The 1,153,433-nt window shown below is 38.8% G+C and overlaps 3 protein-coding genes and 1 non-coding gene across 5 annotated transcripts; 2 read left to right on the top strand and 2 right to left on the bottom strand.

Moving 5' to 3' along the window:
* Positions 1–179,830: 179,830 nt before the first annotated feature.
* On the bottom strand, positions 179,831–227,485 carry Hao1 (hydroxyacid oxidase 1). Its single transcript, XM_051183315.1, has 8 exons — positions 227,324–227,485; positions 221,571–221,722; positions 204,775–205,030; positions 197,492–197,667; positions 187,633–187,724; positions 182,926–183,084; positions 182,757–182,826; positions 179,831–180,749 (listed from the first exon to the last, which is right to left on the bottom strand). The coding sequence occupies exons 1-8, from the start codon at positions 227,458–227,460 to the stop codon at positions 180,679–180,681; spliced, it is 1,113 nt and encodes a 370-aa protein (XP_051039272.1). The 5' UTR covers positions 227,461–227,485; the 3' UTR covers positions 179,831–180,678.
* Positions 227,486–246,870: 19,385 nt separating this feature from the next.
* Tmx4 (thioredoxin related transmembrane protein 4) lies at positions 246,871–280,472 on the bottom strand. Its single transcript, XM_051183314.1, has 8 exons — positions 280,263–280,472; positions 270,541–270,656; positions 268,082–268,127; positions 267,232–267,360; positions 263,378–263,423; positions 258,033–258,134; positions 252,113–252,176; positions 246,871–251,109 (listed from the first exon to the last, which is right to left on the bottom strand). Exons 1-8 carry the CDS (start codon positions 280,424–280,426, stop codon positions 250,760–250,762), a joined length of 1,017 nt encoding a protein of 338 aa, XP_051039271.1. The 5' UTR covers positions 280,427–280,472; the 3' UTR covers positions 246,871–250,759.
* A 125,122-nt stretch (positions 280,473–405,594) lies between these two features.
* On the top strand, positions 405,595–1,053,960 carry Plcb1 (phospholipase C beta 1). Of its 2 annotated transcripts, XM_051183313.1 has the most exons (33): positions 405,595–405,883; positions 432,925–433,002; positions 608,394–608,462; positions 819,180–819,317; positions 843,558–843,637; positions 845,340–845,393; positions 846,369–846,444; positions 853,396–853,496; positions 855,299–855,465; positions 881,373–881,519; positions 896,844–897,001; positions 904,547–904,629; positions 910,725–910,809; positions 914,041–914,218; positions 918,963–919,030; positions 921,367–921,463; positions 923,366–923,450; positions 924,499–924,623; positions 926,053–926,207; positions 929,004–929,168; positions 929,833–929,932; positions 931,340–931,444; positions 931,762–931,871; positions 941,910–942,042; positions 944,148–944,201; positions 947,094–947,313; positions 954,963–955,143; positions 972,747–972,823; positions 972,924–973,013; positions 973,833–973,890; positions 974,462–974,548; positions 989,192–989,309; positions 1,050,773–1,050,849. In XM_051183313.1, the coding sequence occupies exons 1-32, from the start codon at positions 405,785–405,787 to the stop codon at positions 989,288–989,290; spliced, it is 3,522 nt and encodes a 1,173-aa protein (XP_051039270.1). In that variant the 5' UTR covers positions 405,595–405,784; the 3' UTR covers positions 989,291–989,309; positions 1,050,773–1,050,849. The 2 variants fall into 2 exon arrangements, with proteins under 2 accessions (XP_051039270.1, XP_051039269.1); XM_051183312.1 differs by lacking the exon at positions 989,192–989,309 and having other exon boundaries at positions 1,050,773–1,053,960.
* On the top strand, positions 447,490–447,680 carry LOC127221688 (U2 spliceosomal RNA). The gene has a single exon (XR_007834483.1). It is a non-coding gene; the product is annotated as a U2 spliceosomal RNA (small nuclear RNA).
* Positions 1,053,961–1,153,433: the final 99,473 nt, after the last annotated feature.

The raw sequence follows: 1,153,433 nt of genomic DNA, 5'->3' as shown, positions 1-1,153,433 counted from the left end.
TATCTTCATTTAGCCTACACACCTCTAAATTTATCTTATTAAGCCTCATAAAACCAGAACAGTTTTATTTCTTGATACTTAAGTCCAGTAGTGTACATTTTCAAATGCCCCTTCAAATCACTGATTCCTGATCTCTTTTTATCTGGCCCATTTTATAAAGACAAAACATCATGTCATTTATTTTTAACATGATTCCAGTCATATCTAAGACACTGAAATATTAATTTTATTAATTTCATTGATTGAGTCAACTTATGTTTTACAAACCATGGAAAATATATTTACTCAGATCCTATCTTTACTCTATAAGCTGTATCTTTACTAACATACTTGATTTCTTAGAATTATAGAGGCATTCCAATGCATGGCTTATATAATAGCACACATCACTGTATCTTCTGTCATCAAAGGTCAAAAATTTCATGTCACATCTCAGCCATTCACCAAGCTCACTTTGGTTGCCAAATTCCTTGTAGTTTAGGTTCCTCTACTCCCAGCCTAGTCTATGCTTTACCATTAGTTTATTGCCCCATATACTAATTAATTTCTTACGACTTACATGATCAGAAACATTCAGCTTCCTGACGCATAATGCTAAATCTTCAAGGCTGAAATTGACAGCTATAAACTTAGAAATCCTACAGGTTTTATTCAGCTTATACAGAGACTAATAAAAAGTATGTAAGATTTATTTGTAAGCAAACTTGTGGTCTTTAATGTCTACCTATACCTTTACTAAGTTCTTAAATCAAAATATTATCTACTTTTGTGACAAAAGATCTCCTAACTGCTCCAACAACTCCCATGGGCTGATGGCTATGTGAGCTCTAATGTACTACGTATCTTCATATATGTTGCTCTTTAGGTTATGATTTAGCTTATGGATCTGAGATAGTGCTGCTTTGGGCAACTTTGAATGAAGTAAATTTGATCTCTGGTGGAACTTAATGTCTCCATGTCTGGGCATTCCACACTGAGTAAATACAGGGTTTGAGAGAGAAAAGACTTTGGAAGCCTGCCTAGGACTCCCTGTGAAGGAAAACAACTGTACTGCATACTCCTTTTCACGTTCACCTAAATCATGTTTTTCTCAATATATTCCTTTCATAATGACCTTGGTTAAAAGCACAGGAGATACTTTGTTCAATCACTTCATGTGTACCGGAGCCTTTATGCTTTGCTCAAGATTAAATACAGCAGGGCAGACAGAATGCTAATTCTCCATGTGCTAAGCTTGAGGCTTTCCTACTACCTCAAACTTTAGGATACAAACAGGCTAGAAAGAAGTTCATGACATGGTAATTAATGATACAAAATAGCAATATTTCTGAAATAATTAAATGCTGGGGGAGAAATGTAGTTATCTTATCTCATGAAATAATTGCAGATATTAATTTATGTAGTCATTTGAATGACATTTGTTTCCCCATAGGCTCAAGTATTTGAACACTCGGTCCCCTGTTGATGCTGTTTTGCAGGTTTAGGGAGGTATGGCTTTGCTGGAGAAAGTACATCATTTGAGGTGAGATTTGAGAGAATAAAGGCTCACCCTATTTCCATTTTGCTCTGTTTCCTGTATACTGGCTAAAGATATGGTCTCTCAATTTCCTTCTCTTGTTTCCTACCGCTATCTCTTCCACAATATTAGGAAATCTTTTTCTAAACCATAAACCCAATTAAAACAAAAATAAAACCTTTCCGCTTATAAGCTGCCTTTTCCATAGTGTTTTATCACTGCAACATAAAGGTAACTAGTACATACTAAGCATTTCCTGTGAATATACTGAAGACAAAGAAATCAACAGGATCATGGAGTGCTTCGGTGTCTTGAAACATCAGTGTTCAGTGTCTCAAAAATTTTAACACCATGTATAAAATGATATCTCAGAACTGATAGTTAATAAAACATATTCAGATTGAATTGTTTCAAGTAAATTATTCTTAACTGTTTCCTGAAGTGCTGACCATACTGGTACCTTAATAAAATAATGGAAAATATGTGGGAGGTGATATATCAAAGAACTTAGTAGGGTAAACTTACACATTTGTTTCCTGAAAATGTATTGAAACATTCTTAGTGTATCATTTCTAACTGATGCAATGAAGCTAGTATTGGTTTATAACAAGTTGATGAATACAAACACTTGCATTTGAATAGTAATATATCTGATATATGCTATTAGTTCTTTTTCTACTTTTCATTGCTGTGTAAAAACACCCACAGAAATGAAACCTCTGAAGGAGGGTATACCACACCCTACCCCACCTTCTCTGGCTTGCCTAGCTTTCCTCTTCTTCTTCTTCTTCTTCTTCTTCTTCTTCTTCTTCTTCTTCTTCTTCTTCTTCTTCCTCTTCCTCTTCCTCTTCTTCCTCCTCTTCCTCTTCCTCCTTTCTTCCTCCCTCTTTTATTGAAAATAGATTTTCTCATACAATATATCCTTATTATACTTTCCCCTCCATCTACTCCTCTTGGTTCCTCACCACCTCTATTCCCCATTGGATCCAAATCTACTCCCTTTCTGTCTCTCATTAGAAAAAAACAGGATTCTAAGAGATGACAAATAAACTTGACAAAGTAAAATATAATGAAATAGAACAAAAGCCACCATATTAAAGTTGACAAGGCAAGCCAGAAGAAGGTTAAGATTCCCAAGGGCAGGCACAAGAATCAGAGGATATAAATACTCTAACATATATGCTGAGGACCTGATACAGACTTGTATAGATTCTGTGCTGGTCCAGCTATCTTCTTTATCTACCCAAGGACCACTTTCTCAAAGATGGCACTCTCTACAGTGGGCTGGGAACTTCTACATCAATTAATAGTTTTAAAAAATGCTCCAAGGCATACCCACAAGCCACTCTGATGGAAAAAATTCTTTAATTAAGTCTACTTCTTCTCAAGTAAGTGAAGTTGACAAGTGAAACTAAATATGACATTCCACTCATTGTCAACTTTTAAACACAAACACATTCCTTCAAACCATAAACTTCACCTTCTTGTCTTTCTCCAGATAATCTCAAAAATAATATCAAAATATAAAATGCAGTACAAATGTCAGGGTATCATGGTTCTTTTTTAAATTATATTTTTAGTTATGATGATTTAATACCCAGGTTTTAATTAGGAAATCCAAATCTCTTAGCTATTGGCTTCTGTAAAATCAAAAACAAGGTAAATACTTTCTTACTCAAAGTGGAAGGCCTAGGGCATGGAACAAGCACATACAAGCAAAAGAAAGGTGTACCGCTGACATTCAAATCCTGTAATTCAATGTGTAGCATCTAGAACTCATTCCTGTGCTTCTTGGCTCCAAAGGATTTAGAATGTCCTCATTCTCAACTATCTCAAGCCCTGCCATCCAGTACAGGATGCGCGCGCGCGCACACACACACACACACACACACACACACACACAGAGAGAGAGAGAGAGAGAGAGAGAGAGAGAGAGAGAGAGAGAGGGAGAGAGAGAGAGAGAGAGAGAGTTAAGATAAGAGTAGGTTTTTCCCTACCGCCAGTCTGGTCCCACAGCCACATCAGCCCCAAATAAAACACAGAGATGCTATATTCGATATAATTCTGTTGGCCTGTTACTAGTGTTACTTATTGGCTTGCTCTGTCTTAAACATTAACCCATTTCTATTAATCTAAGTATTTCTATGTGATCTCATCTTACCAGAGAGAGGGGCTGGTGTTCTGCTCTCTCCAGTCTCTCCATACTGACTCCTCCCTACTACTTCCTCTCTCCATCTAATCTCCTAGTCCCACCTATCTTGTTTTCCTATTGGCCAACAGTTCTTTATTCATTAACCAATATGAGAAACATGTTTACAGAATAACATGTCCCAGAGAGAAAGAGAGAGAAAGCTTGACTCTAGGGCTTAAGCAGGCTCCACTCCACACCTGCTGCCTTCTTTTGCAGATGTCCCACATTTTGGTATGTCTGGTAGATGGGGATCACAGCCACAAATAATGCTGAACCTTCCCCAGTGGTCTCTCCTGTCTCCTCTTTATAAGCTCCAACCTTGCTACCGGATGCCCATTCTCAACTTCTTTCACTGACCTCTTTAATCATGGGGTTTCAACTGTAACTGGGGCTACATCTTCTCCTGGCCTCTCTCCAAGTTCATTCCAACTTTGACTGCCACTATCAAGTCTCGACTGTTCTTCATGACACCTTCATGCCTTCAAAACCAGTTGCAAGCTTGATATGAAGCCCTGGCCCCTCATGGTCCACAGCTTCTGTGTGCTGATAATAAGGAAATATTTCCCAGATAACACCTCAATGATGTTGGTCATATATTAATTACAGCTGTTTTTTTCAAGTCTGTATAAGAGATTGGTTGTCTTAGTAAAGCACAGAAGCCTTCACTTGCAGATGCATAAAAATACCCCCAATAGAGTCTTAGCTCCCCTTTGTAACTTCATAATCAAGGCCTCCATTGTCTGAATTTCCTTCAGTATTCTTATTTTCCAAGCTCCAACAAGCCAAGGCAGGAACCTAGAGGCAAAAACTGAAGCAAAGACAACAGAGGAGCACTGCTTACTGGTTTGTGTTATCTGACTTGATCAGCTACATCTCTTATACAAATCAGGACTTCCTACCCAAGGATGGCTCTCTCCAAAGAAATCTGAACCTTCTTACCTGAACTACCAATTGGGAAAGTGGTCCATAGCCTTGCCTGCAACTCAATTAGATGGAAGCAATGCCTCAATTTATGTTGCTTCTTCCCAGGTAGCTCAGGTTGACAACTGAAGCCAACCATCATGACACTGCATTTATACACAGTCTTTCCTATATCCTTGACTTCCTTCCATGGGCTTCTGGGATTCAGCATTTTCCACTCCAGCAGAGAAAACTGGAGGAAGAAAGGCAGACCCATCAACTCATTACTGCACTGCATAGTCACAACATAGTCAGATAAGGAGCATTGAGAATCAGCCAGAATCCTCTTTGTTTCTTCTCCACATGAACCCAGAAGCAAAGTCTAGTCTAATCACAAGGAGAATTAAACCTTGAATTGTGCCGAGGAACAAGCTTCTACCACACCACAGGTTATAAATAGTAGTTTCCCCCAAGGACACTTTTCAAAAGAGAAGAGGGGAAAATGAAGGGGAGCAGGGAGGAAGGGAGATCAAGCAGGTTTTTGAGGAGTAGCAGGAGTGTGTTGAGAAAACATCAGCGAAACAGCTTAAATTGTAGTTATTGATGATCCTGGCAGTTTGCTCAAAGTTGTACTGTCCAAGACCAGCTGACCTCTTTGTTAGCTGCAAGCAAACACTGTAATAACAAGAAAATTGTTAAAGCAAAGATCTACTGCTACCAGATTGTCTAAAATGCCCCCTCTCTACCCTTTCCCTTTTGATCTTTTCCCCCATTATTCATTGATAATCATCTGTTAACTGTGCTTCCTTGCAAGATGTTAGAAGGCAGAGAATTCCTTTTCTGAGTTCTGTGCTCATGAGTCTTTCAGAAGTTAAAGATATTGCAAACACTATAGACCTGGCAACAAGGAAAATGCATTTGGGTTTCGTTTATTTTGTTTTCATTTTATAAATTTTATTTAAATTAGAAACAATCTTATTTTACATATCAATCCCAGTTCCTTCTCCCTCCCATCCTCCCACGGACCCATCTGACTCCCCCATCTATTCCCCAGTGAGGGTGAGGCCTTCCATAAGGAATCATCAAAATCTGTCAAGTCACTTGGGATAGGACCTAGGCCCTTCTCCGTGTAACCAGGCTAAGGGAGTATCCCTCTGAGGAAAATGTATTTGAACCCTGGGCAGTATTACATGACACAGGATATCCTCCCCAGGGGTATGATATATATGTACCTGTAGTACCAGTATACTGATGTGAGATGCCATTATGTATATATGTTTCTCATACTGGTTAATGAATAAAGCACTGTTGGCCAATAGGAAAGGAAGATAGAAGGGACTAGGAGACAAGGAGGAAAGAGGAAGTAGTAAGGAGGAGTCAATATGGAGAGTCTGGAAATGGCAGAACCGCCAGCCACCTCTCACTGGTAAGACCATGTGGACATACATAGAAATGGGTTAATACTTAAGACAGAGCTAGCTGATAAGAAACAAGTAACTGGCCAACAGCATAATATCTAATACAGAGTCTCAGTGTATTAATTGGGGCTGGCACAGTGTTGGAACAAGACCAGCGGCAGGAGAAAAAAACCTTACTCCTTACAGTATGTCTGCAGAGTAGTGAGAATACAAGAGGAAGGAGTCCTCTGTGAGAAAAAAAGTGCCAACCAGTAGCCTCTGTAACACCCCCTAATCTCCCCAAGTCTCACACACTCACACACACACACACACACACACACACACACACACACACACAATCTCTCTCTCTCATGCACACACCACCCACACACACACACACCTCACTCACAGGCAAAATCCTGGCTCCATGTAGCCCTCCATTCAACAATTCCTTTGACTTTTATCTTAGCAAGATCCTGCAAAGATACAGTTATATAAAAAAATAAATTGTGATGATGTGAGTAGATGTGAGACTAAGAGAGAGAGAAAAAAAGAATATCTACAGCTGAAATGGAAGCAAAGTAAGTCACTTAGGCCTTCAACAGAGAAATCCCAAGAAGCTACTCTAGAGAAAAGGATACATTGCCCATTTTGTCTGCCCTTCCACAAAGGCCCTCTTCTCCTCCCTAGCCAGTTCCCAAAGCCTTTATCCCCATCATGAGTCCTGTCCAGCATCTTTTGCTGCCTGCAACTCTGCAGCGTCTAGTAACTTTACAGCCATCTACCCCTGTGAACCTTCTCTAACTGCAGCAGTAGAACCCTCAAATGATAGCTTGATTCTCCAGTCCTTAAAATATGTCATATGCTTGATAAATATTTATAGACAATAGAAATCTGAGGCGTGTGCTCAGTGGTCTTCTAGCTAATTGAGTAACTCATCCCATATTTCCTTAAACATAAGCAAAGACAAGTCAGCAGGAACCAACCAGAACTATGTGGCCAAATCTATTCGATGGCAGAAGTTGTTCTTTCCAAACGGAAAATAGTCTTGAATTTATGCTACTTATCTTTTCCATTCTCCATATGTGCCAATTATTTCTTCCATTCACATACATATTCTCAGTGACCTCCAAATGGATGTCAGGAAACATTCCACAGAAGAAAAAAAATTCCAAGACCCTTCCAGGTGCTGCAGGAGAAAAAGAAAATCTGTGTTAAAACAGAAAGACTAGCACAGGGCTGCCTTTATCTTTATTCAGTGGGTTGCAAACAGATCAAAACTCCTACCAGGTAATGCCTAATACCAGTGTTAAATCCAAAGACTTTGTTGCACTGATCCTGGACTTTTGCATTTATGCACGTGCAGTGAGGAATACACCCCCAAGTTCCTTGTGTATAATCAACCTCTGAGACATTCTTCAATCAAAATGGCAGCTCTCTTAAATCAAATTTTAAAATAACATTAGTGAAGCCTCATGGGGTTCTGCAGATCTAAAACCTAGAAGTCAGGCTTCACTTGATTTCAAACTAGAGAAAATGAACAAATTCACTGAAATAGTGGCAGCTGAAAATTGGGTTCAGCTCCCCAAAACCTATCAGACCACAACATGCTTTATGTGACTCCATCAAGGCCTGGGCCTTAATGGTGGATCAGCCCTTGGTTGGTTGGTCTGGTGCTCTTCTGGTGGATGCCTCTGCCATTTGATTTTGTTCCTGTGTCTATTTATATTCTCTTTAAATGATAAGTCTTCTTTATCAATAGTGTTTAGATTTCCTATGCCCACTAACTCACTGGTAGTTCACTATGTCTAAGTACTTTTGAATATCAAGAATATTTGCTGTAATCTTCAAGACTAACAAAAATAATTGCATTCAAATTTTAATGCCAATTTAGGCCATTCACACCAGTGTCTCTTGGTATCTGCAACCATTTCCCTATAGACACCAAAGAATGATATTCTCTCTCTCTCTCTTTCTCTCTCTCTCTCTCTCTCTCTCTCTCTCTCTCTCTCTCTCTCTCTCTCCCTTTTCCCCTGTTTATGTTTAATTTGAGCATATAATTAAACATTGCCATTTTCACTATGGATGCTTAGACTACCTTTCTTTCTCACAGTGGTCCATTTTTTTTTTCATGATCTATATAAAACTAGGAAAAAGAAGGCCACATATTTGTGAGGAAGAGATGAAGTGTGGAAAGGTCAACTGTCTGTGAAGAAGTCACACCTGTTTGTGCTGGCATCACAGCACCCTGGAAATTTTCCCAACTACTTTCTGGACACATTCTAACACAAAGCATTCTCCTGGTTTTCACATACTTGGCTAACCACCTGTGTATGCAATTGCCTTGGGTTTAACTTTGAGCTTCATCCCTGAACCAGACCTGGCACCTGCAGAACAAAATACCAGGGGCTAAAATAGTGCAAACAGGGCTCAAAACCGTGTAATATCCTCCCACTGTGGTTCATAAGTGATGCTGTTTCAGGGTGTACATTTCATCTCACGAGACTCCAGACAACAGAAGAGCTAGACAAAGGAAAACATGTGATAGAGTAGTATTTATATTGCGATCCTTCCAGCATTTCAGGAGGGAATGGTTTGCAGATGTATACCCTCCAATGACATTTACACATCTATTGTTTTCTTAACCTCTTTCCCCATCTTATTACAAGATTCTTTTCATGAAAAAGATTACAAACTGCCAGTGCTTTTCAGTGATAAAGAACATATGTCCTTCTGATTACAAGGGAAGACATGATGGGCTAGATGATAGGCCAAGTGTTAATGTCAAATTGGCTTTAAAAAAGGGAATACTTTTATGATTGCTTAAGCATTGGTATTTTTATAGCATAAATTCTCTTCTGTCTAAAACACAGCACTTAACCCGGTCTTCAGCTATCAAGCCACTAATTTACACAGTCCTCTGACAGGAAACCATCTCCAGCAATTAAGGCACAGTAGGGAAATTAGCAGAAGCCCATCTGGACATGAAGCCAAAGAAAACAATTTTTCCTTAATAATATGTTAAAAGAGAAACATTCTAAAAACCATAAATTCCAGCAGGGCCTTTGCTTTGTTTTGTTTTCTTGTTTGTTTTGCATTTTTCACACATTGTCAGTTACTTAAGTTATCAACATTCCTTAAGCTTTGTTTTAATTTTCAGAGTTTTTAAAGTACCATGGAATCTGCAGTCTGTGGGAAAAGAATTTGACATATGATTCCTATGAGTATCCCACCCCTGCCTACCAATAATGCATAGCACCTTAGCAGGTGCTAATTTTATTATTTCTTTAACTTTTTGAGTTTATAATTATATCACCTCACCCTTCCTTTTCCTTCTTCCATATCCTTTATTGGTATTAATATTTTCATTTTAAGGGCTCTTCCTTAAGATGATCATTGTCCAGTAACCAATATCCAACAAATAAATAGGTAATAAAGTGTTATTATAAGTAACACCCATGCGAGCATGTTCTCTCCACTTCCTTAACTCCTCTAGTCCCACGCTCTCTCTCTCTGCTTCCTCATTTTTTAGTTCAAGTCACACCTTTCCAGTGCAGCTTTCCTGAGGTTATAAGTGTCTCCCACCCCTGCTGAAGCCAATTCATCCCTTCACTGGATCTCCTTGTGATGCCCTGCTCCATACTGGTTGTTCCTGTGACGTCTTTCTTTAGCTGTTAGAAAGTGAGCTTCCTAAGAACCCCACAGCTGCATCCAGAACCCAGAGCAACACAAAGTGTCCTTGCAATGAATGGTGCTCTTGTGTGGAGAAGAATAGGTAGGAGGAGATGGATTGCTTGGCAAATACATAAAATGAAACACCCCCGTGAGGGCACATCTAGGACTGAGTATAATAATACATGATCTAAGTCACAAGTGGCTATGGAACAACACAGAGGTAGTAAACAAGTCAGTGAAACTAAACAAAACTAAACTAAGTAACGCGTGAACTGGAGTGAAGCATCGGGCATCTCACCAGCACAGTCGCAGCACTTATTGGGGGACATTGAGATGTGATTATAAAGTCAGTTTTTTGTTCAGAGAAAATCTGATGAAGTTAACAAGAGCAAAACAGATTTTTTTAAAGTCTGTAATGTTAATGTGTTGTGATATTCTTAAAAATATAAATTGTGTCTTTCTAAAATACCTACTTGTTTAACAAAACAAACAAACAAATAAACAAAAAAAAACAAATATAAGATTATCCATAGCTGCATCCTCTAGATTCCAATTCCTTAAACTCCTAGTGTTAGACTGGATTCTATATCTACAAAAGATGAGCTACTTTACCATATAAAAGTATATTAAAAGGAAGCATTTCAGTAGTGGATTTTAATTAGTTAATTGTACATAACAATCTCTTTAAAACCAGTAGTTCATATTAAGTCCATTTAAATCTCAACAGTGAAATGACTAAATATGCTATAGACTTTTTATAGTGTCATAGAATGTATTCATTAGAATATGAGAAATTAATATTCATTCATGTTGTTATAAATGTATTTTTTCTATTCATGTATGTATTTCAAAACCCAGAGAAGCCAATGGTCAATTTATTAAAAGATCAGTAATCTATTGGCAAGAGAAAGTATAGAAGAATGAATATTATGGTGTTACCTTTTCTTTTTTTAAAGTAAGATTAAGATGAACACATACACATAAATAGGCATTTTCTTTTAGGGACTGCTCTGTGATTTGAAAAGGTGGTGCCTGCTAGAAAGTAATGAGATGATTATCAGTCCCACTTCTTCTTTCCCATCCAGAACAATATTTCCTACCGTTTCTGCAGTTAGATTCTGGTTGTGTGGCAAGTCCTGGCCAAGAATGCTGTAATAGAGGCTAATTATGTCAGTTTCAGGTTTCAACAACTAGGAACTCAGCCTTCCTTCCCCATCCATCCAGACAGATTTGGGTATCTGAATGCCACAAGCCTGCCCTGGATTCTGAGGAAAGCAAGGAAAACGCAGGGACACAGAGAAAGCCCAAACCACTGAGACAGCACAGGGACAAAAAACCTCAGGAAGCTTCCATATCTATACAACACTGCTGAAATGAAGAAATAGTGCATTTTACACGAATGATGGCTACACATACAATTGTTACTCAAACCAACACTAAGGACTACACAAAGAACCCTTTTACATTTTATAGCATGTTGCATCATCAGCTAGTAAAACAAGGAAATTATGAGGGACATATAATGCACAAACTAAACCATATTCTTTTGTATATGAAAGCCACCAGGAGAAATTTCATTTTCTAAGCAACATTTTGTTTAACTTTACTACAATTGTAAAAAGAAAATAGACCATAATATGTTGCTGCAATACAGTACACATTTCAATGTCATATTTTAAGTCTTTACATATTTATTTTAATTTAAGTATGTTTTAATTTTAAAAAGTAAAGCAACAGCCAAATAGGTCCACAAGTATGCTCCTTTGGTCAGATTTGTGCATTCCCAGGTGTGAACATAAATTTCTTTACTTAATTTAAGCAGTGTGTCATTCTTCAAGTCATAATTTTAAATGATTGATCAAATTTTGATAATTCTGTTTAACATTAATGAGATGTACCAAAAATTATTTCAGTTGCCATTCGATATTCTCCCCATCAAGTAAAAGACCAGACAGATAAAATATGCAGAAGTGTGAAAGATCACCACAGGGATGACAGTTAATATCCTTCATCAGCTATTTAAAGAATCCTTTTGTTACTATACCAGAAACAAACCACAGGAACACTGATGATTCCATTTCAGGGTGTACAGAAAGCCAACATAAGTATAATTAGCACTTTTCAGAAATAGATATTGTAGCTGAATAACTTCAACTTTAAGTCTATTCTAATGTAGAAGTATGAAAGGCAAGTCATACATTTCCCATTTCATTTCCCATTTATTTTTCTTTGGCAAATTCTTAATTCACAGATTGTACAGATATTTTAGTATTCTTAGCTAAAGTGTCTCCATCTATGATTTTGTCTTGGAAGTCTGCTATGTGGTTAAACCACACTTTGTATACTTCCAATGCCGGACACGTGATCTGGGCTAACTGAGGCAAAGGGCAGTCATCATCCAGGTTCCAAGAAGTTGTGCCAGAAGGCTGTGGATGACCATTTTACAGGTCAAAAAGAAAACTGGGAGCAGGATCAACCAATACAACTTCAGTGAGTCAGAAAAGCAGGTATGTGATGCTTATGGTGAGCCAATGTGGACTTCAAAAGAGACTTATTTATAAGGACCAGTGAAGAGACATAACTTGGTAAAGTCTTCTATAGGGAAAAGAAAATAATTGAATTGGGCAAGAATTAATTCATTTTTTTGGGAAAATCATACTTTATTCTGATAAGTAGCTATTGTTTTGTAAAGCTTTGTTCTGCCCTCTTTTATATCCCCTCATAGCATTAGGATGAGCCTGCAGCTCCAGCATAGTATAATTTCTAAAGCTTTTAAATTCTTCATGAGTCTGAACTGCAGCTTTATAAAGAGATTAGTGAATATTCTTGAGGAAATATTTGAAATTCTTTCCTAAGACAAAAAGAAAGTTATCAACACCTTATAAATCAATACCAACATTTGGAAAATAGAAACACAAGAAATTATAGCATAATTAGCAAGTTAATCTTAGTTAACCTAAATTTATCTGGAAAAAAAACATGAAAGAAAAAAAAATAAGAACAGTGTCCAGTGGCTTCATTCTTAAAGTATGTGGATCTCAACTTACCCTACAGATGGAAACATGCCTGGGGATGAGTGGCTTCCAGACATGAGACAGATGTACAATTGAGATGAACTGTGACACAGGTAAGTCATCCAGCTCTGAAGGTATCAATTCTACTTAGGGAGACAGACTCATTTTGTAGAGCAGAAGAAGATTCACAGAGAGTGTTAGAAGTCAGCAAACATGGAGGTTTCCTGACACATATCTCTAAATAGAGTTGAAATTGCCTGATGCTTGCTAAATGATTAACAAGGAGGTTTAGTTCCATTCTGAGAACACACTCAGGGAGGCAGAGCACATCAGCCTTATGTAAGGTGAGTGCAGCAGTCTTGCTGAGGTCAGGTCAGGGAGTGTTGACCCTACAGTAAGGCTGCATCAGTGTCGAGGTGAGGGATATGACTGTGACTCCACACATTTTAAAAGCAAGAAGTGTGTTATAAGAAAGCAAAAGGAAAGCTGTTTTAGGGACAGGATGGCTACTGTGCTTCTGACCTGCTTTAAAAAAAAAGAGTAATTTGTATATATGTATTTGTATGTATGTGTGTACTTGAGCAACACACATGGAGGTGAGGGATGTCCATATTAGCAAAAGGCATCATATCCCCTGAGGCTTGTATAATAAATGATTCATTTGATATGGAATTATACTCCACCACTCTGGAACAAGTGTTCTTAACCACTGAGTCATTCTGTAGCCCCTTGCCTTAAAATGATTAAATGACAGCAGAAGGGAATTGTTTGCTGAAAGCAGAGTCAGATCATTGTAGCCCATATCTTAAATGTAATCCCTTTCCTGTTTGTATAAATCAAGTTTCCCTGGAGCACAGCTGCATCCAGTGGTGTATATGTAGACAGTGGCAGATTTTAGACTATGTCTTTTATAAAAACAATTTTGAAATTAAAATGTAATTACATTAGCCATCATGTTCCTATTCCAGTACACTCACTAAATACATTCTATAAATACTTGTCCTTGTACCCACAGATAAGTGTAATGCTCAGCCCTTATCAGGGGAACTTCTCTTAGCCACTGAAAGAAAGCATTACAGAAAGCCACAGCTAATCAAAATGCACAGTTGAGGAGCTCAGTCCTAAAGGATACATCTACACAACACAACTCCTTCACCTAACACTCAGAGAACAAGCCAGAAGAAGGGCTAGGAAGACTGTAAGAGCCAGAGGATCGGAGAGTTTGCTGTGAGATTGTGTCTCCTAAAATGTCCATACTGTCTCAACAACATGACTTCATAAGCATGAGCAATGTGTGTGCTAAAATGCATAGGGAGAAGCCTATGGGGCCTCAACCCTACACAACGAACAACAACAAAGTGATGGGAATGGAAGAAAAGGAACACACCATTGGTTATTCAATACCAAATAGTGAGTTCTACAAACATATATTCAACCAACATGCCAACATTGTACAAACTCAGCAGGTTGTAGTCATTTATGTAGAAATATATATGTATACACACACACACATAAGAACAATTAATGAAAAAAGAAGCCATGAATTTACAAGAGAGCAATTATTTCATTGTTCCCTTTACTCCCTCTAACCCATCCCATGTACAACCCCATACCCACAACCCCACTCTGAAACTCATGGCCTCTTTTTCTTTCATTGTTGCTCCAAATGATCCTTAGTAATTAAGTTTTAACTGAGATTGTATAGCCAAAATCTTTTACTGCCTGGAAATTAGAGAAAAGATTCCCGAAAATGAAAATGCAGTAACAACCCATTACAGTATTTATAATAAGTGAATAAATAAAATTCATCATGGCTCACATGAGGAGAAACAGTGGGTAAATACAATTAATATTATCTCTAAGGTTGCAGTTGCAATTGATTGATTGGAGTGACACTATTTGAGGGAGCACTGTGAGAGAAGCAGCACACTGAGCTCTCTAGAATATGATAGCAAATACACCAATAACAAGCAATAAATAAATAAATAAACAAATAAATAAAATCTCAAAATGGCCATCAAGCTAAAATACAGCTAGATGGAGACAAAAGAGAGGCAAAGCATGGATGAAGATTTAAGAGTTACATGCATGGAGGTTTGTTTTCACTCAATTAGTGTGAATTATTATAGTGAACACAAATGACCTGACACTTCCTTAAAACATGGTCTTCAAGCCACATACACAAATGCTTTACCACAACATAGATACTTATTTAGGAGATGTAGATACATTAAAAGGATTTAAAAACATACCGGGCAAAGACTAACCATAAGGTTGTAAGGTGGTATGTGTATCCCAAAGTCTACAGAAAACATACTTGTTATGTCAGGTTTTAACAGCAATGATTTCAAGCATATACCCATAGACTCTAACAACACATCCTCCTGTAGGTAAAGTGAGTTAGTCGGCTTTAACACAACATAAAATATACTTTAGGATAGGGAATATTATTAGAAATTAAATAGGATACACATAATCATTAATGTTTAGTTCATCCAAAGCATATAAAACAACTGACATTTATTATAAGGCTTCAAAATATAAAAGGCAGAAATTTACATGATAAAAGGAAAATAAAACCAATCATCACATATATTAATGACTTTCAGAAACAAGTGTATAGAGGATTGGGAGAAGTCAATTCTGTGAGTTTCACAACCCACCTGATGCTTGCAAGAACATTCCAATTGAGACAAAGCATGCATCTTCTTCCAAATTCCTAGGATATTCAAATATACAGCCCATGGTCTGGGTTGAAAATACAATGTCAAAAATATCACAATAATAGAGGGAATATTTTTCTTTGGCATAATTAAAGAATATACATAAAACAAATGTAGTTGGTAAGAGACCATTAAAATAAGTTCATAGGATAAAGATTCTATTGGATTTTTCCAATCTAGAAATAAAGCTTTTCATAATTAACTATATACCACCACCTCCAGTCAATGCTTATCAATTTGGTTGAGAATAATCAACTTTAAGAGTGCTAGATAGAATAAACTGATGTTTAAATATTCTTTATATATCAATCAAGTAATAGACAAATAATGACAAATTTTTTCTGAAACAGAAAACAAGACCATTGTCAGCAGTATGTGTTTCAGCCAGATGCGATACAACCTGTGTATTTTCCCAAAGGCACAACAAGCTATTGCCACCAGCTGCAATTCGATTACTTTTACAATATACAGACATTGTCCCAACACAGTTCAATATTGTGAATCATATTATCCTAACAAGAATTATATTTATTGTCACATGAAAACTATCAACATATTACCCACATCTATGCTTTCTCTCTCTTCCACCTTCTTTACATACATATGAATATAATCATATAGTTTCCTGACAAAATATTTAGTAGATTAGACAATATTTTTTCCAATGAACTCTGTCTCAAATCTAAAGTAATTTAATAGACCTTAGTTCAGTGATGCAGAGTTTAGGGAAACAGATTGCTATTCAAAAGAGCAACATATAGGTACATATGGGAACAATTGTACACAAATAAATTTCATCAGAATAGAAATACTTTTTGGAAATATTTAGAGTAATGTTAGGATCCCAGAATTTAAAACAATGCAGTATTAAGGAAAGAAAGATCCAAACCAAAAGTTAAACACATCATGAGAGCATCATAGGCAACTACAAGGTTCGAATTAATGAAGCGTCTTGTTAACTTTCCACATATGGGAATGGGACCAGAGCTATTCTATCCTCCAGAAGGCATGCCAATTTTCATACACATCATCATTTATAGGAATTATTAGAGTAGCATAAAATCAGGGAAATTTGAACATTTCCTATGTTTCCATATTTTCTTTTACACAGAAATCTCATAAAAGATATAACCTAACTTCCTACTACATCTGGCACTCCCTCAGTATTGGAAGCTGGAGATGGTTCATCCTTTGGAAAACTGTGGTTCAACACAGATATTCAGGTATGTTATTTGTCACCGCAGGCTCCAGCAGAAAATGAAGACTGCATGAATCTGTCCAGTAAATTCTGTTGTCTATTGGCTGAATTCTTCAATATATTATGTTTCTGTACCTTACTTTTCTTGTGATTTAAATTCAAGAATGTCATAGATATAATGTAAAAAATAAATACTTTCTGTGTAAAATACTTAAAATAGATCAGGTTGATAATGACTATTTTTAATTTGTTAACTTCTTTTAAAACATCATTCATATGTATTCTTTTAATTTTTTCATTTCAAATGTACAGAATTGTCTTTTACATTTTCGTTGTTTCCTTCCTTTTCATTGATTAGCCCTGTACCATCAGCCCACTCCCAAATAATCACACAGAGACTTAATATTAATTATAAATGCTTGGCTGGTAGTTTATACTTGTTACTAGCTAGCACCTATAACTTTAATTAACCCATACTTTTATCTATGTTCTATCATGTGGCATGATACCTTATCTCAGGATTCCATGTTTATCTCTTCCTTCCTCTGCATCTTGTTTGCAACTCCTGTGGCTCTGCCTTTCTTTCCAGTGTCCTCCTACTCTGACTCTCTCAACCAATCTGGCATTGCCCAACTATAGGCCACTCAACTCTTTATTAACCAATGAGGGTAATATATATTTTCAGTGTACACAGATTGTTCCACAGAATCCTCCACAGAGGAGATTATTTGGAATTGGCCTTTGGAGCAGGAGAATTTCAAATCACATATGTTAGAACCTAGTTGTGGTCACAATGATGATCCTGAGTTGCAGGTTAGTTTGAGCTATCCTTGAAGTCCTGGGTCAGAGAGGGAGAGAGAAGACTAAGAAAGGGTAGAAGAAGAAAAAGTAGAGGCAATGAAAGGGAGAGAAGGAGGAAAGAAAACAAAGAAAGATAAATAAGGGTTTATTCTTATATTTATATATTTTATTTTATGACTCAAAACACATGAGGAGTATAAAAATGAATGTTTTACTTCCAAAAATGTATGAAATTATGAAGAGTTTCTTTGCCACCCAACCATGAAACAGGTATTGCAAATTTAACTGATAGGTGGAGTCATGGTCTCCAAGATTACATAACTATTGATATGAAGCATTTCCACCCAAGTGCTTTTACATTGAGTGTGTTACAAAAGGTCATAGGACTCTTAAGCCACTGTGGAGGGGAAGTATGTACAAGTCATACTCAGAGTGGAAGCAAGAGAAGATCTTGAATAGCTTTCTGAAACCATGCCAACATTCTATACATGGAAATGCATCTGTGTCATTTGGGTGACAAGAACTATATAGTATACAGGGGGAGAGTTTTCTTCTATAAATTTATCTCCTGTGTTGTAAAGTAGAAATAATAGGACATTCTCTCCCTCCTTCAAAAATTGTGGTTCAGGAAAGGAAAATAATTGTCTTAGTGTTATGCCCTTTGCTCTTGGGAAATGTGATATTTGAAACCAAGTTTTCCACAACTCACCATGTGTTATTAAAATAAAACAGAACTTTGGGCCTTACTTGAGAACCCTTACAGCATCACAGGAGAAGTCTCACAGCCCAATAGATGCAACAGAGCCCATTTATCTGTGTACACAATAGAAGTTGATTCCAGGTACAGTGTTTTCCATTACTGGCCTACAAAACTTTACCTCTGAGCCTGACATTCAGCTAGGACTAAAGTTCTCTTCATGAATACATTTACCAAGTGAACATTTAAGACAATCAGTCAACAAGACAAAATGGCATCCCACCTATGGGAAAAGATATTCACCAACAACACATCTGACAGAGGGCTGATTTACAAAATATACAAAGAACTCAAGAAGCTAGTTACAAAAAAATCCAATTAAAAAGTGTGGTATGGAACCAAATAGAGAATTCTCAATAGAAGAATCTAAAATGGCTGAAAGATACTTAAGAAAGTGATCAATATCCTTAGCCATCAGGGAAATGCAAATCAAAACAACTCTGAGATACCATCTTACTCCTGTCATAATGGCTAAAATCAAAAACATCAAAGACAGTTTATGTCAGAGAGGATGTAGAGAAAAGGAAACACTCCTCTACTACTGATGGGAGTGCAAACTTGTATAGTCACTTTAGAAATCAGTATGGCAGTTCCTCAGGAAATTAGTCTACCACAAGATCCAACAATTCCACTCTTAAACATATACCAAAAGATACACATTCATACAATAAGGACATCTGTTCAACTATGTTCATAGCAACATTATTTGTAATAGCAAGAACCTAGAAGCAACCTACATGCCCCTCAACTGAAGAATAGATAAAGAAAATGTGGTACATTTACACAATGGAGTACTACTCAGTAAGGGGGGGGGGAACAAAACAGTAGAATCTTGAAATTTGCAGGCAAATGGATAGAACTAGAAGAAACCATCCTGAGTGAGGTAACCTAGTCACAAAGACAAACATGGTATGTACTCATTCATATATGGATTTTAGACATAGAGCAAAAGATTATCAGCCTACAATACACACCACCAGAGATTTGAAGAAACAAGGATAACTGTAAGTGATACATACTGGTCCCCTTGAGAAGGGGGAAAGGACAAGATCTCCTGAGCAAATTCGGAGCAGGGAGTGGCGGGGGGAGGGAAGAGGGAGTTAAGAGAAAGAAAAAGGGAGAAGAGGTATGGATAGGAGGACATGAGGGAGCTGGAAGATTGAGTTGGGGACAGAATAGAGGAGAGCAAGAAAAGAGGTACCACAATAGAGGGAGCCATTATAGGTTTAAAGAGAAATCTGGCACTAGAGAAATGTCTTGAAATCTACAAGGATAACCCCAACTAACAATCTAAGCAATAGTTGAGAGACTACCTTAAATGCCCTTCCCTGATAATGAGATTGATGACAACCTTATATGCCATCCTAGAGCCCTCATCCAGTAGCTGATGGAAATAGAAGCAGACACTCACATTTAAACACTGAGCTGAACTCTTGAAATACATTTGTAGAGAGGGAGGAGTGATGAGCAAAGGGGTCAAGACCAGACTGGAGAAACCAACAGAAACAGCTGACCTGAACAAGGGGTAGCTCATGGAACCCAGACTGATAGCTAGGAAACCAACATAGGACTGATTGAGATACCCTGAATGTACGTGTCAGTTAGGAGGCCAGGGCAATCTATGGGGCCTCTGGTAGTGGATCAATATGTATCCCTAGTATATGAATGGACTTTGGGAGCTCATTCCACACAGAGGGATACTCTCAGCCTAGACATATGGAGGAGGGATCAGGCCCTGCTCAAAATGGTATAACAGACTTTGAAGATTCCCCCATGGAAGGGCATAACCCTTCCTGAGGAGCAGAAAGGGGATGAGGTAGAGGATTGGGGGCTCCTGGGGAGAAGGGGAGTATGAGGGAACTGGTTTTGAAATGTAAAACAAGCTTGTTTCAAACTTTATTTTTTAAAAAGGGAAAAAGACAATCTGGAAATGTCTTTTTTGGACAGAAAGAAAAAGAAATGTCTTTGGGTAATATTGAGTATAAAACCATCCTAGTGTAAGCTGAACTGTGTGGTAATAGTTTAGATGGAAGGATGAAAAGGGAAACATACAATCTACACACAGTGCTTAGTGAGCTGAGAAAACAGAAATGCCACATCACTGCTCTTATGTACTAACCTTGTCATATACCACCAAAAGAAGACACTGATTAGATTCTTTTATTTCAAATAATTACTAGAACTTTCTCAGATTAAAAAAAAATACCAAAACCCTGATACTTTTAAATAATTCTCATGACATTTTCTGTAAACAAAACAATTAAAAAATTTACAGTAAACCAAAGTCATAAGGCCAAAATAAATTTTATATAAAGGTAAAATTTTGATTGTTATACTCAGTTGCTCCTTTTTCCTTTCTATATGACTTTAATTTTTAGAACAAACATATAATATGTTATTGCTCTATATAATTTAAAAAATTAAAAATGGAAAACAAAATAGTAATCAGAAATTTCATAACATCGGTTCCATACCTTCTAGAGAGAGGAGAAGTTAAACCAATCTGATTTCAGAGACAGGTCTTAAATCTGAAAAATCCTTTCCAAGAATGTCTGTGACCTGCTATACCCTGAAACTGACATTTGAGAATTATTGTTGATGAGTGGTCACTGCAGGTATTAAACCATGACAAGTTATGATGTACCCATCACTATTAAGGAAAACTTTGAATGCTTTATATATCCAGAGGCTTGGGCTCCAGTTTAGGTAGACAAAGATGGAGACCAAAGACCACTGAAAAGTTCTTCTAAATATTCATGGGATTCTTAGTAATCAATTGGAGGTTTTTTTTTTTTTTTCTTTCTCGGGAAGCAAATAAAAGAAATGAATCCATTTCCTACATTAGCTTAAATAAATGCATTGTTCTTTCAGAGTTTAATTATACTGCTTTTATTCTTGTCATCTAAAAAATTTACAATGAGACAAAAAGAATGTGAAGTTGGATGTTCTGTGAGTAGGGAGTAGAAGGAAGATCCAAAGGAAATGAATGGGGAGAAGGGTATGATCAAAATATTCTTTACGATATTTTTGGAAAATAATAGCAATAAAAATTACAATGAATTTCAGTGGAAAATGTCTTCATTAATGTTTTTAAAGTTAGTGTTTGACATTTATTCATTAATTTATGAGAAGCACTGGCCATGATCTGCACCCAGCACAGGGCTTCTGTTTAACCTTGGTGGACACACAGTGGCATGGTCCTAGGATTGCTCCATCATTCACAATAACACCATGTTTGGCAGCAGCTGTTGTCAAGTTGGTGTGATTCAGCATTTTGTTCCATTGAGTCATAGTCATAGTCTGCATGGGGAATGATGCCTTTTTGACAAGTAAACAACAGAGAACATGAAATCAGGAGTTACTCTGAAGGAATTATTCAGAAGACCAAGCTGGGAAGATTTGTGGATGAATCCAATGCTTTCATTTTATATATATGGCCTCCATGAATCACACCTTGCATTATCCAATGGTTATATGCCAAATCAATTAGAGCCAGGACTACAGTACAATTATTACTCAACATTCAAAGTGAAAAGAAGGATTGTACCCTTGAACTTGTATATTGTCTCTCACAATATACATACCTTAATATGCTGCAATCACTATTTGCAATGAGATAGAAATAACATAAAGTTGGGTGAATAGGAGAGGGAGGAAGATCTGGAGGACGTTCAGAAAGGATAAAGAAAGAACAGAGTCAAAATACATCGAATGAAAAATTATAAAACAATAATGGTAAAAATTATATTGAATTAATTTATTTGACAAATACATTTAATAATATAAATTCTGAAAGTATCTCTATTAAGTCGGTGAATTGCAACTACACAACATTGACCTGGAGTTCAATTTTATGTCAGAAACAATATAAAGAATGAAAATGTAAAAAATAAATTAAACATTTTAATAATAAAAATAAAATAAAAACATTAAAGTAGAATCATCCATTAAAGAACAGGGGCTCAAATAATCTTCTTCAAAACAGAAAGAAACCCGTTAAAACTTCCATCAGCTGTTCCTTGTTTAGTCCCTCAAAATCACAACCAAGCACATCTTGTAGCTCATGCTGTTCATCATTAGACTTAAAGAAGTTTCCAGAGAAATTCCATTCTGCAAAGGAATTACCAATTTCACCTTAAAGACTTGAAATGCAGATGATTCTGTATTTAATAATTTATTTAGGGTGTAGTAGCTGGTGAATATTCCCTCATTAAGAAGAGAACAAAATGTTGGACAAAACCTGAGCATTTCACCAGAAGAAAGCACTACTGAAAACTTTTTTCAAAAAAAAAAAAAAAAAGAGAGAGTTGAAAGTAAATCATAGGAGAGTAGGGAAACCAAGTTAGTGATAAGAAAAACAGGATCTGGAGCAGGGGCTCAACAGCTAAAAAATGCTTGCTACACAATCTTAGTCCAAATCCCAGCCAGGCATCTCTCAGACTACTGTAATTGCAGTTCTCAGGGATCCAATGCCATTTTCTGGCCGCTGAATGCAAAGGTACAAACATCTGTACAAACACATACATTCACACAGGCATGTACATCGAAATAAATAAATAAATAAATAAATACATAAATAAATAAATAAATAAGGGGCGGGGATCTCCTAATCAGAAACCCAGCATCATGGCAGCAGCGTCAAAAGCGGATGGTTATTCGTACACCCCAGGAATAGGGTGTAGTATGTAGTTGCTGTAACTATGGCTGGCTATCTATCACAGTTACAAAAGACACAAGTACCAAATACAGTATTTGAAAGTAGAAAGTAGCTGTAGTAATATTAAAATCTGATTCCTTCCGAATGGTCAGCCAGTCTTTTTAATCTAACAGTTTATTTGCAGATAACTTCCACAGTAAAAGGGACAGATAATGCTTGGGTTTGTGTGTATAGTCACCTTTTTTACCATTAAGGTTTTGCTGAAGTTATCTTTAAGTCATTTAGAAAACATAGTTTTGGAAAGTTCAAATCTTACAGTCTACTTTTGCATTAAGCAAACTCTCAAGCACTCGGTGCTGCTAAACTGCAAAGCCTGCCTCAAATTTTCAGAGACATGTGGTCTTTGTGTCCTATTTCATCCTCTAGTGTGCTGTCCCAGGCTGGAATAAACCTAAACAGGAGAGGGTACTATCTTAATGGAGTCCTGGGCCTGCACTGAGATTCCTGGAGAATGAAACTCAAGGACTGGAGCTCCCATGTGTGGCTTCTGCAACATTCTGGTTTCTGTAATCAGACTTGGAAAAAGTGCAGAGTTCCAAGAACAAGCCTGACAGAAAGCAAACTGAGTCTCCATAGTCCTTCAGAAACACCGCTGGAAATAAACTGAAATTTATAACTCTGTGGTTCTGGTAGGACAGTCTCATTTTTGCTAATCTTTATTGATTTGAAACATAATCCCATAGAAATTCAATAAAATGAGACGGGTAGGCCATCTTCAGATAAGAATATAAAAGAATGAATGTCTTATTTTAAAATAAACTCATTTAGACACATAGAAAATCAAGATAACAAAGCAGAAAAAGTATTTAAGGGAGGCTCCATGCATTAAGGAGCTATACTGGAGATAACCCTGTGATGGACTTCAGTATGTACCTAAGTCACTCAATGGGGTAGCACAGGCAATGTTTCCAAAATCTGTAGAGAACCGTCATTCAGAAGAATCAAGCATGGCTCAAAAAAAAAAAAAAAAAAAAAAAAAAAAAAAAAAAAAAAAGAAAAAAAAAAAAAGAAAAAAAGGAAAACAAAACACTTTCTAGTTTTTATAATGACAATATAGATATTGTAAGGGAAATATTTAATGTTCTGTGAACTTACAAAGGTCATATAGAAGTTCAATACAGACAAGTGAAATGTGACTCTATCTTGAAGATTCTCTTTTTCTTTTTTTCTCTTATTTTTTTCTTATTTTCTTTTTCAGATTTGGAATACCTACATAGCTTCATCTTCAGGAGCAGCAGCCTGCACTGACAACTCAACTCCCATCCTTAATATGATTGGGTCATCAATGACTGTCTTATATTCAATCAGGGCTCTCTTGCTTCCTTCTGGCAACTGGTACTTCCCTGTTCTCCTCACCTCTTTTATTCCCCCCTTCAATCAAGCTACACCCTGCCTTACAGACCTTTGAGGTTTTGGCTTACTTTGTGTTTTAGCCTCAAATTCCAGTGGAACCTCTCAGCCTGAAGCAGCTATTACTGTTTCTGTAGGATGTGGTTAGTCCGGTAGTCTTCGGTTACCACTTGTAGACCTCCAGACCTCGCTGTGGCAATGGGGGAGGACCCTGGCCATTCTCTGCCTGGGATGGATGACTAAAGCAAAGCACATGACCCGAATTAGCAAAGGAAGGAACAGGGACAGATGGAAAGAATTTTCTTCAAACAAATAAAAGTTTTTTTGGACTCCACTTTTATGATTCAACTCTTCTGTTTCTCAACTAAAAGCTGGAGTCACTGGAAAAGGAAAAGCGCCTGATTAGTGAACAACAGAAAAAATAATAATCCCCAAGAGTTCTCACCTATGCATGAAGAAAATAGAAAATTATTGTGAAATCAATAGGCCTTAGTGTGAATTTATCATGAATGCTATTCAGTCATCAGTCCTGTTTCTGTCTCACTGGATTTCAATTTTGGTTAGCACAAAAGCATTCATGACCACAAGGCTTTTATTTTATGTGCAAACAGAAGGCCCTGGTGAGTGCCCATTTGTCTTCTGATTAACAGTCACACAGAAATGCAGCAATACACTTTGAGGGAAGCAGCTTTCCACTCAATTATACACCGAGGAAAAACTAGATCAGAAAGCTGCTACTAACCACCACAGTGAACTTGGAGAGGGTGAAGGCTGGCATTTCCAGATTTCTTTAAACTCAAGGACATTTGACAGGTTTCAATTGTTGGAAATAACTGTAAATTCAGTTTTCAATTAAAGAGAAATCATTTCCAAATGACTGTGTTTATGAAAGAGCTATTCAATGCTCATTCTATGTTCAGTTCTCAGAAACTGAACCCTGAACACGACAAGGCACATCCGTCCTCTTTTCTTCTTACAATTGTTTAGATATAGGGCTCCACTGGGTATCTAAAACTGGTTTTGAACTCATGGTAATCCTCCTGCCTCAGCATCTCTACTGGAATGCACATGCAAGAACACCTGGCTTTAATTATCATTTTTTCCCAACCAAAGTTCCCTGCTTATGAGCCCAAACTTTTTCTGGCCAATTACCAAAGACTTTCTGTGGCTGGGGTCAAGTGAAATAAAAGAAGGCCACCTTCAGCTGCTCAGGTTGTCTTTGCTCTCTTGTTAGTCTCTATTTTATTTTCTCTTGTAATTTACAACTGTGTTTACTAAATGTATCTTTTTTTTCTTGACATGATGATCTCCAGTTCCTTCTACTTCATGCCACGCCAGGCTCACAAAGCAAGTATAGAATGGTTTTTCCCCTCATATGTGAGTTTATCTAAGAGAAGGAACATGGAAGGAAAAGGGAACCCAATAGGTAAATGGATGATAAAAAGGATGAACAGGAGAAAGGATAAAAAGGTTAACAAAGAGTGAATAAAATAAAAGATGCTGCAAACAGTTATGTATACACAATGAAGCTCCTGTATAATTCACATATATTCACAAAAGTACTGATGATGAACAATAAGAAAAATAAATGGCCATGACCTTGCAATATGGTTTTCTTTTTAAAAGAGTCATCTGTAGAAACTAACCCAAGGATGAATGGGAATTTATGCTTACTGGTCCTTACAAGGTAGAATATCAGAAAGCTTGTGTCTTGTATTATGTCATGCATCCTAGTTTTGTTTGCTGTCACTGAGACAAAATACCCTGACCAAAAAAAAGAACAAAAACAGCTTAGGGAACAAAGGTGTCATTTTAGCTCATAGTTCATCATATCAGAGAAGTCCCAGCAGCAGGGGATTGAGGGAGTTGCTCATGTCCAGAAGAGAGTGCACACATTCCTGTTAGCCCGCTTGCTCTCTCTACTCTTACATATTCCATGACCCAATCAGAGGGAGTTGTGTCACTGACTTAGATTTAGTCTTTCTACATAATTAACTTACTGAAGGCAATTCTCACATATACATGCAAAGATCAACATAATCTAGACAATTCCTCATAAGGACTACTTTCTGCAGGTGATTGTAAATCGTATTCCACTAAGAATTAAAACCAATTGGACTTGAGTTTTGTGCAGGGTGATAGATATGGATCTATTTGCACCATTTGTTAAAGATGCTCTCTTTTTCCATTATACTTTTGGCTTCTTCATTGTAGGTCAATTGTCCATAGGTATGTGGATTCATGCCTGGATTTTTGATTCAATTTCATAGATCCATCTGTCTGTATTTTTATGCCATTACCATGCACTTTTTATTACTGTAGCTCTGTAGTAGAGCTTGAAATCGGGAATGGTGATACCTCTGGAAGTTCTTTTATTGTACAGGATTTTTGTTTTAGCTATCCTGAATCCTAACAATAGATACATAGCCTGAACTGACCTCTCCTGTGACCATATTGGTGCCTAGCCCAATTGTCATCAGAGAAGCTTCATCCAGCAACTAATGGAAACAGATGCAGACCCACAGCCAAACATTAGGTGGAGCTTGAAAAATCCTTCAAAAGAAGAGAAGAAAGGATTGCAGGAGCCGGAGGGGTCAAGGACACAAGAAAATTCACAGACGCAACCTGGGTCCATAGGAGCTCACAGAGACTAAACTGACAACCAGGGATCCTGCATGGGACTGACCTAGGCATTCTGCATATATGTTACAGTTGTGTAGCAGAGTTCTTTTGTAAGACTCCTAACAGTGAGAACAGGGGCTGTCTCTGACTCTTTAACTGGCTTTTGGGACACAACTCCTCATGCTGAGTCAGTCACCTTGCCCAGACTTAGTACACAAGGAGGTGCTTAATCTTACCACAGCTTGATATGCCATGTTTTGTTTATACTCATGGGAGATCTGCCCTTTCCTAAACAAAAACAGTGGATCAATGGATTGTGGGGTAGGAACAGAAAGGCTAGGACAGCAAGAAGCTGAAAGAATCAAAAGTTCAAGACATCCTCAGACAATTGAGTGGAAAAAGACCAACAACCAAACTTAACCAGCAATCATACACGTCATATAGAACATCACAGTACATGACTACATAGTACAGGACTTTAGGCAAGTTTATCACAGCAAAGGGAATCTTTGCTTGGCTTCACTGCTCTGTGAGGAAAAATCAGATTCATCAATTCTGAGTGTCCTATAGAAATGCTGCCCTATCTACTCATAACCCACTGTCTTCCTATAAATTCCCACAATGGAGACGATGGCCTGTAGACTAGCAGTAGCCATACTCAGAGTCCCTCACTCTAAACTTGTCTATTCAGCAAGTTCTTCAGAATATTCTGAAATCTAGAAACACATTAAAGTTGTAGAAGCTCTGGCCTTGACAGCCACTGAAGGATGAAGAGTTTCCCATCCTCTGATTAAAAATGGCCTGTTCACCTGCTCCAAGACAAGCTGCAAACTGAAACTGACAACATTACATAACTCATGGCCCCTCGTTAATAGTTACTTTGGAAATTCCCAAACTGCCATGAGGGTTAGTGTAGATGCTGTGGTTACCAGGAAAGCAGAGGGTCCAAACCACCTCAGAAAGATTCCAAAAACACATTCTGTGTCACAGTTTTAAAACAAAGCCAGTAAAATTTTAATTCCTTACCACAAGGACATGTCTAATATTGCTTGTCATAATGCCAGTAACTTAGAGAAAAGAATCTGAGTTGCCTGATTTTTTTTTCAGCTCATTGATATTGAAAACATAAATTGAAATATGTACTGGGTAGGGTACATTCTAAACAGATGTAGCTCTGCCTCCATCACTAATAATAACCCAAGACCATTTTAATGTCAGGCTTTCCAGCATGTTCACTTGATGATATCACCACATGCTCTGGAGATCCTTTTAAATTACCATAACATTCATTAAAAAATAAACAAGGCTAAAAAGATCCTTCCCCATTGGGTTTGAGGATTTTTACGTTCTGCTTCAGGTTCATAGGGGCCTCCTCCTCTTGGTCTTGTCTTGGCATCAGAAATGCCGATTGTATTCTTTGGGAAAATATCCCTTTTGTATAAAGAAGTTAATGTTTATGGCAAAGACTGATATAATCACAACTCTGCACTGAAATCACAGAGTCTAAATCAATGGTGGCAGGGAGAGCTAACAATAACTGGGGTTTCCCACAAGTGGCACCAGATGTCAGAGGTACAGCACCATTGCCTTCCCCACATCTCCCTTGTTTGTCATTGGTCCCTGGGGATGACTCAGAGACAGGGTAAAGACTTGAGCCCTGCCCCTCCCACTCAGGAAGGAGGGGTTCTCTAACCACAGTTGGGGAGAGAACCCCTTTTCATCTTTCAGTCTCCTTTTATAGAAAATGATTTGGGCTCCCATTATTAGAGAATTCACCATGAATTTTTCTTTTAATACTAAGAAATGTTTTAGTAACTAGTGGTTCGAAGTTTCTGAATCCAAGCTCCAAAACAACCAGCTTGTTGCCTGCTGCTTTAGTTTCTCCTTATTAAATTTGGCACTGGAAGATTTTATTCAACCTAAAGGACGCTTAATACATACAAAGTATATACATCCTGAGAATTCATAAATCCCAGACAAATTGTGATCAGTGGTCATCCTAAATAAATCTCACTTGAATCAATAGGTACCATCAGTGTCCCTAAGTTCCACTAGCAAAGGCATGCCTCCTCCTAATATCACAATATCAATATGTTTTTTCATCTGTACCCCAGTCCTTTTTCTTTACTTCACTCTAAATTCTGCTTGCTGAAATGTGTCTCTGATAAACACAGTGTGATTTGGGTAAAGGGAGAGAAAGCATAAAAGTATTTACGGATTTTTTAACTTAAACTATACTGAGTATGTTAATCCAGTCTGGAATAAAGTAGGACAATGCCTAGACTCCTATGATTGGCCCTGTAAATGGAGTCTTTCTGACTGCAGTGGCATATTTTGTATTAGGTGAAATATTAAATTTTATTAGGCCAAGAGTTGGAAGGAGAAAGCATAACTTGTAAATATTCAGCCCAAATATTTGTACACGATCTTATTTATCTACAGATCAGAGGCAAATGCTCCAGAATAAGTGTTCATATAACAGTCAGAAGTGTAAACACCAAACTACTAATGAGGGGACTGCAAGTTTGCTAATGGCCTTTGAGTTAGTAAGTGGAAGAATCAGGATTCAGAACTCTCTCTTAAAGAGACATAGCTTCAGCTGGGTGTTGGTGGTGTATGCCTTTAGTTCCAACACTTGGGAGGCAGAGGCAGGCAGATCTCTGTGAGTTCAAGACCAGCCTGGTCTATAAGAGCTAGTTCCAGGACAGCTTCCAAAGCCACAGAGAAACCCTGTCTCAAAAACAAAAACAAAAATACAAAAAGCAAACAAACAGACAAAAAGAGTCACAGCTTCTTCTGTTCAGAAGTGAGCATGTGCAAACAGTCCTGCCTGTGCATGGAAAGAACTTAGATATTGCTTAACAGATGAATCTGTCTGTTACTCAAAGCGAAAACTGCAGGTGCAGGCAAACTTAGTGTGTGGACAAAGAGGCAGAGTGAATTCTGGGTGCACTGAGATCCAGATCTCAGTAGGTAGTCTGTGAAGCAGGCACACTCAGAAGTACAGACACATCTTGGACATGGCTGGTGATTTTGGAAATTCAATAGAAATAATTGTAGTAATTTGAAGAATTACTTAGAAGCATTGTTTCAATAAAGATAATAAAACAAATGCTGACAGTTTATTATCTGTCAAGAACTGTGGCCCGGGTTTTAAATGTTTTGTTTAATTTACTGTTCTCAGTAGATACCAAATAAATTTTCAATACCGCCCTACTTTGAGACAGAAGACTGAAGAATGTATGGATTAGTAATAAAGGAACATAGCCCACTCTTGTAGCAGCCTGGCCTATCTAAAAGGAAACTTTCTTTTTCAGCAGCCTGTGTGAGCACTAAGAAGGCCAGTGCTCAATTTAAGCCCTTGTCTGCTGGCTAATAATATAGCTTGATCTCCAACTCTTCCTCCCTCATACTCAACCCTGTGAGAGCTAGTAGTTCACTGTGTTTCTGGTACCCAAAGGGGAGGGGTTGAATATGAAGTTGAAGACAGAAGCAACATAAGAGGCAGAACTCATGAAACCAGGAGGAGAGGAGAAGCATGCAGGCTGGTAATTCAATTAAGAGAGACAGCAGGGGACCAGTCATGCAAGGTTCAGTGTACATGAGAAGGAACTCAAATTTCCACCTGAAACACTAAGTGTTAAAGAAAAGTTCCAAAGCAATTATTTTTTTTAATGTTTAAATTAGCTTGGAAAGTAAGAGGCTTCCATAGGGTGTTTATGCATCTTTCATTTGGATTCATTCTCCCTCCCTGACATGGGCTTCCCTGTGGTAACCCTTCACCCTCTCTTGCCCCTTCCAGGTACATATCCTGACTAGAACAGAAATCATTTTCTTCAAATTTAGTTACTCCCCTAATGTATTCCAAAAGGCCTTCTCAGGTGTTTTTTCTTGCCTTCTCTTCTGTATTTGAGATGATCCTGCTGTGTGCAGCTCAAATTTCCTTTTGTCACATGCAGGCGGAAAAGAACAATGTAGCATGTTGAAGGATGTTGTTCTCCTATAATTGGTTAAATCATTCTTATTTAGCATCATCTTCCCTTTTAATTATGTGGCATGTCCTGTCTGATAAGCCTTTTAACATTCTGTCATCTCTGGAACGTGATGAGGAGGCTCTTCTATTCTACTGTTACACATCCTGAGTTCCTGTGTATGTATGTGTAAGTACCTGTCTGGATGGAGAGGGGGCAAGTGTTGTAAAAGTCTCTGGGTGTCTTTGAAGCACTATGGCAACCAGATTATGAGTCTGTTTTCCATCCCTTGCCTTGTCAGTATCACTGTGATACTTACTGCTCCTGCATCCATAGTTTGCTATTTCTGTCCTTGGAGTAGTAGACATTCCTATTAAGTGAAGATCACCTTGGCTCTCTATGATAATCTGTGACTCTGTTTCTAACATCTATGAATAACATCTGTATAATTCCAGTAAGGCACTCAGCCCTAAACTCTCAGCTGCTGAGCTTTCTGAGTCTACACTGTAACTTCAGATTCTTCTAGAAGCAACAATGGTTGCCTCAATGGAACAAGCAGGAATTCTAGCTGTCTGCATATAACACATGCCTGCACCCTTGCGCATTAAATTACATTACACATACAAACTGCATTACCAATTAATCAATGTGTTTCTTTGTGTTGAGATATTCTGACAGGCAGTCTTTCCAAAACGTCAAACAGGAAGTGAAGTAATTACATCTGTTTTCTATCTTTCAACTGTTCTAAAAATAAATAAATAAATGTAAGGAATTTCAGGTTAGAAATGTAAAAGCAGGGTTCTAACCTCCCCACTCCACTGCCTCCCTTCCTTCCATCTTCCCATCGTCCACTAGGAGGAAAAGTTAAGTCTTCTCATGCCATCCTGCTGGCAGTACTTCCTCAATCTCATACATGCCAACCTCCTTGTAGCACTGAACCCCAAGACTTAACTGGTTTAGGAAGGCAAATAAGGCCTCAGAAGAAGACATAATTCTGGGGTCCTTGGAAATGCAAATACCAGAATGAAGATTCATTAGTTAATATCCTAAAATTAATATGCAGATACTTTTCTTGAAAACCATATCCTTCTATATGCTATTCAAACAGGTATAGATTGGATTTCTTCTAGCCTGAGGCAGCACTGATGGTCTTAAACAACCTTGCAACTTTCCTCATCCATGAACTGGGAGTTCAATGCTGTGATTTGGTAGAGACAGAATTGAAGCAGGTACAATTGCTCTTTTTCTTAAAATACATATCTTGTCCAAACTGCAGGCCACATATGGACAGACTTTCCTTTTGCATGTCTTCTCTTTTTTTTTCCTTTCATTTCTGTTCCTTTCTGTTCCATTTAACCCTCTAGCTAGCTGCCTATTGCACAGAAAACCTGGTTGCAGGGGCCTTCAATTAATATGTGTTGCACTTTGTAAAGCAGAAAAATTGTTAGAATTATGTGCTTTCAAACATGACTCCTATTCAGTGCTTCAGATTCCCTGTCTCCATCCTTCAGTCTAAATATTACTCAGATTTCTGCAAAGTTGCATGCTTTCTCACCAATTATCTGAAAGACCCTGAGAATGGTACTTACATCAAAGCCCAGCCTAATGACACAGGACACCTGGCCACAGCAAATACAAGCATCTCTCAGCTCTTTGCTCCATTTGGCAAAAAGCTATTTCCATCTCAGTCACGGCATAACAAAGGACTAATTGAAGGGAGTATTTTTTCCATCTCTCAAAAAATAAATTGAGCCAACCCCACAAGCTCATCTAGAGGAATTAATTAGGGAATAGGAAATCTCCAAAGCCATCCTTAAATTGAGATTGAACAAAGCCCAGGGAACAGATGGCTTTTCATCCGAATTCTTTAAAAACTTTTAGCGCTCTGCTAATTCCCCTACAGGAATGAGAACACACTGGTAAATGAATTTGAGCAAACCATGTCACCAGGTGTTCAGATCCCCTAAGGTTTCTTCTGCTCTAGGAAAAAAAGAAAACAGAAAAAAGAAACCCAACAGGTATCCTCTTTACCGATATTATTATGATTTCATTTGTGCATGTGAGTCCTTCCCCAGGGGCTCATTTGGAGTTTCTGTGCATTTCTGACTACCTAGCTAAGGGAAGACTCCCTTAATTGATGCAGCTGATCATAGACAACTGCTTAAAGCTAAGGATTGTATCAGCACACACCGAACAGCTGAGAATGAGGTCATTGTTCATAAAAAATGGAAAAACGGGCAACAATTTCATTATTTTGTCCCAGGTATCTAGAGAATTAAGGAGCAAAGTTTGGGAACAGACTCTGCTAATACCAATAGCTGAGTCAATGGCTTTCCCATGTAGACAGCATGCAAAAACATAGTGAGAGAGAGGCATGTTCCTCTTGTGGTGATATTTTGTTTATGATCTAACAAATAAAGCTTGCCTGAAGATCAGAGTGCAAAGCTAGGCACACGAGTCAGCCATAAGGCCAGGCAGTGGTAGCACATGCCTTTAATCCCAGAAGCCACACTAGTTAGCCATAGAGGCCAGGCGGTGGTAGTATATGCACTGGAGCAGAATCACAGCACTAAAGAGGAATATAAAACAGGAGGGGACAGGAGTCAGTCAGTCTGAAGTCACGCTGAGGACAGGATGGCCCCTTTTGGTCTGAGCCTTGGTAGAGGTAAGAACACTCTAGTGGTTGGCTGCTTTGTTCTTCTCATCTTCACCTTGATCCTCAATATCTGTCTCTAAGTTTTTACTATTCGTGCTACATCCTCCCACATGTACAGTTAGCAAGAATCCACCCTTCTGTCTGGTTTCCCAGGTATGACCATTCTGAATGTATGCTCTCCCTGTGACTATAATATCTATGTTATTAAAATAAAATTTGGTAGAAATTTTTAAAAACAAAAAACATTTCTTTGTTCCCTACCCCCCTTTTGGTATCAAAAAATAAATGCATTTGTTGAATACTAATGGCCTCATATATAGTGTTGCAATAAATTTGGGAGTGCAGCTTTACCACCTTAAATGGTTTCATTTTTTTTTTTTTTTGGATATACACCCAAAGTGTGGTTTCTAACTCATATGAAATTTCTATTGTTAACTGTTGGAAAAAACCTCATATCTGGAGATATTGCCTATTGCACCTCTTTCTCAAACCTTCCCATGTTTCACTTGTTCTTTTATCTACTGTAATTCTTCCTCATCACATATTAGCTTCTTTTATTCTTCTTTCTAGATTTTTATACTTTACCCATACTTACACCTATTTACATCTACAGAGGTACATATTAAAAGCTAATGACCACCCACGAGGGGAGAAAGTATGTCTTATTTTATTTTTATTTTTCCCTTTGCTTAATCTATCTAGATCCATCCATTTCTCTATAAACTATATGACTTCACTTTCTGCACAAATGGACAATATCCCATTGTGACTATATACTACATTTCATTATAAATTCATCTGGCAACCTTTTGGATGGTTACATTTCTTTGCTATTATCAATATAGCAGCCATAAACATAGATGTGCAATCATCTCTATATTCAAATGTGGCTGAGTCAATTTCACTTTGAAATGCCATCAATCACATTATTTTTAAACTCTTGGAACTTTTACTAACTTGGTGAGATATTTATTAAAAAAAAATTTACTAACACTAATATCAGTAAAGTATGTACCCTGGGCAATGAGGAAATTCACATGTAAATCTTTGAAGGTACTGTCATTTAATTCTAACTAAATACAAATGAAGTTACAGATGTATGTTATTCTTAGGATGTTGCCAGTTACCTACTGAACAATTCATCTCCACGAGTACTATCTAATCATATGGTCTTGATGTGCAGTTATCTAAACATTCTGTAAGGCTTTTTAAGGGCCTCATGAGTGGCCTGATAGGGTCTACCTTCTCTTCTACACACCTCCTCTGTGTCATGTGTTATAAAAGTGATCGTGGCATGAAGAAATTCATAATACTAAGAGAACAGAGATGCTATATGTCCCCACTTTGAAAATAAATAATACTCTGTCATTTTTAAGATGTTCTGTTACATATTTTGGGGTAAGGTCATTAAATTAAAAAGCAATAGTAGTTCTAGACATTTGTGGATACTGTGTGGCTTCACCCCAGGCCAGAAACCACATTTGAAAAATTCTTGAGACTTTTACTGTCACTGAATTTGGCGAGACATTTAGCAAACAAATTGTTTCAAAATTTTGACGTCAATCAAGTATGGTGTCCTGGGAGATGAGGCTACTCCAAAAGCATAACTTGTGTGTTGCTCATGCTATACTCATGGCTGATAAACCTTTTACTGTCCTTAGTAACAAAGACTGGGTTAGAAATGATTTAAAAGTTGAGATTAAGAACATGATTGTGGAACTTAACAGACAATAAGAAGACATAAAATATTTTAAATCTCAAGAAATACAAGATATTCCTGTCTCACTTTTTAACTGATTTAAAGGAGTAATTGAAAAAAATTAAGTGGGGAGACCCATACTACTTCTAGGATATATTTAATTTTTTTTCACATTTCTTACTTGATCCTAAGTTCCACATTTTGAAGGTATGTTCAGAATTCTATTTTATAAATAAAGAAACTAAATATAAAACAAAGATTTTTATATATAAAGATAGTGCTTGCTTCCACAGTAACCTGTTAACTAGAATTATCTGAATGGTTTAAAAAATAGCAAAGGCTTAGTACCAACCCAATTTTATTTATGAGTTCTATAGCCTAAGCTGGGCTTAAGAATTTTTAAGAGATATTTAGGCATTAAATTTGGAGATTCTTGGTATAAACAAGAACCATCTATTTTTATCTTGGGAATTTTTTAAAGTTATTAATGCTTTTTATTTTATTAAATATAACATTGGTTATTAATTATAGCATCCTGAAAACTGAGTATATACAATCACTATCTTAGGGGCACACTTTCATAAGAGACAAATAAATTCTTGTCTTTCTAGTTAAGGAATCACATTCAATTCATGCTTAATAGTTTTCTTGCTAAAAGTATTAATTGCAAAATCTAAATTTCAGGAGTATCCCTATCACACATGATTAAATGCACAAGTACTTTTACATGAGTGATTAATACCTTGAGAGAATTCATGTAGACTTTTAGAGATGAGAGCACCAAGATATAGTGGGACAATGCTGTGGTTGAAAGACTCATGGCCAGAAAGGTAGCAAAGACAAAAACTGGCCCAGCTCTACTAAACTTTGAATGTATAATCTTGATCACTACATTGCACAAGATGTTGTCAATATCTGTAAATCATAAAAATGATTTCTTAAACTAATTCTTCTTAAACTAATTGACAAAGCTAATTTGACTTAAATTCCTTGATTAAAGCCTGTGGCTTTCTTTTCATTGTCTTTTCTAACATGGTGCCTTATTCTACATTTTTTAAAATATCTTATTACCTCTTCACTTGACAGCAAATGAAAAATAAATAGAATCCACTTCATCGAGTCTACTGCTTTTTGTAATCTCTGTCACATGTGGCTGAGAAAATTTTTTAAGTGATGCAGAGAAGATAGATTTGAGTACAGATGAAATTCTACCACTTCAAGACACAAATCTTTCTGAACAAATTTTTGGACTAAAAACACAGATAGACAAAGTAGGTGAACAGAAAGCTAGTCTTCTGTGAGTTTCTTCACAGCACAGATCTGACATGTAATCATCTATGTATGAAAAAACAATTAATGACAAAGTACACCAATTCAACAAAAGGATCCATCAAATACACCCACATATGCATTCTCTCAAAAATAAGTTTCCCCTAAAAAAAAATCTCCACTCCTTATTCCCGTCTAATCTGCAAGAATCAAACATCTTTGAAAAAGAAAAGATGCTATTAGCAATGCCTTCTGTGGGTGAAAATCTTCACCACTAATTTTTCAACCAGGAGTTAACCAGACTACAGTCCACAGAAAGCAAAAGGAGGTGTGGAATAAGTATTCTAAAATGTTGTCTTACAGGCAAAGATAAGAAACATGAGGTGAGAGACAACATTGAAACATGACAAGGTTATAGGACATAGGGAGCTTGAATATGTGAAAAGCAGAATTATAAATGCAGAGATTCAAGAACCAAGTGAATTTTAATAAGTTCTAAGATGAATAAACATTAAGCAATGATGAAAACTTAACCATGATAATTTACTTTGTTTACAATGATAATATTCTAAAAACTCCTAGGTAGACAAGCTTAACTGGAAACTTTGAAGATATTCAGAGGATTTTCATCCATAGAACAACTTGAACACAGCATAAAGAAATGCCAGACTGTTTATGAGCCAAAATTCTCCCCTCAGCCAGCTCCACACTCACTACTGGGAACAGGATGATCTTCTTAGACACAATGACTCAGGGCATATATGACCCATTTTATTTGTCTTGAATGAAGTTACTCAAAAAAGTTCTTCATTCAACCAATAAATGGACCAAAACCAAGAAACTAACTCAATTTGAGGGCATGTGTGGTTCAGGAGAAAAAGTGATGAGTAATGACCTTAGTGTAAGTGGCATCTGAGTAATTGTAGTAAGCACTACTATAAAACTTGACAAATATCAAAAAGTTATTCTTGAATAGGAAAAAATTAAAAACCTCATATTGCTTAAAAGTAAATGAATGGTTCTGGGTGTGGTTCTGGGTGTAATCCCTAGTCTCAAGAGGTTTGAATGCTAAGATCAGCAGTTTGCGTCTAGCTTGGGCTATACACTGAGAACCTGTCTCAAAAAGAAATGTATCAACTAATGATATTATGCAGGTTTTGTTAATGTGTAAAGCATAATGTTAGGACTATGGAAAATGGGAAATTTGAAAGTATTCTGAACTCTCGTTCAGAAATAGTAAGTCTACTCCATTTTATCAATAATGTTTAGTAATTTATTTAGTCACTTAAAATACTTGTCTGGATTTTTCATGGTGTAAAATTCTAGATCACTGTTGATGTGGTTATCCCTATATCATAGTGAGTAGAGTCCAATGACAGCACAGTTACATAATTCACAACTAATCAAAGAAACCAAATCATGTACACCTAGATGTACCTAAGTGCTCAGCCTAGATACATGGGGGAGCATGTAGGGACCTGCACCAAATAATGTGACAGATTTGATGGTCCCCCATGGGAGGCATCAGCCTCCCTGGGGAAGGCATGGGGGTTGGAATGGAGGGTTGATGGGGAGTATGGGAGGACTAGAGAGAGAGAGAGAGAGAGAGAGAGAGAGAGAGAGAGAGAGAGAGAGAGAGAGAGAACTGGGATTACTATGTAAAATAAGATTGTTTTTAATTTAAACTAAAAAAAAAGAAAGCAGTCTGAGCAAGTCATGGGGAATAAACCAGTAGACAGCTAGCTTCCAGGGCTTCTGTTTCAGCTCCTTCCTCCAGGTCCCTGTCTTTGAGTTCCTACCCTGAATCCCTTTGATTATGGACTGTGATGTGAAGGTACAAACAAAATAAACTTTTTTTTCTGTACAAGGTGCTTTTGGTAATAGTGTTTTATTATAGCAATAAACACCCTAACTAAGCTACCTACTTTGCCTCAGCCAGCTACCAGGAACCAGTAAGTCCATCTTGTCCCTTACCCTATGCTAAGTTTTACCACCCACACCAGGCAAGAAGCTGCATCTTCATTATTTTTTAGTGAATTTTCTAAGTCCTGCATCCCCTGCACACAAGGGGAAATTCTTAAATCTCTCATAAACAAGCCCACAGCAAAGCTAATATGCCTGGAATATACTAGTAGCTAACAAACTACTAGTTAACAACTAAATCAGAATCAATCCAGATTCTCCAATCAAAACTCAACACCAAGTATTTGAAGGACTGAAATATAAACTCTGCCAACCTGATGCGAAGTCAACCAACTATAGGAAACAACATACTGCAGGTGGCCTAGAAACTCACATTGGACACATCAAAGAACTAACTTCAAATGGCCAACACTTCTTCCCAAACAGAAACACTAAAATACCAAGAAAATGTGTCTGGTCCAAACACCACCAGTCCTCTAGAAATGTTCTTCATTGGGAATTAACTAGATGAATCCCAGGTTTCCCCCCCCCCCCCCGTTCTGACCCCACTGCCACGCCAGCTCCAAATAATACACTGAGACTCTGTATTTAATATAAATGCTGTTGGCCAGTTACTATCATTTCTAATTGGCTAGCTCTGTCTTAATTATTAACCCATTTCTATTAATCTAAGTGTTTCTACGTGGTCTCATCTTACTGGAGAGTGGGGCTGGAGTTCTGCTCTCTCAAGGCTCTACATGCTGACTCATCCCTACTACTTTCTCTTTCCTCCTTGTCTCCTAGTTCCTCCTATTGTCCTTTCCTATTGGCCAACAGTGCTTTATTCGTTAACCAATAAGAGAAACATATTTACAGAATGACATCTCCCATCACCCAGGTCACAGAACTTAAAAGAACAACTATAAGCATGAACAGAGAATTGAAGGGGTTTAAAGAGGACCTAAACAAAAACATTAATGTAATTTAGACAGATAAACAGCTGATTGCATTATAAAGGGACATAATGACAGACATGGGTCTATCTGCAGTCTTCTACACACCATCATACAATTGTGCCAGCACCATTTGTTAAAGATGCTTTCCTCGTCCCATTGTATCTTTTAGCTGTTTTGTCAAAAATCAGGTGTTCATAGGTGTGTGGGTTTATATCAGGATTTTCAATTTGATTCCATTGGTCTACCTGTCTATTTTTGTGCCAATACAAGGCTGTTTTCAGAGCTAAAACTCTGTATTAGAGCTTAAAGTCAAGGATGGTGATGCCTCCTGAAGTTCTTTTATTCTACAGGGTTGTTTTGGCTATCCTGGGTCTTTTGTTTTTCCATAAAAAGTTATTATCCTTTCAAAGTCAGTGAAGAATTGTGGTGGGATTTTAATGGGGATTGCATTGAATCTGTAGATTGCTTTTGGCAAGATTGCCATTTTTACTATGTTTATCCTATCTATCCAAGAACATAGGAGATCTTTCCATTTTCTGGTATCTTCTTTAATTTCTTTCTTTAGAGTTCTTATTATATAGGTCTTTCACTTGTTTGTTAAGTGTTACTGATGGGAGATGTCATTCTGTATATGTTTCTCATACTGGTTAATCTAGTACCTGTTGGAAACAGAAGCAAACACCCATAACTAAACACTGAGTCGAACTAGAATCCAGATGCAGAGGGAGAGGACAAGACCAGGTTGCAGAAACACATAGAGACAGCTGACCTGAACAAGGAGGAGCTAACGGGCCCCCAGACTGAAAGTTGGGAAGCATGATGATTTTCTCATTTGCTTTATTGACTTTTTCCTTGAATTCCTTCCTCTTTAGAACCTGAATTAGCCCACCTATTTGTATATTCTTTGTGATCATTGACCATTTTTACTAGTAACATCTTAAAACATTCACCTGATTCTTTATATATATATATATATATATATATATATATATATATATATATATCAGTATCTTCTTATTTAGTAGTTTTAGGATTGTGGTCTTTGGAGGGGTCACATTGCTTTGCTTTTACATTTCTTGTATTTCATTGATATGATTCATATCAGGTTAATTTAGATACCTATTCTGATATTACTTGGTGATGTTCCTGTTAAGTGCCTACTTTGAGGGATCAATTCCATATGTCAAACTATAAAGATAAATAAACCATCAATAATATAAGCCATGCAATACATAGTAATAAAATAAAACTAATAAATTTCACAAATGTAGCACCAATATCTATAAACTAGAAATGGTAAAAAAAAAAAAAAAAAAAAAAAAAAAAAAAACCTAATGCAAAATGTGAATGAAACTAAAAATTACTCATGATAAAGGAAGAAACAATAAATGAAAAAATAAGGAGACAAGGAAAGAGGAGAAATAGAACAAGATTAAATCAATGAAAGAAATACAAAGAAGAAATATAAAGAAAACATATGAATAAAATAGATAAATAAATAATTACTAAGTTTTATGATATTATTGATTGTTTTTCTAGATGGAGGATAAAAGAGAATAGGAAGAAATAAGAAAAAAAATTAAGAACAGAAAAAAAAAATGCCTGGCAATGTTGGCACATACCTTTAATCCCAGCACTCTGGAGGCAGAAGTAGGTGGGTATCTTTGAGTTCAAAGCCAACCTGATCTACAGAGTGAATTTCAGGAAAGGCTCCAAAGATACACAGATAAAGCCTATCTCAATAAATAAATAAATAAATAAATACAAAGAGCAGAAAAAAAAGGGGGGGGGGAGAATTAGAGATATCTCAGCAGTTAAAAGCATCGGATATTCTTGCAAAGAACCTATGTTGGGTTCCCAGAACTCTCTTGGTGGCTCACAATAATCTATTATTCAGTTTCAATCTGTCTGATTTCTCTTCTGACCACCTTGAGTATGGGCTGTGTATAAGATCATACATATATGCAAGCAAACACACACACAACTAAAATGAAACTTTAAAAAATAATAGATAAAACATTCTTCATAATATGATAAAAGTCAATATGTTAGAAAAAATGAAAATAAACCACATAAAATAACATCAATAATACATATAACTAAAAATATAAGAAAAGGGGGCTCCAGAAAGCAGTACAAAGAAACATGGACAAGTATAACTATGTTGAAGCTAAGAAAACCATTCTCATTATATTCTAAGTGTAGAATTGGTGCCCACACATTCTAATCACATTGAAAGGAAAACTAGAACCTAGTAGGAGCCTCCTGAGGCCTGGGGCCTGCACACTCACAGGGGAGCCAGTCCCCAGGGACCAGCCTGTCCAGAGTTTGCCAGCACCCTGATCCCACCTCCACCCACAAGAGGAGACTGACTCTGTTGCCCTACTCTAAGCCTCCAGGGAACTGGGGACTGCCTGTAGGGGAGCCCATCCTAGCAGAACAGCCCATCCAGAGTCTGCCAGCTTCCTAGTCCCACCTCCAGCCACAGGAAGAGGTAAGCTTGGGCCTGTTTCTGGAACACCTTCAGGGCCCCTGCACAGAGCCTCCTAAAGCCTGGAGCCTGCACAAGCACCAGGGAGCTTCTCCCAGCAGACCAGCCTGTCTAGAGCCTGCCAGCAACCTAGTCCTGACACCACAAACTGAAAAAGGACAGCCATTGGAATATTGGACATGCTTGCAACCACCAGAAGAGAACCTTGGTCCTGTACCCACCTGGAGAGGAAGAGACCCCACCAGTATGCATTGGAAGAAGGAATGAGTAGATGACGGTATAAGAACACAGTCAAAAACAGAAAGAGCAATATGATACCACTAGAGTCTATGGACTCTACAACAGCAAGACCTAAACTTCCCAACACAGATGAAGCAGAAGAGAAAAACATAAAAACAACTTCATGAAGATGATGAGACCCTAAAATAGGAAAGGAGTAAATACTCTAAAGAAATGCAAGAAAAGACAAACCAAAAATAGCAAGGAACAATTCAAACAGTGCAAGGTTTGAAAGATGAAATAGAGACAATAAAATAGCACAGTCTGAGACAACACTAGAAATAGAAAAGCTGAGTAAAAGACCAGGAACTGCAGATGCAAGCATAATCAACAGAATATAAGAGATGGAAGAGAGAATCTCTGGTGTTGAAGATACACTAGAAGAAATAGATTCATCGAACAGAGAAAATCTTAAGTCCAATGAATTCTTAATACAAAATATCCAAGAAATATGGGGGACTGATGGGAGATGTCATTCTGTAAATATGTTTCTCATACCGGTTAATGAATAAAGCACTGTTAGCCAAAAGGAAAGGAAGATAGGAGGGACTAGGAGACAAGGAGGAAAGAATGTAGTAAGGAGGAGTCAGCATGGAGAGACTGGGGAGACCAGATGCTTGCCCCACTCCCAGGTAGATGAAATCTATGGAAATACATAGAAATGGGTTAATACTTAAGATACTTAAGACAGAGCTAGCCGATAAGAAACAACTGGCCAACAGCATTTATATCAAATACACAGTCTCTGTGTATTACTTGGGGCAGGAGCGGCGGTGGGACCAGATACGTGGTGGTAGGAAAAACCCTACTCCTTACATATGGTGCCCACATTGCTAATAAAAACTTCCACTTAAAATTTAACAAAAGCTTAAAAAAAGGTTTTACAAATAAAAGAACAGAGACAAGCAAGGTTTCTTGGTGGCAGCATTTTTCTCTGTTGGACTCTGCTTTGAGAGAGAAGAGCAGATAATTGCGCAGCTCCTTTAAGGGAGAGTTCCTGACTCAGCATAAGCGACAAAAAACTGCATGGATTTAAAAAAGCACTGCTAACAATTTTTTGGTGTGTACGAGAGCTGACAATGGCAATGACCAAAGCTGGCAGCATAGTGCTGGATGGCAGCACAGAATAAGGCAGTAAACACAGCTCTCAATGTTGGCGGGAAAATAGCCACTGCCATCTTTGATAAACCGCGGCAAAAACAACTATGACTTTCATTTTAACAATGTTGTTGTTTACCAGATAAAAGACTCGTGGCCAAAAAAAGATAAAGATTTACAGTAAAGACAGATTCACATTTTTAAAAAAAAATCGGTAAAGGTTTACAATGTGTTCTAAAATATATGTAGGCTTGGGAGAAAAAAGAAATAAAATGGTTTTAAAAATACAATTAGGAGTTGAGTATGGTAGCACATGCCTTTAATCCCAGCATTCTGGAGACAGAGGCAAGCAGATCTCTATGATTTGCAAAGTAAACCTGGTATGCAAAATGAATTCCAGAACACATAAAAGTTACACAGAAAAAATCATTTCTCAAAAAATAAAAAGAAAAAACAAAACATAGTAATAAAAAGGTCAAATAAAGATGGAGAATATCTGCATACTGTACGACATTTTATTGTCTTTATATCATTTGATTGCTGAGGAAACAACTGTTAAAGGAAATACTGCTGGATTAATTCAATTTATATATTTTAAAAATGCTTTGATTCCAAAATTTAAGTCTAAGGACAAGTTACTGGGGAAAAGGATTTCTATTTTTATTTCCACAGGAAATGAAAAGCTGTGGATTCCTTCCAGACTAATGTGGTTTGATCAAGCCAGACTCCCTGAAACAACGTCCCAGGTGATCCAACATTCAAAACAGTTGGGAAAAGCCAGCCTTGCAGACCACAGCCAGGATTTCTGCATCTTCTTAGGATCCCCATGACAGCGTCCCCTACCAGCAGGAATTCAAAATTTTAAAGGAAATGGACAAACATAATAAAAGCAGTATACAGCAAACCAACATCCAACATCAGACTAAATGGAGAGAAACTCAATGCAATTCCTCTAAAATGAGGAACAAGACAATACTGTCCACTCTCTCCATATCTCTTCAATATTGTACTTGAAGTTCTAGCTAAAGCAATAAGAAAACAAAAGGAGATGAAGGGGATACAAATTGGTAAGGAAGAAGTCAAACTTTCGCTATTTGCAGGTGATACGATAGTTTACAAAAGTGACCCTAAAAACTCTACCAGGGAACTCTTACAGCTGATAAACACCTTCAGAAAAGTGGCAGGATACAAGATTATATATATAAAATAATCAGTAGCCATAATATATATAGATGACAACGGGGCTGAGAAAGAAATCAGAGAAACATCACCCTTTATAATAGCCACAAACAACATAAAATATCTAACCAAACAAATGCTAACCAAACAAATGAAGACATATGTAATAAGAGTTTTGAGTCTTTAAAGAAAAATATTAAAGAAGATACCAGAAAATGGAAAGATCTCCCATGCTCTTGGATAGGTAAGATCAACATTGTAAAAATGGCAATCTTGACAAAAGCAATCTACAGATTCAATGCAATCCCCATCAAAATCCTGGCACAATTCTTCATAGACCTAGAAAGAACAATACTCAATTTTATAAACAAAAGACATAGGATAGCCAAAACAACCTTATACAAAAAAGGAACTTCTTGAGGCATCACTATCCCTGACTTCAAGCTCTATTATAGAGCTATACTCCTGAAAACAGATTAGTATTGTCTTAAAAATAGACAGGAAGACAAATGGAATTGAGATGAAAACCCCGATATTAACCCACACATCTACAAACACCTGACTTTGACACAGACAGTAAAATTATACAATGGAAAAAAGAAACCATATTCAACAAATGGTCCTGGCATAACTGGATGCTGACTTGTAGAAGACTGCAGATAGATCCATATGTATCACCATGCACAAAACTTAAGTCCAAATGGATCAAGACCTGAACATAAATCCAGGCACACTGAACCTCTTAGAAAAAAAAGTGGAAGTTACCCTCAAATATATTAATACAGGAGACTGCTTCCAGAAAAAAAAACAATAGCACAAACACTGAAATCAAAAATTAATAAATGGAACCTCCTGAAATTAAAAAGCTTCTGTAAGGCAAAGGACACAGTCAACAATACAAAACGGCAGGCCACAGAATGTGAAAAGCTATTCACCCATCCCACATCTGACACAGGGTCGATTTCCAAATTATACAAAGAACTCAAGAAACTAGTTACAAAAACACCAAACAATCCAATTTTAAAAAATGGGGTATAGAATTAAATAGAGAATTCTCAATATAGAATTATAAAATGGATGAAAGACACTTAAGAAAACGCTCAACATCCTTAATCATCAGGGAAATGCAAATCAAAACAACTCTGAGATACCATCCTACTCCTGTCAGAATGGCTAAAATCAGAAACACCAGACAGTTTATGCATGAGAGGATGAGGAGGAGTATACATCCACTGCTGGTAGGAGTGAAAACTTGTACAGCCACTTTGGAAGTCAGAATGATAGTTCTTCAGGAAAATGTTAATGAATCAACCACAAGATTCAGCAATTCTACTCTTAGGCATATACCCAAAAGATACACATTCATACAAGGATATCTGTTCATCTATGTTCATAGAAAAATTATTTATAATAGCCAGAACTGGGAAGCAACCTAAATGCCCCTCAACTAAATACTGGATGGAGAAATTATGGAACATTTACACAATTGAGTACTACTCATTGGGAAAAACAAAACAAAACAAAACAATGGAATCTTTAAATTTGCAGGCAAATAGATGGAACTACAAGAAACTATCCTGATGAGGTAACCCAGTCCCAGAAAGAGGAACATGGTATGTACTCACTCATATATGGAATTTAGACATAGAGCAAAGGATCACCAGCCTACAATCTGCATGGTCAAAAAAGCTTGGAAACAAGGAGGCCCCTAACAGAGACATACATAGACCCCTTGATAATGGGAAAAGGAAAAGATCTCCTGAGCAAATTGGGAGCATGAAGAGAGGGGGGAGTATTCAGGTGAAAGAGAAGGGGAGGAGTGGAGGGCATGAGGGAGTAGGAAGATTCAGTCACCGAGAAAATAGAGGAGAGTAAGAAAAGATATATCATAATAGAGGGAGGCATTATAGGTTTTAAGAGAAATCTGGCACTAGGGAAATGTTCAGACATCTACAAGGATGACCCCAACTAACAATCTAAGCAATAGTGGAGAGATTACTTTAAATGCCCTTCCCTGATAATGAGATTGATTACTCCCTTATATGTCATTCTAAAGTCTTCATCCAGTAACTCATGGAAGTAGAGCAGACACCCACAACTAAACACTAAGCTGAACTCCTGGAATCCATTTGTAGAGAGGGAGGAGTGATGAGCAATGGGGTCAAGACCAGGCTGGAGAAACCTACAGAAACAGCTGACCTAACAAGGGGGAGCTCATGGACCCCAGACTTATAGCTAGGAAATCAGCATAGGACCCACCTAGATCCCTGGAATGTAGGTGTTAGTTAGGAGGACTAGGCAGTCTATGTGGCCTCTGATAGTGGATAAGTATTTATCCCTAGTATATGAATGGACTTTGGCAGCCATTTCACATAGAGGGATACTCTCTCTGCCTAGACACCTGGGGGAAGGGCCTAGGTCCTACTCCAAATGATAGGACAGATTTTGAAGATCCACCATGGAAGGCCTCTCCCTCTCTGGGGAGCAGATAGGATATAGGATGGAGGTTGGAGGGGACAGGGGAGAGGAAAGGGTAAGGGAACTGGGATTGACATGTGATACAATTTTGTTTCAAATTTAAATAAAAAAAATATCATCATAAAAAACTAGATTCTAGTAACAATGGATTGACATTTAAGACTAAAAATTCTTAGAAAGTTAAAAAGAGACTTATATAATTATTTAGCAAAATAAAAAGAAAATCAAAGCAAGTTTCCATGGTTGCAGAAAATACCATGCAAGTTGCCATGAGAGAGAAGCAACTAAACATTTCTACCCAGCTGCAACACCTATGAACCATGACAAATAAGGAATAGCAAGATATGCATGAAGATTCAGTAAGAGGAATTCACATGTTGATGTCAACCAACAGCTGCCTAATTGGACCACTCACCAGGAAATAAATGATGCCTGGTCTGGAAACCTAATCAGCTTCTTGGGGCTAGTAAGGCTATTGGCCTTAAAAAATAATCTACTACCACTATTTTGCTAGGCCAGCATAATTCCTTACTATACTCTACAGAGAAGAGTAACTACAAATCACATTGTTAAAGCCTCTCTTTCTATCAGTTGGAGATCCTCACAGAAAACCACACAATGTAGAAATCAACAGATCAGACAAGATCAGGTACGTCAAAGAAAAAAAAAAAAAGAAAAAGAAAGAAAAAGAAAAGAAAAGAAAAGAAAGAAAAAAATAAAAAAGAAAAAAATCAACAAATCGGAAACCCAATTCCAACAGATACATCTACATCACAGGTCCTGCATCTGTGGCTCTGGGAACAGAAGAAAAAGGAGGAAGTAGATTGTAAGAGCCAGGAAGTCTGCCTTGAAACAGTCTCCCCCTAGAAATGGCTGCATAAGTAAGATTGGAACAATGTCAATACTAGTGGACATGTTAACATGGAAGGAGAGTATTCAAGGAGTCCTACCTAGACAAAGGACTACAGGCAGCTAATCTCTGATGGGAGAATGACAATTAACCTTTCCAAGCAATGAGACATTTTACTTATTGTCCAATGCAAATAGTTAGCCCTGAAACCATACACATAGCAATAAAAATCAAACAACCAGCCAGCTGTACTTATTTTAATTTGGGCATACACATATGTACATACATACATACATGTGTGTGTGTGTTTGTGTTTGAACTTGAAGCCTGTAAAATTAACAACTATCAGGATGAAAGGGTGTGGGGTAACATTCAGATATATAATAGGTGGAAAATAATTAAATGATAATTGCTATTAAAATATATAAATATCAGATTCAGAGGTGAAAAATAAAAATTTGATGCAGAGAAATAAAATTTTAACCTTAAAAAATATCAAACTACATATATAGAGATAGAAAGATAGGTTAAAAAAAAACATGACTTTAACCTTTGTAGCTCCTCAGCCAAAGAGTCAACCTTTCCCATGTAGCTTTTTCAATTCAGTTGCAAAGAAATATTTTTCCCCTCAGCTCAATAGACTTGTGAATTTTAACCTCTATTCATCTTTGAATATCATTTGTGTATATGGCACTGCATGCCTTTAATCCCAGGATTGGGGAGGTAGAAATAATCAAAGCCAGCCTGTTCTACATAGCCAGTTGCCTAACAGCCAGAGCTACATACTAAGGCCCAGCCTCACAAAACAAAACAAAACACAAGCTTAATTCCCAATTTTCACTAGTCTCATCATTGTTACTTCCCAGTTTGCCATCATTTTACAATGTACTTAATTTTTAAACAAATTGCAAGAGTCTCTGGCCTAGAGCTGTTGGACTGAGAAATGTGGAATCAGCTTACCATATAGGGAGACAGGGAGGTGGAACTGGGGTGCAGATGCTGAGTATAGGAAAGATGCACCAAATCTTGTAACCCTGAATAAGGTGGCATAAGCCCATTTCAGAAAATACTGTTAGTAGGTGTGTGAGCACTTAGTCAACAGTGGTTGAATAAAAAAAAGTTAATGAAACAGCTAATTGGTAGTATCTCAAACTAATTCCTCAGTATACACTGGCCACTTCTGTTTGATTCCTTACTTTTGTTTCTAGGAACCCCCCATGTCTACATATTAAAAACATGCATTACTTAGAATCACATGAGCATATACACATGTGCACTCACATGCATACACATATGCACAAATAACAAGTGAATAGATGAAATAAGACTTTTACTGAGAACAGGCAAATAGTTGAAATCGGTTTAAAAGTTTGCTTAGCTAGTAAAAAATCTGTTTCTTCCTTAGCAATAGCAATTCACATAATTCACTTTTTTTTTTTTTTTTTTTTTTTTTTTTGGTTTTTTGTTTTGGTTTGGTTTGGTTTGGTTTTTCTAGACAGGGTTTCCTTTCTCAGTTTCTCTGTATTTCTTTGGATCCTGTCCTGGAACTAGCTCTATAGACCAGGCTGGCCTCGGACTCACAGAGCTCTGCCTGCCTCTGCCTCCCAAGTGCTGGGACTAAAGGTATGTGCCACCACTGCCCAGAAATTCACATTTATTGACCAATATGTGACATACAACACTAAAAGATTAGCTCTAGTTGATAAGCTCCTCGAAGTTCTAAAATAGTCTGATTCTGTGATTTTGTTAGTCTATATTTTGGATTTGTTAAAGTTGGGTCTATAAGTAAAACATATATAAGCCTTGTCATAATTCAATCATCACAGGATATAACATCTTTTTTATTTTTTTTTTTTTTGTGAAATTCCAGTAGTGTTTAGAAAATTAAAATAATAAATTATAATAAAACACAAATAAGATGAAAAATGCCTTTTGGAGTATAATGATACTCCTAGTGGAAAACAGTATTACTTGTGTGATGTGACTCCTGTTATATATAAGTGCACTTCTTGGATTTTTTTTCTTCACATTTCTAATTAACACTCTTTGTCTTCAAATGAAAAAAGAAACCCTTTTATGATCCAACAAGCAAATCTGAAAAAAAAATGGCAACATTTACTGCATTTAAATATTTCTAATTATCCCCCAGTTACACATTATTAACATCGTGTTATTTTACAAACCATGTGCTGTACAGGGGCTACTCATAATTTGCAGGCTCCATGTCTTAAGAATGAATTTTATCACTGCAAAAAACACCATGACCAAAAAACAAGTTGGGGAGGAAAGGGTTTATTTACCTTAAACTTCCATATTGTTGTTCATCACTGAAGGAAGTCAAGTAGGGCAGGATCCTGGAAGAAGAATCTCATGAAGGAATTTCCTCAACCTAGGCTCTTTCCTCTCTGATGACTCTAGTTCATGTTAAGTTGACACACAATACCAGCCAGTACACTCCATTTACACAAAATATAGAGGTGGTAAAATAATTGATTTGATATCAAAATATGCACATTTGTATAATGTGGGTGGAGCTGTACCAAACTAGGTAGGTAAGATCTCCTTGAGTTTCCAATTTCAACTATATTACACTGATACCGGGAAGTGTGTTTGCTGAATCCTGCATTCATTCAACTTAAACCTTCGAAATTGTCACACTACTTTACATTTCTATAATAAGAATCAACATGGAGCTGGTATACAGCTTTGATACCCTGAACTTAGGAGGCAGATGCAGGCAGATCTGTATGAATTCAAGGCCAGTCTTATCTTCAGAGTGAGTTCCGGAACAGGCAAACCTACACAGAGAAAATACTGTATGGAAAAATGGAAGGAAGGAAAGAAGGAAGGAAGGAAGGAAGGAAGGAAGGAAGATAGGAAAGAAAAAAAGAACAAACAAACGTGGGTGAACCTAGAGGATATTACTAGGGAAATAAGCCAGCCACCAACTAACAAACTTGAGTCCATTACGCTTGTATGGAAAAAATAAAGTAGTCAACCACTGTGGATCAACCACCATGGAATGGTGATTGCCAGGGAACTGGAAAAGGGGAAGAAGTAGCTGCCCAGCAGACAGTTTAAATTGTGCAAAGACTTCATGAGCCACCTTGTATCTGTAGCTGTAGAAACACAGTACTACACTTTAAATTCATCAGGTACAGGTAAGGATAAGGCTCCTTTAAAATGCTCTTCCCAAAACAAAAATAAACTAGAGACATTAAATAAGACATTGACAGCTATAAAATATTGTGAAAAATATTGTGGTCGTTGTATATTTAAAGGGATCTCCATGAATCTTGGATAAATATATATGATCATTTTATCATCATTTCATATGCTCTGTCACCTTAGCAAGCCTAAGAAGCTTGTCACTAAATGAAAGTGTAGTTTAAACACTGGATACCATGCTCTATACTGCAAAGAAAGGACAAAAGGTTTACTAGATGTGCAAACCTTACAGATTTCCACTTATAGTTAAATTAAACTTTATATTTCTAGTAAAATAAAGTGACAGAAAATGAAAATAGACATGAAAGTAAAGATAAATATTGTGGGAGTAGTAAGACAGACTGTTCATAACAGAAAAACATTAAAACATTCTGGAATAACAGCTTCCAAAGTTCTTAGACTTTCTGGAAGAATGCTTCTATTAATTTATATTATATGTTTACAAGCTTATGGTTACATTTTTGTATTGTATAATTTAGTGAGATATTCACTCTGTCCTCACCTATTGCATTGACCATGCCCATTGGGGTGGGGACAGGTGCTGACTTGATCTGGAGGAACTAGGTCTGAAGTAGGGACCCCTGAGCTCTCCCTTGCTTGCTGGACAGAGACAGAGAGCATCAGGATGCATCTTTGGGACAGGAACCTGCTGGCGTTCATCTGTCTCTGTTGTAAGTTATTTCTCCCTGAATAAATCTCTATTCAGCCTGTTTTTCCAGATCCTTATTATTCTGCAATAGTATACTTTACTTAATACAAACTTCATATATTACAAACTTTAAATAATACAAAGTCATATTATGCTGTACATTGTTCCAAACTGCATAACATGACATACACCAAGAGAACAAAATATTGCAAATAGTTGAAGAACAAATAGCTTGGAACAAAAAGAGAAATGTAATATATCTGAATACTGGTTGGACATGAGGCCTGAATATGGCAATATGCTAATCATACTAACAAGTGTCAACTGACAGCTCTGATGTAAGCTATTTTACAGCAGTTCATTCACAGCACCTTAGAGGCCTTTGCAAAATTTCCCTGAGAAGAATAACAGTCCACAGAGCATGATGAGTAAGTAAAGGTTTTGGTGAAGTATAATATGTGGCCTGGGGATGTGGGCAGAAGCTCAGTAGCAGAAGGTATGCAATCGCATAAGCTCAGTGGGTGGGATTAGTTACTTTACTCTTGGGTGTTTAAAAATAAAAAAACTGAGAAAACAACTTCAGGAAGGAGGAAGGGTTTTGTATCACAGTCTGAGTATATAACCATTTGTGACCCTCATTGTAGAGGCAGGAGCTTGAAGGTGATCACATTGCATCCACAGAGTGTTAGAGGCTTTCTTCTTTAATCTACTCCAGGATCTCAGCCTGTGAGACAGTGCCACAAGGTAGGTCTTCCTCATCTGTTAAAGCTTTCTGACAACCCTCTTATCGGAATGTGAGATTAACCATCATATTGGACAATGTTGTAACTGTAAGAACTGTTTACATCATTCAGGCAATTTGCCCAGACAGTCATAGTATTTTCAGTTCAAAATAGAAATAGCAAGAAATTTTAGACATAAAAAATCCTGAAAAACTTGAGGAACATGAAATATAGTCAAAAATAGAAGAAATCAAAGTCCTCCCATGAGTTCCTGACTTGTTCTATGGAAACTGTGTTGTCTTAATTCCGAAGAGGAATTTGAATTGAACATGTCATCCTTAGTTTTGTCGGACTCCAATCTCCATAGTAACAGACTTGAAAGATAACTCAATGCTCTCTAATAAAAGTCTTCAACTTTCTTCTTTTTAATTTTCTACCTTATCCCTGAAGCACACCCACATCACCATGGAAAACAAAAAATTTAGAGTTCTCATTAGAGGAACACTGGAAAATTGAAAAGCTGCAGTCTAAAGCAATGTGTGGCTATTAGGATATCAGTCTCTCTCCTCTTAACATATTGTTGCATTCAAGGCACTTGAATTCACAAAAGTGAAGGCAATTCTCTCTCTCTCCCTCTCTCTCTCTCCTCTCTTCCTTTCCCTCTCTCCTTCCCCCTCTCTCTTCCTTCCATCCTCCTTCCCAATAGTTTGTTCATCCTCACAGCAATATCACAGTTATAAATGGAATTGTAACACTTTAAAAAATGTAAGACATTTGCTCTAAATTGATACAAAGCAATGTACATATAGGTGGGTTCAATGTGACATATCCCAATATATCTAAAAGATTCATGTTGTAAGACAAGGGGAATTGTGTATCTACTCCTTCAGACTGTAGTGTTTTGTTTGGTTTGGAAACTTCTTAACATTCTCTCCATTAGCTATTTAGAAGTATTTGACTAATTGTAGTCCATCATAATTATCCTTTTTGGTACAGATATTAGACATCCTTTTTAATATTCAACTGAAACCTATGCCTAGAATGATTGTTTTGAGGGTTGGTAGAGATGGTTCCTTGCTGGTCTGATGTCTACTTTGAGGGACTCCACTGAAATCTGTTCTTAATTTAAGCAGTGTGTACATTTGAAACTTCTCAAGCAAATGAAGTCAATGGCAATCTAAACACATAAGTTCTTTGACATGTCAGTTATGGTTTTCCAGCAGTGGTCCCTTTCTTACAAGACTCATATTGAATTGGAAAAAGTTTGGCTCTAAATATATATTGTATGCCTTCAGACATTGACCTAATGATGCCCCTAAATATAACAAAACTCTCAGCTCCAGGAAGAGATCGACATTTTTATATGGCATAGCATGGCATTTGTTTTCTTGGGAAGCTAGTCTTCTTAATGAAAGATTTTTCAGCCTTTGTCTTAGAAACTGGAAAACTCAATTGAAGTACCTCAAAGCACATAGTATTCAAAGCATGCCTAGGAAATGGAAACTAAGAGAAATAAAATTATGCTGTAGCTATTATGAGATAATTTTCAAAGATATGTTTTGAGAACGTAAAAAATAGTTTGAAAGACCATAGAATATATCAGTTCTGTTACACAGACACAATTGTGCACCACTTCCTAGGAGTGATATAATCATTACATATCTGACTGACAAAAATAGATGGGTGGACTCTCAATATATTTTTACTAAAAGGGTGGTCAGCCCTGATCTAATGTGGGTTGACCTGACCACTGGTCTCGGTCACTCCCATCCCTTTCATCCCACCTATGCCCAACCAAAGAATTTTGCCAAAGGAAGCACTATCCGTTACTCCCAGTGTCCTGGAATTCCTCAGAAGTATTACAGAGCTGGATCCACACATCTAAGAGCTGTATTCTTTGGAGAGTAATTGGCAAGCTACTTTCTGAATGATAGCCGTCGAGCCAAGACTAAGCTTGAAATCAAACTGAAAGCCTTTTACAATTAAATACTGATAAGTTACTTAGGTATTTATAGACTTAGGATTTATAACTTATTTACTGCCTGAGTTATGCTTGGCTGAATTAATGTGGTTAAAGTATAAGATTTTTGACCCCTAAAACACCCCTTTGAGAAATACTGTACTACTTTAAAAACCAAATCAAAATTGTTACATAAGAGTGTGGAGAGTGAAATTCAAGGAGTAGAATACCAAGGAGCAGTCTTCCAGTGTTGGCTATAAAAGGCCACACAGTCTATTGATTTCTGACTAGGACATGTGCCCGGCTTGTTGACCCCAAAATGAGTCAACATGTAGCAGGCAGAGGGTGAGGGGCCTACTTTTACATTTTAATTCCCTGGGCTTGCACCAGCTACACTTCACTTGTAAGATTAATGCAGAACTCAGAGATCAATTTAGTGACCAAATACTCTTGTTGAAAAAAACTTCCCCAACAAATGCCATGCAGCATAACAGTTAAGAAAATAATCTCTAGACTCCAACTGCCTGACTGACAAATTGCTTAACACCAGAAATTCCCTCCAGTATCTTCATCTGGAAAACTGAAAATAATAAACAGTGGTTAAATGTTTCAACTCTGATAAAAATCATTCTAATGCTAGCGTTTCTTTGTTTCTATTCTGCATGCCCGAAGACAAATTACATAATTTCTCTAGGCCTGAATTCTCTCATTTATGAAATGGTAATTATAACAGAGCCCTGCCAAGCCATTCCTGAGTGAAGTGGAATCTAAATTATATACTATGCCAAATTGCTTTCCCAAAAGATTATGGACTTTTTCCACTATCTCTGGGTATTAACAGTTTACTTTTAAACAAATGATGGGATAGCAATGAGAACTTTCTTAAACAACCCTAAAATTTTCATAGGTTCAATAATCATTTTTAACTATAATTCTAATGTTTTGGAATTATTGCTTCTTAACATTGTATGTCATGGATTCAAAGAATTTCCCTATTCTAATGCCCATTCATTATCCAAGTATTTACTGAGAATTTACTGTATACTAGGAACTATCATTAAGCACTGTGCAGAAAGATGGAAACCACATAAATAAAAGTAATTGCCTTAAAGGAGCTCACACTCTTGTGCTAAGATTGTGCTAAGATTAACAATAAAGCAATTACTAAATATTGTGAAGACGAATAAGAAAAGAAAAGAATACAGAAGGCTTGGTTTGGTCCAATGCTAGTCAAACCTTCTGAATGGGGATGTCAATTAGGAAGCCTGGGCATCCTATGGGACCTCTAACAGTGGAACCAGCATTTATCCCTAGTGCACAAATAGACTTTGGGAGCCCATTCCCCATAGAGTGATACTCTCTCAGCCTAGATACACATGAGAGGGCCTAGACTCTCCCCAAAATGATATGACAGATTTTGATGATCCCCCATGGAAGGCCTCACCCTCCCTAAGGAGTGGGTGTGGGTGGGATAGGAAGGGGTTGGTGGGGGGCATGGGAGGATGGGAGGGAGGGGAAACTGGGATTGATGTATGAAATAAGATTTTTTCTAAATATAAAAAAGAAAAGAAAGGAATATAACATTCTGTTGTGTTGAGAGAAAGTATTCTTGACAAGGTTGATCAGATATAGGACTGAAAAGTACTCAATGTTTGATACTTGAGCAAAAGCTTAAAGGAAATAAGGGGAAATTGTATGCACATCACCTGGGAAAGATACCAGGCACAGTAACAAGTAAACACAAGCAAGACAAGGGTGTGGTTGAGAAACTTAGAGACCATCAGCCACAAGTGAGGTAGGGTGGCATCAAAGGAAAAATAAAAGTCCTTGAAAAACTAAAAGGAAAAATAAAATAAATAACAAAAGTTCCTAAAAGGCATCGCAAAGCTTTTGACTTCAATTTTGCCTAAAATAAGGTGAAAGAAGACTTGTGGTAGGTCATTTTCATGATCTGACTTGCTTTTTATTAGGATGACAGTGTGTTTTATGATTGATCAAGGACAGAAACAAGTAGATGAAGAATACTTCAGAAAACATAATTTTATGGTAGAGAAAGTGCAAATGTTTTGTTGCTTTCTTTAAGAGACAGTCCCCCCAAAATTATTGAGAGATTATATGTAATGAGAAAAAAAAATAAATGAATCAAGGAAAACTGCATAGATTTGAGCAGGCTTGAACATTTAAGGAGATGGAGTTTACAGTTGATTTGGTGTAGAGATTCTGACAAGTAAAGATTTTACAGAGATTATGAAGAGTTTGCCTGGGACATGTTAAGGGTTGGAATTATTATATACATTCCAATAGAAACACTATTTGGAGAATTGTATTTAAGGGGTCAAATTTTAAGGAAGGGGGGTCTAGGCTAGCAGAGAGTGCATAAATGGTGCTCAGGCCATACAACTGAGGGGTAACTGCAAGGCAGCCGGTATTGGTAAAGAAGACATCTTGAACATTAAACCTTTGAGCAACCCACAGTAGAAAGATCAAAGAAGTGAGTGAAAACAAGCAATGGGAATTGAGAAAGAAAGTTAGTAAGTTAGAACAAAACCCAGGAGAGAGAACAGACCTTGGTGGCAACTTCAGAAGTGTTTCAATAAGGGATGCTGGTGCTGTTGATCTGTAAAGTCAACTGATTCCTGTGTAAGGATGGAGTGGGTGTTATATGACCTATACGAGAACAGTTTCAGTGGAGCCTATATGAGAACAGTTTCAGTGGAGCATAAAACTCAAAGCTTGGTGGGAAAGAGTTCAAGACAGGAAAAGGGAGAAAAGAGACACGGTAGACAACCCTACCCAGAGCCAGTGCTCTCATGAAGAGCAGTTACGTTACTCCAGCTGGAGGGCATTTGGAATAAGTAGGGGATTTCTTAATAGGGGGAATTAAAGCATATTTGTTTTTTATGGACATGATCCAATAGAGAGGAAAACTGTTGATGAAGGAGGCAGATATTGTCTGGGGTTTTCCTTTCAGAAGTTAAAAGGGGGCTATGGAAAAGTTGAAATGCTTGCATTGATTTTCAGACTAAAAAAAAAAAAAAACACTTGAATAAGGCTGTAAGAGGAATATATGTTGAAAGGTATATATCTGTGAAGGTAGTATGATTTGCTTTTGAAATTTTTATTCTTGAAAGAAAATAGGAAGCAAATGCAGTTATTCAAATATGAGCTCAGAGCCGGCAAATGAAAACTCCTGATATAGAACCTGGATGGGTGAGAAAACAAATGACCTAGGAAAATATAAATGATAGCTTTGCACAGAATTGGGAGCTGATGGTCATGAATGAAACTCATAATGAAACCCACTAGTCTAGCCTGAGTGTTTTTTTTTTTCTCCATTTCCATAGGTGCAGGTGTTTACTATGAGAAGAAAAGGAAATAAACACAAATCAGGGCTTTGGAAAAAAAACAGACAAGTATTTGCAAATGTGTGGTGCCAGCAGTAAGTTTATCTTGTAATGATAAGTGGCCTGTAATACAATTTTTAAATAATAAGGTGATCATTTATTATGTTAATCAGTGGATGAGGAATTATTAGACTTGGGGCATTTTGCAGTTGCTAACTGAAGAAACAGTAAGAGATTTGAGAATAATATAAATTCACAATTATTATTTTTAGCAAGCAACCATAAAATATACTTATGCAAAGCAACCACTTCATATTATATCTCATGAACTTGAAGCTCAGAGAGTTAGTCACCACTGCACACTCTTCTTATAGCTTCATGCTGACTTCCTTCCTGATAGCCTCATGTTTGCTTTGGGTGGACTCTAGGGATGGGATTTGACCTTCTTGTGTTGTATCTGAGGATCAGAAAGGAAATGGGGATTTCCAGTTCCTTGCAAACCGGTCCCTTACAGTGGGACAACTTCATTTCTGCCACCTTCTGCTGATCAAAGGTGTCACAACACCTCCTGAGATTCGAGGAGAGAGCATCATATTTTCATGAGAAGATCCCCAAAACTGATAGCCATCCTTTGTCATCTACTTCTGTGTTATGGACTCTTTATATCCAGTGATAAAAAAATGATATAAATCTGATGTCAATTAATTGGTCTTCTCAAGACAGGAAATGGAGGCATTACTGTGCATGCCCAGAGCATGTAAGAATGAGAATCATGACAACAGCAAAAGGAGCCCATGCTCTCTTTGGCCTCCTGCTAGGACAAGTGTGCTCTGAACCTACAGGCCACGTGTCAGGTGTCCTCCAAACACACTAGTTCAGTATCAAGTTTCCATATCATTACGCTGACATAACTGCTCTTTGAAAAATAAGAGCACCTGATTTAAACCCATACTCACATTTTCTCTTGTTCTTTAACCAACCCAGAAGAAAACTGCTTCTTCACACTGTGCAATGGATTTGTGTACAACTTAGAGAGGATATAAAACATGCAAGAAGATAAGTGAGAGTCACTAGCAAACACTACACTTTTTAAAAATGGATTTGAGTATCTGTGGAGTAGGGTGATAATATATTCTAGAATCACTCTTTCTTGGATACCAGAGGATGGCATTATTCCCTCTTTAAAACCTGCCATTAAAGGATGTGGACTGTACTGGAGAGGTACATATGTAGGAACAGGAAACTCTGTCTCTATACCTAGTAAGTCTGTCTGGTTTTCTATGTATATTTTAATGTTTTTTGAATTCATTTTATTCATAAGTATTTTTTACCAATCCATTCATTTGTTTACTATATTTACTATTTTCTTCACTCATAAACTATAGAAATTTACAAGTTATATTTTTTCTACTACCTGCCAGTTTCCTTGAAAATGTTAACTAAATAAACATTTAGAAAGGCACACAGATTCAGGCTTTAATAGAGAAGTGTCTTTCTGTAGTAGAGCATCTTCCTCTCTCTGTGCTGGAACTATTAACAAGTCTGATGTTATGCAGAAACCTGTGTAGGTAACCACAGTATATGTCTGCCCATCAGTACAACAGCCATTAAATAAATATGGCCATCTTCTCCAAAGCTCCCCTCATGTTCTTCCTCAGTCATGATCCCATCCCAGCTCTCCATATTCCTACTGCTTCAGAGATTAGTCTCCTTATTTCCTCTACAGTTTAATCATGCAATTCTGAACAGTATAGATTACATTACTTTGTGTTTGTGTTCATGAATGTTATGTGTGTCTTTCCATGCATGTATGTGTGCCATTTTATTTATGTAAATGTAATCTTTTGCCTTCTTTTGTAACATGCTAACTTAATACAAAACTATATAGCTTTTAACCAATTCTTAATACTGTTTATATGGTTTCAAATGCAAAGATACTGTTTACTCAACCATTGGAATATTTTGGACTATTTCAAGATTGAAATTATTAGGAATAATAATATAAACTCTGGTTGACTGCATGCATTTTGAGAATGGTATTGAAATGGATTTCATTTAATATAGCTTCAATTTAGCATCATAAATCAAAATTTTATCCAGGTATTGTACTACTTGACACTGTCCATGCCACTGGTTAAGAATACCTTTTAACCACTGGCTCCAATGAAAATGACTATGAGTCATTTCAACTTTATCCTTCTAAAGATGTATCTTCCCATGTGTTTGTTTAAGTAATAGTTATGTGCAGCAAATTTTCAGGTATATGGGCTTTGAAGAATGACTTTTACATTTAGTTACCTACTGGACCGTGGTCCTGTTTCATAGACTTCCAACAGTTCCTTACACAGTCAAGAAAATTATATTTTGGAATAAATATTCATTTTACATATTCAGATATAGTCAGCTGTCTTTTACCAAAAGAAATGTCAAATTTCCTAAGTTACGAATATATTCTGTCTTCATATTCTATTGTCCAAAATTTATGGACTTAACTTTAGCAATTATGTATACAATCCACATGAAAATGATTTCATGTGGGATATGGGTGTGAATTAAATATCTTTTCTACAGAACTATGTCACTTTTTCTGGCTCAGTCCATTGAAAGATACTTCTCAGGAGTCATTGTTCTATGATGTGAATTGTGTGTGTTTAATTATATTGTTTTATTTTTTGCGATTATAATCTAATTACATAATTTTCTCCCTTCCTTTTTCTCCCTCCAACCCCTCCCATGTGTTCTTTCCCTTGCTGACTTTCACATCTATGGCCTCTTTTTTCTTTAATTATTGTTATACAACATACATCTGAAATACATAAATACAACTTGCCTGGTTCATAGAATGTTACTTGTATTTGCTTGTTTTCAGGGGTGACCAATGGTATTGGGGAACCAATTGATGTGCACTTCCCCAAGGAAGACTATTTCTCCTACTCCAAACATTGAATTGCATATAGTTCTTCATCTATATTGAGGCCTACTGAGATTCCCAATTCTAATGATAATAAGTCTAATAGTATTGTCCTTATTCAGGTCATATTTAGACAGCCATGTTGCTGAAACATCATGGATATAGCTTCTGTGACATTTCCAGAAAACAAATAATTTCTTAGAAAACACCTGTTCCTCTGGCTCTTACACTCTTTCCACCCCTTCTACCGCGATGATCCCTGAGCAATACATGACTTGTATTTGTACCAGTTAGGACTATCTCCCCAAATCTACATTTTGATCAGTTGTGGTTTTCTGTGATGGTCTCCCTCTGTTACAAAGAGAATTCTTCAATGATAGGTGATACTTATCTGTGGGTTTAAGGATAAATATTTTAAATGGAGTTAGGGACTATACCAGGTTAATAAAGTGGTAGTTGTGGGTTCTACATATGTTTCAAAGAGAAGTTTCCCTGATAATGAATAAACATTACACTTATCTGTGGGTATAAAAGAACAAATATTCAGAATATATTTAAGGAGTATGCTTGTTTGAAAAGCAGTGGTTGTAGGTTCTTCTTCAAGATCTATGAGTTCACTAGCCCTATATGGTTGGCTAAATTTTCAGTACCAGGCAAGATTTCCTTCTTGAAGATTCGGCCTTGAGTTCAATTATAAAGCTACTGATTACTGCCAAGATATGCATGACAGTATTTTGCCATGTTGGTCATTGCTGTGATTTGCAGATTTCAAAGTTTTGTAGGACTACTGGTTGCTTCCTTTCTTTGGAAGCTTTGATGGTTATTTTGGTACCATGAAAGATATTCTTCTGGTAGAAGGCATTAAGTCAGATCTATCTTGGGTCCTCTGAACCTTATGCCAAAAGAGAATGTTATCTTCATCAATAGGGTACCTTCCACTTATGGGAGGCAACCATGGTCAATAACAATAGCTTATGATGTTTTGAGACTGTCTTAGACAACCCTGACCAACTAAAATGATGGTTTCCCATGCCAGGTGTTGGAGTTTTTGTCAGATGATCTGTGGCTCTTAAGGGCAGCATTGTCATCCAAGATAGAATGTATTATAGGTATTTTAACACAATTAATAATATGATTCTTTATGATTTATTCAGACGTCTTTGGTGTTATTTTACCCTCTTACCTCCCACTTTTGTATTTATCTCCATATCCCTCCTAATTAAATCCCATCCATTTCCCTATTTCCCCATTTCCCCTCTCAGATGACTTGTACCCTGCTATGGCCCTCTCTACTACTTCCATACCCCCTAGAATGGACCTTTTAACTTTTCTGGTTTCTGTAGTACTCCAGAATACACTCACATCAAAGATTTAGAATTCAGGACATCAGATAAGAGAGATCATGCAATATTTGTCTTTTAGGTATGGGTTACCTCATCTAATATGATTTCTTTCTAGATCTAGCCATTTTATTGCAAAGTTCATGTCTTTATTGCTGAATAGTGTATAGTGTAATTTAAAAGTGTATATGAGCCATATTTTTGTACAATGATGAATTTTTAAAATTTAACCATCCCATCTATACCTATGAAAATCTGTAGCTCCTTATGTTATTGACAGTTAGTGAGATTCATTGTAACAAATATTCACATCAAGTAATAGAAGTGCTCAATAGTGGCATTTCCAGTATGGGGAAGAGTCAGCCCAGTCTACCTTGTCAGTCCCAGGCCATTGAGAGACATTGCCCCCTACAAAGCAAGCAAGCAAGCAAGAAAGCAGGCAAACAGAGCCAGGAGAGCAATAGTAGTTTGGCCTCTGGCCTACATACAGGAAGGAATAGTGGTTGACAGAGATCAGAGCACAAGCATTAAGAGAAAGAGAGGTGCTTAGAAAAAGAACAGAAAGCATTCAAGACACTGATGCCTTTTATTTTATGAAGCACTGGAGAGAGATTCACATTTTAAACTATAATGAGGCTTAAATTTGCTTGTCAACTAAAATATCAGTAATATTGTTGTAGGTTAGTGGGAATCTTTATACACATTGTAACATTTAATCTTTAATAAATGTTTATAAAAATACAGTTTTTCCATTCATCACCTAGTTGACAGAAGGAATCTTAGCCTATACACCATAAATTTGTTTTTAATGTGATGGCGACCAATGGTTTTCATAAATTGTCTTACTATCCACAAGTAGTATGTTTTTCAAAAGTACAATGTAAGAAATTAAATCATCAATGATATCAAAAAGCAAATATCACATGTCATTTGCTGGAATCTGCATTACTCATCCATTTGCATTGAGCAACAAACTAAAACAGCAAGAGTTGACCTCAAGCCAGAGAAGGAGATGGAATGCCAACAGGTACTTGAGGAGCCAGCCTTATGCACTACTTACTGGACCATCTCATGAGTTCAGCCAAGATACCTTGCTGAGATTTATGAGCCAATGAAAAAGAAAAGGAAAATTGCCAGAGGATGAGATGCCTTGCCTTGTCACAGTCAATGACACATCTACTGCTGATGAGCAATGGCCTTGGTGTTGATATAATGTGTTTTACAGAAGGCTTTAATGAACCCATTCAATGTTAACACATAAAGATCACACACACACACACACACACACACACACACACACACACACACACACACTGTATTTGCTTCAAGAAGCAGACAACAGTTGTTATCATCCTGCATCCTGGAGGTGAAAATTGGGAATTTACTGATTTTTATTACCTAAAGCAATGATGGGAAATGTTTATCATGCCATGAAAATTTACAGAAAAGATATACAAATTATTCCGTTATCTTTCTCAGAAAAAAAAAAGTCCTCCCAATTGGTGTTCTTTAGCATTTTAAATATCTGTGAGTCTTTTTGGCTGCTGCTTATCTGAGTTGTGTGTGTGGAGGGGGTTGGGGGGAGATGCTGAACACTTTGTTTTCTTACAATCAGGGAGGGTTATTAAAGTAACTAAACAAGAAAATCAGATAAAACTTATGGAGTCAGGTAGTATTCATGAAAAAATAATGGTGAAAGTAGAACAAGGTGACAGTATGAGAAGTGATATCTCTCACCAGCCAGTCTGCCAGGGACCTCTTCCCACAAAGGAAGCACCCTGAAGTCTTTAGAGTAATAAAAGGGGGGGAAACCTCAAAGCCACCCAAGGACGGGAGAGAAGATTCCCCAGAACAATGTACTTTATCCAAACTGTCAGATTTAAAAGTACTATAAGGAAAGTTGACTGTTCACCTTTAATTTTTTTCATTATTGAAAACGGAGACTTCTCTCATTCAGTACATTCAGACTAATTTCCCCTCACTCCACTCCCCCAGGTTCTCTACTCCATATCCCCTCTCACACACCCACTCCCTCTCAGTCTCCTTTCAGAAAAGAGCAGGCCTCCAAAAAATAGCAACCAAACACGATAAAACAAAAAATAGTAAGAGAAGGCAAAAGTCCTCATACTGAAACTGGAAAAAACAACCCCAACAGGAGGAAAAGAAACCCAGGAGCAGGCAAAAAAAAAAAAAAAAAAAAAAAAAAAACTAGTCAGAGATACCTGATTCCACTATCAGGAGTCCCACAAATATGCCAAGCTAAAAATATTAACACCAATATTATGATAAGAAAGAGCAAAAAGAAAACCAGCATAGTCACATGAAATATGGAAATCTACATTATTTCCTTCATACAAGCAAACTTTGTCTAGCTTTACCAAGATGTAAAATAGATTTAGCCATTTAAGTCATTTTCTCTAGATGGTATCTCATTCATGAGGATGAATGACAAGAATCTGTCCCCTGGTACTGATTTCTTAACAGCTAGTATAAGTTAACCATATTCATTTGCGTTAAAAATGTCAGGGTTTAAATGACTTGGCAGATTTTGTTGATCCCCCCTGGAAGGCATCACCATCCCTGAGGAATAGAGGGGGATAGGATGGGATGGGAGGGGGTCAGGGGGACATGGGAAGGAGGGAGGAAGGAAAGGAAGGAGAAAGAACTGGGATCGATATTTAAAATAAGAAAAATAATAAAAAATGTCAGGGTTTTGAAAATTACACAAACTTATGTTGTAATTACAGTATAAGAAAGAGATGGACAGTGATTAGGGCGGTCAGTGTGACTGGAGTCTGAAACATCTCATTAATCACAGCCAGATTTCAACATTAGCAGAATGCATCATCTTTAATTTCACAGTTACCTTCCAACCCAAATAGAACAAAACATACAATTAAGCCACTTAAAATAGCTGGGTTAGGTCACTGGGCTTTTTGGTCAAACCCTTTTCCTTTTTAAAAGACAATGGATTTCTTCATAGGAAGTGTCTCTGGCAGGCCTACATGTGAATGCTGCCTGTTGGTTTAGAACTTCCCTGAAGGGAAAAGTGCCCAAGTGCCCTAAAACAGTCATTGTTTCTTGGGGTGGAACTACTAGAACATAAAATGCAATGCCTCCTGTTGTCCCTGATCTCACAGGGAACATGTTCAGTATAACATCAAGGCATAACTACTGTTGGGTTTTAGAGATACGCTTTATCTGATGGAGGACATTCCCATGCTTTCTTGGTTGCTGAGAATTTTTCATATAAAAAAGATTTAAATGGAATACATTTCTAACACAATAAGGTGATAGGAATCATCTCCCTTTCTCTGTGAATGTGGTGACTGCAATGACTGATTTTTTTTTTTTTTTTTGAAATCTTAAGCAACCAATGTATTTTTGGAATGTGCCCAATCTATTTATGATGTTTTCATTACTATCCACTACTGGATATTTGCTTTTATGTTGTATTTAGTACTTTAAGTCATGAAGGCTGACCAGTAGTTCACCTTACATGCTTTTTGTTCAGTGTGTTTTGTTATTGGAGAGATATGGCCTCATAAAGGCTTTTGAAATGATGACATTTTTCTAGTTTCTGGACACGGACATCAAGTTTCTGATATTATTTTTCAATACACGTTTAAGTAAAATCTAATTGTAATATTTCATTGTTTGAGAAATCCTGTCAAAAGCTTTACACAGGAAAAGAAACAGTGTTTGTAATTTCCTATATGTCTATAATAATTCAGGGTATTCTTTTAGTACATTAGAAAAATCACCCGAGTATGGATTTTATCTCTCACCCTACAGCAGACTTGAATTACAGATTCATTGTTGTTAATACATATGGGAATGTGCAAGCTTTACTATCTCACTATGAATTCATTTTCTGGAATTTGTTCAGAGTTCTACCATCAAGTCAGCATTACTCATCAGTCTGTTTTGCTGTTCCAATGTCAGCAGTATCTATACAAAATACTCACAGTCCCTGACATCATGCATCTGTGTATTTGTTTCACACTTCTTTATCTTTCCCAGGCTTGTCAGTTGAGCATCATTTTATTTGTCTTCGCTGGAAGCCACAATTTTGTTCTGTTGATACCTCATATTTCATTACATTTATTTTAGCTTCTATTTTCCCATTTCTAATATATACTATTATGAAATGAGTTTCAATGTGGGACCTCCATCCACGCACATATTTGCTTTGGTCAAGCCCATCTCTCTAGTGCTCTCATCACTGCTGACTTCTTCTCTTCCCTCTCTACAATCCTACGTACTACTTCCCATTTTAGTTTCATTTATAAATATTCCTAACTTTGAACATAAATGAAAATATACATTTGTTTGTGAAATTACCTTAATTCCCTTAGCATAATAATTTCAAATCCATTGATCTGCAAATGACACAATTTCAATCCTTACCATTCTGCTGTGCATATACATCACATTTTCCTTATCTACTCATTCGCTGATGGGCCCCTAAGCAGATATGACAATTTTGCTATCGTGAATAGTGTCTTAGTAAACACAAGTGTTCAGATATCTTTGCACTAAGGCACATTTGGTTCTGTTGGATATACATCTGAAAGTGCATTTGTAAGTGTCCCTCTCCCCAAGCATCCTCACTATTATTTATTGTTTTAATTTCTGCTAATAGTCATTATAAGTAGAATGATAGGGAACCTCAGTGTGGCTTTGATTTATATTTCCCTGATGGCAAAGGGTATTAAATAGCTTGTCATGTATTTATTGGCCCACGTAGACATATTTATGTGACAAGTGTTATTCCCACAGCACATTCACTGCTTATATTACTTGTTCTTTTGTTACTTAAAGTTCATTATATGTTCTTGACATCAACCCACTGTTAGATGAATATATAATAGATTTCTTCTTACACTGCAGGCCTCCTCCTCACTCTGTTGCTTGTTTCTTATGATGTGTAGAAGCTTTATAATTTTACCATGTCCCATTCATCCATTCTTGCTCTTATTTCCCAAGCATGGGAGTTCTATCTGAAAGCTTACTGCCTATCTATTACAAGAGCATGAAGTAATTTCTGTTTCTTCTTTTTGTTCCGAAGTTTCAGGCCATGTCTGTGGTCTCTTTACTCTTATTGCTATAGTTTATGCAAAGGGAAGAGAGGTGCAATTTCAGTCTTCCATGTACAGAGATTCCATTTCCCAGCACCGTAGTATACTTTCCAGTGTGTATTTGTATTAAAGTACTGTTCTTTTCCAACACTGGGGTTTAATTAAGTTTCACCCCCCCCACACACACACACACATCTTCTTTGTATAGGTTCTTAGAACTACATCTAGTAAGTGGGTTTAAATTTCCCCTAACCTGTGGTTTTAGCTGTATACTACAGTATATAATGTTTTTGTGATGTGAATCTTAGCTGTGATGGTTTTGTGAACCTGGGTTATAGAAGGAAGATCCTTCATGCTTGCAGAGGCCTACCTCTCAGCTTAGCTGTGCCATGATAAACAATGTACTCCATGTAGTTGTAATAACTTAATGAAACTTGTTTTATGATCCAATGTTTGACATGTTTTGGTAAAATTTCAAGTATAAGAGATATATGGCCATCTGCTCACTACTAGTATGCTATTCCATAATAATTTAATTGTTATATAAGCTTGAGTGATTGTGCTGTTGAAGTTTTTGTTATGTAGCTTTATTAGTTTTTCCCCTTGGTCACCCAAAAAGAGAAGTAATAAAAATCTCCAACTTTTTTTTTTTTTTTTTTTTTGCTACATTTCATGATGAGTCAATTTTTGCACTGAACATATTGATACTTTTAGCTTGTACTAAACCATATCTTCTTTGTGACATTACTAATCATTGGTATCCATGCCATTTAAAAATTATTGCTATTTGATGCTAGTGTGTCTGTCCTAAATATGCTTTAGTTGATTGGATGATTTATGTTCAAGGTATTATGGGATATGTTGGGATTTACTTTTATACTTCATGTTCTCAAATTGTGTGGCTGGTGTTATATTAATTTCCTTTTTTAGCTTTACTCACAAATTCATTTTGCTCTGATGATTCTTTAATTATAGGTATAAAATATAGCAAAAATGAAACTGGCCAAAATTAACTCAGAAAGAAAATCTAAACTGATTTACAGCCATTAAAGTAGGTTAGTTTTTTAAAACAAACTCTGGATATTTACAGCAAATTTGACCTAACCTGCTTTGGAAAACAAAATGAAAGAATGCACTGCACTTCTTTTATGAGACTCTAATAATACTGACGTTCAAGTTAGAAAACAAATATATAAGAAAGGGAAAAAGGCATCAGCTCTCACTTAGGTGTGTAAATGCAAAACCATAATGTAATATCAAATACAAGCTGTTGTTTCTCTTTTAATAATATTATTGTTTTGTTTTTGTTTATTTTTTTTACATCATAACCACAGTTTGCCTTTCCTCCTCTCCTCTAAGTGCTTCCCACCAACCCCTTCTGTTCCCAAATCCCAATCAATTCTTCCATTTCTATTTAGGAAAAGGCAGGTCTCCCATGAGTATCAATAAAGCATGGTGTATCAAGTTTCAGTAAGACTAAGCACCTCCCCATGTATTAAGGCTGGGCAAGGCAACCTAGTATGAGGAGTAGGGTCCCAAAAGCCAGAGAGAGAGAGAGAGAGAGAGAGAGAGAGAGAGAGAGAGAGAGAGAGAGAGAGAGAGAGTTGGAGACAGCTCCTGTTCCCCCTGTTAGGAAACCTACAAGAGGACCAAACTAATAACAATAGATATTCAGAGTGCCTGTTCAGTCCCATGTAGGCTCTCTGGCTTTTTGATTCAATCTCTGTGAGCACCTATAAGCCCAGGTTCACTGATTCTGAGATTTTTGTGGTGTCCTTGGCCCCTAAGGCTCCTATAATCCTTTCTCCCTCTATTCTTCAGGATTTCACAAATTCTGCCTAGTGTTTGGTTCAGATCCTCTGCATCTGTTTCCATCAGTTGTTGGATGAAGCCTCTCTGATGACAGTTGAGCTAGGTACCCATCTGGTCATAAGAGATAGCTAGTTTAGGCTATGTATGCACTACTTCTAGGAATCTTAGCTGGGGATATACTTGTATATTCCTAGAAGATTGCCTTGTGCCAGGTTTTTACCTGACCCTGAAATGCCTCCCATCCTTCCTATAGTTTTAGTATGCTTCCCTTCTATCCCCCCAACCTGATTCCTCCTGTTTCTACCCCTACCTGTCCCCAGTCCACCCATGAAATCTATTTCTCCCTCCCAAGGTCTGTGGATTATAGCATGGTTATCATTTACTTTACAGCTAATACCCATTTATAAGTGAGTATATACCATTTTTATCTTTCTTGGTCTGGGTAAGCTCACTTAGGATAATTTTTTTCTAGTTCCATCCATTTGTCTGCAAATTTCATGATGTCATTGTTTTTAACAGCTAATTCTCCATACTCCATTGTGTGAATGTACAACATTCTTTGGTTGAGGGACAAGAAAGGTAAAATAGGAATCAACTTAGGAGTATAGACATAAAATTATAATATAATATTATCAAAATATAAAAAGTGTATCATTTTCCTAATTCAGGGTTAAAAGATGACCACTAAATTACTTGACTTTTAAATTTTAAATATAGTTTTTCTATATTTTGCCATTTAACATGCATAATATTATTTATCTCATCCACACTGTAGAGAAGAACATTTCTGATTATCTGAAAAGATTTACAGAATACATTTATTAAAATGTCATTAAAATATGGTTGCTTGTGCAACCATAACTAAATATGTCACATACATATATATTTTATACAGAACAGAAACGGATTCCTCACCATTCTGGAGCCTAGGGAATCCTACATCAAGTTCAGTATTTGATGACAGCAAAATTTCTGCATTCAGGATGATGCTTGACCATCAAGTTTTCACACAGTAGACAGAATGGAAAGGCTTAAGCTACCCCTCCAATCTTTTGATAAGGCAAAGTCCCTTCATGAAAATGTCTTATTCATTAAGTGATTATTTCACAAAATGCCATGCTTCTTAATCACAGATAATAGCCACTGGGTTTCAATGTGAATTCAACGTGTCTTTATTTTTAAAAATAGAACATTAAGTAATTAATCTTCCTAATCTGCTAAAACAGTAATTACAGGTGACAACAAAACATTAACTCTATTTCATCAAAGATATAGTCAAGGTAAAGTACATACTATTTTTTATTTCCATCAAATGATGTTTAAATACTCAACCTTGTGCAATTAGAAAAGAGGAAGAAATGAAAGGCTGTGGTCGTTTAAAATAAGCAGACACCCACAACTAAACACTGAGCCAAACTGGAATCCAGATGCAGAGAGGGTGGACAAGATCAGGCTGCAGAAACCCACAGAGACAGCTGACCTGAACAGGGGGAACTAACGGGCCCCCAGACTGATAGCTGGAAATCTAGCATTGAACCAACTAAGGCCCCCTGAACATGGGTCTCAGTTAGAAGGCCTGGGCAGTCTAAGAGACCTCGGACAGTAGAACTAGGATGTATCTCTGGTACATGACAGGACTTTGGGAGCACATTCCCCATAGAGGGATACTCCCTTAATCTATAGACAGGAGGGAGGGCCTAGACCCTACTCCAAATGACTTGACAGATTTAGATGACCTCTCCTGGAAACATCACCCTACATGTGGAGTGGGGGGGGGGGGTTGGGATGGGAGGGTGGTTGGGGAGGAATGGGAGGGTGGGAGAGAGGGTAAAAGGTAATTAAATGAATTTAAAAAAAGAACATGCCCCACTATTAGGAGCCTTGTTGGGGATTTGGTCTTGTTTGAAGAAGTATGTCACCGTGGAGGTGGGCTTTGAGGTCTCATATATGCTCAAAATGCTCTGTGTATCCCAGTCTACTTCCTGTGGCCTACCTATCAACATGTAGCAGCTCCTTCTCCAGTACCTTGTCTGCCTGCACTCTGGCATTCCCCCCATGATAATGATAATGGACTAAACCTCTGAACTGTAAGATACCACCTCAATTAAATGTTTTCCTTATAAGAGTTTCCATTATCATGGTGTCTCTTCAGAGCAACAGAAACCCTAACTAGGACAGAGCTATGATCTTGAATTCTGGTACCCAGCATGACCACAGGTCATGATGCTGTGTGCTTCAAAATAACCATAATACAGGCTTTTCAATGTTATTTCTAAAAGGAATTCCAAGTGATGGAAATGCTAGATGGGCCATTTACTCTGTTTTGATTTTTGATTGTTATATAACAGAGACATGTACCAAATGGCATACTGTCTGTTGCAAGTAAAATAAAGAGCTATGGAGACTGTTCTCTGTGAAAACAGAAGAACCTAAATTTGATCCCAGCATCCATGAAAAATGTGGGCATCTCTGTCAACTCACTGGGCCATCAGATTAGCTCAGTAGGTGATCCCAGGTTGCAGGGAAGCTTCCAAAAATGGTAAATAGACTCTGTAGAAAAACATTCAAGTTTAACCACTAGCCTCTATACACAGTATACACATGTGGATGTATACCTGTTTTTAAATATGTACACACATGTATTGTCCATACACACAATTGACTAAATAGATGAAGCAAGAAGAATTGAAAAACCAAAATGGTAATATTCACAGGTACAAGGTTGCCTGCTGAGCCACCAGCTAACTGTACTCCTACAAATTATTTTGTTTCTGCTATTATAGTGCTGGGTTTAGAACCCAGAATCTTTCACATGCTTGGCAAGTGACCTTCCACTGAACCATATCCCAAGCCTTTTCACTCAAAATAGGTATCAAATTAATAGAGACTGACAAAAAGTGGTAGCTTCAGCATGGTTGAAATATAACTTCAACCATGATGTTAAGGGCAAAAAAAAATCTTAAAAATTTAATAGAAAAACCTGCTTTTTAATCTGTTGATACAAACATACTCCAAATTCATGACTGGGAGATTTGAACTCCAAGGAAGACAGCTCTATTCTAATTCAGTTTTATTCAAAGCCAGCAGAATCTTTGATCAAATTTGTGAAGTATACTACAACATACTTATTGAAAATAAATATATTAAGTACAAGTCAGAATAATTTAAATAAAATTCTCTTTTTTCTAAATCTCTAACAAAATTTAGGCAGTACTCAACATTTTAATGTCTCTAAAATCATAATGTTTTGATTTTGTATGTTTAGACTTGTATTATTTTTCTTTCTCCTTATTCAAAATAATCCACTATCTTAAATTAATTGATGTTTGGATTTAGTGGCATGTGGGGAGTCTTGAAGCACACCCTCTATGCCTTGGTATTTGACAGAAATAGCACTAAAAGAGTAAACAAAGGTAGTGCATTAGTCTATCAAGAAAGGCCTGTTGACTATATATTTGGAGAAAGATAAAAACCCATTTCTTTCTAACTCATGTATAAATGTAAAACAATAGCAAGCCTATATGCTAAGATTCAGAATGTATGACACAATATATAGGGAAATATTTCTAAATACAGATTCACAAATAAAACACAAAGATGAGGAACACAAGAAAATAGTTCTCCATAATAAGATGAATATTGTAGTGATGTTCTCTGTATACAGCCAAATATCTGTATACAACCAAATATCTGGCTAAATTATTTGGTGACCTTAAAGGACAGGACTTGTGGTATAGTTTGCCTTTTCCCAGCATATACGGAGTTAAGGTGCCATTTGTGAATCAATTGCAACATTAGTGTCCTAGTTAGAGTTACTGTGATGAAACGTCATGACCAAAAGCAACTCGGGGAAGAAAGAGTTTATTTAGCTTATGTGTTCACATCAGTGCTTAACATTGAAGGACATCAGGACAGGAACTCAAGCAGGGTAGGAATCTGGAGGCAGGAGCTAATGTGGAGGCGTTTCTCAATCAAAGCCCCTCCTCTGATGACTTTAACTTATGTCAAATTGCATAAAACTATCCACCACAATCAGTTTTTTCTAACATCAGACAGTCCAAGAACCAAGTATCTCTATTTTATTTTGTATATTTTAGACATATGTTCCAAACAAGCCTCAGTCTCTCTATGTAGCCAAAGATAGTTTTGAACTTCTGATTCTTCTGCCAATCCCCTGAATGCTGAGATAATAGGGTGCCAGCCCACCTCTGTTTTATGAACTGCTGGAGATTCAACCCATGGTTTTATTCCTGAAAGGCAATCGCTCCTCCAACTTAGCTACACCACTAACCCTTATATATTTTTTTAAAACAAAATTCTTCAGCATTATTTTTATCTCACTTGTATTTTCTAACTAAATATTACAGAGTTAGTTTGCAATTTACCTACAATTGCGTGGGAATTCAACCACTTTAATCCAAGATTTTCCTGGGTCCACAATATATGGTACAAAACACAATAAAAATGGCTTACCTTTCCACTTTATTTTTGTCATTTCCTTGATTCACATATTCTCTGTTGTCAGAAGGAGCTCTGACTCTTGGAAATGCAATGTGCCTCTTATGCTGTTTTCTTGGAATGATACCACCATTATAGATTTTTAAATATACATGATTAAATTCTGAGTGTCTTTAAGGATGTGACCTTCTTACTAATGTGAACATTCTTACTAATGAGAGTCTATCATTACTAACCTGAAAGTAAATAAAAAATTACCTAAATTGTCTAAGGAGTACATACTGTTTCCATTCTGTGAACTTCAAGTGTTGCCTACTTGAATACGTTAGGTGAAAATACACATTAGTTGTGGTGATGCTTTCAACTATATCTAACTAGCTAGCTAGCAATCATCTAGCTATCTAGCTATCATCTATTTATCTGTTTATCTATGTATCTATCTATCTACCCATCCATCCATCTATCTTCTATCTTTGAAAGTTTTCCAATAAAACGACAAGGTGGGGGCCAACTTCCCAACCCTCTTGCTTTAATAAGCAATTCCTGGTGCAAACCTAACTAGAATACTTAAATAACATCATTACCATGATTGTTTCTAGCATCTTCTGCTTAGAGTTCACAATTGCATTTCCTTTAAATGTCTTGGCAGTGATACATGATCTCAACTTTAGAGACTAAGGCATACCCTTGTTTCTTGGTTATAAAATATAAACACATGTTTTTAAAATAAAATGAATGGTACACACATGTTTATGTAAATGGCATTATTTTAAATGTGCTTATATAGACAAAAATATTCCTAGAAGATTTCAAAGAAACTGAACATCAGCTCCTTCAGCGAAAAAGGCGTTGTTGTCCTTCACCATATTTATCATTGTTTGCTTTTTCGAAAGATAGTATATTCATCTCACAACCTCATTGTAGACTTTGCAATGTATTATAATTCTGGTATCTTGGACTCAGTCTTGGATTGAGGTGACTGTTCCTCCATATAACTATGGATAAATAAAGCATATAAAATCCACTTAAAAACTTTATATAAATCAAGATTAGAAATTTTGGATTAATTCCTGTAAGAAATAAATGAGAATAATTATTTCATGAAAACAGTGGTGTTACTGGTGATATTAGCTAGTATGTATAGAGACACATGAACTTGAGGCATATTTTCACTACATTTCTTATTAACATGACAATGTACCAGGCCAAAGGAACTTAAATAAAGAAGGGTTTATATTGGCTCAGAGTTTGGGAGTAGTGTTCATTGTGGCAGGTAGGTTATAGATGTAAGAATCCAAGGCATCTGGTTACATTACAGCCATAATAAGGAAGGAGAACACAATGAATGTTGGTGCTTATGTCTTTCTTATGTCTTTCTCTTTTTAATTCAGTCTAGGAACCCAAATTTGGCTAAGTTTCTCTTTGCAGCAAACAAATACCATTGTAAAAAAAAAAAAAAAAAAAAAAAAAAAAACTACAGCTGGTGCAGAGCTGTGGGGAGCTCAGTCCTAATGGATACATATACAACACAACTTCTCCGTGTAAGTCTCAGAGAACACAGAGGAATAGGAGATGCAAATACCTTGAGAGTTAGAGGACAAGGAAGTCTGCTGTAAGATTGCGTCTCCCAGAAAAGACAGAGAGCTATACACATGATACCTCAAACTGCCATGCTAATGATTTCTAAGGGAGAATTAGTTTCTCCCAAGGAAGGATTATTTCCTTAATTGGTTATCCAATAAAAAGTGGTTAGCTGGGGTCATCCTTGTAGATCTCTGACATTTCCCTAGTGCCAGATTTCTCTTAAATCTATAATGGTTCCCTCTATTATGGTATATCTTTTCTTGCTCTCCTCTATTCTTTCCCATCATGCCTGATCCTCCCCTCTTCTTCCTAACTCCCTCTCCCTTCCCCCCATGATCCCAATTTGCTTGGGAGATCTTGTCCCTTTCCCCTTCTCCAGGGGACCATGTATGATTCTCTTAAGGTCTCCTTGTTAGGAACAGAAAGCACATGGGATGGGAGTTGGTGGGGAGGACAGGGGATGACTGGAGTGTGCAGGAAATGGGATTGACATGTAAAACAAGCTTGTTTTAAATTTAAATACATAATATTTTTTAAAAAGTAGTTAGCCCTGAAATCACATATATACAAGCAGCATGAAATAGTGTGTGCTGTGTGTACACATATGTATATGTATGTATGTATGTATGTGTGTGAATTTACATGAAAAATTTATAACATATGTTTATGTGTTTGTATCTAGGTATGTGTGTCTGTAATAATAGTCAAATAAAATTAGGCCATCAATTTGAGAGGGAGTGAAGTAGAATACATTGGAGGGATTAGAGTAAGGGAACATGAGAAGGGTTGGAAGGAAGAAAAGAGAAGGGGGAGTGGTATAGTTATATTCTTAATTAAACTTTAAAAACAAAAATAAATAAATGTTGGTATTAAGAAAAACATGTTGATCCTATAGAGTTTCAAATTATCTTTTTTTTAAGGCAGAGTATACAACCCCAGAAGGAATGATATTATTGCCCACAAGGTCTTTAAACTATTTTGGCATTCAAAAGTAAAATTGTTTCTACACGCCTTTTCTGATATACAGTTTTGTAACGAGTACGGTTTTTCCTGCCCGCCGCTGCTGGTCTTGTCCTGCCGCCACGCCACCAGCCCCAAATAACACACAGAGACTCTGCATTTGATACAATACTGTTGGCCCGGTTACTTGTTTCTTATCGGCTAGCTCTGCCTTTAATTATTAACCCATTTCTGCTGATCTATGTATCTTCACATGGCCTTCTCTTACCGGGGAGGCGGCTGGCGTCCAGCTCTCTCCAGACTCTCCATCTTGACTCCTCCTTACGCCTTCCTATTTCCTCCTTGTCTCCTAGTCCCTCCTATCTTCCTTTCCTATTGGCCAACAGTGCTTTATTATTAACCAGTATGAGAAACATATATACATAATGGCATCTCCCATCATCTCCTCTTTTCTGTCTAATTAAAAAGAAGGGTTTTAACCTTAACATAGCAAAATATATCACATAACAGTTATCAAATAAGAATCACAGTTAACACTATTTAGTCCATTAACATTTATCAAGATTTAAGAAACTATTCCATCATCTATTCCATCTTTGTGAGTCTAAAGTCCTATATGTAACTTATCTTTAATCCAACTAAGGAAAACTATAATCATTACTATCTGTCTTCAACTCCTTCAAAGACCACAGAAGGATAGTATATAAACTCTAGAAATGACAGAGACATCTTGCCTTGTCAGTCACCTGAAGTTCTTCTGTAATGTTCCATCTTCAGCCCATAGGCCATAGTGTGTCTAGTAGACTCTTCAGCAACGCAGGAAACTTTAAACTGTCTTCTTGTATTCGCAGTTTATCAGTCACTTTTCTCTGTGTCCTGCATACTGTCTCACAGACTCTTCCATAAAGCAGGATCTCTGTAGCAATGTCCATCTTGAATCAGCAGTCACTTTTCTGTGTGTCCTGCAGACTGTCTGGCAGACTCTTCCATGAAGCAGAACTCTGTTTCAGGGGGTCTGGCTTGCTCAAACCACATTAGTCTGCAAGGAATCCACAGCTTTTCATTTTCTGTGGAAACAAAAATAGAAATCCTTTTCCCCAGTAACTTGTCCTTGAACTTACATTTTTGAGTCAAAGCATTTTTAAAATATATAAATTGAATTAATCCAGCAGCATTTCCTTTATCAGTTGTTGTTATTTTCTCAGCAGTCAAACAATATAGAGGCAACACAATAGCATACAATAACCAGATTCTCTCTGAGCTTTTCATCTTTACGTGCCTTTATTACTCTGTTTATTTTACTTTTATTTTTTTATTTTTTGACATAGGGTTTCACTGTGTAACTCTTATCTGTCCTGGAATTTACTCTGCATACCAGGTTTACTTTGCAAATCACAGAGATCTGCTTGCCTCTGTCTCTCAAGTGCTGGGATTAAAGGTGTGTGCCACTACACCCAGTTCCTCTTTGTCTTTTTAAACTCATTTTATTTTTTTTCCATGTCTCCTTATTTTAAAACACACTGTAAACCTTTAGATTCTTAATATGAATCTGTCTTTACTGTAAATTTTTATCTTCGTCTGGCCACAAGTCCTTTATCTGGTAAACAACAACATTGCTAAAATGAAAGTCATAGCTGTATCAGCCGCGGTTTACTAAAGATGGTGGCAGGTACTTTTACCCGCCAGCACAGAAAGCTGTGCTCACCGCCTTGCTCTGTGCTGCCATCCAGAAAGCATGCTGCCAGCTTGGAGATGTGGTCACTGCCATTGCCATCTCTCATACACACCAATAAATTGTTAGCAGAGTTATTTAAAAGCTGTGCGTTTTTTTCCCCGCTTATTCAAAGTAAGGAATCTTCCCTTAAAGGAGCCGCGCGAATATCTGCTTGTCTCTAGCAAAGCAGAGTTCAACTGAGAAAAATGCTGCTACCAAGAAACCTTGCTTGTCTCTGTTCTTTTGTTTCTAAAACCTGTTTTTAAGCTTTTGTTAAATTTTAAGTGGAAGTTCTTATTAACCACATGGGCGCCATTTGTAAGGCGTACGGTTTTTCCGCCTGCCGCCGCTGGTCTTGACCTGCCGCCACGCCGCCAGCCCCAAATAATACACAGAGACTCTGTATTAGATATTATACTGTTGGCCAGTTACTAGTTTCTTATCGGCTAGCTCTGTCTTAATTATTAACCCATTTCTGCTGATCTATGTTTTTCTCTTACCCGGGAGCGGCGGCATACTGCTTTCTTCTTCTTTTTTTTTTTTTTTAGGCCGAATAGATGTTTATTCAGGGAGAAATAACTTACAACCTAGACAGATGAACACCAGGAAATTCAACCCGATCCTCTCCTGTCCGAGTCACTCCAGAAAGAGAGAGCCTTTCCTGGCCCCCTCCGACCTCCTTCCACAGGTCACTTCCGCCCATGGCTCCACCCCCCAATGGGCGTGGTCAGTGCCACAGAAGGAGACAAAGTGAATATCCCACTACACAGTTTTAATTCTCAAGGTTCACTGAACCACAACCATTTTTCTGAGTGAGGTTTTAAAGTGAATTATTGTTATTCTATATTTGAATTTTGCATTTCATGTTTATAATGTATAAAGAGAATACTTAACAGTTCCATTATTATTTTATTTACCTGTCCATTAAAGTAGTATATGTCTACATAGAAACCATGTTATATCTTTTTTGAAATTAGATATTGACAATCTGAATTGAGGACCATACTCACCAGTATTGCATATATGATATCAAAGAAAATACACAAACACTTGAGGTTAGAAAGGGAGGCAAGCAGAGTGTATCCCTCCCCTTATTTATCAGATGAATTTACAAACTTACTGTGAGATTATTTTCCCCCTGCCTCCTTTCCTAGTAATCTCACTATACCATATATATCTTTTATAAAATCTGAACAAAGACATTGTTCACCAACATAAGTACATGATTTGCCAATATAAAGTCCTAACTGATGATTTTTTTAGCTCTACTGATCCATGGCTTCTACTTGCTTATAAAAAGGATGATTTCTGGGAATCTTCCATCTTTACACAAGACAATTCACTAAAATTAGGAAATACTGAGTCCTAATAAGAAAGGCTCATGTACAATTTTTTTTTGAAATCTGTAATGCTTGAAACATGGGATAGTTATTTTGATGATTGCTTTAAAAACTTGAAAGTTTATAAGAAAATGAACCCTCAGTTACTTTTACGCAAAAATGCATCACATTAATTTTAGGGAGCATCCAAGAGCTGAAATGGCACACCTCTATGCCTTTTCAACTTTGTGAGAAGCATTTTTCTTTGTTTCTATAACACTATCCAGCATCATCTTTGTACAGATAATTTCCCCTGTGTATTTCTAGGCTGTGTCATTCCTTCAAGCACAAGTTTCCTGCTCATCAAGAGTGCCAAACATCTTCATCCTCCTCACTCCATAGATATTGAGCAAAACCAAGAACTACTTAAACTCAGATTTCCTTGGTCCTCTTTTCTTACCCTTAATCAAATGTGTTAAGTTTTTCTTATTAGTTGGGAAATAAAACCCTGATCCAAAACCCCACCTAACAGATCTATCAACACTTCCAAAACTGATTCTTTTGAACTCTTCAGAGTGATTATTTGTTCTTTTCTCTCTGCCCCTTTACTACAGACTTTTCTGTTACTACTCTTTCCATGTGTTCTAACACTCCTACAAGGCTGCCCCATCCCCTCCTTCTAAGGGAAATTTCCCTCTTTTGACACCTATTACCTGTCACTGTCTTCTCTGTATATTAATATCTGTGACATCTCGGAAATCAGAGGGTTGGACTATCTATAATGATAGAGCTTGGCAGCTAGCTGTTTATAACCCAGAACAGACATGTATTACATAGGAGACCTTTGCCAACCAATTATATGCCTCTGGGCTTCACCTCTCACATACATAATCTATACAAACTTAGGACAATAACATTTACCTCTTCAGTCTTTTATAAGCAGGTGAAATTAATTCACACACAATGTCATCCACATGGGTATTAGAACATTAAGTCTTTTATATCTTAGCTTGCCTTCCAGGTGAAATATTTAGTGAGTGCCCAGAAAGGACTTCCTTTTGCAGCCCATCATCCCTCATTTGGTAACAGCCTTCTGGGGAATCATTTCCCATCATTATGTCCAGTCTTCCTGAGGCTATAAATCAAGGTGCTTCCCTTGCAAAATTTGTGGGTATAATACTTAGTCCAGACAATTTCGACTTTCAATCCTGTTAATTTGTACCTTAAATTTAGTAACAGAAACCTGGAAGAAAAGAATGGAATGTGCCTATTCCAAAAGACTGCTGTCTAGTTGCTTTGATTATAATTCTTGAGTTGGCTAATTACATCCTTTCTTATTTCACCCACCCTGATGATGGAATCACAACAAAACAGTTGTCTAGTCCTTCTTACTGTGACCACCTGGTTATGTGCTTTTAATGCTTTCTCGCTTTTCCACCAGTATCTTCATCTTCTATCCCATTCTCACCCCAAAGATTTTTTACTTATTAAATGTATTTCTGTATGATTGAATAAAATTAAAATATACTGTTGTACCCATCTCCAAATGAAATTGCATCATCTACCTTCTAACTTCCCATAGTGAAAATCCAAGGCCTAGCACTTAAAATCCTCAGTAAATTTTTGTAATACAAAGGAGTTATTCAGCTTACATTGATCCTGTATAGTAGAAGTTCACTGTCTTAATGTGCATTTAAAATAAAATTGTTGCACATTTTATTAGTGCCTTCCCTAAAGATTAATATTTGTGCAATATCTTATTAAAACATAACTCACATTCATATAGAGAATTTTGGAAGCAGAGGAACATTTTAAGTAGATAAGATTTTTTATAAAGAGAATTATAAAACAAATTAAAATATTTATTGTCTTGATCATTGTTTTAATTACTTTATTTAAAATGCTTCCTTTATGGTATAGAGTTTGCTATCCTTCCTGTCCCTTTTACACATCTGGAATTTTTTTTACATGATTTGTTCTGCCTTGAAGACCATTTTGGCAAAAGGCTATGGTTGTAAAACCTATAGTGCAGTGAATTTTACATGTTCCAGATAATGCTAATGTGGATTGAGATTATAAGATTGAGAACTACGGAGCCCATAGATTATGTAAGGTGTTTTTGTTGAATAATACTTTGCAAGTGCAAAAATCTTTGTCTATATTTGAGAAGAAAAATATGAGCATGAAGATTCAATAAAATAAACTCCTGAGAAAACATGAAAACTTTACAATTATTTTCTCATCAAACCAAAATAATGCCAAGTACACTTTCTTCTCCAGCAACAAATCTTTAAAACTGAAGGAAATACTAAAAGTGGTACTTGAAATAGCATCCATCCATTCGGTTAAGCAGATGGGCTATTTTAGTTAATTTCCAGGTTCTACTTGGTGGAGTTCCTGGACTATTATGAGAACCAGTGGGTAATGAGAAATTGAGTGCCAGCTTAGGTATTTGAATTGGAAACAATGTCTTTGAAAACCATCAATTACAAATACAAAGCAAACTACCCTTGTTTTGCTACCAGTTTTTTTATTTATTTTATATAACAAAGTCCAATTAAATGAAAACAAACATTTATACACAATATTTGGGAATTTGGGCGTTGTTCTTTCCAAACTACTTCCTGCTGGTAAGGGGCGCTGTCATGGGGGATTTGAAGAAGATTCAGAAATCCTGGCTGTAGTCTGCAAGGCTGCTTTGTCCAGCTGTTTTGAATGTAGGATCACCTCGTACTCTGTTTCAGGCAGTCTGGCATGATCAAACCACATTTGTCTGGAAGGAATCCACATCTTTTCATTTTCTGTGGAAACAAAACTAAAAATCCTTTTCCCCAGTAACTTGTCCTTGAACTTAAATTTTGGAGTCAAAGCATTTTTTTTTAATTTAATTTACTATTTTACATGTCGATCCCTGTTCCCTCCCTCCCTCCTTCCCTGGCTCCTTCCCTACCTCCCTCCCTCCCTCCTTCCCTCCCTTTTACCCTCTCTGCCCTCTCACATGCACTCTAACCACCCTCCCCTCCCATCTTCCCACCCCAATTCCATATGTAGGGGAATGCCATCCAGTTGGGGTCATGTAGATCTGACAGGTCATGTGAAGTAGGGACTAGGGCTTCTCTCCTGTCTCTAGATTAAGGCAGTTATCCCTCCATGGGGGATGTGTTCGCAAAGTCCTTTTGTGCACCAGGGATACATCCTGGCTCCACTGTCTGAGGTCCCTTAGACTGCTCAGTCCCTCTGGCTGAGACCCATATTCAGGGGAGCCTGAGTCAGTCCCATGCTGGCTTCCCAGCTATCAGTCTGGTGGCCCGTTAGCTCCTCCTTGTTCAGGTAAGCTGTCTCTATGTGTTTCTGCTGCCTGGTCTTGTCCTCTCCATCTGCATCTGGGTTCTAGTTCGACTCAGTGTTTATGTATGGGTGTTTGCTCCTGTTTCCAACAGGCATTAGTTGAGGGCTCCATGGAGAAGTTAGTTGTTAATCTCACTCTCCAGGAAGGCATTTATGATAGCCTTTCCAAGGAAGCTCAAATGGTTAGTTGGGAGCAGTCTTGTAGTTCTCTAGACCTTTCTTTGTGTTCAATTTTATCTTCAAACCAATATTGGCTCCCTCTTTTATGTTCTCTCTCTCTCTCTGTCTCTGCCTCTCTCTCCCTCTTTCCTGTCTTCTATTCCTAACCAGGCTCAATCTTCCTGGTTGCACATATTTTCCTTTCCTCCCCCTCATTTTCTCCTACTTCTCTCTCCATTCGCTGCCCCCCACACTTCCCCTGAGCTCTGAGGGACTTGTCCCTTCCCAGTTCTGTGAGGGACTTTATATGAATCTCTTAGAATACACCTTGTATCCTAGTTCCTCTGGTGGTGTGAATTATAGGCTGGTGATCCTTTGCTCTATGTATAAAATCCATATATGAGTGAGTACATACTATGTTCCTCTTTTTGTGACTGGGTTACTTCATTCAGGATGGTTTCTTCAAGTGCCATCCACTTGCCTGCTAATTTCAAGATACCATTATTTTTTTCTGCAGAGTAGTATTCCATTGTGTAGATGTGCCACATCTTCATTAACCATTCTTCAATTGAGGGGCATCTAGGTTGCTTCCAGGTTCTTGCTATTACAAATAGTGCTGCTATGAACATAGTTGAACAGATGTCTTTGTTGCATGGATGTGAATCCTTTGGCTACCAGTTTTTAAATGCAGGGGGCAGATTCTCTGGCTACAGGTGGAAGCAAACAAATGTGAAGAAATGCAAGGTACCTGTGCTGTTCTCAGGTGCCCTTTCATGGATAGGGAAGGAAGGGCAATAGGATCTACTATAGGACATATCTGGAAAGCACATAGCAGTTGGGGGGTATTCTGAAAGAACCTGCAGCTTGGTCCCTGTCATGAGGAATCAAGGCTGAGTGCCCTAACCAATTTATCAAATGTGAAAGTCCTCTAAGTATTATACACCTGTCACAACCAGTTGCTTCATCAAGACACAGGCTTAACTGTCACATCTAGAAATGTATATGTACTTATAATATTGTCCTTCCTTAAGATGGATCAATTTCAGAGCCAGGTGTAAAAAGCGATCACTTAAATGTCTTATGAGAGGGCATTGTTGAGAGTCAAGACCAAATGTTCTGATTAACAAAAATATAAAGGATGGAGGACCTTGCATTTCCATAGGCAGGTCACAGCAGAATCTGATGACTAGAAGTCTAACAAAAAACGCTTTGAGAAGACAATGAAAATCAATGTTCTTCCTTCATGGAAATCAACTTAACTGGAGAGAAAGGATTCATCTAGCACATTCCTGTGGAAAGCAGGGTCGCAGAGGAGGAGCCTGACTGACAAAGTCTCAAAGAACAAGGGGTGATAGGATAAAGCCTGAGTACAAAACAGTCCAGAGTGCAGGGTCTAACCAATATGAATGGGAACAAACATCTTTAAGAAGCTAAGAAACAAAACATTATCAGACCATTTTAGAGGTAAAAATGGCTTAAGAAACTTAAGAATATTTAACTCTAGATCAACAAATATCTACTGAATATAACTGAGTGCCAGCACTGTATAGGGAGCTTGGAAACATAATCTTCACTGGTAGGCAGTGGCAACCTGGGATTTAGGAAGACAGCTTCTCAGATAGCATACACGGGGGGGGGGGGGGTTCTCAGCAAACTCTGACAGACATGCATTCTAAATCTCCAGATAGGGTTTCAGGGGTACAGCCTGAAGCCGTTGTGCTTGGTGCTCATGAAAAGAGTTGAGAAGCAATTTTCAATGTGTAAAAACCAACCCACGAGCTCAAAGGGAATATGGGCTCAAGCTCCTTGAAGCAGGAATAGACATGACCCTTTCAGTGTAGTGGCTCTCCAAGGTGTATAACATACACCAAGTTTAAGAACCACTGACACATGCTACTGTTTGGATTTACACTTGGGCTTCAGCAGTATTGGTGGTACTTTGAGCATGTTATCTGTTTCATCTGTGCCTCACTCCAATGTCTACAAATCCAGATTCATAGGGCACGTGCTGCTGTTATCAGCTTCATCCTACTCACACATCTCAAATGTGACCTAAGCAGGATTGTGCTCCCTGTATACTCTCCCCTGTTCTTACTCCCTCACAGCCATGGAGAATGGTAATTTCTCAAGCTTCATGGTTCGACACTGAACCACTCAGAAGTATTAATAAGACATTGCTTTGGCTAGTCACCCCAGAATTTCAGAGTCTGTAGGTCTGCCTGTGACCCAAGGACACTCATCTGTAACAAATTTTCAAGAGATGTAGAAATTGGGCTAAGGTGGACTTTTAGAACCAGTAATACAGACTCATTACTGGCAGGGCTCCTTACCATGGGACACTCTGAGATAACAGGAATATGAAAGTGTACATGATCTCATAGTTCTCCAAATGCAGTATTCCCTATGATAAAATCATCTTTGTACCTGTAGTATATAATGTCTGTGGTGTATAACGTGGATATACTGGGGACAAAACTTGATAGCTCATGTCAAAAGTGTTTCAGAATATACCCAAATTTGATTTTATTAGTCAAATCCTTATTGAATACCTATCATGAGACAGACCATTGGTTAGATGCTAAAGTCATGTTGGTTAATTAGCTGTCAGAAAGAAAGCACATGGCCATATAAGTAGACTTCAATAAGGACTTTTTCCACTGAGTTAGTTATTTGAGACAGGTATAGATGGTACTTTATCTCTTTGTTAGCTTTATCCTACCTTGTAAGGCCTAATATCCCACATTTCATCACCACCATGACTTCAAAGCCTGTGCAGAGATGTCCTTCACCAGTGTGCTGGAGGGCCCATTTCAGTCAATGCAGGAAATAGTACTTAAGAAACATTTATTAGATGAGGCTGTACCCTAAATTATTTAATTTCCCAGGCATAATATGGTAAAAATTTAAAAATTATTATTGCATAGAATATATTTCTTCAAAAAAGTAACTTCTTTGAATTTTACCTTCATTAATACATTCCCAAGAGATTAAAAGGGAGGGAGGAAAGGAGGGAGGGAGAGAGGAAAGGGGGGAGGGAAGGAGGGAGAGGAAACTGGGATCAATATGTAAAATAAGAAAACAATAATAATAAAAATAAAATACCTCACTGGCTATCCATTTTAGTGGAAGGAATATTTAACAGAAGTACATTAATTATCTCATCTCATAATACAGGCTAACAGAGCATGGTTAACTGGAAGGATCTCAGGCCCTGTGTTGTTCTGTTTTACAATAATAAAAAAAAAAAATAATGAGCAAGCATCCTATCCAGGAACATGTGTCTCACTCCATGACAAGTTGAGAGCACAAGATACAATGATCCCAGGGGGAGGATGTTGTATTTTAGAAATTATGACATCCTGTGAGAAGCATCTTATGCAATTCACAGAATCATCAGCACAAGTACTTTTCAAAAAGTATTTTCACTCCCACAGTGTAACCTAGTTCCTACACTCTCTTTCCTTCTTCTGCCATTCTGTGTCGATTCTTACCCAGCCACCTCTGACAATGTTTTGGAAATGGTCTGGGGTGGATCACCAACGTAATGAGAAGAAGAAACAATCATTGATTGTTTCCGAACAATGTCAGAAAAGAATAAGAGCTCCATGGCAAACTATCAGGACCTTACCCATTTAAAAAGACTGGACTCTTACGTTATTATTAGTAGGTCTGAAGAGGGAGGCCAGACAGAGGGTTGGATTCTTGTTGTTTTTCCCTTCTGTGATGTTTCAGGTTTCCAGCTGTACCACTTACTACATATATTACCCAACCCAAGGTAAACAAAATCCCTGCTCAGCTCCTCTCCAGTGAGGAATTCCCAGGAAACGCAGGTCTCCCTCTCAGTTCCTAGCTTATCACAGAGCAGCTCCAAATTCCCTTAAAATGCCTTCATCAAAATTTGCTCATTTCCAGAAAATCTTATAAATATTTAAAATCTAAGGTCTCTTTAGGGGAAAAAAAAAAGTTGTTGACAAAAAAATGTCTGACTTGATTTGAACTCTATCAACTTCTGTGCAGAGTTCAGACCATCTTTACTGTGAGAGACTCTCGTAAAACCCCAAACTCCTTGCTCACAGGACACAGTGGCATGGTAAAGTCTGTGACGATGAATGGGTATCTGTAGGAATTTAACAGTAGTAAAACAGGATTACAGTAAATGTTTCTGACTCATGGTCACCGTACATTTGAAGGGACCTCAGTATATTAGTATGATGTGGATCTGTGTACATTAACTCCACCAAATGACCCAAGAATAAAGAATGTTGCCTCTGAAACCCAGGAAAATCACAAGCAGCCAAGGTCTGCTTGTATAAATAATCACATTGCTCCCATTTTTATGACTTCAAAACTGGCAAGCATCTTTGAATCCCCATGAGGATCTACTGCCAGAGAAAAAAATCCTTCCACAGTAAACTGTGGCACAATTGTTTTGTATTTGTTCAGTTAACCCAATGCTGGAGGGAACAGGATAGCTAGCTAGCTACAATGGTGAGAGACCCACTCTGCCTGACCTCTACTGGTTGGTCAAAGACACAGAGTGTGATTGCTTTTTTCCTATGCAGAGTGCTCTTGGTCTCCCAGGAATACCAGAGATCTGAATCTTGGTCCAAAAGACCTGTGGCAAATACCCTGTAGAGGTCAGGCAGAGTGGGTCTCTCAACATTGTTACTTAGTGGGGAACCAAAGAGAGGTAAACAGAGACTCTTGGATAGTTGTATTACAGTTGTGACAGAGTTGCAAGGTGCTTTTGCTTGTTAAATGGAAGGGCTGTTTATGACTCATGGCTTCCTGGGAATGATAATGCTGACCTATGATTATCTCAGCAGAATTTCTAAGTAAAGCTCATGTAAAGTAGAAATGACAGTCTATCAAATTAGTTCACAGCCCTTTCTCTTCAGCCTCATGGCAGGAGTTACTGTCAACATAAGAATTAACATGCATTTGTTTTAGCAAGTCACCTCCCCCATAAGTCACACTTTAGATATCAGGAGGTCCTCAATACTTGGTAAACTCCTAGTGGTTTTTCATTTTGGTCAATTCTGTGAAAACCATATGTCCTCCTGCACATTTCAGAATGCCCCTACACCTTATGCAAGTAATGAGTAATGTTTCCCTCCCTCTCTAAGCTCCAAAAATATTAAGCCAGAAGGTTATGAGAAACTAAACATTCTAAAAAACAAAGGAAATATGGCTTATTGCTTGAATCTGGGATTAAATGAGAAATAACAAGAAAACAGAAGCCTTTAGCAATGGTTTAGCTTGGATAGCAAGACACATACAAACTGAAGCTGCACTCCCTTTTAATTAGCTGCTCTTATCAGGTTCTAGAATGGAACCTGATTTGAGCCTCATTTAAACCAAGCCAGAGAACAGAAATCATCTGTTTGCACATGCCTTGGATGAGCCACACTTACTCTCTCAAGTGATGTGTTTGTTTGTTTGTTTGTTTGTTTGTTTGTTTGTTTTGCCAGAGTGGAGCTTGGGAACTACTCTAATAATTGGTGGTATGTTTGATTTCTAGAAGCACTGTATGTTCTTAACTAGACTCAGATGAAGAAAGGTCAGTATGTCAAATGATACCATCCAGCTCTTAAGGGTATGCAGTAACCAGCAATTCCCAAACTTAGGATGCTATTTATACTGCAAGGAAACAAGGATTCAAGACATTTATCAAACTAAGACTTTTATTACTCCTTATGAAACAACTTGCTTAGAAAGCTTGGGAATATTTCGTCCTGTTGGAAGAACATTTCAACGTCTTCAGCAGGCACTGGAATCACCCTAAAGGTTTCAGAGTTACATCACAGACACAACCTTAGACAGTGAAGGAGCAATCCTAGAGCAGAGCAGGATCTCTGTGCTTTCTGAATCCCTGGTGATTCAAATGCACAGCCAACCTCAAACAGTAGTGTCTTCATCTGCAGCTTCCCAAATCTGAATGTGTCTGAGCATCAGCTGGAGGACAGTATGAAACAGATGGCTGGACCCTTATCCCAGCAATTCTGATATTTTAAGTCAGAGTAGAGACTCAGAATTTGTATTTCTTGGTTTCTTTTTTTCTTTCTTTTTGGATCTTTCGTTGCTTTATTTTCTTTTTAAATAATCTATTTTATATACCATTTGAAGTTCCTCCTCCTGTTGCCCCCACCTTCCCCCACCCCTATCTACTTATCAAAGATGGTGAGGCTTCCCATGGGGAGTCAACAAAGTCTATCATATCACATTGAGGGAGGATCGAGGCCCTCCTCCTCTGTATCTAGGCTGAGGAAGATATCACTCCATACCGAATGGAGTCCAAATGTCAGTTCATACACTAGGGATAAATCATGGTTCCACTGTCAGTGGCCCCTTAAACTGCCCAAGCCACACAACCATCACCCACATTCAGAGAGAATAGTTCAGTACTATGCAGGTACCCCAGTATAGGAGTTAGTGAGTTCCCACTAGCTTAGGTCAGCTATTTCTGTGTGTTTCTCCAACCTGGTCTTGACCTCTTTGCTCATATTATCACTCCTCCCTCTCTTCAACTGGACTCACCAGTGGCACAGCCATGACTGCAGCTGGAGGAGTACCAGAGCCATAGGCCCCACCTGTACCAATTGGAGGAAGTGATGGGTAGACCACAGTGTAAGAATATATTCAGCAATGTAAAGAGCAATACAGCACCACCAGAAACTAGTGGTTCTACAGCATTCCTACACAGATTAAGCAGAAGAAAACAGACTTAAATATAAGTTTATGAAGATGATAACAGCTGTAATAAAACAAAGGAAATAAAATTTGGAGGAAAAGAAACAAAATTTGGAAAAAAATCAATAAATCCCTTAAAGAAAGCAAGAAAAAACAACAAAAACCAGTGAAGTAAATGGTTCATTCAAGACTTGAAAAGTGAAATAGAGGCAATAAAGAAAACACAAACCATGGCAATTCTGGAAATGGAAAACCAAGGTAAATGATCAGGAACTACAGATACAACCATAACCAACAGAATACGAGATATGGAATAGAGAGACTCTCAGGCACTGAATATATGAAAGATGAAATTGATTCATCTGTGAAAGAAAATGTTAAAGCCAACTAACTCTTAACACAAAATATCCAGGAAATCTGGAACACCATGGAAAGACTGAACCTAAGAATAATAGGAATGGAAGAAGGAGAAGGCCTACTCAAAGGCAGAGAATTTGTATTTCTAACAAGCTGCAAGTGAGGTTGAATTACTTGTACTCCAGGGCCATACTGTCAGAGCCAGAGTGTTTATCTGACAGTTGTAGTCAGAAGAAACTAAGGACTGTATACGTTTATGTTTTAGTGAAACTAGTCTAACATAGCCAGCCATTTTAATACAATCTTTAATTTGACAGCCTAATGGAAATAGCAGTGACAGTGTCAAAGAGCATGTCTTAATGGCTTCACTTCCTGTCCAACTCATAAAACACAACGGAGATGTTTAAACGAGCCACTTACATGGTACTTATGCAAAACTGTAACTCTTGTAAAATGCTACAGATTATAATCAACTTCATGAAGTATCTGGTTAGTTTCACCTCGTTTACTTAGAAATCTGAACAGTTGGAGTTTCAGGGAAAGAGGGTCACATAATCACACCTTGGTTAGCAAGAAGCAACAATTCAAAATATTTATCTAATTCAAGTTTGCTCACTTTGTAAGAAATGTAGTATTTCTGGCCTCCACTCCAGCTCGCACATTACATCAATTTTCCCATGTGACAACCATGTCTTGGTACTAAATACATTTCCCTTTTATTAGAATATTGCTAATTGGCTATAAATATACCAGTGATCTCCTAAATTACTCTTTAAAAGTCACTCATAACCAAACAGAAACAGTAATATATGGGAGCTAGAGAGATGATGGCTCAGCAATTCACACTACTTAATGCTCACTGTTGAGTGAAAGAGTTCATCCTGAGAGAGAGAAGCTGAGAGTATATTTCTCTGTACTTTTGGTAAAACCATTAATAAATCTATTTAATTTCACAAGAAAGAAGGAAGGGATAGAAGAGGAGAAGAAAGTAGAGAAGAAGGGAAGGAAGGTGGGAGGGAGAGGAAGGAAAGGAGGGAAGGAGGGAGGGAGGGAGGGAGGGAGGGAGGGAAAAGGAAGGAATGAAGGAAGGAAGGAAGGAAAGCCGATCTGAGAGCTGAAGAGATGGCTCAAAATCAAGAGTACTTACTGCTTTTGCAGAGAATCCAAGTTTATATACCAGCACTCATGCGAAGTTGTTCTTAACTGCCTATAATTGCAGATCTGGAGGACCTGATACCTCTGGCCTCTTTGGACACAAGCACTCATGTATAAATACATACATACATAACACATACTCTCTCTCTCACACACACACACACACACACACACACACACACACACACACACACATCCAAAATCATTCATTTCCTCTTCGTTTAAAGCTCCACCTATACTCTCTGCCTGGCTACTGGCTAATCAGTGTCTTATTCATCAACCAATAAGAGAAACATACATATATAGAAGAACATACTAATTTACAGTATAACATGCTATAAATCAAGGACAAAGAGAATAGGAGAGAAGACAGGCTTCATCAAAACCCAGAAGATGTCACTAGGTTATGAGAGACAAAAATCAGATAAAGGATGGCAGCTAAGTTGACAAGTATAGAAAAAACATACATCAGGTCACCGTAAAGTTGTATGGAAGATGATGGCAATGGACTTCCCTAAAGAGCCTGACAGATATGCTGCTGCAGGGAAGAAAAAGAGGTCAGAACAGATAACATGTGATATTAAAAACTAAGTGCTATTATTAATCTCTATAGAGTGAGGGAGATCCAACTTGCAGTAACCCGGAAAGTTGTGAAATGTTTCTTTTCTGTAGACATTAAGTACAAAAACAAAAAACGAAACAAAAACACAACAAAACAGTATTATTTGCTATTAACATGAGTCTCAATGCTAAGTAACCCACCAACAGCCCAAATAATCACTTTCATACAAAGCCATCCTGCCAAAAATTCCTACTCCAGCATATAAAGCTGAGAGTATATTTTAGTGCCTCAATGAAATGCAAAACCAAGTACCACCAGATCCTGAGAGAAAAGCAAAAACACAAAACAAATTTTTCCTAGGAAATGTTAGTGAAACTGGAAAATGTAAAACAAAAAATATTCCTGTACCTGTAAGGCAGAAATTGCACAGTATTCTTAAATGACAGAGAAAAAAAATCAGGTCTTAAATACAGAATCACTAAAGTAAAAATCCAATGTTATTTGATAAGACAATATCAAAAAAGAATCTAAGACAAATAGTACAAGGGTTGTGAAAATAAGAAGTAGACACTTCAGATCCAGAAAAAGGAAAGATGGGTTGTGTGCATTTAAAATCAGAGGAGAAAAACTACCACAGATGCACATTTAATTGAAAAATTATGAGACAATAAATAATTAGAAAATATGATGTGAGAGATCCTTCTGTATGCTGAAAATATGTATTTCTTTTATTGGTTGATAAATAAAGATGATTTGACTGGTGGCCATGCAGAATAGTGCCAAGTAGGAAAGCCAAGCAAAGTTATGGAGAGAAACAAGGTGGGGCCAGGGAGACTTACCCTCCAAAGAGGTAAGATGCCAGTATATTACCAGTAAGCCACATCTATGTGGTGATACACAGATTAGTGAAAATGGTTAATTTAATTGTGAGAGCTAGTCAGAAATATGCCTGAGCCACTGGCCAAACAATTATAATTAATAATAAGCCTTAGAGTGGGTCAGGAAAGAAACCTCTAACTACAAAATAAAGCTAAAAGGCCACACCAATGCACAGTATCATGAAGTTGAAATCCTCAGTGGATGGCTTATGGAGGATGGAGTGAGGCTGTCTATAAATCTTTCCCCATTTCTAATATCTACTGAAGGACATTTAAAGGTACCATATACTTATCTGCACTGGTCCAACTAAGACCAGTCCAGTCCTATGACTGTACCCCTTGGCCAGCACTGCAATCTCCTTCCACCATATCCTGCCTTTCCCTCTCTCATCCCCAAATGCTCATCATAAGCATTTCTAATTAACAGGTTGCTGCATGGCAATTAGTCTAGGATATCTAGACGTCAAGTCCCCTACTAATTCATTCAAGCTGCTCATACATTGAAGGACTTCTTGTCCATTTTATTTGAGCAGGAACTTTCTCTGTAGAATAATAAATACTGGCTTCTGAATCCTCCATGATTTGATATGACTTAATTAAGTGAATATTCCTATACTTCTCTCAAGTTCAGACATGGGTTTAACCTTCTGTCATAAGTCATAAAAACACAAAGAGCGGGTTTGTTATGGATTTACTATGCCTTTCTGTTTTTATTATGTGTTGTTAGAGATCAGAGAGTCTGCATGATTACGCATGTGAACAAATCAGTTCCCAATTCCTCTGGCAGATTTCTGAGCAACCTTGCTTGGAAAACACCTGGTAAAACATGCCTTCACTCAAGTTGAAAGTTACTTAAGTAGAAATGCAACTATAATGCTGCTTTTCCAATCAAGGGCAGTCCGAGCTCCACAGGATGTGGCAGATTGCCAGGTGTTTCATATCTGTGGGACAGACACACTGTCAAGCTCTTCTCTACATAATCGATAAACCAAACTCCACACACCAAGGTTAACAGTTCGCTTCTCTTTGGCTACAGAGCTGGAATTGTGATATTCCTTTACTGCACATAAATCACTTTCATAGAGCTATTAGGAGGTTGGTAGCAAAGTAGCAACAATCCTCTGGGCAGCTGAACAACATCAGACAAGGCAGGGGTGGGCTTAGGGTCACTACACATCCACCATCTTTTTTTCTCCTCCTTTTTTTTTTTTTTTTTTTTTTTTTTTTTTGCTTGTTTCAGAATCTGCCAGGTTATGTTTGGTGTGAGAACTGTGTACTTAAATTTTGTACAGATGACAGTGAGGACCCTCATTTGCTTCCTAGGTTATTGACAGGTATATTCGGGACATTGAACATTGCCACAGATCTAGGTGTAGCAGAGAGTTTTCCAGAGGTTTTCACATTATGTGACAGACATTTTAGACAGAGGACATTACACAAAGCTGCTCAACTTTGTGACTTTGTCACAAGTCACTGGTGATTAAAATTTAAAATTTATACTTCCTCTTGAGTATAGCATAGAATATTCTAGTAACATTATTAAATGAAATATCTTGTAGAAAACTAACTCAAACAAGAGCTAGCCTGACATGTGAAACTTTTTAATAAAATAACCTGAAGGATGTTTTATTGTCAACAAACAAACAAGCAAAAGCAACAATCCAGAGAGAGAGAAGAAAGAGAGAGAGAGATCTTAAGGGTATCAATGACCTCCAGGAAAATAGGAGAAGCCAAAGCCCCAAGTCTTCTGAGAACTTCCTGCCAGTCACCAAAGGGCAGGGTTTCCTTTCCTTCTCCTTCCTATCTCTTCATTGGCTGGGAAATGATGAAGGATCAGGTATTGGACCTCTGTAGGACATAGCAATTCCTTGGGCTTCTCCTCCAACTGATATTAGTTGCTGTCAGGCCTGGAGGATGAGCCTGCTGTCCATGGATTTTTTCAGTGCCTCTCCACCTCTACTGGGCTGGAGGGATAGCTCCACCATTAAAGGCTAGGCTCACAACCCTAAATATAAGACATGTGAAATTTTAAAAGAAAAGATAGAAATACTGCAAGTTACCTTACAATATTTACTTCCTTTGAAGGAAGAGAAGAAGATATGATGTTTCTGAATGCCTATGTCAGCTTCCTTACATAATGTATGCATATTATATATTTAGAAATAATTTGCTAAATACAATTAAATTCCTCACAGTTCTCACAATAAATGTATGATCATATGAGGATAATGAGGCCCTTGCAAAGTCAACAACCTACCCAAGTTAACCCAAAAGTAAAATGAAATCTTTAGGATTTGAACATTTTAGTTAACTTCAAAATATAACTCTATCACATGGTGTGAAGCAGTAACCATGTCACAACCATGCAGATTTTGTTTTGCTTTTCTAATTTTCTCTTAACTCACTGAACAAGTGAAACAGTCCCTCTGTCTCATCCACATTTCTATGGCATCTTTTCCAGCTGCTACTTTTTTGGCAGGACTATGTTACTTTCAAGACTCTATGTGTCCAGAATATAACCAGGTACCAGGCAACCTTCTTCCACTCTCTCTGCTACTAGACATGTACTTTGGGTCTTCTGTCCTAAGTAAACAGAAATTGTAGATAGGTTGGAAGTGTCCCCAGGGCTGGGTTTTGTCAGCCTTTATGTTTGAGAAAATAAAAGTACAAAATGTACATGTTGAGCAAAATGGTACTAGGAAGTAGAATAGAGATAAATCCTATATTCAAGGTGATAAACAGATAAAGAAATGGAATAAAATGAGTGGTAAATTTAGGGCAAGATCCCACTCAACTAAGTTCCCAGCCTGTGTAAAGAAATTAAAGAAAATCTTAGAGCTGGTTGTGGTGGAACACACTTTTAGTCTCAGAACTTGTAAGACAGAGGATAGCAGATCTCTGAGTTTGAGTCCATCCTGGTCTCCAGAGCAAGTTAAAGGACACCAAGCTTAATCAGTGAAGGAAAACAGAAAGCTGGTAAAGATATGATTAAAGGATAGGACCATGTTCTGTGGTAGCTTCTGCCACATGGTTCTGGAGTTAAGGATAGAAGAAAACGACTAAGGAATTTGCCTCCATATCCAAGGAAAGCCACTGAGACCAGGCATGTGTTATGGATGTCCCTGAATGGAGGCCTAGAGAGGTCATTGATGAAGATGTGAAGTTGAAGCCTGAATTGCCTTGGAGACCCAAGAGTTTGGAGATGCCAGAGCTATGGGTTACCTGCCAAGGACAGAAGCTAACAGAGAATGGAGCCAGCCCAAGAGAAAGTTTAATTTCTAGGTTTTACAAAGAATTGAAAGATACTAGACATTAGAAATCCACACAACCCAATTAAAATTGGTGCATAGACCTAAGCAGGGTCCTCAAACCATGGAATTTAAATGGTTAAGAGCATTTAAAGAATTTTCAACATCTTTAGGTATCATGGAAATGCAAATCAAAACTACTATGAGATTTCATCTTATCCAGTCATAATAGATAAGATTAAAAAAAACACAAAATAGAACCTCTCTTCTAAGCCAATCTCCATCCTCTAGGGACTCAGTCTTTTGGGGACCCAAGGTCCCCTACTAGTTCTTCCCACAATTCCCCCTCTAGCCTTTCCTTCCAGCCATCTTCATTCCTTTGTGACTCCATAGACTTATTGAACCACTTTCTACCAGGGACCCACAGCTACTGCATTAGGCTGAGACTCCAATCAGAACATATTTCAGCACTCATCAGAGAGGCACATCTTGAAGCAGATGGAAATTAGAACAGAGCCCCAGAGTTGGATAATGTGAAGGGAGTAAATGACTTTGGAGCATTCACCCCTAAATGGGGTGTCTTCATCCTATCTCTCTCCTCAAAGCCAAGGGATCTATGTTGTGGATAACTCCAGGGAAACAGTATTTTCTAGACACAATAGGAATGATATACATATGAACTCCAAGAGACTGATATTATACACAAGAGCAGCATAGGTTCTAATCAGACAAAATCTCAACACTGAGAATTGGATACAAAGTCCCCCCTCCTAACCAAGAAGCTATTTTCAACTAACACATGATGAGAAATCAAAAATTATTTTCCTTCAATAGAGAGTAGCTGGGTATATCAAACACCCTATAGGGTAGGACCCAGGCTCAGGAGTAATTAGCCAACACAAAATCAACTCCATTTTTTTTTTTGTATCCTTTTTGTTTTGGTTTAGTATTTTGTGTCTTGTTTCCTTTTTGTTTGTTTGTTTGTTTGTTCTAAATTTTGTCATTCTTGATGAATTTGTTATTAAAGGAGCATAAAATTATATACATAAGGGAGTATTGAGGATCTGGGAGGAGGTAAGAGCACTCTTCAAATCTCCAATTTTTTTTTAGCTTTCTTGACTGCAATGCACAGATCTACATGGATGACCACAACTAGCAATCTAAGAAATAGTGTAGAGGCTACCTTAAATGCCCTTCCCTGATAATGAAATTGATGACTCACTTATATGACATACTAGAGCCTTCATCTAGTAGCTGATGGAAGCAGAAGCAGACATCCACAGATAGACACTGAGCCAAGCTCCTGGAATCCAGTTGCAGAAAGGGAGGAGTAATGAACAAAGAGGTCAAGACCAGCCTGGAAGAACCCACAGAATCAGCTGACATGAAAAATGGGGTGCTCATGTACCAGTCTGATAGCTGGGAAACCAATATGGGACCTATCCAGACCCCTGGGAAACGGGTGTTAGTTAGGAGGACTGGGCAGTCTATGGAGCCTCTGGTAGTGGATCAGTATTTATCCCTAGTATACAAATGGACTTTGGGAGCTCATTCCACATAGAGGGATATTCCCTCAGCCTAGACACATGGGGGAGGGCCTAGGCCCTGCTCCAAATGATATGACAGACTTTGAAGAACCCCCATGGAAAGCCTCACCCTCCCTGGGGAGAAGAAAGGGAATGAGATGGGGGTTGGAGGGGGCAGGAAACTGGGATTGACATTTGAAACAAGCTTGTTTTAAACTTAAATTTAAAAATATCATACAAAATAACAAAATTTAATTCCAGTTGCCATTTTTGTTCTATATACATTCCTTTTATGGGGTTTGTTTCTTTGCTTATATTTCCTATTTCTTTGCTTAGATGTTTAATTTTATTCACCAAGTTTTAGAGACATATTTGGACATTTTAGTTAGTTGTTTTTAAATCTTTGTGAAGTAATCCTAATAGTCCTGTTGTTGATATCAACAAATTTTCTTCCTTTTCCTTCAGTTTATGATCCTACATATTCTTGGCAAGAGTCCTTTCTTTTCTTTTTTAAAGGATCAGATATTCTCTACTGACTCATGAGAATCCTGGTTCTGTTTAAACCCATTTTAGTTGCCTGCATTGACTCCATTTCTGCAGAGGAAGGGGGATCCCACCTCACTATCATTGCCAGGTGATGACAGAGGTCATATTCTATTTGCTGCACACTAAGGAGTTAAGTGATGTTTACTGTTATTGCTGCAAAAGTAAGAATTACTCTTGGTGTTGGAGAGAAAGAATTCTGCTTTTATCATGACTCTATGAGAAAAATGTAAAGTATTCAATAGGGGAGTTTTAGCTTACCACAGAGTCTCCACTGACACCAATATAGTAAAGCCTCATGACAAAAGAAAAAGGATGGGAACCCTGTATCTCCATTTACTTCCATTGAAACCATCCCAATGGGGATATAAAGGAGCAACTCAGTATGAATAGATGGGCTTGGAAGTACAAAGTTCAAGTACTTCATGTGGTCCTTACTTACATCAAGATGAAGAAGGGGACCCCATCATCATTTGGTGGGGATGCAAGTTCCACGCCTTTATTGGCTTTCTCTGTCATTTTACTGTTTTTTTTTTTTTTTGAGTGTCTTTCTAACCTTAAAAATTCAGAAGTTTAGGAATCCCATTATTCCTTTGTTAGCTGGATAAGAGCAAAGTCAATTGTTTATTTCTGAGATATTGGAATAGAATGCTTATTGTTGAAACACGAAATGAAGGCTGGTAGAAGTCATCCATGAACTCAAGGCAAGCCTGGGCTACATATTAAGTGCCATCCAATTCAGGGCACAGAATAAGAATGTGTCTCAAAAATAAACAAATAAGCAATCATTGTTGAAAATTTTCTATATGGGAAGGTTCCTTGAACAGGAAAGAGGTTTTCTCATAGGGCTCCATCCATCAGCACTTGTTGCCATTTCTTTGTTGCAGTATTAGTCATCACCAAGGCTCAGATGACGGTAAAGCCAAGGAGCTCATGATATCCTTCCCTGATCTTTGATGAGTATAGTCATCCTGTCTCCTCTCCAGCTCTCAGTCCCATTCTGTTTGTTTTCTGTATTGGTAGTGTTTAGAGCTGTGCTTAGCTGAAGAAATAAAGAAGAGAAAATACTCTACCCTCATTAAAACAACACAAAACAACAGCAATGCCTTAAGAAAATAAAGTTTCATTTTATTAAAACTTAGGGATCATAGGATCACCCAAACACTAAAAAGACACAGACATGTTTGTTAATTTATATGGGGAAAAAAAAAAAAGAAAATTTACCTGTTATTTATATGCTGAAATCTGATTCACTTGGCATCAGATTCTATCAGAATTGTAATTATAGCTGGCAAAACAATAAAGCCATTTAAATTTAATGTATGTTTGGCAGTCTTAAACCACTAATTTTAAAAGGCATTTGAAAGTGGGCAGTGATAAAAATCACAATTAAATCTCTCTAGAAAATTAAACACTTTTTCTACAAATACTATATGTATTTGTAGAAAGCAGTAGAACAGAGAACCAACTTTCCACTTCTGCCTCCTCAGATTTCCAAGCAGTAAGAAGCCTTTTCACTTGCAAGTATTGCTCACTGAGAGCTGTGGGTAGTGGCTTTTTCCCCTATGTTTTCAATGAGGCTCTCATTTCAGAGCATTCACATGTCCTAGCAGGGGACTAGGGGACTGTGATTAAGACCAGAGAGACCGAGACCGTATTGGTTATGTGGACTCCTTACTAACTCAACCAAAAAAAAAAAAAAAAAAAAAAACCTCTAAAATGGCCAGTTCTATACTAAGTATCAATCTAATCTCATGCATAAGACATAGGAGCTCATAAAATAGAACAGCACAGTGATGTCCCTCAAATGGAGCTCTTCCCACTCTTGGGAGCTCCTTCTCATTTTCCTTTAGCAAACTTTGGTTCACACTGCTTAGCCCTTGTCTGTGTTTCTTTAGTCACTTTAGAAACCTAGAAGCTGTTAGATTTCATTTCCTTTAGTGGCTGTTGATTATCTGAGACAGTGACACCCAACTTAAGGTCACTAATAGCAAGAAAAGCCCTGTGGCTATATCACCAATTGCTTTACATCATCTATATAAGCTACGGTAGACTCATTGCCATCAAAAGAGGACAATGGTTTACTAGTTGGAACAAAACAAAAAATCTGTCAGTAAATAATGTAATGATTTCTAATCCAATATTTGGAAATTTCATTCATTCAGTCTTCACTGAGTGTCCTTCCATATTCATGAGTTTTACCAGCAGATTCAACAGTAAAATTTAGAGACAAATTTTTACATTTATTTTTAGCAAAAAGAAGTAGACATTCAGAAATGCATCAGACTATTCTTTTTTAAGGAAGGATTATTTTCAAAGGAATGTATTTTGGAGTTTCTGACCATTAAGAATGAAGCTGCTATGAAGAGTAAGCTAGAAGGTGGTGGTGCACGCCTTTAATCCAATCACTAGAGAGAAAGCAGAGGCAGGAAGACCTCTGAGTTCAAAGCCAGCACAAAGCAAGTTCAAAGAGGAAGTTCCAGTACAGCCAATGTTACAAATATACATGTATGTATGTATGTGTGTGTATGTATGTATGTACATACACACATATATATACATATATACATATATATATTATATATATTTGAGCAGATGTCCTTGTGGTAAGAAGTACAAAACCTAGATCTAGATGTCCCTCAACAGAAGAATGGTTTAAAAAATGTGGTACATTTACAAAATGGAGTATTACTCAGCTACTAAAAATAATGTCATGAAACTTGCAGACAAATGGATGGAACATAATAAATAAATAAATAAATAAATAAATAAATAAATCAGCCTGAGTGAGGTAACCCAGATCCGGAAAAACAAACATGGTATGTACTCACTCATAAGAAGATATTAGCTGTAAAGTAAAGGATAATTATATTACAATCCACAGACCCAGAGAGGCTAAGTAATAAGGAGGGCTCAGTGGGGGAAATGTATGAATCTCCCTGGGAAGGAAAAATAGAATACATTTCAGGGGTGAACTGGAGAGCAGGTACCGGCAGGAATAGGAGGGGTGGGATGGAGAGAGAGAGTACTGGGAGAGATGACTGGGACTGAGGGGCATTTCCAGGGGAGATACAGAACCTGAACCAGCCTTATGCCTAACATAACCATCATCAGAAAGGCTTCACCAAGCTACAGATGCAGAGACCAACAGTAAATCATTAGGTAGAACTAGGGGAAGCCTGCAGAAGAGAATGAGGAAGAATTCTATGATACAGAGGGGTCAAGACACCATAAGAAAACTGCCTACAGAATCAGCTGCCCAGGGCTCACAGAGGCTCAAGCCACAATCAGGAAGTGTATAGGGACTCATCTAGACCCTCTGTCCATATTTTATGGTTGTGTAGATTGAGGTTCCTGTGCTAGTACAAATAGTAGGAGTAGGGGCTATCTGATTCTTTTGTCTGCTTTTGGGACTCTTTTCTTTCTATTGAGTGGCCTCAGCTAGCCTTAATATGGAGAGATGCTTAGTTTTATTATAATTTGATATGCTTTGATTGATTGATATTTCTTGGATGCCTGCCTTTGTTTTGTTTTGTTTTGTTTTTGAAGAGAAAGGAGAAGGAGTGTATCTAGGGAAGGGGGGAAGTGAAGGAAAGAGGGACTAGGAGGACAACAGAGAGTGGATAAAGCAGTTGGTATGTAATATATGAAAGGGAGAAAAGTAAAATTAAAAAAAAAAAGAACTGAGCACACTAGAAATGCCTATCCACGTGGGACCACCCATAATTCCACTTGCCTGGTCTCTGACCCCCCCACCACCAGTCGTCTACTGGAGTTCCAGGCCATTAGATATCCACCTATCTCCTCAGTACCACTCTGAGTTCCTGCAGGCTGGATCCTTGACCCCCATCACAGAGCCTCTGCTAAACAGGCCTCAGCTGGAGAGTGCCAGGTCCCAGCTAGAGCCACCTACCAGCTTAAGAAACATCCTGAGTCCCAGCGTTGAGATCTTTGACCCCCATCACCAGTCTTCTGCTGGAGCCTGATCTTTGACCCCCATCGCTGGGCCCCTGCCTGTGGAGAGACCTCCTAGAGAGATTGGACCACCCAGAGCTATAGACATCAAACCAATGACCCACATAAGCCTGCCTGGGAAGTACCATAGAAAGAAGTATTTCCAACACCTACTGGAAGAAGCTATGGGAAGATGGCAATACAAGAAAACACCTAACAACAGAAAGACAAGAATGACATCACTAGAATCTAGGGAATCTACACCAACTAGACCGGAACACAACAAAGCAGATGAAGCAGAAGAGAACAACTTAAAAACTATCATCTTAAAAATGATAAAGGCCCTCAAAAAATGTGAGAAAATCCCTTAAAGAAATCAAAGAAAAAACAAACAAAAAATTGGAAAAAAAAGAACAAATTTCTTAAAGAAAGTAAAAAAAGACAAGAAAAAACAATTAATCAGGTGAAGGAAATAGTTCAAGACTTAAAAACTGAAATAGAGACAATAAAGAAAACACAAACTGAAGGAATGCTGGAAATAGAAAAACTGGGCAAATGATCGGGAACTGCAAACTCAAGCATAACCAACAGAATTCAAGAGAAGGAAGAGAGAATCTCAGACGCAGAAGATAAACTAGAGGAAATAGATTAATTGACCAAAGAAAATTGTCCATCCAACAAATCCTTAACACAAAACATCCAGGAAATGTGGGACACCGTGAAAAGGCCAAATCTAAGAATAATAGGCATAGAGGAAGGTGAGGAAGCCCAGATCAAAGATGCTGAAAATATATTCAAGAAAATCATTGAGGAAAACTTTCCCAATCTGAATAAGTACACGCCCATGAAAGTATAAGAAGCATACCGAGCACCAAATAGACTGGATCAAAGAAAAAAGACCCCTCGATATATAATAATCAAAACACCTAACATACAGAATAAAGAAAGAATATTAAGAGCAGCCAAGGAAAAAGGGCAGATAACATATAAAGGCAACCCTATCAAAATTACACCTGAATTCTCCATGAAAACACTCAAGGCCAGAAGGTCCTGGATAGATGTTCTACAAGTACTAAGAGTCCACGGATGCCAGTCCAAGCTACTACACCCAGCAAAACTCTGAATCACTATAGATGGAGAAAACAAGATAATTAATGACAAAGCCATATTTTCATGATATGTATCTACAAATCCAGCCCTACAGAAAGTTTTGGAAAGAAAACTCCAACCCAAGGACATTACTTAAGCTCACAAAGATGTAGGCAACAGATAATGCCACTTCACCAGAAATCAAGGGTAAAGCAGATACCATTGCCAACAACAAATCTAAAACAAAAGAAGCATTAACAATCAATGGTCCTTACTCTCCCTCACCATTAATGGTCTTAACTCGCCTATAAAAAGACACAGGCTAACAGAATGGATACGAAGACAGAATCCATCCTACTGCTGCATAAAAGAAACACATCTAAGCTACAAAGATAGACATTAAATCAGGGTAAAAGGCTGGGAAAAGATCTTCCAATCAAATGGACCCAAGGAGCAAGCAGGTGTACTTATCCAAATATCTAACAAGTTAGACTTCAAACCTAAATTAATCAAAAGAGATGAGACAGTCATTTCTTATTCATCACAGGAGAAATCCATCACCACAAAGTCTCAGTTCTGAACATCTATACCCCTAATATAAAGGCACCCACATTCATAAAAGACATGCTACTAAAATTCAAATCTCACATAAAAACTTCACACATTTATAGTGGAAGACTTCAACACACCACTCTCAACAATAGACAGGACCGCCAATCAGAAATTCAACAAAAGAACTAACAGAAGTTATGTCTCAACTGGGTTTAACAGACATCTTTAGAACACTCCATCCAAACACAAGAGAATATATCTTCTTCTGTGCTCAACGTGCAACCTTCTCTAAAATTGACCACATATTAGGTGGCATAACAAACCTCAACAGATACAAGAGAATTGGAATAGTCCCCTGTATCTTATCAGACCACCATGCTTTAAAATTGGAATTCAACAACATCACAAATTGCAGAAAACCTACAAACTCATGGAAATTGAACAATGTGCAATTGCACCACACCTGGGTCAAAGAAGAAATAAAGAAATTAAGGACTTTCTAAAATTCAGGGAGAATGAGGACACAACATACCCAAACTTATGGGACACCTTGAAAACCGTATTAGGAGGGAAGTTCATTGCACTAATTGTCAATATGAAGAAAACAGAGGATAGTCACATTAGAGAATTAACAGCACAACTGAAAGCCTTAGAACAAATAGAAGCAAACTCACCCTGTAGGAGTAGACTCCAGGAAATAATTAATTTGAGGGCTGAAATCAACAAAATAGATGATCGGAGATGTCATTCTCTAAATATGTTTCTCATACTGGTTAATGAATAAAGCGCTGTTGGCCAATAGGAAAACTAGATAGGTGGGACTAGGAGATGAGGAGGAAAGAAGAAGTAGTGAGGAGGAGTCAAGATGGAGAGTCTGGAGAGAGCAGAACCACCAGCCACCTCTCCCAGGTAAGATAAGACCACGTGGAAACACATAGAAATGGGTTAATAATTAAGACAGAGCTAGCCAATAAAAACTAGTACCTGGCCAACAACATTATATCAAATACAGAGTCTTAGTGTATTAATTGGGGCTGGCAGAGCAGCGGGCCAAGACCAGCGGTGGGAGGAAAAACCTACTCCTTACAAATAGAAACCAGGAAAACAATACAAAAATTCAATGTAACAATGAGTTGATTTTTTGAGAAAATCAACAAGATAGACAAACCTCTATCCAAACTAACAAAAAAACAGAGAGAGAACATGTAAATTAACAAAATCAGAAACGAAAAGAGAAACATAACAAAGGACACAGAGGAAATCCAGACAATTTTCAGGTCATACTTTGAAAACCTGTATTCCACAAAATTTGAAAATTCAAAGAAAATGGACAAATTTCTGGATAACTATAACTTACCAAAATTAAATAAAGAACAAACAACTTAAATAGACCTATAACCTGCAATGAAATAGAAGCAGTTACAGAAAGCCTTCCAACCAAAAAAAGCCAAGGGCCAGATGGCTTCAGTGCAGAATTCTACCAGAAATTCAAGGAAGAACTAATACCAATACTCCTCAAATTGTTCCACACAATAGAAACAGAAGGTTCATTACCAAACACTTTCTACAAGGCCAAAATAACCTTGATACCCAAGCCTCACAAAGACACAACTAAGAAAGAAAACTACAGACCATTATCTCTGATGAACATCGATACAAAAGTACTCAATAAAATACTGGCAAACCGAATCCAAGAATACATCAGAGAAATCATCCACCATGACCAATTAGGCTTCATCCCTGAGTTGCAGGGATGGTTTAACATATGAAAATCTATCAACATGATCCACCATATAAACAAACTGAAGAAGAAAAACCATATGATCATCTCCCTAGATGCTGAAAAAAACCTTCGACAAAATTCAACACCCTTTCATGATAAAGGTCTTAGAGTGATCAGGGACAATATGAACGTACCTAAACATAATAAGAGAGATATACAGTAAACCAACAGCAAACATCAAACTGAATGGAGAGAAACTTAAGACGATTCCTCTAAAATCAGGAACAGGATAAGGCTGCCATCTCTCTCCATATCTCTTCAATATCATACTTGAAGTTCTAGCTAAAGCTATAAGACAACAAAAGGGGATCAAAGGGATCCAAATTGGAAAGGAAGAAGTCAAACTGTCTCTATTTGCAGATGATATGATAGTTTATATAAGTGACCCAATAAACTCTACTAGGGAATTCTTACAGCTGAAAAACACCTTCAGCAAACTAGCAGGATACAAGATAAACTCAAAAAAAAATCAGTAGCCCTACAAAGAGGCTGAGAAAGAAATCACAGAAACATCACCCTTTACAATAGCCACAAACAATATAAAGTATCTTGTGGTAATGCTTACGAAACAAGTGAAAGACCTATATAATAAGAACTTTGTGGCTTTAAAGAAAAATTAAAGAAGATACCAGAAAATGGAAAGATCTCCCATGTTCTTGGATAGGTAGGATAAATATGGTAAAAATTGCAGTCTTGCCAAAAGCAATCCACAGATTCAATAAACTCCCAATTAAAATCCCAGCACAATACTTCACTGACCTCAAAAGGATAACAATCAACTTTATATGGAAAAACAAAAGACCCAGGATAGCCAACACCAACCCTGTCCAATGAAAGAACTCAAGAAGCATCACCATCCCTGACTTTAAACTCTACTACAGAGCTATAGTTCTGAAAACAGCCTGATATTGACACAAAAATAGACAGGTAGACCAATGGAATTGAATTGAATATCTTGATATAAACCCACACACCTACGAACACCTGATATTCAATAAAACCGCTAAAAGGACACAATGGGGCAAGGATAGCATTTTCAACAAATGGTGCTGGCACAATTGGATGAGGGTGTGTAGAAGACTGCAGATAGACCCATGTCTGTCACCATGCACAAAAATTAAGTCCAAATGGATCAAAGACCTCAACATAAATCCAGCCACACTGAACCTCTTGGAAGAGAAAGTAGGAGGTACCCTTGAACATTTTGGTATAGAAGACCACTTCCTGAACATAACTCCAGGAGCACAGACACTGAGAACAACAATTAATAAATGGGACCTCCTCAAATAGAAGCTTCTGTAAGGCAAAGGACACATTGGACATGACCAACCGACAGCCCAAAGACTGGGAAAAGATTTTTACCAATCCTACATCTGACAAAAGGCTGATCTCCAAAATATACAAAGAACTCAAGAAACTAGTCAACAAAACACCAAATAACCCTATTTAAAAATGGGGCACAGAACTGAAGAAAGAATTCTCAATAAAGGAAATCAAGAAGGCTGAAAGACACTTAAAGAAAGTGCTCAAAATCCTTAACTATCAAGGAAATGCAAATCAAAACAACTTTAAGATAACATCTTACTCCTGCCAGAATGGCTAAAATGAGAAACACGAAGAATGACAACTTATGCTGGAGAGAATGTAGAGAAAGGGAACTGTCCTCCACTGTTGGTGGGAGTGCAAACTCATACAGCCATTTTGGAGATCAGTATGGCGGTTCCTCAGAAAAATGGGAATTAGTTTACCACAGGACCCGGCAATCCTACTCTTAGGCATATACTCAAATGATCCACATCCATGCAACAAAGACATGTGCTCAACTATGTTCATAGCAGCATTATTTGTAATAGCAAGAACCTGGAAGCAACCTAGATGCCCCTCAACTGAAGAATGGATAAAGAAGATGTGGCACATCACATCTACACAATGGAATACCACTCTGCAGAAAAAAAATGGATCTTGAAATTCGCAGGCAAGTGGATGGAACTTGAAGAAACCATCTTGAATGAGGTAACCTAAGAGGAACATGGTATGTACTCACTCATGTATGGATTTTAGACCTAGAGCAAGGGATCACCAGCCTATATTTCACACCATCAGGGGAAATAGGATACAAGGTGTATTCTAAGAGATTCATATAAGGTCCCTCAAAAAAGGGGGAAGGGACAAGTCCCCCAGAGCACATGGGAAGTGGGGTGGGTCAATGAATGGAGAGAGAACTAGGAGAAAGAGAAAGGGGAGGAGAGGAAAGCATGTGCAACTAGGAAGATTGAGTCAGGGTAAGAATTGAAGACAGAAGACAGAGAGAGAATGAGAGAGAGAGAGAGAGAGAGAGAGAGAGAGAGAGAGAGAGAGAGAGAGAGAGAGAGAGACATTATTGGTTTGAAGAGAAAACTGAACCTAAAGAAAGGTATAGAGACCTACAAGACTGACTCCAACTAACAATTTGAGCAACCGTGGAAAGGCTACCATAAATGCCCTTCCCGGATAGTGAGATCAACAACTAACTCACCCACCATCATGGAGCCCTCATCTAGTACATGTTGGAAACAAAAGCAAACACCCATAACTAAACACTGAGTCGAACTAGAACCCAGATGCAGAGGGAGAGGACAAGACCAGGTTGCAGAAACACATAGAGACAGCTTACCTGAACAAGGAGGAGCTAACAGGCCACCAGACTGATAGCTGGGAATCCAGCATGGGACTGACTCAGGCCCCCCCTGTATATGGGTCTCAGCTAGAAGGACTGAGCAGTCTAAGGGACCTCAGACAGTGGAACCAGTATGTATCCCTGGTGCACATAAGGACCTTGAGGGCACATCCCCCCATGGAGGGATAATCCCTTAACCTAGAGACAGGAGGGAAGTCCTAGTCCCTACTTCAAATGACTTGACAGATTTACATGACCCCATCTGGATGGCATTGCCCTACATGTGGAATTGGAGTGGTGGGATGGGATGGGAGGGTGGTCAGGGTGCATGTGAGGGAGCAGAGAGGGTAAGATGGAGGGCGTGAGGGGGGTGCATGTGAGGGGGCAGAGAGGGTAAGAGGGAGGGAGGGAAAGAGGGGAGAGGGTGCATGTGAGGGGGCAGAGAGGGTAAAGGGAGGGAGGGCAGGTGGGAGGCAGGGTAAGATGGGAGGGGAGAGTGGCCAGGGTGCATTTGAGGGGGCAGAGAGGGTAAGAGGGAGGGAGGGTGGTGAAGCAGGGAGGGAGGGAGAAGGAACTGGGATCGACATGTTAAAAAAACAAAAAGATATGCCAGAATACCAGAGCCTAAGACATGCTTTTATTTTAGTTTTGTATCAGCTTTTTTTTTCTTAGAATCTAACTAACCTTGAGAAAATCAATAAATAATTTCTTTTCCAATCTACCTTTCTGTATGATGAAGGGAAAAACAATTTTAGATCTCTGTAGCCACCCTGTCCTTCTAAGTTGTAAGAGCAAAAAGGACTGAGAAGCTTTGATGCACAGTTTACGGTCCAGAGGAACATGTTCACTAAAATCCTGAGGTCCAAAATCAAACAATTGTAGGAAAGTATATTAATTTCTCCCTCTAGTCTAGACTTAACTGCCACATTACTAGAATATCAACTATAATTGTCTTACATACAATCTCATAGTCAGCTGTCAAATTTACAGAGCATAATAAAATGAGCAGAAACAGTTTGAAGAAACAAAACATGGCCAGAACTAGACTCAGGTAATGCAAGAATATCAAAATTACTAAAATGTGGTTTACAAAGATAGACAATATTCTGAGGATTCTGGCATCAATATTCTGAGACAAGGTGAAAGAACAGTTGTGTAAGCATACAAGTGGATATCCTAGATGGTTCTAGAACCAGAAAGAAATAGAAGAGAATAAAACACTGTGGCAGGGGGGAAAAGGGACCTGTCACCTGAGGAAACTAGGAAATAAGAGTAAATTAGTGAAGAACTAACCAAAGGGGGGGAAATAATGAGAGTAAAAATCAATGAAGTTGAAAAATATCAAATCCATTGACAGATTTTTTTTCACCTTAGTAGAGAAATTGGCAAAGCTAAAAGCTGATTCTTTTAAAAGAACATTAAAATAAATAATATCCACATTGTTTAATAAAACTAGGGATATCATTACAGAACTCATGGACATAAAAAGAGATAGTCATGGAATTTTATGAAAACTCTGTGCTCACATAAATAAATAAAATGGGCCAATTCCTAGAAAAATACAATCCATTGAAGATATATATATATATATATATATATATATATATATATATATATATCAAAACAAGACAATCTGAGTAGACCTCTTTTATTAAAGATATTCACTCAATCATTCAGAACTGTCTAGCATACAAAGTATTAGGCATAGATGGACTCACTACAGTTCTGCAAATAACTTTGTGGAGAGGGGATTACTACTCTAAGTTTTCTTCGAAAAATAAGACCAGAAGCACAGCTTCATCATTGACTATGAGGTTGGCATCAGCTTAAGGGTAACATCAGGTAAAGAAATGGGAAGAAAATTATAGACCAATACCTCTCATGACATAGGTGAGAAAATTATCCTCGAAGATACTATCAGACCAATTCACAAATGTATAAAAAATAATTACATACTATAACAAAGTAGGATTCAACACAGGTGTGCCTGGGTGTTTCAGCATTCAAAATCAGTGTTGTTCTTGAAATCAGCAGGCTAAAAAAGACAAATCATATGATTATAGCAATGGATGCAGTAAAACCTCTAATAAAAATCACGTAAGATATAAAAAAGATAACAAGCAAGGAAAGGAACCTTTTTAACTTGGTAAAGAGCATCTAGAGCATCTACAAAAAGCCTACATCAAATATTAGCATTAATAATAATGTACTAGCTGCTTTCCCAGTAAAGTATCTACAAACAAAGATGTGCCCTCTTAGTGCTCTCTTTTAGTCTGGCAGAATACAATACAGAAGGAAAAGATATAAATACACAGATAAACAAAACAATTCTCTGCACAATTCTTAACCCCTTCTGAAAGTAAATAAAATCCTCATCACAGTTCCTATACCCTTCAAAATGCAACTCTAAATAGATCATATACCTAAATAGGTAGTAGAAAAGCGAATCTTGTAGATGACAACACAGAAAAATCAACATCATCTTATGTTGGTACTAACACCCTGCAAGGACACCAAGAGAAGAGTGTATGAAAGAATAGGTAAGCTTATGACATTAAAAATGAAAAAAAAATGCTGGATTGCAAAGACACTGTCATGAAAATTGGAAGAGAAGCCACAGACTGGCGGGGGGGAAACATTGGCAAGTCATTAGTGCAAAGAAAGAACAGTTGTCCACTCTCAAGAAGTCCTTACAATCCAGCAGTAAGAAAATAATGCTTTGATTTTAAAACAGGTAAAGGGGACTGTGGATATAGCTCACTTAGCATTCATGTTACAGGACTCAGAATCAATCCCCCCCCCCTCCAAAAAAGCTCAAATGGTGAAAGACGACAATACCCAGCTTAAATAGAAGATATAGAAATGATAGAAGTAGGAAAAAAATGTTCAATGGCATGCTTCATTTGGGAACTGTAAATCAAATATCAAAGTAGACTACTACACACCAATTTGAATAGTCAAAATTTAAAACACTATTTTATAGAAAAAAGAAAAGGAATCTCTCATTCATTGTCAATGTGAATGGTAATTGTTACAGATAATCCTGGATGGTCATTTGGCAGTTTCTTGGGAAATCAAAAATACTCTACTATTATGATCTAGCTACTTCTTTCCTCTGTATTTACTCTCCACTGTTGAGAAATACTTTCAACTAAAAATTTACACAATAACATTTATAGAAGCTTTATCACTAGTTTTCATAACTTGGAAGTAACCAAGTTATATTATTTAGTGCATGAATAGAAATGTTAATGTGGTGTATCCGGGAACTGGAATAGTATGGAACACTAAAAGTAACTGTCTTATCAAACCATTAAGGAAAGAGGGGGAAAAACTAAGTAAAAGTAGCTAAACTGAAAAGGTCACATATTGTAACATTCTGGAATATGAATATTTTTAGGAATAACAAAAAAGGAAGTACTTGCTAGAGTTTGAAGAGTATAAAGGATAAATATGCGAAGGATATTTAGCACAATTAAATTATTCTCATTTGAACACAGCTATTACTCATATGTAAAAGCCTACAGAATTCAAGACAGCAAGAGTGATCTTTAATAAAAAATACAAACATGTGATAAAAATGAAACAGTAAATATTCACCTGTGATAAATGTACTACTGGATTTTGGTAGTGTAGGAGAGATTATGCAGATATGGAGAAAAGAGGTAGGTGAAAAAAAACTCTGTACTTTCTGTTCAACATTGTAAACCTAAAACCCTTTGAAAATATAAAGCTCATGTCACAAAAAGGAATTTTGATCAAGATATAATCTTATTTCAAGATGTAATTCAACCCTTCAAAACTTGTCTTCTACTAGATGAAACAACTGTGACTAGGTACCACCATGTGTCTTTGAGCTGCTCCCTCAGTTAGGACTTAGTAAGCTTCCCTTTTAATGTTATAGTCTAGTCACTTTCCTCTGATCCACACTGGGCTTGCCAATACTGCATAGGAAATGAATTTCCATGAACTGTATGGCTGGATTAGGACTTAAAGCTTAGCTTTCCATGAGTTATTGTGGACAGGATTAGTCTGCTCAAATGAATGACTCAGTTCATCCTGACCCTCCCATGTAACAGCCATAGCAGCCACCTCTTCCCCATCCCAAGAATTTTGCCAAAACTAACAATAATTCTCAAGGACTCCACTACTTTCTTGATGAGATGCTAGGGGAACTCAGTTACAGTTACTTGATACTTAGGGTCCATTCATAACCAGCTTTAAGACACAGGCAATAGCAATTAGTATTTACTGAGCACATTATATGCACCCAACATTGGACAAAACAACATAAAATTTTCATTGATATAATGAAGTTTACATTAATATTCCCTTCTTTACAAACAAGGAAACCCTAGTTTTTCAGAGTTGTATTGTAAGATTTCATTAAGATCATACTGACTGATATTTATGGTTTCTGATTTCAAAACTCATTATCCCAAAATGATGCTCTGTGAAGAACTTGGAATCACTTGTGGTCCTCCTGCCAGGAACATGCCTGATTCTGAGTGAAAGCTCCAGAATGGCAGCCACTTCAAGTTGGATGTTTTATACGTGTCTGGGACGTTACAGTCATGCAAGACCAGAAATAACCTCAGCAACAGATAAATTGCCAAAGAGGGATATGATAATATGGACCTTGGACTGGCCTTGGCTGGCCTGGAGTACACAGAAGTATGCCTGCATCTTTTTCCTGAATTCTGGAATGAAAGTGTGGAAATTCAGAACTCCTTTCTCTTATAGACTCAAATGTCATTAAATGGGTTGAAATAGTGGGTTTGTCTGAAGCTAAATTTTCTTGTTGTGATAGACAAAAATAAGGAGCGAGCAGAGGATGCTCATGTCAATAATTTATGAGTGTTTTCAACTACTTATTAGACTGAAGTCGGCAGTAAAGCTTATAATGTTGTCTTTATAGCCAATTACTTCATTTAAGACATATTCTCTATTCAAACTAGTGCTTTCCTTTGTTTTCACTCCAATAACCTAACAACAGAGATGCCAGAATACCTGGAACTTAATTTAAATGTCCTCAATAATTGTGTAGTTGGGCAAATTACATCTCACCAACACATTAAAAGTATCATGAGGCTTAAAATGTTTCTGATCATGGAAAACCCACTTGCTGTTCATGTTATTCTCATGACACACAAGTTGTTTCCATTCTCCTGGAATGGTGGTTTCATAGGTTAGAACTTACTAGACAGAAACAATGTCCTCACAGAGGACTGATCCACCATCCCTTTTGGCTCCACAGCTTCATGGCAGCTCTCATTATTATCTTGGTTTAATTCATAATCTGAGGCAATATTGCATTTATTTTCTTTCTGATAATTAGCTTCAGTTCTAGGTGTGGAGGATGGAGTATAAAACAATTATATTTTGAATATGTCTACAGCTCCTGAAACTCCCATTCTGACATCATCTCAGCATGTCTGGATGAGGTTTCTATCAATCATCAGTCATTAGTACACTATGAGGATGTGGCTACTCTGCTTGGGACATGGGTCATCAAGGCACCACTATGGCAAGTGTAATTTCTCTATCTTTGTGGAAGGAACAGTCACCATCACCTGGCAAATTAGATTGTGTTATGTGACTCCTTTGGACTAGGAATGAGGCTTGGAAACAACTGTGTAGATGCAGTTAGTCATGTGTTTCTATGGTTATTTATAAATATTATGGCCAAACTTAGTCAATATATGATGATTATAAATTATTGTTTTTTTTAATTGCCAGGAGCTGTTTTCCCTGAGAAGTCATTTAGGGGTAAATTTAAATTCTTTTGACTCTGATGAATGTAACTTACCAGACAGAAAACACTAACAGGGCCAACATCTTGGCAATTAGACACCAGGCTTGCTGCAAGGAATGAGAAAGGGATAGACAAGAGGAAGGGGGTACTTTTTGTATGTGTTGATAGAACTCCCATTTTGTTAGCTTGAGAGCAACCGCTTCCATGAGAAAATGCCCTGCACCTTGTGGACTCACTAAAGTCTATTGCACTCTTCTCTAGGTCTAAATTGTGTGAAATAAAATTAGTACTTTCCTTGTAGCCTTATAGCCTACATCGTTGCTAGAAACACAAATAATACTTGTTCAGTAAAGAATTACGTTTGGATGAAAATTGAAGGGGATTTAGCAGCATACGCTGAGAAATGTAAATAATGCTTTATATAGATATATAGATTCTATAGTCTGTTTCAGTCCATTCACTCAGCCTCAGTAGAGAGCGAGGGTGCTAACTAGATGGCTATGTGGTCAAGTAGTCACTGATGAATTACATACATTAAATGATATCATCTAGTGTTTTCATAATCATCTTAGCTTATGTCAAACTAGTCTATGATGTGTGCACAAGGATGAACTTGCCTAATGACACATTTCTTATTATATACCCCTATCTTTAACTGACACATAATTGTATTGTAGTAAAAGCCTTAGGACTCAGGTTTGTTTGCATTATAATCATAAGGCAGAGAAAATTATTTAGTCAACAATGAAGCATAGCAGTGGAAAAAAGTCATATGTCTAGTGTATGTGTACATTTGCAAACATTCCACTTATCATTAAATATGACAGATACAGCCACAGTATTGGCAAGTTTAATGAGTTTCATATAGGTATCCGTGTGACAATGGGACAGTTAAAAGTCACAGTGTTGGTCCTGCACATTAAAGTTGTTAATTAATTCTTTTGAATTTTGTGAATTTTTAACACTTTTCCAGGCAGAAGATTATCTTTTGAGGTTTCTTTGAGGATGTGGGAGATGAGGGTTGAGGAAATTATTTTTCCTATTACAGAAAAAGAAATAATAAGAAAGACATAAAATTTGTTCCAGTTCTTGAAATAGTTGTAATTTGAAATAACTGGTACTTGAAACTCATGTCTATGACTTTAAAGATATAGTTGTGTATTATACAACGGGGTCGAGTGGAAAGAATAATTATAATTTTAAGTAATGGTAATTTTCCACTTAATTTTAATACTTTATTTTAATTTTTTTTGACAAAAGATTTTATGTAGCCCAGGCTGGCGTCAAACTCACTATGTATCCTACAGTGACCTTGAACTCCTAATCCTCCAGCCTCTACCTCCTGAGTGCTTGGATTTCACACATATATGCTACCACTCCAGTTTTTGCCATGCTGAGGGTCAAACCCAGTAAACCATGCCTGCTAAACAAGTACTTTACCAACTGAGTTATATTCAAACATAACATTTTAATTTCAGTTTAAAATATAGCCATTATCTATCTTAGTCTATTTTGTGTTGCTGTAACACAATAGCTGACACTGGATAATTAATGCTGAACAAGAATTTTCTGGTTTCTAGTTCTGGAAATTGGCAAGTACAATATTGGTGTCCTAGCAGCTCACCAAGAGCCTCCTGCTTCATCATCATGTGAGTAGAAAGCAAGATGATGACAGCTAGCAAACCAGTCCTGCATAGAAGCACTAGTTATACCATCAGAATGGATTTTATGATCTAAACATCTTTCAAAAGTTCCATCTTTTTAACATGCGCCCAATACCAGCAGAATATTGTCTGTCATCAATGATCTAGAGCCCACTGAAATAAGAAGATGCTATATAAAGGTCTGGTAATAGACCAATGAATTCTTCTTCAGTAAAAAAAAGCAGGGACTGGTAGCTGGAGATGTGGAAAGTAATTCAAACCATGCACACATTTGAGACCCCTGGAAATGATCCAAAGAGCATAGATTGTAATTTTCATGTTATTCACATTTCCATGGCTGTAACAAATGACTGAACTAAGCAACTTATATAGAGAGAAGAATCATTTTGCCCATAATTTTGTGGCTCCAGGCCAGGAGTGCTTGGTTGTTTTGCTTTTAAGTCTTTTGTTAGAGTATATCACTGTGGCATAGTAGACTATGGTACTCGCTTTGTGGAACTTAGAAAACAAAATAGAGGGAAGAGGGGACTGGAGTCCCAACATCTTCTTCAAAGACATTGTTACCAGCTACCAAAAACTTAGTGCTAGGCATGATCCATTAAAGTCTCTACTACTTCCCAGTAGTTCCAAGGACTGAAGTCAAGACTTTGGTGAATGTGTCTTTAGGTGATATCTATCCAAGCCACAGCATTCTAAGGACAATGGTTTTAAGTAAAATGATGCTGGTTTGGGGTCTTTAGTTTTGTTTTGTTTTTAGTTTTCAATGCTCTCCACTACTGTGACAAGGGCCAAATTTCCACATGAATGGAAATTGAAGAAACCAGTCTTCAGGCTACTGTCAGATCCTGGGTAAAGAATGATGGCAGCTTCAAGAGAATGTGAGTTCTCAAAAGAGAAAGATCGATGGGTATGAGGTGTACTTTGTAGGAATAGTTGACAGTACTTGCTGATGAATCAGATGTGGAAGAAGATGGAAAAGAGAAGTCAAGAATGACTTGCAGGCTTCTGGCTTGGGTAACAGGGTCCATGGTAGCACTGTTTACAAAGATGGAAAAGGCTGAGGAGAGCCAGGCATGAGAGTGAGATGAGGAGCTCTATTTTGGCCATGTTAAGCTAAACATACCTGTGAGACATCCCAATAGAAATACTAAAGAAATAGTTAGAATTAAGGTCTCAAATTTATGGAAAGTAGCTGGGTGGCAGTGGTATATTCTTTTAATCCCAGCACTCAGGAAGTAGAGGCAGGTGGATCCCAGTGAGTTCAAGGCCAGACTTGTCTACAAAGTGAGTTCCAGAACAGCCGTGGCTGTTACACAGAGAAACCCTGGATAGATAGATAGATAGATAGATAGATAGATAGATAGATAGATAGATAGATAGATAGCAAAAGTGTGTGTGTCCTGGAAATAGAAGGTTGAATACTCTAAACCTGTAGATGGCTTTCTGTCCGGGATTTCAAAGCAGACACAGCTTCCTGACATTAACTCTGCACACAGCTTTCTTTTTGTCTTCGGGTTCTGTGAGTTTGAATCCTTGACCTCTCATTACAGCTTGCTCAGCACCTGTCTTAGCTTATGGATTTCTCTCTTCCACAGAACTGTGTGTGCCCTGTTAAAAGGTCTGCTTCTTCCTTCCAGGTTACCAGAAAGTATTCTCGTTTCATTATAAGTGCTTCTAATTTCAATCGGAAACTCTATTGTTAGCAATAAGAAAAATCTATCTACAGAAGATTTTCAGTAAAACCTAAGATGCTTTATTGCTATAAATGGAGATGTCCTCAAGATGTTTTATTCCTGGTTTGCTTCTTGGTATTTAAAGGAAAATTTTTCACCAGTTTTTAATCATTGTCACCTCCATTAAAGAGCTGTACTTCTTGAGTTAATATTGATTCAAAAACTTAAAATCTGAGATCTGGATAAATCTCCTAAAACATGTACAATATGTTCTTATAACATCAGAGGAAACAAAATATAAATAATCTACATTATTTCTCCAAAATATTTCTTATTCTTTGTGATTACTAAATTCACATATGCACAAGTAAGAATCATTTCTAAAATAAAGAATACAAAAAATATCTTTAATCACTTGATGTTTTTATAATGCTTTATATTTTGATGCTTATATTTCCATCTGACTTTATATATGTTTCTATATAGATGCAAATGCATATAGATTCTTATAAAGATTTAATATGTTCCTACATATATATCTATGATGGATAATATTGTTAACTTGATAAGATCTGGATCTACCTAGGAGACAAGGCTTCAGGCATAGCTGTAAGGAATTGTTTATATTAAATTAAGCTCTGGGCATGCTGGTGAAGCAATTCCTTATTTAGATTGTTTGAAGTAGGATTATCAACTTCTTGTTATTACATTTGGGGGAACAGTTCTATAGACTAAGACGGTACATTGATCCAAAAGGAGAAATCAGCTGAATAGTAACACTCATTTATTCTCTGCTTCTTGACTACAGTTGCAATGCAGCCAACTCCTGCTGCTGTAATTTCTTCCCCATGACAAATGAACACTTAAACTGTGAGCCAAAATAAACCATTCCCATCTTAAGTCACCACTGTTAGGTGCTTTGTCCCAGTCATGAGTAAGATGACTAATACAGGAGACTGAGACCTAGGAATGCCACCATTACTGTGATAAACTGACCATATGAGTCTTAGGCCCAACTAATAGTTCACAGAAAGAATGTAGAAATGTTGCAAGCAGGGTTTGGTCAGCCATTTTGAGAGGAGCTTAGAAGACAAGATGTTGAGGAAAGTGCAGAAAATGCAAGCCTAGCTTATGAGTTCTCAGAGAAGAGCAAGGACTCTATCAGAAACTGGGATAGTGACCATATATGTGATATTTTGGCAAAGAATCTTTGTCAAAACTTCAGTAAATTGGATTTAAAGATAACAGCCATGTTTTCTTAGTAGAGGGGATTTCAAGGCAGAAGTGCATATTCAGATAGTGCTATGGCTACTACTGTCTGCACTTGTTCAGGTCTGCAGTGAAAAGGAAAAAAAATGAGCAGAAGTATATAAAAATGTGCAGTGCATCAAAGAATAAAAGAATGGAACAAATTGAAAGTTTCACCCAATATATGTATTTGTTACAGAAAAAAATCCTCTTCTAGAATAAGAATTATGTCCCGGGGGCATGAGACCACCTATCAAAGCTCCAATGTGTGAAAATGTCAATTTGTTTGAAATGGCAGCACCTGAGCTGACGATACAGCTCAGGAGGCCCATGATCCTAAAACAAATTGCCTAGGTAAGTTATTTCCTGTTGTGAGCATGTTTTCCTGCCGTCCTGGTCCCAGAGCCATGCCAGCCCCAAATAACACATAGAGACACTGTATTACATATAATGCTGTTTGCCTGTCACTAGCATTTCTTATTGGCTAGCTCTGTCTTAAATATTAACCCATTTCTATTAATCTAAGTGTTTCAACATGGTCTTCTCTTAACTGAGAGAGGGTCCGAAATTCTGCTCTCTCAGCCCTACATGTTGAATCTCTTCCTCCCTCTCCCTGAAATCTCCTTGTCTTCTAGTTCCCGCCTATCTTTCTTTTTTATTGGCCAACAGTGCATTATTCATTAACCAATAAGAGAAACATACTTACAGAATGACATCACCCATCAATATTTCATGTTCATTATACAGGAGGAGCTTATATAGCTGTGGACCATAAAAGCTAAGCTACACATGGAGGTGATGGCACAATATTGTAACATTATCAACAATACTGGTTTTCCAGGCATGAAAGATGCAAGGCTGAAGGGTCATTGATTTTTACTGCACATTTGAGAACTGTTGAGGCCAGGCAACATGTAATAGGGTTGGAATCTTCATAAGGAGCCATGAGAGGATATTGCATGAAGCTGTGGCAGGAAGCACAGGATAATAGAGGTGCCAAGACTGTGAAATATCCACAGAGGAAATCTGCAGGCATGGAGTGAATCCTGCTTCAGATAAAAGTTGTCTGTGATAAGCATGGCAGAACTGGAGGGATGGGGCTATGCAGACATGTTGGAGCCAAGATTATAAGCCCAGATTTATGGATATAGAGCATCAGGACTTGATGTTTACCCTGACACATTTCTGTCTTGTTTGGATCATTCTTCATTATTCCTCCAAGCTTCCTGTTTGGGATGGGATTATTTACTCTGTGCATTTGTATATTGAAACCCTTTCTTAGTTGCTAAAGATTCTGAGGACATTTGGTGAACTGAACCTTAAGACTTTTCATTATGAGATGGCTTTGAGTCTATGGAGGCAAGAGGTAACTAGCTATGACTTTTCAATAATATGACGTGGTGATTAATACTGTTAAATTGACAGGTCTAGATTCTTGTAGGAGACAGGGTGTGTCTATGAGGGGTTTTCTAGATTAGATTAGACCCTGGCCGTGCCTGGCTTTCCTTAATAAATTGAATACGGGTAGGAACACCCACCATTTGTCAGCGGCACCATTTTGTGTGCTAAGGACTTGAACTGAACAAAATGGAGAGCTGTGGCTGAACAGCAGCATTGTCATTCACTGCTCATTGACTGGGCATACAGTGATAGAAGCTTCCCAGAGCTACTGTCCCATTTTTGTGTACTGAATGAACTTCTGAACAATGAGCCAAAATAAAATCTGCACCCTTAAGTTAGTTTGGCTGGGCATTTTCTCCCAACAAAGCATAGTTTCTATAAATTGTGTGTATTGATAAGGCAGCATATTGGTAGCCCTCATAGTTGAATTGATTTTCTTTCCCATAACTCTCAGCATACATGAATCCAGTTGAATTTTGTCACCTTGTGAGTACCAAAATTTGGCATGACTGTGATGTGATTTCTTCAAAAGTAAATTTTTAAAAAAGAAGTTAACCATTTCTTGCCAAGTTTCTATCACAGAACCACCAAATCAGTTCCCCAGATGCTTGAGAATTAATGAATCACAGCATCTGACTTCTCTGAAAGCACAAATGCACTGGATGACTTTGAGGGTCCTGGAGCCACCCTCACCAAGGTGGTACCAGCTCTGTGGAGCAGGCTAGGAACCCGGGCTCCCCATAGGACTTTGCCAACCTGGGTCCAGATAAATTCTGTGTTTACCCAGCTTCTTCTTCTGACTTCTTATGCTTATCTCTCATTTTCTCCTAAAAGTTCTTCCTCAGTAAGTTCTTTGCAAAATATTTCCACAATAGATTTTACTTTTCAGAAACAAAATTAAACCAGTATTTTTTCTATCTTAGTGGCATCAGGAAACACTCTGCAAACCTGAAAAATTCACTGATAAAAAATATTAGACTTTATTTTTTGTTGACCACAGTGGCCAAGGAGATCATGTATGACTGATGTAACTTATTATCCTCAAGTTAGAAGCAAGCTGTTATCTACCCTTATCTGAATCTATACATAATACATATCTAAAAAACATAATATGCATAATACACACAATACATAACTAACAAACAGAGAGCTACTTATCAGGTATTCAGGAGAATACAACAAGAATAATTTAAGGACTTAGTATATTAGGATGTGCAGATGAGAAAATTCACCTTCCAGAAGTTTATACTCCAACAACAAAGACAAAGAAAACTAAAAAATTATATGAATAAGGTGTCAATGATGCCTCAGAATCAACACAATTTTAGGAATTCAAACAGACCCAAATTGATCTTGCTTGGGATTCAGATTTTAAATTTTGTGCTAATGTCAGGCCCATTTTTGGAGTTTTTGTTTAATGACCAAGGTCAGTTTTTCAGCCATGACTGAAACAGCCTTGATGAAATATATATATCTTTTTTCCCACCAGGTTGTGATTCCCTGTCATGGGCTTGTCAGCTCCTCAGAAACATGATGGAGTAGCTCAAAGTATTTCAATTCCCTGGGTTTACAAGGTCTATCCTGCTGTTTTTGCTCCATTGTATTGACTAAATCCAATCACAAAGATAGGAAAGTATGGAAGTGGATCAATATCTTGACTGAAAAGCTATAATTCAACATTGTACCAGATGTAAATATGTGAATCAAACTTTGGGACCATTTATCATATCCAATCTACCTCAATCAGGAATTTCAATGAGCAGAAAAAGACAGAAGGCAAAACATGTACTTTTATGGCTCAGGAGATAAAGAGGTTGGCTTTGTGGGCCAATGGGTTGGCACAACAGGTAAAGGTGCTTGCTTCCAAGACTGAAAACCTGAGCTTGATCTCCAGATTCCACAGTGGAGAAAATCATCTACTCCAAGTTGTTCTCTGGCCTTCACACATGACCAAGGCAGGTATTTGTCTCACACACACACACACACACACACACACACACACACACACACCTGTCATCATCAGAATCATATTAATAAAATTAAATTAAATTAAAATAAACCTTGGCTTTGTGCATATTTAGCTATGAATACTTGGGAAGTCCACTAAAGTACTGTGTCTGTGTTGTCTGGCCCATAAAGCTTACAGAAAAACCTTATATCCCTCAACTAAACTATGTGATCTATGTAAAACCTTTAATGAAAGGTATTATGTAATATAAGTCCCAAGTCAGTAATGCCTCTGTCATTTTTTCAGTTACATTTCTTTTTTAAAATATATATTTAATTAAAATAAAACTGTATCACATCCCCCTTAATTATCTTCCTTCCAGTCCCTCTTATCCTTCCTACTTCCTCTCAACCTAATACTTCTTTTTCCTTTGATTTCTATTGTTACATATAGAGAAAAAAAATGTGTTTAAGAGGTGAGAAGTGTTCTTCCCCTCCCCCAACATATATTTTATTAATCATTTGGGAATTTCTTACACTCAATTCCTATTCTTCCCATATCCACCCTCCCACCATGGTGTCCTCCACCAAAAAAAAGAATAAGAAAAAAAGGAAAAAAATAAAGAAAGAAAAGATAAGAAACAAAACAAATGCACCAAGTTCTATTTGTGTTGCCCATATACTCACTGGAGCCTGGTTAAACTCCCAGTGGTCAGCCCTTTTAAGAACACTGAGTTCTTCCCATCTACCACAACCCCTGGCAGAATCTATCAACTATGAAGAGCTACACTTCAGCATCTTTATTACAAATTTTAAGGGCTCTCTTGTGTTTTTTTTTTTTGTGGGGGGGGATGGGAGTTGTCACAGAAGCCTTCAATGTCTCTCATTCTCAGTTATGACTCTGCAAAAGAAGCTTCCTTGCCCATAGCAGCCAGTGGCAGCATGGATAATGGATTCCCACAAGCTTTCCATTGGCAGCAAAAAATGCGGTCATCAACATGGTCTCCATTGGCAACAAAAATCAATATGGCCTCAGGATGCATCACAGACCAGAGTCTTTGAGGAAAAACAATCCAGATAATGAACCATTCTTCATTTCAGATAACTTGTTATTCAGAGTCAGGGTGATCATGAGGTGGTTCAGCTGCTGTTGCTTCTCTAGCTGCACATGTTGCTCAGTTCTGCCATCTTTCCATCTCTCCATCACACATTCATTTATTAAAGTGGTGTTGCAAAATGCTATGTGTCACACACTATAATATTTTCCCTAAATAGTTACATGCAAATTCTTATTACAATGAGTCATTGATCTGGTTCAAGGTTTCTGAAGCCCCATAAATACTCAAGAATGGCTGAAAATTATCTCAGATGTCCTGCTGTTGCCCAGAGTCAAGATGATCATGCAGTTGGGGGAAGGACTTTTGTGAGATCCAGGCTGCTGCAGACGACATTGCTTCAGCTTGGGCAGTACCACCAACTGGCTGAGCACAACAATCATGCTTGCATACCTCCAGCCATGGCATGGACCTCTATTCTCAAGAAGAGTTCTTTGGCGAGGACTTGGAGCACAAGTTCAAGCCAGTAGAATTAATGACTCTTGCTCTGGAACCAACAAAGCTATGGTGATTAGTTATTTGCATCACCAGAAACTCTAAACCAAGACCAAGAATGACCACAAGCCCCACTGTGTTGAGCCTCTGCTACAGAACTGCAGATAGTGTAGTGCCAGCTTGCTTGAGATGAATGTAAAGTTTAGCAGAGTTTTATTCTTATTCTCGAAAATTTAAATATCAACAGTTCACCTTCCTCTTAACAATTTCCATATTCTTCCAAATAGCCATACTTTTATGGGCCCTAACTTTCTCAAATGTGTTTTTTTTGGAAAGATATGTATTGTTCTAATTGCATGAGGGGAAGTTCATTTAGGTGAGGAAGAAAGAACATTCATTTGTAAAAGAAAAATAGTCCACTTTCTTATAAGTTTTTTTTTTAACTACTGCTACAGAAGAGAGAGAGGAAACCATTCCCAGGATAAATTATGTTAGAAAAGAAACTATTTTCAATAAAGGGAGAAGAAAGACTTTCCCAATACCAGTTGGAATAGGCATTGTGGTCATTATGATCTCCAGAAATAATCAGGTGAGAAAACAGAAGGAAGCTGAAATTATTTTGTCAACTGAGCACTGCAGGGGAAAAGGTGCTTCAATGGCTCTGATTAAATAGTGAATCTTTCTCATCTCTACTGAAATGCAATAGTGAAAGTAGGCTGAACCTCAGAATTATGAGACTGAGCATAAGGAAGAACTACTTAATGAGAAGGAGTCATATAACACAAGAATGAATAGCCAAACTTGTGAAATATCCCCTAGAGAACTCTCACAATGGGCTTGGTTCTCATGTGTCTGTGACTAGCCAATTAGATGTGGTCTTTCTCTGTGGTAAAGAGCATAGATTCACCAATATTGAATCACCCCAGAGTCTGATTCAATGAAGCAAAACCTGGCCCCTGGACATGGAAAACTTCACTGATGTCTCCTAAATGTACCTCCCAGAAATCCCATGTGGGCCAAGATTGTGGCAAGTGCTTAGTATTGTCCAGACTGAATATAAGCTCATGCCTGTTTATTTTTTCTAGTGTACATGGGAACACTGGATATGCTCACAGTCATCTGGAGATAATCCTCAAGGTATGACACACAGTAGACCCATACTCCCTGGAAACACTTCACTATCTAAACATTTGAATGTTTAAAGAGCTTGGAATGTATTTTGTTTCTCTTCTTGGTATCATTTGAAGAACACACAGACATTTATATTCAATAACCAAATCAGACTACCTTTAGCATTCAAATAGTTATAAAATATTTGATATGAAGATAATTGATGGTTGACAGAATAGACAGCTGAAATTTCCTTCTTACTCATAATTTGTCATTATTTTAACTTTCTGTTCTTCCCCATATATGTAATTCTCCTGGAGAAAAATATATAACAGGGATAACTATGGTCATAGTATTTGGTATGTAGTGATGTCTATTACAACACAAAAGCAGGATATAATAATTTCACATGTAAAACTATAACTCCCAATGGTGTCAGAAGGTAAGACTTTTGAGAAGTGATTAGATTGTAGGTTTGGTCCATGCGAACAGCATTGATGTCTCCATAGGAAAGGCAATGCAGAGCTCTCTCAGGCCTTTTCTACCATTTTCTACAATCAGAAAGTGCCCATCCTCAATCTGAAGTAAGTAATACTGCAACAAGCACTTGACCATGAGCTCACTCCTATCCACATTGACATGCCAAACTTGTGTTGTATTTCTGCCTGTCTTCTTCAGGGAACCATATTGTTGAGATCTCATGGGTACACCTTCCCTGTCCTATATAGAAGATATAATCCTGAAATAGATCTCTTGATCTTCTGCCTCTTACAACCTTTCTGTGCCCTCGTCCTTAGTGTTTCCTGAAGACTTGGGAATAGAGTAATATTGTCGATGTTTCAATTGGCACTGAGCACATGGTTAGTTGTTCTCTGTGTATCTTGACCAGTTGTGTTTTTTCTGTACTGGTCTTGACTTTCAGCAAAAAAAAAAAAAACAAAAAAACAAAAGAAGCTTCTTTGATAAGGATGTAAGAATTTAGAATACTGTCAGGAATTATTCTGGTTCAAGAAGTGACAGAAATATGTTATCCTCTAAGATTCCTGACCTTACTATCGACAGGTAGTTGTCCTGGTTTCCAGTACCAGGAATCCTTCCTTTCCTGGTGAGCAGAACTAACAGAACTCAAGTCCAATTAGACTGCTGTTGGATAGTGCCAAGATACCAGTTTCACTATTGCATCTTTAGGAATGTTTTGCTGTGCTGGTCATTGTTATAGTTCATGGACATCACAGTTGGGTAGGGGTATTGATTGCTCTTCTCCTTTGGCAGCTTACATAGCACCTTCCAGTATTACAAAATCATCCTCAGAAAGGAGGCTCTCTGATTCTATCCAGCTCTGGTTCTGAGCCCTCTTTCAGAAGTGTGTAGTGTCTTCAACAAAAGGGACTTAACTTAAAATCCTGGAAAGTAACCAAGGGCAACTACAACAGACTATATTGTTTTGAAAATTCCTTGAACTCTACCGACCAACAACTTAAAAGGAGATTTCTCATGTATGGTACTAGAATATTGGTTACTTAGTCTATGACTCTTTGAGGGGGAGCATTATCATCTCAAGTGTCACAATATAATTTAAAGTAAATGAAAATATGTGTGAGTTTATGTACATATAGACATAAATTTATATGTATTATATGTACTTTTAGGTATATATGTGTATATACATATGTGTGTGTACATTTATATATGTGTGCGTGTACAAATATATATATATATATAATGATTCTGTGTGGATTTTTCAAATATCCTTAGTACTACTTAAACCTCCTTCTCCTGTTTTATCCTCCCTGACCTCTCCATGGTTAAGGAAACCCTCCTCTCTTTTTCTTTCCCTATTCTTATCATGTTATAATCCAACAAGAGATAAGAAATAGATGTATCATAAAAATGAAGCTTTGGGAATAGCAAATCTTCAGCAGTAAGTTCACATATTCCTACCCATCATTTTTAAATAACTGTATTAACCCATATTGCCATGTTTGTGATAAGTTTGGGATCTGAATTCTAAGCCTTTAGTAGTTATAATGAGGATAAAAGATAACACATTACTTGTCATTTACTTAAAAATAGTGTCCTCATAATTCCAGAGTGCTAGTTCAGCTAAACATAGTCCTGATACTGTTGAACAGTTGCTAAAGTGAATTATTCATATTATTTTAAAAGACAGAATTATTCCTGAAAATATTCAACAAAACTTAAAATATAAATAAAATGTGTAATAAAACATTTCATAAATGGAATGCAGTAACTACTAACAATAGAAGCCAGTGACAAATACTGTACATGTCATTACAATCCTATGATTCTTTCAATTAGTCTTGCTTTGGTTTTTGTTTTGCTTTGTTATTTTTGGTTTTTTGTTTGTTTGTTTGTTTGTTTTGTTTTGTTTTTGAGACAGGGTTTCACACTACAGTTCAGGTTGACCTCAAACTCAGACTAAGTCTAATTTTCTAGTCTCAGCCTCCCGAATGCAAATATTACAAGCAAGATCCACCACAGCCCTTAGTTTCTTATTCTTATTTTTATTTTATTTTTATTTTGAATTTATTTTTTTTAATTTTTTTATTTACTTTATTATTTTACATGTCGATCCCAGTTCCCTCTCCCTCCCTGCCTCCCTCCCTCCTTCCCTCACTTTTACCCACTCTGCCCTCTCACATGCACACTAACCACCCTCCCCTCCCATCCCCCCACCAAATTCTATATGTAGGGGAATGTCATCCAGTTGGGGTCATGTAGATCTGACAGGTCATGTGAAGTAGGGACTAGGGCTTCTCTCCTGTCTCTAGGTTAAGGGAGTATCCCTCCATTGGGGATGTATTGCGGTTAAATAAGGATCAGGATAAACAAATAGGCCGAATAAATGTTTATTCAGGGAGAAATAACTTACAACCTAGACAGATGAACACCAGGAAATTCAACCCGATGCTCTCCTGTCTGAGTCAGGCCAGCAAGAGAGCTTTTCCCAGCTCTCTCTCCGACCTCCTTCCACAGGTCACTTCTGCCCATGGCTCCACCCTCAAATGGGCATGGTCAGTGCCACAGAAGGACTATCTCACTACAGGGATATGTCCACAAGGTCCTTTTGTGCACAAGGGATACATCCTGGCTCTACTGTCTGAGGTCCCTTAGACTGCTCAGTCCTTCTGGCTGAGACCATATTCAGGGGGGGCCTGAGTCAGTCCCATGCTGGCTTCCCAGCTATCAGTCTGGGGGCCTGTTAGCTCCTCCTTGTTCAGGTAAGCTGTCTGTATGTGTTTCTGCAGCCTGGTCTTGTCCTCTTCATCTGCATCTGGGTTCTAGTTTGACTCAGTGTTTAGTTATGGGTGTTTGCTCCTGTTTCCAACAGGTATTGGATGAGGACTCCATGGATAATTTAGTTGTTGATCTCACTATCCGGGAAGGGCATTTATAGTAGCCTTTCCACAGATGATCAAATTGTTAGTTGGCAGCAATCTTGTAGTTCTCTAGACATTTCTTTGGGTTCAATTTTCTCTTCAAACCAATAATGGCTCCCTCTTTTATGTTTTCTCTCTCTCCTGTCTTCTTTTATTTTAAATTCATAAAATGAACTGTAAGAATGAAATATGATTTTAACAACATTTATGCACATATTTTTATTTCAAAATATGTCCTTTCTAGAGACATAGAAAGAAGGAAGATAGGGAAAGATGGAAGTGAAAAGAAAAGAAAGTGACCTAAGTCAGTATTCCTGACTCATGTGTGGGTATATTCAGGATTTTGTGAATGCATTCAGGCTCTTGTTAAGAGAAACTTGGATTTTGTAGGTTTTAGAAGGAGCCTCCATTAGACAATTTTAACAGGTTCCCCTCTGATACTGCTGAATAGCAAAGACATATTGTATGGAAAATCTACACTGTGCCCAGCTTTAGGGCACTTTAAAGATTGGGTCAAGTATCATGTGTACTGTGATGAGAATAGGAGATAAACAGTTAAGCATATTTTCCATAATTCACTAAAAACATCTCTAAATGCTTAAAATGGGCACATAAAACTCAAATTGCGTCTAAGGACTCCAACTTTTCTGTATCCTTGCAAAAGAGCTTTCTGGTCATCATTTCATTTGTGCCATCTCAGAAGGTGTGTGGAGATATGCTCCTGACTCTTACTGATGCTTCTCTGATGATTAATAATTTAAAAACCTTACCAGTTTTTCTGACCATATTTTTAAACTTTCTAAAAAAAAATACATGCATATAAATTTTAGACAACCAAGTGTGATACTATTTACTCATTCATTCATCTATAGACTCATCTAAAATGTATTTACCAAATTGCTGTCATATGTCAGAAATATTTTCTCTATCATCAAATCATAATACAAGATGGTTTATAAACTTACAAATCACATAGGGTCTAAAACCCAGAAATGGTGGTATAGCACTCTATAGAATGAGACAGGATGATTGTAAGTGTGAGGCCAGCCTGTGTTACATTCATGGTAAAAGGGAAAGGAGAAGGGAGGGGAGAGAGGGAGGGAGAGAAAAAATAGGGAGGAAGAGAAGGTGGGAGGGAAGGAGGGAGGGAGGGATGAAGGGAAGGAAGAAAGGGCAAGGGAGGGAGGAAGAGTAAGCTCCCCAGCCTTCTTTTGCACAGCTTGTGAGCAAATGTGAGCCAGTAAACTAGATTTACATCTTTCCAAGAGAGAGCAAGGGTCCTGTGTCCCAGGAGAAGGCATACAAAGGTTTGTCTTATAGCCACAGGAACATGATGTCTAGTCAGAGACGAACTTGACTGATGGCTTTTCTGTGATAGCCTCCTGGCACTTAATCTCAGCCAAATATTGATGTGTGGAATTTATTGCAGTTGAGTTCTGAAATTAAAAATGACCATCTGTGGCACACGTGTGTGGTATGTAAAACAGTAATATATTGTGGGCCAGTCTGACCTGAAGCTAAGAGTATTAGGATGGTGACAGGCTGCTGAACTCACTCACACCAAGACAGCAAAATGAATCAGCTAGATGCTAGCACCCGTCCCCAGGTAACATTCTTCCAACACAACGCACAGTAGGCATGAGATGTTTGTTGACAATTCCTTCTGTTACCTCTATAACAGACTGTGATATGTACATCTGGAAATACAGTTTACTTAACCAGGACAGGATAGATAATCAAATAAAAGCCAATGTTAGAGAAAATATTCCATAGTATCAGGGTCTGGAGAAGACTGCACTGAAGTTTCCAGGTAGATTGTCAGGGTCAAAGTAGAGACATTGATACACACATCTGTGATCAAATGGAAAAAAATAATAGCATTTTTGTTTGAAAATAAGATGCACCAAAACTTTACAGTTGTTACAATTCAAATATTATGATGTGTACATTACTTATTATACACATATAGGTGATGACTATATGTATGTATGTATAAAGACTGAGAATGTAAACCTTTAGTAGAACTCTGGTCTTGATGAGTTTCACAAATAAAGAACGAGAAACCATGAAGTATGGATAAATTCGTTGTATTTCACATATGCTTCTTCAAGCTGAATTATCTGAATCAGAAGATGATAAACAATGCATTTAAAATAGAATCTTGGAATGTCTTATCACAGCAGATCTCAGGTTATTATCTCTGTGGCTTTGGTTTGTGCTCACATGACTGAATTCAGTTAGTGTAGTTAATTCACAGAAGATGTTTGTTCCAAGGTTCTAATGGACCTGTGACTACGGTTTCATAACCTGAAGTATGTAATGTCCAAATATTTTTCTAGGAGATACTTGAAGACCCTCTAAGACCCTTATAAAAATTCTATAAAAGGGAAATAAGTAGTGTGGCAATGAAAATATAGCCTTATACTATCCAATGAGTGGCTTTAGTAATTTCAAGTTCAATGATCTTGCCAGCCTGATAATTTCATGGGGATGGAGAGAGACAGAGGTAGAGAGGAAAGCAGAACAAACATGTGTTCACCTATTTAACAACACTCATCGTGTTCTAACTGTAAGTGACAGAAATCCAACTCAACTGAAAAAGAGGAACCTGCATAGACCACTAGATATGTAAGTGCTTCATTCAGCAAGACACATAATTTATCCTTTAAAAAAAAAAAGAAGACCAATACTACTTTACCTTTAATGTAGGGAGGTTGTTGACAAAGGACAGAGGAACTATCAGTTTCATGCTTTGTGGCACAAGAATTCACCAGAGACCAGTTTAGTAAGAAAGTGGTAAAAAGTATTTCTCCACATGATGGGAGATGTCATTCTGTAAATAAGACTCTCTTATTGGTTAATGAATAAAGCACTTTTGGCCAATAGAAAAGCAAGATAGGTGGGACTTGGACTGTAATACAAGGAAGATTTGGGAAGAGGTAAGAGGGATTCAAAATATAGGACCAAAAGAGCAGAGGTCTGGACCCTCTCTCTGGTAAGACAGACCATGCGGAGATACTTAGACTGATAGACATCGGTTAATATTTAAGACAGTGCTAGCCAATAAGAAATACTAGTAACAGGCAAACACCATTATATCTAATGCAGCATCCCTGTGTGTTATTTGGGGCTGATGCAGCAGTGAAACCAAGCTGGTGGGGAAACTGCTCATAACAAAATGGCGCCTGCACCATGGATACTAAGAATTTCCACTTAAAACTTAACAAAAGCTTAAAATGGGATTTTAGAAACAAAAGAACAGAGACTTCTTGGTAGCACCATTTTTCTTGGTTGGACTCTTTTGCTAGAGACAAGCAGAGATTTGTGGGGCTCCTTTAAGGGAGGTTTCCTAACTCAGCATAGTGGCAAAAAACTGCAAAGCGTTTAAAGAGCTCTGCTAACAACGTAATGGTGTGTAGGAGAGCTAGCAATGACAGTGACCACATCTCCAAGCTGGCAACATGCTGCTGGGTGTACCAAAGACCAAAACGGTGAGTACAGCTCTCAGTTCTGGCCATCTTTTATATATGGTGGCTATATGCTGTGGTTTTTATTTTAGCAATGTTGTTTACCAGATAAAAGACTCATGGCCAGAAAAAAGATAAAGATTTACATTAAAGACAGATTCAGATAAAGAAAAACCTCTAAAGGGTTATAGTGTGTTTTAAAATATACATGGGCTTGAGAGAATAAAAAGAAACAGGATACATTGGTTTAAAAAAAAAACACAAAGAAAACAGCTGGGTGTGTTGCCACACGCCTTTAATTCCAGCATTCGGGAGGCAGAGACAAATAGATCTATGTGATTTCAAAGCAAACCTTATATACAGAGTTAATTCCAGGACAGGCAAATGTTATACAGAGAAACCCTGTTTCAAAAAATAAAAGTAAAAGAAACAGACTAATAAAAAAAAAAAAAAAAAAAGCCACGTAAAGATGTAAAGCACAGAGAGATTCTGGATACTGTATGCTATTGTATTGTCTTTGTATTGTATTGACTGCTGAGAAAATAGCAACAACTGTTAAAAGAAATGCTGCTGGATCAATCCAATTAATATATTTTAAAAATACTTTCACTTCAAAATTTAAGTCCAAGGACAGGTTACTGGGGAAAAGAATTTCGAATTTTGTTTCCACAGAAAATGAAAAGCTTTGGATTCCTTCCAGACTAGCATGGTTTGCTCAAGCAAGACCCCCTGAAACAGTGTCCCAGGCAATCCAACATTCAAAACAGCTGGGATAAGATAGCCTTACAGAACACTACAGTCAGGATTTCTGCATCTTTTTAGAATCCCCAAGACAGCTTCCCCTACCAGCAGGAAGCAGTTTGGAAAGAACGATGCCCAAGTTCCCAAATATTGTTTATAAATGTTTGTTTTCATTTATAGGGGGTTGAATATAAATAGTTAATGACCACAACCAATTTCTTAAGGTAAAAAGGGGGTTCTGCCATAGTTATGAACACTTTGTTTTAGAATGGATTCTCATTTATTGATACAAATTTAAGGTCAGTTTTGTGATAGGCATATTTCTCCTCTTGTTTGGGTATTGTGTTTATATAGCTCATTTAAAAAATGTATGATTTAGTACACATTTTAGATAGTACCTATGATAGTCAAAACGTAGAGTTATGTTAGTTAGGTTTTCTAGACATTCAGAGATGTATTTGAGATGAATAGGCATTCTTCAAACCTTTCAAAGACCTACATAATATGGCATTTAAAATCTTTAGGGTTTTTCTTAACAGTGTGGCACAACTGCTCCTGGCAACACCACCTGCATCAGAAAGGAAGATGGACATCAAAGAAACTCATTATGGTGTTTGCTTCCAATATGGCAAGACAAGCCATTTGGGCAAGATACTAATCTTATCTGGACTGTTTGACTTTATGCTGCATAAACTGGACATGCAGGACCCCACAGAACAATGACAGCTGAAAGAAGATGGACATTGCTGTAGGGTTCCTGCTTCATGAAAGAGTCTGCCAGACATTCTGCAGGACACACAGAAAAGTGACTGACAAACTGACAAATAGGTGGACAGTTTAAAGTTTCCTCCTTTGCTGAGGAGTTGGCCAGACACACTATGACCTATAGGCTGAAGATGGAACGTTACAGAAGAACTTCATGTGATTGATCAGGTAGCAAAATGTCTCTGTCATTTCTAGAGTTTATATATTATTTTTCTATTGTCTTTGAAGGAGTTAAATACAGTTATGGTTATAGTTTTCCTTAGAATTAAAGATAAGTTACATATAGGACTTTAGACTCACAAGGATAGGATAGATCATGGAATATTTGAAACTTGCTAAAAGTTAATGGACTAAATATTGTTAACTGTGGCTCTTATTTGATAACAATTTTGTTATATATTTTGCTATGTTAAGGTTAAAACCCTTCTTTTTATTTTAGACAGAAAAGAGATGATGGGAAATGTCATTCTGTAAATATGTATCTCTTATTGGTTAATGTGTAAAGCACTGTTGGCCAAGAGGAAAGCAAGATAGGTGGGACTAGGAGACAAGGAGGATTTGGAAAGGGGTAAGAGGAATTCAAAATGTAGAAACAAGAAAACAGAGGTTGGACCCTCCAGTAAGATAAGACCACATGGAGATGCTTAGATTGTTAGAAATGGGTTACTATTTAACACAGAGCTAGCCAATAAGAAATGCTAGTAATAGGTCAACAGCATTATACATTATATCTAATATAGCATCTCTGTGTGTTATTTGGGGCTGACTCGGCAATGAGACCAGGCTGGCGGGGAAACTGCTCATAACATCCACATTTATTCACTTACTAAGCAAATAATTTATTGAGTGACTATTATATATGCAACATTTGGTGAAACACATTGCATTCAACAATTTTATCTGCAACATACTCTGAATTCTTAATGTTCAAGATGTTACAATAAAGTGAACAAAACAAAGCCAAAGCTGTGACAAGAAGAACCAAAAATAATTCAAAGGCAAGTACAAATACCTATGAGAAGAGTAAGCTGAGAAGATGCAGAATTGTGACTTATTGTCCTAAGTTACAGGGAGTCATAAAGAAATGAGTGAGTGAGCTGACCATGGTAGCATGTGCTGAAACTCGGTGATCAGGAGGCTGAAGCAAGAGAATCAGGCCAGCATGGACTACACGAGACCTTGTCAAGAAGAGCATCCTACGGAAGGAAGCAAAGAGGGAAGGAGAAAGGGAGAGGAGTGAGAACTAAGAAAATGTTTATTTGCAAAATGAGCAAAGCAGCCATATATCATGTTTTCTACCCTTACCTAAAGAAACCAAAGGAATGCAGAGTATAACAAAGAAAATCAGTCATGTTAACAGAATTGAGGCCATGGCAGCAAGGAACTGTAACATCCAACTAGCTTAAACCAGAACACATGTGCTTCTCCTCATTGTATAGCCCTGTGAAACTGATACTATGGTATACAGCTCTGCTTCCATTCCCATTCTGGAAGCAGTGTTTATATGGAATATCGTGATTATCATAGGGACAAAAGCTGAAAGGCTAAAATTGATCATATGATCTTAAAAAGAATCATAGATGATGCTCTCCTACAAGATGTCCAGATGTTAGAGGGCAGGACTATTTACCAAATAAACTAACTGCATGTCTAATATGGCTGAGTAGAATGAGAGAAAACTGAGTTAGAAGATGAAATCTATCTATAGCCCATAAACAATGTACCTCTATATATATATATATATATATATATATATATATATATATATATATATCTTATTCCATGTTTACCCAAAATGTTTTTATTAACTTTTAAATGAGAGAAGAATATAAATATTTAACAATAATTTCTAGCTCAAAAAGTATTTGCTGAAGGAAGTAACACATAACCAATGGAGTCTGACCCATCCTGCCTTCACCATTCCCAACCACCAGCCTGGCCTAGGTGCACATCTTGTGCACTACTTTTGCCTACTCAGTCAACTTTAGCCCACCTGTGAGACTTGCAACCTCCAGGTCCTCACCTTGGAGCCTTATTCTGTACCCAGGTCTGGTCTAATGAAAGTAGTTCTTGTCACTCATTTAAGAAGCTGGGGTTGTTGTTGTTTTGTGATGGATATAAACCATTATTCAAAGGCATAACTAGTTAAAAAGCAGAGAACAACTGACCATGGGGTGCCCAGACTGAACTGATCCATCTACAAAACAGTCCCTACAATATTATTGAAGGTGGGGCAGAAATATTGAAAAGTCAGAGGACCAGGTTGTCTACTGCAAGATATATGAGCCAGGGAAACCTCAGCCATGAAATCTCAACACTATGGCTACCAAAACAAGACTTAACATGTCAATGAGTGTAGAAACTCTTACAAGAATCTACTCCTAGATGAAGAGCTATGGATAATTAAGGACTACCTGTTAAAGGGAAAACCAATCTCTCCCAGTATGTATGTATGTATGTATGTATGTATGTATGTATGTATGTACAACACTAAATGGGCTTAGCACGTTGTATTTATGAATTTGTTGGTTTGCACATGCACATGTGTATGTGTGTGTGTATGTGTGTGTGTGTGTGTGTGTGTGTGTGAGAGAGAGAGAGAGAGAGAGAGAGAGAGAGAGAGGGAGGGAGGGAGGGAGGGAGAGGATAAAGTGACAATTAAAGAAAAAGAGGCTATCAGTTTGGAAGGGAGCAAGCAGGAACATAGGAAAAGTTGGAGGGAGAAGGGAATGATGTAAATACAAGTACACACATTTACAAAATAATAAAAACTATTGACATGGATTTTCTTGCAATTTTTACTTCACATCCCTGGAACATTCTAAAGACTGTTTCCACTGCTGCAGTCCAACTGTCTGGGAAGGGTAGGCTAAACTTTGTTGTCATCTTTTGACAACTCTTGCCATGAGCAGCCTCACAGCTCAAGTTCTGGATCCATAGCATGCTGCCCAAGTGCAATGAGATAGCAAGCTCGCTGCCTGAGCAAGCCAAATATATTTTACATAGAAATTCTAGAGTCCACACAAGCACCAAACTCATCAAGCAATGATGACATCATGAGAATCTGCAATGTGTCCTCCTTTTTGACATCCTTCTGGCTGTGCTCAAAGAAAGGTTGTAACTGCCAGGGAGAGATGGGAATAATGCAACAAAAATGTCCCTGATGTCACAGTAACACTGCAAGAAGTCTTGAAAACAGGCTGTCTGAGTCTACTTTCTTCATTGCAGGATATTTGGAAACATCTCTGACTTCTCAATGACTGGAGCCATCTTTCAGCTTCCAAAAACAATAACGATAATCTTATTGACTGGACTTTGCAAACATTGGCAAATACTGACCTGAATTCTACCTGAATGGCTTGACATAGCTGACATAATTGGGTTACCCCAAACTGAGCCTCACTCCTGTGCAAAGGCAGGAAAATTTTAAGCCTCCCCTTGGAAGGCTGTCAGTGAAAGGAAGAACCCTGTGTGTCTTTCAAGGCTTGCTCAGCAGCTCTGATAGAAAAAGACTGGATTTTGTTATTGAAAGAGAAAATGGTTAAAGAATGAAAATTCTCTCCTTAGACAATCCAAAAGCCAGCACTTTGCTTCTCAGAATTACGATTAATGGAGGCTCGCCCCTGGGGCCCTTGCTGGGTTCCATTTTCATTTTCATGACTTCACAGCACTTTAGACCCCAGGAAACAATGTGGATTTTTACAATAAAAATATTCGTCCTTTTAAATGTCAAACTATAAATGACTCTAATGAATTGAAGTAGTATCTTAAATTAAATTAAATATGAGAACAGCCCTGGGGAGATAGCTAAGAGGGTAAAGATGCTTGTTTGGCAAACACAAGATCCTGGGTTCAGATGCTCCGTGGCCATGTAAAAAGCAGGATATGTCACACATTCCTGGAACCCAGTACTATAGAGCTGAGATTGGAAGGAGGGTGGGATCTCTGGGGCTTGATAGCTGCATTGCTCGATGAAAATAAAAATAAAACAAAAAATAAAAGACTGAAGAATCAGTGGAAGGCCCTGCTTGAAGAGGATACCAAACATCTTTATCTGGTCTCTATATGCGTGAGGATATGCTATCCACACACAAATATGTGCATGTATACATGCAAAATAAGAAATAAGGAAGATGTGAAGGCAGTTCCCCAGATAACTGGTTATAATTTGCAGTGAAAAGATTTTTTTGATGCATTGCCTCCTCTTGGGAGGCATAAACAGACTTTTTAATTAGTCCTACATCAGGAAAGCAAGTGCCCAGGATTCTTTTGTACAATATTCTCTAATGACTTCCAGAGAGTACTGATCAACTTAAGCAGAGACTATACTTGGAGTCAGTAGGAAAATGAATAATGGAAATGGCAACTTGTCAAGAAACAGTGAAAAAATTGAAATATGATTAGCTAAACGAGAATTTAATTGCTGTTAGGGTTTTAACCATGTGCTGAAAGTTGGTCATCCCCTTGTGGTGTTACTTGAACTCCTAGATTTTTAAGGCAGTGAAGCCTAGTGGCAGGAAGTTGAACTACCGGGGATGTTCCCTAGGAGCGTTGTGATCTCTTTCTTCTTAGCCACCATGAGGTCAGCAGCTTTCTCCTGTCACCTGCTCCTGCCACAATGTCCTACCTTGTCACAGGCCCAAAAGCCATGGTGTCAAGTGACCATGTGCTCTCAAACTATGAGGTCATACCTGTTTTTTTTTTTTTTTTTTTTTTTTTTTCTTATTAGTGATTTGAGCTACTAATCTTGGGCGTTTTTATCACACCAACCAAAAGTAAACAAATTCTCAGTAACAGCTATGTGGAAACATTGGTGTTTTTCCTCGACTGGGAAAAATAAGCTAAGGGAAGCCAGAGTCTTCACTCAAGTTCCAAAGGGGAACAAGAGAAATGCAATGAGCACAGGGAGAGGGTAGGTACCTTGGAGATTCCAGCAGGATATACCAGGCTGGATCAGAGGCCAAACACTACCATGAAGCAGAAAGAAAGGCTAAAATCTAGTCCTGGTAGCAGAAATGGCTAAGGCAGTGGTTCTCAACCAGTGAGTTGCAACCCCTTTGGAGATGAAATGATTCTTTCAAAAGGGTTGCATTTATATTGTGATTTAAAGCAGTAGCAATATTATAGTTATGAAGTAGCAACAATAATAATATTTGGTTGAGGGTCATCACAACATGAAGATCTGCATTAAAGGATCACAGCATTAGGAAGGTTGAGAACTGCCAGGTTAAGGTACATGTAGAGCCAGTTATCAGGGAAATCCAAAAAGCACTCCAAAGTCTAGTAGAAACTGAGGACAATAATTAAGTCTGTGCTGAAGTGTTTAGGATGTAGAGGACACGGGATAACCAGGTTGAGGTTGTACATGTCCTCTAATGCCTGCTGGGACTGAGATTGCTTGGGTCTCTGTCTGAAACTGCATAACTCCCTAAAGCCAGAAAATACAGCATCTCAAGATTTTCTGTAACCAAGCATAGTGAGGAAATCAATGTGTTTTGTATTTTCAATATCTATTTATACCCAACAAATTGCACAGAAACCCTGAAATGTATGTATTGCCCGAGTGTATGCATGGCTCCCTACATGCTCCCGCAGCTGAGTGCCCCTGAATTACTATCCTTCCTGATTAAGAGCCTCACATATGCAGCCAGAATCATAACTTTTGTCATCTTCAGAGAATCCACAACTGTCATAGTGTATTTCTTACAATGTATACCACATGCTTCAGTCAAATTAAAATGCCTTTATGTCATAGGTCAAAGAATAATTTCAAGAAAATCCTAACATTAGTCCAAAATGTGCAGAGGGAAATATTAAAATTCTCTATTTCCTTTAAATGTCTTACTACCAGACAGTGCAATTCACAAATGCAGGGTGTCCACATTGGAGGTTAGTTAGGAAGTATCTGTTGTAGGTTTGTTGTTGTGCTTTCATTTTCAAACATTTATTGAATCTATCCTTGGTAGATAAAAGAAAGTTTTATTTTTTTTCTTGTCACACCTGTGTGTGGAGAGGGGAGGAGGCAGGAAGATGGAGAGGAGGGGGATTGCCTCAATCTTCTGCCTCAGCTCCAGAGTGCTGGACTTGGGGTTGCACTGCATGCCACTTAGCCCAGCTCACCAGAAGTCTGACCAGGAGCACATAGATGGTCCTGGTGCTATGTTCAGATTCTGCATCATATTCTAAAGGAACTATCTGTTATATGTTATGTGCGAAACTAAAATGATTGACATTAGATGATTTGTCCTTCAGTGATTAATGAAACTGTGAATGTTTCAGATTTAAAGCACTATTGTTTAGAAGTTTTGGCATTTGAAACCCTCCTTTTCTATAACTTAGTGGGTATTCTTGAAGATATAACTTATTCAACATAACATTTCTTCTTCTAAAGAAAAGGTCTGCAGTTTTTGTTGTGTAATCTACTTTAGTGTGTAATCATCCTGTAATCATTTCTTTTCAATATCTAGAAATTTGGACATTCAGTCAATCAAAACTAGAAGCTATACATCTATTGAGACCCCTGACTCACTTGCAAATATAGCATTGAAGGGAAGGGGCAATGTGTTTCTGAGGCTGCATCATATGAACTAACATGGCTTCTCTGATGTTCTTTCATATCCCTGAGCTTAGAGCACAAAAGACTGGATACAATTATGTTAAGGGGGAGCTGAGGATAATAAAGTAGCCATATGTCCTTGCTGTGATTGGCAGCTGCAGCAGAGCATCCAGCTAAATGTGGCCAGGTGACAGAGTCACCTTGGACACCCAACCTAGTGAGGAATTGACAGACCTATAATCCATAACTAAAAAGTGTCAGACACTACAAGCGGGAATTTCCCAGGCAAGCTCTCTGAATTCCTGACTCTTTAAAGCATGAACTTTAATACTGTTAATATAGCTTTAACCTTACACATTTCGTTATTCAGGATAGATAACTAAAATATCATCTGATTCATGTTTCTACTGTGAAATGAACTTTATAGATTGGCTAAAGTAAAATGATCCCCTTCAAGCTCACACACACACACACACACACACACACACACACACACACACACACACACAGGGATAAATATGCTACTATACTCTGCATGTCAGAGTAAATTTCTTGCACTCTGCCTTCAAATCAACATTCTAGCTAGCATTGTCTAGCTTGTAAACAGAGGGGCCCTCTGCAAATTCATCCCTGGTCTTTTCTCACTCAAGAAAGCTTTCACCCTGTGCCTCCCACTTTTTCACAAGAGATAATATTGGGAATCCAATGTTCCTTCCTCTGAGTGTCTTCCAGTTAGAGAAGAGGTGACACACAGGACAAGGGATTTACAGCATCATTCTCGAGGTAATTTCTCTAGCACAGGATTTAGCTAATTTGTCTTTTTTATTACTTCCATTGTGCTAGATGCAGTATTTCACAAATGCAACCTAAGACTGTGCGAGGCTACTTTTCTAACAGTCACATCATGCTATTGGCTAATGTTATGGCTGTCATCAAGTGGAAATCCCAGAGTTTTGCCATCTGCACTGTGGCTAAGCCAGCTCACTCTCATGCAGCTGCCTTCTGAACCTAAACAGAACCTGAAATTGGTTCTGTCTTATGTCATTTCATTGGTTTCTGCCCAGTGTGTCTCTGACAGTTAAGATTATCTTTAGTATCGGGTTTGTCACTTAAAGATGTTTTGTTGTTTGGTTTTAAATTGTTATTTTATTTTTGTGTGCTTCACACATGACCACTGCATCCTACATCCCTCTCCCCCATCCTTCTCCACTCCAGTGCCGACCGTCAAAATCCATAACATCATTATTATTACACACATATATGTACATATACATACATATATTGTATACATGTATATGCCTGTATTATATAAATGTGTATATTGGCCAGCTGGTAGTCATGCACACCTTTAATCCCAGCACTTAGGAGGCAGAGGCGGTTGGATCTCTGTGAGTTCGAGGCCAGCCTGGTCTACAGAGCTAGTTCCAGGACAGGCTTCAAAGCAATACAGAGAAATGTTACCTTGAAAAACAAAAATAAATCAATAAATAAATAAATAAATGTGTATAATGTATGTATATGTAAATGCATATATGTGTGTGTATATATATATTTAAGTATTTAAGAAAATAAAATAATTTTCATCTGTTTTTCAAACTTCTGTTGTTTATGTCTCCTTTCCTTTGTCACTTGAAGTTTTAACTATGAATCTCATCTATCCACCACATCGCTAAAGTTCTATCAAAACTATTCATAGAAATATTGAGCTGGTACAAAAGTTGAGAGGAAAGAATTCAACCAATGATCTAGTTTCGGCAGAAACACAGATTACTCCAAAACCGTGGGAAGCAAGGCCTTAATGGATGCTGATACTGCAACTCACTGATGGTGTCACACAAATCCAAGGGATGGAATATCAGTCAATTCCAGCTCTCCATGGTGGTCTTCCTCTGGGTACAAAAATGTTGGTTCATGGACACATTTTGTTCTGCCTTGGTGTTCTCTTGTTGAAACCAGAAAATGTGAAGGTGTTAGGAGGTGAGGTAGATGGTCTTTCAGAAGAATATGCTCAAGAAAAGGTACTCGGAAGATTAATTGGTAAACTTGATCCTACAGTTTCAGTTGTATCAAATAATTTTGATCAAAGTCTACCCAGAGATTCAGGAGGGATAGATCCTGTTTTAGGATCTTTAGATGAAGAACTCTTGGAAAGTCTTTATGAAAGTGAAGAGCCTGTAGAAAATAATGATGTCTCTGTGGAAGGAAGATGATTCAACACAGGCAGTTCCTTAAATACTACTCCCACAGGTCAGTCTAATTTTGAGCCAGGAAGTAATATTTCTTCAAGGGAAAAGGAGAAACAAAACCAATCTGTGCATTTCACTAATGGAGAGTTTGATGACTTTTCACTGGAAGAGGTCTTGCTTTTAGAAGAAACTGTCCAGAAAGAACAGATGGAAACAAAAGCATTGCAGCCATCAACTTTGAAGAAAAACACAGATAATATGTATAGATATTAACTTATTCCATTGTATTTTCTTCTTATCAAAAACCTCTCTAAGAAGTTCATTAACTGGTCATTATGTGTGCAGTTTTCTGTTTATGCCAGTTTGTATGTATATAATTTGTCCACCTCTCTCAAAGCTGTTCTTACAGTACCTGCAAAAGAGCCCAGGGCTTACAGGTACTCTAAAGAGATGTTGAGTGTGGTGTAGAATATTTTCCATTTTATTTTCAGTTGCCCTTATCTTTACTTATTTGTGGGTAGTGTTGTAACTGGGCACATGTGTACAGTATGTAATGATCTAATAAGGATAATTACTGTCTTTGCCTCGTCGAGTAAAATCATTTCTGTGTGTTGCTAACCTTGGAACACTGCTCTTATAGTCATCTTGAAATGTATAATTAACTGTCCTCTGCCACATCTGCCCTGTATTACTGTGTAACAAAACGACTTACTGCTGGTCTGTGTTTTGATACCCATTATCTACCCTCTCCCTACCAACCTTCTGCATATACTTGCTATCCCCTTTGTGATTTTTTTTAAATTTCCGTTAATGTGTGATAGAATAAGAATTGGATACATAAAATTGTCTCAGAACATCTGAGCATGCAGAAAAGTTGATAAAAACTAATTTAGGAAGACCCAGCAGCATGTTCTTTTCTAACTTCCCTTCCTTGATCAATTCAGGAGAACTCCATCATCTTTCTCTAAGCCAGTGGCCAGTGAACACATTTAAGCATTATTATTATTTGCTTCATTGTGGTTTGTCATCTGTCCCTCCATGAGGTTGGGACTGTATGTTTGTGGGTAAAATAAAGCTTGCCTTCCCCCTCTTCTCTTTTTCTGGCAGCCCTGGTGACCATCCCAGCCTTAAATGTGAGTCAAGTCAGTTGAATACACAGATGGTAAGCCACTTCCTTCCTGGTATTTCTACACATTCTCATTCCATATCTTTAAAGCTGAAGACAAATGTTGCTATTATCTCTTTGCTATTCCCAGAAATTATGCAGAACTCTTCAATCAACATGGTTGCCAAAATTTAAAATTAATAAACAGGAAGAATTAATTTGACCATGCCATAAATAGAAATGGCAACAGGCTCATACACAGCCAGTCCCCAAAGCAAAGATGTCAATTCCAACCAAAGACCAGGCAGGAAAATACAATATTTCAGTCCATCTTGTGCTCTTAACTGTAGTGAGGCCCTTCATCTTCTTCATTCCCTAGGAAGCAAGCACACTTTTCCAAAGGGAAAATTAATTTTCACCAGAAACAAGTGTAATCTAACATGAGCAAAGAATCTCTTTCTCCTGCCTCTTGTGAAAAACAAATTAATAAATAACCTCAGCATGGGGTGCCAATGCACATCTGACCCCTTGAAGACTTGGCGGACGTTCAGGAGCTACTTCAGCAGTAGAAAAGGACTCCTTTCTTAGCCATCTGGACTGATGCATTCAGATCCTTCCATTTCTGCTCTTATAGGAAGGGGAGGGGAGTCTTGATTTATTCACATCATCAGAGAAATTCTATAGCTCCGTGGGCATTGAAAGAAAAGAAAGCTCTGCATGTCATCAGTGGTCAACATTCAACACACATAAGAGTTACCTGGGGCTCTTGTTAAATGCAAATTTTGAACCTTGTATGGGAACAGAGATTCTGCATTTCAAACAGGCTCCCAGTAGATGCTCCTGTTGCCAGTCCAGGGGCTCTCTCTGAGTATCCAGGATACAGACATGTATAGAAAAATTAGAATGACTGCTAAGCACTTTTCATCTCTCCTCCTTAATCCTATGCTTATTTGCAGGACTAAATTAGTTTTGCTAATAGTCTATAATAATCAATCAGAAAATTCTCTTGTTCTTATTCTTTCCATTTCATTTGCTTTTGTGATGGACAAACCTCCTGTAAAGTATTTTAAACTGAAAGCTGGTTTTCAAGAAAGAGAAAAAAAAAGCCTGAAAGGAGAAAACATTCATAACCTTAAGAAGATGAATTTTATTTTAAGCAAGAATCTCTCTCTCTCCCTTCCTCTCTCTCTCTCTCTCTCTCTCTCTCTCTCTCTCTCTCTCTCTCTCTCTCTCTCTCTCCTGTGTGTGTGTGTGCGTTTGTGTCTGTGTCTGTTTGTGTGTGTGTGTGTGTGTGTGTGTGTGTATGCCTATGCAGTGAGCTATATCAATCCCAAATCCTAAAGACCACAAAATAAAATTAAACTTACTTTACCAACCAGACTAAATATTGCTCAAATAACAGATAGTCTTTTAGAATTGTTATAAAAAACACACAGGACATAACACTTGCAAAACTTAAATGACTCATGCCTGGTGGGACACTGTTTATTTGTTGGTAGTTTACTGAGCTATGATTCTTCAACTTACTCTATTATTCAAGTCTTTTGGGACAAACGAAATCCAATGTGCTCATTTGAAACGCGTTGTTCCTTAGTGTGGAGTGTAAAATGCTCTCTGTATTAGCTATAGATACTTTTCTGATGTACCCTCAAAGCTCTATTTCTCCAGAGCATAATTTGCAAGATGAGCATTGCCATTCTCACCTGCCATTTAAACCAACTGAAGCATCATCCTGAGTTCCATGAGGAAGTAATACCTGGTTAAGGCAAAAACTGCTGAGATACTTAGAATAATAGTTTTCCTGGGTTAGTACAAGATAGTAAGACCATTTATTTTGTCTTTTCTAATTATAGAGAAAAAAAATCTCCATTGGAGGAAATGAGCAAAACATTGAAAGCAATTCAAAGAATACAAAATATCTACAAAATAATCCCTAAAGTCTTTCTGATCATTCCACAAACTTAATTAATCTTTTATCATTGAGGTACCTAAAATGGATCAACTTTATCTGACTGTCTATCAAACTCTACTGCTCTCTAAAAATATTATGTCAATTTCACATGTATGAATGTCTTGCCTGTGTGTTTGTCTGGGTACACATGTGAGCATGGTGCCTGTGGTGACCAGAATGTGGAGTCAGGTACCCTGGAACTGAAGTCACTGATGTTGCAAGCAGTATGATCGCTGGGAAGTGAACCCAGGTCTGCTCAATGAGCAGCCAGTGCTATGAAACACTAACCTTTCTCTCCAGATCCAATTCTTCTTCTTTAAAAGTGTGTTCTGTTAGTATTTTTCCAAAATATCTAAACTAATTTTTAAATGATTCTCATTTGAACACAAAATACATTCATGAGCTGTTGTAAAAGTGATTCAAAGAGCTAGAGCATGGCTCATTGCTTAAGAGCACAAACATGCTGGTCTTCCAGTGGACCTGAGCTCAGCTGGAAGAGAAAGAATGGGAGATGACGGAGGTGGGGGAGTTGTAGGAAGAGAGAAAGAATGTAAAGTAAGACTCTTTCTTTTGCCTTTATGATATTAACCAGTCTAACCATGAGCTATTTCCAAACCATGCCTACCCCAGAATAAATAAACATAAGAATGGCATTGCAGCTTGGCTGTCTGAAGTTCAAAGTGTTGACTCCTTCACAGGAATCACCATCACCACAAATTTTACCTTGGAAATGATCTGGAGTGGTTACGCCAATGGCTTCATACAGGTTATGTTGAAATTTCTGTCTAATTCCATGGTAACCATGACAAAGTCTATTTCAATCCTTACCATTATAATGAACATAAAGAACTTCTGACATAATTGTTTGCCAACAAAAATGAAATTGCCTAATTCTAGTGCCCATTGTTCTCTTGGATCCTGGAAACCCATCATAAGGTACAAAAATTCAGAAACTATGACTTCAATATCATCCTAGAATTACACTATGGTTTAACAAAGTGGTTTCCATTTGCCTGGAAATTAAAGATGTGGATTCTTGTCATGTTTTGTTGCCCACTGTTTGCATTTGATAAAATAATCGAACTTCCCAAGCCTTAGTTTGTAGGAAGAGAGAAAGAATGTAAAGTAAGGCTCTTTCTTTTGCCTTTATGATATCAACCAGTCTAACCATGAGCTATTTCCAAACCATGAACCTGTCTAAGGTACTTTTCATCAAAATATATAAATTATTAACATGTAATTTTTAAGTAAATGAAAATCTTGCATCCCTCCTCACTTATCCTTGTCCAACAATCTTCTTCTTGTCCTCAAGGTTTCTGGGAAATTTCCACCAGTCCTTCTGAATTGTTAATGAAGCTACAAACTACAGGTCCTGGACAAAAGACATTCTAACAGTCACAAATGCCATAGATTGGTTGTTACCCAGCAATATTTATGGACAAGCTGATAGAAATAAAATATTCCACAATACTAATTGAGTTCAGCACCTTGCAGAGAGCTCACCATAGGCTAGTGCAGGCCCTCCTTCAAACTTGCAGGTAATACATTCAAGATGTGCAGTGTCATCTTAAAGAGACTGAGGAGCCTGCCTTCTAAGTGTTTTTCAGCACACAAGTACAGTGTAACCATTGAAAAGGATACACAAGCATGCCTGACAGGAATGTAAGGGAGCTTTAGATAACTGCAGACAATGTTGAGAACCTGTCTCTTTAGCAGCTTTAGATCATGGTTGCCCTTGAGGAAGGTCTTCAAGAATAGAGGATCTAGAACAATGAGAATAAACTGGAACTAACTCCTCTGGATTACTCTACTGTCACTGCATCTTTCAAGACATGAGTTCCCAAGTGTCTGCTAACGTTATGTTGAAAATATGATCCCACCCAGGAAAGAAGGAAATGGAGTTTGCTGGCTGGGATTGACAGCTCTTCAGTAAAATCAATCTATAATTAGAACTTCTCTAAATAGTGAAGGGAGGAGTGGTCTTATATGAGAACTTACAGTCATGCTTTCTCAAGGAACATTATACAACCAAGCTCCTTGCTCTCTTGTATATCTGTTTCCAATCCAATTTCTCTTTTTTCCTACTAATTCTTGTGTTTTTTTTTTTTTCTTGCAATAAAGATGATTGATACAGGCTTGGCTTTTAATTACTGTTTAACCTGGATAAATGTTTGGAAAACAGTCTAAAGAGAAGAGTGGTTAAACTGAGTTAGATGATTAGGTTGACCAGTCCAGCTAGAATAAAAAGAAATCTACCAAGTGATAGAAAAAAACTTCATGCTGGCAGCAGACCAGGAACATTTCCAAAGGGCCCCAAGGCATCTTGTCTTATCTGGGTGATGATGAAACATCTAGGATTTCTTCATGTATTGAATTTTAAAAGATTGTCCATACTATATGTACTCAGATATGAAGGAATCACACTGTAAAGTATGTTTAATATCAACATTTGTGGCTGAGTTCTATGCTTGTCACATTTCCTCCTGAGATACATCAGTTTATAAAGAGAAATAGTTTATTTTGTTCCATAGCTTTTGAGAGGATCTATGTTAAGAACACTTACCTTTGTGTAAAAGCCATGCACTGAAAGTGCACACCTCACAGCAAGGAAGCAAAATACAAAAAAAGGAGAAACTGTTGTTTCACAGTGCCCTGTATGGACTTCCTCCCAATAACCTAAAAAAAAAAAAAAACCCTTCCCCTACACAGGACCTTTAGTGTGGAGTTTCTACCATTTTCTAATAATACAAAAGCACAGGGCTATGCTTTTAATACATAGGTGCTGGGGGGAATACCTCATATCCAAACTGTGACAAATGTCACACAAATTCCATATTCATCTCCAGTGCACTGAGAGGGAAATGACTAAGGTTTACTCAAAGAAAGATAACTGAGACAAGGCAGAGAATGAGGACTTATCTATGAATAATCAAAAAGGGAGTAAAGAAAGCAACCAGTTCCTCAATTCACCCAGTACCTTTACTCAGGGATAGAGCTGGCTTTCATATAACCAGCAAGTCAATATTGGCAATAGCTCAGCCACTAAAGCAATATCCAGTAAGCTACTGAAACCACAGAGAACTTTGTAACACAGTGTCTGGGTTTCAGTGTTATTCCCAAGAAATGTCCGTAGTCTTCCCCTAACACCTCCTTCTGTGAGGAATGGAAACAAGGAACAAGTGGACACCCACACTTAGTCATAACATCTGGTGAGGACTTTTCTGCTGTCAAAGAACCCAAGCGATGCTCAAGAGTGGTGTTGGCGTCTGAGAGAAAATTTTCCTGCAAGAAGGCTAGTGAGCCTCCAATTTCCAACTCAGGGAGAATATGTCTATAAAAAGGAAGGAAAGGTGGTCTGTGTGTTTGCACAGGCAGGTGTTTTCAAAAGCAGAGAACAGGCACAGGACTGCACAGCCTCTGGTGTGATGGGTTTGGGTTCCCCTAAGTGAAATGTTCAGTGATGCTGTTTGGCCCCCTACCACCTTCATCAGAGTTTGGGTTCCCTCCCTTGCCTCTTGCTTCAGTTCAGTGTTTTGCTTGAATCTGAGTCATAAGCTCCTTAAGCTGGCAGGAAACCGAGACTCGGGCTGGCAGCTCCCTCTCCCCCAAGCAGAGGGAGTGTCTTGGCTGACACCTAAGCAACCTTTTCCATCCCAGACATGTAACAGAACCAATGAACATTAGCAGAATGGAGGTCGGGCTGCAGTCACAGACTAGGAGAAAAGAAAAGCTATCCTGGAGAAATTCATTAGCTGAAACCATGGTTCGGGAAAAATAGAATTACCTCAGCCATTCACCAAATCCTTTAAGTGTTTTGCTATCCCTCTAAGCCATCTCGGGTCAAGCTTTCATCCCATCCCTACAGGATGATCCCATTCTCCTTCCAGCATCAAATCGACACTTCTCCCCAGCAATACTCAATTCTAAAACAGGCATTCTAGAAGTTAAGCCCACACTCTTGGGCTTCCCCTTACTCATAGCTTCCATCTGAATGAATTAAAAAAAAAAAAGCATCTTTGCTCCAATTCTAGTAGAATCCCCGCTTGACTTTGTAAGGAAAGATATGACCAGAGAGAGGGGACAAAATCATCAGTCGTTGACACCCAATCAGTTGTCAAATTAACTCCAGCAAGGCACAAGCATACCACCAAAGAAAGAAGAAGATTTTGTGGAGGAAAGTTTGGCATGCAAAAGTTATTCACTGATTGCTCCAATGTGGGTGACCCTGTGGTTCAAGAGAAGGGAATGTGGTGTCTGAACACCTGCATGGAGAAAATCTGCCAAAAGACTGAAGAGTGTTGAAAATCATGGCAGAATCTTGGAAACAATCCTGACCTCCTTCATAGATTTTCCTTTAACCAACCTGGTACTCAAGTTTAGGACTGAGATTTGGCAAGTTTCCTGCATATAGATCTCAACAGAAAATGTCCATCTTCCCTGAACCCATCCCAACATTCCATAACACCTCTCTGAGTTCTGTCTCTGTAGTAATCTCCAGCCATCATTTCCTTCTTCTTGGCTGTCATCCACCTCATCCTCAGCTTCCTCAATTCCATTTCTAGCATGTGGCACCATTTCTCAGCCAGGACCCTCGCCTGTTTTCTCGGCAACGTTCCTCTGGTTTTGTTGCCTGTGCCATCACACAGTGCCTTCTGTTTGCTCAGACCAGGGTTCTGCTGTCAATGAAGTTTTTTAACCTTGCCCAACTGATTTAAGGAAAAGCAAAAAAACGAAAAGACAAAAAACACCCTCTAAAATACTTTAAAATGAAGGTTCTTCTTGAAAACTTAAAACTTGTCAATGTTTAATGTGTAAAAGTCACATATCTCACTGTCTTAGAGAAAACTCAACAAAACAGCTATATTTCCTGTATTTAAAATACATGCAGTTTTGTTATGAATTGAGCTCTTTCTTTTAAAAAGCACAGGCTCTTTGTTTATTTCAGATATGAGCAGCTACACAGTTGCTCTCCAACTCAATATTAGTTGTGTGAGATAACACTGAATTATTAATATAAATAATGTGTTAATAGTGACCCACCTGTATGCAAAGGGTCTTGGAAAACAGACTCCAAGCTTAGCATGAAATGATTTTTTTTATCCAAATTTCCAGAGCAGAGAGGAAAACACTTTCATAACTCTGCATCTATTCCTCGGATTCCTCACTTTCCCGTTGGTGCAGATGGGACATACCCTCCTATCGTACTCTGTGTGTCCATTTGTAATTTCTGAATACCAAACTTTCTGTGGACAGAATGATCTTAGACTAACAATACCAAGCTAAAGGCTTTGTGTCTCGGTGTTTGAGTAATGCAGATCTAACCCAATACTTTTGGTTTAGGACTATGAAGGAGTGAAAGCAACCAATCATCAAGAAACTATCTCAAAAGCCAGTTATTTTGGGAAACAGAAAACCCTGAGGGAGAATGTCATTAATTAAAAGATGGAAGAAAGACAAATTTGATAAAATGTGACTCAGCAAAGAAAGAGACAGCTGGGTGAGGAAGGTTAGCTGAGGAGTCATGCATGCTTGTTGCTCTTGCAGAGGACTCTAGTTCAGTTCCTAGCACCTCATGGGGGCTCTCAGCCATCAGTAACTCCAATTGCAGCCAATATGACTTCTTCTTTTGACCTCTGCAGACATTAGGTACACATGTAAAGTAACATACAAAGCACTCATACACATAAAATAAATCTTAAAGAAAGAATGTCTTGAGTATCATGTGTCAGTCTCTGATAAAAGGTGCTACCCAAGATAGAATAAGGCATTTTCTATACTTCTATCATGGATAAACTATATTTCATGAAGAGTGTGTTATGTCTTACAACTCTCTAGGTTTAGTCATAGAAAAATGTTGCAGTCAAATGAATGTTCATACAAAAATAAGAATCTTGAAATACCTCATGTAGTGGTACATGACTACAACCACAGAACTACAAAGACAGATTGGATCATTACAATTTTGAGGCTATCCTGAGCTACATAATGAGATGTGGTATCCAATAAAACTGAAGTGAATTCTTTATTTCCATTTTTTAATTGTTTAAATGGACAGATATTTTTCAATAGAGGATTTAAAACATCCTGTTTGGTTTTCTTCCATCGAAAACTACAGGGAGCCAATGACAAAGAATGTCTTTAAGACAGCAAGAGAATATGGTCCAGACCTTGCCCTGCCACTCACACTCAGCATCACTTTGGTATGACCACCGATTGCCTTTTTCTAGTCCTTTGCAATTTTCTCTGACCCTCCGGGTACTGTCCTTCTCATATTGCTCTGTTTCTCCACACAAATATTTAAACACAAGATGGTGCTCAGACCATCTTGACATGGCAGAAATGAAGATCCAAAGTCCTATAGACCCAGAAGCAGCTGTCAAACTTGGCAGGAATAAGGAATCATTCTTACCCATCTTAAGAACAGCTTATGAATACTCAAGTAGAAATAAAAGGGGAAAATGCATTGAATTCGAAAGGCTTTTCCTGACAAAGTCCTGAATGCTAATGAAACACTGTAAAGAATTATATATTTAGTAGACTATATGGAATTCAGTATAAATCAAGACACCACATGAATCCATGTGAATGACTGCCAAGGACACATGCCTCTCTTTCACAGTACTCTGTCCTTCCTTGACATCCCCTACTTAGAATGTCTTACTAGGCTCTTCCTTTCCTCAGTCATGGCCTTTAAACTCCCCAATGTCATAAGCAAGCTGGACAATTACAGATCACCTGGTTACATTTCCCATCTGAACACTGTCTTGTGTTATGTGATAGTTCTGTCTTAAAACACTTCTTTCTATTGTGTTGTCTCATTATGATGGTTTATTTCAAGGAAGCAGATGAGAACAGACCTTCATGATCTGTTTAAGTGAGAAGACCAACTCTTTAAAGATTTAACAGGAACTTAGGCTGTATTTAGTGAATTAAACTGTTCTAGACCTATGGCTTTAGTCTCATAATATCCCTGATATAGCAAAAACTTGCTGTGACCATGTAATGAATTAAAAAAAAAAAAACTCCATTGTGAAAGGTGGTTCTAAACTAGGCCTGAATGGCCATTGCTCAAAGGGAGACATAGACAAGTATATGGAAAGTCTTCCATATTGCCAGTCATCGGGAAAATATATCTCAAAATCACAATAGATAGCACTACACCCTAGTTGGCATGGCTATCACTCAAAAAGACACAAGATAGGAGCTGGCAAAAACAGAACATAGAGCATGCTGGCTCACTGTTTATGCCTATAAAAAGTTAAAGATTTGTGATGACAAACAGCATGGGGTTCTGCAGACTTAAAGTAGAATGACTACCTGATTTAGCAATGTGTATCTATCCAAAAGAGAGGAAATCAGCATGTCAAAGAGATATCTGAATTCCCATTTTCATGGCAGCACTACACATACTAGTTAAAATAGAAGCTAGCAGCCTACATGGCTTTCAGTGGGTATATTAAATAAAGAAAATGTGGTGTACATGCTCAACCAAAATCTCTTAGCCACAAAAAGAATGAAATTCTACCAAAAGCTGTACCTACTAAGTAAAAACTGAACTTAAATATACGTTAGCTGTACTTTTATGGTGAATATCCATATGATCAGTTTGCTTTCCCCTTCCAGTGAAGTGCTCAGGAATTGCATGCAACGTGCAGTACTTGACATGAACCAGACTTCATACCGGTGGATTTTGCCTCATTATAGACTAGTACAAGTGATCTGAGCATATCTAAGACAGGCAAGGATGAGCTGAAAAAAGTATGTTCACCTTGTGATGTGTTTCTATGGAAACAGCACTATCTCTATATTAAGGAACATCTGTGTTATGATGTTAGGAAATTTAAAGAGAGTTTTATATGCTTTTACCATAAAACCATAGTGTGAGCTAATATATTTATTCACTAGCTAAACTGAACCATTCTAACATGTTTATAGACCTCAAAACATCATGTTGTATAGGATACAAGCACCCAGTGTTACCTGTGATTTTAAAAATAAATAATCTTTCCATATATATATATATATATATATATATATATATATATATATGAAACATTTAGTGATCTTTCCCAGGATCTCCAGTTTTGTGAAGGTTGTTATAAACCATCCCTCCAGCCAGCAAATTTAGACCCTAGTTTCTCAGTTCTGAAGGCTAGGGAACATGCCTTTGTATACTCATAAAGGACTCTTGGCTAGAAATAAATAATATTGTTCAAACTTGTTCAAAAGCCCAAGATGTAAAAAAACTCACTATTTTATATGCCAGAGAAATAAAGAAAGAGCATCTGGAACTGCAGCTAATGCTAAGAGCAGCACCCATTATAAAATGTGTCCTTGGGGCTGGAGAAACGACTCAGCCGTTAGAGTATGCATTACTCAGTCAGACAATGGGGGTGCACATCTTTAATGCCAGCACTCATAAGGCAGAAGCAGGCAGATCTCTGCAAGTTCAACTTGGGCTGGCCTACCAACTCCTGTAACTCCTGCTCCAGGGAATTCAAACCCAAAGACTTCCTCGGGCACCTGCACATCACATTCATAAACATACCCACACATAAACACACTACATTCTGAAAGGCATTTTACCTTTTACTCAGAATCAAGTACTTAGAGTGTGTATGTGTTTGCCTGTGCATGAACAGGGATGTGTTTATGCACAATATATCCTCTTGGCTTAACTATCCACAAGGGACCCTTCATCCTGTGCAACAAGGGCACTCTTATCTTATTACCACTTCACCCTGTTAAGTTTCAAATACAGGACAAAAGGCTGAGGTGCTCAGTTAACATATCAAAGCAGACCTGACCACAAGATTCTCCTGGCATCCCTCAGTCCCTGCCTATTACAGGGTACGGCTGGCACACCCTGCCCTCTACCCTGAACTCTCTAGCCCAGAAGAAGCTGGGCTGCCCTTCCTCCAGGGGCTCTTACCTATATAATCCAGATATTTTGGTTACCTGTCCCCCTCTTTTTGGCCTCTCTTCCTCTCCCCCTCTCTTCACATAGTCCAGCTCAGTGAGTAATGTTCACACTGGACTCCCCCCAGGTGTCTCTGCCTCTGGCTGTGCTCCCCCTTTTATCTACTATAACCCTGCTCTTCCGCCACAGCTAGGAGCAGTCATGTTCTTTCCTTTCCTTTTTTCCTATTTATTTCATTTTCTCCACACCCTGCCCATCCAGACACACTACAGTCCACTGAAACTGTCTAGCTCAGCTATTCACACTCTGAAGCAAATCTGAAATAGCAGAGGTGTGAAGTCTGCAGCCCAGTTACTGGCAGCATCTGACACAGGCTGCTGGGATACATGGAGACTTTCCTTTAGTCCCTCTTCCAAAGACTTTGGGGTTTGATCCTGACCTAGTTCATCAAAATGCCGCCAGCATCTTTCCAGTCAATTCTTTCTTGTGGCTTAAGTTGGTGTTTACTCTTGTGGCCTGAAAGCAGCAGAACCTTGACTGGCACCCTAATCTAAGAACTTTTTGGAAAGCTATACAAGAAATGAAGCCTAATTATCTCTGAGAAATAAAGAGGACTGTAGGAGTTGGTGGTAAAGAAAGGAACTTTATTACCTTATGCCATGCTGCACTCGGAAAAGCTATGTTTCTATGGTTTGGTGTAGTTTGACTTGTGTTTGTTGTTATACTTATAAGTTGCATACCAGTTTCAGGTCAGTTAAATTGGGCTTACTTTTCCTCATTCTCACCTTTATATCAACTCCAGTCTGGCCTAGCCTCCTCAATGAGTCCAGATTAGTTATGATAGCACCAACTACTTCCAAACCTTCACACCATGAGGCCAGAGCTTTAGACTAGCCCAAAACTATTCTCACCTAACAGCATGAGTAATAATGATTTTATTTTAAGTACAGTAGGTATTAAGGGATCTAACTTCTTCCTGTCAAATAATCTAATGTTCTTCCTTTAATGTTACACTTCCTGTTTATGCAATGTGAAACTCACTTTGGTTAATAATCCCCCACTTTGACTAACACACTAACATGGGGTGGATTGATTAGTGATCATTCCACACATTAACCCAATTTGGCCTTAATTGAGATACACATCCCCAGGCACATAGAGAGAACTACTCTGGATAAATGGACTGGAATTTCCAATGGGACAGGGAAAACCAAGGTGGAGGCTGGGGAGGTAACTAAAACACATGGTACTATGCTGGCCACACAAGTATAATCATAGGTAAAGTTCAACAGGGGCAGTATGAGCCTGCCATTCCAGCACCGGGGTGTGGAGACAGAGGATCCCTGGGTCTTGCTGGACAGTCTAGACAAACCAATGAGCTTCAGGTTCTGTGAAAGAACCTGTCTGGAATAATCAAAACAGAGAGTGATTAAAGACCATCAATGAAGACCTCTGGCCACCACACATGCCCAGGCACACACATACATAAAAATAGGAAAAAAAAAACACTTATTACAAGTGACATAGGAAGACTCCTCTAGCTCACTGAGACAAACAAAATAGTATGTTCAGAAAGTATTCGTCCCCAAGAATGAAATTAGCACAATTTGGTATAAAGTTACCAAATTAGCCATCTGTGGAAATAATTCATCCTGGGAGGTGACCTAGAAATACTTTCAAAATTGGGACCAAAAATTTTCCAGTCCAGAGAAGTTTAAGAAAACTAGACTCAGGTGTCATAATTATAAAGCAGTAAGCTGGGCAGTTGTGTTTTACCTTGCTTAGGATGATGTCATGGTTCTCTGGCAATTGATCATGAAGTAAGAATCAAAGACTAAGAATGCATCACTGTCCAGCACAGGCCAGGGCCACTCTGATTCTACTCAAGGGATCACTGGACTTATCCAGGCAACAGGTGTTTCCTAGACCAGTCAATTTAACAGAAATTGGGTCACAAAGAGAAAAGGGGGAGGAACAAGAAGACACAGATGGAGGGAAAGGAAGATACAAATTAAGGAATGGGAGGAAAGGAGACCATGTTGGGGAGAATTCTGAAGAAGGACAAAAGCCCCATCTGCTATGCACAAACTCGGATGGCTACTCAAACTAGAACACCAGTAAGGCTTGATTACTTCTGCTGTAACAACATTTTATCAAAACTCCCATTATAAATTATATTTTTCTAGAATGGTCCTAAATATAATTGTTATTATCTTAGTGTCCTGTAAAATTCAGGGCTAATCCTTTACTCCTCTTTTCATAGAGGAGTCAGTTAACTGCATCTTCTACCTCCAACTTCATCTTCCCATCTCAACCCTTCCTGGTACCCAGGGTTTCATTTACACTTCCAGATCCCATAAATATGCTATTTTTCCTACTCTCTGAGCCTTTTCATAGTCTGTGTTTCTAGGCAGAATAGAAAGCCCCCAATTGCCACCCTGAGGCTTGCTGGTGAGTTTCTTAGCCAGAGAGAAGAGGCCAAGCAAACTTTCTGGACCTATTCGTGCCTCTCCTCACAGAGTGATTTGTGCAGATTTTCTAGGCATTTTCCAAGTGACCTGATGTTACTCCAATGCCTTTCACTCCCCATACAAATACTAAACTCAGTCAGGCAGCTGCAGTCTCATATTAACCCATGCATGCTCATCCCTTGTAGCACTTTATGGCAGACCCAGGAAAACACTGAATAGATTCATGAATGGATAAACGAATGAAGTGACACAAACTGCTGTCATGCAATGATTACACAAACTCAGATTCTCACTTATACCAATGTTTGTATTTTAGTGCTTCTTTCTCTTACTATGCTAAATAATAACAACAACAATAACAATAACAATAACAATAATAATAATAAAAGTCACATGCATTGTTTTACATTTCTGTATTTGAAAATTGTGCTCAAACACTGAACCAGGGCATCTTCATTTAGCAAGCTGTTCATAAACTACCAAACTGCATAGGCTCAATGTGTGCCAATAAAATACAGAGCATGTTTTCCATTGAGCAGTTTAATATGACAGTTGTACAGTAATATGGGAGTGGGATTCATATGTTAAAATTGTGGTAATAAATAAAACACTATCTGAATAATACAATAGAGCCCTTTAGAGCAGGTAACTGTCAAGTTTCTGTGGGGAATTATAGGTAGGATTGCATATATTATACAGAAGAAGCTTATATATTGTATACACATTGAATCACTAAAACATAACTGATACATTTTTTTATCTATTTCCTACACAGTAATTTCGACTGTTTCTTCCTCACATATGCATCACACGCTGTAGTCACAGGGAACAATGTTAACTCTGTTGCTTAGCTCTTATAATCACTGTTACTCATTCTTGCCTGCTATTTGCTTTTCCATCATTCTACTGAGGCCTGTGTATCATCCCCCCCACCAGACATGTCCCACTCATTCAAGTGGAAACAGGAACTTTTCCTAATCAAGGCAACTGAACAGACCATATTAAGCAAGAAGACAAGAAGACTGCAAATCCAACTGTCTATTACTCATAGTTAACTGACGATCCACTGATGATTGTTGCTCAAGAGAAACGTTTACTAAAGCAGTAAATCATCCCATTGAGCTATCCCACCTGTTCATCCCATGAGGATGTATGCCATTTAGAAGAGTTGTTCTTGTCACTCTGTAAGATGGGTCTGACACTCATTGAGTCTCTCAAGCCTGAAATCCACAACTGCAGCCTCTGTTTAAATACAAGATGTCATCCTAGGACCTATGCGGATTGTTTCCTATGACCTGTGAAATTCCCAGAGGCTGGGAGTGCTATTTTTGCCTAAGACTGCACCTCAGAGAGGCTTTAAGAGAAGAGCCTTGCGAAGTAACCAGTGCATCACTCAGGTTCAAGATAAATAAATACATTAATTAAGTAAATAAATCTTAAATACATTGCATGTGATTAGAGCCATATCCTATTTTTCTTTCTCTTAGTTGGCATTCCTTAGGAGTGGAAACATATCAAAGACATTCCCACATAAAAGTCCACACTGAAGTATGCTGAAGTGTCAAATTGAGTACCAACAAAAGGCAGGAAGCAGGGAGTTCACAACTTAACTTGCCCTGAGCTCACTCTATTGTGCCTAGGTACCAAGAAAAAACTTGGGGTCAGAACTAGCTGCTTCTGTTTCCTTTCACTGTTGAGATAGTAAACTTCAAAAACTATTGATTTGACAAGAAATTTCCAAGTGTGAGTAACAGGTTGGTAACTCTAGCTTTCAAAGGCATGTTTCAACCTAACACTTTTTCAAAATTACAAAAGCCTCTATTATCTTTGGTGAGTTCCATTTTCTATGTGTCTATTTTTAGATTCTACTGAGTCCTTCCCCTTACTAAAAAAGTAATATAATTAATATTATTATTATTAATAATAATAATAATAATAATAACAATAATAATAATAAAAAGAAAACAAGCAAGAAGTAAAAAATACCAGGAACTTCATCTCATGCAACAGTAACCATCTTGTTTTCAGTTTTAAATGAAAATCACTGAATCGACCAGAACCTCCATATTGGATATGAGTTGATTCTTCCTGGCCATATCTCAAGTGTATCCCATAGGAGTGTCTTAAAATGTCTTTAGTGTACCTCCAGATGGGATTGCACTCTCCTTGCACAGATGGACTGCCCTTGGAACCTGCTTTGCCTCTAATTGTAATATCCACTTCTAGGACAGATAGTATCAATGTAGGCATGTGGGTCTACTATTATGAAATAAGAATACACCTTGGTTTTGTTTGGGGTGGGTATTGTGCAGTGTTGGTGGTCTTCCACATTATATAATGTTGCTAGGCAATTATCAGGGCTTATTAAGAATCGAGGTACCACATATAGCAGCCAGGCTTTGAGGAACTAATCCTTGGGACTGCAGCAACTCATACCCCAGACACTTTTCCATTTAGATGCTTTTCATACAGTATGAATTGAAACAGATGTTACAAGATCCATCTTTCTAAGAATGAGGAGCTGGGTAACTGAGAGTTCCTGCTAGAACAGATCATCCCAAATAACTGGCAAGTGAGCCTTGAGAGGCACCTCAAACAGGATAAGGACTCCAAACTGCTCTGATGGCTTCTAGCAGCTTATGATCTTAATCACCTCTAAGAAGTGAGCAAGTCAATACCCTACCTTTGAGTTAGTAACAGAAACCTGTTCTTCTCAATAAAATTAAAGTCAAATATTGGGATAATCAGAAGTTTTAAATAACACATCAACTAATACCTGATTCACTCCGTGGCATAAAAGCATGGAAGCTGTTATTCCTGCTAGTTAATATCTATCTTCTCCTTAAATTTCCTTTTTACTTAAATCTTATAAGAGAGAATCAGTCACTGAAAATCTACTGTGTACTTGTCCGTCAGTGTTCTGGTGGGGGGATGAAAATGGCTACACAAAGGAAATAAGTAAGATGGTAGAAAAGGATTACATTATTCACCGTCAAAAATTGTTGAGTTTTAAGAATGTCAAGAGACAGACAAATGATAACCCGGACCACAAGCAAGGCCAAGAGGCACAGCTTGGAACTGTAGCAGGCAGATCTCACTATGGAGTCCCCCTAAGGGAAGGTGATGAAAGTTTCTGGCTTAACTTTGAGGCTGCCCTTAGAGAGGTGATGAGGGAATTCAGAGCAACGGTGGACAGTAGCTGGTGAAGAGTGCTTTGAGGAGAGCCACGCGGAGGGATGGATGTCAGCAGCCCCAAACAGACAGCGTGTTAGGCCACTGCTCTTGCTTTGTGAGACATAACTGAAGCTCGTCCTGGCAGATAGAGTGGGACAAATGAGGCATAACTAAAATAAGAAGAATAGGCCTCTGAAACTGAATAGATGTAGAAAATATCATGTCCAAAAACAATGTAAATAAGATGCAAGTTCTTCTGAGAAACTGGATGATGCTTTTCCCAATATTTTGAAGAAAACTATAACCAAATGTGAAGTGGTATGCACAAGTTCCCCAACTGTTCACAACAGGACCTTTGAGTCATCCCTATTAGAAGATGACTATTTAAAAAATGGCCACCCATAGGATATACAGAAATACTGATGTCATAGGAACTGCCTTTATAATTTCTGTGCCTAGGAAGACCCTACGCTACAGATCTGCAGATACTCATTGGAGATTTGCTCAGTCACCACCCAGCTTCATTTAAGAAGTAGTCTATCCATTTATGCTTTTTTTTCAAGGGAGTGTTATTTTCTAAAATAGGCAAGCTCCTTCCCCATCATTCCTTTAGTAGCCACAGTATCTACAGTCGATGTACTACCTCATCTCCTCTTCCTCAGAAGCTCTGTGTCATGTCTAAGGGCTGTGGATGTGAGTTCTTCTTTGAAAACTACTCTCTAGGGCATATCCTTACATCTCCAGCACCATCTGTTTACTCCCTGTGCCTAACATCCCTTTCCTGGAACACTTCCACACACAAGCACTTCCACCGCATGAGCAGAGCTTTGGTGAAGTGGAACTCTTAAAAGGAACTCTCTCAATGCCCGCTTCGCCTGAGCATCTCTACACCACTGTGACTGCTAAGACAAACTAGGCTTCTTTCAGCCTTGTAGTCGTTAAGGATAAAGGTCATCCACTGCTCCTGCATGTTGTATGAGCAGTGATCACATGTCATTTTGAAGTTCTACCTCAACTTTCTACCTTCTTCTTTCCTTCTTTTCAGGTAAAACAAGGGAAGGCTTGATTTCCAAGCCATTGTGATCAAGTGTTTCTTACAACTTAGATCATATGTAATTGACCTTGTCAGGTAGCTACACCACAGCTCTACAGGTCATCTGGATAGCTGTGCTCATCTGAGCCAAGCTTCTCCTGGGCTCTTTGAGCATCTGGAAGTCTGCTCTGCTGGCATATGGAGCAGGGTCTCTACCACCAAAGCTGTCTGCATGGTGTCTCACCATCTTCTGCCTGTTTCACCCAGTCTTGTGCAGGCAGAACAGCAAGGGTTTGAAATAAAGCCCCTCTACCATCCTTGCCTTATAGTGAGGAAGCCTGTAGCAATATACAGTAGTACTTCAGTCACAGACTTGGTTTCATACTTGCCATGGCCTGGAAGCACAACCTCCTACCTGACCTGATCAACATACATATCTTCTAGGATGATTTTAAGCAAATCACCTTGATCCCATCCCACCCCTACCCCACCACTCACAAAAAAATAAAATAAAATAAAATAAAAATAAAGGAAAAAAGTTTGGAAACCTTGCAACAGGATTTCTTGCAATGAAACATGCTGACCTTGAGTAAGCTGGTGTAGACAGCAGTGCGTCAATGGTCACTAAATTTTTCTTGAGTGCACAATCAAACTACAGTTCCCTGCCACCACCGTGGTTTTAGGTAGAGATATAAGACAGTTTTCTGCTACTGGAATGTGAAAGGAAATGCCTTCATGGGCTTTAATGCAGAATTAGTCAAACTACAGGTGACAAGGCATGAGGTTCTATTGAAGCATAGCCACACACTCAGGCATATATCACCTATGGTGTCCAGTGCAGGCTAGCCCCACAGTGAAGTTGACTTAACAGATTACAAGTGGCCCACAATTATCTCTCCATTACAATGAGGGATAAATTGACCTTTTGTTTGAGATGTGTTACAATGGAATAATTGCTCGACTCTCTTCCTCATTGGCCATCTGGAAGAGACAAATAGTCAAGTTCTGGTTAAAAGGGCTCAGAACTTGTATTTCTAAATGACTACATACAGTAGGTGCATCTACCCACACAGGCCCATTTCACAATTACCGGAGAGACACACTATGGACAAAAAAGTATTACTGCATTTTCCTAAGGTACTGAGATGTGGAGAGTATTTGTCGCAGCAAATAACACAAGTATGCACAGCATACTTACCTTATATAAACATTATATCGACAGATCAGGTAATTGTAGCACAGAGTACTCAAGGTATTTAAGACTTACATTAAAGGTTTGAAAAGGTGGGAGTTACTGCTGAGAATTCATGGATAGTTTCAAACCAACCTCAAAGTCATCCTCAAGTGACATGGACTAGAAAAATTGAACTTTTAAGGCCAGAAACTCAACCCCTGCTATTTGTCAATAGCTTGCCCATTTGTTTGTATTATTAAATGCTGTGCTGTTTTGTTAATATTTAAACGTTAAAGAAAATAGTTATGCTACACTAAAGACAGCTTGGTTTCACATTATTTTGGGAGAGGAGTGGTTTCAAGACAGGGTTTCTGTGTGTAGCTTTGGGACCTGTCCTGGATCTCATTCTGTAGACCAGGCTGACCTTGAACTCACAGAGATCTGCTTTCCTCTGTCTCTTGGGTGCTGTGATTAAAGGCATGTGCCACCACCACCTGGCGGTTTTACACTATTTGAAAAGGAAATGTAGACTAAGAAATCCAAACTACATTTGTCTCATCTCCAGACAGCCACTGTTCTAGGAACACGGGAAAGAGGGAAAGGAGGTCAGGCGTTCTTGGGAAACCAATAGCTCCCAATCGCACGAGCATAGAGCTCAACAGTGAAACAGTCTAAGAGAAATTGGAAGTCTAGCCACTGCCTTAGATACAGAGGCCAAGATGTCTGTGTCTCCACAGTGTCCTTCACCTGCCCTGTTACCCCCCTGCACTGTGAGTCACTTCCCATGAGAGCTCTTCGGATTCCTTCCAGAAGCATCTTTCTTTGTCTTCTGCATTCCCTGAAAGCAATAAATGCCTAAGAGGCACATATTATATTACAGGGCAGCCCAAGTTAAGTTTACACATCTGTCTCACCTACGAGAGGTTCCAAGCTGGGACCATTCCCTGGAATGATGTTTAGAATACAGACTATGTTCACTATATGCTTGTGGAAATAAGAGAGAACTGTTCACCAGGCCAGCGTGTCCCCAAAGCTGGTGAAGACTTACACTCACTTAAGAAACAAGGAAAAATAGGGATGCTCCAGGCATAAGACCACGCAACTGCATCTTTCACCCATGATAGCAGGGCAGTGACTTCTATGTTCCAGGCTAAGTAGGGAATTTTGTGATCTCAGGAATCAAAGTAATCTGTTAAATCCACCAGGGACTCTAAGGCACAGAAGTTAGGTGGAGAACATCACAGTCCAGGGGCTGTAGTTGTTGAGGGTCTTGCATATGGCAGGAGTGGTTTAAGTTTGGGGGCTGGAATAATGAACAAAATGGTTCAGAATGTCTGCTCTAGGAGGTTTGTGTTCTAGGAAGTTAAGCAAGAAAGCTGATTTAAAAAAATAAAAGCAAAAACTAAACAACATGTTTATAGTAAGTGCTAAAAGAAAAAATCAAATGAAACTGTGAGGAAATGCTAAAGAGGTTTTACTTTATGACAGTTATGTATCTGTTTAGTGTATATGTGAATGTGTTTTTGTGTTTGTGTGACTGTGTGTGTGTGCGTGTGTGTGTGTGTGTGTGTGTGTGTGTGTGTGTGTGCATGTACAAGTGATCATGCACATGTATATACCCTCCTCACATGTGGAAGTCAGGGACAGCTTGTAGAAGGCAGCCCTCTCATTCTACCATATTGTGTTCAAGGACTGAACTCCATGTAGCAAGCTTAGGAGCAAGTGTTTTTTCCCACTGAACCACCCAGCCAGCCTACCTGCCCAGAGGGTGCATTTTAAGTCATGCAGCCAGAGAAGACTATATTGAGAAAGCAGCACTGAGTAAAGATCAGGAATACCAGGTAAACAGACCTAAGGGTGGGAGGATTTTTTTAAGGATGTAGAAGCAAGCAGGAGTTCAGAATGGCAGAGCACAATCAGTAAGTAACATAAATGAGGACCTAGGATGGAGCTTGCTATTCACATGGAACCCGCCCCCCCCCATTATAAGTTATTTTCTCTTCCTTCCAATGACATGGAAAGCCCACAGAAGTCTGGGTAGAGAAGAAAGAGGTACCCACTTAGCTTTTAATAGTGTCTCTGTAGCTAGCATGTTGAAATTAAAATGAAATGGGGACAACATAGGGATAGGGAAATCCTAGAAAACTCTTGTCTGCAGTGCACGCTTGAGATGATGTCACAAAAGACCAGGGTTAGCCAAAAAAAAAAAAAAAAAAAAAAAAAAGGTGGGGGCGAGTGCTTAGATCCCACTGACATTTGAAAGTCAGTCTTTGCTTATAGAACCAGGAAGTCAAAGAGAGCAGCACCAAAGTTTGGGGTCAAACAGTTGGGGCAGGGTGTCAGGTGTGGGGTGTGCTGAGATGTGGGAGATTGGAAAATGAGCCGAGACAGTGCTCAGGAGATTCTTCGTGTGGGATCTAGCTGACACACCAAAATAGAATTTTTCATGTTTCTTTCATTGTGATTTTGCCTTTCTTTGGCTTTTGCTGTCCTATTTCGAGTTTCAACCCTCTGAAGAAAGAGTTAAGAATTGCACGTCTGAAATGACTGATGCCATGAAGCACCGTGGAGTGAATGTTGTCAGCATTTACATGTGGGAACCCAGCACGATGCCATCAACCCCAAGCACAGCTTTCCTCTGGCTGTTGGGGACTAGGGAAAGGAAACAGGATTTCACAGCACCCTGGGGGCTCTTGGCCAGAGAGCACAGGGTAGATTCTTTGCAGGCTAGTGTGGTGCCCTTTCTGGAAACCCTCAGAGTTTGCTAACTCTTGGAAATGGAACCACCCATCATTAAATCATAACCTGAGGGGACAAAAAGTAACAAGGGACCGCTCATGCCTACCTCTCTCTGCCCAGAAAGCATTAAGAGCAGCCACAGAAACTATGATTTCAACCAAGAAGATCTGAAACCTGTGGATTTCCTCTTTAAGGAAACCAGAGTCCATCCTTGCAACCCATCTCCCATTTCCAGCTCCTCTCAAAACCACCAGCTCTGTCCTCGCCACGCCCAGCCATCAAATCCTGGTAGGAACAGCTGTCACCACAGAAAGTCATACTGGGCCAGGACAGCCAGCTGGCTCAGGAATTCACAAACAAACTAACCTTGAATTTTATTTTGAGCATCAAGGCTAGCTAGCCCCTTGTGTTCTTCAGAGTCATCTCTGTTTTTACTCTTTGATAAACAAACACCAACTCAAATGTCATCTTGAGCTGTGTTGTAGGGTTTCAAGGCCACCACCCCCTGTTGCCTTCTTTGCTTCAAGTCTTTATATTAGCATACAAAGCAATGGCACTTTTATACTCACTTTGTTCTGATTCGTTTCCACCCCAACCCTCCTCCCCCCAGTGCCTCCTCTCTCCTGTACCCTGTTTTGAAGTCTCCTTTCATAATGGAAAGCTTTTATTTAACTCTTGACAGTGTGAAGATGAAGCAGCCAAACTCAAGCCTCCACTGAGATGCTCAGGGGAAGAGGCTTGGAAACTGTTGTTCTAGTAACAATTTAGTGATCATTTTCCACAGTGTAGACAGAAGTCATGGAACTGGCAGATGACATAACCTGGCATTTTAAAGGAGCTAAGAAACCAACAAGTGTATGTGTTGCTGCACAGCGCCACCTACTGACCAGATGTGCGATTGACATGAGCGAGGAATAGAACCAGAGAGAGCAAGGGATACACTGAGAAAAAGGAGATGGAGATGGGGGGAATGGGAAAAAGAGACGCTATGGACTTAGATTAGTATCCATGAAATTGTGTATTCCACTGATGCGGAAACTGAGCTCAGAATATCTAATAAAGTTCACAAGGGGAGCAAAGGACCTTCAAATCTCTGTAGGAAAAGACACTTTAACATTGTCCAAGTTTAAAAAATAACGATCCTTCTGTAACAATGAAGAATAGACAGACAGATAACGCAACATAACAAAGATGACAGAGACTAGCCAGCTTGTGGAATACACTTCTTTTCCCCAACAACACAAAGGCATTTGGACAGAAAAATGTTGGTATTCAAAACGTTGCATTTGACAATTATACAAAACACATATAATTTAATTTCATACCTCACACCTTGTATACAAGTTAAATAAATATCTTACATCTGAATAAATGTAACTAAGAAATTTCATAAAGAAGGGGAAAAAATCTTTGTGGTCTTGCCTAGGGCTAAAAAATCTTAAATAAATAGCAAAAGTACAGTTATTAAGGAGAAAATTAATGGGCAGATAATATCAAAAGTATGAAAGAATACTCTTAGTCAGCCACTCTTTAGTTGAATACAAACTCCATCAGTCATATTTTAATGACTGAACTGTGTCCCAGAGAGTAGACCAGGTCCACATTCCACATCAACCTTGAGTACATGCTCATCATGAATGTTCTATGCCTCCAGGAATGTTTTCGGTAGCTAATACAATAGTAATATGTGAGTGCTGATTTAGCCCCTGTCGTTTCCTCATCAGACTACAAATTACACTCTCACTGGCGTGTGGGACATACCCTAGCTCTGAGTCCAGGCACCAGTGAAAAGAGGTCAGACCTCGCCACCTACAGGCAGAACATGAGCTATTCTGGAGTTAGCATGCCAAAAGCACAGGTCAACTAAGGCAAAAAGGAGGGGAACTCACTGACACCTCCACTGCACTGTGGACCGTGTGGTACCCTCACAGTTGTCATATCCCTAGCATCATGGCCGTTTTTACTCTGGGATCCACTAATATGTTTCTTGCACAGCAAAAGTTTCACTTCTTACCAATAATTTCCTGTATGTCTCTTATGTGCTAAAGCATATGCTCTATGTTCATTTTGTTGTAGAAACAAGGAAGACCAAGGACACTTAGGAGGAGAGGATGCAACAGATACGTGATGGGGGTGCTTGCCAGTTTGCTTGGGAATCCTGTCTGCTTTCAAGGGCTGGAATTTCAGGTGGAGCTCAGCACCCAGGCAGCATGTGTGAGGGCTCTGGGGATCTGCACTCCCTCCTCTTGCTTATGACACAAGCACTTTAGTCACTGAGCCATCTTCCTAGGCCTGATATAGGGAGTGTCAGGGCTGAGAATGTTAGGCTTAAAGCTATCGGGCTTTACAGTACCTTGCCATTCTAGCTTTTTTTTTTTGTTGTTGTTGTTAAGATATTTTTAGAATTCCAATCTTGACTAAATGATCTTTGAATGTTTCACATTGTTGACCCAAATAAGACCAACTGTGAGTCTTCCATCCTTAAATGATATCATTGATGTGTTCCTAGTTACAACATCAGAGTAGCCAACAATTAATTCTGCTAGAATGTTTTCAAGTGGAAAAAGAGTCAAGTATATTAGTCTCCATCACCTTCTCTAGCTCTGAAGTTCAATGCACTTTGAAATGGGATCTGGCTATTGACATCAGATAGATGTTATTTTAGATATAGTCATCATTTATTTCCTGAGAGTGTCTTCAGCGAAATCCCTTAAACATCTGCCTTGTTGTTTCTTTCCCTGAAATTTTACTATCAGTAGAAGATGGTGATTGCTATGAACAAGGATCTTCATCTGCATTACATACTTCTGCGATTGCTCTCATCAGTCATATGATGATTTAAGCCTCTGGCTTAAATGCTTAGGTAAATAAGTGCTTCCTCAACCCTGAACCTATAATAAAAATGGGGGCTGAAATTTCACAAACCAAGCCATCCTATTGATCTGTTACATTCTTAGGACAGAGTTTCTGCAAATGCTACATTTTTAGATGATCAGGCATGGTGCTGCCACAGTAACTCAGAGCTCCCATCATGATCTGAAATTTGGAGGCAGGAAGAGAGAACCTGGACCAGGTGTGACACTCTTTTGCCAGCTGAGCCATCGGCTGGCTGGCTGGCTGGCCCCCAAAACAGAAACTCTTGATGCATTGCACTTGTTGCTCTTATGGACCTTCGTGCCTGTGTTCTTCTTCCCTCTTCTCCACCCTCTTAGCACCAAAAGACCTTGGCTCCGATGCTGCACTCCCTCATGCTCCTTTTTCCCTCAAGCTCTACATCGGTATCTCTTTCTGTTTTTTCTCTTTTTTCATTTGTAGAAAACCATAAGACTGTTTGCTAATAACTGCATGGCACAGTTAATACAAGGCTGTCTTGAAATATCCTTTGCCAATGATATTAATTCAAAACTCTCAAAGCTAGCCTCAAGTAGATTCCTAGGACAAGGGCAGAAAGCAGCCACATTTCTTTGCCAAAATGCAACTAGAATGGTCACTACTTCACCTGGTAACATTGTTCCCCTCTGAAGCCTTTTAACCAGAGCCTCCACAGTCTACATTGTTCTGAGCATGGTTGTCTTCTAAGATCCTACTAGAGTGACCCCTTAAAGAACACTTATAGTGTTCAACCACTTTCCTAATCCAAAGTACCAAACAGCAGCATGTATGAACATTCTGTCTTGGTTATTTTTCTTTTGCTGTGAAAAGACATCATGACTAAGGCAAATCGTTTTTTAAAAGCATTTAATTTGGGACTTTATTACAGTTTCAGAGGTTAATCCATGACTACTGTTCAGGGAGTGTGGCACTGGAGCAGAAGTAGCTAATAGCTCACATCCTCATCTGAAAGTTGCTGGCAGAAAGAAAGGGCCTAGGGCTTTTTAAATCTCATATCCCACCTCCACCTCCTAATGCTTCCCAGAATAGTTCCACCCACCAGGAATCAAGGAAACAAATTGAAATATATGAGCCTATTAGAAGCCAGTTTCATTCAAACCACTACCCCAAGGGCCCTTTGCAGTATCCTCCTTAGATTTGACCTTTTCCTCATTGTTACCTCACTTCCTGATGTCTCTTGGAAGTGGTTCCCTGGTAAACTACACGGGCTCTATCCGCATCTGGGGTAAGTGTTTCCCTGGAGCCCACCACCACCGTGGACACCTGCCTCTCCATGCCTGCTAGACAGTGGCACTGAAAAAAGAAAGAAAGAAAGAAAAGAAAGCAGTGAAATGCACATGGTTATCACAATTTCATTGTGGCTACATATTTGAGCCTTCTCTTCAAGCAAAACAATAATAGATACATTAGCTATTTGAATGCATCTTCCCATCTTAGTGACTTTCCTTTTCTTGTTTCTACAGCTTCAGGTTAACCTCGAGGTGACAGTTATATGACAAAGGGGAAGCACAAGGGTGGCAGAAATAGTCAAAGGACACAGCCCAAAGAGGGACAGAGAAACTGTCCAAGTGATCAAGTGTGGTTACTCCTTCAGCAGTGGGATCAGAGGCAATTCTCCTGAAATGAAAACTTCAGAGCATTGTAAGAAAATAATTTGCTTAGCAATGATAATTACTAGAGTAATTTAATTGCTTACATACACCTTGAAATATTCTTTTCTGAAACTGTCACTCAGTAAAGTATTAATGCAGACTAGCATTGCTCCTTTAAAGGATATTTTAAAGGATCTCCTTCACTCTTTCTTTGAACTATTAAAGTTATTATACAGAAAGGAGCAATTTTCAATAATTTACCCTCCAAAAAAACCAACAATAATAAAGTAGCTGTGGACGTCGTGTGTTTGACTTAAGGAAAAGGGCTTCCCTTCCAGGACCTCACAAATGTACAAGGTTTAATCACAGCAGATCGCTAATGAACAGGCTGCTCTCCCAGGCTGGGCCCCTGTGCAGAATGACTTCATTCAGGGCTACTGCTCACGCATGGAAAGTGTTGGTTAAAAAAATCCCACAGAGTTCAGCCAACCTTTTCCTAACTCCCCCGCCCCTTATTTGTCTTTCTGGTCTAAGCCAGGAGTAACATAAATATTCATCAGCTGATGTTAGCAACTGCGAAGTTATGAATGAGACTACGTAGCTTCGTTCCGATCCTGTCCACAATATGGCAGTTTCTCCAAGCAGCTCCCAGGCAAAGGACAATTTCCAAACTCACACCACCACCACCACCACCCCAGCCTTATTCAAAGCCTTTTCAGATTCAGCCCCCTTTCCTTTCAATGCTCGAAGCAGAAACACTGTCTGCTTAATGTTTACTCTGGGGTTACAGGAGGGGAAAAAGAAAAATACTGCTTTGCCGAGGTTTAAAACTTTTTGATGCCTTGACATAATGGGTGCATGTGTCAGTAGCAGGGTTTGTTTGTTTGTTTGTTTGTTTAATGCCACTGTGGCAGGGTCATTTTTAATATCAAATTCCAGACAGATACCTGGGGCACTTATTGTTCAAAGAGAAGAGAAAATAGCCAGAGCTTTGATCTCTGTCTATTGCTTGACTAATTATCCAGACAGGTGTTCAGAGAGGATGTTGAAAGTTCTTGAATAACAGCACTTCAAACAGGTCCTCAGTGCTGAGACAAAATGGGGAGAGAGGGTAAGGGACTGCCTGACAGAGGCCTGTGATGCAATTATGTGTACTTTAATGCATATTCCCCACAAATTACTGCTTTTGAATATGGACTCTTAATTTTCCAGTTTCTAGCTCAAAGAAACTTTAGTAGAAAGTTGGGTATCAATTTTGGAGCCAAGAGGCAGTGTCAGTATTGGGAACCCACCATCCAGGAGTGTGTAAACACCAATCAAACATGTTTCCATGGAGATGGCTACGTTTGTCAACATACAACATTCTGCTCTCAACTTCATTGTTACTGTCTTTTACTAAAACTCAGTGTCGGGTCTTTCCTTGTTTCTGGAGAAACAATGCCTATGTTACATGTGAGTTCCTTGGTGGGATAAATCTAGAACTTGAGGGGCATTTATAGGACGTGTCACTGTAAGTACCATACAGAGAAAAGTCTCTCTAGAACTATTCTGCACTATGAGCTATGAGCTTTGAACCATGTGTGCTGGTCAGTATCTCTCACTGCCAGGGCCCTGTTTTTTGTTATTTGTTTTTTTGTTTTTTTCCTAGGTTTCACCATTTACCATATCTTACAGTGGAAATAATTGTCTAAACCACGGAACCAAAGGGATGGAGAATGGAGTTTCAGGTGTTCAAATCAGGAGCAGATCTTAAGCTGGCAAGAAACCTAATTGGAACAGGCACCCATAGCCAGATTCCTGTTTCTGTCTCCATCCTGGTGTCTGGCCTTGCCAAGGCCAGAATGGGAGCCAGGGGCAAGTGTTCAACTGTATTCTCCATGGCTCCAGTCCTTACCAGAACAAGGCTGATGAAGATTCAATGGAGGGAGTCACAAGCAATGACCTGTAGGAAAACTACCCAGGAAACATCAATGATGGATTGTCATGTATACCCAGAGACAGCTGGGAAGCCAGCAAAGTTAGCAAAGGAAATATATACATATTTCCTCTCTCTCTCTCTCTCTCTCTCTCTCTCTCTCTCTCTCTCTCTCTCTCTCTATCTCTCTAGCCTGATACTGAACATTCTGACCTCGAGTGACTGAGAACAGAATTAGTTGTTGCTCTTCTTCAGAAACTTTTTTTTCATATAACAAACATCACAATACCAAAATTAATTCATTTAAATACTCATTGCTTTCGTGGCATCAAGGAAGAAAGTGGCCTTATAGACAATGACCTACAAAATCTTCTTACAAATGATTCCATTTCTCCGCCTTACACATTGTCAACAAACTCGTCAGAGTAAGAGGGCTCAGATCAGGAGGGGCACAACCCAAGCACAGTATCGAGGTGGCTTCTGGAGCTGAGAGCTCCATTGTGCCAGCTATTTCCAGCTCTTGTGTGACTTTCTTTTAGTGTCGATCTTGAGAGCCACTGTACCTTCCTTGCTTCACATGGTGCCTTTGGCATGTGAAATGGAAAACACAATTATTCCACTTTTGAAAGTACTACTTAGACTCATTTGGAGAGTCCTGCCAGAGATTCGAATTAACAGATATGGGCCTTCTTATAACTTAACCTTGTTTTTATTGTAGTAAAACTTATCAGTGTTGGTTCTGCTACAGTTCGTTGACTGATCTTGGGTAAATTATACACTTTCTGGGTGTTTTTAAGCTTCAATGAAGAGACAAGAGTTTAGAGTTCTCATCATGCCCCCCCCCCAGAACTCCAGGACTTCCCTATATTATATCTGTATCCAAAGCTTTTATAATAAATACCTAGACTGGGGAAAGTAATTAACTTCTTAAAACAAGTTTGTAGCAGGTGGGTCTCATCAAAGCCCAGTACTCCACTTTAAGTGTATGGGAATAATTTAGGCATGCCAAGAAGAAAGCAAACAAGAAGGTAATTTTGGAAGAATGAACAAATTCACTTTAATTAATTTCCATCATCCCATAATCTTAAATTGACAACCTTGTTCCAGGTCACTGATGGGAGATTGAGAAAACAAAGAAAAACACTACTTAGACGTTGGACTAGCTCCTACAGATCATCATTTCACATTTGTACCTGGATGCTACTTTCACAAGGCACTACAAGATTAAAACCGAAGAAGAAATGCATCCTCCTTTGGTTTCAAAGAAGAATTAATTCTAGAACTGTCAAGAAACTAAATTGGACAGATGTTCAAGTCCCTTTGATAAAAAGATATAGGATTTGCCTATAAACTATACTTACACTACAATATATGTAAGATCATCTCTAGATTACTAAATACATGATAAAATACAAATGCTTTACAGTCATTATACTGTAGTGCTTGTGCATGAAGGCAAGGAAAAAAACGTTAAAGGCAAGCTTAAGTTTTGGCCAGTGGTTGATTGGATCTATGGCTATGGGACCCACAGACACAGATGGCTGATTGTATTTTTGCAAAATTTCTTTTTTTTTTAATGAGAATATAGTCAGAAAACATGAGTTGGTTTTGTAAAATGGTACAAAGATAGGGTTTGCAGGTTTCCCATACACATGAACCATTCAGTACAGAGTGCCAAGTTAAACTTGAATTTCACATAACAAGTGATATTTTGAAGCATGTCAAAAACATTGCATGGGATATATTTTTACTACAAATTTCATTGTTCCTGTAGAGTATCTGCTGTTTTGTTGCCAATGAAGTCAACATACACTGGGAACAGCATTATCTCTTCTCTTACCTCTTCATAATCCTGAGGACCTAGAGTGTCCTCATTTAATAGATTTTCTTCCTAACCACATATGGCAGGTCAAGAAATGAGTAAGTAATCAGGGTGAGTTCAGTTTCCTCATCTTGAGTAGCAGCTAGAAAAACCAGAGTGAAGTTTTCTTGGCAAGAAAGGCAGGAGACATGAACCTGGGGAACTACAGGCAGCTGACTGTAAGAGGAAGTTGCTGGTCTGGGACACAAATGCACAATGGCAACACTCTGGAGGAACGAGACCAGAACCATGTTCCCCCCAACCATGCTATTACTAAGGCTTGGGGACTTCCTCGTTCTTGTAGTTTTATGTCTAACTCCTTTCCCTCTACTTACTTTGTGTCTTATCTTCAACAAGTCACCATGAGTTACAGCATCTCAGCTGGGCAGCCTTATCATGCTTAACTATTAATTATGCATTTTGTTTTAAGATGATGGCAGCATGATTGCCATGCATCTCATGCCTTTGCTCTACTTATCTGGCTACAGAATTTTTTTATCTCATCTGTATAAAAAATGCGTGTGACACATGGAAACATGACTGACTTGCTCCAAGCAATGTTAAAATTCTGTTCCTTTGTTGAATTTCTGTTGCTTTACTAAAGAATCAAAAGACTTTTAAATGCTGGGATCTATATTTAAGAAAAACCATACTTTTAATACTACCATATTATCCTATTTTTTGTGAACCAAATCCTTTCACAATGACAGTTTGTGATTATAAATGCTCTTTTGTACTTTTAGATTTATGTACAAAATTAATGTTCTTAGAATTTTTCTTGAAATATTATGATTTTAAATTTTCCCAGTTGCTTGCTTTTCAGTATTCAAGTGTGTGTGTGTGTGTGTGTGTGTGTGTGTGTGTATGATTTCCCAATGTAAAGTTTGTATGTCAGAGTTGGTCTTAAAAATGTCTCTATAGTACCAAGACAATTCACCAATCAATTTAACAAATATTTCCCAAGCAACAGTATCTTTTCATGCAAGGGGCTGATTGGCAATACTATAAAAATTAAATGGCACATTCTCTTTCTTCCTGTACATGGCAACCTAGCTCAAAGCACTGTTTCTCTAAATTCTTCACACTTCTACTTAGAACATCAAGTAACTGCACTCATAAGTCTAAAAGTAAGAAAGAAAATATCATCAAATGTCAACTCCAAGGTTGACTTAGGTGTATTGTAAAAACATGACTTGATTTCCAGGCCCCTTCACAGGGGGTTTCCTACAGCAGAATACATTCTGTGTGGTGTGAACTTGAAGCATGTTATGTGAGTGAACAGAACACAGTATACTGCCTGTACCCTATTTCTTATAAGTTAGTTAGTTAGCAGTTAATGAGAACAGAAACTTACATTCCTAAGTTAAATATTAGAACAACAAAGAGCAGTTTAAAGAACAGTTGATCCTAACAGGGCACTAGCAAACTGGCAAGAGCCCCAAAGCCCAGCTGACAGCTCCTGCTCCACTAGTCATCATGGCATGACTCTGATGCTTAGAGAGAGATCTAACAGCATCAAAGCAACCTCTAGAAAATCAAAGGTCGTTCACACAGCAATGCCTCTCCCAGGCTTGCTCACATCCTCCATGTGAAACTATTAAAATGCCCTTATTGATTGGATTGGATATTGTTTTAGTAACTATCATTGTGAGATTTTTTTTTCTTTTTTCTTTTTATTTTTTTATCATAGGATTTTTCTGTGTAACTTTGTAGACCAGGCTGTCCTGGAACCCACAGAGATCTGCCTGCTTCTGCTTCTCAGTGCTGGGATTAAAGGCATGTGCCACCACTGCCAGGCTCCATTGTGAGATTTCTAATGACAAACATACTTATTTATTTAACTGAACTGCTTCAACAGTGCAACCTGGGTCTGAATATGAACATTTCTCATATTCTAATGTCTGTAATTTTTGTTTCCAACTGGTAGGGTGAAGAAAATGAGTGCAGAATAGAAAACCAAATTGACTCCTACATTGTGAAAACTACTATAGATCCTTGGTTTATGTTTGATTTCTGACCAACAGTCAAAAATGTCAAGGGTCACAAGAACGTAAGATGCATTGAAAGTATTAGAGGTTAAATTCTTTAATAATGTGAGTCTTGTTCACTTTTTCATTGTAACTGGTACTTCTTTCATCTTACTTTTATTGGACAAGATGGCAATCACACAAAGACAATGAACCTCCAGCATCAAGAAGGTGTATGGTTGGAGAAATTATTAGACAGTAAGTAATTGAGATTCATTCATCATATATCACCTATAGTCAAATGTTGTCAAATGTGTGTTGTTATTTCCTTCACTTACTCACAGCAGAAAAGAGCTTCCTGAGTTCCTGGAGGGGGCATTTCAAAGCAGAGGAAGTTGAGGCATGCATGCCCTGGGCCCTTTAACTGGTACCTTCCCAAGAAAAGCCAGACAACCCTGGGCAGAGTCCGGCTTCCCAGGGGCCTTTCTTTCCCTGTTTCTCTGTTTACACATGCATCATTTTCTCCATCATTTGCCTGTCTGATGCAAGATGAACAGGGGATGGCAAAAGAGTTGAAAACCAATCAAATAATCCTGAAGAAATTGTTCACAGACCAAACGAAGATCAGCCAAGAAGCATTTATCTTAAATGAGGTTTGGGGTGAAATCTGTGGATTTCATCTAAATTGTGTTTACTTGACAACAAAGCATGTGGTATATTTGGTGGAGAGCAGGCAGTTGTTTTTGTCGTTCTGTGGACAAATCTGCCAGCTGATCCAATGGTAGCCTTTCAAATATATTAAACTCTGGATTTTGTATACACTGTCCTTGCCTAATTGTGACTATTTAAGAGTTGAATGAAATAAATCATGTTACCCCTTTTTCTTTGGTACATTGAGGTTTTGCTTATGCTTGTGCCTTGAGTATTATCAGACTGTAGTCATTGCTGTTGTTGTGGGTATCTGTTTGGGAATGTTGAAAACAATGTTGAGTCAAATGAATAAGGAGTTTTTTCCAAAATCTTTCTTCTTCCTTGCCATTTTAAAAAAATACAACTTAAAACAAGGGTATTCACACCATGACACAGATTACATTTCAACACATTTCAAAATGTCCAAAAGACTGTCATGTACTATTCTTTAATGTTTAAACTCATTGTATGTGTTAAGCTTTGGATGAAGATGTCCAACAAAGTCACATATGGTAAAAGGATACATTGTTATTTTGTGGCACCCTGAGGAAATGCAGCATTTAAGAGATGGGCCTACTTGAGGTTGTGAAATCTTAGAAGGGGCTCTTTGGATTCGAGCCTTTTCATTGTGTTTCTCCTGGGACATGCTGCCTCACCAAGATGCAAAGTAAAGGAACAGATGATAATGGACTACAATCTCTAAAAACAGGAGTCAACCCCTGTTCCCTCCTCTAAGTTTATTATCTCAGGTATTTTATTATGGCAACAAGTAACTATCTATACAGTAGAGTTAGAATATAAACTAATATTAGGGCAGAACTGTAAAAGAAAAACTAACCTTCTTGACTTGGGGAGAGCTATAGTCTATCCCTAGGGCTTAATATTTAATTGAGAGATTTGCTTGTTTATACTAAGACTGTTGAGATGGTATTCACAAATAAGTGAATGTTAGGGCAAAAAAAAAGATGACCTTGACTTGAGTAAAGCTACTTGTTCAAATGATAAAGAAATCTGTATATACCAAGTATGTGCCAGAATTCCTTAGAGAATGATTTCATACCAGTTCCTACTTTGATATTTGACATAAAGGTCTTTGTTTTCTCGACTGGGCACTTTTCACTCTGTCTAATAAACATTTTCATTCCTTTTAGGCTTCCAAGAGTTGTTATCACACTACATGCTTCATGTACGTCTTACTCCTGCTTTGATAACAACTTGCCCATACATCATTTCTTAACAGTTGTCCTCACATCCTATCAGTCAGCAATAGTGCCAGACACCTAGACAAAGAAATCTAACGTTCAAGGTTTTTAAACGTACAGAAGCACAGAGAATGTTGTCATTCTTCCAGTCAACAGCTAGTCAATGACTCTAGGAACTAATCGTATCAAAGAAGGACAAGAGTCGAGGGAAGATGGGAAGTAGCTGCTGTGGATGGACCAGCGTTATTGAAAGAAAGGCATGCTTGGTACTATTAAAACAAAAACAAAAACAAAAACAAAAAAAAAAAAAAAAAAAAAAAAAAAAAGCTTGTTCTTAGAATTGGAAGAAAAAAGAGGAATAGCTGTAAGAGTCTCGTTGGTTCTTCACAGCATTAAGACAGTGATTTATGTCTGAAATAGAAATGTGTGTGTGCCATAAACCAAAACCTTCCCCAAACCCTTAAGTTTTCATGATTTTAAAATACACAGGGTGTACATATGCTATAATATCTCTTTTCAAAGGGAAACACTTTAATTTTAAGAATATCTTCTTATGTTTCAGATTCTCTTCTACTAAATGAACATTTTACTTAAATATAACGCTCAATACAAGGCCCTGTTTCAGGAAGGACAGCTGTCTCTATCTACCCATATAGCTATCATTTCTTAAATATATACAGCCGTTTCTGAGATGATAGCCCTAACATTAAAAAGTTATTTTCATGTATTTAAATCTCTTGTAATTTTTATTCTTCTCTGTTTGTTTGAATTTTTAAATAATTGTTCTTACCACAAAGTCACTTCCTTCTAAGTAAACATAAAATGCACATTGGCACTTGTTAAATTACTCCCCCCCCCATGTTACTAGGTATTATTAATAAGATTTTCCTTTTAAGATTGTTTTGTAATTTACAATACATTTCTTCTGTTTCTCCCTGTTATGCTCATAATAAATTGATGTGCTACGCAGACAGTAGTCCTCATTTCACAGCTAAGATTAGAGGGGGCCTCGGACTGAGGTTCACAAACCCAGGTACTTGGGTCTTCAATATCCTAATCCAGGGCTTCCTGGAAGTTAGCCTTGGCCTTCAGATGCAGTGGGTGTGATTAGGAAAATCTCGCATATGATGGGAAAGCCCTTTCTGTCAATTACTCCATCAATAAGAAGATGCCACTGTTAGGAACAAAGGCCAGCTTAACTGCAAAAGGAAAATAAATCAGCCCCAAAGATAAATGATTCAACAAGAGGAAGCTGGTAGGAAAAGGGCCAAAGTCTTTTTCCCCAACCACACTGAATCAAAAGAAAAAGTGAAAACAGGAATGCCATGCTGCTAACAGAAACCCCAGCCTTCTCATTTCTGCATATAGGGTTCCCCAATTCCTGGCTTTTAGAAGAATCTGGAGAATTTGCCGTTGAACCTTCTCATTATCTAGGTTTGGATAATTATCCTTAGAGAAGCAAACAGGAAACGATTTGTTTGTAGAAGCATCTTTTTCCTTCCCTCAGCCATCTATTGACAATCCAGTTAAGGAGGAGAAGAGCCCTATTGCACAAGTTAGATTTGGATAAGAACAGGAAATTGTATTCTTCAGAATGGATAAAAGTTTCCCATCATATAAACATATAATAATGGCCTTCTATCACTTGAGTTAACATAATACCTAAAATAAATTGTCACCCTGAAGTCATTTTATAATTGGCAAGTGACATGGCGCACACTATAAAAGAGTACAAAGTCAGAGTGTGTCCTCCATCTTTATTTTTGTTGCTATGCAACTTACATGCAACACAGTGCATGTAAATAAATTATGAATTCTAGAGAGAAGAAAAAAAACAGAATCTTTTCTTCTTCTTTGAGAACAAGCCACAACTTCCTTTCATGCTATCCTAATGTACCACAGCCCTTTCGAGCTGTTTCACAAACATCAAGGTTTGGGCCAGATAAACAATCAAATGAATAACACAGCTAGGATACAGATGTAGTTTGCAAACTGCACGCTAAGAAGCACCAGTCCCACTGTGTTCACCCCTACAGGCCTGAGAATTGGGTACCCAAACCTGGTAGTTAGGAGGAAGTTTATTTCACACCCACACTCTTCCAGGTAACAGACTATAAGCAAGCTTAAGCAAAGGAAATTCTGGAGGTTTCCATTGGCAATCATCCCAAACTATTCAGGCCACAGGCATAACTCTGTATCATGATGGAAGAACTATTTCAGCCATGAGAGAAACAAACATCTATGAGGACAAGATGTTACAGAGAGGGGGAACTTGGTGCTCTTGAACCAGATGTAGGCCATATCTACATGGAACATGACTTTCTCAATGTCCAAACTGGATAGCTTTTTTTTTCTAGAAAAAGCATAAAATAATACTAGGTTTGCACTAATGAAAAGCAGAAGCAACTTCCAGAACAAAACACAACATAGAAACAACCCAGACACCTAGCAATGGGAGAAAAGATTACTGTGGCAAAGCTCTACAGTGGATCACTACACACTATAGACAAGTAAGTAAAACTAGCTACTGACAGATTTGGCATGAATGAGTTCTACATGGAATGAACAGAAGGCTCCAAATACCCAAGCATGTGCCATAAGGTTTGCGTCCTGTACAGTTCAGAAGCAGTCAAAAGCAATCTGTGGCCAAAGACACCAGTGATGTTTACTTCTGAAGTGAGGAATAAAGGAAATTTTCTACATCATGATCTAGAGGGGACAGACCTATACTTGTATAAAAATGTATCCACCCACACACTTATTTTTTTTTTTTGCCATGTTATAAGCTCCATATAGGCATTTTATGCCTCAGTAAGAAATAAAATAAATCAGGAAGGATCAATTGTTAAAGAGTGCCTAGTATTTCTAGGTGGCACATGGCCTCTCCCTACAGCTCATACCTGATGACTGGATCATTGAACTGGCTGGGTAAGAAGCCATAGCAGACACCCCAACAGTCTGTTTTTACAGTCTTGTAAGTAGTTTTGATGCAGGCCATGGTTCAATAGACACTGCCTTACTGCACTGCACCCTAGATGATACAACAGACAAATGCACATCCTAACAAAACTATCTTTTCCTTATTGCCTCCCCCTAAAATAATTCTGAAAGGCTCAGAGAACAGATGAATATTAAGCAGTATATTTGTGTATGTGTGTAAAACCTCCAAAGTACACCATGATTATGGATGATGCTTGTGTTTTGTGTACTTGTTTGATAATAAGCTTAACTTAATTTTTTAAAAACTCAGAAACAGAAAAGACAACCACAAAATTTAATAGCAGAACTCCTGGGAAGGAATGTATAATCAGCCCACTCCATTCCTGCCTTGATAATTTCTGTATCCTTATTTGTTTCCAATGGATCCAAACAGCTGCATCTTTCCGGTTATGAAAAACTTACCCAACATAGGGGTTTTGGACATAGCCTGACTCTGAAGACATAAAGAGAAATCTTCATAGCATAGCTTATAAAAATTATAGGAAATTTATACATCTATTCTCATTGTAATTTGAATAAATATTTCTTGTGGAGCTTCACTTCCTGAGCTACTATCAACATTTTAGGATGGCATCATCCAACAATGTAGCCACAATAAATATTACACACCAAGAGCAGAAGTATTTACTAATCAGTTGGGAATATTTCACTGATTGACTAGAAATGAGAGCATGTATGATATGAAGATAACATTTCCTCCACATCTGGAGGAAAAGATGAAAGCTAACTATTCCTTTTTTATCAGAGGAAATGATTGCTTGTTTTAATCAAACATACACATAATTTCAAAAGGAAAATCCATGTCTATATTGCTGTCCTTCAGCAATGATCTGGGATTCAGAAGCCAGATGGAGAAGATCATAAGAGAATAAACAAAATCATAAAGCAATATAACAGTCATCCTTTAAGACAGCAATTCTCTCAGTGACTTCATTCAACACTCCATAATGTTTGAACAAAGTTACTTCAGAAGCCAAGTGTGCCTCCCTTGCAGAAGGCTCTTTGGGGGACTAAAACTAACAGCTCTGTGGTGTTACCTTCACGGTGTCCAGGGTTCCACATTCAGAAGAAGTCTTATGTTCAAGACTTGACCTTCTCTTGTTGTTGTCTTTCAAAGGCTAACAATTTTACTTTCAAAACTGTGTCATTTATTTGACATTCAATGAAACAAGTGGAGTGTATACTGAGTCAAGCTCTGCCACCCTGTGCAAGTCCTGGACAGGGTGGGCAAGGTGCAAAAGAGAACCACAGTCACTTTATATGGTCTTCATTTAGCATGATAGAGTGTACGCACTGCCCCCATGCCCAAGGAGGAATGGCATTAAATAGAAAAATACAAAGAAGGCAACATCAATAATTAAAAAATTACTGTGGTAAAATGAAATGGCTTTTTTTTTTTTTTGGCTTCCTTCTGAACGATAATTCCAAATCTTTATTCACTATGAACCTCACAAAATATGTACTTGACTCTGAATGTGGCTATAAATAAGGAGGAAAATGAGATAATCAAGAAAGGTTCAGGGGGAATTAGGAAATCAACACTTCAAAAATGGCAATAGACAGAGTTCAAAATTGAAAGTAATTCCAATTTGTCCCAAATGAACTAGACACATCCTTTTCAAATGCAATGACTATCACATTGCATTCAGATATATTCAGACACTATGATATCTGGCTGGAACTCTACCTTCAAAAAACTAGGGTGCTAAAAGACGACAAGTCTCTAGAAAGTCACAAATTACCACCATCCATTTCAATTCTACCCAATGCTATTTTCTCAACAAGGCAAATCTAAACCTCATGTTTCTCTGGGCATTCCCAGCATTTCAAAGCCTAGCACACACTGTAAGAACCACTGTCTTAAGGAAATCTAAACATAAGACAGGTTAATAAACAGTGAGGTCATTATCTTTTACTTCAGCACACTACCTCCGATTTTACCAGAGGATATCTTTTGTTTCCGAGCACTTTAGCCTGCCAGGGGATGACGTTGTCTAAACACATTTTCAATGTTTTCTTTTTAACAGTTAATATATTTCCAGGATGCAAGTCCATTTCTTTCTAAAAGGTTCCTAGGACACCCATTGAAAAGTCAAAAGCAATGAACGAGAAGGGATTGCTATTTTGTTGGAGAAGAACGACACCCTTTGTATTGAAGTGGGGAGTTACAGTCTGTGGTCACCCTCTGCACAGTGTCTCTTTGTCAAGTAATACATGCTGGAAAAAAATAATACAGATGGGAAAATATTGTGCACTGTCAGATCTTGGAAACAGCCAAAGGATTTTTCCTCACCAATGTCTTGTCGATGACTTTCACATTCTGGCACCCTGAAAAAATAATGCATACATTTAATATGAAATGAATGCAATAATAATCAGGCAGGTAATCGTTTTCCCAAGGAATGTAAAACTTGACAAATGTAAGGTTTATGATTCAAGGTAGGCTTGCCAAATCTTATGTGGCATGAGACCATTTTTATTACCTAAACAGTCCTTAATACAAAATGACTGGCACATATTTTTATTAACACAAAGAGTGTATTCTTTCTGCCACATTTAATAGACAGCCAGAGGCTGAAAGCTCTCATTTAGGATATGTCTGCTGCAAATTAAAATGCATAGAGAGGATTCACAGGATGGCATTCTTCTTCTGAAGGTTCTGGCAAGCTCAGGCTGCACAGTAGCAGGGAGACAATCTCAGGAGTTGTAGCTATCCAGGTGATTTGGTCCTTGTGGATTACAGAAATTGAATCTCACTTCAACTTCAAATGAGGAAGCTGGTAATTCACTCAAAGCTTCCCCCACCACACACATACACACACACACACACACACACACACACACACACACACACACCACCACCACCACCACCACCGGCTAAAGGTCCATTTTGAGTCAAACACTAAGCAATCCACAGTAAACAAGGCACTTACTAATTCTTTTAACAAACATTTATTGTTTGTGTGCCAGGCACCACTATAAACACTGAAAACCCAGCAACAAGATAAAAGATGGAAAGGTTCCTGGTCATGCATTTTATATTCTAGAGGGGGAACATTAAATACATAATGCGTATTGTTGTAAAAAAAAAATAAGTTGTGTGACAGATAACTTATGAACAGTGATGGGTTGTAAGAAAAAAGAATGTAAGATTGAGGAGAGAAAGCTGGAACTTGGAGACAGATGAGCAGTCAAGGTTACCCTTTTGTGAATGAAAACTGTGCATGAAATCTGGAAGGGTGGAGGAACCCCACCATGCAGACACCTGGGAGCATCACAGGAGAGGGAAGATGCAGCACAGAGGCCAGAGGACATGAACATGTCTGAGAATCAATGAGCCTTTAAGAGGCAAATGAAGCTTCCCTGTAGCAACAGGGACAGTGGGGGTAACAGCTGTGACTGAAAGGGTGACCAGGCCCTTGCATACTACTATAGGGACTTTGGCATCAATGCTGAGTAAGTCAAGAGTCACTGGAGGGTTCCAACCCAAGGAGTACAATTAATGTTTAATATATGGCTACCCTGATTTCAGAGATCGAAGGAAAATGGGAGAAGGCAGGTAGACCAGGTTAGAGAAGCAGACCCCAATGCCCAGAGCGAAAGAAACTGGGAGGGAGAGGTTGCAGGTAGCACTGGTGTAATGGAGAGCTAAGGGCTTGGTTTAGACAGGTAGGGTTTGACCTAACAGTTAGAACTGACTGGCCAGTTGAATCTATGCAGTCATGTATCAAGAAGTGAGAAAAAGAATGGTGTTACGCCTGTCTTTATAGTTCTCTTGGACATGAAGACATCCCTGATAGAACTGTCAAAGCTAAAGGCTAAGTAACTAGGCACAGCCCCCCCCCATCCAAGAGCGCTGGGCTACAGAGCCATCAATAGAAAGCCAACTGCAAATTCAGTGTCCCAAATAACCTATTTTCTTCCCCCTCAAATTTCTTCTTCTCCAAGGAGCCTTGCCCATGGAAAACAAGAAATCAGCAAATGAGAATAAGAACTTGCTGTGATTTGCATCTAGTGTTCTCCATAGCATCCTAGTTTCAGTACCTGTTTCCCAGTGGTGGTGAAATGTTGGAGACTTTGGAGCCTTTTGGAGTTGGGGACTAGATGATGGAGGTAGGCACTAAAGCCATGCCTCCCAAGGTTAACTTGGTCCCTAGTTCAGTTTCTGCCATGAGCCCTACAACGCTTTTCCCATGGTGATGGACTGAAAATCTCTGAAACCATGAGTTCAAATAATTCTTTCTTCTAGTGCTCAAACAATTCTTTCTTCTAGTAAGTCTTGTCTATCAGTTACTATGTTGCAGTAGTACAACTTCAAGGAGTCCCAAGACTTACCACTCAGAGCCATGGCCAGACGGAATTCTTCCTTCAGTATCTCAAGGATGTCTTGAACACCTTTTTCTCCCTAAGCAAGTAAAAGATATTAATGTGTTGGGTAAATTAGTTCAGTTCTATTCCACTATTTAAAGCTTTTGTTTTATTTGTTTATATTCTTTCCTATTACCTGGAAAGCCAAACCCCATATAATGGGTCTCCCCACAAACACAGCCTTGGCTCCCAAGGCCAGAGCTTTGAGAACATCTGTTCCTTTCCTTACACCCCCATCCAGGAAGACTTCCACCTTCCCTTCCACAGCCTCAACGATTTCTGGCAGGGCATCAATCTAAGGAGAAAAAAAAAAAAAGGACAACATGACACTGTGTAAAGAATGCTGCTCAATGCCACCTCCAATGACTTTAAACCCACCAAACTAAGACTCAGAGAGAAAAGAGACCAGTAAGTTTAAGGTCAATGATGGAATCATTTCTCTAGGAGGAAAAGAAAATGCAAATGATAGAAACTGTGAATTGGAATTGAGTAGCCTCTATTTCTTCCAAGTCAGGCATTAATTTTTATACTCTTGATATTTAAATTCAAATATTATATCTAAAAATAATAAACAAAATTTTAAATCACTTGATCTTTCATATATATATATATATATATATATGTAAGTGAAGTATCTTAATGGTACACAGTATTCTTAATATTATTTACTATAGATCAATGGTAGATGTTGTAAACAGTGGTGTATAATGCATGCAAACATGGCTCCTCTCTGATTTCCTCTTCTAACACACCTTACATCAGATAAGCATTAGGTAACTATGAAAACACTTTACTCCCAGTTACAGGAATGTGACCATGTGAACCTTGAAGATCCCAGTCAAAATTGGCCATTGACAATGGGTTTAGTTGTAGAGAGTACAAGAACCTCACAAGGGTGATGTGATAGCATATAGTATCCTTCATGATCCCCCGCTCTTCTCTAAATGCATTTCCTTTCTAAGACATCTATATAGTTTCTCCCATTAAAATAGACAGAGCATGTTTACCTACTCCTTGATATTGGCTTTGGTTATATGACCCACTTTGGCCAGTCACATGTGAGCAGAGGAGAGACAAGGCCATTTCTGGGCACAAACCTGAAGGAAGCTATGTCAGGTATTTCTCCTTGTATTTTTGTCATTTGTCATGAAATAGGTATCCCCAGGTCTTGTTCCCTCAGAGCTTGGGCTCCAGGGAGACTATTCATGAGGCAGAGCTGTTCAAGCATCCCCCAGCTGAACCTGAAACTTATAGCCCAGCCAGAAGGCTAGTCCCAAGCCTGAATCAGAAGTAGTAGGATGTTTCAAGGGAACAATTTTCAATTCAAAGCACTGGCTTTTCCCTCTTTAGATCCACAGTAGTATGTGATACAACTGGCTCATTAGATGTAGGTGAAAATTTATGGAAATTATTCACATTTGTCCCAAAACGTTTAGAAATGAAATCCTGACACCATTTACATATGCTGGGAAAGCCACCACACAATTAAGCTGTTCTTTTCTTCCAGAAATAATTGTGCTGAAATCACTCAAAGGCTTTCCTACTTCTCTCCTAGAAGTTTAGTGGCTATGCTTAAATAGAGTTTTGTGTAAAAGGCTGAAAACCAAACACAGCTACAATTTGGAGGAAGTGGAGGCAACTCTTGGCAAGTGGCTCCTAAATGTTTGGCAGGTAGTGTAATTTTCCCCTTTTCCTTTTGGCTTCCATGCCTTGCCAAACATGCTTCGGATCCATTTACATACGTCCTCTTACCTATACATAGTCCCCTTTTACATTCAGGCGAGTTACATCAACATTTAAATGCTACAATTTCCAAGCCATGATGCAAGCCATAATTAAGCATATTTCCCCATTTGAAACCAGAACCAAAGAAAAATATTAGCCAGCTTGGGTTCAATACACATTTTCAAAGTCACACAAATCAAGTCTGTTTAGGTTATTTCCAGTGCCTAACCTGGCCTAGAAGTACACTAATAAGGACACTTAAGATATGAACCCTGGAATATAAAACAGAGCCTGCATTTGAGTCTCTGAGTCTGTGGACAGGTAAGTCCCATCCAACACTGAGCAATTCTAACTTCCCCTCTTTCCAGAGCTGCACTTTCAGTAAGCACACACTACATGACACAGAGTGTTGGAATAGACTGAATAAATAAACAGAGCAGACAAGCTCACTAAGTACAGCCCTATTTACGGTTCCGTTTTTTCCATTCCCATGCATCCATATTGTATCCATTGTTTCTCAAGGACACTCAGAGCATAGGTAACTGAGTACCAGCTGCTGCCTCAGTCCCAGAATCTCTCCCAGACCACGCCCACACCTCTCCAGGGCTTCTACTCAGCACCATCAGAATATCACCAAGCTAGAGATTTAGCAAGCCCCTAAATGGCTCCAATGATTCACACACACACACACACACAGAGAGAGAGAGAGAGAGAGAGAGAGAGAGAGAGAGAGGAGGGGGGCAGGGAGAGAGAGAGGGAGAGGGAGAGAGAGAGAGAGAGAGAGTTCACCTCATAGATTATGCTCCCTGGGGTATCTTTAAGGGGAAGAGGGATGGGTTGGGGAGCTGAACTGTGGTTAGCATTCACCAATGGAACAGGAGCGATTCAAATAATGTGTCATTTCTGAGCTTAGATTTTAAGACCTGGCATGACTCTTTAGGAAACCTGCCCCTTTGTGAAAACAAACCAACGTGATCCGCTAGATGTGAGATGGTGAGATTATCCTCCACCAGGCTAGTCTCCTGCATAAGCAGATGACCCCATACCATCAGGACGGAGACCAACCAAGACCAGAACTCACCACCTCACAGTTCTCAGTCCAAAATGTCAACTCAACAAAATAGGGAGATAAACAAATGGAAATTGTTTTAGCCACTAAGTTCAGATGTATTTGCTATACCACAAAAGCCAATTCATATACCAAGTACCTCTCAAGGATGAGACATATAAAACATACCTTTACAATTCATTATGTGTGTTTGTGGTACTGGGGCTGGAGTTTGAACTTAGGGTCTCCTCTATTCTAGGCAAGCATTCTACCATTGAGTTCCCCCTTTTAAAAAATCCAAACACTTCTTAGATGGTACAGAACATGCCTAAGGACTCAATTTGAGAGTCAGCTATGTAACAGCACAAACACTTATTCAGTGAAAATGTTTGGAAGATGGGAAATTTACTGTGAAAAAGAACATTTTAGCTGTAAAGTCTAAAGAACTTTGGGTTTAGTTGGCATCAAAATGCAATGAAAATTTAAATATATATATACATATACATACATATACATACATGCATATGAAAATATTTGAAGGACACATACAGGCCAGAGAACAGTGTGTCAAAACAAACTAAAGTTAAATTCCTGATCCAGAAATTCAAGCACCAAGTATTGTCTCTACAAAGGACTGCTGTAAAGTAGAAAAATGTAGAATCCTACAGTCCAGACACATTCTTTATAGAATCAATACAATACCAGGAGAGGTTCCGGCATAGGAGACTGAGTGACTTGCCCCTTCATCTCTCACACATAACAGGAGGCAAGAAAATAAGAAAATAACACAAGTCTCCTACCTCAAAACTCCTCCCATGATATCATCCTGGGCCTTTACCCTGGCATATGATGTCACAACCTCTGCTGGATAGTAAGAGCTTCTATGCATCTAGTGTAAGGCTTTTACCATAGACTCCTTTTAAGTTTTTGACTGCTCACCTCAAAACCCATATACCAAGGGAAAGAAAACACCATTTTCCATAGACTGGGTGCTTTCATACATTTTTCTCATCATCATGGGCCTTACTTCCATTTGCTGTAAGTATGAGGCAAAATTAGGCACGTACAACCTCTCATACACAGAGCATGCAAAGGGGGAAGGGCATTGTTTTTTTAAAACAGTCTCTGAGACCGCAACTCAAAGAGCCCTTTTAGATAAGTTTCCATACGCCCTTGGCCAGAGGGAAAGAAACCACACCATTTAGATATTTTCCCCTTAAAATCTAGTTAGATTTGATTTCAGAAGATTTATGCTTTATTTTTAGAAAACAAACTTAATTTGGCCCGCACACTAAGTCTATGTCTTCATGCACAAGTGAGGCATAAATCTGGCCAAGCACTCTGAGCTGTGAGCAACTTCTCTACCCTGCTTTTAGGAGGGCATCACTTTCCACCTCTTACCTGCGGGCTGCATTTAGCATCGCCCAGTGTTCTGTGTCTGTGGGGAGAAAGTCTACGTCAAAAGGGGCTTATAACCTACAGCTTTATGATTTCAAATCTTAGGCTGCTAATCCCACTGTGTGCCGATTTGGCCACACCCTCCAGTGCTTTGGGAGACTCTATGTGAGTGCCTGGTGCACACCAGTGCCCCCTGTTGGCTTGTACTCTGTCATAAAATGAACCCAGGTTGTGTGCGGATTTAGCCAAATCATCCTGCAGGTTCAACAGAACAATTTGCTACTACAATTTGCTTTCTCCCCAGAGGCGTTTGTTATCCTTACAATTGTGTATGCCTTCATTTCCTTTGGCTTGCCATGTCTGAATCACCTCTCTCCTTCTGCAGCTCATACATCAACTACTACGTACCTGAGCTCACAAGAATAATCCCTGCCTTACTGGTTAGAAGAGCACTTTTTCCTGAGTTTATATATAGAATATTTGGGCTAGTTAAAAATAATTGTATTTTGCTAATTTAGGGGAGTCTATACCAGTGGAAATCTGAGATCTCACTTAACAACACAGTTTACCATAAGTGATCCCCCAACCCCCCACCCCACACATACACGGTAGACATGTATGATGCCCTGATCTTAAAAATAGATATGTGAAGAAATCTCAGTGGAAACTCACAGTAGCTGGCACTCCATCCAGTTGTCGTGCCCCATGATTGGACACCAAGATCCCATCCACACCATGTTTAACAGCTTCCCTAGCATCATCACCTGGAAAAAACAAAAAACCATCCAATGGAAACAACCACTGAACAAAAGGCTTGGTTGGGTTTTGGGTTTTGAGTCTCCAGGTTTCCTGTAGAGGGAGGAGGACCTCACTCACTCCCACCTATTTTGTTTAGTAATTTCATCATTAAAACACACACAATCATTACATTTAGAATATTAATGCTAGCTTTTTCTTCTAAAGTTAACAATTGGAAGAGTTTATGTGATAAAACTATGAATACATAATAAATTTTTAATAAAGAATTTATCTATGGATAGACATATTTCTGTCAACTTTATTTATTCTATAATGTCTTATTAGTTATCTGAAAATTTCATACAATGTGTTTTGGTTATATTAATCACCTTCCACTAACCCCTCCAAGATCCTTCCTCACCTCTCTATCTGCCAGATTCTTCATTTCTTTCTCCTTCCCCACATCCTCTCTCCATCAAGTCCAATTTGTGTTGGCTGACCATTTACTGGGCATGAGTCCTGCCCTGGAGTGTGGTCAATATGCCAGGTATCATATCATTAAACAGACTTTCTCTGTTAATTACATTTTAAGGTTTCTTTGTTTTATGTGTATGTGCTCGCATGGGCATGTATGTACCACATGGATATTTGTAGTGAGATATCCACCCCGCCCACACCTGTTGCACTGACTATGCCCATTGGGGCATGGGGACAGGTGCAGGTGTGACCTGCGGAGGCTAGGTCTGGGGCCCCAGACTTCAGCACCCTCTCTTGCTGCCTGGTCAGAGTCAGAGAGCATCCGGAGGCATCCTTGGGATGGGAACCTGCTGATGCTCATCTGTCTCTGGTATAAGTGATTTCTCCCTGAATAAATATCCATCAGCCTATTCGTTTTCCCAGATTCTTATTTATTTATGGTAAATACTGGTGCCCAGTGAGGCAAAAAGAGAGTGTTGTTGACTCTCCTGGAGCTGGGGTTACAGGTGTGAACTCAAATCCTGTGCAAGAGCAGCAAACCCTTAGCCATCTCTCCAGCCCATATCAGCTATTTTTAATTAATAAAATCATAGCAGTTTTACCACTTGACAGAACTACTACCCTATAATATGGAAAATAAAATAATGTGTATGTGACAAGCATTACCAAAGCAGTCACCAATGAACAAACCTATTGCAAACAGTATTTAATATACAGCTGTTGTAAATTCAAGAACTATTTGTTGTTTTGTTGTGTTCGTTATATCATTAAATTTTGATCAATGGGATATATCATAGATATGATGTTCAAATTATAAGATAACTCACTAACTGTATTTCAGATATACTGATTTCTGAAAATCCAGATTTAAAATGAATTTTTTTTGTTTATTTTTTTTGTTTGTTTTTGTTTTTTTGAGACAGGGTTTCTCTGTATTGCTTTGGAGCCTGTCCTAGAAAACTAACTCTGTGGACCAGGCTGGCCTCAAACTCACCTGCCTCTGCCTCCCAAGGGCTGGGATTCAAGGCATGTGCCACCAATGCCCGGCTTAAAATAGATTAATATTCTTAAGCAGTAAACATAATTGTTAAATTTTATTTTCCAAACTATTATCTCTAGGATGCTCCTGTTTTGTTAATTCTTAACTGTAATATTAAGTAAGACCAATTTGTTTGATTTTTGTCTTGAAAATCAAACTTTGGAGAGCTAAGCAAGTAGATACAGAAAATACACATGTGTAACAACTAAGCAATGGGCATTAAAGGCTGTCTTAATTAAGACTAATTATAAAAGATGCACATAATTTGTAATTCTGATTCTTTTAATTTTTGTGTGCTACACTACTTTCCACTATATGCCATGGAATAGTAAAATTCAATAGTTTAATAATAATAATAATACCATTCTTTTAAAATTATGGATATATATTGATATTACACCTACGTCTTATGGCCTAAGTACCTCTGTCTTTGCCAAATTCTTTGGAAACTTTACTACCAGATGAGATAATATTTGGAGATGGAATCTCTGATAGGTAATTAAGATTGGTTACATTCATGAAAGTGAAGCTTAGAGGGAAATCATGTCTTATAAAAAGAAACATTATGAAGCTCTGCTTTCTTTTTCTTTGCAGAAAAGGATGAGATGAGATCTCATGGGAAACCATCTATGCTGAGCCTTGAATCATATCCTCTAGAACCATGAGAAAATTTTCTATTGTATAGAGTATTTTGTTGAACCTAACAGTATTGTCTTTGTGACTGTTATTACTACAAGTAGGTACTTGAGACTCCAACTTAAAAATTGCTATGGCTTGAAGAATCCATCTTCCCCAAGTTTGAAATCAAGGAAAACAAAGCCATGTACAAATAACAATGGGTCAGACCTAAAAGATGTGTGTATGAGCTAGCTTCATTTGAAACTAAGAAACCTCAATTGAGAAACTACCTCCACAGATAGGCCTGTGGGTAAGACTGTAGAGCACCTTCTTTATTGATGATTGATGTGGGGGGGGGGTCCCAGCCCCTTTTGTGGGTGATAGCACCCCTGGAAAAGTGGTCCTAAGGTAAATAAGAAAGCAGGATAAGAAAGCCATGGGAAGTAAGCCACTAAGAAGCATTCCTTCAGCTTTTGCCTCCAAGTTCCTGCCCTGTCTTCCCTTCATGATGGACTGTGATGTGGTAAGCTGAAATAAACACTTTCCTTCCAAAGTTGCTTTTGTCATGATGTTTTATCACAGCACTAGAAACCCTAACTAAGGCGCGCGCGCGTATGCGCAGCGTGTGTGTGTGTGTGTGTGTGTAGAATTATTAATTAAAAAAAAGAGGCCATGCATTTCAAAGGAGGATCACAAGGTATTTGGAGGTAAGAGAGTAAAGGGAGAAATGATACAAATACAGTAGATATAAATGAAGTACAAAATAGGAAAAATACTTTTCTAATCTGTTTTTTAAATAATAAAATAAAATTAGCATGCATAAGCTCTGGTTGACAGCCATGAAGATTTTTTAAAAAGAGAAATTGTGAATTTTCTTTTCAAATGAGTGACTGATATAAATTTATTCCTTTCATAAATTCAAGATTTCTAACTGTTTGATATTACTGGATGAGTCACCTCAGTATAACTGGAGCATTATTTACTGTGGCAGATTATTGGCAGGAATGAAAACTGTCCATCTTTTTGATAGAAAGAGAGAGCATGGCATCTGTCCATAATTTCATTGTTTTAGCTATGTTGTTTTTATTTTTTAAAAGAAATGTATTGGACTTGTGGAAGGGAAGGATTTCAATATGGCTTTCCAACACATTGGTCACGTCACATTCCATTGCCTGTCATTCCTACTTTGCATTCCTACTTAGACATACATCCGTTGGTACATTATTTGACTTTCCTAGAGTTTTAATTTTCTTTTGTTCCAGTTATTATGCGACTTTGTCATATCCTCAAACCTTTCCATATTTCTAGCTAGCTCCTTTAATTTACCTTATCTCCAATCTTGAGTCAGCTGCCCAGAACCCTCTACCTTCTTGTTTACAGTGGTTACTCTCGGGCCTCAATACCTACCTTTATTCTCTTATTTTTTCTGCTTTGAATATCTTACAAAAAGATGGATGTAAGCTCTCATTTGGTTTATGGTTTTGTTTGTAGTACACCCATGCACAACTGTCCAAAAAGAGATCAGTGAAAACCAACTGGCAGCCCTTAACTGATCCCTTTGTTTGTGTAATCACTATATGAGCTGTAACACAAAGTTGAGCAATTGTTTTCCCACAGAACCTTATAGACTTTGCCCTTGTTTGCTCCAACCCATTGTTGACCCGAAGACAGATGACAGACTGGCCTGGCCTATAGTCCTTCATAATAAATTCTTTTCATAATTTTTCTATAAATATATCCATTTTATTTTTTGGCCATTTCATCTATGATAAAATATTATTTGTTTTCTTAGTCTAATGATATCATCAAAATTCAAACCTTGTCTAACAATTTCTTCCTGCCTTTTCTTTGTGTATTTTCAATATAAAATGTATGTCAGTTAGACATTTGTCATTTTAAAATAATTTGTATACTACTCATCTAGTTCACTACAATGCTTTCTTGGTCTTATTATTCATTGTTATTTTACACTTGAAGTGTCACTGACTTTTGTTCAACCACTGATTTATTTCATTACTTTTCAGGTATCATACTTTTAATATTTCATACTTCTTTTTTATTTCTACTTTTCCTCTTAAGCAACTCAGAAATGAGACTGGGCAACTAGCTCAAAAGATAAAGCACTTGCAAGCCTGAGGACCAGAGTTCAAATCCCCAGGACCCATGTAAATGAAAGATGGGCACAGTGGCCCACCCTTAATCCCAGGGAGGAGGTGACAAAAGGCCTTCCCAGTAAACTGCCTAGACTAGGTGAATATAAATGTCTGTGCATCTTGTTCAGTAGAACTTTCTGTGATAAAGAAAATGTTCACATAGATATGCCATTTAATTCTACAGGAAGGCACTGATGGCACTGGATACCTACCTGCAGAACAATAAAATTAAATTCATATGTTTTACACTGCACACCGAAAATAATTCAATGAGAATTTAAAACCATAATTTAAAACCAGAAACACTAAACTTCTACAAAAAAAAATAAATAAATAGAAAAAAGTCATTTCAAAATATAGGCGCAATAGTGCAGGGGAATTGCCTGGAAGTTTATGGGAAAGAACCCAGCTTAGACTCCTAGCAATAGCAGATAAACAGCCTGAACTGGCCGTCTCCTATGACAGATTGGTGTCTGGCCTAATTGTCATCAGAGAGGAATCATCCAGGAACTGATGGAGGCAGATGCAGAGACCCACAGCAAAACATTAGGCAGAGTTCAGGAATCCTCAAGTAGAGGAGGAGAAAGGAGTATAGGGGCCAGAGGGGTCAAGGACACCATGGGGAAGGCTCACACAATCAACTAACCTGGGCTCATAGGGGTTCACAGAGACTGAACCAACAACCAGGGAGCCTGCATGAGACTGACCTAGGCCCTCTACATACATATTACAGTTGTGTAGCTTGGTCCTCTTAATGAGACTCCTACCAATGGGAACAGGGGCCATCTCTGACTCTTTTACAGGCTTCTGGGACCCTATTTCTCATACTGAGTTGCCTTGGCCAGCCTTAATATATGGGGAGATGTTTATTCTTACTGCAACTTGACGTGCCATGCTTTATTGATACTCATAGGAGACGGCCTTTTCCTGGATAAAGACGGAAGTGGAGGAGATTGGGAAGTGAGAGGAAGGAATGGGAGAGAGAGGAATGGGGAGAGGTTGCGGCTGGGAAGTAAAATAAATAAATGAAAAAAAAAATATGTTCTCTCCTAAATAAAATTAGTTTTTATTATAATTATTAAGAAAGATTTACTTTCCTCAACATTGTTTTTATTTTCTATCTTAGCTCTAAGATTTACTGAAATGAAAATTAAGATATTTCTGAAGCAAAGATGGTAAAAATTATGTAATCTGGGAAAACATTGACTATGGTTATTGAGATAATATATGCTGCTTGTATTTATAAAATCCACCAAATTCAGCCAGAAAGATATACAAAAAATTTGATTTTAGAGATCCCAGAGCAGTTTTAGAATGATATCCTGAAATGGCATTTTCCAGGTAAGAATTGTAACTCAGGCTGACAATAATTTCCCAAAACTAACATATGGTTTTAATACTTCCTACTCTTTTTGTAGTGAAAATAAGACCCACTTACTAGACAAAAGAAGCATAATTTCAGCAGGGGGTGGTGGTGTACACCTTTAATTCCAGCACTCGGGAGGCAGAGGCAGGCAGATCTCTGTGAGTTTGAGGCTAGCCTAGTCTATAGAGTTAGTTCCAGAACAGGCTCCAAAGCAATACAGAGAAACCCTGTCTCGAAGAAAAACAAAAGAAAGGAAGGAAGGAAGGAAGGGAGGGAGGGAGGAAGGAAGGAAGGAAGGAAGGAAGGAAGGAAGGAAGGAAGGAAGAGGGGGAGAGAAGGAATGAAGGAAGGAAGGAAAGAAGCAAGAAAGAAAATTTCTTCAATATTGTTTTCTGTTGTTCCCATTCAATGTCATTATTTTGTATACATTAGGGTAATTTACAACTACACTCAATTCTGTAACTATAATATCTAGTTTTTATCTATAGTTAAATATATGTAATGCTCCCAAACTGAAAAAAAAGCAATATATATGCACACAGACAACAATTTGGGAATCAGGACTTCAACTGCACAGGGAAAAGCCCAAGGATGGACAAACGGAACTACATGAAACTGTAACGTTTCTGTACAACATAGAAGGGAAAAATATTTGCTAGCTATACTTCAAACAGCATGTTAATATCTAAAAGATATTCTTTAAAAACTGAAAAATGTAAGTACCAGGAGCTGGACAGATGACTCAGCAATTGAGAGTATTGGGGGCTCTCCCAAAGTACCTGGGTCAGATTCCCAGCATCATTGACATCTGTCTATAACTCTAGTTCCAGGAAATTTGTCCAATCTTCTGGTCTCTGCATGAACTATAAGTATGTAGTACACATGCACACATGAGGGTAAAACACTCACATACATAAAATAAACTTTTAGTTAAAAATAAATAAAACTTTTTAAATACCATACAATCAAAAACTGCCAGTTCAGATAGGCTCACTAATGGAAGAAATAAAGAACATGAATGTCCAATAAGTATTTTAAATTGTTCAAATCCTTTAACCAACAGGGAAATGCAAATTAACACTACCTGGAAAACCCATCTCATTAGTCAAAAGGACTATCATCAAGAAAACAAAGGACAGCAAACACGGAAGAGGGTATGAGGAAACAGGAACACTTGTTCAGTGTTGGAGGAGTAAAAATTAATGCAGACCCATGGAGGGAAAGTGTGGAGAGGTCTCAAAAACTAAAATCGCAACAAATGGAAGCACCGAGTGACCCAGATAAGCAACTCCTAGGCCTGTCCCCAAAGGGTTCTACACCCTATCACACAGATACTTGCACACCCATGTTGATTTCTGCTATATTCATGATAGCTGAGAAATGGGACCAAACTAGCTATCCATCAATTCATGAATGGATAATGAAAATGCCGTGTGTGTGTGTGTGTGTGTGTGTGTGTGTGTGTGTGTGTGTGTATTTTACTCAACTGCAGAGAAAAATGAAATTTTCAGAAAAAAAATTGTTAGATCTTAAAGTAATTATTAATTAATCAAGGTGACCTAAACTCACAAAGATAGGCATGTGTTTTCTCTCTCAAATGCAGATGCTGACTTCAGTGTTCACACTGACAAAGAGTTGCTGAGGAAGAGAAAGAAAAAGATAGAACACATACTGTATAACCAGAAAGGAGTGTGCTTGGGACAGAAGGGTAGAAAGGAGGCCATGGGCATGGGGCAGAGAATTAGGGAAGAAGCCCAAACAAAACATGGTTCAAAAAATGCCATAATGGCACCAAACACTTTACATGCTAACTAAAAATTAAAAATTAAAATAAAATAAAATGTGGTCTCCCAAATGATCAACTGGAAATTTTACTTTATTTTTATTAATTTTATATCATCACCTGTGACTAGCAGATGCCATCACACCACTCCAGCAAAGTTGTTTACATTTTCTTTTATACTAAATAAGGAGATAGGGTATGTTATGCTGTTAAAAGTCTAGATATATCCCATAATATATTTTGACTTGCTTCTGGCTATCTAGTTTTCAACTCAAAATATATTTTAAAATGTAAGTAATATTTTAAAAGTCCAGCCTAAGCATGGGTGCAGTCTTCTGTTTGCCTTCAAGGAGTTCACTCACCTGCCATGTTAGTGAAGACTTATTTACCTTCTGTGTAGCAATGTCCTAAACCACCCATGAGGACAGTAATCCATATTACATCAGTTTATGGAATAAAGGAGCTGAATGTTGAGAAAGGGTACTGTTAAACCCTCAGGTAAATATGAACTGCTATTTTTATTTCCATAGGATAGCAAGGTATAGGTGCTACAGAGATGAACAGGTAGTGAAAGTTGGACAAGATGCATTTCATTTCTTGAATGTTTTGAAACAATGAAGTCATACTCAAATCATTAATAAGATTAGAAAGGGTCTTCCATTTGAAGAAATTGTACTTTAAAAAAGCTTGTCATCTTGATCATTCAGAGAGAGTCTCCACATTCTCTAGGCAATGTGGGGTTATTGGGCAAATGACAATTTAAAAAGTTTGTCATCTTGATCATTTGCAGCATGTCTCTGCATTCTCTAGGCATTGTGGGGCTATTGGGCAAATAGCCAAATGGTTTGCTCTCACTGGATTATGAGTGTGAAAGACAGGAAGAAACATGATCAGATAAAAGGTTGCCTATTTGTTAATGGCTTGTGAAATCTGTCCATGATTTTGAATTTTACCTTTTAATTTAATTATTTATTTTATAACCAAGACCAAAAGGCTATTTAAAGGGTCAAAATGTTCTGACTTAACAAAATATTTACAAATCTTTGACATTCTCACTAACCCTCAGGGAACATGATGTGGCATTCCATACTTGTGCTTTGGCCCTTAAATAAGCTGGGTGTTTAAGACAATGGTGAGCCAGTAATGTCATTGAGGGCTGTCATGATAATGTATTACATTCCTTACTATATTACCAAAGACAAATTCAAATCCATAAGAGCTAACCTGAAACACTTGGAGCTACAGTAACTTGCATAATTTTATGAACTAAAATATTTTAGAGACATGTTGATACTTTTGAAAATAACACATGGATAAAGAAGTAATATTCTTTAAGAACTTTTCCTAGGATATGTGAAAAGGGCTAATTAAAGAAGGGTTTCTTCAAAACAAAAACTCATAAAGAAAGTGAAAAAGAACAGTTAAAAAAAAGAAAAGAAACTCTAAGAAGCTTTATGCCTTTGCTCATACATGCTACTTGTTTGTTAGCGTGAGTTCTAGTGAAAACCAAATCCTGTCTGAAGCACATGCTTGGGGCTTTGTTAATGTTCTCCCAGGGCAGAGTTTAACCACAGCAACAGATTGCATCTTGCATTCCAATTTGCATTCAATAAAATGTAATTCTTAAAATGGTGGTAAGGGCGGATGCTTCTTCTGGAACTTCCCAGCTACCCATAGTTTCACATTCCTAAAAATATAATCTCTGCTATTCTGGTAAAAAGAAAAGAGAAAAGAAAAGAAATGTTCCCAGTCTGTCCATCTGACTTTTGGGTAAAAACCTGTGAGTCAATGAAAACTTGGCTTCTCAGAACTGCTTCAGCTCTTCCTCCAATCCAGACTGAGCATATGTGATACTTGATACAGTTGTTGTCATAGAGATGATTTTTGTTTGATAAATAAGTGAAATAAACAGTTACAGAAAAACTAGACAGTATAAACTTTACATGTATGAATAACTTCCTTTCAAACACTACTCTCTTGATCTTGCTTTTTGAGCTTTCTCTTTAGGTAGACTCATTGAAAGCAATGAACATTTTACCTAGAAACATTTTATCTATTATATGTGAAATATAAACAAGCCAGATGATCCATAAGAACAAGAAGAAGGGTGATGATGCTGGGAAATAAAGGAGATAGCATTAGGGAAGGTGGTTGCAAGCTACAAATAGACATGAAGGCATATGTACATACTTAAATAATAGTAAAATGCTTTGAGAGAAAGAGAGTATTGGGAGCTGAAACATCTTTCAATTTGTAATATCATTTTTCCTATCAATTATTGTCTCTAAAAAGCTGCCATGACCATATCCTGAAATGATCATAAAATCAGTATGGAGCAAAGTAAAGAAATAACAAACCTCTCAAAATGCCCTTTACAACAATAGGCAGTGATGTCAATCGTCTGAGCCATTTAATGTCATCCCAGCTGAGAGATGGGTCTATGGCTTGTGCCACATATTCAGCAAGTCCACTGTTGTCTCCAAAATTCCCCTTAGGAGAAAATGCCAAATCATTGGTTTCAAAGTTTTTCATCCTAGAATAGACACATAGAATGGGAATTAGAGACTGCTTCTGTATGACTTGGTGAAAATAGGGGGGAAGTGCCCCCTTTCTGATAAGTTACTCAGTCACTCATAGGTTGGTTGTCTGCAAATTTTCTAGGATTTCACAGCTAAACACTGACCCAAACTCCTGAAATCCAGTTGTAGAGAGGGAGGAGTAATCAGAAAATGGGGGCAAGACCAGGCTACAGAAACCCACAGAGACAGCTGACCTGAACAAGGAGGAGCTAATGGACTCCCAGACTGATAGCTGGGAATCCAGCATTGGACCAACTCAGGCCCCCTAAACATGGGTCTCAGTTAGAAGGCCTGGGAAGTCTAAGGGACCTCAGACAGTAGAACCAGGATGTATTCCTGGTGCATGAAAGGACTTTGGGAGTACATTACCCATGGATGGATACTCCCTTAGCCTAGAGGCAGGATGGAGGGCCTAGTCCCTACTCCAAATGACTTGACAGATTTTGTTGATCCATCCTGGAAGGCATCAACCTCCCTGTGGAGTTGGGGGGGGGGATGGGATGGGAAGGGGGTTGGGGGCATGGGAGGAGGGAAGAAGGGAGGGAGTGAGGAAGGGAAGAAGGGAAGAAGGGAAAGAGGGAGAGAGGGAAAGAGGGAGGGAGAGGGAACTTGGATAGATAAGTAAAATAAAAAAATTAATAAATATTAAAAAAAAAATTCTAGGGTTTGATGTAGGAGTGTGTTCAACTTTGGCCATGTAATTTCAACAGGCCACCTAAAGCTTAATTTACATTTGTGTGTTTATTCAGATAAATCAGTCTTAAGGATCAATGTGTGGCCATGCTCAAACATTTCCTGTTTAAGCCAGTTTACAGCCACAGACAATAGAGTGGATGCTATTTTCAGCCAGCTATGCAAATCCAGCATAATACAAACCATTTGCCTTGTGCATTATGGTTTACAAAGACATTTCATATACTCATATTTGTATATTTTTTTCCTTAAAATCTTTTAGAAGGTAACATTGAATTACCGTGATTCCCATTTTATACAGACAATAGCAACCCAAATGCAGAATGAGATGCCCAAGAATAAAACTAGCTAAGGGCATTATTTGGGATCTTGCCTGGACCATTTGATTACTAACTATATATTCTTTGCTTAGATGCATTGGATTGTGGGCAATGATGGGGAATCAGTAAGTGGTTCTCAGCATAGGAATCTTGCCTTTCTCTCCTACATTCAGCTGTTGCCTATTACTGACTCAAACTCTGACTTTCCAGAGAACCTTGACAAGGGCCTGGGCTTTCACTACGACCCAGCAAATTGGAAGTGTCCTGCACCTGCAGGTAGACTCACTCTGAGATGTAGTGTGTATATGTTCCTAGAATGTTCCCACAGGAGTAGGCACTTCAGTTGCCCACTGTTTTATCTGTCTTTGCAAAATACCCCATTTGTTGGCTGCCTCTCCTCCATCTATCTCCCTATATGCTAACTGTCTTCACCTTCTGAAAGAGCAACTTACACTTGGTCAAAGGTTCCATTTTCTTCACAGGGAGCCACAGCCAAGACACACCAACACTGAGCTGTTGCCTTCTCCTAGTCTAACACATTGATCTAGTTTGAACAAGTAGTTCGCTAACCCATGACCAAAACTCAACTGCTGGGTCACCCTATACTTGATATCCTTTATCTTGCCCTAACATGCCATTACTTGACTGTATTTGGACAGACTCCCAACTAAAGGCAACATTCATTCCGCTTGCAGTTCTAACCATATCACATGGATCACACCAATGTGGATTTGCAATGGATGGCATCTTCTATGTGGCTCAGCAGTGTACAACCCCCAAATTTACTTACAAACTAATCAAGTGAATGTCTTCTCTTGAGTAGCGGAACTCAGCTTGTTCTCCTACACACTTGAACTGACCTACTAAGCGTTCGTCTTAAGGGTAACAACACAGCTGTGTGTCATCTATGGGTTTGCCCCAGCTCACTGACCTTCTATCAGCTCTGCCACTGAACATAGAAAAGATCCTGGAGTCTAAATTGAAGCTGCATACCTACAGATGGGAGTATCCAGGAAATCTTTAGTTTTTAGTTATTTCAGGCCTTCTTTTTATACAGAACTGGTTGGTACCTAGTTTACACTTTAGAGATTTCAGCTAAATCACTGATGGAGTAGTTGGAGTGCATGGACCATCCTACAGATATGGACTTTCAATTCCAAACAAGCCAACTCAAGTCACTGTATCAATGGCAATTTTCTCATTATGATTGCACATATTCCTGTAGATTTATGGACATAAAGACATAAAACACCCCAAATACATGATGCCCATCTAGTTGTTGGCATTTGGTGAACTATGTGAGCCTTCCATTTGTCAACACACTTAGGGTTATACAATATGTCACAGTCCTGGGTCTTCTGTGTTGTCCTTAATTTGAATTGAATTAAGCTTTCTATTCCATAAGTGCATCTTTGGGAGAGAAACTTGGCCCATTACTTCAGTGATACTAAATTTCAAACATAAATATTGTTAAAAGAAAAGGTGCAATCTATCTATCCCAGCCTCAGACCAGAAAAGAAAAAGGAAACCATCTACATGTGTCCCTGCCCCCACACCAAACAGACTGCTGTGCTTCGGCAGGGGTGGGTAAAAGGGTGAAATGGATAGGAAAAAACAGAAACATGGATAAAATTATATAAATAACTGTTGTTATTCTTGGACTGTGCAATGCAGATCAACACTTGAATGAATGTTGCCTTACAGAAATCTCAGGGCACAATGAAGCCTTGTTGTGACTCTAAACTTTGTTCAAAGCCAGAAGCCAAGAAAAAGTTTTCAGATATCTTGACAGAGAACCACGATGGAGTGTTTTACCGATGGCTCTGAAAGAAACTGCCATGAATGCTATTTTTATTCAGATTATGACGTGTGTGTGTGTGTGTGTGTGTGTGTGTGTGTGTGTGTGTGTGTGTGTGATCCTTAAAGTAGCTTCTGATATTCATTTTGTTAAGGAATAAAAAAGACAACACCAAATATCAATGTAACTATTTAGAGCTTAATTTTAAGAATCCTGATCGGATAAATGCCACAAAGAGACCAAATTTCCTCCTCATAAGGGAATTGATATTCCTGGGGCAGCACTTAATATAGTTTTTAATCTAACATAGATATTGATTTTGATTTTAGTGAGTTAGTGTCAAGCAAAAATAATAATTACTAAAGTAAGTATGTTTAAATAACCAAGAGTATTACTAATAAGAATGAGCATCAATGGTAACATATGATTTCATAAATATTAATAATGTAATACCAAGGATAAAGCCACATATCTATATTGAAAACTCCCAAAATAAAGCAAAACAAAATAAAATTTAGCTAAGTTCACAATACCATCAGAGTATGGGAAGGAGGAGAAATTCACAATTTGCAAGAGATGGGGACAGGCAGCGAGCCTTTCTGCTGTGGCTAGGAGAGCAGTGTTCAGAACATACCCTGGCCACTTCCTCCTCAGTGTGGTCTAAAGTCAGTCTGAAGCCACAAACTTGGAGTTCTAATCCTGTTCAACTTTTTCCTAGTTATCTTACATGGGGAAAATCCCAAATGTGTTAGTAAACTTTTATATGCTGGTTGGATGATTACATGCTAAGCACCTGCTATCTGTCAGTTTTCTAGATATTTAGTAAACTCCAGTAAAGAAGAGAAAAGAAGCTCTCCATCCATCACAGAAATAGCCAGTGTGTAAATTGTCAAGTCGGTTGGAACGTAAGTACAATTAAGGGGGGCAACAGAAGAGGAGAAAACAAACCAACTAGCAGGGGTTCACATTGACATTTAAAGTGTGGTAACAAGGGTAGATTGCAAAGCTACTGTAAAGATGAACTCAATAGGGTTATGTTTGTTTTTGCCATTGTCGTTGTAACACATGACCACAAATGCAGAGACTCACAGTGTCGCAAATTTGTGGGCTGGAGATAGGGCTTAGCTGTGAAGAGTGCTGGCTGATCTTCCAAGACCAATTCTAGTTAAAAAGACCCAAAACCCTCTTCTGACCTCAGTGGGGCACCATGGTACACAGATACATATGCAAGAAAAACACCCATACACATAAAAAATAACTTTCCATGTTACACATGTATCACACTTGAAAGACCAAAATGGTTCTCACTGAGCTTAACTCAAGGTGTCCATGGGCGACCAGAGCCTTTGCCTGCCTAGAGAAGAATAGACTGATTACCTCACTTGTTCTCTCAGTGGACAGCTCAGCCTCTTGGACACATGCTTCCAAACTCTCCTTTTATCATCTCAACTCCTCTAGCTGACCTTACTTCTTTCCCTAATCTAAACTCTTCATTGCATATAATGTCTACTGCGATAAAAACCTGATCATTTCCTGCCTCATGCTTATAAATCCTTAACTCCATCCCCTCTGCCAAGATCATTTTTTCATGAAAGGTAGCATGTTAGAGGGTTCAGGTCTGAACACCTTGGCCTCAGAAAAGGCTCGGAATCTGCTGCTTGGTGAACTGGCTTTGTCCCTACTTCTTCCAAAGTGGAGGATTTCCCTTTTGCCTCTCCTTTCATGCCAGTCCTATTATGCACACATGCATATGTTTTGCATATAGACCAAGTGGCCATTACGAACCCTCTGAACTCTCTCTGCTCCCAGGTGCCAAGAGTCAGGGCCCTCCCACCACCCAGGGCAGAGGAAGTAGCAAAGGCTGGAAGGAGCCAGGCTTAGCGACTCATTCTCCCCTGGATTTCCTGTTTCCCTCCCTTGCCAAACCTCACTTCTGAAAAGCAGGCTTCACCTTCTATGAGTCAGGTCAGTGCAAAAAAAAAAAAAAAAAAAAAAAAAACTGATGTCATATAGGGCTGTTAACAGATGAGGGTGTTTTTTTGGGTGGGAGGGGGAGATGTGAATGAAGCCTCAAGCAGAAGGCTTGACCTCCAGTTTGTATGTTCTGTCTTCAATGTGGGCCCTGGGGTGCTGGGCAGAAGTGCTGTGCTGCCCTGAGGCTCTCAGGACAAGTCCCACTAGTGTGCATGCCAGGGTGGGGTGTGCTCATATGTGTTCCCCATAACCTGGATGTGTTGCTTGTGATTTGATCGTCTTCAGAAAGGAGCTGTGACAAGCTGGAAACCCAGGGCCACTCCTGTGAATGCTAGCAGCTGAAAGGGGTCTTTGTTTCAAGGCCGGCCACATCATCTGGGCAGAAGTCCAGGGGCAAAGGAAAAGGGGGGAGGGGTCAGGCCTGTGGCTCATCATGTAGTCACCTCCTTGCTGAGAAGCCAGGGGTCCCAGCCAGACACATAACAGTGTCCTCTGGCTCACAGGACTAGATACCCATTCATTCCTTTACTACCCATAGCAGGAATCACAAAGCAAACTCCACGGTTCTGTTACCAGCACTGTTGTTAATAGCCATGCCATTAGGGAAAGAGGCAACAGGCCATTCCTTCACAAACGACCAAAGGGAAATAACAAGAGTTTCCTGTAGGAAACTGTGACAGTGTGAAACTAATTAGTTTAGAAAGTCTAAAAAAAATCAAGTAGGCAGTCAAAAAGAAGAAGGTAAGTGCAGATTGCAGTTTAGAGAAGGTGTAAGTAGTTTGCTTTCTGGTGAATCTGGCAGGGTTAGGCTTGTGTGACGAGCTACAGCTTTTGCTTTTGTTCTCTTCACCTTTATGTGGTATCTGGGTAGCCTGCCCATGGGATCTGTGGCCCAGCTTTACTGCCAAGACTTTCTTTAGCTTACTAGAGGAACCACATACAGAAATAGTATCCCCAAATCTGACTAGGAGTGACAAGCATTCCCACTAATTACATCACTAGTTGATAGCACAATATCAAATCTTATGCTTGGTATTTAAAAGTCTCTTAGGTATAGTGGTGGCTATGGGAAATGGCAATTTTTTTTTTTTTTTTGGTTCTTACACAGGACTCTCTATAATGCATATAAAGTCACATTTCCAGTAATCTGTTTCTCCCTATGGGGAGAGCTGACATAAGCTTTGCATCTGTTTATTTTGAATTCTTTCAGAAGGTAAATATAGGATACTTTGTTTTTATACTTTTATCTTTCTTCAATCTTTAAAGCCCTAGTTATTCCAAACAAAAACAAACCCTTATCATAGTGGACGACATTGGAAGATACAGACATCCACCATCAAATGTCATCCACTAAGATAAGGGTTTGATGTCTGCACAGATACCTATCAGCCCAAGATACGCTCTACATCTGTCACAACTGGTATGAAAACTGTAAGAGGCCCTGCTGGTATAAGATATGGAAGGAGAAAGAATAAAGACACGTATAGCTGAATAACCCTGAATTCCTTTCTCACTGAGCTCCTGGCTTTTACTTAAGCTGCTTCTAGTCCTAAAATGCTACAAGGGTAGGGACAATGAAAAGTTAATCACAGGCTAAATGTCCCAATGAAATCATTATAGTTTGAGTTTAGATTATGTGGTGCATGTTTTTTGCTAACATGAATTAGTGAGTGAAAGACCAAATCTTGATCCATGGATGAACCACATGAAGTAGGAAGACAAAATTAAGTAGAAGATGAAGGATCAAACACATGACATCTTTTTCCTGCATGGTTTTGTCCTTCTTTACATCTTTCTAAGCCCTGTCTGCTCCTAATACAACTAAAATTGAAATGTGAATGTGGGTCTTTGATTTCCATGATGAAACAGGGCACCAGGATTACATTTAAAAGGAGACTGTAGCTTATACAAAACTCATGTGTGTGCTATTTTATATTTCCCAAAGCCTTAATGCATGCTGGTAATAAATTATTAAATTATTTTTAATTGTGCAAATACGTATTAATCCCTCCTATTGTAAGAGCTCAAATGTATGCATCCCTAAGCACCGTCTCTTGCTAGAGATCATACAGATATGTGACAGTGGCTTTCTCTAGAGCACAGAGCCTATCATTCCCAATGAGATCCTTTAAATATGCTCCAAGGTTAACGTCTCTATGGAGATTTACTTCTCTATGGTGTCTACTTGCAAACCAGAAAAAGGAAAGGAAGCTTTTGGAGGTGGCCCATGAAAAGGAAAGAGAAAGCCCACTCTGAAACTGTGAGATCATACTTACCTGAGTTGTGGTGGCAGCTTGAACCTGTTACGCACATCATCAAAGCGGTTGCCCAGGTAAGGTGTGTCCACGGTCACAAATATGGCCTTGTAACCCATCTTCTCTGCTCGCTTCACTAACTGCCTGCTGACCTCACGGTCTTTGTAGATGTACAGTTGCATCCAGCGGAGTGTCTCAGGACCAGCCTCTGCCACTTCTTCTATTGAGGAGGTGGCCCAAGAACTCAGCATCATGCCAGTCCCCATGGTCTGACAGGCTGTAATGGAAAGGAGAAAATCAATATAGACCTGGCACAGCTCCTTCTCCTAGACTGGGGTTTTGTTCAAGAGGAAAAGACTTCTACAAAGATAACCTGTTAGCATGAACTCAAATCTTTAAAAGTAAATAAAAACACATGCATAGATTTTCACTGTTATTGTATATTTAAAGAGAAATAAATGAATAACAAAGGATTTTCTATAGCTGTAAATAGAAATACTGAGAGCAACCTGAATTACCTTCTTGGGGGTACTGGTTATACTGTATGTAATTAATATATAAAACAAATAAATATAATAAATATACTGTATAAAATAAATACATACAATCACTAGGGATAGCATTGTTGCAAATGTTAATTTTATGTGTCAGCTTGACTAGGCCATTATGCCAAGATATTTGGGCAAACGGATCTAGATGTTATGATGAAGGTACTTTTCAATGAAATTAGCATTCAAAGTTGTAGTAGAACTGAATAAAGCAGATCGCCTGCTGTTGTATGGCCTCATTGCATCTGAGGAAGACTTGAAATATGACTTAAATCTCTCCTAAGAAAGAAAAGGAAATTCTCCCAGAAGATTGACTTTAATCTTGACATTAATATCACCTTTCATCACGTCTCCAGCTTTCTGCTTAGTCAGCAGATTTGGAGTTTGGTGCCTCCAAAATTTTGTAACCCAAATTATAAAAATGAGACTCTGTCATAAATATAGATATAGAGATAGATAAATAGATGATAGATGGATGGATGGATGGATGGATGGATGGATGGATGGATGGATAAATAGATAGGATACTGATATCTATATTTGGGGATAGATCTTATTGATTCCATCTCTCTGAAGGACTCTGGCTCTTAAAATTATAAAATATTTATAGACATACAAATATAATGAAGATATATAGATACATTAAAATGAAAAGTTCAAAAACCAACATGTATGCCATGATCCCAATTTCTACAAATTATAGCTCACCTAAACAAAACTAAATGTTAATGAGTAATAAAAGCATGGGTGAGTTCAAGTTTTCCTTCCTTTTCATATTTCTGAATTTCTTTTTTTTAAAGCATTTACTGAGACACATTCTACCATTTGTAACCCCTTCAAAAAAGGTGTGAGCTACATATCAAAAGCAGAGTCATCCTTTTGATCAGAGTAACACTAAATGAGAAATTTGCCTTGGAAGACTCTAAAGAACATTGGTGATGGGACTTTCTCCTTAATAGACAGTAAAACAGGTGAGTTTAGTGGGATTGCTGATTCAATGTCTGCATATACAGGAAGTTCTAAGAAAAAAGCACAAATATCCAGTTGTTACAGAATCCCAAGTCACTCATGTTAGCTGAATGGTCACTCTGTGTTGAATGGGAATGAATGTACTTGTTGGAGTGACACAGGGTGATGATGGGAATCCAGTGAGATGGTGGTTATGAAGTTTATCTGAGGGGTTCCATGCTCAAACTTTTGCCATCAACAAAGTCTCTTCAAACCCTTATAAAAGAAACATGCAGTTTCTTACTCCATTTTTTGCTTGTTTGTTTTTTTTTTGTTTTGACATATGTTCACCTTATAGTAATCTAAAGGAATATGAAATTTTACAAAGCCTTTTTAGAAACAGAACTGAAAATGTGTCTACCCAAGTAAGAACAGATTTGCAAATGAACTGGTTCATTCCAGCTTCACACTTATGCTCTTCAATGTACTGAAGTTTACAGACCAAACGTCATTGTACATGCCTGTTATTCCTCATTTGGGAAGCTGAGGTGGGGGGGGGGTTAAGTTTAAGGCCATCTTCGATTTCCTGTTGCCACAAAAGAAATTTAAGGCCAGCCCCAGCTACATAGTATGCCCCAAGCTCAAAAATAAAAACAAATTAATATACTTCCATTCTAATAGGTAAATAACCATAGCTGTGAAGCAATTACTGCTCTGTCCTTAATTCCTGTCAAATGTCCCAGAGTATTGTATCGTGCCATCATTTCCTCCCCTCACTGAGGGTTCCTTGGAACTTTTACAGACCAGTAACTTTTCTAATATATGACATGCCTTACAGGATCCACACCTGCATAAGAGACCAGTAGTCTAAGCATCACTTGTAATAGTTGAACACCCATTGTTGTACTGGATGCTGAGGTTTTCACACACCACCTTCACCTGAGAGATAAAGATAAGCCCTTCTAGCATACCGTGCACATTGGAGATAAAGATCACAAGTTTTAAATTTTTGTAAGTACCTGAACATTGTCAGAGAAATCCTGATAATTTGCACACAGAGATATGCTCATCTTCTCATTCCCAACTGATTTTGAATCTCCTTGTGCAATCAAAATCTGTGACCTCCCACTCCCAAGGATAAGAGCAGTAAGATTTTGGTCTACAAAGGACAGGCTTCAGCTTCCCTCTCTATTCCCAGATTTGTGACTGTCCACCACACAGCTACACAGGTGACTTAGTATTTTCACAAAGCCTGCTTAACAGAGCTCTCAGCCAAAGCACTGTTGCTATGAAAGCACAGCCTGGCTCTTTCCAGGGATGAAGGTTTCTAATACTGCTCCAAAGTTGAAGATTCACAGTCGTCAGCACATCCTAAAGATAACATATCCAGAGCCAGTGAGATGGTTTAGTGGGTAAAACGCTTGCTGTGAAAACCTCATGACCTGAGTTCAATCCCTGGAGCCCACATAAAAGAAGAAGGAAAGAACTAACTCCACAAAGTTATCCTCTGACCTGTACATACACACACACCATGACATGGATACGCACACACATATCACACACACACATACACACACACACACATATAATGATGATGATGATGATAAAAATAAATGTAAGATGATATATCTGGAACATACTACCAAGTAAACATGAATCCCAAGAGACCTCTTGGAACTTTGTTTTCTTGCTTTTGATGTCTTGTTTGTCATTCTAAAGGTATAACTTAAAGAATAGACCTCTACTAGGGAAAGATGTTTGTTTCTTTGGTCTCACTGAACAGTCCAGCCTGACCTGAAATTCGGTATGTATTTGGGCTGACCTTGAACAAGAGACCCACGTGTCACTACCTCCTAAGTGCTGAAATTTCAGTTGTGTGGCACCACATCCAAGTAAGCTTTTATTTTAAAGTTGTATCCATTATTTTTATTTTATTCCATGAATATTTTTCTTGCATATGTGTGTGTGTGCATATGTATGTATGTATGTATATCATATGTGTTCCTGGTGCCCACAGAAGCCAAAAGAGGGTATAAAACCCCTGGAACTGGAATTTCAGATAGCTGTGAGTTGCTTAATAATTTAATCTGCAAGAGCAACAACTGCTTTGGACCACTGAGAAATTTCTCTAGTCCCCTAGCTAAACTTTGATAGTCTAGGTTAAGTCAGAGTTTGTTGATACACTTTGTGTTCCTTTCTTCTCTTTATTGGGCAGTAGCAGTCATACTCATGCCATTGGTCTGAGGGAAATTCAGATATTCATACATCAACAAAACAGACAACAGTGTGATCACTGCACATAGGCATTGAAAGCAAAGACATACGAGCCAGGAGATAAAGCTGATGTGTCAGAATGACAATAGGTGATAACAGGTTGAGTATCCAAGGCCTGGCAACAGTCCCAGCTTTACCACCCATGAAGCACATTCCATCTGCAAAGTCATTCTAAGCCAGCTGTCCCACCTATTTATAGTAATAATGTAGTAATAATGGACAGTTATTTAAATTAAGACAAGGTCTGTGAATATTACCTCTGTGTACACTGAGGTCATGTGACTGAGAAGGGTTAGGTGCAATCACTTCTAGCACAATATGAAAATGGAGGTTCAAGAGCACTGCTAAATTGTTCATGATTTGTCAGAGATATTTTTAGCATCATTGTAAGTTAATATGTACCATAGTCAGCAATGTTTCTTGCTTTCTAATATACATACACCTATGTATTTTAATTGACAAGTGGTAATTGTGTATATGATGGTGGGACAATGTGATGATTTGACTCATATGCACATATGCTCATATGTAAAAGATACTCAGTTATGCTAAATTACATGCAACTAATTTTGTGAAGAACAAATCAAAAGTCTGTTCTTCAAGGCTATGTATGAGGTTTAGTAAAGCAGTTGAATAGTATTACAAGAGTTTGAGTTCAACCCATAGCACTAAATAAAAGTTAAAATTCCTACTCAGCAATTTTGAACTATATAATACATCAGTATTCAGTGTTGTTTAATGTAGCACAATAGATTCTCAGCAGCTATTCCTCTAGTCTACACTAGACATTGGTCAACACCTTCCTTTCATCTATTCTCATCCTTGAATACTAGCTTCTCCTTTCTACTGCATTATCCTAGACTTTGATTGACATCCTTCTTTATCCATCCTCATCCCCCAATCCTAGCTTCTAGTTTCTATCACTTTACTCTCTAATTTCATAATATTCCATTGTGCATCCATATCACATTTTCACATTTTCTTTATTTGGTCATCCATTAATACAGATATAATTTTAGCACACCAATTTCAATCCATTTGAATGTTTACTCAAAAGTAGGATTGTTGGATCACATTGTGATTTTGTTTTTAATTTTTTAAGAGATTTCCCTGACCTAATGTGTGTCTCAGAAGAACAAAGAAGACAGTTAACAAGAGAAATAACTGTCACTGAACTGGAAGAAAACATGGACAAAGTACATATCAGATAAGGGGCTGACATTCAAAGTATATGAGAAACTTAGTTCAATAGCAAGAATGTAACCCACAAAACAGACTGTTTAATAATGCCAACAGTACTCAATTCTGCAGAAAGTTCCTCTCATATATACCGAAATAGAGTCTCATTAAAGTCAAATCATGTACACTTGGGCAAAGCTAAGTGTACATGAAGTTAAGTAGTATGGCTCTGCCCATGAACCACCATCCAGCAAAGGCTTAACTACATTTTTACCCTGTGGCATCTATAATTGGATACAAAAGAACTGAGCTACCCCTGGGGCTAACACAAATCCTAAAGACCAGCATGCAGTGACTTACATAAATTAGAACAAGTTAATAGCTCAGAAGAATATCATACCTGGCAAGGTCTGCCTTATGGCTGAACAGTGCCACTGTGCCCCTGCAATGGGGGCAGGTCTCTTTATTTCAAGTTTTAATGAAAATGTTTCCTTCTGATGCAGGTAATGTGCATGTGGAAAAGAAGATAGGACAACTTTTGTTATAATATACAATATGCTATAATATTATAAATGTTTGGATCCCAAGCCCATCCATGCTGGATGCATCTCTCTCCTGAACTAGAGTGGTTGTGTCATGTTACATGGTCATCCTCAGATCAACAGGCTCTGAGAAGACCTTGGGGTTCTTCAGAAGGCAATGATTTCCATGCTGCCTCTAACAGCTTCACATTAGAGGACTTAATCCATTCCTTCTGGAACTTATACAGAGCTTTCATCCCAAGGTTTGTCTATCCTTCTAAGGTTTGATGTCTAGTAGTATCTGTATAGATGTTGATGAACTTCAGATTCTAACTAGTTGACCTAAAGTAAGACCTGAGATGCATGTTTCTTCAAATCTGCTGAGTGTTTTCAAGGCTGGTGACCACCAACGATTCTTTGAAGAGCAATGCAATATATATTTTCTTTCTTGTGTGCTCATAAAAGTGCATGGGCTGCATTTGGAAAGAATTCCCAGAAAAATGAGAGAAAAAACACTGGCCATGGATAGTGAAGGGGGCATTTGTTCTCACATGGCTTGCCAGTTTCTGACATCACCCTGGTGATGCCCCTTTGTTCTCTGTTGACACCTACTGGGTAGGGGCACAGGTCATACACTATATTTGCTCCCATATCCACCTCTGACTGGTTTTATACTGAGGAGTTAAATCGCATTACAGCAATTATCCTCCAAGCATTTAGCCATCACCAGATGTGTTCCATAAGATGGCTTATCCACAGTTTGCTCAGCTTCCTAGATTTCAGATAGAAGAATGAATTAATGACCGAATCCAAATTTAAATGTCCAAAGATGGAAAAGGAGAAAGAGTAGTTATGCAAAGCTGAGAAATTATAATTTACCAATTATAAAATAGCTTCCAAATGTTTAATGTCAAGTCCAGGAGTCGTATGAATAGGATGCTGAGTGATCAGATAAAACAAAAACTCATCGTGCAGTGTGTAACAGGGAAGAAACTAAGACAGATAGCCATCTACAGTCACACCAGAGAAGTTATGAATATTACTAGAAACATTAACTTGTGATAGACCATCACATACTCTGAGTGGGGCACAAAAATTGAGCATTTTGAAATACTTTGATTTCAAATGATTTATTTGAACATTATCTCTCTCTTATGGGAAAAGAAAATTGAGCTTCCTAACCTATGTTTTCAAAAGAAAAGGAAGAACGAAAGAAAGATAGAAAGAAAGAGGAGAGAAGGAAAGAGAAAGGTTTAATTTGTTCAAAAGTCTAAACTTTTAAGATGCATTTGATTAAAATGCTCCTACAAAACTTAGTCACCAAAACATCTGTGCTGAAAACAATTTTGTTGGGCAATTTGAAATACTTTGATTTCAAATTATTTATTTAAACATTATCGCTCTTCTATGGAAAAGAGACTTGAGCTTCCTTACTTATGTGTCTATAAAAAAGAGGAGAGGAGGAAAGAGAAAGGTTTCATTTGTTCAAAACTCTAAACTTTTTAAGATGCAATTGATTAAAATGCTCCTCCAAAACTTAGTCACCGAAACATCTGTGCTGAAAACAATTTTGTTGGAAAAACTAATTTTGTCATCTGCACAGGAAGTCCTTGTGTAATGGGGAAAATATGCAGTGACAGAGTACCAAGCCACCGTGCGTTCTAAACTCAAAAGTCTGACATGCTGAAGTACTTGCATAAATGTACACCTTAATGTCCATTGCATGTCAGCCCTTCATCATGCAGGGACTAATGACATGACCAACGCTGTTGTGAGAGTGGCTAAAAGTATTGTTAGACTTCTCTAGAAAAAGAAAGCTCTGGGGAACCTAACTAAGTTGAAGTGTAAATTATGCTTGAACTATTCAGAAGTTGTCAAACAAACCTTAAATTGCCATTTAAGGATTTAACCAGTTTAAGCACTTTCAACAAAGGGTGGGAAACCAGGTTTATTTTACAATTCTTTTAACACTAGTCACTTTCTGAATTAGAGCAGAACATCTTCAAGGATCACAATAGCCTGCCACTTTATTTTGGGATTTGGTGCCATACAAAGGTGCTTGTAAAGAGCCAGCAATCCCAGCCACACCTTAGAGCTCCCTACCTTGCTTCAGCCCATCTCCAGGGCACAACACTGAGACACAATAAAACATCATCTCACCTGTTTGTTATTCTCCTGTGTTCTGACTGAGTGGTCCAGTCCTGGTGTCACTGGCACACAATGAGAAAGAGACGACCCTGCAGTCGACACTTCTTAATGACGAGTGACTTTGATGAGCATCAAGGTTCTACCAGGCACCAACTCCCACAGCTTAACCCCCTCAGGGTTGAGACAAACTACACCCCAGCTGTTTCCTGTCATATCTCAGTGTCCACTAAGAAGTCACAAAAGCAAGTACAAGCTCTCCACAAAGCTACTCAATTAACAAAAATTTTGGTGCACACTCCTTTATATCATGCCATTTGATGTTGTTCATTAATCAGCTAGGTTCTAATTTATAATAGCCATTTTTGATGGGCAGATTTTATTTCCTAAAAAGTGATTTTGATACTGAATTTAACTTTCAAAAATTGAAATTGTAAGATATGAAACTGTTTATTTCGTTACAGATTCTCTTTAATTACAGTGGTTCAACTTACAGTTTTCTAGTTCATGGTAGAGAAAAAATATGCCTTCAGTAGGGACCATACCTCAAATTTTGAACCTTATTATTTTCCCAGTCCATCAAGAGTCCAAATGGTTCCCTCTTGCTGTGCACTACAACCTCCATTTGCCTAGAGGGACACAGAGCAATCAGTGTGAAACTGGGTTGCTAAGCCATGGGGTTCAGCAAATTCGGTATATTCAATGCATTTATCTTAATGCTATTTATCAGGTTTATCAGGACACAACCCATTGTTGAGTTGGCAACATCTGCATGCAGTCGAGTACCACAGGTTTTCATATATTGTTTATGTTTGAATGTGAGTTGTATGTGTGTGTCTGTGTGTGTTATGTGTGTACATATGTATGTCATATGTCCCACTCACTGTTTTTGATTGTTGGAAATGCAGATTCAAACCATAAAACCAAGCTAAAATTACTTGGAAAAAAATAAAACCATGGTGTAGTTGTTTTTTATTTTTAATTTACTTGTTGGCATGTTCATCTTCTTTTTTTTTTTAACAAAGTAAGCTACTCCCTGCCAAAGGATTAGCTAACATAATTTGGACACAGTATGAGGTGATCTTTTCTCTTCTGCTCCTCATTTTGTTTCTTCTTAGTAAAAATGCACAAAATGGTAAGCGATGACTTTGACTAAAGTCAAAGTTGAAAGGGAGCCATACCTAGGTTGAACCCTTCTGTCCACCCCTGACTAGTCCTTAACAATAGCAACAATTTTACAGGTCCATTTTAAGAAACGGAAGGGAGATAAAATCCAAATACTACACCTAATACAGCAAATAGCCTCCACTTCAGGAATATATATATATATATATATATATATAGCCCACGGCTTTGCCTGGTAAATAGAACAATAAGGCTCTTTTTTTTTTTTTAAAGGAATGTTGAAATGTATATCTCCCTGGTCACCTAGAATAACACATAAATACATAAATCAATGAAACTTTCAAAACTACATCGTTTAAGTTGGAAGTAAAGGAAATGACAATGTTTTCCTGTTGGGTGTTCTTTCAGTGTTAAGGCTGATCACTTAATCTTGGAAAACCTAGAAAATTCAGCAGCTAGAATGCTCTCCTCCACTGTGATGACTTCTCTGGAGTGTGCAGCTTTTGCCCTCCTCCACCATGATGGCTTCTCTGGAGTGTGTAGCTCTTTGTGTTACTCTCTTACACCTGCACCTTAATAGGTGGCCAATCACGGCTGAATCCCCAAACTTCACTTTGGAATGTTTTAGGCTCAAAAAGAAAGTGTTCAGATTTAATGGTTTTATGGCCCATCAAATCCTGTGTGGTAGTCTCTAATTGCATCCAGCGGCAGGGATTTCTTTTAAAACTTTTTTTGACAGTTTAATAAGAATTTGCTAATATGCTGAGCATTCCTGGAACGCATTAGTGAGGTGACTTGCTTTATATATGAGGTCCCAGCACGCCCTCATGTGGCCTTTGTCCACGTAACAAGCTAGAAATACAAGAATAATTTTTCCCCCTTCATTATTTCTCGGTTTAAAGCCGATAAATAAGCAGTCTCATACAACTCCATGGAAGATAAGGTAAAGTTTTATAATGATCACTGTGCATATAATGAGATAGATTTCCACACAGCAAGCAATTGAGAACTCAAACTTAGGGCTGAAGAGATGGCTCAGCTATTTATGGCTAGGCTCACAACAACAACAAAAAAGAAAAAGAAAAAAGACAATAGAAATCAAAGTGATCTACCCAACTTGCAAAACATAAACCAAATCTAACTTTGGCACCTATTTTATCAACTAGTAAGATTCATGATCATGCTTGCTAATGCCTTCAACATATGAAATATATGAGTGGTTAATTTTCTTCCCAGAAGAATAAGGACAAAACTTAGAAACTGGTGGTGGGGGGAGGGTAAATCTCTTATTTATAGACATTTACAACTCACTAAATATTAGAATAATTTTCAGTTGTTAAGGTTAAATAATATTCTGCAGCAAATCTTTTAGTCACAACAGATGGCCTGGCAGTAGTGGCTAAAAAATGATGGTGGAGAGCCATGTCTTTAATCCTAGCACTCCAGAGGTAGAGGCATGTGGATCTCTGTGAGTTCGAGCCCAGCAAGTTCCAGGACAGCCAAAGCTACACAGAGAAACACTGTCTATAAAAACAAGACAAAACATCAAAATAAAACAACAACAAAAAACACAAAGTTTCCCAGTCAAACCCCTCCACTTCATAAGAGTTTTTTTAAAAACTGTAGTCTCTGTTGGTGTATAAGACTCCTTGCATATGCTCCCAAACTTTCCTAATGACTTTCATTTTCTTTGGCTAAGTTCTTCTCAAAATCAAAAGGCTAAAACATGGTACAGGTTTGGTTAATATTCTTAAACTATAATATTGGGCTTTGGGTCTCTTGCTGAAATTAATGATATTTGGGACATATCAGTGGTTATCCAGAATATTATAGCAAGCATCAACTAACTAAATAATAACATTGAGTAAAATATCAAAGCCCTCCAGTCTGTTTCCACATTGACAGGGTTAAAAATCAGTCCTTAGGTATTTGGATCAATGTATTTTAGGACTGTGTTAAAGACTAGATGAGATAACAAATTTAAAAATCCAAGATAAATGTTGGTTATCTTTCCACAAGACTTTGAAGGATTACTTTCTGAATCTCATAAATATTTGCCAAATATTTATCCGTGTCTTCAGCAAGATCCAAAGATAAATGTGCCTCCACTTCCTGTGCTATACCCCAGCAGAGCAGTGTGAGAAAAGAAAGCAAATGCACACAAGCACTCATTCCCTGTCCACACTCTCCAACCACTGTCACAAAACACACTAGAAAAGACGGAATCCCAGGAAAAAGCATAAGGGCATCTATATACTTTGAAATTTTAAATGTAATCAAAATCATGTTTTTAAAGTGTAAAGATCACTTACTCTTCTTGGAGATTTTCTGGATTTGTGTGTGTGTGTGTGTGTGTGTGTGTGTGTCCTATTTCACTGGTTTCCTTCACTAGCTTTGTTTCTTGGCTCTTGTGGTCATGGTTATTACTATTTTGTTTTATGGCATAGCCCTAGCTGGGACTGACCATACACCCCAGTTGGCTACCAACTCCCTGCAATCCCTCCTCCCTGAATCTCCTAAGTGCTGATGTTGCAGGCATGAGCTACCATGTCGAGCTTGCTCGTTTTGTTTTGCAGTTTTCCCATTCCTTCATGTTTTGTTTAGGAGTAGAAATCATCCCTTAAAGAACTTTTTTTGGGGAATACTGGACTCGCAACACAGCAGCAAGCATGCTCAATAATAGCAATGTTTACAAGGTCCTTCAGAAGGGCCCCAAGCCCTTTGGGACATAGTATGCAAACCACTGGCCTTACTTAGGCAGCTTGCTTTATCAGTGAGGAAACAGTCATCCTAGAGAGGGAAAATGACCTGTCACAAGAAGCAAAACCAGTTAGTGGTGAATTTCCACATAAATCAGATGTCGCTGCATAACAGCCCGGGGACAGTTGTACCCCACAAAAGTATTTTGTTAGTCTCACACACCGTTGTCCTAAATAGTGTTTTAGGGACTTTTGATTTATTTGCCAACATATAAAAATAAGGAATTGTACATTTTTAAAAGTTGAAATTTCTTGCTTCTTTGAAGATATCTGAAGATCTGGTAGCCTCTCCTCACTCCCTCAGAAACAGTCAGTTAGCTAGGACGTGGCTGCCCCCTTTGGGATACAACAGGCAAGCACAGGACATTCCTCAGCATGGACTTAGTTACCTCCACTGCTCTCTGGATTATACATTTAAGCTTAGACCTTAACGTTAATTTTTGACATCCCTGTATAAATTGTAACACAAAAGTATTTAGTGCAAAAAAGATGGTTTTCATTATAAGATATAAAGAGAGTGTGCCTCCTTGGAAAAAGATCATGCATGCGAGGGAAAGATTTGGGGAACTAGGGGCTCTGGGGAGACAGTGAACTGAGTGGCATGGCCCAGCACTGTGAACTTTTCTAGCTTTTATTTCAGTACCCACACTACAACAGCTGGAATCGGAATATAATGCTCTCACTCGTTTCAAGCAACTAGCTGTTTACTAAAGTATAAAGGGCCCCTGAGTTTTACCCACTTCATGATTGCATTTCAAAATTAAAAGTAAAATGGACATCTCACTCTACAACCACCAAGAAATGGGAAAACGTGGAATCTAATCCATGGGTCTAGAGCCTGTCAATTTGTGCCCACAGTGGTGACAGGACAAGGCCAAAAAAAGGGGGGGGTGGGTTTTGAGTCATACCCTGTGAAGAAATCTGGAAATTACACAGGGATTGTGAGACTATGGTGCCCTGACAATATCCAGAACTGTCGAGAGAACGCCCTAATTTCATAGGTCAGAGCATTCCCTATGGACATAAATGACCACATTTATTCTCATTGGCCAGGCTGACAGGGACACTTTGTCCTGAGATTACAAATTAACCTCTCTTCTTTGAACTTGACCCCAAATCCTTTTCTTTGTGAATAGACTGTGTCCCTGGAAATACAAAGTTTAAGGGCCAGGGAATTAGGAAGGTGACAAAAGTCTTCCAGAACTTGAATAGATTTCACAATATTCTCAGGGGTCAGACTTAGGTTTTCTAATTCTTTCTGGGAATAATGGAGTGAATCAATTAATAGATCCTCGATTCTGTGGCGATTCCCTGCATTTCAGAGAGAATCTGCTAAGCATGAACACTGTCCCATTCTTGCGCTAGTCTTTCCTGGGGCTAGCTAACTACATCATTCATTGAGTGTGCATTTCTCCAGAAGCCGAGGAGCACAAGTCCTTACAGCTGAGATGAATCCCAAAGTGAGCTAATGGGACCAAGTAATGAGAGAGTGGGGAAGACAGACAAAGAAGAGAGTGTTAATGAGCAACAACTTCTGTGGACAACTGTGCCTCAGTGGCAGTGAGTGGCAGTATCAGAAAATGCTGTGAGTTCTGGATCAGTGAGCGCCGATTTCTGTTCATCAGTGGCTGCGACCCCACAGTCGACTTCTGTGAGCAAACACAAAATACCAAGTTTCAAGTTACGAAAGAAAGAAAGGATGAATTCAAATAACCGAGTCAGTTGCAGCATCAGCTCAAGGGCCTCTCCTTTTCCTGCCAAAGAAGCTCATTATCCCAGACCCAAATGCACAAACCACTGAACAATTCACAGACCACGCCCACATGCACAAACAGACTAATAGCCTTTTTCTTTTTGTGACTTGATGACCACTCACTTACAGGATTAATTCTAATATTAAACAGGACAACACATCCTAGATATTCATGAGAACACAGACGGAAAAGCCTGAAGAATGCTGAGTGAGGTCCTTGCAGGAGCTTCCGGCATACATCTGTATTATAACCTGAAAAGGTGTTACTCAAATGGGAACTTATCGGAGATGCTGGATTCCAGAAGATAGAGTGCTAATCTATCCCTTCTGCCTTTTCCACTTCATTCAAAGGTAGATTGTGTATGTCATGGCCCCAGAGTCCTGCTTTGCACACACCTATAAATTAATGTCTTCTGATGCTAACTCCTTCAGGGCATTTTCCAAAGAGCACACGGTAGTTAGGAGTCACTGTTCAAGAGACAAACTGCTGGGATCTGGACAATCCCTGTCACTTATAAATAATGTAGCCTTGGACAAGTGATTCATCTTCTGTGTGCCTCAGTTTCTCAATTGAAAAATAGGCTTAATAATATAATCGCTTCTCTGGGCTTTCTGAGGACACTGTATCTTAATAGCTGTCATGTACTTAGACAAGTGCCTGGAAGGTGGTGAACCCTTGCTAAATAAATCTAAAAGGGCAAGAGTCTAATGGGCACTTAATATCAGCTCCTGGTTAGTGCCATGGGAAACAACAGTTCAACGAATAGTCCTACCTGGTCTGTAATCTCAGTTTCTAAACAAGCCCTTTCATTTTATTCCAGCCCTTCCTTACCAGAACCTTGGGCTTTGGAACCACAGTGAGTAAGTGGGACTACAGCCTGTCATTACTGGTTATGAAAGCAGTTCTCTGAAACTCGAGCTAGCTGTTCACCAAATGGGACAGTAAATGCCAAGTAATGTACGTAAAACAGTTCCCTGACCCCAGAGTAACTTACCAGGAGAGCTCTGCCTACTCATGTACTTGCTTCCCTCTCCTTCTGTCCTCTGAGTCATTTTCTGGTTTCGTCTCCTCTTTTAAGTCTATTTTTTCGTTGTTTCCTTCTTAAATAATAATCCAAAGAATAGTTTATAAGGACAGGCCAAAAGCCAGAGAACATAAAATAATCCTGCACTCAGCCACTTCAAAAGACAATAGTAAATTATAGTAGGCATCTTCATTTTCAAACACAGTCTGCTTAACATGGGTCTGGCTACTAACAAAAATATGAAATGTGTGCCTTCCTGTCATTTGTAACTGCTTTTTAAAGTAATTGAAGTATAGCATCTAGCACGTCTGTAATCACAGCACTCGGGAGGCTGAGGCAGTAGGATCAGGCTGAGCTATAACAATAAATTCTTACCAAGAAAGAGAGGATGGGGTAGGGTGAGGATAGGTTTTAAAAAGGAACAAAAGGAGAAACAGATCATAATCACTTTCTGAATCATTTTCAAAATGTTGTGTCTTTTGGCATGCTTGACATTTTCCCATTGCATCTCTAATTATAAGTCACCTGCCAAATCAAAATCAAAATCAGGAAAATCCTTATACAAATATTTTGCCTCAAAAAAAATTAGAGCATCCTATGAACTTCCCATCTTAAATCTTTGATACAAAGTGCTAGATTATTTCTTAGCTCACTCTGCTTCCTACCCTCCCATCCATATTAGAAACTGTACATTTCTCCATAATCCTACCAGGTATTTCAAAATAATTTTACATTTAGAAAATAAAATACAGAGTAATGACTTCCATTCTTTGCATATTAGTAAATGGAATCTTTTTACTCATTGAATCTTCCATCTGTTTATGAATGTCTTATTCTCTTTCGTCTTTGTATCATTTTCTTCCTCAAGGATTATTTACATCAAATGGACATCAGCCCTTTGCAGTTTCTTATTTTCTCAACTATTTTTCAGCTCCTCGAAAGTATTCACAGTATCCCATGGAATATTGATATTTACGGAAATTTGGGTGCCCTGAAGTTTTAATCCAGTGTGCCCATCTCTTCACTTTTATCCTGTTGCCTGAAGCTTCGTATCCCAACTTTAAATAGACCTACCCTACTACACATTTTTTAGTACAGTCTCAGTCTTCCCTATCCAGTCCCCAATGCCTGGGGCTATGTGTTTCTGGTGACACTCTGAGGATCCTCATCTGCATGTGACTCTAGCATGAAGGACACTGCTAGCCTCTGACCTATGCTTTCACGGTGCAACCTTCTGTGTCAAAACAAAGTTTTGATGTCCTTGGCAGAATCCTGTGGGAGTCATTTCAAGGAAGACTGTAGATTCATAGGAGTCTTACTTCTCAGGATTAAAATGTTTTGAGTTCATGTTCTTCTGGCCTTCATCGCTTGCCCTGCTAGGCATCAAAAGATGTCAACTGTGATTCTTCACCACTGCTTCCACATTTCCAAAGCATTGTGGGCATAGCTCTATGTACAGCCTTTGACGTGTTCAGTGTTTCTAGGGAACTAGGGAGTTGATCTATTAGCCGTGGTGAGAGACTTCTTTGCAGCATGTTTGTTTTCCTCTTCGCTCCTTCCTGAGGCAGTGGGAAATGCTCCACTGGGAATAAAATCCACCCATACGGTAGAATCAAGACCCAGTACCATGGAAGAAAACAGAGTGAACCGCTTCTGTGCTTGTTCTCTCTTTATGCAAATCATTTCGGTTTGCAATAACCTGCCACTCAAGACCTAAAACCTTCTACTTCTCAGATCTCCAGTTTTTTATTTTTTTGATAGTGTTATGTAGCACGATAAATAAAAGACCTAGAGACTGATATTGGGGTTCAAGCTCCAAGCTGAACATCAGGAAAGCAAAGCAGCTGGCCACTAGTTTTACCTCTACCTCAGACTGAAAGGCAATCCTGGCTCCACCAACCCTTAGACTATATAATCCCAAACTGCTCTGCTCTCCTCAATGTGGCTCAAGAATCCTGAGAATGAGTCTACTAAAGACCCTGCTCCAATCTTTTATACCTCTCTAGGGCTGGGATTAAAGGTGTGTGACACCAAGTGCTGAGATCATCTTTGTGTGAGCTGTATCTCTTAGCACTGGTTCAATTTTTGTAGTCAGTGTGGCCTTGAATACCAGCAATCCATCTACCTCTTCATCTTGAGTCCTGGGAAAAAAAATGTGTGTTCCTGGCTTCTATGGCTTGTGGATGACTCTGCTTTCTGTATGCTCAGGCAAGATTTAATGAATCATAAATATCACCACAGTACTACTCATAAAACAAATAACATCTGCTTAGCACTACTCTGTGACCCCCCCCCCCGCAAGAAACCCAGTGCAACAACTACTAGTTTGATCCCTGTTTTGCATGGACCATAACCAAGAAAAGAATGGAGAGTATTGCCCTGAGCCACAAACTAGAAAGTTGATGGTAAACCAAGGTTCTTTTGTTTGTTTGTTTGTTTGTTTGTTTGTTTGTTTTAATAAAAGCACCATGGGAAGGGTGCTGGAGGAGAGAGCTGCTACTGGTCTCTTTCTGTGTCCGTGTTGAGCCTTCTTTTCCTACCTCTGACAGTGGCCAGCTCACCATCCACATGAGCCATGCACTGCATGGCAGTAGCCCCGACACATATTGGCATGCTGACTCTCTGTCCTAAAACATTAGTCGACAGGTCAATGTCAGCAACATTCCGGAGCATTCGTGGATACAGCTTCCACCTAGAATTTAAGTAATATGAATATTAATATATATAATTTAGAATTTCAAAAGTATAACTCAAACTTTAACATATTTTTTAAAAGAGAAAATTATATTTTTTTTCATCAAGCCAAATCCATTTTATAAAGCTAAAGACAAATGGACAGTTTTAATGTTTGCTGTCATGGAAAGCAAAAGGATGACAATCACATGCATTAAATATTACATGGTATCCCATTATGCATGCAGCTTGTTGCGTGTGTGTGTGTGAATTTGTTGCAGTTTTAAAATATAAAAATGAAGATGGAAATGGAATGCCATGTCATTTTTAGTAACATGTGACTGACACAGCAAAACGCTTCTGTCTCGGCTCACAGTTCTGAGAGCTATGATGAAACCAGGCAGCCATAATGACAGCCAGAACAGCCACATTTAGGTCAGTCAAGTCATCCTTCACGTTCCCTCGTTTCCTTTTGTAGTGAAACTTTCTCCTCCCCACCTCAACCCTGGCAAACATGGTTCTGTAATCTTTACCCTTATATTTCTGCTTTTAAAGAATAGCATATGCGTGTGCTCACACAGTACACTGTGAGTCTGGCATGATGTGCTTAGTGTCCATCTGTCTGCTTTGTGTTAGCACCAGTTTGTACCACTGGGCTGATGAGTCCTAATTCATCTCATGGAGGGTATCACTCCTAGGGGACACTTAGAAGAATTCCACTTTGTATTGTTGATAAGCAAAGTCACTATGAACATCCACTTACAGGCTTCTGGATGAGTGTAATTTTTATTTCCCTAGACCATTTTGAAGATATACAAAGTCCTAGAGATTACATTTGAACTTGAGAAGGCACAGGCAAGTAGTTCAAAGACAATTACTTTTAAAATTACAATTATTTTCTTCAAAGTTCTTGAACTAAATGTTGGCTGGGTTCACAGAAGAAGAATTACGGTAAAGGAACAGCTGATTTTTTATTTTATTTTTGTATTTATCTTGTTAGTTAAGCCCTTTCCTTGAAGTAGTTAATAGGAACTACATTTTTTAATATTTGAAAATTATTGTAAATTATTTTTCCTGTGATTCCTCTATGTTAGGACAGAGGTTACCACTAGGCCAACAATAAAAAGAAGTCCATAAATCTTCCCAGAGAATAAATTATCTCTCCTATCAGCAGAATATGTATCCCCTACTTGTTTATGTTGATTATTCTCCTTATTGTTGTTGGACTAAAGCATTGTTATACCAAATGTCTTGTTTACACACATGTGCAGGCCTAGCCAGGAGTCCCAGTTAATTTTCTGGACTTTACTTCTAAAGAGGTTGAGGTGGAGGTTGTTCTTGCAAATAGTGTGAGGGTGACTTCAATTAGGAGAAACCGGGGGGCGCCCTTCTTTGGAGGAAGCTGCTTTCTCTAGGAGCAGTAGTGAAGGCAGTTGACAGTTCTGCCTTGAGGACTTGCTAGAGGTGGCTAATCTAACCTTCCTCATACAGCAAACTAAAAACGTTCCATCCCTGAGACTCATAACACGGTAGTTTTAGTGTGTAACTCCTGTGCTGAACATCACAATTGTCATCATTTTCCTGCACTCCACCGGCTCAGTTCCCAGAAATCTTCCTCACCATGGACACTTCCAGCATGACGCTGGGATCCCCATTTTGAAGGGGGAGATGAAGAAGCCCATAAAGGAGTTTTTATTACCAGTCATCTCTAAGTGCTTTTAGAATGAATGAGATTTTAATAGTGGTGACTGACACATCAGCTTTGTGAAGCTTTAATATTAATATTTATTTATGATTAAAGGAACAATAAAGGAACAACTTCATGAGTACACACAAAATTGCAGAGCACTGGCTCCTCTCTCTCTCTCTCTCTCTGTGTGTGTGTGTGTGTGTCCGTTCGTCTGTATGTCTGTGTCTCTCTCTTTCTGTGTGTGTGCATGCACCTGTGTGTAAAAGGTGCCTTTACAAACCACAGCTTTCTGTCCATAACAGGCAGGCTTAACTTATCCACTAGGTGGCGCAGTCATCTTAGTAACAGCTTGCTCTCACTTTTCCATAAATTTATTTTCTGTTTCAAGACATTACAGAGACTCGTCAACCCCCACATTTCTCAGCAAAAGTAAAACCAGTAGAACAGGAAAGTATACATCTTCTAAGGCGTCTTCCATGTTTTTGCATTTCCCAAATAACAATAACTTTGCCAGATAGTGGATATTTCACCCCTCCACCCAAAACTACCCCAGATTTAAATGACTATCACCACAACTATACATCTAATGATGCTTCTCGTAACCTTATGTTGCTTTCACATGGCGTCCACTTTAGCAACAGGCTGTAAAGATAGAGAGAGCAGCTGGACTACTGACTAATAAGCCTTTCAAAAGACTGAACTGAACAAAGGAATCGTAACATGACTTTCAGCCTACATTTCACACAGAGCAAAGGCCTAGGTGCTAACTAATCAAAAACTCAAGAGGTACACACTTCCTGGAACATAACTGCTCCCTGAAAGAATCCACCAGTTGCACAACACTGAAGCCTCCTACCTACTTCTCACTAAGTACCCAGAACCGACTTTTCCAGAATTCTAAAATACCATCACATGGATTTCCAATGCCTTCATCTTAACTTTCCACACTACAAATTGAAAGCAAATGATTGAAAAAGCTCCTTCCTCACTAACATAACGTGTCAGCAGAGAGATGCAATGCTGTGACATGTCTACTTAGGTAATAGTGAAAACACCACCATTGAGTAAGTATTGTTTCTCATATAATGAAATGAGGATGACATCACTTTTATCTACCATATAGTTCAAATGAACCCCCCCCCCCAACTCGTCAGTGTCTGAAAATTCAGGAGGCAGCTTCTACTTCTGATGTCACCAACCTGCTAAATACTCAGACTACCGAGTTAGTTTCCACCAGGAGCACCTTCAGGAAAAGCTACAGAACCTGTGACTGGCTGAGGAAGCCTTTCCATCTGTGTATGAAACAAATAGTGTAGTAAACTTTTTCAGTTTACTGAATCTGGTCAGGCTATTCAAATTGAAGCAGGCTGGCATTCTGACATTTGCCTTGTTCTTATATATTTGCCAGAGGAAATTGTGTTCTTGTGGGTGGTTTGTTTTATTCATTCTTTCATATGTTTTGGATTTTTTTTTTTTTTGAGGAGGGTGTTGTTTGTTTTTTCTGGTCAAGATAATGCCAGTCCCAAGCCATACCAGGAAATACCTCCAAGCAGCTGCTGGGCCACACAAGTGGTTCAAGTTTCCAGAAATCCAAACTGTGGTTGTCAGATGTGTGTATTGATGGACAGGGCCAGTGGGGATACTCCCTCTATTTGCTGAAGGGAAAGGGGGTGAACTTCACCAATGCCTTTGAAACACCCCAACCTTATGTCACAATGTTATCTGATGGTTGATTGTTTTGTAGCCTTTATTAGAAACAGAATGGGAAACCTCGGGGTAACTTTCTTCCTGCTATCTACCCAATGCCACCAAAGCTAGCAGAAATTCTATTTTTACTTCAACTTGACCAGCTCAATAACACAAAGCTAGGCATTATGGGTCATGGAGGGAGCCACATAACAAAGGGGGAATTGAGATGTTAGATTGGTAATCTTGCCTGATAATTGGTGTAGTACAAACACTAAAAACAGGCTGTCCTCTGAAGAAACGTGCTCAATACCTTTTTGATTTCTTTAAAAGAAACAAAAGAATAATCAAGTTTCATAAAAGACATGGCACTGTGAATCGTTTGCATTATCTGTGTCCTAGGAAAAAATAGTCCACACATAGGTTGCTATTTCTAATGGGAGTGCTACAGAACTCACCGAAACCAAGAGGCTCACCTGGTTGATTACAACTGGGAAATCACCATGACACAGAAAGTTTTTAAAATTTCTCAGGTTGCCAAGATCGTCTGTTTTGCTGTACTCCTTTGCTCTCTTTTGTATGTTTGGGGACCATTCTACATCATTTCCACCCACTAGGTATGGAACTAAGTCAATGTGTAGCCATTGAAATGCAAGTGCCTGTTGGTAGGAACTTTCTATCCAGATCATTGTTAAGCTCTCAGCTTTGTAGCAATTTTGTCTTAGGAAAACAGCTGAAAATATAAGTCAAACAATTGTCCAGGCACATTTGCACATTCCTGCAGCACTCAGGAAGTAGAACTGGGAGGGTGGCTACAAGTCCCAGGCTAGCCTGGTGTGCATACACAAAGCTATTTTGTGGGACTATAAGAAAGTTAATAAATTGGAGCACATAAGATAGGGTATCTAAAGGGGTAGAGAAGGTTGCTTACAAATGGACTGGGTGATCACCAGCAGCAATGCTGAGACACCAGCCCTATACATCAGTCAAGGGCCTGGAATGTCTTTTGGCTACAAAACCCAGTAGGCTAAACTATTGTTTAAGGAACACTCAGGAAAGCCTTTTAGCTGGTGAGTACAGTGACATGGTCCCAAGAAAGAACATTTATAAGATCAGGAAATGTTGAAGAAGTCCCAAATATTAAAATATGATTGGAGAAATGGCAGAACTTTAAGCTCCTGCACTGTTAACCAACTCCCCGTCCACAACTTCCCCAGCATTTATAAATTCAAGAAGGTTCCAGAGAAATCTTGATCCAGGACTTCAGAGATGTTCCTGGGGAGATGTCCCATCCTTCACTCTGTCACTACCAACCTGTATGTAAAATGGCTACTGCCAACAAGAGGTCACCTTCATTAAAAGGACTTAGTTGCTCATAATTCAGAAACATAAAGGTGATCTGGAGTGAAATCACTCCAGAAATAAAGAAGAAGGCAGATTTTCTGTCTGAATTTTTTCTATCCCTTTCCATTTAACAAATCGTCATGTGGGGAACCCTAATATCTACTGTAATCACTAAGAACGACATGGCAGAGGACTGACATTGGGAAGACTCGGGTGTGGTAAAGTCTCCCTCAGATACTCAACTGAGAAAGCAAAAAAAAAAAAAAAAAACAAGAAAAAAAAAACAACAAAACAAACATCCACTTAAAAATTGTTTTCTATCCAACAAAAAGAAAGCACAAACCATGACACATCTGAAATACAAAAGCCTGGGAAAACTAATTTGGGGGGAGAGATGAAGCCCTTTAGAGGAGGCAAGAGACCGCAAGGGTGAAAGATGAATGCTACACAGACACATTGAAATCTAAGTGAAAGCATAGATGGCCATAATCAAAATGAATGATCACAACAGGAAGGGAACATTTGAAGTAGTAATCCTATCTGGTGGCTAGCTTGCATTTAAAGCCATCTTCCTAGCCTGTCAGCATAAAGGTTCTCTGTGCCCTCTAACAAAAAGTAAATGGAGTCATCAGTGTTTATGACAATTGGTATGCATAGATAAATGAATTACTGTCACAGTTCAAGTAAAGGTAGGATTCACTTTTGCCATCAATTCCCCGGCTTATAATACTTCAATGTTTTAAGTCATCAAGATTCCTCACATGCCAGAAAATTTTCTACTCTTCAGTAATTACAAATCCAGGCAATTTCACATGACTGTAACATAGAATTACATCTCATTCCGATGCAATGTCTTTGTGTAATATTAAAAGCACATTTTTAAATAACAAAGTTTCTTACCTAGAAAATGCTCTAATATTATCAGCCAAGGTCTCCTGATCATTTGCCCCAGATTTGTAATAATCATATACTGACTTTTGAAGCACTGATCGGGCATGCTGCTCATAATCATTGATACAGACCAGTCGGGGCAACATTGTAGCAGGGTACAGCAACCTTAGCTATTCTAGGGTATCTTCATGGACTGCTTTCTATGCCCAGACAATTCTGTTATTTGTCAATTATTAATAGACTTTTGCCAAAGTTCATATTTAATTCTCTCTTGCTTACATCAAATGAGCAAATATTGTATGCCTAGACTTTGACATTTCATTTGCTGACTAGCCACCAGATGTACCTAAACCACATGGACTTAGAGCTCAGGAGGTGACAGAAATGAATGGGATCTCTCACATTGACAGAGCAGAGGGATAGACACATCAGAAGTTAAGGGACTGATCTGAATCCACCCTTGATTTAGTTCTACCTCAGGCTGGATCTTCCAACACTTTGCTTTGGCACCTACAATGAGCTACTTCCTCATCTTCCTTCTCCACTAGTACAATGCACATGCCATATGAAAGCAATTAACATTAAAAAGTTATAGAGCAAATTAATTAATCATCAAGTGCAGAAATTCTGCACAATACAAATTTGACCAGATCAGAAATATTTGGCTTTAATACAAAGCACTATAGCTTATTCTCGGTTTTGTATTGCTTGGGGGATGATTGAGGGCAGTGCCATTCTAAAAGGCTTTGTAGTCTGAATCTAAAATCCCAACCTGTGGTGGAAGAGCTAGGGAATATTTGGATGAGTAATGCATGGCTGGAAAAGCAATGGAGATAACCTCAGCCAGGCCTGGATTTCAAACCAGTAGACTATACTATGAGCCAATGTCCAACAGCTGAATTCCAAATGCCTTCTCTCTTGAAGGCCTTACTTTCCAATCCAAAGGGTACACTAAGTGTCATGGAATCAGTGGTCAATGAAAGACCTCAGCAAGAAGGTAGAGGCAGGAAGCATAAACCACCAAAATTCCTCTCTAGGGTGAGATTACTCCCTAGTCTGTGTCCTGTACTCCAGGTACCAGATACCCACAGATTACCAGGCTCTCTTCTAATCTCACTCCCTGATCTTCACTTAACAGTTGTCGGTGCTTTTTTGACAAAACCCAAACTATGATAAATTAATGCCAAAACCAAATCTATAGTGAGATGTAAAGGATGCATCATCATGAAGACAAAGCTCACAGGAGGTGTTTTCATTGTTAGGTGAAACACACCACAGATTCATGTGTTGGATGTTTACTGCCCCCCATCCCCAGTTCATCCTATGTGAGGTTCTGGAAAGTGTAGAAGGTAGGGCCTGACTGGGAAAAGTAAATCATGGAGGGAAGGTCCTAGTTGGCATCCTGCATCTCCCCCTTTTTCTTTACTTACTGTCTTCAGGAGGCAACTAGCAGGAGACGGCAAGGGTGAAGGTTAATGCTACACAGACACATTAAAATCTAAGTGAAAGTATAGAGTGCAATAATCAAAATGAATGATCACAGAGATGCCAACAGGATGGGAACATCTGAAACCATAAGCCTATCTGGTTCAACTGGATACGGGGGCTGTCTTCCATTTAAAGCCATCTTCCTAGTCTGTCAACACAAGCATTCTCTGTCACACTCTAATAACAAGTAAATGGAGTCACCAGCATTTATGATGGCATTGATTGTGATATCCTGTCCAAATGTGTGGGGTAAAGAAAGGATGGACCAGAGCAAACAACTTCTTCTTTTAAGTCGTTTATATCAATTTATAGAGCAATGAGAATACCACACAGCAGGAATTTCGTAAACACCCCCACACACTCTCTCATCTTCTACTTTACCAACATACTTTTGTAAATGACATTTTCTTAATCTCAATTACATAAACACGAATCTTTAAAGTGCAAAGAAACATCTGAGATTCCCTGGCTTCTAGAAGGTCATTGCTGTTCTGCACTCATGCCAATCCTTTTGAAAAGTTCTTTGTTTAGTTCAAGTTATTTTCTATACCCTCAGGAGCATTACATCCAACAATAATCTTTATGTAGCCAGATTCTTTGAACAACTGTCTTAGTTTGGGTTTTACAAAGCTCTACCGAGTGAATGGGATACAGTGTAGAATAAAATATCTGACACTGGGTAAAGAACCTCTAAACATATTTTGTAAATGAAAAAGCATCCAAGGAGAAAAATTTATTACTAGAACACCATGTGTAATCTATGGCTTAGTTTGGACCTGAAAGCACAGGAGACACCTGGAGCCTAGTGAACTGTCATGTAAAATCCCCACAATGTTGGTCACCAAGAAGAGCAGAAGACAGAGTGAGGGTACATCCATTTCCACTCTTGACAAAGCAACTGGCAGACAGAAAAATTGGCTCCATGGTGACATATTGAAGAAAATGGAAAGAATCCAGTAATAACTATAAGTTTGAAACTGTTTTAGGAGAATTTTGATTGAGTCAAAGGAGTTTTGTCAGGTTTATCAATGATTTTCTATTTGGATTGATACTGAATTGTACATTGACATATTCCTCAATGTTCCCCAATGGTTCAGACATCAGTGTAATAAATAGGTAACAGATGAAAACCACAATTGCATGGGGTAAATCTTCAGCAATCCTTACCAAAGAATAAAAACAACATTTAAAAAAAAATATTTAAATTGTTCTACTTAAAATCACTATGAGACCAACTTCTTTGTGTTGACAAGCAAGCATCACAGTTTGATAGCAGCATTGTTATGAAAGTTGATCAAAGGAGCCTTAACTACCCCCATCTGACAGTTAACAGCATCATTAGGGAAGTTGATCAAAGTCTTAGCTGATGCTCAGCACAGATTCAAAATTGATTTGCAAATTAAACAACCTTATCTTTACACAGTCCACCCTTTGCAGCAACAGCTAAAAAATATTAATTGTGCCTGCAAATTACATAATTCGTATGGTGGGGCAGTTGCATGCCATTTAATAAATTTTAAGCAGGTCAAATCCTAATAAGACTAAAGAAGGGAAAGAAAAGCCAGATATTTTCAGAGTATGATCCTGAACCAACTGGATGCTAAATGTGCGAGTGTATCCTTGGGCTCCGCCCCCGATGAGACAGTTCAGTCAACTGGGCTGTACCAAGCCATGCTGGTGACTGTGACTCACTACACTATTTGAGAGCCAGGGCTTTTGCAATAAAGGGATAGAAGAGGAAGCTTGAGTTTTAAAACCAACAGACCAACCAACCATCCCCTCTCCTTCAGCACTGTTGCAGGCCATTGATGGATTTGGAATGCTGTCTTAGAAATTAAAGAGGGAAATGCACAGTCCTCACAGCATTTCATCAATCTCTTTTTGGATAGGAATAAAAGAAGGGACTGGAGTTTCAAACAGCCTTTGCTGATTCATGAAAATCACACTGTCTAAACATCACACATTCTTTCAGAAACAATAGTGCATGCAAAACTTCCCTTGGAGGCCATGTGCTTAAGAAGAGTATGGGCCAGATAAGTTCAGGTTTTACTCAAGTGGCTTAGAGGATACATATATGCGGCTACTGCAACCCTGATCTCATAGCTGAGAATCAGGATCGATGCCAAGGCAAATATTCCAGTCCTCTTACTCAGTGGCCAAAACACTGGAGCTTTGAGTTATTTGTATCTGAAACTGGGCTAAATAAACTTATTAACTTCTCATCCTCCCTAGTGTCCCTTCGATAATATTGTCCCCAAATCTCCCAATTTCTTTGAATAGTTCTGAAGCCACAAGATGGTCTTCACAAACACCTACCTTCTCCCAAATCTCTAGTTAAATTTAAGACTGAACTCAAAGGAACCAATGAGAATTCTACATCCTCTTAGTGCTTTTATACAATATGCAGTTTAGAGTCTTGCTTGGAGAATGTCTACCTTCCTGTTTTTATCCTTTTAAGAGGCTTTTTATTGAAATGAGTCATGGGATTTAGATGACAAATCAGTCATTTCCCCCATCTTTGGTATCAAAGGAAACTTAAGTATTCCAACATCTCTAGCTCCAAGAATAAGCAAAGAACCTCAGTCACCATGGATGGCAGAGATAGTGCCCTCTACAGGTACAGAGTACATTTCCATGACTACTCATGATTTTAGCATATCTTTTTACATGTTTTGGGCTTTTTATTCTCTATCTCTGTGAAATCTTTTGGTCACTTTTAATAATAGAATTTTTTGTACTTGATTTACAGGCTTTCTTTAAGCACTTGGAGTACAGAGCATTTTCTGCTATTTATACATATATTCACTAACTTCTTTTTTCATTTCTTAAGAGTTTGTATTATTTTTTAATTTTGTGTGTGTGTGTGAGTGTGTGTGTGTGTGTGTGTGTGTGTGTGTGTGTGTGTGTGTGTATACATGTAAGTGCAGAGTTCACAGAGACAGGAAGAGGGTTTCAGGTCTCTTAGAGCTGGAGTTACTGTTGTGAGTGGCCACTTGACATGGATGCTGGAAACTGAAATTGAGTTGGGAAATTTCCAGCCCTTCACAAAATTCTTGACTTGCTTTCACATCCTAATTTTGCTGAAGTCAGCTTCTAATATTCATAATAGAGAGCTGTGATATTAGTCTCCCTGTTCTCCTATTCTTCATGATGCCTTTGTTCTCGATCCTCTCTCTTTCTCTTGTACCCTATTCCCATTATCTCTCCTCCCTTCTCTTCTTCCATCCACTGTTTATTTTTGTTCTTCTCTTCACTTTGGCTTTAAGCTTTCTCTTCATTTTGCATTCTTATTCTTCTTCCTTCCCTTCTCTTCCTTCTTTTAATTATCTTCCTTTTAATTTTCCCTCCCCTCTGCCCCCATCTCCTGTTACAAGTAGGAAACAGGTAATTTCCCTAAACATACGTAGCACATTTTCTACACCAAAAAGGGGGTAGGGTAAAATTTTAACACAAGGCCTTTGCTTCCCTTTGAGGTCTTGACTATTAGCTGAGGTTAAAGGGCATGTAAATGTTTACAGGTTTCTGTGCAGTTTTCTCGTGTCCTCTGGAACAACAGACCTTGGCAGACAGTTTCCTAGGGAGGGTATACAGGGTTATTTGACTTGAATTTGCCCTACATCAAGATGATTGCCATTGAGTATTCAGTTTTGTTGTTGTAAATAGTATATTTTTCAATATTTTAAAAATATTCATTTTATTTTTTGAGATTATAATCTCATAATTTCTCCCTTCCTTTTTCTCCCTCCAAGCTCTCCCATGAATCCCTCCTTGCTCTCTTTCAAATTCATTTTTACTGTTTTCACCAATTGCTGTTATATACATATATATTCATTTGTATACCTACATATTCCTAAATATATAAATATGCTCTGATCAGTCTGGTTAATGTTAGTTACTTGGAGCATGTTTTCAGGGAGGGCTATTTGGTACTAGATAACCAATTGGTGTGCTCATCCCTGGGGAAGACTATTTTTCTATTTTCAATGTTCTTTAGTTCCCCAAGTGGATGAGTTTCCCTGCCTTTGTCCCAAGACCTTGTTACTTTTGTTTAGCTTTCCCACTGTCCATCATCCTGTATGTGAGATGGGCAGTTTCCCAAGACACACTGTTCTTTCACTAAAGATATTATCCTACTCGTCTCCAGTTTTCCTTTGGGATTTTCCATGCTGCCTCCCCACTAGAACAGCTGCAAACACCACCATGATTTCTGCTTGGGGTTCATCAGACCCATGTGAGAATCTTTAGCCACTCACCTGCCTGAAGGGTTTTTCTTGATCTCTTACATTTGTTGTTTTGCTTTGGCTTATTAAGAATAGCCAATGTTTTCTCAGAACTTCATCAGAACATGGCAAAATATGCTAACAATGTTGTATTTCACATCTGTAAGTGGTTTGTTAAAAGTCAGGCTAGTCTATGTACTGTTAATTAAGGGCCTTTAAGAACTGGGATTTTATCCTACAGAAATTCAAAATTTAATATTGTCAAATAAGCCTATGGTATTGCTAATGGCTTGGTCTTTTAGTCTTATTTTTAATAATCCTCCAGACATAGAATTGGAGGGATGGCTCAGCAGTGAGGAACACTTGTTCTTACAGAGGACAGGAGTTTGGTTTCTAGTACCCAAATTGGCCAGCTCACAATGGCCTTATAACTCTAGCTCTAGGGATCCAAGCCTTGTTCTAAGCGTGTGTGGGCACCTGTACACCTATCTTCATATACCCTCATACAAACACACATATTCACATCAATAAAATGAATAAATAACTATTTAATACCCACCAGAAATCTCAAGGGCTTTCTCCCACGTTCTCTTTCATCCAGAACTGACCTCCATGCACTGCACAGGTCACAATTTGTCTTCAGTAAACAAAGTGGGCCAAATATTTGATACAACAAATCTGTTCAGCTCCCCCTTCAAGGAACAAGGAAATAACTGACTCTTTTATATGTGGGACAAAGCTGGTTCTTGGCCATGCGAACAATTCTGAGCTATGAACCGCCAGTGTCTGTGACTGTCAAACTGGGGCTAAAGCCCAAAATGCCAAGACAAGGCCTTTCCTCTCTCTCTCTTTTATTCCCTTGTCAGAGCCCACAGCTTTGCCGTAATGGTGGTGGTTGTACCAGCCCAACATTACCAACCCCAGCACAGAAGTCTGGGACAGTGTGGCTACAACTATAGTGCTGCCATTCCAAGTCACACAGTTATTGCAATCTTCCCGACAAAAAGGAGTTTTCTTATTTTTACAAATAATAACCAGTTGTTTTACCATCACTCACTGACTCGCTAATCTCTCTTCCCACATTAAATAACATTTTGTACAGAACATTTCATCTCATGTATGTAATCCTCTCATTTTATGTAGCAATCCCCCAACTTTATGTAGCAATATTTCCTACTTGTACATAAAGATGTTACCCAAGTAGCCATGAAGGAAGATGGACTACAGATGTCATTCTCACAAATGTTAGAGATTAAGAGTGGGAACTGAAAGATCTTCAGCTAGATGGTTTTGTTTAAACTATAGTCTTCTGAGAGCAGGAAAGGTTCCATACATTCCAATCAGTACTTTATTTCTTCAGGTAAAATCATCTGGATTTAGACAGGAAAGGAAGCTCCACCAAATGATAATGTAAAAGAAAGTCACTTCACAAGAATGTGCCTCACAGAACAAACCTCTCCTGTTGCAGGGAGAGGTGTGGGTATTGACAGTCCTCCAGTGGGTATTGACTAGTACTGGTACTCTTCTGAATGTTAGAAGTGACTATTAACAGCGTATCTCTTGTAAATTATTCCCAGTAAGTAGCAGCTGAAAGACTAAAACCCATATCATGTGAAAACCTTTTAATGGCTTCTGAACCAAGTACAGAAACCCTCCTTCCCTTGCTTAGGCCCACTCATACTGCCCAGGAATGTCACTTCAGACACCAGGCCACTGCAGAACCACACGCATCTCCTGGGAATTTTCATACAGAAAATAAAAGGCCAACCAGCCTCCTGCACCATGTTAAAGACTCCAGATTCCCCATTAGGTCCATGCATGCTACCGGGAACTTCCTGCACCAGCCCAACCAAAGAAAATCACATCTCAACCCTACTAAGACTTAGTCCTCTCCTGAACATTATACACAATTCTAGCAAAAAATGAAAAGCAGTTTACAAAATGAGAGAGAGAGAAACAACTAACTATTCAATATATACAAGTCCCAGCACAGAAATAAAACAATACAAAAAGAATCAAGACATGTCCCATTCACAAATCACTGATTTCATTATAACAGCCCTAATGAGTACTTTTTGGATGACTGTTCACACAAAGAATTGGTTTTTCAATACAGGGTTTCTCTGTATTGCTTTGGAGTCTGCTCTGGAACTCATTCTGTAGACTTGGCTAGCCTAAAACTCACAGAGATCTGCATGCCTCTTCCTCCTGAGTGCTGGGATTAAAGGTGTGCACCACCAATACCTGGCCCTTGATAAAGAATTTTTAAAAAGTGATTACAACGATGTTCACACAAAACAGAAACACACAATTATAATCCAAGGAAATAAAAGCAAAGGGTCAAATGAAATAAGGAAGTTAATATAATGTGTAAAAACAGCTTCAATAAAGAGATAGAAGTACTAAAGAAAGAAACAGTGAATGATGCTGGAAGTAAACAGTATAATAATAATTTAAACAAAAACTTCAGTGGAAAGCCTCAACAATAAAATAGATGATGTAGAAAACAGAAAATCGGGGATGGAAAAGAAGAGTTACTTGGTAAAGGCCAAAGACAATTTTTTTTTTAACATACGAACATATTGGGAATATATGGAGATATATATTGGAGAGCTCTGGGAAACAATGAAAATACTAACTTCTGAATTATGAGCATAGAATAAGCAGAAGAATATCAACCCAAAGGCAAAGAAAATATTTTCCATAAAATTAAAAAAAGATGTTTAGCAAACCTAGAAAAATAGATGTACATCTAAGTACAAGAGACCATCAAAAGAATAAATAGACTAGATAAGAAAAAGAAACTCCCCACAACATACTACAGTTAAAACACCCACTCTACAGGGAGGGTGATGCCTTCCAGGAGGGATCATCAAAATCTGTCAAGTCATTTGGAGTAGGCTATAGGCCCTCCCTCCTGTCTCTAGGCTAAGGGAGCACTCAATATTAAATGGAATGTCTTGTAGTGATATATTATTTATGATTTATTAAAGCTTGCCTGAGGATTCAGAATCAAAGTCAGCCTCAAGCTATAGAGATCAGGCAGTGGTGACATACACCTTTAATCTCAGGAGCCAGAAGCTAGGAAGTGGTGGGACACATTTTTAATCTTAGCACTAAGGATTAAGAGGTAGATGGATCTCTGTGAGTCCATGGCCACCCAGATCTACACAAGAATGATCCAGCCCTAAAGAGAAACAGCTCACAAAAAGATGATCTCAGCCTCTGGGATCACACGCCTTTAATCCTAGCACTAGAGGAGTATAAAAGATAAGATCAGAGTCTTTAGTATTCAGTCTCAGGCACTCATTCCCTAGCCACATTGAGGAGAGGAGGAATTCATAGTCCAGACACATTGAGGAGAGGAAGAAATTCAGTTGCAGGATTTTCCAGCCAGGCTGAGGAGAAGCAACAGGATCAGTCCTTTCAGCCTGAGGTAGTGGCAAGAACTAGTGGCCCACTACTTTGTTTTTCTGATGTTCACCTTGAAGCTTGAACACCAATATTATTTATCATGCAACAAAAGCCCACAAGATGTAGGAGTCTATGTGGGAAGAGTGGGCAAAAAGATTGTCAGAGCCAGAGGTGATTGATAACTCTAAGTTCATTCCAGACACAAGACTAAGGCACATATGAACTCTGCAGGAGCATGCATAAAGTCTGCACAGATTTAAGCCAGACAGGGTATAACACGCTGCCAACACTGAGATGGAGAAATGGACATGGGCTCCTACCACTAACCAGAAGCTCTCTGTCAATGATACCTACTAGCAAAGAAAAAAGTAATTTTCTCTATTGGAGTCACACTTGGTTTGCTAACTACACTTCTGGGTAGGCCCCATATCCAGGGGCAGTTGGCCAACACAAAAGGAACTCAATAACTTTTTTGCAGACTTGATTTCATTTTGCTCTGTTTGAGTATTTGTCTCATTGGTTCCTTGCTTGTATATTTTGATTTCCATTTTTGTGTGTGCTTCCCTTTTTTGTTTGTTCATTTATTTTGCTTATGTTTGTTTCTTTGGCTTTTTTTTAAGAGAGAGAAAATGAACACAAAGCTGTTTGGATAGGGAGGTGGGAAGGAACTAGAGGAGGGGAAACATGATCAGAATATATAGTTGTAAATAGAGTTCTTAATTGGTCTAAATAATAAAATTCCAGGAGTCAGATATAGAGGAAAATGCTGAGAGATCAAAGAGGAGAAGGAACAAGCCAGTCACACCTTACCTCCAGAGAGGGAGAGAGGGAGAAGAAGAGGGAGAGAGGAAGTTCCTGTTTCTCCCTACTTATATGCTGTTTCTGCCCAGCTATCTCATTTCCTGTCTGCCTGTACTGACCTCCAGACTTCTATGGTTAGTTAGTGGCAAGCTACATTATCTGACCCCCAGACAGGCTCTATTTGTATAAGCAAGATACATAGTATTAATTTTTTTCGATTAAAACAAAAGAATGAAACTTCTACATTTATATGGTTACTCCAAATTATGCTGTATATTAAGGTAGTAAACTTTTAATAAATATTTTAAATGTTAAAAAAGACTATAAAACAAGAATCATTTTAAAGATTTACTACAATTTCCTATAATACTGTTACAATCTAGGTTTGTTTGTTTGTTTTCTCTTCACAGACACAGAGAAAACAAAGTCAAAATTTATATAGAAGCACCAAAGTCCAATAATAGCCAAAGCAATCCTGAACAAAAAAGAATATTTCAGGGCATATCACTATACATGATTTCAAATTATACTACTAAGCCTCAGTAATAGAAACAACATTAAGAAAAATATTAAATTTAAAAATTGAGGATTATGTGTTGATTTCAGTTAACAACTAAAAGTTTGTAATGTAAGTATCACTAAAGACAAATAAATGAGGACAAAGATGAACTTAACCAAAATTAATAAAGTCATGGGAGATTATCCAGTTCCTCTTAAATTATCTTGTAATATTCTATTTCTACATTACATGGCAAGAGTTGAAGATGTCACCAGCTCATACATAAGACTCTGTGTTTAAGCCTGGGTAACACACACACACACACACACACACACACACACACACACACATAAGAATATAATGAATTAGAAAGGATGACCTTATCACACATTGTTTCTATGATTGGGAATAGATAAACTACATAGCTAACCATTAATGAAGGTTACTTGGCATTTTGAATTCATAACAGAAGAAAGTTTTGTTCTGTTTGAGTATCTAGATACAAGACAGACACTCTTCCTTAGACACCAGCTTTCCCACCAGGCATTAAACCTCAAGCTGTGGCAGGATAGTCCTGAGGTGATTTTATCCAACATCTGTCATGTTCTAAGAAAGACTCTTTTAGTCTGGTAAATTAAAGTGCCACTATTTCAGCCCTCTTTTGTTAGGAGTAAGGTTTTCCTGCCAGCCCTGGTCCCAGAACCATGCCAGCCCCAAATAACACACAGAGACTCTGTATTTGATATAAATGCTGTTGGCCAATTACTAGCTTCTTATTGGCTACCTCTGTCTTAAATATTAACCCATTTCTATTAATCTAAGTACTTCCACATGGTCTTATCTTACCGGAGAGAGGAGCTGGCGTTCTTCTCTCCATCCTCCATCTTGGATCTCCTCCCTCCCACTTCCAGAATCCTCTTTGTCTCCTAGTCCCACCTGTCTTCCTTTCCTATTGGCCAATAGTTCTTTATTCATTAACCAATAAGAGAACCATATTTACAGAATGACATCTCCCATCACTCTTTTCTGGGAAACAAAAGAGCAACAGAACTTTCCAAGGTTCTAATGGCCATTATAAAGTTAGTTCGTGTCAATAGCCTCCTTGTAATCAGGAAAGAAGGCTTCATCTCCAAAAGTGAAGTTCATCCATCAGCTCACAGTGAGCTACAAAAGCAGAAATGTTTTCCGTTATTTGTTGGGGTGTGTGTGTGTGTGTGTGTGTGTGTGTGTGTGTGTGTGGGTGTGTTTCTCTAAAGCTTCAGAGATGGGCAAGCCTTTTTTGTGAAAAGACAAATAACAGATACTGTGGCTAGCTTTCCAAGCTTATATAAGACAATATTCCAATAAAAATCTGCTCTTTTCTAAGCTGGAACTCCCCACCAAGGAATGACTTCTGAAATTAAGATCCATAGTTCCTCAAGAATCCTATTTTGCTTCTTGTTCACAAAAAGTGTGTGTGTGTGTGTGGGGGGGGTGATGCAAAAAGGATAAGGTTGGAGTGTTAGGAGAAAATAATAAATTTCCCCCAGGAAAACAACTGGGAGAAAAATTACCATCAACACCAGAAGATTTTCAAGTCATTATGTATGACAATCGCCCATTTTATCTTTTAGGTTACTTCTGTAAACAAAGCAAAAATGCATGGCCTCTTCTTCCTGCCAAGCCATCAGTAAGTCCACATCCACCTTTTGCTTCCCTCCTAGGCGCCACATTCATCCACCCAGAGAGCAAGTGCTAGACATCATCAGGAGACTGGCCAGCTTATAACTTGCAGCACTTTTATCTTAATAGGATTTTCCAGAAGACATGTGGATAAGGATCTTACAAATTAGTCCGGTCTTTTGGCTCTTGGAAACAGGAAAGTGTCTGTTAATGTGATTTCCGTATTGATAGATACCCACATTTTCCAGAAAGAAGATGGCATCATTTTCCATATGCAGGAAGCAATTTCTCAATGGAGAGAATGCTCAAAAGCACAAGAAATGTAAAATGATGGAGTTAAAAATCATGGCCCTATAGGCAGGTTATTTATTTTAATCAGTATTTACAGGTAGAAAGAAAATGTATTTTTATTATTCTTTCAGCCAGGAGTCAGCATTGCTGGTGAAAATAAAATGCCGACTTTTAATAATATTAAGTAATTCCTGTAAAGGAATCTGGTTTTCCTAAATGTTTGGATACATATAAAATGGAACAGTACCTGGAATGGAAGTTCTAATGAGAGGATGTAGAATTTCTGTTGCCTTTTCCCATTTCCTTTCATTGACACTCTTACTGAAAGGTAATAACTTCCAAAGAAATTTCCTACACTGGGCTGCATGGATTCCCTAATGAATGTTTCCCTCACTAAATATTTATATGTGCTATTAAATTAGCTAGCCATCAAGACTGCTGAACTGAATTCAATCTCTGGAATTCACATGGTAAAAAAAAAAAGAACTGACACCTGAAAATTGTCCCCTGGCCTCCACACATCCACCAGTTTGCACACCTATCCATGTGCACATAAATAAACAAGTACAAATAAACAAATACATTTTTTTTAAAGAATCAAGATTGAGAGCCAAGGAAATGTTTCTATCAGTAAGGTCCTTGCCACATAAGCATAAGGACCTTACTTGAGAAAAAAGTGAGGAAAGGTGACAGGTGGCTATAATTCCAGCAGTAGGGAGGTAGATACAAGATTCCAGAGATGCTGGCCAGCTAATATAGAGAAATTGGCAAACTAAGTTCAATGTGAGACTCTGTTTCACAAAATAAAGTGGAGGGTAATAGAGGAAGACAAGCATGTACATGGGCACATATATACAGACCCTACATCAGCACATACATACATACCCACAGAAAGGCATACACACATACAGAGACAGAGACAGACAGACAGACAGAGTGGGAGGGACAGAATAATAGAATCAGGATTGAGAAGACTTCTTAGAATATTATTATTTTACAGTGATTGCTTGTGAACTGAAATATTTATCAGACTTGTCTATCGGCATTCTCTTCTTTGAAACAATGCCCTCGTGTATGCTTTAGGTTTTTAAAAATGAGAAATCCACACATCACTGTTTTTTGCTGAGTTATATCACGAACAGAAATCTTTGTTAAACTTTAGCTAAACTAAAAACGTTGTAACTTAAAATGTCAGCCCATTTTTGCAAATTTCCACAGTGGGACTAACTTCTTTCCAATCCCCACTGGCTTAATGCATCCTTTTAAAGGAAAACTAATTATTGTTTCTTTTTCTGATAGAAAAAGTTTCCTTAGGTAAAGATTAGTGTGGTGCTCAAGACAGCAGGCCTTGGGTGGGAGTCACATAGGAAATTACCCAGAAAGAGAAATCTTGAGAACCACTGCATTCACTCTTTGAGGAACTTGTGAAAGGAGGGAGGGCAAATCCACACAAAATTTGCCTTGCCTAAACTTTTCAGGTAAATCACTCTTGAGCAGACATGATGAAGTCTGGGGAGTTAGAAATTGCACCTGTCATATCTGTGGATTACACTTTACTCAAATGTAATTGTTTCAGAGCTGGAAAATGAACCAGTAAGTGATCCCCAACACCCACATAAAAGCCACTGTCGTGTTTTGAAAGAAATGGTCCCCAAAGAGAGTGACACTATTAGGAGGTGTGACTTTGTTGGAGCAGGTGTGACCTTGTTGGAGGAAGTGTGTCATTGTTGGGTTGGTCCTTGAGATTTCCTTGAGGTCTCAAGCTGTGCCCAGTGTAGAGGCAGTTCACTTTGTGTTGGCTGTGGATCACGATGGTGAAGTCTCATCTCTTTTCCCAGCACCATGACTGTCAGTATGCCGCCATGTCCCTACATGATGATAATGGACTAAACCTCTGGAACTGTGAGCCACCCAATTAAATGTTTTACTTTGTAAGAGTTACTGTATTCATGATGTCTCTTCACAGCAATAGAAACCCTAGATAAGCTAGTGTGCAAGGTGTGGAGACACATCTGTAGTTCTAGTACCAAGGACCTGAAATGAGAGATAGTGAGAGACCCTGATTTCTTAAGTACAGTGGAGTGTTGAGAAAGAAACCCAGCATCAACCTCTGTTCTCCACACTCATTCATACATACAAACTCACACACATGCAAACATGCTTCTACACATGCACACATCTCTCTTCTCCTTCTCTCTCTCTCTCTCTCTCTCTCTCACACACACACACACACACACACACACACACACACACACACACACACACACCACAGAGAGAGAGAGAAAGAGAAAGGGAAAAAATTTCCTATATATAAATAAGAAAATAGACTTAAAGCATCCAGACTTACAGAGCAACAAACAAACATGAGCAGTTTGGCAGTTGTAAGCAAAAACCCAGTGCACAGTGCAATAGCAGCATCAGTGGAAATCTATTATTCCATCATTGCACAGTGAAATGACATGTCACCTGACAGCTCCTCCCCATTATAGAATACTCACTTATTCCCTTTTCTTTTTTTCCCTTGTATGCTACAGACCTCGTTATTCATCTTTAGGGCAGTTGGATCAGAAAAAAAAAAGAACAAAACAAAATGAAAGATGAAAAGAAATCTAGCAGAAAACATTGAGATATAGAGAGATAGAAAAGCTGATGTGAGGAAGAAAAAGGAGGAGGAGATAAAAGATTAAGACTCAAGCAAAAAGGATCCAGGGAAACAGAGAGGAGAATGAAGGATGAGAGAGGAGGTAGAAACTTAAGCATAACACCTTGTACCTAGTAGAAAATAAATGCATGGGGATCTTAAGTTGATCTGAATGACAAATTAGACTCCATTAGAGTATTCAATCTAGAGATAAAGTTAATTATATTTCTGGAGCTGGCTGCCTGGAAAGATTAGACCACAAAGTCAGTAATTTGGATGTGGTTATAGTCTAGCAATAAGTCTGCCTTTTGATGTATGTTGGAACCCAATGTTTCCCACATTAAAATTTCTCCTAGGTCAATAGTGCATGTTTGGTATGAAAGCCAGACCCGTGGAACAATGATGAAGTCTCAAGTGCAATCGGTTCCAATTTGAAAAAATCATACTTGTAGAGTATAATAAATTTGCTTCTAAAAAGAAAAATTCCCCTCATGGAGTTGCAAACTGAATATTAATTTTAAGACAGCTTTCGTGACTATCTAGTTTTAAAGAAAACATACTGTTCTTGTGTGTGTGTGTGTGTGTGTGTGTGTGTGTGTGTGTGTGTGTGTGTGTGTGTGTAGGGGATACTGACACTAACCAGAAACTGAGACTAACCAGAGGACAACATAGTATCCAACTGTGAGTCTATATGAGGAAATCACTGCTGCCTGGCAAACTTGGAGGGATGCAAGCACCTAGACAACCCTGCTGGGGAGGAGACTCTTAAGACTCAAGGGCTGTGGACTGTGGGAAAGCAAAAAGGGCAGGAAAGCTTGGCCTTCTGGGAGATTTCCCATTCTCTGCCTCAGTTGTTTTTGAAGAGAACAATGAGTTTTGATGATGGTGGCTGTACCCAGAAGTTGATAGACTTGACTAGAGAAGTTGGCTGGCAGAAAACGGAAAGAGTAGTCACACACATGCACAATTCCATACATGCTGATATGCACAGCCTCTACATCTACAACCTCTCCAGATCAAGAACTCTGGTTGCACTGTTTGTAGTTTTCCAATTACCTAAAGCTCCAAGGCTCAGTTGCACAGTGGAAACCTTAAGTTAAAGGAAACCCTGGAGGTAGGAAGAAAACCTTTCCAAAAGGAGTAAAGATGAGTATAAGTAAAAGTGGTAATGGGAAAGGAAACAATTAACTTGTCCTTTGGAGGCACCTGAGGAGAATTTCCAGAGACAGCATAAAAGATGAATGAAGGTGCACACTGCCTTATGAAAGTGATAGTTTTGGGAACTAAGAGAGAAAAGAAGTAATGTAGAAATGAATGATTGCTAGACTGCAGTCCTTTGAAAGCAGCAATCCACTCAGATATGACAACAGGGTCTTCAAGATTTAAATAAACCATAGCAAACTATCTCACAACAGAATTTTAGAAAGAACGAACATTCAACCTAGGACCCCAAGTGTGCCTAGTAAATTTCCTGCAGCATTTATACCTGCTTCTGCTTCTAGCATCATTTCAGATTTTAGGATGAAAGCAAAGGTTGAGTTCTACCTCTATGTCTGCTTAGTTGGAGCTTATCCTCATTCCTAAAGTGAGATGTTTCTGAGACAGTCTGGGACTTCACAAGCTCTGCCACCCTTAGCCAAGCTGACTCCAGAGGCAAGCTCTAAAAACCATTGCTGTTTCTCAATATGCCTGATCCTTCCCCAGGATCACTCGTAGGTCCTGAAGTGGTACCTTAGAAACACTGATGACATAAACATTATATGCATGTTACCTTTTAGAACAACTTCTTGAGTTATATTCATGGGGTTGGTTAAAATTCTCACCTGTTACCCTCAGAGTGAAGAGGAGACTCATGGACCATGAATCACTTGCTGAAGTTTGCATCTCTGGGATGGGGTGGCACTGGGATCCAGCAGCAGGAGGCTGCTCAGTGGCTGCTTCCAAGCATCTACTCCCTACCAGTGTAATAATATATGTTGCTTTTCAGTGTTCAATGTCAGCACTTGGAGAGTCCTAAGGGGGTACATTGCTAACATTCATTCATTGCTAACATATGCCTAGATTACATAATACCAAATATTATGTAAAATGATCCAGAGACTGTCTCACAATTAAAATAGTTAAATGTACCATCTAAGTTGAAATCCTTTGTATTGCCCCACAAGAGTTGAATGGATTTTGTGGGCTTCATTTGCGTAGCGAAAAACCGTACTGAACTTCAATCCTTTTGATAGAGGTGAACCTTATAGTAGTATTCTATCCTTTCATAGACAATCCTTTTGTTTTTAAACTTTTTCAAATGTTTTTTTTAATATCAAAGATTTAGCCAATCTAATCCTACTATAGGGAACAGAAGGCAGTCTGGAGCAATTAGAATTTGGGCAACATGGGTACTAGTATAGGTATCTGGTCTGAGTCAGTTAAAACATGGCTGGCACCTGACATTCAGGGTACAATAACCTAATGATGGTTGCCATTGAACATTCAAGATCTGAAGTTAAACAATGATGAAATGTTATATTCCTGGCAGAATGTAATTTCTGTTTTGAGAAAATACACCCTTGAGAGTGGGGGCAAATGCCCTCACCATTTGCCTTTTCCAGCTAGTCTCTAGAGGCTTGTGAGACTACCCACAGCCTATGTGCTGGATTACACATGTGCCACACATGTACAAGTGTGTGCCTGGGTGCCCAGCAGCACCTGCCCAACTAGCAATCTATGTGTCCACATTATGTCTCCCCTGCCTACATCTCCTCCCATCTTCTTCAAGCCCCACCTCCCAAAGGCTCTCCTACTCTCCTGGCTTCAGACCCTGGGCTTTACATCTGCTGTCTGTTGAACAGCTTCCTTATGTGACTTTAATTACAGAGTTCAATGAATTTTAAGCCATGTTGAGGATGTTTTCAAAAGTAATTTTTAAAAATTGCTTCTGCCACTACACCCTTTCCTTCCTGCCCCATCAGCCTTCACATGAGAAATGTTTGGTTCAGTTTTTTTGGTATTAAGTGTAAAGCTAGAATGAATCTAAACACCAACTTATTTAAAGCCAAGCTCATGCCTATGCTTTTAGGGAACTCTTTTGTCTGCACAGAGACCTATCCAAAAGAGAAGCTTTCTTGGTCTTCATGTGCTGGTAAGCTTTTATTTTGCCAAGAATAGAGATGAAGTTTTCAGCCAAGTCTTTTACCCATGATCTGGAGAACCAATAAACCATGTAGTCAGTGGATTCCAGCGGAAGTGAGCTTTTCATCATCACAAGACAGACCCAACAGCTCCTTTGCCTCATATTTTAAGTCCATTAATCTCTTGAGCTCAAGTCTGCCCTTAAAAACAGCAGCCATACTGTAGCCAACATTGCTAAGTTTTGTAGTATCTTGCAATTTTCTGTTCTACCACACTGCTTACCAAATGTACCTTAGAGAGTCACGTCTAAAAAATTATTTTCATCAAACTATTCTCAGATTATTTTTATTAGAAATACTCTATATTCTGATGGCAAAAAGACTTTCCAATGGGGCAACTCATGTTAAATCAGTAGGATAAAGCAGAATCCTACTTAACTTACTCATGGGATCTATAAATTACAGAGTATGAAAGTCACTGAAACTGGAGAAAATACTTGTGGGAAGATGAATAAGAAACTATTTAGCCATCATTCACTCAAGAAAAAAGAAAAGCAGGTTCAAAATCTACACAAGGGGTCCATTAAAAGTGTTCACCAGGGTCCATCTACACAGGGACAGGGACCTGAACTTTGCTTTGGTAAAGAGAATGGGAAAACTTAGTAATTCCCCCTCGCACCATTGTACAGCTCACTACTATCTTTCAAAAGGGACAAATCAAATCTCCATTATACCAGTGTGTGAGTGTGTACAACTCGCCTTTATGTGATAGGAGATGCCATTATGTATATTTATTTCTCATACTGGTTAATGAATAAAGAACTGTTGGCCAATAGGAAAGGAAGATAGGAGGAACTAGGAGACAAGGAGGAAAGAGGAAGTAGTAAGGAGGAGTCAGCATGGAGAGACCGGGGAGACCAGACACCCGCCCCACTCCCCGGTAGGTGAAACCACATGGAAATACATAGAAATGGGTTAATAATTAAGACAGAGCTAGCCAATAAGAAACTAGTAATGGGCCAACCGAATTATATCAAATACAGAGTCTCAGTGTGTTATTTGGGGCTGGCGGGGCGGCGGGACGAGACCAGGCGGTGGACACAAAAACCATACTCCTTATATTTATGTCTTTGTGCTTTTTGATTGCTACCATGGTGAGAACAGGCAAGTTGAGATAATCTTTTGTAAGTCCTAGGAGACTTTGGAAGTACAGCTTCTTGGAGGAATAGCAGAGTCATTCACTAAATGCACCAGCCCTGGCCACAGCAAGTGCACTGAGCTCCCACAGACAGTACAATGAGCTGTGATGTGTTGAGAAGCCCTTATATCTTTGGCATTGACCTTGAGCGCATGACAGGGATTTCGCCAAGTTCAGGTAGGAAAAGAGAATGAAGTCAGAGAAAAAACACAGAAGGAAATTGTTTTCTTAACAAAGTAGTATTTTCAACTGCCTCCACAAATACTTTTTGTGTGAAAATATTTATATGAAAAAGCAGTACACATTCTGTTTCACTTGGTCATCACTACCATTAATTGGTTTTGACACAAATGTAACTTGACAATCAAATGGCAATATGTAGGTCAGGGTTATACACAATTCTCTGATCAGAGCATTTGTAATGCAGGCAATGTAGTACTTGAAATGATATAATGATTTCTCATTTCAGTTGCTACACATCTATTTGTGAGCACAGAATACATAGGCAAAGAAAAATAAATACACTGAGATAAATAATCAAAACTAATACAAAGAATAAACACAACCATTTTATAATGTATTGACTTACAAATGAACAGATTTTAGTATAAAATTGCATTTCTACAAAGCTGTCTAGAAACAAATTTATTTGAATTTTAATTCAACCACATAAGAAATAAGTCAGAGCCACATGGGAACAGAATCACCATCTACACACTTTAGAAAATACGCCTCGGAGGTCCATGTGCTAGGCTGGAGCTGTCCAGGGTTTCTCAGTTGAACTACCTGCTTTGGGTAGCTGCTCAAAGAACCGACCCAGCAGCTTCTATCAGACTCCACCTTGGCTGCTGTCAGACAAGCTACAATCTCAAGAGGACCAAGTCCAAGAATGAGGTAAAGAAAGACACAACCCTGGGAGAATCCCTGTTGGCACAAGACTTACACATACACTTTGCAAACAGCTGACAGATCTGACAGGCTAGTCAATCACAATACTGGCAGAAATAGCAGCAGGACACTACAAGAAAGAACACAGAAAACCTGTACACATCAACAAAGAAGCACTAATCTCCCCTCTTTCTCTCACTTCAGGCTTAGGATTTTATGTGGAAATATCATTCACCCTTTTCGGTCCGTTAAAACTTCCCTCTGGACTGTATTTTTTCCCATCTTACAAACTACCACATGGTAGATACCCCTTAACGAGCATTTTAATCATCTCCAACAGATGTTTCAAGCTTACATACACTCAAACCATGTGACAATATCTTATCAGCCAGGGGACTGGACCTAAAAAGTAAATATGAGCCTTTCTCACTTGCCCAGAGCTGATCTGTCTCAAACTTGTTTACCTTCTATTGCACTAGTTATTATGGATAACAGGTACAGATCCTACGTACAAATGAGATTGTACTGAATGCCATGCAGTTCAATGGCTGTGAAGTGAATGAGCCACCCCTTACCTGTTTCATGATTATCCTCAAAACACAATAATAACAACAACAAGAAAGTGAAATTGCCTGTGCATTGCCTCCATGAGAGTCTAAGCAATCTGGCATGGTTCAGCACAGATAAGGAGGCAAACAGTAAAAGAAATTTTAAAAAAGAGGTAAGTGGAATTTTCAGGTATTCCAATAAAGAACAAGGCACCTTACTCTAACTACCTGTACACAAAGCACTGTACATTCCTGTTCTACTATCACTATCTCATTTGCACAATTATAACATACAGAAAATAGTATTCTACAATTAAATAGCAGATATGGCAGTGGAGGAGAAGCATGGTTAGTTTTGTTTTATAAAATCATGTTTCCATGCACTTCTGCATTAAGTTTGCTATGTACACAAAAATAAAGTATATTAAATACTGATCTAATTTTCAGTTGACTTTTCTCCTTTAATTTTATATCAACTAAATATTGAAAATAAACCTAAAGGCTTCAAATGGAAAGAAATTAAATTAGTACTTACTATTTACTAGACTAGTAAATAGTATTGACTATTTACTAGAAACCCAATTTTTGCCAGGATGTTAAAAAGGGGAAAGGCTAGGAAAAATGACTCCTATAGATAAATATAATTTTACTGAACTGGACTCTCTTCTTGACTTTTTTCCCCATCCTCCTATTTATTATATGTATTATTAAGAAAGGAAATATATTATCTCATGGTACATTAGGTACTATTCAGAGTCCAATTAGAAACTGTTTTTGAAACATTTCTAAAAGTCAAGGCAGATTAATTCTTCAAGCCTTCCCTCTAGTCAAACATCGCAGTCAAACCCAGTACTTCAATTTAGAGGAGGCAGGGGTACTACATAGAGCAGAGACAGGGAGCCTTCCCTTGCCCACTACTCTGAGCTTAATTTATTCCTTGAGCACTCCATGCATCTAATTACAAGGGAAGGAAACGCATGGGTAGAAGAGAAGCTGAATCTCAGCTCTAGCAGGAAGATAACAGCCACCACAGAACCACTGCTTTTTAAGTCAAGATATGTTGGAGGGCAGGAACAAGGGAGGGCAGAAAGGTCTCCCTTCAGTTCTGTGGTGGCCTCAGCCTTGAGTTGACAGCTAACAAAGTTACAAAGATGAAATAAAAACATTTATAAAGAATGGATTGTCACAATAAAATTTGCCTTTGTGCAAGGTTTGTAGCAGCCTCATGCAGTACAGGAAGGCAGATTCTGAACCTACCACCTTTGAGCCTCCTGATAGCAGCTAATGCAGAGAAAGGGTTATATAAACAGTCAGAGAGGTATAATACACATCCCTTCTTAAAAAACCTGTACTCATTATTCTGACTCAACTCATTATGTATATGCATCTTTCATATATCTAGAATCTAATTTTATAAATTTATTCTAAAGATAATGAAAGGGTAGGAGAGGAGATTAGAGATGTTTTTAAAGAATCTGGTTTCCCTTGATACTGATACCAGATTGAGTAGGGAGAAATTTGTAACAATACAGTTCTCCAGAGGATTAAGGAAGATGGAAAAAACATCACACCTTTCATCTCTTGATATGGACTTTCATCAATTTTCACCTAAAGCACATCACTAAAAGAAAAGCAGGCATGCTTTCCAGTTATTATTAAAGTGGCTCCAGAGGTAAAGAACCCCTTGAGATAGAAACTAAACAACACAGACCTGAAGTCAGCTTCACAGAACAACCTTCTTTAACAAGACAAAGCACTTTGGAGTTCAGTAAAACAAAGAACATGGCTAAAGGAACCCTTGAAGAAGTGATCCTGGAAGTACTACAGGCTGACCAAAACCAGCTGTGGTTTGTTTACAACTGTCCCACGAAACCCCTACTACCTTCTGAACTGCCAAAGATTACAGCAGTGCTTTGAGATCCTTAGCAGTTTTAGCCTCATCAGCCATGATTGATTACCTATAGCTTTAAATCGAGTAAGGGTAATGGAGACAGACTCCTGCTGTCTGCTGCTCTCACTAAAGAGCAGTTAGGAAATGTGGTATTCCTCAGTCCCACAGTGCAGAAGTCACAGAAATTAAAGGTAAGAAATGAAAGACAACAGAGACGAAGAGAGCTCAGATGACTCCCTAGCTGCTGCTGCTGCTTCTCCTTCTTCTCCTTCCTCTTTTTCTGAAGTTGTATCTACAGATAGGTCTCTAGAATTTCTAGCCCCAAGAGAGTGTCTGGAGGGGATGTGGTACCCAGTGTTTCTTACATGACAAAAACAAATGCTTAACAATGAAGACTCTTCCTGTACTTCAAGGATACTCAGGAGTAACGTGGCTTTGCTCTCACTATTTTTAGGCCAGCAGCCTCATTTCTAAAGGTGCTATGGAGGACTAGAGAGGGGTCCTCTGGTTGACTCTTTGGCCCCCAGGTATATCAACTTGTTCTCCATCTAAATTCCCACAAAGATCCTTACACCATGGTGGCTGAGTGCTGTCTCTGACTCTCTTTAGGACACAGAGGTTTACTACCATGTGACCACAGGAGGAGAGATCATTTTTTAAGAGTGAACATCACTCTTTCAGGAAAACAATAAATAAAAACTAAGGATTTGGCTTAATCTACAAACCAGAGAAAAGCAGACATATTTTTCTGGCCTGTACTTGTAGAAATGGCATCATGAAACCTATGGTCCCTTGTCTGCATGCTGACTCTTCCGCTGCCTCAGTGAGTCTTCCGCCAACTCCTGTGTGTCAGCTGAGTGAGCTTCACCAGGCTCAAGGTCCCCCGGGGAAACACTGCCCTCGTGCAGTACTCCGTGGTCATTAGCGTCACTTCTCTCCTCATCCATGCTGCCTGCCAGGTTGTCCTCTTCCTCGTATTCCTCTGCTTCGTCCTCATCGCCGAGGTCCTCTTTCTCTTCCTCATCATCCACAAGACTGTCTTTGTTTTCTTCTTCATTTGAGTCATCCTTATCTTCCTCTGCATCCTGCAGCTGATCAGCTCCTTGTACCTCCTCTGGCCTCTGGTCCTGCTCTATGGACAGAAGAGAGAAAGAAAAAATAAACCCTCTGAATGGCGATTTAGTAATGAGCTCATTGTTTAACCAACAGATAGATAAATGGGGAGGTTTCTCCCCTCAAAATGCCAGTATCATGTGAACAGGTTTTCTGGTTGAAGCTTAGCCCATCTAGAGATTTAATATCTCCCTACAGGAGCATCACTGAATTGATGGCAGAGCAGCTGGAAACAGAGGACAAGTTCTTGTTTGTGCTATAATTATATACAGTGTAAAAGCCTTAGTGACTCACTGGTTGTAGCAACCAAAGAGAGTCCTGCTCCCTAAGAGTTTGAGGACAAAGTCAGGAAGGAAAGGCCTCCTCTTACCACAAAGTGAACCTGATAAAATATGAGTTAGGAATAGTGATAGTTAATGAACTTTAGCAACGTAACATCACTTGGGCTAGGCTTGAAGCCAGAGAATGCTGCAGCTATTTACACACTGGCTCCCTTTCTTACACCATAATGCTGAAGGTTGGACACATTATCTAGCTATCTATGAAGTCTTAAAGACTTCAAGAGCTACAGACATGACCTTATTTAAACTCTTGAGAAAATTCAACACTAAGAATAAAGGCAATCAAATTGAGAGCCAGTTAGGCCCAGAAGTAAAGAGAATAAATGCAGATTTGGGCAAGCTGTTGTTAAAGGACTTGAGATAGTGACAAGCTGTTGCAGACTCAAGGAATGTGAGTTTCTCTAGGAATCATTCCTTCCAATTCAAGAATAAAAGTTGCCCACTGAAAAATGACAGGGGTAAGCCCAAGAGAAAAATGCAATCTTCAATATGAAATATTTTCTAATTTTTAAGAGGAAAGTAAGTTTTATTCAAATTGATATGGAGAATAAACACATCTTTAAGGAATTCAATAGATATAACTGGATGCTCAGTGATTGACTGAATGCTAGAACCAAATGCAGAGCCACAGAATACCAGAAAACTCTATAAACTCTACCCAAGCGAACTTTTCAGACTCACCAGAACGTTCAGATGAAGCTCTTGGAAGTGGCACATAGAAGCATTCTGAAATCACCACTAGGACCTGGAGGGAACAAAGTGACTTCACAGTGAGTAGACAAGACAAATTGCCAACTACCTCAACAACATCAGATATGTGTCCCATAACCAGATATCCTTAGACAGATCCTTAGCAGCTGGCCAAAGCCTTCAGAAAGTACAGTTGAGTTGAAGAGTACTCCAGGGTATGCCCATATACAAGAAAGTTGTAAAATATGTACTTGATCCTCAAACTGAGTCATGTGAAAAATAGCATATAATAAAACAGTTTAACTGTCAGGAGGCTTCAATCAAGAACAACATTTAATTATCTTTTAAAATTTGGGAAAAGATAATAAATATAACAGCCATGCTTATATGAAGCAATGACTTTTCTTATGGGAAATGCCCTGCCCTCCTCTGCTATTTCCATTCAACTCCATGAAGACTCACAGTAGAGAAGAGGCCAGCAGGATAAAACTTCATATGGCTGCAAGCCTGGGCTAGGTTTTCAGCTCCAGGCAATGACAGAGGTGCCAGAGTGCTAAACTGCACTGCTCTAGGTCTTGCCTTTAGTCTGATGCTGTCCATCAGAAAGGCCAAAGTTACAGAGCCTCCACGGGCACATGCACCCAGGGGTGAAACAAAGCAGCACAAAGGCTTTCCTCTGAGTACTCAGCTACTTTTTCCAGTTCAGGAAACCATCTCAGATTTAGTCTCTGAACCAGCTACTTAGTTTTGATTCATTTTGTAAGACTACCCAAAATCTCTTCAGAGCCTGGCTATATGTCTCATTCCTTAGGGAGTCTGGGAGGATATGGGCAGCTGCTCCCTGTACCAATCAGAGCTCTGTCTAGAATTATCTTCCTTTATCTTAATGTTCTATACAAACTAGCATTCTTTATACAAGTAAGACATAAAGACAACTGTGAAATACTTTCTCTATAATCAATAGGAGATAACAAAATGGTATTCTGAAGTAAGTAATTTAAAGTGAAATAACAATGTGACCATTTCAAATTGTATAATAGTAAAAGATTTAGCTTAAAAGTATATTACAAATTAATGATTATTAAAGGCAGATTTAATATTCTTTAAAAATATAGAAAAGACAATATGAACAAAGAGGTAAATGTTTGCTATATTTTGGAAATTTATTAATAGGTTTATTTTATTGACGTTATCTGCCCAATTTCGTATCCAGAAATCACAGTGTATCAATCACTTGAGCAGTCTTTACTCAAGTCTATTCTATCTTCAACCAAGCATTTGATAACCCTCCTAAATATTATTTCAATATAAATTTCAAACAAACTGTAAACATAGGCATACATTCTAGAACTCTTTCAGTTGAGCAGAGTTTTCACTAGTTTCCCATACCCACCTATACTAGTCATGTCTTCACCTTTGATTCACCCACAAACTTTCTCATACTGTTACCCTTAAAAGAGCCCATTCTCATGTAACTTCCAAACACCTTGATTAAAAAACAAAAACAAACCAAAACAAAGAAAAACTAGTACTAAACAAAAGGCAGGAGAAGCACAGAACCGGTATTCTATTTCTGTATAGTCAAATTCCATTAAACCATGGCAAGTGGGCAATGTTAGCTAGCAATAAAATTAATAAAACAAGACATAGCTTGGGCCTAAATAATGATTCATATAGGCACCCATATTCCAACCCACTGCTAAAGTTAACATCAGGAGCCAAACTCAAGGATGTGCTACAATGTAGATAAAGAACAGTCATGAAGGAGGTCAAGCCTCGTACCACGTTGTGACTTTACTATAATATCAATTACCAAACATTTCGTATTTTTAAAGACCTTGCTAGAGAGCCAAATTTCATTAAAAATATAAATAGTCTTACAAAAAGTCTACTCTTTTATCTAGAGGCTTCAAAAATCATCAAATATTTCTGCCATAAAATAGTTAGAAACTATATAATAAATAACCTATAAAACATCTCAAAAAGTGTATTATCTTAATTAGTTTAAAATGCAATTAAAAAAAAAAAAGTTTGTGTGTAGGTTACTTGGGACTGAAGAGACCAGGTAAAACAGAACCTGTCTACAAATGGCATTCCCAAATGGGGCAAGAATTTCCACCTTAAACCTGACAAAAGCTTAAAAAGGGATTCTAAAATCAAAAAACAGACACAAGCACAGCTTCTTGGTAGCAGCATTTTCTCAGGTGGGCTCTGTTTGCTGGAGGAAAGCAGAGGTGAGGCTCCCTTAAGAGAGGTTTTCTGACTCAGCATTAGCAGAAAAAACAAACAAATACAACAACAACAACAACAAAAACACACTACCAAACAATTAAGTGGTGTTCAAGAGCAGCCAATGGCATGCTTCTTGGTGGTGACATGAATGAGAAACTCCATCATGAAGCCTAGACTCTCAGAAAGCCAAGGAATAGAGCAAGTCCAGCTGCCACTTTTTTAGCCATGCTGTTTAGCAGATAAGACTTATGTGGTCAGAAAAAGATAGAGATATATAGCAAAAGACTAATTCAAAGAAAAACCTCTAAATGGTCTACGGTGTATTTAAACATATACATAGACTTGGGAAAGAAAAGAAAAAGGATAAAGTCCTTAAAAAAAGAAATAGAATAGCTGGGCATGGTGGCAAATGCCTTTAATCCCAGCACTTGAGAGGCAGAGGTAGTCAGATCACTGTGATTTCAAGGCCAACATGGTCACAGAGTGAATTCCAGGACAGTCATATTTACACAGAGAAACTCTGTATCAAAAAAACAAACAAACAAACAAAAAACAAAAAAAAAACCCTAAAAGTAAAAGAAATAGAGTAATGACAAAAACGCCATGTAAAAATGAAAAATACACAGAGTCTGGGTACTGTATGTTATTGTGTTGTCTTTGAATTGTTTGATTGCTGAGGAAGGAGCAACAGCTGCTAAGACATTAATCATAATGCTACTGGACTAATCTACCTATAGATTTTAAAAGTGCTTTGACTTTAAAATTTAAGTCTAAGGACAGGTTACTTTGGAAAAGAGATTCTGCTTTGTTTCAAAAAAAAAAAAAAAAAAAAAAAAAAAAAAAAGAAAGAAAAGAAAAAAGAAAGAAAGAAAGCAAAGCTGTGGATTGCTTCCAGAATATGGTTTGATCAAGCAAGACCCCTTGAAGCAGTGGCCCAGGTGATCAAATATCCAAAACAGTTGATACGATGCAGCCTCAGACTAAGCCGGGCAGACTACTCCAGCCAAGATTTGGTAAGTTTTCTGGGTTTTCTCAGGATACTCTTGGGATTGACAGAGCCCCCAACTGCAGAAAGCAGTTTGGAAAGAACTATGCCCACAATCCCAAATATTGTTTATAAATGTTTGTTTTAATTTAAACGAGGTTGGTTAGAAATGGTTCATGATCACAGTCAATTTCTTCCTAAAGAAAAAAGGGAATATGATATAGAAATATATACTTTGCATAGGAATGGATTTTGGTTTATTGCTGCAAATTTAATATAAAGAAATATATGTATACTTCTACTCTTTTTTAGATATTGCATTTATACAGCTTTTTTTAAAATGTAATGCATAATTAAATACAGACTATATTATAACAGTCAAAACTTATGTTAGGTTTTCTAGATATACAGAGATGTATTTCAAATGGATCGGTATTCTTCAAAACCTCTCAAACACCTACAGAATATGGCATTTAAAATGGTTTATTCCGGTTTTGCATGATTACAAGACACAAATGCTCCTTGCAAAAACCAATTGCATCAGAGAGAAAGGTGGGCATCAAAGAAACTTGTTATGGAGTTTGCCTTTTATATGGCAAGACTAGTCACTTGGGCAAGAAACTGCTCTTTGGCTGTATGCTGTATAAACTGGGTATGCAGGACCCATAGGAAAGTGACTGCTGAACTTTCCAAAACAAGATGGGACAGTCCTTCAGGGTTCCTGTTTCATGGAAGAGTCTGGCAGACATTCTGCAGGACACAGAAAAATGACTGACAAACTACCAATACAGGTGGAACAGTTTCAAATTTCCTGTTTCACTGAGAAGTGTGCTAGATACTCTAGGTCTATAGGCTGAAGATTCATACACCAAAGTTACAGAAGAACTTTGGGTGACTATCCAGGCAGTTAGATGTCTGTCAATTCTAGAGTTTATATATTATCCTTCTGAGGTCTTTGATGGAGTTGAAGACAGGTATCTATGGTTATGGTTTTCCTTAGTTATGATAAAAGATAAGTTACATTTAAAACTTTAAACACACAAGATAGACTATATGATAGACTATTTCTTTAAATTTTGCCAAATGTTAGTGAACTAAACATTGTTAACTATAGATCTTGTTTAAAAACTGTTTTGTTATATGTAATTTTACTATGTTAAAGTTAAAAACCTTTCTTTTTATATAGACAGAAAAGAGGACATGATGGGGGATGTCCTTCTGTATGCTGTATATGTTTCTCATATTGGTTGAAGAAAAAAACCACTGATTGGCCAGTAGCCGGGTAGAAAGTATAAGGGGGGCTACCAGACAAGGAGAATTCTAGGGAGAGGCATAGAGGGCCGCCAGGGAGATGCCATGTAGCTACCAGGAAGATAGGACTCCGAGCATTCTCCGGTAAGATAAGGCCATGTAGAAATACACAGATTAATAGTTATGGGTTACTAATTAAGAGAGAGCTAGCCATTAAGAAGTCTAAGCCATTGGCCAGTTTATAATTAATATAAGCCTCTGTTGAGCCAGGTGGGACAGAACCCCCATCTAGAGTGAAACACTTAAAATATTTAGCACCCCAGCAAAGCATCATAGTATCACAAAACATTTAAGGCAACTTAAACAAGTCAATGTATTATTGCAACTTTCACTAATACCTAAGAGTTGTATACAGAGATACAAACTTTCATGTCCAAAGAGAACATAATGATTTACTTCGGATTTTGTTTTTTTCTCTCTACAGTAGTAACTATGTTCCTTTATCTATATTATCTAACAAAGCACAACCTCAGTGACCTAAAAAGTATGTATAAGAATCTGGTCAGGATTAGATATTCAGCTAGAGGATAGGAAGAAAAAACTGTCTTTTATCTAACCTGTTAGGTAAATTCTTTCTTTACCATAGTACACAAAGCAAGGAGCTTTGTGTGAAATCACAGCTAAGTTGGTTGTCTTGGAAAATGTTTGCCCATTCAAATACAGCATTTTTTTTCATTGATTAATGTGTATATTCTCAACAACATTAATCCAGAATATTTTAGACATAAAACTAGAGGATGGTAGTTAATGAATTTTCCATTATACTGCACATTACCATTGCAACCAACAAGCAAATTAACTACTTAAATAACACAAAATGGTGTTTATGTGTTTTTCCTTTCATAGCCACCTTTTATTTATTTTTTTAATTATTTTTTTTATTTTACATGTCGATCCCAGTTCCTTCTCCCTCCCTTCCTCCCTCCTTTCCTCTTACCCTCTCTTCCCACTCACAAGCACCTGACCACCGTCCCTCCCATCCCCTCACCCCCATTCCACATGTAGGGCTATGCTATCCAGGTGGGGTCATGGAGATCGGTCAAGCCATTTGAAGTAGGAACTAGGATATCTCTCCTGTCTCTAGGTTAAGGGAGTATCCCTCCATGGGGGATATGTCCACAAGGTCCTTTTGTGCACCAGGAATACATCCTGGTTCCACTGTCTGAGGTCCCTTAGACTTCTCAGTCCTTCTAGCTGAGACCCATATTCAGGGTCCCATGCTAGATTCCCAGCTATCAGTCTGGGGGGGGGGCATTAGTTCCTCCTTGTTCAGGTCAGCTATCTCTATATGTTTCTGCAACAAGACCAGGTTGCATAGCCACCTTTTAATTTTACATGATATCCCGTTTCAAGGAAAAGAAAAAAAGACTGGCATTATCTTACCAGACCCATGAACAGGCCAAACACCAAAGTGGCAATGACGAAAAAGATGTAAGAACACCAGGCAGGAATTCCAAGAGTCACTGTGAAATAGTTGTGAAGGTGCTGTAATCAAAAGAGAAATGAAATATTTACTCACAGTGAAGAATTCTCTAGCTGTGACTCCAATCTACAAGCTGTCTCCACATATGTGCTCCAAGTTTATACTCAGTGTTTAGTAATGAACAAGTCAAACTTTATAGCATTAAAACATAGTAATTATCAAAATCATATTCAGTATGAAATATGCTTTAGTGCTCAAGATCTTGATAGAGGTCCGGTCATATTGTTTTGACAGTTCTTTTTTCCATAACAGAAGGTTTTCTAAGATCCTTCGCCAAATCATTACCTATTCCTTCAGATTTAATCCTAACAGGATTTATTAAAATGTGAAACCCTGGGGCCCTTATCAGTTTTTATGTAAAGCAAAGTGATGCCTAAAAGTATGAACTATTTAAAATATCTCCACACTCACTTTTCCTAATGTTAAACAATGTGTGAATTACAGATATGAACTGTTCATTTCAAGTTAAAGTCTATTTGGAGGTAGACTTGCTGGGCCCACACTTCCTCATGATAAGTCATATTGTTTCAGATAACAAACTACAATCCAGTCAATTACTAGGCACAGAATTAAAAGGTTCCAACTTAGCCATTAGCATCCCATAGAAACAATTACTGAATGATCTTCCCACAACTCACACACACACACAAATATGAGTCCAAGTTTCTACTTCAATTTCATATTTCTAAGTCATTCCTATTAAGAAATTAAATATTTTAACCTGGCCTATTATAAATGAGAAGCATGTAAACAAGTAAACAAGAAATGTTAATGACCAGAACAATCCAACAATTCAAGAACTTACCACTTAGGCTGCATCTCTCACTGAAATAGCCTGGCAGCAGAATCCACATAGTGATGGTTTTATGGGAATACACTATGCAAAAGCATGAAAGGATCACAGAGGCCAGAGTCTCAGAAAGCTGCTGAGGTCAGCTCTCTGAAAAAGGCCCTAACAGGCTATTGTGCAAAGCCATGAAGGTGAAAGCTAAGTGGCCAGGGAGATGCTGGATTGTTGAAGATGTAAGAAATCTGGGTCATTAGTCACAGAAAATGTGGGTATATAGTAAACAACCCAAGAGAGAGACTATGTGTGCGCTAGGCTCATGGGTACCCAGATAATGTCAGCATGAGTGCCAGATGTAGGAACTAGAGTTGCAAGGTGTGGTGGTTGTCCTGCTGAATTTGCCTTACCCTGATCAAATCTTTCTTTGCCATACCACCATTTTACCACTTAGAGAATGTCTTACCACATGCTAAACACACGTACTTGGATTTTTACTTTATAGCTCATGGTGAGAGACTGTCCTGAGTATTAGAAGAGACTGTGTGCTTTTGAACAGCACTGAACTGTAACTATAGGACTTTTAAAGTATGGCTTGTATGCTTTTTGCCTTATGGGGCCAGAGGCAGAGCATTATGGCTTGAAAAAGAATTGTCCCCCACAGGCACTGTTTTCAGTGGCTGTAGAACTTTAAGGAACGTTAAGGGAAGAGGCATGGTTGGTGAAAGTAGGTCACATAACGGTGGCCTTGAAAGCTTGAGCCCGGCCTCAGTACTGATACTCCCCCCTCTAATATTTTTGCTAATTCTTTGAGAATTTTATACAATATATTTTGGGGCATATTCAACACCTCTCCTTCAATACCCTTTAGGGCTACCCTCACCTACCTACCCAACCACCCAACCTGGTTTCTTTTACCATTCTTTCTTTAAAAAAAAAAAAAAAAAAAGAATAAATAAATAAACAAAATATGTTACCCAAATTATTTTGGATGTGGGACCTTCTCATCCTTTGAGCTTGCCCAAGTCCTATGTATGAAGTCACAGCTACTATCTGTTCATATGAAAATTTCCCTATTGTGTCTGGAAAACACTGTTTCCTTTTGGTCAGGTATCACTGTTAGCTCTTGCATCTTTTGACCCCCCTCTTCCTCAATGATCCCCAAGAGGGATATGTTAGATATGTACCATTTTTAGGGCTGAGAACTCCATAACCTTCTATTCTCTGTACACAAGTTGTGGGTCTGTGTGTTAATTGCCATCCACTGTAAGAGGTTTCTCTCATAAGGGTTTAGAGATGTACTAATACTGGGTATAGCAATAAACTATTAGGACTCATTTTAATACTGTGCCCATTTAGCAGAACAATAGCAATAAGTTCTCTCCTAGGGCCAATGACCTACCTATCCACAGTTCCTGGCCGCAATAACACTGCCAGGTATGGGGGTCCATCTCAAGGAGAAGGCCTTAAATTGAATCAGAAGGTTGTTGGTTATTCCCACAAAACAGATGCCACACTATTCCACCAGTGGATATATATAACCAGGACAGTCACTATTGTAGCTCCCATAGTATACAGCTGGGTAAGGCTGATGATGAATTTTCTCCTCCAACGGCATGTATATCACCTTTCAGAACTATGAAAGCCAGGCAATAGAGATGAATTCTCCATGTTTTATGACTCAAGTCTGTGGTGTCTTCAGCAGTAGGGTCTTATCATCGAATTCTGGAGAGGAACCAAGAGCGATAGCAATAGCGGGTATGCTGCAGGTCTATGGGATCCCACTGGCCAACAGCTCTAAGGGAGGTCACTGGATTTTTCTTTGTTCAAATGTGGCTCAATATTAGAGTATGGTCTCCCTCTTCTAGGGTAACTAACACATTTAAACTCTTTTTCCATATGTATGAACATATATTTTAGGATGCTTCTAGAGTAGGTTTCCACAAGGCATTTCTCACAAGGCCTTCAGGGTTGCTCCTCCCCACAGTCCCTCCTCTACCCAGACCTACCATCCCCCACCCCATTATATCAGTTTCTCTCTTCACCTCCACAATTGTCACTGGCTGGAAAGTCCCACAATCATGGCTACAGCCATAGCTGCCAGCCTACCCTGCAGTGGGACTATGAACTGAAGTAAACCCTTCCTTCCTAAAGCTGTTTGGAAGGCACTTTCCAACTCTTTATGTTTTAAGAGTTATTATTCAGCTCTGAATTTAAGTTGAAAAAAAATGTGTATGGAACAGTTTATGCTTTGCTTGATGACTCACTGTCATTACTGGGTTTAAGCCTTGAAGTATGCCAAAGAGACAGAGGACACTAAAGGTCACTCAGTCTCTGGGCTGACTCATGGATGTATTTTTTGAACTTGCTTTATGAATACCTGCTCTGCTGCGTTACCTTACTCGTGAGGCTGGAATGAACAAATTGTGATGAATAATGTGAAGTTTAAGTACTTCTGGGCAGTATCATATACCTTTTCTCCAAAACAAATGATTAAATACTTAAGAAATTTTCTAAGTGAGTTTTTAAAGTACAAAAAAGTTTCTTGCCTCTGAACCACTGCATTCTGGGTCCAACACTGCTTAGTATTTGAAAGCATTATCTTATTTTGATAAGTTTCACTTCAAGTTTCTAGTATAAGCTTATTCTTCAAGGGATCTATCTGAACTTCTAAAAGAAATTCTACAGTAATATAGTTTTCTTAGGATATTTTTACTGAAGACTAATGACTAAATAATCACTAAGGACTAAAATTAATGTAATTGTTTTTACAACCACAGACATAAAATCCCATCTGTTTACTTTAGTTCACAATAGTTTTAAAACCCCTTATGAAAGATTGGAGTTGTGGTATATGAAGCTATATAGGCAGTCAATTACAAGAGATCCAGTTTAGCTTTAGATTTTTACATTTCTGTTTGCTTAATCATGTTTCCTCAGATCAAAATGCTGGTACTTGCTCAATGTTATATGCTTTCATTACACAAAAATATATTACTATTTTACTGAAAATATTTTGAAATGTCAGCTGATTACCCTGAATTTTATATACTATTAAGTATTTTATCAGATGACTAAGTTAGAACTATTTTGCTACATATAAATTTGCTGTTTACTACAAATACATTTGCATGAAGGAACTAAGTGAAATAATCATTAATCATTAAATAAAAGAAATAAGGTCATTTCTTAGTGGTCAGATCAAGGTCTCCATGAACTCTAGACATCTGAACTGTTGCAGCCAGTAGTGCATGGTCTCAATCAAAGTTGCAGTGGCTCTGGAGGACAGAGTCTTTGGGTTTGGAGCTCAGCGTTATCAGAAGAAGTTATCAGGAACAAGCCCATAATCCCTTTCACACACATTCCAGAATCCCCTTAATATCTTTCTTGCATGGGAACAGGAACAAAGTTTCTTCAGTGGTAGCTAAGGCTTCTTGTCTCCTTTTACAGTTTGTCTCTGAATTATCTACAAGATCTAATCTAACCGCCTCCTGCAGGCTTCAAGAAAGGGACCTTATGGTTGTACATTATCTCACTATACATTGCTATGAACATCTCTGGATATTATAATAAATGGAAGAAAAGATGAGAAGACACATCCCCATCTACATCACACACACACACACACACACACACACGAGATGCAACAAAATTTTATATTAAGTCTGTTATTATTAGCCTTAGTTCAAAAACAAGTAAGTTTAAAGCACTGTTATTTAGAATCACGAAGCAAGCAATTCAAACACAATACATGATAAATCTATGGTATACTATGGTATTAATCTCCTTCTACAGAGAACAGAAAGAAATGGACATATTAAAAACTAATGACATATTAAGACTAAGAAATAAGTAAACACTTGGCCTAAATAACTGTTCTAACACTGAAGCGACTCTGTGTCACTATACAAGCACAGACAACAGGAAGTGCTATACACTAGTGGGCACAGCACTTGATCTCTGTATCTGTAACAGCTATACAACTCCATCACTTCAGTGACACCTAATCAAGAAACAGCAGACGCTATAAGCACAGCTGCTTAAAGAAAGTTTTGTTTATAAAACCAAGCCCCTCTCAAGCTACAGTTTGCTGCTCCCACACACACACAATGACTTTCATGCCTGTCTAGACAATCTTTGATCTACAAAGAGACTTTCCAAGGGAATAATGAGACAAAATACAACCACATCATATAAACCTTTTTGCTTTTATACGGACCTCGTCGCCAACCTAATAAAATTATGACTCTGAGACAGTTGCTATGGGTACCTCTTCAAATTATACCTTTCTATAAACACATATTACTATGATGAACCAAAAATGAGAGTAGTTTTATGGCTCAAGCAATGTAGAATTATAAAAGTACTTGTAAATTTTCATTTTCCTATTATTTAAAAGCTATTTTCTATTCTTTAAAAAAAAATCTACTTCAAATTTAGTAATTGTTTAAAAGTACTCACCCAAATCTTGCCAGAGATGCTAAAAAGACCAGCCATCCCAGACATCCTAAGAAAGAAAGGAAGAATTCTGGTCACACACAGTCAAAGTCAAGCAAAGCTCATGGCAGGGCCATACCTTAACTGAGCCTATACCCCTTGCTCTCTCTCATCCATTCACTTCAATTCTCCAAAACGTTAGATTTCATGGTCATTTTCTGGACCACTCTGCTGCAAACACATTCCAAATCCTTTGCTCCTTATCCCTTCATCACAGCTATGAACAAATTATATCTGTAGAAAGACAACATATCCTGGTGACTTCTAAAAGTGAACACTTAACGCTGTCCAATCTATCTTTCAGGATGTAACCGCTATAATTACCCATTTGCTTTTGCCTTCCTTTCAGTCCTATACCTCCTCCCTCAACAAGCACTGACAGCTAACACACACTCCTTGCACATCACTGTGAAATCTTCCTACCACCAAATTTGAGACTGATGTATACCATATCAACTTGTATCAATAGTACAGTCTATTGATTGAGACCATGACCTAAAATAGGTCAATTTATCGATCTGACTTGGATCCTAACCCTTTGTCCTGCTGATGACATGATTCTGCCATCCTTTCTTCCTGCATTAGCAATTATCCTACCTCTCCCCTGTCGGTTTCTTTAGCATGAAGTCACAAAGGCACACTCACCTCCATCTTTTGAACTGGGCAGCTCTTCCCCTCACATGGCTCTCAAGCTTCAGAAAAAAATCTCTAAAGAGAAGTCCTGTCTTGCAGTTTCTTCAGTACTAGGTCCTGAAACCATTTAAATCTGGCTACACCATAACCATTTGCCAAGGCCATATTCTATGTCCTTGTCAGTGTTTATCTTTCTGGGTCTCCTGACATCATGGTTCACAAGTAATACTGTTTCTTTCTTTAGCATCTTTTATTTAGTTTCTAAAAGAAATGTTTCACCCTTGCTTTTCCTTCTGCCTGGCTGGCACTAATTTTTCAATTTCCTTTCATAGTTTTAATTACATGCATTTATTGTATGTGTAAATACACAGTTAGGCTACATGTGGTGGTCATAGGAAAATTTGTTTGAGTCAATTCTCTCCTTCCACTATGTGGGACTCTGAGATCAAACACATGTCATCAATCTATTGACAAGTATCTTTACTTCCTGTGTAATCCCACTGGTCTTCAATTTTTCTTTTAATGACTTGCTTAGTACCTAACTTCTTTTTTAGTTGTAGTTATAGTTTTCAAGTAAAAGCTTATTTAAATGGAAAATGTAGAAAAAATCCTTCTCACATCTTCCCCAAATTGGTAAGCATTAGCAATTTGCCAAACATTTGATGGTGCTAAAGAGAGTCATTCCTTGATGCCAGAATTCTCCTGAAAGCTTTGGTATATGCGTTTTATAATTGTTTTTAAATTCCAAATATAAATCTCTATGCATTCATGTTTACATCCTAGTATCCTGCACACATTAGATATGGATCACACAGTTAAAGATAGTTTACATCTTATCTCTTTTTATTCATAGTTTCCAGTTTAGAAATAATAAATATAAATTCAATTTATTACTATTGATATAGAGTTTATGAAACCTTATTTTACAAATAGGTACTTAACTTCTTAACTTTGAGGTGAGTCATAGATTTATCTCAAGCACACTACTCTTTTATTTCCTAGATGTTCCTTTCATTCTAAGGCTTTGAACTCTGTCAAAGTTTTCTACAATTGTGTTCATTAGCTCACCATGGGGAACCATCTACACACACTCAGCTTCATAGCTTTGCAAAGTTTATGCCTCTAACAAGGCTAACAATCTTTTTTCTTTTTCCTCTTTAATAGTTTAATTAATTCTTTGAGAACTGCACACAATAAATTTTGATCATATTTACCCCTAACTTTACTAGATCCATCCACACCTCTCTTTTGTTCCCTTGCTTTGTGTCTTCTTCCTTCCTTCTTTCCTTCCTTCCTTCCTTCCTTCCTTTCTTTCTTTTTTTCACTAACCAATCAAATCCCATTTGTACTAGCCATACACTTCTGTGTGTGGGGCCATCCACAGGAGTGAGTTTGACTCACCAGAAGTCATATACCCTTAAGGAAAACTGACTTTCAGAAAAGGAATCCAGCAACATCATAGCTCAGTTCAGGGTGGGGCTCATGAATCCATTCCCCTCCATGCTAGAAGAATGTTGACTGAAAGCCATGATCTTGATTTTAAATACCCCTAAGCTATCTCACACAGTTTCTTCTTTTTAATATTTTAATTAAATCTAATTGTATCACTTCTACCTTCCCTTCCCTCTCTCTAACCCATACAATGGCACCCTACTACTTCCTCTCAAACTTATGGCCTCTTTCTTTTGTTTGTTTTGTTTTTTGTTCTGGTGGTGATTTTTGTTCATTTGTTTTTTTACCAGTATCTTGATGTAGGAAATGACAAGGTCCACGAAGTATTCAACAGGAATCCCAGGGATCTTTTTCTTGTAAATGTTCCTTCTCATGTTGACCAATTCTATCTTCAAAATCAACTTTACATCTACTCATTTTTTTTTTCCCATCTCCACCACTAACACCCTGGTACAAGTTGCTTTTCTTAGGCTGGATATTGTGAAAACCTTCTAACTGCTCTCTCCTTATGGATTCTTGGCCTTTCCAACCTCTCCTTATAAGAATCAATTTCTTTTTGCATGTACTAAGAAAAAAAAATCCCTTGCTGACTGTGGTCACAGGTCCTGCACCATCTATCTTCAGCCTACTTTTGACTCAACTTAGGCTCTGTTCCTTCCTTTCACAGTGTTCCACCCTGACACTATACTGCTCCCCAAGCACTCAATAAAGCTCTTTCTCAAACTCAGGCTTCTGCGTAAGGTACAGTCATCCTGTGGTTTTGCTAGCCATTCTCTTATCTGGGCCACAGATCCTTCTACCCTGAAAATCCCACCCCAATTTCCCTTCAAAGTAACCATTCATAACACTTCCTTCAAGGCAGGACCAAGACCCAAGTTTTTCCTGCCTAATATAAAAAAATATACATACTGTTATTTTTATCAACTCTATTCAAATGATCTCTCTAGTTTGTTTTGCAATCTGTCATACTAGCTTTAAGTTACCTAACAAAGGGAGTGGAGAAAGCAAGCTTGTCTAATGTAGTAATAAATACCTGGCTCCTAGAACAGTATCTACCACAAAAATAAGTATTCAGCTATTTGAAGAATGAAATGTCAGAGATAAGCTACTTTTAGGATAAGCTCCATATTCCCCAGACACTAACACAGGTGCATGTGTTACATGAAATATTACATTACACTGCTTCTGTGGTATTAAGGAAATTTCTTACATCTGTATGTACAAAATAAAACTACTTACTAATATGACCATTCAAAATTAAAGCCAAATGTGCAACGAGTTATTACAGTTCAGCATTATCTACCTTACTAAATATTATCAAAAGCTATACCCTCAAAACATAGGGCCAACAGCCAAAAACATGACCTGTTATATTTTCAATGTAAAATATAAGAATCCCCGAGTGGACTATAATTAAAGAAATATCTGTCCTTCCAGTTAATGGCAACCAGAACTCAGTACCATGTTTGTAAAGAGGAAAGGGTTGGCAAACATGCTGCAAAAGATGGAGGAGCAGTTTTCTGTTAACACATCCCTCCAATCCAGCCATTCAATCCCCACTTTACCAAAGCCACTTACAGTACATGTGGGTCACAAAACCAGAAAGGTGGACCAAACATAGGCATATGCAGTCTAGATATGAGAAAGGAATATGAAGAAAAGTCTACACTTGTAAGGTCTACACACTAACATGAACCTACTACTTCACAGGTAACACTTTATTGATAACTTACGTTAGAGAAGCTGGGGACTTCCAGCCAGTTAGAGGCTCAACTGATTGCCACTTCTTCTCTAAGATGTAATTCTGTAAGTCTTCATAGATTCCTGGGCCACGGTAACGGCGGAATATCCCATCTTTTGCACTATCGGTTATAAAATAAAATAGAAATTAGATCAATTAAAATAAGTATTATGTAATAATAATCAAAATAACTATTGATTACACATGTAAACTCTGCTTGAATTTTAAATTAGCTCAAATGAAAAACAACTATAGCCAGACATAAGCAAGAGGGAATGTATTATTAATTCTAACCTAACATAAATGGGAAAATCTAAAACTCAAAGCATTAAATATTCTCTTTCACCACTGTGTAATCTGCAACTATAAGCTAAATTTCCAGCAATATTTAATCAGCCAACCCATTTGATAGCATGTTTGCAACCAATAATTTTTATTTCTTCTTGCAAAATTTCTACTCACTGTTATCACATTAACAAATAATGTACCCACATTTCCAAATCGATATTCTCCGAGTCTCCAAGATGATCAAGATCAAAGCACACACCTCCCAAATACACCTCTATGCCTTCCTTTTCTCACCTTCTCAGCCCAAATAGGAGTCACAGGAGTTCTCTTCATTCCTAATGCACTACTGTGTGAAGCTGGGAGTCCTGTTCCCTTGACTCCATGAACCTGCTTGGCCTGTATCCTGAATGACCCCCAAGTGCTATAACAATGGAACATCTTTCTGCCATTTTCCCTTTGCCTCTCATTAGCACAGTTCATCACCGTTGACCTATTCCCCCGCAGTGCTGAATTATAATCTTTATAAGATCGTAACATGAACAAAGCTTACTTACTGAAAAAATGCTGGGAGAGTAGTAACAAAGAAGCGGCCACTCAAACCTGGAAAAGCATAAACAAAAATAGTTAAAATTTAAGTGACTCAAGTACCAAGTGCTGAGGGAAAGCATCCTCTGGGTGCTGTCATGATCATATGAACAAACATCACTGGAATTACTGAATTACATTTATTGATTATCTTCTAACTTAAAGGAAAAAAACTTTAGTCTCTTTTACTTCCCAATACTTTCTAGTTACTGATACACCCACATTCTTATGTTCTAGGTGTTACCCTAGAATTTTCTGGATTATTTATTACTTGGTGTGGTAGAAAATGACCCCCAAAGGGAGTGGCACTATTAGGAGGTGTGGTCTTGTTAGAGGAAGTGTTTCATGGTAGGTGCAGGCTTTGAGGTCTCTTTTCTCAAGCTTCAATCAGTGTGACAGTCACTCAACTTCCTGTTGCTTCTTAGAGTCAGCACCACGCCTGCCTGCATGCTACCATGTCCCCACCATGATGAAAAATGAAATGAACCTCTGAAGCTATAAGCCAGTCACTTCAACTAAATGTTTTCTTTATAAGAGTTGCTCTGGTCACAGTGTCCTTTCACAACAATAAAAATTCAACTAAGCCGGGTGGTGGTGACACTTGCCTTTAGTCCCAGCACTCAGGAGGCAGAGGCAGGTGGATCTCTGTGAGTTTGAGGTCAGCCTGACCTACAAAGTGACTTCCAGGACAGGCTCCAAAGCAATACGGAGAAACCCTGTCTTGACAAACCACACAACAACAACAAGCCCTCAACTAAGACACTTGGGATTTTATGCAAGCTAAAAGAATATATTATAAAGCACTAAGATCTAAATTTATGCATGGAGTGCCAGGACCCAGAGGCTGAATGGCTCAGAGACCTAGGATAGAACCAAACACAATTACAGGAGGTAAAAGTGTCAACATAATGAAGCCTAACTATACTTTCCTATGCTCAGGGATTGGTGACTACCCCAACTGTCATCAGAGAGTTTTCATGCAGCAACTAATGGGAACAGATGCAGAGACCCACAGCCAAACATTAGGGGGATCTTGGAGAATCCTGCTGAGCAGGAGGAAGGATTGTATGAGTCAAAGGGGTCAAGGACATCACAAGGGAACCCACAAAAACAACCAAACAGGGCTCATAGGTGCTCACAGTGTGAGGATTCAGGCAGGCATTACGCTGTCCTGCCCCTGTCACCTGGCAGAATGCACTCAGGCAGTATGGTCAACCCAGGATTCCATGAGTACTAGTCTGCAGGCAAGTGCAAAGGACCCCTTTGAAAGTCAGACCCCTGCCCACTTACGCTCTTTTTTGCTTTCTCTTTTGTACTCTCTTTTGCTCTTTCTCTCCTGCTTTCAGTTGGCTACCAGCTAACCCCCTTTTCTTCTCTCCCTGCCTCTCTCTCCCCCTCTCTCCTCTTCTGTTCCCGGTGCCTCTGTGTCTCTTCCCTTCCCCCTCACTCCCCTTTCTAAATAAACCCCTCATTTAAGCTCTGTCTGCCTGGCCTGTATTCCCTCTGGCTCTTTCACCCTCACCTGCTATGGAACCTGCTATGCTCTCCCACGTCCCGTTCCTTGGGACACTCACCTGGGACACTTACTCAGGACCCCCACCCCACCCCCTTCTCCAGTTTTTATTCCTATAACTGTAATGAAAGAGCAACACACAGAGTCTGTACCAAAAGCCAGGAAGCCTGCACAGGAGCAACCTAGGTGTTTGTGACAATTGTGTACCATGGTCTACTTGTAGGACTTCTAACAGTGGGAGCAGGCACTGACCTTAATGCTTTGGCTGGCTTTTAGGAGCTTTTAGGATGTAAAATAAATAAATTCAATTAATTTTTTTTAAAAAATCTAAGTTTAATACTAACTTTCCCTACTAATTTTATTGCTTTGGATCACTTCAACCCTTTGAGTTTCAGCTGCCTCAACTATAAAATGAGTATATTAATGCTTTGGATGATTATTCTAGGATTAAATTATGTTAAGAACATAACAGTCCCCACATATGGTGAAGTACTCAACAAGTTATAGCTATTAACTATTACCCCAACTGTCAACTTAAAAAGAACAACACCCTCTTCATTGCAGAGTATCCACTGGTAGGTTGCCCATACTACAGCCAATGGCCTCACACTCTTGCACATACAGGCAGCATTAAGTAGACTGTAAAGTCTTAAGAAAGAGGCCTGCCATGCCGTGTAGCTGGTGAGGGAAAGACTCAATTAAGAGCTGCCCAGGGACACTAGACCCAGGCATGACATAGGACCAGCTCTACACCATGCCAGCACTGGGGAGGCAGAGGCAGGCGGATCTCTCCGAGTTCGAGGCCAGCCTGGTCTACAAAGCAAGTTCCAGGACAGGCTCCAATGCTACAGAGGAACCTCTCTGGAAAAACCAAAGCAAACCAAACAAACAAACGAAAGACCACATTTACAGTACCTGGTTCTTGAATGACATCCACCTTTCCCACACTGATCTGGAGTGTTTCACCATTCTTGGCAAAAGTCTCCCATTCAGAATCAGTCTGCTGGCAAGATGGACACCATGGGGCATAACTGTAAGATCAAAAGAATTAATCAACACAAAATATGTGGAGTAAAATCTATAAACAAAATTAACTGAATATTCGAAAATGAATTCCTAACTAAAGGGGAGAATAAAAGCAAGCTGCCCAAAGTCATTTGACAGATAAAACCAAGATTGTGTTTCCCTTATGACTTTACATGCAAACATTAATTCTATTGAAAATATTTTCAATTATCTTAACATACTAGACATTTCCTCCATGTAATTTTTTATAAATGAATCAAGTTTTATTTACCCCTTCCAGGTAGATTTGATATCTGAGGCAAACAAGTTCTGAGTGACCAAAGTAAAATAATTTTCAAGGATGTCCCAACATCAGCCAAGCCAATTCCAGACCTCTCAGAGCTACAGATATGATAGGCAGAGACCACAGACCTGTCACTATTGGGTCCCCTCTCATGTTTCCTACTATGTAAATACCTGTGAAATTTCATATCTTTTCCAAAAAAAAAAAAAAAATAAGAGCTACCCAACACTTTCTTTTTTTAAACAGAAAAAGTTAAAAATATCTGGGCCTTCAAGCCATAACTCTGCATTTACGTGTATTTTTCAGCTGGAAACAGGCAGTGACATCTCATATGCGGCCACAGAGAAAGGAACAACTGGACTAAGCCTAAGAGAACAAACAGCTAAGAAAGGGCCAACATATGTTCCAATATACCAAGGAAATGGTATATGTGAAGAGTCAGTAAAAAGAGAGTGAAAACACTTTACACAGCCTTAAAGAAAAGCAAGGTCTTGGGAAAGAGCATCGCTGTGCAAGCATGCAAACCTGGGGTTAATATCTGTGAAAAAGAACTAAGAGTAGTGGTGTGTGAGGACGAAGATGAGAGACAAGGAGATCCTTAGGGCTTAGAGAGGTCAACCCCAGCTCAAGGTTCAATGAGAAACCCAGTATCTTCAAGGGAATAAGCTAAACCAGACTCAGTATCAACAATGAACAAACAATAAAAATACTGTAAGAAACACACACACACACACACGCACACACACACAAATGACACAGATTGTAAAGCTGACATTTTTTTCTTAGTGTTGAATCTGAAGGTGTCAAAATGGGAAGAGTGATTTTCTACTTGCAAAGGCTGTAAAATAAATAATTTTTCCCAAAACATGTTCTAATTCTAGCTCTAGCACCTGCAAATTTGGAGTGAAGTCTTTATACAAATAACTGCATTAGAGATCTTAGGAAGTGATCATCGAATTTAAGATGGGACCTACATCTAGGAACAGTTCTTATAAGAAGAGCAAGCTCTGACATGGAGAACAGAAAGAATGCACACAATTCCAGATGTAAGGGCTGCAGCTGAAAGACATAAGAAACAAACAGGCACACACCAGCAACTAAGAGCAGCACAGAAGGGACATTCCCACAGAGAAAACCTGCTATACCTTGGCCCCTGAAAGCCTTTGAACCCCCCCCCCAGACCTATGAAAAAATATATTTCAGTTATCAAGCCTCCTATATAGAAATACACACCTATGCTCCTATATGCTGTTACAGCAGCCTAAGAAAATCATATTGAAAACAAGATAAAATTTGAAAGAAGGACTTCAATAACATAAGCCTTACAGGTCTTAAAGCACTGGTTGTCTGTCAATCTTCCTAATACTATGACCCTTTAGTGAATACAGTTCCCCAACTGTAAAATTATTTCCTTAACTGTAATTTTGCTGTTATGGCTCATGAGCTCAGTAAGAGGGTTAAGCCCTCCAGGTTGAGAACCACTATTGTAGAGGAAGAGTCAGGGCAGTGCTTCATATAAAATATGTGAACAAAAACAAACAAACAAAAAAAACCAAAACCCATCGTACACTGGAATTCTACTTGAAAATAACATGACATAACTTAAAGAAAAATTAACATCTTCATAATGTCACAAAAGTACACAGCTAAAACTGGAGAAACATTTTGTTTGGTTTAATGATGAATATAAGATAAAAGTGCTACAATAAAATGATGATCTTCAAAAACCGGAACAGGATACTCAAAGAAGAAAAATGTCACCAGGAACACATTAAAAAATACCGACTAAATGTAATTTAGTAAGTCTGTTTAAATTGAACACGTAAGAAGTAATAAAGTCAAAATACTGAGGAAATAAGTGAAACATTTTAAAAGACTGGGTATCATTAAATTGTTCGTACACAATGCCTTGCCTTTAAAAAAGGAAACCAAGGAGGAAAAGTGATAAACTAGTCAAATTCTAAAGTTTGTGTTTTGTTTTGTCTGTTTTGGGTGTATGTGATCAAACATAAGCCACATGCACAGTCACTGAGTTATATTCTCTTAGTGTTGTTGAGACCTCTTGCTATATACAGCTCAGGAGAGCCTACATTGGCCTTGAACTCACTTGTAGTCGAGGATGGTTTGGAATTAGCAGGCATCCTGCCTCAAAGCTCGCAGAATACTAAGGTTACAGGCATGTACCAAGTTCAGCTACAAGTCCTTTTGAAAACTTATTGTATAAACATTAATTGCTACTTTAAAACACAAAGAAAGCACTAAGTTTGGTGAATAACAGAAAAAAAATAAAATAATGAAATTAGGAAACATTTTGATCATTTACATTACTTTAAAAATGGGTAGGGGTGTTACCCAAGACTAGTTAGAAGTTCTTATTTTAGGAAAAATACTAACCATTAGGACAAATCCAGAAGAGAAATTTTACTAGAAATGTTTTTATTTACCAAAAAATAGGCAAATGTTTTTCTGTCATGGTTCTAAATTTTATACAGCACTCTCTTTTCTGAGTTTTTCTTGTTGTCCCATAAATCAGCTGGATAACAGATATAGGTAACTTACTAAGGATTTTACTTTAACAAACACTCAGCAGGACCTGTGACAATAAAGACATAGGATATAGTAGGAAAACTGTTCTCCAACAAAATAAATTAAATTACAGTGTCAACAAATGATAACTACACCAAACAAGTGTGGTTGGCTTCCCCACTACATATAGAAGACACTACCTCACAGCACATGCCCTGGTCCTCTGGCTCTTAAAGTCCTCCTGCCTCCTTTTCTGTGATGATCCCTGAGCCTTAGGTATAGGGGTTGTGTTACAGGTCAGGCATCCCACAACCAGTTGTTCTCAGTGATTAGAGCAGTGGTGGCTTTCTGTAACAGTCTCCTGCTGCTGCAAAAAGGAGCTTCTTTGATAAGGAGTGAGTGCTACACTTACCTGTGGACAGGAGGGAAGTATTTCTAATGCAGTGAGAGATTATACTTGCTTTGGAGAGTGGCAGTCTCTAGAATCCATGATGTCACCCACCACAGGTAATTGCTAGGTTGACAGCAGTAGGCATAAATCCCTTCCTCCGAGTAGGCCTTTAGTCTAATTAAATAGCTGTTACTGCCAAGATATTAGTGCTATTACTGTACCCTCGGAGCTATGTTGACATGCTGTCATTGTAGTCTTAGCTTGACAGCTGGGTAGGACTACTGATTGGTTTTGTCTTCTGGAAGCTTGCATAGCGCCTTCAGATACAAGAGCTACTGCTAAGGGAGGAAGCTTGTAGATCAGTTCCAGCTCTATTCTTCCTAGTCCTCCCCTGTCTGAAGTAATTGGTGCCTTCAGCAACCTAGTCTTACCTTAAAGTCATAGGACACAACCAAGGCCAAAGACAACTGCCTAACACTTTAATCATACATGCAAAGAATAAAAAATTGAGCTGTATGAAAGAAACCCTTACACCCTTAACACCTGCTTGAGTGAGGGAACAGTATGTTCCCAGACATAATGACTCCTGAAAACAATGACTGCTTCTTGATGGGAGATGTCACTCTGTAAATATTTCCCTTATTGGTTAATGAATAAAGCACTGTTGGCCAATAGAAAAGCAAGATAGGTAGGACGAGGAGACAAGGAGGATTCGGGAAGTAGTAGGGAGAAGTTTCAAGATGTAGGACCAATAGGGTAAAACTGTGGTAAGATAATACAGCATCTCTATAATACAGCGTCTCTGGGGCTAGCATGGCTTTGGGACCAAGCCTGCAGGAAAACATGTTTGTAATAGCTTCACCCCTTGTACCCAGCAAGACTGAGCACAAAAAAAAAAAAAAAAAAAAAAAAAAAAAAAGATATCAATAAACAAATGGGCAAATGGGAGATTGAAGGCTCAATAAAAGAAATAATTAAGTTGCATTACTTATTTATTCATTTAGTCAAAAGCCATTGACCACTTGCTACTTAATAGTAAGGCTCCAGAGTTAATCAATGAAGAAAAAAAGATTTTGTTCTTTTATATAAAGTTTGTAGCGGAAAAATAAACTATCTAATACAAAGGTAAATAACCAAATTTATACATAACAGTTGTGGTTAGAACCATGCTAGATACACAAGGTATTTAAAGGGGGATTTCCTGTAAGCAAGATAGGACATTTATTCAAGTGGTAAGGAGTTTCAAAAATGAGCCTGCAACAAGGTCTGTCATTTGCAGTTCCCTGAGGAACAGGGCCTTCCCTTATATGATCAGGAAAGTCTAAATATGAGCCAGTCAATCAAGCATTCCCTTACACCAAAGAGCTGCCCAACCCAAAATGGCAAGTGTCCTATTTAAGACCACTGACAAATGTCTAACAAAAGATGATGTATTTCATTAGGTAGTTACTAAAGACTTGACTGCTACTCATACTACCTCTTTCAGAGCACAACAGACTGCCAAGTCCCTTGAAATCAAGGTTGTACTTCATTGACTTTCACTTTCCCAGATCCACACCCCTGAACCCAAAAAGTGGCAAGCAACATTTAGTGACTACCTTTTATACATTCAAACGATAAAACTCAACACGCTGCTAAACTAGAGGAGATTCTGTCTGACATGAGCAAGTCCAATTTCCTTTACAGAAGTCAATTTCACTCAAAATATATCTCACCAGCAGGTATTATAGGTAAGCAGATCAAAATTATGCTATATGATGTCCAGACAGCTTAGATGCAGGGAAGTCACACCAGAACAGTACAGAGAATGAACATATTGGGGTTTGAAAAGAACAAAACTGACACCAGAACTAAAATAAGAGGATTGGCAGGGAAGATGGTTGGAGGTCAGGGTAAAGGAGGGAATATGGGGAGGGACAGGTAACACTAAAAGGCCTTTTTGAAAAGCCACATGGAAATCTACTATGGTAGAATATACATGAAAGGAATTTAAATAAAGACATCATATAATGGGGGAGATAATGTCCCAACTAAACATCTTACACCACAAAGTAAAATCTCCAATGCCAGAAAAGGGCTATATCTTGTTGAATAACAGGCCAAAGGGGTCCCAAAGATTTTTCCGAACATCACAGACTATTTTCAAGGTTATTGGTTATCCTCCACAACCTGCTTCTGAAAACACCATTTATTTATAACATCAAACATGGAGAAATTGAGATGTTGTCCAATTAGAAACCTCACCCTCACTGACTAGTGTTCATGGTGTTGGAAGGTACTTTGCATACTATTGGAGAACTGTCATCATCAATAATACCTGGCCAAAAACCCTGAGACCTACAACAGCAACCTGCCTAGAAGATATACTTGTGCAACAGTGCAACAGACATTATAGAAGTAACTAACCACGTTTTAATTGGATCTAAGGCCCACCCCCATGAAACAGAACCCATTCCTGACATTGCTAAAGCGGCCAAGAATCCACAACTATATGGGTCATGGGCCCTATGGGAAAACCTACTATGCTAAATGAACACAGCAATAAAATGACTCCTAATGACACACTGCTATACCTGTACAACAGAGCACTGCTTGTAACTCATCACAGGAGCTTCTTCTAGCAGGAGGTGGTAATTAACAGAGACTTGGAAAATCTCAGCCCTAAATGGGATGTCTTATCAAACCCCTCCCCTCAAGGGTCAGGATCCATGAGATCCAGTGGGGGACTGCATGAGCCAGAGGTGATAGATGACTCCAAAGAAGTAGTGCATTAGGCCTGCACAGGTCCAAACTAGACAAAATCCTAGCACAGAAAAGGAGAAGTGGATACAAAGACTCACCCCTAACCAAGAAGTTATTTGCAGTTGATACCTGCCAGGAAAGGGAAAGTCTGTTCACTCAATGAAGTGTCACTGAGTGTATCAACCACATTCCAGGATAGGTCCTATACAAAATAGACTATCTTTTGAGCACTTTCATTTTATTTAGTTATTTTTTGTTGTCAACTTTTTTTAGTTTGTTTTGATTTTTCACTTTTTGTTGATTTTTTTGTAATAGAGAGACAGAGAGAAAGAGAACATGAAGCTGGATGGGTAGGGGGAGTGGAAAGAATCTGTCAAGAGATGGAAGGAAGGAAAAACTATAATTAAGATACACTGTATGAAAAATAATAAAAAAATTTCCTAAATAAAAATATAAATTATAATGAAAAAGACTGTTTAAAAAATGCAACACACCAGGAGCCAGGCAAATGTTAAAAACCTCAAGAAAAGTTAGAAAGTAATTAAGCAAAAGATGATATAAACCAACAGAAATAAAGGAAAGAGAGCATCAGAAGGTATATAAGGACAGCAAGCATTTATAATGAGAGAGAAGAAATGGGGAGTAAACACTGTAAAAGAATACATGAAAACAAATGAGAGGAAAGCCAGGGTGTACAACAAATGAATAATGTTAAACAAATTTAAGTAGAAATGAAGTCATTCTGCAGCTTTGTAAAAGCCTTGCAAATTAAAAAAACATGAATTATCATACATTCATTTTAACTGGTATTTCTCAAACAGAATAACTTTTAAAACTGGAATTCAATTCCAAGGACCACAAATATTGACTCCTTAGAAATCATGGAAAATAAAACTAATGAAATTTTGCAATGGATTTTCATGTCATAAAGTACCAACCACTACTAGGGTTTAAGAGAAAAAGATTAATACCAGCAATATGCATGAATTGTGTTACAAGAGAATGGTAGGAGTATGACTAGAGATACACAAGCAGATTTCTAGAGAAAGGTAGCATATGAATAAATGAAGAACTATCATTTAAAATGATAAATTCTACCCATGTGATCACCAAGTTTTCTGACAAACTTCTTTACAGAAACCAATACATTTTATCTGCAGATGCCTAATAATCTCCAGTTATAAGAGCAGACCAGCTGATAAAGCACTGACTGGGGAGTTCATATGAACATGTATACTGCATGGATGTTGATATGAGTATGCATGTTTTCATGTGGTTGTGCATATATGCACATGTCTGTGAACGTGTATGTAGGTCAAATGTCAACACTGGGTATCTTCCTCAATTTCTCTCGACCTTATTTTTGAGACAGGGTCTCTCACTAAACCTACAGCTCATCTATTTACTAGATAGCACACCAACAAGCACCAGGAATTCTCCCACCTCCACCTCCCCAGTGCCAGGATCACAGACATGTGATCCTAGCTGTGTCTAGCTTTTACATAGGTGTCAGGGTTATGAAATGGGATTCCATGCTTGTGTGGCATCCTTCTTATATGCATGGGGATGTGTGTGTGCTATTTTGAAAGGACTCTCAAAAACGTATTTATAGTAGGCCTATACTGGTTCTGAGAATAGAAACATTTTATATTTTTGGGTTGGAGTTTTTTAAAGAAGAATCAGGAATGTGATCCAGGAACACAAGAAAACTGATTTTTAAAAATGATAGGAGTTACAGTACTTCTGAACCTGTTTCTGGAATCCAGAAAAAAAACAAAAAAAAAAAAAAAAAAACAACAAAAAAAAAAAACTGGATGTAATAACATAAGTTCCTCCCTTTCCATCCTCATTTCATGTCCAACTATTCAGAAGTTCTTTTTTTTAAAAAAAAAAAAAAATAGCGTCTCAATTAAAAAAAAAAAAAAAAATGTAAGCACCACGAAGCTAGGCACGTGGCAGGTTCCAGGAATGGATCTTAACTATCTAGGCTGGGGCATTTGTAAAGAGTAGAATATAAACCACCCACAAGAGCCAAACAGGAGTTGTTAGCCAGCACTGAATTAGAAGCCTATTGGGATTTTTGATCATCTCAGCATTATTATTCTTAGTTATTTTCCTTGCACAGGAAAAAAAAAAAAAAAAAGAAAGTTCAAAAAGGAACCATTAAGGAGTTAACAGCATTAGATATAAGGAGACCTTTCTACAATGGCTGTCTTCACAATTCACATACAAACACACTCTCAGCTTTAACCAGAAAACTGACATCTAGAAAAACAACTGAATAAGGACATTTGAGGTAATAGTAATAGCTATAGAGATAGCTGACAAAAAGCAGTTTCTCAAAGTTCTTAAATACTGCAAACCTGACATTGCTAATGCAAAGCTCACACCTTTAACTCCAGAGGCAGTGGCAGGATGATCTCTGTGACTTCTGGTCTACATAGCCAGTTCCAGTCCAGCCAGAAACACATAGTGTGACCCTATCAAAAACAGAAAAAAAAAAAAAAAAAACTTTCTCTCAAAAAGAACATGACTTCACTTCCATCCAAATAGGTTGGTTATTCTTCTACAAAGCCTTAACAGTTTCACAGACTTGATGATTTAGCAGGAGCATTTCATTTTGAGGCCTAATAACTCCATAGGTGAGGAATTAAGTATACATTATATTCCTTAATTTGCATAGTTTACCCTAATCTCACAGGAAGGTATCCACACCACATGCATCTGCCTGAAATCTAAATTGAAGATATCAAAATATGGCCTTAAACAAATAAAAACAGTTTTAGGAGTATCTATATCCTCAACGTAAAACTTAACTACCAAATGGTAGTGACAAATCTGTATTATCTGAGACCATGGGCTATGGGAATGTGGTCTCATAAATTATGTTTCCAGACATTTTTCATCTTCCTTTCATGTCCATGGAGTCTAGGGAGCCTATTCAGATGGCTGAACCTTGTCAACATCATTTTTCAAGAGATCACTTCCTTGATATTAATATTATGCTACAACCAACATAAGTCCTTTCCCTTGTCCTGACAGTTTCCCATAACCTTCAAACAAGACACTACCCACCACCACATACTTTCTGTTGCTCAAAGGGGGCTATCTCCTAATGGCCTTCTCTTTATACCACTGGCGCAATCCAATTATGATACTGACTCAAAGTCCTAGCTCTAAAAATAATGGCATCAGGATTTAAATATCTTTTTTTTTTTTTTTAACTCAGTCACCCGTGTTTGTTTTTCTACACAATGACATTTCAAGGTCTTTTAAAAGGGAAATTGGCATTTCACACAAACCAGTCTTCCTTCCCGTGCTGCAATGGCTTATTACAACACACACCTTTCCTAAGGGTATGCATCACTGAATGGCTGCTCCTTTTATAGTACAGATACACCTCTAAGCGCATATGGTTCTCCTCTTCCCTTCCGGATCCCTCCCTTTGGTAAGCTGCCTCCTCCATTTCCAAAACACTTTTGGCTAAAGCAATGGTGAAAGAGGCTAGGTAAGGATGCTTGTTGGCTGAGCTTCCTCACCCGCTGCCTGACGGCAAGGGGCAATGTGCGCATGCTCACTACGAAGGCCGCAGCCCGACACCGCAGGCAGGTGCTGGCAGGGGGCGTCGCGGCCCGGGTCTGACCAGGAAAGCACGGCGGGCACACTCACAATTTCAGCATCCATTCGCCTTCCATCACTAGCGTCCAGTTGGAGGCGGTCATGGGCTGCACCCGGCTCTCCTCCACCGGCGGCGCGGCCTGCTCGAGACTCTCCGCCGCTGCGGCCGCGAGCCAGGCGGCCAGGAGCACCGAGACACAGTAGCTGCCTGTCATGGTGGCACCCGTGAGGTAGCACGGCTCAGTGGGGTAGGGAGCACTGACTGGGTAACTCCACACAAGCAACCGCCCTCCCAGAGGTCTAAGCAGAGCCCACCCCGCCTCAGAAACGCGCTCCCAGCCACGCCTGCAGTGCTGCCGGTTGCCCCTTATCTGCCCGCCCTGCAAGGTCCCGCCCAGCCACCATGGCCACGCCTCCTACGCACCGCAGAAGGGTGGTTGCCAAAGCAACCGTCTGCTGTTTGCCTAGGCAACGACTTGTTCTTCCTGCTGATTATCTGGCTGAAAATACACAGATGACCCAATGCTGTTTAAGCGATGGCTTGCACCCTCTTCGCTGCCTGTTTTTCTAAGGGGAAGTGTGGCCAGTGGCTAAACAAACCCATTCCCCCTTTCGTGGTAACACAACATCCAAGATCTGTAGAGTGGACCATGGCGACTGAAGAGCTCTCTGCACCGCCAAAATAGATACAACTAGGCTATGCAGTCCTTTTTTTTTTGGTTTTTCGAGACGATTTCTCTGTGGTTTTGGTGGCTGTCCTGGAACTAGCTCTTGTAGACCAGGCTGGTCTCGAACTCACAGAGATCCGCCTGCATCTGCCTTTCGAGTGCTGGGATTAAAGGTGTTTGCCAACCACCACCCGGCTAGATTATGAAGTCTTTTGAAAAAAGAAAAAACTTTTTAAATTTTATAGACATTTAAAATATGCGTATGAACAAAATGAGTCACTTCGTGAGTATTGCTAGTTGCAATGAAATTTTCCTCTCAGCCTTTTTCTCCCAGATACAATTTTGCCAAACCTATAATCATAGTAGTGGTACACGATTTACGTATCTTTACATATACACACTAGGCAAATCTGTATGCTGGGACCACCACACCTTGAAGATGCAAGACTCATTACAGTTAAAGGGACCATGAATTCTTTAGAAGTCAAATTGTAAAATTTAGCAGTGTGGTTAATATAGCGTGAACGATATGGTTTACATTCCTAGGATGAAACACTACTATGCAATTCAGGGTACTTGAGCATACTTCATGTCAGGCTGTAGTTAATAATATAGAACAGATGAATTTTGCATACAAAGATGTTGTGTGGATACAATGTAATGGTGTACACATCAAGCCTGCAACGTCAGTAGAAAACATTTTACTGTGCTTGTAAAAGATTCATAAACAGAAGTCTACCATTTTCAGTGGCTTTTTAATACAGAGTATGTGATTGATTCTAAAAGTTTTATAGACATATCTGATAGAAATTGCTGTTGACTGTGCTGAGTGCAATAAAGATGAGATGACTGTGTTTTTAAATCACTACTAGCTACAGGCAGTAACATATTTATGCAATGAAATAATATGATGCACTTGGTCTGGTGCTACAGATTGGGGATCCAGACCCCCAAGATGCTTAGGTGAGAGTATCACAACCTGGGCCACTTAGGTATTGATTCAAAATAGTTACAAGGAGGCTGAGGATGTAGCTATGTCAGAGATCATTGTCCCACAAATTGATTTTTTAAAATTCCTATCTCTTGAATTTCATGTGGAAGAGGAAGAGGACAGTAAGATACAACTTATCAAGCCCATGTGGGAGGGGCTTTGCCTCTAGGCAAGGAGAAAGGGGAACAGCTGTCTTGACCCATGATGGCTTCTAGAGCCCAGTGCTTTCTAGCCTCAAAACTTAGACCTAAAACTAGCTTCTGTTTAAATACAGCTGATGGTAAAATCTGCTCCAAAAAGTAGCTGTGCAAATGATAGAGATATAGTTTACATGGTATATGGTTCAGGAAAACTGGCTAATAGTTGTAGGCAACATCATACTGTAACATTTATAGGGCTCTATGCTTTTCCTAAAATCAAAATCACTTAGGATGTCATGCAGTCATTCTCCTTCATAATGCTAATGACAGGGTTTTCTGTTCCACCTAGTCCTTGTAGAGAGCTTAGTCCCAAATAAACACACAGAGACTTATATTAATTATAAACTGATCGGCTGATGGCTTAGGCTTCTTACTGACTAGCTCACTCTTAATTATTAACCCATAAATATTAATCTATGTATTTTTACATGGCCTTATCTTACCACAGAATGCCCCTCATCCTATCTTCCCGGTAGCTACATTGCATCTCTCTCTAGACTCCTCTCTATCTTCCTGGTCTCCTGGTCTGATAGCCCCAACTATACTTCCTGCCTGGCTACTGGCCAATCAGCATTTATTCATTAGCCAATAAGAGAAACATATATTAATAGCATACAGAAGGACATCTCCCATCACAATGCAGCTTTGCTTTTGCCTACCATTCCCATAAGCCCCAGTGCTCCAGTAACAGAAAGTTATGTCCCATTCCCAAATCACACTGTATACTTTGTCTCCTTGAGTCTATCTTTTTCCTACAATCACAACTCTGCCTCCACCATCTAACACAGCTCAAATTTTACCTCTGACAGATCTGGCAGAATGAGGTGCTAATTTCAAAACCAATATCTTTCTGTTCAGCCCTACTACAGCTCTGTCCTATGCAACAACGACACTTCCTTATCACCCCCTTGTCCCTTCTTTTCTCTAAAGCCTACTAAGAACCATCCAAGGAAGTAGTCTTACTTTGTGTCTTTATGTCTCCTACATTGTGGACTCTAATTTTATAGTAGTACTTGGCTTAGGCAGTTTCTGGCATGACTCCTAAAGTCACCCAATTCCTGACATTCAGCATCTTGTGTCTGTTCCTCTACTTTAGAGGGTTAGGGTAGTGACTCGCTTCTAACAAAATACAACAGAAGCTGAGTTAGATCTTCACCAATAAAATCACAAAACCCTGGGAATCCCATCTTGCTGGTACTCACTGCTCCTCTTCTTTTCTCATTTTGATACCCTGTTTAGGGAACTCCTAGTGAAACAATGGAGGGAAGCCTCAAGCCAACATCCCACAAGAAACTGAGGCCTCTATACAATAACCTGCTGAGAACTAAACCTTAGGAACAGTCAGGTGAGTGATCAGGATTTGGTGCCTTCTCCAGTCCTTGTGAGAGGACACAGCCTGATGAGTGATCCAGAACCTCAAGGTGGAGATCAAGTGGAACATTTGCACAGAAACTGAGATATTCAAAGGAATTTTAAGCTAGACATATTTGGAATAAATTGTAGCACACATCATTTTCTTACCTAAGCTGTTTGAAAAGATTGGTGTTGTAACCTGCCTGGCAGAAAGATGGTCTAAAGGGACTCTGTGTCTCTCAGTCTGACAATAGACCCCCCAAAGATATTTCCCCAGGAATCTTATAGTGGAATAAGGAGGTGGAACCAGATGGAAGGGTCCTTTTTTTGTCTTTCAGGAAATCTCACAGTTCTTTTTGTTTGTTTTTTGTTTTTTGAGACAGGGTTTCTTTGTAGTTTTGGAGGCTGTCCTGGAACTAGCTCTTGTAGACCAGGCTGGTCTCGAACTCACAGAGATATGCCTGCCTTTGCCTCTGCCTCCTGAGTGCTGGGATTAAAGGTGTAAGCCTTCTAACTAAACTTGGAACACAGACTTAACACGGGTTATCTTGGTCCTCAGCCCAACATGGCCACCTTGAATAAATCTCCTTTTTCTGCTTTCCACTTTTGATTTGGCTCTTTAATTGTCTTTTTGAGGACAGTGGTCAGACATGGCTTGGAGTACAGGTTGTCACTCTCAAGTCCAACAACAGAACCTGGTACTGAGGAATAAATCTTTTGTCCTTGGAGCAGTTTGTAATGATGGGACTATGGTGATATCTCTGGTTACACAAAAATATGAGTCCTTATAAGAAAGGGAGAGGGATCTAAAGGAAAGTCCAAGGGGGTATATGCTTTGGCATCCCTTTAAAGTCAGGAAAACCACTATGAATAATTCTAGCTACAAAGCTTTATGATCAGGAGTGTGTATTGCTGTCAGGCTGAAATACTCAGTCACTCATGTGTAAGATGCCCCAATGTCCCCTTTGCCTGCTACAGGAACTTTAGAGGAATTCATGACCTAACAGTCTACAAGAGAAGGGCAGTTTGACTGCCCGAGCTGCCTTCTAGAGAGCAGCTGCACAGATGGCTTTCTGGGATCTCCCTGGGTTTCACATAGGCAAGATACAGATTTTAACAACAATGGTCTATGTTTGTAAGCTATGGCTCCTTAACTGACCATCTCTGGACTCATTTCTCACCTTATAATATTTGATACACTCCAATAGGTGAGGTATTGATTGAGAGCAGAGGATACCAGCTGATATTTTTATTCCACAATTTTATGGACCATAAACTGTGCACAGGCCTGTGAGAGGTTCTGTTAGACAACAATGGTATCAATTCTCTGTGCACAGAAGCATCACATTAAATAATATGCTTAAAATGTCCAGAAAAACAGTACCTTCTGAGGTGCTGTGTGGTGTGGAGTACTGGGGTTGTCAACAGGCTTGATTCCCAGCATTCAATGAGCTGGGAACAGTTCCCTGTGGGAAAGAGGCTACAATATGGAAAATACTGAACCTCAGACTATGTTGATATACTTATGGGACAGATGGAAAGTGGGACAGAGAAAGTTCCCTGTGGGAAAGAGGCTACAATATGGAAAATACTGAACCTCAGACTATGTTGATATACTTATGGGACAGATGGAAAGTGGGACAGAGAAAGTTTGGATGGGAAAAATAACATAAGATGATTGGGTAAGAAGCTCAGAGCTTATCTAACACTGACAATTCCAACAGACAAGGAATTTCAACCATGTTGCTTATGAACAATCCTTGTTTGTCTTTTGATATTTGAAGGTTGGGAAATCAGGATCTGTATTTATTTACATAAAGTGTTTAGTCAGGATTTATTTTTATTAAAGAGAAAAAAAAACTGAATACAAGCAAGAACATCCATTGAGTGCAGTGCTCTGTTCCAAGGTGTAACATGTGATAACTGAAGTGTGGCTACAAATTTTGATTTTTATTTTATACACCTTATTTTAGGACATATTCCTTAATATAAAATCCAAATATTTCTAACTATACTTAAGATTGTGTCTTCCTTCCATTTCAATAAATGGAGAAAATAATTCTTCACTAAGGGAAATCTTATTATTTCCAATTTGCCATCTTTATCCCTATGGCAAGTTTTTCTCCCTTTGTTTCCACATATGATTTTGAAATCCAATATTAGAAACAGATAATAATAGACATATACTGATATCCAAGAATCTGACATTTGAACTTTTCTAATGTAATACTTTGGGGTGATTGATACATAGTGACTTGTTTCTGATAGAAGCTAGAAAAAAATCAAGGCATTTGCTGTTTTTAACTTCCTCATTTGCAATGTATTTTGGGTAAATATGCGGTTTTTTTTTCCATAGGCACTTTTGGTTTCCTAGTGCTGTTGAAGTTTCCTTGACTGTCAGCAGGAAAGGCAAACTAGATCCCCAAGACAAGAGTTGCACTCTCTCTCCATAGTCTCCTGGGTTTCATTTCATCCTGTCCTGACTCACAAAACATGTGATATAGATGCACATATGCTGCATATGTGTGGACATGTGATCCTGTACCTGATGCAAACCTGCTCCTTTAGACACTCATTAAACTTATTCCTCATAAAATGCCATTTAAAACACAGCCAACACATAGTTCGAGTGAATTCTTACATATGAAAGTCACTATTATTGCAGGATGTTTGCTCACACTGTTAACATGTATCTCTGTTTAACCTTACCTAATTGGTTTAATAAAGAGCTGAACAGCCAATAGCTATGCAGGAGAGGATAGGCAGGACATCTGGGAAGAGATAGGAACTCAGGGAAGAACCAAGTATAGGGGACCCACCAACTAAACACAGAGGAAGTCGGGCACCACGTGGCAGAACATAGATTAATATAAATAGGTTAATTTAAGAAGTGGTTGAGAACAAGCCTAAGGCAAGGCCAAGGTTTTTAATTAATATGAAGTCCCCATATCATTATTCAAGAGGGGGTGTCTCAAGAAAGACCTGTTATACACACACACACACACACACACACACACACACACACACACACACACACACACACCTTGAGCTGTTTAACCATCCAAGCTAACACAGGTGGTTGAGCTATGACAATGAACCACTTTTCAGTGTAACTTTCCCTGTTTCCCAGCAGATTTGCAGCACTGCCTAAACCCTGATGAATTACAATGCTAGTTTTCCTGAAATATATTTAAATAAAAGACAGCATGCATTTAAAATATCTGCAATATGAAACATGCTGTGTTGTCAATGTCTGCTTTTGTTTCAACCAATAAGAATGAAAATAAGTCTACCAACTCTTAAAAATACCAGTTTTCCTCTCCCAATGGGCCAGAAAAAAATAGACAAGCTCTGAGAGGTTTCTTCTAAAAGCATAATAACTTTCTCAGTTTCTCTCATTTTCTGCCATGCAAAACAGAATTTTCTTCAAATCACTTAATAGATGATTTAAAGGTCCTCTTCTGTGAACTCATAGCTTCTAAGATTCTGGATGGGTAAAAGAGCTAGGAAATAGAGGTGACATCACAGCCAGGAATTGGATGAAAGGCAGAACTCCTCCTAGGAAAAAGGAACACACCTTTTATTACCTACCTAAGATGATTGTAGGTTCACATTGTATAACAGGAACAACCATTCATCAAAAAACCTATGGGACCAACGGTTTCCTACTGAAAAGGAGGTGACTTTATCTTCCCTGAGGTGGAGGAAGCATTTGGCAATGTCAGAGATAGTTTAGAAATGGAATAGACAGTATTACTGATGGATGTACGGTGTGCAGAAGCCAAAGATGCTGTTGAATATCTGATGATGACCAGACACTATAATTCAATACAAATCTGAAAGATCAAAAGGAACTTTGTACTGTACACACACATTTCTACACATACAGAGCATATGGCTAAATAAATGGAATGTCACTAGCCCCGCTGGAGGCCCCCACTGGTTCTGCCAATCACTAGGCTCTATATCCATCCTCAAAGAGCTCTACTTATGTGGTAATTATTTATGTACCTGTCTTCAGTTTATAGAACTCAGAAGTATTGCCCAAGTGTTCTGTTTGTTTTAAATTTTCTACAAATAGAATTTAGGTGAATATAGTACTTTTGTTAGATTTTTTTTAACTCTTTAAAAACATTTTCATTAATTCTTTCAGATACTATTCAAAGTACTTTGATTATATTCACCTCTTCCCTATTCCTCCAAGAGCCACTCCCCTTCCCTAACCAATCAACTCTGTGGCATTTTTTTTATGGTTGGGTGTAGGGCTATCCACTGGAGTGTAGTTGACCTACTAGGGGCTGTGACCTTAAAGAACACTGAGAGTCCCTCTCTCTCCTAGCAGGTATTATTTGCCAATTATCTCAGCTAGCAGTGGGACTTTTTACACCCCACCCCCAATCTTGAGAGCCAGGCCAATCCAAGACTTTCTCAGAGGCCCTATGAAAGGACAAAAGGAATCTAGTTCTGTGTCTTTGGCAAGGCCTGGTCTGGGGCTGAGGCCATGGCCTCAAAGAACTCAAGGTTTTAGTTCCTGGGAACTTGGCTTTCCCCCTGACGAGACTGGAGTTATCAGCTCCAAGGCCATTGTGTGTTCCAGTCTCTATATACTATGTTCCTCTTGTGTCCGCATGTGTAACATCTGTTGATTAGTCTCCTGCTGACTTCCTCCCATTGTGAGATTGTTTTCCACAGACTCTATCCCATTACCACCCCCACCCCAACCCCATTTCTGAAAACAGTACATAAGATGCCGTACTTCTTAATAAACTGTCTTGGCATAAGACATAGCTTGTGCAAGACCCCCTGATCCTACTTGTTCTACCTTGTTTATTTCTGATCTCCTGGGCCCTCCTCCTCAGGACCCTATCACTGAAGGATGACCTACTGGTCCAGGTCACCTCTCTATGCTGGAATCTTGTCTGCCTAGATTTTGCGCAGGTCTTACGTATGCATCCACAGTTACTATCTATTCATATGAGCAAATGCCCTGTTTTTCCGAAAAGCATGAATTCACTGTAATCATCCATTGTCCTTGGCTCTTACAGTCTTTCTATGCAGACTTTTGCAATGATCCCTAGATGTTCTATTTAGGGCTTACCATCATAATTTCTTTCTCTTGACCAATTATGGATCCGTTTATTAATCGCCATCTGCTGCAAAAGGAGGCATCTCTGGTAAGGTTTGTGTGATATACTAATCTATGAGTATAACCATAGATTCTCAGTAATCAGCTTAACAGTAAGTCCATCCAGCAGATAATGGTAGTAGGTTCTCTCCTACAGTTTATTAGCTAGCCCATCAAAGATTCCTTTTTTTAATTGAAAATGTATAAAATATATTTTAATCATGGTCTCCCCTCTCCCTTCTCCTCCCAGAACCTCCCCATCACCCCTCCCACCCAATTCCTCTCTCTTCTTTTGAAAACAAACAAGCAAGAGAAACTAACAAACTGGGATATAGAAAGAAAGAAAAAAGAAACAAATAAAGGAAGAGAATAGTGAAAACTCATAAGAAACACACATATACACGTACACATATACACACACTCACATACACACATACACATATACACACATACACTGAAACAAAACCCATAAGAACACAAAATTGGAAACATAAAATTCAATTACACAAAAAATGTCCAAATAAAGCAATGATGCAAAAAAAAAAAAATCTACGAAAACACCACTGAGCTTGATTTGTGTTGGCCGTCTACTGCTAGGACCAGGGCTCATTCTTAAGGTGTTCCTTATACATCCAGGGAGACTCTATTGGAGAAAACTGATTTCTCCTTTGCAAGTGGCTGTCAATAGGTGACCATTTCTTGGTTAGGAATGGGGCTTGTGTCCACCTCTCCTTCTCAGTGCCAGGACAGAATCTTAACCACAGACCTTGGCACCAGTAATCCTGCCAGGTGTAGGTTCCATCTTGTGGAATGAACCTTAAATTCAATCAAAAGTAGTTGGTTACTCCCATAATATCTGGGTCACTATTGAATCAGGAAACATCTTTTGTTTCCATGTCAATCTTTATTATTTAAGAAACTAAACATCCAGGGAACTAACAAAAATTGGGCTTTGAAACTACATAGAGATCTCTGAAAAGATGAAATACAAATGTCTAAAAAAATGTTTTGTTTTGTTTTTAATGTTCAACATCCTTAGTTATCAGGGAAATGAAAATTAAAACCCCTTTGAGATTTTATCTCCCCCCAGTTAGAATGGCTTAGATTAAACACACACACACACACACACACACACACACACACACACACACACACACACACACACGATCTAATAATGACAAATGCTGGAGTGGATGATGGATTTAAAGAAAGGGAAACAATCAGTCACTGCTGGTGGGAGTGCAAACTGGTGTATCCACAGTGGAAATCAGTGGGGAGATTCCTCCACTTACTCTCTCACTTGCTGCATCTATATGATCTTGGGCATATACCCAAAAGATTCTGTATTCTACTGGTAAGATGTAAACTCTTTTATTTTAAGAATATTAATTATATTTAAAGTGTGTGTGTGTGTGTGTGTGTGTGTGTGTGTGTGTGTGTGTGTAATTGTGTAATGACCTCACAGGCTAGAGGCATCTGATGACCTGAGGGTAGAGTTATAGACAGTCATGAGCAGCCCATCTAGGTGCGGGAAACTGAACTCCACTCTTCTACAAGAGCAGTGGATGTGCTTAACCCTGGAGCCACCTCTCTAGCCCCCTCATTATACATTCTGTAGCAATTTACATCTCTTATCCAACACTGTCTTTCCAGCCTACCTATTTTAACGAATACTACTGTGATCTCTCCATTTAAATTGCTGCATACTACTGAATAAAAACATAATTTATGGATCCATTTAAATGCAGATTGATATTTCTATGATTTTTTTTAACTTGACATGAGTTTAGACAGTGTTCTGTGGTGATTTATATACATGAGCTTCAGAATACATGCACACCAAGGTTCTCCATTATAGGATTGGAAGACTAAATCTCTACCTCACCAACATAGATGTACGGGTTTATACTTCTATCAGCTGTGTATGGAAAACCCTGCCGAACAATATCTCCACTAGTCCATACTGTTAGGCCTTCAGTTCTACTAGTCTGATGAGGCTCTACTAATAAATTACTGGCATTTTAATTTTTATTTGTCTCATCATAAACGATGAGACTCCATCCTGGGGTCTCCAGAGCAATCCAGGTTTCACCTTCAAGGCTTCAAGCAATGGCTTCCCCTGACCTCCATGAAATGCTAGACCTATCATCACACAACTGAACTCAGAGGCTTTCCTTAATCATGCAAAGAGATTCTATAGCCCCTTTGATTCTCCTGTGTCCTTTATTCTGAAGCCAGAACCACACAGATAAAGTTGCAAGTTCTGATTTGTTGTGGGGCTGGAACTTGGCCCCACTCATTCCATTACATTTGTATGGACTTTCTGTTGATGGTTTCCTTCACTGAGTAAGTTTTCCTTTAGTTTCTTTTCACAAGTTGGAAGATAGCTGGGTGGGATCTTGCCCTGGGGTTACCACTCCCTTTATTCTATTTTGAAACAGGCCTTTCTTATCTCCTTGAACACTTGTCTACTTCCTACATTACATTTCCTGGTGCTGCTTTCCTCAAACTGTACATTTTGTGTTTCTTTTTGCCCTGTTTGCTTTTTTTCATTGTAGATCTGTGTTGAGTGATCACTAATAACCACATGACAACGATAGTAAATTCTAAGCTGTTTTGAAATCCTCTGCCTACATCATTAATCCACATCTCTTCAATTTAGCCTCCAGCAGCCACATTCTTTGCCAAAATATTACAAGAATGGTCTCTAGGCCACTTTCCAATATTCTTCACTTCTGAAAAGTCTTGCCCTAGGCTTCCACAATTCAAGCCACCCTCAGCATCATTGTCCATGTTGCTAATGCTATGGTCTGTTAAATCCCACTTAAAGCCTTCAGCTACTTGTCTAGTTCAAAGCCCCAAAGTCCACATTCTGCCAACAAGCAGCATTGTCAGACCCTGTGGAGCCAAAGTTACATTTAAGTTTTAATTAGTATGCCTAAGAGATCCATGAAGCAAAAGCACCTCTGGTCTGCAAGTTCCTTGCCCAAGGACAGATAGTTCCTGAAATGCTGGAGGCTATGTTTTACAGGAGATAACGAGACACATTTTTTTTTTTCATTTCCCCTACACAAGTTTGACCCACATGTGAATGGGAGGTTCACAAGATGGAGGTATGTTAGGATATATGCTTGCCCCTGATTGGATTTGATGAGAAATGCAATCAATTATGCGTTTTCCTTCTTAAACTGCTGCAAACTATAACTCTGGGCCATTTTTCCCCCCTAGGAGCCTGGGTATGGACCTGGCCAAAGACCATCCACCTGGCCATTATTTAATTAAAGCTGGCTTCAAATTTGGCTTTGAACTGTGGTAATGATCTTATTCTCTATCAGTGGGATGAACAATCCTTCACAGAAATATACAGTCCCTGGTACCAACTTCTGTCTTAGTGTTCTATTGTTCAGAAGAGACACTATGATCAAGGCAACTCAAGGAAAGCCATTAATTGGTGGCTTGCTACAGTTTCAGAGGTTTAGTCCATTATCATCATGATGGGGAGTATGGCCCAGGTAGATATGGTGCTGGAGAAGTAGTAGAGAACTTTACAGCCTGACCCTCAGGTAGTAGGCAGAGAGAGAGAGAGAGAGAGAGAGAGAGAGAGAGAGAGAGAGAGAGAGAGAGAGAGAGAGAGAGACTGGATCTGGAATGGATTTTTGAGAACTTAAAACCCACTCAAGTCACACACCTCCTCTAACAAGGTCTCATGTTCTAATCTCCCCAACAGTCCATCCACTGCGAACAAGCATTCTCACATATGAGTCTATGGGGTCATTCTTACTCAAACCACCACATCAAATATTTTCTCAGTGACTTCTAAGGATTCTGTATCTATTCTTAAACTTAGTTCTTCAAGTTACATGTAGATTCTTTATTCACTTTCATGCCATCATTGTGATTAGTAAATATTAAGTTTTTAATAAAATTGCCCACATTTTTCTTCTCATCAGTGCCATTAGCAAACTGTTAAGAGTCATTTCTCCTAGTGTTAGGTCACAAATGTATTTTTCTGTATTATCCTCTAAAAGCTTTTAATTGATGTCTTTAATATTTTTACCTTTACACTCTTTGGCTTTTTTGGGGGGGAGTATGTGTTTTTGTTTTTATCTATGTGCCCAGCTCCCTTGGAATACTTAATGAATGGTCTCAGTTTCCTCCTGGATGACCAGGTTTTACTTTACTATACTAGTATATGTGTACAGATGGAAGAATGTGCCTTCTGAGTTTCTACTGTTTTGCTGAGCTTTTCTTCCATTCATTAGCATTATTCTGTTATTTACTTAATTAGTTACATTTAGTTTTGTGAAACAGTATCTACCTGTGTAGCCCTGGCATGTCTGGAAATCATTCTGCAGACCAGGTTGGCTTTGAATTTGTGGCAATCCTGTTGTTTCTAGTTTTTGAGTCTAGGTTTACCTCATGAAGCTACTTTTATTATAGATTTTGGAGCTGTCTTATTGTCTACCTTTTTATGAGTTTCTAGATTATTCCTGCTGATACTGTTAATATTAGTCAGATGTTCTAATTTTTCTCCATAGGGATATAATAATTTTTGTCATATTTACTAACAATCATTCTGTTTTAAATTGCCACTTTAAATACCTTCAATTTTATTTTCTAATTCACCTTTTAGTACTTAAAAATGCACATGACTTGGAATGTAAATTTTGTATATACATACATGGATAACTGATTAATGATATTTTTATCTTCTAACAGCCGAGCCCCTGTAGCAGGAAGAGTCCTGGGATGGACTGAAAGACCCTCAGAGTGTGGACCTTCATGCTCCAACTCAGGAAAGGCAACACCCCAACATCACTCACAAGAAGCAGTCTTGATTCAAACTGCAAGAGGACTTTCTTATTCCAAGTGCACTGGGGTCCACAGTCATACAGCATGGAGGGGTAGAGGTCTGAGGACCCTGAGTACAGAATTGAGACAGCTTTTATAGGGTTTACAACAAAGCCAGCGCATTGTAAACCAATCATCTCATAGCATCAAGAGCCCACGCAGTGCGGGCCAATCAATTTAAACCACTTTATAGTTTTTAGACCAATCATTTTAAATCATCCAAGCCCGTGCTTTATAGACCAATCAGTTTTCTATAGCCCTGGAGGTCTGCATTTGTGTGGGCTCCTAGATGGGGAGACAAATGGCAATTAGGATAGGTCACTGGGGCAGGGGTTTCACAAGCAGTTTTCAAAGTCAGATAAGTGGCAAGGAATGTGACCTTTTGCCTATTTACTGGCAGAGGACAGGGTCTGGAATTTGAGGATTTTAGGACTTTTTAGGTAGTATTTCTAAACTTTTAGCTTCCTGGGGTCATTGGAGAGTTAGGCTGTATTTTCCATCCTTTCAGGACCTTCACTTCCTACTGCATTAGCTCATCCCTCCGGTGTGGGCAGGGCTCTAAGTATAATGAGATAGCACCCTCTCATTAGGTAAATATAAGTCACAAAAGCAAAAGTACTCTGTTATTATGAAGCATTCCATTATTTGGTTTTTAATTAATCGAAATGGAATGTCATTGGTTGGAAATGCAGATTAATCGTAGAGTAATTGCCTAGCATATGCAATGCTCTGGATTCAATCCCTAACACACACACACACACACACACACACACACACACACACACACACACACACTGAATGAAAATTCAGTTTGTACAGAGAGGGCTTTGGACAATTTGAGAGGGGAAAGAGTAGTTTTTTCCTGAAGAGGCAAACTGCTGCTGGCTTGCCTCTAACAGTCCCAGGCTTTATTCATCAGCCAGAGCAATCTGTCCATTGCAGCAACCTTAAAGCTTGGAAAAGGGCTATGAGAAACCCTGTACCTACTTCAAATGTTGGCAGAGTGTGGCTTGCAGCTACAGAAAATGAGCTATTAAATGAATAATTTTAAGCCACTGGATTTGTGCTAATTTACTACACACATTTTGTACATGTTTTCTATAATAATTTATTCTGATTAAATAATGAAGCATTTATATCTTCTTTCCCTGTTTTAATACAACTTAATTTTTATTCTACCTTTTAAGACATAATATGAAGGACTAGAAAGAGTAGAAGTATTGTTACAGTTTAGGCTGTTGATTATCTTTTATTGTGGTGTTGGTTCTGTGTTTCCATATTGTTATAAAATACAGGACTTTTATAAATACTTGTTAATCCAGTTGAGCAATGCTCCCCTGTTTCTAGTTTCCTGAGAACTTTTTTTGGGGGGGGGCAGGAATTAATTTAAAAACAAACAAACAAACAAAAAACCCACTTTTTTCTGTACCTTTGAAAAATATGGTGATTATTTTCTTTGAAATATATAATGTGTTAAATTATGGCTACTTATATTCTAAAATTGAAGCCATTTTATTTTAGAGGCAAGGATGGGATAAGCAAACTAGTTACAGTATTGTGTCCTTAGAAGTTTTAATATAGTTTGATAATATGGGCCAAAGATTTTTGCATCGGTGTTAATTTCTAAGAAAAATGCTTCTGTCTGTAATTTTTTTCTTTCTTTCATTTTAACATCAAGAATATGTTTGTTTTACATAGTGACTTCCCAGGAAGAATTTACAAGATTAAATTATTTCCCTTCCAAACATTTTAGACATGAGTGGAAAATTCTTTAAATCTAGACTACTCAAGTTGGATGTAACATCTAGAGATTATCAAGGTAACTATGTTAAATAACCTAACACCCAGAAACACTTGCATAGGTAATACCTATCCTCTCAGTCTTTGTCCCTGTAGAAATGTGTCTACAAAGATTGATTGAACATGATTCTAAGTTTTATTTGAATTCTTAAACTTAGCTGATTTCTGAACACTTTCAAGTTTATACTTTGTCATAAAGTACGCTTTGTTAACCTAATTTCCTTTATTTTACTCAAGTATCTAAGGGAAGGCTCAGCTTGGTAGATAGCCAAATCTAAGCACTCAGGAGGCTGAACTAAGAGAATCAAAAGTCCAAGGCCAGCACAGGCAGCAGAGTGTTCATAGCCACTATGCCTCACAAGAACAGTAATACCCACAACAGACCCATAGAAAGAATTCAGTCACTACAGTATTTCAAAAAGACCAAATCTTAAGCCATGGGGCACATAAATGCTGAACCTACACATTAAATGATTATATATTGTTTGTTGATGAGTGATACTTAGGTATTAAAACTGATATTTTTGTGTTCTTGATTCACAGGAAAGTGCAAGCCATATGGTTCTACCATGGAGACCACACTCCAAAATCATGTATCTTTCATATCATGAAATTGAGTTTTAACTTGAGAGAGAAAGAGAATGAAAGAGGGAGAGGAATATGAAGAGGGGAAGGGGGAGAGGGAGATGGAGAGAGAGGGAGATCTTGAGAATAGTTTGAGTACTTGGGGTATTTGGAGAAATTCTCTCTCTCTCTCTCACATGCATGTATGTGTGCAACTTTTAACACACTCCTACACCCCACAAGCATGCTCCTGTAAAACATAACCTCATTTCCTTTTCTCAAATAAAGGCTCCTGCATCTCTAATTTTTCACAAAGAGCTCCCAAATCTAGAAAGCCCTCAAGAATAGGAGGGGGAAACTAACTTTTCCTCAGCAAGGACTTCTCTACATGTTGCTACATCACACCATTTAAAAAGAAAAATTGTAATAGCCAACAAGAGCATGCATTTGTATATATTTGTCCATTTCTAAGAACAATTTGACCTGTAATTGGTTCTTTTCCTTCAATATTAAGCTGTGCTGGCTACTTTAATGTCAACTTGACACATCTAGAGACATTTAGGAAGAGGAAACCTCAATTGAGAAAATGCCTTCATCAGACTGGCCTGTGAGCAAACCTGTGTTAACATTCATTTCCTTGATTGATGACTAATACAAGAAGACCCAGTTCACTGTGCCAGGTGCCATCTCTGGGATGCTGCTCCTGGGTGTGATAAGAAAGCAAGCTGAGCCAGCCATGATGAGCAAGTCAGTCGACAGCACTCCTTCATGGCTTCTGCTCCAGTTCCTGCCCAGTTTGATTTCCTGCCCTAACTTCCCTCAGTGATTGTTACCCGGAAATGAAAGATAAAATGAACCCTTTCCTCCCACAAGTTGCATTTTTGATCATAGTGTTTCTCATAGCAGTAGGCACCCTAAGACATATGGTTATCAGTTTCTGTGAAGTTTTTATGTTTCTTGAAACTAAGCTTTCAAGAAACACAAGTTTCAAGAAATGCTCTGTTTTTAAGACATAGTTGCTTCATGTTTAACCACTTTTCATCTTTCTTTCTCTTCTTCTTCCTCCACTTCCTCCTTTTGTTTTTTGTTTTCCAAGACAAAGTTTCTCTTTGAAACCTTGATTGTCCCTGGAAATAGCTTTATAGACTAGGCTACACTCAAATTCAGAGATCTGCCTAATTGTGTCTCCCCAGTGCTGGCTTTAAAGGTGTGTGACACCACTCCTCGATTAACCACCCTTCTCAAGTTGCCATCTTTATCATTACTCATAGATGCCCTTGTTGAAAGTGCACAAGTGTACTAAATGATAAATAACAAACAAATTTGAACATTTGTAAGCACAGTATTTGTTCCAATGCCAATCATATAAAAGCTATTCAAAATTGTGACTTTACTATCAATATCTGTTTTAATTATATGTATGTGTATATGTGTGTATATTTGTGCATATATCTGTGTGGGAGTATGCAGACCAGAGGGCAGGGATCCACACAAGCCAGAGGCATTGGAGTCCCCTGAAGTTGGCATCACTGATGGCTGTGAACAGTCCTGTATCAGTACTGGGAACTGAAACTACATCCTCCACAAGAGTAGCAAATGTCTGAACTGCTAAGTTGTCTCTTCAGCTCCAGAAATTGCAGCTTTAATTGGTCAGAAGCCTCTAAGACTTTGGACTTGTAAGCTTTATATGGATAGCTTCAGTTTCATTAGATAATTTCATAGATACTATCCAAGCTCAGGTTTGTCGCAACTCATCCTTTATAAAAAGGAAAAAAAAAATACACTGTGGTCTTTAAGACATGAAATATCAGCGGAATTCTGTTTCAGAGATGACCTATGATTAATTCATCAACAATTCAGAGGAAGAAGACAGGGATGCTCAGGTATTCAGAAGTGTTGTTTGTTTACAATAATTCATTGAGCTACACACTATGGCTTCTTCACTTTTCTCATCACTTACTTTAATTGGATCATTTCAACATTTCATCTTGTTGATGCTTAGTAACATATGCCAAGCTAGTTATATTAGAAAGTGTAATAAAATAGCATATTTAACATGATCAATTGCGTTGCATGAAATCTTAGAGAAGTAATAAAATACACTGAGATAAAATGATGTATTGGAAAAGCACATAATTGGATGGCAAAGAAAGGAAACATTTGAAGGCTAAATACTAATAACTTCCTAGTGGTTATAAAGGGTTACAGTATCTAACTGAAGCTCTATTAGTACTCCCTGCATGTCCTTATTTAACAGCTTTGACTTATTCAGGCAACCAAGTTATGCAATGATACACAGAAACAGATTTCTACTGATGGCATCCAGTTATTTAGAGAGGTATACTCTTAAAATAATGCTTCAGTGAACAATCCTCACTACAATCTGTATTACACATCCACGAGTTCAAAACAGATTTGTGGACATGAAGGAAATGGGCACTTGCAACGTGCACAACTGTGTTTCCCTTTTCCATGGGCCTTGACAGAGATTTTTCCCAGCACAGTTTTCCAGAAGCAATGCATGAAAGTAGCCATTTGTACACCCCCTCTCAACAGAGTTTGTATTTGTTCTCATCCTTCTCCCACAAAACTTTGCTCAGACATTTTGCTGATACTTTGAATAAACTTCCCATTTTTTTTTTTTTTTGTAAGATTTTCAAATTAATTGGGGGGAAAAATCAAGTCTCAGTACTGTCGTTGTTGAAAATGTATTAGAAGGTGATTTCCTATATCTAGGTTTTTAAGAGAGACAACCAAATATTCAAGTAAAGCAGAGGGAGACCCTGGCAGTCCCAATTCCTTACAATTTAGGCTCTCTCTGCATAATGTCTGGTATGGGTTTCTGAACACACTCCCATCTGCTCCCAGAGAAGGCCTCTTTGATGATTATTGGAGAAGGCACCGATCTATGTGTATAGCAGAATATCATTAAGAATCATTTCACTGATCCCCCCCCCCCCCCCCCCCAGTCCTGTTTGGTTCTATCCTAGGTCCCTGGGTTATCCAGTCTTTGGTTTCTGGCCATCCCGGCAGTGTAGGGCATGGGCTCCCTCTTGTGGCATGGGCCTCAAGTTAAACCAAACATGGATTGGCCACTCCCACAAGCTCTGCACCAACCATTGCACTGGTGCATTTTGCAGACAGGGCAGATTGTGGGTCCAGGTTTTTGTGGCTGTGTTGGTGTTCAGGTTTCTCTTTCTGTAGCCTGCAGAGTATCTTCTCATGCCAAAGAGGTGAGGGCTCCATGCAGTCACCCACTATACTTCCCTATGTTCAGTGAGCTGTGTGGATGTCCTCAGCAATGGGGCCACACTGTCAATTTCAGGAGAGTGGTCTTTCTCCTGGCATCAGCCTGAGTTGTTTAGGGCACTCCATAGGAATCCCTTGGCTGGCAACCTAACGGAATGCAACCCAGTCCCACTAATGAAGGCCTTGCTTGGCTACAAGAGATGACCAGTTCAGACTCTGTATCCTCCATTACTGTGAGTCCTCACTAAGACCGCCCTCATAAATTCTAGAAAGTTTCCACTGAACTGCACCCACAATGCTTCCCCAATCCCAGCTGTCTGTCCTCACACTCTCTCTCTTCATCCCTTCCCCAACCATCTGATCCTTCCTGCCCCTGTCCCCATCATCTCCAATCCACCTACAAAGTTAAATCTATTTCCCATTTTCCCTAAGAGGTCTATGTGTCCCTCCTAAAGCCCTCCTTTTTACCTAACCTTTCTGGGTCTGCGGACTCTAGCTTGATTATCATTTAATCAACAGCTAATGATGTTAAAAATACATACCAGATTTGTCTTTCTGGGGCTGGATTGCCTCATCCAGGATGAGTTTTTCTAGTTGCATCCATTTGCCTGCAAATTTCCTGATATCATGTTTGTTTGCTTTTTAAACATTGAGGAACATCCAGTTTGTTCCAGTTTCTGGCTAGAATTAAACCACGATGAACATAATAAGATGGAGTGTCCAGCAGTGGTATAGCTGTGTCTTGAGGTAGAACAATTCCCAATTTTCTGAGAAACTGCTGTATTGATTTCCATAGTGGCTGTCCAAGTTTACACTACCATTAGCAAAGGAGGTGTTCCCCTTGCTTTTTAGCCAGCATGAACTGTCACTTGTGTTATTAATCTTAGCCATTCTGAGAAGTGTAAGATGAAATCTCAAAGTAGTTTTGATTTGCATTTCCCTGATGGCTAAAGATGTTGAACATTTCATTAAGTGTTTATCAGCCTTTTGAGATTCCTCAGTTTAGAATTCTCTGTTGAGATCTATACCCCATTTTTATTGGATTATTTTGTCTTTTGATATCTAATTTATTGAGTTCTTTATATATTTTGGACACTAGTCCTCTATTGGATATGGGGTTGGCAAAAATCTTTTCCATTCTGTAGGCTGCTGCTTTGTTCAAATGATAGTATCCTTTGGCATATAGAAGATTTTCAGTTTCATGAGGTCCTATTTATTAACTGTTGATCTTAGTTCTTGAACTCTCAGTGTTCTGTTCAGAATGTTGTCTCCTGTGCCCATGTGTTTAAAACTATTCCCACTTTCTCTTCTATCAGGTTCAGTGTATCTGGTCTTAGGTTGAGGTCTTTGATCCACATGGACTTGAGTTTAGTGCAGGGTGATAAATATGGGACTATTTACATTCTTCTATATGCAGACATCTAGTTTAACCAGCACCATTTGTTGAAGATGGTTTCTTTTTTCCAGTGTCTATTTATGGATTTTTTATCAAACACCAGATGTCCTTGTATGTGCAAATTTAGGTCTGTGGCTTCAATTCTATTCTATTGATCAATGTGTCTGTTTTTATGCAAATACCATGAATTTTTTTATTACTAAAACTTTGTAGTACAACTTGAAATTTGGGATGGATAATAACTTCAGAGTTTTTTTTTATTGTTCAGGGTTGTTTAAGTTATCTTGGCTTTTATCATCATATGAAGTTGAGTATTGTTCTTCCACGGGATGTAAAGAATTTTGTTGAAATTTTGATGGGAATTGCACTGAATCTGTAGATTGCGTTTGGTAGTATGGCCATTTTTGCTACTGATCCCTGAGCTTTCCATCTTCTGATATCATCTTCAATTTCTTTCATCAAAGATTTGTTGTTTTTATCTTTTATCATACAAGTATAAGGATTCAGACATTATTCTGGCCTGTTCCTTCCCCCGCTCCACCCTGGCACCCCACCTCTGTCACCTGGCAGAATGCACTCAGTCAGTACCCTGGTCAGCCGAAGGTCCTGTGGCTGTCTTCCTCTTCTCTCCTCTCCTCTCCTCTCCTCTCCTCTCCTCTCCTCTCCTCTCCTCTCCTCTCCTCTCCTCTTCTCTTCTCTTCTGTCTCTTCTTTTCTTTTTCCTTCCTTTATTTTCTTACTTCCCCTCAATGAAACTTTCAATATGAGTCACTTCTACAGGTCTCTGTTTTCCACTGCCCACCATCCATCACCCATTGCACCATGGGATGGGGGACCTGCCACATGAGGTGCCAGCCCATTACAATGCGTTCCTAACAAGTCTTTCACTTGTTCAGATAGAGTTACCCCAATGCATTTTAAATTATTTGAAGTTGTTATTGTAGCGCCCACGCTACGATCTGTTCCATGAATTGGGCGAAGGTCAAGAGATTGAAATAAAGAGACAAGACAGCGGATCATTCATTCAATGCCAATGTTGGAACTCCGAATGCCGAATGCCATTTATTGAGGGGATGGATCGGGCTTAAATACTGACCTACAGCACAGTGGAAAATTACAGAAATTTTAGGCTTAGCTCCTCCCTATGAGGTGTGTGTTGTCATGAGGTGTGTGTTATCAAAACAGGAAGAGTACCGGCAACAGGTTTGGGGCAAGGAGTTCTGGCCAATAGCTTCAGGCTTGCTCAAGGTGCCTCAGGGGATGGGGGGGGGGTCCATGCAGGGCCCTACAGTTATGAAGAGTATTGTTTTCCTAATTTCTTTCTCATGCTGTTTATCATTTGTACATAATAGGGCTACTGGTTTTTTTTTTTTTTTTTTTTTTTTTTTTTTTTTTTAGCTAATCTTGTATTCTGCCACTTTGCTGAAAGTGTTATCAGCTATAGGAGCTCCCTAGTGGAGGTTTTATGTATACTATCATATCATCTGCAAATACAAATAATTAAAGATAATGCTCATTTCTCTGAACATATACCCATGAGTCCATTTACAAGGACCTGGTGACAGTGGGCTCTTGATCAGACACTTGACACTCTGCCTTTCCTATGATAACATGCTCCTTGCAAACACAGAGGGAGGCTCTCAGGCAGCCAATGTTTCCCCTTCCTCCCAGAAGGATAATACAACCTGTTAAGAACCTTGACAGATAAAAAAGAGTAGCATATGATGGGGGTTCTAAATTGAGTATCTTTGTGTTCTATGTGACTCTGTTACCTAATTTAAAATAATTTAAATACACAATTATCAAAAGTGAAGACACAGCCTGCAATTTTAAACCAAAAGAATATGATATTTCTGGAGTCACATTTTATATTCATGGCGAGTGCCTCTTTGCTCCACAAAAACTTTGCCAATTTAATTTTAATAATGGAATATTTGGCATGAAGAAGCTTGGGACCAAATTAGAGAGTATGACATGTTTGAACTCTTTAGCTAAGAACAGTACAGATAGATCTTTATGTTTGATTTTGGAGCCATGCCTAATATAAGAGCTCTCTTTCCCTCTCCTAAAATATTTTAGTGGAACTTACCTGTTTTGCATGCTTGATCATTATTTTTTTTCACGTTCTTTCTGAAATAATGGTCAAGTTTAGTACATTACCACACCAATCCTGTGTCATTTTACTGCTCAAACAAGACACATTGCACTTTTGGATAAAACATAGGACGAAGTGGTAAAATCCTGATAGAATTATGGTCTGGGGTGGATTTGGCCATTTACTATCCATGCAACTTCAGATTTAATCAACTTCTTCAAAGTTTTCCTAGTATATACATCTATAAAATGGAGGAGCCAATGGGAACTACTTGAACCTACAATCTCTAGAAAACAAACAAACAAACAAACCTGAGGTCACACTGAAAGTATTTATCTGGAGGTGAGGAGGTAAAAATCTGGCACCAGAGGAACAAAAGAGCAAGGGGACATCGAGCAAAAAGAAATACATAGACGCACCCTCCTGTGAAAAATTTCCTGGACTGCTAAAGGGAACCCAGGCATGGAGTCAGTTGTTCAAGGATAGAAAAGGGACTGATGAGGTTGCTTATGGGTAACAGCAATTGCTGTCAAGTCTGAGAACCTGATTTTAGCCTCACAGTGGGAAGGAGGAAACCAGCTCTCATAAACTGTCCTTTGATCACTTGATCTTCATATGTGCATCACAACACACACACACACACACACACACACACACACACACTAAATAAATGCATTTTTAACCAATATGCTTATATGATTGTAAAAGAGAAGGAAGAACATACTGTCTGAGCTTTGCATAGCTCCACTTTCTCAAGGGTTTGATTCATTGCCCCCATACATCTTTTGTCTTCCAGATGCCCTGTGGAATCTCATATCCAAGTCTGTGGTGTGAAATGTTCATTGCCATGTTCAAGTTGCTGAAGGAGTCAGAAGTCCAGATGGGAAAAAGAAATATTTTTCATTTGACTAATATGTCACAGTTTCCAAGTGATAGGTCATCCCCTTGATCCCAACTATAAATGTCCTTTAAATTACAATGAAATTAAGTCTAATTTGAAGAAATTTTAATTAAAAAAATATTTTTACTGAACCAAACATAATGTATTAGTAAGCCAGGGTTCCTTGGTAAGTCAGAAGACCTGAAGGTCTAAGGTGTGGCTACAGGAGGATGTTTGATCTTGCCCTTGGGTGTCTTATCTAAATAACAACAGACATGGTATGAGGTGTGGTTACTCTTGACCCTCGAGGCCAGATAATGAGAAATTGAATCTAAGGTGTGGTTACCAAAGCCTTGGAGAATTGAGGAAGAAAGTCTATTTGTTCTGTATACATGATACCATGTTCCCTTTTTGGTTAAGGCATTTTAGGATGTTGATGAATACACTTGGGGCATTCAGTGTTCACCGGATTGCCCTTCTGACTCTACCCTGTGTCTCTGTCTTCTTCTTGGCATCTTTACCTGCCCTTTTTCAATCCATGCTCCCCGTCTCAGTTACAAACTGGGCAAGTCAGCTGGGTCCGACTGTAGCCCCACAAAGACAGGCAATGACACAATACTCTTCCTGAGCACCTCAGCCTACCAGCACAGCACATGCTAGAATAATGGCTGTTTACCTTGTGACAAAGTTGCTGAATGAAGACCACTCAACATCCGAGGACTAACACCAGCTCAGGATAAGATCAAACTCAGATTTCAAAATGACTTCCTGCAGGGCAGAGGCTCTTAGTGACTACCATGACCAGTAGAATAACAATCTATCAGTGACAAGAGTCTGTAGCCAGCGTTGACTCAAAGTCTGGGATCAAATGTCTGGAACTGAGTAGTTTTTTTTCCTGATTCTGAGAGTATTTCATTGCTGTGAATGTGGGATGTAACAATGAGACATTATCGTATTCAGTTTGTGTACATGATAATAAATGGAGCTACTGTGAGTATTTGTGTGCAGGATTTGTGTGTAGTTCTTCTTACATTAAATATGAATGAGATTTCTGAGTCAAATGGTGAAAGCATGGTTAAGGTTTCAAGAAACTGACAGACTCTTTTTCCTAATCACAGTACCATTTTATATGCCCATGAGCCACATACAAGAGTCAGGGATGTTATGGATTTAAATTCAGTACTAGAATGGTTTTTACACGTTGACCATTCATAGCTATCCAAGCCCAAAAGAACGAAGTTTTAATACATGATACACCATGGTGAGTCATAACACCATTAGGCTGAGTGAAAAAAAAATCAATTAATGTGGGGGCCCATTATCATGAAATACCTACTATAGGAAAACTTATACAACTTAAAAATCAGAAGTTTCTAGGACCAGACAAGAAAAATGAAAGTTGTTATTTAATGTATGGAGTTTCTGTCAGGGGGTGGTGCAGAGTGTTTGGAATTAGACAAGGGTGATGTCCTGAACATTCCAGGACATCCCATTCTGATAATGCTTATGTTTGCAGATGCCGTGGATACAACTATGGCACTAAATTGTACACTTCAAATGGAGTCTTGTGGTCTAAGTGAATGTAGATCACTTGCTTGGCTTTTGTGAGGGCCTGAGTTCTAATAGCAAAACTACAAAATAACTACTGTGTACAGGAAGGAAATGGATGGAAAGATGAATTACCACTCTGAGGTGACACGAACTGTGGGACTTCTGGCACAATCCAGACAGAAGACATCCAGACAGAAGACACTGGAAGATGAAGACCATTAGAATGATAGGGATAGCTAATGACATAGAATTTGCAATGGGTACTGGCTATTGATCACGTGACTTCACACAACAACAGTGCAGGTTTGTAGAGCATTAGTATCTAGTGGGGGTTGAAAAAAATGGCAGAACAATTAAAATTATGCTGAGTATAGGTAAATTTAAGTTCCCCCATTCTAGTAAATTTGACTACATTGTTCTAAAGAGAAGTTCAGTCAGAAAATAGCTTCTTCCTTAACAACAATCATAAATCATTTCTTGGCTATTTTCAAAATGGAAAAACCAAAGTGAGCATTGTGCTAATTACAGCAGCTGCCAAATGATTTCCTTTTATTTATTGTAATAACAGCAGCAGCAGCAGCAACAACAACAACAATATATGTAATCCAGGTCCAAGAGAAAGTTGTTTATGCTAGATCCCAAGCCTGGGACCAACTGCTAACTGCCTATTAACATACCAGAGTGGATACTGTCTGCCAGGATCTCTCAGCATTCCCAGTCCCTGTTACAAAGTCATCCTTGCTGGTGTGCCCTGCCCCCTCCCCAAGCCTCTTCAACCCAGGGCCTGGCCTGCCTTTCCCCTAGCAGCTCTTCCCTATATAATCTAAGCTATTTTGTGCACCTGTGCTTTTGCTCTCTTGGTCTTCTGGTCTCCTGGCTGGATTCTTGGTCTCTGTTTCTCCTCACATGTCCAGATTCAGACTGTGATTCACTCTGCACTCTTCCAGATGCCCCCGTCTCAGCCTGTGCTCTCTCTTATATCTATAGTAACCCTCCTATCCCTTAGAGCAATCACATCCTGCTTTTATTCCTCCATTTATTCTACTTACTTCAGGTTTGTTTTGAGACTCACCTTCCTGATGTACGCTGGTGTCCTCTCTGGGAATAAGGATTATTAATAAGGTCCCTAGATTCTTGAATTTGATACTCTCCAGAGTAGATGAATGTTCTCTAAGTGGGGTGGTCTCACTTTGAGGGCATTCCAAGCCAAGGCTCAGGAAGATCTTAATTATAGCTTTATATTTACTGCTTTATTGTAATTGATAATAGAAAGTACTGAAAACTCCAGCAAACATTTCCTGAGGGATAAAATTGCCCTGGATAAAATCTCCCAAATTGGTATTTGCATGTTAACCCTTTCATATCAGAAGTAAAGGTTACTCAAAATCCATGTTTTCATTGTACCCAGTTGGACCATTGCTCTTCAGGTATGCTGATAGGGGGATATTTATCTACTGAGAAGAAAGAGCACTATTTCAAGTACAGCAATGGCCGCAGGAGATCTAACAACACAAGGAGCAAAGGGAAGAGCCAAGCAGAATTACAAAAACAAACAAAAAAACAAAACAGGCTAAAGAGTTTACTACCTGGTGGAGATCTCTAATCTCTCGGCATCTGCAGTTTGAATTCTTAGCCTTCTAGTTCTCCAATATAGCCTCCTACAATTACCTCCTCTGTAAGGCACACCATCCCGAGGAAAAGGGTGGAGTTTACCCTTCTTCAAAAGAGGTAGGCAATAGTTTTCATCAAAATTTTAAACAGGGGCTTGTTTTGTGCTCTAGTCCCAATCCCCAAGTCTTTTCTCAGTTTTCATGACTTCTGCCAGAAGACATCTCTCCTTTCAGGCTGACGAGATACCTTTCAGGTTGAACGTTACAGAGCTGATGCTGTGCCCATCTCAGAGCATTGTACGAAGAGGTTAGAGGTGAAATGAGTCATAGCATCAACAACTGTCATTCCTTGCACCCTTGTCTGCCAGCCTTTGGTATTATCAAATCATTGGCTGCCCTATGTCCTGGGCCTTGAGGAATTTCCCTTAAGACAATATACACATCCTGTTTCTGAAGGTTCTGATTAGCAAGTTCAGCCCCTATCAACAGATCCTTCCCTCAGAGAGGTTCACTCTGCTTCTTGTCTGAGGGGATTTTTATCCTCTTCCTTCTGTTTCTCTACCACAATCCTGTGCAGGTGGAGGTTCCATTCTTCCCTCATTGATTTATTTCTTCAACTCTTTATTCACTCAGCCTGAGCCCATGGGTAGTTCTCTGGGCTAGAATCCAATGTTGCTATTACTTACCTAATTACTCAAAGTGTCCTGCTTTGGCAGAGGGGGGCCTTTTCAAGCCGGTAGCTGGGTCTTTTGACCTTCCCCTACCCTTTTCTCACATCTTCTCACAGGTTGGCGCTATGAAAACATTGTAACTCCACTGCGTACGATTTTTAAAATGCCATCTCATCTTGTTTTAGGATGTAGAATAAAAAGAGTTTTATGTAGTTAATAAAATGACTAGTATTTACAAAAGCCAAGTAATTGTTTGAAAAGAAAGACTCTGAAGAGAGATGGTAGGTTTTGGATTGAAACAATAAATGATAAAGATAAAAGAGGCGGGGGAGGAAAGGAGAGGGAATTGAGGGGAGGAAGGAAGGAAAGAAGGAACTAGAAATAGGTGTGGTCATAGTTAGAACAGACAATCCCAGCATCTGGAAGCTGAATAAGAAGTTTGTGTTCAAGGATAGCCTGGGTTGCATAGCAAGTTTCGGCTTTCCTGGGCTAGATAGCAAAAACTTCAAAAAGTTAAACATTAGGATGATTTGAAACAATGAGTCATTTGCATCTGAGTTCCCACATACTTGAACACTTCACAATACAATCACTCACTTGCTCTAAGATGACATGAAACTGTTGAGACTATCAAATTTCCCCGTCTATGACATATATTTTTAGTTTTGTAATTTGCTAGCTTTGTAGACAGCACTTATTTCTGAGGTAGAACACATTTTGATTTTTCTCCCTTTTCAAACAAAATGAGTTGGAGACAAAAGTGCTATATTCTGTTAACGTGATTTCCTCCGATATTCTTCTTTGTAGAGATAAATTAAAGAAGCTGGAGACTAATATGCTGATTGCACAGCATAGCCGTGCACTGCACACTAAGAATGAAGAGACTCAATCTCCTTGGTGCCTGGCCCCTTCAGGTACACAGCTACATCTTCCTAAGCAGAGGAGGGGCTAGCTCTTCTCTTTTGGTTTCGCCTCTAAAGATTTCTGCCACTAGGTGGCAATAAAGTTCATAACTACAACAGCAACCAGGCTGGCTAAAATTTTCAGAGCTCCGTTATTCATCATGCATTTGATTTATTAATTTAAAATTGCTCTTTATTATTCAAATATTATTATGATTGAGATGACTGCAAATAGCTATAGATTCCTAGAAAACTAATTACTTTTCTGTGCAGTCTTTACTTACATAAATGCAGTCTACTTAATGGTGTTTATTTATATTATATATATGAGTGATATACTACATAACAAACAGAGTGAAGCAAGATAAAGGGAAATGATAAGCAGTGACATATGCACCTCTGCCCGTTATCTTATAAAGAAGAATTCCTTTGTACAGGAAGCAGTTTTTGTCTCTCCACCCGGTAGAGTCCAATAAGCATCAATAGCTCAATTAATCATTATCAAAAGAATGGATGTATTCAGGTGGCTTTCTTCTCTGCTCCATTGTTCTTAAAGGAATCAAATTGTTCTATTTCTTTAAAAATCACAATTAAGTAGCTATTAAATTTGACAGCGGAAGAAGCAGGCTAGCTAATTTCATCATCACACTTAATTGAGGCATCTTTCCATCTTCTGAAATGATATTTTGTTCATCTATGTACTCAAAGTTTACCTTTCATAGCAATCAAATACACCAGGAATAGAAAAATCTATGTTTCTTCAAGATCCCCAGATCAGAATAAGCTGAAATGGATCACGTCGTAATTGCTAAATAAGGCACAGGACAAACCTGCATCTGCTTGGCACTTGATTTTGTGTGTGTGTGTGTGTGTGTGTGTGTGTGTGTGTGTGTTATTTGGAAAAATCATCTAACATCCTCCAGCCAACTAAAGAAGCCCACTGAATTATGGGAGGGGTCAATAGAATGTGTCTACTTAGTAGCTGTGTGTTCACTGTATTGCTTTCACCTACTAGGAACAGACTTTCTGACTCCATTCTAAATCTTGGAATTAAATTTAATGAGTCATCAAGACCTTTGCACCCCTTGAGGTCTCCTCTAGGATCAGGGATGCCAGCACCAATTGTTAATCCCCTCAAGAGCCCAGGCTCCCAGCACCTTGGGGCATCTTCTCTAAGACCAACTGGCTAGTTAATATCCCATTTCTACCTATAGTATTTTAGTTAGTCCAATCCCTTGTCTTTATTGCTCAGCTCTTAGGTGTCAGTTTCCTGTGGCTTCTACTTAAGGTACTGCTTTTGATATGTTACCTCTTCAGAGATATGTGGGCACTTCTTTATATTAAGAATTCCTGTCCATGGAGCCTGGTATACCTTCTATCACCTAAGAACATACTGACTAATATTCTAGAATCTTCTCCTTTTAAATGTTGGGGAATTCTCATCCAAGATGACAAATAGCAAATTACTTAAAAAGAGCCTTCTAATGACTAAATAGGAAACCCTAAAAGGGCAGAAGCAAACATCTCAGCTATTTTTGCATGCACCCATAGAATCGTATTTCTGCAAATGTTACTAACTTAATAGAAACACACCATTTGAGAACTTCAAAAAAGGAAAGATACTTTGACCTAGAAGGTCAACGCTTCAGTATCCTACAGAATTGTGACTTTTATATTTTCCATGAAATCATCAGAAACTCATCAAATCCTGCATAATTTTTTTCCTTCTTGGGGTGGAAGGAAACCATTTGAACATTGCTCTCTTGGTTCAGTGTCTTGAGCTTAAAAAAAAAAAAAAAAAAAAAAAGCCACTGCTTAAGTGAAAAGGCATCCATCAGAGGAAGATTAAATTAGCTAGGATTAAGACTCAAGGATTGTGACTTGTCTATTTTGGTAGCTTCCATTTGTACCATTTCTCAGACTACACAATGGATCTCAGTAGACAAGTCAGTTTCAGTTTGTTTTGCTTAATGAGATGTCCTAGCTAGCTTTTCTTATTATAGCATGTATGTTACCATGACTACCAGAGTTCTGAGGATTCATTTCTTAGGATGAACCTATCTTAACTAGCTTTTTTTTCATAGTATATAAATATATAAATAATATTTGATTTTTAAAGGAAGGTTTCAGGAGGCAAATCAAATTACATGGGGAAAAAAGGTAAAACGCCCTGAAATCTTACAACCATATCTCATTGTACACACACATACACACACACACACACACACACACCAACAAAACCATGAACTTATGTGATTTCATGTAAAATTTATGATATCAACTCTTTTAATATCACTTTATGAAATCGTTTTCATCATTTTTACAAAGACAAATCTATGTGTAGCTATCTATTTTTGGAGCATATAGACTAGAAAATCTTACTGTTTTGCTTTTTGTTTTTTTCCCCCCACACACATGTGGTTAATCCCTAAATAAGAGAAAGAGAATTACAGAGCTCTGTATATTTTACTGTTTGTGCTTCCTCTCCCTCTTTCTCTTAGTTTGCATTTTCATTCCTGGTTGTGCACTCAGGAGACAGTGGCAGGGAGATCTCTGTGAGTTCCAGGAGAGCCAGGGCTACACAGTGGAACCCTGTCTTGAAAGAAAAGTCCTTCATGCCCATTCATGGACATGCATGGCTTCATCTCCCAGCACACATCCCCAATGTGCAGCAGAAATTGAATTTGACTGACAGCCTCCAGCTCTAGAACTTCAGTTGACACCCTAGCCCTAGTCTTAGGAGTGTGCAACTCATGCAATGACTGAGTGTATGCAGGCCAAAAGATTATTTGGCCATTTGTGCCCTAAGTCAGGCTGCTCCAGAGGATAACCCTTGTTCTGGTGATTTCTGTTAAGTTGGCTGAGACTGTGACCACTGCAGTTGTTTTTCCAGGCATGCTCTAGCTTGTCTGCTCCCCGCCTTTTTTTCTTTTGTTTGTTTGTTTCATAGGTAGCATATTTGGGAAGTTCTCTTGAGCTCTGAAGTCTACATGTACATCTGCTTTATGGAAGGGGAGAATGGAGCATTTACCTTTGCTCAACTCATTTAATTACACACAGGTAAGAAAGTTTACCATTGTTTCTAAAGCTATTTTAATATGCACAATTATGCTCATTTTGCTTTCTAACAAGGAAGTGTGGAATGCATCTATGCCCACTATTAGAGTTCTAGGTCATTATACGAAGAGCCATGGTATCAATGATATTTTAAATGGTGAGTTTTTCCACTGATGAATTGTCCTAATCTTTCGGCACTCCAAAATGTATAGTAAACAAACTTGCACACTCATTCTTATGCATCTTACACCTCAGTGATACAGGCTTTGGATGTGAGAATTCAAGAACAATCAGTGGGCGCTTATATATTTATTCATTTCTTTATTGGGCTTGTTTTACATTTTGAAGACAAGTATGCAAAATGTTATCTCTCATTGAACTGGGCCTTACAATGTTCCTGTCTTAGCCACCCCAGTGCTGCAATTACAGACATACTATGTATGTTTGTACACACTAGCCAACCTGGCTTATACTTTGAATTTCAATGAAGTATTTATTGGGATATTCCATTCCAAAAGACCTTAGAAATTAAAATGAATGCTCACACACACTCAGAATTAGAGAAAGCCTTTCTTCTGCATCCCTTCCAGTAGCAGGTACACACACACTGATTTCTCTGTAGTCTGGGTCTTATAAATTGATGTTGCTTCCACTCCCATTCCTGGTCTCTGACTGCAGGAGAATTTGAACATTTTCTTTTTATTCTGTATTAATATCTGCATATCCACAGATCACCCCTTTATACCATAAGTCTATTTTTCCTATTAAAAATTTTAATTTATAAGTCTTTGAATATTAGGTGGCATAAATATATTTGTTACTTTTCTCTTGCTGTGATGAAATGCCATGACCAGAGGCATTGTAAGAAAAAAAAAACAAAAGCAAAAAAACTAATTTTGACTTACAGTTTCATGGGCTAACAGCTCGTCACGGCAGGGAGAGATGACAGACAGCCACAGTTGTGGTAGCAGGATCAGGAAGCTGAGAGAGATTGCATCTTCACAAATAGAAAGCAGAGAGTCAACCTGAAAAAGGCACAAGACTATAAACTGCCAAAGCCCGTCTCCAGTGATGTGTTTCCCCAGCAAGGCTACACCTAAAGGTTCCATAACTGCCTTAAAAGCACCACTAATTGGTGACCACATTTTAAATCCATGAGCCCATGGGGGATACTTCTCATTTAAAGCACCACTTTATTCATATACCTAATTTTTTAATAAAGTCAAATGTGTTTATCATCAGTTTTTCTTGTATGGCTCCTTAATATTCCCAAGCCTAGTGTGGATTTATATCTATAATTTCAGAATATGAGAAACGAGGCAGGAGGATCAGCCATTCAAGGCTTGACTTGACTGCAAAGAAAAGTTAAGACTAGTGTGGGCTATGGACTACTATTGACACTGGCTCACACACCTAAAACAAACTAACTAAAATATACCTGTAAAACTCCTGTTGCTGTTTTCTTTTTTTCCAAATAGTTACCAAAAACTTCTTGTGTGATGCTTATGTTGTCTTGTTTTCCTTCTGATTTTTGCTCTGACTAAAAAGAATTAGCCTGGCTGTGTATGAAGATGAAGTCCAATCTGTCATCTTTTGGATATGTGCATCAGTATTAAAATAATTACAATATCACTTTTCTAATGCATTCCATGATTTTCAATTTTTACCACTTATCAAATTTTTATGCCTTGTGATGAACCTGGGAGATTTCTAGTCTCTCTTTTCTCTTCCTCTGCCTCTCTCTCTTTCTCTCTATATCTATCTATATGACATATATAGTATGTAGTTCTCTAATATATAATATAGTATGTATTAAACAATGGTACCTTTTGAGCAGATTTAATATTTGAGAAAGTTTGATTCATTCTTCTACTCACCTCTTCCATAATATGAACTTATTTTAGACTTTTTAGTGAGATTTATAACTTTATTCACATAAATCCTCTTTGATGTTTTCAGGATTATTTTGTAAATTTTGCTCTTAATGTGAAAGGATTGATTTCTGTTGTTTGTTTCTAATGAGTTATTTCCATCGATAATAAAACATATGCCTTCTAATTAGCTAAAAATGTCTTTATTATTACTATGATCCCTTCTACCTTGTAGGTGAGAACAAGTAATTATAAGTAATTTTTAAAGAATAAAAAATTTTATTTGTTGAGTCCTTGAGTTCATTGGAGTCTCTAACATAATAGTGAGTGACTGTGACAGTAATAGGGATCTTTCTCTTACAGCTTTCATTAAAAAAAGGATTTAGCTCCATTAATTTAACTTTTGTTGTTAGGGTTTTTTTGTTTGTTTGTTTTGTTTTAAGCTATAAACTATCGTTATTTTTCTCTTAGAATTTTATTCCCTTGGCTATATCTATGTGATATTTTTGCTTTCTCTTTAATTTGTTGACTTGATAACTTGAGAGACTTCTGGTCCTCTATGTGAAGCCTGCCCTCCTACTCCCTGTTGATTTCCTGAAATGAGAAATGAAACATTCCACACATTCTGTTACAAAGGTAAGGGGAAATGACTGGCCAGTCAGTCAAACACTGCAATAGTCTGTTTGCTTCAATGTTATTTTAACATCTACTAAAAAGTAATAAAGCTTTCAATCTTTTGTTAGTTCTTAGTCTCCTCAGTTTTTAAAAATGAATCCTGGGGCCAACTGTGCTAATTTTCATTTTCTAAGAAAGTATGCATTTTTTTTTTTTTTTTTTTTTTTTTTTAGCATTTCAAATTTTGTAGGTTGCATAGAATTACTTACTTTGGTTTCCTTTATCTCTTTCCACCCATGGTTTATTTTCATTCTTATTGAGTATTTTTAAATTTTTCCTTCATTATCCATGGATAGCATTTATCTCTTTTAGTTCTAGAATTTATCTATTGTGAGACATTTAAAATTTTTCTAAATTCAGGATTTCAGTTTTGCTTCATTCATCTTTCTACACTTGCATTTATACTTGCATTCACCCCAATTCCTGTCTAAAGACTATATAGTTTGAGATAATTGATGAATAAAACCAGGAGATTGACAACATAGCATTTACTCGTGATAGATATGTGAAGAAATTAATGCGGTGGTAGTCATCATTATACAACAATCCATACCAATATCTTTGAAAATGAAGCAGTAATGATTTAAGTTTTAGTTTTTAAGGGGTTAGTGGTGTATGTAGCATATAGGACCAGACTTCTCTACTTTTGAAGGCTGTTAACATCACTTGTCAACTCTACTTTGCTTTTGCTCTTATTTTCACTAGAATAATTATGTTTTATTTGTAATAAACTAAAGTAAAAAATGATCTGAATGTCTTCTCCCACAGATGAATAGATAAATAGTTTGTGACAAATACATACAATGAAATAAAACTGAGCAATAAGAAGTCAACTCTTGAAACATAAAAACAGACAAACATTGGCTAATATGCTAAATAAATACATACATTGTGTGGTTCTATCCTGAAAATGCATAATACCATAATCGCAAAGACAGAGAATAGGTCAGTAGTTAGTAGGGTGAGGGATACTTGGAGGGGCATGAGAGAGAGAGTGGCAAGGTAAATGGTATTTTTATTTTTAATGTTTTTAAACTGAATTATTTTTTATTTAGTGAGCACATATGTCTCTCTCTCTCTGTCTCTCTGTCTCTCTCTCTCTCTCTCTCTCTCTCTCTCTCTCTCTCTCTCTCTCACACACACACACACACACACACACTAGTATGTGTGGAGGTCAGAGTGAAACTTGCAGAAAGTGGTTCTTTCCTCCCATAATGTGGATCCCAGGAATCAAACCTTAGTGGCAAGCTCTTTGATGCACTCAATCATCACATCAGCCCAGAGTAGATGTTATGGTGTCTTGATCATGTGATGGTGTTTCCTGGGTACCCCTACTCTAAAATTTATCAAAGTGTGCATTTTAAACATGTCTTTTACTACATGTATATCATGACTCATTAAAACATTAAAAATAGGGAAAATAATGCTTTTAGGATGATGATATTTAGACACAATGGCACAAATAATCTGTCATTGGCTAATACCCAACTCCTACCCTGTATTGCTGGCCTTGAATCATAGTCATTAAGGAGCCTTTGTATGGGGCAAGCAATTCTTAGCTCTTTCAAGGTTTTTTGTGTTTGTTTTTTTGTTTGAATTTTTATTGTGAGACATATGTGTGCAGACAGGAAAGAAGGAGTAAAAGGGCAATAGGGTTCTTATATGGCCAGAGCTCAAAATTGGAAGTAGGGAGAAACCTATACTTTCTTAAAGCCACAGTTTTTAAAAATTAATGTGCAATGGGTATCATTGGAGAAATTTGGTTTCTTCTTTCCCAACAGGTATCAATTGCAAATAGCAACAAGTATTAATTGCAAATGGCTTCAGGTTGGACTTTGTGTCTATGCTGGATTTTTGTCTGGTTGAAATTGTGCAGGTCTTTTACACACTGTCACTGTCTCTGTGAGGTCCTGTAAGTACCAGCCTTGTTGTGCCTGAGTGACAGTATTGATGGGAGATGTCATTCTGTAAATAGGTTTCTCTTATTGGTTAATGAATAAAGCACTGTTGGCCAATAGGAAAGCAAGATAGGCGGGACTTGGAGACAAAGAGGAGAAAGGAAGTAGTAGGGAGGAGATCCAAGATGGAAGACGGAGAAAGCAGAACGCCAGCCCCCTCTCCGGTTAGATGAGACCACGGGGAAATACTTAGATTAATAGAAATAGGTTAATATTTAAGACAGAGCTAGCCAATAAGAAACTAGTAACAGGCCAAAAGAATTATATCTAATACAGAGTCTCTGTGTATTATATGGTGCTAGTGCAGCTGTGGGTCCAGGCGTGCTGGTGGAAAAACAACTCCTAACACAGTATTTCCTTGGAGTTTTCATACTTCTGGCTGTTACAGTCTTTTTGCCTCCTCTTTCTGGTGAATACTTGAGCCCTTGAGACTGAGTACCCCAAAGTCTCGTACTCCCTGTGCATTGTCCAGTTGTGACTCTTCATGTCTTTATAATCTACTGTGAGACTTTACCACCTATGGCAAGAAGTTGTTTTTTTCTGAGTAATTCATTGATATATGGGTATCTCATTATGTCATTGAAAGTCATATTATTGCCCTTGACCACATTAGTAATGTCAAGTATGGGTTCCATCTCATGGAGTGGGTAATAAAAACAATAATTGGTTACTCCCATAACATTTCTGCCACCACCAGTATATCTTGCAGGAAGGTCACTGTTCTGAATATCTGGATTTATAGTTGGGTGCTGTTAATATTTACCTTCACCTTACAGTAGCATATGTAGTACATTCTGGCACCATGAACTCTAGTCATTTGAGATGAAGCTTCTAGTTGGACATGTGTTTTCTCCATGAAAGGTATTCAATAGTCTTGACAATATATCATGTTGTTTGGGTGATGGGATATATCATTCTGTAAATATGTTTCTCTTATTGGTTAATGAATAAAGCCCTATTGGCCAATAGGAAAGCAAGATAGGAGGGACTAGGAGACAAGGAGGGTTCCGGGAGATGTAGTAGAGGAGAGTCAAGATGTAGGGACTTGAGAGAAGAAGTCTGGACCCTCTCTCTGGTAAGATAAGATCACGTGGATAAACTTAGATTAATAGAAATGGGTTAATATTTAAGACAGAGCTAGGCAATAAGAAACGCTAGTAACAGGCCAACAACTTTATATCTAATTCAGCATTTCTGTGTGCTATTTGGGGCTGATGCGGCTCTAAGACCAAGCTGGCTGGAAAACTGCTCATAACATTTGGGGAAGGTATATGGAATACTTTGGGACAGTGATTCTACAGGATGGCTACATTCTTGACTCTGGAGGTTTTACTTTCGATTATGAGCATAAGATGTGCCTAACAAAATCTATTTTTCACTTTAAGGAACATGATTTTTTTGACATAACTAATGTTAACTCTATATAACTATTTTTTATTTCATCAAATTATTTTATCTGTTATTCATTTATAGTTCAAGCTCTTATTTTTTTAAGTAACTTATTATAGCATTTTATCATAACTAATTTTACTAGATTCTTCCTGAACAGTTTGTTACATTGTGTATATTTAGTTGCCATAATCATTGATTCATAATCATTTTTTTTTTCGTTTGGGTTTTAAGACATTTGAGACAGGGTTTCTCAGTGTAACAGCAGTCCTGGTTGTCCTGGAACTCACGTTGTAGATCAGGTTGGCCTCAAACTCACTGAGATCCTCCTACCTCTGCCTCCCAAGTACTGGGTTTAATGGTGTGTGCCACTACCACCTGGCTTGTTCATATTGTTCATAATAGTTTTTCCTTATTCTTGAACCATGCTATCACTGTTCTCAATCTTAAACTCTTCCGTTTTCTATTAGCATTGAAATTTGCCTTGTGTTGTCCTTGGTGCTATTGTGTCCATATGAATATTTTCTTTTTGCCTGAAGATATATACATTTTTCTTCCTAAATCTCATTTTTTATTTAAATTTCTTCTTAATTTATTATTTCATATTATGTGTATGAATGCTTTGCCATCATGTGTCTCTGTACACTGCGTGTGTGTGTGTGTGTGTGTGTGTGTGTGTGTGTGTGTGTGGTGCTCAAGGACGTTAAAAGATGTCATCAGATCCTCGAAATTGGAGTTATAGAGGTTGTGAGCCACTATATGGGTCCTGAAAATAGAGCCTGGGTCTTTTGATAGAGCAATAAATGCCCTTAACTACTGAGCCATTGCTCTAGCATTTCAATTTTTTCCTTAAGATTCATTAATTTTAGCAATGCATGCCAAATCTTATTTTCTCAACCTCATTAGGAACTTTCATTTTTTTCTCTATGAAGTATCTGCTTTTCTTCCACTTGGGGTAAATGTCTTCCATTGCTTAATTATTGCCTCACTCCATCTGTTCCTCTGTCTATTTTGAGTTCTTATTAATTCTGTCTTAGACTTCCTAGAGTTGTACTTCAAATTGCTTTTACTTTACTTTATGATTTCCAAATCTTTGGAATTTGTTTTGCACTTAAAGATATTTATTTGACAGGGCCTTCCTGCCTGATATATTGAATCTGCTATCCTGTTAAATATATCTTCTGAGTTATAAAATTTTAACATCACTTTTTTGTTTCTAAAAGAGCTATGTCATATAATTGAATTCCCCTCTACCTTCTATTTATTTTTCCTGTCAGTAAAACAGTTTCTCTGTGTCTCCTGAGCCAGCAGGTTTCTGGTAGAAACCAACTGCACAGACTCACCATCCCTTTCTCAATTCTGCTTCATTTCATTTTGTGATTTTTCTAAACTACTTTGGGATGGCTAATCCTCAAGTCATTGTCTTAAATTGATACTTTATATTTTCTGATTTTACCCTGGAATAGAAGCACGTTGACTGATGAAATGTCATGGAAATTCTTATTAAATTCTGAAACAACTCAAGGAAAGCTCTCTCATAGTTACTGTGCTGGTGAACATAGCCAAAAGAATAAGACAAGAAATAAATTAGTTATTTTAATTAGAAAGGAAAAAAGCTGTCACTGTTTACAAATGATTTCCTCTAGGTAGGAAAAAAATGTGTAAGTAAGAAAAAAAGTGTAAGTTTTGTTGGAGCTACACATTTCCTTTATATATTTTCAGATGCAAAATTAACTTTCAAATCTCAGATAGCAATCAGTAACAGAAATGACTGTCTCAAAAGATCTAGGAATAAAGCTAAGAAGAATTAAATTTAAGATATATAAGAAGAAAACTATGAGATTCTACAAAGATAATAAAAGCAATTGTTTTTATGAATTCTATATTATTATGGAGTTTGTTTAAAAATCATGTACATGAAAAAAATCTGTTTTAAATGTTTTAATTCCTCATGCATTGTACACCCAGTACAATGGCAAGTAAAATCTACCTTTGTTTTTATGTGCCCTTGAGAAACAAAGCAAATTTCCTATAAGAGGAAATAAAAGCAAAAGGAACAAAGAGGATGGTATAAAGGAACTTGTATGGCTGAGGAACTTACGTGTTAGAACTTAAATTAAGTCTACCATCATCAAAACATTGTGTCAAGGGATTGGAAAGACTGTCTAGTAGTTAAGAGGAAGTGTTGCTCTTGCAGAGGAACTGATTTGCTTCACAGCATGGTTAACAGCCTTTGATAGCTCCAGTTCTCGAGGATCTGGTGACGTCTTCTGGCCCCTGGGGGCACTGCAGTCACCTGGTGCATACACAGACATACACACACAGAGAAACACCCATGCACATAAAAATATATTACATATCAAAAAATATTAACAGAACATTCAGCTATTCTAAAGAGGCCAAATACAAACAAGTGTCCAAAGGAAAACTCACTATACAATGAAGGTGATGTTTAAAGTTGGAAATATGGGAGCAGTGAGATGATTCAGCAATTATAGATATCTGATGATACCTGAAGAACCGAGTTCAATTCCTGATCTCCACATGGTAGAATGAATTATCCATCTCCAGAAGACTGACCTCTGATCTCCATAAGAGTAAACCATGTGCATGCCCATCCCAATAATACTTCTTGAAAAAAAAAAAAACATTAATGGAAGTACAAAGCCAAATTGTTCAGTACAGTATAGTGAGATTTTTAATCTGGTCCTGGGAAGAAAATTACATTTAGTTAGCCACTTCAAGTTAATCTTTAATTTGAAGCTTCCCCCAAATGCATTTTTGAGTCAGAGATAGGTTGGCTTTTAAGTGACCATATAGTCATGTTCCCACCAGTGTTTATTTGACTTTAACATAAAATGCTTTATAAAACACCAGGAAAAGACCAATTGAGAAGGTTCACTTTTCCATCTCCAGACTCTGCACCATGGAAAGACAAAGCTGACTCCTCTACAGGCTGTGTTCTGAATTCACATTTGCATCATGGCAAGCACACATGCACAAAGACACACACACACACACACACAGACACACACACACACAGACACACACACACACAGACACATACACACAGAGAAAGAGAGAGAGAGATGTTTAACAGAAAAGAATAAACATGAATATTTTCACATCATCTTTATTTAATGCAATTTGGGATTTATAAATAAAAGTAACAAAATAATACAATGAAATTTTGCATGTCAGGGGGTGAGGATAGTGAATGATTACTATGATCTGTTTTTAATCCATGATTTTCTTTCTGCATTGATGCAGTATTTTCTGTTTCTCTATCAGTGTGTTTATGAGGAGTGTTTAAAGAGGACTGTGGTCCAATTTGTGACAGGTAGCCTCCTAGAAATTACATGGCTGAAGAACTGTCCATAAAAGTTAGAAACTAGGCCAAAAGGTGAGTCAGATAATGGAGTTTCTCTCCCCCCTCTCTCTCTGTCTCTGACTCTCTCTCTGTCTCTGCCTCTTTCTGTCTCTCTCTCCCTCTCTCTTTCTCTCTGTGTGGGTATGCAATATCTTAGAATGACTGCCTACATCTTCTGCATGTGATCTCACTAGGTTAAAACTAATTTTGAATCCATTAAAAATGAGCCATTGTCTCCATGACCCTTCCCCTTTAAAACAACTGAGAAAAATGCTGTCTCATACAGATTTCCTCGTCTTTTTGATTCAAATGGCATAAAGCAGATGAACCACAGACATCTCATCACCAGCTCAACTAATGTGTCTGTGCAGTTCTCACATTTCACTATCACCGCAGTAGTCTTTCCACTCTGGTTAAAAGGCACTCAAAATCTCTGTGAGAGTTGTCAAAATGCATTCCAAATTTAAGACAGATACCATATCTGTCTTTCTAACTACTTTTCAGTTTTAAAGTAAGAACAGTAACAACAACAACAAAAAATCAGAGATGAATCTTGATGTGAGTCACTTGATAATAAATTCCTCTGGTTTCATGACAGGAAATATTTCCTAAAAGAAGATTAATAATAGGAAAGGGTTTAAAAAATAAATTCTCCATCATGCCTCAGGCTCTGTTACAAGTTTTATTTACTTAGTTATTTCCAATTCCTTTCATCTCATTAATAGCCCTTTCCGTAATAGAATTTCAACTGTAATTGAAATATAAATTTAGTTTAGTTAATTTTTTTTATTCTGAGGATTGAATCTCAAGCTTTGCATTTGTGAGGCAACTACTCTATCACGGAGCTACTTTCTCAGCCCTGATGTTCAATTTAGGTTTCACATTAATGTCCTATTTGCCTTAATCCTCTCCCACTTAGAACCCCTCTCTCTGAGCAATGCTTACAATGCTCTCCAGCTGTCTCCCGGTTAGCAGGGGATCTAGAAACGTCTAAACTTATTCACAGTCACTTCATCCTCAACCACAGCACACACATTTCTTTATACTGTTCATTTGTGCACAATGATTGGTAATGAAAATGTATTGTTTTCCATTCTCTGATAAGCTGGGTGTATATGAATACATTCCTATATGCATAGTTAAGTATGAATATCATTTATAAAATTGTAGATCTATGGTTCTGGATAGATGGTTCAGTGGTTAAGATCATGTAATGCTCTTGCAGAGAACCTGAATTCAGTTCATAGCACCCACATCTGAAGGCTCACCCCTGCCTGTGTCTGTAGCTGGATTCAATGTCCTCCTCTTGTCTCTGCAGGTAACTGCATGCACATGTGAATGTCCCACCCCCCCTACACATGATCACATGTACACAAGCGCACATGCACGCACACACACACACATGCAATCACATATAACTTAGAAAATAAAATACATCTTATAATGTATATCTAATAAACATATATAGAATAAATACATAATTTTAAAAGTTAGATTTTACTTTAAAAACAGTATCTCCTCAGCCCAAGAATGTGTTTCCCCTGATATGACCAACTCTTTATTGTCTTAACTTAGAAACACATACTTGGAGGAACTTTTGTTGGACAGTTTGAGAAGGCTTCCTAGACATTCCCACTATCTCATCCTTCTCTTGCTTTTTACTTTGTTGATAACGTACTTCCTATCACTATCCCTGTAAAAGAGCCATGGAACTCTAGAGTCATTTCTTACATTTTGTGTATCTGTTTCTCTGGCCTGTGGCTCCATTCTGAATGCTTGAGCACTCAGGCCTCCACAAGTTCACACTCAGCCTTTTGAGCGAGGGAGGCCAGAGTCAGTTCAACCACCACTGGTCCTCAATCAATGAGGGCCTGAAGTTGATGAACACTTGAGTGGGTCAACTCTCAGGTGTTCTTTTTGAAGTATTTCAAAGATGCAATGCAGAGGTGGGCTTTGATTTCCCTTCCTGTACAGATCTTCAATACTGTTTTCTTCCCTCCCTCTATCCCTCCCTTCTTGTCTCCCTCCATTCTTCTCTCCAGCCCTTCCTTCCTCTCCTTTCCCGTCCTTTAGCAAAAATATCTGTGCTTTTAGACTTATTTCAAGGGCTGTCTTTGAAGGTGTTCAGCCTGAAACTCCCTCAAATTAGAAGGTGAATGCCTACGAAGACAGTAAACATCTGAGATCTTCATCACTATTCACACCAGCCCTAGCACTGAGCTTTTGGTTAGCATCAAACAGATGTATGCTGGGTAAGTAAGTGACTGAGTGCCTGTGGGCATGTATGTGTGCATGTGTACAAGTGTGGAAGACAGAACTTGAACATCTTTGGAGATTTTGCTCTTGATCCATCACAATATTTTTGTTTGCTTTAAGTCTTGCCCACCTATGGGACAAAATGTAAAGGAAAACACAGAAGCACACCAAGGGTTTGTAAAAAGTTTGTGTGGGGACTTGGGCATTTGAAATTGGTATTTAAATTGTGTGTGAACTTGAGGATTTGATTCCTGAATGGAGTTCTTTGAGAGAGAAGAGGGTGCTTTAGCCTCAGTACTGTGAGAATGATAGTAAGAAAATTGTAGGGACCAAAGAAGAAGGCGGAGGGGGCTAGGGGATTTACATTACACATATCCAGCAATAATATCCATTGATCAAAAAAAGAGATAGATAGACTTCCTGAAGATTTTCAGAAGCTTTAATAATGGCACATAAGTATAATTGCAAGTGTGCAGTTTGATGGGCTCCAGCAGACTGAACATATCCATGCAACTTAAATCTAAATCAAGAAAGAGCATCATTCTACTTTTCAGAAGAGTGATCACTACTCTAACCTCTAAATCTTTGCAATACATTTACTTTCTATTCAATTACATATGTGACATCCTTTATAAAAGCCTCTGATGATGTGTGAACTTGTATTTTTTTTTCATTCTTTCTGATTTGATGGATAATGTGGTTCATCTATTCTGATCCAGATACTACCCAATTTGGCTATGACTCAAATGCATCCTTGTCCATATTTTTTGTTAAATATATGTGGATGATTTTGTGAATGTTTAAGAAAGAGTTGACCTGCTGGATTAAAGAATATGCATCTCTTTAGTCTTAACATATTCTGTTGAATAGTTTCTTGAAGTAATTTATCACTTATCTCTGAGAGATTCTCTTGGCTACTCTTAGGCAACTAGTATTGCCTTACATTTTCACTTTGCCATTCTTTGTAGAGGTATTAAGGCTGTAGTATTAATGTATAATCCCTTGGTGGTAAGTGAAGTATTATACTTATTTTTTACAGGCAATTAAATATTTATACTTGAAAACCCACATACAGTCATCACAAAAGCATGTATGAGCATTATAATGGTGGTATCCACATGATACTAGAGACCACTGGATGAAAAAACCATATAAAAGTACAACATGATGTTGAGCAGAGGATAAAAGTTCAATTAATATTGTGTTATTATCCTTATTTTGTAAGAATGCCCTTAAAATATGGTGTTAACTTGCTACTAAGTATTCCATTATAAGCTGAAACACAGAGGCTTTACTGAGTAGAAATACAAAAAACAAAAAAATGAACCTAAGGTAGTAGATCCAACAGAAGAAAAAAAGGAAAAGGAGCAGAAATCAATCAATCAAAATAACCTCTAAAGCAATATTTCATTTACAATAACAAGTACATCCTTAAACATCCAAGTGAGCATCAAAATCACCACAACTTTTCATCTTTAGCAGCTTCTCTGTATTTTGGTTTTATTGTTGATAAATCCCATCAATTTCATTTTTGCCTGTGAAGTCATGGTTTTTGAAAATACATAAAATACACTTGGTTATTGTCATCCTGATTCGTCAAAGGCATATTTTTCATCACTAAGTATTAGCTAAATAATGTAATGATGTTAATTGATTGAGTCCAATGAATACAGGTAGTAGAAAAAAAATACATGAACCTTGCCAAGATCTGATCTTAACATTCGAGGACCTGTTGAAATAGATTTGCTGATCATTCTGAATTTAGTCTGGTGACCTGTAGGGACTTAGGAAATTATTATGAACTGAGAACTGAGAAATGACATGTCCTTATTTTGAAGATATTTCTTAAATCTGACACATATAGATGAAATGACATTAGGGTTGGTGGTGACAAAGCCCAAAAAATTCAACAAGTGGATTAATATATAAAGAAATAATTCAATAATGATATCAGAAAAAGAGGAATTATATTAATCTTAAATATATTCTGTAATAGATTTGCTAACAACTAACAAACTAGTGTCTAATAATTACAGAATGGTGAAACACGGCAGGGTGGATTTTCAGGTATCAGCTGTACTTTCTCATTATAAAATACTTTAACAACAACCACATATATACGTGTGTGTGTGAGAGAGAGAGAGAGTTTAGTTTAGATCATTTTTATGTTGACTGTTAACTCTTTCACATTTCTTAACATCATGCAGATAAAATTAAGACAAAAAAAAAAAAATAAAGCCAAAAGTGAAAGCAATATTGACTGAGCCTGGATGAAAGCATCTGTGGAGGAAAAGAAGTAAGAAAAATAAACAATCAGTGGGTGAATGCAGGAGACAAACAAGATGCAATAAACAAAAGAGTAGCACATTGACACCTTATGACACAGTTCATGATAAATGAGCAACACAATCCATTGCATAGGTTTTCTTTTTTTTTTTAATTTTGTACTTTTTCTTATTTTACATATCAATCCCAGTTCCATCTCCCTCCCATCCTTCCATGCCCCCCCACCTTAGACCTCCCCCATCCCGTTCCCCATCCACTCTCCAGGGAGGGTAGGCCTTCAAGGAGGGATCATCAAAACCTGTCAAGTCATTTGGGGTAGGGTCTAGGCCCTGCCTCTTGTCTCTAGGCTAACGGAGTTTTCCTCCATGGGGAATGTGCTCCCGAAGTCCTTTCATACACGAGGGATATACATCCTGGTTCCACCGTCAGAGGTCCCATAGACTGCTCAGGACTTCTAACTGAGGCCCACATCCAGGGGGCCTGAGTCAGTCCAATGCTGGTTTCCCAGATATCAGTCTGGGTCAGCTGTCTCTGTGGGTTTCTGCAGCCTTGTCATGACCCCTTTGCTCATCACTTCTCCCTCTCTGCAACTGGGTTCCAGGAGTTCAGCTCAGTGTTTAGCTGTGGGAATCTGCTTCTGTTTCCATCAGCTATTGGATGAAGCCTCTAGGATGACATATAACATAGTTATCAATCTCATTATCAGGGAAGGGCATTAAAGGTAGCCTTTCCACTATTGCTCAGACTGTTAGTTGGGGTCATCCTTGTGGATCTCTGGATATTTCCCTAGTGCCAGATTTCTCTTGAAACCTATAATGGCTGCCTCTATTACGGTATTTCTTTTCTTGCTCTCCTCTATTCCTCCCCTGACTCAGTCTTCCTGCTCTCTCATTTGCTTCTCTCCCCTTCCCTTCTCCCCTTCTTTCTCCTAACTCCCTCTCCACTCACTGCCCCCCTCCCGCTTCCAATATGCTCAGAAGATCTTGTCCCTTTCCCCTTCTGTATTCTCCTTATTTCCCAGCTTCTCTGGTGGCATGAATTGTAGGCTGGTGATACTTTGGTCTATGTCTAAAATCCATACATGAGTGAGTACATACCATTTTCGTCTTTTTGTGACTGGGTTACCTCACTCAGGATGGGTTCTTCTAGTTTCATCCATTTGCCTGCAAATTTCAAGATTCCATTGTTTTTTTCCCCTCTGAGTAGTACTCCATTGTGTAAATGTACCACTTCTTTATTTATTCTTCAGTTAAGGGACATCTAGGTTGTTTCCAGGTTCTAGCTATTACAAATGAAGATGTTATGAACATAGTTGAAAGATGCCTTTGTTGCATGGATGAGCATTTTTTTGGGTATATGACTAAGAGTGGAATTGCTGGATCATGTGGTAGATTGATTCCCATTTTCTTGAGGAACCTCCATACTGAGTCCCAAAGTAGCTATTCAAGCACTCCCACCAGCAGTGGAGGAGTGTTCCCCTCTCTCCATATCCTCTCCAGCATAAACTGTCATTGATGTTTCTGATTTTAGCCATTCTGACAGGTGTAAGATGGCATCTCAATGTTGCCTTCATTTTCATTTCCATGATGGTTAAGGATGTTAAACACTTTCTTAAGTGTCTTTCAATCATTTTAGATTCCTCTATTGAGAATTCTCTATTCAGTTCTGTACCCTACTTTTTAATTGGATTATTTGGTGTTTTGGTGACTAGCTTCTTGAGTTGTTTGTTTATTTTGGAAATCAGCCCTCTGTCAGATGTGGGGTTGATGAATATCTTCTCCCACTCTGGGGGTAGCCATTTTATCTTGTCAACTGTGTTCTTTGCCTTACAGAAGCTTCTCAGTTTCAGAAGGTCCCATTTATTAATTGTCGATCTTAGTGTCCGTGCTACTGGTATTATGTTTAGGAAAGGGTCTCCTGTATTAATTTGTTCCAGGGTACCTCCCACTTTCACTTTTAAGATGTTCAGTTTGGCTGGATTTATGTTGAGATCTTTGATTCATTTGTACTTAAGTTTTGTGCATGGTGATAGACATGCGTCTATCTGCAATCTTCTAGACACCATCATCCAGTTGTGCCAGCATCATTTGTTGAAGATGCTTTCTTCCTCCCATTGTATACTTTTAGCTGTTTTGTCAAAAATCAGGTGTTAGGTGTGTGGGTTAATATCATGATTTTCAATTCGATTTTATTGGTCTACATGTCTATTTTTGTGCCAATACTAAGCTGTTTTCAGGACTATAGCTCTATAGTAGAGCTTGAAGTCAGAGATGGTGAAGATTCTGAAAGCTTCTTTATTGTACAGGGTTGTTTTGGCTATCCTGGGTCTTCTGTTTTTCCCATATAAAGTTGAGCTTTGTCCTTTTAAGGTCTGTGAAGAATATTGATGGGGATTGCCTTGAATCTGTAGATTGCTTTTGGCAAGATTGCCATTTTTATTATGTTTATCCTTCCTATCCAAGAGCATGGGAGATCTTTCCATTTTATAGTATCTTCTTTAATATCTTTCTTTAAAGATGCAAAGTTCTTGCTATATAGGTCTTTCACTTGTTTGGTTAGCATTACCCCCAAGATACTTTATGTTGTTTGTGACTGTTGTAAAGGGTCATGTTTCTCTGATTTCTTTCTCAGCCCCTCATCCACTATAACCAAGTAGGCTTCATCTCAGGGATGCAGGGATGGTTCAACATATGAAAATTTATCAATGTAACCCATTATATAAACAAACTTAAACAGCCATTGACAAAATCCAACATCCCTTCATGGTAAAGGTCTTGGAGAGATCATGGATAATAGGAACATACCTAAACATAATGAAAGCAATATACAGCAAACCAACAGCCAACACCTCACTAAATGGAGAGAAACTTAATTGATTTTTCTAAAATCAGAAACAAGACAAGGCTGTCCACTCTCTCCATATCTCTTCCTTATTGTACTTTATATTCTAGCTAGAGCAATAAGGAGATCAAGGGGATACAAATTGGAAAGGCAGAAGTCACATTTTTACTATTTGCAGATGATATGATAGTTTACATAGGGACCCAAAAAACTCTACCAGTAACTCCAACAGCTGATAAACATTCAGTAAGGTGGCATAGGTTTTCTTGTACTCCGCTTCTAAGTATGTTACTCATAGCTTGATGCACATCAGGATCAGAACCATTGTTAGAACAACACAGAAAATAATAATGGCTGACCTATATTCATGTTTTAATACTGGCAGAAATCTTCTAAATCTTTGTATGAATGTAGTATTTGCACAATTCTTTGTATTACTGCAATTCATTCATAGAAAAAAAGGGCTTTAGTTTATTTTACTGTGTTTTGGAAATAATGCTAAACAATTGCTTGGTAGGAGAGCATAAAGGCCCCAAATCTCACTCCTCCAGGATAGTTTTTAATGGTTGTCCATAAAGTAATAATAGTCCCCCACCTCATAGTAATTTCTCTGTGCACTTAGTTTCCTCAACTCCTTGTCGAATGCAACCATAGCTACATTCCCATGATGGCAATAGGCATTTTTATTGAATTACACTTGGCAATTGTAGTAGGCTAAGAGAGACCTGCTTAACAGAGATAACTGAGGTAATTATTTTAGTACAAATATAGCTATAAATTCTAAACAAATATTTAATGTATAAATTCGTTAAGTGTAATTCATTAAGCGAAGTTCATGTTTTAATTCATACTTATGATTGTTCAAATGTTTCACATCATGAGAGCTTTTGACATTGCAGTCCATTTTCCCAGAAAGGACAGTGAGTCCTTAAAATAATTATTTAGTTAACCTTAGAGTGAACTAGCCTTGCTGTCACTGCTAACATTTGGATGCACTCATTGTATTAATAGGTTTTGGCACATTTCTCCTGCTTTATTTCCATCTTTTATGAATAGATCTTGTTCTTAGTGGTCCACACTGAAAAGATAAAAGACATATTTGAAATAAATCTTACTGAAGCTTTTAACTATTGTTTTCCTCTAGGATTTAGCTTTAGAATCTCAGGCAGTTAAATAATAAAGTAGTAGACATTAAGGGTATTCATTGTTGTGCTTCTGTGATTAAAACTGGCAGACATTTTATCTTAATTATAGAAAGTTCTTGTGTTAATGTATTCTTGTTTTTAACGGGTTATTAAAATACATGACATTTACATTAGTAAATTGTCTAATACAATATTAAATGCATATTTGAAGAAAGCCCTCATTTGAACATGTCTTGGTGTTGTTCTTAAGTATATGTTATAAACATGTATAAAATATATAAGCTTCTTGTATATTATAAACTTTGTGAGGACATTTTACTATTACTGCCATTTATATTTTGCTGCTCTGGTTTCTGCCAGAATATCAAGATGTCCAAATGTGTAATTTTCCTGAAATAGTAAGATTTCATTTATAGAAAAATATTTCAAAATAGCCACCTAAAGGAAATATGAACTATAGAAAGATATTCTCACCTTTAATGGGCATAATTTCTGTGTAATAATTCTGTTCATTTGTATTTATAGACTCTACTGATGCCTTGAAATATGTGTTTTTCCTTGGAGAGAGCATGAAAGAAGCTAAATATTCTTGGAGAATTCCTGAGATGGCATGCTTTAAACAAAGCTATCTGTGTGAAGAGAATAGAAGAGAAGGAATGAATAGATTTTAATCTTTCTCAACACTAGCTATTTTCAGTTGAAAAGATTCCAGTAGAGGAGAGCATAAAATAGAATTGTAAATATGGTTGCTTGCTGAAATTATTATGCATAAAAAACTTCCTCCTCTGTGTATTCCAGATGAAATGAATTTATATCCGTATTATATGTTAGTCATGCATTCACTACATAATCTGTTCCATTTTGTATTTATTCCACAGCCTTCATATTAGATCTCAGATCTTTTTATACCTGATTTCTCTAAAATTTTACTCATAGTAGCCTTTGTTTTTCAAATACACACACACACACACACACACACACACACACACACACACACACACTTAAGATGGCCTGTATATAGTTTAGACAACTCCTCTAAAGGTTGTAGTCAATGTCTGTATTTGGTAGCTTTATGGTAAAAAGTCAAAGTTTACTTCTCACTCTCCCATAGTTCAAAATTTATTTCTTACTTTGCTGAAGTTCTAAATTTATTCCTCACTTTACTGAACACTTAAAGATATAAACAAATCTCTTTAAATAGACCACCAAGGATGCAGTGGATCTAAACAACACTCTTCTTCTAGTGAAAGTCAGTCCTGGAATTTTCAGGGTCTTTAACAGGCTGATGGCACGTATTAGCAGAAATACCAGAAAAGTTTTGCAGCGCATATATTTTGATCATTTCTTTGGATTGTGAGAGTGAAGCCACATCATCATAATGATGTCTACTAGTTGCCTAGTAGAATCTTTTGTGAAGGTGTCCACAGCTACAATGTTCCTGTGAGGACACCAAATCCTCCAGACTGGCTAACAGGTGAGAAGACCTGGAAAGAGTAATTTTTCTTCTCAACAGATATAAAGTCTTAGAGCAATTATTTGAATAATAGCATTTATTTGAAGACAATTTTTTGGTATGGTCAATAAAAGCAAGCGTATTATTACTTTCTGTATCAGCTTTTCCTCCTCAGATCTTTCTGAGTTAGTGTTTGGGCTGTGGTGCCAAGGCAGACTTAATTTCTTCTAAGGAGCTGGTTGAGAACCCTGTTTGAGAATGAATCATTACTATCATTATGGGGCTTATTTGGGATTTTTTTTCCTCTTGAATTCTTATTCAATTTTTTGAGATATTTTCCAATTTTCACTGGATACACACTTAATACAGTTGAGACAATAAACTATAGATGTATTCATTTTTGAAGCCTTAAGTAGATAAATGTGTAGCTCAAAAGGTATTTGTGTATCCTGAATTTTCGAAAATGTGATTTTTTATAGTATTATAATGCTACTTGATAATTGTCTTATATTCAGTTCTCTTGTATTTTTTGAGGATTCCAGCTTTTTTTTTTTTTTAACAATTGATGATAGGTAAATTTGTGATTCTTTGAGGGTAAATTTTAGTAACCACTTATATTTTTCATCACCTTTTTTCAGTAATATAATACTAACTGCTAAGAATTCAATTACAGAATCCTGCATTAAATCTCTCATTAAAGTGAAAATACTGATGTAAATATTGAAACAATACTTTAGTAAAGTTAGTTATTGTAGATGGCTGATAAATTAAAAGGATTATGCCAATTTCAAGTGAAGAGCTCTTGAGATCAGGTATTGAGGAATCTATTATGGGATGGGGGGAGATGAGAGCTGTCATTTGTTCACCTAGCAAACCTTTGTAAGTACTTCATGTGTGTAAACCAGTCTGCTGAGTGCTGTAGGAACAATAGTAAGGAGCAATGGCTGGGGCATGAAGACCTTGAAAAGTTACACACATTTTATCAGTCAGCTGTTGTCACATAATGTGTCAACAATAGTCATCAAAGCTGAGTGATATCAGTGTTTACTTAGTTCTTGAGTTTGTGGTTTCAGTTGATCAGAGTTTGCTCAATTCTTTTCCACTTGGTTTCTTCCTTGATCTGGGTCGGCTACGGCTGCTAAAGCTGCTCTGCTGATATTAATCTTGTTTTTTTTTTTAATATTTATAAATTTTATTTCTTATTCCAGTAATACAAATGAATGAATACCTGTTATTTGAGTGTAACCAAGTGTTTGTCTATCATATAGTATTATTTATATCACATGACATGATCTCATGCAAATCAGTGAAGAGCCTAAAACACACCGTGTGTGAGTGTGTGTGTGTGTGTGTGTGTGTGTGTGTATAAGTATTGAATACTTTTCTACTTATACACAGTCCCCAAATGTGAAATTCAGAACCTGGGTGGTTCCTTGTTTTCCATCTTTGGTAAATAAATACAAATAAACTTTAAAATATGAAACATATAAAAACATATTGGGAGTGGGGGGGCAATGAGTGGAGAGGGGGTTAGTAGAAACAGAAGGGGAAGAAAGGGAAGCATGTGGGACTAGGAAAATTGAGTCAGGGGAGGAATAGACAAGAGCAAAATAAAGAGAGATACCATAGTAGAGGGAGCCATTATAGGTTTGAAGAGAAAACTGACTATAGAGAAATGTCCAGAGACCTACAAGGATGACCCCAACTAACAATCTGAGCAACAGTGGAAAGGCTACCTTAAATGCCCTTCCCTGATAATGAGATTGATGACTAACTTATCTGCCATCATAGAGCCCTCATCTAGTAGCTGATGGAAACAGAAGCAGACACCTACAGCTAAACACTGAGCCAAACTCCTGGAATCCAGTTGCAGAGAAAGACCAGTCTAGAGAAACCCACAGAGACAGCTTACCTGAACAAGGAGGAGCTAATTGACCCCCAGATTGATAAACCAGGATTGAACTGACTCAGACCCCCTGAACATGGGTCTCAGTTAGAAGGCCTGGACAGTCTAAGGGACCTCTGACAGTGGAACAAGGATGTAACCCTGGTACACAAAAGGACTTTGGAAACACATTACCCATAGAGAGATACTCCCTTAGAGTATCTCTAGATACTCCCTAGAGGCAGGAGGGAGGACCTAGTCCCTACTCCAATAACTTAACAGATTTTTTTTGATCCCTCCTGGAAGGTCTCATCCTCCCTGTAGAGTGGGGAGGTGAATGGGATGGGAGAGGGTCAGGGAGCATGGAAGGGAGGGAGAGAGGAAGAGGGAACTGGGATCTATATGTAAAATAAGAAATAATAATAAAAAAAGGGCTGGAGAGATGGCTCAGAGGTTAAGAGTACTGACTGTTCTGCCAGATGCCCTGAGTTCAATTCCCAGCAACCACATGGTTGCTCACAACCATCGATAATGAGATATGGTGCCCTCTTCTGGCCTGCAGGGGACACATGAAGGCAGAATGTTGTATACATAATAAATAAATAATTTTTTTATAAAAAAATGAAAAATAAAAAAAGACACACATCAAAAAAAAAAAAAAAAGAAAAGAAAAAGAAACATGGAAGCTACACAACCATCTTTAGATGTGTATAAATGTCAGCTCACTCCTATGCATGGGGTTGGCTATCTGATGGCCTTACCTGATGTTATGCTCTGTGGCCTAGGAAGAAATAAGTATGAGAACAAACAAAAATGCACAAAACCTTTCCAGATGTCTGATTATGTGCTCTGTCATTCTTTTGGCCAAAATAAGTCATGTGATCAAGTCCAAAGGCCTAAAAGAAGGGTTAAGCAAGAGCCCACAGCTCAGCATGTTGAGCCATCTACGCAACCGCTTGGCTGAAATGAATAAAATAATTACAGCCATTTCTCTGTACAATAGTTTTCAAAACCATGGCATCAACTGCAAATCAAAACATTAGAGAAAAAATATTCCTGTACTGAACACGTATTCCCTCAACAGTACAGTATAATGGTTATTTACATAGCATGTATACTTTATTAGACATTGTATAGGACTTAAAAATGACTTAAGCTACATTGGGTGGATGTGTAAGGTTATATTAGAGAATTGAGCATATTGATGTAGATTTGAGTATGAGAGAGGAGTCTTTGACAATCCATTGTGCATACAAGTGATAACTGTACAGGATTTGAGAGCATAAGAAGGGACACATACTTTTGGTAATGAAGAGCAGACCAGGATAAATTCAAGCAACGCTTTACTTGTGAGATATTTTGAAGTACATAGTTTGAGTGGAATCTTGCAGAATTAGAGGCGAAAGAACTGCAGCAGTGTATTTACTGAAAAAGGCAGAGTTAGGAGAGTCAGCAACCACAGCAGGACGAAGTGGGCACAGCTTTGAGAACAGTGCTAATCAGGGAAAGGAAGCACTGGTTAGCAAGGACGCAAACATAGACTTGGGGCGGCGGGATCTGAATTGTTGATTCACTGAACTGAAGAGACTGTGTTTACTCCTATAGGCAACAAGAACCTTAAAGTTTGCAAGCAAGCAGAGGCATAGTTTTTCTTAGGATGGCTCATATCCAGGGAGGATCTTGTGTCTCCTCTATAGATTTGCTACTTTGTGCACCCAAATTATCTTTCAGCCCTTCTAACCTACTTTTGGTGGTTTGAATCGGAAATATTCCTGTGAGCTGAAGGCTTGGTCTCCAAAGCAGCCACGTTCAGGAACATGAGATTTTAACCACATGGGTGTAAATTCACTTATGTTTTCATATGCATATTGGGAGAACATGAAAAGTCGGAAATGAGTCCTCTGTGGAGGAAGTGAGTGAGGGGAAGGGTATTCCTTTGAAGGTACATTTTTTAACCTCACCCTTCCTTCTCTTTCTTCTGATTGCTGGCTACCATGAGGTAAGGGTCGGTTTCACCACGTGCTCCTGTGGTGATGTTCTGTTTCACTCAAAGCCCAGAAACATGACAATCAGATGACAACAGACTGAAACTAGGATTCAGAATGACTCTTTCCTCCCTTACATTAATATTCTAAGGTATCTTGTTACAGTAACAGAGGACTAGCACATTCATATTACATTAGGTTCTTTTAATAACATGAGCTAAAATATAGAATGGTATTAGTAGGAATTAACATGCATAATTCTGAAGATGATTTCTGAAGTAAATGCTGATTTATTCTGGTTTTAGATATTGGGTTTTTAAAGCATTTTATTTAAGTATGGAAAAATAAGATTACTCTCAATAAACACAAAGCACGACTGATGAATAGAAGGCAGAACTGAAATAAATGCAAAGGGCTTTTCAAATAAGACGTACACTTAAGGAATAGACAGTTTACTATGAGGGAACTGATGATAGCACAATTATTAACAATACATTGTGATATATGTAAGAATTTTGAGTTTTGAGAAGACTTAATGAAAGATATATGTATGAATTTTGAGACAGGTTTGGGGGATTACATTTTCAGTGAACCATGTTATAATCTCACTTGTGTTTGGGTGAGGACACTGTGGGATGTGACTGCTTGGCTTATGGGGTAGATGTCATTAGCACCCTGAGTGTAGCCCTTAGGCCTGGCACTTCTGTGTCTGTTGGCCTACTTTCAAGATCCACAACTCCAGAGAAGCTAGCTAACAAGGACCCTAAGAGAGACACACGGATCACCCTGGGAAGGGGAAATAAATGAGATCCCCTGGGTAAACGTGTGTGTGTGTGTGTGTGTGTGTGCGCGCGCGCACGTGAGTGTGTGCATGTGTGTGGTATAGTTTAGTTGCTTAAAGTAGGTGCATGGCAAGCATGAGGGCCCAAATTTGAGCCCCCTAACTATTGGCACATGCTCTTAATCCTAGCACTCAGGAGGCAAAAAGGAGGATCTCTAAGTTCTAGGCCAGCCTGGTCTACACAGTGAATTCTGGGACAGTCAGGGCTACACAGAGAAACTCTGTCTCAAAACAAACAAACTAATGAATACAACCAAAAAAGCCATATGTAATGATATACACTTGTAATGCCAGAGTTGGAGAGGCAGAGATGGGTGGTGTGAACTTGCTTCCAGGCAACCTACCTAACTTGGCAAATTCCATGTCAGCATTCCCGAAGAATGAAATCTGAAACTGTCCTCTGACTTTCATATGCCTCCTCCCACCTCCCCACACACAAACACACACATGCACCAGCTTGCTGCTCAAAGCTCCTCTGCTTTGACCCTTTGCTGTTTCCTTTGAAAGATCATTTCACTTAAAGAATAGTTGTTCCATATTTTCCAAGTTACTGTGCATCCCTCTTCCTATACGCATATGAGAGGGTAATACCTAATAAAATAGACCTACAGAATGCCAAGATATGAACCACTTGATAAAATGACCATCACCCAAAATAAATATATAAAACATAGCAGAAGGAGCATGGCTTGTAAAAAAAAAAGACAGTGTCTTCTTTATGAGCCCTGTGCCACCAAGAGCACTCCTGCTAAAACTTGGATTGCTGTCCTCCTTAGTTTTAAAGTTTTATTCCTACATTAAATCAAGCTGCGAAGAAGCAGTGTTATACCGCATCACCTAATTACAGGAGTTAGTTTTAGGAGGAATCAATCATTGTCAGAGACTTGATATGTTCAAAGTGCTGTTACTAGCTCCATTTCACAGATAATTAAACAATTAAAACAAACTGAAAGTGGTGAGTGTGGATAGAGATTGTGTGTTTTTCTTATGCTATACCCGAGGAGGCACAGGGCACAGAAGATGTGACATCGGAGTGGTTAATGTGGAAAAGATGCAGATATGGGGAACATGAGGCATCTCTTCCAGGGACTACAGCAACTCTTTTGAACAGAAGAGAAGCCATCTCAAATTCATTAGATTTGTTTTTATTATGCACAGCCTATAGTGGTGGCTAGTTTTATGTCAGTTTGACACAAGCTAAAGTCTTCAGAGAGGAGGGACCCTCAATTGAGAAAAAAAGCTCCATAAGATGGGGCTTTAGGTAAGATTATATGTGTTGTTCTTTTGCAACAGTTATATGAATGAAACTGGAGAAAGGGGGTGAGTGGTGGTCCCGAGTGAGTTGGGTCCCAAGGTAAGGGACCACATGGGAGAGCATAGCAGGTTCCATGGCAGGTGAGGATGACCGAGGTGGAGGAAATAACAGGCCAGGCAGATATAGCTTAAATGAGGAGCTTATTAAGAAAGGGGAGCAAGGAGGAAGGGAAGAGACATAGAGGCACCAGAAACATAAGAAAAGGGGGGAGGGTAGAGCTGGAAGGCAAAGAGAGAGAAAAGGAGAAAGCAAAAGAGAGTGTTAAGTAGGCAGGGGTCTGTCTTTTTAGGGGTCCTTTACACTTGCCTGCAGACTAGTACTCATGGAACCCTGAGCTGACTAGAGTACTGCCTGAGTGCATTCTGCCAGGTGACAGGGGCAGGCCAGCGTAATGCCTGAATCCTTACAATATGGCATTTTCTTAATTAGTGATTTATGGCAGATGGTGAACCCCATTGTGGGCAGAGCCTCCCCCAGGCTGTGGTCCTGGGTTATATAACAAAGGAGGCTGAGGGAGCCATAAAGAGCAAGCCAGTAAGCAGCACCTTTCCATTTCTTCTGCCCTAGTTCCTGCCTCTAGGTTCCTGACCTGCTTGAGAACCTGTCCTGACTTCCTTCAGTGATGGACGAATTATAAGTGCAAGCCAAATAAACCCTTTCCTCCCCAACTTGCTTTTGCTTGTGGCGTTTCACCACAGCAATAGTAACCTTAACTAGGGTAGTCCATTTTCTAATAAGAATCCAAAGCAGATGTTATTTTTGAAATTTTAGTTTTCATGCCATCTGTCATCTATGTTCTATGTCCAATTTTATGCATTTAGGGAACACAAAGAAGGAATAACTGAGCACAGTTACCTTCAGTTATTGTCCAGTCCTTCATTACTTAAGGTCAGTCTTGAAAGCAAATTATTACCACACCAGATAGGAGTTTCCATGCTGATGACATGACTGAGATAATATCTACTTGATCATCTTATATGTAGGTTCACTGTTATGCTCTTTCCACTGTTTATTTGATGAGTTTTTCAAAGGATAAATAACTGCAAAACAAACATAAGCCATAAATATATTTCAAACCCTTTGATGATGTTATTTACTTCTTGCAAAAGACAAAGTACTAAACTGTGTTGTTCCAACTCTAATTAAACAGTATAAGATGTTTCATGAACTCTGTTAGATTGGTCCAGCGGTGACTTATCACAGGATGGAAAACACCAATGTCATTAAAGTAGGAATAGTTTAGTAGAACTTTTGCCCCATACCATATTTTCCCCTTGATGACAGTAATATTTGCAAAAATAAGGAGACTATGTAAGAATTAGCTCAGAACCAGGAAATTAATCAGTGGTGTGGCACTTGACACATAACATTGGCCTTAGAGTGATATCTTCAGAAGCAAAACCTGAAGCTGAGGATTTGTCAAGTGGGTATTCCCAGAAGAAAGCAGCAAAGAAGATGCAGAAATGACAAAGAAGGAGGGCAATGGTGTGAGTTTAAGTGACATCCAGACATTGTCCCAATCCTGAGAGGAGATCTGGAGTATAGGTCACACTTTGGACTTGGTCTTACCTCAAGGAAGGGTAGTGGATGTTTACTATTTTTCTGGGCTGTTATTGGCTACAACTTGTGACTAGACTAGATGAGGGACTTACAGAGTTTGCAAATAAAAGAAGAATGAGGAGGCCAAAGGATATCTGAGGGCATCTGGAGGTAGAAGCAGGATTAGCCCAACCACATTTGCCAGGAGACTTGATACTTGCCACTGCACCATCTCTGGGGTCATTTGTGATTCATTAGGCAGTTGTTTCATTTAAGTAAGAATCCCACTGTGGCTGCCTTACTGGAGAAAGTGTGGGGTTTGTCCTTGTTCTGAGCTTGGACAGTCCTGTTCAGGACTGATGGGAAAACTGCCTGCACAATGGCCCCACTGTTAACAGGGAGATTCTGGATTTGCTTCCTAAGAACATGAAAATCTCTTTTACCTCATTGACAGAATGTTGCCAGAATGTAGCATCAAAAATAGAAATTCGGGTCAAAAAGTTCAGAGCAATTCTTTGTAAGTTTTTCTGTTCCCATTTATTCAGCATTTCCCAACACACTGGGGCAGGGGTTAGTTTTTGACAGTCTTGCTGTACAGCTACCCAGTTGGCCTTGAACTTACGATCTTCCTTCCTCCAAAGTGGTGAAATTACAGGAGTGAGCCATGGTGCTCAGTCTCTTGCACTTTGAACAGGGGACTTCATAAGAGAAAGAAACTGTTTTGAAGCCACACTGGAAAGAGAAGCAGGATTATACATGCAACTATACTTAAGAATATCTCACATTAAGTGTACATTATATTTAACCCCAAAGGGAGATGCTACATAACCATCCTGAAATGACAACTGTATAATTTTTACTGTACAGGAAAAATGTTTAGGTGTAATGTCTCATATTTTGCTGAATTCATCTATGAACGATTAAATATTGAAAAATTACACATTAACTTTCAGGGATACAAATATCCCAAACAATACATAAGCAAATTAAACTGGTGTATAGAATGTTAAACTGTGATAAATAAGTTTTAAAAACCTATAACTATAGTAGGAGTTGTAGGATAAACAATTTTCTAGAGTCTTTTTACCAGGCTGGGATTGAATCTAGGGCCTTGTATACTAGACAAGTGTGCTACACTGAGCAATGCTCATAGCATTACTTGATTGCTATAAGTATATGTCATATAAGGTGTCAGAATGGATGACAGCAACAAAAAACAATAAATGCAGGCCTTACAAAAACACCACAAACTAAGGATGGTTAACCCTGTTCTAAATAGCTGAGGTCTTAGTACAAAAGTAAACATTTTTACGTTTATTTATTTATTGCTGCATGTATTCATGCATAAATTTGTAGCTCAGAGAACAACTTACAGGAGTCTGTAGCTTTCTTCCACTGAATGGATCCCTAAGGTCAAACTCAGGTTCTCTGGCTTGGCTGCAAGTACCTTCACCAGCTTAGCCATCTCGAGCACCATTTTAAATATGTTTATGTTTTACAGATCAGCATATTTGAGGAGAAGGAAAGGCATGACATAATACTTGTAAGCATGGACTTTGGGGTCAGAAAGATGTGGATTTACAACATAAATACTTTCTCTGTGACTAGCAGGTTCTTTGCAAATTAGGCAAAAACTCGAAGTCCCCCGGCGCCCGCAGCCCTTCTCTCAGATTTATTTGTTATTTTCTTTTGGTTTTGCAACCTGACCACAGTTTCTCCTCCTTCATCTCCTCCTAGTCCCTTCCCCACCCACTGGTCCATTTCTCTTCAGAAAAGGGCAGGCCTCCCATGGATATCAACCAGTCATGGGCATATCAAGTTTCAGTGAGACTAGGCACCTCCTCTTGTGTTAATGCTGAACAAGGCAACTCTCAGTAGGAGGAAAGGGTCCCAAAAGAAGGCAAGAATCAGAGACAGTTCCTACTCCTACTGTTAATCCCACAAGAAGACCAAACAATACATCTGTAACATATATGCAGAGGGCCTAGGTCAGTCCCATGTAGGAGAACTGGTTGTCAATTTAGTCTCTGTGAGCCCCTATGAGCCCAGGTTATTTGATTCTGTGTATTTGGTTTGACGTTTTCAAGCAAGAACATGAATCATTGATGTCAAAGATTCACACATAGTTCAAAAAAGTCTTCAAGACAGAAGAGAATAAATAGACACCACAGACAGGCCTGATGGGAATGTCCTTCTGTATATATGTTTCTTTTATTGGTTGATGAATCAAACAGTTTGGTTAATAGAGGCAGGAAGATAGGTGGTGCTAGGAGATGAGGCAGGGAGGGACCATAAAGAGACACCACGTGGTGGAGGAAGGAGTAAGGAGGAAGGTCCTAACCCTTCTCCAGTAGGATAAGACCACATGGAAATACTTAGATTAATAAAAATGGGTTAATAATTAAGACATGCCAGCCAATAAGAAGCCCTAACCATCGGTCAATAGTTTAATAATTTATATAGCATTCATATGCTTATTTATGGCTGAAAAGGGCGGCGGGACCTGGTAGGACAAGAAAAGTGCACATACAAGCTACAAGTTTTCTTTGACAACTTTGAATTTTTCCTTAAATATTTTAAATCATTCAGTGGGAATAGGTAACAAATGTCTGTAGCAGAAAATTCAGTAGGACCTCAATTTTTATTTGTGGGAAAGAAGGAAAAGCAGAGGGAGTGGAGGAAGTATGAAAAGGAAGAAGAGAAGGACAGGGGTAGAATTGTAGCAAGATGATCCTAGTGTACTTGTGGCTCTGGGAATGAGGGCTTGAGTTAAGGATATGTACATCTCCCAGAGTGAGTTTACCCTTGGTTTCCCTATGGATACTGGGATTGACAGTTTGTGTCACCAATTCATGCTTTACAGTCTGATGGAATTCTAATGAACTATTAGATGACCATTCCTCTTTCCTAAAAGGGTAATATCATTTCTTCATGCATCACTGAAGAAATATTGCAAAAGATAGATAAATACAGTTCATGGTTTCTGCAGCTACAAGACCTTTGAGGGGAAGAAACTGGGTACCATGAGTCCTTGGAAATCTGTATTCAATCTAATCATAGATAGACATATAGAATTCTAGTCATGCCATGGATAAGTAGTATCAAAGTGAGAACATACTTCTTTAAAATTGGCATATTTCCTATCACAGAGTAGAGAAGAACCAAACTAGAGTTTTGGTCACTATGATTCCTACCCACCCAATGATGGAAGTCTGAGATCATCTTTTATGGATTGTCAGTCACCACAAGACCAGAATACTCAGATGGGGAAGGACAGCGTAAAACAACAACTAAGCATTGGATCTTCATTAGTGGACCTAAAATAAACTCCAACTTAATTTTAGCTGAACATCAAATTTATCAAAGAAGTTGACAAATTTATTCTAAAATTCTTGACAGTAGTGCTCTGTAATAAAGGTACTTTTGTGTTCTTAATTACCAGTGGCCACCTGTGGCTAAACATGAACAATTGTAAAATTTCACAGATAAAACTTTGTAAGTTTGTTAAGACCGATTTCAATTTCTGTGACAAAACACTTGACAAATCAACTTAAGAGGGGAGATGTTCATTTTGGTTCCCAGGCATGGTCAAGAATCATTAATTCACCTGGGGCAAGATTGACCATCATGATAGTGAGGTACGAGGGTGCTGACATCATGGTCAGAAAGCAGAGCCAGGTGACTGGGATAGAGGGACGAGACACATGTTTGCAAGGCATGCTCTCACTTCCTTCAATTATGCTCCACCTTCTTTTCCTATCGCTCAATAATGCCATCAGATTATGAATGAATTCATCAAGTGTTGAATCTTTTGTTTAAGTCACAACCCTCTATAGCCACTTTCCCCTTAGTCCATCAGCTGGCGCCAACAGGAGGCTTTCCTATTCAAATCAAAGTATCTAGTTTTAAATTTTATTTGGTGTGTGTGTGTGTGTGTGTGTGTGTGTGTGTGTGTGTGTGTGTGTACTCCTGCTGTGTCTCTGTCTTTGTATACTCTTGTGTTGATTATATGAGCACATGTGTGTACACATACATGTAGAGGCCAGAAGAGGGCACTGGATCCCTGAAAGCTGGTGTCACAGGTGGTTATGAGCTGCTCAGTGTGGCTGCTGGGGATCCTCCTGATTGGACAGCATCCAAGTTAACCACTGAGCCACTCTCCAGCCTTTAAAGAGTTTTTATTACAGCATATTACTATAATTATTCTTCTTAACTATTAGTTACTGTTGTTAATCTCTTGCTATGATAATGTACAAATTAAACTTCATCTTAGATGTATAAAAATAAATATAAATGTATATCCAGTATGTAAAATTCAGTATATGAATTTAATCTTTAAAATTCAGTATCACATAAGCTTTAGGAACTCCAGTGGGGACTACATATTAAGATGAAACTATGGAGAAAAAAAATGTACCATAACTACCAACATTTTTGGGAAAGAAAGAAAGTGATATGCTTTCCAGTTATTGAGTCAGTATAAAGTTAAATGAATGATTTCCTTGAAATGAGCTGCTACTGCTACCCAGGAGAGAGGCTACAAGGAACAGAATGGAAACAAAATTATGAGTGGGACACGAACACAATGTGACTCCAAATTTGTGAGGACATGGTGATTGGAATATTTAATTTTCTAAATAGAAAAATGATCTGTAGTTGACATCATAAAATAAAACTAAATGAAGGCAGCTTTGATAATTTAATAAACAAAATTTAGGTTACTTCCTTGGGACAGAATTAATGTGAACAAGCCATAAAGGAAAGTTTCAACAAGCAGATTGTTATCATAAGTAAAAGACAGAAATACTGAATTTCATGATTAAATAAGAGATAGGGTTTAATATTGTCCCCTCTTGATCCTTTCCTTATGTTAATTATTTCCCCTGGAGTAACTTACGTTTCATCAGAAGACTGCCTTGACCTATGGAGCCTGCCCTTCCCAGGGTTAATAACAAAAGTTTCCGAGTACCACATCTACTGTACATATATTGACTTGCTTTAGTGAAGCAGGTGTCATGTTACCCAGCCATCAGCTGGCAAAACTGAATATCCAGAAGATCAACACCGATGTGTAACACTACAAATGCCATTTAGATAAATGAAAAGCTGATCAATGCTCGGTTGATTTTTAACAGGGGCCTGCACTCTGGGTGACACTCTGATTGTAGCCCTGTGAGGGACATTGAAGCAGAAGGTTTGCTGAACCAGGGCCAAATCTCAATCCACAGAAACAGTGAGACAATAAGCATGCAGTGTTCTAAAAGCTGTTGTGTTTGTAGTGATTTGCTTCCCAGCAACAAATAACTAGTGCAGATGTCATGAGCAAGTTGATATGAGTCAGAGGTGAAGAAGGCATTACAACACATGTTACAGTCAAAGGTTTGTTACCAGGATTACATAAAAATTCCTACAAGTTCACAGAAAATGGTGATTTGATTAAAAAATACCAATGAAAGGAATGGGCAATTCACAAATTAGAAACTTTTATTGACAACAAGCGTATGAAAACCGGGCTGTTCTTACTTACACTTCAAAGCACAGAATTTAAAAAGCAAATCATATTTTATACATACTACTTGACAGGATTTTGAATGGTTCTATAAAGTCAAGGATGGTCTAGGTATATACTCATGCACACCCAGCTGAGAAAATGCCAATAATTACAAGCGTTCTGAAAAGTAGTTTATAAAAATTAAAAGTTGAATACTTATGACCCTGCATTGCTTTTTTGAGATATATTTGCTTTGGTAGATTTGAATGAGGACATTCACTCTTCCAGTAGTTAAAAATAAGAAGCACCCCAGACATCATTCAGCACTAGAAAGATAGAATTATTCTTGGAGGTTACACTGAATAAAGAGAATGGGTGGTTAATTCTATACTATTATGTACATAGAGGTCAGAAACAAATGAAAGTTCATGGCAAATGACATGCTATTATTTAAGTAATAGAGTATGCAAGATAATATTAGTTAAATCATGTAATACATTTAAATTTTTTTTTACTTTGTTGAAAATGGGTTTTTATGCAGTATACCCTGATTAATTTCCCCTTCGTCAGCCCCTTCCAGATCTCCCCTACCTCCCCGTCTACCCTCATTCACCAATTTTCTGTCTCTTTTTAGAAAACAGACCTCTAAGGGATAATAATAAACCAAAACAAAGTATAATGAGATAAAACAAAAACATCAAAATTAGGAGAAAATAAACAAATAGAAAGAAAGGAGTCCAAGCGAAGACCAAAGAAACAGACATAAATATAGAGACCCACTCATTCTCACACTCAGGAATCCCATAAAAACATAAAACCAGAAGCCATAATATATATGCAAAGGACTTGCAAGGTTATAAAAAGGTAGAGAGAGAAACAAACCCTAAAATTTTCAAAAAAGAAAAATCTCTGACACAATGTTATGAGACACAGATCCTCCAAAGATGCCAGTGAGTTCCTTTTTCTGTTGGCCTACTCTTGCTGGCCATGCAGCCTACCCTTGAATAGTTCATTCCCCCCCATTGAGATGTCCTTGGAGAAAACTAAATTTTAATTTGTAAGTAGATATCAAATGCAAATAGCTTCTGGGTTGGGGATGAGGGGCATGTGTCCACTTCCTCTTGTAGCTCCAGGGTTAAAAAACAGAAATCAATCAAATTATTTATGGTCATTACCTGTTGAAGGAAATTAGAATGTTTATCCCTTGAGGAAAAGAAATTGAATTATGCTAATATATATTTTTACAGTTTGTATGTTATTTTTTCTTCTTAATTATAATCACCCATGTAATGTATAAGTTAGAAATCTATAAATTTGGGGCAGTAACACAAAATTCCTAGTGATCCTTGTTTTTTTTAATGGGTTATTATTTTTTAAAATAACAAAACAATATTGAAAATGATCATGTTAGCAATATTTTCTTTATTATAATGGGTGACACATAAGACTCCAAAATCTAAGAAATTTTTCTAAATAGTTTAAGGTAAAAACAATTACTTGAGGAAATCTTACGGGACAGTTTTACCATATATGGCATGTCAGTCTGGGACAATGATATATGATTATTTGCTTCTTTTAACATTTAAACACTTGTTTTCTTCACAGATTCAAATTAGCCTTCACCTCAGTTCATTCAACTCACAGCCTTCCACTTCTTTTCTGTCCTGTGATTTTATGCTGCATCTACTTGCTGTTTCTCTTGGATGCTCAGCATAGTGGCCAGGCACATTCATTGATCTGATATTAGATTGGGGCTTTGCTGGGGACTAGAAGATCTAGCATAGAGTGCTTTGGATCTGCATATATGCATTTCATCTCTCACCTTTTGAGGTAGTGGGGAGGGCTAGACAAAAATTTACAAGTGCGGAAGTGCAGTTTTAGTATTTGCCTGAGCGTAAAGCCAGAAATGAAGCAGAGGAGAGCTAGCTGAGTATAGATGCTGAAAGTAAGTGAACATGGAATGCTGCCATTAGGATTGACCACACACCCTTCAAATCAGCCATGGTTCTTACAGTTTCTACAATGAGAGCTACTAATCTGGCTGACTTTGGAAGCTATCACATAAATTTTAAATTGGTAGTTCTATGTTATTTACGGAACAAATAACTTTTTCAGTGAGGCTCTTTATGGCAGTTTTATTTCTCACTTGACAGTAAGAAGCATTTAAGTCTGGTTCCCTCCCACTTTAGTTCCAGAACACTCCACTAGAGAACAGGAATCCCTCAGGTGCTCAGAAATAGCAAAACAGTCCAGGGCATTTTGGCCTTGCAGCTCTGTAGGGGTACTAGCTGCCATACAAGTCTCTATCACCTCATTTTGATGGCACTGTAACACCATGCTTGCTGCTGGGTTTCCTCACAGTTAAACTGACCTCATGGCAGGAGGGCTGCTATTATTTAATGTTCTAATTCAGACACACCAGTGATGGAGAGGCAGTCTGCTCTCATGCTCTTTGATGGAAATTCAGACTGTAGTAGAAGGGTTTCCAGGGCCACCCTACCTTCTGTTGATCTACTTCTGCAAAAGGATGTCCTGCAGGGAGTGAGAGGCTTTTCTGGCTGTGGAATTCCCCATGCCTAGCCCTGTCAGTTCAGACTGGTGACTTCTCCCACTTGAAGGAGAGCTGGCTCTGTTTATGCAATTCAACTCTAATTCTCTGTTCTATTCTAACACTGGGGATGAGTGTTGAATCTAATGCTCTCCAAGACTGCAAGCTTCCCTCAACTTCACTGGAACCCGTCCTTGTTCCTGGACCTTGGGGGCTGCCACCATAGTTTAGCCACCATGTTTTAGTTTTGAATGAGTAGGGAAAGTTTAAATTCCTTCTTCCATCAAGAACAGGCTCCTCTTATACAAACAACCTTACTTTCTGTTTCTGATACCAGCTCTGATAATTAATTCCTTTTTTCCTTCTGTCTTCCTTTGAGCATTACAAATTTTCCTAGATGATAATAATAAGCATCAAAGAGAGAGAGAGAGAGAGAGAGAGAGAGAGAGAGAGAGAGAGAGAGAGAGAGAGAGAGAGAGTTGGGCACTGAACTTGGGCAACGGTCAAGCAAATAGTGAATAAGCTTTGAAACTCATTTAAAAAGTTGATTTTTCGGTTTTTTAAAAACTAAAACAAGAATAAATGTATTCTGGCTGGTCAGGAAGTAAAGTTACTTGCCAGAAAAGCCTGGAGATATGAGTTCTATTCCCAGATCCCATATAATGAAAGGAATCGTGTATCATCTACACACACACACACATACACACACACACACTAGCACATGCACACACTAACAATAAACTTATAAAAGCTGCAGGTTGGCTATTGTCCACTGTGACCCAAAGAATGATTTCCTTTATGGGGTTTCACTTAGTTATTAATGTTCCCATCCTTTGAAGTGCTCTGCTTTACTCTAATAAACCCTATCTCCTCCTTTCGGGGGAGGGGCGGGGGAAGACCCAGGTTTTATCATTCTAGTCATGGTATAGGCAGAAAAAAAAACGAAGTTCAGGTTTTTTGAGGTTGAATGTGTCACCTTCAGAGAACTGAAAAGGTTTGGTTCAGGATCCAGAGGCCATCTTTGCAGGATGGCCCCATATTGTCACCCCTACATCTCAGACCACATCCAGTATTCAATGAAACATACATATAATAGGCAGCAACACATCTATGCACATCTAGGAGTGATACTCATTCAGCAGTGGTCCACCCCAAATTCCTTTTTCAAACATTCACCTTGAGTCAAAAACAGAGCCAGCTGTCAGGGCTAGAAACAAAACAAAAGAAAAAAACAAAACAAAACTAAAAACAAAACAACAAAAAACAGTGTAGAGTTTGGTCTTGAGCTTCTGATTTTTAAGCAGGAATGGCTGTATCACTGTACTTACTTAGGAAACACTCAGCCAGAACACTAAGAACCACCAGTGTCTTTTTAGCTGTAGGATATGTTTTCCGTTGAGGAGATTAAACAGATTTTATTTACCTACTCTCCTTTGTGTCTCCTTATATCTATCAGATTTTTCTAGCATAATCAGAAGTAGTACTATTCACTAAAAGAGAATACGTATTTTTTCTTTACTGGAATTCTGCCAAGTTCTCTTTCAAAAAGGTTTTGCCAAATTATCCCCACCAGTCATGTAGGAAAGTGAATGCATGTTAAACCAAAGTTTAACAATTTTTACATTTCTTGCCAAAGTGTTCAAAATTTCAGTTCTCTGAGTAACAAGAGCAGCTGAACATATTTCCTATGTAGCTATGAGCCAGATGCATTTTCCACTTTAGATTTGTAGCAATGAAATTTACATTTAAAGTATAATAGTTAAATAGAATGTCAGATAGTTTTAACTTTACCTATCTTTGAGCAATATTTTGTGAAAACACTTTCTTTTTTAATTGATAAAGTTATTTATGTATCTCAAATGTCCATATCAATTACAAATGGTTTTCTCCATTTTATGACTTGTCGTTTAGCTTTGATAAAGATATAGTTTATATAACTTCAGTATTGCATGATTAAAAGTATATATTGCTCAAAGCATTGTCAGACATTTTCCAAGGTCACAACCATGCTCCACTCTTTTTGCTAATCTTTTATTTATATATTTGGATAGAGGAAGATAGGAGTTGAATTTTTTTTTCAGATGAATAAGCTCTTTCTCCAGTGTCATCTACTGAACAATTCCTTTCTCCAGTGATAGCAGATATCACCTCATTTATTTATGATGATTTCCATGGCATACCTGTAACCTTGATTCCTTAATTTGTCGCATGTCATAAAAAAATATGCCACGTATCAACCAGTGATGGTCAGTTTTCTTCGGAGACGTGCTTCAGCAGACACTGTATGTTCACAAACATGGTAGCAGAGGCAACTGGATTCAGTGAGTTAGAGAGCGATGGGAGAGGAATGGGGGAGAGAGATAGAGAATAATCTACAGGCCCACAAGATGTGCTGGGGCAACAGAGGTGCAGAATTTGTGGGAGTGGCCAGTCAATGACTGTTCTAATTTGATGCCCATACCATGGAGAGGAAACATATGATGGACACTGCCTGGATGGCCAGGAACCAGAGGCTAGATAGCTCAAAGACTTGGGGTAGAAAAGAAATCAATAAAATAAAATGATTCCTAATGATGTTCTACTATAATAAAAAAAAAAAAAAACCAGTGTCTAGCCCAGTTGTCAACAGAGATTATTCCTCTGTCACCTGATGAGAAATGATGCAGAGACCCACAGTAAAACCTCAGACCCCCTGAACTGGAGGTCTCAATTAGAAGGCCTGGGCAGTCTAAAGGACCTCTGATAGACAGTGGAACCAGGATGTATACCTGGTGCACGAAAGGACTTTGGGAGCACATTCCCCATGGAGGGATACTCTCTTAACCTAGAGGCAGGAGGGAAGGCCTAGTCCCTACTCCAAATGACTTGACAGATTTAAATGACCTCTCCAAGAAGGTATCACCCTACATGTGGAGTGTGTGTGGTGGGGGAGGGGAAGAATGTGATGGGAGGGTGGTCAGGGGGCATGAGAGAGTGGAAGAGAGGGAGGGAGGGAGAGGGAACTGGAATCGATATGTACAATATAAAAATAAATAAATATAAAAAGAAAAACATTAGGTCTGACAGGTAGTGGTGGTGCATGCCTTTAATTCCAACACTTGGGTGGTATAGACAGGTTTGGTCTACAAAGCTACACAGAGAAACCCTGTCTTGAAAACAAAACAAAACAAACAAAAACATTAGGTTCAGTCCAAATCAGAGATCTTCATCAGGTTCCTCCCTTTGGAGCTCAGGGAATCCTGTGGATGAGCAGGAGGTTTTGCAGGAGCCAGAGGAGTCGAGGACACCAGGTGAACATGGACTACAGAATTAACTAAGCAGGGCTAATGCAGGCTCACAGAGACTCGAGTGGCATTCACAGAGCCTGAAAGGGCCTGCTCTAGGTCTTCTTAACATATGGAGTGGGTGTGTTCTCTGGTTCTTCCCCCAGCTCTTGGGACCCCTTTTTTCCTACTTGGATGCCTTGTCCAGCCTTAATATGAGGGTTCATGCCATGTTCAGTGGACATCTCCAGGAGGCCTGCTTTTTTTTTTTTTTTTTTTGAAAAAAAAAATGGAGGATGAGTGGATCTGGAAAAGAGGAGAGGTGTGGAGGGAACTGGGAGAATGTAGTGAAGGGAAACTGCAGTAGAAGTGTATTGTGTTAGAGAAGAATAAAATAAAAAAGAGAGAAAACACTAAGTTGGGAAGGAGGCAGTGTGGGGCTATCTAGAATGAGTCCATATGTATGAAGTCATCAAATAATAAGTAAAAACAAAAAAACCAGAATAATTTAAAATAAATACATAACTTTGCTCCAATCAAAAAGGTATATCACTTTTAATATCACTTTTAAATATCAAGAATTTTTTAGAACAGATTTTTATTTTTAATTGTATGTGTGCATGCGCACATGAGTGTAGATGTCCATGGAGGCCAGTTAGAATTGAAGTTAACAGGGAACTGAGTTGTCCCACGTAGGTTCTGGGAATTGAACTCAGGTCTTCCACAAGAGCAGCCCTGCCATCAACCACTGGATCAGCTCTCATCCCTGAAATATCAATTGCTAGCAACAGTTAAGCTCTTTATTCATTACCAATGTCTGTCTATGAGTGTCTTTTATGTGTCATTTTCTAGGCCCTGTGAAAGAGCAGCACACAAAATAAAGACAGGTCTGCCCCCATGGATCTTAATGTCTTGTGTGAGATGATGATAGCAGAGATCACCAACCACACAGCAGTGGATGCAACAAAGCTCATCAATAAGATGCTACATTTAAACAGTTTTCTTATCCTCTTATGGAGTGCTCAGAAACAGAGATCCATTGTATTTGTATGAAGTCCATGTAGGGTATTTTGGTTTTTGTTCATCTTGTTTTTACTGATTTGTTTCCAAACTTCTCATCAGAGATAATCAACATATGTATTAGTTACCTATGTCATTATTAGTTACTTGTGTCATTATTATGCTAAAACAACTGACTAAAGAAACTAATGAGGAGGACAGGACTCAGTTGGCTTACAGTTGGAGGGTGCAGTCATGGTAGGGAAGTCATGGTAGCAAGATCTTGAGACAGTAGCCCCATTGCGTCTGCAGCCAGGAAGCAAAGGTGAGGAATATAGCTAGGCTCAGGGCTATCTATATTTCTCCTTATAATATAATCCAGGACCCCAGTCTATGAGATGGTACTATCCATATTCACATAGATCTTCCCATATCAATTAACCTAGGCTAACTAATCTAGATAATCCACACAGGTATGCCCAGAGGCTTGTCTCCTAGCTCCTGTCAGGTTAACCACCAATGCTTACCATCACAGCATGCAAAATGTAAAATCATGAGGGAAGTATCTGGTTTGCTAAAATATTTAAAAATCTACCTGGGGAAATTAAATATGCAAAAAGTTTGGTATAACAAGACAAATATAATAATAAAAGGGAAACATCATTGCAAATAAGATAAACCTTAAAACCAAGTTGAGGTTCCTTGCAATGTCGGAAGCTTCATCTAGATTTGAAATGTAACCATGGAGCTGTAAGTGAGCATGAAAGGATGCCATTAGGAGAAATTCTCATTTCCCTATGATGTCATTTTGATTGAAACAGAGTAAAAACAAAACACATCTCTAGAAAACTGTCTGGAAAAGCAATGCAGACTAAACTTTGAGAAGGCTTTAAATAATTGAGGTGTTTGATTTCAAGAGAAAACTCACAGCAGGAGGAGGACATTCATGATCAGTCTTTGCTTTCAATCAGTCCTTGTCTCTGGAATCTTGAAGACAGGACTTCCTTGCACATCAGTCTGTCTTCTTTACCTCAACTCTGTTTTTGAGTTTTCTCATCTCCCCAGTGGTCAGTGTCTTTGAGTTGCCTCTGTCTGTGTGGCAGTTGCTCTTTGATACTTAGAACACTGCAAGAGCTAGGGTAAATCCCAGTGGTAGGGCAGTCACCTAGAATACTGTACAAATGCTAAATATACTCAACTGACCCCCCTCCCTCAGGAGGGAAACTGAATTGCCTTTACAACTTTTGGAACAAATCTAAAGATGATCCATGTACTTTGAATCATCATAGCATAGCTCTCCTGTGGAAGACATTTGTACTTCTCCTAATTTGTTTGAAGGAGTCGGGAAAACCCCTTCCTCAGGAGAATTCAAGAATTCTCTTCTACAGGGTATTTTGAGAGGAGTCATGTTTGTGTGTGTGTGTGGGGGGGACGAGGGTTGGGTTGCTCTTTAAATAGTTCTTAGTGATCCCCACCACTGGGGTTTCTTTTGTTTGTAAAATCACATTTTCTTGAGTATGGGATGAATTTCAAGCCATGTCAAAGGAGAGATTATGGCAAAGCCAAAGGTCTATAGTTTCCAAAGACTGACATCGGTTTGCTTAATCTTCTACCTCCTTGTGTGGTTAGAATTAATGTAAGCCAACTGTAGTATTGTAAATTGCACTACAGCAACCTAAATGAAAACAAAACAAAACAAAACAAAAACACTATGTTTTCAGCCCACCAACCAATAAAAAGTTAAGCCTGTTTATATCAACATGAATGAACTCTTCTCCATTGGAGCCATTTGCTAACCTCAGTACTATTGATTGTAGACCTGTGGAAAGTCCTTCTGATAGAAGACACGGGTGAGCACACCCAAATTCACAACCTACAGAAATCTATGAGACAATAATACATTGTTTTGAGCCAATATATTTTGGATGATATATAACTAACATAGGCCATTACATGCTGAAACATGCTATGGGCATTGTAGGACTCTTTCGATAAAATGTAATTTTATTTTTTAAATTAATTTTTATTTAAATTAGAAACAATCTTATTTTACATAACAATTCCAGTTCCCTCTCCCTCCTGTCCTCCCATTTTCCCCACCAACCCCTCTCCCAACCCCATCTACTCCTCAGGGAGGGTGAGGTCTCCTATGGGGGATCATCAAATTCTGTCACATCATTTGGGGCAGGACCTAGGCCGTCCCTTGTGTAGCTAGGCTGAGAGAGTATCCCCTCATATGGAATGGGCTCCCATAGCCCATTCGTGCACTAGGGATAAAAACTGGTTCCACTGCCAAAGGCCCCATAGACTATCCAACCCCCCTCCCTCAACTGACACTACTTTCGGGGAGCAGGTTCAGTCTTATACTGGTTCCCCAGCTGTCATTTTGGAGTCTGTGAGCTCCCACTTGCTCAGGTCAGCTGTGGGTTTACCCAGCAGGGTCTTGACCCCTTTGCTCATCCCTCCTCCCTCTCTACAACTGGATTACAGGAGTTGGGTGTCTGCTTCTGCTTCCATCAGCTACTGGATGAAGGCTCTAAGGTAGTAGTCAATCTCATTATAGGGGAAGGGCATTTAAAGCACCCTCTCCACTACTGCTTAAATTCTTAGTTGGAGTCATCCTTGTTAAATCGGCTGTGTTCATATCCTACAGTCATACATTGAAAGGACCCCATGATACCCCTTCTAATGACTGTCAAGCCACATTTGAGTTCCCACAATGTTCACAGTTAATTTTCATCTGGCTCTGGGATTTTTTCCCCACCAGTAGTCCCTGTTAATGTATTGTTTTGGTGTTTCAGTATCTGACTCTCATTAATATTGGCTTCTCAGCTGGGATAAGGAGAATTATATTAGTTGTTAAGACTAATGGGAAAGAAATCATATGTTATGTCAGAGAAGATCATCCTTGCTGGGCTAATGACTCTTTCCATGCTCTGATTTCCTATGGTAAATGTTTCCCCATAAAATAGAAATGGAAAATGTCAACATGATTGTGCTCAGAGATAATAGTGAAGAGGGAAGAATGGATTATTGTAATAAAATACTCACAAGGATTACTTGAAAAAGACAAAACACATCTGATGAGTCACACAGACTCATCAGCATTTGACTTCTTAAGGAAGGAAACTTTCAAGGTGGTAATCCAGCTCATGCAGTTGCTTTAGGGACTGTTCTTTGTCAATTACATGCATGTGGCAGCTGCAGTGCATCTTAGAATTCCACTGCATTTCCCAAGCACATTATCAACATTTGAAGTTGTACACCAAAATGTGATGAGGCAATTTATTGAATAGCAGCTGGGAAAGATTGGACAATCTAAAGATATTTTAACTGGCAAGAACAAAAGATTCTACATTCTTGGATGACTTCAATATAGCTGAGGTTATTGATAGTTCACTCTTATTCTCTTTGGGGTGTAAGGGTCCAAGAATCTCTGAATAAAGACCACTAACTCAAATAATATGCAAACATGAAGTTTGTTTATTCTACAGAAATAGGCAGCATTCAGGGATAGATCATCCACACAAAATGGTGATAATGACCCAGACAAAGGCACACAAGCCCTTTTAACAAAGAATTTGGGAAGATCTAGCCCCTTTGGGGGATCCTTCCTACTGCTGTAGCCTGCTTTTTGCTAACATCTGATGTTCTCTTCTTATGAGAGTTAATACTGACCTACTGTGGTCAGAGAAATAATAAGAATTTATGGAGCAAAATATTGGATTGGAAACTAGAAGACAGAGAGACCATCTTTCTCATATATCCATTGGGAAACTCTAAGACATACTCCACATTGGTTCCAAGAGCACCTGCAACACACTTAAACTGCAGCCTTGCAAAGTGTTAAACTTCTTCTTTTTTTAATTTATTATTTTACATGTCAATCCCAGTTCCCTCTCCCTCCCTCCCTTCCTCAGTTTTACCCTCTCTTCCCTCACACATGCACCCTGATCACCCTCCCCTCCCCTCCCCCCACCCCAATTCACCATGTAGGGCAATGCCATCCAGGTGGGCTCATGTAGATCTGACAGGTCATTTGAAGTAGGGACTAGGGCTTCTCTCCTGTCTCTAGGTTAAGGCAGTTATCCCTCCATGGGGGATGTGTTCGCAAGGTCCTTTTGGGCACCAGGGATACATCCTGGCTCCATTGTCTGAGGTCCCTTAGACTGCTCAGTCCTATTGTGGTTAAATAAGGATCACGACAAACAAATAGGCCAAATAGATGTTTATTCAGGGAGAAATAACTTACAGCCTAGACAGATGAACATCAGCAATTTCCACCGGATGCTCTCCTGTCCAAGTCCCGCCAGCAAAAGAGCTTTTCCTGGCTATCTCTCCAACCTCCTTCCACAGGTCACTTCCGCCCATGGCTCCACCCCCAATGGGCGTGGTCAGTGTCACAGAAGGACTATCTCACTACAATTCCCCTTTTAGTCTAAAGAAAAGATTTAGGCTTAATACAAAACTATATACAAAACAGTGAATAACAAGTGTGCTCTAAGAAAAAGAAAATCGAGAACAAAATGACTTACATATCTAGTCCTAGGGTGAAGGCATAAAGGAGTTTACAATAGAGTTGTCCTAAGCTGAAAAACGTAAGTCTAGTACCTAATATATCTAACTAGGAAGAGGGAATAATAGTTGTGATAGTTTAATCTTCAACCTCATCAAGATCTGAGAAGGAAAATAATGATACTAGAGTAGACAGGAAGTGCGGATGACAACTTCCAAAAGGTGCAGCAAGGACAGAAACAGCAAGCCACCTGGACAGTCACTCCAGGTCTCACAGCAATGTTGGTACACCCAGTTTTGGCTAAGGCCAAGAGAACTTTACAGACCACAACAACAGCAGGGAGGTAGAATGGCTGTCTTACCCTGACTTGGCAAGGTCCAGCAGTCTTCTATATTTGTCTCCTGCAAGCATATAGGACTGCATGTCCAAATCAGTGGTCAAGGTGGGGACAATTCTTTGCCCAACAGGCCATTAACTGAGGTGAGAATGAACTCCAGCAGGAGCAACAACAGTGTCCAACATATTTTCTGGAAAGTGCACGGTGCTGTCAGGAGCAACAGTGCCTCATGTCAATGGAGTACTAATATTAAAACATTTAAATGCCATGTTCTGCATGTCTATGAAGTGATTGAAGATTAAGCATCTATATCTGACTAATATCATAGGTACAGGAAACATGAGTGAAGATAATCTGTAATACTCAGGAACTTAGCTAAAAAACTGATTAAAACTTCCCTGAGTAAAGCAGGAACAAATACTTAAACAATATAACTATATACATATACATACATATAAATCCTTAAAATAGAGGTAGAGTAGAAATGTCAAGACAAGAGGTAGAACTATAAAGGGCAGCATGATAAATATCCCAAATTGTATCAATATACAAATGTCTTGAATACAAGAAAAGTATACACACATAGAATATGGTAAAAATAATGTGCATAAAACATCATAAGTGGAAAGATTTCACACAATATAACAAAATATAAACTTAATTTTACATAGCTTACCACATATAAGAATACATAACAATGTAAGCTGTAAAATACTATCTCATTCTTACTCAAATTCACAAGAAAATAGGCTAATCTACCTATATCCCATCTAAACCATACCTTTCCCAACCATTCCCTATTACTGTCTAAAAGATAAACCCGAGTGTAAGCATCACCTTCCATACCCAACCCTAAATAACTAAAACCAACCCAAAGAAGATGACTATTATCCCAAAATTCCAAGGGTAGGGAAAGGGGGCATTGTTACCTTAAGGTTACTTCCTGTTGAAATGGGATGATGATTGCTCCAATGGATCCTGTAGGAAGAAAATTTTTAGCAACCAAATTTCTCAACAGAACTGGCTGTGACATATGTAGCTAGTCACTGTGTGGCAGAAAATTCTTGACTGTAGTTCTATTTGAAACTCAGGCCAGGGTGTAATAAAAAGGTGCACCATTACAGCTAGCTAGTCATGAGTTGTCTCGAGTAAAACAGTCTCAAACCGGTTTTAGGGTGATGTTTGTAGTTCAGATGCATCAGGTTGAGTCAAGTGGAAATGATGATGTGGGGCCCCATTTTCTTTCCAGAGAGTTCAAAGACTGTTGTTAGGAATCATTATTATTCCTTGTGGAAAAGTTACACATCAATATTAAAGTAAAATTTTCAAGTTTTTAGGTATGCATTAGGGAAAGACAATAATAAGCATTAAAACATATGTGAGAAAATTAGGATTTTAGAGAGAAAATTGCGTAAGGAATGAGTCCCCAGATCTTGTTTTCTTCTGCCTTACACCAATTGGCTTCTTGATTTCAGGCAGAAACCATAAATTTAATCTTAACAACATGCTTGAATTTAGAGAAAGAAAGCCAAATCCAACTCCAAAGCCAGCACTGGTTTACATGAATTGGGACTTCAGGAATACTAGACAGTAGAGAGAAATAGATTTCTGTATAGAAATAGTTTACTACAATTATATATTTTTACCATATATCAGATTCTGCTTCATTAAGTGATTGTTTCTGAAGAGCTGTCTTCTTTTCTGTAGGTACCTACATGTTCAGTGTCTTTTGGCTGTTTGATGATAGGTTTTCTCTGTTTTCCTGTAAGAACAAGAACAGAACACTTCCCCTACCTTTGAGAGGCCTCCACACACCTCATGGGACCTAATTTGTTGGATGACTTGTCATTTTTTTTTTATTAAGATGTTTCTCTTGTTCAACTCGGATCTTGATTAACTTAGATGGTATCCATAGTTTTTCTTCTCCTGTAGATACAAATGTAAAACCCCTACCCCAACGTAACACATATCCTGCTTTCCATTCTGAGGTCAGTACATCCTTGAAGTACACTGGCTGATTTAGTTCAGAAGTTTTTTTATTGTCCAGTGTCTTTCTGTAGCTGTTTTTCCTTTTTCATTAGCATTAAGAAAGTTTAATGTTAATAAAGCATTATGTAATCTGTGTTTGGGTGTCTTGGTTCCTCCTGCCTGTTTATGGAGCATTTCTTTTAAAGTATGATTGGATCTCTCAACCATTGCTTGTCCTGTAGGATTGTGTGGTATACCAGTTATGTGCTTTATGTTATAATACTCAAAAAAATGTTTCAATTTGCTGGAGACATATGCTGGAGCATTGTCAGTTTTTATTTGTGTAGGTATGCCCATAATGGCCATTACCTCTAATAGGTGTATGATAACAGAATCAGCCTTTTCAGAGCTCAGAGCAGTAGCCAATTGAAACCCTGAAAATGTATCTATAGTGTGATGTACATATTTTAATTTTCTAAATTCTGCAAAAATGAAACACATCCATTTGCCATATTTCATTCCTATTTATACCTTTAGGGTTACTGCCTGGTGGTAAAGGAGTTTGGTTATAGAATGAGCAAGCAGGACATTTCCTTACTATTTCCTTGGCTTGTTCCCAAGTGATAGAAAAATCCTTTTTTAAACATTTGCTGTTCACGTGGTGTTTCTTATGAAACTCTGAGGCTTCTAGCACACTTCCTGTCAATAAACGATCAATTTCATCATTGCCTTGTGCTAGAGGACCTGGCAGACCCGTATGGGATCCGATGTGTGTTATATATATATATATATATATATATATATATATATATATATATAGGATGAGTCCTCTTTCTGATAGTATCTTGTAACTGTATAAACAATGAAGTTAATTCTGTATTGTCAGGAATAAATTCTGCAGTCTCAATGTGTAAAACGACTCTCTCTGCATATTGAGTCAGTAACTATATTGAGGGGTTCTTTAAAATCCATAAGTACCATGAGAATGGCATACAGTTTGTAATTTTCATGTTTCATAGTTCGTATTCTACCTGTCAGTTCTCCAACGCCATCTTCAATATTTTGAATCTTTCTTTCTATACTTTTTATGCTTTGAATTCTATCATTTTTAATGTTCTGAATCCTTGTTACTAAGTCTCCTATGGTTTGTACAAGTTCCTTATTGTTTGCTGTAATCTCAAACCATTTCTTTAAGAATATGTTAATGATGAAACCCATTGCTATTACAAAATAAAAGTACATATTGGTCCAGTCATAAGTTTCTTCTGCTAAAATACCTTCTATATATAAAGTAAAATAATTCCTAAAGTCCTGCATTATAAAATTATCTGCCATAGTTATGGAACAATTGATCTCAGATATTATATCTGCTTAAATTGCAAAGGATGTTACAATTACCTTAGGTGTAATTCTGCTGACCTGGAACTTTGATGTTTTTAGTTGTAAATCTCAGCTTGTGGTAGTTACGCCTGGAGATGTACCACCAAATAGCGTCCAGCCTCAGAGGACTCCTCTGATCCCAGTTCTGACCAGAAGTGTACCGCCAAATATCGTCCAGCAACAGATGATCCTTCTGATCCCAGTCCCTGTAGAATAGCTCTTAACAAACTATGGCAAGTGAAATTTTGTTAAAAGGAGACTTGTGGAATTGCTGGGACCGCAGGACAAACCTCGGGAAAACGCACTAGCAGGACGGGTGCCGAGCGGCTCTGCACGAATGCAAAGTACAGTGCGGAAATGGGCAAAAAAATGAGAAGTGGTGAGTGCCTTCTCAGGCCCGCTTTGGCGGCAAAGATCTCCTTTGCCATAAGGAAGAGGCAAATGTCCCGAAGCTGTGGTGAGTCCACCTGGTTAGGCAAGGGACCCTGCCCCTTGGGGATGGTGGGGGAGGGGAGCGGCGTCTGCTGCCTGGGTGAAACCCAGGTCCCCTAAAAATCCTAATCCCGCTTCTGACACCAGATATCGCGGTTAAATAAGGATCAGGATAAACAAATAGGCCGAATAGATGTTTATTCAGGGAGAAATAACTTACAGCCTAGACAGATGAACACCAGCAATTTCCACCGGATGCTCTCCTGTCCTAGTCCCGCCAGCAAGAGAGCTTTTCCTGGCTGTTCCTCCAACCTCCTTCCACAGGTCACTTCCGCCCATGGCTCCACCCCAATGGGTGTGGTCAGTGCCACAGAAGGACTATCTCACTACACAGTCCTTCTGGCTGAGACCCAATTCAGGGGGCCTGAGTCAGTCCCATGCTGGCTTCCTAGCTATCAGTCTGGGGGCCCCTTAGCTCCTCCTTGTTCAGGTCAGCTGTCTCTGAGTGCTTCTGCAGCCTGGTCTTGTCCTCTCCATCTGCATCTGGGTTCTAGTGTGACTCAGTGTTTATGTATGGGTGTTTGATCCTGTTTCCAACAGGTATTAGATGAGGGCTCCGTGGATAAGTTAGTTGATCTCACTATCCAGGAAGGGCATTTATGGTAGCCTTTCCACGGATGCTCAAATTGTTAGTTGGCAGCAGTCTTGTAGGTCTCTAGACCTTGCTTTGGGTTCAATTTTCTCTTCCAACTAATATTGGCTCCCTCTTTTATGTTCTCTCTCGCTCGCTCTTCCTCTCTCTCTTTCTCCCTCTCCTGTCTTCTATTCCTACCCAGACTCAATCTTCCTAGTCGAACATGTTTTCCACTCCTTCCCCTCTCTTTATCCTACTTCTCTCCATGCGCTGCCCCCCCCAACTTCCCCTGTGCTCTGGGGGACTTGTACCTTCCTGCTTCTGTGAGGGACTTTATATGAATCTCTTAGAATACACCTTGAATCCTAGTTTCTCTGGTGCTGTGAATTATTATAGTCTGGTAATCCTTTGCTCTAGATCTAAAATCCATATATGAGTGAGTACATAGTATGTTCCTCTTTTTGTGACTGGGTTACCTCATTCAGGATGATTTCTTCAGGTGCCATCCACTTGCCTGCGAATTTCAAGATACCATTATTTTTTTTTTTCTACAGAGTAGTATTCCATTGTGTAGATGTGCCACATCTTCATTATCCATTCTTCAATTGAGGGGCATCTAGGTTGCTTCCAGGTTCTTGCTATTACAAATAGTGCTGCTATGAACATAGTTGAACAGATGTCTTTGTTGCATGGATGGGGATCCTTTGGGTATATGCCTAAGAGGGGGATGGGATTGCCTGGTCCTGTGGTAAACTAATTCCCATTTTTCTGAGTAACCGCCATACTGATCTCCAAAATGGATGTATGAGTTTGCACTCCCATCAGCAGTGGAGGAGTGTTCCCTTTTCTCCAAATCCTCTCCAGCATGAGTTATCATTGGTGTTTCTAATTTTAGCCATTCTGGCAGGAGTAAGATGGTATCTCAAAGTTGTTTTGATTTGCATTTCCCTGATAGCTAAGGATGTTGAGCACTTTCTTAAGTGTCTTTCAGCCTTTTTGATTTCCTCTATTGAGAATTCTTTCTTCAGTTCTGTACCCTATTTTTTAATAGAGTTATTTGGTGTTTTGTTGACTAGTTTCTTGAGTTCTTTGTATATTTTGGAGATCAGCCCTTTGTCAGATATAGGATTGGTGAAAATCTTTTCTTAGTCTGTGGGCTGCCATTTGGTCTTGTCCACTGTGTTCTTTGCCTTACAGAAGCTTCTAAGTTTGAAGAGGTCCCATTTATTAATTGTTACACGCAGATTCTGTGCCCCTGGAATTATGTTCAGGAAGCAGTCTCCTATACCAATTTGTTCAAAGGTATCTCCTACTTTCTCTTCTAAGAGGTTCAATGTGGCTGGATTGATGTTGAGGTCTTTGATCCATTTGGACTTGAGTTTTGTGCATGGCGACAGACATGGGTCTATCTGCAGTCTTCTACACACCCTCATCCAATTGTGCCAGCACCATATGTTGAAGATGCTGTCCTCGCCCCATTGTATAATTTTAGCTGTTTTGTTGAAAATCAGGTGTTCATAGGTGTGTGGGTTAATATCAATACCAGGTTGTTTTCAGAACTATAGCTCTGAAGTAGAGCTTAAAGTCAGGAATGGTGATGCCTCCTGAAGTTCTTTTATTGTATAGAGTTGTTTTGGCTATCCTGGGTCTTTTGTTTTTCCATATAAAGTTGATTATTATCCTTTCAAGGTCAGTGAAGAATTGTGGTGGGATTTTAATGAGGATTGCATTGAATCTGTAGATTGCTTTTGGCAAGATTGCCATTTTGTCTATGTTTATCCTACCTATCCAAGAACATGGAAGATCTTTCCATTTTCTTTAGAGCCACAAAGTTCTTATTATATAGGTCTTTTACTTGTTTGGTAAACGTTACACCAAGATACTTTATGTTGCTTGTGGCTATTGTAAAGGGTGATGTTTCTCAGATTTCTTTCTCTGCCTCTTTGTCGTCTGAAAAAAAGTAGGGCTACTGATTTTTTTGAGTTTATCTTTATCCTGCTAGTTTGCTGAAGGTGTTTATCAGCTGTAGGAGTTCCCTGGTAGAGTTTATTGGGTCGCTTATGTAAACCATCATATCATTTGCAAATAGAGACAGTTTGACTTCTTCGTTTCCAATTTGGATCCCCTTGATCTCCTTTTGTTGTCTTATAGCTTTAGCTAGAACTTCAAGTATGACATTGAAGAGATATGGAGAGACAGGGCAGCCTTGTCTTATTCCTGATTTTAGAGGAATAGGCTTAAGTTTCTCTCCATTCAGTTTGATGTTGGCAGTTGGTTTGCTGTATATTGCTCCTATTATTTTTAGGTGTGTTCCTGTTATCCCTGATCTCTCCAAGACCTTTATCATGAAACGGTGTTGAATTTTGTCGAAGGCTTTTTCAGTATCTAGGGAGATAATCATATGTTTTTTCTTTTTCTGTTTGTTTATATGGTGGATCACGTTGATAGATTTTTGTATATTAAACCATCCCTGCAATCCAGGGATGAAGCCTACTTGGTCATGGTGGATGGTTTCTCTGATGTATTCTTGAATTTGGTTTGCCAGTATCTTATTGAGAATTTTTGCATCAATGTTCATCAGGGATATTGGTCTGTAGTTTTCTTTCTTAGTTGTGTCTTTGTGTGGCTTGGGTACCTAGGTTATTGTGATCTCATAAAAAGAGTTTGGAAATGAACCTTCTGTTTCTATTTTGTGGAACAATTTGAGGAATAGTGGTATTAGTTCTTCCTTGAATGTCTGGTCGAATTCTGCACTGAAGCCATCTGGCCCTGGACTTTTTTTGGTTGGAAGGCTTTCGATGACTGCTTCTATTTCATTGCAGGTTATAGGTCTATTTAAGTTGTTTGTCTGTTCTTGATTTAATTTTGGTAAGTTATAGTTATCCAGAAGTTTGTCCATTTCCTTTGAATTTTCAATTTTTGTATAATACAGGTTTTCAAAGTATGACCTGAAAATTGTCTGGATTTTCTCTGTGTCCGTTGTTATGTTCCCATTTTCCTTCCTGATTTTGTTAATTTGCATGTTCTCTCTCTGCTCATTCATTAGTTTGGATAAAGGTTTGTCTATCTGGTTGATTTTCCCAAAAAACCCAACTCTTTGTTGTATTGATTTTTTGTATTGTTTTCGTAGTTTCTATTTTGTTGATTTCAGACCTCAAGTTGATTATTTCCTTGCATCTATTCCTACGGGGTGAGTTTGCTTCTCTTTGTTCTAAGGCTTTCAGTTGTGCTGTTAATTCTCTTATGTGACTATTGTCTGTTTTCTTCATATGGGCACTTAGTGCAATGAACTTCCCTGGTAGCACTGCTTTCAAGGTGTCCCATAAGTTTGGGTATGATGTGTACTCATTCTCATTGAATATTAGAAAGTCCTTAATTTCTTTCTTTTTTCTTCTTTGACCCAGGTGTGGTGCAATTGCACATTGTTTAGTTTCCATGACTTTGCAGGTTTTCTGCTATTTGTGTTTTTGTTGAATTCCAATTTTAAAGCGTGATGGTCTGATAAGATACAGCGGACTATTCCAATTCTCTTGTATCTGTTGAGGTTTGTTATGGCACCTCTATGTGGTCGATTTTAGAGAAGGTTCCATGTGGAGCAGAGAAGAAGGTATATTCTTTTGTGTTTGAGTGGAATGTTCTATACTTCTTGATGAATATTAGCAGACCTATCCTGATTAGTTCTTTTGTCCGCTCTCATTTTTTTTTCTCACAATTGTCAGTGTTTTTGAGATGACCCAATAATCCAGTTGGAGTCAAATCTATGCCTCAGATTTGGCTGTAGACAACTTGTTTGAGAGTTATATATTCAAGTCAGCTATTCTTTTATTCCATTCATTTCTAGAATTTTTATTACCATCTTTCTTTTATTTCTTAGTATCTTAAGGTGACAGATTCAAGGCCTCTCTTGCAGTATAAAATGAGATTTACATACTGAACTCTTACTGCTAATTACAGAGTATGAGAGTATAAACACTTTTAATGTCTTATTTTAATTTGTATTTAATTAAATATTTTATTATGTCCTTTGGACTTACTCATTTGCTTGCTGGTGCTGGTGCTGTATAAATTATGAAACTGTTGGCTATTGGCTATGTTTTTTTATTGGCTAGCTCTGACTTACCTATTAACATTTTTTATTAAACTAATTACTTCCACTTGGTCTTGGCTTACTGGCAGTGCTGGACCTGCATCTCCTCTGCCTGCTCCATCTCAGCAGAGAAGAGAGGAAGAGAGTGATAAACCCTTAATTTATCCTCTCCAATTTCTCACCTATCTTCACCACCATTATTTCTTTTTTTCTCATTATAAATCTCATTTTTCTGTTTCCTTTCATGCTTCAAAATGTTTTGCTTAGTATCAGTTATTGGCTGTGAATATTTTCATTTTGAATGCCAACTATTTTTTATACTACTATGCATATCCCTTTATTTTACTCTGGAAAAGAATTTGATCCTTTAGATTTTTGCTTTTATAATTAGGTGGAACCATACAATGTCTGGTCTAAGTATGACAAGCCCCACATTTAAGCCAACAACTGAGTGCCTTCTGGGCACCTAGTGTCCAATAAGCCTTGCTATTTTCTAGTCAAGTTGGTTGATGCAAAGAGTTCTCCCAACTCTGTGTGGATTTGTTCTAATCCTTCTAGGTGAAATTTCCTGAGGTGTGCTATGTTCATAGCATCACTTTGCTGAAAGCACACACACACACACACACACACACACACACACACACACACACACACAAATCCATAGCTCATTCCTAAGGTCCCCTTTCCTTTCTAACCATTCATCAGGACAACATTTCAAATCTGAGCTCCATAGACACTTTCCTGTCCACAACTCCTAAAATCTTATCACCATGTCTGGGATTCCCCCTTATCTGTACTACAAAGACATGCAAACATTCTTGTGTCTAGAAATTTCAGACATTTTCAGTCCTGCGTGCTCAGTGTTTGGTGTCTTAAAATGAACTATACATATATTTTATCCAATCTTTTATTGTTTTAGGTAATACAGAAGATTTGGTTTTTATTATTTCATCATTTCTGGAATCAGAAGTGTCAGAATCAGACGTGCCATGTAACACCTCCTTATACTTTGATGAGTAAACTGAAACACAGGATTATCTTGTCGAGGGTCATACCCTATCAAGTGCTAAAGTCACGGATTAAACTCAGACATTCAAATTCCAGATTATTAAGCATTGGTCTCTACAGTTTTGTTTATTTTGTTTTCATTTGGTGCTTGAAATTATTACTTATTTTTATATTATTAATTGAGGAAACAGTAGTGAAAATAAAAAAATGGGCATGTGAGCAAAAATATTTTAAAGGTAAACTTATGTCTATGCAGCCAGGGAACTGTATGTAAATAACATGAACTAACAAGAGTACAGACCTGTGCTGTAAAATGTGCTGACATGTTTCAGAATAAGAATGTCCCAAATATAATCTGAGTCCATTATGGTAAGGTTTAAATTCATTTTATCTTGTTCAAACTTAGCTATTTGAAACATCTATGTATGTCTATGCTTGAATATTGCTGTTCTTTATGTCACTATTTATGACAAGGGAGATTAATGGAAATGCCATTAGCTCACTTTGTTGCAATGCTGTAAATGAAAGGTTTAGGTAATCATTTGAAACACTGTATTTGGAATAAGAAGACAAAAGGAGGTAAATTTGCCTAGTATCTAGTGCCATATTTGGTTTCAGTTGTTTTATATTAAAAATGAGGCAGCATGTCATTTTATGTCTGACAAATATACACAAAGTCTAAGAATAATCTGTATGTGTACCTATACTCTCACTGGCAATGCACCTTGACATTTTACAATCCCTTCCCAAAGACAATACTATCTAATTAACATTATTTCTTATTGATTGTCATAGGCTGCCAAGTACTCTTCATTTTGTAATGATAAAGTGATGCTTATTGCAAACCTCAAAGTCAAAGAAAAAATACTGAAACTGTTTCTTTTTTCATCTCCATCTCCCTCTTTATGTCTAGACACTAAAATTAATTTGTGCAAAGCTCATGGAATAATGCAGAGTGGGCACCTAATGACTGACCCCAAATAAAACTTTGGGGTGCTATAAATGCCACAGAGGGAAAGAAAATGAAAGAGAAGGGAAAGAAATAGGAAACAGAAGCGTAGTAACACAGCAATTACTGCAACTGCATCCATCCAGAAACAGAAATCAAGGCATGTACAATAATGCCCAATATAAATGATGTGGGGGTTTTTGTTTGTTAGCTTTTGTTTTTGTTTTGGCTTAATCAAATCCAGACCAGTCAAAGATCCAACATGAATGGGAGAGAGGCTCAAGAGATGACCCCTAGCTGAGGGTTGTTGGCAGTGGATGCATGCTGAGGGCGAGAGAGACACTTTTCATTGCAGGTGCAGATGCTGGTAGTTTACCCAGGGTATAGAAGTTGGTAACTTAACTATGTGTATATGGTTATCACTAATAGGATCCATAGCTGCTAATAATAATAATAATAATAATATTGAGAAGGAGAGAGAATGACTGGGGAACTGTGCGAGGTTGGGCAGGACAGATGACAAAATATTTTATGCATGTATGAAATTGCAGAGAATAAATTAAAAACATTTTAAACAAAACAAAAATGCCAAAAATCAATAAAGTTAAAATATACAAAGGCCTTCAAAGTGCTGAGATATCCTATAAGTCAGGGGTTCTCAGCCTCTCTAATGCTGTAAGCCTTTATACAGGGTTGTGGTGACACCAACAACAAAATTATTTATGTTGCTACTCCATAAATGAAGTTTTGCTACTGTTATGAATTGTAATGTAAATATCCATGTTTTCTAGTGGTTTAGGGTCACCCCTTTGAGAGGGTTATCCGACCCATAAAAGGGTGGCAACCAACAATTTGAGAACAGCTATTATAAGTAGAGAAACAGAATTGGGCATCATGTCAAGCAATGCTTTGGACAGTCCTTATTCTGAAGGAATTTTTTAGGCTGTTATAGCAGGAATTAAAATGACAAACTGATTGAGAATGACTGGAGTAGAGAGAAGGTAGTTCTATTTTAAAGGTAGATATTCAGGATAATTGGAGAATGCTTGCTTCTTTCCTGTTGCTGTAATCTTCCCTAAGTTTTGTGATTCCAATAACTGTAAGTTCTATTATAATTTGCTTATAAATGTTTCAAATTAAGACCATATGTTCTATTTTTAAAACTACTAAAAATGTAACAGCATAAAATGCTACAAATATTTAATATAATAGCTATTATAAGACAATTTTAAATAGTAATATAAACATACTATTATTTTCCTCTTTAAAACTTCCTTTAAATATCGTACATAATTACAATATGAAAATTCTCAGCTGTCAGTTTCTCTTGTCTTTTGCAATTGACTAACAGTTTTGTTTCCAGGTCTCATATACTGAGTCACTTGCATCTGTTCAACATTGTTCTGCATTCACCTTTCCAGACAATAGAAATATGAACATTCAGGTGCAAGGTATTATCTGCAACTCCCAGGAGATACTAGTCCTTGGATATTTTAAATATTTCATCACAGGCTATAGCAACATGCATTTTTGAGAGAACTGAGTATCCACTTCTGAAAGATATTTCTGCAGTCATAAAAATTATTCTGGGGAAATTACTTTTTCCCTCCTTATCATTTAATAGCCTGCTTTGAAGTGCATCCACCCTCTGGAGAGATAGGCTCTTTCCCCAATCATATTGCTGTTAAGAAAGGGACCCTACTGAACCTTTTCATCAAACTCATACCAATCTTTTCTACAGACCCAGGTTTGTATTTTTTTAAATAATGTATGTATGTAGCTCTGAGTTGAAAAATAAATGGTATCCAAGTCTGAGTGGCTTAGCAAATAAATGATGCACGGAAATTGCAGCCCCATTCTCTCATGCATTGTCTCACAAAATTGGTTTAATGAGATGAAGATGACAATTAACTTTTTCCAATTATCATTTCTCAAATTCAACATTCAGTAACTGAATGTCAAAGGGAGCTCCACAAATCTTTCAGGGGTCAGCAATCAAACAGTAGAAAGGTGGTTTAAATGACCTCATTTTCTCCTTTTACAAAGAATTTTAATATTCTTTTATTGTGACTCTTTCCATTTGCAAATATAAGGGCATGGTCATTGCCCTTCCTTTGTTCCAACATGCAAGGAAACATTATATTTTAGAAATCAGAGGACTGGGAAGAACTTCATCTTTATCAAGCTAAGAAGAAGCACACAAACCTGCAACCAAGGTACTGGGGGACAAGAGACAGCTGGATTGAATGTAAACATTTTTGTTCCAAGCATTAGGCAAACTGCACAGTCCTTGTTTCTTTTCTATAAATGGTAGTAATGATCACTATACAATAGAAATATAATGAGGATCAAATAGATAGTACATGTAAAAAAACTGGTAATAAATACTGTCTTAGTTAAGGTTTCTACTGCTATGAAGAGAGCATGACCATGGCAATTTTTATATAAAAAAACCATTTAATTGGGGGTGTCTTATAGTTTTAGCAGTTTAGTTTATTATCATCATGGCAGGACATGGTGGGCAGACAACATGGTACTAGAGAAGGAGCTGGGATTTCTCCATCTTGATCTGCAGGAATCAGAAAGAGAAACTGTATCACACTTTGGCTTAGCTTGAAGATAGGAGATGTCAAATCCCAACTCCATAGTGGTACACTTCCTCCAACAAGGGCACACTTATTCCAGTAAGGCCATACTTCCTACAAGTGCCACTCCCTATTGCCAAGCATTCAAACATATATATGAGTCTATGAGGGTAAAATCTTATTCAAACCACAAATATCAATAACATCTTTTCTCATGAAAAATGCTATAGTTAGTTTGAATCTTATGAACCAACAAAAGCAGAGAAATCAAGTTTCTACCAATATTTGCCTGCCCAGGTTTTTGACATGCAGACCAATTTACAACTATAAGTAAAACTGTTCTTTCTTAAGATATTTTTCCAAGGATATTTTATAATTAATCTTGATATTCCTCAATCCACCAAAGCCCCAGAGGGAACTACCTAACATGGGACAGCTAGATGTATAAGAATCCTTGATGGTTTATCTAAGCTTAGCTCATTCTTTGACTTGTTAGTCTACTGTGGTAAATGCTGACTGGATGCTAAACTTACATCTTATCTGTAAGTCTGCTGTCCTGGCACTAGCTCTGTAAACTAGGCTGGCCTCAAACTCAGAAATCTGCCTTCCTCTGCCTCCTTAGAGCTGAGATTAAAGGTATGAGCCACCATCACCTGTTCAGCTACCTGATTTTTTAACATTACTATTAAAACTACACTATTGGAGAAAAGAAAGAATCTTCAACAAGTGGTGTTGTTCATACTAGACAGTTAAGTAGACCCTTGTCTTTTCCCTTATACAAAATTCAACTCTAAGTGGATCAAGGACATCAACAAAAGACTTGGTACCTTAAATCTGATTAAAAAAAGGAAGTAGGGGTACCTTGAACTTACAGGCATAGGAAAGGGGCAGGAATTAAGACCAACACTTAATATACAACCATCATGAAACTAAAAAGCTTTTATATAGCAAAGGATGGCATCATTTGAGTGAATAGATTGCCCATAGAATGAGACAGAAAACAAACAAACAAAAAACTTTGCCAGTTATACATCTGACAGTGAGTTAATATCCAGAACAAAGAACTGAAAACAAAAGAAAACACAGCCCAAAAACCTGAACATCAAGAAAACCAACATTCCAATTTAAAAATGGACCATGAAAATAGAGTTCTCAAATGATGAAAAATAAAAGGATGGAAAAAGTTTAGAAAATATTCAACATCCTTAGCCTCCAAGGAAATGCAAATGAAAACTACTTTGAGGTTTCATCGTATCCCATACAGAATGGCTGAGGTAAAACAAAAGCATTAATGACATTATTAATGACAACTAACAAGTGCTGGCTTGGTTATGGGGAAAGGAAAAGAGTAGCATTTATTTACTGATGGTGGAAATAAAAAGTGATACAGCCACTACAGAAATCTCTGGAAGCTTCTTATAAAGTTAAAAGTAGATCTACTACATGTTCCAATTATGCCCCTATTGGGCATATGCCCAAAGGACTTATATCTGACTATCGAGGTGCCTACTAATTCATGTTTATTGCTGCTTTATTAATAAGAGCTAGGAAATAGAAATAGCCTAGATGTTCATCAACTGATGAATAAATAATGAAAATGTGGAACACTGATGCAATGGAATATTATTCAGCCATTAAGAAAATGAAATTCAGAGGTAAATGGATGGAGCTAGAAGCAATCATTTAGAGTGAGATAAGCCAAATCCAGAAAGAAAAATTTCACATGTCTTTTCTCATTTGTGCAGAGTAGCTTATTGTTTTATTTAATACCCATAGAAGCCAGGGAATTAGTAAGGAGTCATGGGGGAATGCTGAAGGGAAAAGGGATAGAATTCAGTAGTGTAAAGGCTTAAAATAAAATAAACAAACAAAAAACAGGAAGAGCTAAATTGTGGGAGATTGGAAGGCAAGGTAGAGGAAAGACTATAGTGAAGAATAACTAATACTAAAGGATTTTTTTTTTTGCAAAAAGGTAAATGATTAGAAGACTCCAAAAATATACATATACACATATATAAAGAGTTTGAATGGACTTACCCTATCATAGGGGTGGGGTAGTACAATCTCTCACTTCTTAGATATTATAGGGTAACAAAAAGTCTGGTGTCAGGACTGGGTGGTTTTTTTTTAAGTTGTTGGCATGTGAGATTCCACAGAGCCATAAATATTGCAGGTATTACCAACATTATTGTTTACCCTCTAGAACTAGACAGGAAGACCCTATACTGCAGACATTACATACTTGAGTTACAGAATGTGATAAAATTCAACTAGTATAAACTGAGTTTTATCCCTACTTGGTAGGTTTCATAGTCCAAGAAGGAGAAAAGTAATCCCCAGTCACACCCAGTTGTGAATATAGTGTGCTACAATAATGGCTGGCCTGGCAGGACATGCTGCCTAGTGGTGCAACACTGGCATAGATGTTATGGCAGTAACTAACTACTTTCTAATTGGATTTAAGGGATGTTCCACACCTGACACCATTAAGAAGGTCATGAATATATGGTTAAACAGGTCACATTGTTAAACAGACACAGTATCAAACTAACTCCTAAGAACGTATTGCTATGCTCATTGGTCAATGCATCACTCATCCCTCATCAATGAAGCTTCTCTTGTAGAAAATGGTGATTAACACAGAAAACAAAAATTGGTCAAAGTACAGAGAATAAGAGACTGGAATATTCAGCACTAACGGGGAATCTGTATTATACCCTTTACCCCAAGGCTCGGGGGTCACTAAAGACGAGGGGCCAAAATATTGTAAAAGCCAGAGATATGACAAGGATGTAGATGACAAGGAAATACAGATTTTGACCTCAGCATGGAAATTTGACATATGAACTTGCAGTAGTTATGACAATATGCACAATAATATGGCAAACTCAAGCTAGAGCAAATCCCAATATGGATAGAGAAGGTGGGCAGGAAGTCCCACCTCTAGCCAAGGAGATTTTGGCAATACATAGCTGCTGGAATATTGAAAGTCAGTTTTCTTTAAAAGTGTGGCCTCTAATAAGTAGACCCTGATCCAGTGAAAAGTCATAAATCCAAAAACATATGAACAACAAAAATTGAAGACCAAAACAATGACAAAAACTAAAAACAAAACCAAGAAACAAAACAGGGCATCAAAGTTGGGTAGATAAAGAAGATGGTCAATCTCACAGAAGTTGAGAAAAGGGTGAATATGATCAAAATATATTGAATGAGACTTTCAAAGAATTAATTAATTAAAATAAATAAATAAATAACTTTTAAAAAAGACTGAGGAGGCAGCACTGAGGAATTTTTGGCTGACAGAAACCTTTTGCTTTCCTTTAGGATGTAAACTTCCTTTACATGAAAGAGATACAGTTAAGTTCCGCAGAACTTTCCCACAAAAGACACACAATTCAGTGTTTTGAAATATCTTGAAATTACACAACTGTTGCCACTATTTAGTCGAGAACATTTCATAATCCTCCACAGAATTCTGTATGTATTAGCAGTTACTTTTCACTCCATTCCTATCTGTTACTGAAAATCCCCAAGCGACAATCTCTCTCCAAGGATTTGTCTGATCTGGAAATTTCATATAAATAGAATTATACAATACACGGTCTTTTAAGTTTGGCTTTAACATGTAGCAAAAGTTTCCTGGGTTTATTCTTATAATAACATTATTCATTTTATAGTTGAATATTTCATTGTTTGTACATGCTATAATTGTTTTTAATCAACTACCAGTTGATAGACATTTGTAGTGTATCTATCTGAAAGCTATTTTGAGTCATTCTGTTATGAACATTAGTATAAACATTTTATAAGCATATTTTCTATAATCTGAGGGCATCATTAGATTATATGGTAATTGCATATTTAATGTAAAAGAACTTCCTTTTTTCCAAAAAGTAAAATTATCATGTACTCGTCTCATTAACAATTTGTAATAGTTTCAATTTTCCCCAATGTTTACACTATTTATTTTTATCTTTTTAAATATAGCTGTCTTGAAGGTTGTTGCCAAGTAGTATGTCATTGTGGTGTGAGTTGTTTCAAGTGACTAATGCTAGTAACCATCTCTTAAGGTGCTTACTAGTTATAATGCACCTTATTTTACCCTCCAAATGCTTGCATTTTGCAGAACAGTAAAAGGATAACACTGTCCTATGTGGTTCAAAATGAATATAATATGAAGAAGACATTTTAAAATAACTGTAAGGATGGGTAGGCAAAGGAAAATAAAAAAAGATACAATGTTTATCCATCACTCAAGATGGTGAAATCGTTTCACTAGTACACTGCAATAACATTTGTGCATATACATATACATATATATATGGTATATACATATACCACTAAAAGGAAGATACAAAGTCATTATAAACAGCAAATTAATGAACAAAGTAAAATAAAAGTAAAGAAAAATAAATTGGAAAATATGATTTAACCCATAAATAACCCAAATATCAACTGTACATGTCTAAACATATTGACAAAAACGTGTCCTCAGGTGGTTATGGTACTGCACAATGATAGGATATGCTGAAGAGGCAGAGGATCATGTGTTCAAGCCCAGCCTGGACTACACCATAAAATAGAAATAAATATGAGATGTTCAAAAACCTAGTTTATGTATAACATTGCAATAGAATAGGAGCAGACATAGTGAAAAGAGTACTTTCAAGTGGGAAATGGATATATTTCATATCCAATAAAGTAGATTAAATAATTAAGCGATAAATAGCATTATTTGCTATTTAGATATTAAATTTAAATAATATTTAAGTAAATATATGTAAAGATGTATAATAACAAAATATTATTATTTAATAATAATAATAAAGTAACAAAGATAAAGATATTACATATTGACAAAAGCATCATCCTTCAAAGAATATTTAGAAATTCTGAATGAGCAGCCGCCATGCAAAAGATCTGCTAAATAGATGAAAATAAAGCTAATACAACTGACAAGAAATCAGAGTCGTAGTTGTCAATGGAGTCATCAAATCCATGTTGCAACAACTGATAGAACAAATAGGTTGCAATTTAGAAAACACATATAAAAAGCCACCACATTGTTAGCCAACAGGATATGATTAGCATTTGTATATCAGTCTCCTAATAGGCAGAGTATATATTCCTTTCATTCACCAAAGGAATATAGAACACTGTAGACCATATCCTGTCCTACAACAAAAACTCAACACAAAAAAAATAATTGTGAAGCAGTATATTCTCTTGCCACCTAAGACTCAAATTAAATTCATGGGAGACCACCCCACATAGAGGGATATTCCCTCAGCCTAGACACATGAGGGAGGGCCTAGGCCCTGCCCCAAATGATATGACCAACTTTGAAGATTCCCCATGGAAGGCCTCACCATCCCTAGGGAGTAGAAAGGGGATGAGAGAGGGGTTTGTGGGGGGGGGAACAGGGGAGGACGGGAGGGTGTGGGAACTGGGATTGATATGTGAAACAAGCTTGTTTCTAATTAAAAAAAAAAATACACACACACACATACACACAATCATATACATATGTATATGTATATACATATACATATGTATGTATATACATATGTATATGTATATACATATACATATGTATGTATGAAATCAATAGGAAGAATATAAAGACAATAACAATCAGAAATTGTTATGGGATGATTTACCATGGAGCAGAAGAGAAAACCTGAGTAGCCAGTATAAAAGTAATAGATGTCTCACAGAGTGAAATGCAGATTAAATTTACAGTAGCTACACCTATTACACCATAGGAAAAAGAGAGTAAAAACCATGCTGAGAAGATGTGGGTTTATGAAAACACATTTTCTGTGGTTTGGGGAAGTTTAGATTGATACAATTATTTTAAAGAACAAATTGACACAATTTCCCCTGAGTCTGTAGCAGTGTGTGAAGGACCTCCAGTCCTCTAACTAACTTGGATCGTACAAAGCATACTGAGTTAAAGTGGTTTAGTCACTTCTTTCTCTGTATCACGAGTGTGTGTGTTGATTTTTTGGGGGACTTTTGTTTGTTTTTTAAATTTTGTGCTGGGATTAAACCCCAGGTCCTTGCATATTCCTGGTAAGTGTTCTCACATGGCTAAGTGCTAGGTTAGGGGGTGAGGGAGGAATGCTGGGTAATTTCTGAAATCTGAGTAAAATTGTAGTTTTCCTTCTTAGTTTCATCTGTATATTTAAAAGTAAAATTTGAGTGTAAAAAAAGTAAATAAATTCAGTTAGCAAAAAGGATGACAGGAAAATCTCCAAGAAAGAAGACAGTAAGCAACATGTCCCTGTATGACTTGTGGGTTAAAGACAAATAGTCATGAGAAAATTTTAAAACACTCTGTGATGAATAAAAATATAATATATCAAGTCATGGGTAGTCAATGTGTTACTTAATATGAGTACTGCATTCATTCAAAAAGAGAGAGAGAGAGAAAGACTCAAGTTTCCACTCTAAGAACTGTGATGGTGCTTTCGACTGTCAACTTGAACACATGTGGAATCAACTAAACTCCAATCAGTTGGCATGCCTGTGAGGGATTTTCTTGATTAGATTATTTGAGGCAGGGAGACCCACTCTAAATCTGGTCCATACCTTCTGGTGGAAGCCACATAAAAGGACACAGAAGAAGGAAGTTTGACCTTTTACCTGCTTGTTCCCATTCCAGCTGGAAAGTTCATCTTTCCTGCTGCCGAGACATCCTTACACTGGTGTTAGAATCAATTTCTTCAGGACTCCAGTTTAGACTGAAGAGCAGCACCTTCATAGAAACCCTCCCAGATCCCAGCATCAGATTGAAGCCAAGACATTTGGACATTTATCCTAATAAATTCTATACTTTTTTAACTCTATTTATCTACCTATCTGTCATCTGTCTATATGTACACACACACACACACACACACACACACACACACACTAAAGAAGAAAAGTTATTCCTCTAAGTTGTTAGACCATTTATGACTGGTCTAACAAACAGCTGAATGGGGGGCAGGAGAAAGGATAGGTGGGGCTGGTGGGCAGAGAGAATAAATAGGAGAAGAAATGTAGGCTCAAAAAATAACAAGGAGGAAGAAGAGAAGGAGAATGAAGGAGATGTCTGGGCAAGAAGCCAGGCATATTCCAGGCAGACAGATATAGACAAACTGTGAAAGTAAGGTATACAGAAGAAAGGTAAAAACCCTCAAGGCAAAAGGTAAAGAGAAATAGGTTAACTTAAGTTGAAAGAGCTAAGCAGAAATGCATGCACCTAAGCTAGGCTGAACATTCAAAGCTAATAAGTCTATGTGTCATGATTTGGGAGTTGGTTGGTGACCCAAAAGAAAAAGCCTGGTGCTGTAACATGAATAATAAAAATCCAGAGACAGATATTTGGGTTCAAACTGAAAGATCAGAGAAGCTAAGCAGTCAGGCCTTAGAGATTTCTCACTTCTACCAATGCTCAGACGGAAGAGGCAATTGTGTCCTCTGATTGCATCTCCAAATTTCACTGCTCTCCACTGAGCTCCTGACTGCAGTATTAGACAGCTATGCTCTCCTTAATGCCTGGAGACTAATTGCCCAAGACTGATTTTGTTTCTTCCTTATATGCCTCTTTCTGCCCAGCCCATATCACTCCTGTCTCTCTAGTGCTGGGATTAAAGGCATGTTATCCCAAGTGCTGGGATCACCTTTGTGTGAGCTGCTTCCTTTTTAGAGTAGATAGATTTCATGTAGCTCAGTGTGGCCCTGAACTAACAGAGATCTATCCGCCTTTGCCTCCTGAGTCCTGGGATTAAAGGTGTGTATCACTACTGCCTGGCAGCTATGACATGTGGCTAGCTTTGCATTCTGAATCCTCAGGCAATCTTTTTAAAATCATAAATATCACCACATGGTATGGTCCAAGCTTATTAACTATGAGGAGCTATACAGAATCCACAGCCAAATCTTCTCCTCACCCAGTGCCTTCCACCTGGAATTGGAGACAACCCAAGTGCAGACATTTACCCTAGATTACATGCTAACTGAGCCAGATTCCAGGGCAGGACTTCTCCCATCCTGGAAATATCTATGTAGATATCTCACACTACCTAGTGAGACTGAAACTTATGGCTAAGAGTTGCTCCCAAACTGCTTGTTGAAGTGTTTAATCTCTTACCAGAAGGACATACAATTCAAAGTCTTCCCCTAAACTCTCTTTTTCTTCTTCCCACCTAAAGTCCTGACAATCAAAACCTAGTCAAAATAAAAGAATTATGTCACTAAAGAAGACATAAGATATTCAGCATGGTAGCTTCAGTAAGATACCATTGCATGTCCATAATAATAGTTAAAATAGAACATTCAGATAATGCCAAATGTAAGCAATAGTGTACCTAACAATTTCATTTATATTGCTGAATGGAATATAAATGATAGATCTAAAAATGTTTGTTGTTTCTTAAGAAATTGTACTTCTGACTTCCACAACTTGCAATTGTGTACAAAATACATAGTATCTCTTAGGATTATTTAAAATTTGGTGTAAGTCTACAGTTATCTTAAGTTAAATTTGAAAAATATAAGTGGTTATGGAACTGACATTTAATTAAAACACATCAACTTAGACTGATTCTATCATTATTCTATTTATTTCTTTGGTTATTTTGATAATGCAACAATACATTTATTATCGGTTTTTATTATTTACTGGCTCCCAATGACTTCAACGTTCTCTGAGTTCCTTTGTATTTGTTTAATTTCCAGTAGAAATAGAACTTTTAGAACATTTAGTTGAACCTTCCCATATCAGAAAATATCTTTATTTTCTCCTGGCTTTTAAAGAATTGACTTGAGTATGGAATTCTTAGTCCAAAATAATTTGATCTCTAATGTTAGGAGGCTTTGCCATAAACTAGTTCTGTTATTGCTGCTGGGGGGGGAAGTCTGATATTGTCATTCTAATTTCTTCACCATATTAGTTATTTTTTTCTCTTTAAAAGCATCTAGATGCTTATTTTTTTTTAAACTGATTTCAGGTATGATATTTCTTTACGTAGGCCTCAGTGAGACTTTTGGGCAGAAGATTTATTTGCCAAAGGGTAGCTTACCTACCATTCCCCCCCAACTCCATGCTAAATTTTTTTTCTCTTTTTGGAACTTCGGTTTTCTGGTTATTAGACCTCCTCAAATGACTACTGATGATTCAAACTGTTCTTTAAATTAGTTTCCCTCTGTCCTCACAGTTTTCTTTTTAAACATATTTTCTTCTCTCTCTCAACCAGCCCAGTGACCAGGGTGAACAGGATAACATGTCAGATCACAATTTCACATGCCCCACCCCCCACCGCTTCCACCCCTCCAACCCTTCCCACCCTTTCCTCCTCTCTCTGCTGGAATATGAAGTCATGAGAATCTCTGTAAAACACTACAGGAGCTGTTCCTGGAAGCACTTTACTTTCATCTTCAGGATCATTCTTTCCTTGTTTGACTACACAACTTCCATCTCGGCTCTGCATCCCAGATCCTACTTCACAGATCTTGAAGATGCTCTCCCATCCCTTTCTTCACTCTCTTGAGCCCACTCCTTGCAAGCCTTTCACAGGTCTGAACTTCACAATGGGCTTAATTAAGAGAGTACTATTTCATTCTGAAACCCCTTTCTTCCTGTAGTCCATGAACAATAATATTCTCTGTTACCTGGCAAACCTATGATTGCCATTATTTATTGTTTGTATTTACTGTTGTTGTATATTTCTCACAGACCAATGATTTAAGTATGAAAATTTGTATCTAGTTAATTCAAGCACTCAGTACATTGTAACAGGAACACATGCATAACAAGTTATCAAATGAGTTGAATAAATGGATGGGCTCATGTGTTAAAAATCAAATGGTTATTTTTTGTTTTATTTCTTCAGTTAAGCATTTTATGCAGTATTTCTCTTTCAAGTGTACTTGAACTTTTACTTTTTTCTTGACTTGCTCCTTAATTGCTTCATGTTTTTAAAGGTGCATAATAACATCAGAAAAACTCCTAAATCCTAATTTCTAACTTGTTGAGTCATTTTACCTTTAAATTACACGGCAATAGGCAGTAATCAAGTCTTAATTGCCAGTTCCAGATGCTTAAATCAAATTAACTTTAGCAAAGAAAAAAATTGTTTTGAACCTGCTGATACAATTGAAATGCCTGATGGTTCCTTAATCTGTATGGCTGAATCATGCATTTCACCTGCCATGGTTTAAACAGATCCACTGTTCAAGTTTGATGCTATAGTCTGTGGAGTTACACAGAGTTGCTTAGTGACAAGTGCCACCTTAAAGGGTCAGGCCATCCCAGATTGCTCTTTCTGTCTTGTTCCTTCTCTCTATCTCCCTGTCTCTCTGTCTATCTGTACTTCTGTCTCTCTCATGCCCCTACTCCCAGAAGTCTTTTGCTCTCTACCCCCTCCCCTAGTAAACTTCTGTAAAGATCTGTTGCAGGGAGTGATCTCAGTCTATAACCTTAGCAGACCTGCCAAAGGTACCTTTTCTGATGCTTTATCATTACAATGGGCATTCTCTGCCTATTTGGCCTCATTGTAAGTAATACCAACCACACACCCCTGCTTTTATGCAATAAAGCTACTCCAGCAACCATCTCTTCCACACCATGTGGGGGTGTGGGCTTCATGATATCATGAAGAGGACAAAGAAAAACAAAATCCTAACACATATCATCCTTGTTTTAGTGAGGTATTAAGCCCCAAGTAAGAGGAAAGGAAAATAGGAGATAGAAAGTGGTTAGGCAAATTTAAAATCAGGGATCTGAGAAAGTGGCAGCTCTGTTCTCCTTGTCTTGAAGCAGGATATGTCTTTGGTTCTGTGGCCAGGAATTCCAGAAGGGAGGTCTTGTTTCCTATCTTTTTCTAAATGAACACTTCTGTCTAGAGGTTGTATATGATGATGCGAACACATAATAAATCCCTTGTGATGAACAGCTTTGGAATTGGGTTTCCAGATTTTCAGGGTAAAAATGGGTTATTTCTATTCCTCATTGTTTTCCATTTCTTGAATGATTTTAGGGTTTTAACTCTAGATGGGGTGATGTTATAATAGTCTTGAAGGTCATTGAGGGGGCAGATCATGTTGCAATCCATTAAGGAAAGCTATTTCCTACTGGTCTAAAGACTGGAATCCATCTCTGGCTCTGGGTGATGACATATCACTCTGATCTTTTCCAAAGATTATAACATCATATACTATTGTCTTCTGCCTTAAGAGTGAATCCTGCTGAGCCTGTAACCTTGATTGGAAACCACCCTTCATGAAGGCTGTTTTCACCTAAAGTCATTCTACAGATATGGGAGAAATGATTATCCTGTAAATGAGATGATGCTCTACCCTCCCCAGGAACTCTGTCATGTACAGTCACATGTAGAGCATCCATTAAATGGTGATGTAGCCTAACCATTTTTCTGAATTAGTCAGAAAGTTGTAACTTTTATTTGTTCTTTTTTTCACCCCAAAACCTGGACAGTTTTCCCTTGATGTTCTGGGGTTTCTCACTCTTTTTCTGAAACTACCTTATACTTGCCTCAGAGCTGCGTATAAATTATACTATTTTCTTTCTTTTACATCTAAGGCATCCTTCCCTGTGCAGCTGCCAATGTTTCCTTGCTTTGCCTGTTGTTTTGCATTTAAATTCTAACACAGTTTCTGCTGAGCTTCCTTCGAAGTAATTTTGTAAATTTATTTATGAGACTAAGAACCTAAGAGAGGGAATATAAAGTGCCTAACATGGCTCTCCCCAAAAGTTCAGGTAACAGTTACAATGCAAAGCTAATGAATTGTCAAAGGCTAGCGATAGCGTAAGATGCCATTCTGTCAGTTTACCGACCCCAGGAGGAGATGGGTAACTGCAGCAGTGAATTTCAGGGAAGATTTGGCTTCGCTTATGCTAAGCAACTAATATTAAACTAAACTTTATGGTCAGATGTTTATAATTGTCTGTGTTTCCGAGATCAAAAGAAATAAAAGAAGAACAACCACCTCACCAAAACCACCTTGCTTGTTTTCTTAAAAAATAAATAAATGAACGAATAAATGACATTCTTCTGCTATAAGGAAATCAGACACAACCTCTGTACATTTTAAGGCAACCTTTTATTTTTGATCAAATATCTGTAGGTATAAATTCATGAGAGTATAAAGTTTATATCTTCAGGGATACCTATGGAAATACCACAAAACAGCCATTTTATTATTTCTTTTATTATTTTATATTTTGAGATCGTAATATAATTACATCTTTCCCACTTCCTTTTCCTCCCTTTAAGTCTACCTGTATATCACCGCCACCTCTTGGCACCTTTAAAAAATCATGGCCTCTTATTATATTAGTTTTTGGTGTGTGTGTGTGGGGGGGTTGTCCTGAAATCTTCTCTTTCAACAAAATTAGCTCAAATTTATTCAATTTAGCCTCATGCAGATTCTTAGGATAGAAGTTAAAAAAAAAAAAAGAAGACAACATTCTTTGACAAAATAACATCAGAATGGTTTCTATCCCAGTTGCTATTATTGTTCCCCTCTGAATCCTCTTGAGGTGGACCTCCATTGTCCAAACCACTGTCAGTATTACTTTCTTCCAAGTTCCTACTATGATGGCCTTTAAACCTTACAGAATTCAACTGCTTTCCCAATCCAAAGTTCCAAAATTTTCTACATGTCTCCAAAAGCAAGCATGGACAGATCTTTCATAGCAATATTCTACTCCTGATACCAACTCATGTCTTGGTTACTTTTCTATTGATATGAAGAGACATTATGACCAAGGCAATTTATGGAAAACCTTATATACAAATCACCACAGGCCCTATTCCCAGGGGTAGTTGGAAAACACAAATCAAACTGCCAGGTTTTTGTATGTTTTCTCTTTTGTTTTTGTTTTTGTTTGTTTTTTGCTTTTGTTTGTTTGTGTTGATTGTTTTTATTTATTTTAAGAGAGGGAGTGAGAGAAAGACAGAAAATATAAAGGTAGGAGAGTAGGAAGGTGGAGAGGATCTGGAGGAGTTGGGGGAGGACAAATTATGATCAAAATATAATTTATGAAAAAGATTCTACTTAACAGCATTTAAACCAGGAATATCAGCAACAAGGACATACTCAAGCAAGACAATTGAAGAAGGTTAGTAAAGGATCTATTAAAAATTAGGGAGGAACTCATGGGCAATGGAGGACCCTGGGCCTAGTAGTAACAAGGGACAAATGTTCTCAGAATAAAGTAGAATTGTCAGGACAACTTAGCAGAAGCTGTCCCTACTTGGATGTTATGAGCTAATTTACTGAACTCCAACAGGCGGGAACCAGTTGAACAAGTAATCTTTATCTCATGTCCTTCCCTGTATTACAGGCATGTATTTGAGTCTGGAGAGGCAGCAACCAATTTTCAGGTTCTTGAGATTCATAATAATGAATTGTACAGAGACTGGTGGATAGTTATGGAAAATGAGAGGTCATTAAAGGGAAAATACAAAGGAGCTTGGAGATGTGCCAGAAGTGGCCTGTGGCCTAGTGCCAAGGGAGTACAAAGGAAGGGGTAAGGAGCTATATGACCTTTTATGGGCCTTTGTGTAGTAACTCTCCCTAAGTTTGTTTTGTTTTGTGTTATTTTGTTTTCTGAGATGGCTCTCTTGCTGAATGAAGCCCTGCTAGGCTAAGGTTAATCTACAGAATCTCCTTCTCTTCCTTTTTCTTGATCTTCTGCCTCCAGTTTCGTCCTGATGCACCCTGAAACTAAAGCCAACAGGAGCCACACAGCTGGGTACCTCAGTTGACATGTACATCCTTGTCAATATCCCAGAGGCCAAACAGATGTAAAATGGAGAAAGATGGGGAGAGACCTGAAAGACCAGGGGGATCCCACCTGGAAGAGATTGGCACTCCAACTCTTCAGCAATGGAAATGAAAATGCATACATTTACTGAGCTTGAGTTTAATTAGAGACTTAGTAAGCTAGGGTACTAGGATGGAGCTGGTATGCTAGCTGATCTTGCTTTCTGTTCACCTTTGGAAAAGTAGCTTGTTCTTGTCTCAAAGCACAAGCAAATGGAGTCCACAGCTTCACTCACAATATACACTGGGTGCAACTGTCAGTCTTGGCTACAGTCCTGGGCTCCACAGGGTTGCAAGATGTAATTTGTACTGAGATGTTCCAGAGAACAACTGGCATATTCTGCAGAGGAAGTACAGGCACAGTCTATCCACACTGCAAGTAACACAGCATAGTCATCATTAATTGAACATGACAGTGCACTTATCCTTCCTTTTTGAGAACAAAATACTGATTCAAAGAGTATTCTGTCTTGGAACATCAAACAGCACACACAACAGAAGCCACAGGGTCAGTTGGATCTATTTCTTCATGAATAGATTCTTCTGTGTGGAGCTTCATGGGGAGTCCTAATTTGCAAACTCTCCCTACTGCTCACCCACACTAATCGAGCAGTAGTCTTCCCATGGATTTAGTTGGCCTAGCTTTCTCTCTTGGGCCATGATGATCTCAGCAGTGTTAGTGTGCAGCATGTCTACCCGTAACATTAAGGAAATGAAGCAAATAAACCTTTCTCAAGCAAAAGACTAGACTCAGGATTTTGACATTAATGTCTAAAAGCAGAAGGACCATAGCTGGTTCTACCATTGAACTCAGTTAAATCTCCAGAAGATTGTAGTTCTACCTAGGGGAGAGATAACTGGGGCTGGGCATACAGTTTGACAGGAACATATATGAGTTTCTGTGCTTGAGTCACAGCAAAAGAGAGAAAGAGAGACAGCGACAGACAGAAATACAAAGAGATAGAGAAAAAACAGGGAGGAAGGGCAGGAGGAGGGCAGACAGGAAAGAATGAAGAAAGGAAGAAAAAAGACATTTAAATTCTTTTCTACTAAATGATAGTTGCTCTTGAGGTTAGTTTAGCTGATGAGTCATAAAATTTCCTACGTCAATTTATTTTCTTCTTGCATCAATGCTGTTTTGTTACTCTTGACTAATATTAGAGTCAGAATCCTAATCTAAGGAAACAGAATTTAGGGGTATTTCTAAAACAAACAAATGAAACTCAAACCTTGAATGACTTTGGTTAACTGCAAGTACATCCTAGATTGTATAAAGAAAGAAGAATACAATAGAACCAATAAACAATGTAAGTTTAGTCAGATATTTGTTCAATAGTTATGGCTATGCATACTTACATTATTTATGAGTACTATGTTGTAAATTTCATTAAAATTTCGATGAAAACAATAGGTATTTACAATTGCTCTTGAGTATGCAGGCCAGCTGGACAATTCTTCTGGTAGCTGCTGTCCAATCAAATGCCCATGGATTGGAAGTTGGTTCCCTTGACCTTGGCTGAACTGTCTCACATACTCAGAGTGACTGGTTTTAAGTTGATCTCTTAGAGTTGGTTCTACTAGGTGACTATACCTGTCTTCTGTAGGTCAGCCTGGGACAACTGGAACTAAAACCCAAAACAGACAGAATCACTGTGGCATTATTATTCTAGCCCTAAGACCAGCTGATCTCTGGACAAGAGAAGCTGCAAAAAAGGCTTTGGGTATAGGAAGAGAGAGAAAATTAGTGTCATTTTGCATTCAGTTTAACATACTACTCTAATTGCACTTCCTTATAAACAATAGTCAAAGACGTATAAACATCTGCTAAGCTTCAGAAATTTGGCCATTGCAACAGCAGCATACTACTACAATAGGAAAGCCAAATTTGTACTTAGAGGGATCTATGATACATGCCAACTATTTTTATGAATGTACAAGTTTGGCTAAAATGTACTTTCCAGTATCTGAAGCATCCCATTTGTGCTACTTGAACAATCAAACATGGCATAGGAACTGGGGTATGACACATTTCTCAGGCATCTTTTTAACAGAATAATTTTTAACCTCTACACATTTTATGTGCTATTTTTATTTAAAAACCCTATTTTCTGATAGCTTCCACCTCACAGCTTGCTTTTAGGAGGATGGTTATCTGTATTTACTTAATCTGGGAGTGTGAGTCCTCAGACAGAAGACATTTGTATGGCATATTCACTCATATCACAGTTGGGTAGGACTATTAATTGCTTCATCCCCTTAGTATCTCTAGTAGTTCTTTCTATTACCATGAAAACTAGACCACATATAGAATGCTTTCAGATTAGATCTAGCTCAAGTCATCTGATTTTTGTGTTTAAAGTGTGTGGGGTCTTTAGCAATAGGAACTAGTCATCGGCAACCAATGGCAACAGCTATAGCCTTTATTGTTTTGGGAATCACTTGAACTATTCTGGACTTGAACTATTCAAAAACTGGAATGGAAATTTTCATGCCTGCTAATAGACCTTTATTAGATGTGTATGGCTTTTCTGGGGAGTGCTGTTAGTTCAAGCGGTATAACTTCATTTAGACTATATACATATATGTATACACATGTGCTTAAATGTTCTAGTTAATATAAAATAATATGAAGATTCCTTGAATACTTAGTATCATAATGGAGAGTCTGATAGTTCATGAAGAGTCATGTACAAGATACATGTACAAGAAGAAGAAGAAGAAGAAGAAGAAGAAGAAGAAGAAGAAGAAGAAGAAGAAGAAGAAGAAGAAGAAGAAATAGAGATACTCTAATAGACAGAGGACTAGGATGTCTGCTATGGGATTTCTGTCTCCTAGAAAGGATAGGGAGGCTACAAACATGACACATCAACAAAGTGGCTGCTTAAGCAAGACTTGAACAATGACAATACAAATAGCTATGCTAATATGGAAGGGGGAAATTGTATGGGGTCCTACTCTGTGTTGGCTAGTATGTTATATCAACTTGACAAAAATAAAAGTCATCTGGGAAGAAGGATCTTAAGAAAATGCTTTCATCACATTGCCTATAGGCAAGTTTGTGGAACATTTTTTTTATTTATTATTGATGTGCAAAGTTCCAGATCATTGTGGGTAATGTCTCCCTTAGGAGGGTCCTTCTGAGTTGTATAAGACATCAGGCTGATTGAACTATGAGGAGCAAGCCAGTAAGCAGTGTTCCTCTTTGGTCTCTGCTTCAGTTCCTGCCTCCAGGTCCCTATCTTGAGTTCATTCTCTGACTGTTTTTCTTAATGGAATGTGATTGAAATGAATCTTTTCACCTCCAAGTTACTTTTTGTCATGGTATTTTGTCACAGCAATAGAAACCCTAACAAAGACACACCTCTAGGCAAAGAACTACAGCCATCCAATGATGGGAGAGAAATGGAGAATTAGTCTTCCCTGAGGATGGGTCCCCTAATTTGTTATCCAATACAAAGTAGTCATTCTGTCATTCTTGTATTCATATACACATTGCTTTGTGGTGGTGGGGATACAAAAACTAAAACCTGACTAACAGGTTCTCTCTCTCTCTCTCTCTCTCTCTCTCTCTCTCTCTCTCTCTCTCTGTGTGTGTGTGTGTGTGTGTGCATGTGTATATAATAATAAAAAAGAACCAATCCATTTGAGAAGGAGACAGGGGTCATGGAGTAGTTGGAGGGAGGAAAGGGATAAAGGATACTTATATTTTATTTTAAATGTTTTTAAAAGAAAGAAAACATACTTAACTCTATCTAGAGGAACAACAGCAACTAACAGAAAGAAAGGGTGAGAAATACTCTCAAACTATGGGGGTGAATATGTTTCAACTACAACATGTACTCCCATGAAAACTGCTTTGTTGAGCTCCAAGGTAACATGCAATGGTTGTATACCAATTAAAGATACATTATTTAAATAACAGCAAAAAAGAAAACAATGGGAAATTCATAACCTCCCAAATTCTGAGAGAAGCTGATTATATAATTTTCTACTCATCCAATCAATTAATTACTATTGGCACAAAAGACATTTTTATGCATGCCTTCTCTCACCTCTTCACTTAGGTTTCTATTACTGTGAAAAAGATTATGACTAAAAGCAACTTGAGGAAGGATTTTTTTAAGTGCACTTGGATTCCATTATGTAGGAATGTCATGGTAGGAACTCAAGGCAGGAACCTAGAGGCAGAAATTGAAGCAGAGACTATAGAGAAACAATGCTTCCTGGCTTGCCCCTATGGTTTTCTCAGCCTTCTCTTATACAACCCAGGACTATATGCCCAGGCACTGTGCATAGTGAACTATTCCCTCCCACATCAATTGTTAATCAAGAAATACCTACATAGATTTGCTTACTGGACAACATGTTGGAGTGACATTCCCTCTTCCCAAATATGTTCAGGATTGTATCCAGTTGACCAAGGGGTGGGGGAAGCTCAGAGGGAAATAAGGAAAAAATCATTTAAAGCAATTGTGTTAAGTATAGATGAAGAAGGAAGGACAAGAGAGGACTTTCAATCCATCAAGAAAGCAAAAGTGATGCAGCCTGGGATAAATACAGCCAAATGTCCCACAAAAGTTCCTTTTAAGAAGAGGTAGAGAGAATTTTCAGTATGTCTATACACATTATAAGAAACTGTCAACAACTACTGCTATGTTGTTCTGTACCTACCAAGTTGACCAAATTATTTTTTTCAAAAGGTACATGGAATAAACCACTAGGCAGGAACTGAAAAACATGTCATATTTATAACTAACCCTATAGTGAATAAGTATACTTAGATAATATGAGTATATAAAAGAATAAAACTCTATATGTACCATATTGTAAGATTTCATAACAATATAAACATTAAATGTTGAGATAAAAAATTAGATGAACTCATTTGTGTGGGATAACAAGGACATGGAGAGAAATAGGGAGAAGACAATTTTAAAACACAATATAATCACAATGCACAGAATAAATCAGTAAGTTTAAATATAAATATAGTTGTTGTGGGATATTTGATCACACTGTGAACTCCAAATTTAAATTTTTGTTACTTAAATAAAGTCAATCTTGTGTCAGGAGGCTGAATTAGCAACTAGTTGACATAAAGTATTCATAGAGAGACATAGGGCATTTGTAAGACAATAGAGAGACACATAGGACATAGTAGGGGGAACTTAGTGTAGCATGGGTTCTTTTGTTTTGGTGAGAAGGTCTCTCTCTTTCTAAAACACCAGCAAAGACAGAAGGTCAACTAGTTGATATTCAACCTCTCTGAGCTAGCAGGTTTTCACCCCAGTTTTATTGGTAAATAGAATGATAGTGATTAGATAGAATTAAAAGTGATATTTGGTGGCATCAACACAGATGGTGACTATAGGAACAGAATTCCCACCAGGTGAGGCCTGAGCAGTCAGTCAGGCTGCTGCCAGAGAAACTGGCTAGTAACTGTGGAGTCACTTTTGTTAGCTAAAACAGAAGCACAGCCTCTATGATCATGGAAAACAACATTTGTGGCCCAACATCCAGCAGGTAAATCCATACTAGGTGTGAGGAGGCTGGGGGAGAAGAAGTTCTGAACATGGAGTTGGATGTAGTCTGGCTTCCTGGAGACCAAGATGTCTTGGATAGGTTTACTGATCATGGCCTACAGAAGCCTGGTTCCTTTAAAAAGGCTCTGCTGCATAGAAGAACACTTGGGCAGCTGTATGATATGTAAAACTCCTGCCTCATCATTGGTACTGCAACTTCTCAGAGCTGGGATGGTTAGGGCAAAGAGGGCAGAGCCAGCCACTAGTATGCCATGCGCTAAAGTAGCTCTGCACCCCTAACACATAAAGGTTTGTCTCACAGGATCAAAAAAATGCTACAGACATGCAAAAAAGTCAGGTCCAGATTGAGAAAAATCTCTAAACAGATACAGTATGCTTAAAAATATGCTTGGATGCGAAAGAAATAAAATGAAATGGGTATAGGCAGTCATAAAAAATAAAATAACTTTAAAAAAATGAAGCCTTTAAAGAAAAAATAAAGTTTTAAAAAAAATAAAGATGGGAAATACACAGGGTGTGTGCATCCTAATCCTATATGTTTTTTTGATTTTGAATTGTTTACATGATGGTAAACAAAAAGCAATATCTGCTAAGAGACATTGGATCATGGAAACTGCTAAGTTAAACTAACCTATATATTTTAAGAATGCCTTCAGAATGGAAGTCAGAAAATATGTGCTGTTGTTTCCACAGGAAACAAAAAGCCATGGTTTTATTCAAAATTAATAAAGACCAGATTTGTTCTGACCAGGGGAGACCTCCTGAAAATATTGGCTACAGACATGAAGAAAAAAACAAAGAAAACTATAAGACAGGTGATGTATATGCTGATCCCTCTACATGGAACAGCTCTGAAACTATATGAGAAATGATAAATCTTGGCTATAGTGTCTTCATGACTTATTATTACGTGCCATCCTTTCATATGGCATGGATACCATTTGACTATACAGTCTACACAGACTGGTAAAGTTAACAGATGCCTTTTACCTGCTTAAACATAAAACAAAACAAAACAGAACACATCTTGAGTTGACTTGTGCACACTGCACATTCCATAGTTGTGTTAATACAGATGTGTATGTTATCTTTAAAAGTTTATATGTTTTCAGAACAAAAGGACAAAATATTAATAAAGATGAGGAAACAAAACAAGGAAGGTTGGATTCAATTTTTTTCTGAAAAGAACAAGGGGTGATATGGGAATGACAAAATAAAAGAGTAAATTTTTGAATCTACTTTTAGACTAAAAGCAACCGTTAATCTAAAATATTTTACATTGGTATGGATTATTGTATATTGATAAAAATTTAGGGTTATTTTTGTTAGACCATAGTTCATATATGTTTCTACTCTTATCGAAGGTATTGTACTTATGCAACTCACTTAAAAATATAAAGCTTGAATCCTTGAAAGCTATTATTATAAAACCATTTAGGATAATTTAGTAGTTAGTCATCTATAACAATCAAACTTGCAGTTATATTAGGTATGTTTTTTTTAGGTCAATTGATATATTTTTAAGTAGATATATGGTCTTCAAACACTTCAGAGATCTATATGGCATTTAAAATACTTTAATAACCTAAGGCTTTTCATGACTGTGAGATACATCTGTTCCTGGCAACATCAATTTACTTCCACAAAGAATATGGGCACTGAAGAACCTCCACATTGAGTTTGCTTTTATTTGCAGCAAAGTTGCCATTGGGCAAGAAAATTCCTTTGCCTTGACTGCTGACAGTATGCTATCCAAACTGGACAAGCACTACACAAAAGAAAGCAACTGCTGATATTTGCTAAGACAAGATAGGACAGTCCTTCACCTGCTTTACAGAAAAGTCTGTCAGATTTTATTCACACAATTCCTGATTCACAGAAATTTCTGTCAGATATTCTAGGCCTATAGGCCAAAGATAGATGCCTCGATGTTGCAGAGGAATCTTGGGTGACAGTCCAGGCAGTCAACTGTTTCTGACATTTCTATAGTTTTAGAAGTTGCTTGCTCTGCTCAGCATCATGTTTACTCAGGAATATTATATCCCTCTCAGGTCTTTGATAGGGTAAGCAACTTACATAAAAGATATACAGATTAAGAGGGATACTCCCTCAGCCTAGACATATAGGGGAGGGCCCGGGCCCTGCTCCAAATGATTGACAGACTTTGAGGACTCCCCATGGAAGACCTCACCCTCCCTGGGGAGCAGAAAGGGGATTAGATAGGGTTGGTGGGGGAAACAGGGGAGGACAGGGGGTGCAGGAACTGGGATTGACATGTAAAACAAGCTTGTTTCAAATTTAAATAAAAAAAAGGAAAAAAAGAGATGTAAAGATTTTAAGGTTGATACATATAAAACTTAAGTTGGTTCTTTAATAAGATGTTTTAAGGTCTAAAAAGATACTTTTTGGATGGTAATACAAGTTATGATCAAGAGTGGTTTAGTTATAAAACTGTAGACTCACTAGGATAGGATAGATAACACATTACTTTCTTTGAATTTGCCAAATATAAATGGACTGGACATCATGAATGTATTGCACACAGTTTTACTGTGTTAGAGTTAAAACCTTCCCAAAAGGGAGAAGTATTGTGGGATATTTGCTCACACTGTGAACCAAAAATTTTCATTTGCTAGTTAAATAAAATCAATCTTGTGTCACCAGGCTGAGTTAGCAAGTAGTTGTGTAGAAAGTCATCTTAGAGAGTCATAGGGTGCCTGTAATATGACAGAGTGAAGCACAGGAAGTAGTAGGGAGGGACTTAGTCTTGCGTGGGTTTTTTTGTATTGGTGAGCGGAAGGACCCTCTCTTTTGGAAATACTGGCAAAGAGAGGTCAGGTTGCTACTCAACCTCTCTGAGTTAGCAGGTGTTCACCCCAGCCATTGAGTCCTGAGTCTAATTGATAAATAGAATGATAGGCATTTCATTGAAAGCTATATTTGGTGGCAATGACATAGCCAGTACAGAACAGAATTCATGCCAGGCCATGGTCTGAGTAGATAGGCTGCTGCCAGAGAAGCAGGCTGGTAACTGTGGAGTTGCATTTGCTGGCTAAGACAGCAGTAGATTAAATCATAGCCTCTGTGCTGACAGAAAAACAACATATAGTATTCGATATAAGGCAAAAATAACTCTGTCTGAAGAGAAGGAAGTTGGTTGAAGGTAGGATAAGAGGCTACTTTTTTTACTAAATAGCTTTGGTGATTTGATTGATCTTTTAAAATTAAATTTGTATGTAATTTGATGAAATCAATATATATATATATATATATATATATAATTTTAATTTTTTCTTATTTTGAACTTCTGGGAGGTACCCTTGAACGAATTGGTACAAGAAACCGCTTCCTGAACATAACACCAGTAGCTCAGACACTGAGATCGACAAAACAGGAATGTTAAAAAACAATGTATGTATGGCCTTACTTATGGGTTCAATTGTGAAAAAGGAAAGTGTTTTTCCAGCTAAACATATCAGTGGGTGCTTTCAGATGTGAACAAACACATACTTGTGATTGCATACATGCTCATATCATAGCCACCACAAGAAAACTTTCTTCTGTAAAGCACAGCAGTTCTTCATTTAGCTTTAATCTGTAGACTCCATCATATTCTTGGGGACCCAAACCTGTTAAAGAACTTCTTAGTAAAGGCCAGCCAAGAAGAAAGCAGTGGCCACATTGCAGACTCTTGTTCCTCTGCAATAAACATTGGAGCACCATTAAAGAAAATCTCCTGGAACCACAAAGAAATGTGTCTCTAGAAATAGATTATTTTAATTGGTTTTATTAAAATTTATAAAAGTTTTTGGTAAAATGATAGATCAAAATTAAATATATGAAGTTGGTCATCATATTTAAAAATGCTAATCCTCCAATGTTAGTAGCTTACACAGTACACTTTCTCTGGGTAGCCCTGGCCACTGTTACCTGATACTCAGGTAATTCTCTTAACATGTAGACATGATAAGGAGGGAAAGTATTAGGATAAATTAGTTTTCCTAATATGGAAATTGTATCATATTCTTTTCTCACTGCTAAACCACATACTTGAGATATGGATGGAGCATCATTTATTTTGGCTCATAGTTTCATGGTGTCACTTGGTTTCTGCTCTTGGACAGAGAATAATGGTGGGAGAGCAGATGATGTAATGAATGACCAGAGAATGTTAGTGATTGCCTGGATTTCTCCTCCCCATTTTATACACCTGGGCCCTATATTCACAGTGGCTTCATACTCTCCGGTTAATTCTCTTTAGATATCCCTGCAGATACATTCTATACACCAAGATATGTTTTATCCATCTCTGAGCTAATTTTAAATCCAAGAAGGATAACAGTTAAAAGCAAGCTTCATTGAAAATTAAAGAGTTAGGGGTGAGCTATATGACTATAGGTAAAGGCTCTTGCCACACAAACCTAATGACCTGAGTTTGGTTCCCAAATCTATGTGAAAGGGGAAGGAGAGGATAGACTCCACAAAGTTGACCTACAACTTCCACATGTGTGTTACAGCACCCAGACCTACCCCCTGACACACATAACACACATATACACATGGATAAATACATACTAAGTGAGTAAATAAAGGATTTAGCTTTTTCCTGTTGTTCAATATTTTTTCTTATCCTTAGATCATATGAAAATATATTCTAATAAGAATAACTAGGTGACTGATATATTAATCATGCAGGACAACATAGAACTTTTTCATTCATCATTAATAATCTATTAAGGGATTGCATGATGCCCCATTATACAGAGTGTAGGTCACATATTCTGTGCAGAACACACATCTCAAGAAACAAGGCTCAGGGAACACATGCAGAGGGTACTATGATTACATATAACAAAATAGGATGTTCCTGGTCTTGTCAATTTGGTTTTTTTATATGCCTCTTGTACTTAGATGATCATTTCTTTCCTTAGAGTTGAGAAATCATATTATGTGATTTAACTGAAAATATTTTCTATGCCTTTGCATAGAATTATTTTCCTTCTATGTCTATAATTTGTAAATTTGATATTGTTCAAAATGTCCCACAAATCTCTTCTATTCTGTTCATATGTTTAAAAAGAAATTGTTATTGATTTTAACTGAATTATCTAGTTCCTCTACATTGTACTCAAATCCTGCTACTGTGCTGTCCATATGACCCATTCTACTTGCCTGATTTTCCCACTGAGGTTTTTATCTTGTTTATTGAATTTTCATTTGTGATATCTTTTGGATTAAAGATATTTCTATTGAATTCTATTTTCATATCTTATAAGGACACCTTTATTTCATTCAGGTTTTAAAATTCATTTTGGAAGTTACTCACATTCTCTTGGAATTGATTCACAAATTTATCTGTGTCCTCTTTGAGACTTTGAACATATTTATACTCTTTCTTTGGGATTCTTTGTCTGTGATTTCATATAAGTCACTAAACAAGTAGTGACTGAGTAATCTGAGATATAGCAGATGAAAACCTAATGATGCACCTCAGGCTCTTAGACAAAAAACAACAAAAATAAACAAACAAACAAACAACAACAAAACAAGACATAGTAGATAATAATAAATTAATGAAATGTAGATTGAAAGAACAATACACAAAATCAACTAAAGAGTTTGTTCTTTGAAAAAGTTAGTAATATTGATAAAACCTTGGCCTGATTGACAAAAAAAGAGTTGGAAGCAGACACTAATTTGTTGAAATTAGAGCTCAAAAAGGATAGCATTACAAGAGACTCTAATAAAATACATAGATATTGTTATGTCTATCTATATGCTAACAGGCTGAAGAATAAATAGAATAGTTTCTAAATGCATATTATCTACCAAATTTAAATCCAGAAAATGCAAATAACTTAAGCATACTCATTACAAGAAATGATATAGAATTTGTAAGAAAAAAGCTTTACCCCAAAGAAAAAGCCCAGCAATATTGGATTCAATTCTGGATTACATCAATCTTTCTAGGAAGATCTCATAGCAATTATTCTTAACTTCCTCCACAAAATAGAAAATAAAGGTCTACCAAATGTATTCTAAGAGGTCAGTATTATTATTCTGACATCAAAAGCAAGGAAGACATAATAACAACAACAAAAAACAAAATACAAACCAATTTCTTTGGTGAACACAAATGCAGAAGTACTCAACAAAATATTTGCTTACTAAATTCAGGAACACATTAAGAAGCTTGCACATTACTATCAAGAGTGCTTTATCCCAGTGAGGTATTTAGTTCAACATACATAAACCAACAAATGTAATATACCACATAGATAAACCTAACAACAGAAACCACATAATCACTTCAATTGATGCTGAAAGGCATTTGACAAAGTTCAGCATGCCTTCATGATAAAAATTCTGGATATTTTAGGAAAAGATAATATATACCTATAAATAGTAAAGGCTATATACAACAAGCCTGTAGCCAATATTATACTACACAAGCAAATTATTTCTCTTAAAATCGAGTAAAGAGAAGGATGCCTACTATCTCTTATTGCTGCAGTGCGTGAAGTCTTAGCAATAACAATTAGATAGAAAAAGGGATAAAAATGGTAAAGGAAGAAATCAAACTGTCCCATTTGCCTATAACAGTTAGTTCTTCACTGAAAAGACCTTGTAGTCTACTGTGCTCCTGAAACACTCACAATAAAGTTACAGTATATAAAATAAACACAACGAAAACAAGACCATAGTCTTCACACATACCAATAATGTACTATCAGAAAGAGAGATTAGGAGAACTATCCTTTTCAAAATAACTACCCAAAACTAATATACTTAGGAATATACCTAAGCAAAAAGAGAAAGATATCTTCAAAGAAGACATCAATACAATGGACAAGGAAATTAAAGAAGGCACTCAATGATGGAAAGACTTCCCTGGGTGGGAATATTGTGAAAACTACTATTGACCTATATAATTAATGTAGTAAGTTTCAAAATTCTGATCTTACATTCGACATATTTAGAAAAAAATTAAATTATTTGCATGGAATCACAAAACCTACAAATAACAATAGTATTTCTAAGGTACAAGAATACTGTCAAAAATATTACAATAGTGGGGCTCAAATTATACCACAGAACTATAGCGATTGAGAAAGCTCATTACCGGCATTAAATAAATAGGTAGACTTATGAATTAAAATAGAGGATCTAGAAATAAAATGACAAAGTTATGACCACTTAATTTTGACAAGAGAGGCAAAAGCATATATTAGAAAAAAAGATAGCATATTCAACAAATGGTGCAAGCAAACCTGGATATCTGCCCATGAAAGAATGAAATTAGGTTTATTACTTTCATTTTGTACCAAAATCAAATCAAAATGGATCAAAGACCTTAATGTAAAATTAAAATACTCAAACCTCTAGAGGAAAATGGGGGACACTCTTCAAAGAATTGGGGTAGGCTAAACGTTATGAATAGAACTGCAGCAGAACAGGAACCAGCCTAAGAGTCAACAAATGGGTTTACATGAGAACAGAAAAGTTTCTGCTTAGCAGGGAATATTACCAACAAAGCAAAATGACAGTCCACAGAATGAGAGAAAATGTTATCAACTACACTTCTGGTCGAATATCCAGAATTTACAAAGAACTGAAGAAATTAAATACCAAGGGAATAAACTGCCAATCAACAAATAGGCAGATGAACCAAACAGAGAGTTTTGTGAAAGGAAACACATATCATCAATAATCACTTTTAAAAGTGCTCAATATCCCTAGCAAATTAAATGCAAATTAAAATTACTTTGAGATACCACCTCACCTTAGTAAATAATCATGTAGTAGTAATCAGGAAATCAAGTAATCAAGAAATACAACAGCAAATTCTAGAGTGATACGGAGAGATGAAGTCTTTGTAACTGTTGACGGGGGTGCAAAATCATACAGCAAAAAATTATGAAAATCAGTTCAGACACTTTCAAAAAATAAAAATATGTGTGTGTGTGTGTGTGTGTGTGTGTGCAATTCAACTATTTCAGTCTTGTACATGTACCCAGAGAACTCCATACACCTCCTTAGAGATATGTAAACCCCCTTGTTTATCATTGCCATGTTCACTATATCAAGGAAGTGGAATTTGCCTAGCTACCCATTAATAGAAAAATGGATAAGGAAAATCTAGTACATATGTAAAACAAAACATTATTCAATTATAAATTAAATTAAAATTAAATTACAAAATTTCCAGTTTAGACTTATAATGCACAAAACCAAGAGAGGTCACACAATCTCAGACAGAAAAAAGTGACATGTTTTCTCTCATATACAAATCTCGTGTGTGTGTGTGTGTGTGTGTGTGTGTGTGTGTGTTTGTGCATGTATGTGTGAGGTATCAGTAATAGAAACTGTCATGTGGGTCACAAAGTCTGAAATATTTACGTTCAAACTGTTGATAAAAATGTTTGCTATTAAAGTTACTACTTGTACCCTGTCTAATAAATTAGTGTGAAAAGGAACTAGGAGTTACATCGCAATATTCGCAGGCAAGGTTAGATATAATCTATGAAATGATTTCAAATCTCACCTTATTTCACTCTGGTTCTGTGGCGTATATCTCAAACAACAGAGTAAAATTTACTGGAAGGGTTTTCCACTACTGTCTTTTTCTTGCAACTCATTTCTTTTTAATGATAAGTGCAAAACAGCAACTAATTATTTTTAAAACACTTATTTTCCTTTTAGCCTTTTTGGTCTAAATATTTTGTGTATCTTCATATTTAAGTTTGGGATTTTGTTTGTTTTTCTTTTTTTCTTTCTTTCTTTTTCTTTTGCTTTTTTTTTTTTTTTTTTTTTTTTATGGTTTTTCAAGACAGGGTTTCTCTGTGGTTTTGGAGGCTGTTCTGGAACTAGCTCTTGTAGACCAGGCTGTTCTTGAGCTCACAGAGATTCTCCTGCCTCTGCCTCCCAAGTGCTGGAATCAAAGGCATGTACCATAACCACCCAGCCCAAGTTATTTTTCTATTTGTAGCACAATCACAGCAATAAAAATCCTAAGATAATTGTTTCAAAATTTAGTGATTTAAACTGTAAACCTAGTACCCCCTTTTTTTAATTTATTTTTTTATTTAATTTTATATAACAAAGTCCAATTAAATGAAAACAAACATTTATACACAATATTTGGGAATTTGGGCGTCGTTCTTTCCAAACTACTTCCTGCTGGTAAGGGGCACTGTCTTGGGGGATTCGAAGAAGATTCAGATATCCTAGCTGTAGTCTGTAGGGCTGTTTTGTCCAGCTGTTTGGAATGTAGGATCAGCTTCCTAGTACCCCTTTTTGAGGTTGCAAAAAAACTGGATCAGCAGTGACAGATTCTTCACCTATTTTGGTCTTTAAAATCAGAGGGATGATAGAAGACAATTTGAGTTGCACTATTTAGTTAAGGGAAAAATGAAATTGGTCAAAGTCTTGCCTGTTAAGTCCCTAGCATACATGATATCAATATTAATCTAAAAAAGATATTCAAGTGAGAAAAAGTGAGACTTCACAGTTCTATAAATCATGGCAGACTGACATAAGTGGTGATATGCACTGTAATTATGTAGCTGCTACAGAGGAATTGGGAATCATTTGAAATAAGATGTATCACTATGCTAGCTCCCTCATGATCCATGCTCATACATGTTTTAAGTACAGTTCTTCTCTGTGAAAACCAGTGCTTCTGTCATGATCCTGGGGGAAACAGGGAAAGGAGATTTCAAAGTAACATGACTCAAAAACATCAATTTCATCAGTACCAGAACCCTGCAAAACACATGGCAATAAACCAAAAGATATTTTCCCCAATCTGCTGACAAGAGCATTGAAAGGCAGTTAGAGAGCTTGTAGTGCCTAAATTGCTTTCCTATTGCTGTAGCAAAACACCATGACTAAGGCAACTTATAAAAAGCAAGCATTTAATTGGGTTTATGGTTTCAGAGCGGTAGAGTTCTCCACAGCTGAGCAAAGGCATGTGGCAGGATCAACCCAGAGTACACATCTTGATCTTCAAGGAAGAGGCAGAAAGCACGCTGAGAATGTACAAATCTTTGAAAACCTCAAATTTCACCCCAGTGACACACTTCCTCCGACAAGGCCCACCTAAATCCTTCCCCAAAAGTTCTGCCAACTGAGAACCAGGTATAAAGATTTATAAGCCTGTGGAACATTCTCCTTGAAACCCTCTCATATGGAGACAGTACCAGCAGAACTATCTATATCAGCAAGGATTCATTCTGCTCAACAGCAACAGCAACAACAACAACAAACCCTTCCAAATTGGATGGGTTTAAATGTGACAAAAACTTTTTATTTTCGTATTTAAATCTAATTGATCCAGGATTCTATACTGACTAGAATTGTCAAATTCCTCAAGGTGTTTCATGAGCAGTGTATGCTCCATCAAGCCTACATCCCAGGCAGCAGGAAGAAATGGGAAGGTAAGTGAGGCAAATTGACTCTGAGTTAGATGGGAGTCCTACTACTTCTAGACACTAAGAGAACAGGGGTACTGGACAGTAGATAGAGATTTCCAGCAGAACCTCTTGGACTAGCCACTCTGCTGACCATTCTGTAGGTTTAAGTACTACAATTACTTGCAAAGTTTTCTTTTAGTTCTTAAGGTGCTGAATGAGGCAATGTTAGGGAAGTCCTGATGCTGAGCATGGTCATGCTGAACTTTGTTAAAATCTTGGAAAAATACTAGTGAATGATTCCTGTATCTTTTAGCTGATACCACATCAGTAACTACAACTGAAATCTTTGTAGATGATGGGAAAGAATGTACAGAAATATAGAATTTAGTTTCAGCTTAACTTAGAAAATAATTCACTACAAGCCAAGCATAAGACAAACCTTTTTGGGGGAAGAAACTGAATTCATTCATACCATCCAAAAGCACGGAAATAGAGTGAAATCCCTGTCACTGGAGACCCCAGACTTGCTGCTTTCATTTGAAGCAATAAGCAAGTGTGCTATTTATTTTTATGGACATGGATGATCCATGTCTTGGAGAGAAACTGACTCATGGAGATTGTGCATTGGGTCTATTTCCCTCCATCCATGGGACAGAGATAGCAGGGAGAGAAGGAGATAGGGACATTCCCTCCCAGCAAGAGACATTCTGTCTGCAGCCTTCCTCCCTGAACACCCATATTTTCTGTGAAATCCAGAACCTGCTGAGTGTCTCTCCTTAAATATTTTTGGATGTGAGCTTCAAAATTCTTTTTTTGGAATTGTGTTTAAGGCAATCAGCCAGTTTCAATGAAAGCCTTTGCTTTAAATGAAGGGTAAAGCAATGCTTAAATAAACTTAAGGTCATTTTTCAAGAAGAAAAAAAAATGCCATTGTTTTTTGTAACATCACTACCAGTATTACTTTTCTTTTCTTTTGTGTAATAGAATTTAAGGAAGTGTATTTTGCTTTAAAGAAAGGGTTCAAGTAAGTGCCTGCAGGAAAGGGAAAATATGGATCCCTTCCATGTGCTGGTGATAATTCCATGTTGTCTTCTTTGGGGCTCTGCCCATTTCCATATTTCACTGGATAACAGTGCTCACTGAGTCAGAACTTGGCAAGCAATGGCATCAGGGTCATATTTTCTTATTTACCATCTAAGATATGTAAGCCTCATCTCTGCTATTAGTGTGGTGTATAATTATAATCATGATGCCAATGACATTTAATTTTTGGCTCAAACACTCTAAATATATTTCTTATTTACATCACTGTACTGGACAAATGAGTAAGCCATCAGAGTGCCCTTGCACAGAGCTGTTAAGGGACTCTGGCTAACAGTAGCTCTACCTTCTTCAGTAGATGACTCCCAAAGTTGCTGTGGGGATCATATCCATCCCTGCCAGGCATGTAAACAGAGAACAGGGGAACAACATGAATGGGAGCTTCTACTATGGCCCAGATGTGGTCATTACAAAGCCGGACTCATGTGGTTTTCTTCCTATTCCTTCATTCTTTCAGAAAAGACAAGGTCAGAGGAACACTGATGCTTAGCTGCAATTAGAACTCATTTATTCATGAGGGAATAGAGCTTTTCTAGAAGGTTAGAGATGAACATGAATCTGATTAAAGTTTCTACAATCAATGCCAAAACGGAGCTGCCTAAATCACAGACCACAGAATTAGGGTACTATTTTGAAGACTCGGTTATTTTAGGGCACATAGAGGCAATTTATTATAATTTTAGAATAATTTTAAGTATGTTAACTACTACTGATTGATGGTACGTAGCAGGAACTTCACACACATGGTTGTATTTGGTCATTGTAATTACCCTTTCAAGATAGATTATTGTGGTGATTGTTATCTAGGGCCAAACTCCCCAGGTTTGGACTTTGGCTCTCTCATTTACTGGGCTGAAAATTTGGGGTAACCATTCCCTCTTTCTTTGACTAAATTTCCTCAAGTATAAAATAAAGAGACTAACAGAAACACAGTTTATAGGGTTAGTATGAGGATTAAATCATTGAAAATACCAGGAACGTGGTTAGCCCTCACCATCATTATTAACTTGTTTCTTCTTCTTCTTTTCTTCTTTTCCTCCTCCTCCTTCCTTCCTTCCTTCCTTCCTTCCTTCCTTCCTTCCTTCCACCCTCCCTCCCTCTCTCCCTTCCTTTCCTTCCTCCCCTCCTTTTACATACTGGTCACAATATCCCCTACTTCCTCTCCTATCATTCTTTTCCCCACAACTGTCCCCTGTTCCCACTCCCACAATTCAGGCATATCAAGTTTGCAGTAAGACTAAGGATCTTCTCTTGTATTATGGCCGGGCAAAACAACCCAGTGTGAGGAGTAGGGTTCTAAAGTCCTGTAAAGGAGTTGTAGACAGTCCCTGTTGCCACTTTTAGCAGTCCCACAATAAGATCAAGCTGCACAATGGTAACATATATGCAGAGTCCCTAGGTAAATCCCCTGAAGACTCCCTGGTTGTTGGTTCAGTCTCTGTGAGCCCAGGTTAGTCAATTCTGTGAGTCCTCTTGTGCTGTCCCTGTCTACTCTGGCTCCTGCAATCCTTTCTCCTCTTCTTCAGCAGGATTCCCCTAGCTTCACCTAATGTTTGGCTGTGGATCTGCATCTATTTCCATCAGCTGATGAATGAAGAAGCCTCTCTGATGACAATTGGGCTAAGTGCCTATCTGTGAATATAGCAGAGTGTCATTGGGCATAATTACATTGATATTTTTTCCCCCTCTAATTGCGTTTGATTTTATCCCAGGTCTCTGGGTCACCTAGCTGGGTGTACTACAGGCAGTGTCAGGGGTGGGCTTATAGTTTTTAGATTTTTACTCTTTTATTCTTTTGTTCTTTTTGGCTCTTTTGAGGAGGGCCTGCCACCCAGCTAGCAAATAAATAACACAAGGTCTATTATTATTTATAAATGGCTGGCATTAGCTTGTCCTGTTTCTTGCCAGCTTTTCTTAAATTAACCCATCTACCTTTTGCCTCTAGGATTTTATCCTTCTCTATTTCTGTATACCTTACTTTCACTCTTATTCCATGGCTGGCTATGGGGCTGGCCCCAGAGTCCCCTCCTTGTTCCATAGTTGCTCCTCTGGTTTCTTGTTTCTCCTATTTATACTCTCTGACTACTAGCCCCACCTATCCTTTCCTCTCCTGCTTTGCTATTGGCTGTTCAGCTCTTTGTTAGCTGATCAAGTGCTTTAGACAGGCAAAGAATCACAGCTTCCCAGAGTTAAACAAATGCAGCATAAATAAAAGCAACAATCTTTACATTGTTAAACCAATGTCCCAGAGCATAAACAAATGTTACACACCTTAAAATAATATTCTACCACATAAGATTATTCTTCTAGCATGGGTTGTAGGCTAGGCCAGTCATTGGTTGGCTATTCTCTCAATGTCTAGGCCACCCTAACCCCAATATATCCTATAGGCAAGACAGATTGTAGGTTGAAGGTTATGTGGCTGGGTTGGTATCCCACTCCCTCCATTTGAAGTCTTGCCTGGTCACAGGAGATGGCCAGGTAAGTCTACTTTTCAGTATCTACTCTTGCCAAGAGTCTTAGCTGGGGTCATCCTTGTAGATTACTGGGAGGTTCCCTTGGGCCAGGTTTTTACTTGACCCTGAAATACTCCCGCTTTCAGTAGTCTCTTTCAGTACTCTGCTCCTCTGACACTCTCCCCCACCTCCACGTGATCTTTCATTTTCCCATCCCCACCAAGAGCCACTCAGAACTCTCTTCTTTGTATTTTCTCTTCCCAGGGAGATCTAGGTGTTGCCCCTTGAAACCTCCTTGTTACCTAGTCTTTCTGGGTTTGTGGATTGTAGCATGGTTATCCTTTACTTTATAGCTAATATTCACGTATGAGTGAGTACATACCATATTTGTCTTTCTGGGTCTAGGTTACCTCACACAGGATGATTTTATTGTCTAGTTTTATCCATTTGCCTTCTAATTTCATAATGTCATTTTTTTAACAGTTGAGCAATGCTTCATTGTGTAAATGTACTACATTTTCTTGATCCAAACTTTGGTTGAGGGACATCGAGATTTTTTCCAAGCGCTGGCTATTACAAATAAAACTATATCAGCATATTTCATTTAGAAGGACTAACCATATTCTCATGTTCACACAGTTAGTAGTTGGTGTAACTGACTACTAAGAGACATTACTCATGTCAAACTTATATCCTTTCCAGGTAGCAACCCTCAGTGCCAAAATACAGCTTCTAGGGAATTTGAAATATTTGCATGCATGTGCTTTGTGTCTGCGTGCGTGTGTGTGTGTGTGTGTGTGTGTGTGTGTGTGTGTGTGTATGTGTGTGTTAAAAACAGAGACAAATACCTAAATCTGTGTATTAAATCAGGATTATAACATCAGAATTCCTGGGGGGGGGTATCAGTTCCTAGCTCTGTGACCTAAAACATAGTCCAGCATTTTGGGAAAATCGAGGCAGAACATAAGCAGTTAATCAAATCACATCCACACCTGAGAATGAGAACAGTGAATAAATCCTTGCTTTCTTGCTTGTTTTCTTGCTTGTAGTTACCTTTTCCCACTCATACAGTTCAGGACACAGCCTAGGGAATGGTACTGCCTACAGTGGGCTGGGTCTACATCAGTTAACAATGGAGGCAATTTCTTACAGATGTGCCTACAGGCCAACCTGATGTAAATGACTACTTAGTGGAGATTGTCTGACCAAGTGATTGTAGGTTTTGCTGACTATAAAAACTAACCATTATAAGGGATTATTTATTTTATATGTCATGTCAGCTAAGATTACCTAAAGATTAACCAGTAAACTTATGTATTATTACACAGATTAAAAAGTTTAGAGATAGTTTAGAGAATTAAGGAGTCCAGGAAGAAACAATATTTTCCATTTTTGCATCTTTCTATATCTTTCCATTCAGTGCTGAGAAAGTAGGAAGAGGGGGAAGGGAGCAAGGAGAGGAGGAGGAGAGGAGATATAAATATGAGAAATTTCCCTCAGAAGCACCCAATCTTCACCTTATTGGTAAAATTTGCCTTTTTTTGTACCCTCTTCACCAGTTAGAGATAAAGGCCAATTGAGGGAAATAGAGTGATTTTGGTTTCGTAATTCATTCACTAAGTGTGGTTGCCAGCTAAACAATTGAGGGTCTGCTTTTTAAGATGGTGGAGATGCTGACAGATAGAAAGGATTCCATTATGGAGTGTCTGGGAAGTGTTCAGCTCAGTGTGTTGTCTTGAGGTTTCTCTAGAGTCCATTTTAGGGGATAGCCAAGGTCAATCTTGACTTCCTAAGGCACTCCAACAGGTAAAGCTTTCTTCTCAATAATTATTTTAGTGGACGATCAAATAATTGATGGAGAAAAAAGAAAAGACCAGCCTGGAGCAGAACAACCCAGTGTGGGGTGTTATAAGAATAATTGAGAAAGTCTGGGATCCTGGCAGCAGAGACTTATTTCAGTTTTTGACAATAAAGAACAATGTGAACATGAGAGTGTTGCCTCCTGTGAAGTAACTAGTGGGTCAGGGCCATACTTTGAAGGCTTATGGGTAGCAGGTTCTTGTTGTACTTTGGCAGTGCAGGAACAGAATAAAACGGGACAGTCTTGTAATTCCTTCCTTCCTTCCTTCCTTCCTTCCTTCCTTCCTTCCTTCTTTTCCTTCCTTCCTTCCTTCCTTCCTTCCTTCCTTCCTTCCTTCCTTCCTTCCTTCCTTCCTTCCTTCTGTGGCAACTTGCTCCAAGAACAAGACAAGGCCTCCAGTGATGGATTGCTGGTGATCCATCTTATCTATCATAATCAATCTGTCATCTGCCTGTCTACATATATTTAAGTGTTATTTGGGATTCACACCAGGATTCTCGACATATCAGGCAAGTTATCTAGCTATGGGATGCACCCTCCTTATCCTTCCAGGTATATTTGGTAGTCTTTTGACTGGGTTCATAAGCTTTGGCCTACAGAGACCTGGGAACTAAGTACACGGAGGGAAAAAAAAAAAAAGATTGACAGTGATGTTTCTATTTTTTCTTTTTTACACACATACATACCCTAGTGTGCCATGGTGTAGGTATGTAGGTCAGAGGGCAACTTTGGGAAGTCATTTCTCTCCTTCCACCATGTGGAGTTGCTGTGACTTCCTAACCACTTCACTGGAGCTTCTTTTTAATATCGTTTCTTCTCTTCTAAAATTGGCCTTTATGGTAATCTGTATTACAGTAAAATTCACTCATTTTATGTGTCTTGTCCTTTGAGGTTTGACAAATCTAAACACACAGATGTGGAATGTTTCCATCATTCTCAGAAGGTCCCTGTTTGTCTTTTATGTCAATCTTTGCATACCCCTGGCCACAGGTACTTACCTGATTGATCTTTCTGTGGTTGCAGAATACCTTGCCTATTCTCCTCTTGTTGCCCACTCTTGCTTGGCTCGTATCACTAAGCTTAATCTTTGTACGTTCTTGGGTATGTTCTTGAGTGTCTGTCCCTTCTCATAATGGGATAGTATTCTATTTTGGGGAACACACTGAAGTTTATTTCTCTAGTCAGTTTCTTTTAACGTTGCTTGTTAAGTGTGGGTGAGTATATTTTCTGTTTTCTTGAGCAAAAATTTAGAAGTAGACTTTCTAGATTGTGTGATCAGTAAATGTTTAACTTTGTAAGAAATAACTTTCTAAAGTGGATTTATTACCTTATGCCCCCCACCTCCACCCCTGTGATGGATGAAGGTTCCAGTCGTTCCCCACCCTCTCAAGTACTTGACATTATCAACCTTTGGAGTGAAGACATCCTGGCACCTATGTTTCTACATAACCCCCAAACCCCACCCTTCCCCACGCCCTGCACCTTTCATCTTCTTTGGGAAATAAAAGCTGTGCTTGCCCCCAGATGAACTTTTAATTTTCAAAACACTGTTTTCGGGCAATCCAGACTAGCAGGTTGCCAACTTTCTGGCGGGGCAAGGTTTCCATGGACTTCCCGTTCTAAACCTCTGAAGAGCTTCTCCTCTCTCTAAATAATAACCCTCTCTTCGAAAAGATTGGAGAGCACCAGCGAAAAGGAAAGCCGAGCGCTCTCTCCCCATTTCTCTCTAATGTCCTGTCCTTTCCTTTTGTTATACGTTAGGATCCAATAAGGCACCACCCAGGCTCGCACCCAGGTTCCCTGTAAAGCCCCGGGAACATCAGTGCTGGCACCGGCACGGGGCATGCTCAGAGGGCGCGTGGCGCAGGCGTCGGCTGCAGTGGGGCCCGGGAACCGGGAGGTGCCGCTGCGTCCCTGCTTCCCGCCGCTGACCCAGCGCTCAAAGTTGGGCTGGGAGCTGGGGGAGGAGGACCGCGAGCGAGGGTGGCGGAGCAGGGGCGGGAGGAGCGGAGGGAGGAGGGGACCGGAGCGTGTCACTCGCGCGCTCCCTCTGGGCACAGAGGATGTGCTGAATGGTGCGCTTCGAGGCGGCGGCCAAGCAGGATCCGGCGGCAGGCGGCTCGCACTACCCGGCTCTGCTCCTTTGCGTCTTCCGAGGCACCACAGCCACCGCGGGCTTTCGACCCTGCGTCCCGCCCGGGGCATGGCCCTCGCGCGTCCCGCTTGCTGAAAGGTGCGGGCCAGAGGTGCGGAGGCCAAGAGGCCGGGAGGCCGGCGGGCAGCGGAGCCCAGAGCCTGCTGAGCCGAGAGCCGAGCCCGCCCGTGCCCGGAGCTCCGCGCCCCATCCCCGCCGCGCTTGCCCGGGCTGCCCGGAACCCCGATGAGCCCAGATGGCTGGGGCTCAGCCCGGAGTGCACGCCTTGCAACTCAAGCCCGTGTGCGTGTCCGACAGCCTCAAGAAGGGCACCAAATTCGTCAAGTGGGATGATGTAAGTGAGGGGCGGCGCGGGCCGGGCACCCGAAGGCGGGCTGCATGGGGGTGGGGCGAGGGGCGCGTTATGCAATGGGGCGCTGGAACGGGCGCGGGCAGCCCGGGGCGCACAGGTTGCCAGCTGCTGGGCTGGGTGTCAGAGGGTGACAGCTTCGCGCGCACTCTCCTCCTAGGGGGTTTGGAGTTGACATCCTTGCCGGGACTGGCCAGTGCCTCCAGAGGGATTTAAGACTTTGGGGCCAGTAGAGCTGGAGGGATAGGTTTTACCCAGTGTCGGGTCCTGAGAGTTTGGAAAGAGCATGAAGTTAGGACCAGCTGGATAGCGCTGGAAAGAACTAGGCGCACACCCCTCGGCTGGCTGAAGAGCCCTGTTACCTCCTTTGCCCTCTTTCCAGGAGGAATACATATCACCCATGTCCAAAACCTCGCGGTTACTGCTAACCCTTGAGCATTTTCATGCTGGCCACGCGGCAAAAAAAACAAAACAAAACAAAACCAAAAAACCCACAACGATACAGCCCACAGGTGGTCGTTGATGCCAAACTTTAGCGCCTGACTCAGGAGTGAGGGGCCTTGGGAAGGGCCGCATTAGAGGTGGGTTAGAGAGCAAATGAGGGGCTGTTAGGTCTGAGGAGTGCAGAATGGGCCCACAGAGAGGGCTAGGTTTTGAGCTTGGTTAAGTTTTCATTTGGAAATAGACTCCTAACTTCACCCTCTGATCCACTTGCACCCTTAGTTGTACAGGACAGATCCACTGTTAAGCCCACACTCTAGATCCCTCATTTCCCATGATCTCTCCCTTTTTCTGTACCCTACTTGCCATCAGAACACTTACAGAATTCTTACTGAAAACGAGAATGGGATGCACATTATATATACTATCAATTTAGCTTCCTGGGTGTTATCCAAAGGGTTTGGTAAGAACAACTCACCTGAATAAACCAGAGCTGTCAAGATTGAAAGAAATTCAAGTCCTGATGATGAATACATCTCTCCTTAGAGGCAGCTATAGGAGGATGAACCGGTCTTCTCACTGAGAAGATTTCCCACCTCGTAAATTACAGCCTGTTATCCTCCCGGGTATTTTACTTTAATCTTCTTAAGCCAATTTTCAGTGTCTGAAAACAATTTAAATATTCCAGGTAGTGAATCCAATTACTTAGCTGAGTGCATCTGTGCCTATATTTTGTCCAGTTGGAAGTGCAAACTGAACTTGCAGCCACAGCCTCCTTGAAATCCCATGCCAGTTATTAAAGATGTATGCAAGGATGTAAACACACTTTCTTTACCATGGGCTTTGCATGCTTCTCCATTCTGTCCCAGTGTAATTGGGCCAGATGCTGTTATAAATGGAATAGAATCCAAACAATAAATCCAGACACAGAAAATTGTTTTATGTCAAGAAAACAAAGGAAAGTGCAGTCCAACAAGTAAAATGTTCTTGCCCATTTAGACATACTTAACAGCTAATAAAATGGTGGGTCAGAGAAAGAGAGGGAATGGTAAAGAGAGAACCGAGGAGAGAGGAGAGGAGAGCAGTCTCAGAGTAAAGAAATGGGGGGGGGGGCAATTTCAGCCATAGCCTCTGGAATTCTTTACACTCGTGGTTTTTTAAACTAAGTAATCCTCCATGAATTCTGGTTTGTGAGGAAATAACACATCGAGCAGGAAGACTATAGGTAACCAGGTGGGTGATTTGTGTTGCATGTGTTTATATAACAAATATTTCATGCTCATTTATCAGTGCCTATCTAACTACATTTTGGGAAGATGGAGAAAGTAGGTAAATGCTCTTCTGTTATAGACTGGGTATACTAAATAGAAGAGACAAAAATCATCAAAACACCACTGAGAGAGATTGAATGGTGCCCTGGGAGTAATGGAGAAGCAACTAGTCAGTCCTAGGAGAAGGGAGAGGTGGGAAGCCTCCTCCCATCTCTGCAGTGGTGAGTTTCTGGGAAGGCTTGTGGGAAAGTGGCAGGCACTTCAGAGAGTTAGAGTCTTCTTAAAGAGAAAACAGACTGCACCCAGAGGATGAGTTAACTGGACTTCAGAGAAGTGCCCTGCAGGGACTCTCACTCTCTTCTTCCCTATGATCTGTGCAGTAGGAGGCATCCAGACTCTCTTAGTATCATTTGTAGACCCCGAGCACCTCCCTCTCTAGTCTTCCTAGGTTGTATTTCCCCTTTTAGAACCAAGCCAGTTTGGTCTGGTTGGCTGTTTCTAATGCATTTATGTGAAGTTTTACTTTCAAGACAAAGAAAACCAAATCTTGAATCTGGGGTCTGGGTTCTCTCATCTGTCAGCACTGTGACTTTCCACCAATAAACACATTGAACCTTTGTTGTCTTTCATGCAAAACTGGTAGTGCTAGGTTTCCTATGCATTTGGTGTAATCGTTTGGGGAAAGCCTCTGTGATCAACACTCTTCCCACTTTTCCCATCAGAAGATTCTAGAAGGTCTGGTAGTGCTGGGATTGCTGGGTCTATTCCTTGTCTCATCAGCTCTGGGGAAGGGCTTGAGAGTGCTTTTTTCTCACAGGTTGGTAGGTAATAGTGGCATTTGCTGCTAGTGGTCTGAGAAACTATGCTGTATATGATCAGGGGGAAGGTCTGTGAATGGACTGTCACTGTGACTTCTTAGCCTACATACATATTCCCTGATTTGTGAATTTAATTTTATCTCTATGCTTACATTTTGAGAAATTTGTCATCTAGGAATTAGGAGCACTGTAGTGGCAGTTTTATTAGATAAATAACCCCAGAGGGGGTTATTGACTGAAACATTGTCAATACTCAGATTGGAGTGAATAACTCATATTTTTACATTTTTTTGAACTGTTGATAGTAATGAGTGAATAATTCTATATTCCCTCCCTCCCTCCTTCTGCCTCCCTCCCTTTATCCCCACTTCCCCCAGGTTTGAGAAGGTCTCTGGTTTGATTCTGTGTTGATGAGCTATGGAAGTTTCTCCTTTAACTTTTGACAAGGTCTTGGGTGAAACATTCCCTGTTTCTACCCCAAGGGAACATCACATTTCCTTGTCTAGAAGAAAATTAAATGCTTCAAACAATTTAGAGGCCCTTGGTATGCCTGCTTTGCTGTGAAAATAGTAGAATCCTGTTGTAAAAAGGGAGTGTGGGGAACGCCCATAGATTTTTACTCTCCTACTAGACAGCACAGTGCATACTAAGAATTGGAAATGTGTTAGGGCTATTTAAGATGGTGAAGTGCTGTACATCATAATCACTAACCCTATTTTGCTGGCCACCATATGGAACGGGAGGTGTCGCCTAGACAGTGCTATGCCATACACACCTTGATGGCTCTTTACTAACATCCTGGTGAGGTTGTGGATGTTCTAAGAATGATTGTCATGGACAAAGGCACTAACAGATGTCAATAGGTATCAAATGGCTAAGAGCAAGGGCTGGGTAGGGTCTGCAGATACTCTGCAGTACTTGCTGCCTTATTATAGAAGATCTGGGAGTCCTTAGAAGGGAGGAAAGGTTTGGAATCTTGAAATGTTTTAAAACTAGTCACTGTGTGCATAATGTAATGGCAAAGCTGACCCTGTGTTCCTGAACTTGGTGAAAGGAGAAAGAGCTGACTTATTGTGGCCTCTTGTTTACTAACAGCAGTAAATAAACTACTGCCTTTTATTCTGTATTTGCATATGACCAGATTAAAGGTAAGAGATGATCAAGTCTTTGTGCTGTGGATGTTACAGGAGAGCCAAGGTGAGGTAGACATGGTCGGTAATTTACTTTTCTTCATCTCAGTTAATTATTATGAATTTGACCCTTTTTTCTTTTGAGTTTTGACTTCTGTCTGCATTGGTGTTGTGGAGCAAAATTTTTCCTAGGACGACATGACACACATATGTACTCACCCCAGATAGGAAGCCCATGACAGACCAAAATACAGGTGCCACTAGAGTCCAATTTGGTGAACAATATATCTCATTGGAGTTACTTACAGGAATGGGAGTGAAAAGGTTACTTGCACAAACAGAAATGACTGACAGATAGTTGCATTCACCAAAGCCCACCTCAGCATGGGTGAACCTGAAGCACAGCGCACAGCCTGCAGGTTGCTCAACATGTTGGAGAGTGTCCTTTCCAAATGGTCCAGTTACACTAGAGCTCTTCCAGGCAGCTCAGCTGGTTTCTGGGTCTTCTTTGCAGTGAGGCTTTTCTGAGAGCAGCTTTCTAGAGAGGAAGAGGCCCACTGAATTTGGTCAGTTTCAGGAACTTCCTTCCTGAGGCTGTTTTGAGTTGTTTATCTTGTGGCTTAAGAAGCTTCCCTGCAGGATGAAATGTTTCAATTTCTGTGGAAACTGCTACTCAACACTTGAACATGAGATAGGATAGGAATGACCCCATAACTGTGTAAAGGCTCCTTCCCTAGCCTCCTGTTTTTCAAACCTGGGACCTTATTTCTTTATCTTCTGATTCTGGGAAGTTTTTCTTCCTCCCTACCTCCCTCCCTGCCCCCTTTCCTCCTTTCTCCTTCTCTTCCTCCTCCTTATTTGTTTTTTTTCAAGACAGGATTTCTCTGTAACAGCCACGGCTGTCCTAGAACTCTTCTTTTTAGATCAGGCTGTCTTCGAACTCACAGAGATCTGCTGGCCTCTATGTTTCTATCTCCCAAGTGCTGAGATTAAAGGCTTGTGCCACCAGCCCAGAAGAGGGCTTTTTCTTTTCATTTCTTTTTTTCACCCTTGCTGCCCAAATTCTTATCACATTTTGGGCAAGTTATTTAGTTTATCTCATGTTTCTTTACTATGACATGTCATATATATATATATATATATATATATATATATATATATATATATATATCTCGCAGAAGAGCTACTGAGCTTCATATGTATTTCTTTCTATCATGTGTGGCAAACCTCCAATAAAAAGGAGGTTTAAAAAGGAACCAAACTATACAAATAGAAATATAAAGGAGATACTGATTTTAGGAAGGTATTCACTAAGCTCACTTATTTATACAGGTGTAATTTCCAGATCTTCCTTGCATTCCATTTAATATGTGTTTCAGTTTTGTATTTGGCAATTTAAGGAAGACAAATATCTATTTTTATACTTTAAAATTTTTTCAGATGTTCCAGAGAAAATGAGTCTATATAATTCAAAGCAGGATCCATTCTCTATAAGCAAGTCAGTCTACAACTCCTCTAGAAGTTTTATTTCTGCATGCATACAGATACACCACATTTATGTGCACAGGAACACACACATGCACACACGAATACTTTCACGTGGTATATTCTATTTTTGTAAGCGCAACCTACCATTCAGAAGCCAAGAGTGCTCAGCTGAGTTGTTGGGAATGGCTGAGGAAGCTTAGGGGGTCTAGATATATATTTATGCTCCCAGGTTTTGAAACAAGTTATATCCTCCTGTATTACTTACACACACACACACACACACACACACACACACACACACACACACACACACCTCCCTAAGTAAAAATCCAAACAGGAAAACAAAAACTACTCTACAGCTAAGGCAGCCTCCTAAACAGAAGCTTAGCTAGAACTTCAGTATTCTGTAGAGTTAGTTCTGATTTCTATAATGGTGACAAAATAATGCTGACACGATTAATGGCGGGAGCCGAGTGGAGGGTGTCATGACATGGGAAGTCAGCAGATTCTCATTGGAAAGGTTATGAGCAATGGACGAAGCAGCTGAGTTGACAGCAGGTGGATCAAAGTTGGGTCAGCCACAGAGGTGGAGTTTTGACTGGAAGGCATAAAGCCCTCTTTATAGAGCCACTTAAACCTTCCCACAGGGGCTGGGGTTATGGATCAGCAGTTAAGAGCACTAGCTTCTTTTGCAGAGTACCTGGGTTCAGTTTCTAGCATCCATGTGGTTAACGATTGTTTGTAACTCAGTTCCAGGGGCTCAGACACTCTCTTCTGACTTCCACAGGCTTCTTCATGCATATGATGCCCATAACATGCTCAGGCACACAACGAAACATGTGAAATGAACACAAATTTTACAAATATCTTCATATGTCATTTCTTAGCTATGGAGAAATTCTAATTTTCTGTTGATAACCACTAATGACTATAGTCTAAATACATACAAGAATATACTTTTCTCTAGGTGAGATGATGGTGAGCTGAGGTTTGCAACATGGTTTGTATCATGCATGTAAGGAAAGAAAAAAGAAGTCATGTGTCCTGATGTGTTCACAGAGACATCATTTGTCACTAACATACTCTCTAGGGACATCATCACTGGCAAGCCTGAAAAGCACAGAATCCATTCTTAACACTGTCGATACCCTCTGGGTAGTTTTTTTCTTTTTATGACTGGTAACTTCATAGATGGTTACACCTGTTTTTAATCAGTGACAGCTATTTTTATTTTGAATGGAAACTAAACCAAACCTCTCCAGCCCACAGCATTTTTATTGTTATTGAAATTGACCTTCTCTCCAATAGTAGCTGGTCCTTAGAGTAGATGAGCACTGACTAGGTCCTTATCTGCCTGAGGCTGAGTTTGGAAAGTGTAGCAGGTGTGGAGAGTGCCCCACAGAAAGAAAGGCAGCTCTAGGAATTTAGCAGGGAGACTAATGTGCACAGGCAGTTACTGGCACAGCACAGCAGGTTCATAGAGGGCTCCTGTCAGGATGAATTTTTCTTCCTTCCTTTTTTCCTCCCTTCTTTTCTGCTTCTGTGCTGGAGGTTGAATCCGGCGACCTCTATATATACTACTCGGACACTGTATCAGTTGGTTGTACCCAGCCTTCATTTTGTTTTTATTTTGTATTCCATTTTTTATTATAACACAGAAAAGTTGAGGAAGAATTCCCATAATAAACATTAACTGTTTTAAAGGGAAATATTCACTGGTGCCCCCATGTACCAATGGAATTGCAGTAACTGCATTCCATTCCCCTTTCATAACTCCTGATGTAGACATTGCCTCTCTCAATGCATTAGCTTAATTTTTGCTGGCTATTAGAATATCTTGAATATTTTTCTTGAAAGTAGCTTATCAATAAATTGTTTCCAGTTGTACAGGAACAGTTTGCTTTCTCACGGCAAACCTGGGGACCTGTAGTTAAATGTTTCTTCAAAAGTGTCTCATAACCGCGAGTGAGTGGTAAGTTGCAGCAGAAATGGAATGGGATGATTACTAGCTGTTGACTGACACTATGTGTCTCCACTTACATACAAACCCTTGCTAGCTAAAAACATTAGTTTTCCTATTACCTGAGCTAGCATTATGTTCTTGCATTTCAGGTCATATCACAAATTTCATATGCACTGCTGATTTACAACATATGTGTTATGAGTTGTTTTTCCCTGCCGGTCTGGACCCACCGAGCACCAGCCATAAATAACACAAAGAGATTCTGTATTTGATATATTTCTGTTGGCCTGTTACTAGCATTTCTTGTTGGCTAGCTCTGTCTTAAATATTAACCCATTTCTATTAATCTAAATATTTTCATGAGACCTCATCTTACCGGAGAGAGGGGCTGACATTCTGCTCTCTCCGTCCTCCATCTTGAATCTCTTCCCTACTCTTTCTGAAATCCTCCTTGTCTCCTAGTCCCACCTATCTTTCTTTCCTATTGGCCAACAGGGCTTTATTCATTAACCAATATGAGAAACATAGTTACAGAATGATATCTCCCATCACATATGAGTCCCTGATTAGAGCCTGATGGCCTACATCTCTGAAGCAAAGGACCCGGAGGAGACACATTGCTGAAATCATTTGACTTATAGTATCCTAAGGAAACAGTCAGTTCTTGAGAGAGAGAGAGAGAGAGAGAGAGAGAGAGAGAGAGAGAGAGAATGTTGGCTCCTCAGTTTTCCCCAGTCCCCACTGATTTCTTAGAAGGTGTCATATTTCATTTTTTTTTCTTTTCACGTGTTAGTTTGAAAACATTTGTATTTTTACAAGTGTTTTAGTATACATATTAATTGATATTGACTAAATGCATGCAAGAAACTAAACTGGGAAATAGACTCATAAAAAATGAGAACAATAGGTAGTTGTTATTAAAAGAGAATTAAAAACATCCTACATCTGTTTTCCATTTCCAGGGATTTTTTTTTTTTTAGTTCACAGTGTTTTGTTTCATTTTATTGCATCAAAGTTTTATGAGCAAGTTCAGAGGAAAAGGGATTAGTGAGCAAAAAAAAAAAAAAAAGACATTGTCACCTGGACTGGATATGGGGTATATGGGTGTATTACTGGAAAACAATGGGGGACCTGGAGGACTGAAAGAAACAATTTTGCTATTTAAAAAAAATAAATCTTTTTAGACTACAAAATGAATGTCATAAAGTTAAGTTTGGTTCATGCAATAGGCAAGACTATATGAGCTGAAAACAGAGCAGTAAGTCCACAGAACAAGTCAGCAAGTGGTCAAGTTGATTGAAGAAAAGTTATTGAAGTAAACAGTATATTTGTGCTGTTGAATGTGGTTGAGTCTTTGCATCCATCCCCATACACTCTGGGTAGGACTTTCTGAAACAAAATGTCTGTGCATGTAAATTACATGTGCCAGAATGCCTTGGGGCTAAGATTCTGGCTGCATGTTAAATTGACAGATATGAGTGAAACTTGGAGAGCAAAGGTGTGAAATAGGCCAGCTTCCTACATTGTTTCTGCAGTTCTAGGAGATGCTGAACAGCTGGAACATTGGGTAAAAGTTCATCATGCCCCTTAGAGGCCATTCTTATTATCATAGTAACTTCTCCTTTTGTCGTTAACTAATTTGGTGTGTTGGGTCTCTTTGGTCTTTCTTGCCTTTGGAAGGTGTTAGAGTGGAGACTGATTTGCAGCTTGCTGCTTTGGCCTTTCCAGTGATTCTCTCAAGTGTTTACTTACTTGTGTTCATTCCTCTGTGTTCAGAATCCCTGTCTGTCACATTAAATTCTGCCAGAAAAAGTCCTGCTGTCTTTGGCTGAAGTTCAGGCTTGCATTGAAACTCACTGTGTAGCTGATACTGGACTTGAACTCAATGTCCTTCTGCCTTTCCCTTCTCTTATCTAGCTTGTGTTATGAATATAAACACAGTTCCTTCCTTCCTTCTTTCCTTCCTTCCTTCCTTCCTCCCTTTCTTTCTTTGAGATGCTCATCTCTTAAATCAATGAAAACCACCCTTCAAGGAATTCCTAAATGTGGGGAATTACAAGGACATAAAATATTGATTTGTCTGAAAACATTCTGCCATGAGAATGTTTCACAGGGAGAAAGTTACATGAACTTCATTGCTAAAATGAGGAAAATAATTTAAAATAAAATTTCCAGTTGCATTAGTTATTCTGTTCAGAAGCAATAAAGTCATCAAACAACTAAATTTGCTCCTACTCCTACTTCAGTGTGGACCCGGGTCTGCTCCCTCCTTTGTCTAAGCTCTTGCCCCTAGAATTACCTCCACCTTCTTCATTAATAGCCCGGCTCCTTCCCTAGGCATCTCAGAGTCTGGGTTTTGTTATTATCTTTACCCTACCTGTCTTTTGACAATATCTGTTTCTCTTCAGTTGAATCTCTTTTAAAAACGTACTAGCGATATGCTTGTATTAGTCAACTTGCCATTATGATACCAAATATCTGTGATAACTAATTTATAAGAAGAAATTATTGTCCTCATACTTTTATAGGTTTCAGTATATGATAGGTTCATCCTTTTCTTTGGACAAGGCAGTTCAGGTGTCATAGGACAATGTGGCAGAGAAAAATGGATCTTATCTTTACCAGGAGGGGGGGTAGGTCCCACAGTTTTGGACACCTTGCAATAGGTCCCTACTTTCTGAAGACTCCATCAACTCTGGGGAGTGGGGATATTTTTATTTTTTATTTTTATTTTACATATTCATTCCAGTTTCCTCACCATCCCTCCCTCCCTCTTTCCCTCTCTCCTACCCTCCCATACCCCCTAACCACCCCCCACTCCACATGAAGGGTGATGCCTTCCAGGAGGGGTCATCTAAATCTGTCAAATCATTTGGAGTTGGGACTAGGCCTTCCCTCCTGCCTCTAGGTTAAGGGAATATCCCTCCATGGGGAGTGTGCCCACAAAGACCTTTTGTGCACCAGGGATACATCCTGGTCCCACTGTCTGAGGTTCCTTAGACTGCTCAGGCCTTCTAACTGAGACCCATGTTCAGGGGGTCTGAGTCAGTCCAATGCTGGATTCCCAGCTATCAGTCTGGGGGCCCATTAGCTCCTCCTTGTTCAGGTCAGCTGTCTGTATATGTTTCTGAGGCCTGGTCTTGTCTTCCCTCTGTGCATCTGGATTCCCATTTTCCTGAGGAACCATCATACTGATTGCCATTTTCCTCAGGAACCGCCATACTGATTTTCAAAATGGCTGTACAAGTTTGCACTCCCACCAGCAGTGGAGGAGTGTTCCCCTTTCCCCACATCCAGCATAAGTTGTCATTGGTATTTCTAATTTTAGCCATTCTGGCAGGAGTAAGATGGTATCTCAGAGTTGTTTTGATTTGCGTTTCTCTGATAGCTAAGGATGTTGAGCACTTTCTTAAGTGACTTTCAGCCTTTTTGATTTCCTCTATTGAGAATTCTCTATTCAGTTCTGTACCCCTTTTTAAAATAGGGTTATTTGGTGTTTTGTTGACTAGTTTCTTGAGTTCTTTGTATATTTTGGAGATCATCCCTCTATGCAATGTAGGACCTTTGAGTTTTAGTAGTGTTTCTTTTATGAATGTGGGTGCCTTTGAATTTGGGGCATAGATGTTCAGAATTGAGACTTCGTGCTGATGGATTTCTCCTGTGATGAATACAAAATGACCTTCTTTGTCTCTTAAGATTGATTTTGGTTTGAAGCCTAACTTGGTAGATTAGGATAGCCACACCTGCTTGCTTTCATTTGATTGGAAGATCTTTTTCCAACCCTTTACCCTGAGGTAATGTCAGTCTTTGAAGCTTAGATGTGTTTCTTGTATGCAGCAGAAGGATGGATTCTGTCTTCGTATCCATTCTGCTAGCCTGTGTCTTTTTATAGGTGAGTTAAGACCATTAATGTTGAGGGAAAGTAAGGACCAGTGATTGTTAATGCTTGTTTGTTTTATATTTGTTGTTGTTGTTGGTATTGTGAATATCTTTACCCTGCTTTACCCTTCGGTTCTGGTGAAGTGGGATTATCTGTTGCCTATGTCTTTGTGAATTTAGTTAACTTCCTTGGGTTGGAGTTTTCCTTCCAGAACTTTCTGTAGGGCTGGATTTGTAGATACGTATTGTTAAAATCTAGCTTTGTCATTAAATATCTTATTTTATCCATCTATAGTGATTGAGAGTTTTGCTGTGTATAGTAGCCTGGGCTGGCATCTGTGGGCTCCTTGTACTTATAGAATATCTATGCAAGACCTTCTGACCTTGAGAGTTTCCATGGAAAAGTCAGGTGTAATTGATAGGTCTGCCTTTATATGTTACCTGGCCTTTTTCCTTTGCTGCTCTTAATATTCTTTCTTTATTCTGTATGTTAGATATTTTGATTATTATGTGTCAAGGGGTCTTTTTTCTTTGGCCCAGTCTATTTGGTGTATGGTATGCTTCTTGTACGTTCATGGGCATGTACTTCTTCAGATTGGAAAGTTTTCTTCAATGATTTTGTTGAATATATTTTCTGTACTTTTGAGCTGGGCTTCTTTGCCTACTTCTGTGCCTATTATTTTTAGGTTTTGCCTTTTCACAGTGTCCCAGATTTCATGAATGTTTTGTGTTAAGGATTTGTTGGACTTAAGATTTTCTTTGGTCGATGAATCTATTTCCTCTAGTTTATCTTCAGTGCCTGAGATTCTCTCTTCCATCTTTTGTATTCTGTTGATTATGCTTGCGTCTGTAGTTCCCTATCATTTGCCCAGTTTTTCTATTTTCAGCATTCCTTCAGATTGTGTTTTCTTTATTGTCTGTATTTCAGTTTTCATGTCTTGAACTGTTTCCTTCACCTGCTTGATTTTTTGTTTGTTTGGTTGTTTGGTTTTTGCTTTCCTTACTTTCTTTAAGAGATTTGTTCATTTCTTGCATTTTTTGGTGTGGTCTTTCCTCTGTTTATTCCAATTTTTCGTTTGTTTTTTTATTCCATTTCTTTAAGGGATTTTCTCATATCATCTTTGAGGGCCTATATCATTTTTATAAGATATTTTTTAAGTCATTCTCTTCCACTTCATCTGCTTTGGGGTGTTCAGGTCTAGTTAGTGTAGTGTCCCTAGATTCAGGTGGTGTCATGCTTGTCTTTCTATTGTTAGGTGTTTTCTTACATTGCTTCTTCCAGTGGGTACAGGTGGGGTCTCTCTCTCTCTTTCTGTCACTCCCCCAGTGGGCTTAGGTGGGTCAGAAGTTAGATGTCTAGCTCTGGGTGGTTCAAGCTCTCTTCATCAGAGGCCCATTGGGGTCAAAGATCCTGGAAGCAGTGATTCAGCATGGTCCTTCTGGAATAGGCAGATCTCTGGCAGGGGCCCGGAGCTCCTGCAGAGGACCAGAAGTGCAGGTCAGAGATCAGGCAGGCAGGGACTCTGGGAGTGGGGATTTTTAACATGTGGGCTTTTAGGTGATATTGACTATCCAAAGTGGAGTAAAACTGTTGCAATGTTCCCAGTTCTCTTTCCTCCTTCGCTTTCTTCACCCTCCCACAATGATGATGTAATATCTCACTCTCTCACTCTCTTTTCTCTTCCTCAATCTCCCATATCTAATGTGTTCACATTTTCTATATAGCGTAATTTGCCCTACAACTTCTGATCCTTTTGCTTCTAACTTGTGAGATCTAGGAGTAGCATTCCATAGCACCACACTCATTTGAGGTTGTGCCAGGCTTGCTAAGCAAGCAGTCTACCAACTAAGTTGCATCCCCAGCCTCGAGGATGTAACCTCTATTCACCATCTCTTACTTTCTATTCACTCTTTCTCAGCGAAAGCCTTGTTTTGCCTTCATCATTGGTTTGAAATTTTTAATCACTGCTTTGAAATTTTTCTTCTCATGGCTTCTGACAATTGCAGGTCCCACCTTCAAATGCTATTGTTTGGAGTCTACCTAGCATCTTTTAAAAATCTTTTCACACAATTGATATTCATGCTTTAAAATATATTGATACATTTTAAAAGGTATTCACAGTGTTATGAATTTATGATGATTAATGCTTTTGTTCTTGTCCTCATGGAATTTATATGCAAGTGCAGGAGAGAGATACTTGTCAAACAAAGGTATCATTTTATTCTAATTGAGTTGTTACAGAAAAAAAGGTACATGTATTTATAAGAAGAATAATTTATTTTGAGACATTCTATTAATGAGAAGACCTGAGTGTTACATAGGACTTAACATGACAGACAGTGTTTCACCCATGAAAGATGATGTGGGAACTTTACAAGGACCTCAAGGAGCACAGCACTTTTATGGACAGAGGCTGGACTTGCAATTGGAGGGGTGATGGTGGCTCAGATAATATGTGGTAGCAAGAGCCTGCCTGTGTAATGCTTTGGTCTGTGAAGGTTTTACACATAAAGTCAATAAGAAGGCATTAAACATATTGTTCTAGTGTATGCATTACTGACATTTGAGTCCAGGGAATATTTTATTGTGAGGTTCTGGCCTGCTTGTATTATAAGATGTGTAGTAGCATATCTGACTTTTACCCAAAAGATGCCAGAGTTGTGATGTCCAAAATTGTTTCTGAGTTACAAAACTGCCCTCAGAAGAGAACCACTGATTAAAATATTCTTAACCAATTTCAAATGTATCAGGCCCCTCTCCTGCTTCTTTCCCCCTGCTGTGTCCCTGCCTACCACAAGCATGCTAGTTTGTAAGAATATAAAAAGATACTTAACAACATTGGTCATAAATCATTGTAAATTAAAGTCAAAGAGGATGGTTACTTGATACCAACCAGAGCCATATTGAAATGAGTCAGTTTTCCAACCTGATGAACATTCGACATAATGAGCATTCAGGTGGATCACAGGGGGTCTAGCCTTTTCTTTTGTTCCCAAGTTCAGTGTCTGATGCACGCTGTCTGGCATTTGAAGAATGATGTTTTTGCTTTTCCTATGGGTTCTGTCAAAAGGAATTTTTATACCTCTCAGTAAAAAGTAAGTTTCTTAATTGAACTTTCTTCACTGGTTCCCTTTTCTATTCTGAAGATTCCTAGCTCTCTGCTTTCCTTTATTTGAAGAAATTCCAGTCTTTTGTTAGCCCTGGAGAATAACAACCATCAATAATGATTTTTGTGGAAATTCTGCTTCAGATATGCTGATTCAGCATTCTACTTTCACATCTGTTACAGTTTGATGTCAGACATCCCCTACAAGCTTATGTGTTTGAACACTCTGTACTCAACTGGTGGTGCTAACGATGGAGGTCACAAAAACTTAGGAAAGGGTCTTCACTAGAGGAAGTACTATGGGCCTGGAGGGTTAAAAGCTGCTGTGCTTCCAACTGCAATATCTGTCTCTGGTTCTTGATTCTCTGAGATGTGAGCATGTGAGTACCATATTCTCTGACAACCACCTTTCCACTGTGATAAATTGTTTTTTACCTAATCCCAAATAATCCTTTTTCTTTATGTTGCTTCTTGTTGAGTGTTTAGTTACAGCAAGGAGAAAAGCAGCAGATATAGCACCCTAGGTTAAATGTACTATGTTCTTATTTCATAGTCAGAGTTGTATTGATCATGTTTGGTATTCTGACTCAGAGATCACCTTCTTTGGCATAGCTTTTTTCACACCAGTGTACAACATCATCCTATTTCTCCCTATGATATTCCTAATATAAATATTGTGCAATATCCATGGACCATTTTAGTTTTTTTCCCCCCTGTGTTGATTTTTACAGTATTGATGCCTTTAGAATTGCATGTGTCTACTCACACATGTTCTCTTGCAGTAGCATGAAAATTGCTGTGAAGCCAGAATTGTGGTCAACCTTGGCCAACACACCTCAGACATGTGCTGAGGAATGAACTGTGGAGTCAGTAGACTGGGGGTTGAAGTTAGTCATGAGGCTTAGGGTGACTTTCATATCCATTTGTGAAAGGAGCACAGATTTCAATAGAAACTTCCCTACTGCTTTTGGAGATTGGATGCACAGAAGTTTTGCAAGCTTATTTTCTTCTAAGAGATTGAGGGAAGGGTTTGTTCCTGGCCTTTCTTATTGGCTTACAGGTAGCTATTTCCTCCCTCTGTCTCCTTCAGTTTGTGTATGTTCCCTGGCTTCCTCCTCTTGTAAATCTACTCATAATCTTGGATTAACACTCACCCTGAAGACATCTTAACTTTGTCAGATATTTAGATCTTTAAAGACTCTATCTCTAAGTAAGTTCATGTTTTGATGCCTTCAAGAATATTACAGTGGAGGGGACACAGGTCAACTTGTAGCCTACCTTAGACTGGTTAAAAAGTAATTTTTAGATAGCAATGTAATTACTCTATTTGGATGTTGAAGACAAAAACATGAAGAAATAAGTGCATTTATTTTTCAGTACTTAAACACAAAATAATCTCTAGGTACGATGGTCAGATGCAAACAAAACAAAACAAAACAAAACAAAACACAAGTTTTCATGGTATCAGAGTATGTAGCTGTAGTAGCTGACAGAAATATACGGTGAGTCACATGAGACTTGTTATGTCTCATGTGGGGCATACACATATATATGCTACAGATACAGGCAGACTCACTAGCCACCTAGCATGATCTGCTTTGTGAGTTCAAGGAGAGAGCTCTCCTAAATAGTGGGCAGTGCCTGAGGAATGCCACCCTAGGGTGTCATTGTCTTCCTGTCTCAAAGTGTCACCACCACTGTGATTTTTGAAGTATGGACTCTAGACCAGCTGCATCACCATCTCTGTGAATTTATAGAAGTGTGGATTTCCAGATTACATCCTACACATAGTAAAAAAGTCACTTATTAGTGACTCTGTAGAAAGGGCCAAGCAATCCATTTTAATAGCTTAGTACATCTGGTATACCTGAAAATTTCAAAACTGTCATTTTATGAAATACACATGTTATATTGATATTGATGGAGAATGAATAATAATAACAACAACAACAACAACAACAAAAACTGTGCTGGTTATGTTTTTCATCTACTGGATAGATGCTAGAGTCACCCAGAAAGAGGGAACCTTGATTGAGAAAACACTTCCATTTATTGGAATATAGGCAGAACTGTGGGGGCATTTTTTTTTTAAAATTAATGACTGTTGTGGAAAAGCATAGCCCATTGTGAGTGGTGCCATTCTTAGACAGGTCGTATTGGGTTGTGGCAGTTATCTTGGGTTATATAGCAAAGCAAGTTGAATAAGTCATGAAAAGAAAGCCAATAAGCAATATCCTCCATGTGTTCTACTTCAGTTCCTACTGCCAAGTTCCTGCCTTGAGTTCCTGTTTTGGATTCCCTCAGTGATGGATGGTGACCTGTAAACTAAATAAACTCTTTCCTCCCCAAGTTGCTTTAGTCATGGTGTTTATCATAGCCATAGAAAGCAAAGTAGAACAGAAATCAGCAGCAAACAAACCTTCTGAGGGTTGGCTCAGTTCTAGAGTAGTCAACTGATCTAAGAGTCATATCTTTGGGAGTGAAAGGATGACCATGTATTTCAGACATTATCCCCAGGCACTTATTCTGACAGTTAATATGTAGCATCTTTGGTTCGTGACTTCTTGGATATGGGGAAAACCACAGATTTTTGCAGCTATGTAGCAAATGGAATTGAAAATGAAGCTTTGTGGATTTCTGAGTCAGATCATGCCTTGAGTGCTGAATTCCAGTTGGTCCTGTAATGTTTGAGGTAATTATGGAGCAAGTGGGCATGAAGCTGAGACAATGTTTACTGAGGATCTGTACCCACATGTGGGGTAAGGAAGAAGAACAAATAAATTAGAATCGGCGGGATGTGAACAAAACTAAGAGTCCTAAGACAAGAGAGTCAGCATCTAAATGTGATAGACCATGATCTTTTAACATTTGATTTTTAAGATTCTTGCAGTGAATTGTCACCAAGATTTTTTTTATTGGAATCTTGTCCTTTGCTCTGAAAAAGGAGAGGAGGTGACCTGAAAATGACAAACCACACCTGCAGGTTAATACCAATTGCTCTGCAAGTTAGAATGTGCTTTTTGCAGCTCACCAGGGCTTTTGTTTGGTTCATCTTGAGAAGAGCAAGTGATGGAACATGTCTGCAAATGTTTCTGTGAACTGTCATGCAGGTAATCTCACAGAAGCCTAAACCAATTTTGAATTAATACTACATTTTAAGAACAAATTTTATTTCCAAATGTCTTCTTTTTGATATTTAAATTTTAAGTGATTTAAAATTTTTTGACTCCTTCTGAAGTTCTGTGCTCCAGTGCAATTCTTTTAAAAGATACTTTTTTAAAAGCTGTATGTTATGAATGTATGGAAAGGGGCTGGGGAAGTGGCTCAGTGGTTGAGAGCACTGGATACTTTTCCAGTTTGATTCCCAGCACCTCCATGCCTGCTCACAACTGTGGGCAACACCAGCTATAGAAAATCCAACACTGTTTTCTGACCTCTGTGAACAACAGACATACAAGTGGTTCACAGACACACATGAAGACAAAACACCTGTATACATAAAGCAAATACATTTGTTTTTACTTTTGTAAAAAAATACATAAAGAATATCAGAATAAGACAGAATGGTGATTGCCTCAAAATATTAAGGATGGATCTACCACATGAGCCAGCAGTGCTACTTCTGGGTATCTACTGAAAATAATTGAAAGTAAAGTCTCAAAGAGATGACCATGCTTCTTGGTCCACAGCAGCATTATTCACAGTTACCAAAACAAGTAACTCAGAGGTTCATTGAAGGATGAATAGATAATAAAACATGGTGCAGCTATAATATAGAGCCTTAAAAAAGATTGGACATTGCTATACCATGAATGAACATGGAGGACATTTGGCTAAGTGAAATAAGCTAGGCAGAAAAGGATGCCAGTGTATGCCTCCATTTATAAGCATCACGTCGAGTAATCAAATTTCTCTAGATAGGAAGTAGAATGATAGTTTCCAGGGCTGTAGAAGGGGGGAATAGCATGTAGTATCCAATGGTTGTAGCATTTTAGTTTGGGAAGATGAAGTGGTTCTTCCAGTGTATGGTGGTGGCATGACACTGTAAATGTAATGCCGCTCAACTTAGTAGCAGTAATAAATTTTAAGTTACAATGGTTTTGCTGAATTATATGCATGTCGACATAATCCTACATTTAATCCTTTAGTATATTTTTATTTATTATTATTTTTTGTGTGTGCTATGCTTACATTTCTTTGCCACAAGTGGAAGTCAGAGAACAACATTTAGGAGTTGGTTCTCAGCTTTTGATACTGTTGAAACTCAATGTTTCTCTTGACTAGGACTCCAGGGTAGCTGGCCTGTGAGCTTCTGAACAGTTCTATCTCTGTCTTAAGCCTCATCATAGGCACCCAGACTTTTACACACAGGTTCTGAGGATGAATGAATTCTCGGGGTCACATTCTGTTTCCTGGGCTTGAGCAGCAGATGCTTTCATTTCATGTGCTAGGCCAACAATTATTTTTAAATAATGCCATTATTGGTAGCAAACACTGTTAAGTGGCATGCATGTATTTGTGAAAGTGCCTTACTAAAACCATCCACTTTGATCTTTGCAACTTTCACAGATGCATATCATCACTACCCCTGCCTTTCTATCCCTGCATAGTGAGGAACTGAGAAAGGGGATAGGGAGGCATTAGAAATCAAGTGGGCAACCTACAGTGCTGCAATCTTAAAATTAAACTTACAGGGAAATGAAAATCTACCACTGCTACTTTGCCTATCCTGAGCAAGCAGCACAAACTTCCAAAGCTCTCTCTGTGTGTTCTCTGTAAATTTTGGTCTTTAGGTTATGTAGAGGTTAGGATTTGCTGCAGTTAGGATATATATGAAAATGCTGGGGAAAAATGTGGACTTCAGCCAGGGTTGTAGATAGTCTAACTCCAGATCTTTACCTATTCCTCTTCTCCACATCCCTAGCTCTTCAACAGACCACCTGCTGAGGCTACCCTTGCCCTCTGTCCCCATCTCCAGTTGATTATGCAAATCTCCCCTTCCTAACTTCGCCCTCCCAACTCATTGCTTTATTGCAGCCCCCAACTCCAGCTTTTCCTGAGAGCCCATAGGCCACTCCAGCCATGGAAGCAGGAGGCAACTGCAAATCTTTACTTCACCCTTCCCATTCTTCCAAGTTCAATCCCCCATTCTTATCCCAACTCTGAAGCAGACCACCTGCTAGGACTCCTCCTCACTTTCTGCTTCTGTTCTCAGGGGATTAAGCAAATCCTGGTGGAACACCCTGCTTTCCTCCCTCCCTTCTGTGGGTCTTCCCTATCCCCCCTCTTAGGTACCTAGAAACACATTTTACCTGGAACCCCCAGTGGCCACACTTATCAAGATCCCAGAAGAATTTTCGACCAGGCACCACAAAGCCACCACACTCTCTTAAGAACACTCACCAACAAGGAGTAGAACAGGTGTCAGCACCTAGAATTATAATCTTCCCAAACCTAGATGCCTAGACACCAGCATAGAAACACAATCAATAAGAGCCAGAACAGTATGTCACCACTAGAGCCCTGCAACCTTAACATAGCATGCCCTGGCTACTGCAACATACCTGAAGCACAAGAGAAGTACCCTAAAATAGCCTTTATATTATGGTAAAAGATATTAAAGAATAAAAAAATATTCAAAAAAGAAATCTATGAAAACACAAACAATGGAAGGAAGTGAATAAAACAGTGGAAATAGAGTCAATAAACAAAACCCAAATTGAGAGAAATGTGGAAAGGAAAAATTCAGAAACTAGAACAGGAACTTCAGAGGTCAGCCTCACCAACAGAATATAAGAAATGGAAGGGAGAATCTCAGGCATTGGAGACATTAGAGAGGAAATAGTTATCTTGGTCAAAGAAAATGTTAAATTAAAAAAAATCTTGCAACATCCAAGGAAAGGTATTGTACCATGAAAATAATAAATCTGGGAATAAAGGAAGGAGAAAAAAAACAAGACAAAGGCACAGAAAATATTTTCAATAAAATCATAGAAGAAAATTTCTCCAACTTAAGCATACAAAGCATCAAATAGACTGGACCATAAAAGAAAGCCCCCTTGACACTTAATAATCAAATCACTAAACATACAAAGCAAAGAGAGACTATTAAAAGCTGCAAGGCAGAAAGACCAAGTAACATAAAAAGGCAGACCTATTAGAATAACACTGTGCCTTCCAATGGAGACTTTGAAAGCCAGAGGCCTGTACAGATATTCTACAGACTCTAAGAGACCACAGATGTTAGACCAGACTGCTATACCTAGCAAAGCTTTCAATCACCATTGATGAAGAAAATACGATATTCCATGATAAAACAAAATTTAAGAAATATCTGTCTACAAACCTAACCCTACAGACTGCACTAGAAGGAAAAGTCCAACCTACAGAAGTTAACTACACATAGCAATCCCAGGCCAGCAATTCAAAAGAGGGGAAGTGCGCGCGCGCACACACACACACACACACACACACACACACACACACACACACACACATCACCAGAACACCAAAACATAATAATAAACAAAATTAAAAGCAAAAACAGGACTCAACAAACTGCTCGGTGATATCTCTCAACACCACGTCTCAATTCTACCAAAGACAGAGACTAGCAGAATAGGTGAGGAAAAAGGATATATCTTTCTGAAGCATTCCAGAAACATACTTTAACATCAAGGGTAGACATTATCCTAGGGTAAACGGGTAGAAAAATATATTCTAAGCAAAAGAACCTGAGAAACAAGCTGTGGTAGCCATTTTAAAATTTTTCAAAATGACTTCATACAAAAACTAATCAGAAGAGATAGGGAAGGATACCACATACTCATCAAAGGAAAAATCAACTATTGGGGCATTACAATTTTTAGTATCTGTGGAACAAACTCAAAGGCATCCAAGTTCATAAGAAAAACACTGCTATAACTTAAATTACATAATGACCCTTGTACACTCACAGTGGGAGGTTTCAGTAACACTCTTGCCAATAGACAGGTCATCCAGACACAAACTAAACAGAGAAATGCTGGAGTTAACTGATGTTAAAAACCAAATGAACTTAATAGACATTTATAGAACCTTTCACTCTAAAACAAAAGAATATCTCTTCTTCTTAGCAGCTCATGGAACTTTCTCCAGAAATGACCACAGACTTGGACATGAAGCGATTCTCAATAGGTTCAAGGGATTTGAAATAACACCCTGCAGATGTCAATATCAATAGAATGCTTACAGATTCACAAAAACTGAGTCTTATTACTCATTGAAAAATGGGTCAAAGAAAAAAATAAAAGAAAATAATTAATGACTTCCTAGAATTGAATGAAAATACATACACAATATACCTAAACTTATGGCGCATAATGAAAGTGACTCTAAGAGACAAGTTCATAGCACTAACTGCTACTACATAGAAAAATGGAAGATATCTCATATTAGTAACTGAACACCATACCTGAAAGTTCCAGAACAAAAAGAATAAATTGCGATTAATTCCAAATGGAGTAGATGACAAGAAATAATCAAACTGAGGTCTAAAATAAATAAAATTGAAACAATAAAAACAATACAGAGAATCAATGAAACAAAGAACTGTTGAACTTTTGGTTTTTGTTTTTTGTTTTTGTTTTCTTTTTTTTTGAGAAAAATCAGTAAGATTGACAAAATCTTATCCAAATTAACTAAAAGGCAGAGAGAATATTCAAATTAGCAAAATTAGATATGACAAGGAAGACACACAACATACACTAAGAAAATCCAGAGTATCATAAGGACATACTTTTAAAACCTATATCCCACCAAATTGGAAAACATAAAAGAAAATGTATAATTATCTTTATATATATCATTTACCAAAGTTAAATCAAGATAATATAAGCAATTTAAACAAACCTATAACCTCTAGTGAAATAGAAGCAGTAATTTAAAAAATTTCAGCAGTAACAACAATAATTAAAAAAAAAAAAAGACAAAAACCCAAGAGCAGATGCTTTTAGCATAGAATTCTATTAGACTTTCAAAGAAGAGTTAATGCCAATACTCCTCAAATTATTTCACAAAATGGAAACAGAAGGAACATTGCTCAATATGTTTTATGAGTCCACAGTTATCCTGATACCCAAACCTAATAAAGGCCCAACAAAAAAGTGAATTACAGATAAATTTCCCTTAGGAACATTGATGCAAAAATTCACAATAAAATACTTACAAACTTAATCCAAGAACACATAAAAAAAAATATCCACCATGATCAAGTGGGCTTCATCCCAAAGATGCAGGAATGGTTCATCATATGAAAATCAACATATATTCTATCATATAAACAAATTGAAAGGAACAAACCATATGATGATTAAATGCAGAAAACACCTTTGACAAAAATCTATCACTCCTTCATGATAAAAATTCTGAAGAGATTAGGGATACAAGGGATATATCTCAAGATAATATTGACAGTTTACAACAAACCCACAACCAACATGGAGAGAAATTCAAAGCAATTCCACTAAAATCTGGAACATATCTGTTCAATATAGTACTTGAAGATTTACCTACAATAATAAGATAACTGAAGGAGATCAAGGGGATATAGGTTGAAATGGAAGAAGTCAAAGAGTATCTTTATTTGCAGGTGGTGTATGTGTGTGTGTGTGTGTATATATATATGATCCCAAAAATTTCGATAAGAAACTCTTGTAGCTGATAAACACTTTCAGCAAAGTATCTGAACAAAAAAATTAACTCAGAAGAAAACAGTTATCCTCTTGTATGCAAATAGCAAATGAACTAAGGTAGAAATCAAGAAAACAACTCCTTTCTTATAGCCTCAAATAACATGAAATATCTTGGGGGGGTAATTCTAACTAAGCAAGTAAAAGATTTGTATGATAAGAACTTTTAAGACATTGAAGAAAGTATCAGAAGATGAAAAATGTGTGGTTAGGATTAATATAGTAGAAATGGCCATCCTTTCAAAAGCAATCTACAGATTCAGTGCATTCTTCATCAAAATTCTAATACAACACAGCACAGATATTCAAAGAATAATTATCAACTTCATATGGAAACACACATACAAATCCAGATACCTAAAACAATCCTAAATTAGAACAAACAAACTGCCAAAGGTATCACCATCCCCAATTTCAAGTTGTATTACAAAGATATAGTAATTAAAAACATGGTATTGGCACAAAAACAGACACATCAAATAATAGAATAGAATTGAAGCCCCAGGAATACATCCACACACCCATGGACATCTGATTTTTGGTAAAGAAGGAAGAAATACATACTGGAAATAAGATTGCATCTTCAACAAATGGTGTTGGTCAAACTGGATGGCTGCACATAGAAGAATACAAATAGATCCATACTTATCACCTTGCACTCCAAATGCATCAGACTTTAACATAAACTAGATATACTGAAACTGACAGATGAGAAAGTGGGGAATATCCTTGAATTCATTGGCACAGGAGACAACTTCCTGAACAGAACACTGTTAGCACAGGCACTAAGGGGACCTCATGAAACTGAAAAACTTCTGCATGGCAAAGGACACTGTTGTTCTGAGATGCCATCATACAACCATCAGAATTGGTTAGATAAATAAAACCAGTGACAGTTCATTCTGGTGAAGATGGGGAGTAAGGGCAGCACTCATCTATTCCTGGCAGGACTGCAAAGTTGTAAAGCCTCTATGGGAATTAGTGGGGAAGTTCCTCAGGGAGATAGGAATCAATCTACCTCAAGAACCAGCTGTGACACTCTTGGACATATATCAAAATGACCCTTCATTCTATCACAAAGGCACTTGACCAACCATGTTCATTGCTGTTCTATTTATAGCATCCAGAATTTGGAAACAACCTAGATGTAACTCAAAATATGAATAAAGAAAATGTGGTACATCTATATGGTGGAGTATTACTCAGCTGTTAAAAATGAAACCATATTCTATAGATGTCTGTTAAACCCAGTTGAGACATAATTTCTGTCAGTTCAGAGGAACTAGGATACAAGATGTATTCCAAGAGATTCATATAAAGTCCCCCTCACAGAAGGGGAAAGGGACAAGTCCCCCAGAGCACATGGGAAGTGGGGGGGCAGTGAATGGGGAGAAAAGTAGGAGAAAGAGAAGGGGAGGAGAGGAAAGCATTTGTGACTAGGAAGATTGAGTCAGGGTAGGAATAGAAGACAGAAGACAGACAGACAGACAGACAGAGAGACAGAGAGAGAGAGAGAGAGAGAGAGAGAGAGAGAGAGAGAGAGAGAGAGAGAGAGCATAGAAGAGGGAACCATTACTGGTTTGAAGAGAAAACTGAACCTAAAGAAAGGTCTAGAGACCTACAAGACTGCCGCTAACTACCAATTTGAGCAACCATGGAAAGGCTACCATAAATGCCCTTTCCGGATAGTGAGATCAACAACTAACTTATCCACCATGGAGCCCTCATCTAGTACCTGTTGGAAACAGAAGCAAACACCCATAACTAAAAACTGAGTTGAACTAGAATCCAGATGCAGAGGGAGAGGACAAGACCAGGTTGCAGAAACACATAGAGACAGCTGACCTGAACAAGGAGGAGCTAACGGGACCCCAGACTGATAGCTGGGAATCCAGCATGGGACTGACTCAGGCCCCCCTGAATATGGGTCTCAGCCAGAAGGACTGACCAGTCTGGGACCTCAGATCGTGGAACCAGGATGTATTCCTGGTGCACAAAAGGACCTTGTAGACACATCCCCCATGGAGGGATATTGCCTTAACCTAGAGACAGGAGAGATGTCCTAGTCCCTATTTCAAATGACTTGACAGATTTACCTGATCCCACCTGGATGGCATAGCCCTACATGTGGAATTGGGGTGGGGTGATTGGAGGGGAGGGTGGTCAGGGTGCATGTGAGGGGACAGAGAGGATAAGAGGGAGGGAGGAAAGTGAGAGGGAACTGGGATCGACATGTAAAATAAAAAAAATAAATAAAAAACAAAGAAATCACATGGATTGGATATGTATGAAGAATAAATAACATTATTTGAAAAAAAATGAAACCATGAAATTCCAAGATAAATGGATTGAATTAGAAAAAAATTCATGCTGAGTTGGGTATCCTAGAACCCAGAAAAAGAAACATATTATTTGCTTATATATGGATATAACCTTTTAAATCAATGGTAACCAACCTATAATACATAGGACCACTGAGATTAGGTCTAGAGTAAGTCTGGAGGGGACAGACTGCTCTCATTAGGAAAAGGAAATAAATTAGAAAACTATGGATGGATGTGGGGGAGGAGCTGGAATGGGATGACCAAATGGGGAGGGAAACAGAAGGTGGGGAGAGAGAAGAAAGGAATTAGAGGGAGAGACGGCTAAAATTAAGGACCACATGAGGGGTAGTATGGAAACTTAATACAGTAGAGGCTTTCTAAAATACATGCATATATAAAAATGATTTAATTAAAGTTGTCAAATAATGGGGAGACAGAGCCCCAGCTGGCCATCTATTGTTACCAAATGAAACTTCCTGTACCAAGATTGAGTTACATCTAATTGAGTTTTTGGCCAAAGAGGTCTCATGCTAATCCCTAAACAATTTAGGCTGTTGCCAAAACAGATCTCCACAAACTGATGGCAAGGCACATTGCTGAAAGCATTCACAACTCGTTGAATACAGATAAATTAAGCTGATGCCTACATAGAACCTTCATCCTATATACTAGCATGTTTGGTACATGAAGGTGTTCTGTATGCTACCAAAAGAGAAACATAAATACCAACCCATCTACAAAACCTTGGGTCGACATGATATTGATATAGTTTTACTTAAATTTTAAAAATACATGAAGTCCATATTTGTGTGTGTGCACATGTGTGCACAAACATGTACACATGTATGTGTGTAAGAAGTAAATCATGTTGAATATTGCTGGGAGAATAGAACTTATTTCAACAGTGTTCACTGTTATACACAATGTATGCAACCTAGCTTCTTACAATTGTACACTAATTCAGAGCACTATTTGCTTATAATGTTTTAGATTAGTGTATGGAGTTTAAATCTGCAACAATTTTGTATGTACTTTTCCAAGTATGTGAAAGATGGCCTTATTTACTGTTACCTTGGAAACAGCAATGCCCAAATGCTATGCTTATTCTCTTTGGTACAATTAAAAATCATTTAATGGAGCAAATGTAATTTAAAATATTATCCTCAAGCATGGATTTTAATTAACCTTAATTATATGAAATACATAATGATGGTTAGTGTTAACATTATTTGGAAATCTTAATATTGTTTTCTAACACAAAGTATGCCAATGTCTTTAAATTTTTGTCTTAATAAATGCATGCATTACTATCTTCTTTATCCAGTTAGGTGGAGATGTTTTGATTATTGCTTAACTCTGTCAGTTCTGTATCTAATACTGTTTTTGGTGCGTGTGCCTGTGTTTATGTATTTGCAAGTGTTTACATGTGCCATGATATTTGTGTGGTGGTCAGAGAACAGCATTGGGTGTCAGTCCTTACTTTCTGCCAATTTGAACAAGATCTATTTGCTGTTCACTGCTGTTTACATCAGGTTGGTTGGCCCAGGGGATTGTGGTGATTTTCTTGTATAAACATCTCATATTGCCTCAGGGGCACTGGTATAATGGGAATCTATTATGATACTTACCTTTATGTAGCTTCCAGGGATTTGAACTTAGGTCCTCATGCTTGTACAGCAATCACTTTTACCCATGAGTCATCATATCAGTCTTCTGATTAATAATTTTATGAAGTTAAAAATTACCATGCCTGCTTTGCTTGAAACATTCCTTAATAATTAATAACCTTGGAAAATCACTTACGCATTATTGCTTCTTGAGTAACTTCCTACGGGGACATGGATTGAAATGCATGCTTTCTTCTTTCATTTCCTAGGACTCCACTATTGTTACTCCCATTATTTTGAGGACTGATCCTCAGGGATTTTTCTTTTACTGGACAGATCAAAATAAGGTAAGAGATAAAATGTATTCCTCACATTATCCTGTTGGTTAATTACAAAGTATTTGTTTCTTTATATATATGTCTACCCATTTAACAGATGACCTTTTGCAGAATATTTATTGATTCTACTTCCAGAAACTCAGGCTAAAGGCCTGAAGACCTTTCATGAATACTTGTGTGAAATGTTGGGTTCACTAGATCCAAGAATAATTGTTGTTTTCTCTTTAAGACAAGACCTCAGGCTTGTGGATTACATTTGGTAAACATGATCCTGGCCTTTTATTGACTTGAGTAATGTAGAATGAAGAAAGCTGATGAGAAAATTCTTTTTGACCTTAATGACCAAAGGTTCAACAGTCTGTCATGTTTTTTTCTGTCTTCCCACTGTGCTGTATTTAACAGTTTTTCCACTAGTAGCCTGATTTGGTCTTGATAATGTATTCATGTTTGTGATGGCTAATTGTGGTTGTCAACTTGACACATCTCAGGAGAGGGAAGTTCAGTTGAGGAATTGCCTCCTTCTGTGGATGTCTGTGGGATATAGTACTTAAAATTGATGTAGTAGAGTCAGGTCCACTACAAGCAGCACTATCCCTGGGCATGTGAGCTTGCCTATGTTAGAAAGGTAGGCTAACATATGAGCTTAGAATTGAGCCAGTGAACAATCTTCTTCCGGGAACTCTGCTTCAGTTCCTGATTCCAGATTCCTTCCTTGAATTTCTGCCTTGGTTTTCCTTAGTTATATACTCTAATACATAAGCCAAAGAAACCATCCCCCCCCCAAGTTAATTTTGGAAGTCATGTTTATCACAGCAACAGGGAACAAACTAGAACAATTAAAGCTAAGATTCCTTTAACCATTATATTGACTTTTCAAGAACCCCACATTAGCTTTCTACCCACAATACTAAGAATTCAGTAGTTCAGTTTTGATAAAGCCAGTTGACAATTTCATACTGAATTATTAAAAACTGCAGACCATAAGATTTGTTTGAGGTTTAATGGGCAGTTAGACAAGAATATTCATGGGAAGCAGCTATTATTTCAAGAGTTACTGGCACCTAAGAGGCCCAGTAGACAGAATATTTGGGTCATCTAGGTTTTGACATTTGAAGTGGTAGTTTATTGTTATTGTTAAGAGAATTAAATATATTTAGAATCCAATAGTATAGCAATACTAATAGAATGATAATAGAATGTTTAAGAGCTCCTTAATTACTGTACAATGGGGTTCAAATATTAGTTTGTGAACCACCATGTTATATCCCAGGTATCCAAAGTTCTTGGATAATTGGTCTTAGACTGTGCCTCGGGCAGCCTTTTATATTCGTGAGCACAGGTTGTAACTGAACTGGGCAGCTTCATCGTGAGAGTGTGGGTCCTCTCAAGGCCAGCCCTGAACTGGCCAGCTCCCAATATCTTAAGAAGCAAATTCTATCCTAATGGTTCCAGAGTTACATCTACTATCTGTGTGTTCTGGAAGCTTCCATGGCCATAGATGTGAGAGTAAACTGTAGAACTTAAGCTAGTGTCAAAAATTATCTGTTGGTAAGATTTCATTCTTAATGCTCATGTTTGTTACTGGGTGTGTTAATCATATTGGCTTAGACATTCTGTTTGGTTTCCTGCTGTTATGTATAAAACAATGGCTTGAAAGAGTTTTTTTTCCACTCCTAAAGACTATTTTTAGAACAGTCACAGCTATATTTGTGAAATATTTATTTATAATGCTTAGAGCATTTCTAAAGGTTGGTTGCTTGTACAAGGGACTAGACTGTCAGTTTGATTGTTTCAACTTGTAAATCAAATTTCCATAAAAGCAACAGAAGATATTGGGGGTTTTTAAATAATTCATGGCAACTCAGTTAAGCTTCACTAAAAGACCAATCATAAACATTTCTTTGCTTAAGGAAGAGAATGGGGTAGGGCCCATGGCTCTTTGATGCATCTCCATTGTTCTAGGAGCCCCATATTTTGACCCAGGCATATTTTCAGTGTAGAAAATACCTTTAAGTGTTTTATACCAGCCTTTCCATCTTGGTCACAATGTTGTTTATAACAAATGAGAACAAATAATGGGAGGAGGGGGAGGGATTTCTTCTGTCTCTTTATTGCTTTTCCTCTTATGGATATTAATTTTAGTTAAGACATGTTAAGTTTTGCTTTTTCCTTCTGAGATCTTTAAGTCATTCCTCAGTCATTTATCAGTTTAGAGGTTTATTTTTTTGGTCAATGATCATATACTTAGACTCTAAAAGATGAGAGGATTTAAGAAAATAATAATAAAAGAAACTTACCACATTTTCAAGTTTGTCATTTTCTTTCTGGCTTTAAGCCCAGTCTTGGAACCAGATCAAGTGATGTATTCACGTTTTGGTCTTGGACGAGTGTAAACAATGCATTAGAGTCTATGCAGGCTGGACAAACTGCACACAAACAGAGGGCAGCAGGCCAGGCTTTTAGTTGAGGTTGCATATAAGATCCTTTGAAGGATCTGGGCTGAGTGGTGCAATCACGATGCTCCTTAGAGGACTACTTGTTTAAAGTATCTTTTTTCCCCCTTTTGGCATTTGGTCTTAAGAATCTTTCCTCTCTGTTATAGAGATCACAGAGAAAAAAAATATACTACTTTTAAGGTTACCATTTGAGTTTGCACATTTGTTTTCTGTGATTGGGAAGCTTACATTAGTATTTAATATAAGATACTCATCTTTCTGAGTCATCCCCTAACATGCTCTGCCTTTGCTTCATGAAGCTTGTGTGGAAGCAACTTGATTAACAATCACAGGAAATCTCCTGGGCTCACAGGCAAGAATAGTGACTTAAGAGAATCTCAGTAGAGCCTTGTATAAGAGCTCTGGAAGGAAGTTCCCACATTCATGATGTCTAGTGTATGTCCACTTCTTGTCATGACTACACAGCATCTTGTGACAGAGCTACTGTTTTCAAGCAGCTGCCTTCCTCCTGTAGACAATGCCATGCTGCCTTACCGACTGCTTCTTTGACTTGTCACCATAGAAATGATAGGTGACAAAGAAGATAGACAGCACAGATGATAGGTTTCAGAATTAAAAATCAGAGCTAGCAGTCATTTTTAGAGAGCTGAAATGTGTTTAGTGAAACATTGACAGGATATTTGGGTTAGTGCAAGCAGATGAATGTGAATATCACTTTTAGAGATAAATGTTCATACTTTGTTCCATTGTTGGACTTACTTTGACAGTTTGTCCACTTACTGTTAGTTCTGTAAAGTTTATTGAATATAATTAGCAAAAATGAGTTGCTGAATATGATTATTTTATTTTAAGCACTGTGGTTTTTCTGGTGTAAGTGTAGAGTATGCGAGAAAGATGCGTTTATTTATAAGTCATGAGAGAGAAACTCCTGCCCACCCCAACTACCAAAGAGGTTGCCTGCATTAGACTATGCCACATGGACACTAGCAATCACAACAGGGAGTGCTAGACATGAAGTCCATGTCACTATGAGAATCTGAGAAATTTGGTCGACATAGAAGAACTCACATACTTCTATCTTGACTCTGACACAGGAGAATGCAATTTAATGCCCTGATTCTGTGCCAAATTTGATGTAAAAATAAAACCAGTTTAGTTCAGATTTGAGAAGCTCAAGAAAGTTCAGTAAACCTTGCATCTTACCTTAAAAGATGAGCTTTGGGGAAAGGGAGGCACTTACAAAGAAATGAGGGGGGGAAATCCTATTGTATTTTGATGACAATTTTTAAAATAAGGACAACAAATAAATAATTTTCTCTTAGTAAGAGAGTAAAACACTATAAATGTCTTCAACATTATCTTATAATCCCAACACTGGTGGGCTTTTTTCTCTGAGTTAGGAATGAGTATCATCTTTCAGGTTTATTCCTAGCTTTCTTTTGTGAATTTGAACATGCATAACTGTGGAAATAGTGTATTTTGTTTTGTTCAAATCCATTTGATCCTGTTATGTTATATTTGCTGTTTAAAAACTTGCTTTTGACTTCAGAGAATGTTTTAGAGATGTTCATGTATGAAGCTACCCCTTTCTTTTCAGTTGCTCTATTGTGTTCTATTATTGGGTTACAAACATATTTAATAGTAAAAATGTTCCCATGGATTGACTTTGGGTGTTTGGTTCTAATTTGGGCAACAATCAATCTCCTATAACACACAGAGTAGTGGCCAGCTTAATGTACTGACTTTGTGGGTATGTGGGTTATAGATTCCTTAAGGGAAAAACTTACAAGTATCATTGCTGTTTTGAAGTTATACATATCTTACATTTTAGTCTTTTGCTTTACCATTGTTTACACGAACATAATGTTAAGTGAGAGAAGGATACTGATGGTGTGAGATGGAGCCTTAATTCGATTTCTTCAAATAGGTCATCCTATATGTTGTTGTAGCACCCCACTTCACCATCGGCCTTGGGTCCTTCTTCTGCCTTCGAGTGTAAAGGGTATATGGGATTGCAAAGGTAGCTGGACTTATACGCCCTGTTGTCATACCTACTTGAATAGCTCAAGGTGTCAGTACCTATGAACTTCTTGGTTGTCGTAGATGCCCTTCTCTTGTAATTTGAGATTTCTATACAGAGTTCAAATGAAAAGTTTAAAAGTTAAATATTTACATAAGCTGCGGTGATATTTTTAATACAGGAGTCCAGAGCTAAGAAATATTTTAGATGATGAATCATAAACCTCACCAAAAAAATTCACATGATTTCCTATGAAAATCCAGTCTGACCTCCATAAAGAATGGTGGGCATATGCTTTAGGAAGAACCACTTTGCCATGGGCTTCCTCTTTGGGCGACACTTGTTGAGTACATTCTAAGAACATCACTTCTGAACTTTCATGTGATACTCCAGAACTGACAGCATACTTGAACATAAAGATGTGATTATAAATTAAGGGATGACATTTGTTCACTTTTGTTTGTTGACTTTTCTTAGAGGCTAAAATATTAAATGAAATCACCTTAGCAAGCAGCACAATAGATGCAATGTAGCTTTGTGAGCACTGCCATTGTTCCCTGGCCCAAAGCAGAGCACCAGCTACTGCAGACTACCTGACAACAACTGTGGTGTTGTCTTCTCTGTCTTTCCATCTTCACTGTCAATGAAGTCAGATAGAGACAGTGCCAAGTGCACTACCTGGTCCTTGCCCCTCCATAGGATCCAGCTGTGTTCCAGTGTCCAGCTACATCTCTATCCTTTTGTATTTGTCCCAGCTGTTAGAAGTCACTTTGCATCCTCTGTAGCTTCTCAGGATCTGGTGACTGACACCCACCCTAACCAATGAGATCTGATGAGTACATATCAAACCTGTTGCTCCTCTTGGGCAGGAAAAGTCAGAGGTGCATGCAGAGTGTTCATTTCTAAAATGCTCCTGTAGAATAAAACCCACCAACTCATTGTTAACTGGTTTGAAAACGCCATATAAGACTTTCTCTTTCTGTTTCACTCCCACTGTATCCTAGAATCATTTCTAAATTAAACTGTTTTTACTCTACTAACCTGATCAGTATTACCCAGAACAAGACATCTCCAGATAAAGGGTAGAGTGGGAAATGTATCCCTTAGTTAAGAGCCATGGCTGGTTTTCCTAAACAGAAACAATTTAAATGGCCATGGTGGGTGCGCCTTTGGGTTCTGATTTTGATGTATGTTTAATGAGTCACTTCAGTAACTGTCTAGGCCCTTCCTGTTTTGCTCATCCATAAGAAAAGTATTGCTGAGTTAGGATTGGAGTAAAGGTTTGCCATGAACAATAACATCATGTCTACTGGTCTGTGAACACCTAGTTCTTCCTGGTGAAACAATCTCTGGCTACACCGTTGCTCCTCATGCATTGTTAGGGACCATATACGTGCTGCTTTGAAAGCAGTCACCATTTATGTATGTTTGCTTGCTTATTCCTGTTTTTCTTCTTGGTAACAATGACCTGCTTTCTATTCAGGCTAATTGTGGTCTTTTGATCTTGAGCATTCACATTTGGGGCTGGTTGGGCAAACACGATATTTATTTATGTTTACATTTCACAATGTTTTGGGAACCGAGCCATGGGAGGTGAAAAAAGGGGTTTATTGCCAGTAAGGTGCTAGTAAATACTGCACCATAGGTGAAAGCATTTTAGACCATAGGGGATTTGAAGCATCTTATGGAATAAGCTTTATGATGATTTAGAGGTCTTTGGTAAGAGAAAATACTACTAATATCCTCCAGGAAACTTGGATGATGCACAGTTGCCTGTGTCTTTTTCCTCAGATAATTGTTTTAGGATTATCACTATTTTTCATCCACATTGACTTGATTCTTTGAAATTAGGATTCTAAGCGTAAGCAAACAGCCAAAAGTCAGATTGCTCTGAACAGGCAATCTTCATACTCATCAATTCAATTTCTCATTAAATTCCATTGCTGTCAACACTGTCTTCTCACCACGAGGACCTCCCCTCAATTTTCACTGCCAGAAACATTGGCTAGCACAGGGAAGCCAGGTGTTATGCAGGCTTAGTGTCTGTAGACACAACCTAAGTGTACACATTATTAGATTGGAATCTTTTATAAATCCTTGGTGGGTGGTGATTCATGACATTTTGATAGAATTTTGGATGAGGCACAGTTTCTTGAAGTGTATTTTAAGATCACTGTAGTTATGATGCATCGCTGTTTCTTTGCAATCATTTTCCAGTAGAATAGGATTGTTATGTCACCATCACTGTGTCCTTTTGGGAACAACAATAGCTACACACATGCAAATGATACATGGAATCTAGAAATATGGTGGCACTCCAGCTTTAATTCTAAATTTAATATTCTCAATACAACTTAATTACGGAACTATGCTTGGTTTTATGAGTTGCTTATATTTAGCTCTTCTCAGTCTTGGAAATTAAAATAGATATTTTCCATACTGTGAATCTATTATGGGGACTTCGATAATTTTTGATAGAAACATGATTTGAAGTATTGAATTGGAAAAATACATGGAGGAAATACATTTGTATGTTGTTTATAATTTTATTTCCTTTTATGAGGCCAATTACTGACCTTTGTAGGAAACAGAAGTACAGATACATACATGGTACTGACATAAAACTGTGTTAGTTTGTTTGAGCTGCAGATGTGTTAGACAGTCAATGTTCTTGGTTCTTTTGAGGTTCATTTTCTTGCCAAGGCAAGATTGTTTGACCCTACTCATGGGGTCCCATCAGTTGTTTTCTATAATTAATCAACAGGACAAATCTCTCTTTGGTTTTTGTAAAATTAAATTTAGATCTGCATTTTGAAAGCATTTATTATCACATAAGACTAAAACAAATAACATATCTATTTTGTTTCATTTTTATGTTTCATTTTTGTTTATTTAAATAACTTAAGAAGGAGAAGAGTGCAACCTTTGAACAAACAGTTCATTAAGAAGCCATTATTCACATACAAATTCAAGTATAAGGAAGTACTTGTTCTTAGTATGTTTGTTTGCTCATATATTTTCAGTAGTGTATTGTTACCATTAGCACCAAAAACAGATAACATACCTGTGATATGAGAAAATGAGAGAAGGGGTTATATAGGTATGTATGTATGTGTGTGTATACATGTGTATATATGTACACACATATAATGTAGATGTATTGTTTATGTTATTACATTTTAAATAGATATGTATATAGTTTTATAGTATATATTTATGGCATATACAGTATGTCCATGGTTCTCCAGTGAACTTCTATGTATATATATGTACAGACACATATATGTACTTTAATATTCATATACTATTGTTCAATGTATTATTACATATTGTAATGTTTGTATATTATACTAGAATACTACATTATACACATACTATTATACACTATGTTGCATTACATATTTTAGATAACATATAAAATATATGTTTGTATATTCTGTTGTACAAAAAACCCAGAGACTGATATTGGAGTACAAGCTTCAAGCTGAAGATCTGAATAGTAACGTAGTGGGCCACTAGCTCTTACCACTACCTCAGGCTGAATGGGCTAATCCTGCTCACAAAACCTCAGACTGTAACCTCTCCTCAAAATCCTGAGAATGAAAGCCTTCCTATCCTTAATGTGACTGGGGAATGAATACCTGATACTGACTGCTGAAGACCCTGATCCTATCTTTTATATGATCCTAGATGCTGAGATTATCTTTTTGTGAGCTGTTTATCTTTAGGATTGGAACAATCTTGTGTAGAACTTGGGGGGGGGGGCTTAGATTTACAGTGGTCAGTCTACTTCTTAATCTGGAGTCCTAGGATTAAAGGTTTGTCTCACCGTCTCCTAGCTTCTGGCTGCTGGGATTAAAGTTGTGTATAACCACTGCCTAATCTTTATAGCTTGAGGCTGACTTTGCTTTCTGAATCTTCAATCAAGTTCTAATAAATCATAAATAATATATCACCAGAAACTATGTAACTGTTATAATAACATACAAACTGTCTAATCATTCCATGAGCTTGTGAAGGTCAGTGCTATAATTATCCCCATTTATAAGCAAGTCAATTTAAGTACATGTAAGTACTGACCTTTGGTTGTGTGGTTGACCAGTGTCAGAAATAAAATCAAGGCAGGGCAGTCTGCCCATATGGCCTAGCTTTTCACACTTTATGTTTTAAAGAAACTGATTAATGTGTTAGGCTGTTTATCTGCAGGACTTTCCTCCTCAGATTTGTTTGAATAAAGAACCTTAATAGGCATGGCACATTTGCCAAGAAGAGACAGAGTATGAAGAAGGATTCTTAGTTTGGGCTTGGCCTCAAAAATCATTGCAGAGCTACAAAAAACACTGTTCTTTGCCCTCCCTCCACCCCAAGCCCTGAAGGTTCTGATTTACTGGACTGGTATTTGGTAAGCACTTAAGTTTTAAGGAAAACTCCTCATTTGTTTGTCACACAGCCCGGGTGAGCATCACCAATGAATTCAGAAAACTTAGAGGCTGGGCACACATTGCTTTAGCAGTTTCTTTTTTATCAGCGGTAACACTTGGCATGAACATACACCCATAGGCCTGGCAAGATTCTGAATTATTTGAATATGATTGGATGATATTCCTTATATTGTGTTTAGTAAGGCAGGAAATTACTAGAATTTTCAGAATGTTTCTTAATATCCAAGATTGGATCAGTTTAGGATTTGGGGGTTATCTTTATAATTAATTAAAACTTGTTAGCTTCCCACTCCCTCAAATGCTCAAGTGATATCCCTGAGTCCTGTGCTTACCAAATGTCCCCATCCAAGCCTGCTCATGCTCCTTTGTGTTTATTTGCTAGATTTTCCATTAGATAAAGGGACATAATTAAATTAGCTGTTCTTTTGAATATGAAAATGTGATATTAAGAATTGCCTTAAAGAGCTCAGGCAGTAACAGTGATGGGTATGTGTTAGCATATACAAGGCCCTGTTCAGTATTTAGCATGCATAATCCAAAACAGCTAGAAGAAAACACAACCTAAACCCTGTATAATTATTTAATTTTATAACTAAACTTTAATGTACAAATACAAAGGCACGCTACCTTATTAAGTTGCAACATTGTATAATTTCTTACTAATTGAAAGAACTTTCCCTTTATTTCCAAATATGCCTAATCAGGGAAACCAAGGAGAGTCAGGTAGTATTCACACATGGTAGTAAGCCTGTCTTTTAGTCACCTTTAGATAGAACAAATGGGCAAAGAAGAATTCACATTTCTTGAATTATGGAGCTTTGTTTTCCTTCTGCCTTCTGCAAGGGATGGTGTTGGGATGAGAATGAGATTCCTGTCCAGTGCTGTGCAGAACTCTGTTTCAGGTCTATGGTCTGGAAATGGCATTGCACCATGACAGGCAGTGCACCTGTGTGAAAAGAAGGCTTCAATGAAAAGTTTTATGAGGCAGAACTAGTTGCTATACTAAGAAGCTAATGACAGTGCTGCTATACATAATGGATTCTATTTTTAGGTGAACATTTGTTCCTCTTGCATGGCTTCATTATGCAAGAGGACAGCAGCTTCAGCACTATGTTTTGAATATTGAGATATTAGAATACCAGGGTAAATGCCGCATTAGATATATTACAACTTTCTCATAGGCTTGAGCCCTGCATGGTTCACAGCCAAAGAAAGAAATGAAACACAGAAACAAGCTTTGATATAGGCCGGAGTCTTCCAGCTGTCAACCTCAAGCTATACTCAGAGTGACCCTTTCAAATATGGATACGCAATAGGGAAGTGAGGTATGCAAGCAAAGGCAGTTAATGCGAGGCAAGTGATTAAATACGGAAACATGGGAGATGAGAGATTCTATTCCTCTGGGGAACTCTGGAGACAGCACAGAGGAGAGGGGACTGTGGCAATTACCCATCAAATCCAAGAGTGAGTGACCAGTTCTTCCAGGGTTATTGTTCAGTGTCTTTCCACAATGTATCCCCTTGATCCAGGAACTTAAGTCAAGCAAATTGAAGGCTTGGAGAAAGCTCTCAGATGTAGTTGTAGTTGAGAGCAGTCAGTTGGTTTGTATTGTATATATACACTGGCACACTTACCAATGACTGCTATTGAAGCTTTAATTTTCAGTTACTCTGATTTTGCATATCTATATTATTTAAGCTACAAACTGGGAGTTGAACCCATTCATAGACAGATTTTGCACAGTGCTTTTAACAAGGACACACAAACTTTCTCACATTTCAAACTCTGGGGAGTTTATGTGTGACTCTAAAGTTCTCCAGCAAATATCACAAAGTAATACTGTCTAGCAGACCCCTACAGTCACATTTGGCTAGAGCAGGACAGCAGATGCTTACCATAGCCAGGGCATGTGATATTCAATCTGCCAGTCCCCGGCAGGCCAACCTACTAAATTTACAAGAACCTGTGTGCTTATCAGGTCATTAGGCATAAACATTAGGCCATTCTGTTAGCATCCTGTCTAGAATCTTCAATAAGCTAATGACAGTGAAGCTTCATGTGGAATGTTGTTAACTTTGTCTCTGTGAGCCATGAGAATATGTGGCATAAAGATCGAGTTTTGCAGTGGAAAACATGGCTGAAGGTCAGCTTATTTTAGTTCTGCCACTATGTGTTTTCAGCAAAACAGTTGTTTCTCTAAGCCTGCTCCCTGTCTCTAAAATATGGATCTGAACTGTGTGTGCCCTGGGGTCCTGCTCTACTTTTAAAAGGCTATTCTCCAAAGTGACTTTCACGTGGCATTGTGCTAGATAAGATTTATACATATGATTCTTTGGCAAAGGATTTCATGCTGAATTGGTTCATCAATCTAAAGGAAATAAGTGTGGTAGACCTGGGACATTGGGCAGAATGACTTCCTTTTGTGGAAAAGGAGGATTAACTTCACCTCCTGCTCATCATAGTGAGCATTGACTGGGTTGTGCTGCCGATTCACTATTCTGTAGGCACATGGGGCTTTTAAATCAAGGTTTAAAATTAATTTAAATTAAAATCTATTTCCTTCATCATAGTACCCATAGCTGAGTGCTTTGGAGTAACCTATGGGCTAGTGTCAATACATAACATTTTCATTGCTGAATGGAATGTGGATTTGGAATGGCTTTTCTGAGCCAGAACACAGTTTCCTTGCAGTGATATGTGTCTAAGTTCTTACAGAGAAGGAATCTTTCCTTCCTTAAGCCACATCACAGGGTATAGATGCTGATAGTGGGATCAGACCTTGTTATTTAGTTCACACACTACCTTTGGGAGTTGAATGAGGAAGCTGATTCTGTGGAAAACATTGTCTCAGTCAGTTCTGTGTTATTAAAAGAAGGTACGTAAGGCTCAGTTCTGAAAGCTAGTGGGTCCAAAGAGCATGGTTAGGTGCCTGGGGTGGCCTTGCTTTACACCAATCAGCTTGTGTGATAATTAACTCAATTTATGCAAGCTAATTGCAGCAGTTCTTTCTCTGGAAGGCTGTTTCTAACTCTTGTGGTTTGGAGTGGACTCTCTCTTCGGTGCTACAAAACACCTCATGGTTTTCTTCACCTTTGCACTTTTGGTGATGTGCTAATTTTGTCTAATACCCTTTTGCTTGCCTGTTGGTTGATGAAGCCCTAGAATTCAAGGATATTACCCAGTTACCGTTACCTGTTTCTAGTACACTGCTAGTATATAGTAATTGTTCAATTCCTGTATACCAGATGGAGGTTGTACAGTAGCTTGTCTAGGGTTAAAGGTTACTGAGTAGTAAAAGGCCCATTTGTCAGTGTCCAAAGTCAAGGCTTGTTCTTTCTGTTGATCATTCATTAGTCTCCATATTTCAGCTGCAAGCTGCTTCCCTCAGCATTTTCTATGACCTCCAACCTTCTGTAGAAGAGAGAAAATGTGAACATACAGTAGGACATCTCCACCCACTTCCAGAAGCCCCTGAGCCCCCCTCGTCGTCTCTTTTGTATGCCATTTCCCAGGTGGGCGCTAATCCTTTGGTCCAAACCTTGATTCTCAGTGAATTTACACTAATGATTATTTGTTGTTTTTATTGAGTTGTCAGTGTTTCCCCCATAGCTGGATATGTGCACTTATATTAACTATAACATGCCTATTCTATTATAAAGGAAAACTTCTTACTCCGATCCCTCACAGTTATGTCTTTTCATTATTATCAAACTTTTGTTGGTAGAAATATTTACCTAAATATTCTTGATTCTCTGAGATCATTTGCTGCTTAATTGATGTTCTCCTGGACTTTGTCCACATCTTTCCTCCAGCTACCATTCTTAGTGTTTTGGGTGTTTTTTTTTGTTTGTTTGTTTTTTTTTTTTTTTTTTTTAACATAACTCAGTGTCTTACACGACTGAGTATCCCATCTTCCTGGGAATATTTAGCAAGTTTGCCTCCCTTCCTGTAATGTTTTGCTGCCTTCCTAGCTGTTCATCTCAGTCAACTTTCCCGGAGCAGAATAACAGCCCTTCTTTAGTCACCTTTCAAGGATTCCACAGCTACACTTCATTCACTACCAGGACACATGGGCTCTACATTTTACCCTGTGCCTGGGAGATGTGAAAGCAAGCATTTCCTGTTCACACTGTACTCTCCTTGCTTCATGCCTGCCCTGCTCCTCCTGCTGCATTTCAGCGTCCCTTTCCTAGGCTGACGTCTTCCTTTTTTTTTTTTTTTTTTAAACATACCCTTCTCCTCCACCTTGCCTTTCTTGTTTTAGCCACACTAACTGTGCTTTGTTCCATTTACCAGGATGGAAGACGTTATTTTTCACTTGACATAATTTCAATAATGCTTGGGCAGTGCATTCTCTCCCATTTAAATGACCTCTGTCTTGTTTGGCCATGCATTTCAGTTACAATAAAATAATTTTACAAAGTTGAATCACAGTGTTCAGTTCCTGTATCGACTGCCGTTGATTCCAGTTATGAGGGATTTTGTGCCCAGTGCCTTGTGGATTTGAGAGGTTAATGTACAATTGGCTAAGTGGCCATACATATTGTTAGCATTACCAGGGCCATAGATAAGTGTCTGTCCCCTTCACTACCATTTCCATGGCTCAGGGCTACGCTTGTCCCAGTACTGGTACCCAGCCACTGTTATTTGGAAGAAATGCCGTGTGTTTAGTCTTCCAAGAAATTTAGCAAAAAATGGTAATATTTTAGGCAAAAGTCCCCCCCCCCACACACACACCAAATCCTTCCTTTTTGAATTTGACAAGGCTTTAGAATTGATTATCTTCAATTCCTTTATTTTTCTCTGCTCAAATCAAGGGCCAAGAGGGCTGAGCAGATAACTTGGCCAGTGAAATACAAGCTTGAGGGACAGAGTTTATCCTCAGGACCCATATACAAAAGTTGAGCATAGTGTAGTTTTTAAAAACATGATTATTAAGTTTCTGAGGAATGACAGCTGACCCAGGTTGTTTTCTGGATTTCATGTGTGTTTACATATATACATGCATGCACATTTACAGGGACATACATGTACATGCACACAAATTAAAATGTACAACTCTAAAATAGCAAACATGATTCTTTCCAGTGTGGTCCACTGTCATTCTCAAAATTAAGCAAAACAAGTGATTTAGCTGAGGTTGATATATTAGAAAGTTTATAGTTGAACATACAAATAAATCTGCTTTAGAAATGATTGAAGGTGGGCTGGAGAGATGGCTTAGTAGTTAAGAACACTGGCTGCTCTTCCAGAGAACCTGGATTCAGTTCCCAGCACTCATAAGGCAGCTCACAACTGTCTGTAACTCCAAGATCTGACACCCTCATACAGACATCTATGCAGACAAGATACAAATGCACATAAAATAAAAAGAAATACTTTTTAAGAAAGAAAATGGTTGAAGGCAATACTTTGTTATTTAAGTGTTCATGTTGTCTGTGAAGAGCTCTTTCCTTTATCTCTATTTTTGTAAACTAGTTATTTATAAAGAACAACAACAAACACTAACAGACAAACAACGCCTAGGAGTTATTAGTGTTTGCTGTGTAGAAAAAATGGCTTAAAACATAGTACTCAGATCGCTTCTCGGCCTTTTGGCTAAGATCAAGTGTAGTATCTGTTCTTATCAGTTTAATATCTGATACGTCCTCTATCCGAGGACAATATATTAAATGGATTTTTGGAAGTAGGAGTTGGAATAGGAGCTTGCTCCGTCCACTCCACGCATCGACCTGGTATTGCAGTACTTCCAGGAACGGTGCACACCCCCCTCGGAAAAAAAAAAAAAAAACAAAAAAAAACATAGTACTCAGGAACAGTGTTTCTTTATACTCTGGAACAGTGTTTCTTCATTTGAGAGGGTTCGTGCCTCCCTGGTTGACATGATTGGAAGGAATCATTTTTGGTCTCTATTGGGCTCTTTCTACTTTCTTCAGTGACCCTATTATGAATGTATGGCTACAGAGGAGCCTTCTATTACGCCCGAGGCTTTGGTAGATGACTGTCTGACTGGTATGTGACCCCTACAGTATAATCCTTCAACAGGTTAGGGCAACTTGTTCTTGTAGGGCACTGGCCTTATAGTCTCTGAGGGAGAGTAGATGCTTCAAGGCCTTAGAAATAGAGTTGCCCTACCAGTGAGTTTCCCATATTTTTTAATGTCAATGCAAGTCATTCATATAAAAATATAATAGATACCATGTATTCATAACAAGGCCTGCAAAGGTATTGTCAAAAGGCATGGGTATACAGAGGGGATTGCTTTGTGGGTAGTTATGTAATCAGTTCAGAAAGGCCCTTTAGGAAACTGTCTCCAATCAGTAGATTATCTTCTTATGTTAATGAAATCTTTCACTGGGGGAGAACAAATGCTTCCTTCCTCACCTGGAATCATTGAAGCAATGTGATAGCCCAGCCAGGTCAAAGTGCTAGCTGTGTATATCCCTGTAGAGTTCTTCCCTGATGGGAGGTACAGTCTCTCTCTCTCTCTCTCTCTCTCTCTCTCTCTCTCTCTCTCTCTCTCTCTCTCTCTCACACTCATTCTCTCCATATCCTGGCCTTTGACTGAAAAGATCTCTGTGGGGGATTAGTAGAGAAACAAGTTCCATTGGAACCCTGCATCTTCCTGGTGATAGCTGTGGGAACCCACACTGGTTCAGATCTACTGCAGAATGAAGTGGGGTAGGGCATTGGTAGTAAGTCAGAGAAACATTATCTCACTTATGAGACTCCCAGCTTGCTGTTTTAGCCAGCTTTCTACCAGTGTAACAAATACCTGAGACAATCAACTTCCAGAGGGAGAAGATCTGGGACAGCTCTCAGGTTTGGAAATTCAGTTTATCATGGAGTAAATTAGTTGCTTGTAGGCCTCTGGTGGAGAGCTGGGTGGCCATGGGTATGCATAGTAGGGAACACCCTTCATGACATGAACAGATGGGGAAGGGCAAAGGGCAAAGGTGCTCCAGTGCCCCTCAAAAGCACACCACAAAGATTAAAAATCTCTCACCAGGCCAAACCTCTTAAAGGTCCTGCCACTTCACATTAATGTCAAGCTGGAGACTAAGGTTTAAAGCAGGAGCTTTTGTTGACAGTTATGAACCAAACTAAACCAGGAGTATAATCCCAGCATCGGGAGGTGGAGGCTAGAGTTTGAGGCTTGCCTTGTCTACTTTGTCAGAGCTATAATGCAGTTGAGTAAACAAACAAATCTAACTACTGTAATTGTTACTAATCTTGCACTAAGTTCAACTTTTACCTCCATGTTCCTCTCCTCTGAAGATTTTCAATTGATTTTCATTCAGTGCCCTGTAGTCTTTTTTTAAAAGCCTGTTTTAAGAATGTGGAAATAACCCAAAATTATTCAAATAAGTGGGGAAAATAGGAATTAAACCTCAGGACTCTCCACTGCTGGAAAATGATCATGGGAAATTTTCCACAGAAGAGGTAGAAATCATTCCAAACCTCTTGTAGCCTGGGCCACACAAGCATTTTTTTCTGAGATGGGAAACATACGAATTTGACTCAGGGCGAGTGCAGTAGGTTTTGTCAATGAAGCGTGCGAAAGGATCAGTCCTTGCTCTGAGCTCATCCTTTTTTTAAGCTGAGTGCGCTCTGTGAAGATGCGGGCATCAGCGTATTTATATCTAACTGAGCCAACAGGGCATGCAGTGAAAGGGACGGAAGGCCCTTATCTAGTGGATGTATATTGAGTAGAGAGCTGCAGAGCATGAAAAGTTCACTTTATCTCCATCTCTTCACTTTGTGTGTATAGAATTAGGTTACGGCCTCCATAACCGTTCTTTTGTGCAGTGCCCCCATGTGAGATCTGAACTCTGGCTCAGACCCTGGCTTGAACACTGTATGTGTCTCTGCAGAAGGCCCTTAGCTAGTCTATGCTTTGGTTGCCTGTGCTGTAAAATGGGAATAATAATATGTGCACTTCACAGGGTGAAATGTTTGGCATGGTACACACAGTAAGTTCTCCTTTAGCTAGCTGCTAACTAATGTCAGTAGAATTTTTAGTAAGTGTGAAATTGAATTCTAACAAGTGACCAGGTATTTCTGGTCCACAGTCTACCTAATCTGACTGAAAAATTGGAACTTTGAAGGAATGTCAGTGGACATTTTAACAGCTCTCAGGTGCATTCCATGCTAAGAGTGCCTGCATCTGCTCAGACTCTGGGGACTCCAGAATACTTATCATGCACCCAGGACTAAGACAGGACTGAATGAAGACAGCACTTAATCTTAGCCCACTGAGCTCCAGGAACGGAAGGCAGAGAAGATCATAGTTTGTTCTAAACCAAGTCCCCAGGCAAGATGGCCCTATAGAGTGAAATTAAATGTCTACCTTTAAAAAATAGGCATCATGTCTGATTTCTCTTTGGATATCTGACACCAATTTTTCCTACTATATTTAAATTTTGTATTGAAATAATGGCATTAGGGTATTAGTCAAGATGGCTTGAGGCAATCAATTTGAAAAGTTACGTATCCTGACTTTGTCCCTCTCCTGGCCAACTTTTACCTAGGTTCTGTGGGTATCTATGCACCAATCCCATGAAGTTTTGAGAGACACTGACTTGTCCCTCTCCTGGCCATGTCACCATTCCAACTTGGTTGTGTAGGTCCTCTGCATTGATGTTGATATAACAAACAGGAATTAACTCCCCTATTGTTAATGGCTTATCAGTGTGCGCTCAAACTGCCCTGGAATTTGGGGAACACCAAGTTAGCCCTTCTAGTGGGCTTGTTGATGTTCCACCTGGATTCTGTGGGACATCCATGTGCTGAGCTTTTTCGTTTGCTTGTTTGTGTGTGTGCCCACCTTGTGCTTCTTGTACTGTACAAAAGTAATTATGTCTGCTGAAATTAATCGAGAGCCTTATTGTTGCCAGGACTTATAGACAATATTGGTGGTTGTGTGTGTTTCTTTTATAGAAGATTGCAGGTTAAGAGTAGTTGTGTTTCAAGCTTATAAAACACAAATAAAATTAAAAAGCAGGTAGGAATAGAGAAACAATCACATGTTTGATGTGCCATAAATCAGTTTAAGGTCTAGGTGGGTACACCAGAATAGGAAAGTAGCATTTAAAGATTTATTTTTAAATAAAATTTAATTTTTTTTTTATGGCCAGGGTGGGAAAATCATATCATTTCCTATAACTTCTCCGAAAAATAAATTTAGAAGTCCAAAGGCAATAAGTTGTGAGTAACCCTTACTTATTTGTTGCTTTTTGACCTGGAGGAGAATATTATATTAAAAAAGCACACTGTACAGCAAATCCAGTTGACCTTTAATTTCTGGCTTCATCTAAATATAAAAAAATTAATCCAAAAGACTGGTTAAAGGAAGTTAGTAGAGACGTTAATTTAGATGAAGACATATGGAATTGCCACAAATGATCAAACATGGACTTTTTTGTGGGGTGCAGAATACTGTCATTCTGAAAGAGCAGCATTGTCACTTTTGCTAGGTTGATGGTCCCATGTTGATCACTGAGGAGGCTCTGGAATGCACAGGTGTGGGAAACAGGAGTTCATGTCCTGCTCTTCATGGCAGTGGCTGCTCTCTGAAACATCTGTGTGTACTGTGAGAGTTTGTAGACAACAGAGGGTATGTGGCTTCCAAGAATCAGTACTGGCTTCTAGTTCTTAACTGAGTGAGGGCAACTAGGACTTTCCCTGAAGGTCAGCTTTACACTGAAAGTAACTTTTTGTATTTTTACCATCTTATTTGCTCGCAAGTTGTGCTCATTTTTCACTTAGGAGAGAAGCTAAGTGTTTAGATGTATAGCTGTTTTTGAGATAGGCCATAGCTGAAGGTGAACCCTGGACCTGTCACTGCTGAGCTTTGTCAGTTGAAGCAAGTGGCTTAACCTCTCTTTGCCTCATAGTTCACATATATAACACAAAGATATTTTTTTTTCTGAAAGACTATGGTTGAGAGTGCATGGATTATATGGTATATGTGATTAGTGTTTATCACACTGAATGCATTATGTGTTTTCTTCAAATTGTTTTTCATTATGGTTCATATAGTTTTGAAACTTGAAGACATGGGCCATCTGGAGAGTAACTCTTGCTTTTTAAAATGAGAGAAACTATATTGCCTTCCTTTACTACCAGTTGTTCACCGGTGGACATGTCCTATTGACAGCAGAAAGCTGTAGTGAATTTCAAGGTGGACCTTTTTTCATCCCGATATATTTTGTAAGGATTGGTTAAAGAGGGCAAATTGCCCTTGAGCATTTACGTAGCTGGGAACCATCCCACCTGTTATTGCCCTTTTAACCCTCAGAGGCAGTTTCTTTTCAGGTGTGTTCTTTCCCAAGAGGTAGTTTGGTATAGCCATTCTAACAACAGTAAGCTAGGGCTCTGTCTGTGGATGGGACATGCAGGCTGTAAATTACTCATACTTTTTTGAGAATTTACTAAATGTCAGCACTCTTGTGTGTCAACACCATCACAGATAAAATGCAGCCATCTGCAGTCATAAGAAGGGGGATAGCCTACTACAGAGCGTAATGAGAGTTTGAGAAGAGCTGAAAAAGGAGTCAGAAAGGCTATTTTATGTAAGGTCAGCGAAGGCATTTCTGATAAGCTGACCGCTACGCAGAGTGTTAGTGGACATGGGATATGAAGTATGTAGTTATCTAGAAGAACAATGATCCAAGCAGAAAAATAGTAAGCATGAACTATGGTGCTGCTTCTTCTTTTCCTCCTCCCATTCTTCCTTCTCCTCCTTTCTCCTTCTGTTGTTGTTTCCCAGTACCCGGGATAGAACCTGGTCTCTTGTGTGTCCTAGGCAAGGACCCTTACTCCAACACCTGGAAGAGTTTGATACACAGTTGAGCCCAGTTGTCTGGGGGAAAGAGAATGGGGGCTGGAAGCTGTAAGGCAAGGTCAGAGATAAAATTATATTGTAATTATTAACCAGTTGAAAGGCTGGCTTTTCTTTTTTAATTTTCTTTTCTTTTGAACGCAGGTGTGGGTGAGTGGGTTTCAAGACAGGCTTTCTCTGTGTAACAGCCAAGGCTGTCCTGGAACCCACTTTATAGTCCAGGCTGGACTATATACATAAAGATTCATGTACCTCAGCCTCCAGAGTGCTGGAATTAAAGGTGTGTGTCACCACACCTGGGAGGTCTGGCTTTTCACTGAGTAAAATTTGCGGCCATTATTAAGTTTTACATAAAGGTATGACAGAATGGGCTTCTATTTTAAAAGCGGGATCATCTAGATGGATAGCATAGATTCATCTCTCTGTTCTGTGCTGAGTTCAATGATTAGTCTAGAAATAATGCAAGGGATGACTGTGGGTCCTAGGCATATACTGGAAAGATCCCATGTCCTCCCACAGAGATATTTGTATATCGGTGTTCGGTGTTATTGCTGCTCTATTCATAGTAGCAAGGGAATGGAATCAACCTAGATGTCCATCAATAGGGGACCGGAAAAAGAAAATGTGCTATATTTCCACAGTGGAATGGACTTTTACTCAGTTGTAAAGAAAAATGAAGTAAATGTGGAAGTTGAAGGTTCAGACAAACGCATGTAATTCTCTCTCATGTATGGGATCCTAACTTTGTGACTTTGTGTGTGTGTGAGAGAGTGTGAGTGTGTGTGTATGTGTGTGTGTGTGTGTGTGTGTGTGTGTGTGTGTGTGTGTGTGTGTTAAGGTGGATAAAGCTTGTAAAAGCTGGAAAGGAGAACAAAGGAAGGTAAAATGAGGCACCAAGGATAGTGTCTAGGCAAACAGACACTGGTGACATAAATGGAAAATGGAAAATGGGATGGGAATATACAAAGTGATAGGATAGGGTGAAGAAGAAGTCGAGTGGAGGAAAGGAACACTGAAATAAATTTTGTTTGAAAATATGTAATGATGCACAAGTTTTATATGCTACTAAAAGTAAAAAAAAAATTAAAAAACCGAATAAAAACTTAAAAAGCATGAAAAGAAAGGTGGCAGGAGGGTGCCTGTGTGATACCAAGGAGGAAACACATTGCTTTGTAACCTCAGGGCTAGAGGAACAGCATAGAGTCATCTCATATATTTCCAGTGAGTAAAAGAAGACCAAAGAGCAATCCCCCATCAGTTCTTCACTATCCTGTACTGTCTGGGTGCTGCAGCAGGAGGCACAGAAAATCCCTCACCTCCTGTGGATTCAGGGATAACCCTTCAGAGCCAGAGCCAGGGCCAGAGCCAGAACATTTACAGTTTGAAAGAGAAAGGACTGATGTCTGCAGCAACACACACCACACCTTGGAGTTACCTGACAAGAACCTCAAAGCAGCCATCATAATAACACATGGATAGCAGCTAAGTATTTGAAATTAACCCAAGAGTAGAAATCTCAAGAAAGAAAAAAAAGTGTTAGACAAAGAACCAAATAGAGATAATGAAACAAAAACAAAACAAAATGAAACAAAACAAAACAAAACAACAACAAAAACAATAGTCAAAAGAGAAGCACCCACTGAATGAGATCAAGAATAGAGTGGAGATGACAGATGGTGCCAGGGAATTGAGGGCACATCCATAGGTTACACCCAAGCTGCACAATAGGAATGAAATTTTTTGAAAACTGTGACTAAGTGGTGCAGTTAACAAAATAGCTAAGCTTTCTGTCACTAGCATCCCCAAAAAATCACAAGAGAAGGAGACAAAAATGCATTTCAGGTAATAATTGCTAAAAATGTCTCAAATTTTGTGAAAGACAGAAACCTACAGATCCAAGAATCTGAGCTAACCTCAATTAGAATCAAATTTGGAGAAACCTGAATGAAGGTGTATCATACTCTAGCTTCTGCATGCTAAGCCAAATATGGGGGACTGGTAGCACCCAAAGAATTAACAGTTACTCGAAAGAAGCACCATCCAGTGTCTGATCTCCTGGTCAGAGAGGGAGGACCAGAGGCAGTCATGTACTGTTCAGGTTGAAAGAAGATATCAGGAGAAAGAAATAAGCAATGGGAAGAAGAGAAATAGGACATTTAGTTTTATAAGTCATATTTTTTAATTGAAACTAAATTATGCTACTACATGGTATTTAAAAAAATTCTGTGTAAGGCAAGGGAGAGTTAGGAAGCCTAAGTAGCTGTGACACCATCTCCATATTTCAAGTAAAGTAGCAAAACATGGATATTTATAGACCATGGTAAGCCACACGTGCTTTATTTTATGGCCAGTGCTACAAAATATATAATGTGTAATGACAACTGTCATTTTCTCATTTTATTTGTAATTTATTGCTTAATTCCCCATGGCAAAGAATTGGAAACAGTCTAGTTGTCCACCAGCTGATGAATGAATAATCTAGAACATGTATAAAATAGATCACCATCCAACTCTAAAGATATGAAATCACAAAAGTTTTAGGAAAATGGATGAAATTAAAATGTGTAATATTAAGTGAGCTTACATAGTCTCAGCTAAATAAAGCCATATGTTGTCCATCATAAGCAGATTCTACCATATAATGTGCATGTATGTGTGTTTCTGTACACATGCACATGCATGTAAGCAAATGTTCATGTGGGTACAGTCTAACAAGCAGAGATGAGAACAAGAAAGAGTAAACATTTGGTGGTGGAAAAGTAAAGGACATTGAGCCATGAGAAAGAAGGATAGAAAGCTAATTGTTTCTCTCTCTCTTTCTCTTTGTCTCCCTCAGTCTCTGTCTCTCTCTCTGTGTGTTGTAGACTTTTTGGGTTTTAGTGGTAGATAACTGTGTAAAAACACATTTGCTAGTGAGTGTATAAAATCCATTGTGAAGCTCTACAAGTCTGTTTTAACCGTGTGGAAGGAACTCCATTGTGATGTAAAGGCTATGTCTAATTAATTTCACTGCATGTTGCCTTTTAATTGCAAGTTCTTTATAACAGTTTTAGTAAGCTTAAAATTATTTATATTAAAAATATGCAAAGACATATTACATTAAGGCCTGTGGCTAAAGATAGTATTAAGGCCTGTGGCTAAACATAGTGTAATCTCAGCACTCAAGAGGCTGGGACAGGAAGATAATGAGTTCAAGGCCAGCCTGAGATTCATTGTGGTACCCTGTCTCATAAAGAAAATAAAACTTTAAAAAGTTAAAGGCAGAATACTGAAAAATGGAATCACCAAAGAGAGCAAGAAAATCAATAAAAGGTATACACAGACAGTTCACTTCTTTTATAAGCTTGGCTGTGGTGGTGCACACTTTTAAACCCAGCACTCGGGAGGCAGAGGCAGGCAGGTCTTTATAAGTTCGAGGCTAGTCTGGTCTACTGAGCTACTTCCAGGACAGGCTGCAAAGCAGTACAGAGAAACCTTGTCCCACAAAACAAAACAAACAAAAAAGAGTTTTAAAATGAAGAAAATCTTTAGACACAGACAGCCTCCTTGTGGCTATCAGGCATTCAGCCCATGTTTAGGTAAGGAAGGCTAGTGAAGTGAAGTGGCATTAAAACAGCATCATGGAGCCCTAATCTAGTAGCTGATGGAAACAGAAGCAAACACCCACAACTAAACACTGAGCTGAACTGTAATTGAGATGCAGAGAGGGAGGACAAGGCCAGGCTTCAGAAACCCACAGAGACAGCTGACCTGAAGAAGGAGAAGCTAATGGACCCCCAGATTGATAGCTGGGAATCCAGCATTGAATCGACTCAGACCCCCTGAACATGGGTCTCAGCTAGAAGGCCTGGGTAGTCTAAGGGACCTCAGACAGTGGAACCAGGATGTATCCCTGGTGCACAAAAGGACTTTTGAGAGCACATTTCCCATGGAGGGATACTCCTTTAACCTAGAGGGAGGAGGGATGGCCTAGACCCTACTCCAAATGACTTGACAGATTTAGATAACCCCTCCAGGAAGGCATCACCCTACATGTGGAGTTTGTCTGTGGGGGGGGGATCGGATAGGAGGGTGGTCGGGGGGCATGGGAGGGTGGAAGAGAGGGAGGAAAGGATGGGGAGGGAACTGGGATTGATATGTAAAATAAGAAAAAAAAAGAACTTCAAAAAATAAAGGTTAGCTTCATAAAGAAAACAAACAAAAAACCCAGCAATATGCTGGACCCTATAGTGAGGATAGTGTTCCACGTTTGAGTATATTGGGGGAATACTCAAATCTGCATATGGTAAAATATAAAGGAAACTTAAGGTTGCTCTTACCATCACTACCTTCTCCATATCACTAGTATTACATTTACAGGAAGCCATCTCATGCTACAGCAATACCTGTTGTGTTGTTGCAATTAAATAATCTCACATTATTTGAAAATGACAGACAGACTTAACCCCTCGAGGGACATGAACATGCACCTGAAGATATGCATACAAAAATGTGCACACACATATACATGTACAATTCACAAGATATGGACTTGAATGACATAATTGTTCACCTAAACCTTATAGGACTAAAACCTTATGTTATGAGTGGATCATTCAGCCATTTTTCAGAGCACAGACCATTAGCTTTGGCATATATAATCCAGGGAAAATGGGATTTAACACTTAGCACCCATGCTGTGAACTTGTTGTTTTTCTCTGTTGCAGTCTGCAGTCATGAAAACAGTTATTCTATGCCATTTACTACAGAGCAAGTGGTTACTCCTATGCTTTTCTGGGGTTAAGTCCATGTCTTTCATTTAACTTTGTGACTTTCATTTTATGTTTTCAGAGAACCATTTGCAAAACTGAAGAGAAACTTTAGTCCAAATCATAAAATTGTTTGAATGAAATGAAATACTTACAAATATTTTTCTTAGCTGTAAGTACAGTGCAAATTTGGCTAATGTTACCCCCTCAAACCCCTTACCATAAAACTCCATGAATGAGATTTTTCAGTTCAGGTAATGACAAAGTAAGCAAATACATGAAGGGTATTTTAGTGTCACACTATTCAGAATATTAAAATACTCGAGGCATAGTTTGGAATTCCTCATGGGTTTGTAGTGGATTGACATGAACTAACTTGTTTGTTGCTATAGAAGCTTTTTAAAATACATATACACATGAATAGATTCTAAATAGAGTTATCCTGTAGTGGGGTTAGGGTGGAGGACATGGCCTTGCCTAGACACCATATGCTCTCAAATTAAAAGTATAGTGCTAGGAATGGGTTACTTTTTTTTGGAACAGGAGCTGGAAGGCACAGAATGACTTGTACTACTCTGTATGGTGTGTTCTCTTCTATTTGGAAAGCCCGAATTTGTTCTCTGGACAGAGGTATGGGTCTACAGAATGAAACAAAGCACAAAAGAGTGCATGGAGTCTGGGCTCAGCTATGACAGCTCAATACCTCCCTCATACTGCTAAGATCATGGTCACTGGGTTAGTGCATACCTTAGGACCCCAAACATTGGAGGGTATTGATCTTAGTTACCCTTCAGAATTTGATGGCAGTACCTTATTGCTGAGGACACCATATACTTAATTCATAGGACATAGATACATCAAACTGTTATGACTAAGAAGTTTCATTGCTACTGGCTAGCTTCCGTAGTGCTGGAAGGCCCTGTGTTCACTACTGGAGAAGAAAATTAACTATGAGTCTTACCCAGCTGTGATCCCTGGCCTGGCCAGATATGCCCACTGGTACAATAGTGGTACAGATACTATAATAGTGACCAATACCAGCTACTTTCAAAATGGCTTTAAAGCCTGCTCCACAAGATAGAATTCATGCCTGATACTATTAATAGTAGCAAGAAGTTGAGTTTAGGAAGGTCATATGTCCTGGGCGGAACCTACTACCACTGGTTTGCTAAATGGACACAGCAGTAGAGTGACTCCTAATAGTTTCTCATTATACTCATAGATTAGTGCACAGTTCATTCTTCAGCAGAAGAGTTTCTTTCTGCACTAGTTGCCAGTTAACACAGAGATTCACAAATTGTCATTATGGAAGACTGCAGAATACTCAGCTCCAAATGGGGCATCTATAAAATGCCCCTTTCTAAGGATTCAGGAATCTCTGTGGAAGGGGGCATAGAAGGAGGGCAAGAGCAGAGGTGTTGAATGACTACAAAACAACAACAACCAATTCACAACCACCACAACAAAATTGTTTTCTGGACACGACAGGACGGCTGCACATAGGAATTCATATCACTTGTGACTGCCTGCACAAGACCTGTACAAGATCAGTTCCAACAAAATACCAGCATGGCATGGGTGGAGAGACATGAAGTCCCACCCTGAGCCAAGGATCTATTGGTGACTGATGGCTACTGGGAAAGGGGATTCTGTTTTCTTCAAGGATGTGGTCCCTGAGAGGTTACCCATGCTCCAGCAGATGAACCTACATACACCATTATACATACTGTCAGGGCTAAGTGCACTCTGTGAGGTAAATACATACACACACATACACACACACACACACACACACACACACACACACACACACAGGTGCGTGCGCACCCACGCATGCGTGCACGCGTAATTGAGTGGGGATAGTGGTGAAGGGACTAAGAAAGAATGAGTAGAGGGAATGGAGGTTAAACTTCATCAAAACATAACATACACCCATGAAATTCTCATTATAAAAAAGAAAGGATTTAAAAATAAAGTAGAACCTATTTGCAATTAGCTAGTTTCATTTGATGAGTTCATGAATGCCAAGTGTCAATGTCAGTCTTTAGGCTTATCAGGGAGTGAACCAGATGTAATCTGGAAGTAAAACTTGCCAGCTGTATTTGGGAAAGGACTTAAAACAAGAAGGCAATGAATTATGAGTCAGCTCTACTCACTGATATATCTATGCCTTTATGTGTCAGTGTACAGGTACCTGTATGTTTCTGAAACAGAATTAAATCTTACTTGCTTTTCTGGATTACTATGTTAGTGGCTATGAGGTGAAATTTAGTTTCTGATACCAAGGTTGTTTTGTTTTTGTTGTTGTTGTTTTGTTTTGTTTTTCTTTTTTTCCTGTTAGAGCAACTGAAACATGATTTTTTTATTAATTTATTTTTATTTTACATATCTATCCCTCTCCCTCCCTCCCTTCCTTCCTCCCTCTTTTCTTCTCTCCTACCCTCACATGCACCTGGACCACCCTCCCCTCCCACCCCACCCCCACTCTACATGTAGGGTGATTCCCTCCGGGAAGGGTCATCTAAATCTGTTGAAATACAATTTTTTACCCTTAACATATTTTAAATGAACCATCATTTTCTTGGTGTGACTGTAACTTCCATTCTTTATATAGATTGTCTTGGGAATTATACATGTTTCTGTTTTAAAAATAATGGCTACTTTGGTAACAATGATGCTGAATCATAAAATTTTAATAATGACATTACTAAAATATGCTTCAACACACTGAAATTTGTACATATTATGATTTCAGATACTCATCTCTCTCTTATATGCATGTGGTAAGATAGTCTGGAAACAGGAATGCTTTTAGAATGGCTGCAATGTGTGCTAGGAAATCATCTGACCAACATTGTGAGGTTTCACTTACCCTGGATTAAATGTATAAAAAGCTTGCATTTAACCTAAATGGCTAAATTCCAGGTAACATTTTCATGCTAGGTAGTTTCCAAAAGATGCCTCTAGAGCAATGGATCTCAACCTTCTTCATGCTGTGACCCTTTAGTCAGTTTATGTTGTGGTGACCCTCAACTGTAAAATTATTTCATTTCTACTTCATAACTGTTAATTTTGCTACTGTTATGAATATTAATGCAAATATCTGATATTCATGACCTCTGATATGTGTGACCCCTTTGAAACGATCCTTCAACTCCCAAAGGGACTGTGACCCACACATTGAGAACCATTGCTCTAGAGATAACTAGAATGATTCTAAAGGACTTGGAGTTTAAGTCACTATGCAACTAAACTTTAGCTCCTGTCCATAATGATTTGTGTTATGAAAGATGAAGAAGCTATGTCAGAAAGGTTTCTCTCTTATTCACATCACCCGATCTTTCCCTAAAGGTATTAACTTTAATAGTTTTACATTTGTAAAGCTTCTACCATGCCATGATGCTTTCTGTAATAATTCTTGAAGTGGATTAAAATTAATTGTCAGAATTCCAGCAATCCAATTAAAATGGAAACTGCAGAAAGCTCTTAGCTATGAAAAAAAAACTCAGACCCATTTATAACAGTTGAGTACAAATTATAACTATACTGAGAGCTTCCATTTTTAACACATCAGTATCAGCAATCTAATAGTTTGATAGTTTGATCATACCTTTTAATGGTAAGGCTGAGTAAACAGGCCTTACCATGCATGCATTTCTGGGGAAAGTGCAATTAGCTCTTTATTATTGAGGGTAATTTAGTAATATCTACCAGAACTATAAATACTTGTAAGTTTACTCAGCAGCCTCTCTTTGGAATGTTACCTCTTATATGTGTCTGCACATGTACATAATGCTGTATATATCAGACAAGCCTCAGGGCTGCTGTAATATCCCATCTTAGAAGTGATATAAGTGCCCATCAGTTGATAACCAGATGACTGGGTTGTGGGCTGTCCAGACAATGCAAGTTTTTGAAGACTGCCTAAAGCTGAAAGAAGAGAAAAGAGATCTGTCTATACCGATGGACAAAGACCTGTTTTATACATCAGTCAGTAGCATAGTCTTGTTCAGAGAGTGGGTAATAAGAGGAATGAATAAAAATAGGGTCATGTGTTTGCATAAAAGACATAGAGGACCTTCTGGGCCTTTACCTTGTGTGGGCAGGACAGGAAAGGAAGGGGTACCGGTGAAATGGCCACTGTACCTCTAAACTGTTTCCATCCATTTGTCAGTAGCTGTTTCTTACAAGAGGAGACTCAAATATCTATGGATTTAGTTACACTTTCCACTCATGACTATTTCAATTTGATTCACTGTTTAGTTACCTGGATTTTATCATCTAGTTCATTTTGAATGATTTATGACTGTTTTATTTCCTAAACTTCTGCATGAATGATTAAATCATAATTTTACATGTGAGTCTCACTTGAAAAACCTTTAAAATGCTTTCATGTTATTTGTTTCTACCTTTTGTCTGCAGATATTTGTAGAAGAGTTGGATTGCTTGTTTAGGTGTCTTTTGACTTTACAATATTTTCCTGGTTTTAGCTTTGTCTCCATGTTTTCATTATGGAATATACCCAGAGAGATATTTTTACTCCTGAAAGTGCTGATTTAAAATTTACTCCACAAAATTATTGAAGATGGAAATGATGCATAAGTAAATGAAGTAAATGTAAGAACGATGTGACATTTTATGCTTTTTTCAGTCACATGTACCATGTGTGCACTTGGTGTCAATTTCCTTAGCTCTTCACCACATTTTTTTGTTATTTGAATTATGATTCATTTTAAATAGTGAGGTAGGTTATTCAATGTCTTTATTTTGCATTGACTGTTTGATAGTCTTATGTATAACATTTTCTGTGTGCTTGAGATATTTGCACATTTTACAATTTGTGAATTTGCTGCTAGCCACAATGCTGAAATAATTTGATGATTAACAGCAAGTGAGGCATGTCATCAGTTTCTCTGTGTGCTTCCTGTTGTCCAGAGCCTCTAAGAAGGCGAAAGTAAGACAGGATTAGGTATGCCACGATTTTATTAGTGGAAGTACTTGTGTGATGAAGACACCAATCATAATGTGGGCAGAGAGATACTGGGAGATCCCCCAATCTGAGATATAATTTTGAGGGAGAGTAGATGGGTTGATTTGAGAAACCTAAATAGTTTTTTGTTTGTTTGTTTTTTGTTTTTGAGTCAAAGTCAGCTTTCAGAGAAACTGGCTCCCCGGCAGAGAGCAATATGTACTACCTTGCTGGGCTCCATCACTGGCTCTGAGCACCAGTATAGGTCTTGACTTCGGCACAAATGTGATCAGTCTAGTTTTTTGCATGGTCATGTAATAGTGCTCTCTTCCAAAGCTCATCCTGCGCCTCTTACTTTGTATGTGTTCTCAAATGACCTTCGTCATGACATACACTGTCACCCCCTTTCACTGTGCAGTCCTGTCGCTTACCTGTTATGCCAGACCTAGTACCAGTTGTCTTTGTGTCTCTGTGCTTACTATTTTCACAGACTCCCCAACTCAATACCTCACCATGATCATATTTTCTTTCTCCCAACCCTAATCATCTTTTCTTAGCTCCTCGTGTTATCTTCATTGCCCTCACTATGTTACAAACCTTGGAGTTATGGCTATCCCTTTGTCTACTTCACCTTGAGGACCTAGACAGCTACTGTGTCCTTTTGGTATATCTGTAATTTTGGCCCCACCCTGCTCTTCCCATTTCTTTTATGACAATACTAATTTGGTTCACGGGTTTCTCTCTACTCACATGTTTTATAGTGTATAGATTAAGACATTCTCAGTCCATTATTTTCTTGCTGATGGCAATGGTTGGTTAGCCTCTCTTTTCTTCCTAGAGTTCTTATATCTTGTTTTCCACCATAGTTCCTTGGCATTTATGCCTGTTGAAATAATCAAAATCAATATTCACAGTGGAGAATGAGTGTGGTGATGTCAGTTTTCCCACCTTTGCTTGCTACTTAGCTACTATGGATGATACTTTTAATATATTGTTCACGTTCCAGACTCCAACAATGCCTACTGTAGGTATAGTAGTAGAGAAAAAGTTAAAGTAGATAGCTAAACAATAAATGTGACTACTCTCTTATGTGAGTTGGGCTGGTGATGGTGATGGTTTGCCTGCACCTGATGTGCACATTGAAATTAGATATGGTGAAGAGTTCCATAGTTTATTAGTGAGCCAATCGGTTTTGGACTCAAAAACCATCAGATTTTTAATTTAATTTTTATTTTTTTTTGACAAATGTGTAAATGGTATCTTTTGCCATAGGGGATACTGAGTACTGTGAGGGGATGGATATGGTGGTTTGTTTAATTTTACTACAAAGATATGGATGAATGTCATGTGTAGGTTGATACATACTTAAATGCATAAAATTTGTTGAAAATATGTATTATATTTATTTTATTCCTATTAGGAGATATTCTACTTGTACATTTAGATGTAGACATTGTAATTTTAATTTTATTGGAAGTAGAGACTCTACACAGGGAAATGGCCTCTTTCTATTTTGTAATAAAGATGCTTGTAGACACAATCAGGCCTAGTTATAGGAAACACAGCAAATTTGTGGTTGAATGAATTTTCAATCACACTGTAAATTTTGTCAGAATTTATCCACTATTTTTAAGAAGCAGGGTATGGCGATGCATTTGATTTTCCATCACTCACATTTTGTACACTATTATTTACAGTAAGATTTAGTCAATAGTTAGATCTGTTTCAACTTGGGAGAACTTAAGAGCTGACAACTTCCCACTTCTTTGCTATTTGTCACCTGCAGAACCACTGAGAAACCTGAACACTCTGGGGATGCTTTGCTTGGAAAACAAGTTGCATAAGTGTCTAAGAGAAGGAGAAAAGAAAGGGTAATTCTCAGAGAGTATTTAGGATTCAAGGCTGTGACAAGACAAGCTGTCTTGTTGCTAGGGTATCCAGAATTGGTAGTGAACACAGCACCCCACTCATTTCCTTTTTTACAGACTGATACATTAAGACACAAAAACATAGGACTAAATATTCTGTATCAGCTTCTAGGATCAGAGTTTTTCTAATCAGATCACAGTTAATCCCATTCCCCTGTGCTGCTGAAGCATGCTCTGCCCCCTCCCTGATTTTACTAGTTATATACACCCCCATGCCTTTTCTGTGAAACCTGGTTAATCATCAAGCAGGCCAGTGTATGAACCTGAAATTCTCAGATAAGCAGTCCTTTGATAACAGTTTTTACACTTGCTTTTAAAATATGTAGATTAATGTTATTTTTGCTTGATTATGTGAAACTGTTCAGTTCTGCATTTAGAAAAATCCTGTCTATCCCCAAATGCCAACACTGCTATCCCGAGATTTGTAATACTTTCATTTTCCCCATCAGAGACAAGTTATGCTTTGTGGTTAGTGACCTTGATACCTACATAGAACTTTGTGTTTATGGTGGCAGAGTGAAGTAGGGATTTCAAACAGTTGTCTTGACTCAAGCTGGTCCTCCAGGTTGGCTAGCTATTCGGTTTATAGGCTAAGGCATCTGCAGACAACCAGTAGGTACATAATGGTCCTGATTACTTTCTATTAGCAGCACCCAAATTTCTTCCCAATTTAAAGCTGGCTATTTATGGGTGAGTGTTAACTCTTTAGCGTCACTGGGAGTCATTTAATAAGTAACAAAAGACCTGGAGGTGATCTGTAGTTTTCTAAATGCAGTTTTTTTTTCAGTTCATTAAAGGTCACTCAGTGGTTTCAAATATTTAATGTTCTTTCCTAGTAGAGTGGCCTCAAGCCAGCTTGGAAGCTGGCTAGCATGTTATTTGTCGTTGCCCAGTGCCTAGCATACTCAGCCATTTCATAGTAGTTATGTTCTGGCAAGGGAAGCAGGTCAACAGATGTGATGGGAGTTTGTAGTAGGACTTCTGATGAAACAAGTTACTGAGGTAAGAGCATATGCATAATTAAGGACTTTTAGCTAATATATTTGTGGATTTGGGGAAAACTTCTTATTTTAATGTAATTTGAAACTTGAGAGGAAAAATCTGTAAGACCAAGACAAGGATTTGTACAGTGCTAATTGGAAATTTGAAATGACTGAAAACAACATAAAGGACTGGTGATGAGTGTATCACCCCTCTGGGAAGATGGAGATGTGGGAAGACAGCCTTCCATCCACTATACCTCCTGAGCATTTTGACCAAAAGGCACCCATGAAAATAAATGCAGCATTGCTTGTAGTCTCAGGTCAGAGACAGGCTGGGTGTGCATCTCTCCTCATTCAGCTGTGGAGACAGTATCACCCTTGTGTCAGCTACAAGGACCAAATGCCACCGGAATGACAGCAGTACAGGTACTTGAAGCTTCAGCAGGTAGAAATGGTGCTTTAGGAACAGATAGAGAAGACAGACTCGGGAACATCGGAAGTGTGGAAGACAGGAAGAACGATCAAAGAAACTATGTAAGTGAAAGAACATACGAATGTTCAGGGTGGATGCTGGTTGCCCAACATTGGTCAGTACAGTAGGATACATGGTGATGGAGTGTGTCAAAAATTACTAGTTTGTTGCAAATTCCAATGAAAATGGTCTTGTTTTAAATAAATGGTCTAACATCCTCTTAGAACCAGCAGACCCTGATGAGACAATAACTGTCTACCCACCAGTATACCCACAGCATTGCTAAAATATTTGTTGTGTCCATGTCATGATGCTCAAGTCTGGCCTGGAATTTCTGCCTTTGCATGTAGTACTTACGAAGTTTTTCATATAATTAGAAGCTGATAGACAACATACAGGGTACAGATAACTGGTGCTTTGATCCTTATTTTGTAGATAGGGCTGTGGGAAACAGATACATTCATGTTCTGCTGACTGGAGGTTAAATCATTGTCACATACCCGGAGAAAACATTGTTGGTGATGCTTATCAATATTATAAATACGCCCTTTGCTCTGAAAGTGCAGCTTCTGCTGTGTATCCCACAGAGTCACCTACACACAGCTGGGTTAAACAGAAGACTGGAACTTGAATAAAATATTTGACAGGGAAACTGATTAGTTAATCTCTGATAGATACAGCCATGGAGTACTATGCAGCTATAAAAGGCAATTCAAAGGAAGAAGCAACAGAAGAGAAGGACGATGGCTCCATGTACTGATTTGGAAATAGCTCCCGGGAGAGGGGGAAGTGGCAAGAATAATCTTTTGTACATTTTTGCCTTAAAGAAACTAGAAGGAGATGTAAAAAAATTGAGTAAAAGTGTTTTGTGGTGGGTGGAAACTGGCAGATGGAGATGGGTGGGTGTGAAAAATCTTCACTGGCTAAATAAACCTTTTTTACTTTATATTTTTAAAGTGTGTTCATGGACTAGTTAATGAAAAATGTGGAAAGGAGGACTGTTATGTTCTTATAGGAATGACAAGGACAGCTATTTTTCTACCCCAAATGTATTATCCCTGTTTTTTTTTTTAAATGAGAACATTTTTCGTCAGACATGAAAATTATATTTTCTGGCTTCTCTTGCAGCTATGTGCATCTCCAAGACCAGTGACATTAACTAGTATGTGATATCGCTTGCTATTTTTTTTCATAGATCTGATCAGCCACAGTGTCTTTTTGCTTTGCGTTCTTCTCTGGACACTGTGGGCTGCGAGGAAGCAGTGGGCTAAGAGTGCAGAGCAGACAGATGGAATCATGAGCTCTAAGGCTACTACGTTGCCACCACATTATCTGATTTCTGCTTCCTCTTACAGGAAAGGAAAACAGTTCTGAAGTAGGACTCTTATTTTGATGTAATGTGTAACGTTGATTAGATATTACAGGCTGATCCAGTACTGGTCCTCAGTTTGAATTATGTTTTCTTTTGTAATTTTTTTCTTTGTGTGTGTGTGGGGGCTTTGCTGGGACTTATATTTTTATGTTAGTTACCTCTTTTACTTCTTTGTTTTGAAGCCGTTAAAGCCTGTGATACGTATTTCTGGGGAATCATGAGCTATGCATGTTTTATCACTCAAAGTGCCAAAGTTGGAAGCATTCTCATTCTTAAACAAGTCAAAGTTTACAAGTAAACAGCTTCATGTCTAATATGCCTTAACTTTAGAAGTAACCACATTCGTGAGTCAGAACAAATGTTCTTGGTCTCAATCATGAATTTAAAGCTATAGGATTATGTTGATTGCAGGATGGATACACAACGTAGTACTACCACACTTAAACTTTAGACTAAAATAACTGCGGTGAATGCTAGGGAAAAGAAGATGGCGGCATTGATGAAGTTTGTGTTTAAGATTGATAGGAGGTCTTCTTTGGTCTTGGTGGAGAGGGCTAATGTTTCAGCTGGGACATCTGTTAATTTAGCTATGATAGACTATAGTAAGCAAATGTTAAAAATTTCCTCCAAAACACTTACTAATAAAGAGCTTCATTTTCTCTTTGCTAAAAGACTCACATTTTTAGTACTAGAAGTGAATGGGTATTCTATTATACTGTTGTCTGTCTTACTGTCTGCCTAGACCAACTTTGCTTTGGTCTGAGGAACAATACAATAACAGCAAGGAGACAAAGTTAACTCATGTTTCATAACATCTAATTTTTCTGCAACCCGGGATGACTTTTTCAGGCCCCCATACTAACTCCAATTTGCATGCCCAATTTAGCACCTTTTCTCTGCTTTAAGTAGAAATAATATTCCACAGCAAATTTTTGCACAATTATTAGACATTATGAAGCCTGGCTTTTCCCACATACTATTTGTAGAAAATCTTTTAGAAAAATAAAGAAGAAATTATTTCAAAGGGGAAAGAAACATAAAGGAGACTTAGCAGATAAAGTAGTAATTTGTCATTGTTTTGCTGAGAGTAAAGGTCTGCCACCGCTGAATGTTTCTGTGTCCTCCAAATTTCTTCTTTGCAAATAATCCCCATTGTTTTGGCATGTGGACCTGGGTTCATTGGAAGGTGATAAGGAGTGGTGCTCTGGTGGCCCCTACAAGATCTAACTAGCACCTTTAGAGAGGAGTTCGAAGGATCCTTCTTACCACCCCCTGCCACACAAGATACAGCAAAACATGGCCAAATCTGCCAGGTACCTTGATTTTATATATAACCATCTTCAGAACTGAGAGAGATAAAGCTATGTGTTTTTCTTATAAGCTGTTCTGCCTTATGTGTTTTTCCTTCACTAGCACAAATGGAGTGAGAAAGACTCCTCCTTGCAGTGTATATAACCACAGTGACTGCAGCACAGCATTTGATTAGGAACTGATAGACCTTTCCTATTTAGCGTATTTTAAGCCGTCTATTCATTTATATATGCATTATTCAGCAGTTGTTTGCCGATCATCTACTTGGTGCTAGAATCATGCTACTGGAGATATGGTTGGTCTCCAATGACTTAGAACTCTATAAGTGGGGCTTACAATAAATGAATCTCTGAGAGGTACCGAGAGTGCTGTGTTGGAGTGGGGAGAAGGTGGACTACCCTGGGAGACTGCATTTCAAAGGAAGCAGAAGAGTGATCAGTGGGATGCAGGAAGAATGCTTCGACAGTATTTGTTTAAACATTGAGGGGTCTGTATCTCAGAGGAGAACAGACAGTGAAATTTTGATGGGAATTGTTTAATAAGTAATCCTAATTTCATCATTCAGTTGGCACAAGTCCATGAAGTTTTATGTACTTTCTGCCACAGTTGCCCATAGTGAGCAGTAACCTCTTCATTCTACTGTCTGTCACCACCTGTCTGCCTTTCTGTTGTATCTCAACCCTAGCATCATTCCAGACTCACGCATGTAGTCAAAACCTTGAAAAACAAAACACAACAACAAGCAAAACACTGTGAGTCAGAGAAAAACAGGAAGGCAAAAATGGATGTTTGTTTTCTTCCTAAAAATGTAAGTACAGTGTGTCAGAGAAGAGATGACATGTGGAGAGAGAACTTAAAATTGGTGAGATGGAGAAATAATTGAGTAAAAGGAGAAAAGCAGGGAGAACTAAAGGGGTTGGAATTGGAGGATTAGGAACCTTTTATTGCCTGAGTCACAAATGTGGAGGGTGGAGTGGATGTCCAAGTGCATGTTATCAGTGTGAATATTCTGTCATTTCTCATGGAGAATGAATTGTTTACTCAGTAAACATGTCTTCATATGCACCACCCATATAGCCCATGGACTCTTCCTACCCTATGAAGTGTATGCTACACCCTGAATAACAGTTTCCTTCTGTCATTATCCACCCTTGCCACAAAGCTGGCAGCCAAAACTGGTTTTATCTACTTCTATGACATTAAACTTGGTTAATTTTACTCTGAGTTTGTTTACCATCTGTGAAAAATATATGACATACTGGAAGTAAGTTTTGAATTAAACTCAGATCTACTTTTCAGCTTCTTTAAATTCTATGTGATAAAATAATCTGTTTAGGGTAATAATGAGGAAAAGTAAAGAACAAAAATCAGTTTTGAAACAGTTTGATAATGTTAATGGAGTAATTTGTGCTTTAAACTTGATGAAATAGAACACGATGTGGTCTTGTCTCCTTTGAGTTTTTTTTTTCTTTTTTTTTTTTTTTTATTTTCATCTTGCTCCTTGGCTTCCAACTTTATCATGCATATATTAACTTAATTAAAGAGAGTGATATTTAGCATATGAATGAATCTTGCCCCAAAGGAAGGAAAATCAGTCTTAAATTTATCAAGATACAATATCTTACTACTGACTTACTAGGAAGACTGAGATGCTAAGTGGTAGAAGATGTGACCAGAAACCTTCAGGAATAAGCCTGGTTTAGTTGACAAATAAGCTGAAAAATCAAAGGGGAAATACAATTTTGAATAGATACAATTTCTACGAACTGAGTGCAAAATACTACTTTTATGCAGATTGGTATTTTAGAAGTTAATCGTGACAGTCAACAGGTTTGTATGCTGGGAATTTAATCATATTAAGGAAATCCTGTTCGATATATAGGTCTTCTGGTTATGTTGTGAAGAAGACGATACCCTTAGAAATCCACTCTGTATTATTGATGTGTATTTCCAGGCATTTAAACTGTAATGGAAGAATCAGGATTACATAGGGTTGGGTGGGGCAGAGGTGGATGGGTTACAGCCTTGGTGCTTGCATTTCCATTCTATTTATTTCTGTGTATGTGATAAAAACAAAAACGTTAAAGTTTGTGTATCTGAGAGTGCACCCATGTGAGGACAGAGCCCATTTGCACTCTCTACTAACAGTTTTAGCTAGAGGGAAAAACTGCCTCGCACCCATATAGTTTACAGGAATAATGTTAAATAAGTTACTAAGAAATTAAAATCAGCTGGGCATGGTGGTGCACACTCTTAATCTCACCACATGGGAGGCAGAGGCAGGTGGATCTCTGTTATTCTGAGGCCAGCTTGGTCTATGAAGTGAATTCCAGGACTGTTACACAGAAAAACCCTATATCAAAAAACCAATAATAATAATAATAATAATAATAATAATAATAATAATAATAATAAAGCCAACTCCATTGCAAATCCAATTTGGATGTTTGCTCCAAGAAGAGGTTTGAGAAAACAAGACCTGCATTTTTTGTTTTCCCTGATTGTGACTTGTGTCTGTGTGTACATGTGTTTCTGTTGTGAGGAGTCTTCTCTCAGTATTCATCCTTCACTCACCTACTTAGCTTGCTTAAATTGCAGACTTCAGTATGCACGAATCAGAATCACAGTTTGTAAGGTATCTGCACTGCAGCTGGTGTACTCAGTGATGTTCTTAGTGTCAGAGCCGCAGAGTGGGACATCTACAGCTAAGCAGAGGAGGTTGGCAGCATCCTCATTGTAACATTTGTGAAGGAAATATACTTAAGGCGAAGGGGAATTGGTAATGATTCTGGGCAAAACAAACCTAAATTTTAGAGTTCTATGTAGGAAGTAAGTGATGACCAAGTTTTAGGATGAAAACAATTAGATGTGGAAGATTAAATAAAGAAAAGGACAGGAAGTCCTGGATGTCTCAATAACATGAAATGGTGGACTGACACAAGGCATAAAATTGGAAACTAAAGCAGTATGTAAATATTTATGTATCAAATGGTGAGAAATAATACAGGACACAGCCTCTCTGATCATAAACACGGAAAGTGTAATTGCTAGTTTATTTAGAACAGGAAGGGACATTCAGACGTGAAGCCAGCTCTTTCATTATACATTCCCTTATGCTGCTATAATGATATTTATATATGATCTTCAAGGGCACAGTAAACACAAAATTGATGCTTCCATGAAAAAACTTTAATTATATTAAAAAATGTAGTTATAAATGGAAGATTAATGATACATTAACTTTAATAAGCACAGTGGTTGTGTTGCAGCAGTCTGTCTAGTTTCTGTCATGAGAGACATGGCAGTTCACTTCATGTTTCTATCTCAAAAAGTCTGTGGTGCCGTCGAACCTGCTCTCTTCTGTAGCATTATTGAGAAGATAGTCTCCATCCCGTGTACAGTACAATGCCAGGACCAGGTCTGTGCTCAGGAAATCTTAGAGGGAGTCAGAGAGAACCTATGAGTTCAACCTATGAGTCAACCCTTTATTTCATATTTACTCTTTGTCCAAAAACATTTGGTAGTCCATCGTGACACATTTTATTTCTGTATAGTATCAAATTCTTTTTCCTTTTCAATAACTGTCTTCACTCTTTACCTGTATTATAACTTTTAAATTGAAATTCCTCCAAGCAGGACATGGAATATTTACATGGTGACAGAAGGAGGAGGTCAATTGCAAAGAGGACAGCAGTATTTGGACTGTACCATTAATAGTTAGATATATTGGTTTGTTTTGCTTCCTACCTCTTCTTCTTTTGTTAGAGACCTGAAACCCTGCTCTAGAGCTACTGGGATATAGTGGAGGAATGTGGAGCTAGAAGCATGTGACTAGAGAATTTGTCAGTTTTCTGAGAGTCTTATAGTACAGCCCAGGCTATCTTCTTTGTCTTAATCCTTTTGCCTCTGCCTACCAAGTTCTAGAGTTATAGGCATGTGCTTTCACATTTGGCTAGCAGATAGATTGCTCCATTAGATTTATTATTTTTCTTCTAATAGAGTATTCCTTTACTCTTTTCTCTATAAATAGACTAGAATTAAATTCCATAAAACCTCTTTAAGGAGATAATAGATGCATGCACAGATAAGAAGGGAGGGCACAGTCATTTTTCTTTATAGTAATAAGCCAGGGGAGGTGCTACATTCCGTCACTAGGATGTTGTCCTTAGAGAGGAAATTCTTTGTTTATGTAATATAATTTCCCAAAATAATTAAAATGTTTCACAGGCACCACCACACTAAACACACTGAAGTCTAATAAAAGGTAAGCTGTTTAATATCGTTGCATCTGGTTCAAGCTCCCAACTATAGCAATAGACTTTAAGCCCCAAGGAGCTTATGTGCCCTTTCTGACCTTCTCACACAGATAGAGGAGAAGAGTTTTGTGAATCATATTATTAAATCAGGACAAAATTCATACTTTCATTTACTATATGAAGATTACCAAAAACCATTTAATAAAAGTGATGCAACTCTGTAAGAGTATTATACAGAATATATTTTATTTAACGGTTAGTTTAGTGTTCATATGTAAAGTTCTTGGCTAGTTAGGTAAATGAAATAGAGAATGGGGAATGTTTATGTTCCGAGTGACACTAAACTTTGTCTCAGCTTCTGTCTGGGTTTTCTCAGTGGAGACTCTGATCAGGCAGTCGAGATGGCATTAATGCATTTGTTTCTAGAAACGCTTCGCTGGCAGCTCTCTTTGGAGAGGTTGATTAATTGTGCTAGAGATAACACTAAAGGAAAGCTCTGGGCTGTGAGGGGAAGCTGCTGGGACCACAGGAGCTCTGGCTGCTCCTCTCATTAAACTTGGAGGGAGAAAGGAAGGGTACTTCCCTCACCCCTTTCAAAGTAAGCATTGAGATTACACAAGGTGTTTAACCTTAGGATTTGTCAACAGTTGGGAACAAACCAGTGTGTGGTTTTTAGTTCACTATGCAGGTGACTTTTTCTTTGTAAGTGAAAATGGGAAAGAGCTTCTCTTGGCAAATGGAGAATTCGTTTTCCACGGAGTTAACTATTGTCTTCAAACAATGGGCACATGTACAATGCAATTAAGGTACAGCAAAGGAGGGTGTAATCTTATGATAATTTTACTGTGGCATATTATGTTGTTCTAAAAGGTTATTTCACTCTACTACAGTTACATTTTCCCCCTCTATGTTTTCAAATTGCAAAAGTGGCACCTGCTCGCTGAAAGTATTTGATTATGATTTTCAGTTTTAATGCTGTCATCTGGTTTGGGAATGAAGAACCGAACAATACAAGAATATGCGGAATGAAAAACAGTCTCTCCTGTTCCTGACTCACTGTGACCAGATGCATGATTGTATCATAGCTGATGTCTTCCCAAAACCTTGCCACAGTGATTTTAAGTCATTTAATTTATGGGAAATGCTATGAGTGTAATATAATTGGAAAACAAGAGCACTGTTCTCACAGTCAGAAAAAGTCCAATGCCCTTTCAACGTTTGAAAAATGTTAACATAGACTGCCATGATTCCTATCCCAGTTTGAAGCCCTGTATAGATAGAAGAGGTGCAGGGCTCACCCTATGATTTGGTTTCTGCGAAGCTGTGCTCAGCTGTGCTGTTGTCAGTTTTGTTTTCGGGCTTACTCCGTTTGATCCCGTGGGACTGTTCCTCTGGATGGATGCAGTCACTTTTGAAAGTGGAGGATGAAAGAGGACATTTGCTAAATGAAGATTGTTAGCCTTTACCTACCTTCAGATCATATGTATGATGCAGGGAAACTCAGCATATCCATACAAGCTCATGTTGTCTTGCATGAAGGAGGCTTTGCATCGTCTTCTTTTTGCTTCCTGGGAAAACCCATAGAAAGATGCTGCTGGGACAAGGGGTGCTGTTTTCCTATGTAAAGATGAGGCTGGCAACAGCGAAATGAAGCACAGCTAACAATAAAAGAAGTACCACTCATGTTCATCAAATAGGACAACTGAAACCATGTCCTTCGAAACTCTCCATATCTCTGCTTTCTTGGAAAATGTTGGTGTACATGTTCTTTCTATTATTAGCATTGTTGTAGGTGATTTAAGTGGGAGGAGAAATGCCAGTGATGAACATGTACACGTTGATGAATTTGAACCTTTGGACTCTTATGTGTAATCATTCAGTGAGGACACTCCCTGACTTACAATTCACCACAAGTTGGTAGAAGATTAAATATACTTACCCTGTTCCATGCCCTGGATAGGCAACATAGCACAATGTACAGTATGGGCTACCTTCTCTTCCCAGAATTGAGAAAAATAAGAAGGGACACTGCCATATAGTGGTAGTCCAAGACTGAATGAATAGTGCTCTCTCACTATTTCCATTAAAATAATGCCAAGTAGAACTATTACAGGGTCATCTGTTTTCAAGGGAAATTGTAGTGGACATGGCTCAGTGTCCAAATGTCTTCAAAAAAAAAAAAAAAAAAGAAAAGAAAAGAAAAGAAAAAAGAGAAAAAAGGTCAGGATAGGTAACTGTGGGAATCAGTGTGGGAATAACAAAAGGAGAGATTATATGTTTGGAATTGCTAAAATGCACTGAATCTTAGTTTTTTGTTCCAGAGAGGAAGCTGTGTTCATTCTGCTTCCTAAGGAAATATAAAACAACTCTTCAGTGATTTAAGGTTAGAACAGATTCCCAAATTTCCCGAATTATCAATTTTCCTAAAATACACCATTCAAAGCAGTTCATTGCCTATCATGCCATCCTTGGTAAAAATAAAAGTGTGCTTTCTAGGCCAGCCTTCATTAAGCTATTAATATCCTGTTCACACTGTAGGACGTTTGCTTTCCTCTGTCAGCAGCTGCAGGTTGCTGAAGTATGTGAATTCCCTTGTTTGAAGCATGGATGCTTCAATCCCAGTGTTAGCAGCCTTCGTCCCAGCACATGTGGGCACAGGGAATTCTAGGCATAGCTGTGTCTACTAAGCTATGTTTAGAATTTTTTTTTTTACTTCAGGTCTTAGGTTAGACTTACCTATTTTCTATGATTTTTTTTAAATTGAAGTAACATTGAAGATGTCTCATAGGGACACTCAGAAAAGCTTGGGTTTTATTATTGTTAGTTTAAGAAAGTAGAAACCTTTTGAACATTGATAAGCCATAATGTAAATTATAAAGTTCCAAGAAGCACCTGAACTTTTGATTCATTTTATTAATTGGTAAAGTAAATAATTTTTCCAAAAATAACATCTGAGAAAAGGTATTTTACTCAGATATTGAGAAAAATGAATTGTGAAGACCTGAGAAAAAAGAGTGGATTTATAAAAGGTTGTATTGAGTGAGGTGACCAAGCCTCAAAAAGACAAAAATCAGATATTCCTTTTTGTGTGAGACCCTGACTTTTCAAGTTTATGCTTGTGAATGAAGGGTTGCGAGAGTGTCCAACTATAAAATGCAGTGTGAGAGGGAAGCAAAGGTTATTGAGAAAGTGGGGAGGGCTAATGGTCAAATGCGATTTGGAAGTAGAAAGAAAGCTACTAGGATGGGGTAGGAGAGGTGATGGGAGAGAAGGGAAGGAGAGAGAAAAACTAACAAATTTCATTTGAAAAATGCTGTAATGAAATTCAGTGGTTTTAAGCTTATAAAAACTTCATGAATAAATAAATATTTGCATAAAACATCAACACACCCTATTAGAATTCAGATATTCTTTTTAAAAATCAGTACAATTATACACTAAATTATTTTTTAAATGATTTATAAAAAATAATATGTAAGGATTCCATATACTTTCTTTTGCAAACCAAACTGACACCTATAGTTTCAAACCAGGGTTAAAAGCCCTGTACACAGTTCAGCAGTGACCAAAAGATCCACCTGTGCAGCGGTACACCGTTATCTGTGTATCCTTTGAAAGATGAGTTGTGCACATCAATTGCTTCTGGATGTGGAGGGTACCAAGGAACATCTGTGAGCACACTTTAGGATTTACAACTGAAAACCTTTCATCAAAATGTATGAGCTTTAACACGTGTTACTTTTGATGTGATAAAAAGATGTATTAAAATGTAGACATGTTTATCTTTGTACGTTTGGTATTGATAAAAAAAATCATCATCTCCTCGGGTCCCTAATTCCACCTATGTTATGAACTACCACTTCACTAAAGCCTCTGCAAGAACCTTTGAGATGGCACATCCTGCTTCCTGCTAGGATTCCTGGTTTCATTGTCTTAGAAGAGCATTTATATATTACTGATTCACACAGGACTTCCTCTAATGGTGCACACGAGAGAATATCTCATGGAGCTTAAGGTTTAGTTGGTCAGAGACAAAAATGCTCATTAGACAATGACCAGAAAGGATGGATCTTACTGAGCTGAGCCCCAGAGACTCCAGTCTGTACACAGAGAAGGAACCAAGTACCCTGCGGGTGCTGGGACCTGGCTTTCTGAAAGAGCAACAACTCATGACCATTGGTAACACATCAACCTTTGTAATTAGAGGAATCTGAAGCCACCAAGGCTCCAAGTCAGAAGGCAGCAAAACAAGCTGCTAAAGAAAGGTCAGGAAGCCAAATCTGTAGCATAGAATTAATGTTGGACAAAGCTACCACAAGATTGCCCCGTTGGGCAAATCTGATTATGTCTGAGATGCTGTAGAAGGCGGGAGATTTTAAGCAAGGGTATTACTAGGGAAAGTCATGTGCATGTGTGTCTGTACCATCATGGCTGAATTTTTATTAACACACATTAAGAAAAATATGAAACAATCTTTTAACTTTAGAAAGCTCTGATCTTGCTTGTCTAACACCTGTTATGCATAGAGGATATGCAATTCTCTTTAGTAATGAAGGCATCTTCCAGCTCTGAACAAAGAAACACTAATAAAGCCATTTTCCTATTGGGCAGAGAGTCCCCAGCCAATTTAGCATCCACACCTAACAGTTTCCATATAATGTATTCTTAGCTGTTCTGCCAAAAACAGGAACAATAATAAATATATTTGAAAATATGTTTACTATTTGAACATAAACCTTTTCAAATTCCCTGATAAGGGAGCTAAGAGAACCAAAGGTCAACAATGTGTAAGGGGCTGTCAAAGAGAAGTTTTAGTGTGTGTGTGAATAATAAATAACAACTTTAGGTTAAGGATGGCTTCATTATCTGTTGGCTCTGGCTGTCTTCATTCATCCAAAAGCAGCTACAGTGTGTTCATGCGGCATTTCCCCTTTATTTCCTTCCCATGTAGGACTGCTATCTTTTATGCCAGAGACTCATGTTACCTCATTCCTTTTTGTGTGTGTGATAATGTCCTCTGATGTAGCTTTGGAGTTGACCTTTAAACAGCCATGTGATTAGGAAGGTGGTTTGTAGTGATGTGCAATTTAATTTTTTTTTTTTTCACTCTGTAGTAGAGAAAGGACGTAGGCCTACTTGTTCATTATTTCAGAGACTGTGCTTTTCTGTTCAAGGAAGACTGTCTGTAGGTTGAACAAGGTTACAGATAGGACTAAGCTACTTTGAAAAAATGGTGCAGATAATGATGAAAATGGGCTGCCAACCATCTTATTCCTTTGGATGCCACAGACTTGATAATATTTTTGCCTTCTCAGCACCACAGCAGCTTCACAAGGCTATTTTCCACAGCTGGGCAGTGCCAAAGTGCTGTGTTTACTCTCTGAATTGGAGGCCACTTGGAAAATTACTCCTTTCTTTGATCTGTTGACCTTCTGAAAGCTCCCATCTTCAGTTTCCCTCCTTCCTTCTACTCTGTAACTAAAAGGCAAGTCACAGGCAATTCATCATGTCTTCGGAATCTGTCTGTGAATTTTCAACCTCCAGGGAAGAAAGGTTGAGATAAAATCTGAATGGTTTGTAGGTGAAGATGCTTGAGGGGTGTGTGTTCACCATGGTTTTCTGTTGTACTGAGCTGTTAACTGGGAGCCATAGTAAGCTTGGTTAAAATGGGGAGGGCCAGGGATTTTCCCTTGAGAAAGCTCGGAGTTTACTATCCTGTCCCCTCTTGGAATAGGACATCCCAGTATTATGCAATTCACTTGGAATTCTCCATCAACTGTCCTAGTTTGAGGTAGATGTGCTAACTGAGAGCTTTGTTTCTATTTGACAGCCTTGAACTTAGTAGAGGCTCATAGCTATCTGCATTGTTTGGTTGTATAGACCAGGAGCTGAACTTAAATCCAAAACCTGCATGAGTAGATAAGCCTCAGAAATTTATCTGAAGATCTTTGGAAAAGGCTCAAATAGAAGCAATATCAGACAAAAATTCACTAGATTTGAATTTTCGTGTGAACCTCTATTTACAGGCTTATTAAATTCACAGAAAGGAGCAGGATACACACCACAAATAACAGGACATCTTTACATAGATTACATTTGCAAATATCCCACTTCTTTTTATTTCTTTCACTTAGGAAGGCTATTTATGTGTTTTTTTGAGGAGTTTGTTAAAATTAGATATTTTAAGACCCTTTTGACATTTTACATGGTTATAGGACATGGGGACATAAGTTCAGGCAAACTGGAAGGCTCTCACAGTTGAAGAATGCCATATTTGGGAGTCCTTGGCAGAGTTTGATTTAAACTGTATGTTTTGCTCATCGGAAATCTTTATAACAAAATTATGAACATCCACCATACTTTGCACGTGGACTTGTGTTTACAGGATGAATTAAACAAACCATTTGAACATATGGAGTTTTACGTTGAAGAAAAAAAATGAGAGCTAAAATTGGATCAAAGGTCACTATGAATCTCGGACAGAGTCCCAGGCTCTAGGGTTCACCCCTGAAGCTCAAAAGAATGTTCCAGGATTCCAAAATGAACTTTGTTGTGTTCTGTTTTGATGCCCACTGGGAGGGTCTTCCAAAACAGGCAAGAGTTCAGTGTTGAATTCGTCTTTAAACATGTAATTCTGAGTAAAGTTAGAAAATAGGTGATATTTGTGTAGCTCTAGAGAGCTGATCATAATTCATAGCATCACTCAGAAAAGGTCATTTCCTGGTAAGTAAAAGATTCTCATTCTCCAGGAGGTCAGAGAAAGGGCCTCACAACTGTTTAAAGATAAATTACACAGCCACACAGACCAGAGAATATAATAAAAGCAAAAACTCCAGAGTACTTCCCTCACTGCAGATGAATATAAGACGTGTTTGCTGTCTTCAGTGGCTGTATAGAACCCCTAGTACCTAAAGTGTGGGTGCGGCCTGGGATTGTATAGCACTTGTCTAGCATATGCAAGGCCCTGGGTTTAATTCCCTACATCTGATCAAAAGCAAAATGAACCTGAAAGTGCTGTGATCATTTCTTGCTAAAGGTGACATCATTGCAAGTCATTCATAGAACAGATCCAATATGCACACCTTCATTTGTGTGTGCACATGTGTGCCGGGTAATTGGGCGTATTTGTGACTGAAGACCAAGATTTGCATGAGGTGTCTTTCCTCTGTTACTGTCCATCTTTTTTATTTGTCAAGGGGTCTTTCACTGAGGGTACAACACATCAATTCACCAAGACTAATTAACCAGCAAGCTCCAAAGACCCCCTCATCTTACCCCACACAGGACTAGAATTGCAGGAATGTACCACATGCCTATATTTTTTTCACCTGGGAATTGTAAACTTAAGTCCTCATGCTTGCATAGCAAGAACTTTATTGACTGAGCCATTTTCCTAGTTCTCACATATCCTATCAAACAACTAGAATATTTCCATATAAGCCATAGTGTGAAGTCTGTGTATTCTGGGTGTAACATTAGTGGAGGATATCATCTTCCAGTAAGTGTGTGCAAAGTCCCGTTAGAGCCACAGGAGAGTTACAGAGTTGAAGGAAAGATGACCTGGTTAATTGACATGAAGGAAATCTCAAGAGAAAATGAAGGGATTGATCCAAGAGGGAGAAGTGGGGGTGAGATGAATACCCTGCTTGTATTGATGATGGAGGGAGAACGCCAGAGAGGGCATTCCATGTAAAGAGAAAAAGGTTTGGTGCACTAAGATGGGAAAGGTAGGAAGAAATTATTGGATTTGTACTTGTGTCCTGAAACTTCTTACCAAAAAAATGAAGAAACCTGTCAATGGCATAATTCAGACTCGAGGATCTTGAGAAGGGTTAGAAGTGGATGCACTCACTACCAAAGTGCATTTTAAATCCATTAAGTATTCTAGAGTGTGTTTAATGGTACAGGGGGCAGATCCACAGCTCTATTTTCATGTGCAAGAATTAGAGAGCATAAGCCTTCTTCCTGGAGCATGAAGGCACAGCATCTACATCTTTTGGGAGCATGTCATGGGTGGACCTGTCTGTGTGCATTCAGATGCTTAGTTGAGTGTTGGTTCTCCTGCTAGACTACATTTTCCAGTCCCTACAACTTAGATCCGTTGCTTTGGAACAATTTTTTATGCTTTCAGTTTCCTCTTATCTGGACAGGGAATAAAAACAATGACACCCACTTCACAGAGTTATTTTTAAGGTTAAATATTTGTAGATTGTCTTGTCACAGAGCAAATAGTCTCGAAGTATTGATAATAGAAACAATCAGTCAGCTAGACCCAATCCAGACTGTCACAGCAAACAGAGATGACGTACAGCCAGTTTCAGATGGACACAGTTCTAAGCCACAGAATTTCTAGGTTTCACAGGGTTGGGGGTGTTCATTCATTAGTTGGAGAATCGACCTAGATCCCCTGAACATGGGTCTCAGTTAGAAAGTCTCGGCAGTCTGTGGAACCTCTGACAGTGGAACTAGGATGTATCCCTAGTGCAGGAACAGACTTCAAGGAGCTCATTCCCCATGGAGGGATACTTCCTTAGCCTAGAGGCAGGAGGGAGGGCCTAGGCAAGGCCCTACCCCAAATGACTTGACAGATTTTGATGATTTCTCATGGAAGGTCTCATCCTCCCTGGAGAGTGGATGGGGGAAGAAATGGGGTGTCAGTGGGGGGGGGGCATGGGACGATGGGAGGGAACTGGGATAAAAATGTAAAATAAGCAAAAATATTTAAAAAAAAATAAAAAGAGAGTCATATTCCCATCCATGTCACAATTTCTTAGCAGATATTCATGTAGCAAAGGGAACATTTAAAAAATGATCCTGAGTGAGGTAACAGACACAGAAAGACAAACTTGGTATGTACTCACTCACATATGGATTTTAGACATACAACAAAGGATCACCAGCCTACAGTCCACACTGCCAGAAAAGCTAGGAAACAAGGAGGACCCTAAGAGTGACATACATGGTCCCTTGGAGAAGGGGAAAGGAACAAGATCTCCTGAGTAAATTGGGAGCATGGCTGGAGGGGAGAGGACATTAGGAGAAAGCGAAGGAAGGGGAGAAGAGGAGGGGAGTGGAAGGCATGAGGGAGCAGGAAGATTGAGTCAGGGGAAGAATAGATGAGGGCAAGAAAAGAGACCATAATAGAGGCAGCCATTATTGGTATAAAGAAAAATCTGGCACTAGGAAAATGTCCAGAGATCTACAAGGATGACCCCAACTAACAATCTAAGCAATAGTGGAGAGGCTACCTTAAATGCCCTTCCCTGATAATAAGATTGATGACTACCTTACATGCCATCCTAGAGCCTTCATCCAGTAGCTGATGGAAGAAGAAGCAGACACCTGTAGCTAAACACTAAGCTGAACTCCTGGAATCCAGTTGCAGAGAGGGAGCAAAGGGGTTAAGACTAGGCTGGAGAAACCCACAGAAACAGCTGACCTGAACAAGCAGGAGCTGCTCAGGGACCCCAGTCTGATATCTGCGAAACCAGCATAGGACAGACCCAGACCCCTTGAACATGGGTGTTAGTTAGGACTGGACAGTCTATGGGGCCTCTGGTAGTGGATCAGTATTTATCCCTAGTAAAGGAATGGACTTTGAAAACCCATTCCACATAGAGGGATACTCTCTCAGCCTAGACACATGGGGGAAGGCCTAGGCCCTGCTCCAAATGATATGACAGACTTTGAATATCTTACCCTCCCTGGGCAGCAGGAAGGGGATGGGATGGGGGCTGGGAGGGGGCAGGGGAGGAGGGGAGGATGAGGGAACTGGGATTGACATGTAAAACAAGATTGCTTCAAATTTAAATAAAAAATTATCATAAAAAGAAAAGGAGTAATCCAAAGTTACATATCACTCTCATTCTATCTGCCATATAATTAGGTGTCTATGAGTTTTATTATGCACTGGACCTTCAAGAGTACAGTTACATTGTTAGTGAAGGGCGGTTTCTATTCAGTTTTTCTGAGAAAGTTACTGAAAACTACTTGCCATGACAGAATATCAGTGACAATCACCGGGGTTTTGAATTACCTCTGTCAGTGAGATGTTCTCTCTGGATGTGAACATCTTAAGACATCATTTCCTCTAGAGTAATTAAGGACAAACAAACATACTGGGATGCATATGTTGTGGGAATAATTTATTTCCCTTTTGTTTCTTTACAATAATAATGCTTTGTTGGGTTTTAAGATTGTATGAGTGCCCAGATAGGATAAAATAATAGGATTATTTTATCAATGAATGTTATTTTATAACAAGTGTTAATTATTAGAGTTGTGGCTCATACAGAGAGGAACTGTTGGCATGAGCAAAGGCCCTGGGGCATGGGTCAGTCAGAGGTTAAGAGCTTGGATAGTAGTGAGTTATTCTTTGGCTGATCTTTACCTGGAAAATAGTTGCATCTTAACTCATTAAACTCTGATTTATTGAGTTATGATACTGACATGTATCTTTAAACCATTATAAACCATGTGGTTGATGTCTGATGGACACCAATCTCTACATCTCAAACAGCAGCTCAAATTTACATCCATACCCAGTCCCTGTTCTCACACACTCTTACAGTGAAGCTGAGCTTTGATATGAGATGATGCTTCATTGCCGCCTTCTCACATGACAATGACATCACTAGATGGATGGACAAGAATCTGAATTTTCATTTAGTAATTATATGTCAAATTTATAAAACAGTTATAAGTCACACACATATGTCATACAGTATACTGTTACTTCAAAGTAGTATATGATATGTGTGGCTCATATTCCCATAAACGTTTATGCCTGATCTTGTCTCAAAGTAGCATCTAAGTTACATATACATTTAAACAATATGAGGGTTTCATAAGTTATCTTTTTCTAAGTTGAAAGTTACTTAGAGGTAGTCAAATTTTATTATCTTTATGCCTTTGTTATCTACTATAATACCTATTACAAAATAAGAATACAGTTCACCCTTGGTGAATGGAAGGTTCTTGTGTTCAAGGCTGGTAGATACCAGCATGTGCGCTGAGCTTAAGTCGTACATTCTGATCCCTGACTCTGGATGTGTCATTGCTCTGAGATTTAAACTTGGATAAATGATTTAAGTAAAAGTCTTGGTTTTATCACTCTAAACAGATTAATAATTCATGCCTAAATTATGTATAACATTGCTCAAAAGAAGGAATGCAGATTTGAAATCCACAAGTGCTACCCAAATACAAGATTAAAAATTTTATAAAAAGTGTGAAATGAGATTTGGGCACATGTATATAAGAAGGAGGCATCCAGTAGGGTATAATGGTTGGAACAGTGCCTTCCAGCAAACTCATATCTTCTAGGAACGCAGAGTGTAACCTTCTTTAGAAATACAGATTTTTGTGGATGATGTTAGTTAAAATGCAATTTTGCTGGATTTAAATCTCATGGCTGTTATCTTGACAAGAATGGAAGGGGACGTATTAGGAGGCATAGAATATGGCATGTGAGAATGGTCTTGGAGGTTGGTGTGGTGTGATGATCTGAGATAGAATATGAAGAATTAAGAGGAAGAGGCAAACAAGGCTTTCCTCTTAGATCCTAGAAGGGGGAATGAAGTTCTCCTGTGTATTTCAGTTAAGACTTCTGTCCTCCAGAATTGTGAGCAAGTGCAGTACTGTTACCTAATCCTCTGGTATGTAGCCCTTTGCATAGTACCTCTAGGAATCATTATGCAATACCTTTTTGGTCTCTTGTGAAGACAGACAAGCTGAGGTGAAATGATGTCTGGTGTCCTGATATCATGACTACATGCTTGGCTTTCCATAGAAAAATAGCTCTCTTGGGATTTAAGAGCATCACCATCTTTGGAGCAATCATAGATAGGACCCCTTTTCACCATTGACCACACTCCACTTTCCTTCTGCAAATTCATGGTGATAAAAGCTGCTTGTGGCTTAGTCATTGCTGTGAAAATTAAATGAGTTAGTATGCACAGCTTGAGTATGTTTACACAAATAGCTTGAGACAATACCTTCCTGATGTCTGTGGTAATTGCTATAAATTGAGTCACCTGGGACCACAGTCTGATTCAAGATCATTTAGCTTTACAAGACTCAAGAAAGGTACTGTTTTCCATTTGTGTTCAGGACTCCTGAACATCTCTGTCAGATTATCGGAATTTGTGCATGTCATGATGATGGTAGCCAGGGCTATTGCGTGAAGCTTTCTTGGCTTACTGATGAAAGGGATCATCACCATCCCTTCCTGTTCTTCCCCCTTTACTTCTCCCTCCTCTTCCTCTCACTGAACTACCGCTGGTTAGTTTTTAGAAAGAATAACAAAAAAAGTGGAAAGTTAAGAGAAGCTTAAAAAAATAAAAAATTCGGATCCTTGCTTTATAACCCTTCGTGTTTCAAAATAAAGGCAAACTTTTACCTGTTTGTCATCATGGGAAGTCTCTATCCTGGCTTTTGAGCTGCATTTGTAAGGACAGTAAGTCTTGCTAGCCTGTCAGTGGCCCTGTGATCATGGGCTAGGCTCTCCTGTTACACTTCATTGAATGGTTCTCCATTAGGATTAAGATAGCAACCAAAATTTTCAAGATTTTCTCTTGGTCTTTGGTGTTCTCTGTGTACACTGTGATAAATCTACACATGATTTTAAAGGGTTTATTCTACTCAAGCTTGCCAAGCTTCTATGTGAAAATTGATGTTCAACAATTTGACAAAATTGTGGCTATTTCTTTAGTTACTTTCTGTCACTCTGTCTCTTGTCTGTTACTGACATTGCAGTTATACACATATAAGATTTTGTATGTCTTAATTTGGGGAGGGGTGTTTTTGAGACAGGGTTTCTCTATGTAAAATCCCTAGCTGTCCTGGAACTAGCTCTGTAGACCAGGCTGTGTATGCCTTAATTTAAATTTCTAGAAATAATTTTATTCAGTACACATCTTTAATGCTGCAGTCAAGTACAATTAGATTGGCACTCTCTATTTTAGCAGTCTCTGAGATAATTCTAGTCCTTCTCTATATTTCCTGCCCCCTTTTGGTAACCAGTACTGTTCAACTAGACAACAAATATATGTGTGTGATCTTTATGTGAACACACTGTGACTGTAGTATTTGATTAGTTAGATTATCATTGTACTTGTGAGTGACATACATGCTTCAATTTATATGTTGGCTATTCTAAATCAAACAGCTTGGTCCATTTCCTGTGATTGGTAAACACTGCCTCCTTCCTGGAGTGCCTGGCAGTACCTCTATAAAATGGAATTTCAGCACAGCCCTGGCATCATGCTGTTTTCTTTTTGTGTTCTATGTTAGGACTTGGTAGCATTTCTGTGACAGAGCTTATAATACAGTGCTTCTAAGCTGTCTTTCACCCAATAAGATCCCAAACCCTAGGCTTTCTTCAAAATTTATATTGTCTCACAGTTCCATTAGGACAAGCTGTAAGACCTCTGTGTCCCCAGCAGGACCAGCAAGTTGGTAAGCTCCCTGGAAGTCTGCCATCTGGAGGAACACCCATGAGTAGTCCTGCCTGAAGGCTTGGTAGAGACCCAGCAATGACCTCTTTGTCTTTCTTTTCTTTTTCCTTTCAGAAAACAGAAGAAAGTGGTTGTGAGGTCTATAAACTTTTGAAATTTGGCAATTGAGCATTAAACTTGTTTTAATGTGCACATTTGCTTTTGTTGAATGAAGTCCAGGCCTCTTCATTTCCCAGGGCACAAAATCTTGGTTAAATTCCATGGGAAAGGCTTGGGTTCTGAGTATATAAACATCTAGCCAAATATTTGTAGGGTATTCAGAAAGTGCAGTGACTCAATTCAGATGCATGCATGTAGATTAAACCTATTCTTCAGGAAGGTATATCATGCAAATAGTTTTTAACTTGCTACAGTGAACTCTCCTTCCATCATGCAGTATATTTCCCCCACTAGGTGGGGAATCAGCATGAGTCTTAAAATCCTTTCTTTAGAGGAAGTAGTTGTGTTCTAGAAACACAAGGACAGATTCTGAAGATGAATTGCAGTGAGAATTGGCACATGGAGGTTATTGAATTTTTTAAAGTAGATCATTGCTTACAGTTTCTGATTGTTTTCATTTTGAGCTATTTTGGTCAGAAACAAACACCAAAATTTAAACAAAACAGTCTGCTTAATGTACAATAAACATGTAACGTAATTTGCACATTTGTTGGATAATTCCTTTGGAAGTCATTGTGGTGAGATGGAAATAGCTACATAGGCTTTTGAGCCGTGTGGGTGTAGCATCTAATCCTTTTTGATCAGCATGGTACCATTTGGTAAATGGCATAACTCCTCTGAGCCACAATGTCATTTTCTATGAGTTAGAAATGCTCGGAGCTATTTTCAAGGGTGAGTTAGGGAGTTACCAAATTCAGTCTGCTCTGTGTCTTCAACAAACAGATACTTTGATCTTGGGACTATATCTGACCAAGGGTAGCTGATGGAGGCAGAAGCAGAGCTCAACACTGAGCTTAACTCCTGGAATCCATTTATAGAGAGGGAGGAGTGATGAGCAAAGGGGTCAAGACCAGGCTTGGGAAACCTACAGAAACACCTGACCTGAGAAAGTGGGAGCTCATGGACTCCAGGCTGACAGCTGGGGAATCAGAATGTTATTGAACCAGACACCCTGAACATGGTGTCAGTTGGGGGGCTTGAGCAGTCTCTGGGTCCTCTGGCAGTGGAATACATTGTGTACGAATGGGCTTCCGGAGCCTGTTCCTAATCGAGGAATACTCTCTCAGTCTAGATACACTGGGGAGGGCCTCTGTCCTGCCCCAAATGATGTGACAGACTTTAATGATCCCCTTTAGGAGCCTCACTCTCCCTGAGGAGTAAATAGGGGGTGGTATGGAGGGCATAGTGAGGGAAATGGGAGGACAGGAGGAAGAGGGAACTGGGGTTGGTATGTAAAATAAGATTGTTTTAAATTTAAATAAAATTAATTTTAAAAAAGTTTCACTACTGTGAAACTAAACTAAGCCTTACATTTTTTTATTTTTTATTTTTTAGATTAAGAAATGTAGCACCTTTGGTCACTGCCCAGCCTTACCATGATTGACCACTCTTCTGATTTCCATGTGTTGTGTTGTTCTGCCTGGTTTTGAACTTTATATACTTGAAATAATAAATGATACATATTTTTTGGGTGAGAGGGTCACTCTGTTTTATATCCTGTTTGTGATCTTTTTAAAAAAAATCTAATATATTATGGAAACATCAGTTATATACAAGAACAAAAATGATAAATGGCTCTTTCTATTATACTGAAAAACCACCTTTAACTCAGAAGTACTTTTTGGTTTGAATACTTATTCAAATACCTGGATGATTGTCTCCAAACAGAGTGTTATTACACCCACAAAAATGTCAGTATGTGCCTCCATACAACAGGTAGGCCCCTCTGTCACACTTACAAACTTAATGACAAAGGGTGTCTGTCAGCATTATCCTGGGAATAGACATGTTCTAATTTTCTCATTTGGATTTTAGTTGTTGTTCACAACAGGGTTTGAGAAAAGTGTGCATGATTATTTGAGGGAGGGTCTTGCTTATGTGGCCCCACTTGCTTAGAATTTTGGGGGGTGACCATGAGCTCTTGATCTTCCTGCTTTCAACTTCATGAAAGCTGGGATCACAGGCATGCAATACCATGCCTGGCTTGGATGCTTTCTTTTAAACTCTTATTGTAAAGTTGGGTACTATGTTCTACTTATATGAACTAATATTGGATGGGATTACATGTTCCTTATGACACTTATGGAGAGAATAGATTTGCATTTTTTCAGATTACAGCTGCTATTGGGTTTCATAATATCAGATATTAAAAGTTTTGGTAGCTTGTAATTACTTTGTATCTTGAATCTTGCATACTTCAAATGCTTTCTGTGCTTCAAGGATGGACTTGTAACTTGCTCTATTTTATTTCATCTTATTTTTTGCTGTTGGTATTACAAAACCCACATTTTGCTACTTGGCTCCCTTGATTTCCATGCCAAGTGACAAGCACAGTGGGCTACATTTGCTCAGCTTGACTGAACATAGTTATCACTGAGATCAGAGAAAGCTCCTTGAAGGAAGTTATATGGAGAAAGCCAGTTTTCTCATCCTCAAGTCTCACTGCTGCCTGTGCTACTTGGAGGGAGCATCTTAAACGGTAGGGCAGCTGACCTGATGCATTGGGTGCTTGCTTATATGATGTTTTTTTTGTCTTACACTTTTCCTTATTTTCAAACAGTTTCATTGCTAATGACACAGAATACTAGAGATTTCCAATGAAAATCAACTCTTAGGCTTTTCAAGCTTAGTGTTTTTGTTTATCTGTCACATGTACTAGGGTTTTTCTGTTCATCTCTCCCTTTACAAAGTGATTTCTGATTCAAGATTTACCACCTTGTTCTTGTACTGGCTAATTGGTGTATGTCTTATCCACTGATATTAAAGCCACATCTTCTGAGATCATCAGGGTAAGTGTTTTTGAGGTCATTGTGGCACCTTATGGATGACATAATGTAGTCTCTTGTCATGAGTTCTCTGTCCTGGACCATTTCATAGGAGGAATGATGAAGGAGAACCATGACCCTAGTGCATTGCAGGAGGATGCACAGAGTGACAGGGTGACACACACAGGGGAGACAAGGAGAGTTACTATGTCATAACTGTTGGGTCTTCCTCCCAAGTAAAATACTGATCATTTCACATGGTATTTTGTCTTGTGGTGCTTAGGTGAGGGGGCTAGATAACCATGACAAGGGCATACAACCTTTCATAATTGGTGCTTTTCATTTCGTCTACAGAGTTTTTATAGAGTAATAAAATACAGTTAGTAAGTAGTAGATTACAAATAATACTGCTTCATGATTTATTTTTAAATTATGGAAGTTTAGCCATGTAACCAGCACACATATTTCCCAGCTCTCCATCTACACCCTCCTCTTTCCTTGTAGTTGCTGTCGCTCCTCCCGAGGCTAATCTTCCGATTCTAACCACACAGATGAGCTGCCAGTTGGGTGGAAACTCAACAGCTTTCTCTGTTTGGGTGTGTTTTTTTTTTTTTTCTGTCACTCACCATGACATTTGTACAATTTATTCACAATGCCCCATGCTTTGTAATTCTTGTTGCAGTATATTATTCTGCAGTGTGTCCCACATTTATTTATCTATGGTATTACAGTGGGCACTTGGAGAGCTTCTCGATTAAGGTCATTGTTAAAAGCCTTGCCACACATACTCCATGCACACGCACATTCTTTCTTTTTTAGAGCTGCAAACACATCTTCCTTGGAATGGAAGTGCTGAGAGGCAGGCTCTATGCAGGTGAATGTAAAGCAGGAAAGGGTTCGTCACAGTCAGCTTACAAACCACAGAGAGCCGGCTCGGCACACTCTGGTAAAGGAGTGTATGTGTTCAGCGTTAGGTCTTAAAAGAAAGATGAAATAGCTTTCCAAAGTGGCTGTATGGAGGCCTGAGTTTTGAGAAATATGCAAGAATTATCTAGAAGGTTGAAATAATAATAATAATGATATTACTAATGTTAGCAACAATAATGATGATGAGAAAGTAGAAAAAGATATCCTGGAATTGTGTGCTGGATGATAATCGGAATTGGGTTTTCTGGTTTCTTGTGGGGCATGGATTTGAAAGCCTGTTACGTATTTGCTTTGCTCATTCCTTTCTGAATTTTCTAGGCACTGATGGAATATAACACACTACCCTTTTTGAACTCTTCCTTTCTTGACACAGCACCACATTAAATGTTAGCTGTAAAATTCCATGGTTGTTAAGTACCAGTCCTAAAGCCGTATGGAATTCTGAGAGATATGATCATGGGCCTAAGAGTCATTGCACAGTGATCAAATGTACATGGAATTCTTTGTTTGAATCTGGACGTATTTCCTCTTTTGTCTTGACTTTGTAGATCTGGCAGCGGTTGATAAATTGTTTTGGAGTAGAAGCTCACTAGATTAAAAACAGCATTTTACTAAAAATAGACCTCTGGTTTGCTTATCAGTGCTGAAGAGACAATGCGAGGGAGAGTCTGCTCCATGGCTCTTTAGTGTTTTAGCCATGATGTTAAGCATCACACAGAACACAGTGGACTAGCTGCACCCCTTGCTTATGCTTTTATGCTGAGACTGTTTTCCCTATGGGAGAAGCTAATTTGGTGGAAGGGTGTTCAGAATCAAAATTGCCATTTCCCCTAAAAGGTAAAATGAAACAATACTATGGTCAGACTTTCTTCTTTGGGTTAGACTATTGTTTATTTAAGACTTTAAAAAAATCTTTTGAGATTGGGTTTCTCTGTATAGTCTGGCTGTCTTCCAACTTGCTCTGTAGACCCAGCTGGCCTCAAATTCACAGAGATCTGACTGCCTCTGTCTCTGGGGTGCTGGGATTAAAGGTATGTGTCATCATCACTCAGTATATTTAAGAGTTTTTAATATTCTGTCTGTGTGGTTTTGTTGGAAAGATTGTATCTTAGAAACATGTGACTTGGTTCTAATCATATAGAAATAAGTGTGGCAATCAGATGGCATTATAGCATGGGCTACTAAAGCTACTTTGCATAATGTATTCTGTTTCTAAACTGTGCTTCAGAATTTCTCTGCCAGGTGGTTAAGACTGAAGTCACCTCCAGATAAAAGCTACTATATTAAAAGTCCAACATAACAGAGATGATTCTTAAATGTATTTTAATATTAGAAAACATATCTTTACAGCTATTATCTCAGCAGGTGAAAGGAGGAAAAATCACATGATCATTCTCATAAGATGACAAGGGTGATAATGTTCTGTTAATGATTCTTAAAAGATCTCATAAAGTATGGAATATTACAGATGATCTCAAAGCCACAGTCAAGGTCCCGTGTGGTAGTGGCACTCAGGGTGTTCCTGATGAACGAAGCAGGAACCAGAGTGTTCCACTGACAAGTCTGTGGCAGAACACTGTGGTAAACACCACAAATGCTAGAAAAAAAAAAAAAAAAAAAAAGGAAGACCATGTTAACATTTGCTGGGGGCAACATTATCTATCTTGAGAAATCAAATCAATTAAAAATTCTCACGAGGACTTTAGCAAGAAGACAGGGATTATGAGAAAACTAAATGTATTGTTTGGCTTCTGTGATTTGATCACGTTGTACGCCTGTCTCAATCCCCATCGTACAATGAAAGCAATTGCAATAATTAGTGCAAACCTGAAGAGAAATGTTAGAAAACATTACAACCTCCACTCCTAAATATAAAAATGCACATTAAAATAAACCAAATATATAAGCTCCAAATATTTATAAAGTTCTGAAGTATTTTCAAGGAGGTCAAAATAGTGCTAAATTACTTGAACAATAGGTTATTCAAAAAGAGGCAGAATGTACAGAGGGCGAGTCAGGTACAGTTGGCAGCATTACTTAAAAATGCTTCCACAAACAACAATTCATAATTCAAAAGGGAAAGTAGAACAAATTAGGTTGCTTTATTTATTTTTAATTTTTTGGCAAACCAAACTTGACATTTAAAAGGCTTAAATCCTCATCCTGAAAGTTTTTGTTATGAGGTTAAATATATGTGAAAAGTAGGAAAGTAGGTAAAGGGGTCCAATGAGCAGTTAACAGAGAAGAAAAGAAATAAGAGTAAGCTTTATAAGCTATACAATTAATTTAAGATATGCATATCCAAACAACATGTATACAAAACTAAGAATCAGTGGTTGGTTGGTGATTCCACTCTGTAGTTGTTATTTTGCAGGGTGTTTAAACTTGTTCAGTTTTTTTTTGATAGTCTTTGACAAATCTATCAAAATATATAAGCCTTTAAACCCTTTAACTCAACAATTTTAATATCAACATTTTATTCTAAGAAAATTATTTTGAAATTCATCAGTTATTCCAATAAAATTGAGTGTAACACTGATCAGTGTTGTAACCAACTGGGGGCTGATGAAATGGCGCAGATACCAAAAGTTTCTGCTCCCAAGCCTGACTGTCTTAAGCTGGATCCATGGGATGATTGTAACAGAAGGAGAGAGCTGAGCCTTGCAAGTTGTCCTCTGACCTTCATATGTGGCCTGTGTTGCATGCATGTACATACACATATATACAAACACACTCAATAAATAACACATGATAAAACATTAAATAGAAATAGCAGTATGTCCAAAGTCAGCTAAGTTATGATGATATTTTGCTGGCATTAAGTAAATGTTCCCTAATTAAATAACACATATGCTGTTGTTGTTAAGGGAACTATTCAGACTGGAAAGGAAAATGTACTAGATGTTTTGTTAAATGATGAAATGTCTAGAAGATATATGGATGGGAATCCAAATGATTGTGATTTCCTCTGGGTGGGAGATTATGAACATTTTAATTTACTCATTTGTAATTATTACACATTTGCAGCTTTTCTAGATGGAAATAAATAACTTTCATCACTTATCATTATAAATCACATTTAATCCTGTTTTACACGAGGCATGTTTTGTACTCTAAGAACAGAAATGGGATGATCAGAACTATTTGTTAACTCAGAGTTGGACGGAGGCATCTCTGTTTAGTGGCTTCTTTATTGCTACTAAATTAGATAATCAAGTTCTGCCCTTGATCTGATGGAGACACAAATAGAATCCCTAATATAATCAGACACCAACCATGGCATTAATTAGCTAACCAATTATGTAAATCGGATCTCTGTTTCCACCACCATACCTTTTGAAAAATGGATTTTTATTTATAAAAGCTGTAAAATTACTTCAAAGACAATGCTGAAATGTTGGAAAAAGATTGTATGATATCTTAAAGAAAGACCTAGACTGCAGAAGATTAAAAGACACTTTAAAAGATACACAGTTTAGATTAAAATTTTGATATATTTATTCTCTTAAATTTTTTTTTAATGAAATGAAAAAGTTTGAAAACTCCACAAAAACTTTCCCATGGAGACGTCCATTCATATTACAGGTGTGATAGGTAGTAGGACATTTATTAGAAGAATTTGCCCTTTAGACCACAGTAGAAAGAAAAGTTTATTTGTTGTACTTTGTTGAGATTAATAGCTATGGTAGTAACAGAAACCCTCTGTACAGTGTGACCCTGGATATCTACATTGTGCAGCAGACCTGATTTGGTTAAGGAGAGCAACTAAGTAGCAAATTTCCTATCATTCAGTTCTCATTATGCAAATACTGATTGGTCAGAGGTTGGTTGTGGCAGGCGTGTAGGAAGTTACAGGGTGGTAGCTAATGTTGATGGCTCTGTGCTCTTGCAGTTTGGGCTGTTGGAGAATGCTTCTGGAAGAGGCTTTATTGTGGAATTCCCTGTTAAGGAATCATTCTCGTTCTCTTTTCTCCCCACATCCCACCTTCAACAACAATCACAGTCCTGGGAAGTCAATTGGAAATCTCTTCTTCCATAGCTGTTTTGAAACTGAGCATAAGTGGCATGCTGCCTGTACCTATTGTTTTCTACCCTGGCTGAGGTTCCATGAAGTACCATAAAAGGAGAACCCCATTTAAAAGGGGTTTTGTAGAGAAGGTCAGCACTCCTTCCTGGTCCAGGGTTCTCAATGGAAGTGAAGCTTTCAATAATAAGGGTTGAAAGCCTTTTCAAAGTGTTACCTGAAGAAGGAACTGTTACAAACAATACCAGAATCCCCTCATTTTAGCCAGAATTGTGGTTTTCTCCAGTGTGACTGTATCAGTCATCTTCCAGTCTAGCAACTTAGTTTATTTTTATAAATAAGGAGGGTGAAACAGATATGTGCCTTGGTAAAAATCATAAAAGTTCAATGTTTCTGTCTCTTTTCTATATTTCAGAATTCTATTATTATTCAAAGTTTATAAAAAATGGAACATATATTCTGGGCACTGAATAAGCTTGCCTTGTATTTTAATGTTTAAAAAATGTTTTATTTAATAATCATATGCCCATCTAATATGTTTGAATCAATCAAATCCAACCCCCATTCTCTGCCCTCCAATCTTTCCCCTATCTCCTTTTCCACTTTCCTCTACCAAATTCATGTGCTTCATTTCTCTCTTTTTAAAAACAATACCCACAGATTCCATTTAGTGATGGTTCCTACATGTGTATTGGTATGGAATCATCTCCTGGAGTGTGAGTAGTCTGCCTGGCCTACATCCCTGAAGAAGACTGAATCTCCTCCATCCCAGTTACCAGTTGCTAATAACTCCTAGGGTGAGGTAGAACTTCATGAATTCCCCACTTTCTGATCCATGCTGGGATTTTTGCTGGCTTGGTCTTGTGCAAGTCATATGCATGTTTTCTAAACTTCTATGAGTTCAGGTATATAGATATCTATTCCCTCTAGGTCCTACAATCCTTCTGGCCTCTTTTTGGCAATGATGTCTGAGTCAAGAAGGGAAAGATGTGATATAGGTAACACATTTAGATCTGGGTACTTATCCATAGTTTCTTATTTTTGCATGTTGACAGGCTGTGGATCTCCATATTAATCACCATCTACTACAAAAAGAGGCTTCTCTGATGAGAGCTCAGGGATAGACTAATCTATCAGTATGAAGATTAGAATGTAAGTTTATTGTATACATTTAGCATAATAATAGATTCTTCCTTAGGGTGCACGATTTAGCCAGTTATGGGTATTTGCACCAGTTAGTGAGACCAGTGATGGATCCTATCATGTGGATTATAAATTAAATAGATTTTTAAAAAAGGTAATTACACCCATAATGTTTGTGCCACTATAATACTAGTGGGCATATCCTTCCCTGCAGGTGTTACTATAGCCGGAAGAGTTCACTGTAATACTGTTAATAATCTCCCTCCCCCTGTACCTCAGAGGGTGTGTGTGTGTGTGTGTGTGTGTGTGTGTGTGTGTGTGTGTGTATGTGTGGTGTGTGTGTGTCTGTATACATGTATACATATTTCCTCCCAGGACTATGAAATCTAGCCAGTAGGATGAAACTTCCAGGTGGATATCAGCTTGATGTCTCCATGTATTGTGACTCAGGTATGTGGTATCTTCAGCTGTAGGGTCTTACTATCAAGTTTGGGGGTAACAAAGAATAGTGTCTTAGAGGAATTTGTGGAGCCCTATGACCAAAAACTAGATAAGAGATAACCCATACCAGAATTGTGCCTTTTAGGGAAGTTAAACCAATAGAAAATAGAGATAGAATTGCTGAAGAAAATCAAAGCACAGATAATGCTAGAAATGAAGAACTAAGTAAGCCAAATTAAAAACAAAAAACAATTCCCCCCAGTGGAAAACCTTACCAACAGAATAGATTGTGTAGGAAACACAATCAGGCATGAAAGACAGATAGAGGAATTGGATCATGTAGTAAAGGCAAATGATACTTTTAAAATGAAGTATGAACACACAGCAGGAGAGCTCTGGGGCACCATGAAAAGATCCAACTTTTGGATGATGGCAGAGAAGGAGGAGACAAATGTCATAGTGAAATCAAAGAGGACATTGTAAGTAGAATCACAGGAAAAACATTTCTCAACCAACCAAACAAAAAAAGCTCATTTACAGAACATTTTTTAAAACTAGTTTTGGAAACCAGTTCTATTTGATAATTTATATTTATGAGTTGTAGAGAGCAAAAGTATAGTTACCAAATTGGAAGTTAGAGGAAATTATTGTGAATGCAAGATTGTCTGGTTTAAGTTATGTTTCTGGGTTGTATGATCCTGTTTTCTCACATCTGCTAGAGTTTTCATTGTTGTGTGTTTCCTAATAAAATTGAAATTCTCCTGCTTGAGAAGTTTCATTTTAATAAGCTTATCAACAGAATCATCTTTTTTCTCCATTTTATGTTTTTCTAAATGTAAGAAAATATGCACAGTGGGTTTATTAAAGCAAGAAAAGCAATGTAGTTGAAAAATTAAACCCTTGCTTTCTAGACAAAGTAGTTTTAGTTACGTTTGTTTCCTTACCATAAGTCCCATTTCCTGAGGCCAAGTTATTGATGATCTGGCTTAACATAGCTACCTTTTTTGCTAGCTTGGTGCAGGGGCTATTGAACTCTCTTGACCTGGAAGAACGTATCACTTAGACTGCCTGGTTTGAGGAGAATGAGGCCCAATTACATTTATGTTTTTGATGAGTAGCAAATCTTTGTTCCTGTCCAGTGTCTGTTTGATATTGACACAAAGTTCTATGGAAATAAAAAGACAAAAAATGCTATAACATATCACTGGGCCCCCATGAAGGCAGGAAACTGAAATATGACTTTTATTGTGTTACTTAAAACTCCATGACAAACCCATGGGGTTACTTTCATTTCTCTTGATTTGTGTACAGCAAGTGGAAGCAGAGTGAGTCAACACATGGAGGATAGACAGATTCATAGCTTTTTCTTCACCTTCTTGTGACCTCTGTCTCCAACCTTGGAAGAAGAAGTAAAAAGCTGTAGCAAACAGAGTTTGAGTCAATTCCTAAAAAGATATGATTTAGATGAAGAGAGAAGAAGGACTTGCATTTACATGGGGGAAGTGTCTTTGTAAAGCTATTCAGATAAGAACAGCCATGGTGGTCAAGTGTGATATAATGCATTTACCTATAAGGAAGAGAATGGTAACCCTATTTCTCACCATATTGAACTGGCACTAGGTGATACAATTTGAGAGATAAAGGATTTAGTAAGAAATTGAATAGAACATCATGATAAATAACAGCCGGAAATTGAGAATCAGGAACTCAGATAGCTCCCATGTCCCCCCACCCCCATCCCCAAACTTAGTAGCTCCTCCCACTTTCTCCTCTTACTTTGTGACAGAAGAGTCTAGTGTGTGGCCACCCCAGCCAGAGCAGAGGCACACTAGCTCATTGAGCTCAACTGCAGACTCCATTAGCCATGTGTTCTTCCCTGGCAGAGTTATCAGCAGTAAGGACATTGGCCTGGAGCTCCTCACCATTGCCACAGAGAAGTTCATTGGTACTATGGCATAGACAGCTTCTTTAAGGAAGATTTGATTGACATTTGAGCCACAAAGAACAAGTGAGAGGTTAGCATGGCAAGAATTCTCATGCACTATGTTGAAGGCCAGTGGGAACACTTGCCCTTGATCTTCACATTGAATGGAGAAAAGTCTGCAAGGGGAAGAAGTTTGGTGTAGAGTGATTTGAAAAGATGTGTAAAATGAGACTCAGAGGTCAGTTAAGACATAATGGCAGCAACATAGGTAAGGGCTTTAAGCATAGTACCAGAGAGATGAAAGAGGAATGAGGATCCCTGAAAAGGTCAAGTTTGGACAGCCTGAAAGGAGGATTAACAGAGTGTACTGACTGAGCATAAGGAAAAGGGAGCCGTCGGCTCCAGGAACAAAGTAAAGCTGTGTGTCTCTGGGAGTTGAAGAAGAGATAAATAGGAGGAGAAAGAAGAGGAGGATGAGGATGATCAGAACAGTGATGCTGCACCTGGTTTGAAGCCACTGGTGAGGGTTCAACTGTCATATGGAAATGTTAGAGGCAGTTGTATAAGATGTAAAACCTATTGACTAGAAGTCAAAAGAAGGACAGTGGTACGTACTTAGGAGAAAAACGGAATCTACTGGCCAATAGTCATGTATCTAAATCTGCAACACTGTGGGAAATACTTTTTCAGGGTTTGTGGCAAAACAAAAACAAACAAGCAAAATCGATGGAGTTACAGCAGATGTTTAAGGCAGGTTATAACGTGATATGACGAGAGGCCTGAAAACTGACATGATCTACAGTAAGTTTCGGCTTTCTGAAACAGTGATAATGGGCCAGTCTATTCTGGTAGGAAAACTAGAAGCAAGACATGTTTGTTAAAAAGGAAAGAAAATGATGCCAGACCCTGCTCTGAAGCCTGTGTTCATCCGGTGGCCAGTGATACCCAAATGTGCCTTTCATGACAAGTGCAAAAAGGGAAAGGTTAAATTTCCAGACAATGGGCAGAATAGTTCTTCCTGTTGGACTCACTTAAAGGATGCAGGCAATGTGGATCTGAAGGAATGGTTGTGTTTTGGCCAAACCAGAGGCTTCTTCTTGAGTCCCTGTCAGTTCCTGGTGGAAGCCAGGGAATATATTTTTAGGCTTCTGTAATTCTAGCTAAGGGAACTATGTCCCTACTAATAATGGTGGTCATTCAGTGGTTATAAATAGAATCTTTAAGGAGACAAGGCATGTGTTTGTCAGTGTTTACTTTATTTAATTTCAGATCTTATTTACAAATGTTTGAATTCATGAAAATGTCTCTAATTTTTTCCTTTAGGACCTTCATTGAACACAAGAATGATTTGGACTTTAGCTACTGAATAGAAACTAATAATATTTATTCCCAAAGCTTGTGATAGATTTAAATGCTAAAGGGTAACAGTGATTGATCTTAGCTATATTCTTAGAGTTAAAAATAAATGCTAGGTGTCAGGATATAGTATGAAGTTATTAATATATCTATATAACAGCATTTCAGTTTGTTAATAATCTTTACCCATTTGCTCAACCGTGAAGGCAATTTTCTCCTTTTGAAGAATTAAAATAACTTGTTTTTACTAATCAAGTTATAATTACTAATTAAAAGTACTATATTCTTTTGTATTAGAGTATTTTCATAGTAAAAATAACATATTTCTAAGGACATTCTCTTTTATGTCTCTATAAAGATACATGGCATAACCATGGAAAATTATGACAGTACCAGGTTTGAGAAAAGATAGATGGCTGGGTGGCTGGAGAGAGTGCTTTGGAAAACTGTTAAAGCTATACCTGTGTATATTGTATTATATCATATCATATCATTCCATACCACATTGTATCATATTATATCATATCATATCAAGCCACAATAGAAATGTGCGTGTATGATCAACAGAAGACAATTGTAAGATGCTTTCCAAGTGTCACAGTAATAGTCACCAAAACAACCGAGCTGTTTATCAAAAGAGAGTGGAGAAACAAACAGGAATATATTCACAATGCAAGTACCACTCAGCTGTGAAGCAGAGAGAACTAGTCATTCATGATGCCACAAGGATGAAATCCCGTACAATATTAAGTGAAAGAAATCAGACCCAAACTATAAGTTCACTTCTAATGTGAAGGTCAAGAAAGGCCAAACTGATCAACAGGGCTGCACTTCAGAATACTAGCTCACTTCTCCAAGGGTGGGTTGTGCCCCGTTTTATATACCATGTAATATTTATTACCACTTCACTGTAGTGTTCTCTCTGCCTTTTCTTTTAAGTGAGTATCCATTGGTAATATGAATGCCAGCAGCAATCCTCAGGAAAATAGAGTCATTACATTGTTGTTCATAAGCAGTAGTAAAATTTGAAAACAAAATAAGTATCAGCTAAGTATTTTTGCATGTATAAGACATCATCATAAATTAATTATAGTAGCTTTGAATGGCCATCCAGCATTTAGGCTGTGATTCTGTGGACCATCAGCCTCATCTGTGTTCAGCTGCCAGTTCTTCTGTCTGCTCACAGACAAGTCCAGCATTTGCAGCTGGCTGCTGAGTCAGCTGGGCTGCGCCCATGTGCATGTTGACAGTTGTTAGCTGGGATGGAAGAGCATCCACAGGTTCTAGTCTCCATAGGTTCATTCAGGCAGGAGTTTGTGGAGTGGTTTCAAGAGAAAGAGTTGAAACACATTCTCAAGTTAAAAAACAAAAAGCCACAAGGTTGCTCTGGATTTAACCACTTGAAGAAAACCACTGCCAAGTCACTTGTCTGAAAGCAAAGGCAATAGGGGCAGGGGACAGGCACGATTGCTGTCATTTCACTCTGGATGGCAAATAAAAACAAAATAATCCCTCACTCCAGTGATGTTAATATATATGGATGAGAGTGTGTACGTGTACACACTCTAAAAATGCGTTACTGGTTAGTTTCTAAGAATATAGTTATTGATTAGTTTGCACACAGTTTCTTTCATTTCTTAGGGAGTTTCTTTGTGGGTTGTTGTTTCACTTGCTGTGGATGTCTATATTAGATCACATTTCTCTAGAGCTGTCCTCATGCTCTTTGAAGTCTTGCTGTTAGGATTTAACCCTCCATTTCTCAGGCAGCCAAAGAACATGGCATTATACTTTGGATTTTTACAGCATCAGTGGCTTACATCAGCAAAGTATTCTACAGTTTCTAACTCAGATACTGTGTAGCATAATAAGCTGTTTCTTGTCCATGGTAGCTGGCATGCTTCCTTCCCAAGACAGCATCCTCTCTTTCTACTCTGAGTTCTTATAGTTCATGCTCCATTATGCTAAAAAAAAAAAAAAAAAAAAAAAAAAGGACACATATTTTCTGGTCTCTACACTGAGGCCTGGGAATACATCCTTTTGATACAGAACATACAATAGTAACTACATAAATTTTCTTTTGACTTTGAGATTGTTCCATATTTTCTAAAGAACATCACTGTTTTTCTTTAGAAACCTTAAACTGAGGTGTTTGTTACCATGTATATTGTATGCCCCAGTTCTCTAGAATTTCCATTCTCATAGAATGATGATGACCACATATAGTAAACTACATCAAATTAGAAGTTTATTGACAATTGTTTATTTGTTTTGAGTCACATGGCATGTAACTAACATGAAATGGCATGGGTTCAGGAATTATCTAGACAGGGATTAAACTATAATTTATGGATTTATATGACTAATGAGCTCAGGCAGTTTAATTTCATCACACACAATCACATACACATGCCAAATATCTGAATGATAGTAACAGATGGTAAGTGCATGTTTATTACTTTCCTTGGAAATAAAGGGCAGGGTAGGAAATGACTCTTTTCAGTCAGATCAGAAGGGAACACTGTGTAACAAAGGGCCACTTAAGTATATGGACCTGTGTTTCATCTCTTTAGCTTCAGGGTTTCAAGTGCAAGAATGGTGCATGTGTACCTGTTTGGGCGAGTGCCAGTGAGATAATACATGTACAATGCCTAGTGTAGATCTGGAAAGAGTAAGTGCTCTGTAAATATTAGCTTTCTTCTTCCACTCCTCCTTCAGGGACCAGTCAGCCCTTCAACTAGCCTTCTGTCTTTCATTGGGTCCCCTAGACACAGATCTCTCGAGGACGGTGTGCTCAGATGACTAAAATGTAAGGATCTTAAAGGACAGGATCTAGTGAGTGTGGACACAGGCCAGGGAAGTGAAGAGGGCTCCTAGAAAAGACAGTAAGCCTGTGATAGCAGGGATAGTCTATATCTTTCCAGTCCTTTCAAGCTCCTTACACAGTTAAGATAGTTGTAAATAGCTTGGGCAGAGCCCCTAAAGAAGACTGCAGTTGCATGTGGTTGCACACATAGCATGTAGGAGCTGGAGGTGGGACACAGAACCAGTAGAAGGATGGAGAAATCAGACCTGGTGGCAATCACAATGACTCCTGAACACTTTCAGAGATTATACAGACCAGATAAATGGATCTCATGTTGAAATGTTAGCCTTTTCATAGCAAATGGCAAATTTAAAAGTTAAAGACAAAATGTTCAGAAAACCTGTCTCAGGTTCCAGCCTCCATGGGCAGTCTGCCAGATGATATCTATGTGCAGCCATAATCATTTGGTTAGAACATTTATGGGTAAGGATGGTGGTGACTGACTTTCATATATTCTTTTAAAGAAGGAAATAAAGATTATTTTCCTTGCCTATGTAGAACTATTCTTCCACTGAAAAGTATTTCAGCTATCAGATTTACTTTTGAAGGTATCTAGTCTTTGGATGTTATCTAGAGATTTTAGGAAAATACAACTTGAACAGTCAATAAAGAAATATTTTAGAAAAGTTCCAAATTCAGAGGGAAAGAGACAAATTTATTAGACATTGCAAATTTCCAAAAAGCCATTAATGGTCTCTATTATATTTCAAAATGCATTTATATTTATAAAAGATGGTCTATTTTGAGATGTGGTTATTTCTAATATACCTAATTTTAAGGTATCTTAAGAAATCAGAAATTTCTGATAAGCAATTTTGAATATTTTTGAGACAAGCTAATAAAACAGTTTATGATTTTAGCTTATTATCATTTTTACGATATTCTTGTCTCAGTTGTGGACCTATCTATCATGGGAAGTAATTGAAAAGAAAGCTGTGCCCAAAGGTATGTGAGATCTAGAACCAGAATCTTAAATGCTGAATAGGGGTGAGATTCCAAACACAATTATGGAATCTCCTGAAATGATGTAACCCATTTTGATGGAGAGAACCGTCATCTATAGAGAGCTCACACTCCTTTACTTTGTACTTTCATGTGATTTTGGGTCATATTTACTCAGAAATTTGAGGCTTTATCAAAGCCTTGTCTTCATATAGGTCAGCTTGTCTGTTTGGTGGCTCCAAGTGGGTCCTAGAACCAGAAGTTCTCAATCCTCAGTTTGTTGCTTTTGATTACTGCATATTGTTGTCTTTGCTATTTCTCTGATGTGAGTGTTAGAGCACATTAACTGTGCCCTCCTTTAATTATCTATTCTTCCATCTTACTTCTTTGGAATTTATGACCTTAATGACACTGGACTAGAAGCCTGAAGATTGGCACTTAAGTTTGCAGCCAGAGATTTACTGCCATTGTTTCAGGTGCAAAATATTAACAGGCAGACCATCTATCTTTAATCCCGGGCTTAGTATTCTTAGTGGCAAATTATTTGAGAATGAGTACATTTTTTTCACAACACAACTGGGAAATTAACCACAAAGGGAATTGCTGAAAACTGGGATTTACAAATAAGCCTATCTTTTCATATCTGATGGGCATATCTGTATCTGGGAAAATCTGACCTACAGGATGTAGAGTGTGGGCTATGAAGAATGCTTCCAAAGTGTATACCAAAGCAGACTCATGCCTGGCCTGATTCTCATCTTGTATTTTATAAGTTTCAGCTAATAAATAAAGTATCAATAATAATGTACTGAATTATACCTAGTAATAACCTGATTTCTGTGTTTCTATATGACACTCACTTTATTAGTGGTCTATGGGGTTTTGTGATCCTGTGCTTTGAATGATTTTGCAACTGTAAAGTGGCTGGTAGTTTTCATTACATCTTTAGCCATTTTTAGTTGTTTTTTAAGTCTCTCTTTTGTATAATCTTAATGCACTTTAAATAGAAAAATACTCATGAAATATATTTGCCGAAGTTCCATTTTAAACTTTGAGTCAGTTGCAACATTCGGTCATCATTTCTACCTGACAGTTAAGAAATATTTATTTGAGTTCAACAATATATCAGGGACATGGCTATCAGCTATGTCTGAGGACATGAACCATGGTGCAGTTCATCTTACTTTGAGACTGTCAGCCAATAAGTATTTACTGAATCCAAACAATATGCCAGGAACATTGCAAGCTGTTAGGAATTTAGAGATAGAAGACCTAGTTTCTTTTATTCACAGAAATGTTACAAACAAAACCAGTGCAAATCATATGTCTCTGTCTTGTAGCTGCTAGAACAAAATTGCCCAAACCCGTGTCATTTCTAAACAGCAATGCACAGTTCTGAAGGCTAGGAGTGACACATTCAAAACAAAAACACAACCAGTGATGAGGGCTCATTCTTCACACCTGTGCCTTTGAACAGCAATTTCTTGTGGCAGAGAATGAAATGGATAGACTTCTTCAAGTCTCCATCAGCTTCCCTTACTTCTTAATAGTATCATATTGGAGATACGAATTTGGGGAGGAAGCCTCTACTCAGAACACAGTACAAATGGAAAGATAGACCAAATACAATTAGGTTCTCAAATCAAGAGAAGAAAGGGAAGCCTTGAAGATGAGTGTTGGTACATAGAAGTTTGCCATAGGCAAAGAGTAGCTGCAGCCTAGAGACATAGCTGGATGAACTGTCTGCATATACTATTCAAAGTGATTCTTGCATTTTATTATTAAATTGCTTATTAGCAATAAATCTTCTTTTAAAGAAACATCTATTATAGCTAAGAGAACAGGAAATGGAACTTTACAGATTACATCATTGTGTTACACAAACCTCTATTTTTTCCTCTAGATTTTCAATGTTGGGATTCATTGTGATGATAAAGCTTGTGCTGATTGCAGGCTTGTAGTGTCTGTCCTCCCAGCAATGGGGATGTAAGGCAGGAGGATCAGGGTGAGTTTGTTCTACACACTGGGTTGCAGTCATGACTCATCTTTAGAAAGAGATTATTTCTCAAAGGAGAAAAAGAGAGAGTGAAGAGTTATCAAGAGCAACAGAGGGAAAGGGGAGGCAAGAAAGAAAGCAGTTTGCATAATTGCCAATGACCAGTGGTATGTGATGATAACATAAAAATTTAAATGAAGATGAATTTGACCTTGATTAAACTTTTAATTGTTTATTAGATTTAATTTTTATTAGGTTTCTTTCTTTAATTTTTATTTTACATATCAATCCCAGTTCCGTCTCCCTCCCTCTCCCTCCCTCCGTCTTTCCCTCTCATCCACCCTCTCATGCCCCCCGACCACCCTCCCCTCCCATCCCCCACTCCATAAGTAGGGTGATGCCCTCCAGAAGGGGTCATCTAAATCTGTCAAGTCATTTGGAGTAGGGACTAGGACTTCTCTCCTGTCTCTAGGTTAAGGCAGTATCCCTCCATGGGGAATGTGTCCACAAAGTCCTTTTGTACACCAGGAATACATCCTGGTTCTACTGTCTGAGGTCCCATAGACTGCTCAGGCCTTCTAGCTGAGACCCATGTTCAGGGTGCCTGAGTCAGTCCCATGCTGGATTCCCAGCTACCAGTCTGGGGGCTGTTAGCTCCTCCTTGTTCAGGTCAGCTGTCTCTAAGTGTTTCTGCAGCCTGCTCTTATCCTCCCTCACTGCATCTGGATTCCAGTTCAGCTAAGTGTTTAGTTGAGGGTGTTTGCTTCTGTTTCCATCAGCTACTAGATGAGGGTTCCATGATGTTGGATAAGTTAGCCTTTCCACTGTTGCTCAAATTGCTAGTTGGGGTCAGCCTTGTATATCTCTGGACATTTCTCTAGGTTCAGTTTTCTCTTCAAACCTACAATGTTTCCCTCTTTTATGCTCTCTCTCTCTCTCTGTCTCTCTCTCTCTCCCTCTTGTCTTGTCTTGTCTATTCCTCCCCGTGTATTAGGTTTCTGGTGACTTCATTTATTTGCTACTGTGAAGATCACTGTGAAGAATTAAGAAACTTTGAGTACCCAGAATTGGGAAAGCATTTATTACAATGGACTTAGGAATGTGAATATTTTTTTATTGGTGTGTTCATATTGACAACTGCTCTTCATTTCTTTGAAAATGGCCATAATGATAGGGTTGTGTACACATTCAAAATCATCAGGTGATAAAGACTTAACCTGCAAGTAGCAGGCAAATATGGGCGCTGAAGGAGAGAGATTCCAGTGATACATCCATGTAAAGTTGATAGGAGAGGCCTCAATACTACACAAATAACTAAAGACAACCGAGGAAGGCTGAGAGCAGGGGATATATTCTTCTTCAGGGAAGAGCATACAAACTGTTTATCCAATACCAAATGATCAATCCCCAAAAATATAAACAAGTAGCTGTATATAGACTGGGTGATTATCTTTATGAACTTATATTTATAACACACACACATACGAATACAATAAAAATTAATGAAAAATAGACCATGAATTTGAAAGAGAACAGGAGAAGAGGAGGAAGTTTATGGGACTTTGGAGGGAGGAAAGGGAAGACAGAAATGTTTTGATAATATTATAATCTCCAACATTAAATTTAAGAAAAGGAAAAACTTGGCAGGGAGGCTCTCTGGAAATGCCAGATTCAGTTGACTCAGCAAAGATGGCTGCCTGTGTACAAACTTACATGCTGGTTTTGTGTCCCATAAAGCAGTAACTCTTGAATTCTGTAATGTGTTCCTTCCTAGTACTTTCAAATGGTGTGGAACTGCTGATTGCTCTTGAAAAAAAAATACAGTTGAATGATGGTAGATTCAGTGTTGCAACCCTGTACAGTTGCTGACACAGAGATTCATAACATTCTTTCATTTATCATTTGATGAACAAAATGGCTGTGTCTAGTGATCCCATGAAACATTAAAATGAAAGTGACATTAATTTGATTATTTAAAACTTAAATAGCTGTTCCATGCATAAGCAGTAAGTACCATTGGGCCATGTCATTGTCCAGTTGATTTTTTCCTTCTCTTATTAGCACACTAAGGCCAATTGAATTTCTGCTTGCTAAACTCTCTCATTCTTCCTTTAACCCGTGCCATGCAAATCCTTGAGAATAGATGTTTAAGAAAGGAACAATTTTATGTCATGTCTTCCTCTCACAGGTATAATCTCTTATTATCAGTTTGGTAGAGCAGGGAGAAAGTATTTCTATGTTGTATAGTTATATGATCTCTTACTATGAATTCTGTAAGTGTTCTGTTCTTATCTTTTTAGACCAAACCATTCTTGAACCACATTAGCCTATTTTTGCTATATACAGAACACTTTCTTCATGCCATGGGAACTCTGGACCTACTCATCTAGTAGGCTTCAATTCTTAAGTGTTATCTCTTCCAAAGTATCCTTCAGCCAGCAATTTATGGCACATAATTGGTGATCAGATTTTGCTCACTCTTTCAAGTGGATGTTCAAATAATCAATTGCTATTCATTTAGAAAGTTTGTTTTTCTTATTACCTTCCCTGGTAACATGTCATATTTAAGTTCTTTGCGTGTCTGTGTGTGTATATCTGTCTCTGGATTTTTCATCTGAACTATTGCACTTCTTTTCTACCCACATGAGGCTCATGCAATTACCCCTGGGTGTCTTGAATTTTCCCTAAAGCCAAGAATTACTAGTTTAAGCCATAATTCAAACCAGGGCCCAAATTTGGAATTTTATTCACAAAGAAAAGTGAGTGTATTGCATTGTCAGGCAGTTGCGTCTCTGTACACTGTTAATAGCCTATCACATTAAGAGTATATTTGCTGTGAATATTGTGCAACTCTATATAATCATTTGGGAGAAATTTACTGTTATCCCAAATCTTCACCTTACGGGGCACACTGTATTTTATACCACTGTAGTTTTTACAGCTACCTAGCATATTTTCCAGAACATTCTTAACTTTTATTTTCTTTGTTTGAGATTCAGCAATTTGAGCATCTTAATGTCATAACAACAACCAGAAATTTTAACTCAAACCACAATATTGCTTGACTAAATTAGTGTAGTTTAGGGAGCATGTGTAAAAAGATCTCTAAAATTACTTTATTGGTTTTGAAGTTATCATTTAAAAATCCTCTTTAAATTATATTCAATATAGCTACCTAGGAAAAACTAAGTAAATATATGTTAGTTAAAAAAATATATGTTACTTACTACTTCTATTTAAATAAACCTCTAAAAATCCCAACCTAGGATTTGAATTAGATGTCAGTGTATTTCTCTCAAGCATTGTACATTACAACAGTTTAAAACAAACAAAACAAAACAATACCATTACTTTTGTTATGGTTGGGTGGCAAGCCAGGCTTCTGTCCTGAGGGATGTTTGACAGGAACTGGCTTATGTCATTGTTTTCTGCACGCTTCTGTTCACCTTTGTATCTTTTGCAACATCACTAAAAGATATATTATGAGGAATATTTAACAATAACTCTTATATGACTTAATTATTTTATTTGCCCTAGAGAAGCTAGTTCTTCAGCTTGGATAGTGTGCACCTTTCCCCAGGAGATCCAGAATGTCATGCATCCAAAACAAACTCAATTACTAGGCCATGGGAAAGTGGGGTGATACATCTCAGTTACTGGAGGTTCATTTTATCTTCAATAATAAAATTACCAAACTACCTAGAATTGAACTTAATTGCACAATATTATATTGCTTTTGCCAATTAACTCAGGGGAGGTTTGAGGTAATATATTTGAAACATACTCTGTAATCTGTAAAACACTAGGCACTTGTTAATTGTTGCCATTATTATTGGGGAAAAGAAAAAAAACTACCTGTGGCCACTCACAGTGGTGAAAAAAGTCTTTGACAGTGAGCAAAGCACAGCTCACCCCTTAGGCAAGTGCTTATCATCAAAGCCTTGCTAATGACTTTGATTCATAGCAGATGAACACTAATGCAAGCATTTTTCAAACTAGAGGTCTTCACCCGTGAGCAAGTTGTGAAATAGGCTTGTTTCTTGGAGGCTTGTTTCTTTCTTTCTTTCTTTCTTTCTTTCTTTCTTTCTTTCTTTCTTTCTTTCTTCGTTTCTTCCTTCCTTCCTTCCTTCCTTCCTTTCTTTCTTTCTTTCTTTCATGGTTGAATAAAATCTAAAAGAATATAGTAGAAGCTATCAGAAGTAGGAAGGAAGGATATTGTTTTGGTAATATTAGTAGGTTTACATATGTATGTATGTATGTATATGTATATAGTTACAAAAATACATATGAAGACAGTATATGTGAATATCATGTATTCTATTTTGAATCAGTATGAACATATCAGCAAGCCTAATAAAATTACTTTTCTCTTGTTTCTATTCAAGTATATGATCAGTTTTTTTTTTTTTGTTGTTGTTGTTGTTGTCCTCAGACTTGGCAATTATTACACTGAATTTAAATTTTTATACAAGGGGCTGGAGAGATGGCTCAGTAGTTAAGTGCACTGAGAACCTCTGGCAGAGGACCCAGGTTCAGTACCCACTACACACTGTAAATTCAGTTCCAGGGGATCTGGTGCCCTCCTCTGACCTCTGCAGGTACCAGGCAGACAAATGGTGCATCCACACAGATACAAGTAAAAGACTCATGCATATAAAAATAAAAAAAAAATCTAAAATTATTTTCATTAATAAAGTATTTTTTAAATTTTTTTTAAAAATTTTTCTTATTTTTCATATTTATCCCAGTTCCCCCTTCCTCTCTCCATCCTTCCTTCCCTCCTTCCCTTTCTCCCTCTCTCCCATGCTCTCTGACCACCCTCCCATCCCATTTCCTTCCCACACTAAACAGGGAGGATGATGACTTCCAGGAGGGATCAACAAAATCTGTCAAGACATTTGGAGTAGGGACTAGGCCCTCCCTCCTGCCTCTAGATTAAGGGAGTATCCATCCATGGGGAATGTGCTCCCCAAGTCCTTTGGGGCACCAGGGACACTGTCACAGGTCCCTTAGACTGTTCAGGCCTTCTTCGTACTCTTAAGGCTGCTGCATATCATATGCCTTTCATTCCTTATTCTAAATAAAACCTAAAGATTCCGCCACTGTCTTCCGGTAAATAGAAATCTACTTTAATTTTGTTTGTTTTTGAGCAAATGAATATATAAGAACAATTAATAACAAATAAGATAAATTATAATTCATATAATGTAGATTAAGTAACAGTTTAGTTTTCTGTGTAAAATATTACTTTTTATATGAGCTACATTTCATAAACACATTCTTTAAAGTTTGCTACAAATTTTGTTGTATTATTTGAGTTGTCCTTATATGTATTTTTCATAGAGACTGTAGCAGTTATTTATTGCTATGTAACAAACCATTCCAAAGAAAATAATGTTCTTCTTCTACATATTTAATGTCAATTTTGTGGGGTTTTGGCCTATATCAGACTTTATTTAGGGATTCTGTCTGGCAGAAATGAAGATATTCTAAAGAGACACATGCCCTTCAATAGGACTCTCAGATTATTGAAATAATGGATCCAAGAAAATCTCCCATCAAAGGAATCTTGTTTTGTGAGTTGAAGAAGCCTCCAGTAAGGGGAGGGCTTTTATTTTGGAACAAAGATTTGTAACTTGGTAGAACACTTCACAGGATGAGACAGAAGACCAGGCAAGGATTGATTAGTGATGGGCAGGACCATACCTTGATGAAGAATGTTGGATTTTACTAACTAGCCACTGATATGGACTAGAGGGGTCACTGGTTCTCTTTGTCTATCTCCCCAGTGTGGCCACGTTGAATAAATCTACCTTTTCTAATGAGTTGACTGTTTGAATTGGCTTCTCAGGTATGGAGTAGAGACTATGACTCCAAGGTTAAGTTCTTCAGGTCTCCATTAGCTCCTCACATGTCTGGTCAGCCGTGGTCTGGTGAGGCACTCTGATTCTGAGGGTTGAGTTGTTGGCCGGGGCACTTCAGTTCCCCTGACTCTAATCACATCTCAATAGACTAGGTGAGACCTTCGGAGGGCAGAGACAGGGCTGGAAGACAGTAGGAACATGGGAAGCATATTGATAGGCCTAGATTGGAGCTACTGTGGGTGGCATCACTCTTCTGCAGTCTGTGGCTTTTATAAGTCTAGCGCAGACTTTAGGTGAGGAGGAAATGCTCTTCCTGCAGGGGTCAATGGCAGAGTCACTAATGAAAGAGCAGATACACAAGGAGGGAGTCTCTGCAATCAACCTACCATTTGCCCTTTCTTCGTTTATAATTTTCACTGGAGAAATGCCAAGAAACTCTGTAGACAAATGTTCATTCCTACTATCATTTCCTGATTCTTGATAAATTCATATTAAAAAGAAAATTAGTGTGGAGGTTAATTTCATCCATGTATTAGGAAGTAGAACACTTCCTTAAACTGGCAGTATTTCTCTCAGTTTGATTATAATAAATAGTTTTAAGAGTACAGTGCTATTAATGGAAGAATTTCTTTTTCCTGAGTGCATTCTGATGCTTTACTTAGTGAGCACACATTTTCCTCAAAGTGTGTGGACAAAGACAATGGCCAGTCAAACCAAGTTTTGGATATTGAGCCTTAAAAAAAAAAAACAAACAAAAAACAGCAGCAGCAACAAAAATTAAACCATTTGCTTGTTTTCTTTCCTTAGATGTCCCTAAACCTCCTAGTTTTTAGGCAGATGTCACTTAGTGCATCTTTTATTGGTAGGAAATAATTGCTATATTTAGCTCAAAACTTGGGCCAGAAATGCTCACATTTCAATCTTGTTAATAAAATTAATATAATCGGCTGAGAATAGTTTTATCCAATACCTTTAGAAAAACCAAATTCTAGAGTGAGTGTTATAAAGTCATTTGTCTTATGTTGAACAAATTAAAAAAGCAAAGTAGAGGATATTAGTGAGTAAATTGCTTGGTATCTATTCACAGAGTGGTGATTTTATAAGGAAAATGGGATAGTCCTTAACCTGTGAATATTTTATTTGATTGTGATTATTGAGATAACTTTTGTGAGATTGTTGGGAGAGCTGATGTGAAGGCAGTCTGCTTGAGTGTGGGTGTGAGCTCTGTCTTGTGTTACCTCTGTATCACACACTAATCTTTTTACACCCACAAAGCACAGATAATGGGACAGTTACATTGCATGATGGTTTTGAGACCTGTACAGATCAGCATGTTTATAATTCACAGGACAGTAACCATTATGGAGTAAGGATCCTTGAGGAACAGAATCAGGATAGATGCTACTGTCTGGCTCACCTCTATTCTCTGTACCACCAGCCTCTTTGCTTCCCCATGCCCAGTGGTCACCTGTGTTAATCATGTGTATTCAGTCTCCTGTCTCAACATCTCTGGTTTGGGGAAACACAACTTAACACACTATATGGTGTTAGTTTCTTTTCTTTTTTCCCTCTGTATTTCCTCTACTGATTGAGAAAATATATAATGCCCTTCCCTGATAATGAGACATAACTAAATTATATGATATCCTAGAATGTTCAACTAGTAGCTGATGGAAACAGAAGCAGACACCCACAGATAAATACTAAGCTCAACTCCTGGAATCCAGTTGCAGAGAGGGAGGAATGGTAAGCAGAGGGGTCAATACTAGGCTACAGAAACCCACAGATACAGCTGACCTGAACAGACCCAGACCCCCTGAACATGGATCTCAATTGGAAGGTCCGGGCAGTCTATAGGACCTCTGACAGTGATACAAGGATGTATCCCTGGTACACAAAATGACTTTGGGAACACTTTCCTCGTGGAGGGTTACTCCCTTAACCTAGAGGTAGGAAGGAGGGCCTAGTCCCTACTCCAAATTACTTGACAGATTTTGTTGATCCCTCCTGGAAGGCCTTAACCTCCCTCTGGAGTGAGTGTTGAATGGGATGGGAAGGGGGTCGGGGGCATGGGAGGATGGGAGGGTGAGGGAACTGGAATTGATATGTAAAATAAGAAATAATAATAATAATAGTAATAAAAAAGAAAACACCCATCACTATCCCTAAAAAAGAAAGAGAGAGAAAATATACAAGAGAGTGATAAAAAATGAGATGGATATATGTATGTATGTATATGTATGTATGTATATCTATATATTAAAGACTACGAACTTATTTCAGAAAAAGTCCTTTTATTCTGCCTGACCCTGCCATTACTTTTCCTGCAGATCATTCAGTTTTAAGTTATGAGCAATAACAATTGCAAAAGATAAATAATATTGAAATCAATTTAGATGATATAATGCATGCAAGTATTTTGAGAGGATTGGCCATAGATTTGCTGCTGCTCACAAACTGCTTTCCTTGCTTACTTTGTCCCCCAAAGCTAAGGTTTTGTTGATTATTTCTTTTATTACTTATTCAAAACCAAAACGTAAGCTTTTTTATCTCTATGTGCTGGGTAGGGGGTGAGGACAGAATTTTGGCTTTTGTCACATCAGCATGGCTAGTTTCAGGGGTGTTCACTTCACATATGCCGAATAATCTGACTTCCTTCTCTGAATGTCAGCTCAAGCATATGGCAAAATCAACTTTCAAAATGAGTAAGCCCCAAGAAATAAACAACCTAAACATGCCTTGTGCAATGCAAAGAATTTAGTTCTGCTGAGTTTTAACATTTTTTTTTTGTCTGTTCCAATCAGAAAGTTATAGATTCAAGCTGGAAATGATACACCTTAGTTCAGAACAGTGTTAACCCATATGTTCAGTCAGTTCAGGATTTAACTGAAAATGGTGTGTTTTGTTCTTCTGTTTATAAACGTTGTGGCTAGAATTAATACTCAATAATCTCTCCCAAAATGAGCTGGGTGCTGGGGACATGGCTCAGCAGTTAAGAGCATTTGCTGATCTTTGAGAACATCTGTGGCCAATTCCCAGTGGCTCCCAACTATCTATATGTGCATGTCTCTGTTGCCTGGCATTGGCTTTCTAATGTCTATTGACCCTGATGTTTGTGGTTAAAATCTAACTTTCAGCTGGGCATGTTAGAGCACCATGCGATCCCAGCACTAGGCAGGCTGAAACAGGAGGATCTTGAGTATAAACTTGGGCAGCTGTTCTGGCTAGTTTTATGTCAGCTTGACACAAGCCAGTGTTATCTGGAAAGAGGGAGCCTCAATTGAGAAAATGCCTCCATAAGATCTGGCTGTATGGCATTTTCTTAATTAGTGATTGATGGAGGATGTTCCAGCCCATTGTGGTTGGTACCATCCCTGAGCTGATGGTCCTGGGTTCTATAAGAAAGCAGGCCAAGCAAGCCGTGATTAAGAAGCTGGTAAGCAGCACTCCTCTATGGCCTTTGCATCAGCTCCTGCCTCCAGGTTCCTTCTCTGCCTTAGTTCCTACCCTTATTGCTTTTGATGATGATCTGCCTAGTGGAACTGTTAGTAACATAGTGATAGGAATAGTTTGTTATAGGAACTGTGGTTGTAGCTCAACACACATCCAGTCTTCAGGTTCAGTACCAGGACTATGGAATAGAAATTAACAAAACAAAGTAAAACTAAATGTAACTTCTGATCCTCCACTTTCTCAAAGTGAAAACTGTTTAAGATTCTTGTTTATTTCTGTAAATCGTATATGAAATAATCCATCCAATTTTTGTATCGACTGAGTCATGGGGAAACATTAAAGAATTATAGAGCTGCTGTTACGTAACTGGCCTCAATCCCATCTTGTACCCTTTTGCTGAGAGAGCAAACAAACCTACGCAAATATGGAAGAAATTAGCCACAGCAGTTTCCAACCCCCGTGCTACAAAGAAGAGCGTATTGTTGTACATGGTGCAGGCTGAGAATGCTGAACATTCTTAAGCCAGAGCCATGCCTTTCCTGCCATGCTACTGTGGAGTTTGCTTTCTGTTTATAAACTTTTCTTTGCAGGAAGGTTCATTGCAAGTGGTAGGCAGCATTCTCTAGACCCTCTCACTGAGCCTAGAAGAAATCTGAAAATGCAAAAGATGGGGCAGATCACACTCTGGCTTATTTTCGTTTTCTCGTAGCCAGTCTCATTGTTTCCTTGCTGACTTTATAATGCTTCCATGTAAAGCTGATGTACCCTATCTGCGTTCCTGTAATCCACACCCCAATCCTAGTACAATCCAAATTTCATCGTTTTATTTTTACTTCTGACTGAATTAAGGACCTACAGTTTAAAATTAATGGAAACTTTAAAAATTAAATTAAATTCCTTCGTAGGAAAGTTTATATTACTTAAGAGTGTTCTTCATTTCTCATGTTTTAATTTCTCTATGAGTACCTTTTGCTTTCAAGGAGAGAAATTGCTACATAGCTCATCTGAGAAGTATGGTACATGTAATAACTTGGAAGTAAGACAGTTTGACTATGAAATGTTTGGTTAATACAGCAAAGAGATAAGGTAAGATAAAGTTACTCATAAAGTATAAAGTACAAGACACAAGTGTCAGGAATCAAACAAGCCAGAAATAAGATTAATATTTATGTAGGTAAAGGGACTTAAAGGAATCTACAACCCAATTACATAACAGAGACAAAATAAGGTAACCCTGGTTATAACATCTTGTAAAGAAGCAGCCAGGTTATGTAACTAGACTGCATTTATCAAGTAGCACATTCCACCTACACAGCTCTGAAGGAAGATGGAAGAAGTGGGGAGGAGTGAAGGATTTCTAAGGAATAAGAATGAAGAACAGTGTGAAGTGTGCAGTGTTGCCATCCTGGCAAACTTCCTTGCACTATTCATAGCATCCTTCAAAGGCTTTGATTGCATTAGTCTTGGGGTAGATAAGAGAATTCAGCGATTTGGAAGGAAGGGTTTTAAAGCATAGTCAAACAAATCAGCAGTACAGGGATGAAAGGAAGAAGTGCTAAATAAGAATATGTTTATGTTATGTGGAGAAATCCTGCACATTGATGAAGCATTATTGGGTGTATAGAGAGGATATTGTTTGTGCCTTGAGATGTATACATAGCAAGCTTGGGTTGAGGTAGTGATGTCACTGTCATAGATAATGCTGTGTGTTTTGCTTGTGCAACAGCATTGTGGATCAGTGTAGACAAAGCAAAGTCAGGATCGAAACTGGGAGGTTTGTCACATTACCAGTGGTTACCAAAAGGTAATAAATAGTGCAGCTTCATACTAATAAACCACCCTTGGGTGATTTCTAATCTGTTTCTTCATTGGGAAACTCTATCTGATGTTTTGTATTTCTTTAGTATTGAATCTGATACAACAATAATTCTTAGTGAAAAGGTGTGCATTTCTAACCATTTGAGAACACACCAACTGAAAAGTTAAACTCCCAGCTGACTTTCTTGCTTGTTCCCTATGATTTTATCCATGTTAGATTGTAGAGATATCTAATGAAACAAACCCAAGTTTACCAGATACAAATTTGGGGTGACAAATTTTGCTAAAGGAAGTAAATTTAAAGTACATGCTAAATCAAATGCCACCATTGATGCTGCAGACAGTGTGTGGCCATTCCGCCATCTCTGCATTTGTGCTGCCTGGGTGCCTTGACAGCTGGTGATGAACAGCAGGGCCCACATCCCCATTCCTCATGGAAGTTTGCACTCATAATAGCATCTGGCTAGATTAAACAGAACAAGTCAAAGCAAATCAGGGACAGTGATCATGGAACAACTCCTACATGACTGGATACTGGCTGATCTCAATCAGTGACGTAGCTGGAAACAGACTATGGAGATTGCCAGGAACAGGGGAAATGCCACATTTGGAAGTAGCCTGCCATGATCCTTAGATAAATTAAACTTTAACAAAGTGAGTTGGATAATAATTGAATTCATACTTAAAGACTTTGTGAAGATTTAGTCATTTCACAATATTACTCCCTATTTTATGGCAGCCTTTATTTGGCTGACGGGAATTGCAGTGGCTTACTTTGAAATCTGCTGGATTTAAATTTGAAAGCCAGAGGTGGAATTTAAAAAAAAAAGTCTTTCCGATTATTAATTTTGTTTATTAAAACAGGGCCTAGATTTTACATACTCCTCTTTGGTAACAGATATTCACCAGTAACTGTTTATGCTGTAAGCAGTGGCCAGGTCGCTGGCCATCTAGACAGGTCTTCGATCATGGAAAGTCCTGCCTTACTGTTGCAAAGCATCCACCCTGGAACTTTCCTGGGCAAGAGACCCAAGCGCACTGGCTGATGGAAATACTTGGCTCTCCTGAGTTTCCCTTCGGTATGTTTTTTTCTTTTTCTTTTTCTTTTTTTTTTTTTTTTTAAAATCTCTTCTAGAACATTGCGTTTTAGGAACAGTGACAATTTACATTTAAGAAGTTGATTTCTGGAGGAGTTCAAAGGCTACATGAATTCCTGTTTAAAGAGAAGGTGAGAAAATAAACTGTTCCAGAAATGGGATGGCACAAATCATGTGGGCTGTGGCCCAAGATGAATTTGGGTTCTTTACTCACAAGCTTTGTGTAAGAATGGAACAAAGCTGATGATATCTGATCCATACTCAGACAACAGCAATTTGTAGAGGAAACAGCAGAGAAGACCCCAATATGCTGACCATCAGATGTATATCTATTGCTAACACTGCTGAGAGTGGTCAAGAGGAAATGCACAAGGCAGAGAATATCATGGCCCAGTTAGCAAGTGTGGGGAAATGGGACGGTTACCTACAGTGTTACAGGAACTTATTTAAATAGTGAATAACTACTGTTTGCAAATGGCCTCAATGTCAGTTTAAGCTTGGCATTCTTAAACATGTTTGTAGACATATACATATGCACTTGTGCACGTGGACACACAACACACACACACACACACACACACACACACACACACACACACACCAACCAATGAATAAAATACCAACAGAAACATCAGATTAAAAAAATCACCTTTGTTCTTACCACCAGAAGTAACTTTCATTAACATTGTTCTTACATTGATCCGTCTTTTGTTTTGGCACACATATTAATGCATATATAGAGGAAGCATAGACAGTTTTATTGAAATGAGATTGTTCTTTCTGAAGTCTTAAAATTCTAGCTTTATTGTTGATTTCCTCTGTGGTACATAAGACCTCTGTGGCATCTCTTCTACTCCATCTGCTCCCATGTCGGTCTTGGGACCTGTGTCATTTGTTTTTGTACACAGCATGCTTAAGGCCTCCATGCTGTCCATACCCAGAGGTAATATGTGCTCTTCTCTGATGACACACTATGGCCTTGTAATCTTAAATCATTTTTCTCCCTTATTTTCTACCTTACCTCGATTCCACTCTCAAAATCTATAATTATAAGGATATGGAAAGTGCCCCAGTGTGTGGATCATATGTGGTCTCTCCCATGGTTGGATAGTGTGGTTTGATACACTATTCTTTTACAGCTATTACTTCATGGCCTTCTAGCTAAGGGTCATGAACAGCTTGGAGAAGGATTTGTTCTTTTCCTGTGATGAATTGTTATGCTTGGATTCAAAAACAAAACAAAACACAAACCAAAACAACTCAAAACTATCTTCTTTATCTTCCTTGGCACTAGGATGCTTTTCAAAGTTACCTTGTCCCCTTTTAATCTTGCTTGGATGATGCTTTATCAAACATTGTGCCATTTTCAATAAAAAAATAGTGATTCTTAGTTTCTTTCTTTTGAGACCAGAGTGTTTGCACCTGCAGACTGTGACTTTAGAGTTGGGTGTTAAGGCTTCATTTTGTTTGTGTTCAACAGGGAGATTGGATGGACTACCAGTGCCATGCAGTTTTGGGGAGGAAGTCTGTGTGGTCTGTGTGTCTGTGTGTGTTTGAGTGTGTGTGTGTGTGTGTGTGTGTGTGTGTTTCCTTGTAACATCTCACATGCAACAGATTTATATAACTGTGTGGATGTATGTGTACCCATGCCCATGTGTGTGCTTGTTTGTCTCTGTGTGTATGGGTGTGTGTAGACATACAGTCAGTGATTCACAGCTCCTCTTGGCCCACAAAAATCTGTTATTTTCTTAGCTACCAGAGTTATTATATTGGGTCAAACTCCTTTCTTTTTGTTTTTGTTCTGTCTTTATTATAATACTTTTTTTCATTTTTAAATATATTCTGCAATGCAGTTTTTAAATCTTCCTTTACTTTCTAACTTGAGAATCCTTACAGTGTTTTGACCCAAGGTCTGGAGGTTATTTCTACTGCCCTGGAAGGTATTTGTTGTGCCTGCTCAGCTGTCTAGAAGAGTGCATATCTTAGTTCAGCTCAGCTTGTTAGGAGGGTGTTTAGCTAAACACCCACTGACTTCTCTTTTTGTTTTGTTTCTTCTTTTATAAGCTTTCAGTTCCTGTTAATGCAGAGAGCACCATCCTTTTCTATTTCATTCCTCATTTATACTCATAATCAAAAAGAATATTCACAACTCACTGACTTTCTTTTTATTTGGAAATTCTCACTGGTTTTTTTTTTTTCTTTACTTATTTTTTTCCTTGTTTGGATGTTTATAAAACCAAAGAGAGAATGAGAATGTTCAGATAAGATGGGTCATGTAGATTGTGTAAAACAGAAACAAAACAAAACACCAGCATTTTCAATGTTTTGAAAGCAAAATCTAACAAAAGACTTAACTAAAATAGAAGGTTCATGACACAAGAGGGTGTCTGCCACTCCAAAAGCAAGTAGCACCACATTGGGTCAGCATCTTACTTTACTTCTAGATGCTACTAATTGATCAAGGTGACTTCTTCTGTGAATAAATAGTACTCACACGTCAGAACAATAAAGTACAACATTGGATTCTCCTGTTGTACACTTGGCTGCCCATATAGTGTTGTTTAAGATGCCTGCCTCAATATGGTTGTGAAAATGACATGAGCAAATGCATGGAAGGGCATGAGGAACCTCTAATACATATTTTCTCTTTCTACTTATGCTGTTATAGTATCCCGGGGAAGTTCCATGTGAGAATTGTCCTTAGTAGACATTCTTTTTTTTTTTTTAAACATAAGTGCCTTAAAAATTTGCATACTACTTAATGTACAATGTATTGTGGTTTTGCTGGTTAGTGATCTGAGTAAGGCCAAAGGAGTCTGACAGTCCCCTAAGTTCATCTTTCACGTATTTCTGCCTATAGTCTTCTTCTCAGCCTGAGTCACCAGGCTCAGGGCAGTAAGGAATCTCTGTGAACCACAGGGTCTAGATGAAGCACTGCTGGTCACACAGAGAATGTGGGTGTATATCTACTGTCGTCAATGTTGACCATATTCTGTGCAGATAACTGTTCATTGCATTGAATTTCTCAAAGGGTTTACTTCCCCTTAGTACTCAGAAATCGAGTGTGAGTCATTTTATGTGAAGTACATATGATAACAAGCCACACACAAAAGAGAAGACATTTGGAGTATGGCTTCCACTGTGTAGGTAGCTTTAAAGAAAAGGTCATTGTTCTTGCTGTTTGCTTTGAGTTTATGTTACTGCACATTTCTATAGCATCCATCCTACTCCTTACACCCACAACCTTCATCTCTGACCCTGAGAATTCATTAAAAAGGCAGAAATTAGACCCTCAAATCAAAACTACTGAATCACAACTTGCATTTTCACAAAATTTCACAGGTATTCATGAACATCAATATTGGCTGTTGCACTGCTGATGGGGTGAGACTTTCTTCATGGAGAAAGCTATAATCTGCAAGAGAAATGTGGATATAAATAAAAGCTGATGCTCCCAGCTCATATTGAAATTTTGCAGAACTGGGAGTGTGTTAGTACATGCCTGGAATTATAGCACTGTGGAGGCTGAGATAGGAGAACCACTACTTTTAGGCACCCTGGGCTACAAAAAGAATTGAAAGGCATTTTGAGCTAGAGAGTAAAAAAGATGATTCAAAACCACAACCAAATACCTATAAATAACTATTTTGTTTTTATTTTCTTTCTCTAATGGGCTGGTAAAAATAGATGTCAGTCTCTATGCTATACATGCATGGCCAATTCCTAGGAGTTGGGATTTGGGTAGTAATCCTCTCTGCAAAGGATTGAAATCATGGCTACTAACAGACACTTACATCCATCCCATGTGCTTAGAAGGATAGACCAAAAGTGGAAACAATTCCAAGTGCCTCTCCACAAGTAGGATATATATTCATGGTGATATATTAAGCTTTACAAAGGGATTTTTATATTTATGTATGGCTTCCCCTGGCAGACTCGTTTACTGAAGCCTTTGGCATGAGTTGGTAGATTCTGCTGTTGAGTGATGAGTGAATCTCAGAAGCTCTCATTTCCATAGAGGAATGCCACATGGATGGGTTCTCACTTCTTAATTTGATAAAGTTGTTGGGAAGTATTGGAACCCAGGTAGCAGGGCTTAGCTGGAGGAAGGAGTCAAGGAGGCATGCTTACACAGTGTGTCAACTCACTGTCATAAGTTAAGCAGCCTCCTTATCACATCCCTCTATCATGATGCTATGGCTCATGTCAAACCCAAAGCAGCTGACCCTCATGGCAGTGAGGAAGCCAACCCAGTCAGAAATCAGCTAGAAATTCTGAACCAAACAAATCTTTTCTCTTATAAGTTGTTTTATATATTTGCCACAGCAATGAAAACCTAATACAAGAATAGAATTCTGGTCATTTCCAGGATGTAGATGAACTTGAAAACATTAGGGTAGAGGACCAAAAGTATGATTCTACATAGATGAAGTCCCAAAAAAGAACTAAATTATGGAATGTAAGTTATCAGGGATTTTTGTTTGATGACTACAGAGTTCCTATTTAGATGACAATATAGAGGGCATGGTTACACAACATTGTGAATGTACTCAATGCCACTGAGTCAAATACTTTAAATGCTTTAGGTAGAATTTTATGTGGTTTTTTCCATATAAAAAACATAATATGTCCACACCAAGTATTGCTATATAGTTACAATAGCAAATATACCACATATACTCATGGCACATTTCTCCAATATGGGTTTCCTTGAATAAGGTCATACACAGAATTTAATGTAGATATCTCATTTATCTAAAAGACAGCAGAGCAAAAGCCAAACAGGTATATAAGGCGTGCAACTAAACTTATTAAAGTAAAAAAAAAAAAAAAAAAGAAAAGCAAGGAATACTTATAATAAATGGTAGGTGTATTAGTTCATCTTTTGTAACAAAAGTACTTGAGGCAATCTACACTTTAAAGAAAAGATGATCACTTAGCTTACAATCCTAGTAACTGCAAAACTGCAAAACAGCATGGTGCTGGACAGTATTTTTTAAAAACATGGTGGAGAGATGGAAAAGGAACCAGTCACATGTAGTAAGGGCTGACTGTATAGCATGGGTTCACTTTGATATAATCAATATATCAAATAACACACTCTACAAACATTGGGTTAATCTCTCCTTAGGGGGATGTCTCCAGTGATGTAATTATCTTACACTTTGTACAGATTTACTACTCCATCCTGCCATACAGGCAAGGTAGCCTACAACAATCATATTCAGCATAGCAGTGAGTGTATGCCTTTCATTAAGTAGTGTCAGGTGAGCATCAAGAGTGTGCAAGAAGGTGCTTTGGGAGGCTGACAGAATTCTCTATCTTGACATAGATATTTACCCTGTAATGATTTTGACAGCATGTGTGTATATTATACATCATAGTCCTTTTAGAAGAAATAGTTATTCCATGAGGATGGTAATGGGAGAAGTGGGTGTAGCAAAAATGTTTCCTTTAATCTCAAACCATTGTCTAGTTTGTTAAAACTGTAAGTTCCATTGTATTTTCATTTTCAATTAAAATCACCATACCAGGAAATCATCAAATGATCTGTATTTACTGTAAAACATTTTTATTTTGATGTATTCAGTTTATTTGTAGATCCTAGAAAATACAAATATCAAAACAATTGTGTTAACAAATACCAGAACCAAATTTGGTTTTCATCAGGATCCATTATTTTTATTAAGTTTATTAAGTTGCCCTGTGCTACTATGCCTTTTGGCTGAGAGCATTAAGATTGAAATAAATGTTAATTATTAGAAATAAATAGGAAGCCTGGTGGTAGTGGTGTACACCTTTAATTCCAGCACTTGAGAGGCAGAGACAGGAGATCTCTGTGAGTTTGAGGTCGGCATGGTATACAAAGCTAGTTGTAGGACAACCAGGGCTGCTATACAGAGAAACTCTTTCTCAGAAACATGCAAACACAAGCAACCCCGCAAACAAACAAACAAACAAACAATCACACATACACACACACACACACACACATACACACACACAAACAACCAGGAAAATAAAAGTTGAAATTTTTATCAAATTGGAATCTGTTTGGCCAAAACATAGAGTAAAGCAGCAGTCATCCCTACAGAGAAGCCTCCTACCAGTTACCTTTTTTATTCACATTATATATTAAATTTTCAGATTAAAAGTGTGGCTCAGGGAATGGATCAGAAAGTAGTAATCACTGCAAGGTTAAGCTGCTGAAGGTGCCCGTAGCCCTGGTGTGCATGCCTAGTTTAAATTGCCTACTTCAAGATGACAGAAGTTCATGGTCTTTCTACTCTCATTTCAAAAGCTCATGTTGGTGACATATGGAATTTCAAGTAGTATAAGAGTTTGAAGAGACAATGTTACAATGTTTCATTAAAGCCTTCATTTATCACCCAAAGCTGGGTCATGTTGAGAGGATTTTCTGCTTAGTGATGGTTGTGTTTTTGTTTGGGGAGCTCAGGGCTGGTCTTGGGCAGCCATTATTTATTTTGATCATTGGTCCTGCAGTATGTGTACAAAAGGATGGTGTTATGTAGGGAAGCCTCGGATGCTGTTAGAGCAGTTACCCTTTACTGCTCTATTTGTACAATTGTTTAATAAGTTATTCTTAATCATTTAAAATATGAATGCAGTGTTTAGAGTGCCCAACCCCAAGTAGGATGGCTTCATCATACCCCTCCTCAAGGTTCAGGGATCTATAAAGAACAAGGGTCAGAAATATTGTAGGAGCCAGAGGTTGTGAACGATTTTAAAGAAACAGCATTTTCCAGACACAACAGGGCAGGTATGAACTCAGAGTCTTTTACCACAGGAAAAAGACCTACACAAGCTCAAGACAGAAAAAAAAAAAAAAACTCTAACTGGGAGAGGGGAGAAATGTGCCTGCCCCAGCCAAGAAATTCTTTACAAATGATAGCATCTGGAAAAGGGAAAATCAGTTTTCTTCAATGGAGTATCACTGGGCATATCAACCATACTCCATACTCAGGGAAAGTTGGTCAACTGAAATTAGTATTTTTAGTAGCTTCTTTCTTCAGTAGCTTTTTTATAGACCTTTTTATTTAGTAATTTTTATTTTCTTGAGAAAGTCGACTGGATATGTACTGGGGATGATATGAAAGAGGAGTTGTAGACAGAAAATAATAACAAAATGATTAAAACAATCTGTATGAAATTTTTAAAGAATGAATACAAAATAATATAAGACACAGCAAACTCTCTATTTGGTAAGTAATTCAGCAGTAAAGATCAGATTTCTTAAAGTGCAAAGAAAATAAGTTTCTGTTTTACAATCTTCAGATTTTCATGCTCTTTTAGTAATTGATCTTTATGTAGCAGAAACAAAGATGGTCCAGAAAAATGCAGCCAAGAGCTGTCTCTCTGCTTGCTCACTCATTTCTGAAGAGATTTGTGATTTCAACCTGAAATATTCTCAAACACGTGTCAGAACTTGTAGATGTTTCTTAGTATTATTTCCTTTGTGTGGTTATAGTGTAGTTACTTCCTTTTACCCCCATCTAATTTTTCTTTAAAATCAACAATGATAGTAAATAGGTTTATCATTTATAAATATAGGATTCTATTTACTTTTTACTCTCTCCCTCTTAAAGTACTATTGCTGGGAGCTATTGACATTTTTATTGTAATACTCAACATTAATCTAAGTGTTGTCAAAGTAATAAGTGCATAACTTAGGTATATTTGAATATTTTCATTTTATTTTTCTACAGTATTACAACATAGTACAGTGTAGAGTTAATTCTCTTCAAACTCATTAGTAGAAAATTTGAATAAATTATTAAAATATGATCCAAATTTTTTCAAAAACTTAAAAGCAGTTTTTTTGGATTACCACAAATCATAATATAAATATAGAAATATGTGCAGGTAGATACATATTTAAGTATCTAGATATCATTAGAATTTTTGAACTAGCATTTCAAATTTCATATTTTATAGTTACTATGTGCATTGGTTTTTTTAGCCACAAATGTGACAGCAATGCTTTGTCAATATATCATATCTTATTTGTACATAATGCACTTTCACAAATGAAACAAGCAAACCTTCTTGGAGGTCATTTGTGTGTTGAGCATTGTGGTTTGATGTCCTTGGTCTTAGTTCTAAGACAAAGGCGAGCGAACAAGGATGAAACAGAAGCAACCCAATGTATAATTCTTACATCTTCCTCTTTTATTCCTGGCTTGGACATTTATTGCCCTGTTGGCTTCGAGGTTACATGGCCACACTGTTAAACTTGGGTTAGGGTCAGCTGGCCATGTTTAATAAAGACAGCTCCTTGCCTCACAGGTTTGTCCTTTTGTATTTTAAATTTATTTCAGAGGCACTGAAAGAATAAGGCCAGATTTGTCTATTCCTTAAGATCCTTGGAAAGTAGCTGGTTTATTCACCCTTATGTCTAATTTTTTTCAGTCGTGTAATCTTTTTACTCTGTATCAGCATTGAAAAATGATGGAAACATCTGGAGGAAGAATACAGACACATCTTATTTTCCAACTATACATTGTGATGTAAAAGAAATAAGAGTTCACAGAAAGGGGGAAATGCCAACTAAAAGACTTGTAGTTTATGTTCATGGTGGTAGTGGTTGTGGGTTTTTAACATTTTGGTTGATTGTTTTTACTGTGAGCCTCATAGTTGGGTTTTGTTCCAAGTTTCTGTTACATCTCTTTAATCTTCTTCCTTTAATGGTATTTTCTCCAATAATATTAATAAAATGTCATGGTAGGACTTTTGGGAAGAGTGCTTGTTAGGTGAAACTCTAGCTCCTGCAACATGGGTCATGCGTGTTGTGATAAGAGGTTCTTGGCATCTGTGTTCTGAGGTACACAGGTGAGAGGAGCCCATGCTTGGTAAGTGACCTTACCTCTCTCTGCATACTGTGCTGCTATCCTCAAACTTAGCTTCTACCCCATTATCCAAGACGGTTGATTCAGCTCCAGCTTTGGCATCACTTCCCTGCAAGAAATGGAGAGAAAAGAAGAGCACCTCCCCATTGCCAGAGGTCATGCAGATTGTCTCCACTGCAATTCCATTAGCTTGTGCTAAGTCACACAAAGGGTACTGGGAAATTTCATCTCATTTTTACAGTCATGTAGCTAGCTAAAATTGGAAGTTCAGTTAGTACAGGGAGAAAGGAAGGCTGGGTATTGGAGACCCTCTGACAGCCTGACATAATACATAAAACTGAAGAAAATAAATGGTATCCATAAACCGTCTACTTAAAATAGCCACTTTGAGTTTTGGCATACATCTTTCCATTACTTAATGCCAAATGGAATCATACTGTATAGTGTTTATTGCTATTTTTGTTTAATTTAGTAAAATAACCTGAACATTTCCTAGTATTTTGTGTCCATCACAATACTACTTCAATGGCGGCATTATATACTGTGTGTGTATAAAATTCATACTTTTCACTATTTAGATTTTTAAAATTGTTTCAAACACTTTGGTGTTTATAATTATTTTAATGAATTTCTAAGGTGCTTAACTAGGAGATACAAAAATATTGCAAATTTTATTATGTTTTCCAATTTGAGGCATCAGATCAGAACAATATTACCAACTGGCATTGGTGGCATACACCTTCAGTCCAAGCACCTGGGAGGAAGAGGCAAGTGGCCCTCTGTGAGTTTGAGGCCAACCTGGTCTGCAGAGCGAGCTCCAGGACAGCTAAAGCTATGTAAAGAAATCCTGTCTCAAAAAAGCAAGAAAAAAAAAGGGGGGGAAATATACACCAAGTTATACTTCAATCTTCAAATTTGTGTTCAAGGACACTCAACACATGAACTTTCCGCATAGACTCAGGTAACATTTTGTTTGTTTGGTTGGTTGTTTTTGCTTTGTTTTGTGTTTGAGACACAGTTCCTCTGTGCAGTCCTGGCTATCCTGGAACTCCTTCTGTAGATCAGGTTGTCCTTGAACTCACAGAGGTCTATCTGCCTCTGGCTCATGAGTGCTGAGATTAAAGGCATGTGCCATCACCTTCTAGCTGACTAGATAACATTTTAATATGCATCATTATTTGAAAGTTAACAGCAATTTTATGCTGTTTCCATTCTGTTGAATTATGATCACCATAGAGCCTTTAAAACAAGTTCTTGGTAATTTGTACGTCTTGCTTAAAAATTTTCTATATGACATCTGTCTATTTTAATAATGAATTTGTGAAAACTCTGTGATGAGGAGACAGTTTGCCTTTGAATATATTTTCTCTCCTAACATAGCAGGAGCCTTCTGTTTCAATAAACATTTGTATTCCTAGAAATTGTACCTGTTAATATATGTGGAACAAAGGCTTACTTGTACCTTTTGGTGAATCAGTTACTGCTTGTATGACTAGAGATATGAAAACGGCAGAGTTTGGTCATTAACACTCATTACTGATCCACTGCTCACTGCAGGCCTTGGCTTGTTTTAAGCAGGTCATTCTCATTTTGGCCTTTCTTGATTTTTGGCTGGGCAGTGTATGTTGTTCCGTGATAAGTGTGAATGTGATTCTGTGTGTTATACTTCATGGCTTCATGCATGAAGAGAGCACTCTGACTCTCCCGTGGATTTGCTACTACACAGGATTCTTCATTACTGTTAAGTCCCATCTAAACTCTTCCCCTGCCTTTGTTTGGGGTATGAGACATTATGACACTGGAATTATGTGCCTTTGTAAGAAATTGTTGTGATTATTTTTCCTATCTTGCAAAAGATGTTCTTTCTCCTCTTGAAATATGAAAAAGCTTGACTCAGTATATCATGAACAGATACTGATACAAGTTTCTGGGATCTGAGGAAGCATATTTATCCCACAGAGTTGCTATATCCCCTTCCACTTTGCTCTTGACTCTTGTTTATCTAGTCCTTCACCTCTTGCTCTGGGCTGTTGGTCAGGGCTACGTCTCATCTGCTTGTTCATCCTGGGTCAGTCTAAAAGATTTTCTCCCACACATGTTGGTTTGCCTTTGCATTTTATGTTTGGATAATTATGTGTGCACTTTCTAATAAATGTATTAGTTTTGCTGTGATATTTTTCTTCCTCTTCTTTGTTGTCCTAACCTGCTTAGCCTTTGTCTAGTTTCTGTTTACACCCTACTCCCTTTTTCTCTTTCTCTGGTTTTTATCTTCTCATTGTTTACAGAGCTCTTAGTTTAGGAATTTATTGATTCTATAAACCAGATGTTTTGCTTGTGTTTGCTATAGTAAATATTTCTCCTAAATAAATGTATGACCTTTCCTTTGTCCTTACAAATGTAGTTAGGGAGGTAGATCGATGTCATTAGGAATTAAATATATTATACTTTTTTCATTCTTTATGTAATTGCATATCCATCCCGAACAAGGGAACATTGGTGAAGTAAGCTTGATATTTGACTACAGATGTAAAATAATAATGGTTAAAAATTTAAACATTTTACATCCCAATCAATGTTTTTTTTTTTTTTTTTTTTAAGAATCCCCTCTCAGATTTTATTCTGGAATAGTAGAGATAAGTCCATGCATTCATATTGCTAGTTCAGAGGCTCTGTTGGGGATGGGGTGGCCATGTGTGACATTTTGCCTTCACTGAAATGAAACTCCAAATCAGGAAGTTGGTCTTAAGTACATATTTTACAAACTTGGACCACTCCATATGGACATGCTGCTTATAGGGCCCATGGCCCATTCCCATCCTCTGTGGGGGTCTTTGGATGCTGCATGTTGCAAAGGCTGTCTTAGCTCTTTTATATTTATTTATTGATAGGGACTCAAGAAATATTTCATAATGTTTCTTCTTTCTTCCTTTATTAATATTTAGCTGAACTTGTACTATTTAAAGGCATTGTTTATGGGTTAGTAGAGTATTACTTTTGTGTTGTGTTCATTTGTCTCACAGACCTAGCTCTATATCTACAATTTGCATACCATCTTTGTCTGCTGAGTTTCTCTGAAACTCACCTACACCAGCACTATCTCCAAAGTTGCAGTCCTAACTGCAGTAGAGCAGTTCATGCACATGCTGTCTCTGGCTCAGCTTCTCTACCAGCCCTACCTAATGTAGATTAGATTATCACATATGACATGCAACTAAAATAGGAAGTCCACATGCCCAGGTCACATAGCGTAAACAAACCACATAAAACGCCAGGACAGTGTTTCTCCTTCAAATTCAATAGTATTCTAGAAATGTTCTCTAATGTGTATTATCCTGATAATCCCTAGGACATGGAATTTAAAAAAAAATAGAGAGAAGTAGCATGAAATTTACAAATAGCTAGGAGTTTAAAAAACACAGAAATAATCAGATCAATGAACTTAAAGAGAATGACAGTAGATGTCTAAGTGGTGCCCAAGCCACACAAACATGATGCTGATTATAATGGAGAAGACAATTCAGAATTTGAAACCAAACTTATTAAAGGGATGCAAACATTGATGAAAGGAGGGCTGGAGACTGGAGATAGCTCAGTGGCTAAGGCTACTTGTTGCTCTTGAGCAGAGAGCTTGGGTTAGATTCCTAGTACCCACATGGTGGTTCACAGTCATCTGTAATTCCAGTTCCAGGGGTTCCTGTATACACTTCTGACGTCTGTGGACAGCAGTCATATATGTGGTATACATATATATGTATAAGCAAAGTGCTTGCTCATAAAAAATATGAATAAGTGTCACAGACCATTTGATATTGACAAGATCATATATGAAAACTTCCCCAAATCCAGGGAATTATTCAGATTAGTTATTAACCAATGACATACAGATATAAGAAACACAGAAAACACCAAATAGGGCCAGAAAATAAAATCCTCATGGCATCTTGTAATTAAAACTTAACAGAGAAGATACTGAAAGTAGCATGCAAATAGCCACAAGTCATGTATAAAAGGGAGCCCATCACAGTAACAGCCGACTTCTCAATGGGCCATCTTTGCAGAATGGATTCAAAAAGCATTAGAAAATGAAAAGTATACTCTCGCATGCCTTTGTAGGGAATGCATGAATCCCAGTTTGTGTCAGTGTCTTTAACTTGATAGTGTGTGCTGTTATATCCTTATCAGACTTTTTTGGATTTAATAGCAAAAGTGGCTGATGATTCCCCTATCATTCATCTGTGTACACTTCCATCTACCCAGGAAAATGGGGTGGGGATGGGGTTGATTAGTTGCTAATTAATTCAACACATAGTAGGTATCTATTTCATGTTAGAATGCTCATATTTGCTAATATAAATTTGTTATTTATTATTTGCCAATTCTTTATATTAAGGAAAAGATCTAAGATTTTTCTGCTCCTGTCTGTTCTATTTGCAGCCTTTCCAGGTTTCCTTATAAGTATATAACAAAGTGGCTTAGCGGGGTTGGAAAGTCGCATATAGGGTGATATATATATATGTATATATATATATATACATATATATATCAAACCCATGTAACCTTAACTGATATTCAGTTAAAAATTTCCATAATTTATGATATTAAAATTCCACTTTTAAATCAAGAAAAACTTACTGTGAAGTTTTTGAAATAAATGACATTCAAATGAATATAATTTCCTCAGAAATCAAGTTAACTTTTGTAATATCATTTACCAAATATTTCTTATCTGTCCAGGAATGGCTTTCTTTAGCCTATTTCTCAAAAGATAACAATGCAAAGATAAATATTTATAAATATTTATACATTTATATTGTATATGACAGTGCAATATAAAATAGTATAATATATTAATTTATATATTTATATATTTCAGGAGTATTTAGTAACATAAAATATATGATTAGAATGAAGGAAATAAGAGGCCATGAGCATATTGATGATAGCAACGCTGATATCTCATCTTGTCCCCAGGAGGCTTTCTGAGGCTTATGGGGGAGGGATCCAGAACCAGATGGTGCCTGTGGCTGGCAGTCAATGGCTCCTGCCGCGATGGAAAGCAATTACTCAGTACTAGTCCCCTGGGCAGCTGATGACAAGGCAAGCATGTTCCCTGCATTCATCTATACAAGGTGTAATAATTAAGCTAACAGAATCATAGTATCCGCCTGATGGGTGTACAAAGAATCAGCAGGGACCCTCTTGGCTTGTTCATCACCTCCACATTACCTCAGCAGACTAGTAATTACTCAAGGGGCTTATGGCATTTACATGTGACAATAGTCATTGCTGTAGTACCTTAAAGGGTTAGTGGGCAATAGAAATCCAGTTTATAACCAGTGGAGCTTGAACTTTGAGAGTGTGGGTAGTTTTTTTCTGATACTATCCTTATGAAAGATTTTACATGATAGAGGAGGACTAGAAGATACAAATGCAAGACACATGCCATAGTGCTTGTCATTGGCAGTACCTTATTAAATGCTCTCTAAATAGGAGGACTTTTCTGTTGGGAATATAGTTGTTTAGTCTTCTTCTCTGATTGATTCAGGGTAGCGAGCAGAGACTGGGCACCAAAATGGCTCTGCTAAGAAATATATGTGGAATCCTTGGCAGATCTTGAAGCTTGTGTTTCAGTGCTGTCCTTTCTGTTCCTTCCTCCCCATCATTTGGCAAATGCAAATTGAAACTTGGTCTTCTATTATACAAATTTCTCTTCTTTTTTCAGTTTTTTTAAAGTGTTAGGCGTTGAACTAGAATCTTGTGCATGCTAGCCAAACACCTTATCAGCGAGTCACATCTAAGTGCCAGCTTTCTCTTCTTGAGGAAGTCTATGAAGAAGTGAGAAGTGGTTGTTCATCTCAAGATGTGGAACTCTTCCTGGGATGCTGCTAGAAAAAGAAAATTTCAAGAGAAAAAGGAGGAGGAGGAGGCAGAAGGAAGATGAAGAAAAAGCTGTTATATCTTATGTTGGAATTCCCCAGGAGCAGAGTGTTGGACTAGGATCCTCATGCAAGGCAATTGCTAAAGATATGTTCTTAAGAAAGAGACCAAGTGGCAAAATATGCTAGGGAAGAGCTAACTAATCACCTCAGTTTCATCCTACATGTCTATCTGACATGTGAACTGTAATTCGGATTCATCCTGTAGGAAGACAAGAGGATTATACTGTAAATCCCTGCCTATCAAAAGCTCCCCTGCCCCAAGGTGTGAATACAACATTTTAGCCATCCCTAGACAGGGTGACATTTAGCTAGAAACTGCCCTCCAAAGAGGAGCATTGGTGCAAGCATTTACATCAGCTGCAGAATGGGTATGGCAAAGAGACCAGAGAGGAACGCTGATGTGGCTGCTATTATTAATGACTTAATTTTCTTGCTCTTGCTAAAAATAATTTTCCCCTTCCCCCCCTCCTTTTGGTCTCTTACTTTGTTTTGCAGTCATAGTATCATATCTGGAAGCAGATGATATATCTATTTTTATGTGGTTATTTTTTGTTTCTGCTCTATGCCATTCCATAAGCTTCATTGCTCATCCATGCTGCATCTCCATTGTCTTTAGCAGTGCCTATCATCTACTGAATATCTAGAGCTCAATTTATTAAATGCATGTGGTTTTAAGTGGCGGGTTGGCTGAGATAGGTCCATGGACATCTTCCATGTGCCTGCTGCAATGGACATTATTAGCATGCCATTATGATTCTGGATCCTTGCTTTGGGTTCCCATTCTCTGGCTTTGGTATGCCTCACTCCTCATGGTTCTCTTTGATCTCTTTTTCATAAGACTGATCTTTCTTAATGGCAGTTTTTTGTTTGTTTGTTTGTTTGTTTGTTTGTTTTTTATAGAAGGCAAGAATGTGAAGTCCAATACTAGAGACACTGCCATTTGGTTTATACTCGAGTTTCCTTTAACATCAGGATGAGATGTGGGAATTTACCTGTGGTTGTGACTTGCTCACATTGTTTCATTTCACCTCACTTCCCCCCGCCTTGTCCATCTTTTCTGTGTTCTCTGTATATTAAAAAGTGTTTATGACCCTGTATCTCAGATTCCAATTCTGAAAACTCAGATTGGTGATACTATGTAAAAAGTCTGTAAGGCAGGCTGATGTCAAGTAGTTATATGAAAGGAGAAAGTACAACAGAACCAGCATCACGTAAGAACAGCAGTTTACAATGGAGGTACTCAGATGGTTCTTGGTGATTATTGAAATGTGGTCCTCGGGAAGTACATTAGCTGAGATAATTATAGTAAACATTGATGGAAAATGCTGAGCTGGTCCAACTCTTCCTGAACACCTGGCATGTGCTTTGCCAGTGTTTCTGAGGTCAGAGTGTGTATGAACCTCCCCCTGGGCCTTGTTGAAATGTCTCATTTCAGGTTTGATGGAGGCATTTCTACTTAGATACCCTGGAAAGTTGACGGGTTTCTCACCAGGCCATTGAATGTAGTGACGAGTTCCCAGTTTTCAAAGTACATTTTTTTTTTTTGAAGATGAGGAAGATGGGGCAGAGCAAAGCTAAGCAGCTTGGTTTAAATTACAGAATTAGGAATCGGTGGAACCAGGGTTTGTGTCTGGATAGCCTGACTCTTCTGCATCTCATCTCGAATGTTATAATGGACTGTCTCCACAGCAAGGTGAAGCTTTAAATAAATTGGCACAACCAACAAATGAACAATAAATGTCCTTGTGGTGAATCCCAAAGTGAGAGAATCCATATTATTGGCCAAGACACTCATTGACAACTGATCAACTGTGACTCAGAGAGCTTAGACTATGCCTCTCTTGGTTTCTCTTCCAGCTTTGCGGGACTCCAAAACCATTTTGCTACAGCTTGACAGTGTTTGTGAGTGGCTTAAAAGTAACTAATGAGTGAGTGCCAGAGACTCTGAGAGATGAATGCCAGCATATGTAATTTCTCAAATACCATTTCGTTTTTCTTTTTTTTTTTCTTCTTTATTCTCTTTGATATTCCAGCATGTAATATAAAATAGCAGGCAACTGGAGATAACTTGATTCATTCTAATTGATTTCTTAGCTTCCAATTTAGCTTTTGCTATGCACCCTAGAAGGTACAGTAGGCTCCTAAAAGCTGTGAGAATGCAGCTGCATTTCAGTTCAGCAACATCTAAAAGTTGGTACGTAAATAGAGATAGATTTTGTTATTGAGATAACAGAAAAGAGGGAAATTGGATGCAGAATTCAGCCAGAGACCATGGATGACTGTTTTTATTTCAGTTCCCCTATGCCTCAGTTAGTGTTTTCTATTACTGTGAAGGGATACCATGACCATGACAACTCTCTTATAAAGAAAACATTTAATTGGTGTGGCTTGCTTACAGTTTCAGAGATTTAGTCCTTTATTGTCATGATGGGGTGAGCATGGTGGCTTGCAGACAGATGTGGTGGTGGAGCTGAATGTGCTGCATCTTGCAGGCAACAGGAAGTCAACTGACGGTCACACTGAGGGAAATTTGCGCCAAAGACACCTCAAAGCCCACCCCCACAGTGACACACTTCCTTCAACAAGGCCATATCTCCTAATAGTGCCACTCCCTTAGAGGGCCATTTTTTTTTTTTTAAGCCACCATACCCTAGTAGGAGACTTTAAGGCAAGAATTTCAGTGCATTTATTTTTGGAAAGACAGTTCCAGAAAACTCTTTTGTGCATTAGAGGAGTGAGAGAAGGAATGGAAGAAGTCACTGGGGATGTGCATTTCAAGTAAGTTGCTCTGTCCCTGGCAAGCTGTACTGTCTTGGGAGTTTTCTAGGTAATAGATTGTGTCTTGTACTTCCAGTCAACTGTGCTTTTTCTACAGTGCTATCATCAGTCATTGGTGAGTGGCTTGAGGGGTCTGGAATTAACACCCAATTCTTGGCCAATAAGTCTGGCACACCTGGCAGACAAAGCTAGAAGTGCTTACACTTAGCACGGAAGGAGTCCATGTGGAAATGGTAAATGATAACTGTGGACAGCACAGCTGAGTTTCTCTTACAGTGTCTGAAGATAAACTGTGTTGCTTTGACCTTTAGTGCACCAGTGATCCCCTCCACCTTCCCGTCCAGTCCCAGCAGTGCTCATTAAATCCCATAAAACTCCAAAATTCAGTAGACCTTTGCAACAGATTCAGAGAAACTAAGACAATTGTTCACTTTAACCCTATTGAGAAGGTTTTAAAATATTAGTATACATCTTAGGTATCAACTGTATACATTAAAATTATAGATTATAACTACTGGCAACTTTACACAGACTAGAAAATATTTGGGGCTTTTATTCATTTATTTATTCAGAGTGTCCTTCACAACTATTAACCTGTCAGAGTGAGAGTAAAAGATGCCCAGCTAATCTGAAAATTGAATAGAACCATATGTATGGCAGTGATTTTTTTAATGGGCTTAACATTTCATTTTCAGAGTGCCACATTTGTGTCTCTCATTGTTAGTAGTGAAGGAGGAATAATAAAATGTGTTCCAGGTCTGCAGTAAGTTGTCTTATTCCAGCTCAGTGCCCGCAGAATGTCAGCACTTACCTGTTTGAATGGCACCACCCAAGTTTACCTTGCTGCTGCTTACCTTGTTCCTGCTCATGTGAAGAAAAGCAGAATGGCATCATTGTGTTCACCAAGCCTAGGATCAAAGTTCAAGAAAGGCTTGAGGTCTCCTGGGGTCCTCACTAGGGTTCTCAGCACATAGGCTCAGCTACTTATTAATTACCCTGTCACCTTAACATTTTCCTTAGAAGTCACTTGCATCTGTCGACATGAAGACAGTTTCAGGATCTGTATCCCACTTTCTCTGGTGCTATAAGTGTGGTTTCTGTTTATGAACACAGGATGAAGTTGGGTGTCTTCTCCAAGGGCACAGGTCCCCAGTGATCCAGCTTCCTCCTTCAGGTCCCACCTCCTAACGTGCATCTCCCACTCTTGCCCTTGACATGTGTCCACTGAAGACAGATGGGTGCTTTGGGAAACATTCACGATCTGAATGGTGTCCACCTCTGTTTTCCTTGTGATAGTCCTTGTAGCTCACAGCTGGTTTTCTTTTAGCTGACAAAAGTATGGAACTTACATGTTTCCTACATTTTCTTAAGTACTTAGTAAATTACTCTTGTGTAATTTTTCCTTGAATGAGTTCTGTTTTTACCTCCATTTTACAGATACGGAAATGGAAGTTAACAAGGTGATAACTAAGAAAATAATATTAAGGTGAAGGAAAGATAAAGATTAAATAATGACTTTTAGGTTAAGCCTTTCAGTATCTATTCCAGGAGGCTTTAAGGATGTCTTAAAATACATAGTAAGAGTTGATTTTCATTCTCAGGGGATTAAATGACTGGAAAAGGGAGAAAATGCTACTGAGCAAAAAATAGCATTGAAAATGCCTTCAGACACTTCCTAAGCTCTGCTGTGTGTTCATATGTGTATAATCTCTTATGGTGAGTCAAAGGATGCAAATGTTCCTGAACAGATTGACTGAAGAAAGGAACTTTCCAATCAGCTTCTGGCTTAGAGGATAAGCATGAAATCCTTAGGGCACATTGAGGACTGGGGAATAAATTGAAGAGGTTTAACTTGCCTTCCCTGTCAATCTTAAACATTCTCACATAACACTTCTTCAGTCTGAATACCTGGTAATAGGTTTATTTATTGCCCTGAGGGTGTCTAACAAGAAACTTTTCATGGAAGTATAGCTTAATGGTTAAGAAAGGAAACAGAAGGTCTGTGTTTGATTCTGAGTCTTTTCTTGGGTATTGAATGCTGACCAGGTGCATAAAGTATTTAACATCCATTTTTTTAATCTATAAAATGGGCACATAGTCAGTAATTCCTGTGATGGTAATGAGATGATTTCAGACACATCCTAAGGATGTTCTGAATCTGAGGTGCTCTTATTATTCTAAAGTCTTATGCAGTTTGGAACATTATAGTTTAGGATGGGCATTGTAAGGTCTCATTCCAGGGCCTCAGTGAAGTCGTTCAACCTTGCTATGCCCCATTCAGCAAAATGAAGTTCATTTTACTTTTCTCATGACATTAATGTTTGTAAGTAACACTCCTGGGAAAGCATCTCAATTTTTTGCCTGTTATCTCATGCCTATCCCAGAACCTGGAATGCTGTAGGTATTCAATAAATGTTTGTTAAGCTGATGAGTACACTGTTAGTGGGTGCAACAGCAAAGAACTTTTCACGCTGAAGTCTTACTATCTGACTGATTCTCTTCCAATGAGATGATGCTTGCCATGAAGAATGATGTCCTATGTGGTCACATTCATTTTCATATCTGGACTTACCAGAAACTTGTGATATTGGGAAGCCTTCAGACTTTGATGATGGATACATGTTTTCATTGACTCATTGTAGGCTTAGAAGCTCCTACTTTCCATGACAGCAAATACTACAAGTTCTTTACTTTGAAGATACAGACCCATTACCTCTGTTTTCAAGATAATAGCAAGCCATGTATCAGTGGAATCAGCGTTAGCACAGTCCTGTTCTGGAATAATATACTGTAGTAAAATATGGCTACATGCATAAACACTTTAAACATACCAGATTAAACTCCAGAAATGCTACAATTTAACATATTACCTACCAAGCTCAAGAAATAAAATTTAAACATACTATTTATCTTTAAATATATTTTTATTCAAGTGTGAGTATGTGTAAGTGAATGCCATACAGATGTGTGTGCCTTCCGAGGCCAGAAGAGGATGCCAGATGCCCTGAAATTACAGTTATAGGCAGTTGTGAGCCATCCTACATTAGTGCTGAACATCCAACTCAAGACCTTGGAAAAAACAGCAAGCACACTTAACCACTGATCCTTCTCTCCAGACTTTGTTAATTATCACCTCTCTTACACAGAACTATAGCATAAATCAAGAGTACCATTAACCCAGAATTTTAATAAGGTGTTTTCTCCTGGTAGGTATACAGAGAAAACAGTGTAATTTAGGAGAGAATATAAGTGCTATTCCTAATATATATTTTTAATTGAAAGATAGACCTATTTTTTTTATAAAGACTTAAGGTACGCCCACATGTCTGATATAAACCCTTTTGTATATTCTTATTTTATAACAAAAATAACAAAATATAAGAGAAGAAAAAGTGTCCTTGTCACATTTTGACCTAAAGACTTAATAATGTTTATGTTATTCTTATATTTTGCAAATGTGATTTTACTTACATATTTCTTGCTAAATTACGAGAGTTGCTGTGCCAAGAAAATATTTCATTTTATTTCTACCTTAAGAAGGATTTCTAGAAAAGATAGTATGTGTCAAATATGTTTATGAATTAAGATTTACCAAAATGAGCTTTGTAGATTAGTGTATGACCAAAGTAATTTAGTAAAAAGTGCTTATATTTTTAGCTCAAGTACATTAGCTATCATTTAGCCTTTAGTCATGATGTAACCCATATGTATGCTACTATACATACTATACTACTATGTATAATATTAATTCTTTCTCATAAATTGTCTCATAGTTAAAACTGTGAGGATATTATTGTATATAAATATACACAAAATAGCAGAATGTTATCTTTATTTCATTTACTATGTTTTCAAGCTAAAGTGAGAGTAAATAAGTCATAGTTTTATATAGGAGAAAGATTACTAGGACAATTTTGAATGAATTTATTTAACAAATTTATGTTATCCAAACAATGCAGAGGATTAATATCTATGTTAAGATAGCCACTTGAGTTATATCTAGGTAAGAATCTGAAGACATAATATTAATACTGCATGAAAAATAAATGTATGATATTCTGTTAGTAACTAGCTATTGAATATTTCAACTTAATTGCATCATTCATTATCTATTGCTGTAGATTCCTTAGTATGTTAAGGTCAATGATTTGTCTTTTTTAAAAACATAATTTCATTATGGATTCTTTGGGAATTTCACATCATGCACCCTAATTCTGCCCACACCCTGGCCCCACCAGATCCTCCCCGTCAGCCCTATAGGTTCCACAAAAGAAAAACAAAACAAGCAAACAAACAAAAACAAGAAGAAATCAGAACAATCCAACAAAACCTCTTCACTTTTCCATCTGTTCACTCTCCATTGCCTCTTCCTTTGTCGTGGTGGCATGGGGAGTGGTTGTCACATAGCATACCCTTTACTAGCAAATGTTCACTGCAAGAAGTCTTTTGTCTGCTTCAAGGCCTCTCATTTCTGATACACCATCATTACTGGACACTCCCTAAAATTCCTCTGGGGTATCCCACAGCCTCCTAAGTCATAGAGATGCTGTGGGTATCCATTTTTTTCCTTAAGTAAAATTTGAGTGTTTGTGTGTGAGTGTGTATGTTGTAATGTATCCATTAGTACTCAGAAATTCTTTGGAGTCCTCCCTCACAGTATATTGATGCTGTAGAGAATCTGAGATGATCCAAAATTTTCTTTCCATATTGTGCCTAACGTCTCTTATCTTTCAGTACAATCTAGAACTGGGGGCTGTCTATGCCTTACTAGCTGAGGTGGAAAGCTCCGTTTAGGGGCCTTTCCTCATTGGTCTTGAGGTATAAATGGTTGTCCCCAAGCTGGAGGAAATGGCGGTCTACAATGGACTGTGGAACAAAGGAAAGGAGCTGTGAACAACTGCTTCTCTCTGAAGCCAGGGCTGTCTTTCCTGCCCTCCTTCTGCTGGATTTTCATCAAGTGGATTTTGTCTAGCCATGTGCAAGTAGGTCTCTCTCTCTCTCTCTCTCTCTCTCTCTCTCTCTCTCTCTCTCTCTCTCTCTCTTTCTCTCTCTCTGTGTGTGTGTGTGTGTGTGTGTGTGTGTGTGTGTGTGTATGTGTGTTTGTCTCTCTGGCTCTCTGTATCTTTCTCCTCCAGTGAGGACTGAAGTAGTATGCTTACAAGAATTGATGAGGGTTACCTGTTATTTCATTTATACTTTTACACATGAGGTGATCATATGTGTGTGTTACCACTGACAGGGAAGGTGAAGGAGTTTGAAAGGTAATTTTTCAATACAAAATTCCTACTTAGAAACCTATGCTATTTTAGTGCATAGCTTTTGCCTTATTTGGGAAGAACTTGGGTAAGGATAAGTATATAGACCTATGTCTGTATATCTTTCATTATTTACATATACATATATACATATATGTCAACATTATGCATAGTATCACACATATATTTATATGCATGAATGTGTGCCTTTGTACCTATGCACAGATGTATAAAACTGAGGGTAAAATTGCCCCAGTGTATGAGTATACCAGTTGTGATGAACTTATATTCTAAAGTGTGCTTTACCATGTTCTTAGTAAAACTGTTCGATAGCTAGAGAGTAGCTGTGCATTGACGTTAAATGTGCAAAAATAGTATGGGGGGAAAAACCACTAAATGCCATGGCCTCTTTAATTGTTTATTGACAAAATTCTTGAAAGGGAACTGGAGAAAATGGGGAACGGCAATTGAATGCCAAGTAATAATAATCATATCCACTGAGGGATGCTGAGAGCAAGAGTATTGATTGGGAAAAGAAAGCTTTCTTGAGACTCTATGGATGTTGGAATCACTCATGCCCAGTAGCTGTGAAGTATTTTAAAGGTGAAGAGTGGACCCACCATTAGGGATGAAAACTAGATGTTTTACAGAAAGGTTTTTGGTAGACTGGCCATCATAACATGTTAATTTCTGTGCATCTTGAAGTATGTTCTGTGCCTCTTTAGTCCTAACCTCAATGCTGACATGTTTTACTATGCAGAGTTCCCATTGACTTTATAGGCTCTTGTGCTATTTGTCTGATGTGTGGGATCACAGTCTCACTGAAAGCCTGTTCTAATAAGATGAAGCAAGAACTTGAATCAAAGCTATATCTTCAAAGTATAAGAGTCATCAATGGAGTTTATGTTATCCTTTCAAGACTCCTTGTTTGTATGGGTGCTGAGAGAAAAATCAGCATAATTTACATTCTTGTTCCTCAGATTAAACACAAAAGAGTTGCATGTAGACACCATCTATTAATTCTAGAAGTATTCATTGAACATTTTTTTGAAAGGCCTGATGATGATACAGAGCACAGGAACTTCAATGGATAAAGTAGAGTGTCCAAAATATAATTAAAAACAGGTGTTGGCATGTTATACATGGGAAATGCTATCTATGGTGCCATTTATCAGAAATATAGAGCTACTAGACAGGTTGTTAGGTAATAGATAGTTTATAAACAGACAGGTAAATAATAGACATAATAGATTACCTAGAACAGAGTCAGTGGGAGACATCAGAGATGCCTAAGCACTCTGGCACCTCCTCATCCTCCATTATGACAGCCTAGCTCTCAAATTCTGTCCTGAAGCCTCTGTTTGTTTGTTGCCTTTCTTCCAGGAACAGATGGCACTTAATTTAGGCTTTTAGGCCAGTCTTTCTCCCCAGTACTGTAAGCCATACATAAAAGCTTATAAGCTAAGCTCCTTAATAATTATGCCTTAAAATATCATCTTACATTTCTCTTGTTTTTGTTTTTAATGAAGTCATAGTGCAGTTTTATCATGGTGCTTATTTCACACATAAAAACATAAACATGCTACTCTTAGACCCAGGCCCCCTTCTATTGTCCATCATTTGCCTTACTTAAAGGCATGCCAGTCATACTTTGGATAGGAATATTCTGTCTTCAACTCCCAAGTTCATTCCACCCTACCCTACATATGCCTCCTTTGACATTTTCTGACATATCCACTTACATATTTTTCTTACAGACTCATCCTAATCTTAAACAACTCCTAAGTGCTCATTTTCCAGTAAATTTTATAGCAGATTTGTTTATTTGCCCATACTGGATGTTTCTTACACTTATGTCTCCTGTCTGATATATCATAATATTTTGTTGCTTTTATACCCCAAAGATCCCTAGACTTTATCAATTTATGTTCACTTTTACTTTCTTTTAAAAGCTGAAGGATTTGCACTTGATTTAACTTGCTTACTATTTCTCAGTGCTCAGCTTGGATAGATACTACCTTATGTTTCTCTCATCACAATAATGCTGGCCTACATGGCAACAGTAGACATCACACATTTGAGAGATTGGGTTCACTTTGGTCTTTCTTGGCTAAGATCACTTACATGCTTGGGAATCCATACCTAGGGGCTGGACTGAGGTGAGCTTAACTAGGAAGAGTACAGTGACTTAGTTCTACCCTACCTGTCTCATCCCAAAGCACACTTGGTGGAGTAATTCATAGGAGGGCAGAGCACACAGGTGGAGACAAGTGCTTCTCAGTGCTCTGTTGTCCCACTGCTAAGATCCTATTGGCTGGAGGATATCACATTCCTTTACCTAGTTCCAAAAAGCAGGAAATCTGCTGATTCCATGTAAAGAGACTTGAATATAGAAAAGATGGTGGACCAGAACCATTGAAGCCTTGCACACTATGTCAAAAGGTCCTCTCCCCAAAATCACAGTCTCATCTTCCCATTTTCATTGCTCCACAGACCTTCTGTCTCCACAGTTTCACAGTTGTTTGTTGGGGAGATTCTATTTACAGGCACTTGGAAAAGGTACCCCCATTGTTTCATTATTGCAAAGTGGAGTACAGTGTTTGGCTCATTCTAAGTATTCACTAAAAGTCAACTGTCTCACAAAATAACAATATTTACTGTAGACATACAGGCTTTGGTAAATAATACCACCATCTACTTGGTTTCAGGAGCATTCTGGCTTCTTAGGCAGTGGATTTGTGTGTGTGTGTGTGTGTGTGTGTGTGTGTGTGTGTGTGTGTGTGTCTGTGTGTCTGTCTGTGTGTGTGTGTGTGTATTCATTCTTGTATCTGGGCCATAATTGGGTGCAAAAATGTATATTAGACCATATTCTTAGAGAAATTTTCTCTTCTCTGCCTGTCCCTGCTAGTTAGATTTTTGGAAGTACAGGACCCAGTCATGGGAGCAAAAGGGACCTACACGGAAATCCAACTTTCCTTCAGGAATATAAGTGAAGAAAACCTATTCCTTGCAAGAGTATGTCTCTATAATTTATCAAAAAGTAGGAAGCACTAATAAATCCATTATGCTTCCTTTTGTTTCAAAATAACAAGTGCCATATTCATTTGGACAAGTGTTTGCATTGGCTGGACTCAAGGAAAACATAAATTCTATGAAATTAAAAAGTAGCCAGACTCCTGGGATGGAAGACCTTTCTCTTGCACAATACTGTTTTCCATTCAGTAGACAAATGAAGTTCCTACTGCTGGGGCTGCTGCTGGAGTGCAATCCCTAGTGCCCTTCTGCTCATGCTGAGTTTGCCATCTGGGGTCCTCTCACCTGCCTTTCCTAATAGACCACCTCTGCTTACCATCTAGGCATTAGGTATAAATTTAAAATGTGTTTCACTTTGGCTCAGTAAATCTGCATTGAAGGATGTTTCCTAAAGAAATAAATGGAATTGATCCTTGAGGTTGTACAGCTAGAAGGTTAGCAGAATCTGTATCATTTCCAGGAGTTAGGATTTAGTATGAATGTGGCCTTGGTGTGAGACTACCTAGATTCCAATAATGGCGTTATGATTTCCTGACTGCCTGTACTTGGCACATCACTTTTCCTTTTGCCTTGATGGCTTCATACCAAAACAGAGATAATAATAGCAATTGCCTCCTACAGGTATTAGCAGGATTAAAAATGTCAGTAAAGGTGATGCACTTTGCACAGTGCTTGATGCCTGATAGGAACTCAGTGTTCACGTAAGTACCTGTTTAGTCTTCAAATGTGTTTGCATTATTTATAACTTTCTTTTTCTTTTTCTTGCTTGCATTGCTACTAATAGAGTAGTTAAACCCTTCATTTATGTTCTCTGAAACCTTTAGTTTAATATTTTAGCTAGGTTTAATGCATAATGAACAATTGGTGACTTGTTAAGAAAAATCCTGAAGATTCTTAAAACTCATTTCTTTTATAAAGAAATGCATGCCAATTCTCTAATTTGGAAAACTATTCCATTTTTATGACAGCATCTGCTGATCACATGATAGTTATTCAACACACTGGCATTCAATAATTAGGGCCAAAGATGTGGCCAATTGAAGTCAACTACAATTCAATTTTAAGGAGACTTGATTGCATAAAACTTAGCCTTTTAATTATACTTTACCTAATGTCAGTGTTGTGTTTTGGCTACTTAAATCTTTAGGTTTTAGTTAGAAATGTAACACAAGGGCACCAATGCCTTCTCACCCCATGTTAGAACATACATGACTAGTTTTTCTCCTCTGATTAAAGAGTGTTCTGACCACTGCAGCTTGGAGAAATTATAAGACACTCCACTGCATTTTTTAGTTATTAATTTTATTATATTAGCATGCCTTTTATTTAACCATGTACAATGCTCAAGTAAAAGCTTGGGTTTTATCTTCTAAGAAATAATTTTACTTACCAAATATTGTGCCATAATTGATATATTATTTGGGCTTTGGGGTTGAACTTTGTGGCTACTGGGAGATAGTCTTGGCATAAGAAGATACAAGATAACATAAAGATGTAAGATTACAATAGCCTATATTGGCTGCATTTACTGATCTGCTGTGAGGTAGGGATCAATTACAAAGCTTGCTGCACTTGACCAGAAATGGGCCTCTCTAGTGGGAGGATGGTAGCTGTGAGGAGTAGCCTGTCCTGGTAAAGGCAGAATTGAATCCATCTGAGATGTCCTCTGTGTGTCCCTGAAATAGATGGTGCTCTCAGGAGCAGCTCTTGAAAACATAAGAAAAAAATCTGGGACGAAAGAAAGCTTCCTGTTCCCTCTTTGTTATGTTATTCTTTATTGAGACCTGGGGTTTCAAAGTAAAGGTCGTGATTTTATTTCCCTATTTGCCTTCCTGACAAGGGGTGCTTCAAACTCTTGATATTCTCAAAAGTGTCTATACTTACTCTTCTGGGGAGATGGACGTTACAAGAATGCCACAGAGATACATAGAGGTTTTCAAAGGTATATGTATGAGAAATCCATGGGTGATAATGCCCTCTGTTAAGCAGAAAGCTTATTAGCTGGAATAACTCATTCTACTTCAGGGACTTGTTAGAATTTTTCCCATACATGATGAACATTTTTTTCCAAAAAGGTCTAGAGAAGTATCATGACTAAGATGATGGTAAAATATTGTAATACTAAAATATTTAGTTTTTGCCTGTTAGATTGGCCCTTTCTATCCCATCTAGGTATGTACCTCCCCTGCCCCCCAAGTCCCCCACCCCCCCCAACCCCACCCCCTCTTTGTAAAATCATCAGGAACTTTCAGGAGGCTGAAATCCACCTGGTGTATTGTTGCTGAGAACATTTATAGTGCATTGTTCAGAACAGAATAGCTGGGAACTACAGGGGGCTCTTCAAATGTGCCTCATGGAGCACCAAATTGGACATGTGATTTTTGTCATTTTAGAGTTTCAGGTGTTAGGGTCTAGAATTCAAAGCAAATACTAGCTGCTGCTAAACACAAACCTTAATTAATTTTCAGCAGGTGATGAGCAAATGCCAATAATCCATGAATGGAAATGGTCACCAAAGGCCAGAGTCTCATCTCAAAGGAATAGCATTTCTTGCTGTTTCTTAGAAAGGTCATCAGACTGAGAGGCCGGCAAGCTCCTGTGCCAACTCTGTTTGGGAAGAGTGAGTTGTGTCCACAAGTGACATACAAAGCCCTGACCTCATAGAAACAGGGTATCCAGCCTGATGGACTCAGAGGCAATTAGGCAGTGTCTTTGTCACATGGTTGCAGTTCTGAAGCATCTACCTGTTTATCAGGATTAACTATTTCAGTCTCAGGAGGATCTCAGATGTCAGCTGTGCCCTGGAGTCAGTGTTTGTGGTAAATTGGGGACACATCTCTAAAAGATTTGTAGGTGCTGCCTTGATTTCCTTAGTCACACAAATTCTCTTTTTTCAGAAGCATTCTGTTTCTTCTGTCATATTGGTTGGTTTTCTTTTTCTTTTTTCTTTTTAAATTAAACAAAGAGAGTCCCCTGTTGTTTTGATCCTCTGAGGTTTGTTTATCCCTAGGGCCAAACACAATGAATCAAAAGTCTCCTTGTGCATGATAGCTCTTTTATGAGTGAAACAACAGGTTTCAAGCTCCTTATCTGGAGACTCCTATATGATCAGAACATCTCAGAGCCTTCCAAAATTATTTACTTGGAACCCTGTGTGTGTGTGTGTGTGTGTGTGTGTGTGTGTGTGTGTGTGTGTGTGTGTTTGTACTTACTCTTGTGTAAAGGATGGTGATTATTACTACTGTAATAATAAACAGCCCATCATTGCATTACATTATAGTAGGGTTTACAAAGTTGCTAGTGTTCATATAACCCTCAGAAAAGTTGGATGAACTCAGTACTTAGCTTGTTTCATTCTATTGATGCGGCATTTGACAAATAAGGAGACAAGAAGTAATCCCTTATTAGATTGTGAATCTGGAATCCACACTCTTCTGTGGTGCTTAAAGGCTTCCCTCATTCTTTCTGAACACATCAATCATTGCTGGTTTCCTACAGGAAGCTGCTATTTTTGTCATGTGCTCTACACAGGATGCGCACTGGATCTCTAAAGGTGCTATGCTGATCGATACGTCCCACACTTATCATCATTAGCAGCCCTGTTTCCCTGCAGAAGTTGGATCCAAATGACTAAGGACATCAGTAAGTAGCCTTATCAGGGCTTGAATCCAGGTGCTTCCAGGTCCAAGCCATGAGAGTTTTCATTCTTCAGTTCCTCTTGAGAGCTGATACCAAGTGAATATTCTGGAGGTGTAGCTACCTATGGTGAATGAATGAATGAGTGAATGAATGAATGAATGATTGAATGAATGAGAAGCCACAAACCTGTTACATGAGCTTTGTTGTCTATAGCTATCACCCTCTAGTAGTGCAGGGGAAAAATGAAGTTGAGTTCTGGTTAATGGTTTTATTATCCTCCAAGGCCAAAAATCCGCAAGTTGGTGTTTATATATCTTCCTCAAGTCTGGGGCCTTGGCCCTGTATCTGTTGCAGTGTTGACTCAGCCCTTAGTAAGTGTTAGATTCCACATGCAAATCCAAAGGTTCATTTCTGTGCCTGTGAAGCATCTAGCTTTTGTTTTCATCGACAGGCATACAAGGCAAACAGTGGCGATTAGAGGGTCTGTTTTTAGTCTGTTAAAGTAAATTAGGTCAATGATCATCATCACTCTCATGATTATGAACAACAGTGGAGAGTGGAAACGGAGCTCCATGTAGTCAGTTCCAAAAGAATCAGTGAGGATCTGAAGGCCTCTTTTGGGCTTTTGTTATTGTAGTTTAAGACATGGATTCTTCAACTCTTAAACTCCAGTGATTTGGCCCAAACCCCCTAAATAGCCGAGTCCCTAGACTTGTGCCACCACACCTCATCTTAGTCATGTTCTTTTGCATCTAGCTGATGAGAATTTAATGTGTTGGTTTAATGCCTTTCTTGTTCACAGTTTAGGAACTGCAAGAGGTAGCTAAGCCTGGCAAGCCATTCCTATTATAGAAAATGTTGTTCTATTGGTCATCACTCTGCTGGTTTTGGATATAGCGGATAGTGGTCTACTAGAGAAGGAGGAGTAAGAGAGAGCAAAGGACAGAAAGTCTCAGTGTTTCCACAAACCCTCAATCCTTTCCTTTCTATCTGCATTGGATTCACAATGACTGAATGTCCCAGTTCTACCATTGGAACCATGTAGAAGAAACGCCACATACAGGGCACTGTACATGTCAGGCGTTAAAGCCTTCTGTACATACCCTGTGGGCCTAAACTTGGTGCTTTTGCTAATCAAGCTTCAGATTAATTGTTGCCATGTTCTTCACTCTGGCCAAACTCCTTGATGTGTGTAATCCTTAGTCTTCCTATCTGTAAAGTGTGGTAATATCAGTTCTTGTGGGTTATCTTGGTGTCTCTACCATGATTAGTCTAAAGCTAGCCACAGTAAATGTTCAATGAAATATGACAATACTGAATTTAATGCCATTCTCTTAGCAGATTAGAGGTTATTTGGAAAGTGCACAAAGAATTTATTTTTCCAGAGGCAGGTTTTACTGTGCAATTCTGTAGGTGGGGAGTTTAAAAATCTTCTATAGGAGTTAAACAAATTCTTGATCTGGAAGCTCAAATCTAGCCATGAAACATTACAACCAGGGAAGAACTCTGTCGGCAATTTGCAAAGCATTAGCCAAATCCTAAGAATGAAGCTAGAAGCATGTACACTCTTAACAAGGCAGTTTGGAGTGTTCAGACACATCTTTATTTCTTCAGCTCATTTGCAAATACTTATCTGTGATTTAAATCACTCAAATGGCTTCAGAGAAGCAATGGAAGCAGAGCAGAACTAAGTGTTTCCAACTGTCGGGCTGGTGAGGGATAAGGTAAAGTGGGACATTTAGCTGGCATCCTGCATGCTCTCTAAATAGAATTAACAAAAGCTTCCACATTTCAATGGCTAAAAATAGTGTTGACTTTAAAGGAGACATGCCTGAGACCCAGGGTGGGGCTGGGGCACGTAGTGGGTGCAAGAAGGACAATTCTGAGGTTCAGTTAGCTCTCTCCTTGTCTCTGGATTCAATGTTAATTGGTTCCATAAAAATTGATCAGAAATGGCCTTCTATTTCTGCTGTCAGCATCAAATTAATCCCGGTGGGGGATGGACTCTGCAGAGGTCCAAATGGCTGATGAATGGATCAGTTGGTTGATTTCCCCAAGTTATCAACTGGAATCTCCTGTCCTAGCCTAGCTGTTTCTCTTCATAGTGGAGACAATATTTCCGTGTTAATAATGACTTGATGAGTGTTTTGATTTTTTTTCAGTCCAGTGGTTTCTCATTGTTAATCTTTAATTATTTTGTTATTTAAGAACAGGTGTGCTTGATGCTTGATAGTTTCTTTGCTAGAGCTGTTTTGATCTGTGTTAGAGGAGACTTTAAATGTTTGAATGGTTGGTCCAGAAACATAGTACTTGTATCAAACAAGCAAAATATTGTACTGATTCATAAAAAGGAACTTATTTCAGAGGACAGGCAATCTCCCTAAAATTCCCTTTTGATCAAAACATTTACTTGTGATTTATCATTTAGAAAACATGTACATAATACTTAGTATCGGCCAGAGGATTTATTTATGTTCTTTGCAAAAATTAGGTAGTGACCATGAGGAAAGTATTATGAATAGTCCCACTTGACAGATAAAAATCAGTAAAGTGCAGGTTATGTGGTTTGCCCAAAATCATATAATGAAAAGTGAAAGAGGTAGAATTTTAATCCATTGGGCCTGTGAATGTCAAATGAGCTCTACCAGGACTTTTGGTAATTATGAATGAAAACAGCAGCGAAAACTTCCAATATTAGCATACCATCCTCCCTTTATACTACCTAGATATGAGCTAATGGATTCTCCCATCCTAATGATAAAAGGTATCAAATATGCTCATTAACTTTTCACTTAGTATATCAAATAATGGGTTTCATTATTTCATATTTTTATACATGTGTGTTTGTCCTACAGCACACTCTTTTGTCACCCCTCCATTTTCCATTGATTACCTTAAAAATGAAAGTCCAGATGATAGAGTTAAATGTACATAAATACTATATTTGGGTCTGAAACCAAGTATTATTGAAGACAAATCATTATAAATATTTTCCCCAGGATCACTGACTATTGTGGGGAGAAGACAGTATTTTCTTATCTCTTTATTTATGGGGATGAGAGATCTGAGGTAGGGCAGGAAATGTGTCTGCACCAGGGTCACAGATCCCTCTGGTGTCAGTGCTCATGAATACAGGCTCCCTAGTGCAAATCCAGCCTTTTCAATGGACCTTTTTCCTGAACCAGCTTTAGAAGTCAAAGTCTAAAGATAAACCAAGAATGTACAGTAAGCCTAAGGATGTTTTTGACTTTCTCTTTTCCCCAGGAAGATTAAGAGTTGGTTCATAGGCCCTACATCAAGGTGAATGAATTGACTATTGGCTTCTTTGGAAGGAAGATATTTGCATTTTTAAATGGTGAATGGTTGATAGATATCACTCTGGTCTGTATTGTGCAACTAATGACTAGTTAGTTAAAAGGATCAATACTGAGTTTCCTTATCTATAAACAATTGAGTTAGGTTATCTTTTAGGATAAACCTGACATACTTGACTTTAAAACCAAGAATCAAATGACAAAAGGATTTTAACAACATAGACTAAGGAAATGGTGGCCTCCATCCCAGATTTTCAGAGAGGGGTGAGTGGGAAAGGCTCAGGTAGTTTCAGGGGCTTCAATGCAAGAGTTACTCAGTGTGGGATGTCGCCTTACCTTGGCTGATGGAGGAGGCTCTTCTTTCCAGACATCATGGCTTTGCAGAGTCCAAGTGCTCCTCAGCTGCCTTAGAAAGGTCACTGGTGTGATTTGACATGTATATTGGCTTATGATTGTGAAGTGTCTGCATGGAATGAAAGCTCTTCAGAGTAGGCAGGATCTATGAGACTGGACTCTCTGTGGGCTGGAGGCTAACTAGATAATGAGCCACGTACTAATTGGAGCCCACTGAAGCTCTTAGCTACTCTTAGTAAATCGGGGGTTCTTTGGAATTGGGAACCTTTTAATATAGGGAAGCCTATGGGACTCTATATTAATAACATATTGTCTCTGCCATGATATAGTGGTAAATTTGATTATGATAAAATGAATGGTGTGTGTGTGTGTGTGTGTGTGTGTGTGTGTGTGTGAATTATGAAACAATTCAGCAACACTATCATCCAGACCAAAAGAAGAACATTTTTATCACCCTAAAACTTTATGCACACCATTCTGGTAGGGCCAATGTACTCCACAGGCAATCACATTGATTCCTGTCATCAGATATAGTGTTGAACTTCATGATTGCATTGAGGGGTGATTATCGTCATACAAAGGAGAAATGGGGATGAAAGGATTTCCTTACCTTACACAGAAACACATCTTTTTTTTTGTTGTTTGTGGAGGAAGGTATACACCTTCAAGACTTCTAAAATTATATTTACTATAACTGAAAGATTCACTGGTATCACCCATAGATATCTATATTGTAAATAAGCAAAGATTTTGTTAGTTGAGGTCACAAATGAGAATTAGAAGCCCCATGCTGATGTAGTCTGTTGAAGTGTTAAGTTGCAGTCCCTTAGTTCAGAATTAAAGGAAGCCACAGGGTGAGTAGCAGCCTGTGTCCATAATCCTGTTGACAGCAGTTTTCTTCAGCTTTTGATTCATAGTGCATCTGTTCTCCACCAATTGCCCTGAGCACAGCAGTGCCGCCCTGGTTTCCATGGTGCTGATTTGCATACGAAACTGGGGCTTGCTTTTTTGTGTTTGCCTCACACATTTCCAGTCTAAGTGTTCTTCTAAGAAAGGGATTATCATGCTAGCCAGTTAAGGGAGATTGCCAGAAAGAAAGCACCCTGGGAATTCTTCATCAGGTTATATTGCTGCTGTTGTGCCTAAGATAGGACAGCTCCAGGTTGATGCCCTTTTCTTAGGCCAGCAATAGGTTTTGAAGAGAAAATGTTTTCAATGCATTTGTATCATATTGTATTTCTTTTTCTTTCTTTCTTACTATATTTTAAGTAGTCTCCAACTATTAAAACAGATCTGTTTACTTACTATTTATCGGGAGTTCTGTTGACAAGCAAAGGTGGATTGTTTGCCTTTGAAGACTGTGTTTCTTTTTATAATTGTACATCTCTTCGGTGGTGGAAAAAACATCCCCATTCACTTAGGAATAGTATCTTTATAAAATGATGTTATTTTGAAAGACACTTATCTACATTATCTAAATTAACATTTTAATCATCTTCAACTTTCAGAACAAAATCATGAAATGTGTGGCTCTACATTTTCCCAAGGAGTTGTATGTAGCAGCATGAAAGAGTGAAGTCTGCTATTTACAGCTATCGAAAATAGAGTAAATAAGCATATACATTTTATATTTACATAAGCTTGGAAACAAGCAGTTAATCTGTGGTATCTGGGATTCAGGGCAGTGACTGACTAGGAAGGGCATGGGGGCCCTGCAGGTCATTCAACTAATCCACCTTTTAGTAGTATTTGTATTATGTGAGTTCTTTCATCAATATTCACAAATGTATACTAAAACATGTGCATTTCATCACATATAAATTTTACTTGTAAAAGTAAAATCCTTTGTTATGAAGTCAATTATTTAAAAACAAAAAACAAACAAACAAACAAACAAAAAAAAAACCCCTAAAAACCAAGAAAAGGGAATTGAACTTATTTGGTCTTCTGAAGTTCCATCAACAATGTTAGATGGTGAGTGGATCTATCTATTTATTCTATTACAGTGCATATTTGTGAGACTCTCTAGATCCCTTTGAGAGCATGTCTGGTCTGGAGAGTATTGCCTTCATTTATAGTCTTATGTGATCAGTGGGAGCTTGATTGAGTTGGAAAGTGCACCATTTGGATCTCACTGTGATCCATCTTCCTTTGTAGAAAAGAAAGGAGAGGCATACGTGACTGTGTTTGATTGAGTGGCATTTGGTAAATCTTGTCTCTCAGTGTGAGGCTAGGATTAATCTCTATTAAATATGTGCGTCACTTCTCAGATGGTGGCTGGCTTGGTTAGTTGAAAGGCCCTTGCCCTAACAAGGAATTATTTCCCCAACCCTGGAGTCATCATTTACTCTTAGCAGTACCTTGGCTTTTCTCTGTAGACACTTAAACTTGGTTAGAAAGCTAAAGAGGTGATCTCCAAGGCAGTCACCACCAAGGAACACTAATTGATAATTCCTAATTGGTGCCCTAAATCTGTGACTGATCCATATCACATACTTGGCAGAAACACATAATTACAGATGAGGGATTCAGTTTCTAAGAAGGAAGAAGACCCTAAATTATGTGTCCTCAGGAGGAAAATGAGCCCCTGATCCTCACCTGCATTGCTAGTTTTCTACTTAGCTGGTATTTTCACTCAGGGAGATACAGTGAGTAGTAAGTAACCATTGCTCTTTGAAGAAGAATTTTGGTGTACTCAAGAAGGTGCTTGGCCTTCCCACAACATGGCTTTTCTTTAAAACAGAAAGCAACAGTTTTTTTTTTAAATTTAAATCAGATAATGCAAAATGTAAATGTGCCCAGTAACAGTATCCCCAAGGTGCATTAACTATCTCAGGGATGGATGGCTCACAGTGTGTGCTATACTCCAGGATGCTCTTCTGGCAGAGCAGGGTAGCTGCTGCTTGGTCTCTTGTGACCCATCTCAATGAGAAACTATTGGAACTCATTTAGTGTAAGCACTAAAGAGTCACCACACCTCTACTGAACATGTGGTTCAACAGGAGAGAAATGGCCTTGAAACCAAGAGGTCTCATTAGGAAACTCAAGCTGTTGGCAGATTAAGAACACTTGCCAGGACGCTGGATTTCTTTTCCAAAGAGAAAGGAATCAGTCCCCTTTCTTTTTACAGTCATTAAATATATGCTTGCCCTTTCTGTTTTGGATGGTAGTCCCTTATGTAACAAAGAGGGGTGTGTGCTGTCCTTCTGTCCCTTAAAGGTCATGTTCAGCTTTTGTCCTCTTCTTCTCCCAATAAATGTCTTGTCTCCTAGTCTTGCTTACCCTTTTTCCTGTGATTCTGGCCCATGGCAGCCATCTAAGCCAGCAAGAATACCAGGCAGGTGATAGGACTTCTGGATGTTTGCCTAAACTCTCAGAGCTGTTGAAGTAAAATGGTAAGGGCAAAGGGCACCTGCAAACGATGGAATTAAATATTTACCATGTTAACTGTGACCACTCATGGGTTTTGGAAAAAGCTGGCCATATTGCATGGAGCTTTTCCTTCTGCTTTCCTAATGATATGCAGTCTTGAGTAAATTTGCCAGCTCTCAGAGAGTTGAACATTATTCAGCAACATTAATTTCTTTGCCTACTTCCAGTTACAAGCAATTATAATCTTGGCAGTTTCACCTATCTTGAATAAGCACTTGTGTACTTTATTGATATCTGGCAGAAGTAACACTCTCCTGCAATGACTTACTTACAGTTTCAGTAATACTAATTCTACAAAGCTCTTGAGTTGTAGACCAACATTTGATGGACAACTGGGGCAAGGTTTTATTACTGAATAGTCTCAAGTGGAAGAATAGATTCCAAGAAAACTAAGGAAATTTGGGTTTTGTGTTCCTTGCCACTTTTTTTTTTTTTTTTGCATAACCTTATTAAGTTAATTGGTTTTGTAAGGTGCTAGGTACAGGTGTACCGGCTCGTACTTTATATCCCTCTGCAGAAATTGGCAGAATGAGTTTTGGTTCCAGTATGTAAGTTTAGGGGCTCATCCTTCTTCAGGACCATCTCAGCGCAGAGCTCCCAAGTGGCTGGCAGGTACATTTTCAGCAATTGCATTATAGTCTCACTTCTCCTTTGACCCCACTCTCTTTGTCTTCTCTCAGTTCTTTGTCTTGTCACCACCTCCTCTAGCCCCCCTTTCTCCATCTCCCTCTGATCCCTTCCCTTTCTCTGTCTTCCCCTTCCTAATACCCCTCTTTTCCTCTATCCCCCTCCCTTTCCTTCTTTTCTCTGCTTCCCTTGCCTTTATTTTCCTTCTGTTCCCTTCAGCTGATGCCACATCTATTCCCTAAAAGGGCCTGTATGAAGATCTGTCCCCTTTCAGTGCCTATATGTAGATCTGTCCCCTAACAGTGCTGTATGCAGAACTCTCCCTCACAGTGTGTTTTTCTCAAGGTATGAAGGCTATAGCTGTGATTACGTGAAGATATCAAAGCTTGATGGAAGGAAAGAACAAGATTGGAAGCAACAGACTAAGTCTTAGAACTAGGAAGGTTTCTATCCTCCTCCCTACAGTGGTCTTGTTGGAAGGATGAAAGCAGCTTTGTCCTCTGGCTGTGCTGGGGGATGTATGGACTCTCTTTTTACTCTCTTTTCTGTCTCAACTTCTTTGTCATGTGATTTGCTAGCATGCTATGTGTAACAGTGTTTTTGCTTACTCTCTGTCTATACCCACTGCTTCTCCCATGTACACACAGAAATTAATGCAAACCCGGAAAGAAAAAGATCTTCGTTTGTTTTGAATAATGTGTTTAGTATATAGTAGATATTAGTAAGTATTAAATAAACAAATGAGGTAGTGAAAGGACAGCCAGTTACTTGGTAACTAGGACATGTGAGCTCCTTAGCAATTGAATGATTCCAAAGTAGCAGAGTCAAGAGTGGATAGACTTTAAGGATTTAGAGAAAGCCAAATACACTGAAATGCTTTGAAAAACACCATTTTCACACAGACCTGATTCTCTTAAAGAGCTTGATAAACAAGTTCATGGGCCTTTCTTGTGGAGTGTCTGATTCGGCAGGTTCTCTTATACATTATCAGTTTTCCAAGCAGTTTCATTAGGCTCCGTGGTGGAAGATGCTTGGTGGCTCTTACCACACATACACAGGTGATCTTCTAGCACATACTTGGTCTAAGTTAGTTCTCATCAGGGCAAGTGCATGCTGGGTAAATAGCTTATTTCCCCAACACCATGCAGCCATGAATCTGAAGAACTTGTAGAGCTTTAGTGTTAGAAAATGAAAGCATAACCTCCAGGGCTCCTATTCCCTGTTTGTAAGGTGACTTCCTGTGGAAAGCTGAGCTCCACACCCAGGCTAGCTTGTTAGTAATGTTGTCACTGTGAGTGGGTCTGTGATCTCTTTTGGCATATGCTTTTCCAAAATCATAATTTGTTCATCTTGCTTCAATTTAAAAATGTTTTCTCTGGCTTTTTTCATCATGAAAACGAAGAGTAAAAATGTAAACATTCTTGTTAAAATTCACAGCTGTACAGTTATGAAATAGCCCATTCATTGGTCCTTTTGGTTTAAAACTTACCTTGTTATTTCTTATTGTTGCCTCCTGGGTACTTTCATGGATGTTTTCTTTCCATTTAGAGTCTGTTAGGAGTACTTCCTTTTCTTTATGTCTTGTTTTGAAAGTTATTAAGCACCACAGTTTCCATATGAGAACACATAGACCAACAGTGAGTTTGGAATCCACAAACAAAATGGTAATGATAACAAGATTTTGCTTCTCTCCAGCTTTATCTCCAAGTTTATCCTGGTGTACAGGATAATTCTGTTTTCAAAAAAAAAAAATAGTTTATACCCATTGAGTCCAGTAGGTGTTATCTAACTACTCTTGAGAGGTAACTTACCCTGAAGTGTGGTCAACCTATCAGGGGTCACACCACTAAAGGAACTCACTCTACCTTTCCCAGTAGCTATCAAGTATCAATAGCTCCCCATCTGGTGGCAGAGATTCAAGTCCACTTCCCACATTCCTTTTCATTCCAAAATTTTGACTGGTTTGAGTTTGTACTTGTAGCATGCTGTCACAATCACAGTGAGTTCATATGTACAGCTGAGCTTTTGTCTGGAAAACATTGATTTTTTTTTTTTAAGTCATTTACCACTCCTGGCTCTTACAGCATTTCAACCTCCATTTCAGTGAAGATATAATAGATATGTTCTGTTTAGGGCTAAACATTCCAGTTTCTTATTCTCTATACGTTAATCAGTTGAGAGTGTCTTTGTTAACCATCATCTACAGCAAAAAGAAGCTTCTCTGGTGATGGCTCAGAGATGTGCTGATCAATGGATGTAGCTAGCAATAAGTCATTGCAAGTCACTTTAGTATTTTGGCCATTTAGCAGAATAATAGTGTTAGGTTTTTCCATAGGGCTTATTATCTATCTATCCAGCCATGGCTTCTTGGTCCTGTTAATAGTGCTAGGTATGGGTTTTCTCATGAAGCAGGCTTTGAATCCAGTCAAAAAGTGGCTGGTTACTCCCATGACACTCATTTCACTATCAAACCAGTGAGTTTACCTGTTTAGGACAGTCATCATTATTGCTTATGGGATTCACATATGGATGAAATTGAGGATTACTTTTCTCCTAAAAAAAAAAAAAATGGGTCTGGGAGTCCCTGCATCATGAGTCCAGCTTGTGTTGAAATCTTACCTCCATTGTTGCATTAGTTCTCTATTGCCAAGTAAATGTTGCTTAACACATTATCCCAATCCCAGTGGTTTAAGACACTTAAGTACTTGTTTAGTTCACACATTTGCATGTTGGCAATTTATTCAGGGGCTCACTGGGCAGTTTTTATGGTCCACGTTACTCATATTCCAAGCAGTCAGGTGGTTGTAATGACGGAGTAACTGGGTTCATGTGTCACTTTTCCTCTAGGCGATCATCCCCAGATTGTTCACATGGAGGCTGAGTAGGGCAACCAGAGAGAAAGGGGATGAAAATAAGCCTATTAGAATTTTAGGCTCATCATGACATCAATCAAACTAGCAATTCTCCTGTCTCGGCCTCCAAATGCTTGTGTCTTGGACTTATACCCCCTATACTGGGTTGGAGTCTGCTTCTTAGAGATGGAATACTTTGGCAGACAGAGGGGTTAGTTGCTGTTCCTGAAGTGCACAGAGCACTTTCTAAACTGTCTCCAAGCAGTGTTTTTCCACTCCTAAATATGAATGGAAAGGTTCACATTTTGTTTATTCGTATTGTGAACCAAAGAAAAATATGTAAGTCCGGTAAATTATTGTTCTCTTCATTCAAGTAAGAGTTTGCATGGACCAGCACATGGTCTCTGCATACTACCGTATAGATAAAGTGGAAGCTGAAGCTAGCTGAAAAGTGGTGTGTGCGTGTGTATCAAGTAGGGTAATGTGGGGTCTGGAAGGTGGCATGTTAGCTTCTCATTATGCCCAAATCTGAGATCATTTCATTAAGTGTAAGAGGGATGAAGAAATATGATTCTCAATATGTCACATTGTGTTGTTATTAAAGCCAGTGTGTCTCTCACATTAGTAGCTTTCAGAAGAACAGAAACACATGTACATATGACTGTGGCTATTGACTACAATACAACTGAGAACACATCTGACAGCTGTTAGAACTTCTGAGTATTTATTGCCCAGAAAACTGATTTGGGGTTTTTCTTTTACCAGAAATCCATTTTTCAAGAAGGGGGTAGCCATTAAAAGTTTTGTAGGCAATCAATTATATATTTGTAGAACTGTGTTAGCTTACAGAGTGCCTTGACTATCCTCTCAACGTTAGCCACTAATATATGACAATGGCACGATTTATCGAGAACTTGACAGCTTCAGGCTCAGAGCCAGAGGCTGCTATTAAGAACTCTTCTGGCTTCTCCCTTGTATGTCATTCTGTGGCCGTTTCTAATCCAGCTCTGGCTTTGTCAGGATACCCGGTCAGTTTCTGGAGACCCTCCCTTTGTTGTCTACTCACATGTTAAGGAGTGCAAAGTAGTTTCTTCTGAAAACATTTTCCAAAACTTTAATGATACATTTACTTAATATTTTTGATTACATATATATTCATTGCATATGATACTATGTTACATTTTCATACACTTGTACTTAACATTACACAACAAGCAGTGAAACAAAGAAAAAATCAGGAGAATAATTAGAAAGAAGGAAAGAGGGGAAGAATAACAGGGAGGAGAATAGAAAAGCATAATGGCTTCCAGTGTTTTCTGTTGTCCTCAATGTTACCCTTGTCCACTTGTCATGCCTGTGTGAAAATAAAATTGAAATAATTTGTGTAGCAACAAGCTGCTTCTGTGGTATTAAAAAACAATGGTGCACATTGCTAACAATTCACAGAGTTTTTCTCTGAGGAGGCTTTTATTTGAAAGAATGGATGTGTTCTATTTTTGTAGCAAAATGTAAACACATGTGAGAAAAATACTGATTTGACACAAGTTTTGATCCAGGGGCCAGCTGCATACACCTTCTTGTTAGACACTGAATCTCCCTCATTCTTGTGTTCTAAGCACTGAAAATGTTCCCTCTTATATACTTTTGTGGTCTACTCCTTCATGTTTGGTATATGTTAATGGAAATTAGCTTTTTGAAAAGTATCATTTGTGCTCCAGAGACTAGGAGAGACATCAAAGAAACCGGAGGACTGATAAGGGCTCGAGGATTGGAAAAGGCATCTTCTGATGGCAAACCATTAGAGCTGAGTTTCTTTCAATATTTTATCAGGGTGGTGTAGCTTCCAAAGTCTCCTATGAAAAGTTCCCTGGTGTACTGTCAACAACAAAATGAGCTTTGGTAACAACAGTGCATGGTCTAAAACTCAGTCCTCAAGTCATCAGAATGCTTCTAAATGTGAATCTAATGATTCAAATGTGAATCCCAAATTAAAGACTTGCCACAACATGTCCCCATCCTGGGAATGTGTGCGGGAGGAATCTGTGCCCTGCAGCAGATATGCCTTGTCCTCAGAAACTCTCCACATGTCCAGGATGTGCCCTTTGCTTTTGGTTACAGTGCTGTCCCCTCTGGAATGCTACAGCCAGGCACTGGCAGGCTAGACTTGTCAGGAATGAATGCCCTGGAGCAGTCCTTCACCAGTTACAGATGGGATCTGCTAGAAAGATTCCTTAGTCTCTCAGCTTTTATTTAGGGGAGTTCTGAGCCACGCTTTCTCAGTCTTCCCAAAAGAACGAACTCACATGTGTGCTATTATTCATCTATTCCATGTCCTGTTCTGGATTTCTTCCCATGTTTATTTCATATTTCCGTTCACCTGTAACATTTCCTGGGATTGCATTTCTCACATAAATTTACTTCCAGCCCTCACACCTTCCTTGGAGCCAATAGGAAGCCAATAGGAGCCATACGCTACATATTCTCAGAAGTAAATTCCAAGGCTATCCTTTTTGTATTTTCCTTCTGTTGTGATCTTCCTTCTGTCAGTCCTTCATCTAGTCCACTGTACAGCATTCCATGTTCATAAAACCCCCTTTTATAAGGTCAAGTTCTTTGTATACTAGCTAAGAAAATAATTGGTAGGTAGGACACAGGACTAGAATCAGTAGTGATTGTGATTGAGTAACAAAGTAAAACAAGTCATTCATTGAATTCCAAGATAGAATATAGTTACAATAACAGAATAAACATAAGAGAGAACACATAGATAATTTTAAGCACTAGTTTAAGGGATTCCCACTAGCAGAAATGAAGCAGAGAACTATTGAAATCAACAGAATATATTTCAGAGGAAGTAGAAGAACCATCCTATTTCATTTCCAAATTTCCAAATTATAAATGGCAGATGTGTGCATTTGTCAAATTACCCACAAGTGACTCAGATTTTATATTAATGTGACTGTTACTGTGTTCTAGATACTAGCCTGAGAAATGTTCCTGTGTTAGATTGAAGCATGTGATCCTTAGAGCTGTCCATTCAGTGATCTTGCCAATTTTAGGGATGTGTCTTGAGAATGCAAAGTACCATGCCTAAGGACACATATATGTGATTTGGAGGACTTCAGAACAGTTGGTGCCTTAAGAGCAGTGGTTCTCAGCCTCTGGGTTGTGACTACCTGTGGAGGCTGAGAGGATTTTTCACAGGGTCACTTAAGACCATTGGGAAACACAGATACTTACATCAGAACTCATAACAGTGGCAACATTACAGTTACAAAGTAGTAAAGAAAATAATTTTATGGTTGGAATCACCACAAAATGAGGAACTGGGTTAAAGTGTCTCAGCATTAGGAAGGTTGAGAACAACTGAATTAGCATCTGTGTTTTTTGAATATAAGTAAGACTCCCATCTCCAGCTAGCCTGAAGCAATTCTTAGTAAAGAAGGAGAAGCAATGATGTGTTAGGAATTTGGTAGAATGCTCAGGAAGTGCCAGAAACCTCAAGGGGTGAAAGGGTTCATTTTGCCTGGGGGATTTGGAACTCCATGGGGGATAGCACCCTTGACCTTACTGGAAAGGGCACTGCCCATTAACAAAACTACTTCTAGAGGAGAAGGTACTCTAAACTACTTTAAACACGTGATGCTATGAGTGCTTCCACCCACTTCTCCAGTCTATGTAAGAGTCATTAAAGCTTATTCTTGCAAAAGAGACTTGCCCTTCATGGTTCTCTAAGTAAATATTTGACTTTCTGTTAAGTGTTTCTCCTTGGAAGTGTAAATATCTGCTGTTGTATTCCCATGGGTCTCTCTGACTTCAAGAAGATTCCTCTTTCCAAGGCTTCTAACTCCTCCTACTCAGTTCAGTTCTCCAGGAAATTATGTAGTGCATACCATACCGACTTCCACACAAAGTCAGATAGAGTTACTTCTGTGGCTTTACTTCTGTAGTGTGGCTCTCATTTGCCTTGTCTGTAAATGCTCACCCATGTCCTTGGAAAAAGTTCCTGGCATTCTAAAGGGTGCATTCCAATCCAGTGCCTGCTGCTGAAGGAGTGACCCTGAAGGCCAGAGGGTCAGCCGTCTCTAACGGTTCTTAATGCTGTCGAGGAATGAAACATACTGCTTTCCTTTACCCTCCGTTTACATGGTCTTAACAAATACTTTTTCTTATGACTTAAAAAATGTTCTTGATGTAAGTTATCTGCTTTTTCAGAAAGTTATGCAGGTGGCTTCACTTAATTATTAACCTATGAAATATGAAGTGACAAAACACTTATCTGACCATGTCTTCTCACTGGGTAATCTACAATGTTTTATCCTCTTATCTATTTTGAAGGGAAAAGATAAAAAAAAAAAAACCCTTTCTTTTAAATTAAGTCCAGATTACAGCTTTATTTTTACTCCTTTATGAGAGGTCCCAAAAGGTTTTCAGACATATACTCACTTAAAATCCTGAGATAGAACAGTGAAGTAAATGCTAATATTTGCAGAATAAAAGACATGCATTTGCACAAGGCACAAATATAAGTAGCCTAAACAACGTGGAAGATGATTTCTTTTACATGTTAAGGTCTGAAGTGGGCTACTTAAAGAGACCCTACTCCATAAAATTGTCTGTGTATCCAGGTTTTTTTTTTTTTTTGTGCATTGTCCAACCATGTGCAATTCCCATTGCACAAATGTAGAAACAGAAGGAACTAATTTTTTATTAAGAATGTGACACAGAATTTTATACATCAAGGAGACTCGTAGTAGCCTTTATTGGCTAGAATTAAGCTAAATATCTGAGCTTATCTGCGAGGGAAGATAGGAAATATGATTTAGTAGTCAAAAGCTCCACCATCTCAAGAAGACTATTACTGAAAGGACAAAAAGGAATTTGGCTGCTGGAGAGCAATGAGTGCTGTTTGGAAGGCTGCCTGTCACAGTTCAGTGCAGAGGATACCAGGATCCTTCCAGTTTTAGTGCATGGCAACTTTATATGCCAAATTTTTAATTAACTTGCGATTTACTTATGCCCACAGGTATTTCTGTTGCTTTTACACATTGTTGAATAATTGTATTGTTTTATGCTTGTCACCATGAACACCTGATTACCTTAGTTTATTTCATGAACTCAGGTGCATGTATCTAGCCCTACATGTACATATATATGGTATTTTATATTTGTGCATATCTGTACATATATGATTATATATGTCTCTATAGAAGAGCATACACAAATACATAGAATTGTGACTAGAATTTTTATTTTAGTCTCTTGTTAAATCTTATTTTTTCCCCTCTCATTCTTGCTCCTTAGTTATAGCTTACATTTGAATTCTGTTGCTTCTATGGGGTGTTTAAAGTAGAAATAGGGGGCAGATGTGGGTGATGTAGTATCTGTGGTCATCTTTTCCTGTCACTCTGTTGGATTGTTATTATATGAATAGGGTGTTTTGTGTGTTCATGTTGAACTTAACTGTTACATGGTATACTCATTTTGCATCATTTCTACTTGTATGTCTTAATTGTTATTTATTCCTGGATGAGTAATAAATATATATTATATGTATTATGTATACCACATCAACTTTGTGAATTACATCAGTATATGTGCATAGAAAACCATAACTTAAAGCTGCTGTAACATTTTACTTTTTGTATATCATCCATGCTTATGTTTAAAATTTTTATATATGCCGAGGAAGATGCCTCAGAATAAAATGCCGAGTCATTATTACTGGTCTGGTGTTCCTAAAAGATTTGAGCAGTAGATGACTGCTCAGAAAAGAAAATGAACTGTGGGCTGAATATGTTATAGATGACTAATAATGGAATTGAAGAGATTATGACCAGCTATGTAGGACATTGAATGGAATATAAGGTCAAGAAGACATATTACTCAAGAACAGCCCAGTTACAAACACTTGTTATTGGCAGTCTCATCATGGTTCTAGTGAGAATTCAAAGTTCAAATGAGGAGTCTATTCAGGTAGCTGGGTTTGGGTGTCTCAAGTAGCAAAAAGCAAGTTCTCTCTTTTCCTGTGTTTATCCATAGTCCATAATGGAGGAAGTTTGGTAAAATGAATTAATATGGGATCTCAGCAAAAGAAATAAGCTCCAGCCTCTTTGAATGACACCGCTCAGGTCTTGCATCTGGTCTCCACCAGATGTACTTGGAAGTTATAGGTATCTCACCAAGAGATGCCCAGTCTTCGAGTAGACAGTACTTTGTCCTTTTGGCACATTTGCAACTCTTGTTTTCTTCTCGCCTGCGCCTGAAACTGAAGTAGCTCTGTATATCTGTTGCCTGAGCTGCTGCTGAGACTTTCCAGCATCATTCTCTCATGAACATCATTTAAATGTGGCTGCAGGTGGCTTTTAGAGTATTTTTGTTGTTGTTATTGTTGTTGTTTCCCCCCAGAGTCCACCTAAGCAGTATTCAGAGTTATGCCACTACACACTCTAAATTGAGGCTGAGTTTCTCTTTCCACAGTCTAGTAACTTCATGAAAACCTTGAGATGTGTATTAAAATAAGCATTGCTTAACGATTTGTAAAGGTGTTCTGTGATGGGCTTGCCTCTTGTAAATACTGCCTTAAGTTGCCACTGAAAATGAGGAAATAGATAGGCAGCAAGCAGGTCTTATGATGTAATTACAATCATTTCCTGGAGGAAAATTCATAAAAGTAAAGATCTTATTCTGTGTCTTCACCAGAGGTCAGGGAAGACAAAAACGATGTAGTCTTTAGATGAAGGGTGAACAGTGCCTTGAATGAATGTACTGATAACATCACTTTCACTCATTTCTTCTCATGCCCGAGGCTTTATTCTCAGTGCAGCCTAATGTATTAATTCAGTTGATTATTATAGAAAACATAAGGTGAAGATTTTATTTTTTTTAAGTGGAAAGTTGAAACAGAAAGAAGTTGATAAGGTGAACCAAGGCTCATGCTAAAAAATTAAACCCAGATGGTCTGCTAATGGAGCCTTAGCCATCTTCAAAAAGAGATGGTTTTACCAGCTGTTGCCTATGAGTGCTCAGAAAGCAGCATCTTAGGGCCTCAGAAGACACATGCTGTGTTGATACTGATGTTGAGTGGGTTCTTAGAAGGTGCACCAACTCACCAAAGGGCTTCCTGCCCATTTGCCATCGATCGGGTTACATGGCAGCAACAGCATTCACTGCCCACATGCTGGCCACTTTCACTCTTAGTTATGAAGCCCTGTTGAATGGGTATCACTCTGTGGAGCTTTCCTGTGTGGTAGAAGAGGTTGTTTAGAAACTCCATTATCTTGATTTAATTCAGTGGGCCCTGCAGAGTCAGGGGAGCATTTGACAAATCTCCTTTGAGGACTGACTCATTGGCAAGTTCCAGACCTGAAAGATGGTTTCTTAACATTTTTGTAGCAGTTGACTTTAAGAACTATTACTGATGCCTGTGCTAATAGTATCTCTCTTTTGCTGTGCACAAAGCTGGGATGTAAAATATAATGAACTATAATGGATAGAGGCAAGGAGTTTAATATCATTTCGCTCAGTGGATTTTCAGCGAGTAGGAAATATTTAATACACATCGGTGCTTCTGTTACATTGAAGGATAAACTATCAGTTACCATTTTTGGAGGTCAGAAAAACATGAACTACGGAGAAGTCCATGAGCATGCATTCACACATCTGTAGGCTTGTGTATACACTCATGTATGAAGGTATTTACGCTGCTATCTCAGTCAAAACAGGTAATGCCAAATGGGACTGTACTTGAATTTCAGAGCATAGTGAAAGGAAACAAAAATTATGATGCAACTATGAGGACCCATCTTTAGGGTTACATCAGAAAATTATATTCCCCAGGAATAGACTTCAATTGGAAAATTATGCCTCCTACTATATTCTCAAATTTTATACCTTGAAAGAATGAGGCTCGACATGTGAAATTTTCTCAGTGTTAAAACAAAGAGAAAAAAATAATATTCAAAGCTGACACTGAGATATTATTTTTTTATGCGGCTCTGCTGGGGTAAAAAATTTTCACCTGGAAGGATATGAAACCTTTTGCAAGGTTTTGGTTCTGGTCTTGCTTATGTCACAGTGATGTGAACAGTCTTTCATCCACTATGCTTTGGACAGGAGCAACTGAATCATAAGGTCAGGGCCCAGGAACAGTTAGTCTTTAATTATTAGGCACCTCATATGAAGAGCTTTGGGATCTTTTGCTCCTAAACCAAAGCTTATTGTTGGAGTCAAGTGACATTAGGTTGTTCTGTTTTATTATAATGAAGCCACTGATACTCTTAGACAGTAGGAATTCAGCATCCATTTGGAGAAAATGACTGTAACCTTAAAAATGTGTTTGTTCATGGAGAAGCCTGACATCTTACTAAAAGACATCCTTTGGGTTTTCCTCTTTTGTTGGTCTCATGTGCCTTAGATTTCACTTTGTCTGTGGAGTTATGAAACATACATCAGTACACGTAGACTAGCACTTGTGCCAGCATCAGTAAATCTGGATTTGGACGCATGTAGCCCATCTGAACAGTAGCTTTCCTGGGTCTTCATCTTCTCCTTTATACAATGAGGTGGTTCGGGACTATGAATAGGAGGAGAGGCTGGGCACTTGGTTTCTGGTCCTGGCCCTGGAGTCTCTGGCTGCTGATCTGGCAGAAGAACACACAAAGCGTTTGACCTTGCTCCCATCTTTCATTATGCTCTGTGCTGCTGCCCTTGATATTTGAGTGAACATGATGCCACTGGCTCAATGTCAGTGGGGCTTGCACTCTGGGCTTCCTTCCAGACAAAGGGATGGATTTATGCTGATTCATCGACACTGACTTTCCCAGATGCTGTCTTTTCCGGTTTCTACTGTAGAACTGAACAAGTCTGCCAAAGTTTAAGACAGAGTTTATTTGATCTTCATAAGCAGGCTAAAGTGGGAAAGCCTAAAGAGTCCTCTGAAAAGAGTCCTACATATGTCAGAAAAATCTGACTGTTGAGATGTCTGATATGGTAGGTATAGTGTTGATAACGAAAATTTATTATGAGTACTTAAAGTGCTGCTCATGTATCATTTAACTCTTGTCGGCCTAACAGAGTTGTAATTTTTGTCATCATCAGGTGTGTTAGTTACTTTTCTATTGCCGTGAGAAAACACCGTGACCAAGGCAATTTAAAGAACACAGTTGATTTGGATATATGGTACCAGAGAGTTAGGGTGAAATGAAGGCATGGTGGAAGCAGCAGGAAGCAGGGGCCTCACATCTTGAACCACAAACATGAAACAGAAAGCAAATTGGCCCTAGGGGCAAACTCCTATACCTCTCAGACTGTACCATCAGTTGAGGACCAAGTGTTCAAATGTTCAAGACTATAGGAAACACTTCTTACCTGCATCATAGCACTAGGCGAGAGTATGGAAGGACTGGCACACTGAAGTACTTGCCTAACCACCTGGTAGCAGAGCCAAGGTTGGAACTGCTCAGTGCTTGGAACTACGATGCCGTCCCTGTCTTTGACTGATGAATTTCCATTCATCTTTCGAATATACTTTATGTGCCTTCTGAGGTGGGTACCTTCAATTCTTAGTCAACCAGAGGTTATAGACATCAGCACTAACTTTAAATCAAAGAAACAACTTGAAGGCAAACTTTATCATGTATGAAACTGGGAACTATCACTTGTATGGCTGGGATTGTGTTTGCCGACTTTACAGAATTATTCATCTGAAATGCTGCTTTGAAAAATGCCAGTTTGAGGCACAGGTAGGCATAAAGTCACTGAAATACACATGCCTCCCAGTTGAGTTAGAGTTATCACTAGCGGATGTCTTCTTGGGTAAAGGTTTATATGGGCATCTCACTTCAAAGAAATATAAGTAAAGTCTACCCCTTGTAGACTCATACAGTTCCAGGAAAGACATGCCTTCCCCTTTTAGCTCCTTTTATATTGGCATAGCAAAAAATGTGAGGCTGGGAAGTTTGTAAAGTAATATATTTCTAGTTGCTCTGGAGTCTAGGATGTACAGGTTGAAAGGGCCTGCACGAGGACCTTTTGCTATGTCATCCAGTGTCAGAAGGTGGAGAGTGTCACGAGTAAGTGGATAGGGAAAGGAGGAAGCACAGACTCACCCTTACTGGGGAACTGCTCTCCTAGTAATGGCATCACAATAATGCCATTATTCCTAGTTACTTCTTGAAGGCCTCTCAAGCTCTCAGCCCTCTTGTCTGAGGTCTGAATTTCCAAAATAGAGACTTTGGAGAACACGTCTAAATCACAAACCAGAGCAATGACTGTTGTTTGTTTGTTGTTGGTTTTTTTTTTTTTAACCTCACCTGTCTAAATGAGGAAACGTCATTTGTTGGAGATGACAGAGAACATATAACCAGGAAAGTGTACATTGGGCTGTAACAAGGGTGGGGGATAATCTTGTAGTAATTCAGGCACTTGAGAATTTGGGCTCATATGGTATAGAGCAGCTAACGTTACTTGGCCAAAGTATGGCTAAAAGAATCATGCAAAGCTGTTGTTTCTTTAATCTCTGTTCAAAGCAAAGGAATGGGAATTCTCTTGGATTACAGGATATAAATTGAACTTAGCCATGCCTTATTACTTTTCAATAAAGAATATTATTGTATGGCCTCAGAGTGATGTTTCCCATCTGAGGGCATTTTGCCTTTCACCCCAAGAGAATGTCTGACAACATCTGGAGGTGAGTGATGGCCATACATGGACGAAGGTACTTCTAGCATCTTGTGGATAGAAGCATCCTGGAGTGACTATGACACCCCCTTAAAGATAAACAACATCTGACATAAAATGTTGACAGGTGTGATGCTGAGAGTCCCTGTTTTAGAAACATGTTTGGAGTCACAATTATGACCTCATGACAAGTGACTTACTTGAACTCATAGAGACCCTTCCTGGCCCCTGCCAGGATCATGTTTGATCCTGTTTATTTTATGTATTATTCAGGCCACAATCTCTTGACAATAAGGCTCCTTTTGGCTCTCAGGTAGCACGTTGCAATGGAATGAACATTATGTAGACCATAAAATGTTGGTTTTAGTAGCTGGAGAGTTTGGTTAGGAGCTAAAGTGTTTTCTGAGCAAGTTTGAGGGCCTGAATTCATATCTCCTACAAGTACATAAAAAGCTAGGGGTGGTGTTGCCCTTCTATAACTTCAGTGCTAGGAGGTGGAGACAGGAGCATCCCAGAACCTTGCTGAGTATCCAGTATAGTCAGTGAACCACAGGTTCAGTGAGAGACCCTGTCTCCAATATGTGTGTGTGAACACACACACACACACACACACACACACACACACACACACATGGTAGTAGGGGAGAGAACATGGCTGTTAAAACTACATATTTATGTTAATAGCTGTATAATTTGTGAGAGTTAATAAAGCTATAAACCTCACTGTCTAATGCATAAATTGGAATATTATCATTACTTCCTGGTTTATGGGCCTTAAATAGAATGATATACATAAAACATTATGATAACCATGGCATATCAAAAGGTACTCACTGTAAATATTCTTTTCTTTTCTAAAATTTTCATAAATGTGACAAAAATAACTTGCTAATGAGTTCTGAAACTGTGCAACTGAATAAATAGAAAATAATTTATGGAGTGGCATTATGTTCTGGCCCACATACACTTACTTACATGCCTTTCACATACTGTTTGAAGAATTAACTAGTTTCCCCCCAAGGAAAAGGGACCACAATACAAAAAAATAAAATAGTGCTCAGCTGTAAATTAATATAGGTCATCATTCTTCTCTCTCCTATTTATCAAACTTTTTGTTTGAGAATTTCATACACGTATATAATGCATTCTGATCACACTTTTTACTTTTGCCTTCCCATCCTTGGCAACTCCTTCTTCTTTCTCAGGTCCCCTTCCCATGTTCATATCTTTATGTTCTGTTTGTTTTAGTTTTCTTTTTTTTTCTTTCTTGTTTTGTTTTGTTTTGTGACTCACTGAGTTTAACTATGGAGCTGTCAATTCTAAAACAGCATCTTTCTGTTGACTATACCACTGAAGACAACAACTTCCTCTCTCATACCATCTGCCAAGATGTACTGCTTCCACAAGGATGGATGGGTAGGATCCCTGGAGCTCTTGCCCATTCATGACTTACTGTTTATAGGCCTAGTCTTGTGCAGGCCCAAAGCAGATTAACTTAGCAATTTTGTTCATGTTTACAACAGTCTTGTGATGTTTCATGGCCTTCCTCCCCTTTATTCTCCCCCCCCCCCCGCTCTATTCTTTTTGCCTCCTCTTTACAATGCTCCCTGAGCTTTTGATAGGGTGATACCAATGTTATATTTTGGGGTGAGCAATCGCCAGTCAGTGCATAAAGAAGCTTCTCTGATCAAAGCTTCATAACAGCACTTACTTGTGGTTGTAAGTCCAAATAGTTAGAAGGGAATTTGACACATGTCCATTTTTAAATGAAAATGACAGTAGGAAGATGCTCTTTAGGCATTATGACTTCCCTAGCCATGTGTTTTGACCAGATTTATAGTTTCTGGTGTGAATACACTTCTATGAAGAAGGACTCAAATATCCCAAAACAGTCATGCCACTATTACACCAGTGAATACATTTTGTCTGACCAGTTGGTATTATAGCATACAAGGTCCAGGACTGGGTAGCACCATTGGTAATTATAATATCTTAGCTGCCTACTTAATACCTCCAGGTACTCCTCAGCATGGAGGAAATTTCCCATTCTCTTCTAGCTTGTTTCTCTATGATACACAGTTATCCCCTTTTTGACAAACAACTGGTAAGCAACCTTTCTAAGACTTAGTTTAGACAACTATTACTTCCTAATGGTTTTTATTCTGCGGCAATGCTAATTTTTTGTGGTCTTGTTTTGTCACTTTCATGCCCTTGGCATATCAGTCTTCTATGTATGTATGTGTTTTTCTAGGTCTGGCTTCTTATTTTCCTGTCCAAGGCTGATGTACCATATTCTTGAACGAAATGTTCCTGAGCGCTCTTTACAATGGCACAAAGTTCAGACACCAAGCTTAGAGTCTTTATCAGCTTTCTCATAGCTGCAGCTCTTTTTGTACCAAATGAGTCTCCAGAGTCATTCAGTGATAATGGTCAGGATCTGCCCATTGATACTTACTTTGCAAATGTCTTTTCCTGTTGTACAGATGATATTTTCTATGTTAAACAGAGTTCTGTGTGTCTGCTGTAGAAGTTGACTGAAGACAACATTTCATACAAAACCTTATCAGACTTTACTGATATAGAAGAAAAATTTAATGTGTATGGTGTCCTCCTAGTACTGGATGTGACCACCTGGGATCTTAGAACTTATCAGGCCTCTCCGTCATACTAAAGGGTCAGTGTCTCAGCCAACATGTCTCAAATAATTCATGATACACTGACTTGCTGGAAAGTTTTGTTCTAAACTGTCTTGGCACTAAACAAGATCAAAGAATTATATATCCATTTCTTTGTAACCCTTGGCCCCTAAACCTTGTCCTTCATTTTTATTTTCTGGTTTGTCATAACAGTTTTACCTTGTGTTCTAGAGCACAATCCATGTTGCATAACTGTGAACACTTCCTTTGGCTGCACATGAGTGTTGATGCCTGCGGAAGAACAGATCTGTCGCCTTCTTGCTTATCTCAGAAAACACTCAGTGCTCCTGCCTTGTCTTCCTTCAAGCACATGTTATAATTATTCCCTTTTGCAGTAGAATGAATATTGAGTTCTGTGCAATTAATACTATTACAAAGCAGACACAGGCTTATTCCTGGCATCACCACTATGTTTGGGAAATTGCAGTAATTCATGTGACTTACGAACCAATTCCTCCTATGACTTTTAAAATGACATTTTCAAGAGAAGAAGTTATTAACCAAGAAGAAAGAACTCATGGAGAACAGCTTATTACTCTTAATAGTGCTGGTGAGGGAGAGCTGGGTTCTGGCACCCTGGCTCAGTGGCCTGTTGATAGCATGTGGAAGTGTGTGTGTGTAGTGGGGGGCTCTGAGGGACAAGGGAACTGTGGCAGAACGGCAGGAGCCAGGGAGAACAATTGGGTTCTTTGGCCTAGAGGAAAGAAGTTCAGGGGAGACAAGAAGCCATTTTCAGCTCCCTAAGAAGAATTAATAAAACTGACCTTGAATTCTTCAGTGCACAGAACTAAGACTAAAGGGTAGAAAATCCACACAACCCCTTTGGAAATTGACTACTAGTATAAATATTTGTGTGTCTCTTTGCAAACTTTTGTCTGTGTAAACTCATCTATACATGCATATTTTATATCATGCATGTGTCTATGCATGCATTTACAAAAATTATATCATGGCTTATTATTTTCTTAAAGTGTCAGGAAAGTTGATATTCTATATGATTAAATTAAAGGGTAATAACTGTGCTGTCCATGAATTTGCCCTGAGTTCACATAACTAGAATAGTATAGACTAATGGATCTCCAGACTGTATGTTTATGCATGGCTACTGTGAATCCTGTTAAAAGTATGTTCTGATTCAGGTCTGTGTGTGATTCACTAGGACAGAGAACTTTTCAAAGAACAAAGGTCTGACATCTCTAGTTGCTTAGAAAACTGCCTGTTGGGCTGGTATGAAATTCCTTAAAGTTTCCTTAGGAGATGAAGGCTTTGTTATCTAGACTGATCATTCATCTGTGGGAAAGTGTTGGCTATACATAACTGTTTTTAATTTTTGTTTCAACATTAGTTATTGTTTCTTTTTTTCTTACTCTAATTTTCCTAGTACACTTTACAACCTTTTATATCTTAACATTTAGAGAAAACATTATAACTATCTGTGTGGTTTACATATTATTTGTTTGGAAAAATTATATGTATTTTAGCATGATATCTGTGTGTCTGTTAGTTTCCATAGTGACATAAGGATTATATGTATATGATGTCTCCAATGATTCTTTTTTTTAATTTCTTTTATAAAACCAAGTCCATTTAAATGAAAACAAACATTTATAGACAATATTTGGGAATTTGGGCGTCATTCTTTCCAAATTACTTCCTGCTGGTAAGGGACGCTGTCATGGGGATTCGAAGATTCAGAAATCCTGGCTGTAGTCTGTAAGGCTGCTTTGTCCAGCTATTTTGAATGTAGGATCCCCTGGTACTCTGTTTCAGGTGGTCTGGCTTGATCAAACCACATTAGTCTGGAAGGAATCCACATCTTTCATTTTCTGTGGAAACAAAAATAGAAATCCTTTTCCCCAGTAACTTGTCCTTCAACTTAAATTTTGGAGTCAAATCATTTTTTTTTAATTTAATTTATTATTTTACATGTTGATCCCAGTTCCCTCTCCCTCCCTCCCTTCTTCCCTCCCTTTTACCCTCTCTGCCCTTTCACATGCACTCTAAACACCCTCCCCTCCCATACCCCACCCCTATTCCATATGTAGGGGGATGCCATCCAGTTGGGGTCATGTAGATCTGACAGGTCATGTGAAGTAGGGACTAGGGCTTCTCTCCTGTCTCTAGATTAAGGCAGTTATCCCTCCATGGGGGATGTGTTCGCAAAGTCCTTTTGTGCACCAGGGATACATCCTGGCTCCACTGTCTGAGGTCCCTTAGACTGCTCAGTCTTTCTGGCTGAGACCCATATTCAGGGGGGCCTGAGTAAGTCCCATGCTGGCTTCCCAACTATCAATCTGGTGGCCTGTTAGGTCCTCCTTGTTCAGGTAAGCTGACTGTATGTGTTTCTGCTGCCTGGTCTTGTCCTCTCCATCTGCATCTGGGTTCTAGTTCGACTCAGTGTTTATGTATGGGTGTTTGATCCTGTTTCCAACAGGCATTAGTTGAGGGCTCCATGGATAAGTTAGTTGTTGCTCTCACTCTCCGGGAAGGGCATTTATTGTAGCCTTTCCACGGAAGCTCAAATTGTTAGTTGGCAGCAGTCTTGTAGTTCTCTAGACCTTTCTTTGTGTTCAATTTTATCTTCAAACCAATATTGGCTCCCTCTTTTATATTCTCTCTCTCTCTCTCTCTCTCTCTCTCTCTCTCTCTCTCTCTCTTTCTCTCTCTCTCTCTCTCCTGTCTTCTGTTCCTAACCAGGCTCAATCTTCCTGGTTGCACATGTTTTCCTTTCTTCCCCCTCGTTTTCGCCTACTTCTCTCTCCATTCACTGCCCCCCCTTTCCCCTGAGCTCTGGGGGACTGTGAGGGACTTTATATAAATCTCTTAGAATATACCTTGTATCCTAGTTCCTCTGGTGTCTTCAATGATTCTAACAGGAGTAACCAGCATAAAAATATTGGTCAAAAAATAGCTAAAAATAACTGAGCACAGCTAACCTGCTAGGCACTGCTCTAAGGTCTTGTTATATTAAGCAAATACAGACTTATGATGAAATAGGCACCGCTGATATTAAGTAACTGACCCAAAGTCACCCAGCTACTATGTGTTAAAATTAGGGTGTGAACCTAGTTTCATTTGTGTATGTTTTTGCATGGGTGTACACAGGGAAGCCAGATCACAACCAGTGAGGCTGTTCCTCTGGTTCTCTATATCTTACTTTTAAGATAGGTCTCTCTCTTGCCCAGAACTCGGTAAGTAGGCTAGGCTGGCTGGTTAACAAATCACCCCTTCCCAGCATTGGGAATACAAAACCATGGCATTATACCTGTAAGTTTTAGAAGTTTTAGTTGTTATTTTTATGTCTAGGGGCATTTGCCTGCATGTATGTCTGTGTTCCATATGCGTGCCTGTGGCCTGTGGAGACAAGGAGAGGGCTGTGATGATGTTAGTGCTTAGTCAAATACTGTCCCTTTTCTCTGTAAGTACTGCCAGAGGTACTACACCATCCTAATTGATTGCTTAGTTAGTGGAATGTAGATCTTTCATTATACCATCTTACAGGAAGAAAGCATTACTGAAGTCTGATTCTTAGAGAAGTCTAGAGAGTGGAGCATCGGTATGGGTCATGTTTCCTCAGATAATTTTACCTTTTGTGATATATGAAAGGTTGTGATTGCTGGGACAAGGGTAGCCAACTTAGAAGTCGCTGGTGAAGAGAACTGGGTTTTTGTTGTTTGTACCCAGTTGTCAGAAAAGAGTTGAGTCTCTTCTTGTATGGTAATGGTTCTTTCATGTGATGTAATTTATGTGAATTAAAATGCACAAATCTCAAATATATCATTCAGCAAATGTGGACAGTTGCATATAGCTGTGCAGCCACAATGTAGTTCAACATAGAACATTTTCATTGTCCTAGAAAATGCTTATGTTACTCTTCTGTTTGGTACCTATCACCATATACACACAGACAATATCCAGAAGAAATGAAGACCACCGTGACTCAGCTTACTTTTTTGTGCTCTTGATAGTCAACGGAGTTGAATCATTTGGTGTGGTGCTAGGCATCTGACCCAGCATATTTGTTTGTCACTCAACTTAATGGTCTTGAATTTCATCATGCCTAAGGCAGGTTGCATTGCTATTTTTTATTACCATCCAACGTTCCTAGTATGGTTTTATTAGTTTTCTTATCTATTCTCTTGGTGACGTATACATAAGTTGTTCCGAGTTTTGAGCTAATATGACTAAAGATGCCATCACCCGTCTTATATTGGTCCAATGTGAATGTGTTTTCTTCTTTCTCAGACAATTGCGTAGGCCTGGGATGGTTGAATCATAAGGTCAGCCTGCTTAACTTTACCAGAATCTCTCAATTTTCTGAAGTGTTTGTGTCACAAGGATGGTTGTGATCACAGCGATGACTACTTCTACCATCTTTTATCAAGATGCTGGCAGTGATGGGAGAGTAACGGGATGGGGCTGGTGGTGATGGTGCTTTGCATTCAGTGTCCTAGAAAGGTAATGGATCCTTCCACCGACAGCAGGATAGGCATATTTACTCCTTGAACTCCTCTGCCAGCAACGCCTGCCAACCTTCCATTAAGAGTTACACCATCACCACTGGCTTTGTTACAAAATTAATTCTGGGACTGGCTTTCAGCCCACCTGCACCTTGACCTCTTCTTTGTCTCTCTCTGCCTGAGCACACTACACTCTTGCTGCTTCACAAACTCTCTTCTACATTTGGTAATTTTCTTGGTAGATCTGCACATCACTGCAACTTTGTAAGCACAACTGCTCTCTTTTAATAGGTGTGTGCTGGCATCTCAAGGTATCTGTGTCTTTTTAACAAGGCCATGAGTTATTTAAGGTCTACACAGGGCTCCACTCAGGGTCTGACACATACTATGAACTTCTAAAATGCTGAGCATTATTCTCCCCAGATTGATCTGCTCTGCCTTTCTTATTATAAGTGAGTGGACCTCTATCCTGACCCTGACTCTCTTAATGTATAATCCTAATAAAAAGACTCCCTGGGAATTAATTCTGATTAAAAGGGCTGGGGAGAATGAACTAAGTCCCTTGACTCTATTCGCATGTGTGGATACAGTATACATACCCCTGGAGAATGCAGCACGAAAAGAACCATATTGGAAGCACGGACAAAATCTTCACCAAGAAGTGACTCTGGTGGTGTCATGCTCTCAAACTTTCTGGCCTCCATGCCTGTGAGCAATGTATTAATGCTATATACAAGTTTCTGAAAAGGCTTGCTCAGTAACTGACCAAGGAATTCCTATGAACATCTAATGCAAGGCACAGTAAAGGTGAACCATGACAGACCTGAACATTCTTATAAACTTGACCTAGGACTCTTTGGATTTTCTTTTCCATTCTTCATGAGATTAAATAATAAAGATGGTGTCTTTAAAACAGATTTCCAGTATACATTTTCTGAAATTTGAATATATTTTTAGACTCTGTTTTCAATACATAGACTCCACTTTCAAAAGGTTTTGTTACCACACACTGAGTAGCTGAACATACTACTTTCTGTTTCTGATGTTTCTGTGACTTCACAGATGTACATAGTGTCTAGCTCATTACAACACAGAGTAGTACTTTTTTATGCCTGATAGCATAAAGTTATGTTTTGGTTTTCTTCCATGCTCTTGATCTTATACTTTTCACACAAGATGCCCAGGAACTGTTAGCTGTTTGCACCCTCCCCTGCTGCCTATTGCTGTGACTCTGTACTTGAATGTACTATGGCTGCAAGTGTGTCCCTCTGCTTGCATCTGTCCGTCCAGCATGCATATCTTGCAGCTTCTATTCTTTATAGCTTTAGTGATGATGCCCTTCTCTCTGGGCAGTACAAGCTCTTCACCAGCTTGAAATCATGTTCCACAACTCAAACTCTTACTTTGCTGTTTTTCATCAGAGCACAATTCTTTAGAGGATGGTCTTCATTAACATCCTGTACCTGCTCCCTTTCTCACCCCAAGCGATTTTGTGATGGTTGTTGGCTGCAACACTTTGCTGGAAGTATTGGCCAGTGTCCAAAGTCTGGACACAAGTTTCCAAGTCATTGGAGCCCTTACCTTCATTGCCCTAGGTAACAGCTGCTCTCCTCCCTGTTACATGAACTTCTCCTAGATTCTGAAGCACTAAACTTGCCGCTTTTTTGATGAAACTCTTTTCTGCCAGTTGTTCCTGAAGATGCCCCTTTGTATCATGGAATGGAATTCATTACAGAAGCTTTCCAAGATCTGGACCATCCTGACCAGAGCAGTTGCCTTAGGTCCTTGGCCTTAATTTTCTACTTGGTTTTTAATTGTATTGTGTTAACACTACCTGGATCATAGATTTTTTTCATTTGTTTAATGTATATTAAACATATGTTAAATAATAGTTTTGTCAAATCTCACATTTGACAAAAATGGTAGCTGGCATGTATTGAACACCTGCAGATTATTGGTTTCTGTTCTAAGCCTTTTGCATTAACCCCTTCTACATTCATAAGAATCCAGATCTAAAAGGGATTAATTGTTTTCATTTTACATGTGTGGAAACCGAGCTACAGAAAGGCAAGATTAATTGCCTTTGAATTTAGAACTGTGGGTATCACAGTGAAGATTCAGATCATGCCAATCTCATGCCATGATCTATGAATAAATGACTGAGGTGAAAATTGATCAGTAAAACTGCCTCTTCATGTGTCCCAGGGACACAGAGAGACTTAGGAAGACAGAGAAAGTTCAGTGAAACTGCCCTGGCCAGAGGAGCTGACGATGTGTGTCTTCCAGAACATTGCTAATAGACGGGTGAACTTAGCTTTAAGCATGCAGGTTCTCATCTCATTTGCATTGAGTATGGATGGCAGTGTCAGATGACAAATGCATTTTCAGGACTCCCTCATACCTTAGGAGTAGGAATATGCATTCCAAAACTCATAGTTGATAAGATATGAGAGTTCATTCATTAACAAATCTTTAATCTGTCTGAACTGGAACCAGTTTCTATATGAAATCAAATAAGGAAGGTGAGCTGGTCCCTATTTCCTTCCTTTTGCAAGCTACATCACTAGACCCTCAGCCATCACAGTCATTTGTGGCTGAAGAGAACAGATGCTTCCCACCTGTATGCATTGTCTGGCAAGGACCTTTACCACCTTTCTGCAAGTCCACAGCTCACTATGCCATCGCATCAGTGTCCCCACTATCTGCTGACCTGTAGCTGACAAAGTTTCACAACCCTGAGCAAAAGCTAAACCCCAGAGATCCTCACCTTGAATCTGAGCACAGAGCTAATTATATCCTCCCTTCCTCCTTCCCTCCCACCTTCTCCCTCCCTTCCCCCCCCCCTCTCCATCTCTCTCCAAGTACTACTGCAGCACACCCTCATTCTATTTTTCACAAAAAATTACACATGACTTTAGGTGTAGCCTAGCTCTGAGTCTTCATCTCTTGAAGCAGGACAATTATAAATGCTTTGGTGGATGGAAAATCTTTATTATCCAATATATTAGGCCTCAAGTAGCAAAAGAGCATTCCATTCATTCCAGGTGAGTATCCAAATTGTGCTTTTATACTAGGTTTCCCAAATGTCCCTCTAGTCTGCCCCTCTTCTCTACTCATATAGCAACTACATCTATTAGAGTATTCATCTCCTGGTCAGATGTTTAGAATTAATCTTCCTACCAGCTCTAGGGGAGGGACACTGAATAACATACCCTCTAACTTAGCCAGAACTCTTGTATCTCTAAGCTTTTTTAGGGGGTGCCCATGCTGCTCCACCAGATAATACATTGCTTAGATTGGTGTTTCTCCATCCACAGCATGCACCAAAATTTGTTAAAACATCTAGGCAGGAATGTAACTACAAGGTGGACCAAGTACATAATATACTTGAGGTCCTGTGTTTAGTCCACAGCACCAGAAACAGACGTATTCCCCGTGGCAAGAAATTCTGAATCACAAGTTCTTTTCTCTGCCCATTTTTGCCAAATTCTTTGCTGCTTGTCTGCGTCCTCTGCTTTGAGAGCCATCATCCTGGATGGCTGGAGTGAACCCTGGTTTAATCTCTCAGTGTATCCACTGGATACCCCCAAGAATTATCCATATGTGTGTGTGTGTGTGTGTGTGTGTGTGTGTGTGTGTGTGTGTGTGTATATTTGACTTGTTGATGAGACTGCTAATTCTTGTCTGTGAACTATTTCATACACTATTTCATACATCCTTGGTCTTTAGGACATAATGATACACAGCTAGGAACAAGTATCACACAGGCACAATTTTGCCAGGGCTGGTTTTCTCGCTACTTTGCTGCAGCTGGGAGATAAAGCTCACCAGTGCCTACATACAACTTATAAGTACCTTAAATAACTTATATCAGAGACTACAAGAGAATTATGAGTATGTACACATGCAGTGATATTTACAATGATTTAGTGAACTGTAACTAAATATAGTACCAACTATGGGACCATCATACTATATAGTAGGAGGCTGCTATTAAGTTGTAGTCCAGCATCTTGAGAAATTGGTTTGTACCACATATGAGAACTTGTATTCTCTGACCTACACATAGGAGAAACTGCATTGTGCTTCTCTGACCTACCCTTTCCTCTGCCCTACTTTCCTGTCCTTCTTTGATACCTCATGCCATTTCTTTTCTAGGCTGTTATGTGTAGGGGTTGGTTGTTTTGTTTGGCAATCTGGATCCCAGTGCTTTCTCTTTCAGTCTGTAAATACTGCAAGAACAGCCCATAAAAAGGCTTGACTTCCCTCCAGAACACACTGCCAGATGCTTGTCTCCAGCTTTACTAACCAACCCAAGAGATGGATTTTGTGGGCTTGTTTGGTTTTGCAGCCTATGACAACTGGGCACCGTGTCCTTAATCTACCTTTTTTTCTTTGAACACAAGTACAAAGGGGCACGTTTTATTTTGCTTTTTTAGGTGCGAAAGTCACTCTATTTATGGAGTCTGAGCTAAAATTTGTCTTCTGTGTTTGATGATAGATTGCCTTAGCTGTGTATGTCTGCATTCTTTATTATCTTGTTTCACACCCAAGTTCCTTTAGGGTTCTGTGGCACTTTTGTTCTTGCAGCTTTTGTCTTCCTTTCCAATACCACTCCCTTCTACTACGGCACATCTGCTAGAGCCATGTCCCAATGAAACCATAAACTCTTATGGCTCCCATCTTTCTTGGTTGCCTTCTTGTGTTTGGGTCTCCAGAGAAACAGAAACAATAGGATAAGTCTTAGTTAAGGTTTCTCTTGCTGTGAAGAGACACCATGACCATGGCAACTCTTATAAAGGAAAACCTTTATTCAGGTCTGGCTTATAATTCAGAGATCTAGCCCACTATCATCATGGCAGGAAGCACAGTGGTATGCAGGCAGACATGGTGCTGGAGAGGAACTGGGAGTTCTACATCTGGAATTGCAGGCAGCAGGAAGAGACTGAGACACACTAGGCCTGACTTGAGCTTCAGACACTACAAAGCCCACCCCCAGTAACACACTTCCTCCAACACAGCCACACCTACTCTAGCAAGGCCATCCCTCCATATAGTGCCACTCCCTGTGAGTCTATGTGGCCATTTTCTTTCAAACTACCACAGGATACTACATAATTAATCACAAGAAGGGAGTCATGAGATTGGATTATCTAATCAGAGGTAGAATAGCCATTTATAGGTTGGGAAGCCAGTACCCAGTGGCTGCTTAATTCATGAGATGGAAAACTTTAGGCCAATCAGTTATGTAATCCTAGCCTGAGACTGAAATCCTGGGACCCCTTTGACAATCACAGGTTCAAGGCTGTTATCAGACTGGAGGAGCTGCTATATGTTATCCACAAGTGATAAGACCAGTAACAAAGAAACAAATGCATGCATTGCTTAAAACAAAAACAAACAAACAAACAAACAACAACAACAAAAAAACTCAAGTCTGTATGTAAGCTTCTTGGTTTTTGTTGCATCCATGGTTGGATGGTGCCACCCACAGCAGGTGAGCCTACCTCAGTACCTCAGTCAGTTTATTGACTCAAATGCCAGTATTTCTGGAAATGTCTTAGTAGTATATCCAGAGGTGTGTTTTACCATTCCTTTGTTTGTCTTAATCCGGTCATGTTGACAACCATGATTAGCCATCACACCTCTTCCAAAAGGCTCTTCACAGTGTGTCTTCTGGTATTCTCAGTTGCCTTTAGACTATACATTAAGGCCTACCCAGATTTTAAATTAACTCTGGTAAAGTCCAGGGGAAGTCAAGCCATCGCCATGTGTTATCCCCCAAATTAATTGCTATAATGTCTCTGTTTCCCTCTTAGCTAGTTTTTGTAAGAATGTATATGCGTCCTTAGGAAGTAGGGGTGGGTGATTGCTGGGGACAAATGTTTGGACAGTCAAGACCTAGTAAGAAGATGGAGGAACAAAATGCATGCTAAAAATAGGCATAGTTGGTGCAGATTTGGCATTCTGAGAAGAATTTATGCCCCTTAATGATCTCTGCTTTCTTTGAACAAGTATGGCCTTAGGCAATTAAAAACAGAAAAGTGCCTTAACCAAATTGACAATTATTTTTAGTATACAAACTAGCCATTATTTTTTAGTATACTTGGTACACAGTGTTCTTATCCAAAACAAAGTACAAAAAGTACAAACTCTTTGTCAAACCTGCCAAAGTGTGCTCTTCATTAGCACCACACAGTGCCTTACTAAGAAGAAAGAAAAACCAGGCCTTCTTACTCAGGGTCTTCTTAAACGTTGAAATGCGTGTGTTTGAAGGATTTGAAAGGGATTAAAGTTAGAAAATTTGGTTTCTTGTGCTCTTTATTTTCCTTTGTATTTTACCTACAAATGCCCCTCTAGTTCAAGGGGTGGAATCCAGTAATACAGCATGTGTTCTTGAATATTGCCCTACTGAAGGTTCTGACCTCTAACTAAATACCTAGAACCCACTAAACTGATGAGCAGCTGTCTCCAGAACTTGCCAAATGTGTGGTCCTGAGGAGGAAGGGGTGGAGCTGTGATATCTGAAACACTCCCTAGTTATATTCCTATCTGTCAATCTATATGGAACCTAAAAGTGTTCTGGATAAAACCTACATGACTCCCTAAAAGCTATCTAGTAACAAGACAACTATTGTGCAGAATCAAGATGGCTTTGTTTTCGTGATGTTGCTGTCATTTCTCCTCTGCTTCATTTCTCCCATTTCCCCTCAATGGCACCTTCTTCAGTAATCTACAGTGGCTGAAGTGGGGGAGAAGCCATGGCTTTGAAATAGAAGAGTATGGTGGGAACCATCCTGTCATAACTAAGAGGTAGAATAAAACCACTTATGTTTTACCTTTTTTTGTGGTGGGAAACAAAATTATAAAGCAAAGTCAATAATGCTCCAGGCTTACCCTATCATTTTTCATGTCTGAGGGTCAAATTTTGGACCTCCTATATGTGAGGCAAGTTTTCTACCTCTGAGCTATATCCCAGCCCCTATTACGTTTTAATTATTTTTATTTGACTTCAGATATGGTCTTATTCTGTGACACAAACTTTCCTTGAACTCACTATTGTAGTTAAGTACAAGCTTGCCTCAAATTCACAACCGTCCACCTCCTAACAGTCAAGCGCATTTATCCCTAGCTCATATTACATTTTAAAAAATTTAAAAAATTATTTCCTCACATTATAAAGATAGAAATAGTAAAACTCATGCATTCCCAAACTACAGACCCAACCAAATGATTATCACCCTCTTGCTTGTGTGGTGTACCCTTTCCTATGTTCTCTCACTTTCTACCTGTCTCTGCTTCATATCTGCTCATGATTGGAATATCTAGCCACAGTAAAGATAATTAAACAGTCCTGCTTTTTCAAGGCTTGAGTAGTTAATAACTATGATTTTGACATTTTGAGAATGTTATGTTGACCTTGTTCTTATTCTGTCATGAGAATTAAGTGCAGCAGAAGTGTGCCAGCACACGTCACCAGCTTAGTAAGATTTCATTTTTATCATTTCTTAGAATTTTCTTCTCTTCAGTTGATAAAGATATTGTATCTTTTCTTAGAATGATTATTAATTGATACTTAAACTGTTTAAACACTTACCCCTTTACTCCCATATTTTGTTGTTGCATTAATCAAAGTAGAAACATACAAGATTCTGTCCAGGAATACTTCATCTGCCTTAAAACAGAAGTACGATTTATTTTGCAGTGAGCTATGAAATAAATCCACTGACAATTTGGGGTGAAAGAAAATCATCCATTTAATCAGATTTCATTTAGTAGTTGCTTTTGGGATCCCAAAGAGAAATAGCAGTAGTCCTGTCCCTGGAGGACAATATCTACTTCCTACAATTACCTTCACTTCCAGAAAGGTATCTGATACAAGCATCATCTGAAAAGAACTCAGTACACAACCCCAGGCATTGGAGTTCTTTCACATAGGATTCTGTGATGAGTCCTACTACACATGTGGAGCGAAGTTCTATGACATGAAGTTTTGTGACATAGAGTACTGTGACATGGGTCTTCAGGATGTAGAGTTCTGTAAGTGGAACACTTGCTCTGACATAAGGTTCTTTAGTATGAACTTTGGTGACAGCATTCTGTGCTGTTGATACAGCAGTCTGTGTGTAACATGTTGCTCTGTGATGTGGGACTATGTGACATCGATCACCCTGAGCTATGTTTTCTATGAGGATGGCTGGCCCAAGAGACAGAGGAGGGTTCAAAATTGGAGTGTTTTAAAGTATTTATGGGCTGGAAAAGACAGAGCCATGAACAAAGCCAAGTGCTAAATATAGGAAGTATGCAAATAAATAGTCCAGGCTCCCAGAGCAGGTTTCGTTTTGATGTGAAGCAGCAAAGCAGCTCTAACAGGTTCCTGTGTAAAGCTATAAACAGGAAAGGATTAAGAATATGCCAATTAAGCGTTTGCTATTTATGGAAAAAATGATGAGAATGTCATAACAAACATTTTGTATAATTAAAATTATAGTTTTTGTAGCTAGAAAAAAAGAAAAATATAGTCCTTTGTCTTGAAACGTCTAATTCCTAATTTTTTGGAAGGGAATTTTAGGAAGCTAGCTGTCAGCTGGCCATGGTAGTTCATGCCTGTAATCCCAACATTCAGGAGGCTGAGGCAGGAGGATCTCAGGTTCAAGACACCCTGGGTACATAGTGAGAACCTGTCTAAAGAACAATCAATCAGTCAGACGAAAGATGCTTTCTTTTTATAGTACCTAACTAGCACAGAATTCATGGCCATAAGCTTGTTGACCTGGGAAGAAACCAATTCAGAAGACAGACGAAAGAATGAACAGAGAATCTAAACAGGGATAAATGTTGTCTCTAAAGTAAATGTCATGTGCATCTTTCTCCTGTGTTCCTTTGGACCAGCATGTATGGTCATGTCCATTAGTTGGGTGACAATTGGGTCAGAAATGCTTGTATGGAGTTTATCTGCTGGCAAATGGGGAATTTGAATCAATTCTTGCTCCTAAACCTACAGCTCCAATTAAATTGTATTCTTACTGTGATAATAGGTGAACTTAAGACTTAAAAAGCAAAATTAAGCACATGGAGGATGACTTTCTAAGATTAACTTCAGTTCTATGAAGAAATCTCAGGGTTGAATTAATTTCGTATTACCAAAGGTCAGAATAAAGCCAGATCCCTAGAAAGGGGATTGTCTCTCAGGGGGAAAAAATGACTGGGAGGACCCGAAGGGAGGATGTAGATTATTGATGTCTTCTTCACCTTTCTTTGGGGAAGAGGTATTTGTAGGTATGCCTGAGAGATGCTGCTCTGGGGATAAGACATCTAGGAAGCAAGTTTCTTTATAGGTTGTTCATACAGAGGTGAAGCTGTACTTAGTGACTCCACTCTCTCTGATTCCTATGGACTGTGTAGATTACACTCCTCCAAACATACAGGAACAAGCATCCTTACTTAGACAGAAGAATCCTGCATAGAGTGGACCTGGCATCCATTCTTCTCTTCATTCCAGCATCTACATCAAGCAGCTAGGCATGCCTGTCAGCAGCCAGTGGGGATGTCAGGACCTCTCCTTAAAGGAAGAGGCATGTGCTTCCTTTATCTTTGTCTGCTGGAGCCCAGAATGATGTGAGAATAAATAATATTTGAATGCCAGACTCTACCTACAGTGGAGTCTACCTAAAGATTGCCAGGCAGCAAAAGCCAGGTCCAGATAACCTCCTTATGTGTTCTCACCACAGTTGGACTCCTACCTCCACTCTTATGTGGGAGAGAAATAGGCTTGAAACTGTCTAAGCCACTGTTGTTTTGTCCTTTTTATTTACTTAGTGATGATCTTAAACCAAGCTACCACACATCCAATATCATCATAAGCTGTATCCAATTATTTCAGTTCATGTTTAATAGTTATTTCTTGTTTATGCAAAAACAGATACCAATCACTGAATGTAATTGATTGTGTATGAATTGAAAATAAATATGAAATTGGATTTTTGTCCTTAACCAACTTTCTTTAATGTGAGGAAGTAGAACATTCAAAAAGCATATGCATATACACATTAGTAATCCATCCATATACAAATGTATACGTGCATACAAACTATAGAACACTCCATTGAAGCAATCCAATAAAAATTCAGTACGGGAATCAAACGATTAATAAAGATTTTAAGACCTTTAACAAAGATAATAAGACCCTTAATAGTTTAAAGGAATAGCTGAAAGACACAAAAATTTAAGTGGAAAACCCCATTGTGAAGATTAAAAGGAAAGATTAGACAAGTGGCAGCAAGAGAAAAGACTGGATTGAAAGAAGCAAATCAGTTAGCAATCTTTGCAGTCACAGTCTGTTCAAGGACCTTTGGCAGGTGGACAGCCCTTTAGCTGGTTGTGATGAATTCACAGGTTACCAAGGTAGTTCTACTATTCTACTGGCTGCATTGTTGTGAAAACCATGTGATCAGTGTCTGGATTTTCTATGAGTCTTTACAGACTTTGTTCTACTTGCTGTTCTGTTTTTGAATGAGATGAGTGGAGAGACAGGTAGCTTATTTACTTGCTGGTAAGATTGCTAGCGATGATGGATCAGTAAGGGCACTCAATACTGATTGAGCATGGGTGTACTTTAAAAGGAGCTGTGTAATACAGGGAAATGTGGCAAGGTGTTTATATAGGACTAGGTGGACAGTCCAGACTCTGAGAAGGAGAAATATGGGAGTCAGATGGAGTGTGGTGAAAGACTTGACTTGACTACGATCCAGTTGAAAAGCAGAGGAATCAGAGCATGAAGTGACCCAAATGGAAGGCAGGAATAAAAATGCCTTTATATGCATGGCAGGAATTTCTTTGTAAGAAAACCCAAAAGGTCTGTTTTTAACAAATCTTCTAGAGCAGATAGTGAGTTCCTCAGGATTTCAAGGTTGAGATAAATTGGTGAAAATCAGTTATTTTTCTATATACCAAGAATGAGCCACTAAAACTTGAAATGGCATGCACACACAAAAAGAAACTTCTTGTGGATAAATTTAGTGAGCCAGCTCAGTGTATGGAATACTACAAAATGCAGCTAAAAGAAGTCAAAAAAGATCTAGAGGATTTTGAAGTAATTTCATGTATATGGGCAGGAAGATTCCATATTGTAAGAATGTTTCTTCTCAAGTAATTCCAATCTAAGTTCCAGGACACTTTTCTTTTTACGTGTAGATAAACTGTTTTTTTTAGAATGTATATGTTAATTAAAAGAACTGACCAAGTCAATCCACTCTAAAAAAGGACACCTGAAGCTGAAGAAGCTACAGTATCTGATTTTTAAGTTACTATAAAACTGCAACAATGAGTAAAGACTTATTTTTGGCTAATGCAAATGAACATATAGGTCACTAGGAATTAATAAATACAGGAAGCAAGTTTTACAAAGACACAATGACAACCCCATAAAGTCTATGCAGCAAATAGTCTTTGAACAAATGCATGTCCTTATGGAAACACAAATGAAACTTAAATGAGAGGCTTATACCTTGTAGAAACTATTAACTCAAATGAGTTGCAATAGCTAAAAATAAGTGACAGGCATGAAAGTAAAATTCAAACCAATAAAACCTGTCTAACAAAACCAAAAGTAGTGCCAGAGAAATGGCTCAGTTAGAAAAGTACTCACTACTCAACCAAACCTGAGTTTGATCTCCAGAACCCCTGTAGAAAAGCTAGGTATGGAAGTTCATAGCATGCTGTTCAATCTAGCACTGGGGAGGCAGTAACAGGTGGAAGCCTGAGACTCGCTGTCCAACCAACTGAGCCTGCTTGGTGGTCCCCAGGCCAAGTGAGAGTCATTGTCTCAGAAAAGGAAGTAGAAAGCTCCCATAATTAATTCCTGTCCCATCCCCCAACTCTTACACAAAGAAATTTTAAGTGATTTTGTATTTTGGCTATCACATCAAAAGTGTGGTTTCTGAAAGAAAAGTTTGATGGACTAGACTTAAAGTGAAGTGTTTGTGTCTTGAAAGTGATTGCTGCAAGAATGAAGGGAAACAACCTGAGCCGTGAGAAGATAATTGAAAGCTTGATAAAGGAAATTCTGGCAAAGGAATTCTATACAGAATACACAAAAAATTTAGTAACCACCAATAAGAAATTAGTATAACTTAAAGTAAGAAGGGGATACTCTATGGTAGCTACACATATGAACAATACTCAGCATCATTTGTCAGAAGGACACTATAAACTAAGATCACTGTGGAAATATTGCTGCACTTTTAAACTGACAAAGGAAGGCAGTGCCAGATCCTGTGAGGATACAATGGCTGCTCTCTTTGCAATACAGTTTGACAATTTATTATGAAACTAATTAAAATCTTAGCACCTGATATAACAATTTTGTTTGTAGGTAAAAGTGAAAATTTTATCCACACAGAAATCTTTGTGGAAATGTTTGTAGAAGCTTTATTCTTTGTAGCTCCAAACTGAAAGCAAAGTTGTTTTCAATGGTTGTATGGATAAACTATGATGAATAGAATAGAATGTTATTAATAATAAATGAGAAGTGAGTACAAAACCAGACAGGCACCTAGATGAACCTTAGTAATGTCAGTTGTAAAAGCTGTGTTTTTTGATGAGTTCATTTGTGTGGCATTCTATAACAGACAAAGGCATAGAGATGGGAAAGTGATGGCTAGCTGCTCCAAGGTGTAAAGGGTATTGTAAAGATGAAACACAGTGGATGTTCTTAGGGCAGGACTCAATGTGTAGTAACACCAAACCTTAGGCACATTTACTGTGTATTTATAGAAGTTCATGGCACTTTTTAGCCCCAAGAAGGAACCTTTGTGAACTCATAATTTGGAGATCAACGGCATCTTAGCAGACAATGCAGATTGTTATAAGTTTTTAACTATATCACGGGAATATGAAACAACCTTGCTTAAGGGAGTTAGGGAAAAACATTTCTGACTTAGGTAGCTTTGGAAATAAATGGAATCTATAAAACAGCGAACAAAAATAACCAGCCAATAAAGTTGTTTCCTACTGGGCAGGGTGGCACTAGGTAAGCAGATGCAGGCAATTTGTGAGTTTTAGGCCAACCTGGTCTACAGAGGTCAGCTAAGGCTACAAAGGGAAAGCCTGTCTTGAAAAACCAACCAACCATACAAGCAAACAAAACAAAACAAAGATGAAAGCAAAAACAAAAAGTAAAAACCAAACAACAACAAAACAAAACAAACAACGTTGTTTCTCACTGGGATGGGAGTGGACAATTCCAAGACCACTGTCCTGTATGCTAGAGTGGAGTACTTAGGTGGTTAATTGGTTGTGGAATCAAGGTTTATTACTGTTGGCATATGTAGTTGCCAATTAAGAGGAAAGGGCCTAGATATACATGTGTTCATGGACTATAGTTGTAGATAGTGTATGAACCCATGTTTCTTTTATATTTGTGCAGATGGATACATATAGAATCAGTCATAGGTGAGGATGATTGTGGGGGGAGTTAATTAAGATATTTCTAATCTCTGTACACTGAGCAGACCTAGAAGCTATGGCACCTAAGTAAAAATGAGTGGGTACAGCCACATCCTGTCAGTTTCAAATACCAGTTTCCAAGGAAAAATAGTGGACTAAAAAGCTGGAAGAAGGCATTTGCCTTCTGGAGTATCTACCACTGTCAGGAAGAGAATACTCAAAAACACAGCAAGAGGGATATAACAAAGGGACACAGGTGTCAATGAAGGAGAATTAATACCCAGGGCTGGAGCACTTTAAAGCAACAAAATAAATTAGCTAATACTGAGTTGTGTTCAAAGTATGAGGTGAATATTGGTGAAGCCATGCCATTATTTTCAATGAAAAAAATAAGCAGATGGTTTAGAAAAATGATAGCTTCCCCAAAAAGAATAATTCCAAATAATTGATTTACTCAAGTTAATAACTTCCTAGTTCTTAACTGAGGCTTCTCATAGCTTTTTCCTTCCAGGCAATGTATTCTAAATGGAGAAATAATGAAAACATTTATACTTGAGAAGTCTGGAATATATAGCCTCAGGGAGGGATAGAGCCAGTCATCATTATTAAGTCATACCGATGACAAGTACCTTAGATAAGATGCTGTGGAATGGCTCTGTAGGGGCTTAGATGTAGGTCAGGTTGAGTATGTTGCTTATCACTGCCTGGTTCTGGGTGTGGAGAGAGAGAAAGGTAAAGACAGACATAGAGGTAGAAGTCAACTGTCATAATTATCTAACACAAGGAAAACCTGTGAAACACCAACAGTATAGGAAGACAGGAGAGCTGAATGTGATGTCATCATTATTGGGACTGTGTCATAGAAAAAAAGATAATGGTTCAAGTTAAGGATATATAAATAAAAGATTCACTTTAAAGTGTCAATGTCACTTTATTAATTATACCTAACTACCATACTAATATAAGATATTAACCATGGGGGCCATTGAGTTTGATATACAGAAGTTATGTATACATCTATTTGTAATGTATTTTCTATAAATTACAAACCATTAAAAATGATTTTTTTTTGTCTTTTAATGGGCCAACATTGAAAAGCTGGGGTGGAGAGCAGATAATGAAGAGTTATTACTTAATGTGGGCAGCATTTCAATTTGAGAAGATTAAAGGGTCTGAGAAAGATGACAGTGATTGTCTGAATGCACTTAATATCAATTTGTACACTTAAAATTATTAAAGTGGCAATTTGTGAGTTGATTGTATTTTATTACAATAAAAACTTTCAAAATTTCCTAAGATAGAGAGAGAAATAAAAAAAACCTATAGAAAGATTGAAAATGACATTTGAAAAAACATAATGTAGGGTGATTGAAAAGATTGGTGGGTGAGACCCTATCACTTTATCAGATTTCTGCTAAGCACACAGTAGTGCTCAGGGTCTAGAGTCTGTTTCTTCACCTGTAAATAATCAGACCTATCACACAAAATACCATAAAGAAAATAATAAAATTATTTTAGAAATTAAATTTTGTTTTCAGTGGAGAGACAGAACAAAAGAAAGAGGTCCTATATACTTAGGTCTACAGGAAGAGGGAAACTTGGTATTATACTGTGTCTACCTTAGACATTGTTGCTAATTATTTCAACATGATTGAATGCCAGGATCCTTACTTCCCATTACAGAGCTGGCTCAAAGATTACTGCTTCCAGTCACTGGCTCAGATTAATTAGGAACATTAAAATATCTATATATACATGAAAATGTAGCAGCAGTCTTCAGGGAGACCATAACATTTAAGCAAACCTAGTAAATCTTATATATGTTAGTGAATGTTTGTTATTTTCCTTTTATGACTTATTAGCATACATCAGTGTCTTAGGTAGGGTCCCTATTGCTGTGAAGAAATACCATGATCACGGCAATTCTTATAAAGGAAAACATTTAATTGGGTTGCTTACAGTTGTAGAGATTTAGTCTGTTATCTTCATTGTGTGACACTGGTGATATGCAAGCAGACATGGTGCTGCAGAAGAAGCTGAGAGCCCTTCATCTTGACTCATAGGCAACAGGAAGTGGTCTGAACACTGCCGGTAGCTTGAGCATGTGTGAGACCTCAAAGCCCACCTGCACAGTGACTTACTTCCTCTGACAAAGTCACACCTCCTAATAGTGACACTCCATATGGGGGCCATTTTCTTTCAAACTGCCACAAACAATATATACAATAGTGCTTAATATGATATTTACACACATACATATATGTGACTCTATTTTAATCATATTCATTCCTCTTACCAGCTCTTGTTCCTCTTCCTTTCACATTGATTCCCCTTCCTTTTCTGAAACAGCTCTACTTTTACTTTCATATGGTCTTTCTTTCCTTAATTCTTCTTCCTTCTCCTCTGGCCTATCCTCTCCTTTTTTCTTCCCTGTGTGTTTTATTAGGGTTGCTTATAAGAGTTTGGGTGAGAGCTAGTAGCTGTTCCACTTAAGAAAATATCTCTTCCTTTCCACTGACCTTAGGGAAGAATAGGAGAAGTCTCTTCTTCTCCATGGCAGATTATTGATAGACCCAGTTTCCTGCAGATAACAAATGCCACTATAAATTTGAGTGCACTGGCCACTAAATGCCTAAAAGACAGTGTTCCACAGCAATCCACCCCACCCTAAGCCTTTACATTATTTTGTCTTTTGTGATATTCACTGAACCTTGGAGGAAGTGATGCAGATGTCCTCTTTATAGCTGGGCACTCAGTATTCACTGATTCTCTGTACTTGGACCAGTTATGAGTATTTAAATAAGTGCTGCCCGTTTAAAAAAGAAGCCGTACTGGTAAAGCAAACAGCTAGTATGTGACCTTAAATACTAAGAAGAAATGCTGACAATATAATTTATGGGTCTTTATGTAATCCGTGCATTGAGTTAATTGATGCATTGAGGCTTCTAGGGGTTATATACTGTAGTTAGACAGTAAAGCGCAAGTTATTCAGGTAACTGAGTGTGTGTCTCAAAACACTGCACGCAGAGTGGTCTCAATTTCATCTCTAAAACATGGAGGTGAAATTATTTCTGCTCCTCAAAGGTGATTTTTCATTTCCCAGTGTTCTACATGTGTATTGATTTCCTTATGATCTGAGATTATGATATCTATCATTTAAAAAGTATCTATAAAATATGTATATGTGCCTTGTGACTATTTGGAGGATCATATCTCCTATAAAAAATAAAAGTGCAGGGTTTAAACAGATTGATACACACAAAAGCATTTCACCTGTACTAAGTTGTCCAGGATAGGCGCTGCTCATAAAAGGTAGCTTTCTTCTACTGATGATTCAGGTAGATGCTAATCTACTAGCTCCAGTGTGCTCTAAGGTCTCCTCATCTTTTGTATGAAGGAAGAAGAGGAAAGAATAAGACCAGACATGACCCCCATCTCTCTTCCCTTCCTGATTCATTTGTGAGGACTGCTCACATCTCCAAAAGTGCCAGGGCTGCTGTGAACACAGCTCATTATGGAGAGAGGATAATCTCACAGTTCTCTACAGTGCATAGGGGAAAGAGCCAGTATTGGTGGCCAATGAACTACCTCTTCCTTAAGACACGCATAGGTTCATCAAGAATTTACTGTGAAAATCCATGTCCCTGTGTGGGGAGAAGAGCATAGCCGTTATGATGAAGCCCATGAGTGTCACCACACGAATGATGACAATTTACCCCTCAGTTTTCCATGTCCTGTGAGTTGATTAGAAAGAATCCTATCAGAACATGTTTATAAAGCATCTGAGAATGCTTATATGTGATTGAAATGATGTGAAAGGTATCAGGGTCCCATCAATAAATAGGTTTTAATGAGACAGCTAGTCTCTTCAAACTGCATTCTTGTTCTTTAAAAAATAGACTTGAGCAGATAGACACATTATAGAGTCGGGCTATGTTGTATTTAGAATTAAAATTTCTTTGTATTTGCATAGATTTTTTTCTCATATCAGTTTTAAGTTATACATTTTGTTTAATAACAGCATCTGATCATGAGAATAATATGTTTCTCTAAGTACTTTTCAATAAAAAAAACCCAGGTATAGCTCACCCAGATATTCTTAAACTGGCATACATATATTAATCATTTGTAGGGTTTAAGACCCAGACTCTTGGTTACATCCCCCTAGAGTTCAAGTTAGGGTATTTGTGTGGGACCCCAGAATCTGGGTTTTTAAGAGGCTCCCAGATGATTCACTACATTGGTGGGTAAAGAACTACACTCTGAGAGATTCCCCTTAAATCATAACAAAGGAGTGAAGGAAAAGTTATGAAATCTGTTCACTTTATGAGAGCTTGGACTATTTGCTTGGCCTAGCTTTTGTAATGAAAAAAATAATAACGCCGAAAGACATACAGTGCTTAAGACTCGGGTTAATTTAATTCCATAATCATAAGACAAAATAGGACCAATTTTGGTACTTAAGAGATTTCTGTACTTAATTTTGACTGACCCACATAGAACAAATGTGATTCATCTGACTTGTGACTGAAAAGCCAAATAACCTAGGATGCTAGGATGTGAAACACGGTAGATTTTTTTTTTTTTTTTTTTTTTTTTTTTTTTTTGCAGTGAAAGAAATGGATTCATAGAAAGTTAAGAGTGACTAGGTCAGAGCTAGGCAGGCAGTCATCTGCCCATATGTTATGGAAAAAGAACAAGAAAATGACAGAAATTTAAGAAAAGGTATGATAGAATAATACTTTCACTAAAAGGTAGTCCAGTGTTTGAGCGAAGTAGGATTTTTCTTATCCCTTGGAGGAGGGCTTGAAGTTCACTGTCCTCATACCTGCAGTGCTGGGGATGAACTAGGACTGCATGCATGCCAGTCAAATGCTCTGTTCACGAGTTACGTCTCCAGGGTTGCATACCCAGTCCTTGTATTTACTTTTTCAAAACATGGGAAATAATTCTGAGGAAGATTTATTATTATGATTTACTTTCATTTGCACAGTAAGAAATACATTTTTTCAATATTAAAAATGGTGATCTGTCCTCTTGGGGACTTATAGCCAGTGTTAAGAATTCATGAGTTACTTCTTTTGAAAAATTATACACACGGGGATGACAGGGAAGTCAGTCGATATTTAGGCTGCAAAAGAGATTATAAGATTCAGTTGTTCAAAACTCTAGAGGATAAAGTACTTTTATCATGACATTATAAGTTGTGAAATGAATAGATGCAAAATCAAAATAGATTGCCTTTTTAAAATCTGAGGCTGCAGAAAGTCAAATACAGAATTTATATCCAGAGTTGATCAATGATATTAGTCAGTGTACTTCTCCTTAGAGGTTGTGACCTGGAGTGAAAAAACATCTCACAGTAGCTGGACATACTAGTGACTCTTTCTTCCCATTGTTGTGTCTTTGGTGAAAGAACCATCTAAGATAGTGATTATTTTCCCTTTGCTATCTTTATGCAAGGGTGTTGTTGAAAATAATAACATATTTAATTGAAAAGAAGATGAGAATACAAAGAAATTCTCTTTGGAACTGTGCCTTTGCAGACTTTTTTTTTTTTGGCGTGGGGGTGGGGTGGGCTAGGGTGGAGTGGTTTGGGTTGGGCTGGGGTGGGCTGAGGTGGGCTGGGGTGGGTCTGAGCATGTGCAAGAAACCCAATGTGAAGTGCACCAATCAGTTCCAGCAGAGCAGATTTTCAGGGGAACCATGTTGTAACAACTGCCACCACCATTAGTCAGCCTTCAAGAGCACAGATGGACATGTTGTTCGGAAAGCTGGCTTCCTCTTCTCTAAACTTACACCACTCACGTTTTCCATGGTCTCTGCCTCTATGCAGGGACACAAGCCCATGGCTGACCCAGCATATTGGGTTTGTGCACGGAGTTTGCACAGCTAGCACATATGTTCCATAGTCCCCCCCCCCTCTGCCATTCTTTACAGACGTAATTTATACACATTAATAGAAAAATGCAGGAAGTAATAAAGACAATCCCCTATTAAGTCTTTTTTTTTTTTTCCTTTTTTAATGTGGGTTTTGTTTTTAACACTGACCCGGTGGTATATTTTCTTTATGTGCTTTTTGTCAGGGTACAGTTTTACTCAAGAGTCCTTCTGGTCTCTGCCACTTGTACTAAGTCTGGCTCTTTTACTGTCTTTTCCAACTTCCGTCCTTTAATTTTTGAATGACTCCATGCTTCTCGCCAGTTGATTAAAATAAAGTGCCCGGTATTGTCATTTTTTAAAAAAAGCATATTGAAATGAAGAATGAATGCCAAAATTTCTGAGTTCCCCTAAAGGTCAAGTCAAGGGTGTGCTGAAGAAGAAAAATGTCTTCTATTACTTGCCCTTGTTTGTTTTCTTTGGCCTTCCTGTTCTGGGCAGTTATTGGGGAAAACATTAGGTCTTGTAAAAGAGTTTTCACAACTTATTACTTCCTTTCTCATTGTCAGTGGGGCAAATGGGAACAGCTCTGTCTCCCTACTCAAAAGTTCAAGGAAGACTTTCTCCTCACTGGTGCTAACCCACTGCCCACCTCCCGGATGCGTCTACATCTGACTCTGAAGATGGAAATCTCTGAATGCCTTAAAATACATCTGTTTGTATTAACTCTATATGGTCTTGAACCCTCCCTCCCAATTTTCCCCATTGGCTATTGTAGTGAGGTAGTCCTTCTGTAGCACTGACCACGCCCATTGGGGGGTGGAGCGATGGGCGGAGGTGACCTGAGGAAGGAGGTCGGAGGGGGCCAGGAAGGCGCTCTCTTTCTGGCGTGACTCGGACAGGAGAGGATCGGGTTGAATTTCCTGGTGTTCATCTGTCTAGGTTGTAAGTTATTTCTCCCTGAATAAACATCTATTCGGCCTATTTGTTTATCCTGATCCTTATTTACCGCCATAGGCTATTACAATCTTCTTTCTTGAGAAGCTGTGGTCCTCATTTCTCCGTCTTCCGAACCTGGGCCATGCCAATGGATTCTGCCACCATTAGTGCTTTTATGTGTACACTTTCATTGCCTTGAATTTTATTCACTAATAGTTAAATTTCAGCCCAGCATGATTACCAGGTCATTTTTATTTTTATTTTCTGTAGAGTTTTCCTCAAAAAAAAAAAAAAAAAAACTAACATTTTTTGAGATTATAATTACATCATTTCTCTCTTCTCTTCCTCCCCACCAAACTTTCCTATAGTCTTCCCCACTCACCTTCAAATTCATGGCCTGTTTTTGTTTTCACTATTTGTTATTGCATCTATGTGTATATTTGTATATACACACTCCTCTAATTGACAAATAACTGTATTGATTTAATATAATGTGCTGGTATGTCACATGAACATATTTTATCAAGCTAATGAATGAATCTGTGGCCTCCTGTATACTCCAGCTCCCCATAATTAGAGCATGTAACGTTTATACCTTTTACAGTTTTGAAATCTAAACTCTATACTTTCATTCTCCCTGAGCTGGCTTACTCATCTTTTCTCATCCCATTTGGAGTCAGTCATCACCATTCACTCCCTTTCTAATAACTGACAATATAAAATTAATAGTATTTCTGAAAACACACAGAAAAATATTACTTGTATATGTTATTTTAAAAGAGAATCTTAATTTTTTGCTGGAGTTTAAAAGTATTTTTCTTTACTTTTGAGAAATTGGACACTTACACAGTCATATCTATCTACTCCCCGTCTCTCCTTCCTGCTTCCCCATGTCCCTCCAACAACCTCCCTTCTGAACATCAGGTCTTTTTGTTTTTTGTCATCCACTGAGTCCAGTTGGTGCTGCCCATGAATCGTTTTTATTCTCTTTGGAATGAAGTTATATGTGTATCATTATGTTTTGAATTTTTTCAAAGAGAAGTCAGAGTGGGTGGCAAAAATGAAATCCTCCTTAGCAAGGAGGGAGTCACACAGTGGATATTAAGTCTGACTTGGGGATTAGGTAAATGAATGTTTTTTATAGCTTTGATGTTCTTAGTAGGAAATACTCCTCTTCTAAAATCAAGCTACTTCTCTTAGATAACGATGTGACTATGCTTCCAATAAAAGTGTTTGCACATTAGAGTGGATAATTTGTGTTCATGTGTCTATTTATCAGGAATGGTCAAAATTGTTTATAATCTAAGATGACAAGAGGTGACCTGCAGAGCACTGAGACAGAATTCGGACTCAAAGAATGTTCATTAAGTGGGCATTACAATAATGAGGGTTTAAAACATGCAGAAATAACACAAGGTAGAAGAAAACTAATAGCAGTAAATGTGTATAATTCTGGCTGGTTGGTTTCAAGTTCACCATTATTTTCTAAACTAGTTATAAATGGTAAGGAATTTCTTCTCCAGACCCATGCAAGGAGTTGTGTCTAAAAGGTGTATTAAGGAAGGAATGCCAGTAGGTAAGAGCTGCTGAAGCTGGGCAAGGGAGTGGGAATGGGACCCAGTAAGGCTGAACTTTCTACTAGAGCTCCAGCCTTCATTTAGGCCATCCTGAGAGCTCCAGAATAAAATATGTACCAGGAACATTGTTCTGCTCTACGGCCAGGTTGCCAGGCATCCTGTATCTGTACCTGTCAGTCAAGAGCTCAGAATTTGCTCTAGGGTACACAGCCTTCCAGCACTTCCTCCTGTCTCTACCATTCAGTGAAGTGTGTCTAGCAGTCCAAAGGTAGTCAAAGATCACAAATGCCCTTTGTGAGAGTAAAACAGACAGAGGGAGGTAGTTAGTATCTAGCTAGTAGAGGGGCCAGGCAGGGGACCAGATGAACAGCAGCACAAGCCAATGTCCTGAATAAATGAAAACCAACGTGGGACTACTTGAGTTTTTCCACAGCACTTTGTATGAACATCTTGGTTTGTTTAGTGATGGCATTAGTGCTGATTCACAGCAGAATCAAAAGGAAAGTTTACTTTTCAATTCACAGCACTTCAGGAAGACCATCGGGCCAATATATTGATTGGTTCTGAATGTTCTCCTCAGGAAAATTCATTAAGCCCCATAGTTCCCATTAGATTCCCAACTCCATATGGTACACAAACTAGCATTGGGAAAAGACTCAGTATGATTCCTCTGCCTTGCCAGAAAACTCAAAATGATCTTAAGAAGCAAGTCATGACAAAGGAAAAAGAGGCAATATATGTGTGTATGTATATATGTATGTATATGCACTCATGTACACACACACTCATGTGTGTGGAATTAAATAGAATAACTACTCACGTATTCAAAATGTCATATAATTTTTTTAAAAAAATGCCTTGGTATCCTTCCATGGCTGAAACTTAGACTCAAGGGAATGAAATAAAAACTTTACTGCTGAAAAATGTGTAGTGTCTATTTTTAAACATGGAGCTGAAGGTGAAAATTAGATTATCCAGGTAGGTTTTACCAAGTGGCTGCAAAGGTAAAGTGAGGCTGGATGCCATTTATGGATACTTCAGAGATCACCATACATGCCCTGATTCTGTAACTAGAAAGAAAGGGAGGTGTGTTTGGTTTCCAGGCCAGAAGAATCATGCACAGGGGTTGAATCAGAACATCTGGAATTAAGCCAGCCATGCTTAGAATGAGGCTCAGATTCTGCCCTACCTCTGGGACTTAGTGTAGAAATGGTTGCTTTCATCTACAAGGCTAAGAGTGCTGCTGATGAATAGATATCTAAAACAAACTTTCTCCAAGTATTTATCCAGTCCCCTCATTTCCAGGAGAACTCTGGTGCAATTCTTTCATAAATAGATAAAGGTAGCCCATCCAAGTATCAGAATGTCCTACCTAGTCCTGCTTAATTAGGCTTGTCTGTAGGCAGCCACTGTCTCCATTTAAGATCTAGGGCAGAAATTTTCAAACCTCGGATTGTATTTGAATTTCCCTGAGGTTTATCTAAAGGAGTTGTTGGGTTCCATCCCACAGCTTGTAATACAGTAGGTCTAGAGGAGGACAAAGTAGGTATAGTGAAGGGCAAAGAATTTTTATGTTGCCCATGTTATAAAATGATATTGGTGTACTGGACTGTGGGACCACACTCTCAGAATCCATGATCTTGAGACATGAAAGATAGTATAAGTGGCATGTGGTAAGTTGTATGTTCCATTATGTAAAGGTAAGCTTGAAAGAATATAAGCAGTTTCCATGACCAGATTTAAAAAAAAAAAATGTTGTTGGCCACTCAGCCACAGTGAAATAGGTATAGATTAGAGATAACATTTTAGATGACTAAATAGAACAATCTGGCTATGGTTGAAATCAGCTGGACTTCACCAGTGGAAACATCTATAGCATCTCACATTTCAAAGACCTTTTGTGGAAATTCGGCTCTCTGCTTACCCAGGATACTCATGGAAATAGTTTCTAGCATCCAAGAAACCATTTGCAAAATGATGGATGTTATTTGTCCCTTAATCTGATTAGCATGAAATGAGTAAGTTCTCTTGGCACAGGAAGTAACAGAAGGGTATATGACTTTAATCTTTATTGACACTGATATTATTGTCTATTACTTAAGTCATTTACAAATGTGGCATTTTTCATTCCCTGCCCCCCCCAATCAAATATGACACATCCTTCTATGAGATACCAGGTAATAGGAGCTAATAAACTCAAACATGTTCATAAGACCTTGCATAGTCCTGAAATTAGCACTCTTTAAGATAGATAGAGGTCTCTCCTGGTGATTATATACTTTTTCTTCAGTTTTTTATAATGTCAGCTAAATGAGGTAAAATTAAAGTCATTGCTATCATTTGAAATGTTACCTGGGAGTAGGATATTAGCTCTTTCCTGTTTCATAACAAATTATCACACTCTTAGTGGTGAACATTTCTCTTACAGTGTCAGTCAACCAGAATCACACCTGTTTAGGGACTCACCAGGGGGCAAGGAAGCTCTAACTTTTGCCCATTCAGGTAGTTGCACTTCCTCAACATTTTCCAGCTGGGTTCCCTGTATTCTGGAGCAGTAGTTCTCAACCTTCCTATTGCTGCAACCCTTTAATACATTCCTGAATGTTGTGACTCCCCCTCCAAGCATAAAGTTATTTTGTTGCTACTTTGTTATATAATGTTTCACTCTTTTAGCTCCCACATAAATCACACATGGGTGCTTATTCTTAGTTATGAATGCCTGGCCTTCACTTGGCTTGGTTCTAGCCAACTTTTCTTATCTTAAATTAACCCATCTACCTTTTCCCTCTGGGCTTTTATCTTACTTATTCCTGCATATCTTACTTTCCTTCATACTCCTTGGTTGGCTGGGTGGCTGGCCCCTGACTTCCTCCTCTCTTTGTTCTCTCCTTGCTCCTCCTCCCTTTTTTCTCCTTCCGATTCTTGCTGCTACCTGGCTATTGACCTTTCAGCTCTTTATTAGACCACTAGATGTTTTAGACAGGTGAAGAATCACAGCTTCACAGAGTTAAACAAAATGCAGCATAAATAAACGTCACACACCTTAAAACAAAATCTACCACACTACTTCATAACTTTAATTTTGCTGCTGTTATGAGTTGTGATGTAAATATCTGATATGCAAGCTATCTGATATGTGGCTTATGTGAGGATTGGACCCACAGGTTGAGAACCATAGTCATAGAAATTTTCTTTCTCTTAGATAGCACACAGTATATCCATCAGGCCAGAAAGAGCCTCTGTTCCTACTGGTCTCTCCCTTCTGGGTCTTCTGAATTGCCACCTAGATACCACTTTTGGTTAAGTCATTAGATTGAAAACTTTCATAATACCTGCAAAATAATCTTATCTTTGTCATCTCCCCCAGCATAGCCATGAGCATGATAGTCTACCACCTCTTCTGTATTCTCCTGGTGAGAAGCCAGTGTGTTTCTGTCTATTTTTGAGCAGACGTGATTATATAAAAGCATGGATGCTACAGGGCTCCCTCAGCATTCCCTGTACTACAAGAAAAATGCTGGAATCTATGATGAAATTGACCAGCTGGTCAAGAGTACTGGCATATTTGTTAGTGCTCTCATCTGCTGAGGGTAATAATTAGATACAGGTGTTGGTGTTGCTGCACTTATTAACGAGGTGACACCTGCAGATCATCTCCTACCTTTTGGGCACATCTTTGGTTTCTGTTTTATAATAGTTTTAATTAGTAATACTGTTGATCGTGCTAATTACATTGTTTGTGTTCATTTTCACCCTCTTTAATAAGGAAGAAACTTTAATCCCATCATAATGAACTTCAAATTTTTGTCTCATTGATTGAAGATTTCAACAACTTTTAACATTAATAATTAACTGCCTCTTCACAGATGAACTTTTTCTTCGCATTGGTTTTATGAGGGTGTTCTGATTTCTCATGGGACTCCTTGCATTTCATCTTTTTCTACTCAATCTACCATGATTATCAAGTCATTTTAGAACTCATAACTAGAGTAATCTCTTTCTGCCTGTGGGTCATGTATGGACATGGAGGACACAAGCAAGTATGGATCAAAAACAGTCCAAAAGAAAAAACAATACATGTGTTTACTGAATCAATATAGATTTACTTCTTGTAATTATTCCCCCAAAATGTAGTTTAACAATGATTTACATAGTATTTACATTACCTCCAGCATTATAAATAATCCACAAAAAATTTAAAATGTCAGAGAGGGTGTGCTTAGGTTGCATGCAAACATTGATTATGTAAAGGACATGAACATGTATAGGTAGTGGTATCCATAGAGAGATCCTGGGAACAATCTGCTACAAATACTGAGAAACTGTATTTTGAGGCAGAAGTGATGTCTTCCAATGATGATCTGGGACTTTTTGCTCAGACCTGGACAGAGGCTTTAAACACTTTTAGAATACTGACACAGGTTTTTATACTTGCTGTGGTGTCTTGTGAGGCTTCAAATTAACGGTGCTACCTGCTGTAGCGCATGCCTCTTTTAAACTGTATGTCACCTGTTCCTTCTCCAGTGCCCTTCCATGGCTTATTTTCCTATGATTGCCCTCTGTGTTCATATCAACTGGTGCCCTTGCCTCCTTATGAATTTATCTTGTCACTAGTTTCTCAGAGAGACATCTATGTTTGGACCAATGCTTCATTCTCCTCTTTCTCTCACTCCTGTTGTGAATGAACAGTTGTTGAAGACACCTTCAGACTGAAATCTACGTGCCCAGAGAGTGCCAACTTTGTATTTCTTTTGCTGAAAATTACTTCTTCAGTACTGAGTATCTGCTTAATTGCACATAACAAGTGAAATGTATTAAACAAAGAATGAGGTAGTAAGTTTTCCAGACCCATAAATATTCTGTAGATTTCTTCTTAGCATGGGTGTTGTGTGGTTAGTTTCCCTCCATTTTTTTAGGCTCTCCTTCTCTGCTTATTAACCTCTATTTTATGCTGGCACCATCTACCATTCCAAGTGAAACGGAAAGTCTATAAAATCTGCACCTTGTTTAGGAGACCCATTAGCATTAAACATTGCATTAAAGATGCTGACTGGCTTGTGGAGGTGTTATCTTCTCTTTATATATCTTAGGTTTTGAAAGAATATATCAGCTTCAGTTCTTGGAGGATGCCCTATTTCTGAAGGAAAAATAATAACCAAGGAAAGAAAGGAGAGAAGAAAACATAAATAACATTATTTCCACATATTTCTGTCGTATTCTCTATATTCCTGACTGTATCATTGAGACAGTGAATTTGGAAGTAAGACTAGAAATAACATTCAGACTTTAGAATAGAATGAGTGGCATTGCAAGGCACTGAGTTTCAAACGTAGTCTTCAAACCATGGAAATGTGAAGTAATTTACACACTGTACCAGCCAACATTTTGTGTCTGTTGGTTATTTGTAACAACTAACTATCAGATTGATATCCTGTGTAAAAGTGAGAGTTAATGATATTTTATAGTTTGTTCCTATTAGAGCCTAAATTGGATGGTATTTACTATATTCAGCAGGGTATCATTCCTTCCATAAGCCAAGAAGAATATAGTCTCTGCTCTGGATTCTCAGTACAAGTGCTAAGATATAGCACATTGTCAATATATTCACAGCAAGGCCCAGAAATCCCATGATAATAAACAGTTAAACTATAACATGTAGCACAGGAATAGTCTTATGTTTTCTTTGTCCACTGTGACTATTCATCTTATTTTACATTTAATTTCTCATAAAATCAGTTTTCTCTAAAAGTTGCTTCCCTCATTGTTTCAGGTTTTCATGAAATAGTTTTAGTCTTCTGATCTTGTTTATTATTCTTATATACTCCCTCTTTTTCTTGTATATGCTTTATCCACTGTATAGTTTGAATTAGAAATGCCCTCCATAAGCTCAGACATGTTAACACTTGGCTCCGAGTGATCAATGCCTTTTAGGAGGCTGTAGGGAGGTACAACTTTGAAGGATGAAGTGCATCACTGGGGGGTGGTCTTTTGGAAATTTCAAAGCCTTCCCCACTTCAAATTCCCTCTCTACTTTGTGGTTATTGCTAAAAATGTGCCATCTGAGCTTCCTTCGGCTGCCAGTGTCTGCCTCATGATGCTGTGCCCCTTATGATGGACTCATCTCTCTGAAACCATATGCCCAAATAAACCTGTTCTTCTTTAAATTGCCTTTGGTTATAATGTTTTATCATAACAATAGAAAAGTAATTAATATGCCAACTTCCAATATTTCTACTACAACATTGTCATTTTTGTTTTAAATGGGAAATGTTACAATATATATATTATCAGCGGCCCAAGAAGCTAGATGTTGCTGATGCCTGCATCTCTGTTTGCCAACTGGGTTACCTGGTACATATAAACATCTGCAATAATCTCCTTATAACTCTGTCTTGATAATGGGTGATAGTTCCAAATGGGTGATAGTTCCAAGAGACGACTTCCATTTTCTGTCTTCTAGGTTTAGCAATCCTATATTATATTCAACCCAATGTGTATAAATAAAGAATATGAGACAGTCACCTTTGCTCAGGAATGGTCCATTTCATTCCCAATGGGCTTTCTTACATTGCTGGTTGTAAAACAAAAAGACAAAAATTATCCCTGCAGAATGAAAAGAAAAATCCAAGAGCCAAGATTGGGAAGAGTTCAGGGATTTTTGAGAACTACACTACATGACCAGGCAGTCCCCTCATAAACAGAATAGAATTACAGAACAGAGTCAGGTCTATGTTCATGCTCCTTCGTAGTTCAAACACTCTTTGTAGGATTCCTAAAACATTCTCCAGTTGTGAATTTTAAAGATGTTTGGCAGCCAATATATTAACTCATGCTAGTTTTGGTAAATCAAGGTTGAACAGCTTAATGAATATACCACATGTGGAGGTATACATAATCACACTACACACCCAACCATTAATACTTTCACTGTGAAATGTTTATGGCAGTAATTGCTGTTCTGATTATGTATTGTGTGAACTTGAAGCATGCTATTACATTGGGTGACTAATGGAATTTGGTAACAATGCATAGAAATTGGTATTCTGGAAGGAGTTGCATTTTAAATTGTAGTTTTTCCTGAATTTGCAGTGGATTTTATAGCTCATCTCCCTCTCAGTATGTTTGTGGATGATGGGTTGAAATCTTTCTGCTGAATATAAAGATCTGAGACCATCCAGTCTTTCCTTAGCTGGCAGGTCTTACTTTCCTCATTATACATGCAAAACAAAAATCCAAAACAATACTCCCCCAAACATTTGATTGCTGTTGATTCACTTTTATCCATATTTATAAAGGGGGAAACAACCCCCAATATTTCAGTGCATTGCCTGGGAGTGGGGGATCATAGTGATGTGGTCCAGTCTTTGAAGTTGTCATTGTGGGCCTAAAACAGATGTTTATTGCTGCATTCTCCCTTTTCATACCTAGACAAACTAGATGGCCCTAAACTTAAAGAAAACACACCAGCTTCACTGCTTAAAACCTTTGTAATGATTGCTTAAAACTCTGAACACTTGAGGGATTTGGTTTAATATAAAAATTTTATATATAAAACTTTCAAAACTAGGAGTTTATGTTGTTTTCCTTAAGTTACATAAAATCCAAGCATAGATAATACACTATTATCCCCATTTTTATATTCTGTAGGTATTATTGACACCTCCCTATAGAAAAATGAGTTAGAGATTCTTCATATAATTTATAATTATTATATAACCTCTATCAATTATGCTTACCCAGAAGTCTTATAGTAGCTTCTAGTTGGCATTTTCTCTGGGTCTCCAACCAGCTCCCAAATAAAGAAATGGAGACTTATTATTTATTAAAAATGCTTGGCTTTTATTTAGGTTTCTCCCACTAGCTCTTTAATGCAATTTAACCTGTTTCTATTCATTTATGTTTTTCCTCATGACTCTTTTACATTTCTTTCATTTTATATGTCCTACTTTTGTGCTTGCTCTGTGTTTGGCCCCTGGCATATCTCTGGTGTCTCTTTTTCTTTCTTCCCCAAGCCTAAATTTCTCCTTCTACCTATTCTCCTTGCCTGAAAGTCCTGCCAATACCTGTCCCTTGCTGTTTCAGCTTTTTATTAGACCAACCAGGTGCCTCAGGCAGGCAAAGTAAAACAGCAACACATATTTACATAACTAAACAAGTGCAACCCATCTTTGCATAGTGCATCCAATATTCTGCAACAGTAGCATCTTGTGAGTGTAGGGCCTTTCACCAGCAGCAACAGCACCAATTAGAAGTTTATTAGAGATCAGATTCTCAGGCTTTATATCTCTAAGCCTTTCAAGTTACTCTGATTCAGGCTCCCTTCTGAGAACCACCAGTATTTGAGGCATTGTCACCATTTAATAAGCGATACAGTTTATATGCAGCAAGTTCTGCAAAGCTGAGAGGCACTAACTCTCAAGTGAGCTATGAAAGAGACCACTTCAGTGCTTTATAATGGACTGGGTTGTTAAAACTATTTACATGGGAATATTAACCTAGAAAAAGTTTCAGTGATAGAAGTAACATTTCTGTGGTCCTATACCTTGGGTTCCTCATTTTCTTCATCCTGGAGGAGAGGAAAAGATGCAGTGAAACCCCCAGAGGAATGGCTTTTGCATGTAAATGGAAGTGGGGGGGGGTGCTATTTTGATCATGCCTATCCAGCTGAGAGAGAGCCCATGAACAGCACTTCCACCTGGGTCTTTCCCATGCCACATTACCCACACCATGGCACCCTGGATGCTTTTCTTGAATACACAATTTTACACACCAGTAGGGGCTTCTTAGCCCTGTGGTATCAGAATGAATCCCCAGGGTAGCTGGCATTTACTGCAGCTCCATGACTTGGGTAATGAAACTTCCTCTGGAGCTGGCAGTAAAGAACAATATTCATTATCGTCAATAGAAAAGTAACGACTCTTTCCAAGTTCTTTGTGAACTCAGTTTGGGTTCTTTGTGAATAAACAAACAAGCAGTGTTTCAGTCTATTTGACCAACTGAGAGGAAAACCTTTGAATAGAAAATGTCACTATCAAATTTTGTAAGCATAAAATGTGTGTAGAAAGTTTTAATTCTACTTGTGTGGGACCATCGTTCATCAGATAAGGACTGGCATATATGTGCCTTTTCTTATCTCTTGCATGAGTTCCTGTTAGTATGCATGTCCCCTGGCTTGTTCCTCCTCTCTCTTCAGCCAGGAATTCTGCCCAGCCTTGTGGATTAGCCTTCCATAGCCAGTATCTGCAGGTGTCTTAAAAATATTTACTTGAATTGGTTTATTTCTGTGTGCCTCAAAATGGACCATCTTCCTTTGCATTTTGTGATTGAATTCTCACTAATAGTCTATATGTTGGAGGCATTCAATAAACAGTATTCCAATGAATTAATGAATCGCACTTACTCTTTAACTGACTTTCCAAATCAACAGCTCTTAAATATAAAAGCACTTTGAGGTTTGAGTCCCAGGTTGAGAACCCCCAAGCAGTGCTGCTGATCTCTCTTCTTTCTTATGTTGCAGTCTAATTCTGAATTCTCCCATGATAAACCTTCACCCTATATCCCATCTCTCATCTCTCCACATAGTTCCCATCCTTTCAATTAAACTTCTGCAGACTTTATTGGGACAAACATTGAATGTCAGGTTGACAGCACACTTTTCAGATGCTCATGAAGTACTTTCAGTGCTGTGAGTTAAGGAGGACTTAAGAGGAAATCTGTTACAACTTCCTGCAAGTTCCTTTTGCCTGGTTCCCACATGTAGCTCTATATAGTATGGGAAGATTTTCACAGATCAGTCACAGTGAAGAGTAGGCCAAGAAATTCACTAAGATGGGAAAAGGAACCTTTCAAGATGGAATGAGCATGAGATGAAACCTCCTCCATCCAATCTTTATTCCATTTTTCAGAGAGTTGTTGAAAGCAAAATGTTCTCTTTCACTTGGTATGGATTTGTGTGCAATTGAGGGATCCAGTATCCAAGTAGACTGTATTCAGTCCTTAGGAAAGTGATCAAACTGTTTTGGACCAGATGTTTGGAAATGGAAGTACCTGTAAGAAAAAGTTCCCTGAGAGTATTAGTATTCTTGGATATCTTGAGTCTCTTGGGCATATTGTCTAGAGAGTCTGTTGTCAGATGAATCGTGATCTGGTGCCTTTTCTGGGAGAAGGGGCCTAGATGCCTACATCCCATTGACTCTTGATCAGGAAACGTTTGTTGGATGTTTGCAACCCCTTGAAGGGAGTTCTTTCTGTTCAGTATACCACTGCGCTCTTTGGCTGATGCACATATACTGCAAACTTTATGATCACTGTCTATCAGTAGACTTTGAAGGTTTTCAACCCTGAGGTGTTGTCTGCCATGACTTATCTTCACATATTCAACACTTAATTCTATGGGACATGGAAGGTCACCATGCAGATTTAGGTTTTTCTTGATCCTTCTCCCTCCTACTTTGATCTCCATGCATGTGTTATGTCTCTAAGTATCAGAAGATAATGAATATCTTAGATGTATCTCAGAGCCCTGGACCATTCCTATCTGGAATATTTCTCCCTCTGCATTCTCCAATTGTGATGGACCTGCTTTCTACTTCCCCAAGTTAAATGATTCCACCATGTGTACTTAGCAGAAGAATCCTCTTTCTTCACTTCTCACAATAGGTAACTTTAAAACTGGCATTAGCATATTCTTCCTTGTCTTATACACATTTGTTTCTTTATGTTCTTTCCCCTGCTTGATGGCACTCCCGAAAAGCAATCATGTATGCATGTTTATTTTGTACTGGAGTAACTTACATATCACCATATTAGAGTTGTTTGAATAAGGAGTAAGTTTGGTAATGAATATGTAAAAGGGTAGTGGTATGAGATTTGTGGTCAGAAGACTGGCAACAGATTCTAGTGCATGGGCGCACTTGTGTGTGTCCGTCCATATATTGTCCAGATGCATTAGATTTGTGAGTAAGCTGATGGGAAAACTCCTCCTTCTGGCCTCTCAGCCTTATCCCCTTGATTCCCCTCACACCCCAATTACATTCAGTGACTCTGAGATTACTTTTAACAGCAGAACAAAGGGACTGGGTTTCTCTTGATTTAGGAATGGGTTAGAGTGGCAGTTCTTAACCCGTGGGTTGTGACTCCCATTGGGGTCGTGTATCAGATATTCACATTATGATTCATAACAGTTGCAAAACTACAGTTGTGAAGTAGCCAGGAAATAATTTTATGGTTGGGGCTCACCACAACATGAGGAACTGCATTAGAAATGTTGAGAACACTGGCTGAGTGGATGTAGATTTAAGGATGCAAACTGTGAACTTAATTTGTTTAAGATGCTTTAGAAAATATATTGGAATATGTATTAAATTGAGTAGTTAGTAGTTGATGATGTTTTCGTTTTCTTCCTGATTCAATGAGATGTATGGGAGGTTGCCTATTGCAGACAAATCTTCAGATGATAGTATCCTTTAAGATGATGTCAGTGGCACAAAACAAAAAGAAGTGATCTCTGTGGTTTCTTAACAATTTTCCATTTTGCCTTCCAGGAGACAGAGCTGTTAGATCTCAGCCTTGTCAAGGATGCCAGGTGTGGGAAGCATGCCAAAGCTCCCAAGGTAGGAAGCTTGGAGCCTGTGCCTGCACCAGCTGCTACTTTGATTCTTTATCTGTGTCAAGATATCAATTAATTGCCCCAGTTAAAAGTTCTGTGTTGTAGATGTTGTAAAACACAACAGCCGGTGTGCCCTACTCACTTGAACTTTCATTAAATGATGGAAACAGTGGGTGAGCATATGGGCGGTGTAATGTAGGGTTTTGCTTATGACTCTGTTATATTACTTTTGTCTGAAGGAAAAATAGATGTAGGAAATGCCAAAGAAGTTACAGATTAAGCATCTATAATTGCAAATTTTTAAATACTATAAATTCTGAGTGGAAAATTCCATACTGATCAATGATATGCCTTGGTCTCTAGAAATATTGTACAAAATTACTTTCAGGCAGTATATACAAGATGTGTATGAATTTTTTGTTTAGACATGGGTCATATTAACAAGTCACATGTGTAATATACACCAGTGTTTCCAAGTTTTAAAAATCTGAAACACTTTCATTCCAAGTATTTTGAGTAATCTATCCTTAACCTCTGTCAGTTATTTAAAATGCCTAAGATATTTTTGAGAGCACTTGCAAAGAATTACCAAACTCAGGGGCATTAGAAAATATATCCTCCTTTCCTTACATTTATCATAATTCACATTCATCCTAGTAAACAGAGGTGATATGAAGCTAAAACAAGGTGCAATTAAAACAATTACAGACATACATGGTCCCTGGAGAAGGGGAAAGGGACAAGATCTCCCAAGCAAATTGGGAGCATGGAGGGAGGGAAGAGGTGGTTAGGAGAAAGAGAAGGGGTGAAGAGGAGGGGAGAGGTGGGAATGAGTGAACAGGAAGATTGAATCAAGGAGAGAATAGAGAAGAACAAGAAAAGAGATACCATAATAGAGAGAGCCATTATAGATTTAAGGAGAAATCGGGCACTAGGGAAATGCCCAGCGATCTACAAGGATGAACCAACTAACAACCTAATCAATAGTGGAGAGGCTACCTTTAATGCCCTTCCACGATATTGAGATTAACAACTACCTTATATGCCACCCTAAAGCCTTCATCTAGTACCTAATGGAAGCAGAAGCAGACACCCACAGGTTAACATTGGCCGAACTCCTAGAGTCTAGTTATAGAGGGGGAAAAGTGATGAGCAAAGGGGTCAAGATCAGGCTGGAGAGACCTTCAGAATCAGCTGACCTGAACAATGGGGAGCTTATGTGTCCCAGTCTGATTGTTGAGAAACCATCATAGGATTGACCTATATACCCTTGCATGTGTATGTTAGGAGGTATGGGCAGTCTATGGGGCCTCAAGTAATGAATCAGTATATATCTCTAGTATATGAATGGATTTTGGGAGCCCATCCCACATAGAGGGATATTTCCTCAGCCTAGGCCTTGCACCGAATGATATGAGAGACTTTGAAGACTCCCCGTGGCAGGCCTTACCCTCCCTGGGGAGCAGAAAGGAGATGGGCTAGGGTTTGGTGGGGGAGATAGGGGAGGATGTGAGAGTGAGGGAATTGGGATTGACATGCAAAACAACGTTGTTTCAAATTTAAACATAAAAGGGAAACAACAACAACAACAGAAAAAAACCAATTACATCCATAAAGCCAAATATTAATTCTGCATGTTAGTACTGAACACTCTTTAGAATATGTTAAGTGGGGATGTCAATGGTTTGATTTTGTAGCATATTGTCTAAAGATAATATTCAAATGCTTAATGAAGAAAGTGTGTTTTTTTTAAACTTATCTAGGTTGATAGAGTGTATTGACTTGTCATCAAACTTGAAAACTTTTTGTTATTGGGTTTAGTATTTAACACATTATAAACTTTATTTCTGGCAGAGGCAGTGTATCAGCAGAACAACAAGGGGAGGGGAATTGCCATTTAGGAGCTTAAACTAGCAATTTTCTTTTTTTAGTGTCTTCCCACAACTGTTGTTTTAGCCTCTAAAAGTCAAAATAGTTTCTTTAACGTTCAGAATGATCTGTGACTTTGGAGGTGCAGAGAAAAAGTCAGCTGCAATATTTTTTCCTCACAGACATCCTGCAGCTGTAGGTTGGTGCTATCAAAGTCTGCCACAGAGCAAATACCAACTGCTTGGGTTAGTTGAATGGGTTAAAATGGTTGACTAGAAAATGTGAAAAATCATGTTGAGAAAGAAAATAAAAACCACCAGAAATGTTTGCAAGAATGCTTCTAAATGTGTTTCATGTGAAACAAGTGGCTTGGCCTCTGCACTTCATGTCAAGCATCTTGGAATTAATAATTTGTTGATGATACAGGGTTGGTAAAGAATCATTTCCTTGTCTTCAAACATTGTTTCAGTCAGCTTTCATGCAAGCCTGTTATCTCTGTGTGTAATATCAGTAACTTAGCAGTGGGACCTTTTAACCCAGGATTATTGGCCTCACCTGCTATCAATACAAGCTGAGGACAATTGCTTGCCCTACCACACCTGACTGTCCCTCATCAGCTCCCATTGTTCTTCACCAGCTCCCACTGGCTTTCACCAGCCTCCACTGATTCTGGAGCATTGGCATCAAAGCACATCCCACTGCCTCTCAGAAAGTGGCAAGCAGGAACCGGTCTCTTTCGCTAGCTTTATCAGTGAGTGCTTGGTTTATGGATGCAGTATGATAAATGTCCATTGAATGTTGATAAATGATAGAAGTGGTGTCTGCACTGTGTTCAGCTGATAAACTATGATTAGATCTCAAAGTGCCTCCCTTGAGGAAGCGCTTTTTGAAGCCCAGAATACTCAGTTTGTCTGTTTCTGCCAACATTTTTCTGGGAAAGAAGGGTTGCTTTCTCTGTGGGACATTCTTATATCTTGCTGTTTTCTCTGAGCCTTACTGGTCATTACAATTTCCGTTCTATTTACCTGTATGACATTGCTGTGACCTGCTTACTCCTCATAGGCTCAGAGGTGATGTTAATAAGTATTAATAGGAATGCTGTGAGGAGGCAATGAAATAATTCATTAGCAAACAGTTTGCATTAGAGATCTCAAATTTAACTTATCATAAAAATCATCTGGAAACTTAAAAAAATTGTTGTTGCCTATTTCTCATCCCTCCACAAAGTCTGGTTCCCGGATAATCTAATGGCTACAGATGATGTGTGACTTCAGGGTGTTGAAACACAAATTTGCAGCAGAAGATGGGTACCACTACTCCAATGTGTCAGTGACACCGCGATCTTAAAAAAAAATAATGGTGGTGCTGGAGACAGAACCAAGGACCTCACACGTGCCTGCCAAGCTCTATATCAAGTTATTTCCCCAACCCTTCCACCCAACATTTTAAAAAAGTATTTTAAATTTTCAGGACTGATTTCCAGGAAGTTAATTTTCATCTCATTTTCTTAAATTGGGAAAGACTAAATGTCAAGAGTGACAGGAGTAGGAGTCTTGGTAAATGGGCTTCTTGGATCCACAGGCAATGTGGGCAAGTGTGTCGATGAAAGGATACCTTAATTTGACAATGATGACCTCAGCTCGGCCTAGGTAAATACAAATGTAACTTACTTAAAATGTTTGAAGACTTATTCTTTCTGATTCTGCCATTCAGTTTATGGCATCAAGGACCAGGTACCTATTTTCCTTACCAACCTGCTGAGCCTGGCTTCCATCTCCATCTCCCTCATCAGGTCTCTAATACAGTGACACCACCAACAGCTGTTAGCAGACAGCAGGACAAGGGGGTGTAGATGGAGAAGAGTTGTCCTCCAGAGCCTTCCAGAATGAGATGCACAGGATGCTTTGTTGAACAAGGTGTGTGGCCTGAGGTGGATGGCTGCTTTATTGGCTAGAGATCATTAAGAATGCTGGGATAAAGGCCAACTGTGGTGTCAGATATCTTTAATCCCAACTTTCAGAAGGAGAGATGGATGGAACTCTGAGTTTCAGGCCAGCCTGGTTTACAGAGTGAGTTCTAGGACAGACAGGACTGCATAGTAAGACCCTTTCTCAAAATAACCCAAAAGGGAAAAAAGAAGAAGAAAAAGGAAGGCTGGGATAAAGTTTACAGAACTTAAAACAGGAAATTAAAAAAAAAAGTAGGAAAAATGTAGTGGGAGGTCTAAAAAGTAGAAAACTATTGAAATGGTGATATATTCAGTAATCCCAACACTTGGGAGACTGCTATGGAGGATCAAGCCTGAGTTCAGACTGGGCTGCTAAGCAACAGGACCCTGTATATAAAAAAACAAACAAACAAACAAGAAATAAAACCCAACCCAAGGCTGGGCATAAAAACAAAAAGGCACAGAGACAGCATGTGAAATGCTACCTACTCAGGAAAAACAACAGGGAGAGTAAAGGGGAGAAAGGATTCATCTTAACACTGTAGAAGGGTCTAGATCAGAATAAAAGCACCTGCGGAATAGGTCTTATCAAAATACCTAAGCACCCTGCAAATATTTATCTGTGTGTTTGTATTGCTTTTTTATCTTCACAGCCCCTTGATACATAAAAATTCAACACTGGGCTGAGGATGAACTGTTTTCTGTCCCTGCTGTGATTTGAAATGGCATTTGTTGTGATGCCCTGCTAATGAACTTAAGTGTTAACTTCCAGCGTCGTTCATAGGGTGAAATCCATTCTTCTGTATACAGCTTTTGTTCAAGTGATTGGTTTTGAAATTTCTCATTGGAATGACTCTGGGAGACTTTATAATCTAAATGTAAAAACCAGAAGGCACCTTACTTACATCTTTAACTCTAAAAATGCATTGCTCTCTCCTTCCTTTGCCATTTCCTCTGTCCCACCACCCACTGATGAAGTTCACTTATGAGCAAGGCACTGGGGTATATACATCTGTCTTGTGCTGTTCATCTCCCCTCTGTGCTCGGATTCAAAAGGATCTCTACTCCAAGACAGTGTCACTGTGGTGGCAGACCTATTAGTAGCTCTTGAGCCAGCAGATTAATCTCATGGCTTGTGTCCCGTGTTAATTGAAATAGACTTGACTAGAATTAAAAACATCAGTCTTGCACTGGGTAGTTTCTTTCATGGAATATTTTTGTGTACAATAAGTACACCTTCCGGGTCATGCAACAAAATGCATGTGTTTTCTTAGAAGGCCATGTGAGAAAGATTAAAATATGCTAATGCAAGATGATGACATCACCATGGTCATGCTTTTTAGGATGCAGCAAGTCAGTAGGTGGCTGAAAAGGAGATCAAGCAAGAGAGAGTGGCTCTCAGCTCTAGGGACAGCTGTGCCACTGATGACCTTAAAGAAGTTGTGCAGTCCTTACCCTCAGCCTCACTTTTCCCTGTCTGTGCAATGGGATGTAGTAGATGTCGGATTTCAGGAGTATAATTACTGGCAGCCTTTGATTCCCAATTTTAAATGAGGTAATTAATCACAGCCAGATGCTTCATATTATAAGTTCCAGAGCTGGAATCCAGGAAATTGATATAACCTAAAACTTCTTGCCTTGGGCATGGCTAATCAGGTGAAAGCAGAGGGAAAGAAAATCAAGTCCTAAATTCATGACAGTTACAGAATGCAAAGTAAAAGAAAGTAATATCGATGTTAAGTTTTAACCTGGCTTTATACATGGCTTCTTGAAATTCGTTATAAATTGAATGTAGATGCTACAGGAAGCATTGTCACAGTTACAAAGACCTCCCAACTTTATAATATGTGTGACCTCTTTTCTGTGTGTATTCAGGCACCAGTGACACACGGCAATGTCTGAGAAACACTGCTATTGCTTTTTTTCTGAACTTTACCTTCTGTAAAGGGAGCTGCTTCACATACTAACCTGGCAACCAGATCCTTTGATTGGTACAGGGAAATTTATTTCAGATCTGTAATGCTGAGTTCAATATGGATGCTTTGTAAATATCTAGGTCAATAATTAAGTTCTAAATTGTATATACTATCACCCAGAATCCCATGAGGCATATTAGAGTGAAATTAAATTTTAAAAATTGATTAGCCTTTGCTTTTTTAATCTTTGTGTATGAAATGATGCTTCTATTATTATTCTTTAGACATCATTCTGTATGGTTTGGCAAGGAGTTGGTGATTTCTGGCAGGCACACACCTAGGTTCTGGGAAAAATAGCAGTCAACAAACAGGACCGGCATCTCTGGCCCTGTGTAACTTCTGTTTATGAACGATGGTGCTCAAAAACATGATCTCCAAGAAAAAAATAGAAACCCCAGACTAGAAGTATTTCTACCCTAGTGGGTTTCATGTCACCAGCCTGATGTCAATGAATGGAGAATGGTAGTATAAAGCACACCATGGCCTCTAGCCCCATGAGCACATTCTATCATGTCATAGTGTGTGGGAAGAGATGACTGATAAGTCCCCCTGAGAGGGATAAGCTACTGGAGGAAACCTAGGCCATGAGCCATGGGGAGGCTTTCTGTATATGCAGTTGCTATAGAGTAAGCTATCTTGATAAAACCAGAATTTAGTGAGGGCTAGAATTGGGTGAATTACACTAGGCTGAGTATCCAGACAGAGGGCTCTGGAAAGCGAAGGCTCCAAGCTGGGTATATACATAGCATGTTTGAACAACAAAGAGGACAGTTGAACAGTGGAGTTCAAACCTGACATCATGTCAGTGGCTTGAGATGCTTTTCTAGTACAGTAAAGAGACATAGAGACTCTGAGAAGGATAGAGTCAGAGTCCCTGAAAGCAGTGCTGTGTTGAGAACAGACTTCAGAACACAGAGGAAGGAGACCCGACTGGCAGCTGCTGACAGCCTGGACAGTGAAGATGGTAGTTTGTGGTCAAGGCAATAGCTGCTAAGGTAGAGAAAAACATGATAACATCTAAACATGCATTAACACAGGGACATGGGATTTATTAATGTGATGGATTAGAAGAATGAGGAGAGAAAAGAAAAAAGCTATAAGTCTTTGACCTGGGAAAGTAGAATAATTGATTTGTTATGTCCCGAGATAGGGAAAAAAGAAAAGGAAAGAAATACAGTTTAAAATGGTAAAATCCAGATTTTAGTTTTAAATAATATCAAATAAGACCCAAAGTGAGTTCAGAGGAGGTTTTGGCCCTGGAAATGGAACTTTGAGTGTTTAAAGCTTAGTGAGTTTGTATAAAAGAATGGCACTAAGGTTAAGTAGGCAAGTGCTTGTTCCCCATGCATAGGATTTTAGTTTGGATGTCCACATCATTACGAAAAGTCTTAGGCATGGTTGGGTATGTCTCTAACCACAGAATTGGGAAGCAGAGATATGTGAATCCTGAGAAACCATTTACCAGTTACCCTAGCCAAAATGCCAAGCTGCTGGTTGAGTAAGAGGCCTTATCTCAAGGCAGTAAGGCAGGGGGCAGAGGAAGAGACCCTGGGATCCTGTTCCAATATCCACGTGTTTAATCAGTGGCATGTGCTCCTGCACACTTGCATGTACTATGCCCACATGCGACACACAGTACAAAAGTACACACACACACACACACACACACACACACACACACACACACACACACAGAGAGAGAGAGAGAGAGAGAGAGAGAGAGAGAGAGAGAGAGAGAGAGAGGGTCAAGAGAGATAGAAGAAAGTCTCAACTTTTCAACTCCATCCTGGTGTCCATGGCATGCAGACTTTGATGACTTTGTAGAAAGCCAGCAAAAGAGCCTGTGAACAGTACTTCACCAAAGAGCTGAAAGCAGATACTCAAGCAAGTAGCCACTTACAGCCTAGTGTTTCTCTAAGATGAATGGATATATGAAAATGTAACATATGCTTCGATGTTGAGTTTTAGTCAGTCTTGAAGGGACTGAGAACATGTGCTACATCACAAGCAAACCTTGAAGACATTTTCTATGTAAAATAATACATTATTATTGTATATAAATACTATATAAGTATATGAAAGGACAAATGAGGCGTGATTCCATTGGAATGTCAGATATGCAGAGTACACATTCATTCAGTGGATTCTAGGAGGGGAAGTGAAGGGATTATTACTTGGTTCAGAACTCAGTTTGAGAAGATACAAGAACTTTGTGGATTTAAGATGATGATGGCTCTGTCACAGGATGTGTTTTTTAATGCCACTTAACTTTGGTAAATCATGCTTTGTGATTTAATTTCACCCTAATAAAAGTGACAATCAGTGGGGACAAAGGAAATAGCAGAAAAGAGCACCCAAGTCCCGCAAAATGCATTTCGGGATGAGAAGGCAGGGATCGTGGGGACTGGTCAAGTAGTATATTTCCTAGCCTTTTATTTTCCCACTGAAACTTCCTATTGAGGTTATCACTGCATATTCTTTCAAAACTTCCTTATATCATAAACATGTCTTGCTAGTATTCATAAAGGGCTGTTTATTCAAGTGTTGTCAGATTCCAAATAGCTCATCATAGGATTTAGATGCCAACACAGAAATCTCATAATGAGCTGTTATTTAGGTGTTCTACAACAGTGGTTTCAATGAATCATCTAAGAGGCTTGGAGTTGAAACTAGAACTTCATTCGTTACTCCTTTTGGTGACTATCAGTGAGTTTCCTGACTTTGTCCAGATTTATCATTGCGTGAAACCACAGACATAAAATCTGATGTAGATAGTTGTAGGCTAGAAAGAAAGAAAAGAACGCTCCATGCGACAGAATCAAAGGTTTCCTCATTTTCTTCCGACTATTAATGAGATCAACCTCTGGCCCTTATTCTTGGCTTCAGCTGTTACTTAATTCACCTCACATGTTGCCAGAGCATTTTTGGAATTGTTTTTGGTCATTCTGTTTCCATAAATGTGTTTATGTTTTTGACTAAATGGAAGCAAAATAGAGCTAATGTTTCTCAGAACTTGTGTGAGTGTGTCTCTCTGTGTGTGGTTTTGACAGATATTCACATTTATCTTTAAATGTAAATTATATGGCACGGTTCCTTTTTATGTTCATTAAATTCCATATATGTCAGTAGTTTCCTTGGAAACAGGAACCTTTATATAACTTTGGTAGCAGAAACATTAGGATGCTGGGATTGGGCAGAGTGGGTGCCTATTTGTACTTGAAATCCTTTACCTGTTCCTTACCCTCAAGGACAGTCAATAATGGACAAGAAAAGATGCTGAAAGTGACCAACCATTAAGGCACAGCATACCTTCTCTAATGGCTAGAAGCTTTTACTTTCTCTAAAGCTTTTTTTTTTTTTTTTTTTTTTTTGAAGTGCTGTCTTTGCTAGGATCTTAGACTAAGTCCCTTTATTTGAGAAGATGTTAATGTGGTCCTTATCAAAAGTTAAATTTACATATTTTAGCAATTCCCTCATTACTCAGTTTATGTGTGCATCCATTTTAAAATATAATTAACTGTGTATTGTTGAATTAGTGTTCTGATTTCTTTTTATTTTGACAAATATCTTTCTATCTAACAATTCCCAACACGCTTAGTTGCAGAGGAATTAGGGAGGGAATCACTGGAATTAAAGGACATGGTGACAGTGAATGTTCTGGTTCCCAGTGCTGAACAGTGTTAGCAGGAATTAGCTGAAGCCCAGGTGTTTACCAAAGGCTGTAAATCTTGACAATTGTGCTTCTGTCTTATGAGATCTCAATCTATATCAAGTGTGTTCCAACTGTAGAGGTACAGAGTAGAATTCGGGAAACATTTCTCAATTTTAATCCTTTCACATGAAAAATTATGCCATCTTGTGGTTTCTACTGTTAATAATTTTAAAGAATTAAATCTGCCCAGTAACCTGCACTCTAACGCAGGGCTTTCACTCCTGGGTTCTAATATAAAGATGTGAGAAGTACTTGGGGAGCTATTTAAATCTTGATGCCTAGTCCACACCCAAATCAATTAAATTACAATGTGTGGTGTGGGGATCAGATACCATATTTCCTCCAAAGCTCCCTGGAGGCAAGTTGGTATTCAGTCAAGTTAGAGAAGAATTTCTGTAAGTAAAACGTACCCGTTTAAATGGATATTTCCTCTTTTGAAGATAGTGATTTCAGAATTATGATTCAGAAGTGCACTGGGATGTGGATGGAACCTGCCAAAATACAAAATTTAATTTATTGTGTTACACTGGGAATTATTCCAGAATCTTTCAGTATAGTCCTCTTTAAACTTGACCAATGTTCTCATTTAAGAAAAATAAGTGTGTCCTGTGGCTTTATCTCCTCTGACTACACTGAAAGATATATGTGTTAAGATGTCAACACATGGATTTTGAAGGGGGCATAATACAGCTAAAATAAATATTTGCCTCAGTATCCTTAAGACCAAGTTTATGATTTACTTCTATGCAGAGAAATTCTGACCCACAAAGATAACTGTACTGTTTTCCTTGTAATCAATGTGATTGTCAAAGTGAACAAAACTTTACAGTTGGAAACAATTTTAAAATCCATATTATTGCTTTTCTGAGTGGCTTTATTGGAGAACATATTGTTTTACTATTGACAAGAATTTTTGTTCCTAGAGAAAGCAACATGTCTTTGAGTGCTGTAATTGTGTAATCGAAAGTAACTACTATGGTGCTAACTCTTAGGGGAGACAACAGTGTGCCAAATACAACTGCAAGCTATATAACCCAGAATGCTATTTTCTGTATATGAGACTGTTTCCTTATCTGGAATTCAAGCTTAATCTCTTGTTTATCTCATCTGGTGGCTGTAGCGACCCAAGGAAAAAAAATCATGGAAAGGACTCAGTGCAACTGTGACTTCATTGTGGGTGCAAATATACATTATCTATCATTATTAATATATATTAAGTCAATAAAATGTGTAGTCAAAATCATGTTAAAGTTAGGAAATTACCTTGTATACCATACAATTTTTATGTTCAACTTCAGTTTTCTTCTGATGGAGAAATTTATACCTTTCTAGCTCTCATAGTTAAACCTACTTTCGAAAGTCTATTTGTGAATCTGAACTGGCCATCTCCTGTCACCAGGCAAGACTTCCAGTGGAGAGACAGGAACATCAACCCAGCCACAAAACATTCAAGCTACAATTTGTCCTGCCTATAAGATGTGCTGGGGTAAAGATGGTGCAAAATTGTTAAGACTGACCAACCAATGACTGGCTCAGCTTGAGGAGCCATATTCTGAAAAGGAGCTTGCTTACTCCTGAGGACCAGAACCCAGGGGCAGGATACCTCAGAAACCTAGGAATGAACCAAACATGACTGGGAAAAAAGAGTCTATTTGTAATATATTAACCTAAAAAATGAACATGAAGTGTGGTGATCTCTATAGCTATCCATCCACCCCTAAAGAACCATTGTTGCAATCCTATTATATTAAGATTTACAAATCTTATTTAGAAAACTGTCCCAATTTGCTCACAATTTAATAGCTTTTTCTCAACAATGAAAATAATTTTAAAGCAATTTGCTTCCAGTTAAGAATATGTTGGCTTTTTCCCACTGCATTCTGAGGCCACTGAAGTAAAATCCATAGCACTGTTTTAAAATGAACTAACAAGGTTTGGGGGCAGAAAGCTCTAGATTCAAACCTCAGTACACATATTGTTTGAAAGTTCCCTGTAGCACAAACAATAAAAACTCAGAGTCAGATATAGTGGTTAAAGTTGAAGATCAGAGAAGCAAAGCAGCCAGTCACTAGAGAGTTCTCACCTTTAGCAATGCTTGGACCAAAGTGGCGATCCACTGAACCTCAGACTGATCCCAACTGCACTGCTCCTCAAACTCACTCAAACTGCCCTGAGCTCCTGTTTCCTCTCACCGTATATTCCTCTCTAGTGCTAGGATTAAATGCGTGATCCTAAGAGCTGAGACTTTTGTGTGAGGTCTGTTTCTCTTTTAGCCTGGATCAAGTTTGTGTAGCTCAGGGTGACCTTGAACTAAGAGTTCCATCTGCCTTTCTCGCCTGAGTTCTGGGATTAAAGGTGCGTACCACCATGCCTTGGCCCCTATGGCTGTGGTTAGCTCTGATCTTCAGGCAAGCTTTGTTTGTTAGATCATAAATGAAATATCACCACAGTTTCCAGGACTTTTCCTTGGTTTGCCTGGAATGAGAATGGCAGCTGGATGGAGATATCTAATGAGGTCAACCATGGTGAGTAACAAGACTCATATTATGATTGGTTTTAGGAACTTGCTCATTGTTACTCACACTTCTACCTGCACAAGGTCTCTCTCTCTCATTGATGTGTCTTTCCCTATTAGTAAGACTAATAGGTAAGTATGCATTATTCCTTGTGCTACCTCCACTCCACTTGCAAGATTAGATTCTAAAGCAATTTGACATACAGTCTGGAATACTGGAATGCTAATTGACATATTAGTTAACAGATGAAAGAGTTTATAATGGGAGTGTTTCATGGAAATCCAGAGCCTGCCTTTACACTTCCTGACTGGCATTAGAACTCTGGATTAGACAGCCCAGTTCTGGTTTGCAAGTGTTGTGTGCACTTTAATTGGGATGTTGTGTCTTCTCAAAGTTTCCCGTTGACACTTAACCTCCTATACAAACAATGGTATTAAGAAGAGATGAGGTTATGAAGGTTCCTTTCTTATGAATGACTTGTGGCCCTTTTTAAAATGGCCTTCACAAAGTGTTTCACCTTTCCGGCTTGTGTCATGTGAGGGCACAACATTCAGAGTGTTCTATTAAAGCAGGAGCAGACTTCATGAGGCACCAAATTCTGCCAGGTAAACCCCTCCAATATGGTGAGAATCAAGTGTCTATTACTCAGGGATTTTGTTGTTACAACTTAGATGATAAAAGACACTGGGTTCTAATTTTTAATGTTCAAATGATGGAATGACATTAGAGGAGTCCTATCATCATTGAAGGGCCTCATAATCTACATTGCAATATGAAGATATTTACAGCATAATCTTTAGGGGGGTTGATATTTTTACACAGCACATATTTTTCAGAATTAAATGGTCTACAAACAAAAATTGTTTTGCAGTTATGTGATGCACCTTGGTAGAATGGCAGGAATGGGAGGTAACTGTAAAGTTTTCCAAAGATTCAAAAATTCCTTCCATTTGTTACCATTCCTACCATTTATTAATGAGCTATTCCCCCAAAAGGCCTACGTAATGAAAAGTTGGCCTGGTCACTCTGTTCAGGGGCTTTGGAAAGAGATTGAATCATGAAGACTTTGTCTTCCTCAGTGGATTCATATTTAGAGGACTCTGCAAGGTCATACAAGCATTATAAAGGCATCACCAAGGAAGTTTCCTTTGAGGCAATGTCTTGTTCTGAAACTGTGTCACCTTCCCATTTTAAGAGGTCATGAGGTAAGTGACCTTGGCCACATGTATTCTGGCCACCATGAGATTTACCTTACCTCAGACCTAAAGGAATGGGTCTAGTATACCTTAGACTGAAAACACTGAACCTATAAGCCTAGTTAAATATTTCTTAATGTTTTTCTTTAGTGTTTTCCATAGTGATGAAAAGTGTTTGTCCTCATAATAGGACATGTTCTAAATTAAAGATGATTCATGAACATAAAGAGGATTTATGTTCAAAAAGGTTTTTGCCAAAGGTTAAGTTTTCTTTTACAAATGTTAATTGAAATTGGCCTTCGTTATCTTTGTTTGAAATTAAATATGTTAGTCATTTTGCATATTGTATGAATTATATTGTTTTCATCCTATACTACATTTATGTGAATTTCATAAGGCTTTTTAACATGTCATGGGTAAGGACACAGACATGTCTGGGAAATTAAACAACTGTTGTTTGTTTCTGAATTGTCACACCATCTAAAGCAGGAGTTAATGAGTAAGCACATTATTTTTAGGGCATCTGAAATATTTTTCTATATCATTTCCTTGTAATATTGTAAAACTTGTTTACAAGCCATTACCTACAAACTTATACTTGACAATATGGATACTATATGCAAATCTAACTGAAGTTTATTTAATATCCTGCACCATTCTCTTTGTGTCTCTGTCTCTCTCACATACACACAAAGGAGTGTGTGAAATGGATGAAGAAGGAAAACACAAGTTTATATTTACTCATTTTTAAAGTAGTGATGTTTGAAATAGACTCCCCACTGAGACTATTAAAAAGGAATAGTGCATACAGTGTCAAAATAAAAGTAAATATTTGAGTATTTACATTAGTTAGTGTTTGATAGGGCATTGGAAAAGTTTGTTAAAGAATAAATTATATTACAACAAACTAGATGTTGTATTTAATTTTCAGGTTAGTTGTGCAAAATTTCATGGCTTGAGATGATTGTGCTTCAATCAAATAATTTATTTGAAGGATGCTGTAGAGCATTTGTAATGCTGTGGAAATGTGACAAGAGCCCTTATCATTTCCCATTTTTAACAGAGAATTGTTACTCTAGTTTATAAAATAAGGAAAGCCATGAGAGATTTAGTCTCTGCTCTGCAAGGTTTTACTGATACACAGTTGCAACACTAGGGCTGAATTCTTTCAAGAAAATTCTTAGAAATGTTCCAAGATCTAGAAGCTCAAGAAGTTTCTTTTAATCAAGTCTCTTCATTGATCTGTATTTAGTTTAACAATGTCCATGTGCAATTGAAGATTAAACATTGGAAAATTATGAAGCTACAGCAAAAAACAGTGTATTGAACTGAACCATGCCGTGCTTTGTAGGCCAAGTATGTGTCTTAGGATAGAATGTTAGACAATAAATCCTGTATTTATCATAAAGCATAAAGGAAGTGGGAAGCCTGAAGTTGAGGGATGTGATCCTGGGGCATTGGAAGGCTCTTTGCCCCACTTAATAAGGTAAGATTAAGTTACATTCAGATTGATTCTAAAGCAGAAACTCATCTGTGAGGGATCCAAGTCAATTCAGGACAGTTTTTTTTTAATCTCAACAAAATAATTACCTGAGTAGCTTTACTTGTTATTAGCTGCATGTGGCAAACAACTGGTGCACCATTAATCCTAGCCCTACTTTGGAACAGTGCTAGGGTTAAGCATGCTTGGCGCTGAACACCTCCTGGCTGTATGACCAAGAAGATGAAAATTAATTATTTCAGTGGCCATTCCTTAGTTATTGCTTCAGTTTCAAATGTGGGAACTTATCCAAAGGACAGTTAAATACCAGTCAGGGAATTCTGCCTTTCATTTTCATTTTATCCATTAATGTATGAAGCTGCTACCAAAAAAAAAAAAAAAAAAAAAGGAAATAATTTTTAAGGAAAAAAACAGAAAAGGTGAATCAGTTTCTTTATATGTTGATTAATTCCAAATATGTCATCATATATTTGCTTCATAAGGCTTCTTTAGGGCTTAAATTCTCTCTCTCTTTCTCTGTCTCTCGCTCTCATTAACTTTACATTGAAGAGATAAACTATGCACTTTATTCAAAATTAAAATTAAATTATATTCATGAGAATGGATACTCATTCCTTCATTCATTTTCTATTCACCTTCTGACTTTATCTTATCACATTTGTCTTTGCAAAAGCAAGAGGTAATGCACATGTGTGAACACACACATAGATATCTAGTTCTCTAGGGACAGGTAATACAAAACTCATCTATTCCCAGTGATCTGAGATGCCAATTTCTTTTGACATATATAAAATGTATCTTTTGTCATTCTCACATAAGATTAAGTTTTTTTTTCTGTATTCCATAACAGTTTCTACCGTTTTATTATTATTTTTTTTATTTTACATGTCGATCCCAGTTCCCTCTCCCTACCTCCCTCCCTCCCTCTTACCCTCTCTCCCCCCTCACTTGCACCCTGACCACCCTCCCCTCCCATCCCCCCACTCCAATTCCACATGTAGGGCAATGCCATCCAGGTGGGGTCATGTAAATCTGTCAAGTCATTTGAAGTGGGGACTAGGACTTCTCTCCTGTCTCTAGGTTAAGGGATTATCCTTCCATGGGGGATGTGTCCTCAAGGTCCTTCTGTGTACCAGGAGTACATCCTGGTTCCACTATCTGAGGTCTTTTAGACTGCTCAGTGCTTCCAGCTGAGACCCATATTCGGGGTCTGAGTCAGTTCCATGCTGGATTCCCAGCTATTAGTCTGAGGGCCAACTAGCTCCTCCTTGTTCAGGTCAGCTGTCTCTATGTATTTCTGCAACCTGGTCTCATCCTGTCCGTCTGCATCTGGATTCCAGTTTGACTCAGTGTTTTTTTATGGATGTCTGCCTCTGCCTCCAAGAGGTACTAGATGAGGACTCCATGATGGTGGGTAAGTTAGTTGTTGATCTCACTATCCGGCCAGGGCAGTTATGGTAGTAGCCTTTCCATGGTTGCTCAAATTGTTAGTTGGCAGCAGTCTTGTAGGTCTCTAGATCTTTCTTTAGGTTCAGTTTTCTCTTCAAACCAATAATGGCTCCCTCTTTTATGTTTGTTCTCTAAGGTTATTTTACAGGTCTTGTATTCTCTCTCTCTCTCTCTCATGTGTATGTGGGGGGAAGAGAGACAGAGAGAGAGAGAGACAGAGAGACCGACCCCCATATTGGGTCCACTGAGGTAAGAAGAGGGCATTATTTCCCCAGGAGCTGGAAATATGGATGGTTGTAAACTGGGTCCTGGGAATTGAACTCAGGCCCTTTGAAACTGTAGCCAGTCCTCTTGAATGCTGAGCCATTTCTCCATCCCTCTCTACTATTTTGTTTGTTTGGTTTGTTTTTTCGAGACAGGCTTTCTTTGTGTAGCCCTAACTGTTCTGGAACTCGATATGTAGATCAGGCTGGCCTCAAACTTCCAGAGATCCACCTGCTACAACTTACAAATGCCGGGATAACCACACACCTGGCTGCTGCTTCTATCCTTTATGATTTGTAAGGCTGCAATTGAAAAAGAAATGCCTTCCTTTACATAGGCAGAGGTCCAACTTCAGGATAAATTCCTGGAATTGTTTGTTTTACTAACTTTTCCTTCATAGAATTTTACTGTTTTCTTTCCTTTTTTTAAAAGCAAAACTCTAATTCCATTTTAATGTCACCTTTTCACAGAATGGCTTTATTTTCCATCCTGTCTAGAACTCCAAGTCTTAGTACACTTAAAAAAAAAAAAGAAAAGAAAAAGAAAAAGAAAATAAAGAAACGATTTCACCAAGAATTTTCCAGTGTCAACCTAGCTATCTTGCTTTTAACATTAGTGCTAATATGTTATTTGTGGTGATGATGGTATGATCTTTTTCATTTTTTAATTGTCTGTCTATGCACCTGACACCGTACTATAATTGTGTTGAGCTCTATAGCTTATGTATGTGACACATCTAAACAAAGACTCTAAAACTCACTTGAATTGGCGTTCGTGTTTTAAAAGCTTTTTATTCTAAAGAATTTAGATTCTAAAGAAATTAATGGGCTTTAGCAAATGATTTATGTCTAATGGACATACACAAGTATGAGACATTCTAAGGAGATGAAGTGACATAATGTTGTTCATTAGAAAGTCAGGTTTAGCTGGGCATGCTGTTATTTATCTGTCACCTACTCTAGGGAACATCCTCATCTACTCTCTGCAGTAGTGAAGGACCACTGACTGCTATGCCTGAGACCAAATGTGCTTTAGCCTGCAAATTGGTTGAATCAAATTGTCCTTAAGAGGTTTTGTTACTGAATGGGCACCAGAATCTTGAAGTGTCATCACGCATGTGGAAGACAGAGGCTGTGTTTCTGGTTATCAGTGGGGGTTTGGTTCACATTTTCAACAATGGGATCTTGATTTCATAAAAACTAGCAGATTCAGAAATGTGACAAAAATATATTTGTGCTGTCAAACTTGAAGTGGAGAATGGGCTACATAGGAAAAAAAAAGTATAGTTGCATAACATATTCATGACAAATAGAATGTGCGGAGCTATGCAGCAGAGGCTTACAAGACCCCAGCCCTTGGGAAGCAGAGAGTTCAAGGCCACTCTGGTCCATAAAACAAGAACATTTTTAGGTAGATAGGTAGTAGCTAGATACAGGTAGATAGAGGTAAATAGACAGACAGATGAGATGCATATGGGTGGGTAGATAGATGTAGATGCAGATATATTAAAAACACATACTTTCTCAACTCTGACCTAGTCACTGGTATTCAAGCTACCTATTGTGATTACTCTAATCTTTAAATGCAATAAGGACTTTTAAAAAGAAATGAGGCTTTATATACAACCACACAGATACAAGCTGTTCTAAAGGCAGAAGAGGTTAAGTCTCAATTTTGAAGTTATTAAATCTCTATAGATTAGTTGGATTTCATCCAGTGATCAATCTTAGGTGTTAGTCTTTGGAAACTCAGCCTCAGTATTGTGAAGGGGAGAGGGTATTGTGGCCAAGAGTTAAGGCTGAAACTCTGAAGACAGTTTTGGCAAAAGTCAACACTTCTGGACTAAAAGAAATAAAGTAGAAAGGGGGACAGGGTTAGACGCAATCCTTTCGAAATCTAGTCATCCCTCATTAGTAAAACTGTGGGCAACTTCCTGGGACACTGAAGTTGGTTTTGATAATGACCTCCACAGGAGTTGCTTCCATATTGGTCAAGTTCTCCTCAGATCTTACTGGAAGGTTTCCTACCTTCAGGAAGGTCAAACTGGCAAGGTTGACACCCACCACTATTTCCCCACCCTGTCAGTTGTCTCTTCACAATTTCTATTACCCATGCACATTTTCCTTTTATGCATTTTCTCCTATGTAGCTTTTGGTTTTCATTTGAATCTATCATATATTCTATTTCTTATAAAGAACAGTGTCTTTGTGCTTTCTTACTTTTCCATTTTTTTTTTTTTCTTTTCCTCTGTTGTTGTTGAATTGCCGTTGTTCCTTTTTGGTTTGGTTCTATGTTTTGAGGCAGACTCACTCTACAGCCCTGGCACTCTTCACTGAGTCCTCTTACTCACCTTCAGCATTTTGGGATAACAGAGCTGTCTCATCACACTTAACAATCTTTACATTTACATCTTGCATCAGTTCTTTTAAACATCGTTATGAGATATGAATCTAAATTTTCAGTTTCATATTTATAATTTTTATTTCTTTATTCCAAACTTTGTATTTTTAAAATTCATTGCACTCTCTCTCTCTCTCTCTCTCTCTCTCTCTCTCTCTCTGTGTGTGTGTGTGTGTGTGTGGGTGTGTATGTGTGTGTGTGTGTGTGTGTGTGTGTGTGTGTGTGTTTTGTGTGTGTAGTTGTGGTAGGGGAGGGAGAGAGGGAGAGCAAGAGAGAGAGAGACTGTATGTGTTGAATGAACCATGGTGCAAATTGGTGCAGCAGTGATTTTATTCTATAATTTGAAATACTATTGGATACGTACAAATTTGCTATTCTTTTATTCCAACATCATTTACTGAGAAGTCTATCTTTTGTACTCCTTGTTATAAAAACCTCACCTTTTCCCTGTGAATTAGGAGCTACTGCCTTGTCATGACCAGATCCTGCCTATTCCTGGATGTGTTTCTGGGTTCTTTTAGTTCATTGCTCAGTCTGTCTTTGAATGTTTACTATAGTATCTTAAGGTATATTCATATTCTTCAGTGTAAAAGATTTATTATTAAGAAATGACAAAATATTAGCCTATTTCTATTAAGTTTTACTCTCAATACTATCTTTCTCTTTTAATATCTGGCCCTATACCAAAACATTTTTCTCAAGGCATGAATATCTACAGTGTAGCACATGTATATGCTATATGCTCTATGTATATAGTGCATGTCATATACATAATGTATGTGTTTCAGAGCTACAAAATTCCATTTTATACTTTCAAAAATTTAATTATCCTAGTTTTATAGTTTTCAAATTCTTAAAATACAAAACAAAACCATTACTACTTAAGCAAGTAACCTAATCTTATAAATTTAACCATAAAGACCACAAAATAAAAGTTTGTTGTATAAACTCAACTTCTGGAAATCTGTGCCACCATTGAGTTGTGGACTGTATAATTTAGAGTGCGTTTTATGTAAAAATAACTTGTGTGCATTATTCATGGTGGCAGTCCCTTTAAATAGCTGTAGAGCATGGGGGAGCAGATTAATGTTGCATCTGCCCTGTGCTTTTTAAGTTTGTCAGTTCTAGAAGACAGAATCTTGCATAATCCCAGACAGTTCCTTACATTCTGAAATCTTGGTGGTGGCACAAGGATTGAACCTCAGCTGGATAAAGCCAGTTAAAATGTCCTATTTCTTGGTTGGATTCTGATCTGAGAAGGGTGATAATTGTCTTTTTAATCTAATTGATGGAAAAAGTTCCAAATAGAGTAATATTCCCATTACCTTGAGGAATAGTTCTCTGTATTTCTTGTGCCACAGTTTTTGTGACAGTGGTCACCAAAGATAACCCTTCTTATTACTTATTATACTCGGGACACAAATACTGAAGTTAACATTTAAATACATTAGCTTCCTTGAGTATACCTGCCATTTGAAGCATTTAATATTTGTAATTTGGGTGGCATTAAGGATTAGACCGAGGACTTTACATGTTGAGCAACCATTCTTTGATAAACACTGTCTCCAGCATTGTGGATTTTCAGAGGGAGTTTCACTAAGTTTTCCACGCTGGCCTTGAACTCCTTATATAGCTCAGGGGAGCTTCACACTTGCAATTTTGTTCCCTCAGTCTTGAATATTACAATCTTTACCAAAAGTAGATTATATTTATTCACCTTAAGATTTCCATATGAATTTCAGAATCAGTTTGTATTCTATAGACTCTTGGAATTTTATTGGTATTTCAATTTAGCACACAATTGTTATCACTGATGTCGTTAGCATACTGACTATGTCTGTCCTAAGAGATTCTTTATCTTCTCCACATTTTCCTTAAAGCATTTGCCCTATATGTGACAGTTTTCTATTTAGAACTTTTATTCATATTTCAAATGGTCTTTAATTAAATAAAGTTATTTTGATACATTCAGCCTGTAATTAAATTGAATCTTTGTAATATTTTGGACTTTCTTCTTTCTAATAGGAATGAAATCAAATCTTGTCTGGGATCTTTTCTCATTTTTAAATATCTCTGTAATCAAGGCTTTGCTTTCTTTTTAAATTTGTTTGCTGATTTTTTTATATCTTGAGACAGGGCCTTACTTCTTAGTCCAGGCTGTCCTGTAATTCAATATGCAATTCATCCTGGCCTCAAACTTATAGTTATCCTCCTGTCTCAGCCTCCCAAATTATGATATTACAAGAATAAACCATCATGACTAGGCTTTGTATTTTCTTTATTTTGGAACTTTATTTTACGTACTTTGACAACTTGGTAAAATTCTCATTCTTGTGTATTTTGCTAAGAATTAACCAACATTGTAAGTAACATTATGTTTTTAGATGCCAAATTTGGAATTTAATAATTCAGATAAAAGCATAGAGAACATCTCCTATAAGAAAATTCTGCATTAAGTTTCAAATGATGTTAAAGAATAAATAAGATGAAGTTTTGGTGTTAATTGTCCTTGAAACAGAACAGTAACAGGAAATATAAAAACAAATGTAACACAAAGCATAGTAAATGCCATAAATGGAACACAGTGTTTTATGATGACAAGAAACTAACTTTGCCCAATGGCATGTGCTTTGGATTGCTTAATTTGGGAGAAGATGATCAAGGATTTACCAAAAGGCAGCTTTTGAATGTAATGAAGGTTGTTGTTCAGAAACTTTAGTGATAGCCAGCGAGGCAAGAAGGTAATAACAGACACAAAGGGAAGATTGATTATATTCAGTACCAGGAATGGCTATGCCTTTTAACATCTACTATCTTTTGGAGATTATTCATCAGGAAAGGGGTTTACTGTTGACTTATTCATGCAAGCCTTATGTGAAATGCAAAGTCTATTCTACTGGACACCAGGAAAATTGTCGCTTTTTCATTGAGAAGGATAGGTTATGCATAATTCTCTTTGTGCCATACAACATAACCTAGATGTTAAGTTAAAGTAGCTTTCTTAAAGCTTTCTGTTTGTTTGTTTGCTTGCTTGCTTGCACGTTTGTTTGTTTTAGGGATCATCTGTATGTGTTTACATAACTGATCAATTTTATATATTTGCTAATAAAAATGTGGCATTGATTTTGTTTTTTTTTTTTTTTTTTTTTTTTTTTTTTTTTTTTTTTTTTTTCTAGGCAAGTTTTAACACCAGAAATATTGCCAGTCAGTGTGCATTGAAAGCAGTGGTCATTGTAGTTTTGTGGAATGAGTCCTCTGTGCAACATTTTTGTTTTAATGTTTTGAAAAAAATTAGCATATGTATATCAATAGACAGTTCCCCAGTTTTCCACTATGTACAGCCACCATTACATTCATTCTGACATCTCTCCCAATTTTTCCTTGCATGTCAAATAATTTTCAGCTCACTGTGGGAGCCACATCTTCTGGTTCTGACACCAAAATACAAGATTAAAACGCAGCAAGGTGGAGGGGGCGAGAAATAATCCCCAACTTTATTTTGCATTTCCTCCTTCTATTTACTTGAAAAACATAATCGATTATGCTCCTTGAGCAGCCAATATATTGGGGGAAATACCAGTTTTCTTCTAAAGCATAAAAATTAAAGGCCCATTCTCTCAAAATGGCATGCACTAGGATAGTGTTCTATAATTTCAGGTAATTATGAGTAAAATATTAGAATACTTTGAATAATGCCTTTCCAGAAATATTACCGTGGACCGAATTTAAAAATCAGGTCTTAATTCTTTCCAAAATAATTTCAGTACACAATTCATAATATTTTGGAAACACGATTCAAACATTTAAAATGACAGTTCCTACTGATTATGACTCTTTTTAGTTCCAAATATTATACCAAAACCTATTTCTTGAGAATTCTGTAATCAGATTCAAAATTTTTGAAAAGCTGTATGTTTTCCTCAAATTCTGATTCCTAGAAGCCCCTTCAAGTACTCTCTGACACTGGAAAAGGCCCTCTTCATTACCAGTGAATATTCAAGTCATGAGTCTTCGTGTTTAGTTCTCAGGCTAGAGGTCGGACTTGATGTTCTTCAGAAGCTGTGCAGCCAACCTGAGACTCAGGGACATGAAGTCACAACATTTTGTCTACTGATGAGCTGGAAGTGCTCCTGCCTCAGGTCAGGCTCACACATGTGTCTACTGAGTTGTGGGTTGAGGAAGTGGCTCTGCTGATTTTTGCCTGGGATATCTTGGGGGTATATGTTGGGGTCAGCTGACCCTAATTAGATAAAGAATTGCCTCCACTGTTCGTCAAGTGTCCCACATTCCTTTAAAATTGGCCCAGCCAGGTCATGTTCTAATAGAGAAAGCAGAAGGGACACCAAGACCTCTTTAAGTGTAGACTCCATCCAAAAAGGTACTCCACAATTGGTGCCACATTCTGTGTGCCAAGGTATGTCTCTAGTTCATTTTATATTGGAGTGGAAAATAAACTACCCCTTAATACAAAGAATCACAAATTTACAATGAAAATAAATGGCTAGATAGCATGAAAAGTGGAGAACTGGACCATTTTTGCATGAGATTGCCTGCATGTACCATGAAAGTCTTATGAAAATCAAAGGACAATTTGCAGAACTCTGTTCTGCTTGCACTGTGTGGGTCACAGAGGTCATCTTGGGTAGTAGTCACTGCCTGCTTCTTCTTCTTCTTCTTCTTATTATTATTATTATTATTCTTATTATTATTATTATTATTGTTGTTATTGATTTTATTATTATTTATTATTTATTATTATTAATGATTATAATCTCAGTGTTATGTGCAACTATTTTACCTAAATGTTGGAATGGTCTATAATTGTAGGTCACTCATATCTATAAGGGAGAAAACAGTACCTTAAAGTGTGGTGCCTTGTCATGCTGAGCACTTTGAACTGAAAACCATTGGAAGGTCTCAGAAAGCTGATTCTCTTTCTGACCTCCTGTCCTTTCTTCTGCTAACTTCTCTCTTGCAAGGTGGGCTATGGAAGCTTAGACCTGTTCTTCTACAAAGCCAGTTCTAGAAACATCAACCCCTGTTTGAAAAGCAAAGTATAGAGGTGCCTAGTGAGATGTGATGGCTATATATGATGATAGCTTCCCGAATGGGACTCCAAGACAGATGAAGAACATTGGATCCCAACTGAGACAGTGCCAATGAACACAGACTATAGTTAAAAGACAGTAATTCAATTTTAGCTCATTAATTGTGAAAAGTACATCCCATGAATATGAGATACAGGAAAGCTAGGTGTGGCATATAACCGGCTTGAGTGAGCATGTTTACTGAATTTTGAAGTGGTGGTTCTGCGCCGTTGAAAATTATAATTTAAGGACACAAACACTTGGCTTCTTTTGACCCATTTTCTTAGGTTTGAAATTAGAAACTTGGTTTCAAAGCACTGCTAGTTTTAAAGTGAAGACCCTCTATGTGAATCTGTAGGTGGGTGAGTACAGCACATTCATAGAATGACAGATTCTTAGCTTTGTGGAATGTCACACCTCTGGGCTTATTAGCATTTTTGTCTAAGTAGCTGAAACCACACTGTTAAAAAAAATCAACTGTTAAGAGTCTATTTTCAGGTGTGTCACTATCCAGCTATGACATGTGAGACAAATTAGCTCACATTCATCACTCTATCTGCTGGTGCCACACACGTTGCTCCCTGTTCAAGTCACTGAAGAGCCAGACATAGATATCTAGCAACAGTTGTATTTATTGTATTTTTTTATTACTAATAGTCATGTAATCTCATATAATTTTCATGATTCTTTAGCAACCACTGTGAGCAATGGGTATTACATTTAGGAACCAAATTCTCTATCTCCCTGGGCAGGCAAGACTTGTTCATATGAATCTTCTATGTTACTGAGGATGAGGTTAACATTGAGCAAATGTGGAAATGCATGCAGTCATTTAAAACTGGTAAAAGCTATGAAAATAAAGGAGAGGAATAGGAGAGAGGGTGATGGGAGTCGCATCTGACAATGCATCTGTGTTTATGTCTAAGGTAAATGATAGATCTATTCACTTGATAGCTACAGATATTAGAATTAATAAACCCATAATCTTGAATAAATTCTTACTGCATGTAGTTTTTGTGTCAAACTATCTTTATTCATTTATGCAGGGCTATGACAAGTAGCCCTCAGAACTATAAAAATAAACTTCTGTTTCTTTAAGTCACTGTGTAGCAGTCTCCCAGCATCCATAGGAAGCATGTACTTTGCTATTGCTTTCAGCTTCCCACCCCATACATCCTGCTGAGCACACCCATATGGGGTGTAATTGCTTAATCAATGAATCTCCTATTCATCAGGGCCAAGTATTTTTCTAAGATGATACCTTCGTTTATACTTCAATAACTGTAAAAAAATCAATCTTGTTGACATCTTCACCCAAAGTTTCCAATTTATACCTTTCTGGTGAGTGTGCTATGGCAACAAACAGCAGCCTGTTTACTCTTTTGGCGCATATATAAAATATACACAATGTTTTTTATTTATATTGAATTTGTTGTTCATTGTATATCCAGTAATGTAAAAATTTATGAGTAGTCTACTTTCATTTAGTGACTGATTTTTAAGATTATTTTTTAGTGTTTGTGTTTATATGCCTTTGTGCATGTACACAAACACACACCCCCACACACATGGATGCACATATAAATGCAATTGCCCAAGGAAGCCAGAAGTGTTAGATCTCCTGGAGCTGGAGTTACAGGTAGCTGTGAGCCACCTAATGTGGTTGCTAAGAGATGGAAGTTGGTCCATCTTTCCAGTTACACGTAAAGTTATTTTCATTTGTAGAAGATGTAATGACAAAACACACCCTAAATAAAAGGTCCATGTCCTAAATCTTAGAACCTGTGGATGATTTCTTGTCTGGAAAATATGATTCTTTTCAAATATATCTAAATATTGAGATGAAAGCAAAGCAAAACACCCTGCATTATCCAGTAAAGACCAAAGTACAATGGTAAATGTCTTGTAGGACACCTGGCATAGGCTGAGCACAACAGAAGTAGAGGTATTGTGATGGGGACAGGTTAGAGTGGTTTTGCCACCAGACAGTGGAAGAGCCAGAAGCTAAAGGTGGGATGAGCCTTCAGAGAAAATTTGACCCTGTGGACACTTAACTTTTAGTTTTTTGACTTCCAGAACTTTACCTAAAAGGTTTCAACCTAAAACTGAACTATTTTTTCTCATCGTAGCCAACTCTAAAACTTGACCATGTCATATGGAGTGTGTATAAATGTAAAATGCACTCTAAATTTTAGTGTTCATTTGAATAAACAAGAATATATAATTAGTAGCTTTGGGTGCTAATTATGTGTTCAATTAATGTTTTGGAAACATTGAGATAAGTAAAATATGCTTTTAAAATTAATTCACCTCTGTCTTTCTACATTTAAATATATGACTACTAAAGAAAAACCTGAAGCATGCACATGGTACAGTTTACATGCCAATATGCAGCATCTCTATGAACTGCTGTGAGAGCACATATATTTGTCTGTCCATTCAGACTATTGTTGGCTCACCAAAAAGCCACTCTTCTATTCTTCATGAGTAGTAAAGTATAACATGAATAATAAAAACCCAGAGACAGAGAATTGGGGGTTCATGCTGAAGATCAGAGAAGCAAAGCAGCCAGCCTATAGCTCTTTCCTCTGCTTCAGGCTGCAATGGGTGATCCTGTCTCCATGAATTCGCAGAGTGCAATCCTGACTGCACTCCTCTCCACCAAGCTTCAGACTGCAATCCTCTATGTTCCTGTCTTCTTCTGCCTTATATTCCTCTCTCTGCCCAATCATATCACTCCTGTCTCCACCTCCCTAGTGCTGGGATTAAAGTCATGTAATCCTAAATTCTGAGATCACCTTTATGTGAGTCATTTCTCTTTTAGACTGGATCAATTTTGTGTAGCTCAGGGTAGTCTTGAGCTAACAGAGATCTTTCTGCCTCTGTCTCCCAAGTCTTGGAATTAAAGGTGTGTACTACCACCGACTGGCCTGTATGACTAGCCAGGATGGATTAAAGGTGTGTATTACCACTGCCTGGCTCTGTGGTTGTGCCTAGCTTTTCATTTTGATTTCCAGTGGCTTTATTAAATCATAAATAATACATCATCACAGTGAAGAATATAAATGCTGCTTGTGTGTCTTTTCTCACATCCCATGACACTGTTTGAGTATAAACAGATCCAGTTTTTCAATTTTGTAATTAAAATATATAAAATTAGGTGGTAGGGGAATTGCTCAGTGGTTATGAGCATTTGGTGCTCTTGCACAGGACCAAGGTTCAGTTCCTGGCACAAACATGGCAGTTCAAATACAGCATAATACCAGTTCCAGGGCATCTGGCTGTCTTCATGCCTCTGAAGGTATTGCACATATATGGTGCATTTGCATAAATATAGGCAAGAAACCCATTCACACAAAACAAAAATAAGTATGATTTTTAATCTAAAATTATACCAAAGAACCTCTTACCAAAAGAACACTAAGATTAGTTCACCTGTCAGTCAGAAAGACCTTTTTTCCTGTTCTGACCTCATCAACAGAAACACTGTTTCCTTAGTAAAGAAATTGAGAAGTTTAAAAAAGAAAACTATGAATCAGCTTTCCTAAGGCATATGAGTCAACCACAGCTGTAATAAAATTGTGTAACAAAGTCCCCCAAAGTCAATAATTTATAATATCAGGCATTTATTTTCTTAGAGATTATGCTTTGGTATAGTAGCTATATAATGTAGAATTATTATGGTGGCTGGCTGAGAGGGCCTCAACTTCTGAGTTGGGTTTGAATTTTTCAGTTCAGGTCTTCATGTCTTTAAACCAGCATGGATCTGAGGCTCTTCTTTCTATAGTAATGCCAAGGAATCAGAAAGATGTACAGATCTCCCCACCAACTAAGCCTATCGCACCTATGAACTATTGCTTCCAAGTTTTATTGGCCAAATCAGTTGCGTGTTCTGATAATGTCAGTGGGGCCAGTTTGTTCACATTGTCTGCTTGACCCTTTGGCTGTTCCACAATGAGGGAACAGAGCAATAATTCCATCTGCTATGCAAGAAAACATGGTTTTCCTCTTATGACTAGCTTTCAATTAAACAACAGGTCTGTATTCTTGGACTAATATGTGACCAGATTCTGTAGCAGTTGAACAGGAAGTCTAGAGATGAATAAACAAACAGGCCCTGTATTCTGGGACTTTAAAAATTAAGACAGACACAGTCTCCTTATTTATCTTTCTGTGCTCCCTCAGCTGCTAAGCAGATATAATAGCATGGCCTGCTTTATGTGTTTGTCAATAAGATTCATTAGGCTGTACACATAAAAGGTGATACATGAAGACTGTGATCATGAAGGTGACAACTGCTGCCTTTGTCTATCTGTGTAGATTTCATCTAGCTATGCAGCTTGACCTAGATATTTTAAAACCCCGTGTGTGTGTGTGTGTGTGTGTGTGTGTGTGTGTGTGTGTGTGTGTGAACAAAAACAGCATGAAGAAACACCATGCCACCATGGCCTATATTTGGATTTTATCAAGATAAAGGATTTTGTTTTTCTTATCACAGTTTTATTGTCTTCCAAAATTTCTCCAGTAATAATCTGTCATTTAAAAAAATTCTTCAATATCTCCCACTGCAGCCAATACAGACACAGGGGATTGATAGAAAGCAGAGTAGAATCAACCATGAGATTGGAAACCAGGTGTGGAGGATGGCCAGCAACCTTGGCCTTCCATGAGCTGTATGTGCACCTTGTCCATTCCCCCAAGATTTTTGAACTGCAGCTCAAGAGAGAGCTATAGCTCCAGAGTCAGTACTGTGCCATCGACTCAAGGTTCTGAAAGTGAACTCTTCCAAAAGATAAGGACTGCATTCTAGAGCAGGCATATCTAGTATTATTAACACATCCAACAGTGGCTTCTAAACCTTTTAATACATTTTTATTTACAAAACTAAAGAAACTGTCTACTACACATTTTACAGGGTACTTTCCCCAATGAATTAGATCAAATTGAGAAAGTTTAGCTTAAGTGTTTATTTTACAAACTTTGAAGTAATCAGACCACATCAAAGATGTTGAAGATATTCTTATTGTTAGCACATATTTGTAAATTTTCTTTAATAACTGGCAACAAGGTTTTTGTTTTCATATTGTATGTGATTGAATTATAAAAACAATAAAGTTATCCATCTTTCCATTTTTCTTGCCTTACCCTATTGTTCAAAAATTATCGTCTTATTTTATTTCTTTGTTTCCTCTTATAAAGATAGTATTTATTTTCACAATAAACCTATATTTGATACAGTGTCTTCCAGATTTATTTTAATTGTTAAAACTTGTACTTAGCAACATAAAGATAGAAGAATGAGCAGTCTGATTTTTTTTTGCATATTTGTTTTTATGTTAACATCCATAATAAGTAAGGAGTTTTTAATCTGAGAGTCCCAACTCAGGAGCACATGGATAATGAAACACCTGAAGCCAGTCAAGGTGCTTCAAGGTTGTTCTATCCAAGTATGGAAGGATTGACATAAGAGTCATCTGTCACCAGTGCCCCTCTACAAAGATTTCACCAATGTAACACAATTCTAGAATCTTCATTTGGAACATTTACACATTTTGAATCTAATACTTTTAAAAAACTTATCATTTTCAGTCAAATTTTAAAACTCAAAATATAGAACAATTGAACTGGTGACATCCTGTGACCTATCACAAAAGTGTTGTCTCTAATATACCCTGTCACCAGCTGTCTTTGTCTAAACTGATTTTCATTGAAATACCTTCAACTATTTTTAATATGCTTGTTATGTGGGAATATCTTTCTTGTCCAGAAAGATTGCTATCTTTTAACCAGTGCTAAATAGGGAGTAGCTTTTACAACTATTATGAAGTTTATTGGCTACATGAGCTAGAGAAAGAATCATTTTTCTCAGAAAAGTAGCCTAAGAGAACATGGGAATCAACAAAAAAAAAAATCTGTTTTTTTTTTTTGATAGAAGAGACTCTTTCTCAGTCTTTATAAAGAAATAAATGCTGACTTTTTTGTTACTAAAATCAAGGATTGTTGCTATATCTTGTATACAGAGACACAGAGGCTATTTGAAGGCACAGCAAAGTCAATGTATTTTCTCCTGCCATCTATGAATTAATATCTATAATTCACCAAATCTTCATAAACAAACTAGGAATAAGTAGTGAAAGGCATTTTAAACTTTCCTAACTCTGACTTGGGGTGTTCAAATGATCTGCAGAACTGGTGTTGGGCAGAGGGGAGAGGTAAAGCTTAGCAGATGTGGCTTCAGTGATGCTATTGAAGTCTCTTGATGACATAGGAAGAAAAAAAATAAAGGCAAATTATTTCAATGGCCCATGGACATGATATGGTGAGAGAAACAGAGGGAAAGTAACTAGGTAAAAATCTAAAGAAACACAAATCAAAGAGAATTAACGTTATCTAAGACCATTGTTCCAACATTTCAAACAATTCTATCCAACAAACGTTTTACACTGCTATAAATCTTCTTTGTCTATGTGTTCAGCTTGGCAGCCACTATTTACCTATAGCTATAGAGCATCTGAAACCTGAGGCAGTGACAAGGAAATGAATTTGTAGTTGCTTCAGAGCCACATGTACCCAGACTTACAACTTTGTACAGGAGTCCTCTGCATCCCCTGGGGAGTCATTAGTATCATGGAGTCTTGACTCTTATTCAAATGTACTGACTCAAAATGTGATTTCTCCTGGCAAGTGATGTGCTCTTGAAAGTTGTGGAAACCTTGCCCTCCAGCAATTTTTATTTGCTAATTAATCACCCATTCAGAAACACTGGGGATTCTGTTTTTATTATGGAAGAGTGAACATTAGCAATTCACTCATTTTTTTTTTCTACTGAAGAGTATTTGCTACAAGAGTGAGTCATATAGTATTTTCACAGCAGTCTCTACATCGTTCTCAAAATGAGGGCACACCTGTTGGTTGTTGACCTGTTGATTCTTTCATTGGGTTGTAAGTCGAGCTTCTTATATGGTAGATACTGTTGTCTGGGTTTGTGGAATATCTCCAGTTGAAGTCATGTTTGTACTGGGTTTATCTGTTGTGAATGATAAAGAAGGCTGAAGTGGCTTTCTTGGTTCATTCTTGAGACGAGGATTTTTAAGATTATAAGTTTTGAAGGGAAGAAAATATCATGAGGGCTGGAACTGGATAGTGCCTTGATGGAATGGTGGGTTGTGTGAAAATTATAGCATAGTTTCTGTTAAATAAGAATCTCCCCTTAGAATTAAGCAAATAGATACAGTTCAATTTAATAAGTCATAATAAAAATGTCCCTGAACTCATGGACAGTCTAGTTGTAATTAGATTCTTTAATTGACTTCCAATTTAATTCCTATCCTCTGTTCTCAATGGGGTAGCTTATACTTTGCAAGGGGACAGAATGTCTGAGCAGAAAATCCTAGGGGAAAAGATATCAATATCCAAATTCTAGAAGCCCATTTTATATTTGTGAATGGTTATGACTGTATCAAGGTGTCTTAGTGCAGACAGGATGGGTTCATAGACCCATCATCTCTCTCAGAAAACCAGGCCCTCTAGAGTAATTGATGTAGGGTATTGATCTAAAGTTTCCTGGGAGCCACCCACAGTCTATCAGCTCTGAGTGGATCCCCTGCTTCAGCCTGGCTTGTGAACAGGTCCCTGGTGAAGTCACCCCATTTTCTACAGATAGATGAACAGCAGAAGTTGGAGATAAAGAGGATCAGACTTAGCTTTATGTTGTGCTTTCCTCCCCAATTCACATAGTTTCCTCTTCATCTGTGGTCCCTGACCTGTGGTCAACAGATGTCCAGCAGTATATGCATAATGTTAATACCATAGGTTCTCACCAGCTCCCATGGTTTTGTAAAAATGCAGTAACTCTGATTCCATGTCAGTTGGAGTGGTTCTGATTTGTCTAACATGTTTCAACTGCATATGAGCCTAGCATGAGTCCCATCATCTTCAGTCTGACCCCAAGTGTCAGTACACAATGCCCGTCAATGTTTGCATAGCTTCAGATGTGTGCTACTGCTCTTAGTAGACCTCAGAAATGGACAGTAACTTGTTTTAGTTCCCATTTCCTGTTTTATAATAAAATACAGATAGAATTAAAGAATGTGGAGGTTTATTTGGCTTACTTACTTTGGCTTATTTGGTAGACACAGGTGTGTCATGTTGAATGGCATGACACAGCATCAAAAGGCAGCCTTCCTTTTGTGTTCCAAAATGTTACATGGGATATCATATGGCAACACAAGGAAGCCTGCACTATGGGTCTCTTCCCTCTTCTTGTAATACCATCATGAGACTCTACTTTTAAGACCTTATCTAATCCTAATTAGCTCTCAAAGGCCCCACTTCTACTATATTAACATATGTTGAAAAGTAAAATTGCTAATGAATAAACTTTTATGGTACACATTCATGCCACAGCAACAATTGCCCATGAGTTCTTCCTGGAGTTTAACTACCATAACTATCCACTGATGGACCTTCTCAAAACATCCCTGGATTTTTTTCTTTATAAAATTTTATTTACTTGTATTACCCTGTATGTTTTCAAAAGGTGGTCATTGGGACTTTGAAAAAGTCATATTATAATGAGAAAAAAAAAACTTCTTGTTTTCAATACTGGACAACTATTTCATCTGTGATTTCTTATCTAATTATATTTCGATTTTCATACAGCCTGGAAAGGGTCAGGTTCCTCCTGTGTGTTCCTAGTTTATCTGGGGCCCGGTTTCATTACCTCCCTACAGCGAGGACATGAGGAACAGCTGACATTTCTTAGAGTTCCAAGAGACCCATTTCTTTTTAAACTCTCTGCATATAAAATATTTTGTAATTTCCACCAAAATTCATTAATATGATTTCCACTTGATTATTGCAGCTAATGATTATGTAAGCATCCCTGCTCATGTGGAAAATTGAAGATGTTAAAATGGCCTTTACTCTTTATAAAACTGAAGTTAAGTTGTTTGGTGTATAAAATTAAACATATTATACTTTGAATACAGTGCTTGGCTGCTTAATGCAATACACAATGCTCTGCTGTGAGATCTGCTTTAAGAGTGGGTTCTATAAAACCAAATGAGCTTTAAATGTCCAGAAATGTCTGTAGTCTTGGGCCTAACACAGTGCCTGATAATAAAAGGCATCTCAGAATATTAGTGATTATTATGATTTCTCATGGAGGCATAGCATATATTGGAACTAGCTCTTCCAAAGTATACTTAACTCCTTAGTTAAATGTGTATGGATCCAGTCTGTCAGAATGCTTATGCTTTGTTGTCTTAATGTTCCGGTGAGAGTGTCATTGCCCTTGTTTTGCAGGTCCATGGAACGCTATAGCAGCAGCCATTTTATGTGCAATTACTGTAAAGACATTTGCATACAAAGAGTGTGCCAGTCAGTGCTGCATTATTAAAAAGGTCATGGCAACAAATCTGATTCCTGGTTCTTGCCAGCTCGATGATGCAGCTAAGACATACACATTTTTATAGCAGAACAAGCTCTTGATTCCTTTCCCTGTAAAATATGAGTAATCGTTCCTGCTCAAAGAACTGAATGAAGTGAGAGAAAGCCCCCTTAACCCCCCAGTCAGCTGTAGGTGAACAGCTAAGAAGAGAGGCATATGTTGAAATCTGGCATCCTTACTGTCCACAGGATCTGCTCCTACCTTTGACATGCAAAAGGGCAGGGTGTGAGCCTGCAATTTTTGAATATTTTGTGAACTACCACAAGGCTTATTCATGATCACATAGGACCATAAACATTAGACACAACCCGAATTTACTGAATAGACATCACAGTGATTTCTTATTGTTTTATCTTTCACAGTGAATTAAACTTTGCAAAGCTTTTGCTCTGTTCAACAGAACAATGTATTTGAGTAGCTGAGGCAGATTGTTAAAACATGATGTGAGGCCAGACTTCATAAATCCAAGGTACCTTGGAGAGGACAGACTGCGTTAGAAAAAAAAAGTGGTCACCTTTGCTGTTTACGATGACTCGGGCTTCCTACAAGTGCTGAGTTTTACACTCTTTCTGTTTTAAATACCTTGGCGGAATAGAGCAGATTGATAGTTTGGAGAACAACTTTTAAGTCTGAGATGTCGGGTATCGTATTCCTAGCAAATGATGAAGTGGGGGAAGGGTGAAACCAAGAGAAGTTAGACACAAGGAAGCTTTCCCAGGTAGACAAGGAAGGATGGACAGCCCTGGTCATGCACAGAAAAGAAATCATAGACCTCATAATTGTTTCTGCGGCCTGTAATGAGTATGCATATATGGCTTGTGCCTTTCAAGACTTTCCACCCATATCTACTTGGCTCAGTCAACACACTGGTAAGAGTTTATAAACTAAGTCTTCTTGGTTTTGAAAGTTGGTATGGCTGGCTTCAGGAAGACAGAAGAAAGCAGAGCAAAAATAAGAAAATACAAAAGAAAGGAAGTTTTATTTTCTTATGCTAGACAAGTGTTCATCATTGAGCTATACCCTCTTGGGTTTTTTCCCCCTTGCTTTATGAAGATAATCAGATCAAGGAGGAAAGCACCCTTGGAACAACAGAGGTTTAGGATGAAATTGACTTCTGAGTGCTTATCAGCTATTAGAGACATATGCATCCATCAGGTGTTCTGAAATCTTTACAGGATCCAATCTATCTAACAAACCTCATATGTGCACTCAAGCTGTGACAGTTCATATTAGCACTCTGCTAAGATCTTTTTAATCAAGTCGTCTGTTTATGCCAGTAACTCAGAGTTTCTGACCTGAGATTCCACTTACTGTCTAATTCCTTGGTGGGGGGAGCTTGTGGAGGCTAATTTATATTGTCAACTTCACTCTTAAGAAATGCCTTGGGACATACTTTGGATGTGTCTGAAAACACGATTCCAAAGGTTGGTGTGGTTGGAGTGGATAAAAGGGAAAAAGAAAGCCAGATGAGTGCCAGCAGTCCTCTCTTTATCTGTTTCTTGATCTTCAAAGATTTGAGCCAGCAACCCCATGTTCCCTCTGCCATTCCACCTCTGCCCTGTGCCTAGCAAGGATGCATTATACTTGAAAACTGTATGTCAAAATAATCGCTTTCTCCCTTCAGTTACTCTGTGTTTGATCATGTCAATGGGAAAAGCACTTATACAAGGTTATTTAATCCGAATCTAATTTTTTCCTGTTCTCCCCCCTGCATCAACTTTGGTTCTTTCTTAAGCAGCATTAGCAGCATCTCCAAGGATCCTTAAAATGTGTCAGTCTCAGCTGAAGCCTAAGAAAATCAGAATCTATATTTTAGGAACATTCTCAGAGGGTTTATATTCATATTAAAATTGGAAAATCATAGTCCTAGTATGCATTCTGATTTATCACCTTCATGTCCATCAAGTTAGGGACCTCCTGGGGAAATCGGTATGGAAATAGAGAGTCTTGTTTACATGTTCACTGCCAGTGCTGATGGGCCATGATTTTTGGTGGTTAGACAAATAGACCTGCTGCATTTGTTCAGTGAGATGTAAGTAGTGATACTCTACATTACAAATCACAGACTGACAGGCAAATGAGCTGGTGCCTTTTCTGGGGCACAGTGATAGCTGGTGGTGTTTGTAAAACCAGGTGTATTTAGTGAAAACAAAGTGTGACTGACACTTCGAGACAGATTGCTTAGATAAAAAGACAGTAGAGAAATCTAGAGTTACTATTGAAAATATGATTGATACTACTTTCATGTGTGATTGTTGGTTAGCCCTGACAAGTGAGACATTTATACGGAATCGAATCCATCACTCATTATACAAACTGCTGCAGAAACATGTATCAGACCAAGGAAAATGTGTACAGTTGACCAAAAATGGGTAAAAGGGAGACCTTCCTTTCAGGGTTAGAAATGATCTCTGTCTTAATGTGGGCTGTCCATGAATATATGCATTCATCAAACGAAGTGAATTATTAAGTTACGATATACCTATCCCACTGAATACTAATGACACCTCAGTGAAAAGGAAACATTTGACTTATGAAATCTGGCTGTGGCTGACAGCAGTCACAGCAAAGTAGGCTGGCAAGCTCACCATGGTCGTGACACAGAGGCTTTTACTGTATGGAGCAAGGCTGGTTCTGCTGATCTCACAAGCATCCTGATTGGTGATGCCAGCTCTCACAGGTGCTAGGTGAAAGTAAGACAGATGTGGTGGCATCAACTCTGGATATGAACCAGCCAGGTTCAATCTGGCCTTAGCTACCATCAGTCCAAGGCATGACCTTTTTGTGCTGTCATTTTCCTCCCTGTAAAAGGATAATAGCTGAAACATGTCTTTTACAGCATATTTGAAGATGTGATTATTTAATATGCATGAAGAACATGTAAAACTTTATATTCATGTTTATTAGACAAGTAAAGTGCCATTATTATCCACTCAACCAGCTTTATTTTTTCAACATGAGGAATCATGACTTAAGATTAATTATTACTAGGTGGACCTGTTACTAAATTATTGAATTACATCTTTGCAAGTTATTGAGAGTTATCCATCAATATATTGATAAGCCTCAGGACATAAGGAGTGATTTATTCTGGTAGTCACTGTACTCTTGAGGTGGTAGGAAGATATCTGACATGCAGTAGATGAACAATAGTATGCTGAATAGATTAATAAACAAGTGGTATTTAGATAAATCTAGGAGGAGTTGGGGAAGGGAAAATCAAAATCAGACTGTATTGTATGAAAAAAAGTATATTCAACAAAATAATTATAAAGGAATAAATATAATTTACAGGACATATTCTTGAAGTGATTCCCATGAATATAGTCTCAATTTTTACAAATTATTCTGTGACAGTTGCATACAAATATATAATGCATTCTTATTACTTTTACCCTTACCCTCACTTCTCCCTCACATCCCAACAATCCTCCCTTCCCTACAAGTCCCTTCCCATTTTTATGTCTTTTTGTATTGACGTGTGATACTCTGAGTTTAACAGTGGGTATAGACCTACCCATTACAGCCCTATAAGCTTACCAATGGGCATACACTGAAGACATTGATTCCCCTTCCTCAGCTTTTACCAATACTTAATAGTTCCTGAGAGACAGTAGCACCCTGGGAATCCCTCCTCACTGATAACTAACTGTCGACAGGTCCAATTTTGTTCAAGCCCCAGTGTAGACAACAGCTGTTGGGAAGTTTTTATTGCAGCGTCTGGTCTGCAGTGACCAGAAGACAACATTTTGCAGGCCTCCTCCACATTATGAGCTCCTACCATCTTCCTTTCTCCTCTTGTGTGATGTTTTCTGAACTTTAGAGGACATAGTATAAATCTCCTCTTAGTGCTGAGCACCCAACAATCGTTTATTCTCAGAATTTTAAGCATCCCTGAGTTACTGTGCTCACTGCCCTTTACTGCAAAGAGAAGATAATCAGATTGAGGCTGAGAATAGCATTTGGCAAGGAATATAAACATAAATAGAAGGAAGTTTGATGCCATGTGAATTGATCAAAATAACGGTAGTATGTTTCCCCAGCCTTCAGTGCCTATGACTTCCCCATCCCTAGCCATGGACTTTTGACTAACTTTGTACATAGTAACAGACATGAATTCCCTCATATGGAATAGTCCTTAAATCTCACCAGAGATCAGTTGGTTACAGCCATAACAGTCACACCAATCTTGCTCCAGTACCACCTTTTGCATGACAGATTGGTATTGCAGTGTGCAAGGTCCACAGTTGGGTCAAAGCATTGATGACGCTTCTTCCCCTGCAACCTACTGAACACCTTCCGGTATCGTGTGTTTTATTCCACAGAGAGAGTTTCCTTTTCAGGTCCAGCTTCATGTCTATATGTTCCGCAGTCAAGCTCTGATCTTTTCAGCCAAAGATCTTAACCATTTAGTTCTGGTGGGTAACTAAGAACAGTGCCAACAGCCTGCTCTTTGGGGGCTTTCCTGACTAACAGAGCATAAGAAGGTATTTCAATTTTCTTCTGATCACCCATGGGTCTTGGATTGGCATTATTCACTGTGTAGGGTACCTCTTCTCAGAATTTAAAAACAAAAGCTTATAAAGTGGTAGGTTTCCATGTTTTCTTACAGTCCTATTTTTTGGTTAAAACCCCTCCCCATCCTCTATCCCCTACCCCCTTTCTTGTTTAAATGTGCTACCTCAGAATTCCTACCCTATGTCTTAATTTTGAATGAGTTCTTCTTCCTCACTCCATTCAGGCCTCTTCCCCTAACCCAGTGTGGTGCCTTTATAGCTTCCTCGTATATACAGATATACCAAGTTAAAAACAAAATAAATTTGGAAGCATTTGTCCATATAAAACGATGGAGTATTTGGGCCTGGGTTACCTCACTCAGTATAACTTTTCCAGCTCAATTCTGTTGTGTAAACACCATATTTTCATTATCCATTCATCATTTGGACATCTAAGCTGCTTCCATTTTATATCTAAAATGGACAGAGCATGTGTATGCAAGTGTCTTGGTCACAGCATATAGATTCCTTTGGGTAAATATAGCTGGGTCATATGACCGATCTATTTTTAGCTTTTGGAGCAAACTCCACAGATTTCCACAGTGTACAAATTCATTCTCTAACTAGCCATGCATGAATTCCCCTTTCCTCACAACCTTGCCAGTACCTGATGTAATTTGTTTTGTTGATAAAGGCCATGATCACTGGGGTGAGATGGAATCTCAGAATAGTTTTGATTTGCTTTTCCCTGCTGATGTTGATTAGGAAATGGTGTGAGTATTAAGTTTTCTGACTGGTAGAGGAACATCTTATTGAGACTGGGGATTCTGCTTTTTCAGTATCAGTGTTTTGACTATTGAGAAGGAGCCAATAACTAGAAAACCCAAAGCACTGGATTTCTGTGTGGAAGGAGCTATCAGTGTGAAGGCCTGAGACTGAAGAGATTTGCATTTGCATCACAAAAATACCTGCTGTAGGGATACTTTAGAGAAGGTCTAGAGTATAGCTCAGTGGTAGAGCACTAGCCTGACATTCACCAGGTTGTGTGTTCAATTCCCAATACCACGTACAGACACTGAACACATAAAGACATACTTATCAAATCTATATAAAATTTTAAAGTAACGCTTTAGATCAGGGTTAATGATGCAAACTGCAATATCAGTACTTAGGTGCAGAAGCAAGGCGATCATGAGTTTCAGTCCAACCTGGGCTAGTAGTAAGTTCAGAACCTTATGAGGAGACCATGTCTCAAAAGATCAACAAAAATCCAAAACATAAAAGCTTAGATAAGACATATGTAGTATTTATTATACCTCTCAGTTGTGCTACATTCACTTTTTTCCCTTTAGGATAGTAGATCAGCTAAGATCAAAGCAATTTATACTTAATTAGGATGTAAGCCAGATTAATAACAGAAAAGTTTTGACCTTCAAATCTGGCAAGCACTGTGTTTCTATTAATCCCTGCACCTGCCGTCATACTCCATAAGGCAGAGGCTTGATCATACTCATTTGTGCATCTCTCAGAGCATCATAGAGTAGCTCTGGAAGGGTTTTTAATATGCACTATAAGTGCTTAATCAAGCTAACTGAATTGGACTGGAAAGTGAAGAATACATTCAGAGAGCACTGAATCCAGGACTGAAAGAAAAGCTTAGTTCCGTTTGCTTGAATGATGAAGGGGTCTGAAAGTTGGGTCCAGTTCACTCTTTAATTTCTGTGCCTGAAGATTATCCTCACAACACACAACACATGCACAACACACAAAATACACACACACACACACACACACACACACAACACACAACACACATATGAATATATAAATGTTTACACGGTAATAAAGACTGTTGAATTTGCATCATGTACCAAAAGTGACTGAGGACAAGAGTGTACAACACTACAGACTATATACTGTGGTGACTTTCACTCATACAACACCAGTTAATGTGTTTGTTTCTTACAAGCCCCAATGACAATTTACTGGATTTGAAGCCAACAAAGTATTTGTGTAACTATACACAGTGTTTATTGTCTTGTTGAAACTAGTTTACTTTTGTGGGTTGCTCTCAGGCAACAGTATTTTAGGTGGAGGTGCCCATTTCAACATTTACTAAGTTTTTTATTAGGAAAAAAAATCTATGTGATGACACCTATTTCTGAAATTTTCCTAATTTTAATATGTATTCTTGGCTGTCTTCTGCCTTAGATAATATCATCTCGTAAACTGAACTAGGCAAAGTGTCCAGGCATTAGGATTTAACAATCAGAGTATAAAGTATTTAGCAAAGATTCCACATCAATTCAAGTTGGCTCTTCTTTAGGACAGACTCACACACCAAGAACTACATACAGGATGGAACCACACACACACACACACACACACAGAGAGAGAGAGAGGGGGGGGGGGGAGGGAGGGAGGGAGGGAGGGAGGGAGATTTCCTATTCATTCAGAGGAAGACATTTAGGCCTCTCTTGGCCTTTCCAAGCTGCCAGCATGGATACCTTAAATCCATGTTAAGTAAAATTGCCAGTACCAGGACAGTTTTCTACTAAGTGGCTTAATCAGAGTGTAGTATATAATAGTGTGTAGAACATATATGAACTGGATAAAAGGATGGATAACAATTCTTCAGAGTGAGATATCACTTAAAATAAATAAAATTTTAAATGTACAAGTGTTTATTTAAGATGTTTTTCTTTTAATATTTTTAATATTTCTTTTAATATTTTTCTTTTAATATTTAATATTTAGAGGCCTTGGGCCTCTAAAATTGTTGGAAATGCACCTGTGATAAAGAAGTTCATGGTACTTACCCAATGACCCATGTCTCAAAGAAACCATAAAGTCATCCTCAAAGGTGCCTCTTGGTCCATAGAAAGCATCTGACTTGCCCCATATCCACCCCACATTGGAGCCTTTTAAAACACCAGTGTTCCTCAGTTTTCTTGTCCCTCCAGGTCCTGCCACCCTTCTCTTCAGACCCAAATAAACACAAAAGATGTATATTAGTTATTAAACTGTTGGCCAATGACTAGGGTTTTTGGCTAGCTCTACAGGTTCACAGGCAAGATGCCACTACACACCAATCTGGATTCAGCATGTCAGTGTTGGCCTAAGATTGTAAAACCCTAACCCAGCCCTAGGTAATGTCATAGACCACAAGAATAGCAAAAGTTTGAAGCTCCAAATGAAGTACATTTAGCTCTTCTCAGCAAACTAATTCCTCCAGCTTCTCTGTAATTCTTTTTCCGTCCCCCCCCCCCCCCCCCGCCGCCCAAATCAGAGTTTCCTGTAGCTTAGGCTGAGTTTAGAATGACTTCATAGCTTAGAATGACTTTGAGATCCTCTCGTCTCTACTTCCCAATTGCTGGAGTAATTTTCTTTTTTTCGGCTCTCTCTCTCTCTCTGGCACTCACTCCCTCTCTCCCTCTGCACCCCCCACAAATGCATGCCTTCATCCTTAAAACATAACTATAAACCTTTAGCCTCTGAAATGGGTGAACATAAATTCCCAAGACAATAAGGATCAATTCTCAGCTAGGCTGCTCTAAGTGCTGAAGAAAGGGCACTTGCAGCAGCAATGCCTGTGGTTACCACAGCTTTGTTTTTTTCCCTGCCTCTGCAATGGGCTAGAGTGTGTTGAATTCAATTTTCTGGGGGGAAAGTTTCAAAAACCATGTCTGTGAGAGTGTACTTCAGTGCTGCTTTTCAAACTCATCATTTTCTGGTATCTGGGAGAGGCAGCCGGGAGACCTGCCTAAGCTCACCCGTCTTCCACTTTCAGCTCCACACACCATGACACTTTTCTGGCATGTGTGTTAGCAGATTCTAATCTTGTGCCGAGTTGAAAGAAACATAGGAAGCCCTGCTTCATTTCTGCCTGGAAGAGCCAGGGACAGGATGAATGCTGATTCCTTTCCCTGAGTCATGGAAGGGTGATTGGTGAGAAATGAAACAGTCCAGTGATTGCTCTTCATGGAGGGCCAAGTCTCTGAGCAGTGTGCTACTTTAACTCCCAGTAGTTCCTGGACAAGGCTGAAAATCAATCAGAATTCTACAGGAAGAAAAGTTCCATGCTTTCCATCACTGCGAGAAAATGGGAGCTCTGTTGCAATTTGAGTTTTCCTTCTATTCTTAACTCCATCCAAGCTCACTAGTTCTATGTACACTCAGAGACAGTAAGCTTGAATTGATCAGAAAAAGTGAATTTAAGTTCTTCTTTTACAATATGAACTCCAGCCTTCTAAAAATGCACAAATGTAGAGACGTATGTCAGAGGGTACAAAAGATGAACAAATAAAGGGCTGAAATGAACAAGATTATGTAGTATTGTTATCCTGGCTAGTTTTCCATCAACTTGCTGAAAGCTAGGGTCATTTGGGAAGAAGAAACCTCAGTTGAGAAAATATAGCCTATGGGATACACACACACACACACACACACACACACACACACACACACATTCATATAATTATAAGAGTAGAATCGTGTATATAATATGCTGTATCAAATTAAGATAACCTATGTATAGATATTTTTAATTTAGCTTTTTATTTAGTGTCCTGGCCTCCTCCATCCTCCCTTCCCAGTCATGCCCACCCCCATCCCACAATTCGCTCCTCTTCTGTCTCTATTCCAGAAAGGGCAGGTCTCCCATGAGTCTGGCATATGAAGCTGCAATAAGACTAAGCACCTCCCCATGTGTTAAAGCTCAGCGAGGTGACCCAGTATGAGGAATAGGATCCCGAAAGCCAATAAAAGAGTAGGAAACAGACCCTGTTCCTACTGTTAGGAGTCCCACAAGGGGCCCAAGCTACACAACTGTAAAATTTATGCAGAGTCCCTAGGACAATCCTATACAGGCGCTCCTTGGTTGTTCGTTCAGTCTGTGCAAGCCACTGCAACCCAATGTTAGTTCATTGTGTGAATCTTTCTGTGGTGTCCTTGGTCCCTCTGGGTCCTATACTTTTTACTTCACATTCTGCACAGGATTCCTGAACTCTGCCTAATGTTTGCCTGTGAGTCTCTGTATCTTCCTCTGTCAGTTGCTACATGGCACCTCTCTGATGACTATTGGGCCAGGCACCAATCTGGTCACAGGAGAAACCAGTTCAGGCTAGTTATCCACTACTGCTAAGGATCTAAACGGGGGTCCTCCCCATAGATTCCTGGGAGACTCTCCTCTGTCCCCCACCCAACCTGTTCACTCCTGTTCCCATCCCCACAGGCCCTCTGTCTACTCACAAAACATCTTGTATTTCCCCTTCTCAGGGAGATTTGGGTGTCTCTCCCGATGAATACTCCTAGTCTCTCGGGGTCTGTGGATAGTAGCATAATTATCTCTCTCTCTCTCTCTCTTTTTTAAATAGTAATGAGTAAGTGCATACCACATTTGTCTTTCAGTCTGGGTTACCTCACTAAGGCAGTTTTTTTCTAGGTCCATCCATTTGCCTTCAAATTCCTGGTGTCCTTATTTTTAACAGGTGAACAGTATTCCATTGTGTAAATGTACTACATTTTCTTTATCCATCCCTCAGTTGCAGAACATTTAGGTTGTCTCCAGGTTCTGACTCTTACATATACTGACTTCCAAAGTCGCTGTATAAGTTTGCACTCCCGCCAGCAGTGGAAAAGCATTAACCTTGCTCCATATCCTCTCCAGCATGTGCTGTCATTGTGTTTTTGATCTTAGCCATTCTGACAGATGTAAGATAGAATCTCAGAGTCATTTTGATGGCTAAAATGTTTCCTAGTCATTTGAAATTCTTCTGTTGAGACTTCTCTGTTTAGATCTGTACAGACTTTTAAAATTTTGTATATTTTATAAATCAGCATGCTATAGGATATGGAGGTGGTGAAGATCTTTTCCCATTCTGTAGGCTGCTGTTTTGTCCTATTGATGGTGTCCTTTGTCTTACAGAACCTTTTCCGTTTCATTAGATCCAATTTATTAATTGTCAGTCTTAGTGCCTGTGATATTGGTGTTCTGATCAGGAAGTTTTCTCTTGTGACAATGTGTTCAAGATTATTTCCTACTTTTTCTTTTAAAAGATTCTATGTGTTTGGATTTATTTTTTAATTTATTTAACTTTATTTGTGTGTTTATTTTTATGTGCATTGGTGTTAGATCCCCTGGAACTAGAGTCATAGACATTTGTGAGCTGCCATGTGGATGCTGGGAATTGAACCTGGGTCCTCCAGGAGAGCAGCCAGTGTTCGTAATCTTTAGCCTGTATCTGGATTTATGTTGAGATATTCAATCAACTTGGACTTGAGTTGTGTGCATGGCAATAGATATGTATCTATTTGTATTCTTCTACATGCCTACATCTAGTTAGACCAGCACTATTTGTTGAAGATGCTTTCTTTTTCCCACTATGTAATTTTGGCTTCTTTGTCCAAAATCAGGTGTGTAGACTTACATCTGGGTGTTTGATTTGATTCCATTGATTCACCTGTCTGTTTCTATGACAGTACCATTGTCGTTTTTTATTATTATAGCTCTGTAGTAGAGCTTGAAATCAGGGATAGTGATACCTCCAGAAGTTCTTTTATTGTACATGATTGTTTTAGCAATCCTGGGCTTTTTGTTTATTTGTTTTTCCATGTGAAGTTGAAGTTGTTCTTTCAGTGTCTGTTAAGAATTGTGTTGAAACTTTAATGGTGATTGCATTGAATCTGTAGATCACTTTTGGGAAGGTGACCAATTTCGCCAGAGGGGTGTCAAGTATACTAGAAGAAAACTCATAGAATCAGTTAAACAGGACTCCTCTATAGGGGCTCACTGAGACTGAATCATGGAGTCTTCATGGGACTGACCTAGGCATACATGTTATGGTTGTGTACCTCAGTCACCTTTTGGAACTCATACCAGTGGGAACGGGCTGTCTTCTACTCTTTTACTGGCTTTTGGGACCCTTCTCATACAGGGTCTCATTTTCAAGTCTTAATACATGGGGAGGTACTTAGTCTTAATGCAACTTGATGTGCCATGTTTTATTAATACTCATGGGAGACCTGCCCTTTCCTAAATAGAAATAAAGGAGGAATGTATTGGCAGGGACAGGAACAGAAGAGTGGAGAGGAGGGACTGGGAGGATAGGAGGGAGGAGAAACTGTAGACTGGTAAAATTAAGTAATTAATTAATTTACTTTTTAAAATGCAGAAGAAACTAGACATCTTAAAACTGTTGCCTATAGCCAAGGAAGATGAAAGTCCAGTTACCATTCAGTCTGAAAGCTTAAAACAAAAGCTGGCATCTGGAGATTTGAAGATTTAAAGCCTGGATTCTGAATATCTAATTAAATGTGGCTGGAGTGGGTTTTTGAAAAAGCCATCAGATGGATTAAATGGGACTGTGGCTGTACAGGGAACTGTCTCTTGAGGAGGACACTTAAAGAGAGAAAAGAGCTTGTTAACAAAATGAATGGAGAAAGATAAAGTCTGTTTCAGTGGTTCTCAGTCTTTCTAATGCTGTGGCCCTTTAATTCATTTCCTCATGTTGTAGTGACCCCCAACCATAAAATTATTTTCATTGCTACTTTACAACTGTTACTTTTGCAACTGTTATGGACGGTAGCATAAATATTGCTGGAAATAGAGCTTTGGCCAACAGGTTATGACCCACAGGATGAGAACCACTAGTGTAGAAGATCCTCAGTAAAAACTTAAGATTTGAGTGGATGAAAGGCTTGTCGACATATTTGTAATGGGCCTGAGGTAGGTGACTCATGAGTTAAAGACTAGCCTATGTTACCTAACAGCATCATATCTCAAGCAATAAATCAAACAAACTAAAAAGCAGAAGGGTCACTTTTTAAGCCACTTAGATAAAAGAAAAGAATGTAGGAAAAATGTGTTGTGTCTATTAACAGGCAGAAATATTACTCTTGGTCTATATTTGTTATCCTTAGGGAACTACCATTAAAATAAAAAACCCTATGAAGTATCATGAGCTAGGAACTGTGGCAGATTAAAAAGCAAGTCAGCTGTCTTCACTGGGCTTGGAGGGTGACTGTGCAATTGTGCTAGAGTCAGTTCTGTAAATTCTACCAAACAGTGCTGAACATCTCTGACATCTTTTATCGGAAACATGAAATAAGGGAGGAAAAAAAGTTTGATTTCTATATATGGCAGTTAATGTGAAACTTGCCAGTTATGGATTAGCTGTGGTACTATTGGGGATTCCTGAAAGAAAGGGAATTCTTCAAACCTCCAGGAGAACAATTGTAGAGGGAACTGAGGGGTTGTTGGTAGATCCTGGACTTACTTGTCTCTTACTCTCTTCCTCCATAGAATATGGTCCATGTCCTAGCTATACTTTTCTACTCGTTTTAAATAGATTATCTGTGTGGCTGTGCTATCACAAGTATATTATTAGTTCCCTTAATTCCAGCTTAAGTTTTCATGGTTGTTAGGTGACTTCTCCTAGGGAGTTTATTTCTGTTTATCTCAGACTGAGGGGCAAACACAGGATCAAATAAAACAATTCTAGCTCACTGAATCAGTGACTTTATAGGGATTAATTACCAGGACAGGGACACCTTACAGGAAACTGTATCACCCAAGAGTCTCCTTTTATTCAAGAAGTTAACAGCTTCTGTCTAATTGTGATGGGGTGCAACATTGAATCATTGACTCATTCTAGTGAGGGTTTGGTGAGAGGGATCTCAGCTGCTCTGAATCACAGTGTCAGTGATCACATCCAACCTTGAGGAATCATTAAGACTGGTCAGGGTTGACACAAAAATATTAAATGGAAAATTCTAGAACTATCAACTTATAAATTTCAAATCAAATGACATTCTCATTAAGAAGATGATAACTTATGCTGTGATGTTCTATCCTGTGCAATGTATCCATGCTATATACACCTGCCATCCTTTAAACACTTCATAGTTAATCCAGTTATTGGATTGACTCTTCTTGAGTCACAGTGTTTATGTTTAATGAAATGATCCTTATTTTACTTGTGGTTTCAAAACACAAACAGGAATCCCTGAAGTATTTCCTGTAAATGAGAAAGTGAAAGTTCCTAAAGAAAGGGGTGGAAATCATGTTGAAGTGGCTAAGATTTAAAGTAATGGAAAATCTGTCTGTGAAACTGTGGAGGAAGTAGGCACTCACCCATGGAGGCTTTGCTGTAGCAGCTTTGGCTATAAACATTCTAACCACAGGGTATAGCACATGCTTGGTAGGGGGCAGGAAATGCCCTAGGGTGTGTGTATAATTAGGTGAACTCGCAATATCATAATATGGTCAGAGTCTGGTACATTCTGCCACAGTCAGTGGGACTCTTTGAATATGCATGCCGAAGAGCTACTATACCTACTCATTCAGTGTTAGTATGTGAGTAAAAACAGTGAAGTTGACTCTTGTTTACATTTTAACTTCTCTAGTAATTGAGATAACTCATGACGGAAAGGGAAGAGAATTAAGCCTGGCAGACTTAAAATAAGAGTACTTCTTGGTGCTCTTGATGGCTAAGGTGATACAGTGATATTGCTGTCTGTCAGGGTTTTTGAGTTGTGACTCACTGTGGATTACACATTTAATTCTGTGGGTTGGACTCACAATGTGAACAATAGTACACTAGAATAAGTTTCAGCACAACAGAAGTATCAGAGATCATTGGCTAATGAGGCGCACTGTCCTTCTGTGAATGTATATGTGTGTCTTGATATATGAAATGCATTCGTGGTGGGGAAAAATGTAAAACCACTGATCCACATCCATGTATATCAGTCGGGAACATTTACAGTGGAGATCTGTATAGTGAAAAAGAAAGAAAGAACATTTAGATACCCAGGAATGCAGTGTGCACAGGCATTTTGCTGTTGCTTTGCTTGCAATGCTTGGGACTAAATCTCGTTTTCAACTATAATAGTTGAACACTCTGCCATTGGGCTGCAATTCAAGCCCTACACAGGCATTTTAATCATTAGCTGCCAAGCGAGATAAGCATTAGGTTTCACCAGGTTTATAGATGAGCCTTTATGGCACTCAATGGTGATTTAACTGTGAGAGGGTTCAAAAGATAAACTACCTTAAAATCATCCAGCTGTTTGTTAAGTGTCATGCAGTCTGGATTTGAGCATGAATTAGATTTAGCCATAGTAAGTCAACATGTCTGTCAGTCAGAGACCAACTAGAAGGTCAGATGAGTAGAGCTGGCAGTATATTCATCACATGGTATGGTGAAGCCCGAGGGCCTTGCCACTAGAGGAAAGGGGTACATTTGGAGACAGGGCTGAGGTATGGACCAGTTTAGCATCCAATCCCAGCAGTGCACTGCCTAGGAATAGGATGGGCCCCAGGCAGAATGAGAATCAATTCTCCAGGTGTATATGTCGTCTTGCTGTATGATATTAGCAAACTGCCTATGAGCAAAACCTTTCAATGAGTGAACCAATATATCTTCTGCATACTCATGATGGAGGAAATTTCATATCTATATAATTATTCACCACATGTTATTTTCAATCAAAAGAGATAAATACATGTAAATTGAGGCAAATCCTTTCATTCTATTTCTTTTGTTTTGTCATAGAACTGACTATATATAGTATTACATATTTTATATCAATATTTAATTAATATAGTGTATTATATATTTATACCAATAAACATATTGACATATTCTTCAATTAATGCTTCCTGAAAGGTGGTGCCTTGAAAGAGCATCACTCTTTTGGACTTTAGAGAAAAGGTCCAGAATCAGAAAGTGAGGAGGACTGAAAGGAAGGGAATTAAATCATTCCAACAAAGTAGAGCAAGTGTGTGACTCTTCACTCTAGATGTAGGTTTCAGCCTTTGCTTGTGTGTAGCTCTTCTTATAAGGACAGAGATCCTATTTTGTTAGGAACCTGCCCTTGTGACCTTACTAAACTTTAATTACCTACAGAATACCCTGCCTCCAACTAAGTTCACATTAGAGGTTAAGCTTTAACATGAATTTGGACGATATAGCACAGACAATTAAATGTTCTAAATGTAAACTAAGTTTCAGTGTTTTATCAAATGGATTTGCGCTCAGGCTGTTTTTTGTTAACTCACTTTTTCTAATTCCTTGTTTGTTTCTTTTCTGAGAAATATGTTCCTCATGATCAAAGTGACTGGAACACAGAAGTGGTGTTTGAAGTTGCCAATATTAAACCTTTTGATTAATCCAGCATATTTGTCAGCTCATCAAGCAGGAGAGGTATCAGTCACTCAAGATTAACATCTCAGAGCTGTAGAAGTCTAGCTGGCATGTAAAACATCTTGTGCCTGGAGTTAAACTTAATCACTGAACTCACCTATCCTGCATGGCTTCTACCAGAGGCAACTATGGGGGCAGATTAACAAGACCTCATAGACTTTGCTCTTTGTAGCTTTTCCCACCATATGTGGTATCAATTCATCAGTACTGGCTGGAACCAATTTTCTAGATCAAATGGACTCACCATCATTGGCACAATCAGCTGAGGTTAAACAAAGTTCTAATTAGACCCAGCAAGGTCTAGTAATATAGTTATCATTAGGGCTTTATCATTAGGGTGGACAGTGAGAATGGAAACAAATTCCTTACACCTTCTGGTCCCTACCTAGCTCCAATTGCAAGAGAACCGTCAGATCTAATGGTCTGAGGCATAATTATAAACATCTGGGATTTAACTTTCTAATGATTGAAAAGCAAAATGCGATTTTCTAATAATGTTAGAGCAAAAAAAATGTTAGAAAAAAATTCTCAAGAAATTGTTAATGGTCTGCTAGAATATGATTGTTTTGGTGTGCAATGTGGATGGTTATTTTTTTTTCTCCCATGCTTTCTAAAGATATTCTATAAAGAGAAAAATTATGAATTACAAAGTAAAACATGTGTCATGGAATGAAATTGCTATAATACTGTTCTCTGTTTGACCTTTAGAAAGATCTAGTGTCTTGTGCCTCTATCTTCAACTGTAAATGAATGCTAAAAGTAACTGCTTCACAGTGATGTTCCAAGAATTATATTAGAACATATATAGAGGACATAAAATTGGAGCTGGCACAAACCAAGTGTGAAGGATAGATGTCTTCACCATCATCATTATGATCAACTGGTTTTATACAGCTCATCTAGTTTGGAGCCACAGTGAATAATGTACAGGAATGGCATACATGGAATCTGTTTATGAGGAGGTTCTCCATCATGATCAGTTTTATCAGTATGACATCTCAAGTGGTCATGGGTAGAATGGGGGGTGAACAAAATCTTTCTCTGGAAGAATGATACTCATTTCTATTAAGAACTATAAATTACTCTGCCGATCATATTTTTGTTTTCGCCTTTGTTACCAGAAAATTACAAGGTGATTTTCAATCACAGTGACTATTAATGTCTGTGGTGTTTATTTATTGCCCATTCTTTAGCATTTAATTCTCTATTATTGAGCTAAAAATCATGAATCAATATGATTACACATAACAGATTTTTAATGAGGCAGGAAGTTCATTAATTTCTTAATGTATGTACTTATTCTAATTGTGTGTTCCTCTTGGATTTTAAAGCTTTTTGGAGGCACACTATTTATGTAATTATTTCTCTTTTTTCTATTCATGTAGAACTTTATTGGATATCTGTTTACCTGTGTCCAACACACCATACAGTAAAGGTTCACAAATACATTAGATTTGGTCTTTATTTTAGTACTGTTCTATGCTCTAAAGAGATAACTTACAAATAACACCAGGGGGTACCAAGTACATGAATGAGATCAGCAGGAGGGAACAGAGAATTTCCCTCTGTTATTCACTACTGTATCTAAATGTGCTGGGAAAAGATTCAATGCTTAAGTGATATCCAGTCAATGAATTGCTGAACTGGGCAGTTTACATATATTAAAATTTTATCACTGATATTTAACAAAAAATCTTTTATATATGTCAAGGTCTGCACTAAGCATTTCAGCACTAAAGTTATAGTTACTAAAGTTACAATAATATTATATGTGAGCACAGAGGTGTGAAGAGATTCTGTTGCTTTCCAGTGATTACACTAAACATATGGACCAAACCGAGGTCAGTGTAGCTTCAGTACCTATATATGTTTCCATTACCTCCATCTGTGATGATACTATCTAGCCCTAGTAACACAAGAATCGGGGTTGCTTTTGAACTTTCTTAGATAATGAAACACATTTTTAAAAGCAGAACATGGTGAGTGGGTGTCAGGTAATCCCGGACAATCTCGTGATTCTGTGCTGTGTCTCATAGCTGCTAGTGAAGTAAGAAAATTATCTCATGCAGTTATGCTCTAGCAAAAGTTTTTTATCAACTGGGGCATAGTTGTAGCTCTTAGCTTTATAGCATAAAATATGACTGCATTAGAATGCCTGTTTAAAAACATTAAGTTATAAAGTTAGTTAGCTGGGAACGGAATTAGTTGACATACCTTCCTAATGGGTGGAGTTTGGAACACGCTCCTGTCCTGCTGAATTCTGATGTGGACACAATTCTGAGGTACTACCATGATTCCTTTTCCTACTGTTTATCCTGTTAATAAACCTTGACCTCTTTGCATAGATAGATTCTGAGGCTTGCTTCCTGATAGTAGAATTTGACACAGGTAAAGAAAATTCACGAATAAAGTTCAAGTTCCAAGCCAGGTCATTTAGAGTTAATCAAAAGGTAGATCATGCTACGTGGTTCCAACTTAATAAGCTCTTTATAGAAAGAATAGGTTCTTCTGTGGTGTCATGTTATCTTTGCATGTGTGATTCAGTCAGTAACCTTGTCAGAGAAAACAAGCTATTGGGAATTGCATAGAGCCTTCAGTATCTAAGGCTGCTGTCTAAAAAGCTAAGGCATATAGTCATAGAGCCTAAGAAATTGAATTTTGCCAACACACAGGTTGAGTTTCAAAGCAGATTGCTCTTTAGTGAAGTCTGGAGATGTTAACACAACCTTGCTGACACCTTAATCACAGCCTTATGACATCCTAACAGACATCTTAGTGAGGCTATGCCCAGACATCAGGCCCCTGGAAGCAACGAGGTCATGTGAGTTGTTGTTAGCTGTAAAATCTGTGACAGTTTATTGCACAGTCATTAAAATCTACTATATGTACCTAAGTGACACCACAGTTGTAATCTCCAGGAGTTATGTTAGCTAGCCTTACTGACAAGTCTCCATTCACAGAATTAAACGTTGATATTCTTTTAAACACAATGCCCTATCTCCCACTTATATATTGCAAAGCTCTTTTCTTAGAGAGAGAGAGAGAGAGAGAGAGAGAGAGAGCCAGGGAGGGAGGGAGGGAGGGAGGAGGATAATGTTTTATTAGTTGAGGCAGCTAGCCATCATGATGATTGACAAACTCTAGAAGGGAAGAGGAACTTCAGAGAGATGTCCAGAGTAGAATCATCCTAGGTGACCCCGCAGTGACACATTTCACATAATGAAAACAGTGATGTATTTCTGTTTCTAGTGGAAGTCTCATCATTAAGAATTTTTAATGTATGTCAATATACATTGATTTGTTTTGTGCCATAATTATTTTACTTCACTAACTGTGGAAATCTCATTTATGCTCAGAAAAACAAGCAAATTAAGACTTCACATTAGTTCATTTATGCTGTATCCATTGAAGAGATTCCTCATTTATAATCTGTTACCAAAAAGCTCTCCTTTCATCCCCCCTTCTTTACACCTTCCCTTTATCTTCTGTGTCATCATTTCCTGAATTTCTATCTGTATTTCTTCACCTCTGTATAATGATGCCTACCTCTTTCCTAGGCTTTTCTTTTTTCTAACTCCAAAACGAAGACAGTTCCCAGCTTCTATGGAAACTTTGGGTGTTGTTTTGTTTTTGTTGTTTTGTTTTGTTTGAGGGGAGGGGTGTTGGGTGGTGTGCAGCTCAAATCATAGGGCAGCCTGTGACTTTCCATTCTAGCCATGGTCATTGATGATCTAATGGGACAGGCTTGAACCTCAGCCTTTCCCTTAACCAAGAGCATCACGTGTTGATAGTCCACTACCAAACAGGGAGATTCAGAGACATTTTTCAAGACTGAGAAATTTATACAATGGGGTGTGGAGGTCATGGAACAAACAGAATTTCCAAAGATTAGTGAGATCTGGCAAAAAGAGAGGATGTTTGAAAGATATTATTTATTAAAATGTTAACTCCTAGTATATACATCTTAAAACCATGTTGTGGAAGAGATTAGAAACTATCCAAACAGGCATAAGTTATCAGGAGTAGCTACATAGAATCCATTTTATAGTGGTGATAATGCATCAGGACTGCTTTTATTAAACTACACAAACACAAATACAGAATAATACGTTATGGTACTGAAAAGTGGAGTTAAGATACATCTTCCAAATAGCCACTCATTTGGTACAGCAGAGAGTTATCTTATGTATTACCATCTACTTGAGTTCTTTACCAATACTTTCTATTTGTGTGGAAATTTTCTATCAAGTGTAAGCTATTGTATGTTCCCCAAAACAGAAAAAAGATAGATATTAAATTTCCATTTTACTATTATTATGACAACTTCCAAGAGAGTGATCAAGAAAACCACTTTGGGGAACTCTTGGTAGACTTAATAAGCTATGTACACATCACTGAAACCTAAAAGACTGCTAAATAAAGAAAAATAAATTACAAATAAATGATACTGGGTATATCCCCATTCACAGAATAACAATGTGAGACAATGATTCTCTTAGTTAAAAATGCATGACTATATGTTAAGCATACACTTTATGCTTGAATAAAGATAATATTTTGTATCTTTAATTTTATACTTTTATGTATCTATTTTGTGTTTTCATCTATAAATTGGTAATTTAAAGTTGCATGTTTCCTTTATATAAATAAAAAGGTGACATTTACAAATAATGGATTCTCTAAGTGTTGGTATAATGGATAGATATTTACAGTGTAAGGAATTTATATGCAAATAAATTTGAGCTGGAGTAAGGATGTAAACATTGAGAGAAATACAAACAAAAAGAGTGTGCAAAAATACTTTTGTAACTGTACAATATGAGAAGAGAGTTTTAGAAATGACACAAAACCCAGACACCATAATGGAAAACATTGTCAGATTGTCTAAACACTGAAATTTTCTAATTTACAAAAGAAATGGTAGAAAGCAGAGAAGGGGGATAATTACAGATTGGAATAGGACATTCACAAGAAATGTTACAAAGAAAGTTATGTGTCATCCCTCTCATACAGAGGTGTCTCATGCAAATCAAGAAGCATCCAAGGTTCTCAAGCCTCACTGGATACAAGCCACCTGACCCAGCCACACCACTCAGGGTTAGGTTATTTAGTAGTGAAATGGCTACAAACTCCTGGTAAGGCTGTTTGTGCTAAATGAAGTGTCACTGAGTGGAGTAGGAACAGCTCATTTCCCCACTGAGTGAGGTGATGTCAAAATTTTCAGCTGCAAAGAAGCTTACCCCTTTAGTAACTGGTAACTGGCAAAGGGAAGGAAGCCATCTGCCCTGCCTTCCCTTGTAGTTAAGGAACACACTGGGCTTGCACTTTCCATGCTGAACCCATTTTCTCTTTTGTTGTGGATCTTACTCCAGAAAGGGAATTAGGAGGAGTCAGGAATACATATTGGTTGGGTAGCTTCTCAGAATGTCCCCTCTCTAGATATTTTAAACCCTTCATTAGAGCCTTCTCCATCCTAATGTTTCCTTAATCTGCCTTTATATATCCAGGACCTTATGTGGAGTATGTACTCAGAAAATTCTCAGTAAGCTTGAGCAAATCATTTAACACTTGATGGAATGCAAATCACTAGTCTGCTGAACATTTTCCATCTGCAGAGTTCAGGATCTGTGACTAAAGTATTTATAGAAAAAAAATAAAATAAAATAAAATAAAATGCTAAGCATTGAGCCCCTGGTGGTGGTTTCAGCCCACAGTAGCCTTTACTGAGACTAAGGACTGTATTTTATTAGCTGTTTCAAACAACACCTTAAAGAGAAACCTCTACTTTTAGACCCTTCAAAGGATGACGAGCTGTGTTTTTTCCTAAGACCCATAAAAACAAGTAGAATAAACTGTGACTATTTCATAGGAAAAGTTGAGGTGCAGAAATATTCATAGTTATTCCAAGCGGCTGGTTTGCACGTCAACTATTTTTAAAGAACTTTATGGCCTATGTATTCATACGATTGCCTAAACTGGATTTTTTCACTCTTAAACGTTGTATAATATTTAGATATTTGAGCAGATGGTATTTGCAGTTTTGATGTCACATGGTAGCAGGTTTATAAACTTTTTACATTTCTAATTTGCTTCTGCTGTATTTTCAGAGACTGCCTTTAATTTGTCTAGCGAGCCTTTTCCTATTTCCTTAGGCACAGAGAGAAACGCCCATTTCTATGCACCAAAATTCTAAATTGTTAAAGGATTTCTTTAACTATGCATGCCTTCATTTCACACCATTCCAGCCTCTATTTTTACTCATGTTTGATTTAACAGTATCACAATTCACTGTCTTACTTCAAGATACATAATGTGGATTTACTTGTAATGTGTAGAGAAGCAGACCATGCAAAACTATGTTTCTTTAGACTGTGTGAAACTGAAAGAATGAAAAAGTCTCTGTTATCATTTCTTTAAAGAATTTCATTCACATGCTTGAAGGTTTTTTTCCCCAAGAGGGCAGTTGCATCAGGATCAAGGCAACCTTAATGTATGATAACCTAAAATATGTGTAAGTATGTAGACGATTTGAAAGCCAACAATCAATCAGTGACTGGAAAATACAGGGTTTATAAAATCATCTTAATGTTGGTATTCTGATAACAAAAAATGATTTAAGCATTTGCTAATCCCATAGTGAATAAGATATGGCTGGTGGTAAGCTGTTGTAGAGTCTACTGCTCTGATTTTATACTTTGAAAAGTGGAGTTTGTTTGGTTTCAGTGTCCAAGGAAAGAGTTAAACTCTTCCAGCTGGATGATGGGTGGAAGAAGGAAAATTCAGTCAGTTGTATCATGGTGATTTAATGTGGTACCTAGACTTTTTTTTTCTTTTCAGGAACTGATCATTACATTTTATTCTGCCACATGTCTCTTTAATAGTAAAATACTTGACTTTGTACCTAACAACCTGGTCACTTTTCCACTTTTTCCTTTTATCTGGAGAATTTACATATTATAACAGGAAAGTGTTAAGACTTCACTCTAGCCTCATCATTTTAGAGTGAAGAAACTTGAAGAATAAATTCAGTAGACTGTGCTATTATCGGACAGCAATGCAATCTTATCCAAAAGGCAACATTGCAAAAACTCATCATTTACCAATGCACAATTAACCCTCTTTCTTGATCATGGATCAGTTGTTTTTGTTGCATGCAATGATATGTAAAGTATTCTTTGTAACTGGTGACATTCTAGTTACAGTGATACTGACTGTTATTCAATGACTTGAGCATGTTTGATTAGCTGTAATGAGGCTTTTCCTAGAACATTTCTTGAAAAAATTATATGGTTTATGGTTCAAATCTTTTTTTGAAAGTGTTGAACATAGTTCTCAGTTAGAAGGCCTGGGCGGTCTAAGGGACCTCTGAAAGTGGAACCAGGATGTATTCCTGGTGCTTGAAAGGACTTTGGGAGCACATTCCCCATGGAGGGATACTCCCTTAGCCTAAAGGCAGGAGGAAGGACCTAGTTCCTACTCCAAATGACTTAACAGATTTTGTTGACCCCTCCTGGAAGGCATCACCCTCCCTGTGGAGTATGTGTGTGTGTGTGGGGGGGGGGAGGTGGATTGGGGCACAAGGGAGGGAGAGGGTAGAGGGAACTGGGATCGAAATGTAAATAAGAAATAATAATAATAAAAAAGGGGTTCCTAAGAATCAAAAAAAGGAAGGAAAGGAAGGAAGGAAGGAAGGAAGGAAGGAAGGAAGGAAGGAAGGAAGGAAGGAAGCATAAGCAGACAAACCATGTCACATTCTTGTGCCTTCTTTGGGCACTCTTTTCCTCCTGTTAGGTTAGTGTGTCCAACTTCAATATGATACTTTTTGCTTCATTTTACTATGTTTTATTTTGTCATGTTTGGTTTTTTTTATCACTTAGAAGCCTGTTCTTTTCTAATGAGAGACAGAAAGGAGTGGGTCCCAAGAGGAGGGAAGGCAGGAAGAACCTGGGAAGAGTAGAGGGAGCAGAAACTATAATTAAGAGACACTGTATGAGAAATGAGCCGATTTTTTTTCTATACAGGGTTTCTGAGTGTAGCTTTGGAGTCTTTTCTATAACTCTCTCTGTATACCAGGCTGGCCTTGGATTCACTGAGATCCACCTGCCTCTGCCTCCCAAGTGCTGAGGTTAAAGGTGTATGCCATCACCACCTGGCTAAGAACTGATTATCAATAAGAGGAAAAAATAATAGGATACTGTGAGGATTAGTTTTGAATGTGAACTCATTTTTTAATTTAGAAGTTCATGGGAGATTAATAAAGTATACCTGTATGTCTGGTAGGGCATTTCCAGGCACAGTTGACTAAAGGGAACAAGACATATCCCAAATGTGACATGCAGTATCCCATAGACTGGGTCATGGACTGAGGAAATGGGCATAAAGAGAGGGTGAATTGGTGGCAGGCTTTTTTACCCCATTCCTTTTTTCTTGATGTGAGCTTCTACACTCTGCCCTGTACTACCCTCCTGGCATATTGCAACCTCTGTAATTGTGAGCCTAATACATCCTCTTCACGTCAATTTATGTCAGGTATTTGCCACAGCTGATAGAGGAATGTACTTCTGTATGTTGTGTTGGGGTTAAATGGTAGTGGGACCATTTAACTCCATTTACACACAGCAGTGTAAGTCTGACCAAAAAGCAAAACAAACAAACAAACAAACAACAACAACAAAGGAAAATAAAGAATATCAGAATGCCTAACAACAAAGATCATCTTTTACATACTTCTCTTATCAGAACGGAGTATCCAAAACACAGAATGGTATGATTCAAGAGAAAATTGCTTTGAGTACATTATTCAGGCAAGATGTTTAATGATTGTTAATTTACTACTTACAAACTAATACGATCACAAAATAAGAAATTTGATGATTGCAATCCAACTCATGTCAACAACAGATAATAAATACTCATTATTCTGGAGGCTTACAAATAATATTTATTTAAATACAGATGGCTTTGCATGAATCCCAGGACTGAATGAAATACTATTTGCTTACAAATGAGCCGAGCACATATACGTGAGCAGTGACTGATCCCTTGATCATAGCAGGAATTATCTCTACTGTTTCTCTTCTAAGAGAATTGGCCCTGTGCTGAGGATGGTGGTCCTTCTTTTGGGATAGGATATTGTTAGTTATTTTTGTGTAGTTTATGTGGCACAATATCTGATTTCAAGAGCCACCTCAATGCATTTGGGCTCTTGATTACAGAGGTTTTAGTTCAAGGTTGGTTGTCTGATATTTTTGTGCCTTCGGTGAGGCAGAGTATTGTGGCAAGAAATGTGTGGTAGAATAATGCTGCTTGCTGATCTGATGGAATTGAAGCAAAGAAAGAAGCTGCAGCTGTAGCACCAATATAACCTTCAAGGGCATCCCGTGTAACCCTACTTCCTTCTACTGGCTCTAACTATGAACAATTCCATCACTTCTCAAAGGTGCCCTATGTTGGCAACCAAGCCTTTTGTTGGCTCATAAGCTTTTGCTGAACAACCAACAGATGACTTTCTGATTTGGCTTGTACAACTGTGAAGCTCTTTGTATCTGAAAATTTTCATTTAGCTTCTTGTATTTATATCAACTGAGGAAGATTAAGCAAAAACAATGGGGCCTCTTACCATAGAAGTGTTACATAATTAGTATAAAGAAGCATTGTAGAGAAATGTAGACAGAAAACAAGGACTCTGTTTTTAAGCACTCTGCTTTATTATAGCTCTGCTTTTAGACAGAATCAAACAAGAGAAGGAACACTAACATAACTCAATTGACAGGATTGCTAGATATGAAATAATGGAATGTATTACATTTGTTCATTTACAGTTAGGAAAATATGATTCAGTTATTCTGTAATATGTTTCTTATTTGTATTTTTAATATTTTCTAAAAAACTATATGTATTTTAAGTACTTGCATATAATTTTAACTTCTATAGAAATACAATAAGTTATAGCAATTAAAATCAAATTCAATGAATATCTGCCCAAAATTTAAGTGAAATAACAAATTAAAACTACCCTTTTAAAAATATAATTCAGGTGGACCTATCTTGCTATGAATGACCAATATTTGTAATATTATTTAATTCAATCATAAATGTTAATGTAAGAATAAATAACACTGGGGGACTTTCTCAGATTTATAAACTCAGCAGAAGGCAACACAGCTTGGTTATTTAAATATTTGAATATTTTTCTTGATAAGGATCAGGAGATTTAGTTGTCTTTCTCATACTGTTATCAACAACAACAGCAAAATCAAACAAACAAAAACAACGAAACCAAAATCAGTGTGTGAACATCTCATGGGATTTAATTCAAATGGCACCAGAGTATGGGCCCGACCAAGCAGCCTATTGTTATCACAGGTAATAAAATTATTATCTTGTGTAGAAGCAATCAAGTCCTCCATCCAGATAAGTAGAAGGCCAGTAATTTTCATAAGGCAAAGGAAGAATGTATAGTCCAATATCCATTTAAAATAACCCTAGCCAAAACCAAAGTTGCGCTATGTGCTAAACTTTGTTCTGTTGCCCTTTCACCTGCTAACCCCACACTGTCTAGACAGTGTATCTCTTCCATATTCCTCTATTCCTTGCCCTAGGAAAAGATGACTCTGATGGGATATATTACTTGGGTTCTACGACCAGCTGAGTTGGCTTTGGGTGTGGTCAGTGGGATGGATGACCAGGCTGCTGGAGTGCAAAGCATGAGGTGTAAGGTTTTTTTCCCCTTGTCCCTTCTGCTTTTGCCCATGTCTGGCAATGCCTGTGTATATTTTGCCAATATCAACTTTCAATGATGATTTCCTCTATGTCTTCAGATTTCACTTATAATAACTATACCTCTCTCATACTACCTGCTCCCTCTACTGATCTTTTCAGTCCTAGAATAACAGCAGCCACCAGCAGTGGCTGATTCTGGGGTACACACAGCTTTCTTCTTGATGTTCGAAACCTGCTCACACCTCAGAGTTCTCTTTTCATTAAAGTCTTTTCACTTTGTTTGAATAACTTAGATTTGGTGTTGTTTGTTTTGCTTAGTTCCTAGGATTTTGATTTGTATAAATGTTTCAGTCTCTAGTGGGGAAACTTAGGAAAATCACTATGAGTATGACCAGGCAGCTGGACTAGACTGTTTGGTTAAACAAGTTAGCCATTCTTTGTTTGTTCATCCCCCATGAGTCAGTGTTTAGGTTGGGTCATAGCTTGGGTTATGTTCTTACACCCCTTCTTATGACCAGTTGTTTCTATCATTAAACTCTCTAAGTCATTATGAAAGTTTGTGTTGGATTTTTTGTGCATAATTTAGAGATATGATCAATTCATTGGATAATATTATTAGGAATTGATGAGGTACCAGTGGTTTCTAGTTTTAGATAAGTAGATTGAAATTCTGAAGCTGCACATGGGCCTTAAGTATGTGGGAGGAGGTATGCATGGATAGATAGATGCAAAACCCTGAATAAAACAGTGAATTTTGAGAAATAGTAATAACACTCTGGGTATCATTTAAAAAGTCAGATATCAACATTCCTGTACCAGTGAGACACTGTCTGGGGCTTAACCTCTATCTGGAGCAAAGCCAAAAGTAGGAATACTGTCATGGAAGCTGTGTGACAAATTTAGTAGCTTTGAAGTGTTGTGTATTAGAAGCTTGAGTTTTATCCTGTCCATTCTGGATTAGCTGTGAGACTTAGGTAAGAAGAGTAGTTTCTGGTCAATGCCCCTAAAATAGAGATCCTAACACTCATGGATGATTCATTGAAAGAACAATCTAAAGTGATTTTATCCTAGTACATTTCAAAATATTCACCACAATAGACAGAATGCTGATTATTGTCATCAAGTTGTGGCTTATGAAGTGTAGGAAAAGGAATGGCTCAGCTGTAGGAAAGGATGTGCAATGAGGGGAAGGGTTTGCTGCTTTAGAACTGTGAGTGATTTCCTAAGGAAGTCAGAACCAAGCGCTTGGTGGAGTGAGAGTCCATACTTGTCTAAGTTCTAAAACTGTCAAACAAGGAAGGAAGCTAATGAGCAATGCTTCTTTGAACTACTCAGCAAAATCTGTACACATACTCTGCAGAATACAGGTTTAGCAGGAGCATTTTCATCAGAGGCTGAACAAGGCAGGGGAAGGACAGAGAGAATGACAAGATGACCTTTTACTTCCCCTGGGCTCTGTGATTTCAGACTCTCGTGTATGTGTTGGACAGAACATCAGGAAAATGTCTCCAAACCTGGTTGTATTGGTATTGTCTTCTTTGAAGTCAACTCTTGGCAACAATCCTAAGACAGGCTGTCCCAACGTGGCATTGATAACACCACATATATTTTCCTGTTGTGATGACTTTGCGTGCCAAAACCGTATTCTGTGGCATGTAATGACTTCCCTGTTGCTGTCTAGCAGACTTCTTTAAGAGACAACAGCAGGAATTAATCCTCTTGAAAAACTCCCCTTTCCTTTTTATTAAGCAGTGTGAAAGTGTATTGCAAGGCAAAGAAACCTCACAGTATCTGTTTTCCTGTTGACCCTGCCAGGGAATTTTAACCTAATCGAACAGGCTCTAGAAATCTTAAGTACATACTAGTCTTGTGCTTTTCACTGTTTCTGCTGCTAGGAGTTAGGGGTTGATAATTACAGCTTTTCAGAGACACACAGCAGACGCCATGTTTTCATGGAAGTGGAGCATTTGTGTGGCAAAGTGGCTGATCCACTTCTAACTAAATCTGTAGATGTGTTATGTTTCAAAGGCAGCAGCAGAAGCCTGCGTTAGCAGAGTAATTGCTGTGCTAGAGCACCATCAAAGACAAATTGTATGCCCAAGGTTGTGAAAATTCAGTCTTACAAAAACTTGTTTCAACATCAGAACTCCTACTGGGACAGAAATAACAATGCCTGCCTTTTCTGAGCACATTTAAAGAGAATGTCAATGGGCTATCTCAGGCATAATTTCATTTTTGAAAAATGAGAGTCTTCTGCTCAATTGCCTCAGTGAAGGGACTTTTTGTTGTTATTTTTCAAAAAATGTTTTCCTCCCTTATCTGGAGTTTTGCTGTTAGTATGAGCAGTGATAGCAGACAGCAAAGCAATGAACCCCGCACAAATCAGTCTCTATTGTTTAAGGTCGGGCAAACAGCTTTGAGGTAAGAAAGGAAATTGTCTCCACTGAGAGCCATGGAACTAGGTGTTGAATAGGATGACTTGGCAGTTCTTCTGCATCTGAGCTTTTGGGATTCCATGACCACAGAAATGACTTGTTATATGACACTTCGTAATGCATCTACAAATTGGAAAAATATTCATCACAACAAATTTAGATTACTGGAAGTTAGGCATCGTTCTTTGGTTTGGCTTTTCTTACTGGCAGCAAAGATGTTTAGGAACATATAATTTTGCCCTACAACTATTGTGGTTTAATAAGGATCAGGATAAACAATTAGGCCAAACAGATACTTATTCAGGGAGATATAACTCACAACATAGACAGGTTCCTGCTTCGAAGAATGCCTCTGGAAGTCCTCCTGTCCCTGTGCTGCTTGTAAGAGAGTGTTCCCCAGATCCTTCTCAGAGGTAGTAACCTAGGTCACTTCTGTCCCTAGCTCCACTCCCAATGGGCGTGGTCAGTGCCACAGAAGGAGACAAAATGAATATCCCATTACTTACAACTTTAAAGGAAAATCACATTCTTTTATTAGGAGTTTGTATTTAGTGGCGGTCCACTAGTGGTGGTCCACTACAATTCCATGCTCATACTTAATACATTTTATTTGATAAATTCTACCATATTCCCTTCATTACATATAGCCAACTCAATAAACATGGGGGGACATTCCCACCAAAACAACAAAAAACAGTGTTTCTTAGAAGTTCAAGCTATCTAGGCAGTTATCAAAAAGTATGATGAGCTATAGGTTTAGATCCATTTAAATCAGCATGATTTGACCCACATCTTTTCATTGCTAAGTTGTAAATTGGGAGTTTGTATCAGAAAATATTGTGTGAATCTATATGTAGTGTTATTGGGAGGTGTGTACCAAATATTAAATGAAGACTTTAATTGCTGCCTTATACAAATGCTATAATGGCCATAAAATGAACATTAAATCTTCACAATAATATGAAACCTTATGCTTATTTCTATCACCTGCAACATACTTAATTTTCAGCCTTTAACAACATGACATTCGTTCACCAATTCCTTTGTCTCATGTGTCACATGACCATGTCACAAAATGACTTTATTGAAACTCCATTCTCTTTGTGGATAAGAATCAAAAGAAACCACTCAAAGGAAAACAACAGACCGTTTGCATTTGGACAGAAAGTTTGAATAAAAGAGTATATTTTTGGATCCTTTCACGGATTCCTTTTAGACTGCCTTTTTAAAATAGGCACAGAATTACTTTTTATTAGAAATGCCCTTTGAGTCTCTTTCCATTCCCTTCTTCCTTCTCTTTCTGCTACCTACCTGCCTTCCTTCCTTTTTTCTTTTTTCATTCCCCCCTTCAAAAATAAATAAATAAAGCCAAAACCAAACAAACCCTCACAGATGTTTAAGGATTTAAAATTGATATTCACTAAAAAGTTCACTGAAATCCAGACCTAGATTCCTACCTTTTAAAAAATATTGAAACCAGCTATTGTAAAAGACCTAACAAAATGCAAAGTAAAGTTCATTGTGAATATCATGTTAGGTAGGCAATATTATAACACTAGAGTTCAGATGCTCCTCAATTGCAAAACTTTATTTTATTTTTTTATTTAGTTAGTTTCACTCCTAAGTCTGATCTAGTACACACTACAAAATAAATATTTTCCCCCTCAGGAGAAAGAGTTCCCTTTGTTTGCCTCTCTTACATTCTGCTTAAATATTTAGTTAAGCCTGAAGCACGTTTCCCGAACCCAAAAGCTCAAAAGGCAGGTGATGGAGTTAGTTCTGAGACCATTGGTGGCTTTAGGAAAAAACACAATAAAATGACTTAAGCAGATACCCTCTAGTCCACTGGGAAAGGCACAGGGGTGTGAGGGATAAGGCTCAGATTCATTTCTCAGCTAGACAATTCTATCTTGGCCTTGGGCAAACTTCAAGGGCCTTCTTTGAATGTGAAAGTTTACTTCTCAAACATTCATTATGTTCCTTCGGAGTGTTAGGCATGTGATGTCCTGAAGACAAAAAACAGCTTGTAGGCAGTGTCTTTGAAGAGAATTTTCAGAGAGCGTGAGCCGAGACAAATGATGCTGTGTTTACTAGAATAGAGCTGGCTTCTACAGTGGCTAGTTCTGCTAATGAAGCCCAGTGAACCCTGGAAAAGAAACATTTGTTTCTGTCTAAAAGGAGCCAAGAAGGGAAGGATATTTGACTTGAACTGTAAAAGACTAATAAGATTTTTACCAGATGAATACCCTGGGGAAACATACCCTGATAGGAGCGTGATGACTTAGATAACTGTAGGACTTAGCAAAGGGAAATAAGGATGACTGAAGGTGGAAAGTATGTTGGCATCATCATACCCATAAATAGCTGTGCCTTGTCTGCCTGATTGGTTAGTTGTTCCTGAGTACATCAGCTTGTGTGGGCACCAACCCGACAACTCCAAGAATTTCTCTTCTATTACCTTTAAACTCAGGTTTTTTTTTTTTAAAAAAAAAAAAAAAATCTGCATTATTTTGAACCCTGCCAGTCTTGCATCATGGCTTTTTTCATCACTTTTTGGGTGTGTCTGTTACTGTGAGAGTGATCTTTCCAAAGTTGACTTTTGTAAAGCTAGCCTGTAGGTCCAACCCTTGTAAGGGAAGCTGCCGACCCTGCTTCCTAGCATTGCCTTCATTGGATGAGTGCAGTGCTCTTGGCTTCCAAGGAAAGCCAACCCATAACAGGAACCTCCATAGTTACCTCATAGGACTCATGTGAAGGATGAAGAAGATAATAGATGAAATATGACTTCATTTGGATTTAAATCTTGCTTCCAACTGAGAACGGCTTATCCTATTCAACTTCTCTTAGCCTCCTTTTCTTTAAGTATATGATGGGGCTAATAGTGTCTCCTCCTTGGGAAACTGCTGCCAGATTTTATTGAAAAATGTGGACTGAGATCCTGTGTGCAGTTCACTGTGCTACAGTGTGGGAAAATGCTTGCCTTCTGGGATTGAGACAGGAAGCGAGCTATGGACTACTGGATATACTCGTAGGTATGGGAGAAATAAGAAAGGGTAATGGGAGAGTAAAGAAAGAAGGTGCGGGGCGGGGGGGTTAGCAGTGCTGTGGAAGTGACCAAGGAAAGCATGACACCTGCAGAAGATGAAGGGTCAGACCATGCAAAAACCTGGATGCCTAGTTATGTCAGGCAGATGGAACAGCCAGAAATGACTTTGTAGACTGGATGGTGCCTTCTTCCCAGATGATGTTATATGTAGAAGGTCAAAGCCAAATAGAATTGTGTTTAGAAGCAAGGACTTTAATAAATCCTTAATTAAGGTTAAATAAGTTCTTAAAGGTGGGCTCAGGTATGATGTTCTTATGAGGAAAGAAAGACATGCAGAGTGTATTCTCTCTGCTTGTACAGATAAAGGGATGCAGGGACAAAATAGCTACCAACAAGCCAGAAAGAAAATCCTTACAGAAGCCATCCCTGAAGGCATCTTCTAGCTCTAGAGCTGTGAGAAAATAAGTTCCTATTGTTTGATTCACCCAGTTTATGGCATTTTATTAATGGCTGCCTAACCAAAGAATACAGACTCTGCATCTGAGCAGACAGTGGCACATGGCCACGGAAGAGTTAGTGACAGGAGAGGGAGACAGTCAACAGGAGGCACCCCCTTACCTTTGCCTTGAGGGGGAGTGGAGGTTTCACACTAAGAGTTCAGATTTTCTGAGGATATGCCAGAGTGGAATGTTACCATGTATCTTTTAGAGAACCTCCTTCTATTCTGTGAAGAATTTACTCTGGCCCAGAAAGGATGGCCTGGGGACTAATTGACTGTGCTGGTCTTGAGCCCCCTGTAGAGAAGCAGGAAGAGGGAGGTAGAGCTGTCAGAATTTGGTGATGGATTGGATGTGAAATGAGAAGCAGCAAGTCAGGATGACTCATAGGTTATTGGACTGAGCAGCCGAGCAAATGATGGTGTGTTTCTGGAGATGGCTTTGCTTGTGTCTAGATGCAGTTTTCCAGACACCAGCAAGGCTCTTTCTGTTCCCTCTTGCGTGGCATTACTCAGATGTCACCTTCAAGCCCCAGCCTTCCCTTTCATCCCATTTCCTTCTCTCCATAGCATTTGTCGCCATTGAAAACATTATCTATTTTACGTGCCTGTCTTATTTATGTCTTATTTTGGGTTGTACAGCTCACAGGACATGGAATTTCATGTCTTCTTAATACTTTTTGCTTTACTGTGATAATATTCTTATCATTAGTATTTTTCTAGTTCTGTTCTTGTCACAACCGCAAGCTGATACTAGAAGTACTTAGTCATGTGGGCATCAGGCCTGACATTGTAACCCAGTTGTATCCCATTGCCCCATTTATTTATCATGTCATCCAATGGATGCTTGTTGCTATTTCCTTGTTCCTTCATAGGCTCTCATCTTTGTGCTGAGTATAAATTCCAATCTGTGTTCAAAGGTTGCAATCAAGCAGGGACAGTAATCACAATAACGTGTACAGCAGGATCAAAGCTTTTTATATCATAATCAAAAGCACGTGGTAAATTATAGGAATATATGTTATGGTTTAATCAATGACTCATCTCTCTTAGTTGCTTGTGGCAGAGAAAAATCAAAGATTTGGCTTAAAAAGAGAACATATGAGTTTCTTTTATGTAGTTTAGCATGTTAATATCTATTTTCAATAACAAAATTTAACTGTATTCTTACCACACTTTTTTTAAGATATACTCTTTCTCCTCAATACAAAACAAAAACCCCTCTTTCTTAGTATTTGTGTTAATAGAGTACTTCAAAGAATGGCAGACCTTCTAGAAAGTTCTTTTGAAGTATAATGATAATGACAAGAGTAAAACCCAATGCTCCTGTATCAATAGGATTGCATGGATTTTTGTCTCCTGACAAGATTCTGAGCCTAATGAGTTTGTGGTGGTAAATTTTCTCCCCCTAAAAGTGAAATAACTGTTGGTTTACTTTAGTGGAGTTGGTTTGTTTTATTTTGCAAGAATACTTTCCATCTTTATAAACTTGAGAGTGCGCTGAAGGAACCATTTGATCTTTTAAATAGTTTATTTTTGCTTTTTTAGTAAACATGCAACCATTTCATGACATAATTTTCAGATAAAATGAACATGATTAGACTTATCATGTATCAGACAAGAAAAAATTCTTCTTATTTTGTGTAAGCTACTCTAACATAAAATGGAGAGTTTATAAACACAGAAATCCACAGTTGTGGAAGGTAAGCCTCTGACCTGTTGTCATTGTTTGCTATCATTTCCATTTTTTTGTTGGTGCACAAAACCACCAAGAAATCCAGAACACTTATTCTGTTCTTTTTCACTTGACATTGTGCCGGGTATGTGTCCTTAGTGTCCGCCATCCCTCTTACTGTTTCCTTGTCTGTATACTCTTGGATCTGTGCCTTCCACTTAATGCATCCAACAACAAGCATCCATATAAATCCATACAATTTCTAGGGTAAGCAGGTTTTCTGAACCCAGGAATTTTCACAAGCTTTACCTTTAACTCTTTCTCTATTATCGCCACCCGCCATTTAGCTAAATTTTTACATGTTCTCTTTTTTGAGTCAAGCTATTCCTTTTTCATATCCATTTCTGCCTGCTTGACTTACAGTACCTGCATGTAATGAAAGGCATTTGAGGCCACCACCTCAAACTCTTATATGAAATGTTCTTTTACAGGCAGCGAAGCTGACCTTCAAAGCAAACTTTTCTCCCTTAAAGGTAATAATAACATACCACCCACTCCAGAAAAGAAACCATGCAGATGAGTGAAGTAATGTTTGTACAGGGTTTGACATTCCACAAAATATTCTAATAACACAGTGCCTACTCTTTGAAATGTTCAGGTTTTATTTCAAAAGAATTAAAAGCCAATGTAGAATGAAATGTGAATTGCTTGTCACACATTTACATGGAGGCACAGGGTGTATTGATGCCACTAGACAATTTAAAAGCCGGGTTCTTAAACGTTTCTAATGAGTCAGGTTCATTTGAAGGATAGGCAAAGATGGGGTACATGTTCATAGACATTTATTTTTGTGTTTAAAAAACCAGTGAGCTACAACTTGGACCAGAAAATCAATTGTGCAGGAAATTTCACAATACTCTTTGCTGGTCTCATCAGAATGTATTGGCAAAGAAAGTTAATTTCATCTTTAGGCATTTGCATAGTAATTGTATTGCCTATGAATATGCATCTATATGGAAGCCCTTCTTTTTTCTCTCAGCTGTATTCTTTGGATAGAGATTAATGTGATTCTTGGCTCATCATTAAATATTAAGCGTTTGATACTTAATGCTAATTGTTTTCTCATGTTTGGGTCTTTTATATCTCCATGCTTGAGCTGCCAGTTGACAACCCTCACTCTCTCTGTTGTTCCCTGATAATGTTCACTTGTATTTTATATATCAGTTTAGTTTTGAGTACAAAAGAATGATCTTGTATCATATAATAACATTATTAGATAATTTAATTAGACACATTTATGCATAGCTACTTTAATATGTAATTATAATTAAACACTCTGATATACAAGACAGCTATGATATTTAAGCCAGTCCTACTATGGGGGTTCTAAGGCTAATAGAAAACTCTGTCATTTAAAAAAAATCTAATAGGATTGTTCCAGGAAATGTCAAGTGACCATAGGTCATTAGGACCCTGCATGCAGTGATCATCTATAGGGACCACGGTATTCTCCACTTGCCCAGTGGGTCTGAAGTCATTTTACAAATCACTGGTTTACACAGCACAACCAAGATGATTTCTAGATATTAATTGCCTGGAGATGATGAATACGAGTATTTTTCTCAATAGGGTTTCCCATAACTTGTGGAAGAAGTAGAATAAAATAGCTCTGTAATATCTACCCCCCAATGATGAATGTCAATATGAGAACAGTCAGTATGAGCTCCTATGTTGTCAGTGTCTAGCTGAGAAATTATGAACTAATGTTTTATTTTCATGAGTCGGTTTGGTTTCTGTGGATGGAAGAGAATTATTTGCACATATTTCAAAACTTGTTTTCCATTAACTAAACAGTGGTAAAAACAATTTCTCTGCACTTTAGATAGGAATGAGGTATAAAGAGATATAGTGCACAATGTATGTTTTCTTGCATCTTTTATAATTTGTAGCAAGTGCTAGACTTCATGGCTTCAGATACATGTTGATGTCATCCAGTATTTTGCTAAGAAAATGCAAGGACAACTTTCCAATGCCACCTCAGAGCATTCATATTCTTTGAAATAGTGACTATCTAGCAGTTGACATGAAGCATGCTGTCTCAAATGAATACCTCCTAGAGCTGAGTGAACTCTTCCTGTAGGTTTCTCTGCCTGTCCCAAAACCACTGAAAATAGTCCTTCCTCCCAAATATCCATCAAACTTATGCCAGTGCATGGGAGATGGATCAGTGGCTAAGAGCTGTTGCTTCTCTTAAAGGAGACACAGGTTCAGTTTTTAGGATCCACATGGTGGGTCTCAACCATTGAGAATTCCAGTTCCAAGGGATCTGACCATCACAGGCTTCTGCATTGTATATGCTGCAGATGCATACCCTCAGATACATACATATAAAAAAATAAATATTTTTAAAACCTTGGACACATGCATTATTAATATAAGTTACTGTTCCTTCTCTGGTCAGAACAGTGGTCATCAAGAATGCAAGATAATGTATAGTGATAAGAGGCAAAGGATAAAAGAACCTATACATACTGTTCATTGCTGTGTAAATTTGTTCAGCAGTGATGGAAATCCATATGAATCTTACAGTCTTGTATGTATACTTGCAGAAGTCAAATAACCATAAGGGGAAAATGTGTTTATTTTGGCACTACTCACAATAGACTGTTTACAAAATCAGTACAAATGAATACACAAAATGTCATATGGAATTGGGGAGATGTGTCAGTCCATGAAGAGTTAGCCTTAAAGCACAAGGACCCAAATTCAACACCTAGAACCCAAATTAAAAACAAAATTCTGTACGCAGTGGTGTATACTTATAATTACAGCACTAAGAAGGCAGAGATGGATCTCTGAGGCTTACTGGCTAGCAATCCTAGCTTATATTGAGTGCACAATACCATGAGATCCTGTCTCAAAGTCATATGGATGGTGTCTTATACTTGATGTTGTCCTTTGGCCGCCTCTCTCTCTCTCTCTCTCTCACACACACACACACACCACAGAGGGGGGAGACACTCTCCTATATTCTTGGACCCATACAAACATACACACACAATGGATTATTTTTTCCATAAATAAAAACAAACTCATATTCTTTGCAGGAATATGAATTAAACTGAGGACTGACATGTTAATTGGAATAAATTTTACTGAAAGAAAAGTAAGATTTTTTTCCTCATGCATGGAATTTAGAATAAAAAATAAATGGATGACATGGAATTATATAGTAGAAAGAGCCCAGGAGAACATGAAGAGGAAAACAAGGCAAGACAATGTCAGATGGCTACAATCAGAAGATGTATGTTATATGTGATAAGCCAATGACACATTGAAACCCTTTATTCTGTGAGACTGATGCTCACTAATAACAAAGGAAGCTTGTTGAATATCCTCTTATTTTCTGTGTGAAGATGGCAGGGAGCCATTCCTGCATGATGACTATGGTTTCTCATGTTTCTTTTTAATTCAAATCTACTGGATTCTGCTCAATGCCCCACACTATCATCTTCATCCATCCCACAAATTTCACTTCTTTGTGAAATTTTTGGAAAAGTTCTTGAATGTTTTCTCTAAACTAATTCATTTAAGACCTTGAGTGGTGGTACTCTGTTATTTGAGCTGCCCTTAGGTGGAAGGGCTTGTGTGGGACTGCAGGTGAAGCAGGTGAGGTCTGGCAAGATTTCTTCTGTGATGGACATGGGCACACTCATTACTGGCCCTTTCTAAGCCAGTGGCTCTTTGCCACGTGGAGCTCCTGAGTATAAGAAACAGAGCCACTGAAAGTTAGGAACATAAATTCAATTTAATGAATTTTGTTTCATGAAATTACATTTAACTAGCTCCCTAATATTGGAAGACTTAATGAAGACATTTACAGCTTCTTGGCTTTTCCTAGTTTTGAGGATGGGAATATTGGGCTGAGTCAAATGCTGCCTCGGACTTTCTCTGAACTCTTCAAATCTTTTTTAACTGACACACAAAGATTGTGCATTATTGTGAGGTTTTTATGTAGTTTTTTCCATACTTGTAATATTGTACATTGTTTAACCTAGGATAAGCATAAATATCTGCTAGCACTTAGTACTTTGTGATAAAACTGAAAATTCCATGCTTTGGCTATTTCTAAATGTGAGCTCTGTAATCTGTCTGGAGTCACTCCTCTGTGCAACAGAACACTTAATTCTTATTGAGTCCCCGTTGGTCAAACAATATATCCTCTCCTCTCTTCAAGCCTTTAGATACCACCATTCTTCTCTCAACTTCTAGAAGATTGACTTATTTTAGGGCATTTCAATAGCCTGTCATTGGATCAAGAACAATCTGTGTATCTTATAAATGGGATTCTTGTAATGGATTGGGTATATGGTTACATAGAAGATGTTTAGGACTGTCAGATGTTAAAAAGGCTTGACTAGGAGGGATGAGACACAGTAGGTGGATAGATGTGCCTCCACCAATTATAGTAACATTTCTGACAAGAGATGTTCATCCTCTAAGCCTCAATATCCTCATCTCAAAATAGCAATCATGATTATGGAGATGTAATACTTAGCTGACAGACTTGCTGTGTTGTTCTCATGGGATATTTGGCACATGGAATTTGCTCTGAAAATTCTTGGTTTTGTCAGGATGATCTTTTCCATCTCCAGTTATATTTTTAGCAAAATCATAAAGAAAGTTGCTTAGACATAACTACTATCTAATTTCTATATTAAATAATAATATAAAAGGTGTCAAACATAGCCCAGACTTAGAGTATCATATCAGGTTTGGTCCCACCACTCTAATATAATAACAGTAATAATAATGGCAACAACAACAACTGTTTAAAATTTTGTATCATTCCTATGTGTAGAAAGTAGTCTGGTGGTCCAAAAGCAGATAGTATTTTTGGTCTGGGTTTTTTTTGGTTCTGAAATTTAATTTTATCTTTTAAAAAAGTTGTCATGAATGTCATAGTGGTGTGATTGGTATTCTATATGTCCATCATATACAGAAAATCCTCATTCCAGGTGTGAAGCATATTTATTCTTCTAGTAATGATAAATTTATTTATTTATTTATTTATTCACTTATTTATTTTGAGCAACTTTGCTTTGGGACATCATTTTAGTTTGTTGGCATAACCTTTGTTTACAACATACACTCACAGGGAGAGAGACAGAGACGAGACAGAGACAGAGTCAGAGAGACGCACAAGAAACACATGAATTCCTAACCCCCCCCTCACACACACACACACACACACACACACACACACACACACACACACACAATGATTTTTATCTAAGGCTTTGCTTTCCTCTTGAAAATAGGAAATCACCACAGCTAACAATTAGTGAGAATGAAAAGCTATTCTAAACCCTACATGCACACAAACTCATGGAATCACCATTGACGCTTAGGGAGCTTTAAGGTCTTTGACTTTCTGCTGTTGTGTCGAGTTCTGAAAACACTGATAGTCCTCTCATTCCTTGCAATGACATGAAATAGCTATCCAGTGACCTTTTACAGTCATGATTTATGTATGAGTGGAACTGGGAGTGTCACCATTTAAGGATGATTGAGTAAGACATATTGAGGCATTTCTGAAAGAGAATAGATTGATTTTTGCATTTCTTAAAGGGCTTATGCCTTATAATTCAGCCATCTCTTTTCTATATTCATAAACAAGCTCCATAAACCTTATTAAGTAATTTCAATGTTTTGTTTAAACCTTACTATTGAAGCCAACCCAGCTTGATAGCTGAATCCATCAGTGTTTATTGATATGTTAATTGTTCCAGATTACCTTTTAAAATAAGCGAATCAGTATACTGATATATTGTTTATGATTTATTAAAGCTACTGGAGATCAAAACAGCAAAGCAGCCATACTAGTTAGACATAGAAGCCAGACACATACCTTTAAATCCCAGGACTCAGGATTAAGAGGTACACAGGTGTCTGTTAGTTCAAGGCCACGTTAACTAAACAAAATCAATCCAGTAATAAATGAAACAGCTCACTCAAATGTGATCTCAGCACTTGGGTTCACTATGCCTTTAATTTCAGCACTAGAGAGATGGAGAAAGGTGGTTTTGGCTGGGCCAAGAAAGGAATATAAGGAGTGGGTGATAGGAATTAAGATCCTGTTGCTTCTGAGGTTTGTGGAGACAGGACTGACATTTCCGTTGGGTAGTGGTAAGATGTACTGTTCTCTGATCTTCAGTTTGAAGCTTGAACCCAATATCTGTCTCTGGGTCTTTTATTTATTATACTACAAATTAGTCTTACTAAATGTAAAACGCCAATGTGATATACTAACAGTCACAGGAGACAGAGTGAGTTTTGTTGGTCTTGGGCATCTGTGGGAGGAAGTAGATCATGGTTGGGACCACTGTGCTAACCTCCTACATGGTTCCCTTGCCTCCTTACAAACTAAGAACTGTTTAAAATATTTGATTTTTCCTGATCATTTTCAGGTATAAGTATCAGTGGTTGCCCACTGGTCAAAACACCACTAGAAAGAATCTCTTTTCAAGAATAAAACTGCAAAACATTGGGAAGAATACCTTTCCTTGTCACTTCAACCTTGAATAAATGAAGAATGTATTATGGTACTTCTATTTGTAGAAATAATAACAATATACATTTATACAGCTACCACTGCTTCCTTTATCTTAGGAAGCCTCTGAGTGGCCACTTCCCCCTTGTCACCCCCACCTGTATTATTATTATTGTGAATTTTTGCTTATTTTCCACATGTTTCTCTTTATGGCTTTATCTCATACCAAGTGATTTAAAAATATGTTGATTAATGTATATGTATCTGAAAATCTTTCTTTTGAAAGAATTTTATGGTAATAGAGATGGAATCAGGCTATCTGTATAGTCACATCAGTCTTGATTTCTCACTGAATTAATAATGCTGTTTCAATTTTGTTCATGTTAGTATGATTATCCAGCAATCATTTTTTGATGTTCTTGTCTTGATTGTTTCAAATATGATATTTTGTGCCACATACAGTGTGCTCTGTTTTATAAAAGTCTCCTTCCTCTTGTATGACGTGTTCACTTTTTCACTTTGATAGTGGTAATCTAGTATCTAATTTTCTAAAGGCACTGAATGACATTTTAAACATGCCCAGTGATTATATGCATTTGCTCATATGTCCACTTGATTTTACATTCAACTCTCTGCGTGTCTGACTTGGCATTTCCGTTTTTTTAATGTTTGTTTCTAATATATAGTTCAAGTGTCTTTCATGGGAAGCCTTCTAATGAGGACATCTTGTTTTATTTCAGGAGGTATATTTTCTGGGGGTTTGATTTCAAGTTAGTGCTAGTGTTCTAGCACAAAGCAACAATATTCCACAAACTGGTGTCAGCTATTATTGCTGATGAGAAGGTCTTTTTCCCCCCTTTGAAGTTATCATTCCCTTTGGCCATTGTTAATATTTTAATAATGTCTTTGGTCTTCTGCCATTTCCACTTGTCTTTGTTAATGTTCTGTTGCTGTGGAAAAAAAAAAAAAAAAAAAAAAAAAAAAAAAAACACCATGACCATGGCAGTTCTTACAAAGGAAAACACTTATCTGGGGCTTGGTTACAGTTTTGGAGATTTAGTTCATTAGCAGCATGGCGAGAAGCATGAAGACATGCAGGCAGAAGGACCTGAGAGTTCTATTTCTGTAGCATTTGGTGAGGGAATTGTTTCATAGATGTATCCCTCGGTATTGGATTTTACAACTCTACATTGATCCTTTTTTTCTGAGTTTTGGTTTTCAATTATTTTGATTGACGAATAACATTTATACATATTTATGAAATTCAGTGTGATGTTTTGAATCCCATACACACTGAGTAATGATCCAATCAGGGTAATAAGCAAATATATGATCTTAAATTTGTCATTCTTTTTCACGAGTACAGTCATCATAATTTCCTCTATTTTGAGATACACAATATTATTGTGGAATATTATTTTAAAGTGTGTTATGTTTGTTTGTTTTGTAGAACATTTGTTTTAATGATGTAACGGTGTGTTGTATTCTTTTATGTTGCATTTGTTTAACTCTGTGAAGCTGTGATTCTTTGCCTATCTAAAACACTTGGTGGTCTAATAAACAGCTGAATGTCCAATATTGAAGTAGGTGAAAGGGTAGGCAGGGCTGGTAGGCAGAGAGAATAAATAAGAGGAGAAATCTGAGAGAAAGAGGAAGGAACATGATAGAACAAGGAAAGGAGGATGTTAGGGACCACCCACCCACCCACCCATTTAATTTAAAAGAATTACAACATTAAGATATTTGATGTCATTTTTGAAGAGACGTGAACAAACATCTATTTACGGAAGGTAGGGAACCCACAATAGACCAATGGAAGGAGACTACAAAATTCCAATTTGGTGAATCAGTGAGTTTTATTGATACTACTTAAAACAGTGGTTCTCAACCTTCTAATGCTAGGACCTTTAATACCATTCTTCATGGTATGTTGACCCACATCTATAAAATTATTTCATTGCTACTTCACTACTGCAATTTTGCTATTGCTATGTATCATAATGCAGATATCAGAGATGCAGGATATCTGACATGCAACTCCTGTGAAAGGGTTGTCTGACCTCCAAAAGGGTCACAACTGCTGAAATGTAGGTGAGGGGTTACTTACAGGAGCAGAAATGATTGAACAACACATGAATCACCAAAGCCCACTCCAACATTGGTGATAGCTCATCACACCTAGAAGCCCATAGCACACTGCACAGCCTACAGACAGCATGACAGGCTGGTATATGTCTTTACCAAGTAGTTCATTTAGTCTGAGCTGCTTCTATGCAGTTCTGCTAGTGTTTGATACTAGACAGTTTGGCTTGTCTTGGTTTCTTCTATGCTGTTAGGCTGACCCAAGCATCTTCTGGGCACCTCAATTTGTATGAGAGTGGTTATCAGAAGTCCTGATTGCTTATATATGCTATGAGAGGGAGAGGCCTAGTAAATCTGCTCTGTTTCTATGTGTGCATTTATGTATTTGGGTATCTACACAAATGACATACATGTAAACCTCAAAGAACAAGCCACAGGATTCAGTTCTATTCTTTTGTCATGACTAGAACTCAGATGGTTAGGTTTGGAGGTCAGAATCATTATCTGTTACAAGTTTTTCCTGCCAGCCTGGTCCCAGAGCCATGTCAGCCCCAAATAACACACAGAGACACTATATTAGATATAAAGCTGTTGGCCTGTTACTAGCAATTTTTATTGGCTAGCTCTGTCTTAAATATTAATCCATTTCTATTAATGTGTTTCCACGTGGTCTTATCTTACTGGAGAGAGGGTCCAGACCTCAAGTCCCTGCATCTTGACTCTTCTCTCTACATCTCTGAGAAGTCTTCTTTTCTCCTAGTCCTGCCTATCTTGCTTTCCTGTTGGCCAACAGGGCTTTATTCATTAACCAGTAAGAGAAACACATTTACAGAATTACATCTCCCATCAATTATCCTCAGATCCATCTTACTGGCCCTACAGTTTGGGGTTTTTAGTGCATATCATTGTAAAATTTTAAGTTGGATCACATTAAAGATAGAGTTTTCTGTGTCGTTGGTAGAGAGGCATGTCCAGTGTGAAACATGCCAAGTGTGGCACTGATGTGTCTGCTGGTTTCAGTCAGTCCAGAGCCATTAATACTCATGATGATGTCATCTATCTCACATTATAGCTTCCAGAGCATATTCTGCCAAATATGTTCCTGCACTTAATACATATTTCTGATTCTACTATCCATAAAAAATGAAAGCACTTAATAATATTTTGACCTTTAATTCTAATTCTGAGCTGAACTGTGAATGCTATACATAACCACACCAGATCGGTATTTACCATCTTTTTAATCCTCAATGGCACCAATTGAAGATGCTGACTAATAATCTTACTCTTGATGCCAATCCAACAAACAAATCAGAATTATCTCTGCTTTCTTTAAAAGTTATATAACTTCTTTCTGTGGACTCAAGTGCACCATGTTTGGTAAGACACTGAACCTTTTCTTTTAATCTTCTGAGCTTTTCTGGGTTTGGTTTATATCAAATGTATGTCATTGATTTGCACAATTGAAAACACTTATAGTTATTTACACAATAACAAAGACATAGTTTAGTTTCTATTTTAGCATTGTTGACTAATGGGAGGCATCTAGGTTCTACAGTCTGCACTATTTGGGTGACTTTAAAAGGAACTTGACTACTGTGCTCATTTTTATCATCCAAGCACATAAGTTTCTACTTAACAATCAGAAAAACATAACTATATTAAACAAAACAACAACAACAACAAAAGGATAGGATAAGTTTTGCAAATAGAAGAACACTAGAAATTATGCATGAGCCTGTCAACTCTGTGGTTCCTCTCATAGTACCTTCAGCAATAGACAAAACTAATAGGTGGTTAACTTTGTGGCTAGGGGTCATTGGTCAGAAAGAGCATTTTGGAGTAATGTTTCAAATCTTGATCTACCAGTAATTACATGGTTGTACACCTACATGAAAATTGATAAAGTTGCAGTTAGTGTTTAGGCTTTTAATATCTACATACTCTTGCTTATTAAAGAAAACAGTTCACTTAGGTTACAAGAGGTAATCAGGTTTTGTGCAGAGCTTCTGAGTGTGGTTTCTGCAGTCTCACACAGATATTTGGTACTGCACAAAGCTACATTGTATTAAAACCATTTTATTTAATAAAAAGAGACCATAGTTGTACTTTTGAAAGTACTTAGGAATGGAATAGTGGAGAAATGTTCTACCACAGAACCACATAAGCAGCCCTTTTTAAAGTTTCACACAAGATCCTAGTTTCCTAGACTAGCCTCCAACTCATGACATATCCCAGGCTGGCTTAGAACTCAAGAGACTCTTGAGCATCTGGTATTACTGGTACGTACAACCATGTCCACTTGAAGCTAAAATGGAACAATGGGTGTATTTAGCATCATGCCTGTCCCAATACATGGAAGTTTTAGTATAGCTAATTTCTTCCAGACAGAAATGTAATACTTTTTCAAACCTCTTATTTAGACAAATGAATAAAACTATTCAGTACATCAAATATGTTTTTATTAGTTACATATTAGTGAGTTGCTTTATAATGATAAAGACAGCCAATATTTACATAGTTGTTTCTATTAATTAGATTTTCTGTATGTGCAGGTACAGGTAGCACCTGAGGTGGCAGGCGTTAGGGATGCTGCTGCTCCTGCTGTTGTTGTTGCTGCTGCTTCTGCTGATAACAATGTTTCTGTTGCTGTAATGGGAACCCATGTCTGAGCACCCGTGTAAATCCAAGCAGCTGCATATCATAGAATTTGTGTTGCTCCCACCACAGAAAACATAGTTGATATAGTCAAAGGTTTCTCAAGTGACGTAGAGTCTGACAGCACATTCTTGCAGGAGAAAATTCCGTAGTAAAAGAGATATTTGAGGAGAGAACTCAGATTCTATGCAGGGCAGAAATCTGCAATTAGGCAGGCTGGTTGTGGCATAGCTCAGGGACATACTCACAAAAATGTCAGGGAACTCTAAAGCAAATTCAAGCTTATGAGTGGTTATGCCCACAAATTGGTCATGTGGTGTGTTGAATCTGATTCTTAAGTATTTGAACTATTATTATCTAGGCCTTTAGTGTTGAAATATGTCTTTATGTTAAACTCCAGTTTTGTGTAACTATAATGCTGATTAATTTCTGCTTGTGTTTTCTAAGTGCATGCATGTACCTGGTAGCATTGTTATTGGCTGATAGTGCATGAGGAAAAAAGAGGTAACACAAGGACTACAATTCTCCTTAAGAAAAAAAATTAAATTTTATCCCCCAATCCTTTCTTTATTTCAGAATAGCCTTTTACAAAGTTGAGCCAGGTGCAGGGGTCACTTTTACAAAACAAACATACAAACAAAAACAAGTAAACAGTATTATAAAGAAACAGTTCACACACAATCCTTCACTGTTGCAAGGTGAACAATTCAGTGATTTCTGTACATAGAGGTGAGTAAATCATAACAGTGGAATTTTTGTCAAGTCCAAAGGACACTGTCCTCTAAGTCACTCCTCACAATCTGGGGTAACTACTCAACTTTCTTCTCCAGAATTGTCTGTTCTTATTACTTCTTTAATTTAGTCATGGTGTATAATGAATGACTTCATTCACAGATGCTAAGCTAAGTTCACTTTGTTTTATATCTGGATAATCTGTCAATGTCTGGGTTTATCACATTTTATTTATCTTAGCTGATAGACTTTGGGGCTATTTCTACTCTTTGGGTAAGAATACATCCACATACAATGTTTATATAGATACTCTATAAGAGGCTTGTAAAAACTGCTTTACTAACTAACACCATTAATTGCTGACTGTTTCATAAAGCCACTGAAAGTAAAGTGAGGACCTAGATTCAGCCCATTCTGCATCTGTCTCCTTTCCTTTCACTCACTCATCTGTCTTCACATAGTCTTGCCGATCACTCAAGAAAGTCTGTCTAGAAACCCATGATACCTGCTTATTCCATTTATCAAGAGACACAAAGATAACAACGGAGGCTTCCCATCTAAAGTCCTCTAGCTGTTTTCCTAGACATTGAGTCACCTTATCCCAGGAAAAGCAGAGCCTCACAGGGCAGACAATCTCCTAGGGCTATTATCTGTGATGCAAAAGTCTTACTCTGGAGTATGACCTGCCTGTCTCCTAAGCAGCAGAACTTCTTTGTACTAACCTGCAGAACCAGAACTGAGACAATGATCAGCCTGACCATACCCATCCCTGTCTACATGATTTTGCATTTCTTTTGCCCCCATCCCCATTGTTTCCTCTTTTTATTTTTTATCATTCATTCATTCATTCATTCATTTATTCATTTATTTATTTTTGAGCCAGGGTTTTTCTGTATTGCTTTGGAGCCTGTCTTGGAACTTGCTCTGTAGAGCAGACTGGCCTCTAACTCACAGAGACCCACCTACATCTGTTTCCCAAATGCTGGGATTAAAGGCATGCACCACCAACACCCAGTCTTGTTTCCTTTTTTAAGCTAAGCTCCTATCAGTACCAGGTGGAAGAGCCTGAAGTCACTGGACCCTTTATCCATTCATCTTCCCAGAGCACATTCAGCCTTTTTGGAGACATCTTTCCATTTAGACATTCTTTCCCCCAACATGTTGGCATTAGTGAGATTTTTAGTTTAGGTTTGAGGGTGGATGGCCAAACAGCATGTGGGAGCTGCTAGACCCTAACACTCCAGTTAAAATCCATTTTCATCAGTATTCAGAATAGCTTCAGTAGTAGAAGTCCTGGGTCACATGATACCTCTATGTTTAAACCTTAAGAAACTGAAAGTTTGTTTACAACCCTTCCAAGAGGAGCTGGTAGAGTTTCTATGTATTTTCCAAGATTAACCTATTTCTTGTAGTGATTACTGAAGTGACCATGCTAAAGGATTTCAGGAAAGGACAGAGAAAGAGAGAATGAAGAAATATGGAATGCTTGTCACTATACTAATGCTCACCAATTACTAACAGGTTAATATTTCATTTACTAGTTACAAATTACCACCCACATCTTGATTCTAACAGAGTATCTGGCTCCCACTTTGTATGTCATATTTAATTACACATTTCTCAAGTCAGTCTGTGGAATATTAATTGGTTTAATATCAAGAGGAGCTTGCTACAGCTGGGGGAGCTTAGGCTCAATACGTATAGCCTGTAGAGAAGGGCTTCCTTGGGCTTTCATCTATCAAAGGACATTATATGTGCACTCCAGGGATTTATGAAGCCTTTCCTTTCGATAGTCTTGTTCTTGTGACTTGTGCTATACAGACAGCTGTTGGAGAGCATCACTTCACAGATGTTAATTTCTCTAAATGGAGGCAAACTGCCAGGGAAAGCTATGATTGTGGCACAAGGAAGGTATGAGGCCCAGATGAAGAAGCAATGATGAGTAAGCTGCCCGCCACAAAGTCAGGATTAATATGGCAGGCTTGGGTGTTCACTCAATGAAGACTACAATAATTAAAAAGAAACGGGGAAAAGGAAGAAGTAGGGACATTGAAGCAGTGGGTTGTGAGTCCCTCTGCTAGCTGATACGTTATTTGTCATCAGAGTTCATGGCCCCTGCCAGGCGTGCTTCATTCTACAGGCAGTTTTTGCTGTGTATTTCAGAGTGCTAAATGTAATATGTGATGCTCTTCAAGGTGTGAGTTTTGAATAGCCTGTCGTGGGGCTGTGTTTTTGTAGAAATGGGATTTTCTTGGTAATTTTGCCATGTCCACTTTCATTTAGAATGTATTCAGCTGATATTTTTGATGGGTTTTGATGAGTCTGCAATCTTCTCTTACATTTAGGTAAAAGACACTATTTCTAGAAATAGGAATTAAGAATTTAGCTGTTTGTGGCTCTCTCATTACCCCTTTTAAACACACACACGCACACGCACACACACAAGCTTTTGTCAGTTTCTTCAGTTGAAGTTATAAAATATCCTCAAACCATTCTGTGTTCATGATGATTTTAATTTTTCTCTAAAGAAACTAGAAATGTGTTCATTAGGAAATTTAGCACTTAAGTTTTCCTTGGAAAATTAGCACAGCTTTAGTTTCAGGCAAAATGACCTCAGATGGTTTAATTCTGTGATGTCATGGTTGACATCAAGGTTTGCAGACTTTGTGGATTCTATTTTGAACCAGCTTGCCCAAGTAACTCAAAAGAATGGCCTTTATTTTTCATTGTTTGTTATTATATCTTATTTATTTTGCTTTAACATTTTATCATTTCTTTTATATACTTCTATTGTTTTAACCAAAATACTAATAGTGAGATTCTATGTTTCAGAACAGGAGGCAAATGTATAAGATAGGCTGCCTCAGCTAGCCAAACCTCTGATACACCATCATTATAGAATGGCTGTCTAGAAGAAATCATCTCTTCTTCATTGTGGTCTTGTACTCATGTCAAGCATTTTGGAGAACTGGGGAATCATAACTATAAGATCATAAGACTATAATGTAAGACAGGGCTTAGGAGGGAGACTATTGTTCTGTCTGATACTAGATGTTATAAAAGCCACCATCTTAGTATCAAAACACTAGAGAATTATGTGTATGCATTTTATATTTTATAATGCTTTGGGGGTGTGGAGAGTTGGACTTGGGATTTTGGTTTACCCAATAAGATTGCATTCAACTAGAAGAAAGAGCATAAAGGATTGACAATTGAAGGTATTTTTTTTTAATATATAGACATATTGGTCTATATTTACTGACAATTTTACTGACCTGAAATCCATCATGTGAATGTACTTATCACAAGTAACACTGGGAAATGTAATACATGATTAGGAATAGAGTGTGGATTTTAGAGATCTCATGTATCTCTGGCTTAGTATTTGCTCATTCAAGTTTATGATCACTTTGAAATTAATCTGAATCATGAGGTAGAGATAGTTATCTCCAAAGTTACACAAGTATATGCATACTAATTTTGCATTAAATCAGTCTAATAATTAATATATCCCCACACTAAGCAATTTTGTTAATAAGTTTCCATCAAATTAGTTCACAGATTTTTTTATGTTATAGGAAGGCAAATTTTACTGAGCAATAGACCTAGTCTCATTGTATAGAACAAGTAACCATTTGTATCCCTCTAATTTTCTCAGATGTCAAACTGAGTATCTGAGTGTCATATATACCTTTAAAAATGTGTTTTTACAGCCCTGCCTTGTTAGTTCTCTTTTCACCAGGTACCATTAGCATGAATGAAATTGAACTACTTGCTGCCACTCTAGGGCACTAATGGGGAGGAAATATCCAGCCATGTCCATGATCTCTTTTTGAAATAGAAAATGACATCATGTAATTGGCTTTGTCTGAACTTCTGAGTGGGTGAAAATGTGATTCAGGAAGATTGAGGCATGATGTCATTATTCTTCAAGTGAATTCTCACATAGGACAGACCATCAGCAGTTGATTATTGGTATCAATTCTAATGTAAAAACCCTGGGACCAACTTCACTCCTATTTGTACAATGTGTGGATTTTCTTAAATGGAAACATGGAGAGCTATCTTTAGAAACAAGAATTGGTCACAACATCCAAAATGCTCCTAAGGCCTCTAAGAGAGCTCCATTGGACAATTAATTCCTTCTCTGCTAGGTTCTTGATTCCTGTCAGCTGCTTAGTAGTATGGTAGATTTGGCTTGAACATCACAGCAGTCTTAAGCTTGTTCTTCAGACCCCAATAGCAAAGAGGGGTAGAGCTTGAAGATGGGCTTTATATATTTAACAAATAATGGCTGCCCACTCTGTGCATAGTCATGCTCTGGATGTTGGATATAGTTATGAATCAAACAGAATTCTTCTAAATAAAATAAAACCTAATGTCAAGCACAGATACCTAGGAGGAAGATATATTGGCATGAAATGTTAGGCAGCAAGGAGACTGTGTGTCTTGGAAAGGATGCTTCAAAAATACCACATAGCAGAAGCTACCTAGATATATTGGAGGAGAAAGTGCTGTTGCTATCTGGCAGAAAAGGAATGCAGATGTGGAAAAATACTAAGATAGACCTTGGGTCAAGAGTGTGCTTGCAAGTTGGAAGAGCAGTTTTGCACACTGTTGGCAGGAACACAAATCAGTATAGCCATTATGGAAAATAGTATGACAAGTTTCCTCAAAAAAAAAATTAAAAATAGTATCCCCAGTATTCCTAGGGTCCTAGGGTATATGGCCAAAGGAAAGATACCTGATGTTGATAGGACATTACTCTCCCATATTCACTGAAGCACTATTCACAATGGCTAAGAAATGGAAACAACTATAGTGTACATTGCTATAGGTATGCATAAGAACAGTACTTGGCCATATAAAGGATGTGGCCCTTTGTGCTGTGGATGGAACTGGAGATTGTTATGTTAAGGGAAAGAAGACAAACAAAGACAATAAGCTAGGTTCATTAATAAGTAGGAACTGGAAAAGTTTACCTTACAGGAGTTGAAGTAGAATGGAGCTGTGGGTAGGAATGCATGGGGGAAGTCAATAGTCTACTTAACTAGTGAGACATTCTCCAGTGATTGTCTTAAATAGCTCATTATTTGAGACTATTATTAAGAATAGAGATCAGGGGACTAGAGGGATGGTTCAACACTTGTTTCCCTTTCAGAGGACTGAGTTTTGTTGTTAGAACTCACATAGTGGCTCACAGCCATCTGTAACTACAGTTGCAGTGGATCTGACAACCTCTTCTGGCCTGCTTTGGCATGTACATAAATGTACATGCAGACAAAACACATATGCACATAAAATTAAAGTAAATATTTAAAAAGTAAAGATCAGCAAGCGAATGGGAAAGAGAATGATGTGTGAGTGTAGGTGTAGTCAAGGTTCAGGGAGAGTGTAATAAGGGAGAATTTGACCACAGTAAAGCATAGGAAGCTTCCGGTCACCTTGTAGAATCAATACAGCTTCATAGGTTGCCTCTCTTTTACCTTGCCAAAACCAAACAAGAAAGAATACAGTGTTCCCCTGCATTCTGCTAATTCATTCTGGCCAGATGCTAATGTTAATTTTCTTAAGTGCTTTGGATGCTATACTAACACATTTCTTTGATCAAATGCTTAACTTTGCGACCTAAGAAAAATGCAAGAGAATGTCATTAAAGCTCTGCTTTTCCAATTTTAACGAGTCCCCAAATCATCTTAGAATCTTATTAAAATATAAATTTTAACTCAGTGAGTCTAGGGGTGGGAACTAATATGCTTCATTTTCTTTGAAAGATACTGGGTGAGGCCAATACAGTGAATCTTTGGGCCACGCCTCAGAATGGTCTCAGAGTGTTTGTTATTTGTTGAATAGAGATGGCAATAACTGTACATGATATCCAAAGATGTTATATATTAACACACTATAGAAAGCTCATGGAAGGAGGCACACACCCCCTTATATAGGGCAGCAATCAAAGATTCAGCAGTCACATTATTCCCTTATCATGAAGGACTATTCAAATGCCAGCTGTAGAAAGAGGATTCTGTCAGGAAGATGTTGGTGCACTCCAGTTTCTCTGAAATTAGACTCTACTTTAGCTTACTCAGCAGGTTCTAAAGAGAACAGATGTTCAAGATCACCCAGACCAACTAAATCAGCATCTTTGGGCATGGCCTGATGAGTAAGTAGTCTGTAGACCACAAACCTTAGCAAACCCTGCAGATTTATGAGACAAATGAATTCTCTCCTGCCTCCTCTACATGGCTGAACCAGAATCTACCATTTCTGATCTCCGGGCCAAGCCAAAATACTAGCTAACTTAGCAAAATTTAGACCATTAGTAGATGGAAGCATTTTTCAGAATTAATATTTCATAAAACTGTCATGTTTTACAATATGAAATTAGTGAAACACCAAGGAAATATCACAGGGTTTGAGAGATCCCTGTAAGTAGGGAGATGTGGGTGGGGGCAAATCCTGATAGTTGACAATGTGATTTGATTATATAGTTTTAAAAATGTCCTTCCTTTTCTAGCTGTGTGAGTTTTAACCTGATCTTAGAAGCAAATGAAGAGGCAGGGCTGGGATGTAGCAGAGTCAAGCACTTCTCAGCAGGGCCCCAGATTGGATCTTTAACACTAAAAAACTCACAAACAGCAGATGCATCCAAATATCAGAATCTTGTTATTTTTACTGACCCCGGGACACCTAGGATGGTGTAATATAATGAGTCCAGAAACTGGAATGTACCATCATGGCAGGGCAAAGGGTGAGTTGCTTGGCACTGGTTGATGGTTTATGGATTTAGCTTGTTAATGATACATGCAGGCTGGGAAAAATATCAAATAACAGCATTATGGTAAAACCCCAGATAATCTAGGTTAAAAAAACTAAAACTGACAAAAATAATGGAGGGAACTTGCAGTTTGTTTAATTTAGAAGCAACAGATTGAATAGGAAAAAGCAATGATACCAGGAATAAACTATAGCAGCCCTACTTTTAAACATAAAGGGCCATTTCAGTTTGCATTATTAATTTCTGAACATAGAATTTTATGTATATTGGGGAAAATTCAGAAATTTTTCTAATTCTTATTTTGGATGAGATTAGTTATAACATAAGCATATCTTAATTACAATGATTTCTCCCCAAGTATGTTTGTAGATAAAAGGAAGAAAAGGAGGGCATGGACTGTGATATTTCCTTGGTGTTTCACTAATTTCAAATTGTAAAGCATGAAAGTTTTATGAAATGTTAATTCTGAAAAATTCTTCCATCTACTAATGGTCTAAAATTTGCTAAGTTGAGTAGGTTTTTTCTTTGTTTTGTTTTTGAGACAGGGTTTCTCTGTATTACTTTGGAGCCTGTCCTGGAACTAGCCCTTTAGATCAAGCTGACCTTGAACTCACAGAGAAGGAAATAGAAAACATTATGGAATATAAAATTCTTGACAGACTATAGGCTCTTTAGTTATTTGCTTTATTCATCAGTTTTATGTCATAGCACCTGGGTTTGGTGCTGATGTTCAGTCTGGGCTGTGAATGAAGATGGATGAACTTAATAGCCTATTCCATTTTCTTACCCTATGGTGTGCTTTGGTTTTGTCAAATGTTAGCAGTATAAAGACACAACAATTTTACATGTGCTTTCTGGTACAGATAGATATTCTCTACACTTGCCATCTGCTGCCAGAGAAACTGTGTTCCAAGCCTCCACGAAGTTGTTTTCAGGAACAGAGATCTCCTGAGTTGAGTTCAGTATTTTATGGTATTTGTGAAATAGACAGACCAGCTTCTGATTGGGTGAGGCCCTGGATAATACTCTATAGGTCTCTAGAGCATTGCTCTAGGATGGGAATGGAGAAATGATGGTGTGTAACATCTCCATGCTAATTCTGTGTCATTCAGACATTCAAGATACAGCACTAATCATGACCCTACCAGCAGAGGAAAGTAGTCACCAAAAAATTTCACTAGTCAGACTCAGGACCTAAGTAGGTAGCAATCCTCTAAGATGGACAAAGGGTAAAATCAGAGACATATTCAAGTTCATACATACTACTACAAAGTAAATAGGAAAACTAATCAACAAATAAAGTGACATGAAAAAAAAAACTTTGTGCCTCAAAGGGTGGCAATCCACCAATCAAGGCAGGGCATAATATCAGGGGTATGCTCTAGCTCATATGTACCACCACAAAGAGAACAGGAAAATGAGAAATCAAAAGGGAGGGTAGGAGAAAAGCATGAAGCAGTAGCAAAGTGTATCAAAAGACCTGCACCCAGGGGTGAGATGGGTGGCAAGGAAATCTTCCAATAGACATCAAGAGAAAGACATGTTTATCTTTCCCCAATATGCTTACAGTTTTTCTGAATGTTTGCAGTGCTCACTGATTAAATATTTAGGTTGTAGTCTGTGATATCAGTGAGAAGAGTTCTAAATCACTTAGTAGCATCCTAGGAGCAATAATTTGCTATCAGGTCCTTCAAGCCCTAACTAGACACTCCCAGGCCATCAGATAGAAGCTGAGTGGAGGGGCCTTAAGATGAAAATAATACACAGTTTGAGAACCACTGTTGAGACCTATCTGATGGTAGCCATCACAAAAGTGGGAGAACATAAAACCCCATATGCATCTGGACCAGAAAAAATTCAACTCATGTTGAATTTTAAACATTAAACTGCAACATATTAATATCCATTAATAAACCATTATAGTGTGGTATTACAAGCATGCATCAAAACTATATGATATTTATCTTCCAAGTATCTTTAGCTGACTTGTCTTATAATTTAATAGGAAATTTTAGTGCTAAATAGCACTGCTTTGACAATTCAAATAGGTTTGATTTTTTTCTTTTTGTTTGTTTGTTTGTTTTTTTGAGACAGGGTTTCTCTGTAGCCCTGGCTATCCTGGAACTCACTCTGTAGACCAGGTTGAACTCAAACTCAGAGATCCACTTGCCTCTTGCTTCTGAGGCACACCTTGCTATTCTGATATTTTTTTTTAACAACCCTGACACATATATTTTATTTTTAAAATACTTTTCTCTAGGAACATCTATTTTCAATATGCACTGTGCTTTTCATTTATCAAACATTAAATGTGTTTGTTATCTTGTACTTATATCTTGTCTATAGGACTCCATGTGGCTAATAATGGGTGAGTATTTAATCTAATGTTATTAGCTGAATCCTTAGGAAGTGCATCTTCTTGGCTGTTCATTTAATGTATTTTGTTGATTTTTTTCAGGCTGCCATCTCCCCCCAAAAAATGACACCAAGACCTGTTGTTATTAATTATAAAAGCTTAGCCTTGGTTTAGGCTTGTTCCTAACTAGTTCTTATAACTGAACTTCACACATATCTTTTAATCTATATTCTTTTACATGGCTTTGTTACCTTTACTTGGTACTGCCCATCTTATTTCTTCTTCATCAGGCTGGCAAACTACCTTTTTTCTTTCCAGAGATCTCTGTCCCCAGTTCTACCTAATCTCTTCCTGCCTAGTTAATGACCATCCTGCTCTTTATTAAACCCATCACAGTGACACATCTTCACACAGTGTAAAGGAATATTCCACAGTAATATTTCTTTCAGTTAAGCTCATCAAGACTCCTTATAAGATACCTTATGTACACTTGTCCTACCACTAAAGGCCTTTTTTTTTTTTTTTTTTTTTAGATGTTATGTGTTTTCCATATGTCTTTTACATTTATCTTTATCCTTACCTGGATTCAATAAAATAGAACATTATGGAGTTAGCACTCAACCAATAAATAATTTCAATATGTTTTCAATCTGAAATCCACAGGTAATGAAATTAAATGAAAGCTGATACTTTCTGTGACTGTAGCATTTTTTATTATTGTCTTTTCTCTTTTTACTAAATTCTAATCTATTTAAATATCCTCCTATGAAAAAGAGAAAATAAATATCAAGATAACATCTAAGTTTAAAAAAAAACTGTCATTTACTATTGATGTGAATCTTCATGAACTACCACAGATTTAGAAACTATTTTAGTATGCCGTGTGTTCCTAGTTTAATAAAACTCATTTCTCTATAGCTCAATTTATTCTGTTTGAAGGAGATTATATTAGCGCTATGGTCTGCAATTTCAGGATAAAATTGGTTTATTTTGTCCAGCGTCACAAATTAGCATGTCCATTAACTGATAGCAATGAGTACAAAGAATATTTTGCTAAAAATATTGCATAACATCCAATAATCTCCCTCTCACTGAAAATGATTGTAACAGTATTTCTAAAATTGTTTAGCAGTCAGTCCAGCCAATGATGTGTAATCCCAATTGTAGGAAAAGGCTTTGGAACATTTTTTTTTTTTTTGAAAACACAGCAGTTCCTCTTATTTTCACTAAGAAAAATAAAAGGCAATTTATTTACAAAGAATATAATTTTACATTTTGTAAAAATATGTATTTTAATGCAGACTGCCTGCCAAGTAGGATTGTTTACAATAGAGTTGGTTTTAAAAACATGCTCAAAACATGTCAGAAAGACAGAGTACAAGGCTGTTAGTGATTATAGAGTTATTTGGCAGACCCACCTACATTTTCTTAATTCAATGAAGGATAATTCCTTGAGAAGAGGTGTGGGGTATTATGGGAGATATTTTTCTCTCCCTTTATTTTGAAACCTTCATCATGGCTGTTATTTATGGAAACAATAAGAACAGAATACACCAAAGCATTGTTTGATTAATCAGGCTCATATTACTTGAGAGCAAAAGTCTTTACAATAGCTTTTGTTTTTCTGTTTAACAAATATTCAGCTAAAGCAAATGAAAACATAATGATTCTTTCCCCAAGTCCAGTGTACACAAACTACAGTAGTAACTGAGCTTTGTCTTTCATCCTCTGTAATGACTGATGTGGTATGCTACCTTAGAAGTATTGACACACATGTTGCATTTTCTGACCTAACTCACCCTTAATGTGGCCTTACATGAATGCAACAAATGCACATAAGTTTTCATACTGAAATTATGTCATGTTCTGACATACCAGCCTTCAGTTGTTTTATCAAATTATTACATTTAGGGCTAATGTCATGGTCAACAAAACACGATCCTTGTAACATAGGGATCTTAGTTTGATGCGCAGGATTCACACAAAGAGCTAATGCGCTAGTATGTACTCTTGTACATGTATGTACACCTGTAATCTCAGCACTGGAGATGCAAGGACAGATGGAAACCTGAGAGCCATCATTTCCTATTTACTAGAACCTCACACAGTTAGAAACCTTGTCTTCTTCCAAAAGTAGGGACTAAAAGGAAGAGAGTGCCTAAGAGTACCAAAGGTTGTCCTTTGGCTTCCATATATTGTGCTAATATGACTGCATGCACAACCCCATACAATTACGCAAAAATAATTACAGTTACCATTACTGAGAAGAAGTTGGCCATCAAAAGTTAAGGTATATAGCCTGTGCTCAAGTTACCTGTTTGCCTCTTCTTTGTTGCAAATAGTAGGAATTGAATAGAGTTCTTCATTCATGTCCTTATGGAAAATATGGAGGTATTTCATTAGACATAAAACAAAAAAAGTAGCAGCTGTGTGGGTTTTCTGCTAGAACAGTGCTTTTCAGCAGAAGCAAGGTCTCAGCCACTCTCCGTTTCTGCCTGGTAGCCACATACTTGTCCCCCCAACTAAGCAAGGAGGTGCAGGCCTACTATCTAGTATCTGGAATGCAGGATGATAGCAAGTTCCAGGTCAGCCTGGCCTAGATAAAGACTTCCAGACCAGTTATAGTGAAAATTCATCTCATTTAAAATACCACAAAACCATCTCACTTCTAAAGGCTAATGTACTGTCTAATTTTAAAACTGAAAACTATGTAAATGTGCAATTTCAGATTCACTTCTCAAGCTAGAGACAGATTTTTAAGACCCTAGTCACACCTTTGTTACAGCCAGTATTAAACTCTAAATTTTTATTAATCTTTATTGCCTAGGCAAAAATGTTATTGAATGTCATAGTCCTGAAAACAAAGAATGGTTTCCAATTAAACTGAGTACTAATTTTTTGCCTGGCTTAATTTCTTAAGAGATAAAGATACCAGAAATACAAATTTTAACACTAATATCATGAGAGTGGGCCCCCTAAACAGACATAAGTTAGGATATAATAGAAATAAGTAAATGAACCAAGAGCAAACTGCATACACCGAGACTTGACAGCAAGTAGGTGGTGTCTCGGGGGCCTTTCACTTACCGTCCCCTCTTCTCAGAGGTTTATGCTAAAGATAGCTGCTTTGTATTGTGTCTGCTTTAAGAGTTCTTTATTTCATACATCCTTCTCTGAGCATCTTCTGGTCTTCTGGGTTACCTTCTGTCCCCTCCCTTTGTTGTCTGTATCACAGTTTTGCTTATTTATTCTTGTTCACTTATGCGTGGAGTCTTACACATATTTTGAGGTTGCACAAGAGCTTCAGGATAGTTTGCACAGTGCGCTATATCCTCCGGTGCAAGGTCAATCTTCATAAGTAGATGGAAGTAAGTGTTCTGATGAGGCTCTTCTGTGGCCATAAGATCTCTGGCCATCTAAGGAAGAGGAGCAAGTTTGCTTACAGGTTAAGTGCTTCACAGGGAAGGACAATTGAAAACCTGCACTTTCCTGGTGTGGTGGTGCATGCCTTTAATCCCAGCACTCAGGAGACAGGGGCAGGTGGAGCTCTGAGTTTGTGGCCAGCCTGATTTACATAGTGAGTTTCAGGATAGCCAGAGCTGCATAGAGAGACCCTGTCTCAAGAGGGGGTGGGTGGGTGGGGAGAAAACCTGGACTTAATTCCAAGGACTCTACTACTGGGAACTGATTGGTGCAGTGCACCAATCACAGAAAAACGGGGAACAGAAAACACTGCTGTTCCCAGTGCTCTCTTTAAAAACAAAGCAAAAAGCACCCCTGTCTAACAGGACTTTGTATGAGAAGACAAGTTTATTTGGTTCAAATCTGGAAAGTTCTGTCACTTAGGATTCATTCAAAGAGAACTGGATTAAAGATGCGGGAGTGTGCACATCCAGTCACCCCTCCATAGATCTCGTTCCTCTTTGCTGAGTTTGCCTCTTTTTCTTTAAAAATAAGAGCTGGGGTGGGGGGGGGAAATTAAGCCATTTATCCAATAAACTAACTTGCTCAGTGTTTCATCTGTGCTTGTGCTAGTTGTTTTGATTTTTTTGAGTATGTTGTAAGGTGTATTTGAGTATGTTGCAGAGGCTATAGTGTGCTTAAATATTCTTCTGACTTTTAGGGCATAAGAAGTCCCCATACATGGAACATATTCACCATTAATCAAGGTTTAGTGACAATGATGCTATCATATGAACTCAATTGTCACAAAGGAGTTCCTTGTGTCTGTGAATAAACTGCATTCTTTTGGCCCTTTACAAGGGAGTTCTGAGGAACAATATTAGCTGGAGGGGAAGCTGTCAGAGCCAAAGAGTTTCATAAAGAATACAGAAAATTAGTAGATGAATCTGTGCCTATTATTCTGATGCAAGTGATCTACACACATGTAAAAGAACCTGTGACCTAACAACTTAGGGAAGATGTTAAATGTGGATTCCTTTACTCCAGCCCGGACTCAGAGAGAGACTGTAACAGTTTCAGCTGAAACTCTTCTACATTTGAGAGGGACAAACTGGAGTGCACAGCGCCTTAGTTTGCATTCTATTGCAATAAAACATTGACCAACAGAAATTTGGGGGAGGGAATTAATCTTATAGATTATAGTCCCTCATGAAGAAGAGTCATGGCAGAACTCAAACAGGAGCCTGGAAGCAGGAAGTTGAGCAGGACCTTGGAAGAATTCTCTTTTTAAAATATAATCCAGGACCATCTACATGGGGTGGTACCACCCACAGTAGGATGGGCCCTCCCACATCAAATCATTAATCTATGGAATTCCCCCAAGGGCTTATTTCCAGGACAATCTCATGGAAGCATTCATTTTTCTCAGGTGAAGATTTCTCTTCTCAGGTGAGGTCCCTCTTCCCAGATGACTCCAACTTACATCAAGGTGTCAAAAAAAAAAAAAAAAAAAAAAAACCAAAAACAAAAAACAAAACAAACAAACAAACCAGACCAACAAACAAACTCAAAACTAAAAAATAAGCAGCACACCCAATATATGTGACAGAACCAGGATAGATAGATGCAATTACCTTCTGTAGTAAGCCCCCATATTGCCATGATAGTGGACGGCTCCATGAGGAAGATCGGTATGAACTTTCTCACTGACACCCAGACATTGGGAGAACCAGAAGTGGTCACTTTGTATTTATTATTATTATTATTATTATTATTATTATTATTATTATTATTATTTGATGCTCAGACCACCTTAGCAGTTAGTCACATGACCTTTCCAAGACTGCTGCCTCTACCTTTCTCAGAATACCATTAGAACATTTTGGAGGGATGGGGTGAATGTACAGAAAAAGGATATTTAGATGAGTCCCCTGTTACTTCATTATTGTCCTGCTTTCATTTGAATTTCTAATGGTGAGGGGGAAAACCAATTTAAGTAGCTCAATAATGTTTCAGTGTGTGCTAAAATGGGAAGTTCACTAAAGCAGCCAGCTTAGGTTTTGTTGTTATTAAAGCCCTCGAGTATCACACTGTTAATGGAAACCCAAAACATGTAAAAATGAACCTTCACTGAACTGAGGTAGACAAATGGAAAGGAGTTAGAAAAATGAATTTCACTATGGGCATAAAAATCTCCGAAGCATTTTGTGCTGAAAATTTCTAGGCTAAGGACAATGCTACGTAGGTAGCGTTTGGTTTCTATGCAACTCAGGTCAACAGTGGTACATGTGCAGCCACACTCTGTGCCAGCTTGAATAATCACCCACAGGGGTGAATTTTCACAACTTTTTTTTTTCTTTTTAACTCAACAAAGCACCAAGTTAAAGGTGCTTTTCTTTATGCGTCTTTATTCTAGGTAATTGAAAATCTCTCTGCCTTTCTCACTCTTATCAGATTGGTCAAAAACAATGGGGAGGTTTTAATTTTGACTGTGCTTTTGAGAGTTCAGACTATTCTTGTTAAGAATGTAATTCAGAGCACTCTTGAATTCCAGTTAACTGCCTGACTCACCACTCATACCTCTAAGGGCTTAAACTTTAGGTGACTTGGGTGGTGCATTGTTTGGCTTTATGTTGGCTAATAATGGTTTTATAATTGGCAGTGGCTCACCATGTGGTTGCGAGATTAAAAGCCAGATAGGAAACACAGAGAGTAAACCCAAAACAACCATTGTTTCCACTTGAAATGCAATTAGTTGTAGACAGCCATATAAAAATGTCCTGTATACTTATTTCTCAGAAGTGGCATTTGTAAGTGCTATTTCCAGATATCTGCCAGTCAGGTTAAAATAACATTGAGCTCTTTTGAGAAACAAACAGATTTTTCAGTGAGGAAGGGCCGGCATTGGTAATTTAAGAAGCATACATACACACAGTAGATAATCATGATTAACAACAACTTATTGAATATTAAAAATAATAATACAGAGAATTTTCGAATGGTGTGAACATAGAAAAGTGCTATATTAGTTTGAGGAATGGGATACCAACTCCCCTGCTTTGATCATTGCACTGCATATAAATATATTAAAGATCCCATGCTGTACCCATAAATAAATACTATATATATATATGTATATATATATATTCTATTAAGTGTTAATGTATGTATACATTGGATACATATTAATATATTATAGTTTAATAGAAGAGAATCTGGAGATAAATTTCACTGGTGTTTGCTTCTCATACACAAAGTCCTGAATCTATTCCTCAGAGCCATGTTGAAAACAAAGAAGAGGTGTCTGTGTGAAGTGACCTTTGAGAAAATAAGTGCCATTTGCAGTAATCATTGTGCACACTTGGGTCATTGCCTGTCTCTGTAACGAGTCCATATCTAACCTTTCTAGACATTTGATAGTACCATTTGTCCATCAGCTACTGTATAATAAGCAAGTACCTTCTTAGCAGGTAAAGCAAAACTGTTCTTGCTGGATAAAGGTGACTTTTGCTGCCAAAAAAAAAAAAAAAAAAAAAAAAAAAAAAGATGACTGACTGGGATTTTATACTTCCTGGGCTGAACAAACCCCATGCCATGGGCACTTGAAAGGCAGTCGGATTATGTTTATTAAATCCATTCAAAGACCTTCTGTCTGAAATCTAAAATGGGCAACAACTTTCAGTCCCAAAGTTTGTCTTAGTGGCAAATTTTGAAGGATTTTCCTTTAGATGAATAATAAAAGTGAAACTTCTGTTTCCCATATAGGGTAAAAGAGGGGTAGCCTCGTGGTCTATATAAATATTATTTTGAGGCTCCTAGTGGTTTTCTAAGAACACAGAAAGTCTGTTATGAAATTAAACAAATATGCTAACCTGCTTTGAAAAAGATTACCACTGTGTTGTTCAGCACATAAAAACACACAGAATCTTTGTTTTTGTGGTATCATGGAATCTAAACCAATGCCACTGAACATGGTGGCAAGATCAGGGCACTAATATTCTTGGCCAAAAGATTATTAAGAATTGGAATCTGCTAAAGACACTTGAAATCAGACTTTCAAAAGAGGCAAACTTCATCAAATGAGTTTCTTCAGTACTTATGCATCTAATTCATGAAAGTATATGTTTGTCAAATGCAGTTCCTTGTCCCATTTTAGACTTTCCAGATGGCAATATTCCTGACACTTAAAAATAATGAATTATCAGCCATGTATTTATTGATTGATTGACTTAGTCGGTGCTTCTCTCCATTGCTTGCATCCTAGAATATTTTTTTTTAAATGGTTGCTTATATTTTGGCAATGTGTTGGTTAATCTTCATTATCAGTGTGCCTGGATTTAGAATCACCATGGAAACATACCTCTGCACTTTCCTATGAGGGTGTTTCCAAATAGGTTTCACTGAGAAGGAAGGTCCATCTTGAATGTAAAAGATGTCATCCCATAGGCTTGTCCCAGAGTGAGAAAAGGAAAAAGCCAGTTGAGCACCAGCATCCAGGACTCTCTTTCCTTTCTATGGAGACTAAGTAACCAGCTGCCTCACACTACTTCCACCATGCCTTCCCAGGCATGATGTAAGCTGTATCCTTTCTTAAATAGTGAGACAAAACATTTCTTTCCTTAAGTTGCTCTGAGTATTTGATAATAGCAAAGAGCAAGATAACATAGGCAGGATGCAAAAGCCAGAGTGTTTGTTGCCATCTCTAGCAAAGTGCCTTCTAAGAATGTTTGTATATCTTTTTTCTTTTTCAGACTCAAGAAGTTTTGTCTGTCTGTTTGTTTGTTTGTTTTACAACCCCTTCCTCCTCATCATGCCACTCCCCCTCTCCACCATCCATTCCTCTTCTGTTTCTGTTCAGAAAGAGGCAAGCCTCCCATAGGTATGGACAAAACATCAAGTTGCACTAAGACTAGGCACCCCTTGTATTTCTATGTGTTTCTATGGGTTTTCTAGTGATGTTCATGACTCCCCACCCTGGCTCCTACAATCCCTCCTCCCTTCCTTCAGCAGGATTTGCTGAGTTCAACCTAATGTTTGGCTGTGGGTCTCTCAGATATGTTTCCATCAGTTACTGCATGAAGGCTCTCTGAAAGTTTGTATTTCTGGTGCAAATAACAGTGAGCTTTGAGATCTGTCAAGAGAAAGTTGAGTACTTCTAGTAGGACATGCGCAAGCTCAGCTCTCTGTTCTCTCCCACCTGTATTCCTGTATCCAAGCCTTGCTAGAGCAAAGATCAACATTTAATTGATAGCTTGCATTATGAGAACAATAACATATCAAAGGTTTGTAGACCTGTTTCATTTCAGTGTGGCATGCTATGCAAAAAAAAAAAAAAAAAAAGGAAGATTAGAAAGTATTTTTCCTAAATAAAGCACTCATTGTACATGGTACCAAAAAGCACAGTTTATAACATTGAATTATTCTTTTTCTATTGTAAAAGTGTGTGTGTCTCTGCTTGGGTCTGGGGAGCCAATGTGGATGTCTCATCCGTTCCCAGAGACTTGCACAGATTCCTATGGGAAGATGGGCAGTAAGTGTAAGATGAATTTAAATCCATAAATGACCATGAATGAAATGCCTACAAACCGAAGTGTTATACAGCATGGCAAGATTAATAGACATGGCTTTTTCAGTCCAATAAGCAATATACTAAGAAAACTCAGATCAAATATCTATGGAAGCTAAGTGATGTTTTTCTTCTCAAATGAAAGTGTTATGTAGCTAGGATATTTCAGTTAAAAATGTCTTAGAGAAATTATAATAATGAAAATGCTTTTGCATTTGTGTAATTATTTTATAAAAAGGGGAACTTAGCATCATAAGTTTTCCTACCTCTTTATACTAATTATTAATTTCTTGGAAATTGAAAGATTTAGTAACTTTTTCAAAATATCTATATTGTATTAACTTCTAGTGTTAGGTCCAACAGCTTATGAAAACTCCAACTTCCTCCAAAAATCAGATGGACTGAACTTATTTAGGTAGCAAAGGGTTTGTCTGGGCACTGCTCAGCCACAGGGTTCATACAGTGCTGCCAGCCACAGTAAAACACTTGTTCAAGAAAATTCTTAACTTTTTGCAGGTATTGTCTTGAAAGCTGGTTTTTCAACCTGGTCACGTTCTCCCTGAAGCATTGTACAGTTGAGTCTGAAAGGGAATCCTGTTCCTTCTGAGAGTTTTCTAAGAGATTCTGTGACTCTGGTAACTCCCTGGGTTAAATCATTGATGTGTTTGATGAAGCATTTCATTCTTGGTGTCTGTTGGTGTCATTGATATCATCCCTGTATTTTGGGGGACAAAGACAGAAAATTGTCCATGTGAAATGCAATATTAAAGTATCTTAAGCCAGGAAAGAGAAGACACTAGTACTGTGGCACAATTTACTGTTGCCAAAATATTTCCTTCCTTCTTACCACCCACCCTTCCATACTTATCCTCTCCGCTCAGAAGACCCTTCCATGTCATGGTTATAAGGTTCAAAAGTGGTGGTCTTTGAACAGTGAATCATAAAGACAGAAATGTTCTACCAAAACCCACTAAAAGTAGAGTGAATGTTCCAGGAAACTTTCTACCTTATTCAGTGAGAGTCTAAACTGAAGAGCAAAGCTCCTCACAGCAGGGCTTGTGTAAGCAAGAAGTATGCATTTGGTGAGCTGAGTGGTCAAGTATTTCCTGGCATGTGTGAGATTCTGAGTTCAACTGCCAACACATACAAAAAAGAAGAAAGAAGCTATTATTAGTAGAGAGGTATTGGTTACCACAGCATACATCTTTTGATTATGAGCTATTCTTTAAAAGCCTGCTATGAACATATGCATGGAAGTTTTGGTATGCACGTATATGCTTTCAGTACCAACAAGAGTTCAGCTGAAAATGCTAGGATATGTTCACCTTTTAATATGATGGAGAAGTATTCTACCAAGAGGAGACATCCTTACCAATGTTTGTTTGCTCAGGTCTCACTAAATCTACTCACACCATGGGTAGTGCATGAATGGCATTTCAGTGTGCCCCTGATTTGCATATACCTAATGACTAATGCTCTCAGGGGTCTTTTCTAGTGTGTATTTGACAACCACATTTCTCTTTAGTAAAATATTGGTACAAATCTCTCCCCGATTTTGGCATGGTAGTTTGTGTTTTTGAGATGCATACAGTGATGTGGGTGCAGTTCCTCCTGTGAAGTTTATCGGAGAAATTTGTTCTTATTGTTTCTTCTCTGAATGTTAAGTAGCGTTCTTCAGTGAGGCAGTCTGAGACAAAATTTTTTTTCTTTTTATCTACCAATTTAATTTGTTTAGTAGATACAGAGCTATTCAAGTTTTGTGTTTCTTCTCAAATATCCTGTGGGTAAGATGTGGTCACATCTTTAAAGATATTTGTTCACTTTAAATCATTTCATTTTTTGATTTTTCTTCAGACTGTTAATTCCTTTGAATTCTCTCACATGTTTTGAATGATTTGCTAGCATCCCTTAATTCAGGAGTCTTTGTATTTCTTATACTTGGGACTCACAATCTCATCAAATCTAAAGATTTATGCTTCTCAGCAAATCTGAAACTTTTCAATGTTATTTCTTCGATATTTGTACCCTTTCTTACAGGAACTTTACGTAGGACTTGGAAGAAGGTGGATTGTTCTATGGTTTTCTTGACTTAAGTTATTCACTCATCTATATGGTCTGATCAGTACTGGTGGAAGTGCTTGGTACCCATGTCTGAAGTTCTTTCTCTTTGAAACTTTTTTGTTAGTATTCTTTCTTGTAAACTCTCCCAAGCTCAGTGTTCCTAGATTCTCAGTACCACCTCCCCAACACAAGGACAGTCTACCATCTTTCATGGCTGTCCTTGAACAATGGACTACTGGTGTGTTTCATATGAAACTCCTTCTGTTGATATACCTTCACCAAGGGGTTACTGTCCTTTGTTGACTTACCTTCTGTGTCATAAAAGCAAGGATTTAGGCTGGTGAAATGGCTCATAAAAAGAAGCTTGCCACCAACTCAGACCCAACATGGTAGACAGAAATAATTTCTGCAAGATGTTCTCTGACCACCAAACATAACTGCTCCATGGTATGCCAGGCCCTATATAATATACTCACAAATAAAATATAATATGGTATTTTTAATAGTTTTGGTTTTGTGTTGTGTTTTGAAGATTGGGAGAAGTCACTTCTAGAAGGTTCCCCTTGCTCCATTTTGACTGGAAATGGAAATTATTAAGTTGACTGCAAAATGAGTATACATTCTCCATTCAAAGTGTGATTGGATCAAAAAAGCTGTCTGAAATTGTTTTCTGTGTATTGGTTTCCTCTTTTAGTAGCAGACGTTCTCATTTTTAGTGACTGATTACTTTTGTCAATTGTATTTTTTTCCCAACCAGTTCTTCTCTGTTTGATAATGAAAAGAAAGAACGTTCATTTGCTTTCCATTGACTTGCCTAGTGTTCCAGCATTTAGGCTTTTGAAATAGTCCTGATTTGTGCAGGGCTTGTTTGACTGTGGATGAGTCATGCCTTTCATACAATTTGCCTTGCTGGCTACATCTTCCAAATGTAATTCTCACAATAAACTCTTCAAATAAGTCACTTGTAAGTTTATGTAAAAGAATGTTTTATGGAAATGCTTAACACAATTGTCTTTCCGAAACGTGGTTTAAAAAAAAAAAAAAATGACACAGTATAATGCTAAACAATTTAAGCAGGAAATGCTTGCTTTTGTTGATTAGGCTTCCTCCTACTCCCATGATGAAGAGTAATGTAGTTGGTTATAGTTTTAGATTGAAGAAGTAAGAGGAAATGATGCATTTCCCTTGTCCTACATGAGAACACAAACATAAGCCAGGACCTAAAAATATCTGTCTTGGAATACATAATACAATTCACCTTAAACCCAGATAGATTTTTCTTATATTGGCTTAGTTTTGAATATGAGTACTTACTATCTTAATTTCTGTAAAGAAAAGGTTACTATTTATAACAATAACTTATCACTGTGTTACACTGGGACATAATTGATCTAACTTATCAGCTGTGATAATACATAGTTTTAATATTAAGATTACAGGGACTATGTAAACATTTATTTTTACTTCTCTTCATTTTCTCTGATTCGTACTTAAGTTGCTTTTACTGGTGTCAGGTACAGAAGCGATACAATTCTTTTTGAAGAGGGGACAAACAGTTCATATTGCAGCTGGAAGAACTGCCACGACCCTGGTGTAGAGTCTTCATGCACATGAGTAATGTATTTTTTAAGTATTTGAGGCTGCTTTTTTTTTTTTTTTGTAGAGGCAAGCTTCCTCTAAAAATAAAAAAGCAAAACCCATCTGCCAGAGTAAGTGGAAAACTCAAGGAACTAAAAAGAGAGAGAATATGAGCTTTATACAGCCTATGATTCCAGGTGTTATTCCAAAGTGTGCCATAGTGTTCCCCCTTCCAGATTTCTCTGTAAGTTCCTATTCTTTCTTTGTGAGTCAAAAAGTTCTCTAATTTCTCTCCAACATAATTATGTTCATCTACTCCCCCATCCATTCCTATTACCAAAATGAGGCTTCTTTTGCCTTTTCTACTACATGCCAGTCACTGGAAAGGAAATGTATTAAGATCCCAAAATCTCAAGTCTACCTCTGCAAGGACTGAATTGTGTACCCGTTGTGGCATAAGCAAACAAGGTGGGGTTTTTGTTTGTTTGTTTTTGTTTTTTGTTGGTGGTGGTTTTTTGTTTTTTTGGGGTTTTTGTTTTGTTTTTGTTTTTTGTTTGTTTTGTGAGCTGTTGGCCCAACAGAAAATCCGACTACACAGACCTATGCAGTTGTGGACAGCAGTCCTGTCCCATACACCATTCAGAATACAAAATTAGCAGAGGTCCTTGATCATCCAGTGTTAGAGACACTACACAATGATTAATTGTGAAAGCTCAGCCTAACTGAGGCTTGTCCTACTAGCTTAGGCTTGTCCCACTAGCTCTTATAACTTAACCCAGTTCTATTCTTCTACATGTTGCTATGTGATTTGTGGCTTTACCTCTTCTCCATCTCTCTGTCTCTCTCTATCTCTATCTCTTTCTCTGTCTTTCTCTTTCTCTCTCTCAAACTGGCAACGCTGCCTTTCTTCTTACTAGGGCTCTCTTTGTCCTTTAGTAGCAGTTATAACTCCTATTAGCTTTTTATAAAACCAATCATAGTGACACATTTTCACAAGTGTAACAAAATATCCCACAACAGGTCTGTCTCTACTAGATTATGCTCTTAGCACCAAATCATGCCATGGGCCTATGCTGGCTTCAATGCCCAGCCTTCCTGCTTCAAAGCCTCATTACTCAACCTGCATCCTACTTCAGTGTGTTCTGCATCTGTATTCTCCCTCTAGTGTTTCTACATCTTCTAGCTCATGGAAAGAGTCACTTCCTCAGACAGCATCCATGACCACCACATTCCAACTTGTGCAGGTCCTTCTGCAGCTTCTCTTACATTGCCCAGATTTGCTTTGTTCAAAACTCTTATTACAAATATGATAGTAGCTTTTCAATTTGTTAGGCTTCCATATCCCCTCCTTTTTTTTCTGTTTGGCCCTAAAGGATAGAATGAGTGTCACTGTGGATATGCCACTATTTTTGTTTTTGACTCCCAGTGCTTGTCATTGTTGCTCCACACAATAAATGCTCAGTGTGACCTGGAGAAAGCTAAGAGAGATACTTGTTTTTTCAGATGATGGAAAAAAGTATATCCTAGATCTAAAATATTCAAGGAAAACTTACTCGCAAAAAATATGAGGGTGCTCCATTTCTCTTTTCCCTGAAGTAACAAGTGAGCTGAGTGGTGTTCTCATGCCCTTCCCCTGAAACTTTCAAGGAAGATACAGCCATCAAGGTACACTATTAATAGCCAACAGGTCACTTAGGAAGGCACATTTCTCCTTCACATACTTTTGGCAAGTGGTTTGCTGAGGGTGTTCTCTTATTGCTGTGTTTCCATGCTTGCTTATTTGCTTTTCTTGTGCTAGAGACAGAATTCAAGGCCTCAAACATGCTCAGCATACACTCTCCCACAGAGCTATGCTCCCAGCCTATAGGAGAATCTTGAAGGCTACCTTCTAGTGCTATGATTGGAAATAAATCCAGTAAGGGACTATGTCAGCACAGAGTTTACACATAGCAAGGTGACCTGTATACACACAAACACACACACACACCAAACAAACAATACACCTAATCTTTTGTCCAATAGTCGATCTAGTACCTTACCTGCATATGCTTGTGAAATATCATATCTACTTTTATAATGATGCTGAGGGTTAGGAATGAGGCACTGTGCTCATTTTGCAAGTAAAAAACTGACATGGAGATATGCAGACTCACATAAATAAAAACTGGTCTATCTTAAGTAGTGAGCCTGAACTACTGACTGATGATCTTAGAAGTTTAATTGACATCTAGTTTTAAATGGCTCCTGTAATTACAGCATATATCTGGTATATATATGGCTAAGGAAGCTAAAATATAACCATACCATAGACATGCTAATGAATTTAATTGCTTAGGAATGAAAGTAAAATATCTACAACATTTTTGCTTAGGCTCATGAATTTTATATACAGAAACACATTAAAATTCAGAGTAAAAAATAAATCTGTATTTTATTTGGGATTTAACTGTAACCCTTACCCATCAGTAGCAAAATGTTTAAGATTTTTAAAAATCATTAAATACATTGTAGAGCATTTGAAATATCCATCTGATATTTGTTATTGAACTACAAAATGATATATGAGAAGTTAAATAAATACAATCTGTCTAAAATTATTTTGGAAACTTCAGAAGATAAAATATTTTGGTTATAGTTCTGCCAGCAATTATTAAATATGTTTTGAGGAGAAAATTGCTATTCAGTTTACCAAGCTCATCTTTGACATTTTATAAAAAGCAAGACAAATACTTTTTAGTTTGTGAAGGCCTCTCACAACAGTAACAAGCCAATTAATTATATGAGACTTAACCATGCATTTAACCATAAAATGAATTGGATTTGGCTGCCAAACCAAAGCGTTAGATGATTTTATGCAGATCAAAGCACATTTTGAGTAACCAGTGGTTACAAGAATCATCTGTGTGAATGACAGAAAGCAAAACAAAACCCCAGTAAGTTTATGAGCTATTTTTGTTAGGAAAGGTACAAAGTATGTTTTCACTAAGTAAACAAAGTATAGAAAAATATCTGAATTCATCATTTTTTTTAAAAATCAGTTAATAAATAGCCATGTAAGAAGCTCATTAGCAACAGAAATTTCGTCTTGCTTTTTAAAAGGTGATTTTTTTGAAAACACTGCATTCATTTGCTAATAGTAGATAATATTTTTTTCACAAGTTCCCAAGTTTCTATTGTCTTTTTGTATATGACAATGAATTTGCAAATTGTTTCTTGGCCACCCACTGCTTATCTTTTAAGACAGTAATAACATTTTTAAAAAAAATCTGTTCCAGTCATCAACTAAACAGCCTAGGATTGAGATAGTCATTCACACAATTTTGTTTAACTTTAGAATGGCCTGTAAAATAGATTCATATGTTGACATAATAAGAATTCATTGAACACTTAAGAGATCAGAATACAGGGATAAAGTTTTCAGAGGTATTTCTCCTCATAGAGACTCTATTTTCAAGAAATTGAACAAAAAATAAAGAGGATATATAAGAGTTTCTGGCCAATAATCAGGGACATGTGATATATAGTAGTATCTTACCTATTCACAGGGGTGGGGTCATTGCTTTGCCAACCAACAAACTAGCCTAATAGTGCATGCCCTAAAATAAACTTTCAGTGTATGTTCCCATTCAATCCTTTGTAATTTGAGTTCTGCATTTGGGAGTTATTCTGCTGATGAGAAGTCAGGCTAAGCTGCCATCTTCCAGACCAGCTGAGTGCTGGCTGAGCAGGCACTCTACCAAGGTGGTGAGTTTCTCTTTCACCTAGCTCACATTCTAGCACATTAGCCCAGGCTTTTGCATGGAAACATTGGAAGGGTTCTAAAGCAAAGCAGAGTCATTGGGAAAGCCAATGTTCTAGACTGTCTTTCATTCTTCTGGATACATACCATACACTCAGACCACTCACTGGATCACTTTCCATGGTTGAAAAACCCACAGAATGAATAAGTTTCACCCTGTAGATGGAGTGGTGTGGCTGAGCTTCCAGCTTTTACCTGCATTCAAGATGCATGTTTGTCTCACTTTGAACTGCTTCATGCATATCATTTGGAAAATAACTATTTTGTTATGGGCTCCACATTGGGTAAGAACTGTAGAGCTGGTATACTTAGAGGATATTGAAAGTAAGAGTGAAAAACTATTGTCTATAAAAATTCCAGTGTTGAGAGGCAGAGGTAGATGGATCTCTGTGAGTTAGAGGCCAGTCTGGTCTACAGAGCAAGTTCCAGGATAGCCAAGGCTACACAGAAAAATCCTGCCTCAAAAAAAAAAAAAAATCATGTATTGGTATTGCTTTTTTCATATTTGCTGCCTCTTTCCTTTTCTCTCTTACAGATTTTTTTCTCACATATGTGCCTGTATTGCTGAACACCAATGCAGTGTTAAATAAAGCAACATTATGCAGAAGTTAACACTAAGGGTGCTCATATAACTATGTGCTTATTTTGTCAGCAAGAATGTTTCTGTCAGGCATACACAAACTCAGTGATATATATCAGAAATTCCATGACAAAAAATGCAAAGAGATCATGTATAGAGAAAAACAAGTATGTGTACTCTCTATCTATGGTAATAGGGCATTTTTGTTATAGTTTAAATTTATATTACCTTGAAGTTTTTGTATATGTATGAATATCTCTCTCTTAGTACAGTTTCATGTGCTTAGTTACTCCTCCTGGCTCAGGCATCAGCCAGGCATGCATGGAAGCTATGTGACCTACAGAGAAGACTGGTCCCCAGGTACTCAGCATAGCATCCAATGCACTGGGCAAGGGAACTCAGTGTGTGCCGATTGAAAAAATAAGATACAGATATATCCCCTGTTTTAGAAGTAATGACCCAGATCAGTGGGCTATATATAGGCTACCTCTATTATGTTGTCTCATAACTTGATGCACAAGACACCATGAGCTCCTGGCTACAAACCCTGGTCTTTCTGAGTTTTCAAGCTATATAGGAAAAATATCATTGTATGATAAATTCCTTGAGCAGAGATGCAGGACACATTCAATTCCTAAGTCCTCACCATTACACATATTGTGCAGTACAAATCCTCCTCAGTGCCTATGGCATGTTAGTATGGTTTCCAAAATATTAACATGTATTTAAGATAATATTAGAAAAATTCACATATAATTTGTTATCATTTTTGTTAAAAGATATATACAGTAATTATATTTATTTGAACATACATATTATTTTGCTAAAATGTGTTATGAATCTATGAAAAATTAATTTAATTATTTAATATAAATTATCACTCCTTATATTATTCCCATTTCTTATTTCTCTGAGGTTACTACTTCTTAGAAATACATTTTAAGAAAGATTAATAAAACTATGGTCCATAGGTTCACTTAAAATTACTAACTAATATACCTGTTTATTGCTAAGGTTGTTTGCCATTTTCATGTATATAACTACTAATCACAATTAAATCATATTTAATTTTAAATGTCAGCAATTGAAGTTAAAACTAAAATTAATGATTTCTGTGCATTGGCTCTAAAGATAGACAGCTATTAAAATCTAAGTTCCTAAAGCATTTCAGGGAGGAAATAATTGATATGAATCACTCTAACATGGAAGTCTCTCTCTTGTCAACACTGTCACAGCTCATGATAAAGGTTGCATTGTAAGAGACATGCCATTTCTAAAAAATTAATTCCTTTAACATCATTCAATTGAAGAGGCAGATGGGCAGACTTACATTTAGAAATCATCATATTTGTAAAGATATTTATATATGATCTATATTTGTGGGTGGCATGTGACTCATTTGATTAGTTGCAATTTCTTTCTCTGAAGTGAACCCATTTATGGAACAGTTTCATGTTCAAACTACTGAGTTTTTATTGATTAAAAAAAAAGCTTTAGAGTTTTCTGAATAGTGTATTGATAATTACTTACAGTTCTTAGTGGTTACTTAACTACTTTCTAACACTTACTGAAAATATTTTGCTCTTTTCAGAGTTTTAAGAAAATTTACCCGTAGAATAGTTGTGTAATGTCCAATCCCAGATAATTTTTTAAAAATAATCTCTAGAAAGAGATAAATTTGCAAAAACAAAAACATTGAACATTATTTTATTTCTGATTCATGTTTCCTGCTTTTGTTTCCTGGAGTTAACAGAGAATTCTAGAACTTGGGTCAGATCAAAGCCCCTTTGTTTCTCTAGTCTGGCCAGTCTCTCCCTCTGTCATGGCCTTGACGAAGGCACAGGAGGAGCCTCTGGTCCTCTCTTTGCAGCTCTGTGCTGTGATAGTGGGCACCTTAGGCCTGTTATCTGAAAAGGAATAAAATAATAGACCCACTTTAGAGATTGATTCTCAGATGACTAAAGGGCAAAACTGAGAAGTGAACCATTGAGGGCTCAGAATGCTAAGGAACAATCACTGGTGGTCAGCCTGATCACTTTCCCACACACCTCTGTGAGCATAGTGTCCAAACTAATCAGAGTGACATTCATGTCTCCTACAATGACTAGAATCTGCTCAGGCCTGCCACGTCTTCTGTTGCCTAGTGACTGTACACCATCTTTGGTTTCCTTAAAATTCCTGTTCTCTTTCTACACAAATTTCACATAATGCTCTCCTTACCACTGCCTGTCCCCCTCAACTCTAGACTTATGCCCTTTATGCTAAAGACACCTTCCGTCTGCTGTGTGAATGACCCCAGCTCTCCAGAGGCATTATCCTCAAAAACTTGCCAGCTCAGTCTCTTCCTCTCTTCAGCACTGAACAAACCCTGTGTGGTTGCATACACATTCTTTAATGAGTTTATTGAGAACTGAAAGTCCATTTATTTTATATCTCATAAATTTTTAATTGAATTCTATTGATTAGTTTTCCCACTTACCTGGTAAGCCCAGTGATTCCAATTATTACCACATATTTATAAATAGCCTTGTTTTCAGAGAACATTTGGAAATATGACTTTCTTATGTTGTTGTTTTACAAAGATGTGTGTTTGGATTTTATGTTTTATTGTGTTTGTTTGCTTGCTTGGTGTTTGATATTTTTTTTTTTTTTTGAGCTATAACACCACTGTGTAGCATAGCAGGCTGATGTCCATTTCACTACCTCTCTGTGTAAATGTTATATTTGCTGGCACAGTAGCTTCGCCTGAATCTACTGCTGTTTCAGCGAGTAATTGTGGTTCCACCATTAACAGTTAACTTATTAAGGTGCCACAGCTACTGGCTTGCAGTGGCCTAGCAGGAATTTACATCCAGTCAGACCTGCCTCCTGCCACTGCCACCAAATGTAGTTTTTAACTAAGTCCTTATCTTTCTATTCACCAATAAAGGCTCAGGAGTCAGGCGCTAAGGTGAAAACCTGCTAGCTCACAGAGGTTGAGGGGCAACTAGCTGACCTTCCCTCTTCACCAGCATCTCAAAAAGAGAGCCTCCCTTCAGTCTCTCCAAGCCAAAAAGGACTGCCTCAGCTACAATCTCTCCTTCCTACTTCCTATGCAAATCTCTATCCATTTTATGGACTCCCTCAGACTCTCTATGATTACTTTCTGTCAATTAGTTGCTGATTTCCCCTGCTGTCCCAAGGTTGACTTTATTTAAAAAACACAAACACAAATTCGGGGTTCACAGTGTGAGCATATGTCCCAAAACACCCAGATTCAGGAGCACTGGGATTAAAAGTCTGAACCACCACACTTGGTTAGTGTTTGTATTTTCTGTACATACATCTGAATAGAGCTTAAGAATCGTGAATTGGCATCTGGGCCAAGAGGGTCAGCAGTACAAGGGACATATTTCATTATAGGCTCCTTTGAACCACTTTTGAATTTTGGATCCTGAGAATATATTTCTCATTTAGGTATTAAATCATTTGGGCATTTAATATAAAGATTAGTGGTTCTAGGAAAGTTGAATTCAAAGCTTTCATTCACCTATGTAACGGCTAAATTATTTGACTGGTAGCTTGTAGTGGAGAAAAGAAAATGTGACTGGTGTTGACACTTTCTTCTCCTTGTCATCCCCAATTACTCAAAGTGGTACATGTGGTATCTCTCAGGTTGAAGCAAGGATGCCTGGAAAGCCAAGGGTCATATAGATTTTACTTGAAACAATTTTTGTCAGATGAGTTTTATTTTAAAAATATATTTCTCAGTGTAGCTACAGTTTCATCCCAGGTTGGCAGGTGGTCTTGTCTTGTGTTACCTCTATCTGACACCTGATCATGGTGCAGTCTCACTGGTACACTGCAAATTCTAGCAAAAAAGGAAAGAGCAGGTGGCAATACACATTCTCTAAAATAAGTTTGCCCGGACATGTCATAGGCGCCTTCAGGTGACAATATGCTTGGTCAAATCAAACACATAGACACACTCAACTTCATAGTAGATAGAGATATACAGTGCCCCCATGCCACCAGGAATACTAAAAGAAATAGTAGATCAGCATATACTTAACATTCACAAGGCCCTGGGTTCCATCCTACACACCTAACAGCATCAGCAACTGCATTTTCTTAAAAATCCAAGTTGAGACTGTAATCACTTTTCATTTAGTTAGTCTCTTGCCCCGCAAGGTCTTTGGGTTACCTGTGAATTCACTTCATTGGAAGCAATTGTGGATATGGCCTCAGCCCCTACCCTACTCTTACCAGACCCAGAAGAGATTTTCTGTCACCAGAAAACCAAATCAAACCACAAAACACAAAAATAGTCATGTGCTTTCTGAAATATCTGATTCCTGAAAAGGCACAGAAATATATGGTGCTGCTAAAGTTGTCTAAAATGTGCGGAGGCACTGAAAAGTGGGCAGCTGTGTTATCGTGTACTTTCCTCCTGGCATGGAATTTGGAAAGGTCTTACTGTGATGAAGAACCCATATGCTTTTCTCATGAAAGCCCACACTAAGATATGCCCTGTGCTGCCAACAGTGGATCTAGCAGGGCCATTTCCCCTCTTTCACACTGTTCCTTCTTAAGACAGAGGAGCTTGCTCCATGTCAACCTACTGTGACTAATGGAGAAGCATGGGATGGGAAGAGGGTGTGCATAATGGCTATTGGTTTTCATTACTCTGCCAGAGACACTGAGTCAATGCAATTGCCAGTTGGTAGATAAAGCAATAATTGAGGGTTTCTGTTCTCCTCCCTACAGGGGAGGGGAAAAGTAGAAGAAATAGAGACATACAGATTACTAACCATTTGGAAATTTATTTAAAAAAGAAATCTCTGAAGTCACAAATTCTTGATCCCTCCTGCACTTTCCAGTGAAACATTCCATTAACTGCATCTTATTTGTTAAACTATGGACAATTTGGTTTTTATTTTATTTTTTATTTTTTTGGAAATTGTTTAGTGACTCAATAATGTCAACTCTTCTTTGAGAAACCCCTGGAAATTTCAACATTTGGAAGATGAGGGAAAATACAGTTGGCTCAGTAGAGGTGCAATCTCTGGGAGCTAGTAATTATGTCCCATCTGTTTGGAGAAATAAGTTGGCTTTTAAGAGAGTAAATGGGGTAACAATTTAATTAAAGGCAGGTTGGATTACATGCAAATTACTTGCTATTATTATTGGAGGGATCTGTCAAAATGGACAACTGGGAAAGCTCTGTTTTCTGTGTTTCTTGGGGGAATAGCTTTTAGCATAGCTGGAGAATATAGCTTGGGCTTTTGGCTTTGTTTTAGCTCTGGTGTGTGGAATGAGATCATTGCCTGGAGTCTCTGTGTGGCACCTGATACTCTTTCTTCTTTCTTTCTTGGTCTTAGTCATTTACAACAAGGTCTAGCACAACAGTGGAACCAGTACAGTATTAGCTGGCATGGGGTTGTTTCCCTTGGCTTGCAAATATTTTAGAAACAATCAACTTTCTGTCTAAAATAAAATGTTAAAAACAATGTAATCAGTCCCTGGCTAGTAATACCAGCCTAGTATTTTCTCCGTGGACTTGAACCCAATGCAACTGAGCTCCCTTGTCTAATTATAAACTCCACTAGCATAATGCTATCTGCCATTGTAGGTTCCACCAGAAATGCATTCTTTCTCAATATGACATCATCTGCATTAGACTCTTTAATGGTGTATCAGATGCTGATTTAATAGTTTTGCATTTTAGTGATTTTATAGCTTTTAATGAGCCAGAGCATATCTCATGAACACTCAAAGGTTTAGTAAGGCTATAGTTGTGAATGTGCTTTAAAAGAAACAATAATGAGATTTCTATGTGTTTACTGGTTATTTAAGGGGATGTGGATTACCAGAAATGCATAGCTAGAATAATGAATCCATTGAATCTACTACATCTAACCTATAACTACTTTATGGAAGCTCAGATGCTTATGAAAAGGCTTACACTTTACTCAGTTTACTTTCACATGACATCTATTATACAATTTATCATTCCCTCAAGATTTTATGTTTAACAGAATATCATCATTCAAATTTATGTTTATAACTTAAAGATCCACCAAATAATAACCCATAGATATGAGTGTGTACATGCATTTGCATAGATGCTTATAAGGTAATATGCACTGTAAATATTCATCAAAAAGTTATATTCACAGTGCATACAGTTTTCATTGTTTTAGAACACTTGCTTTTTCTCTTGTGCTCAGCACTCATGGCATGAGTCAGGTGAACAAGTTGTTTCTGGAGGCTGGGATGTCCAAAATCAAGGTGCTGCTCTCCTCATTTTTAGATGGTTGTCTCTCTGTTTCCTCCCACAATGGAATAGCATTTTAAATTATATTTTCTTAGATGTATGAGTTCGTGTGCTATATATAGGTGTTATGTATGTGGATATGGTTGTACAGATGCAACCACACATGTATTGAGTTCAAAGGAGAACAGCTAATGTTCTGCTCCATCACTCACTGTCTTCTTCCTTTGAGACAGTCTCACTGAGCACTGAGCCACCCTCTCTCTTTGTATAAACTCTATATTATCTTAATACTTAATTTCAAAAAGGAGATGATTACATACAATTATTTCAGACATATTTTCATAACTGGTTTGTTAGTCATTCTAGCCCATTTTAAAGTGATTGAATTAGTTTTCAACTATCCATTTGGCGAGTTATAAAATTAATGAATGAAAACCTAGCTACATGACTTAAAGACACAACAAATGATTATGCCTTTGTATCCAAAACCCATTTTCAAATATTCCAATCAATCAGTGTGCCAGCACAGAGCTATGAAGATAACAAGCTAGTTTGGAGGGAGTTGCAGGTAAAAGAACATTAAAATAAGTCTGGATCTCAACTAAGATACACAAATTCACATATAAGTCAAAAGGTAGGCTTCCTGAAAAAAATATAATACCCTCAAGTTCAGTTCATGCTTTGGCACCATTTTAGATTATAGACACAGCCAAGTGGCCACACCGATTGACATCTTTGTCTTGCCATCTTCTTACTGCCCTTGTGTATTTCTATGTTCCTGTTTAAACATCAATAAAGGTGATGTCAGAAAGGGGAGACATAATATCCTTGACCAATATGAGAAAATTCAAATCACACCTTTTCTTAATTGTTGGAGAAATAAGCATATGGCTGTATACACTGTATACAATGGCTACATGTCAGAGGTCAATGATGTAAATAGTTCTCTTAAAAAAAGAATGTCAGTGTAGGTGCAATGGGTATTTTAACAAATAAATAAATAATATTGTGTCAGTTTGAGGTATATATAACATTAAGGGGTGTGTGCGAGAGAGAGAGAAGGAGAGAGAGAGAGGGAGAGAGGATAACAGTAAGTAAACCCAGGAAGATATTCGGTATGTAGGGAAGGGAATGTTACTACTGATCTACTGATTTATTACGAAGTGTCAGGGAAAAGTGATCATAAAGCATAACCAAACTTTATTCCTATCTAAAGGTAGTTCTCTCTGATGACATTCCTTAACACCTGCTCTTGGGAAGACCACCTGGAACATATTATCAACCTGAATCATCTTATTTTTTCAGTACATTTCCTTTGATGATTATGGTTCAAATATGTCATCTCTGGACCCTAATGCCCAATAATTTTTGAAGTAGTGGCAGTTTTACATTGAATTTTGACTGGTGTCTAATCACATTCTGATTATGTTTTTGTTTTCTGTGTTACCCAGAGAAAACACCCCAAATCCACTGTGTCCATCTCACTAGACAATAAAATTGGTGGCCTGTTTTATGTGATTCCAGAATTTATTCCACTTCACACATTGGTAAAACAACCATCTTTCACAACACAGCTGGAAATGAAGCCAGAATTTTGAGCAGAAGCATGGCAGGTTGTTGAGCATCTTTTCCATGTGCTTTGAAAATATATGCAAATTTACATGAAACATTTCTGAATGAGACCCAGTCAGTCTGGCGGGGGGGGGGGGCAGAAAGCAAAACAGGAGATGACTGACATTCAGGTTGTGTTCTGAAAGAAAGCTCATTACAGTTATCCATCAAACTGTGTATTGTTTGGTGCTTGTAGAATACAGTGAAGGGAAAGTAAAGCATCAGTGTGCTCTAAAGTGAATCCGGGGCTGCCTCAGTGTTTACACTGGCACACGGAAAGCCATTAAAATAAGAGAGGAGATGAAAATCTTATTTGGTCAGTATTGAAGCTGTTGACATAACTGTGGGCCTCCTTCCACAAACTTGGAGATAATGGTCCATTTCCCAAATGATTATACATGATACTGCCCAGAGGACATTTAAGACAGGTGAATTCAAATAAACACTGCCATCTGTTCTGTTGAGGCTTTGCCATTTTGCCTTTCTTCCCAGCTACCTCATAGTAACTGTGCTCACCATCATTTTTGACAATTACAATATGTAACCAATGTATAATTTCTTGATTGAATAACTATGACAGGTTTGATAGATAGTGGACTAGTTACTTTTCTTCACTATGGCCACATATCTGTTAGACGCAACTTAAGAGAAGAAGTTGGCTGGGCAGTGGTGGCTCATGCCTTCAGTATAGCACTGTGAGTTTGAGGCCAGCCTCGACTACAGAGTGAGTGCCAGGACAGGCTCTAAAGCTACAAAGAGATCCTGTCTTGAAAAACCAAAAAAGGAGAAGGGGGGAGGAAGGGAAGGAAAGAGGGAGGGAGACAGGGATGGGGAGGGTGAGAAGGCGTAGTAGTAGTAATCAGGGTTCAGTTTAGGATTTACAGTCATGGCAGGAAAGACATGTGGGGTGGAGGTGGACAGCTCTGTCTCTGGTGGCTAGCACTTAAAATTTGGCTTCTTAGGTGGGAAAACAGCTTGTACTGGAATCAGAAGACATCACATTCAAGGCCTGCCCCTAGCAACCCACTTCCCTTAGAAAAGGCACAGTCCCATAGATCTATAACTTGTCTGAACAGTACCACATGCTGGGACCAAGTGTTCAAATACATGAGCTTGTGAGGTATTCTTATACAAATCATTACATATCCTGTGGTGTTCTGTGCCTGTGAAAGCAGCATATTGTCTACCGTGTCAATGGTGGAAATATCACCAAGCCATTCTTTCAATGACTTCAGTCCTGGAGATGGCTTGCTTTCTCCTTTCTCCATGGAGCCAAGGCCAGTCTTTCAGATTCATGACAAACTGGTGGCCCATGCTTTGTTGGGGAAGAATACTGACATTTTTCAAACCTAACTTTTAAAAGTTTTTTACTTACTCCCATTCTCTCAGAGTTCATTTTTATAAATACCATAAAGAAGTAATTAAACGCCAATTTGACTTCTTCTACAGGTAAGGGGGTTAGTGATTTTGTTGTTTCTTGTAGTTTCTGGGTTTCTTGTTTGTTTAAGTAGTGGAGACAGAACACAGGATCCTGGGCTTGATTGGCTTATATTGTACCACCAAAGCACATCCTCAGTCCAATGAGAGAAACTTTAGCCATGCATTCCCCTGAACTTCTTCCACTAGAGTCACCACTATCTCCAACTTAACATTTCATTTTCACCTGACAAATAATTGTGTGTGTCTCTTTTCTTTTTGTTTTATTTTATTTTATATGCATTGATGTTTTTCCATGGGTATCGGTTCCCCTGGAACTGGAGTTACAGACAGTTGTGATCTGACATGTGGGTGCTGGGAATTGAACCCAGGTCCTCTGGAAGAACATTCAGTGCTCTTAAGCACTAAACCATCTCTGCGGCCCCCCATGTCTCATTTCTTTCTCCACTTTTCCTGTCAATAGATAGCTAGTTTGAATCTGTTCGCTCTTCGGCTAGTGCTGCAGTGAACTTGGGATGATGCACTCTCTACCCAGCATATTGATTTCACTTCTTTTGGGTCTGGGAGGTGATTCCATCTTCAATTTTCTAAAGCACTTCCATGCTGTTTTCTACAAAGTAGATCCAAATGTAAAACCCCACCAACACTGTACAAAAGTTTTCTTTTTCCTCCCTTTCCTCCAAGTTCTTGTTATCTTTTGTCACTTTTAAATATTGTTTTTTATTCTCTCTCTCTCTCTCTCTCTCTCTCTCTCTGTGTGTGTGTGTGTGTGTGTGTGTGTGTGTGTGTTCATATGCTTAACATGTATATGCCACAACATTTGGAGGCTAGTTCTCTCCCTACACCATGTAGTTCTGGGATTGAATCCAAGTCATCAGGTCTGGTAGCAGGTGCCTCCCTACTGAGCCATCCGTCTCTCGTCTTCCATCTGTTTGATGACAGATGACATTAGAGCAGCTATGAAGTGATAACCTCTTTGCAGTTTAAATTTGCATTTCTTAAACAACTGGGAACTGATTTAGTGACTGGTTTTAATGGATCTATTGACCATTTGAATGTCTTCTGGGAAAAAATATTCTATAGAAGTTCTTTGCATGTTTTTTAGGCCATATTACTCTCCTGCTGCAGAGTTTCTTAAGTTCCTTGTGGATTTAGGAGTTTTCACATGTTACCCCCCACTCTGTAGATTGTTCCTTTGGCTCAGAAATATGCAGATGGTAAGTTGTCTCTGGACAGCCTTTGTGTGCATGTGTTGCTAAGGCTCTATCCCTGGGCCTCATATATGCAAGGCAAGCATAATGGGCCAGCTACATCAAGCCCCCCCATCCATTTGATGTGGCTTCATTTTATTCTTGAAAGATAAAAACTGAATCTATTTATATACAAAATTTGAAATGAACAAATCAAACTAATTAGTGCAATCATAATCTCGTATACTTTTGTGGTGAGAAAATTTCAGATCTACTGTTTCAGCAATTTGGGAAAATATAATCCATTAATACTAATTGTGGTGGCTTTGCTCAGCATTAGGTCATCTGCCCCCCTCCTGCTGCCTACTTGAAGCCAGGTAACCTTTGACCCTCTGTGCTTCTCACCTTCCACTATCCTCCTACTATCTGTAGGATAGTATTCTACTATCTGTAGAAAACCATCCATCATTGTACTCTGTTGTTACAGGTTTGAGGTTTTAGATTCCACATATAAGTGTAGTCATAGAGTATTTTCCCTTAGCATAATGATGTCACTGTCAAGTGTTTTATTTAAAATCTTTTATTTAAAGTCTTCCATTTGTAAATGTATGTCTTACAAGTACCTGCTGTAAGATTCTAATTGTCTGAAATTCAAGAACAAGCAAAATTAATGAGATAGAAAAGACAAGAGGAGCTCCTAAATGGCATTAGGCTTTTTTTTTTATCTGGATGGAGATCATCTGAGGAATAGAGTGAACAAGCTTTACATCCAGCAGGAGAGTCCAGTTTTCCCTATATTACTCATAAAGAATGCAGTACAAGTACTCATTCATATGCAAGAAAAGAAAGCCATGCACAAAGGTTTGCTCAGCAGGTGCATGGCCTTGGGTCCAATTTCTAGCTCAAAAAAGAGTGTAATCTGTGAAATATCAGTAACATACAGGTTAAGCACTTTTTTTTTTGTCAGTTGTACTGTGACAAGTTGAATTTTCTTACAGTGTAAATAGTTTTCATACTTTCAATATTCCATCTGTGTTGGAATAGACTGAAATGTTCAGAATGAAGTTGTATACCACAGGTGTTAATATTCACAATGTTACACCCCCATGAAACAAGATTCATTTCCTTTCTGCCAGCTGCTGTAAGGAAACATCGCCTGAAATTTGATAGCTATCTCAAAATCACCCAAATGAGGACTGCACCAAAATACTGTCAATGGAACCAAAATATTAAACCATTAACTATTAAGGAACCAAAAATCATTAAAAAAAAAAAAAAGGACATCACAATAAAGCAGAAAACTCTGTTCCTAAATAATGATGTGTGTCCCAGGTCATAAAACACTATCTAGTCTCATGGTGTCATTTTTACTATAACAAGAACAGAACTAAAATTTAAAACTATATTTTGTAAATTCCATTGTATAGTTCATATTCTGCATAAGAGTAAATACTCACTTTTACTTCATATGTTAACAAATTCCTCTAAACCGATACTTAGTGCTTCTCAAAGTTTGATGCAATTCACCTTCAGACACTCTCCTTCATGACTGAACTGAGGGTCCCTTAAGGAACTGAATTCTGTTCATCAGACACTGTAGTAGCATCTTGCTTTGCCAGTGAACTATGGCGGTGTGGCTTCAGTTGTGTAGCTGTGATGCCTTTTAAGGTGGAGGAGGGGCTATATTGCTCTCTTGGATTGCAGTGAGAGCATCAGAAGAGCAGAGACTGCATCTTCTGAAGCAGGAAGACCACAGTGTTTATTTACTATTATTCATGTAAGTGCTAACCTAACAAATACCTGTTTATCATTTAACTTGGATCTGGTGGACTCATTTAAATGCCACCTTCAATACTCCACTTCCAAAACAAGGTACAAATAAAATTCTGTGTTAATGAATTTTGAAAGTCAGGAAATAAAAAGGACAAACTGTTAAAGCCAGGGTCTAGAGTAATAGGGTAAAGAGTAGAAGAGTTTTTTCATAGGCTCAGCCCTAAAGGAACCTCTATGTACTTTCAGCTGTCTACCAGTTATTTGCCATTTCTGTTCTAAAGTGACTGTAATAATAGTCTGTCAATTAGGGTACCATTTCAGTAATAGCATCAATGTTATTATACCAGCAGTTTTATTAAACTAATAACTGTTAGCATGAAGACACCATTACTGTAAATTGCATTTATAATTATAGCACTAAATAAACTCAGGTTGCATACAATTATTAGAAATTTCTACCATAACAGTTTACCTCACTTTCCTCAGCTGCAGGTTTCCTCCTACCACTTATGCTCTTTGAACTTTTGTTACTGTGTGTTATCCAAACTGAGGTATGGTCTTTCCGTTAACCACTTTCTTGAATAGCTCATTTATACTTCCTTCCTGGTATCTACTCTCTGCAGTCAGAATTGGTTCAAAGTATGTGGCATCATTCAGAAACCACTTATTGTCTAGTTGTGTGTAGTCTTGAGGGAGGCTCAGTACAAGAAAAAAATCATAAAAGACGTATACACAAACATTTGGTGCATCACAAACATCTGGAAGTATAATAGCTCAGTTGAGATTCTTCTCTGATTAGCTACACTATAGGTACTTAGCTGGACATGGTCACTCAAGCAGCTCTGTCTACATAATCTCCAGAACTTCCTACAAGGCCATGTTCTCTCCCTGACAACAGCCTGCACACACATGCAAAGGCACATTCAGCAATGTCTACCTGTTTCATGCCTCTACTATATCAGCTCTGCTATATTATATTGGTCAAAAGTCAGTGGTAGGCTTGAGGCAGACTTCTCTATGTTCCATTCCTGACAAGATAGAATCAAGTCGCATGGACAATTCCAACACACTGACACATAGTGGAGTCACCTCCCATGGCAGTGAAAGGGAGTTGATAACCACTTCAAAAAGACAGACAGATATACCAAAGTTTTTTTACTATGTTAAATGTGGATGTTATGGCTAAAGTCTGAGTCAGTTATTTTTACTGAGCTCTAGATAACTATAGCTACACTTGGCTAAGTTAGTACTACTGGGTTGTTTGGTTTTCTTTATAGTCGCAGTGTTTGATTGAAAATGAGAAATTATGGTCCTGTATGCTCATGGTTACTTCATTTTGATACTACAATCTTCTGGTTATTTAAGTGTTTTAAATTCCAGAATGTCTGGAATTTAATCCTTAGGTACCACATAGTTGAGTCATGGTCAAAGTGATGAGCATATTCACTCAATCATAAAAAATGCTATCCAAGGTTTCCATATATTTATTATATATGATATAGAAAAATACAACACTGACTCAGGGTTTGTAATCCCTACAATGCTTACAGATGAGTTGATAAGACATTTAATAATTGGTGGTGGACCCTCTATTTGTGCTAGATATATGCCATCGTACAGCTGAAGGGATGCTAGAGCTAAATTCCAAAAGAGAAGAAAAACATCAAATACATAGAGCACTGGCAGCATGTTGTATTCAAAGAACTATATGCAATGGTATGAAGTGTTGTTTGTGTCTAGCACCTTCTGTCTACAGTCACATAAGTTAGAATCCTAAACATTGGGGGAGATCTTAAATGAGAGAACAAGAAGGGATATGCAGGAACATGGGAAGATATCAACCAAAACAATAACAGAAAGACATGATGTACATTTGAAACTGAATCTGTGTCCATGAAACAGGAGGGCTCTCTGTGAAAGCCATGCCAGACTGTCAGCCAGAGAGTCTGCTGTCAGACAGCCATGCCAGCCTGATTCCAGACAGAAGAAAACAAACAAACAAACAAAAAGAATCCAACAGTTCCAGTGTAGTAGAAATGGGAGCAATAGCTCTGCCCTGGTCCAGACTTTGCCCTTTGATTCTGAAGCACAGGGCAGTACATTCCCCAGCCTTATCTGCAGCTAGGGAACATGTACCTAACCCCTTATCTGTTGAACATAAGGTAAGGGAGTTCATCCCATGATAATCCCAGCCAAACCACTGACCCAGTGAGCAGTAAGCAGAGTCTGCATTCTTAAGTGGTTTTGTAAAAAAAAAAAAAAAAAAAATACCCACTTCTCAACTTAGACTGAAACCTGGTCCTGGGAATTAATTTTATTTTGGATGACAGTAACTTTTAATTAATTTATTTTTAATGCAATGAATTATTTTTCTTTTACCAGTTAAGTTCAGGAATTGTTCCTTAGTGTTATTAGTCTACACTAAATAGTAAAACAAGAATTACCAAGGTTACCAGTTTCTCTTTCCCAGCTTCACATGTTTATGTTTAAAGAAATTTCTCACTTTCTCCCATGGGGGTTTACAAGGATGTGAGATGCAAGACAGGACTAACAAGAAAATTCAAGCAGAGACAGACAGTGCCCTTGGAGATGGCATGTCACAAGGCTGCATCTCTATTTTTCACTGATGTTTGTCATTCATTTGTTTTTGCACATGGGCACTCACTTGGTGCCTGCTGCAATGTGGCCAGCATCACACCTGATTGTGTAAGTGTATAAGTGAAAGCAAACACATCCCTTGTCTTCTGGTACCTATTGTGTGAGGCCAGAGGAACAAAGTGCAACCCTGAAGCCTGCAAAGAGAAGGCGCTAATGCGTGGGTCTAATTAGTGTGGAGGAAGAGAGGTTATGAGTGAGCAAAACCTTCTGGAAATCTTGACCTCAAACCTGAAAGAGAAGTGAAAGCAAACTGGGTGAACAGGCAAGAGCCAAGGAGTAGGAAACAAAGGGCCCCCCAGGTCACAGCGGGAGGTTTGAATTTCCTTCCCAGACCCTTGCAGTCTACCCTCCAGGAATGGAGGTGGTAGGCAGAAGCTGTTGCTCAGTACCTTTTTGCATAATTGCCTCCATTTTGTATGGCTACCTGTTAATTTGTTTATGAAGGTAAATAAAGGCAATAGACACATTAGTAACTAAATAGAGAACTCTGCACCCGCCCCCCGAAAAAGACACCACAAATGACATGCAAATACTTCTATATTTATCTCTTCCTTTGCCTTCAAAACTACATATGGTTGTAATTTGTATGTCTGTATGGTTATTTAGCTGAATAATTTTATTTATAGGATGCTATTAGGCAACATTATGACATCATTTATTAAACTCTGAAGAATGCTTAGCTTTCACATTTATTTCTTGTTTTAATAAATTTTAATAGACACATTGTCAGATGTTTCCTAGTAGATAATGTGCAGAGATGTAGTGTTTGGACAGATCATTGTTTATCATTAGACAGCCTAAATGAAACTAACTCATTTGGCTGACTTATTATTTTTATTAGTTATTTATATATTCACTTATGTGTATGAGGAACTGGGAATTGAATTTTGGGCTTCACATAAGACAGGCAGATGTCTCAACACCAAGCCCTATTCCAAACCTTCTTTATTATTTTATTTTTTTAATTTTGAGACAGGGTCTTACTTAGTTGTTCAGAATGACTTTGAACTCACTCTATAGCTTAGGCTAGTCTTAAACTTGAAACCCTTCTGCCTCCATTGTTGTAGTAGCTAGGGGCTGTTAGACTTGCAGCACAGGACCTGTTCAGTTTTCTTATGAAGTCATGAATGCTGTTGAATTCAGGTTTTAAACAAGAAGGGATTGCTTTTCTTAAAACCCAAGAGTCACAGAGAAAAGCTACTTAGAAATCACACAGAGGTGACAGAGAGGTAAGAAAAGTCCCCTTCAGAGCCACTAACACTTTATCTGTGAAACCTCTTGAGTCTAGAGGGATGAAAGGTCTTGATGAGGCTAAACCTCAGAAGGGAAGACTATTCTAGAATTTTATTTCAGGATACCCTGTTGTTTTAAAGTCAACATTCTAAATTGCGATTTCAATGTGCATCAATGTCTAAAGTTCATTTCAAAAGGTTAGGAAAAAATACAGTTTGGACAAGTCATATAAATTATACATAATAAACATTTAGTTAGCTATTCATCAAGTTACTTCTATCCAGCTAGTTTTGTTGTTTTATTTGGCTTTTGTTTCTATTTTTCTGTGCTAACTTTTCTTTGTTAAATAGGGACCAAAATCTGAGTAACAGCATATACATCTTTCCTGAGTAGCATATGTGTGGGTAAAAGTATATCTTCCAAAGAACTGTGGCAAATATACAAACTAGCTTAGCATGCATTCTCACCAAGCTGTGTGATGTCACACTAGCCTCCTCCCTCTGTGTTCCAACCAAACATTCCATCCACAAAGGCAATGAGTACACAGTTGTTATGACCTAAATAACTTTGCTTCTTCTCATGCTTCCTTTGTGTAGAATCATGCTGTAGGCAGTCTGCGGGGTCTGGATTCTTTCTTCAGAGGTCTGTATGCTAAGTATAGCCTAGGATTTCTGCAAATACTACAGGCATACACAGTTTCATCTGTCTAAACATTGATAAAATAAAGGTTGCACTCACTAACCTGATATTTGTAATGCCAACAAGGTGTTATTCCGGGAGGTGACTGTGTTAAATCAGCTGCACAAAAATTAAGATAACTATCCTAGGACAAATTAAAAATAGCTATAAAATTGCGAAGCAGTGGAAGATATGTATAACCTTCTTATAAATACGCCCATCTTAAGCACTTTTCAAGTACAGAAGGAAAAGCCTAATTATAAATTATTCTTATCCATTTATTAAGGCTTCTCCCTGAAGGCTAGGTGATGCCTCATTAACCTTGTATCAGCTACTTGTTCTTGAATTAAAAAAAAAAGAATAAATTTTCCCATAATTTTCATTAATTCAGCCAGGCCCTCCTCATTTGTACAAATTAGTAAGGTGAACAGAAGAGAGACAAAGATACAATACTGTGGGATGAAGGTTCCAAGGCAAGTTCCCTTATATTCACTAGCTCTGTTCTTTTCATGAATTGTCACATATGGAGTCCACTGCATCCAATGGATCACTAGTTCAAATGCATAGATATTCAAGCATGAGCTGCATTCTAACAGGTCACCTCTCATTCTGTTATTGTATCAGAGAAGACAGCATACTGAAGCGAAGACCATACACTTCTATAGAACAGCCCTATGAACCTCTTGTATACGGTGTAGTATATGTCATTAAAATGTAAAAGCTAGCAATTATAAGAGGCACTTCTGTTATGTAACTGATAGTAACTTGGAAAAAATGCTGCCAACTGTTTTAGAATATGGCATTCTAGTTTCTGGGATGTTAACATGTGGAAAAGGGTATCCAAGTGAACAAAATACAGAAATCATGGTTCCTAGCAATGTAGTTGCAAACAGATCAGTGTGGGGAAGAGAAGACACATGGACTTGAATGAGTTAGCTATTTGCAGATTTGAGGAAAAAAATTTGCCCAAAGACTCAGCAGCCTTGGGCCGGTACTAACAAATGGGCACAAAGTCCATGAGAAGGAGGTGAAATCATGTTGCACCACAAAAATCAGAGTTCAGGAGTGCAACTTATGTCGTCTTTCCTTCTTAGCATGGTTTTTCTTCATTGTAGCAGATGAGTGTCCTGCCTAGACCCACTATCTGTTATGGGTGCTGACACTATGGTTTGAAGCTGAAAATGCTTCTGGAGGTTGTCCTTGAATGACTGCCACTTCCTCTTGTCACTGTTGGAGTCCCACATTCTCTCCACAAATCCTAGTTAGCAGGTAGCATTCTTTGCATCTGTGATATGTAAACCTAGCCATCTTCCTTTATGACAGATTGTGAGGTGTAACAAAGAGTCCAAAGGAGTTTTGAGGATCAAGTTGAGGACATGAGACAGCTGGATCCACATCTCAGTTTTCTGCTGTAAGAATCTCCATCTCGGGACCTTTTTTTTTTTTTTTTTTTTGAGGGCCTCACTTAAGATACTCATTTCACTCATTAATTTTTCTATTCTTGTCCTATTGGACTGTGGTGGATACCAACTGCCCTCTCCCAAAACTCAACCACCTGGAAGGACAAATGCCTCAACATGGACCAATAGAATCCAAAGTCTGTTCATAGTTCATGATTCTGTGTCCTACTTTTCTTCCTCTAGTAAACACACATGGTCAAACAGAATGCAATGCTCTTTCCTTGGGATCCATAAAAGTCATATTAAAGAAAATTATTTTGATGTACTGAACAGAGTTCAGTGACCAAAAGCAAATTGTGCTATTTTAAATACCAGAAATCAAACAGCATGACTTCAAGATTTTTAACATGATAATATAGTCAGATGGTTTTGTTATAAATGTGTTCTAAGCCACAAGAAATGAAAAAGTCTTTACTCATAAGGGATTTCAAGCATAGGTAGGTGACTAAGTAGGGATATGAAGTGAAGGATCATCTTTATTCCAGACTTTTTTTCTGAGACTTGACAGACAGTTCATCTGCTTATCTGATACTGAAATCTCAAATCAAGGTTCTTCATGCTGGCATTTAAGTCAAACTGGCTGAAATATTCAGACAAAACTGTCAAATGGAATGCTAGTCACAGAGCATGGGCATTAAAGACAATATCCCCATAGATTCTTACATCCTTCCATCAAAAATGTGGGCCAGGCGGCTGAGGATGAAATTCCAAGAGCTTTGCAAGGTTTGTGTGATCTTGGGGCAAAGGTGGGGGTGTTGGTTATTACTTGAGCTCAATTATCTATCACACTGTCTTCCATTCACTGGCTCCTAGATATCTAATCTTGATATAGCACTAATCAGGACAGTAGTGATATAACAAGGAAGATAAGAAAGAAGACTCACTAAGTGTGTACATTAGTGAGATATGAAAGGAAAAGCACATTTGTGAAGCAAAAATCAGATTCCATGGAAAGTTTTATATATTATTCTGATCAAACAGAAGTGTGTGTTTTTGGGACTTGGGAGAGTCAGAGATAGAGAGGCAGATTCAAAGAAGAAAGAAAACAAAGACATTTTACCTTACACCTTATGATGAACAAATAGACACTATGCAGATTTGATTGATAGCCTAAGGAAAGGTTGAGATTTAGGAAATGATGATGATAAAGACAGTGTCAGTGGAGCAACCTTTGTGTTATAAACTACACTTCTACATCTGCTGAAAGAGTACAGTTTTGTGTGAGTGTGAGGTATCAAGATGGTACATTAATGTGCAGAGAAAGGAAAGAGATGCTGGTGCTCTGAGGGTGTTTGGTGATATGTGGAGTCTCAGCACCTAAGGGATGAAATTTCCAGTAAGACAGGGGAAGCCGCTGAAAATTGGGCCCCAGAGAGACCATGTGTGAGGTGTATAGCAAGTGGAAGCAACATGGCTCTGTTGCTCCTCAAAGTTTTATATTAGAATGTTTCTACTTACAGAATTTTGCCTTGAATTTAATTTTTGTTCCATGAAGTTGCTTTTGGATCCTTATTCAATAAGTACAATATCTTAACTAACAATTTAATTTTAAAACTGCAAAAACTTTCAACATAGATGTACATATCTAATAAGGAAATTGGAGGAAAAAAAAGAATCACAGCACAAATGGGTATAGAAAGATAGCTCAGAAATTAAGAGCACTTGCTGCTCTTACAGGAGTCCTGAGTTTGGTTCCAGATACCACATTGAGCTCACAACCTCCTGTAAGTCTAGCTTCAGGTGATCTAACACCCTCTTCTGACCTCCACCAGCATCTGCATCTGCATGCATGTCTAGACATACACATTCAAACACGTGTACATATATAAATAATAAGAGTAGAAGCAAAAGAGGAAAAACGTAAGAAAAGTCTCTCCTTTCTATTTCATGATAAAAAAAAACCTTCATATCAAAAAGTAAAAGTAATGTTTTATTCATATGGGCTTACCAACCATAATATAATGGTCTATCAAGTAAGATTAAAGAATACAGTTAATAAATTATAAATGTTTAAATAGCTTTGGCAGTTCAGAAATTAACAAATGAGAGGAACCAATGTCTGAGGTTTTCAGGGCGGAGAGTGATGGGATATTTTTGTTTTGTAACCTATGACTTGGATATTTCTTTTAATAACTTCATTTAGCTAAACTGTTCTGGCATTTGCTTTCCTCTTTAAATGCAAACCAGGACAAGAATAACATTTAAATGTGTCTTGTCCTTTCAAGGTCAATTTGGCTGAGTATCATTAGTCAAGTTTCTTCTTTCTTATATTAGGCAAACAGCAATGAACTGATTAAATATTTATAAGTCCAGTTGGATAAAGATAATCAGAACAGAAAATGCCATAAGAAGTAAAACCAGTGTCAACAAAAAAGGTCTATTATGTGCTGGAAGGTGGGTTTGTTGTTGTTATAGTTGTTGTTTTCTGGTTTTTTGAGACAGGGTTTATCCCCATAATAGCCCTGGCTGTCCTGGAACTCACTTGGTAGACCAGGCTAGCCTCAAACTCACAGAGATCTGCCTGCCTCTGCCTCCCAAATTAAAGGTGAACACTACCATGCCTGGCTGGTATTAGGGTTTTAAAACTTGTATTTGACACTATTTTTTACATGGCAAATAAAAAGTAGCATTTTAGTATTTTTCTGAGCAATGCATTGACTTCTAACCAACACAAACCATTCCATTCATCCAATGATTTGCTTGTTATTGTTTAACGGAGATTTAGATTTCCTCTTCACTGAGGTCTGTGCCGCATCATAGCAGCACCTTAGTTACTCAAATATTAATCTAATGCATGATGGGATATTCATTTCCCTCAGCATCCACTATTTAAGGGAGAGTTTATGGGTGTTACCTTATAAGATCTATTAATATTTATGTCACAGTTGTCTAAAATCATTGTGAGTAATCCATTCCCTGCACATTTATGATACAGAGACGTTCATTACCCAGCTTCCAAACTGCCATCAAGGCACACTTAAATAGGTGGTGGGCAGGCTTATGGGCCCAACCATATACTGTTATAAAACACAATATTAAAAGCAGCCATGAGTAGTAATCTCCATAATTTCATTTGTTTTATAAAGCCAATGTCTAAGAAAGATGTTGGCAATGACATTGATGTAAAGGTGTATGGGGCAGAGGGGAGTAATCTTTCAATCTCAGATCAAAGGATGAAGAATGGAGTGGGAAATAAATTCGATATAAAAACATCTTCTTAGTCCATATTTACATAGGAGAGAAGGAATCCATTTAGGAAGAAAGCTTCACCTTGGCAGAAAGGCTTGCTATTCAATTATAATTAGTGTTGAGTAAGGCTGGCATTTATTTTGGCTTTGAAATGTCATAAATATTTGTGTACATAGTTACATTATATTTAATATGATTTTGGTGTTTATGGGGCCACATGTAGGTTGTTAATCTCAATTAGACTGGTTAATTTCACACTAAAAAAAAACTATGGTAAGGAGACACTAATTTCTCCAGTCCTATTGACCAATTTGTTCTTTGGACACTGTCTTAGTTTGGGTGTTTATTGTTGTAAAAAGACACCATGACCACTGTGACTCTTATATAGAAAAACATTTAATTAAGGGCCTAAATGATGGGACATGTTACAGTTTCACAGATTCAGTCCATTATCATTATGATGGGGAGCATGGTGGCATGCAGGCAGTCCTGCTCCGGGCTATGTCTTGACCAGAAGACAGCAGGAAGTCCACTGGTTATCACACTGAGGCGAACTTGAGCAAGACACCTCAAAGCCCCACCCCTACAGTGACACACTTCTTCCAGCAAGGCCACACCTCCTAATAGTACCACTCCCTTTAGAGGCCATTTCCTTTCAAACCACCAAAGACACAGGGAGATATTGAAAAACCAACCTCAGGGAAGTCACTTCCCCCAGACACTGGGAAACAAACTAATTTCTGCACCCTCCCAACAGTCAGTTTTGCTGCTGTCTGTGCCAAGTAGAACTGAAGAAGATCAGCCATGAATAAGACCTAATTGAATGAAGTGAATCCCAGAAGAAGAACAGGAACAAGGGACTTGTCTTTTTGCCTTGATATCCAGAGGAACACAAATTTCTTTGTGAGGTTTTATCTTCTTAGGGTCACACTTGTTCAACTCAAAGCAAATTGGTGTTATATAACAGTTTTTCAGTATTTTTTTCCCCTAAAGCATCTGTGTGTTTACTTGAAGCTCCATGTTACTCTAACCAGAGTGAAATTCAAGCAACCCTTCATTTTGGAGTAGAGAAAAACCCAAGGAAGAATATGTGGGTGGCTTTGAGACAGATGCTGTTCTGTGATGTGATTTGAGTGAAAGAACTCAGGTCTATGATTCTGTGATAACTCATCACATAATATATAGATCTAATTCTGTTATACTCTTAAATTTTTAAAGCACATGGAAGTAATTTATATTCAAAGTTGTGTTATTCTTTATCCATCCCTAAGTTGTTCCAAGGACCTGAAACTTTATTTAATCCCAGCCTTTATCATTTCATTTCCCTGAGGACATTTCCTTGATTCCTGCACTTCTGTCAAGTGAATCAAATTTGGTAATTCTTTAATACACCTCCTTCCAGGCCCATATTTTTTGTGTTGTAAAACATATTTGGAACATCCAACACATTGTTACAGATCTTGGGGTCTTTTTCTGGTTACCTGATGATATGGGGTGAAATTAGAGTTCCCTCTTGGCATTCTTAGTCCCACTTATGAAATAATTTAAGAATGGACTGGAAAGGAAGCTCAAGGAAAATTTCATTAGCATTCCAAAGTAAAAATTTCCCAGGCAAGCAATATGTAAATCTTAGCAGCTGCCTGGTGAAAGGAGTAAGTGGGGTGAGGGGGGGCATTTAATATTGCACAGAGGTCAAATCAGCAGATGACAGGTGGTAAGGGAAGCCTCAGAGAAAGAGTAAGGAAGCCCCAAAATGTTGGGTAAACACAAAGAGTTTTTAGATTATTATTATTATTTATGCTTAGAAAAGAAACATAAGGGAGAAATTCTGAAGAGTTCAGAAATGTAGGCTGACTTAGGGTAAGCTACTATAGTAGAAGTGGGAATACTGGGAAGACAAGGTATGATATCTCACTAGAAGACTAATTATTCCACCCATCTCTTAAGCATGCATAGAGATAAGCTAACCTTCCTAGAGGTGGTCCCTTGGCCAAGTGAGTAATCTGGCCCAACTGAATGTTAGTACTCGACCCAGGCCAGAGATTCTGCCTTCTTGACCATGTTTTTTTCTACTTTTATACTATTTGATAACCTTCTTCTTCCCACTTATTATTAGAAAATCACTTGGTTTAAATGGCAGTGGAACTTCCAGCTGTCTTCAACTTGAATCCTGGTATTGGCTTTCCTTTCTCCCTTTGCTAAATAAATTGCATCTCTATTGCCCTTCAACAGGGTGCTGTGTTGAGTACAAGCATCATCAATACTGACAAGCTGCTTCACGAATCCATGCAGGTCTTCCCGCTTTGTCAGTTTGATTATTGTATTACTTACAATTTTGTATTCTTACATCCTGAGGCATTAATTGTGTTTTAATGAAAAAACGGAACCCATAAGAAGTAATAAGGCCAGGTGTAGGCTGCAATGTTAAGATACACTCATTTTCATATTTTAGAAAAACCAGAAAATGGAAGGAGACTGTGATTCCAAAATTGCCTGACAGTTACATTTTGTCATCTAGTCAGATCATGACCCTTATCTCTAGCAGCTTGTTTGCATATTTTATGTCAATAAGGGGAATACAGGACTACTTCAAGTCTCTACTTTTGCCCACTCATTTATCTGTTTATTAACCATTTGCAATTTTGAGAACTAGTATCCAGTACATACAACATGCTAGCTGATGCCAGTTGAAGAATGATGTCAAAAATAGCTGGATGATATCAAGGACATCAGACTGATATCAGACACAGCAGGATCATTTCAGGTACAGCTGGGTGAAGTCAGTCACAGATGGAGGATGTCATGCCCAGCTGGATGATGTCAAGCACAGCAGGGTGATGTCAGGCACAGCTGGATGATGTCAGGCACAGCTGGACAATATATCAGACACAGCTGGATGTCATTCCCAGTGGTTTATCAGGCTTGGAAAAATGATGTCAGGCTCAGAAAGATGATGTCAGATACAGGAGGATGTTATCAGCCCCAGTTGGATGATGTCAGACACTGATGGATGATTTGGGGCACTGCTGGGTGATGTCAGGCTCAACAATATGATATTAGGCTCAATAAAATGATGTCAGCCTCAAGAGGATAATTTCAGACAGTTGGCTGATGTCAGACTCAGCAGGTTAATCACACACAGCTGTTTTGTGTCAGGAACAGTTGTCTGATGGCAGACTCAGGTGTACATTCTAGTCAGCCATACTAGCCTATCATTCAGGCAAACAGGCAAGGTATTTTCATCTTTTTTGGTCTGAGAGTCTTTTTTTAACCTTTTATTTATTCTTTGAGGGTTTCACATCATGCCTTCCAATCCCACTTATTTCCCAGTCCCATGCAACCTCGCCGTTCCAAACCAAAACCAAATTTCAAAGTAAAACCAAAAAGCAAGCAAAAAGAAGGAAGAAGAATCTTGTCATGGAAGCTATAGTGTGGCCCTTGAATCACACAGTTTATCTCTTAGTCCATTTGTCTTTACTTGGGAGTGTTCATGAGTCATTCACCTGGCTCAGGACTCCAGGCCTCTGGTTTCTACTACATGGCCGATTATAGACTCTCACTGGGGTTCCTCTTGGATATGCTGTTGTTGTCTTGTGTCATGGAGATTGTGCTGTTTTGGGGTCTATAGGTTCATCTCCTCTGTATACCCCAACAGTTAATAGATTTGGTAGATGCTGGGGTGGGCCAGCTCATAGCCCTGATACCGAGCCTGGGTGGTAGCTGGGTTGGTCTACCCGCTAGATTTCTGTCATTGTCACTATCCAGGTCAGGCCTTCAGCACTGCCTCATCTTGCTCACCCAATGCAGCCTACAGCAAGGAGCAGTGCCAGTTCTCCTGTTCTTGGGCTCTCAGACCTGGGTCTCCCATACTCACATCATCAGGGCCAGCTCGGCTCTTTTGTCCAGGCAAGGTGCAGGAGGGCCCTCTACCCTGATTGGTATTGGGAGAATATGGGGGAGCAGCTCAGCTCTCCTGCTATCTCAGAACTGGTTCCCTTGCACCCCTAATAACAGGGCCAGCTCTACTGTGTTGCCCAGGTGGGGTGCAGGGCTGGCTTTCCTGCATGCTTATGTACTCCAACTGGTGTGGGGCAGGGCTAGTTCTTTCACTCTCTTGTCCCAGGGTCCATCATTCTAGCCTGCCATAGGTGGTGAGGGCAGAGGGCATCTTTTCCTCACAGGTGCCACCACATGGTAGTGTGGAAGAAGTGGTCTAAGATTCTTTTTTTTCTTTTTGATCCAGAAAAATGAGTACAATTGTTGAAAGATTAAATATTACAGATGTAAATGCCTAGGTAGCACCTGGTGTGTACTTGTGGTGACCATTGTTTTCCGTTAAATAGGTTATGGCTTCTTCTCTTTGATTTATGATAAAAGCTTTATTTTCCTTTTCAAACTTTACATATCATACCCAATCTCTCAAAACTGCATGGTCACATTCACAATACACTTGAGTACAAATACGAAAACTTTATAGGGTCAAAGTGAAAACTCTACCCGTGAGTTACCATATAATCCAGAAGAAGAATAGAGTTTCTGTGGTGTTGAAAAGTTTCTTGATTTGGGTCATAACTGTTGCACTTTATTTGTAAATTTTTTATGCAATTTTGTCTTGTTGCTGGGACTTTCTTTAAATTTAATCTTATTTTATATCCATTTGTGTGAAGGTGCCTGATCCCATAGACCTGGAGTTACAGACATGTGTAAGCTGCCATGTGTGTGCAGGCAATTGAACCTGGGTCCTCTTGAAGAGTAGCCAACGCTCTTAACCACTGAGCCATCTCTCCAGCCCCTGTAAATTTTCTTTCACCTATCTCCTTAAGATGTATGCACACTATCATCTTTCTGTTGTAATTCAATGCAAAGAAAGATGGGCCTTAAACAATAATATTTTCAGATTTGTGAAGGAAATGTGAATATTAAAGACACTGTAATAGTGTCTCTGTTCCCATCTTTAGTTTCTCATTGAAATGTCTAGACAGCAGAAACATCCCAGTAGTACATGAACCACTGTTCAAATGGTATTCCCTGCAGTATCACATGAAAGAGCAGCATGGAAAATACAAATCAAACACCTGGTAATGTGGAACAAGCTGATTATCCACTTATCTTATGATCAGACTCTCTCTAACCACATATGAATCCATGCATGTGCCTGTATGTCAGTGCTCACAGTAACCTTCTGTGTGGTAGCTAAAATGGGAAGCCCTTTACCTTTGCAGAAAAAAAAAAAAAAAACAATGGGTAAAGGAATGCTATTGTAGTACTATGATGCAACAACAAACCTACTAGATCATGAATTACTTATAGCAGCATTTGTAATGAGAGAAGCCAGAACAAGAGTGCACAATCTGGAAAGGGCTTTGTGAGGTTCCCTCCCGTAAAAGAGGCAGAGGCAAAATGAGTCTATGGCAGTAGGTATTAGACTAGTGGTCACCTTTAGAGAAAAGGTGAGGAAATACTTGCTGATGGAAATTGTCTTCAGAGGCTAGACAATATTTGAGGCAGCCATCTTGTGATCTTGAGGACTTACCCAGAGTTGTGAAAATGACTGTCTAAAACTTGTTAAGTTGTACAACAGGTGACATAGCCCATCCACTTCTTGGTTTTTCATGCAAATGAACAGAAACTACCATTTCAGCTCCAATAGCTAATACATTCCATAAAGGAATTCAAAGTAGGAGAGTAATTTCTGCTAGTGAAAATTAAAAGGGGGGGGTTACTAAAGAGAGATACAGAGATTTCAGAAGACTCCAACTTTACCCTTGCATTCCAAGGTGACAGCCCTTGAAGATCATTAGCACTTATAAAACACAATAGGGTGCAGAGAGTTCCCATATCCAACCAAAAGATTGATACAAGTGAAACTAAATCATCTACCTGCAATGCTGTTTCTTTCTAGTCTACATGAGGGGCTAAAAGAACTGTGACCCTTCCTAGAGAAATGAAAAAAAAGGGGGGGTTATGTCCTATTTAATGCTGTCATAAATACAAGAAAAGAAACTAATGAGAAGCCACTATCACAATGCTCAGACAGTGATAGAAGAACTCTACATAAAAGCATCCAAGTGGACCGACCTGCACCTTCAAAACCAGATGTCCCCATCTAGCAATATTGCATAATGGATGCCTTTTCTTTTTTTTCTGAAAATTTTAGCTTACTTGTTGTACTGTGTCAAAAAGTGTCAAGAATATGTTTTGTATTAGGTAATTATGTAGCAGCTGGTATGGTGGCATGCACCTGTTGACCTGACAAAGAGGATCACTTGAGCCCGCTGACAACCTGACCACACAGGAAAAACCTCATCCAGGCAAAAAAGAAGAGAGACATGGAGGGAGAAAAAGAGAAAGGAAATTATGAAAGTATAAAAAATTCATGATTACATTTAATTATATACATTTATCATTTTCCAAACAGCTAATAACATGCACTAAGGTTTTCTTCTGATTCTTTACAGCATTCTGAGCAGTTTGATTGTCTATGAAAATCAGATTATTTTTCCTTTTATTGAAACTAGATTCTTTATTCACATAATATATCCTGATCATAGTTTCCCCTCCCTCTACTCCTACCAGTTCCTCCCACCTCCTCTCCTAACCAGTTCTACTCCTTTTCTGTCTCTCATTAGATAATGATAAAATAGATATAATGTAACAAGATAAAACAAAAATTAACACATCAGAACAAGACAAACCACACTGGAGGTAAAGAGCCCAAGAAAAAGCACAAGAAACACATACAGACAAGGAGACCCTTTTTTTTTTTTTTTTTTTTTTTTTTTTTTTGTTCACACATCTAGGAATCCCATAAAAATGCTAAACTGGAAGTCATAGTACATATGCAAAAGGACCTACAGAGACACACACAAAAAAAATACAAAAGAAATAAACAAAAGAAGGATAATATATGTTAAATTAAATTAAAAAAAAATACAATGAAAATGTAAAAGCCCTGACATGGCACCATGAGACAAGGAACCTCCAAAGATGTCACTGAGCTTATTTCTGTTGGCCATCTACTGCTGGGCATGTAGCCTACCCTTGAGAGTAGTTTATATCCCCAGTGAGACTCTCTTGGAGAAAACTAAATTTTTGTTTGCAAATGGTTATCAATTGGAGATTGTTTCTGGATTAAGAGTGGGGACATGTATCAGTTTCTCCTTTCAGCTCAAGGACCTCTTGTAGTACAGATCCATGCAGGCCTGTGCATGCTGCTTCAGTATCTGTGAGTTCATATGTGCATTGATCTAATCAATATAGAGCCCTTGTTTCTTGGTGTTCTCCATTCCCTTTGACTCTTACACTCTTTCTGCCTCCCCTTTGGCAGGGTTTCCTGAGCCCTGAGAAGAGACATCCCACTTAGGGATGAGTGTTCTAAGGTCTCTCATTCTCTGCATTATGTCTGTCTGTGGGTCTCTGTAGGAGGAGGCTTCTCCACTAATGGCTGAGCAAAGCACTGATCTGTGAGTATAACAGGATGCCATTAGGAGCCATTTTAATGCTACCATTTATTTATTTATTTATTTATTTATTTATTTATTTTTAGAACAGAATTATTTGGTTTTACTCTAGGGCTATCTCGACTGAGGTTCTTGGTCACCTTATCAGTGTTGGGTGTGGATTTAATCTTTTAATCTTTTGTATTGGGCTTTATGTCAAATCATATCTTGGTTGGTTACTCCCATAAGCTTTGTGCCACCATTGTATTAGCGTATCTAGCAGCCAGGATAACACTGTAGATCAAGAGTTTACAACTGGATTGGTTTTTACATTTTTCCTTTGGTAGTGGGCAGAGTACCTTCCCTTATGTACCTATGCTTCAGCATAAGGGTAGAGGCTGAAAGTAGCCACCAGCTTCATTTTTCTACCTTCAGTGAATTGCATAGGTGTTATTATCAACTGTGGACCATTGCCATCATTTTGTGGAGAGTGGCTTGTAACCTTGGCAACTGCCTGGATTGATTTAGGTTTCCCTTTGACCAACAACTCAGTGAGATGTAGCCCAATCCCTATAAAGTATGGTGCATTTGGTGACAAGAAATGTCTAGTTGGGGCTCTGTCTCCCCCATTATTTGGTAATTTCATTTAGTACTCCCTTATGTGCTTTGAGACTATATATTGGGAAACTTCTACTGTTATTAGGCTTCCATACTATTACGAGCAGGTTTTCCCACCGACCTGGTCCCACAGCCACGCCAGCCTTAAATAACACACAGAGACGCTGTATTAGATATAGAGCTGTTGGCCTGTTACTATCATGTCTTATTGGCTAGCTCTGTCTTAAATATTAACCCATTTCTATTAATCTAAGTATTTCCACGTTGTCTTACCTTACCGAAGGGAGGATCTGGAGTTCTACTCTCTCTGTCCTACATTTTGAATCACCTACTACCTATCCTTGTCTCCTAGTCCCACCCATCTTGCTCTCCTATTGGTCAACAGGGCTTTATTCATTAACCAATAAGAGGAACATATTTACAGAATGGCAACTCCCATCATATTATTCCTAAATGGCCCCTAATTTTAGCAGTCAGTCTAGTATCCCCTCCTTCATCCCCCTCTTCCTTCTCTTCTACATTTGATCCTCCTGCTCCAGGCTCCCCATCCATCCATAAGTATCTATTGTATTTCCCTTTCCTAATGAGACATATCTACCCACCCCAACCTCCATCTCTCTATTCCTTTGCTCTATACCTAACCTCTGTGGTTCTACAGATTGTTTATTATTAACAGCTAATATCCACATATAATTGAAAACATAACCATATTTGTCTTTCTGGCTCTGGGATATCTCACTCAGAGATTTTTCTAGTTCTATCCTACACATGGAACTACATGTGTAGTTTACCTACACATTTTATGGTTTCGTTCTTTTAATAGCTATATAATATTCCATTATGTAAATGTACCACATATGCTTATCCATTTATCTGTCCAGGGACATTTAGGTTGTTCTAGTCTCTGGCTATTAGTAATAGAACATTATTGAGAAAGTATCTCTGTGGTAGGATGAAGCATCCTTTTGGTATAACCCCAAGAGTGATATAGCTGAATCTTGCAGTAGATATATTCCTATCTACCTGGGGAACTACCACACTGATTTCCATAGTGGCTGTACAAGTTTATACTCCCATCAGCAATGAATGGGTGCTCCCCTTACTCCACATTCTTCCCATTTGACTATTCTGAGAGGTGTAAGATAAAACCTCAAAGAAAGTTTTATGTATATTTCCCTACTGACTAATGATGCTGAACATTTCTTTAAGTGTTTCTTGGCCATTAGAGATTCCTCTTTTAAGAATTATCTGTTTAGAGTTATACCCCATTTTTAAAATTTAGTTATTTGCTTTCTTGATATCTAGCTCTTTGTTTTTGTATATTTGTTCTCTCTCAGGTGTGTAGTTGGTAAAAGACTTTTCCCATTCTGTAGCCTATCACATTGTGCCAACAATAGTGTCCTTTACCTTATAAAAGTTTTTAAGTTTCATGAATTCTCATTTATTACTTCATTTTATTAATCTTAGTGCATACACTAATGATGTTCTGTTCAGAAAGTTTTTTCCTGTGCTAGTGAATTCAGGGTTGCTCCCAGCTTTTGCTTTTATCAGATTCAGTGTATCTGGATGAAATTTGAGGCCTTTGGTCCATTTGGAGATGAGTTTTGTGCAGGGTGATAACTTTTTAAATTTTATTCTGTTATTTTTGTATTTTTACATTTGTATGTACATATTTTACTCTTATTTCTAAAGAAAGGTTTGAACAACATCATTTTCTTCATAACCTCCAAAATATTCCCTGTACTAATATTTTCTTTTAGTTTGTTAGTGTTTCTGAGCATCATGGGTCCTGGTAAGAATAAAGTATTTAGTGTTAGAAATACTAGATGGAGAGGAATTCTCCATTATTCATTCCTCGTTGGGTCTGTTTACTTCCCTTCTTCCCTTTGACCAATGTTCTTTCTTTCTTTTTTTTTTTTTTTCAGTTCAAAGAGTATTATCTTGAACTTACCTACATATTTGAGTGCACAGCTGATACTGTATTTATACAACTTATGGCATATTGGCCATAGTGCTTTTAGCTGTCTTTATCCATTCATGATGCCATTTATAATGATCTCAGTATTTATCTTTACAAATAGGGCTATCTGCAATCATTTTATATTCATATTGCTAAGCATGCTTTTATTCTTTTGCAGTATTCATTCTTATCAGAATACTTGGTTTGAGAATTTTACGAATATGTATTTTAGAAATCTTTCTTCACACTGTCACATTTCTTTAGAACAATTCTAAGTTAACAAAGAATATTAGCAGAACTCTAGATACTCACCTGAGCACTCTTACATGTCTCTCTAAAAGACATAAATATTATAATGAATTTTTATTTGTAATATCTCCCTTGTCAACTAGTCCCCCAAATATAAACATACATCAAAATTATGTTTATTCATATTCTTAAATAGCATAGTGCTTTGAACATACATAAGTAAAGCCACATGTTTAAATTCTTCTTTAATTTGTTTATTGGACCCAGAGCAGAAGGGTTTATATTTTGTTCCTATTTTACTTGTATGATGTGCATCATGAAAATAGAGTGCAATTTGTTGTAACCCATTGTAGTTATAGACATTTTTGATCCAATTACTTTTTCACATCTCAATGTTTTTGATGAACATTCCTGTCAATATTCTCTAGTGCTCTTTGTATTGAGATCTTGCAATATTGGACTGTGTATAGAGTAGTGCTTTAGTGACTTTAGTGAACACATACTTGGCAGAAATCATGTAAGAGGGAGTGTTTATTTTGGTTCATGGTTTCTAAGAGTTCATCCATGAACACTGATGGTTCCGTGTTTCTGGGTCCGTTGTGAGACAGAAGATCCTGGTAGTGGGATTGGGTGGTAGAGAAAATTGTCAGTTAGGGAGGGCAGAAAGCAGGGGGAAAGCCATACAGGAAGAAACCAGGGTAAGATGTAACCTGGAAGATCATGCCTTAGTGATCTCCCTTCTTCAGCTGTGCTCATCCTCCCTTCTTACAGCTGTCTCTAAGTTACTGTGAATACATCAGAAGATTAATCTACTTTAGGTCAGACCCTCTTAATCCAGCCATCTCTCGGAAATCTTTCTCAGGTACACTCACAAAGCCTCACTAGCCTCCTGGGTGCTTAATCCAATCAAGTTGACAATCAAGCTAAGTGATCACAAATGGAATTTCTGCATTTCCTGCTGAGACCCTGTTTCCAATCTAGCTGTGAGATTCTTTTCACAGGAAATGCTAGTATCTTACATTTCCACACAAAGTGTGTGAGAATTGCTAGTTAAGCCCTGGCTAACAACTAAGGACATCAAGCATTTGAAACAAGTGAATGTAAACTCTAAGCACAATAAAATGTTCATGGTCTAACAACTAATGAAATTAAGCACCTTCAGATTGAATCTTTCAGTTTTTTTACTTCTTTGAGTTATCTCTTTAAGTGCTTGCCTTTATTGTTCCTGGGTCTTTCATTGGTTGTTATTTTTATTTACTTTATCACTTGTTAATTTTTGTTGCTTTTGGACTGAGAGGCATGTTTGTCAGTGATGTATTTCAAACTTAGAAATCATATGCCAGCACTCCCTAACTAAACCTGACTGGCTCACTAATACAAGTATTTTAGGCCACTCTTTCTCAAGTACTAGTCTATCTTAAGCATAATTTCATACCATATGGGCTCTCTAATTGACTTAAAATGTAGCCTTCTTTCCATTGTTTCTCCTTTGAAGTACTTTGTATAAAAAGGAGGATGATGTCCTGTAACATTTTTAATGATCGATTTAAATTTCAGTGTAATCAAAGAATGTATTCAGCATGATAGCAGTCAGAATTTTTAAATTTGACTAGCTTTGCTTTGTTCATTTTATGTGGCTAAGTTTTCCAAAATGCCTGCAAGTATTCTAGCATAATGTATAGTCTTCATTAATTCAAACTTGTAAAATTGGTAATTTCAGAATTATGAATTTACCAATTTTATCTTTCATGTTTACCTGTCAATTCCTAAAATTCTGATTTGTATGTTAAGATAATGAATGCTCAGTGTTTATATTTAAACATTTGAATGTGACACTTCCCTAGATGTTTCTTGTGATCGATATCCAGATTTCACAGTAGCTCTTATTGATCTTACTCCATTGATCTTTCTATGCAGGATTGTGTCTTTTCATTAGCTGACTGCATGAAAATTAAAATATGTTCTGATATGACAAAATTATCATAGACCCAAGTCAGAAAATTGAAGATCTAGAAAGAAGGATTAGAGAAAAAGGAGATGGGGTTATAAACTTTTAGCAAAAGTAGAGGGTGCAAATAATGAATGCTAGTGCAAATGTCAGCAGAGGAAAACACATTTTAGCAGCTCCTTAAAGCTCTGTAAGGATCAACCATAATTCATGGGTCTGGGAAGACATCATATGACGAAGCTGTATATTACAGAAAATTGTCTAGAAGAACTCAGAGTGAAGAGTAAGGATACTTAATGACCTGTGTTTTGACTCCAGTTTGAACCTATTGAATTGAAAAAAATTATTCTTTTGAACAAAAATAGCAAGACATAATGATTTTGATTGGAATATGTTAGCAAAGTGTGCACATGAATATGTGCACGGGAATTCCTTGTACTGAGAGTATCCATGGTGGGCCAGCTTCCTGCATCCGTCTGTCCCAGAAAAACATGGATAGAACACTCAAATCAATTCTCATTTATAAAATGTTAGTGATTTCTGTCCTACCCCAGTATCTTTTCTTCCTGTGCATTTAATCCTTCCCATCTCATAAAGTAAAGGAGGAAGAATAATATGGTATGCAATTCATGAAATCTTATAGAATCCTCTGCATATATTATATGTATATGCATCCTATACTTACAGATATGTTCCTAGTATCTGATATCATATCAGATACAAAACTATTTCCACTCATCTAGTTTTCAAGATCTGTGATTTTTATTTACTTTTTTTAAAGATCCATTCTTATCATTTTTATTATATGTATCTTTCTGTATGTATGTATAGATGTATGTTTGTATGCATGCATGCATGCCACAGGTGTGCAAGTGTCCATAGCTGCAGAACAGGATGTCTGATTCTCCATGGAAGCTAGAGTTACAGGTAGTTCATAAACCATCTGACATTGGCACTGGGAACTGAACTCGGGTCCTATGAAAGGGCAGTATTTACTCAACCATCTCTCTGGCCACAAGATCTGTAAATTCTAAAACATAAATCATTGTGTTGTATAACTTTTATTATAAATCACCTTGAAAGCATAAAAACTAGAAATGGAAAATAATATATAAAGATAAATAAAAACAATAGTAAGTTAAATACAGACATCTGATCCATTGGGGTGTGATTCCTCATACCTAAAGGTAGAGTGTCGAAAAGCCTAGTAACTAATCGGGATATTGGAATTTTATATTCTACATTGTCTAAAATCAGAGCCTTACTTGCAAGTGCTATGTTTTATGTCCCAGTGTCATGCTGTCTGCATTTTAGAGTATTTCTAATTAAATAAAGCAAATTGAAAATTTCAAGGAAAAATGATGTATTGAATTCTTTTTAGCTGTCTATCAGATCATCATCTAGACAGCTGCTTTATCAGTTAGTAGGTGTCAGGCAGGTCTGCTAACATTCCAGTTGCTAGGCGATTATAGGGAATGTAGTTCCTTCTAGACATGTGTCTTTTGCCATCTGCATTCCATGCTAATCTCTCTGAACTTCCCAGGGGCTTGCTAGGGATTCTTGTTTGCTTCCTTGTTTTTCATGTCAGCTATAAATGTTACATTCTTTGTCAGCTTTTATCAGGTTACTTCTGGATGTTAAATATGGTAAATTTATATTAGGTGACTCTAAAGCATCTTATTATAAAGACATAGATCAAAGCCATGAAGCAGTTGCAGAATTTGAAAGCATGAATGAGAATAAATTAGTATTAAAAACAAAGCAAAAAAATCTGTTTCTCTTCAGTTTTCATGAATTTCTTCAAAACATTCTAGAAGGTGAATATATGAGACAGAGGGGAGAAGAAACGGAGGTAAATGGACATCTGGGGAGGAAAGAGGGGAAGATGAGACACACAAGGTTATAAGAAGGGAGTAAACTTGAAAGGTCATCTTTGAGAGACATTGTTAGTGGACATGAATGGTCACAGCACATCCCCTGTGCAACAGTCTTATAAAAGCTCTGTGTTTGGTTCTTTAGCTGCCTGCACTGGGAGAGTTCCTTGGGAACTACAAATTTTGCCTTTCTAGAGCTTTAGAGGGATCACCTGACCCGGAGTAGGTCTGGTATGCATGAGACTGGGAAACCCCAAAGTTGCATCAAAACCTGAAGGAGTCTTCTACAATGTACATTCGACTTTGTAGAATTGGAGTTGAACCCTGGGAGGTTATGTTTCCATCAGAGGAGGGGCCACAAGTTGACTAAGAGAGGGGCCAGCAGGCATTTGAGACAGCAAGATCCCATTTTCTTAGTTTTACTGCTCAAAGAAACAGCTACATCTTTGTTTCTCTGAAGAAGGGGATTTTGAAGGATGTTTAGGCAAAAGTAAAGGGGGAAAATAGTCACAGTGAGTTGCCCCACCCCGGTAGGTGCAGACAGGGGACCAAAGCCTAGCGAGTCTGCTCTGATGTTCACAAGGTGACAAGAAGAACCCACAGCTCCCTCCCACCAGTGAGTTTCTCAGCTGGCTGTCTGCATTCACATAGAGATCTGACCTGTGAAGAGCTTAGCTATGTGGACAGCAAGGCCAGGGCTTCCCTAACATCCTCTAACCCTTCTTCTGTTGCATACAATAGAGCATTTCTTTTTCTGAAAGGAAACTATTAGAACTATATATTTTTAGAAAAGGATTGTGTCCATCCAGAATTTATTGCTAACCATTATAAAATGGTAATCCTTATTAAGTTATCCTAGTTTGTCATATCGATAAGACATGATTTTATTATGCTGTTTACTAATTTTATATTTCACCATAATGGAGCAAATATACCCACCATCTGTAGTCAGATGTGTCATGGTGTATTCATAACAACTTTTTGGGAAAAAAAGTTAGATGTATGTGAAAAGGTCATGCACATGTTGCTCCCTTTAACATAAAAATAATATATATATATATATATATATATGGGAAACTTTAATAAAATCATTTGCAGTTGGAATATTTTAGTTATAATAATAAAAGGAATAACATGAAGAACCAGAGAAGGGTCATTGATTGGGGCTCTTTTTTTTCTTGAAGTAAAACAATTTTGTTACCATTGCTTAGGGGGTAATTTATAAAAGACAGTGCCCCACAGCCAAGACTTACCCATCACCAAATGTCAAGACTTCAAAGGGCAGTTACAGTATAGCCACCCCACAGAGAATGGACCATTTTTAAAGTTCACAGCCTTTCAGGTTGCAACCCAGAAAACTATTTTCTGTAATTAAATTGTATGTAAATTGTTATATTTATCATGGTTCATGGCAGATTTGCTGCAAAACTGGTGAAGTTGCAGTCATAGGCTGCTCACTGCACAGACCTTCAAAGGCCACCAGGGCCAAGGCAGATGGCAGTTCATTTCATAACATTGTTGGACTTTGTAAATTTTCCTTCATTTAGGGAAATTTTGATTTTCTCTTGCTGTGGTTTTTTTTTTTCTGTGATTATGTAAGTTCCAGATGCCAGTACACCAAGCTGTTACATTAGTTTATAATATTTTGACTATTATTTTTCCTATAGAAGCACAGAACTAGCTGGCTTCTTGTTTCTAAATGCTTTCTAATGAACACATAATAATTATGTATATTCCTTCAGTACTGTATAGCATTGGAATACTTGGATATAATGTACAGTAGTCATCTGTTGTTCACCGGAATGCCCATCACCTCAAAAGTCTCTGCATATGTGTGTGTCCCTAGTGGCTAATTTAATATATGGAATTAAACCCTGCTGACTATACAAAAAATATTTGTAAGAAAAAGATAGTTCATAGATTTATAGAATGAAATGTAGGAATCCTCTTGGGTACTTTTGGAGGATTTTGTGGATTTGATTTGCAAATTCTGAAGTCTGTCCTTCTGCTTAAGTAGTTTATTCTCCTCCTCTTCCTCTTCGTCATCGTCCTCCTCCTTCTTTTCTCCTCCATTGATATCATTTGTGTTTATATTCAACCTAGAGGGCTAGGTAGTGATTCACCTGCAAACCTCATAGGTTGGCTGGGCTCTGCTGAGTTCTCATTTGGAGTCTCCTCCAAAGTTCCAGAAAGGTGGTAGTAGCAATTAAAGTACTCTGCAAGGTTTAGCAGAGTGAGGCACCTCACATGATCACCACTTCTGTGTCTGGTGCCTCAGTGCTCTCGACAAGGAGACCTCTCTGGTGGTAGAGCAGCCTGAACATTCTGTGTGACAAATTGGTATTCTATGAAGAAAGTGGCAGACTCTTAACAGCTGGATCTAGAGTTTGATATCTTCTCTTTCACCACGTTCAAGGAGTCAGCACAGACCTTCTCTGTGTGACATTTTGTCATGAAATACAGAGAGGAAGATTTGAAGATAGGCTATCATAACAATAAGAAATTTATAATTCTGCATTGACCATAACATGGGGGGGGGTCAGCCAGGTAGAGCAGGCAGCATTTCTACAAACATAAATGATATACTCCCCTTCCTTTACAGTCAGTTATGTGCAGAAGCAAACACATCATCACTAACAATGAGGGCACAAAACTTGGAACTTCTCTTCTTTTAAACCCAAGAGAAGTTTGTTAAGATGTCTCAGAATTGACAACCACTTCAACAGATACCACAATTCCATCCCTATTTGTCACTGGGTTTAAATAGTCTTCATTCTGAAACACCATTGCCCTAGCATTGCCAAACATGCCTATTTCCACCACTCACCATTTACCTTACCATTTCTCACATCAGTCCTGTCAATATTAAAAAGTTGTGTTATATAGCCATGTGAGGAAAAACAATCCTTAATGTTTTTCAGAACTTTAAAAAGAAAAAATGTATAGTCTTATGCAAGAGTCTACAAATCATCATGCCCATAAGTGTTTAGTGATATAGTAGCATAAGGAATTTTGATGACTTAATGCTGCAGATCTGGGCACGCACCGTGACTTCATGTGGGACTAAATTACATTCTCAGAAAACTGGTTCTAAGATATCCATACCTACAGCACACAGATGCAGAACATCTGGGTAAGATTCAAGTACAGATGACAACCAGCTGTAGGATGCAGGAGCTCAGTGATAGCACTTAGCCATTTATAGTGCACTATAGATGAAACACTGTGGTGCTGGGACCACCAGTTTAGTTTTCTGTCATGGAAATCAGCCTGAATAGAGAATGGAGTATAGGTAGAAGCTTACAGTTTGCTAGTAATAACATTTTTGTGTAAGATTAGTAAGTGGTGGGAAATTACTAGCATTTGGATTGGAATTTAAATAAGATATAAACTGCTTCCTACTGAAGCAAGAGGTCCCAAGCTCAGATAGCCATCCTTTTATGATCAGTGTGATTGTAGAGAAACTGCAGAAGCAAAGAAATAGAACCTGTCAGTGTGCTCCTGAGCCAACATGAAGTAGTGACTGCTGAGTAGCACCCCACCCCCACCCATGTCTGGCTTTGCTAGCTAACTAAATTCTTATCTCAGTTTAAGCATTACATTGAATCTGTTGTTTGTATTGCAGGATCGACATTCTGTGGATTCAGTTACTCTTGTGATTAATAAATGAAGAGTCAGGGCCGTTAGGATATGTACAGACTATAAAATAAAATGATGTGCAATGATTCACACAACAAAAAGTCCTGGAAAAGACCCACTCAGCCGTGAGCATACCAGGAGCCCGCTACAATGGCCACAACTCAACCAAGACACATTACATTAGTTTAGTTACTTTCTCCTGTGACCCTTTGATATATGAGTCTGGAATGTCAATGATGTCAAACAATCTTGACTTTGACATCAAATTGTGGTAGTCCCTGTTGGTGGCCTGCATGTGAGAGAACAAATGGAGACTGCCAAACTTTCCATTCCTGTTTTCAGTGTTACAGTACTTTAACAAGTCTTTAAAAAGTCATCAAATACTTTCACAATACCCCCTCTTTTTTTCCATCATAGCCATGGCAGTAATGGAATTTAAGATCACCAAAATTCCCCATATTCTTTGATTCATATGGCAGATGGGACTACTTATAAGAGTATGGGCTCTTGATAATGGCAAGGCTCTGGAGAAAGTAATTTAAAATTATTTGTCTCTGACTTTGGAAACAGTTCAAACAAGCTTTAAAATATATTTCCAAGGCTGGACATTTCCATTATTTGGTCATCATATCCACTTGTATTTAGTGACTATTTCACATGTAGTGTTGATACAGGAGACATAGAATTTAAAAGGAGCAAGGAGACAACATCACTCCCTTAGAGGACAAGGGATAAGAAATGTGTTTGCTATTAGGTTATTGTATTTAATAGCACTGAGGGCAATGCTTGTTACAAAAAAAGATATTTTCTTCTCCTTCCCTCCCTCTCCACTTCCTTCTTCTGTCCATGGTTCCTTTCACTTTTCTTATTTCAGTGACAATAGACCATAAATGCTTTTGTTATTCAAGAGAAGTAAGAACATTCAACTTTTAGTTCACTGGACTTGGGGTAAATGTCTTCCTATATTACGGCAGCACTCATGAGGTCAGAAGTTACACTAGTTAGTCTTTCCCTTGAATCTCTTACATTAACCTAATGATTGACAAAAAGAGTAATCAATGAATAATAGATTAAACAACAACAACAACTGGTTCAGTTGTCCAAAAAGAAATGGCAAGTGTTTGGAGAGGTGTCTGTGTTTACCATCCATCACACAGGTGGCCCACAATGTGTGCATCATTGAGATATCACCCAGTATCCCAAAGAGATAAAGAAGTTTTATGATTTTGTATATTAGTTTAAAAGCAAATTAGAATAATAAATGAAGTTCACTTTAGTTTTCAACTCTGGAAAGTGATCACATAGCTTATGAGCAGGATTTGATTTTCAAGAAAATGTACCTGGCCCACCTTATAGTTAAGAAAATGAGGCTTGAGGCTTGAGGCTTGGCTTGAGAAGCTTCACTCATTCAAGTCGTCACTTAGCAATGGTCTTGGAGAATGAGCTTTGACTTAACATTCCCTCATTTTCTCCATAGCCATGCTGTCTGGAAGATGGAGTGATGCCCCACCTCTCTAGCTTTTGATGTGGACTTTTCTGAAAACATCCTGCTTCTGCAGAGTTTTCCTAGGCCCACAGGTGGCTGAAACCCCACTCCACCATAAATCATGATGTGGAACGCTTCCTGCGTAATTTAGAAAACAGAAAAGCAAACACCTTGTCAGCCAGCGATCAGAGGCTCATTCTGCCTGAAAAGCCTGCCCCTTGTCCCTGTCTGCCCCAACATGCCCTTTCACACAAGTCATCCGGGCAGTTTATTTGCAGCAGCCACAGCTCACAGCTCACACCCTCCCATCTTTCACATTACCTGATGTCTTAAACCGCCCTTCAAATGTTTCAGAACTGCTGGAGCACCTCTTCACAGACTCCTATTGAGGAAAGGCAGGGTGGAGGTTGTGTCAGGTATAATTAATGATGAGACTTATTCCCACCTGTTCCACATGGATGACAAGCAGTGAATAAAGGCAGCGTTGTTGCTCTTACAATTGATCTAGTGAAGTTAGGACTTGGTTTTGACTCAAGAAATTATAACCTTTTGCTGAGCACTTCTAAGCCAATGACTTGAAGCTCTAATGCCCTGTATTTATTTATTTTAGTAATTCTTCCACCACTCCCAATGAGGCACAATATTTTTATTATTACTGCAACATCGGTGTGTGGCATATGAACAAATACAGGGACAGAAATGTCCACAGAACCTCCCTTTAAAGGAGGGAAGGGGCAGCCACTGCCATGTCTCTGACTGCTTCTTCTATTTGCAGTGGGTAGTGTCTTACTCGGGTATCACAGGGTTAAGCACTGAGAAATGCATCAAGATAACAAGCATATGGGAAAGAACCACATGCCAAGCTCTCATTGTGTTCACATTTAAAGCCCCATGTCTATTCTATCTTTCACTGTATAAAAGAGCATGGGATGGCTGACTCTGGAAGTCAGTAAACAAAGGAGGAGACGAGATGGTGACATGTGGATTGGTGGGTGTGTAGAGTTTACTTTTCTTTTGAAAAACATATTTGTTTTTGAGTATTCTCCAAGTAAAGTGGCTAATTCACTCCACGCTTTTGTGACCAGCACAGGAAGGGAAGGATGGAAGCGTCAGTACTCACCTTCAGTGTCCCGATCCAGATGCTACAAAGAGCTCAGAGCTATAACTTTCCTTTCAAACGTCTCATTTGCATATGATTTGGAATGGTGGTACAATTTGGAGCAAACAAAGAGGAATGAGGTGGCTTCAGCTCATACAGGACACAGATGTGACTTCATTTCCCAGCTGTGAGTGATTTTCCTCCCAATCAGAGGTAGAACTGTGAATAGACTAAGACCGCAGTGAGAGCAGAATCCCAGAAGGCTCCCTCAATTCACAGGGCAGTTTACTTCACTCATATAGCAGACTCAAATGGTGCCCTTCCTCTCCTTCTGCCAAGCTGTGCTCTCTCCAAATAGCTAAGTAAATGGCCTAGAAACGAATAGGTCTCTGGACTCCTGTGTTTCTGTGACCCGTTCTTTCAAAGATTTGAACTTGGAGACAATACAGTCTCTTAGTGCCTCGGGCACCTGGTATCCTTTGCCCATGGAGAAAGGGCAGAACTCTGAGCTCCAGCCAGCAAGATGTGAAAGCAGAGGTTAGCAGGAAGCTTGGATAGACACTCTGGGTCATTTTAAGCAGTGTCTTGCCCCCATGTTCTTCCCAGTAACTGTCCATTCTTGTTAGAAATCTCACTGGCTATTCTGTCGACTTGCTTTAATCCTACATGACTTGAATATGGCCTAGCAGATTGCTTTCTTTTCTTTTTAACTCTCAGCATCCAACTGTTTTGAAAACACATGTCCATGGCGTTTAGCTAGAGATCATGGAGATCAGGGAAGCACACAAATTGCAAGGGAAGGGTCAAGTATAAATTAAGAGCCAGGAATGTGCTTTGAAACTCAGAAGCTGTGAGGACTGCTAAAGTCTCCTTCTCTGAGTTGCATCTATAGCAGCCAGGCGAACAAGCTAAAAAACTTCTAGAAAAGAAAGGAGGGTACATTTTAAGAAAAAGGCCAGAGCCTCGGTCATGTTTGCACAATTGCTGTTGCTTTTCAGCTGTTTGGGAAACACTTATACTCCTGTGAACTCACTGAATCATATATGTTTTAAGGCACAATGAACCTGAGAAGTGATATGTAGAACTCTTTGTGCAAATCAAGGAGACTGGGGCTCAGAGAAGTTTATTGACTTCCCCAGATTTTCTCTGCAAAGTCAGCCACTGAAAACCATAAGTAACAAGCAAGCCATTTTGTGTTTCTCTCTATTTGAGTAAAATGTATGCATTCCTTTATCTTTGCTTGCTAATTGAGCAACTACTATGTAGCAGACATGATCCAAGCACTGAGAACAGTGGTTAAGACAAACACAAAAGCAGATCACAGCTCGGCTCTCTTGTATTACCTAGTCACTCACCAGTCAAAACACATTGATACAGTCTAGCAGTTGGTTGGGAATGCAGAATCTTAGACCCTACCCTAGATCTGCTAAATCAAAATGCACTTTTAAACAACATCCACTAAGAATGTGGAGACCACTAGAGTGCTGTGTTGCAGGCACTCCAGTCCACTTGGGGAACCAGAGCAAGACCTATTTTAATACATAGAGCATTGGGAGAATAAGCATTTCAGGAAGAAATTATTGGAATGAAACCTGTTTCCAAACTAGAATTGGGGGTGTGGATGGATTAGCAAGCATCCCCCAAAGTCAGGGCATTTGGAATTCAGATTGATGGTGAAGTGAACCTGGCTGCAAAATACATTCTACTCCTGCCTCCCTTCAGAACCTGGACCAGTCATTGCCCTCATCATTCTATAGGCAGCACACACTGTCACATTACAAGGGAAGGGTTAAGTGTAAATTAAGAATCAGGAACGTGCTTTGAAAATGAGAAATCATGGTGTACCTGTGAGGACTGCCAAACGAAGCCTCCTTCTCTGAGTTGCAGCCATGGCAGCCAGGTCAAAGAGCTGGAAACTTTGTGCTTATCCAGTCTTGTGGCATCACAACAACATCAAGTTAAGTACAGTTGCTGGCATTTCTGCCAACTTTGGGTTGTCTCAAGTGCTAAAATGTTTCTGAGACAGGTCAGCATTTCTACTCTAATAGAGTCCCCTAGATAGAGAGCCATATTCTCATTAAAAGGTAAGATGGAGGGAGACAAAATGTCTGGGTGTGTGCGTTAAATTTGCAAGTCACAAAATATATCTGATATATAGATTTACACTCATGCATCTAGTAACACTTTTTTATTTTTCATGTATGCATGTGTGGTGTTTCTGTGTATATGTATGTTTATATACATATGTGTCTGTGATACTTCTGTGTGTATGCTTCTATGTGTATGGGTGTGTTGTATAGTAACCTCTGAGTTGAGTCATTTCATCCTGGAGGGAAGCTCAATCCAGACTCAGGAAGTCCTTAGGCTTAGAGGTTAAGAACACTTTCCTGCATTCCAGAGGGTCTGAGTTCAGTTCCCAGCACCCACAGTAGGCAGCTCACAACTACCTGTAACTCCAGCACCACAGGTTACGTCCTCCTTCGGCACAAGCACACATAGCATACACACACACAAGCATGAATAAAAACAAATCTAAGCAACAACAAAACCTCAGGAAGTTCTAAAAGGAGGCAATTAGGACTGAGGAAATGACTGAAACTTTTGTTTCACATGCACATGCACAAGGCCTTGTAAGAAGTGCAGAATGATGAGGAGACTCTGACCTATGGTACTGGCTGAGACCCACACTGGAGCAGAGACTCCAGGATTCCAGCCTTCGTGAGCTTTTGCCCATGTTGAGATGGGCTTTCAGTGATGTAGCTGCACATGTATGTGCATGTGTTTCTGTAGGTATGAGATTGATGTCAAGAGGTTTTCTTTTATTCTTCACCTTACTCACTCAGAGTCAGGCTCTGTCAATTGATGGTCAGTGGCCATCAGGAAGGGTTAATCTTTCAAGGTATCTGGCTCTGGGGAGTACATCTCCACATTTTGAGCACTGGAGTTACTGGTGGGCCAGCTCTCCCTGTAATATCACATGAATTATTTAAGCCCTGGTCCTCATTTCTGGTGCCTACGTGAAAGTCTTGATCTGTGACACCTTCTGCCTTACCCCATAACTTTTTTTTTTCTTTTAGGATCTGATACTAGTATAGACAAATCTCCAAAAAGAACCAAACAGGGTCTAGGATGTCAGTGAGATGACAATCTAGAAGGATGTATATGTCAGAAAGGAAGGAAGGAGGGATGGAGGGAAGGAGGGAATTAGTCAAATGCAAAGCCCTATGGAAAATGTTTTGTGGAAAAAAATGTAGGAAATGGAATTATAAGTGATTTTTCTTTGAAAAAAGTCTTACCTCTTAGAAACACTTCTGGGTGGAGTGGTATAGTGATGCCAAGCAGTGAAAGGGCTGGGAGGAGGATGGGCCTCACAGGTGGAGAAACAGACTGAGCACATCATGGGACAGCAGGACACAGGCAGTCCTTGATTGACAGGCTGGCCAGTGTGGCTAGGAGAGACCTCCTTATGTCTGGGCTCAGGCATGACATGAGAGATCAAGCTGGTGGAGGTAATGTGAGGACAAGACCACGGACACCTTTCCATGCAGTCTTTCTTCGATGGAAATAGAACCCCTTGAAAGTTTGTCAGCAGGCGTGTGGTATGACTCAGGGCTTCTGGATGGAAGCAGGGGTGTGGTATGACTCAGAGCTTCTCAATGGAAGGTGAATTTGGCAGCTGTTGGCTATGCATTCATGTTCTGAGAGGCTGGGCTAGGAGAGATCATTAAAAAAAATGCAGTGGCTAAGAAGCAGAGAATTAAATCTTCAAGCAGTGTTGAATGTGTTGTGATTGACAGGACACACAAATGTAAGCAAGAGTGTTGTCAAAGCATGATTTGGGGACTAAGAAGAAATTTCTTACAAAATCTAAAATGGCTTAGATCTCCAGCCCATATGAAAACCCCTGGGAGAGCCCACTGGGTGGAAGTACTTAGTTTATTTTACCAAAGTCATGACAATGGGACAGCTAATATTGATAGACATTATTTCAATATTCCACAGATTTACAAATAGTCTTAGTATATCTTCTGAGTGATGTTTTTTTTTTTTTTTTTTGGAAAAAATAACACTGTATCAGTGTTGTAGATGCAAAAACTGCCTCAAAGGGTAAAGTCTCTTGGTAAAGGCAGCAAACTACCGTTCAAGAGAAATTGAACCAAGAGCAGTTGACATGCCTACAATCCCAGCACTTGAGCCTGAGGGGAGAGTGTTCCTTGGAGTTCAAGTATCATCTTGACTTCAAGCTTAGTCTAGCCTGGCCTACATAGTGAGTACCATGCCAGTCTAGGCTATAGAATGAGAACCTGCCTGAAAACAATAACAAGGAAAATTACCTAAACATTGCAAAACTCTACGAGGCAGTTGGACAAAAGAAAGTTAAAACCGAAGAGCTAGGGACAATTCACAGACCTGCCTTACTAGCTGGGATCAATAAGAGGATGAATTTGCTCCCATCTTTAGCATTGTACAGATCTGTGTCGTGTGTCCACAAAATATTGCAACATCTATAGAATACTGAGACAATTTTCCCACAGTCATATCTAATGGGTATATTATATTTTCTAGTGTCCTGATGAAATGCCGACTAAAAGCAACTTGACAACTTTGAAGTCACACTGCATTATCAAGGGAAGTTGGGGTAGGAACTCAAGGCAGGAAAATGGCTGGAGGCGAAAATTGAAACAGAAGCCATGGGTGAACACTGCTTACTGACTTATTCCTTAAGACTTGGCTAGCCTGCTGCCTTGTACAACCCAAGACCACTTACCTGTCTAAGGGTGGTACTGCCCTGAGTGGACTTGGCTGGGCACTCCCATGTCAATCATGAATCAAGAAAATACCCTCATGGTTTGTGGAGAGGCCAGCCTAATGGGAGTATTTTCTCAGCTGAAGTTTTCCCTTCTCATATAACTCTAATTTGTGTCAAGTTGACAAAACAAACAAACAAAACACTATCTAATACAGGTTCCAATAAGCACCTTGCATGAGTTATTTAGTAGGTATTTGCTAACTTGCAACATATTAACTAGTCAGAGCCCAGACTGTGTTTGAGAAACACAGAATTGTCTTGCATTTCCCAAAATACAACCAACTTTCTATGTGGAAACTGTATTTCCCTTTTGGTCATTCTGACAATGATATCTGGCAGAAATAGCTCAAGGAGTGGAGGTTTATTTTACTTACGGTTTCTGAGAGTTTCATCCATGATAGGGAGGTCAGGGGAGGCATGGCAGCTCATATCGTGACACACAGGAAGCAGAGAAAGAGGACACAGAAAAGGTTCAGGGAAAGATGTAACGTCAAGGGCACACCCCTGTTGACCCACTTCATCCTTCTTGCACCAGTTTCCAATCATGATGTCGTAGTATGAATCCATTGGGCCACTCATTAGGTCACAATTCATGCTTCATGCTTTCATCTCCATGTGCGTTCCTTCACAGACACATACTGAGATATGCTTACTAATCTCCCAGGAGATAGATTCTCGATCTAAAAATATGACAATTGAGGTTAACCATAAGAAAACCCAGGCCATGTCTTTACAATGAGGAGAAGAATTAAAAACTACAGGTATTCTATGTGCAAAAGACAAAACAAAACAAAAAAACCTTTAATAGGTTTAATAGGTCTTGCTGAGGGAAAGAAAAGTGGTGATAAGCCTTAGACTTGAAGCTAAAATTAGCATCCATGTGTTTTAGCCACGACTTATTTATGTATTTGTCAAAAAATGGTTCGTAGCATGCATCTTACTGGAATAAAATCTCATATCTATTTCTGAGTAAGTTTTCTTCTGCCCTTCTCTTGAACTCAGCCACACTCTGCAGAATCTTATCTCTAGCCATGGTCTGTCTCTATTTCTACTCTGCTTACTTTCTGTATGTATCTGAAATTTATAAATGAACTTCCCAGTTGGCTTGAATTAAGAGTTACAGGTTCAAATGTCCCAATGATAAAAGAATCTCATGCATTTCCAGAATAATTACTTAGATATTTCTTGGAGGAATCCAAAATGGCAGACTGTCCCTTCACAGGATTTTTTCATTTCCCCAAACTTGTAATAAAGTCAACTCATTGTTTCTTTGGGCTACCGAGCACCAAGCAATTTATTTTTTGTGCTCATTCTGTCTCGTATGGCTCGCTCTTGTGATCATTGAAGCCCTACAGCCAACTGTGGCATCATTTTTTAAAATAAGCAATTATGGCACCTCCAGATGTGGGTATCATCAAAGCAATATAATTGTCCATCACACATTTGGAACAGTGTTGACCCCTCACAACTTCAGGTTGAGATTGGGGAAATTAGTCTTGCATGTAGGCTTATGTCAAATTCATTTTAGGAGATAGAATGGCCTTATTCTGAAGGGTCACCTCTGTCTCTCCTGTTGTGTAAGCTAGTCACACTTCATATCTCTCTCTTCCTCATGCTCCATATCTAATCCTATGCATGTCCTGAAATTTTATTTCAAGATTTATTCTTCCTGACTTTATTCCTGAACTCATCCATTTTTGTCTGTCCCAGGACATTTTCCAGTAACTGCACTAACACGCATATCTCTTGCCTACCTATAATGACTGCAGCTTCCTAATTAGCTTGCACATCAAGTAAACCCCAGGCTTAAACCCTATAATAGCTTTCATTATTTTTATTAAAATGCCAAAATACTTACGATGTCTCTCAAAACTCTGTGGGTTCTAACCCTGTTACTTCTCCTGACTTTCTCTGGCTGAAAGATGAACCATCCATCAAACCCACATCTCTTCTTTCCCAATTCTTATCTCTGATTTCTTAATTCAAGGAGTAATCCAGAAAAACAGCCTCTCTAACCATTCCTTACTCCTCTATCCTTCTTCCATTCCCCTCCTTTCCCCTAGCCCTCACCCTCCTCCCCATCCTCTCCCCACACTCTCTCCCAGTTTAGAAGATATACCTATCTGTTTAGTAATTCAGATTTTATAACAGTATATGAGAGGTGTAACAGAGAAAGAACAGACACCAAAACATTGTATCCATTAAAATCCGAAGTTAGTTGTTCATTACTGCCATAGTTCTATAGTTCCCATAATAAGTGGGAACTTCTTATTGGAAATAATTTAATTCACTGGACTATCATAAAATATTAATGACTGTATTTTACTATAAATAACTCATAAATTTGTTTTGCTAAATTACTGTTTTAAAATATTATATAGCTGAGTTAATGCATCGCATCAGCCTTTAATTATTATGTTTAAGCTTATCTTAAACTTACTTCCCCTTGAGTCGGTCTTCAATTGTAAGTTTCATAGTGCGTTTTATAGACACTATATATTAATCACCTCTAGGTCTTACTAGGAACTCAGGAAAAGCATGGGAGATGTACATGGACCACACATCCAAACATTATCTGTTGCAGACACATGTTCTTGATATATCTGACAATAACTGAAAACTGTATATTTCATAGCCATAGCTCCATGAAGAACTGGGCTGAATTTTGTTAGCTGTATTTTTTTTTTTTACAAATTGCAAACTGAGTTTCACAGGCAAATCAGTTGTCAGTCACAGTAACTTTATAATCTGCATGTGGTTTATACTTTCTCAGGACAAAATAATCACAAAATTCAAAAGGCACAACTCTTACAAGTGTGAAAAAGTCAATTTCACAGTTGTGTCTTGGTTTCTGCTGATATAATACAAGCTTTAGATAGAGTTTCTTACTGTTTAGATTTGCCTGTTGAACTTTTTGTGGAATAAACTATGTCAGTATAGCTCCAAGTACAGGATGGAAGAATTTGCTAAGATCCCACCAACATTTGATACCCCAAAATTTGGTTTTAAGATCTACTAACTTCTCAACAATTGGAGACCCTTTATCTTCTAAGAACAGATTCTCAGGAGAGTTACTTTTCTCGTGATTCAGCTATTTTTTCACATACTCCACATAGGAGGTTTTAATTATTTAACTCTTTATTCTTACTGATGTGACTATTGACACTATCTGTAATATGGGAATAGAATCAACAATGAAGTCTAGAAAGAGTCAGGTAAATTAATCCAAAACAGGGGCCTTTACAAATAATAAAGTCATCTTTAATCTCCAGGAAGCAGTTCACCACAGAATACTCGAGATTCTTACAACTTAGCATAGTAAAAATACTAATGCCAAGTATTGACCAAGTTTTACATCAATTGAGATCCTCATGTGGTGGTGACTTGAAATGGTGTACCTGCTTGGAAAGCTCTTTCGAGCTGTGGTCTCTTTTCCTTTTCCTGTGTGTGTGTGTGTGTGTGTGTGTGTGTGTGTGTGGTTTGCATGAGAATAGATTAGGAGGTGTGTCCTCATAGGAGTAAGTGTGGCTTTGTTGAAGGAGGTGTGTTACTGGGGGGTGAGGGGTGGAATTTCATAAGCTCACACAAGGCCCAGTCTTCCCTGCTTTTCCTGCTGCCAGGAGACCAGAATGTAAGCTCTTAGCTACTGCCTAACACCATGCCTGTCTGCTTCCATGCTCTCTACCATGACAGTTGAGGATTAAGCCTGTGAAACTGTGAGCAAGCCCCCAGATACATTATTTCTTCTCTTTGCTGCCTTTGTCATAGTGTCTCTCTCATGGCAATTGACCAGAAACTAAGACATCATGGCGCTGGGGGACAGAACCTACATGTGTGAGGTATATGATACAGTACCCTGTCACTGAACTTCATGCCTAGTCCTTTTTACTTCCACAAGGTATGAAGTTGGTCTTAAACTCAGCTTAGACAGGCCTTGGCCTTTTGATCCTCTCGCCTCACTTTTGAGTAGAAGAGCTGACAGGCCTGTGCTACCGGGCCTAGTGGCACTAGCTAATAAAGTTAAATGTATACTTACTACTAATTTATGACCAAACAATTCCACTCCTAGTTTTTACTTAAAAGAGATAAAATATATTCATTTAAATACTTGCAAAAGAATGTCTATAATACCGTCTTTCATATTGACCCCAAATTGGAAACAACTGGCGAAGGAATAGGTAAGTTATAGCATATTCAGATAGGAGAATTCTGCTCAGGTGCATGTAGAAATGAGTTGCTGATAATCAAGCCAGTGCATGATTCTTAATATCATAATGGTTAAAGCAATGGTTTTCAACCCTCCTAATATTGCAGCCCTTTAATACACTTCCACATGTTGTGGTAATCCTCAGCCATAATACTATTTCATTGCTACTTTATAACTGTAATTTTGCTACTGTTATGAATTGTAAGATAAATATCTGTGTTTTCTAATGGTCTTAGGTGATCCTTGTGAAAGGGTCATTTGGTCCCAAAGGAAGTCACAACCTATTGGTTAAAAACCACTAGTTTAAAGAAAGAGACACAATGTAATCAAACCTGTGATCCCATTTACTTTGAGCCCAAGTAAAGACAAAATATGCTGTGGTGGTTAGAAACAAGTTAGCAATTAGATGTGGACTGCAAGGGAATTGATAGAAAATGAACACAGAGACATCTTTCTGGCCAGATGAAATGTCTATACCATAGTCTGGGTGTTGATCATGTGGTCACATATGATTGCAGAAATGCAAGGAAGGATATACTTAATATTTGCATTATCTAGGGTTTTGGGGTGTAGCTTTGTGGCAGGGCATTTGCCTAGAATGCTCTAAGGATCTGGGCTTAAGTTGACGCTCCCTCAAAACATTTGAATTGTCTTTATGTTAGTTATCTATCAGTAAAGTGCCTTTGGTATGAAGATAAGCTCTTGCTGATTTCCTACTTGACAATATTAATACTATCTTGATTTTTCTCCATTAGTCCCAAAATTAAATTCACATTTGACAAGATCGTACTCATATGAAACCAGTGGGCTGTGCACATTCCTATTGTGTGATGAGTCTAGGGGCTTAAAAAAGTGTCAAAAGGATTGATACTGTGGATAAGGGCCAAGAAGCCATCTCTCATGTACACAGATGGGTTCTATCCCTAGAACCACTGATTAAACAAAACCTAGTCCATTTTCTCTGAATCACCCATTGGGGCACTGACAAATTTTTATCATTTAGTATTCCTTGCTGTTGGCTTGAGAAGCAGGTTTCAAGACTAAGTTGCCCCATGCAGAATTCCTCATGGTTCTCTTCCTGTGTCCCTAACCAATGTGTTTAATATCAACTAACTTGTTAGAGCTTGGGAAAGGCAAACTGATCAGAGTGCAGGAGGAAACAAAGATGTGGACAAGGTGAACCTCAATACGTGTAAGGAAAGCTCAGGGCATCAGAGCTAAAAATCCATTAACTTGGAAAGAATTCTCCAATCTTGAGACTAGCCTACATGCTATAATTATTACCCAGTGGATTTTTGCAGAGGTAGGCTGTGCAGCCCACCAATAGACACAGTCACTTATTAAACTTCTTCTCATTTAAAAGTCACTCCTGTGACTCAGTGTCTCTTTCATACACTTTCAATCTGGCCTAACTTTTTTTAAAACTTTCTTTGTGAAAATAATGTGCTTTTATGAAATAAAGAAAATTGGCTCAATTGTTACTGATAAGAATTTCTAGCCTGTCAGTGACTGATTATTTGGGGCAGACATGGAAATTATAGTCTATTCTCCAACTCAAACCATTTCAGATGCTTTTGATGAAGCCCTGACACCCAAATTGCTGCTGTAACACTTATGATAAGAGCACACGGCACATTCTCCCCGACACACACACACACACACACACACACACACACACACACACACACACACACACACACAGGCAGCACCTTATCATCAAGCTGAATGTCTGACTTGCTTTGTATTTGTCACATTTATATGAAACACTTAGCAGGCATTAGAGAGAAATAGAGATTTATAAGAAATATATGGAGAAGCATTGATCTTTCCAGAAAAGTCTTATGGTCAGCTACGGGCTAGAAAAAAATATGTCTTTAGAGATGAGATGCTGAAACAATAAAAGCCCAAGCCCTGTTCCACACTGAATGAATGAAGCATTCTAGCCTGGTTTTAGGTGTGGATGCAGATAGCCTTAGTCTTTTGAGTTTATGAATTTGGCTTTGGTCTGGGAGTTGGTGTAGTTGGCAATATTAGTTACTTGTCTAATGCTGTGACAAAATATCAGTACAAAGGCGACTTGTAAAAGGAAATATTTAATTGTACTTATAATTTTGAAGGTTTAAAGTGCATGATGACAGAGCAAAGGCATGGTAGCAAGAGCATCTGAGAGCTTACACCTTGCTTTTCAATCAGGAGACAGAGAGAGCTAAGAATGGATGGGCTTTTGAGACCTCAACACCCACCCCCAATGACATAACCTCCTCCAATATTGCCGCATGATAGGGATGTACTTCTGTATTCTGTGACTATATGTTTCTCTTATTGGTTGATGAATAAAGCTGTTTCAGCCAATGTACAGGCAGAATTTAGCTTTGCAGGAATTCCAAACAAAGAGGCAGAGAAAAGGAAGATAAGAAGTGGGTGCCATAAAGCCACCAGGCAGCTGGGAGACCGGGACATCACTGTTAAGCCAAAGCCATATGGTAATATACAGATTAGTAGTAATGGGTTAATAATTAAGAGAGAGCTAGCCAGCGAGAAGCCTAAGCCAATGACCAAACAATTATAAATATTTATTAAGTCTCTGAGTGGTTATTTCATAAGTGGCTGCCAGGACCTGGTTGGATGGAGAGAAACTGCCCAGTGGGACCAAGAGTAGATGGAGAAAAGTCTCCAATTACAGCCACATTTCCTAATCCTTCCTATACAGTTCCACCAGTTGGGGACCAAGTATTCAAACATGAGCTAATGGAGGCCATTCTCACTCAAACTCTCACAGTGGCCTGAACCTGGGGGGTTTGGTGTGTTGTTTCTGAGTCTATTAAATTAGTGGGTGAAAGTAGGGAAAGGAGGGTGTGTGTGACTGGATATTGCCAGAAATGTCTTTTTCATATCAAAGCTCAGATTATAAACTTGACACACCTAACCCTTTTCCTGACCTATTAAGGATGTGAGTCTGTACACCCTAATGGCATGAGGGTTAGTGATCAACTCAGCAAAAATGGTGGAGAAAGAATCTATAAAGGCCGGTTTCTCCATAAAAAAAAAAAAAAAAAAAAAAAAAAAAAAAAAAAACACCGATAAAGCAAACAACAGAAACTCTGTAACTGTGAAGTTACAAATGTTCAGGCAGCCAAGCATATGCTAAATCAAGAGAAGGTCATTTTAATGTGAAGGGGGAGCTTTATGACTGTGGTTACTACTTTTCTTACTACTGTGACCAAACAACCATCAAGCAGGGTTGTTTTGGTACAATGTTCAGGGGATACTGCCCATCTCCTGAGGATGGCACTTCAATTTCATGCCCATGGATGATTTCTCACATCGCAGGGGACCATGAGACAGAGTGCTCAATGCTATCATCCACTTGGATTTCTCCTTTTCCCCTTTCTGTTTAGACTGGGAACCCAGAACATGTGATGGTGCTACATACATTCAGAACAGGTCTTTGCCTTTAGTTAATTCTCTCTGGAAAGACTCATGTAGTTACACCGAAGGTATCTGACTCCAACTCAGCTGACAAATTTAAGGACAGTGACATTTTCACTTAGCCTAGCCTTATATCTCCCCAGTATGGCACATGGAAGCTGTCTCCCTGATGAGAATTCTTTACTCGGGAGCCCTCACAGAACAGGCTTCATTACCAAGGAATCATTTGCCCTTGTGTTTGTATTTCCCAAAAGGAGTAACAGAAATTTCTTGACTTCCATACAGACAAACTGTTGTACAAAATATTCCTGAAAAACTTTGAGAGTTAAATAAATAAGCTAACTAGAGCAAAAGATGACAGTTGGTAGAAGTAATAGGCACTGGTAAACCCTTAGAGAAGAGGTTTAGAAGAGGATTGCTTTAGTGATGAATCTACAGTTACTCAGATTGTCCCAGGTAGGACTGACACTTAAAAACTCTAAGCTTTTCCTTGTATCTTAACTCACTGCTATATAATGATAAGAGATGAAAGTTCAGATAAGGTTTCAGGTTGTTATGCTAAGCAAAAACAAAATGTCCAACATGAGACAATCTAAAAAGGCAGGAAAGGATGTGTGTGTGTGTGTGTGTGTGTGTGTGTGTGTGTGTGTGTGTGTGCGCGTGCGCGCGTGTGCTCGCGCACGCGTGAGCTCATGTGCATGCATGTATATCATGTGACTTTGTGTGTGCATAGTTACAGAAGTTTATGTTGTTACTACCTAATTTACTAACTGAACAGCAGCTTCAGGGGCACACAATATAAAATTTATCTTTGAAAAATAGTAGACAAGAATGAAAGAAATGCAAATACATATCTCTAGTGAAGATTCACAGATGAGCAACAAGATGGGGAAAAGTACAGGTATCAGTTGCCATGGATGCTGTGTCAATCAAAGCCAAGTTGAAATACCATCGCATGTAGAGCAGTACTGCTGTCATTGAAAATGACTTTGGGAGCACATTCCCCGTGGAGGGATACTCCATCAGCCTAGAAGCAGGAGGGAGGGCCTAGTCCCTACTCCAAATGATGACAGATTTTGATGATCCCTCCTGGAAGGCATCACCCTCACTGTGGATTTGGGGAAGAATAGGATGGGAGAGTGGTCGGGGGGGGGGTATGGGAGGGAGGGAGAGAGAGAGGGAGGGGAAACTGGGATCGATATATAAAATAAGAAAAAAAAATATATATATATATATATAAAGAAAAGTAATAGTAAAAACAACAGGAGATAGTAAGAATCTTTGTTCATTCTTGGCAGGAATGTACAGCTACCATGGAAAATTATATTGTGGGTTTTCAAATTTTAATCTAGCAAGTCTACTTCTGGGAATATACCCACAAACAACTGAAAGCAGGGTCTGAGGCATGATTTCTCTTCCCTATTTATAAAACAGGATTCACAATAGTCAAAGGTGAAAATAATCAATCACATATGAACAGGATGTAGAATGTACACCAAATGGAATATTATTCAGCCTTTAAAAAGGAAAGAGAATTGAACACATGCTAGAAAATGGTTAGCCTTTGAAAACATTTTATTATTGAAATTAGCCATACAAAAAGAATAGATACCTGTATAACAAATTATATGAAATACCTGTATAATTCCAATTATGTGGAATATGTAGAATAAGATCATTCATAGAGACAAAAGAATTACAGTTATTAGGTACCCGTTAGAGGGGAGAGTAAGGTATTAATGTTTACGGGAAAGGGTTTCAGTTTGGGATGAGTAACTTTAATAACTAGCTGGCAGTGATGCCTAGAAAATACAACATAGTAATTTTACTTAATGTCACTCAACTGTACTCCTACAATGGAAAATTTATAGTATGTAGGTTAATAAAAAAATGTTTAGAAAAATCACTAAACAAACTCCATCCCACAGCAGATGGAAATAGCAAACCCAAGGACTGGAAGGATGGTGAGCCTGCAATTACCACCTAATGTTCAAGAGGTCCCATTTTCAACAATAGTGAAATGAGGCATGAAATGAAACAAGAAAAATAGAACTAATCTATGGGAGGAGGGAATTGTCGAAACTATCACATTGGGAAACCATGGACAAAGGATGAAAAAAAAATTGGGAAAATGATGTCTTCTTGGCCAGTGGAATTAAACTAGCCTAGGGATAATGTGGTAATATATCAAAGTATTGAAACTGTAAGTAAGCTGTATAACTCAGTAGTAGAGCACTTGCACACATCAGGATCTGGGCTCAGTTCCCAACCGTGAAGGAAAATAGAAACAGTAAGCAATAAGATTCCATTGGGTGGGGAAATGCCTATGAAATGTGACCTGAAGCTAACAAGTTGTCTGACCTAGTTCAGAGAGAATGTAGAAGGGACCTGCAGGAAGGGTTTACCTGCTCATATAACTTTGATGTGGCACCTCCTATACATCCTTTATTTTCTTATGATTATGTCACTAGTGGTAAAGAATAAGGAAACCTCAGGAGCAGAGACCAGCACAAGACCTCTAATAATTATTTCCAGGTTCCTGTCACCATCAAATAGAGTTCAGAGACAAGAAACAATAAAGAATTGAGGAAATTATTGCACAGAGAAACTACATACATGTTCAAGGAATAAGTGTGGTCCCCTAAAAAGAGATACCCCACCTTGAGACTTTCTATAGCATCCTATCAGAAAATTAAAGCAGAAGTGAGTTATTTGCGACTTAAGTGGGGAGGTGGTAGAGAATTCCAAAAAATGGGTCAGTATCTCACAAGAATGAGGAATTTGTATGTGATTTTTATGGAGACATACACTGAAGCAGTTTTATAATAGGAGACACCATTAGAATGAAGCAGACAGAAGGCAGCTATCAGTCCTCTCCGTTGATGATATTGGTCCTAGCTCTTTCGAAGTGGCCTTGTATTTTCCCTTTGTTGGTGGTCACATGTCCTATTGCATGAGCTCTGCAGTCACATAGACTTCTAACCATTGTTCAGTGGCTTATTGCTTCGCAATGCCTGTGTGGCTTACCTCAGTTATTAGATATATTCCCCAAGCCTAAAGGAATGAAACTACATTGATAGTTCCTGTCCTGAAGTATCATATCTTTAACTCGGAATATAATTACAATTCCGTAATTGCATTTTCAACTGGAGTGGGTATGATATCAAGCAATAGAGACTTCTTCTGTGACCATGCCTCTGAGGCAGTCAAGACATGAAAACACTCCATTGCTCCTTCATTCCCTGCAGTAATCACCGAGTCCTCAGCAGTGTAATCCTGCAATACATTTTGTTGTAAAGTCGGGCAAAAATTCAAGAATTACATTGAAGGAGCTGCTGGGGTAACTCCTAAATAAAAAGGTTTAGACTATTTTATCCTGCTGGTTTGCCTTTCCTCCTAGTGTTCTGAAATTTGCTAAAATGGCATGAGGATTGAATTTTATTACCAGAAACAATTAGAAAGTGCTATGTATACTATACATGTGCTTTGATCTCTAAGCTGTTAGGCTCAAAGATCATCGGTGTAGTTGACTTAAAGAAATTTAAGCCTACCAATAATAGTGACCTTTTCCAGGGGTGGTGGTGTACCCCTTTTATTCTAACTGAGGGGCAGAGGCAAGCAGATCTATGTGACTTCCAGGCCAGCCAGGGCTCACAGTGAGCTCTTGTCTCAAAACAAAGAAACATAAAGCAAACCATGTCCTGTGGCACTATTGAACTAAAAAGAGAACTTATCTATTAAGAACAAACAGAGGTTTGTTTCCCAGCACCTATATGTCAGTACACAACTGTGTGTAACTCCAGTTCCAAGAGATTCAACACTTTCTTCTGCTCTTTGTGGGAACTGCATGGATATGCTGCCCATACCTACAGGCAAAACACCCATATTCATGCCACGCATGAATATATACATACATACTTTCATATGTACATACTTTCATACATATGTACATACATAACTTATTTTAAAGGTATTAAGTATAGTGGCCTTTCCTATAAAACTAAGAACACTTACTATAAGGATGGATTGGTAAATCTCTATCCCATCATTTGTAAGGTCAGGTCAAGTTGATTTTCTTGATTGCATTGTTTTATTTACTGGGAGAAGATGTGCATGCATTTGCTTAATTGTGGAGATAAGAACACAACTTGCAGGAGTCAGTTCCCTCTTTACAACACATGACTCCTGAATCAGATCCTTAATTAGGCTTGGCAGAAAGTGCCTTTATTTGTGGAGACATACATACCTCTACAGCAAGAAATCTTCCCATGCATGGCATGGAATAATGTCTAGTTAAGACTGCTTGCCTTTCTCCTCTCAACAGGTCTCAAGAGAAGGAAACTAGAGAGAGTGAAGAGTCCTTGCCAAGTTCATATGTAGCCTTCTGTGCAAAGGAAGAGCATCTTGGATAGGAAAATGCCTTGAAGACCTGTTCCCGTGCATCCCCCTCATATCTTATGCCTTTACAAGAGTAGATCTTTACCTTGTCCACACAATGTTCTTCTCCAGAATTCTGATATGTTTGTGTCAATATACAGTTTAAGCCCCAAGAGTTGGGGGAACACCCCATGGCCCCATGAACCTTGACTTTGGCTGTGTTTCTGAGAACCAGAGCTTCACCTTTAAGGAACACCTCACCTGCAAGGAACAGGAGCAGTGGTGTGCTGAGGGACTCTGGCAAGGGAAGGAAGTGCTCCGGGTGGGAGCACTGTTCTGAAAAGCAGTGGGTTAAGTGTCCCTGTTGCCCAGTAAATTAGTAACTGGATGAAGCAGTCTCATTTGCTCTGGCTGCATGCTGAATGGCCAATATTTATATGATACCAGCCTACAAGAACATTCTACCTACCAGAATAATGGACAGTCCTTCCACTACAAAGCACATTAATTCACTTAACATGGTTTTCTTTTTGTAACTGAGTGGCTTTTTTAAGATTTTTTAAGATGATAAATATAATTATATCACCCCCTTTCCTTTCTCCCTTCCTCTCTTCAAACCCTCCCATATGCCCCTCCTTGCTCTATTTCAAATTCATGGCCTTTTTTATTAATTGTTTATATATTAAGTACAACCTGCTCAGTTCTTAAACTGTTACTTATATGTATATTTTCAAAGCTGACACTTTGGTATTGGCAGATGAACTGGTGTGCTGTTCCTTGGGGAAGACAAATTGTCCTGTTCTCAGCTCACTTCCATTACCTGTTGTTCTTAGTGTAGGGTTGAGGCTTTCTGGGTTTTCCCAGTATACATTAGCATGTCTATTGGTGTTGTCATCATTCAGCTCATATTTAGGCAGTCAAGTTGGTAAGGCTTTATGGTAGAACTTCTGACATTCCTAAGAGACAGCAAACTCCCTGATTCTCTGACTTTTGTAATCTTTCTGCCCCCTCTTGCTCAATGTTTCCTGAGCCTTAGATGCTTGAGTTGTATTTTAGCCATACCTGATGGTACTGAGCTCTGTAACTGTTCATCTTGATTGGATGTAGTTTTCTGTAATGGTCTCCATCTGTTGCAAAGGAAATTTTCATTGGTGAGGGATGAGAACCACACAGGGACAAATATTTAGAATGTAATTAGAACTTACGCTGGTTTAGTAAAGTGGCAGTTGTAGGTTCTCTTCCAAGATCCATGATGGCATTGACCCAGGGTTGTTGGCTAGGTTCCCATACTAAGAATAGTTTACCTCTTATTGAGTGAGCTTTTATTGTAATTAGAGAGCTCTTGATTACCATCAAGACATGCATGCTGCTATTACACCCTTAGGGTTATCATGCTTATCATGTTGTGGTTCATAGGTGGCACAGCTGGGTAGGATTACTGGTTGCTTCCCTCCTTCAAAGGCTTATTTTGCACTGTTAAGTATTATGAAAGCCAGTCTTCAGGGAGGAAGCATTCCTGCCAGTTCCAGTTCAGGGACCTTTGGGACCTATGTCTGAAGTGTATGGTGTCTTCAACAATAGTGACTTACATTACACTTATAAGGGATGGGTGCATAATCCCAGTTCAGCACAATCAACTGGAATTTCAACTCATCTGACAACATGAATTCATCTGGGCCAAAGTCTTGCCATTAGTAGTACCTCTTTGAAGAATTTCTAAAGTATTTCTAATTTCAGATTAGTAGCATGGGTGGCATTTATTAACAGCTATTAACACAGCTGATGTATGTATGTATGTATGTATGTATGTATGTATGTATGTATGTATGTATGTATCAGCTTTCAAAGATGGATCATTAAAATCTGTCAAGTCATTTTGAATAGGATCTAGGCCCTCTCCCCTGCCTCTATGCTAAGGGAGTATTCCTGCATGGGGAATGGGCTCTCAAAGTCCTTTTGTGCACCAGGGATACATCGAATATCATCTTAGTTCCACTGTCAGAGGTCCCTTAGACTGTCCACGCCTTCTAACTGAAACTCACGTTCAGTGGGGTCTGAGTTGGTATAATGCTGGTTTCCCAGCTATCAATCTGGGAGTCCATGAGCTCCCCCTTGTTCAGGTCAGTTGTCTCTGTGGGTTTCTGTAGCCTGGTCCTAACCACATTTCTTATCACTCCTCCCTCTCTGCAACTGGATTGCAGGAATTCGGCTCAGTGTTTAGCTGTGGGTGTGTACTATTTCCATCAGCTACTAGATGAGGGCTCTATGATGGCATATAAGTTAGTTATCAGTCTCATTATTAGGGAAGGGCATATAAGGTAGCCTTTCCACTATTGCTCAGATTGTTTGTTGGGGTCATCCTTGTAGGTCTGGACATTTCTCTTCAAACCTATAATGGCTCCCTCTATTATGGTATCTCTTTTTTTCACTCTCGTCTATTGGTCCCCCGACTAAATCTTCCTGGTCCTGCATGTTCTCTTCTCCTCCTCCTTCTTTCTCCTAACTCCCTCTCCATTCACTGTGCCCCCCCCACTCCCAATATGCTCAGAAGATCTTGTTCCTTTCTCCTTCTGTGAGGGACCTTGTATGAATCTCTTAGGTTCCTCCTTGTATCCTAGTTTCTCTGGTGGTGTGAATTATAGGATGGTGATCCTTTGCTCTAGGTCTAAAATCCATATATGAGTGAGTACATACCATGTTCCTCTTTTTGTGACTGGGTTACCTCAACTCAGGATGGTTTCTTCAAGTTCCATCCACTTGCCTGTGAATTTCAAGATTCCATTTTTTTTTAACTGCTGAGTAGTATTTCATTGTGTAAATGTGCCACATCTTTATCCATTCTTCAGTTGAGGGGCACCTAGGTTGTTTCCAGGTTCTTGCTATTACAAATATGCTGCTATGTACGTAGTTGAACAGATGTCTTTGTTGCATGGATTAACACAGCAAGTTTTAAGGCAGAGGTCAAGGGTCACTTTCAGCCCACCACCTATGAAAAACCTATTACTGAATAATCTGGTGAGCACCCATGTCTTTACTTCCGTCACTGACATGACACTCATCCTTCTTGGTCCTTGTAAGGTGTAAACCCAAGAGATACAAAATATGGAAGTTTATAAAGCTGACAGCTAACACTTTATAAGTGTTTGTGTTGGGGAAAATCTCAGGGTAAAGTGGTAGAGTTAATTCTCATGCATTGAAAAAAATCAGTCTTTGGGCTAGAGATGTCTCAGTGGTAGAGAAAGCTTACTACTCTTCCAGAGAATCCAAGTTCAGTTCCCATCACCCATGCTGGGTGGCTCACAACCACCTGTAATTATAGTTTTAGGGGTATCCAACATCTTCTTCTGGCCTTCCTGAGCACAGACCACACACACACACACACACACACACACACACACACACACACACACACACACACACACACACTAAAACTTTAAACAAAATCAACAGCTCAAAATTTTTTCCTCACTGTTTGCTTGCTGCAAGTTAGGTAATTAAAGGATGACATGAATATTTTAAAACTGGTACTTTCAATTTTTCCAAATAGATTTTATGCCTCAGCTATTTGCGATTTTTGGTGTGTTCTAGCTGCCTTCCATCCTCCTGCTGTTTACTCAGGAGTGCTTCCTGGAGATAACACGTGTGCTTTCTGAGTGGATAAGATGTCTTTAAACACCAGGAACACCTGCTTTGTGTGCCAAGTGATCATAAGGCTGAGGCATCCCCACAGGTTGTCTTCAGCCAGTGATGAGGGTGCACACTTCCTCCCAAAGTTGTTCCTAATGAAGAGCCTACGCTCTTAACACCTTCGCACAGAGCTGGGAAATGATGCTTCACATCTCCAGGAATGTGGGAGATGCTTCTAGAGAGCACATGAATATGACTGCAATGATGATCATTATTTAAGTGTTGCCAAATAAACATAACATTCCTGGGGGAACCTGTGAATCAGGTAGATTGTCAGCAGAATGAATTCCAGCTCTACTTTGTTAAGTTTGTAATCATAGCACTGAATTCCAAGAGTAGACACTAGTGAATTTCCTAGAAATGTTTGTGGTCATATGGCACAAATGTAGTTTGCAACTGGCTGCCATACAGGGCCCTGTGTCTGCATTACCTATAGGTGGCAATGACTGTTTTCCATTTTTTGAACCTCAGTTACCTACCTATAGCCAGCCTGAAAATATAATTTGTTTCTGATTGTTTAACCTATGCATCCATGAAGTACAATACCAATAAAGCAGGGTATTTGTGGTGATTCTTCAGTGTAAGACTGCATACCCTGGGTTTGCTAGTGCTGTTTGTACCTGGGGTACCCTGGACTGGTCTATAATAGGTGATTCAGAATGTCAAAGTCTAGAGAAAAGATCCCAGCACTTCTAGCTCTGGATCAGAAACAGTAAGCTTTTCCTCATGAGGGTGTTGCTGGTGCTTTGGACCATTATGTGATACTGAGCTGAGGACTAGGCTCTTAAACCTGGAGAAATGTTCACACTTCCCACCAGCTAAAATGCTCAGGACTCCCAAGGTAATGGCTTAATTTCTGTGTCCCTGACTCTGAGAGTTCGTTTCAAATGTTCACTTGCTACAAGCTAGAATCACTTGAACAGCGATCTTGGCTTGAGGAATTGTGCACGGTGACGTTTGCCTGTGGGTGTGTCTGTGGGAAATTATCAAGCTTACCTTAATTGGTGTGGGGAGACCCACTCAGAATGTGTGCAGCACCTTCTGCTATCAGCCCCATCCTTCTTTCCATTGCTTGCTGCCCCTGCCCCCACCTCAGTACAGAGTTTGCTCATGTGGTTGATACTGCTGATTGCTTTTCTGATATTATAACCAGTTTTTCTGGGCTTCAATCATAGACTGAGGACCTATGGTTCTTCAGAAACCCTGCAGGCCTTCAGTGTCAGATTAGGACTTCTGAGACTGCCAGCCTCATGGACTGATTGACTCCTGGTTGAATCCTCTGTTGTGAGATAACCAGCTATTCTTAGACAGTTCCTGTGGCATTGCTTAAGCCAATTTAAGATATTCTCTCCCATATTTCACATATTCATATACTATATGTATGTATATCTATACACATATGCACACTCACACACACACACACACACACACACATGCATTCATTCTATTGGTTCTGTTTCTCTAGAGCACCCCAAGTAATCCACGACCTGGAACTCTAGGGAAGATGGACTAACCTGGGACCAAGTACGATAGCTTGGAAAGGACATTAGAGATAAATAGAAAATGAAGTGATGCACCATGGTGGCTCATTTCTACTTCCTCCTCTGCCCTCAACTCCTCTCCTCTTATTGCCACCCTGCATCCCACCCTTAGATGCCTACATCATTTCCCCTTTTGAGGGTAGAGTGTTTCAAATTTAGAGCCCCCATAACATCACCGTCTCTATGGAGGATATAAATTGTTATGAAAAAAATAACTTCATTTCAGATTGTAAATGTTTCAGTGAATATCACGCAGTGCCTTTAAAACTAACTTTCCCTGGAATACATAAGAAATGGTACTGCACTTTAGAATAGGTTAATAATAATCATTACAGTATGTGCCATGTTCCCATTCTGCTTAAAAAAAAAAAAAAAAGTGTTGAAATGTCTATTTGATGTTGTTAAAATTTAGAGACACTATTTGGAAGCTGTAACCTAGCAACAAAAGCTGTGTCTTTGAAGTAAATTTATACTTTAGAGGGAATTTATGATCAGTTGAGTTTTAAGATCACACACACACACACACACACACACACAAATTGGAAGTCTGAAGAAGTCTGAAGTTCTGAGGTGTGGGGCTCTGTGTGTACATACACAACTATGTTACTGTCTCAGCAACAGCTTTCTTTGAAAATAATTTATTCTTCTATAATTCATTTTTAAAATAAGAGGCTGCATTGTAATCATTTGAATCTGAAATGTCCTCCCAAGGCCTCCATGTTAAAAGCATGCTACCAGAGTGGTGTTGCTGTTGGAAAGTGATAGGACCTCTGTAAGATAGAGTCTATCAGAAGGAGATGGGGTAATACACACATGCCCTTGGAGGGACACTGGGACCCCAGCCTTTCCAGGTACCCCCTAATGCTTTCTGACTACTGTGAAGTGAGCTGCCTTGTCCTCCACATAGCCCTGCCTAGTATATGCTGGTATACTGTATTTTCAGAAAAACTTTAATATCTGAAAATTTCTTGTTACTCTTTGTATTTATTTACCTGTGAGATTTTCTAGCAAATGTTTTCTTTGAACTAAGGGAGGGAAAAAAATAACAGTTAACAATGCAGGCCTCTCTTAAAAAGGAATTTAATGAACGAACCCAATTACTACAACATATGCTGCTTCTATTCAAACACTCCTTTAAAGTGTGATGAATAAAGCCCATGAAGAAAGAAATTTGTACTTATTAGAAGTTCTAAGAACCCTATAGGGGTGGGGATTCAGTGAACAAAACAAGGCTTTAGGGGTCTGTTTATAAGGAATGAACACTTTGCTTTAAAATCATGAAACATTAGTTATTTGCACTGCTTTTCTTTAAAGTGTTTTTAAAGTGTGGTTATATAGGTGTGTGTGTGTGTGTGTGTGTGTGTGTGTGTGTGTGTGTGTGTGTGTGTATCTGTATTCATGTGTGTTTATTTCCTAATGAAAACTAAGTTACTTTGTTTAGAAGCTTTTTAAATATAAAGTAGGGAAGATTTGAAATGTTCAACAAATACCTTTGGTACCTTAGGTGTTAACCTGCAGTAAGTCTCAATTGATTGGTATCGTAGGTTGGATTCTCTAGAGACAGATCCTGGCAAAAGATTTGGATCATAAAGGGTTTACCATAAATATAAACTTTTTTAAAAGATAAACTTAATGATAAACAGTGTGGAAGCAGGGGACAACAGAGTGAAAAGTAAGCAAGAAATACAATGTGAGTTACCAGAAGATCAGGCATGGTGGCTCACTGCACACTTCTAATCCCAGCTTGTGTTGGGGGTAGGTAGTGTCAGGACTATTACTCCAACAGTTTTCTTTTTACTATTCTACCTTCTTCTGTAGGCCAGCTCCCAAATAACCACACAGAGACTTAAAGTTCACTATAAATGCTCTACCCATAGCTTAGGCTTGTTACTAACTAGCTCTTGCAACTTAAGTTACTCCATGTTTTTTTAATCTATACTCTGCCACAGAACAATACCTTTTTCCAGCATGGCATGTTCATCTTGCTTCTCTCCACACCTCCTGCCAACTCCCCTGACTTCCACCCCATGCTCTCCTTTTTTCTGAAAGCCCTGCCTAACCTTTTCCTGCCTAGCTATTAGTCAGTGAACCCTTTATTAACCAACAAGGGTAAAACATATTCACAGTGTACCAAAAAATTGGTTCAAAGCATTCTGCCTCTCTGCCTCATGCTAAACTAAGCACTCCCCTTTCTTGTCAGTTTTATACCAGCAGAACTCTAAACATTCTTTCTGACACCAAGGGTCCAATTGAATGCTTCTGTCTCGATGCTACCTGCTCATTACTGAGCAAGCAAAAAGCTGCAGCTATGGGATGAGATTGACCATAAGTAAATCAGCAATCCATTGACATAGTGCTGAAGCCAATTTTATTTTTATCTGTGCCTGTTACAGTAAAAGAAACACAGAAATGGGTGTAGAATTTATGCTAGTATCTAGCATAAATATATGTAACCCTGTGTTTTTGCATGTGCATACACACATATATAGACAAAGGCATATACACCAATCCAGAAAGGAAGTGTAACCAAGCCTAAGACTCTAGGTTCCTCTAGAGTTTCTCTAAAACAGTGTTTTTCAGTCTTCCTAATGCTGCCACACTTTATTACAGTTACTTATAGCGTGATAACCCCCAATCATAAAATTCTTTTTTTGCAACTTCATATCTGTATTTTTGCTACAGCTAATGAATTATAATGTAAATACCTGATACCCTGGATGTCTGATATGTGAGCCTGTGAAATGATCTTTCAACCACAGATGTTATGACCTCACAGGTTGAGAACCACTGCTCTAGAGTCTAGAGGAACAAAACTGATGGGATGAATATTAAAAGGGTATTTATTAGAGTTGCAAAAAGATTGTAGTTTCCCTAAGCCAACAGTGGCTGTCTTCAGATGAATATGATAGTTGTTGAGCCCAAAAGGCTGTATGTCTTAGTTGTTCTTCAGTCTATGTTGGAATCCCTAAGGAGTTAGATTCTAAAACCAGTGACAGAATGCCACAGCAGCAGGATAGATGAACTTGCCAACAAGAATGAGGGCAAGCAGGCAAAAAGCAAAATCTTTTTTCCTCGTCCATTTTTTTTTTTTTTTTGTGAGCAGTCACCAGAAGATCTAGCCCAGATATAGAGTGGGTCATCCTACCTCATATGATCCAATCAAGAAAAATATGTCACAGGCTCCCGCCTGCTTGGCTTTTAGAGGCGTAATCAAGTTGATAATCAAGATTAACTATCATACCTATCAACCACATTGTTTTTATTTTCATTTATTTACTCCATTGGCATGTTTTTATTGAGGATCTACCTTGTTTCAGACCCAACGTACATGTTGTATATAGCTGGCATCCCAGTGGAGGAAAACAGGCAATAAAAATAAGATAATAAAGACCTGAAGAGATGGCTCAGATGTGTTCACAGGGAATGAAAGGAAAGGGAATTGCTGGTGTCCTGGTTCTCCCACTTCTCTGTCACCCTTTTGTTTTGGCACAGTGATTGGCTGACATGTATAGGATGGAACAAATAAAATCAAGCTTATTGATTATTGATGACTATGCTTTCTTTCTGCTTTTGAATCAGGCTCTGATCCAAATGAAAAGCATAGCTCTCAGCTTCCAGAACTCGTCCAGTTCTCTTAAGCACTTTTCATTCATGAATCTGCACAGGAACCTTTGGACATGGAGGAATGAAGGGTATGCACAGTGCACACAGCCCTGCTCCCATGTCTAGTCATGGGCACCTGTCTTAGTCAGTGTTACTATTTCTGTGAAGAGACACCATGACAATGGCAACTCTTACAAAGAAAGATGTGTGCCTGGAGTGGCTTTAGTCCATTATGACTGTGGCAAGAAGCAAGGCAGCATGCAGGTAGAAATGGTGCTGGAGGTAAAAGTCCTTACATCTTGATCCAAAGGCAACAGGAAGTGAACTGACTCACTGGGTATGGCTTGAGCATATATGAGATCTCAAAGCCTGCCTCCATAGTGACACATTTCCTCCAACAAGGCCACACCTCCTAATAATACCACTCCTTTTGGGGGCCATTTTTCTCAAACCACCACAGCACCAGACATGAGAAGTAAAGTAATAGCTCAAATATCAAATCATTGGGAATTTTAGAGAACAGTCTACAGAATCTTCAGCCTGGTGTGGTTCCTTCTGCATTTTTAAAAGTCTCCTGTCACAAAGCTAACCCTGCATTCGCATGAAAATGTGTAAGAAATAAATATGAGGTCTGGTGAATTTCAGAGCACTCACTGCTGGAGACAGACTTGAGATTTACAAGTACTTATGGGTAAAATATTTAAGGCCACAGAGAAAGTGGAGACACAGGGGAATTGTGTGGATGGGTAATGTAAAGAGCACTAGGCAAACTAGGCACTGGTGACATAAATGGGATGGAACAGTGGGGTATATTGAGAAGGAATGGACAGTTACCTAGAAGGATAACATCCAAAGACAATATTTAAGACAGAACATCTGCAAGGCCTTGGGTTCTATCTTCCTTGATAGCACACAAATTCAAAATGGCAAAACACAAAAGAAAGCAGGACATGGCTGAGCGTCGTAGGAAGAGAAGGAGTGGGATTGGGGTGTAACTGGGATTGAACACTTTCTAGCACATGACAAGGCCCTAGGTTCAGCAAGCAGGCTTGGAAGGAAGGAATGGGGGTAAAGAAGGAGGGAGGAAGGAAGAGAGAGGGAGAGAAGAAAGGGGGAGAATGGGAAGAGAGATGAATTTGGTCCTGTGAAGGTCTTTTGGTGTCCCTTGTGAAAGCAGTCTCTGGAAAGAATAGGCACAGGCATTCTCTTGAGCACTGCAGAAGGGTGACATTTTTAAAATAATCATTGCTGAGAAAAGTGCAAATCCTCAGGACAGTACTTGTAGAGGGCTGACAGTGACGAGTGCAGCACTACCTCATCCCTCTGGTAGGCAAGATGCTGGCTCTGAAGCTTTTGTTCATTTTTGATCACTTCCAATTTTTGGATATATATCTAGCTTTCGTAATGTTCTGCCATCTTCATCTCTCATCACTAGAAAGAAGAATCCTTAGATTTTCACACTGGTGTGTGTGTGAAGAAGGTAGAGGGGGGTGTTGTGTGGACAGTATTCTACCTACCCATCTTTCTGACCCCTCTACAAAAAGCCCAAGTTCTAAATGACCATGATTCACTTTGATATCAGCTCATCAAATTTTACTCTAAGCTTTCAAAGGCAAAAAATCCTTTCCCATTTTATTTACTTTCTCAGACCAGGGCTCCTGAGTATCAATGTGTTATTACAGTAGTAGTTTCTTTCATGGCTTTCAGGCTAAGATCCACTGAGAACAAAACAAAAAGCCAGGAATTCTATGCCTCTCTAAACCTGTTATTATTTCAGGGTAATTGAACATTTACATTTCTGCACTTCGTGGCTAATGGAAGAATATAAAAAGGTGAATGCAGATCTCTTAGAGTTTCCTCCAATGCTCTTTTTAAAAGTCTTGTTCATGTTTGATAGTCATAATCGGACCTCAGAAGGTTCCAGTAATCAGTTTTTATAACAAAAGAGAAAGTATCAAGACCAGAATGATCTTTTGAAATTGCCAACTTAAGGTTACAATATCCTAAGAACATAGAATTTTTAAATTGATTGGAAACAAAAGCAGCTATGGTGGGTGTGTGATTCTTAATCATTTTTTTTCTAACAGGAATCAGTAGTGAGAGTCACTTTAGTTCAGGTTGTTCAGATGTTGGTCCCAAGTTAAAGACTTGAGTCAGAACAGTTCCCTTTTGGAGTTAGCAGAAGATGTCTTCAGAGGAAGAGGAAGGAGGACAAGATAAGAATGTAGTCAACAAAGAGAATATTGTCAAGACACTTATTTCATGGGTGGTCAGAACCCATTGCACCGGAAACTGAGAGGCATGGTCAGTGTCCCTGTCTGAAGTGAAAGGGAGCTAGGCTCTTTAATCTAACAACTTTCCACAGTGACTCAGCTATAGACAGTCTGCAGGACACATCAGATCTATGGCACTCCCAGCAAGAAAGGCATTAAGCAGATGCTGGCCACAGAAAAATTATTCCAGGTAGAAAGACACAAACACTGGGAGTTAGAAGCCATACACATGACAATGATAAAGAGAAAGGGAAAGATGGCCAGAGAGAACACTGGGATGAGAGAGGCAGGCGGTAGAGGGCACAGTACTGGTTAGATATAAGCTCCTTCAGAACTTGTGCATGATGCTAACACAAACAGCAGCTTCTCATACCACCCCTTGGAGAGCCCCATCTAATGTAATTCATTGATCAGATCGCCAGGGCAGGGAGCCACAACAACATTAAGTGACCAACTCAAGGATACACAGGTGCAGTGGAGAAATTAGACCTCTTATTGCCAATGTGTGTTTCAAGAACATTACTGAAATGGTTTAGATGTTTAGACAGAGAGGAAGAAAACAGCCCTCTTGACACCGGAATGAAGCCTTTTCAAAATGAAATGAGGCTGAGAATACTGAGATCCCAACAGCTTTTCTCTTAGAAGATAATTGTTCATACAGAGTATGTGTGTATACAAGGAGTCCATGTGACTCCTGTGTTTACTTTCATGGCTCAGTCATAGACTCAGCAATAGCAAGTCCTTTGAACTAGGTCCAGAATAAGGAGAAACCCCTTGTAGCAGTTATCTGAAGATGAATCCCCTTTTGATGGTCAGGCTTGATTCACCCCACATGCAGAAAAATTCCCGTTTCTGGCTTCAATCTAGAGTGCCACAGAGGGCTTCTTCTTGATGTGAGTTGCCTGTGTGGTAAGGCAACTGATGTTAAAGTGGAACTCCAACCTGAAGACTTCTTAATTCCATCTCACGTGAGAGTTAATGTTCACACCTCTCCAGGGACATTAGTCACTGCTGCTTACTTTATTTCACACCAAGAGTAAGCTGAGACATACACCTCGGAGACAACCAATGGATGGATTGGTCAGAAACAAAACTCCTATTTTCATAAAGGGCATTTGGTCTTCAGATACTTGCATCTTACTTAGGTCATGATTTCCACAGGCTGTGAGCTACAATAACAATAACATGACAGTTAAAATGAATAGCAAATTAATTGACACACATTCTCATGTGTTTAAATTAAGTGCGATAAGCACTTTTAAAATTATAATTTCTTCTTTACTTTTGTAAATGACTTCTCAGTTGGCCAAATTAAAAATCAAAAGTAATCTTCAGACAACTGGTGAGTACTTCTGCCTTATGTTTGGTCAGGTAGCCTGACCTCCAGAAGCACTAAGCCTGTTTTCACATTGTAATAAAGAAGTGCTCTGGAGAGTTCAGAGACTGTTCCCTGCTGTGCACAGCCTGAAGAGCCCATTCTTGTTATGGATGAGGGGCCTCTGCTCTGTGATGAACACACTATAGAGCAGTGAGTACAACACCAGGGAGAAGCAAAGAATGCTGCCTGACTGCCATGCCTACTTCTCCGTGCAGGTGTTATCTCTTAATTTTTTTTTTTTCATGTCAGTGAACCAAGCAACCCCAGTTTGAGACTGTATCTTGGCATATTCAAATTCTAGAATCTTCTTTGAAAGAGGCCAGGACTTATCTCCAGCAGAAACTGAATTCTGAGCTCTTCTTAGCACACATTCATCCTCTATTCCCTTATATGCTTCCCTTGAGAGCCCAACTTGAGAAATGAGTGTTTTAATGATTGTCATTTGAGGCATGGCTTCTGTCAACCTGACCTAATATTGTTAGCCCAAGAGAATAGGCATGGAATGCTGAGTCTCCAGCATGGATCTCCCAAATGAAACAGAAAACAGAAAACTGTTTTGAGAATTTGTGATCTGCATGCTTACTTTGAACAAAGCCTATCTTCTTGATTCCTCTGCTTACCAGAATATCTTCATGTGACCATCTCTATTCCTTCTGCATGCCTCAGAAATGCTGTCAAGGACAACTTTCCATTTTGCATGATGAACTTTGGATCTGTCTTTATCTAGCTTAGTAAGGAAAGAAGAAATGAAATTCCAGTGTATTAGCATGGCATTTAATGCTCAGAAACCTAGGAGCAGTAGCCAGCCATGTGGAGCAGCCATTTATGACTGAATTATACTGTTGTAGCTACTTAACATGCTGAACCATCCTTCTCTGTCTGGAAAATCATAAAAAGGGGCCTGTCAGCACTCTGAGTCACCGCTAAGAAGCTTATGCGTCCTCACACCTGCATTTAAATGAGTATTTCCGGGGCAGAAACAAGGACCTAGGAGAAATGAAATGAAGCACTTTAGCAGGAGAAAACAATATTCGTTTGCATCTGCAATTGTAAATTAACTGAAGAAAGAACACTTCTAGTTAGCTTAATTATTAATAGCAATGATTTTTGAATAACTTCTTACTTCTTAAACGAGGGGAGATTATTTAGGAAGGATCATAGTCAAGTGGCAAGATATAAAATGTAAAAGAACAGAACTTATAAAGCACATTGCATCTCAAGGTGGGTAGCATCTTGTGGGGACACTGGGGGTGCTTAATTGACTACACGCATAGGATTCCGACTGGGATGTGTCAGTAAATGATACTATTTGGTTTTTCCCCTGATCATTTGCTTCATGTTAAAGTATACTTCGCACAAAGCAGTGTACATGCCCTTTGTCTGTATCTTCACTAACATACCCATGTGCACATTCCCTAGAGTTGCCACCTGTGTTGTAACAGAATGTCTAGTCCTCCAGCAAGTTTCCTTGATTACTTGACCACTGTAACTGTCACTGACTTCCCATCATAGACAGTATTGAATATTGCATGTTGCCTTGGAAGAACTAGTTCCTTAAATAGCAGCAAGATAAATCTAATTAAAGTGTTTTCTTTTGTGACCTGTGTAAGTCACCATGATCCCAACAAATACATCTTCTTCTTCTTTAAAAGCCTTGCCCTGCACTGTTACTGTCAGATTCTCACTCATGCTGAGGCAGGATTTTCAACATGTTTCTCAGCACTTTGCTCACTTTCTTTAAGCAAATGTTCTCAAGACTCAGTGTTGCTGTCCTGGGCACATGTCTACATGCATAGTCTAAGGTGCAGAGACACTTTTCAGGTATCTCTTGTCTTTAGGGCAAGACCCTCTCAGTGTGCATTCTAGTGCTGGGGCCACCCTGTTAATCATCACAGGCCTTTCCCATAACTGCTCACAGCTCATTAGATCTCATAGTGAGAATTCTCTTCCAAGAGATGTCTCTGCTGGATGTTTGAAATGACATGTGCTTACTGCATGAGGCTATGCTCTGTTTACTCCAAGAATATTCAATAGGTTCCTCACTGGCATATTTCCCTACATTTCTCCATATTACTATCTCTTTTTTCTAACTACTAAAATTTGTGGTAGGGAAAATAACTCCATCAGTAAAGCACTTGTTTAAAAGGTATAAAAAAATACCTTTGGAAAGCAGAGGATTTCCAGAGCTCATAGGCTAACTAGCCTTGGCAAATCAGTGAGCTCTGGGTTCAGTGAGAAATCCTGTCTCAAAAAGTAAGGTCTGGGCAACTATAACCCATTAACCTCTTGACTCACACACACCAGTACATATGTGCAAAAAGCACAAAAATGCATAAACACACACGCATACACACATGCTTCACACTCAAAAGAAGTATCAGAAATTTACCTTTCTGAAACTTTCTGTACCACCACAGCCAGCTTTGAATGCTTCTCCTTTTCTCTCAAGTCTCTGTCAAGTTGTTATATTCCAGAATCCTAAATTCACCCAGCTGCATTGTTCTGAGTTTAGCTCATTTCAGCCTACCTTGGTTTAGTTGTCTGTTTTAGATGCAGGGATTGTACCAAGGACTTTGCATGGGATACATTCTTTCTGGTGAATTCTACCATTAGCCCCAATGTGCTCTTCAGTGTTTCCTCCCTGTGTTTTCTAAATTTGAGATACTCCCTGCTTTTTGCCAACTTGAAGTCCAACTACCAAAGCTGTTCTAAATTCAGATGCAGGCACTATATGCATGAAATTTTTTGTCTTCTCCCTAGGAGAATGTACTGCCTCCTCTCCACATGAAGTTGAGTTTCTTAATCCTCCAAATCATGTTCATGCCTCTCCCTTTCCAGTTGGGATATGAAAACTCCTTGAAGTAGATTTTGTCTCTACTCAAATTTCATGCCTCTGAGTCATTAAGAGCACACCAAATGACCGAATGCAGACCTCAGGGGACCAGGTAGGCTTTCAGAACCATGTCAGTTAAAGGACAGGCAGCTTGAGAAATTGACACACCCTTTGAATGACAAAGGAGGCACTTAGCATTTCAGGTTTATCTTCCAGGTATGTGACTGACTTATGCTTTAGGGAAAGAAGTCACTCCCACTTTGAGGCTATTTCTCTAGGTCAGTGTGTCTCAACCTTGGCAATGCTGCCAACCTTAAACACAGTTCCTCATGTGGTGACACAAACCAGAAAAATATTTCAATGCTACCTCATAACTGTAATTTTGATACTGTTATAAATCATAATGTAAATATCTGATAAGCAGGACATGTGATATGCAACCCCTGTGAAAGGGCATTCCACCCCTCCCACCCATACACACACACCAGGGGCCTAGACCCACAAGATGGGAACCGCTGCTGTAGTTCCTCCGAAATGTCTTTATTTTGGCTAACTCAGCATCATTGTTGTGTGTCAGTTTACCAACATTAGCCTTTGCTTCTTTCCAGAAACATTTTTCACAGGGAAACATGATGGTGGCAGAGCTGATATCAATGCAAGGAGCAGAAAAATACATTTGCATTTGAAAGTGAATGTAAGAGGTACCCATTGGGGGTGTGCTCTCACCACCAGATAATCTCTGCATTGTGTCCAGTTGTGGGGCTCTGTGATAGTTTCCATTTGCTCTAAAAAGACCTTTTTTTTTTTTTTTTTTTTTTTTTATGAGAGGTGGTTGTTACATGTATCCATGGTTATAGGGTTAAGATGTAGAATGTAATGAGGAATTATGCTGGTCTAGAAAAGTGATAGTAGTAGATTATTTATTTGTCAGGTTTCCAGGACCAAGCAGGCCTGTTGAGTGGGCCTCAAGTCTAACTAGACAGCTCTTGGTTACTGCCAACATGTGAGTGTCACTTATTAATTGCACATTTGGGGATGTCATAACCACACTGGCCATTCATGGTTCATAGGTGTTACATCTGGGTAGGACTATTAATTGCTTCATTCCCTTGGCAGCTTGCTTAGTATTTTCTGGTTCCATGGAAGCTAGACCACAGGAAGAAGACTTTCGTGTCAGATCCAGCTCAAATCATCCACCTCCTTAGTGTTCAGTGTCTTCACTTACCCTTAACATCTAATTGGCAACTGAGGACCACACCAATAGTCTAGATTGTTTTGGGAGTCAGTTGGGCTACCCTAATTAGCCATTCTACAGGAGTATCCTCCTGCTTTGTACTAGGGTTTTTGTTAGTCTATGGTTCTTGTGGGAACATTGTCAGCCCATGTGGTATAACTTCCACTTTATAGATACATAAAATAGAACTATTCTTCCCGGTTTTATCAAAGAACTGTGGTATTAGTTATCCCTCCTCCCAACTCCACTCTGGACAGGAAGATTTTAAGAGTCAGAATACCAGAAAGTCTGCTGTGAAACAGACTCTCCTAGAAATGGCTGGATAAACAAGAATATGGAAAAATGGCAATATTAATGAACATTGCTAATGTGGAAGGGGGTAATTTTATAATTTCTCACCCCTGGATAAAGAACAAGTAGCTTATGATTGCTGGGAGAAGGAAAGTGAGTATTTCCCAGGTATGAGTTCCCTGATTGGACGGAAAATGTAGTCAGCCCCGAAACCATAAACATATACGCACAAGCAACAAAAATGGACTCAGCAAGTAGCTGTATACTTGTGCATAAATCTACACATTACAGCCGTAATAATCAAAGAAAAAGAGTCTATCAACTGGATAGAGGGGGACATGAGAGGGGTTTGTAGGAGAAAATGGAGGGGAAAGATACGTAATTCTGTTTATGTTAAAATATGTGTTTCTGTCTATTAGAAAAATAAGTGAATAAATAAAAATTAAAAGAAGACACAGGATTGAGGATATAGGTGACAGTGTTCAGACACTTGCCTAGCACAGTCAAGGCCCTGGATTTGATTTTAGGTATCAAACAGTAAGTTAGATGATGAGGATAATGACGATGATGATGATTGTTGGGACAAGGCTTATATGTAGCTCAAGCTGCCCTTAACTCACAATGTAACTGAGACTGGCCTTGAAATTCTAATATCACACCTCCTAAATGTTGACATAGGCAAGCTCCACCCTCTCTAAAATTAATAAATACATTTTTAAAAAGTATATACTGGGCGGAGGTCAGGGCCAGCCTTTCTAATTACCTTACTTCCTAATGTTGATTAGTTTTTTATAGAGAATTGATATCCATAGTGACTAATTAAAATACTCTGGGCTTTAGTGGCCACTTACAAATGCAACAAACTAAACTAAGAATATTACATTTTAAATTTCAAATGATATAACTCATTAGTAGAGTGTTTGCTTAGCATATCAGGATCCTCCATTTAATCCCTGACAACACAGAAGCCCACATTCCTTTCCTAGTATTATGCAAAATTCATTTTCATATAAATCAGGTTAAGGAAATTTAGATTCTCATAAGTGGACATGCAGTAGCCACTGATTCTGATGACCTATGCTCCATCTTTCTCCCGCGTAGAAGAGAACACCTTCTGTAAGTTGTTGACTTTCACATGTGTGCCATGGTTAATGTCCAGCCCCTCACATCATATACATGGTACATTAATAATAAATAAGTTTAAAGGATTCTGTAAATGTACGTTCACTGACTTGTGTTTAGTTTCCCAAATTTCAACTCCAAAATCCAGAATTAATATATTAATTAAGAAGTCTGAGCTACAGAATCTGGGCCCTGTGCTGGTTAGTTTTCTGACAATTTGACACAAATTAAAGTCTCCTGGACAGAGGGAATCTTGGCTGAGGAACTGCCTCCATCAGATTTGTCTGCGGACCATTCTCTTGATTACTGATTGATGTGGGATATCCCAGCTCACTGCTCACAGTGCCACCCTAGGCAGGTGGTCCTGGGTGAATAAGAAAGCGAACTGAGCAAGCCATGGAGAATAAGCACATAAGCACAGTTCCTCCATGGTCCCTGCTTGAGATCCTACCTGGGGCCCCTGTCTTGGTGACCCTCAATATAACAGTGACCTGGGGGAATTCATTGAGATACTAATTCCTACTCTCATGTATTTTTCATTTCTCTATATAAGGTATGTGAGTTGGATCAAAGTTATATAACTAGAATATTTTTATAAAATTTTCAGGCTTCAAAATACCTTTTGTAGATTAAGTGTTTCGCCTAACAGGATTTTTATTAAATCAGTAAAATTGTTCCAAAAATTGCAAGATCAGAAAATGATCTCGTTTTACTGTTGTTAAGACTGATACCAGAGCTATTAAATGTAACAGCTCACAAAGGGAGGACGTTGAAACTTCTCAGCTTTGAACAGTATGAATAGGGAATTCTCCCAGGATTTATACTAAATGAGTTGGGTTATTATTAATTAGTAGGAATTAAGACAATTATCAAATCATGTACAACACTGTTCTTAATGTAGCTTGCCTAGGGACTATCCCAAGAAGATAGGATGGCAGTTTTATTCTTTGCTTTCTTATATAACAATACTATGATGAAACAAGCAAGGAGGTCTTGGAAAGAGGTTTCAAATACCTTGCTGTAATCCTATGGTCTCTTGGTAGTGGTCTGTCATGAACCAGATGTGGTTATAAATTTCCTTATCATTTGTGATATCTAAATGAAATAAAATATCACAGGCTCTTAGGGTAGAGTCTTGGCCCATAGTAACTACTCTATGAAAAAAAAAAACACAGCAGATATTGTTATTATATTTTCGAGTGACGAGAAGGTTGCATCTAATAAACTCTTTTCTATTCCCTCCCTCAAAGCATACAGTATTGACTGTACAGAGTAGCGATATCTGACCATGAAAGGTTTGCCTGCTAAGGTGAAGGTGAACAAACAAATGCTTAAGGAAAAAAATGTTCTGCCAATGAGCATTTTCAAGTAATTTCTAAAATAAACATACTCATACAAGCACTCAGAAGACAATGTCTCATTAATGCTTGTGGGGTGATCACAGGCATACAGCATGGTTCTATACTAAGGGAAAGCTGATTTTTAGTTGTACCTTTAAAAGTCTGTTTCGTCTACCTTAAGTTCTAAATTAGTCTGGGGACAAAATGGTGAGTATGGTAATTAAAGACCTTGATTCTCTGTGTTCTCTTATTGTAGGAGCTCAGTCTATTTTTGTTAATTTATTTGTGTGTATTACATTGCATTAGGCTAAAATGGCGTGCTATTGGGTAAATAACAGCTCCCCAGCAATTTCTGTGTCTTGACTTTAGGAGACTGAAGATATGTTAGATTGCATGGAAAATGGCTATGGCAGTTGCAGATGAGATTAAGATAGTGGTCAGATGGCTCTAAAATTGGGTTAATTAGTTGGAGGACATAGTTTAGATTCAGAGTGGCCCCCACAAAGGCCCATACATTAAAAATTTAGTTTCTAGACTTGTGCTGTTGGTTGAGTTGAGGGGTGGTAGAAAATTTAACAAGTGACACTTAATGAAAGAGTGTTACATTACTAGTATCTCCCCTCCATCCTGTTGTGGATTATTAATTTAACTATGTAAAGTTGTGTTGCATTTGTTTATGTTGCAGAATATGACTTTCACTATGTAAAAGCATGTTGCTTTTATTTAGGCTGCATTTGTTTAATTATGTGAAGATGTGTAGTTGTTTCGCCTTGCCTTCTTAAGGTCCCTGATTGGTCTGAAAAAAAGCTGGATGACCAATGGCTAGGCAGTAGAGGGATAGGTGTGGCTGGCAGGCAGAGAGAATAGGTAGGAGGTGGCATCTAGGCAGAAAGGAGAGAGAAAGAATGAGGGAGAAAAAGAGGGAGATGCCTGGGGCCAGCCAGGCAGGCAGAGGCCAGGCAGACAGACACTGACTGAGTAGGTAGGTCATACAGAATGAAAGAAAGGTAAAAAGTCTGAGGCAAAATGTCAATGAAGAGAAACAGGCTAAATTAAGTTATAAGAGCTAGTGGGACAAGCATGAGATGAGGTTGAGCATTCATAACTAATAAGAATTCTCTGTGTCATGATTTGGGAGCTGGTTGGTGGCCTGCTACATTCTCTCTCCTTCCCATGAAGGCAGCAGCTTGATTTACCATATAATGTACTGTTTTGTCACCGGACCCAAGCAAAGTAACCAAATAACCATGGACTGAAAACACCAAAACATGAGTCAAATCGTAAAGAACTGGATTTCACCGGTTGGCCAGATAAAATGGCATGGGTTTTTAAAGAAGACGGACAAGGAGGCAGAGGGATATAAGAAAGAAAAGGACTAGGCTTAGTTTTTCTGCCTTCCAAGATGGGAGGAAGAGATCATCATCCATCCAACCAATGCTGGCTGTCTTTAGAGAAGGGACAAGAAAAGTCACAGATTCCACGCCCACTAGCCCTTCAGAAAGCATCCAAGTCAGACCTCTGACCCATAAAACTGGAAAACATTAAGTGTGTGTAGTTTAAGCCTCTAAGTATAGTAACTAGTCACATAGCAATAGAAATAGAAAAAACAAACAAACAAATGAAAGGCCTATACCAATTTTATCTTCTACTGAACTAAATTTAATTGTTGTATAAAGACAAGAGGAGCCCCAGAAGAACTTCAGCCAATAAATCCTGCATATTTTATATTCAAATGATGAGTTGTAAATAAAGCAGAATTGGTTCCAAAGATACTGTTTCAGAATTCATAATTCTTGATACTCTGTGAAGACAAAAATTGAATTCTTCAGAAATGTCTCAACTTGGGTGTCCTGTTTGGGCTTCCTTGTCTATACTTTTATTACTTACTGAAACAATCCATTTATGTAATAATAGAATGAACAGAACATTTATGTCCCCTCAAATATTATCTGTTGCAACCCTAAGTCCCATGTAATGGCATTTGGTAAATGATTTACATGAGAGCACTTATGAATGAGATTAATTTATAAAGGACATCACAGAGTCCTTCTTCACACGTTGAACCACAAAGGGTGACATCTGTCTATGGATCCAGAAACAGGACCTAAACAGCCACAGACTCCACCTAGATGTTGGAATTTCCAGCATGTGGAGCATAGAGAAATACATTGCTTATAGGCGACTAGTTTCTGAATAAATTGAGATAGGGACTATCTCCTGTAAAACACTGAGCTCTTCTGTCATGGACTGTGAGAACAAAGACTATAATTTAGTCAAAATGGAGTGAAAACACAAATTCTAGTCACTCAGAATAAGAAGTATGTGTCTGGGGCATCTGAATTGTTACAGATTTTTAAAATTATAATGATAAAAACGGAGATTACTACAAAGATGCTGTCACAATTGTGTTGATTGACAAGAGTGGCACAAAACTTTAATTGATTATCAGTCCCTTATATAATCCAGGTAAGAACTGTGAGTAAATATGAAGTTATATGTTACATTCTCGATATTAGGGTATTACAAAAGTCTGTCATTGTAGATCAAATTATGTAGATCTCATGCCTCATATACTCTTAGGGCTAAAAATGTTGTCACTGTTATAGCATTTTAAGTCATTTATCAGACCCTGTCTCACTGGTGTTGCTCTTGGAATATTGGTGGTCTACTTATGGGTCCTCAAGGGTTCAAAGTTGAAAGTCTTATAGGAATGGTAAGGCTCATCCCTAGATGGTCATGTTTGCACTCTTTTGAGAATGAGAAAGCTGAAGTTGTGAGGCTATGGCCAAACAGCCACCATGCCTCAGATGTATGTAAGGTACCGTTCAACCAGGGTGGTGAATTCCTAAAGCACAGAGGCACTTTTTTTTTTTTTTTTTGAAACATTAAGATACACAACAGACATTTCTTAGTGAGGAGCTATTGACTATTAATGGGTGCTGGAGGAGGGGATGTTTTTTGGTAAGTTGTATAGCCACACTGAGGAACTGATTGGGAAGGAAAGGATAATATATAGTAATATATTTTATAGCTGTATAAAATTGTCAAAAAATCAAATGGCTAAACTACAGGACAGAGGAACTACTAGAAGGATCTAGACCATTAAGGGGGTGTCATTGAGAATGATGTTCTGTCCTGTCATCACCCTGTTCAGCTCCTGCCTGCCACGGTGTGCTGTGAAATGAAACCATGAACGAAATAACCTCTCTTAAATTGTTCCTGCTACATATGTGATCATCATGATGATGAAACTAGCAGGAGGCATTTAACAGACTGAAATTCAGAGTCAGGTTTGAATAATGGTTACTGGGAACTGAGGGGATAAAGGAAAATAGGGAATTACTAACCCTCAGGCACGAGGTGCATAGATATCTGCCATGGCAGCAAGCAATAGCAATAGTAGGTGTACAGTTAACATTTGTTAAGTATCAGATGTTCAAAACAAATGCTGGCAAGATAGCTCAGTGGACCAAGTGCCTATTATACAAGCATGAAGACCTGAGTTCAATGCCTGGGACCCAAGTTCAAATAATGGGGTGGGGGTGGTAAATGAAGGTAGAAAGAAAAAAAATCTCTTTGTTTAAATTGAATTTATAAAAAGTATTAAAATAGTCAACTAAAATGTCATAAAGACTTACTCTGGATATCAATTTGGTTTATTAGCTCAGTCCTTTTAATGTACTTGGTCTTCCATTTTTGTAATTAGACTACAGACCTTAGGACATAACCCTATAACCCTGTAAGAAAAAGGGCAGAGAGAGATTTCTGTAAGGGTTTGACTTGATGACGTTATTTGGGAGGTCCTGCTCAATGCTTTCTCAAGCTTTTGTTTTAATTTATTAGAAAGCTCAGAAAGAGAGAGAGAGTCCCGTGGGAAGGGTTACAGCCTGGAGATCCTCACAGAAGGCTAAATCTGGGTATCCTTGTTGTTTTTATTGTTCTAAAATATTCTCCCCACTTTAAGATAACCCCAGGCAACACAGCAGACTCCTAGAGGAGGGAGGGGGAATTTGAATGTGTGTGTGTGTGTATGTGTGTATGGTAGGTGGAATAAGATGAAAGAAGTGAAAGACTGTCAGACAATGATTCTGAACCTGTGGGTTGTGACCCCCTTGAGGGTAGAATGACACTTTCACAGGGGTCGCCGAAGAACATAAGACAACACAGATATTTATACTATGATTCATAACAGTAGCAAAATTACCATTATGAAGTAGCAGTGGAAATAATTTTATGGTTGGGGATCACTGCAATATAAGGAACTGTATTCAAGGGTCACACACAACATTAGGAAGGTTGAGAACTACTGTCTTGTAGGGGAAATGGTGAATCAGTACTTGTGAAAAGTCAGGGGATATCAGAAACCATCATTTGGGTGGTTTCTGTGTTCCGTGGAAGTGGGGAATCTATTGTTTGTGGTATTTGGGGTTGAACAGGCATCTTGACACACGCTGGGCAGGTGCTGTAGCACTGATCTGAGTCCCTGGCCTGAAAGGGATAATTGAAAATGATGGAGTTGAGAACTATCCCACCAGTATGGACCAGAGCCAAGGACTGTATCATGCTAGTAGATCTTTCAGTTTCTCCTTAGGGGTTGATAAGGAACAAAAGGCCTCCTGGGAATCTCAGAGCACCCCTGTGAGAGTTGAGTGGGTTTCTTGGGGGAACCCCAGCACTCTATGAAGGTTGCCCCAGTTTCATGGCTGTCGGTGGGGAAACTGAACCCAGATCACAGCAGTGAAAGGGTTGTATCCTAACCGTCACAGCATAGTGAGTTCTTATCTTGGAGTGAAAATCCAACATAAAATAGTGAAGACATAGTAGAAATAAATTTAATATCTGTTGCAGGCAAGGATAGCAACTGGCCAGTTATTAAAAAAAAAAAATTGAAAAAAGTATCCTTCTTAATCCAAGGAACTACAAGGATTTACTCAAGAAACACGTATGCATACATGGAGTCGTGGGCTCATTTGTGAGCACGCTGTTTATGGCCACAATTTATGAATACAATGTAGTAGACACATTTGTAAGGAAGCATGCATAATTTAAAGTCATGAAGCAGGTGTTAAAAGACTCAAGTGATGGACAGAAATGGCTCTGGGCATGCTCAGCCTAAAGTTTTACCTCAAAACAAAGGGAAAGACAGTTTGAAGGGATAATAATTACACAAGAAAATACCCAATAAGGTGGCAGCCTTGAACTGCAGTAGTGGTAGGAGAAGGCAGGCAGGAAGAAGTAGTTCCGGAAGACTTAGTCCTAAAATCATCTCTGTTGATGTTTTCTTTCCTCTTTTTTTAAATATACTGTTTGCAGAGAGGTGACTTTTTCTGGGCTGTGTTCAAAATGATTCTTGCATTCTCTTTTGTTTTTAAATTGAGTTTTTTTTTTTTTCCAGCCCAGACTTAGAAATATACCAATTTGGAAATTAAAACCAAACCAAAACAAAACAAAAAATTCTGGCATTTAATAGTGTTGTTAAATGAAGCTGTTCTTTAGGTACCAGCCAGGTTAGGCACCATAAGTGTGACCCATGGAGCCATCTGGAGTATGAGGGAGGCTTTCTGTCCAGGACAGGAACAGACAGGCTGTAAGGAGCAATTTGCCACCATTTAGATTTCTCTGCTAAGTGACCAGATCTGGGCTGTGTGGGAAGTCAAGCATCCGCTTGGGAGGTTACCCCTCTGTACCTTTGCTCTTGAGTCCATTTAGCTCATTTATGTATCTCAGAAACCAGATTATCTTACCGGAAGTCAGCTGCCCCGGATGCCTTGATGTGCTCCTCTTGTCTGAGCTAAAAGTTCCCTAAAACAGTCTTCTGGTGGGAGTCCCCCCTGAGACTGCTACAGGTTATGGACCAATGTCTGAGCACTTCCACTAATGCATTCATTATTGAGAGCATCGTTTCCTTCCCCAGAGGTCAGAGCAAGAGGGTCAGTCCCAGTCAAAGATAAATCAGAGTCACAAAGCAAAAAACAAAAGAAGCCATGCCATATACACCACTGAAATTATGTTTGTTGCAAACTGAAGCAAGGTTATGGAAGTGAGGGAACGGTGTCCTAACTCTGGAACCCTGAAGAGGAAGCACACTTTCATCCTGCCACAAAAGAAGGCAGAAAACAGTGTTCATCCATCCATGTCATGCAGATGTCAGTCTGCTCCTCATTGACATAGAGAAAGGTTAGAAACAGCTCAGAATAAAGCTCAACCTTGGCCAAAGATAACAGAGACTTGAGGCCTAGAGAGGACCTACTGACCATATTAGGCTGAGCTTGTGGGGTCAGAAAACACAGTGGTAACAAGCATGGTTAAGATCTGTCTGGAGAGTCCTGCGGGGATAGCAGGGAGGGTCTCAGAAACCTGGCATGTCCCCCAGGAATGTCAACCTAAAAGGAAAGTTGAGGCACACTGACCTAAAGATCCGAAAGTTGATTAAAGCCAAAATGAAGATTGGCCACCCAGGGAGGAAACACACATTTTAGCTGTCCAGAGTCAATACTTTGAAGATGATTTAGGGGGCAGGTTTATAAGTTACAAAGAGAAGAAGGAGAAGCAAGAACAGGAGGTTTATAGAAATCCATTCTTTGCAGGTGTTGACCCGCAAAAGCAGCTAAGCACCTTGGTTGGTCATTGGCCCTTTGTGCTAAAATTTCTGAGTATGAAGTTCAATAACCACCGAAAAGTTTTTATTGTGTTTTTTTTTTTCTTTTTTTGGGTAGTGCTGGGTATCAAACACACATCTTTGTATGTTCTAGGGAGTGTTCTATCCCTAAGTGACACCAGATTCCCAAGAAAACATTTTCTTTAACATTTTGTTTTGCATCTTTTGAGCATCAGGAAATCTGCATCTTCCAGGCTAGGTCAGGGTGACCTAGTGTCTGTCTTATGCCTCACAGATTCTCTAGGAATGAAAAGAAAAATAACCTATTTACTGTGACTTAAAAAAAAACTTTATTTATTACATTTTGTATGTGTGATGTACGTATGTAACATGTCTGTCTGTCTGTCTGCCTCTCTCTGTGTGTGTGTGTGTGTGTGTGTGTGTGTGTGTGTGTGTGTGTGTGTGTGTGTGTGTGTAGGTGCACACATGCTGAAGCCATGGGACAACTTTTGGGGAGTCAGTCCTTAACTTCCTCCATGGGTTTCAGGGACTGAATTCAGGATGTCCGACTTCTGTGGCAAGTACTTTTACTCACTGTCCTGAGGACAGTTGGGACAAGAGTCAAAAACAGGTAGATGTTCATCTGATCCTGCCCAACCATCTGCTCCTTGGAGGGAGTTCCAGGTGCTCTCAAAGGTCACATTCTCACCATCATGAATTCTGACCCCACTCACAAGAGACTGAATGTGGGTCTTCTGACAGATACTGGTTTGGAGAATTTTTTGCTGGAGTTTCTGGGGGATGAGTACATGAAGGCTTTCCATTTTCCTGGCTCTAGAGGAGTAAGGTGGATTATAAACTCCAGGAAGGCCAAGAGGCAACCAACATAATAGTTCCTGCACTTACATGTCCAGATTCAGGACATCCCCTGTTCAGTGTTTAAAGGAAATGAAATGTCTTTCCTAATGACTGTAGAGGCTGGAAGTGCAAAGCCAAGATGTGAGCAGACTTCCTTTCTGCTGAAGCCTGTCCTCTAGCTGGAGACTAATACCCTTCTCAGCATGATTCAAGAGGCCTTTTCCTCTGTGGTGCTCACTTCTTTCCAGTCTATTTTCCCCCTCCTGATAATGATTCTATCCTTACTGGGCCAGGGCTGGATATTTATGCCCTCATTTAGTGTTTACTGTTTAAAGATCTTATTTCCAAATACAATCACACTAGAAGTTAGAGCTTCAAGGGAAGAATTGGAGCTGTGGAGAGGCACACAGTCCCATTCATAACAACAGCAGGGTCAAACAGTGTGAGCTTTTGTTTTATACACAACATGGGATGGTTAGAGATAGTGTCTCACTCTGTACCCTGGGCAGGCCTAAGACTCACCATGTAGCTCAGGCAAGGCAGAACTCATGAAGTTCCTACTTCATTCTCTTGAGTGCAGGATTATAGGCGTGTACTGCCACACCCCATCCTTACACAGGTATTAAATGCTGGAGCATTTGAACCACTTGAGCCACTTATGAAACTCCCAAATCTCAGGCTGAACCCAGGCCAGTGACCTAATCTGGATTGGATCAGGCAGCCAATCTTTAAGAGCTTCCTAGAAAGTACTATATACCTTTTTGTCTGATAAGGTCGGAGGATTCCTTGGCCCTCTCTGCACCTTCTACTCAATTTCCAGTTTCTTACTTTCTCAGTGTCTTCCAGATAGTCATGTACTTCTCCTTAGAAGTTTGTGTCACTAAATGGAAAGGAAAGTTTGCTCAATTTTAATATGACCTGTGATCATGTTACAGGGCTCCTACATAAAATATAGTGAATTTGATTGGGGTTTGGATTTGAGGCCTCTGAGAGGTTGTGGAAGACTAATTTCATGGAATTATTTTGCATCGAGGAATTTTAAGATCCCATGTGGCTTCCTGACAGTCTTTTGGAGAAAGACTTCTCCACCCCCCCCCCCCTTTGGTTTTTTGAGACACGGTTTCTCTGTATAGCCCCAGCTGTACTGAAACTCACTCTGAGTCTGGCCTCAGACTCAGAAATCCACCTGCTTGTGCCTCCAAGGACTGGGATTAAAGGTGTGCACCACTGATGCCTTGTAGGAAAGTTATTTTACTCTGAAGAAACTGAGGCATACGTCCCTCAGAGCCAGGCCAGTTTTTTAAGCCCAGTCCACACTGTTTCAGAGAACCAGTGGACTATCTCCATTTGATGTTTACAAGCCCTGACTGAAAATACAGCTTCCATGGGCAACTCATTCGCCTTGAGAAAATGCTGGAGATGGCCCTGAAAATCATTCTGGCCTGAGCTCAGGGATCTGCTTTCTAGCCTGGTCTCTGGTATTTCCAAGCTGCCCCACTGCACTCCAGACCTAGTTCAGGGCTTCCTAGATAAGTACGGATGCACAAGCCCCCTGAAGATCGTCATGGCTCCAAGTCAGCCAAGGGTGAGATAGGAAGGAGTCCTTCTGAACTCTGGGGGATTGTGATGCTTCATGTTTGACTCAGTTCCAGCTTTTTAAGAGCAGGGTCTGGGAGCACTGTGGATCATCCAGTCCTTGTGGAGCCTTTTGTAGATGTGAGTTGCAGGACTCCATCAGTATCTCCTTTAGGAAAGCAAACAATGGCACTCCTTAGGCAGCATATCTGTGTGATCTCAGGGTCTTAAATACAGCATATAAATAGCACAGCAGATGAATCGCTGCCTTTAGAAACGAACCATTTCACTAAGTGCATCTTGCCTCCATCAGACATTAAGCACGTATCTGATTCATTCTTAGATGACAGTTACTCTCCCAAATTAGGTGCTTAAAAGGGCATTCTGTAAAGGAACACATTATTGTATTAACCTTTGAATTGTTTTAAAGGTTGCTCTTACATTTTATAATGCATGTAATAGCACACAGAAACTTTTTAAAAGGGGCATCTGTAAATTTTTATTCAAGAATAAAGATGTGTCTGTGGATTTTCTTTCAAGGCTAACATAAACTCCTTAGATGCAACTTAAAGATAAAGATTTTTTTAAGGGCAATTAAAATTCCTGTGCCAAATACAAGGAAAAAATAAAAAGACTCAATGAGACCAAAATTAATCTGAAAACCTAAAAACATACCAAGTGAAGAAAAGGAAAGAACAGGCAACTGTTCTCTGTCTTTTTTTTTTTTTTTTTTTTTTTTTTTTTTTTAATCACTGTGGTGTCCACTATGAAAGCCTGCAACACAGATACAAAAGTAACAGTGACCAGCTCCGTGGAGGAGCACTTGCCTGGCATGTACTAGTCTCTGGATTCATTTTCCAGTAACACCAGCAATGGAGCAATGGTAAAGGATAACACTTACAGTCCATGTCCTGTGTTCTCAGATGTAGTGACGACTGCTTAAAGCCATAAGCTTGAAGAGAGTGAGTGTATCTACCTCTTATGTAAATGCAGTTACAGACGCAGAACCATGACCTCTTGTTTATGGCTGCTGTATAACCAAGCAAGACTCACCTCAGTGGTTCACCCTCTAACTAGAGTGCCACTAAGCAAGTTTTCTTTGTATCCAAGTCCATTGGAGGGATTAATGCTTATGGGAAAGATTTTTAGACTCTAGTGGAAATTAGAATTCCTTCAAAGCTGCTGCTCTTTGCAAGGGATCATCCCTGCTCTTGAGGCAAAGCTTGTGGACAGTTCTGTTTTGTAGGTCTGTCTGTCTGTCCCATTGCTTCTCTGTCCCACACCTCCATGAGCATCCACATGCTGTAAGCCTGCGTGACTTCGATAGTTCACCATACCAAGGTTCATCAAGTGTCACTTTACACGCTGTACCTCAAACAAAAAGTTCTATTTGAGGCGAGTTTGAAAAGCTGGTGCTAAGAAGTAAGGCATAATTGTCTAATATCCATAAAAATGTGGAGATAACAGGGAGTATTTTTTGTCAAAAATCAAACAAAAGAAAGGTTGGCCCCTGGCACTCCCAGAATAGAGGGCTCCTGCCATAGACCTTAAACTGCCTTAATTTAAAGCAGGTGTATAGAAGGCAAAATGGTATTTAAAGAGGTGTCGAAATATTAATTAAAATGGGCTTGCTGAAATGCCATGGAGATCATCACTTCTGAAAATTGAATTAATTCGGAATGTCAGAGTTGAACTCTCATGAATAGACCTATCTATCCTTGTCCAAATATATTTCATCTGCAAACTCTGTAATACATGATGATTAACCAGAGGTTACAGATTCGAGCTGAAACCCAATCATTTCTTCAGAATGCTAACAGGGGAGTGTGCAGGGGTCAAAGAATATTAACAGTAAAATTCCCATCACTTAAAGGGCAAGCAGAGCCAGTAAAGAGTATTGAAATTTTGCTTTCAAATTTTCTCTTTTTGATCTATTGTTCATGGTAATGTAGAGAACTTGTGTGCCGGATGGTAGTTAATTGAACTTCCTAACTTAATTTCTGAAGCTATTGACATTGGTGTGTGGTTCAAAGCTGCTGTCTTAGTGGAGAAGGTTCCAGAAATTCTGGGAGCAGTGGAATTTCCCAAGCTGAGCTGAGGGCTCCAGACCTATTGCTGAGGAAGCTACTCTTTTCCTTCTACCTTGAGAGAGTCCCAAGTGTATACATTCAGTGTTCAGATATTACGTTGTTTCTGTAGCAACAGCATGTGTGCTCTGTTAAGGGCTCCTGAAATACAGAAGATGAAAAACCCATGTGGTCTGTGAAGAACAAGGCTCACACTGGTTCCAGGCAAGCAGACTCAGATGGTGTGGGACCCATCCTTATGTCTCTCAGCTTAGTAATGCCCCAGAGTTTCTCCTCCTTTTTCTTCTTTTTGTCTCACTGACTTCAGTTCATCAAAAGCAGATCCAGGCATCACAAACACACCTCAGGAACCAAGCGCCTCCCTTTTGTATGCATCCCTCTAAATCTATGTCTAAGCCAGTGTTTAAGGTTTTCAGAGTGGCTCCTTTCCAAACTCAGGTTAACATTTGCACTCGCCCTGAAGGGAGACTCTGGGGTGGAATTCAAACAGCTTTGTACATAATCTCCAGCTGGTGAGGGTTAGCATGACCAGCTGCCTCCTCAGGCCTCTGCACTTCCCACGCAGATGACAGAGCCAAAGACAGTGAGCACTTGTCAACCCAGCTGTGTCTATATTTAATCTTCAGTGATTCCCAGTGTGGGCTCTCCATCAGCAACAGCAACAGCCACTGGAACAGTAACTCCCTGGTCTTACCAGTGTGTTAGCTTTTGGTCACTGAAATGGAGTGGAATGGGCACAAATGTAAACAAAAAGCAAAGCAAAGCCAAAAAAAAAAAAAAAAAAAAAAAAAAAAAACAATTTTAATTTTTTTGGCTCACGGTTTTGGTTAAAATGATACAAAAAATTGGAAGTTAAATAACATGGTTCAGCCATTACAAATGTAACACATTGTACAGCACACATATGTGAAACTGTTACTTCTCAAATGGATAAGTTGTATCCTACCATGGTTGATTATGATTTGTGATGGGTCAGTTGAATGCACCTGATGCTCCTTAATGCATGCGTCATCATTTAAAAGGTAACTGTAAATATGCATTTAATGTACACAGAGACTCGATGAAATCTAAATCATTTGCTTAACTCAAAGTTTTCTATCCTCCTAGTCTTGGACCTAATGTCACACATAAACTTAAAAACAATTTTGTTAGAAACACTTTGGGGATTCTACAAAGACGTTGAGCTCCACTCTGTGAGATAAAATTGTTCTCTTTACTTAAGGTAAGAAATGTACTTGGGAATGAGGCAGTAAACAGCTCATACCTAAAGGAATGCCCAGAAAGTGAACTTGTTCCAGCTCAAAAATCCCTTCATCGTAGGAACTTTGACAGCTCACCTGAATTTGACACTATTGTAATGTGGCATCTGCTAACTAGGAATGAGAAAATATTTCCAAATCTTTAATTGCAATTGGATTTGTAGAGTAGTAGTGGCTTCTCCCCCATGACACTAATGTCTTTCATAAATAGGTCCACAAATGCATTTTATAAAACAAGACAAAGCACCAAATGGGAATCCACTGGCATAGCCACATGCTCAGGGCAGCAGCTCAAATATTTTCTGAATAAGTAAACAAATGCACAAGACTAAAAATATTAGGGCTAATTATTTGGATTCCAAGCAAGGCTTTATTTTAGTTGCAGTTTCTAGTATTTGAATGGCTTAAATATTTATGTTTCCATAATCAGAGGACTGTAGCAGTTATCAGTTGACCAGCAATGGTAGCCTGTGTAATTTGGTACTATTAGTCCTATAATGTTTTTAGATACATCACTATAGATTCCTCGATTTTAATTCTACTTCTGAAATAAACCTCACAGTAGCATTCCTGATTTTCTTAAGCTTAGGGGAAGTTAAGTGGTCTTTTAAAAATTTGCTACTGACAGTATCCCTCTATGTGGAATGAGCTCCCAAAGTCCATTCGTATAGTAGGTATAAATACTGATCCACTACCAGAGGCCCCATCAACTGCACAGTCCTCCTAACTAACACCCACGTTCAGGGGGTCTAGTTTGGTCCTATGATGGTTTCCCAGGTATCAGACTAGGGTCCACAAGCTCCCCCTTGTTCAGCTGTGCCTGGGGAGCAGAAAGGGGATGAGATGGGGACTGAGAGATGGAACAGGGGAGAAGGGGAGGGTGAGGGAGCTGGGATTGACATGTCAAACAAGCTTGTTTCAAATTGAAATAATATTATCATAAAATTTTCCTACTGAAAGAAATGAAAAATGAACTGTAAGTATAGTTCTCTTCCAACCTTTGCCCTCTGCCTTCTTGCATTCACCCCTATAGCAAGCTGATGAGCATAGAAAACCGGTGTTGCTGGCTGGGCTTGAGCTTGATTTCTGATAGATTTATTTTAGAGCACTCTATGTCCCAAATGTGATATAGACTTGGCTCAGGAATTTTCATTTGTGAGGTAGGATATAAGAATGAGATAGAAAGTGTGGAGACTCCCTGGCCATTGAGATGGAATAGGAATGGTATCTTACAGCTATAGAGAATTGAGAATTTAAAAGTCCTTGCGCCAGCTGTGTTTGTTACAAATGATGACAGCATCACACTTGACAGCCCCCACTATTACTACTTCTTCTTTTTGTTCAATTCGCCACTGTTATTAGGCCAAGAAAATCCCATCACTTCTAGATCCTGTGGTTCATGAACGTATTGTGAAGCAACTCTTGTCAGGGTGCACAGACTCCTAAAGGTGGCCATTTACCTAAGCACCAGCAAATTTGCCTTTGAAAAGTGTGTGATTCGATGGCTTCTGAATATTTCTTATTTTGGTATACACATTTATACAACCATCACTAATTTTAGAATATCTCTGCTACTCTAAAATGAAAGCCCATATGCAGGAGCAACCTTCTTTTCTCCCTAGCAACGACTTACCTTTCAGTATATATAAAATGTACAATCCTAGGCTAGTAATCATGGTACATGCTGGTGATCCAAGCACTTAGGAGGTAGAAATGGGAAGAATAGGAATTCAAGGCTATTCTTGGCTGCATGGTAAGTTTGAGGATAACCTCTATGAGACATGCTTAAAAGAAATAAAAAAGACTATTCTAAAAATTTCATATTAGTGGGATCATACCACATATGGTCTTTCATATTTGGCCTCCTTACAGAATATGATGCTGTCAAGTTTTCTCCATAGTAGCATGTATCAGCGCTTCATTGCTTTGATTGCCAAATAATATTCCATTTCATATTTATTCTGCATTTTGTTATCTACTTATCAACGGATGGAACTGAATTGTTTCAACTTTTATTTCTTTATTTACATTGGAGAGAAAGAAATCTTGCACTATATGCAGGCTGTATAGTCCAGATTGGTTTCAAATTCTGGGTGATCCACTAGGATGAAAAGTTTAAGCCATCATGTCTGGCTGTTGCAACCTTTGACTGTTAGAAAGAGCCCTGCTGCTGAATTTTGTAAAGTAGTTGTTAACCCCCAGCAGATGTCTACTTCTTCTGGGTGTATGCCTTGGAATCAGATGTCTACTTCTTCTGGGTGTAAATTGCTAGGTCATGTGGGTGACAAAGTTTACCATCTAGGGACTTTTGCACTCTTCCAAAGACCGCATCACTTTACATTCCCACCAGCAATATGTTTGACAGGCCTCTTGTTAGACAAGTGCTTTCTCCTAGTGTTTGTTTGTTTGTTTGTTTGTTTTGATAGAGTTGTTGCTCTGAAATGCTTTATTCATTACTAGTTGATTGATGGTTGGCTGGTAGTGGCATATGCCTTTAATCCCAGCTCTCAAGAGACAGAGAAAGGTGGCTCTCTGTGAGTTCGAGGCCAGCATGAGTTACAAAGTCAGTTCCAGGACAGGTTCCAAAACTACATAGAGAAACCCTGTCTCAAAAACAACAAATAAATAAAATAAATTACTATCTTTAGCAAAACTACTATTAAGAAACTTTGTCACTACTGTATTAGTTTTCCATCACTGCTGAGGAATACCGGAGGTACCTGGTTTATACAGCTTAAGAAGATACAGGGTTACTGTCACTCATGACTTGTAAGGCTGACATGATCCATTATCTCTAATGCGTGGAGGTGTTGTAAAGTAGTAAATCCTGGGGGCAAAGTGGGGGGGGGGCATGATGTTTATCTGTTGCTCTCCGGAATAATAGTGGTATAGGGACAGACTCCCAAACTCCATTCAAAGCCACATCCCTAGTAACTTAACTTCTTTCTCCACCACTCCAGAAAACACCACAGTCTGACTGCCACACCTTAGAGACATGGACCATTGGGCTGCTTTTTAGACCCCAAATACAATTATTTAGATGCATGAAATTGGCTAGTCAGAGTGGATGATTATTTTAATATGCCAGTACATGCTTGTTAACCCTTGTATTGGGGAACTGGAGACAAAATTATTCAGGGGGTAAGGCTGCCCTTGGCTACATACTCAGTTTGACCCACCCACCCCCCAATCTCAAGCAAACCAATAAAACTTTCAAGTTTCTTGATTCAAAAACATGAGTCATACTTGTTGTTACTTCTTAAGCTCATAAAAAAAAAATTCTTCAGGAAGCCTAGAATTACCAGGAGAGCTAGTCATGGTGACTGGAAAACTTTTTAGGGGATTCCATCGCCTCCATGGACAGGGATATCAATGACTGTGAGCTCTATGGTGTTATCTCTAGGTCATCCCCTTAGCACTGTTCAGAGACTCCTAAGCTCATTCTGCTGAAACCCCATCAACTTTATTTTTCCACCTTTTCAACTCTCATCAACACAATTAGGCAGCTGTTGTGAGCTCCAAAAACCACTTACACTGTTGTAGTTGTGTATTTGTTTTCAGTTCCAGATCCTGACAACCTTGCAGGTAGTGAGGACATGGTTTGTCAAATGAGTGAAGACAAGGACATGTGGAGCAGGTAAAAGGAGTGTGATTATGGTATTTGTAGAGCTCCAGAGCATTCATTCACTTGTGATTCAGTTCTTATCCTGAAGGGTAAGAACAATCAAAGTTTTGTTGAAATTCTGTGATAGGAACCACAAAAGTGGGCCAGCAAGATGGCTCATCAAGTAAAGTTGCCATGTGGGCAGAAGTCTAGCAACCTGAGTTTGAGCAGCCTTGGTACTGGTGGATGGAGAGAGCCTGCTCTGTAGAGCTGGCCTTAGCTTGGGTCTTCACTGGATGGGCAAGGTTGTGAGAAATAACAGCTAGTTCCTTCCTCAACGCAAGCCCTTTAAGGCTCTCAGGTTGTTGCTAGATCTGAAAATCCTCTTCTCTCTTAGGTCCTGGTGGATATCCAGGGCCTCTGACCAGAAGATCTGTTACCCACTGACTTATATCCCAGAGACAGTAGATGTCACAGGTTTTATAGGTGTACTGGGTACTGTGGATCCATTAACTCTGAAGCTTACCAGGTCTTTCTGTTCTAATTACAGGCTGGCCAACACAGACTGCCTTTAGCTTTCTCACCCAGCAAAGCTTTATTAATTTTGCTTGCACCATGTATATTATAACTTACAATTCTTTATAAGCTACTTACGATGCCATTATATGTACTTAAGTTATTTCTGTTTCTTATGTGTGTGTTGCCTTGAATATTTAAGAAATTTGCAAATCATTTGTTTGGAGAACATCTTAATTCACAAGTCAGTGATGTAGAGTTCTGTTACATATAGAAGCAGCTGATGAATCAAATTTTGAAGGTGCCTTTATAGTTCTTATGGCTCTACATCACTATTCAAAACCACTGACATAAAACACAGTAGCCTTAGAAATCAATGTTTTTAATACAGTTCCTTGTTTCTGAAATGTCCCTGTTCACTGCTGAATACAACAAGGCACAGAAGTCTCTAACATTTATCTTCTGTGGATACTTACCCAAAGTGTGTCACCTCTCTTTGGATTCATTAGAAGCTGTTCTTTACAGAGCCATACATCATTAGGCCTTCATATGTAGTCACATTCTGATAAATATAAAATGTTTTAGCCTGAGAATCAAGGGAGGAAAATGTGAGATGAAAATATAATGACCTGAAACCCATGAAAGAGAAAAAGATGTAACAAATCTCCTTAATGTTTTTGCGCTACAGGCTTCTTTGACTGTGTTTGGAATTCTGTTTACCAAACTGAAACTGGGGCTCTGCTTAATGTAACTATCGATGGCAGAAAAAGTCTTTTCCAACTGGACTTATGTTCTGAATGTAGGTATTGCTTCCGAACCTCATCAGGCTTAGAGTGTCAAAAGTGAAACACGACATCATAAACTTTGCTTCCCCAAGCCTGGACTTCCTCCTGGCATCCCTGGCACTCTGAACAGCACCCGCATCTAAGTTCAGAAGCTCAGAAGCTCAGAATACTGCAGGTACCACCAACTCTTGAACCCCAGTACCACTGCCAATGTCAAGTCATGCTGATTTGTCTTAGCACTCAAATCTGTCCATTTATTCCACTGTGCCCTTGGCCTAAGCTATTAGAATCTCCTATTGCAATGCTGTACATGAGGTACAGGTATGACTGTACTTCAAGAATTTAGGAGGCAGAGGTTGGGGGTTCAAGGCCCGTATGAGTTTCATAGTCCAGGGTGAGCTACATAGGGACAGTGTGTTTGAGAACACCAAAACACATACATAAAAGGATAAATATTATAAGTTGCATTTTCCTATGACCCCACCCCCTGTCTTCGATGCTTCTGACTATAACTACTTTATCTGTTAACAAATTTCAATTAACCAAAACGCCTCTAGAAAGTCTAAGGCTTGGTGGCATATATTTTTAATTCCAGAACTCAGGAGGCAGAGGCAGAAGATCTCTGTGAATTCCAGGCCATCCTGGTCTACATAGTGAATTCCAGACTAGTCAGGGCAGCCCTGTCTCCAAAACAAGAAAAAAAAATAAGAAATGTCTCTAGGGAGATTATTCCCCAGCCCCTATTTCAAAATTAACATTGTTAGAATCCTGAACTACACTCTCTTATATTTAGTTACGAGACTCTTGGATTTTTGTTTTGTCTTTTTGGTTATTTTGTGGTCATTGAAGACTGACTCTCACTACATACCCCAGACTGGTCTCAAACTAGCAGTCCTCCTGTCCTTGCCTCCAAGTGCTTAGCTCCCTTTGGGTTTATTATTGCAGTTTTGCTTTTTAATAGCTACTTCCTCGCTAGCTTATAAGCATCAGTAAGATGAGGCTATCTGGTTTTATTCATTAATATGGCTCTGACAACACTGGGTAAACAGGAGGGACTTAGTAAACATTTGTTTAGTGAAGGAGTGGTAACTGTGCTGCTCTGGGCCAGGGAGAAGGTCCCTAGAGAAACACATGTCTACATGGGGAAAGAGCAGCAGTTCTGCTTCCAAGTGAGATGCACTAGTTATTTTCCCTTTACATTGGATCTGTTTTTAACTCTACTGGGATGGAGCCCAGATAGCTGGATCTGCCCAGTGGGACCACTCTGGAGAGTGCTCAGTGAGGTCCTCTTACATAGTTCAGAGAAGACAACAGCCATCTGTGACAAGAAGCCAATCTCAAGCAGTCTACATCAGGCAAAAATAGAAAAATGGGCACCTAGATACTCAAGAAAGTATATTCAAGTTAAGGTCAGTCCACATTCCCAGTAGCACAGAGTTTCTCTCCTTTAGCATTCATAGGCTGCCTCTGGCTACAAGTGGTGAACTGTAACAGCCGGTATGTACTACTTCACAATAAGCAGTTGTTAAATATTTGCAAAATTACCTGGTTGTTAACCTCGGACATTATGTATATTAAATACTATAAACTTTCAACCAGACAAATTATATTTTAAAGACGTCAAGATGTATCATTTTGCAATTATTTTATTAAATGTTATAATTATCTGTGATCTTGAGGTTTGTTGCCCCTCTTCCAGATTAAGTAGTGGGCAACTGCTAATGTCTTTCCACCTCCGAGTTCAGCTATATCATTGGGTAGCTTGAGATTAGCTGTTTATCTCACAGGCATCAATAAATGTTACACTGTAGGGCGTGGGGTTTTAACTAGCTGTCTTGTTTGATTTTTGTGTTTTGAATGTTTGATATTTTGCTTTATTTTGGTTTCTGAAAGTCTATTGTTAAGCAGTTCCTAGCAAACCACAGGAAAACATTCATTCCTGGCCCAGTGCAATGCAATTTCTGTACTTAATCATTGAAATTACCCAGCAATACTCCAGAATCACCAGTCTGGAGTCAAACTGGGAACCAGGCTCTCAGCCTTGTAAAGTGTATTTGTCCTAAGCTCTGTTCCATGTGAGGGTATTGAGCTGGATAGTTAAAGCAAAGAGAAGCATCTGCAGTCTCAGGTCCATCTACTACTGGACCACCTAAGGTAGTACTTGTCATGGCTTAACTATATAATAGAGATTTAGATAAACCATTAATAAGTCAAGAAATGGAAATTTTTTAAGTCAGCTGTTGACAAGTTGGGTGATTAGAATTTGCTGGCTATGAAAGCAGGTGGCATTATGTCCTATCTCAAAATATACCAGACCCTGAATGTCATCTTCTCAGGAACATTTGGCTTCCTAATCTGCAACATATTAACAAATTATCATGGAAAAATTTTTCATGAGGGGGAGGAAAAAGTGGCTGAGATGGTAAGAAGGAAAAAGCCTATGTAAACAGAGCAGGGATGGCAGAACAAATGAACAAACAGAACATCAGTTACAGCAACAAGTAAAATGAAAGGACCTGGCTAATAAGGGTCTGGTATTGGTACTATTTAGGATCACCGTTTTTTGTAAAAGAGTGCTTTGTGCTCAGAAAACTCTTTTTTCTATTCCCTGTGCAGAACTGTGCTGAGAATGCCAGGGATGTCTTTACAGCGTGGAGATATCATTAACCCTCAGGTCTCATTGAATAGGCCCAATCACAGAACTCTCAAGACTTTTTTTCCTCATTGAAATTGAAGGTCCTAGAGATTACATCTCTGTTCTTCTTGCATAATGTGCTCTGATGAATAGGTGTAATGGGTTTTTGTAGAAGCACACACATAAAAAGGCATAGTTAAGCTAGGACATATTTAGGTGTTGGTAGTTATTCCTGTGGAAGTAGGTATCAAATCTCCTCAAAAGAATTGTGGATGGTTTTATGTCCCTAGGATTCTAAGATAATAATATTGCATCAATCTTCATGTATTAGCAGTGATGGTTAACTTTGTATATGTGGAATAATAATACACAGATGTAAGTAAAATTAATGAAAAAAAACACTGAAAGTCAAATACATTTAACTTTGAAATGTATGTCTAGAATCTTCAGCTACTATGTACATCTTCTCAGACATTCACAGACAAATTACCCATTTAATCCATACTCCTTCAATTATGCGTAGTGGATCGATAGGAAAGCTGCTTTCTTAGCTCCTAAAAGCATTTATAATGTTAGTGAGAAAAAAAGATAAGTAGCAGCCAACATTTATTTCACTGTTTTTCATGATAATCATGTCTGTGTGTGTGTGTGTGTGTGTGTGTGTGTGTTCACATACTTTAATTCCTTTAGAACATAGGTTCAAATTATATGGTTCAGTTCCCACACTGTATTAATGTTGTACATAACTGGCATTGTCCTAATATCTACCTCATGTGGCAACTAAGCTGAAGCTCAGAAATTGTTGCTTTATTTATAAGACCAGTTGAATGAATGAGCTGGAAATTAAGAATTTCTAGAAATGGTTTGCCCTTTAGCACTCTATGAAATGCTTCCAATGGAAGAGCAAATTAAGAGAAATACTAAATTCAACTATATGATTTTAAATCATAGTCAGTCCATTATACACAGACCACATAATCATAAATATAAATGGAAATACATACTTGGATAAGTCACACAGCAAAATGTTCTGGTTCTTATGAGGTTAAGTTGTTCAGTGTGTGTGTCATTCTGGCGTTTATTTTCAAGCCATGATTTACTTCTTAGCTGCTCACATGGAGGCTTATTTATTTATACTGATAAGATTTTTAAATGGAATATTGATGTCAGCCTCAATTCACAGATGAGGAAACTGAGGCTTGGGATGGTTAACAAAGCTTCTCATGATCACATTGCTTCAAATAGTAGAGCCAAATGCCCAACTGAGTGACTGTAGAAACTTCTGCCTCTCTCATTGGGTGACAGACAAGAACCAACCAAAGATGAGAAGGCCCCCAAGGAATCATATCCAATTGCCACATTCACAGGAAATCTACACAAGGGACATAATCAGAGCCTCGGAACTTTCATGTTGCCCTAGAGTTATAAACATGCCTGTGAATACATCCTAGACAAATGTAAACAGAGCTTACATTTCTGACCCTATAGGCCAAAGCTGATGAGTTCACAGTTGACCTCAGATGCTGACCAACAGGACCAGACACTGCCTTAGCTTGCAAACATCAATCACCAATTCCTCCTACTCATCTTTACCAGCCTGCTTCCCGCATATATACTCTGATTCCAACCTAAAGCTTCCTGAATCCTAGAGAAGAGGTGTGCCATGGAGATGCATGCCTGGTCTTTTTGTTTGTTTTCAAACAACTCACTAACTTACCCAAGTAGGTCTGAACTTGTGATCCTCCTGTCTCAGCTGCTATAGCAGGTAGAATTACAGGATGACCCACCAGGCCCCTTTTGGCACTGGCCAGTCAAGAAGGAAGATTCTGTTGCAGTTTACATCCCTCATTTCCATGAAGAGTTGGCAGGGGCTGTGGGTGTTCTTTATATATAAAAACCTGAACTTTCTCTGTTGGGTATTCACAGTGTGGTTTGTTGTTGGTTAGAACTGCAGATCCCATCTAGCTGAGACAGATATCCTCACAGGAAACCTCTCCTGTGCTCCTCTGGGTCTGGACCCAGTTTACTATTGTGAATTCAGTAAACAAGTCCAGTGACAATGGATCAGGTCAGTCATTAGTGTTTATGTGTGAGCAGGTTGATTTCCAAACAAGAAAGTCATTATTAAAGAATTGTCAGACCACCTTTTGAAATATGTTTGACTTTTGAGTGTGTTCTCGTGGTCTAGAAGCTCCCTTGGTATTATAAAACTTTCACAGAGTACCACAAAAGAAAACTGGTGTTTCTACAAAATAGATAAATAAAATGGACATGGAAGAGAAAAAGAAACTGACCAATAAAATAAACCAAACTACAAACAGTCAAAAACAAAATCTTTACCTGTCAGGGAGATGGGATGAACTCACAGAAAAAATGTGTGCTTTTACCAAACCATGTGAATACTGAAAATTACCAAGTAGACTGACTTCACTGCAGGCTGAGGGATGTATTTCACCCTCTCTTTAGGGGCCTGGAATGTGAAGGAACACAGGAACTCTAACTGCCTGTTGTGTGTGCACCTCTGCCCCTCTAGCATGGGGCTTTCATGTTCTACATCAGATTTTGCTGGCAAGGGTGGAGAGATGATTCAGACTTGAGGAACATTTGCTGCTCTTCCAGAGGATGCTTTTTAATTCCCAGTGCCCTCAGTGTTGGGCACAACCACCTATAACTCTGGTTCCAGGGAATCTGATACCCGCTTCTGATCTTTGAGGGCGCCTGGCATGCACGCAGTGTACATGATTACACACAGGCAAAGCACTCGTGTGTAAGTAAGTAGATCTAAAAAGCAAAGTTAAAAAAAAAGAATTGTGCTGGCAGTTGGGGGTTGCAGGTGTCTAAGAAGGCAGAAAGGGTGGGGGCAGTTTATAACTAACTATAGATACTGACAAGGAAAGGAAGATGCTAACAACTTCTCATTAACTTCTGAAAATCTGCTATGTACTTTGTGTACTTATGATTTCGTGACTATCCAAAGGCCATTGAACATGACTCTTTAGCTTCTATTTATCCTAGAAAGGTAAATGGCGTCATTAGCCCATATTTTCTTTCCTATTTTGATTTACAATCTTGCTTATTTTATATTTTAATAAACTGACTTAATAAATCACGTTTGGAAGGTAAGTACATATAAAAAGCTGTAGGAGCTGTTTTATGTTCTGCCAATTGAGCCACGTGCATGATTTTTGTATCAATCTCATTTAACTGTATCAAGGAATATGTCTTTATGTTTACAGTTGTTACACTTAGTATGGATCGAAAGACTTTCACATGTCTAACCTTTCAATTTAATGTTGGGTAAGCATAATTTGGATTGAGAACATTGTATTAAGTGCTAAGGACAGAATTTTAGTCATATAAAAAGTGTTGAAAAAGCCTAAAATCTGATAAAGATATATTTCATGAGGATGAACAATAAACAATTAAGATAGATTGTTTTCTGTGCCAAACAAATTATTTTTGATACCTAAGTATCCAGAGATGCATTGTTTTGCAAAAGTCTGACTTATAAATAAAATAATTTTTCTTTAGAAATCACATCAAGTAGTGAAGATTAAACCAACATTGATTCTTTTAAAAAATCTTATGTTTAATTTTCCATCTGTCCCTGACATTCTAAATTATATAATTAAATAATTGCATCACACTTAAGTCCACCTTTCTTAAGTGTAGAACAGTCTTTACTTCTCCAAAAGCCAATTACAACTAACAGATATCACCAAGAGCAAAACTCTACTTTCTTTAGATTGAACGTGAAGTCGTGTAATCGTAAGTGGAGAAAAAGTGGACTTGCATACCCAGACCACTTCTGTTTTGTAATTCTTACAGAAACAGAGATAACCTAGGGATTAAGTAAAAACTGCCAGGGTTCTTAGTTGTTCTGATTAGCTCCAACTGAAGAGACACAAGAAGTGTAGAAAGTAAGCCTTAATACCACCCACCCTCCCTGTGGAGGGGGAGTAGGGTGGGATGGGATGGGAGAGTAGTTGGGGGACATAGATGAAAGGGAGAGAAGGAGGGAAGGAGGGAGGGAGAGGGAACTGGGATTGAGATGTAATAAGAAAAAATAAATAATTAATTAAAAAAGAAAAGAAAGCCTTGAATAATAGCTGAAACATGTAAAATTCCAAACTCACCCCACCTCTTAGTTTTCCCTATATCCTTTGATACTCTTGGAAATGTTAAACAGCTTTACATGGCTGATGGATTGTTCTCCTCAAAAGCATCTACAGTCCACATATCCACATGTTTAAGTGCTCTGGAACCTGGGGGAGTTGAATTGTCTCTGGGAACCTAAAAGATTTTGAGACTCACATAAAGTTGCTTGGGAGAAAAGACAAGGCACAAAGTAACAAAGTAGTTCAGGCAAACTATTGGCAGAACTTTGTCCCTATTACAATTTTGATTTTGCCTGTTTTTTTTTTTTTTTTTTTTTTTTTTTTTTTTTTAAGAACACAATCACTCATTTTCCCTGACCTACAGTAATGTAGTCCAGAAGTATTCCAATTCGAGTCCTCTGTTCTCACTGAATAATTTTCATCTGTGAGGTCCCTGTCTGTAAAGACCATGCAGTTGGTGTTTCCAGGTTATTCCTTCTCACAATCTGGTAATCTAAAACTGGTGGGGATAGCCTGTGGTATTTGAAGAGATGGGCATCATTATCAGCATGCACCTCATGTGTAGATATACTAAGAAATGAGTCATGTTCCACATTGATATGTTGTGGTATTAGTACTGAGGGAGTTAAAATGAGCAATGGTCTAAGAGAAAGTCTAAAATATCATACTCCAAAATGAAAAAAAAATCAATATTAGAACACAACTTTCTTGTTAGATATTTTAAATCATTTCTCACTTTGTATCCTGAATGACATGATTTTAAGTTATCAGAATTTCTATTGATAAAACATACCTGTAATCTAATAATATATCTCTAATTACCTCCTAGTATTTTTACAAAAAATCATTTAAAAATTTATGTTAGAAATGTGAACACTTCCTGATAGACTCACCAGTGTTCAAGTTCAGTTATGAATTCCTGTTTCACACTTTGCTTCATCCACCCAAGCCCAGACACCAACTCTAATTACAGAAAGACCAAGGGCCTTTTAAAATGTGTATCAACAGCTGTCAGTAGTAAAACTTGCAAAGATGATGTGTTTCTTCTCAAATTCTTGCTAACTATATCTCGTAGAACTACTGTTCATATCGGAATTCTGGAATTATTTTCTATGTAGGCACCTCCTTTGGAGAGACTTTACATGCCTCTAGCTCCTCCTCTATTTCAGTAATAAGTCACATGGACCTCTGACCCCCACACCTATTCCCTGCAGTCCCAGGAAGTGGAAACCCTTAATCAAGAGCAGTTTAGTGAGTAAACGAAAGAGTTTTTACTGCACAGGATAATTATGCGAGTTTTAGTTGGTTTCTGAGAACTGTTATTCTCTTCCACAAACGCAAGTATTGATCAAACAAACACACTTAACTCCTAAACTTGCCTCCATGGTGTCTGAAAACTATGATGTAATTAGCCATTTCTCAGAAGAGCTGGTGGTGTCCAGCTAATTTGCTTAAGCATGCTTTTCTAATCTTCTGTTGAGTCTAGAATGCTGAAATCCACCACTTTGTGATCTTCATTTGGGAGTTACTTAACTTCTCCTTTTGTGGGTTATAGAATCGATAACTTTGAGGGAAGCAACTATCTCTACCCAGGAGGGTTCACAGGGCTTGATAGGCTCTCATCTTGTCAGGAAATTAAAATCTTCAGCTCTACTTGGCAAGCTTGGAAATAAGGCGTCTTTCTCCATAACATATCCAAAAATGTGCCTCTTAATGCAGCCACACAGGACGAAGTTTTATTAAGTGAAGAGAGAACTAATGGTATCAACTGAGTAACTTATCTGGAAAGGTTTTGCTTGATTTTATTCTGTTTTGGTTTTATGTTTTAATTCATACTTTCTTTGCAAGCTCTTATAAAACCCTCAGAAGGAGGCCAGAATAACTGAGCCTCAGTAATCAAGCCCTGTTGGCCTGGTGTTTTGCTAAATAAAAAGAAAGGCAAGCGTGGTCTTACTCAGAAGCTGGCAGCAAATTTGCTAAGTGATTGATTTGATGCTAATTTTCTGCATGGACTGAAAAGTCCTACGGGGCCTGTCCTATGGGAGGAAAATAAATGCAGCCAAGTTGACTAAGCCCTATTTTCAGTTTTATTTTGAGTTCTGTGAGTTTGGAAACTTCCATTTCCCAGAAAAAGAAAAGAAAAGAAAAAAAAAAAAAGAAAAAAAAGAAAAAACTGTATTTCCAAGGGATACTTACTCATAGTGTTCCCAAAGAATGAGGCTTGCTCAGAAAACGATGGCAGGCATCCCTATATCCTAGAACACACTGAATGAGAGACTTAAGCTATCTTTCTCAAAGCTCACCCTGACAACTTTTCTCTTTTCATCTGTACTCAGTGCTGAGGAAGGGCTATGGCAAGAGGCTTGGTCATGTTTCCACCCCAGGTATCTTTCTGCCATTGTAACAGATACTGGAGACTATTGGTTTACATGGACCAAAAGCTAATTTCAGGTCATGTTTTAGAATTCCATTCTATGCCTGGGAAGACCTATTGCTTCTGAGTATCTAGTGGGTGAAATGAGGGACAGCACATCTCACAAAAGCAGACACACAGCAAACCCATTCTTTCCCTGACCCAGAAGGACTAAAGGAGGGGAAGAAGAGAGCTACAGGACTCGGTATTGCCTTCACAGGGATGGCCCCAATGATCAGAAAGCTCCAGCCAAGCATCCCACCTTCACCCCCTAACTTTGGACCACTTTCCAATAGTACCAACTCTTAGCTTCTTGAGGCTTTTTAATTATTTAGACTGTAGTAAGCATAAACACTTTTATTCCACAAGAATTTCCTTTTTTATTTGCTTTGTTTTGTTTGTTTGTTTGTTTTAACATGTCCATGAATGGAGGAGAAAGATGAGATTTTTCATTTCTGTGTGTAATTCATCAGATGACTGAAGGAAATAAAAGGAGAATTCTAACTCATACAGATGTGTTGTAGGATGGCTGTATGATAGAAAGGGCACTTCACTGAAAACCACTGGTCTTGAATGGGAGAGTCTTCCCCCACAGCTTGTTGGCAAGCAACCTACCTCTCTAGTCACCATAGAATGGAATACTTTCATTCATACAACTTCTTCTTAGGAAAAGGCCGTTCTACTTCTAGTTCATTTAAAGGTATACTGCCAAGCTAGAATCTCTCCTTATAGTCTACTCTTTTAAACATTTCTTATCCAGGACCCCAAGTTACGTGAACTTCTGGATGTTGGGAACATCGGGCACTTGGAGCAGCGCATGATCACAGTGGTGTATGGGCCTGACCTGGTGAACATCTCTCACTTGAATCTTGTGGCTTTCCAAGAGGAAGTGGCCAAGGTACGGTAGGTGGGGATATTGAAAACTTTTGCCCCCATCTGATTTCTAGTGATATTGTTTAACACCTGTGGAAGGTGTTCATATTTAATATTTAGTTTGGGTTAAATGTTTATCTAAAAATATTATTCAGCTACCAAGTATGCATGCATTTAAAACATTTTTTCAATAATAGCATCTATATTCAGTAAAAAGAGATTGTTTTCATTAGGAATAGGGCATTAGATAAAATTCTTTGAAAAGCACAATGTAGATGAAACCACAGTTTATTTTACCTGGTGAATCCTTTCCTTCTGTCTGGACTTTGATCCTGTCACCATTTCTAACTCCATTTCCATTCTTAATTCTCCCACTGAAGATGTTCAGCTTCATCACACTTTTAAACTGGTTTCCCCCATATACCACACAGATTACCAGCAGTTGTGGAGTAGTTATTTAATTAGTATGTGAAATAAGAGGTACATTTTAAATAAAAATTTAAGTAGTATTTATTTAGCTATAGACTAGAAAGTTGATTTTAAAACAGGGTTTCCCTTAGTAACTAATTATTATTCTACTTAAAAAGTGGGCCTTCCAGGTGTACACAGAAAGACCGAGAATACATGCACTCAAGAAACTATAAATTCTAAGACTCCCTAGACTCAAATGTGACACTTGTTCAAGAGGAGTGGTTCTCAACCTTCCCAATTCTATAACCCTTCAATACAATTCCTCATATTATGGTGACCCCGACCATAAAATTATTTAATTTCTACTTCATAACTGTAATTTTGCTGCTGTTGCGGATTGTAATCTAAGAATCTGATATTCAGGATGTCTGTATGTGACCCCTCAAAGGGATCACATCCCATAGGTTGAGAACTGCTGTTCTAGAACGACCATTTGGAATGGACTGAAATGAGCACATTTTAAAGAAGGGCCCTCACCCCCATCCGTGTTTATACTTTGTGGTACAGAACATTAGTGTCTTTCAATTTCCTTCAAGGGTTAAGAACACTAAGAATGCTTGGGGGTCTGTATATCATTTGTGTACCCTCACAGAGCTCGCAAGTCACACATGACAGCTACATAGTCACTCCAGTTCAGGGTGTGTTGTCAGGGGCCTTGTGGTCTATAATTGTCTCATCTTTAGTACTCTGACAATTGTATGAGTTACAACGGAACATGTTGGCCTGCTCCATCATCTATCAATGATTTTTGGCAGGGGTTTATTTCTGATCATTTCTGTAGCATCAACCTCAGCCTTTACAACAGAATGAATAAAATGCCAACCAAATATATCACTCTGGTGTGTTGAAAACTATGTTTTCCAGGTGTGTTAAAACCTAATCTGTTTTCTCTGTGTAACAGCAGAGTATAATTTACACTTGGAGAAAGTACAGCACGAGGAACTCTGCCCTGGTTGGCATCATCCTTGCCCTGACTTCCCCCCTATTTTAGAGTCCTGTCACTAACTCACTGAGTTGCATAATCTCATTTCTCAGTATGGAATGAGGTGGTGGACAATGGATGACTGCAGGAAAACAAACGCTAAGTATTCATAAAATATCAAAATTTTCTCTCTCCCAATACACCTGCAGTCCCCTTTCTAAAATGACCAGTCTTGATGTTTGTATATTTCTAATGAAGATATTAATAAATGTTATGTCCAGGCAGGTCTTTACTGAGATCAAATGTAGACCTACTTGTATTGCATACCAATCTTCTGGTGCTTTAAATCTTTGTGTAGTTGTATTTTAAAATGTTCAAGTTCCCTTTCTCTGTGTTTCCCACACAACAATTTCCCAAAGATTTAAATTTCTAAACCCATTATGGTCCCCATCAATATGGTATCTGCAAAAGCTGTTTTGTTTTTGTTGTTTAATTAAAAATTTGCAGATACCATTTTACTTATAAAGTATATTTTCCATATTTCTGGCTGTTAACATTTTCTTAGTTCATCACAGCTTGCATTTTCTCTCAGGAGTCTTGCATAGCACTAGGAAAGCATGTACCATTGAATACACAAAAAAGAAATAAAAAAGGAAAGGAAATAACTGCTTCTAGGTAAGGTGGAACCAGAGTTTATTGCAGATAAAAGGAAGAGCGTAGCCCAGAAGTAGAAATATCTGGGAGACTCCAAAGTGGACATGACTCTGAGCCATGTGAGCAGAGGTGGGAAGGGAGATGAGAGAGGGTAACCAAGTGTAGCAGCCAAAAGAGCAAAGGTTAAAAAAAGGGGGGATAGCAAAAATGCCTGGATTATATAGGGAAGGGCAGCCCAACCCCTGGGCTGGAGAGTTGGGGTAGAGTGTGGAGGGATGCTAGGAGAACCTGGTTGCCAGGTCTGCTTTGATATGTTAAATAGGCACTTCAGTCTTTTGTCCCAGTGTTTGAGACCTAATAGTCCTGATGTTGGATGCACAGTAGAACCTGATTTCCTCTGAAAGTTGAGTGCTGTCAGACTTTGTTTACAAGTAGACATCAGCTTACGGTGGGACTCTTTCCTGTGTCAGACGCACGTCCAATTTTAGGGCTTCATCTATGAACAAGGCCATTTCCTCCGGTAGTCTATTAAAGAAATCACCAGCTAACTCAGAGTGACGTTTTGAGCACCACATGACTTATGCCAGATAACACTGAGTACAGAAAAATAAAGCAGGAGGCCTGAGAAGGTAAGGGGTGGAGGAGGAACTGTTCTCTTAATGAGCCAGCCAGGAAAGGCCAATCGGTTTCTGAAGGAAGCTGCTCCCTTGGAACACTAGCATAGATACAATTCCAGATTTGATGAAGTTAGTTGTTTTCTTGTTTGTTTTTACTTGTTGTTTTTGAGACCAGATTATACTCTAGTGAGGGCTAGTCTGACCTCACATCTTGAGTTTTCTCCATAGCCCATACTGCCCTCAAACTTGTAGCTAGCCTGTACATCCTCAGAAGTGCTCAACTAGAGTTGTGTACCACTGGGCTGGCTGAAACTGAATTTTTAATTTAGTCCTTAAGAAAATTGGATCCTTTGAGAGACAGACATGCAACTTCCCTCTGTGGCTGGACTTAGACCATAGTGTCTCTTACAGTTAAATAACAATCACATCCTCTTCACACAGCCTCACTCACCAGCCTTCCTGTGCCACAACAATCAGCTCCACTCCTGGGGTTCAGTGAGTCTGAGAAATAGGAATGTAAGTTATGCTGTTCTCTACACATCCATGTTGTCCAGAAGGCAATGGCCACGTTATGTTTGCTATCACTTGGCACTATAGGACTTCATCTCACCTACCTGATATGATCAAGGCCATGTATCTTTACTCTCTTACTTTGACTCCCAGTGAACTTTCATTCATAATTAATTGCAAGGGAGCAGGTATCCACTAAGTAAATGAAAACAAAAAATGAAAAGAATAAAAAACTCTATAATAAATGTGTCTGCATTGTCATCTGAGTAAAAGCCTGGGCAAGATAACTTTATGGAGCACACTTAGTTTTTAGACATCTTACCTTGACAGTCTTCCTCGAAAACCTCCAAAATGTCAATCACCAGCCTTATTCAGAGGCAAATTTCCAGCGACCATCATTGCTGTTTTCATGGCTCCAACCTCTTCCATTCTAATGTAGAACTTGGACTCAAGCACAGTTGTCACACCTCCTTGTTCTATTTTCAGTATCACCTCTACACACAGGTGCTCTCTGACTTTTTCTAGTAGTCTAGAAGAGCCTTTAGTTCTCCCAAGTTTTGGTGCAGTCTTCTTTGGGATTCCCTACCATGAAGAGGTGCTGTAATACTCAGCATCCCAGTTCATTTATCAGTTAACTGTTATAACAGCCTCAGCCACAAAGGACAGTCATTCATCATCAGAGAGTGCATAGGCTACATACAGGTTGTAGGCTTACATCTGAGCAGGGCCTTATAGATGTGTTAATAACTACACCGCACAGAAGTAAGGCAGAGAAGATTGGGGTTGGGGGAGCCTCCTGACAATCTCCAGAGGCTATTCTCCTCAGTGCAGCTACTCTAGCTTCTACCAATTGTGAACCAGTAGGTATAAAACTTGACTGTGGTCAGAACCACCAGAGAGGCTTATTGAAAAGCTGGGTACACAGTCCCACCCAGGAGGTCTGGGATAGACTCTGAGTATCTGCATGTCTAACAAGTTCCCAGGAGATTGAATCCTGCTGATCTGAGCATTGCACTCTAGTGCTGACTGACCTCTTAGTTCAGTTCCAAAAGGAGCCAGAGAATCCAGATAAGATGTTAAATATAGACGCCAGTTGTTTTCACATATCATGTTAGACAAACAAATACAGCTATGAGCTGGATGTCATTTAGGGACGTCTGTTGGCAGCTTTTCAGTCTAGATTCATATTAAGGAAGAAAAACATTGCACTGAATAGAATCTCAGGTCTTGACCTCTAAGCACAATGGGGAGAGCCTATCATCCTATTTAGTAGAGCCAAATTGACATTCTTAAGCAAATGTGTACACTCTCTAACTTCCAAACATTTCCCAGAGTCTTTAGGATACCTAAGAAATATTGCTTCTTTGCATGACACTTTTCAAGAAACAGAGTCATCTAGCCCCCTTAATGGCCATTGTGGCAATTTGCAAAGTTTTCTTTAATAATGACTTACTTGTGCCTCCAGTAAGATCATCTTTTTAAGCTAGTATCTCCATGAGCTGTGGGTGAGAATAACATGAAGTAACATCTTTTCCATGATGCCTTTAGTCTCCCATTTCTGAGCACGTAAGGAAAATTAAAGATGGGGTAGAGGAGGCACAGAATATGATGTAAGTAGAGCAAATCCAAAAGTCAAGAAGAACATGAACACTGCTCAGTGTTCCACAAGGTCACCTTTCAAATTTCAACCCATTAGTTGAACAAATGCAAAGTGAGCAATAGAACTGTTGTTGAGGAGACAAATTCAGGCTATTGTATTGCTAGAGAAAACAAGATCATTGTAAATGAAATATTTCTCCAGCATGAAGGCTGTTTTTGCTTACTGTAGGGAAGAAATCAGCAGAGGAAAGAATCCATATCAATAAGTTCTGAAATTAGGGATAAGAAAGAACACAGCAAAGGGACAAAAATGCTTAAGGTATCTGCAGACATGAAATCTCATCCACACTCTACCAACAAATGGGTATTAGCCTTGAAGTCCCTTAACAATTTGTGTGAGTTTTTCATCCATTAAGGGAAGATGTTGGGATCATTCACCATTGACTTATTCATTAGTTGCAGTAAGCTTTGCACAATGTCCCAAGCTCTGTTGTTCCTGAGGAACAAAATGAAGACCATTTACCATATGGAACAGGAATTCCAGCTAGGGACAGACAATCAACAACATAAAGAAATTAGGAAGTGAATAGTGGGGTCAACACAAAAGAAGTGGAGTGTTGGAAAGTTAGGAGTGTTGAAAAGTGACATTGTATAGATTGGTCCCACCAAACATCTCTATTACCTAGGAAACAGGGTTTCCTTGTTAGTCTTCAACCTTCTTAATTAAAAAAAAAATTAAAAGCTGATTCAGAAGGTGGCTTGGGGAGGATTTTATAGATTTTGAGAGAGACTTCACATTATAGACAAGCTGAAATCCTGGAGGAGGCAGATGGAAAAGATGACGACAGTCATTCGGTTTGCAATGGAGTCAGAAAACATCCCCCATGGAGGGCTTGGTAAGGTTGTAGCTTCAAGAAAAGAGTGAAAAAGCCTAAAGAGCCAGGGAAAGCATGCTTAGGATTTTTGTTGGTTTGTTTTTGTTTTAATTTTTATATTTTTGGCAAGTATCTAAAGGAAAGCAAGATAGGAAGAAGGGAAAGGATGGGACTGGATATGAGTACAGGCTGTTCTTACAGAGGACCTGGGTTCAGTTCCTAGCACTCACATGGTGATTCACAACCACCTGTAGCTGTAGGTCCAAGGGATCCAACACCCTCTTCTGAACAACTCAGGTACCAGGCAGATAACTGGTACACAGTTAGACATACTAACACCCGTACACATAAAATATTTTTTCAGAAAGAAGTAAAAGAAAAAGTTATATAGTTTGGTGGTTAGGTCTCAGAAAAGCAGAAAGACTGTGATGGGAGCACTGCAAGGGTCTGCACCAGCGCAGAGGCTTCTGGGAAAGAAGAGCCCTTTACCTATTGATGATAATCCTCCTGTCTTAGGGTGTAGACTCCTGGCCAGATGATTGATAGTCAGTCGCAGATGCATTAATCCTCAAGAGAGGACAGCTTAGTCTATAATGTTTTGAGTAGTGTAATTATCAGATCTCCACTTAAGCCAAGAGATATCTCGAACTTGGATTCTGTTTTGCCTAAGGAGAAGTTACTTTGTCTTGATGGGCCTCAAGGAAGTCTCAACACCTCTGCCTTCTCATAAAGTAATTTAAATCCTGAGGGACAGCTTCTTTATTGTGTTACCAGGAAACATGGATTAGGGGCCAAAGTCAACCTGAAGTGGTTTATACTCAGTGACCTCCAAGGCTATTAATCCCTGCAATGCCTATGAGTAGATGGTTCCTCAGCAAAGATTTGAATCATTGGAAGGAATAGGACCAAACTATATTTAGAGATAGAATATTCCAGACAGACAAAGTATAAAATCCTCCAGCAAGATAGTGGCTGATATGTCTGGAGTAAGCACAGATTACCTGCAGCAGGGACAAAGACAGCAAGGCTGAGAGAACATCATAGCAGGAAGACTCTGACTTCTACTCTGAGTGGATTCGAAATCATCGGGGAGTTCTGAACTGAGAACAGATAGCATCTGACTTGGGTTTGTTCTGTAATAGACTAGGATACAGGGAGAAGAAAACAATGGGGGGAAAACAGATCTCTTAACAAACTCTGGAATATTCCAAGTGAACTGCCAGTTATTTAAGTGAAGGGGAAATTTAAGAGGTGGCCTAAAACTCCCTAATTGAAAGCAAGAACCAACAGCAGATACCTATATAACATATTTATAAGTTTATAAGAGAAAGAAATCAAAGTTGTTGTTAGGATTTTGTGTCAGGGAAGAAAGAAGTATCCCTTACTATGTCAGAGGTTCAGTTTTGGTCACATGCAGTTTGGGATTATAGAAAATCCTGTTGGAGATAATAAGTGGGAGCTCATTCTACAGGCCCAAGGTTGAACAACAAATGTGACATGTAAACTTCTTGAAGATATTAGATAAGTAATAGCACCTAAAATTATCATGAAACTTAATGAAGCTGGATAAAAGATCAACTGGAGAGTTACCCTGGATGGAAAAGGTAGCTGACCTCAGAGTCACTTGAACATCACACAAGAGTCAGAAATAAAAGAAGCTAAGAAGGAGCAGCCATCCAGGCAGCAAGCATTCATGTGTGTCAAGGAACTCAGGTGAAAAAAAGCATTTCAAGTGTGAATGAGAGATCAACTGTGCCATTGATGCTCACAGTTCCAAGTCAGACAAAGGCCAAAAATTGACAACTGGATCTAATGACACAAGGGTCACTGTAGCATTGTTAGGGCAACCTCAGTGGAGTCTCTGGTTCAAATCCCTGATAAGAATAACGATGGGGATTCAGAAGGAGACAGGTAATGAAATCAAAATCAGTTTCCTTCTTGACATGTCATGATGTAACGTGCAGTAGGGACATGGGAAAGCTCCTAAGGAAGGGAAGGAAAGTGAGGACAGGGTGCCTTTAAGGTATGAGAAACAATACCATCTTTTATAGTGGTGGTTCTGGTCTTGTAAAGGAAACCCAAGAGCTCATGTAGGTGAGTAGACGAGAAAAATAAGATTTGGTATAGGATTTGAGAAAGTTAAGCCTGGGGCCAAACTGAACTAACACTCTGCTTTTATAAGTGAGGTTTTATTGGAACATAGCAACTCCCAGTTGCTTCCATATTGTCTAGGGATGCTTTTACATGACAAGAGGTGAGTTGTTATGCTGTAAACCATAAAAGCAGCCAAAATTAAAAATACTACTGTTTGATCCCAAACTCCAAACTGCTCATGCCTAGCCTGGTGTGATGGCTCAGTAGATAAAGGTGCTTGCCATTGACCCTGAAAACCTGTATTTGCTATCCAGAATCCACATGATGAAAAAGAAAACTAGTTCCCACAAGTTGTCCTCTGACTTTCACATATGCACTGTGGCATGTACATGTACACAATATAACAAAATCCATACATATACACACATGCAAAACACATAAGTACATACATGTAACCACACATATACACACATTTATACACACTTTACAACACATATACACATAATACATGCACACATGTATACATAAAATACATACATACAACACATACTTACACACATGTATACAACACATTCCACAACACATACATACACACATGCACACACATAGTGTGGGAGAGGGACTGCTCATATCCTCTTGCTTAGGTGGGAGTGATGGGCACTTTGCACAGATGAATAACCAGAGTGCACTCACATTCCTAGCAGCAGAACAAAGTGTAGAAGAAATTCTCATTGCCTTGATTTTCTTATCACCCAAGGCGAATTTTAGTCAGCAGTCACTCTGAGAACAATGAGTATTTGATTTCTCAAGCATTTTTCTTCACTGGTTAGTGGATTCCTCTAAAGACCTATCTGGTGAGGTTACTGTGGACTGTAAAAGGTGGGTCATTTACATCTACCCACAAAATTCCTGTCATTTAGAGTAATAATCTGTCTGACTCATCGGATCAAATTTTCTGTTGGCCAGTGTGTCTGAAGAGAAAATAGTTTTATAGTTTTCTTCTGCCTACTGCCATTCTTCTCCCCAACCCCAACACAAAATTTCTCTGTATTGCTTTGGAGCCTGTCCTGGAACTCACTCTGTAGACCAGGCTGGCCTCAAACTCACAGTGACCTGCCTTGCCTCTGCCTCCCTAGTGCAGGGATCAAAGGCATGTGTCACCACTGCCTGGCTCCCACTGCCATTCTTTATTCTGCATCCTGTTCATCTCTCAGGGAGTGGCAGAGAAACTGCCTTCTAGGTGTGTCCACTACTGTGTCCTGATCGCATGTAATGTATCAGTATCCGGTATGCTGCAAACTGTGAAGTGCTGAGCCAGAGGCAGCCCATCTCATCATTGCCATATGCTGGTGTCCACCTTCAGGGCTCCGGGACCTGGATTACAACTGCTATGAGAACATTCATTTCCCTGAGAAGCTGAACCAGTAATGAAATCGGTTCTGGAATTTAGCCCAGAGGAATCCCACTATGAAAAGGAAACAAAGGCACCGCCTCACTGTTTTGCATTTAGAAAGCCAAATGTTTTCTGGCATGTTTACCTTTGGGTCTAGTGAGCTCCTACTCTAATCATCTGTGGTAAAACCTCTAGAGTTGATGTTCTAGGAAGCCTGGTGCTTGTGGTCTAAGGAGAAGTGGGCCTTAAATGGGATGCTTGAGCGGCAATGAAACAGGAGACTCATCTCCTTGCCTATCCTCTGATTCCTGTGCCATGAAATTTATAAGGTCCTCTGTCACCTGAGAAGCAGGACTTGAGGTCCAGCATCTGATACTAAATTATTGGCCATACTGGTGGGCCCCCTTGTAAGTCTATTGCTAATCACCATCTATTTTGGCAGACTTCAGCCTTAAAGTTGCTCTATTCTGTTGCGAAGCTGTGCTTTCAGCTTCTTTTGAGCCCAACGGTTTGAGACCGAGATGTCCAATAATTGCCATGAGGGGGAAATTGTATGTTGCTTAAATGCACAGGCATTGGCAAATACTGCTGTTGTAAAGCTGCCTTTAGCACTAAATCCTTTTAGACATTTACAAAAGGACAAAATGAAACACATTCATTTCCACACAGCCATACTTATGGTTACTAAGCACCTGGAAAAGTGCTCATATTCTGACCAAACCTTGGGAGACTTTTGAACAGGAAGCACGCCCTATTACTAGCACCCAAATTTAAAGCCAATAGATAAAACCCAGTATCATCAGGATCCCAGGCATCTTCTCTTCTAACAGCCCATATTTGGCTTATTACATTGATCTGTTTTACCTATTTCCAAAATATCTGTAAACGGCTTCATGGAGTGTAACCATTTGGTCTATCTTCTATCATTCCAGAATTACCATTTAGTTCTCTGTTTATGAGTAGAATTCATAATTCTACTCTTATTTCTACTCACTCTTTGTTACATAGTATTCTGTACTTTCTGCTAAAGTTGACAGACATCCTGACAGTTCCTAATTTAGGGTAATTACCATAGTGAAGCCACATAGCTGTCTTTCCTGGGAGCAAATACTGCAAAGTATATTTGCTGGTTACAGATTTTTCTGTTCTGCCTTAATAGATATGGTTAATTTCCATCTACGTTTTTAAATGTCATTACATACACATATAAACACACACACACACACACACAGAGAGAGAGAGAGAGAGAGAGAGAGAGAGAGAGAGAATGTGTTCTTTAAAACACATTGTGTGCACCAAACATAAGTCTCAAGTATCTCCGCTTTTGCAAGCGGAACCTCTGCCACTCTGTCTTGGAGAATTTAATTCACTTATTTGAAGATTACGATGTGAGATATCCTGGAAACTTACTTAACTTCATCTACATCCATTGTTTGCCCACCACATGGCAGCTCTCTGCCCCTTCTAACCCTCATCTCTCCCTCACCTTCCTCCTCCAGGCAGTTTTATCCAGACAGGTCCTAGTGATAGTCACCTACCTGCTTTTCTATAAACTCCTCTTTACTTTCCAGCTCTACCCATCTTTCTGTGGATGGTCTAGGCATAACTTGAGATTTACAGTCTCCTTTTCTGGCCAAAGAGCTGAAGGACGCTTTGATTGTCCTCTCTGCTTTGCCAAAAATGCCACCATGTTTCATTTATTACTCTGGAATTGCATTCTGGTGTTTTTTAATGCAGCGCCCTAGATATATGAGCCAGTGAGAGCAAAACAGCGCAACTAGGTCACTCTTGGTTTATAAGAATCTAGTTCAGTATTGGCATGTGATAGATAGATGAGCAGGGAGTGTCTTTATTGGAGGGGGAGGATGAAAGAAAGGAAGGATAGAAGAAAGAAAGGAAAGAAGAAAGAAAGAAAGAAAGAAAGAAAGAAAGAAAGGTTGGAGAGAGGAAGTGATAAAGGAAAGGAGGCATTTGAGCTATTGAGAACAACTAGTAGATCACATAAAATATCAAGGCCCTGGAGGCTTTGAGCATCATGGACTCTAATGATCTCATCCTTCAGGGTGGAAGAAATTGAGGTCCCTCTCTTAGATGATTGTTTCAAGCTTCCTCCCATGGAATGTTCCTAAGATTTATAATTTGCAAAAATTTTCAATAGGAAGACATGGTTGGTATCAATTACAATGACTACCATTCTTCTAAATGTCCCCAAACTTAACCTGTTCCCACAGAGAACCTCTGTTCTTCTTGCCTGTATACCCATCAGTCACTTTACACTTTTTCAAATATGAAAGTAAGCTTCTGCTTCCTAGAAGTTGACACCTTAAAGCTAAAGAAATGAGAGAAGTTGATACTTGGAAGGGACTCTTTTTGTTTGTTTGTTTGTTTAAGAAAAAAATTTAGCTAGGCACAGAGGTGCACACCTATAATCCTAGCACTTAGGAGCTAAGATAGGGGATATACATAAGTTCAAGACCTGAACTACAATAACAGACAAATAAATACAAGAAGAGGGAAGAAGAGAAGGAAAATTAAAATCAATGAAGTGAAATTGTCCATTAAGGAGGATAGTTGAAGAGACCTGCCAAACCAATTCTGGGCCATTAGAACTCGATGCATACATAAAAAGTTTTCCAGATTTTCATTGACAATTTTCAAAATCAATAGTATTATGTTTTACACTAATCCCCAAAGATAAAACTTATATTTATTTTTATTATGGGAAAATTTACATTGAGGTAAAGACTTATAAAGTCATATATATACTCTTCAAATTATACAGTTTATTTTCATCTCGGGAACAAATTTGTGATAAGTAGTCAGTCACCAAACTTTGAATTTTCTTTAGATTAAGGAAAATGAAAAGGTGACATAAATGATACTCCACAATTTGTTTAGGGATATAAGGGACACTGTGTATAACTTCGTTACTGATAATGCATATGCCAAAAGTGACTGTTGGGAAACATAGCATAAAGATACTTTACTTATTGTATTTTATGACTTCCTCATTTTTTATTAATTCTGACCTTCTGGTTTAAACAACCCGTGCCCACATCATCTTCAGCTGTCATCTACCAATCAGAACACAGGCTAAGCTCAATCTACTGTACTCCTTTTTCTGATAGCTATGGGGGTCTGTTACTGACAAATACAGTTTTCCCCACGCTCTATACCTGAGTTTTGCAGGAGTATTAGTCAGATAAATCCTGAATTTTACGTTGTGAAAATGTCACCCACCTAGAACACTCTTACAAAATTTTAAAATCTCAGAAGTCAGAAAGAGAGTCACAATAAAAAGAGAAGAAGGGGCAATTTGGATCCATCTCTCCCTCACTCACTGAAAAGCCACAGCACCTGTCATGCTGGGACTATGGAAAAAAGCACCCAGTGCCTTCTGTCCTTCAAGCCTTTTTCTGCATGTGTTAAACAGGAGCTGCTTGGAGCCAGGCATGATCCTACATACAGACCTCTGAGCAAAAGTGAAGGGAAAATAGAAACATGGAAACAGAAATGATTGTTCTCTCCAACTGTGAGCTATCACATGTACAAGTTTTGCTGGCCCCAGAAATGCAAGAGAGAAAGCCAGCTCAGTTTTGTCATCTCTCCTCACCCATCCACCCCTGGGTGCAGAGTCAGGCTGCTTCTTCCCCTCTCCCTGTCATCCCTGGCTTCAGAGGCCCAGCAACTAAGTATGCCTTGAATGTGTTATCTAGAACCCAGGGCTTGGAGCAGACACGGTGATACAGAAAGAATAGAAGTAAAAGTAAATGAAAGGTAAAAGAATTTAAAATGAAGAAGAAGAGGAGGAGGAAGAGGAAGGAGGAGGAGGAAAAGAAGAAAGGGAGAGAGCAGAAGGAGAAAAAGGAGAGGGGGAAAGAAGAGAAAAGAGAAAGTCACTTGAGGTTTGGAGGGAAGAAGAGCTTAAAGACAATCTGACTTTGTCTCATGTTCCCCTCCATAGGTGAAGTCCTGGACAATAACAATTACTTGGCACCCTTTGAGAGAGGCTGGTGGCTCTGCCTTGATATCAGTCACTGTCTTGAAGAGGCAGCTAAGGGCTCCCAATGAGTAATCTACATACCACTAAAGATGAAAAGACTTTTTGAGAATAACTTACTAGTTTTTCTTTATATATATGTGTGTGTATTCCACCAATTAAATCAGTATTTAATTACCCACTGTTTGTCCTGCACTGCTTTGAGGGCAAAGGTTGGAGAAATAATGAAACATCAGACTAGGGAGTAGACTGACAGCAAAATACATCAGGGCAAGTGAAATGTAGAGAGGAATAGGGAGTGCTGAAGAGTTGGAGAACACTTTGTTTTTATACACATTGTTGAAAAAGGACCATGATGAGAGGATGCCAATAGATGAAAATGTAATGAAGATAAGGGAGACAAGATCCTGAGAAGGCCCAGCATGGTGGCAGGACACAGGAAACCAGTTTAGTGGAACACAGGCAATCCGTAGCAGCAGAGAATAACAATGTGTAGGATGAGAGGTGATGTTAGTTCAATGACATGTGGACTCTGTAAACATTATCTGCATTGTTGTGAATCGCCAAAGGATGGATTGGGTGTGCCATACTTTAACAGATCAGTCTGTTTCCAAGTGTGCAAACATGGAAGGAAGACTGATAATCAAGTACTTAGGCTGAAGTGTAAACAGAGATTAGATTCTGGATCTGTTTCCAAGAACAATTATTTTCTGATGTTTTTTGCTATATAATAGGAGACAAAGGAACACTAAGGATGATTACAGGGTTTTTGTTTTCTGGTTTTCTTTTTTAAAGACCAATTTGTAAACTTTTTATTTTTTTATGTATATGTAATATTATGTGTGTGGGTGTTCTTCATGTGTGTATGTGTGCCTGGTGACTCAGAGGGAGGAGAGAGGGCATTGGAGCCCCTGGGATTGGAGTTAACAGGTGGTTGTGAACCACCAAATGAGTGTTGGGAAGTAAACCTGGGTCTTCTGGGAGACCGGCCAGTGCTCTCAACCACAGAGCCATCTTTCCAGCCCCTGAATATGGACTATTAGTGGGATGCTTTATGTCCTTTTTGTCATGCTAAGTCTGCAGAAGTACTTTGTATTCATTTTTATACTCAATGCATCTTAGTGTCACAGTGCAGGTGTAGAATTTCCATTGGTTGGTGTATAGTTTCACTAAAGCAACAGAGTTGTGTTTAATGGAAAATTTTACACCCTTTCTGTTTGTTGACTTTATATTTCAATGAACTTGAAAGGAACAGCCCAGCTCCTTAGTCACACTCGTCACAAGTCAGGTACCTAGTGGCCTTAAACTTGCAGTGGCTCCTGTTTGCCCAAGCAGTGCAGGCTTGGAGCTTGTCATGGAGTTGGCCTTCATTCCTGGTTGGCTCTTGCCTTGCTTGGAGTCTGAACAGACTCCCTCAGAATAAAGATCATACATGCTCTGTAGCCTGGCACTCCTGGCCTTGGGTTTCTTGTCTGTAAAATGGTAATTTAAGCCATGTGTGGTGGTGTATACCTAAAGTTCCTGCACTTTGAAGGTGGAGGAAGTAAGACTAAGAAGAAGTCAGGGCCATCTTTGGCTAAGTAGGTGAGTTGGAGGCCAGACCGAGACATACCAAAACCTTTTTTTTTTTTTTTAGAGGGATTTTAAAATTAGCATTATTGATACACACAGCTAATTAGGAAGGGGAAACCAGAAGTCAGCCTCAAAACAATGGATTATGAGCACTAAGTCGTCTTACCCTGCTTCAGACATTGTTAAATTGATAGTAAAGTGATATAAGTGCCAGTCACTGAGAAAATGAAGTGGGTCATTAGAAAATGCTCAGACCTGTTGAGAACCAGCTCAGGGTGTTTGAGCTTTGGTACTACTTGTCAACAGAGCATGGAGTAAGAATGGGAAGTAGGATGAGGATCAGGTTGAAAGAGGATGGTTGTATACTTCAGAGTAGCATGCATGAGGGCCTTGGTTCAATGTTGAGCATGTGTGTGCACGCGCACACAGCGAGAGAGAGAGAGAGGGGGGAGGTAGGCAGGGAGGGGGAGAGAGAGAGATGGTGCAATGGCATGAATAACTGAGGGAAAATAGAAAACAGACAAATTGATAAACTTCTCATTTATTTCTCCTGCTTGTGGAGAATAATTTATGGCCCGTTACTCCCAATGACACAGATCTTAGAGTTCATCTTTTAAGAAACTGAGTGAAGTCTTTAGAAAGAACTATGGTGAATAGCACAGGAGTTAGGGAGTCAAGGAACAATAAAGCAAACAGTAACATGGAAAGGTAGCAGTTTCTATCTATGTATGATTTGTTCTTATGTTTTCCTCTGTATATCAGCATGAATTAACATAAGTTATCTCTGGAATTGATAGGTTAGGCTAACAAGACCAATGCCCCTACTATCTCCTCAGACCAGGATGTTTTCATCGTCCCTAGCCATCCATGTGTTTTCAGGAGCAGCTACATCAGGAAGTCATGTTTTCCACAGGAGCCTCAAAATTTCTACTTCCCTATGACCATGTCAACGGAGCATATTAGAGCTAAGCACGTTGTTGGGTTAATTTTTGGTCGAATATCCTGCTAGGCCAGAGTGTAAAGGACAGTGTTTCATATTGAACCCCATAGCTCAGATGTGGCAAACAACAGCTCTGAAGTCCAGTGCAGAAAACTTTAATATTATCTAGAAGAGAGTTCAACAACATGAAAAATAATATGAAGTGTTCAAAGCCAAAGGCAGAGAGTCGTTCTTATGGCAGAGGAGAGACCACCAAGATCCGGATTCCTACCAAGGGCCAAGCCCCTCTTCATTTCAAGGAAAAGAATCCAGTTTGCTAGTGGGTTTAAAATAAAGTTGGGAGGTATAATTAAGGTATTTAAAGCAAATTGGATTCCAAATGAGAAAATTACATTTTAGCAGAATTCCATCATTATAAGTTAACGAGGAACTACCTGTGCGTACTTACAACTCAATTTTCAAGGAATGCAGTTTTAATTCTGTCAAACGTTTCAGTTTAGCAAATAAGCAGTGCTGCTTAATTCCCAAGAAACAGTGACTGCCCCCTGTTCCCTTCTTGGAGTTCCTCCCACTGTGAAGTTAGCTGTGGGGGTATTTTTTTGGTTTTGTTTGTTTGTTTGTTTTATTTTTAATCAATCTGTTTTAATATCTTCAAATAGGATATCTTGAAAAATAAGCAGGGTTGGACAACTACTATGATAGAAGAACATGCATATACACATTTATCTTCTATAGAGCATACTACTGAGACAGCCACAGGCAGAATAGTTAACATCAAGACTGTCAGGAGTAGACTAATAGCAACTGTTTTCATAAAAGTGACAGTAGACTATGGAGAGGGCACTATCCCAAGAATATGCCTTTTGCTTTCACACTCAGTTCTTGATTATCTTAGCTTATTTATGCAATTCTTCTTCTGCAATTTATCCAGTTTTCCTTCCATTATAATAAATAATTCAGTCCTTGATCAATTCTCCTATTTCCCAAGAAAACTTGAGTTGTGTGTTTTCCAGTTGTAGCCTAGAACCATTTGAACATAATGAGGCATCTTTCCTTGGTATTAAGTCAGCTGAGCAATATCATGTTTGTGTCTTAACAGTGATATTAATGGACACTAGTACACTTTTGTTTTGGCTTTGTTGTGGTGGGATTGTAGTCTTGTGGTTCTGTGTTTGACAGTCACTTCTCTTTGTGTACGAGATGAAAATAGGATCTAAGACCTGCTCTATTACCAAGTATGAGGAAACAGTTTCAGAATCATATCTAGCATCCTGAGTGTTCTCTCTCAGACCACACATGCAGTAACTTTTCTTAGAGTCTTTTCTGATTGGACCCAGGACTCACATCGTGGACAGATTCTTTACAGTATCATTAAGAAAAATGTCCTGCATCATGGATTCTGCATCATGCTAGCAGAGTAGTGAACTGTGCTCAGGCAGGCGAGGCCATTCTGAAGGAGGCATAAAGTGTTCCTCCTCACTCACTTCCCAGGTTGCTGCCATGTATAGGTGATTTAGTTGGAAATCAGTTACAAATGACAGCAGTTAGCAACTATTAATAAGTAGAATATGAAGTATTTAAAACATGTGATGAGTATTAAAATATCTAGCATTAATTTCTTGCAAACCCCAAGAACCTTTTGAAACTCATTATGTAAAAGGAGATGTAAATAAATAGGGCATAAAGAATGCTAACAGCAGGAAGCTGCTGATAGTATGTACTGATGTGTGCCATTACAGATTTTTTTCCCAAGCTCAGAGAACATATAACATCAACGAAGAAACTCCATTATAAATGATAGGCTCTGGATGATAATAATGATTTAATGTAGGTTTATGGATTGTAGCAAATCTGCCACTCTGGTGGGGAATATTTAATAATGGAATAAGCTATTCATGTTGGGGTTCAGGGGATACATAGAAACCCTTTGTACCTGCCACTCATTTTTACATTGAATCTAAAATGGCATTAAAATGTTTATTTAAAATGTAATTACAAGGGCTGAGGAGATTGCTCTGTGGATGGAGTGCTCGCTCTTTGGATCTTCGGCAGGCATACACATAAATCCAGTTATGACAGTGCACATGTTTAATTCCAGTGCTGGGGAAGGGGACAGAGACAGGCAGGTCCCTGGGGCCTGCCAGGCAGGCAGTCTCGCCAAACAGTAGCATCCAGGATCACCGGGAGACACTGTCTCAAACATAGGGTGGAGAATGATAGAAGATCATACTCAAAGTCTGTCTCTAGCCTTCTGCCCTCTGTATGTGCATGTGTATATACTCAGATGAGCATAACTCTCACACACATGCATACACTACACACAAGGGAATTTTTAATACATAATTACAATAGAGCTGTCAAACTGAAAGTATCTGCTTTTAGAACATGACCTTTACTAGTCATTTACAGCAGAATGCATTGATTTGTAATTCTATATGTATATACTTATATATTTTAGATATGTATATGTGTTAGCTGGGAGATACTCAGAGACCTTTTAGAATATTTTCTCCTCCTCAAAGAACATTTTAAATGAATATATATTTCTGAAAGAGCATACTCTTTTGCTTTTTGTGTGATTCCACGGGTTAGTATGAAGTTGAAGCCATTTCCTGGGAAACTGTCATGCCATGATTCCATGGGATCCATTTACAATGTGCAGCCACTGTGTATGTCTAGCCTCTACAAACATCTCATGTATGTGTTTGACCTCAGTCCTTAAACAAGCAAAATTCTATACCTTTTTCAAAAACAATGAAGAGGAAAGTGGTTTGAAAAATATAAGTATGGGGCTAAAGAAGGTTAGAATCACTTGCTTGTTGCAGAGGACCAAAACAGTAACAATATAAGTAGAGAATTTGAAAAGAATAATGATAGTTCCCATGTATAGAGAGGAGTGCTCAGCTACATCAGTAAGCCAGGATGTCAGTGTCAGGATGTCAATGAAAAGTACTGCTGGATTCCATATTGTGTCAATTATATTTGAACAACTTTTGCGAATGTATAATAATAGCAGGTGGCTTTGTTTTAATGCAAGAAATACAAGTTCTTATGCTCTGCTGGTAAAAATGCACAGTACTAATTGAGTGAACAAATAATGCTGATGAAAATGCTGGAATCCTAGAATTCTTTAGGCTCTTCACAATAATTGTTTGGCTATGTCCTAAGATAAAATGAAGCAGAAAACAAATATCTGAAAAGAAATAAACATAAATATCCATCAATTGAAAACAGATTCTCAAATTATATATTCTTGTAGTAGAAGAATATGGGAGTTAAAAATGAACTAGACCTATGTGTAACAGCCTTGTTTTAAAGAAATAATATTGGTTACAAACAGGAACTCATGCACTGAATCTCAAGCATAAAGGGGGCCATATTAAGAGGTATCAAAAATTGTCTGGGGGCCTCCATAGTATTGACATTTCGTGGGGGGTTCCATTACAAATAGCCACCTCTACCATTATAGCCTGAACACAGCCACAAACAATGCAGAAATGAGAAAGTGTGTCTATGTTCCTATAAAACTTTGTTCATAAATCATACAACATGCCAACAACACCTTTAATCCCAGCACTCAGGAGGCAGAGACAGGTGGATCTCTGCAAGTTCAAGGCCAGCCTGGGCTACAGAACAAGTTCCAGTTCAGCCGGGGCTATGCAGAGACATCCTGTCTTTAAATAAATAAATAAATAAACAAAATACAGATGACAAGTTAGATTAAGCCTACAGGCCCCAGTCTACTGACCCTGAACTATACCCTATAGTTCTATAAAACTATATCACCCTCTTCAGAATGCCATATAAAAATAGGTGCAATGTTGATATTTACCTTTCAAATTAGAGCTTGCTTCTGGAAAGAGAAGTAAAAGAAGGGATACATAGGGAAGAATTAATTTAAACTATATTGCAACAGTTTGCAGTGTTTTTAAGTAATTAAGAAATTTTTAAGAAAAAAATGTAATTAAGGAACTGTGATAAAATGTTAATGTTTGTCAAATTTGGATCAGTAGATATACATGTTAGTTACATCAGTCCATGTATTTCATATGCGTAACAAAAAATGCAATACTGAAAAATGAAAGGTAACATAAATACATTAGAACATTTAAAATAACATAAATCAGAAGAGTAGAAACCACAAATATTGGCAAGAGTGACCCTTCTTTCCAAAGACACAGTCTTTGTATGTTTACTCTTCTTAGCCAGACACTGAAGAATTCCATTCTGTTCTCAGAACTGGAAGCATTCCATTGAACATGGATGGTATTTGGATGAAGGACAAAGATGAATCATGGCAGGGCTGAATCCTTCCCTTTATTCTTTGTACATGAACTACAGGAAATTTGAGTTGAGTTGGTGCCCATCTCCGTCAGGGCTGCAAGATGTCAGTCAGCTCTGCATTTTGTGGCTGGCCTCATATTCTCTCCATTAGGTCATTTCTTGTTTCTCCACTACTTTATTCACTTGGTCCCTGTAAGGTAGTGGTAAAGCACTTGACTGCAGAGGCAAACCCATGTTCAAATTCCAAGTGTCCATAACTGTCTGTGCCCACCTTATGCTGTTTATTAAACAATTCTGCATCAGCTATTTCACCTTCCAAATGTGCTATTGACAATAGACATTTCTGAAGGCATTATGAGGATTATAAGTTAGTTATTTATAAAATGCTTATAATATAACCCAGTCATACAAAGGTATAAATTAACATTGGCCATTGAATACAGTTCAGTTGGTTTACTTATCTGTTTGATTGTGTAGATTAGCTTTCCTTGAATTTTCTAGAACAATGCAATGGTGAGCCTAGCATCTACTAGTTTAGGTTTGAAGTCTTAAGAAAACAGTGATCTGACGCCAGACCGCCTGAAACAGAGTACAAGCTGATCCTACATTCAAAACAGCTGGACAAAACAGCCCTACAGACTACAGCCAGGATATCTGAATCATCTTCGAATCCCCCATGACAGCGCCCCTTACCAGCAGGAAGTAGTTTGGAAAGAACAACGCCCAAATTCCCAAATATTGTGTATAAATGTTTGTTTTCATTTCATTGGACTTTGTTATATAAAATTAAATAAAATTAAAAAAAAAGAAAACAGTGATCTGATCCCAAGCAGTGACTGTACTAGCCCCAAGACAAATTATAAGTGCTTTGAACCTGTGAGTCCTTTCTGTAAAATGAGGATAATAGCTGCCCATCTCTGACAAAAATATTATGAGAGCCAGTTACTGAACACAAAATTTCCCTTCAGATTGTAGTAAATATTCAGTCACCAGCAATGTAACTGATACTCATGACTAATAAGTGTTCATAGTATTAAGCAAACACATGAAATCATATGCTACAAATTTCAGAACTTAAATAGCTTTAGAAATAAAAGGGCACTACCTTTGTGATGTGGTGGGCAAAGCGCTTTGAAGCTGTCAAAATTGACATCTGAGAGGAGAAGGAATAGAAACAGGAGCCCCGAACCTCCAATAGAATTCAACTGCAGTTCATCTTTAGTCATTTTCTCAGGTTAAGGTCTTTGTCCCAAGGGGGAGTTTAAAGCTAAGACAGGAAATGTCAAGATTTAAATAGCTGGGGCCAAGCCAAGGTGAGTGACTGTCAATATTTGGTTTCCAAAAGGAAAAGAACAGGTCCTCTACAACAAAGAATCTGCCCTTCTCAGGCCACGGTAACCAAGGCTTGGCACTGGATTTATAAAAATAAGGTCCCAGTAAGACCCGTTGGTCCCATAGCAAAGAGTATTCCATATTCTCATGATGGCTTAGAGTCTGAAGTCCAAAACACCAGCAATCTGAATCCAAGCAGCGACTCTTGCTTTCTTATTCTTAATTATACTCTGACCCCCTTCTTTTTAGCCATGTGGTACCTAATATAGCTGCAAGGTCTTTGGGGGCTGTGCAAAACTCAACAGCCCCAAATTGTCTCTTTATTTGCTTACAAAGGGAATAAACAAAAACGGGGCTAAAGATTCCCAAGCCAGGTCCTGGAGTGTACTGCTATTCAACGGACTGCTTTTGGCCCAGATGTATGTTTAAACATTGATACACATAAAACACATAAAGATTCCCTGGGTGAGTATAGATGCTGATGCAGTGTGGAGCCTGAAATCAACATTTCTAACAAGTTTTCCAGAGTGCAACACATCTACCCTAGGACATGGCCACTCATATTGTGGTGTAGCAAAGACCTTACCCAGAAACTCCTAAGTAATATAGAATCTCAGTCCCCTCCTCAGCACCACTGAAGGCACAAATGCTCTTCAGCAAAACCCTGATGCAAATCAACATGAAACAAATGTTTCATTCATGGACCTGTTACCCTGAATCTTGGTTGCGTGCTCATTCCTATACAGGTGGCTACTTCTGTTACTCAGAAATCCTAAAACAGTAGTTACTATTTGGGAGGGATTCCAGCAGGGTGCTGGCCTTGTTTTTTTCTGATTCAACTTTCACTGGTCAACAGGAGCTTTTGCTGGCTGCTCCTCTGGATGATAGAACACACTTTGATAACAAGGAGACCAGGATGCCTGAGGCTTTCTCTGCCTCTTTCTTGTAACCCTTCGCCAAAACTAACAAGCACAGTCATTTCCACACCCACACTCTTGCTCACCTATCAGCAAACTCAGATCTGAGTTATCCTCTGCGCAGGGTGAGATACACTATCGTTAGTCTTGTTGGGAACTTTCTTGGTTCAAGCCTTCTTTCTCCTCTAACTATCCCCGCTTACTACTGTAATTTTGTCCTGGAATATAATAAACCCAGTCCTTATAAAACTTCATCTCAGGATCTGCTTCTAGCAACCCAAAGTAAGACATGATATTTTCTTCTGTGAAAGAGTCATAGAGAGACTAATGGCTCTAAGAGACCTATGCTGACCAATTGGCAGGCCAGCCACCAGAAATGCCTCTGATTCTGGATTTTTTTTCCATTTTCCCCAATCAAATGAGAAATCTTGAGGATAGAATTCCAGTCTAAACATGAAACTAATTTATGTTTATAATTACCTCTTATATATAGCATGAAGGACATTTTTATACAATGTTTTTATTTTTACATCTACAATTGTTCTGACCATGAAGTTGTATGAATTTCTGTAATGCAACAGAGGTACTCAAACAGTAAAATACTGGCATGAATTAATATCTTAGTAAAAATCATTTTATGTACATTTTTCCTTTGTTAAATTTGGCTACTAGAAAACTCAGAGTTCCATTTGGCTCACATTATATTTTTGTTGGATATAGTGGGAGACTTAGATTTTCAGCCTAAAATGTCAAACTAAAATTAAATTTTCAGAAATATTTTTAATTCCTTTTGTATTTGGTGTGAAATTAGCTCTAAACCAGTGGTTCTCAACCTTTCCAATGCTGCAACCCTTTAAGACAGTTTCTTTTGTTGTAGTGACCCCAACCCTAAAATTATTCTGCTGCCACTTCATAACTGTAATTTTGCTACTTTTACGAATTATAATATAAAATCTGATATGCAGGCCAACTGATGTGTGACCACCAAAAGGGTCAACACCCACAGGTTGAGAACAGCTGCGCTGAACAAACCCACAAAACCACACAGTAACTTCAGTTTTAAGTACTTTCACTGCCACATAAAGTTGCCATAAAGGAACCTGAACTTTGATCTTTGTTGCAGAGCATACGATAAAAGAAACAAATGTTTAAAAGAAACAAATGTTTAAAGCCAGTGCCAATATTTATTGTTTATTCAGCTCATCTAATTTTAGTAAAATGGCTTCCTGTGCCATTAATAACATTGCATTGATGCTTTTCTGTGTGCACTTCAAGTGTGGTAGTGGATGGTTTTATCTCCCTCCCATAGCTATCATGTGCTGTTAGCTCTAAGCCCACATCGTTTACTCTGTAAAGTTCAAAGGACAATATTCCCACCTGCACTGCTGCAGCTTCCCAACTGCATTCTTGATGCTCAGTCTCAGCTTCCCATTTTGTTGTTGTCAGGTAATGCCCCAGTGTGCAGCCTCATCCTGGCTCTCCTCACTGCCCATCCTGGAAACGGGCTTTTGATGCTATCACATCTTTGCTTTCTTTCTGCATCAGGCTAAGAATTAGTTAACACCGAGATTTTTTTTTTCAGTCCTGTTAAAAATAGATTTGCCACATTTAAACTTTTCTGTTATTTTGCATGTGTTTATCATTCAACAACAACAACAAAAAAAAGTAAAACCTGAACAGTTGTTGAAGCACAGCAGTTTTATCAGTGAGGGACTTAACTAACAGAAAATTTCATCTTCATCTATACATTTCCTTGTTAAAAGGAAATCACTTAGATTTGGATTTAGTTATAACATTTTAAAAAGAAGAGGGTGTGAAACTGGGTGGTGGTGGCTGTGGCACACGCCTTTAATCCCAGCACTTGGGAGGCAGAGGCATGTGGATCTCTGTGAGTGTGAGGCCAGCCTAAGAGCTAGTTCCAAGACAGGCTCCAAAGCCACAGAGAAACCCTGTCTCTTAAAGAGGTGGGAGGGGGTAGGTAGGAAACTGTTCACACCCGACCTGTCTTCCTGGAAGACAAGTTAAAAGCATATTTTACACCTGAATAATACTGAAACTAATTCATGTGTGACTTATATTTTTCAGGAATGGACAAGTGAGGTTTTTAGCTTGGCAACAAACCTCCTGGCTCAGAACATGTCCAGGGACGCATTTCTGGAGAAAGCGTAAGTCACTCCAATTGTATTGCTAAGGGTGTTACTTCTTCTGAATCCGCTTCCTTTCTCCTTTGTGAGTCTTTGTTTATGCTGCCTGGGCTTCTCACATTCATAAACATCTATTTCCCTTTGGGATTGGTTAGAGGACAGATTCCTCTACTGTTCAGGCTTGGAAGACTTCCAGGAGAAATGGCTCTTTCCCCAAGTACACATCAGGCTGGGGTGGCTGAACATCAGGGCTTTTGACACGTAAGAGGAGATATCTCCAAACTCTGGCAGCTGTACTCAGAACACAGAGTTGCTCCTTTTGGAGCACCCTCTGCTGCCTCTGCTCCTGTTCTCTTTTTTAGTAACTCTTGAAGAGAATAGACAGTATATATCCTGTTTATGCTAGAGTTGGAGAATTTTTGTGGGCACTACAAGAACTTTCTGCCTCCTGCATTCAGTGGGTTGATAACGAAATTCTGGACCTTAGAGACTATTGCACCAAGTGATAGACGTGGGAGAGAATAGAAAGCAAGCAGAAAGAAAATAAGAGGAGAAACAAAGGAAATAAGATTAGAAAATCACCGTGGAATTGCAGCAGCCTTTCTAAAAATTATTTGACAAAGGAAAATAGTGATTCATGCCAGATGAGCAGCAGGGAGATGGGTGTGTTCCTCTTAGTGACTCTGGTGGTTCAGGAGCCTGGAGGACTTTTAAATCAAAACCACAAGCAGAAATATTAATAGGCATGCCTGTAATTCACTAAATAGATTTCTGTCTTCACTCTTGTTCCAGAGCCATACCCATTGTTTTAGACCTAATGTCAGGCATTTTCTATTTTGTTCTTATGTGAATTTTAGTCACAGGTATTACTCAAATGCTTCATCATGGAATAATCCACTCTCCTAATTTTGTTACCTGAAGGATCCTCCCAGCATGCCTCTTCCCTTCCTTCTCTTTTCTTTTTACCCTGTTCATCTTACTTGCCATCCTTCATCCAACAAATAGTTCTAGAACGTGTATTTTTCTACAGTATTAATGAATGAGATAGAGAAATAGGATGTGCAAGCTGAGACACAGCATGGTGAAACTGGTTGACTAATCATAATCTATTGAAAATGTCTAAGCCGGATGGAAGACCCTCATGAGGGGTGTGGTGGGAATCACAGCACATGAGTTTTGATGGATATGTTGTGTACAAATCTGGGTGTGGTGTCTCTGGGTCACAGCATAGGCAGTGCCCCAAAGCAGCATTTCCTACCGACACTCTGCTAGCAGTGGCTGAGAGTCCTGTTTCTCTAACTCCCCACCTATGTGTCTGCAGGCCAATGAGATAAATCTCCTTATACTCTTCATGAATTTCTTATGAACAAAATATGATAACTAAGCAGACTACAGATATGTCTCAGAGAGTTAACACTGAGGAAAGGAGCCAGACCTAAAACATGATCAAAATTTATGTGGGGACAAAAACAAGCAAAGACAATCTCTGCTGTTTAATATAAACATGACAAGGAATTGTAGAGATGGACTCCAGAAGAAGGCACGAAGGGAACTTCTGGGAAGTTTCTATGAAGACATTGTTCCAATTCACCATCCAAGTCCCAGTTTGGGGATTTGGATAGTTGGGTGAATTTAGCACACTGCACATGGATTTGAGCTCCTTTTGTATTTTATTTTCTGTACTTTTTAAAAAGAACAACTAACTCCTTTGCTCTCCCAACAGATATACGAAGCTCAAGCTTCAGGTCACTCCAGAAGGGCGCATTCCTCTAAAAAAGTAAGCTCCAGCCATGTTTCCTATCATACTTCTGCTTTGTCCAAAAATCTTGAATCTATGCCATAAGTCTGGTTTATTTCTTTGCCAGGGTGAGTGGGAGCATGGAAATGGTGCGGTAACCCTGCCCTCCGTCATGCTAGCTTCACACAAGTGCATCTGGCTTCCTCATGACACTTTCCCTGACCACCACTTCCTCTGGCGTTAGTTTTGAGAGAGTGTAGGAAGTAGGTAGAGGGAATAGGGAAGATACCACACTGTATCGATCCCAGAATTCACCTGTGGATAAGGTCTGTTCTGGGAGCATAAATTCTGTAACTTTGGTACCCATTTCGGTCACTAAAAGCCAAGACTCTCAATGTGGAGGGGATACAGGAGCCAGGCAGGGAGCTCAAGTGGCAACACAGAGCAAGAAGAAAAGAGCCACAAAGAAAAGCCAGTATACGAAAGATGGCAGATCACCTTTACCCTGCAGATGCGCTGAGCACCAGACTGAGTTTTATAGTGCATCCATAGAGTGTACAAATCCAAATCACTGTATTCAGTTTCTAGCAAAGAGAGTACATGGTTAGAATATGTTATTCAGAAATCCTTAAGCACAGCCACAGAAGCCAGCAATAATGGGCTTCTGCACAGCATACCATTGGAGGCAATGGGCACAACAAGGGACAAGATTGAGAAGACTGGGAAAGTTATTTATTTTAGGAATTAATGTGAAAAATCAGTGCAATAGTTTTCAGTGGGTCATGTCCACTGTCATAGACTATTTATTTTATATCACATACTATACGTTTTAAAAGAGACACATAGATCTTGAGAGTATATGCAGACTTGTAGAGAAATGGTTGACATATTTTTTTTAACTATTCGAAGATGCCTAAATTTCATTCTGTGTAATATTTTGAGTTGGGGTCATCTGTGTGTGCAATGAACCACATTACCTTTTAACCAGGTCTCACATATGTTTTCACTTCGTAGCATCTACCGATTGTTTTCAGCAGATCGGAAACGAGTTGAAACTGCACTAGAGGCTTGTAGTCTTCCATCTTCAAGGGTGAGCATGCTGTCTTTCCAGTATCCCACCACATAACAGTTCTTAAAAGTCCATACTAAACATATACTGGCTAGTATTTCCTAGCCTTAGCTTGATGCAATGAAAAAACCCATAAGGGAGATGGGTATCTATAACCCCAGTCATCAAGAGGCAGAGGCAGGAGAATTACTGCAAGTTGGAGCCTAGCCTAGAATACACAACAAGTTACAAGCAGGGTTGCACCATTTGGAGGGTTGAGACCCACTGCCCTAGAAGCTTTTTTTTTTTCAATGTGAAATGGTGTTTTGCCTGCATACATGTCTGTATGAGGGTGTCAAGTCCCTGGAAACTGGAGTCACAGACAGCCATGAGCTGCCATATGGGTGCAGGGAATTAAATTCACATCCTCTGGAAGAGCAGTCAGTGTTCTCAACCACTGAGCAGTCTCTCCAGTCCTTGTAGAAGCTTTTGAAAATACAAATGTTAACTTATCTTCTAAAACCTCTGTTACAGGCATAGTTGATACATAGTACACATATTTTTAAACAAATTTAGTATCAGTACTTTTCAAGGCTGTGTCCACAGGTTCTACTGAATGGGTTGCAGATTCAAAACAATTTGGAGATCACTCACAAGGAGAAGGACAGCACACAGGGTGCTCTTTTATTGGTGTGTCCTATACATAAGACATTCAGTATATATTAGGCACTGTCAGGAATTCGTCTTCATGTAAATTCATTTCCATATAACATTTAGAAGGATGTGTTACCACTGCTTCTGAGAGAACAGAGTTTGTTGCATGAACTCTGTATATCGTGCTTATGGAGAATTTTCCTTTCTCTTCCAAATTACATGCAACTAGTATCTAAGCAACAAGATGGCCCTTATCTGGATCACTAACTACCTACCATAGGGGACTCTGAGTCTCTGGAGATAGCTAGACACATGGGCAGCCATGTTCAAGTTGTACTGAGTGAAACTAGAAAGCTACTCTTCAACATATGATGAAATTATCATAAAGGACTGAGCACTACTTACTTCTTTTGTCACCCAATTCTTGTTCCAAAAGTTAAAAAACCTAAACAAGTTAGAAAGGATGCTAGCTGGGCATGGTGTCTCAGACCTGCAATTACAGCATTCAGGAGCAGACTGGGATCACTGCAAGTTCCAGGCCAGCTGCATAAGTAAGTACTAATTCCAGAAATATAGATAGATGTTTGATAGATAGACAGATAGATATATAAACAGATAGAAGTTTTTTTTTTTTTTTTAAGAATAAGAGAGGAAAGATTTTGCTAAGTCACAGGAAAGCCACAGTGATGTTCCAATACCAATTTTGCCCTCTTAAGTGCAAGTAAACAGTGATGCTACAAAAGCTGCACACAGGTCTGTTCCTTGCACTCATTTCCTTTCTCTGCTTCTGTTTGGGAAGGGGTAGTGCTGGAGATCAAACCCAGTACTTCTGTTATACCCTGAGAGTGCTTTACTGTGCTCTCCGTCTTCACACCTTTCCCTTCATTGTGCTGAAGAAATTAAAGTGCTCAGGCATGCTCACTGTTGCTTTTCTGGTAGAAGCTTTGGAGTAGGAAAGATACAGAACAATGCAGTTCCTGTCACTGACTCAACCAGTATTTCGTGAGTTCCTGCTGCACACCCATAGGCACTGAGCGAATGCTAGAATTCTGGGTTCCGAATACAGTAGAGTATCTGAGAGACTGAGACAATAAATATGCCAGGAAATGTATTCACAAATGGAAAGAGGTGCTGTTAAAAACAGAGTGGGCGCTGCCACTGGAAAGTCCATTCCAGAAAAGACAGTGCACAGAGGCCTGTGGCTAGAGATGAGTTTGATCTCTAAGGAATGACCATTACACACACTCAATGGAAAGAGGAAGCAGCAGAGATGAAATTACAGGACCTGAGAAGATGTTTTCCCCTTTGTTTGACTTCTAGGTTTATCTCTCCTTGAAATAATCTTGTGAAATACAAGGATCAAAAAGTTTAACGTTGTCTTGTACATCTAGAGAAGTGAAAGAAGAAACACAGAATGAAGCTAACTAGAAAAAAAAATCGATCAATCAATTCTCCATAAATTCCAATTTTCTGAACAATTGAATTCTGACAATTCAGTCAATAAACATAAATTGTGTCTTTATAATTCATTATGTCTATTATAGGCTTAAATTTTCAGTTCAGTATCAACTGAAGACATTTTAGAAGGAAAATGAGATTCAAACAGTAGTCGTTATGTTTAAATTGGAAAAAGAAAACTTCTGCCTAGCAAATTAAATGTAATGACAATTTTCTGAAAACAAACTGAGGATATTTTAAGATATAATCAACCTCCATTATAGTTTTGAAAGATCATTATTCATCGTGAACTATAATTTATTTGGAGGACTTGTAGAATTCAAATGTTCTCTTAGGATAGGAAGACTCAAACCTATTTCAAAGCCAGGAAATAAATGGGTCTATGAGCTATCTATAACACATTAAACTAATTTTCAAAAATCCTTGTGGTAATTTCATAGGTACAAAAAAAGAAGGTACAAGAAATAGTCACTTGTTAGCTAAAAGATTCAGAGCATATTGCCTAGAGGTCTTTTACACATTCCATAGAAGGAAGGGGTTATAAAATGGTTAATAAGTGTGCATGGATGGGAGTCTGCTTCCTAGCCAGCCGTCATTCAAACTGGATTTAATTGTGTTCTGTAAATAGACACATTACCAGAAATGCCGTGGATATCCTGTTGAGATTTTTTAAACATTATCTTTTTGTGCATTGTTAGGGATAATTAATGCACTTGAACTTGTACCCTGGCTGACATGATCTGCTGGAATAACACATTGCTTTAGAGGGCTTTCCTTCGGAGAGTACACTCACTAGCCTCAAGTTACCCTAATTGGGGAAAAGTAATATGCTACCTAAAATGAGACAAAGCAATTACTGTCCTTCTATTAATATTCCAAACATATTTTCCAGTGAGACCTGTGAAAACCTTTCCATATTCAGAAAATTACTATTCTACCCACAAGCTCTCTGAGAATTGAAAATAATTTATCAGTACTAAATTCCCTTGATTTAAGGTTTATTAGCTTGGAAGGCCTTGGTGACATTTGGAATTACATTGTAGTGTTACCATGACATTGGCCTGTGGGGTTGCATTTTAATGAAGAAAATAAACAAATTCATATATTTATTTTAGATATAAATTTTACTACAGTAGTTAAGTATGCATTAAATACACAAGGAGACTAGTTATCTTCTGTTTAAAGACTTTCATGTGTCTTACTAAGGAATGCTATAAAGTTTATAAAGGAACATCTTTATGTAACTGTAGTTCATTGCCTCGCTTCCCAAAGATAAAACAGAAATGCAATCATTTTATGGTTGTGGTTCTTAAAATTACTATATCAGAATTATATTTTGAATCACATAAGAACTCAGTACACAATGAACAATTTATTTGTAGTGATTCCATGGGCTCTGGCTAATTCAACTTTTGTTCTATGGATCTAAGACAAAAATATTACAGAGGGCTGAATGTCTAAAATTTACTAGGTAATAGTGTGTGTGTGTGTGTGTGTGTGTGTGTGTGTGTGTGTATGAGAGAGAGAGTTGTGCTAGAGTGGTGGCTCAGTAGTTAGGGACTCTTGATACTCTTCCAGAGGACCCCCATTTGATTCCCAGCACCTACATGGTGACTTATAACTATTTGTAATTCTACTCCCAAGGAAACTGACACCTTCTTCTGGTCTGTGGGCACTAGATAGGCATGTGGTACACAGATGTACATGCAGTAAAAACAACATATACATAAAATAAAATGATTAAAAAAAACCAACAATGATGATGATAATCTATGGGCTCTATTAGACTCTGCTTCAATAGAATGAGTTCTAAGACTCTTTGACTATTAAACATAAGTGCACTGTAAAATGATTCTTTAATTACTCAAATGTGTGAAAAATAAAAAGACACCATCTTAAAAACAAATATAAAGATGTGGTACAGAATAATAAACAGTCATGGAGTGTGACCCTTAGCACACTGGGCTTTGGGCTGCCTCTTTAGTCACACAGGTAAAGTGACGGTGTGCTTTTCTCTTTAGCAAACCCAGACATAGAAAGAGAACATATATAAACAAGGTCTGTGAATTATACTCATTTCACATGTAAAAAACTGAGAATTTCCTGTAGCTTGCAGTAAATATCTCCCCAAAATGCTTGCACCTTACTTTCAATGATTATAATTTATTTCAATACAATTCTTTGGTATATTTTCTTCTCCTGTTTTCACCCACTGATTCCAAAGACCATGGAATATCCTCACCCATCAGTTGGACAGGAGAGCAACAAGATTAAGAAAACCGGCTTCATGAAAAATTATTACATGTGCAGTTACTATAACATTGCAGTTATTCAGACTGTCTCATTACTTATCCACTTTAATTGAAAATCCTAGTTCACAGGTGCAAAGTAAACAATGGCTAGATTTTAGTAAAATATGTCTATGAAATTATATGTCTGCACACAAGTGTAGTTAAGCCTGCTTTTCCAAAGGAAATACATTATTCAGCTCTTGGTATCACTACTCACCATTGTCATGATGTTCATTTAGTAAATATTTACTCTGTAGCTGCTGGAAACTAAGCAGTTAACAGGCAATGTGCAAGCTCTCATCTGAGCACAAGGAGCAAAGAGAAATCTGCAGCTGAGAACAAGATCTAGTCAGAGGAATGTGGAAATATGAGATGCGCAGAGTGAGACAGGTATACAGGGTTAGGATAAAATGCAGCCCAAGTGAAAGTATGACTGTTCAGAGAGAAACAGAAAGGGAGGGCTCAGGAAGTCGAGGAAAGCCATTAATGATACTCTAAGATAAGATCAATTTCTGTGTCTGCCAGGTGAGGTCAGAGAGAGTAGATTTAAGAAAAGAATGGGATATCCCACTTGGGGCTCATAAATACAGCTCAGTACTGGAGTTGGCTAACAGTACCACTGAACTTTTTTTTTTTTTCAGATGATTTTAAATATTCTTCTCACAGTCAAATAGTTCTCAGATAGTTGAGTAAGCAGAGTCATTTTGCCTATCTAGAAAAGCAAAAGAAGTGTGTGTCTAACTCAGACAGAAACTGGCATCCTCTAGGCAGAGGTATTTCTTTTTATAAACAAAATGGAATTCTGGAATTCTGGAATCAGGTTGCTTATATCTCCATCTTACGAGTGGCAAAACACCAATAAAGCCCTTCAAGAGAAATTCTGATGCTCTTAGATTTGTGTCCTTGAGCTCATGATTTCAAAGCTCTAGATAGAGACCAACTCTTGGATATGAAGATTTTTGTGTATTCTTGTGTTTTCTTAACATTCATTTTTGCAAGGTATTATATACTCCCTCATATAAATGGACTTAGTCAAGGAAATATTACTTCATTTTTTTCAAACCACAGGCATGGGGCCTCTACTGTCTGCCAAGTGGTGAGCTAAATTTTCTGGCCTCTTAGCAAGCAGTGTACAATTTCAGACAATGATTATTTCAGTTTTCTATTAAAATGTAGTTAGAATATAAGAAAATGTTTAAAAGGAAGGGTGTTTCTTTGTTTTAGGGGCTTAAAATTAAAAATAATCCTTCAAGCACATGCCTGAAATAGGAAGCTGAATGAAAAAAATGTCCTTCCTGTTAACAAAGGCTCAAATACATGCTTCCGGTTTCCATGGCAGCCCAGCCAAACAGAAAACATAGCTGTAGAAGTGGCCTTTTATATCAGTGACTTGCTTCCCAAACAATAGGACAATGAGCAATCAGTAGCAAATGGTGACTGGTGCTGGTCTACCTATGAAAAACATAGCAGGTCAAATAATGTAAACCAGTAAGTACTCCTCCGTGGCCTCTGCATCCATTCGCCCTGGCTGAGGTCCCATCCTGACTTTCTTCACTGACTGACTGGAAGTGTAAAATGAAATAAACTCTTTCCTAGCAAAGAGAGAGAAGGAAATGACACAAAGTTAGAATTTACATTTTTAGCATTGTCTCCAGGGTCATCACCTTTAAAAACATTTCTCTCAAACACCTGATAAAGGGCACAGAAATGTACAAATTCTTCAATGATTAAATAATTAGTCATTCAAATGATTAAAATGACAAAACAGGGCCATATATCTTCTACCACCACTTTTAAAGAGGAAGAGTCAAGCCAAAACAGAAAGACAAAGTAGAGAGGAGAGAGGGAGGAAGAGGGAAGAAGAGGCAGGAGGAAGGGAGGGAGAGAGAGAAGGAGGGAAGGAGAGGGATAGAGGGGGAACATGGAGAATAAGAATGATTTGGGAAGGTGTTTTATTCAACAAAGGGTATAAGAACTTGAATCTAATCCCCAGACCAACATAAACAATACAGACATGATGCTTCATGTTCGCAATCCTAACACTGGGGAAGCGAAAAAGGGGGGTCACTGGGATTAACAGGCTAGCTAGTGTGACCTACCTGGTGAACTCCGGGCCTATGAGGGACCCTATCTCAGCACACAAGATTAGTGGCTCCCAAGGAACAACACCCAAGGTCTGTCTTCCATGGTCCCATGTGCATACACATGTACACTCACATGAAGGGAAGGATGGACAGGCAAGTTAAACATTTCTACTGATCAGATTTCTGTCTTCCTGTGTATAATTGTAGTAAATGTATTTAGGAAATTGTTTTAACATCTTTTTAGCAGGATAAAATTCTTAAGCTTTAATTAAAATTAAAAATCAACAGAAAATATTGTTGGAATACCAAACTCAGGTTCTAAATGAAGGCTACAGTGGGCCTCAGAGATGTGTGCTTGATATTTATTCTGGTTTGGAAAACAAAGAAGAAAAGAGAGGAAGGGAGGGAGGGAGGGGAAGGGAAATGAGGGAGGGAAGGACAAAGAAAAATCAGAAAGGAAACTAAAGACTGAGTTCTACTGCTTACCTTGCTGTTTTACTTCCCAGAACGATTCTATACCTCAAGAGGATTTCACTCCAGATGTATACAGAGTTTTCCTGAACAATCTTTGTCCCCGACCTGAAATTGATAACATCTTTTCTGAATTGTAAGAGAATGCATTTTAATCTACTTTTCCTGGCCTATGTTGATATTCAGAGTTGCTTGGGCAGGATTTTGTTAGGACTAGAAAAACACTGTCCAAAAGCAGTGCTTCTGGGTGGTATGATGGAGGTGATAATATGCTATTGAGCTTGACAAGCAACTGCTGTTCCAATGAGCAGATGTTCAGTTTAACACATGTATGGGAGGGTGTCTGTATTGACACACAGAAGGAAGGTTTATGTTAACAGAAAGAGTCCTGATTGAACACTATTTGTTGTATCCCTCTGAACCATATCAGTATAAAGACATACAGATGATTAAGAACCCACACAGACAGCATATTACTGTGTCTAATTCTATTGGCATTGCTTTTTTTATACTTATTTTTATTTAATAAGCATGAGTGTTTTGCCTATATGGATGCTTATATACCATGTGTATGCCTAGTCTTTCTGAGGCCAGACAAAAAGGTTGGATTCCCTGAAACTGAGCTACAAACAGTTGTGAGCCACTATGTTAGTGCTGGGAACTGAATCTGGGTCCTTTACAAGAATAAGTGACTTTTAACTGCTGAGCTATCTCTCCAGCCCATAGGTATAAATTACTTTTTTTAACACTTTTTTTTTGAGATAAGGTTACTCTGGGCAGTCCTGGAACTTGCTCTGTAGACCAGGCTGACCTCAAACTCACAGAGATCCACCTGCCTCTTCCTCCCGAGTGTTGGGATTAAAGGTGTGCACCACCACCACCTGGCTTTTTTAATACTTATTTTTTTATATAATTTATTTTCTTTATGTTGTGTTCATTGTTGTTTTGCCTACTTGTATGTCTGTGTGAGAGTGTCAGAAGCCCTGGAACCAGAATCATACAGGTGTGAGCTGCCATGTGGGAGCTGGAAATTGAACCCAGGTCCTCTGGAAAAACAGTCAGTGCTCTTAACCACTGAGCCATCTTTCTAGCCCATGTATTGCTTCTTAATGAGACTCAAACATGAAAAGAGAAAAGGAACAATTAAATGGAAGTAGCAATTTATCTCTCCTTATTACCAAAAACTACATAATGGCAAAAAGTTGATCCAAATTTGGTAAAGGATGTACAATGACAGGCAGATAAGTCCTGCTGTTGAATGTGACATTGCACACTGAACACTTTTGCTTTGTGATTTCATCACCATAGAACTTTCATTGAGTATCCACAATATTTAACATTGAATTGTTGTGGGTAGCCAATAAATTTGAAATGGGCATTGGAATAACACTATTCAATAGCCCTGCTGTTCTGAGAATAAAATGAAATGGTGTGATTAGTTCTACATCTACATAATAGTATAAATCATTATCATCATTATCTGAAAGAAGTTGACTAAGGAGGCCCACTAGGAATTTGAAGCCAACCTGGACTGTAGTGTGCACCAGTGTTATCAGGGGTACAGAGTGAGCCCCCATCTCCAAAAACAAACATGAGCAAATGAGATGTATGGACTCTTATAAACCTATAACTTTGAAGAAAAGAAAAATATATACAAACACATTGGGATTTTTTTTCTTTCTCAATTAATAAAGCAGTAGTATTGAAGTGGTGTGATCAAGGACAATGTTAGTCATCTGATACTTTTCTAGAGTTGGGTGGGAAAGTATCAGCCCTTCAAGCTCTGAGAAGTGTGGGCTGGAAGCACCACAGTTTTAGCGCAAGGTCAGAATTCCATCGTAGACTATCTGGCTATGATGCGGTTTTATTTCTCTGTAGCTAAGTGCATAAATAAGATGAGGAATGTGGTGTGATTTCTTGTGTTTTTATTGCTTTCAGTGGTGCCAAAAGCAAACCGTACCTTACTGTGGAGCAGATGATGGATTTCATCAACCTCAAGCAGAGAGACCCCCGGCTCAATGAGATACTTTACCCACCTCTGAAGCAAGAACAGGTCCAAGTGTTGATTGAGAAGTATGAGCCCAACAGCAGCCTTGCCAAGAAAGGTAGTATACTTATGCTTTATGCTTTACTCCACACCACGTTGCAGAGCCCCTGCTTCCTCTGTGACTGGACATACTCTGGAAATTAGGGACTTAGGACCATGGAGCTCCATTGTGTCTGGACTCTCTTGTTTTGTTTTGTTTTGTTTTAGGCTGATGTAGATTTATTTTTTAACTTTGGTAATTTACTTTTCTAGTTATATCTACGTGCGCATGCCATATATTTTAAAATTTCTCATTTGTTTTTCCAAATTTATTCAGTAACAGTGCATTTTTTTTCTCATACAGGGAATTTATTAGCTCAAAGGTTGCTCTTTAGGGCCACTTTTTTTGAACATTCTCTAAAGTAGCCCATGAATTTTTTTCTCCAAAATCTCCAAAACTAAAGAAAATATTCGAATCATGTCTTATTCCAGTTTACAGTAACTAATAATTTTTTTCAAATGAGAGAATATTACGAAATTTGGCTTTATAAATTTATGGTAGATATAAATTAAAATATTGGTAGAAAAATAGTACCAAAAATGACATCAGAATGGCAACTCTGAGTTACCTTGAAATTATTTTTAAACATATATATTTTTTATTCTATAAAAATTAAAAATTTAAAAATATGATCACGAATGGTTAGTTGCTGGATATTCTAACTGTATTGATAGTATAATCCTCTAAACCTCTACTGTTCATACTGAATATCTCAGAATTGAAAGACCCTCCTGCAGAAGCCTGACTCATCATGACTGAACTTACTGCAAATATCTATATAATCCATAAGGCAAAACAAGACACAATGAACAGCTATTGAAAAGAAATGAATAGCATGCTAACATGCAGGCTATATATAGTAACAGGAATACCAATCACAAGACATAGATTAGAATGCATATCCTAAGGTTTCTTTCACATATTGTACTTGTTCTGTCTGTCTTGTCATTGGTAGGCCTGACCTTTGAGCATGTATAAATATGTCACTTTTTCTGTAATGCCTGCTTCTTATTTTGAAACTGGAGGCTACTTCTTGCTGAAGGTTGGCATTCCCATTATGAAGTTCAGACTTTTCCAAGAACAACTTATACTCAGTGGTGGAACAATCCAAGAATGACTGCTAAACATGATTAGCTCATAACAATGTGACAAAGAATATTTTGAAACCACCAGACCTCCCTGTGGCCTATTGACTCTGCTAGTGAATCTCTTGACTGCAACAGCCAGAGGCAGCACAGAGTGTCATCTTGATTTTTAGTATCCTCACATCCTTGTGGGCAAAGTACTTCATCTGCAAAACTGAAGAGGGAGAAGCCTTTTTACTGACTCTTCATGAGTTTGAAATAAATAATATTCACTAAAAAGCACCCGGCCCATGTGATGTGATGATCAAGTGTTAATTATACTCAGTATATTGAAGTGTAGGAGGCTGATTTTCATTCTTCCAATGTGTTTCATCTAGCTACTCTCTAGATTATAAGATGCTTGGGCCTTAGACCATCTTTTATTTCCCCCGAGACCTATAAAGAGGACCTGCTTAGGATATGATATTTACTGGAGGCTAGGAGGTCAGTTTTAATCACTTTCATAGAGCATTTGTGCCACAATATAAGCATCATTCCCCCATAATAGTCTGTACAGAGATTAGATAGTGCCTTTCCACAGATTCCTCAAGTGGTCTAACACAGAGATGTGTAGAAATGCTTACCCACTTACTAGCACAAGATATACCTTCTGTCACCACAAGACAGAAATGAGGAATAAGCAGATATGGTTGGCGAGAGCTGTCGCCCTTCCTCCAAGGAGGAAATTCAACTCTCCAGTCGTCAACTTTAAAAAAAAAATCTTAGTAGGGCCACTTCAACGCCAAATCACAAATACAAAACAGAACTTCTGATGACTGCCCAGTATTAAGGGTAAAGTGATGTTATGTGATTTGAGTTAATAGCTAATTGTCATCATCTAGCATTATGATTTACAGTAGGAAAAAATAGACATGACACTGGAATATCAGGGTGTTTTTGACAGTGACAATTTCCCAGAAATCTAGGGTCCGGAAACTCAGTGGCTACAGAAGCTGCCCAAGCCAGTGGTTTGGGAGTTCTTATCTCATGAGTTAGAAGAATAAAATACACAGACTAGAGGTGGTGAGTTTTAGAGAGGATTCTTTTTTTGTTTTGTTTTGTTTTGTTTTTTGTTTTGTTTTATCTTGTTTATAGATTCATAGTTGGGAGCTTAAGAAGGAAAGAGGTTCATGCTGTTTGAGTTAAGCCAGCAAAAACGTCAGCCACAGAGAAAGGGAGCCTTAGAGAAATCTAAGGAAACCCAAAGCACCAGAAAAAGCATATTAGGCTCTGGCCAGCATCCAAAAGAAAAATAGAAGAGAGAAAAATATTAGAAAAGCTGGTGCACTGAGAGTAGGGCTCAGAAAGGTAGGTGGATCTCTCTTGACACACTTAGAAAACCAAATATTCCCCCTGCCGTGTTGGCCTGGCTTGGGGCAAAGCCACCTTCCTGGGGCTCAGGTGGTCCACTGGCCAGGGGAATAAACTCCTCAACTGGATTAACTGTTTAAGGGAGGAGATGACGCCATGTCTCCACCTAGACATAGATACCGTTCTTCACTGTGATGGCCCTGGAGGAAATCCGTAAGAAAGCACAAATCTGTATTCTGTATGAAAAAGCAAGAAATGACAGACCAAAAGATAAATTTTCCACTTCTGAAGACTTGTACTCATCGGGCATAGTGACACAAATCTGTACTCCCTGCATTGGGAGGATGAGGCAGGAGGATCTCAAATTCAAAGCTAGCCTGAGCTATACAGCAGAGCCCTTTATCAACCAACAAAAGCAATAACAAAAGCAAAGAAGGGTTAAAAGTTTTCTACTCTTTCCAAGGATGATAGGTTATAAATATGAATACATTTCATTTCTCAAGTGCTAACATGTCTTTACGTCATCTGAGATCTTGGCACATTTAGATTCTTGGTTCTTCATTTATAACAAGGTACTGAGCAGTACTGGCCCAGCCTGCAAGGGCCACCTAGGCAGCCAGGCTTTGAGAGATACTGAAGATGGAAGATGGAACGTGTGGGGTGGCCCAGGGAATTTCCAGGCTTAATGAATTTCAGCAGCAATGAATGGAAGATCGTCCAGGCATCAAGGGTCACATTCTTTTGTCCATTCATGCACACATTCAACAAAAGCACCTTGAACATTCTTATGTAATTATCACCAAGAAAAATTAAGACAGGACTTACTCAGTAAGCAGGCTGTCTGAAGACATCACAGGACAGACAAGTACATCTGGACAAACAGCCCAGACAGTTGTTTTACTGAATTTACCATTAGCTACACAGAGTAAATCATCTTCAATGACAGTATCTATTTATTAACCCAGCCACGTGAGTGAGAAAAAAAATGTAGAACTATTTAATTCCAAGGAATTTTGTATGTTGTTTTTACTTCTTACAGTAACAAAGAAGACTCATTTTTTGTCTTTATTCACTTTGACTTCATAGTCAAAAGAAAATGGATTTTTAAGATTTATCTACAGGTTAGAGAAACTGCAATGTTTTATAAACTAAAGGTTTGAGACCAGGTTTGGTGGTGGATGCTTTTAATCCCAGCACTAGGAAGGGAGAGGCAGGCAGATCTCTGTGAGTTCAAGGCCAGTCTGGTCTACATAATAAGTTCCAGGACAGCGAGGGCTACAGAGAAAGACCATCTCAAAAAAGGGAAGAAAGAAACTAAGAGAGTTTGAAATATTTTGTCAGATGATGAAAATCAATGTCTTGAATTTGGGTTTGTAGTTCCTAACCTATTGTGTTTGACTTTGGGATTTCTTTTCTTTAAAAAACAAACAAACTAACTAACAAAATATTTTGTCTCTCCTTTATTAGGTCAGTGTGAGTAAATGTTAACAACTCCAGCTTCAGAAAGCTTTGTCCTCTTGAATATAGTGGTTGGTGTGGTACTCTAATCATGTGACTTTAAAGGTGCACAGAAGAGCTAGGCATGCAGCTTAGTGGTAGAGTACTTCCCTAAGAGGAATGAAACCCTGAATCCTATCCCAAGCACTCCCAAAAATAATGAATGTGTGTGTGTGTGTGTGTGTGTGTGTGTGTGTGTGTGTGTGTGTATCAATCGCCAGGCAGTGATGGTGAAAATAAACAAATAGAAGGAAAAGAATCCAAAAAAGGCAAAAGAAACATAATAGATGCAGAAACAGCCTCATTCACACTCACAAATCCCATAAAAACACAAAACTGGACATCATAATATATACACAAAAGACTGGTTGTTTGAAAAATAAAACAAAATAACAAAAATTAAATTACATTTTTTGAAAGAGAGAGATAAAAAATGTGACATGGTATTATGATACAAGGAACCTCTGAAGATGCCATTGAGTTTATTTTCTGTTGGCCATCCCCTTCAGGGCATGAGGCCAACTCTTAATAGCTTGTATCCCCAGTGTGACTCCTTCGGAGAAAACTAAATATTCATTTATTTGCAAGTGATCATCAATTGGAGATAGCTTCTGGATATGGATGGGAACATGTGTCCACTTCTCCTTTCAGCTCAGGAACTCATTTGGTGCAGACCCATGCAGCCTATGCATGCTGCCTCAGTCTCTGTGAGTTCATATTGCCTTCCTCTGGCCTGTTTAGAGGGTTTTGTTTACTTGGTATTCTCCATCCTCTCTAGGCTCTAATACAATTTCTGCCTCCTCTTCCAGGGGTTCTCTGAGCTCTGAGGGGAGGGATTTGATAGAGACACCCCGTTTAGTACTGAATGTCCAAGGTCTCTCATTATCTGTGTAATGTCTGGCTGTGGGTCTCTTTATTCATTCCCATCTGTTTCAGGAGGAAACTTCTCTGATGATGGCTGAGCAAAATCCTGCTTAAATTAGGTGTACCATGGAATGTCTTTCTTTTTTCCTCCACCTATTGTGATTGAAAATTTTGCTGGTAGAGTAGTCTGGTCTGGCATCTGTGGTCCTTAGAGTTGGCAAGACATTTAGAGTCTCCATTCAGAAGTCATGCGTTCTTCTAATAGGTCTGCCTTTATATGTTACTTAGTCTTTTTACATAGTAGCATTTAATATTCTTTCTTTGTTGTGTATGTTTAGTGTTTTGATTATTATGTGCTAAAGGAAATTTCCCTTCTGGTTCAGTCTATCTAGTGTTCTGTATGCTACTTGTACCTTGATAAGCACCTACTTCTTTGGGTTAGGGATAATTTCTTCTGTGATTTTGTTGAAAATTTTTTGGGTGACTTTGACTTGGTTTTTCTTTTCCTCCTTCTTCCCTGTTACTTTTATATTTGGTCTTTTCATAGTGTCCCATATTTTCTGTCTAGATTTTTAGAGTTTTAACATTTTCTTTGACTGAAGTAACCATGTCTTCTATTGTGTCTTCAATGCATGATAGTCTCTCTTCTAACTGTTTCATTTTGATGGTAAGACTTGTCTCAAAGGTTCATAAATTTTTCATTTCCAGATTTCCCTCAGTTTCGGTTTTCTTTATCAATACTATTTCTTGGCTTTCTCAGGCCCTGTTTTTGGATATTTGTGCCCCACATTGGTCACCATAAGTAGGGGCACCATTAGCTACCCATTAATGACACAGAGACTTAATTACGAAAAGCTTGGCTGATATTATAGGCTTGTTTCTAACTAGCTCTTATAACATAAATTAACCCAAGTCTATTAATATAGTTTCTGTCTCCTGGCTTTATTACCTCATCTCTGTATTGCTCATCCTGTATGTTCTGTGTCTTCTTGCCATCTGACTGGCAACTCTACCTTTCTTCTTCCCAGAACTCTCTCTGTCTAGAAGTCCTTGCTGTATCTCCTGCCTAGCTATTGGTTGTTTAGCTTTCTATTAAACCAATCACAGTGACATATCTTTACATAGTATAATCAAATATCTAGCAACAAATATTTGCTTTGTTTCCTGGAAACGGGGGAGGGAAGAGAGACCATAGCCTATAATCTGCTACAGAGCTGAGGATCAGATTGGGGTGTTTGGATTTGGAGGAGAGGAGAGAAAGGAGTGAAGATCTGAAGGTCAGCTACCTGTTTTCCCTGGTCTACTTGCTTCTCTGGCAGGCCTGGTGGGTGAGCTTTCAGGAAATGCATGCTGGAGTTGGAGGATTAGACAAAGGGACAGGGAAGGCAGGAGATTGGTGGAGATGTGCATGATCCACTGGAGATGAGGGCAGAGAGGAAGGGAAGGTTTCAGCAGTGGGGTCTGCTGCAGAGCTGATTATGAGACTGGTGGGTTAGATTTGTAGGTAAGTAGGAAGAAATGAAGACCCAGTTAGAGCCTACTCGTTTCCCTGGCTGGTGAACCCTGCAGGTTCTTAGGGTTCAAGAAATATATTTAAAGTAGATTTTCTGATGGTTAAATGATACACATACATGATAATATGATAGGGTTTAGTTTCTGGGGAGCTGTTTTTGTTGTTTGTTTGTGTTTTGTTTTGTTTTAAGGTAATGACTTACTGTATACTCCTAGCCAACCTAAAACTCACCATGGAAATGAGGATGGATTGACTTCAAAGAAATCTGCCTAGCTCAGCCTCCTAAGTGCTGGGATTAAAGGTTTTATGCTGCCATGCCCAGTTCATGTGAATTGTTTTTTTTTTTTTTTTTTTTTTAATTTTAAGTAGAAGACCAAAATTAAATGAAAAATCTAATGTGGCCAGAGGCCTGAACACCAAACCATATAAGTATAGGCTATATGGAGAATACAGCGCAAGGAAATATAAAGTATACAAAGAGAGCATGGCCTTTGCTTCTCTGTTAACCAACTACTATGATCATGGTAGCCGTATTTACACAAAGGAGTTTCTGCTTGGAGCATTGCAAATAGTCCCAGAGTTTCTGTTCTTTCTAAGTCAAATATTTGCATATTTGTTTTCCATGAAGAGTGGGATTGAACCATGTAATTGAGAATACCGTTCTCAAGGGAGTTTTGTCTTATTTTTTCTGTAATGTCATATATTTATAAAAGTTCCTGCCCCAGTCACCTTTGTCCTTGCTTAGTTGTCTGAATGCAGACCTAACTATGCTTGACACTAAAATGCTGAGTGACCCCTGCCTCTCCCAAACAAGATGGTCATGGATGCTTTAGTTTGAAGATTAATGTCTTTTTAATCACTTACATGCTTTAGAAAAATAAGTGGGTTAAAATCAGCAGGAAAACTAAGACAGTTATATTGGTGCTTTTGACAAGAGACTGCAGAGCTCAAGATTCAATCCATATTTATGAATGAAAGCCATTTTTTTGCTTAAACTATAAAACAAAAACAAGAAAACAGTTCTTATGCCTTTGTGGAGAGCAGCATACATGTTTGTTGAATAACTGAACTGATACAGCATAACACGGTATTAGCGGGTGCTTCAAGCTCTACTGTTCTTTACCATGGAGTCATCCTCTTAAGTTACTTATAGGCTGCACTATATAAACACCTCCCCCATTTTGTTGCAGTTAAATAATAGAGAAATGAAGCTATGTAACATCCATTAGTATCTGATCAGAACCTAGGGAGTTAATGGTTTGAGAGTTGAAATAAGCTCACCATTAGAGTGGCACAATTTTGTTTTAAGCAAAGCATTACAAATTCAGGTACAGCACACATTTTCTTTGAAAGAGAAACAAGGAAACATTGCTTGTATCAGGAGAAATAACTCTTTATTGTGTTTCCAATGTTGTTAAATCCTGACACAACCCAACTATGTTGAACATCATTAATACCAGGAAGCAGGCAGAGTGTGACAGGATTCTGAACTTTCATAATATTATGAGGCAGTTCTCCTTCATTGGAAAATAGCAAAATGTAAATTGGAGTGAAACACAGAAAGGGATGTACTTACCCAGCAAGCAAATGTCTGGGTTTCAGTGGCTTTGAGCATGGGAATCCAGGAGCTCAAATGATGTGACTAAGAATTGTCCTTCCTTGAGAACCACATGGTTTCACATACAGAATCTAAAAGATGACTTAATGGAATCATAGAGTGCGAGGATAGCTACGTAGGGCTGGGGGATGAGGAAATGGAGGGATGCTGGTTGGAGGGTGTCAAAGTACAAATTAGGAAAAATGCTTTAGTGGTGTACTGATGGCTAAGATAAATGATACCGTACTTCTTATTTTTAAATAGCTCCCCTTTTAAGGGAGATTGTCAAATTGTGAATCATAAAGCTAAGTACCCAAGGCAATGGGTCTGTTGATTTGTTTGAGTTTATCGCTCTGTAATCCAGCCATTTATCAAAATGTCACTTTGCTCAGGGGTCATGGGCTGTGAATGGGTGCTGGGGAGGAGGTGTTGAATTCTTCAGCTATATAACTAGTGATAATTTGCCCATATTCTACTAAGTAACACCCACCATATTCGTGCAAGCAACCAGAGTTAACTGCAGTGAGCCACAACAGCAAAAAAAAAAAAAAAAAAAAAAAAGACATCAAAATAAGAGGGAACCTTGCTTAGGTAAAGAAGAGAAGAATGGAGGCTACTTGTACAGGGAATAAAAATAACCAAACATTCAGTATATGCATTTATGAAACTGTCAAATAATTTAAAAAGTAACAAAAACACCATACATGAATATGTAATATGCAGTTTCTCATATTTGTTAGCAATAAAAAAGTTATTCTTCCCTGTCTCTTATCATTTTCCCCATATTCATTGTAGCTCTTTAGCAGATTCTCTGAAGTACCATAACACCTCTAGCCTTACCAACCAAGTTATCCCACTGCAAAGAAATTCTTTTCACTCATAGGTCCATCAAATTCTCAGAGTCCTGGGTCAGTCTAGGTCACCCAAGACCACTTTTGAATTAAAAATCACTGTGTCCCTGAGGATCAAATAATATAACTGTTTTGACAATGTCAAATAATTATTTGACATTCAGGTCACATGATTCTCCCTAGAGTTGAGGCAGGATCATTTATCTATACCACATGTCATATGACCTGATAATGGATGAGACAGCCCTCAAAGTTCGAGCATGTTAAGTGCACTAGACAAAGGAGGGATGGTTGCCAGGCAAATAAAAATAATAGAATCTATGTGATGATTTGAGTCTTAATATCTTCATCAGTCTCGTTTTGAATGGTTGTTCCCCAGATAGTGGCATTATTTTAGGAAGCTGAGAACCTTCTAAGCATCGGGCTGAGTGGAGGAAGTGGTTCCCTGGAGGTGACCTATAAAGGACCTTTCTGCTGCTTCTGCTTCCTGCCATACTCTATATGCTTCTTGGTCTCCCACAATGTGAGCAGCCTGAGCCACAGCACTAGTCACCAGTGAAATGATTCCTTCCACCATGCTTTCCCACTTTGATGAATTGAAGGTGGACCAAATTAAATCTTTCTTCCTCTACATCATCTTTGACAGGCAATTTGGTCACAGGAAAGTAATTAATACACCCACTCATACTTCCACTACAACCCAACTGCCACACTTCAAGCCACTTTAACCCTTTTGCCCCCACCACTCCTTCCCCAACTTCTCATCTTTGAAATGATTCTGTGGGGAAAAAATTGCTCCGAGAGCTAAGTGTGGTTCATGTGACAAAGCTCTGTGTGCTGTCTCCTACTAAACAGAGCTGACTGAACTGTTAACAAGTAATTAGCGATATTTACTTAATCATCTATGTCCTGAAAGTAGTGATCAAAGCTGAACATGACCGTTATGCTTCTTGTGACAAATAACAATCTCTTAGTCATAAAACCTGGGGAAAATAACATGTTGGGTCTTTGGGCAAATATTTTTTGGATTAATATTTTTTATAAATGTTTATTTAGAATTATAATAAGTTATAAACATAAAGGTTTGTATTTGGCTTGTTAACTGGGATTTTCACTTGATTCTTTAGTATCACTAAGTTTTCCATATGGATCTTAAAATTGTATTTCTCTGTCACTATTGCTCTTTTGCTAGTTGGAAAATATAAAAGTTAGGGATGTACTGGGGATGTAGTTCAGTTGGTAGAATGCTAACCCAATATATATAAAGTCATGGGTTCCATCCGATGACTGCCCATCACATGAACCAGAGACAGTGGCACATTCCCATAATCTCAGAATTTTGGAAGCAGAGGCAGGAAGGTCAGGTGTTCAAAGTCATGTTTGCATACATAGAAAGTCTAAGTCCAGCTGAGCTACATGAACACTATCTCCAAAAAAATTTAACATTATTATTATCATTATCATAGTAGCATGCATGTTTGAGGAATCAAATGTCAGAGTTTAGGAAAATGACTGGTATTATGGCAGATTTAAGCAAGTAAACCCAGGCAAGAAGCTCTCCTTGTTCTCTGTGAAATGAGGTGGCACCTGCAGTTTAGTGACATGGGTGTTTCTCTCATTTCCCTTGGCACATACTGTCCAAACCTAGCCAGCGGCATCCTCTGCAACCCTCCAGAAATTTGTCTCAGTCTAGCCACAGCCATCCTGAAAATGCCTGGGAATTGTAGCCTGATTTTGAAGTGCACTCTCACCTTCCCTAGAGTCTTCCCTTGTTACCATTCAAGAAGTTTTCACCAGGGACTTTAGCAGGGTACAGGTATGTAGCCATTTAGCTCTCACTCTCAGACCACAGAACTAGCAAGTAAGAAAGAAGCTGAACTTTGACTGGGATTCCTTCTACTTTCTCTCTTGTGCTCAGCTGCTCTGGAGTCCCACATAGGCCCACCCACAGTAATTCTTAGAAGAGAGATGGAGTGCCAACACTGTATGTTAACATGTGGCCTCTAAAGCCATGCTTCTCAAATTTGCCCTTGACAGGGTACTACTTTGTCTGGGTTTCTTCTTACAACATGTTACAAGAAAGCCAGTGTGTAGAGGGAATAAAACTGCCAAAAGGACTGTTAAGATTAACAAGAAAAGAGGCTAGTTTGCACTTGGGGGGAGGCGGATGACAGCCCGCCCTTCCCCTGTGTCTTCTGCAGACTGGCCCCTGGCTCTGTAGGCTCTGTGGCTCAAACCCCAGGAGATGCAAAATGTTCAGTTTTAAAACTGCTCATCTGGAAGAAATATTGACCAGTTTAAAGATCTGCCTCACAGTTAAGGTGTGTTGCATAGATTACTCACACAGCAACTGAGAAAATAAAAAAAAAAATCGAAGTGGAAAAACGGACTCAACTTCTCCAAAGAAGGAGACAGATAAAAACTCTATGACTCGGCTAATTCTTCCGTGCCTTGCTTTACTGACCAAGGAAGCTGCTGAAAACCACTCTGGCATTTTATTGATTAGGATCCTATTTAAATTCCATCTATTGATGTTCTAGCCCCGTGGAAGGTTAAGGAAGAATGGCATTGTCATTCCTGAGTGCATTTCAAACTCCTCTTTACTCTGTCTCTTATGTTCATAGACCTCTCTGAAGCAGCATTAGAAATGGGCTCAGAATGGGGTTAAAAAAAAAAAAATAAAGGCAAATAAGCAGACTAAATCCCACCTCCTTTTCCCAGTATGTGTCTGCTGTTGCTTGGTAGACCTGTTTCTCCTAGCATCATCTTCTCTAAGCTCTTCCTTAATTCTCAGAAGGCAGGAACTACAGGAGGCAAAGGCCTGGCCCGGGAAGCCTGTTTGGTTTGTTTTGTTTTGGTTTTTTTTTTTTCTCCTCTGGCCCTTCCTTTGGTGACCTCAGTGTCTGCTTAGCAGCTCTACTCTAGCCAGAAACTTACAGCCATCTCTTGTCACAACTGAAATTCCTTTTGTTCAGAAAAATATCCTCTCAGGAAATGTAAAAATAGTAAAAGACAAAAAGGAATGCCAGTCCCGAGGGAAGGGAAGGGAGCCGGGCAGGCGAAGACACCTACAGTATGCTGTGTCTTCCCTCATCACAAGAGACCTTCCCAAGATGCCTTGCCATTTTGTGCATGGTATATTGAGACCAGGCAAATAGCTCTTTTCCTCTCCCATGCTCCCCTGCCTTCAGAACATGGTAAAGACAGCTGCTGCTGTGATACCTCTTCCCTCTCAGCTGTAAGATAGATGGGACTCATTCAGTAATAAAAACAGCTAGGCGGGTTGATCTGTGCTAAGCCACAGGCATTTGACCCCAGCACTGCAATCCCCAGAGTCACATACACACCAAATAAGAGGAAGACACATTGAACATAGGGAGCACACAAGTCGTGGCCACAAGGAAACCAGACTGGATGGCCCATGTTAACGCACAGCTGAGGAGCTGGGAAATGCCTAGCAGGGAAGTTTGAGAGACTGAGGAGTTCTCTGACTGATTGTGACAGTCCTGGGAGCTCTGTCTTAACTCTGAAGCCTTGCAGTCTCTTGAATTCCAGTTACAGAGCAATTATCTCCAGACTCAGGTATAGTATTACTTAAGGCAAACCTTAATTTTGTGCAATGGACGAAAGCAGCCATGTTGCCTAATAGTGCAGCTAACATCTAGAATACGAGCCAAAGATGTTGCATAGTCATGTTGCTATATGCCATTGTTCCACATTTCTTTAGGAACTAACTCTAAAAGAAAAATTAGGGTCCAAAAAATGTTAGAGATATAATTCTTGGAAGCAGTAGCAGGGTCATGGGACTGAGAGCAGGGAGGAGAAGGCCGGTAGTGAGGGTTGGATTCCCAATGCGCACAAGCAGAGCTCAGTACCGAGGCAAACACTGTGTTGGTATGTGCGGCAACAACTCTCCCTGTGTTTGCGGTTGCTCTGAGGAAGTTCTAAACTCCCAGGGGCTCCCAAGTAAGCTCTCAGGCAGAGAGATTCAAATGCAAGTCCAGTCATATCTCCTCCAAGACACTGACACAACCCACTACAATCTCCTCACCAGCTAAACAGAAGTTCACCTGGTTGTGGTAGTATAAACACTATTATCCACCCTGGCTACCTGGAGGCTGACTTGGGAATCTCAACATTGAGGTCTACCTGGGCAGCTTCTCAGGCACTGTCTCAAAAGGAAAATGGTGGCGTGGGTGCAGAACAATGGTAAAAGCACTTACCCAGCATGACTGTGACCTAGGTTTGATCCTAAGTACAGAGGAAAACCAATCAGCCTCTGCCTGAGAAAGACATACAGGTCCAGGATATCCATACAACTGTTTCCCTTACTGGATACCTAGTGCCAGGTCACAGACGTTTAACATTTAAAAGGCCACACTGTGCATCTGATTTAAGAATTGTTGGAATTAGTTACAGTGGCAAAAACCTATAATCCCAGGAAGATCTGAAAGCTTTGTAGGAGGACAGGGACATTTCCTGCTCTGCTTCAGTACTCTGTGGATGCAGGATTCCCAAGAGGAACAGAGTCTCATGGCACTTGGGAAGGTTCTAAGCCCCTTATCTGAAAGCATGGTATAACACACAGCAGAGCCTATTTGCTCTGCGTTTGTTCTGCAGAATAGACAGGATTAAGGAAGGTGAAGCCTAGCGCTTGTAATGTCCATTTTGACCTAGAAATCTCAGTCCAGGATCTGGAAAACTTTAACTCCTTTGCATTAGGGTCAGAATCACAGAGGAGTGTCACAAAGAAAGAGAGAGAGAGAGAGAGAGAGAGAGAGAGAGAGAGAGAGAGAGAGAGAGAGAGAGAGAGAGAGAGAGAGAGAGATGCACTTGTGGAATGCAGTAGAGTGTGCCCCCTGAGCTCTGAGGACCTCCGTTCAAAGGGTAGATCTGCACTGGGGCATGGGGCAATCCTAGGCTCCACATGCAAGGCTGAGGCTACATAAGAAAGCAAGGGGACTGAGAATGATGCTACAGGTCAGGACGCATGCCTTGCATGTTGGGGAGCAGGGGTAGTAGTACAGGAGAAAAATGGAGAACAAGAAAGTTTCCTTCTCTGTTTTATTATTTTTAGAGGGTGTTTGTTTATTTGGGGACAGATATTTACTAAATAGCTCAGGCTGGCCTGGAGCCTTTTGTGTGGCACATCTGGGCTCAGATTTACAGCAGTCCTCCTGCCTCATACTCCCGGCTACTGAGATTACAAGTGTGAGCCAAGACACACAAGTAGCTTGTAACCTAGACCCTGTCTTACCTCTCCATGTCATTTTAGAGAGTTAGTTAAATCTTTTTTAAGCCAAGGTGTATCTGTCAAGTTAAATAACAAAAATGTCTTTGACTTGCCAAACAGAATGGTGAGAAGTAAATAAATCCACAAATATGAGAATGTTTTGAAAGAGGGAAAGTGCTAAAGCCAAGTTAGGTGTCATTATTAAGAACTTTCACACCAACCACCTCAACAAGTGCGACTTAACACTGTAGTGGGAAAACTGCAGAGCTGTAGAGAGCTGTGGCAGCAGGGCCAGCGGCTGACCTATGGAGACTGGAGCACAGCAAGCGAGCACTTACTGAGCATCATCACACCATGTCTTAGCTTTCTGTGTTTGTCCACAGTTGTGGTGATAGGGCAGGTTTTGCAGCCCATGAGGAATAGAATGGACGATCCTTTTCAATTTAAGATAAAATAGGAATGAATGAGAACGTGTATAGAACATGCTAAATGCAAGACTGGAAAAATCTGGATAAAAATAAATCCAGAGAAGCTCATCTATTATACAAAATCCAAGGTAGTTAGCATATGCTATAGGAAAACACATGCCCAAGCAGAAAACAAGAGGAACTTTTAATGGCAAATAGATTTGGGTGAGCCATGAGATGCCAATGCCATCTGCACTTTCCCTGAGAGGAGCTAGCAAAATCCTCAAGGGTCATAGCACCAGGAATACACATCAGCCAAGAAATAGCATATCACTGCTGGCTTGGAAGTGATTTAAGGAGGTGTTAAGCTCTTGGGTAGGAAGTGTCCCAATGACCTTTGCTATCATTGCACAGAGAGTGAGGATTGAATGATGATGAATGATTTTTCATCCACCTAATCCCAGTGACATGCAAACATATGAGTGCCAGATACCGCCTAATTGGCATTTGGCACAGCAGAATGTGGTTGGTGCCCATGTTAACTGGCAGACACATTGTCCAGTTTGCCCATCTCAACTGTGTGATGATATATGTAGACCATCTGTCTTCCAAGGCAAAATTTCCTGGTGCCGAACAGCCTTGAAGATATTTGCATGCATTTGGCTTTTCACCCTTTTCAAGCTAACCTGAATAGTTTCTGCAAATCCCACAAACAATGTCATCTACTGCTTAGCATTTCTGTTGTCCTATGTTGGCATAACACATTTTCTATTGTATTTTATTTTTCTTCTCCTAAATGTAAGATTCATGCATGGGCTGGAGAAAGAAAATGCTGGAGGACACCTCTAAATTGCATGCAGAGATTAGAACATAATTTAAGTCTGGAAAAGAATTTTGGGCCTTGATAGACAAATTCAAATCAAAGAGCCTAATCCTCACACCTCTGCCAGATGGGTCATTTATCTGCCAAAGCCCGGGCTTCTTCTAACAAAAAGATTAAAGTAACACATTTTAGAGAGATAAGTAAATCATTGGAAAGACTCTTTTCCTGGTCACATTCAGGGCTATTTTTAGCTCTGATGCAGTGTTGCTAGATTGAAGCCAACTGGCTATGCAGCAAAATGTCCTCTTTTCCATGGTCTATGGCCCTTACTTGGGACAGTGTTAGGAGAAATGGGTGGACAGATATGATTAGTCTCATCAACTCCATCTGTCTGTTCATCGCCTCAGCATGAGCTACCAGTTCAGCTTCCACACTTGCCAGACAAATTGTTTCCGGTTCAGCCTCAGTTTACTCTGCAAGAATGTCTACGCCTGCCATATGGTCTTTTCTCTGAGTGGTAGTTACCTTATTGTCACTTTTATTGTGGTTTACTTCCTGTTACTAGACCATGTGCATTGTCTTTCACAGTATTAAGACACGGCCTGTCTACCTAAGGCATAAATCCTCTGTGTTCTTGCTATCTTGAGCAAGCTCCTTCCTTCAGATTTCATAATCTGAAGGAAGGCATATAAGTTTTAGCATATAAAGCAGGCATATAAGTTTTAGCCCTTGCACTGTGCATGGTAAGGAATATGAATGATTTGTTAGACAGCCAGATCATTTGTAAGGTAAACAGATCAAACTGGCGAACCTATTCAAAGGCTATTTTTCCTCATTCGCAACCCTGCCTGTGCTTACATATTAAATTTGATTTCAAGTCACAATCCGTTATCTAAAAAGAAAATCTGTGCATATAAGCATGGCCAGCCATATTTTCTTCTCTGGAAACTCCTAGTTCATGAACAATTCCACATCACTTGTTAATTCCATGAAGCAAGGAGTTCCTGGATAAGCATCTGTATTAGTTACTTAATCCCATTGCTGTGACAAAATATTTGGCAGAAGTGACTTAGAAGGAAGGTTTCTTCTGGCCTACAGCGTAAGGATTCTCTTCATCATGGTGAGGAAGGCATGGCAGTGAGGACAGCTTTGGTGGTTCAGGCTGGGGTGGCAGGATCATGAGGTAGATGCCCACAGTGCACCCAAAGTCACAAATCAAAAAGATGAATGCCGGGCTCTGCTGCCTTTTCCCTTTGCTCACTACAGAACTCCATGCCATAGAATGATGCCACCCATGTTCAGACTTCCTTACTTAAACTTCTGTGTAAAATCTCTCACATACACAGCCAGATGGGTATTTCCTACATGATTTTTAAAACTGGTAAAGTTGACAATGATGGTAATTCATCACAAGTTCATCCCTTGTCAACTTGACACCAAGTCACATCACCTTTAAATCCTAATACTCCGCTCACTGTTCTTGAATACTCATGGCCATCTGATAAAGCAAAATGAATTCAGCCCAACTCCAAAAGTCCCCGTGGTCTTTAACAGTTTCACCACTGTTTAAAAGTCCAAAATCAGTCAGGTATGGTGGTTCGTACCTTTAATTCCAGAATTTGGGGGTGGGGTGGGGCAAAAGCAAGTGGATCTCTGAGTTGAGGCCAGTCTGATCTACATAGTGAGTTCCAGGACAGTCAAAGCTACAGAGAGAGACCTTGCCTCAAGAAAGCATACACACACACACACACACACACACACACACACACACACACACACACAGAGAGAGAGAGAGAGAGAGGGGGGGGGGAAATCCAAAGCTTCTCCTAAATATCAACTCTTGTAAAAAACTTTTAAAGACACATACTTTCAGTATACAATGGTACAGAATAAAAAATCTCATCCAAAAGGAAAGAAGAGACCAAAGAAAGACTGAAACCCATAGAGAAATCACCACATCCTGCAAATGCTGTAAATCCTTCAACTTCCTATTGTATATCTGGGATGTTGGTGTCATTATACGGGCTCCAACAGCCTTAGCTGGATGTGCCCCTTCAGTTCTAGTGCCTACAACTCACCTAGTATCTCTGGATTGCATCTACTCTATAACTGCAATTTTCCTAGGCAGACATCAACAGTTCTGGCATCTCCAACATCTTGGGATCTCTATTACCATGTAAGTCTCACCTTCACAGGCTCATACAGTGGCATATTGAGCCTTCTTTCAGGAAATCCAGTCATTCCACATTATTGCTTGACCTCAGTGGCATTTAGGAATCTTGGCCAAGTCTCCATGACCCCTTCCTTCTTGTATCTCTCACATGCCTGCAATGCCAGCGCCATGTGGATCACTCTGTCGAGGCCCGTTGCCAATTTGAAGTACTATGTGCCTGTGCTGCAGCTATCATTTCCTCTGTACATTTTGGCAGCCAAATATGGGGGCAGGGTCCATAGGTGGTTGGTTTGGAGTAGAGAACATGTTCTGTGATGTTCCTGTTTCTATCACTTCCCCTTCAAGTAACTTTGATGGGTAGTTTTGATCTCAGAGCCCTTGCCTAGAGGTCAGGACAGAACTTCAGGGTTGTCTTTCTCAGTGAGGTTCTCTTTAAGATTTATAGTAACCTGTTCCCCATCTACCTTGTCCAAGTTTAGGCTTGCTATTACTCCTTTCCTAGATGGATTGCTCATTTTTCATTTCTTTATGTTCCCTTTTCTTGTCCCTCTTCCTCAGAGCTAAGAAGAGTGGCATTTGCCGTGTACACCTTGGATATTATGTTGTCTTAAATTTTCCTTTCTGAAAAAAATTTAGTTCATGGCCATTGAATCTGGCTTCACTTAAGTTTTCAGGGTATGGGTAACCTGTAACTATATAGACTTCACCAGGGAAAGCAAATGTGGCCTCTAGTCTACTCTCAGCTATAGTCTTAATTCTACTTGGAAAACTCATGAGAGTCTCTACTTCACAATTCTCAGCACTCTGTTCTTCCACACTCCCACCAGAACAGTCTATTAAGCTCTGTGGACAATGTTCTCTACTCTACAGTCAAAATTCTGTGTTCCTCCTACAAATCACATGATCAGTTTTATCACAACAATCACCCAGATCCTGGTACTTATTTTCTGTATTGATGACTTTTCTCATTTTTGATAAGGGAAGGGTTTGTTTGGGCATGCAGTTTAATTGTCTCCTTTTTCATGGTGGTGGCCCTAGATGTGGTGCTGAGAGCACGAAGCAGCCAGTCACACTGGGGACACTCGGGAGGCAAGATGAAATGAATGCTGGTGTTCAACTCTGTTTTTTCTGTTCTCATTTTCACTCAGTCTGGGCCCATGGAAAGATGCAAGAGATTCAGGTGGTTCTTCCTTTGTCAGTAAACTTCCATGGAAACATCTTCACAGGCACGCACAGAGGTGTCTGTTCTAGGTGATTCTAAGCCCCAGGTAGTTGACAATGAAAATTAACTATCAGAAGCCAGGTGTGATGGCACATGCCTTTAACCCTGGCACTTAGGCAGAAGCAGGCAGATCTTTGTGAGTTCAAGGCAAGCCTCATCTACACAGCAAGTTAAAAGCCAGCCTGGGCTACATGTCTTAAAAACTAAAATTAATAATTAGAGCATGCCAGTTAAAGAATACACAATGAAGAGAAAGAGATGACCAAAGGACTCTCTGAGTACTTGACACTGTGGATTCTACTCAGAGATTAACTTTTAGTCATGCATTATATATTTTCTCTGTCACTGGGTCATCTCATTCATGCAGAGTATAATGGGAGTAAGGTATTGGACTCACTGCTGTGCTCAGAAATTTCAATATAAATGAGAAACATCCACGTGTGCTATGTGGTCTTATTGAAAGCCATATGCATGAGCTTCTAAGTAGAAGATTGAAGTCTATGGATTTATTTCAGATATGCTTCTGGCTTTAATAGGAAATTCTGTCAGAGCAAAGGTCATTAAGAAGAATATGCTTTGATGGATCCATAGCTTGCCATGAACAAGGTAATGGGGTATAATGAACTCTTTTACCACTTAAGGACTGGTTCATCATAGTCTCAATTGTCCTGGATCCCTTTTCTGGTCTGTTTTGATGGCTTTTGATACCAACGTGTCTATGACTTGTATTCTAAAGGAGAAGGTAGTTTTGTTTAACAGTGCTACAAAACAAGTCAAAATTTTACCTTTTTTAGCCATCCCTGCCTTTCCAAGGTAAAATGCTTTGTTGTTACTGATTTTGGAAAAAGTTTAGAGGGTCAGGCTTTTGGAAGATAAGTGAGAAAATATCCAGCTATAATAGGACTTAACATAGAAATGAGTTCAAAGTCTTATAATTTGTCTCTGGAATTTCCTTACAAGTTCTTTTTTTTTTTAAGATAATTGAATAAATTCTTCATCACTATTTTTAATTCAAATTGTGACCATCATAGAGGAAGATGGATATCAAGGACCAGCTTGGTTCAGATATCATTTTGTTAGAAACCTTTCACACCCAACCATACCTGTTGTACACAGATATCCCTGTGAGGTTGGCAAGAAAAGTCACCAGGCCTAAGCACATTCCCAATTGTGAGTTTAGATATTATCTGCCACTTGACTGAAAGTTGTAAGAAGAAACACAGCAAGAAAACACCGACAGACAAATTGTCCATATAGTGCCACCTATGGTGAGATGTTAGTCACTGCGCATGTTATACTGCAAAAGGAAAAAGCAAAGGCCACAATAAGTACCTGGCAAAATATAAGGCCTAAAATAATCCCTTACTGTGTGATTCAGTTTCATCTATAACTATCATATATATATATATATATATATATATATATATATATATATATATATATATACAAATAATATAATAAATTTTATCTAAAATACTAGAATGTATGTATTGTAATAGAAACATCATGGAACTTCAAGATAAAAATAATGGAATGAACATATTTATTTAATTAATATAAGCTACTGTGAGTTTACACTAAAGCTGCATTAAGAAATAATTTTATAGATGTGACTTAGAGAGTGTTTGAACTAAGAAGATAAACAGTTATCTGAGCAAGTTGGCTGTATGTTTACAGCTATATTCATTTGATCAACTGATCGTAAATCAACCAAGTGGCATCCTGGGAACCATCCTGAGTTATTCCATAGAAATCTTAAAAGTCTCAGGAATTGAAGATGCTACTTTCTTGAAGAAGGAGGAGTACCAATAGAGAATAGAATGGTTTTTGGCAGCTGTTGAAATATAGTCAGAATTTGTATCTGAGAAAGGAACAGACTTGAATGAACATGACACAAGATATGTGGAAGCAAAGTAACCACTTTGAAAATACGATCACAAAATGCAACACACAGAGAGGTCCCCGCATGCTTTCCCCACATTGACTTAGAATACTACCACTAAACATGTATTCTTTGTGCAGGAGATTAGACAGGGAGAGCGGTAGATGAGAGACAAAGGCAGATGCCTCATCTGTCCCAGAGTCCTCAAAGCCACTTGTCAAAGTACATTAAAATAATCCAGTGACTGTTTCATTATGCCAATTAGAAAACATAAATAAATGGTAGTTACTAGGAAAGTAACAAATATATTCATCTTTGAAGTAAGAACAGATGTTGTTTTCAAAAGACATGTCAGATATCAGAAATTGCCTCTTGGATATTAAAGAGAACATAGAAGAAACAAAGCAGTGAAAGAAAAGGTAGGAAAAGAATTGAAGAAATAGCTAAGTTAAACAAACGTGATAATTGTGTGATAATTGTTTTAAATCTGAGAAAATAATATTCTAGAAAGAAAAAAATCACAAAAATACATTTATTAAATTTATCCCAGACTTTCATACCAAAATAGAGAATAAAGAAAAAACTGTTCCAAAACAAATGATTGTGAAATTTCAATAAATTTGGGCCAAAGATACTGAATATTCCTAGAGAGACAAAAGCAAAATAGGCCACATAACTGCTTTTAAGATAGTGAATTAGAAAGACTTTGGTATTTCCAACATCCATGCTGGAAATCAAAAGACAATCAAATAACTTTGCAAAAGAAAGAGAAAAGAAAATCCACCAAGAATGCTATACCCAGCTAAATTAGGAACTATGTGTAGAAGTGAATGTGAGCCATTTTCAGGCATGCAAAGTTCAGGAAAATCAATACTCTGAAATCTTTCATCAAGGAACTACCGACAATTGTGCTACAACTAAAATGAAATATTTATTTATGAAAGAGCAAGGCATAATATGTAAAAATAAGAGAGATTAAGAATAGGTTAAAATTAAAAGAAGTAGGAACTCATCAATTTGGTCAGAAGGCTCCAAGAAAGACTTCAAGACAATGTAAGAGAAAGAACTTGCATTTGAACACATTACAGTGAGGTTTAGATAACTGATGCAAAGTTGAAATTGTCCTAGATATATGTGCAAAGAAATTAACAAATGACCTGGAGGGATAGCTCAGAGATTAAGAGCACTGGATGCTTTTCCAGAGATGCTGAGTTCAATTCCCAGCAACCAAATGGTAGCTCACATATGTCTATAATGAGACCTGGTGCCCTCTACTTGCCTACACTTCTGGCCTACAAACATAAGCTCAGGCAGAAAACTGTATATATAATAAGTAAAAAAAAAATTAAGAAATTAACAAATGAATAATACAACATTTATTAAACTCAAGAAAAGTTAAAAGTTGTACAAGATAATTGTTGGGTCACTTCATGATTTGGATCTACATAGAATGCATAGCCATGATAATATTAACTTTGAATGTAGAGACCTCATACGTGCTAGGGGAGTAGATGTAAGAAGGAATGCTACTCTCTTCTTATATGATGGGAAGTTAAAAAAAAATAAAAATAAAAACAAGAACATTATCTTGAGAACCAGAAATAGACATAGAAGCATCACTGAAAGATTGGATGTCTTTGCTCCTAATCAAGGAGAAACTGTTCTACTCATTGCCCTAAAACAAGTCATTATGGAAAGCAGCTTTAGAAATGCTATGAAGTTAGAAGTCCACTCTTGGCTTCTAGACCATGCTGATTTTTGCCCTGTAACCTCTTGCAGCTTTGTGTGTGCCTCAAGAGCAAATTACACAGGTGACTTCTTGATACTCTTTGGAGATCCTATTCACTATCTACATTCAGTCCCTCTTCATGTCTTCCCTACAGGCTTAGTATACTGGTAATCAAAATTGGCCAGATTTTCTCCATCGTATGCTGGACCTGGGCAGCAGAATCTTTGCCATGTTCTTAGGAATTGTTTTATTAATATGAGTGTGTTTTACCTACATGTAAGTCTGTACATCATATGCTTGTCTAGTTGAGAGCATTGGATCCCCCAAAACAAGAGTTACACATGGTTGTGAGCTGCCTGTAGGTGCTGGAAATGGAACCTGGGTCCTCTTGTTTAGTATTCTTAAACATGGAACATCTCTCCTGCCCTAGGTGGGTTTTTTTGATTTTTGTTGTTTTTTTTGTTTTGTTTTGTTTTGTTTTGTTTTGTTTTTTGTTTTTTCTTTGTGTTTGTTTATTTGTTTTTAAGTTTTGAAGGGCAAGGAGTTGATGGACATATCCCTGATTTCTCTCACTGGAGAGCTCATAGAAGTGGGCCCTTGATTAAAAAAAAAAAAAAAATGTGTTTGTTGACAGCCATCAGCAAGGAGGGGCCTAGTTTCCATGTGAATTCAAGAAGTCTTATTCTTCCAGGATAGAATTGAGATGTAAATACCTTTTTACTAGATGCCTTGAAGACAAGAGTCATTCCAGAAAGTTCTATTAGAAATAGTCTCTGTGTTTTAATAAGCTTCTGATATCAGAGAACCAGTCAAAAAGCTCTTCTAGATTATTCTTTTCCATTTTCCAGTGTTCATTTTCACAAGCGTAAATCTTCTCCTTTTCCCTTGTCCCTCAAGGCCTGTGGTGCCTTTACCCTGTAACTCCTCCAGGGGCTTTTTGAACTGAGTGGTCATCAGTTTACTGCCAGGGTTTAAAGCACCTTTGAGAGATGTCAGAATGTCCAAGATGTGTTTTGAGCTTGTGTCTTCCTTATTCCACAGAAGGGCATCAGCTGAATGGCAGCCATGGGCTGTCTCAAGGACAAGAGAGGGCCAGATAGAGGTAGAGTGTGTGCATAGTCATGACATTTATGCAAAACCACATGACACTTGAGAGTTTATGACAAGAAGTTGCTGAAAAATGACCAGACATTTAAATGGTCCATGGGAAGCCTCATCTGGTCAAGTCCCCTCCTCTGGGGTCCCTTCAAAGGTGGTTCCTCTCTAATGAAGTCAAGTCTAGTCTCCCATTCTTTGCAGTTCCAATTTCTTTTCCATTGAACCTGGAGTTTCTTCTGAAGCACTTCACAGTGCTTCATTCCCAAAGGGACTTATGGTTCCCTACATTGGCCCCTAATGGTGTAATAGTATGTGTTCTCATAAAGACTTTAAAGTCTATTATGGGATCAACATGGACAATGGAAAGCAAACCAGTCTCTCTTCAGAAAAAAAAAAAAAGAAAGAAAGAAAAAATAAAAGGGGATTTATTTTTAGCCTTTGTCATCTGGAGCCTTAACCTTTAAACTTCATTTGATTTTATTCCAGAAAACTGTATGTACCATTGCTCCCCATTGTGGCCTGGAGTTTTGTAATCTTTCTGATGTGGGTCTGTTTCTGTTATGTTTTGTTTTTTAATTCAGCTAGCAATCATCCCTAATATATTGGCCCACTTGAATTCACAGAATTTGAAAGCTTGAAGAAAAGTCTTAAGGAGGCCTGTGGTTGGCTTGCCCTTGACTTACTGCTGGCAAGAATGTGGAAGCTTCTTCCACAGTAGGTTACTTGGGAGCAATGAGAATCTAGGAGTCCTTTCTCTGCTTCAACACATTGACCAGTTGAAGGCACATTTTACACATTATGCAAACTGTGAAATATAATTTGAAATTGAACTCCTGCATATTTCAGTGACTCACCTTCCACAGTATGCATTGAATTATCCCAGCTTTCACTGTGACATGTCTTGACTTTTCCAGACTTCTACCTATTCACTTACTACATCAAAAATCTTGAGTACTTGTTCCTGTGATGAACAGATAGAGTTCTGGAGTGGAAAGTGTCTGATCACCTACATTCTTCTGCATATTTTGTCTGATCACTCTGCAAAACTACACATTGTTCTTATTAAAATTTAGATTAATGTCTTCCAGCAAGATGGCTCAGCAGGTAGATTCCCTCCCCTACTGCAAGTCTGCCTTCTTCATTTGGATTCCTAAAGCCTTCAGTGGAAGAAGAGAACCAAGTCCTGTGGCACACTTATGCCCCTACCTTCATTCATACACGTGCATCTTCACTAATAATAATGAGTAGAATATATAAAATACAAATAGGTATTATTTCATGAGTTCAATTAAACACTGATCTTAGAGAATTTACTTTGTGATGAAAATATTTATAATATACACGTACACACACACACACACATATACATATATATATACTATTAAAATGCATACACATTGTTTTGATGATACACAGCAAAGCTCCCAAAGTATGATCTTCTGAAGAAATACTTATATGTGTTTAGAAAAGATATTTTTTTCTCTCTGCTTATCTCGGTGCCTAAATTTCTTCAATGAAGATTAACACTTTTAAATGAACACAAAACTGTTCCAACAAGAAAATAAGATACTTTACCCCGAGCCTTAACTGATACTGCCTTCATTTCCTGTTTCTTTGCTGTTGTTGTGAAGCTGTGTTAAAGTTGACAAATACTCTGTGATGACCGCTCTCTGTGGGCCTATGAGGCTGCTGAAAGGGAAAGGAAGGCTTGTATCAGGCCTTGTAAGGCAGCTTTTAAGTGCACTCCCTAAGTATGTACAAGTTCTGCCCATCAAGTACACCTCAGTGATGCTGAAATAAAAGGACAGCCTCAATATTTAGCTCAAAAAGTGGTAAGAAAAGAAAAATGTCTGAGTTGAGGCCTAAAGAGAAGTCATTTTCTTCTGTCTGCAGTAAACTGGTAAATAAAATGCAGAGCTCCTCCTGTGTGTGTGCTCTCAGTTTGCTTTGCAAAGCAAAGGCCATTGTTGTTACCTTTATATTGTTTAAGAGGAAAAAAATATTTGAACATTTAAAAATAAAATTAGTTGTTCATGACTTTTTATTATAAAAATAAATATATATTCCTGGTAGAAAATTTAGAAAAACCATCTCAAGGTGATTTTCCCAGAGTTAAACTTTTTTGTTGTTGTTGTTTTGTTTTGTTTTGTTTTGAGGCAGGGTTTCTATTATAGCCCTGGCTGTCCTGAAACTTGCTCTATAAACCAGGTAGACCTCAAACTTAGAGATCTGCCTGCCTCTGCCTCCTGAATGCTTGGATTAATGATTTGCACCAACACTACATGGCAAGCTTTCTTTTATTCCTGAATTTGATACTCACTATTATATTTAAAAACAGAAAGTTTGTATTTTAAATCCTTTGAACAGCCTAGGTGGTGTCAGAATAACTACACCTTTCCTTTATTTTTATGGAGATAATGGTTAAAGTACAGCATGATCCAGGACAAGTATATATCTGTATTAAGACAAAACCATGTCTGCTGCATTCTCCTTGAATGCTGCAGAACGGATTTTTCTTGTTTTGGGTGGATCAGAGCTGGCTGACCCCGCCAGTAGCAGGATGCTGAACCACTCACAAGCCTTTCAATCCATTTTCTCCAGGGCAGATGTCAGTGGATGGATTCATGCGCTACCTGAGTGGAGAAGAAAATGGAGTCGTTTCACCTGAGAAACTGGATTTGAATGAAGACATGTCTCAGCCCCTGTCTCACTATTTCATCAATTCCTCACACAACACCTACCTCACAGGTACCATGGCTTTTCTGATTGTGTTGCAGCCAGCCCTGCCAGATTTTACTCTCTAGTGTGTGTCATTATCTTGGGCAATGCATCTGGGGCCTTGGGTCGCCTTGTTGACCTCCCGTTAGAAGCCATGGTGTGTTCATTTGTGAAGTTGCTTCATTCCCCTCTCCACAGTTTGTGCTGTTTTAGAGTCTCCCAGACTGTACCAGCACCTGATGTTTTCTGACAGATGGGATTTTGTGTAATAGAATTGAGACGATATTTAACTTACAGGCATTTCCAGAGGGAATGTGGCTCAGGGTGCTTGGTTAGTATGCAGGAAGCCTTGCTTCACACCACACACACACACACACACACACACACACACACACACACACACACACAAAGCCATTGACAACCCTACTTGCTTCTCTATGCTGTATTCATCTTTAAAGGATCTGAGACCCTCAGTGATGGCTGTGAGTCAAATTGCTTTCTCTTCAAGGTGAAACAGGGCTTTAGACAAACAGGTATCATCTAAATGACAATTTAACAGTAAACATAAAGTAAGAGGAAATAAAACTCTGTGTCCTACATTGATCCTAAACTGAGCATTGGCAAGATTTTTGGTAAATCATCACAAGGAAAAAAGTTTTAATCTCTAATCATAAGCTTTAAAATATCCTTGGAGAAAATCAGCTACTGGTTTTAAAAAGAAAAGCTTTGTAAAAACCACATCACTTTCTCCGATTTGTGTTTGTAAAACAGCTGAAGTTTAGGGAGTTACCTGGTGTCTGTGGGAGGTAGATGGGCCTCATACCTTCCAGGTGGTGTGGCCATGCTAGTGGGCCTGATCTGGGCTTGTTCGGATGGTCCTGCAGTTTGGATTCACAGTGATACACATAAAGACCAGATATCCAAGTACTGAGTATCTAGAAAATATGTCATCTAAGAAAATTCCTGGCTGCAGGTGTGTCCATAGGAGGCCATTTCTCTAGACTTCCTTAGTAGATCCTTTAGACTTACGTAGTATTTCCTTATTACTCCCTTGGGTATATCCTATGCTCTCATCTCTAGTATATATTTGTTGTTCCTAAACTGAGAAACAATCTTGGGAAAAGGAAGCAATGTAACCTTGAAACATCCAGAATGGCCCATTTCAGGGCAGTCCAGAACCATCTAGTCAGTGTTGTAGTATATTAGTTCTACAGTCAGTTGCACTGCAATTTAAATGCTTGCCAGAATTGCTTGCTTTTGCACTGGTGACTTGTGACCCGTTTTGTCTCTGCTGGTGTTGTCTACTAAGAAAAATCCATGCCACAAAACCCAATTGTTTGTTTGGCTCATCCTGAGCCTTCTTCTAGTCACTCATTACCACACAGCAAATCAATCCAACGCTGTGGCAGAAGATAAACATTCATACTGTGTCAGGGATTGGAATAGTGAAAGAGGTCCCAGCACATCTGTGTGGCCTGGGGTGTCTTACATTTCTCCTGGAAACAGAATGGAGAAATGAGAGATGGCATAGCTTCTATGATGGGACCTTCTGTTACCATCCCCTACATGTCTGCCAGTTCAACTGTAAGGACTCAGTTACAGCTATGAACCTGTTCCCTAATAGACACGTCACTGTATATCTTAGGCTGCACTCTATCATGGCAACCCCAGGGAAGGTGGCCATCTTTCGTGGACTCCTGATGCCAAAACAAATGCGCCAGATATCAGGAGGGAGTTTAGCTATCTTTTGCAACTTAGCTTCTAAACCTTAGTGACACTCATTCTTTCCATACTTATCGGAAATCAAAAAATATACCCAGGTCCAAAGAGAGCGGACATGGTCATGCCCACAATGGGAGAATCTGAAGGGACTCTGAGTCCTGCTTTAAAACCACTGTGGGTCTCATCAGTTAAGAAAAGAACATCTGATGCGGGTAGAGACAGGCAGATCCTTATGATTCTCAAGTCAGCCTGGTTTATATAGAAAGTTCCAGGACAGCCAGGGCTGCATAGTAAAACTCTGTCTCAAAAGAAAGAAGGAAAGAAACAAACAAATAAACAAAGGAAGGAAGGAACAGAAAGAAAAAAAGAAAGGGAGGAAGAAAGAAAGAACACAGTGTAGTGTCTGCTTTTTAACTTTATTTGGTACCACTGGCCTATTTGCAAGCTTGTTGAAGATTTGGGGCCCTTCTCAGACTGTAAATATGTGAAATAAAAATACCTAGCATGAAAAAGAAAATGAAATTCACTGACATTTTAACGAGTATTAAAATAATTTGTACTAAAATAATGTATATGTTTTATTAACAAATTTTAAAGGCTTGTAAGCACTATGGAATAAATTGGAAAATATCTGTGATTTCTACTAGTGACAAAGGCACATATCCTTCTAGTGCAACTGTGACCTGTGATCTCCATCCTCCATTTACAACTGGAAAGAATGTCACAATGTGTGTAGGCGCTTCCCCCTCCGCCGAGTAGATTCAAGCAAGTGTGTTAAATACCAAGTTAAAACCTAGATTTTGCTTTCCTGGGTGTGGTGGCTCATGCACTTGAGAGGCAGAGAAAGGCAGAACTCTGTGAGTTCTAGGTCAGGCAGAGCTAGTGAGGCCCAACCTCAAAAGAGAAGAGGAAGAGGAGAAAATAAAAGGAAAATATGAACATTAAAAAAAAAAAAAAAAAAAAGACACTACTTATAGTGGAGTCTTGCTTTTATCACACACTGAGGACAGGACTTAAAAAGAAATATGTGTCTAAATTTTGTTCATGTGCAGTTATTTTTCTGGCCTGGTGCCATGATGGTCATCCTTTGTTGTACAAAAACTCCCAGCATTTGTGTTTGTATTCATTACTCCCCACTGGTCCGCAGTAGCACAGCGCTTAGGCATCAAATATGCATTCCTTCTTTTCACCACACCAGAATATGTCACTTTTTAATCTGTCTGATACTATATGGATGTGTTATTGTCCTTTAAAATTCTGTTCTATCTCCCTCTTGCCTCTGTTTACCCTTTTATGGAGCCTGATGACAGGACTTGTTGATCTTTGAAAATGACTTCCTACAGTCTCACCCTGTTCTCTGTCCAGACAGAGGCAGACTCCCACCCCTTATCCTCCCACCCTCCCCCACTTCACCTACAATGAGCCCTGCTCCCTTTTAGTGGGTAAGGAAGTACTTTAATACCAATGTGGACCCTGTGTTATGAGGCATTATTTCCAAACTATTTCAGTGACAAGTTCTAGATAAATCTAGAAAAGAAACTCTTTTTTTTTTTTCTTTTTCTTTTTTAGGGCGTGGTTCGCAAAGGTATTTCTGCTTCTATCTCCCAACTTACATTTTTAATTCTACAGGTTACTAATGTTCCCATAAGTAATTTTAGTATTAACAAGTTACTGCAATTGCTAAAAATATTATACAATTGTTGATGATATATTGTATTACATTGTAATATCACAATAACAGTTATGGGAAAATTACTCAGTATTGAAACACAATAGTATTGTGTTTTGAAACACAAGCAGAATTGAACACAAAGAATATAGTTCAGAATTCCCTTGATGGTTTCTTTTTATAAATTAAACTTCAGCAATGGTTTTTCACACAAATTAATTTCTTGGCAATCACTAACATCCTCCTCCCTGAGCATAACTTTGCTCTTTGGTCACAGAGTGAGCAGTCAGGCTCCATTATGCTAGGCTGGGGACAGGTTTCAAAAAAAAAATATCTGAAAAAAGAACTCCTTTTTCGTGTAGCTACACCATTCTTGAATGTGGATCTAAAGAAATCCAACTCAGCATACAAGAGATATCCTATCCAAGTGGGTTTTTCACTTTCCAAAAGCCAGGATATGGACCCAGCCTCCCTAAAGCAAATAGTATATAAACACAACTGAGAACAGAGTGTTTGACATTTTTCAGGAAAATGGATGCAATTAGAGATCACACTTTAAAAATGTATACCTGGGCCTGGAGAAATGTTTCAGAGGTTAGGAGCACTGACTGTTCTTCCAGAGGTCCTGAGTTCAATTCCCAGCAACCACATTGTGCCTCACAACCTTCCGTAATGAGATCGGGTGCCCTCTTCTGGCCTGTAAGCATACATGCAGACAGAACACTGTATACATACTAAACAAACAAACAAATAAACCCTTTTTTTTTTTAATGCATACCTGAAAACAGATGAGGCACCACTCTAGGGATGGAAAGGGGACCAGTAAGAAGGAGAAGGAGAAAGAGGACAACAGAGGGTAAATGGGACAAATAAGATCAAAGTACATTACAAATATGCATGGAAATTTCATAGGGAAGCTCACTATTCTATGCACTACTATACACTAATTATATACACTAATTATACACTATTATACATTAATAAAAGCAAGAGATGATATTTGCTTATTAATGGCTAACAATTTTCGGAAGGTGCAGTGTTTAGCTGCTAAGAAATACAAGGACTCACCTTTTCCCCTGTTCTAGCATGCAGCCCAGAGCATATCAAGGTAGGCAAGTGCTCACACTGAATGGCATCACCAATCTACTGACTATTTACTGAAAAAAAGAGTCCAAGCCAGCACCTTCACCGTTCTGTATCTAATTTACATCACAGGATTTCTGACTATTCAATCTCATTATTTGATTTCTAGTAGCATCCATGTACACGTTTCTAGAAACAGATTTTAACCCACGAGTGCTGCTGACTGCTGTTGTGATATCCTGGGTGTTCCTCTTGTTTTCTTGCTGTCCTTTGAGCTGTTGTGCCGTGGTCTGTATTACGCAGATTTGAATTGGATCAAATAAATTTTCACTATGTGACACTTTCCTAGATCAAAGCATTCTCTTTACTGTAAGGGAATTGAGAATACCATATAATCAAGAAGGAAGGGAAGGGAAGGAGAGAGGGAAAGAAGGAAGGAAATACTTCCCACAGGCTTTCAAGATTTTACTTGAAAAGTCGTGTTTTGATTTATGGGTCAAAACGTGACTCTATTTCATATGCCAGTAGTGAGACTGCTGCTTTAATTACACACAAAATGAATAAAATATAATACTCCTATTTCCCAGAGACCTTTGAATAATTATGACTGTCTCTGTAATAAAAATTCAAACTCCCCCAAATCATTTAAACATGCTCTAAAATAAAAAAAAAATCATAACAAAAGCCTAATGCAGAATTCAATTAAATTTAAAAATCATTGGCTAAGAAATAAACTAGATTTTAAACGTGGATTGCAGGCCCCTTTGCCTGTCTGCTGTCTTGGATTTTTTTTCAGGTGCATAACCGTTCTTCATATTCACTTGTAAAACAAACAGAAACTACAGAAATCTGATTTCATAGGCACACATGGTAGCCTAAGGAGGGTTCCATACACCTGAGCATAAGCAATGCTATGCTCAAGCAGAGGGCGGTACCAATGGAACTGTATTCTGACCAGAGGAGGTAAAACTGAGTGACCTGGGTGATCACCACTCCTGGCCACCCTGTCACCAAACTACTCTCCTTGGAGAATTTTAAGAACTTGTGTTTCTGAGGTACTCCACTCTCAACGCAAAAAAAAGAAGAATTTTAAAACTTGGGTTATTTTCTTTTGATATCTTTGAAGAGATTATAAAAATTAAATATATACAGCCCGAGAAAGGAATCTGTTTGGCAGTCCCTGACTTATGTCTTCTCTGTCCCTATTAATGCCTCCTCGTTAGATATGAAGATGTTCCAAAAGGAAAAATACATCAGATTAATAAAACATATGCATAGGACATGCTGGTCATTAGTAACATTGGTCATTTTTCAGAGTTTGGGACAACCTTGGTAGTGTACCTGTAGTGATTATGCTTTAAGTTATGGTCTCTCTAAGGAATCTATCCCAGGGGCTCAAAGAGGAGTAAAGTCAAAGCCTCTCCGCAGGCGACATAATACACAATCATTTCAACTGGTACCATAGCTGGCTCATAAAATTTCACAGTCTCCAAAAATCTGAAAGATTATGGTTCTATATAAAGGAGGCTATGTTCTATGCCATTGCCTCATTAGTATCCTTGTCCCATGTACAACAGATACAAGATTTGAGATTTAATGTTGAGAAAAACTATAATTAGTTACCACAGTAATCTGATTGATTAAATTATGTTATCGAAGGTCTCAGATAGTTATTCTCTTCTCTTATATGCTTTCTTGGCTTCAGAAAAAGCCTGATTGTTCCCTTGTGGACCAACCATCATTCACCCAAAGCTGAATGCCATCCACTACCTTCTTTTACCTCTTTCCCATTCAGAAGACCATAGCGTGTGCAAGCTTTTATCACTTTTGTTTAATTTAAATTACACATAGGTCTGAGAAAGTTGAGTGGTAGAATAAACTTCTTAGAAAACAAACTTAGGAAATAAATAGGCCCTGCTTGAATTTACCTTTAAATGGCACTCTTACATTGGCTTCTTTATAAAATGAAGATAAATTAAAAGAGCACGGGTCCCTGTGGCTTCATGATTAGATACCATCTATGTGACCTAATGAATGAGGAATTTATACCTTGCGCAGCAAAATATCAGCTGCTGAGTCCTGACCCAGTCAGGGATTCATGAACATCGTCAGGCACCCAGGTACCTCCCTGTCTTTTGGGTCTCTATGTTTTCGGTTGACCATGCATCCTAAGCATGGGCTTTCTCTGACTGATATCTATATCTACTTCCATGAAAGTCTCTGCTGTATGACTCTCTTTGAGAGTGAAGTATCTAGAGGTCCCCTAAGCCACTCCTCTGGCCCCACCCTGCATTCTTTCCATTATTATCACATATTGTCAGAATTACACCATAGGCGATGCTGACCACCTCCATGAGTATGGAGTTGCTATGATAGCACGAGAAGATTCTAGATTTATTTTTCAAGGCTGGGAGGAGAGACTGAAGCCTATTGAACCCTAAATATAATGTTCTGTTGGCAAGGAGAAGTAGAAGGAAGAGAAAGAAAGTATAGGATTGTGAGGAGTGTTTAAACTCTGTGCTATTCAAGAACCATTATCATTCATATTTCACTCCCCTGCCAGATGATAAGGTGTGTGCTTATTTTTGCATGCTCTGTAACATTACTTCCCATAGATAGCATGTTTGGCAACACACACACACACACAGAGGGGGGAGGGGAGAAGGAGGGAGAGAGAGAGATAAGAGAGAGAGAGAGAGAGGATACATCTATCAACAATAAGACTTAGGAATGAAATTGATTTTCCTAGGAGAAGGAATGACTTTGTATCTTCCATAGGGTCTCAGTTAAGCCCTTTAATGTTGCTGGAATCTATAATCAAGAGAGTCTAGTGTTTTCAGTGGGACAGCAGTGAATTCAGTGCATTCTTGGTAACTGTGCAGCTGTGAGGTCACATGCCCTGAAAGAGTGCCACAGAATTGAAAGTTGACAAAAAAACAGTGCCCATCTCCATTTATTGAAGGTGACAGTGTCCACAGAAGGAGGACACCAAGTTGACAGGTGCATCCCTTTCTGAAAGCATATCACTTTGAAGGGAAACATCACAACAGTGGTAAGCATAAAAGGTGACAGCTACTGGACAGGCTTTAAAGCAGGAGAAATTCCTCCAAAGATTGTAGTAGGAAAGCAGTTAATTTCCAATTTCTGGTCTTTTTACTCCCTGGCATCAGACTCATCTCCCCAGGGATTACAACCAGCACTTCCACAAATGATGAAGGCAAGGAAGGCCCTGCAGACCAACCTAGGCCCCATTATAAATCTATCAGGGAAGGAACTGCAGCTTGGAGTTCCTTCACAAGGTTAGAGTAAATTGCAGCGAGTGTTGTTGGCCAGGCAGTAGTGATATCAATGAATGGTTTTAGAAATACCAAGGGTTGAATGACTCAGGACATATCACTAGTCCATAGCCCCAGTCATATGGAAATGTAGTGAGAGGATATGGTACATGAAGTAAAGAATTTCAGGGATAAAAATAAATTAAACTGAAGACTTTAGGGAGAAAAAGAGAAAAATGAAAATTATAACACATCCAAGAAATGTAATGTGAATTCCAATGTGAATTCCAAAAAATGGGAGAATTGGGGATATGGATTTTTTTTTCTCAACATATGCTTTCTTTGGGACATTCCATTTCTTACAAATAGTGTTTATTTTAAGAATGAGTGAGAAATTTACTTTGGAAGGATTTTTGCAAGCTGTAGGGTCTGGGCGGTAAACAGACTTTAATGTCTTCACACTACTTTTCATCTCACAAACCCCACACTTTACATAGAGTACATTCAATTCCTTCCAATTGTTGTTTGAATGATGAATGTATCAGTAAGCCAATTCACAGAAATGTTTATAAAAGTACTTTGAATCATTTATGATAGAGCACTCCAGTTTCACTTAGTTACTGCCGACATAATGTCTCTGCTTTTAAAGGAGACAAGAAAATGGTTTATTCTGAGCCAGATATAAGCAAGCCCGCCCCAGGGACAGAGACCCATGTTATCCTGAGTGATAGGCTCCAATATAGAAGAGGTTGTATGAAGTTTTGTAGTCACCAAACACAAGGAAAACATTAAAGACCACATGTACCAATTTCAAGGGCATTGATGGGAGCCAAATTGAGCAGGGTGCAGTAAGGGAATGAACTCTGTCATGGGTCCAAATGTCATCTCATCATTGCATTTGGATTGGTGAGGGCTGGAGGTCTGCTATTTGTCTGGAGATACAGGTATCAAATAGTCACAGGTTATGAGGTCTGATAGAGAAGGGAAGGAATTGAAACCATTACTAGGACCCTTAGAAAGCTAAGGCAGAAAGACTAAAATCAGAATTACATAGTATGATCTCTTCAACATATGCCCTTGTATGTATGTGGGTGTGCACACAAACACACACACAAGCTTGCACGCAAGCACACACACAGTAAAGATGGTTGACTGCTGGTGAATCTAAAATAGCCCATGATAATATTGGCTTTGCCCTTATAATAGCCCATCTCTCCACAACCATGGCATGTGTCTTCAACTAAAACAAAGCTCCCTGCAGCATCTTATGGTACTACAAAAAAATTTTGGAATTTTTGCCTAGGATGGCAAATGTTACCAGATACCCTGGCCAGCAGTGCAGCAACAAGGGCCTGAACCCCAAAGGACCTGGAATGAAGGACAGGAGATGCAAGAAACCATCAGCAAGACAGGATTTCTGATTAAGCTGCAAAATTTTATTTTTCTCAAGCATGCTATATAGTGGTTAGGGCAGGAAGCTAGATAAGGTGGGGATTCAGAGGGGAGAGGTCATTGCCTGGTAACAGGACCTCAGGATGTTCTTAGTCATAGGTCACTGAAGGTGAACAGGATATAGGCTAAGAAGAAATGCAGGTAGAGATAAGCAGCTGGTTAGCATGGGAAGAGATCTCCGGAGTTGCTAAATACCCTAACTGCATAAGGAGGGGTTACCAAGTAAACTAACTGCATTCCTGTAAGCCCCAAACTCTACCTGTCAGGAAGTTGGGGAGAGGGAGAAGGTCGATTTAGACTGAAGGTAGCACTAACTCAATGGGCTATTGAAAAAAAAAAAAAAAAAAAGGCTGGCAATCTCTAAAGCTTATGCCGCAATCAATCCTGGCAACCAGGAAAATCAGGGTCCCTTCTCAGGTTGTTATAAGAGTTTAAATCAACAACAACCTAGCAGTAGGGAAAAGCAAGTTTAAATCTTACCAGCTGCTCTTGAAGAGGGAGATGAAGGAGGAAGAGGAGGAGGAAGAAGAAGGAGAAAGAGAAGGAGAAAATATTTGCACATTGGGGTGGAGGGTAGGAATGGGATAACTTTGACAAAAGAATGAAAAAACCTTGAGTGCTCCAGAGAACATGTCCATGTTTGACAACTGAGATAAAAGGAAGAAAAAAGAAAGTTACACTTCAGAAAAGTAGGCAAGCTTAACAAAGTATTGACAATGTAGACAGGAATTTTACACTGTGTCATGGTGTTGGTGTCATTAGTAACACATCTTTCACAACCCCCAGAGAGCTAAATTTCCTGTTGTTGTGATTAAATACTCTGGGGGGAAAAAACACCTTAAAGAAACAAGGGTTTATCCTGAGTCACAGATCAAGGGCCCATGTAATCATGGTAGGGAAACTGGGTGGCAAGAGCTTGAAGCGATTGGTCACTTGGCAACCACAAACAGGCCGAGGGTTGAATGAGTTCAGAATGCTACTTAGCTCCCTTTACCCCAGGATCCTAGACTGGGGATGATATTAAATTAGTCAGGGTTCTCTAGCGAAACAGAACTCATGGATGGGTGGGTGGGTGGGTGGACATGCCTATGGGGAACTGTCTAGCCATTCATATATATAAGAATGACTCACACACTTTGGTCCAGCTAACCCAACAATGGGTGACTATGACAGAAGGTCCAAGAATCAAGTAGTTGTTCAGTCCATGAGTCTGGATATGTCAGCTGGTCTTTAATAGATCCTGGAATCCCAAAGAAGTATGCTCTAATGCCAATGAAAGAATGGACTTGCTGGAAAGGGCAAGAGGAAGCAGACAAAGAGAGATAGCTTCCCTCTTCCATGTCCTTATAGGCTTCTAGCAAAAGGCACGGCTCAGATTAAAGGTGGGTCTTCCTACTTCAAAAGATGGAGATTAAAGATGTTTCTTCCACCTCAGAGATTCAGATCAGAAGTGGATCTTTCCACTTCAAATGATCCAATTAAGAAAAAAACTCCCTTACAGGGGTGCTGAGCCATTTTTGCAGTTTTAATTAATTTCAGATGTAGTCAGGTTGACAACCAAGAATAGCCATCATGGATGATAAGTGCAGTAGGTGGTCTTCTTACCTCAGTTAACAAAATGAAGGTAATTCCCCACAGGTATGCCCAGAAGTCCATCCCCCAGGTGATTCTAGAATCTATAAAGGTGGCAGTTAACACTGGCCTTCAAAATAGCATACAGATACATGTACACCTACTCTGTTATTTCATTCTAATGCTGTTTTGTGCAGGAACAAACCTTTTGATGCATTAATCTCACAATTATTTCAATTCTTCACTTCCTGTAGTTCAGAAATTTAGGAGTAACAACAGTGTTAATTTTCACTCCGACCCTCTGCCTGCCTTGTCCTTTATGCAGCAGAGATGGGGACAGTTTTGCAGAAACAATAAACTTTGAGACAATCATAAATGGCAAATTGATTATCCTGCATCAGGAGTTTCCCAGGTTGTTCTGTCAGCTTTTTTTTTTTTTTTTTTGTCTTTGCAAATCCATTTGCACTTTTAAATGTCCTAATTTTTCTAGTAAAGAAAAGTGATTATGCAAATGTACTTAATCAGCCTTTTGGTGCCTTTGCTAGAGCTGTATAGCACTGTAGAGTGCCATCCTTTTTTATGCTGATGGTTGGGTATTGTGCCATGCATATAAAATAAAATTAAGCCAGTTGGCCTAATCCCATTTCCTTTCCCCTGTGTGTCTCCGCAGGACAGATGTTGTCCATTTCACAGTCATTTTGACAGTTTTTATCGACAAGCCATCTTTTGTTGGCTATAAAGGAAGATCCAAAAGAGCACAGGAGAGAAAGCATGCCAGTATTCTCAACACTAAGGAGGGAGAGGCAGGAGGGATTTTAATTTGAGGCTAGCCTAGACTACAGGGTAAGCCCATGATTCAATAACTAAACAAACAAACAAGTAAATCAAGACATACAGGTTTCTGATGTATTGGTCAAATAAACTTTTGACATAGAAATCATACTTCAATTTTCATGTTTGATAAAAGATCTGTTTCAAAATGTATTTACTATTAATATTTTTTTAAAAAATTCTATCAAGAAATTACGGCTACCAGGACTAGAGAGATGGTTTGATATTTAAGAGCACTTATTGTCTCCCATAGGATTCAGGTTCAGGTCCCAGCAAATACAGGGCAACTCATAATCCTCCACCTTAATTCTCCTTCCAGGGGATTTGATACCATCTTCTACCCTCTGCTAGTTCCCCACTGGCAGTGCAATATTTTGTAAATTAGTGATTTTCCTTAACTTCTTAAGGGGAAAAGAAGCAGTTCTGACCTTCAGTGCCGTGGCCTCTGCCCTCAAACCTCTCATGTGTCTTCTTTATCACAATTGCGTAATTTTGTGATAAGAGATCTCACTCTTGATTCCTGTCATGTGTCCCCTTCTTCAGAAACACGGACAGAAACATGGACAGTCTCCAAAATTATTAAATCCCAATCAGTCCACAAGTTACATCAGTTTTATTGGCTACAATGTGCTGAATAGTCTTAATTTCCTGAGATGTCTGGACACAGGCCCCCAGCACTCCTTTTATTCCAGTTTTGACTAATGATACTAACTCTCAGGTCACATACTAACCATCACACCATAAGTCTGTGTATGTGTATATATGAAGATTACAGAATAGCTGCAAGACGGTGAAGAGGCCTCACCATCTTGGAGTCCAAAGGATCTTTTGAAGAAGCAGAAGCAGGAGGCTGATACAGATGCAAAGACTTTATATTTGGGAGTTGGGCAGCTAACTCTGTTGGAGGAATGCTGGAGGTGCTGATGTAGAGTCAAGCACAGAGTCAGAAAGAAACTAGGTTACTCAAGCTGCCCAGGTGAGATGAAGTATCATGGAGGCCTCGGTAATTGAGCACCGGGCCCAGTCCTTATGGGCAAATGGCAAGTCAGATAGATTACCTCAAAATGTGTCTGAGCCAAGCTGAAGTCCCTGAGACAGTTGAGTGTTCGCAACCAGTCTGTTTCTGGAGCACACTCTAAGTCGGGTTAGCAGGGTCTGTAACCAAAATACTCTGTCCTACCAGCCAGCTCCCAAATAACCACACAGAGACTTATTACTAATCATGACTGCTATCAGCAGATAGCTTAAGCTTGTTTCTAGCTATCTCTTATAGCTTAAATTAACCTGTTTCTATTAATTTATTTGTTAACATGTGGCTCATGGTTTGTCACCTCATCTTGTACATGTCTTGCTTCCTTTGTGTTTGGCTGGCGACTCTGCCCTTCTTCATCTCAGAGAGCTCTCTTCCTGTTCGAAAGTTCCACCTAATCTCTTCCTGTCTAGTTAGTGACCATTTAGCTCTTCATTAAACCAATGGGATCAACACATCTTCACAGTGTACAAAAAGATTGTTCCACAACAGGGGTCATTGTCATCATGGTGTTAACTACCCTCCTTTTTATGAGGCCCAAATCTTGTATTCTTTTCTCAGTCTAGTGTATTTGGTAGATTCAGGTATCTGGTTTTACTGATACAGTTTTGGTACATACATCTGCTTATGGGTACCAATTTGTGGCAATAAATTCATAGGGAAACACCCTTTTCACAGTTAAGAATAAGCCATATATCATGCTCTGTTTCATGGGTGGTGTTGGGCGTATTGTGGTACTCACATGCCGATCAAGATACAGAGGCATTCTGCTCCTACATCTGTACTCAAACTGGAGTCAGAGGCTGTTTGTAAAATCTCAGGATGAGACACAAGCTGAAATCAATATTTTATATAGAATGGAGTTAACATAGAATGAAGCACAGTCTAATCTCACCAGTTCCTCTCAGATCCCCAATCCACATGATAAGACACTCAGATAATAATATACAAGATGGGTGGAGCTTCTTACAAGATAAAAGAACACAGGGCAGAGGGAAGCACTCCCCAGCTGGAAAGGCACTAATCAGAGCTCTCCCAAGTGTCAATCTCCACTTTTTGGGTGTACTTTGAATTGCTTTCTAAAATCTCTGGAAGAAACAGCTTTCCTTGGGGTGTTTTCTGTCCAGGTAATTGACAAGGCCACTTGTGTTCATTCTGAAGGGAGGAACTAGGTATGTCCTTCTTTACTGGAAAGCCTCTGGCCACATACTAATCTTATATTTTGGGCAGTTCAGAAAGTTTAATATGCACCCAGGGTCAGATATATAACTCTAGAGTTCATTCTTTTGACTAAAACAAGAAGAAAAAAATCACATTATAGATTTAAAAGAACTAAAGAAAGAAAAATCAAAAAGTAAACATATATAAATAGCCACATTTTACTAGAAGGAAATAGCTGCCCCTTAAGGCACCTTCACAAAGCCTGCTAGCCTCTCCTTCCTCCTTTTGTCTGACTTATAGTTATCATTTAATGTTATATTTTTAAAGTATTAAGGGCAGTTGTGATGCTTTCTCCTTTCACATGGTATTTCAAATTCTGAATGGCAATTGCCATACTTCCCCCGTCCTCAGAATCATTGTATTTAACAAGAACATAGGAGGTCAAGCCCAAAACTAATTATGAGGGCATTGGTGGCGCCAGCTCACTACTAACAGCTACACAACGGCTCTGCTAGGTTATTTCAGCTCTGCACACAAAGATCAATTTTAAAAAGTTTTCCTATTATTCTTTTTGTGCTGTTGGTATTGGCTACACAAATCCTTGGTGCTTCCTGTGTTTCTTCTAAGACCTTCATATTTTTAGCTCTCAAGCTCTCACATTTACAACTTGATCAGTTTTGCATTAATTTATTCTATGTGGTGTGAAATAGGGATCCAGCTCTTTTTTTTTTTTTTTTTGGCGGGGGGAGAGTGGAGGCACATATGGCTGACTGTTGCCCCAGTCAGTTGATTCATTGAACATTTTTTCTGTATTGAGTTGTATTGGCTATCTTATTGAAAGTCAGTTGACCATAACCTGAAGCTTTATTTATAAACCTTCATTTCTATTGCATTTACCTGCATATTCTTCCTATAATGGTGTCATACTGTCTTGATTACTATAACTTGGTAGTAAATTCTAAAATTGGAAAGTGGGTTTTTTCCAAGGTTGTTTATATTTTTCAAGATGACCTTGGCTAATTAAGCACCCCTCCCTATATTGCCATGAGATGTTTGGGTCAGAATGTCAATTTCTGCAGCCAAATTTCAGTGTTCCTTGAGGAGCACTGCCATCTTCACTTACTAAGTATCTTCAGTGAACAGAACAGTGTTTTTCTATGCATTCCCCCAGGCTGCCATCTTCACTTAGTAAGTATCTTTAGTGATCAGAATGGTGTTTTTCTATGTATTCTCCAGAAAAACTCAATTACTTTGTGCCCTTTTTATTACCTGGAATGGATTCTATTTTTTAAAAATTAGTTATACCAGACAGTTTACTTTTTTTCATGATTAACTGTTGACTGCAAAGGCCTGTAGTTGACTCCCAGTAAGCAGATAATCAGTTTGTGTCATTGTTACTATTACAATACCTTTCATCTCTCCCCTCCCCTCCTCTCTCTTACCCTCTCTTACCCTTCCTTATCCTACCCTATCCTCTCCTCCCAACCCACCACTAGGGAGCCCTAGTGCCCCACCCCATACATTCCTTGACTCAAGGGGTTCTGGATTTTGTTTTGCAGCTGGCCAGTTGGCTGGGAACTCCTCTGTAGAGATGTATCGTCAGGTGCTCCTGTCTGGATGTCGCTGTGTGGAGCTGGACTGCTGGAAGGGAAGGACAGCAGAGGAAGAGCCTGTCATCACCCATGGATTTACCATGACAACAGAAATATCCTTCAAGGTAGAATGAACAAAGTTGATAAAAGGCAGCTGGGAGACCTGGCCCTATGGGGGTAAAGCTTTCTCAGATATCTGGGTGTTACAATGAAGTTCATGGGCTGAGAAGCATCTCTGTGTTTGAATCCAGAAGCTAAAAAGCAGCAGTGTATGCTACTAACAAAATTCTAACGTTACTGACTTAGGAAAGGAGATGCCAAAGTTATTTGTCCAGTCATCATTTTCTTGTATTTTACTGTTGTCAGACATACTTCAAACAAAGACTGTTTGTGACACAGGTACATCCTACCATCAACGTGTGTTCTCATGTATCTACTATCTAAGTCAAGAAACAGAACTCCAAAACAAACCCCATGTAGCCATTCCAATGGGGATTCCCTCTCTGTCTGAAGAGGGTAGCTCTTTTGACTGTCACGATGAATACTACTTTGTACATTTTAGAGCTGTACACCTTTGAGTACATCCCTAAACAGTGTGAGCCCACATGGTTTGGCTTATATTACTAAGCCTACTATTCTAGTCTGCATTATTTTCTGTCTTGCATTTTTCACTCTACATTGGAAGATTTGTGAATTTCATTTCATATATTTCTAGCTTGTTTGCTTTGTTCATTTTGAAGATGGCATTAATTGCTACCATTAAATTATATAATTTGAGTGTCTCTTCTGAAATGCTTGCCACCAGAAAGCTTTCCGATTGCAGAGTTGTGTGTTTGTTTGTTTGTTTTAGTTTGGGGAAGATTTTCTTAGATTTTACTGATTGAACACCCATAACTGAAAAATCTAAAAATCCAAAACATTCCAAAATCCAAAACTTTCTGCATACAACCTCTGTAACAAAAACATCAAGTTTCAAAGTATTTTGAGATTTCAGGGGTTTAGAGGTAAAATGAGCAGCATGTAAAATGTCCCAATCTGTGATGATAGCATTAAAAGTAGATGTCTATCAGCTAGAGGCCTCTGATGGTGCAGATCTAGTAATAAGTGTGTGTGTATTTTGCTCATGTATGTCATGGTGTATGTCATGGTAAACTGTTGTGGGAACTCATTTAGCCAGTAGCCTTAGGGTACCGACCCATTGGTCTCAGGTGCTATAGAGGGACAGATAAGGAGGGACAGAAGCATGCATGTTCTAACTCTCTTTGGTGGTGGTGGTCACAGATCGGATCCCAATTTCCAGTACCCCTGGGCAAAAGATCACAATAGTTCTCTACCTTGTTATTCGTAAGTAACTCCCCAATAAATATGTGACTTGCCTTTATCCAAGCTCTTGTGGACTCTATAACAATCCTCTATTACAGAAAACTGTAGTGTCTTAGTGAAGTTTGCTATGGCAGGCTGACAGGATAGGTTTTGATTGGGTGATTTGGAAAATGTTTTGAAGGAAACTAGGTTGCCGTGTGGTAAACTAGATGTTGTAGCAGAAATAATCTTATGATTGTGTCTTTATAAGTCATGTTGTCTGTGTTGACTTGGGTTTTTCAGCACTTCAGAGGAGAATCAGGGGAGAGGGGCTGGAAAGCAAGAGCCCAGTTTCTAGGCATGGCTGTGTGACCTGGGTACCTGTGTCTCTAGGCATGAACATGTGACCAGGTGTACCTGCATCTCTGATCAGAAGTAGCTCAAGACCATAAACTCTTATCCTAATTGACCAGAATTATGTAGTACCAGTGTGTGGGTCACCGAGATGATGGGGGCAAGGTCACTGAAGATGAGAGGTTAAGAGTGATGTGTGGAATTAGTGAGATGTTAGTCTCACCAGAATTGGTGACAAAGCCTTGTGTCAAAAAGAGAGCCAAGCACTCTTGCTTAGTCTTTCTTCTACCATGGAAGGCCTGGGGAGAGATGGAAAGGCATTTGGCTACCTTGGGCAAAGTGGGATTTTTAAAAAGATTGAAATTTAAGGAAATTAATCTTATCCCTGGGGTATTTGGGATGTAACCAAATGAAACATGTGGAATAGCAAGCAAGAGACAGGGTTTTCAGGCCAATTTTTACTCAGAGAAATGGAATTTTCTGGTGTAAGCTACTGTGCTGGCACCAATGTCTCCTGTGCCAGTAATGTGATTACCAATGCCTGTGGGATGCTTTCTCTGTGGAATATGTTGTTGTTGATTAAAAGACTGGATCTGTGTAGCCTAAGCTAGCCTTGAACCCCAGCTCCTGCCTCTGTTGGTCCCTCTAGAGTGTAGCATTCTAAACAAGTGCTTCCTTGCCCAGTAATTAGGTTTTTCAAGATTTAGATTACAATGCCATAAAATGAGAAAAGTAACAATCTTCATTTACTTTCACAATGCATTCAATATAGTATTGCCTCGAATCCTGTCCAAAATCTATAAAAGTTATATCCACTCCTGAAACAGACCACTCTGAAAATGTTGAATATTCTTAAGTGAGGAAGAAAAGAGGGGTCTTTTATGATCTTATTTCAATACCCCCGCTTCCTTTCTTCCTTTCAGCTCCTGTTTCGTCCCAGTCTCACTTAGTTGGGTTTTATAAGAAAAAGCAGAGCCTGGAGCCAGAGACAAGAGCTGAGAGCAGCCCACATGTCAGGGTTTCCTCCATCTGGCAATGGCGGAAAGGGTCCTGGCCTTGGGAGGAGTGGGGATGGCCGGACACTACACCTGAGCTCCTGGCAGACTCATCCACCTTCCTGACTTTGCCCCCACTTACACCTCTTAGAGTTCCTTGTGAGTTGCAATTCTGTTTTCTTAATGTTTCATCTACAATTTTTTGAGACCCTGGGAACAGAATAGGCAACTAGCACATTCCATTCTGTGGCTTATTTCTTTGGAGCAAAGCATTGGCTCCCCAGCCTTAGCCACCAGATTCCCTTGGAGTGACTCTTCCTGTGCACTTGACCTATGAGTGGTTCTTCAGTCATATCCCTGAGTTCCTGGTCTCCGCTCGCTGAATGTCCCTGCCTGAACTCCTGCAGAAGCTCCTCTACCATGTCCAAATATTGGCAGCTTTAGAGGCTTAAAGATACCAGGAAGTCCACAGGGCTGCATCCCTCTGCTTGATGGTGCACAGGGTAACCCGGATGGCCAGAGATTGCCCAGTCATACCCTCCAGACCTCTACCCCATGCTCTTGTTCATGTGATTTGGAAAGACTTGTTAGTGGGGGCGGAATGGGGAGTGGAAATGGTAGCCTGAGCAGCAGAAAATTTCAGCAGCAGGTTTGCATTCTCCAGGAACCAGGTGAGGAAGGAACAGGGCACTTCACTCAGAGTTCTGGAAGGGCAGTTCAGGGCCTGTGTGAACAGCTCCTAAATCTGGCACTTAGAGACTTCCTCTTCCCTCACATAAGTCCAGTCCCTCCTCTGCGCAATTGCAGTCTGCTTTCCCTGAGCCCCTGTGAATCACAACTTTGTAATGGTGAGATTAGGAACGAGGGATGGGGCCTCCTGCTCTCCATCATCATCCCCTTCCCAAATTGATCCTTGCCACTGACTCCCCTCACTTTATGACAAGGACTGTGTGAGCTTCCCCGCTGTTCCCTGAGTCTTCCAGGCCACCTGTATCCCTGCACAGGTTGTTCTGAAGTCCTCCGCTTGCATCTCTGAAGTGCTCTCAGATACCACTCCAGTAATGAATACTAGGACTTCTCTGTTTCATACCTCTACTAGTGATAGCCCCACCCCCTTCAGAGAGAAAGTCTCTCACCCCTACATGGTACCCAGTCACCTTGGACATTCTGCTTAACTTCATCGCTGTGCCCATTGTCTCCTAATATGTAATCCCCACAAAGACAGGGCCCTTCATTCTGTGACTCCATCTACCCTCAATGCATTGAATTGAATCTGACACAGAGGAGATAATCAATAAAGATTTGGAGTTTTGCCATCCTAGACCGATCACAATATAGCCTCGCTTTCATGCCCATTGCCTTTCCTGTGTCTACTTTGTAAGTGAAATCTGCTTCTCCATTGTTTCCTGTGCAATGCCATGTATAACAGGCTAGTGGGTAGTGAAATGTTCCTTCCACTGTTTCCTGTGCATTTGGAACTGATCTTCCCAGTGTGATGAGACTGCATTTGACAGTTCAGTGCTTACTGCTGCTGCAACATAAGCAGAGTGCAAAATTTGTCATTTTTGTGCCACAGCATTGATCTGCCCTTAGTTTACGTGTTCCTGAGCACTGCCATGTGATGTAACTCACAAAGCAAGGATTCCTGTTGCTTATTGTATGGACAAATATAAAATGTTATGTTCTAGGGAGAGGGGGGATGCTGTACGTCAGCCTCCTTATGCCAGCCCTGGAGCTGTGGCCTGCCTCTACTTCTTCTCCCTAGATCTTTGTTCCTGGTTTTTTTTTTTTTTTTTATTACTGCCTATCTTTGTCTTTTCTGATGGCTGTCTTTGAAATTCACATTTCGGTCTCACTCTCTCCACTCACATTCAGTTTCTTTCCTTTTTACATAGAGCAGATACCACACTTCCCACTCCATCCCCTGAGACAGTTGCTTTTAACCAGTAATTGTATGGAATAGAATGGATACAAATATGTGTTGGAAATGGATAAAATGGTCAATCCAAGCACTTCTAAAATTAAGGCTTTGTCTTTTAAAATAATTTAGGGTATAATTTTATATGACTCCATAAATGTTCATCTATCCAAATTCCCCTTGCTCTTGTCTGTCAAGGGCAAAATTGTTCAAGGACAATTTTCCCAATGTAAGTTAGTCGTTGATCTGTGTGCTCAGTAGGTATGGTGGCTTGAAAGAAAATGATCTCAAAGGGAGAGGCACTATTGGGACTATGTTGGAGGAGGTGTGTCACTGTGCAGGTGGGCTTTGAGGTCCCATATATGCTCAAGCCATCCCAGTGAGATAGTCTACTTCCTGTTGCCTACATATCAACTTGTAGCAGCTACCTCTCCAGCCCCATGTCTGCCTGCATGCTGCCATGTCCTGTCATGATGACAATCGTCTGAACCTCTGAACTGCAAGCAAGCTACCACAACTAAATGTTTTCTATGTAAGAATTGCCATGGTCATGTTGTCTCTTCACAGCGATAGAAACCCTAACTAAAACAGTAGGCTACTGAATGTGGTCTTGGAGTAATAGGAAACAATAGTACAAGAAAGGACTTTAACACACATGCCACTAATGTAGCATGGATGAAAAATATTAGCCATTGCTAGTTTTCTGAGCCTGAGCAATCATATGCACCTTACAAAATATTTTCAAACATTAAAAAGAACTAAAGTCCCCAGGAGGACTTCCAGAGTTTTCAGTTGTAGGCAATTTAAAATGTTAGACAAAAAACAGTCTCATTTGATGTGAAGATTTTGTAGAGTTTTAACCAGTAACCAGTAGCTAAAAGTATTGTAGAGATGAAGAAGAGCTGGCCAGAGACAGGAAGAAAGAAGATGGGCGGGAAAGAGAGAAAGAGGTGTTAGGTGCTGCTCTCCACCTGGCTGCCAAATCAACTGTGGGGCTCCAGGACCAGCTCTGGCACTGCTGGCTGCAAGATCTTGGGAAATCTTCCCATTATCCCAAGCCTTATTGCTTCTCAGCAAAGAGGTGGTAATAGTGCACCCCTCCCGGCCTCTTTGTAAATAGAAATGAAGTTCCTGACCCCACCAGCATGCAGGGAGAGCCCGCAGATGTGAGCCACTGCATTGTAACTAGACTACAGAAAGTCAAACTTCCGTTTTCCTTCTACAAATGTAAAGGTTGTAGTGTTGCATAGGTAAAGAATTCTTGTTCAACCAGACTGAGGGCTGAGAGTAGAATTAAGTCCTCTGTAAGACTGGTGAGGGAAGTTTCAGTGTCCTGTCTGTTTGGCCCATACCCATTAAGAAGGTACCAGGAGTCCATACCTATGTGACAGTGAGAACAAGCGTGGTTTGGTTGGGAATCTGTTTGAATCTACAACCTGTGCACAAATGTGTGACATAAAAAAATGTGGCATCCTGACATCACTTGCTTTTTATAGTGCACTTATTTTGATGGACTTGGCTGTGATGGAAAGTTGAATTGATTATGTATGAAAAGCAATCTGTGAATTCACTTCTAAGAAACAGTAAGAGTGGTTCTTGCCCTATGCAAGCACATCATTCTTAGAAGACATATGCAAATGCAGTGCAGAATTGGGAAGCATCATTTATACTCCTGGACAAGGGAAATAGCTTAATGACATATCTATAAAGAAAGATATAAGGGGTCTGGGGAGATGGCTCAGAGCTTAAGAGCATTGCCCATTCTTCCAGAGGACCAGAGTTCAATTCCTAGCAAACACATGGTGGCTCACAACCATCTATAATGAGATCTGATGCCCTCTTCTGGCATGCAGGCATGTATGCAGCTAGAACACTGTATACATAATTAACCAGTTAGATTTGAAAGAAAAGAAAGCTATGCACTGTACTGGAAAAGTAGAGAAGTCCATGGGAAAGGATTCGGTGTAAAGAATGAAAGCAGACATTACAACTGGACAGGAGAATGTGCAAGGAGTAAATGTTAAAAAAAAAAAAGCAGTATATGGAAGTGTGACATTTAAAAGGAATGGATGGTTGAACACTTAAACAATAAATGAGAGACTAGGGAGGTGACTCAATGGTTAAAAGCATTGGTTGTTCCTACAGGGAACCTGGATTTGATTCCCAGAACCCACAGGACAGATCACAATTGTCTGTAATGCCAGTTCCAGGGTGCCTGATGCCCTCTTCTGCTCTATGGATGCTCCATGTACATGGTATACAGACATACATGCAGACAACAAACACACGCACGTGCACACGTGCACACACACACACACACACACATTATAAAAACTAATACATCTCGTAAATAAGTAAATGAGAGTGTTCTTCAATATCAGTGAAGTAAGAAAAACACTTTGGAAAAATAATGCTCAAATGTCCAATAGTGGATCTGCTTTGCAATCTGATCATTTGTTCATTACTGTGGACAATTTACAATGAATAATAATGTGGAAACCTGAGAGAGACTATGAATGAGTTCATATTATTCAACTCAGTTTTTCTTCTCTCAAGAAGAATGTACCTATCTGACAGTTCATGGCTAGTTAAGTTAATCATGGCACTTCCATCTTCTGGAATTTGTGTAGAGTTATTGAAGCTTACAACATATATTTTCATTATTGGGTACAGAACCTAGTACTGTTAACCTAGAATAGGGTGCAGTACTCTATCACTGGGCTCCAGCTCCAGCCCGGACATAAACATTTAAAACAAGTATAAAAGGAAAAGTCAAGTACTGATCCATGTTAGAATACGCATGGCCTTTGAAAATACACCACCTGAAAAGTGCCTACCCCCAAACTGTATATCCCGTGATAGCATGTATTTGAAATGTTTGGGCCAGCAGATCTAAGAAGACATAAGGATTTAGGCTGTGGAGCCAATTGCTCCAGAACTGCGATTAAAAAATAGCAATGATATCAAACTGGACACCCACAAAGACTAAAATAAACAATGACCTCCCCCACCACCACCATCACCACCATACTAATAAATTTAAGTCCAAGAAGAAAGTACACAGAGCATGCAGTGTTGAATATATATGTGTTCTTGTTTAGGAAGTCATAGAAGCCATCGCAGAGTGTGCGTTCAAGACTTCACCTTTTCCCATCCTCCTGTCCTTTGAGAACCACGTGGATTCGTAAGTATTTGGAGTAGTCTTTTACCCTGATGAGGCCTCTAGCAATTTCTACCCGATTTCAAATGCTTTGGTGTCACCAGTGGTAACAGTACAGTACAGTACAGTAAGTGGCATGCAAAGGATGAAGTATTCATTTAAATCTTATGAGCATTAAAATAGCTCGTGGTCTTGTGAGGTCTGTCTTCATGCCATAGTATGATTTTAAGGGCTTTGCTTTACGGTGTGGTAGAGTACATTGTCTTTACCCTGTTGTCCCTTCGCTAACTTGAAATGCAATGGGCCATTCTTAAAAACCTCTTTCAGATACTCCTCTTGCTACAAATTCATAGTTAATTTTGTTGCCTTAAAAGGCCAGTTCCCTCTGCTTGGGCCTGGTGATGGAACACAGTTTTCTCGCACCTATGTCTGTTGACTGCATCCTGCTTGTCACTACTTTTTTATTCCAAAGCAGCCTACATTTACTGCTGATCTATACAAGGAAAACATAATTCTGACGTAACTATTTCATTGACTCAAGTATTTGCCATGCTGAGGATGGAGTATGAGTATGGAACCTTGTGTATATTAGGCACATGTTCCTCCATTGAGAAAGCAAGGTCCCCTCTTGACTTTTGAGACATGGAGTTGTTGGGTAGCCAACATTGCTTTCAAATCTCAGTTCTCCTGCTTTAGCCTGGAAAGCTCTGGATTACAGGGTGTACTACCACATCTAGCAATGTCACTATTCATTTTATGGCAAAGAATCAAGATGAGACCAATTGTAGCTATGATGTAGACATTAGCATGTGTATCATAGTATCATACAGTGCTTATTCTCACAAGCCCCACAAGAAAAAATTATTGTGTTGAGACAAAGTCCATTAAAGCCAAGACTTCAGTCGAGGGAATCAAAGCTTGAAGAGCATGGGGTAGGGCTATAGCTACTTATAGGGTGTTCATGAAGCCTTCCATACTTCATAGCCACCCCGTTTGTAGTGAAAGCTGTCTACGCCTGTAGTAATAGGGCTTATATTCCTCTTTCTCTCCTTCCTTCTGAGAGCCTTTCCCAGTTTACTAACATACAACCTGTGCTTCTGTGCGTGAATTCCTAAATCTTCAAGAGGCAGTCTGAGCAGAACCAAATTTTAAGTAGTTAAACACAGTATTTTTTTAGTGGGTAGAAAGGAAACTTAGTTTGAACAGATTTTGTAAGTGCGCATGTCTAGTCTTTCTCAGGACAGTGCAGCATTTACCACTCCACACTCTGTTTGATTGTGAACAGTTCTTCCTGTGAATGGTAATATTACTAGATGTGATTTTCCTAACACTCCTGAAGGGGCAGGGAAGAGAATGGAATTCATTCCATTTCTTGCTATTTCTCCTCACTCCTGCATCGAGTGCATCTAACACCTGATTTGCACCAACAGCTCAGATTTGCAAGTGACTTTTTTAGAGGTTTTCTCCTCCTTGATGGATGTCTGTCTGCTTTCTCCTTGGGTTCCAACAATGCCTGGCCACTTTTTGTTCAGGCATAATGGTTTTCAGATTTGTTGACAGTGCCTTGATTTTGTTTTCTTTAATAATGGGCACTCAGCAGTGTTATTTTCTTAAAGGAACATATCTATTCAAAGGAGACAAAATCAAGAAATGCAGTTTAATTTGCAGTGTCTCACAGTAAACTCTCTCTTGAGATAGAGATACCACATCTATAACCACCAGTGACAGAAAAACTTAACATTTACTGATCATGTATTTGCACTGAGCACTGTTCCCAGTATGTTTCAACCTCATTCAACCCTTACTGTAAACCCTAGTGTTCACCAAACAGAACAGTAGGGATACCTTATCTTACAGGTAAAGAAACTGAATCCCAAATGAGCATTTAGCTTGCCTGGGGCTATGCAGCTGAAGTGAGATTCAAACTGAGCTAGTCTGGCTTCTGAGTGCAGACTCTGAATCAGCAAATGCACATGTGCATGTACACACACACACACACACACACACACACACACACACACACACACCCACCCACCCACCCCAGAAACCTCCACGATACAGACTCAGACAACCAGAGCTCTGCAGGGCAACTGTCAGCCAATGTCCACTCTGGTATGGCTTGTGATTCGCAACTACAGGATGCACTTTGCAGTCCTGCACTCTAATGACACTGAGTTCCCAAAGGGTGCACAAAACCTAATTCCTACACTGGACCCAAAAGCTAGAGCACCAGGATGCTGCATTTTCTGGGTAAATAAATGTAACTGTTGCAAGTTAATTAATGATTCTCACGTGGTGAAGGAAAACAGAAAATAACCTTCCCCGGATGCACAACTGTGATAACATAATGGCAGCTCACAGCCAAAGTGCTGACTTCTGACAAGAGAGGAAGTTGTTTGACAGTTCTGTCCTTCACTCCCAGATAGCCAAGTAGCTCAACCACAGGCTTTCAATGAAAGGAATGGACTTCCATTAGTGGATTGACCACTATATTTGGCCTGTGGGTCACCTCACCTAATTCAACATAACTCTTCCCGACCTAACACTTTCTTTATCACCCAAACTAGAGGAACTCTGAGAATCCTCAAGATGGTGACCTAGTACTATGTCCTCCGCATATTGCTTTCCATTTCTAGTAAACTATCTCGGGACCCTCTGTGCCTCATCTACAAGGGCCAGACCCAGAACTCTGCTCCTTACTAATTTGGCCCACCATACCAAAAAAAAAAAAAAAAAAAAAAAAAAAAAAAGATACACACACATATATATTTACTGGTGAAGAGGGGAGAGAAAAAAATCACAGATTTTACTATTTTTCTCTTCAAATATTTAAAAATATCTACCCACAGATAAAGGGGAATACTGTACTTAGCGGCCCTCAATTCACTTGCCTGCTGCCTAGGATTCCCAGAGAGCTGCTTCCCACTTCCTAAATTAGAATTCCTGTTTAAAAAAATACCCCTACTTCCTGCCAGCAAGATGGCTCAGTGAGTGAAGTTATGGCATGACTCTGGAAGCCTGGCAACCCAAGTTCAATCCCCACAACCCACAAAAGGTGCTTTGGGACAAACCAACTGTGCAAAATTGTCTTCTGATCTCCACATACCCACTGTGTAGCACATATACGCCTGGCTTTACACCATACACAGACACACACACACACACACACACACACACACACACACACACAAACAAGAGGGGGGAGGGGGACGAAGAGGAAAGGGGAGAGAGAAAGAGAGTGAAAGAGAGAGAGTTTTGAAAGGTCCCCCATGCTTTGTGATTTAGCATTTTCAAAGAAAGAATCTTATTGATTTGTTTGAAGTGACTTCCAAGCTTGGCTTCACCACAAACTGGGATTTTGACAAGGTCCAGAAAGGACGCTGGCTTTCGTTTATCTTTGTAGAGTTTTGCCCCATACATTGGGGTATATTCTTTGACAGAAGACTGACTTCTTGGGCAGATGCTGTGTGGATATTTTAATATGTTTAGAAATATATGCTATGGCTTGAAGCACATAATATATTTGTGAAGTTTCCCTTTTATTTTATTACCACAGTGGTTGATGGTGATACTGTAAAAGCTACATGATTTCTTTGTTAATTGCAGTTTTAATGCCCTTTATTTCTGTGGGTATGACCTGTAATTAAACTCTCTTTCTTTTCCACGGGTGTGTGTGTGTGTGTGTGTGTGTGTGTGTGTGTGTTCAGTTTGCTCTCTGCTCTATTAGGAGGACATTTGTGTTTATTGAGGACACAAATGGCCTGATTACTAAATAGCACACTTCACTTTTTTTTTTTTTTTCTTGGATACCTACATCTTCTCTCTGTCTCTACACAGACTTCTTTCACAGTGCCTTCCTCAAAGCAGTGGCAAATGCTCCCTGGGGACTTCTTAGAAACATCTGGACCTTGGTCCTGTATTAGAATCTCAGTGTGAATCTGTACTTTAGTGGCACGCCAGGTGGTCTGAATGTTGCATGTGGCTCATAGTCTACTCACATCATAATTACCCACAGCTTTGTTCAAAATGCAGGTTTGCTGCATTGTTCCCACATTCTTCAGTGCACCCTAGAACAGGGCCTGGCACAAGCGCCCTATCCGCAGCTTCATCCAGAGAGCATGTTGACCTGACAGACTTCCTGTGTAAGTTAGCACTGGGCAAAAATCATCTACATCATCAAGCACTTCCCTGCCAGTCCCAAAGGTCCCATCCATATAGCCTCTAGTGAGTTATCCCTAAACTACCTTCTCTATGTTTCAGGATTTATTCAATGGCCAGTCCTTTCTCACACTTCCGAGAGCTGTCATCCTCTAATCTTAGAGCTATGTAGACTACACAGTGAAATCCTGATCAAGCAAGAGGGGAACAATGGAGAAAGTATAAGGCTTTGCTGTGGACATGATCCCAACTGAGACAAGGGATTACAAGTTTTAAGCCAGCCTGGGATACACAGTTTGCAGCCAGCTTTACTCACATAAAAAGTCCGTGTCTCCAAAGAAAGATGTAACATTGTCAGGTGGGGCGTTGCAAGTTCTTGGAATCTTTCATTTTACTCTCTCCGCAGTTCCAAGAAGATAATGATGCTGAGGGTTGACATATGATCTTCCAAAGCTCACCTGACCATGGAGCCAGGCTTTATTTTTGTTAGAGACAGTTTTAATGGGCCCCTTCCTTCTGCTGCAGCAGACCATCAGTCTAAGTACCCCTTCCCAGAAAACACAGTGTGCTCTAGGCTTACTCTTCAGGGAAGGAGTGAAAATGGGAATTATATTTCATAATCATTATGATTTATGGTAAAGGAGCATCATTTTCATCACAGTTACTATTGCTCTCTTTAGTACATTTTTTTTTTTTTTTTTTTTTTTTTTTTAGCTAAAATGGAGTGTCATTGCAGTACAACCAGAGGAAGTCAGGACCCTCAGCCTGTAGTTCACAACCAAAGCTCGTAAACCTCAACCCAGCAGTACTGGGTACTGTGTAATGCTGTTTACCATTGCATGGGATGATAAAACTAGTTTTTAATTGCATCTGAAAAGGTCAAGGGAAACAGGAGTGCTGAAAGGATGTGGGTGTTGCCTCTCACAGCATCTTTACGAGGGCTGGAGGCATAGTTCATCTAGGCTAGCCACAGACTGGCATCTGCTCCCTGTGGGACAATTTTATGCATCTGGACGTTGTAGTTCTTCAAAGGTGATTGAACCCATTGTTTATTGCCTCTTCCCAGCATCCTTTGTCCAGTTACAGGAGCAGTTAAAAATCTTTCCTGTGCAGATTCACTAGAGTTCAGAGCAAGGAGCTTAACTTGGCAAAGCTGGACTCCAGCTCTGGTCAGAACGGGTTCGTTCTGGCAGCTGGCATGGGCCCCTCCCCACTCTGCTCCACTCATTCTGCACAGAAGAGTTGCTGTAAGCAAATCTAGGCACAGAGGGGTATGTGTGCCGTCTTCTCAGCACCCATAGGGTTGAGGCAGGAGGATCTCAAATACCATGCCAGCCCAGACTGCAGAGTGAGGCCATCTCTCAAAAAAAAAACAGAAAGGAGAAGACGTGCAGACAGCTTCACCTAAGGGTGCTTTGCCCTCCCTCCACATCCCTCACCTGGACACACAAACCCTTCTGCTTGGTCTTCTTCTGTATGTGCGGTTCTGTCTCTCCATCTATTCACTCCTTTTGCTCACTCTTCCTTCCCCTCTTGCCTCCTTATCGATAATCCTTGTCTGTACTTTCTGTTACTCTGATACATTTTACCTAAGACTCCAAATGGAATCAGAAAAAACAAAACAAAACAAAACCATTCCTATCCCAGGTGCTTTACAGTTGGCATAAAACCAGGGAGTCCAACAAAAGGAACAAAGGCTCTAACTCTCAGAATCTCTTGGGTCCAGAGACAGGGAAATGGTGAGCTGGGCCTTCATCTGGGTTGTGTTGGACAGCCTTAAAAACAGCCTCACACACCCAGCCTGCATGCTGTGCCAATGTGTGGCGTGCGTGTGATATTCAGAACAGGGTCTCAGAAGGATGGAAATTGGGGAAATTGGTCCTGACTGACCTCTTTCTGTGTTAGCAATGCAAAGTAACTTCTCTGACAAAGCCCCATAATTCCTTTCTTCTTGCTCTTAGCCCCAAGCAGCAAGCCAAGATGGCCGAGTATTGCCGATTAATCTTTGGTGATGCCCTCCTTATGGAGCCACTGGAAAAATACCCAGTAAGTACTGTGTCGTGTGCCTTTGAAGAGGGCACTTACTACTTACAGGTTGGGGGATGCTTCCTCTGTATAAGTAGCTGAGCAATATGGTTTGCTCTGTGGGACTGTAGTACAGGGCCCAGATGAAGTCAGAAGATGTGGTCTGTTTCCTTCTCTTTTCTAGTCGTGTCCCTCCATCTCTGCGTAGAGTGACACAGTAGGTTTCTTTGTTTTGTTTTTGTGAACAAATGTCACCCTCAGATAAGTTACTGAGGGCAGGCCAAAGTAGCTATTCTACCAAAGGCTAATTTGGTGCACCATGAGTTTATCGGGGTGACTTTTGGGAATATAGGTGAAAGGTTACTTACAGGAGTGTGAATGACACAAAGGTGGCTACACAATCCAAAAGCCTACTCCAGCGTGGGTATTGACTTGTGAAAGCTACATCCCTGGAGCTCCCTGACTGATAATGCAAGCTGCTACACAGGCTGAACAGTCTCTCCTAGCAAGCAGTCCACACTGCTTATATAACCTTGGAAAGGGGCCTTGAGAGTCTTGGTTTCAGGAGCAGCCTAAGGGTGTGAGATTTGTTTACTTCCTAGATCCCATCAGTCTCCCGCTTCCCTCAAGGAGAGAATGTTTCAGTTGGCAGGGATCAATCAAGACTGCAGGGTCTTCATCGATGACAACAAGTCAACTCACAGAGACAGCGGAGAGACTGGACTTTGCCCCCACCCCCACCCCTAACCCGTGCATCTTTGTAACACCCTTTGAAATAAATGCCAAAGGTGGCAACAGTGACTCCTCAGCCTATTTCTGCCACCTGCTGTCCACTTGCATTCACCTTTGAAGCAGCGCTCGGGTTTCTATTGTTGTAGTCGTGAGCGCATAAAAATGCCCCAACTCTCCCCATGGGTATTCAGTTAAGAATAGATCACTGTTAAATGTTGTTTGTAAGCACCTCTCTTACTGCTTATTTTTCCTTTAAACAAGATCCTGGGGAGCCGAGTAGATTTGAATCCCTAATGGACAGTTGTTAGCCCCTTTCCTTATGTCCCGATGCTTGAGTAGAGGATTGTCAGCCAAGTAGAACCTCTTTAGCAGCCAGCTGGACTGCCGTTATGGCAGTCTGACAGCCCTGAACATTATATGCCGGCCTTGAGGGAGCTGGTCTGCAACTAAAGCTTCTTGCTGCCAAAGCCCAACTCCAGATCCATGAAATACTATTCTAGCCACCTCTTTGTTGAACAGCGTGCACCAGACTTCCTGCTGTCACTAGTCTTTGGCGGACTCTTAACAGCCATATTCACAGAGGCCAGTCTGCTTCCACATGGCCTGGCAGAGGCTTGTGATTAATGCAGCAGGCAAGCCCAATCCTTAACTGATGTGAGGTTCTGCACTGGGATGGGTGCAGACCCCCCGCCACACACACACACACCACGCCCCCTTTGCCACAATAGAAACAAGCTGTGTAGCCAAATAGGACTCTGTCCAGAGATAGCGCCCTGTGCTGCCCCCTGGTGTTGGAGCGTTAGGGTTCATGAGACTTTGGGTTGCTTTGTTCTTATTAAGTCAGCTGGCTGAACTGGGGACCCGAAAAGGAGCTGGTAGAAGCAGTAGCAGGACAGCATCACCGGGATGACAGTGAGATTCTAAAGAGTGGCCAGGGGCAGGAACAAAGGTGCTAGAGGCACAATGAGCTGGCAAGAGCTGGGAAGGGGAAACTGAGATCGATCCATCTGTTAGAAGTCAGTGCATAGGAATCTAAAGCCGTGTGTCCCCGTTCCCAGGGTCCCAAACTCTAATGCTAGGATTTCTTGGTGCTCAGGGTCCTGACACCCTAAGCTCTTTCGGGAATTAGAACACAAGTAGTCACTGCCCCTTGCTGCTGTTCACTGCTATGGGAAGCTGAAGATGATTACAGACACGAAGTTCCAGGCTGCTGGTGTTTAAAGCCGGACACCATGATCCACCAACTGGAATGCCAATCACCATAAATCTTTAGCTTCTTAAGCCTGGATCAGTAGAACCCTGGCCCTCAAGGCTTGGAGCTGTAAGTCCCTGGTCATGCCACTTTAGGACCCTGGGCTCAGTTTAAGCGACTGCAGCTTGTGACACTGGAAGAACTCCTCATCTCCTTGTGACATCTGAGTACAATAAAAGGATGCCCCCACCCCCACCCCCACCCCAGAGCTGGGAGCAGTCACATCCTTGTTCAGAAGGGGAAAGAGCAGCCATAACCGAAAGGGATCACTACTTCCTCCAGGCCACTTTGTCCCAGTGTCTGCATGTTGTTAAGTGAGTTCATACCAGTCCCTGGACTCATGGCAATCAAAGACTAAAGGCTAGCTTATGGGACTTCAAAAGTCTTCCTAAAAATAAGCCTCTCTTGTGTCCCTGATACAGTAACTCATAACCTTCTCGTGGGAAATTGATTCTCCGTTTTATGAGCAAATTTGCAGCAGTAAAATGACACTCAGTGATAAAACAACTTGGATCTCAGGCCTAGAAGGAGATCTGAAATCGTGTCATCCCTCTTGGCTGAGGCCAACACCCATCTAAAACCAACATGGGATTCTGCTGTCGTAAAGCGTTGTCTGACCGAGACATTTATTTGGAAACTTTTGCCCAACGTCACCCATTCTTCCCGTCAGATATCATGCCTTTCACTGAAGGGGGGTCAGGGATGACTTACATGTTCTGCAGTAAAATGGTTAGACATACACAGTCCATCAGAAAATGCCTAAAAGTCCAGGTTCAACCATTAAATCTACCAGTACATTTCTGTGTTCTTACTTTGGTAGTTGTGTTGTGGAAAATGAGTTCAGTCATTTAAATAGATCTTTTATTTAAAAAAGCAAGAAGTGCAGGTTTTAACTAGAACTCTTTCTTTAGATGTGTTAAACATAATAGATGATAATCTAGAGGCTCTGGGATCCAAAGCTGTGTGGTGGATTTGGTAAGACATCTGAAAGGAGGGGACAGGTTTTGTTTTTGTTTTGTTTTTAAAGGAGTTAACTATTGTTTCTTCATCTTCTTCTCCATGGGAAAATTATAGGCAAGTAGAACTTTATCAATTTTCAGTATAAATACTGACATAACTAAAACATGAAAGCAATATTCATGGGGAAAATGTTACAAGTATACATGTAAGCCTAATTGGCTAAGATATAAAAGTCAACTAACAAGTGTGATAACATATCACTGGTGATTAGTAGCTAATATTCGGGGACTGTGCTTTCTTTTAAACAGCTGGAGTCTGGAGTTCCTCTTCCAAGCCCTATGGATTTGATGTATAAAATCTTGGTGAAAAACAAGAAGAAATCACACAAGTCATCAGAGGGGAGTGGCAAAAAGAAGCTGTCTGAGCAAGCCTCCAACACGTACAGCGACTCCTCCAGTGTGTTCGAGCCCTCATCTCCAGGAGCTGGTGAGGAGCTGCTGGGTGCACCATGAGTGGATTTTCAGATCTGCTGTTCAGAAACTGGCCTAGAAGAGCAGCTTTTCGCTTTCAGATTTTGGAAGTTTTAAGCTGCATTGCTTTTCCACGGCTACCACAAACTTAAAAACAAGGATGACTTAACCTCAAGCTCTGTGGGTCCAAAGATTCCCGAGAAAGCTTATAGAATAAACCAAAGGTGTCAGGCAGGTTCGCTTACTTTCTGGAAGGTCTAAGGAAGGAGGTCCCTGTGTTTTTCCGAGTCCTAGGGGCAGTTCACATTCACTGGCTCATGAGTCCCTTCCTCCAGCTTCAAAGTCTGCAATATTGCATCATCTCTCCAGTCCTTCTTGTGTGGTCAGTTTCATGCTCTGACTACTATGAACTGACAACGTGGTCAGTTCATAGACTCTAGGTTTCACTTAGTGTCACTTAGGCCCATGGGGACAGTCTGGGGCAGTCCCCACCTCAGCTGGACCTCACCTGCATAGTCAGCATATCTTCGGGGAAGGGTTTCTCTGGCTTACACTTGAGGCAAATCAGCCTTCCAGTAGCCACTGGCTTCTAAGCTTTGCCATGGGCAGCATCAGTGGGAGGAGGAAAGACAAGATTGGCCAGGCTTTAATGCAGCCACTAAAGTGTTCTGGGCCTTGCTGTCCTCCCATGTTTTATAGAGCTCTTTAAAAACATGAAGTAACTAAATGACCTGCATTGTTAATGAAAGTGACTGGTCAATGCTTTCCTGTTAGATTGAAACTGACTTTTTGTGATTATGAGGAATAAAAATTCAAGGGGCCCCTAGTTTCCCTTGGGTCATTTGTCATGGAGCCTAATTTATTTCCCCTCATCCAGGGGAATCCTGATTGTTGTCAAGACCTCCTTATGGGGGATGTGATGATGTTAAAATAGCTCTAAGTTTGCTATGGGGTGCTTGCTGCCAGGGATGAGGCTCTGGGTCCTGTCCTCTGAACAGAAAAAGAAGAAAGAGAACAGAAGAGGGGAAGGAAGAGGAAAGAAGCCAACAAGGAGAAGGAGGAAGGAAGGAAGGAAGGTGTTTAATATATTGAGAAAAGCCAAGTATGGATACTCCCCTGCCCCAGTTCCATTCCTCAGGAGCGAGCTAACAAGAAATGGGTAGTGACAGTTATCAAGAGACTGAAACTGCTGTAAGCAGTATTATTTAAAATACCCAAACGCTGGAAGCCGACACTCCATCAGCTGATTGTAAATCATGCTATAGTCATTCAAAAGAATAATGTGTATGATGGGCATGATTTCCGGCTGTCTGTGAAAGAGTTTGTGACTGTTAACACAGCAGCTAGCAAAGGAAGTCAAATACAAAAAACATGCAGTTGCTATGTAGCTCCTTCTCCATTAGGTGAAAAGCAAACAAAAGCAAGACAGACTGTTAGAAGTTAGGGTAACTATTGCCCTTAGAAGTAACTGGAATGGTGCTGTAGTGTCTTCGGGAGTCTGGTCATATTTTCTGTCTCAATGTAGACTCATCGTTATTTGATGAACATCCACACAGTGCCCATGTATCTGTATGTCCCTAGGCCCATCACACATAAATTTAAACATCTGTGAACAACTGCAATGTTAAAGCATAAAATCTAAGGGCAGTCAGAACAGAAACACGGCCTCCTTGTTTGGTTGATTATTGGGGTTTGTTTTGGTTGGTTCTCTGTTGTGCTGTGGCCTCTCACATGCTAGCATGTTACACCCCCAAGCCCTGGCTGAGCCAGCTTTACCTCTTCTACTTTCTGTCCCCCTTGTCAACTGCTCTTATTATTTAAATCGGCAGCCTAAGGAACAGGCATTATATCATTCTTTCAAAAGATTTCCCCGCACTCCCCCGTGGTTCACGAACGTGTTTTTCAAACATCATGACATAATTCTGATTCATTTTTGAAAAACAACTTCGTTCTCAGTGAGAACGCATTTGAAGTGTGAAATGATTATCATTAGAGGCCACTTCTTTCCCAGCCTGTCCCCCTGTGCCTGCCTTTGCACGTGGGTGCTTGGTGGGTTTTGTGCCATCTGCCTTTTCTTATGTACTTCCAGTTCCCCCTCCCATTAACTGGATGCATAACTCCAATAATGACTCCTACAGGCAGTGGACATGCTTGCTTGACACAGAAAAAGCTGCAATCTGTTAGCAGTTCTCTAGATTTCCTCAGCTAGCCAGGAGTCTGTTGGGCAATCAGTGTTTATTGCCATGCAGACTCTTGGAGGTTTCAGTATGTAGGTAGACCCCTAAATAAAGAGTCCCCATAATTTACCATTTGTTTTGTGGGTGTGCCCAGTACTGGAAACTCTAGCAACAACAAAAACATGGCCTGATTCTTATTTCAAAAGCTAATTCACTCTGTTGTCTAGAGTCCTCTTCTGGGAGCCAACTCTTAGCTTTTCAGAAAGCACCAGGGTCAAGTAAGATACTGCTTTGGAGTGTTATTATTGTTGCTTTTTAAAAGGGTATTTTTTTTTTTATATTTCAAGTAGATTTCCCCAGGGTCCTTTCAAGGTCTTACAAGAAAAGCCCCATAAGTATTCACAGACTCTCCTGTGCTGACATATAAATCCACATCGAAATGGCTATCTTTCTTAAATTTATTAAGGAAAAGGTGGGTCTTTATTTCACGTAGAGGAAGATAATGTCTTTCTTCCTCACACAATCCTAGAGATGAGCTGACAGTGTATCCGAAATGATGATTGAACAACTGTTACGTCTCATGGAACATTTTGTAGAAGGTTCTGTCAATCATCTTTGTAGATTGCTTGATTGAAGGAACCCCTCTCTGATTAAAAATAATGCAAAGAAGGACTTCAGGTGAAATAGATGCATATGAAATATCACGCAGCAGCCTCCTAGAACAATGTGTCTGTAATATAACAGGATATAAGTTTCACCAAATACAAGGGACTCACATTATTTATTACATCAGCATCATCAAGGGCTTCATATGGCTCTTTGTAACAATCCATCCACAATTTTTACTGTCACAGAAGTCTTTCTCGTTCATGGATGGTCCCCCACTGCCATCCAGTTACTGACAGAGCTTGGTCACTCACCCGAAAACACTTAGGAGCTTCTTGGAAGGCAGGACTTCGGTCACTGTGTCGTCTACACTGACTGAAGAGTGTGGCCAACTTTCCAGAAAGCCTCTCTGGGAGCAGGTGCCAGGCACTGCACACTGCCTCCATGTCGAGCTCATGCTGCCATCTATCGGGACGTTCATGCTATTGCAGTGGGAGAAACAAAGGCTGCTCAGGGAGCCTTTTTGGGACTTTTTCTTTAAAAGTGTTTTTACATGATGGATTTGTGTTTAAGTTAAGCTTAGAAGTATACAAGAATTTAATGCTTAATATACTAATGTGTGTATTTTACCTGAAAAATATCCATTAACTCTTGGGGAGAAGAGTAGAACCAACCAATTGAAATGACTGCATATTGGCTCAATATGACGATGAAATCAGGTCAGATTGGCATAGATTTTCAAGCACAGTGATTTTAAAGTGTTTGATTATTTTTTATTTTCATTGTTTTCTTTTTTCACTAGATTATTTTATCTTGCCCTTTTAAAGAAATGTCATCTTTTTTTATGTCTTTATTAGTTCTTTGAGGATTTCTTACAGTGTTTTTTGATAATGTTCTCCCCAACTCTTCCCAGGTCCACTCCCCTTTCCATACCCTTCCAACCTTGTGTTCTATTTTTATTGCTGCTGTTGTTTTGAATTCTTCAGTGCCGCTTTACACTGCCCAGATATTCTCAGATAGATGTGCAGCCTTCCCCTCAAACATGGTCACCTCCCCAGGGGCCAAACTCTTAGAGAAAGCCTATTGTCCCTCTTCCAGATTGTATTAGTTGCCAGTTCTTGCTCATCTAAAGGTGAGACTTCACACTGCCCTCCCTCCCCCTTGTTAGGATTTGGTCTGGCTTGACCAGGCCCTGTGCATGCTGTCCCACCCACTGAGTTCACAAGACTCTGCTTCCTCCTAGTTACCCACCATCTCTGGCTCTTACTCCCTGAGAGCTGAAGGATGCTCATCTTTGTGGTCTATGCATTATTTAAGTAACTCTTCATTGGTAGTTTTCACGTAGTCATTTGTGCTGCCATTTTCCCACAGTTCCTGACCTCACTCATAAACTTCTTCAGCTTCCGGGAGGCCCTTTGTTTGGAGAAGGTTGATCACTGAGCTCTGTGCTGGCTTTGGACAGGACAGAAAAAAAAAAAAAAAAAAAAAAAAAACAGAAGCAGAGTTCGTCTGTGCTGTGCTCTGTGCTGGCTTTGGACAGGACAGAAAAAAAAAAAAAAAAAAAAAAAAAACCATAAGCAGAGTTCGTCTGTGTTCAGGCCCCAGAATTTAACATCTCTGGGAGAGAATATGTACATTACAATAAGATGCACAGAAATAAAATTATATTCAATGACATGTTTTTAAGACAAGATGGAGGGGAAATTTTAAGATGAGCGTTTTTAATTGAACTTGAAATTTTTAGTGTTATTTATTAAAAATAAAATTTCTGAAAAAATTGTCAAAATGTCATTTTAATTATTTGTTGCTAAGAGAACATAAATCCTTGAGAATAATTAAAAAAAAAAAAAAACTTTAAAAGAAGCAATAATATCTGCTTTCCAGGGCATCCCTGGCTTTAGTGGGTAGTGTGCTTATTTTTGCAAATTCTTCGAACTTTCAAATACTGAAATCGTGTCTGTGATTAAAATTTGACAGGGGAAGCAGATACGGAGAGTGACGACGATGATGACGATGATGACTGTAAAAAGTCTTCCATGGATGAGGTAAGTTAAGGCTAGGGAATCTGACCCACAATGTGCATCTTATGGATCTCTTGTGGAGACCTCCTGCCATCTAGTGGCAGAAAGAATAAGCACAGGACATTTGATTGCCATCCCCAGTTTTTGAGTCAATTCAATGGTTTGTGGAATGGTCTGAGTCCATAGAAAATAGAGGGTTTGCAGGAATGTTCGGAGATGTAACAGTGCTTCCGTTGCTTTGGTTTTACATCCACTGAAGCTACATGTTGATTCCAGCTCCCCGAGTTATGCTACCAGCTCAGAAGTAATATCCATACAGAACTTGGAAACAAACCAGGGACAATTAGTTCAATGGCGATTGCAGAATTTTCTTTCAGTTGCTATCATGAATATTATTCTGTATCTGCATTCAAATATGGTATAGAATCTTTGGCTCTGTACTGACAGCCTTGTAGTTTAATTAAAGAAAATAAAAGCAACCCCCCCCCATCATTTGTTTACTGAGGGGTTTGTTTACATGCTTGGTTTTATGTTAGGATCTCATGAGACAGCCCAACCTGGTCTCTAACTTAACTTTGAAGATGAGGCTAGCTAGAGGTTCTTCCTGCCTGAACCTCTAAAATGCTGGGTGTGTATCACCACACATGGGTCAATGAGCTATTCTGCTTTGGCTTTGTTTTCCTTATAATTATTTGCTTTGATGTGGTCTGAACTTTTATGTATTTTATTTATTTTTTGAATGAGTCCCACGATGTAGCCTACAATGGCCTCCAACACCTGTGTTCAAGCAGCCCCCTCACCTCTGTCTCCATGTAGCTGAGACCACACACATGAACCATGGTGTCCCGCTTAGTGTGAAACGTTCTTCGTTAGGTCCCCACTAAATTGTATCTTGATTTCCAAGAGGGAAACTGCAGGAATAATGAGGACATTGTGTCTGCATTGAGTGGCTTCAGGGTACACTTGGATCATTTTACAGTTATCTATTTTCAAATGAGTATTTCCCAGTTGACATTTAACTGGAATATTTCTGCTGCTATTTTCCCAAAGAAACCCCTCTCTGTGCATTTTCACTTCTAAACTAAGGATTGAGAAAATAGTGGACCCATCTGTAGTGACCTGACTTGTGCAAGTAATGATGTGTTTTTTTTTTTTTCCCACTGACACTTTTATTAAGGAATATGTAATTTCAGGTAACATATAAAATAATATCAGATCTTACTATTTGCCAGGCACTGTTCTGAGCTCACATCCTTTATTTGTTGAGACAGGGTTTCTCTGTGTAGCTCTGTCTGTCCGTGAACCCACTGTGTAGACCAGGCTGGCCCCTCACTTAGAGATCTGCCTGCCTCTGTCTCCTGAGTGCTGGGATTAAAGACAAGCACCATCACACCTGGATTTTGATTTACTTTTGATAATTATAAAACCATACATGATATAGGACTGATTTCTATTTTCAGGTAAATAGGGAAATGGCTTCTGATTCTTGGCCTTTGGATTTAATGCCAGATGACATTGCTCTGGGACTTAAGCTGCTGTCCTAATGACATACAACACACTTTGTCACACAGGAACCAATGTGGGAGGGGAGTTGTCAAGAAGTATAGATTTTTTTTTTTGTTAGATCCCACTTACTTCCACAAAGTATAATTACTTTTTCAGTTATTACAGTGTTTACCTACACAATAATTGTTGTTACTGTCAAGTGAGTTCTTGATTTACTCACTACAGTGCTCTCTGCCATAGAGCACAACAGTTCTCCGGGGCATCTCTGTATTAATGCAGATTTTTATTCCTGATGTCTGGACAAGGGCTGAGGATTTGCACTTAAAAGGGAGGTACTGATACTGTTGCCCATAGACCACCCGCCAGCTCTCCCATTCATAAAATGTACACCAAGCATACCGAATCTGAAAATCTAGAATCCAGAATGCCCAAAACCACAAAATTTTGGAAGGCTGACTTGATGCCACAGATGGAAAATTCTATACCATGAAATTTTATTTCATGTTTAAAATTGTTATGTGCTTGTTTTAATACTCAGCACTGAAAAAAAATGGGCAGTGGGTATAACATTAAAGTGAGTTTTAAATGATTTTTTTGTTTGACTTAGGACTCATCCCCCAAATATCCATTATGTATAAACAAATACTGCAAAATCTAAAATCCAAAACACATGTGCCACCAAGTATTTGTGATGAGCACCCGGCCTGCCTTCCTCTCCTGTGGTGGCTTTCTCTGCACGGCTCCTTCCAGAATAGAAGGGTTTTCTGTTCCCTCACTTTCCTAAGAAGATAAACCTAGATGGTATAATGCTGACTCTGGAAATATTTCATAACTTTTTTTATTCCTGCTTCCAGGGAACTGCGGGCAGTGAGGCCATGGCCACAGAAGAGATGTCAAACCTCGTGAACTATATTCAGCCTGTCAAGTTTGAGTCCTTTGAAATTTCAAAAAGTAAGCTTTCCTACTGGAAAAATCCCTAGTGTAGCCTGAACAGGAGATACTCAGAAGCTGCAAGAAGTGTTCTGTTCTGGACAACTAGGATATTTGCATGGATTATGCCATCTTGGTATCATTACAGAACTATAACTCTTTTAACACTTCAATATTGTATATGACATATCAGAAAATCATAAGACAATATTTCGTGACCCTCCAGCATATATTCTATGGACCTACACACCATGCATGGTTACCTGAAAGATATCAAACCAGTGTCCAGGTGATTGAGAATTTCACATTTCATTCGTTTGGCTATAACCTGTGTGGGACCCCTAGTAACTTAGTGACAGTGTTAAGCATCTGTCCTCTTCGTAGAGGGGAAGCAAGAAAGCCTCACATAAGCTTGACGACACAAAATGCAACCAACCCACCCAGGCTCCATTTTTCCAGCTCATTTCATATATTGAGGAGACTAAGTAACTCACTTTGCACTTCTCTTTGTTTCCCTTTCACCCAACTATACATCCATATCGAGTACAGAAGTCATCTGTCTGTTACCTAATGGGGAAAACCCTTTTATGAAAGTGCCCTTTATACTTACACAAAGTGTAAGGTAAGACCAGAGTAAGCGGATCCTTGAGGCTTCCGGGTTGCTTAACTGAAATCTTACCTAAATGAAACGGTGTAGATACCCAACTTCAAGCTTCTATGTGGCATGATTACTTATATATGTGAGCTTCTGCTTAGCGGCAGTTGGTATCTTGATACACAAACAGTTTAAATTTCATCACATCTCATATATAAATAATTCAGCAGGTTTGGGTGCCATAATTACTGATTCTTGTTATCTGAAGATGTAAAGCATCCTAAGGCGAGGAGGAGGGAGTTTCCTACCTTTTGGCTGTAAAGCTCCTAAAGGTGATTTGAGGTAGAGGAGCAGGAAGTGGACATTCTCTGGAATGCAGTGACATTCACACACTTTCTGTGGTTCCTGTCACTTGATCAGGCTAGGAATTTCATTGGTTGCGTTTTACCCATCATGAAGACTTAATTGTAATTAACAGTCATGCTTAAAATAATTAGTTGCATGAAAGTAAATTAATGATGAACCAAAATAAAGGAATCGGGGCTCCCTGAAAGCAAAGTAGGCAAGTGGGTGATGGATAGAGACTTCGGTGATCAAGAGTAAGAAAAAGGGCCTCATTTTGAAAATGAGGGAGTCAAAGAAGGGAAATCTTCCCCAAAATCACCAGTTTTCAAAATACAGAGTTGTTTACCAACAGTGTGCAACACATGCCCGAGTATAGGGCATAGCTGCTGCTGGAACAGTCAGTCAGTCTAAATTGAGGTCACTTTGTTTTGTTCCCTGCTCCCTGTAGAGCACATTTGGTGTGTTTTCCTAACATTCTGGATATTCGAGAATATTGACTTCTTTAGCACATTCACCTCTTTGGCCATTATAACCGAATATGGAAATGAGGATTCCAGTCCTTTGATAGATCCTAGTTCTGATGCCACATTAGCTGGGGCTTTAAGAGTTGACATATGGGCATGAATAACATGGAATGTCAGCACCAACATCCCCACAGTATCTTTTGCAGATCCCCCCCCCCCAGAAATTCAGTTTGGAGGGATTTAGAACAAAACCATTTTCCTTGTCACACTATACCTGTTAATTATCCTAAAGTACAGAACCACAACAATATCCCATCCAAGCTGTGAATACTTGAAGAGGTAACTTGCAATGCTCAACTTTTATTACTGGTAAATGGTTCATGGATAAAAGTCCAACTATACACACTGAATGTTAAATCAATTACCCTGAAATTCACTTTACATTTGTTTGTTTCTTTTATAGTATAATTTATAACACTAAATTTTATTTCTTGTTCTTTTTGTTGTTGTTGAACTCAGAAAGAAATAAAAGCTTTGAAATGTCTTCCTTCGTGGAAACCAAAGGACTTGAACAACTTACAAAGTCTCCAGTGGAATTTGTAGAGTATCCTTGATTTGATGAGTGACAGCTGACTACACCTGCTGAATTCATGGGCTGTTTGTTCAATAAGGAGAAATATGCATGAATAATTTCCATCTATAACCCAAGTCTCATTCAGAAGGCTGAGGCAGAAAGATTAGCAGTTCAAGGACAGCCTAAACTATGGCGCTCTTCAAACACACATACACACACACACACACACACGCACACACACACAAGAGAGAACAAATGTGAACTCTATAATAATTAAAGTTATGTTATATAATCGTTGTCATTAATATTGAATACTGACTTTGTGATAATCCTATTTAAGTATTTTGTCTCATTTAATTCTCAAAAGGATCCTATGATGGAGGAATTGCTCAGTTATTGTATTGATGAGGAAACTGAAAACAGAAGATAAATTAACTTCCCAAGATCTTATAGCCAACTAGCTCCAGTGTTAAGCCTCAAGTCTGTCTGGCCTGCCTCAGACCTTAACTAACTTCTGCCTTAAGTGGGGGTATGAACCAGTCTGTCATGTTACAAAGATAAAGCAGTGTTAAATGGCTACAAGGCTCTTAGAATGAAAACCAAACTAAAATATTTACCTTCTTTATTAATCGTAGAGACTGCTGTAGTTTGGGCAAATACCATTCCCAGAGAAGGTTAAGAAAATGAGGACTGAGGTTTTCAAACTCAGCTTTATGGTTCCTACTTCCTACTTCTGCCATACACACTACTCTCCTCCCCTGGGATTTAATATTCCAGCTTCTTGCAGTGCCCTTCATCATTAGAACTGTGTCTGATGTCTCCAAATCCCATAGACTTTGCCTTGGTCATTCTTACTGTCCCAAGGTTCTGCACCCACAGGTTTCCCAATAGTATTACTTGGCTTCTAAGAACACATTTATTCTATTAATTCATTCTATGAATGTTTTGCTTGTCATTGCAATTTAGTTATTAATTTTTTACCTCATTTCTCCAGTGAGAGATAGGAAAGTAGCCTGGCAGTGAATATAATAGACTGATAATTTTGAAATTGTATTCACTACTTAACATGATGGTCCAGATACAACAAGATGCAACTTAGCAGGATATACCCCAAAGGAACACGTGTGGACTCCTCTAACTACATGCCACAGCTCTTCTGGAATGCTGGCTGTCAGATGGTGGCACTCAATTTCCAGACAGTGGGTAAGTGTCAATAGCTCACTACCATTGTTGCAAAGTAGCATTTACAAACCATTACCATGGGAAGTTAGGAGGGGTTGGGGAGCCAGATTTGATTGAAAACTAAATTTTCAATGAAAGATAATCAAAGCAAAGGAAAAAAACTAAATTTTGAAAATTTAGATGTTGTCTTTAATGATTTCTGAAAAACATTTTGTATCTATGGATTTCATGCTGTTTTTTTCAAGCAATTTTAAAAGTAGTATAAAATCATTTTAGGAAAACTGAGAATTCAGAAGCATAAAGAAAGTAGAAGAAACCCTGGGTTAGAGAGAATACTTAGTTGGTAAAGCCCTGTTAGCATAGGCACTCAAGGGCCTTTAGAGCCAGTGTAAAAAAGCTTGGTGTGATGATGAGCGTTTAGCATCCCTGCTCTAGAGAGGCAGAAACACCCCTAAGTTTGCTGGTATTCAGGCTGGCCTTTTCTGATTCCAGTGGAACACCATTTCAAAAGCACAAGGTGGACAGAGTTTGGCATATGCTAGGTTAAAACTACACCACTAAGCTCCTAGGCCCTAAAGTGTGTGTGTGTGTGTGTGTGTGTTTGTGTGTGTGCGAGCGCACGCGCTTATCCCCAGCTATTATAGTAAATTTAGACATTCATTTAATGCACTGACTGCTAAAATTTTGACCAGTAATCTAGGCCCACTGGGAAAAGTCTGTGAACAATTCATATTGTCTATAATTAATCACAGTAATGCACGTTTAAAATGCTTTCCTGTAAATTAATAAATAATGAGGGCATCCATTGATAATCCTAGAAATTAGTCCTTAAAAATCACCTAAAATTGTTATGTGAGTATAAATTAATTTAAACTTTCTGGAAGACATTTTAGCAAGACATACCAAAACAAAAGGAGCCTTTTCTAACATGCCTACCTTTTGATTCCCAGGGTTCCCTCACTCCTTGCAAAAGCACTGATAAATTTTCAAAACTTTCATTATGGTGTTCACTAAAAGACTTGTGTAAAATGCTGAATTACTAAAAATAAATGTGTCCAAAAAAAGGACTGGTTAAAAATATCAACTCCAATATATGTATTCAAAGGAATTTTATACAGCTGTTAGAAGTAAGGCCGAAAAATAGTTACTAAAATGGGTGTGATGTTTATAAAAATGTATTTAAATTGAAAAAATAAACACAATAAACCAGCCTGGAGGCTCTCTATGGGTTTGGTATTATAGCTGGGAGGGTGTGGTGTGTGTGTGCCTACATGTGTGCGTGCGTGCATGCGTGTGTGTGTGTGTGTGTGTGTGTGTGTGTGTGTGTGTGTGTAAGTAAATTGCTAGAGTGTGTAATTATTCCTTTGTAAAGGTGTGAACAATCAGGGAAGTGGTCTATAATATTATTCCATTGTATAATTCATTTACACTGGGCTGTTTTTATCATTAGATCTAGCTATGCAGATAAACATGGGCATGTATGAATACAATGGTAAGAGTGGCTACAGACTAAAACCAGAGTTTATGAGGAGGCCGGACAAGCATTTTGATCCATTTACTGAAGGAATCGTAGATGGGATAGTAGCCAACACTTTATCCGTTAAGGTATGTACACTCCCACCCTTTCCTGCTCTAGCTCCCATCTCCTACCCTGAACATGCAAACCCATCCCTGAGAAGAGACATAAATATCATCTATATTGCATAAAGAAGTATCTTTGTCATTAAAAACTTAGGAGTTAGGAAGGCCTCTCCATATATTTTGTCCTTTTAAGGATCAAATACTTATTAGAAATTTCCCCAGACTACAAGGAAATAACGGAGCTGAGCCTCAATTTTAAGATGAGAGTAAATGGAGCTAAATAAACAGATGAGTAGAAACTTAGCATGGGTCAGTCCTCTGTTTGTATGCAGACATCCCACTGGGAAATGCACAGGGAAGCCAGGCAACCCAGTGGAGGGCTTCTGGTCTCCCTTTCCCTGGTTCTCATCAATTCTAGTCATTACATATTGAACAAAAGCTTCCAAGTTACCATAGCATGTTTTTTTAAAATCTACCCAAATATTCAGGGATATAAAAGTCACTATATCTTAAAGGATTGCATTATTAACTATGCATTTTATCCTAAAAAATGAATTCCAAATCCTTTTATTCAGTCTTTGAAATAGATGTGACAACAGATTTTTAGCTGTCAAGAAGTATTTTAATACAATGAGAGGATTCCATTTTTATGAAGAGCTTTCCCATGGATTTTGGAAGCATGTGGTTGTCTTTAATACTAGAATGTTATGAAACATAAAAATTTACTTTTTGAAGTCTCATACATTTGTGTTACCATAAATAATCGTATGACTAATAAACTACCAAAGTTAAACTAAATACATTTTTCAAACTAACCTTAACACAACTCTCTGTCGGTTTAATATCTAACCCAAACAGCATCCACACACATACACACCCCCCACACACACTTTGTACTGATAAAAGCACCAGGGCCTTGCACCAGCTAAGCAAGTACTCTACCACTGATCTCCATCCCTAGCCCTTGGATTTTTGTCTTTGTTTGTGGTGGGTTTTTGTTGTTGTTGTTTTGTTTGTTTTGAGGCAGCATTACCATTTAGCTCAGGCTTACCTTAAATTTCAGATCCCCCAACTCAACCTAAGTGCTGGGATGACAGGTGTCTCATTCCATACCTAGTATGCTGTTCAGCCCTCAGTTCTCCCCAAAGTGAGCTACTTTATGTGAAAATTTCAAACTTAAATTTTCAGTGAAATGCTTTGTAATTATATTTCTATTTCAAACCATGTTATAGAGTAAACTAGGCATAAGTGATGCTGCATAAATGTATTGATTTTAAGAAATTGTTTTCAGCAAATGATGTTTAATTACTGTCAAGAATGGTTAGGACACTGTCATAAGCGCCCTATAGTGACAGAAGACTGTTTTCTGGAATTCCTGTTACTTGTTACCTTACAACTAATTTGACTTATTTAAATCCACCTTATTCCAATGTCTTCTTGCTTATTGATTTTGTCTTGAAAATTCTACTCTGACAGTGGAAACAGTTATAAAACCATGACATAGATACATAAAAGTTTGGGTGAATGGAGAAATTGTTGAAAGCCCCTCCCAAAATTTACCTTTTAGCTTCTGTCCAAAATGCAGGCTACTGCATAAAGTCCCACATGCCTCCATCATCACTGCCAAACTTGGGTCAGAATCCCATTGGTCCTGTCATACCTCTAAGTGGGTCTTCTGGCAAAGACTTCACAGTTCCAAATCTACCCTAATTACTGGCAAGAATCCTGAAGCTTAGGGTCATGGCTACTTCAGGACTCTGCTTTTGATTAAACAACATAAGCACCCAGAACTTCAGGGCATCTGAATCCCTGGTGGGATTCATGTAACTTAAAAATTGCAGATGTAATACAAAGCATGCTAGGAAGTAGAACCCAAGTTAAATAACAAGTGTGTGCCCACCAAGCTTATCCTTACCTTTCCTCTTGCACAGCCAGCCATCTATACAGTCATTAGCCTACTTTGCTTAGCTATGGAATTATTCAATATTTTGGAATTGAATTAGATTTTAAGATTGCATATTCACAAAACAACTCTCACATCTTCCTCTCTGTGTAGCCCAACTGTCAACATCCAAGGGATATATCATCTGCCACAATGGTTAATGGGAGCTAATAAAATGTGCCTGTACTTCATTCCAGAAAGAGCAACAGGAACAAGGAGTGATAGAGCAAATGCAGAGAATCTGGGTTGTATGCTTGGAGAAAAATCATCAGCTACTCAGGGGCTTTCTGAGCTTACTCATAACAGGGACTTTCAAGATGATCACTGGAACAGAAATATGGCACAGTGGTGGCATGGACATAAGCATTAGGAGCTGAGGAATGCAGATGACCCTGTTGATGTGGCTAGAAATCCTGAACAGTCAGGGACATAGTAACTCCAAAAGCTCTCTGAGCTTGCCCTGGGATAATGTATCCATTAACATTTATGATAGGTGATGGGTCCCCCAGATGTTGACAATCAATTAGAGATAGAAGAAACCATAAGAAATGTTATAGGAATATGTAATGTTGAGTATTACTTGACTACAGGACATTGATTAATTCATTAATTCTATAGCCAGACAAAGGAGGCCCATAGTTGTACAGATGGCTAACTGGGTGATAACAGAGGTCATGATAACTTGGTGATGTCCAAGGATGCTTGTTCATTTCTTGTTCCCATATGACTCCATCTGATTGGCTTCTAACCCCTCCATTCTCAGTTTCCTCTATCAACTCTTTAAGTGGAAGAGCAGTGGTGGCTGTGCTCTTGCTCTTATTTCATTTCGCTGATGATATTTTGTTACTCATTTTTCAAGACTTTATGCTATTTTCTAGATTATTTCAGGTCAGTTTCTTTCTGATAAGAAGGTTGGGACTTATGTGGAAGTGGACATGTTTGGTTTGCCTGTGGACACAAGGAGGAAAGCATTTAAGACCAAGACATCCCAAGGAAATGCTGTAAATCCTGTCTGGGAAGAAGAACCTATTGTGTTCAAAAAGGTGGGTCTCTGCTGTGAGGGGCAGGAACTTTCTGGGTGTTTTGAATAGAGGAAAAACAAGCGATTATTTGGTTGTGAGCAGATAAAGCAGTTGCATTTTAAAGGTTATCATGAAAGCTTTTTTTATATTTAGCTTTGTTTGTTTGTTTGTTTATATGAATGTCTAGCCTGGTACCCTCAGAAGAGGGAGGTGGATCACCTAGTACTGGAGTTATAGACCTTTGAGAGCTGCCATGTGGGTATTGGGAACTGATCCTGGATCCTCTTTGAGAACAACCAATATTCTTAACCTCTGAGACATACCCATAATCCATTGATATTGGGTTTTGATTTAGTATATCAAGGTAGCTTCATCTGAAAAGCTATGTGCACAATGGTGAGACCCTCTAGCTGAGTTCACAGAACCTTCTTCATTGATGATGTATGTGTAAAAAGAAAGTGCCCTTTGGTTCAAATAAAAGGCTTCTGGAGCATGGTGACACATCCAAGTGCAACCATTTCTGCTCATGGCTTTTCTTACCTCATAGAGGCAGTTCAACCTTTTATCTAGATTAGGTGAGTAGATATCTGCTTTGGGAAAGGTGGGATCAGGATCTCTAATTCTTTTCCAGTTCTTTCTGGGACTTTCTTGCTCTTGTAACCAGCATCATTCCATGTCCCCACAGGTAGTTCTGCCTTCTCTGGCCTGTTTGAGAATAGCAGCCTATGAAGAAGGAGGTAAATTTATTGGCCACCGGATCTTGCCTGTGCAGGCTATTCGGCCAGGTATGGATAGTGTGGTTAGAGACTTTGTCATTAAAGAATGACTTAGCTGGTTGGAGAGATGGCTAAGCCATTAAAGGCTAGGCTCACAACCAAAAGTATAAAAGAATGACTTGGGATCTGTTGCTCTATATTTTTTTAACTCTTTGGGAGCCTTCCACTCATCTCCCAAATAACTATAAATACATGGAGACTTATTTTTGTTATGAATGCTTGAACTTAGCTTGGCTTGTGTCTAGACAGTTTTTCTGACTTAAATTATCCTGTTTCTCTTTAACTACATTTTGACTCTGTGTTCTTACCTTTCTTTGTTTTATATGTCTTTCTTTCCTTCTTACTCCATGGCTGACTGTATGTCTAGGTCGCTGGCCCCTCGTGTCCTCCCCTCCTTCTTCTTTTCCCAACCCTAATTCTCTTCCCTAGCTTTCTCCTCCTGTTCTCTCTGCCCATCAGCCCCATCTATTTCTCTCTTCTGCCTAGCTCTTGACCATTCAGCTCTTTATTAGACCAATCATGTGTTGCAGATAGGCATAGTAACACAGCTTCACAGAGTTAAACAAATGCAACATAAAAGAATGCAACAAATCTTTGCATCATTATACAGATATTTCACAGCATAAATGAATGTAACACATCTTCAACTAATATTCCACAGCTTAGCTCTTTTGTTACTTTGCTGCATAACACAGGCTTTAAAATTATTCAAATCCAAGTAGTTTTTCGTTTTTGTCATGCTGTATTGCAAAAATCAACCTTGGCCACAAACTTGTGCATAACAAGCTATCTGAAAACTAACTTGAAAGTATTTGTGCTCCCAACTCATCAGTCTTATGGGGTAGCACTGTATGTGTTTCTTTTTTATGACAATAATGAAAATATCTAAGTCAGGCTGCTTTACAAAGAAGCTTACTTTGCTCACACTTTAGAGGCTACAAGGTCAAGATAAGATAATTTTATCTTCTTTTTTTCTGCTAAAGACCTAATAGTGGGGGCTTCCTAAAGGAAGTAGGGGTGGGGATCCCCTCATCAGACAGGAAACTGGAGAACTGGGTAGGCCAGGGTCAGTCTTTTTATGAGAATCTCTCTCAGGAGCCATCTCTGGCAAAAAGTAGTAGCACAGGCCTGTGACTCCAGCTGTCCAGAGGCAGCAGCTGGATGATCACACAGCCTCCAATATGGGAACTTGGGCAAAGAGCACAACAGCCACAGAGTAAGGATTGTCTGGGTTAGCCTGTGCTCATGGGGGACAAAGCATATCAGCCACAGCATAAAAATAGGCTGGACTAGCCTGAGCCCAGTGCCTTGAAATGAGAAGGAAGTGGACTGTTTGTCTTGCACCACAGATGGGAATGGATGTCACTAGCACTATGAATCAAACAGGTGACACTCTGTGTCATTGCCACCCTCCAGGCTATCACTATATCTCCCTGCGGAATGAGAGGAACCAGCCCCTGATGCTCCCAGCTGTCTTTGTCTACATAGAAGTCAAAGACTATGTGCCAGACACATATGCAGGTAAAAAGTGCCACCTAGGGGTCTACACATCACATCCTCGCATCTTCATGACCTGGCTCTCAGAACGGGGTGACTGGTTTCTCCTGACGTTTTAGCAAAGTCCTGACCCTTGTGTGTTTTCAAATGGGGCATATCTGAGTGGAGAGTCACAGGGGTAGCTGGAGGAATAAATGATGCTACATCACTGAATGTGTAGGCCAGTGATGAATGAATGCATGAGTGGATGAAGGATTATATGCTTGGATGGTTCCTTGCATGGATGATGGATAGTCAACTCCTCCAGAAACCTTGACCTACAGTGTCTCTTCCCTGTTTAGATGTGATTGAAGCTCTGTCGAACCCAATCCGATATGTCAATCTGATGGAGCAGAGAGCTAAGCAGCTGGCTGCACTGACGCTGGAGGATGAAGAGGAAGTAAAGAAAGAGGTGAGAAGGACCCAACATTAATGCATGACTGTAACTTGATTCCACATCTACCGGCTGCTGTGGGCTGTGTAACATTGCACCTCCAAGTCTGGTACCCTGGAATTCATGCAATTCAGCAAAATTTCCACATTCCCTTCCTTTGGTATTCCTTAGACAATACCCCCGTGCCTTATCCCATGGCTGCAGTGAATAGTACACATCTTGCTGCTTTGGGGGTTTCTAGGTGATTCTCTGTTGGTTTAGCAACTAAATCACTGAAAAAAGCAATCATCACTAAATCATTCAGTATCTTCTTTTGTTTTTAATTTAAAATACGTGATTTTCCAAGTGATTTGTGAATTTTTATAAGACACAAATAACTTACCAAGGGCTGGTGAGAGGCTCAGTGAGTAACAGTACTTGCGACCAAGCCTGATGTCCTGAGTTCAGTTTCTGAGACATGTGCAATAGGAGGAGAAAACCAGTTCCCACAAATTGAATTCCACATGGGTGTCATGATGTGTGTGCTCACACACATGCCAGGCCTAGGCCATTGTTACAGCTTGCAGAGGTCACAGCTGGCTGAACACTCAGCTATACATTTTACTCTTTGGACTGTCTTGGTAGTATTATATAGGTTCTCATAAACAGTGGTTTCGTTTTCATTTGATGCTAAAGCATTTTTAAGTTCTTTCCTGATTTCCTCAGCAGCTCCATCCACCATTTAAGAGTATATAGTTTAGTATCTATGTGTTTGTGCAGCTTCTGTGGATTCTCTTATAACTGGTTTCTGATTTCCTTGCTCTATGATCTGATATGATATTAAAAATTATTTTGCTGCTCTTGTATTTGGTATGACTAAGTTTGTGACCTAAAATGTTTTAGAGAAGTCTCCATTTAATGCTAAGAAGAATTTGTTTGTTTTTACATCCTGTTCCTTTTATTGGAAATAGATGCTTTTCTTCACATAGTATATCCTGATTATGGCAGTTCCTCCCCCACCCTCCCATCTGGATCCACCCCCTTTCTGCCTTTCATTAGAAAATGAATAGGATTCTGCAGGACAATAATAAAATGTGACACAATAAGGTAAAATGTAATAAGATAAAACAAAGACTAGCACATCAGAATTTGACAAAGCAAACAAACAAAAGGAAAAGAGCCCAAGAAAAGACACAACAGAGACCCACTTGTTTGTATACTCTGGAATCCCATAAAAACACTAAACTGTAAGTCATCACATATGTGCAAAAGACCCGTAGGTTATCTGCTTGTCTGTTAACTGTTGTCTCAGGAAGGAATTATTCATATCAAAGGCCTGTTGACAGATACACACACACACACACACACACACACACACACACACACACACGTGTATATACATACATACACACACACACATACATACATGGCTACATTTAGATTATTTTGGGCATTTCCAATGTCATTCAAGAAGCCTTAAGTCACAGAGACTCCATATTGATCTCAGAAAATAAAATTGTCAGCATGACTACCATGCTGAGATTGGTATGTCTAAGGCATGGGAGTGAAAATATTTACCAGACCAGCACTGACAAAAAGCTGTTTTGGTATTATCATTACCCTTTACATTCTATATCTGTGCACATTCTGTCCCACAGAGCTTGCAGACTCAGAGTTCAACTTGTGGGAGTCATTTCTTTTTCCATCATATGAAAGTCTAGGGTTTAAACTGAAGTCTGAGACATGTGACAAATGTCTTTACCCATGGAGCCTGATGGAAAATTTTTAATAATTAATATACATTATAGACAAAAACAAAGCAAGCCAATTCCCAGAGAGAGAAAGGACCACACCCCTAGGAAAGAATGGGTTAAAGTTCTCTCTGAAGCTGGCCATTTGGTATGAGGCACCAGGAGCCATTAGGAGGTAGACTCTAATTGTCTATATTAGGTATCTCAGGCTCTGGGCCAGACACCAAGTAGTTAGGATCTGACAGGTGCAAGTGTGGTGGCCCTGGTTGCTTCTTTTTTTTTAATTGTTTGTTTCTACAGTGATCAAATAATTATGTCAGAGGCTCAGAAGAAAATTTAAATACAATGAGCAGCATGTGCTTTTCATATACCTGGCTGTGTATTGCACCCTTTAATGTATTAACATATGTGGAGTTTTGGTTGGTTAGTTGGATTTTGGTTGGACAAATATTCTACCACTGAGCTATATCCCAAGCTATTTTAATTGTTTGGGATGGCCTTGAACTCACTGTGTAGCCTGGGCGCATCATGGTCTTATGATCCCCTTACCTCTGCCCCTAAGTAACAAAGACTGAAGGCATGATCTGCCAGGCCCACTTTCACTTATGCCTTAAAGTATCCATAATGTTCTGATTTTCCCCTTTTAGCAAATGAGATGCAGGTACTGAGGGGCTAAATTTCTTGCCCTGGGCCACACAATTGTAACCAAAGGAGTTGGGACTGAAACACAGGTAACGTGACCTCACAACTCCTCATCTATGCCAGCATGATTCCAAAATTTACATCCAGATTGGGATATGATGATAAGATGCTGAGCTTGATTGGGTGAGTCTGGGTGTGGGCCTGAAGGCTCTGCCTCTTATTAATAAGTTTTATTGACAGGATCTGCTGGCCTGTGGAGCCTACTTTGAGTATAACACATCTGCACCACACCCATCACATGACAAGACTGTCATATTCTGTAAACTGTTAGCAAGGAAAGGTTCTTCATAGTCTCCTAAACAGCAGGGCCCCTGTACAGATGAACATATCATAGCTGTAGTGACAGCATAAACAAGACTTTTGAAAGCTCAAGGCAGATAAAATCCCAGCACAGATGTAGGAGGTGGCTCCCTTAACTGAGGAGCTATTGACAGTTGTTAACGACTAGGGAAGCAGTGGTCTGTTAACTCCAAGCGTGTGACCCTGGTGGATCCACCCAACTCCATTAGATGGTGCCACACTCAAGAGTATATGGACAACACAAATTGAACTTCTTGGGTTTTGAAAACATGAAGACATAAAGTTGGGGGGGGGGTGGTAGGGAAAGGAAGGTATATGTGAGAGGGGTTGGGGAAGAAGACTAATGTGAGCAAAATACGTTTTGAGAAGTTCTCAGAATCAGTCACAGGTTTTCATAAAGAAAAGAAATGACACTTCCCTTTTCATCTCTGTGCCTCTCAGCTTTGACAGTTACAAACCATTTTCTGTGACTGCCATGGATCAATCATAGTAGCCCCCATTTTTAGAGTAGGCAATGATTGCTTGTAATTGTGGAGTGACTTGCTTAATTAAAGAACTGTGGTCTTCTAAAGTAGGACATCATGAAAAGCCCAAATAGTCACTGGCACTTAGGCAAATCAATCACTGGTTTGCTCCAGCTGCTTTCACAAATCTCTACATCTGTACTGAAATTTTTTAGTGGATTATAATTCAGGGCTTTGGGTTCATCCTCCTACAACACTGGAATCACCACCCATGCCATATGCAACAGCAGAAGGATTACAGAAGCATGATTCTCAATTAGTGAAGGCTTTCACCCTGATCTAGGGTGTAACTCTCAAAATTTAACATGCATGAAGATTGTGCTATTATGTGAATTTATTAAGTTTGCACAGTCCATAAAATTCTGCATTTCTAACAGCCTTCCAGGTTTTGAGTAGCAGGGCTCTTGGCATTTAGCATTTGTCAAAATCCCCTGGCTACTTCTTCCAGCTCCCATGGATGGCCCCCATCTGATGCAGTTAGTTTGGAGTAAGCCCAGGCTCTAAAGGGATGCTGGTGCTGACCCAGGGACCACACTTTGAGAACCACTGCTTTGGAGCCCTGTAGCCCCTTTCACAAATGGGTAGCTCTCCCTAAATAAGTCCATTTAATCCATCTCCTACAATGCCAGCTTAGTCACAGAAACCTGGGAAGGGCTCCTGAAGGGCCTCTTTCCCTCAAGTACTATGTAGCATTTGTATTGTGAGTGGTTAGCCTCAGTCTGTGCAAAACAATCTGACTTAATCTCAAAGATCTAACTAACCCCACAGAATGGATGCAAGGGGTGTTGGGCTACTTTTCAGAAGAGGAAGCCAAGATACCTTCCTCACTGCAAAGTTCAATCCTGACTTTTGGAACATCATAAAACATTTTTAATGAAAGCAGTGGGAACTCAAATGCACAGTTGGCCCTCTGCATCATGGGTTCTGCCTCCACGCATTCAAACAACTGCAGATTGTGTGTGTGTGTGCGTGTGTGTGTGTGTGTGTGTGTGTGTGTGTGTGTGTGTGTGTGTGTGATATCAATGAACTCCAAGTATACTGAGTTTGTTCATAAAGTCTATAAAATTTTTGCACACATTTTACAAAGGGTCTTTAGCACCTGTTGCTTTTGTGATTTTCTGGGCTGTGGAACCAACTTCATATAGATACTGACACATATATAAAATGGTCAACAGAGACATGTTCATTCTCACTTTAATAGCTTTCTAATCCCCTAGTCATGATGACTAGTCAAATATAGAAAGAAAAGGATCATCATTCTTTCCATTCATGCATTCTTTCAAATGTATTTTTCTGATTTCAGCATAAGATGTAGGTGGTATTGTAGTTCCAGAACTTTGCCCATGGAGTATACCTACTACTTAACATACTAGAAGGAAACTGAATGTGGAATTACTCCTCCACTCGTGAATTAACTAATTAACTAAATGCCATTCTAATACTAATGTCAGTTACTATGCTGGAATGTATGTCTATAAAATCACATATCATATATATGCGTGTATGGATATATATTTACTCATATTCTCTCTTCCTAACTTCTGAGGAAGAAAGTGACATTAATAACTGTTCACACATTGAACTTGCAGTTGTCACTCCTGGTTCAATAATTGGTGGGAATGCTGTTTATTTAAATGATTGTGCATTTAGATTATATTCCGGTTATTACTGAAAGAACTTGATGGATGTTAATTGCAGACAGTACCAAACTGATTTTACATATCTGGTGTTCATTAAGACACTTGAAAAATGGGGATGTAGAGATGGCTCCATAATTAAAAACACTTGCTCTTGTAGAGGACCCAGTTTCAGTTCCCAGTATCTGTATGGAGACTCAGAACCATCTATATCTCCAATTCCATGGGATCTAATACCCTCATCTTCCCTCTAAGGGCGCTGAGAACACATGTGGTGCACATTCATACATGCAGAAAAATATTCATGCATGTTAAGTAAGTAAATGAATGGATAAATTATTTTTAAAGAAAACAAGAAGGCTGAATGCAGAAGATAAATTCATCATGCTACTTAAAGACTTCACTTCTCACTCTTCCTACCAGATTCTTCAAAGATTTTCAAACACATGGAAAACTTGATATAATTGTAATGTTAACGCTCTTATATCAGTCTGAAATTGAATCCTGATTTTTCACTTTATCACATATAAATCACTGTATCCACCTATCACTCTATCTTATTTTTGGTGCATTTCAAAGCAGTCTGAAAACATCAGTGCTTCATTCCTGAGCAGGTGGAAATGCACAGGCAGGGTGTGGTTCTCAGGACCGAGTCTAAATGAATGTCTTGGGAATAGGACAGATACAATAGCTAATTTAACTGAACTAATGGAAAGTTTAGGAACAAATTACCTAGGTGTTTTGAAAGGCTGTTTTGAGTGAAATGCTGTCTCTAACAATGCCACAACCCTGCCTCAGCATACTGGATTTTATACCCTGAAATTACAAATCTCCATGTAATTCTGGGGAAATGGCTAACCTCACCCCTTACTCACCAGGATTCAAATCAACATACTCTCATATGAATCAGTCACATGGAAGGGACAGAACATATGTGTAGATCCAGAGGAGAACTTCTGGGAGTTTGTTCCCTCCTTATTCCATATGGGTCCTAGGAATCAAACTTAGGTCATCAAGCTTGATGGGACACAGCTTTACCTGTGGTGGTGTTTTGTTTATACTGTAACAAATAAAGCTTGCCTGAAGATCAGAGTACAGAGCTAAGCCACTAGTTAGGCAGTGGTGGTCCACACCTTTAATTCCAGCCCTCAGAGACAGAGGCAGACAGATCTCTATGAGTTCAAGGCCACCCTAGGCTACTTGAGATTGAATCTGTCTAAAAGAAACAAAGCTCCCACAGAAGTTATCCCAGCACTTGGGATGACATGCCTTTAATCCCAGCACTAGGCAGGTGAAGACAGGAGTGATATGGTTCAGCAGAGAGAAGAACATAAGTCAGGAGGAGACTGACAATTTGCAGAGACAGGATAGTCTGAGGAACAGTCAGAGGATGCATTCTGAGGAGCAGAGAATGCAATCTGAGGACAGGATCACCCCTTTGGTCTGAGCATTGGCAGAGGTAAGAATTCTAGTGGCTGGTCACTCTGCTTCTCTTATCCTTAAATTTTCACCCCCTGATAGCTGATTCTAAGTTTTTATTATTAAGACCAAAGAGAATTTGTGTAACATTTACCCAGTGAGCCTCTTCCTAGCCCAGGACTCAGGAAAAATGGGATCGTTCGATATCCCAAGTAGCTCAGTCACACCTAATAGTTGAAAGACATTTTACTTTCGTGTTAAACATTCAATAGATTTCTTAAAATATGCACTCTCAAAGTCGAAGTTAACGAGTCCAGAACACATCTCTTCCATTGATACAGCATGCCATTCAAATTGCCTTTTACAAAGCCTATAAGAACGATCGCTAAGTTATCCATGTGATGATTTACATGTGATCTTTTTAAGGAATTCGTGTTTACTTTATTCTTGGAAAGATGAAATTTTTAAATAGCAAATTTAGTTTTTAAAAATCATTTTCGCCTTATTTTGAAGAAAATATGTTGCAGTAATTCCATATGACCACGAGGGGGCAGAGGCTAAAAGCAAATATCTAGTAAGTGCAACTGAAATCCCATTTTAATGCACCTTCCTTCACTGAAATTCATGTAATTGGTTGGATTCCAGTGGTCTTTCAACTAAGTTTATAAAACATTTTGGGTGCCTTTATTTCTGTCATTATGTCCAGCGCCTTGGGGAAGAATTGAGTGCTTGTTGAAACACATAAAAGGGAGAAATGTAGTCAAAAGTATTGACTTTTAAGCTGGAAACAGAATTTGGCTTTTGCATTTAATCTCACACATCAATCTGGTGGGGGTGACTTAATTTTCCAATCATCAAAAAGTTAAATTTAATATTTCATAACAGCAGGTATTTAAACATTTTTATATTTGCTTTTTTTTATGAATGCTGTTTTAGTGTGACAGGGTGAGTTCTTTGGGAATTACATCCACCTATTAATGTGTCTCTATCTTAGCTACAACTTATTATACCAATGCTTCCCTGAGTCGCCGCTATCATAGGACACAGAATGCCTGCTGATAAAACATTTAGACTTTATAACCAGTTCTCATGTCCCCTATCTGACCTCCAGCTTCCTTCCGATGGACTTTAGCGCAGACTTTCAGTACCACATTTTATTACTCTGCCGTAGTGCTGAAAGCGAGGCCCACCTGTACAGCCGAGATGAACCCAGTGCACAGCAGTGTCCAGGCCACCAAACCTTCAACCACTTCTGTTATCAGGCTCCATTAGGGAAACTGGGCCTCCTCTACACTTGCCTCTGCAAACAGACCCAGCAGCAGTCTGTTGTTGTTTGCCATCCTAGAATCTCTCTAATGCATCACATTTGTCTTCAGAAAAATCCTAAGAGGCCCCTGGCAAATCTGACTACACAAGGACCCATTGATCAGCTCCTTCCTTACCTGGCATGTGTTTGGCATGACAGAGGATGTGTGAGCTGCATGTTTCTTGGCCCCTGCCCCAGGGCATTTCCAGCACGCAGCATCCCTTCTGAATTCTGGCTTCAGGATTCCAGGCAAACTCTGCTCCTTCAGTCAGGGTGCAGAAGGCTGCTCTAGGTCTAATGTAGACAGAAGGTACACTTTGGCCTTTTGGTCATTTGAAAATTGTGAGTTCCCATGAATATTTTCCATCATTCCTCAAAACCTGGCAGCTATGGGTGGAAACTGAGCAATGTCTATCCTACAAGAGCTTTCTCAGGCTTTAGGTATTGGCTTCCCTTTTCCTCCCCACAGCTTTACAGCTCTGGGTCATTAACTCTGGGTTGTTTTGTTTTTCGAGAAAAGCATGAAAATCAATCTCTGTGTATAACATGTCATACATGGAAAAATTTGGCAGCCCTGGACAAGCCAAAACAAGGCAATGCGAAACAAACAAATAGAAACCCCACCCATATGCTACATGCAAGAGGCTCTCATTTGCAATGTGTAGTTGAACAAAGTATATACCATCATTCTTCTTGGCATATGACTCTAGGGAGAATTTTATTTTATTTTTATTTTTTATTTTATTGTTGTTGTTTTTAGAGACAGGGTTTCTCTGTGGCTTTGGAAGCTGTCCTGGAACTAACTAGCTCTTGTAGACTGCAGGCTGGCCTCCAACTCATAGAGATCTGCCTGCCTCTGCCTCCTGAGTCCTGGGATTAAAGGTGTGTGCCACCACTGTCCAACGGAAGAATTTTCTTGTTGGATGGATGCTAACTAAATGTGATGATACCAGAGTTTACCATTCATCAAAAGACATAATTTCACAATAGCAAGATCTAATGCTTCTAGATTATGTGGCTAGGCCCCTGTCTCTCCTACTTGATGTCTGGCCTAGTACCAAGGCTTAGTTTTGTTTGACCCATCTCAGGGAGATAACTACACTGAAGAGTCCTAATCAATGAACAGGGGGCTATTTGTTAGGTTAAAGGTGCTCTGAGGGAGTGATTCGAAGCCAGCTCTGAGGTTGTAGGAGGAGGATCATGAGGTCAAGGCCATCCACAGCTATAGAGTAAGGCTTTGTTTCAAAAATGAAAAGCAGTGATGGGAGCAGGAGAGTATGAATCAGTGATGCCATCTATAATTTTGACTTTCTTTGGTATTTGAAATTACATGCCCAAATATAAATGCCACAGTGTTGAGGTCCACGTGACCCATGGAAGAAAACATTTTTACTGTACCTTATACATGTACTGGATAGAAAGCTTGCTATGGACATGGAGAATGAGTCTAACACAGCTGGCAAGCACTTGGAGTTTTGGAAAGCATTGTTGAGACACTATACAGAGACAATTATTTTATAAGGACCAGCATTGAGTCAACAGATATTTATTGAATGTTTGCTTTGACTAGGACGTAGTTGCTGGTTATTATCCTCCATTGGCAATGTCACAAAACCTTAACTGTGTCACACATTTACTAATTTAGCTTGTCCCAAAAGGTGTTCTAGGTACTTAATAAACATTGACTGTTTTGATCCTGGAAGAAATTATAATATAAGACAGACAATAGTATGACCCCAAATTCATCTATAGCATCACTGATTAAGATGGTGAAAAAGCAGAGAGCTAAGTGATGTGTTAATGGCATACTGAATTCAATCCAAAGATACCTGGCTCCTAAGTCTGCACTCCTACCCACCACATCAGCTGTTGCTGAGGTGTGGAAGCTGATGGCATGAAACCAGATGTCTACTTTGCCTTTCTGCGTTATTTATCCAGCAGCCCAGCACTCTGGACCAGGCTCAGATCTATTTAACTAACTCACTCAAGTGCATATTCCACTAGGGCTATCTAGCCTGGGACATCCCAGCCAGAAGGATTTAGTTGTCCTTCCACAGAACCTCTTATCTCCACTGCTATAGAAGGGGTCTGTTAAAGCCTGGACAGATTTCATGTCTTTGTGGTCCCTTGTTTGCATTATATTTGCTACTCTCTCCCTTGATGGAAACTCACCATGTGATCAAAACCAGGGCAGTGTGGGAAGGATCTATCCAAGGGCATGGGCAAGTTGGAGTGGAAACCAGAACCTTTTGTGCAATTAACCTACCGCACTATGCAGCATTAATCTTACTTTCTAGACAGTTTCTAACTTGATACTTTTGGTTTCAAACCAATGGTGAAAATGCCATAACATGTAGCCTTATTGGTAAAGGAAGACAAAAAAGAAAAAGAAAAAGAAAAGAAAGAAACAGAAGGTTAAAAGGCATTTATGATTTTAGGCTGACCCTGGAGAAACATCATCAGAGGCACCAAGTGAAACCAGGACAACTCCGGCAGAAAATGGGGTGAATCACACAACATCCCTTGCACCCAAACCACCTTCCCAGGCTCCACACAGCCAGCCAGCTCCAGGTAAACAGCAAGAATAGTGCTACTTCTGGATGTCCAACCTCAGCTTCTGGGGGCCTCTGCAGAAGGCTATGGCACTGAGGGAAGAAAGAATGTCCTCCTGTGACATGAGTGCATGGGTAGCAGGGTGGATGCATGAATGAATGTCACATGGCATCACAGGCTCTCTCCTGGATCTGCTGACAAGCTAGGATCCACCTGTGTCCCGGGTTGTTATGTGGTGGTGAATTATGAACCACCCACTGATGGAGTTCTTAAAGCAACTTACAACTATACCTTAGATGCATATTCTTCCTTCTCCTTCAAGTCTCTGTCAACATCTGACTTTCCAGTAACCATCAATGTTGGCCATGTTAGGCTGTCTGCTAGGCCATGCATGTGGTCATCTCATCATCGTTCCAGTCCTCCACAGGGTGTGCCCTATTGTTGTCTCATTTGGAAGGTGATAATTTCCTGAAAGGCACTATGCCAGTGAAGGAAAATCCAGGTCAGATAAAGTACCAGGTACTACTAAAGTGTTTGTTTCTAGCTTCTCTACTCTTCACCCAAGACTACATGCAATTGTCTGATTTATCAGAAAACCCCTATCATATCACTGCAGCTCATGTTGGCATTTCATCTCTCTCTGGTTAGTGTGTGTGTGTGTGTGTGTGTGTATCTGTAAGAGAGAGGGAGAGAGAGAGAGAGAGACTGTGTTTCCCTTAGCAGATGGAAGCCTTTCTGAGAGCAGGTTCAGCTTCATGCATCTTCTTTAGGAGGAGTATGTATATGATCCATCTAGTTGAATCAGTTAATAAAATAGGAGAGGAAAGAATTTCCTCTGTGAGAGTGTGACTTCATGCTGTTTTTCTTCTCTGTCATGGTGGAACATGACCTTGGCGAAGTTCAGTTTTCATTGGTGAGCAAGGGTACAAATTTATAAACACAAATCCTATTTCATGTGTATCAAACATGAATAACTGACTCTCTGCTTTTAAGAAAGTCAGTGATAATAGGAGATGATTAACCATAAACCAAAAGCTTCATTTTCTAATGATTATTATTGACTACGTGCAAACACTTGGCAGTGTTTATTGCTCTGGAAATAAAAGAGAATTTACCATTTTACCATTTTGATTTTTATGTGATACTTAATAATAATTTTACTTGTTTGAAACATTTTTTAAATTGTTCAAAACATGTGAAGCAATTCTCCTCTTCCCCAAAAGTCAGCAACCACCAAGGTCACAGTAAACGTTCACACAAGCAAGCCCTCCTGACTCCAGTGAATTTGGCCTTCCTTACCCCAGTGTCCATTTACTGTTGCAGGTTCACACCTGTGATTCCACACTGCACCTGCTCATCATGTCTCCACGGTCGCCTTCCCCCTGTAACAGCTCCCATCTCTCTCATGTTTCTCATACCCCTGGATAGTTTTGAGGAACTCTGATCAATTGTTTTTCAATTGTCCTTCTCTTTGAGCTGCCTCAGTGTTTTCCTGCGATCAGATTGAGGTTCTGTTTTGATGTTGTGCCCTCCCTGATGCATCCCATCAGGGACAGGTGATATTGGCATGTCCCATGCTGGTGATACGGGGTCCCTAGAACAGAGTGCTACCCTCTGAAAGTTTTGGTTCCCACTCCTAGCTGTATGGGAAGAGGCGTTCTACCCTATTTCTCTTACACTTTGCTCAGTGCTTTGGGTGTTGACAATGGTTCTTGTCCGCAAAAGTTGGTACTGCCCTTTGTTCCTTACTCAGCCTTTAATCACGTCATTCCTGATTTTGCCAGAAGATGGCAGTGGCACTACTGAGATAGGATTTCTTGTCTGGGAATTTCCATTGCAAGTAGAGGGATCAGTGGATAATACATGCAATTGCTCATCGACACAGGATTGAGTCAAAGTTACACATTAAAGAAGGTTTGGAGTAATTTTGTTTTAAATAACTGTCTACCACAATTAGCGTCTGTCTCTAAGGAGACCCAGAATCAAAGGGCAGTGCACCCCAATACTAGAGATGCAACCCAGATGGCCAAGTGCTACAACCCCAAATCCAAACATTTCTTTTTAAAAATGGGATGGCATTTGAAAAACAGAGAAGGCCACTTCTTCGATCTTTTTGGTTGCAGGTTCTGTAAAGGCACCCGCCAAAACAGAAGACCTGGTCCAGAGTGTGTTAACAGGTGAGTGCTACGCTTTCCTCTGCATGGAAATCGGCAACTGAACACGGCACAGTGAGTGTGTAGAGAAGAGGAGAGTGCCATTTGTCTCTGAAAACCAGCATCAGTAAAATTGTATGTTTGTAGACATCTGGCCTGAGTTTGGGCACATTGTCTAATGTAAAGTCACAGAGAAGTAGCCAGAGTTTGCAGACAAGACCCTACTAACTAAAATTAATAGTTTCTGAAAGTAGCTATTTCAAAAAAAAATTCCTCCTGGCTATGAGAGCCAGTTAACAGGGATGTAGTTCTCCCTACAGTACTGACAATATAAATATAAATATAAATATATATATACATATATATATATATATATATGTCCATATCCTGTTTGTGATCATGAAGTACACAATTTTATGATCTCTGATACGAACTTGGGTTAGTTACCTCAAAAAAAAAAAAAAAAAGGATTCAAAGGATTCAAACTGACTTAAACTTTCTGAGTACAATTAACCTTACTACGTAGTGGAGTCTCAAAAATGCTTAGAATATCTGGCACAAAACAGAACAAGAATGTATGCATGAGTTCACCAAAAATAAAACCGCCAGCAAGAACCAGATGTTGAGCAGCAGTGAGGCAGGTGAGTGAATTGTGATGCAGTCACAGAATGGAGTGGGGGGTTAACTACGAAAACAGAGTGTGGTCACCTACAATAAGGAGGACAGCTAATGCATAGTGCTGGGGAAAAGAAGCAGGGCATGAGAGACCATGATCTCACCTGCCCAAAGATCAACAAAAGATGGGCAAAACCAATCACACCGACAGAAACCAAGGCTTAGATTATGCCTGGCTGGGGGTTGGCCGTGGGGGTTCTAGAAGATGTCTAGGGTCTTGGCAGTGTGCTGGTGTTTAGCTGGTGGTAGTGACTAGAGCATGTGAACTTGGCAAAAATGTGCAGGACTGGAGATTTTGGATATATGTATTTTATGCACACAGTTCTATTTCGTCAGAATATATAAATCATGCATAGAAAAAGCGTGAGGAGCTTACAAGACCACAAAGCATATTTTCAAAGAGTTCTGTGGGAAGCTGTACAGCACTGATGCAGAAAACAAGATGCTGAGGTGCTGTCTAAAACATGTAAATGCTTACACAGGCAGCGGGTCTGAACCACCACCCTGACTGTGGCCATCTCTCCGTAGCTCACTCATTAGTGATATTGTGTCTTTATGCAAATGGACATTACTTTCATATTTTGGGATATTTCAAGGGACAGCCTTTTGCCTGGAAGACTTTTCAAGGACAATTTAGGCTGTCTTTTTAGAAATGGCAGTCCCATTTCTAAACTGTCCACAGCTGATGCTTCAGAAACCAATTCTTTTAAAAAGTAAGGTGGAATCGGTTAGCAGGAAATGTGACAATTCCTCAGGACTATAAATTCTTAATGCAAACACTTACTATGCAACCACCAGGAGTCAGTTTGAGCCTGAGGGAAACCGTTAAATAAATGTACCTAGCTCTCTCCTCGGCTTCTTTCCTCAAAAAGAAGAAAAATTAGCTGTCAGGGCAGATGCATGGTACAAGCAGGAAGTGCTCTTTCAGCTGTGCAAGGCCTTGGTATTTCACAACAGAAGTTGCCGTTCCAGTTCCCCTGTTTATTCACAGTGCGTTTTGTTTTCTATTCAGGTTTGTTATGATTCATGACATATATTATTTCTGAATCGCTTGATAGCTCTAAATATTTATGGTATTTTGTTGTTGTTGTTCCCAAAGCAGAAATTTCATATCAAGAAATGGAGCACATGGACTCTGAGTTAATCTGGGTTCAAATGAATGATAAATCATCGAAGTAAGCACGCCATACATTGAAAGACTCCCCACCCCCCACCCCCGTTCTTGTAACACTAGGAAAAGCAATAGGGAAACGTGTGGAATCGATTTCAGAAGTGGTAATGCATTTTTTAATGCATGTTATAGAACTGATGAAATGTGCATATGAAATACAGAATGATTTATGGCCAGGCTTTGTCACATTGACCTTTTCTCTCAACATTTGATAAAACATTGCAATCATATTGGTGGTCACTAGCCTTGGTGAAAATTAGATTATAGGACTTTTACTTGACAGACTCGATTACCACATCCACTGAGATATAGGGAGAAACCTACAAAGTGTCCTTTGTCAGTGAGTCCTGAGAGATGCTGAACCTGTGTGATTATTTGCTAAGTCTCTACAGTCATGGTGCCGAAAACTATTCAACACTTTGCATTATTCTTTTTAAATTTCTCCTTCAGACCAGCCTTGTGAATAGATAGAAGTGTCATCATCCTTGAAATGGATGAAACTGGGTATCTGCTCCATTTTCCTCTAATGTGGTACATCCTATTCCCAGCTGTAGTGGGGCTGGGTTGTTCGAGTTTTTTCTACTTCTATGCAATTTTGCCCACTATCTAAAGTAAGATCGTTTCTAGAAAGTTGTGTCCAAACTATACCAAATTTGCAAGAAGCTGGCCTTCTTTATTTGTGAGGAGACCAGCCCTGGGATGCACACTTGGGATTCCCCTGAGATTATTCCAAAGCCACACTGAAGTTTCACGCACATACCTTGCTCAGTTCTCTCCTTTCTGTCCCCTCGGTTCTCAGTAAGTCACAGGTACGTAATCCCCACCCTAGACTCTATTTCTAAGAAAACCAAACTTAAAAGCTTACAGATGAAAGAACTGGGAAAGTTTGGTAGGTAGCACCTTGCTAGGCTGTCAAGTCCGAGCAGTTGACCCTAGGTCTGACATCCAAGCTGTGCTGTCTGGCTGCTCTTGGCAGGGATGGGCTGATTCTCTCTGAGCAGGACACCCTGTCCCTTCCTCTGGAGTCTCAGTCCACCCTGTCACTCAGCACTTTTGCTCCTCTGTTGCAGAAGTAGAGGCACAGACCATTGAAGAGCTCAAGCAACAGAAATCATTTGTGAAACTTCAAAAGAAGCACTACAAGGAAATGAAAGACCTGGTCAAGAGACACCACAAGAAAACCACGGAGCTCATCAAGGAGCACACCACCAAGTACAATGAGATTCAGAATGACTACTTGCGACGGAGGGCGGCCTTGGAAAAGTCTGCCAAGAAGGACAGCAAGAAAAAGTGAGTCGATAGGTACTTGCTAGTTTTATACCATGAGAGAAGAGTTGCTGTCCTTCCCTCACCCCGGGGGTGGGGGTTATGATTTATGTGTTGTGCCACATTTTTAACCAGTGCCACCACAGGGAGGAAAGTCACACCACCTGCTCCACTCTGCTGTTCTTGAGCAGCACTTTTGCTTGTGAACTAAGTTTAGTTTTTAGTTTCCTCTCTCCCTCTTTTCCTCCCTCCCTCCTCCCTTCTTTTTCCTTGCTAGTTGTCCACGCTAGTTTTGAATGGCTGAACTGCAGTAAACTTACTTTCTCTGCCTCCAGGATATCTGGGACTGCGGTTATGGACTTTTATATTTTTACAAATTCTTGGGTAGACACACAGTTAGACCCCCAGAGCTTTATTCCATGATTCAAATATGAGGAGGCTGATGCACCTCCCACCATAGCAGCTGTCAGCAGGGCAGACACAGAACTCTTATGTACCTAGAGTCTAGTTGAAGAGGCCGAGGAGAAGTTTCAACCTTCTCTTGGTACCTGAAACCCATAATGCCCTGATATATACTCTGGGTCGTATGGCACTCATGGCATCATGTACTTAGACCACTGAGAATGTGGTAGAGACACGCTTGCCTGCCACAGCTATTAAATAATACTATTATTGTAATTTTCCTGCCCTTTGAGTAATACAATGGTTATAATCTATAAAAATTTTACTCTCAAATGGCAAATATATAGTCTTGTGTGCCTGTTAGCTATATGTCAGCTTACATGAGCTTACATTTTGTAAGAGGGAAAACTTCAGCCAAGAAAATGTCCCCACCAAATTGCCCAGGGATGACTCTGTGGAGCATTCTCTTGACTGTTGTTTGATGTGGGAGGGTCCAGTTCACTTTGGGTGGTGCCATCCATGGTCCTTGGGTCTGTCAGAAAACAGGCTGGATAAGCCATGAGGAATAAGACAGTAACATTTCTCTGTGGCCTCGGCATCATTTCCTGTCCTGAGGTCCTGTCTTGACTTTCTTCAATGATGAACTGTTATGTGACTGGAAGTATAAGTTGAAGTAATCCCCTTGCTTCCCAAGTTGTTTGGGGTCATGGTGTTTTATCACAGCAATAGAAACCCAAGACATCATGGTAATGAGAAGAAAATGGGTAACTAATGTATAATCATGAAGATGATAAAAAAGGAACAATATTATGATGTAGAATGACCTCAGAGAACAGAAGAACCCCCATTGTTTGTTTGTTTGTTTTATTTTTGCAGTGCTGTGGATGGAACCCTTGAAGTTGTGCATGCTTGGAAAGTCCTTTACTACTTAGTTGCACACCCAGTCTCTAGAATATTAACCATGTAGCTTGGTGCCAGATATTTCTTATGTCAACTTGACACAGACTAGAGTCATCTGAGATGAGGGAACTTCAATTGAGAAAATGCCTCCATATGATTGGCTGTGGGTGAGCCTGGAGCGTATTTTCTTAATTAATGATTGCTGTGAAAAGACCCAGCCCATTGTGAGTGGTGCCACCTCTGGGCTTGTGGTCCTGGGTTCTACAAGAAAGTAAGCTGCTGAGCAGACCATTAGGAGCAAGCCAGTAACCTGCACTGGTCCATGACTTCTGCATCAGCTTCTGCCTCCAGGTTCTCACCTTCTTTGAGTTCTGCCTTGGCTTCCTTCAACATAAACATAAACCAAATAAACCTTTCCATCCCTCCCAAGATTCTTTTGGTCATGGTGTTTCCATCATAGCAACAGAAACTCTAAGATATTGGGATGGACTTGAACTCATTATATATCTGCCTTGATGTTCAAATGCTGAGATTATAGGCTCATGCCAAAACTCCCAGCTGGGAGAGCCATTCTTACATGTCAGTATAGAATGAGATATCAACCATGGGCAACCAGAGGGGGTGAGGAGGAGGTGGTATCAGGTCAAGGGAAAGATTCAAAGAAGGTAAAAATCAGTTTGTTTCAGGGATAATAGAGTTGGCACTGTTTCAGCAAGGTCTTTTATGGCTGGAGGAAGTGTGAAGCAATTCAGAACTTATGTGCTTGAATAAGAATCCACTGAAGAAAACAATTCAGTGAAATTATAGTCTAATCAATAGCCTCAGACAATACTCCTAGCTGCTGAATGGAAGATGGACTCTTATGCTGTCCTTTTCATGAGCTACTAGCACATTCTGGTTCAGTCATGCTTGGATCATGTGATGCTGAAGTTGTGGTGCCCAGATGGTATTCCATCAGGACTGAGGACTCAGAGCAGGAGCAGAGGGAGAGAGTGGTAGGGGACACTTTGCCTGGAGTCCATCTGAGTGATGTTTCTCCTAGAAAGAGAGTGGCAGAAAAGGAAGAAAGGGCTGGATTCTTGTGCGTTCTTTTTTTCTAAGAGAGTTTAGGATATGAAATGAGGAGAGAAGATGTGGCTGCATCTTTCTGGAACTTTCCAGATACCCTTTGGGAAGATTGAAATATATGTGATCATCATGGCCACATCTGTTCAGGGCACTCCACTCTGGCTAAAGCTGAGTGTACCTGGCAGAAACAGAAAAGGGAAGCTAACTTTGACTCAGAAGTCTGGGCTTCCATCCCAGTGTCTGACGCAGACCTGTGGTGAGGACTCTGCAGTTCTGACAAGCTACAGAGTTTGCTGGCACTTGTGATCCAAAGACTTGTTATTGATAAGATGGTTCCCAGAGACCACTCCCTGGAAACCCACCTGCTCGCACTAAGCCACTCCCTGTCATCTCTCTCAGCTTTAACATTTTAATAGAAGTTCATATTGTTTAGGTCTCCAAAAAAAAAAAAAAAAGATAATAATTTGGTCTAGAACTTTTCAGTGGTGTTCCAGAAATAGAAAGACATCATAAAGGCCTTGGTTAAATCCTTCCTGCCTCTCCAGTCTCCTTCTCCAGCTACATGAAAGCCACTTCTCCCTGCTTAGACTGCTGTGATGAGAAGGGGAAGTGAGGCTCCCCTGGCTCATGGGATCCTCCTGTCAGTTCTCCTGCAGGAAGATGGAAGGCTTTACCTCTAAACTGTAGCAGATGCCAGCTGACAATGCCAGTCTGACTTCCATGGGGATCTCAGCTTGGCTTTTGCTTTCAAATCCCATTGTAGGTTGTTCATGTAGATAGCTGGTCCTGACCTTTGTGTCATAGGTTCTATTTGATCACACTGGGGTGGGTCTTCTGCCTTCTCGTGTGAACTGTTCCACCTCTGGGTAGTCTGTATTGATCACATCAAGGATGTGTTAGGCAGATGTGCTAGACTGCTTCCCTAGAACCATAAAGAAAGAAAGGTACCACAAACTGAGTACTTAAAAACACTGTATCACAGTTCCAGAGCTTAGGAATCCAAAATCAGAATGTGAGCAGGGCATCGGCGATGAGAGGTGTAGGGGGACATTGTTCCTGGTCTCTTTTGGCAGTTACAGGGAATATGCTTGGCTTACCTAAGCATGTAGACTCATCACATCAGGCTTTTGCCCGCACTATCACGTGACTTATTCTGTATAGGGTTACCTGCCCAAATTTTCTCCACCTCCTGAAGATATTAGGCCCTCGAGTAGGGTCCATCCTCATCCAATCTTAAGCTATCCTAACTACTATCATGTCAACAGACAAACAGGAAAATTTCCAAAGAAGGTTTCCAGATAAACAGGTCCTGGGAAGAACACCACACAAAGGAATTAAGACTCATGTGGACTTTCCTGTGCACTCCCCACAGGAGCCCCACAGTAGATACAGACATGTTCCCTGTGCACTCCCCACAGTAGATACAGACATGCTCCCTGTGCACTCCCCATCACAGCCCACACACAGTGCATACAGACATGTTCCCTGTGTGCTCCCCATCACAGCCCACACAGTAGATACAGACATGTTCCCTGTGCATTCCCCATCACAGCCCACATAGTATATGTAGACATGTTCCCTGTGCACTCCCCACAGCAGCCACACACACAGTAGATACAGACATGTTCCCTGTGCACTCCCCACTGCAGCCACACAGTATGTACAGACATGTTCCACAGTACAGCAACAAGGACCTGAAGCCCACTCACAGATGGCCAGGTCACACAAGCAGAGCACAGGATGCCGCTACAGTGTTGCCTACCTACCAGCTGTGTTCTGTGACATGGTAACTTTGGAGCCTGACATGTGGCTGTTTCCAGAAGAGGAGCCTATTGTCCCATGAAGGATTGTAGAAGCTGATTACTACTCCAGTGTGTACATCTATACTATGAATACATCTATGAAACAGCAACAGCCAAATAAGATTACTTGCCAACTATTGTAAATGTTTGAGCCCACTTTCCTAAATTGTGGTCATATATTTTTTTTAAAGTGTTCTTTGCGGGTTTGTTGATGATAAATAATGTTTTGCTCTCTGATCAGTGGGGTACACTTTTATTGTGAAAGTGTTTTCTTCAGTGTTTATTAATTAGGGAACTAGAAATAAAGTGAAGGTGACTTAAGTTTCCTTAGTGTCCTTTTAGGGAAGAATTTTTTTCTTCCTTGGGATTATTTAGCAAAATGTCAAAACAATTTTACATTTTTACTTTTAGTTAATGAACACTATAGCATTGTATAAGATATTATTGTAAGACCATCATGAACACTGGTCTAAACTACTTAAAGTAAAATGTTATTTATAATGTTAAAGTACACAGTTTAGAAAGTCTTTAATTTTTAAAAGCAAAATTACCCTTGAGTTCTGTTCCAGTGTGCACTTGAGTTTTTAAATAAATAGCATGCTGATTTAAAAAAGAATTTAAGTCATTGCTTCCTTTATTTACTTGACTTTCTGTAGTTTGGATTAAAAAACATTCCTTTGATGCTGGGTGATGATGGCACAAACCTTTAATGCCAGCACTCGAGATGCAGAGGCGGGCAGATCTCTGTGAGTTTGAGGCCAGCCTTTTCTACAAAGCTTCATAGAGAAACCCTGTCTCAAAAAAATCAAAAACAAAAATATTCCTTTGTGTATTTGGTTAGTTAGTTGGATTTTTGAGAAACAGTCTCTGTGTAGCTCTTGTGAGATGTCCTGATTTTTCCTGTTAGCTGATAAATGGGTAGATGTGGTCAGGGTAATCTAATCATCATCACTAATCCAGGAAACCTGATGTAGAATTCACAGTAAGAGCTTTCCTGGAAACATGTCATCAGCTCTCATTAAAGTCTTTCAAGGATTTGACCTACAGTGAATGATTGCCATTGGGAAATATAGCCTTGTTCTCTAGCTGAAAAGTCTATGTGTCCCTGAAACTGTGAGTATATAAGCCACCTGTCCATGGTCTGAGAGTGTAAGCCTCCTGTCCATGGGCTGGGAGTGCAGTGGGCTAGGCTGTGTGAGTGTGTGAGCCGCTCATCCATGAGCTAAGAGTACAGTGGGCTGTGCTGTGTGAGAAAGATTCCTGTCCATGGTTTGAAAACATAGTAGGCTGGGCTGTGTCCTTCCTCTCTGAGTCCTCTGAGTCATTTTCTTTGCCCCCAGGCTGTAGAGAAAGGTAAGATGCGGCTTCAGAACCATATTGTGACATACATAACATGTGCTCACCTTAAAAACACAATTGAAATGCATTACTTGATTTTTAAAAAGTAGCAAAACCACCTTTCCTTAGAGGTAGAACAGATGTAGGAGATAGCAGGTGAAATTTGTCGCTCCTTGCAGGTGAAATTTGTCACTCTTTGAAGGGGAATCTAAAGGCTAAATCGATAGCATTTACCTGTAACTACACAGCCAGTGAAGGTGAAGTTTGCTCTAAATTACCTTATAAGAACTCCTGTTGAATGATACACACATTCATTTGTCAATTTTATTTTACACCTAATTCCTAATAGTGAATTCCTGAGACCCGTATATGGATACACATCTGCAGCCTATGATATTTGAAGATGCCAGCATACAGAGGAAGACCTTTCCCTCTCTCTCTCTCTCTCTCTCTCTCTCTCTCTCTCTCTCTCTCACACACACACACACACACACACACACACACACACAGAGGATCTGTGTGACCACCATAGCCAGCAGAGTAATGATCCTCTGGAGGCAAGAACGTAGTTCAATTCAACATGAATGACAAAGTAGCTGTGTTGATTCAATCTTCATGAGTCTGACCACAAATAGTTTATTTAAGGCATAGTTAAGCATAGCACAATTTGATGAAAATTTTCCTGTTGATAATTAACTCAATCCCATGTGCACAATAAAGCACGAAATAAACAAATAAAGATTGGAGATGACTACATCAAAACTCTGTAAAATTCATGCGACATCTTCCATAAGGATGTATTTATAGATTGACTGAGAAAAACAAGCTTATGATATGGGTCTGGGGAAGCATCTGGAGTGGTCTCAGACACAAAACTATCACAAAGGTCACCAGGCTATTAATCACATCTGTGTCTAACCTTCTGAGGAGATAATGGGCTCTAGATCTCTTTCTTTGAAGGAACAACCCTGTGTAGTTAACATTCCAAGCTCCCCCCTAGTCCTCCCCTAGTGCTGACCTGTGAGCACAGGGGCCTCCATGCCTCCTACACACACACACACACACACACACACACACACACACCTTAGACAAGAACTGTAAGCCACATGTGGCTATTAGGCCCTTCAAATGTGGCGCATTTGTACTGGGAGGGTATACTCCGTGGGGAAATCCACATTTAACCTGGGCAAGGAAAAAAAAATACATTTTTATCAGTATTATAATGTGGTTAGCAGATTTCTTGGACTCAATTAAAAAAGAAAAATGAGATAACTCTTACATCTTTTGAGTTCTTCTAATTGGTTAAATTAACATATGCACACATAATTATTACTTTGTGTCTGGGGCATACCGTGTCACTCAGATTCACAATCAACATGTTTTGGGCTCTTGAATGCTAGGATTAGGGTATTCACATCACACCCATCCTGTAATATATCTTACTAAAATTAGTATCCTTTTTTTGAAGATGACTACTAAAAACTTTAAATGACATACGTGGTAAAATATCACATGCATAGCTCACATTGTATTTTTGCAGTACAGCATCAACTTTTGATGCAGTTTGTTGAACACAAAACTAAACTCTTAGCCTCTGAGGAAAGGAAATATAGTTCAGATAATTCTACTTCTCTGATTAAACAAAGCTTGCATGCTCTTTCAAGAGAGTATCAGATGATCAAAGGATTTATTCCTAGCAGTGTTGTAATTGCTTTGACCCTGTTATGGAAGATGTAAAAGCATTGCCATGTGGTTATTTTTTAGACTGTCCCTCAAAATAACAAAACAACAATAGCAAAAAGTCCCAAAACACCTAGTATCTAAAGATGTGTCAGGAGAAGCCAAGATCTTGAGGTCTTAGTTGTATCTTCCTGCCTCTTATCCCCCTTAATCCACAAGAAATCCTACATGTTTCTCAAAATAGTCACCAGGCATTGTGTTCATTACATCATTTCCTACCCAGCCATCACCTCCCCTGAACACTTCATATAATGTGAACAGCAATTTGCTCAAAGATAGTTTCTATCTGGATGTGGGAGTCTCACCTTCTTCTGGTGACTGAGTCTCTCCCCAGGCCCAGTGACCCTGAGAGGAGTCATGCCAGAACCTTCCAAACACCTCTTACTACATGCTTAGTTCCTGAGCCAAGCTCTGTCTTTGCAGAACTGAACCCGGCAGCCCTGACCATGGTTCATCGGCCATTGAGCAAGACCTCGCTGCTCTGGATGCAGAAATGACCCAGAAGTTAATAGACTTGAAGGACAAGCAGCAACAGCAGCTGCTTAATCTTCGGCAAGAGCAGTATTACAGCGAGAAGTACCAGAAGCGAGAGCACATCAAACTGGTAAGCCGAGGAACACTGCTTGTGTTGGTGTAACCACAAGGCTTTTTGGAGGAGCAAATGTTTGCTGCTCTAGGATGACTTGAAGGGCTCAGTGCAGGAGTGAATGGCACCAGCGTGGAGAGTACAGAGACTACCCAGTGTCCACCACAATAACACTTCTTGAATGTTGGATAAGTTCCTCTGTTCCCTCCACGGAGCTACGTTTTGTTTTTCCCTTTCCTGGCTTATTTTTGGATGTCAGGTTATCTTAGATTCAGGGAATCTTTGGGGTAGCACAAGGAAGTAAAACAAATTCTTCCAAAAATGAAGCAAATGCTGCATGTTTTTACTTCTACTTCTGTCTCACTGAGCTTTTCAAGAACAAATACAACAAAACTCTATGCTGCCCACTGTTCTGTTCTTGCTTCAAAGCCTCAGGGCTGCCTGTGAAAGCAAAGGACACCCTCTTTGTTAGTCATAAGGTATACCTGCCAAAATATCTTCTCATAGACTGTGAAATTCTTGATACTGTGTTTATGCTTTAATAAGTAATAGGTATATTTAACATTTAATCACACAGAGAGAGACATACATACAAAGTGAATTTAGCAATAAAACACCAGCCTTAAAAATAAGCTAATGCCAAGAACAAAAGAAACGAATAACCTTGACAAAATTAATTGTGTATTAAGGAAGTAGTTTCATAGAGTTGTCATCTCTTTGCCATCTCTGTACACATAAGAAAATTCACTTGTATAAAGAGACAGCCTATGGAAGGAAAAAAATCCTTGCCTATTATACATCTAGCAGCAAATTAGAATGTATAAAGAACTGCACAGTTTCAACACCATAAAAACAAGGCATCCAATCAATGAGTAGGTGAATGAATTGAATAGACAGTTTGCAAAAGAAGACATATAAATAACCAATAAATGTGTTTTTTAAAATGTTCAACATTTTTAGCAGTCAGGGAAATGCAAAGTAAACTACTTTGAGATTCCATTTCACCCTGGTCAGAATGGCTAGCATCATGGAAACAAATGGCAACAAATAGTAGTGAGGATGTGGAGAAAGACAAATTTTCATATGCTGCTGGTGGAAAGGTAAACCAGGCCAGCCATTGTGGACATAAGTATAGAAGCTCTCAAAAAACTACATTAGGATTACCATATGACTCATATGCCCAAGGGAGTCTTAGGTCAACATATCTCAGTGACACTTGCACATTCATATTATCATTGTCCCATTCGCCAAGGTGTCCATCAGAAAATAAACAGGTAGGGAAAATGTGGTAAATACACAGTGTTACTAGGCCAAAGAGAAGAATTAAGTTATGCAGGAAAATGGGTATTAGTGGGGAATCATCATGTAAATTAAGTAAGCTATAATCAGAAAGACATATCACATGTTCTATCTCATGTGTCCAATCTAGACTTAAATATAAGCATGTGGCATGAAAGCAGAACAGGGACTCTAAGGGGAAGGGAAAGGGAGAATAAGAAAGGTTAACAGAGAGTTAAAATACCCTGTTTCTCTCATAGATAGGAACTAGGTTTGCAAATGAGCCATGCACCTATATGTGCATGAAAGCAGAGAGGATACTGTTTGGGAGAAGGAAAGGGCCAGCTAGGGGTGGAGAAAAGAGATGGAGGAAAGAGGAGGGTTGAATGTAAACAATACACAATGATACATACATGTGAAAATGTAACAATGAAACCCCTTATTTTATATGCTAACCTAAACTATTAAAGAAGAAAGAAAATGTACTGTGTAATGGGTGACTCAGTATAATGCTTTTGTCTTTGTCTTTATACTAGATCCTCCATGACAATATAAAATTAAAAAGTCAGATTTACATGACTTACCTATCCAAAATTGTATTCTTCTTGGCCAATTATTGTCAACTTAAAGTGTAAATCGGAATCATCTGGAGGGCTGGTTAAAAGCCAGATGGAGGTCTTTGTCTTAATCTTGATTCAAGTCTTCCATGAAATAGGTTGTTAATGATAATTCTGTTCCAAGAACCTTTTTTGAGAACCTGGAACTTAAATGTGAAGTTCAAAGAGATGCTTTTAACAAGTTCTACAGTTCATGGTGAATTGCCGTGGTGGTGGACTACTCAAATAAGATGGAAGGCCTAATAGTTCAGAGTTCTCACTGACCTTGAGGAGGATCTAGATTCTATTCCACATGCTCACATCATAGCTTACAACTACTTGTAACTCCAGTTCCAAGGTATCCAATGCTTTTTCTGAACTCCATAACAACTGCACGCATACGGTGTGCAGATAAACACTCAGGCACAGATGCAGACACAGAAAAAAAATTAAATTATTAGTTTTTAAAGATTGAAACAGTAAAAGAATGCTTGAGAAGAGATTGGGGGAAAGGGAGGGAAGATTTGCCTTGAAAGTCCCAAGAGAGTCAAAGTTAATTTTAATAATAAATGATGGCATTCCTCCAGCTCCAACCACTGCCATCTAGCCTCTGATAAGCTATAGCCCAAACTCCAGAAAATAGCAATGAAGACAGCAGCTGTGTAGTGAACACTCACTATTGGGCCATATACTCTGCTAAGCAATTTATAGGAATCATCATTGTTTTTAGTTCTCAAAAAGCACTCATTAGCTTTTGGGATTATCAGCACATTTTCCATGTGTTGACTTTTCCAAGGAGTTCTAACTAGAAAGTGGTACATACATCTATGATTTGAATGTTGGCCATCTGCCTAAAAAGTCCCAGCTTCCCAAACACTATATAGATGCCTCTCCTACTTCACATTGCTGGCCAATGTCATGATGAAGGGATTGCTTTGTATTTATTGCTCATGTGGAGCATGCACAGATATATGTTTGATGGCTGGGATTCTCTCTCCTTCAAGAATGTGGTCTCACATATTGCATAAAATGCATCATTTCAGTATGTTCACTGTTAAGAGCAACCATCATCATTATCAATGCCATATTTTTTTTTATCATGTCTAAAGGAAAATCTACTTCATCTGTTCATGGGTTCATTCAACAAATAGTTATTAGTATTACTGTTTGCTAAGTAAACATCTCAAACAAATGTTGGATAAAAATAGCAATGACCCTAGCCCTTCTGGAGCTAACCTTCTACAACAGGGGCACAGACCATAAATATGAGTCAACAGGATATTTGGTATTTTAAGTAACAAGAAGGGAATATGAGAAAGATAATATTAGTATTGGGGAAAAGGATGTTCAAGGCTGGAGAAGAGTGAAGAATGTACCCGGAAATGTTAAATAGACTTCACAGGGAAAGACAGACAGACTGATGGATTAGGAAGCATTTGAGTAAGGAGTCAGGTCCAGGCACACATCTGGATTAGAGTTTCCCTAGACAGATGTGCCATGAAAAGTATCTGGTCTGGGTCTTGGAAGAATAACAGGGTGGCTCCTTTAAAGGGGGGGCATATACGGTATTGAGTAAGACAGATGGGATCTAGGGGAGGGAACACAGATCTGGGATTTGGGGACTCCGTCATCTCTTGTGTGTTGTCCTGAGAGCTGGATAGGTGCTATCAGAGGATGTGGGCGACATGGAGGGACTACACTGAAGAATATGGGAAGAAACTGAGTCCTGCTTGCTGTGGAGTGGGAGGAGTCAAAATCCTGGGAGACAGTAAGCTAGAATACATGTGTTCGCTCCCTTCTACTGAAGAAAGAATATGCATACACTGTAGAACTAGAGTTCTCATAAAACATAAATACATATCCAAATCAACATGGCTCTGTCAGGTCAAATGTCAAGCAACCCTTTCAAAATTCTCACTTCCTCACTACAGTGTTTGTGAGCTAGGATGGAGCTCAGGTAAACCACTTATGAAGGCTTTTGTTAAGAAGGGTAAGACTCAGACTTAGTAGATATGGAAGCTCACAACTTATTTCATGGCTATTTGGCTTCCACGGTTCACACTCCATCATCCAGCTTCCAACATGAATAGCAGACTTTTCAATCCTGAAAGTAATGGAGATTTGTCTGCCCAGGAACCTCTGATTTAAGGCTGACCAGAATGACAGTTTTATCTTGGTAGGTCTGAATGATGAGTGGGTTACCCAGGCTAAAATAGACAAATTCAAGTGAAATTAAAAAGCCAGCAGGTCCCAGGTAAAAAGGGTCATAAGGAAATTTAAACAGAAGTTATTTCTTCTCCTAAAATGTCTTTGGGGTTATAATTGCTTGGGTTAAAGGTTTCACAGTTCAGAGATTAAGAGGTCATGACATCAATAAACTGCTAACCAAATGTTCACTAAAAATAGTAACATTAGCACAACATTTTGATAGATGCCAAAGACAAAAATAAATAAAACACACTTAATAACTATGTGACATAGAATTTTAACACATGAAATCAGCAAGTTGATAGGAAAGCAAAGATGTGGCAACAATTTACCAAACATATAAATTGTTGAAGCCAAGAGAATGCTTTTGAAGCCATTGTTCATATTAACACAGGAGATGCACAATATGCACAGTTTGCACAGACTGTAGCTTTATAGGCTTTGAACCTATTCAAATGAGGTTGTGTGAGTCCTTGGAGAGCTATTTACAAATCACCACCTGATGGCCATTCAAAGGAAGTCCCAGAACCACAACTTTGTTAAACACACAGGTTTCAGGTCCCAATCCCGGATCTGCTGTATCATGCATGACTTGTCCTGAGTCCTGGGTGACCTGGTAATATATTCAAGTAGAAGAGGCATGATTTTGAAGCCAATAAATACCTATCTTTGTTCAAAATTAGTACATCTTAGAGTCAGCCTAAGTTTCCTTTTAAGTAAAATCAGAAATGCTGTGCCCTTCGGAACTTGATGAGTTAGCTGTGTGGATGACATCTGTCTACCATGGCAGAGTATATCACTGCTGGAATTACCTGCTGGTATTCACAGTAGAGAGAAATGTTGTTTTGGTATAGATATGTGAAAACACAGATGGAAACACCCCACCCACTCAAGTTTGTGAGCCCCAGAGCTTCTCAGTGAGGATTGTTTACACTGTCGAAAGACCCTAGCACCTAGAAAGGACTAGATCTCAAGAGGATTGGTTTCAAATAATCTTCTCTTCTGCAGCAGAGTCATAGGACGAACCTTGTGTTTTCTCTATGTCACTTGAATGAGCTTTGAACTTTAAAAAAAAAAAAAGATTTATTTTTATTTTATTTGTCTGTGTGAGGGTATACCATGGAAATCTGAAGAGGCCATCCTGTCTTTTGGAACTGGAGTTACAGGCAGTTGTGAGTCACTGGCCTAGATCTTGCTATGTAGATTAGACTGGCCTCCAACTCACAAAGATACCTGTCTCTGCCTCCCAGGTACTAGGATTAGAGTTGTGTGACACATCCCTGGTGAGGTTTTACTTTTTAAAAGGACTAGTAAGTGATGGAAATGGAGATCCTTCTGTGGTACAGTTTCCAGTAACAGTTGGTACTTAACCCTTATATCACATTCAAACTTAAAGCACCCACCACTGAGTGCTGGGGATTTTTATGGTTTTGTGATGATGTTGATAGGCTTCTTAGTCACAGAATGCCTGGCCCACCACTTCCTGTTCTTTCTTTTCCCCTTTTCTCTCAGTGCTGGGAATTGAATCTAAGCCTCATAAGTACTGGACAAGAACTGACCTGTAATCCCTGTTCACCACATATGTTCTATCCATCCATTTCTTAATTTTGTACACAGCCTCATGTCTGTCATACCAACCACTATTCCAAGACCCCAAATCAACATTAGTACCTAACTACCCTGGGTCCTCCAATTCCCTACCAATCTCAGGGGATCGAAAAATGCATTTCTCAACCCAGAGCTCTGTGTGATTGTCACCGTCTATGAATGGACTAGATCATATGCTATGATGATGCAGGGATTAGAGTCAAATACCCCATTGTGGGACATTGCTGCTCACTGAGTTGATATATGGCCAGTGAGGTTCAGAATTCTCATCTGTTCGGTGAAGGTAAGAGTAATTATCAGTCCATTTCACTACAGAGAAGAATAAGAAAATAGTACATAGAATACTGCTTTTAATTAAACAACTTTATTTTGTATGCTATATGAATTGGTTAGGAAGTCTGCTGCAAACATAAATGAGTTGTCATTATTGACCTCATGGTACAGCTAGAGAAAACTCACTGTCTTCCTCTTGATGATGGGTGCTGGCTCTATGATCCAGCTTGCTGGGAGACTCCTGAAGCTCTGTGGCTTCAGCTGAGGTGCACATGCCTGGAGTAACAGGCTGAGATTCACCACTGTTTGCTGTGGCCCTCTTACTGTTTTCCTTTCATAGTCTGATGTTAGCACAGAATCATTTCTCTCCAAAACTGAACCATTTACCTTCCCCTAAAATTCTGCAATTTTTGCTAGAAATGAAATGACAAATAAGTAAACGATTTTAATAGCAGAATAAGAAATGAAGTAATTGTCAAAATGCATTCTTATTTTTCAATTTTCTTATCATTCCCTAATGGGGTTGGTCACACACACACACACACACACACACACACACACACACACAGACACACACACACTGTTTGCAATTTGCTCCTTTTACTTAGCAGTTGGTCATAAGTGATATTTTGTATGATATTTTAAAATTGTATTGATTATGAATTATCATGGTATAATATATATTAATTTATTCAAAGTATAACAATAATACTTTGAATTGATTTTTCCTTTATTTTTATGTCATTAGAGTAATGTTATGAAGATCATTGTCCTAAATATGCTAACAAATCTCTTTCTAAAAAGACCAAACTAATATGTCCAATCACTAGCATGTTCTGTTGTCTAGACCTTTGCCACTAAGGAGTTTACCATTGTTTTGTGTTTTCTTTTTTCCTTGCCAGGGCAAATGATTGGAAGTAATGTTTATCTCAGAGTACATAATTTTACTTACAAACGTGGATAGGCATATATTTCCAGATGTGTCTTGGCCATTCATATTACTCTTTTCTACCCACTGACTGTTTCTGTCTATCCTACTTTTCTTTTGAGAAGGATTTGATGATGCATTTTTTTATTCATTATTTTAAGTTGTACAAGAGTGCACACTATGCATATACTGATACCGTCTAGGGGTACAGGAATGGGCTGTTTTTCTCTACCCATTAAAGGACTAAAAGGCAAGAAATAAATGCTTTTGAAAGTCTTGATGGAGCCACCATATGATACTGGGGGAAATTAGGGTCCCCTATTGGGGTTCTCACTCTCAATATTTAAATAACGCAAGAATGGACTTGAATGGAGACTAGGCCTTCAAAGGAAAACCTTAGGGCAAGCAAGCTGTAAATTCCTTAACATGGAGGAGAAAAATAGAGAGTAGAAAGAAAAGGCCAGGTCATTTGAAATTAGCTGGCATGGAAGTCAGTCAGAAGGGTTCAGGAAGAGGAGCCAGTCACATGGGGGAGGGAGCCACTTGGGGAAGGGAGCCACATGGGGAAGCAGCCACATGGTGGGGAGGAATGCCTTAGAAGAGCCAGGAAGCCAAAAGTACCAGGAAGAATAATAACCCACAGAGGCAGCCAGCACCCAAAACTGAAAAATAGAGATAAAGAAAAAAGGAACTAGCTACACCTTTCTGTGCACAGACCAGCCAGACCTCATAGAACTTCCAAAGAACTGAACAAGAAAGCAGGAAATCTGAGAAGTAAAATGACCTACTTTTCTAGGGGGTGGGTCATTTGTCATTTTTGTTTTTTTGTTTTGTGTTTTTTTTTTTGTAATTTTTTTTATTAATTAAATTTATTCATGTACTTTGCATTCAGACTGCAGTTCCTCCTACTTCCTGTCCTCATTCTCTGCCTCCAACTCCTCCTCTGAAAGGGGCAGGCTTCCATGAGCTTCAACAAAGCATGACATAACAAGTTGAGGTATGACTAGGCTCCTCCCCCGTACTAAGACATCAGGACAAGCCTGTATGAGGAATAGGGTCCTGGAAGCCCTGCTTTCACCACTAGGAGTCTCACAAGGAGATCAAGCTACACAGGTGTCACACATATGTAGAAGGCCTACATCCATCCTATGCAGCTCCCCAGCTGTGTGTGAGCTCCTATGAGCCCAGGTTAGTTGTTTCTGTGAGTTCCCTTATGATAGCTCTGGCTCGTACAATCCTTCCTCTTTCTCTCTTTCTCTCCAATGGATTCCCCAGTGTGGACCCAGCACTTGACTGCAGATCTCTGCATCTGTTTCCATCAGTCACTGGATGATGGTTCTCCGATAACAATTGGGGTAGTTACCAATCTGATACAGGAGTTGGCCAGTTCAGGCTACCTATCCATTACTGCTAGGAGTCTTAGCTGGGGTCATTCTTGTAGATTAGTGGGAGTTTCCCTTGCACCACATTTCTACCTGACCCCAAAATGCTCGATATCAAGACATCTCTTTCATTACTTTCCTCCTCCGTAAACCCCACCAGCCCAGTCCCTCCCATCCCAGTCTACTTCCAGTCTACCAAGAAGACCTCTTTTGTTTCCCCTTTGCAGGGAGATCCATGTATCTCTAGGTGTAGTTTCTTAGCTAGGTCTTTGGCCGACTAATTCGATTATCTCCCTTTTATTCTATTTAGAAACTAGAGTATACATTTATTTATAATGTTATTTAAATATTTTTTCATATAATACCTTTAATCATATTCTTTCCCTTCCCTTAACTTCTTCAAGATCCTTCCTACTACCCTGTCAACACAACTTTCTTTCAAAACACTTCCCAAGCTCTCAAAAAACAAAGATCAAAGCAAACAAAAGCCCAATAAGACAAAAAAAAAAAATACCAAGGCAACACAAAAAGTGTACACACAAGAAAATGGAGTCTATTTTGTCTTGTTCAGTCACTCCTGGGTATGGAACCATCATTCCTTTCCTAGTATAGTTTCTTGGTTAGAGGTGGGATTTTGTGTCCACTTTCCCTTCTTAATGCTGGAATTTTGTTTGGTTTGAACTTGTATGGGTCTTGTTCATGGTGTCACAGCCTTCACCAACTGTGATATTATGTGTATAAGTCTTGATATGTCAAGAAGGCACTGTTTCTTGGAGCCATCCCCTACACTGGCTCTCACAGTCTTTCTAACTCCTCTTTTGCATAGATCCATAAGCCTTGAGGACAGGGATTTGACAAAGGCATGGATATTGTTTAGGGCTGAGTGACCCAAAATTTCTCACTCTCTTCAGTAATGTTCAGTTATGGTTCTCTGTGTCTATTATCATCTACTGAAAGAAGAAGCTTCTCTATTGGGAGTTAAGTGATGATAGATTTTTAGCTAGGGCCTATAATCTATCTAGTTGCAGGGTCTTGGACACTTTATATATTAGACATGGGTTCCATCTCATAAAATAGGCATTACATCTAATCAAAAGTAGTTGATTACTCCAATGCCAATAGTGCTACTATTACACAAGTATATCTATAAACTATGTGGTTTGTAGCTAGGTGATACAAATTTTTAATTTTCTCCTCTGATACCATGCACGTATCTTCCAGTACCATGAATGCTAATCAGTAGGGGTAAAGTTTCTAATTTGTTACCAGCTCAGTTTCTCCATGGTCAATGTCATAATTAAGTTGTATCTTCAGTTATGGGGCCTTACTATCAGGTTGTGGAGAGTAACCAATAGCCTTAGCTTATAAATGTTTGGGGGTGGGGTCTATGGGATCCCTTTGGCCAATGACTCAACAAGATATAACTCATTCTTGGTATAGGAGGTTTTACTAGGTGGCATAAGATATCTAGTTGGGACATTGTTCCCCCCATTATATGGTGTCTTCATTTAAATTCCATATATATATGGAATCTTTAAGAGTAATAGGTGTCCATATGGCTTCTAATGTTAGTTGATTCTCCCCATATTCCCTCCTCTACCCTGACCTTCCATCTCCCTCTCCATTTAACCCTCCTATTTTAGTTTCCCCCTTATCTTTTTATAACACTGTACTATTTACCCTTCCTTTAAAGGTCCCCTCATCTTCCCCACTGCCCCCGGTTCTTTACTAGCTATCTAATCTCTGTGGAAAGTGTCTTAAGTGTTCTTCTTGTATTATGTTGGTTAAGTCAAGTCATTTAACTTGACAAAAGTTAGAGCAATAGACTCGGTTTTGTTTTGAGTGGGTGAAAATCCCAGTGCAAAGGGTGTTTGCAGGAAAAGTCATAGATTTCGGAAAACACAACGTGTGCACCTCCCTCAGTTTGCATGATAGATTTAATAGAACAGTTTATGAACATTTAACCAAGTGACTAGAATATGGTAATTATTCTTTATCAAAGATAATTTGCACAGGCTGGAGAAAAGACAAATAGCTTGTGTTTTCACATTTGTACCTTTTGATAAAACTATTTCACCGCTTTGCTGTCTGCATCAACATTTCTAAAACAAGAGGTCCATACAAGAATTCTTAGAAACCCTTCTTTGACTAAGATGTTTCTGTAGTTTTTCTCTTGCCTAGAATGTAGAAATGACTCATCTCCCACAGTTATTAAAATAACAATTAGTATGTTTCATTTAAAGCAACTGATTTTTCAATCTTTTTTTGGTACATGTGTGTATTATCTTGATGGATTTTAATGGTGCTAATGTCTATTTAGAAAAGATTAAAGAAAACATCCATTAAAAAATACCCAAAGGCAAATCAAGAAGCAACTTTTGTTTGTGTCAACATAAAGCAGCTTGGGAAGAAAGACGTATAAGAAAAATTCCAAAATAGAATCCATCTGACTGGCTTTTTAGCTTCAAACTACTAGAATTGCAGGGATTATTGCATTTCTGGCAAATAAAGGATGCTGAAATGATATGTTTTGCATTTAGAAAAGGGAGGACTAGCATGGTGTTTATCTCCATGGGCAACTCCTCTGGGCCTGCCTTCCAAATGGACCATAGAACCCATGATTTATAAGCAAGTTATAAACAAGGCAAATTTTATCTTCACTAGTCAGACTCATGTTGCTAATTATCTGAAAACATCTATTTGCAATGATGGTTATTTCAAGCAACTAGTATTTATTTCATTTATTCTGAAGTAAATGGCCAGACTTACTTCACAAGGCTCAAAGAGTCCAAAGAGCTGCAATGACACAACCCATCATGTGTCACTTAGGCTACAAAACAGACTACAGCCATGTGTATCAAACTTACTGGTTTGTAGTTCTATAGCCTCATAGAAGGGTTAACAGACATATCTTTAATGAAGCATATTATGCTGTTTCTACTCACATCTCCCAAAAGCTGAAGCAAGCACTTACTGTGGCATAATTTTGGAATGAAAAATAACTTACAATTTTAGGAATTTGTTGGAGGAAATTCTCTAGCGAAAATAGGAGTGCTGACAAGTTTTTCAAATTTATTTCTTTCTGGAATAAGAGAAATTTAATTTAAGGATCATGTAATTGTTAAGTTGAAACTGAGGGTCTAGATCTAGTTCAGTGGTAGAGCACTTGCTTGTCATGTATGACAAGCTGGTATTGATCCTGAGAACTACAATAAACAAATAACACCAAAATAGTTATGTTCAAGTAAGTACATATAAATTAACCTTAGTTATGGAAAATAAAAATAAATAATGATTGCATAGGTGTGAAAGACTATCTTAAAGAATAATCAAGATGTCTACTTTTTCATCCAAAACTTTCTTTTCTGAGAAAAGAACAAAATTAATGGAGAAAGTCAGCTCTCTGTGGACAGGACTTTATTCACAATCAGACTATATGTGATGCTATAGATGTTCAGCAAGGAGTTGTTGAATACAGGGATGAAGATCTCTCAACTCAATGGCTAAGACACCCCAGAGTAAGCATAAGAGTAAGCATCTACCATGTCTCTAAATTGTCCTGTTGTATTTGGTCTTTGGATTACTAAATAACTAACATACACTAAAGTTGACTGGTTCACAGTGAAAACTCACTAGAGGGGCTTTGATGCTCCTCAGGACCTGGTGAAAAGACAACACTTCTCAGGGAGTTAGTAAAAGAGGAAAAGAGTTATATGTTGAACCTGAGTGTTTGTCCATTCCCCAAAGCCATCCTTCTCAATGAGAATACAAATATAATTCCACCCACACATTTTTTATCCTCTTTGATTTAGCATCAAGGAATTATTTTCTTCTGTGGAAAAATTTCCCTTTCCTCCAGTGACTAAACTAATTGAAATTTAGTTCAGAGTTGAAAACAATCATGAAACTCTATTCTCCAGGGCTTTAGTTTTTTTGTTTGTTTGGTTTTGGTTTTGGTTCTTTAAATTGTTTAGGTGTTTATGTGAGGATTGTCATGAATAGTAAACAGAGTAAGAAAAGATGTGTGCTACTTTGAGGAAAAAGAAATTATCGCAAAAGTTAAAATGAAATATCATTTGCAGGATTCCAGATTACCATATGCACTCTTGGCACATTTCTTTGGTTAGTGCATAAAGAGTTAGCACTGAAAAAGTGCTTCTGTTACTATGAAAACCACTCCTCAGAGTCATGTGTCCACATCTCATGCAGTGAAAACTTAGGACTAAAACTCAAATTCTTCATCTTACTTAGGGAGCAGTGGATAAATTTTTAGGGTTTATTGTTGTTTGTTTTTGTCAGATTTCTCCAGATTGTAAAAGTTAGAAACTTAACACGGGACTAACTTGAATAATAATATATATTGGAAAAATATAATATATTACAGAATATAATTATGTAAGTAGTATTGTGGAAATCTAAGGAAGAGAATTGACATTTACATTTCCTGTAGCCTCATGTGACTGTGCACTTTCCCACTTTCTCTGTTATTTCCCCCTAGTCTCAGTATCATTCTTATTCAAAATGGTGGAGAAGACAGTGGGTTCATTGATTTCTCCATTGACCTGTAGGTGAACCTTAGGGTTGCTAAGGTCAGGTGATGGGCTAGCCTCTACTACCTTACAGAAGTCACACATGGCCAGAAGTCAAGTTATTATTAGATCAATGATCTCCTGGATCAATTACTTTGGCCAAAGGATGGAAGCTTAAAATAAATCAGTTACCATGGGAGCCAAACATGAGCCAGAAAGGAGAGTAAGCCCTTCTCAGAGAAACAGTGCTGGGTGACAAAGCACAAATGGGCCCAAGCCTTCTCTTGATGGGGTAGGAGAGATCCACTGTGTATGCAAATATACCACCTCATCTCTAGGCACTACTAACAAATTTGTGATAGTGTTCATACGGCCACCTGGAACCTAATTAGACAAACTTCAAATAGAACCAAGAATCATTGAGACAGAGCAATACAATCCAAGGTAGCTCTACAATCACCAGTGTGATCTTTATTTCTGCTGTCTTATTCACTTGGGAATATCACTGAAAGGGTTGAATAACGTGAAAAGGGAATACACAAAGGTGTGTGCAAATAGTTCTGGGTGTAAACTATTGCCTTATTTACTGAGGTATGGTGAAGGCCAATATAAAAAAATATATACAATTTAAGAAAAATATCTAGGGACAGGTCCAGTTAAGTCTTGGAGACATTTAAGTAGGGAACATATCTGGGCTAGAGTAGGAAAGCCAAAGAAAAACCAAAGACAGGGAAGAAACGTTTACATGGTAGAGACTGTAGTTTGTAGACATGTGCAAAAGTGTTCCTGTTACCAGAAAGTTGTGTGATGTGGAGAAGTTTACAGATGTCTATAATTTGGTGGATGTTGAAAATACCCAAGAGGGTTGGACAGACCTTGTACACTTCTGAGCTGAGTGATGAGGCCTGAAACAAAAGAAAATTCTTGTCTCCAGGAAGAGAGGAAGCCTCAGCTTGCTCACCCAGATACTGAGAGGGGAGGTAGTACTCATTCACACCTAACATTGATCAGCAGGTAGGTGCAGATTTACACTGAACTGAAGCCTCTAAGAAATCTGAAAAAGGAATAATTGTGGTAATTCCTGTTGATATTGAATAAGAGGTTTCTGTGTGAGAGTAGTTAACCATCCTATGAAAGTGCCAAAGCACCCAACAAACATACATACATACATACCTACATAATACATACATACATGAACAAGCATCTGTGGGAATCCTATACAAAGTATTAGCATTAAATTGTTTGGACCTTATGGAAATTCTTTATTTATTTATTTATTTATTTATTTATTTATTGCCTGAAACAAAACATCACTGAGTTTATAAAGGTTCTTGTGAACCAAGAAAATGTAGGAGTCTGTGAAATAATTAAAATTCTGAGAAATGAGCCATAAATTAAGCAACAGAGGATTTTGAAATCTTAATGAAAGATGAGGTGAATTCCTGTATTTGAAGCATAATTGAGGCAGTGTTTCCATTTGCTTTCCATTGCTATGATGAAACACTGACCAAAGGCAACTGGGGAAAAGGGGGCTTATTTATTTGATTTACATGTCCCATGTCGAGGTCCATTGAGGGAAGCCAAGGCAAGAACTCAGAGCAGGAACTCAGAGCCATGGAAGAATGCTGCTAACTTGCTTGCTCAGTTTTCACTGAGCAGGGCAGCACTTCCCACAGTGGGTGGGGACTTCTCATATCAATCATTAGTCAAGAAAATGACCTATATGCTTGCCTACAGACAAATCTGACAGAGGCATTTCCTCAACTGGGATACCCCCTTTCCACATGGCTCCAGTTTATGTCAAGGTGACAAAACAAACAAAGCAAAACCCCAACATGGGGTAAGGTTGAAGGCGAGAAGAGGTTACTGCAATATGGGAATTACTTGTCTTTTCTCTTAATTTGTTTTGTTTGCTTGCCTTGTGGTTTGTTTTGTGAGACAAAGTCTCACTGTATGCCCAGGCTGGCCTTGAATGGCTGATCCTCTGTCTTCAAATTGCTGGAATTAAAGGCATGAAGCATCCTGTGGACTCTTTTATCCAATTTAGAAATGGAATGCAAGAAGATAAAAGATAGAACAAGAGTGCATGGTTCTGGGAGGGTAAATAGAAATGTGTTTTTGCACAGAGGGAATTTATCCCATGCAGACAGGACATTGCAGAGAACATGAAATTCTTTTTCAGATCTGTCCACATGTTGAGAAGACATGAGGAAAAGTAATTTGGGGAAGAAAGACAAACCAAAGACCTTGAGACATAGGCCAGACAAACTGACATGGCTTCTTTAATGGTGTCAGCACCCTCCTCAGTAATCCAGACAGGACTTCTCAGATTCCAAGGGGAATATTTTGTCTTGGGAATCTTGAGCAAGTGCAGAGTCTTAATTACTGGTCTAGGGGAGGGCCTGAGTTTTCATTTCTAATGTGTGCCCTTGTCATGCTGGAGCTGCTGGTCATAAGACACATGATAACAAGATCAATTTAGATGAGTCATCAGCCAGACCTCTAGAACAGTGCCAAGTCTATAAGTAGATGCTTGATCAATACTTGTTGGGTTTGGACTGAAATGAATAGTTTCCCACATAGCGGGAGCCAACAAAGTGGGAACAAGAATTGGGAACAACAAAAATCAAGTTCTCAGGGTCCGAGGATGAGCCAGGGGAACCTGGGGGACTACAGTATAGCCATATTTAAGGACTTAACTCAAGTTCAAATCAATGTCAGAACTGAGTAGGTGGAAAGCCCAGGGGTATCTAGTTGGCAACTTTGTTGGCTAATTGTCAAAGCGCTAAGAGTAAGGATAATAGGTAAGGAGAAAGCAGAAAATGGAGCAGATGTTGACATAATCCAGAAAATAAAATATTCTGGGAGCGTGTGAATGGGGGATGAAAGCACAGAAAGGGAAGTGTGATTGCTGTCAAATTCAAATGAGTGCCTGTGAGATACCCCAGGGACTGCCAAAGCATCCACATTCCCAGAGGAGGTTATAGAAATACTTATTCTCTGGCAGAGCCACCGGATTCCAACAGTTCATAAGCCCAGGAACAAGACCTTGCAAACTGCAGTCTTAATAAGTCTCTGCAAATGAATCTGATGTAGCAATGTGCATGCGTGTGTGTGTGTGTGTGTGTGTGTGTGTGTGTGTTTCTTTGAGACAGGGTTTCTTTCTGTAGTCCTGGCTGTCCTGGAACTCACTCTGTAGACAAGGCAGACATGTGCCACCCTAGTGCTGGCATCAAAGGTATGTGCTGCCACCACCCAGCTCAATGGGCCTTTAAAAACAACTTCTGAAACCATAATGGAAAGCAGCATCGACAGAGGTGAAGACCTCAGGTTGTAGAGCCTGTCTGAGTTTATTTTACAGCATTTAGAATGTTCTAGAAATTATAAACAATCTGAATGATTTAAAATACACAGAAGGGTATGTGAATATTATACAAGTGCTACACCATTTAACACAAGGCATCCATTGTTCTAAATTTGGAGAGGTTATCCAAATTTGAATTTGGATAAATACTAGGGATTCTAAAACCAGCCCTCCATGGTTCTTGAGGGATGATTCACTTGTTACTATGATAGATATTACTTACATCAAACTAGTCAGCTCATCTTGCTCTATATGTTTTTTTGGGAAGAAAATCTTCATCTTGGAAATAGCAGTAGGGCCTCTCAAAGAAAGTCCAAGCCATACATTTTATGCTCCAGTGAAAGGGTTGAGGTCTGCTGCTACAGCCACCTGTGTTTCTTCAGATTCTTGATATGGAATAAAGAGTGATGGTTGACTGACATGAAAATTCACTTTCATGTAATTGACAAGGATTCATTGGGCATGTACTGAGTGTTGAGAACCATGTGGAGTACTAAGGCTACAAAGATACACTTGCTTGCTGCTGTCTTTAATCTTGGGTGGATAAGAAAATTGATGCAAAACAATACAGTTATTGTGTTCCCACAACCCAAGCTTCAACAACAGCACAGAAGAGCATTCCTGGTGTTCTTTGTGTCAACTGAAGTTACCCCTACAAGGATACTTCATCAGTTTCTGAGATGGGTAACTGAAGTCTTCTTCAAAGCGAGTCAATAGTATAGCCAGAAAATGAGAATTCTCCTACACTGCTGATTATAACTTCCATTATGCCATACTTACTATTTTATTTAAGCTTCACAATACCTACCAGAGGTAAATGGAACAATGACCCGCTTTATGATCAAGAAAATATTGGTTCAGAAAAGGTAAAGCCTTGCCACAAATCATACATTGAATGATGATTATTACCCCTAGCCTATATCCCCAGTCCCAATTAATACTCTTTGCTTATATGTTAGAGAGTAGAGGTAGGACCCTAGGTCCACACTGCTAGCTGTGTTTATGACAATCTATCAAATTCATTTCAGTTAAAGGAGAAAACCAGAAGGATTTCCTACTCAACAAACAAACAAAACAAAACGAAAAACACAAACATAAAATGTAATCCTTTTAAACCATATCCTCACCAGGCTTTGGTGGCACATGCCTTTGATCCCAGCACTCAGGAAGCAGAGACAGGCATATCTCTGTGAGTTTGAGGCCATCCCAGACTACAGAGCGAGTTCCGGGACAGGCTCCAAAGCAATACAGAGAAATCCTGTCTCGAAAAACCAGAACAAACAAAAATTCCCATATCCTCGTTGCCAAAGTTAGATTCTGGTGACTCTAACAGCATCTCAGTGTCCCCTGAAGACTGTCTAACTCCACATGCTGGTGTTTGGGGTAAGAAGGGCAGGGATGGGAACCTGTATCTGTGATCCTAGAAAACACCAAACTCACATTTTCTCTTCCCAGCTTATTCAGAAGCTGACAGATGTTGCTGAAGAGTGTCAGAATAACCAGCTAAAGAAGCTCAAGGAGATCTGTGAGAAGTAAGCCTTCATCCCCTCCCACTCCGCCTGAATAGACAGAAATGCATGAAGTACAGATTGCTGTTCAGTTTATCTGACTTTTCCCCCATTGTAACTTCAGAGAGAAGAAGGAATTAAAGAAGAAAATGGATAAAAAGAGGCAGGAGAAGATAACAGAAGCCAAGTCCAAAGACAAAAGCCAGATGGAAGAGTGAGTGGAAAGTAGCCCACTTCCCTGACTGGACTGATAAACTGCTTGTCTTTTAGAGAGCCAGTGTCTTAACCAAAGGCCCTTTAGTAAAGTTCCTCTGCTAATCAGTCTTCTACATGATCCCTGCCTTAGTCACTGTTCCACTGCTGCGAAGAGACACCATGTCCAAAGCAACTCTTATAAGGAAGAAGTGGGGGCTTGCTTACAGTTTTAGAGGGTTAGTCCATTGTGACAGATACATGGCTTCTCTCAAGGTGATGGAGCAACAACAGAGAGCTATATTTGATTGATAAGGAGAAAGACAGACAGACAGAGAGAGAGAGAGAGAGAGAGAGAGAGAGAGAGAGAGAGAGAGAGAGAGAGAGAGAGAGAGAGAAGCTTGGGCCTTTGAAACCTCAAAACCCACCCTCAATGACACACTTCTTCCAACAGAGCCACACCTCCTAATCCTTCTCTTCCTATGAAAGATTTTCTCTCTGGGTGACTAAGCCTGTGAGCCTATGGGGTCCATTCTCATTCAAACTACCACAATCTCCTTTGTAAGGTTTTTACAATGAGCTCTCAAACAGGGGCACTCTGGGCCTTTTAGAAAAAAAGTCAAGTGATCTCTTTTGGGAAATGGATACATGCTCAAGTTGTTAGACAACTTTGGGAGCATCTAATGAAAACATGGTCATGCCTGGGGAAACACATCACCACTGCCCGCAGTTCCAGGTTGGACCTTTCCTTCAACAGCTATACTAAACAGCTATAGTAAAAGTACGGAAGTCTGGGCTTCCAGGTGGGTTGGTTCATGATCTGTGGCTCATTTCCATTTAGGGAGAAGACAGAGATGATCCGGTCCTACATCCAGGAGGTGGTACAGTACATCAAGAGGGTATGTCTGTTCTCCCTGTCTCCTTTGCAGATGCCACATGAACAGTAGCCAGGCTCATTGTGAACTGCTGGGAGGAGAACTGTGCCTAGTTGTATCACCGGCATCTAGCTGCTTTGTGATAGTCCTGTTAGAATGCACAGTTCTGGCTATTGAGAACCATCTGTATAAAAGAGCTAAATAAAAGGGCTATAAAAATGGATGGAGAGGAATCGCTGCCCAAGTCAGGAATCCCCCTCCCCCCAAAAAAGTGACACAAAGGGGAGTTCCCAAAAGATCCTTTCACTGTTACCAGTGACAGAGGTGATGGCCACACCTATGTCAGTCTTTAAGTTATTAAAAAATTTGTGTTACAAAATGTGTGTCTATCAGTCACCACCCCTCCCTGCCTTGGGATGCCCTCTCATAGCTTCAAAAGGCAATTCTTTCCAAGAATACCAAATATTTGATACCATAGACTTGAAAAACTTTGGGTTTGTTTTTGCTGTTGTTGTTTCTTATGGCATGCATAAAAGCTTTAATTTTTTTTTTTTTTGTTTTGTTTGTTTGTGTTCTTTTGGTAACTTTCTTATAGTTAGAGGAAGCACAAAGTAAAAGACAAGAAAAACTTGTGGAGAAACACAAAGAGATACGCCAGCAGATCCTGGATGAGAAGCCCAAGGTAAATGGAGCTGAATAATCCTGAATGTCTATACACACATAGTTCTTTTGCTTTCTCTTCAGTAAAAATACAACTTCTCAGATCATTCCTTGCATGTGAAACTCAACATTTTTGGTGACAGTAAAACTCCAGCGATATTCCGCAAGTATTTGTCACCAACTGGAACTGTCTAAAAAGTACGGGATGAATGCACGGAACCCTGTCCACAGATTTGGTTTCAGCTAGTCTGATGTGTGGTTCAAGCAAGGGTATTTATAATCTAGCCAACTTCATTTTGTAATGCTGTAACAACAGACTGCCCAGCAGGGGGCACCCTTCACCAAGATCATCCTGGTCTTGACCCAAGAAAAAAGAAAAAATAAGAAATGAAGGAGGGAAGAAAATTTCTTTGCCCCCATAACAACAGCTCAATAGTGCTGTCCTTTAAATTTTTGTTATATCTCAGAGTGTATCTCAGTGGTGCTGAGAGAGGTCGGCATGTACAAGGCCCTGGGCTCAATCCAAAACAATAAATCAGAACGAGTTGTGCTTTGCAGCTTGTTGAAATTAGTGGTCTATGGACATCAAGTTGAATGAACTATCTGTAAATCAAGTATTTGAAGTTAGCCAACAGTACTCAGTTCTAGAACGTTCTATCCATTTTCATTTATTGCTGAATGGTTTTTGCTGTTTAAAAAAAAAAAGAAAAGAAATGTGCTTTTTAGGTTTCTCCGTCGTTTAAGCTATAGTTGAAAACACAGGTACTCAAATGTACTGCCATTCCACTTGAGGGCTTATTGAGTCTGCAAAACTTAAGTGTTAGGGTTATTTATTTGTTTACCTTGTTCCTCGATGGCTTCAGAGAGATTCCTCATGGCTATCTCTAGATACGTTTTCAGAACTATTTATGTTCTTTCTCCGTCATGTTCATTGTACATGATAGTCACTTAACATTTGTTATTTCTAAAGATTTCAGGCTTAGCCATATAAATCCTCAAGCAGAAATTGATAATTATATTGTATATTGTTAATTCTTAAATTTCTCTTATAAATTTAAAATTCAGATATTCATAGCTAGCTTGGCTGCTTATGCTAATACAGTGGGATACAGTTTAGCCTAACTTTAGACATTGCCACACAGTGGTCTCTCGTTATATCTCTAGCCTCACTTTCTTTGAGTTTCCGTGCCCACAGTCATTCATGCTCTACAAATATTAAGTGGGAAATTCCCAGGGTGAACAGTTCTTGAAGTCTTAAATTACACAACTTTCTGAACAGCTGATGAACCCTGTCTCAGCCACTCTGGATGTGCACTATCCCTCTGTCCAGCAAGGCTACACAGCAGCCCTCTCTGATGTAAGATTCATTCGCTATCCGGTGTAACAGTGTTTGTTGACCCCATTTTACTTAATAATGGCTCCATAGCACAGAGTAATGATACTAAGGAGTTGCTGAGCTGAGAACATTAAGTGGCAGATTAGCTTTGGTATTTTGTGGCTTCAGGACATATTGGGGGAGGGGGCCCTGTGTTTTCTTTTCAAAATCTATCTTACTTAAGTGCTGAAGTATTTTAAATAACAGATCCAGATTTGCTATCCATGTTTATTGTTTGAGACAGGCTCTCACATTAGCCGGAAATTTGCCAAGTAAACTAGGCTGACCAGCCAGGGACCCAGGCATCCATTTGCCTCTCCAAATGCTGGGATTATAAGGGCATGGCATCACACGTAGATTTGTTTTACCATGTATAAATTCAGCTCAGGTCCTCATGTTTATAAGGCAAGCACTTTACTGACTGAGCTTTCTCCCTAGCCCTCAGTGTGTGTGTGTGTGTGTGTGTGTGTGTGTGTGTGTGTGTGTGTGTGTGTGTATGGTGTGTGGGTGTGGGTGTCCTTCAGCTTCCCCAGTGCCAGGCATGAAGACATATACCACTACATATGTGACATGTGACTATTCTGTGTCTTCAGGATTGAAGTCAAGTTAAGTAAGTGGTTATTGAAGTCCCTTAAAACTTCTTCACTGGATACAATCAAACATTCACATGACTAATAACATTTGTGAATTTATCTGTCCAAGTACAATTTTACAGAAAAATCAAAACTAAATCTGCTGGACATGTTCACATGCATATATAATCCCATTAGCTTCAGGGATGAAGACAGGAAGACTGAGAAATCATGGCTTACCTGGGAGATATAGTGAGACCACGTTTCTAACTAATTAAATAAATAAACAATCTTAAGCAGTGACAGCTTAATAAGTGACTTTATTACTGTTTGAGTAATGTCACAATTCTAAGGATGAAGGGACAGTTCTAGGGATACTGTAGATAAGTATATTTTTCTTTTGTGATAAAACACCATGACCAAAAGCAACTAATAAAGGAGTTTATTTTGCCTTGCTATTCCAGAGAGAGAGAGAGGGAGAAAGAGAGAGAGCGCGAGAGAGAGCGCGCGCGGGAGCGCACATAATAGGCAGCAGGTGGCTGAAACAGGAAGCTGGCTGAGTATAGCTCCACCCAAGGCAGTAAACAGAGGGAGAGAGAACAGGAAGCCCTCAAAGGTTGATCCAGGTGATGTACTTCCATCAGCAAGGCTCTATGTGCTAAAGTTCTATACTCTATCTAAACCGTGTTACTGTAAGTATGGAAAAATTTAGCCTAATTCTCCCTAGACTCTGCCCCCTAGCAGTGAGTAGGCAAAAAGTCATTCTTGACTGTTTACGACAGGGTGGGTTTACCGACAGCACCTGTGAGTGAATGAAAACAGGAAATGAGCTGTGCCACACTACCCAAAAGCCCTAGTGAAAGCAGACTTCCTGGGCTAAGCGCTGGCTTGGATAGTTCAAAATGATTGGTCCACACTGGATGCTATGAGACGATTGGTTTGTGATGCGCGGGCTTTGTTGTAACCCTATAAAAGCTATCTGAACCCTGTACCAAGGGTTCCCAGTCCTTTACCCCCATGTGGAGTATGGCTGTGGACTCCAGTGCACTGGAATATAAAAGACCTCATGTTTTTGCATCAAGACGGCTTCTCGTGAGTGATTTGGGGGGGGGGGCACCTTTCCTGAGCCGGGGCGTGAGGGTTTGAGCCCTCCGCGGTTCTTTCATTATCATTTGGGGATTGATCAAGTGAATCTGTGTGGGACACTTCTTATTCAAACCACAGCAAGAGGGCAGCCAGTTCTGAGGTTGAGCAGCCATTTCTAGGGACAGTTGCTTCTAGGGATGGTTAGCCGATTCTAGAGACAGGTAACTAGTTCAGTGGCTTAGCAACCTCACCAGGAGTCAGAATTTTTAGAATTTCAGCATTGATGGTTGCTATCCTCAGGTTTTAAAGCCAATGACAAGGTGGCTTCTAAGTCCCCTGCATCATCCATCACCTTATGTGGAACCATTCAAAAGCAGAAAAGGAAGTATCCTCACTTTATGCCCTTCTTAGGATTGGTGGAAATCTTCCAGGACCTCCTCTCTACCCCACCCCACCCTACCCCCACACAATAGATTTTTCCTCATCTGCTGTATTGGAACCTCATTCTGGTTTCTAAGCAAATCACAAGGATGAGAGCTTAATGTTCATGATCAGCTTAGAGTGACTAAGACCCATTCACAGAGGTGGAAAGAGTTCAGCTGCTTGGTTCTGTGGTTGCCAGAAACCTTAACACAATTGATGCTTCCCATTTGAACACTGAATACACAGTAATTAGGTGTGGTGAGCAGTTGGTGCTACAACTGTATGTTTAGAGGCTTTTATTTCTTCTTTCTTGGCTTCTTACAAAAAATCCAAAGGGTTCCTAGGAATTCTTAGTCTTTCTCTTGTCTTTATTTCTTAGTGTTTAACTAGGAACCGCTGGCCAGGTGGTGGTGGCATGTGCCTTTAATCCCAGCACTTGGGAGGTAGAGGCAGGCAGATCTATGTGAGTTTTAAGACCAGCCTGGTCTGCAAGAGCTAGTCCAGGATAGTCTCCAAAAAGTCCCAGAGGAACCTTGCCTCAAAAAAACAAGAAAAAAAATCCCAAAATACTAGTAACCACTATAAATTGCTCTTTCATCTGTGATGTTGTTCTTGTGGCCATCCTGTTGTAAGTGGTTTTGAAGGTAGCTCTTGAAGATGCTGGTCCCATGTCAAGCCAAATCATTTGTTGAAGGGTGTCCTTTGAAGCTTGAGAAGTGTTTTTAGAGCTATTACTTTGATAACAAAATAAGAAATTACTCATGAAGTCAGCCACGGTGGCCTACATCTATAATCCTAACACTTGGCAGGAGGAGGCAGGAGGGTCAGGAGTTTAATAGGTCATCCTTTGCTACTTATCAGGCTTGAAGCCATCTACATAAGACACTGTCTCCATAAAAACAAAAAACAAAAAACAAAAAACAAAAAAAAAAAAAGCACATGTAGTCATATCGTGAGATACATAGCAAATGAAAGAAAATGGTAACAAAAGCAAGAGGTGTGTTCGCCAGCTTTCTGCCTCTGGGACACAATACCTGAAATAATCAGTGTAAAAGGGAAAAGGTTCATTTTGGCTCACTTGCTCAGAGGTTTTAGTCTCATGTTGTTTGGCTCACCAGGTCATATGTGGAGGAATTGTGTACATGCTTGACAGCAAAAGCTGAAACACAAAGAACAGACCAGAGTCCCAATGTGTTCTTAAGGGCAAATTCCCAGTGAGCTCATTTCTTCCCATTAGGTACTCTTTAAAAAAAAAAAAAAAGACAGGGCCCCATTATGCAGACACAACTTGCTTACCATCACAGTGGTCCTCCTGCTTCAGCATCCTCATTACTGATTATAGGTATGTAAGGTACCATGGGCAGCCAGGCCTCACTTGTTGAAGATTCCTCTAACACCTTGGAGCACTGGGGCCATAGACCAAACTTTTACTCATGGGCCTCTGGGAGACACTATAGATCCGGACTTACAAGCAGCAATAATGAGCAGTGGAAGGAAATGGCAAGATCAAGGGTGGGATGGGGACAGCACAGGACAGCAAGAGTGGGTTAGGAAAGGCCAGGTGACTGAGCAGACCTTGGTGTTCTGACTGTGGGATATGGACCAGAAAGAGAATAGCACTGCTTTTGAAATCAGCCCTCTTGAGTACCATACTGGAAGGGCTCTGGAGCTTGACATAGATATGAACAAAATTATTAAGAGCAGCAACAAAAGAAAAGAGGAAAAACTCAAGGAAATGGCAATAATCAATAGTAGCTATAAAGCAGGGTCACCAAGTCAGTTCCATTCTGTTAGAATGATGATAAGGCAGAGGGATTTTATGACATCTACAAATTTATGAACTGTTCTGAGTTTATGACAAAGAACTGTATAGCTGGCAACCTTCACATGAAAACATGCCCAGACCTCTCTCTTAGTTCTGGAAAACAGAAAATATTTCTAAGTAGAACCTGATAATGTGAATTATGTGCTTATAGCAAAAATGTTGCTAGATGGCACCTCTCCTCACTCTTTAACATCTTTCCGCATGTTATTGAATATACTATCTCACTACCCCTTCATTCACTTCATCTATGTAATATGGCCGCATGTCTGTGTCCACAGTGGTAGCCCAGACATGTAGAAAGCTCTTTTGTGGGCACTCTTTTATCTTACTCTACTTTTTTGAGATGTTCTAAACTATAGACTTATCTGTCTAATATTCTTCCTCTTTGATAAAAATTTCTTGCCTTTTAAAAGACAAAGAATCTTTAAAGATTTAGCAATGGAAATTTAACCCGTTGGTGAAAGCGGCAATACTTCAGTGGCCTAGCAGTGAGCAGCTGCCATGAAGGTTCATAAGTGGAACTTTGTGGAGCCTTCACTCAGCAGCAGACTCCGGCTCCCGATGGATCTGAGTCCCCATATACTACCCTGCAACAGAACAATAAAGGAGAGTGTGGTTAAGTGGAACCAGCATCTCCAATCTTTTTGCCAGGGAGCATATGATGGCCCCAGTGCAAATGCTTAGTTTGTACCCGCCTATTTGTGACTGGTTGCAGACCCCTTTGGTAGGTGGAGTTCATTTTTATTATATATATATATATATACATATATATATATATGTATATATATGTATACACACACACACACACACACACACCATGATGTGTCTGTTCCATTGGCAGGTAACTTTTGAGAGCATTGCAAAAAAAAAAAAAAAAGGAAGTGTTTGATCCTTAGAGGTAATTTATACAACAAATAAATACTTTGACCTTAGATTTGACATAAGATCAAGTTGTTCATTACTGTACCAGAATCTCATTGAGACCTATTAAGTTACAGGCAATAGATATTTTTTTTTTTTTACAGACACATTTGTCATTTATTTAAGAGATTAATAACTTTGTACATAAGCAAACAACAGAATTGCACCAGTTTTCTGAGTGCTCCACACATTTGGGGACATATAATATATATATATATATATATATGTATGTATGTATGTATGTATGTATGTATGTATAAAAAGAAGCAAAACAATTATGTAATGTTTACTGACAGTAGGAGGTAAGCTTCAGAAGAAATTCTAAAAAGAACTTTACAGTGAAAGAAGCAATAGACATTCTTAATGGTGACGTTCAGCTACTTTGCAATGGAAATCTCAGTTCCAGAGAGGTATTCGGATGCTTGTTTCCTTGCTGCTTCACTGAGCCCTTAAATGTATGTCTTAGATTGTGTCCAGGATACATATTTTTGCAAAATGCAGCCACAGAATCCTTAAAATACTTGCAAGAATACTGTCCAGGCTTCCAACTCAGTGACATAATTGCTTTCCTTGGGATTTCCATACCTGAGAATTAGCATATACAAACTGTGTTGGAAGCAATTCAAAAGCTAGGCTGCACATACCAAGCAGCCACTGCCTTTGTGGACTTAAACTACAAGTTCTGATGAGACAGAGGACCTTTTGCTCTTATTCCTGTACATTTGAAAGAGGTTGATTCTAGCATGTTGTCCTCAATCTGCTGTAGATATCCCAGTGTGTATTGATCACTCTGCAGCTACAGGCTCTTGTTAAAAAGAATCATCTTTTGACAAGACTTCTTAATGAACTGTCGGCCTGACCTCATAAAACAGTCGATAAATTTGTAATTTCTTTTTTTCTCCGGCACTTAATTCGTCTTTTGTATTTCCTAGGCCATAGGTTTTCTGCTTTCATTTTGCTCATCATCAAAAGAGAATTCCAAGAAGCCTTAGGGTGTTTCCATTTCTTACCGAAGAGCAGTTCATTGTGCAGCCACTCCCTTGTTCTTTCTTTTCTCAGTGAGGGGAATATAGACTGTTTTTCCTCTTTTCTGACATCTCTGTGGCAGGGTGAGTGACTCATCTTGGGTGTGAAATTAATCATACTAGAAAGCACTGTTGGTCTTTGAGATGGAACCCTGGATGCAGGTGACTTTTGCCGTTATTGGCAGGGGAAAGGCTTAACTTGGGGATCTAAAGTTAGATATTTCTTTAACTAATTCATGTACACCTCCTCTCATTGTTGCTATTTGATGGGCAAGCATGGATCTTCCCTGTCAGCATCAATTAAAACGCTTTGTGGGAATGCAAACTCTTCAGTCACATCATGATTAATCCACACAATAGTTTGGTCTTTTCTGTTCTGTATGCGATTAGTTTTCATTTTTAATTATGCAAAGAATTACGTTCTTAGAAAGCAGATATGGTTTTTATTTTCTTGAACATAAAACTGAGATGTGTTTATTTTCCTTCTGGGAGATACCAAGATATTGGGACCATTTTTGAACCTGTTTGTCCAATTTCAACTTATTTTTGAGATTGTGATCTCAAAGACTATCAATTGTGATTTCTTTGTGAAAAACTTTTTAAAATTAGAATAAATTTTAATTTAAAAAAATCACCCATGTTTCTGGCCACTACTCTAAAATTCAGTAAAACTAGCAAAAAGTAGTATACAGTGAATGGTTCCTTCAGTGAGAGCAAAGACTCTCAAGAAATTCTGACCAAATTTGATATTGTGTCTTTCGTTTTTAGATGTTTTTGCTGGAGGAAGCCACTGCAAAGGGTAATGGCATGAGATGATCATAAAGATGTTTAAAGTTATAGGATATGAGACTGGTGTAAGCCATGCCATTAGTGTTTTCATTCAGTTTCATCTACATGCTCACAGCCTTCCTTGTCAATCATTCTTTAGTTTAAAATGTGGGCAAGAATCCACACTGCCTTTATACTGCAGTGATATTTTCACTGGGTATAGAATTTTGTATTGGCAGTTACTTTCTGACAGCTCATTTGGGGATGAAATTCTGGTACCTTCCTGCCTATTTTGTTTAGTTAAATGTTACCATAATTCTTTAGACATGATTTATATCTTTTCCCTTTGGCTTCATTTATACATTTTCCTTTTATCTTATACATTGTTTTCATAATGTGTCTGTGTGTTTGAAATGTCCAGACACACAGATAACTCTAAAATGTGTCTGTGTTTGAAGTAGCCAGACAGATAACTTTAACATATCTCAGTATTTGAAATAGCCAGATAGACAATCTGTGTGTTTTAAGTGGGCAGACAGATAAGTATGTAATATATCTGTGTTTGAAATGGCCAGGCAGATAACTGAAATGTATCTGTAAATTTGAAGTAGTCAGACAGATAACTCTAATGTATCTCTGTTTGAAATGGCCAGACAGATAACACTGTAATGTATCTCTGTGTTTGAAGTGGTCAGATAGATAACTCTATAATGTATCTGTGTGTTTGAAGTAGCCAGACAAATAATCCCATAATGTATCTGTGTATTTGAAATGGCCAGACAGATAACTCTATAATGTATCTCTGTGTTTGAAGTAGCCAGAAAGATAACTCTAATGTATTTTGTGTTTGAAATGGCCAGATAGATAACTTTATAATGTATCTGTGTGTTCAAAGTGGCCAGACAGATAATGCCGTAATGTGTCTCTGTGTTTGAAGTGGCCAGAAAGATAACTCTAATATGTGACTGTGTGTTTGCGATGACCAGACACAGAATTTCATTTGTCCTGTCAGAACTCTCAGCTGTCTTATTAGCAAACAATGACTTCTGCACAATATTTTCCTACACTTCTAGGATTTTATTCTGTGTGCATGTATGTATCGATGTGCAGGCATGCAAATGTGTGTGCACATGTTCATGTTTGTGCATACGTGTGTGTGCACTCACACATGTGTGCATACATATGCACACAATAGACATTTTTGCCTCTTAATTTCAGTCGTTTATCCACCTGTTTGTTTGTGCTTCCCTGTGGGCAGGTTTTATTTTTTTCTGACTATCTTTCTGATGCACAGGCTCTATCCCACTCATCCACTAAGTTTTTTCTCCCAAGCTGTGTGCCTATTTATTTATTTATTTATTTATTTATTTCTAGAAGTTCTAGTTGAGTTATTGTCAGGCCAGTGGTCTGGAAGCTGTAGCTTTCTGTAGGGAGGATTTAACTTCTCTGACTTTGAAGAGGCCTCAGATTTGAGGTACAGGCTCTTCATCATTCAAAGTTTCCAGAGAGGAATTCAGATGTTCCAGTTTGAGCAAGAGCCCACTGGGGCAGTGTGATGCATTTGGATTTCAGTTGCTTGGGTTTATTGTTCCTTCAGTTGGGGCTGGTCATTCCTTAAGACTAGTGGTTTCTAAAGAAGATAGTTTTAAAATCAAATCCAAACTGTTTCTGTTTTCAGTGGGAGAGGCAGCCCCAGCAACCCAACCAGCCAATACTTGAGATAGAAAGGCCCCTCACAGTGTTGAAGTCTTTCATGTCTTATTTAGTTCCAGTTAGACAGAGACATGCAGCCTGCAGGAAACCATGCTTCTGCATGATGGGGAATTGACTTCCGCAGTGTGGAGTTTAGCTCCATGCAGTCTTACAGCACTGTTTTCCCATCTAATGCAGGCAGGAAGTGGGATAGATGGGCGAGCGGGCTTGCGTTTAGACAGAGAAAAGATACGAAGCCAAGTCTCCAAAGAGTCCACTGTTGCTTTCACGAATGCCTATGTTGGAAAACCACTGCCATGCCTCAGCAACCCTTTGACTCTCTGGAACTAAAAATATAGAAAGCATTAACTGTTCCACTTATTCCCTTCGGAACATCATCACAAAGCTATCCACACTGTGCAAAAGTCAGAAATTTTCATATTTAAACATTTCAACTTGTCTTGAAAAATTGGACTATGTGATTATGACAGAAACACTCTGGCAAGTCTCTACCTGTGAAGGGGCTACCCCTTAAGCTTGGTGTGTCCTAGGCTGCTTCCCAGATTCCTGTTATCAGTTGGCATATCTTCTTTATTTTATTATAAATCATCTTATTTTACATATCAATTCCATGCTCCCATGTCCTCCCATCCTCCCATGCCCTCCACCAACACCCCCATCCACTCCCCAGGGAGGGTGAGGCCTTCCATGAGGGATCATCAAAATCTGTCAAGTTATTTGGGGTAGGGTCTAGGCCCTTCCATGTATATCTAAGCTGAAAGAGTATCCCTCCATAGGGAATGGGTTCCTGAAATCTGTTCGTGCAGGAGGGATACATCCTGGCTCTATTGCCAGAGGCCCCAGAGACTACCCAGTCCTCTTTATTGACACCCACATTCATGGGGCCTGGTTTGGTCCTATGTTGGTTCCCCAGGTGTAAGATTGGTATCCATGAGTTCCTGCTTACTCACGTCAGCTGTTTCTGTAGATTTTCCCAGCATAATCTTGACCCCTTTGTTCATCATTCCTCCCTCTCTAAAATTGGCTTCCAAGAGTTTGGGTCAGTGCTTTAGCTGAGGATCTCTGCTTCAATTTTCATCAGCTACTAGATGAAGGCTCTAGGATGGCATTTAAAGTAGTCATCATTCTCATTATAGGGGAAGAGCACTTGAGGTAGCCTCTCCACTATTGCTTAGATTCCTAGTTGGGGTCATCCGTGTGAATCTTTTTACAATTCTCTATTGCCAGATTTCCCTTTAAACCTATAGTGGCTCCCTCTATTGATGTGTTTCTTTTACTGCTCTCCTCTATTTATCTCCCCACTCACTCTTCCTGGCCCCTCATGTTCTTCTTCCCCTCCTCTTCTCCCCTCCTTTTTCTTCTACCTCCCTCTCCCCATGTTCCCAATTGTTCAGGGGCTCTTGTCCCTTTCCCTTTCACCGAGGGACCATGTATGTCTCTATTATGGTCCTCCTTGTTTCCTAGCTTATCTAGAGGTATGGATTGTATTCTGATAAACCTTTGGTCTACGTCTAATATCCATACATGAGTGAGTACATATCATATCTGCCTTTCTGTGACTGGGTTACTTCACTTAGAATGGTTTCTTCTAGTTCCACCCATTTGCCTGCAAACTTCAAGATTCTTTTGTTTTGTTTTGTTTTGTTTTTTCTGCTGTCTGAGTAGTACTCCATTATGTAAATGTACCACATCTTCTTTATCCATTCCTCAGTTGAGGGGCATCTATGACATTTCCAGGTTCTGGCTATTACAAATAATGCTGCTACAAACATAGTTGAACACATGTCTTTGTTGCATGGATTGCATCTTTTGGGTATATGTCTAAGAGTGGAATTGATGGATTTTGAGGTAGGCTGGTTCCCATTTTCCTGAGGAACTGCCATACTGATTTCCAAAGTGGCCACAAAAGTTTACACTCTTACCAGCAGTGGAGGAGAGTTGCCCTTTCTCCACATCCTCTCCAGCATAAACTGTTATTGGTGTTTTTCATTTTAGCCATTCTGACAGGAGTAAAATGGTATCTTAGAGTTGTTTTGATTTGCATTTCCTGGTGGCTAAGGATGCTGAGCCCTTTCTCAAGTGTCTTTCAGCCATTTTAGATTCCTCCATTGAGAATTCTCTTATTTAGTTCTGTACCCCACTTTTTAATTGAATTATTTGGTGTTTTGGTGATTAGGTTCTTGAATTCTTTGTATATTTTGGAAATCAGCCCCCTGTCAGATGTGGGGTTGGTGAAGATCTTTTCCCATTCTTTGGCCTGCTGTTTGGTCTTGTTGACTATGTCCTTTGCATTACAGAAGCTTCTCAGTTTCAGGAAGTCCCATTTATTAATTGTTGATCTCAGTGTCTATGCTACGGGTGTTATGTTCAAAAAGCTGTCTCCTGTACCAATTCGTTCAAGGGTACCTTCCTTCTCTTCTAAGAGATTCAGTGTAGCTGGATTTATGTTGAGGTCTATGATCCATTTGGACTTAAGTTTTGTGCATGGTGATAGATTATAAAAGGTAATGCGTTTGTGAAGTTTAAACAAAGTTGTAACATGGATTCACTTAGGGGCAATGGAGTCTTCTACCTGTTCTTTTCCCAGATAACTTGCTTCCTCCCCCCTTTTCCAGATTTTCCCTTCCTGGAAAGGAGATGATGTGGGAATATGCAATTAGTTCCATTGGATTAAGGCAAAGACTAGTTCAGGAATAACATCTACCTGCTAAGTAGATGGTGTGAGTTATGGTTCTAAATCTTCTCACTAAACTCAATTTAGCATCAGGATTTGACTGAGAGGTGTTCCATCTTCCCACAGCCATACACAAAAGAGCCTGCACACTCAGGGATGGGAGCTTTGGGACCCCTTTCAACTTCTTGTCCTGTGTTCATGCCACCATGCATTATTTGCCTGTATTTCTACTACTAATTGATATTAAATTCTCAATATGGCTCTAAATTTTAAGTCTTCCTTTGGGGAAAATGGGATAATGAAAATTATCAATGCTTACATACTAAATAATTTTGAAACTAAATGTTTAAAAACATAATTGATATCTAAAATTATCACATGATTTTATACAAGACTCAAATCAAGAAATGTATTTAACTGTTTATCCAAAGGAAGTATATCTTAAGACTCTTGAAATCCTTGGTAACTCAGAATGTGGGGACCAAAGGAAAGTTTTTCATGAAAGGACCAGTACAGTGCCCTGTGCTGAGAAAACTCTAGAATCTTCTGTTCAATATAGGAACACATCAGCTAACACTGAGAGTTACACTTCTCTCTCTTTCTTGCTTTATAGCGCCAGAGCATCAGTGCAGTCAGTCAGCCATGAGAGTCCCATTCATACATTTTACGTTAGCAAAAATCAGTTGTCACAGCCATCTATTATTTATTCAATCATGAGTTAAATCTTTGATTCTGACAAGGAAGCTTTGAAGTTTCTAATAGAAAGGGTCAAACAGCATTTTCACTTATTACTCTTTGTTTTCAATGGAATAGAAAACCCGAGGACTTGAAACATAATATAAATTATTAAGACATCAAGTACTTGTTCACTGCACCCACCTTAGCCAAAGACACAATGACCATCTCACCTGGGTTTATAATGGTTTCCCTTCAGCAGTGTATCTACTCACAGTCTGTTCCTAGCCTGGCAGCCAGAGCTAGCCTTGAAATCAAGCCACCTCTCTGCTCAAGAGCTTTTGATAGCCTCTGTGTCTCTAACAATAAATGCTTACAAGATCCAGCCCTTTCATTCTATACCCCTTCTTCATTTCCACATGGATCTAGCACTGCTTGCGTCATACTGGTCTTTTTGCTGAGCCCCGACAAGGTAGCCAGTCCTACCCCAGGGCCCCGTATAGATTATTTGCTTATACCCAAGTGTTTATTGAACAACTCTCTCCTGCATTTCCAGTCTTTCTCAAATCAGAGATTTTTAAGGAGATGTTGCATGATTTGTGCTGGACAGGATTGGAGAGATTGTTAAGTATATTTGCTGCTTTTCCTGATGACTCAAGTTCAAATCCCAGCACCCACGTGGTGGCTCACAACTGTTTATAAATCTTGTTCCAGGGGATCCAACACATTCTTCTGGCCTCTTTGGTCACTGAGCTCATATGTGGTGCACAGATACACATGGAGTTAGAATACCCATGCATATAAAGGTTAAGAAAAAAAATCTTAAATTTGCACACCACCACCGACTTCCATTTCTGACCCTTTTCTCATTTTTTATAGTCTACTGCCTATTCAGCCATAGATTTCTTTTTTAAGTCTTTCCCAGTAGAGTGTAAGCTGCAAAGGGACAAGAGCTCTGACTGTTTTCCCCACACTCTATGCATTCTATGCCTATGTACTCTAGATACCCAGGAATAATGCCTGTTACATTCTTGCTGTTCAGTAAACATTTTTAATTATTTCATATAGAACACATCATAAATTCAAATGTCACTTGCTTCGGGGACCACAATAATCTTCTCAGAATGTCTCCAGTTAACACATATATATGCTGTTGAAGGGAGTTCCAGTAAAGAGTTTGATTTTTTTTTATTTATGTAGAGGGATAATTAAGTTATCTTCATTTTAGAACATTTTCTCTTTGGGGATGAAAAATAGAGCATTAAAACTCAACTCACTGGGCTGCCTCATCCCACTGAAAAGCTGTCAATCAATAGCATATTTTCTCAGGTCTCTTGATGTAGTGGGACATAAAATGTTGCCATCACATTCATTACCTAATCCCTGGAGCAGATGGGCAAGAGCCAAGAAGTCAATTAGTTATACCACCTCATTTTTGGCAAGTTGGGTCCTGTGCTACCCTGTAGGTGCAGAGGGAGTTGGGGATGTTAAACTGCTACTCCAGATGGCAAATCAAGGGACCACCCAGACCTAAATTTGAATCACCAGGTGACTCAGAAAGCCATTTCCTTGCCATAGAAATGACAGCCTCCCTTTTTCTCCACACAGGGGGAAGGCTCCTCCTCAGTCTTGTCGGAAACTTGCCATGAGGATCCCTCTGTTTCCCCCAACTTTACTTCCCCCAACCCTCAAGCTCTCAAGTGGTGAGCACCGTCATTCTAGCCAGGTAGGACTGGATGGGAGGGCCCTCTTGAGAGGAGGGTGGTGTGTGGCCATTCCTGTGCAGGCAGTGTGAACTTGCCTGTTTGGTCCTCACCCTCCCTCCTCCACAGTCCCATCTATTTCCCTTGGCCTTTCTTGTACGCCTCTGGTGTTTATTTCTCCATCCTTGCTTTCTTTACAATGGACATAAACTCCCCTTTTTTCATTCTTCGTCATCTTTCTTCCTTTTGCTTCTATTTAGCAAGATGGCTTCTCTTTTTTAATCTTACTTTTCCTTTTCTTACTCTTCATCTGTTCTTTGAACTTTTGAAGTGTATTTTTCCGTGACTCTCACTGCCCCCTTTTCTTCCTCCCACAGAAACATTTTTTTTTTTTAACCAAAGGGGAGTCTCTCAGAAAATCTTCTTAACCCATTCTACTCTGCATCACAGTGTTCCTTTTAAAAATTCAACGATGTTAATTTTATTATCACTTGACAGCTGTAGTTAAGAGGGCAGGTCATGAGCCTGACTCTGTAGAATAGAGAGTCCTGGGCCACACCTGCAGAAGGGATGCTGGCCTAGCAGCTAGAGAAACTGGAACAGACTGCAGATTTGAACTTTGAACAGGGCATTTCCCTTGAAGCTGTGTTGTGACAATTTGTTGCATTTTTTACACTAATCTGAAAACTGGTTTGTGTCATTTATGAGGGTATGTATTTGGGAGGATACTTGAGACATCCTTGTGATTAAGAAAAAAAAATCAAATTTCTAACCACACAGTAGCCTGGCTAATTGTTGATAACATCGTATTGTATATTGCAAAATAATTAATGGAGAGGATTTTGAATGTGCTCAATACACATGTACATAATGCTCTCTCTCTGTCTCTCTCTGTCTCTCTCTGTCTCTCTCTCTCTCTCTCTCTCTCTCTCTCTCACACACACACACACACACACAATATGTACTCTATGTTTGAGGTGGTGGATACACCAGTTGCCTTATCCTGATCCACACATGCCATGTGCCTGTACTGAAATATTGTACTATAGTCCATAAAGATACTGTGATGAGGAATGGAAAGATAAAATAATGAAGTATACTTTAAAATGAAACAATGTTGTTTTAAATAACAAGATGCTTTTCTGATGTAACAAAAATAGAGTTCTACAATGAAACTGAAAATATTTTTTTCATATATTTGTTGCTGTGTGCTGTAATGTGTTATAGAAACATATCTAAAAATGCCTACAAGCAACCCCTTGCTGAGGAAGGGAGCTAAGTCCCTGCACATCCTCTTCACCAGTTGCTTTAGCTCAGTGCTAACCAAATCTTAGGGAGTCTGTGAATTACTTGAGCATTTTATTAAGTACACATCCTGATCCAAGAGGGCAGAAGAATATTTCATTCTAACCAGCTCCCCCTCCCCCATTTAATGACTAGACACTCAATTTCCTGTGACCATGATGTGACTGCCAGGGTTCTAGAACATTTCTATATCCTGTCTTAAGCATGTGAAAAAAGCTGTAAGCTGCCTCCATACTTGAATTATGGTTATCTGATCATAAGCTTGGCCCATTGATATCATTATTTTGTCTTCTCTTGGTGAGTGAGAGGGGAAAAGGCAGAGAGGGAAGGGAGACATGGAAGAAGGGGGAAGGCGGGAAAAGCGGGGGGAGAGAGAACATTTGAGAGAAAAGTTACAGACTAGTCATGATTTCTGACCACATCCTCTCATCAGTGACTACTGCAGGACCCTGTGATAGAGCTCATTCTTGGAGAAGAGAGCTGGCTTATATTGATTTCCATCTTACAATGAGCCACAGAGGAAACTTGGAAACACCCTCTTTATTTGAATCTGAATCTTAAGTCTTCTTTTTTTGTTGGTGTCTTGCTGCAAATGCAAAGAAACTCTAAGTGCTACATTTTGCCCTAGTGTTCTGTTGGGTTTGTGACTGCCCCATTTACAACTTTATTCCCTTCAGAGTAACAACTGTGCTTCCTGTTTGGCACACAACAACAAAGCAATCAATCAAATAAACCAAAAACCAAAATAATATATCTTTTAAAAGAGTATTCCCATAGTACCTGGACTTCCAAAAAAAAAAATCTTTAATCACATTGTTAGTTTGCTCCCCTTATCTGCTCACAGACAAGGGGTGATACAAAAATAAACCAACCTCACACTTTTCATGAAAAATAGGTCTCACTGCTAAACCAGAAAAAAAAAGAAAGAAAACTAATTACAGTATTTTATAGTTAAAAAAATTACAAATCATTATTATGTAACAGTATATAGGGTCACTTTTGTTCTAATTTTAACTTTCCCCAAATGTTTATTATTTTTCAATATAGCAAATGAAAATGAAAAAATTAATGAAAGCTAGTAGTACGTACAGCTCTCATGCGTATGATCTGAAGAAGGCAGGTTCCACAAGTACTTGTATGAAATAGCTGAAGTTCATCTTTTTTAAAATTATGAGTGCACATTTTCATTATCAATGAAAAAGAACATTCCTTGTTATTAGCTGGAGAGCAGTAGAAGTGAAGTTGAACAGGTAGACAAGACTTTAAATCCTTATAACATCTACTTTTAGTAGTGACAGATAACTGTATAGCCAACTTTTCAGTGTTTGCTTCTTCCATATAGACATGACTCATTAGGCATGAGGCCTAGGGAAACCAGGATTGATGACTCAGCAGTTTAAAAACCAACCAGCTCACAATTGCCTTCAACTCTAACTCCAAGGGAGTTAACATTGTCTTCTGGACTCCAAGGGCACCTGCACCCATACATACACAGACACTTACATCCACATAATTAAAATAAAATGTATCTTTGAAAAAATGAAGTCTAAAATACTGAAGGACTCACTCCTAAAAATACTGAAGGCATTACCTTGGGAAAATACAACTTAATGGCAAACATTTATTAAGTGCCCCCCTACGCCGTCCCATGTTCTACACTTTGCCATCAGGGAACACAAAAGAACTGAACACACAGCTCCTCCATGCTTTGGCATATTAGAAGTCAGCTAACAGTAATAGACAGCTATTAAAAGTTGTCCTAATTAAAATAAATTTAAAATAGTGTTTATCCCGTGTGCACTGTGGTGTACACCTTCTGACCACATCGTTTGTACTGGCTTCTTTTCAGTGTTACACATTTGAAGAAACTGAGGTTTAAGAGCTTAGTGACCACCTTCCCCCAATCCTCTAATCACCATTTAGTGACTTCAAGCCAGAGACAAAATGGATTTGACTCCCTTGGCATCTTACTCTCTCTTTTGTCCCTAATCTCTCATTGGTAAAGTCTTCCACACCCCTAACACAGTCTAAACAACATCGTTAATTAAGTTTTCTTCTGAAATATCCCAGAAAAGGCCTAATTTGTACTAGGAACTAATGTGTATAGGGGCTACTGTGGATCAGGGTTATATAAGAGTATACTAGAGGCTAATGAATAGGAAGGGTTAGTGTGTGTGAGGGGCCAGTGTGTAGGCTGCACTATGGGCCTGGTTTTATTTGTTGAGCAATCAGCTTTCATATCCCCTTTGAAGTTATATCTGTTATGCCCTAGTTTACCCCAGAGGACACTAGAAAATCTAAAGTCTATCTTGAAAGAGAATCGTCTCCTTCTAGGTTGTATTTAAGTATTACTCACACAGCAGGAAGGCCCTTCTCTGTAGTGAATGACCCCTCACCCTGCACTTTTTCTTTGGCAACAGAGGTAACACAAGTGCTTCAGGCTACATTTAGGATTATTTAAGCAAGAAATAAAGGAATTTCTCTGAGAATGAGGCTGTCTAAACACTGAAAGGGACCTCTAAAGACTGCAGTGTGTGTCTTTGAAGATCTTGAAATGTGAAAACAAAGAATCTCTTCACCAACAGAAAGTTCTGTAACCTTTTTGTGGTCTCCTTTGAGTCTGTGAAGGATATGATTAATTAAAGGCAGACATTTACCACTAAAATAATAGGCATGAGATCCAGAGAATTGAAGGTGTTGGAGGACTCATTAAACAGTTGCATAAATATCATGCTGAAAGATTTAATGAGTCCATAGGGTCACTGATAGCGCAATAGAGCCTCAATGGCCTAGAAAAAATAAATTAGAATCGATAGTGTTCTTCTAAACTAACCACTGAGAGTTGGAGTCTATAATTATATCTTGATGCATCTTGGTGTTCTCAACCTGGAGAAAATGAAAATAGTTTGTTTTTAGTGTTGTCCTCAACAATAATAAAAGTTCAGTGTCTGTGCTTAGTTCTCTGGCTTGTGGGAACTGTGATTCTTTTACAAAGCTACAGTTGGGTGAACAGTGTCCATTGTTTACCTTTATCAATTTATCATATAGACGGCATTGAGTTCTGAACTGGGAAAAGAGAAAGGTACCTGGCTGCCTTGTGTCCAGCGGATGCGTATCTACCACTGTATAGTGTCCAATAGGACTCTCTGCAGGGACAAAAGATTTTAGTGTCTGGGTGGTCAGTGCAGTAGCCGCTGCCCATCGGTGGCTCCCCCTACTATGTAAATGTAGATTATGCAATGGAGTTTTGAGTTTTTAATTTAACAGTTACATGCCTGATTTCCAGTTTGTGGGCCACTTGCCTACAAAGGGTTTGCATTGGCAAGACCCACTGAGAGTATCATTATGAAAAGCTCTTGTAAACTAGGCATGGTGGCTCTGTGTGTAATCCCAGCACCTGGAAGTTGAGGCAGGAGAATCACCTTAAGTTCAAGACAAGCCGAAACAAACAAAGAAAAGCTGTTTTGAGTGGAAAAGAGAAAGAAGATACTTGGCAAAACCAACTCTGAAGGTGATGTCCCGAGGGTGGCAAGGTTTGAACTGAGTTGAGGCAGGGGAGAGGACAGAAAGTAACACCCACAGCTTTATGAAAAAGCCTTAGATATGAGCAAAATATTAGTGTCATGGGGCTGTGTCTGCTCCCGTTATTTGTTTCATGCATCTACTCAGTAACAAAACATGGGCTGGAGCTTAAAGAAAAGAAACTCATTTTCTCTGTGTTGTAGGGTCTGTAAGTCTAAGATCAGCCTGTAGGAAGGTTTCTGGTATGGCTTCCCTCCCAGGGTTACACAGAGAGCCTGTACACTCTGCCTTCACATGCCTTGCTTTGGTGCAAACGTGGGCCGTGGCCCTGCTGTCAGTTTTTCTTCATCCCAAATACAGTCCCACTGGGAACCAGGGCTTCAGTGTGTGGATTCCAGACCACACAACATAGATGGCAAGCCAGATGCAGATTCTTCCCAGTGGTCTGATTTTCATACAAAAGGAAATATATTGTTCATATGCAAGTCACCAAGTTGATAGAAACTGTCATCTCTCTAGCTTCTGATGACTTTAGTCACTGTTTTGGAGTTATTCTAGAGCATCAATAAGTATAAAAACACTTAAATCAATATGTTCATTTCACACACATGAAATGACAAGTATTAATTAAGCTAACATTAATTTCCTTTTATTTTTGGAGGACAAACCATTGGCATAGCAGTCAATTTTCAATTTTTTCAAGGATTTTTGTATTGGTTGTTAAATATAGCTGTTGTTGAATTTTTAATTTCATAAATGTATAAACAAGTTAAAAAGATAATGCCCCAAAGGCATCATTTCTTGATTTTTTAATAGCTCTCATCATTATCTTCTTATGTTTTTACATTTGTAGGATATGTATGGTGGTTATAACTGTGTTTTCCCCCAAGCCCATATTCAAAATAATTTCTTTGATTATTTAAAATTGGGCATAGTATAAAAACTTATACCAGGAAATAATACTAAGTTCTATGAACAGGGTACTTTTTCTTCCTGAAAGAACCCTTGTTAAATGCGTACCAGCACACCACTGGCTCAAATCATGGTTTTCGGGCACAGGGTTTCTTTAGTATTTATAGAGAATCCTTGTTGGAGGGTGCCACTGTAGAAAGATTATTATACCTTATTGTAATCTATTTCAGTTGTTCATAACACAATACATGGGCTACATGAATTGTTAAAAGGTTTACTGGAGCTCGTGGTTCTAATCTGAGGTTCAGAGGCCATATTTGATGATGACTTTCTTGTTGGCAGAGTTCCAAGTAGCAAACCCTTCTCATGATGAGAAACAAGAACAAGCTTTTATAGGAATCCTGATTTTTTTCAAGACAACTCATTAATCCATTAACTCATTAATCACATGAGTGCATTAAGTCATTCATTAGGGCAGAACCCTAAGCTCCTATTAAATGTCTCATCTTTTTCTACTTCTTAATATCACATAATGGAGATTAAACCTCAACATGAGTTTCACAGGGGACAAGTCATATTCAAGTCATTGCACCCATTCATTATAAATGAAAGATTTCTCTTGCCTTTCACACTCTTCTCTTCCCACAACAGGGAGAGGTTGTAGTATCTTTTGAATGGCCATCTCCCAGGTAAACAGATGGTACAATTTAGGGTGAAACAAAAGAGCCCCTAAAACATAAGTCCAGTCTTGACAATAGTTCTGTAATCCAGTCAGCTGTGTGTCTACCTGAAAATTGTCCCAGCTGCCACATTAATAGCCTTCCCACTGCTAAGGCTCAACTCATTCAGTCGTGACTGATGCCAAGCAGACACTTTCTTGGTTCATTTCACAGAGTATTTCCTTTTCAATCTCTCTAAAAGTATTAAGTAGCAGTAAGTGAAGCTGAATAGATGCTTGGGGAAAAAGATGTTAGGGGATAAAATATGACTTTCTTGTGAGAAGTATGTCTCTCTAATGTCATCCTTCTATAGCATCTTCAAGCCAGTCAGAAGTTGTTCAGATTTTGAGAAATGAGATTCCAATTGGAAAAGATCATCTTCAACCTCTTGCAGAAGTGAAGGCTAAGTCACACTTCTGAGGACCAGGGAGTTGAAGTGACTTGTTTAAAGTTCCTTAAGAATGATTGGTGACCCTGACTTCCTCTTCTTGGCCCTGCTCTTTGGACCTGCTTTGCAGTGTTTCTGAGTAGAGACCTGTTTATGATTTCTTGTGTCAGTACAACACATTGTGAGGTTAAAAGAGGCGGGTTCAAGCAGAAATCCTTAAATGATTTAAAATTTCTATTCTTTGTGTGAGATTTGCATACATAAACATTGGTGGGGATACGGGAAATTAAGATTCCTAAATCTACCTGAATTTTTATGCCAGGGTGCATAAAATCCTTCATGTCTTTAAAACAGACAAACAAACAAACAAAAAAGGAGAACATTAAATATCTGGTCAAACAGAAATAGGAAGGAAAAGACAGAAAGGGAAGATCTAGAAGGTAGGTTGAAAATATAGAGCAGTAGGCAAACACTAGTAAAAAACAATGCATCAACATGAAAAAGGAACTTCCCTCTGTGTCTGACGCCACTGGATGCTTTCTGTTGTTCTCATATGATCTCCAAGAGTGGGTCATTTATGCAGAAAATAGTCTATTCAGCTGATACTTCCGTAGGCTAAGAAGTCCCAGAATGCACCACTAGCTTCTGTTGTGCTCCCAATGAGTCTGCCTTGATGTATCACACTGTAGCAGCAGTCTTCATGGAGCAAGTTGCCAGAGAGGTGGCTTGTGTAACAAAACCCTAGCAACAAGCCAAAAAAAAAAAAAAAAAAAAAAAAAAAAAAAAAGGAGGACATGATGACATGGAGGATGAAATTGGAGGATTTGGTGACCAATGTCAATTCTGCCAGACCATGAGTTTATTCACGCAGTTCGTTCTACCTCTTTTCTTGGCCATAGGGAAGTCTGGGCCAGTAGCAGGATGCTGGGCCCTGAGAGGACACAGAAAGAAGTCTTGCAGGCCAGAGCATGTAGCACTGCTCTTCCTTGAAGATACTCTAAGTTCTGTGATAATTGACTTACCCTCCATGTGGATAAGCAAATAAATAGGCTGAACAGCTTTTAATTCAGTGACTGGCTCACCAACAAACAGGGAAACCAAATCTGTGAGGAGCAGAATTTCAAAGCAACCAAGGAGACTGTCTGTTTCCTCTGGCAGTTAGAAAGGAGACTAAAGGAGACAGACACCTCTGTCCCTGCACTGGATGTGTGACCCTTGCCTCTTCAGGGAGCATGCTTTAGGGACATCTCTGCTGAGACTTAAATCACAGCCATTTCACAGGCAGGAAGCTCAGGGGCTATGCTGGGTGCAGCCAGCTACTTGAGTCAATTGAAAGGGAATTGGTCACCTGGGAGATTTCTAACCTAATTTCAGATTTCCTGGACACCGTGTCCTCTCATGCCCCAACACCTGCTGCGACAGATAGACATTTATAATGAGGTGAATAACAAACAGCTTCATGAACGCTGGATCCCTCAGGAACAAGAGGCATATGGCTTAGGTGGCACCAGCCTTTTCTTTCTTTCTCTTTTAATTTTCTCTACTGCGTTTGTACTTACACAGAAAGGTTTGGCAGTATATTAAGAAAAAGCTTTTAAAATCTCATTTTTGTAAAAAAAAAAAAAAGTTCTTTTTCATTGCTAAAAGGCTTGAATCTGATAAGTTGAAGTCAAAATTCTTTTTCTTGTTTTGTGGGTCTCAGGAGCCCAGGAACATGCTAGTAGGCAAATGTTCTCTCTCTCTCTGTCTCTCTCTCTGTCTCTCTCTCTCTCACACACACACACACTATGCATAGTTAAAAACTGTTTCATACTTAAAAACTCAGAGTATCCTAATAATGTCTGCTCTAAAATAAAATATTGCACGCACAAACACCAACCTGCTCTTCAGGCACAAAGGGAACATTAGGCAGTAGTTGGTAGATCTTAAAAATCAATAAATAAAATGTTTCTATTAGAAAACGTGAGCTAACTCTTGACAGCTACCTTTGTGGTCATATTCCAGTAGATGTCTTCTAGAAACATGAAGATATACAGTGCATGTGCCTGTCAGTGCCCAGTCATAGCAAAGCTGTGGGCCCATCCATATTCCCTTAAGCTCAGCTGGAAGTTTCAGACATGTGCCTAGATGTTCACCACTTACTCCACACCAATGTCATATCTAGAATCTGTAAATAGTATTTAAATCTTACTGGCAACACTAAAACATGATCAAAAGATTTTACAAAAGCCCAGGATGAAAAATAATGCGTGGTGTCCTCAACTGTGTTGCATTTTGTCTGGATTTTGGCCTTTGGAGACATTCTGCATAAGCAGTAAAGCTAAGAGAATTAGAAAACCTAAAGGCCACATATTAAAGTTTCCAACACTTAGATAGCTAATATTGTAATTAAAATTCTTACTTATTAACAAGTAGAAGGAACTATGTTTTTTTCTTATCTCTTGTAATAAATGGCAGATTGTTTGTTTTTGTTTTTTTGTTTTGTTTTGTTTTGTTTTGAGGCAGGACTTCTTTGTAGCTTTGAAGCCTATCCTAGAATTCAATCTGTAGATGAGGTTGGGCTCTAACTCACAGAGATCTGCCTGTCTCTGACTCCTGAATGCTGGGATTAAAAGTGTGTGCTACCACCGCCCAGCTATGGCAGTTACTTTAAAAGTAGCTCTCCATCCATACAACAATCCAACTATCCATATTTTTACAATGTTATGCCAAATATGTACTGATACATTATTATCCTTGAGAGACTAATTGTATTACCACACCCAGGTACCAAAAATATCTATGGATGCTCATGTATCTTATGTTCAGGAATATGAGGTTAGCTTTAGAATTGCACATAGCCTTCCATACTTCCATGTACTTTAAGTCACTTCTGACTCACTTTTAATTTCTAATACAATGTGAGTACTATGATGATGTGTTATTATTTACAGACTAATAACAAGAGCAAAGACATGTATTGTCAGTATAGTCCATTTTTTCTTTCAAACATTTCTTTAAATTATGATTCATTTATTTATTTTATGTTTGAGTGCTCTAGCTGAATGTATGCCTTTATGCCAGAATAGAGCATCAGATCCTATTAGAGATGGTTTGTGAAACACCATGTAGTTGCTAAGAAATAAACTCAGGTCCTCTGAAAGAGCAGCCAGTGCTTTTAACTGCTGAGCAGTCTTTCCAGCCCTCTTTCACACATGACTTATTAGTGATTCCATAATTGGTTGAATCTATAAATGCAGATCCCTTGAATATGGAAGCTTGACCTCCCCCCCTCTCTCTGTGTGTGTATGTGTGTGTATACATAAAGGCACAAGTGCTCATTGCTTTGACACAAACTCTGATAAAAGGCATATAGCTAACAAAACCCCACTGTAATCAGTGTTTGCTCTCCTTGAATGCTGTACCATATGTAGTACCTTTTACATTTGTCAACTCATCTAGATGACACTAGCCAACAGACTACCAGCCGAGAACATGTCACTGGGACTTTCTGCCTATCAGTGCCCATACTAGTTATCCAAGCACTAAGTCCAATGTTGTACAAATCCAGTCTCTTTTATTTTAGATCAATCTCTGCTTTCTTGTTGCACAGTTGTCTGATGAGAGGATGCTGTCTGCATCCAGCATTGTTTGTTCTGGTCGCTCTCCTCTATGCCTTCCATTATTCGTTTTTGAGTGCTGCGAGTTTATACTCACCTAGAGGAAGGGAAGCTTGTTAATTCAGTACATGATTGTGTGCCTCTGAGAGCTGACCTTTCCTTTCTCCCCGTGTGCCAGGGTGGCCTTTGTTCAGCCTCACCCCCTCTTCCTTAATAGAGACTTTTCCCACTGGACTTCTGGTCATATCGCATTTAAATTATTTCTGTGCTCTTCTTGCCATAAAAGTTTGCTGATGGGCTAGGGTAATTTTCACTTTTATTCATCTTAGGGAGAAATGAAGGAGGCATTACCCGGTGTGCAATCCTAAAATAGAAAACTACAATAAAAGGCTCCAAGTTTGACCTAGGCAGAACTGGTACTTTGATTTAGCAGAAATGGAGAGAGGCCAGAGTGATCCACCATGGGGTGGTGAGGGCAGGCATGCTGTCTGGCTTCCAGTCTCATGTCTGGACTGCCGGCCCACTCCCAGCCATTCTCTTTTCCCACATACATTCCCGTCTGGTGAGTTACAGTGTGCGGCAAGAAGGGAGATAAGAGCTATAAATATTTGACAATTCACAATTTATCTGTCCATCATAAAACACTGAAAATATATAACTATAATACAACGTAAATCAGTTACTTGCTAGATATAATTTGAATAAAAAATTAAAAGTCTGTCTACAGCAGCAACAGTGTCTGTAGATCTGTTTAAGAATGTAAAGCATTATATATGTGTATGTATGTATTATGTATATTATAAAACAAACCATAAAACATAGAATCATATTATATATCCTAGATAGGTGTTCTTCCAAAGTTTTGTCTATTTTAATAAGATAGATTTTGAGAAGTAGTATTAAGTGAGTCTCCAAAAATGACAGTGAAGTGCACAACAGTCAAAGGATAAAAAAGAGGAGACAATTATGTGTAGGGGATTACTCAGTAATTATGATAAAAACAAATGGATGGGAGGCAACACAGCAGTATATAGCCACATGCCCAGAGCCAGAAGCTTACGGGGAAGATTGCCCAAAGGACACTGAAGAACACAAATATCGTAGAGATATGATAGGAATTGAATCTACAACTCCAAGCATAGAATAGTTATCAAGATCCAAAGTGAGTATTCAATAACAGCAGCAGTAGCAAAAAGAAACAACAACAACAAAAAAGTCCTTGTCAAAGCCCCAGACAAGAAAACCTACAGCAGCATCACAAGCAAGGGACAGTTTCCAGAAAGAAAACTGTGGGTAACACACTGAAAGCTAGTATGGGGTCACCTTCTCTTCACCTTCTCTATAGATAATATGGCAGTGTGAAGAGTAAAGCCGCCATGTCTTCAGATTTCTGAAATGGTTGACTGCAGAGTTCTGTGGCCAGAAAAGCTGAAGATTTGATTCAAATACATCAGGACCCGCAGAAATCCCACACAGCCAATGAATGTTACCAAACTGTAAGACCAAGGATGCTTGTGAATGGATACATAAACACAGATAAGAATGCGAATAAATAGAGAAGCCATAGGTGTTTATTCACCAACCTAAAACATGGTTAACATGGGATGGGAACTGAGATTAGGGTAGTGTGTCATGTGTACTATGCAGATCTGTGTCTATATTAATTCTTGGCTTGTTTTTCCAAATATAATGTATTTATTCATTTCTGCATGGCTTAAAATCCTCTTAATGTAATGTAAAGGATCGATTACTAGTAAAGGTTATTTTTAAATGGGAGGCTGCTGGAAATCCTAAACTTTCCTCTGGGTGTTCACCTGCATCCATTTCTTCCTAAATACCCTCTTTCTATTTCTAGCCTTTCGAAACTTCAACTCAGCCTAAAAGACACTGTTATGATTCCTTGATGGCATCATGTTTCTGCTAATGAGCCCTTCAAAGCTTGATTGGTTCTTAGTGGAATCACAGTGATGCTGAAGTACTCCTAAAGTCACATTTCCTTCAGCATAAAATTCCACATCTGTCACTGATACAATCTCACCATAGGTTTTGAACTAATTTTTGTACAATTTTTTCATACAAAGATTATAACTACCTGAATGCTAGCTAGAGTTAACTTTGTATGGTGCTTATACCACCATTTCAGGAAGTGACTTAGGTTATAAAAACTTATAGAGAGACAGTTAAAACTCAGAGTGCATCGTAAAATGTGTCTAAACACATCAATGTCCAGGGAGGTAGGCGCTTCTGAGTGGAAACAGCACCCACAAAAGGGAGAATGATTAGCTGGCTTCCCTCTGGAAGGGATTTGCTGAGGTGTTTGGGCAGTAAAAGAATAGGAAATGCAGCCAGGGTGGTGTGTCTAATAATAGACATATCACCAAAAACTGGGACCCTGAGGAGCCAATAGCCTCTAATCATGTATCAGAAAAACAAACAAACAAACAAACAAACAAAAACCAAAGCTGTATTAAAAGGAATTTCAAGAAAATCTTGTTTTCGGGGTATGATGTACTACAAAGAGAAAAACAGTTTTCCTTGAAGGTCACAAATTCTGTGTGCTTCTCACAGAAACTGCCAGCCTGAACTCATACCACCGTATGAACCCAGTATTTGCTCTTCATGGATCTCATTGAGAATGGCTGGTATAACTAGTTCATTTGTTTTATAAAGGAATCAGTCTTTAAACCATACCTTAGACTGTTGCTGCAAGTGTATAAACTTCCAAGACATACCATCTCACCAAAGTGACCATACTTCATAAAACGACAGTCCCTGAGTCAGAACGACAGGAGCAGCAGGCGACAGCAGACTGCATGCCTCAAGCTGAGATGTAGGAATTATGAGAAGCAGTTAAGCAGGTGTGTGGAAGATTGGCAACATGAGTCATGAACTTGAATGAGGGGGAAGCAGACTTGAAACAAATTGATTTCCCATAAATGCAAAACACAGTTCTAGTTAAAATTCAATGCGTAGTTATAGTCACAGAGTGACAATTACTAAATTTTCAGAGATCTATAAAATTATCATAATATAAAAGAATATCAATGGGATGTGGAATTATAACAGATTGAATGGGAGGAGGTGAGAGAATGAACACAGGAGAGGGTTTGAATACTTAGTTTCTAGAATTAATGGGAGATACAAAGTCATAGAATCAGAACAGTAAGCAAGAAACTTTTTTTTAAGACATATCCAGATCCAATTTACTGAAATTTCAGAAACTCAAAATATCTAAGACCAGTACCAAACCAAACAAAACAAAACAGAATATAGGCCTTAGAAAGACTGAGGAATTTGAGTTCACTGACATCAGACTTTTAATAAGGAAATATTCAAAGGGAAAATAACCTAGCCACAGAGGGGAAGACAGAACAGCAACACGCTAGAAGTAAATTTGCAGACAAACCTAAACAAACACTGACTGTGTAAGAAAATAATGATGTTTCTGTATTATTATATAATAGAAATTAAATATGAAGCAATGCTTTATTCAAAGCAGTTGATATTAAAACATGTTGTTCAGAGTGTAGAGATACTGATTGCCTGTCACCCAGTGAGTACTGAAATTTCCAATGCCACTGGAAGAATGAAAAAGTTATGACATCATAAAGTGCAGCACAGAAAAATATGAGATTAAAAAGCACAAGACAACAGAAGCCAGAGAAGGAAGGAAGGAATAAGCAGATGGAGAGGATAAAAACTTGAAGTGGCATGATGAATTGCATCATGCACACAAGGTTCCACATGCAAATATTAAAGACTGTCAGCTGAACTTTTTTTTTAAAAAATTAGCATTATGATGCTCAAAAAGGGTGTATTTAGACTGTGAAAGTTTAGAAAAGTTGTATATCAAAAGTAAATGAAAATATACAAAAATTACCTGAAACCCTCTTTAGCTCCTGTCAAGTAAAATAGATTTAGGCTAAAATAAATGAAGGGTCATACAGAATGACAAAATGTCCAGTTGTTCAAGATGATATAAGAATTGAAATGTCATGTATATATCATTGTTTACTCTCAAAAGATGTGTGGTACCAACACTGACATCAGTGCATCCACTTCTCTTGGTGACTGACACATGAAGCAAACTGGAAAAAAAAGGTACCACATTATAAGATGAGTAATTACACAGAATTTGAAATTTTACTAATTTGTTCGTGCATACACTAATCCAAGTAAAACCTCATGAACACATTCCCAATAGACACAAATGTCCCTACTCTCAGATCTTCCTACCTATGTAGAAAGAAATGAAAGGGAAACAGAAAGGATACCACTTAGATTTTAGGTGAAGAAAGATTGGCTTTGCAAATTTACGGCTGTTCAAAATGTCTACAGAAAACATATTTTAATAAGCACTTAGTAACTATCCTGAATGTCAGAAAGGATACACAGATCAACTGCGTTTTCATGAATAAACAGCAAGCAACTAGAATAGATTTAATTTTTATATTGCAGTAGCTAATGTGTTATATCCAGTAATAATCCCAGCAGAAAATACTGAAAATTATGAAAAAAATCATACAATTAGTAAACACCTAACAAGGCCAATTGTAACCTTCTTATGAACACCAAGAGCCAACAGCATAAAATTAGTTCATCCAATCTGATCTATAAATGAAATACAATGCAAAGAAAATTAGCTGAACACTTGTAGAATGTGCTAAGTAGATTCTCAGATGTGTTTGAGAAGACAAAGATACAGGAGTTACTGAGGCAGTCCTGAACTTTAAAGTAACTTCAGGCTTTACAAAGGTATTACTTATCAAAAATCATAAATTCTGTGTGACGTTAAAGATACTGATAGGATCTTGGCAAGTTAAATATTGACACAAATAAATCACACACCCAGAGTTATTCACAGTAGGAAATTCTTGACAGAGTTGATGCTGGAGATCAGGAAAGAAATGGGCCTTTCAATCAGTACACAGTGCCAGAATTCCTGTTCATCAATATGAGGAAAACACAAATGGATACATGTCCAACACAACATTAGCAAACCCATATCTACATGGTTTCAAGACTTCATTGTAAATCTTTAGAAGATAGTGTGCACCACTTTGTGCCTTGGGGAAAAGGAAGGATTACTGTAGTGATGCAGAAAAAACAAAACTTACACAACTATTGACAATTCTGTCTAAGCTAAAGAGGATATGTGTTCTGCTCATCAAAATATATTTTGAAGGGCAGATAATTGTTATAAATAAAACTTACTAATTAGTATCATATTACAATATGCACTCTGCGCTATACTAATGTATTGAGTATTAGCATAAGGGAAATTCCTATAAATTTAGAGATGACATAAAAACATAAAAAAACTCAGGTGTTTCTAATGTGGAGAGTCACAAATGGCAGAGGCTGGGTCCCTTCAGATCTTGACATCTAAATAAAATATTAGACAAAGAAATTATAACCAGCATTTAAACCTGTGCTGCAATGTCTTTGATTTGATTTTGAAAATGTTATTCTGGTAGGGGGTATTATCCTGAGGTCTGTGCTTGATGTACCAACACTTTGACACAGGGGCTCTTTCTAGTGTCAGTGTATCCATCTGACACTGATGAATGTGGGCAGATGGCAAATGACAGGTCAGGAGCATTTTAACACAATGTGTGACCATTTTACAGTCCAAACAGCCTGTGACTTAATACTTAATGAAAGTATTCAGCACTTTTTTTTTAATGGAATTGTGTTGGTTTTATCACATGGCATGGATAATATGATTGCTGGACACAATTCCAACCAGTAAGACAGTAAGATGCGAAACCAACCCATCACAGGTGGGTTAACAAGTGACTGGCTGGCATCATTGTCCACTTGACAAAGCCACTGAGATCCAGGAATGAACACTTAAAGCACTTTTCAATTTTATGGAATGAGTTGATACTGTGTTAGCCTAAGTACCTGATCAGTTGAGAGTTAACTCATTCCATAAAATTGATTGGGAACCTACTATAGGCCAGGTACATGGTGGGAGGACAAAGACATATGATCCTCTGTGGAGATTATATTGAACAGACCCAGATGTGGTGTTTTCATACTTATGTACACCATAAATGAAAGAAAGCAGGAAATGAAGACCAAGCCTCTTTTTGTTGTTTGAAAGAATCTCTAAATTCAGCAGAACTGTGTTACAGCCATGAAACAAGAGAATCTTAGGCCATCTAGGGGCAGAGAGCAGGTATACTGTACAGTCAATGCAGGAGATGGCAGGCCAGAGATGCCCACCAAAGATGTTGATGTCCTCTACACCTTCTGAAGAGCTCAGAGGGACTTTAACTAGATGGTAGCTTAGTCTGAAAGAGTTTGCTTTGCACTTTCTATGTACAGTTATGATGAATCATTTCAACATAATGAAAAATTCTAAAGAGGGTGACAAAAAATGTGCAGATGGTACTTGCAGTACACCAGCATGCCATGCCTACTGTCATCTGCCTTTTCAGTAAAGAAAATCTTGATTCCTAAATGTCGAGTAGATGCAAAGGAAATAAAACATTGTGAGACCTAAAGAATGCTGTGGTAATAAACACCCACCAATCAATTTGTAATATCCTGTTTCTTTTCCTGGCTCTTCACACACCAAGCCAAGATCTCAGGATAGTACCTAATTCCAGAATAACACTTTCAAAACCAAACCAAAGACATCATAGCACAGATTGAAATGTTGCCTATAACCTCTTTGTCTTATATTTTCTTTGGAGTCTAAAATATGAATGGACTCAGTCTCTGCCTTGTTAATGTACCGTTTACTACATGCTCACAGATCCAGGGAAAGTGGGGTTATGCAAAGTGGATGTGGAAGAGTGGGTCATAGAAACCACATGTAGTTTTGAGGGCACAAAAAGAATAGTACAGTACAGACACAATGAGATGTGTGTCCAGCTGAACACTGAGTTGTCATACAGCCATCAGAACTGGTTTTCAAGACTGGGGATGGCTTGCATAACATGCACAAGATACTGAGTTCAGTTCACAGTGCTATAAATAAGTACATAAATAAATAAGTACATGGATGGATGGATGGATGGATGGATGAGAACTTCCCTTCTCTTTACTACAATAAGGATGAGGGCTCTAAATTATAGCTAAAAATATTTATGTCATGACAGTTTTGTTCCCAAGAATACAGAGAACACTAATGCAGGCATCACAGAAAGATGAACATATATAAGGACAAATGGGCACTGTGAGATTAAAGTGACAAGGAATGGAGTAGAGAAGTAAATTGGGAACAGTTAATAAGCAACATGAAGCCTGAACCTTAGTTGAGGGCATGAGTAGGAGAAACCTTCTGGTGACTGCTTGAGCTTGTAGGTGCCATTGGCATTAAGACCTCCTATCTGTAGGTGCCACTATAAAGTCATTGAGTGTTCTCAAGATCTCTGTATTTATTTAACCATTCCCACTTCTTAATGTGTCAAGAGATTGATTTAGCCCTTCTAGTAATGAAACAAGAGCCATTAGCCATATGAATATAGATTGTGACAACAGAGAAGGGCACATGAAGCAGGACCCCCTGCCAAATTAGCTACAAGGTGTCAAGGAAGGAATGGGTGAAAGGATTATCTGGATTTCTGGATGTGCAGCTGAGAGGGTGTTGGCCTCTACCAGCAGACTACAGAACTGCCAAAGGCAACCAAGATTAGATTCTTGAGAGGAAGACCTGAGAGCCCTGTTGAACAGGCACATGCTGGGTATGTCTTTGAGGCATCTAATTTGGCATGTATAGTTTTGCTGAATATACTTGTTACAAAAGCAATTTAAATGGTAGTGATTTTGTGATTTTGTATGTGGTTAGTCAGCTTCTCTGGCCTTTACCTGTGAGCTCAGCATGAAGTGTTGCCTGTGGATAGATTTCATCTGAAATGACTTAGGGTTGTGTATTATTTAGTTAGAAATTATCACATTACATAGCTCAGAAAATAGCATTTCCTGGGTCATTTTTGCAGATTCATTGCAAGCTAACTAAAGAAGATATAGGATTTTTTTAAAACTAATGACTGACTGAGAAAACCAAAGGGAATGTTGAATTTTATACCATTCAGTAGGTTTCACCAACCTATATTGTGTTTGCATGGATAATAGATAGAAAGAAAAAGCACATAGCAAGGAATATTTTCTCTCTTATAATTATATTTTTCACTGGGCTTGATGGATGAAATGCAAAGAGCTACACTGTATGTACTCATGGATGAGCAGTATGCATTGGATGTGGACTTGAACACATGCAGTGTGCAATCCATGCACATGATCTCACCCACAGTGCACATGCAATGATATATACAGATGTGGTCTTTTCAGTGGGAGCACTACCTAAGTGATTTGTGTTTGTAGGCCAGAGATGAGGATGTTTTCTTACATTAATGTGAAAGAAGGTTACAAAGCTGAATTATATACATGTACCATGCACAGCTATTCAACCTCTGTTTAATCACAAACAGCATTTAAAATTAACCTCTTTCTTCATGTGATCCCTGTGTCCATGTACCACAGCCCTGTAACTCAGGCTACAGGCATAGTTCTGAACTGTACTAATGTGCATCTTTTCAACCACTGTAGAGAATCCTCTAGAGAATCAAATCCAGTCTACTTCCTGTTTTTACACAAACCTATGGCAAAGAATGGGTTTTGGATTTTGAAATGATTGAAAACTGATCAAAAAAGAATATTTTAGAACACATGTAATAACTTGAAACACAAAATTCAAGGTCCTCAAATAAGTTGACCTAAGCATAAGTATGCCAATTTCCTTATGTTTAGTCTGTGTTTGTATCTGCCATACCAAATTGAACAGTTGCCTCAGAGACTAGACAGCCTACACAGTCAAAATATTTTCTGTGTGGCTCCCTGGAGGATAGTTTGCCAACCCTTGAGCTGAAGGAAGGAAAACAGCAGTGTGACAAATTGTTTTAATAGAGATTATTCTGTGCAACTTAGGGAAATGCATGGAGGGTTTCCAGAGTTCTCCTGATTTGCTTGCTGTGAGATACTTGCATTGCAGACCTTCATAATGTATGGAAATGAAATCCCAGGCCATGTTGGAAGTGCCCTTATCATGCATACCCAGGGCCAGTGAGTCCTCAGCTTTCCCTGTCTTTCTGTAATTCCTTTAAAAACTGTCCTTTCTATGTTTAGGTCACTGTCTTCTCTAGTGTCCAAAGTCAAATTAAGTTCTCTCAAAGGTTTGGCAATTCAAAATAAGGAAATCTGCTGACCCTCTCGACAGCAATGTCAATTGTCTTTTTAACCTCCTCTTGAGAAAATTATGGAGACAAGAATGATTATTTTACAGTGGGAGCTGATCTAACAGCATCATTCTGCTCTCATTACTGCCATTTCATGAGGATGACCCCACTAATAAGAACACGCTGTCCTTTATTGGGTGAAGATTAAATACAAGCCAGAAATTCATCAATTCATTCAATCCAAAATGTTGTAGAGCTATTTTAAAGGATTTTGGCAGACCCAGGGTTCCAACGTCTATGTTCATGAATGTCATGATGCCAATATTAAGGGTCCTAGGGCACCCAACACAACTGTTGTAATGATATCAACAAATGAGAGAGAAAGAAGGAACGCTTCTCTTTTTCTCCCCTCCCTTACATGTATTCTTCCCCTATACTTAGAAGTAGTTATTTAGGAAAAGATCCAACACATGGCTTTGTCCTGTGCTGAATCTCACTGTAGCCTCACCCAGGCCTAGGAGAATTCAGGTTTGAGACAGAATCATGCTGCACTTGCAGAATGCCCTTTTTAATCATCCTGAGCCTCAACCAATCACATTGCTAATATGTGTGCTAAAGTGTTAGTTTTGATGCCTGAAAGTCCCTGGGGAATATACCCCCAAATTAAATGAGGCAGACATATGCTAACATGTAAAGGCATAGTAGTGGTCAATGGTAGAATATCCCAATGAATCTGTTGATGGCTGTATAATTACTTAGAAAGTATAATAAATCCAGACTGACTTTGATAAATAGTCAAGAGTTTTGTTCTTGTATTGTTTCACCTCTATACTTCTAAGGCTGTTTTAAAAATGGTTATATTCTCAGTTGTCTGAGACTTACAACTGCTGAACTGGAAAAAAAATATTAAAAAATGGCTTGCTAACAAGAAGGCCTAGAGTCACTGTATGCATCCTCTGGAAGGGTCCTTTTCTGAAGGAAGCTAAGCTTCATAGTTCGAATAACATTTACAGTCCCATGAGAACCTACTGAATATGTCTTCATGTATCAAATATATCAAAAGGCTATAATTTTACAGAAGTTGGCATCATTACATACCATCATATGCTTTATATTGCTATCACGGAAGAATACAGATTAGGACCATTGTTAATGTGCTTGGAAGTCCTTGGACATAGGGGCAACCTCTGAGAAGGGCCTTTGTGCTAGTGCTGTTGACAGCGTAGCAGAAGACAACTAAGCAAATACAAAGGAAAAGTATGAGTAGGATCTCACTTTAATAACCCATCCTAGTAACTAACACATTCCTGCAGTGCCTAAGGTCCCCATCCTTGGTAATCCAGTAACTTTGTGTTAGGCTCCTCCTCCCAACCCTGCCACACTAATGATGGCCTTCTAACTCACAAACTTAGGGAACAAATGCAAACTGCAGCCCAATATCTTGGCAGGGTTTATACATCAGCACAGATTTCCCATGGGTAGCACGAGGAGTCCCAGAATTCCCTAAGCTTCAGAAACAGCCTTAGATGGCAAGGCTGCTCTTGACAGATGGGGCCCTCAGCAGAGTCAGTCTCTCCCAGCTGCTGCTCATGTTCATAGTAATGTACAAGGAATGCCACCCTGCCCCTGTCTTACACAACTCTCTGCTAGGTGGTGGACAGCCATATCAGATTTCAGTAATGGTCTTTCTTCTGCCAAATTCTTATTTAAGCCTCTCTGTGATCACCATACTTTTCTTTATTTAGTTGGTTATTCATTCTTTCAGTTATGTATTCTGTATAACTTAGGGAAATGCATGGAGAGTTCCAGAGTTCTACTGATTTGCTTGCTGTGAGATACTTACATTGCAGACTTTCATAATGTATGGAGATGAAGTCCCGGGGCATGTTGGGATTTTTGTTTTGTTTTGTTTTGTTTTTGAGACAGGGTTTCTTTGTGTAGCCCTGGCTGTCCTGGAACTTGCCTTGTAGACCAGGCTGGCCTCAGGCTCACAAAAATCTGCCTGCCTCTGCCTCCCAAATGCTGGGATTAAAGGTGTGTGCAACCACACCCAGATGACACTTTTATTTGGATTATTCTTGGATTATTCTGCCTGACTTTACAGTGCCTCTGTATTAGCAATGTAAAGTCAGCTCACTATAAAAGAAGAGGCTGTAAGACCTCAGGACATACCTCAGATATTGGTTTAGAATGTGGATGAAACACCACCAGTTACTTCTATTTATTATTACCCCTTTTTTTCTTGAAATCTAAGTTTAACTTTTAAAAAAGTGATCAACTAACCATTTATTTTTAAATATTTATTTTTAGTTTATGTTTATGGGTGTTTTGCTATGTGTATGTATGTATGTATATAGGTAGGTGTATATGCAGGTACACATGTAGCTATGTATATGTATGTATGCCTGGTGCCCATAGAAGCCAGAAGAGGATGTTGGATCCCCTGAAACTGGACTTACAAATGGCTGTGAGCTACCATGGAGATGCTGGGAATTAAACCTGGGTTCATTGCATGAGCAGTAGGGTGTTCTTAACTACTGAGCCATCTCTCCTGCCCTCTATCCTGTTAATTAATGAATTTTTAAAAATAAATTTCAAAAATATTTTCTCACTGTTTTAGCTGAATGTGATTTTCAAGGTGTTTAAAAATGGGCACCAACCTTTGAGCTAACCCACTGAACCTTCCTTGCCATTGGCATGGGGCTTTTTAATAGGCGTACTTAATTGACCAAAGGATAATACAGACGACACTTAAGAGAACCCACACCTACAGAAAGGATATAATTACTGGCTGTAATAAAACCTAGTGGTCTTAAAATTACAGTAGAAATGTTGTTTATACTCAGACAAATGGCCAGCTACCCAGTATATTTAATAAATTCTGTAACACTTGGTTCTGAAAATTGTCTAGTATAATACATTAAAGAAATTAAATTTCACTTCATTTTGCAGTATCATATTGCTAAGGCTGTAGAGACTAAAACCAGGGAAAACAGCCGGCAGCCTTGGATGCAGATTCTTTGGCATGGCCTTGTGCTTGATGTTGAACTTGACAGCCGCTAACTTGTTAAAAGCTCAGCCATGAAGTGTTTGTTCTCTTTTCCTAGATATGAGCATGTGCTGGTTCCAACTCTGAACAGATCATAAGAATCCCTATCATAAGACTAAAACCCAAAAGCGTGACCCACAGATGACTCCCTGTATAAAGGCTATGTTTGATCTTGTAGTCAGTGCATGGCCTCAGAGTAAAGATCTGTATTATGATAATTAACTGCCTCTCACTTTGCCAGGTGGATTAATCTGAGTACTGAAGGACACAAGAGGGTTAGTTATTTTGAAGATGAAGTTCACTTCTTTAGAAAGCTTCTTACAGCTGGACACACTGTCAAGGATCATTAAATAGCAAGGGAATGAGTGGAGGTCCCCCCAAAGATATGTCCACATCCTGATTTTGCATAGCCTGTTAATACTACCTCATATCAAAATGGGGTTTAACACGCATGACATGGCATGTGTGTGGAGGTCAGAGAGTAAGTTTTGCAAGTTAGTTCTCTCCCTTCACCTTTAAGTAAGTTTCCAGTATTGAGCCCAGGTCATCAGGCTTATGAAGCAAGCACTTCTGCCTCTATCCATCCTGCCAATCAGGGTAGTGGCTTTTTTGCCTACTTTTTGGTATTTTGTAAGACTCTCTAGTCCTGTGATAGCCCTCTCCTTTGCCTGATGTTTGAAGTAGCTGACTACAGCCTTAAAGACCTGTGCTATTTGAAGCACCTCATCAGGTTCTCCACCCCTCTTCCTGTGTAGAGATTTGCCACACACACAAGGTTGCATGCACATCTCTGTAACTATTATCCTCTGGTGGCACTGATGAATCGAATGCATTTGTGGATCCCTGTCTTGCAACACCACTCATTGCAGATTTGCTGTGGAAAGGCTTCTGACTGTTATTTCATAAACTGCAAAATAGAGTTGATTCTCTCTCTATCAACATCTAACCAGTTGTGCCCTTAAATGGTATAGGAAATAGTCTGAAGCACAGGCATCATTTTAAAAATAATTGGGTCAGTGAGTTTTAGCTGAGTCATAAGTGACCTCAAATTTTCATGATTTAAATCAGTAACCTGGTATTTTGTCAATAACCATGGTGACTGGTTGAAGAATAGCTTCATCTATCTGTTTAGAAGCTGGGACAGTGAGACTGATCAGGGGTCTATCAGTTAAGCGCAGATTTTCAAAACCCGGTATCTACAGACCTCTTATGGCCTATGTTCAAATGTAACAAATGGTCACTTCTGTCATATTCTACAGTTCAAACAAAGCAGAATGCTAGCCCACATTCAAGAGATGGCAGGCCGGGTTCTAAAGCTTGCTATGAAGAGCTGAAAAGGGACTGAGGCCTCCTTTTTAGCTATACATTACTTTTCAACTTGAAACTAGCTTGTTTCTAGCTTGAGTCATCTGAAAGGAGAAAATTGCCTCCATAAAATTGGGCTGTGGGCAAACCCAATCTTTTTAATGATTGATGTTCGAGGGCCCGGCCATTGTGGGTGGCATCAGCCATGGGTGGGTATCCTATTGTAAGAAAGCAGCAGACTGAGCAAGCCATGAGGAATAAGCCATTGAACAGCACTCCTCCATGGTCTCTGCATCAGTGCCTGCCTCCAGGTTCCTGCTCTGTTTGAATTCCTGCCTTGACTTCCCTCAATGATGGACTAGGATATAAAACTGTAAACTTAAGTACATAAACCCCTTCTTTCCTCAGGTTGCTTTGGTTATAGTGTTTTACCATAGAAATCTAAACAGAACACATGTGATACTTAATTGTGTTTGTTCACTTAACAGCACCACAGGGTGCCCAGACAGTCAATCAACTATTATTTGGGTGTCTCAGTTTGTCTCTGTCTAGATGATATTAATATCTAAATCTGTAAATTGAGAGAAACAGGTTGTCTTCACATCAATATGCTGAAGATTTGACAAGAATATAAAGGATGAGGTGAAGAGAGTCCTCTTTCCTGACTGTTAACAGCTAAAAATTTGATCTCTAGTCAGATAAAAGCCTTCTGATTCTCTTTGCAACATTGGCTTATCTTGAGTATCAAGACTGTTGACTTTTGACCTGGACTTTATCTTGATCCCCCTGGTTCTCAGGCCACCAGACTCATTTTGAAACTGCACATTGGCTTACCGAGATCCCTAGCCTGCCAATCACAGAACTTGAGACTTCCTGGCTTCCCTAACCCCATAAGCCAATTTCCTGTAATAAATCTCATTATCTGATCCTGACAGGAAAGTAATACAGAAAATGAATAGTGGAGAAGTGGGGTCATCACTATAACTAACCTGAACATGTAGTCCATAGGCCTCTTAGAACCATGGTTGAGGTAATCATAGAATGCTGTAAGCAGAATTTTATGAATGATTCTAATGATGATGCAGATGACCAGTATGCTGAATTAATTGAAGACAGTAAAACCCAAGTTTGTGATGCATCAGATGGAGTAAGAAGTCTGCTAAGGTAGAGGCATTTGTGTTATATTCTAAAAAAGATCTGACTACATTTTGCCCAGCACCTGAAAATTCAAGTAAGCCTGAATCAAAAGTAAAGGACTAATGTGATGGGGCAATTTTCAAGATGTGTAATATTAAGGCTGTGTTGTGGTTATTGCTAGCTGCTTTTAAGCAAGTCTGTAGTGACAATCACAAGCAATGAGCAGAGCAGGACATGGAAATTATGCAACAAGTCCTGGAAAGGAACATGGGTACACATTTAAAGCTGTAGACAAAGCCAGTACCAACAAAACAGCCATGCTGTTAAAAAGGCTGTGTTGTTGGTAAGAAGCCATGTGCTTTCACATCAAACTAAGAAAGATTTCTTGATGATGAGATCCCACCCATCAAAGCCTCCAAGGATATAAAAGTTTCCTTGTAAAGGGGCTAGGCTAAAAGATGCCTTGTTGGAAAATGACTGCCTAAAGAAGTATTTTCTTGGTTTTACCTGCTCAGGCACTCAATACAGCCATGACCCACATCAGTTTAGCTATTTCTTGAGCTGGCAAAAGACCTTGACAGCATCTTCATGGCACAGACTTCCTCATATTCAGAATGCAAGTTGCAGGATTATGTAGGCTTATATCCAAAATTGTCAGGGAAGCCAGTAAAGCTAGGATATGTGTCTCCTATCAGATCTGCTATAGGAGTCCCTGAGAAACTGACTCATGAAATTATAAGGGTGAATCCTGAGCTTCTGAGGAGATGCCCAGATGTTGAAGATGTCAGGAACATGGAATATCTACTGAGAAAAGCTGCTGCTGTTGCTGAATAGGGTCTGCCCAAAGAAGAGGACATGTGTACTCTAGGCAACAGGACCCTAGGTGCAGGATTGCCTGAACTGGCTGGAGCTCATATCACCTCACTGTGTGCCCAAGATGATGCACATGTTTCTGCAGGGAATCGTGTTTGCACTGCTAGATTTTGATTTTGCTTGTGTTCAATCTTTCTTGATATCCTCTCATACTTCCATTTTAGAATGGAAACATTTACTCTGTGTCAATGTTTATTGGATGAGGGTGCCTGCTAAGAGTTAACCTTGAGTCTCAGAAATTTGAAATTGGAAGTTCTGAACAGAGTTGAGATGGTGACAACTTCGGGGATTCTTGACTTTAGACCAAATGTATTATACTTCAGGATATGGCCATGTGAACCACATGAGCAGCAGATCTAGGAAATTGTGGATTTAACATCATGCTATGTGTTATATTGCGATATATCTGGAAGAGAGATATTATCACCATCCTCAACACACACACACACACACACACACACACACCTCTTTTAAAATGTACCTGAGCTATAGACTCTAGCTATTTGGGCCTGGCACACACACACACACACACACACACACACACACACACACACACACATACACACACACAATTTTTTTTGCATGTTCTTATACTGGTTTTCTGTTTACCTCATAAAACTGTAAGTTCTTGGGTATTTTCCATGTTGTGGTCAGGGCCAATAATATTTGCAGACTCAAAGCAAGGTACTTATCCTCCAGACAAGTCCAGCTCCAAGCATTAGCCCCAGGCCTTATTCAGCCAATGAAAAATCATGACAAGCTTCTTGAATGAAAGGCCCTGTTTTCAGTTTACTGGTTGTCACACTGGCGGGAAAACCAAGTGAAAGGACTATGGCTGTGACTCAGTGGTATTGTACTTTCATTTGCTTAGGATGCCTGAGACCCTAGGTTCAAGCTCTAGTAAAGTGAAAGGAAGAAAAGAAAGGCTTTGGGCGGGAGAGACTTCACTACTATACACAAAGCCCTGGTTTTGATCATCACACATACGTCAATGTGGGTGTGTCAGCACACACCTGTAATGCCAGTGTTTGGGAGACAGAAGCAGGAAGATCAGAAACTCAGGGTCACCCTTAGCTACCTAGTGAGTTTGAAATTATTTTAATCTACATAAGACCATGTTTCAAAAAAGTAAGAATAAACAAAAACATACAGAATCATAAAGTGAGCATATAGAAACTTAAAGATAAGAGTGACTTCTTTGGCTGTACCTCACTGGGGACTTGTGAAGTAATCTGCAAAGTATGGCTTCAACAGAGAGCAGTGGCTCTTCTCCACCCCTGTATCCCTTCCTCTGCCTTTATTTCTCTTCACTGTCTGCCATGTTTTACTTTGTATCACAGATTGGCCTTCAAGACACAATTTTTAGGCCTAGGCCACCAAGTGCTGGGTTATGGGTACACAGGCTCTGTGCCCAATTTTAATCTCTTTCATAATAAACTTTGCAAAAAAAATGGGGGAGGCCATCATGTAATTATTGAAAGAAAGCACTCCTCCCCCAAAAAAATCTATACGAATAAGTTCAACTCAGGGGTCTTGATTTCATCATTTTTATTTTTAATTTGAAAGAGACTTCTTGAGACTGAATCTCATCAAGAATAATTGATCTAAGGAACCTAGCATATTTGAAATTTGAAATTTGAAATCAACTTGATTTCATGGCAGTTCACAACAATTCTAGATTCAAACATTAATAAAATACATTCCATCATCATTTTCTGTGACCACAGTTTATAGAAGTAGACATGTTATCTTATGAGTCAGTTGCCTTAAAACACATTGAAGTGCTGTTCAGTCATGCCATGCAGTCATTTCTCAAACATTACATTGTATTGCTGTTACCTTAATTGCCTTTAGCTGTGACTATATTTTAAAGAACAGTGCCATTTATCTTGCCTGCTACAAATACAAACGATTTTCCCTCATGGGAATGCCGAGGCTAATTTGTTTGCCTTTTTTCCTTCTTAAACAGATCTTCATTAAAAGAAACTCAGACTAATTGAGACCAACACTTTTCTTAATTCTGTGTTCAGTTAAATTCCACATTGTTCTGTCTTCCCTAGTAGGCCCCCCCCTCTTTCTCTCTCTGTGTGTTAGTATGTGCATACAGCTCTTGACCTATCATGTCCTGCTCTTATATTGTGCTAACTAGCATTAAAATTGGAATTCTAGAGTGCCATTAAAAGATGTAAAGTTTGAACTATTTGAACTATACAGACCTGTTGCCTGTGTTGCAAGGGTGTCTCACTCTGCTGGTCAAGTTCTCCAGTGACTCTGAGCTCACAACCTAGCAGTGTGATTTACCCTTGTGGCAACATCTTGAAGTAATTTTATAGAAATGAACTTATTTGGAGGACCTTAAGGTATTTCTTCAGTTTAATGCAAAACCACTAGTTATTTGTTGTATGCTTTGCTTGGGGTTCACAAGAGAGTAAATATAAATAAAACATTTGGCATTGTCCAGCCTCTACTATGGTCAGTATTGATGTTGTTTGTAATTTTGAAAGCATCTTGGGCAATGTGGCCATTGTTGCAAACTAATGAAATTAGGATAAGACAAGGAAATGATGACATCAGTGTAAAATCCAATGAGATCAAAAGATGCAAATACCAGGCTGTCTAATATTCTGAAAAACAGAGTATAAGAGGAAAGCTAATGTGTAATTCAGGGGCAAAGTGTATGCTTGCCCTGTGTAAGGCCCCTAGGTTCAGCACCCCAGTGTTTTTCCACAGTGAAAAAAAAAGGAAGCCTGGAAATTGCGGGGTAAGCAAGATATTGGCAAGAATCCTTACATAAATATTTCATGATGATATTTTAATGCAAATTTTTAATATTTGATCAATTGGGATAGTTTTTGTCATCCTTATATGAAATAAACACAGCTAAATATTATTGCTGTTTCTCTCTAATGACTCCTGTACTTGATTAGCTTAGTCTAATCTCATAATACATCCAGAAGTCTGGTTTTGTTTCAAGGCAAAATTTTATGTTGAAATGTCGTATATTATCTCATTTTGAATTATTGAGATTAAATGAATTCAGAGCATAAGAAGTTTTGTCTTAAATATTTTTTAGCTTTTAAAAATTATTTTATGAAAATGGGCATTTAGTATGTATGTATGTATGTATGTATGTATGTATGTATGTATGTATGTGCTCTAGGTACATGCCTAGTGTCCAAGGAGGCCAGAAGAGTCCATAAGATGCCCTGGAACTGGAATTTAAGACTTTTCTCAGTTCAGCTACCATATGGATGGTGGGAACCTAACCTAGGTCCTCTGGAAGAACAGCCAGTACTTTTAAAATATAGTATATATGTATTATGTTTTATGTGTATGAGTGTTTGCCTGCCTGTGTATCTTGTAGTATGCAGTGACCACAGAGGTCAGAAGAAGGTGCCATATACATCGGAAGCGGAGTCACAGAGAGCTGTGAGTTGTCATGTGGGTGCCGGGAACTGAACTCAGGTCCTCTGGAAGAGCAACTAGTGCTCTTAACTGCTAAGTCATTTCTCTAATTCCACATTAGGAGCTTTAGTTATAGACTTTAGGAGGAAATGCGAAAGAGAAGCTCTATATTATAGGTGTATATCCTTTGATTGATGTTAGTCTATGTTTTATTCTTTAAAAATCAGAGATCAGAGATTCAGTATAACTATCTGAGCTTAGAGAATGAGCAAGTTCCACCCAGCTGTGTTTCAATAACTTGTGAAGACATGACTTCCTGGCATTATTTAAACAAAAACTGTGAAGGTCTTCTATGTCACGAATATACAGAACATCTTGAAGGAAGTCTACAAAGTTGGGATTTTCTGGCTTTAGCATCTTTCATTTTCTGAAAAGTTAAAAAATAAAATGCATTGGTAACCCAATGGCCTGCATTTTTATGCTGGGACAAAACCAAATAGTATGCTGGCAATTTAGAGCAATGGCACCAAAATTTTCAATTTTATGCCCCTTAAAGTCAGATACTTTCTTCTCCACTCAAAGCTTTTGTTGTTGTTGTTGTTTATAGAAATATTAGACTGACACCTATACTCATAAAAAGGAGTTATAATATATAAATATATTTTAATTGTGATAAAATAAAAATGGAAATTGGAAAAGTACCATTTAGTCTTATTTGATAGTGCTTCAAAATAACTCACTGCTTCCAAGGTAATACATGTATTTGGACATCCTCTATAGTGAGCATGTGTTTGGACAACATCCTTAATGAACACATGTGTTTGGACAGCCTCCATAATGAACCCATGTGTTTGGACTGCTTCCATAATGAACACATGTATTTAAAAAACCTTTATAATTTTCAAGACACTTGGTTTGACACTGTATTACAGAAATCCATAATCATATTCTAGCATTAAACTTCTTTTTAAAATTTCTTAATTTTAATGGCTATTTCTGTCTCCTAGAATTTCCTCTTAGAGGTTTGAAAATCTAATGGAAGAGGTATTTTCCCTCTGTGGTAACTACACCACACACCATTTATTTAATCCTAGGCACCAATTGCAAAGGTTTGCCTATATAACTGATGATTAGGTTTTAAGTACCCAGCTAATTCTGATGACTTCAAGCATTCATTAACATCCTGTACACTTGAGGGAAAGGCCATTGGCCATAGAGGAAGTAAGTCTGTATTTCAGATAGGCAATATTTGGAAACTGATTCTTCTGTGATATTAGAATGTAGGAAAGAGAGAAATGCCAAGTCTGTATTTTCCTTTTGTTTACCACTCAGTTGTTGCTAACACAGCCCTTCTCTCTTACTTTGCAGAGGTTTTAGTGGCATTCATTTCTTTAAAATAGATAAGCTAGCCTAGCCTGTAAGTTCTCTCAACTCAAGTACATGTGAACTGAGAGTATTGTAGCTGGAAACTACTGTATAAACAAGAGTACCACTGTCCACTCCTCAAATCCCAGGTGGGGACCATAATGTACTTTTCTATGACTGATGAAAACAGCAAGACAACAAAAGAGAAAACCAAAGAGAATTTGAGCAAAACGACTAATCATTGTAACATAAACACACATTTAATGCTCCAAATTCAACTAGTGGGCAATACATACTCTACTACACATTGATTTTGCCCACATGGTCTATAGATGAAGTCATAAAGCATAGGTCGAAGCTTTCAGTTATTGAAATAATGCAGAATATGTTCTTGCACCAAAGCTGAACAAGCTAGACATCAATAAGTAACAAATACAATATTTAAAAATCCTCAATTATTGGGGAAGCAGGCAATAGCATTTCCAATAAATGCATGATCAGGAAAAAAAAAGCAAATAGAGTTGGGACTTACATTGAACTGAAATAAAAATATGTAACCTGTAGGAAAGTGTGGGGCTTTAGCTTGTGTCTAAGGTAAAAGGATGGCACTCTACTCTAATCCTAGTTTTAAGAAACTAGAAAAGAAGCCACATCTCAGAGTCAAAAACTAGAGAGCAGGGAAAACTGAGAAAGAAAGCACAAAGTGGAAAAATGGAAGAGAAAAAGTAGCTGAGAATATCCATGAAGTTAGACGCTTTATGCGTCTAAAAAGATTAATAAAATTGATAACTGCCCCCCCCCCGCAAGACTATTCTCTCCAGTTCATTGTGGTTCGCTGTGTCTGTTGCTCAGATACAAAGCATTTGCTTTGAAGCTACAATTTGCTAAACCTCTATCCGAGCTGGTTTTCTTTTTGTTATGACAGAGTTGTTCACTGATTAAGTTGCATTGTGTGGCAAGAGGATAATTAGGCTAACAGAAGGGCTGAGGGAGGAAAGAACACCAAGGGAAGTGAGTCTGTGGTCATGTGGTGCACAGTGTGACCCCTAACATGAGTCTTTCTTAGGTCTCACTAGACCCTGAGAAGGAAAGGCTATTTCATTATACTTTTAAATGAAATTGAACTCTTCTTTGCAGGAAAACATGGCCACAATGTCACTTTTTTAACCTGAAAGATAGTCACAGGCCCAGTCTCCTTGGGGTATGATAGTGGCTGTGCAATCCCATAATAATGCAACTGAGCACAACTGATAAATAAAGCATACAAAGCCTCACACCCAAAATCTACTCTATACTCCAGGCTTCCAGATAACAAGCTCGCAGATGCTTTCAGGGCTGCTAGTCCATGGTCCATATTTGGAATAAGAGAAGTATAAGTCAAAGGCCTCAACCAGCATCCTTAACACCAAGGCTTTAAAGCAGCAGTCCCATGAGGTTTGTATCCTGGCAGTACACTATCTTGCTAGCTGTTATAAAGTGCAGATTTTCATGTGATGATCTGAAGTTTATGATTGAAGATATGCCCAAACATGTATAGCAGTCAGGTGGAGTATCATAGAGGGATCCATTTTAAGAAGTACATGACCCTAACCGTAACCCTAACCCTAACCCTGAGCCACAAGCTTCACCTGCATTGCCTTGCACATGTCCATCTCCTTGTTTACTGCCATCTTCATCCCCCCAGGCCAGGGTTGCCAACCTTAGTTAACTGCTAGAATCTGAACAGATTTGAAAAGCACTGATTCATGATCCTTAACCCCCAGATCCTCATATAATTACGTTGGTAAGAAGAGTAGCCCTTCTAAATATCCATGGGTGATTTTTTTTTTAATGTACAGCCAAGGTTGAGAACTTTCAGTTAAATTAGTCAAGTCCTAAGCTAGAATCTTCAGACATTCTAATTTAGGTCAGTACCACCCACTTTCTGTTGTATTTGCCTCTTTAATATCCAGAGAGACACCTTCCAAGGCCTCAGAAAATTCAGACAGTACCAGATCCTATATATACATATGATATTCACAGGAATATAGTATAATAGAATTTGTGAGCGTATACATTTTGTGAGTTGTTTACATCTTTAGTTTTTAATTTAGTATTTGTGAGTTGTTTACATCTTTAGTTTTTAATTTAGTATCTTCAGACTGCAGTTGCCCACAGACAAGTGATGCTATGTAAGACAAATGGTGGATAACTTGAACTAGGGTGTATGCAGAACTTAGGGTAAGGAAGCCCTGAGCCCATGGTCTTCTCTCTTAGTGTCCCTCTCCACACTACCCTCTAGGCACCCTTAGAGTTACATATAGGCACAATGACTATGAGTTTCGCTATCAGGAATTCTGACCTAGGGAAGTAGGGCCAGAAAGAGGCTTTGAAATAAGCAAGGAATTTCTGGTAACTGTGTGGCACCTTTTTTGATATTGTCCAATCTTCCATTACTAGCTTGATGCCCAGTGCAGTTGATTTTGGTGCATTTGTCTTGGAGCCAGTTCATAGGGATCCAGTCTCACAAGGCTGCCTTCAAATCAGTTGCAAGTTCAGTCCTGGACTACCTGTGGTCCTCACCAACTGACTATACATTAGAGGTTCATAAAACTCAGGTGGTTTCTTTAACTATATCTACCAGTTTGTAAAACCATAGAATGTCTTTGCATTAGTATTGCTATGATGAGGTATTTGAGACTGGTAATTTCTTGTTTTTAAAAGTCATCTTATTAGAGTCTTGTAGTCTAGGAAGATCAAGGCATTGGCAGACTTGATCATTTTAAAGGTATCCACTTCTATAGGAGAAGGACACTGTGTCCTCATGATTGTCTATACATTTAGAATATGCATTCAGGCTGGACATAGGTGGTGCATGTCTTTAACCCCAGCACTGGGAAGGCAGAGTTAGCCTGGTCTACAGAGCTAGTTCCAGGACAGGCTCCAAAGCAAAGCAATACAAGGAAACTCTGTCTCAAGCCCCCCCCCCAAAAGAATATGCATTCAGTATGGAAGCCATAGGTCAAAATTTACACACTGGGTAACAAATATATTGTGTGTACTTATCCACCACTAAAACCAAAACAAAACAAAAGCCATGGGGAAAATAGAACTAGAAAAACTGTTTTAATTTTAGTGTATGGTATTTTTATTTATTTGTAAGTTTTTAATATAAGTTTTTAAAGGTTTAAAAAGTCTTTTCTAAGGTTCTTTATCTCCTCTCACCAAGGAGTCACTCTTGGCCTTATTCTCTTGCAAAGGCCCTACATTTACATAGTGCCTGGGATCAAGTCCAGGCAGGGTCTTATGCATGCTAGGCAAGTCCTCTTCAACCAAGCTACATCCACAGTGCAGACCCACTTCTTAATACCATCACACTAACCATTAAGTTTCAACACTTTAATTTTGTAGAGGGCACAATAGCTGTACCAGCATGGAAGCACTTCTATCATTACCAAGAGTTTTTACCATCTCCAATTCCTCCACCAGTGAAAGGTTAACAGTTTCCACCTGTGATCACTTTGTCTCTCTCATGATTAGCCCCATCTAGAGACTGTCAGGAGGTCTGATCCCTATATACATGATTAGCATCAAGTGATGACTGATACTCTTTGTGATTATTGTGAGATAATCCTCTTACCCAGAAGATACTGAGGATTCTAGGAGCTGTATGCTGGGAACTTGGGACCAAGAACAAATATATTTCATGTTATATCATGCTTGGGTACCTCTAGAAAGTAGCACTCAGACTTGGAGCCTAAGCCATTCCAACAGTATGGAATGTGTCTGTGGAAGAGGGCCAGAGGAGCCAGGAAGAGGCCAAGGAGTCGCCCTCCTAACCCACAGTGGCAGTCTGGATGGGCCCTGTGAGCCTTGTGCCACTGTTTCCACTAGTTGCACTGCTGCAGACCATCCATGGGGTGTGCTCGGATAAACACACACTGCATGGGAAGCAGAGCTAAAGAAGAGCTCCCTGTCTTCTCCTTCTGCCTAACACTCCCAAGTTCTTCACACAGCCTGGCAGCTACAAGCAATGCCAAGTGAGGATCTGTCACACTTTCCCAGATGGATCGTGTTTGGGGGCTTAGAAGCCAAATACTTAGTCTGCAAACAGTTTATCCCAGGAGAAAATGACTGTAGGCCCAAGACAAATGGGAGGGAGACTCTGGATGCACTCACTGCTCCCCTGAGCTCTTTCTGTTAGAACACCCTTTGTCATATCCTTACAAATAAAGATGCCAACCACTCCCAGTGGGCCCTGTCCCTATAGGGTTACCCTAGAAAAGAAAGAAAGCCCAAACTTGGGTAAGAGATTTTGAGATAATGATCCACCATATTGATTTGGTTTTCAAGTCTCTGCTACCTGCTCAAGTAGGAACTGTCTCCTGAAGTCTCCCACAGCACCTGGGAGACTGACTATGCCATCTTCATCTTCATTTTAGTTAGAGGTCTGACATATAAGGGCTGGCCACACTGGTCAAGTACATAAGGCTGTTAACAAACAGGCAGGCTGGCCCTCCAGCTCTGTTCCTAAGCCCCAACAGGAAACAGCCTCTTTAAAGCATGCAAGTGTAAATAGGCCACAGCTTTCAATCTGGAGCTGTGTGAGTCTGAGCAGATTTTCCTTCCCTTGAGCAAAGGGGATAATACTAAGAAAAACTAAATATCTGTCATGGCCAAAGCAGCCCTCCTTGACTTCAGTGTAAACTAAGACCCTAAAAGATATCCACCAGTACATTGTGTATTTGCCCTTTCCAAGCCAGGAAATAAGTTCAGGAATCGGGGTGGGGTGCTCTGTATGCACATATACAGGTATGCCAATAATGCTTGTGAATTATGGGTTGGGTATACAGAAACATCCAGAGGCCAACACTTTTGAGAATTCAGGTCAGGAAAAGACTGGAAAAGCATTGGTGATGCTCAACCTCAGTATCCTAGAAGTAGGAACATAAATTTCCTCCCTCGTTTTTCTGAATATCCATGTTAAAATGAAATCCCCAATGTAACCATGTTCACTCCCAAAGGACAGATTAATGTCCTTGTAAGGACTTGAGGCACCCTGTCCTTGCTGCACCTCCACCATGGAGGACACATCCTGGCCACAGAGAGAAACCCTACCAGACACTGACTCTGCTGGCATCCTTACCTTGAATGTCCCAGCCTCTGGAGCCAAAGGAATGGATTTATCATTTATCAATTACCCATTGTAAGGTATGTGTTGTAGCTGCAGGGAGAGACATGAGACAGCAAATTCCAGGAACCTGACACTCAACAATACTATTCCAATCAAAGTTGGTTAGCCACGAGTTTCAAACTGGTTACCTAATAGAAATAACCCCCAAACACAGTTTAACTCACGTATCAGTATACCACTTTTGTTTACCTTTCCTGTCTTTCAATAAACAGGATTTTTTTAAACAAAAAGGGTCTCTTGCTTCTTGTAAAATACGAAAAGACCACACTAAGTCTGTATTCCAGTGAATTGGGGACAGTTAGTGCCGTGTCCCTCTAAAAGGGCTGGTGTCTTCCATTTGGCCACAGATACCCTACTCTGACCACACACTCCACTGCCTTTTCACTCTCATTCTTCACCTGTTTCCTTTCTGCATGTTTAATAGCTGATACTTTAGGGCACTTTAAGGTCCCTTATAATTATGATTTATGCATTTGCTTATATAAATCTTTTTTTATCCAGTAGGCCACAATAGCCTACAAAAAGTCATTTCTTCAGGATCTGTAATAGGCTGCAAAACAACCCTGAGTGATCATGCCTACTTTGGTCCCTAAAGTGCCTCATTCTGGATGTCAGTGGGTTGCTCTTTGCCTACCAAGTTCAGCCTGCAAGTCCAGTCCACAGTAACTCAGATTTTAAGTTGATGAGAATCCCACGGCTATTTCAGTTCATGCCATGGTTGTCTCCCTTGGTCATCACATCTGGGAACAGCTGTGGACATCCATCCTCTTTTCCCTTTGTCTCTATTTTATGATTTTCTACTACCTCTTAATTATTCTGTCATGTCATTCATATAGAGGTTATGAAGTGTGGGTATTAAATTCTGGCTAATGACATTAGTGAGTATCTTTTCATTAGGTCCCTACAAAGAAAGATCAAACACTTTTTGAGCCCCTAATTCTAGACCTTGAGAAAAATCTCCTGTTGATCTGAGTATACCAGCTGTTTCCTGCAATCCGAACTCCTGGAAGATAAAGACAGGTGGATCAGGACTTAAAGTCCAGGCTCAGCTACACAGTGATTTGAAGCCAACTTGAGCTACTTGAGAGCATGTCTAAAAAAAAGGACAAATTAATCAATTAAAGAAATTCTCACCATTAGAGCATGTTCTTCTTTATCCATAACAAAGTGATCCTCCAAGAAAACCCAGTTAACTGGACCACAGTGTGAGTCTAACACTGGCCTTATTCAGTGACATTATTCCTGCAAGTCTGACTTAAGGAGCCCATCCCCAAAAGTAGTGTAGAGGTAACTGTATGCTGGTGTTCTCAGGATAAGCTAGCAGTCCTGGGAAATGAGTTCTCACTGCTCCCTTGTCACCAGTACAGGGCTAGTCACAGACAGGGAATAAGTGATTCAAGGGCAAGCATCCAAGTACACCTTCTAGAATAGAGTAGTTGGGTGAGAGAAGTACCTCTTTCAAAGCCTAAGACTGGAAAGTACCAGAAGTCATCAGATATCTGCAAGTGGTTTTTGAGCTCTGACTTCACATCTCTCTACATAATGTTCCTCATTTCCATATGACTACCAGTCATTGCTACTTCCCCATAGCTGCCTACTGTAATGGTGACAGAAACACAGTAAACAGAGTGATCACACCCAGAGAGCCCCAAGGGGCCCTGGGGACTCTAGACATGAGCTCTGACTTTGTCACTTGCCCTGTGTGATGGTCAGAGGTTACACTATGTTGGCCTACAAGTAAACTAGGACTAATGCAGAGCTGAGGGCCAGGGAGGTAAATGAAGTCACCCAAGTTCACGTAAGAATGGAAATGAAGTATCCCCAGTAATAACTTCCATTGGGGAAAGTACAGATGTATGTTATAACTTCTTGAGAAGAGCTTCAGCACACATACACACACACACACACACACACACACACACACTTACACACACAAAATGCTCACAAGTTCTATCCAGGCAATGACAGGAATCCAACAATCCACTCAACACTAATTAGTTACAGATAGCGTAAGCGAGTCCACATGCCATAACCTGGATTAAATGCTATTTAGTGAGTAGTTTCCTGACAGCCATGAGCTATAATGGAACAGAGGTTGTTGTGGTCACTTACAGAATGTGAGCTTCTGGTGAAGGCAGTAGAGTAACAAAACAATGCAGGATAGCTATGGGGTTCATAATGGTAATAGAGTTGTTGATGGTCTCTAGCAGAAAAAGTGGGAGAGTTCTCCCATAAGACCCTTACCTGGGGCTCTGCCTCTTAACTCCCCCTACCTCAGCCACAGGTGACCTTGAGTGGGAGCTAAAGTACACAGGAGACAGACAGATTGTATTAGAAAGCATACTCCACAATGCACTTCTTTGAGACCCATGCTGGGGTGGGGCTTCGAAGTGATGCAGCAGCTGATGAGTTAGTTACCCACATTCTTTTATGAAGGGCTTTGCCCATGCTCCCAAAGAGTAACCCCAACTCATTGGTTCACCAAGCAGGACATGGATAGTCCTTTGGTGTGTCAGTGTCCTGTTTCGGGGTGGATTAGACACGAGTTAACATCTTTCCAGGAAATAGCATGCAACTCTGAGACTGGAGATGCTGAGTCAGAAAAGTTCTCTCAAACCTGGAGTTCAAGATCAAACCTAGCCAGTATAGTGAAACCTTGTCTCTAAGAAGAAGGAACATAAAGGGCCCAAATAGCAATTTCCACTTAAGGAAATATGAAAATGTTTATATTAAAGATTTTCCAAAAACAGTGTATGCAGGAGGAAAGATAGACAGTACTTATCTGACTTAACTCTAAACAAGTATTGACCAGAAGTATAAAGTAGTACTTTAATGCATTAGTTCACCGCTAGAGGGCAAGAACAACCCCACAATGCCTGGCTTTTCAGGATCCACAGTCAAAAAGATTAATCATGGGGAGGCCAAAACAAGAAGCTGGTGAGAAAAGCAAAATAAACAAAGCCAAAAGAGCGTGCATATGTAAAGATCAACGCGCATGAACTTCCTGAGACAGGAAGAGTTGTGAAAAGACGCCCTCTCCCTAACACTCCTCCACCTTCCCTTTCCCTTTCCGGATTTTCTAAATCCATTCCAGAATCATCACCACACTCACTGGGGTGGGACTGAATCAGACAGATAGATTATGGGGGGCAGCAAGGGGCTTAGTGATTAGAAAGACAAAGGGTCTTATAAATTGACAGAGCTCCAATGGCCCAGGGCCAGCACTAGGGGCTCCCGACTTCTTCTGCACAAGAAATATTCCAGTAAAACTGCAGCATTTACTGAAATAAAAACACTGGTGGGTGAGGTGGCTAAGGGTGACACCTCTTATCTCTTCCTCTCTCCCGTGGTTCATCCCCTTCCAATGCCCACCCCCAACACTTCCCCTGACTTAGCCAAGATCCCAGAAAGATTCCAGACCAGAGATGTGTTGTGTTTGGGGGGGGGAGGGGGGCAGAAAGTGAAATTCATTATGAAGCCTTGTTGCCTTTAAACTATTTATAATAAATTTCCACTAGAAAAGGGCCTTTGGCAGACAATCATTTTCTTCTGCTGCAGCATGACCAAATACAGTAACTATTCCAAATGAAAACTGAAAAGCCAGGAAGAGGAGCCTACAGCTGGAGCAGGCTGTTTTCACATCTCACACTAGCGAATGACAAACCAGCGAAGGAGCCCCCGGAGTATCCCTTCCTGTTATCGCTTTGGCTGCTCTGAAGGACTAGGAAGCCTTCTCTGTTAGCCAAGACTCCTTCGTGCTTCACCTTAATTTTCCTTGCATAATTTTAAATACAGATCATGTCTACAGCGCAGCAATTAATGGATAGCCTAAAGTCTTATTATTTTCAACTAATTGATATGTAGGAAAAGTTTAAATAACATAACAGGGATAAGGGAAATTTGAAATGATGTGTGCTGAGTGAATTTAGAATTTCTATCTGTTGTTGAAGGTAGCAAAACCACCTGATTAATGAGGGGATGTGAGCAAATGTAGAATTGATCTGGGAATTCCCCTTTAATATTTGCGAACACATGGTTGGAGAGGAGGCTCGAGAACTCCAAAATGGGGCGAGAATGTGGAGGAACAGTTCTCTCAGCCCCCCCCACCCCAGTTCTGAGGCTGTGATTTGAATGATACTGCTAGTAAGGAAGAGGAAATAAGAAAAACAGAAGCCAACATTTCTATCACAGTTCTCCGTTCTCTACTGGCACCAGCTGGAGGTGGAAGTCTGTCGTCTATAAGGGCCAGGTGACCTAGCTGCAGCAGAACCCACTCCAAATCACCACCACCCTTAGATCCAGGGCCCTCAAAGCTCTAAGGAAGGTAGCACAATTAATCACATGACTGACAAAAAGAAAATCATTTCCCATTCCATCTCCTAGCACGAGTTTACTAAGAGAGATAAAGACACTTCGCTGACGAAGGGACCCTTTCTGAGTGAAGAAGCAGACACATTTTAAGAAATCTTTGATGCTGAGATATTGCAGGAAAGCAATGCTTTAGTAATCTGGTGGCAGCTGAAACTGTCATGTTACATGAAGAAGATGCTTCAGCCCACCAGCGTCTTGTGAGGACATGGGTTAGGTGCCAAGCAGTTTCGTAGAGGGAAAAACACTTTTGAAATGTATTGTTTTTCTCGTACAAAAATTATCTTTTAGTTTCACTTTTGATACAAGGTCTCACTGACTTCCGAGGCTGACATCCAACTTGGAATTCTGTGCCTCTCCTCCCAAGTAGCTGGGATTAAAGGTGTGTGCCAACATGTCCAGTTCTTTAAAGAAACTTTATACCAAATTTCTGCTACATATCACCTAAACTTCTGAGTCAAGTGTAAAATCTGCCACATGGACTAGCAATTTTTCAGAATTCCCTAGTTCTACTGTGTGATTCTTTGGTTTTGCTTTTGAGACAGTCTCCTGTCACCCACATGTAGCTCAGACTGATTTCGAACTCTCAGTGTTACTGAGAGTGATCTTGTCCTCCTTCCTCGTTCTCTGCCTCCATGCCTTGAGTCTAGGTGACAGGTTGTGCCACCAGGTGCCTCCTTCATGTAGTTATGCTACATTTGAAGAATTGAAAAAGAAAAAGAAAACTTAATTCACAGAATTTCATCTATGCTGTCCTATGCAAGATCCTTTTAGTGTATTTCTGATATATTGTATTCCTATAAAAATTTACAACACAAATCTCTCCTTCCTCCTCAATTCTTTTCTCTATCTCTCTTCTCCTCTCCTTCTTCCCCTCCTTCTCCATCTCCTTTCTCTTTTTCCACTTTCAACCCTCCAAGGTAAGCAGGAATTTGAATCTTTTTTAACCATCCCTACACTTTTTATATTCACACAGGTTTTGTGTGTCACATGCATATGTCTTTCTACAACATTATAATTGGCCATTTTGCATTTTAATGTGTATGTGTGTGTGTGTGTGTGTTGCTTCAGTTGAATAAAATGGCATTCTGTGACATTAGAAGTACTATATTAAAGTATGATAATATATTCCAAAGTATACTGATATATATTTATGTAACCTTTATACAATTTTCACTTAAAAATGTACTGCAAGAGTCATTGGGAATGTGCAGGTATATTCTTCAAAGACATTTTAGAATTGCACAGCTGCACAAGTTACAATAGCCCCAAACTAGAACTAGCCTGATGGCTGGTCCATGCAGACATAAAGTGAGACCTGTGAGTCTAGCCAGTCAATAAGAATGAGCAATTCATAGTGGCACACCACAAAAGGGAAAGTTCTACAAATAAAGGCAGAGTGAAAGGACCCAGTCACATTCTAATGCTGATTATATGATCCATCTTAGGTGGGGCACAGGATTATTAATGACTGGAAAAGAAAAGGAAAAGACCTCTGGATTTCTGCGAATGTTCCCTTTCTTTATCTGGGTCAGGCTAAATGGGTATGTTCACTTGTGAAAAAACAGTCATGTATCTATGAAGTTGATGTATCAGTTAGTTATTGCTGAATAACAAATACCATTTTAAACAAGGGCATAAAGTAAGAAATGTACACTATTGTTCGTGGATTGGTAAAATAGGAAAATCTTCTGGTCTTTGGCTTCTCATTAATGTATTTACAGTCAGCTGAGAATCAGCCAGGAACACAACTTTCCTGATAATATTGGCTGGTCCCTTCTTCACATTTAGGGGTTAGCAGGCCATTAGGCTGTTCAGGCTTAGTCACATGCTAGTGTCAGCGATCCAGGAGAATGAGGAAGAACTTGAGGCCTTTTAAACAGTAGTTTCAAGAAGGAGCAAAGCCATTCATGTCCTATCCAAATCATCACAAGCAACGAGTGGGGAATAGTGGTGTTTTAAATGCCAACCTATCCTACTTATGAGAAGCACACCTTTTTATATGTTTACTAGTAAGAAAGTTTTAATAAGCTGAAGTGTATCTATACACAGTCTATCTGTACCAGTTAAATGTGGTTCTAGTTTTTTTTTACATCTGTACAGCCTTCTTTGTCATATTATACTTATTTACTTATTATACTTATTTATCCCTTCTCCTACAGGTGGGTGATTTGAATGATTTTTGAGAGATTGCTGTAATAAACAGATATGGTATTAGTATCCATGTGCAGTGTCCCCTAAAATGTATGGTCTGTATGTGTTGTACTTGGTTACTGAGGACATCATTGCAGTGCCTGTAACACCAAGTCTTTCTCTGTCCCACCAGCCAGTTCCTAAATAATGACACAACTTCTTATGAATTATGGAAGCTTGACCTATAGCTTAGGCTTGTCTCTCAACTAGCTCTTACAACTTAAATTAACCTATTTATATTAACCTACATTCTGCCACATGGCATTACCTCTCTTCCATTTTGTACCTCGACTTTCCCCTAGGTGTTTGGGTGGCAACTCTGCCTTTCTTCTTTCCAGAGCTCTCTTTCTGCCTGGAAGTCCCACCTGTTCCTCCTGCTTAGCTATTGGCTGTTTAGCTCTTGATTACACCAGTCATAGCAATACATCTTCACACAGTGTACAAATATCCCACAAGTGCTACAAGTTTAAAGATTGAGGCTAAACAATCTTCCAAAGTACCATGGAGTTTCCCTGACTAGCTTGTGGGGAACCCTGCTGATCTAGGCACTCGCTGTGGTGGTTAATATTTAAATGAGACTTCTGATCTTTTTCCAACTAAGATGGATCTCTTTGTGGTCTTGGTTTGCCTTTTCCTGGTCAGTGAAGACAATGATCCCTTTTCCATTTTTGGTTGTTTTGGTTCTGGGAAAATGTATTCCTTCTTATTCAAATGCTTGTGTGTCTTTTGCTTGCTTGTTAAAAGGTGGGTTGCCTTGTTGCTTTTAATAATTCCTTGTAGAGCTCAAAGCCATTTTTGTCACATGTGTTCATTGCTAACATCTTTGTCCTATTTAGTTTCTCACTTTATTGAAGATTAAATTTGCATTTAATCAACAGACTTCTCTAGTTTAGTTGTATTTGTGGCATCTTAGAGCAATCTTTAACTATCCAAGGACTGAAAGTACCAATATATATCACCTAAAAGGTCCAAGTTTTGGTTCTGACTTTTGTATATTTTAAATATCTAAATGTATGTGTAGGGCAAATGAGGAACTGATGTTTGATTTATCCCTAAGATAATCACCATCTATGAGTATCTCTGTAAATAAAATCTTCCTTTTTCCTACCACTTAGCCATATCATTATGATAATATGACAGAGTTACACCAACCATGTGTCAGCTTCTGTTATCCTTATGATGTTCCTTTGGTTAAGTTGTCTATATTTGTATTTCTGCCAATCTCTTGACTATCCTAACTCTATAGCACAAGCTGGCTGGCAGGTTCCACCATTGTTCTTTGCCTTGGCTTGACTAAAGTTACTTGGCTTTCTGTTACTGCATCAAATACCTGAGATGTGGCTTCATAAATATTAAGTTTATTTTAGCTCATAGTTTTAATGGGTTTTGTTCATGACCTGTTGACCTCATTGCTCTAGGCCTGTGATGGCATAGTATATCACAGTCAAAATGTCTGTCATGGAGGCCTCTTTACCTCATGGTAGCCAAGTAGAAAAGGCGAAACTAAGGAAGGAGTGTGGTTCCACTGTGACCTAAGATAGAGTAAGGAAAGGGTGAGGACCCACTGTGACATAAGAGAGAAAGGAAGGGGTGGGAACAAACAGTGACCTGGGATTTTCAAGAGTATCTCTCCAGTGACATGAGACCTCCTATGACCTCTTTGCACTTCCAGAGCCTCCCAGTGGCATCCAATTAGGGACTAGTCCTTAACACAGCCCTTTCAAGAGCAATTCTTGGCTCTTTATTCACAGAAATTTTATCATTTGTTTCTTCCCCGTAAGAAAAGTCTTAAGTCCTTAGTAGCCTGCTTTCTCAAATGTGTTTTTATATTTCCTATTTTTGAACTGTCATTTGAGCCCTTTTGTGAATTCAGTCCAGCCACACCTATAATTTCCATTCGTTAATCCCACCAATAAACACATGCATATCCTCCATGGCCTATTCTTGTATACAAGTGATCATAATAATGTTTTCCTGTGTTCACTATCAAATATTTATGTATGTAGTTGTATTTGGTAATATTGTCTAGCTATGTAAGACTCAGGGTTTAATCGGTCTGACAAGTCACAGGAATAATTGGAAAGAACATTTATTTTTGGCATCAAACCCTGATGTTGTATAGGAATGGAATTTTTTAAATGAAAGGGACAGGTCATGGATGGTCCTTGCTAGAATGATGCAGAGATCATATGAAGCCGGATAGTAGGAGGCTATATTAGTTCCACTGGCTCCTTTGAATAATTTAGGCTGTCTGTGGCATAGACATCCAGGATTTTGTGGTTCACTATAATACCTTCCAGATGAAGTGCTATGGGCTTTTAGTGTGAATTCCACAGGGCTTCTTGTAATAGCATGGCTTAACTATTTCAGTAGTAAAAACAGCTGGTGTATCTTTCAGAGTGTATGTCTGTTGGTGGGACAAATTTACTTAACAAGTAATTAAACAAATGTGCCCTAATTAATAGTAGGATTTTAAAATAAGACCTAATTTTACAAGGAACTTTAATAAACAAAAACCCCAACTCCCTTCTTCCCAATTCCTGGTTTCAAGGCAGTGTGGTTTAACAATTGGAGTGCCCCCCCAAAAGGCAGCAGAAACAGGGTTAATAATTCCTCTCAAATCTGCTATTGTGCTTCCTGTAATCCAGTGTCTCAAGTTGTTGCCCTGATGAGACAACTAGGCAAAGCACTTGCACCTGAGAAGTCACAAAGATGGTGGCCTGCTCCATCTTGACTGGTCAGTCTTGCTCCAGTTTCTACTGGGAAAAAGGGGCATTGTCTCAGTTAGGATTTTTATTGCTGTGAAGAGACACCATGACCATGGCAACTCTTATAAAGGAAAACATTTAATTGTGATGACTCACTTATAGACATATTGTCCTTGTATTGGACAGTTACAATGTGTGTAGGGTCAAGAAAACACTAGTATTGTTTTGAAGACATCATCATTAAATATAAGAATGACTGCCATTACTTCATATAATTGAGAATCTCCTGTAGGTTCTCCTCAAGCTCTAACCAGGCTTCTTAGACTTTGGCATCATCAGAACCAACTAATAAGACACAATTAAGCAGAATCTCATTCCTAGGCGTTCTTAAGTTTAAGGCCAGTGTGAGAGGTTGCATTTCTAACATAATTTCCGGTGGCATTGTTAGTTCTGTATGGAACCTCACATGCTTTGTCTGACCTGTGCGGAACACTTCTGTGCTGTATCTTATTGTCACCAGAAGCACATTTCCTTGTCAATGTGCGAAACTGAAGAGGCCCTAACAGATTTTCAAACCATTCTCACTGGAAGAATTAAACAGGGGAATTTTCCCATTTCTCAAAAAGGTAGACAGCCCAAAGTTTAAATCTTTTAAGGGCAGCTGAGAAGTCTGTTACATGTCTTATTCATCTGATTTTTTGGTCACACTAGGAATTAAAACCATCACTTTACACATGCTAGACAAGAGTTCTACTACAGGTACACTCCCACATGTTTTTATGTTTTGAGACAGAGTCTTGCGAAGTTGCTTTGAAATTGTGATTCTTGAGCCTCAGCCTCCTGAGTAGCTGATGTGATAGGCCTCTCATATTTATACTCATTTTTCATTAGCATGTGTTGAAAAGTAATTCATGAGGAGTATGTTTATAGGAATTATGTTGTTATATCTTCAGAATGGCATTTCTGTATCACATAACAAATTACACATAATAATTTTATGATTTTATGATTGATTAGGCTATTAGTCTCTGCTTTATCATGGAATAATTGCTAAGGAATTTTATATTTGGTAGCATAAAAACTAGACAGCATATTCAGGTTCTTAAAAGCCTGTCTAGAATTCTTGAATTTTTGTTGCTTGTTTTTCTGAGATAAGAGGTCTTACTACATATCCTTGGCTGGTCTGGAAATGGCCACATACTCTTGATCACCCACTGCCTCCCCTTCTTGAGTTTCTGAAATTACAGAAATGTACTAAGTAGCAAAGGCAAAGAAGGCATAAGTGTAAGCAGAAAGTGAATCACAGGTCAGAGCTTGCTGTCCACTTCCAAGTACATGCCATATGGAATGTGAGACTGGCTTAACTTTCACTCTGGTGTGGTCAACTGAGACCAGGTATAGTGGAACAAAGTAGACTTGCCTGTCAGCTGTAAGATGAATCATAGCTTTCTTGTGCTGTTTGCCATGCATCAATCCAGGAGTTATCAGAAAGGATTTTAATCTCCTGCATTGAGCAATTTAGAAACACACGCTGACCCTTCTCCCAAATTTTTTACACCTTTCCAGAATATGGACACCTAATAAGGTAGGTGCAACTAGTCAGCTTTTGCTTGTTGTGTGTACCTTCTTACCCAAGCAGAAGGAAAAGGGATTTATAATAAATTAAAATTGATTTACAATAGAACTGACCCTGTGGTTATGAAATTAGGTTCACCACAGTCATAAAATGTGCATACCGCATATTTTAACCCTGATGTAGAAAGGAGCACTTTCCCCCATACCTATAGTTTCCTTGTAAAAGAAAAAATTATAATGATTGATGTGAAGTAATAATGCCCCTGGGTTTCATAACACTCTTATAGCCGTGGAGTAGCTTTAAAGTATTCAAGATTTATAGTTGGCATTATTCTCTAATTTTACTTTAAATAGGCAAAAAAAGCCTACAGCAACTTAACGAGTCCATCCTTATGGTCAAAAATTAGCTAATAAAGGTGAACAATGAATAGGAGAAATAGTTATAATATCTTAGTGTATATTCATCCATTTGATTAATTTCAATGTAAATTATCCAACAAAGATTATGTGTGTTAGATGTATACTAGCTGTTGTGACAGAGTATTAGTCCCAGAGAAAACTGATTCTCCCTCTCTCAGCAATAATCAATTGCCAATAACTCTTCATTTAAAGGTGGGGCTTTGTGAGTTTCCCTTCATCCATGTTGGCATGTCGTTGTTCAGATCTTTTTTTTTTTTTTTTTTTTTTTTGACTAACATACTGTTAAGATTTCATAGGTTCAGCTTCCCTGTCCTATATAGGAGACACAGTCTCTCAGCATCTTCCTTGCTCTTCTAATTTTCACAATGTTTCCAGCCCCTCTTTCACAGTGTTCCCTGAGACTTGGCTGTAAGGCTTGTATTGTAGATGTAATATCAGGCTTGGTACCTCAGAGTCAGTTGTTCTCTACATTTTGACCATTTGTAGCTTTCTGTACTGGTCTCTATCTATTTTAAAAAAAAAAAAAGTTTCTTTGATGAGGGGCGAGAGCTACACTTAATCTGTTCTGTATAAGGATAAGTATGTAAGCTGTATTTAGAAAGTTTAGGAAAGTGATAAGGAGGCTCTCCTCTAAAGTCCATGGCCGTATCAGTTCTGGATAGATGGCTAGGTTTATATTGCCAGGTATGAATTCTCTCCTGTTGAAGAAGTTTTAATTCCATTAGATAGTGATTGGTTAATCACAAGATGTATGTACCATTATTATTACAACTTTAGGAGTATCTTGCCATACTGGCTATTATTGTGCTTTGTGGATATCACAGCTGGGTATAAATATTGGTTATTTTTCTCTTCCGCGGCAGCCTGCATAGCACCTTCCTGTACTATGAGAGCCAGACTATAGCAAGGAGGCTTTTATGTCAGATCCATCTCACATCCAACAAGTCCTGTATTCAATGTGCATGGTGTCTGTCTTCAGCAAAAGGACTTACCTTCAAAATCTGAGAAGTAGCCAAGAAACAATAGCAATAGTCTATATTGGTTTGTGAGGAAGTGTCTTAGACTTCCATTACCAAAACTCAAGAGGATGTTTCTCTTGTCTGGTACTGGAATTTATACTGGAAATTTCTACTCTTGTGAGAGGATGATGTGGATTAACACCCCTAGTGAGATAATATCATTGATGTATTATACACATTTGAGCACAAGTGTGCACACAAGTCATGCACATACACACGTGCGTGCACATATACACATGTGACATGTAATTTTAGGTAAACATAAAATAAAATGTTTGCTTATGGCCGTTTCAAACATCCTTAGTATTATTTATCCCTTATCCCCTCACCTTTCATTGTATTGCCATCTCTTTTTCTCCCAAGCTTGAACCTTCACATTTTCCCACTCCTACTTCATAGGACCCACAACCTGCTATTCCTCTCTCCAGCTCTTTCTCCCTCCCGCCCTCCTCTCTCCCACCCTCTCCACCCCTTCCTACTTTCCTGATCTGCAGCTACTTCAGGCTGTTCACGCATATCAAAGATTTGTGTTAGGGACCAGAAATAAAAGTGAACATGGAGTATTTGTCTTTCTCAGTCTGAGTTACTACAGTCAGTAAACTTCATTATAATGAACTTGAAAATAAAAAAAAAAAAAATAAGACATTAAGCAGTGAGATTAGCCAGATCCCAGTGAACCTTCTAGTTAGGACTGTAAACAGGTTCCAGCTAGGTGTAGCATATGTCAAAGGAAAATGGTGTAGATTTTGATGGAGGCCTATGTCTGCATGAAGAGGCCTTGGCTAGGTGAGGAAGCAATCTTTCAACTTCAAAGATAAACACATATAGTAGTATGTTCCCAAGATTCTCTAGAAGTTGTATATTGACCTGTCTCATGTTTTGTGGATTTTAGAGGCCGAATCTGAAAACTCAGATTTAATATAAAGTTCGTATTTCTGCCTTTTCTTTAGGAAAAATAAAACATACAAAGCACACTTGTTCATGTATTTCACTTGACAGTAATCTAATCAGGAAGAGGGAGACCAGCATTTGAAACCCAGACATGTCTTCTGTGCTCACCACAATTCACATTCAGCCTGCCTCACTCATACACCTTCTACTTGGCTCACTTTCAGTTTGCTGTCCTTAAGAAATTCTATTCTCATTTTCAATTTCACCCTGGGTGGAGAATTTAGGCCCCTGGCAATCAGAATCCTTTAAATGCCTATGAAATCAGGAAAACAGTATCCAGCTCCCTTTCAAATCAAGCTGTAAATGGTCAACCCTAAACCACAGCAATTTAAACAGGAGACATACGCATCTGATTAAGAGAGAGTATATAATTAGGACATACTCACTCTCTAAGCACCAAAATCATCTATCCTGATAAAACCCTACGATAGCTTACTGCTCTTGAAATACACACTTGGAAAAAAGAAAAGACTAAACTAATTTTAGGTGATCAAGAGAAGGGATCTCTCCAGGGATTTGTCTAAGTTCATTCTAGGACATGTGACAGAGCCTGCTTCATGTTTTCTAAATGCAAAGCTCAGACTGAGTCAAGACAGTGGTCCTTTCTAGGGCTGAGATTGGACTCTTGCAATGCTTTCTAGGTCTTAGAAGGTGCCAGCATCAAGCATGATCATATGATGAGACTTTCCTTAGCTGAGGTCCACACAAGGGCAGGTCATTTCTTTGTGAAAGGCCATCAGCAAATCCAGGAATAACAGTCTATGTTTCACCGGGATACTGCTAACCTAAGCTCGATGCCTTCACTTACTGGAGCATGGATTTGCTTTGAATGTTGAGGCCTGCAGGAATTAAGTTCAAAGAGTGAATTTAACCCTAGCTCTCAGGAAAAAGAAATAGCTGCCTAATCTATAATTCTTCTTTGAATAGTCTTTTAGCCCTTAAAACATTCTGTTGATTATTTTAGGATTTACATGGTTGAAAAGTGGGAATCCTCTGGTGTTTTCTTTTTTACTGTCTCTCTAAAGGACATAAATTGCTACTAGCAGTCATGTCCTTGTTCTTCATAGTAAGGTTAAAAAAAAAAAAAGGGTGTTACATACTAGTGACAACTAGCAGAATCTGCCAGGTCTTTTATGTGACTTTGGTATATGTCAAAGTTTGCAGCTTTAATGATGTAAGCAGGAAACACACTACCATCTCTCTATAGATAATGAAGCTTCTATCTTTGTTGCTTTGTCTCAAATCTAATTCACGAGTTCATGTTATTTCTCAGACTCCAGTGATGCCTCAGTTCAGACACTCTGAAGCTAGTATTGTTCTACATGAAAAGCTCTAAGAGAAGTAATTGTAATTATTGCTGTCGTTACATTACTATAATTCCTTTTCTGGGTCTGTGTTTTGTTGTTTATTAGCAATTTGCCAGATTGTTTATAGTTTGAAATAACTTTTCCTTTTCAACTATGATTTTTTTCCTTATTCCTGTTTTCCATTTGCTTGCCCTTTCTTACAGTCTCTGGCTCTTTACAGAAATAGTTAAATTAAATTAGACTCATAATGGCAAAGAGAAGAACAGCCAGCTGAACAAATAAACAGGCGCTAAAAACTGAAGAATTGCTCAGGGAGAGTAGAAAGCAAGCATCTTCCAAACATGACAGACACACAGAGAGAAGTCTAGTGAGGGGTTAGAAATAGACTGGGCTAATGGTCCATGGTCAGAAGTCCTTATAACTTTCCACAAAATCCTCCTCTTGTTACAAGGACATTATGTCAGGAAGACTGTTCAATAGGGCCCTTCCCTGGGTCACTTTTCAGTGAACAACTCCCCGCTTACCCTAGGAAAGCAACTGTGAAATTCTGGACACTTGGGAAAGCTTTTTGGAATGATTTGCTCACCTTCCCTTGGCACATGCAATTACCAAGGTCTTTGTACAGTTTGTCTTTCCACATAAAGGACTTTCCACACTGGGGCAGGAGGGTGTGCAGCCTTCATTAGAAGGCAAGAATTCACGTTCAAGTCGTGGTTCTTTTCTAAGTCACTTTGGTGGTAAGCTTCTTCTGTTCCTTCATTTCATGAAAGACAGGAGGGAATATTCATTCCCTCTAGATAACAAAATAGTTCTCTTAAATTGTCTTAGGCCAAAGCATGGGTCTTCAAAGAGTATAGATCTGTACTTCGGCATTTAGAGTATAATCACAACATCCCATTAGACAAGGTGACTCTGGAGTGTTTGGCAAAATCAAAATTATTTTCCTTGTTCATAATAATGTTGAATCCAAAGGAAGTGGCCACTGACAAAAGAGAGTTCTCAGGCCTCAACAGCAGAGTCCTGTAAGAGAATAGTGTCCTAAAGCCAGAACAAAACTCCTGAGGCCTGGAACTGCACTGAAGCTGAACAAGTAGTTTGCTAAGTATGCCATCATGACTTACAGCATGAGTTGCTTCTAGACATTGAATGGCTAGGATGTGGTTACATATATAACTTCACACACACACACACACACACACACACACACACACACACACAGTGGGAATCTTATTTATAGAACATGGTAGGTAAACAAACATTTCTACAACAGGTCTGTAGAACTTTTGAGAAAAATCATGAAAGCCATTAGGAAATGCTGTAATAAACCCCAGGGTATGGCCGAAACACTGTAAGAAAAGCTAAATGAGTCTTTCTCCATGCTTCTGCTTAGGCCATAACTGATAGCATACGACTGGTTAAATCAAATCGCACAGCCTCTTCATATTGAAAGACACACAAAACATCAATACTGCACCTTTAATATGAGGAACGTAATTATAGGTAAAGATTATAAATACAGAAACGAGTGGAATATCATGGCCAGCCATCTAGTCAGTCTACCACAGAAGAGAACAGACTAGATCCTCTGGTAGCCTTGCTACCAGTGAGCCCTATATTCTTAGAAACCACTAACTACTTTGGGCCACACATTTGCACTTAGTAAAAGGAAAGGGTTTGACTATATAATTGCAGAAGTCCCTTTCCAAGACTTTGAAATCTTGTAGGATTTGACTGTATAATTGCTAGCATTCCTCTCCAAGGTTTCTGCAGTAATCTCTAGGTGCCTGTGAGATAATTGCAAAAGAAAATTTGAAAGGCAACTCAAAGCTCAGAAGTCTAAAGTATGGGCTGTGTTAAGAAATTGTAACGTCTGAGGAGGTGTGAATTCAGAAATGGAGAGTGAAGAGAGGATGAAGGGGCAGCTGAGTAGAAAGGCACTAGAACTTCCTGATGCTCTTTGTCACCTGAAGAGCAAATTCCTTCCATGATGTAAGTGGGAGTACTCATATAAGAGCTACCCCAGTGTGTAGAGGCGTATCAGGGACTGTTTGGGAAAATCATGTGATGCCTAGTCTCTATTTTCTCTCTTTTTATTGACAATCTCTGGATCAACTTAGTGTTTTGCTTACCTCGTCCTTGGCCCCTCCCATTTCATCCCTCTGCATTTAGCATCACTCCCTCTGCCTGCTCTCACTCTCCCCATAGGTCCCAGTGAACGCTCTGAAAGCAACCATAAGTATTGCAAACTGCAGAGGTCTATAATGGAGAGATTGACCAGAAAGAAGTCTTTTAGAAGAAGTGTTTTTTTGTGTGTATGTGTGTTTCTTTATATTTTCCCAAAATAATGAGGGGGAGGGAGAGAATGTTCAACAGAAGAAAACTGTCTGAGGACCATCGTCTCAACTAATTTTCTACAAAGTATGATAAGACTAGCAACATCTGCATGTTCTGGGAGCTGGTCAGAAATTCGGATTTTCACCACCTGTCACAGGTCTGGTACTAGGCTCATAGCCTGAAACTAAACAAATGCTAGATCCTTAGTTTTTACGTTAACTTTAGAGACACACTAAAGGTTGCTGAGGGTGTCTTTTACATGGAGTCTTTTATTTTTTTTTTTAAATGTGTCTCACCTACAGAGTATGTGGGGCTCACTTGTGATCTATAGCTGAGTCTATATGAAATAAATAGACCATAGGTTATAGTTTTATATATATCAGAGCAGATTCAAAGCCTAAGAATCAACTATTTATATACACAGTATAACTTTAGGTAGAGCACCATAATGGGAATTTAAGATAGAGAGCTGTCTGCTGGGAGATGTCACTTATCATCTGTTCTATTGAAAAGGGAGCACACTGAGGATTTCCACCCCAGATATGATAATGACAAGGCTATTGATAGATCCAATGAGAACCAACATTTAACTCTAAACTTCTCAAAAGAGTGCTTCCAGTATCAGTTCAAGGTCACAATCCAGACTTCATTGCCAGTCCGTAGACCTACCCTTGTCTGATGTATCCACTCAGCCAAACATATTTTCTCCACACATAACCACACAAAAGAACTAGCTTCCTTGCCTATTGCATCAAACCACTCAAAAATATTACTTATTGATAAATATACCAAACTCAATAATCAGTATGAATCCAGTGTAAAACAGAGAAAAGAAATCCAAGAAGAATTAAGATCATGTTGCCTTGGCCAAGTGAGCCACCCAAGGAATGTAACTGCAAGAGAAGGGGCCACTTAGTGGGCAGGGTGCCAGATGTGTAAGTGTACAAATCCTGTTCTTTATCTCCTTTTAGAAATAAGATTTAACTCTACTCATTACCAAGCAACCACAATATGCAAACCATGGTCTGTCTCATTTAAACCTTGGGGACAGTAGCCAGAGGGTATCAGTATATTAAATCTTCTTTTTATATTTGAGACAATTGAAGGGCCAGTTAGTTAGCTTTGTGGGTAAAACCATTCCTCAAACAGGTTTAATGACCTAAATTCAATCCTCAGAACCCAAAGTAGAAGAGATAACAGACTCCTGAAAATCTTTCCTCGCCCACACATATACTATTAACTATTACTCTCTCTCTCTCTCTCTCTCTCTCTCTCTCTCTCTCTCTCTCTCTCTGTCTCTATCTAACATAATAAATAAGATTAAAATTATGTATGAGACAGGAGAAACTCAAGTAGATAAAATGAGCTTCCCAAGGTCAATTTTGTTTAATGTACACATTCGATATCAATTTGGAGGAAGGATCTTAGCTTGCTGGTGAATTATCCTCCTATGTGACTCTTGGACGACAATGTAAATTCATGGTTTCCTTTACAATAAACCCTATTGCTAGTTATTTGCTTATAAGATGAAAGTTACTTAACTTTCTTGCTTACAAGGAATGTAGTTACTTGGGAAATTTTGGCAAAAATATGTCCTATGATCATGTCCCGATAAGCTTAAATTTATCTTGTGAATTTCACTGCATTCTTCCACAGTGGCATGAGATGCCCAGTTTTGTTTTACTTCCTTCCTTTTTAAACCCTAAAGTCTTTTCTTCTTCTAATTTATTTATGCCATGTCTCAAGTATTTCCTACTTTGACCTAGAAATGTACCGATCATCATGTTGTTCCTTCTTCAGATTTCTGTTGCCAATGGCAACTTTGAATTACAAGGTCCAACATAAGCTGAATGGCACTAGGGATGTTCATGGTCACTGGTACCTGCTTGTCTATATGGCTCCCTCCTGGATTGGGAATCCAGAGTGTCTGAATTTGATGTTTCTCTGCTAAGACCTCACAGGTTACAATAATTGCTGAACAGTTAGTTTCTGTTTAAATTTACTGGCACTGGGTTCCTTATTCACATCAGTAATTTGAATTTGAAAATCGTACTCATTTTTCATTTTGATTCTGATTTCCAATTCCCCTGGCAAATATTTTTCCTCCATACCTTTTTTAAAAAATATAATTGGTAACTCTTTGTTATTCATTGGAGGTAGCTGGCAGTTTCTAACTATGTCATACTTAGTATTCCTTTGTAATGAACAGCAAGATGCTAACAAATATTTTTCTTCCATAGGCCCCATGAATCATTTTAGCTTCTTTCTCCATATCCCTTTTACTAATTCTCATCTCAAAGATAGAGACCTCTGACCTTACACTGGACTTCTCACATTCCAGTAGAACACAGAAGGATTAAGACTACTCTGCTCCCCAAGGAGTCTCTTACTGTGGAGGACTTTTCTTACTTTCATGACTTAGTAATTTCTTTCCTTATATTCAAACCCAGACAGAAGTGTAAGTACATGGCATTGTTCTATTTTATTTAGTGTTTGTTGCTGTTTAGATACAAAAGGACAGTCTCACAGTAACTTGTTCTAAGAGAACTTAAAGGAAAAGAAATGAAAAGTAGAGTGGTTAGGACACATGATATGACCTGCTTTGCTGACTTGGTACTTTTGAATGACCTTTGAGTAACCTGACTAACCTCACTCTGTGCTTTTATTCTAAAAATAAGACGTGGCCTTTCAAGGCTGCTCAAGCTAAGTCTGAGACTACCCACTCTATTAATGTTTTGGGGGATGGTTCTTCCTGTTGTTTTAAATATCCATTAATCCAACTGGTGAAGTGGAGGCCAGAGCACCATATTCCCTGAAGTAATCATTGATTACACCACACATCCAGAGTTCTGCCTTTTCCTCCCATGTATTTTTTTAAAACAGATATTAGATTTGGTTTGCATTTTAGAAAGATATTTTCATGCCAAAAATCAATCAATCACTTTATCTGAAAGTTTGAAATAGAAAAAAATAAAAGTATTCATGGTTCCCCATGAAGTTTATGTTCTTGATTCCTTTCCAAGTAGTTCTACATTTTAAAATTTTTGTCATATTCACAGAAGGTGTACACATATGTAGGTGGACTTTGCAGTTATCATAATAGCGTTGTGATGGTTGTGTCATATTCCATAGATCCAGGGCTGGCATTAACAAAGCCTTCACGGGAAGAACCAAAGTTACCCTGGAGAGCAACTGCTTCCAGATTTGCTGCAGCGAACATACAAAAGTGTCTGGGCATCTAACACACACACACACACACACACACACACACACACACACTCAATTAAACACTCAAAAACCAAAAGGACATTTCAACAGACCTCAGAGCTAGCCTGGAAGCTCTCCCCTCCCCATCATCTGTTACACACCAGACCTTTGAATTTTGATTTAAACAAACAGGAACGTAAAATTGTTAGGACTTATTTAAATATTTAAATCCAAGCAATAAGAAAGAAAAAAAAAAAAAAGCTTTATCTGCAGCCTGCTGTTACTTGGGAGAGAGATGGAGATGGGAGAGGACAAGAAAAAGAAGAAAAATCATGTAACTTTAAAGATGATTATTCCCCCAAATCCTCATTCAGAAAAATGTGCAATTAAAGGAAAAGAACAAATCCTTTAACCCTTGCCTTGCCTTTGAAAGAATTAATAGTGTAGGTGGAAAGTTGTTGGTACACACTGGTGATTGTTTGACTTTTTGAAACAGGGTCATGCTGTTCATTATGAAGGAATACCAACTAAATGTGATCTAGTTAGAAATTGCTACCTACCTCCCATGAATAGCAAAGGATTACCGTGTGTGTGTGTGTGTGTGTGTGTGTGTGTGTGTGTGTGTGTGTATGTGTGTGAGTCTCTCTCTCTCTCTCTCTCTCTCTCTCTCTTCCTCTCTTTCTCTCTCTCTCTCTCTGTGTGTGTGTTTACCAAAATTCTAAAAATATCTAGAATTTGACCTCAAAGCAGAGCTAACTGCCAATTAAATGAACAAAACCATGTCTTGACAAAATCAAGGTGCAGCAGTTACCATGTTATCTAGGTACTAAATAACATGATTGATAATAGAACCAGCTGACCTAAGCACCCACAAACTTGATAACAAGAGATAGAAATAAATACCTGTTGAATATTCTTGACAAGTCAAGTGCCAATTTAAATGACAGTGCAAGCAACTATCATACAAACTCAGAATGTGAGTGTTCAGTAAGAAAAATTAGATGAAACTTCTAAAACCCAGGACAGTGATAAGTACCTGAAATGGGGAAAAGGAGAAAGATGTAACAAATATGACACACGAATTCTAGAGTCTAATCTAAAAAGAAGCTAGAAAGGTTTGGGAAGAGATGACATTTGAAAAATTTGAATAACTAATTGTATTTTCCTGCAAGTTATTAAGATACTGCCTTATATAAGAAAAATATCATTTTCAGGTGATGCCTGATGTGGTGTGCATAATGTTTAAAATAGTTTCAAATGACTCAGCAGATATTGTAAAGAAAGATAGTAGAAAATGCATGTTTACTAAGAAAAGAAAGGTAAAGCTAAGATTATCAGTGAAGGTTGACATCAGGGTGTATTTTGTTGTTGCCATCGTATATTTGTTTTTCCTTTACAAACAGTCAACATCATATGCTTTGGCCATCTACCCTTGACTGCTAAGCCACATTCCCAAAGGTAGACTTACCCAATGGAAGGCTATGTATGTTGTCCTTCTCTTTCTTTACTTTGTTTCTTTTTGTCAGTTTGTTTTTGTCTTAAAATACATTTGGGGATCTTTTTTAAATACAAATAGGTACTTGTAACACAAAATAAATACACGTAAATGTTGTCTCCTGGGGGAACAGGGACAGCTTTGTGCAGTGAGGCCTTAGTACTTTAACCAGACTGATCTTGGAACTCATGCCCTGGTCGTGGTATGGCTGGCATCTGGGAGTAGCTGAGACTGCAGCAGAGGTCCTTTGCAGCACAGAAACTGTAGGAAGCAGGAGAAAGGGCTTGCTGTCCACTTGATATGGAATGAAGATGATAGCAGATCTGTCACCTGGGCTTGTCTGCCATCTCAGTGATGTCGGAGGAGAGCCCAGGTTAATGCAGAATCTAAGTGAAGGGAAACCGCCCTGCTGTGGACTTCAGAGTTCACTGTCTTCAAATGTGACACACCAGTAGCTGTCTTCAAACCCCATCACTGCGCTTGGACCCACCTGTGAGGACCCAGCACCTGCTACCGGGAGGCCAGCCTCTGAAGAGGGGTCCTGAGAGCACCACTCTCAACCTGGGGTGGACAGACCTGTTTCCCTTCCTACAGATAATACTAGATTACTACTCAGTGTTGGAAAATGTTGTTGGACTGGTAAATATTACTTTATTTGATTGCTGACCAAAAAAAAAAAAAAAATCAGAAACTCTCATAGCAAATTTTCCATTTCTGTCTTCTCTTGAGAAACTAGAATCTGAGAACCAAATTGCTGGCACTACCTTTAGTTGACTCCAGTCCCTTGCTCTAGTCTCACCCCTCCTACACAGCCTGCCATCCTCACTCTCTTGACTTTCTTGGCCCCTATAATCAACATTCCTTGAGTCGTACTAGCTCCAATTGGATGGGGCTTTCTGGGAATGGTTCCAGAAATTTGCCTGTATACTTTTTATACTTTCTTACAATGAACAAAGCATTCATTTATAGAAAAGGAAAGGAAAAGTATCTAACTTGACACCTAATAGTAAATACAATTTTGAAATTAGCTTATTAATAATTGAATGACTTTCCAAAGAATAGCTTATATGGTATTTCATCAAAACTGTGAGACAGTGACCTAGTTTAGAATGAAAAAAAAAATCTTCTTCTACCTTGTGATAAAAGGAAAAGTCCAGTATGACTTAGCCACAATTAGGTCAATGATTACAAATTGTTAAGCATCATTATTAAAATTAAATTATCAAAATTAAGTCTTTACAGAAATCAAATTACCAACATCTTTAAAAACTGTTCGCTGTTTGACATTTTCTCATATTTTTTTCTTTTAAATGATGACAGTGATGACTACTATGATGATGAGATATTTCTAAAATGCTACAGTGTCTTATAGCAACATCTTAACGAGAGTCTGTCTGCTAGGTCAGGTCCTACACACCCATAATTGAAGATCCACCCATCAACCCTAATAAAAAAAAAGTGGCCATATTCTGTGTCCAGAGTACAGGATCCAGTGCTGTTCTTCCTTTCCTTAATTTGCTCAGAAATGAAACTAATCACACGTGAGTTGAATTGAAGTCTGTGAACGATAGAGACAACTAGTGGTAGGACTTTGGACCAGTCATCAGGGTGGGACATATTCCCTGCAAACAACTGAGCTGCTACGCAAACCATATTTTCTCTAGGATTGATTCATCAGTGGGAGATGAAAGGACAATTGTTTTCTTGTCTTTGATGCTGCACTGATTTTTGTGAGCCAGACAAAGAATTTGGGGGCTGTGTTCATGGTGTGCTTGCTTCATTAGAGTCCTGTGAATTTTGGGCTGTGAGCACCCTTCGTTACTGATCCAGCAGAGTTCTCTCTCTCTCTCTCTCTCTCTCTCTCTCTCTCTCTCTCTCTCTCTCTCTCTTTCCTCTCTCTTTCTGTGTGTCCTCTCTCCATACACACATATGTCATATATGTCATACACACATAAATATCATGTATTTTCTTTGAGAGGGGAGAAAGTTGATTTTGAATCCTTAGTCTCAACCATTTTTTTAGACTCTGTTTGATAAATGTGTTAGAGGGGGTCTTCACCAAAATCCAGGATCCATTATCTGCCATCCTTATGGCCCATTGCTTTGTAGAAATCATAATGATTTTGTTTGGAAAGACAATGTGTATCCCATGAGTGCAACACTCCCAAGGCCTGCTCCATCTGCACTCTAATCACACAAATTAACCTTTCTGCAGTTAAATACATAGGGGAGGGCACAAGAAGGACTACACAAATACCACAGATAGCCCTATATCCATCAATCTGGACAACTACCACAGATTTACCAACATTTTCTGTATTTCAAAATTTTGGGAGTTTGAGTTACAGAGATGATTACACACAGATACATAGATTGAATAGCTGAGGTCTCTTTTCATTAGAAAAATGAAAAAGAAAGGAAGAAAAAAGAGAAAGAAAGAAAGAAAGAAAGAAAGAAAGAAAGGGATAAGAAAATCTCGGCCCTAAAAGCAATAGTGAAAGAGTTGAGCTGGTGGATGCTATAAAGTAGCCAACAATGTCCAGAAAAAAGTTCCGAGCCACAAGGACAGCTGTTCTGAGGACTTACTTCACTGTGGAAAGTCCAAGAATTAAGGCCAAGGCCTGGAGGCTTCACTGGCTGCTACAGATGGTGGATACACAGCCAGAATGTGGCAAAAGTAGAACAGGAGGCTTGGCTAATGTGAACCAGCTGTATTGGCATAGTGCAGAACAGCTGAGTGCGCAGAAGCTAGGCCCAGCCACATCTTCTGAATGAGAACCAAGGTCGAGGCCCACAGTGTACATTAAAATGCTGACAAACACTAGGATCATTTTCAGGGTTCTGAGGACCTTCTGGGTTTGGCTTGAATATTTTTTACACTCACTGTGTAGCTCAGGCTAGGCTGGTACCTGTGGTGATCCTCCTGCCTCATCCTCCTAGGTGCCATTAAAAAGGGTTGCCTCAAGAATAAATGAAGGCAGGAAAGGGTTGTTGTCTACAGAAGACCATAAGATGTTTTAAATTTGGAGTTCTCTTTGGGCACAGACAATAGAGACTTCCTCCCTGCTACAGGCACCCTCACTTCACCTCTGTATAAGAAACATGCTTTTACAACCCCTGTCTAAGGAAGGCAGCTGCAGAAGTCTGTATGTGAAGGAAGACTTCCTTGACATTAAAAAGGCCTTCCAATTTTCCAAGGCATAAAACAAATAAAATAGAAGACATTTAAAAGGCAACTGTAAAGGTTTAAAAGACAAATAAAAATTGCAGTGAAAAAGGAAATAAGGAAGCCATAAAAAGGAGTCATAGCAAACGTTAATGTTATAAATGAGTAGGGTGCACTTGAAAGATCTTCTCCAGGCTTTTCGTGAAAGGTTAAAGGCTCTAATGGATATAGATCAGTGGGAGACTGTTTGCTTAGCATGTATAAGGTCCTGCAGAGAGAGGGAGGGGAGAGACAGAAACAGAGACACAGAGAGATACTAACTGAAAAAAAAAATAAACAAACTCAGCCTTAGCTTCCCAGCCTCAACCGGAAGTTCCCTTGGACTCTGCATCACAGTCACCTTAGCCCCTCAGCCCTGTTCATAGTTGACCTGGACAATTCCTGCTGTTGACATTACTCAGTCCCTAAGTGTAAGAATTTCAATCATTATGCAGTCCTGCTATAAACTTTCCCAAACGTATGTGACTGTGTTTATAGTTGTGCTTGTCTTCGTGCTTGTCTTCGCCCAAGTCCTCAGGCTTACTACAGTACACGTGACCAGGACTTAATGTTCAGCTGTGAATGAATGAATGATATGTCCTTCTAAACCAGTTTTCATCTTCACTGCAGATGACCAATGAATGGCATCATAAGTCTATGTTTTCTCTCTGGGCCCATCACATGTCTCCATGAAAGAGTTTCTATATAAGTGAGTCGAGAAATATAAACGACCTCAAACCTTGTCTTCTCTTTATGTCTCTCAGCTGCAAATGGATCTGGAACAAGAATACCAAGACAAGTTTAAAAGACTGCCCCTGGAGATTCTGGAGTTCGTACAAGAGGCCATGAAAGGGAAGATCAGTGAAGAGAGCAACCACGGTTCTGCCCCTCCTTCCCTGACCTCAGACCCTGGAAAGGGGAACCACAAGTCTCCCTCCAGTGAGGAAGTAGAAGGAGAAAACCAAGGAAGAGAGTTTGATACTCCTCTGTGATGTTCCTGCAGGGCCTTCCAGCTGTGCACGGCTGCTTGAGCTCCTTCAGACTCTAAGGACAAAGATCACTGCCCAGGGCCATCTTCCTGAGAACCACCCCTTAGCCTGAAATCCACACCAAATCGAGAGTTTCAGAAGGATCTGTGTGGAGACCCCATACCCCAGTTCCATTTGTCATGTGGAAACTATTGCCAGTCTAGAGAGAAGGGTGCATGTATGCAGGATTTTTCTTTTCTTTCCAGTAGAGAATTAAAAGCAGGTAGCTCCCAGGCTCCATGGAACATATAATGAAGGACAATGTCTTCTTTGAAGAAAACTTGAGCTCATGTCTTCATCTGAAGCCCTGGTGTAAAGTGTTTCAAAGTAATAGAAATAGTTTGAGAAGTGCATAGCCTCATTTCGCACTATGGAACATCCCAATTTCACCATTGTTTCCCTAACTGCCCCGTAATTCCATGTTTTCAAGTTAATATGTATATTAAATTGTTTCCATCCTTTGCTTTGCAAGCACAGGTGGCTTGCAGTTTGCTAATTTATTTATCATAGAGGCATCTGTATTTGCTGTTGACATGGCTTTATTAGTTACCATAGTGACTCATGTAAGCTGGTTTCTTTTATTAAACTAAACAAAACAAAATATCATTCGACTGTATCATTACCCAGTAAAGCCATTTCACTGTTATCTGTATGGATTGTATATTTGGCTGCACACCTTTTGTTATCTGTTGGTTGTTGTCCTAAAATGATCAAACGGCTACAAAGGGTCTGTTGTGCTGAATAAGAGTTGAGCTGATGTGTATTAATCAAAATTTCAGCAAGACTAAACAGGTTCCAGTGGGTGATTTTATTGTCAGAAATTTTTTGTGGCTCATTTATTTTTACTGTAGAAAGTAAAATAGAATATTTATCTAAATGCACATGTATAAATGATACACATTATCTCCATGTATATATTACATGTATGCACCCAGCTACATAAATGCACACACACATACATACGCATGAGTGTACATGTGTGTTTATTAATTGGCAGTGACCCAAATCTCTTCCATACGATTTAAAAGCAAGTTCAGGGATTCATGGACAGAGAAGAAATGGGTCAAATATATATGTTACATGGATATTAAATTATATGGAAATGCTAAGAATCAGTTTATGGACTTACTGGTATAACTTGAGATAGACTTAGAATTTAGAATATAAATTTGCTAAAAATATTTTGTAGGATCAAAATTGGATCTTAATTATCAGATTTTGAGGTTGTTTTAATGGTCAGAATATGAAAAAATGCATAGGAAATAGAGTGAAAATGTATTACTACTATCTTCAATAAATTTTAACTGATTAATTTCAATTATATTCTAATAATAATAAAGCTTTGGTTATATTTTAGTTTGTATACTTACTGCACTTAGTCATGTCTTTTTGAGTTTTTATATTATTTTAAGGGGAATAAGAGAAACAAATTATATCATGTTAAATTTAATAAAACATTATTAAAATGTCTTAAGGAATAATAATTATATAGAAAAATATGGTTTAGAGAGTGAGACAAAGACCATTAAAACCCAGCAATGACATGCTCATGGCTTCATTATTATTTTAAAGCGAACCTGTCTGGTTATAATTTAGCAAAGCATTTTACAATGCAAAATCCAGTTGTGTCCTGAAATTTGTGTTTCAAGAATTTAATATTTTTTATGGAAATGATTTTATCTAACCTTAAGCAATAACTAGGATCATAATTAAGTTTTAATCCAAATGAAGGCTTGCTTCAAACACCATGACAGTGATTAAAAAAAAAATCTAGTGAGACACAAGGGGAAAATCACATCCCCTTCAGAGATGATTGTATTTTATCTGAAGAATCAAGAGTGTTAATTAGATATTCACTAAAATTTACCTTCCATCGAAGAGAGAGCTTTTGTAACCCATACTACTTTTGCACTTTGAAGGAAAGGCATTACTCAGAAAGAAGTGAGAATGGTCCAGATGGAATGCTGCATTTTACAAACCCAATTATAGACTGTTGAACATTGAAGAAGAGAGAATCAATAACAGCATCCATAACCAAACACAGTCGTGGCTATTGCAGAACATTGGATTTTATCTTGTCCACATAGTGACTGAGGTTGAATAACCTTGACTTTCAAACCCTGTTTTGGTAGCTGGATTTCATTATCTAGTCATTTTACAATGTTTTGTATTTGGTCATTTACTGTAATCACATTTTTATATCTGTACAGTGACACTTTTTGCAGTTGTGGGGTAGTGTGTAACACTGTGCATCTTGCATCATTGAAACTACCGTGTTACTATCCATTAATAATATTAATATTACTTGAAAATAGACAAAGGTAAAGAAAAGGGGTCTATATGATGTGCAGTTTTGTGCCTTTATGTATTTGCCTTGTTCTTTGTTTAATGTGTGAAATTCTGTACTGTGGTTTTTCCTATAGTAGAAAGTAGAGTAGAGTCATGCATTAAATTAGACTGTGTCCCTGACACCTTTAAACTACTGAAAAATAATGTAGTTGGGCCGTGTAAATCAGTGTTCAAAGTTCTAATGAAATGCCATGTGTTTTGGTTTTTGACATTTCAGTACCACCATACATTAATGAATACTCCTGTAATAGATAAGCAGTCATTAATTACGTTCCAAAAGAAAGGGCCATTGCTTGCATTCCTTTGAATTTAATGTTGCCCTTACGCACTGTGTTAATACTATTTGTGATGGATTGAACATTGTGACTTTTGCCTTTTAAGAAGAAAAAGAGGGCAAAGGATTTGATGCTCTTAAAATGTACATATTTGGGTTCTTCTATCTCAAATTATTTAAAATGCATATTCACATTTTTGTATTCATTCTATGCAATTTTGTGGCATGATGTTTCTTCCACTTGTAATTTTATGTGCTTTCATCACAAATCCAAAGGAAACAATAAAAATTTCTTAACACAGTCCAGCTGGACTTTAAATTTTAGAGTCAGAGCCCACTTTATAGGGAATACAATGAGGATAGACACAGCTCCAGTTACTAGAGCATAAGGCCCACCCTACACAACACACCGGTTCCCAGGCAGAGTAGAATCTGTGGTGCTGTGCAGAGGACACAGCTGTCACCACAGTTGTCGCATCACCATCCTCCAGGAGTGGCACTGTCCTTGCCAGTACCCCTGTGTTGAGGTTCCTTCTACCTTCCTTTCTTCTTTTCTTCATAACCCATGAAAGGCAAAACTGTGTTTTGGCAAATAATGGAAACGAGACAAGACATTGTGCCTGCAAGTTTTTAATGAAATACGTAGTATGTTGCACAGGTGAGAAAAGGAATGTACACGTGAGTTCTCTGTCTTTGTCACAAAGGCACCCCAAATGTAGCATAACAGATACATATTGCTGTGCTGTAAGTGACTCCAATCAATCTCTTGTCAGGCATAGATTTAGGGGACTGAGTCAGGAATTCAAATAGGGCAGAGTTGAGAATGGCCTGCCTCTGTCTATCTGCAATGCCAGGGCAAGAGTGGACACTTTGGGACTTCAGACACACATATATAGATTCACCATCTGGAAGACTACCTGGGGCTCTGAGCTAGAACACCATAGTGCACTTACCATAGCCTGGGCTTTCTCACGATAAGGTGGTTGGAATTTAAAGGTAAGCCTTCTGAAACATCAGTGGAAGGAGTGGTGAACATTATTATTACTAAACACAAAAATTACATGTGTTTGTGCATACAGTGTTCACTGGTACTTCCCAGATTCATAGTGAGGTACTGATGCAGACACATCTCACTGTGGGGCAGTTTTAGTCATTGAAGAACAAAGGAATTATTTTAAAAAAAACTATAAAAGGAGAGCTGTGGTTAGCCTATACAGTCTGTATATGCAGTGTGCACCCAGCAAAATTCCTGTCACCCTTATGGCCATTCCAACCCCTTGGTTTTCTTCATCAGTGAAAAGAGAAACAACCCAGTTGCCCAAGACAGAACATTGACATTAATGGTTTGCTTTGCTGTTATTGTGTTGTTTTGTTTTCTGAGAGATGATCTCATATACTCCAGGATGGTTTCAAGCTCCCTGTGTAAGGAAAGATAGCCTTGATTATGTATCATTCTGCGTCTACCTCCCAAGTGCCAGGACTGTAGGTGTGTGCCACCAACCAGGTAGTCCAAGGGACCAAACCCAGGGTTTTATGTATGTTAAGCACACACTACCAACTAAGCTATATTTACATACTGAATATTACTTCTCCCCTGTCCCTTTTCTAAAAAATTGTCAACTCAGGTCAGTCAGTGTTGACCACATTATAAGTCATGTTTATTTGCTTTCTTTCATTGTACCCATACTTGAGTGGAGCAATCATCACCTCATACCTGCACAACTTATCATAGTTCCTTGTTAGTTATGTAACTCTTTCCCTATGCTATAGCTAGGCAAGCAATGTCAAAGTTCAAAGGAGATGAAAAGCCTTTAATGTCCTCACTGTTTCTCAGTAAGTGTCTGTGATCTTAAACAAGGTGGTTCCTCCAGACAATTCTAGTTAGTGCAATGCCCAAAGCATCTCTCTCTAGCCACATTCACTGTCTTACTTAGTGGGCTCCCAGTGCTCTTTCCTTGACTTCTAAACTATGTCTCAACCACTCCACTCACCACAGTGTGCTCAGTGGATGGATATTATATTTTTGGTGAGTAAATTCATTTGATTATCTAGCTTTTTCTAAAGGATGGAATTCTCTGTCTAAATCTGTACCTCATTTATTTTTTAATTCATTTTTTTGTTGTTATCTAGTTTTGTTTTTGAGTTCTTTACATATTTTGGACATCAGTCCTCTATTAGATACGGAGTTGCTATAAAAACTCTTTTCCCATTCTGTAGACAGTTAGTTTGCTTGACAGTATCCTTTGCCATGCAGAAACGTTTTAGTTTCATGAGGTCCCCTTTATTAGTTGCTGATCTTAGTGCCTACAATGTGTTCTGTTCAGAAAGTCTTTTCATTTGCCCTTGAGTTCAAGGCTATTCTCCACTTTCTCTTCTATTGATTTCAGTGTGTCTGGTTTTATTTTGAGGTAGTTGATCCATTTGGAGTTGAGTTTTGTGCAGGGTGATAAGTATGAATCTACTTGGATTCTTCTACATGCAGCCATCCTGTTCAACCAGCATCATTGGCTGAAGTTGCTGTCTTTTTTCCAAGTGCGTGTTTCTGGCGTGTGTGTGTGTGTGTGTGTGTGTGTGTGTGTGTGTGTGTGTGTGTGTGTGTGTGTGTGTGTCCATCCATAGATGTGTGGCCTCATGTCTCCAATCCAATTCTATTGATCTTCATGTCCTTTATGCCAATACCATGTTATTTTTATTACTATAGCTTTGTAGTACAACTTGAATTTGGGGATGGTGACACCTTTGTCAATTTTGTTTTGTTTTGTTTTAGCTATATGGATTTGTGTGTATGTTTCCATATAAGCTGAGAATTGTCTTTTCAGGGTGTGGAGAATGTGGTGGAATTTTGATGCTGTTTGCATTGACTCTGTAGCTTGTTTTTGGTAAAAATGGCCATTTTTACAATGTTATCTTACTGACTCATAAGCATTTGGGATAATTCCAACTTCTGATATCCTCTTCAAATTATTTCTTCAGTGACTTGAAGTTTTTAATCATACAAGTCTTTCACTTGAGAGTTACCTCAAGATATTTTATATTTTATTTTTGAGGCTGTTGTGTAAGGTGTTTTTTCCATAGTTTCTATCTAAGTCTGTCATCTCTATATAGGAAGGCTACTGAGTTTTGTGAGTTAATTTTGTATCCAACTACTTTGCTAAAAGTGTTCACTAGCTGTGTAGGAGTTTCCTGGTGGACTTTTTCAGTCACTCATATATACTGTCATACCATCTGCAAACAAACATATTTTGACTTCTTCCTTTTCAATTTGTATGTCCCTGATCTCCTTCAATTCTCATATTGCTAAAGCTAAGACTTCAAGTACTATATTGAACATGTATGGAGAGCATGGGCAACCTTGTCTTATTCCTGATTTTAGTGCAATTACTTTGTTTCACTCCATTTAAGTTGATGTTGGCAATGGGCTTGCTGTAAACTGCCTTTATTATGTTGAGATATGTCATTTGTATCCCTAATCATTCCAGAACTTTTATCATGGAGGGGTTTGATTTTCTCAAGGTCAGGAGTCCTTCTTAACCATAGATCCATGTCCACTCACTTCAACAGCCTCTGAACATTAATTTATCTAATAGTATATATATTTACTGAGCATATATATATATGTATACATACATACATATATTTCACTATTTCATAGTACATATTTCAGTGATTTTTAGTGTAGTTGTTGAGTTTCTCATTAAACATTACTTCCTAACTCCAAAGTATTTTCTTTGCCCCCAAAAGAAATCTGATACCTATGTGCAATCTCTTCCTACTATTTCTCCACGTCCTTCTCTCCCAAGCCACTAGAAACCACTAATCTACTACCCATGTCTTTGAATAATTCTTTCCTGGACATTTCATACAATTAGAGTCTGTATGTGGGTTTTAGTGCCTGGCTGCTTTCATTTGTTTTTGTGAGTTCTTGTAAGTTGTTTACGTGTGATTGCTTGAACATCTTATTTGTAGAAATGTCTATTCAAGTCTCTTGTCATTTTTAATTGTGTTGATACTTTACAATCTAGGTCCCCTTTACTGGTGTTTGACAATAGTCTCGGTTGTGTCTATCCATTCAAATATCTTATCTAAGTAAAGCTCTCCCGCTAGGAGATCCTCCCAAAGGATGTAATTTCCTGTTGTTGTTTGTTTGTTTTGTTTTTGTTTTTCTTTTAATAGGGTTTCTCTGTAGCTTTGGAGGCTGTCCTTGAATTTGTTCTATAGACCAGGCTGGACTCAAACTCACAGAGATCAACCTGCCTCTGCTGAGTGCTGGGATTAAAGGCGTGCAGCACCACTGCCCAGCAAGGATGTAGATTTTAAGGAACTAGTTCTGATGATATCCCTTGTTTTTATTCTTTGAAAATTCTATACATGTACACAATGCATCTTAATCATATCTATTCCTATTTCCTCCTTCCAACTTCCTCATCCCCTTGACTTGTATCCTGCCCACAAAGCATGTAATACACATAACCTTTTTTAAAAAATAACCCACTGTTTCTAATTAGTGCTGCCCAGGTGGATATGAATAGGAATCAACTACTGAGGCATAGGCTGTATCAGTGGTCACCCTCCCAAAGAAATGTGTCTCTCCATCTCCCAGCAGCCATTAACTGTCAGTAGCTCCTCAGCAATGAGTAGGGGCTCAGACTCCCCTCTCTGTGCTTTGATTTTTCAACTGACATGATCTTGTGGTGGTCTTGCATAGGTAAATACAGCTGGTGTAAGTTTGTGTATGCAACAGTCATGACATATCAAAGGACAGTATTTAACAACGCTCCTCTTCATCCATGATGTTCCCTGAGCCTTGAAGGTGGTTGCTGGATACAGATGCCCCATCCATGGTTGAACACTTCTAGCCACTTATGCTCAGCAAATTGGGCAGTCTTTGTGTTAAACTCTGCCCACTGAAAAATGGAGTTTCTCTAATCAGGTTGACAACTGTAGAGCTGTGGATTTACAACGTCATCGTCTGCGTATTTGTATTTGTAAACTAAATATCCAAGGTTTATTTCCCAAGATCTTTTTCTCTTAAGAGCAAGGTGCACCCTACTTAGTAAATTAACTATAATTTCATGTTTCCTATGGGAGAAATTTTTTGACAGACAAGTGAATGGAAATATTGATCAAATGGCCTTTAAAAGTTAAGGAGCATCACATAACATATCATCCCATTTATACTGTCAAGAAATCCAAGCTGGCAGTAAGATATGTCCTAATATCAAAGAAAAAGAATCTTGACAATTAAATTATAATTCCTTGTCAAATATGAGAGTGCATCCTGCGTCAGAGAAGAAGCACACACATTTCTTAGAATCAGGCAAACATAATTTCCTTCTTGTTTTCTATGAGTCACCTAGTTTGTGAGACCCTGAGGCTGCACATGCATTTATTGAAAGCCAATACAAAGCCCCATCTCTAGCACCATTGTGTTCAAAGCAACATTGGTCCAAGACTTGGGAAATGGCTGCAAAGAAGAGATAGACCTGTGTTGGTGTCTCTGTAGGAAATGCCAAATAGGATTTTATTCATGACAGTGCCTCTTAAAAACCACTTCCTGCATTTCTTTCTCTGGATATGTGTGATTGCCACCATCAAAGAGCCTACACCCCCTCCTCTCCCCTGGTTTGAATCGATGTGAGCTTTTGTCTCCTCTGCCTTTTTCTCTGGGTTTAGGCTCTTTTCTTTTGCTTTTTCAGCAATCCTACAAGCTCTCCCACATGATCATTCTCTCTTTCCCAAATGCCCTAGAATTGCCCAATTCAGACCCCCAAAGCTACACACTAAGGAGGCAGCAATAGAATCACCCTTCCACAGGGAGGGACTTTAAATCCACTGTGTACATTTTCCCAGCCATACATTTGGTCAACACACATAATAAATTGTACTCCAAGCATGGGTTCTAGCATGGGATAGAGTGCCAATTTCTTGGTGATAATGATGTCCAGATAAGCCTGCCTTTCAGTTTTCTCTCTCAAAATGAATCAACTTGTGTCATGTCTCTACCCCAACTTGGAGGAAGGAAGAGACAGCTGTCCTTTCCTCCTAGAAACACTAATGCTATGCAGATATGCACTGGTACAGATGCATGCTTGCACACCCACCCCAGACTTGGAAGAGGGTCTTCAGTAGCAGCTTACATACAACATATCTCTGTCTTGTTAGAGTTACTTCCCTAGTTGCTCTCATACAGCAAAGGGCAACCCCCAAGCTTTCTAACCTAGAATGGGCCCCATGTCCTGCCAGGACATTGTTTATGAGTCCAAGTAGCTGGTTTAAGAGATAAGTTTTTACTAACTCTGTAAAATAAAGGCAAGCTGTATTAATTCACTACCCATTATTTCCCTTGGCTTTATGTACTTAAAAACATATGATCCTAAACAGTTCCCCATCCCTCAGTCAACTGATTCTGTTTTTCCCTTAATTCTATTTTCTTAATGTGAGGCAAACGTGAGGAAAGCCAAGGAAAGATATTTTGTCAAGCAAGTTGTCTTGATGGGCAATAGGGTCCACCCCTCTTGGTTCTACTCCTCCTTTAGAAGACTTGTAGAGTATCACTCACAGTTAAACCCCCAAGACATGGAGAATCTTATCATTAGTTGCATATCCCTGAAGATGTGTTAGCTCCAGTACTTCTAATCCAGTGCATACCTTGACCAACTTCCTCCAGAGAATGAGAAGGCAGAAGAAACAGAGACAACTACTACATATAAATGGGCCAGGACAGTAGGAAGGCAGGACAATGGAGGCCTGTATGAAAAGATTACATTAAAGACACAGAGTGTGGGGTTGGAGAGATGGCACAGTGGATAAGAACACTCACTGGCTGCTCTTTCAGATGTCCTGAGTTCAATTCCCAGTAACTGCATGGTGACTCACACCATCTATGATGGGATCTGATGCCCCCTTCTCCCTGATGGCACTCATCTCTCTGATTGATGCCCTCTTCTCTCTATTATACAGGCACAGGTGCAAATAGTGTGTGTGTGTGTGTGTGTGTGTGTGTGTGTGTGTGTGTGTGTGTGTGTGTGTGTGTGTGTGTGTGTGTATGAATAAGTAACTCTTAAAAGACCAGAATGCCTTCCTAGTACTGTATCTTGACACTACTTAGGCTTCCTGTTTTTTTACTGTTGGCAGATAAATAATCAAAAATGAAGAAAGTTTACTTTATAAAATTAACTAACATTCTGCCAAAGATTTCTGAACTATTGAAGATAATCATTTATATTCCTAAGTTTTGAGAAGATACTTTTTTTTGTGGAGGGAGGCGACACCGACCATCAGAGAATGGGCCTAAATTCCCACTCCCTAACCTAAGGGCACTTCCCACACCTAAATCCAAAACAAGAATTCTTCCAATGTAAGAAGTTTTGTACTTTAAAATATCAATATTATAGTGTTGTCCTAAACACTTCTATGATTCTATGACATTCAAAATAAAAGGCTTTCCCAGGGAGAATCTACCATGGAAAAAAAAAAAAAAAGCTCCTTAATGTCCTCCCATTGACCACTGATTTTCTTCTTTGAAATGTTGGTCATAATACCCTACCCAATCCCCAAATGTAAGCCTTCCCCCCCACTGGGCCTGGTAATATGAACCCATAATTGCGAATATTCAGGAGGTTGAGATAGGTTCAATACTTATGCCAAGGCCTGCATGGGCAATTTTGTGAGACTGTGTCTCAAAATTAAAAACTAAACTAAGGACTGGGGATGTATTACTCACTTAGCATGCATCAGACATCAGACTAGGAAAACTGTCTATGAAGCTCATAACCAAGACAGTCCATATAGCTAATAATGCTAGATGGAATTACTTCTGCTTTTCCTGTATCCTAACTTTGAACCCATGGAGCAGCAGCTTGATTATTGTTGGACTCTCTGATGTAAGTGGTCTCTTAGACTTTCATTATTATTTTTCTAATAAATCCTTCAAAATTGATGCTTTGGGGTACCCGGGCAGGTATATAATCACAGAACAAATTGACCTCAGTTCTTTGCTTGCATCTTTACCACCCCCTCGCTTCCTGCCACTTAGAGTCTTGCCTGGTGACCCCCCCCAGTACTGTGTTTCTGCCTTTTCTGTTTTATCATGCATACTAGTATTTGTCTCAAAGTTTTTCAGTTTTTATTTGAAATGTTTCAACCATCCCTCCCCACCCCCCCGCCAAGAACACCTTTGTGGCTTATCCACATGAAATCCTGCAACTGAATAGCTTACTCTCTTTGCTGTCAATCTCCTGGGGAAAGTAGCTAATCAAAGTCTAAAAATGAAGTGGCCCGTGTGTTATTTGGGGATACTCTGCAGCCTCACTCACATACCTCAGCTGAAATAGCAATTAGGAAAATATCAGACAGAGACGGCAAAAATTCCCATACACTAAAGACCTTCAAGTTGTCAAATGTATGTATGATATCCTTGTAAGTTAAATTTAGCAGTGAGAGCTCCAGTTTCTCTCTGAGACGTGTAAAAACTCATCTATCCTGACAGTTCCCTATTGGCCGCACCTCTGAGAAGTCAATTATTCTCACCAAAGCCAATTTTAATTTATGCACCCTACATTGCCTCTGAATTTTTATGTGACTTTTTAATAGAAGATAGAATATCTCTTTTAAGGAGTATGCTTTTCTGGACAACAGTGATAGAAAGAAAACTCTTGACCCCAAATCTCTCTCTCTCTCTCTCTCTCTCACACACACACACACACACACACACACACACACACACAGTCCCAAAGAAACAAGTGTTTTTATCACAGAGTTTTCACTAAGAGATCCAAGATCAATTATTCTTCATCTGCAGGGACTACAGTGGCACTAGGCCAGGCACAATGGATGGCAAGAAAGGTTAAATTAATTAACCTGTAGTTGATTGATTGCAAAAGTGGCCTCTGTGGTATGCTTTGATTGATAGATTGTGCAATCAAGAGGAAATGACTCTTTCTGTCTTTTCCCTGCCCTTGTACCCAGACTTCCCTTAAGATGGGCTTTGGCTAATCAATAAGATTACTCCATTCTAGTTACCACACAAGGGACCTGTGGCACCACCATGGAGATAGCCTTGTCTTAACCGGAAGATGGTTGAGAAATACTTTTAAGCTGAGCTGACCTCATTCTCCAATCTAAAAACACAAGATGTAGAAGAGAGCCAACCAAGATTAGCTAAGCCATCCAGCTAACTGACCAGTAACTTGTCCCTTCAGGCCCTAACCTAGGCAGCCACACTGTCCCAAAGTACTTGGACAATTCACTCTAAACCTGTCAGTGCTCATATAGAATGTTGGTTTTTAGCTCCTAAGCTCCGCACTAACTGGTATGAACTTTTGACTATAAGCCTACTTGAAGGAGTTATAGAAAAGACGATTCCATGTGGGAAATCAGACATCCTCATTTCAGACACACAAACTCTGCCATGAGCTTTATGGTCCTAAGCCTACTTTCTTCTCATGGCGCCTTGGATATGAAAGTCTTCTAAGTTTTACTCTTCTGTGTTATATTCTAAACTAGCATATATACATATATGCCTAAAACCTATAATGATAGAGCATTTACTGATTTTTCTATGATACATGTTTGTACAGCAAGTATTGAAAATTCTAGAAAATTGAGTTACTTCTTCACTCTAAAGATTCTCTGAAAGTATATTTTTAGAAGAGAAATTCTGTTGTGGGGGGTCTTGTTTCTTATTTTACATATCGATCTCAGTTCCCTCTCCTTCCTATTCTCCATGTCCCCCCCTGGCTCCCCCTCCAGTCCCATCCTCCACCCACACCCCAGGGAGGGTGAGACCTTCCAGGAGGGGTGAACAAAATCTGGCAAGTCATTTGGGGTAGGGCCTAGGCCCTCCCTCGTGTCTGTAGGCTAAGGGAGTATCCCTCCATGGGAATGAACTCCAGAAATCCTTTCCTGCACCAGGGATACATCCTGGTTCCACTGTTGGAGGTCTCAGGCCTTCTGAAACCCACATTCAGGGGATCTGGGTCAGTTCTTTGCTGGTTTTCCAGTTATCACTCTAGGGTCCATGAGCTCCCCCTTGTTCACGTCAGCTGTCTCTGTGGGTTCCTGCAGCCTGGTCTTGACCCCTTTGCTCATTACTTCTCCCTCTCTGCAACTGGACCACAGGAGTTCAGCTCAGTGTTTAGCTGTGGGTGTCTGCTTCTGTTTCTATTAGCTACTAGATGAGGGCTCTAGGATGGCATATAAGGTAGTCATCATTCTCATTATTGAGGAAGGGCATTTAAGGTAGCCTCTCCACTATTGCTTAGATTGTTAGTTGGGGCCATCCTTGTAGATCTCTGGGCATTTCCCTAGTGCCAGATTTCTCTTTAAACCTATAATGGCTCCATTATGGTATCTCTTTTCTTGCTCTCCTCTATAGAAGAGAAATTCTTATCCAGTGTTTTTTGTGGTTTTAGTTTTACCATGTTGGCCTGAAAGTGGAAGTCACAAACAAAATCTACAGCTATCAGTATCCTGGTCTATCAGGTAGGTGGCCCAGTAGAAAGCACAAGCTGGTGATCACAGTAGGCCCAGAAGAAGGACCACAGCTGTTGTTCCAGGCAGCCCCGCTACTCCTGATAAGGCACATGGGCAAACACTTGCTCACCAGTAACATTTCTTCCATACTGAGATTTAGCACTCAAACAGCTGCCACCTGAGCCATGTCCTAAGGACACAGGCACTCTGAGGTCCAAGTGATCCAAGAGGTCCACTAGTGGCCTTCTAAAGTTGTGTCAGAGCTGGGATGTTAACTCAGTGGTACAGTGCTTTCCTGGCATGTGTGAGGCCTTGAGTTCAAATCCCAGGAGTAGTGGAAACAAAAAAGGGTACCACAGGTCCATTTCTGCCTCACTGGTATTATTTATCTCAGGCCCTAGGACTTGCGCCCTCCCAGCCATCACTGAGGCTCATTGATGCCTCAGCCATTATCATTATACCTGCAACTGGACCTGCAGTGCCCTACTATCTGTCCCCAACTTAACTTCAGAAACTATCACTGAGCCCACCCGGTATCATATCAATTGACTCATACAGATAGAGCTCTAGGAATCTCAGAAAGAAGTCTCTACCATTGAAAAATAAATTTCAGAACAAAACCAGGAAAGAACCAAAAACAGAGCCACAAAACTGAGCTGCCAGCCGGGGAAAGGCACACACAATGTACAGTGTTGTAGAGTCCATGCTCAGGCGGGAAAATTGGGAACATCCCTTCAGAGTGCTGCTGTGGGAGATTCACAAATGGCACGTTTGTGTCTGGTAGACAGGATACAGGCACCCAGCTCAGTAATGTCTAATAGGAAGAAGCCTATGCCTACAGAAGTCTTCAGTGAAAGGGCACAGAGGCTTAAGATGGACGATCTACTGAGTACCACTCCTTGCCTTCTGTGCCTGAATTGATGCAAAGGACAGGCTTAGAAGTGGGAGGAATCACAGCATCCCACTGACAGAGAAATAACAGGACCAATGTGTTCTATCTTAGGTTACTACTACTCCGTGTTTGTCTGTCTCCATCTCTGCTCTCCACCCACACTCCATATGGGTATTTGCACATTTGTTAGTTGGTTTTCATGCATATTTTAATTGTATTTTTTTTTTGGTTTTTGTTTTTGTTTTGTTCATTTTGCCTTGTTTCATTGCTTTTTTCCTAATGTTCTAGTTGTTTAGTGTTTCTCCTGTTTTGATTTGTTTTACTTTTTTGTTTTTGTTTTGCAAGACAGGGTTTCTCTGAAGCTCTGGCTGCTCTCAAACTCACACTGTAGACCAGGCAAGCCTTGAAATCAGGGATCTGCCTGCCTCTCTGCCTCTGTGCCCCAAGTGGTGGGATTAAAGGCATGTGCCACCCCTGCCTTTACTATATGTATAACATGTGTGTTTTATGTATATATAATATGTAATTACTTATAAGTTTGTACATGAATTGTTATGCCACAGTATTTTAATTCCTATCACACCACAATAGACTCTCATGACTGTTTCTCCCTTTTCTAATATAACAGAAATCCTCTCTTGTACATTTCTGATATAGTCTTCCTGTCACTCTCTACTTGCAGCATGCGTGCTGTCCTCACCATACTTTACCTATTCTTCGCCCCCCCATCCCATCAGTCACAAACTTTAGCACCAATACCCGTTACTCCAAATAATCTAGAAACCTTGCTTCTCCAATGAGCACCCCCGTGCCACAGTCCCTAAGTGTTACCTGGGGCACAAGTGTAATGCCAAAGGCTGGAGCAGGACTGCTGATAACTGAGGGAGGAAGGGAGATCACTTCATCTTCCCCCAAAACAGGTGAAGGAAATTCACTTCCTAAGGAAGATATATTTCTAGAAGGACTCAAAGAAAGCAAAACAAACAAACAAACAAGCCAAAACAATTAGAGAACAGTGTAAATAGATAATCAAAATATAGCACGTAAAAGCACTGGAATTTTATTCAGCCATAAGGAAAAATAATTTATAAATTTTGCATAAAAGTGGCTATACCTAAAAAATATTATAATGTAAGTTAATCCTAGGTCAAAAAGAGAAACACTGCATCTTCTCCACTCCTATGTGGATCGTGGCTTCTAATTTTCATGCATGTATGTTTATATGGGAATGCCTGTAGATGCCTGGAAACTGGAAGAAAGTCCATGAGAGGGGAGAGAACACGGTGGCTGTGTAATGATAAAACATATTTGATGTGAAAATGGAAGAAGGAATACTGGGGGAGGGGATTGGTTTAAGCCAGGGGTGGGGACAAAGAGATGAGGGTGAAGAAAGGATCTACTGAAAATAGGGATGCACGAAAAAGCCAGAGGGAAACCTGATCATGGATAAGCTAATAAAAAGAAAATCAAGTTTAAATGGAAGTATCCTGCATGGATACATCAAACTGTTCCCAGAAAACATGTTATTAAATCTCATCACTAATAATGGACTACCACCTTGAAGTTAGTCAGAGATCTAGGAGACCTCAAACCTAGATTGTAAGACTTGTAAGACACCATATATATTGGTCACTAGAACCAAGATTGAAGACTGATCCCTTCTGGGATGGAGGATGCTGTGTTGACCACTGGTGAGAATGGTCAAAATCATACTCAGCATGCAACAGTAAGGACTGATCAGCAGGCCAAGTTCCCACTGGTATAATAGTGGCAAGATAGTGATGAGGTAAGCTGCTGCTCTCTGACTGAATTAGAGACCTACACCATACAAGAGAAAAATAAAACATGTTTGATACTGTAAAACTAACCAAAGCTCGTTTCTGGGGAAATCATAGGCCCTAGCTTGGAAAGCACTGATATTGTTCTGCTAAATAGACATAATGTATCATCAAATTGTCACACAAATAGCTATGTTTATATTCATAGTGCCAACCATTTGTTTCAACCAACTCCTTAAAAAAACACATTATTCTTTATCACTAAGAATTTTATTAACTTGTATTGATTTCTATTGACATACAAATGAGTGTCAATATAATTCTATACCTCTAAACAGTATGTAATGATTAAACCCAAGCCACCCTCATGTAACCCTCTCTTACATATGCCTCCCTAAATTCTACTAACCACTATTATATACTCAAGAGGACACTTTTTTTTTTCCTGTGAGAAAGAACACACGGGACTTGTTTTCCTGTATTTGATCCATTTAACTTAGTGCCCTCCACTTCCTTTATTTTTTCACTTAAATAGTAAAAATTATTTGTGATGATTGAACACTATTCCATTATATCAATATACCATGTTATGCACTTGTTCATTAATGGGCATCAAGACATATTTCATATCTTAACTCCTGTGGCCTAGTTAGGACAGAAAGCACACACATACGGATACAGTAAGCTAGTTTCATTTTCTTTGGATACATACCAAGAAAAGGATAAAGGGATAGCATATTGAAGATCTAATTTAGGTTTGTAAGGACTGTCTATAATGACTGCACACAATCACATTCCCCCTCAGTAGCCTATAAACTTCTTCTCCAAATACTCATGAGCATTTGGGTTTTTTTTTTTTCTTTTTTACAATTTGGAATTTCATAAATGAGTATTCTGTCTGCATCATTTCTCTCCCTCCTCCATTCAGCTCTTCCCATATCCTTATTTCTTCTCAAATCCCCAACTTCTACTTCAGTTATTATTGTTAAATGTATGACTACATAAAAATATACAAAATACAATCTAGACAGCTTTTTTTTTTTTTGCAATGAGCAGTGATAAATGCAGAGACTCAGAACTGATCAAAATGCTAAGAATAAGGGTATGTTCAATACTCCTCTATAGACAGGACTGTAGGTGTGGGCCACCACACCCAACTTACGTATTGCTGGGGACTGAACCTCTGGCTTTGTGTGTGCTAGATAAGCACTCTAGTAATTGAGCTATAACCCAAGCCAATATTCAACACTTTTAGACTATTTTTGAGGTAATTTCTTTGGACTAGACAATTTTTATAGATTCAGCAGATTTTAGGTCATAAAGAAATTAATTTAAACACCTCACCACTAACCACCCACTCTTGGCTTTCTACTAACCCTGGCTCATACCTTTGGTCTATTTGGAAAAGCTGGTATCTACTGTGACCCATGCCAGTCTGTTTTTTTGCTGTTGTTGTTGTTTCAGATTAATGTTAATTAAATCTCTCTTTATATCTTGTGTGAGGGAGTTTTAAATTATCATGTTAGCTCACACGCATATACAACCAAATGAGAAAAATATAAATCATTCAATTCCATCATATGTTAGTCAATAAATTGTGGCAATTATGCTATATAGCAAACATCCAAATAACATGATAATAAGGATTAATATTACAATCACAGATCTGGATGTCAAGTAATGTCTGTGGGGCTCGGTGGCAAGTTGGCTTCTTCTGAAATTCAAGGAGTCTAACAAGAGTCTAACAACGTTTCATTTATCTGACCACAGCATGCAAGATCGAAGCCTAACTGGCAAAGTTATTTACCTATTATCAGCTAGCAGTTCATAGTCAATCACAAATTCAAAAGCCCAGAAAGCCCATTGCACCCACAGCAGGAAGGAAAATGGGGTGAATATTCACCAATGATTTCCAATTTCCCCTATCTGAGACTAGATATGGGAATCATATCAAAGCTGGGGTCCTGCCTAAACAAACCCCCGAACAACCTCTCTCAGGCCTTTCTGGCTCCCTGTGGAGCTGCCCAGCTTTGAGATTTCATCCCAAGTGGATTTTGGCCTGCACAAAGCTCATAGTGGGTGGCAGCAGATGCCGAAGACTTGAACTCTCAGGACAAGCATTCTAAATTAGTAACAAAGCATTCCACGGGCAATGTCACAACATTAAAAATAAGCCTTTGCTCCATACATGGCTGATGGCCATGCTGAAGACATTTGAAAGGCCCCATTTAAGATGTTGAAACAATTAGCTTAGCCAGAAGCAATGGCCATGGTGGTTTCCATTCCATTTCCCTGCTTTATTTCTGTACAGACTGCTCTGCAGAGCCAGAGCTGTAGTGGAAACATGTATAGTCAAACAACTCAGGTACCTAAACAAATAGCAGCCTAAAAGAAGAAAGCTGCAAGTAGATGGTGCCTTTGGGTGGCTTCTTTCTGTGAATATCCTGTTTGCTCTTTGCTTCCTCATATGGAGAGAAATGTCAACCTTTGTCACAATACTTCATTAAAGTGATGCCACAGGACATGAAAGAGAGAAGGTGTCTATTGTGCTCTGTTAACTATTCTTTTGAAAAAATGAAACAAGGAACAAGATAATCTTATTTAGAATTCAAGAGTAAGTCTGGGAGAAGAGGGAACAAGTACACAGTGTGTGTGTTTGTGTGTGTGTGTGTGTGTGTGTGTGTGTGTGTGTGTATAACCTGATATTTTGTAGTAAAATTTTCTTAAATTTGCATGAGAAACAAAAAATAGGTATCAGAAGTGCATTAACAGTCAGCTTATTCTCTTAGGGTCCATATTAACTGCATAACTGACAGTTAATATGTCAATTTACATTACATCATGTTCAATTGATTACATCATGTTCAATCTTGGTCACATTCTGAAGAAACATAAGCTCCTTGTCAAACTGCATAAGACTTATGTAGGAATTATTATCGTCATCATGATTACTACCAAGAATAATAACCATTTATTTATCTTCTTGACCATGGCAGTTATTTATCAAAACTGATTCATTCCAACGTTTCCCATCTGTTTTTACAAAATATAATTAAAATATCTTGAATCTGATCAAATAAACAGAAGACTCTCTGAAAGTAAGAATGTGAGTTGAATTGGGAGAGTGTGTGCGTGTGCTGAGATCATGCTTCTAAGCAATGTCCTCATTTCCATCATTCACTCATTGATTGGGTCCAGAGTTCCTCTTGTTAGACATCATGAGAAACCAATGTTCTGTGTTTAAGAAAACAACTGAGAATTGAGAATGGATCACACTCCCAACATTTAACTATCTTTCTAAAATTTGGATGAGCTATTTTGTGTTTATAGAACCATTTTCCATGAAATGTGGATAATGAACCTTAAGAAATTATTATCAGAATGAAATTGAAAATTGGATACAATGAATCCCACTCAAGCCTGCGTCAATTCTGAAAGAGAACTGGGTTAGAACGGGTGTAAGTTTCCTACATAAATCACTTTTCAAAATGTATTTACTCATTTCTATTCTGTTCCATAAAAAATTTAATATAAAGGCCTCTTGGCTACTGTAGGCTAAATGTTGCATCTCTTCTCTCTCCATATGCTGAAGCTCTACTCCTCATGGGATGGAATTCAGATGTGGGGCCTACGGGGGTGTGATTGATAGTCTTGGTTTTTCATGTCACTGGATTAACAGCTGTCTGGCACAGGTAAAATGAACTTGTGTGTCTGTGGGGACATTGGCAGACTTCAAAGAAAGATCTATACTGAATATGCATGGCAACCCCAGAGGCTTGGAACCATATGGACATCAGAAGACATTGTTTTTCTTTTAAATTAGCATTTTGATTGGCCTACCATAATCTGCTAGCATCAGTTGCTTGATTCCTTGGCTCTCTGTTCCAAGTGGACTCATGCAAATGACTTTTCTGGAGTCTTTTAGGCCCTAAGTGCTAGACTGGAACTGCTGAGGCAACTAGCTTCTTGGATTGAGTAGTTGCCTGGTCATCTCTCCAGCAACACAGCCAGCCAACTGTTGAACTACTTAGTCTCCATATCATGTAAGCTAATTAAACAAGTCATCTTTTATTATATACATAGATTCTCTCTCTTCCTTTAGCAAACCTTGACTAATATGGGAGGTAATGACGTTATGAGGGTATAACCCTCATGATAAGATTAATAAGGACTGAGCAGTCTAAAGGATCTCACACAGTGAAACCAAGATGTATCCCTGGTGCACAAAAGGACCTTGCAAACACATCCCACATGGAGGGATAACTGCCTTAACCTAGAGACAGGAGAGAAGTCCTAGTCCCTACTTCAAATGACCTGACAGATCTACATGACCCCACCTGAATGGCATTGCCCTACATGTGGAATTGGGGTGGGAGGATGGGAGGGAATGGTGGTCAGGGTGCATGTGAGGGGGCAGAGAGTGTAAAAGGGAGGGAGGAAGAAGGAACTGGGATGGACATGTAAAATAATAAATTAAATTTAAAAAAAAAAAGATTAATAAACTCCCTTTTAAGAGAAGGCATGAGTGAAGCTTGATTGGCTGGGTGAATGAAGAAGACAACTATCGCAGCTATTGTCAAGAAAATAGACATCAACTAATTCTGGTAGAGATGCATGGGAAAATGAACCTTTAGGCACTGCTGGTAGACATGTAAATTAGAACAGCCACTACACATATCAGTATTAGGGATTCCTCAAAACAATGGGTATATGCCCAAGGAAATCAAGTCAGTACACCACAGAGATACTTGAATATCCATGTTTATTGCTGTTCATAATACATAAGATATGGAATCAGCTTAGATGCCCATAAACAGATGAATGTACAAAGAAAATGTGTATATAAGTATATACAAGAAATAGAATTGCTTCCTATCCATAGTAAAAAAAGGAAATCATATAATATTCAGGAGAAAAATAGAACTGAAGACCGTAATATTCATCAAAATAATCGGACTCATACAAAAATTATACTGTCTCAAATATACAGGATCTAAGTATATATATATATATATATATAGGTTCATGTATAAAAAGTAGAAGAAATGAGACTATTTGTGGTAGAAAGGAACCAGTAGGAAAAGAAGAGAGATGAGAGGAGAGTAGGTAATGGGAACAAATATGAACAAAACAATGATAATATATATACATATATATATACATATATTACATATGTGAAAATGTCATAAAGAAAACTATTGTAAACAAGGAAAATACATTAGTTTTTAAAGCATTTTAAATGTGGCAGACATCTGCACTCTAAGAAGATGGTCATTACCAAACAACAGATCAGATGGCAACTTGGTCTGAGTCTTTCAGACTCCAGAAATATGGGAAATTGGTCTGCTCTTAATTCTTCCTCCCCTGGTATTTTCATCACAGAAACTTGAGCATAAAGTGCCAACCTACTGAGGTGTCTTTAAAAAATATAGTTTCTACAAGCTGGACATTGAGTGTTAGAGATTTCTTTCCATGTTCAATGAGGACAAGAAATTTAAAAGATGAAAGAGGAGACAGAATGCCTCTCATCATCTGCTCCCAGGCAAAAATGGAAAGCAGGTATATGCCTGCTCTCTGGTCCACATAACTCACCCCATAGTTCCTTTCCCCATTGAGAGTCCTTGCCAGCTTAATTGAGCTTCAGCTTGTTCCTGCCTACTTTCACTGACTATCTAAACAGGGCCCAAAATATCAAGTTCCCAGAGAGCATTCACTAAGCTTTCTGAATTGTCAATTAAATCTTCACTCTCTAAGAGGGTGCCAAATGCAAGAAGGGGTCTTCAGGACCACTGCAGAGCTAGTGTGGTCAGTAGTGGTCACCATGGAAGAAATAGAGGATGAAATGATGCCCAAGCCATGACCTCAGGCTATGGTAGAAGAAATGTCTTCTTTATCATTCCACTGGCTGAGGGAAATTCACTGAACAATCTGTGATTGAAATGGCCAGCATCTCACATACTGAATAGTATTGCATTCTACCATAAGATCTCCAGAAAGCTCTATATGTGCAGTCAGGAGTTCTGGGGCATTTCATAGCCTCCTAGTTGTGGAACTGAGAAAACTTGTTCTGCTAAGCATTTTAGTATAAAGATGCTATCATGTAGCCGATATCCATAACTGTCTTTGAGACTTTTCATAATAGCCTCTACCACCCAAGGAAGAAAAACACTATTGTTCACATTTCCAATGTATACATTGATTAAAGGGCCTTGGAAAAAGAGAGAGAATGATGCATTCTTTAAAACAAGTGGAAATTGTTAATGAAATGGGACAGAAGTTACAGTAGTTTGTAAAGAACAGGCATTTTCATTTATTCACTTGAGCTATTTAAAAAGAAGTTTTGATTTTTTCCCACTATTAGACATTCTCCATTATTAGACAAAAGCCATCTGTTAGAGTCATATGATCACCAGTACAAGGATTCTTTCACACTTTGGACCTGTACTGTTGACAGCTTCAATAATGTGTTTGTAAACCAAGATGTCTTCTTGTGCTTAATAATGAATCATCTGTCATCCTCCCATATGGAAAGGATTCAGCAGTGATAGCTCATCAAATGTGCTATGTGGATTAGAAATACCTGTCTCTTGTACTTGACCCTGAGTCCTCATCCCATACCCAGAGTGTGTAGAGTACTTGATTTTCTCCAGTGCCTGAAATACAGTGTATCCTCAATAAATTCTTATTAACTTGGTAAATGAATATAAGAAAGTGATGTCAATAAATTGATTTTCATTATCAGATGTAAATTTCTTTAAGGCAAAATAATCATGTATAATAAGATATATTATAGTCTGTGTATTTATAAGTAATAAATGAATAGCCATGTCTAGCCATTGCTAGGAATTGGTAAGGAGACAGAATCTACTATTGCTTCTCATTGATTACCAAGAGTTTTTAAGTATCTCTCCTGTTCTTTCAGTCATCACCTGGTTAATGTAAACAATGCATCCTTCCTAATGCTACATGTACACTTCCCCAGACACTTCTCTTATAGTGTGGTCATGAACATGAACTCTGGGGGCTTGTCTGGAAACTTCCCAATCAGAGTCTCCATTTTTAACAAAGGAAGACCATAATTCAACCCAAGTTCACAGTCTTCTGCGATGCACTCAATTTCATCTGGGAAATCAGCAAATGACCAAGACATCCAAGTCTCCAAAGGCCCCTCCCAAGTCTCTATTTCCCTCTGTGTAAGATTGGAGGCCGATATCTCGAAGTCTATTCATTTATGTAAAATAAGGTATTCTGAGGCAAAGTAAGTGCTTTGGATAGAATAGTTTTTTTTTTTTTTTAAGTATTAGCCTTTTATGAATTGTAATACAGTTTCACTTTGTGGTTTCTGCCTTAGTGTGTGAATGGGAGGGGTGCTTGTGCATACAAGTAGAGGTTAGAAAAGGATGTCACATATCTTTCTCTATTACTCTCCACTTATCTCTTGAGGGTAACTGAAACTAAAAATCTTGGAAACAACTATGCTGGCTGGCCAGTGATGTCCCAGGGTCTACCTGTCTCTGCTCTCCAACACTGAAATTATAGACATGTGCAGCCATGCTTAACTTTTCCTTGGGTGCTGGGGACTTGACCTCAGATCCTGATGCTTACATTGAGCCATCTCCTTAGGCTTTCTGTTTTGTTTTCTGTGCCATGTCTACCTGGGTTCTCCTTGTTGTGATGAAGTGGCTCTCTGCCTGACCTTGCACGAAGTGCTTATGAATATTTGGTTTTAGTATTTCATAAAGATGGTAGCCATAATGATGATGAAAGGGTGGTAATGATATGCTGAGAGAGAATTTTAAATATCCCCTCAGAATAAGTCTCATCAATCTGCACAGAATTCTAAGTAACTGTGATTTGCAAGCTGGTAACTGTAGAGCTCAGCCCTGACTTAACAAAGAAGTACAATATGGAAGGCAGCTTAGTGGGGTAACAGATCAGGTCTGGCTTAACACAGAGGTAGGAAGGGGGCAGCTTAGAGGATTGGTACATAATATAGGAATTGAGGTATGCAGCAAAAGTCCAAGCACTGTTATATTGATCTGCTTTCATGAATGAAAGGCAAATATTTTTAACATAATTTTTTCAATATAATCTTATGTTTCAATAGCATAGATTAGTATGAGCTTATAATGAAGGATCCTAGAATACTTAGAATTAAAATTCTTAAGAGAAGTATTGAAGAGATTGATAAATTTTTGGCTTGCAGCATATTTTTGGTTCTTAAAAGCTGGTAGAAATTTCTTGTATATTTCAGATTCAGACTTAGGTTTTAGCAATACCTAAAATGTTACAAGGAGAATGTCACTACTGATAACATTTACAAATTAAAGGTCCAGAATTATTTGAAGAAGCTAGAGTACACAATTAAGAAAGACCATAGAAGAATCTCCTTGTATGGCTACATTCTAGAAAGGGTTGTTAAAAAAAAAAAAAAAAAAAAAAAAAAAAAAAAAGCCTCACTGGAATGTTTTAAAGTCAGATTGTCTGGATTTGCAGGAATGTAGTAGATGCTCTCCAGTGAAGTATTCCATTATAGCAATTCTATGATTTTGAGTTTACATATTCAGTCCTGGGTAGGAATGTATTTCAGTTCAGAATTATGAACCTGGCAATTTTAATTACATTGATACCGCCCCAGATTTCCAGTATGTCAGTTCATTTTGACATACTGAGGTCTGCGATTTTGTTCATCCTTAGAAACTCTTCAAAATAAGAAAGGAACACTATATTCATTTGGATATGTGTGTGGTGGATTTCCTAACGCTAAACAAAGAACACATTCTGAATATTCCTCTACTAGAGTGGCGGTGACACTTCTCCCGCCAAACAGTCCTAACAACTCCCTTTGAATCTAGGCAGATCTTTCTGTGACTGCATTCACTGGTAAATAAAGGGTAATGACACTATACGATTTTCAAGATCAGCTCATAAAAATGGCATTCACTCCTGCCTTCGTTTCTTGGGAAGTTTGCTTTTGGACCTAACTGTCATACTAGGAGGAAGTCCAAGATATATGGGGAGACCGTGTACAGGTGTTCCAGCCATCAACACCAGCTGAGTTCCTGGACAATAGCCAGTGATGACCACTTTAGCAAGCCTTCATGCCTCTGCTATGATCAACTATAGCCAGGAGGAAGAAATACCTGGGCTAAGCATATTGGGTGTAAGTATGACCAACATAGAACCCTTAATTAGGAAATGAAGGTCATATAGTAGTTAATTTATGTTTGTTTGGTTTGTTGGAGGGTTGGTTTTTTTGGTTTTTTTGAGACAAGATATCTCTGTAGAACAATCCTAGCTGTCCTGGAACTCACTGTGTGTATAGATCAAGCTGGCCTGGAACTCACTCTGCCTGCCTCTGCCTCCCAAATCCTGGGAGTTTATGTTATTTAATAATAGGTTTATATTAGTTATTTTTCTGTTACTGTGACCAGAAGCAATTTAAGGAAGAAGGTTTATGTTGGCTTAAGATGTCAAAGGGCTAAGTGTCTATAATGTCAGAGATAGAATGGTAGCAGGGCTGAGAAACTGGCTGATCACATTTCAACTTCCTGTGTATACAGGATGCAGAGAGAGCAAACGGGAAGTGGGTCCAGGATATAAACTCTTCAATCCTGCCCTCAGTAATGTACTTCCTTCATAACTTTCCCAACAAGGAACCAAGTGTTTAAATACATGAATCTATGGGGAACATTTCTCAGACCACCTTGAGATTTCATAAAGAATGGAAAGTAACACTATACAATGTAAAGAAGATTCTGAGAGAAAGGTACTAGCCAGGAGAAGCATTATCAAAATGTGTTCAGGTGTCTCTCAGCATCTCTGAAAGACAAAGATGGCACTTTCCTCCATGAACTAAGACACTTATGCCAGGATCTTATGACATACCTTAAGGGAACGGGGCAAAGGAAGGTCAAATTGACCTTCCTGCACAAGATTTTCTCAAAATTGTTTTTCCTTTAAAAGCTCCATCTGTCAATGTACTCTGTGTGGTATCAGCATGTCTTGAAGTCTGTCAAGCTATGAAACACACAGACCCAGTTAAACCTCCAAATGATGAAAAAAAAATCAGAAAGTGCTTTTGATTATTTTAAAGTTCTCAACAGCCAATAGAAATACCTAACTAGTACTTACTAGGTCAGAAGACCTGTGATTCTGAATGGTCAACTCAATATTCTTCCCTGAACATCTGACTCACGGTTTGAATTGACACTATTAATTTTATCCTATGAAGTAATAGCTTTTACTTAAGAGGGCTCTTGGATTTAGCTCATAAGTCAGACATTATTCTACCTTAAAAATTAGTTCCTCTTTCCAACTCCCCTAACGTTGTTTGTGTTATCAATTTTCTAACCACTTTGAGATAAGCTCTAGTAGATCTTCTAAAACTGTGTATTACGGTGGCTTCTGAATCCCCTGTGTCAATATTTATCTAGTAACTGTTTGCTTGTTTCCCTGCTGCCCCACATTTCTAGTCTTAAACTCTGTTATTAGAACAGCCTTCTTTACAATTATATTTACTGTGTCATTTGTCATGAGTGTGCTATGTCAGAAACGTAGATGAGCATACATGTATTTTTCCTCATTGTCAGAATGTATTTCACAATGAATTCACAAGTTAATTCATTTTATTGGCTGCAATTCTTCAAGTAGTTTTGATTTCTTTTGTTAGATGGCTGTTAGCAGACATATATTGTTTATTTGAGTCTTAACGACGAATATTAACTCAGATCACATGGTACATTTCACACCAGACACATCACTCAGTAATTATATCTATACTATTTCTGTCTGCCTGTCTAGCTAGCTAGCTATCTGTCTATCAATCTCTCTTATAGAATAGCTACAAAAAGATGAGGAACCATATGAGAATTCAATATACCCAAAGAGGCCTTATTGAAAGCAGAAGCAGGAGACTGAGAGATGCAAAGGGGGCCTGGGCAGCAGGTATAGGATTCAGATAAACAACTCTGCTGAAAGACACCACAGAGCCAAACTTGTGGTCACAGGTTTGAGCCTAGCCTCAGTGTTGAGTCAAATTGCTTGCCAAGGTGAGGTACAGGACCATGAAGTACATAGGAATAATGTATAGAACCAAGTCCAGATTTATAAACAAGTTATTAACAGATGGCAATCCAAACAGGCCCCAGAAATAGTGGGAACTGGGCTGAGTTGAAATCCATTGGCGAGTTGGGAGTTATTCACCTACTGAATATACTTGATGGTAAGATAACAGACTGTTATTCACTGCCACTATCTCAGGGTTGGCTAGCTTCCTATTTGTGAGAGCTGTCTCCCTTCCCCAGCCTAGTGTTTGCAGGTGTGGTTTTCCTATTATTTCAATACACCTATCTGCTCATAGGGTCCCTATTTACTTGACTTGGGAAAACGGCTATAACCTCAACAACGATGGTGAGGATGAAGGGACAAGGGAGCCCTCATTCACTATCGGTGGCATTATAAACAGATGCAGCCACTATGGTCACTAATGTGGAGAATTCTCAAAGAGCTAAAAGTAGATCTACCATATGTCCCAGCTATAACTACTCCTTGGCATATGCCCAAAGGCCTCCTATTTCAGAGGTACCTACTCAGTCATGTTCATTACCACTTCATTCATAATTGTTAGAAAATGGAAACAACCATATGTCCTCTGCTAATGAATGGATAATGAATATGTGATGTATATACACAACTGAATACTTATTTAGATGTAGAGACAGATTAAATTCAAAGGTAAGTGATTGGAACTGGAAAGTACTGTGCTGAGTAAGGTGACCCAGACCCAGGAAGGAAAAAAAAAACCCACACATTTTCTCTTATTTGTATATCCCAGTTCCAGAACTTTAGATGTGTGTATACAAGCTGAAGGAATAGCAGAAGCCAACAAATAGAAAAGGACTGTGGGGAAGGTGAATGGGGGCTCTAGAGTTGGGGATGGATAGTAGGCACAAGTACTATGAAGGAGAAAATGGGGGAAATGGAGAGGCCTTTAAACTCCAGAAGGGAGGGGGGAGGTAATACAGAGAGAGAGAGAGAGGGAGGAAGAAGAAGAAATAGATAATAACACTAGGAATACTTGAAAACTCCAAATGGAAGTGATATTTTATCTTACTTAAAATACACAAACATATACATCCACACACACACACACACACACACACACACACACACACACACACACACACCTATCACTGAATGCACCATACACTTTGGACATAGTGCTTGGAGGAATGGATTGGGAACTGACCTGGAAGACTAGCTCTCATAGTACCAACAGGTGTTATGCAAGCTGCCAATGTAGGACAGCAATCAGTGGTCCTCCAATCTGCAAAGCCTATGAACCACAACAGTGACTGACTTCAATTTATCCTTAATGGTGCAGTAGTGGCCCTTATATTTTTTGGGCAACCAGCAGTTGCCTAATTGGGTCTAAGGCCCAATAGGGAGGAATTTATATCTGCTAATGTAAACCTAGCCAAATACCCATGACTGGGTATTTCTTTATTTTAGCTTAGCTTCTTGTTGGACCTGTAGTCTGTCATTATAGAGGATTGACCAAGGAGAGGCAGTTGCTCTAAGAAAGAGACAGCTATAAGGGTTCATGCTTGCTTTACAATATCTGTTATCCACCAGGAGGTTTATCCACCTGGGCTTGTTTTCATGGTGAAGGCAACCTTCCAAAAATAAGTGGAGACATACAAGATTTTTTGAAGGATAGCTTGAAATTGGCACAGTATTATTTCCTCTTGATTCTATTATCCAAAATAAACTGCAAGACTGTTTCATGGCACGAGAAAATAACATTTTGTAGATAAGAGGTAGTAAAGCATTGTACTGAGATACAAACAGAGAGTAAAAGCCCCATGTATATTCTGCCATTTAAGAGAAAAAGTTCAACTGCCCATCTATCTAAGTCAGGTATATTGGCACAAACCTGTAATCCTCACCCTTGAGGCATGTATGTCACAAGTTCAAGAGTATCCTCAACTGCATACCAAGTTTGAGGCCAGCTTGTCTCAGAAGATAAAAATGTTTATGTAAAAATGGATCCAAACTATGTCCTTATTTTGACCACTGGTGTTTTCCTCTTCTGCCTTGACTCACACAGCTGGCTTTCTGGTACGATGTTCTGTCTTTTGCCTTACTGTTAATTCACTGACTCCATGCAGTCAAAAACCTCCATCTCGTCTGCTCATGTCCACATTTGGAAATGAATTATTTGCCCAGCCACCAAGAACAGCTTCTATACTTCATAGACTCCTTTCTCAAAGGCATCTTTAAATCGGAAAGGGACCCTGGGTTGTGCAAGAATGGAAGAAAGTGGTTTATTGCAAACAAGCAAGCAAGCAAGCAAGCATGCAGATTGTGTGTGTGGTTTTCTGTACTCTTGATTGTGGATAACAAGATGTCTCAAGCTCCTGTTGCTATGACTTTGTCATATAATGGATTGTGACCTGGAATTTTCTCTCCCATGTTGCTTTCTGTAAGAACCTAGAATAGAAACTAGTACCTGGAAAGTGCGGTCACCTCCTCTGATAAACATGGCTGTGTGATGTTTGGAAAGAATGTGACAGACTTTAGAACCTTTGGGCTGGAAAAGACATCAGGCACTATGAACAGAACTTCCTGGGCCTTTCTGGGGGAGCTCTGAAGATAAAAATGCTGAGAATAATCCGTACTGTGAAAGGCCAGATTCAGAGGGAAAGACTCAGTTGGAAACCAGACACAGCCTACTTGTGTGGCATTTTGGCTAAGAATATGTGTGTGCTGGCCAGAATCAGGCTGAGGAATCAACTACAACTGACAGAAGAATAACATCACTGAGGTGAAACCTTCTGTGCTTGACTGGAACAATGGGATGCTGATCAGGCTGTGACTGAGGAAGCGGTGGCGGTTAGGAAGAGGTCAGCACCACTGAAGTGAAAGCTAGGACCTTCAGTGGGACAATAGCAGTATGTGTCTCAGGATCAGCACACAGCAGCTGTGGTCCAAGACAGCCAGGCTATATCTTAAACTGGCAGGAGAAATCAGTAATTTTGTATGTAGGTGTCATGCATATGGTTTTGTTGTTGTTGTTTTGTTTATTTTGTCTCTACTATTAGTTTTAATTCCACTAATTAAAATATTTACTATTTACCATTTATTTTAATCCTGATTAGTTTCCCCTCCCTCCAGCTCCACTTCCACTCCCACCCCACAATGCACTCATCTTCTGTTTCTGTTTAGGAAAGGGCAGGTCTCCCATGAGTATTAATAAAACACGGCATATCAAGTGGTAGTAAGACTAAGTGCCTCTCTGTGTAGTAAGGCTGGGCAAGGTAACTTAATATGAGGAGTAGGGTCCCAAAAGCCAGTAAAACAGTCACAGACAGCCCCCTGCTCTCACTGTTAGGAATCCCACAAGAGGACCAAACTATACAACTGTAACATATATACAGAGTGCCTATGCCAGCCTCATGAAGGCTCCCTGGTTGTTGGCTCAGTCTCTGTGAGCTCCTATGAACACAGGTAATTGATTCTGTGCGTTTTCTTTTGTTCTCTGACCCATACAATCCATTCTCTTCTGTAGGATTCCCCAAACTCTAACTCATGTTTGGTTGTGGGTCTCTGCACCTGTTTCCATCAGTTACTGGATGAAGCCTTTCTGGTGACAATTGGGCTAGGCATTAATCCAGGCACATCCCATAGGCAGAAGAGGTTTTAGGTTGAAGGTTATGTGGCAGGATTGTTTTTTCTAAAAGCCTGGAAGAACTTGGCAGTGGTGGCCCATGCCTTTTATCCCAGCACTCAGGAGGCAGAGGGAGGTGGTTCTCTGTGAGTTCAAGGTTAGCCTGGTCTATAAACTCTCTCTCTCTCTCTCTCTCTCTCTCTCTCTCTCTCTCTCTCTCTCTCTCTCTCTCTCTCTCTCTCTCTCTCTCTCCATGGTTTCAGGGATCATGGAAAGCAGCTGAGGCCAGGTCCCATATACCAAGACTGGTGTCCCGGCAGATGAGAGGATGGGTCATTTGTGAAAGAGCAGCCAAGGTTGCAGTGGAGATTCCAGGATATTAGAAATGCTGAATCATGGACATGTACAAGGAGAGCTGCAGATGTGGGGTGTGGCTGACCTAAGAGGGAGCCATACAAGCTGCAGAAGGCAGAGCTAGGGAAATGGGGCTGCTCAAGCTCTTGAAGGAATACTGTGAGAAGAATCTTGCTGCTATCATTTTTTTTCAAATAATCCACTAAAAATTAAGGCAACAACAAAAAAGAACCCCCACTAGCCTGATTCCTCAAAAATTTTCAAGGAACTACATATTTTCATACTTCTCATCCTGGGGGATTATTTCTTTTTCCAATCTGAGCCACATCATTGGATTAGAATTTGAACCCTCTTCCATAATCAATGCCTCCTTTGACAGGATAATGAACTCTTTATCAGGCTTCTGTCTAAAATGTGTCAGTGATGATGATTTACCTGCCACCCTCCTTCCAATGCCTCTGATGAACACCAAAATCAGTTCTGAGATGAGAATGTGACCCATGTCACTCTAATAAAAATGTCCCTGAGAATTTATTATTAGAACCCATCAGACAAGGAACAACTTGTCTCCTTCTTTGTTCTTAGATGCAGACCCTTGACATTGACATTAGACCTATCCACACCATCTAGGGCAGGAAGGAATGAAGTCAACACAAACAGAGAATGTGTAGAAGAAAAAGCTCAAACATATGACTGAGGAATATCCTTCAGAATATGGCACAGTGCTAAATTCACAAAGAGTTTCCTTATAAACACATGTTAAATTCAAATAGGATGTAATGCAATGTAATACTAAACAACCTCAAAGAATGACATGATGTTTTAAATAGAGACAATACCAATGCTGGCAAAATACACAGCAAATGAGATTCTCTAACAGTGCAAATAAAAAGTAACATTGCCATTTTGGAAGTGTCTTTCACTATATAGGAAAGTTTTATAAATATTAATACACTGGGACCCAGAAGTTCATGGGCATATATATACAATAAGAATATAATACATTTTCAATAAAAGGGTAGGTGTATTAAAATATTATGAGTAGTCTCAAAGTATATACAACCCAATTTTCCAACAAAAAGGAAACAATCAATAGATAGATGATAAATAAATACAAAGATACATAGCTACATAGAATGTCAATGCAATAGAATTGGCTCTCTATATCCACAGATTCAACCAATATGGTTCAAAATTATTTAAAAAGATTGATTACACACAAAAAGTTTTACTCATTGGTACTGAGCTTCACAATTATCCCATGTCATTTTCCCTAAACAATAGGATATATCTATTTGCATTACATTGAGTATTATAAATATAAAAAGCATGTGGAGATACAAGCAAGGTAAATGTAAATCTTAAGCCTACTTATATGAAGGACTTGAGCATCAGTAAGTGATCCTGGAATTGGAAACCCTGGAACTGATCCCCTAAGGATAATGGAATATACAACCATCAGAAAAACAGAGGATGGCACAACAAACATAGATGAAGTTCAGAAGCAAAATGCTGAACAAATTAAGTCAAACATGAAGAGAATACACATTATAGTCCTTTTTACAAAGTACAAAAGAGGAGAAGCTAATTTTCACTGCTGGAACCAGGGGTGGTTCCCACCATCATAAGAAAGTCCTTACTGGAAGGAGGTATAGGAGCTTTCTCTATGCATTCATGGATATGTAAACTTATGTTTATTGAGTTTCAGTGAAAAGTATATTGAAAGAAATTGAAGAAATGAATTTGCAGTCCTTCAGATAACCACACACTGGCCAAGTTTCTGGTCTCCCTCACTGAGGTGCCTGGTTTGCCCTTTGTGGCTAGCAATGGGAAAGGAGGTGAGAACTGTGAGAAGAGCAGCTACCACATAAAGGAGCAAAGCAGCGAGAGGAAACACGTCTGTGACAGAGGAAAGCAAGCGGCTTCCCCAACTATCTCCATCTGTCATGCCATATGCAGCATCCATCAACGTTCATTTGCTATATGCAGCGGAGGACATTTCTTTGCAGGTGTTCTCATTGTATCTTAAGACGACAGTTGCTTCAGTCTGGATGCTATGGGAGTTTGGTTATTATGTCTGGTAGAGTCAACAGAGGCAGAGTTGGATCCTTGGCTTTTTAAAGCCGAGAATAGCCAGCCACCTAAAAATGTAAATTCCCCCAGTTCCATCCAAGTCCACCAGCTTCACTCAGGTTCTTCTCTCCCTGTTTTCTGCAATTTGTGCTTCATTTAGATTTTAGCTCCATACTTCTTGCTGCTTTCAGATATCACATAAACACCTGCTAGTGGAGTGATCTCTCTACACATCTGAAATAATATATTAACTCCAATTAGCCTAATTGTTAACTTTTAACCTTCTGTTGATCTTCTGCCTCATCTTCCCAGAAAGGGCTTATGCCTTGTTGTGGTTTGAGCCAGACTGGCCCCCATAGGCTCACATATTATAATGCTTAGTCATCAGGGAGTACACTACTTGAGAAGGGTTAGGAGCTGTGACCTTGTTGCAGTAGGTGGGGCCTTGTTGGAGGAAGTGTGTCACTGAGGGGGCAGGCTTTGAAGTCTCATATACTCAAGCTACGTCTACTGTAGCACATAGTTTCTTCACTGCTGCCTGCTGATCCAGAAGTAGAACTCTTAATTCCTTCTCCAGCACCACATCTGCCTGTGTGCCACCATGTTGATAATGGACAAAACCTATGAAACTGTAAACAAGCCCTAATTAAATGTTTTTCTTTATAAGAGTTGCCATGGTCATGGCGTTTTATTGCAGCAATGAAACATTGACTAAGACATCTCTAGTCTTAGTTTTTGAAGAGCCAGTGTTGAAAAGAAATCATAGCCATATTATTATAAATTGGTACTTTTGAACAATAACTGGTATTCTTGGTTGCCTGGTAATTCTCTATGTTTGCCAGAGTCAGTTCAATCTCCAATTCCCTCCAAGAATAATTCCAGATTTCTATAGATTCTCTCATCTTAGCACTTCCCCATACTTCCTGGTTTTGTGATTGAATCTATCTAGTGACATGATCCTCCATGAAATAGATGTATATCATGGAACCTGTGCAGTCCCACCATGACTCACACTCAGGAAAGCCCAAAGCTCAGAAGAGGTCCCCTCCACAAAAGATCCCATAATAAGAAAAGCCCCATGTCCAGTCTAATGCTCTCTTAAAATTCTTGAACATAGTGACCAAGGGCTCCATATTCTTGCTGTGCACACAGCTGGAGCAGCTGCCTACCCTAGGAATGTAACATTCTTTTTCCAGAGATTGAGGCTTTTCATTGTTCTCAAGGCAAAGTGTTTCTTCCAAGCTTCTAGAAATCATTAGCCTGTTTCTTGCAGCATATAATTTACCCATTGTTTTGGTACAGTTTGTTCCCAAAGTTAAACATCATCACTACCTGATTCTATAAAGCAAAAGCACAAGCCTGAACCATGAGCTATCACTCCAGCTCTTCCTAACCACTGATCTCTGACAATTACCAGTCTATGTCCTTGCCCTATGGATTTGCCTATGCTGTGAGAGAGATTTTGTATGAATTTTAATTATTTGATATATTTGGCTTCCCTGTATCTGACTATTTTTACTTCTTTTATGGCTAATGTTGAAATGCATCCTTTTTTTTAAGGCCCAGGTGAATTCCCACTTTAGTTCCTTAGGACCCCTTTCCTTGGGTTGATTTTACTTTCCATCATTTCTTCCCTAGATGCCCTCCATATGTCATAGTCTTTAAATCCACTACGACCTTTTACAGCAAAACTCTTTCCATACCAGAATCTTTCCTGTCACTTGGTCTCTCCGGACCCTAGACAAGCTTCTCAGTTCTCTCAGAGCCTTCTTCTTTTCCATGACTCTCCAGCCTTCACCGGTCTAGCTTCTTTTAAGTGCCTGGTAGACACTTTTGTTGTCTAATGATGCTCTCTGCCCTTGACACTCTAGACTCATCATAGGTGTGAGCTGCTGGTTGAAACTCCCTTACTTATGTCTACTTTTTCATTGGCCTCTGGTCTTCTCTTTACCCCTTTGAACATCCTCATCATTTTTTCAAGTGTCTTTATGTTTCCTATAATCCTTTAAGTACTGCATTACTCTTTATAAAACTTTCTACTTGTTTAATTTTTCTTCTCAGTTGATTTTAAACTAGATGGATCTTCCTCTAAATTTCACTATCATGTTCTGTTAAAGATGATCAAATCTCTGTCTCTAGCTATCAAGACCAAGCTGTGTCCTTAGCTTCATCTTGTTCAAAATGGTGTTTTCCAGGCTCTCCCTAGGCCAAAGAGACTGTTGTATAAGCAACTTTTATATCATTTTGATTACCAATGCAGAAGTAGGATGGCTGTGCACCTTTGTGGACACACAAACATAACCACCTGCCCATGACCACCCATAAGACACAAACTTATCAATAACCTTTTCTTAAAAGAAGAAAGAGTGCCACCCTCTAAACTCATCAAAGTTGATTGGGATCAAATGGACACATGGATGTGTTCAAATCCTATCAGGAGCCAGGCCTGGGAACTTTACAAAATACACCAGACTGAGGAAACGGGGCCACACCCTCCTCTGTACCTTGTGGAGAGGAGGAAGAGGCCTAATGTTGCCTGCTGCATTTGAACCTGATGGTTAAGATAGGCTTGTTTTTAGAGGCCTGATGGAGCAGCCTAGGAAACAAGAGACCACATTCCTGCAGTCTGTTCTTTGGAGCAAAGAACTAACAACCCCCTGCTAGGATGGATTATGGCACTCAGACCTAGAAGGGAAAAGAAAGCCCAGCCTTCTCCTACCTTTACTGTCCAGGGCAAAAGCAGTTTTATACTATGGTCCCTCCTAGTGCCTGTCTCTATACCAAAAGTAACTTAGAATGGGGCAGATGTGGTACAAAACTTTCCCATGCCCTTGAAAACATGTGAGAGCCTGAAACATCTTTTCTGTACATGGCAGTTATATCTTATAAAGAAGCCCCTCTATGGGATTTGAAGAGAAGGTTCCCTGTCCCTTCAAAGCTCTGTCATGTTGCCATAAGTATTATGTTCTACTTTTGCTAATGCTCCCTCACTTTAAGGCTAAACCAAAAGCCTTCCATGTCCTAAGGATCTCTTCCCCAAAGAGGTACTCCCATGTCAGTTTCTTCCCACAAACCTGCCAGTTTTCTATGTCTTGTTTTAAGTTATAACACAAAGATGATAGTGACCACACCAATCTGTCACCTGACCATTTGGTATATATGCTAAGGGACCAGCAGGAAGATGACCTCCAACTATGCAAGGGTTTCAGGTTGGCTTACTCTCCACCATTGAAGGAGCCTATTAAAACTGCCATCGTTAGTCCACCCATTTGAGGAACTGGATCTCCCAGCCATTTATCCACTAGTTTTTCCATCTAGAGCAAGTCCTGCTCTACATTTCCAATGTCTCCTGGTGTTGCATCTCCATACTGCAGCTTGACTTGACCTGATCTCTCAAGGCTTGGCACAAATCTGTGACTGTGATTTGACCTTGCAGCAGAGTCTGCAGAAGACTTCTGTTAGGGCTAGTGGTCTGAGTCCTCCATAAGATTCTTGTTTTTTTTTTTTTTTGTTTTTGTTTTTTGTTGTTTTGTTTTGTTTGTTGTCAAGATAGGGTTTCTATTTGTAACAACTCTGGCTGTCCTAAAACTAGCTTTGTAGACCAGGCTGGCTTCAAACTCACAGAGATCCACCTCTCTCTGGGATTGAAGGGGTGCACTACCACCTCCTCAGATGTAAGATTCTTTTAGTATGCCCAGCTTCTTTCTTTCAAATAAAGTCTTCCAGCTCCTTGCAAAAAGTAAAGGTAAACATTATTTCATGAAGTTTTTATTGAACATTTATCTGGGAATATGTGGTTAAATATATTTCTTCCTAGTATCTTGAAAGCCATTCACTGAAAGCATGAAGCAAATGACTTTTGGTGATTTGGGCCAACCCAAAGACAGTCAGACCAGAATCCTGTACATGGGACTATGGGAGGCTCTCAGCAACAATACCATGTGATTGACATGCATCAAAAGCTGTCAGTGGAGGAAGGTCTCAGGAGAGGTCCTCCTCTATCTGGCCATGGTAAGTAGATCTGGCTTCTTTGAGCTGAGCTAGTGAGCAGGACCCACTAGGATGTGGACAAGCCTTCAGAAGAAGCATCCTTAGGAGGTGGCCTACTCAGCAGAGCTGTGGCAAGGATGAGATGATAATATCTCTGTCTCCAGCTAGGATAGTGGGTTCTGCTAAGCCCAATAGAAGAAACCTGGATATTCAAAACTGAGCCACAGAGTCTTTCTAATAAAAGTTCTGCTATAGTGGAAGTAGCCAATGACAGAGAAGTCTGCACATCAGCTGAGAAAGACTACAGGTAGGAATGCATTAGGACTTTGGTGACCATGCTTGAGAATTGGGTCCTGTAGAGTGACACATGTGTGACCCTTATGCTTTAATGACCTTAACATTTCTGCTATTAAAACTGTAAATATACTAATTTTGGGGTTTTCATTGGTAAGTCTGAACAAAGAAATCTCTGTTTAGAAAAAATTTTCCTTCTTTCCAATACACCACAAGGATTAAATAAAGCAAGTACTGGCTATGACAGTAGAAGTTTTGTCCCACAAATCCTATGAAGAAGCCTGATAAAGAATGGATTACAGAGAGAAAGGATAGCTTCTGTTAGTTTTACCAAAAAGGATTCCAAGAGGTACACTGGCTTTGTTGGTAGAGATCCAAATCCCACAGTCATGTTCAAGCACCACTTCTGGTTTATCTCTAATAGGCCCTCAAATGGTCCAATAAACCTTGTTATACCAGATGTTATGTTTTTAAACTTTGGGGAACAGTTTCCATTAGTGGGGGAGTTTGATGCCCCTCCCACTACTTGAATCTGGCTCAACCTTGTTGACTTATATATAATCCACAGCAGACAGCAGAAGTATTGCGGGGGAACTTGAAGAGTGAGTCAGGAAACGCTGTACTACTTGTGCTGTGTCTAATGGGATGATTGTTCTTGGGGAGTCACATCTATCAGAAACATGGTGCTGGAAAGGTCATTTGGAAGTGTTCTCTTCAACCACACAAGCCCTGGCTGGTGCCCTTCACTATTTCTCCACTACAAGAACCATCTGGGATGTCCAAACTTGTATAATTATGGCCCAGCCCAAATTGGAATTTAACCATACGGAGAGAATGCAGGACAGCCCACCCCACATTCTAACCCATAAAACTGTAAGGAGAAATAAGTGGTTGTCTTAAACTGCTACATTTTATGATAATTGTTACAGAATGGTTGAGGCAAAACAAGGTTAATGTGATTAATGAGAAAACACTAATAGAAACAACCATTTTCACTGCAGGCAAACAGTTCTGCCAGGCGGTGAACTCTGAGAACAAAGCCATACCTGTGACATTCATTTCAACGCACAGGGTATGACTCATAGAAGGTACCAAGTAAGTCTATAAGTGAACAGTACCTATAAATTTTGAAAATCATGCATGGTCTTTGTAATATCAATTATATTGTCAGTAGTTATAAAAATCTCATAAATGCCAGGTTACCAAGGTTCCTTGATTTGCTTCAGGTGAATTTTTCTAGTTGAAGGAAAATCAAGTGCATCAGTTATTGCTTTTTTTCTAACTACAGAAACACCAGCAAAAGAATATGTGTGAGCTTGTCCTAGTCTATTTGGCATCACTATGGCAGAACTCTGAGACTGGCTATTTCAGTAAAGAGGTTTGTTTGACTCACAGTACTTGTGTCCTCTTGAGAGCCATCTGGTTGCATCAAAAGCTATTGCAGAAATGGGAAAGGTCATCTTGTGTAGAAAGGGTGAACTAGCGTCATAACAACTCACTTCTGCAAGAGCTACCTCATTTAATGAGGTCAGCACAGATCATGGCCATGGGAGGTGTCTCAGCACCTTTTTTACCTTGCACTGGGCTTTGTATTTTTATGGTTTTACCTCCTCAACACTGCTACATTGTGAGGAAGGGGTGAGATCTTAACACAAAGAGTTTTTATACTCATGCAAGATAAAGAGTAGGAACAATACCAGCTCACAAAATTCACTGCTCTGAGGTATGTTTACTTTCTGTTTTATGCTATAGTCAATTGTTTCTTTTTTTCAGCAGATTACTTTTGTCCAGGTTTAAGGGCGACAGCATTAATAGATTACTGTTACAAGCAGGGTTTGGAACACACACATACTCTCTCTCTCTCTCTCTCTCTCTCTCTCTCTCTCTCTCTCCCCCATTCAACTTTACAAGGAGATTCTAGCAAGTTTGCAAAGTGAAGCAACGCGTCAAGCAGCACATCTCCAATCTCATGGAGCACTAAAAAGAACAAAGAATGGTATTTCCAGAAGCACAAGATGGACTCCTGGTCACCATTGTGAAAGGGCATGGTCCTGAAGCTACTAGAAGTTAAGATGGAAAAGAAAGAGTCTCAGAATGTGACTACCGTCTGACCTTCTAGCAAGTTCATCCTAGGAACTAAACCCTAGCATAAGCTGCATTTGTGACAAGCAATGTCTCCACCCACAACACTGGACATGATGCAGATACACAAAGGTCATTTAGAATGACTGGAAAACAGCCATCGATCATTCAGGGAAGACATTTGGAGAGTGGGAGTAGGTGTGTGTAGGGGCATCTTACCTAGTGTACTATGATATTCTTGTTTGTGCCCATGCATTTCCTTCCTGGTGAGGTGCCTATAGTTATGCTTGCAAGGGCTGAGATAGCATGGAAACCTCTGCTATAATGTGTGCTCACCTAAATCCCTCCACTGTTTCATCCCTTGCTCTCAAGAGTATACTCCAGCGCCTCCCGCTTCTCTTGTCCCTTTGCCTCCACACTTGGAGGAGGGGAAAGATGAAGTCTGGACACCATCATCAACTTGACTCATACAGAATCTAAGAACCTGAAAGTACAGTTGGAAGCTGCTCCTTCCCCATGCCCTTTACCTCCTCAGAAGATACATCTATGTGATGCCAAGCAGGAGAAAGTGAGCTCCCCTTTCATCTTAGGAATTGGTTCTGGGGAGCCATTCTTACTTGGCTGAGGGAATATCACCACAGTCCCTACTCCACATCCTCTGGGAAGAGGTAATTTTCCACCTTGAAATTCAATCTTAATATTTCAAGAAACTTCCATTCATTTTATATGTGTTGTAGTAGGGAAGCAATAAGGAGCCACAATCACTGGCAGCTTCTTGTGTTCAGTATAGCCTTTCCCTAATATTGTTCCTCATTTAAAGACAACAAAAAACAATACTCTATGCAGCCGTCTCTTGCGTATTTCTGTTTTTCTATGGGTCTCTTTGGCTTCCACTTCCAGACAGTGGCCTTCTTAAAGGCGCTCATGTGTCATACTGTCCTTTAAACAGTAGATAACATATTTCAGTGAGCAAATCCAATTTGAGAGTAGGATTTCACTTTCTCTAATGTCTTTACTGCCAGCACAGCTTTTAGGATGTTAAGTTCTAGAAAGACTGAATTGCACAAGTACTCCTAAACGTGTTGAAATGTGAATTGAAAGGAAATGCCTTTAGGAAAATTCAGAGTAGTTCTTATAGCCCAGACAGCAGCAGAAAGAGTAGCTTTGCTTGATCTTTCTAAAGTCCAGGTGTCTGGAGGAAAGGTTTGACTCCTCAGGCATGTGTCCAACCAGACATACATCCATTAAAAACTGAATACAAATGACAAACCATACCAATATCCAAGATGGATTTTTCAGACATATACATATATATACATATGTATTTGTGGCATGAGTATGAATACATTGAACATACACTAAAAATTAGTGAAAAGCTTGCTTAAGGTTTTTTTTTTTTTTTTTGCAAGATCTACACTGAAGGAAGCAGAGTCCAAGTCAACATTTTGCCCGATTAGACTTAACCTTCAAAGGCCACCGTCTTACCTTCTAACACTGTAGACTATTTTACTCTGTTTTGTCTTGCTGTGTTGTGGCTTTAAGAGATGGAGATTTTCTGTGTTGCTCAGGCTAGTCTTGAAATCCTACCAGGATCAATCTATTCTCTGTAGTGAGATATTCATTTTGTTCACACCTGTGGCACTGACCACACCCATTGGGGGTGGGGACAGGGGCAGACATTACCTGGGGGAACTCAAGTCTGAGGAGGGGGCCCCAGGAGCTCTCTTGTTTGCAGCACGGGCACAAAAGAGCATCCGGAGGCATCCTTGGGACCAGGAACCTGCTGGTGTTCATCTATGTTGTGAGTTATTTCTCCTTGAATAAACATCTATTGGGCCTATTTGTTTCTCCTGATCCTTATTAAACTTCAATAATTCTCTTTTGTGCAAGTATAAGTATAATACCTATAATACCACCTGTTCTGGAACTTTATAGAGACACAGTCATCACATGTTTTTTGCCTGTTTACTATGTCTGTGAACTTAATACATGTCATCAGATCTAACTGAAGTTCATACATTTTCATTGCAGTATAGCATTCTGTTATGTCCATGAATCAAACTTTGTTCATTTCTCTATTAGTACCATGAATTGGTTTATCATATATGATCCAGCTTAGTGGGGAATTGAAATACATGTACTATGCTTTAGGTTGAAAAATAGCTTCACTGTAATCCTGACCTCTCATGGTGGAAAATCTGATTGTCAGCAACATTCTATGAAAAAAATCAATGCTCCAAAAATGCAATAGTGTTCTTACCTCTACTATGTTAATGACCTTCTTCAAGTCACTAAGTCTTTTGGCCAGTGACCATTGGGTCTAGCACTAAAATTATCAGCAGTCCTTATTATATAACCAGGAAAAGATCCAGCTCATAAATTTGACTAGCAACTAACAATTAATTATTTCTGGTTAACTCTGACTTCTGTAAGAAACAATTCTTCTCAGAAATTTACTTCTTACTCATAGAATAGTGTAATGCTGGCATTCTGAATGTCTGGAATATTATAGGAGTTCTATTTCCTTCCTTTTTTTGCTTCTTCCTATCCACAACCTCCACATTAGTTACAGTGAGGAATGACACCAGCCTAACCTACACAGCAAGACCCTGTCTCTTAAAAAGTTAAATTGATCTATTGTGTTAGAAGTCACAATGATGTTTGCCTTTGAAGGTTGAGTCTGGAAGGCAGAGGAGTCCTGCAGAACTGTAATATTTCAAATTTGGTTGCAATTCTTTCAGTGTATGCAAAAAAGTTCACCAAGCACAGTGCATGTATTAATCACCATATAGTTATCGTTTATGTTAGATATGTCATATATGTCACAATATGCTATATGTAATATATTTTGGTAAAAAAAATAATTGCTTACACTATAGTAATAAAATTGTATGTGCCTCATTGATGGAACTTTCAATGTTCAGGGACCCCAACTAATGAATGACATCTCAAATATTTTTTGGAAAAATAACCATTTTGGGTTTACTTATGTGTTACTAATTAGACAATTTTGCACAAATGGGTTTTTAATGGGTATATGTATGACAAGATGCATCTCCTGCCTTTCTGACCTCTTTCTATATTTTATCATGGTAGAATCATAAACTGGTTGGTATAGTTCAGGATTGAATAATGTCTGGAAGTTGTGAGAGGATACAGTATTATTTGGTCTTCAACCCTGTTTTCTGCATGCAGTTCTAAGCACCTTCTGGAATCTAGAGCCTCCTTTTGTATGCTCATGAGATAAGCAGGAATTTGGGGTCCCTACATAGGTTCAAGATTGAGGCTTGTCTCAAATTATACCAGGGCATAATTAGAGGTTTAGGAGTCCCCAGCCTCCAGGGTGTGGAGAAGGGCTGACGGTGGAGCTCATCAACAATGGCCAATTACATAGTCACCCATGCCTGTGTGAGGAGTTCTACATAAAACCCAAAGGGACTGTGTTTAGAAAGAAACTGGATAGCTGAACAAGTTAGGTTGCTAGAGAGGACACGAGAACCCTGAGCTCGTTTCAAAATATTTCACACCCAACATGCCTTCTCTCAAGCAGGTTACCTACATCCTTTGTTATTTCCTTTAGCAATAAGTGGATAAATACTAACTGTTTCCATGGGTTCTCTACCAAATGCAAGGAAAGAGCACTAAAAGTTTAGGCTTACAGCATTGATCTGCAGTAAAGGGCATCATTTCTGTACCAGATGTAATTGATGTTCAGATTCAGAGGCAGCCTTATGGGACTGAGTTTTTAGTCCATGAAACTGGATGCCCTTTCCTGGTAGAAAGTACAATAATTGAACTGAATTGCCTGACACTCACTGGGTGCCCAGTGGGGAGGTAAATACCATACATTTTCATGACCAGAAGTGAAGTGTTCTATACTGAAGAGACTGTGTGAAGATGGAAGCTAGGAAACTCACTTTAGCTTTCCATATATCTAAAGAGAAGTAAAACAGACCTTGACTGATGCTGCTCAGCAAGCGAGGCTACTCCATGCTCAAAGGACAAATGCAGCACTTGACAGTTTTCTCCAAAATCTCAATGAGAATGAGCAACAACAAACGCGTGGGCCCCACATAACTGTTTCCATTGCATTTCTCTTCGACTCCTTATGGTAACACCAATAAGTCACAATCAACCTGTGTGCATCTAACATCATAAAACTATTGTGTTACCACTGACTCCACACTTTGGTGTGATTAGACTCATATTCCAAGGTTGTCATGAATATAGATCTGTGTATTGTTGCTGGTGTTTCTGTTGTGTCCCAAATTGTTCCCCAGACTTAACAGCTTTGAAGATGGTGTTTTTTTGTTTGTTTGTTTGTTTTTTGTTTTTTTTGTTTGTTTGTTTTGTTTTTGTGTTTCAGGAGTCTACCAAGCCTGGAGCCTGGATGTTATCTCTGAGGATCTCTGAGTGATTGCAATCAGATGTTAGCTTGGCAGTAATCATCTGAAGTCTTGGTTGGGCTGAGTATCTGGGGTGGTTCACACTGATGTCTGGCAGTAGGTGGTCAAGACTATTGAATGAGCTCAGCTGGGGCTGGTTTCTGGAGTATGTGCCTGTGACTCTCCAGCACATTGAGCAAGGGTAGTTGGTTTTCTTCCATGGTGTCTACATAGCACCTTCCCCAATGCTGGCAATACTCAAGGAGAGAAACTGACTTTGCCTTAGAAGTAATAAGTATTGTTCCTGAGATGTACTTTCGGTTACATGCAGGCCATAAGCCCAGCAAAACTTTAAGAGAGAGGATTAGACCTCACCTCTTGATGGTGTCAAAGAACTTCTGGACATTTAAAAAATTACTTCTCCATGAGACAATCACAGTAATCAAACACACTTATTAATGGTCTTCATTTTGTTTTCTGAGTCTGTACCTAGAATTTTCCATGTGTTGGTGGGCACACAAATCAGTTAATCAAATTGTACCACTGCATTTATTATCAAAGAAGTCACAGATTCTCCAATTTAAAAGGAACAGTTCTTATGGGTCTGTACCAGAGGTCTTGTTATCCCCTCTTATACTAAAAGTCATGGGACCCTAAAAGGTTCACAAATCCCTGAACTTTCAGGACAAATTTTGAATTAATTTTTCTTTCGCTGTGTTCAATACTTACAAATCTATCGCTGAGAGTTTGGGGTTTCAAAGAGTTAGAGTTGTTTCAATGACATCTGTAACAAGTGCTTGGATGCTGAGAGATTCCCTCTGGCATCCTATCACTGTCCTGGGATATTCTAAACCAGATATGTTGGCCTGGGCACTGTTTCAGGACTAAAAGAATAGGCCCTTATTTATGGGTTCTGTGGGTTCAGTTATCTGAAAATTTAAACTGTTCCAAAAAAAGTATGTGTGCTGAGTACATTCAAACTTATAAAAATCATCATTCCTTAAACAATGGACTGTAGCAACCACTTACACAGCATCTATATTTTATTAGGAATTGAAAGTAATCTAGAGATGACTTAGCATACATGGGAGGAAATATGTAACCTCTCTACACATACACCATTTTATGTAAAGAACTTGAGTGTCCAGGGATTTGAGTATCCATAGGAGGTCTAAAAATCAATCCTAGTACACACTAATGTATGACTATTGCTATTCTGATTAGTGAAAGGAGAATAAACAATCTTTAGAACTGAAATAGAGCTGTACTCCTGGGTAAGGCAAGGATATCATGTTCTGGGGACTTGGCATCTTTATCAATTGTCTGACTGAAAGAATGGAGAATTAATAAGGATTAGAATAGGAAGCTAATGCAGCAGTTTCAAAGGTTCAAGGGAAGAGACTGAAACTAAGTATGATACTGTGTACATTAAAAAGACAGCTTATTAGGAATGTTATTAAAAAAAAAAACTCTGGGAAAAAATGTAAGATGGCTCTTTGCTAAATAAACTCACCTGGCTGTAAAGATAGGACGACTTGACACAACCATGGGTACCATGGCTAGGAGATAGTAATATTGATTTCAACTAGGGAAGCTCACAAGAAAACTAGAAGATTCCAGATGGAGAATTTGTCTAATCTCACTCTCAAACTTGATCCACTTCCCTATTTTATCTGTTCTTTCTTACCCTTTATCACTGCTATAATCTTGAAAATTCTGGTGCAGCCATGTAATTTGTTGTTTTAACATAGGTGGCAAGTTCCATGATAGCAGTATCTGGTACTGTTTTCAGAAAATGCATGTGTAGATTATCCACTGAACACATTTGACCTATGAACTAAGGATGACTATACATGTCTGAAAAGTCTCAAACCAAAAATGACATTCATAAAGTAGAAATTTCTTGAAATTGCAATTTTGGTGTTCATACAGAAAATTTTACTGGGACACCTGCTTTCAGACTAGAGCAACAACATTAGTTAGTTGAGAAGGTGGTCATGGGTGTCACAAAACCTAAAATGTTTATTACATTATTATATTTATTGTTATTATTATTTAAAGAAAATATATATTGGCCACAGATATACATGACATGGCTTTTATCAACTTTGAACTCTAAAAGAGTTGTTTTCCTAAACTTTTGGCTGACACCTAGTGATTTAAGTAATTTTTAATCTCTCCATATAGAAACATGAAAATAATTACTCTCTGTTTCTCATAGATATCTATTGGATAACTGCAATAAAAACAGAAACTTTTCGGTCCCTATAATGAGGCAGCTACTGAATAGATGAATTAGTATTAAGATGGTAAGAATGCAGGCAGAGCTTGACAGGATTGTGAGCTTAGTATTCATACAGAGCTTCATTAAAATCCAGATCCTCTCATCATAGAAGTTTCTTTTTGTATTAGACCATGTTAATATAGAAACTCCAGCTCACCAAACTGCCAAGAATTAGTGCTGGAGTGCTCAGTTCCCACCAGTGAGAAATCTATAACACCTGCTTTTCCCAAAGCTCAGGAACTATGCTAAAAGTAAAAGTCAAATGATGGTAAGATCCAGGAGTCAGAGAGGACAGGAGCTGAACAGTGTCTTCTTGATACCACAAGACAACTGTGCTCATGAATCCACAGCATCTGAAGTTGCCTGCCTAAGATGTGCACATGATCAAGCCAGCCGGTTAGCATTCCAGCATGGTGGGATGAGGAGTGAGGGGCACTGACATAGCTGAAGAGCTAATGACAGTAGATGGGGACTGTCTGGGAAAGTCACTTTTCTTTGATGAGTGTTCCCTGGCAACTTGCCATTCTGGTGTGTGGCCCAGCAACTGGGAACTACAGGCAGCAAACATCTGGTCTTGGTGTGTTATTTTTCCAAGCAAAAAGAGTAGGCAAAGAGGGATGGGTGGGAAGATGGATCTGGGGGGGATTTAATAGGAGAAATTGGAGTGGATATGGTAAAAATGCAATCTATGAATGCATGAAATTCTCATATAATTAATGCACATATTGCATTTTAAAACAAGAACAACAAAATCCAGGTTTTGACATCCAGATGTGTCCATTCAGGCAAAACAAATCTCTGAGCCTCAACTAATCTTTTAGTAAAAAGGTGCTAACATTATCTTCCTCATAGGATGTGGTGGGTGTTGACAGTGATGTGACAGATATCTATCTGGTCAGTGTATCTCCCCATCCAAAGATCAGGTCTATAAGGACTAGTTTAGCTCCAAACACTTTTCTGTACGGCGCTTCCCTACCTTGTCACCTCTGTCTGTAATTAACTGGACAAAGTATACACAACTGATGTACACTCAACTTATTTCCCCCTGAAAATATTTTTGAGTGTGAAATAGAAGCTCTAGTTGGTCCAGATGAAATATGTACACTGGGTAACTCTTCCTTCTATTACAATAAAGGCAAAAGTAAACAATAACCTGGTTTTCAGACAGAGCAGAATGAAGACACCAGAAGATATTAATATAATAAGAATAAACAGTCTCTGATGAGAATAGAACCCTGCTGAGTCTGATCTGCACACAGCCACCATTCCTAGTCCATGGTTTAGTCTAAGATCATAAGTGTTGCCCAGTATCCAAGCCACCTTGGAGAAGGCTCCAAGCTGCTGACACCTTTCAGTTCCCCAGAAGTCTCCATCAATCCAGGATTAACTACAGAAACAAGCATGTTCTGTATTTGTTCACTCTATGTGTTCTATGCATTTGCTACATACTACAGCCCCTTTATTTAGAAATCTCTAGCTTCAGATGAAGGAGAGCAGGGAAGAGAAAAGCTTCACACAGAAATGATAGGTCCCCTTTGCATAAAATCCAAATTTGGGTATGTCAGCATCTGGTAGGTGACAGGTGTTTTTTTGTTTTTTTTTTTTTTTTTTGTTTGTTTTTTTTTTGTTTGTTTGTTTTTTGTTTTGTTTTGTTTTGTTTTTGGTTTTGGGTTTCTTTTTTTTTTTTTTTTCTTTTTTTTTTGCCAGAAACACACTGGGCATCTGCTATAGACTGTCAGCAATCCCTTGAGCATGAATCCAATATCTGAGCTCATCTCCCAGTAGTGAAGAAACAGCATGTGCATAGAGTCATTTAAGAAGAGTGCAAGTAAGGGGCCTGAGATTACCCTCAGTATAAATCTGTCAGGGAAACAACCTAGCAGCCTGGAAAAGATGCTGATGTTGCTTCTGTTTCCCAGTTGTATTCTAAAGATAACACCTGGCTACTTCTCAGTGATGATTTGGAGAAATATTCACATACAAGAATTGGCTCTAATGACTTCTGTCTCTTCCTATAAGCATGCTTGACTGACTGGAGCAATATACAAATATCCTTTGTTCTAATTACTTTACCAAGTGATGGCTATTATGTTAAAAAATATTTATTGGCCATATTTGTGGAAGCCAATACCAACAATCGTGTTTGTAGATATATGTAGATATATGTATATATGTGTATATATCTATCTACATATATATATATATATATATATATATATATATATATATCACAGTGTGTAGTTGTATCATGACACAGTGCCTGGCATTTACTTTGGAATAATATCACCACAAACATAATAATATGCTGAGATTTAAATAAGAAAAGTGAACACCATGGTATAAGTAAATTCAAGAAGTATATGAACCATGGGACCTCTGGCAGTGGAATCAGGATGTAATCCTGGTGCATGAACAGACTTTAGGAGCTCATTCCCAATGGAGTGATACCCCAAATGAGTTGACATATTTTGATGATCCCTCATGGAAGGCCTCACCCTCCTTGGGGAGTGGAAGGAGGATGGGATGGGAAGATGGTGGGGGGCATGGGAGGATGAGAGGGAACTGGGATTGGTATGTAAAATAAGATTGTTTCTAATTTAAATAAAATGTATAAAAATAAAAAAAAAGTATATGAAAACTTCAGCCCTGCAAAGAAGCTGATGTGACCATGTTAGAAGAGCAAGTCCTAGTAACACAGAAGCAAAGAGGATGTTCTCAGAAAGAAATAGATAAATCAGGCTCCGCAATGTTCTAGTAATTCTGGATAATGGTTATATGGGAGCAGAAGGCATTGTTCTTTTTGCTGAAATTTCCATAAGAAAAAAATTAAGATTATTTTTAGTAGTTAGATTTTGATGTATTAATTTATTTAGATAACATTCTAAAAAGCTAGGTAGTCTTGTGTATTTAACAAAAATCTAAGAATGTTTTCCTCTTTTGAAGTAAAAGAAATGCCTCTTTTCTTGTACGATGAACTGTACAGAGAAATGAACCGAGTGCCATTTGATAAAGTTGTATGTGTGCGTTAGGTGGGGATGGGTATGTGTGCAGGTGCACTCAAAGGGAGGAAGAGAGAGTCAGATGCTTTAACTAGAGCTGAAGTTACATGAGATGATAAAGTTGTGAGCCACCCCATCAGGGTGCTGGGAACCAAGTGATCTGGGGTCCTTTGGAAGAACAGATCCTCTTAACCACTGAGCCGTCTCCACCAGACTCCCAAGTGAAACAGATACAGATTTGTTATCCTACAATAAAAATTGAAGCTTTTCTCCCCAGACAAGGTGTAAAGCACGATTTCAATAAACATCTGGAAAACCACAAATAGCTCATAATAAATGAAATAATTGCTATTTCCTTAACCCTCTTTGGACAGAGATAAAGAGCAAAGTCTGACTATAGACTTGGCCCTGTAGAATTGGAAAACCACCTCGATCCTCTGATAAAACAGCCCAAGATCTCCTCCAGTATCTTCCCCCAAGAAACCCATGGGGAACAGGAGAGTGACAGAGCGCTTTAATGAAAACAGAATGCATGCTTGCTTTGACAGCACATGTACTAAAATTGGAACAAAACCATAATGCAGGGGAAGATAGTGACCCTGTCAAAAGGGCCAAAGGGCCAAACTGGGAGGAACAAAAGCCAAATTACACAGAACCCATCTAAGGATCTTATTGCAGTGGATGTAAAAAGTGTGTTTTGCCCAGAATAGTGTGAGCCTGGGCCACAGGAATCATAGAAAGAAGTAATTTAGTGTAACATATTCTGTTGGTATAACTTTGCAGTCAGGTGAATGACCTGTTGGAGGTGTTTAAGGAAGAAGCTAGCCAACCATATTTATCGATATGATTTTTTTCTTTAGCATTGGTTAGCTTTTGGTCAGGAAGGCACAACAATTGTTTTTAAGTGTCATCACTTTACCCTTTAGCTTTGTGGCCAATTTAAGGTCACAAGCTGCTCTGATTCATTTTTATCTGAACAATGACAAGCAGTTCGAGGACAGTTTGCCAACTGTGTTTAAAAGCTCAAAGCTGTTGGAGAATCTGCCTCTGCTCCCCATTCCCCAAATCTTTGCTTACCTTAACATACCTCCTCACTTTCCAAACAGAGTTTGATACCTTTTATCTCCATGTCCTTTCTTGGTCATTAAATCCTGCCACCTAACTGATCTCCTTCCACATGTGGGTCCTGTTGCTAGGTTTTTACCTAGCTTGAGTAAACAAATACAGACATCTGTAGGTCTGGTCTGCCCTGGCCTCAGCTGGGGACAACAAGAGGCAGCACAGATTTGAAGGCAGAAGGAAGATGGTAGAAAACAAAGGGCCTGGACACCCCTAGTCTTCCCTACTCAGTAGCAGCAGCTGGAGGAGCTGCAGTCAAAGTTCAGGCTCCAGAGAAGGAAGTATCCTTGGGATTTGCTGAGCATATGGGTAGGGGTGGGCCAGAAAAAACAAGACTCTGCCTCCTGGGTCCCTTTACTCCACCCACTCATAACTGAGAACAGGAGCTTCAAACTGGGCTGGAGAAATGTGAATTTTTGCTTGAAGCAATAGCAACTCCTGGGGCAGCACAATAGAATTGGGATATTGAACATGTACCCTCAAGAAAGGGGCAAGGTAGGGACACTGTGCCTTCTCTATAGATCCATCAGTCATGAAGGAGAAAAAAAAGTAGATGCCCACTCCATTGTGCAACAGGATATTCATTCTGAATGAAGCAAGCAAAGTAACCTTGATCTCTTGGCACATGAATATAACAGCACACCATTTATAAGAGTGGGCTTGAGGTAAACACTTTTGTGGAGGTCCTCTGGCATGCTTGACTCCCAAGGAACTGTGTGTCCCAGCATTAGAGTCTCACTGGTTTCAAATTCCACTTCTCATATTCTCTGTGCATGTGACCCTGGGCCACTATGAAACCTCTGTTTCTCTGCAAAACAGTCATAATATTAAAGCAAATATGAGGTCTAACCTCAGCTGAGATAAGAGAGCTGATCACTTTTGGCTTGTTATCCTGTGGCTCCCTTCCCTCTGGTGTCTATTTGAATTTGCCCAGTAGAGACACACCCAGAAGACTGGAAGGCCATCTTAGGCAACTGCAAAGCTCTCTGCTTGGTAGCTGCCTCCTAGAGCATCCATTAACTTTGAAAGTCATTCCTTCTCCAGGAAGGCAGTTAGTAAAAGGGCACATGGCATTTTCAAGTACAGCCATATCACTTGGTGTTTTCCTAAACACCCATCAACTACCATCTTGGATGGCACCATTCATTTACTATCAGGGTTCTGACCAGAGCCAGAGTGTAAGGGTTGGCCTTAACAGACGCTCAATAACTAGAAGCCGATATTCCCAAGTGAGATGCAGTTGTAGGTTTGTTCTAGATCATATAATGTGCCCGTGGCCTTCATTTTGAGAGGCAATAGCCTAGCTTCTCTGAAACCCTCTCAGAACACATCAAAAGAGGATAAAAGCTGGGGATACAGTATAGTGGTAGAGCCTTTGCTTAAAGTGTGTGAGGCCTTGAACAGAATTGCCAGTGCAAAGTGAGGTGGGGGGAAACATGGAGAATAAGAAAATCAGCACTACAAAAAAAAATTTAACACAAATAGAGAGAAATAATAATTTTGTCCAGCAATGGTGTTTGCCTTGTGTGAAGAGCTCCTGATGCCCTTGTAAGAAATAAAAATTCTATTCGTCCTTTGACAGTGATGAGCAAAGGGAGATTTCCCGGCAGGAGAATACCAGCCAAATTTGAGGCTGTTGTTTGCTTTCTTAAGACAGAAACTATCCCCTCCTGCCTCCCAGGATCTAATCCTTTAAGCCTTCTGCTGGCACTAGAACAATGTTAAGCTTTGGGTTCAGGCCCTTTGGTTTTCATAATCCATGGGAATTTGAAGATGATGAATTGGTGGAGTGCCCAAAAGTTTCTAACATGTAACTGGAGCCCAAGAGGGAAATAATTAGGAGAGAGCTATATAACTCCATCAACTCTTCCAGAAGCCGCTGAATTATGTAATTCCCTTGGTGTAGCTTCCCTCCTCTACATGCCCCATTTTGCCACAGAACAAGAGCAAAAACAAAAACAAAAATCTCAGAAGCAATGAAGATTAGCAAAGAAGGATTGGCCAAAATAACTGGTTGTATGCATTTGGTGAGGGGTTTGATAGGGAAAGTATTCAAGCTGATGGAACAAAAAGAAGGGAGGGAACAAGCTTCCAGCCTGACCCAGTGTCTCCTGGCCACCCTTGCCCAGGACAGCTGACAACTATGCTATCAGGAGCATCTGACCTATTCCTTCAGAGATGTGTGGGGCTGGGTGGCCAGGCAATTCTTATTTATGGTGGCATAGCTTCTAGACGAAAAGTACAAGGGTAATACATACTTCCTTGCATTTCTGCTTTAACTATTAGCATAAATAGGTAACCATTAAAACACTGGACAACAAGCACTTCTGTGTATTTCTTCTGTAGCTGTCAGTATAAATGGGATCTACTAAGGGAGCAGACTTCGGTGAGTTGTTGGAGAAATGGCTGTTTTAGGGAAAACCTCAGAAAATCAATTCTTTTTCTAGTTGTTAGGAGCAGTGAGCCAAATTTGCATCATGCTAATGACAAAAGGAGACTCTGCAGAACTGTCCAAGAAACCATTGAAATAATGGCTTGTTTCAGATAAGGGACTAGCTATGGAGCTCAGTGGTAGAACAGTACACACACACACACACACACACACACACACACACACACACACACACACAAACACACACACACACTATTACAATAGACTTGGTAGATGCCTATATAGGCACTGACAGAGTAAAAGTTGAGAATTGTCCCCAATTTTTAAGGCCAAAGTTCTATAAGGCTAACTGGAAAGTTGTATGCTTAATGAAAGCTTGTTCAACTTAAGTTGCAACTTTTTTGTAGTGGAACAGACCATGATAGCACAAATGAGGTTTTTCATGAGTTAACTAAGCTATGATGGGGGACAGGCACAACCAAACCACACACAGATGGAGAGGATGCTTTGAGAAGACCCGAGAGAGACCTACAGCTGTGTTCGTTATGGTTTAATAACAATAACTAAGACACAGAACCAACCTATAAGCCTATCAATGGGCAAATAAAGAAAATATGCCTATACCCTGGCCACTCAAACATAGGCGTGCCAATGATGCTGACAGTATGTGGACACAAGAGAACTGGCCCCACCTTTTGCAGGAGAGTTGGTCCCAGTCCTTGGGGTAGAGCCAGCCCAGCCCCTCACAGGAGAGCTACCCTCCCCGCACCAGCCACCTACTAGGGCACCTGCTGTGTCTTGGGCATCTGATAGTAACACAACCCTCACCAGCTCACAGTTCTGTGGCGCAGGCTATGGCATGGAGCAGGAGAACTAACCCTACTCCTCTCATGGCTCTCCTCGCCTGATGGCTTCTGGGGCAGATGCAGGCAGAGGAACACTCAGCCATATATATATATATATTCATGCAGCCATAAAGAAATGAAGCAAAACAAATCAAAGTAGAGGATACCATGTTAAGTGAAATAACACTAAGGCCAGACACAGAGGACAAGTCTGTGTGTTAAATCTCATATGGAGAAGTTAATGCAGAATAGTGATTAACAGAGCTTGGGGAGGAGGTGAGGACTGGAGGTAGAGAGGTTGAATTGGATCGCTGCACACTGTATGAGTGTGTTAAAGTAACACGCTGAACCCCATTAATATGCTCAGTAAATGTGTTAACCAAACATTTCTAAAATCACCTACATGGCACAGTCTTAAGAACTGCCTAGACTGCTCTGTTTCCAGGTCTCTGGAAATCCCACTCTTAGTGAAACATCAGGAAAGTATTATATTCTCCAGAGAGAATATAGCAGTTCTCATTGAGTCTCATTACCGCACAGTTGTTCACCCTATTCTGTTACCTTGTTCTTCAACCTTCTTAATTCTCTAATTATTGCTGGATCTAGATAGGATTTTCCTGGTAACCATTGTCTTTCCTGGTGAGGAAGCTGAACCCTTGCCATCAGGACTTGGAGAAAACATACTTAGGTATTCTAGGACATGTAACTCATGGAGTAGAGGCTTAATTTACAGAAGGAATTCTTTACTAACTGGAGAGAGGGAGGGAGGGAAGGAGGGAAGGAGAGAGAGAGGGAAAGAGACAGGGAGGGAGGGAGAGAGGGAGGAAGGACACATGCTATAGGAAACCCCAGGGCCTTCAATTGGGAGCTATAAGTAGCTCCCATCACAGAGCACTGGGAAAAAATGACTTCATTCTTGCATATGGTATATTCTGAGTAATGTAGCAAATTATTCTTAGATTACAAAACAGAGCCAAGACCCTGACATATGTGTGACTCTTAAGAATGCCCCCTCTGAGGCAGTGTACATGTGCTCTCACAGAAATGCTTCCAAGAAGTTGGCAACAGATGTCTATGTTTGTGGCCTTGTCGGCGGGAGACTGCCACTCATGCCACCTGCTGATGGTGCCACTGTGTAGACAGACTTCATGGACAGGCTTGATTGAGCGTTCTGATTGGGGAGTTTCCTGGAAGGTTCCCAGAAGCACAGGTGGATACAGCCTCACTTTCAAAACATTTAATCTATGCACAAGTGGAAACCAGTGAACTCAGAAGGAAGAATTAAAAGGAATCCCAAGCACACATAGATTCTTGAAAGAATGTAGCATGGCTGTAGGGGCCAGCATGCACGTGTGCTAAAAAGACTTCCTTTGGCAGCATCAGTTGTTGGATTTGCGTTTGGGTCTGTGGCTCTCACTTGGCTTCCATTTTTGCTTGACCTGGCCTGGTAAATAACTTCTACGGTTAATACTACACTCTCAGTTTTCCTCTGTGCCTGCTTTCCCATCGACCCAATACCCAGGCAGAACCAGCAGTGACACACTGAGGAAATCCTCCGCCCTATTCTAACCCAGATGTTCCCATTGTTCTCTTTATCAGTGAGCAAGAAAGCTCTCAGAGAATCCATCTGAGGGTAAGGGGTGGTCTTCACAATGAAAACCCCCATAAGAAGAGAACACAGCTCTGAAATCTTTTGTTTCTTGATTTCATCTATGACCTATTATGCTAAACAACCCGTCTCAAAATGCCATGGGTTAAAATGACAGCCATGTTAGCTCACAATCTATAAATTAGCAACTCCATTGGCTCAGCTGGGTGGGTCTACTGATCTCTGCTAGGTTGGCTCAGGCTTCCATGGTCTGGGGCTGATCAGCTGGCAGGTCCCCTCTGTGGGAATGTGGCTAGACTAAGGTGATCTCAATCTTCTATTTTATGGTTGGCTCACTATTGTGTGGTAGGAGATGTTTCTTGTCCTCTAGTAATAGGACCTCTTTGTTTGCATGTAGCTCACTATATAAGAAAATGAGCATGTGAGACTGCTGAACCCTCCCAGAACAGGCATATCATTTCCACTGCACTCAAAAATCAGAGAAAGAATAAAGTGAAACAGGCTAGCGCACATATTTAGTATCTTGGTTTGGGGTTCCTGCACACCGAGTCCCCTCTTGTAACAATGAACTTGGCAGCCCAGTTCCTTCACTTAAATGTAGCATGTATGTCTCAGACACACATCTCCAAACAATGTGCAAGCAAGCTCAAAATTCCCTTGACCCCCTAACCTGACTCAGGCTACAGGTACTTCTACTAATAAACAGTAGTATGAGTTTCCCCAACCCTAATAACAAACAAATGTAGATAGTTTTGTTTTAAGTATATTCCCAACTTATCCTGAATTGGTTTGGGGTACATGTTCAGGAAGCTCAGGAAAATTGTGCTCTCTAGATCACTTTTAGGGACATTCTCCTATTTACTATCTTATGCCTGTTCATATTGGGTGTACATATAGTAAAAATCAGGTGCATTGTGGGAAGGGGGATACACAAGAGAACAATGGAATATATAACATGCTCCATCAATCAAAATTAACGATCATGGGAACAGTACCCAAGCCTTTCCTTCTCTGGAACCCCATAGAAGAAAGTGCCAAATAATAGTAATAGCCCTTGAGTGAGTTTACTCTTGTGGCCACCTGTCACCCTTTCCAGTGTATACCTTTATAATTTACACTCTCACTTTGTCTGAATTAATTTTTCTTGTTTCATTTGCCAATCCTTGTGAGCCTTTATCTTCAATTCTTTGAATAAGAAGCTAAGAATCTAGAAACCTGGCCCAGACCCTGACCACCAGTAGCAAAAACAAAACGAAAAACAACAACAACAACAACAACAAAAAGTGACAAGAATCAGGAGTTGGGCCAACTAATCTCTTAATGAGGGAGGAACAAGGGAGGATGAGAATCCTCAGAAACAAAATGTGTTGACTAGAAACAAACAACTTGGCCACAATGCAGTCTTTCCTCACTCCATAGCCCTTATATCCTGCCTTCCGAACCGCCAGGAGAAGTTTAGAGAAGGCAGAGTGCCCAATACAATTCTGTCTTCATAAATCAGTTTCTGTGGTGTGTCCTGGGGAAATCTATTTTCTAGACGGGACTCCCAGCATTTAGCCGTTTAGAGAAGCATCCTTATTGACACACAGAACTCTCTGTTATCTTATCCTTACAGGCTGTAGCTTTGTGAGCTTGTCTTACCAGAATCAGCATGGAAGGCCAACTTGTAGCACAGAGTAGACCGGTGAGGGTAACTCCTTGGGAATCTGGATCTGTAAACTTAGGGGTAAGGGTACAGAGGAGCAAGGAAGGTGCTGAGATTGGCACCTGCATTACAATGGTATATGGACTCAGATACTAGAATACGACTATTACAACTTGTTCTCAATGGTGCCCATTTCATTTACTATACATCATGCACTGTTTTGACTTCTTTTCTCCAGAGTCTTAGGGTTTCTGTTGCTGTGATAAAACACCATGGCCCAAAGCAACTTAGAAAGGAAAGGGTTACATTTCTATCACTGAGGGAAGTCAATACTGGAGCTCAAGCAGGATCCTAGAGGCAGGAACTGAAATAGGAGCCATAGAGGAGTAATTTATTATTGTCATCATCATCATCAGAGACAGGGTTTCTTTGGGAGGAGTGCATCTTGTTTCCATGGCTTGCTCAGCCTGCTTTCTTATACAACTCAGGACCAACTTCCTAAGAGCAACGCTGCACAGTCACTGAACTGGACCACCCTTAAACAATCATTAAAAAACTCCACAGACTTGCTTTCAGGCCAGTCTGGTGGGAACATTTCTCAGGTGAGGGTCCATCTTCCCAAATGACTCTAGCTTGTATCAAGTTGACAACAAACAAACAAACAGAAAACCCAAATCAGAACAATTGACCCCTCATCAACTTGACATACTGCTGCAATACTATTAAATTACAACCTTTACTTTCTTGTTGATCCCTCTAAGATATCATATTAATATAAATATCTCAATATGAGACACTTTCAACTTTTGAGAAGTGCCACAGTCTTTACATTTAATTATTTAATAATTCCAGTACTTTGAAAATTTATTCTTTTTTAAACATCCAAAGTCTCCTTCAAAGTTCAAAGCCTCTCTAAACTATCACAAGCCTCTCTAAAGTCTCTTAACTATGGATCCTAGAAAAGTTTTTTAAAAATGTCAAATACTTCATATTCAAAAGGGAAGAACCAGGACAGTACATAATCAGATCAAAGCAAAAGCAAAGTCCAACAGTGTAAAAAGCTCAGTGGTAGGCATCTGGGATTCACTCACAAACCTAGGGCCTGGACTCCAAAGGATCTAGATGGCTCCATTCCTCTGCCATCCACAGGCAGGACACATAGCACATCTAATAGGTTCAGACTAGCATCATTTCACAGCTGTTGTTGACCTTAGTAGTCATCCCTAGTACTAGAACCTCCAAAATGCTGATGCACTACAGTTGGGCTGCATCTTCGCCAACTGGGGGGCTCTTCAGGGACTCTGACCCTGCTGCATGATGCCAAGTATAATGGTTTGAAAGAAAATGGCCTCCAAAGGGAGTGCCACTTATAAGGAGGTATGGCTCTGTTGGAATAAATGTGGTTTTGTTGGAGGAAGTATGTCATTGTGGAGGCAGACTTTGTGATCTCATTATATGCTCAAGCCACACCCAGGTTAGACTTTTCACTTCCTGTTGCCTTTGATTCATGATGTAAGAACTTGTCCCTTCCACACCATGCCTACCTGCATGCTGCCTTGCTCCCCACTGTGATGATAATGGACTAAACCTCTGAACTGTAAGTGAACTAGCACAATTAAGTGGTTTCCTTATAACAGTGCTGTGGTCATGGTGTCTCTTGACAGCAATAGAAACCCTAACTAAGACACCAAACTTCAACTTCTCTCCATGACCCCTTTAATCCTGGGGCTGCTACTGCAGCTGAGAGTATAACTTAATCAATGGCCTCTCCCCAGCTTCTCATAGTGCCAGACTTTAACTGCCCTCCATAACCCCTTCAATCCTTCAAATCCAGTTCCACATGGATGCTCACAGCACTCCTTCGTTGCTGGTAGTTCTTCATCTAGCACAGGGTTTCAAAGCTTTCTCCCTCCAAGTCAGCATGTTTATTCCTGTTGTACTCATTCAGGCCATAGTTAGGCAGCCTTGTTGCTTATACTTTATGGATGATGCTTCTGACATTTCTGAGAGACACAATCTTACAGAAAACTTCCTATTCCTCTGACTCTTAAAAATCTTCCTGCTCCCTCTTTCACAATGATCCCTGAGTCTTAGGTATTGGAGTTGTGATGTTCCTCCAACTCTACATCTTGATTCTTTGTTGTTTTCTATAATGGTCCCAGTCTATTGCAGAGAGAAATTTGTTTGACAAAGGATGAGAAGTACAGTTATCTGTGGATATGACAATATTTAGAATGTAGTTAGGAATTATGTTGGTTTAATGAAATAGAGGTTATAGGCCCTCCTCCAAGATCCATGATTTCACTACTTTGAGTAATTAAAGTTTCCCACACTAGGCATGATTTCCCTCTTACTGAGGAGGTAAGTCCAGCTGAACACCTTTGGTTTCCACCAGGGTAAGCATGCCTGTGTCCATTAGGGTTTCTATTGTTGTGAAGAGACACCATGACCATAGGAGCTCTTACAAAGAGATGGCTTGCAGTTCAGAGGTTCAGTTCATTACTGTCATGGTGAGAAGCATGGCTGCTTTATAAGCTTGTGGTAGCTGGAGAGGTAGCTAAGAGTTCTACACCTGGATCTACAGGCAGCAGGAAGAGACAGTGATCTACAAGGCCTGGATTGAACATCTGAAATCTCAAAACCCACCTCCAAATTCCACACCTACTCTAACAAGTCCACACCTCCAATAATGCCATTCCATATGAGTTTAGGTGGCTATTTTCATTCAGACCACCACAATGCCAATACTACATCCTTAGAGTTTCTATGCCATGCCAGTCTGGATACTGCTGTGGTTCATAGACATCACAGCTGCGCAAAACAACTGGTTGATTCCCTCATTTGAAAGCCTGCATGCTGCCTTCTGATACCATCAAAGTTAGTCCTTAAAGGAGAGGCTTTCCAGTCAGAAGTCAAGCCTGGTTCCTCTGTGCCTTGGTGGAAGTGCATGGTGTCTTCAATAAGCTGGACTTGCCTTCCACCTTAATTGCTGCTCTATTCATAATAGCTAGGAAATGGGGGAGGACCCAATTCCTCCAGCTGATGAATAGAGAATAATAATATGGCACATGTACACTTTTCAACACTATTCAGCTCTAAATAAGAATGAAATTATGAAATTTGCAGGTAAATAGTTAGAACTAGAAAAGTTTGTATTGAGAGTACTGACCTTGATCCAGAAAGACAGACATTCACTGCATGTTCTCTCATCAGAGGCTACTACCTCTAAAACCTGGACTAACTGCAGAGAACCTGCCCACAGGTGGCACTACTCACAGTAGACTGAGCCCACCTACATCAATAATTCAACAGGAAAATGCACATGGGCTTTCCCACAAGTCAATTTTCTCAACTGATGCTCTTTTTTACGAAGCAACTCTAGTCTGCATCAAATTTATAAGAAAGGGAAAACAAACAAACAAAACCACACACACTAATATACAAGGTTATGCCATCAAATTTGCCTTTCTTCAATCTTCTCACCAAATATCCAGGCAACTTGGCTACATTACCTTGTGTGGGAATGATTTTGAATGTTGTTTTAGGGAACATTAACATATACAGGATGCTCTTCATTTCCAGATGAAGTCTGGGCAGCCTGACAGATGCCAAGAGCAATAAAACTGAAGTAGAAGACAATAAAAATGACAGAGACTTAATTGTAAAACCAGGTAAACTTAGTCCAACCATTGTAAAAGACAGAGTACAAGCTGGAGATTGGAGATACTCCCAGTCATAATTTTCTCTATCTCCACCTGTGGGAGTTTCTCTGCTCCCACAAGGGAGAAGGAGACCCCAAAGAAGAGGAACAGGCTGAGTGGATGCAATACTCTTACTCTGTGCCGTGGCCTTTATTCCTTCCTTTTCCAGGCCTTGAAGAATTCCAGGTGGGTGTGAGAAGGAGCTCCTTGGATACAAGATTCTGGCCTGTTCCACTTGGGCTGCTATAAAAAAAAAAAAAAATGACAGTCGGCCGGATGACTTCTGAACAGAAATTTATTTTTCGCAGTCCTGAGGACTAGAAAGGTAAATCTGCTCCCTGACTCACAGACACTGTCCTTTGGTTATAGTCTCATCTGGCAGAAGGTCCAAGGACTCCCTGTGACCTCTGTTCTAAGGACACATCCTGTTCATGAAGATTGTCACCATTACTTAATCATTTCTCAAAAGTCTCAGACCATACCATGCACTGATGGGGGTGATTTCAACCTTTAAATCTAGAGAGGAAGTACACGTTGAGAGCATACTCTGAGTGAATAGTGAAATAACTATTCTCTACTGTGTAGGGTACCCCATCCATATCTCCTCAATGGACCCCCGAGTCACCTGTGCAGAGACTCTTCCTGATGTCCCCGTCAGCTCTGCACCCAAAGAAGCATTGCCTCATTTTTCACAGCTTGAGGGCTTTCTGTGAGCCTGAGGAATGTGCATAGCTCACATGCAATACAGGCAGGAAGTTGGTGATTTAATGGATCTAGGAAAAGCAGCCCACCCTTTGGCTTCCCTTTGCTTGATTTTTTTAAGGACCATCTCTCAACTAAACTGCACATACCTAAGACTCTTCCTTCATCTGCCTTTTAAGACACTAAGGCTAAGAGGAAAAGATGGAATTTTCCTGCCAAACTCCATTAGCTTTGTATTAAGAAAACACACTAAGCCGACATTGAATTGAGGAAAGAGAAAGCCATTTTGAATATCTTTAAGAAAGACATTCACACAGGAGAAGAAAGAGTTCCACAACCCCATGGTCAGAAAAATGAAGGCTAAAAGTTCCACCCCTCCAGACACTTGGCTTTCATTCACTGAAATACTTCATACTATAAGATAAGAGATTTTGTCATCTGCCCAACATTTGATATCACAAATATAGAAACTACAATGTCTAAACTATGACAGACTGGCCTGGAGTCCCCAATACAACATAGGTGATAACTCTGCTTGCACTTTGGCTTCCGTTCTAAGTCATGGTCCCCTGAATACCAAGTGGGTTATGCTTTCTACTTCCTCTTCATTCCATTCTTTGTCAAAGCTACTAAACAGACAATGAATAGGTCTCTAGTCTCTTCATAAAACACCAGAAAAACTACAAGTCACCTTCTTAATCATAATGAGTAGCGTAGGATCCTAAGGAGCAAGGGTAGAATCAATTGCTAGCTCTCAAATTTTTAACTTGATATACATGGATTTCAAACAAGAATCTAAATACTTTAGATTCCAAAATACCTAACTAATCTAAAGTTTAGATGAAGGTTAATTTTATGTAGCATACACTTGTCAATGTTGAGCAAATTTTTAAGGGTATATTTTTTCATTTAAGATGTTATGTTTCAGAAGCCAGGTGGTGGTGGTGGCACACCTTTAATCCCAGCACTTGGAAGGCAGAGGCAGATGAATCTCTGTGAGTTTGAGGCCAGCCTTGTCTACAGGGTGAATTCCAGGAGAGCCAGGGAGCCAGGACTGTTTCACATTATGTTTCTGGGACTGTAGAGATGGTTTGGGGATTAGGAACACTAACTGTTCTTCCAAAGGACTTGGGTTCAATTCTCAGCTCTTACATAGCAGCTCACAACTGTCTTTAATACCTGTTTCAAGGGGTCTGATGCTCTCTTCTGGCCCCCTTGGACACTACATGAATATGGTACAAAACCATTTAGTCAAACAAAACTTCCAAACACATTAAAACAAAACAAAAAATGTGACCAATCATTCTTTTAAAAAAGGCTATAAGAAGTCTATGTTAATATTCTATGTTAAATATTCTCCAAATAATGGTCTTTAACAATTCTAAAACCCCAGTGGTCTTAGAAAATGTCACCAAATATGAAGCTACCAGAGCCTATACTTGGCTGACATTTGGACTTTTTCCAGCTTGCATGGACTGAACCAGCCCTCAAATTGTAAGTTTTGGGTATGATCCTTATTTTTTGTTCCAGGAAAGAGGATAAGTGAGAAATAGCTACCCAGTGCTCTTCCTATGGTGGAAAGCAGAAAACAAGAATCCAGAGACAACCATGAATGCTCATTTAAGTCTTTGTATTGACTGGCTATACTTAACCAATTCACAGTGCATATGTACATATATATATATATATATATATATATATATATATATATATATAATTTTAAAGTGTGTGAATCTTATATTGTTTTATTGATCAGTATTAATATGCTAATTATATATGCAAAGTTTGTCTGCATGCAAGCTGCCAATTTCAGGGCTACTTTCATTGCATTGTCTAGAGAAATGTCCCAATCCCCTGTCTGAGAAAAAGCATATTAGTGCCTAGCTGAGTGAGAAGCACTGCACAGGCAAACAGCAAAGGGCATACATATGTAATTCTATCATTTAGGGAGATGAAGAGTTGGAAACCTACCACAATATAGAAATTTATAAACACATACCAAAGTAACAGAAAGTCACAATAACCCTCAATGTGCCCACCAGACAGCGGCAGCCATCGCCTCCCTATGAATCTTCTTTCCTACTCCCATGTTATTTAGGAGCAAATCCTGTGCTTTATGAGGGTCCTTTATGGAAAGCAAAGGAAACTGTATTTTTACAGGAGACAGAAGATTGCTCAGATCTCAAAGTGTTTACAAACCAGTAAAAACAATTTACAAGCCCATCAACAAGATGTGAAGTGAGCACCAACACACACTCACAGAACCAGTCAACTCCCCATGCTGTACATAGGCTATGACCGAATGTGGATGAGGTTGGTATTTAACTTTCCCTCTTGTTAGACTGCTGAAATGCCACGGAATAATAAAAGTTAACGCCCACTCCTTATCTAGTTCATTACTCTCAGTGGCAGAAGAAGAAGAGTAGAAAGAAAAGGAAAAGAAATTCACAGCAAAGAGAACTTAAGTTGCTAACCATTGTTGCTCTGTCTGTGGGTTAGAATTTGACTGCCTGGGACAAAAGCTCTTTGCTTTCAGAGGCAGAAGCATCTTATTATTTCAAAATAAAAATAAAGAGTAGACTTACACTGAGGTACAAACATCAAAGAAATACAAAACTAAAACAAAGACTACAAATAAGAAATTTGTATAAGTATATTTGAAAGGAATAAAAGGAATCATCTGACCTAGACATCATCAGGGTTACCATTTTAATCTATACCTAAACAAGCATCTATTTTTCTGGGGAGCCTATAAAAGGCGTTGTTAAGTTGCCTGTCTGATTACCATAATAAGGGCCAAGGCTGGCATATGAAAATTCTCCAGAGTGGCCTGAACAACCTAAGTTACTGTTCTCAGTTGTGGCTGCTTATGGTTACAATGCAGGCTTTGGTAGGCTTGGTTTCCTCGAGACCACTTTCCTTCTCACAGTATGTGCACAGTGCCTTCCATCTATTCATGTATGCTGGGAACCCAGCAATCTTATTGTAAGGATATGAGTAATGTGTCGACCTTATTTCACTTAAATGACACCTTCAGAGTCACCTTGGGAATTCAGACTTCAACTTACAAATTCAGAGGGAGACACAAGACAGTCTTAACAATTACATCATCATTTATATGTACTGCTAATACCAATCAGATAATAAATAGCTTGTGATAGCTAATACGTCATCTTCTACACCCGTTATGTGTCAGGACCTTATCAATGTGTTTTAAATTAAAGTTCTATTGATCTCATTATAACTAGCAACATTCCTATTACATAGATACAATTTCTCACATTTTACAGATGAACAAACTGAGGCATTGAGATGTTAAAGTGGTCCAGGTAAGGTAGTTAGTGAAATACAGGCTGTCCATTTACATATAAATTTCAGATAATGAATAGTGGATTTTTATCATACTTATGTTTTAAGAATTGCAGAAGACATACTTATACTAACATTTGTTGTTCTAAAGTTAAAAAGGATTTCATTTGCTAAAACATACTCTGAGAGCAAGGTATATTTTTATTTTATAGAAATTGCTCAAGAGATCTTGTCATTTTCAAGGGATGCAAAAGAATTGTTGGGAGGGAAAAAGAAAAGGTTTTTTCCTTCCGAATACATCAGCTGCTTTGTAATCTCCTTCCCACACTGAAATAGCCAATCAACCTTCTCTTGAGAGAAATCCATATATTCCCTTGACATAAAAACTGAAGTTTGCAGAACTCCTCTTTGTTAAGTAAAAATGTTTCATCTTCTGGATGTGCTAAGCTGTTCATTTGGGGGATGGAAGAGAATTTTTTTCTTTTTTTGAAGGGGATTTTATGTCTCAAATTAGTCATTCTGAAACTCTTTCCCTAAAGACTTCCCTAAGAATGTCTTGTTCCTTGGAGGACTTGAAAATAAGTGTTTGTAACCATGGTCAATGCCATAGGCTGCTGAAGTTTTTCCAGGTCATGTTAGGTCAGAGTACATCATCATACATTAATTAGCATTTCAGCTAGCACTGCTCTAGACAGCAAAGACAGAGCTCAGTAGTTGCAATAGAGAATACATGTCCCAGAGGTATAAAAATATTTACTGTACTACTTTCCAGAAAGAATTCTACCCACACTTGGTATGTAAATGTAAGACGCTATACCTGATGTCTGTTGGTGGGGCTGAGAAGCAAGACATCAAGAGGTTCTTCCTGAGTTTGGAAGTAGCAAGATTAACTGGGCAGATTGATTTTCCATGATGTCTTTTAATTACTTTCTGTCACTTAGAAAAATTGTCTCATAACGTAGCAAAGCTATCAGACAAAGCTTTCACACTGAAGATGATCCCAGGGATAGCTGCCGGTAATGACCTGTGATTCTGGAGAAAGGAATAAAGATAAAGCTTTCACCGGGACTGTCTATCAATGTTTTGCATTCTGTTTATTTCCCTTTCCAAAAGAACACTCAGAATCCAGTCATTTCTTCCCTGACTCCAGATCAGTCTTTGAGTTGATTGTCTAGCAAAGTACAACAATCCATGTTAGAATTACAGATAAGATATTTTAGGTCATCAGATGCTTACAATAATCTAAGAGGGTTTAGAGTGATTATCCCACAACAGCCCTGGAAATTGTGTGTGGGCTGGAGTATGGTGTGTATGTGTGTGTGTGTGTGTGTGTGTGTGTGTGTGTGTTCTAGGGCTGCCCCATGTCTTTCCTTCTCAGTTTTATCACTAGCCTACATGGCTACATTTTTTTCTTATGAACTTTTTATGCATATTTAGTTTTTGTAGAGCACCCCCACTTTACCTCATTTCCCTGTCTCCAGTCCCTGCTGAAATCCTTCCACCCTCTATACCCACTTTTCACATATTTTCCTGATGCCTAAAGATGTTGAACACTTTTAAAAACATTTATTGGCTGTTTTCTTCTCTTGAGAACTCTTTGTCCAGTTGCAGAGGCCATTTATAGAATGTGTCATTTGTTTTCTTGTTGTTTGGTTATTTGAGTTCTTTGTAAATTCTAGATATTAATCCTTTGTCAGATATATATCTGGGAAGTTTGTGGTTGTTGTTGTTTTTCTCCCATCTGAGTCTGTAGCCAGTCTTTTCACTCAATCAACTATTTACTTCATTATACAGAAGCCTTTTAATCTCCTAAAGTGCCATCCATCAATTATTGACCTCATTTACTGAGTGGCTAGAGTTCTACCTGAGCCTATAGCTTATGATATCTTCCCTACTTTATCCACTAGCAGCTTCAGGACTTTCATAGCAGCCTTTGATCTATTTGGCATTACTTTTTGTGCAGGATAGGAGATAAGGATCAATGAATAATTCTCTCTTCTACTTGTAGATGTCCATTTTTTCCAATATCACTTGCTAAAATGCCTACCTTTTCTACAAAGATCAGCTTTGTCAAATGTAAAGTAGCTGCTGCTGCTATTGTAGAAGGCTATGGGAACTTGACTCCTGATAGTTGTAGGCTAGCCTGCTACAGGAGTGACATTCCTGGGAAGTAGAGGTAGGCCTAAGCAAGGGAGGAAGGGTTTAGGAAACTGGGTGGCCTGGGCTGCTGGTGCAAGAGTTTCAGAGGTGAGGGGTCCTAAGCAAGTGAAACTAGGCTTGTTACTTGCTGGGAGCCATGTAGGCTCTAATTTATGTATTAATGATTTATGTATTTGTTTATTTGTTTGTTTGTTTTAGCTGAGTTAGTCTAGGATCTATGGTGAGACTTCCCACAGTGCTTTCTTTGACTTGTTGTGGATTTCATTTCCAGTATTTCAGCTTGATTTCTCTCCAGTATTCCTATGACTGTGCTGAACACCACTTTTATATCTTGCATGTTTCATTCAGACGTTTGTATTTTCTTGATATTTGTTGGGAATTTATTTTCCCCTTGGAATAATGTGAGAAAACTTAGAATCCTTTGAGTTCTTCAACTGTGACTTCTTTGGCCAGTGAATATTAACATCTGCACCTTGGCAAGGTCATGTAAATGACTCATTCACTGTGGCTTCTCACTAGTGCACCCACCTCAATACCCTTGAAGCAAACCCACCTAGCCTGGCCCTACCAGCTGATGGCACTCAGCCCCTACCCCAAGACCAGGTGAGATAGCTCGTTCAGCACTGGAACTGCACCACCACACAGGCTAAGTTGTTGACATAAAAATACATGTCTGTTTGTGACATTGAGGCTTAATGTGTTTTTAATTTATTACACAGCTTCGTCATAGCAATGGATACCCAGAAAACATAGTGGATATGACAGACAAGGATTCTATTCTCCAAGGCTCACATTCTAAGGTGGGAATAAGAGATGAATGAATAAACAAAGAAATAAATGTTAGCTGGGCACTGGTGGTAACACACCTCTTTAATACCAGCATTCTTGAGTCTATACAGTGAGTTCTAGGATAGCCAGGGCTATGCATGGAAACCCAGTCTCAAAAAAAAAAAAAAAAAAAACAGACAAGAAAAATGAACTAGAAAACACAGCTACTGGTAAAACACTGCAAAAGCGTAGGTACAGCACATTGTGAACAATGGCTTTTCTACTTGGGGGGGAGGGAAGGGGAAGTTTGACACTTCCGTTATGATCCATGAAAGCCAGCTAGGCAAGGCAGAAGAAAATGAGTGACCCTCACAAAAGGAGCTATATGGAAGGTCCTAAAGAAAGGACAGACTTTTGACTGTTCCAGGGACAGAGGGTAGCTACCCTGGCAGGAATTAAGATATGCTAAAGAGATAGCCATGACCTTCCTTTTGGCTACCATGCTAATAATATAATGGTCTCTATGAAATTGAAATTTCACCCCAAATTTCATTCTGGGAGAAGAAAAAAGCTGAAGCCTGGTGCCAGCCAGAGAGGGGACTTGACCCTTGGAGAAAAATTTGTACAATTATAAGAAAGAGGCAGAATACATTTGAAGAGAAACAGGAGCTGTGACAACAGTTTATAACTGATAGACAGGACAAATTGCTTAGGCATGCATATACAACTTTGTCCCTCCTTTAAGCCTCGTGTGGGGACAAGAAAGAAAGAAAGGAAGGAAGGAAGGAAGGAAGGAAGGAAGGAAGGAAGGAAAAAGGGAAAGAGGAAAGAAAGAGAACAAGGTTGTTCCCAGGTATGGTTGAGATAGTTCATTGTAGATATGACGAAGAACATAGCCAGAGGCAGAGACATCTGGAAGTGTACAGACTGAATTGAGTCCTGGGTGGGGAGGGTTGAGAGAGGAAGAGAAAAGAGGAGAGGGGAGCTAAGAGGGAAGTCATGGACCAAGTGGCCAAGAGGTTAAGAACACCAAAAAAGGACCTCCTGTCCAAATGGCTAAGGTTATATAGGAATCAGTGTAGCTGGGGGAAGGGAAGCCCAGACCCTGAGCTGTAGAGTCTAGGGTAGGTGGCCCAGTGTGCCAGCCAGGATGACTAATAGGTTCTGAGAGACTAGTAGAACCTTGTGGCAGCTTCTGGTTTGATATGCTAAATAGGTATCTCAGCCATTTTGCCCTGAGTTTGAGATCTAACAGGGACCTCAGAAGAGAGATCTTGAGGGGTCACTTGATGGCTTTATCCTGCTTCCCAATGTGACCACATTGACTAAATCTCCTTTTTCTTATTTTCACTATTGCTTGTTTGGCTTATTGAGGGCAGGTGGCCAAATCTGTCATATTCGAGCTGTTGGGTCACAGGCTCTAGTCCTAATAACTCTAGTAACAAGGCCACTAGGCTTGGAGCATAGGAGTAAAAGGAAGACTCTCAGATAAGACTAAAGAGGTAAAAGGGCCACCTCTAAGAGGCTCCACAAGCCACAAGGACATTTAAGTGGCCACTAGAGAAGGCCATTCACTGTGTTCTTTTGTCTCGGGTCCAGGGCTGGCAAGGCCAAAAGGAAACTGCTGGGAGAAAACAATTCCATTCTAAGCCTTTGATAAGGAGAAGGGAGGGAACAGAGATGTCCATGTGGGTGGGGGTGGGGGAGGATGGGAAGGAGCCCACTAGGAAGGAGATTCCCCTAGGCAGGGCAGGAAGTGGAGGCCTGCAGTCTCCCATGCTAAGAGCCAAGGCCAGCCTTTGGAGGGGAGGAAGGGCAGGACTTCCAGGGGACAACTGCAAGGAACTCTAGGAGGCCTTGTGTAAATAAACGTTGTAGCCCTGGCCTTGGCAATGATCCTTTGCCGAGGAATTGTAGGGAAGCCACAGATCTCAGTTTCCAATAACTGTGCACACTCAGGCAAGGTGTCAACCTTGAAAATGATGGGCTCATCAGATTCCTTTCCTTAGGTCTCTTTTTCTCTCCCTGAGATCTACCAGAAAGAATAACAATGTTCAGAGAAATGTCCAGAAATTCATTGCTGCTCCCGTCAATCATTTGAAGTCTATCCACTGAGTTTTAAAAATATTATTACCAAGCTATGTGGTGGTAGCTTTAATTCCAGCACTTGGGAGGCAGAAGCAGGTGAATCTCTGTGAGTCCAGGGCCATCGTGGTCTACAGAGCTAGTTCTAGGACAGCGAGGGCTGTTACACAAAGAAACCCTGTCTTGAAAAACAAACAAAACAAAACACTATACCAAGTGAAAGAAGCCAGACACTTCTATGAACTTCAGAAACAGGCAGAGCTAATCAATGGTGATACAATTCAGCACAGGGCGATACAAAACCTCTGAGAGCTAAAGTGGGTAGCAAGTGTCTAGAATCTGGGGTGAGGGGAATGCGGAGAGTAACACACAGGCCAACTGTACATTTAAATCCCTCCTGGAGTTCTCCTGGATCCTGTGTTGTAAAAGATGGAGATGATGAAAGAGGAAGGGGGAGGGGGAGAGAATAAAGGTTAGGTCAGCCCGGTCTATACTGCTGAGTCACACCCATGGCACATTTTCTGCCCACTTGTTCCATGAGATGAGCATCTAGATTTTGACAAGTCCGTGTCAAGCACAATGTGTTCTACTAGGCTAGAAAGTAAGCCAGGCAGCAACAGGGTTAGAGGCTGAGTTCCAACCTAGACAGGGCCATCCTGCCTGAAGGGAAAGAGCTCTGGGTTACACAGAAGGAAAAGAGGCAGGTGGGTAGGAGAACCGGATCCTCTGAGCTCTGCAGCCACCACTTGCATTCCCTTTCTCCTTAGAAATCCACAACTGTAAAGCCGGGGGTGCAGGCACCATCTCTTAAGAGAGCACTTGTCACCATGACACCTGGGGACAGCTTACTATATGAACATGGGCTTTCCTTGACCCCGTCAGGCGCAGGCCAGCTGGCTATTTGGTCAGGTTCCTGCTGACTGTGTGCCCAGGATACTGAGAGGTTCCTGTCATCATTGCTCAAGCAGAGGGGGAAGGAAACCCTCTCAGACAACTGTGACCTTCAGGAAATGAGGGACAAAAGGGCTTCCCTGAGGACACTTGGGAAAGTGATATTTCCTCAGACCAGAGGACACAAGTCAGGTGATTTTTTTCTAAAACATTGGGTTAAAGTGGACCATTTATCTCCTTCAGTGTGCTGTCTGTCTCTCTTTGTCTCTCTGTCTCTGTGCTCTGTCTCTGGGGGCAGGGTGGGATGTGTGTACGTTGTGAATCTCAGGCTGGCCTCAAATTCACTATAAAGCAAAGACTGTCCTTCAAACTTCTTCCTGCCTCTACTTCTGGGCACTGGGATTACAAGTGTGTGCTCTTATGGCCAGTTTACATGATGCTGGGTGTAGAACCAGAGGCTCTGTGTCTGTTAGGCAAGGGTTCCCCTCTGAGTTAAACCCCCAGGCCCAGCAAACCCCTTTAGAAAAATTAGGTAGTTAGCATGCCCATCTGGATCTTGATACCAATAAAAAGATTACTTTAGACTACTATAAATAAAGATAGACATTTGTTAGGGATAGGGGAAAACAATACCACCTTTGCCAATGCAATTCAGACAACCTTTCACACAACGTTGTTTTCTCTGCATAAGTAATTATAGCAGAAATGTTATGTCTCAAACCCACAGCAAATAGCTGAGATGCTTATTAATATATCAAAGCAGACTCTGACTTCCTGGTTCTGCCAGCATCCCTTAGTCTTTACCTGTTACGGGGTCCTCCTGGCTGGGACACCCCACTCTCTTCCCTGAACTCTCCAGCCCAGAGCCTAGGCTGGCCTTCCCTCAGGGACTCTTCCCTATATAGTCTAGCCATTCTGACCAATTTGCCTTTTGGTTGGTCTCCTGGCTCAGGCCATCCCTCTTAGTTAGCCTCTGTTCTCTTGCTCACCCTCCCCGTCTCTCTTCTCATGGCCAGCTCAGTCTAGCCATGTTCACTGCTGACATTCATACATGCCTCTGTCTGTGCCTCTGGATATGCTCTCATTCATATCTACAATAAACCTTCTTTTCCACCATAACTAAGAGCAGTTGTGTCTTCCTTAACGTGACAGACAACTCAAGCACACCAAGAATTTGCTGTCAGACAAAGAACTTGGGACCCATGGATGCCTGTGAAAAATCAACAACTTCCCAAGCACTCTGCAGCCTTATGTTAGCAGTCAACACTGAAGAGGATGAGGAATGGACTGCGATTTTATTTTTACAGGATGCTCAACACAGTGATTACATGTACAGGGGGAATATAGATGATAAATAAAATTGTTGCATTGAGAGCCATGTATTGGAAATTCTCCGACATTGTTTCACCATAAGGCCTGCTTAAAGGACTTTGCCACTGCCTTCTACTCACACAATGTGGAAAGCCATTCTGTACCCCTAGCCTAGTGAGAGAAGAAAACAGATGAGAGGAAAATTGGGTAAAAAGAAGAAAGGAGTTAAAAAAAAAAAAAAAAAACAAAAAACAGCGTGCTGCCTCCTGTTGATTCCAACTTAAGCATCCTGATTAATTTGCGCAGTGGTAAAAAGCATTTCCAGGTTTTGTGCAGTTTGAAAGCGGGCCACCTTCCCAGCACCAGGTCATTTAAGGTGATTACAAAAAAATAATCATAATCTCCATGTCTGAAAGCCACTTGAAGTTTAAGGATGTTTGCCAGCCTGGTAATGGCAGTGGCTTCACTTCAAAAGCTTGGTGTGCCCCCTCCTCACCATGGATGCCCCTCAAGGCCCCCCAGGCCTCTGGCAGCTGCTTAAGTAATCAACAAGAGTGATAAGTTCAGGGCTGCCCTCCTTATTTTCTTGGGACTTAGTATTCAGGAAAAAGCACCTTGACCTGATGGGTGTGTCCAGGGAAAGTCCACAATGGAAATCCAAAGTGGGAAGGAAGGGAGCCACTTTAAGAATGTCACCTGAATGCCCTGACATGTTAGAGGGGCTTGGAGATGGGAATCCCAAAGATTCTTTGGAAACTTTCCCCCCTCCAAAACCTGGAAAAGCCAGGGGCTGTCTACCTTGGTAGCAATTACCAACAGTACAAGGAAGAATATGATGCTAGTATGTCACCATGTGATACACAATGATGTCTCAGTGACCAGATGCTTGTGCTGCTGTGGGCACATGAGGTTATTGTGCCCAAGGTTACTGCATCCACCTTAGTTTGTACAAGTATACTCTGGGACACTAACACAATGACAAAATCAGCTAAGCACTCATTTTGTTGAACATAGATAGCCCAGTCACTATCCCGTGAGTGATGTGAACTGAAGGGATACAACAAAGAGTACATGACCTTTGGGCCACACTGCAACAAAGTAGTACTGACAAAGTTCCATACCAACATGTCAGTAGAGGTGTACACTGGTATTAGCACTCCCTACCCCCACCACTACTCCCACAAGTTTTCCTTGCCAGGTTGCTATGGAGATTTCTGACTGAAAGAAAAGATCCCTTCCCCCTCGACTGAGTCTCTCATAATCAAGAATTACCTTGACTAGATTCACCCTCTCCTCTGCAAGTGGCTCAGTCAATGACTAACCTGTGTGAAGACACAGCCTTGGCTCTTACCTCAAGTGAGGCAACTCAGTGGCATGAGTCATGTTCCAGTGTGCTCTGTGACTCAAGCCACAGCCAGACATTACTAAAGCCAAATGTACTTGTCCAGCTCACGGCCCCATTATGCTTTCTCTCAAGACACGCCCCCCCCCAAACAAAATATAAGACAGACATACTCAAATACTGTCTCAGGGCTCTGCCTGTAGGGGACCAAACATAAGACTGTTACTGACTTCAGGGGGGAAAAATGGAACTAATCTAAATCTCTCCTGTTTTTGGAGAGTACCTCACATAAATTTTTGTCCTAATTTGTGATCAATATCTAGTATTAAGCATTCAAAGAAAAGGTCTCATATTCTAATCAAATTTGTGAATCCCTGTGGTTTCCCTAATAATTGGAGCCTACAATTTCCAGTCATTTCCCTGTTAAGTTATTGACTGACCAAGGCATTTTGCATCATGCATGCAAAGAATGCTAGAAAATGGGAACTTGTAAGATACAGGGTTCTAATGCTATAAATTTTGGAGTTTTCGGCCCATGGTCAACTGGCATTGTTGCTTTGAGAGCTTGACCAGATAAAACACAGTAGGGAGAGTGTTGTGGAATGAGCTGTTCACCTAATCATTGTCGGGAAGCAAAGAAGAAAGTGGGGCCCCAATGTCTCAATCATGGGAACACCCCACTGACCTACTAGGTTCTGCTACCTGCCAACAGCAGGACAGGCTGGTGGCAAGTCTTTAAAGAAAAGGTGCCCTGGAGGACTCTTATCTAAGCCATAGTGGAAGTCATGGGCAGAAAGGGTGAACATTTGTTTCAAAGATTTTAGAGGTTAAAGCAAATACTTTTATTTTAAGGTAAATGTCAGTGTGCTATGGAATTGAATATAAAATTCATGAGTCTCTGAGGCAAAACAAGAGACTGAAGAAGTCATGGGCTTTATATGAACTGCTTTAGGTTCTTTGGGGAAAGCCTTGAACACACACACACACACACACACACACACACACACACACGCACGCGTGCGCGCGTGCAAGCAAGCAAGCAAACAGAAAAAAAAAATAAACAAGATATATTCTCTTCAAATCCTGGCAGTAAAAAGCTCTGCAAGGGAGAAGGGAGAAGAGGGAGAGGGATGCAAGCCTAGTCAGAGGCCCTAGGGGGCTGAGTCCTTTGCAGGGCTTCTGAAAGGACACATTGAAATCCTCCCAAGTCCCAGTCTCTACTCCCCAGGGCTGGGCAAGATCCAAGTTCCTGCTTTTCTAACATGCTTCCCAAGAAAATCCTAGTTGCTATTCCCAGATCACTCCCATAAAAGCAAAGCTGTGGAGCCTGGATCCCCCCATGAGTTCCCATCAGGCTCCAAAATACAGATTTCCCAGGCTCTAAGGTAAGGCTAAGAAAGGCAGCTTTCCTCTGGCATTGAATCCTGGGAGCTTCCAGATGAGTAGATGGCAGGGACATTGGTGCAGTCCTACCCCTCTCTCTAGCCCTGACTTAACCCTGTCTCTACCCTGGGGCCTGAAGGAGGAATGTTCTTGAAAAAGAAGGCCCTTCTGAGCAAACACAAAGGTCAGTCCTCTGAAGTCCCCTGTGAACAGAACTGATTGTCAGCCTGTATACTCAGGAAGAGTATCCAGTTAAGACACTAATGTGACACAGACTTAGAATCTGCTTCTCCTGACCCTTCGCTTGGGCCTGGAGACACCACTTGAAAAGTTAAAAGTAGAACAGAAGTTTGGCATCCCTGATCCCATTCTGCAACCATCTTTATTTTTTTTGTCTGAAAACTTTGAGGCTGATTCCTGCTTAACTTTGCATGCAAGCATGTTAATCTCATAAGGAGTGCCTGTCTCATAGCTGCTGATAGACAACTGACCAGCCTTAAATTCAGCTAGCCTACCTTATCCCTCTAGGATGGAAGGCACTTGGATAAGGGTAACTAGGGTATGCTACTTTCCAGCATCCTGTTTCAAATACCCAGAGTGGCACCTGGAAGTCTCCAGCCCTTGTCCTAAACCTGTGATCACCTTGTCTTCCAGGAACAGTGCATCCTGGGAGCTCAGCCACTCGATGCTGAGATTAGCCTTCTAAGCAGAAATGAATACGCCATGAGGAGGAACTGAAGGTGCCTCTTCCATCCACCCCAAATTGGGAATGAAGTTCCTAGAGTATGTGTGCTGGTGACCTGGGCATGGCAATGTCAAGGACTCCAGTGCCTCAGCCCCATGACAGTGGCAAAGCCTTCCCCAGGTAAGGCTCACAGACATGGCAAAGCCTTCCTTGGGGGGTCTGAGTTAATAGTATTTGTTAAAAGTATTTGCAGAAATATTTTCTCCTCCTGGTAGTTTACAGTCTGAATACCATTCTTCTAGAGACTACTCCTCCTGAGGTTAGGTGAACCTCCCTCCTTGATTCAGCTGTATACCATAAAGCCACCTTCCTGTTCAATTCTAAAGAATACACACTAAGTTTCTGCGGTGCTGTGGTTTCTCCATCAGAGAGCATAATCCACTTGGTCCCAGCTTTTCTACCTGGACTAACGTTTTACAATTTAAAATTATGTATTTAATGTTCACCAACAGAAAATGTAATATCACTGGAGATCTCAATATACATTCATACACTGTTCCCAAATGTTGGAACAGTGATAGAATTAGTGAAGTATGGAGCCTACATCCCAGTGGTAATGGGGTCTTGTTGCTTGATGGTGGCTCTGTTATACCCCACACTTTTAAAGATCTGTTTTATCTGGGCTTAGGTATAGATATCTCATGCATATTTACTTAAATTGAGGTTTCTCTATATCAAACTCAGAGACAAGAATTTGTGTCTAAAGTAGTGTGCTTTGGCGATGATCCGAACAAGCTTAAGTGAGGGGGTGTGCAGTGAGTCAAGCAATGGAAGGTGAGGGGGGTGGATAGACAGTATGTTAATGAGCATACTATTGACTGGATACTTGGTGTTCAGTCCTCCTGGGAACACAGAGTAAATGGTCCACAAGTGAGGAAAACAAATTCCCAGTCCAAGCCCTATTTTTCACTGGTTGTAAATTGTACCCAGGCTCATCAGATCCCTGGGTTCATCCAGCCAGCTGCACGTCTTTGCCTGAAGTAGCCCTGTGCCCAATACAGTAGCATGTGCACAAGATAGGAAACTGTCAGTACATATAGAAACTGTTTCCCAAAGCTTCTAAAGACCAGTCAGGGTACCAAGTATCTAGTAAAGCTGAACTGAAGGGCACCATGGTGGGCTATGGTAGGACAGGATGTTGTCATTGTCATTCATCCCCTGGCAGACTGAATCTGTCTTTGGATATGTCTTTTTGGAGTTGATGAGCCTTGCAGGGAATAGAAAGTAAGGAAGATTTTTCCATCAATGTAAAGCCACCAAGAAAACACCTTCTTCTTTCAAGGAAGACCACTAACCTAAAGAGCAGTCCACAAAACAGCAAACAAGGGAATAAACCAAAACAAGTGCACACAAAAAACCCTCTTTGCTGGCAGAGGTGAAGGTTCCAGAAGAGGGTAGAGAGGATTATCTTGCACCCACTCAGCACCAACACATCTTGTGGGCCGAAACAGCACTGCCCCCTGTCTTCTGCTCTTAAATATCTTAAGGAGCAGCAGCGTAATGGGAACTGTGGGAAGAAATGTAATACCAGGATGAGGAGCTGGTCACAGAGGCCAGCCTCTTGTTTTGTTGATTTTTTTAAAACTTGATAGATTTTAGGAAAATTTCCTCAATATCCATTTCCCTTCCTGTCAGTTTCATTTACCAGTTTAATTTGCAATAGAATTTCACTCACTTAAACTCACAAGAGTAGTTCCTTTAAAAAAAAAAAAAAAAAAAAAAACTATTTTTTTCAACACAGGATCTCACTGTGTGACCCTGACTGGCCTGGATTCTATGTAGACGAGGCTGGACTCCCATTCAGACACCCACCTGTCCCTGTGTTGAGATTAAAGGCATGCATTGCCAAGCCCAGTGCTTTCAAAGTTTTTAATAGAACTTTTCTAGGTATTTATTGGGCACAGCCATAGGCATGAGTTCCATGCATCTGTACTTCCTACTGTGGGTCCATAGAAGCTCAGGGAAGCTCTGACTGCTCCAATATATCGAGGTGCTTGCTTTTAGCAGCTGTATCAAGTGTAACTTCAGTGTTACCAAACGCATTCAAATTGCACAATTTGAAGGTCTCTATTACATCTACAGAGTAGAGTACCAGAGTCCAACTTGAGAACATTTATTTCATCCCCTCCTCCCTCCTCCTTCCTCCCTCCTCCCTCCTTCACCACAAGGCAGACTTCCCACTCTCCTCTCCCAGGCATTGTCAGCTGCTAATCTCTATATAGATTTGCTTGTTCTGGAAGCTTCATCAAGGAAGTGATATAAATAATACTGTCCTTTGTGACAGGGTTCTTTACTTTAACATGCCATTTGAGGTTTAACCATGATGTAGCAGACAAAAAAATTATCAAAACAAAACAACCCACTAACAGAATTATAATAAATTTTTAATTTATGTATTATGTATGTATTTATTTATTTATTTATGGTTTTTGGAGACAGGGTTTCTCTGTAGCTTTGGAGCCTGTATTAGATCTCGCTCTATAGCAGGCTGTCCTCTAATTCACAGAGATTTGCTTGCCTCTGCTTCCTGAGTGCTGGGATTAAAGGCTTGTGCCACCACTGCCCAGTTTATAATACATCTTTAAAAGAGGCTAAAACAACCTCTAGTGATGGGTATAATAACTTATACAATTAGTAAGTGCTGCTTATGTTCTCTAACAAAAGGAAATGCACCAGTTCAGTTAGAAATCACTACAAGATGCCTGGCTTTTCATTCATATACAAGTGTCCTCTGAACTGTGCCCATAGATTCCTTGTGGATACTTGGTGAGAAATCCCTGGGAAGATTAAGGGCTGGAGTCAGAAGCTATACTCTGTGAAGTCACAAATATGCCCTGTGGTTCACCTTGATTGCTTATGCTTTGTTTGCAAAAGTAGAAATTGGAAGATGTAATTAGTCAGGGTGAAATTGTTGGGACTAAATGTGGTCTGAGGTAAGTGTTCAATTAATACTGAATCTGATTGTCATTATCACTGGAATGCCCACATTGTGGCCCTATCGTTTCTCTAGAGAAGATGATGGTTTATCTGTGGTGTGAGGCATTTGAGGGCATCACTGTGCTGAGCTGACTTGGCTTTTGGACTGGATCCTCCTGCACAGTGTTCCAAAGGATGAGAAGAATGCCTGAGGCAGGAAAGATCAGCAAAGGAACCCTGAGAAGCCAAATGTGTGGTCAAAGACTAAATTTTTTAAGAAACACACAGTAGCACTACTTGAATATTAAATATGGGATCAGTGTTCAACTGTTAATTGAAATGGCTATGCTTATCTATGTTTACTCTTTTATCTGCATCTATGTTTTTACAAGTTCGAAGGAGCTGCTATGAGTCATCTCTAGGTGAGGGGTCTAATATTGTGACCCACATAGAACGACTGAGACCATAGGATTATTAACCATGCCTTTCTCTGTTGTTTCAATGATAATGTATTATAAAAAATGATTCTGTAGATTGTAAGCTAGAATGTCTTTAGCCCATTTAGCGATGACTCAGATGGGTCTGGTTGCATTCATGGAGATACTGTGGTCCTAAGCACACTGTTGTGCCTGTCCACAGTGGTTCTGGAAATTACAGAGATCCTTTCCTGGTCTGTTCAGTTGTCACCCAGGGACTAGTTTCTGGAACAACCTGGAGAAAATTTAGCCCACAGTGGGAGGCTAACAGGAACCTTTTGGCAGTGAAGACTCGCGGAAACATTTTTACCTTTGCTGAAGTGAAGCTGCCCTTAGGTGAACAAATATGGCCTTCATTCTTCACCGACTGGGCCCACTCTTTTAGAAACTGCTGATCTAAGAAACTGCTGGCTGCAGTAGCTAAGACATCATCCTGGAGAGGGGTCAGTGTGCAGGCAACCACACTTTGCATGGTCCCTGGAGTTCCCCATTGCCCTTCGCCCTAGACACTTCATGATGAAAATAGTGCATACCTGTGGTAATAATTTGGTCTAAAAAGAAGGTCAGGCTAACGGGAAGGAAGGAGTTAGGATTTAGAAGGTGAAGAGGCTGTTTGTTTGCCAACAATCAGATTCTTGTGCCTGGATTCAGGCGCTGTGATTTACAAGGGGACCACTTTGTTTCTGTTACTGAAATGAGTACCACAGTCAAAAGCAACTTGGGGAAGAAAAGTGTTTATATGTCTTAGACATCCAGATTGCATCTGATCATTGAGGGATGTGAGGGCAGGACAAGAAACAAAAATCATGGAGGAATGTTATTTACTGGCTTGTTCCTCTCATCTTATTCAGTTTGCTTTCTTCTGCAATCCAGGACCACTTGCCAAAGGGGGCACTACCCACAGTGTCCTGGACCCTTCCACATCGACCATCACTCAAAACAATATCCCACAGACACATCCATAGGTCAATCCAATGGAGTCAAATCCTCAGTCGAGGTTCCTTCTTCCTAGATGACCCACTTTGTATCCAGTTGACACAAACTAACCAGAGATACCCATTTTAAAAAGTACTTCATCAGAATAATTAAGAAAGCTTACAGAGTAGTCTAGATTCTAGAAAATCAGATTGGAATACAAGTAAAACAGCAACACTAGATATCTAGGTGCCAAAAACGACTCAATTGCCTAGCATGGGCACCATCAATGAAATATTGTAGGGTTACTAGGATGGTTGTGATTGTTTTTAAGGTTTTAAATGCTTACTTTCTTACAAATAGGTTGTAATAATATGTTTTGAACTGTCCATTATCCATGCTTTGCTATAAAAAAGCTATGTAACAAACATCCCCATATCTTAGAGACTTCAAAAACAAACCTTTATTTCTTTGTCATGGGTCTACAGTTCAACCAACCCAAGAGTAAAACATATGTATATATTGTTTGTCTCTCTCTCTCTCCAGGCTTAAGAACAATGTTACATGAATATATTGTTTTTATCTCAGACACCAGAAATGCTAGACGCCAGTCTGTCTTGATCATTCAAACCCATTCTGAACATCTGCTTCTGTCCCATTGTCAAAAACAAGTCACAGGAGCAAGCCAGACATCACTGAGGTGATGAAGGGCATTGTCTGTGGCTTGTTAGGGAAGATGGTACTTGCAGGACACTAATACAAGACAGCACAGGTCTCCTTGGGATGGTGAAGAGTTCAGGGCCTTGGCCCCCACACTGGCTTCCATCATAACAATGCTCTCCAGCTCAGGCTTGAGAAATACTTGACTGAAATGCCCCACTGTTTCACTGATTCCATTCTTGTTTCGCCAGTGAAGAATCTGGGAATCTGGGCTCAGAGGGTACATGACTTCTACTTTGTGTCTGGACAAAGACTGGGGCTTGGCCTTTGAAGTCATGCTGAGTTTTTAATTCTGGCTCTATATCCAAGTGCAGACACTCAGGACATGGTCAGCATCCTCTCATCACAAGTAGGAGACTGCCAATATCCTAAATCCTTAGGTTATCCAGGTGCCAACCACACCAAAGGATGAAATCTTGAACAGGGCCCTCCACCTAAGGTGGACTGTGCTCAGACTGGGGAAGGCATTCAGTGTTACTTTGTGTAAGAGAAGATGGAAAAGGACATCATTCCTGCTGTTGATATAGCTATTGAAATACAGCTAAATTAATGCCTTTCCCTTCTTCTCCCTCTCTTCCCACCTTTTTAAAAGCCAAGACCTGACCACAAATGGAATGTGACTCTTCCTCCTCTAGTAAAGTACAGGCTTATGCTAAAATATGTCATTGCTTTTGTTGTTTATTTACCCCCACGCCTTCCCTCACACCTTTGCCCTATACCAAGATCTGATACTCATCCTACCTTCCCAGCCTCAGGGATCTGTAAGTGGCTTTAAATTATTCTTTTCACACTATCACCCCAGGCAGTGTGGAGGGAAGTTATGACTTCCCGGATGACTTCCCACAAATCCTGAAGGTTCTTAAAACTCCAGAAGTCCTGCCTGCTTTACCTATAAAAACTCATTTCCAGAAAATGGCCAAGACCAGAAACATAAGGGCCCTTAGTACTAACCAGTCAAAACCATTAGGGCCATTGGGCTCTGGTTTCAAATAAGCAGCGTAAACAAACTCCACTCCAAGTAGGAACTGGTTCTGCTGTCCTCTTTTAAACTTTGCAAATCCAACTTACAGTGTTTGGATATTTCTGAAGTTTCCTTCTAGTGGATTTCCCTTTATTGTGTGCTCCAGATGGCCAGTGGCTAGTACAAAGAAAAGCCCAGTTTAAACTATGACTTCATTTGTTTAGGCCTTTGCTGGTGTCATGTGTGTATGGCATGAGAAGAAAGGTGTGGCCATTGCATTGTTCTAGAATAAATCAAGCTGTGCTTCTCTCCCCTTGCTTCTTTCAACACTGTGGCTCCTGGCTATGCTTAGGTTGGCAATAGGAGCACCCAGTGTCTATAGACACACATCCCCTCCACCCAGCACTCTTGATAATCCACCAAGGAACTCTCCACCCAGAAATTCAACACTTTAGTGGTTAAAGTGGATGCCGTGAAGCACAACAAAAGAATCATGGCAAACACTCTGACTCTTCACAAACTCAGACTCATTCCTTCCCTTTACATGACTCTTTCCCTTTTTCTGCTTCTCTATGACCAGGAATGTTGACTTAAAAAATACTTGATTGTAGAAGAATTTTTATCCTCTATACACCTCACAGTGTCAATAAGAAGTGGGTGAAGACACTGTCAGTCTCCCCAATCATCTTGCAAACTTACTCTCAATGGTAAGAATAACATGCCTGCCTCTGTTCCACTGACCAAAAACAAGTCACAGGGACAAGCCTAATATCATTGTGTTGGGAAATCTACTAACCACAGAAGGTGTAGAGAAGATGGGGTACAGGTCCTCATGGTGAAAGTCTACATGTAGCTTCCCTAAAGTGGACAATACAGTGAGATCATCCAAGAGTATTTGGTAGTTGAACAAAATTAATATTTTTATTTTTATGAAATTAAGGAAAAGTCATGACCAATGAGATTGAATTTGAAATCCTTTGGCTATTGGGTAACCAAATCATAACACTCACAACTTCATCTTGAGAGCTCACATAGAGATGAATCATAGAGCCCTCCACTTATACAGTAAGACCTGACCTAGAAAGAGTTACACCTTCAAACTTGGCCTTCAAGTTCCAGACGTAAACTTTTTTTTTTCTTCCTGAAGACTTTCATGTTGTCTTCTTCTCTCCAGACGTGAATAATTGTTATTACTTAGACATATTGTTCTTGTCATTTGTACGGGAGAATCTTGAATCAGCTATCAGGACATGTTCTTGGGATTTATAATCAACAAAATATGGATAGAAACTACCAAAGACAGATTAGGAGGAATGCCAGAGATTGTTGACTTTTCAGTTAAGCTTAACCCCATCATCTCCTCATAGCTATAACTGAAGAAGTAGACTGCCAGTACTATGGGAACCATATGTCTTACTTCCCCATGGCCATAGCTTATTTGACTGGAATAGCTATTTAACTTATGAGATCCATAAAATTGGTTTTTATAATACATTATGTGAGTGAAGATGACTGAAAGTTGAAATTTCTTAGAAGATATTTTTATACCTGAAGTTATAACCTCTAAAGGTCAAGCAGACATGTTGTGGAATAGAATATTTCTTTAACTCTATAAAGTTGTGTTACATTTATTTATGCTGCATTTGTTTAATGGTGTGTTGCTTTACCTTCCTAAGGCTCCTGCCTGGTCTAATAGAAAGCTGGCTGAACAATAGATAGACAGAGGAGGGAATGGCAGGGCTGGCAGGCAGAGAGATTAAGTAGGAAGGGGAATCTAGGCTCATAGAGAGAGAAAAGGGGGGATGAGAGAGAAAGAAGAGAATTAGGGAGAAAGAGAGGGATATTTCTGGGCTAGCCAGTCAGGCAGCTGCCAGCCAGTCAGACATGGAATGAGACATACAGAATGAAAGAAAGGTAAAATGTAGATGAAGAAAAACAGGAAAATTTAAATCCAAGTATTCATGAATGTCTCTTTGTCATGATTTGGGAGCTGATTGGTGCTCCAAAAGAAAGCTTGCTCTCCAAAAGATAATTGCTCCTTAGGGCATACAGGATGAAAAATGGTTATAGACCAAAGTGGTAGAATGGAACACACACACACACACACACACACACACACACACACACACACACACACACAAGTAACTTGAGAAAATCTTCTGCTTCTTGTGCCTCGAGAAAAAGAAAGACATAAGGATAAATGTATATATAGAGAAATGCCAATAGTTTTATTTTTCTGAATGTGTTTCCCAATAGAAGCCCGCCATTCTAACTCTAAGATATATGACCTTTGTCACCATACATTCAATATTTATTTTTGCTTATCTGTGTGGATTTTGAGTGAGAATTCAAAGTACATCACTCCTAACTAAGAGAACATGCAAAAAAAATTCAACTTTGATTGTATATGCTCTTATTGGAAACCACTCACTAACTGGAAATAGATTAATTCTGTTCAGAGCACTGAAATGTCTGCAGGGCTCTGCTCCCCCATGTGACCAACCTCACATCTACAGATTGTTTTACATCACACTTTTTGTAATATAAAGATGTTAACTGACTTCTTTTTACTCAGATGAATCTTAATCCTCATAGCAGTTCTTCTCATTTAAGAACTATTGAATTTAAGGAAGTCATGTAACCTCACAATGACTGAACTTCAAAGTTGTTATTACTTCTCCTATGGAAAATTTCAAGAATACCTATAGAGGGAACAGCATAATGAAAATATAAGTAGACCTCAGTTTGAATCATGACCAAACCTAGGACAAATCCAAACCAACTATAACAAATATACTATACTATACTATACTATACTATACCAAATGAGCATGCTACCAATGTTCTAGAGCATGAAGAGAAGAATGGGGGTGGGGCTACTGGGAGTAATCATAAACCAGAGGAGAAGATATGAAAATTCAAGGTGAGACACTCTCTCCTTGGTTATAAAAAAAGAAAAATGACATTAATTGGGGGGATGAGTGAAATTAGAATGGGATTTCTGAGTCATTTAATCATGTTACAGTATTGCTAATTTCTGGGTGTTGGTATTTGTGTCTCAGTGACATAAAATGTTACATTAGGAGAAGCTATGCAGCATGTACTGGGACCTTTATTGCTACAATAAAATATTATACAAAGTTTTTTTAATTCTACAGTTTAAGCTTTAAAACATGAAAGCTTAGGAATGATGTTTATTAGCCTTCTGCCATTCCTGTTTCATCTGTTCCTCCTCTCATTTCACCAGAGAGAGAGAGAGAGAGAGTGTATGTGTGTGTGTGTTTTCAGGCAAATGAAAGCAGGACATAATTTTCCTGTTGGATCTCTACAGATAATGGCTATTTGTAACATGCCTGAGATAATGTGAGGACATGTAGCACAATTGACAACACTTATCCATTACCACATGCTTCCAAAAATGTCTGTTATAGGCTTTATTTAACCAAATCAGATTTCCAGCAAGGTGCCCACACAGCATTGTTTCCTATGGCCCCTAGATCTCTTCATTTGTGAGAGACCCAGCCCCTTCTTTTCTCTCTGGCATTTAGTTTTGAAGAAACTAGGTCATGTTTTCTGCAGAGTTCCCCATTTTGCTTTGGATGGCTCTATGCTGGTGCTTCTGGGTCTTTCTGATATACCAACAGACGACAGCCCTTACCTAACAGCACCTGAAAGCCTTGATGAGAAAACATGAAAAACAGCCCAGGGTTTCGTAAGTGTTCTTTTGCAAGCCTGGGCTGCCCTTCCTCCTCCAACTGCCTCTGCAATCTCGCCATGCCATTCTGAACAATAGCCATGCATTTATCATGTATCATCATTCAATGTATTCTAATATTACACTCATGAAGATTGACAGATGTGTTTTTCACAAATGATATAACTATAAAAAAAATCTAGGCCAAGAAGGGGGCTAGAAAGAGAAATTTGATTCCACATCTAAAAGTGGCCAACCATGTGATCTTACACTCGAAGTACGAACTATGAACTGGCCACAGGGTACTTTCTGCAAGTCTGATAGAAGGAGAAAATTCCTGGCCTCATCCCAAACCTATGGGGTCATAATATACATTTTAAAGTATTTATTTATTTATCTTGTGTGGGGCATATATGGATGTGTGTGCGTGTGCACACATGCGTTCACAAGCCATGGTGTATTTGTGGAGATCAGAGAACAACCTATTACAGTTGATTCTCTCCTTCCGTCATGTGGGTCCTAGGGATCCAACTCAAGACCTGAGGCTTGGCAGCAAGTACCTCTTCTCTGCTGAGCCACCTTTCCAGCCCTACCACATGCATTTTAACATCATTCTAAAAAATATCTGTGTGCACACTTTAACTGGGGAGCAGTGACCTTATGAGAACCTGAGGTCATTTTCATATATAAACTGGATGCTCCCTTTCTCCACTTTGAAAAAAGAAAGGGCTCTGTCTTCTGCTAAAACATGGCAGCCTTAGAAGGTTTTGTCTCACTCCCCTCGACTGCAATCTTCTCTTAAATTCCACAAAGAAGCTGGCCTGCTGGCCTTCAGTGAGGAAAAGACAGCAGGATATGAGCCATTTATTTCCTGCCTCGCTCCAGGCTCTCCTCCAGAGCTGTGCTAAGGAAGAAATGAGGTTTCCCAAGATCTGCAGGCAGCATCTAGGCAAATGAACCATGAATCCCTGCATTCCTCATGCACATACTCCAGGAAGGTCCTTCAAAACTCTTTGAAAATTGTTTTCATTTAGCCAGTGGGTTCTGCATTCATGAGAGCATCTGACCTCACTTTAGAATGGAGGTGGCCTTGCTTTGCTTTAGAGAGATGCCTCCGAAGGAGACATTTCAGATGACCTTGGAGCTTGGCATTGAGCATAGGACATTGTGAGCCTCTAACAGCAGTTGGGTCTTAGGAAGGGAGCATAGCACTTTAAGAGCATCTGAGCTCAAGGCTACATATCTTTGCTTTTAAGGAAATTTGATTTTGTTTACACATAGATTTATATATTAAACATAGATGGCTAACTTTGTTACTACCCAAGACTCCAGGACAGAACTGATAGGTGGAATCTGGCTATTAAAGCTTTTAAACAAAACAAAACAAAAACTTACAATCATGCAGAATAAGTAAGAAAAATCTTAGTTTAAACCCAACATATTTTTTATTCACGATTAGGCTTGTATTTCTGACACCTAAATATTTTAAACACAGCTTCACACTAAAATGACCCACAGTAGTTCCAATGTCACTTCCTGTTCAGTTTCCAGTTTTATTTCTTCTTTTTGCAGTTGACTCCTGAGTCAGGATTCAAGGTCCATGGCCTGCATCTGGTTAATGTGTCTTTCAAGTCTCATATTATGTAATAGTACCTATTCCTTTTTATGTTAATTATAAGCTGAACAAACAGAACTATTTACTGTACAGGATTTCCTCAATTCTAGATACAGCCTATGGCTTCCTTGTGATAGTTTGCACTCTCTGTGTGTCTCCTGTAAGTGGTGGGGAGGATATTATTTCATGTTTTGTCTGGCAATATTGTATTACTGGGGGGCTCTTACTGTTCAAATGTTGGTGTCTCTTACCATTTTAACAAATTAATAAGTTGAAAATCTGACAATATAACATCAAGAGGTCTTTAGGGTGTATTAGTATTCTGAAGAGAATGACACCCTCTATCAACTGTGTGAGAATACAAGAAAAATCTGAAGGCTACAACACAGAAGGATGCTGTCATCTGTACCCTGAGATGTTGGCACCCCAACCCCATGATCCCAACCTTTATAACTGTGAGAAATAAATGCTGGTGTTGATAAGACATCAAGCCTGTGGTAATGTGTGATAGCAACCCCAGTGTACTGAAGCTCTTGAAACTTATCATGCCACAACTTCTCAAATTAGACTTCTAATTCTCAAAGCAAATACTAAGTATGCAAGAAAAAATACTAAATTACTGTGAATATTAGATACAGGTGAAGCACAGGCTAGCATATATTTGACTGACATCATATAATTTCTTATCAGCCCTCTTCCCTTAGTTTCTAATATCTCAACCATCATTTGAGATGTGGACAATATGTTTATTTCCTTTCCAGATAGAAATTTCCTCTGTTCTTTTTAATATGAATAAGCTAAAACTAAAAGGATGACCCAAGTATGATTCCACAAATCGCATCATCATTCATTGTCATGTAAACAGAATAGTTCTTGGGTTCACAGTGATTAGAGAAAGAATAATGTGAAAACACATCCCAAGAGATATACTATATTAATCTAATTTTATTGAAGTCCAGTTAGTTGGTTAAAGTTCTGTAGAAAATAAAGTCTAATTTAAGTTTGGTGTTTTCCTAAAACAGTGCTTTGGGGGACATCTGTGATGACTCATGGGTCCCTCCGGGCATAAGGGTGGTGCTCTGACTCAAACTGAACTCTCAGTACTCAGAGAAGTGTCTAGTGCAACACAAAACACCATGTTTCCCTGCTATGGTGAGGAACATCTGCCACAGGCTAAGCTCACCAAGTGTCAGTCAAACTCAAGTTCACATATAGTTTTTGAAGTTTAGTAGCCAAGGTAAGTAGCTCTCTTTCTGGGTTTCTGATAAGGTTTGATATAACATTCCTGGGGGGGAGGGTCTAAAGAGCAGTTCAATCAAGTTCATACATATTGGGTCTGATGACCCAATGGGATGGTGGTATGCTCTCATATGCTCTCATGGTATGCAGACATAACAAGTAACAATCTATGTGAGTGTTTGGAGTTCTTTCAAAGATGCAAGACAGTTTTCCATCAGAGACAGCATCAGTTGAACTGGAACAGAGCTGAATCATTGTTTATGCTCTTTCTCAGATGCTTTCAAAGGCATCTTAATTATTTTCCATTCAACAAATATTCATTGTCTCTGAATGTGCAGATTCTCACATGGGGAATATAAAGGTAATCAACGAATAGTTTCCCTTTCAGTGTGGGAGTGGTACAGGAACATGATAAACAAGGAGAAGATTCTAAGCTGACAGTAATACCAGGAACAAAGATGGTGTCAACTGTTGCCTCGTGGTTTGGTTACTCATCCATAGTCTGCTGGTTGGGACTAGCTGGCTATTGGTTTTCTTTCACATGTTGGCTTTCTGCCTTTCCTGCTGCTAAGGACAGGCTGACTGTAACTTACTGAGAAATTGTCAGACAGAAATAAAGGTTTGGCCCCAAAGGACATTGTATTTGTGAACTGTGAGCATTCATCAGGATGCTCTGAGGCCAGCTTTGAAGCAGACACCAATAAAAACAGTTGGAAAGGATTTATATTAATGAACTGTAAAGAAATAATGAGAAGAGATAAGGGAAAATCAAGAATAACAGGCAAAAATGGAACTAAATCTGTTCCTAAGCTTTTTGTGTCAGACAATCAGCTTTCAGAAGCTACATTCAAAGAGAAGAGAGTCAGGGTAAGCCTGTTCAGTCGTATCAGAAAGCAACCTTGACAAGCAACTTCCAGTTAAAGGTCATACATTCAATGTATTGATTTATTGTTTTTCTACATACTGTATAAAATACACAAAATGGAGATGCACCTATAAGTATATAGAGTGTATCTATCCATACACACACATACATACTAAAGCTGCTGAATATTGTAGTCTATGTTATAATGCCAATAATGATATACATAAAATATTAAGTATACTGCAGCCATCTAAGAACTGTAAGAACTGTACAGTATGTATTATTAAGTAAACAGCCTTTAATATTTAAAACGTAGGGGTTTTTTTGTGTTCTTTGTGTGTGTGTGCCTGCACACACCTATGTAAAGGTGCATGTGTACATGTATGTGTCTGTATATATGAGTCAGAAATTGAATTTTCGTGTCTTCCTCAATTGCTCTCCATATTATTTTCAAGACAGGATCCCTCACTGAGCCTGGAGGTTACTGATTGAGTGAGGCTGGCTAGCAAGTAAGCCCCAGGATCATCCTGTTTCTGATTTCTTAATGTTGGCATGACAAATGAGTACTGCCACAATTGGATTTTCATGCAGATACAGAAGACCAAAATCAAGTCCTCTTGCTTCCATAGGAAGTACTGAATACTTCCAAGAGGGGCGTGTCCCCAACCCTAGGGCTTGAAAACTGCTTAAATGTTTCCTCCAGTTCTTCAGCCCTCTCAAGCACAGTATTCCCAAATTCCTCTGAACAGCCTAAAACAAACCTATTGCACAGGAGCATCTTAATATAATCCTATCAATGACTTACCTTGAATCTGAAAAGCAAAAGTAAAATTTTAAATGCCATAAAATAGTTGGTCAGTCACCCTACTGACAAATAGTAAACTACACAACACCAACCTTCCTCCTTTCCACACCAGCACAGAATAGAATCCCTCAGAAAATCTTTCTTAGTAGTCAGGAGAACACCAAGACAAACAGATAAACATCTGTCTGTCTGTCTGTCTGTCTAAGCAAAGAGAATTATTGATTCTAAAATCCATTTCAAGGCTTGGTACATTTTTGACATATATCTCATGGAGGAATAATTTGACTGGGCATAATTGTATCAAGAAACAATAGTATGTTTAACCAAGATACCATTATGGCAGTTGCCCAGGAAAAAGAGTTGTATTCATGTGTCCTCCTATGTTTCCAAAACACATCTCCTCCTATGTTTCCAAAAAGCCTGGAGAGTGGGAAGAAATCATATCACTCACAATATGACATACCCAGAAAGCTACCAAACTCAGTGAACACAGGCCTCTTCAAGAAGAAATAATGCAAACTGAGGGTGAATATGTTGTGGAATAATCTTTTTGTAGAGTGTGAAGATATCTTCACCAAGGTGCCTTCTGATTGCTTTAATAAAGAGCTGAATAGCCAAGATGTTAGGCAGGACTTCTAGGCATAAGGAGAAAAAGGAGAGAGAAATATAGGCACAAGCGAGACACCAGGAGAACAAGCAAGACATGAAGCAGGAGAGGTAACCACCACAAGCCACATGGCAGCATGTTAATAGAAATGGGTTAATATAAGTAACAAGAACTAGTTAGGAACTAGCCTAAGATATAGCCCAAACGTTCATAATTAATAATAAATCTCGGTGTTATTTTTTGTAAGCTGGTAGTCCAAAGAAAAATCCAACTACATATGGAATCCAATGTGGGAGCTCAGTTATCTAAACATAGGGCCTGAGAAAGCTAAAAAATGTTCTGGACAAGGAAGTGAATATGACTTTCTAGTCTCAGATGGGCAGGGACTTGGCATACAAAGGAACAGCTATGGGTTAATGACGATTGTATGGAGACATAAGCTAAGTTGATCCATGTGGCAGTAGCTGACATGGCAGTTTATGATTTGTCTCCCATGGTCAGAAAACACTGCACATATTTTGTTAAGCCAGGTCCAGACACAGAAAACCTTTTTAAAAAAAATACAGTATGTTTTAAAATGTGCTTAAATGCTGGAAAAAAATGAAAAGAAAATGGTACAGAGAGTAATAGAAAAATAAATAGTTTAAAGTGATAAAGCCTGTAAATTGAGACTAAAGTAATATAAAAAACAAAACACATAAGGATGGAAAATATAACAGGAAGTTTGGACCTTATATGGTGTTTAGTTCATTTTGAATTTTTTGAATGCCAATGAACAGACAACATCAGCTGCTGAAACACATTGGATTATGGAAGGGACTACAGAATTAAACCAATCTACATACTTTAGGAATATCTTGGCTTCAAAATGGAAGTTGGAAAATATATTGACTTGGAGAAGAGGTTATGCTTTTGTTTTCACAGAAAATGAAAGGCTATGGATTTAAGGTTGATAGAGATCAGGTTTGATTTGGGGAGAACCCCTGAAAATCCTGGCTACAGACATAAAGAAATAAACCTAGCAAAACTACAAGACTGGTGACATATATTTCATCTGCTCAAACATAAAACAAAAAATCATCTTGTTGGGATTCAACACATAGTTCAGGCTTGTGTTAATGCAGATATGTATATTACCTTTGAAAGTTTGTGTGTTTTCAGAACAAGGGGTACAGACACCAATGAAAACAGTGGCCAAAGTGATCCAAACTGTGAGAGTGCCTCTGTTATAGTTTCCTCAGAGTCTGCAGCCAGATCAGCTTCAAGGCTGCTGGTTGAAATGGTCAAGCCTCATAGATTATTCTAGCTAGGACTGCAGATAAGCCATATGTCCCCATTACACAGAGGCAGGACAATAAATGATACAGCTAGCTCTTCCAGAACTTGACCAAAATCCTGATTTTCTTAGGATCCCCAAAGGTGCCATTGCCCCCAGACAACAAGAAATAGTCTAGAAGACACGATGCTCACATTTACAAGAGGTGGAATGTGTGGTAGTTTTTATCATTTGGTGAGTTATGGATGTTTATCATCATTTGGGGGTTTGGTTACAAGTTGCTATTGGTCATGATCATGGAAAAAGCTAAACAAAGGAGATTAGATTCAGGGATCACTTTCTGAAGGGAAAAGTGGGGGATATAGCATAAAAATAATGGGATAAAAGGGTTGATTGTTGAGTCTACTTTTGAACAACTATTAATCTCAAATATTTTACATTGGTATTTTTGTATATTGGTAAAAATTTAAGGTTTTTTTGTTTTTGTTATTATGCTTCTACTATTGTTTAAAGTTTTGTTCCTATGCAGCTTATTTAGCAATGTAATGTAAATTTCTAGTCCTTGAAAGTTATCATTACAAACTATTTAGGATAATTAAAATGTTACTAGTCATCTATAATAATTAAACTTATAGACATGTTAGGTATGTTTCCAAGGTCATATGGAATTATATTTTAGATTGTTAAATGGTTCTTAAACACTTCCAAGTCCTACAGAATATGGCACTTAAAATGTTTTAATAACCATTAGGCTTTTCATGATAGTAAAATATTTCTCTTCCTGGCAGCACCAATCTACTTCAAAAAAAGATAATGAGCATTGAAGAACCTCCATATGGAATTTGATTTTCTTGTGGCAAAGTTAGACAACAGGCAAAGAAATTGCCCTTGCCTCAACTGCTGACAGTACTCTGTCTAAACTGGATGAGCAGGACACAAAAGAAAGTGACTGCTGAACTTTGCCAAGACAGGGGAAGACAATCCTTCAAAATTCCTACTTTACAAATAAATCTGTCAGATATTCTAGGACTGTAGGCCAAAGGAACTTTGGATGCAAAGGAACTTTGGATGACTGTCCAGGCAGCCAGATATTTCTGTCATTTCTATAGCTTTGGAAATTGTTTGCTCTGCACTTCCCATTTACTTAAGTAATATTATAATCTTTTCAGGTCTCTGATGGGGTTGAAGATTAGATAGTTATAGCTACAGTCTGTTGTTATCAAATTCAAAAAAGAAGCTCACAAAAGAGGTGTAAAGTGTACAAGTTTGAGAGACAGAAAGGCTTAAATTGTTCATCTAAGAAAATGTTTTGAGGTTAAAAAGTTTTGGGCTGGTAATAAAAGTTTGGATAGAAAATGAATTAGGCACAAAACTTTGGACTCATGAAGATATGATAGATAATGGAATGTTTTTGCCAAATACTAATGGACTAGACATTGTAAATGTAATTCTTAACTGATAATTCTTCTTATTGTATGCAGTTTTACTATACTAAAGTTAGAACTTTCCCTTTTATTTAGGCAATACCTGATAATTGTTCTTATCATATATAGTTTTACTGTGCTAGAGTAAAACCTTCCATTTTTATTTAGGCAAAAGGGGGAAATGTTGTGGAAAAATTTTTTTGTACACTGTGAAGATGTGCCTTTGCCAAGGTGCCTTCTGATTGCTTCAATAAAGAGTTGAGTGGTCAATAGTGAGGCAAAAAGAGATTAAGTGGGAGTTCCGGGCAGAGAAAGAAGAAAGGGAGAGGAATCTAGGAACAGAGGAAACACCAGAAGATGGAGTACATGATTGACATATAGGAGGAGAGGTAAGAGCCATGAGCCAAGTGACACTATGTAGATTAATAGAAATGGGTTGATATAAGTTATAAGAACTAGTTAGGAACTAGCGTAAGCTATAAGGCTGAGTTTCATAATTAATAAGTCCCATGTCATTTTTTTTTGAGCTGGCTGCCCACAGAAAAATCTGACTACATTCATGTAAATATTTAGAAATCAGAGGTAGGGTGGTGGCTTGTGTCTTTCATCCCAGGACTCTGGGTGAAGCTGAGATGGGCTCTCACTAGTTCAAGGCCAGTCATGGGCTTTATATGTGGTATAGAGGTCACCTTTAGTTGTCTTCACTAATACCCAGAGACCAGGATTCAGCTACACATAATATAGTAAACAGCACTGCCCTGAGTCAAAGCACTAGCTAGCTTTGAACATCAATAATGAAAAGGTTGAAAATCCTATCTGGAGCCAGTGTAGTCTCTCTCAACCTGGCTTTCCATCCTGGATCCCAAACTTTGGGGAACTCTCTACCCTTTCTTTAATTGTGTTCTGCATAGTGCAGGATGATTGTGCACAAGAGGCCTCATTTCTTCTTTATATTACTCTTTGTGTATCCAGAAACCTAAGTAGGGTTCAGATATGGTAAGGGGAAATATACACCAATACATGCTCAGAGACACAGGCCTTATTTGTACCATGGGTATATTGCATCCCAAGGAATCCTTCTCAAGTTGCCCATGTTTTTTGAGCCTACCACAAGCCACTTTGTATACAATTGCCTTAATTGTAGGCAAATGTTCATTTTATCATTGAAAATTTTTATTCTGGGTTTAACAGGAAATTCATTTTACATGAAAACCATTGGTCAGCTGCATAAACTTTTCATATGTACCCTGAACTGTTTCCTGATCTAAACTGAACTTTTGAGATACCACAAGATCCAGCCATGATTCATAGGTTGATGCATGCCACTGGTACACATGCACCCACTGTGACATCAGGGCAGGAAGCCTTAGACCACAGGAGTTGCAGACTTGACTATCCATCAGAATTGTCTGGGTCATGCTGAGGCATGCTGGCTCCCACCCCCAGGGATTTCCTTCCTTAGATCTAGAATGGGACTGGATAATTGAGAGTCTAACAAGCCCTTTGGTGATGCTGAATCTCTTGATCTTGGAACAGCATAGTTTAAACTTTAAATAGAGGACAGAAGTTACTTTTTTGGTGAGTAAGATAATAAGTATTTTGTGTATTGTGAGTAGTGTTACAAAGGGCACAGGACTAAATTCTCTTTTAGCTCCAGGTTTCAATTCTTTTGGATAAACACCAGGGAGGAGGATTGCCTGATCATATGGTGGTTCTATTTTTTCTGTATTTTGAAGGATTGCCATATTGTTTTCTGTGGCAGCTGTACCATTTTTCATGGCCAGAAACAGAAGGCAAGCACTCCAGATTCTCCATATCCTTGGCAACTCTAGCTGACTTTTGTTTTTTGTTTTTTTAATAATAGCTATCCAGACAGGTATAAAGAGATAACACTATATTTTCCATTTATGATTGCACTATTCACAATCAATAAGATGTGACAATGACAAAGTCTCCATGAGTAGATGAGTAGGCAAAGAAAATAAGGTATGACAAAATAGTGGAATACTATTCAGGCTTGAAAAGAAGAAAACCCTGCAATTAGAAAATGATGTAGATAACTTGCAGATATCCTGAGTGAAATATGGCAGCCACAGAAAATCAACTTTTCTTCATGATCTCACTTACATGAGTAGTGTCAGATTCATAGAGTCAAAAAAAAAAAAAATACAATGTTTGCAGGGGGGCAGTGGTACATGCCTTTAATCCCAGCACTTGGGGAGGCAGAGGTAGGCAGATTATTGTAAATTCAAGGCCAGCCTGGAATACAGAGATAGTTCCAGGACAGCCAGGGCTGTTATACAGAGAAACCCTGCCTTGAACAAACAAACAAAACAACAAAAAAAATGTTTGTTGCAGTCAAGCAAGATGAATGAAATCTAGACATCTACCATGAGACACTGAACTCAAATCAACATCACCTCAACAATAAAATACCATACACTTAAAAAGGCTTTTTGTTTGTTTGTTTTGATTTTGGTTTTCCAAGACTGGGTTTCTCTCTGTAGCCCTGGCTCTCCTAGAACTCACTTTAAACAACAGGCTGGCCTCGAACTCCCAAAGATCATCTGCCTCTGCCTCCCACATGCTGGGATTAAATGCATGAGCCACCATCGTCCCCATTTAAAAGCCTATTAGAAGGGCAGATTACATGTTAACTGGTTATGGCACAATAAGGAAAAGGAATACTTTTTACAATTACAATATTATAATTATAGACAATACCAATGAACTATTTATTATCTGCTTGCAATTTAGATGTTATGTTAAAAAGTTCTTATACCAATTAAAAATGAGCACAAAAATTTTAAAGTATTTTAGGCATTTTGGAACCATATAATATTTGTCACACTGCTCAGTTTTCCCTCTGAAATCTAAACAGCCACAGACAATATATAAATAAATGGAGATGGTTATTGGGGGGGGTGTGACCCAGCCAAAACTATTCATAGCCAGCCCCTTGCCTATAAGCAACAGGTGGTCAGACAGGCTCCTAATCTCATTCACCCATGTCATTTTTTTAGGCTGCAGGAACAGCAGGCACCATGCAGTGACCTTCTGCCCCATCTCTGTCAATCAACCATGTGTAGGCATTCTTAAGTACATTCTCACTGTTAGTGCCCCTTTTAGAATCACGTGGCAGAAGGAGAAGACAGAAAAGAGTAATGAAAGTGAAAAAGAGGCATTTGGAAATATTACCAAAGAGATCTTCAAACTAACCAAGATCTAAAAGCGCCTATTAAATCTGTTCTTGCCTTCCAGCTCCCTTTCCTACTCTTAGTCCATAAATCACACACCCTTTCCAGGAAAGCAGTTTTTGGAGATTTGCTGCCTTGAACATCTTCATAAAGCTTCAGTTTTCAGACGTGCTGGGAAACCTGTTATATTCCTCTGCTCTGATGGGAAAGCCAAGTGATCCCCAAAAGAAAGAAGAACATGTGAGGGGCACATGGAGGAGATGTGGGGTCTCTGTCGTGGACCCCTCTGCAACGTATTTGAGGCCCCTTCAGGGACTTGGCATCTCACCTCTGATCTCTTAAGGAAAAAGGCATTTTTAGTTTCTCCTTTCAGACAAACTAAAAATACTTTACTGATGACTTGTATTTTATTTTTCTCAAAGCCAATAAATCTTCTAGATAAGAGTCCTATGTCAGGATCTAGAATTGTGTTGTAATTAGAAAAGGAAAGGCAGGAATGAGGTAAACAGATGAATTACCTACTTGTGTGGCCACAGCGTCACCTGCACAAATACACTGTCTCCATAAGAGTGTCACATTGTTAAAAACCATCCAGTTGCTCTCTGTGTTCTCCCTACTTCCTACTTCAATAAAGAATGATAATGCTATCTCCCTATTAGAAATAACCAATTCAACAGCAAAAGAAAAGGCCAAAAAGATTAATAAGATTACCTGAGGCTACAGTACAACTCAGTCATTTCCTTTTCATGACCCTGTCACCTGTTAAATTACGCATTCTACAAGCCTGTGCTGTGCCGGGCCTCTTCTTGAAGTCTGGGTCCCAAATGAATAATAAAGCTCTCTGAGTGATGGCTGTGAGCGCAAATGCCCTCTGCTCTTTTGATCTAGGATTCTGCACAGATTATTGAGAGGGTTTCTATTCCTCTTAATCTGACAGGCACTTTGATCATTCAGTTCCTGACATTAGCACCAGCAGCTGCAACAACACGATGTACTAAGTAATCAGTACATCCTCACAACCAGGCAGCAACTTTCTGAAACTAGACAGAACTATAATCTAGTTATTAGCATAATTAAGATAACATAACGAACTAAAGAAGGCAGAAGTGTTTGGAACATCACAATAGCACCTGTGCTCAAATACATGGGAAACCCTTCAGTGTCCAATACTGCCAGGATAGGAATGGGTCCCTAGTTCTAATCACATTATATACAAGTAAAGAAATTCCATCTCAAGGCTCATGGCATAAAGTTATTAAAGGATGGGTGCTACTACAGAAATATAAAGATAACTTACGTCCCGTTCTCAGCATTGCAGCTCCTGTTCCCTGATTCGTTAACCTGTAGGAGTCCCCGAGATGAGCACCTGTCATTTTCATGGCTTGCTGTGCTGCTGACCCTCTCGGCTTCTTGTCTTTCATTCCGTTTGAAAATGAATATCTGTAAGGGTAAGCCCTTACTCCGTTGAAGTGACAGCAGTGGCACTTTGGTGTGGCAGGAGCATACCCACTGGCAAGGTGCAGGGAGATGTGGGTACAGATCGGCTGCGTATAAACAGTTCACCTTCTGTGCTTTTGATATTGGAACATTTTTAATAAGTGATATCCTTTTCCTACATTATAACTGGGATTTTAGCTCTAAGGGGAAATCTCATAAAAATTAGGTTACCGTATAGAATCAGCAATTTTATTCTCAAAGGGTACCACCTTTAAAATTTTTTTAAACTTTAAAATCACTTTGCTGATACAATTTTAACTTTATATTTTGCCCTAAGTTTTATTAGTTTTATTTGCAGGTGTGTTTCTTCTTAGTAGGGGTATAATGTGGTGATTGCCTACTGAAGCATTGATGTCTGAGCTCTGTGTTTTATAATAGAACATTGATTGCCGACTGCATTGAAGGATTGACCCCAATTACACCAGAGTGTCTCAAAGCCCTACGTTCATTTATTCTCCTCTAATTGAGCTGTATATATACTTGTATATCATAAAGTACAGTGAAGACAAAAAGATCAGTTTTGCAAAATGTAAGCCACAAGCTGGAACAATCTAGAGGAACTTATCATGTCTGTCGATTTTAAGTATGCTCATTCTTCACTCAAGGAAGTGTTTGATGTCAGCAGATCATGAAGAACTATCCTGTGATTCTCAAAAACATAAATGTCACAAAAGAACAGAACATACTTTTCCATGTTAAATAAAACCAAACAAAAAAATTTAACTTCTGTTAAAGACATAGAGACAATCAGCAAAATCTAAGTCTATATTCAAAATAAAAATATTGTGTTAATATTTAGTTTCTTGATTTGATCACTGTGTGGCAGTTACTTAGAACACAGAGCTGCCTGTGTGGATGTATTCGGAAATGTTTAGGGAAAGCACTGTTGACACCATTCTGTCCCTTATATGAAATTGAACTGTTTTTTGCATGTGACATAGTCATATCTTCTATGTACTTTAAATCATCTCTAGGTATTTATAATAAATACTCTGTAAATCATTGTTATAGTGGATTATTTAGGGAACAATAGCAAGAAAAAGTCTGTACCTGTTTTACACAGATACAATTTTTGTTTTGTTCAAATATTTAAACCCATGGTTGATTCAACCAGTCTATGCAGAACTCAACAATACAAAGGACCAAACCATAGTCACAGGAGCATGGGAGAGGGAGAGAGAAATAAAGAGGGAGATTTTAGGAGCAAGAGGCAGTCAGCTACATCTGTACTGTGGATATGGAGAGCAAACCAACAAGACAGCATGTGAGCCTTGGAAAATGATATTTGCAAGTGCTATACTGTTATTTGAAAATGTGATTTTCAAAATAAAAATATCTTTAAATGCATAGTTGATAACTAATTCTGATGACAGAGTAATATTATTAATGTATTTTCTGGTAACTTTAATCTGTTGCACTTTTTTATTATAATTGTCTAGACTATCAGAACAGCATTTGTACTGTAAGGTCAGGGCCCATAGCATGCTGTTATATACAGAAAGCTAGAAACTAAAGCTTATTTCTACCTAGAAAACACTGAGTTATCACCCACTGGGGTGGTGAATGATCTCTTTGAGTTCTATTGTGGGAATAAAGGATTTTATGATCCCTGCGGCTTACTCAAGAACATTGCCTTCTCCTCACTTCAGCTACCAACCAGTTTTAGGGAGTATTAGCAGTCCATAAAGCAAAACCCAAAGACACCTTCAAGAGGGAGGTGGGAGTTCACAACAAAGCTTCCGGGCCCCCAAAGCTTGAAGGCCATCCTTGCTCTAGAAGGTTGAAAGGCTCTTTAGGCTGCAGAGGAAGGACAGCTCAAAGATCTGGGAGATAACAGAGAGCTTCCCCCAGTGCTTTGAGGCCAGAGCAAGGATCAGACAAGCTGTCCATCAAAATGCATTTTACATAGTGAAGTGAAGGACTTGGGGTGCAGAAAGCAATCAGGCTTCTCATAGGCTCCTTTCAGAAGAGGTTTCTCCTACCTCCTGCCGTGCTCATTGTGTCCGGTTTATCTGGACATGGAAATGGTGTCTTTGATTGGCATTATTTCACAGCTGGGCTAAGATACTGTGCTTCCAGAACAGAAACATCCCATTTGTCTTCTCAGCCACCTAAGCACAAGAACTCATGCTGCTCCAACCTGCATTTTTCACTCTTATGGCAGCAGCGTGCTTTCTGTCTCTGTAAGGCACGGACCGTGACACATTCTGCCTGGAAAGGCACTCCTACTGTCTGTACTGGAGACAGATGAGGTTAACCAGCTAGATAAGTATCATGGACACATGTCTTTAACTTACTTCAAGGGGACAGAATCTATGCTTCTGGTTTTAACAGACAAGCAAGGGATAAAAGCAAGTGTGTTTCACCTGGCAAAGGTATGGGCCACCAACTGAGTTCAAAACCACTGGAACCATGATGATAAAATGAGATGACAGACTCTGGTCAATTGACCTCAAACTTCCACATACCAGCCATGGCACATGCACACCCCCTTACACACACACACACACACACACACACACACACACACACACACCATATTGAATCCATTTAGGGCTGATCATATGTGTATGTTTAGGGCTGACCACTTGAAATTGGCTACCTTATCAGGGTTCTTATCCCTGTAGAAAACTGATTCTCCCTTTCTCAGCAGTCTTTAATTGCCTGTAGGTCTTATCCTGTGGGTGGGGCCTTGAGAAATTCGCACCAGTTATGTTGCGAATTGTTGACAAATCAATTGATATTCTCATTATTCAAGTCTTATTGAGGTAACCATATTGCTACAATTTCATTAGTGTAGCCTCTTGGTCATGTCTACATGTCATATTCTCAACACAGGTGTAATGGTTTGAATAAGAATGTTCTCTATAAACTTCAATGTTTGAATGCTAGGTTTCAATTAGGGCAACTATTTAGAAGGAATTAAGAGGTATGGCCTTGTTGGAGAAGGTGTATCAGTGGGGGGAACTTTGAAGTTTCGAAAACCCATGTTAGACTGTCTTTGTTAAGATTGCTCTTAAGAGCCACCATGACCAAGGCAACTCTTACTAAGGAAAATATTTAATTGGTGCTGGCTTACAGTTCCAGCGGTTTTGTTCATTATCTTTATGGCAGCATGCAGGCAGACATGGTACTTCAGAAGTTGCTGAGAATTCTGCACCTTGCTCTGCAGGAAACTGTCCCACAATAAGTATAGCTTGAACATTTGAGACCTCAATGCCTGCCCCAAGAGTGACTAACTTCCTTCATCAAGGCCACACCTCCTAATAGTGCCACTCCCTATAGGCCAAGTATTCAAACAAATGAGTCTATGGGGGGGCGATAGTTATTAAAACTACCACACATACCCAGTCTCTCTCTCTGTGCAGATCAGTATGAAAAGGTCTCAGCTATTGTTCCAGTGCCTTGCATGTCTATTTCCTGCTGTGATCATGGATTATTCCTCTAAAACTAAGCAAGCTCTCAAATACTCTTTCTTAAGAGTTTGCCTTGGTAATATTATCTCTTCGCAGCAATGTAGCAATAACTAAGACAACAGGTGTCATGGTTATTCCCTGAGCCTTAGGCATAGAGGTTGCATTGTAGGCGTATCAATTAGGGTTAGAATCCACAGTCAGTTGTAGACATTTTTATAAGTTATGGGTTATGTAATAGTCATCATCTTTTGCAAAGAGCTTCTTTGATAAAGGATAGGAGCTATACATATATATGGGTAAAAGGATAATATATACAATGTAGTTATACTGATGAAGCAAAGTAGCAGTAGTAGGTTCTTCTGTTGAATCTATGATTTCTACAAATGCTGGTGAAAATTTAGAGACAGAAGAGCCCTCATTCATTATTGGTGGGATTTAAAACTGAGGTGGCCACTATGGAAGCCAGTGTGGAGGGTTCCCCAAAAGCTAATAGTAGATCTACCATATAATGAGGCTATAGTCACTTCTTTGTATATGTCACAAGGTTCCCTGAGACATCCTTTGTGAATTTGAAAGGAGATCCTATGTGGTAAACCTGACATAACCATACTAACCCAGGCCCAAACATCATGGCTATAGGGCTCTACCCTTGCTAGCTGACCAAGCACAAGCAAACTCTGAAGACTGAGGAGCATGTAAAGAAGGAAAATCAGGCCTCCTGGAGGACTGTAATGGGAAGTCCAGCTGCAGGTGGATTGGAGGGGGGGTAGTCTAAGGTTGGAGCACTGTGCTCTGTAAAGCTGACAATATAGCTACTAGCATAAGAGTGGTGTCAGGCAGTGTCACACTCTTTGGAAACTCCCAAAGAAAAAGAGCTAATTGTCTAGACAACTATGACACCCTGTTACCTAGAAGGTAAAAGTGCCCACATAGAGGGTGTATTTTATAAATAGACAACTGATTACAGTAAAGAACAGACAATCATTTTCTGGCTAATGCTGATAAGAGTCCCTCTCAATTGCAATTATCAGGATATAGCAGAGTGCTCGCTTTCTTTGGACCAAGCATGAGTTGAAAATTCCGCACTGGAAAATTGTTTGCTTTTACCAAAGAGCAAGCAAGTGATTTGTCTATTCTTCCAAGTTCCTGATTAGCAGGGGTCAGATTCAGACGCCCCAGGAATTCATTGTTGATCTTTTGTGTATTCTGACAGATTTTGGTAACTGAAAAGTGAGCTCACTGTCATGGCTCACTTTTGTTCTCAGGTACTGAAGACTTCGGGTTTATTTCTTGCAGCTACTCCCAATCATCATCTATTCTGTTCATTTAATAGGAAGCAGAAGGGAAAGAAGTAGGTACTCCGTTGAGTGGAAACCCTGTAGAAATGAGCAGGTGAAACAACTGTGTGTCTCTGTGTAGGACTTTCAGTGGTGGGGGTTACTTACTTTCCAGCGGTACTAAAATGTCCAAGGGACAAAGTCTTTGAGAACAAATGCTAAGTTTGAGCTGAGAGTGCCTATGACTCTTCTATAGAGCACAGACCCCAGGCTGGTTATTTACTCCACTTAATTGAGGTGGTGTTGACATCCAATCATACAAGAAGCCCTCCCAAAGAACTTAGCAGAAATTTTCAATATCTTGCCTCATCCCAGGCCAATCCCACCAGAATCTCTGTGGGGGTGGAGTCTAAATATATCTTTCAGGTGATTCCGGGCACATAAAGTTTTACGGGTCCTGCACTATGAAGAACAATCCATCTTGACTCTTCAAATTAACCTGTAAGATTAGATATACTAAAATAGTGTTTGCATCAAGTCCTGAACTATTATTCAAACATTTAAAACTGGAGAGTGAATTCCTCAGAGGACC

The sequence above is a fragment of the Phodopus roborovskii genome, unplaced genomic scaffold (assembly GCF_943737965.1).
Source record: "Phodopus roborovskii unplaced genomic scaffold, PHOROB, whole genome shotgun sequence".
Classification (NCBI taxonomy): Eukaryota; Metazoa; Chordata; class Mammalia; order Rodentia; family Cricetidae; genus Phodopus; species Phodopus roborovskii.
The sequence above is the reverse complement of the archived record's forward strand: the minus strand, read 5'-3'. Positions and strand labels throughout refer to the sequence as shown.

Excerpts from the sequence above, each read along its gene's own strand:
- Plcb1 (XM_051183312.1), top strand. The coding sequence starts at position 405,785 with ATGGCTGGGGCTCAGCCCGGAGTGCACGCCTTGCAACTCAAGCCCGTG. Across the intron at positions 853,497-855,298 it reads GATAACATCTTTTCTGAATT|TGGTGCCAAAAGCAAACCGT; the intron begins GTAAGAGAATGC and ends TATTGCTTTCAG. Across the intron at positions 926,208-929,003 it reads CCAACACTTTATCCGTTAAG|ATTATTTCAGGTCAGTTTCT; the intron begins GTATGTACACTC and ends GCTATTTTCTAG.
- Hao1 (XM_051183315.1), bottom strand. The coding sequence starts at position 227,460 with ATGTTGCCCCGACTGGTCTGTATCAATGATTATGAGCAGCATGCCCGA. Across the intron at positions 205,031-221,570 it reads TGAGCTGGCCACTGTCAGAG|CCTGTCAGACCATGGGGACT; the intron begins GTAGGAAAAGAA and ends TTTCCATTACAG. Across the intron at positions 183,085-187,632 it reads TGGATGGAGTGCCAGCTACT|ATTGATGCCCTGCCAGAAAT; the intron begins GTGAGTTTCCAC and ends TTTTCTCCTTAG.
- Tmx4 (XM_051183314.1), bottom strand. The coding sequence starts at position 280,426 with ATGACAGGCAGCTACTGTGTCTCGGTGCTCCTGGCCGCCTGGCTCGCG. Across the intron at positions 270,657-280,262 it reads GGCGAATGGATGCTGAAATT|TTATGCCCCATGGTGTCCAT; the intron begins GTGAGTGTGCCC and ends TTGATCTTACAG. Across the intron at positions 251,110-252,112 it reads AGCTTCATCTGAACGTTCTG|AGCAGGACCAGAGGCCAGAG; the intron begins GTGAGTCTGAAA and ends TTCTGTCCATAG.